At 35.7% G+C, this 1,153,433-nt stretch overlaps 2 protein-coding genes, 2 non-coding genes and 1 pseudogene across 5 annotated transcripts; 3 read left to right on the top strand and 2 right to left on the bottom strand.

The window, feature by feature from the left end:
* Nucleotides 1–26,331: 26,331 nt before the first annotated feature.
* Nucleotides 26,332–224,778, bottom strand: CHM (CHM Rab escort protein). 2 transcript variants are annotated; one of them, XM_067724234.1, is made up of 15 exons: nucleotides 224,696–224,778; nucleotides 197,842–197,908; nucleotides 170,037–170,109; nucleotides 167,594–167,718; nucleotides 146,357–146,744; nucleotides 135,063–135,179; nucleotides 134,423–134,543; nucleotides 132,418–132,643; nucleotides 98,612–98,689; nucleotides 83,293–83,397; nucleotides 82,823–82,886; nucleotides 77,459–77,555; nucleotides 41,279–41,377; nucleotides 35,742–35,902; nucleotides 26,332–29,662 (listed from the first exon to the last, which is right to left on the bottom strand). In XM_067724234.1, the coding sequence occupies exons 1-15, from the start codon at nucleotides 224,742–224,744 to the stop codon at nucleotides 29,471–29,473; spliced, it is 1,962 nt and encodes a 653-aa protein (XP_067580335.1). In that variant the 5' UTR covers nucleotides 224,745–224,778; the 3' UTR covers nucleotides 26,332–29,470. The 2 variants fall into 2 exon arrangements, with proteins under 2 accessions (XP_067580335.1, XP_067580336.1); XM_067724235.1 differs by lacking the exons at nucleotides 26,332–29,662; nucleotides 35,742–35,902; nucleotides 41,279–41,377 and adding an exon at nucleotides 55,415–55,563.
* An 81,252-nt stretch (nucleotides 224,779–306,030) lies between these two features.
* Nucleotides 306,031–923,327, top strand: DACH2 (dachshund family transcription factor 2). Its single transcript, XM_067722703.1, has 13 exons — nucleotides 306,031–306,542; nucleotides 449,253–449,291; nucleotides 542,889–543,001; nucleotides 708,165–708,296; nucleotides 770,636–770,794; nucleotides 784,336–784,508; nucleotides 801,436–801,571; nucleotides 804,076–804,159; nucleotides 906,724–906,872; nucleotides 906,998–907,145; nucleotides 920,381–920,527; nucleotides 922,390–922,455; nucleotides 923,293–923,327. The coding sequence occupies exons 1-13, from the start codon at nucleotides 306,031–306,033 to the stop codon at nucleotides 923,325–923,327; spliced, it is 1,893 nt and encodes a 630-aa protein (XP_067578804.1).
* Nucleotides 515,393–515,498, top strand: LOC137217660 (U6 spliceosomal RNA). The gene has a single exon (XR_010940169.1). It is a non-coding gene; the product is annotated as a U6 spliceosomal RNA (small nuclear RNA).
* On the top strand, nucleotides 642,606–645,047 carry LOC137216872 (ubiquitin carboxyl-terminal hydrolase 10-like; annotated as a pseudogene).
* On the bottom strand, nucleotides 689,963–690,065 carry LOC137217743 (U6 spliceosomal RNA). Its single transcript, XR_010940244.1, has one exon. It is a non-coding gene; the product is annotated as a U6 spliceosomal RNA (small nuclear RNA).
* Nucleotides 923,328–1,153,433: the final 230,106 nt, after the last annotated feature.

Raw genomic sequence — 1,153,433 nt, 5'->3', positions numbered from 1 at the left:
AATTCTATCTCTGCAATTAAGAGATATAAAGATGGTGGAAACCTATACTTGTTACTACCATGGGAGAAGATTTTCCAAAAGATAGCACACACACAGAGGAAATCAAAGAGGGAAAGTGAAAACCACCCTTTGAGTATCTGGAACCAGATATACCTGAAGCTCTGGACTTTCGGTTGGTACAAAACAGTAGATTTCTCTCTTGTTTAGTTTGAGGAATTTTCCTGGTGGTGCTCCCAATGCAGGGGGCCCTGGTCAGGGAACTAGATCCTGCATGCCACAACTAAAAGAGCCTGCATGGTGTAACAAAGACCTGGCACAGCCAAATAATTTTTTTTTTTAGAAAAAGAAAGCTACTTATAAAAAAATATAAAACTAGTTTGAGTTGAGTTATCCTTCACTTGAAACTGAAATTGTCAAAACAAACCTTGCCACTGAGTAGCATTTCTCCACTTATGCCATCAGTCCCCTGTGGTCACACACAGACACACATACATAGCCATTCCCCCTTTGTCAGCAGTTCTGGGAATAGCTTCCATATTAAAAAGACATACCGATATTTTGTTTCTCAGATCTTAATACAGATTTATCAAGATATAATTTTAATTAAAAATAAGCACTACCAAGTAATGTCCATAGATGATATATGAAAGATTCTAATTCCCCAGTTTAGCTCAAACACTACTCTTTTTTTTTAACATCTTTATTGGAGTATAATTGCTTTACAATGGTGTGTTGTTTCTGCTGTATAACAAAGTGAATCAGCTATATATATACATATATACCCATATCTCCTCCCTCTTGCATCTCCCTCCCACCCTCCCTATCACACCCCTCTAGGTGGTTACAAAGCACCAAACTGATCTCCCTGTGCTATGTGGCTGCTTCCCACTAGCTATCTATTTTACAATTGGTAGTGTATATACGTCCATGCCACTCTCTCATTTTGTCCCAGCTTACCTTTCTCACTCCCCGTGTCCTCAAGTCCATTCCCTACATCTGCATCTTTATTCCTGTCCTACCCCTAGGTTCTTCAGAACCTTTTTTTTTTGATTCCATATATATGTGTTAGCATACGGTATTTGCTTTTCTCTTTATGACTTACTTCACTCTGTACGACAGCCTCTAGGTCCATCCACCTCACTACAAATAACTCAATTTCGTTGTTTTTTATAGTTGAGTAATATTCCATTGTATATATATGCCACATCTTCCTTTAACCATTCATCTGTCGATGGACACTTAGGTTGCTTCCATGTCCTGGCTTTTGTAAATAGAGCTGCAATGAACACTGTGGTACACTACTCTTTTTGAATTATAGTTTTCTCTGGGTATATGCCCAATAGTGGGATTGCTGGGTCATATGGTAGTTCTATTTTCAGTTTTTCAAGGAACCTCCATACTGTTCTCCACAGTGCCTGTATCAATTTACATTCCCACCAACAGTGCAAGAGGGATCCCTTTCCTCCACACCCTCTCCAGCCCTTATAATTTCTAGATTTTTTGTTGATGGCCATTCTGACCAGTGTGAGATGATATCTCATTGCAGTTTTGGTTTGCATTTCTCTAATGATTAATGATGTTGAGCAATCTTTCATGTGTTTGTTGGTAATCTGTATATCTTCTTTGGAGAAATGTCTATTTAGGTCTTCTGCCCATTTTTGGATTGGGTTGTTTGTTTTTTTGATAGTGAGCTGCATGAGCTGCTTGTATATTTTGGAGATTAATCCTTTGTTAGTTGCTTCATTTGCAAATATTTTCTCCCATTCTGAAGGTTGTCTTTTTGTCTTGTTTATGGTCTCCTTTGCTGTGCAAAAGCTTTTGAGTTTCATTAGGTCCCATTTGCTTATTTTTGTTTTTATTTCCATTTGTCTAGGAGGTGAATCAAAAAGGATCTTGCTGTGATTTACGTCATAGAGTGTTCTGCCTATGTTTTCCTCTAAGAGTTTGATAGTTTCTGCCCTTACATTTAGGTCTTTAATCCATTTTGAGCTTATTTTTGTGTATGGTGTTAGGGAGTGTTCTAATTTCATTCCTTTACATGTGGCTGTGCAGTTTTCCCAGCACCACTTATTGAAGAGGCTATCTTTTCTCCATTGTATATTCTTGCCTCCTTTATCAAAGATAAGGTGACCATATGTGTGTGGGTTTATCTCTGGGCTTTCTATCCTGTTCCATTGATCTATATTTCTGTTTTTCTGCCAGTACCATACTGTCTTGATGACTGTAGCTTTGTAGTATAGTCTGAAGTCCAGGAGCCTGATTCTTCCAGCTCCGTTTTTCTTTCTCAAGATTGCTTTGGCTATTCTGGGTCTTTTGTGTTTCCATACAAATTGTGATATATTTTCTTCTACAGTGCTATTGGTAATTTCATAGGGATTACATTGAATGTGTAGATTGCTTTGGGTAGTATAGTCATTTTCAAAATATTGATTCTTCCAGTCCATGAACATGGTATATCTTTCCATCTGTTTGTGCCATCTTTGATTTCTTTCATCAGTATCTTACAATTTTCTGAGTAGAGTTATTTTGCCTCTGTAGGTAGGTTTATTCCTAGGTATTTTAGTCTTTTTTTTTTTTTTTTTTTTTTTGCGGTACACGGGCCTCTTACTGTTGTGGCCTCTCCCGTTGTGGTGCACAGGCTCTGGATGCGCAGGCTCAGCGGCCATGGCTCACAGGCCCAGCCGCTCCGCGACATGTGGGATCCTCCCGGACCAGGGCATGAACCTGTGTCCCCTGCATCGGCAGGCGGACTCTCAACCACTGTGCTACCAGGGAAGTCCTAGTCTTTTGATGTGCTGGTAAATGGGATTCTTTCCTTGATTTCTCTTTCTGATCTTTCATTGTTAGTGTATAGGAATGCAAGTGATATCTGTGCATTAATTTTGTATCCTGCAAGTTTACCAAATTCATTGATTAGCTCTAGTAGTTTGCTGGTGGCATCTTTAGGATTCTCCTTGTATAGTATCATGTCATCAGCAGTTATACATTTATATATCCACGTGCCTTCCTCCATTTCCCTTAGTTCTCCATCCCTTATTATAGAACCAGTGGTCTGTAAATAAGGACATTTTTGTCTGTGAGCTTAAATCTTTTGCAGGTTCCTAGTAATAGAATAATATATGAGACTCAATGGCATTCATTCTCATAATAATGTCAGTTCATTTCAAATATAAGTGAATACATTTTTTAAAACCTAAAATATGTATTTCATAGTCGTAACTATTGTAGTATAAGAATAACATAACTTTATTCATCACTTGGTCAGAAACAGGAAAGCTCAAACCTTTATCAATCAAGAATATAACGACATTAGCATTTGGACCTAATTAAAGAATAAAGCAGTTTTCCCTCTGCTAGCAAATCATGTATAGAAATAAAACATATTTCAATAAAATGCCATTTTGTATTACACTTTAATTACCTCTGTTTTTATTAAACCCCAAATGAAACAAAATTTCTGTGGGTCAATGAAAGTAGCTTAAAAAATAAGGAGAGCATTAGTGATGGAAGTGGTACTTGTTCTGGGAAACATCTGCTGTTCTATCACTTATCATTACAGCTATATTTGATTTTCCACACAGAAAATTGTTTGCACCTGGCCTCAGTATTTTTTTCCAACACATATTTACAGCATATCATTAACACTCACTGTTTCCTCTGCTAAACAACACTTCACACTCTTGAACCAGTGCTGCTATTCATGTCAGAAGAAGGTGATTTGTCCATTTATCACTGTTCTGTCAGCATTTAGGTACCTGGACTCAGGTATTCTCTTCAGAAGGCATTAGAAATGATTGTTTGCACTGAGTGTTGTCAACCATGCTGTATAATTAAATCAGGCAGAAGAAATAGTTTGAGTTGCATAGTGAGATTATACACTTTCAAGGATACACAGGTACCACTGGTTGCATTCTATTACCATATTATATCAGGTTAAAGTTTAGAGCCTTTGGAAAATATGATCTTCATATGCTTGACACCACCAATTAAGCTTAATTAGTGTCACTTAGCTCACTTTTAATTCTTTTGCTCACTTCCCAGTATCTTTTTAAGAATTGAACAGCGCCATATCTCTTGCATTAGGTAAAGAGGGATGTGATCTGTCTCTCAATTCCTAGATATAATCCAACCTCCTTAGCAAGTAACCTGGGCCTGATTGATCAAGTTTTATTGTTAGGGACGAGTTTTCATGGACAACATGGCCCACTTAAGATGGAACTCATTTAATTTTGTTGAAATATTAGACTGGGCATTCATTTATTTGATGGTGTAGTATACTCTGCACTACACCATGCTAGTGAAAACTGTACCCATAAACCTCTTTCTTAGCAGCCTACATTATTAGACTGGAAGATTCTAAATATGAAATATGTTACTTTCTTTTAATAGAGGTCAAATAAGAAAACTCTCCCACAGTGAGGTTATAGATAGCTATCATGGCTTTTCTAATCTAAAGTTGATGGGTAAAAAATTCTACAGAAACTGAGCTACTAAAATTGTCCAGTATGTTGCGTTTAAATAAGTGAAAGAGATTTGCATCAAAATCAAGCATTTGACTACGACTCTCTCTTTTTAGTTTAATCCCCTGAACTACCACCAAATGAAAGGAACAATACCAGGGTGGTAGAGGAAAGGGGGCAGGGAGTGTGGGTACTCTGCATTTAGATTTATCTGTTGCTTTTATAAAATTCAAATTATCCCCCCAATCCAAAGTACCAGATCCACACATGTTTTAATTGTCCTGGCTTTGGAACCAGATTGCCTGAGTTCAAACTGTGGCTTTGTCACTTAGTTGTATTGATACTGGGCAAGTTATTTAATCTGTATATTTCTCAGTTTCCTCATCTATCAAAATGGGGATAATAATAGTGTCTACTTCATTGATTTGAATTAATGTATATGAAGCATCTAAAAAATATCTGTTACTGTGTATGTGCTATGTAAGTGTTAAGTAATAGCTAATTATTAGTCTTATTTTTATAAAATCTAATTAATAAAAGTTAAACTTGGCTTTAAAAACACACATTTTTCATTATAAAGAGAAGATTGCTTTGCTTGTTGTGTTTTTCCTATTGACCTCGTTTATTTAATTGTTAGACATTTTCTCTGACCTTTCTCTTGCTATCACATTGAGATTGTCCAGAAATCGAAACCTTCATTTCAGCAGGCATATCATAGCTCTCTCTCAGCATGTTCAAATAGAGTGAGAACAGCATTTGTGACATACTGCCCTCAGCTCACTGACCCAATTCAACTTGGGTCCATGCTGAAAGTTTCAATTGGAATTTGGAAGTACTTTCGCTGATGATCAATTTTAAGAGCTATCTTCTCCTGAAAACCTACCAATCTAAATTATATGGCAGCTTCAGGAAGCAGAATAAGTAGACATTTCCTTGCTGGCAAAATGAGTGGGAGTTTGAATCCTGTATTTTTACAAATTACAAGTGTATACACAATATTTTTTTTTGCCACCATACCAATGCTGAGATGATTCTTTATCTAAAAAGGAGATCTTTTTAGCTCTACAATTCTGATTTCCTGATTAAAAATTGTTATGGTAGGTGTTTCTATAACCAACCCTTATATAGCCTGAACTTTATTTCTACTCCTATTATTTTAATTTAGCAAAAGTTTCTTTATTTTGTTATAAGCACTTACTCAATTTTGAACTTAATTCCCAATGTACAATTTTTTAAAATTAATAACAAGTGTGTTTTGTACTTTAGAGAAAACAATGGAGAATTTTGACCTGCTTTAGGCAAAGAAAGAAGACAAAACCAAGAAACTCTCAAGGCTTTTTCTAGTAGTAGCCATCTATTGCCCATAAAGTAGCATCTTTTACTCTGTCATTTACTGAGATACTAATTTGGGTTTGTTCTCTCAGTTTGTAGACATTTTCTCTTTCTCATTCCAAGAAAGGATATATAATCTGATTTTGAGTAGCTTGTTTCAGAGAGTGGTAATTCTTTTTTTAACATCTTTATTGGAGTATAATTGCTTTACAATGTTAGTTTCTGCTGTATAACAAAGTGAATCAGCTATACATATACATATATCCCCACATTCCCTCCCTCTTGTGCCTCCATCCCACCCTCCCTATCCCACCCCTCTAGGTGGCCACAAAGAACTGAGCTGATTTCCCTGTGCTATGCGGCTGCTTCCCACTAGCTATTTTACATTTGGTAGTGTATATATGGCAATGGAGAGTGGCAATTTTTAAATGATTTTGTGTTGCCACTGAAGAATTATTGTAGGGTGCAAGATTTGGAGAAAACCTAGAACTGAAGTTTTGCTGAGAAGGACAGACATATTATTTTAAAACACACAAAACTAAAGACTTAAGAAAATATCATTCAGAAACACTGAGATGACAAAGAGTCTCTGCTCTCAAAAAGTTCGTCTATTAGGCAGACAGTTCTGTCTGCAATGACAATGCTAAGCAATGTTATAGAAGTATAGAGAATATACTTTAACCTGGACTGAGGATGACAGGGAAGACTTTGAGGAGAGGTAATATCTAAGAAACATCTTAATGTAGGAGATATCCAGGCAAGGAATGACATTCAAGAAAGTAGGAGTGGGGCTTCCCTGGTGGTGCGGTGGTTGAGAGTCCGCCTGCCGATGCAGGGGACGCGGGTTCGTGTCCCGGTCCGGGAGGATCCCACATGCCGCAGAGCGGCTGGGCCTGTGAGCCATGGCCACTGAGCCTGCACGTCCGGAGCCTGTGCTCCGCAATGGGAGAGGCCACAACAGTGAGAGGCCCGTGTACCGCAAAAAAAAAAAAAAAAAAAGAAAGAAAGTAGGAGTGGCATGTGCAAATGCACAGGCAACAGAGAGCATGGCACCTTCAATTAACTGCAAATAATTTTGAATGATTAGAGCACAGATTGCAGAAGGGTAGGGGTAGAGATTAGAAAGACATTAGAATATTTCAAGCAGAGGAATGATGTGATTATATATGCATTTTGGAAAGGTTGTCCAGGTAGCACTGTGTTAAAAGGATTGTAGGGAACCAAAAGTGGAGGCAAGCAGACCAGTTCACTTAGAATAGTGCAGGGTGTCCAGGTGAGAGGTGATGATGTTTTGAACAAGAGTAGTGACAGTGGGATCTAAAAGAAGAGACATATTAAAGAGAAATTTAAGAAATAGAATCACAAGAATTTGGTGACAAGAATCGGTAGGGGTATTAAAAAGACAGTAAGTAATATTAGTAAAACATTATGGTTATCATCATTAATTTAATTAGCCAATACTTACTGAAAACCTATGTTGTGCCAGCAGCTATACTAGACATTGGCAACACGTGTGAACTTTCAATGAACCCAGAGGTGTGAGCATCTATGCTAATATGAAAAATATAAGGATGGTTTAACATTAAAAAAAAAACTATTAATGTTGTTTACAATATTAACAGATTATAGGAGTGGAAAACATGATCAGTGCCTATCCCAGAATAGACTGTCAATAAATAGATGCCAAAAAGGTTTTTGTCAAAATTCTATACCTATTCATATTAAAAACTCTTAGAAAACTAGGAATAGAAGTCAAATTTCTTAACCTAATTAAGAGTGTCTACAAGAATCCACAATAAACATTAAACTTAATGGTGAAACATTTTAAACATTTCTTTTTTCCAGCTAGGAAAAATAGAAATATGTATGCTGTTACCACTTCTGTTCAGCATTATATTGGAGGTGTCAGGCAGTGCAGTAAGACAAGAAAAAGAAATAAAAGTTATAAGGTTCAAAAGGAAGATAATACTGTCATTAGTTACAGATTATTTAATTATCTACATAGAAAACAAAAAAGAATCTATGGATAAAGTATTAATAAGAGAGTTTAGCAAGGTTGTTAGATACAATATTAAGTATAAAATTAATTTTGTTCCTATACATCAGCAGCAAGTTATTATAAAAAAATTTTTTTAAACACTATAAGATATCCTAACAAACAAAAGTCCAAGACCAGGTGGCTTCACAGGTGAATTCTACCAAACATTTAAAGAAGAATTAATACCCATCCTTCTCAAAATATTCCAAAAATTTGAATAGGAAGGAAATTTCTGAACTCATTTCATGAGGCTGACATCACTTTGATACCAAAACCAGACAAAGATAACATAAGAACAGAATATTACAGCCCAATATCACTGATGAACATAGATACAAAAATCCTCAACAAAATATTAGCAAACCAAATCCAACAGTACATTAAAAAGATCATATACCATGATCAAGTGGGATTTATCCCAGGGATGCAGATATGGTCAATATCTGCAAATCAATCAATGTGATACACCACATAAACAAATTGAAGAATAAAAATCATATGATCATCTCAATAGATGCAGAAAAAGCTTTGACAAAATTCAACATCCATTTATGATAAAAACACTCAACAAAGTGGGTATAGAGGGAACATACCTCAATGTAATAAAGACCATGTGTGACAAACCCATGGTTAACATCATACTCAATGGTGAAAAACTGAAAGCATTTTTTCTAAGATCAGGAACAAGACAAGGATGCCCACTCTTGCTACTCTTATTCAACATAATATTGGAAGTACTAATATTGGAAGAATTAGGTATTTTTCTTACCTAATTAGGAATTAGGTAAGAAAAATAAGTAATTAGGTAAGAAAAATAAGTTTTAAAAATCCAAACCAGAAAGGAAGAAATAAAACTGTCACATTGCAGATGACATGGTACTACACACAAAAAATTCTAAAGATGCCACCAAAAAGCTATTAGCACTAATAAATGAATTCAGTAAAGTTGCAGAACACAAAATTAATATACAGAAATTTGTTGCATTTCTATACAGTATCAATGAACTATCAGGAAGAGAAATTAAGAAAACAATCCTATTTACAATTGTTTCAAAAAGAATAAAATACTTAGGAATACATCTAACCAAGGAGGTAAAAGCCCTGTACTTGGAAAACTATAATTCAATAATGAAAGAAATTGAAGACTACACCAACAAATAAAAAGATACATTGTGCTCATGGATTGACATAATTAATATTGTTAAAATGACCATACTACCCAAGGAAATCTACAGATTCAATGCATCACCTATCAAAATAACAAGGGCAGTTTTCACAGGACAAGAGCAAATAATTTAAAAATTTGTACCAAACACAAAAGACCCCAAATAGCCAAAGCAATATTGAGAAAAAAGAACAAAACTGGAACTATCACCCTCACAGACTTCAGACTACACTACAAAGTTACAGCAACCAAAACAGTATGGTACTGGCATAGAAACAGACAAACAGACACCTAGATCAATGGAATCAAATAGAGATTCCATAAATAATCCCACTCTTATATGGTAAATTAATATGCAACAAAGGAGTTAAGAATATACAATGGGGAAAAGACAGCCTCTTCAATAAATGATGTTGGGAAAACTGGATAGCTACATGCAAAACAATCAAACTGGACTAATTTCTTACATCGTATAAGAAATAAACTCAAAATGGATTAAGACAAATATGAGACCTGAAACCATAAAATTTCTAGAAGAAAACATAGGCAGTACACTCTTTGACATCAGTCTTAGAAATATTTTTTTTGGGATATGCCTCGTCAGGCAATGGAAACAAAAGCAAAAATAAACAAATGGGATTACATCAAATGAAAAAGTTTTTGCACAGCGAAGGAAACTGTCAACAAAGTAAAAAGGCAGATTACTGAATGGGAGAAGGTATGTGAAAACGATATATCGAATAAAGGGTTAATATCCAAAATACACAAGGAACTCATACAACTCAACATCAAAAAAACAAAAAAACCCTGGGCTTCCCTGGTGGCTCAGTGGTTGAGAGTCCGCCTGCCGATGCAGGGGACGCGGGTTCGTGCCCCCATCCGGGAAGATCCTACATGCTGTGGGGCGGCTGGGCCCGTGAGCCATGGCCACTGAGCCTGCGCGTCTGGAGCCTATGCTCTGCAATGGGATAAGCCACAACAGTGAGAGGCCTGTGTACCGCAAAAAAAAAAAAAAAAAAGGACAGAGAATCTGAATAGACATTTTTTCAAAGAAGACATGCAGATGGCCTACAGACACATGAAAAGATGCTCATCACTATTCAACAGGGACATGCAAATTGAAACCACAATGAGATATCATCTCACACCTGTCAGAATGGCTATTATCAAAAAGACCATAAAAAACAATTGTTGGTGAGGATGTGGGGAAAATGAAAACAGAACCCTTGTGCACTGTTGGTGGGAATGTAAATTGGTGCAGCCACTATGGAAAACAGTATGGAGGTTCCTCAAAAACTAAAAATAGAACTACCATATCATCCAGCAACTGCATCCCTGGGAATATATCTGGAAAAAACTGAAACACTAATTTGAAAAGATACATGTACCCCAATATTCATAGCATCACTATTTACAATAGTCAAGACATGGAAGCAATCCAAGTGCCCATCAACAGATGTTTGGATTAAGAAGATGTGGTATATATACACATGGACTATTACTCAGCCATAAAAGAAGAATGAAATAGTGCCATTTGCAGCAACATGGATGGACCTAGAGAATATTATGCTTATTTAAATAAGTCGGATGGAGGGCTTCCCTGGTGGCGCAGTGGTTGAGAGTCTGCCTGCTGATGCAAGGGACACAGGTTCGTGCTCTGGTCCAGGAAGATCCCACATGCCACAGAGTGGCTGGGTCCGTGAGCCATGGCCACTGAGCCTGTGCGTCTGGAGCCTGTGCTCTGCAATGGGAGAGGACACAACAGTGAGAGGCCCGTGTACTGCAAAAAAAATAAAAATAAAAAAAAATAAGTCAGATGGAGAAAGACAAATACTGTATGATATCACTTATATGTGGAATCTAAAAAATAATCCAAATGAATGTATATGCAAATCAGAAACAGACTCATAGATATAGAAAACAAACTTGTGGTTAACAAAGAGGAAAGAGAAGAGGAGAGAGACAAATTGGGGTATTGGATCAACAGATACAAACTACTATATATAAAATAGATAGGCAACAAGGATATACTGTATAGCACAGAGAATTAGAGCCATTATCTTGAAATAAGCTATAATGGAGTATGTGCAAAAAATACTGAATTACTATGCTGTACACCTGAAACTAACATAATATTGTAAATCAAATATGCTTTAAGAAAAAAAGCAAAAAAAGACCATAAATAACAACTGTTGGTGAGGATGTGGAGAAAAGGGAACACTCATGCACTTTTGGTGGGAATATAAATTGGTGCAGCCACTATAGAAAAAAGTGTGGTTCCTCAAAAAATTAAATATAGAATTACCATATGATCCAGCAATTCCACTTCTGGGTATTTATCTGAAGAGAATGCAAACACTAATTTGAAAAGATATATGCAACCCTATGTTCACTGCAGCATTATTTACAATAGCCAAGATAGGGAATCAACTTAAGTGTCCATGGATATGTGAATAGATAAAGAAGGTGTGGTGTATAAATATATATAATGGAATATTATTGAGCTATAAAAAAATAAAATCTTGCCATTTACAACAACATGGGTAGACCTACAGGGTATTATACTAAGTGAAATAATTCAGACAAAGAAAGACAAATACCATATGATTTCACTTATATATGGAATCTAATAAACAAAACAAATAAACAAAACAAAAATAGTCATAGATACAGTGAACAAACAGATGGTTGCCAGAAGGAAGTGGGGGTGAGGGGAGGAGAGAAATATGTGAGGGGGATTAAGAGGAACAAACCTCCAGTTACAAAATAAATGAGCCATGGGTATGAAATGTACAGTATGGAGAATATGATCAATAATAATGTAATATCTTTGGTAACTAGCAGTATTGTGGTGATCATTTTGGAATATATAGAAATAATATATCACTATGTTGTGCACCAAGAACTAACATAGTGTTATAGGTCAATTATACTTCTAAAACAAACAAACAAACAAACAAACTCATAGAAAAAGAGATCAGATTTGTGGTTACCAGAGGAAGAGGGGTGGGGGAGGCGGAATTGGATGCAGGTAGTGAAAAGGTAAAATCTTCCAGTTATGAGATAAATAAGTACTAAGGATGTAATGTACAACATCATAAATATAATTAACAGTGCTGTATATTATATATGAAAGTTGTTAAGAGAGTAAATCCCAAGAGTTCTCATCACAAGGAAAAATATTTTTTTCTTTTATTTTGTATCTATATGAGATGATGGATGTTCACTAAATTTACTGTGGTTATCATTTCATTATGTATATAAGTCAAATCATTATGGTGTATACAAACTTATACAGAAAACAAACAAAAACACTGTAAGACATCTTGGAATAAATAAAAGATAGGCAAGACCTTTGAATTAGTCAGGGTAATGCTAGGCTATGCTGTGGTGACACATAATCCCTGAAATCTCCATGTTGTAACACAACACAGAGCTACTTCTTATAACTTATTCAGTTCTTATAACTTAATTACAGTTTTTCTGAGTCAGGTGGCCCTCTGGCACAGCTTTCTTTCAAGAGATGACTCAGCATTCCTGGAAGCTTCCAACTTGTGACAATGCTATCTGTAACATGTGGCCTATTAATGATGGAAAAGGGGGAAAAGGAATGGAGGAGGCCAACTAGCTCTTAATTGCCCAATCACCCTAACTTATCTTCAAGGGAGGTTGGGAAATGTAGAGCTGAACATGGATATTTGGTGATCATTATCAGTCTCTGCCAACAAGTGTAAGATTATTGAAAAGCATAGGGAAAAACTAAGTAAATGGAGTGATATACCATGTTCATGGATGGGAAGGTGGGATAGGATTGGATGAAATTCCAATCAAAATCACTACAAAGATTTATGTGTGTGTTTGTGTATGGCACTTCACGAGTTGATTCCAAAATGTTTATGAAAAACCAAAAGGCCTAGAATAGCTAAGACAATTTTGATGAAAAATATGAGGGGAATGGGCTGACTCTAATAGGTATCAAAACATGTTATGAAAATTATAGGAATTAAAACAGTGTAGTATTATCATAGGAATAAACAAAAATATCAATGAAACTGAATAGAATCCAGAATAGGAATCTAATATTTGATAATGATAGTAGTTCAAATTAGTATGAAAGGGATGAACTAGTCAATAAACAGTGTTAGGGCAATTGGATATTCATATATAAAAATTTATAATAGATTTTTATGTCACATAATTACCTTGACTAAATTTTAGGTGGATTAAAGAGCTAAAGGTTAAACAGTACCATAACAGTATTAGAACAACATATAGGGTTTATTTTCATAATATCAATTTGGGGAAGACTTTCCTAAACATGATGCAAAGACCAGAAGCCATAAAGGAAAATACTGAGTGATTTGACTACATCAAAATTTAAATTTTCTATGTAAAAAATCACCCCATAAACAATATTAAAACCCAGAATTGGGGGAAAATATTTACAACATATATAACAAAAATTAGTATGCAGAATATAAAAAGAACTGCTAACAAATCATAATAGTGGCAAGGGCATGGATTAGTAAATCTCAGAGGGGGTCATTCAAAATCACCAATAAACATGCTCAGATGCATAAGCAATCAGGGAAATGCAAAGTATAACAATATGATGCCATGTTTTGGCCCATCAGATTGGCAGACAGTAAAAGAATAATAACTTCCAGTACAAATGAGAGTGTAAATTGATAAATTCTTTTTGGAGTACCATTTGGCAGTTTCTATCAAGATTTTAAATGTACAGATTCTTTAACCCAGGAATTCAATCTTTAAGAATCTACTCATCAGAAATATACATGTGAACAGAGATATGTGTATGAAATATTCATTGAATCATTGCTTGCAATAGCAATAAAACTGGAAACACCTAAATGTTCATTAATAATGACTGGTTAAATGAATTTCATACCATGGAACATTATGCAGCAATTAAAAAGGGGGAAGAAAATTTTTATGTATTGGTATTTTATGATGTCTAAGATATATTGTTTTGTAAAAAGCCAGTTACAGAACTATGGCATGAGCCAATTTATGTTTTAACAATTATTTGAATGATCACGTACCCTATACTCAGTGTGTCTGTGTGTGTATGTGTCCATGCACAGAAAAATATCTGAAAGAACACAGCAAACAACAGTTTCACATCTGATGAGGAGCGATATTAGAAGTGCTGATGCATGAATATGTCAAAAATGTAGAAAATTCAAAGAAATATAAAGGGAAAAGATTATTCATATAATTGCACAATTCAAAAATAATGTCATCATTTTGTGTGCACTCTTCTAGAGTTCGCACAAACACACATATGCACGTAGACTTCCCTCTCTTTTTTACACAAAATGGGATCATGCTAGATATGTTGTTTCTGTAACTTGCTTTATTTTAAATTAAAAAAAATTTTAAAGTATAGTTGATTTACAATGTTATGTTAGTTTCAGGTGTACAGTTGTAACTTGCTTTTTTTCATTTAACCATATATTGTGGACTTTTCCCCATGGCATTAATTACCTATTTATTTACTTATAAAACATTTATAGGGCTTACTACATTTCAGACACTTTCCCAGATCCCTTGTTCATATATAGTCCATATTATTTTATGTTCTATTAAGACTTTAGTTTCATTGTTGTAGAAGCATTAACTTTTGTGTATGTAACATCAACATTGCTCATACAGAGCAATATCAAAACAGGTATTTTGATATTTGAAGAAGCAGAAGGGAAAGAGTGCCCATCACTGTGATTGAACTGAGATATTTTTCAAAGAACTTTCTATGCAGAGGTTGAGGTTTTTATAGAAAATACCTGCAAAATGTTCTTTTGGTCTGGACCGCATCATGAACAGAAAAACAAGTCAATGACTCTTGTTACAAAACTTTATTTAAATATATACCACGTTCTTGATATGCATCCAAGTAGATTTTCTTACCACAAATAGGATTGTTAGTCGAATATTTATTGTCTGTTCAAGTTATGGCACAAGTAGTGCTTTCCATGCCAGTTCCCTTTGATCAGACCTCCTATGCAGACAGCCTCTGCATCTGTTTGGATCTTCCTTGTCAAGTTCTAAGTCCCAATTGCTGCAGAGATTTACAATATTTCCATGAAGTTTCCATTTCAGCCTGTGATACACCAATCACTATTAGAATATGGGCAAAAAGCCAGTAAATAAAGCTAGTGGTGGAATCCATAACAAATCTTTTCCAACAACAAAAGCTTGAATTTCACATGCCTCCTGAATTTCCTGTGTCTCATGACTAAATTTTAGGTATTCTGAAACAGTTTACTTGATAAATTGTAACTTGGAGAGTATATTGTACTGTTTCTCTTGGGATTAAAACTGAATACTTACAATTAATTGTCTCTTTTAATGGAATTATAGATGTCACTTTTCATCTTGTAGGTTAAAATATCTAAAACCACTAATAGCCAGTAATGAGAGGGACTGTGGTCTGATTAATGGGGTACAACTAGAAAATATACGTTCCAGTTTACTAAAAATTCTCTAGCATATGTGCTGTTGCAGTCATGGTGAAGAGAACAGTGACCTGACAATTAGGAAACCTGGCTTGTAATACTGCCTCTGTCCTTAATCATGTAACAGCAATGTTGCCTCTTATTGAGGGCTTTTCTCTGTGTCAGGCACTTTGTTGAGGGCTTCACATGGATTTTCTCATATTCATTCTTTCAAAAGTCCAATGCAATAGGTACTATCATCATTCCCATTGAACAAACAAGAAAACGGATAACTAGAGAGGAAGGAATAGTTTTCCAAGTGTTACAGCTAATAAGTTGAGGAACCAGGATTCAAAATCCAGGTCTCTTTGTACTCTAATGGATTCATGGTAACTATAATGAAAATAAACATTAGAAACATGAAAAATCCAAGTCTCTCTGATCCCAAACTCAATTCTTTAATAGTAAATTGTCCTGTTTTTCTAGCTTTTAAGGATTTTGGACAAGTTTCTTCCCCTCTCTTGGCCTCAGTTACAGAATGAGGAGATTGGACTAGAAGTAAATGATCTCTTACGATTTCCTCCAGCTCATTCATTTTAGCCATAGTTTCTTCTTTCTACTATATGGTCAAGCCTCATTCCCAAGTCTTTGCCCTTGTATATTGGAGATGTTCAGAAATCTTTTTTTCTGAATAAATGTTTTGCAACTATTTCTTGTGGAGTTTTCTTTCCATATTCTTATTTAATAAAAGAGTATAATTTCCCTTAGGGGTATAATACTGAAATAGAGCTGAAATGGGGGTGTGAGTGGACTGGATGGCTCGCCATCTTGATCTGCTATATCCTGCTGTCACTGGAAAAAAATGCACAACTTAAAAGTTGAGAATTATGTTTTATTCAGCAGACAAAACTGAGGACTTAAGTCCAGGACACAGCATCTCAGATAGCTCTGAGAGACTGCTCTGAAGAGGTAAGGTAAGGGAGGAACCAGGATATATAGGAGTTTTTGCAATACAGACCAGGTAGTCGGAACATCAGAAGATTACTCTAATTAGATGGAAAGATGTACTATGTTCTTGGATTGGAAGAATCAATATTGTGAAAATGACTATACTACCCAAGGCAATCTACAGATTCAAGGCAATCCCTATCAAATTACCAATGGCATTTTTCACAGAACTAGAACAAAAAGTTCTAAAATTTGTATGGAAACACAAAAGACCCCAATAGCCAAAGCAATCCTGAGAAAGAAAAATGGAGCTGGAGGAATCAGACTTCCTGACTTTGGACTATTCTACAAAGCTACAGTAATCAAGACAGTATGGTACTGTCTTTGTATGGCACAAAACCAGAAATATTGATCAATGGAACAGGATAGAAAGCCTAGAGGTAAACCCACACACATTTGGTCACCTTAGTTTTGATAAAGGAGGCAAGAATATACAATGGAGAAAAGACAGCCTCTTCAGTAAGTAGTGCTGGGAAAACTGGACAGTTACATGTAAAAGAATGAAATTAGAACACTCCTTAACACCATACACAAAAATAAGCTCAAAATGGATTAAAGACCTAAATGTAAGGCCAGACACTATAAAATTCTTAGAGGAAAACATAGGCAGAACACTCTGATATAAATTGCAGCAGTATCTTTTTGGATCCACCTCCTAGAGTAATGAAAATATAAACAAAAATAAATAAATGGGACCTAACTAAATTAAAAGCTTTTGCACAGCAAAGGAAACCATAACCAAAACGAAAAGACAACCCATAGAATGGGAGAAAATATTTGCAAACAAAGCAACAGACAAGGGCTTAATCTCCAAAATATACAAACAGCTCACGCAGCTGAATAACAAAAAAACAAACAACCCAATCAAAAAATGGGCCGGAGGTCTGAATAGACATTTCTCCACAGAAGACATACAGACGGCCAAAAAGCACATGAAAAGATGGCAACATCACTAATTATCAGAGAAATGCAAATCAAAACTACAGTGAGGTATCACCTCACACTGGTCAGAATGGCCATCATAAAAAAGTCTAAAAACAATAAATAATGCTGGAGAGGGTGTGGAGAAAAGAGACCCCTCCTACACTGTTGGTGGGAATGGAAATTGGTACAATCACTGTGGAGGTTCCTTAAAAAACTAAAAATAGAATTACCATATGATCCAGCAATCCCACTCTTGGGCATATATCCAGAGAGAACCATAATCTGAAAGGATACATGCACCCCAGTGTTCACTGAAGCAGTATTTACAATAGCCAAGATATGGAAGTAATCTAAATGTCCAACAACAGAGGAATGGATAAGGAAGATATGGTATATATATACAATGGAATATTGTGCAGCCATAAAAAGAATGAAATATTGCCATTTTCAGCAACATGGATGGACCTAGAGATTATCATACTAAGTGAAGTAGGTTAGACAGAGAAAGATAAATATCATATGATATCACTCATATGTGGAATCTAATTTTAAAAAGTGATACAAATGTACTTATTTACAAAACAGAAACAGACTTACAGATATTGAAAACAAACTTATGGTTTCCAAAGGGGAAACCTGTGGGAGAGGGATAAATCAGGAGCTTGGGATGAACACACACACCACTACTGTATATAAGATAGATAACAACAAGGACATACTGTATAACACAGGGAACTCTACTCAATATTCTCTGATAACTATATGAGAAAAGAATCTAAAAAAGAATAAATATATGATATGTATAACTGAATCAATTTCCTGTACACCTGAAACTAACACAACATTGTAAATCAACTATACTCCAATAAAATTAAAAATTAAAAAAGATTACTGTTAATTAAAGAAAACCAGATATCTCAAGTTAAGGAATTTAGCACTTTTCTATACATGGGAAGAGATACAAAAATCACAGTTCACTGAACTCATTCCTTTGATATGAACCTCAGCTATCTGGGGCCAGTGTCCTGTGCTTTCTCATCCCAAGTCTCCTCAGGGTGCATTGTCAGGGGTGGATGCAGCAGTTGACTGCTTGATGCTGGGCATCTTGTTTCTATCCTGAGTTCCCTCAGGGCTCACTCTTGGGGCGGCTGTAATATGATGGCTTTATGGCTGCAACATCCTTTGTTTACTGATATGGCAGGCAACATTTTTTTTCACTGATACAGCTAAGGTGTTCCTGCTGTTATACCTACCTGCATACTACTGATGACCCAGAGAGTGAAGGAGACAAAGGAAGGGATGTGGCGGGGCCAGCAGAAGCCACCCCAATACCCTCTCAGGAGAGGCTACTTAGGATCCTATGGCCTGAGCCATAGCTTTAAGATCCCACTCCCAGCTCCACTTAGCTCCCTCAATTCTAAGTATATATTGAACACGTGATATTTCACATTGCCAAGGGATATTATTCCCTTTTCCATTTGTGAGGTAGGCTTATACAGGCAGACTTCCCAGGTTTTACTGAAGAAGATCAACATTTGCTTATTTATAATGCCTGAACCACATTGTAAATGTCATGGTTTTACAACTTACTCTTAGACATCTTGGGGAAAAAACTATCCGCCATAAAATCTTTTGTTCAAGAAGATTGTGGCCAAGTAGTATTAATGAAAAATATCAATCAAGTGTAAGGTTTTTTTTTTAACATTTTGATTGGAGTATAATTGCTTTAAAATGGTGTGTTAGTTTCTGCTTTATAACAAAGTGAATCAGTTATACATATACATATATTCCCATATCTCTTCCATCTTGCGTCTCCCTCCCTCTCACCCTCCCTATCCCACCCTTCTAGCTGGTCACAAAGCATCAAGCTGATCTCCCTGTCCTAAGGGGTATTTTTGAATGGCAATTTCACATGGACTTATTGCAGGCAATCTGATAGATGGGTTCTATTATTAGGAAGGAACTGTAGTCCCCAAATAATCTTCAATTTAAGTCAACACACTTTATGCCACACATGTATTCCTGAAAAGTTGTCCTAAACCAGACTTCTGTGAATCCATATCTTCTCCTTTACTTCCACAATAATTTTAGAATTGCTTTATTTTCAATTCAATCTTCATTTGGCAGTGGTTCTACCCTACCTCTCTCTGCCTAGAAGTTAATAGCTTATGCAGCGCTGATATATACCATCAGGGAACTCCTAGGAACTCCTACTTAAAAGCAGCCTGAATTCTTTGGTAAAGCAAAGAACTACTTTGTAATGGGCACAGTCACCCTCCAAAATGTTGTGCTTTATAAATCTAGATCTTATAGAGTGTTCTCTTAAAACAGGATGTGTCTGAATATGGATTAACATCTCAAATCTAGCAGTCAAAAATTATTTTCAGAAGATCTGAAAGACAAAATGATGTTCAAGATTCAGAGTATCTGTCCTTACAATGATCAAATCCAGATTTAGAAAAGGAATGGCATTTTCCTGTAGGCAATTTTTTCCAGTCATAATAAAGATCAATAGAGAGCAGTTTTAAGTTCTGCACAAATCTTTTTGTTGCTATTGCTCAACCAAAGGAAACCACTTTCTGGTACACTGCCCATTTCTGACTTAAAAATTGTAAGCTCCTTAGGGTATAGAACTTAGCTTATATCTAATGCTTTGTAAACTTACCTATCTGTAAAACTTAAATGTTTACATATTATGCAAATAGCTTCCATACCAAACAAAGGTGAATTTCTTCAAAACTTTAGACCATATTTGACCTTAAGAGTCTTATTCCAGGGTATTATTTTGAAAATATATTTCTAATACAAATCAGAAAGGACAATTTCACATCACGTGTGCCAAAGGCACTAACTTTAGGTATCCTACCTATAGTTGACTTCCATTGTAACAACAGTTGCTTTTTACAGCACATACTTGTTAGATGGGTATTGCCTCTCCTACGGTTTTTCTCAGAATAAATTGATAGTGGTTAGAAGTCACCAAGATAATTCTCTGCCAAAGTTCTTCTCAAGTGTAGATAATATTTGCTTTCTTCCTTGATTTACTCCCCCTTCTGTGTGGAACTTCGGACCTGAAAATTTTATGACATTTCCTAATCAGTAAAAGTCCAAATTTGCACAGTACACAAATGCATTCACAAACCTACATACATATTTACACAGATAGAGGTGGTTTGGAATGTTCTAATAATGAAATTTCCCAGACGTGTTTATTTAAAATAAAAATTTAAAATTTTGTGTTTGCAAGTATCAGAATTCAACATGCATTTCTTTTTTATTTAAATAAATTTATATATTTTATTTATTTATTTTTGGCTGTGTTGGTTCTTTGTTGTTGTGCGGGGGCTTTCTCTAGTTGCCGTGAGCGGGGGCTACTCTTCATTGCGGTGTGCGGGCTTTTCATTGCAGTGGCTTCTCTTATTGCGGAGCACGGGCTCTAGGTGCGCGGGTTTCAGTAGTTGTGGCACGCAGGCTCGTATTTGTGGCTCACGGGCTTAGTTGCTCCGCCGCATGTGGGATCTTCCCACACCACGGATCAAACCTGTGTCCCCTGCATTGGCAGGTGGATTCTTAGCCACTGCACCACCAGGGAAGCCCTAACATGCATTTCTTGAACATCTAAAGAAATCTGATTATGAGACAGGAATGTCTCAAACAAACCAAGGGCAGGAATGATACTGGGCCTCAGGAAGGACTTGATTATGGAATTAGAAAGCTCTCAGAAACCAACTTTAGGTTCATCTGGCAGTTCTGTGTCTCATCACTGCTTCTTTCTTTGCAAACTGTCTTTGCTTTCCTAGCCACATGGTAGAAAATATGGCTGTCCATAGCTAAAGAGATTTTGTGTTATGGGTCAGCCACTCAGAAAGTCAAACTCTTTATGAGTCCCAATTCCGAAGAGGGTCAGGAGCATGTCCCTATCCTAGATAGAAACCACCGTGGCCAGAGGAGCATGGTTATGCAGGAGACACATGGCCATGAGACAGGTGTTGTTAGGTGTTAGAGATGGAAGGATGAATAGCAGGGCACCTGCTCTCAAGTTTCTCACTATCTAGGAGACAGAAACAAAATCAGAAAACTTAGATTTCTATGAGATAAGGGCTTTATGAACAGTTTTTGGTGGGGGCGGTACAGAGGGAAAAGTAACTTTGCCCCGTGGAGTTGCCAAAGTGTTAGCAGTTGAAGTAATATTAGAGCTGGGTTTAAAAGGCAGAAAAGAAGGGTCAGGGGAAAAGGGGTGTAGTGATAGCAGAGAGAGGCCAGGAAATTCTGGAAAAAGAAATGGCATATGCAAAGGGCCAAAGAGTTTGAAGATACTGAGAAGTTCATCGTGTCTGAAGAATATAGTGTGAGGTGGGGAGGGAGGTAGAATGATAGATGAAGCCAAAGGGGAACATGTTGGTTTTTGGAGGGTCTCGTTTCATATGCTATGCTGAAGAGTTCAGACTGTATTTAATATGGAAAGGATTTTAAGGAGAGAAATGACAAGGTCAGGGCCTTTATTTGTATTTATTTTTTAGGTGAAACTCTACCACCAGTAGGGCAGGCAGATACAGCTCATTAAGATGAAAGAATATAATCTTACTAGTAGTAGATCACAAACATGTTTCAGTGCATACTGAATTAGGAGGAACAATCCAAACCTTTCTAACTGTGCGAACTTGGACAAGTTATTTTATCTCTGTGCTTTAGTTTCCTCATCAAGTTCTTCACCTGTAAAATGGAGAATGATAATAGTACCCACAGGTTGTCTTCAGGTTAAAAGTGTTAATAGAATACTGCCTAGTACATAGTAGGCACTCCACGTGTTACCTGTCATTTCCTTTTCTACTCTCTCTCTCTGCCTTGACCTCAGGGTCCCAAGCTACACCTTGCCACATTTGTTGTAGGCTGGGAATAAATGCCCACTCAAGGGCTTCACTGTTGCTAACTTTGGCGTGTTATTATGCTAAGTGGGTCCCTTCTCATGATATGTAAACATGAGAAGGAATCCATGCACTGGTTTCTGCCTCAATAGGTAATTGGAATAGAATGAGGAGCCTAGCGTCAGGAAAACTATTTATAGTAATTAATCTGAAAGAGAATGAGAACAGAGGATTGTGGGAATAGAGAGGAGGCTGTGATCAGTAAGATATTCTGAGATAAAATCAATAAGATATTGTGCTCAACTGAATGAGGGAGCTGAGGAAGTGAGGACTGTAATTTAACATGTATGTAAGCAAAGTGAATAGATCTTTTAATTCCACTGTGTCAACTTCTTTGGCTTAAAAAATCTGTCCACATTTCAATTGACTTATTTGTTCCATCAGTAGCTCTATTTAGATAAAAACAAGCGGTATGATCTCCACTCACTATTAGAATTTTTATTTAAAAAATTTTTAAGGACATGTGGCCTTTTGTTTTATTTTTTAATTTATTTTTATTTTTGGCTGCATTGGGTCCTTGTTGTTGCACGTGGGCTTTCTGTAGTTGCGGTGAGCAGGGGCTACTCTTCATTGCGGTGCGTGGGCTTCATTGCGGTGGCTTCTCTTGTTGTGGAGCACAGGCTCCAGGTGAGCAGGCTTCAGTAGTTGTGGCGCGTGGGCTTGGTATTTGTGGCTCACAGGCTCTAGAGTACAGGCTCAGTAGTTATGGTCCATGAGTAGCCTTTTTAAAAAATGGAAGTATAGTTGATTAACAATAGTATATCAGTTTCAGGTGTACTACATAGCAAGTCAATATTTTTATAGATTATACTCTTTTTAAAGTCATTACAAAATAATGGCTATATTTCCCTGTGCTGCACAATATATCCTTGTTGCTTATCTATTTTAGATTGATACATAGTTTGTATCTCCTATATCCCTATCCTGCCCCTCCCCCATCCCTTTCCCCACTGGTGACCACTAGTTTGTCTTCTATATCTGTGAGCCTGTTTGTCTTTCATTATATCGTTCATTTCTTTCTCTGGCTTATTTCACTACACATAATACCCTCTAGGTCCATCCACGTTGTTGCAAGTGACAGAATTTCATTTTTTTATGGCCGAGTAATATTTCATTGTGTATATATATGTACCACATCTTCTTTGTCCTTTCATCTGTTGATGGACATTTAGGTTGCTTCCATGTCTTGGCTATTGTAAATAATGCTGTTATGAATACTGGGATGCATGCATCTTTTTGAATTAGTGTTTTCATTTTCTTTGGATATATACCCAGCAGTGGAATTGCTGGATCATATGGTAGTTCTATTTTTAGTTTCTTAAGGAACCTCCATACTGTTTTCCATAGTGGCTGCACCAATTTACAATCCTAGTAACAATGTACTGGAGTTTGCTTTTCTCCACATCCTCACCAACATTTGTTATTTGTAGACCTTTTGATGATAGCTATGCTGACTGGTGTGAGGAGACATCTCGTTGTTTTGATGTGCATTTCTCTGATGATTAGCAATGGTGAGCATTTTTTTCATATGCCTGTTGGCCATTTGTATATCCTCTTTGGAAAAATATCTATTCTGGTCTTCTGCCCATATTTAAATTGGGTTTCTTTTTGATACTGAGTTGTATGACCTGTTTATGTATTTTGGATATTAACCTCTTGTTGGTCATATTACTTGCAAATATTTTCTCCCATTCCATTGGTTATCTTTTCATTTTGTCAATGGTTTCCTTTGATGTGCAGAAGCTTTCTCATTTGACGTCTCATTTGTTTGTTTGCTTTTGTTTTTCTTGCCTGAGGAGACAGATCCAAAGAAATATTGCTAAGACTGATGTCAAAGAGTGTATTACCTATGTTGTCTTCTAACAGTTTTATATTTTCAGGTCTTACATTTAAGTCCTTAATCCATTTTTAGTTTATTTTTGTATATGGTGTGAGAAAGCAGTCCAGTTTTTCCAACATCATTTGTCAGAGGCTCTCTTTTCCCCATTGTATATTCTTGCCTCTGTTGTTATAATTAACCATATAAATGTGGATTTACTTCTGGGCTCTCTATTCTGTCCCATCGATCTATGTGTCTGTTTTTGTGCCAGTACCATGCTGTTTTGATTACAGTAGCTTTGTAATATAGTTTGAAATCAGGGAGGGTGATACCTACGGCATTGTTCTTTCTCAAAATTGTTTTGACTATTTGGGGTCTTTTGTGTTTCCATACAATTTTTTGTATTATTTGTTCTGGTTCTGTGAAAAATGCTATTATTGGTGGTTTGAAAGGGACTGCACCTAGAGGGTATTATGCTAAGTGAAATAAGGCAGGCAGGAAATACAAATACTGTTTTAATTCACTTATATGTGGAATCTAAAAAACAAAGCAAATGAACAAACAGAAATAGACTTATAGATACAGAGGAAAAACAGGTGGTTGCCAGAGAGGAGGAGGAGTGTGGGGAGGATGAGTGAAATCAGTGAGGGAGATTAAGAGGTACAAATTTCCAGTTACAAAATAAATGAGTCGAGGGGATGAGATATACAGCATGGGGAATATAGTCAATATTTTAATAACTTTGTATGGTGACAGATGGTAACTAGACTTATCATGGTGATCATTTTGTAATCTATAGAAATATTGAATCACATATTGTGTACCTGGAGCTAACATAGTGTAGAATGTCAATTATACTTTAATTAGAAAATAATAAAAATAAGTGAAAATAAGAGAAAAATGCTATGTTGATAACATGAAGAGTAATAGTATTTAATATATATTAGAATGTGAATAGAAAACTAAGAGCTATTATTTCACCTTTTCAAGCTCTACAAATCCTTTGCTGAATTAGTATAGTCTTGAGATTTTTTCCCACACATGAAAAATTTGAATAGAACAATTCACTAATGCTTCTCGAGTAGAAAGTTGTCCATCTCTAAAGAATATTTCTTTTAGGGGTCAACTGTCTCATTGACAGGAAGAGGATTTACACATGCAAGTCCTATTAACATTAATAGGTGTTACCAGCATAAATCTCCCTGTAGTGATAGGTGAAAAGACCCTCCAGTCTACTAGGATTCAAGTTCTAATGATTACCTGTCAAATGGTCCTAAGAGTCATCATCACTAGAAAGAGCAGACGTGGCAACTTGTATGGGAAGGGCATCTCACTGCAGCCCCACAGCTGAACTATGTTAATAGAAAGAAAAGTGGCCTTCAAAGTGTGACCTGGGATGTTGTGTTAAACCTCTTGCATTTTTAAAAAGCCATCATTAAAGAAGAGAATTGAAACATATCAAAACACTTGTTTAAGAAAAAAAAAAGTGTGAATACTCTTATGAACTCCAAGGTGCTTGAAGGATAATACAGCTACTTGTTTAAAAATTCAATTAACCTTATCTTTCTTAAACTTGATTCATTAATAATCTCACAGATAAATTGCCAGTTTTGAAATAATGATGTTACCTTTTGAATACGTCCTGTCTGGGAAGGTTTAAAAATGACTTGGAATTGACAGAAAATGTCACTCTTCTTTAATTATTTGATTCAAGAACAAATCATAGTTCAGTGAATGATTTCTGCATGAAAAGAACATCAGCAGTCTCTTATCTGTTGCAAGTAAGCTGTTGGGGACTCAACGACCACAAAGACAAACACATCAGGTTCACACTCAGCAAGTAAATAAGAAAAACGTTTCAGATTCTCATACACTAAGTGAGATGCGAAAACAGTTTGCAGGTAATGTATTGTAAAGCCATATCCCATGCCTCAGAACACTGATTTCAAACAGAATGAGATCTGATGCTGGCAACTAGAACAGTTTGCTAAGTAAACATACCCATGTATCATTTGATTGCCTTTTTCACAAACCTGACACAGTTGGCAGATGCCTAGGAATAAAACCAAGTATACAGCTGGACAATTAACTACGAATTTAAGTAATAGATCAGTATCAACAAATAAATCAGTTCCAAGACAATTTTTAATTTCTTGGCATATATACAAAATTTTAATATTAAAAAATAGGATACCACGCCTGAAAGGCATTAAAAACAGACTTTATTTCCTCTGAAAACTTACGGTTACAGTGTGCAAATTATGAATAATCATATATTCATGCTTTTGGAAATGCATATAAGAAAAATCAATCAAGAGTTGAGAGAGAAATTATCCAATACCAATAGCAGTAAATAACTTATTTGTAAGAAAACTGCTTTGAAGGATCACTACTATTTAGCAATCAAATTTCAACAAATTTTTTTTCAAGGTTTTTAGCACTTTAGACAAAGGGCTGCCTTCTCCAGAACTACAGCTGTGACAGAAGTTAATCATTAGTGTGGCCATTATTTTACACAAAGGGCTGCCCATCTCAGAAACTACTATTCCAGAAGTTAACCATTAACATGACTATTTTCCTATGAGCAGCTAGATATCATAGAAGATGGGGAAATTATAACTCAGTTTTCCTATAGAAAAATATATGTTTATAATATACATATCATATATATCTATCTTTTTCTGGGCAGGCATACCAACTAGACAAAAATACAGTAGCAACATAGGTCTAGTAACCAGTTTTCATGTTGATCACTAAACTGAATGGTATTATCATTTTTGGTTAATAAGAAGCATGCATAACATAAACATTTTAAACACATGAATAAAAATTCTTTGATAATAGCTATTTTCAAAATTTAAAATTAGCTACTGAAATTTCTGCATCACATACAGCATTTATATTTTATTCATATGACTTCAGGCTTATGGTTTTACAACAAAACTAAAAGGTTTTCCTTTAAAGCTATGAAAACAAGTATTTGCAGTAATTAAGGTAGCTGAAAAGAATGCTCTTAGAATAATTTCTATTACATTCTGAGGCAACAGGAAATATCTAAAGTTCTCTAACACAAGGTTTTTAACAGTTGTGTATTATCTTAATCATCACTAATCATATTCAGGAGCTTTTAAACATTTCAACAGTATTTAATAAATAACCTGGAAGAGAAATTCCGATGCTGGCTAATGGATGAAATAGGGTACAGTATGGACTGGGCCATGAGACCACAGAATATCTCCTTCATTGTTTTAGAGAGCTGTAGTAAAGCTATCAGTATTTTTCTAGTCATTCTGGGTGTACCCTGATTGGCTGTTTACATAAGTGTGCATCCTGCATCAAGAGGCCTTAACTCTAAGACTATAACAAAGTACAATATCTTAATTGGTGCAGTTTACTGCAATTGTATTCAGACTCAATACTCTCATATAGTGGAAGCTTTTATATTGCTGGTACTGCGGGGCAGAGCCAATACCCGGCGCTTATAGGTATGTATTGTGCATTTAGCGCATGCCGTGGTTGGGTTTCAGGAAATATGATTTAAGATGGATCTGAATCCATATAACAAAGTAGGTTATAATGTGATTCCCTGATTTGTATAACATTATAAAAGGGGAAGAAAGGGATAAAGGGGATTAAAGAGATAGGAGAGAGGCTATACAATGGGGAGAAGGATTAGGAGTAGCCTGAGAGGCTGGGAAGATTTTCTTCTGGATTCAGCTATATCCGCAGGGGGTTTAAAAGGTGAGGCAAGAGCTACATTCCTTGATTTTTTCCATTTCTCGTGAGTCTGTGACCTGACAGAGCTGGTTTCCTTTAAGATCTTCTCTGAAATCTGGAGAGGTCAGAGCCCTGCTGCAGCTGAAGTATGTAAGAACTATGTGCTTTCTACTGTAGCCATGGCTCTCTGATCAGCAAGATAGGCCAGACTGCATGACAACGCACTTTTAATGTATTTATTTATTGAAATAAGTTGTTGAGTCCAAACTATTGCTCAAAAAAGGTAAACCATTAGAGCTTGGCATTTGGAAAGATTTTAATATAGGCACTGTCACTGTAACTAGATTTGCTGCCTAGGTACAGCCCTTGTATTTTTATGTTAAGTGCATATTAGGGTTTACCAATTGTCATATTCTATTTAGAGTCCTTGGTTGTTTCAGGTTTACCTACTAGAAGAGGAATATGAAGAGTTTATAGACTGTTTTCCTTATTAAGATTCAAAACCACAATTTCACGTTACTATGTTTACTTTTCTATTAGACTATAAAATACTAATTAAGGAAATAGATTTTTATTTTAAAAGCTTAATGCAATAAGAACACTGTGATCTATTGTGTTGGGGGAGGTGACAGCAAACAGTTATTTGCTGCATGAGATCTTTGATATTCACCCCCAAGACAATGAGAAAATTCTGAAACAACTTTTATTCCAGAAAAAACATTCTAAGGATGGCACTGCATTTATCTTCAATATCATTCTCATACAGTAGACATATGGAGAAACTGAGGCCCAGAAGTTAAACAATTTGCTTAATATCATCGGTGGCATAGCTAGGACTAAATTAGGTCCATAGACAATTAGGCTAGTGCTCCAGATACTCGACTAGACAGAATTTCCAAATACCAATGAGCCTATTCAAATCTTTCCACTTCTTCAGTATTGAGCCTTCCTAGTATGTTCAGGATTCACATACAAATATCACTACTAACATTTAAAAGAAAAAATCACTGAGTAATGAACTCATGACTTGTTTATAAAAGTGTCTACTTTAATATTAGCATTTTCAATACTCAAGATAGAAAACAAAACAAATCTCTATTTCAAGCATAGGCTCCTGCCTGGATCATGACACTTTAGTTTTTATCAGCTATATTTATGTATGCTTTTATCATTTGTGTCACGATGCTCATACCCATAAAGAAAATATAACTCAAATAATCAAAGGAAATATGTAAGCAGATTTTGAAGATGTGGTTTTCAAACAAAGATCCAAAGTGGCAAGCAAAAGCTGTCCTAATACCATAGAATTATTAACAATGCATAGGATCACTTTCATAAACATAGCTATATTTCTGGGAATCAATCCATTTATAATTTTTATCTGCTAATCCCACAGGTTTGGTATCTTAAAGCAGGCAAGTCAATGTGCTTTACGAGTGTTTTGTGGTCTTGGAATGTCCTTTTTAAGGAAAATTCCCTTTTGGATTTCTATCATCTGTTTCTCTTGGTAATACTGCATGTCAACTGGCTGCTGCTTTGTAACATTTTTCAAACCTTTCTTCCATCAAGAGGACTCTGAGGCTAGGAGGATTTTCCAAAATGTGCTATTCAGTTTGGTGTATACTCATTATTCAGAGGGCTCCTCTGGATTTCTCAGATTTGTGCTTTCCCTGGGAGTCTCTGAGTTGGCCTCTGGTATAGCACTGGATTCTGAAGCCTCTGGTTGTAAACTGTCTCCATCAAGGATAATGTCTTCAGGATTTGGTGGGGGTGGACAGAAGTCTTCGTTGGGGCAGATTTGTTGGAAAAGTGCTTCAGCCTGGCCAGGGAAGAAAGGGCACAAGAGTTTTTGAACATTAACGTAAAATGTATGTGCCTTTCTGGAACTATCAAAACAATGAAGTATCACCCTTAAAATTTTCTTTAAGTTATAGAACTTTACACAGCACACACGAGCTTCTAAAAACTGCTTTCAGAACTCCATGACTTTTCTCCCTCTAATTTATACATTCATTCAGGCCCACCCTTCAAGTATATCAGTACTTGCTAAGACTCTATGAAGTGCTCAGATAGTTGAGATTTTAAGGTCATTCATTCTACATGTCAACAGAAATACAATTTCCCTTAATATCCTTTATATAATTTCCTAATAGAGCCTGTTTGTGATATTTGTACAGTCTAATTTAGCATATACTAAGTTTAACAAGTCATTGTTCAAATCAAGAAAATTCTTCATTGTTTGCTCTACTATTTGCTTTTCTAATTTTCCTCTCCCTGTGCTTTGAGGAATATAACACAGTGTCCAAGACAATGGACACTGAATAGATAACCATGCCCAAATGCTGGCTCTGCCACTTAGCAGCAATGTGATCTGGGGAATGCTTACTCAGCTTCTGAGCCTTGCTCTCCTCGCCTATAGAATGGCAGAGTAAAGTAAGCCTCTCTATTTGGTAATCATTGCTATTAATAATAACATAAATTAAAATGTTGAGATTTAAGCTGAGCTTAGTCTGGCAGGGTAAGAGAATAATAAAGTAAATGTGATCTTAATTAACAACAACAAATACACACACATACAAGAAAGTAAATGTGGCAAGTAGCACTGTTATTCTATTCTAAACATATTCCTGCTATTATTTAGATGAATACAGTTCTTTGTTAGATAAGGGTCCCTGCCAGGCTAGGGAGCTTGCACTCTAGCCTACCGGTAAAAGAACGTCATTAACGGGTTTTAAACATACGCTTGTTTTGCTTTAAAGGTTACAATGTCTGTCTGTACCACTTCAACCCTTCTTCCCAAAGTACACGCAAAGTCATCCATTAGGTCAGGAGTTGACAACTATGGCCCACATGTCAGATCCAGTCTGCTGCCTGTTTTCATAAGTAAAGCTTTACTGGAACACAGTTACTCTCATTCATTTATCTATGGTCTACGGCTGCTTTTGCACTGCAATGGTGGAGTTGAGTAGTTGCAAAATACATTATATGGGCTGCAAAATCGAAACTATTTGCCATTTGGCCATCTATAGCTTGTAAACTCCTACATCAGGTGAATAAAACCAGTATCTTTGGGATAGGGTGAAGGGTTGGTTAAGCAGAAACTTTTGAGCTTTGATGTCGAGTTGAAAGAAGGGACAGGGAGAGAAAAATAGCTTCTTTCCTTCTTAAGTATAGTTCAAAGTTATATTTTTAGACATGCCATTTTATTATGGATATTTTGAAATTAAATATTTGAGATGCCTGCTTTGCTTCCATCCTGGGGTCTTACCATATACATCTTTGCTGGAGACATTTAGTCCCTAGAAGCAGGACTGAGGTCAGACAGAGCCTCTACCTCACACTTTAGTTCCTCTAATGGTCACTGTGTCTGTTATCTCTACCTTGACTGCCTATAGAAGTTCTCCTTCTCCTTTACTCTCTGCATGCAATCAGTCAGCAAATCCTATCAATTTTATCTCTTAGTTCTTGACTCCACCTGTTCCTCCACTAGAGACATAGCCCAGACATGCACCATCTTTCCCCTGGACAACTGCAACATCTCAGAACTGGACTGGTCACTTTGCCTCTAGGGTTCCCCTGTGTAATCCATCTTTATGCTGCCCTTAGAAGGGTCAGTGGAAAATGAAATTCTGTTTATGCCTTTTTTTGGCTTAAAACTCTTCTAACAGGATAAAAATCCAAGATACTTATAGCAAACAACATCCTTCAGGCCTATCTTCTCTGGTATCATCATCTTCTTCTTCATCCCATCTCTGCCTCTCAGGCCTTTTGCTCCACTGTTACCTGTTTATTGGTACTTTCTTAAACATACCATGATGTTTACACCCTGGGCTGGTGCAAATGCTATCAATTTGATTGTCTATCACTTGGATGAAGAATTGCTACTCATCTTTTATATTCTTCCCTGTAAGGTTCTCTGACTCCTAGATACAACTCATGGCTCCTCTATATTACTTTTATACTTTCGATATCATTCTCTTATTGCATATACCACACTGCAATGTCATTTGTTTACACGTTTTTCTCCTTTACCAGACAGTGATTCATCCAGGAATAATGACTGGGTTTTAGTTAACTCTGAATCTTTAGTGCCAGGCATGGAGTAGAATCTCTCTTTCTCTCTCTCTTTTTATATATATATTTTAATATATTTATATATATAATATATATATTATATATATATGGGAGAACTTTAGAAACCGTATATTATACAAATGTTGAATATAAATATTGTAACAATTATTATGATTACTATTATTATTACTGTTCCTCTTACTTCTACTCCAATTCCTCTGTATCTCACACCTTGTCTCCCTTTTGCCACCTCCCTGTAGGATAGATTTTCTCCTGAACTCCAGTCCCTGTGGCTAGATCCCACTCGACCTGTTTTTGTATATCCCTGTCATGAACAATGTGTGTCCTAAGACTGCCAAACAATTGCAGGTTGCCACCCTGCTTTTATTTGTGTTCTACCTGCTTGTGGAAATCCCACCTTCAGCTCACTGCCATTGGCCCTCTCTGATGCCAATTTCCTAAAGCCAGACTCCAGCCTTTCCCAAGTCTCTCCTCTTTCCAACTGCTGGAACCTTTTAGGGTCAACTGCCACTTTCTGGAAGGTCTATCTAGTGCTTCTTGGTGAACTTCATTTCATTTGCCAACTAAGCCCCAGTTCTGAGAGTTGTCACCAAGAGGTTGGTTCAGAGTACTTAATTGTCAACTTTTAACCTTCCTTGGTGTTTTAAAGCCAGAAGTTAGCTTAGGTAAAGATTTTCATGTGGTTAAAATAATTAAAAAGGGCTAATTATATTGTGAATTAGTTTCCTTATATTGGGAAGTACAGAGAGGACACGTTGAGTTATTTAGATATTCCTGTTTCTTTAACATACATCCACACAAAACAAACAAATATTTTGTCAATCTAGCAGTTTAATGTATTTAGGATGTATCTGCATTAACGAGTTGAAAGTAGCATAGTATACTAGATGAGTGTACAAGCACTGGAATCCAACAGACTTGAGGTTAAACCTTGGATAAAAAATTTAACAGCTATGTGATCTCTGGAAAAGTTATTTAGCCCCTTTGGCGCTTAGTTTCCTCATCTGTAAAATGGGGATGTCACAGATACTTACCTCATAGGGTTGTTGTGAGAACCAAATACAATAATATATATGAGATGATTAGGACAATGCCTGGCATGTAGAAAATGCTCAATGAATGGAAGCTTCAGAAGATATGACGCCTAAAATTGCCCTCTCCTTCAATGGCTTGAGAAAGTGAATGCTACTGCACTATGTGAGCAACTTGACAGTTCCTATGACCTATAAAGCTGGTCTTCAACTTACAAATTATGAACCAAAAGTCATAAGCAAGTTGCTGATCTGTCCATATAAACAACATTCTACATGCTGGTTAGACTGCCAGCCCAGTCCACATCAGCCAATATAACCCATTTCATACCTTAAGTATAATACAGAGTACAGTACTATTTAACTATTCTTATTCTCAAGGCAGTGGCAGCTCCTAGGCAATGGGGGTTCCTGAAGAAGGAGGGAGCTATCACTGGCTTGGGAGTATAGACAAGTAGGGACTATAGACCAGTCTGTTCATCAGTATCTGTGGGTAAATGAAACACTCCCTGTATTAAGAAAAGAAATATCTATGTCAGGTTCAGAAAAAAACTGGAGTAACACAAACTACAAAAACTAGCAAGTCACAGAAAGATTCACATAATAGGGAATGTCTTGGTATGCTCCTGCACACAACTTTAACTTGTGAGTAATAAACAGATCAGATTACTTTATATTTTTAATATGTCTTCAAATCATAAATAGCTTCATATGAACACAGAGAGACAGGTCTATGTTATTCAACATCTATACATTTACAAATAAGAAGAGCAGATGCAAACTTGCCAACTAGCAAAATGAAGCATTTTATTTCAAAAAAAAAAAAAGAGAAAGAAAGAAAAATGATATCTGCAGGTACTTATGTTTCCTACACAGGCAAAGCTTAGGTGATGTTCTGAGGGCTTTTAGAGACAATTTGGAAGACAGAGTCATCAGTTAGTGCTTGGGATGAACACAGCATGACATACTGGAATTAGAACAGAGTTTATCTGAACAAACTGGCTATTTTTATTTTTTATTATTATTATTTTTTGTGGTACGCGGGCCTCTCACTGCTGTGGTCTCTCCCGTTGCGGAGCACAGGCTCCGGACGCGCAGGCTCAGCGGCCATGGCTCACAGGCCCAGCCGCTCCGCGGCATGTGGGATCCTCCCGGACCGGGGCACGAACCCGTGTCCCCTGCATCGGCAGGCGGACTCTCAACCACTGTGCCACCAGGGAAGCCCTATCTGAATAAACTGGCTATTTTTAAATGTTATTATTGATGCCCTTTAAAGTAGGCATTATAATATTTCTCCCAAAACTGATGTGAGGTTAAAAGCTGTATAACAAATATAAACCTACTTATAATTAACAGTATATAATAATTAGCACCCAAACTAGTATTACTGTTTTCTTCTGTGAAAACACTGCACTCAAGTCTATCTTCTTGGGAATCAATATCTCATGATAAAATTATCCTTTAATTTTAATCTTTTAGCTTGCAGTTTAGATCACATTAGCACTTCTATATTAAGTCCTTATTTAAGGCCTTCCATTTTGGTTAAAAAAAACATTAAAGTTCACTCAGGAATAAAGTTACCTGGCTGATAACTTGCTGGTAATTTCTTCTTGGAAAAAAATGGACCATCAAAGCAAAAATGACTTGGCCATTTTAAGCCATAAATGTAGATATTGAACCATCCTGAGTTCCTATTAAACTAACAGAATAAATGATGGATAAGAGATGTGACTTCCTATTTTTGTTTGTTATCACTGACTAAATATGATTATCCTGGATCACCACTAGACTCTGAAGATGAGAAACAAAGAATCTGGTAAAAAACTGTAAATGTATAGGTCATAGCCTTGCTGCTATGCCTAAAAATTAAAGGCTCAAAAAGGCCATCTGCTCCTATAAGATCCCTACCACTAGTGGGAATGAAACTTCCATCTGTGGTCTTAGAACAACGTTAAATTATCCATTTATTGTTTCAATAAACAGATGCGCCAACTACATTGGTGAAAAGTTTAGACTTATACCTTAAAAAATGGTATTTTCTGCTCTACTCTTCCTGTCAAGTGCAGAAAAGTGTGTTTGTACATGCATATGAATTTTCAGCTTAGTAGACTCATAATTCACTTCTGGCATTTTGTGTCACCTGCCCTGTACCTATTGATAGCCCTGCCCAAGAACGCTGTCACAAAATTCCACCTTGATTTAACATACTCCTCAGCAGCTATTATAGTAGCTTTGGGACACCAGCTTGTGTCAAAACATTAAAGGAATCATGCTAATTGTGAAAAACTATATGTTCTTTTCCATGGTAAGGATGTGCCTTAAAAATGTGCCATTTTAAAAATACATTTTGTATGCCTTACTAGTTACACTCCTTTGGAAATGACTCAAGTTTACAGAGGAAAAAGTTTGTGTATTTCAAAATACAATGATAGGCCACCATTTAAATTAGAAGCAATGTTTCTTTAGAATACTGGCATTATAAATTAATTTTTCTGAATATGTATTTCTAACATCTTCTATCTTTATTCCCACAATGGAACTCATAAACAGTCTCTTGTAGTTCATCATTATATTCAATAACATGAAAATATTTGATATTAAAGTGGCTTTGTTGTTCACCGAGAAAAAGTTTAGGGGCAAATTGCAGAGATGGTATTAAATGAGAGAGATGCTTTTTAAGTTTCTTTTCCCACCTCCTAGAGGAAAAAACAATTCACTTTCCCTACCACACCAACTTCCTAACATAAAACCAAGAAACACCAACAGCCTTACCTGTTTGACTGCATTATCATTTCCTAAAGCACAGTCTGGGCCAGAGCAGACATAAACGTTGGATGGTAAATCATTATAAGAGTTCCTGCTGACGTCCGAAGAATCTCTCATATTGAAGTAAAGAGCCCACAGAAGTCTTGGCTTTTCAACTTCTTCATTTTCTAAATGTAGATATAAATTTTACTTACATCTAAAGCACAACATGCCTCTCAATTACTACAACATGTAGCCAATTGCTAACAAAGCTACCACTATATATTGTAGTAAATCAGAGCTTTGTATGTAAACTATAGTAAATCTGTATCCACACACTCTAATACATGTGTATGATATTTCAAGCAATGATGGCTTTTCAACCTAAGACAAGTTAGATTTTAAAAATTATTTTGATTATTAGTAAGTTACTTAGATTTAACTCCCATCATGTTCCCTTGGATTTCTCTTATTTCTCATCACCATTATGAAAGCACTTATGATCATATTCATCTTTAAATTATGCCAATGAAGTGAGAAGTTAACATAAATTTATTTTCTTATGTTTCACATGGATAAACCAACTTAAAAAATTATAAAGTAAGTCAATGCTATATACAGGATTATGAGATGACCAGAATAGAGAAATCTATAAAGACAGGAAGTAGGGGAATTCCCTGGCGGTCCAGTGGTTAGGACTCAGTGCTTTCACTGCCGAGGCCCAGGTTCAATCCTTGGTTGGGGAACTAAGATCCCACAAACTGCGTGGCATGCCCACCCCACCCCCCTCAAAAAAAGACAGGAAGTAGATTAGGGTTACCTAGGGCTGTGGGGGAATTGAGGTAAGTGCAGGTTAATGGCTAATGGGTATGGGGTATGGGTTTCTTTTTGGAGTGATGGAAATATTCTAAAATTGACTGTGGTGATGTTTGAACAATACATTAAAAAACATTGGATTTTATACTTTAAATGGGTGAATTGTATGGTATGTGACTCTCAATAAAGCTGTTATTAAAAAATAGTATATACAGGATAAAAAATTGGATATCATAACTCACTAACACTCTGTCCTACTAGATTACAAAAGTAATGCCAACCAACCAACAAATAACAAAAATATGATTATGAGACTGTAAGCTGTTTTCAGTGCACATTCTCTCATTTACAGCAAGCATCTATTATGTGTTAGGCATCAGGCTAGGAGCTGGGGATACAAAGATGAAGTAGACTTAGTCCTTATTATCTTGCTCTTTCATGTTCCCTAATACAGAGCCTAGCACATAACAGATGCTCAATGAATAATTTCTGAACCAATTTTAATTCTGCTTTCAGGTATAATCAAAGCATGATGTGCTTATTAAAAGATCCAGCCCTCTTAATCTCAATACCTAAAGCCTAATCCTTGCTATCTTAATAATTATTTCTATGCCTTTCTTCTTTAGAAATGTTATAATTACATTTTCTTTGGTTGAAAACAGAAAATATTGCTGTTAATATATTTATTGACTACAGTGTTTTCTTAGCCTGAATCTGAAGAAAAATTCAAATTCTGTACAATGATAATAAAGGACGTGCATGATGATTACCCAAGACCATAAGGCACCTTGTGAATCATAAAGAAAATTCTAAAGGTATAATTATCTAGTTAATTAACTCTTATTGGTAGATTTATAATCAGTGGAGAAAAGTTAGCTAATTGCATTCTTCAGTTAAAAAGAATGTCCCATTCCCCAATTCAGGACAAATAGGTTTTTTATTATACTTAATTTAAAACATCTCCGCTACAACAATACCAAATATGTTCTCTTTCTAGCTCATCCTGAATAATCCATAACTATTAATGTGATAGGATGAAGAAACTCTGGATGAAGTGATCCTTTAAGATGCCCCTTTCTAATGCTAAGATCTATGAGTCTAAGGTATCACTAACTTCATATAAAGCACAAAATAGGTGGCAAAACCTACTTACTTACAAAATAAAGGAACATAAGGGACTCATATTTCACAGCTAAAACCATATGGCTCTTAGTAAATTTATTGGTGAGCTTAGTTTCAGTAAATCTTACAGGAAGATGGTTAAACATACTGCCTATCACTTATGAAACCAGACTCTAGGAGCATTGCAGAAAAGTGAGCTAAGGTCTGGTAGTCCTTTAATATTGCTCATTCCATTTCTAAGCATATACTAAGAGAGCTTATCTTATATTTTATGAAAGTTCCAGCTCAGAGGAGGGCTTTCACTCAATAAAAGTTGGGGGAAATGAATAATTCAATTATAGGAAAGAAATTTCATAGAGGTTGAAGTTTTGAAAAGAAACCGAGAGGAAGATGAAAAGTTGACATAGGCTGAAGATAAATGCTCTAGACACAAGGGAGTTATTGGGCTTTGACCTTAAAAGCCTCAAAGAAACAAGTAATTGCTTCATCTTTCTTTGAGGCCAGCTGGAAGGCAGAGAGAGAGCTGGAAAAATAACATGCAATTGTGCAGTGCAAAATTGTCAAAAAATTATTAAAGCTGTCGAGGTTTGGTTAGGAATACATCACTTGGTCAGAAATAGAATTGGTTTTCTGTAATAGCTCATTTCATTCAATTAGATTGTGCAAAGGACTAAACAAGTAACAGGTAATTTAGAATAAAATCTTGGGCGAATTAAACTGGGGCAAGTACAGAATAAAGTAGGCTGAAGAAAATCAACAGTGGCACACCAAATAAAAGCAACAAATAGTCTATAGCTGCATGCCATGTTTAGGGAGAGAGTGAACTATTTTAGCAACATAGCACAGTAGCACAAGACCAAGAGAGTAGGAAGACTGCCACAGCTATGACCTAGACTGGACACAACAAATACAAAAAGGAATTAAGATAAGGTATTTTACTTCTCAGCTCAGTAAAAACACCCTCACCAGCCACCTATTTCAAAATGACACCTATAAGGGGAATGCCTGCATTTAGGCAGTGCTGATTTTTTGAGATAGGAACTGAATGAGATAGAATGAGATAATGCCACATGCTGTGCCCAGTGGAGGGAAGAAGAGAAAGAAGATGGTGCAGTGATGATATTACACTGCAGACATTTGAAGATATTGTACTAATGAAATTCTTGCTTCAATTTGTATGGAAAAATCTCAATTTCCTGCGTAAAATAAGAAATCACTTAGGAAAGTTCTACCTGTGCTTTGAAGGATATTATGGAATCTGGAAGAATTAATGCACATATGAATGGTGAGCAATCACCTCATTTTCTCACCTGCAGAATCAGGTTTATTAAGCATAAAGTATCTGAAATTTCCTTGGACTGTGAAGTAGGGAAGAGTTTAGAGATCTCTGATGCTCTTAAAGGAGGCTGGGAAGTAGGGCTCTTATAAGTATTAGTACAACTGCTTCTTAAGACAGAGCATATGTCACGAGCTCCAGCTGATACCTTAAACATGAACAAGTAAGAAAGAGAGGGAATAGAAGGAATACCTTCACAAGGCTATTGGATTCCTCAGATACAAAGGCAAAGAAGTACTGTGTTTGAGAAGAGAACATTATCTTTTAATACTATAAATGAACTTCATTGCAAAGTGACTAGGCTGACTTTCACAAAAGCTCAGGAAGCACAGCACTACACAGAACATATAAGTCGAATAAAAAGAAAATAAGCTTAAATAATGTTATTCCTCTGGCACACATTTTAAAACAAAATATTTATAAAGCTTTAAATCATAAGGTTTCATATCATAGTCAAATAATTAAAACATAATAGTAAAAGCCATCAATCTGTGAAAATAGGGGCTTTTGCTACAGAGAAGAATGTGCTTTAATGTATTAAAAGTTCATATTACTCATAAAGTTCCTTCTTCCTCATTTAGGCAGGAAAATGAATTGAGTTCTCTTCTCCAGGTGACTTTGCCTCTTTGACCTGCCATGGCCCAGTGCTCACTTTATCTGGTGATTCATTTTCAATAACTCCAACAGTATTTGTTCTGACATTTTAATTAAAATATGACCACTACCTCATCCTGATGATAAAAAGGCCTATGTGTCAGTGAAAACTGGCTTTTCAGTACCTCAGTGCACCTGAGGACCCCTCTGAGCACATAGTTCTTACTAAAGAATTTCACTCAGGTTCTAAACAATACATCATTTCAAAATAGGATCACATTAACCATTAAGATTAATGTTTAAAAATCTAAAATGGCTAGAGGATGCTAAGTAATGAATATGTAATTTACCCATCTTGATTTTTTAAAAAAGAAAATGCATTTAAAAAGTGAAGAGCAATGATACAATATTCAAATTTAGTATATTATTTGGGACCACCACACAATGAAATTACAACCAAAAATTATGAAAAAATTCAGAAATAAAGAAGGAATTCTGAGTTTTTATAAGCAAGGTAACTAAAGCCAAAGACAAAACTATTATTCCATTTTACATTTAGGAATATTATTGTGTATTGTAACTCTGCAATCAAATTTTTAACAATACATTTATATGAGACTTTCCAATGGAAAAAAAAAGTAAATATGAAACAAATTAAATTCCAAACTAAAGTGAAGTAAATTTTCAGACTGCAGAATTTGATTCAAGCAGCCCAAAAAGAAATTAATTATACCGATATTAGCTCCTGAGAATGGAGCAGTTTGTTTTCCTATGTAAAATTAAATGCTCCTTTATGCACTATCTTGCAAAGAAAACAAACAAGACACACAGAAGATGAGCTAAAAGGAAATACAATAGGTAGGGGTAAATAAATGGTTGCCTGAACAAACATAACATCCAAAGAAAATGAAGATATATGAATTAATGAACTGGCCAGGATTCAAGTGGACATCCAAATCCTATAATGAAAATCACCGTCACTTCATATAAATGAATAAGATCCATTAGGCCATGTTTTGATCACCTACACATAGAATTCACTACAATTTGCTCCATTCACAGCTACAAGGGCTACCCTATGATGCGGGGAGAAAAGTTAAAAAATTCGTGGTTGAAAAGCATCTTTCCACCATGAGTAGGCAGCAAAGTGGCATGTATGTTTTGAAAGCTAAATATTTATCACATCACTAGCATGCAATGCATGAAAAGACAATTATTGGTTAGGAAGTATTCCTACGTTTGCCAATTAATAGCTTAACTTTCTCTCAGTTGAACCAAGTTTTTTTTTTTTTCTTTATAAATGAAGATAACTTTTTCTGATAAAGGAATATATGCTCTTCATACAACATCTATAAAATAAAGAAAATTAAAAGGAAAAATAATTATACATAATCCCACCAAAATTGAGAGATTTCCTGAGTCTTTTTTCTATGCATATGAGTATGTACACATATAAATTTATATTTTTGCACTTAATTATATACATTGTGTGTGAGATGTAGCTTTTTCTCTTATTATAAATATTTCCCCAGTTTTAGGAAGAGAATGTGCTTAGTCATCCTAGTAAAACATGTAAGCATTGGTGCTGAATACATCACCTTTCAATTCAGGTTGCAGAAACCTTCCTGAGATCTCTAAAGAGGAGTAAAGTGGTCACGTTACCTTTCCATCATGAATCACTGATTATTGTTCTTACCTATCTCCTTTTCGGTATATGGAGTAAACAATTTCTGCACAACTGGTTCTAAATCTTCTCTTGCTGTTTTAGAAGACGTACAAGTCAAATGAACCAAATCTGTTTAAAAAAAAAATATTTTGAGTTCCTGCTTATCACAAATTTCACTGTGTACTCATATTCAAGGCACTAAGCTGGTGCCATTGGGAATAGAGCCAAGCACGTCATGGCTCCTGTCTTTAAGAACTTTATAATCTAGTGATGGAGGACATGTAAAAACCATAACAATATGCTATGTGTGTTAAAAAAAATAGCGAAAATATATGTTAACTAATAACAAAGAGGGAGCACACTAAGACTCAAGACTAAGTACCAGTTGATGGTTATGTAAAACCAGCAAGGTAAAAAAGCTTAGGAAACCATTTATTCATAGAAAGAGCTTAAGCTATCCTTACAACATTCCCAACGAGGGTGGATAAAGGATTGCTAAGCAAAATACTGTATAAAAAAGACTAAAAGTGGACTATTTTTTTACCTAGAGAACACACAGTATTCTTCAGACAGAAAAACCCATTTATACATTGACAAGTTAAATATAATATAAATTGACAAGTTAAAAACAATATAAATTGACAAGTTAAAAACAAATCATCTATTCATTATAGGGTTCTCTAAGAAAGTTTTTTGGGGAACACTGTTAGCTTAGTTGAATCATACTTAAAAGTCCATAATATGGCACAAGTCAAAACTTGTGTAATATTTTCAGGATTTCCAAATCACTTTGTTTTGCATTTACAGGTTCATGGGGCCCAGACCTCAGAGAATGTTTGGGTTAGAGAATACCATGTACAAAAAAGGTCCTTCACAGAAGTGAAATACTGTAGCCTAAGGCACTTAGAATTCCTAAAGGCCTACATACAAAGGGCAAAGGAAGGACAAAAGGTTCTACATACTGAAAGGAAGAACTAAGGGGATCCCTAAATGGGAGTAATTCTTCTGGTTTTGGAAAGGGTTTAGGGCAGAACAGAATTATGGCAGAAAGAATATATATTAGAGAAAAGTATAAGAACTGAGACATTCCTACTCCTAAAACACCAGTAGAGAAGTACATGCACTTCTTTTCTAAAGTTTACTTTAGGCTAGTAGACTTTTTAAAACCCCAGGAACATGGTTCAAAGTTTATCATGGAAGCACAACATCAGAATAGAATTCTCTTTATTAAAATTAATTCCACATTCTACTCTAAAATATGTCTAAGCATAAAGGGACTCTTAATAACCATGTGAGCTAAAATCAAATTTTGTAGTATTTTTTTCCAGGTGCACCAAAGAAAGTGATATTCTAAGAAAGTTCCTGTCTTATGTATGGCCTAATAAAATATCTACCTTTTTAAGCAATGTTTTTATATTAATATAACAATGATTCCCATTGGTTTTGGGATATTGAAGGATATACAGTATTTCAATACATAACCTTTACAACAAAATTATTCCTAATGAACTTAAAATTTTCAAATGCAATATAACTTTGGTAGGGAGGGAGTTTAAAGTCCCTAGATAAATGCTGAATTAAACAGAGTATATAACTATAAAGGCAGAAATATCTGATGTAACACTTGAGAGAAACTGTCCTCTCTTATCCCACAGTCTCACAAAATACCAACGTTCATGTCAAAGTTCTCAATTTTCCAGTTCTTTCCTATTCAATTAACGTACACTAGGGGGGAAAGCAGATGAACATGAATATAAATAAAAAAGCATATTTTGAAAAATATCTTAACTGTAAACTACTAGTTCTATAAGTCAGGATATATAAAAGAAATACACCAGAGTAAATATATCCTTATGTTTCCTAACAGTGTAACAGAGTTCAGTTCATGGAATGCTAGCAAAAATTTCTAGTAATAAATTCAGATTATCATCTTGTACTTAATAACTTTTATTACAATTCTTAGAAGGAAAAATTAAAGACATCTATACCTTGAATTCTAATACCTTGATTCTGCTTAGATGCTACTTTTTTTTTTTTTGCGGTACACGGGCCTCTCACTGTTGTGGCCTCTCTCGTTGCGGAGCACAGGCTCCGGACGTGCAGGCTCAGCGGCCATGGCTCACGGGCCCAGCCACTCTGCAGCATGTGGGATCTTCCCGAACCGGGGCACGAACCCGTGTCCCCTGCATAGGCAGGCGGACTCTCAACCACTGTGCCACCAGGGAATCCCGATGCTACATTATTAATTCATTTACAAATTTAAGGTATGAACAACTATTTTTTCTCCCTGCTTATTACCCGCTTTTCCTGTTATCTATGTCACTTCCTTGTATAGGTTACTCTCAATTTATTGCTTCTTTTCAAATCAGAGGTTGATTGTATTATTTTTTTTTAATTCAGATTATTTTCAAAGTTGGTTTATTAATCTTCATACATCTCATAAGTCTTTAGCAAGGGCAAGTTTTAGAGTCAGTTTTCCTCTTAGTCGAATATAACTTTCACTTTTCAATAGGTGTTTAATAAATATTTGTGGCTAAAGACAATTCGCTTCCCTGCCATGAGCAGACATTAAGTACTCACAGTCTTAGGAAGACATACATGTGCATACAAATATACGTATGCATACACATGCATAGGGAAAATTTTACTAATTACTTATATGAAGTGTGGAAAAATTATGACTGACCAGGGTAGAAGTAAGGAAAGCATAAGTGGATAATCCTCAAATTACTTAAATCTGCCTGAGAAATGCTCACAGGCGCTTTAAGATATATCTTTAAAATTCTCAAAATAATTTAAAAGATTATCTAGAATTTACTGTATGGTGAACTTGCATGTGTCAGACACTACTCTAAGCATGTCAGAAGTATTACTTCATTTTACCTGTGCAACAGCCAACTATTATCTTCATTTTACAGGAGAGAAAACAGAGGAACAGTGGAGTTAAGCAGATTTCCCAAAGTTATGCAACTACTAAAAGGAAGAGCTGGGGCTCAGAGTTGGAATTCAAGCCCACGTGGTCTGCCTCTAGAGTGCCTGCTCTTAGTCACTGAACAATGTTGTGTAACTGTAATAATCACCTGCAGAAGGTACAGCTAGTCACTTAAGGCAGCAACATTCAAACTGGGAGGTGTATAAAGATACAAGAGGACTTTCCACAAGGTAAATAACTCTAAGGGAGTCACTGTCCAGATGCTCAACCTCACCTCCTGCAATTTTATTAAGCAATACATTTCAAGAAATTTACTTTGTGTTTAATAATCCTTTATCAAAACTGTAATATAGTTGATAGTTTGATTCATTTTGCACAAATATAATTGGATTAATTACTGAATCCAGAAGACATATTTTAAGCTTACTGTCTTTGGAAATTTTAAAAAAATCTATTTCTATTTATTATTTGAAGTGGGTGATAGTGGGTATCAAATATCTCTGATACTTAAATTCCATTGAATACATTTAAAGGGGTGATGTTACCATTTTACCATTACATACCAACATTTATAATGTTAGAAACTACACTCTTGGTGATTATTTGAATTTTATGACGAAAAACTGTATATGTCAAATTATACAAATTATACGTGTTTGAGGGGTACATGAGCAAAAAGGTTTCAATACCTTAAGGTGTTAACATAATTGCAAAACCATACCTATAGAACATGTTGTCATATTTCTACCAAAATTTAACTCTGTGTAAAATGCTCCTTTCTATTCTGTGACCTTAACTCCTCTCCACGAAACTAACTTGCTCAGTAAATGCTAAAAATGACCACAAATTAGATTATATGGGGCAACTGCTTTCCTAAAAGTATTACATTCATTAGTGCCAATTAACAACTATAACTAAGATTGTGGAAGATGCAATAGAACTGGAAACATTAGCCACTGGCATCATGTGAGATAATAACTGACTCAAAAAATAGTTTAAACCTTGACTCTACCTTTTATAAAGTATGCTCCTTTTACTTCATTTAGCAACTGCTTAAAGGCTTAACAGGCTAAAAGATGACAAAATGTGTTCTCTGTCACAATTCTTCTCTTGGCAATATATTTAGCTTTGTATTGGCATTAAAGAAACTACAAAATATCCTATTCAATTTATAAGCTTCTGCACAGAAAAAGCTGTGCAAAACAAAATGAAAAGACAATCCACGGAATGGGAGAAAATATTTGCAAGTGATGTGACCAATAAGGGCTTAATTTCCAAAACATACAAAAAGTTACACAGCCCAATATCAAGAAACAAACAACCCAATCAAAAAATGGGCAGACCTAAATAGACATTTCTCCAAAGAAGACATACATATGGCCAAAAGGCACATGAAAAATGAATAACATCATTAATTATTAGAGAAATGTGGGAGCACCTCAACATATAAGCCAAATGCTAACAGCCATAAAAGGGAAAATCGACAGTAACACAATAATAGTGGGGGGACTTTAACAACCTACTTGCATCAATGGACAGATCATCCAGACAGAATATCAATAAGGAAACATAGGCCTTAAATGGCACATTAGACCAGATGGATTTAGTTGATATTTATAGAGCGTTCCATCTGAAAGCAGCAGAATACACTTTTTTCTCAAGTGCACATGGAACAGTCTCGAGGAAGATCACATACTGGGCCACAAATCAAGCCTCAGTAAATTTAAGAAAACTGAAATCATGCCAAGCATCTTTTCTGACCACAACACTATGGGATTAGAAATAAACTACAGGAAAAAAAAAACCTGTAAAAACACAAACACGTGGAGACTAAACAATATGTTACTAAACAACCAACGGTTCGCCGAAGAAATTAAAGAGGAAGTCAAAAAATACCTAGAAACAAATGACAACAAAAACACGATGATCCAAAACCTATGGGATGCAACAAAAGCAATTCTAAGAGGCAAGTTTACAGCAATACAATTGTACCTCAGGAAACAAGAAAAATCTCAAATAAGCACCTAACCTTACACCGTAAGCAACCAGAGAAAGAATAACAAACAAAACCCAAAGTTAGTAGAAGGAAAGCAATCATAAAGATCAGAGCAGAAATAAATGAAATAGAAATAAAGAAAACAACAGAAAGATCAATGAAACTAAAAGCTGGTTCTTTGAGAAAATAAAATTGATAAAATTGATAAACCTTTAGCCAGACTCATCAAAAAAAATAAATAAACAGGAGATGACTCAAATCAATAAAATTAGAAATGAAAAAGGAGAAGTTACAATTGACACCACAGAAATACGAAAGATCATAAGAGACTACCACAAGCAACTATGTGCCAATAAAATGGACAACCTAGAAGAAATGGACAAATTCTTAGAAAGGTACAATGTTCCAAGACTGAACCAGGAAGAAACAAAATATGAACAGACCAATCACAAGTACTGAATTTAAAAAGTTCCAAAAGAGTCCAGGAATAGATGGCTTCACAGGGGAATTCCATCAAACATTTAGAGAAGAGTTAACACCTATTCTTCTCAAACTCTTCCAAAAAACTGCAGAGGAAGGAACAGTCTCAAGCTCATTCTATGAGGCCACCATCACCCTGATACCAAAACCAGACAAAGACACCATAAAAAAGGAAAATCACAGGCCAAAATCACTGATGAACATAGAAGCAAAAATTCTCAACAAAATACTAGAAAACAGAATCCAACAGCACATTAAAAGGATCATACACCATGAACAAGTGGGGTTTATCCCAGGGATGCAAGGATTCTACAATATATGCAAACCAATCAATGTGATATACCACATTAACAAGCTGAAGAATAAAAACCATAAGATCATCTCAATAGATGCAGAAAAAACTTTTGACAAAATTCAACACCCATTTATGATAAAAACTCTCCAGAAAGTGGGCAAAGAGGGAAATTACCTCAACCTAACAGAGGCCATACATGAGAAACCCACAGCTAACATCATACTCAATGGTAAAAAGCTGAAAGCATTTCCTCTAAGATCAGGAACAAGACAAGGATGTCCTCTCTTGCCACTTTTATTCAACATAGTTTTGGAAGTCCTGGCCATGACAATCAGAGAAGAAAAAGAAATAAAAGAATCCAAATTGGAAAAGAGGTAAAACTGTCACTATTTGAAGATGACATGATCCTATACAGATCCTATACAGATCCTATACATGATCCTATACAGAGAAAATCCTAAAGATGCTACCAGAAAACTCCTAGAGCTCATCAATGAATTTGCTAGAGTTGAAAGATACAGAAATCTCTTGCTATACACTAATAATGAAGGATCAGAAAGAGAGATTAAGGAAACAATCCCATTTACCATCACATCAAAAAGAATAAAATATCTAGGAATAAATCTACCTAAGGAGGCAAAAAACTTGTACTCAGAAAACTATAAGATACTAATGAAAGAAATAAAAGATGACACAAACAGATGGAGAGATATACCATGTTCTTGGACTGGAAGAATCAATACTGTGAAAATGACTATACTATCCAAAGGAATCTAAAGATTCGATGCAATCCCTATCAAATTATCGATGGCATTTTTTACAGAACTAGAACAAAAAATTTCAAACTTTGTATGGAAACACAGAAGACCGCAAATAGCCAAAGCAATCTTGAGAAAGAAAAATGGAGCTGGAGGAATCAGGCTCCCTGACTTCAGACTATTCTACAAAGCTACAGTAATCAAGACAGTATGGTACTGGCACAAAAACAGAAATATAGGAACAGGATACAATGTCCAGAAATAAATCCATGCACCTATGTTCAATTAATCTATGACAAAGGAGGCAAGAATATACAATGGAGAAAAGACAGTCTCTTCAATAAGTGGTGCGGGGTAAACAGGAAAGCTACATGTAAAAGAATGAAATTAGAACATTCTCTGACACTATACACAAAAATAAACTCAGTATGGATTAAAGACCTAAATGTAAGGCCAGATACTATAAAATTCATAGAGGAAAACCTAGGGAGAACACTCTTTGATATAAATTGCAGCAATATCGTTTTGTATCCACCTCTTAGTGTAATGAAAATAAAAACAAAAATAAACAAATGGGACCTAATGAAACTTAAAAGCTTTTGCACAGCAAAGGAAACCATAAACAAAACGAATTGACAACCCATAGAATGGGAGAAAATATTTGCAAACAAAGCAACCAACAAGGGATTAAACTCCAAAATATACAAACAGCTCATGCAGCTCAATAACAAAAACAACAACAAAAACTGATCAAAAAATGGGTGGAAGATCTAAATAGACATTCCTCCAAAGAAGACATTCCTCCAAAGAAGACCAAGAAGCACATGAAAAGATGCTCAACATCGCTAATTATTAGATAAATGCAAATCAAAACTACAATGAGTTATCACCTCACACTAGTGAGAATGGCCATCATCAAAAAATCTACAAACAATAAATGCTGCAGCGGGTGTGGAGAAAAGGGAACCCTTCTACACTGTTGGTGGGAATGTAAATTGGTACAGCCACTATGGAGAACAATAAGGAGGTTACTTAAAAAACTAAAAATAGAGCTACCATATGATCCAGCAATCTCACTCCTGGGCATATACCCGAAGAAAACTGTAATTTGAAAGGATACATGCACCCCAATGTTCACTGCAGCACTATTTACAGTAGCCAGGTCATGGAAGCAACCTAAATGTCCATCAACAGAGGAATGGATAAAGAAGATGTGGTATATATATAAAATTGAATATTACTCAGCTATAAAAAAGAGCAAAATAATGCCAGTTACAACATGGATGGACCTAGAGATTGTCATACTGAGTGAAGTAAGTCAGACAGAGAAAGACAAATATCATATGCTATCACTTATATGTGGAATCTAAAAAAAATGGTACAAATGAACTTATTTATAGAACTGAAATAGAGTCACAGATGTAGAAAACAATCTTATGGTTACTGGGGGGAAAGGGAGGGTGGGATAAACTGGGAGATTAGGATTGACATATACACACTACTATATATAAAATAGATAATTAGTAAGGACCTACTGTATAGCACAGGGAACTTTACTCAATACTCTGTAATGGCCTACATGGGAAAATAATCTAAAAAAAGAGTGGATATATGTATATTTATAACTGATTCACTTTGCTGTACAGGAGAAAGTAACAACATTGTAAATCCACTATACTCCAAAAAAAAAATTAGAGAAATGGAAATCAAAACTACAATGAGGTACCACCTCACACCAGTCAGAATGACCATCATCGAAAAGTCTACAAATAAATGCTGGAGAGGGTGTGGAGAAAAGGGAACCCTGCTACACTGGGAATATAAATTGGTACAACCACTATGGAGAACAGTATGGAGGTTACTTAAAAAACTAAAAATAGAACTACCATATGATCCAGCAATCCCACTGCTGGGCATATATCTGGATAAAACTCTAATTTGAAAAGATACATGCACCACAGTGTTCACAGCAGCACTATTTATAATAGCCAAGACATGGAAGCAACTTAATTTTCCATCAACAGATGAATGGATAAAGGAGATGTGGTATACATATACAGTGGAATATTACTCAGCCATGAAAAGAAGAATGAAATAATGCCATTTGCAGCAACATGAATGGACTTGGAGATGATCATATTAAGTGAAGTAAGTCAGAAAGAGAAAGACAAATACTACATGATATCACTTATATGTGGAATCTAAAAAAATGACACAAATGAATTTATTTACAAAACAGAAACAGACTCACAGACATGGAAAACAAAGTTATAGTTATCAAAGGGGAAAGGTGGGGTGAGGGATAAATTAGGAGCTTGGAATCAACAGATAAACACTACTAAATATAAACAGATAAACAACAAGGCCCTACTTTATAGCACAGGGAACTATATTCAATATTTTGTAATAACCTATAATGGAAAAAAATCTGAGAAAGTTATATATATATATATGTGTGTGTATGTATATATATGTATATACATACACACACACATATACATATATATAACTGCATCACTTTGCTGCACACCAGGAACCAACATAACATTGTAAACCAACTATACTTCAATTTTAAAAAAAAGAAACTACAAAAGAAGTTTTAATTCATAGACCATAGCATAAGGGTAATAACTGAAAAACTTTGGTGGAGTGGCAGTCACAATCAGCACCACTGAAACAAGAGCATCTGAAACTCAGAAGTCAGACATCACTCAACACAAACCAGAAATAACACACTTTCAGTTCTCTAAAATTGGGTTTGGAACACCCATTTCTCACATAAATGACTGCCTTCTTACAAGTTGTTGTTTTGAAACACACGGGAAGTGGGATTTCTACTCAGAATGTGCACAATAGTAATGTACACATTTAAAAGTGACAAAAGTGAGAAGTCTAATGTGCAGTAGCAGGGTGACACAGTAGAGGATGGCTATGCAGGTCTGGTATTACTTTGGTCTTTGTATCAATTTGGCCAAGTCAGTTTATCTCTCTGGCCTCTGTTCTCATGATTAAATGGAAGGAGTGGAATTAGTTCCATCTACAAGACTTCTTCTAGTTCTAAAGTTTTATGAATCTAACTTCATACTCATCAGCCATGATTCTTTCAATGATGACAGATGTTAACCCAGAAACTGATGACATTACAAATGTGAATGTAAAACCTAAATGAATGCTTGCTGAAAAAAATAGGAACTCTATTTCTCAAGCTTCTGAGACTATCATACACAGCAGTCATACAAGTAAGCAAAATTGTTCCAAATGCATTTAAAGAAACTTTACATATGGGTTAGTCAACAAGTGCATTTTGTTGGGCAACCTAACTAGGACTAAATAATTTATGTACATAGGGATCGATGTGGCTCATAACTTGTCTTTCATATAGGCATAAAGGCCAAATGTCATTTATGTAATATAGTCCAAGTAAGAATATGACTGTGTCAGTAAGACAGAAAAGGTCAGAAACACATTTTCTTTATGATACCAAGTGAGGAACTGAGTTTCATGACATATGGTACACAGTTTGGTTTCTGAATCCAACCAAGAAAAACTCCAGAGTAACTCCAGAGTCAGTTTGCACTTTCTCAACAGAATTTAATGGAAAAAACAAAACAAAACAAAAAACAAACCCTTGAATGTCAACTTAAGATCACTAGGAAAAATCAGTTTATTTGCAAGATTAAATCCGTGCTTCATGACAATACTAATAAAAGAGAAAAGAAAAAAGGCACCACTGATTGTGTTAAATCATTATCTAAACTCATTTTTATGAAAGGTATATAACATTTTCTTTAAAGAATCATAAAAGCAGAAAAGATTATATAAACCAGTACCTACATAAAATTCTTGATTATCCATTTATATATACACTTATGTGTATATATATATATATACACATATGTGTATATATTCACGCTATGTATTCGTAAATATATATTCACACTATGTATTCATAAATATATAATCATATCACAGATAAATAACATCCTGTAACATCAAATCTCAGAATAAAGCAGCTGTTACTGATGGACCATGTACACAAAAATAGAGATTTCAAGCTGCTTAGAAAAAGTACTGTAAAAAAGTGAAACTGAATGTCAAATGGAAGGGTTACAGAGATGATGTTTTGCTCACTTACAAATTATTTTAAAAGAAAATAAATTCCATATTAGATTCATTTAGGATATAAAAAAGGATGAGTTGAAAATAAAGATGTAAGGTATGTTTTGAAAGATGCACTATGTGTGTAAAAAATATAACTTGTTCACCTTTGGAAAACATAATAAATAAATTTCAAATATTTAAAAATCTTAAAACTTGAATCAAATTACCTGAAGGGAGGGGAAGTTAAATTGATTTATAGATTAAAAAAATGTAACATTACTACTTTAAAAAGATAAAATAACTAGGCTAACCTAGGGTTGCTTAGAAAACCCCTACATTAATGGATAACAATGATTTGCTATCAGTGTATCAAATACACTTAACCAATACTGACCTCTGTTTATATTGCAATTACAGTAAGACCTCATTTATTCAGAAGTATTTCATCCACAATCAAGAACCAGGAAGTGTGCCCAACCCCCCTGAAGAAAGGCTTCAGCACCCAAGGTAGATGTTACAATACCCATAGACTAACACAACCACTTTCTCAGGACTTGGTTATGTTAATATTACATCAATTTCAACAAGCTTGGCTATCTTGTTTTCTGGCCCTCTGCAGATTCCAAGTAGCAAATAAGGGAGAAGAGCAGTGTGTGGAAAGAGCGGCCAGAAAGAACATCCTGACAGTTGCATGAAAACAGCTGGAGGAAGACATATAAAACGTAGATGTAAGAAATGATAAAAGCATCACAGTCTAGGGTCATTTAGCATAGGAACAAATAGACTTAAACACCTCAATAGGCCTCAAGGGCATCACTGGATTACAATGAAATATAATAAATAATGTTCACAATATCCCTAAATTATAAGAAAAAGGTTAACTATATATAAAATAGGTAACTAGTAAGGACCTACTGTACAGCACAGGGAACTCTACTCAATACTCTGTAATGGCCTATATAGGAACAGAATCTAAAAAAGAATGGATATATGTATATGTATAAGTGATTCACTTTGCTGTGCACCTGAAACTAACACAACATTGTAAATCAACTATACTCCAATAAAAATTAAATTAAAAAAGTTAGGGACCAGAAAACAAAACAAACAAACAAAAAAAGGTTAAATTATGTTTCATATATTCAGTATACTATGGCAAAGGAAATGTGTGAAACATGCTAGGAAGGTAATTATTAAAAAACTTCAATCCTAATAAATTTCAATCCTGAAAGGATACATTTCAGCTATCTGAAGAATGCATTTGAGGAGACTACAGCACCCTAGGGGGTGCTAAAAAAATGATGCATTACTGACCAGTATTTACAAGCTAATTGATATTCCTAACTGGCTCTCAAACTTCTCCTATCTAACCTCAATTCCATTGTAATGAAAACTCATTTAACAAGTCACCTAAAATATTTTCATTTTGAACAAATGGTATTTCCAGTTTCCTTAGAAGGAATCTCTGCCAGGCATTTCTGGTCTGTACACAGATCAGAAGTCTGCTTTTGGAGCAGGAAATTATTCTGAAATAAATACAGATAATCACTGGCTCAGTTCACCAACACATGTGTCCAAGAGTATTCATCCATGTTTTTGGAACACACCTCTATGGTTCCTACGATCTCTCTAACTCTGGTGATCAATTTTTAAGTAAAAACTAATAGGTACTGAGCACTTTTAAGTGCCACACACTGTTCACATGAATTTGATCCTGATAACAATCCTGAGGTAGGTACTATCATCATCCCTATTTTATAGATAAGGAAGCTGAGGCACAGAGAGATTAAGTAATTTTCCTAAGGTCAATCCAACTAGTATGTAAAAGAGCTGGGATTCGAACCCAGACTGTTCTCAACTACCATACAATACTGTATCGTTAGAATGCATCTTTCTTGTTAAATGAACTATACACTATCCCCATACTACCTGAAGGTAAACATCAATTGTACACTTACGGTTTTACAAATTCTAAATCAAGCCAAATATAAGCCATGAAAATTTCTTAAATTAAGAATACTAAAAGGTTAAAGTAAATTTAAGGCATTTTAATGTCTTAAGTACATTCTTGGCCACATACTTAAAGACTACGGTGCGGTGCAGTATTGACATAGCATTAGATGAAGAATTAAAAGGTCTAAAACGTGATTTGTAAAAAGAAAAATTAAAATTGTTTACAAATTGAAAATATTGAGAGAATTATATGTTCTAGCTTATTACACAATGCCTAAAACATTAATATAAGATTGTCTTAAACAAAAGACTACAAAATGAATTTTATGTCTGCTTCACTGAATGCAACACAGCAATTGAAAAATATTTAATATAAAGTACCAGAGTATTGGTCAACCCTGAATTATACTGTAAAAGGTCACAAATTTCTACCCTGTTCAAAATGGGAAGAAAGTAAAAGCTGGTGCTGATTCAAGAATGAGCAAGTTTGAGCAGTAGATACTCAACAGAGGTAAAGATAAACTGAGTACCAGAATTAGTCAACGAGTACTTAGTATGTGCTCAGAAAGAATAACATAAAACCTTCATTAACTAAGAGCAGAGTAACTGTGGCAAATGTAAATTCCCTTGTTTTTTCATATTTATTTAAGTGGAGAAAAACACCTTTGAAATCAATAACATCATTAAAAGGAAAAAAATCATTAGATATAGATTGCTGTGGCTAATGAAGAATGGACTATACTAGAGTTAGGCTTCAATAAAACCCAGTATTTAAAGTAAAAAAAAAAGACTTAAGGACCTACTGTATAGAACAGGGAGCTATATTCAATATCTTGTAATAACCTATAATAGAAAAGAATCTGAAAAATAATATATATATAAAACTGAATCACTTTGCTGAACATCTGAAACACTGTAAATCAACTATACTTCAATTAAAAAAGACAAATTTTTATTAAACAATTCCTATTTTTTGTCTAGAAGCCATAATTTTGTCATATGTCTTACAAACAAGCTAATTTGCTCATGAATAATGTATCTTTAAAATGCATTTCACTGTTGAACAACTGAACTATAAATCACCAAACTTCACATCATTTACTTTCTATACATTTCATTTTATTAACTTTGAGGAATGAATTCAAGTCACAAAGCCTCAATGGTATATACTTTGATTATGTTTGATTTACTCAGGTACAACTGCATTAGTTACAATGGCTGCCAACATTTGTCTTCAAGTGATTCTTCCAAGAGGAAGAACGATGAGTTTAGATTATGATTTCAACATTACAGCCTCAATTTTTAGAACAAGTGAAGGCTTTTGGTTCCACTCAGCTGGCAATACTGATTATTATGTGCCTATCATTTATAAAATGGGACCAAAGTCTAGATGTACTTGTCTACTTAAGTAACAGTTTTAAGGGAAAATAAGCCACAGTAAAACCCACTTAATGAATAAAAAATATCAAATTTACACAACATTTAGAATTTATTCTAATACTATAATATTTTAGTTTTTGATTTCTACAAAATGATGAGCACATGGATGATCATTAACAGCTCATCATAATTAGTATAAATATGAGAAAACCACAACATAGCTAACCTAGATATATAAAAACAAGAACATTCAGACAGAATAGTAAAAAGTCTTCTCTCAAGAATCCTAATTGTGATAAATTCTTCTGAAGATACTTTTTTTTCCAAGTATGAGTAATGTCAAATTCCATAGTACTCCTCCCTCAAAAGGTGGGTTCTTACACCATAAATATTCAGCACTTTCACTTCTTGGTGCTTGACCTGGGAAATAATGAAAATTTTCTCTGAAGAAACAATTATATAAATTTTAAAAACCTGTTCTATTGGGTTCAGGATATGTTTTATTCAAAAGGTTCAGGAAAAAAGACAAAACTCTTAAAAGAGATTTAGAAGTAAAAGTAGAGAGAAGAGAATGACTATGTAACACTATAAGCTAAGAAATTTGTCTATAACCAGGGAGCTTCAAAAGGAAAATAAAATGAGCTGGGAACAGGTTTGGATACATAAAATAAACACATCCATAGTCTTTTTTTTTCTTTTTCCTGACTTAAAAAAAATATCAAGAGAAAAGGAAAGCGTGGTTTAAAGTACTCTGTTATATTATCAGAGTAGTTCTCTTTCAGAAGAGAAACTAATTATCAAGAACAGAACAACTTGTGACTAGTTGTGACATGAATGACTCAATTAGGGCAGCATCAGAAAATACACTTTTAAAGACTTTAACGTCCAAGTTACAAAGTCTGTGAACAGGCCCAAAACATAAGAAAAGGAGGAGGAAAAAAAGAAGCCAAACTTTAAGCAATAAAAGAGAGTGAATGGTGATGTCAGTTTATATCTCAGTGTATTTCTTAAATCTCCTTAATATACCATATAAAGTATTAACTCTATTAAAACTATTAACTAGGACTTTTTAAATACATGCATATTATTAAAGGAAGAAAGCATACAAGATTTAAAAATGAACATGAACTTCTTTTTTTCTCTGGAACAAGGCAACCTATAAATAATAAATTCGAACTTATCTCTTTCAGTCAACCTTCCTGGTATAAGCTGCCTTACTATTGAGACTGAAAAACCAAAACCAGTCCATTTATCTATACTGCTGGTTTTATATTTATAAATTGATTAAGCTATAGCAAAGATCTGTAAGATAATTTAATCACAGAAAAAAAGAAGTGAGAAAGTTGGAGACAGCTTTAAAAGAAAAAGGATCTTAGCTATTTTGCTTAAAATACTGTCACATACATTATTAAAAACGTACACAGGACAGGTGGCTTTCTGCACACACATGCAAAATCTGACCATTAAGGGTGTTCGATTTGTATGGGATCTTTCTAAATTCTTTAGACTAACTCCCACCACCAACTTCTAATGAAGAAATCAAGACACAAGAAAATAAGAAATTTGTTCAAGGTTAAATAACTAATTGGAAGTAGTAATTCTGTAGACACTTCGGACAATATTCTCTCCACTATACCAGTATGCTCCTTACATTTCCTATAAAGTCAAGCTGGAAATTGATTCCCACAACATTAGGTACATAAAATAAAAAACAAATTATTAAAATAATTTTTCATTTCAATTTCATGACATATTAAGACAGAGTGCTTTAAAATCCTTTGTTTTCATTTGCTAGGGGGTAAAAAATTTCTAAGAAACTTTAGTATTTTAGCTTTAAAGTTAGAAAATGTCACTTTAGAAACAAGACTTTGATGGAGCCCGTGTTTCCGCAGAGATGGAACTCCCGGCTGGGGGTCTCTTCCCTCCGTCGTCATGGAACTGCCACAGAGCCCGAGGGGAGGGCGGCCTCAATGAGGCTGCCGGCTCTGGAGGGGCCCCGGCAGCCGAAGCTGCGACAGTCCTCGGGACTGCGGGCCGGACGTGGACCTGCCCACCAGAAAGACAAGATCCAGCCTCATCCACCAGAACACAGGCACTAGTCCCCTCCACCAGGAAGCCTACACAACCCACTGAACCAAACTTAGCCACTGCAGACAGACACCAAAAAAAACGGAAACAACGAACCTGCAGCCTGCAAAAAGGAGACCCCAAACACAGTAAGATAAGCAAAATGAGAAGACAGAAAAACACACAGCAGATGAAGGAGCAAGATAAAAACCCAACAGACCTAAAAAATGAAGAAGAAATAGGCAGTCTACCTGAAAAAGAATTTAGAATAATGATAGTAAAGATGATACAAAAACTTGGAAATAGAATAGATAAAATACAAGAAACATTTAACAAGGAACTAGAAGAACTAAAGATGAAACAAACAACGATGAACAACACAATAAATGAAATTAAAAATACTCTAAATGGGATCAATAGCAGAATAACTGAGGCAGAAGAACGGATAAGTGACCTGGAAGATAAAATTGTGGACATAACTACTGCAGAGCAGAATAAAGAAAAAAGAATGAAAAGAACTGAGGACAGTCTCAGAGACCTCTGGGAAAACATTAAATGCACCAACATTAGAATTATAGGGGTTCCAGAAGAAGAAGAGAAAAAGAAAGGGACTGAGAACATATTTGAAGAGATTATAGTTGAAAACTTCCCTAATATGGGAAAGGAAATAGTTAATCAAGTCCAGGAAGCACAGAGAGTCCCATACAGGATAAATCCAAGGTGAAATACGCCAAGACACATATTAATCAAACTGTCAAAAATTAAATACAAAGAAAACATACTAAAACAGCAAGGGAAAAACAACAAACACACAAGGGAATCCCCATACGGTTAACAGCTGAACTTTCAGCAGAAACTCTGCAAGCCAGAAGTGGGTGGCAGGACATATTTAAAGTGATGAAGGAGAAAAACCTGCAACCAAGATTACTCTACCCAGAAAGGATCTCATTCAGATTTGATGGAGAAATTAAAACTTTTACAGACAAGCAAAAGCTGAGAGAGTTCAGCACCACCAAACCAGCATTACAACAACTGCTAAAGGAACTTCTTTAGGCAAGAAACACAAGAGAAGGAAAAGACCTACAATAACGAACCCAAAACAGTTAAGAAAATGGGAATAGGAACACACATATCGATAATTACGTTAAATGTAAATAGACTAAATGCTCCCACCAAAAGACACAGATTGGCTGCATGGATACAAAAACAAGACCCACATATTTGCTGTCTCCAGAGAGCCACTTCAGACCTAGAGACACATACAGACTGAAAGGAAGGGGATGGAAAAAAGAAATTTCATGCAAATGGAAACCAAAAGAAAGCTGGAGTAGCAATTCTCATATCAGACAAAATAGACGTTAAAATAAAAACTATTAGAAGAGACAAAGAAGGACACTACATAATGACCAAGGGATTGATCCAAGAAGAAGATATAACAATTGTAAATATTTATGCACCCAACATAGGAGCACCTCAATACACAAGGCAAATACTAACAGCCATAAAAGGGGAAATCGACAGTAACACATTCATAATAGGGGACTTTAACACCCCACATTCACCAATGGACAGGTCATCCAAAATGAAAATACGGAAACACAACCTTTAAATGATACATTAAAAAAGATGGACTTAATTGATATTTATAGGACATTCCATCCAAAAACAACAGAATACACATTTTTCTCAAGTGCTCATGAAACATTCTCCAGGATAGATCGTATCTTGGGTCACAAGTCAAGCCTTGATAAATTTAAGAAAATTGAAATTGTTTCAAGTAACTTTTCCAACCACAACGCTATGAGACTAGATATCAATTACAGGAAAAGATCTGTAAAATATACAAACACATGGAGGCTAAACAATACACTACTTAATAACGAAGTGATCACTGAAGAAATCAAAGAGGAAATCAAAAAATACCTAGAAAAAAATGACAGTGGAGACACGATGAACCAAAATCTATGGGATGCAGCAAAAGCAGTTCTAAGAGGGAAGTTTATAGCAATACAATCCTACCTTAGGAATCAGTAAACACCTTGAATAAACAACCTAACCTTGCACCTAAAGCAATAAGAGAAAGAAGAACAAAAAAACCCCAAAGTCAGTAGAAGGAAAGAAATCATAAAAATCAGATCAGAAATAAATGAAAAAGAAATGAAGGAAATGATAGCAAAGATCAATAAAAGTAAAAGCTGGTTCTTTGAGAAGATAAACAAAATTGACAAACCATTAGCCAGACTCATCAAGAAAAAAAGGGAGAAGACTCAAATCAATAGAATTAGAAATGAAAAAGGAGAAGTAACAACTGACACTGCAGAAGTACAAAAGATCATGAGAGATTACTACAAGCAACTCTATGCCAATAAAATGGACAACCTGGAAGAAATGGACAAATTCTTAGACATGCACAACCTGCCAAGACTGAATCTGGAAGAAATAAAAATATGAACAGACCAATCACAAGCACTGAAATTGAAACTGTAATTAAAAATCTTCCAACAAACAAAAGCCCAGGACCAGATTACTTGACACGCGAATTCTATCAAACATTTAGAGAAGAACTAACACCTATCCTTCTCAAACTCTTCTAAAATATAGCAGAGGGAGGAGCACTCCCAAACTCCTTCTACGAGGCCACCATCACCTTGATACGAAAACCAGAGAAGGATGTCACAATGAAAGAAAACTACAGGCCAATATCACTGATGAACATAGACGCAAAAATCCTCAATACTAGCAAACAGAATCCAACAACACATTAAAAGGATCATACAGCATGATCCAGTAGGGTTTATTCCAGGAATGCAAGGATTCTTCAATATATGCAAAACAATCAATGTGATAAACCATATTAACAAACTGAAGGAGAAAAACCATATGATCATCTCAATAGATGCAGAGAAAGCTTTTGACAAAATTCAACACCCATTTATGATAAAAACCCTGCAGAAAGTAGGCATAGAGGGAACTTTCCTCAACATAATAAAGGCCATATATGACAAACCCACAGCCAACATCATCCTCAATGGTGACAAGCTGAAAGCATTTCCACTAAGATCAGGAACAAGACAAGGTTGCCCACTCTCACCACTCCTATTTAACATAGTTTTGGAAGTTTTAGCCACAGCAATCAGAGAAGAAAAGGAAATAAAAGGAATCCAAATCGGAAAAGAAGAAGTAAAGCTGTCACTGTTTGCGGATGACATGATAGTATACATAGAGAATCCTAAAGATGCTACCAGAAAACTACTAGAGCTAATCAATGAAGCTGATAAAGTAGCAGGATACAAAATTTATGCACAGAAATCTCTGGCATTCCTGTACACTAATGATGAAAAATCTGAAAGTGAAATCAAGAAAACACTCCCATTTACCATTGCAACAAAAAGATTAAAATATCTAGGAATAAACCTACCTAAGGAGACAAAAGACTTGTATGCAGAAAATTATAAGACACTGATGAAAGAAATTAAAGATGATACAAATAGATGGAGAGATATACCATGTTCTTGGATTGGAAGAATCAACATTGTCAAAATGACTCTACTACCCAAAGCAATCTACAGATTAAATGAAATCCCTATCAAACTACCACTGGTATTTTTCACAGAACTAGAACAAAAAAATTCACAATTGGTATGGAAACACAAAAGACCCAGAATATCCAAAGCAATCTGGAGAACGAAAAACGGAGCTGGAGGAATCAGGCTCCCTGACTTCAGACTATACTACAAAGCTACAGTAATCAAGACAGTATGGTATTGGCACAAAAACAGAAAGATAGATCAATGTAAAAGGATAGAAAGCCCAGAGATAAACCCACACACATATGGTCACCTTATCTCTGATAAAGGAGGCAGGAAGGTACAGTGGAGAAAGGACAGCCAGTTCAATAAATGGTGCTGGGAAAACTGGACAGGTACATGTAAAAGTATGAAATTAGATCACTCCCTAACACCATACACAAAAATAAGCCCAAAATGGATTAAAGACCTAAATGTAAGGGGAGAAACTATCAAACTCTTAGAGGAAAACATAGGCAGAACACTCTATGACATAAATCACAGCAAGATCCTTTTTGACCCACCTCCTAGAGAAATGCAAATAAAAACCAAAATAAACAAATGGGACCTAATGAAACTTCAAAGCTTTTGCACTGCAAAGGAAACCATAAACAAGACCAAAAGACAACCCTCAGAATGGGAGAAAATATTTGCAAATGAAGCAACTGACAAAGATTAATCTCCAAAATTTATAAGCAGCTCATGCAGCTCAGTAACAAGAAAACAAACAACGCAATCCAAAAATGGGCAGAAGACCTAAATAGACATTTCTCCAAAGAAGATATACAGAGTGCCAAGAAACACATGAAAGAATGCTCAACTTCATTAATCATTAGAGAAATGCAAATCAAAACTACAATGAGATATCATCTCACACCAGTCAGAATGGCCATCATCAAAAAATCTAGAAACAATAAATGCTAGAGAGGGTGTGGAGAAAAGGGAACCCTCTTGCACTGTTGGTGGGCATGTAAGTTGATATAGCCACTGTGGAGAACAGTATGGAGCTTCCTTAAAAAAAACTACAAATAGAACTACCATATGACCCAGCAATCCCACTACTGGGCATATACCCTGAGAAAAATATAATTCAAATAGTGTCAAGTACCAAAATGTTCATTGCAGCTCTATTTACAATAGCCCAGAGATGGAAACAACCTAAGTGTCCATCATCGGATGAATGGATAAAGAAGATGTGGCTCATATATACAATGGAATATTACTCAGCCATAAAAGGAAACAAAATTGAGTTATTTTAATGAGGTGCATAGACCTAGAGTCTGTCATACAGAGTGAAGTAAGTCAGAAAGAGAAAGACAAATACCGTATGCTAACACATATGTATGGAATTTAAGAAAAAAAATGTCATGAAGAACCTAGGTGTAAGAAAGGAACAGACACAGACCTACTAGAGAATGGACTTGAGGATATGGGGAGGGGGAAGGGTAAGCTGTGACAAAGCGAGAGAGAGGCATGGACATATCTACACTACCAAACGTAAGGTAGATAGCTAGTGGGAAGCAGCCGCATAGCACAGGGAGATCAGGTCGGTGCTTTGTGACCACCTGGAGGGGTGGGATAGGGAGGGTGTGAGGGAGGGAGACGCAAGACAGAAGAGATATGGTAACACATGTATATGTATAACTGATTCACTTTGTTACAAATCAGAAACTAACACACCATTGTAAAGCAATTATATTCCAATAAAGATGTAAAAAAATAAAAAAAGAAGAAACAAGACTATGCAGGTAGTTTTTTTTTTTTTTACTCAAAGTACTAAGCATAATGTACATATTGGGTTGACCAAAAGGTTCATTTGGCTTTTTCCATAAGATGGCTCTAGTAGCACTTAGTTTTCTTTAACTTTATTCAAAACAGTTTTCTTAGACTGTATGTGAGAGCTGTCATATCAGTGTGCATTTACGAAAGACTTATCAAAATTTGTGAATTTTTGTGTAGCAATTTTAATATTGAACATGGAATTAAAAAAGCAATTTTCTGCATATTCTTCTTTATTATTTCAGGAAAGGTAAAAATGCAACTGAAACGCACAAAAAGATATGTGCAGTGTATGGAGAAGGTGCTGTGACTGATCCGAACATGTCAAAAGTGGTTTGCGGTCTTCCCTGGTGGCGCAGTTGTTGAGAATCTGCCTGCTAATGCAGGGGACACGGGTTTGAGCCCAGGTCTGGGAAGATCCCACGTGCCACGGAGCAACTAGGCCCGTAAGCCACAACTAGTAAGCCTGCGTGTCTGGAGCCTGTGCTCCGCAACGAGAGGCCACGACAGTGAGAGGCCCGCACACCGCGATGATGAGTGGCCCCCACTTGCCACAACTAGAGAAAGCCCTCACACAGAAACGAAGACCCAACACAGCCAAAAATAGAAATAAATAAATTAAAAGAAGGCTCAACATTTAAAAAAAAAAGTGGTTTGAGAAGTTCTGTGCTGGAGATTTCTAGCTGGAAGATGCTCCATGGTCAGGTAGACCAGTTGAAGTTGATAGTGATCAAATCGAGACATTAATTGAGAACAATAAACATTATACCATGTGGGAGATAGCCGACATACTCAAAATATCCAAATCAAGTGTTGAAAATCATTTGCATCAGCTTGGTTATGTTAATCGCTTTGATGTTTGGGTTCCACTAGGGAAAAAAACCTTCTTGACCGTATTTCCGCATGCAATTCTCTACTGAAACGTTCCGTTTTTAAAACAAATTGTGACAGGCAATGAAAAGTGGATACTGTACTATAATGTGGAAGAAAAGAGATTGTGGGGCAAGCTAAATGAACCACCACCAACCACACCAAAGGCCGGTCTTCATCTAAACAACGTGATGTGTATATGGTGGGATTGGAAGGGAGTCCTCTATTATGAGCTCCTTCCAGAAAATCAAACGATTAATTCCAAAAAGTACTGTTCCCCATTAGACCAACTGAAAGCAGCACTCGACAAAAAGCATCTGGAAATAGTAAACAGAAAACGCGTAATCTTCCATCAGGATACCACAAGACCACATGTATTTTTGATGACCAGGCAAAAACTGTTACAGCTTGGCTCGGAAGTTCTGATTCATCCGCTGTATTCACCAGACGTTGCACCTTCGGATTCCATTTATTTCGGTCTTCACAAAATTCTCTTAATGGAAAAAGTGTCAGTTCCCCGGAAGACTCTAGAAGGCACCTGGAACAGTTCTTTGCTCAAAAAGATAAAAAGTTTTGGGAAGATGGAATTATGAAGTTGCCTGAAAAATGGCAGAAGGTAGTGGAACAAAAGGGTGAATACATTGTTCAATAAAGCTCTTGGTGAAAATGAAAAATGTGTCTTACTTTTACTTAAAAACTGAAGGCACTTTTTGGCCAACCCAATACTTAAGTTCTAGGAATAGAAATGGCAAGCCATGGTTCTGTTCCTCATATTGGATAAGAAATGTAAAGCTAATTATGCTACAACTACTCTGAGAAACAGTATAGCATGGTGGTTAAAAGTGTAAGCCCTAGAGTCAGACTGTCCGGGTTCAAATTCTGCTTCTCCTTCTTACTAAATCTGTGACCCTGGGTGAATCATTTACCTTTTCTGTGTCTCAGTTTCCTCATCTGAATAATAGAAAAGACAATGGCACCTATCTCAGATTTGTTGTGAGGGATAAGTTAATCCATGTGAAGAACTTAGAACAGAGCCTGCATATATTAAGTACTTGATAAATGTTAATTATCATTACTATTAAATTGTAATAAATGTTAACTTAGAAAGAAGTTCGAGTTCTACCTAAATATAGGAGCAAAAGCCTAAGTACATGAATGAGGCAGGGGAAGGTGATAATATTTGAACTAAGATTTGAAGGATGAACAGGCATTTAAACCAGTCTGCAAGGACAACCCTTACGAAGCTTATGACAGTCTCTGTGTGAAATGCAGGGGTGAGTAGACAAAAGTTTGCCTCAACACAAATTGCTTTAATAGATATTGTCAAAGAATACACTTCATCCAAAGGTGGGGATCTCCTATATTTGGAAAGTGCAGAGATGTCCTACCACCATTTCTTACCACATAACATTTAACCCTGGAGAATTTAATAATATGAGGGATTCCTCTATAGTGATTCCATGAATAAATATAACTCTATTATATGAGAAAGCTACTAAGACAAATACATACATGTGAAATGCATTTTAGTGTTTCCCCCAAAGAATATATTGGAAATTTAACAATGTCAAAATTCCAAGGAAATGTCCCGGTGATGTTTAAAATAACTAAGATATTGCTTTTTTAAAAAAAATGTGAAGATCACAGTACCACTTCATGCTACATATGACTACAGAACACAAAGATACATGCTTTGTTCTTCTCAATCATTAGAAAGACTTTCCTGAATGAGCTGACCTGAAGAAGAGGTTTGGGGATGAGAAAGTATACACACACATAAATAAATGAATTAAGCAGGAACAGAATCCAAATGACAAAGAAGGAAGGAGCCACATGGGAAAGGGCTAACTTAAGATGGGTCACTGATTAGTATGTTGTGAGGCAATTTGGAAAAGTGGTTTAAAATTTCAGGAAATTATGTATCAAAGTAGGAAGGTTTGATAGTAATGAAGCATAAAGAAAAATGCTCAAATTTAATGACCACTTGAAACATTTTTATACTGTAGCAGCCTGGAAATAAACACCCCGAACTGTGGATTAAATTGTACATAATCAAAATTATAACGAACATCTGGTATAGTATGTCAAATTTTGGCTACACTATTATACATGTCTGTAATATGATCCCTTATCTTTGTGGCATAACCAGTTAAATCTGTTTTTAATTCATACTGTAGAGAAATCAGAAAATCAAGGTAAACAAATAAAAAAAAAAGTTAGTTACCTGTCTTCCCACCATTTAGGGATAACCACTGTTACGACTATTTTGGCATATACTCTTTGGAATTTGTTTCCTATACAGTGATGTACCAATAAATACACGTATGTGTCTGCATATGTATATATAAACACACAAATAGGTTCATCCCTCACAATACAAAATTAGTTCAAAAATTTTACTCATGACAGAAAATTTATATAAGCAAACTTTATGTTATCATTATAGTTAATATGAAACTGCAAAGTTTCTTTTTTTTTTACATCTTTATTGGAACATAATTGCTTTACAATGGTGTGTTAGTTTCCGCTTTATAACAAAGTGAATCAGTTATACATATACATATGTTCCCATATCTCTTCCCTCTTGTGTCTCCCTCCTTCCCACCCTCCCTATCCCACCCCTCTAGGTGGTCACAAACCATCGAGCTGATCTCCCTGTGCTATGTGGCTGCTTCCCACTAGCTATCTATTTTACGTTTGGTAGTGTATATATGTCCATGCCACTCTCTCACTTTGTCACAGCTTACCCTTCCCCCTCCCCAAATCCTCAAGTTCATTCTCTAGTAGGTCTGCGTCTTTATTCCCGTCTTACTCCTAGGTTCTTCATTACATTTTTTTCTTAGATTCCATATATATGTGTTAGCATACGGTATTTGCCTTTCTCCTTCTGACTTACTTCACTCTGTATGACAAACTCTAGGTCCATCCACCTCACTACAAATAGCTCAATTTCATTTCTTTTTATGGCTGAGTAATATTCCATTGTATATATGTGCCACATCTCCTTTATCCATTCATCCGAAGATGGGCATTTAGGTTGCTTCTATGTCCTGGCTATTGTAAATAGTGCTGCAATAAACATTGAGGTGCATGTATCCTTTTGAATTATGGGTTTCTCCGGGTATACGCCCAGGAGTTGGATTGCTGGATCACATGTCAGCTCTATTTTTAGTTTTCTAAGGAACCTCCACACTCTTCTCCATAGTGGCTGTACCAATTTCTATTCCCACCAACAGTGTAGGAAGGTTCCTTTTTCTCCACACCCTCTCCAGCATTTATTGTTTTTAGATTTTGTTTTTTTTTTTTTTTTTTTTTTTGCGGTACACGGGCCTCTCACTGTTGTGGCCTCTCCCGTTGCGGAGCACAGGCTCCAGACGCGCAGGCTCAGCGGCCATGGCTCACGGGCCCAGCCACTCCGCGGCATGTGGGATCTTCCCAGACCGGGGCATGAACCCGTGTCCCCTGCATCGGCAGGTGGACTCCCAACAACTGTGCCACCAGGGAAGCCCTGTTTGTAGATTTTTTTGATGATGGCCATTCTAACCGCTGTGAGGTGATACCTCATTGTAGTGTTGATTTGCATTTCTCCAATAATTAGTGATGCTGAACAGCTTTTCATGAATGTTTATTTTTAATTATTTTTTTACCCTTAATGTTTATATTGTGCTTATAAGTTGATAAGAAAAGAATAATCAATAGACAAATGAAATGAATAAGGGATTCATAGAAAAAGTATAAATACCCAATAAACACTAAGAAAGGATGGTCAACTTCATGAATTATTAAATACACATTTAAACAAAATATTTTCTACTTTCAAACTGGCAATGGAGATTTGATAATACCCAGTGCTCTTGTTTGTTTAGAGAAACAGACATGTTTGCTTATAAACTACCAGTGGATATGCAAGTTGATACCACTTTGGGAGAGGGACAATTTGACATTATGTATCAAAAGCCCTAAAAACTCCAGAAACTTTCAGAAACTTTGGGACTTCCATTTCCAGAAAGATGGAGTAAAGGTACTCTTCTCTATCGTTCTTGCTAACTACAGCTAAAAATTTTGGACATAATATATAAAACAAACATAAGAAAACCCTGAAGTACAGAGAAGAAAAGCAGACCAGCTAGGGACCTTGGGACCAAAGGAACAAAATGGCAGAGTTCCCTGGGTTTTCTTTTGTTTTTAAAAATTAATTAATTAATTATTGGCTGCGTTGGGTCTTCATTGCTGTGTGTGGGCTTTCCCTAGCTGTGGTGAGCAGGGGCTACTCTTCGGTGTGGTGTGCAGGCTTCTCATTGCGATGGCTTCTCTTGTGGTGGACCACAGACTTTAGGCGCACGGGCTTCAGTAGTTGTGGCGCAAGGCTCAGTAGTTATGGCTCGCAAGCTATAGAGGCCAGGCTCAGTAGTTGTGGTGCATGGGCTTAGTTGCTCCACGGCATGTGGGATCTTTCTGAACTAGGGCTTGAACTTGTGTCCCCTGCATTAGCAGTCGGATTCTTAAACACTGTGCCACCGGGGAATTCCCTCCCTGGGTTCTCTTTTTGCCTCATGTATCTCAGACTGGTTACCAGAGAAAATGGCAACCAAGAAACATCAATGGACTCAGACAAACAAAGCCCCAACAAAAGTCTGCTCTCATTAGTCAAAAGACCAGGAAAGGGGCAACCTAGCAAGATAAAAAACTTTTAGACATAGTTGTTCTACCCCAGTTAAAGACCATAGAAAAAAACCAAGGCCCCACCTCTACACTCACCATTAAAGGTTGAATGGGGAGTGTAGACTTCCACTCTTCACCAGGCTGTAATGAGGTGCCCCAACCTCCCTGGTAGGGTGGTGTCAAAGAAGGCCAAGTATGGAGCCAGGACTTTCATCCCCACATGGAGAAACAGTCCCCATCCTCTACCATGTCAGCAGAGACCATGATGGGATCCTAGATTTTCACCCCTACCCAGCAGTAATGAGGACCGCTCCCCAGTCCCACTGTAGTGGTGTCATAGGAGGCCAAATGGAGAGTGAAGTCTCTCACCATTGCCTGAGTAATGAGGCCACACCCTCTCCCCACGGTGTCATTGAGGCCATGTGGGGAGCAGTGTCGAGACACTGCTGCTCCTCCTAGCCAGGCTGGAATGAGTGGAGGCCTAGTGGAGAGCCGGCACTACAATCACTCAGCAGTAATAGGGAAGTTCTCCAACCTCTGGGTGCCAGGAGAGGCCAAGTGGGGAACCAGGACTTCCACTACCACCTGGCAGTAACAAGGGAGCACTCCCTTTCCCCACCAGAGCAGTGTCAGAGGAAGCCTAAGAATAAGATCTAAGTCCCATTATATAACAAAAATGCCTGGGTATCAATCCAAAATTACTCATTATACCAAGAACCAGGAAAACCTCAACTTGAATAAGAAAAGACAATCAGCAGATGCCAACACGACACAGCTGCTGTACTTGTCTGAAGATTTAATGTAGCAATCATAAAAGTGCATCAGCGACTTCCCTGGTGGCACAGTGGTTAAGAATACGCCTGCCAATGCAGGGGACAAGGGTTTGATCCCTGGTCTGGGAAGAGCCCACAGGCCGCGGAGCAACTAAGTCCATGCACCACAACTACTGAGTCTGCACTCTAAAGCCCACGAGCCACAACTAACTGGTCCTGTGCGCTACAACTACTGAGCCCACACACCGCAACTACTGAAGCCCGTGTGCCTAGAGCCCGTGCTCTGCAACAAGAGAAGCCACTGCAATGAGAAGCCCACACACTACAACGAAGAGTAACCCCTGCTCACCGCAACCAGAGAAAGCCCATGTGCAGCATTGAAGACCCAACGCAGCCAAAAAAAAAAAAAGCATCAATGACCAATTACAAACATACATGCTGGAAACAAATGAAACAAACTGTCTCAGCAAAGAAAGAGAAAGCCTTAGCAAACAAGTAGAAGATTTTTTTTTTGAGAAAAGATAAATTGTTCATTTCTGTTTACAAAGCACAATATACATAATCATTATAATTTATAGATAGCTTAAGAAAAAAAAGGGCTCCTTAAATCCAGAAAAAAAGAACATTAAAACATTAACAGTAATCTAAAAAATAAAAAGTCACAACCATCCCTCATCAGTTCATTCCATCTTAGTAATGAATTCTTGTTCTAATCAATCATGGGTTAGTCGTCTCCTGATACCTGCTTCTTCACTAGAGTTCTGAAAATCCTGATGTATTCCACAAGTAACAAGTATAAGATTTAAAGAAGAACCAAATGGAAAATTTTAAACCCAAAATGTAATAATTAAAACTTTAAAACATAATGGTTGGGTCCAAGAGCAGAATGGAATGCACAGACGAAAGAATCAGTGAACTTAAAAGTAGAACTGTAGAAATATGACACAATATGAACAAAAGAGAGAAAACAGACTATATGAACATGAACAGAAATACATGCAGTTTGGGCTCTTCTTGCTCTTTGTACTATCTTTGTACTCTCTGTATCAATACTATCTTAGTATTGTTACCACTTTGGCTATACTCCTTCATATAATCCACTGTGTCTAGCAGGGTACACTGCTGTCAATAGGTGTAATAAATATCTTTGAATAAAAAAAATGAACAGAGCCTCAGAGACATGTGGAACTATAGTGAAAGATCTAATAGACATGTTTCCTCCCAGAAGAAGGAGGAGAAAGAGGGTTGGCTGAAAAGTACTCAAAGAAATAAAGGATGAAAATTTCCCAAATTTGACAAAATATATAAACCTGCAGATTCAAGAAGGTGCACAAATTCCAAATATTGATAGAATAAATCCAAAGAAATCCATTCCAAGACACATCATAATCAAACTTCTAAAAATTAAAGACTAAGAAAAAAATCTTGAAAGCAGCCTTGAGAGAAAAACAAACAAACAAACAAACACTAGCTATAGGGGAAAAACAACAGATTTCTCATGAGAAACCATGAAGGCCAGAAGAAAGTATACCTTACCATGGAATACTACTCTGCAATAAACAGGAATGAACTATTGATACATGCAACAGGTTGGGTGATCCTTAACAAAATTACACTGAGTGAAAAAAGTCAATCTCAAAAGACTACATACTGTATGATTCCTTTTATATGACATTCTCAAAATGGCAAAATTATTGAGACGGAAAACGGATTAGTGGTTGCCAGGGATTAGGTAACAGGTGTGGGGAAGGAGGGATTTGGCTGTGGCTATAAAAGGGCAACAATAGGGATCCTTGTGGTAATGTCATAAGAATCTACACATGTGATAAAACTGCATACACACATTGTACCAGTGTCACATTCCTGGTTTTGATATTGCACTATATTGGAAGAAACTGGATGAAGGATACATAGGACCTTTCTGTACTATCTTTGCAAATTCCTATGAATCTATAATTATTCCAAAATTTTAAAAAAATCCATACACTTTGACCCAATAATTCCACTAAAAAAAATCTTACAAAAAATAATGGATGCTCACAAATATTTACTTATAAAGATGGCTGCTTGTTACAGGAGTATCAAGTAAAATTTTTCAAAACAATCCAACATCATGGGATTAAATAAAAATGGCATATCCACAATCACTGAAAATTATATCATAGACATGCAAAATGATTTTTGTTGTATTATTAAGTCTTTTTAAAAAGCAGGTTATAAAGCAGTATATAAATTAGTATTGCATTTTTATGAAAATATACATGCATACACAAACAAAAAAAGACAAACATAACCAAGTATTTATCATTTCTAAGTAGAAAGATTATACTAATTTTACTTTTCTTTTTTTATATCTTCCAAATTGTCAACAGTGAATATGCATTATTAGACTGGGAATACAAAATATTTCACATAGAAAAATAATCAATAAAAATAAATTTACAGAAATATTCACAAACATAAAATAAATGCAATTTAGAAAATTAAAAATGTGCAGTTTTATTTTATACTTAAGATGCTAACACAGATAAAAAGACACACACAAAAACTGGCTAAAGTAATAGGGGAAAAATAATAAGGACAGATGTCAGGGTAAAGATTTACCTGTATCACTATAAAAGGAAAAAAACCTTCTCTGAGCTACTTTTTCAAATGGAAATTTAGGATTACAGCAATATTGGATAAGTTTTCTTCCCTCTCTCTGCTGGCATCAAGCTCTCACTTCTCTTTGACCACATTTTTGTCATTTTTTTTAAGTAATAGCACTACACTTGTAAACATAGTCAAGTGTTCCTTGACTAGGCCAAACCAGATTGGTCTTCTGCTTCTCATAATTCATGTAAGAGTTTCAGTAAAACTTAATATAAGTTTATAGAATTTAAAAACATCCTAATGATACTGTTATGTTTTCCTCCTATGACTCTCTAGTGTCTAGTTTGTTGGTACCTCTCTTGTGGTATTTTAATAGTCTGCCTCTTACAGCTACTTCTGTGTTTGTCTTATCTGTCCCACTAGATTGTGAGTCCCCCAAGTTCAGGGCCTATGTTGTATTCATCTTTATCTATCCTGATATGCCTACCAGAGCACACAGTTAATATTGTCTTGTTCCATTAGATGTGCAGTAAGATTATGAATACTTCAAATCAGGAATGTCAGCCTCTGTTCCTTTATAATCCCTACAAGTACAGTTTAGGTCTAGGCATAGTGATGGCTAATGTATACATGTTGATTTCAACTTAGTGAAACATCTTTAAGAAACATGTTGGAGGAGGCATGATACATGAGAGTGGTGAGACAGAAATTTTAATACACACAAATAAAAGAATAGATAGATTAATTAGTCCCTAACTTTAGTCTCATAAAAAAGAAATACATTGAGGATTTATACATGGTAGAAATTCAGTAACTAGATTAAGAATTCAAAGGAAAAGAGGAAAACTAGCAGTAAAGAAAATAAATTTTGTGAAAGTAAGTTTCCAATAAACTTAAAAAAATTAAAGAAAGAATCCTTGCAAAGGATCTTGGAACTAGACCTCTGTGAACTGGCTCTTTCAGTTTGTCCACTTAAAAGGAATAATAGGAGGACCTACAAGATGGTGGAGGAGTAAGATGTGGAGATCACCTTCCTCCTCACAAATACATCAAAAATACATCTACGTGTGGAACAACTCATACAGAACACCTACTGAACGCTGGCAGAAGACCTCAGATCTCCCCAAAGGCAAGAAACTCCACATGTACCTGGGTAGGCAAAAGAAAAAAGAAAAAACAGACACAAAAGAATAGGGATGTGACCTGCACCCCTGGGAGGGAGCTGTGAAGGAGGAAAGGTTTCCACACACTAGAAGCCCCTTTGCAGGCGGAGACTGTGGGTGGCAGAGGGGGGGAAGCTTCGAAGCCACGGAGGAGAGCGCAGCAACAAGGGTGCGGAGGGCAAAGCGGAGAGATTCCCGCACAGAGGATCGGTGCCGACCAGCACTCACCAGCCCAAGAGGCTTGTCTGCTCACCCACCGGGGGGCGGGCGGGGGCTGGGAGCTGAGGCTCGGGCTCAGGGAGAGGACTGGGGTTGGTGGCGTAAACACAGCCTGAAGGGGGCTAGTGCGCCACAGCTAGTCGGGAGGGAGTCTGGGAAAAACTGGACCTAAGAGGCAACAGACCATTGTTTCAGGATGCGCGAGGAGAGGGGATTCCTTCCCTGTCTGTCCACAGAAGGCAGAGTACGGCTTAAACGAGCTCCAGAGATGGGCGTGAGCTGCGGCTATCAGCTCAGACACCGGAGACAGGCATGAAACGCTAACGCTGCTGTTGCAGCCACCAAGAATCCTGTGTGCAAGCACAGATCACTATCTACACACCACCGCACCACCCTGCGAGCCTGTACAGCCCACCACAGCCAGGGTCCCGTGATCCAGGAACAACTTCCCCAGGAGAACACACAACTCAGGCTGGTGCAATGTTACTCTGGCCTCTGCTGCCACAGGCTCGCCCCGCATTCCAATTATAACTACCGTACCCCTCCCTCCTTCCAGCCTGAGTGAGCCAGAGGCCCCTAATCAGCCGATGCTTTAACCCCGTCCTGTCTGGGGGGAAACAGAAGCCTGAGGGCAACCTACACGCAGAGAAGGGGCTAACTCCAAAGCTGAACTCCAGGAGTTGTGCAAACAAAGAAGAGAAAGGGAAATTTCTCCTTGCAGCCTCAGGAGCAGCAGATTAAATCCTCACAATCAACTTGAGGTACCTACATCTGTGGAATACCTGAATAGACAAGGAATCAACCCAAAATTGAGGTGGTGGACTTTGGGAGCAACTGTAGACTTGGGGTTTGCTGCCTGCGACTGACTTGTTTCTGATTTTTATGTTTATCTTAGTATAGTTTTTAGCACTTGTTATCATTGGTGGATTTATTTATTGGTTTTGTTGCTCTCTCATTTTTATTAAGTATACTTTTATTTTTATTACTTTAATTATTTGTTTTTATTTTATTTTATTTTTTTTCACTTTTTTTTTTCTTTCTCTTTTTCTCCCTTTTCGTCTGAGCTGTGTGGCTGACAGGGTCTTGGTGCTCCAGCCTGGTGTCAGGCCTGAGCCTCTGATGTGGGAGAGCTGAATTTACGGCACTGGACCACCAGAGACCTCCCAACTCCATGTAATATTAATCGGCGAGAGCTATCCCAGAGATCTCTGCCTAAAAGCTAAGACCCGGCTCCACCCAACGGCCAGCAAGGTCCAGTGCTGGAAGCCTCATGCCAAACAACTGGCAAGACAGGAACACACCCCCACCCATGAACAGAGAGGCTGCCTAAAAGCATAATAAGCTCACAGACACCCCCCAAAAACACCACTGGAAGCAGTCCTGCCCCTCAAAAAGACAAGATCCAGCCTCATCCACCAGAACACAGACACCTGTCCCCTCCACCAGGAAGCCTACACAACCCACTGAACCAACCTTACCCACTGGGGGCAGACACCAAAAACAACGGGAACTACAAACCTGCAGACTACAAGAAAGAGACCCCAAACACAGTAAGTTAAGCAAAATGAGAAGACAGAGAACTATACAGCAGATGAAGGAGAAACGTAAAAAGCCACCAGACCAAACAAATGAAGAGGAAAAAGACAGTCTACCTGAAAAAGAATTCAGAGTAATGTTAGTAAACATGATCCAAAATCTTGGAAAAAGAATGGAGAAAATACAAGGAACGTTTAACAAGGACCTAGAAGAACTACAGAGCAAACAAACAAGGATGAACAACACCATAAATGAAATTAAAAATTCTCTAGAAGGAATCAATAGCAGAATAACTGAGGCAGAAGACCTGATAAGTGAACTGGAAGATAAACTAGTGGAAAAAATTACCACAGAGCAGAATAAAGAAAAAAGAATGAAAAGAATTGAGGACAGTCTCAGAGACCTATGGGACAACACTAAACGCACCAACATTCAAATTATAGGGGTCTCAAAAGAAGAAAAAGAGAAAAAGAAAGTGTCTGAGAAAATACTGGAAGAAATTATAGTTGAAAACTTTCCTAACATGGGAAAGGAAATAGTCAATCAAGTCCAGGAATTGCAGAGAGTCCCATACAGGATAAATCCAAGGAGAAACATGCCAAGACACATTATAATCAAAATATCAAAAATTAAATACACAAAAAAAATTAAAAGCAGCAAGGGAAAAGCAACAAATAACACACAAGGGAATCCCCATAAGCTTAACAGCTGATCTTTCATCAGAAACTTTGCAAGCCAGAAGGGAGTGGCAGGACATATTTAAAGTGATGAAAGGGAAAACCTACAACCAAGATTACTCTACCCAGCAACGATCTCATTCAGATTCAATGGAGAAATCAAAACCTTTACAAACAAGCAAAAGCTAAGAGAATTCAGCACCACCAAACCAGCTCTACAACAAATGCTAAAGGAACTTCTCTAGGCAGGAAACACAAGAGAAGGAAAAGACCTACAAAAACAAACCCAAAATAATTAAGAAAATGGCAATAGGAACATACATATTGATAATTACCTTAAATGTAAATGGATTAAATGATCCAACCAAAAGACACAGACTAGCTGAATGGATACAAACAAGACCCGTATGTAGGCTGTCTACAAGACACCCACTTCAGACCTAGGGACACATACAGACTGAAAGTGACGGGATGGGAAAAGATATTCCATGCAAATGGAAATTTAAAGAAAGCTGGAGTAGCAATTCTAATATCAGACAAAATAGACTTTAAAATAAAGACTATTACAAAAGACACAGAGGACACTACATAATGATCAAGGGATCAATCCAAGAAGAAGATATAACAATTGTAAATATTTCTGCACCCAACATAGGAGCACCTCAATATATAAGGCAAATGCTAACAGGCATAAAAGGGGAAATCAAAAGTAACACAATACTACTAGGGGACTTTAACACCCCACTTTCACCAATGGACAGATCATCCAAATGAAAATAAATAAGGAAACACAAGCTTTAAATGACACATTAAACATGATGGACACTATAAAACCCTTAGAGGAAAATATAGGCAGAACACTCTATGACATAATCACACCAAGATCCTTTTTGACCTACCTCCTAGAGAAATGGAAATAAAAGCAAAAATAAACAAATGGGATCTATGAAACTTAAAAGCTTTTCCACAGCAAAGGAAACCATAAACAAGATGAAAAGACAACCCTCAAAATGGGAGAAAATATTTTCAAATGAAGTAACTGACAAAGGATTAATTTCCAAAATTTACAAGCAGCTCATGTAGCTTAATATCAAAAAAACAAACAACTGAATCACAAAATGGGCAGAAGACCTAAATAAACATTTCTCCAGACAAGATACATGGATTGCCTAAAAACACATGAAAGGATGCTCAACATCACTAATCATTACAGAAATGCAAATCAAAACTATAGTGAGGTATCACCTCACACTGGTCAGAATGGTCATCATCAAAAAACCTACAAACAATAAATGCTGGAGAGGGTGTGGAGAAAAGGGAACACTCTTGCACTGTTGGTGGGAATGTAAATTGATACAGCCACTATGGAGAAGAGTATGGAAGTTCCTTAAAAAACTACAAATAGAACTACCATACGACCCAGCAATCCCACTACTGGGCATATACCCTGAAAAAAACCATAATTCAAAAAAAGAGTCATGTATCACAATGTTCATTGCAGCACTATTTACAATAGCCAGGACATGGAAGCAACCTAAGTGTCCATCGACAGATGAATGGATAACGAATATGTGGCACATATATACAATGGAATATTACTCGGCCATAAAAAGAAATGATATTGAGTCCTCTATAGTGAGGTGGATAGACCTAGAGTCTGTCATACAGAGTGAAGGAAGTCAGAAAGAGAAAAACAAATACCATATGCTAACACATATACATGGAATCTAAAAAGAAAAAAACGGTTCTGATGAACTTAGAGGCAGGATCGGAATAAAGATGCAGAAGCAGAGAATGGACTTCAGGGCATAGGGAGGGGGAAGGGTAAGCTGGGACAAAGTGAGAGAGTAGCATTGACATATATACACTACCAAATGTAAAACAGATAGCTACTGGGAAGCAGCCACATAGCACAGGGAGATCAGCTGGGTGCTTTGTGACCACCTAGAGGGGTGGTATAGGGAGGGTGGGAGGGGACACAAGAGGGAGGGGATATGGGGATATATGTATACATATAGCTGATTCACTGATATACAGCAGAAACGAACACAACATTGTAAACAATTATATTCCAATAAAGATGTTACAAAAAAAAAAAAGAAAGAAAGAATTGGAAAGTCACAGAAATCCTTTCACTGGAGAGATTAACAATGGTGCCTGTGAAGATTTAGCCATAGAAATGTTTAGAGGCAAGGGGAAGGTATGAAATGACTTACTGTATGAACATACACTGTTTGAACAAATACTGTAGATTAAAAAAAAAAAAAAAATATATATATATATATATATATATATATATATATATATACAGCAAAACTCTACTAACACAACCCTGAGAACGGTAACAACAGCTGTCCCCATTTACTTCCTAAACAAACACAAAAGAAAATACCAGACTCTGTTGTGCTTACATGTGCCTTTCATACATGTCATTGTTGAGGAACATAACTCAATGACCCGAACAGCAAAAGCTCCTGGTTCTTCTGCTGGCACTGTCAAAATGGAAATCTAAAAAGCAGAAACAAAATATCAGACATAGCTGTTAGATCTCATTTTCATTTTTCTATCATTAGAGTGTAATTAACTTCCAAACTGAGTGTCTTTTTTCAAACTCTCATTGATGTTTGAAAAACACTGATCTGGAAGGATTGAATTTTAGAACACAGTTTGAAACATAAAGCATGCACATGTGTCCTAATGTCCAGTTTCTGCATTATTGATATATTTACATATGATATATATATTGCAGTCCTTTAATTTGTAGACAATAAATATTTCAAATATCTTTAATATTTATTAAATCCTTCACTTACTACATATTTTCAAAGGATATGATTAATTACCTCTGAGTTGTATGTACTTCACTGTTTGAAATCAGAGCACATTAAATTAATGTTTATTATTCATATTGGGTAAAAATAGCAGTTATAGAGCACTAAAAATTTAAAATGTTACAAATTGCAAAGAAATTGAAATAAGCAAAGTATATGTCAAAATGTACCAAAGTACAGCTAAACATATACAAAAATGTTTCAAAATGAATGGCTTCCAAGTAATTTAAGGACTCCATTAATATGTAGTATGCTGCCCTAGGCAGCACTCATATGCTATATGGCTTTATATTTAAAAGACTTTAAATAACCATCAGGTCAGTGTTTCTCTACAGAACCAAAAGCTTCAATATTAATTCTCAATTTAATCTTCAATCTGAGGAAACTATATCATTTTATATAGGAAACATTGCCAAAAAGTAAAGCCCCATTTGTACTTTTACCTGTGAGCATTATGCTTAGATTTTTGACTGGCAATGTCACATTGATAGCCTACTGAGGAAATGCCTACAAGTTCTGAAAATAGAAATTATTTTGATAGTCATGACTATCTTACTGTCATTACCTGTATATACATTTTGGGTTTTACAATGTCTCAAAAATTGTGTTCTCCATATTCCTCTTAACTCCTTTTGCTGCTGTCTATGATAAAAAGTGTTGTACTTTAGCATTAAAGAGAGAGGAACCACTAAAACATGGATTTAATGTCATATAATTATCAAATGACTATGACTAAAAACATGTGTATAACTGGAAAGGTATCTTAAGGACTGTATCAACACGTAAGTACTTCTTTTGTTTCCTACAACTATCATCTATATTTTTTTAAAAAAACTGAGATATAATCAGTGACCCCCTACCACAGTGCCTTCTGTCTGAACCCTGAGAATGTAACTGTCTTAAATCTCAGAGAGATTATAACAGCCACCAAAAGATAATTCCTTCAACACTTTAATACCACTTCCATAAAATTTATCTAGACTGACACCTACTCTTTCCTCTAAGTCTCATCATTTTATTTGTGCTTCAAAAATTTAAAAAGGGGGAAAAAAACTCATATAGGAAACAAAAAAAGGCAGGCCAGGTGTACATTTTAGATTGATCTCTCTGATGGCTATATGGAGGATAGATTTATAGGAGACAAGATGAGAAGCAGGGTGACCAGTTAGAAGGAAGAGGTGATGAGTTCCAAAACTGGAGCAGTGAGAATAAGGATCAAGAGGAAAAGCAGACTGGAGCAACTTCTAGGATGTACAGTGACAAGGACCTGGAGGCTCATGAGATTTCAGAGATAGGAGGAAGAAATCGTTGTTGGAAGGATGTAAGTGCTTTCATGGAAGTAGGAAGCGATGGATGAGTAGTTTGGAGAGGGAAGACGGTGAGTTCAGCTCTGAGTATGTTCAGTTTGAGGAGTCCTTGGGACAGATGTCCAGTAGGAAATTTGGCCTGTGGGCCAAAAGTCCTGGGAGATATACAAGTGGAAAGCTGTCACCAACTTTTATGCAGAGTTGGAACCATGAGAGTACATGGAGTCAAACAGCAAGTGTGCAAAGAGTAACAGATATGGTGGGCTGAGCTGAGAACCCCGAGGAAGCCCAATATTTAAGAGGAGGATAGAGCCCACAGAGGAGGCAGAGAGGGAATAGCCAGAGAGTTATGAGGAAAACCAGGAGAACACAGTGTCATGGAAGCCAAAGGAGTAGAGAGTTTCAAGAGAAAGGGAATAATCAACACTGTCAAATATACCAGAAAAGACCTAGTAAACAAAACTCCAAAAACGCCCTGTGGTCTTGACTAGTACAAAGTTATTAATAAACTTACCAAGAGAAACTATGGTAGGAATGTGAGGGTAGAAGCCAGGTTGGTCTAGAAATGAATGAGACGTAAGGAGCTGGAGGCAGCAAGTAGAGATACCATCTCAAAAATATTGACAGGAGCAGGGGAGAGATTGGATACTAGCTACAGATGGGGGCAGACTCAAGGGAGCATTTTTCTGTTTGCCTTATTATTTTAATTTTTGGAACAGAAAATGCTAATACATGTGTATAGGTTGAGGGGAAGGTGCCAATAGTGGGGAGAGGCTAAAAATGTAGGAGAGAGAGCAGGCATACAGGGTGGTGTGGGTGCATGTGTGTGTCAAGCGTGCTGGTGAAAGGGCTTGGCCTTGGACAAGGACGGGAGACCCCTCATTAGTCTCTGTGCTGGTATACATAAGTTGTGGGTGGTCGGGCAGGAGGTCAAAGGGCACTGTGTTTAGTAGGTGTCCTTACTTTTCTCAGCAAAGTGATGGGGGAGAGTGAGAGGGCTAAAGGTGGGTAAAATAGTGAAAAGTTGGACTAGGCTCTGAGGGGAGAGGGCACTGTCTGAGCCAGTGAGGAGCTAACTGGTGGTGGGTACTGAGGGTCCTGCTGGATGAGGTTGGTGCCCCCAACACTGTGGTGGCGCCAGTCTGTCTGGCTGTACTGTTTTCCCAATCAGCCTTAGTGATCCAGGTGTAGATCCCAGCTTCATCCAGGTATGGGACTTTCCTCTGTGGGTGCAGAGGAAGAACATGGCTACACAGGAATTGAAGGTGTTGGAGAAAGAGCAGTTCAGAAGATCCACCGTGTGGTCTAGGACACGGAAAAGGAAGAGGGCAGAAGGGAGCTAGTAATCCCGGAGGAAACAGAGGGAACAAGGAATTGGAGGTCTCTTTTAATAGGTCAATGAGTAGGCTGGGTGGGGGTAAGAGAATGAAAAAGCTGGAAGGATCAGAGCAGATTAATGCCACTGTAAACCCATGACCTCCAGATTTAATTGGACCCCTCAACACTGCCCAGCCATCTGACCACGAGACAGGTCACTCTCCACGGTGATTATTTTACACCCTTCCATGAGCTTTGACCCATCCCCACACTCATACCTCCATTCTCAGGAGATAACCTCACCTTGTAATTTAAAAAGTAAATAGAACCCATCAGATGGGTACTCCCAAACCTACAGATTCTCCTGCATTCACCCTCTTATTTCAAAGTGTCTCACATCCCATCTAAGGGTAATGTTTTTTACCTGTTCTCTGAATCCCATCCTCCCCAGCCTTTATCTGGACCTTGCTGCATCAATTATCCTCCTTTTCTCCTGGGAATCTTCAACCTCTCCCTCTCTACTGGCCCCATCCCCATCAGTTGAAATATACTCTAATACAGGGGGCCCCAACCCCCGGGCCACGGATGGGTACCGGTGTCTGTGGCCTGTTAGGAACTGGGCCGCACAGCTGGAGGTGAGCGGCAGGCAAGCGAGTGAAGCTTCATCTGTATTTACAGCCGTTCCCCATTGCTCGCGTTACCGCCTGAGCTCCGCCTCCTATCAAATCAGTGGTGGCAATAGATTCTCATAGGAGCGCGAACCCTATTGTGAACTGCGCATGCGAGGGATCTAGGTTGCACACTCCTTATGAGAATCTAATGCCTGATGATCTGAGGTAGAGCTGAAGCGGTGATGCTAGCACTGGTGAGCGGCTGCAAATACAGATTATCATTAGCAGAGAGGTTTGACTGCACAGAGACCATAATAAATCAATTGCTTGCAAACTCATATCAAAACCCTATCAGTGAGTCGCAAGTGAAAACAAGTTCAGGGCCCCCACTGATTCTGCCATATGGTGAGTTGTATAATTATTTCATTATATATTACAATGTAATAATAATAGAAATAAAGCGCACAATAAATGTAATGCGATTGAATCATCCCAAAACCATCCCCCCCACCCTGGTCCATGGAAAAAAACTCTTCCACGAAACTGGTCCCTGGTGCCAAAAGTGTTGGGGACCGCTGCTCTAATACTTTAAAGAAATGCCCTCTTCGCTTCCACATCCCGCTGCAGGAATCACTTCTTCCCTCTTACTCTTCCCAGCTTAGCTTCTTCAGAAGCATCTGTTTGCTCTCTTCACTTTTCTGCCTTTGTCATTCTTCGACCCATTCACAAAGCTTATGGTTTACTGGGAGCTACAGACAAGTAAACTAGCAACTACAGGACAGTGTGATGAGTGCTATGATTTTACCACTTCTCGCTCACACCTGTCACACTGTACTGTTGTTGCTATTTATCTGTCTGTATCTGTATCCTCTGGACTGCAAGCTATGAGGGCACAGATGCTATCATGGTCAGCACTATCTCCTCAGAATCCAGCACACTGGCTGGCATGTCGAAGGCACTCATTGTCTGCTGAATGATTAAATGAAAGTATTTGCGCTCACTCGTAAAATTAACATATTTGCTTTATATAATACAAAGCTTCCAACTTAAGGAAATTTCGGAAACTATTTTTAGCAGTAGCATATACGATAGGTCTGACAGTCACACTTACTAAGTAAGCTGATTTTATCAGTCCTGTAAATTATGGTCAGAAGGAGAAGGGGGCATACTTCTGGAATTTAAGTGTTCAAACTGAGGAAAAACCACAGGTATAAAGACACTTCTAACGAATCAGGAGTTATGAGGAGGAAGGGGGTACCGAAATGAACCATGGTGATGAGGAAGTGTCAGAACTGAAAACGTGTGCTGATATTCATTCACACTGGGCCCCTAATGGTGAGCTTACCACCACTGCTGTAGGACTGGTTACCATAAAGCCTTTTCCTCCAAGATTTTTAAATGCTTCTAAATGCTTTTCTTCTCATAGTAATATACTTTCAATTTCATAGAAACAGCTGTAAAAAAAACTACGGTGATTTCAATATTCCTAGAATAAATCTGTTACATAAGATGCAATTATTTGTTCCACTGAAAGGAAATCTTTAAGAAACCAAGATTATTACATAATTGCCATTATGTGTTTTTAAAATGCATTAAATGTATTAGTACATATTGGTTAATATATTTTATTTCACCGATGTTAATTTACACATATTACCATGTAGATTAAGTTAGTAACATGCTATTAAAAAGTACAGAACTGGAATTACCTGTTGATCCGAATCTGTTTTTAGTACAGACCTATCCGTAATCAAGACTGCCCTGGAGATCTGCCTATAATGCAGAAAACAGTTAATAAGTGACTCAGATTCCATGGATAAATTTCATTTATATAGCTATACAACCACCAGAAGGCATGTTTCAAAGAACTGTTATGATAAAAGTGTCACCTCTCCAAACCAAGTCAAGTTCTGCTTTAATCTTTTCTTGGCTCATGAAAGGAGGATGTGTGACCTGGAGACAGACCCCAGCTGATGCAAAGGAGTCAACATTAGGCTAGGCTCCTCCACAAAACCAGACCTTATAAGAGAACAGTGGTAACACACTGAATATATCTTTGGTTTGGTATACATTTGCATCTTACTTGAAGAACAGAGTCATTCAGAAGTGTCAGTGTAATCACACAGATGAATTTCCCCGTTTCACCTTCCCTTGCAGAGTGGCTGGAGGGGTGCCTTACCTGTATTGCACATGCGAGCATGTGTTCTCAGAAAAGTAACTGTCTTCCACAAGGAAATGCTTAGAGATTATTCTCTGACCAAACTGATCTATGATTGCTTTACATCTACGAAGAAGATAAGCACAGAGAAATAGTTCTCATTAATGATTACATAATTGAGAAAATGAACATAATCAGCTACCAATCTTGAATCTAAAACTAATGTCTTAAAAGACAAGATTTTTAAATTGCCTACAATTTCACATTTTTGGCACAAAACTTCACTAAACTGCAGAATATACATTCTTATTGCTATTTTGAAGTCTTTTAAACTATAAGATAAGTATAGACTAGAACTTATTTATTTTGAATGCTTAATAATAAGAATAAAGCTAGGACAAGTATTATTCTATAAGCTTTTCTAATGTTTAGGAACATAGAAGCTTTTTCTTTGTTTAGGAAACAGGCTTTTTTTTTTCCTTAACAGATCTAAGAAGAGGGGGAGGAAAAGTTGATTAAATATCTTGTTATATCATTCACAGCCTGTAAAAGTCACTAAAGGCTTTTTATTTTTCTGTTAAGTGTCACTTTCTCTTTTGTTCAAGAATAGCTATCTTGTCCCACGTGTGATAATGTTTTAAACCAAAAAATGGGATGGAGCTTCTTTTAATATCTGTTTCCACTTTACTCCAAAGGATGATCATATAAAGATTTCTTTCAAGTGCTGTTTCCAAATAAGGAAAACACTTATGCATGGACATTATCAGGTCTCTGTCATCTGATGTGTGTTGGGAAAATGAATCATATAGAACCCTCCACTGACCTTCTTTCAGTGTGTCTAGATAAAAGGATGAAAATTAGAATCCATCTCCTTACAGTGCCACAAGTTATAAATGTACTTTATAGGGCTCATTATCCAAACTAATGGACTAAGGGAAACATCCTTGAAATGGACTTACCAGCACTGACCAAGCCAGTATGCAATATTTCAGGAACTATATGCAAATGCCTGCATGTTTTCTATATCTTTTTATTATGGAAATAGCACAATTTACTTTTGTCACAGCTTTCCTTTCGGGACTAGAATTATTTTATTAGAAATACACTTATGTGTTGCTCCTCATAAAACGCAAGCAAATAATTTCAAACTTATGTCATATTTTAAATATACTGGTATAAATTAAAATATGTTACATCACTCTAAAAATAAGCCAAGTAAGAGCTATTTACCAGGCATAAAGGCATTAACAGTAAAATGACAAATACCCAAGGCCAATTGTGAGAGGAATTTAATGTGTATTTCCTAAAGGCAGATTATGATATGCTGATATTCTTGAATAAATGGCATGCCACTGTCATCAGGATAGACTATGATATCTCGTGATGTTAGATATACATATTTTAAATCAATTAACTACATATTAATGCATGTTATATTACATTAATATTTAGGTGATTTTTTTCCCCATCTCACCTTCATCCCACTTCCTTTCTCTTCCCCACTTATGTTTCTATGCATATCTCTTCACAGTTCATTAAACTAGAGCTCTCGTTTTATAATACTTAACTACATAAAGTATTTATACCTATTTTCCAAAATAAGTATTTAAAAACTGAAAGGCAAGTTACTCATTCAGTCTCCTGTTTTATTTATTTACTTATTTTTTTAATTAAAAAAAAAATTGGGGGGCTGTGCCGCGAGGCTTGTGGGATCTTAGTTTCCTGACCAGGGATCGAACCTGGGCCCTGGCAGTGAAAGTACCGAGCCCTAACCACTGGACCACCAGGGAATTCTCTCATTCTCTTGTTTAAGACATTCATATATAATTTAAAACACAAGGTACTTTGGCGAGGGGAAAGAGAAATCTGCTGATCCATCATGAAGCATTGATCCTTATTTGTCCTGGAAACACTGACAAGCCTTTTTCTTACCTTTAACTCAGAGACTATACAAAGTCAAGAGGGAATAATCTGGGCAGAAAAAAGAGAGTGTAAAAATCTTCTATATCTTGATAGGGATTTGGGTTATACAGATTTATCATCTGTCAGCACTCAGGTAATGAACACTTAAGATTTCGGCACTTTAGGGACTTTCTTGGTGATCCAGTGGCTAAGACACTCCCAATGCAGGGGGCCCGGGTTCAATCTCTGGTCAGAGAACTGGACGCTACCTGCATGCCACAACTAAAGAGCCCACATGCAGCAGTGAAGATCCTGCGTGCCACAACCAAGACCCAGCACAGCCTAAATAAATATTTAAAAAAAAAGATTTTTGCACTTTATCATATGTAAATATTATATCAGAAGAAAAAGCTGTAAACAAATATTAAACTCTAGTTAATGATATGTGTACTGAAGTGTTTAGGGTGAATTGTACTGATATCCGGAATTTACTGTGAAATGCTTAAAAACGGTGAATAGATGAACAGAGGGATGAATATTTGTGTAGACATATGATTAAGCAAGCATATTAAAATGTTAACTGCAGAATCTAGGTGGTGGATATATAGGTGATCATCTTGAAATTCTTTCAACATTGGCGCAGAGTTGAAAATTTTCACCATAAAATGTTGGGATCAAATTGAGAGAGGGAGCGATATTAGTACAAATCTTGGACTCCAGTCTAAGTCTTTGCAAAGGGCTCCCATTTAAATAAACCACACAACTAAACCTTGCCCTCAAGCTTGTGGAGAGCTCCTTGCTTGTAGGCTTCCAAACACTAATGGGGCTGCTTTGGTGGTAGCTACACCTTTGGTGACAGGCAGACATTGGTTTCAGAAATTACGGTATTAGAACTACTGAGGACCACTCAAGAGGGAAGGATGGGTGCATGGAGATTGGGGAGCTCAACTATGCAAGCACAATATGCCAATAAATGTGCCTCTTTATGCTGAAGCTTCTGGATGAAACAGTGATTCTTAGAGTAGAAGAAGGAGAAGGAAGCAAATCAGAATCACACCTGGGGGACTTTTTCAAATTATAAGTACCCCTGGAGATTCTGATAAGCTCCCAAATCCCAAGGAAGAATCACCATGTAGTGTGCCACAGTACTGTTGTATCTTTACGCTGTGCTAGGTGGAGAAAAGTCAAGAGCTATTGCTACAGAAAAAAATATTGATTTCTGCAGAAATTGAGGTGATGGTCACATATGCCTAGTCAGTCTGGTAGATGATAATACAACTTACCTGACAGTCTCACACTAAAGTACTAAGGCTCTAGGCCTGAGCAAAGCTGTTCAAACCAAAATACATTTAAGTAAGTGATAAGATTTGTTTTCCGCTCAGATACTTACTTACTGTCATATATTAGGCCTAATTGGGAGAACAATGAGTAAAGGAATATTAATTTGGTACCTAGACTTAGACTTTGTATTACAAAGATTAATATAAAAATTATGACATTCAAGTAATGAAAAACAACAAAATGAAACAGTGCTGCCAGAGACATTAAAATACCCCCTTGTCCACCCCTCCCACATGAACCTGAGGAAGCCATTAAAGATTAACAACATTCTGGATTTAGTTGAGGGCCTTGCTGAGCCTCATAAATAGTAAATTGAGGAGGAACATGATAGGAATTTCCAGTTACACGGACACAATGACCAAGCTGATCATAAGAATCACTGAAGCCAGACAGAACATTTCTAGAGCTGAGCTTTCTAAATCAACAAATCACAACGGTTATTCAGTTCTTGGTTCAATGACATGAGGACATAAAGAGCAAAATGATGATAAGGAAGAAAACAATCAGCAAGATGAAAACTCTTTATCTGGAATTTGGCCCAGAAGATAAAAATAACATTAAAACAGGTATCCATTCTCTATAATCTTCAGAATTAATATCCCAACTGTTTTTATGATAAGGAATACATAAATCACATATGAAATCATGAAAAGGAAAATATATTAATTAAGGAAATTAGAAGATTCCCAGTAATTGAAGGAAACAAGATAATTCCCCCTACTCACTATGCCCTTCCATACTTTCTCAAACACTTTAGTTCAAATGCCACCTCTTCGATGAAACCATTCCAAAATGCCTATTACTCATTTTTCTTGGGTAAAAATCTACTCCAATAGTCTCAAACATGATTATAATTCCAAACCTACGGTTCTCTGTTGTAATCAATCCCAAGCTCTGTATCCATATTTTTAACTGTCTATTACCTATTTTTTCTGGATAGGTAATAGACAGTTAAATCATGGCTCCTCACATGTTCCCCCACTTGGAATCCCAGTCTCAGTTAATGGCATGACCAGCAGTTATAGAGTTTCCCTAGCTCAAAATCTCTCTTCCCACATCTAATCTGCTACTCAAAACTAGCCCCTTTTCTCCATCTCCACTGACACTGCCCTAGATTTTTGTTAAGTCTAATAAGACATTGGACTGCTAACACATTGGTAGCTTATTTGTTTGACATAGTGTGTGGCATAACAACCATGTGCCAAGCACTGTTCTAAGAGGTGAAAGCTTGGGGGGGAGGGGCAGAGTATCAGGGAATGCTCTTTGGAGGAAGTGATATATTAGCTGCTTTTGAAGCAGTTAAAACCAGTTAAAACAAGCAAATAAGAAGAACATTTCAGCAGAAGGGCAGCATCTGCAGGGGTACAGAGGCAAGTAAGAGAAGTACAGGGAGGGAACCACAAGCAGTTCAGTGTTACTGACAATAAAATGGAAGCAGAGAGAGAAGAGATGAGCTGAGAGAGGCAGGCAAAGGTCAGACCCCAGAGTCTCATGTGTCATGTAAAAGGGTCTCAGACTTCATTCTGAAGTGATATAAAGTCACTGAAACTTTTTACATAGGGAGGGACAAAGCCAGATCTGCATACTGAACAGATCTCAATGTGTAATTATCTTACTAATTTATTTGTTCCTTAATGTCCCCCAGTAGACTCTAAGCTCCACAAGAACAAAGACCATGATTGTCTTGTTCTGTGCTGTATCTCCAGTGCCTGGCACGCAGATAACAACTGTTCATGGATGACTGAATAGATGGACGGATGATGGAAGTATTCCATGTACATGAATAGTGCAGAGACAGAAACAAAGATATAGAATCTCTGATTTAGCAGGTAAAGAATCTCTTTCCATCACAGTGCTTCTTCCAAATCACTTCCAATCACAGAACTTGTTAAAGTTCACTCATCTAGTAAGTGGGGAAGCCAGGGTACAGATCCAGGCCTACCTGACCTTAGAGCTTGTAATCTTTGTACACAAGGGCAAGATTCATGTTTTATTTATCTCTTTATCCCCATAGAAACTAGCATGTGGGTTGGTGGAGGTTAAATATCTAGAATATTACCACTATCATTTTGCAAATAGGACATACTAAAATCAGAAATTCAGCAATTTTCCTACAATGACAAATGGTATTAAGAATCAGTCACCTCACACTTGGTCTAACATACTATTCATTACTAATTTCCAAGTACCTGGGAAAGGTAGAGTTATTCCTGACATCAGAGAAAAAGATATCTCAAGAAATAGTAATAGCAGGAAATCTAGTAAGTGAGACAGTTGAAGTTCACAAGAACACTAGCTGAAGTAATTAGATTCAGACTACTGGTTACAGACATGTCTGGTCCAAGGTCATCCATACCCTACCCTAATATCAAATACTACACTGCTAAATGGCCAAATCTAATGTACAGGAGTTTTACATGGTCAGCACTGCTGCAAAGAAAAAGAAAGCTGCTCAACAAGAGCATTCAGTGTCTCCAGAAACAGTCAACAGAGGGGTTCAGTATTAGAACTTAATGAGAGGGTAGAGAAAAGAACTACTGATATCCATGTCCTCTAAAAATTAGTAAAGCAGAGTCAATGGATAATATAGCCAAGAGAGCACAGTCAATGTAGATCTCAGGAGAGCAAATTAAACAAAAATGAAAAATAAGACAACACAAGTTTTTCTTATGAAAAAGAAATACTTTGAAGACCAGGTTCAAGATGGCAGAGGAGAAGGATGTGTTCTCACTCCTTCTTGAGAGACCACCAGAATCACGACTAACTGCTGAACAATCATCGACAGGAAGACACTGGAACTCACCATAAAGGATACCCCACATCCAAAGACAAAGGAGAAGCCACAGTGAGATGGTAGAGGGGCGCAATCACAATAAAACCAAATCCCATAACTGCTGGGTGGGTGACTCACAAACTGGAGAACACTTATATCACAGAAGTCCACCCACTGGAGTGAAGGTTCTGAGCCCCACATAAGGCTTCCCAACCTGGGGGTCCGGCAAAGGGAGGAGGAATTCCTAGAGAATCAGAATTTGAAGGCTAGCAGGATTTGATTGCAGGACTTTGACAGGACTGGGGGAAACAGAGACTCCATTCTTGGAAGGCACACACAAAGTAGTGTGTGCATCGGGACCCAGAGGAAGGAGCAGTGACCCCATAGGAGACTGAACCAGACCTATCTGCTAGTGTTGGAGGGTCTTCTGCAGAGGCAGGGGGTGGCTGTGTCTCACTGAGAGGACAAAGACACTGGCAGCAGAAGTTCTGGGAAGTACTTATTGGCGTGAGCCCTCCCAGAGTCCACCATTAGCCCCACCAAAGAGCCTGGGTAGGCTCCAGTGTTGGGTCCTCTCGGGCCAAACAGCCAACAGGGAGGGAACCCAGCCCCACCCAACAGCAGACAAGTGGATTAAAGTTTTACTGACCTCTGCCCACCAGAGCAACAGCCAGCTCTACCCACCACCAGTCCCTCCCATCAGGAAACTTGCACAAGCCTCTCAGACACTCTCATCCACCAGAGGGCAGACAGCAGAAGCAAGAAGAATTACAATCCTGAAGCCTGTGGACCAAAAACCACATTCACAGAAAGATAGACAAGATGAAAAGGCAGAGCGCTATGCACCAGATGAAGGAAAAAGATAAAACCCCAGAAAAACAACTAAACGAAGTGGAGATAGGCAACCTTCCAGAAAAATAATTCAGAAAAATGATAGTGAAGATGACCCAGGACCTCGGAAAAAGAATGGAAGCAAAGATCGAGAAGGTGCAAGAAATGTTTAACAAAGACCTAGAAGAATTAAAGAACAAACAAACAGAGATGAACAATACAATAACTGCAATGAAAAAAACACTAGAAGGAATCACTAGCAGAATAACTGAGGCAGAAGAATGGATAAGTGACATGGAAGACAGAATGGTGGAATTCACTGCTGTGGAACAGAAAAAAGAAAAAAGAATGAAAAGAAATGAAGACAGTCTAAGAGACCTCTGGGACAACATTAAACACAACAACATTCGCATTACAGGTGTCCCAGAAGGAGAAGAGAGAGAGAAAGGACCCGAGAAAATATGTGAAGAGATTATAGTTGAAAACTTCCCTGACATGGGAAAAGAAATAGCCACCAAAGTACAGGAAGTGCAGAAAGTCCCAAACAGGATAAACCCAAGGAGAAACACGCTGAGACACATAGTAATCAAATTGGCAAAAATTAAAGACAAATAAAAATTACTGAAAGCAGCAAGGGAAAAAGGACAAATAACATACAAGGGAACTCCCATAAGGTTAACAGCAGATTTCTCAGCAGAAACTCTACAAGCCAGAAGGGAGTGGCATGACATATTTAAAGTGATGAAAGAGAAGAACCTACAACCAAGATTACTCTACCCGGCAAGGATCTCATTCAGATTTGGAGAAATCAAAAGCTTTACAGACAAGCAAAAACAAAGAGAATTCAGCACCACCAAACCAGCTCTACAAAAAATGCTGAAGGAACTTCTCTAAGTGGGAAACACAACAGAAGAAAAGGACCTACAAAAACAAACCCAAAACAATTAAGAAAATGGTAATAGGAAAATACATATTGATAATTACCTTAAATATGAATGGATTAGATGCTCCAACCAAAAGACACAGGCTCGCTGAATGGATACAAAAACAAGACCCATATATATGCTATCTACAAGAGACCCACTTCAGACCTAGGGACACATACAGCTTGAAAGTGAGGGGATGGAAAAAGATTTTCCATGCAAATGGAAACCAAATGAAAGCTGGAGTAGCTATACTCATATCAGATAAAATAAACTTTAAAATAAAGAATGGTACAAGAGACAAGGAAGGACACTACATAATGATTAAGGGATCAATCCAGGAAGAAGATAAAACAATTATAAATATATATGCACCCAACACAGGAGCACCTCAATACACAATGCAAATGCTAACAGCTAAAAAAGAGGAAATCAACAGTAACACAATAATAGTGGGGAACTTTAACACCTCACTTACACCAATGGACATTATCCAAACAGAAATTTAATAAGGAAACACAAGCTTTAAATGACATGACAGACCACACAGATTTACTTGTTATTTATAGGACATTCCATCCAAAAACAGCAGATGACACTTTCTTCTCAAGTACGCATGGAACATTCTCCAGGATAGATCACATCTTGGGTCACAAATCAAGCATCAGTAAATTTAAGAAAATTGAAATCATATCAAGCATCTTTTCTGACCACAACGCTATGAGATTAGAAATCAATTACAGGGAAAAATACGTAAAAAACACAAACACACGGAGGCTAAACAATACGTTACTAAATAACCGGGAGATCACTGAATCAAAGTGGAAATCAAAAAATACCTAGAGACAAATGACAATGAAAACACGATGATCCAAAACCTATGGGATGCAGCAAAAGCAGTTCTAAGAGGGATGTCTACAGCAATAGAAGCCTAACTCAAGAAACAAGAAAAATCTCAAATAAACAATCTAACCTTACACCTAAAGGAACTAAAGAAAGAAGAACAAACAAAACCCAAAGTTAGCAGAAGGAAAGAATTCATAAAGATCAGAGCAGAAATAAATGAAATAGAAACAAAGAAAACAATAGCAAAGATCAATAAAACTAAAAGCTGGTTCTTTGAGAAGATAAACAAAATTGATAAACCATTAGCCAGACTCATCAAGAAAAAGAGGGAGAGGACTCAAATCAATAACATTAGAAATGATAAAGGAGAAGTTACAACAGACATTGCACAAATACAAAGCATCCTAAGAGACTACAACAAGCAACTCTATGCTAATAAAATGGACAACCTGGAAGAAATGGCCAAATTCTTAGAAAGGTATAACCTTCCAAGACTGAACCAGGAAGTAATAGAAAATATAAGCAGACCAATCACAAGTAATGAAATTGAAACTGTGATTAAAATCTTCCAAAAAACAAAAGTCCAGGACCAGATGGCTCCACAGGTGAATTCTACCAAACATTTAGAGAAGAGCACACACCCATCCTTCTCAAACTCTTCCAAAAAATTGCAGAAGAAGGAAGACTCCCAAATTCATCCTATGGGGCCACCACACCCTGATACCAAAACCAGACAAAGATACTACAGAAAAAAAAATTACAGACTAATATCACTGATGAATATAGATGCAAAAATCCTCAACAAAATACTAGCAAACAAATCCAACAACACATTAAAAGGACCATACATCATGATCAAGTGGGATTTATCCAAGGGATGCAAGGATTCTTCAATATACACAAATCAATCAATGTGATAAACCATATTAACAAATTGAAGAAGAAAAACCATATGATCATCTCAATAGATGCAGAAAAAGCTTTCAACAAAATTCAACACCCATTTATGATAAAAACTCTCCAGAAAGTGGGCCTAGAGGAAACCTACCTCAACATAATAAAGGCCATATACATCAAACCCACAGCAAACATCATTCTCAATGATGAAAAACTGAAAAGCATTTCCTCTAAGATCAGGAACAAGACAAGGATGTCCACTCTTGCCACTATTATTCAACATAGTTTTGGAAGTCCTAGCTATGGCAGTAAGAGAAGAAAATGAAATAAAAGGAATCCAAATTGGAAAAGAAGAAGTAAAACTGTCACTGTTTACCCATGACATGATACTATACATAGAGAATACTAACGATGCCACCAGAAAACTACTAGAGCTAATCAATGAATTTGGTAAAGTAGCAGGATACAAAATTAATGCACAGAAATCTCTTGCATTCCTATACACTAATGATGAAAAATCTGAAAGAGAAATCAAGGAAACACTCCCATTTACCATTACAACAAAAAGAATAAAATACCTAGGAACAAACCTACCTAGGGAGACAAAAGACCTGTATGCAGAAAACTATAAGACACTGATGAAAGAAATTAAAGATAATACAAACAGATGGAGAGATATCCCATGTTCTTGGATTGGAAGAATGAATATTGTGAAAATGACTATACTACCCAAAGCAATCTACAGATTCAATGCAATCCCTATCAAATTCCCAATGGCATTTTTTACAGAACTAGAACAAAAATCTTAAAATTTGTATGGAGACACAAAAGACCCCGAATAGCCAAAGCAGTCTTGAGGGAAAAAAACGGAGGTGGAAGAATCAGACTCCCTGACTTCAGACTATACTACAAAGCTACAGTAATCAAGACAATATGGTACTGGCACAAAAAAAGAAATATAGATCAATGGAACAGGATAGACAGCCCAGAGATAAACCCATGCACCTATGGTCAACTAATCTATGACAAAGGAGGCAAGGATATGCAATGGAGAAAAGCCAGTCTCTTCAATAATTGGTGCTGGGAAAACTGGACAGCTACATGTAAAAGAATGAAATTAGAACACTCCCTAACACCATAAACAAAAATAAACTCAAAATGGATTAGAGACCTAAATGTAAGACCAGACACTATAAAACTCTTAGAGGAAAACATAGGAAGAGCACTCTTTGACATAAATCATAGCAAGATCTCTTTTGATCCATCTCCTAGAGTAATGGAAATAAAAACAAAAATAAACAAATGGGACCTAATGAAACTTCAAAGCTTTTGCAAAGCAAAGGAAACTACAAACAAGACAAAAAGACAACCCTCAGAATGGGAGAAAATACCTGCAAATGAATCAACGGACAAAGGATTAATCTCCAAAATATATAAACAGCTCATGCAGCTCAATATTAAAAAAAACAAACAACCCAACCAAAAAATGGGCAGAAGACCTAAACAGACATTTCTCCAAAGAAGACATACAGATGGCCAAGAAGCATATGAAAAGCTCCTCAACATTACTAATTATTAGAGAAATGCAAATCAAAACTACAATGAGGTATCACCTCACACCAGTTAGAATGGGCATCATCAGAAAATCTACAAACGACAAATGCTGGAGAGGGTGTGGAGAAAAGGGAACCTCTTGCACTGTTGGTGGGAATGTAAATTGATACAGCCACTATGGAGAACAGTATGGTGGTTCCCTAAAAAACTAAAAATAGAACTACCATACAACCCAGCAATCCCACTACTGGGCATATACCCTGAGAAGACCATAATTCATAAAGACACATACACCACAATGTTCGCTGCAGCACTATTAACAATAGCCAGGTCATGGAAGCAACCTAAATGCCCATCAACAGACGAATGGATAAACAAGATGTGGTACATATATATACAATGGAATATTACTCAGCCATAAAAAGGAACGAAATTGGGTCATTTGTAGAGACGTGGATGAATCTAGAGACTGTCATACAGAGTGAAGTATGTCAGAAAGAGAAAAACAAATATTGTATATTAATGCATACATGTGGAACCTAGAAAAATGGTACAGATGAACTGGTTGGCAGGGCAGAAATTTAGACACAGATGTAGAGAACAAACTTATGTACACCAAGGGGGGAAAGCGGCAGGTGGTGGTGGTGGTGGTGGTGTGATGAACTGGGAGATTGGGATTGACATATAAACACTAATGTGTATAAAATGGATAACTAAAAAGAACCTGCTGTATAAAAAAATAAATAAAATAACATTCAAAAATTTAAAAGAATAAATAAACCTTGATCTTTGGGGAAAAAAATGAAAAATAAGATCTAGCTGAAAATAAGCATGCATTTAGTTACATATTCCATATTTCTCCTCTCAACATTGGTATGATACTTTGATGTGTAATCACCACGCTAAACTCAATGCTATGATCATTTATGCTTCTATCAGGTTTCCTCAGTGAAAGGTGAAAAGAAAAGCACAAAAGAGGCTATCATCAGTTTTTAATCTTCGTTCATTCATTTAACACAAAGCTACTGCGTATAATGGGTGATCGGAAACTGCCTTGGTTCTGGAGATAAAGAAGTGAGACCCTGACTTTTTTTAGGGGGAATTTACAATCATAAAAGGGGACCTGAGTTGGGGGGCTGGGTTCTGATCTAGTCTGTGGGATCAGGAAATAAACTTAGACCTTAGACCTGAAGCATGGTTAGCTCTTAACTACACCGAAGAGTAAAGGGGATGTCAAGTGTTCCTTATAGGAAAATTGGGGAAAAAAAGGCAATCTAAAACCATAAGGAGACAAATACAAACATCTGCAGATTCCTTGATTAATACGCCAATTACACTTAGAATAAACAATTAGTCAACCTGGATTGCTTAAAAAGAAATGTATGCTGGATATGCCCAAATATAAACTCAAGTTTTTCCCCTCAAAAAATTATCCCTCACTTTATATTCAAGTCCTAACAAAACATCTCCTATTACTGGTAGGTCTCTCAATTATTTGATTTTGAATGACAAAATAGTATTTGGGAAAGATACATTAGCCTGAGTCAACTTCAATCAATGCTAGCTTTAGATGTTTATAGAGACTCTTTGAGTTGACAGAATGGATATTTTAAAGAAGCAAAATTTCATAATTACTAGCAAAGATATGAATTTACAATTTTGAAGTACTGGTTGTATCTTAAAAGAAACCTTTTAAAGATCCCATACACAATTTAGTATAGTGAGAATACTGTAGATATCATGAAATTATAAATGCAGGTCAAAGTTTTAACTGTCCCACTATTAAGGAATTAAATAGTTATGGCTTGGAATAAGTTTTCCAGCATGAGAATCATATGCAGAATACAAAATGGCTGTATCTTAACCACCCCAAGATGGACAAGAAAAAGATATTCACTGGAAAACTGAGGTTCTAGTAAAATAATAATAAATAGCATAAGTAGACATCTTGCTATTTCATTTACATTCATTAAAGTAGACACATACAAGTTGTTTGAACATTTTTTTCAATTTCTCACTGGGATTGAAGATAACCCAGTATGTGAGAATGGACTACATTTGGGCATATAAAACATCTTAAAATAACTTACTTCTAAGTGTTAAGGAGAAACTAAGTACTTTCAGTAACTCAACTGAAGCATGTCATAGCTGGAGGAGACTCGAAAACTACTGCAGAGTCCATCTAACTCATCTTGCAGATAAGGGAACTGGCCCAGAGAAAACTGACTTGTGTCCACCGTCACTCATGGCAGTGACAGAGTTCCATGTCTTCTTTCACTCCAGGGTTACCTGACCATTGCATGCCTTCAGAGTCATTAGAGAATAACTGTTATGTTTGAGGTCCTTCTACAAAGATGTAAAAGAAATGAATTAAGACCTAGAGTCCCCAGTCCATCATGGAACATAGTACCACTGGCTAAATCCTGAACTTTACCTTACAGATCAGTATTTTTTAGTGTCATCTAAGGAGAACCTACATTATATTCATTTGGGGGTGCTCCTTAAAACTGCAAATTCCCTGGCTCCACTCTAAGCACATTATCCAATTTCACTCTCTCAGCGTGAGGCACAGAAATGTGTATTTTTTTTTAACAAGTTTACCTAGTGATTCATAGGCACATTAAAATTTGAAAACTACCAAACTTTGGTCGTTAGACCCTTAGCCCTCAGCTATCTGTTGCAACTGAAATCTGCAGCAGACCACAAAGAAGAGTTCTTCTGTTCAGAGTTTGTAATAAAAACTAAGTCAAAGTTAAGGTAAATGTAGCCTTTAGTTCAACAGATGTTTTTACTGTACTAACATATCCTTTTTTTTTTTTAAACAAACATGAGCCATGCAAATTCTTCATGTCACTAAAAGTAACGTGTAGGACTGGAATGAGGCCCCCAAAAGGTAAAAGAATCTAAGTAAATAAACACCAAACAAGCAATTCATTATCTGCCTTTCCATCATGGGTACATACTCATGCTTCAAAATGAATGCATAAGGAAAAATGACTCTAAGAGTCATAAAGACAACTATTCCTTCATGAACCTCCACAGAGCCCTTCACGCATCAATATATGAGTATCTTGGGCCTTCAGAGTGGATTTTTTCACTGTAGATTATCATACTTCATTTACGTAGTACCTTTCTGTTAAATTGCTAAAAGTAAATTATAAGCCTTTAAACCATGTGCCTATTTTATCTTATAGTAGAGAATTACTTTTCTAAAGCAAATTCACTGTTTAACTATTACATATTCTAGTTGAATTTGTTCTCCACCATATCTTGAAATACTAGTAGTGCACTATAACTGGCTTGTAAGAAGTTAACAGACATTTTATGCCACTTAGACTATAGAGAATTACTGTAAAATGAAAAAAACACCTTAAAATTTATATTTTTAAGCTTCCAGTTCAAGATATTAAGGTATTTTATGACCTGAAAAATACTATTTCTTTATATACCCCTAAAAAGTCACACAAGAGATATAGGTCAGTATATGCTTAAGAACATATAACAAAAAAGAAAAATACATAGTAAATTAAATAGCTCCTAAAACTCGATCCAGTTGACCCATTTAAGTTTCAATGTAAACCCCAGATATCGAAGAATACTACTTATTTAGTGTAATTTAGACAACAGCATATGCTAGTAACTAAATAATAAATCCTAGAAAAATATAGCTGAAATATAAAAATACACAGATAAATAGACTGTGCTCAGCTTTCTTTAAAAGCAGGTACATCCTTATTTCAATCCTAAACCAGACTGTAGACCTGATACGGTTGTAAAATAATTTATCCTCAGATAACAGGGCAGCATAGTTTATGACAACAATCTACCTAAAAACTCATTAAAGTCTTTTCTCTTGGAGTGACATGCATTATCAGCACAGATTAATCTGATGAGTCTTTAGGTGAGCTCCATTTTTAAAAATGCAATAACAGAGGGCTTTGTTGTCATCTGATAAAAATCAATTAGAGGAGGTAAGGCCATAAGGAAAACTAACATCACTCATCACCCACCCCCGGCAGCTGAAATGATTTGTCTTCCAAGCTTGGATGATCAGGAGCTATAGTCATATTGTAGGGAAATTAATTTAGTTTCTATATTCTGAACTCACTTTCCTTGTTCTGGAGGATGTAAACACAAATTACTTTTAATCAAGGTTGATATGTTATTAATACCAAGGAGGATCTTTGAAGAATCATTTTTTAAAAATCGAATTTAGCATTTTTCACTTGTGCTTGGGATGTAAATATAGGAAGGTAACTTATATCATCCTCACTTTCCAGATTCTTTGTCCACGACAAGGCACTGTACCAAATGGCGAAGACAATAGATTCCACCAAACACTGCACACATCCTAGGAAGAGAATAGGAAAATGAGGATTAGAATTCTTGAGTTCAAAATTAGGGTAACATAATATTCTCTTAAATATCTAACATTTAATAAATTTAATTGGTCTTAGAGAAAAAAGATTTTGACAATTTATTACCTTTTCTATCATGGTATTAAGAATCTCTCAGAGGTAAGATTAGTAATATTTTAATGCAGCACAGGTAATAGTGCTAATAATACAATGTGGAAGCCTAGAATTGAGACCAAGCCAAAAGTGTCCCTAAGCAAAGTTCAGCTACCCCCAACACCAAACCAGCTACTGACTGAGATACATAGGCTACAAATAGCCTCAAGAGGTGATGAATGAGACCCCCCCCTCAACAGAAGTGACCGCAAATAAATGTTAAGGAAGAAACAAGCAGGGAAAGCTCTGGAGGTTTACCATAAAAGTAAGCAAAAACTAAACCAGGAACTGAAAACCAGAGCAGTAAGCACAAGAGTTAATGCTACAGAAGCTCTAAGAAGTTTGCCTAACTCATGAATCTAAGGGCTGGGGTTTTAATGCCCACCCACATAGGGAAAAGAGAGGCCTTAGGATCCAAACAAGGCAGGGAGTAGAGAATAAGATATTCTCTAACAACACCTGGATCCTTAATAGGACTCAGTGAAAAGGTGATCGAGGTAGAAAATCCAATGACTACAAGAGAGAGAAAACATAAATTGTTTTACCTAAAGCCCTGTGTGGAAGAAGATATATATATATATACCTCTATATTTATAACCAGTGGTCTGCTCTCACACAGGTTGGGAATTTGAAATTACACTACTACATGATCCAAGAAACCCTTAACCAATAAAACATCACTAAAGTGGCTCTGGGTACCCCCTGGGTATCCCCTGGAAACTTGGTGGAAGCAACCGCTAAAACTTTCTGGAGCAATATGACCTCAACCCAGGCCACATGAGATTGTCACAGAGTTCCCTTATGATGAGTTTATAATCTAAAATTATACAACAGATGAAGAAACACATCTTATCCTGAGTGAGAATTACTGGACACAATAAACAGCAGGATTAGATTCCCAAAACACTTTACTTAGATAGTAGAGCTATCAGAGATTATAAAATGGGTATGCTTAAAAGGGATGAATTAAAAACATAAGAATGATGGAAAGTCCAGGAAGAAGACTGCGGTAGGCTGAATAATGCCCCCATTACAGATGTTCACATCCTAATCCCTGCAACCTGTGGATATGTTCTCTTACACAGCAAGAGGGTCTCTAAAGATGTGATTAAATTAAGGATCTTGAGCTGGAGAGGTTATCCTGGATTATCCCAGTGGGTGCGATGTCATCGGAAAAGTACTTTAAAAAAGGAAGCAGAAGGGTCAAAGTCAGTGAAGATTTTGAGGATGGAAACAGAGGTCAGAGTGATGCTACTGCTAGAAGGGGGTCACAAGCCAAGGAATGTAGGGGCCCTATATAAGCTGGAAAAGACAAGAAACAAATTCTCTCCTAGAGCCTCAAGAAGGAAGATAGCCCTGCCTACCCATTTTAGACTTAAGACCTCCAGGACCATAATATAATAACTTGTATGGTTTTAAGCTAATAAGTTTGTGGTGATTTGTTATGGCAGCAATAGCAAACTAATATAAAGACTTCTAAGTATATGAATATGATTATGACAGACGTGGCATTACAGACCAATGGGGAAAGAATGGACCATTGAATAAGTGGTTTTGAGACAACTGTTTCACACCATATTCAGAATCAATCCCAGGTAGATGAAAGGTATAACTATAAAATGCAAAGCTTCTAGAATATAGGAGGATATACATTTGAGCTCAGGGGAAAGAAATATTTCTTGAATAAGATACAAAAAGCAAAATCATAGAGAAAATCTTGAAAAAATGAAGTATTTTAAAATTATAAACATCTGGACAACAAAAGAAAATGAAAAGCCACAGGCTAGGAAAGATATGTGCAAATATCTTACAAATTATTTAAAAATATCAGTTTGGATAATAATTTGGCCATGTCTAATAAAGTTGACGATGCATACGCCTACAGTGCAGCAATTCTATTAGGCATAAATCTTACAAAGACTCTCAGACACATATACAAAAGAAGACGTGTATAAAAATATTTGTTGCTGCATTTTTTTTAGACAGCAAAACATAGTGGTTATGGGGAAGGATTCTGACTGCCTGAGTTTATACCTCAGCTATTCAACCTACTGACTGTGTGACCTTGAACAAGGCATTTAGCCTCTATGTATCCTATTTTCTTCATCTGTGGAATGAGAATAATAGTATTTATATCACAGAGGATTCTTCTGGGAATTAAATGAGTTAATATTTGTAAAGAAGCTACACAGTGCCTGTCATACAGTATTACATAAAGCATTCATTAAATAAATAAATATAGGTACTACTTGATATACATCACATGCAACTCAAATGTCCATCAAGAGGAGAATGAACAAAAGAAAATGTGGTATATTCATATGTGTAATAAAGAATTTAACCCGGCCCACAAAGACGTCCGGCCTTTGTTCTTGGCTTCTGGGAGGTTATCTCTAAGCCCTTGGAATGCCAAGCCTAAAAGAAGTGTCCTTGTTTGTGTGTAGCCCTTGGGTCACCAGACAGTCTAACAATATGACTTAGGGTGAGGGCTGGCCACACCAGAGAGTCTTAGGGTGGGAACTAGTCATGCCAGAAAGACCAAAGTGTGATTTAGGGTGGAGACTTTGGGAACTGTGGTATTTCAGTTAACCTCTGGTGGGGCTGGAGACTGAGATCAGCCCCATGGGCAAATCAGTCACACCTGAGTGATGGAGCTCCAATGAAAACTCTGGACACTGAAGCTCTGCTGAGCCTCCCTGGTTAGCCATCCTCTGTGCATACTGCTATACATCAATAAGAGGAGAATAACACGGGGAGAGGACAACTGAAAGCTCCACATTTGGAACCCCCCTGTACTCTATCCTACACACTTCTTCCCTTGATTGATCTCAAGCTATACCCATTCCCTGTAATAAAGCATAATGGTGGGGCTTCCCTGGTGGCACAGTCGTTGAGAGTCTGCCTGCTAATGCAGGGGACACGGGTTCGAGCCCTGGTCTGGGAGGATCCCACATGCCGCAGAGCAACTGGGCCCGTGAGCCACAACTACTGAGCCTGCACGTCTGAAGCCTGTGCTCCGCAAGGAGAGGCCGCAATAGTGAGAGGCCCGCGCACTGCGATGAAGAGTTGGCCCCGCTCGCCGCAACTGGAGAAAGCCCTCGCACAGAAATGAAGACCCAACACAGCCAAAAATAAATAAATAAATTTAAATATATATATATTAAAAAAATAATAATAAATAAAGCATAATGGTGAGTTAACAGCTTTTAGTGAGTCGTGGGAGTCCCTCTAGTGAACTATCAAAACTGAGGGTCGTTTTGGGAATCCCCCAAACATGCAGTTTGTGTCAGAAGTGTGGGAGGTCTTGTTGGGGACTACACCTTCTAACTGTACAGTTGGCTTAATCTCTCACATTGTACTACGGAATACTATAAGCAATTTAAATGAATGAACTACAGCTCCATCTATCACCAGGGATATATGGCAAAAACATAAAAATTGAGCGATAATAGCAAGTTGGGGAAGAATATATCCAGAGTGATATCATTTATAAAAAGTTTTAAAACTTTATATGTAAAATAATACTATATATATATACACACACACACACAATATCATTTATGGACACATATACATGTAGTAAAAGTAAACAAACATTTAAGGGAATTAGGAACATGAAATTCAGGATAGTAGTTATCTCTGAGAAGGGAAAGAGTGAAAGCTACACTGAAGGTTTCAATTGCTCAGTTTCTTTAAAAAATATATTGAGAGCAAATATGGCAAAATGTTAAGATCTGGCAAAACTGTGAGTGGTTACATGGGTGTTCTTTATATTATTCTCTGTACTTTCTGAAACATCCTTAAAATACTTCATAACCAGATTATAATAAAAAATATAAATGAGTGATACAGATAAGTGACTCTCTCTAAACATGGCATAATATTCTTATTGTATTTCTAAATTCAATCATTTTAGTAGCTATGACCAAGCTAATTAAGTTAGGTAATAATTCCTTCTGGTATAGAACAACGAGGAAATCAGGGATTTTTTTCCCATTGAAAAATTTAGACTAATACAAGAAATGGCACATTAGAGCAAGCAAGCAAAATTTCATGTGTTCAGAAACCCTTTAGACTGCAAATTGTACCCAGGACATTAGCTACAAGATATTCTCTTCTCCTTGCTAATCTTGTTCACCAGTCACATATCAAATTATGAAACAATATTTATTACCTGCGTTGGTACACCTGGTACTATTTGAGACATTGTACTCAGATTCTAAAGAGTGTTAGATGAGGTCATATTTCTGCTGGACTGTTTAGCTACATTTCTCAAGTGATATTCTGCCTCCTGTTATTGGTAAGGGAATACTGATACAGTGAAATTGATGTGATCAAGACAAACAGCCCAACTTTCACCATCAATTTCCTGATGATATTGAAGGAGATCATATGCACATGAAATGTTACTGGCCCACTAAAAATAAATAGGCTGAATTAGGTTAAGGCCCCAATATGGACAAGCAAGTTAAAAGTATGAACCACACAATTAACATTCTCTTTAGCTTGGGGATATCTTTTTCATGTGAATAGTTGCACCAGTGTTTCCAACTTCCTCGTAAGTAGCTACAGATGAGCTGTTACCAACTGACCTGTGGAGTTTTTCATTTCAGTCAGACTGGTGCATGTTTCTTTCTCTCTCTCCCTCTCTCCCTCTCTCCCTCTCCCTCTCTCCCTCTCTCCCTCTCTCCCTCTCTCCCTCTCTCCCTCTGTCCCTCTCTCTCTCTCCCCACCCCAACACAAACATCAATTCCCCCTCTGGGGAAAAACAATTTTAAGTATCTTCTCAGATTGCAAGAAAGGCAAGGAGATCAAGTTCAGAATTAGTCAGAGATTGTATAAGGTTAAAAAATCATAAAACATTATGTCATAGACTATTACAGGTTTATCAAAGGCATGAGAAATCCATTTAACTAAGATGAAATGCAATTTTCTAGAGACCTCCTTTCATTATATATTGTACTTGTTTATGAAACACATTGCTACTTTAGTATATAATATTATCAAGTAATTTTTTGTTTGAAAATTCATTTCTATGAAGTTTTTATGGTAAATGAGACCTCTGAAAAATACATTTAAATATAAAATGCAACAGAGGCATCTATATTTATTTTAGTAAGCCATGAAAAAATTACCAGGTTTTCAAAAACATGATTTATTAACAGTGGACATATACTATATGGAAGAAACATAAGAACGTAAAGATGTTAAGAACTGGTTTGTGAGGATGATGGTGAATATTACAGAGGAAGAAGTACAATAATGACACTGTCATGATAATCCAACAAATTTCCTTTTAATTTTAAATGAGAACATAGGAAGTATTTTGTGCTCTTGGAAAGATGACTTGATATCTTCTATAAGTGTCTGTAACTGCAAAAGCATACAGTTGTATGTATATGTGTTTTTCATACTGCTTCTCACTGGCTTTTTTTCCCCTACAGCAGGTTTACTTGTTACGGGAGCTATGTGTTGCTCACAATGGTGGCATTTGTTCTTTCTCACTTCAGTATTTTCATCAATGTACCTAGTGCCCAAGTGACAAAAAACAGTGTTTTGTAAAAAGTGCCGGGCAAAATGATGGGATTGATGAAAACTCCTCTGTGTGATATTCTTATGAAGTATTTTCACATTTAGTCTTTTTAAAAAATGTTTGTGGTTAGGGGAGAGCTACTTGGTGGCAATGAGCCACTGAGGAACTCTTTTATGAGTGGGTAAGAAGCACAACAGCAGGCAGTTCTTGAGAGCTGCATGCAGAACTCATTTACATGAGAAGTAGGGAATTACATGAGAAGTGAAGAAATAACTGTTGGCTACATAGTGGTCTTTGGTGCACACAGTCAATAATAATGACAACAATACAAATAATCATCATGGCTAGCACTGAGTGCTCACTAAATACCAGAAGCTTTACATGTATTAACACATTGTATCCTACAAATCCATGAGGCAGAGTTTTAGAGATTTGGAAACTGAGGGAAAGAGAGGTCAAGTGACTTGCTTAAGGTCATTTAGTAAATGGTACTGCTGAATAAAAACTCAGGCGATCTGGCCCCAGTGGCTTCTCAGTTAACCATCATACAAACTGCTTCACTGTCAGTACCATCCTTTTTGGTGTTATGAAGGAAAGCAACACGGAGTCAGATAGTCAAAGTTACTCTTAGAGTTGTTCTAATTCCTGAAGAGTTGTAAAGATTATTACAAAGAGTAAAATAACTCCTCAATTTCTACATTGTCTCCTAAAAAGTACATGTTTATTCTCTATCTGTAATGTTAAATGGATTATGTGTGACTGCATTTTAGTTAGAACATAAGCTCAGAGTAAGAGTAACCATGGGAGTACTCATCTTTAGAGTACCTAGCAAATTATGAATACTTTGCAATTCACATTTTAAAAAGTGATTTATAAAGTATATATTGGTAAGCTAGAGATTTTTAAACAGAAAAAGTGCTGTTAGTAGAAAGAAAACATTTTACCATTAATTCTTTGGGAGGTAATAAGTTTCTACAAGACACGTTTTCTTCCAGTGCATTAAATGGCAGCCTAGTGATCCAAGGGTTAACATGCCTTTTGATGGACAATTAAGCTGCCAAAGATGGTGAACATCAACGACTAAAATGCCAGTCAGGTCCCAGATTTCCCAGTTCATATCAGCCATCCTGGGGCCTAACATAATGCCTGGCAAGATAGCTCTGTACATCTACCTTCTAGAGTGTACTATGGGGCTAAGAGGCAAGAAAGTATACGTTTTATGGGACTTAAAAAAATCTACAAACATACTAAATACAGTAGGTAATACTACCAAAAAAAAGTCAGTACAGAAATACATTTGAAACACTTTATCAAATGCCATTAAAAACAAACCAAACAAAAAAGTCCATTATAAGAGAGTTCTGAGTGACCACTGATCATCATCACTGTGCTTTAGTGACACTTCAGCTTAACCTGTACTGATACAGCAGAAGTTCCATTAAACAGTAATTAGGCAAGTCTAAGTTTCATGAGAGACAGACAAGCTTCAGTGATTCCATCTATCTATACAAAGTTCAACTGTGGTTACTTATTTGTAACTATATTCAGACACATACATCTATCAGAGCATTACATTTATAGTAACACATTGAGCTTTCCATCATGTTTAACCAGTGCCTGCTGGTCTGAAAAACCTGTATGAGGAGGCTTACATGTAGGTATATGTGTTTATTTTTAAATATTTAAATACACACATACATACAGTGGGTCCCAAACGTCTTAGTGCTGTTGACACACACATACTTTTAATATATATTACATAGAATATAGTATGTTTATGGGTTATATACTTACATTGCATATTTATACTACTACATCATGTTAACTGGTTACATATTTATATTACTTAGCAGGGTGTTTACTTATACTACCATCCTTTTTTCCCTTTTTTTCTACTTTCTTCCAGCAGGAAGTAGGGAGAAGGAGGGTGACTGTATAGTGGGTGTCAGAAATGAATGATGCATTTTTGCTGTAGTTGGTCTGTCTCCTGGGAATAAAAAATTGGGCAGCATGTAAGTCACAGTATCATCTCCCCCCTCCACTCAATATCTCCCCAACTGAAGCTAGTGTCATCCAACTCAGCATAGATTTCCTATTGGCCCAGAACTGAATGCTTTCTTGAGAGCAAGAGCTACACAACAGGGAATGATTCCTGCAGCCTCAGGAAACAGTTATGTTCATAACAATCCCAAGCTAGGCCTCATCCCTTGCTATAAGTTCTTGGGATTCATTACTATGAAGTTTTAGACTATGCAGCAAGACCATGAAAAAAGAAAGAAAAAAAAAAAAAAAAACAAAAACACCTCAAATGAGTGCTCCATTACAACGTGGTCTCATTCACAGTGATCCAGTATGACCAAAAAGGCACATCTTACCTAATATTGGTCATGGTGATAGAACCCAAAGGAACTTGTTTGGGAAGCAGTGATCACCAAAACTAAAAGGTCACTAAAAGTCAAGTGTAAAATCTCAGTCATGATGTACAAATTGCACAGAGATCAAGAGATCACCTCTTAGAGGTGGTTGTGCAATCCACATGTATGGTCAACCTCTGGAGTCAGGCTGCCTAGGTACCTATCTGGATTCCCCCACTTACTAGCTGTGTGACTATGCTTCAGTTCTCAAGACTATAAAATGGGGATAATAATAAAACCTACCACATAGGGTTGTTGCGTGGATTAAACGAGATAATGCCTGTGAAGTGCTTATTCTGTGCCTGATACACCATAAACATTCAATAAATTGTAGCTTTTGTTGGCTATCACCTTCTATAGCAAAGAAGACAATGATTAAAGACTGTACCACCCATGTGGGGTTTATAAGGCTAAACTGCCATTACTATGAGAATCTGCCTCCAGGTGTTCAAGGCCTGTAGTTTCCTCTAATACAATTTAAGCAACTTAGGTACCACCTGGTCAAGTCAACTACCTTCCCCAGAGGAAACTGTGACAGTTGTAAGAGAACTGCTGATGCTGATGAACACTGAGATTTATTTCTTCATTCCCAAATATTTATGAAACTAGGCCTACTATGCATCAGCTACAGTTCTGGATATTAGGGATATAAAAGTCAACAACACAAACACTGTCCTTGCTGACGCATAACTTATCTAGTGCACAAGAGAGACAAGAAATAAAGTAATAGTAGACAGTGATATGTGTTCTGAAATAGTAAAACAGGATAACGTGAGGGTGATACATGGGTCTGAACATTAGATAGGATAATCAGGGAGAGCCTCTTTGAGGAACTGATATTTGAGCTGAGACCCAGGTGACCAGAAGACATCAACTATGTGAAGATCTGGAGAAAGAATATACTAAGCAGAAGAAACAGCAAACTTGAAACTTGGAAGTGCAGAGTAGCTTGGTGTATTTGAGGAAGAGAGACAGCACTAGAGGGGTTGGAATGTAGTGACTTACGGAGAAATATCGTATGAAATGGGGTCACAGAGATAGCCAAGGTCTTGACCATGCAGGGCTTCAAAGGCCACAGCAAAGACTTTGAATTTTATTCTAAGAACAATGAGAAGCCACCAGAAGGTTTTGAGCAGGACAGTGACATAATCAGACTAGTATTTTTTAAAAAAATGAGCCTGGATGCTGTCTGGAGAATTGTCAAGGGGGCAAGAGTGGAAAAGGGGAGGCCAATTATGTCTGCAGTAGACCAGCGAGAGATGATGGCAGCCTGAAGCAGGGTCATGGCAACAGAGACGAAGTGGAGAGATTGGGGACATATTTGAGACATAAAGCTGACAAGAATTGCTGATGGACTAGATGTAGCAGGAAGATATCTTCCTGAAGACAAGTTTAAGGTAATGCACATATCCATGAGAGCAGTCTCCCCTCTGAAGTGTGTAACAATCAAATCCAACTGCTCAAGTCTGGTACAGTCTTCCCGTACAAGCAGCGCTTTGAAGGGCTCCTGCAGAAACCCTCTTCCTCCACCTGGGGTGTGGTTATTAGAGTCAGCTATTTGTTACAAACTCAACAATCACTAACTCCTGACCATTCATCAAAATTACTACTTAATACTAATTTTACATAGGAGGGCACAATGAACGGATTAGTTTCTGTGCTTTCAAGGAGTTACCATGGGCCTGGAAGGGCACAGCATTATTAATGATTCAAGAAATTATATGGTATAAGTATCTGAGTCAGTGGGTCTTTTGATGCAAATTTCACACTCACTGAAAAGGTTGTGGGCAGATGGATTGCCCTTTAGGCACTGCCGTCACTCTGGGAAGGCATTATCATCATGCTTAACTTAGAAAAAGCTGTCAAAAAGCAATACATAGCCTTCAGAAAACTCACTCCCAGAAACTGCCCCTATTTTATAGATCTTAGCCATATATCTAGCTTCCTCTGTTCTTGGTGTCATTCTGTAGATGATATATTCTTTTTTTTTCCAGCTTTTCCAGCTGTCCTTAAATTTAACTTTCTATAGGAAAAGTCACAATAAAACTATGTATTGGATGACAGAAACAGATCTGTATTTAATAACTGCACCAGGGGCCCAGAATAAATTAGCATAAATTACAGAGTACAAGTCATCATTCAATCTTTAAAAAATAAAGTCTTCCAAAAATACTGGGGGTCAATTTATACGCTTGGGTCACAACCTAGGTTCTGTATCTACAGTTCTTGTGTAAAATGGCTCCCTGGTTTGTAAAAGGGCCAGAATCACCATGCCAACTCAATGATTCTTCAATACAGCCCATCACAATGACATCCACAGAGCTTTTAATGAAAAAGCACTGGTGTTTCCTGGCTACTCTTTAAACATATTATAAACTAAGCTCTTGATAAAACTGCATTTTTCAGTCTGAACACTCAGGCTAACAGCCTCATGTTTCTTATTTGCCACATGTCTGCTAAGGCAAATTCATTTAAAAATAGATCTTTCAAATTCAAAAGAAAGCCTTTTGTTCAAACTTTTGGGATGTAGCAAACAAGTCTACAGTAAACCAACTTATGTTCTCCATGAGATTTCTTTTGATTAATCTCCTTTCTCAGACTTTCTCTGTTTGACATTCTATAAATGACATACTCATCTCTTGTTTGAATAATCCTTATTCAAACCCTTGATCCATTTTCCTGCGTAGTCTTCAAAACTCAAATTGTACAAATAACACAGGTAAAAAGGCATCAATTTTGAATCAGGACAATAATATACTCTTTTATTTCTAATGACCTTTATGATTATGTCAAGTATTATGTAAGTCTTTCTGAATGTAGACACAAGAATACCCAAAGTAAATATCTTCAGAGATCCCTACATAATGACTCCTGGATCCCTTTCATGAGTTGAAAAATATGTGCACAGCCATCTTCTCAGACATAGTCTTTCATGCTATTTTCCTGCCTTCTCACATTGCCTTGTGAAACAGTCCTTCAGCTAATACTCTTCAGCTTAGTATTTTACTATCTACAAGCTCTCAGTGTCAACTATAAATTGGGAAGCATCTGGGAGAGTTACTATGCTGACCCCCCAATCATTTATAAAAATGTTAAAAAAAAAAAAAAAACCTAAACATTGATTCTTAGGAGAGCCTACTGTAAAAATCTCTCCATGCAAGTAAGAGCTCATTTAAACCACCCGTTTGTTTCTTCCTTCCTGTGTTTAAACTAGATCTCTCTGCATGACTAAACATTATCCCCAACCCCATGGGGAGAGGACATTTTTTAAAGCAGTCTTTGGTATAAAATCTTATCAAAGGCTTTTTGAAAATCTAAACTGTTCACTGGCTCCGCCTTGTTCACACCTTATTTACCCCTCTCAAAGAACCCTGTTAGATGCTGAGGTATAATTACCTCACAAAAACCATGTTCTTTCCTCCTGTGGGTTATTATATGTTCAATAACTTCACCCTTTAGCTATTTATTACAAAACTGACTCTCAAGTCGAATAGTTAGCCTTATTCCTCTGTGGTTCCTTGGGCTCCTTCTTTAAACTATGCACCCTCTACACCTTCTCTACAAACCACAGCAATTGATTTCCTTCAACTGCCCCTCCCAACCTGAACCCCTGCCCAAGCCTGTCACATTTTAAACTGAGATGGTTCACACACAAAAGTGATCCAGGCCTCTGCGATCCCAGATCCTTTCATTTTTCTCCTTTGTTGGCAATTCATATAGTAAAATAAAACAAAGTAGAGTCACTTCTGTTGGACAAATCCTAGAAAAGGCCTGCAAACCTTCTCAGTTCAAAGGTTAATGGTACTGGCCTGGGACCTGAAGGTAGAGCTGTCAGCCATGATTCACCTCGGGCTGTGTTATGAGACTGAAAGTGCTCAAATTACCCAACCAGTTACCTGCCCTGCACTAATCTGCAATAGATGCAAAAGTATTAAGTCATGGACTTAGCCCTCTGTTAAGCATATGAGACAAATGACATTACTAAGTGCAATAACTAGAGAAAAACTGAAGATTATATTATGTGGTAGAGACTAAAAGCATTCTAAAAGGGAGTTCAGAGAAGGAAGAGGTCAACATGTTGGAGGAGGCAGAATTACAGAATGTCAGAAACAGAGAAAACCTTTACAACAGCTGGACCAATTCCCTGTTACAGAACATCAGAGAAGTTAAACTACTTGCCGAAAAGCACACAGCTTCTTGCAGCCAGAGGTACTGGAAGATCTGATGGCTGGGCCTGAATCAAGCCTTGGAAGAGGAATAGGGTAGGCTGTTAGGGGTGGGGGCAGACTCTAAAAGGTGAGAAAATATAAGGAAATGTAGAAAGGTGAGAATGTATATAGATATCTGAATAACTGAATGGATGTACAAACTGGGGAATGACAAGAAGGAGTTGAAGGATCAAATGATTATGGAATGGGGTTAAAAGGTATGTAGAAGCGTTGGATCTGATGTGGCAGACAACAGAATGCCACTGGAAGTGACAAGTCATCTCAATGAAGGTGGCAGATACTGGAAGCAGGAGGACTGCTAAGGGTTACAGCAGGAACTCAGTTAAGTGATAAGTCCTGGATCATGGCAGAAGAGTAGAAACTGAGGAAAGCATAACTCTAAGAAATTGAGAAGAAATAACACAGTAATTAGGACAGAGTCAAAGGTTAACCCCAGAATTTCTAGGCTGTCGACTTGTGACAAGAAAAATATCGCTGGAATGCTTGTGGTTTCCTTAAGGGGTGCTCAATTTATATAGTAACTCAAAATCCAAGTTTAGACTTCGGAAATGGTATGCGCGTGGTATAAATACACCACCTACCACAGTTGCTAACAATGAGTTTGATGTAATGAAGAAGAATTTTAGAATGGCTATAATAATTTTCGAAAAATCTCAATTTGGTGAAAAATATCAGCCTCTTAAATGCACAAATAAAAATTGTCATTTATCTATAGCAAGGAGTTGCCAACTGGAAGTCCACAGGATAAATCTGCCTGTAGATAAGTTTTGTATGACATCACAGTTAAAAAAAATTCCCTTGGCAAAAACGATCTGGATCTCTAGCTTCTCTGAATAAGAGAAAATCTGACAACAATGGGTCTGCAATTGAGACTTAGGGTCGTATAGCAGCTGCTCCCTTTAGGTGCATCCTGTGCTCAACAGTTCAGTGTGGTCGCTACCACTCCCACCATGTCCTTCCCAACTTCACTTCCTTTCTGTGACCTGATTGGTCCCTGGAGACATTTGTAATTGCAATCCCTATGCCTCAGTTGTTCACTACGTTTTCTTTTGATATTTTTATTTACCTTGTCATGAATGTTCTATGTTAAACGACTATTATTCAGGATGTTGTTCATTACAATTTAAAATAAGGATCTTCTAAAAGAAAAAGAAATCCATTAAAGACACAGCAAAATGCAAATGTTAACAGAATTGGTAGAATTCTGACAGTGTTCATTCATTTTATTAGCTATAGAAGATACTGAAAAAGGGAAAGGTATTTGATGTTCTGAGGTGGCCACAATTTATTTTTCTGAAAACCAGTAGGGTGTTTCCATTTCAAATTGACTGTAACAAGTAATGGAGGAATCTTGGGAAAGCCTGTGAATTATCTCAGCTTCCTTTAGATTAAAAAAAATCTACCTATGAGAGGCAGTGTTAAATCAAAGGTTAAACCTTATTTTGAATTCCTCTTACTTAGAATGCTAACACATTTTATACTTTGGTTATTTACTATTTAATACAGAGATATTCTTCATACTTTTCAGACATTAAAATTAACACAATGAAAATACGAATTTGAAAAATAAGCAATGGTCATTCATGTGAAATTCATATCTGGGTCTGCCTAATGACAGAGAATAAAGACAATTTTCCTCACTTGTGAACATGTCTTCCTCTGTCAAACTAAAAGGAAACAAAGAAAAATGTCACTTTCAAAGATACAAAATAAAATAATTATACTGCACATTAATTAGAAAAAATGACAACTTGTTTTCTAAGTTCACAAAGTCTCAGATTTTTTTCAAATATAAATTTATTTTAATAGGCTCTGACAGATGTAATGCTTGACTGCACAAAGCTGTGGTTAGAGTTTAAGTATCATCAGCTATGGGTGATGGAGATCTACCATTCCCGTACATGCAACTGTAAAAAATACAAAGCTCAGCAGCAAGAAATTTCTCATTTGTCCCACTGTAATTAAGTTAAAAAGAACATGCGAATCCAAGTAAATAAGTTCCTGAAGAATTAAGAAGCACTGAGTCTAATGAGATATATTTTTTCTGTTTCATATATTAAACTGCCACTTCAATTACTTATTTATAACAAGCTCAAATAAAATTCATAAAAGCAACATAATATCTATCCAATATATTATTCAGATAATTGTATATATTTGGAGCATAACCTAACTCTTTGATGCCATTAACCCCAAATAGACATTTAAACTGACAGAAGTCTAAGTGAGTACTGCTTCCAAGAGTGATTTAGATTTTACTCAGAGCACATCAACACTGTACTCACTTTCAACTTTGCCCTGGTGACATCAAACTGTATTACAGATAAATTAACAGTTGTGAAAATTTTTGGCTGGTAGCCCTTATCCTACATAGCCTTTAAAAATCCAATTTTAGTGCCTATCAAGGTAGGAATCAGCAGTGGTAATTTTTTTTAATACAGCTGCAAAACAATAGGACCCATTAATAGCTGAACTTTTGACAGCACTATTCATGATGATTTATGAGTTTGTATATAATTTGATTATTCTATTAATTCTGCTGATTACTGCTTCAGCTAATAAACTGAAGGTCACTTCCAAAATAAATCTTCATTACATTTCACAGAAAGTAACTGCCTCCAACTAGTTTTTTTCTCTAATTAAAAACTAATGTAACAAGAAAATAAGACTTCAGGGTTACTGCATCTGTTGCTACAAGAAAAATGTACTGTGTGTATATAATGTTCCCAGGACAAATCCAACAAAACAAAAAGTATCTCTTCATCTAATTTCTTTACCTTCAAAATGGAAGAACTATTTTATACATATTTATTTGTACTAATTTTGAAATTACAAGAATAAAATCTGAACTGTATTAATGCTTGAGAATTTGAAAACAAAGAATCTTTGAAAATATTCTTCAAATTCATTAATGTAAAATGTAAGGCACTGTTTTCATTTCTAAAATTATAAATGTGGGATTCTATTCAATATATATGAAAAATGAACAGTAGGTCTTTGCCTTAACCAGAGTTTTTCCTAAAGGTGGCAAGAGACCTTCTCTGCCGCTTAAGATAAATACTGGGCACAAGGCCCTGACAGCTTTGGAGGGAGATCAGAGGAAAAATGGCAAGGGCTCACATTAATGTATTATTCTTATTTAATCTATTTTTACACACAGAACATTCTGTGTCCTGGATTTAATGCTTCATTTTATTACTTTTTTTAAAGTTCTCTAGACCTTCAGCGGAGGTCCTATCATCAAAGCTATTGAATCATACAACTACATCAAACCAATAAAGAAAATTAAACATGATGCATATTTTTCCACAGAAGTCAAAAAGTAATCCTCAAACAGGAAATCATATTTCAAAAGATAGAAAGTTTGCATATAAGAAATTATTGGGACACAGAGATGCTACAAAGAGCAGGTAGCAGTGATTTGTATGCTCACCCATGGCCTCAATTGGGGTACTGTCACAAAGTCCACTCTAACTTGCTCATTGTGTCCCGGTCATATTAACCTTTCTATAACTCAGAAGACCCCACCTTAGACCTTTGACACAGTTCCCGCTGCCTAGACTCTTTCCTCAAATCATCGAAAGCTGAAAGGGTACAATCTGTGGTGTCACTACACTCAAATGCCACCCCGAGTGGCCTTCCCTGACCATCACAGCATCTAATGGGGCACCTCCCTGCCCCAACCAACAGTCACTTCCTTCCATATCACCCTGTATTTTCTGCACAGCACATATAATTCTCTTAAATTTTGTCTACTGTCTTTCCATCCAACACTCTTCAACACTCTTCAACATCTCCACCCCACCAGAGACATTCTGTTTCCAACAATGTATGTCTAGCACCTACAGAAAAGCTAGTATAAAGCATTCAATACATGCATTTATTAAATTAATTTTTATTCTAAATTTGCATATGATAAAACAGAGAGCCCAAATTTATAGTCAACGCTCTCCTAACTTTTCATGTAAAAAAGTATTAGTTTTAGGTCTTTGGTAAAAAACTCAGTAACTGTGACCTAGTGAGTGAGTGACTGAGTGTATGCGTGTTTGAGTGTGTGTGACAGTGTATGGGTATTTAGACAAAACGCATATGGCTATCAAAGAATGCACAAAAACTGCCAATGTATTGGCGGTAACAAACATAATGAACACTCTTACTAGGTTCCTCGTGATCAAGAGTACACATCTGCAAGACACGTTACTGGCTCAATCTTTGGCCAGGGAAGATATCCGTTTCCAAGAGGACATATTCAGTGGAAAGGAAAAAAAATGAGATCAGAACCAGTTTAAGTCTCCAAGGTCTCAGAAACTTTTTGCCTTTTACAGGTTTATTTTAAACTTTCTAATGTAGAAAAAGCTGATTTCAGTGAAACTTCAAGTTTCTAGTTTAATAATCATAATAACTAGTATTCTTTACTCTTGTAAAAAAGTAGTACATAAACATATAAACACTGAACTGTTTTCTACACTATTCCTACATTCTGGGAAAAAATGCTTCGACTCTGATAATTTGACCTTGGAAATATACACTCTTCTTCCCAGTCCTCACTGGAACCTTGTGAAAACACATTAAAAAAAAAAGAGGGTGCGTGTAATCCTTTCCCATAACTTAATTTCCCCAGTATATGGACTCAAGCGTACATCTTTTAACTCTAATGGGAAATTCAAGTTTTTATCAAGTTATTTACAGGAGGATCAGTTTTTTCCTTTGTCAATAAACAATGTAAATATTTAAAAAGGCAAAACGTGCTTACAACACTAGAAGCCATGGTAGGGAAAAAAAAAGCTTTAACATTCTCAGACTTAGACAACAACAACAAATTTGTTTATCCAATGATACTTACCATATTGAGCAATCTGGAGGAACTGTTTTAGTTTTCAAGCATTAGAGTAGTTTTGACACTATGCATAAATTAAGGCTGTGATACTAAGTAAATAACAGGATGGTCAAAGTAAAGAGGATAAATGTTATGAAGGCTATTTTAAAAACCAAAATGATTCAAAGTAATTCTGATTAAAAAAAATTATCTCATCAACTTAATTTTTACATTCTTCATACCTTCTATACTGTCTAAATTTCTTATCATAAGCATGGATATTCTGATAAGCAGAAAGAGAAAAAATTATTTCCTTTTAGGAAAAAAATAAAGCTCAACTTGCTGCAAGGTATAACCAGGAAGTGTACAGTAGCACGTTAGGAAAGAAAACAGCAAAAGAGTAAACAGAATCTGAGGCTTACTGAATATATGCACTGCTGAAGATACATCTTTCAACTGGCTTTATGGAACTAAAAATACATAAAAATCTAGAACCACAGATATAGTTCATATATCTTATATACTATTTTTTTTCTTCTGAACAAGACATCTAAAATTATGTTTTCCTTTATTCCTAGAACACAAGGAAACATACATATTGGCTGTTAATAAGCTACCTTCCATTTGGTAAGGTAAAAGTGATAAAAGCCATCACTCATAGGTGAATTCCAGATTTTGTATGAATTTTATGCTCAGTTTAATAACATAGTGGTTCTCAACCTTGGTATTCTGCAAGACAGTGTGCCTTAAGTTTGTGAGAAAAAAAAAAGGTGGCGTTACAGTGAGACTCATGCAGAGACTATAGCCTCTCAACTAGGCCAAAGCCTGAGTGGGTCAAACATGCATAAGGATGGATGCACCATGTATGCTGACAAAGAAAGGGGTTGAGAACTACTGGTTGTCTAAATATCCTATTCTTAACAAAACAAGAAAGCATCCTACATCACAGAGAACCTCAAAGCTGCCCAAGTACCTTTCGCTATGCTTTTGTGCTTTGCTGTCTTCGGCGTCCTTTTTGCTACCGTGATTTTATTTCCCACAGACAAGTAGCGTGTTTTTCTCATACCATTTCAACATATTAACTACATGCTCCAAACTGACATTAAGGAATTAAACTCACTTACGTTTTCAAACTTAGCTTTGTATCCCTAGAGAAAACATTCCTACTTAGGGGAGATTTTACCTATGGTTTGACATCTTCCAGGAGGAACAAAATGCATAGACGCTCAAGCTTAATCTGCAAGGTTGACAGATTCATTTTCTTAATCTCACTAACTATATATCATATATGAGGGTATTTAAAAAACCTTTCTGAATGCAGTGATCAGGCCAATTTTATTAGTATTCTGTGACTAAGATCATTTCCATAAAGAATGGTTAACAGCAGAAACATTCAGTCTGCTCAACTGACTGAACATCAAGAGCATCAGTATGTTTATTGGGCCCTTAAAAATACCAGCTCCACAGTTTACATTCCAAGGAAAATTCTTTTCTACCCCAGCCAGTATTCAGGAATAAAGCAATATCTTTTCTCATGTAAGTTTTGATAATATTAGATCTCTAATTATTATTATTATTATTTTTTGTGGTACGTGGGCCTCTCACTGGTGTGGCCTCTCCCGCAGGCTCCGGACGTGCAAGGCTCAGCGGCCATGGCTCACAGACCCAGCCGCTCCACGGTATGTGGGATCTTCCCGGACGGGGTCATGAACCCGTGTCCCCTGCATCGGCAGGCGGACTCTCAACCACTGCGCCACCAGGAAAGCCCAGATCTCTAATTATTATATACCAAAAACTGTATTGGAGATAAGTAATAGTCTCATTATGGCCAGAATATTTAAGTTAAAATTTGAAAGAAGATGACCAAATGCTTCTGCTTTACACTTGATTTATCTGTACCATACAGACACTGCCTTAGTCTGCTGGTTTTAAAAGAGTCCATTTTAAGCACTAAAAGATTCATGTCCTAAACAGACATTCAATAGTGGGTTTTATTTCTACTTTAGAAATACAAAGAAAACTAATGTTTGTTTTCAACTGATTTGTTTGTGAAAGAAGTACATCATAACATGCACTACCACAATGCAGGGAAAAGTCAGGTCTAACCTCACAAAAAAGGGACAAGCAAGAAAGCCAGTTCTAGGCAGGGGAGGAGGTGTTGCACTAGATTTCAGACAGCAGTGGCTCTGATCCTGGTACATCCACCTCTGTACTAGGACCACTACAGGATGACAGTTAAGTGTTGATTTTGAAGACATCATGGAAGGTGGAAACACTTCAGTCAAAAATTTGGCTCTCAATTCATTAAGCATTTGGAACCACTCCACTATACCTAAGAACGCAAATTCTCATCTGCACAACTTAAGAAACTTGGAAATTTTAAAATTTTGTATAACAAAGGCTCATGTAGTGCTTATCATGTGCCAAGTACTCTTCTAAGAGCTTTGCAAATATTCATTTCCTTAATCCTCATAACAGCCCTATATTGTTATTCCATTGTTATACAGGAGGAAACTGAAAACACAGGGTGGTTAACCAGTAGGTAAGTGCCAGAGCCAGGATTCAAACTCAGCAAGTCTGGCTTCAGAGTCTCTACTCTTAACTACTAAACTATGCTACCTCTAGGAATATGATATGTTAAAACATAAAATTAGGATCAAAGTTAACTGTTCATTCAACAAATGTGTATAATTCAAAAGAGGTTATTTTAGAGTTAATTCCTTCTATTTTTAAATGCACCTGAAGAATATGGGTCTATGCATATGGGACCACAATTAAAGATTATAGATTCAAAAATGAGTATTTTCAAATTCAAATATAAAAGAGATTTACTTAAGAAAAAAAGCCACACTGTGATCCCATTTTTCTTTTCTTTTTCTTTTTAACATCTTCATTGGAGTATAATTGCTTTACAATGGTGTGTTAGTTTCTGCTCTATAACAAAATGAATCAGCTATACATATATTCATTTTTCTTTTAAAAACTCTAGTTGGGTAAGCAAAAAGTTTGAAAAATATGGCTGTTTACAAATACATGTGCACTTGTATGAATTAACGTAGGGATACCAGTCTAAATGTAAGTTAAAAATTACAGGTTTATTATATTCAATGTATGTGAATTAAAAACTGTAGGAGTAATTAAAATAATTAGTTGAAACTAGTTTGGCTTCTTGAGTAGGCTAAATATACCTTCCTGTTTATGCTACTCATTTGTTTAGCAAACTGTTTACATACAGAGTATAAAGTAAAAACATTCAAATTGTTATGAATGTTAAACTGGTGAGATTAAAATTGGTGAAGTTTTGCCATATGGAAGTGGGGTGTTTTTTTGGCAAAACTTTTATTCTATTTCAATATATCAGGCAAGTGAGAACCTACTGCCTAATTTAGGGAGAGGGGAGAAGATGAGGCATGAACAGATAGAAAAATAAGGAGGAATGGTTAAGTTACATTAATTATTTCAGCCCCAAGAGAGCTCTCCTTTACAAATTATTTCTCTAGTACCTGAAAGATAAAACAGTTTCTGTCCTGCAGTATTTAATTTCTTTCCATGGTAATTTCTAATTCCGTTTTCAAAATATTTAACTTATTAAGCACCTATTATGTGCCAGCCAAAGTTCTAAGCAGTTACCTATGTATGAGAAAAGTATACCAAATTCAATAGTAAAAAAAGAAAAATTATGGAGTACCTATTTACGCGCTAGGAACTACAGGAGACATAGAGATGACAATTTTATACCGCAAATATATCTATCAACAGACTCAAATTATTAGGTAATTTAATTACATAATTAAATTCTAAATCTAGTTTGTATAAACTGGTCTACAATATATAAATTAATGTTTCAGTAATTACAAAAACATTCATTCTAAATACCAAAACTGTGAAGTCATTCAATTTTTGTTGTAATACCCTACATCAGTGTTGGACAATTTTCAACATACTTTCCCTAACATCATCACATTTAAGGCTCACAATAGCCCAGGTCAGGAGGTAGGATTAGATTTAACTACCCATAATACAGGTAAAACAATTGAGGCTCTGAGAATTTAAATGACATGTTCAAGTTCATGCAAGTAACAACATGACAGAGCTAGAATCAGAACCCAATTCTAAGACTGATACTTTTATAATACACGGAAAACTTTCTTTCTTGGAAGTACGACAGGTATTTTATAAAAAGATTCAGTTTTTGAGCACTCCTTACCAAAGTAGAATATAAACTGATGAATAATTGGAAATGAACAGCTTTGTTACAACTACAGATGATCACATTAATTAGATCAATCTGGAACAAAACCAAATTAAATAAGGGAAGAGCAGAGAACGCCTGGAAACCCAGCTATCTAACATAGCTGGCAAATAAAGCCTTAGATCTTTGTAATCTGGCTGCCCTAAGGTTTTTTTTTGCTCTTTGAATTGACTTGAAAATAAACACACTTCACATATTATTTCTATTACAGTTGCACAATAATATATTGGCTCCAAAGAGATGGGTTAAGAATTGTTTTGAATGATACTTAAGTTAGTCTATGCAATCATACAGTGTTACCTTTCAATTTAATCAAACTAAAATTTCAGCTCTAAACATGGACTTAATTCAAATATCATTGGACTTAATTCGAATATCACTCTTGCCCTATATATAGTCAGCCACCTTTCACTCTAATACAAGTTATTAGAATTATTTTAAGACCTGGAATAGCACACATAGACCTGGCGTAGTTACCTGAGGAGAAAATGATTGGGTGAGTTTAATCTAGTATCTGAATTAGCACTGAAGGGGAAGTAAAGTAGAACCTGAAACTGTATAATTTGTGTAGCCAATACAATTCTAATATATTCATAAGAGTCACAATAAATGCTCCAGCACCACACACTTAAGTGTAATATAAGTTTTTTAAAAAATTAATTAATTTATTTATTTTTGGCTGCGTTGGGTCTTCGTTTCTGTGCGAGGGCTTTCTCTAGTTGTGGCAAGCGGGGGCCACTCCTCATCCCGGCGCGCGGGCCTCTCACTATCGCGGCCTCTCTTGTTGCAGAGCACAGGTTCCAGACGCGCAGGCTCAGTAGTTGTGGCTCACGGGCCTAGTTGCTCCGCGGCATGTGGGATCTTCCCAGACCAGGGCTCGAACCCGTGTACCCTGCATTGGCAGGCAGATTCTCAACCACTGCACCACCAGGGAAGCCCGTAATATAAGTTTTAATAAGAGGCTACTCCCAAATTAAAAGACTTGTCCTGTCAAAACCTGAGGAATAATGCAGGAAAGGACACAAAAGCATTCCATTGTTTTATTAACGACAACGTTCACTGATCTGTGAATAACCTGGCAAAAAATGAAGATTATTGAGTTACTTTACCTGTCTATCCATCCATCACCAGAGAACAGGTTTCAAAATGATGGATTATCTCACCACCCTGCAGTTTATCCCACACAATACTCTCTCCTCAAGGGAAAAACAAACAAGTGATCATACAAACATCATCATGCTTACCTCCTATACTTTATGTATCATCTCCATGCCAATATCAACTATTAACTAGAAGGAAAACTGTCTGGAAAATCATATACAAAAGACTCAAAAAATGAGGTATGTCACTGTTTATTTTACCCTCTAGGATTTTACAGTTTATAAAAAGCCTATTCAAAAAATAGTCCTCAAACTATTGGGAGACAAGCTTTTGGTTAACCTATTCTACAATGCTATTCTAATTTAATAAGGACGGTTCTCAATTGAAATAGTACATCCCAGTGGTTCCTAACCTTTTTGAGCTGTGATACATCCCTTGAGACACTGACAGAAACTAAGAACCTCCTAAAAAATGCAGCTATGCACATTACACCCACAAAATTTGGCATGAGATTTCAGGGTATTTACCCCCAAACTCCTGAAACCCAGGTGATTTATTCCAGGCATTGGAAGCCAGGTTAAGGACCCCTGAATTTGAAGAATGCCTATTATTATACCGGCCTTCCACTGCTATCTATTTTAAGCTGAGATATGTGTTTTTAAAGATGATGGCTATAAGTTGGCTTATGCTATAATTGAAGATGCCCAAATTAAAAAAAATTAAGAGGATTGTAATTACATGTATTCTTTAAATGTGTGGATTGAAAGAAAGGAAAAGAAAATATACCAAAATATTTAGTGTGGTTATTGTTAACAGGTGATGGGATTTAACTATAATAATCAATAGTAATACTTCTGTTCCTGTTTTCCAAAATTTCTGTACATGAAATTATATTTCTTTAAAAAATATTTATTTATTTATTTTGGCTGCACTGGGTCTTAGTTGTGGCATGTGGGATCTTTAGTTGCAGCACACGGGATCTTTAGTTGTGGCATGCAGGCGGGATCTAGTTCCCCAGCCAGGGATTGAACCCGGACCCCCTGCATTGGGAGCACAGAGTCTTAGCCACTGGACCACCAGGGAAGTCCCCGTATTTCTTATATAATAAAGACATAATTTTATTAAGCATGATGACACCAACAATAGGAAAATGATTAAATAAATTATGGCACATAGGTCCATATACCAGAGAACTGTTCAGCCCTTAACATTTTAAGTATGCATATACATACATGTTCATACATAGATATCTGTATAAGCATGGGAAATATGGGAAGATATGCAACTAACTTAACAATGGTTAACTCTGGGGGTGGAATTCTAGGGTGGGAAATAGGGCTTGCGCTTCCTTATAAAAGTGAGTGTCTGTGTGCTTTATTATTTTTTTTCAGTATTTTCATTTTTTTCTACCTACTAAGATTATATGTTACCCCAAAATTTGCTTTTTAATGGCTATTTAACATCTCCTGACAGGTATACTTTGCTAAATGACCTACATGAATTATTCCATTGATTCAAGTGCCAAGAGATTTTAAACTGTTCTGTTCCTTAAAGAATTTTTACATAGTTCCAGATTATAGAACCAAAAGTTGAGTAAGAAGAATGTAAGAAAGACCTGAAAGAACATTTTATTCTCCCTGCCTGTCAACATTTAACTAGAGTAGACTACACCAAATTAAATATATACTGAGTTGGACTAAACCAGTATTTCTCAAACAGGGACTATTTTGCCCCGGGGGACATTTGGCAATGTCTGGAGATATTTTTGTCTGTCACAAGTAGGTAGGTGAAGGTAGTGGCATCTAGTGGATAGAGGCCAGAGATGCTGCTAAATAAACATCCTAAAATGCATAGGACAGCTCTTTCAACATCACAACAAAGAATTATACTGCCAAAAATGTCAACAATACTTCAATTGAGAAGCTAGCCTAAATCAAGAGCCTCTAGAACAATTATGTATCTCACAGAAATGGACCATGTTCAATGACAAGGTGGGGTCAGACCACTGATGGTTCTTAGCATAGAGTGGAGCCCAATCTTCTTGCTCTTTTCTAGAAATGGATGGGTTAACAGAGCAGTCTGAGATTCCTATAACTTCCTAAGTGTCATCTGTGTGCTTTGATTAAATTAATTTCATGTCATATCTGTTTAGGCTCCTTCAAATCATTTCTGAGTACTGATGGCATTCATTCCTGCATTGCACACTCTGGAACCTGATGAAATATGTTTTCTTATTCTTTAATTGGTCTATGAGTGTGCATTTTATTTTCTTTCCTCAACTACAGTAAACACTATTGACACCGCCATCAAAGTCTGACTATATCATATTCTTTTTCATATATATCCACTACACCTAGGAGAGTATAAAGTAGAGAACAGACGCTTAAAAAATAGCTGTTGAATTAAAATGGGAAGAAATGAAAATAATCAAACTTATAACAAATGACAGAGATGCTTCTTCACAAGTTTTCTGTCACTTTAACTAAATCTTTTCCTTCTTGTTGATTAGAATTGGGCCCGGAGAGCAATTCCCCTGGCTGCTTCCTCTTCAGCAGTGTTCCCTAAACAAGCAGCATCAACAACATCTGGAAACTTATTAGAATGCAAATTTCCAGGCCCCACTTCAGATCTACAAGTCAGAAACTCTGGGAATGGGACACAGTAATCTGTTAAATTCTGACGTAAGTGAAAGCTTGAGAAATATTGCTCTATGGGCCCTTTAACACCTAATTTTTGCAGCAATTCATAAATACCAACTATTCACTCACTTATCCATCAAATACTTAATGAATGACTAATAAATACCAGGTATTGCACTCAGGCAATTTTCTATAATTTCCTAACATCAAGGTTTTAAAAAAATTATTATCATGTTTTGTAGGTACAAGTCTATCCCGTTGATTACACTAGGGTCGGAAAAACTACCACCTATTTTTGTAAATAAAGTTTTTTTGGAACACAGCCACGTCCATTCTTTTACATACTGTCTAAGACTGCAAATAGTTTCAACCAAAACCATATGGCTTGCAAAGCCTAAACTATTTACTATCTGACCCTTACAGAAAAAGTTTGTTGACCCACTGGATTAGAACACAAATCTAGCTCAGTCCCTAACTTGGTCTCATACTTGCCCTGGTAGCATTCTACAACAGCAGCAACAGCAGCAGTAATCATCATAATCATAGTAACAGTAAGAGTAGTAACACCTAACACTTATGTAGTACTTACTAAGGCAAGTACTGTTTAAGCACTTTCTAGATATTAATTCACTTTAAGCCTCACAACCTATGAAGTAGATACTACTATTATTATCCCCATGGAAAAACTGAAGAGACTGGAACACAGAGAGTTTAAATAACTTGCACAATGATACACAGCTAGCACATGGTGAAACCGGAATTTGACCCCATTGGTCTGGCTCTAAAATGTACACTCTGGTTCACTGCACTGAACTTACTTCTCCCCCACACCACTAGAGCACAGATATCTGCTTGCATCTACCCGAAGAGGCGCTTGTAAATTACAGTTCCAATAGCAATATTTTCAAGTTTTCCCATCTCTCCCTGGTCTTTAGAGCCCAGAAGCACCTTTGCTATTCACTCTTTAGAACCTCTTCTTTTTATAAGCTCTTAAGGATGATTATCTGAGTAAAAAAATAATGCTTTCTTTTATAGAAAATTCTCACAATGGTTCTCAACCCTTATTAGGTCACGGATGCCTGTGAAAATCTGATGAAACTACCAATATTTTTATAAAGATATACATATAACCTGTTATATATAAGTTCCAAGGACCTATGGACCCTAGATTAAGAACCTTTGGTATATTTCAATGCAGTTCTATTCAGCTGCACTGCTGCAAAACAATAGTGTGTAGCGATCCACTGTGAAAATATTTCTTAACCATATGATTTATATACTTGATGTCCAATTAATTAATCCGTTTCTTTTAAATTCACTCTGGCAATTTTTTAACATTTAATTTCAAATATTTAAGGCTTGATTCAATAATCAAGCTTTACATAAATACACACACACATACATTTGCATTGGTCAAATCTACCAACAATTAGACATAGGGCCAGATTCTGCACCTAGGTGTATCGTGGAGTTCTACTTATGACACTGTGGGAGGAAACCAATGGGATTTGGAGCATAAAACAGATCAATGCTAACTAGTCCCCAAAACGTATAAAACATAACTGCTACTGGGCTCATCTGCATTACTGTTTATCAAATGCATACATACAAGTTATAGGGGTGGGGGGGAGATCGATTTGCTCATGGTCTGTTTCTCCTTTTACCTTTATCAATTAGGTAAATTTAGGAATTTGACATAATTTCTTTATTCATCTAAACTGGTATTTCCTGTTGGGCACAGAATCAGAACATGTTTCTAGAACACGGTAAGAATGGCCCTTATTCTCTCCTGTCTTTTTTGCGGGGGTGGTGGGTGGTGGTGGGGGAATGACTATGCATCGACTGTGAGAAAAGAAATCATAGCAAATTACAAGTTGTTAAACCACAAATATTTAAAAATCCCTCCAAATAACAATATTTTAATTAACTATCTCCTCTTAATTTTTTCCAGAAAACATTGTTTAAAGAAACATTGTAGAAGAAGTTAGTTGTGTAGAATGCATACCAGGAAATCTGGTTTCTAGTCTCAGCCTCTCTTTACCTTAACTTTCCTCATTTGTAAAATTAGACAACCAGTCAAAACAATATAACAGCATTCTTCCAACTCTAAGTTTTTCTGTCATATCACTAGCAAAATAGTAGGGAGATTTTTACAAGAAGAGAGATTAACGAGAATGCTGTTGAGGGGGAAAAAATGTACAATTAAAGAATCTAGATCCATAATCTAGCCCACACTTGTTGGGGTGAAGGGGTAAGAACATTGGGGGCAGACAGTAAAAAACCATCTCAATTTTGCTTTTTCTGACTTCACATGCAGTTGAAGCCATAAATAAACTCATAAAATTTTCCATCAGTATAATCTTTCATCAATTTTAAGGCTTCTCTTGGTTTTCAAATATGTTGATCCAGGTTAACAAACATCTCTTAGATTTCTGAAAATTCTCTAAATAAAAAAGCTTGGGGGCGTCCCTGGTGGCGCAGTGGTTGAGAGTCTGCATGCCGATGCAGGGGACACAGGTTCGTGCCCCGGTCCGGGAAGATCCCACATGCCGCGGAGCCGCTGGGCCCGTGAGCCATGGCCCATGAGCCTACGTGTCCGGAGATTGTGCTCCGCAAGGGAGAGGCCCCAACAGTGAGAGGCCCGCGTACCACAAAAAAAAAAAAAAAAAGAAAAAAAAAAAGCTTGGTTATTACAGAAGAAAATAAGCAGGCAACTTTGGTCTGAGAGATGTTTTATACTATGAGTTCTCCAAATAGAACAATACAACATTCAGTAAAGTGTATGTTTTGATCTTGGACTTTGGACTAAAGAAGTTATTTTTTTAAAGCAGAGGAAAAAAGACAAAATATAAAATACCTTACACTTTATATTAAAAAACCAATTCCATGGTTATGACAAAATCATAGTAGCATCTATGTGGCCCATTTGGGGCATCATTCTTTCTTCCATTACTGATTGAATGTATCAAATGGGAGATTCCCTTTCCTGTTGTTCCATGCTATTCCTATAATCTTGAGCAAGTTACTTATATGTTTTGGACTTTTGGTGTTCTTTCATTCTCTTTTTTAAAAAGCTCTAATTTAATCAGTGTGTGTTCCACAATTTCCTGAGGTAGATCATGCATCTATTCAATTTTCCATATACAATACTCAGGAAAATGATATTTGAATGCGAATACTTGGTACAAAATATTTGGTGGTGATTTTACACACACACACACAATTTATATTACATGTTAAAAGTAAAACATATTCATTCTGTATGTTTTAACAATCCCATTACATTAAAGGAAAAAAAGGAAATAAAATGTAGGCTAAAATCTGAAGAATGGAAGGCAGAATTACCTAGTAAACTATTAGTTAAATTCTCTCTCTTTACAAAAAACAAGTAACAATCTCCAGGCAGTCTAAGTCTATTTATAAAAAAAAATGTAGAGTTTGTTTGCTCCCACAGGTACTGCTCCATTTCATAGGTTATGAAAACACGACACAGTATATGAAACCCATTCTGAACTAGAAAGTAGTTCTAAAGGCTACCATGTTACCAACCACACAGATAACAAAAACAAATTACTTGGTTAGGGCTTAAAAAGGACTTCTGTTTGGAAGATATAGTGTGAGAGTTTAAAAACCTATATACTGCATACATATCCTGCCCAGTGTGCCAGAAAAAATATTAACCAACGAATATACAGTAGGGGAAATTCTATGGCTTGCTAGACTAGAAAAATATATAGGTTTCAATGACTTTCTTCCAGTATGGTCCAATTTATGTATCTTGACATATCAATGGGTAATAGGTAGTACAATAAATAAGCTTCATTTTCTTTGCTGAAAAAAAACCCTACCTATTTAAATTGATAAAAACCTCAAAGGGTGGTCATTCATGAAAGTTATCTCCAGTAGTTAAAATGTTATAGTTTATGCAGAGTTCATCTAGAATGCAAGGATATGACTTACAAAAGTCTTTGAATCCTTCACATAAATATACATGCATGCCATTTATAACAGTAGCCTTGATGAGAACACACTGTAACTGGCTGTGAGAAATGCTTAAGAGGGTTATATTAAAACAGAATATAAAACGGTGGTTAGAAATCACAGAACAGGTGATACCTAATTCTGATAACCTGGTGATAAAAAGTGTAGACTATGATGTACAGATGGTGGTAGTGTTAGTACTTTAGGATATAAACAGAACAATATTTATATGAAATTGTAAAGCATTATGCAGGGAATCAAATATAAAATTAAAAGTTAATATCCCTAGGCCAAGTAAATGCATTTTATTATAACTTATAAACACACAGATTCATATATATAATATGTAGGAAGAACTCAGAGTTGCCAAAGAACCACCCAGAAGTTTAATACACTACTTCAAATATAACAGTCTTTTGTTGTTGTCTTTAATATCTATCTATCTACACAAATACATATACATTTAATTATATCAATTCACTTCAAATTGGAGAGAGCGAGATATAATTTTTATAACAAACATTAAATATGAACCACACACAAAATTCTGAGATAGGCTTGCAGAGGATAAAAAGATACAGAAGGCTGATAAAACCTCAGCCTTAAGAAGGTTACAATCATCTTTGGCGAAAAATATTTCCTTTGTCTAGAATTCAACACATAAGGGTGTCATTCAAATTTTTTATCAGTACAGGACAAATGAAACTTTTAAATGTTGTTTCCCTTAAAAATAACAAATAAACAAACATTAAATATATATTTACAAATATATGAATTAGGAAAGGAAATAAATGGATTTTGTGAAAAAATAAGAATGAGGTTAAACAATCCATTTTCATAAAGTGCTGGTAAGGAAGCCAGTGATCTTCTGCTCACTCCCCAGTGACCTGTTGATTTTGTCCCTATTCCTTACCCTAAAGTTCTGTAGGAGTAAGTGGCAAGTGGGAACATGAGAGAAAGTAGTGTAGCTCCCTCTGAATCGGGCAAAGCCACAGGAAGAGGAAAAGAATGATTAAGAAACCCATACAACTCCCCTATTAGTTTCAATTGATAGGAGGACCTCTGGTCCTGGGGGACATGACACTGCCCATTCATCCCTACTTTGACAATAGGTGGAGGAGAAAGAACTTGTCTGGAATTACACAGACCTATCTTTCAGAATTAAGTTACTTTCAAATTTATAACATTCTTACCACCATTCATAAAATCACATATTGGACTAGATACTGTGAAGGGACCTCCTATTACTAACAAAAGACTATTTCTTACATTAAACATAATTTTTATTGCACTGCTGAGAGTGAAGGAAATAAGAGAAATGTCCATAGGAAATCCACAACCCCAAACACACATATGCACAGTACAAACCCTGAGCTGAACTCAAAGCTTTGAGCAACAAACACTGCAATTAAAAAAAAAACAAACAAACAAGTCGTGTTGCCCGTATCAGTGTGGGAGCTGTATCTGGGGTTTCTTTATTAAGCAAAGACCCCCTGAAGGGAGTTAGAATGGTCCCAAGTCTTAGTGCCTTCCGGCTGAAGGAAAACACAAATAATTCTTGAAGGAAAGCATTCTTAATTTGGGCCCCCAGATTTCCACAGATTAAAATCAATCAAATACAAACTCTCAGTCAAAAATAAGCATGGCACAAGAAAATAAATCATTAACGTAAATCAACAGAAACAACACATGGCAGAATATAAAATATCTGTATATGAAAGAAGTGACCAAGCAAAAGAGTCTATCAAACAATGACAGGAAGATTTTTGGGGAAAAAGCAGAACTTCTAAAAATGAACGATAAAAATATTGGAGTAAAAGAAAAGGGTTAAACTGCAGATTAGTTACAGGTGAAGAGAATAAACTGGAAAACAGACCTTTATTAGGTACCCAGAATGTAGCAGGAAGGACAAGGAAATAGAAAATATGAAAGAGAGATTAAAAAACATGGAAGAGAGAATGCTAAGTTCTAAAACATACCTATTTGTGGTTCCAAAAAGGTGAAAATAAGAGACAATGGATGAAAACAACATTTGCAAGATACTGCCTGATAATTTTCTAAAATAATAAATGACAATTCAAAGATAGAGGAACTTGCAATGTAGTTGTTTGAATCATATGGAATTGTAGGTCAAAATGTTTTAATATTGTTAATTTCATATGGTTTGACCTATATCAAGCTAGATAAATACAAAGGAACCAATACCTAAATTCACTGTAGTGAAAATGCAGAACACTGTAGACAAAATATCTTAAAAACAGCCTGAGAAAAAAGAGATATCACTTATAAAGAAATGACAATCAGGCTGACATCAAACATCTCAACAACAAAAATGGAACCCAAATGACAGTGGAATAAAATTTTAACGTACTGAGAGAAAAGAACTGCCAACATAGAAATGTTTACCTAACAAATATTCACTCAAGAAAAAAGGCAAAAAAAAAAAGTTATTTTCATATGCACACAAACTAGAAAGCATTAACTGCCCAGAGCATAAACTAGAGGAACTTTTAAAATTATATACTTCTGAAGGAAGGAACAGACTCCTGTTAACTGCACTTACACTACTTGGTAAAAGATAGAAATTGTCAGATGGAATTAAAAATATGTAATAATATGCTATTTAGAGCTCTAAATATAGTTGAAAAATAAAGGGATGGAGAAAGATATAACAGGCAAATATTAAAAAGTTGGAGTAGGTCTTTGATATTAGATAAACTAGACTTTAAGAAAAAAATGTATTATTAGGGATGGAGAAAGTCAGCAGACTATACAAAACATTAAATTCATCAGGAAGATTAAACAATTATAAATTTATATAATCTTAATACATTGCCTCAAAATAAATATAAGGTAAAAATTGATAGAATTATAGGGAGAAACTGACAAATCAAAAATCATAATGGGAGATTTCAAAACACATCACTCTCATCATTGACAGATCAAAGAAAAAACACTTCAATAAAAATAAAGTTTGAAAATGACAACTCGAAGTTTGACTTATCAGACTTCAAGAGCAATAATTAGAGAGCCCTGTAACCAACAACTAGATAAACACATTCTTCTTGAGCACATGTGGAAAAATTATAAAAATTGATGACATACTAAGTCATAAAGTTCAAAGAATTAGTACCATAAAAACATATTTTCTATACACAGTAGAATTAAATGAGATGGTAAGAGCAGAAGAATCAACCAGATTAGCTATTTAAAAATACATAACTCATGGGTCAATGAAGAAATCACAATGGAAATTAAGATAATTAGGATTAAAATGAAAATAATATATAATAACTGTGTAAGATTCAAAACAATAGTTAGAACTTTACCATATTAATGCTTATATTAGAAAATTAAAAAGGTGACTATTTAACTCATTAGGTTTCAGCCTAAGAATTTGCAAGGGCAGGGGAGGGGAGGGATGAGTTGAACAAAGCCCAAAGAAAGCAAAATAAAGGATAATAAAGACCAGAAATTAATGAACTAGGATACAGAGAATCAAAAAACCCAAAAGTTGATTCTTTCAAAACATAATAAAGAGATTGAGAAACTTGTCCAAGGTTACATGGCTAATAAATAGAGGAGCCAGGATTTAAATCTATGCAGTCTGTTTCCATAGTCCAGGTTCTTAACTACCATGCTCTACTACCCCCAAAAGTTCTAAGTATAAAAGAAAAGATTGCTATATTTGACTACATTAATCTTAATGACCTCCACGCATCATAAATACCATAAGGCAAGATACATGCAACACATTTAACTGAGAAAAGATCAGTATTCAGAATATATAAAAACACCTACAAATCAATAAGAAAAAGACAACAACCCAAGAGACAAATGCGTAAAAGACATGAACAAGCATTTCCCAAAAGAGAAAACATGAATAGCCAATAATCATATGAGAAGACGCTCAACCTCATTAGTAATCCAGGAAATGTAAAATAAAAATACAATGTGATGATACTTTAGGTGAATTAGACTGACAAAAATTAAAAAGTCTGATAACACCAAATGTTGGCAAAGATGTAGAGCTATGAGAATTCTTATATACTATACTGCTGGGGGAGGTAAACTGGTACAACTCTCTGGAGAAACAACTGGACACTATCTTGTATGAACCTTCATATATCCCATGACTCAGTAATTCCACTCCTAGATATGTATACTAGAGAAAATCTTGAACTTGTATACTCTGAAACATACACAGGATGTTAATAACAACAAAAAACTGGAAAAACCCTGTGTCCATCAACAGAAAAATGGAATAATAACTTGTGGTATATTCAAAATGGAATACTATATAGCAATGAAAATAAGTTTAACTATAACCACACACAACAAGGATGATGCTTTGAAACATAATACTGAGTGGAAAATGGAATTTACAGTATGACTCTATTTTATAAAGTTCAAAAACAGGCCAGACTGATTATAGCATTTAGGTAAGTAGGTAGGCAGGCAAATAGATTATAAAAGAGTAGAACAACAAAGTATATGTTTGCATATACTAAATCTTGACTAAATCTCATTTTTGTCTTTCTATTTTTCATCTGTTATTCAAGTATCAGTTTAAAAGAGATAAGAAAACCAATGCCTGTCTTACCTGCAGAAACACTGAGGGAGTTCTCCTTGGCCATATAAAGGAAACAAAAATGGAGTGTTGCCATACCGCCCAAGACAGTGAAGAAAGTTTTTGGTAGCTCTGAGACCATCTATAGTACTGCTGGCTGTCTCTGATGTCATTGCAATTGAATGTAGGACAAAATATTGGAGGTTGGGGGTCAATTTCTGAGTTTTTAAATATTCAGAAAATGTAATTTCCTCATAGGCTATGAAAAGAAAGATGAAAATTTATCAATTAAAATCAAACCCAAATTTCCACTTAAAACCATTGCACAAAAATGAGATCAGATCTGTTTAAAACACTTGGCAAAGGACACAGGTGGTAATATTATTACATTTTAAACAGAGACTATTGATTGTGGGGGGACAAAAAAAAACTAGAAACAATCTCACTATCCTAATTGGACTGACGATACAATATTTAGCTTTAAATGATGATTCTTTGTTTAGTATTTTATGGATTTAAAAAATTAGAAAAGTATTAAATAATATTAAAAGTATTAAATAATTAAATCATCACAACAGGTTTCCACAGTTGGCAATAATCTTACTTTATTATTAAAACTGCAGAATAATGCCAATAATTATACTTTGAAATATTAAATATGACAAATGGCAATTTTTTTGGTGAAAACGATAGAGTAATACTTGTTTTTTTTGAATTGCTATTTCTTCCTAAAACTGCAAACAATGAACTATGACTAAAAGGTAATGAAAATAATTTCTGTATGGCTAGTGGAATCAGTCTTACTGCCTTATAATCACACCTCAAAACATAAGGATCCCCTAAATACTATTCCTTTAAGCCAAGAACAGAAAAAATGTAATTGGACTGTTATTGGTAGACAAAAACTTCATAGAAATAATATAAACAAAAATTATAAAAATTTCCTAAGAGAATATAAGTTTATACTACTGTGGAGAATAATCTGGCAGTATCTAATGGACTTGAAGCTTTAAGAACAAGCGCTAGACTTTTAATATTCCATCTAATATAAAAAAAACTGCTGTACTTCTCATTGTAACTTTATAAGTGAATTGTCAGTATATTCCTATTTTGGATAACTCTTCCAGCTCAATGCACTTTAAGTGTAAAGCTCTGATATTAAAGTGGTGTATTCAACTTTCAACGAACTCTGAAGTAACTGGTCCCAGATCACACAGTGAGATGGGTCAAAGCCAAGACTAGAAACCATCCATATCTTCGCCTAATCCAGGGGTTTCCCACCCCCATACTATCTAGCTTGTTTTTAATCAATCAAAATAAATAATTCAACATTCCAAGCAAAAGTGATCCTGGAAAAATGAAAAAACATACTGATTTTTTAATGACTGATAAAAAAATTAATGGATGGGGTGTGGGAGAGTAACATATATGCACTGCTATATGTAAAATAGATAAACAACAAGGACCTACTGTATAGCACAGGGAAATATATTCAATATCTTGCAATAAACTATAACAGAAAAGAATATGAAAAAGAATATATATATATATAATATAAATATAACTGAATCACTTTGCTGTACTCTTGAAACTAACATAACATTGTAAATTAACTATACTTCAATTTTAAAAAATGATTAAAAAATTAATGGATAATGAAAAGGGAGTATCATCTATGAAGAACCAGTTGACTGCAGTGTTTAATTAACAAGAATAAAAATGAACACCCAGCACAGAATTGCTGTCATGATGAAAATGTTCTACAGCTGCACTGTAGCCATAGTAGCCACTAGCCACGTGTGGCCACTGAGCACTTGAAGTGTGGCTAGTGAGACTGAGGAACAAATTTTAAATTTTATTTTATTTTAATTAATTTAAATTTAAATAGCTACATTTTGCTAGAGGCTAACCTATTGGACAGTGCAAAGTAAAAATATTTTAAAAGCATAGCGAGTGGCTCATTAAATCAGAGCAAGCATATTAAAATAATAAGAACTCTCAAATAATGTAAGAAAACAAATTTAATGAAAAACAATACCTTTATATTCATCAGGATGTTCCTCATACTCCATACAAAATGTGAGAAACTTCATTAGCATTCGCTTTTCTACCATAGTAAGTTGTTTGCTATTAAAGACATCTGCTCTGGAGCAAGGAACCTGAAAAACATGATTTTAAAAGTTAAGAAACTGCTTCCTAGTGATACAAGTATTCCAAATGACGTTTTCTTTCCCTTTAAGTATAACAAGATTATTATTTCCTTTCTAATCAGGCTGTTTCATGTTACTTTCCATCAGTTCTTATGGCATCGCTGTTGACTTCAGAGCTAATTAACTTGTGAGCTCTCTTACTTAATCCTGCCAAGTTGCTCTTTAGGCCATTAGAAGGCCACCAGCATGTCACCCCTAACTGGGAACAAATGACAGCTCAAATCTAGCAACGCTGTCTGAAATTAACACTTTCTCAACACCAACATCAAGCTGCAGAATAAATCATGAGAAAATTAACATTAGACATTTTAATTGGCAATCTCTTACTATTTACAGTTGTTAATCACCATGCAGGATTGGATTTTGCTGCTTTACCAGGAAAATAACAATCGTATTTGCTTATCCTTCCCAAATAAAACACAGTAACTCAAAATCATACCCAGTTACAATACTTGCTCAGCACAGTACCTGTTCCACTCTTCCTTCTCGAAATGCAAGAATCCTGGTAATATTTTTGAACTCTGCATATCGACTAACATTAGATTTGATTAGAAGATCAATTAGCAATCCTCGAGAATACAACAGCTGTACAAAGAAAATATTTTAGAGAATGAAATAAAAGGTGAAATAGTGGAAAAACTGATAAACACTAAATAAAGACATATAATTTTGTTATAGTTTAAATTATTTGTAAAAAGCATTATACCTATTAATATTATAATACATAACACACTTTATTATGGGTTCACCACTGATTATCTGAAATTCAAAATTCAAAAAATTCTGGAATCCAAAGTTTTTTCATAACTGACCCAAACTGATACAAGGCTCTTCCATCCGCTTGTCCCAGTTAATGTGAATATTCATACATCTCACTGCAGAAATATTAATATGTTTAATTATAGAGTGACTCTTCAGACCCTGTTAAGAATGTTACATCATATATAAAATATCAGCTAGCATATATACTGTATTACTTTCTAAAATATATTTTTTTAAATTCAAATAACAACACACCAGGCCCCAAGGGTTTTGGATAAAAGACTATAGCTTTACATAAGGCCAGGTGGTTATTAAGAAGAAACCAGCCTGCTGGACCTCCTCATAAACTAAAAAAGAAAAAGACTGGCTACGCATGTCCACCCAAAGAGTGAAATTATACGGTCTCTGTAATCCTAGCTATCTAGATTTATATGATACGTCTTTCTCAAGAAGTGAGGATGATGGTTATTGCTAGCATGCATGTGAGACTGATTTAATCTTTCAATATATCTCATAATCAACTTCAGAGAGACAAAAACAATTTCAACAGTATTATCTAGCATGTTTTGAATTTAACCAAATGGATAAATGCAACAGATTTCACTAATTCCTATACTGAGATACCTTTAAGTACCTATAACTCGATAAATATTAAAAAATGTAAATATTACATCTTAAATAAGGGGGAAAAAGAAAAAAACAGCTTAACTACAAAAAAAAGGAAATTTAAATAATCAATCAAAACCATCACTTTCGGGGTGGGACCTTCAAGATGGCAGTAAGATGCGGAGATCACCTTCCTCCCCAAAAATACATCAGAAATACATCTACATGTGGAACAGCTCCTACAGAACACCTCTGAACGCTGGCAGAAGACCTCAGATCTCCAAAAAGGCAAGAAAATCCCCACGTACCTGGGTAGGGCAAAAGAAAAAACAGACAAAAGAAGAGGGATGGGACCTGCACCTCTGGGAGGGAGCTGTGAAGGAGGAAAAGCTTCCACACACTAGGAAGCCCCTTCACTGGTGGAGATGGGGAGTGGGCGGGGGGGGAAGCTTCAGAGCCACAGAGGAGAGTGCAGCAACAGGGGTGCAGAGGGCAAAGCGGAGAGATTCCCGCACAGAGGATCCGTGCCGACCAGCACTCACCAGCCCAAGAGGCTTGTCTGCTCACCAGCCAGGGCAGGCGGGGGCTGGGACCTGAGGCTCAGGCTCAGGGAGAGGACTGGGGTTGGCTGCATGAACACAGCCTGAAGGGAGCTAGTGCGCCACAGCTAGCCGGGAGGGAGTCCAGGAAAAACTCTGGACCTGCCTAAGAGGCAAGAGACCATTGTTTTGGGGAGCACGAGGAGAGGGGATTCCTTCCCTGTCTGCCCACAGAAAGCAGAGCACCGCTTAAACTAGCTCCAGAGATGGGCATGAGCTCCGGCTACCAGCTCAGACACAAGAGATGAGCACGAAATGCTAACACTGCTGCTGCAGCCACCAAGAATCCTGTGTGCAAGCACAGGTCACTACCCACACGCTGCCGCACTGCCCTGCGAGCCTGTGCAGCCCACCACTGCCAGGGTCCTGTGATCCAGGGACAAACCCCACAGCAGAACACAAGGCACGCCTCAGGCTGTTGCAAACTCACTCTGGCCTCTGCTGCAGCAGGCTCATCTGGCATTCCAATTATAACTACCTTACCCCTCCCTCCCTCCGGCCTGAGTGAGCCAGAGGCCCCTAATCAGCCGATGCTTTAACCCCATCCTGTTTGGGTGGGAACAGAAGCCTGAGGGCAACCTACACGAAGACGTGAGGCCAAAACCAAAGCTGAACCACAGGAGCTGTACAAAGAAAGAAGAGAAAGAGAATTTTCTCCTTGCAGACTCAGGAGCAGCAGATTAAACTCCCATAACCAACTTGAGGTACCCTGCATCTGTGGAATACCTGAATAGACAAGGAATCAACCCAAATCTGAGGCGGTGGACTTTGGGAGAACTGCAGACTTGGGATTTGCTGTCTGCAATTGACTTGTTTCTGATTTTTATGTTTATCTTAGTATAGGTTTTAGTGCTTGTTATCATTCATAGATTTATTAGTTTGGTTGATCTCTTCTTTTTTCTTATTACTTTAAATATTTCTTAAATTTTAACAATTCTTTTATTTTAATAATTTTATTTTATTAATTTTTTTTCTTTCTTTTTTTCTCCCTTTTCTACTGAGCTGTGTGGCTGACAGGGTCTTGGTGCTCGGGCCTGGTGTCAGGTCTGAGCCTCTGAGGTGGGAGAGCCGAGTTCAGGACACTGGGCTACCAGAGACCTCTAGGCTCCATGTAATATTAATCGGTGAGAGCTCTCCCACAGATCTCCATCTCAATGCTAAGACCCAGCTCCACCAAACGGCCAGCAAGATCCAGTGCTGGACACTGCATGCCGAAACAACTAGGAAGAAATGAACACAACACCACGCATTAGCAGAGAGGCTGCCTAAAATCATACTAAGTTCAAAGACACCCCAAAACACACCACTGCATGCAGCCCTGCCCAGCAGAAAGACTACATCCAGCCCCACCCATCAGAACACAGGCACCAGTCTCCTCCACCAGGAAGCCTACACAAGCCACTGAAACAACCTTACCCACTGGGGGCAGACACCAAAAAAAACAGGAACTACAAACCTGCAGCCTACAAAAAGGAGACCCCAAACACAGTAAGTTAAGCAAAATGGAAAGACAGAGAAATATGCAGCAAATGAAGGAGCAAGGTAAAAACCCATCAGACCTAACAAATGAAGAGGAAATAGGCAGTCTACCTGAAAAAGAATTCAGAGTAATGATAGTAAAGATGATCTAAAAATCTTGGAAATAGAATGGAAAAAATACAAGAAACGTTTAACAAGGTACTAGAAGAACTAAAGAGCAAACGAACAATGATGAACAACACAATAAATGAAATTAAAAATTCTCTAGAAGGAATCAATAGCAGAACAACTGACAAACAGGTAAGTGACTTGGAAGATAAACTAGTGGAAACAACTACCACAGAGCAGAATAAAGAAAAAAGAATGAAAAGAATTGAGGACAGTCTCAGAGACCTCTGGGACAACATTAAATGCACCAATGTTCGATTACAGGGGTCTCAGAAGAAGAAGAGAAAAAGAAAGGGACTGAAAAATATTTGAAGAGATTATAGTTGAAAACTTACCTAATATGGGAAAAGAAATAGTCAATCAAGTCCAGGAAGCACAGAGAGTCCCATACAGGATAAATGCAAGCAGAAACGTGCCAAGACACATATTAATCAAACTATCAAAATTTAAATACAAAGACAACATATTAAAAGCAACAAGGCAAAAGCAACAAATAACATACAAGGGAATCCCCATAAGGTTAACAGCTGATCTGTCATCAGAAACTCTGCAAGCCAGAAGGGCGTGGCAGGACATATTTAAAGTGATGAAAGGGAGAAACCTACAACCAAGATTACTCTACCCAGCAAGGATCTCATTCAGATTCGACGGAGAAATTAAAAACTTTACAGACAAGCAAAAGCCAGGAGAATTCAGCACTACCAAACCAGCTTTACAACAAATGCTAAAAGAACTGCTCTAGGCAGGAAACACAAGAGAAGGCAAACACCTACAAAAACAAACCCAAAACAATTAAGAAAATGGGAATAGGAACATACATATCGATAATTACCTTAAATGTAAATGGATTAAATGCTCCAACCAAAAGACAGTCTGGCTGAATGGATACAAAAACAAGACCCATATATATGCTGGCTCCAAGAGACCCACTGCAGACCTAGGGACACATACAAGCTGAAAGTGAGAGGATGGAAGAAGATATTCCACACAAATGGAAATCAAAAGAAAGCTGGAGTAGCAATTCTCATATCACACAAAATAGACTTTAAAATAAAGACTATTACAGGAGCCAAAGAAGGACACTACAGAATGATCAAGGGACCAGTCCATGAAGATATAACAGTTGTAAATATTTATGCACCCAATATAGGAGCACCTCAATAAATAAGGCAAATGCTAATGGGCATAAAAGGGGAAATCAACAGTAACCCAAATAATACAGGACTTTGACATCCCACTTTCTACCAATGGACAGATCAACTAAAATGAAAAATAAGGAAACACAAGCTTTAAATGATACATTAGACAAGATGGACTTAAATTATATTTATAGAACATTGCATGAAAAAACAACAAAATAGGGCTTCCCGGGTGGTGCAGTGGTTGAGAGTCCGCCTGCCGATGCAGGGGACACGGGTTCGTGCCCCGGTCTGGGAAGATCCCACATGCCGCAGAGCGGCTAGGCCCGTGAGCCATGGCTGCTGAGCCTGCACGTCCGGAGCCTGTGCTCCACAGCGGGAGAGGCCACAACAGTGACAAGGCTGCGCACCGCAATACAAAACAAAACAAAACAAAACAAAAAACAGAATACACCTTCTTCTCAAATGCTCATGGAACATTCTGGAGGATAGATCATATCTTGGGTCACATATGAAGCCTTGGTAAATTTAAGATAATTGAAATCGTATCAAGTATCTTTTGTGATGACAACGCTATGAGACTAGATATCAATTACAGAAAAACACTTAAAAAAATACGAACACATGGAGGCTGAACAATACGCTACTAAATAACCCAGAAATCACTGAAGAAATAAAAAAATACCTAGAATCAAATGAAAATGAAAACACGAGGACCCAAATATGGGAGGCAGCAAAGGCAGTTCTAAGAGGGCAGTTTATAGCAATACAACCCTACTTCAAGAAACAAGAAACATCTCAAATAAACAACCTAACCTTATACCTAAAGCAATTAGAGAAATAGGAACAAAAAATCCCCAAAGGTAGCAGAAGGAAAGAAATCATAAAGATCAGATTAGAAATAAATGAAAAAGAAATGAAGGAAACAATAACAAAGATCAATAAACCTAAAAGCTGGTACTTTCAGAAGATAAACAAAATTGATAAACCAATAGCCAGAATCATCAAGAGAAAACAAAGAAGACTCAAATCAACAGAATTAGAAATGAAAAAGGAGAAGTAACAACTGACCCCGCTGAAATACAAAGAATCACTAGGGATTACTACAAGCAACTATATGCCAATAAAATGGACAACCTGGAAGAAGTGGACAAATTCTTAGAAAATCACAACCTTCCGAGACTGAACCAGGAAGAAATACAAAATATAAACAAACCAATCACAGGCACTGAAATTGAAACTGTGATTAAAAATCTTCCAACAAACCAAAGCCCAGGACGAGTTGGCTTCACAGGCGAATTCTATCAAAGATTTACAGAAGAGCTAACATCTATCCTTCTCAAACTCTTCCAAAATATAGCAGAGGGAGGAACACTCCCAAACTCATTCTACGGGGCGATCATCACCCAGACACCAAAACCATCATCACCCAGACACCAAAACCAGACAAATATTTCACAAAAAAAGAAAACTACAGACCAAAATCACTGATGAACATAGATGCAAAAATCCTCAACAAAATACTAGCACACAGGATCCAACAGCACATTAGAAGGATCATACACCATGATCAAGTGGGGTTTATCCCAGGAATGCAAGTATTTTTCAATATACGCAAATCAAGCAATGTGATACACCATATTAACAAACTGATAGAGAAAAACCATGATCATCTCAACAGATGCAGAGAAAGCTTTTGACAAAATTCAACACCGATTTATGATAAAAACTCTCCAAAAAGTAGGCATAGAGGGAACTTACCCCAACATATTAAAGGCCATATATGACAAACCCACAGCCAACATTGTTCTCAATGGTGAAAAACTGAAACCATTTCCAATAAGATCAGGAACAAGACAAGGTTGCCCACTCTCACCACTATTATTCAACATAGTTTTGGAAGTTTTAGCCACAGCAATCAGAGAAGAAAAAGAAATAAAAGGAATCCAAATTGGAAAAGAAGAAGTAAGCTAAGCTGTCACTGTTTGCAGAAGACATGATACTACACATAGAGAATCCTAAAGATGCTACCAGAAAACTACTAGAGCTAATCAATGTATTTGGTAAAGTAGCAGGATACAAAATTAATGCACAGAAATCTCTTGCATTCTGATACACTAATTATAAAAAATGTGAAAGAGAAATTAAGAAAACACTCTCATTTACCATTGCAACAAAAGAATAAAATACCTAGGGATAAACCTCCGCAAGGAGACAAAAGACCTTTATGCAGAAAACTATAAGACACTGATGAAAGAAATTAAAAATGATACAAACAGATGGAGAGATATACCATGTTCTTGCTTTGGGAGAATCAACATTGTGAAAATGACTATATTACCCAAAGCAATCTACAGATTCAGTGCAATCCCCGTCAAACTACCAATGGCATTTTTCACAGAACGAGAACAGAAAATTTCACAATTTGTATGGAAACACAAAAGACCCCGAATAGCCAAAGCAATCTTGAGAAAGAAAAATGGAGCTGGAGGAATCAGGCTCCTGGACTTCAGACTATACTACAAAGCTACACTCATCAAGACAGTATGGCACTTGCAAAAACAGAAATATACATCAATGGAACAGGATAGAAAGCCCAGAGATAAACTCACACACCTATGGTCAACTTACCTTTGATAAAGGAGGCAAGAATATATAATGGAGAAAAGATAGCCTCTGCAATAAGTGGTGCTGGGAAAACTGGACAGCTCCATGTAAGAGAATGAAATTAGAACACTTCCTAACACCATACACAAAAATAAACTCAAAATGGATTACAGACCTAAATGTTAAGGCCGGACACTATAAAACTCTTACAGGAAAACTTAGGCAGAACACTCTTTGACATTAATCACAGCAAGATCCTTTTTGACCCACCTCCTAGAGAAACAGAAATAAAACAAAAATAAACAAATGGGACCTAATGAAACTTAAAAGCTTTTGCACAGCAAAGGAAACCATAAACAAGACCAAAAGACAACCCTCAGAATGGGAGAAAATATTTGCAAACGAAGCAACTGACAAAGGATTAATCCCCAAAGTATATAAGTAGCTCATGCAGCTCAATATCAAAAAAAAACAAACAGCCCAATCCAAAAATGGGCAGAAGATCTAAACAGACAATTCTCCACAGAAGATATACAGATTGCTAACAAACACATGAAGTGATGCTCAACATCACTGACCATTAGAGAAATGTAAATCAAAACTACAATGAGCTATCATCTCACACTGGTCCGAATGGCCATCATCAAAAAATCTACAAATAATAAATGCTGGAGAGGGTGTGGAGAAAAGGGAACCCTCCTGCACTGTTGGTGGGAATGTAAATTGATACAGCCACTATGGAGAACACTATGGAGGTTCCTTAAAAACTTAAAATAGAACTACTATATGACCCAGCAATCCCACTACTGGGTATATACCCTGTGAAAATCATAATTCAAAAAGAGTCATGTACCACAATATTCATTGAAGCACTATTTACAATAGCTAGGACATGGAAGCAACCTAGGTGTCCATCGACAGATGAATGGATAAAGAAGATGTGGCACATATATACAATGGAATATTATTCAGCCATAAAAAGAAACAAATTGAGTTATTTGTAGTGAGGTGGATGGACCTAGAGTCTGTCATACAGAGTGAAGTTAAGTCAAGAGAGAGAAAAATAAATACCGTATGCTCACACATATATATGGAATGTAAAAAAAAAAAAGAAAAAAAAAAGAAAAACAATCGTTATGATGAACCTAGGGACAGGACAGGAATAAATATGCAGACATAGAAAATGGACTTGAGGACACAGGGAGGGGAAAGGGTAAGCTCGGACAAAGTGACAGAGTAGCAATGACATATACACTACCAAATGTAAAACATAGCTAGTGGGAAGCAGCTACATAGCACAGGGAGATCAGCTCTGTGCTCTGTGACCACCTAGAGGGGTGGGATAGGGAGGGTGGGAGGGAGACACAAAAGGGAAGGCATATGGGGATATATGTATACATATAGCTGATTCACTTTGTTATACAGCAGAAACTAACACAACATTGTAAAGCAATTATATTCCAGTAAAGATGTTAAAAAAAAAAAAACCTATACAGAGCATAACCAGCCAAAAAAACCCAAACCAAAATAAAACAAAAAACCATTAGTTTGAGTACGCAAGAGGTTCAGTACAGTCGTTCTGTAAATCAGTATCAGTTAGGTAAATTTTTTAAAACTATTATATCAGTCTAACATTGTGCATAAGAAACAAAATTGACACTGCTTTTTTAAAAATCAATTATCCTGACTAAATATGGCATGTTACTTCATTACCTTCAGCCTAATAAACTACACAACTGATATAGCTCATGCTTTTAAGAATATATTGCCAAGTCTTAATTCTATAATTATAATAAAAGTTACTTCAAATACCTTATTTGTTTAAAAACACAAATACTCAAGATTCAGTGATCCCTCAGTATCATAATAATTTCACAAATATTAATATATCAAACACAGAATGTATTTTAAGATCTAATAAACCTTAAGATTTAATTCCAGCTTTAAAAATAAAGCATTTAAGATACCACTGAAGAGTGAAAACACATTTCAATAAAAACTACATAACCTTTTGTCTGAAGCTTAGAAATGATTATGTACCATATTTAAACCTAAGCTTCTTTTCCATCATTATGTAAGTGACCTACCATAGCAATTTCACAGTGAGAGGCTAAAGAATACTTCAATTTGATTATAATAATGGCAACTAAATTAAATAATTAACAACTCTTGCTTCACTTGGCATGTTGGTTTCATAATTATTAAGGGTATGGACTTTCTTTGAAATGAGTTTTATTTGTAAGAACTTCATCTTTGATCATCTTCTCTATAAGCATAAGCAGTAAAGTACTATATTTTATTTAACTAACCTACCCTGAGCTATAAGATTTCTTTTTAAAAGGCTGTATATAGGGATGAGTTTTGTAAACTGTAAAGCACCACAATACTTGTCAGTTTTATCATGATGACTCTGAAATGGAATGCATGTAGAAATGTCAAATAGTTTGGCGATATCAAATTGGACTTTAGGAAAGAGGTAGGGCTTCAGACAGATATTTGTCAATCACCCTACACTCAGATGCAATAACTGCAATTATTACAACAGATGGAATTTCCTAGGAGTAACTGCTTGACCCAATGTCATGGAATATACTGCTTTCCACACAGTAAGTACTCAATAAATGTTCATTAAATGACTCACTTTTTAAAAATGATAATAAACCTCTTGTATTGCTATGGTTATACATTCTTTAGCTATCCCTGCTTTTGTAGGATGAGTACAGTAAATCATTATTAGTTATTTTTTAAACATGTGAACCCATGAAACCTATGCAGGACAAAATACAACTGCCTTAACGTGTTTGTTTTTAATTTACCCTAAGAGAACCACTATTATTAACTGTTCAAACTTGTGAAAATACCCAGAAATCTCCTCCAGAGTCTCCTCAAATATCTCAGCATCTAATTAAACTATCTCCCCCTGCACCACAACCAGCATGCATTTTCTTATACAACTGAATCATTTCCTACAATAATTCCAAAAATTCTAACAGCACTTCTTTTACCATTTCCCTTTGCAAGATTTATACTATATTTCAGCTAACATCAAAGTTAGAGACTTTTATGAAGTAGTCTTGATTCTTAACCACCATTCACCGTTTCTTTCAGTTAAGCATTTCAAATTCCAAGTAACTAATTCAAAATGAAAATTTCAGAACAAAACCTATTTGTTACTTGACTACTTCAGTGTTTTGTCTTATTTATTGTTTTTTTAAAATTCTTTCCTGCTCATGAGAATAGGAAGACTATTAGTAAGCTATGATTTAACTTCCACCCAGGAATTAATAGCCAAGGTAACATGGAAAGAATGCTAGATTTCAAAGGATGGCAGGATCAAAGTAGGTGGAATAGATGGTACAGAAATATTAGGTAGGACCAAGGCAGTAGCCAACTCAGACCAAGGCAGAATCAGGCACAGAGAGCTATGTCAGAAAGAAACTATGAGTAGTAAAAAGATATTCATATTTTCAGGCATCAGGTTCAAAGATATCAGCAGTATGAGGATGTGTGATTGGATCAGCAAAATGTGAGGAGCATTACTCCCTCTCTTTATAACCTGGAACTTCAGGAGAGCACATTAAATAGAAAAGCCTAGTTTTGAGGCAAGTCTGATGTTATTCACCACCCTCTCCTACTTCTTTTCAATTTCTCGTTTGCCCTCAACTTACGGTATTTGGTCTGTTTCCTTCTACTTTCACCCAGCCCTATACTGTAACCCTTTAAGGCCATTACCTTTTATGTTACTGGTTTTCTATGCTTTTGCACTAAATTAGCCTTGCTTCCCATAAACCCAGTACAACACTATATCCTCCTAAGACTCAGGAACCTCTTCTGAAGTCATACTGACCTAACATTAGAGGTAAGGATAGAAAAATAACTGAAGTAAATAGCATTCTTACCAATCTCCCTGCCCCCACTACTATTAAATTATCCTCCAAAGTCCTCACACCTGAACCGATAATTTTCAAAAATGCATTGTTTTTTTCAAAATGTTCATCATCATATAGATGTTAAAATAGTTACTATATAAATAAGGGCTAAACAAAAGTTCATTTAATAGACTGACTATAAATAACATGGATCTGTAATTAGGTTCATTAGACTTTTTTCTTGGTAGAATTCATAGTGCCCATGCAGTAGGAGGAGAATATTAGGGTGGAAAACGTGTTCCAATACAGAAGTATCCTTGATATAGTACTGAGCATTCTTCATGTGTTTTTAACTATGTTTAAAGAATATTTTAATGGAGCTATAAACTTCAGATACTATCTCTTTATAAAGTAAATGTTCTACATTTCAGAGAATAAAATTATTAAAAGTGGGTTTATGGACCCGGATGCTATTTTCAATCAATTAAAATTTAGTATTGTTCTATGAAAAGATGGGTAAAACTGGTACTTACCTTTGACACCAAATCAATATTAAATCTCCTGCCTTCTTTAATAATTTGCGAGTAAGTAATCCTATTTTTCTTTGGTTGCTCTGCAGTTTCTTCGGCCATAGGCACATTTTCACTTGTTTCCTTTTCTGAAGTTGAGGGCATAGAAGATTTATCATCACAATGGTTTTCTTTCTCCCCTGTCGCTTCAAAATCATTTACTTCTAGGGCACCCTCTGGATCACTGCTTGGAGTGTGTTCTGTGGGTATTTCACAGCTTGCAGTACTTAATGACTGATCTTCTGTAGGCAGGCAGGCAGAATCTGCAGCTTCTGTGGAGTTTGCAGATGTCACAGAAGCGTGATTTTTCTGCAGTGCACCAGCTTCTTCGACATCTTCATGCAAATCCTGACTAATGAGAAATTATAATAATAATCCACACCAGGCTTTTGATAATTATACTTGGCTACCTTTTTTTATTATTTTAACTTTCAATGGCAATTTTTATTTCTTTACCTCATTTATCTTGGATGCATTGCTTTATGTGAGACACACACATTAAACATTCATCTGTTAAGGTTTCAATACGATATGAAACATACTTAAGATCTGAAAAATATACATAAAGATTTCAGGGTTTAGCAGGCCATGCCATGTGTGTGTGTGTGTATTTTTTTTTTTTGGTGAAAAGCAGATTCTTATTTTTTTATTTAATTTTTATTTTATATTGGGGTATAGTTGATTTACAATATTGCATTAGTTTCAGGTATACAGCAAAGTGATTCAGTTATATATATACATATATCCATTCTTTTTCAGATTTTTTTCCCATATAGGTTATTACAGAATATTGAGTTCCCTGTGCTATACAGTAGGTCCTTGTTGATTACCTATTTTATATATAGTAGTGTGTATGTTAATCACATGTATATTTTTGAGAATTTAAGGCAGACAGGGGAACTGCATTTTAGAAACAAATCAACACAGTGCTTACAAGTACATCCCTCAGAATAAAAAGATCGAGGTTCAAAGCCTCACCCTAGGACTAGATAATTCTGTGAATGTAGACAAGTTGTTTATCCTCTCTGACCTAAATTATCCATCTATAACATAGGGATAATACCACCTACCTCACAAGGTTGTTTTGGAGATTAAATGAAGTATCACATGCAAAGAACCTGACACAGTGCCTGGCACACAGTAAATGCTCAACAGTGGTAATTACTGTTGAGCAAAGATTATTATTCAAAGATTATTACTGTAGTGTGACAGAGATAGAAAAAAACTGCTGTGAAAGTGTAAGTTGGCTTATCACAATGTGGTATCTTTCTGAATTCTTTCCTGCTGTACTTTGTTTTATTGTTAGTGTCTATTACTTTCCTGGAAGCGCCACTTCCAAAGTTACTACTAGAGTGAACATTCTCAGTCCATTATTGCCTTGATTGACACAACAGGCTCCCGTTCGCTGTGCCTGCATCATGTATCTCTCCATGATGTTTTATCCTCCACAGAACCTATGTTTTCACTGAGTTGCCCTACTGCTCAACACTAAAAATGCCTTGTACATGACAGGCTGTGGGAAGTAAACATCTGCTAACTGATTGCTCAAGAACTAACAGCAGTTCTTTCTCATATTGAATCTCAACCCTACTCCACAAAATCTTCCTCTTCCAGTCTCTAAACCAAATCACCTTCTTTATCAACTATCTTCTTTGTCTCATTTCTCCTACTTTCTGAAATGGCATCTCTAACTCCTAATTTATCAACTCAAATCTCCATGATTTGGCCCATGTTAATTGCTTCTTCTGGGCTATTCTTCCCACTTCCTGTAATATCACAATTCCCTCATCCCCAAACATAATCACATACTTCACCAATTGACACATTTTAAGAAAAAGTTTAAATTTCACTTCCAGGAAGTCTTCCTTAACCCAACCACACTCATCATTCTGTTACTCCATGCCCCATAGTACACACATGCAGTTTACCTTGCATTTATTTATCAGTTCCTTGTTAATAGCCTTTTGGCTGTCCCATATATACTTTATCTTCAGCTAGACTTTATTCTCCTTGAGGGAAGACCCTAACATCTTGTCTTGAGTGCACCTCACAACACTTACTGCACTGCTCTATAGATGTGGTATTTAATAAATACGTGATGAATAAATGGTTTATACAAGCAAAAGATGGAAGTATAAATATACATTTACATAAAAATTATAAACACATATTTATAAATATACATATTTAAATATGAAACAAACATTTGTATTATAGAAAACACATAAAACTAGGACAGTAAAAAACAATAAACTTTACATTCAAAAGTTTGTGGGGAGGAGCTTCAAGATGGCAGAAGAGTAAGACATGGAGATCACCTTCCTACCCACAAATACATCAGAACTACATCTATATGTGGAACAACTCCTACAGAACACCTACTGAACGCTGGCAGAAGACCTCAGACCTCCCAAAAGGCAAGAAACTCCCCATGTACCTAGGTAGGGCAAAAGAAAAAAGAAAAAACAGAGACAAAAGAATAGGGACGGGACCTGCACCAGTGGGAGGGAGCCGTGAAGGAGGAAAGGTTTCCACATACTAGGAAGCCCCTTCGCGGGCAGAGACTGCGGGTGGCAGAGGGCGGAAGCTTCGGAGCCACGGAAGAGAGTGCAGCAACAGGGCTGCAGAGGGCAAAGTCGAGAGATTCCCCCACAGAGGATCGGTGCCAAACAGCACTCACCAGCCCAAGAGGCTTGTCTGCTCACCTGCCGGGGCGGGCTCGGGCTGGGAGATGAGGCTCGGGCTTCGGAGGTTGGAGGTCGGATCCCAGGGAGAGGACTGGGGCTGGCTGCGTGAACACAGCCTGAAGGGATCTACCAGGCCACAGCTAGCCGGGAGGGAGTCCAGGAAAAAGTCTGGAGCTGCTGAAGAGGCAAGAGACTTTTTCTTGCCTCTTTGTTTCCTAGTGCACAAGGACAGGGTATTAAGAGCGCCTCTTAAAGGAGCTCCAGAGACGGGCACGAGCTGCTGCTATCAGCGCAGATCCCAGAGATGGGCATGAGACGAGAAGGCTGCTGCTGCAGCCACCAAGAAGCCTGTGTGCACGCACAGGTCACTATCCCCACCTCTCCTCCCGGGAGCCTGTGCAACCCGCCACTGCCAGGGTCCAGTGATCCAGGGACAACTTCCCTGGGAGAACACACGATGCACCTCAGGCTGGTGCAACGTCATGCCAGCTTCTGCCGCCACAGGCTCGCCCCGCACACCGTACCCCTCCGTCCCCCCGGCCTGAATGAGCCAGAGCCCCAGAATCAGCTGCTCCTTTAACCTGGTCCTGTCTGAGCGAAGAACAGACACCCTCAGGCAACCTACACGCAGAGGCGGGGCCAAATCCAAAGCTGAACCCCTGGGAGCTGTATGAACAAAGAAGAGAAACGGAAATTTCTCTCAGCAGCCTCAGGAACAGCGGATTAAATCTCCACAATCAACCTGATGTACCCTGCATGTGTAGAAAACCTGAATAGACAACGAAACATCCAAAATTGAGGAAGTGGACTTTGGGAGCAACGATATATATAAATTTTTCCCTTTTTCTCTTCTTGTGAGTGTGTATCTGTTTGCTTCTGTGTGTGATCTGTGTCTGTATAGCCTGTCTTCCCTTTTTTAATTACTTAAAAATGCTTTTTTTTTACTAATTATTTTTTTTATTTTAATGACTTTATTATATTTTATTGTACTTTATTTTATCTTCTTCTTTCTTTTTTTTTCCTCCCTTTTATTCTGAGCTGTGTGGATGACAGACTCTTGGTGCTCCAGTCAGGTGTCAGGGCTGTGCCTCTGAGGTGTGAGGGCCAAGTTCAGGACACTGGTCCACAAGAGACCTCCCAGCTCCACGTAATATCAAACGGAGAAAATCTCCCAGAGACCTCCATCTCAACACCAAGCCAGCTCCATTCAATGACCAGCAAGTTCCCGTGCTGAACACCCTATGCCAAACAACTAGCAAGACAGAAACACAACCTCATCCATTAGCAGAGAGGCTGCATAAAAACATAACAAGGCCACAGACACCCCAAAACACACCACCAGATGTGGACCTGCCCACCAGAAAGACAAGATCCAGCTTCCTCCAGTAGAACACAGGCACCAGTCCCTTCCACCAGGAAGCCTACACAACCCACTGAACCAACCTTAGCCACTGGGGACACACACCAAAAACAACGGGAACCATGAACCTGAAGCTGGTGAAAAGGAGACCCCAAACACAGGAAGAAAAGCAAAATAAGAAGACAGAAGAAAACACAGCAGATGAAGGAGCAAGAAAAAAACCCACCAGACCTAACAAATGAAGAGGAAATAGGCAGTCTACCTGTAAAAGAATTCAGAATAATGATAGTAAAGATGATCCAAAATCTTGGAAATAGAATAGAAAAAATACAAGAAACGTTTAACAAGGAACTAGAAGAACTAAATAGCAAAGAAACAGTGATGAACAACACAATAAATGAAATTAAAAATTCTCTAGAAGGGATCAATAGCAGAATAACTAAGGCATAAGAACAGAAAAGTGACTTGGAAGATAAAAGAGTGGAAATAACTACTGCAGAGCAGAATAAAGAAAAAAGAATGAAAACAATTGAGGACAGTCTCAGAGACCGCCGGGACAACATTAAACGCACCAACATTCGAATTATAGGGGTCCCAGAAGAAGAAGAGAAAAAGAAATGGACTGAGAAAATATTTGAAGAGATTATAGTTGAAAACTTCCCTGATATGGGAAAAGAAATAGTTAATCAAGTCCAGGAAGCACAGAGAATCCCATACAGGATAAATCCAAGGAGAAACACACCAAGACACAATTTAATCAAACTATCAAAAATTAAATATAAAGAAAAAATATTAAAAGCAGCAAGGGAAAAACAACAAATAACACACAAGGGAATCCCCATAAGGTTAACAGCTGATCTCTCAGCAGAAACCCTACAAGCCAGAAGGGAGTGGCAGGACATATTTAAAGTGATGAAGGAGAAAAACCTACAATCAAGATTACTCTACCCAGCAAGGATCTCATTCAGATTTGACAGAGAAATTAAAACCTTTACAGACAAGCAAAAGCCAGGAGAATTCAGCACTACCAAACCAGCTTTACAACAAATGCTAAAGGAACTTCTCTAGGCAGGAAACACAAGAAAAAGACCGACAATAACAAACCCAAAACAATTAAGAAAATGGAAATAGGAACATACATATCAATAATTACCTTAAATGTAAATGGATTAAATGCTCCAACCAAAAGACATAGACTGGCTGAATGGATACAAAAACAAGACCCGTATATATGCTGTCTACAAGAGACCCACTTCAGACCTAGGGACACCTACAGACTGAAAATGAGGGGCTGGAAAAAGATATTCCATGTAAATGGAAATCAAAAGAAAGCTGGAGTAGCAATTCTCATATCAGACAAAATAGACTTTAAAACAAAGATTATTACAAGAGACAAAGAAGGACACTACAGAATGATCAAGGGTTCAATCCAAGAAGAAGATATAACAATTGTAAATATTTCTGCACCCAACATAGGAGCACCTCAATACATAAGGCAAATACTAACAGCCATAAAAGGGGAAATCGACAGTAACACAATCAAAGTAGGGGATTTAACACCCCACTTTCACCACTGGACAGATCATCCAAAATGAAAATAAATAAGGAAACACAAGCTTTAAATGATACATTAAACAAGATGGACTTAATTGATATTTACAGAACATTCCATCCGGAAACAACAGAAAACACATTTTTCTCAAGTGCTCATGGAACATTCTCCAGGATAGATCATATCTTAGGTCAAAAATCAAGCCTTGATAAATTTAAGAAACTTGAAATTGTATGAAGTATCTTTTCCAACCACAATGCTATGAGGCAAGATATCAATTACAGGAAAAAAACTGTAAAAAATACAAACACATCGAGGATAAACAATACACTACTTAATAACCAAGTGATCACTGAAGAATTCAAAGAGGAAATCAAAAAATACCTATAAACAAATGACAAAGAAAACACAAGGACCAAAAACTTATGGGATGCAGCAAAAGCAGCTCTAAGAGGGAAGTTCATAGCAATACAATCCTACCTTATGAAACAGGAAACATCTCAAATAAACAACCTAAACTTACACTTAAGCAATTAGAGAACGAAGAACAAAAAATCCCAAAGTTAGCAGAAAGAAAGAAATCATAAAGATCAGATCAGAAATAAATGAGAATGAAATGAAGGAAACGGTAGCAAAGATTAATAAAACTAAAAGCTACTCCTTTGAGAACATAAACAAACTTGATAAACCATTAGCCAGACTCATCAAGGAAAAAAGGAACAAGACTCAAATCAACAGAATTAGAAATGAAAAAGGAGAAGTAACAACTGACACTAGAGAAATACAAACGATCATGAGAAATTACTACAAGCAACTATATGCCAATCAAATGGCCAACCTGGAAGAAATGGACAAATTCTTAGAAATGCACAACCTTCCGAGAGTGAACCAGGAAGAAACAGAAAATATGAACAGACCAATCACAAACACTGAAATTGAAACTGTGATTAAAAATCTTCCAACATACAAAAGCCCAGGACCAGATGGCTTCACAGGCGACTTGTATCAAACATTTACAGAACAACTAACACCTATCCTTCTCAAACTCTTCCAAAATATAGCACAGTGAGGAATGCTCCCAAACTCATTCTATGAGGCCACCATCACCCTGATACCAAAACCAGTAAGATGTCATAAAGAAAGAAAACTACAGGCCAATATCACTGATGAACATAAATGCAAAAATCCTCAACAAAATACTAGCAAACAGAATCCAACAGCACATTAAAAGGATCATACACCATGATGAAGTGGGGTTTATCCCAGGAATGCAATGATTCTTCAATATACGCAAATCAATCAATGTGATACACCATATTAACAAATTGAAAGAGAAAAACCATATGATCATCTCAATAGATACAGGGAAAGCTTTTGAAAAAATTCAACACCCATTTATGATAAAAACCCTGCAGAAAGTAGGCATAGAGGGAACTTTCCTCAACATAATAAAGGCCATATATGACAAGCCCACAGCAAACATCATCCTCAATGGTGAAAAACTGAAAGCATTTCCACTAAGATCAGGAACAAGACAAGGTTGCCCACTCTCACCACTATTACTCAACATAGTTTTGGAAGTTTTAGCAGCAGCAATCAGAGAAGCAAAGGAGATAAAAGGAATCCAAATTGAAAAAGAAAAAGTAAAGCTGTCACTGTTCGCAGATGACATGATACTATACAAAGAGAATCCTAAAGATGCTACCAGAAAACTACTAATCAATGAATTTGGTAAAATAGCAGGATACAAAATTAATGCACAGAAATCTCTGACATTCTTATACACTAATGATTAAAAATCTGAAAGTGAAATTAAGAAAATGCTCCCATTTACCATTGCAACAAAAAGAATAAAATATCTAGGAATAAACCTACCTAAGGAGACAAAAGACTTGTATGCAGAAAATTATAAGACACTGATGAAAGAAATTAAATATGATACAAATAGATGGAGAGATATACCATGTTCTTGAATTCGAAGAATCAACATGGTGTAAATGATTATACTACCCAAAGCAATCTACAGATTCAATGCAATCCCTATCAAACTACTACTGGCATTTTTCACAGAACTAGAACAAAAAATTTCACAATTTGTATGGAAACACAAAAGACCCCAAAGATCCAAAGCAATATTGAGAAAGAAAAATGGAGCTGGAGAAATCAGGTTCCCTGACTTCAGACTATACTACAAAGCTCCAGTAATCAAGACAGTAAGTATGGTACTGGCACAAGAACAGAAATATAGATCAATGGAACAGGATAGAAAGCCCAGAGATAACCTACGCACCTATGGTCACCTTATCTTTGATAAAGGAGGCAAGAATACACATTGGAGAAAAGACAGCCTCTTCAGTAAGTAGTGCTTGGAAAACTGGACAGCTACATGTAAAAGAATGAAATTAGAACACTTCCTGACGCTATACACAGAGATAAACTCAAAATGGATTATAGACCTAAATGTAAGGCCAGACACTATCAAACTCTTAAAGGAAAACATAGGCAGAACACTTTATGACATAAATCACAGCAAGATCCTTTTTACCCACCTCCTAGGGAAATGGAAATAAAAACAAAAATAAATAAATGGGACCGAATGAAACTTAAAAGCTTTTGCACAGCAAAGGAAACCATAAACAAGACGAAAAGACAACCCTCAGAATGGGAGAAAATATTTGCAACTGAAGCAAGTAACCAAGGATTAATCTCCAAAATTTACAAGCAGCTCATGCAGCTCAATATTAAAGAAACAAACAACCCAATCCAAAAATGGGCAGAAGACCTACATAGACATTTCTCCAAAGAAGACATACAGATGGCCAAGAAGCACATGAAAAGCTGTTCAACATCACTAATTACTAGAGAAATGCAAATCAAAACTACAATGAGGTATCACCTCACACCAGTTAGAATGGGCATCATCAGAAAATCTACAAACAACAAATGCTGGAGAGGGTGTGGAGAAAAGGGAACCCTCTTGCACTGTTGGTTGGAATGTAAATTGATACAACCACTACGGAGAACAGTATGGACATTTCTAGAAAACTAAAAATAGAATTACCATATGATCCAGCAATCCCACTACTGGGCATATACCCAGAGAAAACCATAATTCCAAAAGACACATGCACCCCAATGTTCATTACAGCACTATTTACAATAGCCAGGTCATGGAAGCAACCTAAATGCCCATCGACAGATGAATGGATAATGAAGTTGTGGTACATATACACAATGGAATATTACTCAGCCATAAAAAGGAACAAAATTGAGTCATTTGTTGAGACATGGATGGATCTACAGACTGTCATAAGAGTGAAGTAAGTCAGAAAGAGAAAAACAAATATCATATATTAACGCATACATGTGGAACCTAGAAAAATGGTACAGATGAACTGGTTTTCAGGGTAGAAGTTGAGACACAGATGTAGAGAACAAAGGTATGGACACCAAGGGGGGAAAACCGCGGTGGGGTGGGGATGGTGGTGTGCTGAATTGGGTGATTGGGATTGACATATATACACTGATGTGTATAAAAATGATAACTAATAACCTGCAGTATAAACAAACAAACAAACAAAAAACAACTAATACTAAACTTTCTTTGGGTTATTTGTATGGAAATATGTTAATTTAAATGTTTCAGACATTACATGAAATTTCTAGAAATCTTATATGTTTTGGTATGATAAGTCATAATTCTAGTTATTACTTTAAAATGTGTATCTCTGAAATAACTAAATTTCCTTGTCAATTGCATTATTATGAACTTTCATCAAATCTTTAACCGTGGTCATTTTTAAGTCTTTTGTCATTTACAGACAGTTCTGGGTGTACTGTGATGCTTTTGCAAAAATGTTCCTATAAAAGGGTTTCATCTTCAAGGAATTCATGGAAAAGACTCTGACAAGTACAGGTTTCTGGTAACTGACTATACTGCTGAACTGAATGAATAAGCATTTTCAGAACTCTAATGGAAAACTGATGAATTCATAAAAGTGCTAACAAAAGATCAAGATGAAAAAAAATATTAATTACATGGGACTGAGTGAACTGATGAGGATGATTATAATTTTTGTGACTTTCTGTTTGAATTAAAAAATAAAAGTCCCACAAGGACTCAGAGGCAAAAAATATACAAATCAATTTTCACTGCAAAGTAAAGGAGCTGTTCCAGTGGAGGATTACTGGACTGAATGTCAATATTATGACATAGTATGAGTGTGTTTTGTGTTTGGTAATTTCAATCATTGTTGCTTTTGTTGTGGTCATCCATTTACAATGCTTGGTGTCAGTTTATTTATCTCTTGTAAAAATAAAATGTAGTGTGTGTGTGTGTGAAAAAAAACAAACAACCCAATCCAAAAATGGACTCAAGACGTAAATAGACATTTCTCCAAAGAAGATATGCAGATTGCCAACAAACACATGAAAGAATGCTCAAGATCATTAATCATTAGAGAAATGCAAATCAAAACTACAATGAGATATCATCTCACACCAGTCAGAATGGCCATCATCAAAAAATCTACAAACAATAATTGCTGGAGAGGGTGTGGAGAAAAGGGAACCTTCTCACACTGTTGTTGGGAATGTAAAGTGATACAGCCACTATGGAGAACAGTACGGAGGTTCCTTAAAAAACTAAAAATAGATTTACCATATGATCCAGCAATCCCACTAGTAGGTAGATACCCTGAGAAAACCATAATTCAAAGAGTCATGTACCAAAATCTTCACTGCAGCCCTATTTACAATAGCCAGGACATGGAAGCAACCTAAGTGTCCATCAACAGATGAATGCATAAAGAAGATGTGGCACATATATAGAATGGAATATTACTCAGCCATAAAAAGAAACGAAATTGAGTTACTTGTAGTGAGGTGGATGGACCTAGAGTCTGTCATACAGACAGAAGTAAGTCAGAAAGAGAAAAATAAATACCGTATGCTAACACATATATATGGAATGTAAAAAAAAAAATGGTCATGAAGAACCTTAGGGGTAAGACGGGAATTAAGACACAGACCTACTAGAGAATGCACTTGAGGATACAGGGATGGGGAAGGGTAAGCTGGGACAAAGTGAGAGAGTGGCATGGACATATATACACTACCAAACGTAAAATAGATAGGTAGTGGGAAGCAGCCGCATAGCAAAGGGAGATCAGCTCGGTGCTTTGTGACCACCTAGAGGGGTGGGATACGGAGGGTGGGAGGGAGGGAGACACAAGAGGAAAGAGATATGGGGACATATGTATGTGTATAACTGATTCACTCAGAAACTAACATACCATTGTAAAGCAATTATACTCCAATAAAGAGTTTTAAAAAAATTAAAAATAAAAAAAATAATTAAAAAAAAGTTTGTGGGAAGTGAACAAAAAGTGCCTCTTTGAAATTAACACAAAAAAACACTACAATAAGAAAGGTTACAAGGAAAGAATAACTTATTTTAAATGTTAAGAAATAAAATACCATGGTTACTGTTATAATCTAGTAATTTCAATTAAATATAATGAAAAAAGGATGAAATCATTAATGTCAAAACCATTTTCAGATCTAGGAAATGGTAGTGGGAAAATTCTAGTCCTGAATGTATTTATTAACCTTTCAGATTCCCCATCTATGAAATGGGAGATCATTCATCTGCCTTAACTTTCATGAGGGTTTTGTAAGATTAATGAGCTAACATATATGAAGAGTATTTTTCATAAACTCCAAAAGGTTAATCAAACATGAGATATTAATCAAACCTAAGCTATTGTTAAATTTCCCACAGGTCAACAGGCAACTCAAAAGATGTGTTCTTAGGTTTGTAATCACATGTTGAAAGCTCTCTGGCCACATAACCACGTAAGAGCACCACTGCCATTAAGCAACATTAAAAATGAAGAGCAATAATATGAAATGTGATTTGTATATTTTCTACAGAATTGTTCATGCTTTGTATTCACTTTCATTAGTTTGAAAACCAGTAAACCAAAGTGTGTTCCATGAGGGATCTAAGGTGACAACTTTCAGCAAAAAGTTCCACATCTAAAGATTAAACTAAGAAATGGCAGGATAATTAATTATACTTTACAGGTAAGACAGAATATGGCAATTTCTCTTATTACAGAGCATGATGATGACACCACGAAAACTGAGCACAGCTACTATCTGGTCAGTGGCTCTCTATTATATTCTGAAAAAGAGAGCTTTCTAGAGTGAATGAAATGCATTAACCAGTACTGGACAATCTGGAAAATATAAGTCCAAATACTTAATTAAGGGTATAAGTTTAAGGAAAGGAGTTATTCTTTGTGAATTTGTTTTACATGCATAAGCTATTAAGTTTTACTATTCTCAACATCATAATCTGGTGAAATTCCTAGCACTATGGAAAACACATGCAATAGAAACACTATAGTTTCCTTACTTTCCATTAACGACAACTAAAATATTTTTTGGAGTTCTGCCAACATTGAATTTAATACCTAACTAGAAGTTATAACGACACCAGAAAACTCCCCAAATTCCACTTAATTCCTCAGCAAGCAAAATTCTGTTCATCAAAAAGGACTTATCGTCCCTCAAATTTAAAACTTTATACTGTGATTAAAAAAAATTTTTTTTTCTTAAAAAAATAATTCAAACTTTGGAGAACACCTCAGAATAATAACTCAATTTTATTAATTTTAAAGTTTGAAAAGTATAAAAACACATTTGCCATTTGTAAATGAATGTGGCTGAATTATAAGCTCTCAAGGGAAACTTTGAGTTCTAAAACACTACTATGATTTTAACATACAAAGGGGAAAAATCTGCATCATTAGTTCTTATAAAATTTTTCAATATGAAAATAAATTGACAGATGAAATCTAATGTCACATATTGCTTATCTGAATTTCAAAGGATATTTACAATACAGTGTAACAGTATTTTTGAGATAATTTTACCTAATTGCAACTGCTGAATAACTGCTTAGTTGAATGCACTTTTTACCGCTTGCCACAATCTACATATAACTCTGAGAATTTAGGGGTATAAATTCTGATATTATCTAGTATTGCTTATCAATTAATGGTAGTAACAAGGGAACACCTCAAAGTGAATGTCTTATTAATGCCTTGTAACAGTCACCCTTTTAGATAAGTCAAATGAAAAATTGCCAACCAGCTGGTTAATTTATTCAGCACAGGTGTTCACTATTTATTTTTCAGTCATTTGCACCTTTTTTCCCCACAGTATAGCTTGTTGCAGAAATTGTATTCTTTTACTTTGATGTATGCACTTTGTGCTAAGGCCATTCACTTTTGATTTGCACAGTACACGTTACACTGCTACCCAGCTGTTTATTCCTGCAAATAAATGTTTAATGGTTACTCATAAGAATCAGACTATCAAAAAGTTGTTGTTCCAGAAAACAGCAATATAAAAAAACCACTGTAGTCGATTTTGAATTGCTGCAATATAATATATTGGTAGATATATTTCCTTATTTGTTACCAACTTAAAATGTTAACACGTACAGTAGAATATAGCTGAAGTATCAACCTCTTGTCACATTTCTCCAAGAACAAAATAGCATAAGGTGGTGTACAGCAGGTACTATTGGTTGCCTACTCAACAACGATTACTGTCTTCCTCCCTGCCACAAGAGCTGCAATTTTGTTCCAATATCAGGCAGAAGATACCCAGGACTAGGGGATGGATCATGACTGATTAAAACCAATTATGGTAATTTTACTGCCCTTTGTTAGTGACTGATTTAAGAGTGAGCTGGTTATCTAGTTTTAGCCAATGAGACAAGGGAGAATCTGCTGGGGGCTTTGGTAAAGACTCCCTAGTATAATAGTAACAAACAAACAAAAAAAAGCATACACATGTTAGAAGAAAATCTCTCCCCCTTCATTTCACGTTGAGATTTCTGCTGTGTGAAAACCTGTTCAGAATCGTGGCAACTATCTTGTAACTCTGGACAGGAAGCTAAGAGAAGTGCTGGGGACCTACCCCAACTCTGATGTGATTAAGATTCTCAATTAGTGAATTCTGCAACAGGACCAACCAACCCACCCACCTGCCTACCCTCCCACCTACCCATCCACTTTTAGTTGGGCACTGTGTCACTTATAGCCTAAAACAAACTTACTTGTACACAGTGGTAAATTATAGCTTCCTCTAAATTATAAAACTTATAGGTGATTTTTCATTTTTTTTAAATTTTGTATTTCTTTCTTATTGGTATTATTACGTTTTTGCTTAAAAGGCTCATGTTACTTATAAAATTTTTTAATTAAAGTTTTAGAACCTAAAGTAAATGAACAGAATTTTAGATGAGTATTACAATGTCTTTATTTTAGTATCAATCCATGAAAGAGCTGGTTCGTCTATAAATCTAAGAAGCAAGTTTTCATCCTGTTTTAACATTATCACGCCAGAACAGGGGAAACAATGTTCAGTATTATGCAAAAAAAGAAAGGACAGAAAAGGTACAAGTTCTTGCCAATATTTTAGAAAGATAAAAATCTCTTCTCACTAAAGAAACTACATGACATCATGCAATTAATAGGCAATCATCTTTTACCTAAGAACTGTTTGGGTTTGCGTGGATTAATGTACTGTGCCTTTTCATCTTCTGTTGGATATTTAAAACCAGAAATAGCAGCTGCTTTTATCCCCTCACCTAAACTACTGTATCTTGTGGCGTACAAACTACAGTCACAACAACTAAAGGTTACTGGATTCATCCCTTATCTTCCGAACATTGGGAGTTAGGCACTTTCATTCCCCAATATAGGTATAATTACTTTACAATTCTAAACACTACTCTAGTAAATTAAAGAAGTAAATGTACTTCTTTAGGTGCTAGTCTTCACAAAGGAAATACTTTATTCACTTGGTGGAATGGCTTCCTTGATACACATACATGTATTTATCTGATTCCTGAAATACAATGTGACACAATGGAAACAGCACAAACTTTTGAGTTAGATAGATGTGGGCTCAAATCCTGGCTCTCCTATCTCTGGCTCTCCCTGGTCATAGCACAGATTAAATGAAACTGAATGAAATAAAATATGTAAGGAAGCAAGTTATAGCAGCTACCACAAAGATAATATCCAATAAATGCTATAGTTCTTTTATTCTTCCCTTCTATAAGTCAACTGTATAATCACAAAATTTGTTTCAAAGAAAGATAATCTATGTATAGCAAAAGTATTTCTGGCCCAAACTAGAGATTAACTCACCTATTACAAGCAGCATTCAGGGTAACAAAGCACTGATAAAACAAAACAATCTGGGTAGTTTTTTATAGAATTTGTGTTAACTGGACTTAAGTTATGAAAAGAGACTAATCCCTACAATTTCTATTTTAATATTTAGCCTAACTATGCAATAACCAAAAAATACTAACTTTAATGTTCAAAAGATCACTAAAACCTTTAGATTGAACACTTAAGAATTATTTTTGAAAATAAGTGAAGTCAACAATCATAAAAAAAAAATAATGTGCTATCCTATATGTTTACATTAGAATATGGTGTTACTGACTTGCCATGTAGTTTGAGGTATTTTCCAAGCAGTGGTGATGGGTTTGCACTGATCTACTTGAATCCTTGCCCTGTCCTCCTTGTAATCAAAGATTAAAAATCAAAAGGCTACTGGTTATGACTATAATATTGTTTGTGGCCAAGAGATAGACACTATTCTTCCTTGATGAAATATCAAGTGACATCTACAAGAATCAAGCCATAGATTTTGGCCTAATAAACGTCAACTCTATAAGCTAACTCATCTGGTCTAAGATGGGAAGACAAGTCATAATATTTCAGCATTCATATCATTATAAAGCTATCTTTACATGATATTTTGGAAATTTAGCAAAATATCAATATTTAAAACAATATTCTATATGCATAATTTACCAGGGATTGAGGTTTGACTTCTCTCTATATGCCTGATGCAACTAAATAAACTCTTGGCATGAATGACCATTAAAGTGTACGGTTTTTGGTAATTTGTCATTTGGTCAGATTGTGGATTTGACTTGCATATGCTGAGAGAGTAGTGTACAAGATCAAGATAATTAGCAAGTGAGAGAACCTAAATGATTGCCCAGCATTAGTGTATAATTACAAAGTCCTCAGGAAGTGATAATAACTTCCTTTATGAAAAAAATGCTCATTAAGTGAGCCTAAGGATAAGTAGAAAATACAATTAACTTGCAGTATGTGGCTATGGACAGAAAACACATGACTCTCAATAGAAAATAGACTAAAAAAAAAAGTCAATAGAAACGAAGACGTAAAACTGTTCCTCTTTGCAGAAAACATGACTTCCTATGCAAAAATCCCAAGGAATCTACCAAAAAATTCCTAGAATAAGCACGTTCAGCAAGATTTCAGGATAAAAGATGAATGCATAAAAACCAATTATATTTCTAGATATGAATAATGAACAAGTGAAAACCAAAATTAAAAAAGCAATAATACCACTTACAATTGCACTGGCTCCAAAGAAAATTAAATACTTAGGTATACAATTAACAAAACATGTACAGAACTGGTATGCTGAAAATTACACAATCCTGTAGAAAGAAATCAAAGATGACCTCCCTAAATGGAGAGGCCTACCTTGTCAATGGATTGGAAGACTCAAAATAATAAAGACGTCAATTCACCCCAGGTTGATCTGTAACTTTAGTGCAATTCCTATCAAAATTCCAGCAATGTTTTCTAGACATGGACAGGCTTATTAAAACATTTATATGGAAAGGCACAAACTGTAGAACAGCTAAAACAATCTTGGTAAAGAAGAATAAATTGGGGGAAATCATTCAAACTGATGTTAAGTCCAACTGTATAGCTGCAGTAATCAAAACAGTGTGATACTGGTGTGGGAAAAGACATAGACATCAATGGAACAGAAAACAGAATCCAGAAACAGACCATCCAAGTACAGTCAGTTGATTTTTGACAAAGATGCAAAAGTAACTCAATGGAGGAAAAACAGCCTTTTCAACAAATAGTACTGAAGCAACTGGATATCCATAGGTTAAAAAAAATGAACATTGACCTAAACCTCACACCTTATACAAAAATTAAAACTTGTAAACCACATATCTAACAAGGGATACATTTAGAATATATAAAGAACTCTTAAATCTCCACAGGAAAAAAAAAGTCCATCCAATTAAAAAATGAGCAAAAGACATGAACAGATATTTCACCAAAAAGGACATATGGGTGGCAAATAAGCACATGAAAAGATATTCAAAATCAGCCATCAGGGAAATGCAAATTAAAACCACAATGAGATATCACTACTACACACCTATAAGATTGGCTAAACTAAAAAAGTTACACCACCAAATGATGGTGAGGATACGGAGAAACTGAATCACTCACACATGCCTGGTGGGACTGTAAAATGGTACAGCTTCTCTGGAAAAGTCAGTTTCTTCTAAAACTAAACATACATATGACCCAGGAATTGTACACTTGGGCATTTATCCCAGAAAAATAAAAATTTATGTTCACACAAAATCCTGTAAACCAACATTTATAGCATTCTTATTTGTAACAGACAAAATGGAAACAGCCCAGATGTTCTTCAGTGGATGAATGACTAAATAAACTGTGGTACATTGCTACCATGGAATACTACTCAGCAATAAAAAGGGACAAAATACTGATGCAAGCAACAACCTAGATGAATCTCTGGGTAACTATGCTGAGCGAAAAAAGCCAGTGGCAAAAGGTTACATACTGTACAGTTCCATTTACATAATGTCCTCAAAAATGACAAAATTATAGAGTTGGAAAACAGATTAGTGGTTGCCAGGAGTTAGGACTTTGGGGAAGGAGATGAGGTGTGGCTATAAAATGGCAACAGGAGGGATCCCTGTGGTGATGGAACTGATCTGTTCTCTGTGGTGATGGTTACATGAACCCACATATGTGTTAAAACTGTACAGAATGAAACACAGACACACACACACACACACACTATATCCACAAAATGTAACAGTAACATCAATAACACATATGTAAACAGCAATAACAACAAAAAGCCAGGAACCTGCACCATATTCTTCATTACATATTTACAAAAGGGGATTCACAAGGAATTTTGTGATGTATCCCACAAGAACGTTGAGGATCTACTACATAGTGATATCCTTTCTTAGGGAGAAAATGAGGGAATTTTCTAAGAGCACCAAAAGTAATCTTTTAAAATGATAAAATTTTTATTTTAATCAGTTTTGTTTTTTTGGGTTTTTTTGGCTGTGTTGGGTCTTTGTTGCTGTGCACCGACTTTCTCTAGTTGCGGCCAGCGGGGGCTACACTTCGATGCTGTGCGCGAGCTTCTCATTGAGGTGGCTTCTCTTTGTTGCTGAGCACAGGCTCTAGGTGCATGGGCTTCAGTAGTTGTGGCACGTGGGCTCAGCAGTTGTGGCTCTAGAGCACTGGCTCAGTAGTTGTGGCGCATGGGCTTAGTTGCTCTGCAGCATGTGGGATCTTCCCAGACCAGGGCTCGAAACTGCATCCCCTGCATTGGCAGGTGGATTCTTAACCACTGTGCCACCAGGGAAGCCCTCTAATCAGTTTTAATATTCATCTTTCTAAAGTGTATTTCAAATACCCCCACCTTTTCAAGTGGAGTAGAGAGAACATAATTTAACTTTTTCCTGAAGACATCGGGATAGAATTATGATCATCAATTGTTATACTGTGCTATAATACAGTGATGTCTTTGAGGGATCCTGATTCAAAGCCATTTGCCCCTACACTAAATGGCCCAAAGCCTGCTCTCAGCTTGCTGATTCTGTCTACTTTTCCTCTGTTACTCTATCAACTAACACATAAAACAGCAGCATGTTGGAGCCCATAGGGACTTCTGAGATGACCTAGTCCAAGAGGACATCTTTTGCTCAGTATCATACAGTAAGTTGAATCATAAAGGCAGGAGTATAACCCTGGTCTCAGTGTGGTTCTCAGTGTGCCTGCCTCCAGCAGACACCCCTTTCCTATTTGCCGCTTTAAACTACTATAGTAGGAAAACCAGAAAATAGGGTTGTCAGAAATATGTATTCAACAAGGATTCTGATTTAAGCCAGTGGGTCCTGGGTGATGAATTCTCATATAAAGTAAATCTCTGTGACAGGTATTTTGGCCCTAGCCCTTTTCATATAATGCCAAGTTTGTGGTCATGATCCAAAAGGTTAAGGATGCCATAGTCTGGCTGGGGCTAAGAAAGGTACTGTTATTCCTGTTTACTCATGTTTGTAGCACTTATTATAGACAGGTAGATTTTCTGTACATTCCCCCACTGGATGCTCTCAGGGCTCATCCTGCTTACTATGGCATTAATAACTAGCTACCCTTTCCAAGTAAATGAAGACATATAGAACATTATCCCAGTTCACCTCTTGTTCCAACCTCTAATGGGCAATGAAAATATACAGCAGAGTCCTACTTCTCTGTTTTAAAACAAACCTTCCACCACCAATCTTTTATCACTTTGAGAAGTTCCAAAAATGAAACTGTAGAGATCAGAAATAAAAAACGAGATGATTTCCTCTGCACTCAAAATGTGTCATTTCAGTCACCAGAAACCATAAACACTAATTGTCATGAAGCATAGAGAAATCAAAGGCCTTGAAATAGCAAAAGTACCTCTCAAAGGGCCTGAGTGTGACTGTCACTATATTCTAGTCAAGTAGTATTCATGGACACACAAGAAAGTTACCAAATATTTATTCCTGGTTTCATTAAAGCGTATGAATTTTCACTTGAGATCACCTTCTGTTCTAGATCTGTCTACGCTGGGTCTAAACAATATCAGAGAGTTATACCTTTCCATACTGAATGTCATTTAGCATTATGCAAATTATAATCTGTATCTGATATTTCAAAGGCTGTCCTTTTGCAGAAAATCATAGAAAATTAACTACGTATTAATGGCAGAAAATGCTAGTCACCTGACAGATATGAATATAGGTTAAGAAATCAACCACAGGTTCCCCAACTTTTCACGGGCTCAGGTCACGCTTACCACTGTACCACAGCAAGGATATGTATGATGACAGTACACGTCCTGAAAAATTTCTAGTATCTTGGATTTTAAGTTTTAATTACTATTAAAGAGCTTGACAGTCTGATTTCTAAAACCCTCAACTCCATAACTCCATAACAGTTGAACTGAACTATGTGATTGTTACCTTTCAGCCCATCAACCATGTCATCTGAAAAAATAAACTATTCCAATTGTTTTAAAACAATGAATTCTTTCACTCAGAAGGAGACACTGAAAACATTACTTTCCCCCCACTTCTCTCTTGATTTACAAAAATATGCCCCCAGATGTCATGGCCACTCAATTTGATTTCTTTAATTCAAAATTATAATTTTCCATTTTGCTACACTGACTGTTATCTAAGAGTTAGAAGAACACTGAATTAGGATTAAAAAACCCTGGGCTTTAATCTTGGACTCCACCACTATCTAGCTTAGGTATGGCCTTGATATTTATCAAGCTATGTGACCTTCAGCAAATTAAACTCTTTGAGCTCCACTGAGGACTCTGTGAAAAATCTAATACTATGTGCTCTATCCTAGCACAGGACCATTGTAAGGATCAAATAAGATAATGTATTTAAAAGAGCTCACGGGACTTCCCTGGAGGTCCAGTGGTTAAGACTCCGTGCTTCCACTGCAAGGGGTGTGGGTTCGATCCCTGGTCTGGGAACTAAGATCCCACATACCACGCAGTGCGGCCAAAAAAATTTTTTTTAATAAAAAGTAAAAATAAAAGAGCTCAGTAAATTATAAGTCATTAATATATTATCTAAACAGAGAAAACTGAAAGTTTTATTTTTTTCTTCCACAACTGAAAGTTTTATGTTTTTCTTCCACAAAAGTTTTATTGTGATATAATTGACATAACGGCACTGTATAAGTTTAAGGCATACAGCATAATGATTTGATTTACATACATCATGAAGTGATTATCACAATAAGTTTAGTGAACATTCATCATCTCATACAGATACAAAATTAAAGAAATAGAAAAAATATTTTTCCTTGTGATGAGAACTCTTAGGATTGACTCTTAACAACTTGCGTATATAACACACAGCAGTGTTCATTATATTAATCATGTTGTACATGACAACCCTAGTACTTATTTATCTTATAACTGGAAGTTTGTAATTTTTGACTGCCTTCATCCAATCCTCCCCGCACCCTGCCACCACCACCACCACCCCCCACCCCCGTCTCTGGTAACCACAAATCTGATCTCTTTTTCTATGAGTTTGTTGGTTTTTGAAGTTTAATTGCGACAACACTGATGGACCTAGAGGGTATTATGCTAAATAAAATAAGTCAGATAAAGACAAGTACTACATGGTATCGCTTATATGTGGAATCTAAAAAATAATACAAATGAACAAACCTAACAAAACTAATGTTACATTTTAAAAAATGCAAACCAGTATATCAAGTAGACTTGTAGCAACCAGTGCCATATAAATTCTTACTGCTGGCTTCTTCTGAAGACATGTGAATAAGAAGTCATGAACATAGTTTATTGTAAATAAATAATTTTCATACCTGGCATAACAAAACACTTCCACATGTTGAATGGTTTTGTCCTTCCTGCTAAGAGCAATAGCTTCTTCATTTTCAAGGATCTTCTCTTGCCACAGTGGGCATTCATTTACAATATCACTGTTTTCCTAAACAATATACAGATAAGAAATTGTAATTAAATTGGGTACTCTGAACCTCTACTTTTCTGATAAAATTTATACCTTTCTAAATTCATGCTTTGCCTCTCATCACATCAAAAGGCACATATTACTTATTAATAATAAAGTTTTACATTTTGTTGTTAAAAAAGCAGGCCCAAAATTACTTCATTCTGCTTACTTTCAGATTTTTGAAGGTTGGTCATTAGCTGTGTCAAATTTTGATTATATGTAAAAGTATTTTTGAAAAGTACTCAGCCCAATATAACTAAGGACTTTATAATAATCGACCTGAATATTTTATATTTAGAAATACAATAAAAACAAGAATGTATAACAAAGTATATAAACTCTCACTAAGGACTGAAAGTGGTTCTTTAAGTTTTTCAATAATTCCTAATTATATTTTATGGAGAAAGTTAAATGATACAATATTTGAATACAGGGGATTTTTGAAGATGTCAAGATAAACCTTTTCCAAAGGTCAAGGATCAATTTTTAATCTGTTTAAAATTTTAATCCACTTGTTACCCATCTCTCAGAGAGAAAAATTTTTTAACGTATTATATATACTCAACAAACTAGTAGTGAAATATAACTACAGTAGCCTTTGTTTTAAGTAAATTCACCTCAGAAAATTTCTAAAGTTACAGATTTCATAAAGTAGGGCAATAATTATTTTTAAAAGGCTGCACTGTCCTGAATTTAATATTTTAAGCTGAAGAAAAGTAGTGGCAGATGGCTCTTATTATCAAGTGTAATTATTAGACAGCATTAAACATCCCAACATAAATAGAAGAGGAGGTGAAGTACAGGAACTTTGAACATATAGACAGGGGTTAACAGCCTGAAAAAAGAACTATGGACCAGGGACAGAGAGTGAAGGGAAAAAGGATATGGTGACAGAGTCAAGATGCTGGAGTAAAAGAAGCATTAAAATAAAAGGAACATCTACAAAAATATTTTGTTTTAATAAATCTAACCCATTACCAAAGTTTATTTTTTAAAAATCCCTTCACTCACCAAAAATTTTCCATTCAGACAATTAGGGTATTTTTGTTGCTGTTGTTCTGAGAATCTAGACTAAATTTTTGCATGGAAGTACTGAATATGACTCAACATGAGGTGATCCTCACACACACTTCCCAAGGATAAGGTTCAAAAAAGGGTTTCTGATCAACATAAAATATTTGAGGCATATTCATTTAAACAGTTAAATGAATCTATTTATAACATTTACTTTCTTGATTCATACATAGTTTGAGTCATTACATGAAATGTTACTTTACAAATATTGCTTGTTTCTCCACACTCTCATTTCATACAATAATAAGATTCAAACTGAATCTTCAGTGTATCTTCAATGTCAATGTCTTTGTCATCACTACACTTTTTGAGTCATATATACCATTAAATCAATCAAGAAAACTAAAATGCTTAGCTTGGTACATGGTAAGTGCTTAGTTAAGTCTTAGCTATATTATTCTTAGTTAACTGAATACAATTTTCTACAGTCTATCATCCTCCTTTCCCAAATGTCTGAACCCTTTTGAGATACAGCAGTTTCTGATTCTATGTATGATGCTCTCAGTAGGAATTCCATTTCAAGCCACATGCACCATTTACATAAAATTAGGACAGTTTTTTTAATGTCTCATAAAAACTGGTAAACTGCATGACAATCAACTCCCCGTGTTAAACGTACGCTGTAAATGATCTCTAAAAACTTCTTTACAATGATATCCAACAGTTGTAGTAGTGAGATCCTACCCTTAGGGAAAAAAATTACTAAATTTATATTGTTTCTTTCCTTGCATTTTGTTTTTACTGTCAGGTATGATTCTGTCAGGTGACTTCTATAAATATGTAAAACCACCAATGACTGAGATCATTTCAAATTAATGTATCTTCCCCAAACACTTAGGTTTTTTTCCAAAACATACTAACTGAAAGAACAACTAGTAATATGTGAGATTTTATAAGGATTGAAATATTTTTTCTGAAAGACTGGGAGAAAAAAAATCTTGCCTGATATTTGGGCGTACAGAGTAATTAGCAAACGGTATGAAACATATATGATTTATTCTTCAGCCAATGTTATCTGTTTATACTTAAAAAGTGAAATCTATATTTTAGAGGTATTGGAAAAATATTAGCTGAAAAGGTGACTGCACAGTTTTTGTTAAATAAGTAAATAAGTTATCAATCCTATATTACAGAGGAAACTTAGTGTCTTCTTCAATGCAGGGTTATTACGTGACACAAAATATAACCTAGTAGATTAAAAAATCAGATAAGAACTTTACCTGGTGTTCCTTTAGCCAGGACAACAGTCCTGAAAAGCTAAAACTGGCCCAGTTTCCTCCATAGTAGCTTCTTCTGTAACAATAAAAAATAAGAGTAAAGAAAAGGGTATAAAAAAATCAAGTCACTGATCTTCATCCCATGTCATTTTCAACATTGCTACCCCAGAGTTCAAAAGCACACATAATAGGGATGCTGAGATTAGAGGAGACAGTAGAACAAAATAAATAGAAGTGGGCCTTTCAGATCTCAAAGTCAACTTTTCATTGTATAAGGAGTTAAAAGATCGCTTTGGCCTCCTTAGAGCTTTCAGCACTGATCAAGTGCCACTGGATCATGTGATTGTGAACATCCTGATATGGTCACTGAGCAGTACATTTGTTTTAACATAAACAAATCTCACTCCTGGGTTAATAAAAATGGCTGGGAAGAAAATCTTGGTAGATCTCAAAGAAAGCCACTGGAAAAAACTGCTAAGTTTTCCACAAGCAGTAAATATCCACTGCTAGCACCGCCACCAAACCCATCTCCCATGCCTAAATAAATTTTGTATATACACATATATAATTGGCTACTCGAGATCTGCTGGAAGGCCCTGTGCCATTCTAAGCCTTCAGGGCCACAAATAAAAGTAGATCCTGGGACACAGTCATTCACATCAAGACTTCTGTGATAAGTATAACAACAACAATATTTCCACTGGTAACTGGGTAAACTATTCTTCACTCCACAGTCCTGTGAAGATCACTCCATTTTAGAGAACCCAGAGGTCTCCTAGCTAGGATCAGGTAAACCTTGTAGACACTGGACTTCTGATTAACTTCTGTAAGTAGCAGACTTTTGGCAACCAGAACTCTCAGCACTACACACAGGGCTTCCCAATCCTTGCAAAACTCATCACGTTATACTGATTCTTTGTATGATGAGCCCCAAAGTACACTCAAACCCACCTACAATATCTACTTTAATTCTGAGAGATTCTTGGTTGTGTTTACATTTTTGCTTCTCTGTATCCTTCTCTAATGAAATAAAAATCTATAAAAGGTCTTTTTTAAACAAAAACTAAAACCTTTAAGATGATATCTAAAATTACTCATCCATAATGCTACTGGATATCCTCTAAAAATTCTGATAGATTTCTCCTCAATCAACTCTTGGTTGGTCTCAAGAACAGTCAGTTTTTAGGCTCAAATATTTTACCAAAAATCACTGCTTGCTCTAACAGAGAAAATGGTTAAACTGAACACGTTTGAAAGTAGGTCTATTAATACAGATCACTACTTTACTTATAATCTGATAATTCTCTTGGGGATGATGCAAATTCCTACACTATCCAGATCTCTACAGAGCTTTAAAATTTAGGAAAAATTTCAGCTATACTAACAATTCTCGGTGTTGGAATCAAGGAAGCCTAGAAGCTATGATCCCTTGGATCAGAGACAACAGTGGAAGGAGAAGGTGGGTAATAGCCAGTATAGAGAAGGAGGGAAAAGAGAGGGATGTTAGAGTTTTCCCATAGCAAATTTATACTCTCCTCTCCCTTGCCTGAGAATAATACACTTCTGCCATCCCTTCCCATCCTCTAAATATATCACTCAACAAAACTATAAAATATCCTGAGTGTTGAAAAAAATAACCCTGAAGCAGTGATAAAAACCACTGTCTTTAAATTTTTTGTTGAGATATTTAGATTTCTTTTAAGCCACCATAAGGTCCTAAATGAGAAGCTCTGACTACTGGGTGAAAGCTTCAAGACCTAAATAAAATTTTTTAAGGGCTACATCAATTTATAACTAGTAAATATATATCAGAAATCTGACAATCAGGGTAGACAAAGACTTCTCAGACAGGACACAGAAAGCAATAAAAACTATCGATAGATGGGGGAATTGGGAAGATGGCAGAAGAGTAAGACACAGAGATCACCTTCCTCCCCACAGATACACCAGAAATACATCTACACGTGGAACAATTTCTACAGAACACCTACTGAGCGCTGGCAGAAGACCTCAGACCTCCCAAAACACAAGAAACTCCCCACGTACCTGGGTAGGGCAAAAGAAAAAAGAAAAAACTGAGACAAAAGAATAGGGACGGCACCTGCACCAGTGGGAGGGAGCTGTGAAGGAGGAAAGGTTTCCACACGCTAGGAAGCCCCTTCGGGGGCGGAGACTGCGGGTGGCGCAGGGGGAGAAGCTTCGGAGGCGCGGAGGAGAACACAGCAACAGGGGTGTGGAGGGCAAAGCGGCGAGATTCCCGCACAGAGGATCAGTGCGGACCGGCACTCACCAGTCCGAGAGGCTGGTCCGCTTGCCAACTGGGGCGGGCGGGGCTGGGGCCTGAGGCTCCAGCTTTGGTCAGAGCGCAGGGAAAGGACTGCGGTTGGCGGTGTGAACACAGCCTGCAGGGGGTTAGTGCACCTCGGCTAGCCAAGAGGAAGTCCGGGAAAAAGTCTGGACCTGCCTAAGAGGCAAGAGACCTTTTCTTCCCTCTTTGTTTCCTGATGCGCGAGGAGAGGGGATTAAGAGTGCTGCTTAAAGGAGCTAGAGTTGGGCGCGAGCTGCGACTAACAGCGCGGACCCCAGAGACGGGCATGAGAGGCTAAGGCTGCTGCTGCTGCCACCAAGAAGCCTGTGTGTGAGCACAGGTCACTCTCCACACCTCTGCTCCCGGGAACTTCTGCAGCCTGCCACTGCCAGGGGCCCGCGATCCTGGGACAACTTCCACGGGACACCACACGGCGCTCCTCCGGCTGCTGCAACATCACACCGGCCTCTGCCGCCATAGGCTCGCCCCGCACTCCGTGCCCCTCCCTCCCCTCCCCGGCCTGAGTGAGCCAGAGTCCCTGAAGCAGCAGATACTTTAACCCCATCCTATCTGAGCGAAGAACAGACGCCCTCTGGCGACGTACATGCAGAGGCAGGGCCAAATCCAAAGCTGAGCCCCCGGAGCTGTACTAACGAAGAAGAAAAAGGGAAATCTCTCCCAGCAGCCTCAGAAGCAGCAGATGAAAGGTCCACAATCAACTTCACGTACCCTGCATCTGTGGAATACATGAATAAACAACGAATCATCCCAAATTGAGGAGGTGGAATTTGAGAGCAAGAGTTACTATTTTTGCCCCTTTTCCTCTTTCTGTGAGTGTGTATGTGTATACTTCTGTGTGACATTTTGTCTGTATAGCTTTGCTGTCACCATTTGTCCTAGGGTTCTATCCGTCCGTTTTTTTTTTCTTTTTTAAACAAACTATCTTAATTATTTTAATAACTATTTTATTTTCTTACTTTATGCTATTTTATCCTCTTTCCTTTCTTTCTTTTCTTTCCTTCTTCCTTCCTTCCTTACTTCCTTGCTTTCTTTCTCTCTCTTTCTCCCTTTTCTTTCTTTTCCTTTTCTTTTTCTTTCTTTCTTTCTCTCTCTCTCTTTCTCCCCTTCCTTCCTTCCTTCCTTCCTTCCTCCCTCCCTCCCTCCCTCCTTTGTTTCCTTCTTGCCTTTTCTTTCTTTCTTTCTTTCTTTCTACATTTTCTCCCTTTTATTCTGAGACATGTGGATGAAAGGCTCTTGGTGCTGCAGACAGGAGTCAGTGCTGTGCCTCTCAGGTGGGAGAGCCAACTTCAGGACACTGGTCCACAAGAGACCTCCCAGCTCCACATAATAACAAATGGCAAAAATCTCCCACACATCTCCATCTCAACACCAGCACCCAGCTTCACTCAACGACCAGCAAGCTACAGAACTGGACACCCTATGCCAAACAACTAGCAAGACAGGAACACAGCCCCACCCATTAGCAGAGAGGCTGCATAAAATCATAATAAGTCCACAGACACCCCAACACACACCACCAGACGTGGACTGCGCACAAGAAAGACAATATCCAGCCGCATCCACCAGAACACAGGTACTAGTCCCCTCCACCAGAAAGCCTACACAACCCACTGAAACATTAGCCACTCGGGACAGACACCAAAAACAACGGGAACTACGAACCTGCAGCCTGCAAAAAGGAGACCCGAAACACAGTAAGATAAGCAAAATGAGAAGACAGAAAATCACACAGCCAATGGAGGAGCAAGATAAAAACCCACCAGACCTAACAAATGAAGAGGAAATAGGCAGTCTACCTAAAAAAGAACTCAGAATAATGATAGTAAAACGACCCAAAATCTTGGAAATAGAATAGACAAAACGCCAAAAACATGTAACAAGGACCTAGAAGTAAAGATGAAACTACCAACGATGAACAACACAATAAATGAAATTAAAAATACTGTAGAAGGATTCAATAGCAGAATAACTAAGCCAGAAAAACGGATAAGTGACCTGGAAGATAAACTAGTGGAAATAACTACTGCAGGGAAGAATAAAGAAAAAACAATGAAAATAACTGAGGACAGTCTCAGAGACCTCTGGGACAACATTAAACACACCAACATTCGAATTATAGGGGTTCTAGAAGAAGAAGAGAAAAAGAAAGGGACTGAGAAAATACTTGAAGAGATTATAGTTGAAAACTTCCATAATATGGGAAAGGAAATAGTTAATCAAGTCCAGGAAGCACAGAGAGTCCCATACAGGATAAATCCAAGGAGAAACACGGCAAGACACATATTAATCAAATTGTCAAAAATTAAATACAAAGAAAACATATTAAAAGCAGCAAGGGAAAAACAACAAATAACACACAAGGGAATCCCGATAAGGTTAAGAGCTGATCTTTCAGCAGAATCTCTGCAAGCCAGAAGGGACTGACAGGACATATTTAAAGTGATGAAGGAGAAAAACCTACAACCAAGATTACTCTACCCAGCAAGGATCTCATTCTGATTTGTGGGAGAAATTAAAACCTTTACAGACAAGCTAAAGCTGAGAGAGTTCAGCAGCACAAAACCAGCTTTATAAAAATGCTAAACGACCTTCTCAAGGCAAGAAACACAAGAGAAGGAAAAGACCTACAATAACAAACCGAAAACAATTAAAATGGGAATAGGAACATACATATCGATAATTACCTTAAAGTAAATGGATTAAATGCTCCCACCAAAAGACACAGACTGGCTGAATGGATATAAAAACAAGACGCATATATATGCTGTCTACAAGAGACCCACTTCAGACCTAGAATCACATACAGACTGAAAGTGAGAGGATGGAAAAAGATATTCCATGCAAATGGAAACCAAAAGAAAGATGGAGTAGTAATTCTCATATCAGACAAAATAGACTTTAAAATAAACACTATAAGAAGAGACAAAGATACATATATAACGATCAAGGGATCGATCCAAGAAGAAGATATAACAATTGTAAATATTTATGCACCCAACATAGGAGCACCTCAATACATAACGCAAATACAAACAGCCATAAAAGGGGAAATTGAAAGTAACATATTCATAGTAGGGGACATTAACACCCCACTTTCACCCATGGACAGATCATCCAAAATGAAAATAAATAAGGAAACACAAGCTTTAAATGATACATTAAACAAGATGAACTTAATTGATATTTATAGGACATTACATCCAAAAATAAGAGAATACACATTTTTCTCAAGTGCTCATGGAACATTCTCCAGGATAGATCATACCTTGGGTCACAAATCAAGCCTTGGTAAATTTAATAAAAATGAAATTGTATCAAGTATCTTTTCTGACCACAACGCTATGAGACTAGACATCAATTACAGGAGAAGACCTGTAAAAAACACAAACACATGGAGATTAAACAATACACTACTTAATAACGAAGTGATCACTGAAGAAGTCAAAGAGGAAATAAAAAAAAAAACCTAGAAACAAATCACAATGAAGACACAACGACCCAAAACCTATGGGACGTAGCAAAAGCAGTTCTAAGAGGGAAGTTTATAGCAATACAATCCCACTTTATGAAACAGGAAACATCTCGTATAAACAACCTAAACTTGCACATAAAGCAGTTAGAGAAAAAAGAACAAAAGAACCCCAAAGATAGCAGAAGTAAAGTAATCATAAAGATCAGATCAGAAATAAATGAAAAAGAAATGAAGGAAACGATAGCAAAGATCAATAAACCTAAAAGCTGGTTCTTTGAGAAGATAAACAAAATAGATAAACCATTAGCCAGATTCATCAAGAAAAAAAGGGAGAAGACTGAAATCAATACAATTAGAAATGAAAAAGGAGAGGTAACACTGACACTGCAGAAATACAAAAGATCATGAGAGATTACTACAAGCAATTCTATGCCAATAAAACGGACAACCTGGAAGAAATGGACAAATTCATAGAAATGCACAACCTCCAAGACTGAATCAGGAAGAAATAGAAAATATGAACAGACCAATCACAAGCACTGAAATTGAAACTGTGATTAAAAATCTTCCAACAAACAAAAGCCCAGGACCAGATCACTTCACAGGCGAATTCTATCAAACATTTAGAAAAGAGCTAACAGCTATCCTTCTCAAACTCTTCCAAAATATAGCAGAGGGAGGAACACTCCCAAACTCATTCTACAAGGCCACCATCACCCTGATACCAAAACCAGACAAGGATGTCACAAAGAAAGAAAACTACAGGCCAATATCACTGATGAACATAGATGCAAAAATCCTCAACAAAATACTAGCAAACAGAATCCAACAGCACATTAACAGGATCATACACCATGATCAAGTGGGGTTTATTCCAGGAATGCAAGGATTCTTCAATATACGCAAGTCAATCAACGTGATACACCATATTAACAAATTGAAGGAAAAAACCATGATCATCTCAATAGATGCAGAGAAAGCTTTCAACAAAATTCAACCTTCATTTATGATAAAAAAAACCTGCAGAAAGTAGGCACAGAGGGAACTTTCCTCAACAAAATAAAGGCCATATATGACAAACCCAGCCAACATCATCCTCAATGGTGAAAAAACTGAAAGCATTTCCACTAAGATCAGGAATAAGACATGGTTGCCCACTCTCACCACTCTTATTCAACATAGTTTTGGAAGTTTCAGTCACAGCAATCAGAGAACAAAATGAAATAAAAGGAATCCAAAGCGGAAAAGAAGAAGTAAAGCTGTCACTGTTTGCAGATGACATGATACTATACACAGAGAATCCTAAAGATGCTAGCAGAAATTAATGCACAGAAATCTCTGGCATTCCTATACACTAATGATGAAAAATCTGAAAGTGAAATAAAGAAAACACTCCCATTTACCATTGCAGCCAAAAGAATAAAATATCTAGGAATAAACCTACCTAAGAAGACAAAAGACCTGTATGCAGAAAATTATAAGACACTGATGAAAGAAATTAAAGATGATACAAATAGATGGAGAGATATACCATGTTCTTGGATTGGAAGATTCAACACTGTGAAAACGACTCTACTACCCAAAGCAATCCACAGATTCAGTGCAATCCCTATCAAACTACCACTGGCATTTTTCACAGAATTAGAACAAAAAATTTCACAATTTGTATGGAAACACGAAAGACTCCGAATAGTCAAAGCAATCTTGAGAACGAAAAATGGAGCCGGAGGAATCAGGCTCCCTGAGTTCAGACTATACTACAAAGCTACAGTAATCAAGACAGTATGGTACTGGCACAAAAACAGAAATATAGATCAATGGAACAGGATAGAAAGCCCAGAGATAAACCCACACACATATGGTCACCTCATCTTTGATAAAGGAGGCAAGAATATACAGCAGAGAAAAGACAGCCTCTTCAATAAGTGGTGCCGGGAAAACTGGACAGCTATGTGTGTAAGAATGAAATTAGAACACTCCGTAACACCATACACAAAAATAAGCTCAAAATGGATTAGAGACCTAAATGTAAGGCCAGAAACTATCAAACTCTTCGAGGAAAACATAGGCAGAACACTATGACATAAATCACAGCAAGATCCTTTTTGACCCACCTCCCAGAGAAACGGAAACAAAACCAAAAATAAACAAATGGGACCTAATGAAACTCAAAGCTTTTGCACAGCAAAGGAAACCATAAACAAGACCAAAAGAAAACCCTCAGAATGGGAGAAAATATTTGCAAATGAAGCAACTGAAAAAGGATTAATCTCCAAAATTTACAAGCAGTTCATGCAGCTCAATAACAAAAAAACAAACAACCCAATCCAAAAATGGGCAGAAGACCTAAATAGACATTTCTCCAAAGAAGATATACAGACTGCCAACAAACACATGAAAGAATGCTCAACATCATTAATCATTAGAGAAATGCAAATCAAAAATACAATGAGATGTCATCTCACACCAGTCAGAATGGCCATCATCAAAAAATCTAGAAACAATAAATGCTGGAGAGGGTGTGGAGAAAAGTGAACACTCTTGCACTGCTGGTGGGAATGTGAATTGGTACAGCCACTATGGAGAACAGTACGGAGGTTCCTTAAAAAACTACAAATAGAACTACCATACGACCCAGCAATCCCACTATTGGGCATATACCCTGACAAAAGCATAATTCAAAAAGAGTCATGTACCAAAATGTGCATTGCAGCTGTATTTACAATAGCCCAGAGATGGAAACAACCTAAGTGCCCATCATCGGATGAATGGATAAAGAAGATGTGGCACATATATACAATGGAATATTACTCAGCCATAAAACGAAACGAAATTGAGCTCTTTGTAATGAGGTGGATGGACCTAGTGTCTGTCATACAGAGTGAAGTAAGTCAGAAAGAGAAAGACAAATACCGTATGCTAACACATATATATAGAATTTAGCAAAAGGAAATGTCATTAAGAACCTAGGGGTAAGACAGGAATAAAGACACAGACTTACTAGAGAATGGACTTGAGGATATGGGGAGGGGGAAGAGTAAGCTGTGAAAAAGCGAGAGAGAGGCATGGACATATACACTACCAAATGTAAAATAGATAGCTAGTGGGAAGCAGCCGTATAGCACAAGGAGATCAGCTTGGTGCTTTGTGACCACCTAGAGGGGTGGGATAGGGAGGGTGGGAGGGAGGGAGATGCAAGAGGGATGAGAGATGGGAACATATATATATGTATAACTGATTCACCTTGTTATAAAGCAGAAACTAGCACACCGTTGTAAAGCAATTATACTCCAATAAAGATGTAAATTAATTAGTTAATTGACTGATTAAATTTAAAAAAGAACAATGTACATACCTTAACTGAACAGTATTTTATTGCTAAACACTGCTAATCATCATTTGAGCTTTCAGCATGTCACAATCTTTTGGCTGTCATAACATCAAAGATCACTGATCACAGATCACCGTAACAAATACAGTAATGATGAAAAAGTTTGAAATATTGTGAGAATTGCCAAAATGTGACACAGAGACACCAAGTGAGCCAATGCTGTTGGAAAAATGGCACCAATGGGCTTGCTTGACACAGGGTTGTCACACACCTTCAGTTTGTAAAAAACACAGTACCTGTGAAAGCGAAGTGCAATAAAACAAGGTCTGCCTGTAGTATTTTAGACAGCATGAGATTTACAGCAAGAAAAACCTTAAGCCTCCATGCACTCTTGCCAGCTTTTTGATCTTGGCCAGTTACTCTACAGAGCTTGGAATACTGCCTGGGGTGTAGGAAGTACTGTGCAGTGTTAGCTATTAATGTCATTATTTCCAAATAATAGTATTTATTGGATCAATTACTCCTGGGAAATGCCACACTCTAGAATGGCATTCAAGGACCTCTGGAAAAAAAAAAAAACTATCGATAAACTAGAATTCATCAAAATGAAAAACCTTTCCACAAAATACGTCATTTTAAAAAATGAATGGGCTAGGCAAAGTAGGAGAAATATTCACAAAACATATCTGACAAAGGACTGGTATCCAAGATATAAAGAACTCTTTCAACTTAAAAATAAGACAAATATGCAAATTTTAAAGTGGGCAAAGGGTTTGAACAGACATTTCACAAAGGAAGATAGATGTGGTTAATGAACATATGAAAAGGTGCTCAACATCATTAGTCATTGGGTAAATATACATTAAAATAAGCATTAAAAATGAACATGAGATACCGCTACACATACACCAGAATAGTTAAAATGAAAAAGACTTACAAGACCAGGTGTTGGTGTGGATGGCCAGAATGCTCACACATTTTGGTGGGAATAAAAAATGATACAAATACTTTGGAAAACTGTCAGGCAGTTTCTTACAAAACTAAACATATACCAACCCTGTGACCCAGTAATTCCATTCCTAGGTATTTACACACAAGGAAAGCATATGTTCACAAAAGAGCTGTACAAGTTTTTTCATAGCATCTTTATTCATCAATAGCTCCAAACTGGTAATGATTCAAATATCCATCAATAGGAGACTACATAAATAAGCTGTGGTATATCCATATGATGGATACTATTCACTAATGAAAAGGAATAAACTACTGATACAAATATAACAACGTCAATGAATTTCAAAAAACGTTATGCTAAGTGAAAGAAGCTTTGTTCCAAAAGAGTGCACTCTCCATGATTCCTTTTATATGAAGCTCCGGAACAAGCTAAATTAATTGATCTGTGGTGAAAAACATCCTAAGAATGATTGCCTTTGAGGGTGGGAATGAGGGCAGGAATTGACTTTGAAGGGGCGTGAGGAAACTTTCTGGAGCGATGGCAATGTTCTTTATCTTGATAAGGTTCTTAGTTACACAAGTGTATGCATTTGCTAAAACTTATTAAGTGGTACACTTAAGATCTGTGCATTTGCTTGCAATTTTATCTCAAAAAAAAGAACCATAAATAACTAGTTAATGATATGCATGAAGTGTTCCAGACTGAAGGTACTGGACATGTACAACTTACTCTGAAATGCATAAAACAGTAAGATGGAATGACAGATGGATAGAAAAATCAGTAAATGTATAATTATATAATAAAGCAAATACAGCAAAATGTTAGTGGTAGAATCTAGGTAGGGGAAACACAGCTGTTCACAGTGCAATTTTCTCAACTTTTCTGTGTATGTTTGAAAATTATCATAATAAAATTTTAGAAAAACAAAAGTAATCTAACGTGAGTTTTCAAACACTGACCACAATGTGCCAATTTCCAAGATATTTTCTGCTATTATTAAAAGTCTTAAAAAGCTCTAAGAAGGGCCATCTTTCTGTTTCTTTCCATTATTAAATGACCTGAGGTCAGTTCATGGTCAAATTCTATTTTTCTCCCCTATACTTGGTCATATGGTTTTTGACAGAGCTAACTGGTTCTAGTATTTTTCCATGCAGCTCCTATTTTCAACTTTTCCTGTTGATGTGCTCTTAACATCAGCATCTGGTGATCTCATCCAATTATGTATGTAAAAGGTGAAACATGGTTTTCATTACTGTGGTCTTTCTGACAAAAGAGGGTAACATAATTATTAATAAACTCACTATAAAACCAAAGCAGATTTTGACTAAATTCATTTTGGTATTTGCATGGTTCTAAATATTGTTTACAATACCCTAAAGAAAAAGCCAAAGAATTTAGGTGTCAAAATCATGAAAAAAGAAAAATAAAAAATCAATACAACATTGTAATATGCTCTCTAGAACATTATTGCAAATATTTTCTTAAATTTTATCTTTAAAGATATAGCTTCAGAATTCTGACATTCAAATTCAATTATAAAATACTATTTCTACAGTCCTTAAAACTGTTTCTGTAATGAATAACAAGGCTAAGTTACTGGTTTTGTTTTTAAAACCATAGATAGAATTTATTTTAAGGACAAAGTGAGAACTTCCTGACTGAGGAAAAAGGGGAATGGAACATTTTCTGCCAATTTTGTGTCACATCTGTCTCTGTACATCAAGTAAAGGAAAAAGTAGTTTATGATGAAGGACGACGTTTATCTCTATTGCCAGGAACACTATTTTATATGATGAAAAAGACTTCCTTAAAACTAGAGTTTATCTGTGAAACTAGAGAGTGAGTATTCACAGTATTTAAACAGCAAACATAAAACTATTATCTAAAGCCCTCTCAAGTTTCATGATGGAAAAGTGACCTATAATTTTCAGCTAGAACAGTAAAAATCACAAACAGACATTTTTATTTTCAAAGGCAGAAAAGCCCAGTTATCACAATACTGAGGTACAGCTTTGCATTGTGTGAAATATTGACTTTACAATTGTAGAAAACATGGTTTTAATCTTTCTAAAGTTTCATAAAGCTTACTCAAAGTACCACCTACGTTTTTCCAGACACACAAAGGAAATGAGTTACACAACTGTCTTCATTAACACCAACCAGTAAAACAGAAAAAATAGTATAAAAGAGTAACAAGAGATTTCTCGTCGTTTACAGTGTTTAACGTTAAAGCAACATCACTTTGCTTAATGTCTACTAACAGAAAAGAAATACATTACAGGTAGACATAAAGAAAGTTGAACTGTAAGAGAAGGCAGAGGATTAAACCTATTAATTAGAGCCTATTAATTAAATCCTAACAATTTTCTTTTCTATTGTGCATCATAATTACAAATCAGTATTGAATATTTAGCAACAGCCATAGTTACATGATGCTAAACTACATCCTGTAATGGGAAATGGCTTCTGTAAACAAGGACAAGAACATAGAGCTACTGACATTCAGGCACATTCATCTGGGAACCATTTTAATTATTAGGAAACTGAGGAGTTGGAAATGTTTTCAGGAAGGTAGCAGATGGAGGGCAAACCTGCGCAACAGAAAAGAGAAGCAGCTTAGCCTAAACTCTAGATGCCCCTATTCTATATTCACTGCTCCTAAATTCCTTTTCCTAGGATAGTAGTAATACCACCTTCCACTGACAGCATCTTTCATTTTCAAAATCGTTTTCACAACTATTTTCTCATGGATTCTCCCAACAATCTTGTGAGGCAGATAAGGCTGTTATTTTACAGATGAAGACACTGAAAACAGTCTATGTAGAGATTAAGTCAGTTCAGGGCCACACAGCTACAACTGGCAGGACTGCCACTGAAACTTAGCTTTCCAAACCCTAATCCTGTCCACTGCAACATAAACAATCCCAAACATCTAAGCTGGCTAGCAACATTTAGACCATAGGATATTGTAATGGTTGCTGTGGTTTAATGAAGCCAAACACTTAGATATCAAATAGCACCTGGACCCAATTACTAAATTCACCTTTTCCAAACTGTATCCCATCAATAACATGGGCTGTTAACAGGGATTCCAAGAAAAAAGTTACAATGACAAAATAAATTTGGAACATGCTATGTTTAAAAGAGTAAAACCACCAGAAAATGGTTTATTTATGGCAGACCTTCTCAGCACCATTAAATATGTTAATGTCTGTTCTCTCCAAGAAGGAATAAATTCAGTTAACCAATGAGCATTTTTTTTTTGAAATAGCATTTGGTTCAACAACGTATTTTGAGAAATGCTGGCTTAATTCATGTTAAGGGGAAGAAGAAAAATAGGTACTATATATGTTGAGCTTGTCATTTTCCATTCACTATCTCATTTAATCTTGACAAGAATCCTGAGAGATCGGTGCTATAATTATCCCCATTTTAAAATTAGAAGAAAAAAGAAAAAAACCAACCATGAAGTTGAGTATCTTGTTTTAACTCACTCAGCTAGGAAATGGCAGAGCCGGCCCTTAATTAAGCCCAGGACATATCAGGCCCCCAAGCCTATGCTCTTTCCACTATATGAAACACTGCCTGCTATAATCTACAAGACTGGAATACTTAAAATTATAAACATAAGCACATAATACAAATCTTGGAATCTGACTTACTATGAGTAAAGGCAATGGGATCTATTGATATTTACAGACATTAGATGGGATGAAGTCTAATTTTTGTTTTGTTTCTCCAACTCATCTGGATAATGAAAATGGAATAACTTCATGACTACATCTACTCTAATGCCAAACCTGGAGGGACTATTCATTTCTAGGACCTAAATTACAATCAATTTTATTACATATCTCATATTTAATGTGCACAAATATCTTTCTGTATATGATAGGAGTAGGAAAATAATAGTGTGGCATGTCTACTTGTATCAATTTGCCAGCTATACACCATGCACACTGAAAGAGGCTCTATTCTATTTAAATTTGGTTGTAGTATTACAAAGAACCATGACATGTTTCTGTCTTCCTTGTTGACAAATAACAGAACAACTTAGGGAATATAATAGAGTTACCCCCTACACAAATTCTCATTTACTAAAAGCTCCATATACTTGATACACAAGAAAGTCAAGCTCCTTTCACCATACCCTCATTCTAAGATCAAGGAAGGTCAGACTCCTTGGTAGAGTACGCAGATGCAGTTCTAATATTAGAGAGGAAGACCAAACCCTTACTTGGTTTTTAGAATCCTATAAAGCTATAGGAAGCTGCTTTGGCAATCAGTTCAGTCCGCCAGAACGAAATGGCAGGCTGTGTTCCCAGTCATTAGGGCTGGAGAAGAGACCTTCCTATCTTTAGAGTTATTAGTCATTCCACACTAGTCCACCCATTCAAATCCATTTTTAGACAGGTAGACGAGTGGGTAATGTACAAAGGCTGCCCTCAATTCTTGTCTTCCTCTATGATCTCATCTATTCCTACTGACTCAATCATCACTTCTCTACCAATGACTCACAAATTGCCATCTCCAATCTGGGCCCTCTGGGGAGAGCTCCAGACTCATAGCTATTGATATTTCTGTACTGAAAATACATATCATGAGTCATTAGCTTACTGGACATCTCCCTCCACTAAATATCCCAGATTAATTTTAAGCTCTACAGGTCCAAAAGGCAAATTTATTAACTGTCCCCCACCCAAAATTTGGTTTTCCTCTTGGTTTCCCCATTTCAATAAATGCCAACACGATTCTCACAGCTGCCAATGCTAGAAAATCTTGAACTCACTCATCATCCCTTCCTCATTTGTCAATTCTAGTTAATTCCTCAAACCCCTTCTATCTTTGGATCCTTACCACTGCTGCCTTATTTCAGGCCCTCTCTCTTATCCCATTTTTTTTTTCATTAGCCTCCTCAAAGGTTTCCCTGCCTCTAGTTTCTTCCCTTCCAACCCAACCTTCACATTACTGCCATTGTGATCAGGTCTTGGCAGAACACATTATGTCATTCCCTGGCATTAAGATGTTTAATGGTTTACTAATGCCTCTAGAGTAGAGTCCAAAATCCTTGGCATCGCTCTAAGAACCTTCAAAACTTACTTCCAACTTAACTGTCCAGCTTTATCTCTAGACATCACTCTTCTCTGCCATGCATCCAATGCATTAGCCACAACCACAGTTAACACTGCCTGAGTGAGTCAAGTGCCTGCATGTCTCTCTGCTTTTATTAATGCTATATCCTATACCCAAGGTTATTCCATCACAAAACTAATGGTGGAACTAGTCAAACCAGTCGGAACTACTCAAAACCAGTATCATTTTCCCTGTGAAGGCTTCAGCTCTCCAATATATAAATAAAACTGATCTTTGTGCTTCTAGAGCTCTGCACATACTTCTGTAAGAGCTGTCATACTGTCTTTTTTTTTTTTTTTGCGGTACACGGGCCTCTCACCGCTGTGGCCTCTCCCGTTGCGGAGCACAGGCTCCGGACGCGCAGGCTCAGCGGCCATGGCCCATAGGCCCAGCCGCTCCGCGGCACGCGGGATCTTCCCGGACCGGGGCACGAACCCGCGTTCCCTGCATCGGCAGGCGGACTCTCAACCACTGCGCCACCAGGGAAGCCCCATACTGTCTTTTTTAATGTGAAAAAAGAAATTCACATTTATTTACAGGTATAACAATTCATGCATTGATAGAGAGGTAGTAATATGATTGCTTTACTGTAGCCCAGTATAACCGATATGATTGCTTCATGGTAGCCTAGCCTATACACTAATGAATGAATCATTATACAATTTTTATATTGTCTTGTAATTAGACTGCATGAGTGTTTCCTCTGACTAGGCCAGGAGAAACTTAAGGGCAATAACAGCAGTTTGGTCATCTTGGAACCCTTAATGCATGGTCATAATTGTTAACTAAGAGGAGTAAATGCATGGCTATTAATCAAGGCTTCAGGATCATATGGACCTGGGTTCAAACCCCAGCTGTGCCTCTTACTAGCTGTGTGACCTCAGCCAATAACCTTACAGTTACTCTTTAAAAGCCTCGATTTATCTTAAATATAGGAATGAAAGCACTTAAAGCAGTGCCTAGCACATAGTAAGTTATCATTCTCCCCCTCCCATGCCAAGTGTAGACACAGAACACACCCACAGGAGTCTCCAGTGCCCTTTCCATTGACAATTACCAGAGTCCAGTGCCAGCCAGGCATAGCTAGGTTCACTGACAACCCTGAGAAGGAAGAAGAGAGAGAGACAAGAATGGGGACTGCTGAGAGAACAACAGAGCTGACAAGTCAAAGGATTGAAGATTGTTGACCCCCTCTCCCTTTTTCCCTATCCTCTACTTCATAGTCACAGCTCCTAAAATTTACCCTTGCTTTGCCATGGAAAGGCAAATCAAACTCTAGTTTCATTAATGGGGAAAAAAAGAGAAATCAGAGTGATAAGAAAAAGCTTTAAGCTTGATTGCTGTCGATCACTCTGCTTCCAGCTGTCAAGCTGATTAATAGTCTTCAAAGCTCCAAGGAGCTGGTAAGAACAGTTGCCGTTTCAAAGTAAAAACAAAACCCACAAAACCCTCCTTTTCGAAGGAGAAGGAGGGTGAATGATAAAGAAATTGCTCAAGAGGAAGAAGGTTGGGGGGGCAAGGAGAGGTAGTGAAAAATGCATATGTACATTCAATTATCTTTGCCTGTAGTTTTCTGGTCTGTGTGAAAGCTATCCTCATTCAAACCCACTGAATAAAACAAGTAAAAGTTAGTAATATCTAGAGAGATGCTGATATATCATGATTTCTGCAAAGAGCTATCTCAATCAATCTAGCCTCTGTTTGAGCTCTATAGGAAAAAAAGCCTCCTTATGCAAGAATTGTCATTTGCAAATGAAGCTCCTGTCATACAGATTTCAGTGAACTAAAGATAAAATGACATTTCTGTCTCAAAACCATAAAAATTCACAAGTTGCTTCCAAGGATTTTTTTTCCCCCACACTGCCCTCCAAAATAAAGACTGAACATATTCCCAGTGATTCCAAAGTAAAAGCCTTTTAGTGAACCTGGTACATATGACTGTCAGACCTTGCTGGCCACACCTCAATTTTTTACATGTATCCCACTGGTCCCTCACAGGGACTCTTCAAGGTAGGTGGTACGCTACGCCAATTTTACAGTTGAAGAAAACAACATAAGTCACATAACTAATCAGTGACAGAGTAACAGCCTGAATTGGGTCTCTTGATCATCAAACCCAGGATTTGTTTGTCTTCCAACCCTACAGCTTATCTTAGTGAAAGAGCATAGGCGTTGCAGTCTAATGGACCTGGCTTTAAATCCTGGTTCGTCCCCTTAATAGAAATGTGACATTGGACAAGTTATTTCAATTCTCTGAGTTTGTTTCCTCATCTGCAGAAGGAGAGAATTTATACTTCTTTTAGAGAAATATAATAAAAATTAAATAGCTTAATATTTGTAAAGTGCCTAACACAGTACTGAGCAAATATTCAGTAAATGGTAGCTATTATTATTACATCACGTTGTTTGTAACAGCATACACCATCCTGAATACTAGATTATGTTAAGCAACTGAAAACTACTTTCATTCATAAATTAGTGCCACAGACCTCAGGAAATGTCTTTAACATGGGGGAACAGAGAAAGGGAAAAGCTAGGGTAACACTTCCTTCTTTGATGTATTTTTCTCATCCTTACAGGAGACACAGTGAGGTTTTCTTCCTTTCATCTAGGTAACAGAAGGTAAAAAAAAAAATTTTCTTCTAAGTGAGGTTACATTTCTTTTACTTCCCTATCCTTTTATGGTAGTCTTAAATCTAAAACCTTTCAAATACTTATCTTTGAGCTACCTTATTGACATATGTGCAAGTATTCCAGTATAAGAGAAACAGCCATGTTGTTTTATTTTTGCATTAAAAAAAACATAAACAGACCTGAATTTTCACAAACTAAAACCACTAAAAAGAAACTTTACAATAGGATTAGCTGTTGAATCAATACTGGTTCCTTTTTTTAGGAGCCAATAATCATTGAACATCTGAACAGATTATTTTTGTTCTTTCACTGCAGAAGCAAGGCATCAGACTGAAATTTTTCACACAATTCCACGTATTAATTTCCAGGGCAGAAAAACATCATAAAATTCATTTGACACACAACTGCAGATGCAATTTCTGAGGTGACTCAATGAGGTAGAGTATTAAGCCACACAAAAATAATGCCTCTAATAAGAAATCACTTTAACTCTTTCTATAAAAGGAAAATGATGCTAGTTCTCAAAGATCCTTATAGTCCCATATCCATGGTGAGAAGTCAATAAGAAGTTATTGTAACCACTCCCATTCAAGCCACCCTCCTACCACCAAATCTAAATAATACTCCCATTACTCTCTTAGAGCACTACCCTTTTTTCCTTCATAAGCACAATTTATAATATAAAATTTAAGCATGTTTAATGTCTATTTCCCCCTACTAGGGTCCAAGGTCATTATGAGGGCAGGAGTCATGATCTGTTTTGTTGTTCACCTCTCAATACTCGGGGACTAGCAATACCCATAATCTCATCTGGTTTTACAACTGGTTTCTAATCATAATGTATACATTTCTTGAGAAGTGAGAATTCTTGGCAAATTTTAGTGTCTCCCACCTCAGTGCCAAAACATAAAGATGAAAAATGATATAGAGGAAAAGGGGATGTCAAAATAATGTCAAATCAATGGTGGAGAAACAGTGAACCCAGAAAGTGTCCTTTGAAATCCTGGTCAACCATAGCTCTACAACTCTCAAGAAACTTACTGGGATGAATTTTCCTAATACAATCCTATATGATCTCATCTAGTTTTGATCAACTATTTATCTGTGTAAAAAATTGTTTTTTCCACTATTAGTACCATAACATAATATTACTAAATAATATCCTTAAATGTGAAAAGAATGTGCAAACAGACATGATGATGAGACACCGTTATGGCATATTTTCACCTCATCAATTCAATTCATTTTATCCTTTCACTCATGCATTCATCCATTCTCATAAAACTATCTTTAATTCCACCAGATAGAATACACCACACCAACAGTGGTCTCTCGGGAGTGGTATGTGGGCAGAATGACATGTATATTTTTATGTATATGTGCATGTAATATACAGACATATACATTGCTTCAATTTTTATGATGAACATATGAATATTTTTGATTAAAGGCAAAAAGTTTTTTCAAACAAAAACAGAAAACAAACCAGAGACAAAATAATTGTTTACTTCTCTTTATCACAATTCCTAAATAATTCTTAACTAGACACAGTTGCTAAACAGAAAACAAAAATGTTGTTTGTCAGACCAAAGAGAAATCTAGCCCAGAAACTGATAGACATGTAATGGTGACATCAGTTCCTAACCCCACAAGATAATACTATTTAGATTAATATCCTTCTTTGGTCAAACTATTAAAGTATAACAATGTTTTCAACTTTTAGAAATAATAATATGGTTATTACATAAGACTAAAACATCAACAGCTGTATCTGTGACTTTCATTTGGGTTGACATCATAAATCCACTAAATACTTAACAGAATCGGATGTAAAGACTTCAAACACTGAATACTCGTTTTTAAAAAAGACTCTAAGAAATCATGAATTTGGATTAATTCAGTGAGGTAACATCATCATTTTCCATTTATTTAGTTTATTTTCTCTTTGAAGCAGTTACAGTAGAAAGTAAAGACTTATAGGAAACAAAATAAAACTAAACAATGACATATATGATTAGAAGAAAAGACTGATTGAGGATGTGCAGATGAACAATTATTGGTAGAAGTAGATTCTGTTCAAGTGTAAACTTTTGGTCCTATTGCACCTCCCTCCAGCAACTTCAAGATTAAAGTAAATGCCAATCTCTACATTCTGAATTGCTAATTGCTTTTCTAAATCACAGCACCTATTCTCGAACTTTCACATGTCAACAGCTCATTAATATCTACTGTAAATGTAGTTCTCTAAAAAGAACCACAGATTTTACATTTATTTAGAAAGATAACTGGCACACAAAAACAGAGCTCCTTCAATTACAATTTGGCAGAAGTTAACTTTAATTTAAAATCTGCCTGTGAATTTTATGACAACACAGCAATGAAATGACTATTTTAAATGAGATTAGCTGCTGTTGATAGTGATAATGCTTGGATAGTGCTTATAAATCAACAGAGGTTGTACTTAGGATTTTATAATGAGTCATTTCAGAACCATCAACTATCATCACTTAAATGGTATATAAATGTAAACAATGTCAGGAGGTTAAAGTACTAAGTTGATCTTCACAAAATCATGAATGTAATCCATACACATAAAAAAACTCAAAGTACACTTTTGTCTGCTGTTATTCCTATAGCTTTTGTCTCAGTTAATATTTAATGTTTTAATGTAAGAAAGACTTTAACCAAGATTAGAAAAACAATACCACTCAACAGTTCATCAGGATGAAATAATCAGTTCAGGTCACTATTCTGCTGGCTAACTATATAAATCTTCCTGCAAAAAAAAGAGAGAATTTTACCTAATTCCTTATCATAACACTTAAGCTTATTGAGGCACAGCAGTTACACAATCTCATTAAAGTCACTGACTTTGTGAATTTTTAAATTAAAGAAAAAGATCATAAGGTGATTTTACAAATATACAAATGTGGTAAAAATTTGGGAAAATACCCTTTTTCCCAAAATATTAGAAATTTATAAATAAAAGCCATATGTATATGGATGTCCACATTTTGCTTATAACAGGAAACTGGAAACAGCCTCAAATACAGCAGTAGAGAATTGGTTAAATAAATTGCAGTGTGTTTGTATGAATAAAATAATATATAGCCCATTACAATTAATTGGAAAATCACATTTTTGGCAAGTTAAAATGTTGTTTAAGTATAAAACAAAAAAAAGTACATCTTCCCAGGAATGCAAGAATTTTTCAATATCCATAAATCAATCAATGTGATACACCACATTAACAAATTGAAGAATAAAAACCATATGACCATCTCAATAGATGCAGAAAAAAACTTTTGACAAAATTCAACATCCATGTATGATAAAAACTCTCCAGAAAGTGGGCATGCAGGGAACATACCTCCATGTAATAAAGGCTATATATGACAAACCCACAGCTAAAATCCATACTCAATGGCGAAAAGCTGAAAGCACTTCCTGTAAGATCAGGAACAAGGCAAGGATGCCTACTCTCACCAAACTTATTCAACATAGTATTGGAAGTCCTAACCACAGTAATCAGACAAGAAAAAGAAATAAAAGGAGCCCAAATTGGAAACGAAATAAAACTGTCACTGTTTGCAGATGACACATACTATACATAGATAATCCTAAAGACGCCACAAGAAAACTACTAGAGCTCAATGAATTCAGTAAAGTTGAAGAATACAAAATTAATGAACAGAAATCTGTTGTATTTCTATACACTAACAGTGAACTATCAGAAAGAGAAAGTAAAAAAAAAAAACACCCCATTTACCATCGCATCAAAAAGAATAAAATACCTAGGAATAAACCTACCTAAGGAGGTAAAAGACCCATACTCAGAAAACTATAAGATACTGATGAAAGAAATTGAAGAGGATACAAACAGATGGAAAGATATACTGTCCTCTTGGATTGGAAGAAGTAAAATTGTTAAAATGACCATACTACCCAAGGAAATCTAAAGAGTCAATGCAATCTGTATCAGAATACCAATGGCATTTTCCACAGAACCTGAACAAATAATTCAAAAACTTTATGGAAACACAAAAGACCCTGAATAGCCAAAACAATCTTGAGTAAGAAGAACAGATCTAGAGGAATCATACCCCCTGACTTCAGACTATAATACAAAGCTACAGTAATCAAAACAGTCTGGTACTGGCACAAAAACAGACACATAGATCAGTGGAACAGAACAGAGAGCGCAGAAATAAACCATGTACTTATAGTCAATTAATCTACAACAAAGGAAGTAAGAATATATAATGGAGGAAAGACAGTCTCTTCAATAACTGGTGCTGGGAAAACCAGACAGCTACATGTAAAAGAATGAAATCAGAACATTCTCTAACACATGAAAAGATGCTCAACATCACTAATCATCAGGGAAATGCAAATCAAAACCACAATGAGATATCACCTCATACTTGTCAGTATGACTATTATCAAAAAGAACACAAATAACAAATGTTGGAGAGGATGTGGAGAAAAGGGAAGCCCAGTAGGAATGATACCTAGTATTCAGAACTTGGTTTCTAAATCCCATTCTTAAATACACAGAGAGAGGGCTCTTGGAAAAGTGGTTGATTCTAGGGCTAGAACAGGGAAAACACAAGATGAGGCTGGAGCATCCTGCAGTGTCAGAAAGAAAGGAAGTGCTCAAACAAGGATAGGCTATTTCACAAGGACACAAGAACCAACTGGAAAGAACTCACAATGACCAAAGCTGAAACAATTTGAACAACAAAATAAACAATGGTAGTATGAGATTATAACCCATAGTATAAAATAAATATCTATGAACCCACAGTGATACATATAATTTAATAAATAAATAAATGAGGAAAAAGAGACAGCTCTTATTTACAGAAGAATTGCAATAAATAAGTGAAAATGGGAAGAGGAAAATAGAAAATGACCATTAGGCAAACATTAGTGTACCTTGGGGGAGATAATTTGAGACTATTAACAACTAAATGCAAAGTGGGATCCTGGACCAGAACCTGAAACAGAAATATAACATTATTGAAAAAAATCAGTGAAATTCAAATTAGGTCTACAGTTTAGTAGTTAGTATTCCACCAATATTAATTTCTCAGTTTTGATCATGGTACTATGGCTACATGAGATGTTAGCATTAGGAGAAGCTGAATAAAGTATATACAGAACCTCTCTGTACTAATTTTTCAACTTTACCACAAATCTAAAATTTGTTCAGAAAATCTTAATATTTTAATGCATTTAATGTATTATAATGTTTATAAAATTTACACACCAGGCAGATGCTCCACTGTTTATCCTTTGGCTTCATATGCCACCACCACCCCAAGTGCCAGAACACCACTACAGTTTGAGAAGCATGATTCTAATCTATTCAACAGTAGAACTTAATTGAGAAATAAGCAAAAATACAAGGTAATGATTTTCTACTTTGTCTACAAATTAGAATTAGTTAGAATAATTCAACTAATTGGTTTTTAATAAATACATACAGGTACATCAACAACAAAGACAGTGTGGTATATTTCAAAGAATGTTGGAATAGGAATAAGAACTGAGTTTTTCCCCAGTCATCTGCTTGTTTGACTATGGGCAAACCTCAACTTTCTCATCAACAGATAACTCCCTTCCAAACTACCATGAATCTACCATCTGTAGATGAGCAAGGACCAATGTTGCACTGAGCGTATATGAGGCAATTCTAAATTCCCATCACTAGAACAGTGGCTTGGCATATATAATATTTATCAAATATTTATTTAGGGACTGCTGTATTCCAGACCTCTCAGGCACTGGGGATATTAAGATGACTAAGACATGATCCCTAATCTCTAAAAGTCTAATAGAGCCAAGAGATCTATAAACAATAATAATACTGTGTGAAAAATATTATAAGAATGTACAGAAGACTTGAAAGTACAGGCAAATAGAAAAAATTAATACTACTTGGATTATCAAGGAAGACATCACTAGAAAGTGGTATACTAGCTATGTCCTAAAGAAGGAGTACTCTATTCGCATAGAATAGGGACCAGCATGAAAAAAGGCATAAAGATGTGAGAGAATACTGTATACTTAGAGAGAGTACATGATGGGATACTGTTGAAGCAGGCTGTAGGTGGAAGGGGAAATTTCTATGAGAATTTACAACTGCAAACTTGAACCACAGGTGATTATGGTGTTCTAATACATGCTACTCACATAAACCAAGAAACCTCAAGCCTAGAAATTAACATACAAATTGTTTTGAGCCAGTGTAGTAGATGATGGTTCCCCAAAGTTGTCGATGTCCTAATCCCCAGAAGTTGTGAATAAGCTTTCTTATATGACAAAACGGACTTTGCTAACATGCATAAATAAAGTATCCTGAGATGGGAGGAATATCCTACAGTATCCAGGTAGGCCCCAATGTAAACACAAGGTTCCTTATGAAAGAGGCAAGAAGGTCAGGGGCAGAAAAACAAGGTAGCATGATAGAGGGTGAAGTGAGGCTCTTGAAGATGGAAGAAGGGGCCATAAGCCAAGGAATGAGGTGGCCTCTAGAAGCTGAAAAAGATAAGGAAACAGATGCTCCCCTGAATCCTCCAAAAGGAATGTAACACTGCCTGCCTACAACTTGATTTCAGACCCGTAAGATTCATTTCATACTTCTGACCTGCAGAACTGTAAAAGAATAACTTTGTGTTGTGTTAAGCTACTACATTTGTGGTAATTTGTTACAGCAGCAATAGGAACTAATATGGTCAGTAATAGCACTGGCTGACCAGGCAAAAGTAAATGCAAAACCACTTAGTACGAACATACCCCCTCAAACAGGTCACACAGCATTCCCACAGATAAAGCCCCGCTAAAGAAAAACTGGAAATTTTAGGGAAAGGAAATAAGAAAAAGTACTGACCCTGAAGATGGAGAGAAAATGACAAAGAGCAGTATTAAACCTCAAAGAACTTCACATAAAATATTTCACACGTTTTTAAAAAAATGAATTGAAACACAAAGAAACACGATGGCTTTAAAAAATAACCCAACAGGACTTCTAGAAATGAAAGTCATTGAAGAAAATGATAGCTAGGATAAATAGAAAATTAGACTCATCTAAAGACAGAGTTAATGAACTAGAGGTCTGCAAACATTTTCTATAAAGGGCCAGATAGTAAATTTTTAGGCTTTGCAGACCACACAGTTTTTGTTACAACTATTTAACTCTTTGACTTTGTAGTGTGAAAGCAGCCATAGTCAATATGTAAACATGTATATCTATAAGTATATAATAAGCATGGTTGTGTTCCAATATGACTTTATTTAAAAAAAAAAAGTGGCTGACCTGTGGGCCATAGTTGCTAACCCCAGAACAAGAAGATAAAGCTGAGAAAACTACTCAGAATGCTGTATCAAAAGGTAAAAAGATGAAAAATATGAAAGTGACATTAAAAGGCATAAAGGATAGAATGAAAAGGTGCAATTTATAAGAGAATTTCCAAAAGAAAGAAGAGAGATGTTTGAAGAAACAGTTGAGGGTTTTCCCACCAACAAAAGGCATAAGTCATCTGATTTCAAGAAACAAAACAATTTCTGAACAGTATAAATAGAAATAAAATCCACACCTTGACAGATAAGAGGAAGACTATATAACTATAAAGACAAACAGAAGAATATCAAAGCAATCAGAAAATAAAAAAGAGAATTCACCTACCAAAGAACAACATTTCTCAACAACAACAAACAACAGTATTGTTAGAGTAATATAAGTTAACATTTACTAAGGGCTTACTATGTTTCAGGCACAGTTATAAATCCATTACATTGATTATTTTATTTAATCCAATAAACAATCTTATAAATTACTATTACAATTGCACTTTATATCAAGAAACTGAGTTACAGAAAGATTAATTAATTTGTCAAAGGTTACACACCTAGTAAGTGAAGAAACCAGGACTTAAACCCAGGTATACTAGCTTAAAAGCCCATATACAACTTCCCAGTTGGAGCCAAAGCACGGGAAGTTGGTTGAAATGTAAAAGGTACCATTGCTATGGAAAGTAGTAAGGCAGTTCCTCAAAAAATTAAAAATAGAATTACTATATCAATTCTGGGTATATATCTAAAAGAACTGAAAGCAGGATCTTGACGATATATTTGCACATCCATGTTCATAGCAGCATTATTCACTATAGTCAAGAGGTGGAAGCGAGTCAAATGTTTATAAACAGATGAATAAATATAGTATATACATACAATGGAATATTATTCAGCCTTAAAAAGGAAGGAAATTCTGACACATGATACAAAATGGATGAGCCTTGAGGACATTATACTGACTGAAATAAGCCAATCACAAAAAGACAAATAACGTATAATTCCAATTATATGAGGAATCTAGAGAAGTAAAATTCATGGAGACAGAAAGTAGAATGGTAGTTGCCAGGGCTGGGGGGAAGAGGAATGGAGAGTTATTGTTTAATGGGCATAGAGTTCAGGTTTGTAATATCAAAAGTCCTGGAGATCTGCTACACAACAATATGAATATACTTAACACTACTCAACTGTATACACTTAGAAATAGTTAAGATGGCAAATTTTATGTTATGTGTTCTTTTTACCACAATTTAAAAGTTATTTGCATTTAAACTTAGACATGCACTAGCTGGGTAAAGTTAGAAAAATTACTTAACCTCTCTATGCCTCACATCCCACCCCCATTTGCTAAATTGGGATAACACCACCCTCCTCACTCAGCTGTGACGAGAGTTAAATTATATAACGTGCAAAGAAACTGATATGGGAAGTAGCTTACAGTGTGAGCACAACAAATAACTTTGGGAAATTTAAGATTTTATTTTCAATTTTAGGTTAATTAACATTATCAGAAATAAATTTGAATTTACATTCTTATTAAGCCTTTTTAAAGCACACTGGCCCAGTACCTCAGCTTTCAAGGCAGCAAGTTTTTCAGCATATGAATCCATATGTCAAAAAGACTGAATTAAGACATTAACACAGCAGTTACACATATGATAGTGAAAGAGAATTCCAAGAGCAGGACTTGAGAACAGAAACTAATTTAATTTAGAAATTTCATCCAATAACTGAGGAGTTATGCTTTGAAAATAAATTTAGAAAGGGTAAATGAACTAATACCACTTTTGGATTCCTACATATTTACAATGGGATAATATATGAGAAGGCACTGTGAACTATAGCAAATCTTGTTATTCTTAGTATTCTGACATTCTGAAAAACTTGCAGTTACTATCAAACAGAAAATATAAAGTCATTATTTCTTGTTTCCTTTCTACTCCTATTTAATGAACAATTAAAGGGCCAAAATACAACAGTCAAAAGCACTAAATAAATAGGCAAAAAGTTAAGGGTTTGTTTCAGGAGGAAGCAGGAAGGGAAAGATTTATGCTTTATCTTAAACTTGAATTTTCCATTAACTTCCTTTTTATCATCACATTTAAGGAAAAAGGGGAAAACAAAATTCTAGATATTCTAGATTTTTCTAATAGTTTAAATTTTGATGAATTTTAAGAAAACCACATACTCTTATCAGCTGATTTTTTCAACAATCAAATACAAAGCCTAAAATACAACAGCATATACAGGTTTTACACACCCACACATGTATATAATTAAATGGTCAGGTGTGAGGTTTCCAAGCCTCTTGGAGAATTATCATTTAAAAAAACAAAATCACTCATGTGAAAAATAAAATTATGGTACATTTGGTTTATCCTCAAAGGAAACAGTACACTATTTCACAGAGTATAATAGTAAAGCCTGTACATTATATATTTCACGTTTTTGGTGAAAATTAAACAATTCCAATTATTTTCCTAACTTAAAAAGTTTATATAGGATGTATATATATACACAAACACGTGTGTATATTTAAATTTTAATTTTGTATAGAGGTATTTAGGAAGTATCAAATGCTACCATTGATAAACTTACGAATCAACATGCAGAACCCTCTGGCCACTTCTTGAACATGCAGCCGCAATGATGGATTCAGGCAAACCTATAAAAACATACACCTATATCATTTAGAATGTAGAAATATATATATATATATATAAAAAACACAAAAAATATTCATGCCGTCGCTGTATAGAAGAGTTTAACAAAAGAGGCTCATTCTTGTATTCAAAATTATAGTTTGTATTATTATGCTGTTGAATGATGTTTCTTAAACATATACTACTAATACTGAAAATTTTATCATGTGGAAGAGAGGTTTTTAAAAATCAAGTACTTAAACTCTTTTTATCTACCAATTACCATAAATGAGCAACTGTCAGAATATTGTTCATATAGCACTTTGTTATTTAGAAACTATGTTCAGGAGGGTGGGAGGGAGGGAGGGAGACGCAAGAGGGAAGAGATATGGGAACATATGTATATGTATAACTGATTCACTTTGTTATAAAGCAGAAACTAACACACCATTGTAAAGCAATTATACCCCAATAAAGATGTTAAAAAAAAAAAAAGAAAAGAAACTATGTTCACACACTAGCTCATCTGATTCTCCCAAATGCACTGAGAGAGAAGGATCTGCATACACATTTTAGAGATGAAGAAGAAACTAGAGTGCAAATTGGTTAACTTGCTGCCCAATGCTTTACAAAAAAAAAAAGTTCTAGAGTTGAAATTTTAACCCAAATCTTAACTCCAAGCCACAGTGCCTCTTTGGGGGAATGGCATACATTTTTCAGTTTAAGCAATAGCTTAACTAATTTAAAAAGAGGCCATTTACATGATATATTATTTTACTTCTGGTTAATACAGCAGTTTGATAAGAATATTACTGTTTGGGAATTAAATTAAGCCACACCATAAAGTTTGTTATCATAAAAGGAAATATATATATTACTACTACCAGTACCAAAAAAATTTACTAAAGATAACAATTTTATAATAAAAAATTCAGATGTTCAGCTACATCAACTAGTTAATACTCTATGTTGTAAATTTAAGACTCTTCCATAACTTTTTATCATAAGAGCTACCATTTCAACAGAGGCTATTAAATCTTTTATATCAGTCCGATGAACAAAGCATGTTTTGAAAGTTTAGTGCTGCTACTGTTTCACTACAATGAGATACCACGGACCTCTTGGAATTTTACCTAGTAGAAAAGAAATAGCATTCTTTTGGCAAGGGTTTAAACTACACACTAAGCATCAAGGATTTCAAGAAAAGAGAATGATTATCTTCTTTATGTAAAAAGCAATATGCATATGGAAGCAACTTATGTAGTCAATCTGTAGTTAAAACCACATTAAACAAAAGATTCAGCTGCATTCATGGAAGAACTAGAGTTTTCTAGTGGTGAACGCTTTGTGGGTATAAAATGTTTGGTTCAAAAAAGAAGTTCTGACCAAATGTACTGAATATAGCCATTAAATATCAATTATTGGAAATAAGCCATCATAAAGTTGCAACCTTAACTTTGGATATAATACACAGGAAAAAATTTTGTGGTGTAGGAGGAAATAGAAGGAAGAAAGGAAAATTCTAAATAGTTAAGCATACTTAGTTCTTCAAACGGTTAAAACTGTATTGTTCTAATGTCTTTTGTCTTAAGACTAACTGAATTTTTATATCTAAAAAATAACTTTCCTTATTAATGAAATTCAGTCACTATGGTACTGTAAAAGCTGCTAAGTGGCTTAAAAAGGACAATAGCAAAGAAATATTCAGGAAGCAGGATTAGTAGTATGTTTATGTGTGTAATAATGACAGCATTAATAATACATCACCAAACATCAGTACAGGGCTTTATGATTCACAATGCATTTTCATACACATCATCTCATTTATTCCTCATTATAACTCTGGGAAGCAGGCAGTATTATCCATGCGAAAAAAATGGGATGAGAAATGTTAAATAACTTGCCAAAGATCAAGTAATTCAGTAATTCGGCATCACAAATTCAAATTACCATGGTAAATTCACTCTCTCCAACTTGGACAAGAGTCTGAGAATGAGGATGTAAGGGCAGGATAGCAACGTAATGAAATGGGCATGGTCCCAGTCAGACAGAGCTAAGTTTGAATCTTAGTTTTGCTGCTTAACTAGCTATGAGATCTCAGGCAAGTCACTTGACTTCTCTTAGCTTTTGTTTCTTCATCCATCAATGGGAATACCACCATCTACCTCATAGGGTTGTTCAGTTGTTAGCAGAGGGTACTTGCTCTATAAAGAATACCTACTTTTATTTTCTTCAGAAAGATATTTTAGAAGCACTACATTTTCACCTAAATACTACTCCAAACATACACCCATTTTTACCAGATGCCAACTCCAATGGCAAACAATAATAAAATTACCCTCCTCTATTTGGATCAAATTAGCTGTTACTTTGGATAGGCAAATAGGCATGTGGTTATTCCCACGGTTGCGATCAACACAGTCAGGAGTCATGTCTCTGCTGACAAGGCAAAACCAAGGATAGATTTCAATACTGAACATGATTTAAGTTCAAATTACATAAAACCAAAATGATTATCATTTGTGTTTTCCCTTAATATTTCCATCCAGACATCCCCTCAAGTTCGTGAAACTGATAGGCTATTTCTGTGTTAAATGGTAAGGGCCTATTATCTTCATGCTTTTTTTTTTAACTGTGAATAAATTTTAGTAAATGTAGAGTCATGCAACTACCACAACAATCACGTTTTAGAACACTTCCATCACCACCAAATTTTCCTCAAGCCCCTTTGTAATTAATCTTCATCCCTTCCTCATGCCCCAGGAAACCAGATTTGCCTTTTCTAGAATTTCATGTAAATGGAATCATACAGAACAGTATATATAATTTTTTCTTGATTTTTTTACTTAATATGATAATTTTGAGATTCATCCATGTTGTTGTACCAGCACTCCATTTTTTCTAGTTGTTACTAATCCATTGTATATCATCATTTTCTTTTTTTATCTGTACATCAGTTGATGGGCATTTCGATTGTTTCCAGTTTGGGACTATCATGAAATAATGATACTATGAACATTCATGTATAAGTCTTCCAGTGGACATATGTTTTCATTTCTCTCAGATAAATACCTAAGAGTGGAATTGCTGGGTCATATGGTAAGTGTATTTTAACATTTTAAGAAACTTCATTTTTTGAAATGGCTATATAGTTTTGCATTCCCACCAGCACTGTATGAGATTTCCAGTTGCTCCACACTGTCACCAATTCTTCTTATTTTTAGTCTTTTAAATCTTACCAACTCTAGTGTGGGTATAGTGGCACCTCATTGTGGTTTTAAGTTGCATTTCGCTGAGAATCTTTTCATGTGCTTTTTGACCATCCATATAGTTTCCTTTGTGTGGTATCTATTCAAGTATTTTTCTCATTTTATTATTGGATTGCTTTATAATTGAGTTGTAAGAGAATTTTATATTGTCTGGATACAAGTCCTTTTTCAAATATATGCCTTACAGGTATTTTCTCTTTATCAATGGCTTACCTTTTCATTTCCTGTGTTTTTGATAAGCTAATGTTTTAATCTTTATGAAGTCCAACTTACTATTTTTTCTTTTATGATTCATGCTTTTTGTATTCTATGTAAGGAACTTTTACTTGATTCAAAGTCACAAAGATTTTCTCCTAAATTCTTCTAGAAGATTTACGGTGCTAGCTCTTAGATTTAGGCCAATGATCTGGGTTTTTTTTTTGTTTGTTTTATGTTTTTATTGGGGTATAGTTGTTTTACAATGTTGTGTTAGTTTCTACTGTACAGCGAAGTGGAATTCCCTGTGCTATACAGCAGGTTCTCATTAGTTATCTATTTTATACATATTAGTGTATATAGGTCAATCCCAATCTCCCACTTCATCCCACCCCCACCCTTTCCCCCTTTGGTGTCCATATGGCAATGATCTGTTTTGACTTAAATTTTGTGTATGTCATGAGGAAAAGGTTTAGGTACCTCTCTTAATGTCGATATCCAATTATTCCAGCATGATTTATTGAAGACTATTTCCTACCTTGGTAACTTCATCAAAACTCAATTGACCATGTCAGTGTGGGTCTGTTTCTGGACTCTCTGTTGCATTAATCCATGTGTCTATCCTTATGCCACTACCACACTGTCTTGATTATTGTACATTTTACGGTTAAGTCCTAAAATCAGGTAGAATAAGTCCTCCAACTTCATCCTTTTTAAATATTGTCTTGGCCATTCTATATCCTTTGAAGTGCTGCATTTTCAATACGCTTTAATGTTATATAATGCTACACAGTTTTATAGACAAAGAAGCCACAGACACATAGAGGTCTGGACAATTTGTCTGACTTTACAAGGTTGGGCTCCCTGTCTCTTTGTGGCCACAACTCACTTTCCTACTGGAATGTCAGCTTCATAAGAGCAGGGACTGTGTATATTTTATTCACCACTGAATCCCCAGTAAAGCAGCGCTTGTGGTAGGTTTTCAACAAATATGTGTTGAACAGAAGATATCTTCATGCTTAGAATGATTAGAGCGACAGACTAATAATACAGTTAATAATGTCTTCCTGGCCAGGATTTCATATTTCTTCCCATCCATTCAATAAACACCGAGTTCCTTGAACAGAGGAGGCACATAGTAGATTCTCTATAAATACCTGTTTAGGGAAAGAAAAGAAGAAATACATACAACAATGGGGAAAGGGAAGAGAGAGAGAGGGATAGAACAGACTGTGATAGGTAGTGAGGGGAAAAAAAAGATAAAGGCAATGCCTAGCCTAAAAGAGCTCAGAGTCTAAAGAATAAGAATTTAAAGGGACTGAAATAATAAAGGTAATTAAAACTATTAGAGGAACACAAAGGAAAGAAGCATTCCCTCTGTAGAGGTGAGTCATGGAAAGCTCCAAGGAGCAGGGGACACTAACCAGCTGGGTCTTTCAGATCTGTAATAACACAACTGAAAAGTGTAGAAGAAAAAAGCTGAAGGAAAAGGGAAAGTGGAAGGGAATATTCTTGGCAAAGGGTGAAGGAAGAGAGTACCAAAAAGTGATGGCCCAAAGAGTGGTTGGAGCCAAACTGTGGAGTCTGAACTTGAACCTGTAAGCAACAGGGAGTCTAAGATTTTAGCCATAAGAACAAGATCTAATCAGTGTTTCAGAAAAATAACTCTAGGCACAGCACGAAGGATGACTTTGCATAAAACTGGAGCTTTAGGTTTCATTTTTTTTTTAATTCTTATTTAGGAAAAGTTAACATAATTAAACTTTTTGGTCTTACTTATAATTTAGCAAAATAAGTAAAACAACTAACTGCTTGTTTTGTTTAAATTAATATTTATAAGCTCAATTTTAATAGCTTTTAAACCCTTGACTAATTTCAAAATAAAGCCTTTTTTTTTAACACTTAGCACCATAAAAAGTGAACTACTTAGCTTCTGAATCATTACTCAAATTCACACAACATCCTTGTGAGGCATTTATATGGAACATATATAGGCTTATTACAATGAATTATACAGTCTCTCCCACAAGGGAAAGCCAGACATGAGTTAGAAACAAATAATCAGGGTTAAGTCACACAGCATTACACTGGAAACACACTGTAAAAAATCTGAGTACAAATATACAAGTACAATGTTTTCAACTGTAATATAGGGCTAATAATATATCTCATAGGGATATATGGAAGAATAGGTTAAAAAATGATATAAAACACCTTACACAGTGTCTCCTAGCATGTCGCTGACATTCAATAAATATTGGTTCTCTTCCCTTCTCTTCCTACCCCTTCAATAACAAATCTGAAGTTACCTGAAGTTATACTTAAGCTATTTGAAGGGAAAAAAACTACCATTTGTTTACTATTGACTTAAGTTATCCTCAAAGATCTAACAACTTAAAATAGTTTCTTGAAAAGAAAGTCCAATAGCCTTTTCTATACGTACACTATAGGGCTTTTCCAGATGTATGCTACAGAAGTTCATCAAATACTTAATATCATTTAAACATTTCACATCATTAAATATGATCATTAAATTCATTAGTGAGGCTGTTTCAAAGAACTCTGCCAAAGGATTGTAGGAAAAATGTATAAATCTGATGCAAGATCATCAATTTTACTGGCAAGTCATTTTTATCAAACACAGGTAAATACTAGGTATTATATTAGCATTTCATAACAGCTTGTAACAGGGGAAACTGAGGTTTGTTACATTACGTCCCTCTAAGTTGAGGTTCTGTTATAAAGTTGGCAACTAGAAAAAATATATTAGAAGCTTATAGAATGTTATATGATCATATAACAAACACACAGTCCCAGCTCTATGATTTTCCAAAACCTGTCTAGATAAAAAGATGTTTCACTATCAAACGAAGCTAAGCTAAAATCAAGCCCAAAAAGGTATGAAATTAGCATTTTCAAGAATCTTATCTAAAATATTTTATAGGAATGAAACCATTATTTATTCATTTTTCAAAATCCCCTTTTAATCCAAATCCTTAATGTTGAACCTCATCACTTACAACTACAATATTTAGGTTAGCACTCTATGATCTATTCTTAAAATTGTATTAGTATCTGGAATTGATTTTTCCTAACACTATACTTACATAAGATAAGCATTAAATACTTACACCACTCCCAGCATATCAAACAATATATAACAGATTCCCCTGACAGGACTTTGATGACCTGGCAAAGCCTGAGTGCTTTCAGCCCAAATCATATGAAACCATAAATCACTCTTTATTTTATAGAACATTTCAAAATGGATTCCTGCTTTCTACCTTGAAAGTCATTTCATGTGTTATTTATAACTAGTGAAGACCAGAATGGAAAGAAAATTACATACAACTAGAAAATTTACTGCGACTTTTTATAAAGAATAACTTCTTTTTTTTAGGAATAAAGTAGAATTACTGGCAAGGAAAAACTTGTGAGTATAAGAAGCTTTTAGAGAGCCACATCCTTTACTATTTAAACAACCCTATGTACAGACCTTCTGTACCATCGTAAACAAAGCATAAACAACATTAGGTACAGAACTGACTAGATTAAGCAATGCAAAGGTAAAACGACCCACTTAACTCATGTCACAGCTGCTCAAAGTGACATCACAAAATTAGACAGAAATTAAATTTCAACGCAGGTTTAAGTAGTTTTGTTCATTCCTATTAAATAATAAGTTAAAAGGTTTATATCTTATATTTACTTTTTAGTGGTTACCTTAAAAAGAAAAAAAACTGCCAGTGAAGTAGCTTAGGGAAACTCCAAGAAGTATAGATAAAAAGACTGTTTTTAAATTGACAATTATTGTAATTCAGTTTGACCCACACGAAATATCAAACATACTAATAAATTTAATATCTATGGACTTCTTCCTCATGGGAGAAAATACTGTTAATAATATCTATGTAGGGGAGCAGCTGCTGCAGCTTGCAGGTGTGGTGGGGGCCGGCCGAGCTGACCAAGCACAGACCCGGCGCGGCGGAGCTGTGGCCCTGGGGCAGCCCGCGCCGGGGACATGCGCTGATTCGATCCCTCAGGAGAAGTCTGACACCTACCGAGTAGTCTCTCAATTCCTACAAGAAATCAAGAAAAAGAAAGCATTTGTGGGGGGTGCTGGGAAGATGGCGAAAGAGTAAGAGGCGGAGATCACCTTCCTCCCCACAGATACACCAGAAATACATCTACACGTGGAACACCTCCTACAGAACACCTACTGAAGGCTGGCAGAAGACCTCAGACCTCCCAAAAGGCAAGAAACTCCCCACGTACCTGGGTAGGGCAAAAGAAAAAAAAGAAAAAACAGAGACAAAAGAATAGGGACGGGACCTGCACCAGTGGGAGGAAGCTGCGAAGGAGGAAAGGTTTCTACACACTAGGAAGCCCCTCGCGGGCGGAGACTGCGGGAGGCGGAGGGGGGAGCTTCGGAGCCGCGGAGTAGAGCCAGCAGCAAGGGTGCGGAGGGCAAAGCGGGGAGATTCCCGCACAGAGGATTGGTGCCGACCGGTACTCACCAGCCCGAGAGGCTTGTCTGCTCACCCGCCAGGGCGGGCGGGGCAGCGAGCTGAGGCCTGGGCTTTGGTCGGAGCGCAGGGAGAGGACTGGGGTTGGCGGCTTGAACACAGCCTGAAGGGCTTAGTGCACCACGGCTAGCGGGGAGGGAGTCCGGGGTAAAAGTCTGCACCTGCCGAAGAGGCAAGAGACTATTTCTTCTCTCTTTGTTTCCTGGTGCACGAGGACAGGGGTTTAAGAGCGCTGCTTAAAGGAACCCCAGAGACGGGCCCGAGCCGCGGCTAAAAGCGCAGACCCCAGAGACGGGCGGGAGACGCTAAGGCTGCTGCTGCTGCCACCAAGGGGCCTGTGTGGGAGCACAGGTCACTATCCACACCCCTCTTCCGGGGAGCCTGTGCAGCCCGCCACTGCCAGGTTCCCGGGATCCAGAGACAACTTCCCCGGGAGAATGCACGGGAGAATGCACGGCGGGCCTCAGGCTGGTGCAACGTCATGCCGGCCTCTGCCGCCGCAGGCCCGCCCCACATGCAGTGCCCCTCCCTCCCCTCCCCCAGCCTGAGTGCGCCAGAGCCCCCGAATCAGCTGCTCCTTTAACCCCGTCCTGTCTGAGCAAAAAACAGACGCCCTCCAGCGACCTACACGCAGAGGCAGGGCCAAATCCAAAGCTGAGCCCCTGTGAGCTGTGAGAACAAAGAAGAGAAAGGGAAATCTCTCCCAGCAGCCTCAGAAGCAGCGGATTAAAGCTCCACAATCAACTTGATGTACCCTGCATCTGTGGAATACATGAATAGACAACGAATCATCCCAAATTGAGCAAGATCTTCGAGAGCAAGATCTATGATTTTTTCCCCTTTTCCTCTTTTTGTGAATGTGTATGTGTATGCTTCTGTGTGAGATCTTGTCTGTATAGCTTTGCTTCCACCATCTGTCCTAGGGTTCTATCCGTCCATTTTTTAAAATATTTTTCCTAATAATTAATTTTAATTTTAATAACTTTATTATACTTTACGTTTGTTCTTTATTCCTTCCTTCCGTCCTTCCTTCCCTCCTTTAGACAACAAATCATACCAAATTGAGGAGGTGGACTTTGAGAGCAAGATTTATGGTTTTTTCCCCTTTACCTTTGTGAGGGTGTATGTGTATGCTTCTGTGTAAGATTTTGTCTGTATAGCTTTGCTTCCACCATTTGTCCTAAGGTTCTATCCGTCCTGTTTTTTCCCTAAATAATTACTTTTTAATTCAATAACTTTATTATACTTTATTTTATTTTACTGTATCTTCTTTCTGTCTTTTTTCCTTCCTTCCCTCCTTCCTTACTTCCTTCCTCCCTCCCTCCTTTGTTTCCTTCTTGCCTTTTCTTTCTCTCTTTATTTCTTTTTCTTTCTTCCTTCCTTTCTTCCTTCCTTCCTTCCCTCCTTTCTTTCTTTCTTTCTACCTTCCTACTTCTACTAATTCTCTCTACTTTTTCTACCTTTTATTCTGAGCCGTGTGGATGAAAGACTCTTGGTGCTCCAGCCAGGAGTCAGGGCTCTGCCTCTGAGGTGGAAGAGCCAACTTCAGGACACTGCTCAACAAGAGACCTCCCAGCTCCACAGAATACCAAACGGCGAAAATCTCCCAGAGATCTCCATCTCAACGCCAGCACCCAACTTCACACAATGACCAGCAAGCTAAAGTGCTGGACACCCTATGCCAAACAACTAGCAAAACAGGAACACAACCCCACCCATTAGCAGAGAGGCTGTCTAAAATCATAATAACTCCACAGACACCCCAAAACACACCACCAGACGTGGCCCTGCCCACCAGAGAGACGAGATCCAGCCTCATCCACCACAACACAGGCACTAGTCCCCTCCACCAGGAAGCCTACACAACCCACTGAACCAACCTTAGCCACTGCAGACAGACATCAAAAACAGTGGAAACTACGAACCTGCAGCCTCCAAAAAGGAGATTCCAAACACAGTAAGATAAGCAAAATGAGAAGACAGAAAAACACACAGCCGATGAATGAGCAAGATAAAAACCCACCAGACCTAACAAATGAAGAGGAAATAGGCAGTCTACCTGAAAAGGAATTCAGAATAATGATAGTAAAGATGATCCAAAATCTTGCAAATAGACAAAATGCAAGAAACATTTAACAAGGACCTAGAAGAAATAAAGATGAAACAAGCAACGACAAACAACACAATAAATGAAATTAAAAATACTCTAGATGGGATCAATAGCAGAATAACTGAGGCAGAAGAACAGATAAGTGACCTGGAAGATAAAATAGTGGAAATAACTACTGCAGAGCAGAATAAAGAAAAAAGAATGAAAAGAACTGAGGACAGTCACAGAGACCTCTGGGAAAACATTAAATGCACCAACATTAGAATTATAGGGGTTCCAGAAGAAGAAGAGAAAAAGAAAGGGACTGAGAAAATATTTGAAGAGATTATAGTTGAAAACTTTCCTAATATGGAGAAGGAAATAGTTAATCAAGTCCAGGAAGCACAGAGAGTCCCATACAGGATAAATCCAAGGAGAAATACACCAAGACACATATTAATCAAACTGTCAAAAATTAAATACAAAGAAAGCATATTAAAAGCAGCAAGGCAAAAACAACAAATAACACACAAGGGAATCCCCATAAGGTTAAAAGCTGATTTTTCAGCAGAAACTCTGCAAGCCAGAAGGGAGTGGCAGGGCATACTGAAAGTGATGAAGGAGAAAAACCTGCAACCAAGACTACTCTACCCAGCAAGGATCTCATTCAGATTTGATGGAGAAATTAAAACCTTTACAGACAAGCAAAAGCTGAGAGAGTTCAGCACCACCAAACCAGCTTTACTACAAATGCTAAAGGAACTTCTCTAGACAAGAAACACAAGAGAAGGAAAAGACCTATAATAACGAACCAAAAGCAATTTAGAAAATGGGAATAGGAACATACATATCGATAATTACCTTAAATGTAAATGGACTAAATGCTCCCACCAAAAGACACAGACTGGCTGAATGGATACAAAAACAAGACGCATATATATGCTGTCTACAAGAGACCCATTTAAGACCTAGAGACACAACCAGACTGAAAGTAAGGGGATAGAAAAAGATATTCCATGCAAATGGAAACCAAAAGAAAGCTAGAGTAGCAATTCTCATATCAGACAAAATAGACGTTAAAATAAAAACTATTAGAAGAGACAAAGAAGGACACTACATAATGATCAAGGGATCGATCCAAGAAGAAGATATAACAATTGTAAATATTTATGCACCCAACATAGGAGCACCTCAATACATAAGGCAAATACTAACAGCCATAAAAGGGGAAATCGACAGGAACACATTCATAGTAGGGGACTTTAACGCCCCACTTTCACCCATGGACAGATCATCCAAAATGAAAATAAATAAGGAAACACAAGCTTTAAATGATACATTAAACAAGATGGACTTAATTGATATTTATAGGACACTCCGTCCAAAAACAACACAATACACATTTTTCTCAAGTGCTCATGGAACATCCTCCAGGATAGATCATATCTTGGGTCACAAATCAAGCCTTGGTAAATTTAAGAAAATTGAAATTGTATCAAGTATCTTTTCCGACCACAACGCCATGAGACTAGATATCATTTACAGGAAAAGATCTGTAAAATATACAAACACATGGAGGCTAAACAATACACTACTTAATAATGAAGTGATCACTGAAGAAATCAAAGAGGAAATAAAAAAATACCTAGAAACAAATGACAGTGGAGACATAACGACCAAAAACCTATGGGATGCAGCAAAAGCAGTTCTAAGGGGGAAGTTTATAGCAATACAAGCCCACCTTAAGAAGCAGGAAACATCTCGAATAAACAACCTAACCTTGCACCTCAAGCAATTAGAGAAAGAAGATCAAAAAAACCCCAAAGCTAGCAGAAGGAAAGAAATCATAAAAATCAGATCAGAAATAAATGAAAAAGAAATGAAGGAAATGATAGCAAAGATCAATAAAACTAAAAGCTGGTTCTTTGAGAAGATAAACAAAATAGATAAACCACTAGCCAGACTCATCAAGAAAAAAAGGGAGAAGACTCAAATCAATAGAAATAGAAATGAAAAAGGAGAAGTAACAACTGACACTGCAGAAATAAAAAAGATCATGAGAGATTACTACAAGCAACTCTATGCCAATAAAATGGACAATCTGGAAGAAATGGACAAATTCTTAGAAATGCATAACCTGCCAAGACTGAATCAGGAAGAAAGAGAAAATATGAAGAGACCAATCACAAGCACTGAAATTGAAACTGTGATTAAAAATCTTCCAACAGGGCTTCCCTGGTGGCGCAGTGGTTGAGAGTCCGCCTGACGATGCAGGGGACGCGGGTTCGTGCCCCGGTCCGGGAAGATCCCACGTGCCGCAGAGCGGCTAGGCCCATGAGCCATGGCCACTGAGCCTGCGCATCCGGAGCCCGTGCTCCACAGCCGGAGGGGCCACAACAGTGAGAGGCCTGCGCACCAAAAAAAAAAAAAAAAAAAAAAAAATCTTCCAACAAACAAAAGCCCAGGACCAGATGGCTTCACACGCGAATTCTATCAAACATTTAGAAAAGAGCTAACAGCTATCCTTCTCAAACTCTTCCAAAATATAGCAGAGGGAGGAACACTCCCAAATTCCTTCTACAAGGCCACCATCACCTTGATACCAAAACCAGACAAGGATGTCACAAAGAAAGAAAATTACAGGCCAATATCACTGATGAACATAGTTGCAAAAATCCTCAACAAAATACTAGCAAACAGAATCCAACAGCACACTAAAAGGATCATACTCCATGAGCAAGTGGGGTTTATTCCAGGAATGCAAGGATTCTTCAATATATGCAAATCAATCAATTTGATAAACCATATTAACAAATTGAAGGAGAAAAACCATATGATCATCTCAATAGATACAGAGAAAGCTTTTGAAAAAATTCAACACCCATTTATGATAAAAACCCTGCAGAAAGTAGGCATAGAGGGAACTTTCCTCAACATAATAAAGGCCATATATGACAAGCCCACAGCCAACATCATCCTCAATGGTGAAAAACTGAAAGCATTTCCACTAAGATCAGGAACAAGACAAGGTTGCCCACTCCCACCACTCTTATTCAACATACTTTTGGAAGTTTTAGCCACAGCAATCAGAGAAGAAACGGAAATAAAAGGAATCCAAATCGGAAAAGAAGAAGTAAAGCTGTCACTGTTTGCAGATGACATGATACTATACATAGAGAATCCTAAAGATGCTACCAGAAAACTACTAGAGCTAATCAATGAATTTGGTGAAGTAGCAGGATACAAAATTAATGCACAGAAATCTCTGCCATTCCTATATACTAATGATGAAAAATCTGAAAGTGAAATCAAGAAAACACTCACATTTACCACTGCAACAAAAAGAATAAAATATCTAGGAATAAACCTACCTAAGGAGACAAAAGACCTGTATGCAGAAAATTATAAGACACTGATGAAAGAAATTAAAGATGATACAAATAGCTGGAGAGATATACCGTATACTTGGATTGAAGAATCAACATTGTGAAAATGATTCTACTACCCAAAGCAATCTACAGATTCAATGCAATCCCTATCAAACTACCCCTGGCATTTTTCACAGAACTAGAACAAAAATTTTCACAATTTGTATGGAAACACAAAAGACTCCGAATAGCCAAAGCAATCTTGAGAACAAAAAATGGAGCTGGAGGAATCAGGCTCCCTGACTTCAGACTATACTAAAAACCTACAGTAATCAGGACAGTATGGTGCTGGCACAAAAACAGAAATATAGATGAATAGAACAGGATAGAATGCTCAGAGATAAACCCATGCACATAGGGTCACCTTATCTTTGATAAAGGAAGCAGGAATGTACAGTGGAGAAAGGACAGCCTCTTCAATAAGTGGTGCTGGGAAAACTGGACAGGTACATGTAAAAGTATGAAATTAGAACACTCCCTAACACCATACACAAAAATAAGCCCAAAATGGATTAAAGACCTAAATGTAAGGCCAGAAACTATCAAACTCTTAGAGGAAAACATAGGCAGAACACTCTATGACATAAATCACAGCAAGATCCTTTTTGACCCACCTCCTAGAGAAATGGTAATAAAAACAAAAATAAACAAATGGGACCTAATGAAACTTCAAAGCTTTTCCACAGCAAAGGAAACCATAAACAAGACCAAAAGACAACCCTCAGAATGGGAGAAAATATTTGCAAATGAAGCAACTGACAATGGATTAATTTCCAAAATTTTCAAGCAGCTCATGCAGCTCAATAAGAAAAAAACAAAAAACCCAATCCAAAAATGGGCAGAAGACCTAAATAGACATTTCTCCAAAGAAGATATACAGATTGCCAACAAACACATGAAAGAATGCTCAACATCATTAATCATTAGAGAAATGCAAATCAAAACTACAATGAGATATCATCTCACACCAGTCAGAATGGCCATCATCAAAAAATTTAGAAGCAATAAATGCTGAAGAGGGTGTGGAGAAAAGGGAACACTCTTGCACTGCTGGTGGGAATGTGAATTGGTACAGCCACTATGGAGAAAAGTATGGAGGTTCCTTAAAGAACTACAAATAGAACTACCATACGACCCAGCAATCCCACTACTGGGCATATACCCTGAGAAAACCAAAATTCAAAAAGAGTCATGTACCAAAATGTTCATTGCAGCTCTATTTACAATAGCCCGGAGATGGAAACAACCTAAGTGTCCATCATCGGATGAATGGATAAAGAAGATGTGGCTCATATATACAATGGAATATTACTCAGCCATAAAAGGAAACAAAATTGAGTTATTTTAATGAGGTGCATAGACCTAGAGTCTGTCATACAGAGTGAAGTAAGTCAGAAAGAGAAAGACAAATACCGTATGCTAACACATATATATGGAATTTAAGAAAAAAAATGTCATGAAGAACCTAGGGATAAGACAGGAATAAAGCCATAGACCTACTAGAGAACGGACTTGTGGATATGGGGAGGGAGAAGTGTGAGCTGTGAGAAAGCGAGAGAGAGGCATGGGCATATATACACTACCTAATGTAAGGTAGATAGCTAGTGGGAAGCAGCTGCATAGCACAGCGAGATCAGCTCAGTGCTTTGTGCCCGCCTGGAGGGGTGGGACAGGGAGGGTGGGAGGGAGGGAGACACAAGTGGGAAGAGATATGGGAATATATGTATAACTGATTCACTTTGTTATAAGGCGGAAGCTAACACACCATTGTAAAGCAATTATACCCAAATAAAGATGTTAGAAAAAAAAAAGAGTTATGTACCAAAATATTCATTGCAGCTCTATTTACAGTAGCCAGGAGATGGAAACACCTTAAGTGTCCATCATCGGATGAATGGATAAAGAAGATGTGGCACATATATACAATGGAATATTACTCAGCCATAAAAAGAAACGAAATTGAGCTATTTGTAATAACGTGGATGGACCTAGAGTCTGTCATACAGAGTGAAGTAAGTCAGAAAGAGAAAGACAAATACCTTATGCTAACACATACATATGGAATTTAAGGAAAAAAATGTCATGAATAACCTAGGGTTAAGACAGGAATGAATCCACAGACCTACTAAAGAATGGACTTGAGGATATGGGGATGGGGAAGGGTAAGCCATGACAAAGTAAGGGAGTGGCAATGGACATCCATACACTACCAAATGTAAAATAGATAGCTAGTGGGAAGCAGGCGCAAAGCACAGTGAGATCAGCTCGGTGCTTTGTTACCACCTAGAGGAGTGGGATATGGAGGGTGGGAGGGAGGGAGACGCAAGAGGGAAGAGATATGGGAACATATGTATATGTATAACTGATTCACTTTGGTATGAAGCAGAAACTAACACACCACTGTAAAGCAATGGGATAAAACAGTACTGGGATACTACTAAACAGTACTGGGATGCTACATGGGATAAAACAGTCCTGGAATGGAGAGAAAGGTGAGAATTACTGACTGAAAAAGTTGCAGAATGACGTGTACCTAACGATCTTATTTTGTCGTGAATGTGTGTTTATGACATTATACATTTCCTGAGGGAGGCAGGGGCCTTGAAAAGCTGAAAACCAAAGGGCAAATAAATACAATTATTTTGGTGAATATGCATAACCTACTGAAGTTGAAGATTTGCAAGCCTAGAATACTATATAATAGCAGTGTGTGAGTGTGAGTGTGAGTGTGTGTGTGTGTGTGTGTGTGTGTGTGTATGTGGGAGTATGTGGGGGTATTACAGCTATATGTATCTGTACAGATGAATCTCACAAGCATAACACTGACCAAGGAAAGCAAGTCACAGAAAGAATACATAGAGTAGAATTCCAAAAGTTAGACAAGTGTCAAAAACAGGAAAAACTAACAACATATGGTTTGGTGATATACACGTGATAAAAAACACTTTAAAAAAACAAGAGGACAATTAAAGCAGTTTACCATAATGGTTACAGCTGTGGGAAAGGAAGGGGAGATGGATGGTGGTGCACCCAGGGAGCTCCTAAGGTACTGGTAATATTCTGGTAGTGTTCTTTTTCTTTAGGTGGGTCATACATACGTGCCACTCACTTTGTTATTGTTCACTGAAAGAAAGAAATTAAAAATATGTACACATACACACACATATATTTCATTTGTATGTATGATATTCTGTAATAAAAAATATCCTAGGCCACACTGTAAAACTGCCTACTCCATCAGTCCACCAGAATCCTTTGAGACATCGGGGCTCTTTGACATACAACATTATTTCCAAACTTTACTATGATAAGCAGCTTTAAAATAGATGTTGTCACCCTTGTAGCTTTTTACCTCTATTGAATGATTTTTCTCACAATAAATTCTCAGATCTGGAGTTACTGAGTCTAAGGGAATGAACATATTGACAATTCTTGGTACGAACTGTTACTATGCCAAAGTGTTGTCCCAATTTATAATACCATCAGCATTTCAACTGAATACAACTTCATCAACAATTAGTGACTACTCCCTTAATTTAGTGTTTTTAATTATCAGGTTATTTTGCATTTGACTATTAATCAGAAAAAAATATTTTCCCTGAAGTTTGTTGACTATTTGTAACCTCTCTTGTCTGTTTACACTCTCTGCCCATTTACCTGTAGAGATCTTGACATTTTTCATATAAATTTGAAGGTATTATTTTTATGTAATTAGTTCTTTGTTATGAGTTGCAAATACTCCTACTCTGTTTTCCTTTTTCTTTTAGTTTGCTATTTTTCAGAGTAGATGCTATAATTTTTTATATATTCAAATATTGCCTTGTGTTTCTTGAGATTTCAAAGAGGGAAAGTCATCATTTCTCTACAGATCAGATGACCCAGTCTATTCCCACTTTATAGTTCCGACTACACTCAAAGAGACACCCAGATTACTGGCAGAAAGTCCAAAAACTGATCATATAATAGAAAAAAAATAAAGGAAGTATTTCAATTCAGTGGAGAAAGAATAGATCGATGGTGTTAGAATAACCAGCTAATGATTTAGAAGGAAAATACCCTCATATTCTACAACAAAGTAAATTTAAGGTGAATTAAAATTTAAATGTAAAAAATAAAATGTTAAAAAAGAAACTAAGCATCAATATTTACTTAATCTTGGAGGGGAAGGCTTTCTATGCATATCTCCAAAGGCAGTAACCATAAAAGAAAAAAACATTTGATAGATTTCACTACGTGAAAATTATAAAGTTTCATACATGAGAAACCACCATAAAAATAGAAGGCAAATTTACAAAATACATGATAAAGATTTAAAGTCTTTAGTATATAAAGAATTATTACATGTTGAAAAGAAAAAAATGGCACAATAGAAACATGGGTAAGGGCAATTTCCAAAAGAAACATAATTGACCAATATACCTATTAAATAGTCAACCTCACTTATGATCTGAAAATGTAAATGCAAACAAGGAAATATTTTTTTTGGCTATGATGTTGATAGTAATTAAGAATAAGACATTCATAGAGAATGTTGAAAGACTATGGGAAAATAAGCATTCTCATACTCCGCTGATGAGATTAGACTGGCAAACTTTCCTTAAGGCAATTCATCAATACAAATCAAAAGCTTTACGTAACCACCTCTATAATTCAATTTAACAGTTACAGTTCTAGGTATTTATCCTAAGGAAATAATTAAATACGTACAAAAGATTTAGGCACACCATGTTCATCACAGCCTTAGTTTATGAAAGTGAAAAACTGAAAACCTTAAATGTCCAAAAAAAGTTGCTAATTTAAATAAATGACAGGACATTTATAGAAAATAATATTTACTAAGCATCTACTTAATATGACATTTAATAAACTTTTGGAAATGACATAATCGTAAAGATGAAGAACAGATTAGGGGTTGCCAGGGTTTAGGGATGTAGGTAGGAGGGAGGTGTCCATGGCTATAAAAAGGTATCATGAGAGAGTATGATGAAACTGTTTTGTATCTGGATGTGACACCAGTCTTCATGTGATAAAACTGTACAGAACTAAACACACACAAGTACATGTAAAACTGGTGACATCTGAATAAGGTCACTGGGTAAGGTCAATTACCTGGTTATGCTACATGTAGTTATGCAAGATCTTACTTACCACTGGGGGAAGCTGGGTGAACATATACAGGATCTTCCTATATTACTTCTTACAACTGCATGTGAGTCGAATTATCTCCAAATGAAAAGTTTTTTAAAAAGACACTGAGGAAGAAGATTTGATTAACATGGAATGATGTTCATAACATACTGTGAAGTGAAAAACAGAATAGCATACACACATCTATACACACAGGTCTGGAAGTATATTCCTAAAAGTGTTAGTTATTAATATTATTTGTTAATGACACGGCTCTTGGAGGGAAAAGATACCACATCTACTGTCAATTAAGATGCATCCATTGCAAGTGCTGACAATTGTTGACAATTATAGGAACCAAAAGAAGAGTCAATTAAAAAAAGAAAAGCTTCATAAACAGAACAATGAGTCTCATACTTGATCTTGAAAATTCAATTTATAAGTGCATAAAACTAAAAAACATTTTTTTAAAAAGACAAAATGGCAAACCCTCCCACATGCACAAATAGCCTATAGCTGACTTTTAACAATGGTTTTATTTCTGTGGGAAATTACGTATCTAGTAATCAGTGAATAATTCCTAGGGAAACAGATTATCACTTGAAATATGACTGTATTTTCTGATCCCATTTCTAGCCATTACTTTAGTGGCTGATTCTGTTTTTTCAGTTTTAAGGGATAAACACAACCAAGTCATTCAGTTCACCTTCATCAAAAGGTCTGCGAGTTGACAGATGTCATGATGCTGTCAATAATGAGTTAACACCACAAGGCTGTGCTGGAATCAGGATTTTAATGTCAACAATGGTAACTCCCTAAAATGAAGCAACTGTCAACTGCTAAGCTAGAACACAATAATCTAATCTTGAGAGTATAAGCTATTTTTTCACATGGAAGAATCCAACCAGCTAAATCTAATACCTAGCCAGAGTAACTCCAGTCTTAACAGTTTGACCTCGGTCAAACTTAACTAAGCCTTAGGTTCCACATTTGTAAAATGGAGATAACAATAAGCATCTAACACGACAAGGTTACTGTGAGAATCAGATGAGATAATGCATTTTAAGGGCTTAGCATTGGATTCAGCATAATAAATGCCAGAAATAATTTCATATATTTAACAGTGTGTTGTACATACTAAATTTAATTCTATGTCCTCTATTTGGCCTAGATAGCTCATGCCAAAGTAACATAGAAAACTAAGGATTAGAACACAACTCAGCATCTTCCTAATATGCCTGCTATCTGTATGTAAAACCTTCTTTGTCTGTACTTTAGCTTGTGCAAACTTTTCCATAATTATTTTAAATGCATATACAGAAAAGCAGTTTAACCAATGTGCAAATTCAGATCACAGATACATGATCCAAAACAGTTGAAAGCAATACAAAATGACTAAAACTGCCATTAACCAAAAGCCATTGTAACTCAACATCAACACTAGGCTGGACAAAAAAGATATGTATGAACACTACTCGGGAGAAAAAGCAGATGTTGGTACTTTTGTAAATGTGATATAAACCAAATCAGTCAAGCGGTATGACATTACCCACTTAAACTCTTGGTAAAATCTAATATGAGATCAAACACTCAAGTGAAGCACTACCCTGGCGAAAAGCTGCCCCTGGTCTCTTCACCTATTTTCAAACTATTTTTTAAATAGTCCCATTATGATAACATGATAGCTCTCATAATCACACTTGGAGAAATCAGTATCTGTGATAAATTATCATCTTTTTACACTGCCCTTTAATAAGATTATTAGAAAAGCAAAAAAGAATAAATCAATCTTTCAAAGTATCCCTATTTTGTTGGTCACAACTAAATATCCCCAAAATGTTTCCAATCTCTCTAGCATATATACATAATACATACATGCGCATATATTGACATATATGTGTATATATATGTAGTTTTGTAATATACATATTAATATAAACTGGGAACTGATGATTTTTAGACTATTTTACTTTTTAAACCATTTACATACATAGCAGGCACAGCCTAACTTTTCAGTGTAAAGACTGTAGTGAAACTGAATAGCAGATGATTTAGCATGAGTAACAGTTCAATTACATGGAATTATAATTGTTTCTGTGCACTGGGATTTTATGTGAAATATGAGAATGTGATGGTGAGCAGCCATGTTTGATTTTAATTGCTGTAGCTTGAGTTCTCCAAAACGTCATGAGGATACTGGAGAAAATGAGAAAATGACGTGAGGCATGGGAGATGAAAATGATGCTGCGGAGAGAACTCTGGTAACAGATGCGCATCTCTCTGAGGGACTGGCTCAAACTTATGATTTACAGGGAAGCATAAGCCTCTCCAGAGAGTCTTCTCCAGAGTTATATAATTCCCTTTACTTTTCGAGGTATTGAGCGCAGAAAAGGCATACTTTTCCATCAATAAATGCCTGAAGAATTGCAAAGCATTTTTCAGAACAGCAAAACCTGTAAGCTCTCTTTAGCTCCTTCAGCATTCTTACACTGACAAGGAAGAGTTTCACACTATGCCTCAAACAAGACAAATCTGTTCAAAACAAATGACAAATAATGCAAGCTGGTGAACAAAACAGAGTAAAAGAAGAAAAAAAAAAAAAGGAAAGAAAACCGTCAGTTAAGAAGTCTGATAGAAATAGTGGTAACAGACACACAAAGGTCTTTCCCACCAAACGGCCAATGGGAAGAGGAGGAAGATGACTCAGACACCTGAATCTTTCCACTGCTCTCCATGAAAACTATGAGCCTTTCCTTGGAAGCATTCACGTAACAGTAGTGATGATAAAAGCACCTCAGTATGGTATTATGGGCTATAAAAATCAACTATGTTTTCTGAGCACTTACTAAGCATTTTACAGAATTATTCCATTGAATCCTCAACACAGCTCTGTGAGATTTATTCTCTTTTAGAGATGAGAAAATTGAAACTTAGACATTAAGGAACATGTGTGAGGTGGCACAAGCAGCATAGCTGATTCAAACACTGTCCCATTTCAGAGCCACCTTGTCAATCACTACACTATGCTCTCAAATGAGATACATACATGTCAAGGTAAATAAAACATATGGATGGTATAGCATTTGTAAAACCAAATGACTTTTGAAATATTATTTCATTCCTACTCACTACGTTATTCAGTTAATCAATATTCTCTAAACTTTAAAACATTTTGCCCCTAGCCACCCCCAAAATATATATGAATATATGTATGTGTGTGTGCTTCACACAGTGATACACACATGAAATATATGTTTCATGAAACTATACTCATCCTGGGACTTCCCTGGTGGTCCAGTGGTAAAGAATCCATCTTCCAACGCAGGGGATGTGGGTTCAATCCCTGGTCGGGGAACTAAGTGGGCAACTAAGCCCGCACAGTGCAACTACTGAGCCCACGCACCTCAACTAGAAAGAGAAAACCTGCACGCCACAACTAGAGAGAAGCCCACGCACCACAACAAAGAGCACGCACACCACAACGAAGATCCTACGTGCCGCAACTAGGACCCAACACAGCCAAAAATAAAAATAAATAAATAAAATATTTTTTAAAATGTTGCATCCAAATAAAGAAAAAAAGTATACTCATCCTTACTACATGTAATATATTCTAATACATATTCTATTCTACTTGTTTTTTTTAATGCTGGAATTGATTTCATGACCCACAAATAGGTGGCATCTTGCAATTTAAAAAAAAAACAACTCTGCTCTAGACTACAGGTTCATGGATATTTGGAAATACAGGCAGAGAAAGTATGGACATCCTCCGATATTAGAACCACACACAGGCATCCTGGGAGAGGATTAAATAAGATACATATATAAGAAATCACTTGGCAGAGAGTCTGGCATAAACAGGTATTTAGTAAAAATCAGTTTCCACGATACCTCCTACAACATTACTATCCCCCAACGTTTAGAGAAGTGAAGTTACTCCACCACCATCATAAGCATTATAGTCAATAAGCTGCTGGCCAAAGTTAACCACCTTAAAGTTTCAATGCTCAACTAACATCAAGAAATGGAGCTGTGCTACCTACATGACCTTTCCTGATGAAAGAAGCTTATCATTTCCAAGAAAATTTTTTTTATGAACCATTTTGATAGAAAAATTTCTGAAGTATATCAAACACTGACTTGACTTCTTAAGAGGACTATACAGAATTGTCTTTTCTCAAGGACCCAGGGTCATAATTATGCACACACAATGGTAAATTTTAGAACTGGTAGATGCCTACCTTAGAGGTCACCTAATTCAAGTCTCTCACTTTACAGATGAACAAATTGATGTCCCAAGATGTTATGCAATTTTCCCAAAGTTACCCAGTAGGAAGGTTAAGTGATTCCCATTATGCCATGCTGCCACATCGATTTCGGACTATGCTGAGCATGATCTAGCAAGGTAGTCAGGATTTAGGAGCAATACCCCTTGTAATTTACCCCATATTTGTTATTTTTGTTATCTCACTTCTTTCCCCATAATCTTTAGCAATAAAACTCTTAAATCAAAATAGGGTCTATGTGTTTGTGCTCTGCAGGAAAAATGTTAAGCTAGTCTACTCCACAGACCATTTAGGGGAAGAATTCCAAAATATAATATGTGTGGTGTACCTTAGTAAGGAAAGGGATGCAGAATGAATATCTATGTGGCCTTCAGAAAGCAAGAAGGATGCACTGAAAAGGCCACATTGGCTTAGAACAGCTCTGAGCATGTGACAGTCAGGAACCCCAAACAGCTCCTCAGAATAGGCAACACAGTAAATGTCACAAGGGCAGGGACTAGGTTCTCAGTAAATGTGGGTTGAATATTCTAAAAAATGTGTAGTCTGTCACTACACTAAATGGTGCCAGGTCATTGTGCTGTCTGATGTAGGTTTGCATTTTAGGTGTTTGTCTCTCCCCTTTCCCATAAGGATATGAACTGTCACTTATGTCTAATGACACCTCCCAAACATGGCTTTTGCAGAAGTTGATAACGTTTCCTATATCTTCTAATAAGATGCTTCTAATACACTCTGAGCATGCTAGAATTTTCTAAAATAAGAAAGAATATGCTCTAAATAAGAGAATGAGGGATTCCTCTATGTAAGAAGCATGCCGATATTATCCCATAACTCTTGTAACTTCCATCTTGTCTGCCCTTTTGTTGAGTGGATGGCTCTGCTGCGGGTTACAGATTACACAGTTTGCCAGATAAGTCACCTGCAGTGAGGTATTATGCTACTGGGACTATTTTTAACCTGCAACCGATGATACTTCTCTGTAACCCACAAAATTATCACTCAAATGTCTTTAAATGGCAAAATGTCTTTAAAATGACAACCATGCACCCAAACTGAAGGCCATTTTCTAGACACTTATTACTCTATCTATTTTTACAAATAATTGTCAGGATTTTTTCATTAAATTTTTTTTATTTTATATTGAACTCACTATATCTATTTTTGTCCTCTCCCTTGAGACTCCATTTGGTGCTCCTTCCTTATTCCATTTTCTTCTATATTTTCCATGGTTCAAGTACTTTATCTTATTCTTCTGCCTTTGGGTGTTCTAGTGATATTTCCTGTATTTTGTAATCAGGAGGAAATGGGCTTAACTAAGAAAATACATACAAAACTTTATTTTCCCATAATCTCTTCAAAACATGATCTTAAGGAAAACGTTGTGTTATGAAGAATGAAAAGAAATACAAATTAATCAAGGTCAAAGGGGTTTAAAATATTATCCACAGATTATTTTACTTGATAAAGCAATTGTCTCTTGATGACATTTAACTAGAACTAAATCTGCTAAAAGAAAAACTGCATCTCATAGCCTATTTCTTCATGTTTCTGATACATGCATGATTAATTCTGCTTTTGTTATTAAAACTGAATCTTTGAAACACTGATTTTTCTATGATTTACTCAAGCTAGTACATATAGTAAGGCAAACACATTTTAAAGACCACTTTCAGCAAACTATTTCAGAAGAGAAATATTCCAAACACATTAAAAATCATTCTTATTCAGTAGTGATTGGAATTATTGGATTCATTTATTTGGGAAATGGCTTTTACCCAATTTTTCCAGTTTGACTTACCTAAAAACAAAGCTTCATATCATAAATTTAAAGAATGTGCTTGAAAAGTAAAAACGTGTTCACTAAGTGATATGAAAAACTTCTAACTCAAATAAGTTCTTCCCACACTTTGAGAAATAACATTACTCTCACGGAAATAAGTCTAAAATGAATCTTTTTCCAAATACACCAGATACCCCTGATGCAATTTTCTGGATCACTCACAGAATCTTCCTACCTCTATCATAACGGACTCTAACAGGATGGATGTAATCCATATTATGAACTGAACTAGAAGGCAAAATACGTCTCATATAAGAATTAACAGCACTTAATGATAAGAATTAGCACTCTTATCAATTAAAATTTGAATCAAGATAAGAAAAAGTATCTTAATGATTCAAAGTAATTTTTAAAACGCCCTAAGTGCCAAGGTAAAACAACAACAAAAGAAGGCAGTAACATAGGACCCAAGTATGGTATAACAACTATTCTAAAGTGGATATTGTTCTAAGTTTTAGGATAGACTGGAGAGAATAAATAAGAGTCTGTTGACTCCTTCCAGCTCTCATCCAACATCTGTTCATAGCAGCTACAGCAAGGTTATCTGTAGCCATGCAGTTTTCAGGTTGAGAATAAACATGTCCTTGCTGTTTTGAAAACAATTACCCAGGTACAACTAGAACAAGATAATTTTTGGTTAGACAACACTGGAAAGGTTATCTAGTTTACCCTCCCTATGTTCATAAACAAGGAAACTGAGGCTCAGAGAGATTAAGTTCCTAGCCCTAGCAACTCACACAGCTAGTTAATGGCCAAGCAAGGTCTAGAACCAAGTTTTCCAAATTATTTCTATTAATATGGGTTAACTCTGAGGGTCAGAGCCACTGATTCTCCTTCTGGTATGGAATTGACCTTTGGAAATTTACCGGCTGTGTGATCTTGAGCAAATTGCAACCTTTCTAAGCCCTTTTGCCTCCTCTGTATAGTGTAAAGAATACGTACTCTAACAAGATTGTTGCGAGGATTATATACAGCTTGTAAAGTGCTTAGCACGTCGATTAGCAAATAATAAGCATTCGAAAATACGTAGTTATTATTTTTACTCCCGACCTGGAAACATGGCTGCTCCTACTGTTTAAGAAGACAATGAACTGAATTCAACACAGTGGACAGGGTCTCAACCACCGGGGTTCCCCAGCCTCCCACGTTCCGTAGACAGGAGAAAACCCCACCCAACAAATTATTTCACCCCATCTAAAATCCACCCTTTACACTGTTAAGAAAAACAAAATACCAACTGCTGCCAAATGTTTTCTGCCACGTGTTGTACGTGTAATTTGTCAACTATAAATTGCAGGGGGAGTTCTGGCACCACCCAAAACATGAAGAATAAATGATGGGAAAACAAGGGGAAGATAAGATCACACACCTGAACTGGACTCACAGACGCTTGTTCTCAGCTCATTTAGCTGTTGGTAGATAGGTGGGTGGTATAAAGCAAAATGATTTCTTTCAGCACCATAAAGCAGGAATAATGGCCACCACAACAAATTACAACCCCCTAGGCTTCTCAGCAAAACATAAAAGAATCCATTTCATCGCCTTAGTAAATTAAAACGTACACGGGCAACAACTGAGTAACAAAATGTATCCGAGCTGCACTGCACCTTAGGATTACATAAATATATGAAAAATTCCTATAAAATGGCGAGACAAAATGATGGGGAATATCACCTTGAAACTAACAAGGAGGAAATTATGTCATGCCAAAGGTGTCTCCATTGACAAAATCCCCACCCTCCGTTCTCATGACACTGCAAACCCACCTCCCTCTAAGGAAATTACAGGAATCACCCGCAGCAACCAACCTCAGCAATCGACATCGAGCAGATCGACCCCTACTCAAATGGCGCTAAGCACCGCGGGTCCAAGCCCCTCCCTGCAGCTGCCAAGTCCCGCGCTGGCTCCAGACTACTTCGCTTCCTTTCCGTCCTCCCTCTCACGCTCGACCCCCAACATTTCTCGCCGACCCTCGCCACTGACAGAGAAGGTAGGAACGGGAGAGACTTCCTACACTGTGTCCAGGGAGTACCAGAGCCACACATACCCGTCCCTATTACGACCACATCAAACTCCGAAGGTAGATTATCCGCCATCTTGACAGGAAACGTGTCATGTGACTATTGCTTGTGGAAATGAGATCAAGTTAAGCATTGCTGTGGTAGAAGGCGGAAGGGAAAACACTGCATTCTGGGTATTGTAGTTCCTGGGTGGCGGGTCCAGATAGGCGGCTACAGCATTGTATTTGAAATGTTTTATGCGAATGTTAAAAGCTCGATTCATTTTCCAGGCTGAGTGCAGTAACACTTTTAGCCTGGAGTTTTGGGGTAGAAAAGAGTTGTAGATTTTTACTCTGATGGCTAGGATGAATGTGGGAAGACCTGGGAACCCCTTGACAATGATGAAGCAAGAATTGTTAGGAGACAAGGAGGGCGGAGTGAAATTGAAAGGGGATTGCTTTGTGAAGAAAGGAAATTTTCATTCCAGCCTGGAAACTGTTTGTTTCCCCCAGCATGTCTGTATTTTCGTTTTGGCCTGCGAGGCATAATTTTTCACACCAATACCTTCAAACTCTATCCCTTATCTTTTTTGTCTCTGTCTCCCCAATGAAAACCCACAAAAAATCTCGCCCTAGCTTCGCCAGAATGGAACCGTCATTGCATCTGCATTTGTTCTAGTTAGTCCGATCAGCCACCTTGGCCATATACATATGCAAAATTAGTCTTGCTTTACAGGAGGGAAAAAAGTTATGAAAACATAGTAGTTGCTTGATAGGCGTTTATTGATTCTGAATCTGGTTTTATATATGTATACAAGGAGTTCATACAAGATTTTCCCAATAAGGTACCACAGAAATGATCAAGGTAAAGTGGCCTTTATATTCAAGTGATTGTATTTGTTGAAGAGGATTTAGATTACCTGTGCCAAGCAGCTAATGTAGCTCTGGTAAGTATTTTCAAGGTCGGCATCCTCCCACCCGTACCGCCAGCCCCGTTATTTAAAATGCTTTGCTGTCTGACAATTCCAAAGCAAAAAAGAGGTAGAGAATGCATGGGAGTGAGGGAGGGTAATTTTCGGATCCCAGAAATTCATTGTGTAGTTATTTTACCAGAGTTTCAAGATAATTCAGAGAGTGCAGTGGTGGACCTTCCCTTACGCCACCTGACTGACCTCTGAGCTGTTTGTGGTTCCCCAGTCACACTGTTGTTCCTTCATCATGGAATGATCTTCCCGTTCTCTAGCTAACAATTATCCCCAAGGCTGAGAGTCATTTCCACCACCTCCTTCTTACATTTCTTCCCTATACTGGGTTATATTACCCTACATTGTGCTACCCCTCTGTCATAACCTCCCATATTACACTGAAAATTATTTGCATTTATGTTGGTTCCTATACTGGACACATATTCCCCAAAATACATACCCAGATATACAATACCCTAAATTATAAGCCCCTATATGACAGGGATTGTGCCTTACTTATCTTTTTACCCCCTGCATCTAACATAAGCCTGGCGTATAGTAGGAATTCAGTAAGTGTTTGCTGAACTAAGCTTGGCTCTGATTCCTCTAATAGATGGTAAGTACTATAGATTCAGAAATTTCCTAACAAATATAATCACACTGTGAAGCTACAACTCATTAACTCATTTAATTTTCCTTAAATACTCATTGAGTACCTACTATGTGCAAGGCACTGATTTAGATGCTGGGATTACAGCAATGAAAAAACAGAAAAAAAAACCCTGTCTTAATGAAGTTTACATCTAGTGAAGTAAAACAAAATAAACAAGTAATTACGCTGTAGTGCTAATTTTCCACTATGTTTTTCCCCAAATTTAAAATCCTTTTCTTCCCCCTGAGGATAGAGAGCACAACCCTCAAAAAGATAAAAGTGACAGCCTATACTTAGCTGCCCTTTCTTTAAAGTTATCACATCCTCTCTGGGCATAGAAAAGATTATTATATTTGAAAAATATAAAACATCTGCATAGAGAAAACGCTTAAAATACCTTTTCCTCCCAATGTATTTTTGTTAATTTTTTGCAAGGCAAAAATAAATGTGAGAGTTGACAACATCAATAAAATAGCATAAAGCAAAGCAGCTTAATTGCTGTCTATTTTATTATTCTAAGGACATCTATTTTTGAGAACTGAAATATTTTATTTGGATAAATCACAATACAATGAGATGATGGATACCTACAGATTGAGTACCCTGTTAAATCACTGTGACATTGATTTTTTACTTAATGTTTTCCTGAATTGAAAAATCACAATTCCCTGAACATTTACCTTGTATTCAGAAGCTTATTCAAGTGTGGGATCTGATGTATCATATTTTTACAGACCAGTAATTTAATGGTCTCCTCTATGCCTTTCCTTTGAGCTCCAAATCCATATATCCAACCCCTTACTCAATATCTTTTCTGAACATGTCCAATACTGAATTCCTGAATACTTCATCCCCACTCCCAAACCTCTTCGTCTAGTGTTTCCCAGCTTAAAAATGGTACCACCTTCCAATCAGTTACTCAAGTCAAAAACTTAAGGATCATCCCTGATATATTACTCTCTTTCATCCTTAAACCAATCCATCAGCAACTCTTGCCAGATTTATCTCAAAGATATGTTGTAAATATATCCACCTCTAAATCTGTTCTGCCCCCATAATCTCTTCCTAAACTGCAATAGATCCCAGCTGGACACCTCATTCATGCTTGCTTCTCCCCAGTCCACTCCCCACACTGCCGGTAAACTTTTAAAAATTCAAACCTGATCATGTTCTCCTTTACCTAAAAGGTTCATGATTACCTATTGCTCTTAAAATCTACTCCAAGATTTTTAACGTGTTGTAAAAGGCCCTGCTGAACTCAACAGTCTCATCTCATACCTCTCACTTTTCTCTAAGCTCCAGCCATATTGGCTCTCCCTCCTTTCCTCTGATATCCCATACTTCTTCCTACTTCAGGGCCTTCCCACATGCTCTTCCATGTTCCTGAGGTGAACTTTGATCCTTCTTCCCCCTTTCTTCTAGCTTAATCCTCATTTTGCAGTTCATTCGAAACAACACATAATCTGGCAGGTGCCTCGGTCTATCTTAGGATCTCACCCTATACTCCTCCTCTGTTGAACTTTTCATGATGGGAAATATCAAGTTCCTTATGCAATTACGTGTTTCATATCTGCCATCCTCTTAGAAGGTAAGTTCCACAAAGTCAAAGACTGTTCCTATATTGTTCATTATTATATTCCCAGTACATCATTCAGTGCGTGGCAAAAAATAGACACTCAAAAATATTCCACTTATGAGTATATATCCAAGGCAAATAAAAACACTATCTTGAAGAGATATCCATATTCATTGCAGCATTATTCACAGTAGCCAAGATATGGAAACAACTTAAGTGTTCATCAATGGATGAATGAAGAAAATGTGGCATATATATGTATACTAGATATAAATATTATTTAGCCTTAAAACAGAAGGAAATTACATGGATGAACCTGGAGAACATTATGCTAAGTGAAATAAGCCAGACACAGAAGACAAATGTCACATGATCTCACTTATAAGTGGAATTGTAAAAAAAAATTTTAAGTCAAACTCATAGTAGCAAAGAGTAGAATGGTGGTTACCAGAGGCTGGGGGTAGGAAAAAAGGGAAGCTATTGATCAAAGGGTACAAAATTTTAGTTATAAGATGAATAAGTTCTGGAAACCTAATGTACAGCATGATGGCTATAGTCAATAATAATGTATTGTATACATGAATTTAGCTATGACTGTAGATCTCAAGCGTTCTCACCACACACAGACACACAAAAGGTAACTATGGGAGGTAATGAATATGTTAATTAGTTTTATTATGGTAAGCATTTCACACTGTATACATATATTAAAACATCATGTTCTATACTTGTATACCTTAAATATATGGATTTTTTATTTGTCAAAAACAAATAAATTTTAACCTGCTTAGTGAATGGATGAATAATATGGTGTAGGAATTCTTCAGGAAACAACACAAGAGTACACTTTTAAATGGGAATAAAATGAGTTGCTTGTCCAGCAAAATGTTTCATCAGCAGGTTTTGTGTTTATAATTGAACAGGTAATACACACGTAGTTAATAAAAAATTAAATCAGCACAGAATGTCATACAAAGACATATTAGTAAGTCTCCATACCCTCATGGCCCCCCTGTTGTATTCCCCAGAAATAAACACTGTTATCAGTTTCTAGTGAATCCTGCTAAAGATTGTGTGTGTGTGTGTGTGTGTGTGTATGTGTGTATATGAGAGGAGCAGTAATCCCTTTATTTCTTTTTTGACACAGACAGTAACATGCTGTAAACATTATTCCTTACTTTACACCTTTATTTTTTCATTTAATACATATTTGGGAGATCCTGTATTCTCAGTACATATAGGGGTGCCTCATTTTTAATGGCTTCCTGTAATTCCATTATATGGTTACACCATGATTTATTTAATATTCCTTTACTGATGGATATTTAGTTTTTTCTAGTCGTTTGCTACTATAAGTGGTACTACAATGAACAGCCTTTTCTTAGAGAGGCAATATAGGATAATTGTTATGAGTTCAGGTTTGAGTCTCTATTCCATCCAACTGAACAGTCTCAGGTAAATTATTTACTCTCTCTGAATCTCAGTTTCCTCATCTGTAAAATGGTGACAATAATATTACTAACCCTCCAAGGTGGTTATGAGGGATAAATAAATAAAGTGCTTAAAACTACATTTGACTGGTAGTAAGCACTCAATAAATATTGTTCTTAGTAGTAGTAACCTCAGCAGTAGTAGTAGTCATTTTGAGCATGAGGGAGATAACAACTTTCACCAATCTGATTGGCAAAAATGAAAATATTTGATAATATGGTATTGGTAAATGCATGGGGAAGTGGGCACACTGATACATTGCTAATAGAAGTCAAAATTGATATAATTTTTTGGATGGTGATTTGGCAATATCTGTCAAAATGTTAAATGTATATACTGGTGATTTAGCATTTTCTCATTTGGACTTTATCCTACTTGTGAATTTTTAAATTCTTATTTGTGATACTATAACACCATATTGATCACTTAAATATTTTTCTGATCCTCGAGTTTCAAATTCATGTGATCAAAAAATAACTTTTTAAACAAATAACATTATAGTAACTACTCTAAGTGACCATATTTATTTAGTTTAGAAAGGGAGGTATTATTCATGATTCCTACCTTTTGCTCACATCTGTTTAGTTTCTTCTCTGTAATTTTCTTGTGGTCTTAAAAAAAAGCTTATTTTTATTCTTTTAGCTGTCATTTATATTTTTTGTGAAATGGTGATTATGAAACAAAATAGAAAACTAAATAACAGAAGTAGTTAATATATCTGAAAAAAATGACTTTTTATGTAAATAATTATTTTGACATGCAGTACCATAGCATAGATAATCTGTTCTCAAAAAATATATAAAATGTATTCCCTCCAAGATGGCTTGGGAACTGAACAAATATACATATTTAAGAAAGGCTTATATAAATTCAAGAATCATAAGTTCTTGGATAGGGAACTTTGTTCACTGAACTAACCCAAGCATCTAGAAGATTGCTTGTAATTGAATAGGAGCTCAATAAATATTTCTTAAATGATGAAGGGGTGGAGAGCTATAATACTGCCCTATGAAATCCCTTTTGCTACCATGGTTAATCTCTTTCCCAAAGTGTGTTCTGGGGGGAGAAAGTAATTCTTCAGGATATTAATAGGGGTTTCATGATCAAATACATTTAGGGAGCAATTAAATTTAAATGGTTTCTTTGCTGGAGGACTCTTCAAATCTTTTATAATAAATATACATGTGAATTATTAGGATTTCACAATAACTTTTAAGCCACAGAACACACTTTAGAAAACACTAGGCTGGAATTGGTCTGATCCAGAATGGCATTTCTTATGTTTTCATAGATGATGTTATTGCCCCATCATCAGTAGGACATGCAAAAGAATTTCTAGGAGTGGTAATGAGCCAGACGAACCAGAACTATTATATACTCTTCCCAGATTTCAGTGTTATTAGTACAGTTTATGATCCAGCAGTCACATAATTTTACACACACACACACACAAAAATTGAATCCACTACAGTAGAATCTCGTTACCATATTGTAGAAAACCAACTAACCAGACACTGATCTTCTACTATATAAACTAAAGCAAGAGTGTCATACAAACCATCAATACTCTGAGTTCTTTAAGAGAGCTTCTTAGAAAATAGCTATGTCTGTATGAATGTATAGCTCTTAACACTCCCCCAAAAAACAAGCAATAACAGTTCAGGAAGTAGATTATTAACATCTTACTACAAGTTCCAGACTTACAATGGAAAGTTTTTAAAAATGAAGACCTAGTGTTAGAGCTTGCTTTGAATTAAAAATTTTCTGTCTAAGCCTGTTGTTGTAGTGGTAACAAAAATTCACAAGCACAAGTGCTCTGGACAATAAAACATAGCTAAAAGTGGAGAAAGTCCAGTCTACTGGAGAAAACAACCTGAAATTATACAAAGTAGAACTTTTGTGAGCACACAAACTATCTCAGTTTTACAGTATACACAGATGAAGTCAACTTAGACTTTCCATTTCAAATAAGTACAAATATTATTACATCCATTTTCTGCTGTATAAAATTCAGGTTCTTTGAGTTCATGTTCATTTCCATCTTTAAAAAATATTCAGTGTAATCACAGGAATCATTTCCACTATATCAGAAATATGTTTTAAGTGCTAGCTTTAGTAACAAGATGATTATTTGTAGTAACTATTGTGTTTGTCAGTTTCTTCGAAACAGAAATTTTCAGAACACGTTGGCATTTTTTCATAGTCCTTACAAAACAAAGCAATAAACTCAATAATTTTGTGGGAATTTCATGAACATTTACAGAAAGTCTTGCTGTTCTTCTTTTAGCTGTTTAATTGTAATGTCATAGTAACAGAAAGCAGCATACCCAATTCTGCATGGATGAATAAGCACATTCACTAAGGAAGATTTAACAGAGTAAATCAAACACTGGATTAAACATTTTATGAATAACAGACCACAAAATGGGCATTCATTTTACCAGTGGATCCTTGGCATTAAAAGCAAATAGAAGTGCATACCAACATAATTAAACTGAATATTCAGTTGCCTGATTGCAAAGTTTCCCTATATTTTATCGAACTAATATCCAGTTAATTAGAATTGTCTAAACATACTCAAGCACACACAATGGAAAGATTAAGTATAAACACTATTCATTTGCATTTCATCCTTCAATAAAATAATTTGTTTTCTTCTGTTTTATTATCCCCAAAGTTTGAACGTAGCAAATTTTCTGTATGGTTGCACAAAGTAAAAAGTTTAGACAAACACATGGAAATCTGCAATATAGGATGGGATGGCTTCCCATTTAATTGTATTTGATTTTTCATTTTTGATAAGAAAAAAATTCTTATTTAAAGAGATAATTAATCTCAAAGGGTAAGCTATTTCTCCCCAAATTTGCTGACACAACATCACATCAGAATTTATAACATGAATATTCATAGTAAAATTTTTAAATATTCTATAATTTGTACCAGTAGTCTTTCCTATTATTTGTGTTTTATTAGTACAGTTTGTTTTTACTATAATACATTCATGTTTTTTCTCAATGCAAAAGCATTTTAAATTAGTCCTTTTCAGGAAATGGTTGAACAACCTAAGATTCTGATCCTCAAGGATAATGTTTTATTAAGTCTATGTATGACTCAAACCATTAAGAATAGAAAGAATCATTTCATGTTTGGACTAATTTTGTGACAAGTTTGAATATGATGAGGTCATTTGAACCATATTTTGCATTCTCTATAGGTATAGAATAGGAGTTTTGAGAGAAATATATGAAATACTTACTAAAAAGCAGGAATTGTCTCTGTATTTCTGTAGTACCAATGTCTACCATTGCCACTGTACCTCCTGGAATCTACCCCTCCTACATCCTTCCAAAAGGCAGCAATCATGTTTTAAATACCACACAATTTCAAGCCTCTAACCTTTGGAGGAAAAAGAATAAAGCTGACCCAAGAGAATCCATGGCTTGCCAAGATTTATGCCTAGACTTGAGGCCTGTTTAAAAAGATAACCCAGGCCAACCAGATTCCCTGTTCAGGAAATTCTAAATACATGACATAGATAGAAGATACAGTATAAGAGAAGCTGAAAGAAGTATTGAGATTTGTCTTGATGTAAAGTGAGCTGGAGCAGCCATTGTGTAAGGCATCCATGTTGTATATGGCCATAATCAAGATAAATAGGCTACCTGAAGAAAAGGGGGTGTTCTTCAAGAGGAAGTCAACTGGTAGAGAGAAAGGAGAGTGGAGGAGATCTGCAAAGAGAGGTACAGTTGCCATGAGAGCAGACTCCAGTGTATCCTTACAATAACACCCCCTTTTCTTCAGTTAGCTTGGGTGAGTATTGCTACCAAAAGAATTTTGATTAAAAGATTTTAAAACACCCATGTAGCCAAGGACAAATTAGCATATGTGCCCTATAAAATAAAAGACAATTACAGATGGTTCTCTGCAAACTATTTCTCCACCCAAAAATTACAGCTGAAAGAGGTTTTTATTATCACCATTCAAATATTATCACAATTCAAATTTAAATAGTGATCAAGAAATCATAGGATGAGAACAGATCTTAAGAGATAATCTGTCTATCTTTTGCCTTCAGCCCAGTTCATAGCCAAATTATTGCAGGTGGCTGGAAGAAGCTATTATATTTTGAATACCTCTGGAGATTTGTATTTCATTATTTTTTGCCCTTTATTAACAATTAGGAAACAACCACTGCAATGCTGATTTCTATAATTTTTAATATTAAGTTTGGGGTTCTATGTGATGTATTAATAACTTATTAACATATCATCATGAAATGATTGAATATAAAACAACTGATGCCAATTCAGCCTAGCATTCAAAACCCTCCATACAATGGTCCCAATATAAGCATGGTATCAAGGAGTCTGTGAGAAATGTTATAGAACTATCAAAACATATGAAATCAGCTGCATTAATGGTGAAACCTCAGAGTACTAATTGCCCTACTGCGGTATACAAATTACAGGTTTTCATCAAGACAGAAAATTGAAACTGTGGTAGCCAGCCTCCAAAATGGCCCCAATGGGTCCCACATCCTGGCAGTCATGCCCTTGTGTAGTTCTTTCCCATGTAAAATTGGCTGACCTGTGTACAAATAGGATTTTGTGGAAATGATGGAGTGTGACTTCAGAGGACAGGTCATTTAAGACATTGCAGTTTCCACCTTACTCTGTCTAGGATAACTTGCTCTGGGAAAATCTAGCTGTCAATTTATGAGGACATTCAAAACTCTGTGGAGAGGTCAGTGTGGCAATAACTTCTGTCCACAGGCAGCAAGGAACCAAGGCCTCCTGCTAGCAGCCATGTGAGTGAATGAGCATTCTTGGAAGTGGATCTTCCATTCCCAGTTAAGCCTTCAGATGCCTGCAACCTCAGCTGCCATCCTGACTACAACCTCACAAGAGACCTCAAAACAGAGCTACTCAGCTAAGCTGCTCCTGAATTCTTGATCCACAGAAACTGTGAAATAATAACTGTCTATTGTTTTAAGATACTAATTTCTAGGGTGATTTCTCATTTAGCAATAGGTAGCTAGTAAAAGAAATAAAGCACTATAATCCACCTCAGGAAGACATTTCAATCATGCTGTCTCATGGAGAAAACTGCCACTGCTACAGCCAAGAAATCTATGCCCCTACTTCATCCCAAATGTTTTAGTCAAGTCAAGCCCTAATCTAACCTTCCCAGCTTTATCTACCATTACTTTTCCACTACCTATACTGTATGGTCCAGCAAAACTGGTCAATTTCACTATTCCTTGAACATTTTTATGCCTCCATGTCTTCATTCAGATTGTTTTCTCTCACTGAAAAGCATTTGTTTTTCCCATCTTTGCTGTGAAAGTCACATTCCCTTCAGAATTCCTCTCATTTGCCATCTGCTCCATGAAAGCTTTACTGATCTCCCAAACTGGGTGATACAGCTTCTTCCTTTTAAGCCCTGTATTATTCAGGACTATTTTAGCTGCAAGTGACAGAATTGCAACTCAAACTAGTTCAAGCAAAAAGGGAATTTATTGGCTCACAAAAGTGGGATAGCCAAAGTGTAGAGATGATTTAAACCATGACTGGATCCTGAGGCTCAAACAATGTCATGAGCTCGTTCTCTCCCTCTCCCCCTCCCCTCTCTCTCTCCATATATGAAGGAAGACTCTGACTGTTCATGTCTATCAGGGTCCCAGCAGGAATTGAGGGCAGACTCAACCTGCATAATTTGTTCTCAGAGTTTGGGGAAACCTGCAAAGAATTTTGCAGCAATTACAACTGAGGATAGATGTTATCCTCACTGGACCAGAAGAGATAATGGGTGGGGATAGTTACATGAGCCCAGAGAGGGTAGCTGTATGGAGAAGGTCACCTGGCATGTGCTGTGACTTCAGTAGAGGGATGCAGCCAATTCACAGCAAACTTGCAAAGAAAGAACCACAGGAATAAATATCCTGGCTGGCCTCATTTTCCTCCCTCCCTTATTTTAATCTCTTGAGGCTCCTCATTGGCTGAACCCAAAAATAAAACAGAGGACAAAGAAGTCCATTAATTTATTTCTTGAAGGTCAGCCTTCCAGGGCTCAGAGCAGAATAAAAAAGTGTAGATAATATCAATAGCTCTGGAGAGAGGGAGGGAAATATTTAGGACACCCTACTTTGGTCATGTGCCCATACACAGACCAATCACTGTGGCACAGGACAGGCTAGTCAGGTTGACCAGCTCATGTCACATGATCACCCTGGGGGAAGGGGACTGAGGCAGAGGCAAAGTGGCACAATAATTAACAGAACCATCAGAACTGTAGATTGATACAAGGGTAGTACCCCAAATGATATTGGATAAAAATGTATGTCTAATGCAAACCCAGTTCTGCTTTAGACCTTTTTTGAGGGTATCTATTGATTTCAGTCTTAAGTTCTGACTTTTCTTATCCCACCAATCAGAGTAAAAGCACCTAGAGAACACAACTTATGTGGGTTTTTTTTAATCATCTTTGAGTCCCCTGCAGCCTCTATCACAATACCTGGAGCATAACAATTCTTAAATAAAGTTAATGAATATTCAGTTGAAATATCTTTTGTTTATACATTTTGAGAACAGTTAATGGAAATATAAAGTAAAGCATTTATCTTCGTTCTATTTTGAGAAGTTTCATATGTTCCAAGTTGGCTCAGAGATGTCTTTTTTAAATGCCTGGTAATGAATGATTTGTATGTTTTTGCTCTTACAAAAAGTTATACCAGAGCTTGCCTTGTTGGCACAGATGTCCTTATCTAAGAGTGACATGAGGTTAGGATTTACAATCTGTCAGATTTTCTCAGCTGGAAATCCTGCCCCCAAGGTACATTTCCTGCACATACATGGATGCTTTGTACCATATATTTATGGCCATCTGTTTCTAGGCATTTAAGCCTACTAAAACAGTTGGTTTGACCTTTGCCATAGATCTTAAATAATGATGAAGTTGAGAGAGATTAAGTGTACTACATGCCATGTGTTATTTCTCCTAATAGAACTCTGAAATGTTTAAATTATCAATGCATACACTTATGTGCAAAAACTATTTGTTAGTGAAATGAAATAGTAATTAATATCTTTATTATCCTGGAGGTATACTTTTATTTTAATAAAATCACAGATCTGTGCAAATTTCATAGAAGTGGCATGATTTGACTTGTCAAAATGTAACAATGACAAAATTTTGCACATAATCTAATAAATATTCGTTTAAGATCACCGAAAGAGGGCATTAATCTTTGAAACTAAAATTGTAAGTTTGTCTTTGCTTTTCCTTTGCAAACTGCCTGGCTCCATTAAGACCTAGTCTTAGAATAAGAAATAGTGTCATGGCAGTTGAGGTATGAGTAATGTGGGAAATGTTTGTGACCACAATCATACAATTGTGAGAAGATGTGCAAACACAGATATAAAATGGTCCTAACCTTGGATTTGCTGTAATTAAAAGGGGAAAAAATAAATACTTCAGTTTATAAATGCTATCAAAATTATTCTTTCTTGTTTATCCTCAATTTCACACATCCACTTACTCCTTTATTATATTTTCTGTTGTGAGCCTTTTTATTCTAAGAAAACATCAAACAGCTTCTACAAAAAGATATTTTTAATGTAAATCATCAGTCTCAATTATATATTTCCTATGATACAAGCTCATAGGTGTTCTGAATTCTTGTTTAAAGGATCCAACCTATAGTAGGCCTTCAGCTTCTTCTTCAATATCTTTTTATTTTATTGTGTTTTTATATAGCTTTCTTTGCATCTGCATCTCATTTTATCTTTCCCTAATCCCATGTGTCATATTTCTTTTTCCTTCCATTCAATGAACATTTTAAAAGCACCTATTATTTTCAAAGATGAATAAGAGAGATGAGGGGTCATGATGGAAAGGATGGACACACACACAGATGTTTTATATAATATCAGTCATAAGATGAGTATGATAAGAAAAGTATAAATAAAATAATATGAGCCTGCAGAATAAAGATCTATTCATTCTTTTTTTAATTAATTAATTAATTTGGCTGTGTTGGGTCTTTGTTGATGAACACGGGCTTTCCCTAGTTGTGGCAAGTGGGGGCTACTCTTTGTTGTGGTACACAGACTTCTCATTGCAGTGGCTTCTCTTGTTGCAGAGCACGGACCCTAGACACATGGGCTTCAGTAGTTGTGGTGTGCAGGCTCAGTAGTTGTGGCTCGTGGGCTCTAGAGCGCAGGCTCAGTAGTTGTGGCACATGGGCTTAGTTGTTCCACAGCATGTGGGATCTTCCCATACCGGGGCTCGAACCCATGTCCCCTGCATTGGCAGGCATCTTCTTAACCACTGCACCACCAGGGAAGACCCAAGATCTATTCATTCTGCCAAGAAGGATGGGAGAAGGCATACAGTAGATGGTAGCATTAGGGTAGACCTTAAGGAAAGAATAGAATTTAAACAGATGGAAATGAATGAAATAGGCATTATAAACAAGAGAGACAACATGATCTGAGATATGGAGGCAGCAAAGTGCATGAGCTTTGAGGAAGAGAATAGACTTATGTGGTTGTAGCATGGAACATGAGGAAGAATTGGTTAAAAATGAGATTTTAAAAGTAGTTACAGTGAGATCATGAGGGACTTTGAATGACAGGCTAAGAATTGTGGACTTTATAGGTAACTGGAAGCACTGAGAACTTTTGGTACAAGCAAAGGTATAATTATATCTTTAGAAGAAAATTCTGCTTGTGGTATGAAGGATATAGTAGAAAACAGGAGATAGAACAATCAGTTAGGAGGCTATTAGGAGTTAGGAGGAAAGGAAAATGAGTAATGAAACTAGGGCAGTGGCAGTGAGAATGGAATGAGAATGAATTTGGGAGACTGATTAGTAGAAATGACATACCAGTCAATATGTTGTGGTATGGATGTGAAGAGAAGAAGTCAAACTTGACCCTAGGTGATTGGAGGATGGCAATGAAACCAAAGAAGATTTTATCAAGGCTACCATGTTGCCCAGTTCTAGGAGGCACCACTGACATTGTGTTCTATATAAATGGCATCCTCTGAAGTAGTGCATAACACAGCCTGCACAGCTATAAGCAGGGGTCCTGGTTTCTGTTTCCCTCCTTTATTAAGAAAGTACCATTTACTGTTATTGACAAATAGAAATTTTAATGACATTGATTTCCATTGATTTCTGAGATGACAAGTAAGCCATATAGTAAAGCAGAAATAAAACAGTAAGAGAATAAAATTTAGGGAATAGCAAGTGAACAAGTTGAATAATAAACCATTGAAGTGACTAGGGATGTGTGTTTAAATGTTATTTATGCATCAGTTTACTATGCTGTTTCATTTGCATTGTTACAAAAAGCAGTTGTCTGGGACTAACAGTGGGTTTTCAAACTAGTGTTCTCAGGGTTTAGGACAAAGCAGAGTTTGTTTTAACTACTTTATTGAGAAATAGTTCATATACCATAGAATTCATTCATTTAAAGTGTACAATTCAATGGGTTTTTAGTTTTTTTCACATAGTTGTACATCAACACGGTTTTAGTACATTTTCATCACCCCAGAAAGAAACTCCATACTCTTTAACTATCAGACCCTTTTCCCTTTTGACACCCGCCCACTCCCTAACTCCTGGCAATCACTAATCTACTTTATATCTCTGTAATTTTCCTGTTCTGGACATTTCATATGAATGGAATCATAAAATATGTGGTCTTTTGTGTCTGGCTTCTTTCACTTAGCATAATGTTTTCAAGGTTCACTCTTGTCTCAGCATGTATCAGTACTTCATTCTTTTTTATGGCTGAATAACATTCCATTGTACAGATACACCACAGTTTGTTTATTCATTCATCAGTTGATGGACATTTGGGTTGTTTCTACCTTTTGGCTATTATGAGCAATGCTACTTTAGTAATGCTATAAATATCTGTGTACAAGTTTTTGAATGGACATTTGTTCTCATTTCTTTTAGGTATATACCTGGGAATGGAATTGTTGAATCACATGATAACTCCATGTTTAATGACTTGAGGAACTGTCAAGACTGTTTTCCAAAGTGACTGCACCATTTTACATTCTCACCTGCATTGTATCAGGGTTCTGATTTCTCCATATCTTCGCTAACACTTCTTATTATCTGACTTTTTAATGCTAGCCATCCTAGTAAATGTGAAATAGCATCTCATTATGGTTTTTATTTGCATTTCCCTAATTGTTTGGAGCTAATAGCAGACCTTCAAACTAATATCCTCACATTTAGGATAAAGCAAAGGTTATTTTAAAATCTTGACATATTTTATTTAAGAAGATATATTTACATCATTTATTTGAGTATGTAAATGAGAAAGAATCAAAACTTGTTAAAATTAAAAGATATATTGAGTAGACCTACTAGGTACAACACATCAGCAGAGTATAAAAGATGAATAGGCTTCCCTGGTGGCACAGTAGTTGAGAGTCCGCCTGCCGATGTAGGGGACACGGGTTTGTGCCCTGGTCCGGGAAGATCCCACATGCCACAGAGCGGCTGGGCCCGTGAGCCACGGCTGCTAAGCCTGTGCGTCCAGAGCCTGTGCTCCACAATGAGAGAGGCCACAACAGTAAGAGGCCCATGTACCGCCAAAAAAAAAAAAAAAAAGATGAATAAGAAATAGACATATCCTTCTTTGAGAAAAGAAACAAAAAGTGGCTTATAATACCAGACATTAGATGATAAGTGCCATTACACAGGAATAAACAAAATGCCATGGACATGCAAAGGAAGGAGTTCTTCCTTCTGATCTGTGGGCTGGTAGAAGTCTTCAATGAGATTAAAGCATTAAAGTCAAGATATGTCTGAAGAACTAGGAAGAGGTCTGTCCTGCTGTAGCTAAACAAACTGTCGAACTTATTTCTTCACATAAAGATTATTTTAAGTAATAAAACATGTATTCTGGATATCTTTATAATTGTTAGGTGATATAGCCAGTTTCTTCCCTTGATGTAATTAATATATGAATTCTTACATTGTCCATTAAACATTTATGCTGATTAGGACATTGACAAATATAGTTTGAAACAAGTTCCTTTATAACATGTGGGCTATAGGTAGAGTTTTAAATGGCAGAATAATGTGTAGCTTTGAACAATATATATTGAAGTTTAAAACTAAATGCAATGTGGGACTTCCCTGGCTATCCAGGGGTTAAGACTCCATGCCTCCACTGCAGGGTGTGCGGGTTCAGTGCCTGGTGGGGGAACTAAGATCCTGCATGCCGCATGGCAAAACAAAAACAAAAACACAAAAACTAAATGCAATGAGCTATAATAATAATATTGTAATTGCCATTATTTCTTATGGGGTTGCTGTTAGGTATTTTAAGTACATTATCTCTAACCCTTTGGGGAACTTTACAAGGTAGATATCTTCATCTTCATTTTATAGATTAAATAGCTGAGGTTCAGAGAGGTACAAAGGCATTTGAGACATAATTCCTATATTGAACTCTCTCATACATAACTAACTTTTCAAGCCAATTTATTGGCTTTACACCCCATCTGCACAATGTGACTATAATTTGGCCTCCCACAAACCTTGACACAAAACTTGATTCCTTCACTGGCTTTCACAAGAATTCCAATCATACTGAGCATATCATTCTTGTTTGTCTATGTTTGCTTTTTTGTTTTGAGTTTTACTGAACATTTGTGAGAACACAGGATCACTCTGCACATTGCATGGAATTTAATGACAAAAATCCTTCTAAGTTTCTCTAGTTGCATCAACAATGTGTGTGCATGTGTGGGGGTGTGTGTGTGTGTGCACTTAGCTGGGAGGGGGGCAGTGATTCTTCCATTCCCTCCTTCCTTTTTACTTGCAGTCTTCCTCCTTACTGTCCAGTCTTTTTGACTTGGATCTTCTTTGATCCAAGATCTTTCCCCTGGACCTTTAAATCTTGCTCCTTTCTTCAGCAGCACTGAATTTTGAATTTTTCCTCAGCTCTTCCAAACTCATACAGCAGATATAAATTGCACTGTCCCAAAATTCAGGTATGAAACTTCAGAACTTCTATTTTACTGTAATTCAGATTAGCTCATGAATCCCATTTTCACAAATGGCAGAAAACTTAAAACTACCAATTCAATGTAACTCAGTCACCATATTTTTAAATATGGTCAGTGCAGGACTTGAATTTATCACTTCCTCCTCCTTTTATCTTCAAAACTGGTTCCAGGGCTTCCCTGGTGGCGTAGTGGTTGAGAGTCCGCCTGCTGATGCAGAGGATGCGGGTTCGTGCCCCGGTCCGGGAAGATCCCACATGCCGCGCGCGGAGTGGCTGGGCCCGTGAGCCCTGGCCGCTGAGCCTGCGCGTCCGGAGCCTGTGCTCCACAACGGGAGAGGCCACAACAGTGAGAGGCCCGCGTACTGCAAAAAAACCCCAAAAAACTGGTTCCATCAGCACTGTCTTGATCTCTTCTTGGGGTTCTGGAGCACATAGTTGCTTTACAGGCACCATGTTGAGGTATGCATGATGTATGCAGGCTGCCCTGAGGTCTATCTTCCTAAACACCTCCCACCACAATTGCTGATCTACTGCCAAAGTACATCCCTAGGAGACTTTTAGCTTTCAGCACACTACACCTTGAGAAGCTAGACAGTGGTCTCTGGTGGTCTGCTTTCCACACTCCAAAAAACAAAAACATAGCAAAAGCCTCACTTAATGCCTGATGATATAAACTCCGTGTTCTCAGCTTTGGCTCCATATATAAATTTTAGAATGCCAGGAACATTTTTCTTTATCAACTATACTTGGGTCTTATAAATCAAAATACTTTGGATTTTAAATTATCATGTCTGTTATAAGTTTCAAAATCCAATCAGCAACTCAATTGACATCTTTAAGACAGGTTCACCCTGCAAGCATGGGCAGGGCATATTGTAAGCTATCTCTGTTGCCCAATTAGTGGGAAAGGATAATGGATACAAGGAATAGAGGCAGTGGAGATGAAGGATCTCAAAATATTAGCTCACAGTAGTTCACATAGACACCCACAGGAGCTCAACAAATAAAGGTCCCTAAATTTACCACTATTCACACTCCCTAAAACGCAGTGGGAAATTAGAAGAAATTTAATAATCATTTCTGTTACACAATAATATAACATTAATATTGAGACATAACTTTAATATTTACTTACTAGAGAAGAGGAAGAAAAAATGACATGTGGAAATGTATGTACACTTCATACGTGTTCCACTGAAACTCTGTTTTTGTCAACTTTTGTGAACAAGGACGTGAAAAGCATTAATGTAAATTAGGTTGCCTACCCTGTTATTCTAGGACAGTAAGCTCCATGAGGGCAGATATTCTGTCTGTTTTGTTTACTGTTTTTATCCTTGGTGATTAGAATAAGGCCTGGAATATAACAGTAGAAGCTCAATAAATATTTGTTACATGAATGAATGCTGGAATTTGTTTGGCATGACAGTGTTGACAATACAAGAATAGTTGCCAATATTTAAAAATTGGAGTATTTCATTTAAAACTACAGATTTTGAGGCTTTCTTGAAAATTCAAGGGATATGGCAATACTGGATCTGTATCCCCACAGAAAAACTGAATTGAGTAGCATATTTGCTTTCCAACTCACCACAGTCCCCACTGATCCTTTGTCTCAAATAGCCCACCTCCTTCTTTCATATTACCTGCCTTTATCTGTGTAGATATTTGAGTTTGTGATCCTTTCTTAAAGTTATTAATTCATTTCACACATATACACATGCACACACACACTAAATAACTTTATGTTAAGATATCCACTACTTGACTGAATGAAACAAATAGCCCATGAGGAAATGTACATTTTATCCATTTTCTGATTAATTATTTTTGAAAATTTGTGGTATAAAACTTATTTCAAAAAAGTAAATATAAGCTTCTCATGTAAGGTTTTAAAAATCCACAGAAATGTTCTCCTTTATTTACCAACAGGACTTCTTAATCATTTGATTCCTTCCCAAATAGCTTAGCTTCTAAAGTCTTCAAGAAAAAGAACAGGATGCCCACTTGTCCCCCCAACAATTTTCCTCAGAAATGTTGTTTTTCACCCACCCCCAGTTTCTTTCAACTCCTATATCTGTCAGCTTATTTGTTCAGCTTGTTCTGTGGAGGCAACTCACTTTGTTCTACATATTTTATTGAGTGTACTTGAAGTTTTCTGGACTCTTCTGTCAGAATATTATGGTGCATTGGGTAGATATAATTTCACAACTTACTACTCCTCACGGACTTCATGATGATACATTTGTATCAGACGGAAAATCAAACTCAGACTGTCTCAAGTTTAAATAATTTGTTGACTTGTATAACTGAATATCAAGGAGTGTGGCCCAAACAATGTCACTTCATTTTTCAGCTTTACCTTCTGCTGTATGTCACTCCTTTTTCAGACTGTGGTGGCCTTCCAGTGACTCTAGGCTCTCCTTTTCTCGTGACAAGATGGTTGCTGTAGCTTGATCCTCTTAGTTAAACACAGTCTTAATAGGGAAGATAACCTACTTTTCTTTCATTCAACCCAGTAAAAGTCTCACTAGCTCCAACTGGGCCATGTGCCCATCTCTGAACAAATCATTGTGGAAATATGAAGTTCTTAATGGCAAGGATCAAGTGACATAGGTGGCTTGCCTTAGAACTTGGGATGGACTCAGCTCCACCCTAAGCTCCACCCTATTCATAAACTGAATAGAAGATAGTTCCTCTAAGGAAAATTATGGTACATTTTGTCAGAAACCAAGTGCTGGATGATTCCTCAGGAACAAAAGTAATAGACGTCTACTATAGCATCTTAAGAATAGGAAAATATATTGGGCTACATTTTCTATTTTTATTGATATTTTAAACTTGCATATAATTCAATTTCTTTAAGACCCTGTTAATTTCTTTCACATCTCAGAATTCAAGGCCTTTACTAATTTACATTATTGTTTATAGTTTCTGACAATTTAAAATATAACCTTTATTTTCTCTTTTTCTTAGTGCTTTATATTCATGCGTACATCCTGTTAGCATATATTCTATATTTCTGTGGTAGACCTGGACAGGATAGAGGAAGAAGCCCATGGGAAGTGCTTTTCCTGGGAAGAAGTCCCAGGAGTTAATTCTTAAATAATATGACAACTAAGAAAGTTATCACCTGGGATACAGCTTCATTATATTGGATTGGCCAAAAAGTTCGTTCAGGTTTTCCATAACATCTTATGGGAAAACTGAACGAACTTTTTGGCCAACCTAATATTTTAATCTCTCTACAGCTGCCTTAGAACACAATTTTTAAACCTGTATTTTGTTTTAGAGGCTCTCAAAACTAAAATCATACCTAAAATCACCTTTTTATATGGTTTTTGAGAAACAGTAGACAACAGAAAAAAATACTGTCATGTTTGTCACTTAAGTTTTCTAGATATTTAAGCATAGAGCCAAGATCTGTGGAGTCTAAGCTGAAAGCCACTGGGAAGCTACTGGAGAAAGAGCTGCAGCTGGGTTAGGAAGACTAACATTACTGTCCTGGATATGGGTAACTGGTTCCATCTCACCTGGCATCTGTGTCTAATTCTCAAGGGTTCTATTTGTGGTTTAGGCCAAGACACTAGTAGTCCCTTCAGAAAAGTGGATTAAGATTCACTGAAAGGGGCAGAAACTAAGTCAAAGTGACTGAAATTACATGTGGATGTAGGAGGAAAAGATTGCAGCTGGTTGAAAATGCAGGTGCCTGTGGAGCTTCCCTCAGGCGTACTGAATATTGGATTAGGGCAGGAGTTCTCCAACAAGAGCATCAGAATCACCTGGAGCACTTAAAACAGATTCCTCCACTCATTTACCAAGTTCCTGATTGGATAGATAGGTTTGGGGTGGGGACTGAGAATTTGCCTGGGAATTTTTCAGCCAGTTCCTATGTAATAATGATGCTGCTGCTCTTGGGACTTCACTTAGAGAACTACTGGATTATGGCAACAAGACTAATTACAGACTCTCATTTTCTGGTGGAAATTGAGAGCTCCTGGTAAAATGCCAGGCTTGGTCAAGCATTGTTTTAGGAGGAGATATTAAATCTACAGTTTGAAGTTTTCAATATCTAAATTTTGATAGAGCAGAGTAAGTGGGGACTGACATCTCCTGGGCCATGGTGTGCTGGAGCCGTCCACATCTCTTCCTAGCTCCAAGTTCAGGAATGTCAGCTTGGTGGCTTGAAATCGACCTTGGTGGGAGATTTACACCACACATATTAACCAGCACATCACTACCTACAAGTGATATTGAGTGCTGATATATGATAAGGTTAGATACTCTACAGACCCTAAAACCCACAAACGCTGCTTTTAAGAACTTATATTCCAAATACAATTATAGCTATCCCATTAAAATTGTGAAGTATTATTCATTCAACAAGCATTTATTGAACATTTACCATGTGTCAAGAATGGTGACAGATGATGAGGATACAAGCAATGAACCAGAAAAACAAAGTCCTTACCTTCTTGGAGCTTACACAACTCTAAAGAAAAGAAATAATTGTAATGTGAGTGATTTAGCTTAAATAATTCTTTGTTCAATAACTGCTGAAAGTACATTAGCAACAAAGAGTATAAACTGTTTTTAAAACTCAAAATAATGAAGAAGGTTCCTAGTTGTTATCTTTACAAGCCCTGAAGCCCAGTGGAATATTGTAATTATGAAAATTATTTATATCTTTTGACATTTACTACATATCCAATATGCTTATTGAAAGTGTAGATGTAATTACAGTCTATCTGGCTCTCTCCAATACCAAATGTGTTCAGATTTAGAAACATTGTGAGTACTTACTGCTTCTTAGGTAAATGTTCCCTCATTGCTGGATACAGAGTTCATTGCCTTCACTCTCTGTGTATAATTTTTCAAAACAAAAACTTGTGCCATCTGGGAGAAAACAGTTGAAGGAAAGAGGCTTAAAGGTGCTTAAAATATTTACATTTTTACCAAAAGGGTAAATACATGTTAATTTCAAGAAGAAAGTGGTGTGTTTTTTTTTTATCATGGCTTGGTTTTGTCAATTATCCTGGTTTCTATTATACAGAGTGACAAATTTTAAAGAAGTAATTATTTAATGTGTGTGAGGTATAGTAGGGTAATTTCTGAAGTAGGTAATGGAGAAGAGGATAGGAGTGGGAATTTAAGAAAGACCTGACATGAACATAAATGTTGCCTCTGGGCTATACCCTAGGCACCCCTCTATCTCCATTCCCTTGCCTGCTAGAACTTGCCAGGTTCCAACAAGGGTGTCGGAATGGGCAAGAGCCTGCACTTTTTGGTTGCTGGGTGAGTGAGGATATGAAAAAATAACACCTTTTTACTCTCATCTCAGGGTCTCACTAATAATTTTTCAATTGCATAATTAACATGACTTCCTCTACAGTCTTATTATATTCTGAGGCTACTCAAAGTGAGGTCCTTTGACCAGTACCTGACCCCAAACTGTTACAGGCCTGGGATAAGTACAGATATTGAGAGTTAACATTAACAAATGTTTATAGGAATTAACAGTAATTTAATGTATATTGAATATAATAATTAAAAACTGGGGCTTGTATTTTATGTCTTTTCATTTTTCTAGTAATCATTGTGTTTTACAAGGTATGTCTGTAATTGCAAATTTCTTAAAAAGTTACTTCACAACAGATGGTTTGAGAAGCACTTGTCTAAGCAATTTTTAGGTCAATGTAGTTATTACCTTTAAAAGTGTTGATAGGGTGCTACTTTGGGAGACAGATCTCAAGGGTGAGAAACCACTTTACCCTACTCCTTCTCTATCCGTACTTCTCCTTTGAGGCATTAGTGGGATGGTAAGAGGCCAGAGAAGATGAGAACGGTAATAGCTTACAAATACTTGTCCTTCTCATGCCATTCATTCCCCCCACATACTGAATGATGCCCATGACCCACTGAATGCTCACAGCTAGAATGCTCTGCTATACCTACATACCTCTGCTCTGCTGGTTGTATACTTAGCAAGAGTCAGTTTATGAAAACTAAATCAAATATCTCAGACCGACTGAATAAAGTTTAGTTGCTTAAAAAAATGTTGAACTGTGGGGAAACTGCCACAGAGTGGGAAAAACCATAATCTGAAGAATTCTGCACTTAGACTTACTTACAAAGGTCTTTAAGGTTTTTCCTTATTTAAAAGAAATAAATTGAAATAGTAACTGACTGTATAGAACTTGAGTCAGCAGACGTGCTCTCAAAGACAAGCCTTGGCCTCTATGTCAACAGATCGTCAAATATACATACGTTTATATTATTTACATTTCAACAAAATGTTTTAGATATGTCACATTTTTCACTAATTTTTTAATGAGCATAGTTGTTTTACATTGTGTTAGTTTCTGCTGTACAGCAAAGTGAATCAGCAAGACATATACATATATCCCCTCTTTTGTAGATTTCCTTCCCATTTAGGTCACCACAGAGTATGGAGTAGAGTTCCCTGTGCAGTACAGTATGTTCTCATTAGTTATCTATTTCAGACATAGTATCAACAGTGTACATATGTCAATCCCAATCTCCCAATTCATCCCACCCCCCTTTCCCCCTTGGTAGCCATACCTTTGTTCTCTACGTCTGTGTCTCTATTCCTGCTTTGCAAATAAGATCATCTATACCATTTTCCTAGATTCCACATACACGTTAATATATGATATTTGTTTTTCTCTTTCTGACTTACTTCACTCTGTATGACAGTCACTAGGTCTGTCCACATCTCTCCAAATGACCCAGTTTCATTCCTTTTTATGGCTGAGTAATATTCCATTGTATATATGTACCACATCTTCTTTATCCATTCCTCTGTTGATGAACATTTAGGTTGCTTCCATATCCTGGATATTGTAAATAGTGCTGCAATGAACGTTGGGGTGTATGTGTCTTTTTGAATTATGGTTTTCTCTGGGTACATGCCCAGTAGTGGGTTTGCTGGGTCATATGATAATTCTATTTTTAGCTTTTTAAGGAACCTCCATTCTGTTCTCTACAGTGGCTGTATCAATTTACATTCCCACCAAAAGTGTAAGAGGGTTCCCTTTTCTCCACCCCCTCTCCAGCCTTTGTTGTTTGTAGATTTTTTCATAATGGACATTCTGACAGGTGTGAGGTGCTAAGATACCTCATTTAGTTTTGATTTGCATTTCTCTACTATTTAGTGATGTTGAGCATCTTTTCAAGTGTTTGTTGGCCATCTGTACGTCTTTGGAGAAATGTCTATTTAGGGCTTCTGCCCATTTTTTAATTCAGTTGTTTGTTTTTTTGATATTGAGCTGCATAAGCTGTTTGTATATTCTGGAGATTAATCCTTTGTCAATTGCTTCATTTGCAAATAATTTCTCCCATTCTGAGGGTTGTCTTTTCATCTTGTTTATAGTTTCCTTTGCTGTGCAAAAGCTTTTAAGTTCCAATAGGTCCCATTTTTTTGGTTTGTTTTTATTTTCATTACTCTAGGGTTGGATCAAAAATGATCTTCTGCAATTTCTGTCAAAGAGTGTTGTGCCTATGTTTTCCTCTAAGAGTTTTATAGTGTCTGATCTTACATTTAGGTCTTCCATACATTTTTTTTTTTTTTTTTTTTTTTGCGGTACACGGGCCTCTCACTGTTGTGGCCTCTCCTGTTGCGGAGCACAGGCTCCAGATGCGCAGGCTCCACAGCCATGGCTCACGGGCCTAGCTGCTCCGCGGCATGTGGGATCTTCCTGGACCGGGGCACGAACCCGTGTCCCCTGCATCAGCAGGCGGACTCTCAACCACTGTGCCACCAGGGAAGCCCCTTTAATACATTTTGAGCTTACTTTTGTGTATGGTGTTAGGAAGTGTTCTAATTTAATTCTTTTACATGCAGCTGTCCAGTTTTCCTAGCACCACTTATTGAAGAGACTGTCTTTTATCCATTGTATATTCTTGCCTACTTGTCATAGGTTAGGTGACTGTAGGTGCATGGGTTTATTTCAGGGCATCCTATCCTGTTCCATTGATCTATATTTTTGTTTTTGTGCAAGTACCATACTCTCTTGATTATTGTAGCTTTGTAATATAGTCTGAAGTCAGGGAGCCTGATTCCTCCAGCTCTGTTTTTCTTTCTCAAGATTTCTTTGGCTATTTGGAGTCTTTTGTGTCTCCATACAAATTTTAAGATTTTCTTGTTCTTATTCTGTGAAGAATGCCCTTAGTAATTTGATAGGCATTGCATTGAATCTGTAGATTGCTTTGGGTAGTATAGTCATTTTCATGATATTGATTCTTCCAATACAAGAACATGTATATCTCTCCATCTGTTTGTGTCATGTTTGATTTCTTTCATCAGTATCTTATAGTTTTCTGAGTACAGGTCTTTTGCCTCCTTAGGTAGGTTTATTCCTAGGTATTTTATTCTTTTTGTTGCAATGGTAAATGGGAGTGTTTCCTTAATTTCTCTTTCTGATTTTTTGTTGTTAGTGTATAGGAATGCAAGAGATTCCTGCGTATTAATTTTGTATCCTGCAACTTTACTAAATTCATTGATTAGCTCTAGTAGTTTTCTGGTGGCATCTTTAGGATTTTCTATGTATGGTATTATGTCATCTGCAAACAGTGACAGTTTTACTTCTTTTCCAGTTTGGATTCTTTTATTTCTTTTTCTTCTCTGATTGCCATGGCTAGAACTTCCAAAACTATGTTGAATAAAAAGTGGCAAGAGTGAACATACTTTTCTTGTTCCTGATCTTAGAGGAAATGCTTTCAGCTTTTCACCATTGAATATGATGTTAGCTGTAGGTTTGTCATATATGGCCTTTATTATGTTGAGGTAAGTTCCCTCTATCTCCACTTTCTGGAGAGTTTTTATCATAAATGAGTGTTGAATTTTGTCAAAAGCTTTTTCTGTATCTATTGAGTTGTTCATATGGTTTTTATTCTTCAGTTTGTTAATGCGGTGTATCACATTGATTGATTTGTGTATATTGAAGAATCCTTGCATCCCTAGGATAAATCCCACTTGATCAGGGTGTATGATCCTTTTAATGTGTTGTTGGATTCGATTTGCAGGTATATTGTTGAGGATTTTGGCATCTATATTCATCAGTGATATTGGCCTGTAATTTTCTTTTTTCGTAATATCTTTGTCTGATTTTGGTATCAGGGTGATGGTGGCCTCATAGAATGAGTTTGGGAGTGTTCTTCCCTCTGCAATTTTTTGGAAGAGTTTGAGAAATATAGGTGTTAGCTCTCATCTAAATGTTTGATAGAATTCGCATGTGAAGCCATCTGGTCCTGGACTTCTGTTTGTTGGAAGATTTTTAATCACAGTTTCAATTTTGTTACTTGTGGTTGGTCTGTTCATATTTTCTGTTTCTTCCTGGTTCAGTCTTGGAAGGTTGTGCATTTCTAAGATTTTGTCCATTTCTTCCAGGTTGTCCATTTTATTGGCATATAGTTTCTTGTAGTAGTCTCTCATGATCCTTTGTATTTCTGCAGTGTCTGTTGTAACTTCTCCTTTTTCATTTCTAATTTTATTGATTTGAGTCCTCTCCCTTTTTTTCTTGATGGGTCTGGCTAAAGGCTTATCAATTTTGTTTATCTTCTCAAAGAACCAGTTGTTAGTTTCAATGATCTTCACTATCATTTTCTTCATCTCTATGTCATTTGTTTCTGCTCTTATCTTTATGATTTCTTTCCTTCTACCAACTTTGGGGTTTCTTTGTTCTTCTTTCTCTAATTGCTTTAGGTGTAAGATTAGGTTGTTTATTTGAGATTTTTCCTGTTTCTTGAGGTAAGATTTTATTGCTGTATACTTCTCTCTTAGAACTGTTTTTGCTGTATCCCATAGGTTTGGGATTATTGTGTTTCTGTTGTCATTTGTTTCTAGGTATTTTTTTATTTCCTCTTTGATTTCTTCAGTGATCTATTGGCTATTTAGTATCATATTGTTTAGCCTCCATGTGTTTCTGTTTTTTACAGTTTCTTTTTCCTGTAATTGATTTCTAATCTCATAGTGTTGTTGTTGGAAAAGATGCTTTTAATGATTTCAATTTTTCTTAAATTTACCAAGGCTTGATTTCTGACCCAAGATGTGATCTATCCTAGGGAATGTTCCATGAGCACTTGAGAAGAAGGCATATTCTGCTGCTTTTTGATGGAATGTCCTATAAATATCAATTAAGTCTATGTGCTCTAATCTGTCATTTAAGGCTTGTGTTTCCTTATTAATTTTCTGTTTGGATGATCTGTCCATTGGTGTAAGTGGAGTGCTAACGTCCCTCACTGTTATTGTGTTACTGTCAATTTCCCCTTTTATGTCTTTAGCATTTGCCTTATGTATTGTGGTGCTCCTATGTTGGGTACAAAAATATTTACAATTGTTTTATCTTCTTGGATTGATTCCTTGATCATTATGTAGTGTCCTTCCTTATCTCTTGTAACAGTCTTTATTTTAAAGTCTATTTTGTCTGATGTGAGAATTGCTACTCCAGCTTTCTTTTGATTTCATTTGCATGGAATACCTTTTTCCATCCCCTCACTTTCAGTTTGTATGTGTCCCTAGGTCTGAAGTGGGTCTCTTGTAGACAGTGTATATAAGGGTTTTGTTTTTGTATCCATTCAGCCAGCCTGTGCCTTTTGGTTGGAGCATTTAATCTGTTTACATTTAAGGTAACTATATGTATGTTCCTATTGCCATTTTCTTAATTATTTTTCATTTGTTTTAGTTTTTTCTTCTCTCATGTTTCCCGCCTAGAGAAGTACCTTTAACATTTCCTGTAGAGCTGGTTTGGTGGTGCTGAATTCTCTTCTCTTAGCTTTTGCTGGTCTGTAAAACTTTTGATTTCTCCTTTGAATCTGAATGAGAGCCTTGCTGGGTAGAGTATTCTTGGCTTTAGGTTTTTCCCTTTCATCATTTTGAATATATCATGCCAGTGGTCCAGCATCCTGGACACAGCACTCCCACCCCAGAGGCCAAGGCCCAACTCCTGGCCAGGGAGTTAATAGCCCACAAACCATGAGAAAAAAGAAAGGAAAGAAAGGGGGAAAAAAAACAAAAGAAAGTAGACAAAAGCCAAGACAAATAGCAAAAACAAACAACAACACACATACAATAAAAGAAGGAACAAAACAAATGGATACAACAAACTGAAGACAAAGAAAACAACAAAACCAAACTAGCAGAAACAAATAAGCAGACAGAAAAGAAAAAAAAGAAAATACAAGAGAACAAACAAACAAAGGAACTCAAAAATGAGCACAATCAATAAGGACTAAACTACCAAAAACAAAAAATGCAAAATAAGGCAAAAGCAGAAAGCAAACTAAAAAAAATGCAAAGAAAACATAAAACAAACACATAAAAATGATCAAAAAATAAAGAAAAATGAAAGAACAAAACAAGAAAAAACACAAAACAACAAAAAAATAAAGTAAAAATAGAAAAAGATATATTAAAAAATAAAAATAATAAAAAATAATAATGAAAACAACACCAACACCTGAGCAAATTGAAACAAACAAAAAAAGAATAATAGTAATAAGAATATTTTCCTGGGGCCTCCTCTGTCAGTGTTCTTACTCCCTCAGTGAGCCATGGCCAACCCCTGCCTCCCTAGGAGGCCCTCCAATACATCCAGGTAGGTTTCTGGACCTGCTGTGGGCCCTGTGGGGTTGGCTCAGACTCTGACCTGGCCCAATTCTCACATGTACTTGCCCCCAAAGTCCACTGCTGCTAAAGCTAGACCAGTTTCAGTTGTGGGAACACTTGTTGTCTATTCAGATATTCCACAGACAAAGGATTTACCAAGTAGATCATGAGGATTTAATCTGTGGCTTGTGTAGCTGCAAGGAGGGATTTCCATTCCTCTTCCTTAGTTGCACCACTCCTGGGGCTCAGCTTTGGTTTTGGCCCCACCTCTGCATGTGCACCACCCTCAGACATCTGTTCCCCTCCCAGGCAAGAGGGAGCAAAAGCAGTGGCTGATTCAGGCACGCTTGCTCACTTAGGCCAGGGAGGGTACGGTGGCCACAACTGGGGTGTGTGCGAATTGACTGTGGCAGTGTAGACCAGCAGGCAGTTGCAACAGACTGGGGTGCACTGGTGGGAGTCCCTCCCAGTGCCTGCTGAGGCAGGGGCTGGCATGTGGGTGCCATGGCATCCCTGTCCTTTGTGTGACACTCAACAATGGCACCTTGTTTCCTAGGTATACCATGCTTTCTCTAGGGGCATTCCCGGCCTCGGAGCCCCTCACTCCTGTCCCCTCTGTTGTATCCACACAGCCAACATCGGTCCTGTACCCAGATCTGCTCTCTTAACCCCATGCTTTAGCACTCAACCCCCATCAGCTTTGCTGGATTCCTGTTTCAGGCAGGGGTGTCCAGGGCTGATTCCCAAGGAGGCTTTGGGATGGGTGGCACTCAGGACCCCAGAGCCTATGCGGGTGGAGGAGGCCTTGGCTTGAGGGGCAGGTAAGCCTGTTCAGATGGGTGCCCCTCCCAGTGCCGGTGGAGGCTGAAGAAGCCGGCACGTGGGGAAAGGGCTTGTAATGATGACTCCGACACTTGCGTGCCACTCACCAATGATGCCTTGCTTCTATGGTGTCCGGGGCTTTTTCTGCAAACTTTCCCAGCTGTGGCGCTCCTTACTCTTGTCCCTTCAGGCTATCTTTTCACAGCCAACAGCTGTCCCCTCCCTGGGTCCACGCTCCAAGCCCCACTTTCCAGCACCCAGCCCCGCTCCGCAACAGGAGACACATGACTCAAGCTGGGGTGCACAGGGGTGCAGTACAGACCATGCACGCAGTTCTTTGTCCTGCCTTCCACAGACCGTCTGCTGTATTCACCTTTGAGCCCCTGAACGTCCCTTTCTGTCCTAGCTATTTTCCCCACCATGAGGGGGTTTCCTAAGTGCAGGGACCTCTCTTCACCTTCAGCTTCCCACCAGGGTTGCTGGTCCCTTTTTGATTCCTCTTTTCTTTTTTTCTTTCTTTCGTCCTACCCGGTTGCAAGGGTTTTTTTCTTGTCCTTTTGGGTGTCCGAAGTCTTCCACTAATGTACAGCAGGTGCTCTGTGAGAACTGTTCCATTTGTAGATGTATTCTTGATGTACTTGTGAGGAGAGACGATTTCCCCATCCTCCTATTCTACCATCTTGACTTCTCTTTCATTAATTTTTTAATGGTAACCTCCAAAGTATGGTTCCCAGTTACACTGTTTAAGAGGGCATCTACAGTATAGACAAAGGTAAAACATGTGTTCATAGAATGGAGGGATTATTTTGTACTGGAATTTCAGGTGTGACATCATAGAATACATGAAGAGACATTGAAAGATGGGTAGTATCGATAAATATATTAGTTCAGGAAAAACTGCAGGAGAAAAGAGATAAAGACAGGAAGGCATGAGCATATTTCTGAGGGGTACAGTGGGGCTGGGTCACACTTGGATGAAGATTCATACCAGGATCATAGACTATTATTGTAGATTAGCTAAAATAAATTCTATGACCTCAGAGCAGCCATTCTGGTTGAGGACTCTCAGCTGTGCTCTGGGCACAGTTGCTTTCAAACGTTTTGGGGGCAGCAACCCACAGTAAGTTTCTATTGAAACTACATATATAGAAGAATTAAGGAGCATCATCAGGAAGAGAAGGGACCAGTAGGAGAGGAGCAAGAACAGCATAATGACAAGAGTCTGGAGGAATCCTTTAATTCTGATGTGAATAATGAGAGAAAACCAGACAAAATCAATCTGGGTTTTGATGCCTCATCTAATGTTTAACAGTGTCTACAATTCCTTTAGAGTTTTCAAACCAAGCATACTACTTTTTTTCTGAATATTAGAAAGAAACAACTCATGCCCATCATATTACTTAGGCATATATGCATATTTGTGTTTTTGCAGAGAGAAATTGAGGTTGAAGAAAAAAATAGATTTTACATAGCAACTCAGTACACACATGATGTATTATGTGTACTAGAGTCTAAGTGCTCTGATATTTTATATTCAATTCAATTTCATTAAAAAAATGCTGGCTGGTACCCACTAAACTGATTTCAGTACCCAGTAAGGGATGTGCCTCTCAGCTTGAAAAGTACCATCTAGGGAAGTTGTTCTCAATGGGAGGTGCTTTTCCCCCCCAGGGAACACTTGGCAATGTTTACAAATATTTTTTGTTCTTGCAATTGCAAGGGTTGGTGATGAGCTGGGGGTAGCTACTGGCATCTAGTGTGTAGAGGCCATGGATGATGTTAAACCTCCTAAAATGCACAGGACAGTCTCTGCCCCTCCTCTCTCAACAAAAAATTATCTGGCTCCAATTGTCAATAGTCACAGGTTGAGAAACTCTGTTATAGAGAACCCATTACTGGTATGTGAGAATTTGCTCTAGAGATTTTTATTTTCCCTGAGCAACTAAGACTCCAGTGGTTCTTGTATTGCCATCCTGCAACTTCTAATGAGTACAGCTGGATGAGAATTCACTCTCCTCTTTTCTATTGCTAGGTGCCCTTAGGTCCCTTCTGTAGCACAATTATGCAGAGACAAGAGGATTCACTCTTAAGATAGTTAAGATGTCGCTATCCAAATTCTAAACTTCATGAACTGACTGTAGAATGGTTAGATAGGTGCAGTTTATAGTCTTTCATTCCACATTGGTGTTCTATTTAGATTGTTTTGCACATGCCACTGTGCCTTTTCTGAGGCCATAACATTAAATATATTGACTCTGCTATAAATTTGTTGGATGCTGTAGGAACGTGAAGTTAACACTGGAGGGTAGAACATGGGAGAAGTATTATAAAGAAAGGGCATGGTTTCTTACAGGAATTTGGAAAGTCAAAAAAATACAGTCAAAGAAAGGAATTTGTTCACAGTGCAGCATATGATGAAGTGCCAAAAGCCAGTGAGGACATAATTCCTGCCTACAGCCACATGAGTGAAGTTTAAAGTGGATCTTCTGAGGCCTGTCAGCAGCCTGGTGAGTGAACCTAGACGTACATCATCCCCCAGAGAAGCTTTGAGATGGCTGCAGACTCAACCAAACCTTGACTGCAGCCTTGTGAGAGCCCCACAGAAAGTGTTAGCCCATAGAAACTGGGAAATAGATGTTTGTTCTTTAAAGCCAATATGTTTTGAGTGTAATGTTTGCAAATTATATCTTTATATATCCATTTCCTTTCTTTTTTTAAGTTTTGAAGCTTCTTTTTTATTTTATATATATATGTATTTTAAATTTATTTTATTTTTGGCTGCATTGGGTCTTCGTTGCTTTGCATGGGCTTGCTTTTTTTTTTTTTTTAGTTGCAGCAAACAGGGGCTACTCTTTGTTGCTGTGCGCAGGCTTCTCATTGTGGTGGCTTCTCTTGTTGTGGAGGACGAGCTCTAGGCATGTGGGATTCAGTAGTTGCGGCACGTGGGCTTCAGTAGTTGCAGCACGCAGCTCAGTAGCTGTCATGCATGGACTTAGTTGCTCTGCGGCATGTGGAATCTTCCCGGACCAGGGCTCGAACCCGTGTCCCCTGCATTGGCAGGCGGATTCTTAACCACTGTGCCACCTGGGAAGTTCCTACATTCATTTACTTTCAACCTATGTCTTTTAATTGAAAGTATATCTCTTTTAGACAACAAATAGTTGGGTCTTATTTTCTTTTTATCCATTTTGACAATTTCTACCTTTTACTAGGTGTATTTAGTTCAGTAATTTTTTAATGTAATTATTGACATGTGTTTGATTCTACCAACTGCTTTTGTTTTCAACTTGCATCCTCTGCCTTTCATTTCTTTTTACCTCCTTTCTTGCCTTCTATTTGAATTTTAGAGAATTACATTTAGAGAATTACATTAAATTTCTTGATGAATGTTTAGCTATAATTCTTTGCATTTTATTTCTTTGTGATTTTATTAATCCTTAAATTCTGTAGTCCATTTATAGTTAATAATATCATTTCTGCTATAGTTGTTATATGTACTATATCTAAATACATTCTAATGACTGCAAGACAATGTTATTTTTTCATTAAACAGTTATGTGATTTAAAAAGCAATTAAGAACAAAAGAGCAAAAACAAAGTCATTTTTGCATTTACCCTGATATTTGCCATTCCAGTGCTTTTTATTCTTTTCTAATGGTCTGAGATTCCATCTGGTATTATTTTCCTTCAACCTGAAGAACTTCCTTTAGCATGTCTTGTCATGCATATACAATAGTGATGAAATTAGCTTTCTTTTTCTGAAAATGTCTGTATTTCCACTTCATTTTTGAGGAATATCTTTGTTGGATATACAGTAATGGGTTAACAGTTTTCTTTATTTCAGCATTATTTTTTTCTCTTCATTCTTTTCTAGCCTCATTCCTTTCTGATGAAGCCAGATGTTAATCGAACTATTGTTCCCCACTACCACCATCACCACCAATATTGTTTTACTCTTGCTGCTTTCAAGATTGGCTCTTCATCTTTGGATTTCAATAGTTTACCTGTGATGTTCCTTGCTATGAGCATCTTTTTGATTATTTTGCATGATGTTTGTTGAATATCTTGAATCTTCAAATTTCTGACTTTCATCAAATTTGGGAAATTTCAAGCTATTATTTCTTCAAAAATTTTTTCTACCCCATTCTGTTTCTCCTCATCTTCTGGTATTGCCTTTTCAAACATGTCAAATCACTTGATATCACCTAATGGTTCCCTGACTCTTGGCCTATTATTTTTCAATCTTTTAGTTCTCTGTACTTCACATTAGATAATTTTAATCAATCTTCAAGTTCACTTGCTCATTCCTCTGTCATTTCCATTTGGCTGTTAAGTCTATTCTGAACTTTTAATTTCAGAAAGTATATTTTTTCAGTTCTAAGATTTCCATTTACTTCTCTTTTATTGTATCTCTTTCCTTGCAGAAACTTTTATTTATTCAAACCATATTTTTTTTTACTTCATTGAGGATGGTTATTATAGCCATTTTAAAATTGTTGTATATTAATTCCAACAACTGATTCATCTTGGGGTTAGATCCAATTGATTTTTTTTCTCTTTCCAATATGCTCCATTTTCTTGGTTCTTCATATGCATCATAATTTTCTAAAATATCCTGGATATTTTGGATGTGAAATTGTGGAGATTTTGGATTCCCTTATTTTTCCCCATTGAGGGTTTGTTGTCTCCTTTGTTTTAACAGGTGACTTTTTTTGTAGGTGGGGCTGGGCTGAACTTCAAATTTCAAACTCAATTCAGATTGGATTTAGATGTGTCTATGTTCAGGAATTACCCGTGAGTAGTCAGCTTGCAATCTCTGGTCTACAGTTATATGGTTTAGCTGACATGTTTTCAGTCTGTTCCATACACGCCCAATTCAGATTTCAGTCAGAAATGTGGATGGACAGAGCTTGGGGATCCACTCTTTGGTTCTTTCCCATGCAGGATTCCTGCATTCCCAGTTTCCTGCTTTTAATGTTCTTATTTCACAGGCCAGAGACAGGTTGTGTTTTGTTGTAGTTGTTGTTTTTCTACATGAATCCCAGCCAGGTGTGGACTGCAATTAGCCTAAGGCTAAAAACTGCAGAGATAGGAATTTTTCTCCCTCCCCCCAAGTGAACGTGCCCTGCCAACCCAGCGGACACTTCTTTTCACTCTCCAGTAAGTTCAGGTATTTGCTTTTTGTTTTATGCCCAGGTTTTACAGTTATTTTATGCAGTGGGGTGGGGGTGGAGAGTTGTCAGGGAGGGTCTTAATCTATCATACCTAGAAGTGGAACTCTATGTAGTTTTAATTTTTTTAATGAAAAATTTCAAACAAAAACAGAAAACAGTACAGTGGATCTCCATATACCTATCACCAGACTTGGTCACTATCAAGATTTCCCTCACTTGTTTCATCTATCACTTTTTTGCTTTTTCTCATCTTTCTTAGGTAATTTTTTTACATCTTTATTGGAGTATACATGCTTTACAATGGTGTGTTAGTTGCTGCTCTATAACAAAGTGAATCAGTTATACATATACATGTGTTCCCATATCACTTCCCTCTTGCATCTCCCTCCTTCCCACCCTCCCCATCCCACCCCTCTAGGTGGTCACAAAGCACCGAGATGATCTCCCTGTGCTATGCGGCTGCTTCCCACTAGCTATCCATTTTACGTTTGGTAGTGTATACATGTCCATGCAACTCTCACCCCATCACAGCTCACCCCTCCCCATCCCGATGTCCCCATGCCCATTCTCTAGTAGGTCTATGTCTTTATTCCTGTCTTACCCCTAGGTTCTTCATGACATTTTATTTTCTTAGATTCCATATATATGTGTTAGCATACGGTATTTGCCTTTCTCTTTATGACTTAACTTCACTCTGTATGACAGACTCTAAGTCCATCAACCTCACTACAAATAACTCAATTTCATTTCTTTTTATGGCTGAGTAATATTCCATTGTATATATGTGCCACATCTTTATCCATTCATCCGATGATGGACACTTAGGTTGTTTCCATCTCTGGGTTATTGTAAATAGAGCTGCAATGAACATTTTGGTACATGACTCTTTTTGAATTTTGGTTTTCTGAGGGTATATGCCCAGTAGTGGGATTGCTGGGTCACATGGTAGTTCTATTTGTAGTATTTAAGGAATCTCCATACTGTTCTCCATAGTGGCTGAACTAATTCACATTCCCACCAGCAGTGCAAGAGTGTTCCCTTTTCTTCACACCCTCTCCAGCATTTATTGTTTCTAGATATTTTAATGATGGCCATTCAGACTGGTGTGAGATGATATCTCATTGTAGTTTTGATTTGCATTTCTCTAATGATTAATGATGTTGAGCATTCTTTCATGTGTTTGTTGGTAATCTGTATATCTTCTTTGGAGAAATGTCTATTTAGGTCTTCTGCCCATTTTTGGATTGGGTTGTTTGTTTTTTTGTTATTGAGCTGCATGAGCTGCTTATAAATTTTGGAGATTAATCCTTTGTGAGTTGCTTCATTTGCAAATATTTTCTCCCATTCTGAGGGTTGTCTTTTGCTGTGCAAAAGCTTTGAAGTTTCAATAGGTCACATTTGTTTATTTTTGTTTTTATTTCCATTTCTCTAGCAGGTGGGTCAAAAAGAATCTGGCTGTGATTTATGTCATAGAGTGTCCTGCCTATGTTTTCCTCAAGGAGTTTGATAGTTTCTGCCCTTACATTTAGGTCTTTAAACCATTTTGAGCTTATTTTTGTGTATGGTGTTAGGGAGTGTTCTAATTTCATACTTCTACATGTACCTGTCCAGTGTTCCCAGCACCACTTATTGAAGAGGCTGTCCTTTCTCCACTGTACATTCCTGCTTCCTTTATCAAAGATAAGGTGACCCTATGTGCATGGGTTTATCTCTGAGCATTCTATCCTGTTCTATTCATCTATATTTCTGTTTTTGTGCCAGCACCGTACTGTCCTGATTACTGTAGCTTTGTAGTATAGTCTGAAGTCAGGGAGCCTGATTCCTCCAGCTCCCTTTTTCGTTCTCAAGATTGCTTTGGCTATTCAGGGTCTTTTGTGTTTCCATACAAATTGTGAAATTTTTTGTTCTAGTTCTGTGAAAAATGCCAGGGGTAGTTTGATAGGGATTGCATTGAATCTGTAGATTGCTTTGGGTAGTAGAGTCATTTTCACAATGTTGTTTCTTCCAATCCAAGAACATGGTATATCTCTCCATCTATTTGTATCATCTTTAATTTCTTTCATCAGTGTCTTATAATTTTCTGATTACAGGTCTTTTGTGTCCTTAGGTAGGTTTGTTCCTAGTTATTTTATTCTTTTTGTTGCAGTGGTAAATGGTAGTGTTTTCTTGATTTCACTTTCAGATTTTTCATCATTAGTGTATTGGAATGTCAGAGATTTCTGTGCATTAATTTTGTATCCTGCTACTTTACCAAATTCATTGATTAGCTCTAGTAGTTTTCTGGTATCATCTTTAGGATTCTCTATGTATACTATCATGTCATCTGCAAACAGTGACAGCTTTACTTCTTCTTTTCTGATTTCGATTCCTTTTATTTCCTGTTCTTCTCTGATTGCTGTGGCTAAAACTTCCAAAACTATGTTGAATAAGAGTGGTGAGAGTGGGCAACCTTGTCTTGTTCCTGATCTTAGCCGAAATGCTTTCAGTTTTTCACGATTGAGGATGATGTTGGCTGTGGGTTTGTCATATATGGCCTTTATTATGTTGAGGAAAGTTCCCTCTATGGCTACTTTCAGCAGGGTGTTTGTTATAAATGTGTGTTGAATGTTGTCGAAAGCATTCTCTGCATCTATTGAGATGATCATATGATTTTTTCATTCAATTTGTTAATATGGTGTATCACTTTGATTGATTTGTGTGTATTGAAGAATCCTTGCTTTCCTGGAATTAACCCCACTTGATCATGTTGTATGATCCTTTTAATGTGCTATTGGATTCTGTTTGCTAGTATTTTGTTGAGGATTTTTGCATCTATGTTCATCAGTGATATTGGCCTGTAGTTTTCTTTCATTGTGACATCCTTGTCTGGTTTTGGTATCAGGGTGATGGTGGCCTCGTAGAATGAGTTTGGGAGTGTTCCTCCCTCTGCTATAGTTTGGAAGAGTTTGAGAAGGATAGCTGTTAGCTCTTCTCTTAATGCTTGATAGAATTCTCCTGTGAAGCCATCTGGTCCTGGGCTTTTGTTTGTTGGAAGATTTTTAATCACAGTTTCAATTTCAGTGCTTGTGATTGGTCTGTTCATATTTTCTCTTTCTTCCTGATTCAGTCTTGGAAGGCTGTGCATTTCTGAGAATTTGTCCATTTCTTCCAGGTTGTCTATTTTATTGACATAGAAGTGCTTGTAGTAATCTCTCATGATCTTTTGTACTTTTGCAGTGTCAGTTGTTACTTCTCCTTTTTCATTTCTAATTGTATTGATTTGAGTCTTCTCCCTTTTTTTTTTTGGATGAGTCTGGCTTATGGTTTATCATTTTTGTTTATCTTCTCAAAGAACCAACTTTTAGTTTTATTGATCTTTCCTATCGTTTCCTTCATTTCTTTTTCATTTATTTCTGATCTGATCTTTAAGATTTCTTTCCTTCTGTTAACTTGGGGTTTTTTGTTCTTCTTTCTCTAATGGCTTTAGGTGCAAGTGTAGGTTGTTCATTCGAGATGTTTCCTGTTTCTTAAGGTAGGATTGTATTGCTATAAACTTCCCTCTTAGAACTGCTTTTCCTGCATCCCATAGGTTTTGGGTCATCGTATCTCCATTGTCATCTGTTTCTAGGTATTTTTTTCTTTCCTCATTGATTTCTTCAGTGATCACTTCATTATTAAATAGTGTATTGTTTAGCCTCCATGTGTTTCTATTTTTTACAGATATTTTCCTGTAATTGATACCTAGACTCATAGCATGGTGGTCGGAAAAGATACTTGATACAATTTCAATTGTCTTAAATTTACCAAGGCTTGATTTGTGACCCAAGACATAATCTATCCTGGAGAACGTTTCATGAGTACTTGAGAAAAATGTGTATTGTGTTGTTTTTGGATGGAATGTCCTATAAATATCAATTAAGTCCATGTTGTTTAATGTATCATTTAAAGCTTGTGTTTCCTTATTTATTTTCATTTTGGATCATCCGTCCATTTGTGAAAGTGGGCTGTTAAAATCCCCTACTATGAATGTGTTACTGTCGATTTCCCCTTTTATGGCTGTTAGTATTTGCCTTATGTATTGAGGTGCTCCTATTTTGGGTGCATAAATATTTACAATTGTTATATTTTCTTCTTGGATGGATCCCTTGATCATTATCTAGTGTCCTTCTTTCTCTCTTCTAATAGTCTTTATTTTAAAGTCTATTTTGTCTGATATGAGAATTGCTACTTCAGCTTTCTTTTGGTTTCCATTTGCATGGAATATATTTTTCCATCCCCTCATTTTCGGTCTGTATGTGTCTCTAGGTCTGAAGTGGGTCTCTTGTACACAGCATATATATGGGTCTTGTTTTTGTATCCATTCAGCCATTCTGTGTCTTTTGGTGGGAGCATTTAATCCATTTACATTTAAGGTAATTATCAATATGGATGTTCCTATTCCCATTTTTTAAATTATTTTGGGTTTGTTATTGTAGGTCTTTCCTTCTCTTGTGTTTCTTGCCTAGAGAAGCTCCTTTAGCATTTGTTGTAAAGCTGCTTTGGTGGTGCTGAACTCTCACAGCTTTTGCTTGTCTCTAAACGTTTTAATTTCTCCATCAAATCTGAATGAGATCCTTGCTGAGTAGAGTAATCTTGGTTGTAGGTTTTTCTCCTTCATCACTTTAAATATGTCCTGCCAGTCCCTTCTGGATTGCAGAGTTTCTGCTAAAAGATCAGCTGTTAACCTTATGGGGATTCCCTTGTGTGTTATTTGTTGTTTTTCCCTTGCTGCTTTTAATATATTTTCTTTGTATTTAATTTTTGACAGTTTGATTAATATGTGTCTTGGCATGATTCTCCTTGTATTTATCCTGTATGGGAGTCTCTGTGCTTCCTGGACTTGATTAACTATTTCCTTTCCCATATTAGGGAAGTTTTCAACTATAATCTCTTCAAAGATTTTCTCATCCCTTTCCTTTTCTCTTCTTCTGGAACCCCTATAATTCGAATATTGGTGCATTTAATGTTGTCCCAGAATTCTCTGAGACTGTCCTCAGTTCTTTTCTTTCTTTTTTCTTTATTCTGCTCTGCAGTAGTTATTTTCACTATTTTATCTTCCAGGTCACTTATCCGTTCCTCTGCCTCAGTTATTGTGCTACTGAACCCTTCTACAGTATTTTTAATTTCATTCCTTGTGTTGTTCATAGTTGTTTGTTTCATCTTTATTTCTTCTAGTTCCTTGTTAATGTTTCTTGCATTTTCTCTATTCTATTTCCAAGATTTTCGTTCATCTTTACTATCATTTTTCTGAATTCTTTTTCAGGTAGACTGCCTATTTCCTCTTTATTTGTTAGGTCTGGTGGGTTTTTATCTTGCTCCTTCATCTACTGTGTGTTTTTCTGTCTTCTCATTTTGCTTATCTTACTGTGTTTGGAGTCTCCTTTTTGGAGGCTGCAGGTTCGTAGTTCCCATTGTTTTTGGTGTCTGTCCCCAGTGGCTAATGTTGTTTCAGTGGGTTGTGTAGGCATCCTGGTGGAGGGGACTAGTGCCTGTGTTCTGGTGGATGAGGCTGGATCTTGTCTACTGGTGGGCAGGGCCACGTTTGGTGGTGTGTTTTGGGGTGTCTGTGGACTTATTATGATTTTAGGCAGCCTCTCTGCTAACGGGTTGGTTTGTGTTCCTGTCTTGCCTGTTGTTTGGCATAGGGTGTCCAGCACTGTAGCTTGCTGGTCGTTGAGTGAACCTGGGTGTTAGTGTTGAGATAGAGATCTCTGGGAGATTTTCGCCAGTTGATATTACGTGGAGCTGGGAGGTCTCTTGTGGACCAGTGTCCTGAAGTTGGCTCTCCCACCTCAGAGGCACAGCACTGACTCCTGGCTGGAGCACCAAGAGCCTTTCATCCACCTGGCTCAGAATAAAAGGGAGAAAAAGTAGAAAGAAAGGAAGAAAGAGGAGAAAATAAAATAAAATAAAGATTAAATAAAATAAAGGTATTAAAATAAAAAATAATTATTAAGAAAAATTTTTTTGATAAAGTCAAAAAAAAGAACAACAACAAAAAAACCGGACAGATAGAACCCTAGGACAAATGGTGAAAGTAAAGCTATACAGAGAAAATCTCACACAGAAGTATACACATACACACAAAAAGAGGAAAAGAGGAAAAAATAATAAATCTTGCTCTCAAAGTCCACCTCCTCAGTTTGGGATGATTCGTTGTCTATTCATGTATTCCACAGATGCAGGGTACATCAAGTTGATTGTGGAGATTTAATCTGCTGTTCCTGAGGCTGCTGGGAGAGATTTCCCTTTCTCTTCTTTGTTTGCCCAGCTCCCGGGGCTCAGCTTTGGATTTGGCCCCGCCTCTGTGTTTAGGTCGCCGGAGGGTGTCTGTTCTTCACTCAGACAGGACCGGATTAAAGGTGCAGCTGACTCGGGGACTCTGACTCACTCAGGCTGGGGGGATGGATGGGTGCGGATGCGGGGGTGAGCCTGCGGCAGCAGAGGCCAGCGGGGCGTTGCACCAGCCTGAGGCCCGCCGTGCGTTCTCCCGGTGAAGTTGTCCCTGGATCCCGGGACCCTGGCAGTGGCTGGCTGCACAGGCTCCCCTGAAGGGAGGTGTGGATAGTGACCTGTGCTCGCACACAGGCTTCTTGGTGGTGGCAGCAGCAGTCTTAGCATCTCATGCCCGTCTCTGGGGTCCGTGCTGTTAGCCGCGGCTCGCGCCCGTCTCTGGAGCTCCTTTAAGCAGCGCTCTTAATCCCCTCTCCTCGCGCACCAGCAAACAAAGATGGAAGAAAAAGTCTCTTGACTCTTTGGCAGGTCCAGACTTTTCCCTGGACTCCCTCCCAGCTAGCCGTGGTGCACTAACCCCCTGCAGGCTGTGTTCACGCCACCGACCCCAGTCCTCTCCCTGCGCTGCGACCGAAGCCCAAGCCTCAGCTCCCAGCCCCGCCCGCCCTGGTTGTTGGGCAGACTAGCCTCTCGGGCTGGTGAATGCCGGTCGGCACTGATCCTCTGTGCGGGATTCTCTCCGCTTTGCCCTCCGCTCCCCTGTTGTGCTCTTCTCCACAGCTCCGAAGCATCCCCCCTCCGCCACCTGCAGTCTCCGCCTGCGAAGAGGCTTCCTAGGGTGTGGAAACCTTTCCTCTTTCACAGCTCCCTTCCACTGGTGCAGGTCCCGTCCCTATTCCTTTGTCTCTGTTTTCTTTTGCCCTACCCAGGTACGTGGGGAGTTTCTTGCCTTTTGGGAGGTCTGAGGTCTTCTGCCAGCATTCAGTAGGTGTTCTGTAGGAGTTGTTCCACGTGTAGATGTATCTCTGATGTATCTGTGGGGAGGAAGGTGATCTTCGCGTCTTACTTTTCCGCCATCTTCCCCCTCTCCTCTTAGGTATTTAAGGCAAATCCTAGGTGGCATTATTTTGCCTCTGTGTACTTCTGTATGCATCTGTAAAAATTGTAGATAATCTCTTATATAACCACAATGCCATTATCATGCCTAATAAATTAACAATATTTTTTGGTATTATCTAATATTTAGTCCATAAACAAATGTTCCTGATTGTTTAAAAATGCATATTCAGTTTAGGATTCAAATAAGATCCACATACTGCATTTAATTGATATGCCTGTTTGGTCTCTTTGAATCTGAAGCAGTATCTTCTTTCCACCTTCATTTTCCCTACCATTGGGTTGTTGGAGAAACCACGTCGGTTGTTCATATGGAATATTCCACATTCTAGATTTGTCTGTCTCCTTCCTTGAGGTGTCATTTTACTTGTTCCTCTGTCCTTTATGTTTCTGTAAATAAGAGTTAATTCTAGAGAAATCAACTTCTTGGCAAGAGTAGTTCACAGATGGTGCTGTGTGCCTGACACCACAATGTCTGGACAGCTTAACAATTTTTATATTTTGCTCTAAACCAAAAGTCACAAATTAATGACAACACATGGCCAAATCTTGTACATTGACATATTTGAATTCAATTGTTAATTGCTATTTCTTGTTTTGCTTGCATTGTTGTTTTTCCTAAAGTAATTCAAAGGAAAACAAACTAAAAAAGCTGTAGCTGTATGTCATCAAAAGTGGGAAAATGGAAGACGATGATTGCTTCCTATTTCAAGATAATTCTTATACCAGAGAGCTTCATTCATTTATATTCCCTGCCAGGCCCCTGTAAACATATGAGTCTGTGACTGCTGTTATACATATTCTCCAACCCATCATAGCAGGTACACCAAAACTCTGATCGCGTGTTGAACCTACTCTCAGTAGTCAACTCACATTTACCCAAACCACATACAATTGTTTTTAGTGTACTGAAAGCTCTGTGTCACTGTATAGCTGAACTCCAGTTTGAAGCTTACATTGTCTGTACTTTTTAAGAAATGGGAAAATTAGGGAAATTAAAAGAAAATATAACCCTCCTACAACCCTGAAAAATAAAATTATACACGACCAAAAAAAAATCTTTCATAATCCCCAAAGTTTTGAAACTGATTAAACTCCTTTTAGAATTTTACCACATATTTTTCACAAAACTCAGAGGGTTTAATGTGGTTCACAAGCTAAAGCACTGATGTCTCTCATATGCAATATCTTAACTTCGACTCTTTAAAAAGAAACCATAAATAAAAGGCCATAATGACATTATATGAAATGAGTTCTTACAAACTCAGATTTTTTGAAGAAGACACTTATTTTAAGCTCACAGGGATATAAATAAATATGAAACTTTAGTACCAAGACATGCAAACCAGAATGTTGAAAAACATAAGATACAGGTTAAGCAGCATGTTTCCCATTCCTTCAGGGACAATATATTTATGTAGTGTCTAAATTGAGACAAAGGAAGTTAGAAAGAGTGGGGAATTACCAAAAGAGTGTGTTATAAGTATTCTCCTTGAGATGGTTTTTGAAAGTCTTTAAAAACTGGGTGTGTAAGTTAAAGCTGCTTTTAGCACTTCCTCGACAGCTCACCTTAGATTTTGCTAAACTTGGCAGCATGATAGGGGTCATATTTTCACACGGATGCACTCTTCCTGAACAGAATGTATTTGACAGAAACAAGTGTTTCTTTCATGCCAGGCATTTGTGTGTCTGCTTTCCATAACAAACAGCAAGACAAAGCTCACCATTCTGGACTCTCTCCCAATATTTCTATGGGAGAGAGATATGAAATTTAGCTATGAAAACAAGATTTTTATGGCATGGTTTGGAGGCGTGCCCTTTAAAAGTTAACTCTTTAAGAGAACACAAAATTTTCCCTCAGTAAACGTTTTATCTTTTATGATTTGAATTTTGTTTTCATTTCTTTAGATATCCCAAAGTCTATCCTCACATCACCTGAGTTGATAATGGAGATGTTCTCATAACTTAGCCTTTTTTTTCCCTCTCACAGAATTTAGCATTTTATTATAGTTCTTATTTGCATTATTTTCTGTTTCAGATACTAAGTCTGATCTCCATAATCAGATTGGGGCAAGCATTTATTTTGTTTCTAGGTTTTTTGACAGAGTCTGCAAGAGTACAAAGCTGCCAGAGTTTTGTCTGAAATGCACTGTTTTTCAAGATTTCAGCTGTTTTCATACTCTGTCCTTTCATAATGAATAGAGTCTGTCCCCATAAAGGACAAATTATTATGGTGGGTTAGGATCTTAAGTAAAAAAAAAATCTTGCCAGTCTATATCTAAAATATATGTTCAAATATACCACAAGCCTAACTCCAGCAGTTCCAAAGCCAGCATGCCATGCTGCCAGTATTCTGCCTTCCGCAGAAGTCAAAGCATCCAGTGAAAACTTTGACCCAAAGAATGACCATTCAGTTCTTCGTCCTAAAGCAAGTTATTAGAAGGAGACTGGCAAGAAGACCTATTTTTAAATGGTTACATTCCTCCTAGGAAGAGACAGAAATGTGATTTTTTATTTGTAAAAGAAAATGGATGAATTAAAATTGATATTTTGGCTGAATATAATTATGTCACCATAAACATCATCATTATCTTTGTGAGCCTAAGTGACTGAATTGGAATAGCATGTTAGTATATTTCACATACATAACACCTAAATTTTTACTGTCATGCTTTCCTTTTTAAAATTTGCTTTCTTTAGCTTCTGATGTGTTCAAAGGTGCTATTATCATCTTTTTCAGTTAATAGGCCCACATTATTCACTGTTCAAATACAATATAAAACTAGAACAACTCTTTTGTGCTGAAATCAATTTTGCCATTTTTCCGGGAGAAAAAAAATATCAACTTTCTTATAGACAGATAACTGATATACAGAGGTGTTAATTGATTCCATACTTCATAGGAGAGCTACTTGTACATGAAATGAGATATTAGAAAACATCAATATACGTATCATTCTGTGTGACTTCACATCACTAAACTTATGAAAGTCTATTTAGAATAGTGGTGAACTAGATACAAATCAGATGCAAAAGCATCATAAAAAACAATTTTATATCATTTCAATATGAGTTGAAATTTATTTTTAGTCTTTCTCTTAGTGTTCAATATAGTCGTTATAAAGCAAGGATTACACTTCATGAACTGGGCCTTGTTAGCATTCACAAATGTGTGTGATTGTGTGTGTAGCTTTCAAGTTTTAGTTTGAATACAAAACTGAAATTTGCTGCCCATGTGTAAAATCCCTGAACTTTCTAAGCTATTCCAGCCTGAGGAGAAAAGTTATATCATCAGAAGAGCAACAAAACTAAATTTTTCTGACACTTCTCCTATAACTATTGCAAGAGATCAGGAAGAAGAAGAAGGGGTGGTGTATCTTAAATAGCAATGCCTTTCCTCTCTATTTTTATCTAGCTAACTCCTGACCCCCATTTTGAGTTAGATGGCTTGCTTCTGTACATCCATAAAACCTTATGCCTAACTTTATCTGCTTTTCACAGTGTTGATTATAGAATTGTAATAATTGATTTACATATTTGACACCCTATGCCCTTTCCATCATCTCATTCATATTCTTTCTCTCCTCTTTTTCTCATTCCCAAATGACCACACGTACACAAGACTATGAGCTCCTCTCTGGTAGGGACTATGCGTTGTTGGGCTTTGCATTTCTAGCACTTAGAATAATGTCTGGCACATATAATGACCAAGGAATATTTATTGAATGAATGTGTATGAATAAATGAATGCTTAGGAACTAGTCATATCAACTATCACCATTTTCTTTGTTTCTTCCAGCTTGCTAACATAATGTATCCTGTTGCTGCTAATGCCCACTATATTAGTGATGCTCATAACAAAATACTACAGACCGGGTGGCTTAAACAACAGAAATTTATTTTTTCATAGTTCTGGAGGCTACAAGTCTGAGATCAATGTGTCATCAGGATTGGCTCCTTCTGAGGACCGTGGAACAAGGTTTTGTTCCAGGCTTCTCTCCTTGGCTTATAAATGGCCATCTTCTTCCTGTGTCTTCACATGTTTTCCCTTTGTGTATGTCTGTGTCCAAATTTCCTCTTATTATAAGGTATAAAGATAACACTCATATTGGATTAGGGTCCACCCTAATGACATCATTTTAACTTAGTTACTTCTTTAAAGACCCTTTCTCAAAATACAGTCACATTCTGAGTTTAATTTTGGGGAGTGCACATTTCAGCTCATAACACCAAGGGTGCTGCTATTAGTAATAACCATGTCATTAAGCATGTATTTTCTGAGCACATATTTTGCGTCAGAAAATGTGCTAAGTGCTTTGTATGCACATCTGTGATACGTAAGGTTACCCTCATGCCTACCACAGACACCCATACCCACTGAAGCCCACCAATATTTTGTCCATTCTGTGGTTTAGTAGTTAACCCCTCTAGAGAAAGTACCCTTTACGTCCATTGGTGTGATACCCTCCTAAGGAAGGTACAGAGAAGCACTGCTCAGTACTATTAAAGACTTAAAGAAGTAGCTCTTTTCCTTTTTTTTCTTCCATTGCACTCTCCATGTATGATATCTCAGCCATGAGTCCACAGAAGGTAAACCAGGGGACCATGCTGAATGAGAACCTTGGGGCTATACTCAGAATTGTAACTCCCCATCCATTCCCACGTACTGTCTTTATGTGTTTTGATTCCCTCTTCTTTTAGTTTGAATTTTCCCCAGTACTTACATGTAATAGATCCATGGCCAAACCACTTCCCTTATATCTCCAGATATGTCTGATTCCTAGAAAATACATAGCCTAAGTTCTCAATTGGAGATCCCAGCTAAATCTAGCTGCAAATTGAGTCTTCACTATGTTTTCTAAAAAATTTGACCTATGCAATTGTTTTTCCATTTTAAATATACTGTGAGAGGTGGTGAAGTGGTAACTTTCTTAAACCTGTAAGCATCAGTTTTTTGTCATGAGGATTGAGGAAGTTTGGGCAGAACTGGAAATTGAGGGAACTTGAGTGTTTTGGGGAAGAAAGAGACTGTAATGTAAAGAGAAGTAACCCTGTGGGTTCATGTAGTCCATCTTTTTGGAGCTAGATTATACAAATGCCTATATTATAGGCACTTAAGAGCATAATTAACTTCTGCATTTTTCCTTCTCATGAGAAAAAGTTTATACTCAGGTAGTAGAAAAAGAAAGGAGTTGATGCATGAGTGAAAAAAAAATCAATTCTCTTCTTTAAGTGGTGTTGAGAATAGCTACAACTGTAGTGGCTCCAAAGCTGAGCAAGTCCTGGTAGGTGAATACGCTCTACTTCAGCCTCTCTGTGGATTGATAACAACAGCCTGCATTCAGGGCCAAGGAATGGTTGACTTACTCAGTCCCTCACCATGTGAGTAGAGACAGAGCTGCCCAGAGACTTTATTCACCTAACTAAATCCTTCCCTCTAAAGATGATTTTTGAAATCCAATTACTCTTGTGTTTTTTAAAAAAATGAATCCTAAATATACCCTGTAAGCTTTATTTATTTTAAAAATTGAAATCAATAGAGAAAAAGGGAGTTCAAAGTTGTTTTCCATTCTACAAGGGCTCCACCACACGATTCAATTAGCACCTTTGTATTTATCACAATTTTAAATTTAATTGACAACATGTTTCATAGTCCTTTAGTATTGTGATTACATTGCAGTACATTAATAATATCAAAAATTTTCAAGCTAGATTACCAAAATTGTGGTTACCTTTGCCAGGATTTGACAGAGATTGTTTCCCCATACTTCAATCCTTTCATCCTCTGTTTAGTTTACCAGAGCCTCTTATAATTGCTGTTCTTGTACTGTCAGGTAAAATTTCACATCTCTTTGCAGAATTAAACTTATTGAGTTGGTGTTTCATATGCCAGATCTATAAATTTTTTTCTTATCCTTGGGGATTGCTTATTCACATTAGTGGGAGCTGAGTAAACATATCAAGCAAACAGGAGCCATCCCTTCACTTGAGAACCAGGTAACAAGGGTACAATTATCAGTGCTAGTAATATTGCATCTCCAGTAGAATTTAAAGGATCACTTTTAATTACAGGTAGAGAACTAAACATAGTTGAACTATTTATAAAATTACAAATCCCTTCAAAAACATTTTGGAAACTGACTTTTACAAGTTAGCATTATCATAAAAATGTATTTTTAAATGTATGCAGTTAAAATTTTTACCAACAATCACTGTGGAGAGGAAAAAGGCCCTTAGTATGAATTCCTTAGGAGAAGGCAACACAGCACTTTTTCACCTGGAATTTTAATTTGCAGATCTAATATCCCTGTCCAAAGAAATGCAATTTAGTATAACTTGCACCAATATGTAACATGCCACTTAGGTGTCCCAAACAAGGTCAATCTCCATCTCAGTGATCCTTAAGTAGGGCTTAAGGACTGACAGGATTTCTTTCCATTTCTAGGCTTTACACTGTTGGCACTTCTCATAGATTGAAAATGTTTCATTAGATCTTAAATTTTCCTAACAATATTATATGATATCTATAAGTAAGTCTTCATGTTTCCCAAGCAACAACAAAAAAGGGGCTATTATTAAAGAGAAAATATTATTAAATTTCTATTTGGGATTGATTCCTTTTTTAATATAATATCTACTTCACAGTATTATTTTTACTCCTAAATAATAAGCCAAACCAAATATATGGCAGGTATAGAGCATGATTTGGATATTTCACTGGTCAGTTCTTTTCCACACCATTATTGGGAACATCACCCTACTGACTATAGAAGCAAATGATTAAAACTCAAGAAGGCTTATATTATACTCTCATGTATACTCAAAGGGTTTGATGGGAGGAAAAGTGACATGTAAAACCCTATGTAGATAAAATAATCCTATACTATTCTATGTAGATAGTTCTTTGAGACAAACAACTTATGTTAAAAAGCTTTGTACAGAGGTCTGTTTTTCCAAGTGTTTTCTGCTTGAATGGCTTTTGATGCTCCCACAAGGAAAGACTAGATGGCCCTTCCTTGTAAGTGTTTTATTGCTTCTGCTGTACTGAGAGTCTGCATTGAGAAACAGTTACAACTGGTAAGAGTTAAATCTAAAAAGATCTGCCAACCAGTGAGGTCCTACTTTGACAGTTTGATGAGTACATGAGGCAATTCAAAGAATCATCAGTTTTGAAATAAGGATGCTGTGGCTGCTTTCCTTCACCCCAATCTGATTTTTCTTAGGTTCAAAACAGGGGCATAGGTGTATATTTTATGATTGGTTTAATATACCAAGCTATAGAGCTGCAAATCCTTGTTTTTGTGGTGAACTGAATCTCTTTACATCGTTGTCCTTGAGATATTTATTTTTAACATTTCTTATGTTATCTAATAATGTGTTGTTATAGATCCATTAAGCAGTCTAAACCTTGGTTTCACTTACCAATTTTTGTGATGAAAATACCTAAAATAAAAAAGAATCTTCAAATGCTTAAAGGCAAATATGAAAAGTAATAAGTTTTCTTCCTAAGGTTTAAAGAAAATAAACAATCCACATTTGACTTGGAATTCAGCAAATTCACTTTTCTTAACAAATATAGAGAAAATAATAATAGTCAAATTTCCAATTTGAAATGTGAAATTGATGACAAATATAGCAATTCCTCTTATTTGTTCTGTTTCTATCCAAATGCTTATTTAAGGAATGTAGATTACTTTGGTTGAAAACAGCCCTGAACACTGACCAACAAACAATCCAAGGTATTTGTTATTTTTATGAGTTTTCTGATAGAATGGAAATTGCTGAGTTTGTAAACTATGTTCTCATTCAAGTCATTCCTACCCAGGCTGAGAAGAGTGAAGGATAGGGCTCTGTGGCACAATACAGAGAATTTACTGGTGGTTGATATTGATCCAGTAATTGCTATTTACCCAATTATCCAGCTAATATTTCTTTATTTTACCTATAAAAATGTAACTAGAAATGTGAAAGTTTTCTAATTCATTTGGTTCATGAAAATTCAGATAACTTATTCTTTTAAGTTTCCTTTTTCCAACACTTGGTTGTTTTCTGTGTATCCATCCAGAGCTTTACTGTGTAAATAAGGCATATATACATTTGTGTAAATTTGTGTTCCTTTCTTTTACACAAATAATAGCATACTATGTAAATGGTAACAGACTATGAAACTGTTTTGCATGTTGCTTCTTTCACATAATACATCTTGGACATTATACCAGTAAATCTAGATCTGCCACATTTTAAAAGGCTGCACTGTATTGTAATCGTATGGATGTACCATTATTTAGTCAGTTCACAGTTGATAGACATTTAGGTTGTTTCCAATCTTTTATATTGCAAGCAGTGTTCAGTAACTATCCTTGCTCATACTTCTTGGTGCACATTTACACTAATACTTATAGAAAACAATCTTAAGAGTAGAATTGTTGAATGAAAGAATACTGATTTGAATAGATTTTGTCAAAATGCTTTCCAACCAAAATTTTATGAGAATACCTGATTTCTTACACTTCAGCACTTCTGTTTCTGTGTGGCTCAATTAATTGTTAAAAATTTTTTCTTGGGCTTCCCTGGTGGTGCAGTGGTTAAGAATCTGCCGGCCAATGCAAGGGACACAGGTTTGAGCCCTGGTCCAGGAAGATCCCTCATGCTGTGGAGCAACTAAGCCCATGCACCACAACTACTGAGCCTGCGCGCTAGAGCCTGCGAGCCAAAACTACTGAAGCCCATGTGCCTAGAGCCCATGCTCCACAACAAGAGAAGCCACCACAATGAGAAGCCCGCACACCACAAGGAAGAGTAGCTCCCGCTTGCTGCAGCTAGAGAAAAGCCTGCACACAGCAACGAAGACCCAATGCAGCTAAAAATAAAATAAATTAAAAATTTTTTTTCTTATACTGAGCTGCAATCTGTTTTTCTGTAATTTCCCCCATTAGTTCTAGTATGGACCTCTGATTTCACACATAACATATTCAGTCCCTCTCCCATGTAACAAGCCTTTAAGAAGTTAAAGAGCATTATCCTTCCTGCCCAAGTCTTTTTCCTCCAAATTTCACACTCTGTATTAGACATCTGCTTGTGGGCTATTGTATTCATCCTTTGCCCTTCCTTCATTCTGCCTGAATCACAAAGGGGTTACCTTGTGAGGTTGTTTTCCCCAGGATCATATGTTGGCTGACTTCTGACTGTGTTCACCAATGAGAGATAATGGCAGGAGTTTGGAAGAAGGAAAGATCTAGTTAGTATTCTAGGTATCCATCTCAAGAAATTAGGAAAAAAACAGCACATTAAACTCAATGAAAATAGATGGAAAATCATAAAAATAAAAGCAGAATTTAATTAAATAGAAAGGAGACATACAATAGAGTAAATCCAAAAGATCAAAATTACTTCTTTGCAGAGACTAATAAAATTGATAAACTCCTTGAAAAACTGCTCAAGACAGGAAAAAAAAAAAGAAGACAAATCACCAATATCAGGGATGAAAAGAAGAATACCACTAAGGAGCCTACAGATATTAAAAAGATAGTTTATTTTAAACTTATGACGATAAATTTCAATTTTAGATAAAATAGAAAACTTCCTTGAAAAAACACAATTTACCAAAACACACAAGAAATAGGACATTTGAATAGTATTATATGTATTAAAGAAATTGAATTTGCAGTTAAAAACTTCCTCCTCCACACACGAAAAACTCCAGTCCCAGATGACAGTAAATTTTTCAAACCATTTAAGGAAGAAACAGCACCAATGTCACACAAACTCTTTCAAAGAATAGAAAATGGGAGAATGTTTACCAATTCAGTCTATGTGATCAGAATAACACAAAAAAAATCTGACAAGGATATTATAAGAAAGAAAAATTACAGGCCAATATCTCTGATTCACATACATTTAAAAATTGTTTTGAGATATTTTAAAATTGATTGCAGTGATATATAAAATGGATAATCATCATGGCCAGGTTAGGTTTATTCCAAGAATTAAAAGGTAAAATGATATTCAAAAAAGTATTCAATTAATATATCAACATTTTGATAGCTCTAGTTTTAAGAGTACTGTCTCTTCCCATGATACATTTAACATTTTTTCCAAATACTTTAATATAAGCTTATTTAATATTGACTCCATGCTAATAATAAAAATTAACTTTTTGTAATAAATGAAAAAACCAAACAAAAACAAACATGTAGATGAAGAGAACAAAATAGTGGTTACCAGAGGGGGAGGGTTTGGAGAGAGGGCAAAATGGGTAAAGAGGATCAATGGTATGGTGATGGATGAAAACTAAATTTTAGGTGGTGAGCATGTGGGGTATACAGAATTAGAAAATAAAATAAACTTTTTGTAAAGAAAAAATTATTCAATTTAATATAATTTAATTATATTGATAAAAAGCAATTGAGGGGAAACGAGAAAAGAAGGAGAAATTAGAAGAAGCTTATGACAATCTCAGTGATGGATTACAGTTAAAATTCTACACCCATCTATGTTTTAAAAACCCACAAACATTTAGTAAACCAGGAATAGAAAAACACTTCCTTAACCTCATAATTAGTATATCAAACAAAATCTTACAGCAAAGATTATATTTAGTGGTGAAATATTGAAAGCCTTCTTCCTGAGGGTGGCAATAAGACAAGAATACCTGCTATTACCACTTATATTCAACATTGTACAGGAAGTCATAACCAATGCAATAAAGCAAGAAAAATAAATAAAAGGTAAAGGAGTTGGAAATGAAAAAATATGGGCATTATTATTTGCACATGACACTTCATGTATGGAGAAAATCCAAAAACATCTACACACATATGTTATAAATAGTAAGTGAATTTTAAAAGTTTTCTGGATACAAGGTCAATATACAAAAATAATTCAATATTAGAATTGAGAAAATATGCTATCTTTTATAACAGCATCAAATACTTAAGAACAGGGGCTTCCCTGGTGGTGCGGTGGTTGAGAGTCCGCCTGCCAATGCAGGGGACACGAGTTCATGCCCCGGTCTGGGAGGATCCCACATGCTGCGAAGCAGCTGGGCCTGTGAGCCATGGCCACTGAGCCTGCAAGTCCAGAGCCTGTGCTCCGCAATGGGAAAGGCCACAACAGTGAGAGGCCCCCATACCCCCCGCAAAAAAAAAAAAAAAAAAAACAACTTAAGAACAAATCTAACAAAATATGTGCATAAACCCTACACAGAAGGCTCTAAAACATTATTGAGAAAAATTAAGGAAAACCAAAATTAATGGAGGGATATACCATGTTCATGAATTGAAAGACTCAAAACTGTGAAGATGCCAATTAGTTGCAAACCTATAGTTTGATCCCCATGAAAACCCCAACAAGTTTTGTATAGAAACTAACAAGTTGCTTCTCAAAATTATATTGGAAATGCAACAGCCCAAGAATAGTCAAGGAAAGCAACCTCAAAGAGGATTAATAAATGAAATTGTGAGATATCAAGATCTATCAATATACTTTAACTCTTTGACTAGGATAGTATGATATTGGTGCATGCATAGGCAAAGAGAGGAATGGAATGAAATAGAGAATCATTTATGGTTCCATGATTTATGATAATGTTTAAGTGCACTGGGGAAAGAATGTTTTGCTTAAATAAATGTGTCACTTTGATATCCATGTAAAAAAAGACCCTTATATCACAACATAAAAAGAAATAAATTCTAAGAGGATTGAAAATATAAATATGTGTGAAAGGTAAAATGATAAAACTTGTAGAATATAACATGGGAAAATATCTTCATTACCAGTTGGAGTAAGCAAAGATTTCTGAAGCAGAACACAAAAAGCACTAACCATAAAGGAAAATATTAATAACTTAGACTTCATCAAATTTAAGATGTCTGTTCTTCAAGAACTCTAAATGCTGCCATTTGGGGATCTGTTTGCTTTACTGCTCAGTCAGCTAATATTGAAGCTTCTGGGTCTACAAGCTCTACCAATGGACACAAAGAACAGAGAAGAGAGGTTTACAAGATTTTGAGGAAGCTGAAATGACTGTGCAGGAATAATCTGGTGAGAAGGGATCTTATGAGCATGCTCTCTGCCATATGCTAAGTCAGTTACCACACCTCTATGCACTTTTTACATTTTCCCTTATCTCTTAGGACAGTAACTATACTTTTTTTAAACTTTTCTTCTGTTCCTAGCCTTGTCTATATTTTCTCCAATTTCCCTTTTTCTGTTTTGGTCTCTGTCACAATAAAAGCTTTAAAAAATCCCATTAATATTATTTTACTAGGGTTTCAGGAGTGAAGAGTGGATAAATGTCTTTATGTATTCTACCATTTTCAACCTACAGTCTCCAGGTGATTTTTCGGGTACACTAAACCTGGAGAACAATAGGCTATATCCAACAATGTAATATTAACCAACCAGAGAGATTATAGAGCTGATTCTCTTTTTATGTCAAACATCTAAAACTTCCAGGATCTAAGTCTTGAGCACTGATTACTATTTGTATAGTATTTTGTTCTTGTTTCATAGCTGTAACAACTTCTCTCACCTGTCTGAGCATATTATTTATATATTTTACTGTTTTATTCTGTTTCCAGCCTTGACACTCTTTTTTCTCTCTCCATGTTTTCTCTGTTTAGTTTGGTCTCTGTTTTTTATAGCAAGGGTCTTCCTTAAATATCTGATGATATTTGGCTTCCCATTCTTGTTGAGAATGAGACACCACAAAGCTATAAAGCTATTTTCAGATGCGCCAGGACATAAAAAGTACCTTCCATGCAGTACTCAGAAAGTGACTGAGGATATGGCCTACCAAAAAAAAGGAGTAAATTAGGAAATAAGAGGATTAAAGGAACAGGGGATTCAACACAGGATGATGGCAAAGGGAATTCCTAGAACAATAGACATGCAACCGACTTGGAATGAAACTAACCTAAAACAGAGCAGAAAGGTAAAGGGCTCCAGGAGGGAAGTCTTCTGGGATAATATGAACTGAGAAATTATTTGACATGTTTGCTTATATGGAAAAAAGTATTGAGACAGTGATGGGGTGTTTGGATAGAATTAGTAATAAGTACATAAAAATCTAAGCATATATGAGGTAATTATCAATATTTGGAGAAACAAGAAGTTGTTAGAGAAAAGAATGTGATCACAATATACTTACTATTGGCTCAACTCTGAATGAGATGCATATGATCATACCAATGTAAACAATGAATACTGATTTTCCCCAAATTGTGATATAACTATACTAGGAGTGTCAGGGAGGGGAAGTATAAGGGTGGAAGTGGAAGGATCCTAAACCTAATCAACTGTAAGAGGAAGTCAAAGGGAGATATTTAAAACTGATTAATCAAGAAATAGCAATATAAGCATATTATTTAGGAATGTGGAGGTAAATGCCAGTAGAGATAACTAAAATATATGAAAGTTGTTTCCTTTTAGGAGGAAGTTTAAGGGTTTGTGAATAGATTGGCTGGGGGACTATTATTTACTGAGGGTTTTTTAGCATTGTTTGACTTTTAAAACTATGTTCACTTTCTACTTTTAATAAATTAAACAGATTCACCTGAGCAGTTAATTAAAACGCAGATTCCTGGAGATATGGATTCATTTAGCACACAAGGGTGAATCTGCATTTTAAGTAAACATCCCAATTTTGAGAAACACATCAGTGTAGCCCGTTTTTGTTCCTGTTCCAAATATAACTTTTTTAAAAGGCACGTTTGGAGATTTTACATTGTTCTTCTAATTTTATAGTTGTTATCCCTTCCTTGGCTTGAACCTTCCTAACAGTATATAAATGTGTCATTTAAAGATATTTCTCCTTGAGTGTGTTTATTTTTCCATCTTTTGTATGCCTCCTTTTACAGTCTGAGCTTTTATAATCTGAGCTCATCTGAAAGCTCCTTATAACGTAACATAATCTTTAGATTCACTCTCCTTTTCTGGTACTTGGGGATTATTTTTAGTTATATAGTGAGATTTTCATTTCTGAGAGCTTCCCAACTTCTTAATGCAGTTTCTCATTCCGGGAAGTACTCCTTGGTGTGAGCCCTCACGGAGTCCGCCATTAATGCCATGAAGGATGGGCTGCTCATGGGTCACCTCAGGCCAAGCAACCAACAGGGAGGGAACTCAGCTCCACCCATCAGAAGACAAGCAGATTAAGTTTTACTGAGCTCTGCCCACCAGAGCAACACCCAGCTCTACCCACCACCAGTCCCTTCAAGCAGGAAGCTTGCACAAGCCTCTTAGATAGCCTCATCCACCAGAGGGAAGACAGCAGAAGCAAGAAGAACTACAATCCTGCAGCCTGTGGAACGAAAACCACATTCACAGAAAGACAGACAAAATGAAAAGGCAGAGGACTATGTACCAGATGAAGGAACAAGATAAAACCCCAGAAAACAGCTAAATGGAGATAGGCAACCTTCCAGAAAAAGAATTTAGAATAATGATAGTGAAGATGATCCAGGACCTCGGAAGAAGAATGGAGGCAAAGATCGAGAAGATGCAAGAAATGTTTAACAAAGACCTAGAGGAATTAAAGAACAAACACCTAGAAGAAATAAAGAACAAAAAACAGAGATGAACAATACAATAACTGAAATGAAAAATACACTAGAAGGAATAAATAGCAGAATAACTGAGGTAGAAGAATGGATAAGTGATCTGGAAGACAGAATGGTAGAATTCACTGCCACAAAACAGAATAAAGAAAAAAGAATGAAAAGAAATGAAGACAGCCTTAGAGACCTCTGGGACATTAAATGCACCAACATTCTCATTATAGGTGTCCCAGAAAGAGAAGGCAGAGAGAAAGGACCTCAGAAAATATTTGAAGAGATAATAGTCGAAAAGTTCCCTAACATGGGAAAGCAAATAGCTACCCAAGTCCAGGAAGTGCAGGGAGTCCCAGGCAGGATAAACCCAAGGAGAAACCCACTGAGACACATAGTAATAAAATTGACAAAAATTAAAGACAAAGAAAAATTATTAAAAGCAACAAATGAAAACGACAAATAACATACAAGAGAACTCCCATAAGGTTAACAGCTGATTTCAAGGCAGAAACTCCACAAGCCATAAGAGAGTGGCACGATATATTTAAAGTGATGAAAGGGGAAAACCTACAAACAAGATTACTCTACCCAGCAAGTATCTCATTCAGATTCAACGGAGAAATCAAAAGCTTTACAGAAAAGCAAAAGCTAAGAGAATTAAGCACCACCAAACCAGGTCTACAACAAATGCTTAAAGACCTTCTCTAAGTGGGAAACACAAGAGAAGAAAAGGACCTACAAAAACAAATCCAAAACAAATAAGAAAATGGTAATAGGAAAACACATATTGATAATTACCTTAAATGTGAATGGATTGAATGCTCCAACCAAAAGACACAGGCTTGTTGAATGGATACAAAACAAGACCCACACATATGCTGTCTACAAGAGACCCACTTGAGACCTAGGGACACATACAGACTGAAAGTGAGGGAATGGAAAAAGATTTTCCATGCAAAAGGAAATCAAAAGAAAGATGGAGTAGTAATACTCATATCAGATAAAATAGAACTTAAAATAAAGAATGTTATGAGAGACAAGGAAGGACAATACATAATGATCAAGGGATCAATCCAGGAAGAAGATAAAACAATTATAAATATATATACCCAACATAGGAGCACCTCAATACATAAGGCAACTGCTAACAGCTATAAAAGAGGAAATTGACAGTAACACAATAATAGTGGTGGACTTTAACATCTCACTTATACCAATGGACAGATCATCCAGACAGAAAGTTAATAAGGAAACACAAGTATTAAATGACACAATAGACCAGATAGATTTAACTGATATTTATAAGACATTCCATCCGAAAACAGCAGATTACACTTTCTTCTTAAGTGCACACAGAACATTCTCCAGGATAGATCACATCTTGTGTTACAAATCAAGCCTCAGTAAATTTAAGAAATTTAAAATCGTATCAAGCATCTTTTCCGACCACAACACTATGAGATTAGAAATCAATTACAGGGAAAGAAACGTAAAAAACACAAACACATGGAGGCTAAACAATACGTTACTAAATAACCAAGAGATCACTGAAGAAATCAAAGAGGAAATAAAAAAATACCAAGAGACAAATGACAATAAAAGCACAATGCTCTGAAATGTATGGGATGCAGCCAAAGAAGTTCTAAGAGGGAAGTTTATAGCAATACAATCCTACCTCAAGAGACAAGAAAAATCTCAAATAAACAATCTAAACTTACACCTAAAGAAACTAAAGAAAGAAGAACAAATATAACCCAAAGTTAGCAGAAGGAAGGAAATCATATAGATCAGAGCAGAAATAAATGAAATATGAACAAAGAAAACAATAGCAAAGATCAATAAAACTAAAAGCTGTTTCCTTGAGAAGATAAACAAAATCGATAAGCCTTTAGCCAGACCATCAAATAAAGGAGGGAGAGGACACAAATAAATAAAATTAGAAGTGAAAAAGAAGTTACAATGGACACCACAGAAATACAAAGCATCATAAGAGACAACTACAAGCAACTCTATGCTTATAAAATGGACAACCTGGAAGAAATGGACAAAATCTTAAACAGGTATAAACTTCCAAGACTGAACCAGGAAGAAATAGAAAATAGGAACAGACCAATCACAAGTAATGAAATTGAAACTGTGATTTAAAATCTTCCAACAAACAAAAGTCCAGGACCAGATGGTTTCACATATGAATTCTATCAAACATTTAGAGAAGAGTTAACACCCATGCTTCTCAAACTCTTACAATAAATTGCAGAGGAAGGAACACTTCCAAACTCATTCCACGAGGCCACCATCACCCTGATACCAAAACCAGACAAAGATACTACAAAAAAAGAAAATTACAGACCAATAACACTGATGAATATAGAAACAAAAATCCTCAACAAAATACTGGCAAACAGAATCCAACTACACATTAAAATGATCATATACCATGATCAAGTGGGATTTATCTAAGAGATGCAAGGATTCTTCAATATATGCAAATCAATCAATATGATACACCATATTAACAAATTGAAGAATAAAAACCATATGATCATCTCAATAGATGCAGAAAAAGCTTTTGACAAAATTCAACACCATTTATGATAAAAACTTTCCAGAAACTGGGCATAGAGTGAATCTACCTCAACATAATAAAGGCCATATATGACAAACCTACAGCAAACATCATTCTCAATGGTGAAAAATTGAAAGCATTTCCACTAAGATCAGGAACAAGACAAGGATGTCCACTCTCACCACTGATATTCAACATAGTTTTGGAAGTCCTAGTCATGGTAATCAGAGAAGAAAAAGAAATGAAAGGAATCCAAATTGGAAAAGAAGAAGCAAAGCTGTCACTGTTTGCAGATGACATGACACTATACCTAGAAAATCCTAAAGATGCCAGTAGAAAACTACTAGAGCTAATCAATGAATTTAGTAATGTTGCAGGATACAAAATTAATACAAAATTAATAATCTCTTGCATTCTTATACACTAACAACGAAAAATCAGAAAGAGAAATTAAGGAAACAATCCCATTTACCATTGCAACAAAAAAGAATAAAATACCTAATAACAAACCTACCTAAGGAGGCAAAAGACCTGTACTCAGAAAACTATAAGATACTGATGAAAGAAATCAAACACGATACAAACAGATCGAGAGATATAACATGTTCTTGATTGGAAGAATCAATATCATGAAAATCACTCTACTACCCAAAGCAATCTACAGATTCAATGCAATCCTTATCAAATTACCAAGGGGATTTTCCCCAGAATTAGAACAAAAAATCTTAAAATTTGTATGGAGACACAAAAGACCCTGAATAGCCAAAGCAATCTTGAGTAAGAAAAACGGAACTGGAAGAATCAGGCTCCCTGACTTCAGACTATACTACAATGCTACAGTAATCAAGACAATATGGTACTGGCATAAAAACAGAAATATAGATCAATGGAACAGGATAGATACCCCAGAGATAAACCCACGCACCTACAGTCACCTAATCTATGGCAAGTAGGCCAGTATATACAATGGAGAAAAGACAGCCTCTTCAATAAGTGGTGCTGGGAAAACTGGACAGCTACATGTAAAATAATGAAATTAGAACACTCCCTAACACCATACACAAAAATAAACTCAAAATGGATTAGAGACCTAAGTGTAAGGCCATACAGTATAAAACTCTTAGAGGAAAACAGGCAGAACACCCTATGACATAAATCACAGCAAGATCCTTTTTGATTCACCTCCTAGAGAAATGGAAATAAAAGCAAAAATAAGCAAATGGGACCTATTGAAACTTAAAAGCTTTTGCACAGCAAAGGAAACCATAAATAAAACAAAAAGACAACCCTCAGAATGGGAGAAAATATTTGCAAATGAATCAATGGGCAAATGATTAATCTCCAAAATATATAAACAGCTCATGCAACTCAATATGAAAAAACAAACAACCCAATTAAAAAATGGGCAGAAGACCTAAATAGACATTTCTCCAAAGAAGACATACAGATGGACAAGAGGCACATGAAAAGCTGCTCAACATCACTAATTATTAGAGAAATGCAAAATCAAAACTACAATGAGGTATCACCTCACACGAGTTAGAATGGGCATCATCAGAAAATCTACAAACAATAAATGCTGAAAACGGTGTGGAGAAAAGGGGACCCTCTTGCACTGTTGGTGGGAGTGTAAATTGATACAGCGACTATGGAGAACGATATGGAGTTTCCTTAAAAAAGCTAGAAATAGAATTACCATATGACCCAGCAATACCACTCCTGGGCATATACTCAGTGAAAACCATAATTTAAAAAGACACATGCACCCCAATATTCATTGCAGCAATAGTTACAATAGCCAGGTCACGGAAGCAACCCAAATGCTCCCTGACAGACGAATGGATAAAGATTTGGTACATATATACAATGGAATATTACTCAGCCATAAAAAGGAAAGAAATTTGGTCATTTGTAGAGACATGTATGGACCTAGAGACTGTCATACAGAGTGAAGTAAGTCAGAAAGAGAAAAACAAATGTTGTATATCAATGCATATATGTGGAATCTAGAAAAATGGTACAGATGAGCCCGTTTGCAAGGCAGAAATAGAGACAAAGTTATAGAGAACAAGCATATGGACAACAAGGGGAGAAAGCAGAGGCAGGGTGATGGTGGTGGGATGCATTGGGAGATTGGGATTGACATATATACACTAATATGTATAAAATAGTTAACTAATAAGAACCTGCTCTATAAAAAATAAATTAAAAAAAATGTATAGCTCAAAAAGAAAATACAGCTTCTCTCCTGGGATCTCAGTCAATGAGTTCAGGTCAAAATTTTTTCTGAACTTAATTGCCTCAGGTTATGTAGACAATCAGAGTTGTCTGAGTTTAAATTTGTTGTCTTTGTGTTAAATTTAAGGATTACCTCTCTGTCTAATTCTTGCCTTATGATGCCACAGGATACAATAATATAGGGCCTTACTGCTTTTCCTGACACTACAACAAAATCTCCTATTCCTGAGTTTACACATGGGAGGTTTTCCTCTGATGGATTACTGTAGCCTAACCCCTGACCTACTTGCTGACTTTAAATAAGAAATGCTGAATGAATTCAAAACATGTATTTTATATACTTTATTATTATTTTAAAATTTATTTTATTTTTATTTATTATTTTTGGCTGTGTTGGGTCTTCATTGCTGTATGCGGGCTTTCTCTAGTTGCAGTGAGCAGGGGCTACTCTTTGTTGCGGTGCGTGAGCTTCTTATTGCGGTGACTTCTCTTGTTTCAGAGCATGGGCTCTAAGCACATGGGCTTCAGTAGTTGTGGCTCGTGGGCTCCAGAGCACAGGCTCAGTAGTTGTGGCGCGTGTACTTAGTTGCTCTGTAACATGTGAGATCTTCCCGGACCAGGGCTGAAACCCGTGTCCTCTGTATTGGCAGGCGGATTCTTAACCACTCTGCCATGAGGGAAGCCCAAAACATGCATTTTAAATGGGAAGCAAAATATCTAGCTCAGAATTGAAGAAACTAACATGAATATTTGGAGAAATTAATCTTTTATTTAATGTCCTTTAAATTTCTACTATAACATTCTGACTGATGATTTCTGGATACCAGATAATGATTTTTTTAATCTCTCTAACTAAAGCAAAATGTTGCTTCTAATGATTCCTCTTGCTATATTAAATGTCTCACTTAGGAAATTTTACCCTTTTTTAAAATTTAAGATTCTCGTAATACAGATGAACTAATGACCACTTGAGGCATCAAACTGGGAAAACGTACTTCTGATGTTTGAGGTATCTGTGCTTACTCAAATTAATCATTTTAATGACCTATTAATTTTCACATTAATCATAAAAGATTTTGGATTTTCTTAATGTTGAAACCATTATATAATTCCTATCATGTTCTTTATTTGCATACATTAAAGCAGAGTTATGTAATATCCAGGATATAACACAGGCCCTCATTAACTGTTTCTCAACTTAGATTACACTTCTGGGGTAAAATCATGAATATGAAAACAGAGAAAGATAACCAGGAACAAAGCCTATTTTATATTGCTTTGAATATTTTACATGATGCAAATAGATTGTCTTTTAAATACGGAAAACAAATTTTTATAATTCTCAAATAACAACATAATTGAATCAGCATTGTATGTACTTAATTCAAAATCATTTAAAACATATTCCAACCATAGACCAAATATTCCAATTAATTAGTTGATGTCTATTTTTAAGGCATCAACTGATGCCTTAATCCTTACATTTCTAATATTAGGACTCAGTTATATCACTCTGACACTTCTTGAATACAATTCGATATTAAATTATGAAAGAGCTAAGCCTCAGAAATCTACTGTTACTTTTGTTTTCCTTTATAGCCCAGATGGAGAAATGGTTATATCACACACATTTTAATGTGACCTCTATAACTTTTTACAAGACAGATTAATGAGATTTTGTTCCAGTGACTCTGTGAAATTAAAAGTGGTTGCTAACCTAGAGACCCAGAACCTACCCATTCATATTTAAGGTTTTTCCTTACTGGCAGAGACAAAAGAACTGGCGCAATCACCCCAGCAGTTCTTCAACTGATTGAAGTGATTAAATTGCTCATTTGGAGTGATCAGTATCCATGGTAAATATTTTTATCCTGTTCCTTATGGAAAAGTGAACTAACTAAAAATATTATACATAGTTCTTTGTATTTTTAAAAAGTTAGGACAGATGGTTTTTAAATAAGCACTATTTGACACTAAATACTAGTTCTTTATAAAATATGGACATTATGCGGAAGTTGCCATTTGTAGTCAATAGGGCTGCATTTGATGGTTAAGAAGTCTGAACAGAAATCCTGCAGTACCTCTGTGTTTCCTAGTTTAAACAAGAGGTCACTTTCCAGATTGAAGTTACTGTGTGTGTGACCCTGAAAAACGACAATAGGGCACTGTTTTTTTAAAAAAAACTTTCTTACTCTTACACAGCTAGATTTTACAGATATATTTAGCACAACTTATTTAATACCCTATTTCTGAAAGAATTCTAAAATATTTTGACCAAATGTTAACACTTTTTTCCTTCAAGGCAATATTTATGTAGACATGAATGCAAGGAAATCATTTGTGACAACATCTCAGGAACCTGCACACACAGAAACTTCTCAAGATAAGAGCTGTGTATGTAAGCATATTCTATAAAAATAGCAAATTATTATTATTGAAAACAATTGGTAAGTCAATAAAAAAGAAATATTATTTCAGCATAGAATTTCAATAAGTTTAAGATGCACAGGAACACATAATATGTAGTTTACATTTTCATCACAAAGTAAAATGTTAACATGCTAGAAACCTGGAGGAAGTCCAATTTATTTGAAAACAAAAATAATTACCTTCATTTACAGTCAAACAATGCTGTGGCAGCTATATTATAGACTGAAGAGTTCTTTCAGAGTCTTTCTATTGATTTTCTTGTTTATTTCCATTTTCTTTTACTTTTAAAAATTTTAGGCAATTTAGTTTTGAAAAATAAAAGGATTAAATACCCCTACTTGTCACTAGATGGCGGTAACTCCCGGATGGGTCTCTTGCAGTAAAGCAGTAAAATGGAAATGTTTGTTTGCACTAAAGATAAAGGTACACCACTAGTTACCTATGATTGAGATTTCAGTGGTAGTGGTAGAATGAGTGTGTGTTTGTGGGAGAAGAGAAGATGGAGGCATGTATGTGTGTGTGTATGTGTGAATGTTTTTGTGTTGAAGACATTGTCCATGGCTTACAAGAGAATTGAAACTCTGTTTTAGATTACTTTTTTGCATATGTATGAAATTAAAACCAAATAAGGAATTAGAAAAAGATAAAAATTTCATATGATAAAATACAGAACATTTTCATTTTCATACATTACCCTTTGTGCAGACATTTAGTATTTATATTCCAAACAGAATGATTTACAAATCATTATTGATGATGATAGCAGGACATCATTTTTATATAAGAGCAGGTCACATCTTCTACTTGGCGTTTTCTTCCTTTTCAGACATTTTGGACTCAGAATGCATAGTTTAGATAAGTTATTTGAATATGCATGCCTTATTGAGTTTTAAATGAATTTTTGAGATTCCTAGTGAGAAGTGATAACAATGGGAATTTATACCTTGTATGAAGATCCCTCCCAGGACAATAGAGACAAGTGTGATTTACTACAGTAAAGGCCTCATGGTGAGAAATTTTAGTGACTAACATGATGAAAAACAGTTCATGCTTAGAACAAAACTTTTCAGAAGTCGGTATCCAAATAGGATACAAACATCAGTTTACGTGAAAGGGTATTTGGTTCTTGCATCAACCATCAGTTATTGGTGAAAATTTTCCTTTTGGAGCACTCAAATTTCCTACTCCAGCCATAAAATTACACTGCGACCTGACATCCTGACCGTTGGAAACAGTTGCATAGAATGTGGAATGTGACATGTTCAAAGAAGAGAAGTGATCAGATTCCTTACTGGAGAAAATCAAAGGCTGATCAGCTCTCACAGAGCAAGGTGAAACCTGTTGAAGGTTCTGAAAGAAGAGAAAGAATTTTGGACAGAGCAGAGCTTTGTATTCTTTTAAGCAACTGTTTTTGCACAACGGCTGCTGTGTTTGCACCTGTCAGACTTCACTGTGAACTTGGAGAAAAGGGTTGATAATTCAAGTAAAGTAACGTCCCTTTCATTTTTTTTTAATCATTGTGAAGTTTGAGTTTTGTAGATAATCTGAAGGGCTCACCCCTATATTTCATCACTCTCTCATACTCCTATCCTCCAGCCATATTTACTATTATTTTCATGCCTCTACCTCACACATCTTGCTCCATCCTTCCACCCACTTTCTTCACCTAGCTAACTTCAAGTGATCTTTCATGATGGCTCAAGGATCACCTCACCTGAGAAGCCTTCCCTGATTCCCCCTGTGTAAGGGTTGCCAGATTTAGCAAGTAAAGTTAAGAGAAACACAGCTAAATTTGAATTTCAAATCAACGATGAACAATTTTTTGTGTAAGTATGTCCCAAATATTGCATCCTGTATTTTTACTTGCTAAATCTGGCAACCTTACCTTAGTTAAGAGATTTTTTGTCATTTACAAAATGCAGTGTTTCATTGACCTTATCAAATAATTCCACATGAGAATTCCTTCATCATTATTTGCTTCATATACTAACAAAGTACATGAGTATGCCTTTTGTGAAAGGACTGATTTCAAAATGTTACAAAGTGAACTTCAATACAAAATTCTCCATTGTTCCTTTTTGGCCTGATTAAACTATGTTTATATCTTTACTCTGCAACATCTTAGTATGGCAGAGGAATAGCCTACCCTTGCTAATTGATAAGCTTTCAGTGTGATAGAGCAATGTAACAAAAGAAGAGTTCCTCAGTTTATTTCAACAGAAAGAAAGGGTTTATGCCTGAGTATTGTTACTCATAGTTGATAATGGATTAAAATATAGTTATTGTAAGAAGTATAAATGCCTCTATTAGATCTTTGTGAAGATACCACCATAAATGCCAATCACTGAAAACATCTCTAGTAACTCCTTCTTTTACTTAATAAGGGATATCCCATCTTTAAAACATTAAAAACAGATGTCACTGCATTAATTCACTGCTGATGTATGTAATAGAAATGACACACTAATTAATTTAATGCAGTATAAATGTACTGATTATTTATCATGGCTGACAATAAAATTATGAAAACATTCAATTACAATCAGTGGTAATTCATTATTTATTGATTTTACATTATGCACACGTTAATACAATGCACTTACACAGAAGGGATCATTTTTCTGTTGATATACAGACATTTGAATTCATCAGTTTTATTTAAAAACAAAAAAAATTAAGTTTGAGTAATAAGAGTTGATCCAAACTGAAATAAGAATGTGCTTGAGATATTAATATCAAACCGAATTTGTCTCCTTTAAAGGGATGCCTAAGAAATATAAGTTTCTGAGCAAGATTTCATCAATTTTAATATGCTGCTCAATTATATATCTCTGAGATGGCCAATGATTTGTCACTTCCTAGAACTGTACAGCTTTCAGCACTTAAACACATACCCTGCACAATGCCTAATAGAATATCTTGTGTACAGTAGGAATGCAACAAATATTTGCTGTCTAAATATTGATCTTGAAAAAAATGTAAGAAATTTTTATGATGGAAATGTGTTCTATAGGTTTTCGGAGAAGGTATGGTCACCTCTGCCTGTGGCAGTCAGGGAAGACTTTAAAACTGACCAAGTACTTTGGAAGACAGATTTTCATAAGTTAAGCGAGATAATTTTAGGCAGAGTAACAGCATACACAAAGGCTTGAAGGCATGCATGGAAGAGAAATGCAGGCTTTGAGGATATTGACTATAACAGTTTGACTTGTAGGAGAGTAGTGAGAATAAAATGTGATGATTCACTGGGGCCAGGCTGGGGAGCAGGACAAGATAAGCAGGGTGTCTAGAAAAGGTGAGTTCATAGTGGAAACAAGTTCCATCACTTAGCGGTGCTACTCTAATAATTGTTCTTCTACCATGCCATAGGCCCCAAGTAGTCCCTTGGCTTGGTATTTTGGCTCAACCTAATATTGTATATATAAATGAATTTTTAAAAGCAAATTATTCTATTTGGTGTAGGTCATTGGAGAGAGCAGGGAGCTTTTTTAACTTACAGTGCAAGACAGTATTTCTCCTACTTTAAGGTTTCCATTAAACTGAGTTTGATTCAGTAATATTAGTAAAGCCAAAACTATAGTGAAACTGCTCCCAATACTATCACCTGAATTCCACACCACAAGCCATAGTTTTCTTTTTAGTTCTGACAGGAAATTATTTTCATAATCATTTTTCGAAACAGAAAATCGGTGACTCTAATTGTAAGCAAAGGAGAAATCAGCTTTCTAGTTGGTGAAAGCGGGGAGGAGAATTACAGCCTCCCTTTCCTACATTTTTCTCTGCTTGTTTTTGGGGATGTAACTCACTTAATTGTAAAGGTATACTGTTCGGGTTTCCATTATTTGAACAACTTTCTTTCTGGAAGCCTATTTCCTGTTAGTTTTTCCATATCTCTTATAACCTACATAAATTACTGTTCACAGAAACTTAGAACATGTTTGCATTTATAGAAATTTCTAATGAAGAATATAGTGTATGTACTTCAGGGTCTCCTTGGCTTTCCTGTCCACTGTCAATATTATCAATTCTACTTTAGCACTGGCAAGTTAAGATATTAAACAATATTCCATGTACTACATTTAACTTGAAAATTAACTGAGAATTGAGTTCTTTTAGGGACCAGGCATATGTGTAACTTTTTTGTTTATACAAGTAGATTTATGCACTTGATGAAGATGATTGCAATAATGGAAATGGATTGAGGAGAAGCAGGATTATAAGTAAAAGTTCTCTGACAAGTATGTCTCCTCTCTCCTTTGCCTGCAACCTGGCAGTCTTAAGGTTGGGTTAAGTTGTCTGTGAGAAGAAATGGTGGAAATGGGAACTCAGGAACACTAATGTGTGAGTGTAGCTTCACAGACAAAACTGATCATTCTGTTATGACTATGAAATCAGTAGAATTCTGGAATCCAGACAGCATGGAGGAGTACAGCACCAGCTAAGGCTTCTTGTTTGTTTTTATGCATAGGACCCATTAAAACTAAGTAGTTGAAGGATAAATGGACAAGATGAGGCCCAATCAACAGCCAGATGAAGGATATAAGTAGGTCTCTTTTTTATATAATGTGTTCCTGGAGAATATATATTTTTAAAATTCCTTACCATAAATGAAAATCAAGCAACAAGTGTACTTTATCCTGAATGCATGTGTAGTGCTACCATCATCTCTTCTGACATCATTCGAAATCACTGATAAGTGGTTAAAGTAGGCAAGAAGTGGAGCAGATAGGTCCTTCTCCAACTGTGAGGGCAAGGTTCCTCAAAATGTCTTTAATAGAGGTCATATTTGATGAACTTACAACTTTAGGCATCCAGATTTAGAAGCACTGACCCCATGAGTGCGCCCAGAAGCCCTTATAAGTGGATTTTAAATGCATTAAACTGAGACGATGACTCTGGCACATTAAGAGATGGACTTACAAGGGCTTTTTTCACATTATGACCAATGACCAATACAGAGGACTGCCCAATTAGTGTCATTTGTCATACTTTGCTCATAAGAAACTGCTCAGGATTTCCTTCTTTCTCCTCTCCCCACTTCAGGTTTCAAGGAGAGGCTTATCACCTTGTTTCACTTTAATGCTGGTTGTGTGCACATTAGTAGATGGTAACAGTGCTCCTCGTTGTCTAGTCTACCATTCAAATGCTCACAGCCTTTCAGGTGTTATGACTCAGTTTCTTTTTTCTCAAGCTGCAGATCTCAGAGAAGCATAGACCCCTGGAAGTTCTAGATGAAGAAAATCTTTTGGGGAATCCTTTAAAAATGACCCCATTTAGAATTAATTTGTTTCAACTCTTCTTCCTACCAAACATGCTGTCAGATCTTCTTGCCTGTATCTCGATTCCCTCCTTCTCAGATGCCTGAATATAATTCTAAGGCCTGGGTTGCTTTCCCTCTGCTTCTTTTATGTCCCCCTGATTGCACTGCAAAAATGTATAGTTTGTCTCCTACTCATTTCCCTTTTCTATTATTACTTGTCCACATTCCCCTCTCCCTAACTTTTCTAATTCTTCCCAGTTTGGGGAGTCATAATTTGTATATACTGAAACTGAAATTTTGAAAAAAATGTTTAAAGATAAATTATAATAGTTAACAGGAGGAATAGCACTCTGTGACAATCACTATTCTAAGCACTTTAAATTTGCTGTATATAGTAACTCTTGCAATCTCACAAAATTCTATGGGAAAGTACTATTATTATTGTTCCAATTTTACAAATCAGGGAACTGAGGCAAAGCAAGGCTAATTTGCCCGAGATCACCCAGTTTACTAAATTGTGGAGCCAGAATTTGGACCCAGGAAGTCTGGCTGCAGATTCCACTCCCTTATCACTAGGCTAGACTGCTTTCTCAGAGAGGAATAACTAAGATCTGGTCTGAAGGGATCTTAAGGTTGTGGAGGGATTGCTGTATTGTAGAGTTCTAATTAAGCACCAAACAATGAATAAAACAGTGAACTGTAAAGTACCAACAAATACAATTACTCCTACTATAATGGGACATCTTGAGTTTATGTTCATTTTCATAAAGTATTCCTCTTCATTGGTTGAATTTAAGGCAAGTTTTGGACATGCTGAACATTTCTCAGTAGTTTGGAATGTGCAGATACATTTTTTTTTTTTTTTGCGTTACGCAGGCCTCTCACTGTTGGGGCCTCTCCTGTTGCGGAGCACAGGCTCCGGACGCGCAGGCTCAGCGGCCATGGCTCACGGGCCCAGCTGCTCCGCGGCATGTGGGACCCTCTCAGACCGGGGCATGAACCCGTGTCCCCTGCATCGGCAGGCGGGCTCTCAACCACTGCGCCACCATGGAAGCCCGGTCTCAAAGTTTTGCAGGCATTGGAATCACCAGGGTTTGTTACAACGCAGGTTGCTGGGCCTCACTCTCAGAGTTTCACATTCAGTTGTTCTTGGGTCAGGCCTAACAATTTACATTTCTCTCAAGTACTCAGGTAATGCCAGAGTGGTCCACAGACCACACTCTGAGAACCACTGGTTAGGGTTGAGGAAAGTTTTTGTCTGTCTGTCTAAAGGATTTCTAGCCTTGAACATTTTTAATAATAGTAAAAGGGGGAAAGAAAAGATCAAGTAGAGAGGAAGAGATTGGAGATGCCAAAGAGAACGATGGAGATAAATTTGGTAGACAGTGACTTGGAGGTAAGAGGGGTCATGAACATCAGTGAAGGGAGTAGAGAAGACTTTTTATTTTCTGAGAGATGAGGGAAGAAGTAGAAGATAAGAGGGAATATGGACAAAGCTTTTTAGGGGAAAAGGGAGGTGGAGGGAGCTCCTTTTGAATAACTTTGTGGTAAAATCATAGAGAAGTAGGAGGCAATAGCTGATGAGAGGGAGGGGGCGGGTGACTTGCAGAGTAGAAAAGGGTTGGAGTTGCTGCTGCAGGGAATTTAACAGGGAGTCAACAAAATGAATAAAAGGATGCTAAGTAGCAGTGGGCGTCCAGCTGAAGTTAGAATGGCTTGAATTTGAACAGTCAAAAGTCTAAGATTTAAAGGGGAACAATACATATGGAGACAGAGATGGACTTTAAAATTGACACATCTCCTTCTCCTGTAGAGCAGTGCAGTTAGGGGTATGATATGTTGAAAGTTGGCAAGTGCTTATACTTTCTGAGGTGTTTTGAGAGTTTCTTTTTATATTTCAGTTAGCAAATGTTCATTTTTTCTTTAAACATCTGATTTTTAACTGTTACTCCTTCAGTTTTGGCCAGTTGTTTTCTCGCTCCAGTGGACCCCCTTCTCCATCTTTGCCTCCCTTGGAACTCATCTTTAATTTAATGTTGAACTGAATGAGAAAAAAGAATTTATATTATAGAAGGTCATTTTATAGCCAGTTTCCTAGGAAACCATATATTCCATTGAGTGGGGTATACCTATAGGCTTTAGCCTGTTAAACTCTTGATTATATGAATGCTTTAATTTCACATTTATTGCCTTGCCCAATCAACTTCCTTTTATTGTTTGTCTGAAAATGAACCTTAGAGGGCTCTTGAGAGGTTCTGATTAGAGGCCATATTAGAGGCTGCAACCTCAGTCATCTGAGGGTTTCAAATAATACCATTCATTACCTTGGGTTTTGCTTGAATGCCCGTTCTAAAAACCATTCCCTTCAAATGGTTCTGGATATTTCGTAATCCTGCATAAGACTGACAATATATTTATTTATTTTTAATGAAAATGGTACCTGCTTTCACTGACAATGTGGAACAAAGTAGAATGTTTTGCCTAAACTCACAAATGAGCACCCTCCCCCTCCAAACTGAGCATGAATTAGGAGTAAATGTAAATTGCTAATTAAATCACAGAAGATTATAGCATTTCAGTATATGAGAGGCTACACTTAGGCCCCAAATCATTCCACTGGAATAGTGGCATCTAGAACTTCTTGTTCTGATGAGATATGATATCTGCATTAATTTTGTTCTTATTTTCTGGAGTTCCTGGAATGCACACACCCTGAGTATTTACGTAGTTTTAGTTTAGTGCCTCTCTCCATAAAGAGTCATCTCCCAAGGGTACTCTGTTTACTGCAGCCTTTATGATTTTATATTGCTTCATGCAGTTCCAACTTACAGGGTGTTGATGTGCAAGGCTTCCTTGGGCCTTGTAGAAACCCAGACTTATTTAGAAATCTGTTTGGTTTATGGGAGACGTTAAAGTCAGAAAGGGATAAAAGCAAATTCTCCATGTGGAATTTGTCTCAATCTCAAAGCCTAGATAATAATAAGAGAAGAAATAGCATAATAGAAATAAAGTAATCAAAATATCAAGAAAACCCAAGGAGAAAACACCTGGTCTATTAGATCTAAATGCCTAAATCTTTAAGTTACAAGTATCCCTTATGAAAATTACCAAGTTTATTTTCTAGAAGGCTGCAAATGGGAGGGAATTCAAATAATGAAGCCAATGGTCTTTTGTGTATTTCAAGCTTCCAAGGGACTTTAACCCTTCAATGATCAATTTTAGTCTCTAGTATTTCTACTAGAATTTGAACCTTAATCTCTGGTAATAATTAAAATATTACTACAGGCGGACCCCAGAGACGGGCGCGAGCCGCTGCTAAAAGCACGGACCCCAGAGACGGGCGGGAGACGCCAAGGGGCCTGTGTGCGAGCACAGGTCACTCTCCACACCCCTCTTCCGTGGAGCCTCTGCAGCCCGCCACTGCCAGGTTCCCGGGATCCAGGGACAACTTCCCCGGGAAAACGCACGGCGGGCGTCAGGCTGGAGCAACGTCACGCTGGCCTCTGCCGCCGCAGGCCCGCCCCGCACGCAGTGCCCCTCCCTCCCCCCACCCTCCCCGGCCTGAGTGCGCCAGAGCCCCCGAATCAGCGGCTCCTTTAACCCCGCCCTGTCTGAGCAAAAAACAGACGCCCTCCAGCGACCTACACGCAGAGGCAGGGCCAAATCCAAAGCTGAGCTCCTGTGAGCTGTGAGAACAAAGAAGAGAAAGGGAAATCTCTCCCAACAGCCTCAGAAGCAGCGGATTAAAGCTCCACAATCAACTTGATATACCCTGCATCTGTGGAATACCTCAATAGACAAGGAATGATCCCAAATTGAGGAGGTGTACTTCAGGAGCGAGATCTACGATTTTTTTCCCTTTTCCTCTTTTTGTGAATGTGTATGTGTATGCTTCTGTGTGAGATCTTGTCTGTATAGTCTTGCTTCCACCATTTGTCCTAGGGTTCTATCCGTCCATGGTTTTTAAAAATTTTTTTTCTTAATAATTAATTGTAATAACTTTATTATACTTTACCTTCTTTCTTTCTTTCTTTCTTTCTTTCTTTCTTTCTTTCTTTCTTTCTTTCTTTCTTTCTTTCGTTCTTTCTTTCTTTCTTTCGTTCTTTCCTTCCTTCCTTCCCTCCTTTAGACAACGAATCACCCCAAATTGAGGAGGTGGTCCCTGAGAGCAAGATTTATGATTTTTCCCCCTTTACCTCTTTTTGTGACGGTGTATGTGTATGCTTCTGTGTAAGATTTTCTCTGTATAGCTTTGCTTCCAACATTTGTCCTAAGGTTCTATCCGTCCCTTTTTTTTTTCTAAATATTTTTTAATTCAATAACTTTACTATTCTTAATTTTATTTTTACTGTATCTTCTTTCTTTCTGTCTTTTTTCCTTCTTTCCCTCCTTCCTTCCTTCCTTCCTCCCTCCCTCCTTCCCTCCTTTCTTTCCTTCTTTCCTTCTTTGATTCTTTCTTCCTTCCTTCCTTCCCTCCTTTCCTTCTTTCTTTCCTCATACTTCTATTAATTCTCTCTACTTTTTCTCCCTTTTATTCTGAGCCGTGTGGATGAAAGGCTCTTGGTGCTCCAGCCAGGAGTCAGGGCTCTGCCTCTGAGGTAGGAGAGCCAACTTCAGGACACTGATCAACAAGAGACCTCCCAGCTCCACATAATATTAAACGGCGAAAATCTCCCAGAGACCTCCATCTTAACACAAGCACCCAGCTTCACTCAACGACCAGCAAGCCACAGTGCTGGACAACCTATGCCAAACAACTAGCAAGACAGGAACACAACCCCACCCATTAGCAGAGAGGCTGCCTAAAATCATAATAAGGCCACAGACACCCCAAAACACACCACCAGACGTGAACCTGCCCACTAGAGAGACAAGATCCATCCTCACCCACCACAACACAGGCACTAGTCCCCTCCACCAGGAAGCCTACACAACTCGCTGAACCAACCTTAGCCACTGCAGACAGACATCAAAAACAGTGGAAACTACGAACCTGCAGCCTGCAAAAAGGAGACCCCAAACACAGTAAGATAAGCAAAATGAGAAGACAGAAAAACACACAGCAGATAAAGGAGCAAGATAAAAATGCACCAGACCTAACAAATGAAGAGGAAATAGGCAGTCTACCTGAAAAAGAATTCAGAATAATGATAGTAAGGATGATCTGAAATCTTGGAAATAGAATGGACAAAATGCAAGAAACAGTTAACAAGGACCTAGAAGAAATAAAGATGAAACAAGCAACGATGAACAACACAATAAATGAAATTAAAAGTACTCTAGATGGGATCAATAGCAGAATAACTGAGGCAGAAGAACGGATAAGTGACCTGGAAGATAAAATAGTGGCAATAACTACTGCAGAGCAGAATAAAGAAAAAAGAATGAAAAGAACTGAGGACAGTCTCAGAGACTTCTGGGACAACATTAAACGCACCAACATTCGAATTATAGGGGTTCCAGAAGAAGAAGAGAAAAAGAAAGGGACCGAGAAAATCTTTGAAGAGATTATAGATGAAAACTTCCCTAATATGGGAAAGGAAATAGTTAATCAAGTCCAGGAAGCACAGAGAGTCCCATACAGGATAAATACAAGGAGAAATACACCAAGACACATATTAATCAAACTGTCAAAAATTAAATACAAAGAAAGCATATTAAAAGCAGCAAGGCAAAAACAACAAATAACACACAAGGGAATCCCCATAAGGTTAACAGCTGATCTCTCAGCAGAAACCCTACAAGCCAGAAGGGACTGGCAGGGCATACTGAAAGTGATGAAGGAGAAAAACCTGCAACCAAGACTACTCTACCCAGCAAGGATCTCATTCAGATTTGATGGAGAAATTAAAACCTTTACAGACAAGCAAAAGCTGAGAGAGTTCAGCACCACCAAACCAGCTTTACAACAAATGCTAAAGGAACTTCTCTAGACAAGAAGCACAAGAGAAGGAAAAGACCTGTAATAACGAACCCAAAACAATTTAGAAAATGGGAATAGGAACATACATATCGATAATTACCTTAAATGTAAATGGACTAAATGCTCCCAACAAAAGACACAGATTGGCTGAATGGATACAAAAACAAGACCCTTATATATGCTGTGTACAAGAGACCCACTTCAGACCTAGAGACACAACCAGACTGAAAGTAAGGTGATGGAAAAAGATATTCCATGCAAATGGAAACCAAAAGAAAGCTGGAGTAGCAATTCTCATATCAGACAAAATAGACTTTAAAATAAGGACTATTAAAAGAGACAAAGAAGGACACTACATAATGATCAAGGGATCGATCCAAGAAGAAGATATAACAATTGTAAATATTTATGCACCCAACATAGGAGCACCTCAATACATAAGGCAAATACTAACAGCCATAAAAGGGGAAATCGACAGGAACACATTCATAGTAGGGGACTTTAACGCCCCACTTTCACCCATGGACAGATCATCCAAAATGAAAATAAATAAGGAAACACAAGCTTTAAATGATACATTAAACAAGATGGACTTAATTGATATTTATAGGACACTCCGTCCAAAAACAACAGAATACACATTTTTCTCAAGTGCTCATGGAACATCCTCCAGGATAGATCATATCTTGGGTCACAAATCAAGCCTTGGTAAATTTAAGACAATTGAAATTGTATCAAGTATCTTTTCCGACCACAACGCCATGAGACTAGATATCAATTACAGGAAAATATCTGTAAAAAATAAAAACACATGGAGGCTAAACAATACACTACTTAATAATGAAGTGATCACTGAAGAAATCAAAGAGGAAATAAAAAAATACCTAGAAACAAATGACAGTGGAGACATAACGACCAAAAACCTATGGGATGCAGCAAAAGCCGATCTAAGGGGGAAGTTTATAGCAATACAAGCCCACCTTAAGAAGCAGGAAACATCTCGAATAAACAACCTAACGTTGCACCTCAAGCAATTAGAGAAAGAAGAACAAAAAAAAACCCAAAGCTAGCAGAAGGAAAGAAATCATAAAAATCAGATCAGAAATAAATGAAAAAGAAATGAAGGAAACGATAGCAAAGATCAATAAAACTAAAAGCTGGTTCTTTGAGAAGATAAACAAAATAGATAAACCACTAGCCAGACTCATCAAGAAAAAAAGGGAGAAGACTCAAATCAATAGAATTAGAAATGAAAAAGGAGAAGTAACAACTGACACTGCAGAAATAAAAAAGATCATGAGAGATTACTACAAGCAACTCTATGCCAATAAAATGGACAATCTGGAAGAAATGGACAAATTCTTAGAAATGCATAACCTGCCAAGACTGAATCAGGAAGAAATAGAAAATATGAACAGACCAATCACAAGCACTGAAATTGAAACTGTGATAAAAAATCTTCCAACAAACAAAAGCCCAGGACTAGATGGCTTCACAGGCGAATTCTATCAAACATTTAGAGAAGAGGTAACACCTATCCTTCTCAAACTCTTCCAAAATATAGCAGAGGGCGGAACACTCCCAAATTCCTTCTACGAGGCCACCATCACCTTGATACCAAAACCAAACAAGGATGTCACAAAGAAAGAAAACTACAGGCCAATATCACTGATGAACATAGATGCAAAAATCCTCAACAAAATACTAGCAAACAGAATCCTACAGCACATTAAAAGTATCATACACCATGATCAAGTGGGGTTTATTCCAGGAATGCAAGGATTCTTCAATATACGCAAATCTATCAATGTGATAAACCTTATTAACAAATTGAAGGAGAAAAACCATATGATCATCTCAATAGATGTAGAGAAAGCTTTTGACAAAATTCAACAGCCATTTATGATAAAAACCCTGCAGAAAGTAGGCATAGAGGGAACTTTCCTCAACATAATAAAGGCCATATATGACAAGCCCACAGCCAACATCATCCTCAATGGTGAAAAACTGAAAGCATTTCCACTAAGATCAGGAACAAGACAAGGTTGCCCACTCTCACCACTCTTATTCAACATAGTTTTGGAAGTTTTAGCCACAGCAATCAGAGAAGAAAAGGAAATAAAAGGAATCCAAATCGGAAAAGAAGAAGTAAAGCTGTCACTGTTTGCAGATGACATGATACTATACATAGAGAATCCTAAAGATGCTACCTGAAAACTACTAGAACTAATCAATGCATTTGGTAAAGTAGCAGGATATAAAATTAATGCACAGAAATCTCTGGCATTCCTATATACTAATGATGAAAAATCTGAAAGTGAAATCAAGAAAACACTCCCATTTACCATTGCAACAAAAAGAATAAAATATCTAGGAATAAACCTTCCTAAGGAGACAAAAGACCTGTATGCAGAAAATTATAAGACACTGATGAAAGAAATTAAAGACAATACAAATAGATGGAGATATATACCATGTTCTTGGATTGGAAGAATCAACATTGTCAAAATGACTCTACTACCCAAAGCAATCTACAGATTCAATGCAATCCCTATCAAACTACCACTGGCATTTTTCACAGAACTAGAACAAAAAATTTCGCAATTTGTATGGAAACACAAAAGACCCTGAATAGCCAAAGCAATCTTGAGAACGAAAAAAGGAGCTGGAGGAATCAGGCACCCTGACTTCAGACTATACTACAAAGCTACAGTAATCAAGACAGTGTGGTAGTGGCACAAAAACAGAAAGATAGATCAATGGAACAGGATAGAAAGCCCAGAGATAAACCCACGCACATATGGTCACCTTATCTTTGATAAAGGTGGCAGGAATGTATAGTGGATAAAGGACAGCCAGTTCAATAAATGGTGCTGGGAAAACTGGACAGGTACATGTAAAAGTATGAGATTAGATCACTCCCTAACACCATACACAAAAATAAGCTCAAAATGGATTAAAGACCTAAATGTAAGGCCAGAAACTATCAAACTCTTAGAGGAAAACATAGGCAGAACACTCACAGGAAGATCCTTTCTGACCCACCTCCTAGAGTAATGGAAATAAAAACAAAAATAAACAAAAGGGACCTAATGAAACTTCAAATCTTTTGCACAGCAAAGGAAACCATAAACAAGAGCAAAAGACAACCCTCAAAATGGGAGAAAATATTTGCAAATGAAGCAACTGACAAAGGATTAATCTCCAAAATTTACAAGCAGCTCATGCAGCTCAATAACAAAAAAACAAACAACCCAATCCAAACATGGGCAGAAGACCTAAATAGACATTTCTCCAAAGAAGATATACAGACTGCCAACAAACACATGAAAGAATGCTCAACATCATTAATCATTTGAGAAATGCAGATCAAAACTACAATGAGATATCATCTCACACCAGTCAGAATGGCCATCATCAAAATATCTAGAAACAATAAATGCTGGAGAGGGTGTGGAGAAAAGGGACACTCTTGCACTGCTGGTGGGAATGTGAATTGGTTCAGCCACTATGGAGAACAGTATGGAGGTTCCTTAAAAAACTACAAATAGAATTACCATATGACCCAGCAATCCCACTACTGGGCATATACCCTGAGAAAACCAAAATTCAAAAAGAGTCATGTACCAAAATGTTCATTGCAGCTCTATTTACAATAGCCCAGAGATGGAAACGGCCTAAGTGCCCATCATCGGATGAATGGATAAAGAAGATGTGGCACATATATACAATGGAATATTACTCAGCCTTAAAAAGAAACGAAATTGAACTATTTGTAATGAGATGGATAGACCTAGAGTCTGTCATACAGAGTGAAGTAAGTCAGAAAGAAAAAGACAAATACCGTATGCTAACACATATATATGGAATTTAAGAAAAGAAATGTCATGAAAAACCTAGGGGTAAGACAGGAATAAAGACGCAGACCTACTGGAGAATGGACTTGAGGATATGGGGAAGGGGAAGGGTGAGCTGTGACAGGAGGAGAGAGAGTCATGGACATATACACACTAACAAACGTAGTAAGGTAGATAGCTAGTGGGAAGCAGCCGCATGGCACAGGGATATTGGCTTGGTGCTTTGTGAGAGCCTGGAGGGGTGGGACAGGGAGGGTGGGAGGGAGGGAGACGCAAGAGGGAAGACATATGGGAACATATGTATGTTTATAACTGATTCACTTTGTTATAAAGCAGAAACTAACACACCACTGTAAAGCAATTATACCCCAATAAAGATGTTAAAAAAATATTACTACATATCTGATAGATCACATTAAATATATGACATATCTAGTTTGAGCCTTTTCAAAAGTTGTTTTCAATAACAAAAAGTAACTTTTTGTTATTGAAAACAACTTTTGTTTTTCAACATTACAAATAGTGATTTCAGCCTGAATGTTCTACCTTTCCTTTTTACATATCAGAATTTCTTAAATTTGAAATATTGAAACATCTGTGCAACATCCCATTCCTGAAAACTCCAAACCACCCTGCGAATAAAAAGGATTTGATAATGTGAGGGTAGCAATACACAGGGAGCACAGCTTGGCCTTAGGATTTTTAATGCAGTTAGAGAAATTTCTAAAAATAAAAAACACCCAAAAACCTTCCCTTTTAAAGTCAAACTTATTCACCTCGAAATTTCAATCACACTCAGTTATCAAAGTTGAGTTATTTCAGCACACAGCTTAATAGACATTTCTGTCAAAACACTTGTTGAACACAATTTGGGATTTATCTTTAAAAATCCTGGTAAATACCAACATTTCTATTAGTGCTTTCCTATTCTTTTCTGAAAATCTCTACTTTTCAGAATAATCTGATAATCTTTCTGATAATCTTTCTCAATTGTCCTTTTTTGTTCCTTCTTATTTTCTTTCCACAACAGTAGCAAACTAGCAAGAACAATTCAATGCCTTTTGTGGCTGCACCCATTACAGTCCATTATGTTAGAGTCACTTTTCACCGTTATTCCAAAAGCAACTATCATCATAACTTCTTAGCATTTTGACTCCATACAATTAAAAATTGAAACTTTAAAGTGACTCAAAAGATAGTTCTTACTACTTGGTTGATGAAATGATAAAAGGAGAAAAGATGTTGAAGAGAGAGGCTGAAAAATCCAATTTAGGACATTTATGTCTTACTAAGGGAGGGAAAAGAAGCCCACTTATTCCTACTCTTTGATACTGCTAAGTACAAGATCTGAGTAAAATTCAGTAAGTTGCTAAAATTATTTACATTCTGTAAGAGTATTGGAGACGTCTTAGCTGTATCATTGATAACCTTTTGTAAGGAAGCAAAAGCATGGATTTCACTTTCTGAATAACAGCCTCTAGAGGAGAGGAGCACAGGAAAGGAAATACCTAAGAATTGAAAGGTCGACAAGCAGTCATCAAACAACTTTGCTAGTGATCTAACCACCACATGATGTGTGGAAAACACCATGCCTTTTCCCTGGAACATACCTTGCCTAGACATTTTGCTTATTATGAGCTCTTACAGTGCGTTTGAGGGCACTTGATAAGTGGGGAAGGAGGAATCTTGAGCTACACTTCAGGACGTGGAGCTCTAATCACTGAACCATCCAAGCCCACAGACAAGGGAAGAAAATGCAATATTAAAGAGCACAAACCCTGGGTCTTCTCTCATATTCTGTAATGACTGTCTTGAGACATAAAGGAACTTTTCTTATCAATTTTAGCCGAGGATGGGACAGGGCAATCCTGAAACTAAGGGATGGCGACATAGAAAGCCAAGTCTGTTCCAGGATAGCGGCGGAAGTTCCGTAAAAAGAGGCGTCCGTCCGCCACCCAAAACCAAGTCTGCCTGTTTCCAAAGTGTTCACAGGCTCGCTGTGCCTGCTGATTGTCAGTGCATAGGAGCGGGTTAGCAACCCGCGACTGTGATTTGAGTGCGATATTGGACGCTAGTTCCTCTGTGCACTGGATGTGGGAGAACTTACACCAAGCGCGCTAGATGGGCTGGAGAAAGGCTGACTGTTTACTTCTGAACTCACTGGACTCATCCTCTTGGAAGCTAGGTGAAGCCATTTCTTAGCTCCCGCAGAGTTTGGGAGCAATGTGCAAATGGAATTGGAGCTGCCACCTCTCTTTCCTCGACTGAACCCGGGTGCGGGGTGGCAGCAGATTGGGGCGAGGCACAGTCTGGAATCCCCCTTTGTGTTCCCACCTCGACACTCTTGGGGCGCGGAGGGGAGGAGTTCGTATCCTAGGCCACTTTGAGAGCTCTGCGTAATAACTGGACGTTCTCTCGTCAGACTGCTAGGCATGAAGCAGAAGCACCACACCGCCCCCTTCTCGGGCTCCATCCCCATTCACCCGCTGGCCCTGAACTGCCTCAGGTAGTCGGGAGGCAGGCCAGGAGTCTCCACCTCTTCGTGGGCGGCAGCCATTCGGCGCGCTCGGGAGCCGAGGGGTTGGGACCCATTGGCTGGGGGGCGCTGCCAGTCTCGGGAGGGGGTGTGGTGGGGGTGGGGTTTCGGGCCGCCACTGGTCTGGGCCGCTTACGGTTTGCTGGGTGGTGGGTGAGCGTGAGCCTAGCTACTGTAGAATTGCAAACAGTTGGGAGCAAGCGAAAGCGCGCCAGAGAGAGAGCGAGAGAGTGAGGGAGAGAGTAGGAGGAGACCTAGAAAAGACAGGGCAAGAGAGCGAAGGCCTGAAGACCAACGATTTGAGACTGAATGACCATGGCCGTCTCCGCACCTCCGGTGATCTCTGCAGCTTCCAGCGGCACAGGCGTCGCGGGGGGCTTATTTCGGGCCGAACCCCTGTACTCGACTCCTGGAGAGCCTCCTCGTCTCACCCCCAATATGATCAACAGTTTCATGGCTAATAACCACAGCGGCAGCGCGGGGGCTGGCGGGGTCGGTAGTGCCAGCGGAGGCAGCGGCAACAACACCAACGAGTGCAGGATGGTCGACATGCATGGGGTGAAGGTAGCTTCGTTCCTGTTGGACGGCCAGGAACTGATCTGCCTGCCGCAAGTCTTTGATCTCTTTCTCAAGCACCTGGTGGGAGGGTTGCATACAGTGTACACCAAGCTGAAGAGACTGGACATATCTCCGGTGGTGTGTACTGTCGAGCAGGTCCGGATCCTCCGCGGGCTGGGGGCCATCCAGCCCGGGGTCAACCGCTGCAAACTCATCACCAGGAAAGACTTTGAAACTTTGTTCACCGATTGCACCAATGCCAGGTGAGATACTCGTTTATTGGCTCGCTCTTCCCCCTTTGCCCTCTTCTGCATGTCTCATTCTCATCCAACTTTGTAGAGAGTGAGTCTTAACTAGCTTGCTGTACTCTTTACGGTGTAAGACGGTGGGGAAAGAGGACTGGAAGGACTCATTAATTGCCTGTCCTTTCTAGTCTGAGCTCAGTGGCAGGGCTTGGGTCTAAGAAAATCCCGCACAAACTTCCGTTTGCGGTCCTGTACTGAAAGTTTCCAGCCTTTCTCCCATATCTTGCATGGCTTTCTGGCTGCTTGTGGTTATTTGTTAATTTCTCTATTTGGTTTTCTTTCCTGCTCTTTTGTGGCCGTATGGGTCGGATAGGTTTTTCTCCTGAACACGGACACCAAGGGCTTTCTGGATGAGTGGGCTGGCTGAGCTGTAAACTGGGCTCCTAAGCTGGCAATCCAGAACACAGCATTTGGGGGATGCAGAGGGTCGGAAGTCTAGAATCCATCCCAGAGGGTGATTCGTTCCCCATCCTGTGTGTTTGTTGTGAGAGTGCGTTGGTGTGTGGTGGTGGTGATGGTGATGGTGTGTGTGTGTCTGGGTGTGTGTGTGAGAGAGAGACAGACAGAGAGAGAGAGAGAGCGTGAGGACAAGTGCTCACGCCTGCTGCGCAAAGCTTCCCCGTACACGATACAGGAAAGTCGATGGAGCCTTTTTTTTTTAAAGAATGATGACAGATGTCACTTTCCTGGGATCGTCCCTTTGGGTCATCTGCAGAGGGCAATGTGGGGCATGAACGCTGGGGCTGGGACCGGGTTGGGGGTCGGAGTAAAAGTTGGCAGGTTTTCCAGAGAGGATGCTTTCAGCTCTTCCCCCCAGGCAAACAGTTGGAAGGATCCCATTCCCCCAGAGAGAGGATTCCATAAATGATGATGGCCAGCTTCTCTGGTTGTAAGTGTACCTCCTTCATATCACAGCTTAGAAGTACATTATAGAAAAATAGCCATTTGCATATGTCCATAAGCAAATTTTATTCAATGTTCCTGAGTTTTTTAAAAATAGAAAAGTAAACTATATTCAAGATTATTTGATTTTTTTTAAACACCTGTAAATTAGTCTTCTTAGTATTTATTCCATCTGCAGTCTGTTAATATCTGTTAGGATCCTAAGTACACATTTGGCAGATGTGATTAACATACAAGCCAAACCACCATCACCAGGCTAAAGGGGGCAAAGGGTTTCGTTGTAAAATAGCACTGCTGTTGATCATTTTGCAGAAAACTTCTGCAGAGGTAGACTTTCTTACAATGCAACTTTAGATCATAAGATCTCTGGGTTTATGAACCAAAACTAACTCAGTTGTCACATCTGTTGTAAAATCCAAATTACTATGTATAGTTGAAGTATACTGGCAACTTGTAGACAAACTGTTGCTGACTGCTACAATCAGATAATGGTACAGAACTTACAAGGGAACCTTTTGTTTTTCTTTTTTTCCCTTTGAGCAGTGTTCTCCTGTGTTCTAGCAATTAAACAGAAACCTGTTCATATGAGAACTCTTACCTGATTCATATCTGGGGCTTAAAAACCTGGTTTATTAGATCACATTTTCTTAAGGAAGATGGATGGCCTTAAAACACAAATGATAACTGCTCCCTCAATAAAATAAGCAAATATAGGTTTTAAGAGTAGAAAGGAAATTTTATTTTGACCACAAAGCACTCTACTAATACACAAACTCAGAGGGTTACCAGGGACTTCAGATGAGGGCCATCTAGTTTATTTGCTGTCATTTGAAAAGATTTAAACAATCGCAGACCTGAAAACCTATCTTCTCTCCTCCTCCTCCTCCTCCCTCTTTATCTTCTTTTTCTCCTCCTTCTCCTCCTTTCCCCCTTCCCTCTTCTCTCTCTCTTACAAATGCCCACTCTTAAAGAAGAACAATGATTACACATAGGAAATTCTACCTTCTTTAATAATTAATTTACACACCCTTGAGCAAAATCTATGACTTTCATTTAAAAAAAAGATTAGTATTTTAATGTGATTTTGATGCTTTCCTCTGTAAATAGAAACTTTAATTTTTATTAGAGCTACTTACTGAAGGAAAAAATGATAAATTTCTCTGTATCCAGAGGCAAGTGTTCTTATACTATTTTTGGACCCTGTTATATGATGTGTTTTTAGGTTATTATTTTTATTCAGTTAAGTTTTATTTAATCCTTATCAGAGCATTTACAATGCCAACTTTTTTTGGAGTTTAGATTGCTTTCGTGTATGTGCACATATAAAGGTGATAGAGAAATCTTAAAAATGTAAGAAGAAATATATTTGAGATATGATGCATGTGCTTCCTATGGCGTTTTTTTCTTTGTATTTATTTACTGCATGCATTTTCTATAATTGTGTTACAAGTGTTGCAATATATAATTGTAAAAAATTATGAAATATATTCTATGAATTCAATCTATAAATAAAGATGAAGAAAACTACTAGAAACATCTATATTGAAGTTTCTAGATAGTAAACAAACCCTCACAATTTCTGGAAAAAAACTAATTAACATTACCAAATTTTGTTGCAAAATGCCCTCATCATCACATAGTTAAAAACTACAAAATATGATAATGCTTGTAATGAATGTCTTATGACTTGAGGTAACATTATTTACAGATACGTGTACTTTAAATCATTCCCAACATCTGAATGATTTTATAAAATTGTAAATTAGTATTTAAGTAAACATTATTTCTATGACTTTTCTGTTCAGTGAAAAGAAAGATGAGGGCTGTAAATAGGAATGAGACCCAAGAGAGACAAAATAAGGTAGATGAGACACAGAGCCAGTAAGAGAAAAGAGATGTAGGATATGAGCTGAATGATGCCATGAGAGGGAGTGAAAGATGGATCAGAAGAGGTTATAGAGATGCCCAAAGGAGATGAGCGATGTACCATTGGAGACTTGGCTAAAGAGGATTGTCTTTTAGGATTCGTGACTTCCTAGCACTTTAAGTTAAAAGGGGGAAAAGTGCAAGGAAAAAGTCTGAGTGGAAACTCCTACATACTATTCTTATTTGAGAAAAGAGATTCATCTTCATGTCCTGATGGATAAATTTCCATAGTGTATTGTAGAATGGAAGGCCTATTTGTAATGGTGTCATTGGCAATTTTCTTTTCCTACATAACAAACATTTCTCCCCCTCTCTGTCAGATAACTGGGGAAGAGTATAAGTCCTGATTTAGGGTATTTTAATTTGGAATGCTTCCTACACTATTCCAGAACACACAAAATAGACCATTTTCAAATTGGTCGTTTTCAAAGATCTTAAGGTATTGCCACTAAGTGGCACTTTGATTTAGCTCAGGGCATGTTTTTATTAATGCACACTGAAGAAAAATGAATGAGTAAAATACATATATAATCGTTTCTTTGACAGTACTGAAAGCCACAAAAAGAATTCAGTTTCTTACATTAAATACTTTTATTAGCTAATTATCAAAATATTCAAAGTTGTCTTCCCAGAAAAGAAGTTGGAAAATAATACCTGCCTCAGCTACTAGAGAATAGAAAGACTAAAACTCTTGACTATTCATTGTTCTATTAAATAAGTCAAGCTTTACATCACTGCAGTTGCAGAGGGCTATATAAGTACTTTTCCTTGATGCCCTTTAGCTTCAGAAATTAATTGTAAAGAAGATTATTTTGATGGTTATTAAGAAATGATAAAAAGACCCAAACCAAATAGGAAAAATTGTTACCTTGTTTTAGATCTTTGTTTTTGCAGATAAAGCACCATGATTATTTTTTCTAATTCTTGTCCAAGAGAACTTGGAGTTTTAATATCAGAGAGTGCAGGCAGGTCAGAAAGCAAATGTCTAAAAATCTCACTCTTATGCAATGGATTTTCTTTACTAAATTCTTCAAAGTTTAATGTGACAGTAAAATATTAAATTAAAAATTGGTATTCAGTAAATGTGAAAAATCAGCCAATACATTATAGTGTTATCTCTCTTTATCTACCTATCTATATAAGAGTTACATTGTCAGATTTCATGATCAGCATTTAATTTCATTTGAGGACCAGCTGATTAAATGTTATTCAGTCATTTACATATAGTTAAATGGATGCTTAAAGAAACAAGAATGTATGATTAAGAAAACATTTTAATGCATTTAGAGACATGATTCAACATATATTCAAATTAATAAAGTTCATTTTTTTAAGTAAAAATGTAAATGGTCCAGTTGTGGTTTATTGTTATTTTGACTGTGTGAACAGAACATAAATGGGCTTCCACATTAGAATAACTTTATGTGACTTATACTGACTTTTACAACAATTTAAAACTACTGCTTTCAAGTACTAGAAATATGATTATTTTAAGCATTCAATGAGTTTGGCTTTGTATTCACACTTGATGAATATAGTTCATAATCCATAAAGAATAACAATTTACTTTGAAAATTGATATTTTCATTCATAGTAAAGTTAAACAAAATCAAATTTTTGAAGAACTTGCATCACTTTCCTGGGCTAATATTTTGTATGACTTACATTTTCGGAAATGATAAAAGGTTTTAGAAATTAATCTGGGCAGTAAATGCAGACATTTTAATTCATGGGATAATGAGGGGATAGTCATGTCTGTTAAAAGTAGTCACATAGTCAACAATGCACTGTCTTTTATTAGAGAATGATGTCAAGATTATAATTAAAGCAATCTAGTCATGTGCCAGTGCACAGAACCTCCACGTGTACATTCATTTTAAATGCACACTTCTGTATAACCAACAATATTTGTATTTATCTAATACTTTAGCTGGATTTCATATTTGTCCCAAACACTCATTATTGGGTGAGGGATATTATATTAAATAAATGACGCATGGTATGATGGAGAATATCTTTGGATATTTATATATGATATTAACCTCAGTGTATAGTACATGAATGCCAATAAATAATTAAGAAGTGATGGTCTTCAGACATTGATGTTTTAGATGGTTTCATACAGGAAATCCCAAATAACTGTATAAAATATCAAGTCTGAATTGTTTGCTGCTTTCTTAAGTAAACTTATTTTGTCTTAATGAAATCTCTAGATGTTTTAAAAGTGCTTCCAGCTGGCAAATGTAATTGTGAGAAATCCTAATCATAATATATTATATTTCAGTTGGCAGTCTATATCTCCAGTGGCACTTTATCTGGTGCATTTCAAGAAACAAATGATTTAGATATATCCACTCTATACATCTCAAATATACATTAAAACTGCCCTAATTGACAAAAACTGAAAAGATCATGTTTTCAGAGAAAGGACATCAAACCTTTCCCCAAAAGGAAAACAATTAGGTATTAATGATATTCTTGTTGCATATTCAAAAGGTCTTTGGTAGCATTTTTTTCCTCCTTTTCTTCCCTTTCACCATCTCAACCTGCAAAACTCTTCACTGTCACTTCAGATCACACAATTTTAAAAAGATAAAACAACATTTAAACACATTTGCTTTGGAAGGGAAATCGAGCATTTGCACCCAATAAGCCTGATTGTGGAACTGCATGCAAATTGTGTTTTGATTTATCTCTTTTACACTTTTTTCCATTTGAATTGATCTTGCATTAATTTCACCAAGCGGCTCTGTGAGGCTGCAGATGTTGCCCTGTGTTTAATAAATCAATGAGACAGATCTGAATGAATCACTTCAGATGGATTCTCTGCTCGGTTTGATGTCTAGATGTTATTCTTAGCTTGTTATCATGACAGATGCATTAATGTTCCCATACACTGCCAACAATGTCAAAGAGATTGAAGCTTTTAAAGTGGCTGCATCCTTTTTTACATTTTCTGCTAGAACAACTAAATTTATTTTATTTTATTTAGGAATCAGAGAAAAATAACGAACCAATCATAAGTTTCTTCATGGGAAAGATTGTTAATTTTCATGCTACGTTAACTCTTCCAAAATGGTGGAAATCAGTATCTTAAAAGCTAAATATAGTGTAGCTGCTTAATAGTGCCTCCACATTAATATGTAATCATGGTAGGAAAAATGAGAATTAGTAATATATGATTGGGACACATTGAAAGTGTCACTATAAATAGAATAATGCTGTATCCAAATTGATTACAGAAGGGTGTTAGTTTTTAAATCCTTACTAATAAGCTTCTTGTTGGCTTAATGCAGCTGCAATATACTCTTACCAAGGGATTTAGAACTCCTTCAGGATTTAATATTTCTTTTTAGTAAGAAGGAGACAGCCTGTGCATTGTGTATTTATCATTTCCTCACTTTGCAGTGCTGAAAATCTTAGAAAAGTTTATTTCATTTTAGTATGTCTCAGCTATTTATATTTTGGGTAATTATTTGTAAATTACAAATCATTCAATAACAGTAAGTGCTACTTTTATAATTTAATTTCTTAGACTATAGAAAAACATATGCATTCCAAAAGGAACTTCTATAACTCTAGTGAAATTTATTACCTACCTGCATTAAATATCATCACTATCATACTTTGTTTCATTTCATCCATGGCATCATTGCCTTGGTTTTTGGAGAGAAACAATTCTGTTAACTGTTGTGAAGTATTTTGAGTTTAATGTTATCAGTGTTATAACTTTTTAGTTAATCTCTGATGTTTGAAAATACAGATTTTAAAAAAGATATTCAGTTTTTCTCTTGTTTAACTTTCTGGAGAATATATATTTTTAAAAATCAGCTTTCAGAGGTAGTTCCTCTCTGCAGGCCTTTACAGTATTCTTTCATCATAATTTTACTGTTAGCTTTATTAGAATAGGAAAAGAGGAAACATTGTTAACTGATACCGTTGAGGTCTCAAATTCTTCAGGACATTTTTATCTCCAGTGTTAGGCTAATCTTGGAAGCTTAAGATGCATGCTATGATCTACAGTATAGTTTAAAAATAAGTTTCTAATGAAGTTCAGTAAGTTATGGACAAGAGTTAACTTTTTTTTTTTCAAATTTTGCTTAAAGCATGGGAATGTCTTCATGGTGAGATCTTGCCACATACTTCTTTAAAGATAAATTTATATATTAGAATTGGTGAAATTATTCTACTGAGAATGTGATTATAAGATGTAATATACATTGTTTTGTGCAAAATTGGATATAATATAGCTAAAGAGCAAACTGATATATTTATCGCTACCTGTAATGATATCCCTAAAATAAAACTGAATTTTTCACATAAAACAAAACCTTGGATTTGTCATAATAACTTCTGAGGAGTTATCTTTAACTTCACTAATGTTCACTGTAAAACTTTAGTAAGCCTGATATTGTATACATATTAGGCACCTAATTCACATTTGTTAAATGAATACAATCATGGACACACACACACATTTATTCCTCTCATCAGAATTCTTTGCACAAATTGCTGTGCTTTAAAAAAAGCTAAGAAGTAGTTATGTAAAGTATACAATTATAAAAAGACACTCATCCTAAAATTTTAATTCCATTATAAAACCATTTGTAATCATGCCATAAAATTTTCACAAATATACATATAAAGCTATCAAAATCTATTATATGAAATTAGAATGTTTAAGTGAAATGTATCTTTAAAGAAAGTGACTTCTTGATATTTTTTTAGTGAAATTCCATAGGAGATGTTCTAATATTATTAATAGGCAAAAATTAATAAATAAAACAAACCTACTACCATAAAATGATTCTCAACTATTTAGATTTATACTACTTGATGTCAGCACTAAACCAGGCAGTTGACTTGATCTCTTTTCAAACAGTGAATGCACGTTTATGGAAAATGAGTTAGTGAGAAGAGGGTTCTCCTTCCTTCTATCTACAGTTTGTGAATAGAAAGAGAAATACTTAAGTATAATGATTTACTTTTTTCTTGGATAATCTCAAGACACATCCAATTGCAACACAAATTTGCATGAAGTATTCCCCTCCATTTAAAGGAATAGCTTAGTTCTTTCCGGTGTAATTAATTTTGAAGAGTAACATTTCCTTTCATCTAGGACCCCTAAGGTTGAAACTATTCTTACGCATGTACTATTTTGACCCATTACAATTATTTAGTTTATTAGAGCAAACAGTGGTGAAAACTTTGTGATTATACTACTGGAAAAATATATAGTACAGGAAAGTTTAAAAAATAATGAACCACAGTATTTTTATTGCTCTATAACCTTTTTATTTTTAAACAGGTTAATAGTGTATAATGTAGTGTGTATGTTAAGGTATAAAACATTCAGTTGCGACTGTGTCCAATGATCTTATCAGGTTGTTGACAACTGCTAGCTGCTAACAGCATTTAGGCTACATTTAGTCTATCTACTATTTATGTGATGGGTTAAAAAGAAAAAAGTAATATTGATCTGTCTCTGGATTAAAGTTTGAAATGGGCAACAGCCTGAACACAAAAGGCTTTTTTTTTTTAAGATTTCTCAGCTTGCCATTGATCTCCTAGTTTTATTGCATTCATTATTTATTAAAAGAATTTGCAAGCTAAACATAATGTTAAGCTAGTTTGCACACAGGGACCGCACTTAGGAAATTGAATGGAAATTGCATTAGAGATGAACATCTGTGCTATTTTTCCACTCATGTGTTTATGGGTTTGTATAAAAGGTGTATTGGATTAACAGTTATAACCATTATAGCTTACAGCAATATGTTAGATTCTGAGCTTTTAGTTATTTTGGAAGAAGTCTGTCTCTCAATTGTTTGCCTAAGAAGTATACTAATATCATCAGAAACAATATTTGGATAAATTTATTTTATTATTATATTTGTTAATGCATTATCTACATTATGTATCAGTTGTGAGACTCCCTGCTTTATTGAAGTAAAAACAGTTTTTAAAATGAATACTTAATTATCATGTAAGACTATACTATCTCTTAATGGATTTTGATAGTAGGATACATAGGTGCTATTTACACAGTACCTATTTTAAGAAAGTTGAGTTTAATGCCATATTAAAGCACACCAAATTCACAGAAATGATATAAAAATTTTAATGTGACCATCCATAAAATGTTATTATATATATATGTTAGGCCTTGATCCTTCTGAAAGGATAATAAACATTCAGGCACTGAAGACTTGCTCTATATAATACTACAGACAATAGGGTGAGATGCTTTATGATATGGTTCCCCTCTTGAATTCAATCCAAGCAAGTTTAATTAGAAAAACTCAAGAGGAGCTCACCTGAAATAGTTCTCTGGAGGACATAAGTTATACCCTAGTGAGTATCTTCATTGCAATATTGTCTTTAATCTGTAAACTTTTGGAAAATTCATTCTATCCACTTAATTATTAGAATTTAAATACAAAAACTTCTTCACAATAATTTTGATCTCTCATGATTAGATTTGTCATAATTGTGTGTGTGTGTGTGTGCATGCGTGTGTGTGTATAGAGTATATTCTGTGGTGCCAGGCAGTGTTTGTTCTGGGTGAAGAGAGTGAACAAAGCAGTCTCTTCTCTCATGGAGCTTACATTCTAGAATCATGCTGTCTTTAGCTTTTATATTTTATATATTTTATATTTTATATACCCCTTTTATATTTGTTAAATTGTGAAATCTTTGAGATTACAAATTTTTGCCTTATCCAGTGTTGAATAATTCTTAAATTTCCTTTCTCATATTTGCCTCATATGTTATATCAGTAAACACTAGATTTTTTTTAGTCTTTAGAATTATACCAGAAAGGTCCAACTAAAAATAGTCAGTTATTGATATATAAAATATTTTAGTTTTATGAATGTAGGGAATTACTAGGTTATAAATAAAGAGGAGCTTGGAATAAAACAGGTATTTCCACTTAAGAATGGCTGTAGTTAATTGACTTTAATATCTTTTCTCTGACATATATTTGTTGCAAGGGATATGAGTCCTTAAAAATTGATAAAATTAGTCATTCTATGAGACATATGCTTTTGTAGTAGAATGTGCAACTATGGATTAGAAAAACATTTGTTTTTTCCCCATGTAAAAAAGCTTGCTTTCATTTATTTTCGAGTTTTAAATAGATCCTCAAGCTTGATATGCTTTGGTTATAGTGCTGTACAATATTATGTGTCAAAAATTAAAACACAGATGAGAAAAAGTTATTTGTTTTTATTTGTTCAGAATACATTGACCCTTACATGTATTACATTTAAACATAAATAACTCTGGAAAATAAGATTACTTGTAAACATGTATAATTAAATGTTTAATGTTAATGTTAAATTTGCTGCCTTGAAAATAGAATATGATCTGCTAAACTTCTAAATGTATTTTGTAAAAAGGTTTATGAGTACTATTTAGGTTTTTATTTGAGGAAGACAAAAGGAATTCATTCATACAAAGAAATTTACTGCGTAGTACATTTTATGCATTGAACACAAATTTTTGGTCTCATTTTATAAGCCAGTTAGAATATTCAGTTTGAACACACACACACACACACACACACACACACACACACACACGTGTATCGTGTGTATATACGTATATATAATATGTATATATTGTATATTTCCAATTCACCCCATTTGTCACTTCATTTGAACAAATGTTAAATAAGTTCCTGCTATTAGTTTGTACAAGGCTACTTTTCAAGGGGAGAGTAGTGATCTTAAGAACTATCCAAATTCTTTTTTGTTTCATCTCCAGATTACCTAGGTAGAGTTTTACTGTTACATGGTTAACTCTCAGCTAACCTACATTAATGCAAGGAATAGTAAAATCGTGGAAAATTAAAATAACATTAATTGGGCTTTGCAGTACATTATAAAATGTTTATGGTACCTTTACCTGTCTAAATATATTTTGCTTACTTTATTCTACTATTAAATTGTATTTACGTTTTATAAATATGCACTGGTGGGAAGGAGAGATAGCCAAGAAACATGCTAAGGTTGAACTAAATCTGAAATTAAATGCTTCGTGTAGAAAACATCTGAAGTGAACAAAGCATAAGCAGACATAGAGCTTATTTGTCATAGCTAACAACTGTGTACTGGATCATGTTAGTTAGCGCTTAACTAAATTAGTATATTTTGCTTGAATTTATTCTTATGTTGTCTATGGAAAGACTTATCCACTTAATGGATACAGTACTCATTATAGCTATTAGCAGATCAAAACCTGGCAAACTGCATGAGTCCAGTTGTTGACTTTAACATGCTTTCCTGTGCTTAGGACCCCTAAATAGCCATCTTCCATAAGTTAAATAAACATTCGTTCACATCAGAGGAATCATGGCTTTTGGGTTAAAACACATTGATAAGTATAACACTAAATCAGATTTTTGTGAAGTGTTTATGATTGGGATACTTAATCGATATTCCACTTGCAGTTTAAAACGTGGTACATTATAGTCTTGATGCTGATCATGTCCTGCAAGAGTGGGCATTTTGACGATGGGCACATGTTGAACCTTGTGATCTCTGAAGAAGGTAGTAACTGCTCCAGAGCTTAATTGATGCAAGTACACTTGGCATAGCTGCTTTCTTGCACTTCCAGTTGTTTTGGATTGGTCCTCGTCATACTAGAAGACTGACAGGTTTTTGCTATTTTAGGGGCATGTTCTTTTTCATCAGGTTGTATGATGTTTACATAATCCCCATTCTGCCAGTCTAAAGCTTTTCTTATTCTTTGCAGTTTAGTCCCATTGAATTGAATGACTGCTCTTCTGTGTATTGTTTTGTTCCCCCCCAGGGACTCTCAGTTTTTAAATGTAAATACAACTCAAGAAATTCCGCTTTTTAGATCTTTTTCTGTATTAGTGGGAAAAATGTAAAAGTGCCCATCAAAGAAGGGGCAGTGGAGCTCAATAATTTAAAGTTTTCTGTCCAATTAGGAAGGCTCTTGATTTTAAAGATAGGCGGACTCTAATTTGGGTCATGTTAGCGTTGATGTAGCTCCATTTGTGCATGGACAACGGAATGAAGCTAAATAAGGATGAAGAAAACTTGATGAGAAAATATTTCTCATGGAAATATTGAATGGACTAGGAACTAGATGATAGATTAGAGGAAGGCAGCATAATGTGGACTGATGAAGTCCTTTCCATAGCGCTGTTGAATGATCTCTTTTAATGGCATTCATTTTATTTTAGTGGTTAGTTTAAGCAGATTCATGAGCAGGAACAGAAAGGATAAAAAATATTAGCTATAAGTAAAGATAAAAACACTAAAGGCAAAATGTTATTCCATTTGCGGTGAGATGGTAGCATTTGAAACCATAATAGAACATTTGCATATGTGTTGTCACTAAAATAATATTCCTTTACTACACTAGTAAATGTTACATTAATTTCTAAAATATTTTATGCAGTGTCCATTTATACTTCTTCTGTAAGTTGCCTTACTATTACTGGTCTGTTAGCCTGATTCTAGCTTGCTGTAGTAGCACATTTTTGAAACACATGTTGAGTATGAATGTTTTAAAAAGGGTTACATTTTGCCTTTGGGTATGTGTGTGAAGTTTTTATTGTATTCAATAGTAACTAAGTTTGCATTTTAGGGAGTAATTTGAACCACTGCCTTCAAGATTGTTTAATGAACATTAAAATTTGAATTAAAGAACATCAAAGTGGCATTTTTGTCATTTTTGTATTTAATAAGTACAGTAAAGTTTAAATATTTCCTTCATGCCTTCTGCCTGAAAATATATCTGGAAGTTTAAAATTATTAGCTAGGTGTAATAGTAAAAACCTTTACATGTAGGGCTTCCCTGGTGGTGCAGTGGTTGAGAGTCCGCCTGCCGATGCAGGGGACACGGGTTCGTGTCCCGGTCCGGGAAGATCCCACATGCTGCGGAGCGGCTGGGCCCGTGAGCCATGGCCGCTGAGCCTGCGCGTCCGGAGCCTGTGCTCCGCAACGGGGAGAGGCCACAACAGTGAGAGACCCGCGTACTGAAAAAAACAAACAAACAAACAAACAAAAAACTTTACATGTATATACTGGTTTATAGTTTATATAGTACTTTCATATACATTAGCTCATTTAATCTAATCCTTAGTCTATTTTTGTAATTTTGTTGTGAAATTTCTAAATTTTTCATAAACAGATGGCTGATCACTTTACAACATGATACTTCTGGGGGTCACTTAATCTCATATAGACTTTTTTCACTCAATGCTAAATCAGCATCATCCATAGTTATATGAAACTTATAATGGTTCTAGGGGAAGAGTAGTAGGAACAAGATCACAGTGGTAATGTTGGGGGGTCATATAGGGCCTTTTAGGACATTTTGAGGACTTATGAAATGGGGAGTCACTGCAGAGTTTTGAGCAAAGCTATCACATGATTTGACCTAGGTTTCTAAAGGATCACTCTGGCTGCTAAGTTGAGAATAGGCTTCAAGTGGGGCAAGGTTAGAAGCAGTTAGGATGTTACTGCAGTGAACAAGGAAAGAGATGGTGGTGGTTTAGACCATTGTGGTAGAGTAGAGATAGTAAGAATTGGTCAGATTCTGGGTGAGTTTTGAAAATAAAACCCATAGAACTTGCTGATGGACTAGATACTGAGTATGAGAGAAAGAAAAGAGTCACAGAAAACTCCAAAATTTTGGTCTGAGCAACTGGAAGGATGAATTTTCCATCATTTGTGAAGGGGAAGGCTGTAGGTGGAGCAGGTTTGGGGAGAAAGTTCAGGAGTTCAGTGTTATACGTGTTAGTTTTTAGATATATTTTAGCCTTTTCAGCAAAGATGTAGTCATTGGATGTAAGTCTGGTGTTTGGAAGAAATACCTGAACAGGAAATATAAATTTTGGACAGGAGTGACTGTAAATAGAAAAAAGGAGAGTTTCAAGGACTGAGTTCTGGGTCTCACCAACATAAAGAGAATAGAGAAAAGAGGAGGAATCAACAAAAGCCTTAGAAGGAACATGCAAGGAGGTAGGAGGAAAACCAAGAGAGAATGGTGTCCCAAAAGCTAAGCACAGAAAATGTATCAAAAAGGAGGCAGTGATCAACTATATCAAATGCTGCTAATAAGCCAAAAACCATGAGGACTGAACATTGGCCATTGGATATGGCAATTGCAGTCATTGGTGAGCTTTATGAGAGTAATTTTGGCAGGATAATAAGAATGAAAAGTCTGAGTGACATGTTTAAGAGAGATTATTAGGAGGAGATGAATTATAGACAACTCTTTCCAGGGATTTGCTGCAAAGAGAGCAAACAACTGGAGGTGGGAGGGAGTAAATTGAGAGTAGGGGGGAATGGATCAAGAGGTTATAGCATGTGCTATTAGGAATAATCCAGTAGAAATTTTAAAAAATGATGTTGTATGAAAGAGAGGAGTATTGCTGAAGTGATATTCTTGAATAGGAGATAGCAGATAGGATCTAGTGCACAAGCAGAGGCATTGGCTTTAGGTAGGAGCAAGGTTAGTGCATTTCCATTAACAGATGGTGGAGATTCTGGTTGCACCGGTATTGGGACTCCATGGGAGTCCTCTTCTGATTGTTTCAATTTGCTCAGTGAAGTGGGAAACAAGTCATTAGTTAAGAATGAGGATTGGAAAGGAGGTTTTGGAGATTTGAGGAGAAAGAGAAAATGTAAAATAGCCATCTTTATGAGTAGGAGAGTAAACTACTTAAAGTTTAGTATGATTGCCAGGCAACGTTAAATGACCATTGAGGTTTTTGGTCATAATTCAGAATGGTCACTATGGCTGTGTGTTTTAATTCCACCATGTAAAGCTGCATCAGCCTGATGCAAAGAATGCAAATAATTGGATTTAATAAGAACTGTGGTTTTGCTAAGTCATATGAGTATAGCAAAGCCAGAGGGAGCAAGAGAGTTGAGGGTTCATGCAAAAAGTGATTACAATGAATGACAACACACTTTAAACTGGTAAGGAAAAAAGAGGATTTCAAGGAAGTGAGAGACAGTGAAAGGATGGTGGTATCAATGAATTGGAGGTTCCAAGAAGAGGTCAAAGGATTTTTGGAGTTGGAGTACTAGAAGGAGTGAACCAGAAAGAAGTAGTGGTAGTTAGAGGGTAGGATGCCTGAAATTAAGAACATGGAGGAGTTGAAGTTATTGCTAATTACAAGGTTTAGGGTATGGCCATGGGCATGAGTGGCAGAAGTAAAGAGAACAAGATCTTTGGACGAGAGGAGGTAAAAAAACGGAAAGGCTAGAACTTTGGTCATTTCATCTATGTGTACATTGTTCATTGAAATTCCTAAGGATTAAGAGAGGAGTTTTGATGAGTTTCAAATTTTTTAGTATATATAGTAATGCTGTTAGAGTTTGCTTTGTTAAAAAAACTAACTTAATTTCTAAAATTTTAAAATTAAAGTTATCGGAATTAAGAACTCAGGGAGATCAACTTGACAAATGTATTCTTTAAAAATAATCCACATTAAATATATTATGAAGATTTGAATATTTACTTAATAATCCCTGTTTTGCCACGGGCATGCTGTGCTTCAGTTCAGCCGTCTTGAAGAATATGAAGAAAAATAACATTTTCTAAATAACTGAAATAATGTTTGGTTTATTTCATGTGTAACTAACATTATTTTACAATAGATGAGGTACTTCATTTTATTATGAACTGATTTTATACCAGAAGCATTATTGGTCCCAGGATGTGTGTTTGTTGATCTTATTAGTACGTCATATACTCATGAAGAGTACATTAGGCTCCTACTTTCATTTCAACACATTGGTAGTTTATAAACAGAGTACTACAAAGCTGCTAGGCATGGTCCAGAGCTAGGAAATAGTCATGGTTCTTTACTTATAGATGGTTCATAATGTATTCAAAGTGGCATAAACCCAATCAATATATATACTTAACACCTGCTGTTCTGATTCATGTATTATTAACCTCACATGGAATCTACTTAAACAGTTCCTGCTGTAGTCACTACTTCTCCTCACTGCTCTTTGACTCCTTTTGGGATTTCTGTGGCCTTGGAGATTTGATGATGAAGAAATAGTTAAGCTTTAAATCACGTTCTCATGTGAAATCATAGCAGAGAAAAGCCAAGAAGTTGGTGATCTCAGTCTTAATTCCTTGCTAATTACCTAGGAAACAAAGTTTTTCTGGTGGGGCATGCCCAGCCATTCACCTGGCACATTAATAAAGTGGTTGGGAAGAAAGGTTTGGTCAGCATTTGCAAACTAATAGATTGTGTCACAGATTCTGAGTGAGTTTTAATTTCTGCAGCTGGAGAAGAGCAAGGGAAGCCAGATGTAGTAACATCTGCTCTTAAGACTCTTGTTTAGGGAAAAAAAGGCAAATCCATTGTTAAAATTTGATTTTAGCTCTGTTGGGTTGATTAAAAAAAATCTCGTTTCCCTTCTTTATATAGCACTGAAAAGAGACATGTGCGTACACTAGACACTGGGTTATCTTAATCACGATAGGCTGTGCAAAGTGTTGTGGAAAAACTATTTTAGGCACTAGGACCCTAATATCAACTCCACAAAAGCCAAGTAAAGGAACAAGTGATTACTCATCCTGCCCAGTATTTCAAATTTGATGAGTTTAGAACTGCGAATGAATATTTTATGCAAGCATGGATCTTTGGCGGGTTTGTTCAAACTGAATGGAAGTGAACTAAAGTAATGTAAACTGCTTAAGAAAACTGAAATCAGAAAATGTTAAGGTTGAGATTCCTTTCCAGGAAGAATTGCAGTATAGAAATACTCAAGGTCTTGTTGAAAACAGCCATCTTTAAAGATCTAGCTGAAGTCTTAGCTCCCTCTATGAGGACTTCTTATATCACCTGCAGTGATCTCTTGCTTCTCTGAACTTTGATCTGCAGATAGCCTTTCTTCTCCTTCCCCTTTCCCCTCCCCTTCTCCACCTCCTCCTCCTTCTCATTTTATAAATTGTTTTAAGCTGTATATGTTTTCTCCCTCCCAAAACTACCTTCCAAATTCCTCAACTTCAAGCAGTCTGATGTGTTGTTTTATCATTCATAGCACCTAATATAGTACATGGATGTAAGTACTCAAAATGTTTTCAGTTTGTTGCTTTGACAGTGTAACTATGATTTATTATAATTAAATACATTTAACTTAGGGAAATGTTCATATTTTAAGGAAATTTTTTGTTATACCTAAGGGGTATATTTTTCTGATTCTGATTGACAGCTCCTCTTGAACAATGAAAGCCTAGGGAATTACTATTCTGTCTCAGACAGCCACATTTGTTCTAACACTTTCTAGATGTATGACCATCTAAGCCTCAGTTTTTTCATCTAAAAATGGGGATACTATTAGTCACATAACTTCTGGGCTGGTTAAGAAGATTAATTGAGATCATGTACATAAAGTGCTTAGCACATAATAAGAGCTCAGTAAATGTTAGCTCTTCTTAGTGAAAGTGGTATCACACTACTATGTGTGAGCACACACATACATTCGGAACACAAGAAAAAGAGCAAATCTCAGAATAAAATGAACCAGTTTTCAGAAATTTTTGCTGCTAGAACTAAATTAACTGGTTGACTGTGACACTGTATGCACTTCGTTTTCTAGGAAATTCCTGTCTGTTGACTTTCTAGGCTGATATGGCAGCTGGTAGGCCATTTATTACTAGTTCTATTTTCGTGGAAAATTCAGCCTTGTGTGTCATTTAGAGTTTGTGACACATGTACCCTCCCAAGGCTTAATGAGTTGTCTGCAGATGGGCTGTTATTTATTACAGTCATGTAGGATAAAATTGATTGTCTTCTAAAATTAATTTTTCATTTGCTTCCAGCCTTGCTTTAATAGAGGACACACAGTTGCCTGTTTGCAGAAATACTGTTTAATCACATTAATATCTCAGCCCCCCCAGGCTGAAGAAGATAATTGTACAAACGAACAGCAAAATCTGTATCTTTAACTTCTTTTATGATTAAATTATGCAAATGACTTATCTCCTGCCCTTCCAAGCACTAATCATCTAATTAGGAATGATGTGTTAAAGGGATGGTTTTGAATCAGGAGAGGGATGAATGCAGAAAGCAGAAAATGGGAGCTGACAATGAAACCACTGAAGGCACAGTAATGTGTACTAGATGAATCTACATATATGGTACAAAAAGAAATGGGAAGGCTCATACATACTATCCATAGACCTGACATGTGTCATCTTTTGGCAAGGAAATATAGTTCCCTACCTCTGATGACATTTTTTTTCGGATTAACTTCAAATTCTTAGTAAGGCAAGTGTTAAGTTTCCTGCGTTCTTGAAAACTCAAGAGATCTAGGGGTTTTATTATCTCACCCAATGAAGACGTTGGCTTGCTTTTTGAATCCATGGAGGATAATCAGCCAAGGAATGGGACTGCATATTGATTATGAATATACACAAGGTTTTCAGATTACTGGTTTAACAAAAGCAGTTCCCCTTTCCCTGAAAATTAAAGTCAGGACATGCAAACCCAGAAAAAATATAGTCCTCCTATTAGGGAACTTAGGTTTAAATTCCAAGCATCATTCCAGGTATGTATTTGCAAGATCTTACCTTCTCAGTTTTGTGCTGCTTCCAGACATTGATTGTGAAGAGATTTTAGCACAATTGTCCTATTAGCTGTGGCCATAATTATTCTGTACAATATAGAGATCGTTTCTTTATCAATGATAAATACTTATTATGTTAATTAATAACTATAATGATAATAAATAATATTATTAAAGTTCCTTAGCAACCATGTCAAATTTTATACATTGACATAGTACTTATAGTGTAAAACAAAACATAGTAAATCAGACCATAGCAATAAAATTACTGTGGGTATTTCAGAGCCTCTTAAAATTCTTTCTTATAGGTACATTTGTGAGAGTCAGAAATCATAATGTTTATGTCCTTTTAATATAGTCTTTAATTGATTTGAATTTTGTGCTGGTTATTACAGTGAACTCCAAGGTATTTTCTTCATATAATGCAAACCATTTTCCAACATATTTGAGAACAAAATATCAAGAAATATATACAAAGTAGAACATAATTTTTTTTGGTACCAGATTTGTACCAAATAAATATTCTCAAGTTCTTGAAAGTCATGAAAGTGCTATCATTCTGTTACTATTTCTCATTGAGCTTATTCTCCTGCATGTGCTGGTTCAGTTCACTGAGAAGACCCAGTGATCACCAGCAGCTGCTGTTTATTGGTGTGTGGCAGATCCTTACTATATTGATGCCAACTGGATATAGGCATTTATTTAACATCTTTTCATGTTAAGAGTAGGCATCAAACTATAGTTTATCTGCTTTTATTGAGGAAAAATGTTTAAGCTGTTTATTCGGACAGTTGAAGCCAATGAGTCTGACTTACTGGACTTTCCAAGGTTGACATTTTTGAACTTTGTTGTTGAGATTTGACATGCATTCCTATAGAGGACAGCCATTTATATTTAGATTTCTACAGTGAGGAGACCACTGCCTTCAGGATTGCACTGAATTCAGAAGGGTTAAGTTAGCCTATGGAAGTGAATAGTGAGTCCTTTATAACTTATTTCATTGTCATCCCATGAAGCTTTTTCTCTCTTTTCCCTTTGGAAACTAACATGATTATTACATTTCTCACCCCCGCAAAGTTGTACATTACCATATCATATGATAAAAAACAATGAACTGAATATGTCCCTATTAATACATTCTTTTTTGAGATTGAGTTAATCCTTAGTCACCACTGTGGTTTTCTAATGAGTGTAAATAAGTTTAACAGGACTTCCCTGGTGGCACAGTGGTTAAGAGTGCGCCTGCCAATGCAGGGGACACGGGTTCAATCCCTGATCCGGGAAGATCCCACGTGCCATGGAGCAACTAAGACCATGGGCCACAACTACTGAGCCTGTGCTCTAGAGCCTGCGAGCCACAACTACTGAGCCCGTGTGCCACAACTACTGAAGCGTGCATGCCTAGAGCCTGTACTCTGCAACAAGAGAAGCCACCGCAATGAGAAGGCCGTGCACCGCAACAAAGAGAAACCCCCACTCGCCACAAGTAGAGAAAGCCCGCACACAGCAACGAAAACCCAACGCAGCCAAAAATAAATAAATTTATTAAAAAAATAAGTTTAACAGACATTCCTTTGGTTTTAAAGGCGCCAAAGAAGAATGGCTTGAATATCTGGGAATAGTAGTAATCGATTTTATAATTCCTGGCTTCTAGTAAGTTTTCCACAGCATGTAATTTGTATACGATGATAGAATAGTGATATCCAAACTCATTTTTATTATTTTATTATAATAAAATAAGTACTTCTATGATTTATCATTTAATTCTTTACATAAAAGATTAACAGGAGATCTGCTTTAGTTGACTGAGAAACTCAGTCACAACATCAAGTGCTACCCGTATCTCCTGGGCTCTTAAAACACCTTTACAGAATCCTTGGGTTATGAGAAACAGATTTTAAAACATAGTTTGGAGCAATTAAGTGCTTTTTAAGTATTATCAAGAAAATTAGAAAACAGTTTGAATCTAAAACTCCACTATTTTTTCTTCATTTAAGGCCTAGATGCATAAAACAAGCTGACTATCCACCAAATGGGAGATTAGGTACCCTCTACAGGAAGCTTATCTTCTCTGAGAATTGAAAAAACACTCAGAGAAGCTTATCATCTACTGTTACATTATAGTCAGAATTAAGAGATCACTTTCTTAAAATTCCAAACTACAAGCAGTTGGGCTTGTAATATGCCTCAGGAGGACTTAGAGGAATAGGAAGTATGGGAGATTAATGTGCTACTATTTTATTTCTCCTCCTCTTCAATGATTGGGAAGGTGAGTAATCTTTGGAAAACCTGAGCTTGCCATCCATTTATGGTGACTTGGTATATGTCAAACCTTAGTAAATCATCTGGTGGTGAAGGATATATGCCTCTGGTGAACCCTACCTGTAAGAGGCAACCTTCTTTATTCCCTAAGAATATAGGGAAGCACCATCAATAGTTTTTCTCAGTGTTCCTCTCATTCATGTGACTATTTCTTTTCTCTAATCCTTTATACTGTGTAGTGGTAGGGAATCTTAATGAGATGGGACAGGGCCTAAGCCCAGGCTGTAATTTCTAGGTAATTAGTTTAAGTGACTGAAGCAGAGGAAGAACATGTCTTTTAGTTTGCTAAAGGGCCTGATTCCTCACCCAGAGCATACTTAACCTTCTGGCATGCCTGGTTCTATAGAATCTTGCCCTTGGTTGATACCAGTTTTGTGGTAGTGATTAATTTCTGTATTTTTTGTAGGAGCTCTTGAAGTTCACTCATTTTCACAGTTCTAATAAACCATTCAGAATTATATTTATTCAATTTAGAGCATTATATAGCCTTCTTTCATACATATTCTCTATATATAGGTTATTAAATAAATTTTGAATAACTTTCTAATGCCCCATAGCATTAGTTTCAAAACCTGATTTATTAAATGGCATTCATTACCATGTATCTGTACCCAAACAGACATGGCTGCTATACTGTAATTAAATGAAAATTTGTAGATTGAAGTTCCTAGAAAAAAATCAGTCTGCAATCTTTTTATAGGGTTTGAAGTTATAATAATAATTTCCATTTATTGAACATCATCTGTGAGGCAGACACAGTGCTTGGGACTTTCCATTTGTTACCCAATTTAATCCTCACAACCACCGTACAAGTTTGCTATTGCTAGTCTATTTTTACAGTTGAGAAAGCTGAAGCTAAGGGAAATTAGATAAAAGAGCTAGTCAATGGAGAGCCAGGAATTTTCTGACAGCAAACCTATGCTCTTTTTGACTATTCTATTCTGTACTAACTAAAATAATACATTAATTAAACATCTGTAAATTGGGGCACCAACTGGATCAGACTTGAGGAAAGGATATTTGAAATAAGGACAGAAAATTGAAATGATCTATATTTGGTTGCTTAGAATATAGAACACATCTTGATCAATGATATATACTAGTGCATTTTTGAGGAGTAGTAGATATATTCCCATCAAGCTCTGATTATGAATGGAATAGAGATTGTCATCTGTATAATGAATATCTGTTTATTTTTACAAGTCAGTTATTCATTGAACTTATCAGTAAACATTCCAAATAATGAAAAATATATTTCAGGGGGAAATAGAGTCATTGAACCTACAATTGTTCTGTTTCTCTTGTCTACTGCCTTTAAATGATAAAATGGTGTTTTGAATACAGGTAGTAACAATCATCTAAAAAATAATTCAGGCAGTTGAATGTTAAGTAGGATGTTTATAGGGAGCTATAAACTGGAAACAATCTTACATCTCTACTGCACAGGATTTAATTATGCAATTTGCTGTGACTTCAAGGAGAATGAAAGACCACATTCCATTCAACATTACAAAGGAAGCACATTGGGGAAAGGAATAGCGAGAATCCATACAAATTGGGGTCCAGACCCCAGGCAGGGGTATAGAATAAGTCAATTAACATTTTCCTAATAGTAGTGGTGATCTAAATTGTAGGACATATATGGATTTCCTTTTTCATACATACATTTTCATGACACTTTGTCAAGTTAGTACTATCTCATTTTGCGAATGGAGGCACCAAGTCTTATAAGGATTGTGTCCTATCAAAGCCAAACTGGCAATGGTGGAAAAAAAATGGACATGTACTTAATTTGAGTCCTCTAGTCATCAGACAATGTTTTCTATAATGTCATTTTCATTGCTATATAACTCAATTTACGTAGGGATCTTGGAATAGCTTATTAACAGTAGTTAATGAAATATTACGGTTACATAGGATGACAATAAAATTTAATGAGAGGTATTTCATTATAACAGAGTGAGATGTCTGACTGGATATTGTGAAAACATGGTCAGAGGTGTCAACTACCTCGAGATTATAACTGATGCTATCAGAGGAAAATTTCTCCTAAATTTCTGCCATGGCATAAACCACTATAAGAGTGTATAGAAAAAGGTTTACTAATGGTCTCTCTTTCAAATCTTACCATATAAGGGAGAAACTGCAAGATATTTTAGTTGATATATACTTCCTATTCAGTAGTAACTAATGAGGTAACTTGCCATTTGACTTAGATGTTTTTTGGGAAAACACTTAACAAAACTTTTCCAATTTGAGAACAGGAGGGTACCAGTATGTATCTAAGTCTGAGATTCCACTATGGGAAAGAAGGAAACTCTAGGACATAACGTCAGAAGGGTTAGAGTAGAGAGGAAATACATACCAAGGAGATGGGATAAAATAAATAATAATGGGTTTCCAAGATTGATTTATTGTCATATACTTCTAAAATGGTTTGCAAATAACTACTGACCTGTCTTCAGGCAACTATTAATAAGGAAATGTTATGTCAGTAGGGAAGGAGGTTGTTTTATTGGTTAGATAGTCTGTTTAACTCCAAAGAAAGGGAGCTTATAAAATTTTATGTGGTCTGGAACATTTTAGGTATTTTTATCTGTACAACTGATAAAACGAAAGGGATACTCAATAGTAATTCCAGACCAGCCAATGTCTGCTGATAGTGTAATTAGCATGAATTGTTAAGCCTATTTTCTCTGGTCTTTATTTTCTTTTTTCTCTTCCACTGTTTAAATGCTGTAAATCAAGAACTAAGGGAAGATAGGGAGGATAGTAATTAAAACTCAGGGCAAATCAATAGTTGGGAAGAGTTGTGTTGACCTTTACTCCAACCTTCAGTCTGGTTATAGGTAAGGAGATATTCTTTGATGGTGCCTACAATAGAGTATTTCTGTGGCTGCAACACTGATCTTACCAGATAAGGTACCTGAGATCAGTTTCTGTCTTTTTAATATAAACCTTGTGGTTGGCTGAATAATGGCTCCCCAAAGATTTCCACATTCTAATCCTCAGAACCTGTGAATATTACCTTACATGGCAAAAGAGTTTTGCTGATGTGATTAAGGTTAAGGACCCAAAAATAAGGAAAGTATCCTGGATTTTCTGAGTGAACCTGACATAATCAAAAGGGCCCTTATAAAACTTAGGTAGGAGTATCAGTCAGTAGCAGGAGATGTGATGATGGAAGCAAGAGGTTGGAGTGATGTGAGGAAGGAGCCATGAGCCAAAGAATGCAGGTAGTGTCTAGAGGTCGAAAAAGGCAGGAAAATGGATTCTCCCCTGAAGGAACCAGGCATGCTGATACCTTGAGTTTTGACTTCTGCCCTCCAGAACTATAAAAAAATGCATTTGTGCTGTTTTAAATCACTAAGTTTGTGATAATTTATTACAGCAGCAGTAGGAAACTAATATATACCTTAAACTCAGTTGTCTCTTCCCATAATATCTATTACGTGACTGAGTACATGGTAGACAGTAAACATTTTTTGCTTGGCTATATTACCAAAAAAGCAAGTAAAAGATTAACTAGAAGTGACTTTGAGAATCTTTATATAATCAATGGGCAGCTGTTGAAAAGATTTGGAAAATCTTCAACACTTTTGTAAAATGCTGGAATTTGTCCCAGAGAGATTAAGGATTAAGGTAGCTAAATTCTATGCAAAATACTATAGGTCTCCATATTCACACAAATATTTAGAAAGTACAGGAAGTTAGTTGTCATTAGATATTTTGACTGTGTTATCATTTAGCTCTGGCAGAAATGTCTGAATGCAATGGACCATCCACATTGCTACTTTTATCGCTGGAATTAAAACCGAATTATATTAAATAGGAAGAATGATAACTTGGGGGGTTTGGGGGGCTTTGGTTGCATTCACCTTCATAAACCATTGTCAGTGAGCAAATGTAATTTATTCAATTGCTTATTAAGACTTCATCATATTGATAGGTGCAAATAATGGACAAGAGCACATCACAGATAGGCACGTTTAAAATAACAATAGCCTGTATGGCTCTGTAACAGCCTCAGAATGAGTTATATAAAATACTGTGCTTTTCAGTTTAGTCTGAAGGCCCTTAAGTAGGGTGTATTAGTCATTAAGTAAAGTAACTAAACCAAAAGAATATAGGTAAGACTTTTCTTAGGTCATGGTACCAAAATTCTAAGTAAAAATGTTACTATGTAGGTTACAGCTGAATTAAAAATACACAAAATATTAAAATAAAAATATTTCATATTCATATTTTAATGTCTCTCTGGCAGTGAAACATCATAAAAATGAAATTTATAATTTTCCTATTGTCAGATGGTCACTCTTTCTACTTTTTCTATCTTGTTAATAGTGTCACCTAATCCCCTAGACTTTCAATCTCATAATAGTTAAAAAAATTCTTTTGTTTTTCACATCCAAACTACCAAATCCTGCTGCTTCTTTCTTCTCAATATTTCTGAGACCATCTCCTCTCTGGACTCCTATGCAGATCTCTACATTTCATTCTTTTCATCATACCATAAACCCTATACTAACTCCTCTTTTTTCATCCTCTGCATATTTGACCAATTTCATTACTCATTACTCTCCATCATGCAGGCTTTTCTGCAGACATTTTACTGTGCTTCAATTTCCGTTACTCAAGATGCATTCATTTCTGGAAAGCTCACTGTACTCCTTTACACTAATACATGTCTCTTACTCTTTTGAAAACTACTTCAAAACTTGTTTTAAAACAATCTCTTTTAATTAGTCTTACTCAACTTTGATTCCTCTTTATTCTTACTGTAGTTTCTAACACCTACTGATTCCATTACTTGTGTTTTGTAGGTGAAGCAGTGCTAGCCCATACTCACGATGGCACTCTTATTGCTAGTTGCTTGGCTCACCTTACCTCTATCAATGTCCCAGACGTGTGTAGTATCTGTTGAGCGTTCTTGAATGCAGTTTCAGATTTATACACAGTCAAGTTTCATAGAACAGTGGCAAAAAATATTACTCCATATTCTCACTATTATAAATAGTGTTGAAGTAAACAATTGTTTGAAAAAGAATCCAAAAAACCCTAAAGAAAAGAGCACTTTGTGTATGTGATTGCTGTTTTCTAGGTTGTTATCACCTTGAAATCAATAAGAAGCCTTGTGTGTTTTGATTTTTCCACAAAACAGTGGCTCACAAATAGGAGGTGCTCAATAAGTATTGAGTTTAATCAAAACATTATAATGAATATTTTATTAATGATTAAATGATGCAACTGCTTTTGGTTTTTACTATTCAGCCTGTTTGCAACCAGCTTGACTTTATCAGTGAGAAATACTGCCCAAATCACAGTATAGTGAAAATTCAGTATTTTGTATAAAGTAAGTGTGTGTGTTTTTGTGTGTTATATACCCTGGTAAAGGGCCTGTCACATAGTGAATGCTAGTTTAATGGTAATTGATAAGAGTAGTATTTGAAAAAGATCCAGTCTTCCTTTATGGGATGTGAAATAGAGATTTGGTGGATTGTTGCTATAAGTTGTTGTCTTGATTAACTCCATGTAAATGTCTAAAATAAATTTAACAAGTAGGGTTCATTAATATATTTAGCACTAGGACACAGATGGTGGATTCCAAAGATGTGAATGATCTGCTCCTTTTTCCTACCTTCAAGGAATCCCATTGGATAAACAACATCTGCACACATGAAACAACAAAAGAATATAATTATCAAAACATGCAATATAGACTCCTTAGGTTTTGTAGAAGTTTAGAAAAGGATCATGATGTTTTCAGTTCTTTAAAAAACATAAGTCTGCTTTTCATTTATTTTGGGATGGTGTGGAGAATCACAGCCTCCTTATCCTTATACATTTAAACTATACACTGCAAGAATTTGGCTTATCTTTTTTATGCAGTAGAGTGCCCTCTGGTGAATGTTCATTCCAGTGTAAGGATTCTATTTCAATGACTTTTTTTTTTTGTAAAATCAATTATTCTATGCAACATTATTGGAAAATAAATTCTATTTGCTCATCAGTTTCCACAAAGTAAGGACATGTTGAATAAGAGAAAGACAATATCTGATTTATAATTAAAAATTTAAAATGATTGTGACTTAAGCCCATGTAAATTTCTTTTACTCAGTACAACAAAAATTTGCCTGCCTTCTTTTTTCCATTACCCTCCTATGTGAGGAGTACAACTCCTTGCATTTATTGACAGTGTTGCCAGTTGTTACTTTTGCATTTCTAAAGATGAAGAGGTTGTACTAATACTGATCGCTCAATAAAATGCAACAACCTCAAGGAAGTTATTATTCTACAGGGGAAAGCATTTGATCTGCAGGCTCAAATATCACAGGTCAAAATTGGGTTGTGTTATTTTTCCCCTTATTTAAGCCATGAATTCTGTTAACCCTTTCTTTAGAACATGCTTGCTTAAGGAAGTAGAATCTATATTTTTATGGATGTAACTAGAGGCTATCTGGTGTTTAAAGTGGCTTGTAACAATATAACAAGTCAGGGAGAATAGATGTTTTAGACAGATATATTTTAAGAATTTCAATATAGATTTTTATGACTTCAGCCCAATTCTTGACTTTTTTCAAGGAGTAAACCAAACATCACCAAAACAAGCAAGGTGAATATCTTAAAAGAACAGTAATCATCCTTACCAATTATTTTGTCTAGGTACTAAGAACTCCTTTAGTCAGTTTATTTACTAAGAGGTATGTGCGGTTAGTCACAAGATAACTAACTGCAGGTTCCATCTACCATTTGTGAATAACTCTATTGTTTTCTTTAGAGACCTTTATATGACATTAGTATGTCAAAGATCTTCATATCATTTTGTTTTTTTAAGTGAACATAGGTTGAAGAGAATATACTGTAAATTCTGCTAATTATTCATAAGTCAACTTCGCTGTTCACATCATTGTGATGTGATCTTCTTGCCCCACTAGTAACCTTTATGTATATCACTTGAAACTGACAAATTGATGGAATTGTTTAGAATTCTGCCCCAATTCGGCTAATTTGACTGAGGGAGACTAATTAGCACTGAGTTGATTTTTTCAAAAATATCTAAGCCATGGAGAACTTGGTTAAAGTGCAACCCATCTTATGTTGGGGATAGTGCTTCTTGGGAAAAACCCTGCATATTCTTCATGAAGAAACTTATAAGCTCATTAAAATGTAGTCTCCCTCCAAGATATAACTAAGTAGAAATATTTGACAAATATTATTTTATGCACTTAAAGTTATTTATTTCAGTTGGTTGTTCATCGTAAAATACTTGTGGTTTCTTAAACTACTCTTCAAGGGAGCAACTATTAAATATTTAACATGAAAAACTTTATAGAATGAAGATGAAAAATTATGGGTTAATAAATAATATATATAAGTTATTTAGTAGTAATTAGTTTTCCTAGATTAAAGTATATTTTATTTGGGTATATTGAGAGAGTAATTCTACCATGATCTCTATTAAATTCAATCTAAATTCATACAACTTGGGCAAGTGCTTGCTATGATTTTGCCTTTTTCAGACTAGAAGCATACTTACTCTAAGTGACTGAGGTTCTAGTCTGTCCCTCTCCCATTTTTTTTCAGTTTTATTGAGGAATAACTGACAAATAAAATTGTATATATTTAAAGTGTACAATATGATGAGTTGATATATGTATACATTGTGAAATGATTACTATAATCAAGTTAATAACATCCATCATCTCTCATAGTTAACTTTTTTTTTTGATTCCACTTGTGATACCATATAGCACTTATCTTTTTCTCATTTATTTAACTTAGCATAATGCCCTCCATTTTCATCCCCATGTTGTCACAAATGACAGAATTACCTTCTTTTTAAAGGCTGAATAATATTCCAGTGTGTGTGTGTGTGTGTGTGTGTGTGTGTATGTGCATGTGTTTGTGTGTGTGTTTGTATCAATATAGTCACAGTTTCTTTATCCATTTATCTGTTGGTGGACACTTATGTAGGTTCCATATCTTGGTAATTGTGAATAATGCTGCAATGAAAATGGGATTGCAGGTATCTCTGGGAGCTACAGATTTCATTTCCTTCAAATACATACTGAGAAGTGGGGTTGCTGGATTGTGTGCTAGTTCTATTTTTAATTTTTTGAGGAGCCTCCACACTGTATTGCACAGTGGCTGCACCAGTTTACATTCCCACCAACAGTGTACAAGGACATGAATAGATATTTTTCCAAAGAAGACATACAAATGGCCAATATGTACATGAAAAAGTGCTCGACATAACTAATCATCAGGAAAATGCAAATCAAAGCTGCAGTGAGATATCACTTCACACCTCCTATTATCAAAAGGACAAGAAACAACAAATATTGGTGAGGATTCAGAGAAACAGGAGCCCTTGTCCTTCTCTAACTTACTGTGTGACGTAGGACAAGTCATGTATTCTTTCTCAGCCCTGTTTATTTGTAAAAGAGGGATAATAACCACCTTACTTACTTCTATGAGTGATCGGAAAAAAAATTGAATAAAAACTGTGAATGTAGGTTTGCAAAGCATCAATATACATTTTTATATTTGTTTTATCCTTCCCGTCACTAAATTGTAAGCTATTTGAATACAGAAACTGTATTATCCTAATTTTCATTTAGTAGGTACCTACTATGTCTAGGCTCTGTTCTAGCTACTTGGAACAAAAAGATTAATAAAATACAGTCCCTATGCTGGAAGAGCATATGCTTTATTTTATGGAGGGAAGGAGGATGGGTTAAGAGATTTTGAGGACTTGGCAGTGGCAGTGGGGATGGAAAATGGATTTGTTTGAGAGCCATCTCTGAAGTTAACATTTGACAGGATTTGTGGACTGAATGAAAAAGTGGAGAGAGCCTTTTCTGGTCTTGTGACTCAGAGCCATGCACCGTACCTTGTACATAGTAAGGGGTCATTAATTTGTTGTCTAACGGGATTGATTAAGGTTTGTTGAGTAATTGGAAAAATGCATGAATGAATAAATGCCAGCTTGTATGTATAATGTTCCATCTAAACAAAGCATTGTGGAAATTTCAAAGACAGCTAAGTTCTGGTTCTTTACCTTCAAAAATTTGTGATGGAGTTGTAAGCTCTTCTTACCTGCTGCCTACTCCAAATCAATAGCTTTTATGCTTTACAAAGTGCTTTTATATTTATTCTTTCACTGAATCTTCATAAAACTCTATGAAGAACAGACTTTTCCCTCGTTTTATAGGGAGGGAAAAAAGCTTACCTAGGTTCTGCTGCTAATAAATGATAGAAGGACGAGTGCAATCTGTCCTGTGTGTGTTGAAAGCCAAACTCTGACCAATCCCTTGCTAGGAATCTGTCACTGATGAACCACACCCATTTTATCATTTTGTTCAGTCAGCATAACATATGAATTTGCACTCCTTGGTATATACATTCAATTCTTTCTTAAGTTATTTTCACTGGGGCATGTTCCAAAAGGAAGAAACTAGGTTTACTTGTTTTTCAAATCCTCTCCTAGTTAGTGTTCTGTCGGCACATGCTGAAGAATGCATGTCACTGAGAATCTTTGGCACCAGATGATGGTTGGGTCTGAGTCTGTTTAGTACTTTCCCTTCTTACATTGCCTGTCCCAATGAACACTGTTGGTAAGGTACATACTGCCTTTGTAAAATGTAGACTGATTTGCACATGTCTTCTGAAAAATAAAAATACAAAAAATGCCTTCCACTTATCAAGAAGGCATCATGATATAATAGAAAGACACCAGAAGCTAGACGAGAGTCAGAAGGCTGAGTTCAAGTCATGGTTCCAGAACTTATAAACATGTAGCCATGGTAAAGTCATTTAGTTTTGCTAACTCCCTTTACTCATTTGTAAAATGGGAATAATAATAACCATCCTGTTTGCCTCATTGAATATGAAGTGTCTTGTTTTCCTCACAGTTTACTATCAGAGAGTCTGTCCTTGGACTTACCCCTATAGCAGTTTTCTAAATTAGAGCAATGCCACACACTAAATGGACTTCAGTGGCTTGAAAGGTTAATGCTCTTTCATAACATGGGATGTTTGTTCCCATATTTTAGGAGGGAAAACTAGGTGCAATATTGGATAAGCCCCTTATAATCTTTATTGTAATTCACTTTAAAACTGATAATGTCACTTGATAACATTATAAACCAGTGATTCTCAAAGTTTGGAGAGCATCACAGTCTGCAGTGGACCTTGTATATTTTCAGGTGACACCAAAAGATTCAGTGGTTTGGTGTGGGAGAATCACTGTTACAAACCCTGTTTTAACCATGAAGTGATCAAGGAAAAAGGAAGTAAGGTAAAATGATTTAGTCAAATGTAAAGATTAGTCAGATACATGTTCCCAGTTTGGGGTCTATTATTTTATGCTCCAGGCCACACTTCTGCCTTCTATTGTCAAGAAGGGGAGAAGTAGATTGGGTGGCATTCCCATATGTCCTAGAACACAGATCCATTGTTTTCTGGTTCCATAGATTCTACAATCCAATCAGTCTTTGTGTAATTTTGCATCATATTGCTCTACACTAGTGCCAGGATCTTTTTAGTGGATGTAGTCCATGCACAAGCTATCAAATTTTTACTAACAAATCTGATGTGGCTGCAGATTTCACTAGGCATATGCTAAAATATGCTGCCATTAAAAATAAATTTTTAGGATTTTGTTACCAATTATGATTCTGGTAGAAGACCATAATGAATCTGGAAACCTTAGGCCAACAGCAAACGTCTGTATTTTTAAATAAAACTATATTTTTGTGGACCCATAAAATGACTGAGAAAGAATATAATTTGGTTTTGCTAAGGTAAAGAGCCAGGTAATGGGTATCGGAGCTGAAGCTTTGAATTAAAACATTTGTAATACATCGGGCCCATAATGATCTCCTTACACACCCTAAAATGGAAGAAAAATACCTATTTATGTCATAAGATAAGTAGCTTTGAGGCAAAATTTGGACCTAAACATTTCCTATACCATAATACTTATATCAGCTCTATTTTATTCTATTCTATTTTAGTTTTGAATAATTTTCATTTTTATTACTTGATAGAAACCCCGTAACTTGCTATATTTGATTTGGGTTAATGAAAAAAATGCAAACAGAAAAACAGAATTCATTCTAGCAAGTTAAGCATTTCAGCCTGCCCTCCACAGTACTTTTCCAGCATGGTAATGATATTTTGCTATTCAAAATTCATATAGTTTATAATTAGAAAAGACTACAGTTCCTAATACAAGGTCTGAATATAACACCATTTCTTGATCACAAATAATAACTTTTTTTAAAGTTAGAACACCTCAGTGGGGTTTTGGGATTGGGGTTACTTTTCTTTGTCCATCTGTAGATTGATATTTACAAAACTATTGGACAGAAAGTATGTTTGTAGAGGACTTCGAACTACTAGCAGGAAAAGCATATAAAAAAAGTAGCTTTTTATTATCATCGCACAGCCATTATAACTGGTACAATTGGTTGTGTTGAGCACTGAAGATCAGGGTTCATGGATTACATTGTCAGTTTTGTCATAAACTTCCTATTTGACGTGAACATCCAACTTCACACCTTTTGTTCCTGAATTTGCCTTCTGTAAAATGTGGATAATAATATTTAACTACATCATACAGGATATTATGAACCTTAACTTTCCGTTTTCAAGATTCTCAAATATAAAGGACCATAACAATTGTTAGCACACTTTATTCTGAGTGGCATCTTTGTGGACAGTCTTAGCATAGCATGTATAAATAAATTATAGAGATAAAAATCTTCTCCTTCTCTCTAGTATGTAGTTATAGAATTTTTCATATATCTTTCTCCTATATTCCCTCCTCCCACTCATGGACTTGACGGCAGGATCTTGTATTCTTCTGACTTAAGTTGAAATATCATTCATTTCACTCATTATATAAATATTTATTGAACACCTACTGTGTGCCAGGAATTGGGTTTAGTGCTGGAAGTTCAAAGATGGTATGATCATTAATAAGTTTCTTCAGCTGAGTTCTGCTGTTCTTCAGGTACATGCAAGAAAGCAGTGTGCTGACAGGGCCCAAAAAAGCATGCCAGTTTAAGTTATTAATGATCATGCCTATTATTTCACAGGAGAGAAGCTTGAGGTGCTGGCTCTTAGTTTCCATCATTCATCTATTACCTAGCTGTGTGACCTTGGGCACAGTAGCGTAGCTCCTTTGCATCTCAGTTTTCTCATCTGTAATCTTTAAGACCTCATTTAGTTCTGAGTTTCTGTGAGTTTCTGTCATCCTGCTATAGGTAAGACAGCAGTTCTTAAAGGCAAGAGAGTTTGTTTCTTTTGATTAGCCTTATTAGGCAATCAAGATTGTAGAAGAATGTCTGAGATGAAAGGTCCCCTATCAACCCTTGAATAAATAACATCTTTCATTGTGTATGTAAAGGGAAATGATGAGCTTGGTGATCCTATCTAGCCCATCATAGACACAAACACAAACAAACTCTCGAACTGAGTTTGTTGCCTTCTTGGATTACATTTCCTTAATTTAGAGGACCAACCAAAATTGGACTTTACTTTGAGGCTGTTGCTGTGTGCAGTGTTAAGTGAAGACAGAAATGAAACATTTTATTTTTCAAACAGAGGGCTTTATGTGATTTACTCTATCTTTGTTGTAGGCAGATTTATCTTGCTCAGAATATCCTTTTGTTTGTACTCCTTGGAGTCCTAAGAAAACTCATGCATAATTTCCATTTCAGTGCAGATAACACAGGCTTTCTAAAAGTTTCAACTTAGAATCTGTATTTTTCCTTCCCTGCTTGAGGTGGTTGGCAGGAAGGTTATGGGGGAGGGGTAAGCCTTCTACCACTTGTGTATCGTGGCCCAGCAGCTAAACTCTTTGCTTTAGGCGATTATTTCAAAATCAAATAAATTCAAACTTTGGCCTCTGAAAGCAGTCGAATCAGTACACCAGAACAATAGGGTGATAAATATAGAATTGTCATTAAAGAAAAATACTATATTCTGTCATTTTAAATCAATGTTCAGAAGGTGATCTCAGCATTCACAACCTACTATGTGCTCTAGCTTTGTGCTGGTGAAGAAAAGAAAGGAATAGAAAAGAAATTGACAGTTTCTTTCAAATATTATTGTGGCATAAAGAAATAAGTTTAATATATGCCAAGAGTGAGCTCCACTAACATTGTGCATTAATTTAATGTGAGTCTCTTTGAGCACTGCATAATTGCTGCCAAGAAAGGTAGTGCAGCTCAGTGAAGAATGGTTTGTGCAGAGCCACCCCAGATTTGTCTGGCTGACTAGAGTAACACAACAGTTACAATTTCTAGTTTTATTTTTTCTTCACAGTATTGGTTCATTTGTGAAGATTAAAAAAGGGGCTCTCTAAAAATGTCCATTTTGTTCAAAAGCATGATTACTATCTATATTTTCCTTGAATTGCTATTATATCATGTTCATATGATATACATTTTAATACAAAAACTATTTTGTATTAAAATGCATGAACGTTTGCATTTAGGATGTGTATAATTTTTCTGTGTGATTATATCGTTTTAAGAATAAATAATTTAAAAACCACTTTTAATCTTGTGATAGTTTAATTTTTAAAAAATCCCCCAAAGCAAAGGAATGAATTAGTCATAGCTTTATTGTTGTTAGTCTATGGACTTTGGCTCTGCAAACTTCTGTTCAAGATTCCTTTGATTGAGAATTAAATAAGAAAAATTTAAAAAGATAGACAAGAAACACTGACATAAGCTCCAAAGTTTTTTGCTGACTTTTAGTTAACAAAGCTCTAAATGGCTACTAGTCTTCCACCTGCAATCAAGTGTAATAAACCTTCACAGCAGAAGTCAAATTCTAGGGGAAAAAAAGTTGGAAGCTCACACTTACACCATAAAACCTTGTTTATTGCAACCATCAGTCTTCTAAGATATGCCCCACAATGGGATTTGGTAAAGCCATTACAAGGTGCCGTATGAGTTCCATTTGCCTACAGTAAATAGAATGTCAGAAGTGTCAGGGGGAAATAAATATCGGGCTGGTTAAAAGGGAGCAGAGATGGCTCAAAGCATCATTGAGAGGATTGATTTATCTGGCGTGCTGTAATGACTGCAGATGTGGATCTGTTATTCTAGATGAGCAATGAATTTGATGAGCTGATAACACAGGGCCAGAGAGGCCTGGTTTTAATTACTGATGAGGAATTTATTTGTGAAACACTGTGATTTACTGAGGGTTTGTTCTGTTATTGACAGGTGACCTTGGGGCTTTTCTTTTCTGATGAATTCCAAAAAAGGAGATTTTAAAAGAAATAATCAAACAAAATGTATTTTATCTGTACTGAGAACACGACAAAGTCATTTGAGATACATTGTTGGGGTGGAAACTACATTTTTTCTACACATAAAAAGTTTGCAGTTCTGATTATTTGCTGCTTATAAATTACTGCTGATTTTTACTCAAGTATACTTTTGTATTTTTCCTTTTAAGTAAGCCTTAATTCTGTGAATAGATGTTGGCATTTATTAGTGTGCCTCTGTCATTAGTATAAACTGTTGAGGCAGATTTGGACGGAACCCTGGGATGCGTAGCATAGCTGCTTCATTAAATGATGGCTAATTTGTGTAATTTGAGTTGGGAGTCAGAGAGGAGTTTATGGCTCTGACATAGCTCTCTTGGTGGCCAGCAGTTTCTTGTTCTTATGAATGATGCAGAATATTAAAATTAAAGAAAGGAAGGTCAAAACCACAATGATCATTTGTATTCATTGTATTAACTCCCCTACTTAAAGTTATAGAATTTGCCTTAAGTTAACTAAATGACAAATTTTGGATATTTGTTGTGTTATTTTTATGCCTTTTATCTTGGTAAAGTGGAGTTCGGTAAAGTGGAAATTCTATATATTGAAAGATTAAAATGTAGCACCTTTAGGCTTTCATCTAAAGTATACATTCAAAACTATGAGCTCCAAGGCATCACATACCTATTTTACTTTATTTCAACCAGCAGTTTACAGAAGTGATTCTGTGGCAAACACAGTAATTTCTGTTGTTGCAGTTGTTTGTAAGAAACATTGACCCTGTCCAGTTTACAGATACAGTTAATTGTTTAGAAGCTATTTAAAAAATCACTAAAGCAGGAAAACATCTGGACCTCAAAGTTTCCTAGAAGAGACCTGACTTGCACTGAATGGTAATTATGTGTATAAATGTGCTACTAGTTTGTTTGGGAGAAAGTCAAGGATCAAGTCAGTTGAGAGGTAGTCACCTAATTTTCTGTGGCAAACTTTATATCCTATTGTATTTCTTTCTTATTTTGCTTTTATTTCTGAAGAGCTAACAGACAGTGGCACTGCAATTTCTTTCTGAAGATTGTAATACTTTCTGCAAAAATTATTATATAATCTAGAATGTTGAAAATCTTTACATATATAAATAAGCTGAGGCTTGTATGTCTGCATTTGCATGCATGTATAGATCAAAAACTAACTAAGCTATTTTATTTATAGTGGATTTCATTAACTAATATCCTGAATATTTTGGATAGGAGAATTTTACGGTTGAAAACAAATGTGAATATTTTAGAATGGACTTATAACTTAAATAGCACCCCCAAATTGTGTTATTTTAATGTATACCTAATGTATGTATTCCTGAGACTATGATTTTTTGATTTATCAAACCTTCTTGACTTGAATTTTTTTCAATTGGAGTAAATTATACTACAAAACTATGGTAAGCAAAGCAGCATGGCACAAAAAACAAACACACAGATCAATGGAACAGAATAGAGAATCCAGAAATAAATCCATACCCCTATGGTCAGTTAATCTATGACAAAGGAGGCAAGAATATACATGGAGAAAAGACAGTCTCTTCAATAAGTGGTGCTGAGGAAACTGGACAGCTACATGTAAAAGAATGAAATCAGAACACTCCCTAACACCATACACAAAACTAAACTCAAAATGGATTAAAGACCTAAATGTAAGGCCGGACACTATAAAACTCTTAGAGGAAAACATAGGCAGAACACTCTTTGACATACATTGTAGCAATATGTTTTTTGGAACTGTCTCCTAAGCAAAAGAAATAAAAGCAAACATAAACAAATGGGACCTAACTAAACTTACACAAAGTCTTCAGTGCAGTCTCCTGACAGCATTCTATTAGTCTCCATGGCCAAACTCCAAAAAAAAAGAAAGTAAATGCCATAAATTCCATTTACTGTGGTGAGACTGAGAAACCAAAATTAAATACTTTTGAAAAGTTGATCCAGTAAAGGAATGAAAATAATTCAGAGGCTACTGATAGACAAAGGAATAAAGGTGGAATAGGCACTTGCTTATGAATTGTGTCTACAATGTGATATTTAATAAACACATCAGAATTTCTGTATCTAAACTAATTATTTAGATATAAACATTTCCCACTAATACTGCTCCTGCTCATAACATTTTTGAGTCACCTTTTTTGGAATTATATTCTAATCATGTATTTCATTTTTCTTAGTCATTGGTGTCAGCCCTTTAGTGTGATTTATCTTTCATTATAACATCATAAATCTACATATTAGTGAAAAACTGGAAAACTCAAGTAATCTTTTTCTAAGTCTCATTTTACTTGTTTTTTCTGCAGCCTTTGAGAAGTTTGGAATTCTTTCTTCCTTGCCTTCTGTGACAATATAATTTTCTGGTTTTCTTTGGACTCTTTGATCCCTCTTCATCATTTGCTGGTCCCACTGCACCCCTATACCTAATGAATAACAAAATTCTGTCCCAAGCTCTCTGTTCTTCTATGTCTATATTCACTGCCTTGTAGAGTTCGTGACTTTAACTGTTGCCTCTTCAAAAATGATCCTCAAACTCCAGAAACAATAGCTTCTCTTTTATGTCTTAAAATTCTAGCTGCCTTCTGTCATGTCCTACTTCACATATCCCAAACTGAACTTAGAATTTTCATCTCTAAATCAGCCTTCATAATTTCCTATATTTATTGGTTGTATGTATAATAATTGTATATATTTTTCATAGTTGTGTATAGCATCTCTATGTTTTCATTTGACAAGCTTATGATTCCCACTCACACTTTCCTGACTTTTGACACCATCTCCCCCACCCACCCCCTTTCCTCTCCTTCCCTACTTTCCATTTCTAGCCAACCGTAACATACAATAACTATAATGTTGAAATAGCTTCCTGGCTTTTTCAGTCTCTTCATTTTTCTGGTTTATCCTTCATATTGCTTCTAGAATAATGATTTTAAAAATTGTACAGCATGCTGTTATTTTCCTTAATAATCTTTAGTGAATTTTTTAGTGACTTTTTAATTGCCTTTAGTATTAAATTTGAACTCCCTAGCTAAGTATTCAATCCTTTCCATTAGTTGATTACCACCTACCTATAAAAACTTATCTGGCCTTCAGAGTGTTCATTCTAACAGCTTCAACGATCAGTCATGGGCTTGTGGCTCACAAATTAATACCTTAAGTTTGATGTTGTAGAAGAATGATGAAACTGGTGAATCAGCTCTCTTGGCTTTGCCTCTAGCCAAGTAAGTATAAGTCAGAGATCTCTACAGTGCATGCAGAAGACACTCGAAAAATGTTGATAGAATTAAAATACTGTCTTAAAGTAAAGTTTTCAGGACTTCCCTGGCGATCCAGTGGTTAAGACTCCATGCTTCCACTGCAGGGGGCACAGGTTCGATCCCTGGATGGGGAGCTAAGATCCCGCATGCTGCGTGGTGTGGCCAGAAAAAATAATATAATAACATAACATAAAATAAAGTGTTTTCTCTCTGTATGATTATTTAAAAATAGTTATCTTTATTTCCATGGATGAACATCTATATCACAACTATAATGAAATCCAGAGAGCTTTCTGCATTAGTTCTAGACCTTCCTTTGTTTTATTCAGTTTATTGCTATTATTACTATTATTATTATTATTATTTAGCCTCGGCTGGCATTGGTCTAGGACTAGATTAAAGAACAGGTCTTGTTTTTGTTTTGTTTCTTTTTAAACATCTTTATTGGAGTATAATTGCTTTACAGTGGTGTGTTAGTTTCTGCTTTATAACAAAGTGAATCAGCTATACATATACATATGTTGGGTGGGCCAAAAAATGCCTTCATTTTTAAGTAAAAATAAAAGACATATTTTTCATTTTCACCAAGAACTTTATTGAACAACGTATTCACCCTTTTGCTCCACTACCTTCTGCCATTTTTCACAATTCCATCTTCCCAAAACTTTTTACCTTTTTGAGCAAAGAACTGTTCCAGGTGCCTTTTACAGACTTCCAGGGAATTGATACTTTTTCCATTAAGAGAATTTTGTGAAAACCGAAATAAGTGGAAATCCGAAAGTGCAATGTGTGGTGAATATGGTGGATGAATCAAAACTTCCCAGCCAAGCTGTAACAGTTTTTGCCTGGTCATCAAAGAAACATGCAGTCTTGCGGTATCCTGATGGAAGATTATGCATTTTCTGTTGACTGATTCTGGATGTTTTTGTCGAGTGCCACTTTCAGTTGGTCTAACTGGGAGCAGTACTTGTTGGAATTAATCGTTTGGTTTTCCGGAAGGAGCTCATAATAGAGGACTCTCTTCTAATCACACCATATACACAACATCACCTTCTCTGGATGAAGACCGGCCTTTGGTGTGGTTGGTGGTGGTTCATTTCGCTTGCCCCATGATCTCTTCTGTTCCACGTTGTTGTACAGTATCCACTTTTCATCACCTGTCACAATTTGTTTTAAAAATGGAACGTTTTCATTACGTTTCAGTAGAGAATTGAATGCGGAAATGTGGTCAAGAAGGTTTTCTCGCTTAAATTATGTGGAACCCAAATGTCAAAGTGATTCAGGTAACCGAGATGGTGCAAATGATTTCAACGCTTGATTTGTGTATTTTGAATATGTCAGCTATCTTCCGCGTGGTATAATGTTGATTGTTCTCAATTATTGTTTCGATTTGATCGCTATCAACTTTAACTGGTCTATCAGACAGCGGAGCATCATCCAGCGAGAAATCTCCAGCACGAAACCTCGCAAACTACTTTTGACACGTTCAGTCAGTCACAGTACCTTCTCCATACACTGCACAAATCATTTTTTGCATTACAGTTGCATTATTACCTTTCTTGAAATAATAAAGCATAATGTGCTGAAAATGTTGCTTTTTTCTTCTATCTTCAATATTAAAATGGCTACACAAAAATTCACCCATTTTGTAAGTCTATTTTTAAATGCACACTGATATGACAGCTGTCACATACAATCTAACAAAATTGTTTTGAACGAAGTTAAAGACAACTAAGTGCTACTAGAGCCATCTTACAGAGAGAACCAAATGAACCTTTTGGCCCACCCAATACATTTTTCTTCATGCAAGCTACACACAGTATACTACTCTTCCTCGTCCTTATACACAAACATTTTTATTTGTATTTATTTATTTTTTTACTAAATGGAAAAAAGTTAACTCTTAAAATATTCCTTATTTTCTTTAACGTCTCAGCAGAATTGGGCATTTGATGGCTTCTGGGCATTCTTATTTTGGCTTCTCTGGAATAATATTCTTGATTTCTTCCCTACTTGCTTGATCTCTTTTTAGAGACCCTTTTAAAAAACTTGATGTGTACATGGCATATGTTTGGAAATAGATCTTTATTTTATTCTAATTTTCTTTGAGGCACCATTTCTCTTACAATGGCATAGTAGGATTTATTGAATTAGAAATTTTTATGGGATTTTACTTCCTATCTGTATAATATTCAAAATAATGAAAATTAGCAGCTTTCATAGTTTTCAGAGTCATTGGGTTCACAGTGAAGGAACTTGTGGTTGAACTGAATATTCTTGCGTCTCTTTAGCTGTTTAGAATGGAGAGAATTACACAGTCATTAAGCATTTGTATCATGTAAATATAAAGCAAGAGAAACCTAAACTTCTTGTGTTGAAAACAAAATTTATTTATTCAAGTAATTAACATTCTAAAACACAAGGTTGACATTAAATTATGAGAAAAAACATTTGTGATGTCAGTATATGGCATAAGGTGTAGAAAGTGAGATAGTTTCCTTTCTCTTTCCTCTCTGTCTCATTCTTGGTTATAGTCCTTCCCAGTGTCCCCCAAATTATATTAACTATTTCCTTCTTATGCAAGATATGTCTTTTCCTGCCGTTTTTTTTTTTCTCTTTTACACTTTTTGGGAAATAAGCTACCCTTTGGAAGGCACATAGTTGACAAATTGGATCACATCTCTAGAATACCTGGATCTAAGGAAAACATAGAGTTCAGCCTCAGGAATTCTACCATTTAAGAATTCTTGATAATATATACCCAGAATGGACTGAAGTTTCTTAGATACTCTTTTTGGGAAGAGTTTGCTAAGCAAAACAGTAATGATAAGGTTGAATATGTATTATTTTAAAAACTATGCAAGACAACTTTCAAGTGTTTTAGTCATATCTAGGCATATACAAGCAATGGATGTACTATCCTATGATGCAGAATATAAATAGACTTCTATAAAATCTAGGTTCTGCTTGAATAGATAGTGGATGCGTGTGTTAAGAAAAATTACAAAAGGCTATGGTATAAAAAGGAAGTCTTCCTTCAATCACCCCCTGTCTGCCACTCACCTAGTTCCCTTTGACTGGGTTTACATTTATTGGAGGTTGTGGCACTTCAGTTCTGAGCACCCTTGCAAATTAGCTGAGTAGCCTGAGAAGAGGTTGGTGAGGATGCAGGCACAAGGTAGGTTCTTGTATTCTTGATAGCAGGTGAGGGAAGTTCTGCTGTTTGAAGTAATTGACAAGAGTAAGGATAGATCATTACCCAAACTTCTACAAAAAAGAAGTCAGGTTAACATATGTTAGACTCAAAAGTTTTTATTATGACAAATGTGAATGAGCCATATCTGAGTATTAAAACAGTACTTCTTGGCAACTTTGTTATCAGTTCTCAGATATGACTATATGGATCTACATTCTATAAATACAAAATTTTCACTATATTCAATGACTATTTCCTCCTTTCCTGAATGAGCAAATCTGTGTATATTTATAAAATGATAAACTAAATATATTAATAACTAATCCAACAATATGATTTTGTGTGCATTATAACATCCACCTTTAAATACATCATTGATCTCAAATTTGATACAACATTTGATTGAGCATGTATGAACAGGTTGTGACCACCAAATATTGTCAGGGACATATCATGGCTTTAGGAAATATAATTATAAACAAAAGATTCATACTTTTGGAGATAAATGTTTTTCTGGATACCTGTTTGGAGTTTTTATTTGTGACAGGGAGATTGGATTGAATGCTGAATTCAACAAATACTGCTCCAGTGACTTTTCAAGAGGGGTTTGGAAAATTAATATAGTTGAAAAGAGAGGGAGATAGCAAAAGTGAACAGCAATAGTTGTAAACATTGAAAAATAAAGGGACTATAATAACTATACAGGCACTTCTTTATTCAATATGGTATTAAAATACATTTTACCTTTGAATAATGCAATAATAAAAGAAGCATTAAAGGGAATATAAAAAATGGGAAAGGTAAGAATGAAATAAACATAGTAACTAAAATGTCATGTCATTTATTATACACATCCTATTTGAAAAAAAATAGGTTTATTTACAAACCACTCTGCCCCATTTTGTTCTTCTACTCTTAACTAATAACAAAACAATTATGCATCGGAACTCCTATTCATGAAATTTAAAAATGTCCTTTTAGATAATTAACGTGTAAGCTGTAAATTCATTATTAATAATAAAACTACAGAAAATGTCACTTATCACGTATAAATATTTACAATGGAAACTTCAGACAGTGAAAAGTATTGAAAGAATAAAAGAACAATTTATTTGAATAGTATACTAGTATTTCAGGGAACATACTAATGCACATTTAAAATGCATAAAATATTAGTTAAGTCAGTAATCAAATCTGGTGGTTAAACATGGGCCTGGATTTGAGAATGATAGATAATATCAAAACCACAAAAATAGAAATAATGAGAGTCTTACTAAATGTAAAACTGCTTTAAAAAATACTAGTGGTTTAGGACTTCCCTGGTGGCGTAGTGGTTGAGAGTCCGCCTGCCGATGCAGGGGACGTGGGTTCATGCCCCGGTCCGGGAAGATCCCACATGCCGCGGAGCAGCTAGGCCCGTGAGCCATGGCCGCTGAGCCTGCGTGTCCGGACTAGTGGTTTAGAAAAAGAAATAAATAATATTAATAACATTATAGAAGAAATCAGTAGATGAAGAAGGAAAGATCATGTAGAAAGCAAAAGAAACAAAATGGTTAGAAAGTGTAAACAGAGTGAATACAGGTAACACATATGTCATGAAAACTCTCAGGTTACACATATCCAAAGGTGAACAGATCCAATGTTTTTCCAACTGTGGTTCTTGGAAATCCAATATCATGCAGAGTCGCCTCAGGGGCTATGGAGCGAGATGGGGTCTGATAGTTGTAAAGGGGCATTAATTAGAGTAGTTCTGTTACATGTTGGGCTTCCAGGTAGGACTGCTTAGATAAAGGATATAGTGGTGTATCTCCTCAATCTCTTCGTCTTTCTGTCTCTGTCGTATCTTCTTGCTCTGGGTGACTGCCCAGCTAATATGAGAAAAAGGCATGAATATCATGCTGTATATTACAGCTAGGATAGTGTGTAAATCAAACGATCTAGGAAGAACATATGAATTTATTCTGCCTCAAAAACATTTCAATCTTCAAAATTAGATCTTAGTTTGTGATAATTTTATAGAAAAAAGTTTATTAATAAATATCTTGTTATACTAACGATTTACATTGTCTTTAAAGATTATTATATAAATGGTTTCCTCAAAATAACTTAAATGACTGTCAATTTTTCCTCAATTGTTGAAAAATATTTTCCATTTATTGATTTTTCTAAAATTGGTCATTAGCAGAAAACTTTGTTAGTGAGAGTTAGTGAAAGTCTGCTTTTTTGGTTAACTTTTAAGTAAATGTTATCAGCACTATCACATTTATTGCATGGTTAATACTTTCTGATTACCCTTAGTGCTAAAGTTTGATGGTTGATGGTAAAACTGGAGTATATAATTACATGAATTCTAAAAACGAATAAAAGACAATTCTTTGGATCACAGTTTACTTGTGAAACTTTAAAGTTCATGAGGGCTTACGCCATCTTTCCCCTTTGACTCTTTTTGTGATTTCCCATTAGGATCTGCACATTGTATAAATTGTGAGATTTGAGTTAGGACAATTATTTTTATATTATTTTATTCCATATAACTTAAAAAATTCAATTTTACTTAAAAATCTATTTAAAAGGAAATACTTCCCCAGTCCCACAAAACTTGAATTCTTATCTCTGGGTTGTAATTACTGGAAATGTGATAAAAGGATTTTAAAGAAATACATAGAGGGTTGATCTGCTCTCATTTCTTCTTTGATATCCTGAAAGAACTTGGGAAAATAGTTTGAATGTCCTTCAAATACACATTGATAGAAATAAGATGTATGATCCATTTTTATATTTTAGTAAATTTGTTTTAGTAAAAACTGGCACTATGATGAACTACTTAATGTCACTTTTCTAATGTAACATCTGTACAAACTCAGAATGTAAGTTGATGCATTTAAATTGTAATGTTTGGGTTTATGCAATATTTTCGAATGGGGACACTTCATATGAAATAGATTTCTCTCTTAATTTCTGAGAAGAGGGTTTATGATCCCTAGGGAACTTTCCATGGAATCATTTTTTATATCATGTTGTTTAGTACAAAAGAACTTGTAACCAAACTACTTTTAAATAAAAATATTTGGTAAGTTGAAACATGAATAGTGAAAATGGTTATCTGTTTTAACACAACATTAAAACTTATATAATGGAATTTGTGGACCAAGTTAGGACATAGAATGTCATTACATTAAAATAAAAAGTTAAATGAGAACACAACACTGTAATGAGTTCTAGTTCTTTTTCCTTGAAGGAAACTTAATTTATGATCCCTACCGTCTAATAGTTGGTGCATTTATAGTCATATTTTAAACAAGTATTTATTAACATAAATAACAAACTGGAGCAATACTTAGATCCATAAAGTCAGATGTATTTGTCTACCTAACCTGCCATAAAAAATATACCACAGACTGGACGGCATAAGCAACAGAAATTTATTTTCTCACAGTTCTGGAGGCTGGACCTTCAAGATCAAGGTGTCAGCAAGTTTGGTTTCCCTTGAGGCCTCTCTCCTTGGCTTGCAGATGTTTGCTTTCTTCCCTCTGTCCGCTCATGGCTTTTCCTCTGTGTATGTACAAATGCTAGAGAGAGAAATCTCTGATGTCTCTTCCTTTTTTTTATATAGACACCAGTCATATTGGATTGGAAGTCCACCCTTATGACTCATTTAACCTTAATTACCTCTGTAAAGGCCCTATATGCAAATACAGTCACATTGGGGGTTACAGCTTCAACATACAAATTTTAGGGGGCACAATTCAGTCCATAACATCAGGTAAACCTCCTAAGATACAGTTTGCTTTACGTGAAAATAATGTATTTAATTGGATTAACATATAAGAATAGGAATCTCTCAATCCTCTCAAATATTAGCAGGATGAGTTGGATCTCTAGAAATGATTGCTTCAGATTGTGACAGGTTGGAGTATTGGGTCAGTTCTAGATGATGAACTGTGATCCATAAAGGGATCTACTCATGGTCTATTCAGAATACCATTCTGGAAGTACAGGATGGGCTGTGTCCAACTTAGTAACAGCTCATGAACAAATGGCCTAAGAGCCAACAGTGCAAGAAGGGGATCAAGGTAGGTATCAGTTGGTAATGAGTAGATTCATTTGGGAATTGGATACAAAACAATCATATGGCAACTAGAGGACGAAAGTTCTGGGGCATGGGGTCAGTTATTGGATGGGAGGGTTTAGGCAGTCAGGGATAACAGAAAGATAATGGAACTGGTACTGAGAAGGAGAAGCTGACAGTAAAGTGGTAGTTGAAGAGTCCCAAAAGGCAAACATAATTTCATGATTTTACCCAAGGGTGCTAAAAGGAAGTCTAAGGAAGAGAATGCAGCATTAGGGAGTGGGACACAAAACAGACTACTTAACCAGGAGAGTTGGATCAAGGAAAATGGCCACCAACCAGGAGAGCATTGGAAGGGAGAGAAAAGTCTGAGGAAATGGCATGAAAGAAAGAAGGGAAATTACAACGGTCCTATGCGAAGGGAGTCCAATTTTTTATTAGGCCAAAGTTGAAGATGACCAAAAAAGAAGAAAATACTTTAAATTGTACAATAAAAAAGGGATATGTGTGGGGGCAGGGAGAAAAGTTTAATGTCTAGGAAAGAGGGTACAAACTTTGTGTTATGATGCAATGTGAACCTGCCTCAAAAATTACACTACCAACTAGCTACAACTCCTGCTTACAAAGTGGGGAGTATTCCACAAAAAAGCATATTATTGAATGGTTATATCATAACTCATGGATGAATTAATAACTCATTGCTTTGTAAACGATAAGAACTTAATAAATAATACCTAACTGATATTCAGTCACTGGCCTTTGTGCTATAGCTATTTATCCTATCCATAGGAAGGGACTGAAGTATAATCATGTTGTTGAACTTCATATTTTTTATGTATAATGTAATGTCCTTAATAGAGAACTTTGCTTCCTTTTACATCAAACCTCAAAAAGATGTTTTCTTTCTTACCTCTAGATTTTGGTTTCTGTTGGTGCCTTTTAAAATTTTAGCCTGATACGCTTTTTGTTAAATCTCCTACGTTACCATGATGTCCCAGCAATGAAGAATTCCCCTTCCTGAGCTCAAGTATACTCTGAATTTTGATGCCGATAATTAACCTTACATAGTTATGTATATTATGTAAGAAATGTGTATTATTTTTATGTGTGTGTACAATAAAGGGCATCTTCTTTCTCTCCTCATTTATTTGGTGCTAGATAAAACAAAACCCTTTTTCTTGTACTGGAAAATAGAATTGGAAATGTCTTTATAATGAGGAGCTTACCATCAGCTCATAGATCATCCTGACAACTTCTGTTTTCAAGGGAAGGTCCAAACAGAAAGGGACATCACAGTTTGTATCCCTGCCAAAGGGAAAGATAGACCTGAGCTTTAAGGAGAAATAGCCTTTTGCTGTTCATCTGGCTGTTGGGGTTGTAGTTATTTATCTTCTGTTGTGCACGCATTCTAACACATTGAATGCTGGACTGATGTTCCCATTTCCAGATGATGACCATCTTTTGAGAAGTAGGGCCTTGGTGTATCGTTGTGTAGCTTGTATGTCTTAGTAACATGGAAAGGTGTTTCATCATTTATCAAAGAGGGTTCTCTTTGAAATTCTAGTTTCATAGCTTTCTCCATCATTCTCTTCTCTATGTTTGGAATGTTGTTTCTGTTTTGTCTTGGGCTATTGATCTGGTATTTGCCCTTTCCTGTAAGAAGGAAAACTGTCATTTAGAAATAATGTGAGTTTCTAAGTTTATTGTTTTTTTTTCACTTACGAACTGAAAATGGGCTGAAGTATGCACATTTATCTAATTTATCTAGAGGTGAGTTCAACTTTAAGAAGTTATTTAAGAACTCGTACATTTTTGTGTGAAGTTTTGGTCATCTGTTTTAAAAAACAAAAATCTTGATAAGTACCATGGGAACGTATTTGATTCTTGTGTCTGTATTTGCTAGTGTGCTCACTATCTCTCACTTGAGAAACATATTCCACACATATCTGGTGGTGAACACTGACGCATGTGTATTCTGTAACTTATTAATCACAAACCAGCTCTTTCCACACTAACTGGTACAAATACTAGTAGATGACCCAAGTTACCCAGAACTTTCAGAATAAGTTTAATAACCATCCTTACTTTCTATTTGAAATGGATGTTAATAACTTAAAAAGTGAGGTGACATCACAAGGCTTTTTCTAAAATTAGGCTTTTTCTTAATATTTTATTGGGAGGCAAAATTTGCAAATATAATAATAAAACATTTATAAGAGGAAAGGGTTTTATCAAATGCTGAGAACAACTGGATTTTCTTTTCAACTAATTCAGCATTCTGTTAATCATACTCCTGAAATAATGATTTAATATGCAACCATTTTATACAATTTAATAATAAGAAAATGCATGGACTTCAAGAAAACCTAAAGAGTTCCCCTGTTATTGGAATCACAAATAATATGCTTTACTCAGCAAAGCTGCTTTGTTGTTTCTAATACAACCCCCAGCTCCACCACCACCCCCATACTTGGAGAGTTTAGTTCCTGCATGTGGCAGGAGCCTTCACTGAGGTTCTGAATGATTGGTTAGAGCTGACAGTACTGACAGGGAATGGAGATGTTCTTTGTTAACAAAGTCAGAGATGCTCTTCACTTCCTAGTGAGCTCTGGCCTTAATATTTCTCTAATAAAATTATGAATTTTGCATGCCCTCTCTTGAAAATCTACAAACACTCTAAAATGAGAGCTAATTTGTATTTCCAAATATGCTAATCACCTGCATCCAGAAGTGTAGGGAACATATATATATATTATTCTGTATATGTTTCAACAAATAATTTTATTGTGATTTTGTTTCAATTCAATACTGCAAAATATTCATCCTCCCCAATTACCATGTTAGGAGGCTAGTGTTCTTTTAAAAAATTCTTTAACTAGCTGATTTTCATGACTCTGGCAACTAGTGGCTTGGGATATTTTTATTTCAGATTCAGACTGGGAATTATCTAGTTTTAGAATTTACCAAAGAGATTTTCACCCTGTTATTTCTTTTTTTGCATAAAAATGTTCTTGGTTTACAAAATGTGACACAGATTTTTCTCAGTGGATATTATTTTGAAGTTTTTGAATATGGATCTGAAATTTGTCTACCCTTTGCTTCACAAGGCTTCTCCTTTGAAAAAAAAGTCTGGAGCTACAAAGTAGCCTATTTGTCCTAAAAGTTATGAAAAGGAGAGGGAGGGAATGTTGGGACTCATCTTGATAAAAACAATCATCCTTTGTAAGGTTTCATTCCAGGCTAATGGCTGGTGAAATTGTTCTGGGTAGTTAAAATGAAATGAAATGAATTAAAGAACATGAAGGAGAGTGAGCAGAATGGTTTATTGCTCTTTGAAGGCACAATAGCTATACTCTGTCTCTTTTTGTTACTCATATCTGTGTGGCAGATATTTAAAGCCAGGGTTTTGAATACCATTATGGATAAATAAGGGCTATAAATCCAGAGCTATGGTGCAAAATTCTATGGCTAGCAGGTACTAAAACAGAATGCCAAAGACTCCAGTCCCCAAGTTGTTTTAACTGATGAATATTCATAGCTGAAGAAAGGAGCAAGCACAGTTCTTTCCCCTCTTTGAGAAACATCATACTAGAAGTGGCAGAACTAATGCCTGATTTTAAAAAATACACAAATTGAATATGGACATAAGAAAGCAAAGCACTGTCCAAGTCAGAGTTGTTATTTCTTTTGGAACTGTTCAAAAGTTTTCCTGAGAACTCTATAAAGAGGAATGTAGTTTTGAATGTATGAAACAGTCAAGTGGTAGGTTATTTAGTATAATTCAATTAAAAAATTAATCAGCTAGGTGACTTGGATTTTGGAATGAACAAAAATTGGTCTGGAAGCTTGCAGCTATCAATGCAAAGGTTTCATGAATTGGTATAATGCAGCTTAAAAAGCACTTGGTTTTATGGTGGTGTTACACAGCTGAAAAAATAAAGTGTCATATCAGGTTGGGGGTCACATTTGTCTAAGAAAAACTAACAGGAGGATTTCTTTTGTCAACATAGGAGATGAGTTGTATGATAAGGGAAAATTATACTCTCTGATCTACCCTTCTGTTACAGAAGTGACTAGGATTAAAGCCTCAGTCTGGAGTTGCATTACTTTTATACATTTTTCATGTAAGGCAATTTAAAAAAAAATGCTGGCAAAAAGAGTTCCAAGTTTCTTTACAAATCACAAGTCTGTTTGGGATTCTCAATTTTCCTTCTTTTTTTAGTTTTCTGACAAATGGATTTAGAAGGAAAGAAAAGCCAAGTACTCCAAGTCAAGAAGTTGTGTGTATGCATACTATGTGTTTCTAATATGTCTGTATTCATCATAAGTTGTATGTGAAAAACAATTCTCTTATTTTTACTTCAAATAATGGAATATACATTATAGTGTCAATATAATTTGTCATTGTCAAATTACACTAATTTCTCATTAAAATATACTTCTAATGTTAACTGGATACAAATTTTGTCATGAAAATATAAAGAGATCTTTTTTTTGAGAATTTTTGCCCTTGTCATTTGGATATAGAGATAAATTTAGTCAGTCATTTAGTCTGACAGAAAAAAAATATTCTACCTACTCTTCCAAATGTGGAGATCACTATTGTTCTAAATATATGTCACTATTAAAATAATTTAATAGTTGAAATTATTTGACATTTACAATAATGGTTTATATTTATTGAGCATGTACTATGTGCCCAACAGCAATATAATAAGTTCAAGCTCAATCATATGAAGTGGAGCTCATTGATGAATGAAGTAGGATTATATTCAATATGTTTTTAACATTATGATACCTGTGCTTGCCTTTTTTTAAAATACCACAGATTATTTGGGTACAAGAAAAGTGCTATGTTGGTTTATAAGGACTTAGCTTCCTACTTCTATAAAGAGAGCTTTTCCCCTATATCCTTTGGTGTGTTTATTCAACATCTTTGCTTGGTTTTCTTTATCTCACCAGCCATCATATGTAATTACTTCATTTTTTATCATCCCTGTTTGTATTAAGCATTCTTTTAGCCATACTCTCTGGGATAGGCTTCAAAGAATACTCATTCTGCCAAAAATATTTACCCCTTATGAACTAACTTGGTTCCTGAAATTCTCAATACTAGTCATGTAGGTCCCCCCACTCCGCCAAGATCTTGGCATTAATGCCTCTGTTAAAATGCTGTTCGGTTCTTCAGGGTAGGCCTGGATGTGTTATGCAACCCTGGGCATGTTGGCCCTGGATGACCAGTAGAGGGCAGGCCAATTGGGAGAAATCATGTTGATGATCTTGAAAGATGCTAAAGACAAATCTGCCTCAATTCATTTGCTTACTCATTACCACCAGCCAAGAATGGTGTAATGAGTTGGAATTCTGAACTCTTTGGAGGTACCAAGAATGCAACTTCTCTGAACCATCCAGTTAGACCAGTTTCCAGGTTGGGACTTGAAAACCCAGGTTCTGGCAAGAGTAAATTCTATGTGCTCTAGGGTGGGAGATAGTAGTAAGGATAAACCTAGGGAAATAAAGGACAGTGGGTTGTGCTTCTGGGAGAACTTCTTAAGGTAAGCTAGAGGAGGACTCTGTAGAGGAAATTCTTTATAGGAAAATGGATAGTGAGCAGTTTTTCAGTGTAGGTGTTTGTAATTCAAGATAGATAAACATCTCTCTGCATTTGATTCACTTGGGAATATATTTTTCAGGGAGATGAACTTAGAGGACATAAACTTTGGATGAGGAAGATTTTTTAAAATGGTACAAATTATATCATTTGAAGCCTGTGGACACTGACATTTGCATATAGAATGAGTGGTGACCTGGTCAAGAAGACTGAGTATAATTTAATGTGTTTTGAGAAATTTCAAGCTGGTCTACCACAGTTGGACTGGCTTCTCTGATTCTAGCTATTATTATTTTGCAACATGAACTCTGCCTACAAATTAATCTTACGTACTCAACATTTCCTGAACACATACAGTGCTCTACCAAATTTTTACCTTGGCTACCCCCCTTTTTAAAATAGATTTTATTTTTTAGAACAGTTTTATATTTATAGAAAAATGAGAAAATAGTACAGAGAGTTATCATATACTCTATACCTCATATACCCTGTACCTCATTTCCCCTGTTGTACATTAGTATGGTACATCTGTTACAAATAATGAACCAATATTTACACCTTATTATTAACTGAAGTCTATACTTTATCCATAATTTCTTAGTTTTTAACCTAACGTCCTTTTTTTTTTCTGTTCTGTGATGCCATCCAGGATGCCATATTACATTTAGTTGTCATGTCTCTTGAGGCTCTTGTTTGTGACAGTTTCTCAGACTTGTCTTGTTTTTGGTGACCTTGACAGTTTGGGGGTATACCGGTTAGGTCATTTGTAGAATGTCCTTAATGAGATTGTCTGATGTGTTTCTCATGATAAGCCTGAATTATGCTTTTCTCATAATAAGCCTGAGTTATGAGTTATAAGACCACAAAGGTAAAGTGCCATTTTCATCACATCATATCAAGGATAGATACTATCAACATGATTATAACTGTTAACTTTTATCTTTTAGGATAAAGTTTTAGCTCTTTGGTTTAGCTTCCTGTCTTGTCTCATTTTCCACCATTTCCTGCTACCAACCTTCACTGAAGCCACATTGAACTACATGTACTTCACGCTGTTTCACCTCTTTAGACATGCAGTTCCTTCTGTTTACTTTTCCATCTTCATCTAGGTCATGCATTCATGTAGTTCATACCTTCTCTGGGGTGTCTCTGCTCAGTCATATTTAGATGAGCCTCTTCTCTGTTGATACAACAATGTCCATATTCCTATAAAGCTCTTATTAAGCTGTTTGATAGCTGTTTTTACTTGTTTGACTTTCCCACTGTACATAATCTCCAGGACAAGAACCATGTGTTATTTGAGTTTGTATCTTCAACCAGCAAACAATGTCTCATACTTTGTGGGCACATAGTAAATGCTTATTGAATGAATAAATGAATGAAGGAGTGAGTAAAAGAAATATGAAGTTGAAAACACAGTTGTTAACATAAGCTCATACATTTTATATCTCACATAACTATTTCCCCTATAATTCACTATTAAAAGGAAGCCTAGTTAAAAAGGGAAAAAGATATGCATCAGTTTCTTGTTGAAAATCTAGAACAGATGACTTTGATGGAGTATCCTTTGGCAGTACATATTTTGTCCTCTCTTTTTTCTACATTTGATGTGTTCATTGACATGCAGAATTATGATCGTGTGGTCTTGTGAGATCTTTAATCATTTTAGATTAATGTTGTTCCAGTTTTGAAACAAAAGCAGTTTTCACCTTAATCCTGAGGTAATCAGAATTTCCTAAATCAGAATAATCCATTTGTGGCTCTTTTTGGCTAACCAACGTTCTATTATAGTTTTACTTGACAGATTTTGCAGGGTCATATTCATGGTAATAAATATTTCTTAATTCTAATGATTTGTCCACAATCACTCTTTTTACCTCATTAGCCTCATTTTTGTATGATGATCTTTAGATGCCTTTTGGTAGATTCCCCTTCCTAAACATCATCAAGTTTTCCTAATGATATGGGAAACATTCATAGTATATTTCTGACAATCCAGGTTGGATTAAGAATAAAGGAGGAGGGGGCATTATTTTGCTGTGCTGACCAACTTTTAAATATAACTTTATTTCCTCCTTTGAAAACCTTCAAATATTTAATGGCTATCTGTTAGCACTAGAAAAACATGATACATTCTTGCAAGGAAATAATCAAGTCCTTCATGGCAAAAAAACAAATGCCAAACTAGCAGCTTTTTATGGTTATGAAACCTATTCTTAAACTTTGAAAATGATGTATATGTTGGTAAAAATATAATGTTCCAGCAAAAGTCATTGCCCATTTGTTAAGCTGTTACAACAGTACTGTATTTACATAATGAAAAGCTGACATTTGGGTAGTGTTTACTTTAATAAAATTGCCCATTGCTTCTCTCTGATTGTATCTGTATTTATATAAAAGAGCAATTCAGATAGAGTAATAGTTTGCATGGCATAATGAATGTGTGTCCCTGCCAGTACATAATGCAAGAACATGAAATTAATCAAAATATAAGGTTTTTAAAGTTTCCAATACTGGGTGTATGCTTTTGTCTTGAGTTCAGTTGATTTGTGGGATAACTGAATTTTATATTAAAATTCAATAAAAGAGGGTTTTCATTTAAAAATATTAACAGTGCTATTTAAACAAAACAAGCAAATATAAATCATTATAAAATAATTCAGCCACGACAGGATGTGACTGTGTGTCTATAGTTATGTGGATTAACAGGGTAACTGCTAGAAAGTGAAAACTACTAAAAATCAAAGGAAAACAGAGGAATCTTTAGGATTTGCATTTTTGTTGCCAGTGAGCCACTTCTCTGCTAATAGAGAAAAGAGTAAGGTCACAATACCAAATTTTATCCGTCACAGTATATATCATAGTTTATGTAGTATTATTACAGGTAAGAGTGATGAGATAAAGCAGTCATGGTTACTGTTGTGAACTGAGGTAACTAATTTACGTTGTTAATTTTAGGTTGTTAATTTTCTTTTTTTTCCAACTTAATGAAATATACCTACAGAGGAGTGCACAAATCATAAGTATACAGCTTGATTAATTTTTGCAAGTAGAATACACCTGTGCTTGTGAAGCCAGCACCCTGAATTAGAGCATCAGCAACACCCCAGAAGCCCCTTTTTTGCCCTTTTCAGATACTATCACCCTGCCAAAGTTTAAGCTTACATTTATCATCATATGTTTGTTTGCCTATTATTTTTATAGGTAATACTTCCTTTGTAGTTATTACAGAATATTAGCTATATTCCCCATGTTGTATAATGTACCCTTGTAGCTTATTTTATACCTAATAGTTTGTACCTCTTAATTCCGTACCCCTATATTGCCCTCCCTCTTTCCCTCTCTCCCCACTGATAACCACTAGTTCTCTATTTCTGTGAGTCTACTTCTTTTTTTATTATTATTCACTAGTTTGTTGTATTTTTTAGATTCCACATATAAGTGATGTCATGCAGTATTTGTTTTTCTCTGTCTGACTTATTTCATTTAGCATAATGCCCTCCAAGTTCATCCATGTTGCTGCAAATGGCAAAACTTCATTCTTTTTTTATGGTTGAGTAATATCCCATTGTATATATATACCACACATTCTTTATCCATTCATCTGTTGATGGACGCTTGGGTTGCTTCCATATCTTGGCTATTGTAAATAATGCTGGCATGAACATTAGGGTGCATGCATCTTTTTAAATTAGTGGTTTTGTTTTTAGATATATACCCAGGAGCAGGATTGGTGGGTCATACAGTAGTTCAATTTTTAATTTTTTGAGAAACCTCCATACTGTTTTCCAGAGTGGCTGCACCAATTTTCATTCCCACCAACAGTGGACAAGGGTTCCGTTTTCTCCACATCCTCTGAAGTATTTATTATTTGTAGACTTTTTCATCATGGCCGTTCTGACTGGTATGAGGTGTTATCTCATTGTGGTTTTGATTTGCATTTATCTGATGGTTACTGATGTTGAGCATCTTTTCATGTGCCTGTTGGCTATCTGCATTTCTGTTTGCCAATTATTGTGCTTCCTCTAAATAGAATCACGATGTATGTAGCCTTTGTTATCTGGCTTCTTTTATTCATTGTATCTGTATGTATACAATGTATGTATACATCGGAATGTATCTGTGAGATACATTCATGTTTTCATGTTTAGTGATAGTTTGTTCTTTTTTATTGCTGCATAATATTCCAGTATGTGAATATATCACAATTTCTTTTGTCATTCTAATGTTGAGGGGCTTTTGGGTTGTTTCCATTTTGGGGGCTATTATGAATAGTGTTTCTATGAGCATTCATGCTATATATATAGGTTGTATCATAAGATACTCTTATTTTAAGTTTTATAGATGCTGCCAAATAGTTTTATACTTCCATCACCAAGCAGGGTATGAGAGTTCTGGTTTCTCCACTTTATTTTTAACACTTGGTATAATCCATCTTTTTTGTTTTAAGCGTTCTTGTGTGTGTTTAATGAAGTCTGTTAAAATTATTAGAAGGGGAAATATGTATCTGCATAAGAATTTTTAAATATAGAAAAAAATTTATTCAGTCAGTGAAGATCTGTAAGTGATAACCTGATATTAACTGCAGAGTCACCTGGCTGGGAAGAACCAGTGTCCTACTCAGTGTCATCATTTCTCCACAGAGAAGCTCAATGTCATTCACTTTATTTCAGTCTTTTCATCTCACCAATTACAACTAAAGCAAGCAACTTCCAAACTGATGCTATTTAAACTGTCATTTGAAACCAGCCCTGTAAGCTAGTGGAATCCTGGAAATGAAATATTTAATAGTCTTGAAAGATTAACCTGATTAAACCCAATTCTGAATTTTAAATATATACTCACCAGACCAGAGTTCTGACGTTTTTTGGTGATCAACAAGCGGGCTATGCATTTTGAAAGTCTATGTAACTTTTAGGAAATGTCAAAATTGGATACTCTCAAACAAGTTCTTTAGGCTACATGTATTTTGCAATTGGATGTAATAAGAAAATACGTAATCACTGTGGCTGCTGTATCAGAATATTATTTTATTTCTTGCCCTTCATTTTTTCCCATACGGTTTTTAAAACTAGATGTCAGTGAAGAGATAGTTACTCTGTCAATCATCATTTTCTGATCATTACCTCTTTAAGAGAGATTATTTTTCATCTGCTTTAAACAGATTATCTTGATGTGGTAGGTTTCCCACTACTCAGAGAAAGTGGATTTACACAGAGGCAGAGAATATTTTCTTTAGTGTTGTTACCATTCAGGGTTTCTTCCAAGAAAGATGTGTTTTCCACAGTCTCTGGTTATCTTTTTTAAGTTAATCAGAATAAATATGTAATTATAACATAGAAAGAGGAGATGTTGAAAGATACCTGATCAATGTTTATGAAGGTTAATTTATAATATATGAATAATATTCAATCAGGTCATAAATTAACTCAGAGGTCGCATTGTTTTCAGAGTCATGGAATCCATAAGATTTTTCTGTCTGAAGCCACCAGATTATTCACAATTTCCACCCCATCACCCTAATATTAGGCAATTGGCAGTATTTTTGAGCATTATATTTAATATTTTAATATTTATTAAAATTTTTGTGTTGATAATTTAGAATAATTTCATTTTTACTTTACCATATGTCAATATCTAACTATCTGGGAAATTCAATGAGTGTTCTGTATTCACAGAGCAATATTTGTAGGTCAGGTCTACACTGTAATAAATTTTAAGAATTGGCTGTCTTGTATTAAGAAGTGGGGGGTTATTCCTAAAAGGGTTTAATCTGTGATTAGGTCCTAAGAGAGGTCACATTGCAAAGCTACTCAAGAGCACTGGTTACATCAATATGAGTTTATTGCATGTCTACACTGAATTTAAAAAGAGGATAGAAGTTTTTCTATTGTATAATCAACCTCTGAGTCAATTGATTATTGTAATACTACTAATACTACTTCTAATACTGAATAATATCTTGGAAAGATATAGTTATAGTTAATTTATGGATGGAGCAAGGAAAAGTTATTTGATTAGATTGAGGTTGAGGTAGTAGCAGAAGGAAGGCTGGGATAGCTGGCGGAAAATTTATAGTCCTTAGTTGCTATCTGTGTAACATTATGAAAGTCACTTAACTTCTCTTGATCTTAGCTTCTTCATCTGTAAAAGGAGGAAATATTTACCCTTACCATCTTATATATCCATCATAAGCATTAAAAAGATATGCAAACTTAAAGCACTCTGTAAACATAGTACACTGTTATTAGGATTTTACGAATCTAGGTTATAGAGATTGGCACTAACAAGTATTACAGGAAGAAAAGAAAACTTTATTTCTGTTGAGTACACATTATATATGATAACTGGTAAAATAATGGAACATAAAACAGAAAAATACATTTGCACCTTGTGTTATGTATATTATGCAATTTTAATTATTTAATAAAAGTTTGCACTACCAGTAAGAGATAGTCTGATAAAGGATTTAAGGCAAGACTATAATAACAAAATTAATATTATTATAGAAAATAATATAGGATATAATGTGATAAAACCAATAAAACAAAGATATTGTTATAACTATCTTACTTTGAGGAAACATTGAAAAAAAACTCACTCTGAATTCTTCACCACCAGTTCTTCCCATCCATAGCAAAGGAATTAAAGTAAATGTGAAAATTCAAGATTATCAAAGACAAGCTAATTAAAATGTCATCAGTGGGATCATGTATATGTAATGGCTGGGTATGTTTGAGAACTGATTCTCTATTATTTTGGTACTAGTTTAGGAGGAATATTAAATACTTGCCTATCACTTGGATATTTCTAGCTCAATCAGAGTATTGCTTTGTTCTAGGGAAATAGGTTCATATTGTTATATGGATATATACAATTAATTGGAGCTATAAAAATGATTATTAATAATATTACATATTTTATGACTGTACTATTTCATCTTTTTATATCTTTTCTCATTTTCTTCATTTTAGGTTTTTATAAATTCTGAAAACGTTATCTGAGTTCTATACATTCTTATTATAAACTCCCTTTATAGGTAACCACAAAGTTCCAGGAGTAGAGAAATTAGATATACCATTCTGAATAACATTTATTTGTTTTTTAAGTTAATATCACTGAAAAACCTCTGTAATATAATAATTCAGTGAATCCACAGTAATTTAACACCAAATAAAGAGCTTATAATATTGATATTTCTGGGTTATTACATCTGCTTTTAAAGGTAAATGAAGCATTAACACCTGAGGCTACAGCATTGATCACAACAGTGTAAAAGCCTCACTGCTGTCAGTTTACTTCTAAGATAAAATAAAGGGCAGCCTACCTTTAAATCAGGTGATTAACTTACTGGAGGTGCAATGTGAGATTTCCAGTTAGTTTCAACAAAGCACATTTCCCTGTAGGTGTTCTGACTCTTAACTTGTACAGATGCTGCAAGCATCAGATGCTTGCTTGCATTACCTTTCCAGTTATACAATGTATCCACATTGGCTCTGAGTTTTAAAAATATATCATTAAAAGAATTTATATAAAGCACAGTTGTCTATTCAAAATAGATATATACTTTAAATGGGTCTTGGAGATGGTCTGTCTTCACAGTCTCATAGAAATATCAAAGATGTAAAAGCAGCAAATTTTGTCTAAGTTTCACTAAATGAAAAAATATTTTAGCCTGTTCGAAATTTCTCATTCACCGACAATCTTATCGCCTCTTAAATGACTACTTCCTAAATTCCCTTCTATTAAATTGTTGCTCAAATGATCAATATGTGTTGCTTTTTTGCATGTTGATATGCAAATCCAAGAATTTCTAAAAAAAACCCTTCAAACAAGACTAGTGAGATTCAAATTTAACATCTAAATAGCCCTGGAAAATAGAGTTCTAAACCAGTTTTGACATGAGAGGTAAATAATAGATTTTTATGGCTTCAGTTTAAGAATTTTAAGGGAACTTAGTATAAACATGTGACTCAGAGGAAGGTGCTACTTGTCAACAAATTTTTCTTTTACTTTACTTTCTATTTGCCTTTGTCTTTAGTTTAAGAACCAGATGGATTTTGAAAACCGGGAAGCTCTGGGATGGATGGAAAGGTAAAAAAGGCTAAAGCCATAAATACCATACAAGTCATCCAGGAATCTGGTTGGATTCTTCATGTTTACTATATTAGGGAGGTGATTCCCCTAAGGAGGTGACAAATATTTGCAGATTATGTTATCTGTACTTGTGATGCTCTGGTCAGTATGCTTCCCATATTTACAGATAAATATATTAAATCCTAACACATATTTTGTATGATTGATGGGATTTTCAAATGCTCCCTATGAATATTATAAATCAGGGAATTCTAAATTGAAAAGAATCAGCTCCAAGAAAAATCCCTGGGTATAAAAGGGGCATTAAAATTATGTTAGGTGATCAACTTTAATCAAAACGTATTTTACTTTGAATATAGTATCTACACTTCAGAACATGGGGAAATTGGTGTTTCTGACAATTGGCTAATACTTTCTAACATGTTTAAATGAATTTGAGCATGTATTATAGATGATCACCAGACACACAGATATGTGTAACAGCATCACTTTAATATTCTTCTATTTCAGAGTAAGGCAAATATAATCTTCAGAATTGTTGCTGAAGATGAATGACCATTTATCCATCTTTTCTTTCTCTTATTCATTACCTTTTTAGAAACTTGAGATTCTCATATGATGCTCTCTCCCTTTCTTTGGTGTTTGCTCTCAAATATTTTTTGCAAAGCAATTAAAAGCCTTATTTCAGTAACTAATTTATATCATATGCCAAATTCAAAAATGGTAGCTAAGAATAAAATTCAGCTCTAGCAAGGAGGCTTTTAACAAAGAATCCTTGCATCTATTCCAGTGACTTCCCAGTGTTAATTAAATAATTTCTTGACCCACTATTTCTGCACTTCTCTGCAAATGAAACTTCTCTACTTACTTTTTGTTTTATTTCACAAGAACTAAAGCACTCATTAAAACAAGGAAGGAAGGAAAGCAAGTACAACTTAAAATACACTGCCAAGTATGTGGTCTGTCATTCAAATATATATGCGAGGGAGGAGGTTTGTAAAACAAAAATTGTGGAACATATATTTTCAGTTTGCTTAAAGAAGAACTCACAAAATAAGTTTTTCTGAGATAAAGATGAAAAATGCACATAGGGACAGGTGGTGCCATTAACCTTGCCGTTGGGACTGACGGATCAGTACCGAAGTGGCATCAGGACAGGGAGGCATCAGCTTCAGTAATAGAGAGATGTCTGGGGGAAAGATTGCTCTATCACAGTGATGGGTTCTTAGCATGTTATAAATCGAAGATTGTTCTTTCCTGCCACTGAGATGAGCAGCTCTTTCTCCTTTCCAGAATGAAATGTTGGACAGAGACAGGGAACAGATGAAAACAAAAAAGTAGGAGAAAGTTTTATCTCTTTAACATAAATCTCCAGGAGGGACAGAAAGACAGTGTAGTGCCAACCTCTAGCTTAAAAGTGAGGTGAAGAAAATACCCCCTTGCTGCAATTCCTTCTCATCCTATCATGCAGAATAGTTAGATGATGATAACAATTCTCTACTTGGCTTGATGTAGCTTAGTTCTTAATTCTAAAAAGTCAGAAACAGAAAAATTTTAAAGAACTCACAGTTTTGGTTTAGCATGAAAGCCATCTTGGGCTGGGATGATATTCAGTTAGAAGAAGGTACAGTATGTAGTAAAATATATAGAGCTCAGGTCTCGATTTCTGGCTAACCACAAATCTACATAAGCAACCCTGCGATTTTAAGCAAGCTACTTATTATTACCCTCTTTGAGTGTAGGTCTCCTCATCAGTAAACTGGGAATAATAATACTGATCTCATAAGTTACTGGGAAAATTCATGGGATGACATATAAAAAGAACCTAGCACAGTGTTTTGTGCATCATAAATAATTGAAAATGTTAGTCTCTTTCCCTTTCCAATAGCCTATTAACTTATGTAGTGAGCATTTGTCTTTTCCTAGAAATGGTTAAATGGCAACAAAAACTTTTTTTTCTTATTGTTTAAAAAATTTATATTACTGTCATCAGTATGATAATATCATCTAGGATATGTATGTATATATATATATATATATATATATATATATATATATATATATATATAATTACTAACTTACCAAAGCTGATAGCATTTTTGATAAACAAAATGAAACACACCTAATTTACAGAAGAAAAATTTCCAACAAAGTATCTAGAGTAAATCTGTAACATGAGGAGGGTGGTAACTTAATCATCGTCATTTTAGCCACAGGTTGGTTTTAAATGACTGGCCTAAAACCACAGAGAGGATTATTAGCAGAGCTAGAAATGAGCAGCAAGTCATTTTTCTTTCTATCCAGCACAATCTTGTTTGGTTTATATAATTTGTCACTGGGCAAGCTAGATTCACATAGGGATTGTCTTTAAGAAAAAAAAAAGTAAAAGAGAAGACAAACTAGTGGAAAGAAAGTACATAATGCAGACTCGGGTACCTTTTTTAGGGAAACAGGAAGAGCATCAGGAGATCCTAATTGATCTACATACAAATTAATCATCATACTTGTCAACAGTGGAATGCCAAATTACAACTCCTTGAAGAACAGCATATTGTTCCTTGACCTACTCTATTCTAAACAAAATAATAGATCATAATTTCCTCCTGAAGAGAGCAATACCACTGGTCTGATAGCATTTTTAATAAACAAAATGAAACACACTTAATTTACAGAAGAAAAATTTCCAACAAAGTATCTAAGTTTGTAATATGAGGAGGGTGGTAACTTTCTCATCATCATTTTAGCCACAGGTTGGTTTTAAGTGACTTGCCTAAAACCCCAGAGAGAATTATAGTCAAAGTATAGAAAAAAATTCTTACAAAATAACATGTTGAATTAAGGCTGCAGTTTTCAAAGTATGGTTTAAGGTTTGCCTAGGAGCCCCTAAGATACTTCCAGGAGGTCCAAAAGGTCCCCTCCTTTTCCAATTACACACGTGTATAAGGCTGGATTTTTCTCTGTGTATTTCAACCAAAACAACATAGTACATCAGACTGAATATAGAAGTAGATAGAGAATTCAGCTATCTTCTGGATAATCAAAAATGTAAAACAAAGCCATTCTTCTCACAGAATGTTAAAAAATGTTTTTTTGTTTTGTAAAATAGTTATTTTTTCATAAAACATGGTATTTTTGTTAATATATATTGATTTTATTATTGTTATTTTTTATTTTATTTTTATTATTATTTTTTAAAATCTTTATTGGAGTATAGCTGCTTTACAATGGTGTGTTAGTTTCTGCTTTATAACAAAGTGAATCAGTTATGCATATACATATGTTCCCATATCTCCTCCCTCTTGCATCTCCCTCCCACCCTCCCTATCCCACCCCTCTAGGTGGTCACAAAGCACCAAGCTGATCTCCCTGTGCTATGCGGTTGCTTCCCACTAACTATCTATTTTACATTTGGTAGTGTATATATGTCCATGTCACTCTGTCACTTTGTCACAGCTTACCCTTCCCCCTCCCCATATCCTCAAGTCCATTCTCTAGTAGGTCTGTGTCTTTATTCCTGTCTTACCCCTAGGTTCTTCATGACCTTTTTTTTTTTCTTAGATTCCATATATATGTGTTAGCATACAGTATTTGTTTTTCTCTTTCTGGCTTACTTCATTCACTCTGTATGACAGACTCTAGGTCCATTCACCTCACTACAAATATCTCAATTTCGTTTCTTTTTATGGCTGAGTAATATTCCATTGTATGTATGTGCCACATCTTCTTTATCCATTCATCTGCTGATGGACACTTAGGTTGCTTCCATGTCCTGGCTATTGTAAATAGAGCTGCAATGAACATTTTGGTACATGACTCTTTTTGAATTATGGTTTTCTCAGGGTATATGCCCAGTAGTGAGATTGCTGGGTTGTATGGTAGTTCTATTTTTAGTTTTTTAAGGAACCTCCATACTGTTCTACATAGTGGCTGTATCAATTTACATTCCCACCAACAGTGCAAGAGTGTTCCCTTTTCTCCACACCCTTTCCAGCATTTATTGTTTCTAGATTTTTTGATGGTGGCCATTATTATTGTTATTTTAAATGAATTAATAAGTTGGAAAGTGATCCTAAGACCAAAAAACTGCTACACTAAGATGTAAGGATTTTTATTTGTGTTTAGAGATTAGATCATCTCATAATTTACATATATATATAGTCTGATTATAAAAGTAAAATATGCTAGAGAACATTTGGGAATCTATATAGACGCAAATATAAACCTCCTATATTTCCACCATCCAGAGGTATTGCATATCTTCTCTCTTTTCTTCTATGCATACATCTACCTATTTATTTAAACAAAACTGTGATTACAAGACATACACATTTCTCCATTCTTTTTTTCCATTTAACTTTATGTCATTAATTCTTTTGCAATGTTTTTCATAATCTTCAGAAACATTCTATTTACTGATGGTGTAATGATTCCTTATATGTAATCTTTAACATTCTATTAATGGTGATCATATTATTATCATCTTCATCATCATCATCACTCTTGTCATTATATCAATTATTGAGTTTTACTTATGTTCTAGGCACTGTGCTAAACTCTTAACATGCCTTATTGCATTTAATTCACTTTTGAGGTGTCTAGCTATTTCCTTTAAGAAATAATCTTCTTTCTTTGGCCCCTTGAATTCTTTCTATCATGGGATTTACTGGACAGATCATACTTAAAAGAGAGTGAGGTATATTGGACCATCTCTTGCTTTTAGTAAATAAGAAGCAAAGGGAAAAACTGTCTAATTATTGCAATTTAACTCATTCTAATGAGCACTATCTATATAAAAATATTGTGGTTATTTTTTTTTCTGCTTCTGTTTGATGTGATTAGCTAAGGTTCTCTCTTCCTCTCCACCCCTTCTTCAGGATTCCTGGGATGGAGGAATTTGCTCTATTTAGTTTGGTTGGAAATGCCACAGATACGGGTCCAGATCTGGTAGGGGCCAGGAAGCCTTAAATGCAGAGAAATTCCACCTCACAGATATGCAGTGTACTGCTAATTCCAGTCTACTGTGTTAAGAATCCAAATAAAGTCTATAGTTTAATACTACTGTACCAATGTTAATTTGTCAGTTTTCATAAATATACTATGGTTATGGAAGATGTTAACAGTAGGGGAAGCTAGGGAAAGGTATATGGAAACTCTCTTTACTATCTTTACTCAGCTGTAAAGCTAAAATTATTTCAAAATAAAAAGGTTTTTGAAAAAAGAACAAAAAAGAATGCATGTCAGTGGTTATGAAGACAATCAGGCAGGAGAATGTGAATATCTCAGTACAAGCTATCCATGAGGGTTGTGGAGTACTAATGACATTTCTTGCATATTGAACAAAAAAATATGTTCCAAGATAAGGTGCCAACATAGAAATTATGAGTATTGACTGCCTCATTTTCATACAATTTTGTTTAAATTATTTTGTCAGAAAGTTGTTCATACTTTTTAAGCTTGGCTTTGCACATTAGAGTTTTCTGAGAGTATTTGGGCACATTCTAAATGGCCCAGACATGAGGAAACTTAAAGCACACGTTTATTGAAGTGAAAAACGCTGAGAAACAGTTTTTTTTCACTGAATTTAAAATTCGTTCTATTTTGCCTTTTGTAAATGTGAATTTGATTTACTTAGATAGGAAAATGAGAAGCTAATCAGATTTTGCCCCTCCTGTGCATGTGCAATACCAGTTCAAATAAGTGATTATTTTTCATTATAATCAAGATTATGTATTATAAATATTTTAAATATCATATCCCATAGTTTAGGCATGTATGTTTTTTAAATGTAACTTCTTAAGAGAAAATCAGGTTAGAAGTATAGCAGCTAGGAGTGAGAATGAGTTCTTAAAATCAATGATAAAAATGCATGAAGGGACAAGAATACTTAGTCTAATACATTTTCCTGGGTACATATTTATGTGCCATGCTTAACTTCAGAGTTGTATTCTTTGAATAATAACTTGTTATTTATAGAACAAAATAATTTTTCAGAAGATACCCATGTTGGTCGTGGCAAGACTCATTAAACATTTAGTGTTATTCAGTACATCATTAAAATACATGTACAAATTGTTTAAGTTGTCTATCTATATATCAAATATAAAATGTTATTAATGTGCTGAGTGGAGGAGATTTTGGCTAAGTTTTGAATGGGCTTATTGTCATCTAATATTTTGGGAATCTTTCTTTTCTTTAAGGAGACTAAAGGGAACTTTTATTTCTGTGGGTGATCGTGACATACGCATTTAAAAATGAAATGCTTATAGCCAGGATATGGAAGCAACCTAAGTGTCCATCAGCAGATGAATGGATAAAGAAGATGTGGCACATATATACAGTGGAATATTACTCACCATAAAAAGGAATGAAATTGAGTTATTTGTAGTGAGGTAGATGGACTTAGAGGCTGTCATACAGAATGAAGTAAGTCAGAAAGAGCAAAACAAATACTGTATGCTAACACATATATATGGAATCTAAGAAAGAAAAGAAAAAAGGTCATGAAGAACCTAGGGGTAAGACAGGAATAAAGACACAGACCTACTAGAGAATGGACTTGAGGATATGGGGAGGGGGAAGGGTAAGCTGTGACAAAGTGACAGAGTGGCATGGACATATATACACTACCAAATGTAAAATAGATAGTGGGAAGCAACCGCATAGCACAGGGAGATCAGCTTGGTGCTTTGTGACCACCTAGAGGGGTGGGATAGGGAGGGTGGGAGGGAGATGCAAGAGGGAGGAGATATGGGGATATATGTATAGCTGACTCACTTTGTTATAAAGCAGAAACTAACCCAACATTGTAAAGCAATTATACTCCAGTAAAGATGTTAAAAAAATAATTAAAAAATAAAAAATAAAATGTTTAATGGATTCATGAATAAATGGAAACAGATTTGTCTGTCAAAAATTAAATAGCAGTATTCTTTGACTAATATCAAAATCTAATCTAAAATAGTTTTAGCTATTTCATACAGGTGACATCTGTGCTTAAATATAATTTTTCTCTCCCTGTTCTGGCATGACTGTTAATTACTTACTCAATGTAGTTCAACATTTAGTTAATAAATATGTCAAGCTTTTACCATGGTGTTCTTTTTGCAGAGTTGTGAATTTGCAATTAGTTTTAGATTTACAGCATGGTGACAGACAGTGATGTATAAATAGAGGTTAAACACACAATTTACATATTAATTTCATGATTCATTTATTCAATGATTTATGTGGATATAGATTGTATTTAATCTCTGCGCTATAGTTGTTTCAGGCATGACGAACAGAATCACTATACTAGCAGAGAAGTAATGATGTCTGTATTGAACTATAGGAAGTTGAGAGGAAAATAAGAAACGTTTGGAAACACGATTCACTATCTTTAATACTCTCTGAGAGGCAAGTGAAAAGCAATAATGGATTTTTAAAAGGACCATGTCTGACAACACTGAGAGTGGGGGAGGAGGGAAGTTAACCAGCTAGCACAGTGTCTTGCACGTAGTAAGCACTGAAACATTTGTTAAATTGCAGTGACTTGAAGTTGAAGATCATGATATATTTCTTTATTTTGAAGATCATGATATATTTTTAAGTCTGGATAAAACTTAAGTTAAACTTTGAGAAGTTGTAAGCAATTCTTTTTAACTGGCTTCTGTTAATTAACCTTGTTTCCTCATGACAAGTACCCCCATAGTTTTAGAATTCTGTTATCCATTCATGTACCTTTATTTGATATTCTTGGTCATATTGATGTAATACTAAAATATAGATTACAGTAAGAGATTTTCTTTCTGCTTATTTGTATTTGAAATATTGATATATCTGAAGGATTGAAATAGATTGCATCATGTAATTTAAAAAAAGTTTGTAGTGAATGTGGGTCAGCTTTAAATTGACCTACTTAAAGTTTTCAACATATTTCAAAAAAAGAACTATTTAAGATAGGTAAATTCTGTATATACACCTCTTTTTGCAATATCAAACCTTATGACAAAGCAGTTTAAATCAGACAAAACTTAATAGTTGTGGTAATATTCCTGGATCAGCTTGGGGGTCTTCAAACTGACCTCATTTTGTTCCTTTTAAAAACCACACTATTGTGGAGAATCCTTAACTTAGTGCTGAGAGATTGAACTTGTTTTGTTCTCAAGAAGATCATGCCCTAAAAACCTGATATTCTCAAGGCCCTCTCCTATGTGAAGGTACAGATGTAAAACCCATTAATGCTCAGCAAGGACTGTGGAATGCTTTCACAGGTCACTGAGCTCGGTTCTCCCAATAGGTAAACTACTTTGGACATCTTTGTATTAACCATGTACTTTTTAAGTCACTAGGGTTAACATTTAGTCTAAGAATTGGAATTTTTGAAGTGAAATTCTAGTGGCATGAAATAATAACAAAAACCAGGCACCATTTATTTAATTTAATAAAATACATCTATTCATATGCTTTTATTTAATCTCTTTTTTAATGCCAGGTTCTTTTACATACTCAAAAGATCTCATTTAATCCTCAAATACCCCCTCAATAAGGTATTATTACTTCCATTTTGCAGATGAAAAATCTGAGCCTCTGAGAGTTTAAGTGGCTTGCCCCATGGCCAATTTATGAGGATTAGAATCCAAATGGGGGCTCCAAAGACTTACTTTTTCTTTCACATCATGTTGTTTCCTGTTAAGGGAAGGAGTTTATGTATTTGAAAAGTTATCTGAAATATCCCAAGAAGTAAAAATGGAGGATCTAACCCAGGTGCTCAATCTTCAGTCTTGGCAAAATTGATTCCACTCTTAATGTTGCTCAGTCTAATAGTGTCTATGATGATTCCAGTAATTTTAGCTGATTTACTTAGTAGACAAAGTTGATTATTTCTATTGCCTGTGGTGCCTTTTGTTGGTTCAATTCCAATTATTTCTCAAGTTTGGAGTTCCCATATACTTCAGAAAAGTTCTAAGGGCCAAAAGAGTTGGCCCTTAGACCAATGACAATACATGCTCACACTTTTCTGCTCAGTAGTGTCTCAGTGCTTTTCTTGAATGCAGTGGTTTCTTTGATTTCACTCAAAAGTGATGAAAACCTGTTTCCAATAGAGATAATATACAAATCTGTGACCTGTGTTCAGTCCCTGGGGTAATCTAATGACTTAATACAGGGGGATATAGTGGAAAGTAAAGCCCTGGTATCAAAACAACTGGGGTAAAGCAAACAGAAAATTTCACAAGCCAGTTCTTTGGTTCCTCTTCCCCTAATGGTTCTTATCTCATTTCTTCACTCCCGTATTCTATTGCCATGCTGCTTTCCAAAGAGTGAGGCAGGGATTAAGACTTGATTTCATCTGAAAACATCTTCTGACTACTTAAAATTCACAGCAAGAAGTGCCGGATTTAAAATTGTCAAAAGTGATTGACTAGGAATGGAGGGTGGAGAGGAATTCCTGGGAGGAAAATGCTTAATAGAGTATATGGCATTCTGGGGCCAATACTTGAAATGATAGCTATTTCCATTTGCTGAGCACTTAATAGGAACTTTTCAACTTTAGCAAATGGAGGAGAATAAAATAAACCTCTTCCCATTAAGAAAACTTAGTTTATTATAGCCTTCTGCACTGTGAGCTGTCTTCTCAGCCAATGAGCAATGCCACCTAGAGCATGCATGTGGAGGAAAATTGAAGAAGGGTGAGTGAAGTGGTCATTTTTAAGTAGATTGCCTAGAAAAAGGCAATTTGAACGAACAGGCAGGTATTCTTGGTAAGATTTCAAATATGATCTCAAAAATAAACACTTGAATGCTAAGGGCAGGAAAGGGTGCCAAGTCTTAAGTATTCTTCTCCCATATAACCCCACAAAGCTGAATCAATTGCATTTCCATTTATTTAAATAATTTGCATACTATCAGCCGTGTAGTCTCATCTTGGTTTATAAATGAGTTTCTTTTTTTCTTAATAGACATAGAGTTAAATCTCACTTTTAAATCCCTATTAAATCCCTAGAAATTGTAATGTGATGAGTAGCTGACTATAGGGAGCAGGTGTCAAACAATATTTAAATGACATTCTCAACAAAATAAATATTGAACCACCCTGTCACTTTGGTGAGGGAATAATCTGCTCAGAAAAATCCCATTCATTGTATACCGCCTCTGACATTTGTTCTCAGGAATTATTTGCAGTTTATCTTATGAGCTGGAGCCTTTTATCAGCACAGCAGTTGAACTACAGTGTGAAAAAATGGTAATTGAGTATTTTATCAAATGCTTCTAACAAAACGGACTTTGCAAATAGTAAATGAAGATTAAAACCATTGCTCGCAGGGATGAACAAATTGGAATGATTTATTATCTGAAGCATCAATATGTCATTGTTCAGAAATAAAATAAAAAGAAACAAACAACCCCAGCTCCCCTCCACATTAACACTCCCCTCCACCACCCCACTCCCAGAGATATGCACCCAAAACACCCTTAGTTGTAGCCAAAGCAGTGAAGGTAAGTACATTTGAATTATTTGAGCTGGTGAAACCGCTAAAGAAAAAGACAGGAGAAAAAGCATCATAATAATAGGCCACCTGCTGCGGGACATTATGTAAGGAAAAGAGACAGTAATAAAAGAACCGTGTTAAAGGAAAGCAACTATAAATTTGTACTTCAGTGCTCCTGATTACAGAAAGAGGATTAAATATAATAAATGGGGCAATTTAGAAAAGTGAATTTACTGCTTATGTTTAACACCTAAGTAGCCAATGCTTTTAAAGTGGGCTTTATCTCACTTATCTAAAATAGCTTTAAAGAGTGATGTTAGAAGAATATGCATTGCAGGAGTGCTCAGTCTTAATTATTTTCATTTTGGGATGATTGGATTAAATGCAGCATGTCTGTGTATTCAGACTGTAGCCACCAAGTAGATTAACAACATGAAAATCATTCATAGGGAATTGATATGTTTTTCTCACATTTTATTAAATAAATATTCAGGTTTTTCTTTTTTAAGACCAAAGGTCAGAATTAAATTGAGTAAAAGAGAAACCTTTTTTGTGATAGTTCAAGCTACAAAAAATGGTGTTGTGTGACTCTGGGAATGTCATTGAATGAGAATGTTTAGCTTCCTTCCAGGATGCCAGCAGGATGCCATTGTCTTTGCAGTTCATTCTCTGTGTGAATCTAAGAGCTTACCACTCATGACTACTCACTAAGTACAAATCAAATTCGCTTACATCAGGTAGAAATTCAGGCTGCGGCCATTTAAGGCATGTGAAAAACAATTAGGTACAGCTCTTTTGGTTAGGATAAAGGAAGCTTTATTCTCTTCCCTCATTGCCCCCAAACTTCTATCTCTTTCAGATTTTTGAATATAAAATTCAAGAGGCAATTGATTGTTAACATGCCAAGCATAGAATAATTTTATAAAGAATTCATAAGTTGTTGAATAATATTTTAAAAAGTTAAAGAATCTTCTCCCTTGCAATCACGCACATGGAAACAAAACAATTATCTGAATGTAGTTTTTGTATAATATATGCTTAAAATATTTATGTGATTTAGATATTGACAGCAACTTGAAAACTGAATTCATCCAGATAGATGCACATAGATTTGAGTAAAGCTAGCAAATTTGTAGAAAAAACAAGATAAAATCAGATGTACTAACTTGCACCTGGGAGAGGACATTCTGAATTAATGAAAAGTTTGAGTTATAGGATATTCCTAAAAATTGCAATTATTAAAAAATAACAAAGGGACACATTTTGCAGTCCCCATATTGGAGGTGATGAATATGTTTGTTACCTTGATTGTGGTGATGGTAACATGAGTATATACATATGTCCAAACCAAATTGTATATATTATACCTCAATAAAACTGTGAGAAAAAAGAAATTACGTGCTTCACACGGAAACAAGCATTCATGTGTAAACCTATCGCAACATGAGGTATAAACACTACTACACTAGGTACTCAATTCACCATATTCATTTGTGACATTGATGAAAAATTTGATCTTTCCAAACAAATTTTGGATATGATTCTCCTTACAGACACAAAACCAAGAAGTTAGTTATATTTCTGCTGAGGAAAAAAATAAGTTGAATATTTTAATGTTAGCTGGTTAAAATTAGTAAGTCTTGGGAATTCCCTGGTGATCCAGTGGTTAGGACTCGGCACTTTCACTGCCATGGCCTGGGTTCAATCCCTGGTCGGGGAACTAAGATCCCGCAAGCTGCTCGGCACAGCCAAAAAAAAAAAAAATTACTAAGTCTTATTACAAACTGCACTCTAAAAGTATTGGTAATCATGTCAAATATGTTTAAAAAATTAAATTTGAAATGACAATATTTTTCATGGACACTGAATATAAGCTCATTTATTACAATATTTTTTCAACGCTAAAAAGCCAAAAATAAAATCCATCGTAGAACAGTGAAAGAAAAAACTACAATTTTTCATGTACATTCAGTAACTGGAATTGCTCTTTTCTGACAGCTATTCTAATGACTATTCTAATGAATAGATATTTATATACATTTGTTGTGGGACTGTGCTTAAGTAGCTTGTTTTCTCAAGTGGGTTAAGTCAGCTCACCTACCACTTTATTTGCACCTATACTAAGTTTTTGCAAACTTCATTTTTGTTAGATAGGATAAAGATATTCAGCATTTTATTTGAGAAAAATCAAGATTAAATCCTTTATGTTAAAAGCTTGGTATCTCCAGCAGTTCTTTCCAATCCACGTTAAATTAGATAGGTTCAAACTCAACAGCTTTTAAAAACCTGAAGATGTTACAAAACTGTTCTCTTACAATTTAACCAACAGTGAGTTACTACAGGTAACAATGTAAAAATCTTTCACTAGATTTCTATTTTTATAAAAAATGGGAATATTAGAAATAGTATTATTGAAAGAGAGGTGTTATGGTGTTATAAAAAGATTGGTGGGCTGGACATTAGGAGATGTGAGTTCTGCTGCATGTTGGTCATGTGACTGGAGTAAGCTAACCTCTCTAAGCCTTTGTTGTCTTATTTGTGATACGAGAGAGACTTGATAGATTATTTCCTTTAACTCTTAACGATCTGTGACTTCCTGACCAGAAACTTAGCTCCTGTTTTATAGTTCATGGAACTGTGCTATATAGACTTGTCCCTCACTGTAAAGGTTTCTTTTGGGCTGGAGAAAAAGAATTCCCAAGTTCTCAGCTCTCTGTGGGAAATAGCCTTTATCATGATTTTTGCTGAAGTACAAACCTGGGGATAAGATAACAAGAGGGCTGTAACTAACATCTCTAGTCATAAAGGCGCATGAGGAGTTGAGAAGGGATGGATAATCTCCACGATCATTAGGTTCAAAGCCATCTTAAAAGTTTTACCTGATAAGCTCAGCATTGAAATGTACAGAGATCAGTGCATATTATGGGGAGTGAATGTTAACAGTTCCTTGTACTTCCCATGTTTCAATTGAAGTGGTTACTTTTATAAATGAACACACGTAGGAAACACTACTGTGGGAAGGATGAGTGGTAAAACAGATTCTCTCAGTCTTCCTAGAGTGTAGGGGTCTCCTTAAGGGAACATTTATATTTATCTCCAATAGTGCCTGTTGTATTAACTTTCTAAAAGACTAGTGTCACTCTGTATGTTAAAAGACTTGTTACCACTTCCCCCCCCCCTTTCAGTTGCTGACCAAGTTGCCTAAAACAAAGGCAAAATGTGAAGGTTATCAAAAACAGAAAACATTACCTAATTTTTGTCTTTGGTAATCAGAGTTTTTAAAAAATTCAACCTCGAAACAGAATTCCAATAACATTACTGCTTTATTTTTTGAATAAGTACTAGCTGACTAAAGGTAATTTGATGGACATGCCCTGTCTTTGAACCAATATTTTGAATGTTGAATCAGCACATTTGTGCACAGTACAAAATCGGAGAATAAACAAAGCATTAATTGTGCATTTCTATTTCTTTAGTTAGCACACTTCTAGAGTCATTGGTAGTCTAGTAACTTTGCATCTTATGAAAAAAGTGGTGCCTGCTACAGTGTGGTCCACAGATGCTGAGATCAGAGAGAAAAAAGATGCATTTTACTATCTTAAAGAGGAACTTTGGTAGAGGGGAGATTTTCTTTTAAAGGTAGGTGAGCGCGGAGATTGGAATGGAAATATGTCTGGAGTATGGCAGAACTATCTACACAGTACACATAAATAACATGATCATACCTATTTATGTATATTATGTAGATAATATTAGTTATCAATACAGTTATACATATGATCATGTTATCTATGTGTATAATGTAAATAGTATAATGTATATCTATATATGTAAAAATTAAATTTGTGTGTGTGTGAGTATATGAAAGGAATTGTTTCTTATTCTGTCTGTAAAACTAATGGGATTTCAACTAACAAAATGAAGCTATGTCCAAAGCTATGACTTGAGTTTAGAGGAAAAGCAGGTTCTAGGCAAATGGTGCCACTTATAGGGATGTGGATAGACCTAGGGTCTGTCATACAGAGTGAAGTAAGTCAGAAAGAGAAAGACAAATACCGTATGCTAACACATATATATGGAATTTTAAAAAAAAATGTCATGAAAAACCTAGGGGTGAAACAGGAATAAAGACACAGACTTACTAGAGAATGGACTTGAGGCTATGGGGAGGGGGAAGGGTAAACGGTGACAAAGCGATAAAGAGGCATGGACATATATACACTACCAAAAGTAAGGTAGTTAGCTAGTGGGAAGCAGCCGCATAGCACAGGGAGATCAGCTCGGTGCTTTGTGACCACCTGGAGGGGTGGGATAGGGAGGGTGGGAGGGAGGGATACGCCAGCGGGAAGAGATATGGGAATATATGTATATATATAACTGATTCATTTTGTTGTGAAGCTGAAACTAACATACCATTGTAAAGCAATTATACTCCAATAAAGATGTTAAAAAATAAAAAAATAAAAAAAAATAAAATAAAATATAGTTTTATTTGAGTATAATAAAGGTATTTTTACACTTTCCATTGTATTCCCCAGAACCAATGGCTATCAGTGTAAGAGCTAAGATATGCTACCTCAAATTTTATTATGCCCTTGTTAAAATAGTTTTATAAAAAGGCTTAGTGGGCTTCCCTGGTGGCGCAGTGGTTGAGAGTCCGTCTGCCAATGCAGAGGACACGGGTTCGTGACCCGGTCCGCGAAGATCCCACATGCCACGGAGTGCCTGCGCCCGTGAGCCATGGCCGCTGAGCCTGCGCGTCCAGAGCCTGTGCTCCGCAACGGGAGAGGCCACAACAGTGAGAGGCCCGCGTACCGCATAAAAAAAAAAAAAAAAAAAAGGCTTGGTGTGTTTTTAATTATCCTTCTTAAAATAATACCTATGATGTTAAATATATTATTTTAATGGAAGAGGGCATTTTGAGAAGAGTGGGGAATAAAGTAAAAGATGATAAAATTTAACTTGGATTAAGAGAGAACTTAAGAGTAAATGATAAGAAAGTTGTTTATTGTAGAGGTCACTCTCTGAAGGTAGCTAGAGTATAGAGGTAAAACAACTCAAAAAAAAAAAAAAAAAAGAACATGAGGAAAACTGCCTTGTGTGAGCATTACTAAGATAGTTTGGATTGAGAAAGATTGGACACCTAATTAAAGGGTTGGAAAGATCTCTAGTTATTTCTGATGCATAGTGAAAATGACATAAACCTGTACCATTGAAGAGCAACTAGGTTTAGATTGCTGTCAAGTTGAATTGTATGGATCAATTCAGAAGTCAACTCAAGTGAGGTGGTGTACATCAGAGGAAAGTCCCTGCAAAGATTTGCTTGATAATTCCATATCATAAGGTCAGTTGAAAATCTTTTTTGAATAAACAAAATCTTTCCCTAACATAGTAAATACTGCGAGACTCAATTGGATAATGTAGCTTTTATCAATATATCAGCAAGTCTGTGGCTCTCTTGGTTTTGTGTATCAGTTGTAATAATTTTTTGGGGAGGGAGAGGACTAAAGATTTTGACTGCTGACAGGACCACAAAAGAGCTTCCCCCCACTCCAAGTGGTTGTCTTCCTCTCTAACAAAGATGACATCCAAAGAGGGGATATACAAATGACCCCATGCCACTCAACAGACAAACCAATTATTTGATAATAGAAAGATTTTTTAAAACTATGCATTCATGTCTCTGTTACCATTCATAAACCTTTTTATACTGCCCCAGTTATCTGTATATGTATTTTAGGAAAACAAAATTATAGAAATAAAAAGTTATATGTTTTTACAAGTAATATATAGTTATATCTGTCTTTCAAAAGGTCTTATTACTTCACTTTTACTTTCAATTAGCCCTATACATTAATTTCCTATTTGTTTATGAAAGAATGAGCATTTCCTTTTTTTCTGAAATCTCCTACTATATTTGAATAGGTTGCCCAGCCAAATTTCCTAGGATTTCTATTACTTACTGGTTGTTAGTTACAACTCAGTTCTAATTTACTCAGTCAATTTTAATGTACTCTTTTTGGCCTCTATTTAACACACTTAAATTGTTATATATTAAGTGATGCCTTAGTCAGTGTCCTAAAAGAATACACATATTCCTATTGGTCCCTACTGAGAACGCACACTATAGCTAATAAGTGGGAAAGGTCTCCTTTAAAACAAATATTCCATCAAATAACATAGAAAATTACTAAAAAGAGTTTCAGCATATCACCATTTAGATCTTCTTCAGATTAAAAACAAAAGCATATTTTTGATATAAAGTTAGTCAATATGGGATATGATTTTTGAGAGATCTATATTATTATGGTACTGTGGGAAATAAAAAAAGATTAGTTCACCTGCAAACAAGCCATGCTCTTGATATCAGTAACCTTTGGGAAAATCAGAAATGTTTAGCATTTCCAAATTTTATGATTCTGGTTTAATAGGGTTACACCCAGATTCATATTTAAGAGAAACCCTGTAGGTCATAAAAATAATATGCTTATTATTTTTCACAGTTGATTCTAATGTTTAGAACACTTTCTTTTGATCTTTACAGAATGTGCATTTTAGATCTAGGTATCCTATTTTGGTATTTTTATATTTTTCCTTTAGAGAATATTATTCGAGTGCATCATGCACCAGAAGTTTCAAGGTCAGCATTACTTCACAGTTGTAATAGTCCCAACAGAAAGATAAATATATATTGACTGAGGCTGGAGTTCCAGTTCTTTCATTTGCTGAAGGTCAACAGCCCCTTGGAGGTACTTTCTAACCTTCAAATGTCTATAGGTTAAATTACTGATGAATCACTGCACTTTTCTAAATGGAGGAAACCTACATTGCACTGGGAAGCAGCCCGATATATTGTCTTTTGACTGATGTAATTCTGAACAAGATGGGAAGCAATTTCAATTCAGGCCCAGTTCCAAAACTTTATGGAAATGACTGTAAAACTGACCACTCAGGCTGAATATACTGGCCAAAAAAAGTCTTAGTGGCACCATTTCTTTTACAAACCTGAGTTGAAACGTTGTCTTAGGATAGATTTAGAATGAGCTGACAATTTAAATTCTCAATCATGTAAAGATTTTAAATTATGTAATTACTGAAGGCATATAGTATTTAAAAGACTGGGAGTGTTGGGGAAAGAATTAATTAATAAAAACAATAAAGGGCATCACAAAAGAGGGCAATATAAAAACCATCTTCAGTGAATACAAAATGATTTGAGGCTTGAGGTAATTATGTAGCACAGAGTATTGAAGGCAGCACAGCAGGACATAGTAAAACTAAATGAGACACGACTTTGCACATTTCTACTGGCATGTTTTAGAGAATTTGATCCCTGCAGGTCAGGGTTGAAAGAACTAAACAGGCAGAATAAAGAAGAATGCATTGCAGCTGGTGAATTCTTTTCCTCCTGGTTTACATATAATGAAGTAATACATCAAAAAGAGTTTAAACCACAAACCTTATTGTGTAATTTAAAACTTCTTTGTAGTTTAGTAAAAATTCTATTACAGAAAGTTGATATCACAACACCATTTTGATACTGTCCTTTCAAAAATGATTTCATGTTAAATTATTTAAATTTTAATTATAGATGATACTAATTTAGAATCACTTAATTAAAATCTTGGATGGAATAATAATTTAAAATAACTTTTTGTAAACTTTTTATTTTATACTGGAGTATAGTTGATTAACAATGTTGTGATAGTTTCAGGTGTACAGCAAAGTGATTTAGTTATACATATACATGTATCTATTCTTTTTCAAATTCTTTTCCATTTAGGTTATTACATAATACTGAGCAGAGTAGGTCTTTGTTGGTTATCCATTTTAAATATAGCAGTATGTACATGTCGGTCTCAAACTCCCTGACTATTCCTTCCCCCTATCTTTCCCCCCTGGTAACCATAAGTTTGTTCTCTAAGTCTGTGAGTCTGTTTCTGTTTTGTAAATAAGTTCATTTGTATCATTTCTTTTTAGACTCTGCATATAAGTGTTATCATATGGTATTTCTCTTTCTCTTTCTGGCTTACTTTCACTCAGTATGACAATCTCTAGGTCCATCCATGTTGCTGCAAATGGCACTCTTTCTTTCTTTTTAATGACTGAGTAATATTTCATTGTATATAGGTACCACATCTTCTTTATCAATTCATATGTCAATGGACATTTAGGTTGTTTCCATGTCTTGGCTATTGTAAACAGTGCCCCAATGAACATAGGGGTGCATGTATCCTTTCAGACCATGTTTTTCCCCAGATGTATGCCCAGGAGTGGGATTGCAGGATCATATAGTAGCTCTGTTTTTTTGGAGTACAGGCCTTTTGTCTCCTTAATTAGGTTTATTCCTAGGTATTTTATTCTTTTTGATGTGATGGTAAATGGGATTGCTTCTTGAATTTCTCTTTCTGATCTTTCCTTGTTAGTTTATAGAAATGCAACTGATTTCTGTGCATAAATTTTGTAACCTGCAACTTTACCAAATTCATCGATGAGCTCTAGTAGTTTTCTGGTAGCATCTGTAGGATTTTCTATGTATAGTATTATGTCATCCGAAAACAGTGACAGTTTAGCTTCTCCTTTTCCAATTTGAATTCCTTGTTTCTTTTTCTTCTCTGATTGCCATAGCTAGGACCTCCAAAACTATGTTGATAATAGTGGTGGGAGCTCTCAGCTTTTCATCATTGAGTATGATGTTAGCTGTAGGTTTGCCATATATGGCCTTTATTATGTTGACGTATGTTCCCTCTATGTCCACTTTCTGGAGAGTTTTTATCGTAAATTGGTGCTGAATTTTGTCAAGAACTTTTTCTGCATCTATCGAGATGATCATATGGATTTTATTCTTCAATTTGTTGATATGGTGTATCACATTGATTGACTTGAGGATACTGAAAAATCCTTGCATCCCTGGGATAAATCCCACTTGCTCATGGAGTATGATCCTTTTAATGTATTGTTGGATTCAGATTGCTAGTATTTTGTTGAGAATTTTTCCATCAATGTTCATCAGTGATATTGGCCTGTAGTTTTCTTTTTTTGTGGTATCTTTTTTTTTAAACATCTTTACTGGAGTATAATTGCTTTACAGTGTTGTGTTAGTTTCTGCTGTATAACAAAGTGAATCAGCTACATGTATACATATATACCCATATCCCCTCCCTCTTGCATCTCCCTCCCACCCTCCCTATCCCATGCCTCTAGGTGGTCACAAAGCACCGAGCTGATCTCCTTGTGCGATGAAGCTGCTTCCCACTAGCCATCTATTTTACATTTGGTAGTGTATATATGTCAATGCTACTCTCTCACTTCATCACAGCTTACCCGTCCCTCTCTCTGTGTCCTCAAGTCCATTTTCTACATCTGTGTCTTTATTCCAGTCCTGCTGCTAGCTTTGTCAGAACGATTTTTTTTTTTTAGATTCCATATATATGTGTTAGCATATTGTATTTGTTTTTCTCTTTCTGACTCACTTCATTCTGTATGACAGTCTCTAGGTCCATCCACCTCACTACAAATAACTCAATTTCATTTTTCAACGGCTGAGTAATATTCCATTGTATATATGCGCCACATCTTCTTTATCCTTTCATCTGTCGATGGACACATAGGTTGCTTCCACGTCCTGGCTATTGTAAATAGTGCTGCAATGAACATTGTGGTACATGTCTCTTTTTGAATTATGGCCATCTCAGGGTATATGCCCAGTAGTGGGATTGCTGGGTCGTATGGTAGTTCTATTTTTAGTTTTTTAAGGAACCTCCATACTGTTCTCCATAGTGGCTGTATCAGTTTACATTCCCTCCAACAGTGCAAGAGGGTTTCCTTTTCTCCACACCCTCTCCAGCATTTATTATTTGTAGATTTTTTGATAATGGCCATTCTGACTGGTGTGAGGTGATACCTCATTGTAGTTTTGTTTGCATTTCTCTAATGATTAGTGATGTTGAGCATCCTTTCATGTGTTTGTTGGCAATCTGTATATCTTCTTTGAAGAAATGTCTCTTCAGGTCTTCTGCCCATTTTTGGATTGGGTTGTTTGTTTTTTTGATATTGGGCTGCATGAGTGGCTTGTATATTTTGGAGATTAATCCTTTGTCAGTTGCTTCATTTGCAAATATTTTCTCCCATTCTGAGGGTTGTCTTTTGCTCTTGTTTATGGTTTCCTTTGCTGTGCAAAAGCTTTGAAGTTTCATTAGGTCCCATTTGTTTATTTTTGTTTTTATTTCCATTTCTCTAGGAGGTGAATCAAAAAGGATCTTGCTGTGATTTATGTCATAGAGTGTTCTGCCTATGTTTTCCTCTAAGAGTTTGATAGTGTCTGGCCTTACATTTAGGTCTTTAATTGATTTTGAGTTTATTTTTGTGTATGGTGTTAGGGAGTATTCTAATTTCATTCTTTTAAATATAGCTGTCCCATTTTCCCAGCACCACTTATTGAAGAGACTGTCTGTTCTCCATTGTATATTCCTGTCACCTTTATCAAAGATAAGGTGTCCATATGTGTGTGGGTTTATCTCTGGGCTTTCTATCCTGTTCCATTGATCTATCTTTCTGTTTTTGTGCCAGTACCATATTTTCTTGATTACTGTAGCTTTGTATTATAGTCTGAATTCTGGGAGCCTGATTCCTCCAGCTCCGTTTTTCTTTCTCAGGATTGATTTGGCCATTCAGGGTCTTTTGTGTTTCCATACAAATTGTAAATTTTTTTGTTCTAATTCTGTGAAAAATGCCATTGGTAGCTTGATAGGCATTACATTGAATCTGTAGATTGTTTTGGGTAGTATAGTCATTTTCACAATGTTGATTCTTCCAATCCAAGATCATGGTATATCTCTCCATCTCTTTGTATCATCTTTAATTTCTTTCATCAGTGTCTTATAGTTTTCTGCATACAGGTCTTTTGTCTCCTTAGGTAGGTTTATTCCTAGGTATTTTATTCTTTTTGTTGCAGTGGTAAGTGGGAGTGTTTCCTTAATTTCTCTTAGATTTTTTTTCGTTAGTGTATAGGAATGCAAGAGATTTCTGTGCATTAATTTTGTATCCTGCTACTTTATGAAATTCATGGATTGGCTCTAGTAGTTTTCTGGCAGCATCTTTATGATTCTCTATGTATAGTATCATGTCATCTCTTTGGTTTTGGTATCAGGGTGATGGTGGCCTCATAGAATGAGTTTCGTAGTTTTCCTTCCTCTGCAATTTTTTGGAACAGTTTTAGAAGGTTAGGTGTTAGCTCTTCTCTAAATGTTTGCTAGAAATTGCATGTGAAGCCATGTGGTCCAGTACTGTTGTTTGTTGGGAGCTTTTTAATCAGAGTTTCAATTTCAGTACTTGCAGTTGGTCTCTTTATATTTTCTATTTCTTCCTGGTTCAGTCTTGGGACATTGTACCTTTCTGAGAATTTGTTCATTTCTTCCAGGTTGTCCATTTTATTGGCATAGAGTTGCTTTTAGAAGTCTCTTATCATCTTTCGTATTTCTCTTCTGTCAGTTGTAACTTTTCCTTTCTAATTTTATTGATTTGAGTCATCTCCTTTTTTTTTTGTTGAGTCGGGCTAAGGGTTTATCAATTTTGTTTATCTTTTCAAAGAAGCAGCTTTGAGTTTCATTGATCTTTGCTATTGTTTTCTTTGTCTTATTTCACTTATTTCTGCTCTGGGTTTTATGAATTCTTTCCTTCTAGTAACTTTAGGATTTGTGTGTTCCTTTTTCTCTATTTGCTTTAGGTGTAAGGTTAGGTTGATAATTTGAGGTTTTTAATGTTTCCTGAGTTAAGATTGTATTGCTACAAAGTTCCCTGTTAGAACTGCTTTTACTACATGCCATAGGGTTTGGATCATTGTGCTTTCATTCTCATTTGTCTCTAGGTATTTTTTGATTTCCTATTTGATTTCTTCACTGATCCATTGATTGTTTAGTAGCATATTGTTTAGCCTCCATGTGTTTGTGCTTTTTTACAGTTTTTTTTTATTGTAGTTTATTTCTAATCTACTAACATCGTGGTCAGAAAAGATGCTTGACATACTTTCAATTTTCTTAAATTTACCAAGTCTCGCTTTTTGGCCCAGCATGTGGTCAATCCTGGAGAATGTTCCGTGTGCACTTGAGAAGAATGTGTATTCTGCTGCTTTTGAGTGGAATGTTCAATAAATATCAATTAAGTCCATCTGGTCTAATGTGTCATTTAAGGGCTGTGTTTCCTTATTAATTTTCTGCCTGTATGATCTGTCCATTGATGAATGTAGGGTGTTGATGTCCCCCACTATTATTGTGTTATTGTTGATTTCTCCCTTTATGTCTGTTAGTATTTGCTTTATATATTGAGGTGCTTCTCTCTTGGATGCATAAATATTTACAATTGTTATATCTTCTTCTTGGATTGATCCCTTGATCACTGTGCAGTGTCCTTTTTTGTCTCTTGTAATAGTCTTTACTTTAAAGTCTATTTTGTCTGATATGAGTATTGCTACTCCAGCTTTCTTTTGATTTCCATTTGCATGGAATATCTTCTTCCATCCCCTCACTTTCAGTCTGTATGTGTCCATAGGTCTGAAGTGGGTCTGTTGTAGACCACATATATATGGGTCTTGTTTTTTTATCCATTCAGCTAGTCTATGTCTTTTGGTTGGTGCATTTAATCCATTTACATTTAAGGTAATTATCTATATGTATGTTCCTATTACTATTTTCTTAATTGTTTTAGGTTTGTTTTTGCAGGTCTTTTTTCTTCCATTTGTCTCTTGTTCTCTTCTCTTGTGGTTTAATGACCATCTTTAGTGTTGTGTTTGGGTTGCTTTTTCTTTTTTGTTTGTGTATCTACTGTAGTTTTGGGGTTTGCTATTCTCATGAGGTTTTTTTTTTTTTTGGCGGTACGTGGGTCTCTCACTGTTGTGGCCTCTCCCGTTGCGGAGCACAGGCTCCAGATGCGCAGGCTCAGTGGCCATGGCTCATGGGCCCAGCCGCTCCGCGGCATGTGAGATCTTCCCAGACCGGGACACAAACCCGTGTCCCCTGCATCAGCAGGCAGACTCTCAACCACTGCGCCACCAGGGAAGCCCTCCCATGAGGTTTTGATATAGCAGTCTATATATGTACAGTGTTGTTTGAAGTTGTTGGTTTCTTTCCCACCTAGAGGAGTTCCTTTAGCATTTATTGCAAAGTTTGTCTGGTGGTGCTGAATTCTCTTAGCTTTTACTTGTCTATAAAGCTTTTGATATCTTTATCAAGTCTGAATGAGAGCTTGCTGGTTAGAGTATTTGTGGGTTTAGATTCTTCCTTTTCATCACTTTAAATATATCATGTCCCTCCCTTCTAGCCTGCAGAGTGTCTGCTGAGAAATCAGTTTATAACCTTATGGGAGTTCCCTTGTATGTTATTTGTCATTTTTCCCTCATTGCTTTTAATATTTTTCTTTGTCTTTAATTTTTGTCAGTTTGATTACTATGTGTTTCGGTGTGTTCCTCCTTGGATTTATCCTGCACGGGACTCTCAGCATATCCTGGACTTAGGTGACTATTTCCTTTCCCATGTTAGGGAAGTTTTCAGCTACTATCTCTTCAAATATTTTCTCAGGTCCTTTCTCTCTCTTCTTCTGGGACCCCTATAATGCAAATGTTGTTGCATTTAATGTTGTCCCAGAAGTCACTTAGACTGTCCTCATTTCTTTTCGTTCTTTTTTCTTTATTCTTTTCTGTGGCAGTGTTTTCCTCTATTCTGTCTTCCAGGTCACTAATCCATTCTCTGCCTCAGTTATTCTGCTACTGATTCCTTCTAGTGTATTTTTTATTTCAGTTATTTTATTGTTCATCTCTGTTTGTTTGTTCTTTAGTTCTGAAGGTTTTTCTTAAACACGTCTTGCAACTTCTCGATCTTTGCCTCCATTCTTTTTCCGTGATCCTGGATCATCTTCACTATCATTATTCTGAATTCTTTTTCCTGAAGGTTGCCTATCTCCACTTCACTTAGTTGTTTTTCTGGGGTTTTATCTTGTTCTTTCATCTGGAACATAATCTTCTGCCTTTTCATTTTGTCTAAATTTCTGTGATTGTCATTTTCGTTCCACAGGCTACAGGATTATAGTTCTTCTTGCTTCTGCTATCTGCCCTGTGGTAGATGAGGCTATCTGAGATGCTTCTGCAAGATTCCTGATGGGAGGGACTGGTTCTGGGAAAAGCTAGGTCTTGTCCCTCTGGTGGGCAGGGCTGTGCTCAGTAAAACTTTAATCTACTTGTCTATTGAAGGGTGGGGCTGTGTTCCCTCCCTGTTGGTTGTTTGGCCTGATGTGACCCAGCACTGCAGCCTACAGGCTGTTTGGTGGGGCCAATGGCGGCCTGTGGGAACACTCACACCAATGAGTACTTCTCAGAACTGCTGCTGCCAGTTTCATTGTTCCTGCAGTGAGCCACAGCTGCCTCCTGCCTCTGCAAGAGACCCACAATACTAGCAGGTTGGTCTGGCCCAGTCTCTTATGGGGTCACTTATTTTTTCCCCTGGGTCCTGGTGCACACAAGACTTTGTGTATGCCCTCCAAGAGTGGAGTTTCTATTTCCCCCAGTCCTGTGGAAGTCCTGAAATCAAATCCTGCTGGCCTCAAAGCCAGGTTCTCTGGGGACTCCTCCTCCCATTTCCAGACCCTCAAGCTGGGAAGCATGGTGTGGGACTCAGAAATTTCACTCCAGTGAGAGAACTTCTGTGGTACAATTGTTTTCCATTTTGTGGGTCACCCACCCAGCAGGTATGGGATTTGATTTTATTGTGATTGTATCCCTCCTACCTTCTTGTTGTGGCTTCTACTTTGTCTTTGGATGTAGGGTATCATTTTTGGTAGGTTCCAGCACTTTTTTGTCAGTGGTTGTTCAGCAGTTACTTGTGATTCCAGTGTTCTCATAAGAAGGGGTGAGCGCATGTCCTTCTACTCTACCATCTTGAGGTAATTCCAAGATAACTTTTTTAAACAAAAATTATTTGTGAAAATCATATATGAAATATCTTAATACAACCTATTGGTATAATTTGTGACAAATGTATCACCTCAATTATATTTAAAATTTAATCTTTACTATTAGTAGAGCATATGTTCAAATTTTCCTATAAAATATAAGAATCAATGGCTGTATCTTCCATAAATTTATATCAGAGGAATAATCTCTTTTCTATCATTAACCTTTTTATTATTAGACCCTCCTTGTTATTTTGCTTTCTTTTAATTTGTCTATAAGCTGAATAAAAACGGAATCCTTTTGATTTCAAATACATTTTGATTTCAAATAGAGATTTTGAGATTTACATGTTGATTATAAAGGGCTCTGGTGAATTTGATTATGTATGTACTTGTGTTATTATATTTTATAGGGTTTAGTAATTTTATTATACAGGATTATTCTTGAGAAATCAGGTTGTGGGGGATATGTAGAGACTGCACACAGAAGATAAAATCATAGATGTTACTGGCAGTATCTTGTTTGAAGACAGGGAGCCCAGAAACAGGGATGCAGCACATATATACACACATTCCATAATACACCCATTCACAAACATACTTTTTCTGGTTTCAAAGACATATACAGAAACATAAAATTATATACAGAAGCAAAATCTGAGTAGTTAAGGCAATGAAAACTCTCCAATTCTACCAATACAAGGTGTCAATCTGGTAACCTTATAAAGCGTGACAAGTAGCTCAATATTCACATATCATAGGGTTAAAGAAAAAAAAAGAGCTTTGACCTTCCTAGATACGTTCTTTCCAATGACCAAGGGACAAATGAGACCAAGTTAACAGTCCATGGTCACAGCTGGCTCTCATTATGGTTTGTTACAACCTGTATCACTACCCAGTGATAGAAAGTGCCTTTCTGCTTTTGGTGTAAAAAATTAATTTGTCAGTTGTATTGGTCTGTGAGCAGCTGTCTGGACACTAAAGCATACAGCAACCCCATCATAGGAGGTTAGTTGTACTAGGAATAGGTGGTCCTGTGATCATATGATTTCATTTTATGTAGAACATTTCAGAATTTCTGCCTTCTTAATGAAATCGCTTTCTGACAAGAGTAATGACAAAAGGAGAATTTATTGGAATTCAGTCAGAATGTATGAGACTGTTAAATTACTCTACTGCAAGTGAATCAGGAGCTAAGTGTGTGAAATTGGAGGTAGCTGAATTGTGAGTGGTGATAATACTCAGTGGTCACACCAAATTATGTTGGCTTAGAAAATGTTTCATGCTCTACTCATACTGCTGTCAGAAGAATAATAGCTGGATAAAAGAAAAAGTAAAGATATTTCCTCTAGTAGATAATTCTACCTATTTATATATGGTCAATGGGATATTAATAGGGAGGCCATATAATTTATCTTCCATACTGGAACATTATTGAGGGTGAAACTGGGAGTGCCATTAATAATTACTTCAATTCAATGGGCATAAACTAGGAAGGACTGTTTTAGACAAATTGGGATGTATAAATACCTTAAGAATGAGATGGAGGGCTTCCCTGGTGGTGCAGTGGTTGAGGGTCCGCCTGCCGATGCAGGGGATGCAGGTTCGTGCCTTGGTCCAGGAGGATCACACGTGCCGTGGAGTGGCTAGGCCCGTGAGCCATAGCCGCTGAGCCTGCGTGTCCGGAGCTTGTGCTCTGCAGCGGGAGAGGCCTGCATACCACAAAAAAAAAAAAAAAAAAAAAAAGAATGAGTTGGGAAACTTTACGAGGTAGTTCCACAGGTGACTCAGGACCGGCCAATAGTGAAACTCATTGTCATCTGCCTAGTACTGAAATGACATTTGTATAAATGAATCAATTTCCATATAATATGTATTCACTTTATAACATGAGGATATAATATAGTTCCTGAGCCTGTTGAGTCTATGGATTTTTCTTCTGAGACCTAAAGAAGTTTGAATGTGGTAGGGTGTTGCAATATCATTGGATGGAAATGACTCATACAATGGCTGCCATCAAAAGTGATATAATTCTGTAATTTCTACTAGTGTTTTGACCTTTTTGGCCTATTTCCAGTTTCTATTTCCTTCTTAGAATTTTTTGTTTGAGACTGATTTACAATCTAACAAAATGTAGTATGTTTTATTTGCTTCCCTTTTGAACCCTATTTTTTCTGCACATCTGACTAATATGGATATTCTAGTTAAAAGAGAGGCTTGAGAAAAACACTCTTAATTCTCGTTTGCTCTGATGCTTTCTCACTGTGGTCTCTTAGACAAATGACTAAGTGGTTTTGTTAACATCTTTATGAAGTTTTATAATAAACTGTGCATTTATTTTATGCAACTTCCTTAGGTTTTTCAGCTGAAAGACGATATAGCCACATGGAGTATTATTATCTCAATAGAACCACAAGCTAAGTGCTTTATAGGTGTAATAGTCATCCACAAGTCTTTAATTCACTGTTCAAAATGCTGTTGAAAAGAATATTTTTCTAATTTTGAAAAGGCTGAATTAGATCAATTGTTCCAATGCCTCTGAATTATTTTCATAGAAAAAGGTTTCAAAGTTCAGGTGCAACTTGTAAATGATGGCAAAAATTATTTTAGCTGTGAGCTGCTTGGTTAGTTCATATTTGTTTCTGTACTTCTGCACCTTTGATGTATAACTAGATCTATTTAATTTTCATAATATTTTGAGAAAAAAACAATTCAGTTTAAAATTTTTTTGTGACTGTGTAACTGTGCTGTTGAAAGATAAGGAGACTCACGCCACCCTCTTCATTGGCTAAGAGGAAATATAATCATCAATGTACTCTCTTAGTTCAGTCCATTGTCACGTTGCATTATTTCTTAATTTGTATCTTTAGATTCTGAGATATGTTGAGTTTGGAAAGTTCCTCTTTACTCTGTCAACATCTTTGTTTCTTTTAAAATAATTTTCCACTTTTTAACGCACATATTTTAGTAGCCTCAAACTTTACTTTTGTAAGCTACACAACCACTTTTCATGAATATATAGTATCTTTTTTTTTTGAAGGAGACTAGGTAATGCCAGTTGCATTTTGTAATTAAGTTACTCTGGGTCAACCTTTGCACAATAAGTAAGAAGCAGTTTTATCATGATTCCTATGTTACATGCAGTTGAGTTCACCTTTCTTTACCTCACTCCTGTACCCTAAATGAGGATTTTCATTCTACTTCTGCCTTTTTATATCCAGTGACATGTGAATATAATGATTATGTTTATGCAGTGACTGTGAAAGTGCTCAGCACAAAGTAGGTGCTTCTTTGCTGAATATGATTTGGCCATAAAATTTAGTTCTGTAACTCATAAAGATTTGTATGCTGAGATATGATTACCTAAGGAATATTCAGGACTACCGGGAGTTGTGATGGTTGCTTTAGTCTAGGTTTTACCTATAGTAACAGAAAAAGGTGAATACCTCCTCCAAATCTGTTTCATATTCTGAGAAGTCAGGTTATTCCATAACTTGAAAAAGATGTCATTGCTCATTCAAATGAAGAAGCAAAGGTTTCCAAATAATGTGCATCCACATAGAGCTCAGCTTAAAATCAGGGGCATTTGTAGCATTTCTCCCCATTTGGCCTCTTCCATCTGTCAGCATTTTGAGAAGGGTGTATGCATTTGCAAGCAAGTAGCCTTTCCATAAAATTTGCAGGTTGCTGACAGTAACAACATAAAACCTATTTTAGATATTCTCATTCTATATTTTTTTTAGTATACAGTCATCCCAGATAAAACACTTAATGAAGAAACTTTAAGGAACTACTACACTTTACTTCTTTGTGAAAGAAAATTGCACCATGGTGACTGAGAAAAAGGTGTCTCTAATTCAGTGCTGATAATGTTAGGTTTTAATGGGATTTCACGTTACTGGTAGAATTTCTCAGGTTATGTTACTTTTTCTTTTTTTCTTTCTTTTTTTTTTTTTTTTGCGGTACACGGGCCTCTCACTGTTGTGGCCTCTCCCGTTGCGGACCACAGGCTCCGGACTCACAGGCTCTGCGGCCATGGCTCACAAGCCCAGCCGCTCTGCGGCATGTGGGATCTTCCTGGACCAGGGCACAAACCCGTGTCCCCTGCATTGGCAGGCGGACTCTCAACCACTGCACCACCAGGGAAGCCCGGTTATGTTACTTTTATTTTAACCATGAGAGATCTTTATTTAAAAAAAATTTCCTTTATAAATATACCAGTTTTTAAAATAAAACATTTTTAAACTAGTATAATAAAAAAAAAAATAAAATCCAAGAGGCTCATTTTAATTTAACTTCCCAGTGGCTTTACCCTTGAATACCTGACTATACAATTTATAGTAATCTTAGGGTGTGGTACATGAAAATTCTATTTTGCTGGCTTTTCTGCTCATTCAGTTTCCTACAATTTAAAAATTATTAAAATGGAACAAATATTTACCCTCATCTAAGAAAAATTTTCTTTCAATCTGAAACAATGCAAATGTTAATGTCAGTATTGTGAGCAATGTAATATGAAATGGATTTCTTTAGTGGTCCGTATGTTAAGAAAGGTAACAGGAAAAAGGAGAAGGAATACAATGTCTGTGTTATATGTAATCTACCTTGCCCTTAGAATATTGAGCTAACACATTGGACTCAAGCAAGGTAAGAGGAATAACGATCATAAAACATATACAAGCATCCATTACCTGTGGCTTTCAATTATTTCAGTCATGGAAAAATTGGACATGAGAGAGAAGTGTAATGAGATTATTCTATATGTTCTGTAATGTTAACAAAGAACATTATAGAAATGTCTTAAAGTTTTCACTGTATTACAATGGATTGGGCAACAGATCAACATAACAGCATAATTTTCTTTGTATTTACCAGAACCAAATATAGATTAATAAATATTTTATTGAAAGCATTTAATTTTTAAAACCTTGTCTTACTGCTTCAGTGATAACAAATTATCCTTGAAATATATAGAAAATTATTCTTGAAATATAAAGAAACTGCCCTGTGGTCAATGATAGTCTTAACTACTTGTCAATCAAAAGCAGAAGTTTGTTGAGACATTTAATTACAAGATAATGTAGTCATCAAAATGTCATTGTGGTAGCTGACAGCTCATTTTGGACTGAAAGTGTACAACTACCTCCCCTGAGGTCAGAGATGTTTGGAGGTTAACTTAGTAATGACAAGTCCTTTATTATCACATAATGACATTGAAAAACATTGCAATTATACTAATAAATTAATAACAGTAATAAAATGACAGTCATAATTGCATAATATACAAGTTGTCAGCTGCATTTTTGTTACATGGTCGGAATTTTTATAAGTATATCTGCACTATGTTAATTGTTCTCAATATGGCATAGACAAAAATTTCTGAAAAATTTCCAAAGCCATGTCTATACTTATGGGAAGCCAGTGTATCCATATTTTTGATCCCACTTATTTTCTTTCCTCCTCTCTCTCCTCTTCTATTTTACAAAGCCTTAAAATAAATATGGAGAATTAGTAATTACCACCTGACCCAGTGTAAATATGTAATTAACATCCTTATTACTTCACCAAGTTTTATCTTCTGTCTTCTTAAGGTTTTTGGCTTAAATGTCTTCTACTTCATGCATTCAGATAAATGAAGGGAAAAGGACCTGGTTTGACATTTTTCTCTTTTCTTTTATTCTATAACTCTCCTCACTCTCGGGAAGAATACATTGTATTTACCAAATATTTTGCACAAATGTTTTATAAAGTAGATCCACTTTTTATGTTAAAATGAATGATAATGTCAGTAATTACTTCTAAATAGCCAGAGATACAATTTTAGTATTTAGATTAGTCTAAATAGCTGTAGACAAAATCTTTTATTTCCTAAATTTGCATAACTCTAGAAAATAGATCTCTTTAGTATCTGATTTCTTTCTGCTGTGAAATCTTCCAGTTAATCTAATTTAGGAAAGGATAAATTTCTCTATGAGTAGATTAATAATAGATTTATGCGTGAAGTGATCTAGCCATGAGTTTGCACTTGGTGGTTGACATTTATTCATACAGAAAGCCTTTGAAAAAAGGTTTAGATGGCTACTGCTTCCATTGGCCTGAATTACAGAGAATTAATTGTGTGTTTTTGCAAACTTTCTCCTGGGATTGGAAAGGACCTTTTATAACGGTGAGTTGTTCCTTTTTAAAATATTTTCTTGCAACTTTTTCTTTATATCTTCTCTTGTGTGTGCTTAAACACATAAGTGTGCTTAAACACTCCTGGGTGTGCCAAGGAGAAAAGTTTTCCTCTTTGGTACCCAAAGTCAGAAAGTTTACCCAAGTCACTGCCCAGGCCAGAAGATTAATAAACTGTTAAAGATCTAATTTCTTTAAGATAAATTTGAAAGTAGTGCACAATAGCTATATACAAACAAAGAAGCTCATATCATTTTTCTTTCCTCAGTGGAGAGAAGGAATGCTTATAGTCAAAATACTAATGATAATAATAATAACCAGTATTTACTGAATAAAGTTGACTATGTTCTGGCACTATTTTAAGAACATCACATATATAAACACACATAATCCACCCAAAATTGTATGGGGGAGGTACTACTATTATTGACATTTTTCAGGTGAAGAAACTGAGGCGCAGAGAGGATATGTACAACTAGTATGTTGTAAAGGTGGGTTCAAACCCAGGCAGTCTGTCTCCAGAGTACATGTTCTTAAGCCACTAAGGATATCTCATAGGACAATATACTGTAAAGAAGTCTGGAGTGGGAATCAAGAGACCTGGATCCTAATTTTATTTTTACGGTTAGTAAGTAGCCCTATGATCTGCACAAGATTATTCACTGGTCCCAAGTCTCCTCACATGCAAAATTGAAAAGTGCAGGGGTCTCTAATCTGGGGTTATGAGAGCTTCAAAAGCAGACTAATTATTTTGGCATCTGTGCCTTGCCCACTGAACTTCTGCTTCAATGCTTAACATTTGTTATATTGTCTAGAGAGGGTGAACTTAAAGGAAAAGAGGTTTGGGTTCAAATGTGAAATAGACCTTATTAGTCTAAGCTGTCCAAAGATGGAATAGGCTGACTTAAGCATACAGTGCATTCACCGTCAGTGGAAATTTTCAGGCAGAGGTTTGGAGGACAATATGATAGGGTGCTTAAGAGGGGACTCAAGTACCAATTATGTAGTAGGGTAGACTGGATGACATCCACTCAGCTTTATTAAAGTATGATTGACAAATAAAAATTGTATATATTTAGTTTGTACAATGTGATTTTTAAAGTGTATAATGTGATGATATATACATTGACTTTTAATGTTCTTTTCTACTCTGAAGTTTTATGATTCTGTAAATCCCATCAACATCTTATTCATTCATTTAAAAAGAGCAATCTATCTACAACTATAGGTACATATATATGATTATGTGAATATACTGTATACATTTTTCTTTAAGAATCTGGCTTATAGAATGGATCTTGCATGAATTTCATCTGTTTGAAAAGCTTGTAGATGTTCTAGTTCTAAATAAGCTAAAATGTAAGTGGCAATGTTGCTTATTTAAGAAAGATAGAATGTTTAAGAATATTGATTTATAGCTTAATATGGCATTATACAGAAGGCTTCAGCTATCTATTAAGCAGATATTTTGTAATCGAGCATACTCTAAGTAGGTGAAACTACATAAAGAATGGCATTGGAGATAAGTTGTGCTCCCTTGACACTTCCTTCCTTATACCTTAATTATAAACAACAGAATGGTTGTAAGTATGGGCCCTAGAGAAAGCATTGTCTAGATTTAAATGAATGCTGTACCATTAGTACCTGTGAAATTTGGGAAGTAATTTAACGCTTTCAAATCTCACTTTCCTCATTTGTAAACTGGGGGTAATAAGAGGCCTGGTCCCTAGGGTTATTGTTAGAATTAAATTATTTAATATGTGGGTCTTTTAGCCATTATTTTATATCTATGTTTTTTCTGTTTTATTTTTTCAACTTTATTGAGGTATAATTTAAAAATATGAATTGCATATATTTAAGGTGTGCAACTTGATGTTTGTGTTTTATTTTTTAATGTGATCCAATATTGACTTAAAGATTGTGGTAGAAGATTGATGGTATGTTTAAGGGTCATATAATGTCAGTATTGCTACGTGAATACCTGGTATCTAAAGCATATGGCTTTCATGTCAATATACGCTAGCTATCTGCACTCTAGGCACTTGTCATAGAGCTCCTACATAATTGAGTAGTTCACAGCTTCCACCAAAAGTTCAAGAGAAATGAGTGAAATGAGTGAAGTGAAGAGAGAGAGGGAGGGAAAGAGAGATAGAGAGAGAAAGAGAGAGAGAAGGATGAATTAACCAGGTTATTTCAGTGCCATGTTTTTAAATCATGTTGGATGACTCAAAAGTGTATCCGTAATGTAGTACCTGATTGTTCTTGCAAATGCTCTTACTGAATTGTGATTTAATATTTCGGGCTGTACTTTTATTGAGTATTGAATTAAATTTTAGTCAAATGAACAATAAGCTTGAATCTATTTTTAATGTAATTATCTTCTTGTAACTTGATTTTTTATTTTTATTATTTTAGTTTAATTTTCATTGTTGCCATTGGTATTGTAAGGATATTATACAATCAACTTGGTGCCATTTTAATGAAGCCATTACTACTTATCAGTAGTAATTTTGTTCTTTGCAAAGCTGGAAGCTGGGAGTAAAATCTTTCACAATAACATTTCCAACTTTAGAAGAAGTGTCATTATTTTGAACTGATGGGGGGGTAATCCTAGGTTTAAAGAAATAGAATATTGTTGAATTTAGCTAAATTCTTTAATTAAAACAAGGTGAACAGACTTTTTTGCCTTATAGAGAGACCATTACAGTATAATGGAAAAGTGGAAGCTTTGAGTAGATAGATGTGGTTCTAATCCTTGCTTGGACACTCACTAGATGTGATTTTGGGTAAATTACTTAGTTTACTGAGTCTCAGTTTTTTCATTTTTAATTTGTGTTAGTAATATCTGATGGACAGAGCTGGAGAACTTCATTAAATAATGCATGTAAAACTTCTGTTGAATACTTGTATGTGAATGACTATTTCTGAAGAATTTAAATTTCCCACCTTGTCAGGCTGCTCCCTTAAATTTCTCCAGTAGTCACCATTTGCACAAAATACAATGTGAATGGCACACCTTGGAGTTGTGCAATCTTCAGCCCTTATTTACATGTTTAAACTTTCTTTCTTAAGGGACCTTTACTTTCTAGATTTTAAAGAGGTAAATTTTAAGTTGGATGTGTTCAGAACAATTCTAATGACCCTACCTTCTGTGAGTAGTGAAGAAGCCAAGTGAAGGAAATAATGATTTGTTCATCCATCTACCCATCTACCCACCCATCCATCCATTATTCCATTACGTTGATATTTTTCAAGAGTTGGCTGTGTGCCAGGCACCATTATATTCACTCAAATCTGTGTAAGTGGATGAAAATAAAATATGTGTTTGAACTTGAGTAAGTAAACACCTTGAGGGATAAAATGACACAACTACTTTTTTAAAATAAGGGCTCTCTGCTGTTAGATAAAACTAGGTAAGAGACCTGGAAATCTTTGTATTTTCCCTTCACTTAGGACATCTGCCCAATATTCCTTTGGCTGTCACTGTGAAATACTGGGCATTTTTAAATGGATGGTGAAACTTGAAAGGAAAGGAAATGCTAATATAAATACTCTCTTTCTAATCACTTGCAGATTCTTGTGTTTTCCCCACCTCTGGCTTTCCTTTTCACCAAGAAACATATATCATTCTTAAACCAGTCTTACACCCTAGGCTTTGAGAGAAAAATTGATGTTAGATTGAGATTCCTATTAGCTTTCCAATGGTTGGTTATTCCTGGTGAATCAATATTCTTTACTAAATGCCAATATCAAATAGTAATGAAGTCAAGAAGAGATTATTTTTCCTCTGTTCCCATTACAAAATGAAGCTATTATGAGTGTAAGAGAAAAGATTGGAAAAAGTCAGTAATGTATACCTTAAAGCTTTTCAGTGACCTTAGAATTTTCACTGATTAAGAGACAGAAGGGACATTAGAGATCATTTAGTTTGATGTCTTATTTTATAGATGAGGAAACAAAATCTAAAAAAAAATGTGATATGGCTTGCCTCTCATAGCTCAGATGTTTAGTAATAGCCACTGGAGCTTAGTTTTTGAGACTCAGCCCAGTGTACTTTCTGGCACATCAAGCTTATTCTCCTCAATTTTCCCTTATTATTTCATTTATCTTCAGGACTATAAGGGATAACTAGAACAAATCTTTCTTTTCAATCCACATTAAATTTTTATTTCAGTATTTTTTACTTTCCTTTCTGCATCTGTGTATTTCCCAATCTTCCTTATAATTAGTAGCTTTTCCCCATTCCTACAATACATGTTTTTTTTCTTCTTCCTTGGTAACTTTCTTTCTCAGCTGGTTTTCTTCTTTTTTTCATTCTTCATTGGAAATGTTTACTATAGCTACATATAAAAACACAAAAACAATTTCATTCACACCCACCATGTTAACTTTGTGGTTTTGATCTCTCTATGGATCAAGAAGGGTACTCTTTTCCTTTTGGTAATGGACACTGTACAAGGACTGAAAGGGTAGAAATCCCGGTCTAATTATATCCTGTGTATTAAGCTTCTTAGGAAAGAAGCATGTATTGTATTTGTGAGATTATAATCTAATAAGGTATTAGGAGCATCTCATTGGGAAAGTCATTCACTTGAAGAATTTCACTTTCATAGGTGACCATTAACCAGAAAGTGAATATTGGAGGTAAAATAAGGATAAGTGTTCACTTAAAATTGAATTTCCAAGTAAGAATTATAAGAAATGTATTAATTTCCTTGCAGCTTTATTTTTTAATCAGAAAAATCTTTGAATTTTTTCTCTTTATCTGCCAATATGAACCAAATTGTGTGAAATGTTTACTTCAGCAGAAGTTGCAGAAAAAGAAGAAATTCAGAAAGAAAAATGGCCTCTGATTTTGAGGCTTGAGACTCCTACTTTTCAGCTTTCTCTTCAGTCTCTAAAAGTAGTGTGTTTTGTAGACTGTTTCCATTTGGGTTTGGGAAGATTCTGCTTATACTTAGCTTTCAAGTCATTTGCCTTTAATTCTTGAAATTCAATTAGAAATAAACATTTTTTTCTTGCCCCCACTTCCCTTCTTGCTTTTTAGGACAGCAATTTGGAAGGGTTGGGTGGGCAGGTTACCATTTTATCTGTCTCTATTACTCTGACTGATAGAGCTATTAAGTAATGGCAAACTGTAATTCTTTATTATCTGCCTGCCTCATTCTGCTCTTTGCCCTTGAGAAGAGCTGGTTAAAGATCAGAGTATTATTGAAAACTCCTGAAAAATAATAACTTGTTTGGCCACTCAAGCTATGACAATTCCTTGGGAAAACAGGTTTATTGTGTATGTGTGGATAGGAAGGGGTATTCATCTTGAAGTACTTAAGTGATGTGATGGGGGTGGAGAAATTATTACTCTAGAGTAGTTGAGAAACAGTGGTATTCATAAAGAGAAACTGAGAACATCTATATGATAAATACCCTTGTAATTAGTGAGATCATTAGCATGGACAAAGTATACTTTAGCATCCACAAAGAAGTCTTTAAGCTAAGCAGTTAGCTTCACTATGAAGAGGAAAAAAAAAAAAAACAAAATGAGCTATATACAGCTGAATAGGCTTTTCAGAGTCTCTAAGGAGGTGACTTGTCTGTTGATGGCCAGTGGGGGTGGACCAGTGAAATAATTACTTAACAGCATGTAAACAATGTGAGATGTGAAGTATGCTTTCCCCCCTTTTACCCCCCTTTTTCATTGAGAGAATTTCTTGTTGAAATGGCTCCACTGGGACAGGCAGCAGAGAAATTTGATTAAATGGATGCCTGGAGTCATGACCCTGTCTAAACATGGTGCAGCTCTCAGCATTAATCAAAGAAATTTTTTTCTTACTTAAAAAATTCTGACCTTGCTGTATATGAGTATTAGTGAGCTTTGGATTTGGTTGTGGTTGAATAGGGGGCTGTGTAAGTCTGTGTGAGCATTCTGTTTACAGATAAAAAAATGGAAGAGGAAACTGTCTTCAAGGACAACAGAAAAATATAACATTATTTTATATCATGTTAAGGGACTTTCATTTCATAATAGCCTATCAACAGCCAGTGGGATTTGGACCTCCATTAGAATTCACTAGGACTCATTTATTGCAAACCACTGTTGACATTGATCTGAGTGTTTAGAAGATATTTATAGCATTGTATTTGGTGTGGGATTCCAGTGTTCAGAAACTCTCTGGGAATGCTTTTATTTTGGGCTAGTGTTTGAAAACTCATTGGAAGTGATTTTTCTTGGAAAATAGAGAAATATACATGTTTGGTGACAGAACAACTAGAATTGTGGTCACTGGTGACTCAGATAAAAGCAAGAAAAATGGAACTTTCCTGAGCAGGCATGTGCCATTGTATTATGCCTGAGTAGGCATGTGCCATTGTATAATAAGCAGAATATTTGCTTCAGGTGAGAGATTTGTTATTCATCCTTGTTTTAGGAAAGAGAACAAATTTGGTATAACTAGATAGATACTTCCCTCACAGGAATTGGCTTAGCAGAGTGTAAAACTGATTTTAGATCATCAAAATCTTACTTGTTCCAAATAAGAATTATTTTGTGGAGTGTGGACTTACATCAAAAAGCTTTATTAACAAGATGGATCAGGTAAGGAGGTCCAGCTAATTGAAGTTAATCAAATATTTTGTTGCTAATCCTTGTTGAAAATCTTTTTAATAATATTGGCCCATTTTATCGCCTGCCTTATGTAGCATAGTACAGTGAACATAAATATAACTTTATTTGGGTGATTAAGCTCTTAGGACCTCAGAATCATTATTTTCTCACCATTTTGATTGTGCAGCAATGTGGATAGATAGAAGTTTGGTTTTTCTGTTTCTTGCAATATGCTTGTAAGTTAGTGATGCTTTATAAAACAATAATAATTTTAAAATATCACTTCTTAATATTTTCTCCTAATCATAGTATATAATTAAATAACTGGTGTTAATTACTCTAGCTAATTGAATTTTAGATAATCAAGGTATTTAATTTGGGTTTTCCTTGGATGGCAGTGATGGAAGTTATGTTTACATGTTTTTTTTGTGAAGTAAGTAGACTTGTTACAATACTTTTGACAATAAACATATGGGACCTTAAGAAATACAGACATGGAAAGCATCACTCCTTTGAGGTAAAAGTATTAATTTAGTGACTTGAGGTGAATCGTTTAGATTGCTTAGACCATGGCCATGTGGATTTAGTCCCTACTTCATGATTTGAACATCTATGGAGAACATGATTTCAAATGTACAGAGATCATTTGAACTTAGTATACATATACATGAATTTTTACTTACAAACCCACAATTTCACCATTACTCTGAGAATGGGGGGGTGTATTTTTCACTACAGAATTATAATTCAAACTGGTGTACTGTAAAAAATAAAACTAGCTTTGTATTTGAACATGGAAAGCTACTTCCAATGCTTGTCCGTTCACCATGGAGTTTGCACATGTCACAGCAAACAGTTTTTGCTTCATACATCATCGGATGAAAGGTTATCAAGTTGCTACTGTTGGGACAGTTACAAGAGGCGAGGCTGTTGATGTCAGTAAATGTAGATTTCATCAACAAAAGCTAACCAAATGTGGTCAATTACACTGCTTGATGACAACAGGGCTTTAAAATAACAGCAAGGTCACTTGCATAATATTCCAGACAAGAGCTCTTTACTAGAACCTTAATATTAACTCTAGCTATAGAATATTAAATACTCTAAATTACAATGTAAGTCCCTGAAGAAAAAAACGGAAGCAAGTCTGTCTGCAGTCTAATCGTCACTGACTGGTGCCTGTCCTCCAGGTTGACATTGCTATCATATAGGGGATTTTATCTGCCCTCTACTTTTACATAAAAGGTAAATTGACAGGAAAATGTGCATGTCAGAGAATTATTATGGAAACTATCAACGCTTGATTGTAGGTGATTTTTTACTATCAAATGTCTACTTTCACAGTTAAAAATCATAGTTTAACATTAAAAATAAGATTTGACTAATATAGGTGTCAAATCTTTCAACTTGCAGTGGATGTGATGGGTGTGGTTTGGAGGAAGGGGAGACATTACACAATTCCAGGATCTAACCCTTCTCAAACCTGCAGGTGCTTATGTTAGTGATGATACATGTACTGAGTAAGACCCTGGGAGGTCCTGAGCCATCAGGAAAAATAGGATTGAAATACATTCCGATTCTGAGCTTATAGGCTCTGTTTGAAAAGATTTTCACCAACTAGGAGTTTTTTGTGTAACGCTCAGTTAACCTGAAAATTAAGCTTAAGTGAAAACTCACATTTGCCTGAAAAGTACGGTAACTAAGGTTTCATTGTAAAATGTTGATAAAGTGTCATAAATGTATGACTCTATAGTCATTGAGCTAATATCTAGAAAACTATGCAAGTGGTGGGTAAATTTTTTATGACATATTGGTATATATGTCTTAGTACTCTGTGCTACTTATTTCTTACCATTGTTTTTGTGATAAATGAAATGATTTTATTTTGAAAACACTTTGATTCTTCAAGATCAGTACTGTTTAATTAATAAATACTATTTTCCATGGTACTAAATTGTATCTAAGGATCATATTGTTGGTATGGCCTCAGATTTCTATCTATTAGTTCTATTTGTATATGATCAGATCTAGTACTAAGCAGTGTATTTCAATAAGTACTTTAATCCCTGAAAAGTAAAATGAGGAAAACTTTGACTGCAGTTCCACCTTTAGTACTGAACTCAACTTCTTAATGAGAGTTAGTCAATCTGTAATTAATGATTATAGTATCTGTCTTCAGGTACTATTTTTATATATGTGTATTGAGATAATATATTAAGATCATTTTGAGTTCTTTAAAGAAATGTTATTATAGACCATAACACTAACATGTCTAAAATACAGAGACCTGACAAAATGCTGTTTGTTATTATCAGAGGATTAGCTATGATAGTAACAATTATGCTGAACTGAACAATTTTTAAAAGATAGATTTAAATTATGAATATTTATCTATCGTTTGTGTTTGTTTAGGATTAGAAGACTAAAATTCCATAATGGCAAGCTAAAGAATTTCATCAATGCAACGTACTATAACCTATTTATTTTATCCCATCAAATTTATAAGATTATATTACAGGAAAAAAATACATTGAGAGTAAGAAAAGCATGTGTATATTTGTGCATGTGTTGTATTTTGCTTAATGCTACCATTTTAAACAAGCGTTAAGTAATTTACACTTATTAGTTTCTCATTGATTTGTTGCTGTGACTAGTACCTTATAAATTGATATTATACTGTCTTTTGCAAAGAAAAGAAAACAACATACGGAAAGTACCTTGTGATTTAGAATATTCAAAATTCAGAGCTATACCACTCTATGATTTAATGCCTCCAGATGTAGACTTCTTATATTTTCAGAAGTTTTCTTCTTTTATTCTGTTGATTTCCAATTTTTGAAGTTTTTATATTTAGCAAGGACCATTTAATCTCATTTCCTCATTCTTCAAATGAAAGAAAACTTAAAAGGTGAAGTAATTACATATTTAAAAATCATGCACACTTAAAAAAAGGTGAGCTTGCTGGATAATTTCAAAAGGCTGTGTCACCAAAAGCCTGCATTTTGTTGAAGGGAAAATGCAATAGAGGCTTACTCCCCATCCTTGTGTGAATTCTCCAGTGAGTCTGTGGGAATGAATGACCTTTGCTGATCTTCTCGCACTCTTAGCAGTAGCAAGTGTGGTCATTTAGTCTGAACTTGAAGCAAGAGGATGGTGAAGAGAGCTTGAAAGCTAACAATGAGAATTAGTAACTAGTGGACAAGTCTAAACATAGGCAAAAAGTGCCCTTGTTGACTTAAATCAAAGGAGCCTGACACTCCTTTATGTACCAGGTTTTTCTTGATACTGGTCAAAGAGTGGTAGATATTTGGGAAAAAATAATGAGATGTACAATTCTGTAAGGTTAATCTTGATTGAAATGTTAGTCTTTGATAATTATTTCAACATTAAATTGAAATGACTATAAATATGAATTTCATTAGCTGACACAATATGAAACAGGAAATATCTTTAAATCTGGTACTATCTCTCAAAGAGCAATTGCAATACCTGGTGGAAGAAGAACTTATTCCTTATAACATTGTTTCACAAGAAATCAGAGCAAGGGAACTCACCAGTCCAGATTTCTACATTTTGAAGTCTCATTTAGTAAGTACAGTAGATTTTATAGACTTTCTATTCCCATATATCAAATAAAACAAACTCCCTTTACTCTTATGGTAATGATACTTGGTTTACCAGAATAATAATTATAGCAGACATTTATATCCCTTACTATTTTCCAGGCATTAACATGAACACCTTAATATATTTTGAACTCATTGAACATAGGCAAAACCCCTATGAAATAAATGCTGTCATTATTCCTATTTTACAGATGAGGAAACTGAGGCACGGAAAGTTGAATTACTTGGTCAAAGTCACACAGCTAATAAGTGGTGGAATTTTTTTGAATGAAGTTCCTAATCCTGGCTTCAAATTCCATGCTCTTTATTTCTGCACCACAGTGCCTCTTAGGTTTTGTGCAAATTTGCCAAGAAATCAGGAAAAGGGAAGGAAAGAGTCTGAAGGTCTGCAATAGTTTTAAAAACTTCTTTCTGAAAGATTCTATGAAAAATGAGAAGCAGATTCACTATGTGTACTGTGTTTCTTTCCTTCATGAGGTTAAATGAAGCTCTAGAAGATAGGAAATGAAATACCCTGATACTGCAACATTGAAATTTTTTCACAGAAAAATATGTCAAGAATTGTTGGCTACATAAAGTGCATTAATAAACTTTGTAAATTATCTTTAAATAATTGTCAACCTTTTTGAAAGCCTTTTAAAAAGGATTTGAAATATTTTCATCACCTTATCACCTGCACAGTTAATAAAAATAAGTAAAAACATTGTTTTTTACCTTTTACATGGCAAATGTTTTTGACTTGAGTGATTTTCCTAGGATGCCTTAGACTACTGTGGGATTTGGGTACTGGCTTATTCTTTATCCAGGAAGATAAATATCAATCAAGTATACATTACTGAATGGAAAAAGAGTCTACTTCTGTTGGAGAGCTATTTGTAAGTAATTGAAAGTGGTTGTGTGTGGGGGTACTATTTGACAGCTTTCTTGGTACTTCAGATAGTAAGTTTCTAACAATTCTTGACCAGGAAATTGGAGACTTAATCCTGTCAGCTGCTGATCTGAGTATGTTTATAGCCTCAATTCCATTTTGCATCATCTGTGCCCAAAACTGTAGGGTGACGTAGAGCCTAGAAAATTACAACCATAGAGGCTTCTAATCATATCCAATGGAAGAAGTATCCATTTTTTTAAAAGGCAGAATTCTGCTGCAGTCACCTATTGTCTAGAGGAAAAGAGAGAATGTAGCCGAAGTAGTAAAGGTCAAGAATACCAACTAAAGTGATAATAACACCCTTGGCATTTTAGGCATTAGAGTTTGGACTTAGAGAATTCAAGAATAAGGGTAAGGTCTTTAAGGATTTAGCTGGAGATTAAGAGTACATCACAAAGATTAGCAAGTGAAATTACTTGTGAAATAGTGTTCATTATATTGATGCCCTTGGAAGATATAATTTAAAATATTCTACAATCTATTATATATTGGATAGATAGTGGAAGCTTATATTACTATTTTCAAAATTCTAGAATTCTAGAAAGAAACAGCAAATACCAAGGGTTTAATGATATAGCCCCAATCAAAAAGTAACTGAAAGTGTGAATGTATATAGAAATATACATCCTGTTGAAAATTGAGATCCTCTTTGGACCCCTTGCCCATTTCTTTTACATCATTAATTTTCTAGTTCTCTAGGCTCGAAACCATATCTTTACGTTTTTGTCTTTGGTCTCAGGCAGTATATCAACAAGACCTACCAACTTTTTTTTTCTGCATTGTATTTTAGAAAAATCTTATCTTCTAGTTTTATTTTCTTATTTTTCATACTGACTTAGGCTGTTTTCACTTCACATCTGGAACTTCTTTTATCATCTTTTAGTCATATTTGCTTCAGTCCACAGTCATTTTTCCTTTCTAATCCTATTGAAAGATACTCTTGCCTACACTTAATTTCTTCCATATTGTTTCTATGCTCAAGTATCTGTGGTGACAAGTCCGTAGGCTCCTGCCTGACGTTCAGGACTTTCTGACAGATGTCTTTCCCCTTGTCTAATTGCTGCAAGAGAGCACACACACATCTGACCAACTTCTTTTCTGGTTAGCTTTTATAGGCTTTCATTTCTGGATCCATAAATCCTAATTAAACTCAACCACCTTCAATGAGTATTGCATTTAAAATACTTGTGGTTTTATTTGTCTTCTGGATTTTAAGTTACGGATGATGTCCTTTGGATACTCTAGTGTAGTTATAACCAGGAATTCCAGAGACATAATTGGGGGAGCAGTATTAACAATGATATTACTTTTCCTTTCATTTTAAATCATTAAACTTTTCAAGATATTTTCTGTATTCCTATGAAGTTTCTCTCCTCTTTCTGTGAAAAAGAGGTAATTCAGAGCTAAATTTAATTTTAACTAACCAGTCAGGGTTGCTGGGGATCAATGTTCTTATCCTGATGAAGTTGATAGTTCAGCTATGGCTTCTTTATCCTTATGGTCTCAGGAAATGGGAAGTGTTGAGGTTGTGTCACACCTTCTTTTTCAAAGCCAATAAGCCACATTTTAATAGCCTCATGAGTTTACTGTTTCACACATGAAATGATGAGTGGTAAGAATGCAAGCTCTTTTCATTTATAGATAGATTTCCTGACAAGGATTAGATTGTGTTTTTAAATTCATCGCAGAAAAAAAATAAAAGGAAGGAAGAGGAAAGAAAAAAAATGGAAAGAAAAGATAGAGGAAGGGAGGGAGCAAGGAGTGAAGTAAAGAAGGAAGGAAAAGAAAGAAAAAACAGTCATGTAAGTAACAGAAAGAAGAATAAAAATTATTTGAATCAATATTGTCACTTTCTAGAGGTAAAAGTATTATTCAAGTTTTATTCAATAAATTAATCAAGTTTCTTAGAAAATATAATGGACCATGCAACCTCAAGTTACACCAACTGTCTGACAAGGCAAAGCTGGATTTATGCAAGTCTCCTGTTTACCCAAGAATGCAGACATTTCCCTTACGAAATGAGGCAGCCTTATCTTTATTATTCTAGTTCATTTTAGTTTACAGTTTTGCTGTAAACAATATTTCAGAAGCTTACTTCAAGATTCCTAAATAAATGAACAGGAAAAAATAATGCTCAGTGGTGGTAATCTACATTTCATATATTGTATGATTGAAAAAAGGTATTTCTGGATAACAGAAAAATAATTAAAAAATGATAGTTGTGCTTTATTTAGTAGAATCTGTGTGAATAATGGAAGGTAAATTGAGCTGCTGAAAAATCTTTGTATTCTCTAAAAAAAAATGTTAGCCAGATTGTGATGACTTTGAAACTCAAGTACTAGGAGCATCAAAGAAGACATCCTATGTTTTTTAATCTATGTCAAAATTGCTGTTATGGGAAAATATTTTTACTTGAGTACTAGTACGCAGTGCACAATAATCTGCCTAACCTCTAGTCAGGACATAAATTCATCTTTTTCCCATCTCTCTTTCTGTGCAGGTTGAAGACCAGAGTTTTATTTGCTCTGGCAAACCTTCCTTGGTGAAAGCCAAGTAATCTAATGTTAATTGCATTGCCTTACCCTGATACCCACAGAAAGTGTCATTTCCATATTTCAGGAAAAATTTAGAGTCTCTGTGTTCATAGAAAACTATGCATTACATGTCATAAAAATTATGTAAGTTAGACCTGAGACTATTACTGGCTTCTGAAGATAAAATCCTATGAAATGAAACAGTTCAGCATGGGTTGAAGCAGTATGTATTGCTTTCATCTTAAGATAAAACCCAATAAAATAAAACAGCTGACTTGAGCTGGAACAGGGTGTGCTATCTCTATACTACAAATCTGTTTCTTATTTTCTGTCTATAAAACTGAAACATCAGTTGTAAAGTTTTTACAGTATTTCTCCCTTTCCTCCTTTCAAATAACACATTTCCTTGGTAAAGGTGAATTAAAATTTAGATTCCCTATTGAGTTTTCCTTTTTGGTGTTAGTTTTACACCCTGAGACATTATGGGAGAAATTTGACTGCATATAATCACTGGGAACATAGACTTACATTTTAGAATTCAGGATGTTTGGGGCCTCAACAAATAATTATTTAAGTAGCATTTCAGTATAATTTTCAGTTGTAAAAATTAATATACTTTTATTTGTTTCATTTCATATTTTAAATTCGTGTCCTAAGTGCTCTTTAGCATAACATTTTCAGGGAGAAGTTGTTCGTAATTTCAAGCACACAGATGCATTTGCAATCTCCCTTAAGTAATAAAGAATTATCAGTGTAAAAAGAATAATAGAAAATCTTGGATCGTGATTCTTCTGGTAGAAGTAGTTACTAGTCAGTCTCGGATTCTATGATGCTCAGTGGGAATTTTATTTTTATAAATACCAAGGAATTTAATTTTTATATAATAATATTATCTTTTCCCATCCCATATTCAAGTGTCATCAATTTTTGCAAAAATGTCCTATACATCTAATTTTTTCTACCAGTTTAATTGAGATATAATTGACATACAGCACTGCATAAGGTTAAGCTGTACAGAATGATTTGACTTACATCATGAAATGATTATCAGAATAAGTTTAGTGAACATCTATCATCTCATTAATTTATTTATTTTTATTTTTTAACATCTTTATTGGAGTATAATTGCTTTATAATGCTGTGTTAGTTTCTGCAGTATAACAAAGTGAATCAGTTATATGTATACATATATCCCCATGTCCCCTCCTTCTTGCGCCTCCCTCCCACACTCCTTATCCAACACGTCTAGGTGGTCACAAAGCACCAAACTGATCTCCCTGTGCTATGCAGCTGCTTCCCACTAGCTATCTATTCTACATTTGGTAGTGTATATATACCCATGCCACTCTTTCACTTTGTGCCAACTTACCCTTCCCCCTTGCTGTGTCCTCAAGTCCATTCTCTACGTCTGCGTCTTTATTCCTGTCCTGCCCTTAGGTTCATCAGAAACTTGTTTTTTTTTTTTAGATTTCATATATATGTGTTACCATATGGTATTTGTTTTTCTCTTTCTGACTTACTTCACTCTGTAAGACAGTCTCTAGGTCCATCCAACTCACTACAAATAACTCAATTTCATTTCCTTTTATGGCCGAGTAATATTCCATTGTATATATGTACCACATCATCCTTTATCCATTCATCTGTCGATGGACACTTAGGTTGCTTCCATGTCCTGGCTATTGTAAATAGTGCTGCAATGAACATTGTGGTACGTGTCTCTTTTTTCTTTTAACATCTTTATTGGGGTATAATTGCTTTACAATGGTGTGTTAGTTTCTGCTTTATAACAGAGTGAATCAGTTATACATATACATATGTTCCCATATCTCTTCCCTCTTGCATCTCCCTCCCACACTCCCTATCCCACCCCTCCAGGCGGTCACAAAGCACCGAGCTGATATCCCTGTGCTATGCGGCTGCTTCCCACTAGCTATCTACCTTACATTTGGTAGTGTTTATATGTCTATGCTTCTCTCTCGATTTGTCACAGCTCACCCTTCTTCCTCCCCATATCCTCAAGTCCGTTCCCTACTAGGTCTGTGTCTTTATTCCTGTCTTATCCCTAGGTTCTTCATGACATTTTTTCCCCTTAAATTCCATATATATGTGTTAGCATATGGTGTTTGTCTTTCTCTTTCTGACTTACTTCACTCTGTATGACAGACTCTATGTCTATCTACCTCATTACAAATAGCTCAATTTCGTTTCGTTTTATGGCTAATATTCCATTGTATATATGTGCACATCTTCTTTATCCATTCATCCGACGATGGGCACTTAGGTTGTTTCCATCTCTGGGCTATTGTAACTAGAGCTGCAATGAACATTTTGGTACATGACTCTTTTTGAATTATGGTTTTCTCAGGGTATATGCCCAGTAGTGGGATTGCTGGGTCATATGGTAGTTCTATTTGTAGTTTTTTAAGGAACCTCCATACTGTTCTCCATAGTGGCTGTACCAATTCACATTCCCACCAGAAGTGCAGGAGTGTTCCCTTTTCTCCACACCCTCTCCAGCATTTATTGCTGATAGCCATAAATTTATATGCTGATGATAGCCATTCTGACTCCTGTGAGATGATATCCCATTGTAGTTTTGATTTGCATTTCCCTAATGATTAAGGATGTTGAGCATTCTTTCATGTGTTTGTTGGCAATCTGTATATCTTCTTTGGAGAAACGTCTATTTAGGTCTTCTGACCAGTTTTGGATTGGGTTGTTTGTTTTTTTGTTATTGAGCTGCATGAGCTGCTTGTAAATTTTGGAAATTAATCCTTTGTCAGTTGCTTCATTTGAAAATATTTTCTCCCATTCTGAGGGTTGTCTTTTGGTCTTGTTTATGGTTTCCTTTGTTGTGCAAAAGCTTTGAAGTTTCATTAGGTCCCATTTGTTTATTTTTGTTTTTATTTCCATTTCTCTAGGAGGTGGGTCAAAAAGGATCTTGCTGTGATTTATGTCATAGAGTGTTCTGCCTATGTTTTCCTCGAAGAGTTTTATAGTGTCTGGCCTTACATTAAGGTCTTTAATACATTTTGGGCTTATTTTTGTGTATGGTGTTAGGGAGTGATCTAATCTCATGCTTTAACATGTACCTGTCCAGTTTTTCCAGCACTACTTATTGAAGAGGCTGTCTTTTCTCCACTGTATATTCTTCCCTCCTTTATCAAAGATGAGGTGACCATATGTGTGTGGGTTTATCTCTGGGCTTTCTATCCTGTTCCATTGATCTATATTTCTGTTTTTGTGCCAGTACCATACTGTCTTGATTACTGTAGCTTTGTAGTATAGTCTGAACTCAGGGAGCCTGATTCCTCCGGCTCCATTTTTCGTTCTCAAGATTGCTTTGACTATTCGGAGTCTTTCGTGTTTCCATACAAATTGTGAAATTTTTTGTTCTAATTCTGTGAAAAATGCCAGTGGTAGTTTGATAGGGATTGCATTGAATCTGTGGATTGCTTTGGGTAGTAGAGTCGTTTTCACAGTGTTGATTCTTCCAATCCAAGAACATGGTATATCTCTCCATCTATTTGTATCATCTTTAATTTCTTTCATCAGTGTCTTATAATTTTCTGCATACAGGTCTTTTGTCTTCTTAGGTAGGTTTATTCCTAGATATTTTATTCTTTTGGCTGCAATGGTAAATGGGAGTGTTTTCTTTATTTCACTTTCAGATTTTTCATCATTAGTGTATAGGAATGCCAGAGATTTCTGTGCATTAATTTCTGCTAGCATCTTTAGGATTCTCTGTGTATAGTATCATGTCATCTGCAAACAGTGACAGCTTTACTTCTTCTTTTCCGCTTTGGATTCCTTTTATTTCATTTTGTTCTCTGATTGCTGTGACTGAAACTTCCAAAACTATGTTGAATAAGAGTGGTGAGAGTGGGCAACCATGTCTTATTCCTGATCTTAGTGGAAATGCTTTCAGTTTTTTCACCATTGAGGATGATGTTGGCTGGGTTTGTCATATATGGCCTTTATTTTGTTGAGGAAAGTTCCCTCTGTGCCTACTTTCTGCAGGTTTTTTTTATCATAAATGAAGGTTGAATTTTGTTGAAAGCTTTCTCTGCATCTATTGAGATGATCATGGTTTTTTCCTTCAATTTGTTAATATGGTGTATCACGTTGATTGACTTGCGTATATTGAAGAATCCTTGCATTCCTGGAATAAACCCCACTTGATCATGGTGTATGATCCTGTTAATGTGCTATTGGATTCTGTTTGCTAGTATTTTGTTGAGGATTTTTGCATCTATGTTCATCAGTGATATTGGCCTGTAGTTTTCTTTCTTTGTGACATCCTTGTCTGGTTTTGGTATCAGGGTGATGGTGGCCTTGTAGAATGAGTTTGGGAGTGTTCCTCCCTCTGCTATATTTTGGAAGAGTTTGAGAAGGATAGCTGTTAGCTCTTTTCTAAATGTTTGATAGAATTCGCCTGTGAAGTGATCTGGTCCTGGGCTTTTGTTTGTTGGAAGATTTTTAATCACAGTTTCAATTTCAGTGCTTGTGATTGGTCTGTTCATATTTTCTATTTTTTCTTGATTCACTCTTGGCAGGCTGTGCATTTCCACGAATTTGTCCATTTCTTCCAGGTTGTCCATTTTATTGGCGTAGGGTTGCTTGTAGTAATCTCTCATGATCATTTGTATTTCTGCAGTTTCAGTTCCTACTTCTTTTTCGTTTCTAATTCTATGATTTGAGTCTTTGCCCTCTTTTCCTGGATGAGTCTGGCTAATGGTTTATCAATTTTGTTTACGTTCTCAAAGAACCAGCTTTTAGTTTTAATGATCTTTGCTATTGTTTCCTTCATTTCTTTTTCATTTATTTCTCATCGGATTTTTATAATTTCTTTCCTTCTGCTAACTTTGGGCTTTTTTGTTGTTCCTTCTCTAATTGCTTTAGGTGCAAGGTTAGGTTGTTTTTTCGAGATGTTTCCTGTTTCTTAATGTGGGCTTGTATTGCTATAAACTTCTCTCTTAGAACTGCTTTTGCTGCGTCCCATAGGTATTGGGTAGTCGTGTCTCCATTGTCATTTGTTTCTAGGTATTTTTTTTTATTTCCTCTTTGATTTCTTCAGTGATCACTTCGTAATTAAGTAGTGTATTGTTTCGCCTCCATGTGTTCGTATTTTTTACAGATCTTTTCCTGTAAGTGATATCTAGTCTTATGGCATTGTGGTCAGAAAAGTTACTTGATACAATTTTAATATTCTTAAATTTACCGAGGCTTGATTTGTGACCCATGATATGATCTATTCTGTAGAATGTTCCATGAGCACTTGAGAAAAATGTGTATTCTGTTGTTTTTGGATGGAGTGTCCTATAAATATCAATTAAGTCCATCTTGTTTAATGTATCATTTAAAGCTTGTGTTTCCTCATTTATTTTCATTTTGGATGATCTGTCCATTGGCGAAAGTGGGGTGTTAAAGTCCCCTATATGAATGTGTTCCTGTCGATTTCCCCTTTTATGGCTGTTAGTATTTGCCTTATGTATTGAGGTGCTCCTATGTTGGGTGCATAAATATTTACAATTGTTATATCCTCTTCTTGGATCGATCCCTTGATCATTATGTAGTGTCCTTCTTTGTCTCTTCTAATAGTCTTTATTTTAAATCTATTTTGTCTGATATGAAAATTGCTACTCCAGCTTTCTTTTGGTTTCCATTTGCATGGAGTATCATTTTCCATCCCCTTACTTTCAGTCTGTATGTGTTTCTAGGTCTGAAGTGGTCTCTTGTAGACAGCATATATATGGGTCTTCTTTTTGTATCCATTCAGCCAATCTGTGTCTTTTGGTGGGAGCATTTAGTCCATTTACATTTAAGGTAATTATCGATATGTATGTTCCTATTCCCATTTTCTAAATTGTTTTGGGTTCATTATTGTAGGTCTTTTCCTTCTCTTGTGTTTCTTGCCTAGAGAAATTCCTTTAGCGTTTGTTGTAAAGCTGGTTTGGTGGTGCTGAGCTCTCTCAGCTTTTGCTTGTCTGTAAAGGTTTTTATTTCTCCATCAAATCTGAATGAGATCCTCGCTGGGTAGAGTAATCTTGGTTGCAGGTTTTTCTCCTTCCTCACTTTAAATATGTCCTGCCAGTCCCTTCTGGCTTGCAGAGTTTCTGCTGAAAAATCAGTTTTTAACCTTATGGGGATTCCCTTGTGTGTTATTTGTTGTTTTTCCCTTGCTGCTTTTAATATGCTTTCTTTGTATTTAATTTTTGAAAGTTTGATTAATATGTGTCTTGGCGTATTTCTCCTTGGATTTATCCTGTATGGGACTCTCTGTGCTTCCTGGACTTGATTAATTATTTCCTTTCCCATATTAGGGAAGCTTTCAACTATAATCTCTTCAAATATTTTCTCAGTCCCTTTCTTTTTCTCTTCTTCTTCTATAACCCCTATAATTCAAATGTTGGTGCATTTGATGTTGTCCCAGACGTCTCTGAGACTGTCCTCAGTTCTTTTCATTCTTTTTTCTTTATTCTGCTCTGCAGTAGTTATTGCCACTATTTTATCTTCCAGGTCACTTATCCGTTCTTCTGCCTCAGTTATTCTGCTGTTGATCCCATCTAGAGTATTTTTCATTTCATTTATTGTGTTGTTCATCATTGTTTGTTTCATCTTTAGTTTTTCTAGGTCTTTGTTAAACTTTTCTTGCATTTTGTTGATTCTATTTCCAAGATTTTGGATCATCTTTACTATCATTATTCTGAATTCTTTTTCAGGTAGACTGCCTATTTCCTCTTCATTTGTTAGGTCTGGTGCATTTTTATCTTGCTCCTTCATTTGCTGTGTGTTTTTCTGTCTTCTCATTTTGCTTATCTTACTGTGTTTGAGGTCTCCATTTTGCAGGCTGCATGTTCGTCATTCCCGTTGTTTTTGATGTCTGTCCCCAGTGGCTAAGGTTGGTTCAGTGGGTTGTGTAGGATTCCTGATGGAGGGGACTAGTGTCTGTGTTCTGGTGGATGAGGCTGGATCTTGTCTCTCTGGTGGGAAGGTCCACATCTGGTGGTGTGTTTTAGGGTGTCTGTGGACTTATTATGATTTTAGGCAGCCTCTATTCTAATGGGTCGGGTTGTGTTCCTGTTTTGCTAGTTGTTTGTCATAGGGTGTCCAGCACTGTAGCTTGCTGGTCATTGAGTGAAGCTGGGTGCTGGTGTTGAGATGCAGATCTCTGGGAGATTTTTGCCATTTGATATTATGTGGAGCTGGGAGGTCTCTTGTCGACCAGTGTCCTGAAGTTGGCTCTCCCACCTCAGAGGCACAGCATTGACTCCTGGCTGCAGCAACAAGAGCCTTTCATACACATAGCTCAGAATAAAAGGGAGCAAAAGTAGAGAGAAAGAATTAGAAGTAAGAAGAAAGAAGGAAAGAAAGAAAGAAAGAAAGAAAGAAAGAAAGAAAGAAAGAAAGAAAGAAAGAAAGAAAGAAAGAAAGAAAGAAAAAAGAGGGAAGGAAGGAAGGAAGAGATAAAGAAAGAAGGAAAGAAGGAAAGAAAGGAGGGAGGGAGGGAGGGACAGTGGGAGGAAGGAAGGAAGGAAGGCAGGAGGGAAGGAAGGGAAAAAGAAAGAAAGAAAGAAGATAAAGTAAAGTAAAATGTAATAAAGTTATTAAATTAAAAAATAATTATTAAGAAAAAAATTTTTATTGAAAAACCGATGGCTAGAACCTTAGGACAAATGGTGGAAACAAAGCTATGCAGACAAAATCTCACACACAAACATACACATACAGACTCACAAAGAGAGGAAAAGGGGAAAAAATCATAAATCTTGGTCTCAAAGTCCACTTCCTCAATTTGGGATGATTTGTTGTCTAAAGGAGGGAAGGAAGGAAGGAAGGAAGGAAAGAAAGAAAGAAAGAAAGAAAGAAAGAAAGAAAGAAAGAAAGAAAGAAAGAAAGAAAGAAAGAAAGAAAGAAAGAAAGAAGATAAAGTAAAATAAAATAAAGTTTTTAAAATTAAAATTAATTATTAAGAAAAAAAAAACGGATTGATAGAACCCTAGGACAAATGGTGGAAGCAAAGCTATACAGACAAAATCTCACACAGAAGCATACACATACACACTCACAAAAAGAGGAAAAGGGGAAAAAATCATAAATCTTGCTCTCAAAGATCACCTCCTCAATGTGGGATGATTCGTTGTCTATTCATGTATTCCACAGATGCAGGGTACATCAAGTTGATTGTGGAGCTTTAATCCACTGCTTCTGAGGATGCTGGGAGAGATTTCCCTTTCTCTTCTTAGTTCTCACAACTCCCAGGGGCTCAGCTTTGGATTTGGTCCTGCCTCTGCGTGTAGGTCGCTGGAGGGCGTCTGTTTTTGCTCACACAGGACGGGGTTAAAGGAGCCGCTGATTCGGGGACTCTGGCTCACTCAGGCCGGGGGGGAGGGAGGGGCGCAGAGTGCATGGCGAGCCTGCGGCAGCAGAGGCCAGCGTGACGTTGCACCAGCCTGAGGCCCGCCGTGCATTCACCTGGGGAAGTTGTCCCTGGATCCCGGGAACACGGCAGTGGCAGGCTGCACAGGCTCCCCGGAAGAGGGGTGTGGGTAGTGACCTGTGCTCGCACACAGGCCCCTTGGTGGCGGCAGCAGCAGCCTTAGCATCTTCCGCCCGTCTCTGGGGTCTGCGCTTTTAGCCACGGCTCGCGCCCGTCTCTGGAGTTCCTTTAATCAGCGTTCTTAATCCCCTCTCCTCACGCACCAGGAAACAGAGGGAAGAAAAAGTCTCTTGCCTCTTCGGCAGCTCCAGACCTTTTCCCGGACTCCCTCCTGGCTAGCCGTGGTGCACTAACCCCTTCAGGCTGTGTTCAAGCCGCCAACCCCAGTCCTCTCCCTGTGCTCCGACCAAAGCCCGAGCCTCAACTCCCAGCCCCGTCCGCCCCGGTGGGTGAGCAGACAAGCCTTTCAGGCTGGAGAGTGCCGGTCAGCACTGATCCTCTGTGCGGGAATCTCCACACTTTGCCCTCCCCACCCCTGTTGCTGTGCTCTCCTCCGCGGCACCGAAGCTCCCCCCTCCACCACCCACAGTCTCCGCCCGCAAAGGGGCTTCCTAGTGTGTGGAAACCTTTCCTCCTTCACTGCTCCCTCCCACTGGTGCAGGTCCTGTCCCTATTCTTTTGTCTGTTTTTACTTTTTTTCTTTTGCCCTACCCAGGTACATGGGGGAGTTTCTTGCCTTTTGGGATGTCTGAGGTCTTCTGCCAGCATTCAGTAGGTGTTCTGTAGGGGTTGTTCCACGTGTAGATATATTTCTGGTGTATCTGTGGGGAGGAAGGTGATCTCCGCGTCTTACTCTTCCACCATCTTCCCCTCCCTCCACATGTCTCTTTTTGAATGATGCTTTTCTCAGGGTAAATGCCCAGTAGTGGAATTGATGGGTCATATGATTGTTCTATTTTTAGATTTTTAAGGAACCTCCATACTGTTCTCCACAGTGGAGGTATCAATTTACATTCCCACCAACAGTGCAAGAGAGTTCCCTTTCTCCATACCCTTTCCAGCATTTACTGTTTGTAGGTTTTTTGATGATGGCCATTCTGACCGGTGTGAGGTGATACCTGACTGTGGTTTTATTTGCATTTCTCTAATGATTAGTGATGTTGAGCATCCTTTCATGTGTTTGTTGGGAATCTGTATATCTTCTTTGGAGAAATGTCTCTTTAGGTCTTCTGCCCATTTTTGGTTTGGGTTGTTTGTGTTTTTGATATTGAGCTGCATGAGCTGCTTGTATATTTTGGAGATTAATCCTTTGTCAGTTGTATCGTTTGCAAATATTTTCTCCCATTCTGCAGGTTGTCTTTTCTTCTTGTTTATGGTTTCCTTTGCTGTGCAAAGATTTTAGGTCTCATTAGGTCCCATTTATTTATTTTTGTTCTTATTTCCATTTCTCTAGGCAATGGGTCAAAAAGGATCCTTCTGTGATTTATATCCTAGAGTGTTCTGCCTGTTTTCCTCTAAGTGTTTTATATTGTCTGTCCTTAGATTTAGGTCTTTAATCCGTTTTGAGTTTATTTTTGTGTATGGTGTTAGGGAGTGTTCTAATTTTATTCGTTTACATGTAGCTGTCCAGTTTTGCCAGAACCACTTATTGAAGAGACTGACTCTTCTCTATTATACATTCTTGCCTCCTTTGTCAGAGATTAGGTGACCATAGGTGCATAGGTTTATCTCTGGGCTTCTATCCTGTTCCATTGATCTATATTTCTGTTTTTGTGCCAGTACCATATTTTCTTGATTACTGTAGCTTTGTATTATAGTCTGAATTCTGGGAGCCTGATTCCTCTCGCTCCGTTTTTTCTTTCTTATGATTGCATTGACTATTCGGAGTCTTTTGTGTTTCCATACAAACTGTGAATTTTTTTGGTCTAGTTTGGTGAAAAATGCCATTGGTAGCTTGATAGTGATTGCATTGAATCCGTATATTGCTGTGGGTACTATAGTCATTTTCACAGTGTTGATTCTTCCAATCCAAGAACATGGTATGTCTCTCCATTTGTTGGTATTATCTTTAATTTCTTTCATCAGTGTCTTATAGTTTTCTGCACACAGGACTTTTGTCTCCTTAGGTATGTTTATTCCTAGGTATTTTATTCTTTTTGTTGCAATGGTAAAATGGGAGTGTTTCCTTAATTCCTCTTTCAGATTTCTTGTCATTAGTTGATAGGAATGCAAGAGATTTCTGTGCATTAATTTTGTATCCTGCTACTTTACGAAATTCATTGACTAGCTCTCGTAGTTTTCTCATAGCATCTTAGGATTCTCTATGTATAGTATAATGTCATCTGCAAAAAGTGACAGCCTTACTTCTTCTTTTCCAATTTCAATTCCTTTTATATCTTTTTCTTCTATGATTGCTGTGGCTAAAACTTCCAAAACTATTTTGAATAATAGTGTTGAGAGTGGGCAACCTTGTTTTGTTCCTGATCTTAGAGGAAATAGTTTCAGTTTTTCACCATTGAGAGCAATGTCGGCTGTGGGTTTCTCATATATAGCCTTTGTTATATTGAGGTAGGTTCCCTCTCTGCCCACTTTCTGGAGAGTTTTTATCATAAACATGTGTTGAATTTTGATGAAAGCTTATTCTGCATCTATTGACATTATCATATGTTTTTATCCTTCAGTTTGTTAGTGTGGTGTGTCATATTGATTTGCATATATTGAAGAATTTTTGCATTCCTGGGATAAACCCCACTTGATCATGGTGTATGATCCTTTTAATGTGCTCTTGGATTCTGTTTGCTAGAATTTTTTTGAGGATTTTTGCATCTATGTTCATCAGTGCTGTTGGCCTGTAGTTTTCTTTTTTGTGTGACATCTTTGTCTGCTTTTGGTATCAGGGTGATGGTGGCCTCGTAGAATGAGTTTGGGAGTGTTCCTCCCTCTGCTATATTTTGGAAGAGTTTGAGAAGAATAGATGTTAGCTCTTCTGTAAATGTTTGATAGAATTCGCCTGTGATGCTGTCTGGTTGGTCCTGGGCTTTTGTTTGTTGGAACATTTCTAATCACAGTTTCAATTTCAGTGCTTGACATTGGTCTTTTTATATTTTCTATTTCTTCGTGGTTCAGTCTCAGAAGGTTGTGCTTTTCTAAGAATTTGTCTATTTCTTTCAGGTTGTCCATTTTATTGGCATATAGTTGCTTATAGTAATCTCTCATGATCCTTTGTATTTCTGCAGTGTCAGTTGTTACTTCTCCTTTTTCGTTTCTAATTGTATTGATTTGAGTCTTCCCCCCTTTTTCCTTGATGAGTCTGCCTAACGGTTTATCAATCTTCTTTATCTTCTCCTCAAAGAACTAGATTTTTGTTTTATTGATGCTTGCTGTTGTTTCCCTCATTTCTTTTTCATTTATTTATTTCTGGTCTGATATTTATGATTTCTTTCCTTCTGCTAACTTTGGGGTTTCTTTTGTTCTTCTTTCTCTAATTGCTTTAGGTGTAAGGTTAGGTTGTTTATTTGAGTTGTTTCTTGAGGTAGGATTGTACTGCTATAAACTTCCCTCTTAGAACTGCTTTTGCTGCATCCCATAGGTTTTGGGTCATCATGTTTTCATTGTCATTTGTTTCTTGGTATTTTTTGATTTACTCTTTGATTTCTTCAGTGATCTCTTGGTTATTTAGTAGTGTATTGTTTAGCCTCCATGTGTTTTTATTTTCTACAGAATTTTTCCTGTAATTGATATGTATTCTCATAGTGTTGGGGTCAGAAAAGATACTTGATAAGATTTCAATTTTTCTGAAATTTACAAAGCCTTGATTTGTGACCGAAGATATGATCTATCCTGGAGAATGTTACATGAGCACTTTAGAAGAAAGTATATTCTGTTGTTTTTGGATGGAATGTCCTATAAATATCAATTAAGTCCATCTTGTTTAATGTGTCATTTAAAGCTTGTGTTTCCTTATTTATTTTCATATTGGATGATCTGTCCATTGGTGAAAGTGGGGTGTGAAAGTTCTTTTCTATGATTGTGTTACTGTTGATTTCCCCTTTTATGACTGTTAGCATTTGCCTTATGTATTGAGGTGCTCCTTTTTTGGGTGCATAAATATTTACAATTGTTATAACTTCTTGGATGATCCCTTGATCATTATGTAGTGTCCTTCTTTGTCTCTTGTAATAGTCTTTATTTTAAAGTTTATTTTTTCTGATATGAAAGTTGCTTCTCCAGCTTTATTTTGATTTCCATTTGCATGAAATATCTTTTTCCATCCCCTCACTTTCAGTCTGTATGTTTCCCTAGGTCTGAAGTGGGTCTCTTATAAACAGCATATATATGGGTTTTATTTTTGTATCCATTCAGCCAGTCTTTGTCTTTTTGTTGGACCATTTAATGCATTTACATTTAAGGTAATTATCAATATGTATGTCACTATTATCATGTTCTTAATTCATTTGGGTTTGTTATTGTAGGTCTTTTCCTTCTCTTGTGTTTCTTGCCTAGAGAAGTTCCTTTAGCATTTGTTGTAAAGCTGGTTTGGTGGTGCTGAATTCTCTTAGTTTTTGCTTGTCTGTAAACGTTTTAATTTCTCTGTCAAATCTGAATGAGATTCTTGCTGGGTAGAGTAATCTTGGTTGTTGGTTTTTCTCCTTCATCAGTTTAAATATGTCCTGCCACTCCTTTCTGGCTTGTGGTTTCTGCTGAAAGATCAGCTGTTAACTTTATGGGGATTCCCTCGGATTTTATTTGCTGCTTTTCCCTTGCTGCTTTTTCTTTTTTTTTTTAAACAAAGATACCACTGTGAACAATGCATAGATATGGTTCCTGTCTTTATGGAATTAATTAATTAATTAATTTTTGCTATGTTGCGTCCTTGTTTCTGTGTGAGGGCTTTCTCTATTTGTGGCAAGCAGGGGCCAGTCTTCATCACGGTGCACGGGCCTCTCACCACAGTGGTCTCTCCTGTTGCAGGGCACAGGCTCCAGACACGCAGGCTCAGCAATTGTGGCTCATGGGTCCAGTTGCTCTGCCGCATGTGGGATCCTCCCAGACCAGGGCTCGAACCCATGTCCCCTCCACTAGCAGGCAGTCTTTCAACCACTGTGCCACCTGGGAAGCCCTCCCTTGCTGCTTTTAATATTTTTTTTCTTTGTGTTTAATTTTTGGTAGTTTGTTTAATATGTGTCTTGTTATGTTTCTTCTTGGATTTATCCTGTACGGGACTCTCTGTGCTTCCTGGACTTGACTGATTATTTCCTTTCCCATGTTAGGGAAGTTTTCAACTATTATCTATTCAAATATTTTCTCAGGCCCTTTCTTTTTCTCTTCTTCTTCTGGGTCCCCTGTATTTCAAATGTTGGTGAGTTTAATGTTGTCCCAGAAGTCTCTGAGACTGTCCTCAATTCTTTTCATTCGTTTTTCTTTATTCTGCTCTGTGGCTGTTATTTGCACTATTTTATCCTCCAGGTCACTTACCCGTTCTTCTGCCTCAGTTATCCTGCTATTGATTTTTCTAGAGTATTTTTAATTTCATTTATTGTGTTGGTCATCGTTGTTTGTTTGTTCTTTAGTTCTTGTATGTCTTTGTTAAATGTTTCTTGTATTTTCTCCATTCTATTTCCAAGATTTTGGATATCTTTCCTATCATTACTCTGAATTCTTTTTCAGTTAGACTGCCTATTTCCTCTTCATTTGTTTGGGCTGGTGGGTTTTAACCTTGCTCCTTCATCTGCTGCATATGTATCTGTTTTCTCATTTTGTTTAACTTACTGGGTTTGGGGTCTCCTTTTCACAGGCTGCAGGTTCATAATTCCCATTATTTTTGGTGTCTGCCCCCAGTGAGTGAGGTTGGTTTAATGGGCTGTGTAGACTTCCTGTTGGAGTGGACTTGTGCCTGTGTTTTGGTGGGTGAGGCTGTATTTTGTCCTTCTGGTGGCAGGGCCGCATCCAGTGGTGTGTTTTGGAGTGTCTGTGAACTTAGTATGATTTTAGGCAGCCTTTCTGCTAATGCATGGGTTTGTGTTCCTGTCTTGCTAGTTATTTGGCATGGGGCATACAGCACTGGAGCTTGCTGGCCATTGGGTAGGGGTGGGTCTTAGTGTTGAGACAAAGATCTGTTGGAGAGCTCTCTCTGATTGATATTACATGGAGCCAGGATGTTCCTGGTGGTTCAGTGTCCCAGGCTTGTCCCTCCCACCCCAGAGGCTCAGGCCCAACAGCTGGCCAGAACACAAATAACCTATGAGCCACAGGGCTCAGAAGAAAAGGAAGAAAGAAAAAAAACAAAAATGAAAACAAAAACAAAAAAATGGACAGATAGAACCTTAGGACAAATAGTAAAAGCAAAGCTATACAGACAAAAATTACACAAAGAAGCATACACATGCACATTCACAAAAAGAGAAAAAGGAGGAAAAATATATATGTATATAAAAAAGGAAGAGAGCCACCATACCAATAAACAAATTCACCAATGATAATAAGCACTAAACACTAAACTAAGATAAACATAAAACCAGAAACAAATTAGACACAGAAAGCAAACCCCAGGTGTTAGTTTTTCCCAAAGTCCATGGCCTCAGTTTTGGGAACATTTGTTGTCTCTTCAGGTATTCTTCAGATGCAGCATTTATCAAGTTGATTGTGGGGATTTAATCTGCTGCTGCTGAGGCTGCACAGAGAAATTTCCCTTTCTCTTCTTTGTTCACTCAGCTTCTGGGGTTCAGCTTTGGTTTTCGCCCTGTCTCTGCGTGTAGGTCGCCCTCAGGCATCTGTTTCCTGTCCAGACAAGAGGCGGTTAAAGCAGCGGCTGATTAGGGCTATCTGGCTCACTCAGGCTAGGGGTAGGGAGGGGTATGGTAGTCATAATTGGAATGTGGGGCAAGCCTGTGATGTTAGAAATCAGCATGACGTTGTGACAGCCTGAGGTGTGCCTTGTGTTCTCCTGGGGAAGTTGTCCCTGGATCACAGGACCCTGGCAGTGGTGTGCTGCACAGGCTCCTGGGGGTGTGTGGATAGTGACCTGCACTTGCACACAGGATTCTTAGTGGCAGCGGCAACAACATTAGCGGTTCATGCCCGTCTCTGGTGTCTCAGCTGATAGCCACAGCTTGTGCCTGTCTCTGGAGCTCATTTAGGCAGTGCTCTGCCTTCTGTGGGCATAGGAAGCAGGAATCTCCTCTCCTCATGCACCATGAAACAAAGGTCTCTTGCCTTCCTGGCAGGTCCAGACTTTTTCCCTGACACCCTCCCAGCTAGCTGTGGCACAGTGCATTAGCCCCCTTCAGGCTGTGTTCACGCAGCCAACCCCAGTCCTCTCCCTGAGATCTGACCTCTGAAGCCCGAGCCTCAACACCCAGTTCCCACCCGCCCCAGCGGGTGAGCAGACTCAGGCTGGTGAGTGCTGGTCAGCACCGATCCTTGTACGGGAGTCTCTCTACTTTGTCCTCTGCACCCCTGTTGCTGCATTCTCCTCTGTGGCTCTGAAGCTTACCCTCCGCCTACCCCCTACGCCTCCACCAGTGAAGGGGCTTCCTAATATGTGGAAACCTTTCCTCCTTCACAGCTCCCTCCCACTGGTGGAGGTCCCATCCCTATTCTTTTGTCTCTGTTTATTCTTTTTTCTTTTGCCCTACCCAGGTACGTGGGGAGTTTCTTGCCTTTTGGGAGGTCTGAGGTCTTTTGTCAGCATTCAGTAGGTGTTCTGTAGGAGCTGTTCCACATGTAGATTTTTTTTTTTTTTTTTTTTTTTTTTGCGGTGCACGGGCCTCTCACTGTTGTGGCCTCTCCCGTTGCAGAGCACAGGCTCCAGGTGCGCAGGCTCAGCGGCCATGGCTCACGGGCCTAGCCGCTCCGCAGCCTGTGGGATATTCCCGGACCGGGGCACAAACCCATGTCCCCTGCATCGGCAGGCAGACTCTCAACCACTGTGCCACCAGGGAAGCCCTAGATGTATTTTTGATGTATTTGTGGGGAGGAAGGTGATCTCCACATCCTACTCTTCCACCGTTTTGAAGGTCTCCTCAATGGGAATTTTTAATTTAAGAAGTTCTAGGTTGAAATTGCTTAAAAGAATAAGTGAAGGAAAACCAGCAATATTCAAATTCATCATTATTCCATTAGTATTGCTTATTCTGTCTCTTGAAGTATTTTCCTCTGATTAAGTGCAATTTGGATTTTTCGAGGCCATAAAATAAGCAATGTATTACCCACAACAGTATAGCTGAAGTAGTCAGAAAGTACAATTTCCTCTCTGTATTCCTGTCCACTCAGCACGTGGGTACACTTGCATACACATACACACAAGGGCACACACGCACACACCATTTCTTTAGTTTTACAGCCTCACTCCAGGAGGTTTCTCTCTTTCTAATTAGATACACATAATCCATTCGGCCCCTTTGTGAAGTTCACAAGTTGATTCCCTCTCGCTCTTTCTCTTGTCTTCTCTGTCTTCAACTAGACAATGAAAACAAAGATACAGTAGAACTCATTTTCTCATTATTGATTTCATGCACCAGCTGCCAGCTGTTTTAGCTTGTTCGTTTATATAACCCTCTGGGTAACTTTTTAAAAGTACTTTTCTTGGGCCATCTGTTAAATACGATTGCTTTAATAATTAAAGACTCACCATCATCTTTCAAAGAAACATAATTGTTGCCATTGCAGCTGAGATATCAACATTTTGGATTCAGATACACAGATGGGTTTCATTCCATGAATCAGTATCAAATCAAATTCTTTGGGGCACTAGTACTGCATGATTCCCCTCCCATCGCCTCCCCCCCCCCCCCGCCACATGCCCTGCCAAACAGTTTATGTTAAGGGGAAAAGTTCCTTAATATTTACAACTTAAGCTTTCTGTTTAAGGTCTTATTTTCCCCTCAACTTTTGCTTTCAAGTATTAGGGATCGATACTTAAGCCTGTTAAAATCTCATTTTTATGAATACACAGGTAGTTTTTAAACATATATTCAGGAAGGCACTTCAGGTGGATGTACTCATAAGACCACCCATTGTAATGAATGCAGATATTTTTCTAGAGAGAATCAAGCTCATGGATTCTAATGTGGAAGTATTGTTTATAAGTCAGCATCTCACCATCTGTCTTTTACTTAGTTGAAGGCTATCTCATGTACAGACAGAATCTGGGAACAAACCTTCTACTCAGACCCTTATCATCTTGGAATGTTGCTAAAATTGACATGCTTTGCCATTAGGCTTATGAGTGATGCTGTTTCTTAGTTTTCTTTACTTACCATGGTAGATATCTACACTTTGTGTTATTGACTCAGGATGTGTAGGTTTTTTAATCTTTAGTATTGGAAGTGCATTTATTGAGTGATAAGCAAAAGACATCAAACCATTATTTGAATGGCATCACCAGAGTTTAATTCAAATGTGAAAATGGATACAACCTCAGTTTGAACTCTTCTTTAAGGCTCTGACTAGGCCTAAATGTTCCAATGATTTTTGCATTGCTTAAAATGTTTTATGAGGAAACCTTGTTTATAAAAGCTTTTGCCTTTTGTTTCCAGTATGTACCAGTCCTATAGGGTGAAAAAGGTATATCAATTTTTATGCCACCTCTATACTATTATCAGTATATTTAATTTTTTACAGAATTATTTGTTTAGCCCTGTAACTCATTGCTCTAAAATTCATGTTTGTTAAATTTGACATGAGGGAAATTGTAGTATATTTTAGATTTTTGAGGTGGAGGTAACATTTTCTTTTTGTGAAATCTAACAAAACAGTTTACTTCAAAATAGAATAAAGGAAATGTTTTCTTAATACGGTGAGCATAACTTATATTAGCTTCTGTGAACCTGAAAATTTGGACTTTGTTTAAAACAGCATTCCCATCTTTAATATTTTGTCATTATAAACACAGCTCTATTCTAGTCAGCTTTGGACTCTGGCCCCTGTTAATTTTTAAAATGGAAAAGAGCAGGTTGACTTTTCTGAGATAAATGCTTAAATATTCTTACAGATCCAATTGATCTCATTTAGATTAAGGTGTTGTTTGAATGGGAAGCTGCATTTTTACAGTAATCTTTGCTTTTCCATGAACCTTCTCATCATAGTTCTTTTATATCTCATGCAGCATAATCATTTATAGAAACATAACCAAGATCTAATGAACTATGGAAACTAAGCTGAACAGTGGTCCTCTGAGTTGACTTTCTCTGTGTATTCTTAGTTATATTAACATGTCTATATTATATTTGATGAATATTTCTTAAAGCATTGCATTTATTATTTTTATTCTGTACAAACAGGATTACGAATTGTTTAGCAGTTGATTCTGTGTCTTAGTTTTAGGAAATAGGCACAAAAAATACTTCCTACCTTTTAGAGTTTTAAAATGCCTGGGTACACAACGTTTTACACAGTGGAAGCAACCTGAGCTCTCTATGAGGAAACATATAGGTAAGTTCCCTTTATAGAAGCCAGTACAACTTATAGGGTCAGGTCAAAAAAAAAAATAATGCTCTTATCCTTAGAGTGAAATTCTATGATGTAACATTCTTCATATATTTAAATAAATTAGAACAGAGTAGTACCATTTTTCCTAAGCTTTTTCATGGCTTTTCCAAACATGTAGCCTTAATAAGGAGTGCTTGGGTATTACCTCCGTGTTTTTAAACTCATTCTTACATTCACCTGAAATCCAAAGGAAGAAACTGAATTGCTACACCAATGTACACTTGATTAAATGGAGTGAACTGATTAAAGGATAGCAGTAAAGCTCCTGTTTATGTATTTCTGTTTTTTTTTTTTTCTGAATATACATCAGAAGATAGAAATCTTCTCCCCTTTATTCCAAAACAAAGGGCTTAGGTCAATCCTGTAGCGACAGAGAAGGTGATAACTGAGTGGAGTTTTTAAGGATGATTAGGAGTTGGCTGGGCAGAGAAGATGTGTGTGTGTGTGTGTGTGTGTGTGTGCACGTGCACACGTGGGTGTGTCTGTGTGTGTTGGGGGGGCAGGAATTACAGGCAGTGAAGGCACTAGGTTTATGGATTGCTCTCCTCCTCACACCCTAGTTAATCTTTCCTCAACCTTCCTGTCACCTCCCCTCCCACCCCCCCCCCCGTTTTTCCCCTCCAGAATTTTGTTTCAGATTATAATTTGGATAAACTCAAGTGTAGTCTAATATTTGCTTAATACCAATATTTCTATATAGAAATAGTTCTACCAACAAATTGGACAACCTAGAATAAATAAATTTCTAGAAACATACAATCTTCCAAGACTGTTCATGATGAAATAGAAAATCTGAATAGACTGATTACTAATAAGGAGATTAAAACAGTAGTCAAAAAGCTCCCAGCAAACAAAAGCCAAGGACCTGATAGCTTCACTGGTGAATTCTACAAACCATTCAAAGAAGATTTAATACCTATCCTTCTCAAACTCAAAAAATTGAAGAGGAGAGAAACCTTCCAAACACATTTTATGAAGCATTACCCTGATACCAAAAGCTGACAAGGAGACCACAAAAAAAGAAAATTACAGGCAAATGTCCTTGATGAACATAGATGCAAAAATCCTCAGCAAAATACTAACAAACCAAATCCAAAAATACATTAAAATGATCATGCACCACGATGAAGTGGGATTTATTCCAGGAATGCAAGTATGGTTCAACATCTGCAAATTAATTAGTGTGATTAACAAAATGAAGGATAAAAATCATATGATAATCTCAATAGATGCAGAAAAAGCTTTTGACAAAATTCAACACGAATATTTGATAAGAACTCTCCACAAAGTGGTGATAGAGGCAACATGCCTCAACATAATAAGGGCTTTATCTTACTCAGTGGCAAAAAACTAAAATGTTTTTCTCTAAGATCAGGAAGAAGAGAAAGGTGCCCACTCTTGCCACTTTTATTTGACATAGTATTAGAAGTCCTAACCATGGCAGTTAGGCAAGAAAAAGAAATAAAGCCATTTAAATTAGAAAAGAAGAAGTAAAACTGTCACTACTTACAGGTGACATAATACTATATACAGAAAACCTAAAAACTCCACCAGAAGACTGGTAGAACTAATGAATGAATTCAGTAAGGTTTCAGAATAGAAAATCAATACACAGAAGCCTGTAGCATTTCTATACACTTATAACAAACTCTCAGAGGAATTAAGAAAACAATCCCATTTGCAATTGCATCAAAAAAGAATGAAATACCTAGGAAAAAGTTTAACCATGAGGTGAAAGGCTTGTATGCCAAAAATTGTATGACCTTAATGGAAAGAATTGAAGAAGAGACAAAAAATGGAAGGAAACTCTGTGCTCACGGATTGGAAGAAATCTACAGATATAAGGCAATCCCTATCAAAATATCAATGGCATATTTCACAGAACTAGAACAAATAATCCTCATACTTTTATGAAACCACAGAAGACCTTGAATAGCCAAAATAATCTTGAGAAATAAGAACAAAGCTGGATGTATCACACTCCCTGATTTCAAAGTATACTACAAAGCTACAGTAATGAAAACAGCATGGCACTTGCACAAAAAATGACAGATAGATTAATGGAACAAATGGGGAGTCCAGAAATAAACCCACACATATATGTACAATTAATCTAGGACACAGGAGCAAAGAACATATAATGGAGGAAGGACAGTCACTTAAACAAATAGTGTTCGGAAAACTGAACAAGCCACACTTTTACAAGATACACAAAAATGAACTCAAAATGGATTAAAGACTTGAATGTAAGACCTGAAACCATAAAGTTCTTAGAAGAAAATATACGTGGTAACCATATTCACTTCAATCTTAGAGATATTTTTGTGAATTTGACTTCAAAGCCAAGGGAAACAAAAGCAAAAGTAAACAAATAGGACTACAGCAAACTAAAAAGCTTCTGTACAGCCAAGGAAAGTCTCATCAAAATGAAAATGCAATCTACTGAATAGAAGGTATTTGCAAATCATATATCCAAGGGGTTAATATCCAAAATATATAAAGAACTCATACAACTCAGCAACAAAGAAACAAGACAATTAAAAAATGGACAAGGAATATCTCAATAGACACTTTTCCAAAGAAGACATACAAATGGCCAACAGACATATGAAGAGATATTCAACATCACTAATTATTAGTAAAATGCAAATCAGAAGCAGGAGATGTCACCTCATACCTGTTAGAATGGCTATTATCGAAAAGACAAGGAATGACAAATGATGGAGAAGATATGGAGAAAAGGGAACAATTGTGCACTGTTGGTGGAACTGTAAACTGGTGCAGCCATCATGGAAAACAGTATGTAAATACCTCAACAAATTAAGACCAGAACTACCAAATCACCCAGCTATTCCACTTCTGGGTATATATCTGAAGAATATGAAAACACTAATTTGAAAAGATACATGCACCCCAGTATTCATGGCAGCATTATTTACAATTGCCAAGATATGGATGCAACCTATGTGCTCATTCATGGATGAATGGATAAAGAAGATGGAATATATATATATATTCCATATATATATATGATGGAATACTACTCAACCATAAAAAAAGATGAAATCATGCCATTTGTGACAACATGGATGGACCTTTAGGGTATTTTGCTAAGTGAAATAAGTCAAATGAAGAAAGACAAATGACATATGATTTCAATCATTTGTGGAATGTTAAAAAAAACAAACAAAAAATGAAAACAAACACATCAATACAGAGAACAGATTGGTGGTTACCAGAGGGGAAGGCGGTTTGGGGGTGGGTGAAGGGGGTCAACTGTATGGTCATGGTTGATAACTAGACTTGTTGTGGTGATCACTCTGTGGTGTTTGCAGATGTTGAACTATAATGCTGTATACCCAAAATTAATATAATAATAATAATAATAATGATAGTAGTAATAATAATTAAGCAAAGAAATAATTATATCTTTCAGCCAAGTTGTAAGAGAGAGAAATAATTCACTTTAGAAAATCTGCATTACTAGCTAGGGCTCTTTGAGTTTGTATGTTTCTTCCAATCACTTTCTCCACTGGTTAAATAAACTTGTTTACAGTACTAGTCAGAGTAGATTTAGTTGAGACAAACGTGTGTTTTCCAAATTATCCCCTCTGAGCCTTCTCAAACACACACACACACACACATACACACACACACGCACACACATGCACACGCACCCCCCACACACACATACTCCAGATCTGGGTAGCAATTATGGAGTTGTTGTAAGCCCCTCTGACCCTGCTGCTAACTGATAACCCTCTTCTTTTTAACCTCTTATTGTTTGGCTTCCTGAAAACACTATGGAACAGACTCATCTTGAGAATCTCAGCCAGAAGGAATGCCCAGCAGCATGGTAGCAAAAATGAGTAGGGAAAAAGCCCTTATTAGGAGCTCTTTCTTCCTCTCAGCTCATCTTTGATTATTCTTGTTTGCAAAAAGAAAAAATATATAGTCTCCATTTTTCTTTTCTTTTCTTTCTTTTTTTTTTTTTTTTGCGGTACGCGGGCCCCCACTGCTGCAGCCTCTCCCGTTGCGGAGCACAGGCTCTGGATGTGCAGGCCCAGCGGCCATGGCTCACGGGCCCAGCCGCTCTGCGGCATGTGGGATCCTCCCGGACCGGGGCTCGAACCCGCGTCCCCTGCATCGGCAGGTGGACTCCCAACCACTGCACCACCAGGGAAGCCCCTCCATTTTTCAAATGACTGATGAAAGGGTGCTATGAACGTGCTGTTAAGACTGAAATTTTATGCACTTTCTACAGAAGTCCAGTTTTAACCAGTCTATAGCTGACATATCCTAGTAACAATCTGATTAATGGGGGTTGGAGGAACCTTCAGCTCCTTGGATAAGAAGCTAGGCCTGCAGAATATCATTGAAATTTCCATTTTTGAAACTTTCAGATCAGATTTGAAAATGATGATCTAGTGTTACAGAGCCAGGTTGCATAGCCAGTGGGAAGTGAGACATGTTAATGGATGTTACATATTTGTCAAGAATGTGCCACAAGAGAAAGGAATAAATAGGACCATTATGTTTTGCCTTGTGTGTGTTTAACTAAAAAGGATATCTTTAGGTTCTTACAGATAAGTTTATTACAGTTAAGATTAATTAATGTTGGTTCTGATGCTGAATATAAATGCTATTATCAACCTGAAAATAAAATTCAAGGCCAAATAAAGAATTAGGATGAAATATATTGCAATACAAGTTTCATATGGAAATGTCACCTGTGGGCTGAGCTATATTTTAATATTATACATTAAAAATATCCACCTTCCATAATTTGTGACATCTTGCATTATCCTAGAACACAAGATTTTCTAATATCGTTACGGCAGGGAAGGGAATCATAAACTTGTATGGTAACGTAGAAGACTAAGAGCAAGGTGAGAAAGTGTTAAATTCTGTTTTCAGCTGACTAGAATGATTCCTCCTGCACATTTGATTCATCTGTTCGTTTTAGATTTGTGGTTTCTCTAAGATTGTTTCCTCTAATTAAATATTCATTGTTTATATGGCATCCATATAATGGTATCCAATATGTTACATATCTATATGTCTTCTGTTCTTTTAGGCACTATAAGCATTTGTAGGATAATAACGTAGAATCAGATGTTTCTATATCACGATCACTACTACCCTGCAGAATGATCTCATTCCCAAGGATATTTCCCTTGCTACTTCAAGCTTCCGTTCTGTTGGCATCTTTATATAAAACACTGGAGGAGTGGTAGATGGAAGATAAGAGTGAAACACACGCACACACATCCAAGCTCATGTATTAGAATGGACATTTCTTACTTATACCTTTTTCTGTTTTTTCCCCAGGAAAATAAGATCAACAAATTTTTCATTCTTGATGACCCTATAAAGGTTTAAGGAAAAAGCACACCTTTACATTTTATAGTATCAACAAAATGCATATTTTCACCCTATTGTTTAATAGTTCAGTAGTGTTTTTTATGTGATTGTTATTCTTCCAAAGGCCTGCAGCTAATGTACATTACTTTTGATTTGAATGCATCTCCCTCCTATTCTTTCCTAAGAAGAGATGGAATCTCTTTTTAGCCTTTTGGTAATGAAAAATTTTAACAAGCCAATGCTAAATGATTTCCAAAACAAAAAATTTGAACACAGATACATGACCAATAAATAACTTATTCAAAAAACACTTTTACCCCAATGGCATTAAAAGAAGCAAAACTTACATGTTAGCTAATATTTTACTCATACCTTAATATTTATCTTTGAATGATGATCCAGAATGTGCATTATTATTGATGAGCATATTTTGAGTTATAGTATGCACTTTATTATTCTGAGGGACCCTTGAAAAACTCACTATTACAACGTTATTAAGTCAAAACACATATAAAACCTGAAATAATCTTTTGGAAATGAAAGAACAGCTTGTCTTTTTTTTCTGTCCCATCTGGCAATTTGCTAAAATTTGAAAAACTCTTTAAAATGTACCTGCATTTTAAGCATTTTTCAGCAACAATATATAATTTGTAATATTGTGCATAATTTTATTATTTTGTGTGTAGACCTACTGTCTATCTTTTTGTCTTTGTTTTTTTTATGATTTTATTGGAGTATAATTGCTTTACAATGGTGTGATAGTTTCTGCTTTATAACAAAGTGAATCGTTGTTGTTTTAATTGGAGTGTTTAAGGTTACCAGAGGCATATTGCGAATATTACTTAATATTATAGTTTTAAAAAATGTGGTTGAGAGCTTCCCTGGTGGCGCAGTGGTTGAGAGTCCGCCTGCCGATGCAGGGGACACGGGTTTGTGCCCTGGTCCGGGAAGATCCCACATGCCGCGGAGCGGCTGGGCCCGTGAGCCATGGCCGCTGAGCCTGCGCGTCCGGAGCCTGTGCTCCGCAATGGGAGAGGCCGCAACAGTGAGAGGCCCGCGTAACGCTAAAAAAATAAAAAAATAAAATAAAATAAAATTAAGAAAATGTGGTTGATATCTAAGGATGGTAGTTATTGAAATGATACATTTTTCAGTTTATGATTTTTTTCAGTTGAATAATTTTTATTCCATTATTTGATTCCAGTGTTTCAAAAAGAGAACTCCATTGGCTTTCTTGATATTTTATGACAGGATCTCCCTTTCAAGAGATATAATGGTGTTTCAGTGTGTGTAATCATAGCAAGATTATTATTCATTTTGTTAACACTTTTTCTCTCTGCAAAATAAAATTATTTCATAATTAAGTATAGTGTTTAAAGAAGGACTTTATTTGGAAGGTGTCAAGATACCTTGCAAATTGGTGTACTAAGACTTTATAGTTTTTTATTCAGTAGATGCAAACATATTTGCACTATCACAAAAGATATACATTTAATAAACTGCTCATTTTTATAAAATATTCTAAACATAGTGCTCAACTTGCATCATATGACAGAATGATGAATATTTTGACATGAAAATGAAGTTGAAAAGAATACAGAATAAATTATATCTATTTTTCTCCTTTAAGTATTGAGTTAAATATGACAGATTCAAAAGGATTTCTTTTGCAGCATTTAAAAAATAATAGAGACCACCACTCATTTAAAAATTCAGAAATAAGAAAATTAACTTACCAGATGTTACCTTGATGGTTACAATTGTAATAATTATGAAAGGGTAAACAAACATCTGATCCATATTAATAAATCTCTGTAATACTTCCAAATGATTATACCTATAGTAAAACATGCTGGGACTATTTCAGAAAAATCCTTGGATTATTCTTGCTTTTCACTAAGCAAATATTCATTGTGTGTTTAATGAGTGTTAATCTTTAGAGCAGTGCTAGATACTTTAGAACAATGCTAGAAACTTAAATATTCAAATAAGGTGTTGAGAGTTTACATAGTCATTATGGCCCAGGGCAAAGATGAATATAAAATTTAGAGCCCATGGTTGCAGTTATACTGTGAGGTATAAATTCAGAGAAAGAGAGCATCGTTATGGCATTAATTTTAATAACGGAAGTTATTAAATTATATATAGGTGTGTATATATGTATATGTATACACACACACAGAATTGACAGAAAAATGCTGATGGCCAAAAAATAAACTTTAAAAATTTGGCTAGGGGGCTTCCCTGGTGGCACAGTGGTTGAGAATCTGCCTGCTAATGCAGGGGACACGGGTTTGAGCCCTGGTCTGGGAGGATCCCACATTACGCAGGGCAACTAGGCCCGTGAGCCACAGCTACTGAGCCTGCGCGTCTGGAGCCTGTGCTCCGCAGCAAGAGAGGCCGCGATAGTAAGAGGCCCGCGCACCCTGATGAAGTGTGGCCCCCGCTTGCCACAACTAGAGAAAGCCCTCGCACAGAAACAAAGACCCAACACAGCAAAAATAAATAAATAAATTAATAAACTCCTACCCCCAACATCTTCTTTAAAAAAAAAAACAATTGGCTAAAGTCTAAAAGTGATGAATTTTAACCAACATCTTTAAAATAAATTAAAACAAATTTAAGATGGTATAGTAAATAAAATAAAGAAGTTTAAAAGGAGGGTTGTTTTGAAAAAATATTCGTTAAGAGATATACCAATACAACATACGGATAACTTGGGGGAATTCATTTGCAAAGGAAAGAAAAGTCTTAATTCCTTGACATTCCCCCACTTCATTCTAATAATTGTTTCACGTGAAAGGAAAACATACACTTTCATGTTTTCTAAGACACTTAACCTCTCCTTTTTCTAGAGCCTGTGCAAACAGAAGTGCTTATAACTCCAACATGTTACCAACTTACTAAACTTTGAAAAGACAGTGACTCTGAAATAGTGTAGATTTGCCAGTTGCTAAATAGATGATTTTTCAGTACTATATTGTAGTTAGTCTTACGTTTAATTGTGATAATACTTGTATTCTAGAAATCATAGTATTAGCTTAGGAGCAGTTCATCAGTATTCGGCAAAAATCCTTTGGTGAGATGGTATAGGCTTGAGACTTGGTGCTTAAATTCTAAGTTTTCTGGCACTTTTGGCTAGTTCAAATATAAGAAAATAAGGCCAGAATCTAGTATATGACACTGATCAATTTTCAACCCAAAGAAAAACTGGTTCTAGGAAAAAAACTATTTGTCAAGCAATTCAGATTGTTTGGAAGTTATTCCTATTTAATAACATAATATTTCCCTAATAAAGTTTTTCTAATAAGACATATATGTTTAGATTATACTTTAAGTATATCAAATAATCTAGGGTTTCAAAGTCAAATTTAACTGCTTTATTTGGAATCAGATTTTCTTGTTTTCTTTTTTTTTTTTTGTAAAGGTAGTAATTAAAGAAGAAGTAATTGATTTGGGGCCTCATTTTTCCTTTGTTAAGGTGTTCTTGGTGCTTCAAATAGATTCCACAGAAAATTTTCTGTCTAATAATCATCCTGTTTACAACTGCATAACCTTTAAAAGTTTGCACTAAAATATGATATGGTCAGCATTAAAATATTTTGATCATGTAAAGGATCCTGTTGATATTGTCGTGTGACAAGGTGGTGAGGTAAATTTCCCTATGTTGTGACAATGGGCCTTGCCTAACCACAACTTAATCCTAACATTTGAGAAGTTGTCAAAACTATATTATAACTGATTTTCAGAAGTCTTCTATGAAGACAGCTTGCTTCTACTTAATTGAAAATATACATGATTGCTTTCACTAGTCTTTTTTTTCCTTTTAGCAAGAGACCAAAATTGGAATTTTAATGATGACAGTTAATTATAAAATTATCTTTTCCCCTGAAAAATAGTTCAGAAAAATCATGTGGTCTAGTATTAAGATTTCATTTCTCTGGATGGACCACATACATGTTTATATGTAGGTTTACATTCTACACACATACTATGTTCAGCAGATGAAATGTTTGAACCACAATAGTATTTAAAGGATATAAAAGGCTATTTGATTAGCAGGCTATTGTTATTTACAAATGAATTTTGTCTCCTACAATTAAAAAAACATTTATCCTTGTGTTGCACATGGTTTTTATTTTACTTTTTGATGTTAGTACTCAAAGACTATTAAAATAGGACATTAGTTTCTTTCCTATTAAAAGCCTTTAACAAAAATGACGCTTTTAAAAGAAAGTCAAGACTTTGAACACCTTTGAGTTTTTCTCCCATTTCTAAATGCTCTGTAAATTGTGTGTGAAGAATTTAAGACCTGTATGCTTATATTGTGACATTGCTATTGATTTATAAAATTTTTTTGCTGCAGATTGTAATGGGTAAATGGCGAGTGTGAGGTAAGAAGGACATGCTATTTGTAAGCATGGCAAAAAATGTATTGTTTCCTACTAGGAATGCACCTTCAAAAATAACTGGGTGGTCTTTTATTGCCACTTGATGTGACTTTTAGGCGGAAGCAGTCACAGATGCAAAGACATTCTTAAGGATGTGATCACTATAAGACCAGGGGCCTTACAAGTAAGCAGAGTAAAAGACTAAAGATCTCATGTAGGATTGCTACATTGGTTAGAAGAAAAAAAGGGAAGACCTAGTTGCCCTGGAGAGATGAGGAGGCAGTCTGAAATCTCTTGGTTTTCAGTGTGAAGATTGCTACACTTTCTACATGTGGAAGAGAAAGAATGCAGTACTAAGGAGTCTTAAAAAGGGGTGACTATAGAGACACTAGGAGAAGCATGATGTGATGGGTGGAAAAGACCCACAACACATGCTGGGGAGTATTGAATCATTTCTATTAACAATGATTCATATTCATATAACTAACAGAAGGGTAGAGTCCTTTTCTTTCATTCATTCTTTTATTGTTCTTTTCTTTCATTCTTTTAAAATTTTGTTTGAATTGAGAGAGAGACAAAGTGTTAGGAAGAGTTACCTCCAACTACCTGTGACAGTATTGCTGATAAACTTTCAGAAAAAAGAAATGCATGGCTGGTGAAGTTTTATACTTAAGGGGGCATATTTTCTAACAGATGGAGTATACACATAGCTATGTATGAATAAAAAAGATGCTTATGCATTATTTGAGAAGACAGTTATGGGAGTAACCTCTAGTAATTTATAAAGTGAAAAGGGTAAATGTACAAAAGGACTAATACAGACAACTTCTGAAAAAGAGAGAAAAAACCCACTTAGTCACTTAAACAAAGAGAATAACCAAAAGAAAATATTAGGTAGTGAAATAGCTAACAGCCTTCATAGGTATTCATTTAGAGCTAATCATAACCCTTGGTGTGAATTTAGCTAAGAGATGTATATTTGAATAAGCTGCCTAGATATCCATATATTGGAAATTTTGTTTGAAGACTTATTGGTGGGCCTGTTTGATTGTGCTAAAATGTTAAAATTGACACCTAAAATACAAGACAGTATCAGAATATTGACTTTCACCAAGGAGAAATAATTATTTTAGTTTACTGGGATCAAGTGATAAAGGAAAAAACTTGTATTAAAAAAACCTGAGTGAGGGTCTTCCCTGGTGGCACAGTGGTTGAGAGTCCACCTGCCGATGCAGGGGACACGGGTTCGTGCCCCTGTCTGGGAAGATCCCACATGCTGCGGAGCGGCTGGGCCCGTGAGTCATGGCCGCTGAGCCTGCGCGTCCGGAGCCTGTGCTCCGCAACAGGAGAGGCCACAACAGTGAGAGGCCCGCGTACCACCCCACAAAAAAAAAAAAACCTGAGTGAGATGATACAGAACACTTTTGAGACAACAGAAAACTAACTCTAGAATGTGTGGAATAATACTTAGGGAAGGAAATTTCAGTTGGAGGAAATTTTCTGTAATTCATAATTCATGGCATTGCAACAAGATAAAAAGTATTAAAATCAGATAATATAAAAAATTCAAACTATGTTCATAAAGATTATAGTAGTATACATAAAAATCTGGGGAAAAATGAACATAATAAAGAAATAAAGATTAATTTTAATTTCCACTAAAAAGCAATATATCATTGCATCAAAGATTTGATATAAGACCTGGAAAAATGAGCTTGCTCTTGACATTTACATTTGAAATAAATACCATCACCTCAAATACTTTTTATCAAACATGTGTCTTCTAAAGACTTTAATCGTGTTTTATAATGTTAGAGCTGATTTTGTTATCAAGGAGGTGTTAAGTAGTTAGGTTTTGTTGTTCTCAAAGAATCACAGCGTAGTGAGAGACACACATATGACTGAGTGCTATGACACAGGCAAGCACAAAGTGTTATGTGAGCAGAGGGGAAGGAACCATTGTTAGTTTATGTGTTTAAAAAATGCGAAAAAAAAAAGAGGTAACCAGGGTTAATGTTAAGATCAGCATATTATTTGACCTCATTTTACTATTAGAAAGGAATAGGGGAACTTATTCAGAGCAGAGGGACAGAAAGTTTCACAGCCCTTTTATTCTTTTTTTTTCTTTTTTTTTTTTTTTTTGCGGTACGCGGACCTCTCACTGTTGCGGCCTCTCCCGTTGCGGAGCACAGGCTCCGGACGCGCAGGCTCAGCGGCCATGGCTCACGGGCCCAGCCGCTCCGCAGCATGTAGGATCTTCCCGGACGGGGCACGAACCCGTGTCCCCTGCATCGGCAGGTGGACTCTCAACCACTGTGCCACCAGGGAAGACCCTCACTCAGATTTTTTTAATACAAGTTTTTTCCTTTATCACTTGATCCCAATAAAATAAAATAATTATTTCTCCTTGGTGAAAGTCAATATTCTGATACTGTCTTGTATTTTAGGTGTCAATTTTAACATTTTAGCACAATCAAACAGGCCCACCAATAAGTCTTCAAACAAAATTTCCAATATATGGATATCTAGGCAGCTTATTCAAATATACATCTCTTAGCTAAATTCACACCAAGGGTTATGATTAGCTCTAAATGAATACCTATGAAGGCTGTTAGCTATTTCACTACCTAATATTTTCTTTTGGTTATTCTCTTTGTTTAAGTGACTAAGTGGGTTTTTTCTCTCCTTTTCAGAAGTTGTCTGTATTAGTCCTTTTGTTGCCTGCATCGGCAGGTGGACTCTCAACCACTGCGCCACCAGGGAAGCCCTTCACAGCCCTTTTAAATGTTCGTTTTCACCACTTTGTCTTAGAGGCTTTGTGTACATGGTCTTATTTTTAGACACTACAAGGAGATATCCATTAGTTATGGTTCTTGCTTTTAGTTGTTTGCATTTTAAATGATAAAACCAGCAGATACTGATGGGGTTAGGTAATGTTGAATATATCAATAAATAGATGAAAATGTACATACTGTTATGTCTTTTCACTTTTATTGTAGGTGGAGGAAGTGGGATGGTAGACAGCAGTTAGTGGGAGTGGTGTGTTTTTCTCTGTAGCAAACTATGTCTTTCATTTTCTATGTTTCTAGGAATTTTCCAATGAGGAAGTCCCAGATAAAACTAACTGCCTAAAGGAGAAATGAAAATAACAGTGACTTCCTTGATGAATGACAGCTTATTTTTACCTGCATGCAGGGTTATAGGAAAGACCTAAAATTCTACAGGATAGATGATGAGATTGCAACATTCCTATAACCCCACTTAGAATGTTATGTTTAGTTCTGGTTACCATATTTTTAAAAAAGATGTAGCATTTGAAAAGAGGAGTTAGACTGACCTTAGAACTACCAGGTATTAACTGTGAAGACAGGATAGAACCCTGAATTTCTGTAACCTTTAAAGAGCAAAGGTTGAAGAAGATTTAATTGAAAATAAACTCACTTCAATATACGTATAGATAGAGATGTATAAATTTCAATCGAAGTGAAACTTGCTTCTGTACTTCTCAGGTTTTCAAGTCAGTTTTTCTGTAGCATGCAAACAGAGCAATGCTCTACTGATTTCCTTTGTGAAGTAAAATGTCTGAAGAATTTTCATTCAATACTTTTCTGAAACATAGAAAGGATCTGACCCTTAGTTCAATACCACTGACAGATATTGCGATAACTATTTATGAATCAAGAAAAAGTATGTCTCAGGAGTGGCAACTAAGTTACAATAGCTACTAATTTCTCAGAGAAATTTTAATTTAATCTACCTGTATTTTAGTTAGGTTGTCGGCAACTCGGAAATCAGAGAACCATAGAGTATTTGAGCTATGATAGGCCGGAGAGGTCAATTTATCCAGCCCTGGTTTTACAAATAAGGATACTGGGATCTAGAAAAGGGAAGTCATTTGCTCGTGGTCACACATCCGGTTGCATCGTTGATACTAATACCCAAGTCTCCTTATGTCTTGTTCAGTGTTCTTTCTGTTGACACTATTGCTTACAGAATATGTTGTTTGAAAATTCATTCATAACTTGGTTTCATAGAACTTGGAAAATCAATTTTCATGGAATCAGTCATAAGCTCAGAGTTCTCCTTTGTTCCATTCTATACTTTGTTTCCATGTTAATTTAAGCTTTAAGTCATATTAATGCTAGCTTTAGACTCTCTGTTGCACATGTCCATTCCTTTTTATTCTCATCTCTACCTGGTTATCTCATGCGGAGGACATTGCAGTAATCTTCTGCCTGATCTCACCTCCAGACACTCTTGTAGCAATTCATTCTGCCTATCCTGTCAGTTTCAACTTCCTAAAGCATTGTTATCCTCTTTCTTTGTTTTCCAAAACCTATCTATTCCTCTAGGCCCCAATCAAACGTCATCTCTTTCATAATGACTTCACTTACCACTCTAGGTATAAGTGATGGCTTCAACTAAATTCTTATAGCTATTAGTTTATACCACCATGCATTCAACTTTCATTCATCTGATATTTTTAAATGCCTACTCTACACCAGGAAATCATGTGGCGTTTATCACTCACAGACTTTCAATGTAACAATTTGTGACTATGATATGTCTTTCGTTTCAGATCGTAATATTCTTGATATCAGGGATCATGCTTGAATATCTTTGTATTCTCCATAGCCTATAGCAAAGAGGCTTTTGTGCATAGTTGATGATCAGTAAGTATTTGTAGATAAATATTGAACTAAGAAAGTGCTATCATAGGGTAAGGAGATAAATGCAGCCTCTGTGGGATCAGTACGAAAAACCAATTATAAGTATGTTTGAAGAGCTTCCCTTAACCCTTAAAGAAGTTGGTTCTTTACATATCATGAAAGTGATCAAGCGAAAAAAGTATCAAGAAAAAGGGGTATTTCATTCATATTCAGATAGATAAATATTGTCAACAACAGGAAGTGGAAGAACACTGAATCAAATTAAAAACACTTCAGTCTCAGTTTCTACATATATAAAAGTGGGAAAGTGTTTCAAACCCACTTTTGCTCACAGAATAGTTTTACTCCTTTAGTTAATGATGAGAAAAATGCTCTGTTAACTGTAAAACTATGTAACAATAAGGTCTTATTATTTAACATGAGATTTTGGATACCAAAAGGAGCTACATCAAAAGGTAATCATTTGTAATGTTGAGTATCTGCCTCTGATGTCTTAATTGGTGAGGAACATGCTTTTTATTTTATTTTATCTTATCCTATTTTATCTTATCTTACTTAATGGTGGTAGAGTGGTCCTTGTCAGAGATTAAATCAAGGGATGAATGTAAAGAATTTAACAGACTTTGAAATAAGTAATCTTCTTCATTCCCACTCCCACCTCTTAGTATTACTTTGAGAGCATGTCCAGGCCGAGATTCCTTTGCTCTGACCCTGCTTGATTGTCTTTATCTGTAGCTAGACTAAACCAGATAGGATTACCAGAATGATCAACTGGCAAATGAACTCATTTTGTTAGAAACAGCTTAGCTGAGTTCTGCTTACAGAACTGTTAGTGTTTCACATCGAATTTAAGCTTCACTAAACAAATAAGCCAAATGTTAGAAAAAATTAAGGTATAATTAAAATAAATTTTAGAATATTCTTTCTCTCTTGAATAACTTTATAATGACTCTATACTTTTCACCCATCAATAATTCAGAATATTTGATGCCATGAACTAAATTTGGGCTCATGATATTTCTGATCAACTTTACCTAATCAGTGAAAGTTCACTCATTCTAAAACACCCCAGCTATCCTTATATAAATTAAGCCCCATCATCAATGATGTAAATCAGTGTAGCATAGAAGAAATAGGTTCTTAAAATATATTTTATTAGAATAAGCTTTAAGACTCTGTACAGTGATGGATTTAAATGAGTAAATTGTCCCTTCACATAGCCAATGTTCAGTTCATTGACAAATTTTTACTGAGTGCCTAGTCTATGAACAAGAAACCTAAACTCATTCTTCAATGGAGATTGCATTTCAAAAGGAAAATAGATCTAAGACATGTAAATAAATAAAATATTTACACATTACTATAAATGTTATGAAGGAAACAGCATCTTAATCAGCAATTAACAGTTGGAGGCTGCGACAAAGTTCTCTCCACAGGCAGCATACAATTTAGAAGTAGGACAATTTACTATCATCTCAGTGTGTTATCAAACCATCAAAACCAAAGTTAACTAAAAGCCGATAAAGCAGTGTTTGCATCCAATGTCTCAGGGGCTTTAATGTACATCTACCATAAATGTTTGGTTTGGTTTCTAGAACATTTACTTAGTGTTTTATCTGAGCCATTCTGAACATACTATAGAAATACGTAATCATCAACCAGAAGACATGAAATATAACTAGGTAACAGGGTTTAAAAAGTCCCTTACAAAAGGCTGGCTAGAACGCCCATATGGATCAACAGACAAGATTCAAGGGGTCACTCATGGTGTCTTTAGCCAAACCTACAAACAAGGAGAAAAATTTCCAACAGAAATATTGTGAACAAATATGCCACAACAATAAATAATTTAAAATTTATGAAGGCTTTGAAGGATTTTAATGCTAAAATTTTATACAGTAGAAATGATTTCAGATAGTTTATCTAATAATTAAAGTTCATTTATGTGACTGATATTTACAATATATATGTATTGAAACCCCCTTCTTACAAACAAAAATTTTAAAATGCTGTAAGCTCATTTATCTTTACTATCAACCCATCCCGTATGTAATTTTCCCTTTTTTCTTTACTTTAGACTGTGTCTTTAAATCACACTGACATTTAAAGAGTCAAGCTCATGCACCAAAGTATTTCAGAAGAAACATATTTAGTATGACCAAGGTTTTTGTTATTCTCAAATAGTTCTAGGAAAAATAAATTTCTGAAAGGAGGAAAATAGTTTTATTTTTCAGGTTCTTGAATCGGAAGATCATGCCTTTAGAGACTTAAGTGATCAAGAGGTTGTTTGGATACCCTCTGGAAACTTAAATAAGCCTAAAATATCCAGGCCTCTTTCAGTTCCTTTTGCTTTTGAAATACATTCTTGTCAAAGAATTTCCAGGATCTCTAAAGAGATTAAACAGGTTTATAAAAGCTGCTGTAGAGCAAGAGTTGACATATAAAATGAATAAAATTATTAGTTAAGAGGGAGGGAAGCTCCCCAAAACCTCCAACACTGAAAATGCAAAAGTTAACATGATTTAATCATGTCTCCAGAAAGAAACTAAAAAAATTTTACCAACACGTATTTACTGGTCATTTATCCCCTACAGATGAAGTTAGGGGTAGGGGCAGGGCATTGCTTGACTTGTGTCCTATTTATTTATCATATTTGTTCCCAAATCAACATTTTGTTTATTGTATTGGGCAAGGAAAATACATTACATGACTAAAAGATATTATCTGTATGAGGAACAGCTAAAGCCTAATTTAGTAGTCCCCAAAGTATGGTCATATATGCCAGGTTAACAGGTGACTCCCATTTAAAAACCTGAGACATTTTTCCAGCTTTATCGAGGTAACTGGCAAATCAAATTTGTGTATTTTTGAGGTGTACAATCATTTTACATATATCAAGGCATAGGAAATGTTTTATTGATCTTTTGGAATTTTAAATATATGGTTACTATTCTGATTGAACAATACTGCTTCTGAACAAATTCAGAAATATAGAAGTTACGTTTTATTTTGAATGTCAAAAATAAAGTATATGTATTTAACATGTGGTCCCTAAAGTCCTAGAATTATAGCTAGTGTTAGGCAGTATTGTAAAATGCATTCTCACATTTGACAAGACAAATGAGAAATTTTCAAAAGTCAAGGTAAACTCCTAACTTTCTAAGAAATTTTAAGATCCTTAATAAAAGGACAGTTAACTCATGGATGTTTATATATTTATTGTATAATTCTAACAAGAATGTTTCAGTATTTGGTAATTTCAAAATCTATGCTTAAATAATCTATGAAGCTCAAGCTATAGAAGGCTTAAATTATTTTTTAACTTAGTATGATTATGTACATATGGTGACAGTCAAAAAAGTTCTGTTGTCTTCAGGAAATTTTATAGTTAAAAAAAGAGGATCTCTGGTAAAAGGGAAAAAGTCCTCCAATATAAAGCCCATTGGATTAAGGAAGTATGCATTATCATTGACTTGGTATGTATGAGTATATTCTACTTTAAGAAAATGTAATTTCAAAACAGGTTGTGTGAGTGAACTATAAAGCAAAATCAAATAGTTCTGACAATCAAGTGACAAAAACACAAGAGTAGGTGAAAAAATGCTCACCTTCCTTCACTGCCACCTCCTTTCCCCCGCAACCCCAGATACATGTTTGCATCTGTGGGTTTTTTTAAAAATGTTTCCATAGGCCTTTAAGCAGGGAAGCAGTTGCCTTTCTAAAACAAATAAACAAACAAACACCTGAAAGGAGTCTTTTAACAAAATGGCTATTAGAAGAAGAGATTATGAAGGGGGTGATGAACTAACCATACATATTTGTAGTGGACATTAGAAGGAAGTTCCTGTTTCTATACTACTAAGAAGTACAATAAGGCTCAAAATAGCCAAATTACACTACTTATAGTTTTTTTGTATCTTTTCATTTTAAATTTCATTGTTCTTTATTAAAGGGTTTAGGAACACCGGGAAATATTATACTACTGGAAAGAATGGTTGTTTTGTTAACTAAGATAATTATGTGGGCTTTTTATTGATCTCTTATGTATGTGTTTAACTTATTTTGTGCAGTTGTGTGTATGACTATGTATGTGTGTTTGTGTCTGAGTGTGTGTGTGCATGTGTAACCCTTTTGGGGAAGATGTAAGATAGTTCAGTATTGCTTCAGAAATCAGTATATAGTGAGCTGTGTGATTAATGGCTCCATATTTAGGAAATTAAGGCATAACATTGATATTGGCTTACTTTCATCATCCTGTTGGCCGAATAAAATGAGAAAAAAAACTAGAAGGGATTTTCTTTCCCTAAAAAGTGTTGGAATACTCAATGGGATGGGAAGGAAGGCTCTTGAAAGAAAGGGGAAAGACAAAATACTGCTGAATCTGTTTTTGGAACTGTTACGACCCAAGGCCATTTTCTTCAACAGAAATTTACAACCATATTTCCTTGCCTTCATGTATAGAAAAGCCCTAAACTACATGACGTTTCACATTATTCTTTACTCAATGGGGATTAGACCAGAAATGTAATAACATTATTCGTATATTTAAAACACTACCTAATAGCAATTCAGGCTTTCCTACCTTCTTTGTGCTCTTCCCTGCTGGTGTTTCATTGTGTGTAACCTATCTAAAATTTCTGAAGAATTTAAGATTTTTTGTGAAATATAATAAAGACTTGATTAATTGGAAGCTACTAACCAGAACTCTCAATTAACCAGTTTTATTTATTTATTTTTTGCTACACTCTCCTTTTAGAAGGAAGAGGCAAATGACAAGAAAACAAGCTGTTAACAGGTATTTATGTATTTATTTTTTAAAAATCAACTTCCTGGGAATGTCCTGGAGTCTGTACAGATTCAGCCCAACTTCAGTAATTTTATTCCCTGTACTATACTTACTAAGGTAGGAAAGTAGAGCCATTTAAAATTTTCAGCAGCAAATATTGAATCTTGCTTAATCTTTAGTTAATAATAAGAAAAATGAAATCCAAATAGCTAATTAGAACCTGTCTATCCATTTGAGGGTTCTAGTTAATTGGGGTCTTCACGGTTTCACTATTGCCAGTTAGTGATCATTCATATGTATTAACTGGGAGTGAATCTCAGGAACGCGTAGTTGGGAGATGACTTCCAGCCACAGAGAGCAACTCCTTCCCTGTGAACTAAAGCAGAAGCTGGAGAAAGGCTGCAAAGTTGATGGGGGTTGAGTAAGGGTCACTGACATAAAAATCATGACAACTATGTAAAATAATGGGAAAGTAATTCACCTGCCCCATGGCTCTGAAATGCTTAGGAAGGTACATTCACTTTTGCAGGGCAGCACAGGCTATTAAGTGTGCTACAGCAATAATGGCAAAAAACCCCCAAAAACCCAGGCCTTCTAATCTTCTGGAATTTTTCTAAGCATTAAGCACAGATATATATTGTAGGCATGCTACTAGTTCTAAAATATTTGAAATTATTTTTTCTCTAAAAATACATTTTAAAAATATTTGGAAGTCTAAGATTTATGCTTGAAACTTCCTAAAATATCTATGACAATTTCAGTTAAATTGCAATCAGAGACACCATACTGCTCCAGACTTCATACCTTTTAGGTTGTAATGGGAACAAAGAATGGGCAGTTAACTCAGAGGCGCAAGGGAGAAGGAGGGCAACCCATGATTCTAAAGTACAGTTTGATATTGACTGCCACACACCCTTCTCAGGTTAAATCACCCTATGGTGACTTTACCCCCTTCCTTCAGGGCTGCTCATGATGCATGTTTTATCTGTATTTTTCTACAAGAAAAATGTCATAGGGTTGTTAGAGAGATGGGGACCACACCATGTGATTTATCCTGGGTTTACAACATAGAAAATGAAAATCATCATGGTGGTATTTATAATATCTGGGGCATTTTCTGTACTAAATATTACTGTCAAATATCATGCACACTAAATAATACCCAAGTGACCTGAAGCAGTGGATGTGCCTCCTTAAGTGCTAAACTTATTTTTAAACTGTGACTTCAATGCTGATGGAGACTAGAACCCACTAGATTTCATTAATGAATGATTTTAACTGAAAAAGTTTAAGTGGATTGAGTTTTGAGATTAGGTTTGGGATATTGAAAGTAAGTGCTTTGATTTTATACGGATGCAATTGAATTCAGGCATTGAAATTGACTTTTTTTTAGTAAAATGATATGTAAATGAATGTCAACTTCTTGTTTTTAATTAAGCATAACAGTAGTTTATAACTGTATATATTTATTTCTAGATTAGTCAGAACACACATTACATATGCATATATATATATATATATATATATATATATATATATATATATATATAATGAGTTTTTACACTAACTGTAATCTGAGAAAAACTGTGAAATGTTTTTGAAAGTATGTGTGCTGACACTCAAATAAACTACAGGGAAACAGGAGAGTTGCAAACTCTAATGCCTACTGAGACAAGGGTGGTAGCATAAATGAAAGGCCATAAGCAATAGGGAGTGGTGGGGACTATGGTGACCTAGAGAGCATATATTCTTTCCAAAGATGGCAGCTATTACTCAGCTCAGCTGATTGCTACCAGGTGGGAATGCAGGCCCACTGTTGTTAAGATTTGACTTTTTAAGAGAAACTGGGAATCCAGATTTTTATATGAAATTCTCCAATTCTTAAATGTTGGTAACTAACTCAATAAAAAGCAACACTATGCAGGCAAAGCAAAACCCATCTGTGGTCTGGATCTAGCACATGGGCTATCAGTTTGTGACCTCTGCTTTAAACTGTAAGTCCTCTAGGTACTGCGGTTTAGAAAATCACAGTATGTTATAAATGCGCACAAAGATCTTGATGATGGAAAATTCAAGTAAAGTAAATAAATAATAAGTGGACTGCTTGTAAATAATTCTCCTGATACTCAAAATGGTGGTTATGCACCTTGTGATTTTTTTCTTACTACATGGAAATAGCCAAGATATTTTTCCCTTAATGTGGTTTGAAAACTAAGATAAAATTATGAATTTTTCATTTTCATATTTATCAGTGCAATGCAGTACGAAAGATAATTTCTTCTATGTCCAAAAGAGAATATTTAAGTTAGGCTCTGTCATATAACATAATTAAGGCTACTACTTAAATCCCAATTTATGGTGCTTTAATAGGAAGAAAGCCATGTATATAACATGTGTTGTTTTATTTTAAATTGGCTTGCCTTTAAACAAATTCCCTATTTTATCTGGTGAAATTCCTTTGTTTTTACAAATGATTAAAGTAAGAAATAAAAGAAATGTAAGTAGTTAGCACAACAAAACTTCATTTGAACTTTTGATAGGCATTGGCAAAGATAAAACAAAAGCTGGTCATCTGAGATTTTATTGAGGTAACTGTTTGACTGATCTGAGACTGCTTGTTTGTCTGTCCTGCCCTGGACCTTAGCACATAATCCCACTGTGCTACAGTGCTTTTGACATCTGTATGCCCCTTTCATCACTGGCAATCCAAAAGAATATTTGTCTAAAAAGGAAACAATTAAATTCCAACCTCTCTAGCAAAAAAAAAGTAAACCAGAAAAAAAAAAAAAACACTGCTAAACCTGCTTTAATGACCCCCATGATCTGTACCACAAATCCTTAGTTAGGATGGTAAGTTAATATTGTCATTTTTGTTGAGAAACGTTTATCAGAGGACTTAAGAAAAAGAGAAAAGTAAAAATGAAAGAGAAAGAAAAGAATTCACAATCTCAAATCCTAAATTAACTAAAAAAAACCCACCCCTCATTTGTTGACATACTATTCTACTTGTAGATTTAACACAAAAAACATATGAAAGATGATAAATTGTTGGACAACTGGTCAACACATATGACAATGTGCAAAATAGCTGATGTTTTACTTAAATAAAATTTGGATGGACAGTGCTACCCTTTCTAGATCATCAGATAGTTTTGACCACAGGTAATCTTTTGTGTGATAGGGATGAACTACGTTTAAATGTATTAATTAATTAAAACCATTCCCTAAAAACTCTAACAAGTGGAGATTCTTAGTTAATTGGCTAGTCCTGAAAGATACAGAATCTAAGAAATAAGTGACTTTTTGACCAATGTAGACATATAAATAAGGTTATTCAGGATAAATTTTGATGAACTAGTACTTTTTATAATATCTAACATTTTTTGAACATGATATCCCTGGTGTTTTCCATGTGTTAGTTCATTTAATCATCATAACAGCCCTATAAGGCAGGTGCTATTATTGTGATTCTTGTTTTATGGATGATGACATTGAGGTACAGAGAAAGTTAAGTCATTTATCTAAGGCCACACAGCCTACAAATACCAGAGCCAGCATTTGAATCAAGGCCATTTGAGTTCAAAGCTCATATACTTTGGATTAACATGTTTTATAACCTGACAACTGGAATCAGACTAATTACCAAAACACGTAATTTCATTATATTTTTATATATACATATACATTATATGTATATGTATATATATACTTTTTCTGACTTTTCAAAAATGACATTTCTATTCTGAAATCAATTTTGGTAACATCACTTTGGTAGTGTGTAAAGTTAGCAACATTAATTATAAAATAGTTCAAATAGAAAGAGCAGGAAATAATGAGAGATACCTGTGGACCAATAATCAGGTCTACATTCTGCTACATTTGATTCAGAGCTCAATTGAAAAAATTACAGATACAGATGTTTCTGTAAAGCATTAGTGATATGAGTAACACTAATATTCTTTCTATTATACTTCACTCTTCATTGGAAGTAACCACTACTTTAAAATTGGTGTGTATCATTGCTATGTTTTTAAATTTTATGTGTATTTATACGTAAATAATATGCAGCATTGATTTTTGTGTTTTTAAAATGTACCTAAGTGGTTTGGTATTATAGTATCATTTTGTAATTGTTTTTGCATTATGTTTTTGAGATTTATCTGCGTTGATACATGTAGTTCTAGTTCATTTTTAAAAATTGTCCACTATACTCTTTCATTCTATGAGTATACCACAGTTTGATTATTTTTTACTGTACTGATGAACACTTAGGTTGTTTCTAATTTTTGTTGTAATGGGAATCATGTTTTCTTGTGCCCCTGTGGGAAAATTTCTCTGGTGTATAAGCCAGAAGTGAAATTGTTGAGCTGTGGGCTATGCACATCTTCAACTTAATAGTTACTGCCAAATTGCTCTCTAAAGCTGTTCTGATTTACCCTCCCACTAGCATTTTATGAGAGCTCCTATTTCCCAAGATTCTTGCAAATGTAGTAGGTATTTTTAACAAAAATTTCTTTGAAGAAAAAATAATTCTTTTTCATTGATTCTCTTTCATGATTATACACTACAGACGAAACGTTGATTCTGATCACAGTGTACATGACGATGTTTACTGATACTATATATTTGTGTCATTATTTTTCATTTAAGACAATATGCAGTTCAGATAAGCATAAGGATACTATGTAAAATTTGTAAAGTTTTTTCCAGGTTTCAAAGCACTTTCCCATAAAGCCTCATTTGATGAGGTATTGTGGTATAGCAGGAAGAGCTCTGGAGAACGAGTCAGAAGTTCATGGCCTGAAAACAACCCTGCAAATCACTCTGACTTGGGACCTCAGTTGCTGCATCTGTAAAATTAGGATGTTGGACTAAGCTATCTCTTAGAGACATACTATAACCTTTGATCTATGATACATATTGCCCCCTTTCCTTGAAGCTGTAATTTACTTATTGTGCACAAAACATAAAGACAAAATTGAATTTTATCAATTTGTGAAACTGTTGTAACACCCTCTCACTTAGTTAAGATCATGAGTTTATCCTGTTTATCTTTGTGTTTCTCTTAATTCAAGGACAATTGGGGGTGGGGGTGGGAAAGAAGATGGGAGCAGGAGCTCAGCATTATAAGGACTAGTCAGTGGCAACACACCATCTTGAATTAATCTTCAATGTTCCACACTCTGAAGCATTACATTGCAAATGCTGAAAATACAATGAAAGTTCAAGCACTATTTTTTTGTGGCTTTGTGTTTCTTTTCAAGCTCTTTTTATGCATTTCAGATTCAGAGAAAAGAATATTCAGTATTTTCATCTCACTTAAGATTTGATTCTAACAGTGCTTTTTTGGTGCTGCACATAGCTACTTAAAGTAGAGGGAGGACTCAGGTTGACTGTTCTGTATTTCTTTTTGGATGGGGGAGGATAAGTAATTGATTTTGTGTTTGGAGAGACTTTTCATTAGAAAGATCTGGATCTTTAACCTGAGGCTTAACAAAGAGCTTTCAGGCTTTCTTAGATTCTATGTGTACTGGAAAGAACACTCAGTTAGAAACCTATCTAATATTGTAAGAGATTAAAGTATAAAAGGGAGAGAGTCGAAACTGATTTTATTTAACCTCCCAGAATTGAAAATATACCACACTCACAAACACTCACACATTCACACACACAAGTATATCCTATCTCAAGCACAGAATACCTATTATTTTCAATGACTTTTAAAAAGGAAACTCTGTTTATCTATGAGAATATTGAACATAGTTATGTTTTTAGTGAAGCTTCTACTTATGGAAGGTAGCAACTCTGGCAAGCAGAGTCTAAATCAGTTAATCTCTGATGATGAAGACATTTTTGGGGGCCTCTCTTTTTTTCTGAATAGTCCTGGGAAAAAATGTTTGACTATGGCCTTCCTAGGAAGTGAGTTGACCTCCTACAGAGATTGAACATCAGATATTACAAGAAAACTGTGGTTCACACACTTTGTTCAGATGATCTCCAGATTAATACAATTCACGTGTATCCCTCATTGTCCAAATGTGACACTAAGCCTAGAGAATCCCACATAAGTTGCTTTTGAGTGTTTTTACCCACTTTGACGTATTTGTGAACTGACTGTGGGGCCCATATCTAAGAACTTCCATTCCTATTTTTGCTAATTGGCATCTTGCTTTACAGTTTAAGCATACTCTGAAAACCATTATTTTGCTCATTGTGTTACTTCCACTAGTTCAATGAAGAGGAACTTGTGCCAAGTTAATCTAGACTATTTTTGCCCTGATCTTACTTATCCTTTGTGGGGATTTAATCAGGTTATCTAACTTCTTCAATAAGCACTAAATAAATCACTCAAAACACAAGATATTCCAAAGTCTTTCAGCTAGTTTCTGTAGGTCAGAGCATTTTTAAGACAGCACATCTTGGATATAATCACAAAGTAGCTGATAAGACTGTTGGGAAATTACTACTCTACTTTTAAAAAGAATAAAAATCATGGTTCTGAGTATTTATTAAAAAACAGGAAAGGAGGAAATGTAAGCATTGCTGTTTTGCCTTTTCATCTGCATTTCTAAAAAGTATTATTTGCAGTTGAGATATTAACAATCTTTATTTACAAAACCGTTTGCTGTTTTTCTATGTACTACTCCTTATTGAGTGCAGACGCTTTTGTTAGCTTGAACGAATCCTTGGCAAACAACATTTATGTTTTATCCACAAAACATCAAAATCATGGACACTGTTGTCTTTACCACTGTCTCCAAGAATACCCAGGTGCTTTGCCACTGATGGCATTTAGATAATAATACTATAATATTAATATGGAAAGATTCCTTTTTGCTTTTATTGAAAACCCAGTTTGAACCTTGAGCAAGTCATTTACATGATGTTTCCTTGGGATTACCTACATTCTTGTCCACTCTGACCTTGTAATTTTGCTCACAGTTGGAAATGTAATGCAGAGTGACTAAGATAATGTTGTTTACACGCACTTTAAGTGGAGTGACATTATAGTCAAGCAAGTGTCACATCACCCAAAGTGAAGGAAGACTTAATTACCATAATCCCGTGAATACTAAAATTTCTTGGCTATGTGTAGCATAATAATGCAATGTTCTGCATGTTCCATTTAATAATGTGAAGGTGCAATACATTAGGTTTCAGGTTGTGTGTCTCTTTAATATAAAGGAAAATAAAGTGAATTATAGAAGGAAAACGGCCTTTTGTAAGTAGGATACTTGTCTGAATGTTCAGGTGAAGTTGATCCTTTCTTTGAAACTTAGAAGAGTTGCCTAGTGATGTGAAAATAAAGGGACTGCTAAAATATCCATAAATCTAGACACCAGTGAGTAGAGTGACAGACCATGAATTTCTCTGGAGGGTGCAGGGTAGATTTAACTAAATGACTGAGACAGGATAAAGAGGAAAGGTTGATAACCACCTATTATTGTGCAATGGGGAACATATCATTAATTTACAAAGAGAGTGGTGACATTTTTTAAAAATTGTATAGCCCTATTCTTAAAAGCTTGTCAGTGTAACTAATTAGTTGCTAAAATGGAGTTGATTCTAAGACCCAGTATGAATGCATTTGAAAAGACAGTGCATTGTCCCTAAATTGGGAGGGTTTGTAATACATCTTGATGAATGCTACAAAATAATGTTCAGAAATGGGACTATTATGCCAAAATGGCCGTTCTTTGGTTTGTAATCCTTGAAGGAGTTATGTTCCATGGCAACGTGCTCAACAGTCCTGCATACATGTGAAGTGCCTTAAAGACGTGTCCTGCTTTCTGTTTTTGATAACACCGAGTGTTCAATACAAAGAATAAACTTACTCAAAGCGTTCAACTCCTCCCAGCATATTAGGACTACAAAGATCTGCTGTTACTTGGGATTATTATTGGGAATTTTTGTTTTTTAACTAATTGTAATGTTCAAAAGGGGGCAAGTACAAAATGATTCAGCCACAAAATGTAAAACATTATTTTAATAAATCCATTAGAAAACTAAGATGTAAAAACTGTATGTAGCTCAATCAACAGATTCATGTAAGTTGGTGTCTCATAAATCATGATATAAACTGATATATCATCTGATATATAGCGTTCTAGACTTTTTAAAAAATATTTAAAAGATATTAAAACATATAAAATATTGAAGCCTATTAATAATAGCAGTTGTGCTTTGATTTATTGCAATTAGAAGAGTTTAAAGCATTTTAAACTGATTTATCGTTACCAAATATTCTCCCTGTGACAATATTTTAATTTAAATATATAAACAAAGTTATTCTTTGATTTTTATTTGATGAAAATCAAATAACTTGGATGTTTTCATTTAAAATGGCTAATTCTAACCAAATAGTATATTTCTACAATACAATTAGTCAGTAGAGCTGTATGCTTATACTGCTTTAAAATGAAATTAGCCTAAATAACAAATATAGCTATTTTATATTCTTTATGCTGCAAAAGTTTTACAAATACCCATTAAATCACATATTGATGTATCTAACATATTACGTATAAAGAAGTTAGTAGTTTTTATTTTTTAATCATGGATTACTTTAGGCAATAAAGCACCCACTGTATTCAGAACATTATATGAAGGGATTTGGGACATCTGTCTGAGGCAGCCCATTAAAAAATTGTATATACATATTTTACTTTTTGGTTGCATTAACTCAAATTGTGCTTTCCTTAATTCGTTTGTCCAGCTCTTCCTCTTCAAAAATCACTGCTTGTGATTTTTGGGACTAAGTTGGACTCCTATTCATGTAGAGATAAAGCAGTTTTTAATTAAGTTGGGCTTGGCACAAAAATGGTTAGAGGCAATGGTTTTTTTTTTATTTTTAATGAAGTTTTTGTTTTAGAACAGTTTTAGATTTACAGAAAAATTGAAAAGGTAGAGAGACTTCCCATGCACCCTGTGTCCAGTTTCCTAATTGTTGTTAATATTTTACAATTAATGAATCATTTGTCACAATTAATGAACCAATATTGACACACTATTGTTAAAGTTTATAGTTTATTCAGACTTCTTCAGTTTTTCCCTAATGTCCTTTTTCTATTCCAGGATATAGGATACCACCTCATATTTAGTCATCATGTCTCCCTAGACTCCTCTTGGCTTATGACAGTTTCCTAGACTTTCCTTGTTTTGGATGACCTTAACAGTTTTGAGGAGACAGGTCAGGTATTTGTAAAATGCCCCTCAATTGGAGTTTGCCTGGTGTTCTTCTCATTGTTAAACTAAGTTTTTGGAAGGAAGACCACAGAGGTAATATTCCATTTTCAACACATCATATCAAAGGTACATGCTATCATTATGACTTATCATTGTTGAGGTTGACTTGATCACCTGGTTCCTGTAGTGTTTGTTAGGTTTCTCCACTGTAAAGTTACTTTTTTCCTTTTCCTTGACTGTACTTTTTGGAAGTTTTTGGAAGGAAGTCACTATGTGCAGCCCATAGTTAAAGAGTGGGGAGCTAGTTATGCTTCACATTCTTAAAGGCAGAGTATTTGCAGAAATTATTTGGAATTCTTCTGCAAGGGAGATTTATCTCTTCTTAATATTTATTCATTCATTTTTTTCACTATGGTCGTATAAGTATTTAATTTATATTTTAGATTATAATCCAATGCTACGTTATTTATTTTATTGTTTAAATTTTTCTAGCTTTGGCCATTGGGCACTCTTTCAGTTGGCCGCTGGGTACCTTCTACATGCCCCTATCATTGTAAAGTTTTTTGAGCCCTTCTTTACTTTCTAGCACTACAAGATACTCCAGGCTCATTTTGTAGATTTACTGCTCTAGTCCTAGAATCAGCCATTAAGGGAAAGTTTGTTTAGAGGAAGATTTGATCTTCTCAATCTTGAGCAAGTATTGGAGGTGGCTAAAAAAAAGGGTCAGGGGGACTCTCTCAGTTCCATTTTCTTGTTGGTACCCTAAATTTTCCATCATCCTGATAATGCACATAGGCCTCATTGTCTCATCACATATATCTCCTCATTTCTTTCATAATATCTAATGTTATCATATCATATCTTCTAGATATCATAGTCTTCTACAGTCACACACATTCATGGTCATGCATAGATTTAGAAATGTACTGTGCAACTCTCCAACATACATGTCCTTTCTGCAAAACACCGCCCGCACCCTGCATCCAGTATACTAAGTTTATCATCAGTTCCTGAGTCACTGTGGATTCTTTTTTTTTTCTTCAGAGAGGGTTTGAGGTCAAATAAGTTTGGGAAATATGGGGTTCAGTAAAAATAAACAAGTTTGTTTATCACAGGTCTTCTTCAGGGTTTATACTTTGTTAATTTGCTCTATGAATGTATAAGATGTAATAATACACGATTTCTCAGTTTTTTGTTTTTTTTTTTTTTTGTGGTACGCGGGCCTCTCACTGTTGTGGCCTCTCCTGTTGCGGAGCACAGGCTCCGGACGCGCAGGCTCAGTGGCCATGGCTCACGGGCTCAGCCGCTCCGCGGCATGTGGGATCTTCCCGGACCGGGGCACGAACCCGTGTCCCCTGCATCGGCAGGCGGACTCTCAACCACTGCACCACCAGGGAAACCCTCTCAGTCTTTTTTGATTAAAAGAACCTTTTTGTTTAGAGAACTAGTGTTCCATGAAGTACAATTTTGGAAATACTGCTATAGTGGTAAGTGTCCTGAGTTTGTAGTCAGAGATTTTGTGTTTAATCCCTCACCAGTAACAGCTAGCTCTCTGATCACAAGAAAATCAGTTAACATCTCTAAGTCTTTGTTTTCTTATCGATCAGATGGACCTATGGATGTCTCTCACAAGATTGTTGTGAAGGGCAAAAATGAGCAAAATATGCAAGAATTTTTTGGAAAAGCTAAAATGTTTTGGAAATTTAATAACCATTGTGAAGGTGGGGACTGTGCCTTTGTTTTGCTGACCACTGTTATCTCCAGTATCCAACATATTTTCCTGACATTTAGTCTTCAGTATCCAATAAATATTTATTGAGCAATTGAATATTACTATCACTTACATTATTTTCTATTTTTCTCCTAGCGCTGTATAGCAGCCTATGACATTTTATAAATTGTTTCTGAAATTAGGAGTCTACGTTAAAAAAAATAACAGAATGCAGGCACAGTTGAAGTGGCTATATGCATGAAAAAAAAACTTTTGATTGCAGCCTTTGTTTTACTGAGCATGTGTTCCCAGCCAATGACTGGCTGCATTCAGATTAGTTTTCATTGCTTCAAGCTGACCAGATTTCCTTTTGAAATAAGGGCACTGGAGCTTTCACCTCGACACTGTGGTGATGTAAAATTCCTGCTGCAGATTCACTGAGCTGGTGCTAGAACAGGAGCACCTGTGAGCACAGGCTGTCAGAAGGCCCTCTGAACCCTAGAGTGTTGAGGTTACAGCTGCTGGGTTGAGAAGCAATTGGAAGCACTTTGTCACTCCTTCTTGTGCAACCGCAGGAAACCCACTAAAGGCTTTTTAATTTCTTTGGATGTATAATCTGTGTTGATTAACAGGAGTTATTGGGTGGAGCTGTGCTGCGGGTGGCAGGGCAGGCCCTGTTAAGCAACATATTTTGGTAAGGATAGTAGTGTCCAGATAGTAACAGAAACAGGGACCTCACATCATCTGTTTTGCCTAATCCCCCACAAAACAGCATATTCTATAAGTATTCTCAGAGGCAAACATTTTAGATTCCAGCTTCTCTTTTTAGGGAATCAACTGGAGCATGTTTATTATATTTGATTTTGAAAAATTGTCAGCCTCCCTAGAAATGCTAGGTGATTATTTGAAGTGTAGGAAGAACACATTTAGCTTTGGAAATTGTAAAAGTATTTTAATCAAGTTCTAGGTTTGTTGGTAAGTTAGTGAGACAATAGACAAGATCAATGCAGGGGTTTTTCCTTTCTTACTATTTAAATCAAAATGACACATACTAGCAAAGCTTTGTTCATCATGTAGTTCATGAATGCTGGAAAATAAAAAAGATTTAGTTAAAAAAATCCTCTGTATAGGATAATGGTATCCTATCCTTTTCACAAGTGTTGGTCAGACATGGAAATTCCACAAAGATAGTTTAACAATTTGTAGAATTGTTTACACTCTGAAATAGTTAGAAATATCCCCCATGCCTCCTTCACCATCAAAAGATGAAGTATATACTTTAATTTAAAGCTTCTATAAAATATGTGTGTGGGTGGAGAAGCGAGGGCTTAATATTAGATTATACAGTACTATGACTGTATTGCCTGATGGATGTATTATTTTTTCTCTGAATCTACCTTCACTAAATTATTCATTGCAGATTTTAACCAAATTTATTAGTTCTTTATTTAATTGAATAGATTGTGGGACAAGAGATTCTTTCACATGTGCTCTTGAAAAATTTGCAACTTTTATGTAAAATAGAACCATCTTCTTTAAAATAAGCATTTACAGGAAGGGGTTTTAAGCAAACATTTAAACCTTAATGCAGAAATTACATTCCGGAATCTTTCCTTGCACTTTGAAAATTCACCAAGTTTTTTGAATTTATGGCAGCATAGCTAAATTCCAGCAACTGCAAAAATAATTAGTAAAATTAAGTTGAAAATTTTGTAAAGAAGTAAAGTAATTATTCATTCTGTACCATACTACCAATGTGAGAGGACATGTTAAATGATAAATTAGGCATGAACTGTTTTAATCTGTAAACTGAACATGTTAGCAAACGGCTTGCGTTTGTAATTAGTATTTACGGCCACAGGAGAGTGCCTCTTTTAAAACAGTGACAGGAAATTGATCAGTTTAGGTTGTCATAGCAGCCAAAATAGTTCCATTGCTTCTGTTAGGTTTAGCCTATTATGCTATATGCCCATGTTTAGAAATACGTTTATGAACTATAAAGATAAACTACTCAATAATGCAAAAGAGGTTGGGATGCCAAAATGCCAAACTGACAAAAGTCTGAATGAATGCTTGAACACTTCATAACAAGCTTAAGTGTTCTATGGTTGTCATGACATTTCTTTTACAAAGCAAGTGATGTCTGGAAAAAAATCTTAAAACTAGATGAAAATGCAAATCCTTTTATGACAGTATGTGGCTGTCACATTTATAATAACAGACAATAATTGATGATTTATGAGATGACACCATGGCAACAAAGTCTTTCATCATTGGCACCCCTAGGTTACTTTTATATTAGGGGCTTGCGGGTGCCTGTGAAAAGTTTCCAACATGACATACAAGAAAGTCTACTCTTATCTTAATCCATTAGATCTCATTTAATGCAGGGTGGAAATATGGTAGAGATTTTCAAATCATCTGACAATGTGAAAGCTGGCAATGTCTTTGGTAAAAAAAAAACTGTTAAACTAGTAAGCACGTTCAGTAGCTGAAAATGAGCAGATTTGTTTCTGTCACTTAACGTTTCAAAGAAAATCTGTAATGCTGCTCTTAAGTGTGAGTGCAAGCTGTTAGGTTGTTTAAAGTTATGGTATCTGATAATATCCTTACATAGGGAGGTGGGAGAAGGAAAAAGGGGGTGCAGTGTGCATTGAACTTGCTTGAACTCAGAAGAAAGATGATTTTTTAATTTGATTTTAATGTTGAGGTCTTTCTAAAAGTGGAATAAATGTGTAATTGCATATTCTAGGTTGATTTTAATGTGTGTGGTAGGCTGAGGAATAACATATTGCCATTATTTAAAGAGGATCATCTATCAGTTTTTCTGTTGTAGGTGATTTAAAATATTGGAAATATAATGAACCTTCTGCCTTGGTTTTACTGTCAATTTATCAAAAATGAAATTATTTGATATTTGGACCTCTAGAAAGTTTCCTGGATTTTTCTGCCACCTATTTGATCAAAACAAAGGGCTAAATCAGATAATCATTTTGAGATCCTTTCAGTGGAGTTAGTCTATGATTTATAAGGAGCTGTAGAAACATCAAAAATCAGAGATATTGAATGTAAAATACTGAAACTATCTGACTTTAAATAACAGAAATATAACATAAGCATGCATATCAAAGTTAACCTAGCTTTTATACATGAGGCTTTAAAAAATATGGATGTAAGGAATTTTCCAAACACTTACTTCTTATCTAATTTAAACCTTTCTAAGGATAAAAATACTTATTTCATTCAGAGGATCAGATAAGCCAATTATATAAAGTAGGATCTCTGGTATCTTTTCATTAATACCTTTTATTTGTACATTTCCTACAAGGCTATGGTAGGAATATAAAATCCTTAATTAACTCTGACTATTCTCAGAGCTAGTAATTTTGCTCCCAATTAATAGTTAAGAAGATGGAGTTTACCATTCAATGTCATAATGATTTACCTCAGTTTATATAAGAAAATAAGGTAATTTTGATTGCAAATCTTCTAGATGATGGAGAAATCACACAAGAGGACATGATTTTTATTTTAAAATGACAGCTGGTCTTGGCTCAAGATTTTACTCAGTGATCTGGAATATATATAAGATGCAGAACGCATTGTCTCTATTTCCTAGGAGTTTATAATTTAGTTGACCAAGATATTAACTATAAGCATGAATCAACCAGAAAATAAACCTAAAGTACTAAATTAAGAAAGTGTAATGTATTATATATAGATCACAGGCATAAGAAGTAAAGCTATTTGTGATAAGGGAAAATGTCTGAAATGGCTTCATAGATGATAATAAGTTAGGAGGTAAGAATATTCTAACTCAGACCTTAAATGAATTTGGGAGATTTGAATTGTCAGAAAAGTGCTACTCTAGGTTTTGAGAGCCCAAATGAACAAAGACACAGAGATAAACGTAATCATGGAATATGATAGGAACATTGTAGAACTGTGTCTGACTTAACACTGAAGTGATAGCACTGGGGACTAGTAAGAACAACACTTTGATATTGAATAGTCACCTTATTTGTTTCTCTACCTCCATTTTTGACTGATCTTGAGAATTAGTCCATCCTCCACACTGCTGCACATCACTACTCCCCTTGATCTTACAATAAAGTCCAAATATCTTAACATGACTTTCAAGGCCTTTATATCAGTGGTTCTTAACTGGAGGTGATTTTGCTCCCACTAGATATTTGGCGATGTTTGGGGACAATTTTGGTTGTCAACAGGGTGTGGTGGTGGTGCTACTGGCATCTAGTGGGGAGAAGCCAGGAATGCTGCTAAAATTCTGTAATGCAGAGGGAAGCTCCAGAAATACCAAAGAATTACTCAGCTTAAGTCTTCAATCATGCTGAGCTGGAGAAATGAGAAATGCTACCTTATATGTAACCCCTGCCCCCTTTTAAATCTCATCTCAAGCTACTTTCTCCTTTACTATCAATTCAACTGCTTTGGTGCCCTTGAACATTCCAGTTTCTCTCTCACTTTCAGATTTTCATAAATACTCTTCTCTCTACCTAGAACACATGTCTGTTCCCCTTCTTCCCACACTTCTGCCCTTCAACCTGTTAAAACCTATTTACTCTTCTATATATGCCTATTTAATAGACTCTGAGTGCAGGAAGCATGTTGTATTCACCTTTGTATCCCCATTGCTCAGCATGTTGTTTGAGATACAATAAATGCTTGTTAAAGAAATAACATCAGTTGGTAGGGGTTTGGATACTGAGTTAAACAAAGACGGTAAGGACCTGGGTGATTATCTATAATGGCTGTGGGGATGAAGAGGAAGAAGTAAATTTGAGAGAGACTGCAAAGGGAGAATTTCCTCAGATTGGTAAATGATTTGATGTGGATTGTGACAGGAGAGTCAAAGATGATTTCTACAAACCAGGCAGACTGAGGGAATGGGGACAGAAATGAGGGAATTCATAAGGAAGCTTGATCTTGAAGAGTCAGGTAATGACTTACTGATGTCTATAAGAAGTGGGAAAAATATTTCAGTCTGAGTGAACTTACTAGCTCTGTGATCATTTAACCCCAGTTTCTTTATCTGTAAAATGGGTAAAGTATGAGTACCTACCTAATTGGGTGGTTGTAAGGATTACATGAGTTAATACAGATAGATCCTATGTTCAACTGTACTATTATTTAAGATGTAATAAAGCAGTTTGACATGAAAAAAAGCACTTATCCCAGTGCTAGACATATAGTTAACACTTAATAAATGTTAGCTATTATTATTATTATTTTGCTGTAAGGGTCCTTTCCTTCTTTGGTCTTTGCCTTTTGTTTTTTTTACTTTTTATTTTTATTTATTTATTTTACATCTTTATTGGAGTATAATTGCTTTACAATGGTATGTTAATTTCTGCTTTATAACAAAGTGAATCAGTTATACATATACATATGTTCCCATATCTCTTCCTTCTTGCGTCTCCCTCCCTCCCACTCTCCCTATCCCACCCCCCAAGGTGGTCACAAAGGACCAAGCTGATCTCCCTGTGCTATGCAGCTACTTCCCATTAGCTATCTACCTTACGTTTGGTAGTGTATATATGTCCATGCCACTCTCTCACTTTGTCACAGCTTTCCCTTCCCCCTCCCCATATCCTCAAGTCCATTCTCTAGTAGGTCTGTGTCTTTATTCCTGTCTTACCCCTAGGTTCTTCATGACATTTTTTTTTCTTAGATTCCATATATATGTGTTAGCATACGGTATTTGTCTTTCTCTTTTTGACTTACTTCACTCTGTATGACAGATTCTAGGTCCATCCACCTCACTACAAATAACTCAATTTCATTTCTTTTTATGGCTGAGTAATATTCCATTGTATATATGTGCCACATCTTCTTTATCCATTCATCTGATGATGGACATTTAGGCTGTTTCCATGCAGCTCTATTTACAATTGCCTTTTGAAATTAAACTTCTTCCGGTACATCTATTATCTTTTCCATGAAGCCTTTTATGGTGATTCAAGGGGAAGATGATCACCTTCCTCCTCTAAACTCCTATAGCATTTTAGTTTAGCAACTTTTTTTTGCACTTCTCACATACTGCCCAGTCCTACATTTGCACATGTATTTACATTGTGAGTTCCTCGAGGGTAGGACTGTGACTTACTCCTCTTTTCTTGACATATAGAAAGTGCTAAATAAATGTTAGGTTATGATAATTAGTTGTCATTCTTATTATTATATTTGGGGAATCATTAGGGTATGATAGTTTACTCTTAGAATTAATGTGTTCTCTCATTTATATTCAGTATCAATGTTCTTAATATTTTCAAAAAGCATCAATTATGTTTTATGAAATAGTACAGAACATCATTTTAACTTGAGTACTAAGCAATTTGAATAATTTAAATGTATTTAATTGATGCTAGTCAAGTTTCATTATTATTGGAAAGCATACCTGATTAAAGAGCATTTTTTAATTAGATATTTTTAAGCTATTATGTAATAGTGAAAGGTCTTTTGTTTATAAGTTATGAAAGACTATTTTTGCTTTTAATGCCAAACCTTTGAAGAAACAGATGTATTAAAAGATTGCATAAAAGATGATGGACTTTTTAAAAAATGAAATAACCAATGTCCATAAATTTCCAAGAATGCACATCCCTTGTGGTTTCCCTTGAGATTGAAAATATAAAATATCACTTATGTAAGTGTTCAGAACTAAGTTCAGAAAATACAGCCTAGGGATGTCTGGAAAGTTTTGTAGTTACATTATATAACTTAAGAACTTCAGTGTGAGATATTCTTTCATGTCTTTTGCGCAGATTTAATTTGATTCAGTGATTCAATAAACTTCTCTGTGCTTAGGGAACTGTTTTATATTTGTAATTTATTTATTATATGTGGGCATGATTCCTAGTTGGATCAACCTTCTTTTACTATAGATGTGAGTACACCTGCCATAGAATTCAATTGGGACTTCAAGTGCACATCTTAGGGACATACTTTGCCTTTGGTTTACATGTGTAAGCAGGACAGTATAATAAATGAGTCTCAACTGAAAGGTTACATGAGCATACTCTGATTTATAATGACCAGCTCTAACATATAACACCAAAGGACTAGGTGCAGATGTAATTTTTAATATGTTACAGTATTTCCTTCCAAGCAATTTCACTCTAATCTTATAAAAACAGAACTTTTCCAAGTGTTCAGTAGCCTTAGTTAAGTGGTACATAATTAATCAAGTTATTTTTGACATTTGGGATAGTTTCTTTGATGTGATTAGCTATTAGGCAAATGTACATTTTTCAGAAAATGTTGATAGTTGCTTCAAAGAAGAGAAGGGGTGGAGTTACCTGGATGTTGCATAAATAGCATGAAAAATATTAATATTTATTGCACTATTCATGAACTTGCATCAACAAGCAGTGACATTTAGCTGGTAAAAATAATAACTGAAAGAGGTAAACTAATGAGGCAGTATTCCATAAATATCTATGAATATTTGGTTGACTTCCTCAGAATAGGTAAGAGACAAGGGCTAGAAATAGATGTAATTTCATAAATGTATAAACACATTATAGACCAGAAAACATCCTATTATTCAACCTTTTATTTAATCAATTTGAGTGATATTTAAACATAGTTAAATTCAACTTCTTGAATTATGAAGGGAAAAGTGCCTATCATAATTACTTTTATTCTCTGCCTTTCCCATCTTTAAGGCCTAGATTATGTCACCTCCTCCATATACCTTTCTTGAAGTGAAGGGAACAAAAATATATATTCCCCCTTTTCTGAACTCTTCTTACACTCTTTGTTGTGTATCACTCATATATTTATTATTTCTTTCAGTTTATTAAAAAAATATTTATTGATGGGCTTCCCTGGTGGCGCAGTGGTTGGGAGTCCGCCTACCGATGCGGGGGACACGGGTTTGTGCCCCGGTCCGGGAGGATCCTGCGTGCCGTGGAGCGGCTGGGCCCGTGAGCCGTGGCTGCTGAGCCTGCGCGTCCGGAGCCTGTGCTCCGCAACGGGAGAGGCCGCAACAGTGAGAGGCCCACGTACCACAAAAAAATATATATATATATTGAGTACCTATATGTACTGTAGGTACTATTCTAGGTACTTGACACACAGTCATGAACAAGGTAGACAGAAAAAAATTCCTGCACACAAGGAACTTATGTTCTAGTGGGTGGAGACAGAGCAACAAACAGGATAAAGTAGTAAAATGTATATTAATTATATTACATTATGTTATATTATATAGTAATAAGTGCTAAAGAAAAAAATAAAGATGGAAAGGGGGATTTGAAATTTGAGGAAGAGGTGAATTGAAATTTTGGATAAGGAGACTGGGGAGTCTTTACTGAGGTGACTTTTGAGGAAAGACTTGAAGGATGTGAGTGAACCAGCCATGTGGGTATCTAGGGGAAGAACCCTCCAGGCACAAGGAACAGTAAGTGTGAAGGTCCTCAAGCAGGAGCTTTGACTGATTTCTTCAAAGAACAGCAAGAAGGACAGTGTGGCTTGAGTGGAGTGAATGAGGGAATGAGTGGTAAGAAAATAGACGAAAGAGGTGACAAGGGACCAGAACATGTAGAGACTCGCTTTTACTTTTAAGGAAATGAGAAGCCATTGGAGGGTTTTGAAAAGAGGAGTGACATATTGTTACTTAAGTTTTAATAGAATTATTCTGTGGAAGGATCTTGTCTACTACAATATTTTAACCAAGGATTATAACAGGAATATATACAGTCAGAGAATGATCCAGGTATCTAAAATCTTCAAAAGATTAGAAAGAATGACCTGTAAATCAGTAGATGAGTCTAAAAGAGGACTATTTGATGAATATTTTGATAACATGGGGTTCAAAGCTCAATGTTTTACAGAAAGAGTGAAAATGATCTGGAAGCAATAATGAGGAGCAAGGTAGACACCTACTTCACCTCAGGCCCAGTAGTATGAGGGATGTGAGAGAGTAAGCAGCCAACACTTGAGTAGGCTCATATATTTTAACCATGTAATAATGTCTTTAACTGTGGTCGATGTAGGTCTTATATACTCAACTACACTGCAAGTCTTATAAGTAAGATTGAATAAGAGTGTGGAAATTCACAGGTCTCCAGGTTATATATATATACGTACCTCACTGTATTTGTAAGTTCCTGGGGACAAGGGCAAGGTCAATGTTCAGGAAGTTCTTTGTATAGGAAACAAAACTTCACAAATAGTCACCTTTTAAAATAATGAATCAGGGAATTCCCTGGCAGTCCAATGGTTAGGACTCCATGCTTCCACTGCTGGGGACCCGGTTCCTGGTCAGGGAACTAAGATCCCGCAAGTCACATGGGGTGTCCAAAAAATAAATAAATAAATAAAAAGCAAAAATAAAATAAAATAATAAATCATAATATCCTTCAGAGAACAAAGTTGTTTTTAAAAAAAGTATTAGTAGTGTAGATTGCAAAAAAAAGAGAAAACATAATTCTATTATGACAGAATGAAGTCATATAAGCATACAGAGAACCAAGAAAACAATTCTTTCACCCAATGTATTAAATGACATAATGAAAATACTCAAAAATATTATATTTAACACTATTTTAACAACTTATGAGGATAGAACAAGTCAAGGTTGGTAAAAAAAAAAAGAGAGAGTACTTTTGCCATGAGTTATTCAAGCAATTAAAAATAAATGTAAAAATGTTTTCTGTTACTCATGGCAATATGAGTCTGAAACAAGTTCAAGTAATAAGATATGTTATATATAAGGTTTATTACTTCTTCTCGAATAGGAAAATGCTTTATCCAAAGAACACTGAGTTGTTTTTTGTTTTTTGTTTTTTTTTGCGGTACGCGGTCCTCTCACTGTTGTGGCCTCTCCCGTTGCAGAGCACAGGCTCCGGACCCACAGGCCCAGCGGCCATGGCTCGTGGGCCCAGCTGCTCCGCGGCATGTGGGATCTTCCCGGACCGGGGCATGAACCCATGTCGCCTGCATCGACAGGCGAACTCTCAACCACTGCGCCACCAGGGAAGCCCCACTGAGTTTTTATAGCAAGGGAATATAATAGGAAGAAAAGATGTTCATAGGATTCATTACTAAAAATAACACTAAAATATAGTATTGACAGTATTTTAAATTTAATTAGGAAGTCTGTTAGAGGTGTTGATAATGAAACTGGCATGGTTTTAGTTTATGTTGACCTCATTTAAGGCATAGACATAATTTATGTTAGTTCAGAAATGCTAAGATGTGTCCAGAATATAAGAGAGAATGACTAATCCCTATAATAAACTTTGAGTCGAAGGCTAGGAAAAATGTATTCCAGATTTCACTTATGTTCTTACATCAGAAACAGATCTACATCCCTATTTTCAAAGTTTCTGCAGAGAACAGCATGTATATCTGGTTAATGGTCTAAAAAATAGTTTTAGATCCAAGTTTTTTTAAAAAAAACTTATTACAATTACTTACTTTAGATTTTTTAAAAATGAAAACTTCCTATCTGAAGAATTTTAAAGACCTAAAAGGAAAATGTGGAGGAGGGAAAATGCATGTGAATCAACTCATGAAACACAAACATTAGAATTAGTGTCAGACTGGATTAATTATTTTTCTTCTTTGGTCGTGTAGAGTAAAGCTACTTGAACACGGAAACATGAACTAACATGATTTAGCCTGAAAAGTTTTAGTTAACATGATAATGTGATAATCAACTAAAACAGTGCATTCATCGATTCATTTATCAACAGTATTGAGAACTGATAGTACTGTGCTAGGTGCAGGAAACAAAGCTTGGAAGTTTGGAAATCTAGTTGGGAATACAACATAGCAAACTTTAATGAGCATTGTAGACCTGGATTTATATCCCCAGCTCTGCCACTTGACCTTCTGCCAGTTATGTAATCTTGTTGAGACTCAATTTTCTTATTTATAAAAAGGATAATAATATTCTCTATGATATTGCTTTGTTGTGGGAATATATGATGCATGTGAAGTACCTATCCTTCAGTACTCCATCTGCAAGGGATGGATTTTCTCTTTAAATTTCAATCCATTTTCTGTGATTACAAACCTGACATGATTAGTACAGACAAAAGTTTTGAAGAGGGAGAGATCACTGTGGCCTAAAATACTTTGTGACTCCATGGATGAGAGAATGGCATTGAACTTTGTTTGAACGTTAAGTTGTATTCAATGGCTAATGGATGGGGAAGAGCTTCTAAGTGGAGGTACACCATACTCAAAGATGTAGAGAACGGAAGGGAGAAGTTTTTTAAAAAAAATTTTTGTGGAAGTATAGATGATTTACAATGTTGTGTTAGTTTCTGGTGTACAGCAAAGTGATTCAGTTATATATGTATATTCTCTCTCTCTCTCTCTCTCTCTCTATATATATATATATATATATATACATATATATATATACATTCTTTTTCATATTCTTTTCCATTATGGTTTATTGCAGGACATTGAATACAATTCTCTGTGCTTCCCAGTAGGACCTTGTTGTTTATTTTATATATAGTAGTTTGTATCTGCTAACCCCAAACTCCTAATTTATCCCTCTCCTATCCCCTTTCCCATTTGGTAACCATAAATTTGTTTTCTCTGGGAGTCTGTTTTGTAAATAAGTTCATTTGTTTCATATTTTAGATTCAACATATAAGTGATATCATATGGTATTCTTTTGGTATATATTTTTATGGTATATATCTTTTTCTGACTTACTTCACTTAGTGTGATAATATCTTGGTTCATCCTTGTTGCTGCAAATGACATTGTTTTATTTTGTTTTATGGCTGAGTAACATTCTACTGTATATATGTACCACATCTTCTTTATTCATTCCTCTATTGATGGACATTTAGGTTGCTTCCATGTTTTGACTATTGTAAATACTGCTGCTATGAACACTGGGGTGCATATATCTTTTCAAATTAGAGTTTTCTCCAGATATATGCCTAGGAGTGGGATTGCTGAATCATATGGCAACTCTATTTTTAACTAAGGAACTTCCATACTGTTTGCCATAGTGGCTACACCAAGTTACATTCCCACCAACTGTGTAGGAGGGTTCCCTTTTCTCCACATCCTCTCCAGCATTTGTTATTTGTAGACTTTTTGATGATGGCCATTTGACCGGTGTGAGGTGATACTTCATTGTTGTTTTGATTTGCATTTCTCTAATAATTAACGATGTTGAGCATCTTTTCTTGTGTCTCTTGGCCATCTGTATGTCTCCTTTGGAGAAAGTTCTATTTAGGTATTCTGACCATTTTTTGACTGGGTTGTTTGTCTTATTTGTTACTGAGCTGTATGAGCTGTTTGTATATTTTGGAAATTAAGCCCATTTTGGTCACACCGTTTGCAAATATTTTCTCCCAGTCTGTAGGTTGTCTTTTTGTTTTGTTGTGTTGTGTTTATGTTTTCCTTAGCTGTGTAAAAACTTGTAAGTTTGATTAGGTTCCATTTGTTTATTTTTGCTTCTGTTTCTATTGCCTTGGGAGACCGACCTAAGAAGACATTGCTATAATTTATGGAGACGAGTTTTGATAAGTCAGTTGAGGCAATTTTTTTCTAGGGCCTTGAGGCCCGAAGGTTTAAAAGCATGAGTATTACATATGAAAAAGATAGGCAGAATATTCAATCTCAAGGATGGATGAAGATTTTGCAGCACATTTAAACAGCTCTTCAGAAGAATTATTTCAGAAATTGAAAATGATACTTCTTTGACTTTTGTGTTTTATATTTTACAAAGCTTTCTCCTACTCCCAACTCATTTGTTTCTCAGGCCATTCATTTGAAGAAAGCAATAATAATTGTTTTCCTTCTTTTTTTCAGGTAAGGAAATAAACACTGTGGGTTCTGTAATTAGTAACTGGCAGATTTAGGACTTAAACAGATGTCATTTGACTGAAAGCGCAATACCCCCTTTGCTACACTGTACAACTGGAGTGCTTATTCAATGTCACTATACTATGGGTTCAAAACAAAATGATATTATTTGGACGATATACAATTGAATAGTGATGGATTCTCAATTGCAGCCTTTAGAAACTATAAAGTCTAGCCTATAACAACACTTGAATACACTATGACCATTTTTGATAATCTCTGATAAATATTTAATAAGCATCTACTATATGCCAGAGACTGTGTTGGATAGAAGGGATACAAAGATGAAAGTAACCTGTCAAGTAGCCCTGTGTATTGTGAATGTTGGGTTCAGATAGTTGGAAGAGAATGGGAATTTGTGGGAAACATTTTTTTATAAGCGTGTTAAATTGTATGCTAGTGGTATGATTCAAGTGCTGTGAGAACACATGAGAGGATTCCTCTCCCTACCTTAAAGTTAGGAAAACAACCTCAAACACAGATAAAGTAGATAACACTACTGGGTCTCTGAAAGTACTGTTCTTATATAAATGTCTTTTACACAAAAAAAATAGCATATTAGATCATTTTACTAGGATTGCTTCAATTAGAAATTTTAATGCTAACCCCATAGGTAAACCAGCTGTATTTGTGTGAGAATCTTGAGATTTGAGAAGAAGGAGTTGAATTAAAGTGGAGTAGAAAGATAATATCTGGGAAGAGCTCTCCTGGAATATGCACTTCCTATCTATTCCTTTTAGGACCTGGACACAAGACAGCTCTTGAATTGCTTTTAGTCACATGCACCATGTATGTTTTGTTCCCCTAACGTCACTGTAAACTTCTGGAAGACAGGTGTCAAGAAACTTGTTTTGATAACCTAGATGCAATAATGTGCACATTAATAGTTGCTCAATAAATAAATGAATCATCAAATAAATATGAATCAATTAAAAAATGGTTGAACTAGGGTAGAAGGTGACATTAAATTAAATAGACATATATTAAGTCTTTACCCCAGGTCCTTCAAGAGCCTACCTTCTTTTTCCATCCAGGATAATCCAGGGGAGTAGTTTAATTTTTAAGATTAGTAAAGGGAGAGGAATATTTGGCTAGCTATCTATTGAAGAGCAAGAACTAACCATCACTCTTCTTTGCTGATGGTTTGTCAAGTTACTCATACAAAACCGAATAATTTTTAGTTATTTTTACAGACCATTACTTATCCTATCATCCTTCTTAGGTTACATAGATATGGTGTGTGAGGCAAGTGTTAAAAAAAAACTATTCATAATTAAGTGACAATTGATTACTGAAGCACTTGGAGCAGTAACTGGGCAGAGTAGTACTTCATTTCAATATACAAAGAGTAATACAGCAAATATAGAAAAGGGAGTAAAATATACTTTTTATATAGTTGACCTAAAGCTTGTTTCAAATTGATAAATGCCTTCTGTCCAAACAAAAAACTAAACAAAAGCAACTGAAAACTTGCTCTGAAGTAAACAGGTGAACAGTACGTAAGACAAAGCAGTTCCCTAAAGGCATTCTTAGTACATGGTCATTATTTAACCCCTGACTGAAAATAAACAATGCTGACAGAGTGTGTTGGGGAGCTATGATATATGAACAGTGTCAATGCTGTAGGCTGATAACCTATAGCTTGACATCCTTATCTATAAACTTTGACAGATACATCACTTTGTTATTGTCACTATATTAACTCGCTTCGTTGATAGCAAAAGATAATCTTTCCACTGTCTAAAACAGCAATACTTTACTGAGTGAAATGTTTGGGAAGCTGTCAATGATGTTCAGTTTTTACTAAGGAACAATCCTTTAAACTTGGATTCATATTAAATTGCTATTTCTCAATATGGGATTAAGTTGTTTACATTTCAACAGTAAACAATAAATTGTTTTGTCATATTGAATTATTTGTGCCAAATAATCATGACAGCTTCCTTTTAAAAATAATGCTTTGCTAGAAAATGTTGCTCTGGTTGCCTAAATTAAACATTGTTGCCTAATAAATTAATATTTTGGTCTTGTGAATTTTAATTGGAAAATAACAGCTGTTTCTAGTTGGAACTGACTACTTGCTTTCCTAATAGTCTTCTACTCTGTGGATACAGTGGGAATTATACAAGCCTCCACATTAACATGGGAAATTAAATTTGTTTCATCCTATTGTGTCTGGGAATTTGAAGAATAGTCTTCTAGTGACCCTTTTTCAACAGTTCAGTTTTTTAATTTTTTGCTTGATGTATTTTCTGCCATTAACCTGATATCATTCACTTGATATTAGATTAATGACTAATGTCAATTTGAAATTTGTTGCCTCAAATCCCAAACCAAACATGTTTGGAGATGGGATGCCGATCCTGATTGTGCTTATTCTTCTCACCTTTTCCTTTCCCAAGGAATATCCTAATTTACCCTATTTTCATTAAAGAACATCTTCCCTATCCTACCTCCACAATATCCTTGTTGTGTCCTGTCTCTAGGAATCTTTAATTGACAGTCCGGTCATCTTTCTGCCCCACTTGCTGGATCTGGCCATCAACATTAGTCATACAGTTTATTGTCAAAGTTGTACTTAGGACATGAGAATGGTTTCATGAGCTCTATGGCTTTGGCAAGTGTATGTATCAAGTGTTAGTCTACAAGAAGATGATCTTCTTCTTGTTGAGATTTATTGCCAATATGTGCTGAGCACATGTGTCTTATTAAATAGACCAGCGTTGATAGAAAAAAAATGAGACTTAAAAGCAGATTTAGATTATCATAGCTAGGAAAGAAAATCAATCTTTCTTTCTTTCTTTCTTCCTTCCTTCCTTTCTTCCTTCCTTCCTCCCTCCCCCTCTCCTCCCCTTCCTTCCTTTCCTTTTCTTTATTTCTTTCCCTTTCTTTCTTTCTTTCTTTCTTTCTTTCTTTCTTTCTTTCTTTCTTTCTTTCTTTCTTTCTTTTCTTTTCTTTCTTCTCAAGGAGCATTTATGGAGAACATGGTTAGAATTGCTTACTCAAGATCATGCAGTTTCCTCGTTGCTCTCTGTGGTGTGTATCAGTCCCTGGAGAACAGAGCCCTGTTGGAAGAAAACTAGTAACATTTGTTCTTATTTTGCTTAATTCTAAATTATCTTTTTCTTTGATTTTTTTGTGGTAAGAAAAAGGAAATTATGATTTTCCTCTATATTTTTATTCTATTTCTATAACAGCTTAATTTTAGACAACAGGCTCTCATGAATTTTTTATTTTACTCCAGGATGTTATCTTGCTTTTGAGTTTGGCTTGGTGCAGTTTTATCTTAAAGTTCTTCCTCATTCACTCTTTCCCTTCCCCTCCATTCTTGGTACTGACATTCAATTTTCTGCATCATATTAAAATACTTTTAAGAAGATTTCCCTCAAATTTATAAAAAATAAAATATTACTAGAGTGATTTGTACTCAACACAAAATTTCATCTGAAGAAAATGTGTGCTCCCACTGTACCTTGGCTCAAGTCCAGAATTTCCAGCAAGAGGGAAATTACAATATTTTCTCTAACAAGGAGGAAATTGTTAGTCAGAGGATGTCTGAGAGAGTTATCCACCTGATACACTGAGAAACTCTACCAAAATATTTTGTATATATAAGAAGATATCACTGCCTCTATAAACCACCAGGTTTCTTAGGGGAAGAAAGAAAATGGGCTCACTAGTTTTATTCCTCTTTTAAATATTCTCAATCCCTTTCTGTTTGTATTTCTGATTTGCAGTCAAACAATAAGTTTGCTGGCCCTTATTGAGAAGCTGGTGGACCAAAATGACAGTCGTGACTGGAAAATAGAGAAAAGTCAAGCAAAATGTGGGAGATTGAAGGACGTAGATTTAGGAATTTAACAAGATTGTATATACAGAAACCTCCTTCTTTTTGTCCCTGAAATGAGATTCCACAGAGGTATGAAGATAAATGTGACTTTGTACTTATTTGATGAAATGAGTGGTCGTTTTTTTTTTGGCGGGTGGGGATTGTGTTGGGTCTTTGTTGCTGCATGTGGGCTTTCTCTCTAGTTGTGGCGAGCAGGGGCTACTCATCGTTGCGGTGCACAGGCTTCTCATTGTGATGGCTTCTCTTGTTGCAGAGCACAGGGTCTAGGGTGCACAGGCTTCAGTAGTTGTGGCACACGGTCTCAGTAGATGTGGCTCGTGGGCTCTAGAGCACAGGCTCAGTGGTTGTGGTGCACAGGTTTAGTTGCTTCGCGGCATGTGGGATCTTCCCGGGCCAGGGCTCGAACCCATGTCCCCTGCATTAGCAGGCAGATTCACAACGACTGTGCCACCAGGGAAGTCCTGAATGGTTGGTTTAAGCTCTGAAGAGACTGACTGGGTAGGGTGGGAGGAGTACAGCTCAAAAAATTGACTCATAGTGAATGGATTCAAGTGACTTATCCTCTGGTTTTACTATTTTCATTGCCTTAATTGGAATATATATATAGTGTTTCTTGTTGCAGTTTATATGCGATATTTTTAAATATAAAAGAAAGGCTGTCTGAGGTCTGTGTGTGTAAACTCATTTATTATAAATGAGATTTCTATTACTTAACAGAGACGGGTTCCGTTAAATAGCATTTCTTGGTATAATAGTAGCAAAAAGATACAGAAATATCTGTTCATAAGGAAGGTGGGAATGCAGAACTCTAGATATACTTAATTGTTTAGAAGGCAACTTTCTGTTTAGCTTGTGCAATATTGAATGGGAATTTCATGAAAGTGTAGCTCTTGTGGGGTGGGTCTCAGAAAATTTTGTGGAACGGTAACACCAGTAAGTAGTTGCTTTTGTAAGTGAGCTCCTGATTCTTGGATTGAGGCAGGGCAGCCATAAGATCATACAGGTGATACCCAGCTTCAGGGAGGTAGCATGGTCTAATAGAAAAGGCATATATTTTGACATCAGAGAAATCTTGGTTCAAATCCATGTACTATTTCTTCTAGCTATTGGGAATTGGTAAAAATTTCTCACATTCTGTGAGCTCAGTGTCCTCAGCTGCGAAATGAAAATAATATTATCCTAAAGGGTCATTGTGTGGAGATTGAGACCTGACACATATCAGTGCTCAGTAAATGACAGTCTCACCTGCAATGAGCATTCCTAGTTGTACAGTTTTCCTATTGGCTTCAGTTCCTGATAGAGAACAAAAATAGTTAAGGAATAAAGCAGGGCATCTAGTCAATCATATTTACCTCAATGATAGGAAGCTGTGCCAGTAAGTGCATGGTGCCAGTACTATATGCCAGTTAAATAAACAACCGCACTTTCTGTGTCTATAATTTATTATGCTCTAGGTCTCTGAATAAGATACTTTTCTTTTGACCAGAAATAAACATCACTGATGACTTTATTGTCTTGTGATGCATAAATGAGGAGGCAGACTGTTAATAAATTTTTGTGACAGATGCAGACATGTACATTTTCTTTTCCTTGAAGAATTATAAATTAGCATCTTTAGAGAGGGCTTCCTTAAAATATTCCATGGAGTATATGCCTTGTCTAATAAAATCCCAAGTACTGTACATGTATTTGTGCCCAAGCATTTTTCTTTTTGTAATAGAACACATTTACATGAACAAAAAAACAGAACCTGTCACATTTTCCCAGCAGCTTATTTTTATTCTATAATTGCGTTACAGAAAATTTACCCTCTGTCTAACCCTTAATCATATTCACATGCACCTAAACTGTATTGCTTACTGTCATAAGTTAATAATAATAATATCTCTCATTTACATTAATGTAAAATTGAAAGAACACAAGAAATTATAAACATTTAAAGTTATTTGCTTCATTAAGGCGTAAATTAATAAAGGTTTTAAATTTATGAATTCAGTCTCCTAGATATCAGTAATTTTGATTACATTTTATTTTTTAACCATAGAACACTTTGAACAGTTTTAAAGAAGTTAGTATATTGTATGCTGCCCTTAAATTTTTAATGACATTTTACATAATCAATCACATACAAAGAAAAAATATAAATAATTATATATTATGTAGGAGTTTTTAGGAACTGATGGTCGAAGCTAATTTTCAGCCACTTATACAACTATAAAATGTATGTTTCTTCTCTAGACTTTCCCTTTTCACTCCATTTACCATGCACCAAAGCACACAATACTTTATAATGTACACTTGCACTCTGATTTTTAGTATAAGTAAATTGTAAATTATGAATGTAAGTTTTATGGCATATCCTTACAGAGATTGAAGATAAAATATTTCATGGATATGAGCAGATGCTTTCATACATGTACCCAGCAAGTACTTTTAGAGTGCTTACAACAATAGTTAACAATTGTATAGTGCTTCATAATTTAGTAAGTGGTTTAGCACGTGTTATTTCATTGATCTTTAAAGCAGCCCCAAGAGTTAGGTGGTGCTAAGTAAAGAGTCCCTTTAGAGCGACAGATTAAGGATGCCAGGATTATTAATGGCTGAGGGAAGATTTAAAACATAGTATTTGAGCAGTGCCTTGAAGGGTAATTGATTTGAATGGGTGTAGATTAGGATTAAGGATATTCCAGGTGGAGGGAATTGCACAAACAAGAGTGAAGTGATGAGAAAGCATAGGGTGTGTCTGAGAAATGCAGAACAATTCTGTTTGGCTATAAAGAGAAACAGGTTAAAGTTTTTTGAGTGAAGACCTGGTAAATAATTTTCTTTGCCTTGTTAATTTCTTTAAAGATAAATCCAAATTCCCAACACAGAAACTTTTGTTGTATGAATGTATTGGTATCATCTTCCTTTGTCAAATCAACTTCTATTATAAAATAATTCAATTTTTGGAATGCTACTTAGCTTTTAGCTAGAGGGGAAAAATTCTCAGTCATATGGAAGAAATACTTTGTTTATCCCAGCTGGTTGTACTGGAAAAAAAGTCCTGCTTAGTCATATAGGATAACATTTATAATACTTAAATTCTTATACCATTGACATTACAGCTATGTAAATAGCTTCATAGTTTAATGGAAAATGAGGGAAGCCCCCTGGGGAGGGTTGAGGCAACAGGCCAGAATAAAGTTGAAAAACTTAAACTTATGCCAATAATGTGCATGTAGGAACTACAATGAAAATCGGAGGAAAAAACTCTCACTGTGTAAATATAGTTCATTGTTTGTTAGAATTTAAGGATATGACATCCTTACAATTAAGAGGCTTTTTCTTAAGTTAGTGCAGAACAGAAAAGAACTGACATTTATAGTATGAATGGTGAAATGAGTCAAGTAAATACTCTACCGGGAAAAAAGTTACAGATCCAAGTTTCTATTTGATCTTTTTCTTTGTCTTTTCCCTGAATCAACTGACAGAATAGTTTTAAAAGACTAATTTGTCCTTGTTTTGTTTTATATTATGATTCCATTATTTATCTTCTTTGGCTATAGTTTTCCTTCCTCTTCTGGAGGAAGTTGACAGTGAGAATAGCATTGCCGTATTTGGAATCTTTTGTGATATTTAGGGGGAAGGTTACCTTGTAATTGATTGTCATTCATACATGAAAATCACCCTTTTGAGTCTTGCTTTTGATGTTTTCTAAAAAATTCTTTTGTTTTATTTTAGCTCAGTCTATGTTATCTCTTCTAGGCCACACCCTGTTTTCAATGGTATGCCTTTTCAGAAAGCTGACTTAGGAGACAATCTGTAATTGTTGGTCCACATAGGGATCAAAACCTTTGCTTTGGCCTAACCCAGTGTTCTAACTAACCAGTCTGTATTCATGACGAGTCAGATACTAAATTTCTAATCATCAGCCAACCATTATTACACTTGAGCTCTTATTTATTATACTGCCCTATTGTCCTCAAAGATTTCATGCAGCCTTCAGAAATAACTTCATACTCTTACGAATGGTGTATAATGGAAGAAAATCATAATGATTAGATTCATCATTTTTATCATATTAAATACCATCCAGTAAACACGTATTTACCATCATTTCATGCTAAGTAGAAGCTGTACAGATAATCTAAATATAGTGATGTCTTCCTGAAGGATTTTAAAATTGAAGGCAAATTTGATGCACATCAACACCTAAAGGATACACGGCAGGATGAAAACACTGAAGAAATGCAAATAGGTAAATTGTATACATTATATACATGGGAGGGCTAAATGTATTTTAGGTGAGAAGACAGTAGATAAATTCTTTTTTTAAGTAGAAAGAGGTACAGTTAATTTTGAGAGTTCCATATGTTGATTGTAGCTAGATACAGGAAGATGATCTCTCCTTCTTTGATCATTCCAGAAAGTTTCAAAAAGTGGAAGGATATTAAGGGGTTACAAGTAGGAATAGCAATGAAAATGTTTGGCAATCTTTGTAATCATAGGAGGAGCTTTTCTTGTGCCATTTGGGTGGAGCCCTTGAAGGAGAGGAAAGGAATTTGCCATACTCAACCTAAGTTACAATTAGGGGAATAGGGTTAAAAGATCAGCTTTACTTAGTGTAAAGAGTCCTGGTGAAGAACTATGAAGCACAGATTAAGTAAAGTGATAAGCTAGGGTTAGGTAAGGTTTAAGGTATGGTATGACCCAGATAATGAGCTAGGATGACAGCTTTCCTGAAGCAGCAAATAACTATGTTTAGTGGTAGTAAAGGGTTAAAGAACAAGTTAGAAATTATACTAGTTGGGATGAGCAGGTGTAAGATCAAAAAAAAAATAGTACAAAGGAATGCTTGTAATACTGAAACTGAATGCTTAGGAGACTGATATATTAGAAAAATTATGTAATAATGTTGTGATTTTAAAATAGCAAATATTTTAGCCATGGAATTGAATGATGAACATGGAGCTCTTCTTCCGTATTTGGACTTGGTGTGTGCATAGTTAGATAGGCAAAAGCATACTTATCAGAGTATTAAAGTTGATGGTACTAAAGTTTCCATCTGTTGATGGGTGTGATATTACTTATGTGGGGTGTGTGTGTGTGTGCACATGTGCATACGCACCTAGCAGGTTTCTCCCCCACTCCATGTGCACCCTCTTTTTCCTTTTGTAGCTATAGTTATTTCCTTAAAGTCTGACTTGCTTTCTCTCTCTACTTAAGAACGAGTTTTATCAGTTCTGAGGGTTGATTTGGCTGTGTTGTCTAGGGTGTTTCTCTACAAACTTTCTTTAAATTATCAGGAGTTCTTTTTTTAAGCTATAATTACTAAAGAAAAGCTTTTTGTTACAGATTCATTAGATAACTTTGTAATGTAATGTATTCTTAACTCTGAAAAACTTTGCTAAATTTATAGTTAAATAAACTTCCCCCCAGTTCTAGATGCTTATTGGCAGAATTAAAATAAATTGTGCCTTTATTTCCCTGTCTGCCTCCAGCTTTCTCTTTCAAACAGAGAGAGGATAATTTCTTGTCATTGTGATTAAAATATTTCAATTCATTATGCTAACTAGAGTGCTGGCTTGTAGAACTAGCATTCTGTCTAAGTCTCATTCTTCAGTCTAACCCCAAAAAGACAAGGTACAGATTTCCTCTAGGTATTTATGCATTTTGAATAATTCTGTTTGCCTTTACTTACAAAATAGGATAAAAATAATGAAAAATAAGCATAAATATGCAAATAAGTAACTAGAAAAATCATTTAATGAGAATAAATTATATCCAATTTAGACCCTTTAGAAGAGCTGATATATTTGCTTTTTTTTTTTTGCGGTACGCGGGCCTCTCACTGCTGTGGCCTCTCCCGCTGTGGAGAACAGGCTCCGGAGGCGCAGGCCCAGCGGCCACGGCTCACGGGCCCAGCCGCTTCGCGGCATGTGGGATCTTCCCGGACCGGGGCATGAACCCGCGTCTCCTGCATCGGCAGGCAGACTCTCAACCACTGCACCACCAGGGAAGCCCTATTTGCTTTTTTTAAAATAAATTTCACTTAGAGAGTGTCTATCAGCCAAAATGCAGGAGCAGCATTAAAATATTTAGAGTACATCCCTTTTTGTCAGTTTTCTTGTTATTTCTTTTGCCTGATGATTCCACTTATATCATTCAAAAGAATTCAATCCAGATGATAGGAGATCTTCGTTACATTTAATAACTTACAAGAACAATTTACTATTTTTTTCTCCACATCATAGGGTAGTCCTTTTTTTTATTTTAACATCTTATTGGAGTATAATTTCTTTACAATGGTGTGTTAGTTTCTGCTTTATAACAAAGTCAATTAGCTATACATATACATATATCCCCATATCTTCTCCCTCTTGTGTCTCCCTACCACCCTCCCTATCCCTCCCCTCTAGGTGGACACAAAACACCAAGCTGATCTCCCTGTGCTATGTGGCTGCTTCCCACTAGCTATCTATTTTCCATTTGGTGGAGTATATGTATGTCCATGCCACTCTCTCACTTCATCCCAGCTTACCCTTCCCCCTCCCCGCGTCCTCAAGTCCATTCTCTACATCTGCGTCTTTATTCTTGTCCTGCCCCTAAGTTCATCAGAACCATTTTTTTTTTTTAGATTCCAGACATATGTGTTAGCATATGGTATTTGTTTTTCTCTTTCTGACTTACTTCACTCTGTACGACAGTCTCTAGGTCCATCCACCTCACTACAAATAACTCAATTTCGTTTCTTTTTATGGCTGAGTAATATTCCATTGTATATATGTGCCACATCTTCTTTATTCATTCATCTGTCAATGGACACTTAGGTTGTTTCCATGTCTTGGTTAAACAATTTACTCTTACCTTAACGAGTCTGCCCTTTTTCTTTAAAGACAGGCTGTGCTGTAGATTGAAGTCTAGGGTTGGTTGTATATTGAACATGGATCATTCCTTTTAATTGGTTCACAAAGTATTGTCTCATGTTTGAGGGAGAGATGCAGGTTTTATATTTTTTAAAAAAAAATAACACTGCAAATTGGGCAAAATCTTTTATAAATTCAGGATTTGAGATTCTGGTCAATAGAAAATTTTGGCAGATTAGTTCTACCACTCCAGGGAAAGATTTTTGCTTCTTTTTCTTATCAGTGATTTATTTCTATGAAATAAATTTGGTCTCAGTATATGATGGATTGTCTGCAGAAAAAAGAATTCCATTCTGGGACTACAAATGTTAGGAATGTCAGTTGTTCTGCAGTCTCTTGGAAGTATTTCCACAGGTTTAGACTATGGGTGGCTTGATACTTGGAAATTCTCTAAACTTTAGGTTTTTCTTTGCTGAAACTGAAGCTGATTCTAGATCCCTGAGAAAAATTTGTTTATAAAAAGAAGTGTTCTTCTAGCCACAGTTGTCAAAAATAATGGTAAATCTTTCCAATATAAATGAAAAGTCTTAAATATATAATATATAAGAAGCAAATACCATTAAATATTTACTAACTTGATTCAGGAAATGGAAATAAAAACAACCAAGGCTAGAGAAATCTGAATCAAATGACCTACTTGATAATATAAGGGAAATTTTTACATATATGTTTGGATTTAAGTTTCTTTGCTCTACTTCCAGAAAAGATAATGGTTGGAGGTTTATTTTAGAAAGCAAAAGGTTGATGTAGTATAAGTATTTCTTGAATTTCAAAAACTGACCTTGACAATTTTTTAGGTTGAGTGATAAAAAGATTTGGAGGATTCTTCAAATCCCAATGCATCTAAACACAAGTTTGTACATTATTTAAAAGTTAGAACACTATTTGTTTATTTCAAAACTGTGATGAAATTTATACTAACTACAGTGAGATTGTTAAATTCAGAATATGCAAAAAATTTAGCAAGAGAGATGAAATAGAACTGTTAGATCCCATATTATACAATTTACAAATTAATAAGACAGTAGCTTAAATATAATGTAGATATATTGTATAAAATCCCAAATAAAAGCAGAAAATTTAAGATTAAAAAATAGCCACTGAAACTGATAGCATACATATACTCTTCAAGAAATGTCAGTACAAAAATTCACACAAAATAATGAATATAAATACAGATTATTAAATTTATAATTTATAGATGCATATTTTCATAATGTTACTGAATTCAGTTGTTAAAATGCTGTTTTGCTTGGTTTTTATTTTTACAAAAGCCACCACTGCCAATGCCTATTTGATTGTTGGCCTGCTTGAGGTGAATGGCTAATTACTATTGATGATATTATGAGATTATGGGCTATTTTAATTCTACAAATACAATTCCTGCAGCCAACTGAAAGTGCCTATTTATTAGAACTGGAAAACAGTCAAATGAGTGGCCTAGAGTGAAAGGCTATATTAAAACTGTCCTCTAGCTATTTTAAAAACTTTTTTTGATATCTAATTTAGTTGATATAGAATTTTCATTCCAGACAAAAATAGTATATTCTTTAATTTGTATTCTTAAATTCCTTATTCACTTTTTTTTGAAAAAATTATCAAAATCTTTAATAACCTGAACTTGTCTAGAAATTCATGTATCAATGCTATGAGAGCTGGTCCCTAAACTTGTTATTTTTAAAGTGTTTTATAATGTTAAGACAATATTGAGTGATAATTGTCCCCTTTTATACAAATGAAAGATAGGTTGGAGACTTAAGAGCCAAGTATCTAGCTACAGACTCCATTAATTCAGGGCCAGATCTAGCTTGCTTTTTATTGTACCCTTAGCACCTGGTATGGTGCATTGCATAAACAGGTTGTTGAATATATAAAGGCCAGATTAGAGTCTCTGAATTTGTCCTTTACAAAATTCAAAATTTTGTGGACTTTTGAAAATGCAGAGGAGACATTTATACATTTTTCTGATGATCACAAAAATTGAGAAGCTAACAAACCTGTATAAATAGAGTGGAGAATCTTTCTCTGTGAATTCACTTTCATTTGGTCCTATTATATTTTTCTTTTTCCCATTGCATGTTCCCCCATACTTTCTATAAATTGTGTCCACTAAGATTCAAGTAAGCAAAATTTTATTTTGACTTGGGGAAAGAAAAACACTTGGGGTATTGAAATAAATACTGATTTCAAATGTAACCTACAGGTGTTTCAGAGGATTAAGTTCTATTTTTTAATACTATAATAATGTAACTCAAAAGCTATCCATAAATTCCAACCAATAGTGATAAGAAACATGCTAAGAGTCACTTATGTGATGTTGAAGCCTGAGTTTTGCTACCTAGGAACCTTAGCTTGTGGTCCTATTCAATGTAGCAGCCTCTGTGCATATTCCCTTCTGTGTAAGCATTAACTCTGTTATGAGTGACTAAACTCTATTGTCTGCTGCCTTGAAGTTGTCTAAATTTTATCTATCCATTGAGTAAATTTCCTCTGCTATTTTGGGCTTGCAAGTGAATAAACTAGGTATACCAATCATATATAGTGACTTTTTATAGGTTCATAGTTCCTTTAAGTAGAGAACAGAAGCTGAAGAAAGGAAAATTATATTACTCTCATGATGGTTTTTATGAGTTAAAAGCGTGTAGCCACCGTTACGTAAATTTTGTGTCCCTGGGAAAATTGAGGTCATTATTTAGCCAAATTGGTTTTATTGAATTATTTAAGGATGAAGTAATGGGTTATGTAATGCTCAGAATCATTTTTAAAGCAAATTGAAGAAAATAGGTGAAAAAGAAAAATGAAACAAATGGTGTCTCCTTTAGAAAGTAATATTCAAATGGATTTAATTACCACAAAATTTTTCACAATACATAGTCAGCGATTATAGGGAAGAATAATATGAGCTTTTGAAAACTTGTATCCACCTGAGAACATGAAAGATCAGACAGTGAATGTGAATGTGATGATTGGTGCAAGTAGTGTAGTGGTAGAAATGATACAATTATTTAAATGCATGAGTCTGAGTATTGTACACAGAGTGACTCAGCTCCCCTGTTATAATACCATTACTGCCACCACAGAATCATAACAATAATAATAAAAACAGCATAATAACAGTGTAATGAGAGTAATACCAGTGGTCATTTGTACAGTCTCTTAAAATTTCAGGTTCTGAATCATTAGATTATTTACTCAAGACTAGTTGTATAATTTGTACCACCAGTAGACAATGGCTGTTTTGAATTTTGTACTAGTCATCCATTTGACTTCACATTCTTTTTTTTTCTTAATTTTTCTTTGAACAGCTCATAAAAGCTGAACCTGTATAGGTACCATTGATCATTCTATTTGTGATAAAAAGATGATATTTGGGCAAAAGGCTTGGATTAATAAAGACTTTTCTATATTTAGTTTGAGTTTTTCTGGTCTTAGTGAAAAAAATTATTTTTTCTTTCTGGATTGTCAAGTCTATAATAAAAAGGAAGTTTTAGGGTCCAGAGAAAACCCACTTAAAAAAAAACTATCTGCTAGTTTTATTTGGATTGACAAGTGTGCCCAGGATACACTGTTGGCTGCCACTGAAACATGCTTCATCAGAGAAGTCCGCAAAATCCCAAGTCAGCTGAAATGCTAAATAACTTAGACTATTGGAATCTTGGAAAAGTTTGAGTGACAGGAAACAAACTGGGTGTTTGTTTTCCGTTCGTTTGTAGGTACAAAAAATAATTCGGTGAGTATTTACATCTTCCCATGACATTTTGTACTGCTACAGTTTTAAACAGATTAGAGTATAATATTAAATAAATACAACCAAATGAGCTCAGGGTTCTGTTTTCCCTGGTACTGAGTGACAGTAATCCTCTCTGACAAAAGAGAGTTTCTGCCATTAGTAAAAGCTGTTATGTAGTTTCCTCTATAGCCTGTAATGCACATTGAGAAAGGAGGAATCAGAAATACCAGACTGAGAAGAAATACCATTCATCTGAAGCTTGGAAGAGTAGTCAAGTGTTCCAAATGTCCCAGGCAAATATACATTTTTCAAGCTTTATTGAGAAATAATTGCCATATAACGCTGTGTAAGTTTAAGGTGTACAATGTAATGAAATGATACTCATATAATTTGGGAAATGTTTACCATAATAAGATTAGTTAATACATCCTTCACCTCACATAATTACCATATTATTGTTGTTATGCTGAGAACATTAAAGCTTTTACTCCCATAACATTTTTCAAATATATAATATAGTATTGCTAATTATAATCACCATGCTGTACATTATACCCCTGGAAATTATTTATCTATAACTAAATGTTTGCACCCCTTTGACCAACATTTCTCCATTTCTCCAATACCTCTGCTGCTGTCAACCACCATTCTACTCTTTGTTTCTATGAGTTCAATGTTTTTAGATTCCACATATAAGTGAGATCATACAGTATTTTTCTTTCTCTGGTTTATTTCACTTAGAACAATCCAGGCAAATATCTTGTTTAACAGACATTATAGTTGTTGTGTACAACTTACACATAACAGTGTACACTGGAGACTCAAAATGATACATCTCATTTATAGAATGGAATTTGGTATAAGACAGGTCTGTTTTTCTCCATCCTGTGGGTTTATTACTATAAATATCTCTAAAGAACCTAATCTATGAAATTACTTCCATCTGGAGTATTAGTTTTAGGTTTACAGAATTTTGCTCTTGCGTGGCCAGATGAAAGTTGTACCCTAATTAAAAGTTGTGCTTGTGGATTTTGAATCACATTATGAAAGCAAAATTGTTGACTACAAGATACAATTCTGTTATATGAGAATTGGAGACAATCAGTAAAATCATACTTAGAAGAAGCATAGTGTTGTGGTTGAACACATGGACTCTGAAGCCAGATTGTGGAGACTCTCACCCTAGATTCAGCATTTGCTTGTTATGTGATCCTGTCCAAGTTGCTTAAATTGTCTCTTTCAGTTTCTGAATCTGTAAAACAGACATGGTGATGATAATAATAAGGCTGTTTTAAGAATTAAATGAGTCATTATTTGTAAAGTCCTTAGGACAATGCCTGGTACACTGGAAGAGTATATGTGTTTGTTAAATACATACGTAAAATTGGGGGAAGAAATTACTTCAGGCCTCATCCATGAAATTATAGGTTGATATTTCCTGTGGTGGTATCTAGAAAAACTTTTCTGATTAGGTCCACATGGTTAAACATATAAAGCTCAAATACAGTATTATTATGATTTCTTTGATAAATATACTGGGTGTTTCAGATTTCCCAGGATAAGTCTTATAGTACATGCAACTAAAATAATGTCCACTGGTAAGAAAAAGAATAGGTAATTCTCAATAATTTAGGGGCTGTTTATAATATTCCTTTTCTTATTTCTTTTTTTTTTGTTCACCTTTTGTATACCAGGCTGTGTGCCAGGCATTTAAAACTTTCACTAGAGCATGGGTAGATAATATAAAAGGAGATGAAACTTCATTTTTAAAGTTATCAGTAGCTATGATAGATGGTTTGGCTGAAGGAACCATTTAGGCTGCAATTGTGGTAACAAATGCATGGTTTCATTTCAATTATTATGTCTTTATTTTGGAATTATGTAGCTAGATAATTTAACTGTTCTGTAAAATTAGGCTAGGAAGTTAACCCATTTAATTTCTCATTGGCGGCAGATTATCAGGTATTTACTGTACTAAGAACAAAGAATGAAGAAAAATGATCAGGAGTTTATTGTATTTAACAATGAAGGTCCAAGCAATGCAGAAAAATATCACATATATTCTTGGGTCAAAGTGAGAACCGGCTTGTGAATGATGCAGTGCTCATGGAAGGTAATCTGCAGCATCAAGTGACATGACACAGAGAAAAGCATTAATTAATTGGGACTGTGCTATGCAGGGTGTAATTCTTTACTCATTTGGTGTTTTGGTCAAGAGCTTACCTGTATGAGAGAAAAAAAAATCTACCTTTTAACATGCAGAATTTGATTTGTTAGCTTTTAGTGCTTTCATGTATATGATAGCAACTTCACCATTTTTTTCCTCCTCATGTACATGCAATTTTATGCCTACTTTAAAAACTGTGCCTTTTCAAAACTTAAGCTAATTTCTTCACTTATGATTTCCTGATTGGCTACTGTATAATATTTTCTCAATCTTTTCCAGAATAAAAAAATTCATTTATCTTGATGGTTCATTTATCCATCATGATATACTAATATAACTGTGATTCAAGTAAAAGTATAGAAGCATATTGTATTATACAAACTCATTTTGCAATCTGACAAGATTAAACGATAGTTGCAGAAATTCCTAAGCTATCTACATCATGTGTGACCAGGTTCCAGTTTGTTTTTGTCATGTGTATCCATGGAAATCCCTTCCTCTCACTACGTTTTTATTTTCTTGAATTCTCTTCAAATGGAATTTAGTGAAAAAATATCATTTCTTAGTGAGGGCTAAATTAAAGGAGTGTCATTTGGATAAATCAGTTGTGACTTATAAGCTGATGACTGATATACATCTTTGAAAAACATTTAACTTCTTGATTCTAGCCTCTGTTGTGGCAATTACTTTCCACATCTGTCAAGGTCTTTTAGCATCAAGGTTTTCACATTTTGATTAAATATAGGGTTGTTACAGAAATGGTTAGCAGCTTATATTGAAAACCTGTGTATTTCCAAGCTTATATCAATTTGAAACTTTTAATTCTGTTTGTACATTAGCAGAAACTTAAGTTAAATAATAAAATATTAAAATTTAAATTTGATTTGAGCCAGAGCAAATGTGACTAACAAATATTATGATGTATTCAATATTAAGTTCTCAAAAACATATGAAGTGTGACTTCAAAAAATTTTCCCAACTGCTTTTTTGGTTTGGCATCCCCAGATAGGGACTATTTTGGATAAATTCTAAAAAGAAAATACAATAGCAGATTTGGATGGAAGGTTGAATGTATTATTTTTAAAGGTCTAGGACCCTGTATCAGTGTACACAAATGAGTTTACATTAGTAGAATGTCAGTTTGTATACTCTACTTCCAGAAAACTGGCTAGAAATGGCAGCACAAGATTGTGCATTCATTCTTAAAGCAATTCTACTCTTTTTACAAATAAATGACACACTCTGAATGTACAAAACAGCATTAAGTGGAAAATGACTGTTTTAACATGGGATTAGTGATCCAAAGAAGTGAAATCTGTTTCCACTCACTTTGTGGCATTTTGCATTTATGAATATCTTTATTCCATGGCAATTTTAAAGAGGATTGACTGATTTCAACTGAATTTGATACACTAGGAAATAGATTGTAGAATATCTCAATATGCATATCTTCTGTAATTGTCCTGAGGGAGAACTATAGTTCATTAATTAATCAAATTTTATTATCTTACAATGTATTCTGAAATATGAACAGTCCTTTGAATTATAGACTTCCCACTGAGCTATACCATAATCTTGAAATCTCTATTGATGTACCATTAAAAATTCAGAAGTTATGCTCATAAGAAAAATTTTATCAACTATTATTTTAATTCAAGGATGTAACTGGAACTGTTCAGTAGCATCAAAAATCAGTCAACTCTTTTGTTTTCGCCTTTTTCAAGACTAAATTTCTGTGGCAAAGTGGAACTGAGACCAGGTGCATTTTCCTCTCCCTGAGGTTGTTTGTAAATAGAGAAAACATAGTTAAGAATAGAATACATATAGTTTTTTCTTAGCCTGTTATGTGATGGAGTATATAAATTCATTTTCTTTTATTTATGTTTTTAACTGAAGTATAGTTGATATACAATGTTATATTAGTTTCAGGAGTACAGCATAGTGATTCAGTATATTTGGAGATTATGCTCCATTAAAAGTTTATACAAGATAATGGCTGTAATTCCATGTGCTATACAATATACTCCTGTTGCTTATTGATTTCATACCTAGAAGTTTGTGTATCTTAATCCCATACCCCTATCTTGTCCCTCCCCATTCCCTTGCCCCTTTGGTAACCACAAGTTTGTTTTCTGTATCTGTGAGTCTGTTCTGTTTTGCATATACATTCATTTGTATTATTTTTTAGATTCCACATATGATATTTGTACTTCTCTGACTTACTTCACTTAGTATGATAAACTCTGGGTCCATCCATGTTGCTGCAGATGGCACTATTTTATTCTTTTTTATGGCTGAGTAATATTCCATTTCATATATATATACCACATCTTCTTAGTCCAGCTGTCTATTGGTGGGCACTTGGTCTGATTCCATGCCTTGGTGATTGTAGATAGTGCTGCTGTGAACACTGGGGTGCATGTATCTTTTCAAATTAGTGTTTTCATTTTCTTTGGATACATATACAGGAGTGGAATTGCTGGATCATATGGTAGTTCTATTTTCAGTTTTTCGAGGAACTTCCATACTGTTTTGCATACTGGCTGCACCAGTTTACATTCCCACCAACAGTGTACAGGGATTCCCTTTTCTCCACATTCTTGACACATTTGTTATTTGCAGACTTTTTTTTTTTACATGTTTATTGGAGTATAATTGCTTTACAATGGTGTGTTAGTTTCTGCTTCATAACAAAGTGAATCAGTTATACATATACATATGTTCCCATATCTCTTCCCTCTTGCGTCTCCCTCCCTCCCACCCTCCCTATCCCACCCCTCCAGGCGGTCACAAAGCACCGAGCTGAACTCCCTGTGCTATGCGGCTGCTTCCCACTAGCTATCTACCTTACGTTTGGTAGTGTATATATGTCCATGCCTCTCTCTCGCTTTGTCACAGCTTACCCTTCCTGCTCCCCATATCCTCAAGTCCATTCTCTAGTAGGTCTGTGTCTTTATTCCTGTCTTACCCCTAGGTTCTTCATGACATTTTTTTTCTTAAATTCCATATATATGTGTTAGCATACGGTATTTGTCTTTCTCTTTCTGACTTACTTCACTCTGTATGACAGACCCTAGGTCTATCCACCTCATTACAAATAGCTCAATTTCGTTTCTTTTTATGGCTGAGTAATATTCCATTGTATATATGTGCCACATCTTCTTTATCCATTCATCTGATGATGGGCACTTAGGTTGTTACCATGTCTGGGCTATTGTAACTAGAGCTGCAATGAACATTTTGGTACATGACTCTTTTTGAATTATGGTTTTCTCAGGGTATATGCCCAGTAGTGGGATTGCTGGGTCATATGGTAGTTCTATTTGTAGTTTTTAAGGAAACTCCATACTGTTCTCCATAGTGGCTGTACCAATTCACAGTTCCACCAGCAGTGCAACAGTGTTCTCTTTTCTCCACATCATCTCCAGCATTTATTGTTTCTAGATTTTTTGATGATGGCCATTCTGACTGGTGTGAGATGATATTTCCTTGTAGTTTTGATTTGCATTCTCTAATGATTAATGATGTTGAGCATTCTTTCATGTGTTTGTTGGCAATCTGTATATCTTCTTTGGAGAAATGTCTATTTAGGTCTTCTGCAATCCCTATCAAACTACCACTGGCATTTTTCACAGAACTAGAACAAAAATTTCACAATTTGTATGGAAACACAAAAAGACCCTGAATAGCCAAAGCAATCTTGAGAACGAAAAACAGAGCTGGAGGAATCAGGCTCCCTGACTTCAGATTATACTACAAAGCTACAGTAATCAAGACAGTATGGTACTGGCACAAACACAGAAAGATAGATCAATGGAACAGGATAGAAAGCCCAGAGATAAGCCCACGCACATATGGTCACCTTATCTTTGATAAAGGAGGCAGGAATGTACAGTGGAGAAAGGACAGCCTGTTTACTAAGTGGTGCTGGGAAAACTGGACAGGTACATGTAAAAGTATAAGATTAGATCACTCCCTAACACCATACACAAAAATAAGCTCAAAATGGATTAAAGACCTAAATGTAAGGCCAGAAACTATCAAACTCTTAGAGGAAAACATAGGCAGAACACTCTATGACATAAATCACAGCAAGATCCATTTTGACCCACCTCCTAGAGAAATGGAAATAAAAACAAAAATAGACAAATGGGAACTAATGAAACTTCAAAGCTTTTGCACAGCAAAGGAAACTATAAACAAGACCAAAAGACAACCCTCAGAATGGGAGAAAATATTTGCAAATGAAGCAACTGACAAAGGATTAATCCCCAAAATTTGTAAGCAGCTCATGCAGCTCAATAACAGAAAGACAAAGAACCCAATCCAAAAATGGGCAGAAGATTTGCAGACTTTTTGATAATAACCATCTGACTGGTGTGAGGTGATATCTCATTGCTGTCTTGATTTGCTTTTCTCTAATAATTAGTGGTGTTGAGCTATGCCTGTTAACCAGCTGTATATCTTCTTTGGAAAAATGTCAATTCAGGTCTTCTTCCCATTTTCTGATTGGGTTGTTTGTTTTTTGCTATTGAGTTGTATGAGACGTTTTTGTATTTTGGATATTAACCCCTTGTCAATCACATCATTTGTTATATTTTCTCCCATTCAGTAGGTTGTGTTTTCATTTTTTTTTTAAAGATGATGGGGGTAGGAGTTTATTAATTAATTAATTTATTTTTGCTCTGTTGGGTCTTCGTTTCTGTGTGAGGGCTTTCTCTAGTTGTGGCAAACGGGGGCCACTGTTCATCGCGGTGCGCGGGCCTGTCACTATCGTGGCCTCTCTTGTTGTGGAGCACGGGCTCCAGACACGCAGGCTCAGTAGTTGTGGCTCATGAGCCTAGTTGCTCCACGACATGTGGGATCTTCCCGGACCGGGGCTCATACCCGTGTCCCCTGCATTGGCAGGCAGATTCTCAACCACTCTGCCACCAGGGAAGCCCTGTGTTTTCATTTTGTCAGTGGTTTCCTTTGCTGTATAAAAGCTTTTAAATTCAATTAGGTCCCATTTATTTATTTCTGCTTTTATTTCTTTTGCCTTAGGAGACTGATTCAAAAAATATTGCTACAATTTATGTCAAAGAGTGTTCTGCCTATGTTCTCTTCTAGGAGTTTTATGACTTTAATTTAGGTCTTTAAACAATTTTGAGTTTATTTTTGTACATGATGTTAGGGAATGTTCCAATCTCATTGCTTTACATATTACTGTGTAGTTTTTCCCAGCAACACTTGTTGAAGAGACTGTTTTTTTCTCCATTGTATATTCTTGCCTCCTTTGTTGTAGATTAATTAACCATAAGTGAGTGGGTATATTTCTGGGCTCTCTACTCCATTCCATTGATCTATGTGTCTGTTTTTGTGCTAGTACAATGCTGTTTTGATTACTGTAGGTTTGTAGTATATTCCGATGTCTGGAAGGGTTAAACCTCCACCTTTGCTCTTTTTTCTCATATTCCTTTGGAAATTCAGGGTCTTTGTTGTTCCATATGAATTTGAACATCATTTGTTCTAGTTCTGCAAAAAATGTCATGGGTATTTTATAAGGGTTGCATTAACTCTGTAGATTGCTTTGGGTAATATGATCATTTTAACAATATTAATTCTTCCAATCCAAGAGCACCAGATATCTTCCCATTTCTTTGTATCATCTTTAATTTCCTTCAACAATATTTTCTAGTTTTCAGTGTATAGGTCTTTCTCCTCCTTGGTTAAGTTTATTCCTAGGTATCTTACCCTTTTTGATGTGATTTTTAAAAAGCTTTTTTTTTTTTTTTTTACTTTCTCTTTCAGATATTTCAGTATTGGTGCATAGAAGTACAATGGATTTCTATATATTAATCTTGAATCCTGCAACCTTACTGAATTCATTTATTAATTCACATAGTTTTTGGGTGGAGGCTTTAAGGTTCTCGTTATAAATTGTCATGTCCTCTGCAAATGGTGAGAGTTTTACCTCTTTCCTTCCAAATAGGATACTTTTTATTCCTTTTTCTTATCTGATAGCTGTGGCTAGGATTTCCAATGCTATGTTAAATAGAAATGGAAAGAGTAGTCATCCTCTTCTTGCTTCTGAATTTGGTGGGGAAACTATCAGCTTTTGTGTTGAGGATTTTTGCCTCTATATTCATCAAAGATGTTGGCCTGTAATTTTCTTTTTTTGTAGTGTCTTTGTCTGGTTTTGGTACCTAGATAATGTTGGCCTCACAGAATTAATTTCAAAGTGTTCCCTCCTCTTCAATTTTTTTGGAATGGTCTGAGAAGGATAGGTATTAGTTCTTCTTTATGTGTTTGGTAGAATTCCCCTGTGAAGCTGTCCAGCCCTGGACTTTTGTTTGCTGGGATTTTTTTTATTATTATTATTACAAATTCAATTTCAATTCTAGTGTTTGGTCAGTTCAAATTGTCTGTTTCATCTTGATTCAGTTTTGGCAGGCTATATGTTTCTAGGAATTTGTCCATTTCTTCTACGTTGTCCAATTTGCTGGCATATAACTGTTTATTACTTTCTCTTATGATTCATTCAAGAAGACATAATTCAGTATGAGACTTGTTTTGTGGCCTCGTATGTGACCTATCCTGGAGAATGTTGCATGTGCGCTTGAAAAGAATGTGTATGCTGCTGTTTTTGGATGTAGTATCCTGTAAATATCTATTAAGTCCAACTGGTCTATAGTGTCATTTAAGACTGTTGTTGCCTTATTGATTTTCTGTCTCAGTGATCTGTCCGATGATGTCAGTGAGGTATTAAAGTCCTCTACTATTATTTTATGATTATCAATTTCTCCCTTTATGTATACTAGTTTTTGCTTTATATGTTTAGGTGCTCCCATATTGGGTGTGTATATGTTAATGAGTGTAATATTTTTCTTGTATTGATCCTTTTATAGTTACATATGCCCTTCTTTGTCTTTTGTTATAGCCTTTATTTTGAAGTCTATTTTGTCTGGTATGAGTATTGCTACACCCGCTTTCTTGTCATTGCTGTTTGCATGAAATATTTGTTTCTATCCCCTCACTTTCAGTCTGTTTCTTTAGCCTTGAAGTGAGTCTCTTGTAGGCAGCATATTGAAAAGTCTTGTTTTTTTAATCCAATCAGCTACCTTTATCTTTTGATTGGAACATTTAATCCATTGATAGTTAAAGTAATTATTGATAGGTATGTACTTATTGCCATTTTATCACTTGTATTCCACTTGTTTTTGTAGTCTTTCTCTGTTCATTTCTTTTTCTTTTTGTTTTGCCCATTTTGGTTTAATGATTTTCCTTAGTAGTATGCTTGGATTTCTTTCATTTTGATTTTTGTGTATCTATTATAGGTTTTTGATGTGTGGTTACCTTGGGATTCATATACTGACTTATAATTATATCTACTTGATTTAAACTGATAGTCACTTAAGTTCAAATACATTCTAAAAGATCTACAGTTTTTCTCCTTTCCCTCACATTTTGTGTTTTTGATGTCATAGTTTACATTTTCATGCTTATCTCTTCACTGATATTATAGTTATCATTGCTTTTACAATTTTATGTCTTTTAATCCACATAATGGCTTATTTAAGTAATCTTCAATCCTTACTACATATATGGCTTTTCTAGTGGGATTTACTCTTTCATATAGATTCTTACTTTTTTTCCATTTAGAGAAGACACTTAAACATTTCTTTTAGGGTACGTTAGTATTGCTGAATTCTTTTAGAGTTTGCTTGTCTGAGAATTTCTTTTTCTCTCCTTCCATTCTAAATGATAATCCTGCTGAGTGGAATATCTTAGGTTTCAGGTTTTTCCTTTTCAGCACTTGGACTATATCATGACACTCCCATTTGACCTGCAAAGTTTCTGCAGAAAAATCAGCTGATACCCTTATGGGTATTCCCTTGACATGACTCTTTGCTTTTCTCTTGCTGCCTTTAGAATTCTCTTTTTATTCTTAACTTTTGGCATTTCAATTTATATATATCTTCCTGTGGGTCTGTTTTGGTTCATCTTGTTTGGGAACCTCTGTTCTTCCCATACCTGGATATCTTTTTCCTTCTTTAGGTTTGGGACGTTTTGAGCCACAATTTCTTCAAATACATTTCTATACCTTCTCCCTCTCTTCTCCTTCTGGAACCCTTATAATGCGAATTTTGGCATGTTGAATGATATGCCAAAGATCTCATAGATTTCTTTCATTTTTTTTCATTTTGTTTGTGGCACGGAGTGAGCAGGGCCTGGGTATTCACTCAGCTCAGACTGGGGAGTGTTATGAGGCAGCAGCTGCTATGGCAGATCTCTCTCTGCCTTGCCTGGGGTCAAGTCCAGTACCTGTGCCCTCCTCACAAGTGGAGTCTGTGCTTCTCCAGCCTTTCTATCTGTCACAGTGGTTCTCCAATCAGCCAAACGGGCTTGTCTCCCACATGTAGGACCCCAGGACTGGGATGCCTAGTCTGTGGCTCGACCCGCTCACTCTCCAGAGTGTCCAGTCATGTAGTTTCCCTTTTCCTTTGAGTCCCCTTCCGGGGTACAGGTCCTGACCTGATCTCTTTTCTTCCAGTCCTACCTGATCACATGTGTATCTTTCTTACAGTCTCAGTTTTACATGAGTCCTTCTGGTGGTTTCCAGTTAGTTTTCCAGGAAAATTGTTCCACATGTAGATGTATTTTTGTAGTGTTTGTTAGGGAGGTGAGCTCCATATCCTCTTAGTCTGCCAGCTTGATCACCCTCTCCACTTCACATTAATTTATTTTTGAAAGTTGAACCAGACTTGCATACCTGGAATAAATCCCATTTGGTCTTGGTGTAAAATTATTTTTATACATTGTTGGATTTGATATGCTAATATTTTGTTGAGTATATTTGCATCTATGATTATGAGATTTAGTCTTTTTTTTTTTTTTGTAATGTTTTTGTCTGGTTGTGATGTTAGGGTAATGCTGGCCTCTTAGAATGAGTTATTGAGTTATTTCCTCTGCTTCTATCTTCTGAAAGAAATACTGGAATATTTATATAATTTCTTCCTTAAATATTTGGTAGAATTCACCGGTGAACCCACCTCAGCCTGGTGCTTTCTATTTTGCAAGTTTATTAATTCTTGATCAACTCCTTAATAGATGTAGGTCTATTCAGATTATCTATTTCTTTTTGTAAGAGATTTGCAGATTGTGTTTTTTAATGAATTGGTCTATTTCATACAAGTTATCAAAGTTATAGGCATAGAGTTGTTTATAATATTCCTTTTTTTATCCTTTTATTAAACTTTTTTATGTCCATGACATCTGTAGTGATGTCTCCTCTTTCATTTCTCATATCAGTTAAGTTGTGTCTTCTTTTTCCTTAGTTCACCTGGTTAGAGGCTTATTGATATTATTGAACTTTTCAAAAAGCCAACTTTTGATTTCATTGATTTTCTCTATTGATTTAATCTCTTTCAATTTCTTTTATTTCAACTTTACTTATAATTATTTTTTATGTTTTGCTTACATTAGTTTTAATTTGCTGTTTTTCTAGCTTCATAAAGTGGAAACTTAGATGATTGATTTTAAATCTTTACTTTTTAAAAATATATGCTTTCAGTGCTCTAAATTTCCCTCTGAACAATGCAGTCACTGCATCTCACGTAATTTGTTAAGTTGTATTTTCATTTTCATTCAGTTTAAAATATTTTTACATTTCTCTGGAGACTTCTTCATTGACACGTGTTATTTGGAAGCATGTTGTTTAATCTCTAAGTAGTTTGGAATTTTCCAGCTGTCTTTCTGTTATTGACTTCTACTTTAAATCCATTATGGTCTGAGAGCTGATATTGCATGATTTCTCTACTTTTAAATTTGTTAAGGTGTATTTTATGGCCCCAAATGTGGTCTATCTTGGTGAATCTTCTATGTGAGCTTGAGAAGAATGTGTATTCTGCTGTTGTTGGATGAAATAGTCTATAGATGTTCATTATATCCAGTTGATTGTTGGTGCTGTTGAGTTCAACTATGTACTTATTGATTTTCTGCCTGCAGGATCTGTCCATTTCTCATAAAGGGGTGTTGAGGTCTATGACTATAATAATGTATTCATTTATTTCTTCTTGCAGTTCTATCAGTTTTTGCCTCACATATTTTGATACTCTGTTGTTAGGGTTAGGTACATATACATTAAGTATTATTATGTTTTCTTGGACAATTGACACTTTTATCATCTTGTAATGGCCCTCTTTATCACTAATAATTTTCCTTGCTCTGGAGTCTCTTCTGCCTGAAATTTATATAGTGACTCCACCTCTTTTTTGGTTAGTGTTTGCATGGTATAACTTTCTCCATCCTTTTACTTTTAATCTACATATGTCTTTATATTTAAAGTACATTTCTTGTAGACAACATATAGTTCGGTCTTATTCTTTGATTCACTGTGACAATCTCTTTTACTTGACATATTTTAGATCATTGACCTTTAAAGTGATTAGTGATATAGTTGGATTAATATCTGCCATATTTGTAACTGTTTTCTGTTTGTTGTCCTTGTTACTTGTTCCTATTTTTGTCTTTCACCCTTCTTCTGCATTCTCTGGTTTACATCGAGCACTTTATTTTTTTTTATTTTTTATAAATTTATTTATTTATTTTTGGCTGTGTTGTGTCTTTGTTGCTGCATGCAGGATTTCTCTAGTTGTGACGAGCAGGGGTTACTCTTTGTTGCAGTGTGCGGGCTTCTCCTTGCAGTGGCTTCTCTTGTTGTTGAGCACTGGCTCTGGGTGTGCAGGCTTCGGTAGTTGTGACACATGGGCTCAGTAGTTGTGGCCCTTGGGTTCTAGAGTGCAGGCTCAGTAGTTGTGGCACACAGGCTTAGTTGCTCTGTGGCATGTGGGATCTTCCCAGAGCAGGGATTGAACCCATGTCCCCTGCATTGGCTGGTGGATTCTTAACCACTGCACCACCAGGGAAGTCCCTTTATTGAGCACTTTATATCATTTAATTTTCTCTCCTCTTTTGCAAATCAATTATACTTTTTTTAAACATCATTTAGCAGTTGTTCTAGTGTAATGGAACATACATTTTAAACAAACCCAACTCTACTTTCAAATAACATTGTACTACTTCCTAGGTAGGGCAACTACCTTATAATAACAAAATATTTCTAATTCCTTCCTCCTGTCCCTTGTATTATTACTGTCATTCATTTCAGTTATATATAAGCTATAGTCATTGAATGCATTGTTATTATTTTGAACAAACTGTTATCTATTAGCTAAATTAAGAATAAGAAGTGTTAAGGTTTTATATTACCTTCATTTATTCCTTCTCTAATACTTATCTTTTCTATATGTAGACTGAATTTCTGACCTACATAATTTTCTTTCTTTCTGATTAACCTATTTTAACTTTTTTGCAAGCCAGGTCTACTGGCAGCAAATTTCCTCAATTTTTGTTTGTCTGAGAAAGTCTATTTCTCCTTTACTTTTGAAGGATAATTTTACAGAATACAGAATTCTAGTTTGGTGGGCTTTTTCTTTCAACACTTCAAATATTTCACTTCACTCTCTGCTTGCTTGCATGACTTCTGAGCAGAAGTCAGATGTAACTCTTTGCTGTTCTACAGGCAAGTTTTTTTGCAACCTGACATATCCAGGTATCTTTCTTAATCTCTGGTTTTCTGCAGTTTGAATATTATATGATATGTAGTCAAATGTAGTTATAACACCACTGTCTTCTGCCTCCCTATACCTATGGAATTGAATATGAGGATGAGAGCTTGAGAGTTTCAATAATTTATTCAGAATGCAGACTTATGCTTATGGAAAAAGGAGGAGGGAGTAAGATGTCATCTCAGCAGCCTGTGGCACTCAAGGAATTCTGCATCAGGAGGACAGATAGCAATTCTGTAAGTAACAGAAGTGGTTGGGATCAGAGTACTACATGGCCTGTTATCTCAGCCAGACTGTGAGAAAGCTTCGTGAGGCATGGCCTGTTACAGGATTAACTGTGCTTAGTTATGACTGATTGAGAGCAGCTAGACATTCAGGGACAAGGTCACCTACATGCAAGAATCTCACAATCAGTTTAACTTATACTATTGTGTAAATTTAAGTGTAGGATGTACCTAAAGAAAACCTACTAAATTCAAGTTTACTTATTTACTAGTTAAAATTATCTATTGATTGCATGTGCTAGGTTTAGTTCTAGGCACAGAAATGTAATAATGAACAAAACAAAATTATATTTACATTATAGTTGAGGGAGACAAATGATAAATGAGTAAACAAATAACTTATAAGTCATGTGAGATAAGTACTATGAGGAAAAATAAGGCAGAGAAAAATGAAAATGTCTTTGGAATAGTTTTTCAATTAGGTGGTTAGAGAAGGCTTTTCTGATGAGGTAGCATTTGAGCCTGAATAAAATGAGTGGCAAGCAGCCTAAATATTGGGTAAGAATATTTTAGGCAGAGACAGCAGAAAGTACAAAGATTCTGAAGCTAACACTTTAAGGCTTAGTCTGGTGAGAGAAGGGTGAACATTTTATACCCATTGGTGTTTTTTGGGGGGATGGCAGATCCCCAAAGTGGATTGTCCCCAGCAATACTTACCAATATGAAACTACACAGTGATCAGTTTTAAATAAAACACCTCATTTCATTTAGTAATTATATTTTAGTCCATTCCAAATCATTCCAGTAAATTTGATTGACAAATTACATGAAAGAGAAATTTTGGTTTTAGACTCTCTTTCTTATACGTTTGCTCTTTTTACTGTATCAGAGTCTAAACTTATAATTGAACTATCCAAACTCTTCTTACTTTTCAGGATATTTTATACTTTATGCTCTTTTTGTGTCATATTTTACATAATAAAGTTTTCATTAAAAAGCTAAATATTGGAAAAAGCTCCAAGTCAAAAAAGATTTTTCAATTTGACATTCATGATAGGATTTGTAAGTCTTTAAACAGGACTAGATTAAGACCCTGTGAGTAATGTGAAAGGGTAACATGCAATCTGGAAATCAAGCTGCTCACCCAGTCAGGGGCTGATAGAATGTGATTGATGAAGGAGATAATGGACTGAAGAAATATAGCAAAAAAGTACATTTGTCTTGGTTGTGGCCTGTTTTTTGATGCAAGCTAAAGAATACAGTTTTATTCCTGAGGGGAAACTAATAGTAGGTCGTCTTAGGACTTCTGACAGGGATGATATGGTCATGAAATAATACAGCGTTTTGGTTCTCAATTAATATTCAGCTTCTGTAAATGAGATATTTATTATAATGGGTTGTAGAAGTTGGTTTCATGTTCAAGTCTGTACCAAAGAATTTGTAATAGAAAGAGCCAGATATAGTATAATTGGAAACAATTATAAAGATTTCTTTGAAGATAAAGGGTTAAGCATGTGAGGCAAAATTTACTATATAGATGCATTACTTATTATATAAGGGCTTAAACAATTTTAAAGTAAAAGAAATAAGAGGGATGGTTTTCATCACAAATAATTGGTTTCAAGTCGTGTAAATATTCCAAAAATAAACATTTTTTTCACCACAGACATGAAAGTAACATGCTATTTTGTTCTTCAGTTGTTTTACAACACAAGTTTTACCCTGTAAAACTTGCTTCCCTAAGAAGCTTAAGTTGTAGATTGGAAGAGATATTTATAGAAGCTGTATAAACTTTTTATTTTATTTTCCATTTTTTTACTGGAGTATAGTTGTTTTACAATGTTATGTTAGTTTCTATTGTACAGCGAAGTGAATCAGCCATATGTATACATATATACCCTCTTTTTTGGATTTCCTTCCCCTTTAGGTCACCACAGAGCACTAAGTAGAGTATCCTGTGCTAATATAGCAGGTTCTCATTAGTTATCCATTTTATACATATTAGTGTATATATGTCAATCCCAATCTCCCAAATCATCCCACCCCACCTTTTCCCCCTTGGTGTCCATATGTTTGTTCTCTACTTCTGTGTCTCTAATTCTGCCTTGCAAACAGGTTCATCTGTACCATTTTTCTAGATTCCACATATATGCATTAATATATGATATTTGTTTTAATCCTTCTGACTTACTTCATTCTGTATGACAGTCTCTAGGTCCATCCACATTTCTGCAAATGATCAAGTTTCATTCCTTTTTATGGCTTTATCCACTCCTCTGTGGATGGGCATTTAGGTTGCTTCCATGAGTTGGCTATTGTAAATAATATTGCAATGAACATTGGGGTGCATGTGTCTTTTTGAATTATGGATTTCTCTGGGTATATGCCCAGTACTGGGATTGCTGGGTCATATGGTAATTCTATTTTTAGTTTTTTAAAGAACCTCCATATTGTTCTCCATAGTGGCTATATCAATTTACATTCCCACCCTCAATGCAAGAGGGTTCCCTTTTCTCCACACCCTCTCCAGCATTTACTGTTTGTAGATTTTTTGATGATGGCCATTCTGACTGGTGTGAAGTGATACCTCATTATAGTTTTAGTTTGCATTTCTCTAATAATTAGTGATGTTTAGCATCTTTTCAAGTGTTTGTTGCCCATCTGTGTGTCTTCTTTGGAGAAATGTCTTTTTGATCTTCCACCCATTTTTTGATTCGGTAATTTGTTTTTTGATATTGACTTGCATGAGCTGTTCGTATGTTTTAGAGATTAATCCCTTGTCCATTGATTCGTTTGCAAATATTTTCTACCATTCTAAGGGTTGTGTTTTCGTCTTGTTTATGGTTTCCACTCCTTAACACCATACACAAAAATAAACTCAAACTGGATTAGAGACCTAAATGTAAGACTGGACACTATAAAAGTCTTAGAGGAAAACATAGGAAGAACACTCTTTGACATAAATCACAGCAAGATCCTTTTTGACCCACCACCGAGAGTAATGAAAATAAAAACTAAAATAAACAAATGAGACCTAATGAAACTTAGAAGCTGTATAAACTCTTAAGGACCATTATAAGGCATCTGGATGCTTCTCAAAAATATTTATGAAAAGATTAATTATACTTTTCCAAGAATTTTAACTGTTTCTTTAAAATGCTTTCTGAGAGAATCCTTCAGTTATTTAAAAACAACCTTTGAGCACTCACTGTGTACCTGACACCATGCTGTAGGCTTTATATGTTTGCTCATTTGGATTCATGAGGATTCAAACATATTTTACTAACCTCTAAGTTTGTGTGACAAATTAATGTCGGATACAGATATATTTCACTGACTTTTAACTTAGCAAACTTAACTTGTAAATATTAAAGATAATGAAAATGCCCTGGTTCATTCTTTGTAGTTTCTGCTTTCTTAGATAATGTTCAGTTTTACTTGAAATAAGAGTCTCCTAAATTTCATTTTAGCACGTTTAATGATTAGAATTGCAACACTTTTGTAATGAAACCATCACTGATATGATAGTAAGTGTGCAGATCTGGTGCTATTAAGTAGCATACTTAGCTATTTCTAGTCCCAAAGTTAAGGTCCTTTACTCAAAAATTTTTTTGATAAAATAAAAATGCCATGCACAAGATAATGAATGTCTTTTTATATATAGAAATATAATAAGAAGCTGCCTTTGTATGATATTAATAATGTCCTCATTACTTACTCTTTACTGTAAAATTGTCCAGTGATTCTCAAAATGTGTTTGTGCAATTGAATTGCTAGTCAAGACTTAATTTGAAAATCAAGTTTGCTCCCCCTTCAATTTTAACAACTCAGAAACTTCTCTGTTTTTTTTCTTTTCAATCCACACATATGATTTTACTTGAGCATATTCATTACTTTGAAGACATTTATAGAATTATAATAGATCCTTCTTTTGATATGTAACTTTTAGTGTACCATTACTTTGATATAATTACTTTTTTTTAAACAACTTTATTGGAGTATAATTGCTCTACAATGGTGTGTTAGTTTCTGCTTTATAAAAAAGTGAATCAACCATACATATACATATACCCCTATATCTCTTCCCTCTTGTGTCTCCCTCTCACCATCCCTATCCCATCCCTCTAGGTGGTCACAAAGCACCGAGCTGATCTCCCTGTGCTATGTGGCTGCTTCCCACTACCTATCGATTTTACATTTGGTAGTGTATATATGTCCATGTCACACTCTCACTTCGTCCCAGCTTACCCTTCCCCTGTTCCTGTCCTCAAGTCCATTCTCTACATCTGCATGTTTATTCCTGTCCTGCCTCTAGGTACATCAGAACCATTTTTGTTTTTTTAGATTCCATATATATGTATTAGCATATGGCATTTGTTTTTCTCTTTCTGACTTACTTCACACTGTATGACAGCCTCTAGGTCCATCCACCTCACTACAAATAACTCAATTTCGTTTCTTTTTATGGCTGAGTAGTATTCCATTGTATATATGTGCCACATCTTCTTTATCCATTCTTCTGTCGATGGACACTTAGGTTGCTTCCATGTCTTGGCTATTGTAAATAGAGCTGCAATGAACATTTTGATACATGGCTCTTTTTCAATTATGGTTTTCTCAGGGTATATGCCCAGTACTGGGATTGCTGTGTCGTATAGTAGTTCCATTTTTTGTTTTTTAAGGAACCTCCATACTGTTCTCCATAGTGGCTGTATCAATTTACATTCCCACCAACAGTGCAAGAGGGTTCCCTTTTCTCCACACCCTCTCCAGCATTTACTGTTTGTAGATTTTTTGATGATGGCCATTCTGACAGGTGTGAGGTGATACCTCACTGTAGTTTTGTTTTGCATTTCTCTAATGATTAGTGATGTTGAGCATCCTTTCATGTGTTTGTTGGGAATCTGTATATCTTCTTTGGAGAAATGTCTATTTAGGTCTTCTGCTCATTTTTGGATTGGGTTGTTTGTTTTTTTGATATTGGGCTGCATGAGCGGCTTGTATATTTTGGAGATTAATCCTTTGTCAGTTGCTTCATTTGCAAATATTTTCTCCCATTCTGAGGGTTGTCTTTTGGTCTTGTTTACAGTTTCCTTTGCTGTGCAAAAGCTTTTAAGTTTCATTAGGTCCAATTTGTTTATTTTTGTTTTTATTTCCATTTCTGTAGGAGTTGGGTCAAAAAGGATGTTGCTGTGATTTATATCATAGAGCATTCTGACTATATTTTCTTCTAAGAGATAAACTTCTCCCTTGATTTCATAACAAATGAAGATCTGGTTACTTAAAAATAAAAGAGAATCAAAAGCCCAAAACCTCAGCCTACTGTCACATGAGTAAAACATGTTAGAGATCATAGTGGTTTCTTAAAGAAAGAAACTTACAAAAAAGATATTTGCACAAAATGTGTAACAATAATTTAGTAAATGTTATCAGAGGAGAAATTTAACCTTTGAAATAGAAAAAGATTTTTTACATATCTCTGTATACAATATTATTTAATTACTATAAGTTTACTAAATTTTAAACTGCTATGTGTAAACAAATTATGAATGCTCTGTTTAAAATATAAGCTTTCTCTGGGCTTTCTTTTCATAAAGAATGCTTAGTGTACTCTAGCCAATTATAGAATTGAATTCTAGTATAATAGAGCTTATTTTTAAAACACATATGTGATTATACAACAGGTCAAATGTCATCTTTAGAAACATAACCAGTACATGCCTTAATACTGAATAAATAGTATGCATTTAACTATGCAAAATATTGTACTAAGCATCTATATTCTTGGGTTCTAGCATGTATTGTTTACTATCTTAAATATAAGCATCTGAAATTTTAGATTATAAATTATTCATTATCAGAGTGTATCCGTGTTTTACAGGCAACAAAACTCAGTGATCTGAAAGATTTTAAATTTTTCCTGAGAATTGATAGCAAAGGAAATATCTCAGCAAATATCAATAGATCATTAGGCAAGGAAACTTACAAGGGAGTCTAGAACAGTACCACAATTTGGAATTATATTCTAAATTAGTAATTTTCAACAAATTCACATGTAAAATGAAAAAAAAATGAGATCCATGATGTTAACAAAATCTTTATTGCCTACTCTCCCACCACAATGAGATATATAATTGTGAACATAACATGGCTTCATTATTGTTTGCCTACTAGAGCCTCAGCCTCTAGACTTAGACTTACTTTACAAGTCTAAGTCAAAGTAATACCCATTTTTAATTTCATAAAAAAAACAAACAACAAAACTAGCCAGGTGCTTAAGGCAGCTGCTAGCTTAAAATTAAATTAAGTGGTCTCATATTGTAATTATTCATGCTAAAAAAAATCTGTGAATTCCAGTGTAGCTTTTACACTGAATTCCAGTGTAACCCTCTTGCACTTGAATGCCTCAATAATGTGTGAGGAATACTTTGTGTCATTTTTGTCATCATATACCATCCAATTCAAAATACAATATTCAAGTGTTTGAGAGAAGCACTTGTTTGCATGAATGGATTAAGGAGTCATATTTATTTAATTATTCTTTAGTGATAAATTTTGAATGCTGTTAACTTACATGTAATATTTCTTAAAATGGGATCAATGCATAACCATTAAATCTAAGGAGCATTGAATTGAGATGGTTCTCTTTCCCACTCCCACCTTCTATGTTTGGAAGAAGAATGTTATGCAAATAAAAGTATGGGAGAAAGGGATTTTTTTTTGCTTTCTTTACTTATTGCTAGAAAAGCTTAGTGGTATTTTCAAAGTGATATTACCCCTCAGAAAAGGAGTAATGCATCTTTAAAAGCTAAACTACATCTTCTTTACTTTTATCAAATTCTCTATAAATCTTTCATGACAGTTTATTTAACAAAGTGTCATTGAAACTGTATAGATGATTGATGTGACCCATGTAAGATCAACATGAAATGTTTGTAAATGTCAGCAAAATGTGGCCATCTAAAAGCATATAGTGATGGAGTTTCTGTGAAAGTGAAAAACAAACAGAAAAATGTTTATCTTATTCTATACTTTCTGGTATGCAATTACACATTCATAGAAGAAGTATTGTATTTGATTTTCCTTGGAGTTCATGTCATCAGAGGTCTAATTTGCTTTTGACATTTACCCTTTCAAATCTTTGGTCTCTTATTCAGTGGATAAGTTTTCTCTATCATGTATGAAAAAATAATATAGACTCAGAACTTCTTAGCAAAAAGATAATTATTTTGGAAAGTATTAGCATGACCTTGACCAAAAACCTTTATGTACAGATTATGGGAGATTATCCACATAGAGATGTTATTGAAGAGATCCCATCTATATGTGTAGACAAAAAAGTGTTGTTCATTTTCCATTTAATTGAAAAACATTTATGATATAAAAACAAATGTTATAAGATAGAGAATGAAAGAGAAGGAAAATAACAGATTAAACTATAAATATATGAGTAACTCAGTAGCTCACTCTGACTTGAATAGTTTCTTTATATTTCTCATAAATGTATTTTTGTATAAAACAAACATTATCCTTAGAATAAATTCCTTCCTTGGGAGTGATGTTTTGGTTGTTATATTTTTGCATTATATTGACACAAAAGCAGAATGAATAGAGTGAAATTAATGCAGATGATGAATGGGAAATGAATAGTAGAGAATACAAAACAGAAATTTGAAAATCAGTTGTCATTGTGAGATTTTCCCATTGAAATGAGAGCATTTTTGCAGGATGGGGATTGTACATGTATTGTTCACCTAATTAATACATTCTTCACTCATTTTGGCAAATAAATTCACAAGTCCACAATACAATGAAGAATTGCAGAATGCTTATTCATCATTATAAGCTGTTTCCTATCATAATGGTTTTGAATGATTTTGTATATATATATATGTATTTATATTATATGTTTTTGTATATATATGTATTTATACATTTTTAAATTTTGTATATATGTATTTATGCATTTATAAGTTTATATACATATATACTTGCATAGTATTTATTTTTAAATGGTATATGGATGCCTTGCTCATTCTGTAGAGCTGGTTGGAAATGCTTGGTAATGTTACAGCAGAACCATGATTAACTGAAAAACAACTACTTTAAATCCTCAATTAAACAAATTTCTCTGGGGAGTTGTACTTAACTTTGAGGAGAATATGGCAAGATAAGGCAATTCAAGAAGTATCTTGGCATCAGTACACATTTCATTTCAATTTTATTTGCTCTCTGCATCTTTATGGCACAATGTTTAGTTATGTTCAGAGTGATGACACTAAGCTATAGCAAGATCTCTGGTCATCTGAGAAAGATTCCATTTTATTTATAAGCTTGTATTTGCAAAAGTAGGAAATTGTTCTAACATATTTCTAAAGATATTAAACTATAGGACTTTAAGTATAATTTAAATAGTCATTTTGAGCAGATTCAGCAAAGCTCTATGACATACTATCTATAATATTCCATTCCCTGAACAATTCTGTTAATTATTATACCTTGAAAAACACATTAACTATCTTTAAGCCTATTATATGTGTATGATTTTATTTTCATGTATATGATAATATTGAAAGAACTGTACTGGACATTATAGAAGTATATGGAGGCACATGTTTTTCCTGCTTGCCCCTTGAATCTAATATGAGAAATAATTCATGTATTTCTGTATTGATTAAATAAAAGGTAAGAAATGTAAATGCCTTAAGACAGGTATAGAAAAAGATAGAGAATAGCGTGGCCTCAGAAGGGTGAAAGGCTTTTAGCTACTAAGAATAGGAAGGCTTACAATGAATAAGAATGACTGAAAGTCAAAGTGTCAATAAGAAAAGAAATATATATTATTAAGAAAAGAACAGAGCTGAGCTCAGTATTATGCTTTTTCTTGACTCCTAAATTTCTACAAATCATAATTCAAAACCAAACAATTTTTATGAATTTACATTACTGTTTTTCTCTGAAAGAAAAAGTATGGATAGTTTTTCTTCCATGACAATATTTGATTTGTTACTCTAGTGAAAATATAAAACTTGAAATATACTACAGCTTTAAATTCAGAGAAAGAGAGACAAACAACAAAATATTTGATAATGTCATAAAGTTCAACTTAATCAAAATGCACAAATGGAAATTTTTAGTATATTTGGAACTCTTCTATCCTTTCAGAAAAGAGGTATGGACAGAGATTTCCATGTCCAAAAAAGAGGTGAGCTATATTTGCTTCCTTTGCAAACCCTCTGTCTTGATACTGTCAGGGATACTTGCATGATCCCAGCAGCTCCGTTTTGAAAGGAACCTGTGGTGTCCATCAGATCATGCTTAAATGCATGGAGCACCCAAGACTATGGCTTTGAATTTGTGACATTCTTGACTAGCAGCATACACTTCCAGATACCATAGTTTCTGACAGATATCTGTAGGTTCTTTGAAGTAAAAGGCACCAGATCCAATGAAACTGGCCATAATTTTGACAACCTGGAAGAGATGTGTACATAATGTTGTGGGATATCACATTGATGCCTTAAGTGTTCTGTGCCCTGGCTTGATTCCTACAAGCTTTAAAAAGGTGGTTTAGAGTATCTGTTACTTCAAAAAGAATTACCTACTTTTAATCTCAATACATAGAAAGATTGCTTTAATGTATTCATTTTCAATGTTTTTTTCAGAATGAATGACCTGAAGAGCTTTGCAGTTGGGGCTCTCTGTATAGTAAACACAAAAATGGGATAATGCATTTGTTTTGCCTGTATGTTACTGATTTCCTATACTATGACCTTTGAAGACCTTGATAAATTCATTTTATTTTGCCAATTTGGGTCAAGGAAGCTGGAGGTGTTAAAGACTGTGCTATATGGTTCCCCATGGCTGCACAATCTAAATGCAAATCTAACATTGCTGATGAAAGTAGTAGGCTACATGGATAAGTTGTTGAATGGTAGAAGCGGGGTTGGTACTTTATAGTGATAGACAGAATATGGTTGGTGAGGCTTCTTCAAGCTCATAAGGCTATTTTACACGTTGGGGTAACTGGCTTCAAATACCTAACCTTGTAATTTAGAAAATGTTCTAAGGGTGAAATCATGGTGTCAGCAGAAATGATGCTGAACTCTCTTTTCTTTTTTCCTAAGTAATACCTTATTGTTTCTTGTTATCAGCAACCAGAAGTGGTTAGAAAGTTCCAATTCTGCTTAAGAATGAAAGATGTGAAAGAATTACCAGAGCAAGCCTTGGTTACTGCATTCTTATTTGGACAGTATTTTCAATCTAGAAGTATATAGTAACTGTCAATGGTTATGAGTCAAGTTCATTTGTGCTTGAATAATAAAATAGAATATAAGCAGAACACCATGAAATATATAGAGCTGTATGTTTACATTTTGGTGTTAGAGTATTGCTGACTACAGTAATGTTCTAAGTACTTGGATGTCATTTAGGGAGGTCTCCTCTTCATTTGCCTACATTTGTAACTTTGTAAGCTATTGCCCATTTTATTCATCTTATTATTTTCTTGTTATTATTTATTGGTATGCCATTTATCATTTGTCCTTATTCCATTTTTAACTGAGCATGTCTTCACTTATTTAATTCTAACTCCTTCTTTTAAGATGTCAGGGACTCTCTTCATTATGTCAGTTGAAAGCTAGTGGGCATATTACCAATTCTTTTTTGAGTTTTTGCTAAAGATATGAACTCATTTCTAGTTAAGCCATCTGTAAAATACCACTCTATATGCTGATTCCAAGCTTGTTACTCCTAGAAATTAATGCACCCACCAAACAAGGTTAGGGAGTGTGTCTTGTCATCATGTTAAAGACTTGTATTCAAAATCCAACAAAACCCAAAAGACAGTTATAATGTGATATTGTCTAATATGTTGGAAGTTAAAGACTTAGCTGTTTATTTAGCCTGTGTGGCTTAGGAAGGGAAGGGTAAGGACAAAGCGATAAGGACCAGCAGTTGGAAGAAGACATATTTAATGTCCTCCATTTTAACCCCCAGTCCGCAGTAAGCCTCACAGAGATAACATTGTTGGTAGAAGAGATGTGACAATACATTTTTAGGGAGTTACCTGTGGAAAATTAAAGTGGATTAAATCATTACATCATTCAATAAACATTTATTAAGTGTTTACCATGTGCCATGAATTCTACTAGGTTCTAGTGATGTGGAAATGTATATACACACATATATACATATTTTATGCATGCACCTATGTTTTTGTGTAAAGTTTCCAAATTCTACTAGATTGATAATGAGTGCTAACCAATGGTAAATATTAATAATTCAATAAGCATTTGCTATATCAAATTGAATGAATTGAGATTGTTATTGCCTTATTCTCCAACTTTGAAAATGGGAACTTAACAGTGTTTCCTACCGAAACTCTGTCTCTTTCTATCCTGACAGATGCTCTCAGTAAGTTAGATATTTCATTGATATTCTACTGTGGCACTGTTAATCTTATTTTGATTGAAACAACATTCTGGACAGCAAAATTGATGAGTGCTTATGGTGAGGCTGTTGCAAAAAAGTAGTAAGAAGGTTTCATATTTAGGTGTGCCTGGGGCAAGAATTATGACCTTCTTTAAAGTTATAATTTAGAAAATATTCTGCTTATTGTGCTTCTTTTAGCACAGTATGGATTATCAATATATGTATTTAAGGATTTTTAATATCTATATTTTGATTGACATATCTTCTGTCATTTTCAATGACTTTCTTGCCTAAACAACATATAATAGAGTTTCACAGAGGACAGGACATTTATCTTTCTTGTTAGGTGATACCTTTTCCAACACAGAAGTCACACTGCCAGCCATATGTCATATAATAACATCATCAGATTCTTGAAGACCACTATCATGTAGCATATTTGTTGCACAAGTTAATTTTAGGACAGTTTTGTTAGATAGAAAATATAAAGAGGAAGTAAAATAAAAATTAATACAATGTGGAAGATATTATACTTAACTTAAAATACACATTATATGTCAAAAGGTAAGAGATATTTTTGCACAGTGCTATAATTTAGTCATTAGTCTAGCTCTTTGCTATTATCTAAAATAAGGATTTGAGCTAAACTAAATTATGATCTAAAAATGCAGTAAGCCTTACTAGTTGGTGGAATCCAAACCTCCAAATTATTATCATTATTATTTTTACTAAATCACAAGCTGAGCTAAAATTTTTTAATCCAATGACTCAGAACTGGAAATGAATTTATAGATTTTCTATAACTATTGAACTAGAACAAAACCAGTATATCAAAATAGCCTCTAAACTGAGCAGATATCTCATTCAGTTCACTCATTCCTAGAATAAAATATTTTTATACTATACCTATCCTTAAGATATGTTTAAAAATAAACTTAGAACACTGACAACCTTGTGAGTTTTGCCACTTTAATATTTTATTTATAGTGATTGTTTGTGAGACTTTTTTCCCTCTTTATTTCTGGCTTAAAATACCTTTTAATTCACTAGTTAGTTTTAATTAATGTTTAGAATAATGAGTAACTTAGGATGGAGTGTTATATATCTGGTAAAATGTCAGCCTTGTTTTTTGGATTTATGGCAGTTTTATTTATTAACAAAACTTGAATTCTCTTTGGTTTGAATTCTGCTATGATTTTTCACCTAGGAAACATTTTCCTCCCTCTATGAAATAAGGATTTTACCACAGTAAGCATAGGAAATGTAACAAAGAAGAACTATTTTCTAATCATTCAATAAGACATTATTCAGTATTAGGGCTGTGTTCGTCTGAAGAAATAAAGTTGTTGAGGTATAGTCTTTTTTTTTCCTGAAAGAAGGGAGAAATATTTCTTGAAAAGAGACATATGGCAGCATGATACATTATTCTTCACTTAGGGAGAGATAGTGTAATAAGACAACTTTCAGTTGTAAATAGCAGTTAAGATTTAAGTAAAGACCTGTTTTTGTCCTGTAAGGCAAAAACATTATAACAGTAAATGATCACTAACTGTTCAGATATAATCACCTTATGTTGTACATGTCCCCACTACACTGCATTATTTAAAATAACATATTTCAGACATTATTTAATTAGTTGAATTGTTACAATGAATAATTAGTTATTCTAAAAATCTGTCCATATAGATTTTTTCTGACAGCTTCTTGATCATAATTAAAACCCATGTAGGTTTTACAGGGTTCAGAGATGGAGGATTTGAAGAAAGCTTGTAAAACTGAATGCTAGAGCATTGGACACATTGAATATCAGTTGTTTTGCTAACATTGTTAACTGAACCTGGTAACTCATGACAGATATTTTTCATTCAGAACCAAACTCAAATACTTTTCCTCAGGGTTAAATTGCAGCCAGAGAGAGTGACATTACACACACACACACACACACACACACACACACACACACACACACACTTAATCTTCTATTCTACAGTACTATTTACTCCCATTCCAGATACTAAACATACTGCCTCTTATAGGAATGTTTTACATTAAATTTATATGACAAAAGTAATACACACTTAATACTATTACCTGTTGGGGGAAATCAGGATTTTGAAAATTGAAGAGGATGATAGGAATAAAAGGCAGATATTGTTTTCTGGTAGAATAAATCCACTATTATTGCTGTCTTTATATTCCAACTAATGTTCAGCAACAAGTTAATACCCAATGGCAATTGACATTAAGACTGGCTAATGGTCAATGTTTGATATATGTAAAAGCACAGTTTATACTAAACCAACTGTATGTACCATGGAAAATAGTATATAATTAGAAGATACAATGTTTATCTCATATATTCGTGTTGGTTTTTTTCCTGCTTTGAACACTAGCTGGATTCTCAAGCTAGTTTTGATTATGTGTTTTTTTTCTATCAATACATATACTAAAATTGGAATGATACACAGAAAGATTAGCATGGCCTCTCTACAAGGCATGCACATTTATGAAACAATCTTCACATTTTTCATACTCATCTTTAAGGATCAGATCAAATGCCACCCCCTTTGGTCTCCTCAGGATGAATATTTCTCTCTTTTTGTCCTCAAAATGCATTGTTTATGTCAGTATTTTAGTCCTTAGTGTACATGTATATTTTTCTTATATTATTTTGAGTTCTGACCATGTATAATGCATCTTTATACTCCCCACAACATCTAACACAGTGCCTTGTGCATAGTGGGCACTCAAAACATCCTTACAGAGTTGAATTTTTATGAGTCATTTGCTGAACATTAGCTGCAGTATGCACATGTGCAAGTACACAGGCTTATAACTTATATAAAATAAATGAGAGAAGATCATTTAAATTTACCAGTTGCTCTAAGTTTTGGAAGTTTTCTGGATGTCTAAACGATAAAGGAATTGGTGACAGATTTTAGAAAGAGGGGAGAAGGCATTGCGTATGAAAGGAGAAATGTCCCTGGTTCAGGCCTCACTTTTTAAAGCAAGCAGTTGTTTGGAATTCTAAAACAATTATACTGACTATTAAGGAATAGGTTCATGTAAAATATTGTGGCAGTAGCTGAGCTTACCCCATTATGTCATTTGGCTTCTGTGTTTCTTTTTCTTATATATCGTGCCTTATAAAGTGTACCATTTTCCCTTTGGGACTACTAGAGTGACCTCTTTTCTCAGTATGTATAAAAAGTTAAAGGTATCTTGTAACAGCTTATAGCTCATGGGGAAAATGTGTCTTTGCATCTGTTTGCTTGTAGACATTGTGCTATTAAAGAGTTGCCATTTTTTCCCAAAAATAGTATTTAGGAAAAAACACAGTCTGGAAACGTTATGGGCATTTTATTTTCGCCACATCTAAAGCTTTCCAAGTGTTCTGAATGAGCCACTGCACACTTTGATATTTTCACCTTCAAGTCTCTCTGTCTCTCTGTGTGTATGTGTATCTATGTATTATGTATGTATGCACACACACAGGTATATATTTGTTACATTTTTTTTACCTTTCTCAAATATGCCATGCTAAACAAATGGTTGCCTTCTATCAACTTGCAGAGAATATTAGTTTAACTGTTTTGACTGGTGATGCTGAAGCTCAGCAACGATTCTGTATCTTTACTGCAATCTTAAAACTTGCCATGAGCGGAAGAAGGGTTGTTGAATTGCCACCGCTATACAATTGCACCAAGATTAAGTAAAATGTTCATCTCTGTCGAATTTAGCTGAATAGAATCCATCAAACCATGGTCATATTTTTCTAAGTGTGCTTGGAGCTCTGTGGATGTGCAAATGAAAGACCATATGGAGGTGGCTTTCTCCAAGGTACCAGTAGGTATGGTTTTGTGGGTTGCACGTGCCTGTTGGCACTGTTGGCAGTTCAGCACCCTGGGAAAAGCATTGCTTTCAAACATGAGTAATTGATGAATTGTACGTAATATGCAAATGTGAATGCATAAATCTCCTGAATGACAGCTTAATTTATGTGAGCTTTTAAGAATGTGGGATTAGATTTTAATTAAATATCTTCAAAGGCACCCTGACTTATTCAGTTTTTTGGCTGCTGTCTTTAGAAAGAAGTGGGGGAAGGTTTAAATCAAAATTTTACACACACTATTCACATTTTCCAACTAAGTGGTCATTGTTTAATAGAAAAATCAAGGTATTTAAAGCAGAAAAGCATTTGTCTTTAATTATAAGAACACTGCCATTATATTACAATGGTTGCAGTTTGTCATATATGATAGATAGATATAGAAAAATATATGTGGTTTGAAAATTAATGTCTTAAACTTTAAATTTAATTCTTAAACATATTTCAGATACTACCATATATCTTAGTATGCCAAATTGAACAATGGTAATTGTGGATAACACTTCTTAGTATAGATTGTTGGGATAGTAATACTGTATATCACCTCCTACATGTTATTATCTTAAAATTACCTAAAATAAAGAGTCAATGGAGACAGAGCTGACTACCCACCTTTGCTCTTAAATATGTAGTGTGTATAGATGTAGCTGTGTGTGTGCATAGTTTTAACCTCTGTTTAATAATAGTATATCAAACTTTATGTAATATGAAGATTAGGATAAAAAGGGTAATTAAAAATCTTTGAAATTTTCCACTTAATCTTTCTAAGTGATCAGATTATGAACTAAAAGGATATAAATTTAATAGGTCCACTTAAAGTGTGTTGTAAGTGCTGTTAATTCTTTTAAAGTATAGCACAGGGAACTCTACTTAATGCACTGTGGTGACCTAAATGGGAAGGAAATCCAAAAAAGAGGGAATATATATATATGTATAGCTGATTCATTTTGCTGTACAGCAGAAACTAACACAACATTGTAAAGAAATATACTCCAATAAAAATTAATTAAAATATATTTCAATTTATTTATAGTTTATAGTAAATCACATTGCCCATAAGTAATAAATTTTATAAATCTCGACCAGTTATAGGCTATGCCTAGTTTTTACCTATTTTTCCTACATATTCGTTTTCTCTTAATTTGCATTGAAAAGCTTAATTATTGACTACAGAGAAGTGGTACCTATATGTCTTTGCTTGAATATACTTTTCCTTTAATGTATCATTGTAGTGGTTAATTGAACAAACTCTGGAATCATACTTCATAGGTTCCAAATCCCAGCTCTAACACTACCTGTTGTGTGACTTTGGGCAGATCATTTAACTGTGCTTAAGTTTCAGAATTTCTGCCAGAATGTGGTGACAATATAAATCACTTAGAAATGTGCCTGGTACTTGGTAAGCCCCATGCAACTTATTGTTATTATTTATTTTCACTGTTCCCATCATACTCTCATTTTTACCTTGCAGGCCTGTCTCCTCTCTGGTCCCAAGACAGCTTCATTCTTATCTCTGTGATTTAGTCTGGAATGGGTGTACCATGCATCTTCTTGTCCAGGTCCCATCCAAATTGAGACCTGGCTAAGGGCTCCTTTTCTCCATAAAATCTTCACTGACTCCTTCCTCTGAAACAGCTCCACTTTTTCTTAGTTTTCCTCTGTCACAGTCTTTGTTGTTTAATCGTTTCCTAATCTCTTTTGTTTGCACCAGATTTACAGTTGTGAAACCTATAGTCCACTTATTTGGTTTCTGTCATGCAACCTAAAAATTACTCCTAGTGTGAAGTACTAGCCCCCTTTATCTTTTTTGCCTTTATCCAAGTTTGGTAAATCGTGGAGATGCAAGATGTATGAAGCCTCAAGTGAGATGAGATGACCAGGCACAACTCCGCCCTTCAGGCCCTGCTTATTCTATTCTGTTATGGTTGAGTTTGTTTCTTCCACTGTGAGGAGGTGCTCTTCTGTTTATCAGAAATTAAGGAAGGGTCATTTGTCCTACACTAGGTCAAGAAATACATGCATATGATATAGTGTATTTAGAGTCAGACAGATGAGACCTACAATTTGGATCTCTTGGCTGGACTTCAGCAAGTTAGCCTTTCTGAGGGTTAGCTTCTGGTCTTAAAATAGGGATAATAGTACCCATCTTATGGAATTATTCAGAGAATTAAATTAAGTTGATGTGAACTTTAGCATAATGCTCAGCACATAGTAGGTGTTCATTTGTCAGTACTTTTCCTTCCTTTTAATCATCCAACAACAGTAACAGAACTCATAATAATGGGCTATGCAATGGAATTAAAGCTCTTCCTTAACTGAGATCTGGGAAAGGAACAGTGGAGAGTTTGTCCAGGAGCAGTATGTGACTAAATTTTCAAATTTCTTCTCTGCAGGGACCAGAATGTATAGATGCCTAATTTTAACACATACTATTATTTTTTAAAGGAAATAAAAAGGACCAAAATCACGATGCAGCTGTTTAGGATTTTTCAGTCAGAATATGGACTTAGGTTTTTCCAGGTCTCAGAGAAGACAAACTTTACTCCACTGTGGGCTCATAATTGGATTCACTTTAAATATAATTTCTCTGGCTGTAGTCATTTCAACTCTTTGAAACAGCCTATTATATACTCTTTCTTGTTTGATTTTGTGAACTGGGTATACTTTTTCTGTAGTCTAACTCAAACTACATTTGTGTGTAAGGTACTATGCCAGGAACTGTGGTGGGCTCAATGATGAAATCGGTAAGCCTCACACAAAACTGGCCATGTGGGCCTAGTATGGTGAGGAGATCTTGCAGAGCACTTTGCACTAGCTAGGGTCTCACTAAATATCTATTTAATTTGCTATTTCAATTCCTAGAGAATAGAACTCTTTCATAGAACATGCATGTAAAACTGTTTACCTGTATTCCTCTTTCAAGCTCACTTTTTTTTTATAAATGACAGTTCTATATTGAAAATACTCAATGACAGTTTAGGTTAAAATTTTCTCTTCCACACCATAACATACATTTTAGTAAAAATAACTTTTTTTTTTATTTTTGCGGTATGCGGGCCTCTCACTGTTGTGGCCTCTCCCGTTGCAGAGCACAGGCTCCGGACGCGCAGGCTCAGCAGCCATGGCTCACGGGCGCAGCCACTCCGTGGCATGTGGGATCTTCCCGGACCGGGGCATGAACCCGTGTCCCCTGCATCGGCAGGCGGACTCTCAACCACTGCGCCACCAGGGAATCCCAACTTTTTAAAAATAATAAAATGTCTAATTATAAATTAAAACCATTCTTATCAACTACCCGTAAATTAGAAAAATAAATTATGATCTTTGTTATAAAAGAAAAGCACACAAAGTTTTTTTCTCCATGGGGTAAAAGTTGTAAAGTATTTTCATATTGCAACCACTACTCAGATAGTACAAATAACATAGGAGTTTAAAGTCAAGCAGACCTGATTTTGAATTTACTTACTAGCTGTGTGACATTAGGCTGGTTAGCTGATCTCTATGAGCCTCAGATTCCTAATCTGTAAATTGAGGACAATAATATCTACTAGCAGAGTTTTGGTAGTTATTACATATGTTATATCCATATATCTATATTATCTATATCTCATTCTATCCATCTATCTCTCATCTATCTTACTTTATATATCACACTTTATATCTCAGTGTTTCCATTTACTTTTGCTTGTATACAGTCAAATTCAACTCAGATAATTATAGACATGCATCATTTTTAATAGTCCAGATTGGAAAAATGAAGCAAAGGAGAAATGCTTAAAGGGATTATAATGATTATTATGGAAAGATCCATGGGCTGGAAATCAGTAAGTGTGGGTTGCAATCATGGTTTCTTTCTAACTAGCTGTGTGATCATAGATAGGCAAGCCATTTCATCTCTTTGAGCTTTAGTTTCCCTATGTGTATGAGGAAGAATTTGCACTGTCTCCTAAGGTTCCTTATAGCTTTAACTTTTTAGGATTCTTTAGGTTCTTTGACTCTTGAGTTAGCATAGCATGGCAAGTCAGTGTGTGGGAACAAGATTCAGATTGCCTGGGCTCTAATCTCAATTACCCAATATAACAGCTGTATGACTTGGGAAAGTCACTTAATCCCTTGAGCCACAGTTTCCTGATATTTAAAATGAGCAGGACAATAATCATATACACTTTGTAATGTTGTTAAGATTATTAAATGATTTGACATACATAAAGAACTTAGAAGAATTCCTGATACATAGTAAGTACCCACTAAAAATTACATGTTATTATTACACAAAACTGCAGAGGAGGTATACTAATGAAATATGTCCTGCTAATCTCAAATCCTGATGATGCAAGAATATATTCATAAGGCCAGTGAGTATAGCCAGTAATCCAGCAGGATAGTTCACCCATCTATTTCAATATTGAGATCTTACTTTGAATCTGTACAGAACTGAATAACCTGTATTTAGGTCTAATATTATATTTCCCTATATTGTTAGATATCCCTTCATGAATTCATATCTTACATTTGTAAAGTACTTGAGAGCAAAATTCACATCTTATACTTTCTATTGTCCTTCATTCAGATCATCTGACATTGGACCTTACCGCTAGTAGATGCTCATCAATAGTTGACTGATGATACAGGTTTTAATCCTTCCCAGAGTAGCTGCATTAAGAAAACTCCACAGTTCTCATTTTAAGTTTAATATGACTCTAGATACATATTTATGGAAGAATGCACCCTGAATCATGATGAGCAAATAACAATATTGGGCAGTATGGATCATAAAGATTACAGATGACCTCACTTCATAAATTACATTTTAGGCTAGACTACTTTCACCATCACATTTCTGACTGATTTTTTCCGAAATAATGTATCCTTGTATATTATATTTCTAGATGTTAAATGCTCACTGTTGTGCTATAAGATTGGAAAAATATTGTCTTATTGTTAGAAGAAGAAAATTCTGCTGATTAAAAGAGTTAGAAAGTCTCTTTAAATCTATTCTTTATAATTATTTAGAATGTTTACTTAGTATGGTTTTCATGAGGCTTTAAAACAAATAGACTAGAAAATTACTAGAAAATAGCCTCTTTGGGCAACAATATTTGCTCTGTCATTAATGTTTACTTAAGGAAAAGCTATGTAATTAAAGTCAGGAAGTCACAGTATACTTTAGAAGGAATCTTAGACTCTTTTTGCCTGCTACCATTTGGACATAGTTGCAGAGTGCATCCATGTATTCTGTTATTCATTTTGCAATTTATTTATTTCCTTTCTGTTTGTTTTAATTTTCAGAACACTCACATTACGTGCACTGTAAAATGGAGACAAGTTGTTTTGTATTCTTTATTCCTAAGTAGAAAAAATAACAAGTACAGACATCTCCTTAAAATATTGTATGTCTCATTCTAAAAACAAACCAAGCCCAGGCTAATTTTGTAGAATGCAATAGTGAACGAAAAAGGGTAAACTTCCATTACTGATCCCTGTGCTGGGGCAGTTGTGGATCTTAGAGCAATGCACCATCACTGGTCTCATAATCTGGAAGCAATACAGGAGATGGCTCTCAGAAACAAAAATAGAATGTCAGATAGTCTGATTATATCTGAATAATAATGCCAAGAAATGTAATGCTGGTTACCAGCAATCGACCTAGGTCAAGTTTGTTCATTTCTAGTAGAATCAGACCAAACCCAGATACTTCAGTCCCTTTTAGTTATCCGAGTTTGAGGTAGCTATGTGCTGGATAGGTCCTATAATGATTTTCTGTGGCTTAAAACTCACCTTTAAAAGAAATTCAGCAGGTCTAGAGTAAGGCCTAGGCAGTTGTAATTTTTAAAAGCCTCACAGGTGATTCTGATATGTTTCCCGGATTGAGAATCACCAGGTTACTCTTTTCTATGATAAAAATTGTCTCCCAGGCTTCCCTGGTGGCGCAGTGGTTGAGAGTCTGCCTGCCGATGCAGGGGACGCAGGTTCGTATCCCGGTCCGGGAGGATCCCGCGTGCTGCGGAGCGGCTGGGCCTGTGAGCCATGACCGCTGGGCCTGCGTGTCCGGAGCCTGTGCTCTGCAACGGGAGAGGCCATAGCAGTGAGAGGCCCGCGTACGGCAAAAAAAAAAAATAATAATAATTGTCTCCCTTTTCCATTTTCTTCAGGATGAACTGCTTTCCCAGTGAGACTATAAATTAAGTGAGCAAAGGTTTGCTGTAATCATTAGTCTTAACACTGGTAGATTTTTATAGGTATTGAATTGTAACCCATCTCTTATAGACGTAGGCAGGTCCTTTCAATTGATGTGTGTATAGATTCATGAATACAGTTGTATGTGACTTGATTTGGAGGATTGGAGTTGAAGACCATTAGCTAAAATGGTAACATAAAATACGTTAAAATCAGCCTAGATACAGAAATAAACTCCAAGTAGAAGCAAATTGAGTTTCTTAATATGTATTATGCACTCAGTAGACAGAAATCCTTAGAATACAGAATAATTCCACAAAAAAATACAACTATAGCCTAAAATGTAAAAAGTTTAGTCAACCAGTCTGTCTTCTGGCTATTTGATGTACACAATACCTTGTACTCCAGATGTTTTACTTACATGAACATAACCATTGTACAAGACAAACTTCTTAACAGGATAACTGAATTTCTCATTACTCATGTAGGTATTTTGTTGCAATACAGTTGCCACTTCAGAATGTTAAATCTGTTTTTAAATACAAGTGTCCCTAATTTCTTTACAAAACAAACTCTATGCACAATGATGTCACTAAGAGTGGCCATAATCAATATTCAAATAATGTATACAATAATACAAAATATTTCATTTAACAATGTTTGCTTCTATACGAAAAAAGAAACAAAGCTTTATTTTGGCAGCAAGCATTTCCAAAGGAAGCAAATGTTTTAGTCACTGTGGCCAAAATAAATGTTTTCTTTAAGGCTGTTAAGGCAGCCAAATGTTTTCATAGCATTTTCAAAATGTTTCCACCCTTTATTTTCACAAAGAGAGTCTCTCTGCTTCCCACCCATCACCCTATGGAAATATTTTGAGAATGTAATTTGACCATGAAAACAGCAAAAACATTTTGAAAATGTTGTCTTTGCAAGTGTTAGAAGGATGCTCTCAAAGTTTAAACAAAAATGACAGTATAGTGCAGTTGAAAGAATACTAGAAGCGATGGAAATAGATACTGGGTTTGACTCTGTAGCTTACTTGTTAGGTCATCTTTAACTGATCACCTGACCTCTCTCAGCTTTCAGTTTATTAATCAGCAAGAGAAGGGAGTTTTACTAAATGCCATATAATCTGCATTTTGCATTTCAGTAAAATATCTATTGAATACATTGCGACAGGCAGGGACCTGGGACCTGGGACCCATTGCTGCAGTGCTGCAATGCTTGCACCTGGACAAATCTCTCCTTGAGCAACAAAATACAAAGAAACTATAGGGTCTAAAAATAACTGCGCACATGCCCAGTTGGGGCAATTTCTAGACAGAAAGATACAAAAGACTAAAAAACCCAACTGCCACTTCTGAAGAGCCCAAGGCAAAAACTGGGCGTTGGGAGCAAAAGCAGGGTACTGTGCATGACCCCTGCACACACCACCACCTAAGGGGTGGGCACACCACCTAAGCCACCCCTCCAGCCTGACCCCTGCACACACCCCTACCCTCACCCCATATAAGGAACAAGCTCGCCCCCCCCACTCAGGGAGCCAGTGAGTGAGCAAGGGAACCTGTTACTTGTTCTTGCTCCCCACTGCTGCAGCAGGGGCCCCAATAAAGCCTTTCCTGAATTTCTTGTCTGGCCTCTGATCAACTTCTATTGATTGGGGAAGACCAAGAACCCTGGTCAGTATCAACATGAGTCTTCAGAGATCTAAGTATCTTCTATATTTTTAAATAAAACGCGACCCATATCATAATTTTATTTTTATAATGGTAAATTCTCTTGCCTTTGTGTTTTATTTAAATAAAAACAAAGAAACAAATAAAACAAGCATAGTATTCTGAGACCTGAATTAAGTATTTCCAGTTTTGTATAGGTACTATAAACCTGAGCAGCTATGGATGGTTTCAAGTGTTTTCCAGCACAATACAACCATCTCTAAAACCAGTTTAAATGATTTTCCTCTTTGCCTCAGTTTCCCGGACTGGGCAAGTAAAAATACCTGTATCTGTCTTAAGTTTGACAAAGAGGAAAAAAAGTGAATATAAACACTAAATGAACCATGAGTTGTATTTTTTTCATTGTTCTGTCACTGTGGTTTAAAACTTTAGGCTGCTTATGGAGTTCTAAGGAGGTTTAACTCAGACAATATGGATAAGAAATTTGAGAAAAGCAAAATATGATGCTCATTATGTACTATACTACAGTGAAAGAAAAATGTTATACCAATTAAATAAACTGTATCAATTTAACAGTTCTAAGGTTCTTAATTACAACACTACTACCAATAATAGCTGTCAAGTTGTTAAGCACAATTATTAAAGACTGTGTACCAGGCACCACTCTGCAGACATACTTTGTCTCTCATGTGTGCTCATGTGTGTGTGTGTGTGTGTGTGTGTGTGTGTGTGTGTGTGTTTTCTATAACTCTGAGAGGTAGGTGTTAGTAATTCTAATTTGCAGATTAAGAATCGGAGACACATAGAGGTTAAATGACTTGCTTAGTATCAAATCACTTGCCTAGGTACAGCTGGCAATAGGCTCAAAACCTGATCTACATGATATTAAAGGAATTAAAACATCTGTGTTTCTTTGTCATACAACTGCTGCAACTAACAGCCTTTATAATAGTAATGCAATAGATAGGTGAAGGGTATGAGCTGGACAGTTTCATCAGTTCCTAGAGACCTTTTCTCTTGGACTTTAGAATGAGACTAAGACAGAGGCAATTTTGATTGTCCTGACAAATGATCTGTCCAAAGCAAGGCCCCAAAGTCAAACTCTGGTCATAATTCTTGGAGGTCTATTTCATGCCTTTTGACTTAGAAGGCCACAAGGTGCTTTCAGCCCGTTAGTGTGGCCTAAATGGAGAGGGTGCTAGCCCTGCTCTAGTACGGCCATGAATGTTATCTCTGCCTAATTCTGAATGGCAGTGAAATCCATATGGCTGCAGGTGAGCAAATAGTATAACAAACTTACAGGAAGATGTAGCCGTGACATTTTGCATACATGGAGCAAGGCTTTAGCAACTGAAGAAAGGTATCTGGAGGTGCATTTTAAAAATTTATTTATTTGTAAGGACTGCTCTTGATTTGTAGTTGTTCCTAAATTAGAAATTTTCCTTTCTGGGTCAACTTTTAAGACTCACAAATAGTGAGTGACTGCTAATACCCCAACAATTTTTTAGCATCAATAATGTATGTAAATAAATATAAAGATGCAGGGATCCTCAAGGAACTTGAAATACAGCTAGGGAAATAAAACATTAGTTAAATTTTTAAATTGGAGAGACATGAGCACATCTGACTAAGATATAAGAAATGTCACAATGAAGATGAGTGGAATGAACGAATAAAGCAACTTCAGAGCTGTGATTGGGCACCTAACTCCCAACCTCAACATCTTCCAATCAATATGTTTAATCTTGTATTTTTTTCCGGAATAAGCCACTATGTGTATTTCTTTTCTACTGCCGAATCACCAAGTGACACCTTTATCTCTCTTGGTTTCATCTTGTCCTTTTCAGACTCTTTTTTTAATATCAATGAAATTAGGTTTAAAAGACAAAGATCATTTGATGCACCAATATTTACAGATGACTATATATATTCTAGACCAGTGTTGTCCAATAGAAGTATGATGAGCCACAAATGTGATCCCCATGTGTAATTTTGTTTTCTAGTTTCCACATTTAAAAACTAAAAATAAATAGGCAAAATTAATTTTAATACATTTTATCAATCCCAATATATCCAAAGTAATATCACTATAACATGTAATAATATAAAAATATTAATGATATATTTTACATTATTAATTTTTTGTACCAAGATTTCAAAATCCAGTGTGTATTTTAGTTACACAACAACTCAATTTGCACTCACCATGTTTCAGGTGCTCAATAACCACATGGGGCTACATAATATTATAAGGCATATTTTGATGTATAAATTTCTATATTTCAGCTGTAATTATTGTTATAATTAAAGAACAGTTTAAATGAAAGAAGTGCAATGCTTATAAAAGCTAGAACTATGATAAATTATTTCTTCAATACCAAAATCCATTCTTATTAAACAGGCAAATAAAAGTGAGTGACCATAGTTTTAGCATATGGCTGAACAGTGACACTGCAAATATAGTTTGCATTACAGGTAGATGATCTACCGAAACATCGATAGCTAGGTTGCTAGCATAGATATGGTATTAGCATGTTATTAGCATTAAATGTTTTGGAAATGCTTTTAATTGCTGCACATCACATTATCTGTACTTTCCACCATGGGAACATACATATTGTGAATCATTCCTTAGAACTGTCCCTGCTTAGGAGACTGGCAGTTACTTAGCAGTCAACTTAGACTTTTTTTTTATGTTGGATTTTTACTTTAGGTAAGAATCATACCTGTTTTATAGTTATGACTTGCCATAAATTATCATGAATTATCACTAAATATGGAGATGGCCTAAACCAATTTATTCATATGCCAATATTTTCTCTTTAGCACTTGAATGTATACTTTTTGGCCTGCCTGTTGAATAGCATTTTTCTCAAAAGTTTATAAACTCAAAGTCTGAAATATTAAATCAATTTGTTCTTGTCTTTGTCACTCCAAATCTAGTCAATTTTGATTTATATATTACTTATAAATATTTGTTTCTGGTTAAAGGCTGATAACTTACTTGCTTTGTGTTTCTTTGCAGATATATATTATACTTAGAGAGCTTTAAAAAATCATCACCATTTTAAACATTTGCTTCATATCAAAAAATTAATGTTAAAAAAATTAATGTATTAACATTGTACATTAACTACCAATGTGTACATAGGCAGCTTATTTCTTTTGAAATATCCTACTCAGATTACAAAAAACAATTTTGGATTTGAAATAGTTAATTTTAACTGGAAGTAAGGACATTGTTGCTCAGAATGCAGTTGGTTTAGTTTGCTACCCATTTACCCTTGTGTATAGTTAATGTACAGAAAAGAAGAATTCTTGATAATGTAGGAAGATCCAATAAAAAACCTCAAGACTCTGAAGGGTGAGAGTTGCTATTGAATTCTTCATAAGCCATGCTGACTGTTATTGCCCCCCCACAAAAAGACAGGAAAATTTGACCCATATGGAGGCAAGTGAAGGCTCCTTGGTATTATCCCAAAGATCTATAATATTAAATAGAAGGAACAGAAGTCATTTAAGCTGACATCTTCAGCTTACGAATATAGAGGAATGGTGTCCAAGGGGTGGGGTAACTCACTCAAGATTGTGGAGATTATAATGGCAGTTCCAAATCTGTTGTAATACTCTTATGCTTCTAAATATGCTCATTTCCAGGACTACTAAATGTTTAAGAAAATAGCTTTCCATATCTTTTGGTATATAGATTTGTTTCTCATAGTTAAATTTTGCTAAAATCAGATACTTTACACTGTGTTTCTTCATGATTTTTCATTGCAGATATAATAGTTTTATCTTCAATTATATAAAATATGAAAATGGCAAGGTCAAATGAAGAATTATTTGATTTAGAAAACATGACCACCATGGTTTCCTTTCAGAGAGTTATGTTCTGGTAAATGTTTAACAACTGGCTGCAGGTTAGGGTAGGAGTGGAGCCCTGATTTGTAGTATTGGCTGATTTCTGTGGTGTAAATAATCCCAGCACGGCCTATGTCAAGCTACTGACATGAGATCCTCAATGTGAAGTTAGAAGTTGATGCACATAATTGGTGCTCGAAAGCTGGTAAAAATTGGTTCCGGCACATCACTGCTTTCAGAGCCCAAATGACAGACTGGTGATCTGATTCAGGGTCTTTTTTTTCACTTGGGTTCTGAGTTTTAGTTTATATACTTATACACTCACTGATACATACATTCGACTTCTGAATTTCATGATTCTGTCTGTATTCTCTTTCAACCTGATACCGACCAGGGTTCTTGGCCTTCCCCAATCAATAGAAATTGAGGCTAGATAAGAAATTCAGGCAAGGCTTTATTGGGGCCCCTGCTGCAGCAGGGGGGGAGCAAGAACAAGTAACAGGTTCCCTTGCTCACTCACTGGCTCCCTGAGTGGGGGGTGAACTTGTTCCTTATATGGGGTGAGGGTAGGGGTGTGTGCAGGGGTCAGGCTGGAGGGGTGGCTTAGGTGGTGTGCCCACCCCTTAGGTGGTGGTGTGTGCAGGGGTCATGCACAGTACCCTGCTTTTGCTCCCAACACCCAGTTTTTGCCTTGGGCTCTTCAGAAGTGGCAGTTGGGTTTTTTAGTCTTTTGTATCTTTCTGTCTAGAATTTGCCCCAACTGGGCATGTGTGCAGTTATTTTTAGTCCCTTATAGTTTCTTTGTATTTTGTTGTTGGAGATGTGTGTCTCAGTGTAAGTATTTCAGTACTGCAGCAAAGGGCCCCAGGTCCCAGGCTGTCTCAAACCCAATATCTATCGCTTTGGTAATGGATTACTATTTCTCCATATATTAAAAATATTACCTTGAGTAGTAATAGATGCTTGCTCATAGGAGGATGTAAACCTTAACATTAATCAGGACATTTCTTGATTAAAAACAAAACAAAACAAAAGGAATTCCCCAACACTACAAGTAGCAGTATTTGAGCAAAACCCTCATGTCTTTGACTTTGACGTGAGGTCCTAAATAATATGACATACTTCCTCTAAGAACATCCTTTATTCATATGCCACATTACCATTCACTCCTTCAAGGAATGAAGTTGTAAAAAAACAATGCCATTTAAAGTAGAAATCTTGAAAAATAAACTATGAACTTCCAGTGTAATGTTTCAGAGGACGGAAACATCTTGTATTCATTGCAATTTATCTGGAACACAACTTACTTAGACTTTCTGTAGTACTCTTAGTCAGAGGTGATTAACCACCAATTTTAGAGCACTGACAGTTGCACAATGTTAATGTTTAATTAGCTAAAGGGAAACACCTGTAGTGTGGAGGAAGAGAGTAAGATTAAACTATATGCATTCAGGTTGTAACAAAAGGCAAATTAAATGAGCGTACTATTTATCTTCAGGGAAAACATAGTTGCTAAATTGTTGGACAGCCCCAACTCATGGGAAGTACAAGCAGTGAGTAACCTTTTGCATGTATATTTTGTTGCTGGCTTTTTATCAGTAAATTCCAATGAGGAATGTTTGTGAGTTTTCCTGTCCTTCCAGCACAAAGGCAGGCTGATTTTGTTTGGGACGTTTAGACAGATCTATCACACCTTCGGTTTAATGTTTCATGCCTTGCATTTGACATGTTACGTCTCACCCAAAGAATTGGTTTGCCTCCCTTCCCTTCTCTTCTTCATCAGCCTTCCTGTATTCAAATGGAGGAGATTATTCTAAGTGCTTTCTTAACACCTTTCCTTTGCTGCTACTTTCACATTTATAATTATCCTTTTACGAAAGGATAAAAAGATTTAAAATGATTATTCTTGGCAACAGGCCTAAGGTGAAACCCTGTTGTAGTTAACGTGTAAATTATGATGTGTGCAGTTGTGTAGATGGGTTTGTGAAATGCTCCTGTAAACGCAAGAATTTAAAGGAAGCTGTCAGAGAGTTTGTACTCTTCAACGGCTTATAGTCATTGAAAAGCATCTCAAGATATGTTATATCTGAAGGGTAAATGAATAGTTTAAGTTAAATACAACCACTAACTTTCTGGAAGACAGGAAGATAAAGGATACAATAGCCTCTCAGCAAGGGTTTAGGAAAATGCAAAACCCCTTCCTTCCTCACTGTTACTTTGAAGTTTATTTGGAATGATTAATTTTCCTGTGGCTTAATGTAAATTGAGAATTAAATAGAAACTGTGTTACCTCACTGACCTTGCTTCCCCAGTTTTTAAACTAAGCTTGTGGATGGCTTTTCTAACCAAGTACATTAGAAGCAGAACCAATCCTTTCATTTAAATAGGAAACTAAAGGAAAATACTTTTCGATTTTTATATCCTGCCAATTTTCAAAAAAGTTCTCTTTCAAAAGTTTAGATTGCAAAAAATATTCGGTGTGATTCTCTCCTGTTGCACTAATTGTAAACCTGCCACCTGTTAATTTTGGTATTTTAAGCCAGTTCTGGGAGAGTTCAGGAGCCAAATATATTTGACTCTTACTTCTGCCTCCAAAGCTCCAAAAGAATCTCACAAAAGCGCTTCCATAGCACAGTACAAAGTATCCTGATAAAACATGAAAAATAATTATCTTTCCCTCCCTCCATCTTTTCCTTCCTTCCTTCCTTCTCTCCTAGATGATGTTTACTTTGTACCAAGAATTTTGTTAGGCACAATCAAGCACTACATATTCAATAAGCTATATAGTCCCTATCAATAAGAAATTTAGAGTTAAGACAAGTAGCTATATTCTAGTTACATCTAATTTTTTTTTTTACAACAGGCAGAGTGGGACAAGTTGATAACTTTACCATGGTGCTGAGATGAATTTAATTTACATTTATACAATGCCTGAAAATATGAAAGTGTTGTACACATGAAATGCAAGGAAATGCCTTGCTGTTCCGAACATAGAAGGAGCGTTAGAGTGAGGGTTATCATCAGCTCTTTTGTGAGGTGGATATTACATTGCTCTCAGTACACCCCACTGATGGGGTTAACTTGCCAAGAGTGTGTTTAAGAATTTTAAATCTTCCGTGGTTTTGACCTTGATAAATGTTATTTTTTTCCCAAAAAGGAGAAGCAATCAACAGGTTTCGCTGCTTAGAGCAGGCTTTAAATTATATTTAATAATTATGTAATAGAAGCATGTTAGTTGAATTTATCTTGGAAAAAAATTATCAGTGATAAAACACTTCTTTTAGAAATACTTCTAATTTTAGGATATAAAAGTTTATTTCTATCTAATCCTCCTGCCTTGAGGCGAATGTTATTTTAACAGCATATTTGTTATTGTCTAGCCTGCTGTGCCAGAAAATAGCATTCTCTCAAAGAAGAAAACAACCCCCAGAAAGAGAAATTCCAAAGACAATGAATACATACACTATGAGATTATGTCACAAAAAGTATTTTCTAGTACAATAATTATAATAATACTAATATAAGAGTAATGGTCTAGATAATGGCATGAATCAAAAAACAAAAGCAAAATCACACAGAATAAATACATACTCTCATTTCTTATTTATAAATACAGTTCCCTCATGTAAACTTTGAAAAAGTTTCTAATGTTTTTTTACTCCATTTCCCTCCCTATATTTTGGGATAAATTTTGTCATTTCAAGTGTTAAACAGTGAACATAAGTGTGTATATATTCATTTTCTCACAGTAAAACTATGGTTTTCCATTTTGAGCTGTGTCAGGCATTTTTCTAACCTTGAACTGTGCTGTGGGTTTAGCCATCAGGAATGTGCCCACAACAACATATCCTACTCTTAGAGGCCTGTATAGGCTTTGAATCTAAATCTAACTTATGGATAAGCTGGTGAAGTTTGGTTTCAAGTTTATCTCACATTAGTTAGAAGTCAGTCTTAAGGACTTGTATCACATTGCCCTTTTTGCAACCTTGTCTTGTTGGTAGTAGGAGCTATAGGATCAAATTGTCATCAGTATTATCAAGAAATCTCATCTGAAATGGAGACCCACATTAGCCATGGGTGCTATTAAATTTCATTTTGCTTCGGAAAGTGGTAAAACATTCTAGTGAGAGTCAAATGTACTTATGAGGGAACATTAAAATATGCAAATTACATTTATTTTATTTTCCTATAGTTAAAGAAGAGATGTAAGTTTAGGTATGGGGGGAAATAACCATGTGTTTTGAAAAAGGTTCTCTTTTACAGGAAGAGTTTATTCACACTGGGTGAGGGGAACCTAGAAGGAAATAGGAAAATAATCTTTGCCAGCAGTTGGATTTGTTAAGTTTGTTTGCTTGAAGACAGTGAAATAAAAGGTTATTTTGAGAATTCCATACTGAAAGTGATAGTGTTTTTGACTTAGAACAGCTAATGAAGAAAAAATAGACAGCTTCAAGGATACCCCTATAAAAACATTATCAAAGTAATTGTATGCTGCACCACACCACTACTGTATAAAGTGAGAATCTGTTTAAATTGGAAAATTCTGCTCAAAGATGCTCACACATTAGCTGTTTATTTTCCCTTCTTGCATATTATTTTATTGTGGAGGATTTTACAGAGGGGAGTTTCCAATTCTTCATAATTCCTTGAATCAAATCATTTTGGTACCCATTTAGCAGATGATAAAACTGAAGCATAGAGAAGTTGAGTTTCTCAGGGTCACAAACTGGATCAATGGCACAGATAAATTCAGTTTCTGGGTTCATAGTCCCTTGTTGGGCTATTGAATTTTGCTGCCTCACGGGAACGATGATTTAGGAAGAAAAATGACTTTTAGAAAAGTGTGTTAATGTGTATCCAGGCCACATTGTGTCAGGATTTACTTGTGATATCTGAATCTACCCAAATTTACCTGACTTCAGAATGAAAGTGAGGGCGGGCAGGGAACCTTATAAATGCATGTCCACTGCCATGGCCACCTTGAAGATCTTCATGCCTATTTACTAAAGTTTAGCAACTTATCCATGACTATGCCACAGTCAGCAACAAAGAAAAATTAGAATTTAGTTCTCTATTTTCTAGTCAACTGCTATGAGCTACTCTGTCTTTGATGAAAATTTTCTTTATTATTTTGAAGCGGGAAAGAGATGGGGGCAAAGGTTTTTGGGGGGAGGAATACCTAAAAAAAACCCTGTTTTCCTATCAAAGTAAGGAATGGGGAAGGAAAATGAGAAAGAAATCTGTGTATAAACATGTATTACATGTATTACAGTTACCTTAAGGAAAAATTAGAGTTGTGAAATTAAAGTGTAAAGGTTGAGCTCTTGAATTTTGCCTTACAAGTAAGGACGTATCAGAACGTAAATTAAGTATGTAGTAGGAGATGGTTGGGAGAGTTGGAAATTCTTTCAGTACTATCATTCAGATGAGAAAACTACTTTTCTAACATGTAAACTGCAGAATATATCTCTCTGGCTAGACTTATTTTGGCCTTCAAAATTATTTCAGTGGAAATTTTAACTCAATAACTGCAAGCATAGTAATATTACCGTTGAATTTATATAGCACTTTAAAAATTGTGGTAAAATACATATAACATAAAATGTATCATCTTAAACATTTTATTTATTTTTAAAAAATTTGGTAAAATACATGTAATATACAACTTACCCTCTATACCATTTTAAGTGTATAGTTCAGTAATGTTAACTGTAATCACATTGTTATGCAACAGATCTCCAAAACTTTTTGATCTTGCAAAACTGAAACTCTATGCCCATTGAAGAACAACTCGCATTTCCCTCCCTCCTCACAGCCCCTGGCAAACACATTTCTACTTTCTGTTTCCATGAGTTTAATTACTCTAGATACCTCATATAATTGGAATCTTATAACATTTGTCTTTTTGTGACTGCCTTATTTCACTTAGTATAATGTCCTCAACGTTCATCCATGTTACAGTATGTGTCAGAATTTTCTTCCTTTTAAGTTGTGTAGCACTTTTAGCTTTTCAAACTGGTGTTCACATATATTGATTAATTATCTACACACAACTATAAGGTGAGGATAATGCTATAGTATTATGCACACATTTTGCCCTTTTTTGGAGTAATTTTCCATAGGACCAATCCAGCAGCTTTACTTAAAATATGAGCTAAAATAGACATATGAGAAAGTGGAAAACTATGTATACTTAGAAGTTAATGAATTATCTGCTTTTGACCAGAAATGTAGCATGATTCTAATGATCAGATTAATAGATTATTTAGTTTACATCTCTAATCATAAAATGAGGTAACATATTTAGAATAGTCATGTAATTTGCCTGAGGTCACACAGCTCAATAATGGCAAAACTGGTATATTAGTTTTCTGTTGCTGTGCAACTAATTGCCTCAAATTTAGCAACTTAAAATAACAACCATTTACTGTCTCAGAGTTCTGTCAGAAATCTAGAGGAGCTTGACTGTATTCACAGTCTTACAAGGCTGAAATCTAGGTGTTGGTCAGGATGGGCTCTTATCTGGAAGCTCTGCAGTAGAATCTGCTCACAAGCTCATTGACGTTGACAGAAGCTAGTTCATTTCAACTGTAAAACTTGTGTACCTGTTTTCTTGCTGGCTGTCAGCCCAGGGTTACTCTTGGCTTCTAGAAGCTACCTGCATTCCTTGACATATAACGCTGTCCATTTTCATACCAGCAATGTTGTGTTCTCTAATTTTCTGTTTTTAAAGGGTTCATATAATTAGATTGGATCCACCTAGATAATCTCCTTTTCAATTAGCTCATTCATGTGATTAGTTACCTTAATCACATGTAGAAAATCACCTTTGCCATGTAATATAACTTAATATCTCATTACATTCACAGTTTTAGCAGTTACGGCTGGAAATCTTGGGATGGAGGAGAATTCTGGAATTCTGCCTCCCACAACTGAGATTAGAACTCAAGTTTAAGTCCTAGTGCTTTCCACTGCATTACATTGAATATCTAAGATTGTTTAAAGTAGTTTTATTTTAATATGGGTTGCTAATATTTATCCATGTAGAGCAAAATTTTAAAAAGATTTTAAATCAGCAAGGAAACTGGCTTCTGTATTTATCCATTAAATATGTGCTTCCAGGCTGTATTCCTAACCATAGAGACTAATGCAGTCAGGTTAATAGTGATCAGCTTCCTAAAAATCTTACTCAACTTCCTAAGCTCTCCAGAGTTGTGATATTAACACAATACTCCTGCAGTTTCTGATTGACATTCAAACATGAAATGTTAACTCTTGAGATCATCATGGGATTATGCACAGACTGACAATTACCAATGGGACTTCATTTGCCAGACATGAAAAATAATATTTTGGCTAGTTGTAACATGCTCCCTTAATGCTGGTACTGAAGTTCCCTTTGTAATAATCATTAAAGAGAGCCTGTATGATGACACAAAGTAAAAGGCAGTGCCCTTTCAGAAAAACAGCACCGTTTACAGCAGGTTATACTGAAACCTTCCCAAGACAGTGGAGCTTAACAAAATTTTTCCCCAGGAACCCTAATACCTTGAAGATATTTCACAATGGAAGGGTTCTAGGGTCAAATACTACGCTTAGCAGATAGGGAATCTACTCATCCAGCTGGAGAAGGACATTCATTTAAGAAGTAATTAGAGAAAAGGGAAGAAAGATATATTGGGGCAGATTGCTAGACCAAGGCATTTAGAATTTATTTTGTATGCACTCAGGAAGTATTGAGGGTTCTAGAGCAAAAGATGACATAATGAAAGGATGTTTCACCAAAATTCAGATCACAGTTTATGTAGAATGTATTGGAACAATGAAACAACTTGTTGAACATAACCTGGGCATGAAGTGATGAGGGCCTGAAGTAGGGTGTTAGAGATAGGAATGGATAGAGATGGAAATTTGCAACATATATTACAATGGAACAAAAATATTGGAGACTGAAAATGAAGGGAGAGGTGGAGGGAGAATCAAAATTACCCTCAAGTTTATAGTTTTGGCAACGAAAAGCATGCCTATATTGCTGACAAAACAAGAGAAAGAAGGTGTGGGGAGTGGGATTTGGGGGAGGCATATTTTGAATTTGAGATGCCAGTGGAATGTATCCAAATGTGAATGTTAACTTCTTATCATTCTCTTAATATCAAATTTTTGAGCAGTGACACATTCTTTGAATTCAAGAATGCCTGTATTTTAAAAACATTGTGTCTGACAGTGGTAAGATACACTTTAGAAGGGGAAATGGTTATTTCTTTTTTAAACCTTTTATTTTATTATTTTTTAACATCTTTATTGGAGTATAATTGCTTTACATTGTTGTGTTACTTGCTGCTTTACAACAAAGTGAATCAGCCATATGTATACATATATCCCCATATCCCCTCCTGCTTGCGTCTCCCTCCCACCCTCCCTATCCCACCCTTCTAGGTGGTCACAAAGCACCTAACTGATCTCCCTGTGCTATGCGGCTGCTTCCCACTAGCTATCTATTTTACATTTGGTAGCGTATATATGTCAATGCAACTCTCTCACTTCATCCCAGTTTACCCTTCCCCCTCCTCGTGTCCTTAAGTCCACTCTCTACGTCTGCATCTTTAGGGAAATGGTTATTTAATTTGATTCACTCTAAGATTTACTAAGGTGCAATGATTCCATCGATGTTAATTGGAATTACATAAGCAGAACGAAAAGAGGCTACTAAGAATTTGTCATATACCAGCATTTCTGTTATACAATCTTTGTTAATTATACTAAGACATTTATTAGAATTCAGTCAATTTATGACAAAAACTAAACTTGTTTAAAGGTGCTAACACCAGGCTTAGAGCAAATTTAATTTAAATAGGGAGCAGAGTCAAGTAAATGAAGTATAAAATAGCTTCACATTTATACTTTCTAAGAAGTGAGTAGTCAACCCTTAAATTGTCTATTACATCAGATTTCTTTTTTTATTGAAGGAAAAATAGAAATTCAGCATTAGAAAAGGAAATTAAATATCACCATTTAAAATAATAACTATAAATTATCCAATTTATTACAGTCATAAGATTAATGCTAAACATGAATTATTCTACATGATCCTTGGTATTGTAAGACATGACCCTAACAAGGAAGATTTTTCCTCATCCTCTGAACCCCCTTATGTTAAAGATAATTTCCTTAACTTCCCTAACTCTAATGGAATGCTGGTATTGATGCTTTTAATGTATTCAAATTTAAGTTTTGGATATGCCTATGAGAGCTGAAAAAGGAAGTAAATGGTAATGGAATATAAATGACCTTGCCTCTGGTGTGTTTTTTTGTTCCTTGTGTTGATAACTCCTAGAGACATGATGAGCCACACTTTAAGTTCCCATAAACCAAGAGCTGATTGATGCCCAGTTTAACATAAGCACCATTTTATGAGAGTTACCATAGTGACCAGGTTCCAGTTATCAGCTTGAACAATTTCATATATGATTAATGTTAATTGCCCATTTTGCATGGATGACTTTTTCCCGGGTGCTGAATTGGTTGCTGCTGCCTTTGATCTGGTTGAGAATACAATCCAGTGCAATAGTTAGACAAGTGATCAGTTTGCTAACACTGAGAGAAGATGGATTTAAGTTGCTGTGAGGTCAGAGTTTGTTTCTCTTCATAAACACTGAAAGGTCAGGTAGAGTTTAACTACTATTGGCATCCTTGAAATGTTGTAATAAATGTCAGGCCTAAGAGATTATTATTAATCCGCAATGCAATTAAAAGTCTTATTGTTCTGATAGAAAGATTCTTATTTAATTTAACAAGCATATTGAAAAGTCAGAGCAGCATTCTCACAGTCAGGTAAACAACACCTTCAAAGCGAATGCCATTCTTGGTTTTCTTGGCTTCTAATGTAATTGAAAAAAATGACACATTCAGGGACTGTCCCAAGGGATTTTAAATATCAGTGATGGCTCTGAAAAGTGAATCCCAGGTCATGGCTTGCAGCTCCCACTTCAGGAATCCAATTGCAGCGATCTTTATAAGTTGCTGCTAATACCACAGTTAACTGCCACTATATCCTCAGTTTGTCCAAGAATGTTATGAGTGTTTCTTTAAAGAGTAGTAAACCAAACTTTCATTGAAGAGGATAACATGACTTGTGGTTCCTCGCTAAATCATGTGCTGATGATATACGGTTTACATTAAATATCTTGAAGTCTCATGACATCACTAATTAATTTATTAATAAGATTTTTTCTTTGAAATAAAATTACTCAATTGTTTACTCCTTGATTCATATACAAATGGCTGATGATACAAGATAAAAATAACTCCAACAGTGAAATTTCATATCTTAATGAGCAAAATATCAGCTACTTTATTACAACTTGGAATAGATATTTCACAGACTGTGTCATATCTTGTTGACACCAGAAGACCTACTGACTTTCTTTCTTAGGGACCTGTCAACTCTACAAAGTTTATAAACTTTGAGGTAATGCTCTGATGGTAATCCACTTTAACTGCAGAAAAATGAAATACTGTTGATACATATTTCAATTTGTTTTTTTCTTTAATCGCAGGAAGCTGAGTTACTATTTCATTTCTTCTGAAGAAGTTTACAGAGTGAAGGGTAAAATACATATCAGGATAAATTATGTTATGGGATGACCTGGACCCAGAGAAAATCATGATTCTTTGGTATAATTTCCTTCCAAACCACTTATAAATGTTACACCTAATGTTGATTTTATAAAGCTGATGATCTCAAAGATTTAGCTGAGCTTTTTAATAAGAGTTTTGCTATTTTGGCGGGTTGTTTGCCTTGTACCATAAAGTTTTGTTTATGATGCTCATGGGTGATATAACCACTGAGCCATTTGAGTGGGAACTTTAAAAAGGGCCTGTTTTATTTTACAGAGTACAAATAACCTTGTAATTAAACTGAAAACAAATAATTGCCAACAAGCAATTATCATTCATTTAAAGAGTAATTACATGGTTATTTGTGCCCTGTAAAATAAAGCATTACTGAAATCAGTAACACAATCAATATTTTAGCAGAAACAGGATGCTGCAATGATGAACCTTTCAACCTATGCTGATTAAATTGTCATCCAAATAACAGTTTTCTAGTTAAATCACCACATGTTTATTTGTCTTGATTAATATGTAAATATCTGCCTAATGCTAATAAAGCTCTTAAAAATAAGAAGTGTGGCAAGATCATCTATCAAGAATATTTCCCAACTTTCTACAGAGTCCTCCATAGTCTTTCATCATGTTGTCAGGCTTGTGTTCTTTGAAAAGAAATGCAAGAACTTTATTGCTAAGAATATCTTACTACTGAGGGTTATTTGGTCTAAAAGTAAGAATAAATCTACCTTGTATTAGTATGGAGCTCTATTGATTATAAAGCACCTTCACAAATTTTATTCTAATTAGTTTACCCTAGGGGCCCAAGTCTTCTTTCCAAGAGTATAAGCAAAAGCATCTGAATATGATTTTTCTCACTGATAAGTTTAAACAAGTTTGGAAGGATACATCACACAACCATACTCACTAAAGAGTTAATCATAAATTTTAAATAGCAGGTCAAACACACATCTCTATCACTAGACCTTAAGCTCTTCAAAGGCAGAAGCTGTTCTAGGTTCTCACAATACATCAATGAACAAACAGACCAAAACCCTTGCCCTTGTCAAGCTAACTTTTTAACCTTGTAACCCTGATACCTAGTTTCAATGCCAGATACACACTGAATGGGCACTTAGTGCATGTTTGTTTATTGGATGATTGAATAAGTGAAACTGTCATTACACATGAATAACTGCTGGAACCTTCAGCCCTTGAATGGGTCTTGAAGTTTGTAGGAACTTTCAGACATAAGACAGTATCTATCATCTACCCTTCTTTAACCTTGTAAATAGTCAGATTGGACTGGATCATATTTTGAAGCTCTTATAATTGCTGTAAAGTCCAAAGTTTAAAAGTGCTTACCTGATGATTAAATGATGGCTTTCTATTTATTTGGTCAATAATAGAGCAATCAAAGGAATATTTGGAAACTGTAGCCATGGCAAAATAATGTGTCCTATCATTACTCATTAACTGATTTTAATTAACCATTTACCAGCCCCTACTGTGTGCTAGACACCATGAGAATTGCTCAGGGTACAGTGACAAACAAAAACAGACATATGTGCTGCCTTCATGACCTTACATTTTAGTTGGGGAGGCTCACAATTAATCATACCAACATCATAAAATTATAAACTGAAAATAATGTTAGGATGGAGAATATGATCCTCTTGGCTTATAGCATTTGTAGTAAATACTACCAAGCCATTTGTGACATTAGCCATGAATTCCCCCATATAGATCTGATGGTGGGAAATTCGACCAAATTTTTCAAATCTTGGAATTTAAGGTAGAACCATCAGACTAAGAGGCCTGTAATCTAATGCCCCCCAAGCCTGAGTCAGCTTATTGGAAAAGAGCTACATCAAATTGTGAGATTGACCAATAAATTTGGAACAGAACTGTTTAAACCTTATAGCTTCCAAAGTATACTGTCAACAACTGTCTCAGGGAAGTAGAGTGAGCATCAGGCTGTTTTCTTCTGGAGACAGCCTGTCTGAAATTGATTATGAGCATAAAGACAGCACTGAAATTTTTATGCTGGAAAAGTACAAAGAGTTATCAGGTGGTCTTTAATAAAGTTAGTAGGCTTGAATTCTGACAAATAGAAAGATACAAAGAATCACTTGGAAAGTACAGACTTGGTGACGATTATTCAACAAAAAGTGCCTTTTTCTAATGACTGGATATAACCTGATGAATATTGTTCAGTGACCTTGGGATCCTTTAGGGCATTTGAAGTAAATTGGATATTTTTCTTATCAATATTCCTTCAAAGAGTTAGGAAGCCATAAAACAGGGCAAGGACAAACAGGATAACAACGCTGAATTAAAGAAAATAAATTATAGCCCAAACTTGAGTAGAAAGAGGGAGAGGAGATTCAGTTTATAAAATTGAAACATTAAATGAGAAAAAAAGAATCTTTCATGCTAGATTGATATACAATATTGATGTACAATGAAAGAAAATAACATCAGCACAGTGTATGAAAAATGAACTGGGTAATAGTACCTCTGTACAAGGTTGCTAGAAGTCGTCTTCATTTGAAAGCAGAGTTTGTCTTACATTGATGGAGCACTTTGCTACTGCAATGTTGATAGAGTGAGGTTTAACTTAAATTTCTTTGTGAACAAAAAGTCATTTTTGGAAATGTTCTCTACCTGAACCTTATACATTTTTGCAGCTTGGGTTATTTAATATAGTATTTTGCAGTATTTTGTCAAAATCCCTCTGATTCAGCTTTGTAAACTGCATTTCTACTAAGAAGCAACAGCAGTATTTTAAGTAACATTAAGAAAGTAATATTTGAAATATACTGCATGACTTGAGAATGACTTGATCCTAATGTTCAGTGACTTATAAGTCTGTTCATGTAGTGACAGCTTCTAAATGATATATTTAGTACACTGACTGTATTAGAGTACAAGATGGAAGCCTGATACTGACTTTCTATTTCATTATTTTATGGATTAATATTTGCAACTGCAAACTGTTCACACCTGGGTGAAGAATGTGCAAATAGAATAGGTTAGGTTAATGTTTTAAGTTTAGCATCAACTCATCAGTTAAAAATACCAATCAATCTGTGAGACAAAACAGCCTAGATTGCAAAGGTGGCAGGTTTCCTTAGTACAGCCACTCCAAGAGAGTGTACTGCTGGTTATACAGCCTGGTTTAAATAATAGGTATGAAAAAAACCTGAGGGCAGGGGTTCTTTGTTCCTTGTGGGCTCCCAGCAGCTGTGGAAATGCTAGTAAACATCAGGTCTTATTCTACATATCAGCTTTTTACCCCTCACCTCTGGCATGCTGAACAGAGACTTAATCACTTCATATTCTATACGATCCTAATTCTGTGAGCCCCTATCTCAGATCTCAGTTGCATGTATTAATACCAGGGATCAAGTGTACCTTTAAGAGCGGGGGTAACTTTGGGTTTCTCACAACAGGTAAGCTGTATTGCAAAGTGCTGGCTTGTAAATAGAATCTAAACTAGAAATTGATCTCTTATGGTTTTAATGCTTGCCATAGTTATTTTGGAAGTTTAGTATAAAGTATTGGTCCTTTAGTAATCAATGAAAATAGTCTTTAATATAAAAGTATATCATTCTTGGTAATTAAACAAGATTTAGGCGAATGTAGCAAGTGATGGTATTTCCAAAGAGCATGTTTTAACCTGATCTTTGTCTGTTTTTCAACAGTTCAAGGCCTGGCAGGCCTCCTAAGCGTTCTTTGGGAGTGTTGCAGGACAATGCTCGCCTTCTGCCCCATTCAGTTCCAGGCCTCTTATCACCAGGACTTATCACTCCGACAGGTAATAAAATCCATCCGATGATCAGCCTTGTCTCTTCATACTGCCCAGCATTTGAAATGAACTCATATTGATCTAACTGCCTTGTCCTTCAGAGCTTTTCAAGCTCTACTAGAGGTTACATTATTGAATTTTTTTGATTATTCATGAAAACAGTTTTGTTATTCCAGTGACTCAAATCAAATGGACATGACTTAAAAATTAATTGTCATTTCCTTGTAAGAAATCTCTTTCAAGGCCTTATTGTGTGTATGTATGTATGTTTTTGTGTGCTGTGGGCAGAGATGGCAGGGGGTGGGGGGGACTGGCCAAACTAGCATTTTCTCAAAGCCTCCTATGGGATGTAGTATACCTGCTTGTTGATATGTCTCAATAATATTCCTTTTGTTTCCAAAAGTTCTGGGCATCTGTGTATCTTTTCCATGTTATTACTCTAGGATAAAATGTAGAAATAATATGCATCATCCCTGGTAGTACCTTATGATTAGAAAAGAAGAAAGTACAAGTAGTCATTGTCTTGAATAATGATTCAGTGTTTTTCATCGAACACTGTGATAAACAGTACTCCCCTAAAAATACCAGTCTCATAAATTTGCATTTTTGATTCTCTAAAACAAAGAACATAAAAGCACATAAAACACTCAAAAATAAGCTTGCAACTATACCTCAATTTAAAAAAAGGAATTGAAAAAAAATAAGCTTGCTATTTCTCTAACTGAACCTTTAAAAATCATTAAAGCTACTATGTGGTAGAAAATGTATTTAATGACAATATGATCTTTGTATCTTCAATGATACATAAAACTAAAAAAACCTAATGTGTTTTGGGTATTAGATCCTAGGTAATGCAAAATTATATGAGTAGTAGTCCTTGTCACAGTAGAATTAGGGAGAAGGTAATGTAAACTAATAATTTCAATTTAATTAAAGTATGATAGAGACTATAATACAAGTACATACAAGGTGCTATAATATCACAGAATGAGAGCAACTAAATCAATTTGTTAAGTTGGGTAATGCTCATAGAGATTTGAGTTATGTCTTATAGGCTGAGTGTTGGACAGATGGAGAATCAGAGGAAAAACATCCTCTGTAGACAGATATACACTGATGAGAAAGGGCCTGGTATGCTAGGGGGAATAGCAATTAAGTGGAAGAGACGGGAGCAGAGATTTAAGATGGGAGACTTATAGGTGATACAGTTAGAGTTAGAGTTAGAGTTAGAAAGAGTGGGAAAAACCAGCTTGGGAAGCTATCTTGTTTAACAGTTTTTTCCCTATAGACCAATGGTTTTCCAAAGGGTCTTTCAAGGACTTTCCTTACTGGCTGACATGGGATTGGGGAAGTACTTCTAGGTTCCCCACTTCTGCCTCAGAATTTTACATGTTCTATTTCATATAGGATTTTGTTCAAATAAAAAAAAAAGCTGCTGTAGGTAAAAGGAACCACTGATAAGTAACTGAGTAAATGCTTTAAAAACAATTGCAGTTGAAGGTAAGTAGCAATGAAGGGAGAAATACTGAGGACCTGAATTGAGGAGAATTCAAGAGTAGAAAAGAGATTCATAGTTGCTTCATAATTAGAATTAATGACACTTGGTAACTGATCAAAATAGAGAGCGAGAGGATGAAATCTAGGATGATTCATGTCTAGCCTAGGTTATAAGTTGGATGATTATCTCATTAGCTAAGATAGAGAATTTAGGAAGAGACTCAGGCTTTGGGGATTAGATAATGATTTTTTAGACTTTAAATATTCATAAACAAATTCTGATATAAGAAGAAAGCAGCCCTGTGCATATAAATGAATATAGAGGTCATAATAGTACCTGAAATATATTACCTTGGTGCTCAATAAATGATAATCTATTTATTGACTTCTAAAATACATTGACAGAACCTAGAATCAGTACCATGTAAATGATCAGGTCTGTGTCCTGATGAAAGATGTATCCTGTGTAGATGGAAGAAAAAAAGGATTTTATAATTGCTTTGAGGCTAATGTACTCTTGAGTAAACTTCGGTACCTTATCTGTTGAGAAAAACCTATAATATATATTAAGTTTCTATTAGTACCAGACATGGGTGCTAAGTGTTTTATATACACTTCATTTAATCTTATAGTAACCTTATGAATATTGTCTTCATTTTTCAAGTAAACAATGTATGGCTCAGTGAGTTTAAATTAATTGCTTGAGGTTACAGAGCAACTGAGTGGCAGAACTGGGTTTCAGACCAGGTCTTTTAAAGTCCAGGGCCTATACTTTTTCCTCATCATCATGATGTCTTATAGTAAACGTTAAAATCCAGTTTGAGGTTTTCATCTCCTCCTAATTTACTTGGCATGTATGCTTCAATTCCTACAAGATAACGGAGCCTCCTTCCTTGGATTAGAGCCTTGGCCTTCCGTCTTACAACTTGGATTTACCACAATGAGAATTATTGGAACAAAAAAAGACTCCTCAATTCATAACCCTTTGCTTGTGCCTAGAATGAGATGATAGAGATAGATAAAGGATTGAGTAGGGAAAGGCGTGAATACTTCAGTCTAAATAGCAAACAGTAGAAAAATCATTAAACGGGAAGGAAGAGGAATCTGCACAGCTCTATAGTAATTTCTCTTCTTAGAATACATTAATTTATTTTACATGCTCAAGGATATCCTACTCACTTACAGTCATCTAAGAAGAAAAATGCTCTGTAAGCCAAGTAGAAATAATTCTGGGATTATGCATTATTTTGCATTAGACACACTTCTTCACTCCTCCATTAGTAAAGATAATTGAGATAGAATCAATTCTCAATTTAGCTATCAGTAAGTTTCATATTTGGCATTACACTTATTATCCATTAAAAACTTAACTTTCATTAATTTTACTTAAATATACTTTTGAAAAATTCAGTTGATGTTTTTAATATGATCTGTTATGGGTTGAGAATTATCCTATTTTTCCCAAATGATTGTTAAAATGCTTTACAGTATTTTCCTGTTTCAGGTCCCTATGTCTCAACATTTTCTTGTAAAGAAAGAGATAATATTTTACAGCTCTGTATAATTTTACATACAACTGTCAAATTAATTATTGATAAGAGTCTGCTGTTATCTTCTGTTTCAATGTCATATGTCTGGAGAAGCCTCTTTGAACCCTACTGAGTTTGCCTAAGTAAATGAAACTTGTTCTCCATTTGTTTATATTATTTCTTTGCATTTGCAATTTGAAAATGGGGTCTAAGGGTAACAAAATGCAATGATCATGACATCACTTTTTAAATATAGTGATGTTTTTGTATATTATTTTTGCCTTTAAATTGTTATTTTTCCCCCAACAGTTGCAAGCAAAAAAATGAAAGTAAAAAGGTTTAGAAATGGTTAAGTCATTTGAGAAGAGCGCTCTATTTATTCATATAGCTTGACATGTAAATTCTTAAAAATGCAGAATAATATCAGGTATGCCATATTGTTTTATCTGCTTAGCATAAAGGTATTTCAAATTTTCTACTTTATGTGATTTTATTTCCTTTTTTGATGTGTATCATTTTTCCATTTCAAAGATGTTTATTTTCCTCTTTGTTATATTTCCTCTGTATAATGGAAACTGATTCATTCAAACTCCACTAATTCAGATCTTGAGATAATTCAGAGAGTGGCTATGCTAAAGTGTCTGGTATTAATAAACGTATCTCATTTAGCAAATGAAAAGTATAAATAAAAATGTGTGTGTGTGTGTGTGTGTGTGTGTGTGTGTGTGCATTGGTGTAGGGTCATTAAAATACTTGGGAAATTTAAATGTACTTAGGTATCTAAAAATTACTCTAAAAATTAATTTCTATACATATAATCAACATACTAATTACTGATGATAATTCTTTTTTCACTAAGATAGGACCCACAGGTGCTATTCTTGACAATATTGTCTGATATCGATTTAGAGATTATATCTATGTAACTACAGACCAAGAGATATAGTATGTATATATATATGTATGTATCTATCATCAATTAATATCTGTCTATAGATAAAAATGTATATGAATTCATGATTTTCATTTAACATGTTTCTTTTTTAAATTGGAGTATAATTGCTTTACAATGTTTTGTTAGTTTCTGCTGTACAATGAAGTGAATCAGCTATATGTATACCTATATCCCCTCCTTCTTGGACCTCCCTCCCACACCCCCGCATCCCACCCATCTAGGTAGTGACAGAGCACTGAGCTGAGCTTCCTGTGCTTTATAGCATGTTCCCACTAGCTATCTATTTTACGCATAGTAGTGTATATATGTCAATCCTAATCTCCCAATTCATCCCACCCTCCCTTTCCCCTCCTGTGTCCACATATCCGTTCTCTATGTCTACGTCTCTATGCCCATCCTGCAATAGGTTCCTCTGTACCATTTTTCTAGATTCCACATATATGCATTAATATATGATATTTGTTTTGCTCTTTCTGACTTACTTCACTCTGTACGACAGACTCTAGCTCCATCAACGTCTCTACAAATAACCCAATTTCGTTCCTTTTTATGGCTGAGTAATATTCCGTTGTATATATGTACCACATCTTCTTTATCTATTCATCTGTTGTTGAACATTTAGATTGTTTCCATGCCCTGGCTATGTAAATAGTGCTGCAATGAACCTTGGGGTACATGTGCCCTTTTGAATTATGGTTTTCTCAGGGAATATGCCTAGTAGTGGGATTGCTGGGTCATATAGTAGTTCTATTTTTAGTTTTTTAAGGGACCTGCATACTGTTCTCCACAGTGGCTGTATCAATTTACATTCCCACCAACAGTGCAAGAGGATTCCCTTTTCTCTACACCATCTCCAGCATTTATTGTTTGTAGATTTTTTGATGCTGGCCATTCTGACCGGTGTGAGGTAATACCACATTGTAGTTTTGATTTGTATTTCTCTAATAATTAATGATGTTGAACATCTTTTCATGTGCTTCTTGTCCATATGTATGTCTTCTCTGGTGAAATGTCTATTTAGGTCTTCTGCCCATTTTTTAATTGGGTTGTTTGGGTTTTTCTAATATTGAGCTCCATGATCTGTTGTATATTTTGGAGATTAATCCTTTGTTGCTTCTTTTGCAAATATTTTCTCCCATTCTGAGGGTTGTCTTTTCATTAACATATGTTTCTTGAACATCTGTTCTGCACCAAACAATATGAGAAAACATTACAACACATTGAAATAAAATTCATTTTTTTTTTTTTTTTTTTTTTGTGGTACGCGGGCCTCTCACTGTTGTGGCCTCTCCCATTGCGGAGCACGGGCTCCGGACGCGCAGGCTCAGCGGCCACGGCTCACAGGCCTAGCCGCTCCATGGCATGTGGGATCTTCCTGGACCGGGGCACGAACCCGTGTCCCCTGCATTGGCAGGCGGACTCTCAACCACTGCACCACCAGGGAAGCCCTAAAATTCATTTTGTGAGTCATATTTTTCTCAAATTCCATCAGCCTTTTATTGAGTTACTAAAAAATGATGAAATTTAATTTTTTTTGCCTTCATATATTGCACTGCTGATATTCTCATCTCATGTTTCTGTCTCTGTTTCTATTGTACAATCTGTGTGTCTTAATTCCCTGATAGGTCATTAATACAAAATAATCCTATTACCTAGTATTTTCTGTAAAATATTTTGGGTTATAGAGGGAAAAAGAGGAAGGACTTTTATCCCCATCTTTCTCTGCAGATCTGGAGAAGTGCTGATATCCCTGGATAACATTCAAAGCATGGATTAGTCATGTGTGCCTTTGAATTTCCCAAAATATGACTACCCCCCTTTCCTCAGTTTATGAACTATTTCAAACAGACAGACATGGAATTTGGCCTCAGAGAGATTTAAACTGACAACTTACAAGGAAGTAATAAAGTGCTTCAAATGAAATTCCTGTAGTGTTCACTCTTTAAAAGCTAGCAGATTCTTCATCTGTTTGTTTTTTTTTTCTTCAAGTTCTATTGTGACAAAATATTTTTAGGAATTTCAGCTGCCATCCAACTCCTTGGGAAACTGAGCCTGTGAATATCCAATTCTGTAATAGTAGCTACAACAATCAACTCAGGATTGGCAGAGCCATAAGTAGAATCCTGCCAGGTCTTTGCAGTGAGATGTTAGCTTCATGATATGGTATAATGCCAGTTAGCCTGATAGCATGATTGGAATCAGCACCCTTCCCTTTTCAAGATGCATTTCATATTCTTACTCAGTTGGCTTGGATGCTAAGAAGTGGTCATAAGGAGGACAGAGTGGTCCTAGGCCTTTCTTCTGTGAGTGTAAGACAGGAGAGATCTATCTAGAAAGAACCAAACCAACCTTTTTAACGGTCAACTTAAGACATTTCTGTTTCTGTGACTATCTTTGACTTTTTCAATGAGTAATATTGTAAAGCATGCTTCATGTCACACAAATGGTAACTGCTTTCATGTCATTGCATTTTCTTTATTTTTTGTGTGTCCAGGAAGAACCATTGGCCTAATAGGAGCCAGAGTTGAATGACTAAATTTTCTAATATAGAGTTTAGACTAACATACAATTTCGGTATCTCCACTAAACAAAAAGATTAACTACATCAGTTTAATAACAGGAACTTCATTCATTATATTAGCTAAATCTGGGTTTCCAAAACACTGATTTATATTTAAATATTTGTCAGTGCTTTTTTTCTATATATATTATAATTATCCTAACCTAAAAATGTCTCCACCCAATGTTTTTAGATACCTGCGAATCATTTTTGTATTATATTGATGGCTCATAGAGCAAAAGCCATTGCTTATTTCCAATGTAGATGGAGGAGAAAACTTGGAATTTAAGCAAACCTTACAGGATGATGATGGTGATGATGATGATGATAAGCTTTATAGTGCTTTATTAAGCACTCCCAAATCTTTAATGTGTGTCTATGTGTATGTAGGTAGCTAAACTTTAAGTTTTAAAAAAGAACACTTTTCAAGGTCCATCCATGTTGTCATGAATGATGGGATTTTATTCTTTTTTATGGCTGAGTAGTATTCCATTTTATATGTATACCACTTCTTCATTATGCATTCATCTATTGATGGGAACATAGGTTTATTCCATATCTTGGCTATTGTAAATAATGCTGCAATGAATATAGGGGAATAAATATCTTTTCAAAATAGTGGTTTTGTTTTCTTTGGATAAATCTCCAGTAGTGGAATTGCTGGATCATATGGTAGTTCTATTTTTAATTTTTTGAGGAACCTTCATACTATTTTCCATAATGGCTACACCAATTACATTCACACCAACAACGCAAAGGGGTTTGCTATTCTCCACATCCTTGCCAATACTCGTTTTCTGTTGTCTTTTTCATAATATCCATCCTGATAGGTGTGAGGTGATACCTCATTGTGATTTTGATTTGAGTTTCCCTGATGAATAGTGGTGTTGAGCATTTTCTCATGTGCTTGTTGGCAGCTGTATGTCTTCCTTGGAAAAATGTCTACTCAGATTTAATCAGGTTTTTTGTTCTTTTGATGTTGAATTGTATGAATTTTTTGTATATTTTTGGATATGAACTCCTTATCAGATACATCCTTTGAAAATATGTTCTCCCGTTCAGTAGGTGACATTTACGTTCTGTTGATAGTTCCCATCACTGTACAAAAGTTTTTTACTTCGATGTAGTCCCATGTATTTATTTTGCTTTTGTTTCCCTTGCCCGAGGAGATGTATCAAAAAAATATTATCAAAACCGATGTCAAAGAGTTTATTGCCTGTGTTTTCTTCTAGGAGTTTTATAGTTTCAGGTCCTACATTTAAGTCTTCAATCCATTTTGAATTTATATTTGTGGTGTGAGATAGTAATCCAGTTTAATTCCTTTGCAAGTAACTGTTACGTTTCCCACACTATTTACTGAAGAGCTTGTCTTTTCACCATTGTATGTTCTTACATTCTCTGTTGTAGATTAATTGATCATAAGTGTGTGGGTTTATTTCTGGGCTCTCTATTCTGTACCACTGATCTACGTTTCTGTATTTGTGCCAGTACCATACAGATAGGATTACTATAGTTTCGTAGTATAGTTTGAAATCAGGAGTGTGACATCTCCAGTTTTGTACTTTTTTTCCTTAATATTGGTTTAGCTATTTGGGGTCATTTGTGTTTCCATACAAAGTTTAGAATTTGTAATCCAAACGAGGAATTATTTATTACACTTCTATGAAAAATGCCATTCGTATTTTGAAAGGGATTGCATTGAATCTGTAGATTGCCTTGGGTAGTATGGTTGTTTTAACAATATTAATTCTTCCAGTCCATGAACATGGTATATTTTCCATCTGTTTGTGTCATCTTCAGTCTTGTTCATCAGTGTCTTATAGCTTCTTTGAACAGGTCTTTTCCTACTTAGATTTATTCCTTGGCATTTTATACTTTTTAATGCGATTGTAAATGGGACTGTTTTCTTAATTTCTCTTTCTGATAGTTCATTGTTAGTGTCTAGAAATGCAACAGATTTCTATATATTAATTTTATATCCTGCAACTTTACTGAATTCACTGATGAGTTCTAGTATTTTGGTGGTATCTTTAGGATTTTCTATATGTATTATAATGCCATCTGCATAGTAACAGTGACAGTTTTATTTCTTCCATTCCAATTTGGATTCCTTATATTTCTTTTTCTTGTCTGGTTGCAGTGGCTAGGACTTCCAAAACTATGTTGCATAAAATTGGTGAGAGTGGGCATCCTTGTCTTGTTCCTGATTTTAGAGGATATACTTTCAGTTTTTCACTGTTGAGTATGATGTTAGCTGTGGGCTTGTCATATAAGGCCTTTATTAGGTCAAGGTTTGTTGCCTCTATGCCCATTTTGTGGAGAGTTCTTATAGTAAATGGATGTTGACTTTTTAAAAAAATATTTCATTGAAGTTTAGGTGATTTATGTTTTCTGTATTTTTACTGTAGAGCTAAGTGATTCAGTTATATATATACATATGTATATATATATATGTATATATATATATATATATATATAATTTATTTTTCATATTCGTTTCCAGGATGGTTTATCACAGTATATTGAATATAGTTCCCTGTGCTATAAAGTAGGACCTTGCTGTTTGTTTGTTTTTCTTTTTTTAACATCTTTATTGGAGTATAATTCCTTTACAATGGTGTGTTAGTTTCTGCTTTATAACAAAGTGAATCAGCTATAAATATACATATATCCCCATATTGCCCCCCTCTTGCATCTCCCTCCCACCCTCCATAACTCACCCCTCTAGATGGTCACGAAGCACTGAGCTGATCTCCCTGTGCTATGCGGCTGCTTCCCACTACCTATCTATTTTATATTTGGAGGTATATATAAATACATGTCACACTCTCACTTCTTCCCAGCTTACCATTCCACCTCCCCATGTCCTCAAGTCCATTCTCTACATCTGCATCTTTATTCCTGTCCTGCCCCTAGATTCTTCAGAACCATTTTTGTTTCAGATTCCATATATAATGTTAACATATGATATTTGTTTTTCTCTTTCTGACTTACTTCACCCTATATGACAGACTCTAGGTCCATCCACCTCACTACAAATAAATCAATATCATTTCTTTTTATGGCTGAATAATATTACATTGTATATATGTGCCACATCTTCTTTATCCATTCATCTGTTAATGGACACTTAGGTTGCTTCCATGTGCTGGCTATTGTAAATAGAGCTGCAATGAACATTGTGGTACATGACACGTTTTGAATTATGGTTTTCTCAGGGTATATGCCCAGTAGTGGGATTGCTGGGTTGTATGGTAGTTCTAGTTTTAGTTTTTTAAGGACCTTTCATACTGTTCTCCATAGTGACTGTATCAATGTACATTCCCACCAAAAGTGTATGAGGGTTCCCTTCTCTCCACACCCTCTCCACCATTTATTGTTTGTAGATATTTTGATGATGGCCATTCTGACAACTGTGAGATGATATCGCATTGTAGTTTTGATTTGCATTTCCCTAATGATTAATGATGTTGAACATTCTTTCATGAGTTTGTTGGCAATCTGTATATCTTCTTTGGAGAAATGTCTATTTATGTCTTCTGTCCATTTTTGGACTGCATTGTTTGTTTATTTTATATTGAGCTGCATGAGCTGCTTGTAAATTTTGGAGATTAATCCTTTGTCAGTTGCTTCATTTGCAAATATTTTCACCCATTCAGAGGGTTGTCTTTTCACCTTGTTTATGGTTTCCTTTGCTGTGCAAAACCTTTTAAGTTTCATTAGATCCCATTTGTTTATTTCTGTTTTTATTTCCATTTCTCTAGGAGGTGGGCCAAAAAAGGATCTTGCTGTGTTTTATGTCAGAGTGTTCTGCCTATGTTTTCTTCTAAGAGTTTGATAGTGTCTGGCCTTACATTTAGGTCTTTAATCCATTTTTATTTTTTTTTTTATTTTTATTTTTTTTGCGGTATGCGGGCCTCTCACTGTTGTGGCCTCTCCCATTGCGGAGCACAGGCTCCGGACGCGCAGGCTCAGTGGCCATGGCTCACTGGCCCAGCCGCTCCGCGGCATGTGGGATCCTCCCAGACCGGGGCACGAACCCGTGTCCCCTGCATCGGCAGGCGGACCCCCAACCACTGCACCACCAGGGAAGCCCTGAGTTTATTTTTATGTATGGTGTTAGGGAGTGTTCTAATTTTATTCTTTTACATGTAGCTCTCCAGGTTTCCCAGCAGCAATTATTGAAGATGCTGTCTTTTCTCCATTGTATATTCTTGTCTCCTTTATCAAAGATAGGGTGACCATATGTGTGTGGGTTTATCTCTGGGTTTTCTATTCTGTTCCATTGATCTATATTTCTGTTTTTGTGCCAGTACCATACTGTCTTGATTACTGTAGCTTTGTAGTATAGTCTGAGGTCCAGGAGCCTGATTCCTCCAGCTCCGTTTTTCTTTCTCAAGATTGCTTTGGCTCTTTGGGGTCTTTTGTGTTTTCATACAAATTGTGAATTTTTTTGTTCTAGTTCTGTGAAAAATGCCAGTGGTAGTTTGATAGGGATTGTGTTGAATCTGTAGATTGCTTTGAGTCGTATAGTTATTTTCACAATGTTGATTCTTCCAATCCAAGTACATGTTATATCGCTCCATCTATTTGTATCATCTTTAATTTCTTTCTTCAGTGTCTTATAATTTTCTGTATACAGGTCTTTTTTCTCCCGTGGTAGGTTTATTCCTAGGTATTTTATTCTTTTTGTTGCAATGGTAAATGGGAGTGTTTTCTTGATTTCACTTTCAGATTTTTCATCATTAGTGTACAAGAATGCAAGAGATTTCTGTGCATTAATTTTGTATCCTGCTGCTTTACCAAAGGCATTGATTAGCTCTAGGAGTTTTCTGGTAGCATCTTTAGGATTCTCTATGTATACTATCATGTCATCGGCAAACAGTGACAGTTTAATTCTTTTCCGTTTTGGATTCCTTTTATTTCTTTTTCTTCTCTGAATGCTGTGGTAAAACTTCCAAAACTATGTTGAATAATAATGGTGAGAGTGGATACCCTTGTCTTCTTCCTGATCTTAGAGGAAGTGGTTTCAGTTTTTCACCATTGAGAACATTGTTGGCTGTGGGTTTTTCATATATGGCCTTTATTATGTTGAGGTAAGTTCCCTCTATGCCTACTTTCTGGAGCGTTTTTATCACACATGGGTGTTGAATTTTGTCAAAAGCTTTCTCTGCATCTCTTGAGATGATCATATGGTTTTTCTCCTTCAATTTGTTAATATGGTGTATCACAGTGATTGATTTGCATATATTGAAGAATCCTTGCATTCCTGGGATAAACCCCAGTTGACCATGTTGTACGATCCTTTTAATGTGCTGTTGGATTCTGTTTGCTAATATTTTGTTGAGGATTTTTGCATCTATGTTCATCAGTGCTATTGGCCTGTAGTTTTCTTTTTTGTGTGACATGTTTGTCTGGTTTTGGTATCAGGGTGATGGTGGCCTCGCAGAATGTGTTTGGGAGTGTTCCTCCCTCTGCTATATTTTGGAAGAGTTTGAGAAGGATAGGTGTTAGCTCTTCTGAAAATGTTTGATAGAATTCAACTCTGAAGCCTTCTGGTCCTGGGCTTTTGTTTGTTGGAAGATTTTTAATCACAGTTTCGATTTCAGTGCCTGCATTGGTCTTTTTATATTTTCTGTTTCTTCCTGGTTCAGTCTTGGAAGGTTGTGCATTTCTAAGATTTTGTCCATTTCTTTCAGGTTGTCCAGTTTATTGGCATATAGTTGCTTATAGTAATCTCTCATGATCCTTTGGCTTTCTGCAGTGTCAGTTGTTACTTCTCCTTTTTCATTTCTAATTCTATTGATTTGAGACTTCTCCCCGTTTTTCTTGATGAGTCTGGCTAATGGTTTATCAATCTTGTTTATCTTCTCAAAGAGCGAACTTTTAGTTTTATTGATGTTTGCTATAGTTTTCCACATTTCCTTTTCATTTATTTCTGGTCTGATATTTATGATTTCTTTCCTTCTGCTAACTTTGGGGTTTCTTTTGTTCTTCTTTCTCTAAGTGCTTTGGGTGTAAGTTTAGGTTGTTTATTTGAGATGTTTCTTGTTTCTTGAGTTAGGATTGTACTGCTATAAACTTCCCTCTTAGAACTGCTTTTGCTGCATCCCATCGGTTTTGGGTCATCGTGTTTTCATTGTAATTTGTTTCTAGGTATTTTCTGAGTTACTCTTTGATTTATTCAGTGATCTCTTGGTTATTTAGTAGTGTATTGTTTAGCCTCTATGTGTTTGTATTTCCTCCAGAATTTTTCCTGTAATTGATATGTAGTCTCATAGCATTGTGGTCAGAAAAGACACTTGATACAATTTCAATTTTCTGAAATTTACAAAGGCTTGATTTGTGACCAAGGTATGATCTATCCTGGAGAATGTTCCATGAGCACTTGAGAAGAAACCATATTCTGTTGTTTTTGGATGGAATGTCCTATAAATATCAATTAAGTCCATCTTGTTTAATGTGTCATTTAAAGCTTGTGTTTCCTTATTTATTTTCATATTGGATGATCTGTCCATTGGTGAAAGTGGGGTGTTAAAGTCCCCTACTATGATTGTGTTACTGTCAATTTCCCCTTTTTATGGCTGTTAGCATTTGCTTTATGTATTGAGGTCCTTCTTTGTTGGGTGCATAAATATTTACATTTGCTAAATCTTCTTGGATTGATCCCTTGATCATTATGTAGTTTCCTTCTTTGTCTCTTGTAATAGTCTTTATTTTAAAGTCTATTTTTTCTGATATGAGTTTTGCTACTCCAGCTTTCTTTTGATTTCCATTTGCATGAAATACCTTTTTCCATCCCCTCGCTTTCAGTCTGTATGTGTCCCTAGGTCTGAAGTGGGTCTCTTGTAGACAGTATATATATGGGTCTTGTTTTTGTATCCATTCAGCCAGTCTTTGTCTTTTTGTTGGAGCATTTAATGCATTTACATTTAAGGTAATTATCAATATGTGTGTCCCTATTACCATTTTCTTAATTCATTTAGGTTTGTTATTGTAGGTCTTTTCCTTCTCTTGTGTTTCCTGCCTAGAATAGTTCCTTTAGCATGCGTTGTAAAGCCCGTTTGGTGGTGCTGAATTCTCCTATCTTTTGCTTGCCTGTAACAGTTTTAATTTCTCTGTCATATCTGAATGAGATCCTTGCTGGGCAGAGTAATCTTGGTTTTAGGTTTTTCCCTTTATTCACTTTATATGTGTCCTGCCACTCCTCTCTGTCGTGCAGAGTTTCTGCTGAAAAATCAGCTGTTAACCTTATGGGAATTCCCTTGGATGTTATTTGTTGCTTTTCCCTTGCTGTTTTTAAATTTTTTTCTTTTTATTTAATTTTTGATAGCCTGATTAATATGTGTGTTGGAGAGTTTCTCCTTGCATTTGTCCTTTATGGGACTCTGTGCACTTCCTGTACTTGATTAACTATTTCTTTCCCTTATTAGGGACGTTTTCAACTACAATCTCTTCAAATATTTTCTCAGTCCCTTTCTTTTTCTCTTCTTCTTCTGGGACACCTATCATTCAAATGTTGGTGCTTTTAATGTTGTCCCAGAGGTCTCTGAGACTCTCCACGATTCTTTTCATTCTTTTTTTTTTTTTTTATTCTGCTCTGTGGTAGTTATTTCCACTATTGTATCTTCCAGGTTACTTACCCATTCTTCTGCCTCAGTTATTCTGCTGTAGATTTCTTCTAGAGAATTTTTAATTTCATTTATTGTGCTGTTCATCCCTGTTTGTTCACTCTTTATTTCTTCTAGGTCCTTGTTAAACCTTTCTTGAATTTTCTCCATTCTATTTCCAAGATTTTTGATCGTCTTTACTGTCATTACTCTGATTTCTTTTTCAGGTAGGCTGCTTATTTCCTCTTTATTTTTTTGTTTTGATGGGGTTTTACCTGCTCCTTCATCTGCTGTGTGTTTCTCTGTCTTCTCATTTTGCTTAACTTACTGTGTTTTGGGGTCTCCTTTTTGCAGGCTGCAGGTTCATAGTTCCCATTGTTTTTAGTGTTTGCCCCAAGTGGTTAAGGTTTCTTCAGTGGGTTGTGTAGGCTTCCTGGTGGAGGGGACTAGTGCCTATGTTCTGGTGGATGAGGCTGGATCTTGTCTTTTGGTGTGCGGGACCGCATCTGTTGGTGCGTTTTGGGTTGCCTGTGACAGTATTATGGTTTTAGGCAGCCTCTCTGCTAATAGGTGGTGTTGTTTACGGTCTTGCTAGTTGTTTGGCATAGGTTGTCCAGCACTGTAGCTTGCTGGTCATTGAGTAGAGCTAGGTCTTAGCATTCACATGGAGATCTCTGGGAGGGCTTTCGCCGTTTGTTATTTCATGGAGCCAGGAGGTCTCTGGTGGACCAATGTCCTGAACGTGGTTCTCCCATTTCAGAGGCTCAGGCTTTACTCCCGGCTGTATCACCAAGACCCTGTCAGCCACATGGCTCAGAATAAAAGGGAGTAAAAAAGAAAAAAAGAAAGAAAATAATAAAATAAAGTTATGAAAATAAAAAATTATTAATAATTAAACAAATTAAAAAGTAATAAAGAAATAGAGAGAAGAAAAGAAAGAAGAGAGCAACCAAACTAAAAAACAAATTCACCAATGTTAACAAGCGCTAAAAACTATCCTAGAAAACAAACAAATGAAACAAAACAAAAAAATGAACAGACAGAACCCCAGGACAAATGGTAAATGCAAAGTTATACAGACAAAATCATGCAAAGAAGCACACACATACAGACCCACAAAAAGAGAAAAAGGAAAAAAAATATATATATATATATAATAAAAGGAAGAGAGCAACCAGATCAATAAACAAATCTACCAATCATAATACACTCTAAATACTAAACTAAGATAAACATAAAAACAGAAACAAATTAGATGCAGAAAGCTAAACCCAAGTCTACAGTTGCTCCCAAAATACACCACCTCAATTTTGGGATTATTCGTTGTCTACTCAGGTATTCCAGAGATGCAGGGTACATCAAGTTGATTTTGGAGATTTAATCCACTGCTCCTGAGGCTGCTGGGAGAAATTTCCCTTTCTCTTCTTTGTTCACACAGCTCCTGGGGTTAATCTTTGGATTTGGCCCCGCTTCTGCGTGTACGTCACCTGAGGGTGTCTATTCTTCGTTCAGAGAGGATGGGGTTAATGTAGCAGCTGATTAGGGGGCTCTGGCTCACTCTGGCTGGGGGCAAGGAGGGGTACGGAATGTGGGGTGAGCCTGTGGCAGCAGAAACCGGCGTGACATTGCAACAGCCTGAGGCGCCCTCTATGTTCTCCCGGGGAAGTTGTCCCTGGATCACAGGACCCTGGCAGTGGCGGGCAGCATAGACTCCCAGGAGGGGAGGTGTGGAGAGTGACCTGTGCTTGTACACAGGTTTCTTGGTGGCTGCAGCAACAGCCTTAGTGTTTCATGCCTGTCTCTAGTGTCTGGGCTGATAGCCGTGGCTCACGCCCATCTCTGGGGCTCGTTTAGGCGGTGCTCTGAATCCCCTCTCCTCTCACACCCTGAAACAATGGTCTCTTGCCTCTTAGGCAGGCCCAGACTCTTTCCCGGGCTCTTTCCCAGCTAGCCATGGTGCACTAGCCCCCTTCAGGCTGTGTTCACACAGCCAACCCCAGTCCTCTCCCTGGGATCTGACCTCCAAAGCCCGAGCCTAAGCTCCCAGCCCACCCCCACCACCCCCCTGGAGGGTGAGCAGACAAGCTTCTCAGGCTGGTGAGTGCTGGTCACCACTGATCCTCTGTGCAGGAACCTCTCCGCTTTGCCCTCTGCACCCTTGTTGCTGCACTCTCCTCCATGGTTCTGAAGTTTCCCTCCCCCTCCACCCACCCCCTGTCTCCACCAGTGAAGGGGCTTCCTAGTGTGTGGAAATGTTTCCTTCTTCACAGCTCCCTTCCAGAAGTGCATATCCCATCCCTATTTTTTTGTCTGTTTTTTCTTTTTTCTTTTGCCCTACCCTGGTACATGAGGAGTTTCTTGCCTTTTGGGAGGTCTGGGGTGTTCTGCCAGCATTCAGTAGGTGTTCTATAGAAGTTGTTCCATATGCATATGTATTTCTGATGTATTTGTCGGGAGGAAGGTGATCTCCATGTCTTACTCCTCCGCCATCTTGAAGGTCTCTCCCGGACCTTGCTGTTTGGGTGTTGAATTTGTCAAAGGCTTTTCTGCAACTATTGAGATGATTATACGATTTTTATTTTTTAATTTGTTAATATGGGGTATCTCATTGATTGATTTGCAGATTTTGATCCATTTTTGTATCCCTGGGATAAATCCCACTTGATCATATTGTATTACCCTTTTAATATATTGTTTAATGTATTGTTGTGGATTTTTGCATCTATAATTATTAGTGATATTGGCCTGTGATTTTCTTTTTTTAGATATCTTTGTCTGGTTTTGGCCTCATAAAATGAAATTTGAAGCATTCGTTCTTCAGCAGTTTTTTGGAATAGTTTGAGAAAGATGGGTGTTAACTCTTCTTTAAATGTTTATTAGAATTCACCTGTGAAGATATCTGGTCCTTGAATTTTGTTCATTTTTGTTTATTACAGAGTCTATTTTATTACTTGTAATTGGTCTGTTGGTATTTTCTATTTCTTTCTGGTTCAGTCTTGAGGGATGGTACATTTCTTGGAATTTGTCTATTTGTTATAGGTTGTCCATTTTATTTGTGTATAAATGTTTGTAGAAATCTCTTATTATCATTTGTATTTCTGTGGTGTCAGTTGTGTCTTATCCTTTTTCATTTCTAATTTTATTGATTTCAGCTCTCTCTGTTTCTTGATGAGTATCTCTAAAAGTTTATCAATTCTGTGTATCTTTTCAAAGAACAAGCTCTTAGTTTCATTGATCTTTTCTATTTGTTTTAGTCTCTATTTAGTTTATTTCTATTCTGATCTTTATGATATCTTTCTTTCATTTAACTTTGAGTTTTGTTTGTTCTTTTTCTTGTTACTTTAGGTGTGAGGTTATGTTGTTTGATATTTTTCTTTTTTCCTGAGTTAGGCTTGTATCACTATACAATTCCTTTTAGAAGTGCTTTTGCTGTGTTCCATAGTTTTTAGATTGTTCTGTTATAATTTTCATTTGTCTCCTGGTGTTTTATGATTTCTTCAGTGATCTATTGGTTGTTTAGTAGCATATTGTGTAGCCTCCATGTGTTTGTGTTTTTGCAGTCTTTTTTTCTCAAAGGTGATTTCTAGTCTCATAGTGTTGTGGTCGGACAAGTTACTTGATATAATTTCAGTTTTATCTAATTTAATGAGACATTTTGTGGCCTGGCATGTGATATATCCTGGAGAATTGTTCCATGTTTACTTGAAAAAATATGTATTCTGCTGCTTTTGGGTAGAATAGTGTATATATATTTCTTAAGTCCTTCTGGCCTAATGTGTCTTTTTTTTTTTTTTTTTTTTTTTTTTTTTGTGGTACGTGGGCCTCTCACCATTGTGGCCTCTCCCGTTGTGGAGCACAGGCTCCGGACGCGCAGTCTCAGCAGCCATGGCTCACGGGCCCAGCTGCTCCGCGGCATGTGGGATCTTCCCAGACCGGGGCACGAACATATGTCCCCTGCATCGGCAGGCGGACTCTCAACCACTGCGCCACCAGGGAAGCCCTGGCCTAATGTGGCTTTTAAGGCCAGTGTTTCCTTATTGATTTTCTTTGTGGATGTTGTGTCCATTGATGTACTAGGGGTGTTAAAATCCCCTACTATTATTGTACTATTATTGTCTTATTGTGAACTTCTCTCATTATATCTGTTAATATTTGTTTTATGTGTTTAGGTGCACCTTTGTTGGATGTATATATACTTACAATTGTTATATCTTCTTGGATCAATGCCTTGATCATTGTGTAATGTCCACCTTTGTCTCTCGTTATTCTTTGTTTTAAAGTCTACTTTTATGGATATAAGTATTGCTACCCTGTCTTTCTTTTCATTCCCATTAGCTGTAATAACTTTTTCCATTCCCTTACTTTCAGCATGTGTGTGTCTTTAGATCTGAAGTGAGTCTCTTGTACACAGCATATATATGGGTCTTGTTTTTGTATCCATTTAGCCACTCTGTGTCTTTTGATTGGAGCATTTAGTTCATTGACATTTAAAGTGATTATTGATAAGTATGTATTTAGAGTTATTGGTTTGTTTTTGTAGTTCTTTTTTGTTCCTTTCTTCTTCTTTTGCTCTCTTCCCTTGTGATTTGATGACTATCTTGAGTGTTATGCTTGGATTTCTTTCTTTCTGTGTGTGTGTGTGCGTGTGTGTGTGTGTGTCTATTATAGATTTTTGGTTTCTGGTTACTATGAGGTTTGTATATTGCAGTCTGTCTCTCTCTGTCTCTCTCTCTCTGTCTCTCTCTCTCTCTCTCTCTCTCTCTCTGATTATTTAAGTTTCTGATTTCATAAGTTTAAACACATTTTAACAACCTTGCATTTTTACTCCACCCCTCCATGTTTACCATTTTTGATATCATATTTTACATCTTTTTTTGTGTATCCCTTAACTATGTATTGTATATATAGATGATTTCATTCCTTTTCTCTTTTAACCTTTCTACTAGCTTTATACATGCTTGATTTTTTACCTTTACTGTATATTTGCCTTTACCCATGATATTTTTCCTTTTATAATTTTCATATTTCTACTGTATCCTTTTGTTTTTCATTTAAAGAGGTCTGTTTATTTCTTGCAAAGCTGCTTTTATGGTGCTGAACTCTTTTAGCTTTTGCTTGTCTGTAAAACTTCTGTAAAACTGTTCTTTCCATCAAATCTGAATGAAAGCTTTGTTGGGTAGAGTATTCTTGGCTGTAGGTTTTTCCTTTTCATCAGTTCAAATATTTCATGCCATTCCCTTCTAGTCTTTAGATTTTCTGCTGAAAAGTCAGTTGATAGCCTTATGGCCATTTCCTTGTACCTAACTGACTGCTTTTTCCCTCACTGCTTTTTAATATTCTCTCTTTATCTTTACTTTTTGCTATCTTAATTACAAAGTGTCTTGGTGTTGTCCTCTTTGGATTGACCCTGTTTTGGACTCTCTCTGCTTCCTGGACATGGATGTCTGTTTCCTTTCCCAGTTTAAGGAGCTTTTCAGCTAGTATGTCTTCAGATATATTCTCTGCCACTTTCTCTTCTCTTCCTGGGACCCCTATAATGCAAATGTTAATATGCTTGATGTTGTAAATGTTTCTTAAACAGTCCTTATTTCTTTTTATTCCTTTTCCTTTTTTTTGTTCAGCTTCAGTGATTTATGCTAATCTGTCTTCCCACTCACTGATCAGTTCCTCTATATCATCTGAACTATTGATTATTCCTTCTAGTGTATTTAAATATTTCAGTTATTGTATTCTTCATCTCAGTTTGGTTCTTCTTTATATTTTCTAACACTTTATTAAAAACTTCTGTCTTCTCACTCTGCTCATCCATTCTTCTCTTGAGTTCTTTGAGCACCTCTATGATCATTACGTTGAACTCTTTATTGGGTAGATTGCTTATCTCCACTTCACTTAGTTCTTCTTCTGGGATTTTATCTTTTTTCTTCAGTAGGAACATATTTCTCTGTTGCCTCAGTTTGCCTAAATTGTTGTTTTTATTTCTATGTATTGGTAGGTTGATTACTCTTCTAGACCTTGGAGAAGTTGCCTTTTATAAGAGACCTCCTATGCTTCCCAGTAGCACACTCCTCTCTGCTCATTAGAGTTATATGCTCTAGGGTGTCCCCTATGTGGACTGTGTGGATCCTTCTGTTATGACAGGCTGCCTACTGTGGTTGGTCTGGTAGGTGTGACTGACCCCCATTCCAGTTGGTTGCCAGGCCTTACCTTGTGCAGAGGCTGTCAGTGCTGGTGGGCAGGGCTGGGTTTGGAGCCGCTGCTGGGCAGAGACATGTTCCAGAGTAAATGGTTGTGGCTCTTGGAGTTCTGGATCTACCGTTGGCCTGCTGGTGGATGGGACTGGTTTCTGACATGGTTGGCTGCAGGTTCCATAGTGTTGAAAGCTGGTGGTGGCTTCCTGGTGAGTGGGACTGGATCCTGGGCCAGATGGCTGTGGGATCCAAGGTGTCTCAGAGCTGGCATTGGCCTGCTGGTGGGTGGGGCATTGCGAAGACATGTCCTGAGACTGGTGTCAGCCTGTTGGTAGGGGCAGGGGCTGAGGCCCATGGCATCCCAGAGCTAGAGCTTGCCTGCTGGTGGGGTTTTTGGCTGCAAGACCCTGCGGTCCTGGAGCTGGTGTTGGTCTGCTGGTGGGTACAGCCAGATCCCAGGGTGGCTGCCTGAGGGGCCCAAGGTTGCCAAATCTCCTGTTGGCATGCTGTTGAGCAGAGCTGGGTCCCAGAAAGTCCCAGAGTTGGTGCTACCCTGCTGGTGTCTGGGCTATTTCCTGACATAGTAAGCTATGTGGCTATGGTGGTCCTAGGGCTGGTGCCTGCCCACTGGTGGGTGAGGCTGTTCCCAGGACTAGTTCTGGTCCATTGGTGGGTGGAGCTGCGTCCTGAGGTCTCTGGCTATAGGGTCCTCAGAGTCCCGGTGCTAGTGCCATTGTACTAGTGTGTGAGCCCAGGTCTTATGACCTCTGATGGGCAAGGCTGGGTCCTGGCGCTAGTAAGCTAGAGTGAGGATTCCAAAAAGGCACTTGCCAGCACTGGAGTCCTTGTTGTAGAACAAGCTTCCAAAAATAGCTGTCTCTGGTGTCTGTATCCTCAGGGTGAGCTCCATTTGCCTCCTGCTTCTCCTGGAGGCTCTCCACGATAAGCAGGTAGGTCTGACCCAAGCTCCTGTCAAATTACTGCTTTTGCCCTGTGTCCTGGAGCACATGAGGTTTTATGTGAGTCCTTTAAGTGTGGAGTTCATTTCCCACAACCCGCTGGCTCTCCCAAAAGTAAGCTCTCCTGGCCTTCAAAGTCAAATGTTCTGGGGGTTCTTCTTCCAAGTGCAAGACCCTTGAGCTGGAGAGTCTAATGTGGGGCTCAGAACCCTCACTCCTTGGGGAGAACCTCTGCAATTGTAATTATCCTCCTGCTCATGGGTCACACACCTGGGGGTATGGGTCTTGATTATACTGTGTCTCTACCCCTCCTACCCCTTTCATTGTGGTTCCTTTTTTATATGTTTAGTGGTAGAATATCTCTTTTGCTAGTCTTTTGATCCTTCTCATCAATAGTCATTCTGTAAATAGTTGTAATTTTTGTGTGCCTGTGGGAGGAGGTGAGCTCAGGGTTTTCCTGTTCTGCCATGTTGGCCACTCCCCCATACTACATTTTCTTTAACCATTTCTCCATCGATGGACACTTAGGTTGTTTCCATATCTTGGCTGTTGTAAATAATGCTGTGTGATTTCACTCACATGTGGAATCTAAAAAAAGACACAAACAAACAAAATAAAAACAAACTTATAGATACAGAGAACAGATTAATGGTTACTAGAGGGGAGAGGGAGTGGGGGCGTGTGCAAAATGGGTGGAGGAGGTCAACTGTATGGTGATGAATGGCAACTAGACTTGTGGTGGTGATCACATTTTAGTATATACATATCTTCAATTATAATTCTGTACACTTGAAATTTATATAATAATAAACATTAAAAGAATGATTTTCAAATGTTTTCTCATGATACTCATAGCGATCCTGTAAGCTTAGCATTAATATTTCTTATTAACAGATGAAGAAAATGACTGTTCAAGAATTTAAATGATTTGGCTCAAATCTTAGAGACAGTAAGGGGTGGAGTCAGAATTTCAAAGCCCAGGTCTCTTGACCATTAATACCATAACTTTACAAATATACTGAGCTATATCTTTCATACAAAAACTTGACATTGAAAATTGAGGCTATAAATCTTCAGGGTCATATCAGAACTGCTTAAGTTAAATATGAGAGATAGGATGTGTCATGTTTTGGAAGAAGGAAAGTCTTGGAATAATACATATAATTAACTGTTGGTGATTGTATAACTTCAATAAAATAAAACCTTGATCTTCTCCTTTCCTTTTTTGATCATTCTTATAGACGTTTACAGTGTGGGACAGCTATTATAATTAGATATAGCTATGATTTTCTCTCCAAGAAGTATAAAAAAATCCTTTGAATGATTGCAACTTACTTTTCCTATAGAAAAAGGTAACAGTTATAAACTGTTTCTTGTGACAACTCTTGAGTGAATTACTTTGATATATCTGGCTAATGAATTAATATGATTAAGTTAATGAGAAATAGAAATGTTGCCAAAACCCATTAGTCTGGCTGTAATGCTTCTCCACATTTACAGTTCTAGCTTCCCCCTGTGTTGAGAGGATAAACACACACTGTCACTGTGATAAATGATATATTGCATATTGCCCTGCTTTCCATCTGGTCAATACTCAAACCATCCCCAAATGAGAAATCTCATAAAAATCACATTGTCACAGGACAAGTCTAGTGGGTTGTAGAAAGATATATTTGCCTTTCCAGGACCCATACCCCAACCCTGTCTTCTCAATTGTAGGCAACGTACATGAAATGAAATATACAACTCTTCACCTACTACATGTGTCACTCTTTCAGTATCTGCTCTTTACGCTGGCTTGTTTTTTCCCAGGGAAGAAAGAGTCCATTTAAGTAGCACAATAAAACTTTCCATTGTACAATATGCCTGACAGATGATAAGCTACTTTGTCACCACTTTATTTTATTGGTGGCAGTGGAGGGCTGTATTGAAATAACCCATTATAATACTAAAGCATGTAGTTAAGTTAATCAAAAAATATTCTGTATAGTTATTAAAAATACACTGAGTATCAATCATTCAAGGAACCCTACAGAACAAAATATTGAATAAATTTCATACTATTTTCAATTAAAGAGGTTAAGGGTAATAAGATTTAGCACCTATAGGCATCATGTTCATATTGTGACCAGAAATGAGTAACAAAAATTAGCCTCAATACCTGGTTCCCACCTCTAAAAAAATCTATAGACCACCAGATATCTTTCTTTTATTATCAGCCAAAAGTTGGGGGTAGAGATTGATTACTGTGTGTTGGAGGTGGTGAAAAAATTTTGTGTGACTTCTTTGTTTCCCTTTTTGAAATGTATAAACTCTGGATCATATTTTGAACTCATTTTTTTATAATCAATAGAGGCAAAATCCTGCGAGTTCTCAAAATGGAAAGAAAATTGTTGTGTTTTTGTACACATGCCTGAGTCAATGTAGAGAGTGCACAAATATAGAACTTAAAAATGTTACTAATTTGTGCTTTAAGTCTCTGAGTGCTTTCACTTAATCCTTTTAATGTATACCTGAAAGTACCAGGTGAGAAGTTTTTTAAATCTTTCTGTAAAATAAATCTAGGTTAGCAAATCATTTAATATTCTACTTACATTAACATTGGAAATAAAAGTTATAATTCTGACTTTAAATGACAACATAAAAAGGACCAGTTAAACTCTGAGTTTTCTCTTTTGTCTGATTCCTCAAAAGTAATGTTTTCTTTTTCAGTATTGTTACTTCTGTAACCCAAGGACCAACAGAGAAGAACTATTTTTTTAACCATATAAAATACCCTTTCCCCCTTGTATCCCATGTGAAGGTACATAAAGTTACTTAAATCACTGTAATAAAAATAAATAAAAATATCTATACAGGATAGCAATGAATATTAAATTGAAGTCAGGGTGAGAAAAGATGGGGAGTTTTTCACATAGACTGGCATTGGTGAAAAAGGGCAATTGGCAATAATCAATTGGTGGATAGAGGGTCATCATATGCAACTGAGGATTGTTGCCTATGTATCTTTATTTGAAAAAGATTGAGAATATTCCTTGCTAAAAATACATTCTTTTTAAAAAGCTTTTTTTTTTTGGTGACATAACTTTCATAGAATAAACTGTACATATCTAAATGTACAATTTGGTGCTTTGACATATGTGCATACCCACGAAACCATCATCACAATCAAGATTGTGAACACATTCAATACCCTAAACTTTCCTATTTCCCCAACCATACTTCCCTGTCTGTCTCCCAGGCAACCACCAATCTGCTTTCTGTCACTATAGCTTGTATTTTCTAAACTTTTATATGAAGGGAATCATAGAACATGCATTATTTTTGTCTAATTTCTTTTACTTAGCATAATTATTTTCAGATTCCAAGTTGTTGTGTGTATTAATAGTTCTTTCATTTTTATTACTGAGTAATATTTCATGGTATGGATATACCACAATTTATTCCTACATTTCCCTCTTGTAGATATTTGAGTATCTAAGTTTTTGGCTATTGTGAATGACGTTGCTTTAATCCTTTGTTTACCCATTTTTCTGTGGATATGTATTTTCATTTCTCTTGAATAAATATGATACTGGGATTACTTGGTTGTATGGTAAGTGTATGCTTGAGTTTATAGGTAACTTTAAAACTGTTTTTCAAAGTTGTACAATTACATTCCCATCAGCAATGTGTAAAAGTTTCAGGTGTTCATATAATTTCTCACAGTTGGGGTGGTTGGTTTTAGAAATACATTCTTTGACAATCTATCCCTAAATCCTGAATTCAAGCCTTTGCACAAAATACTGTCCTGTTTAAAGGTTAATCCTTGAATTAAAATAAGTCATACTTTGTTTAATCATGAGACCTTAGTATAAATGGCTATCTATTTCTGCCTAAATGCAGGATTATAGTCAATAAGGAATGAAGATTGAGGATCAAAGTGAAGGGCCTATCCTTCCGGGGTGATAAGTGGTTTCTTTCTGTGCAACATCATGGACCTTGACATTGTGAAGTAGAACAAAAGAAGGGGCAGGGGAGAGAAGCCAATACTAGAGAGATAGGAAAGGTAACCCAAACAAATTCTTCCTACCTCATGGTTTGCCTAGAGTCATCGCAGGGTAGAATTAGACAAATATTTTCAAGCTGAAAGTTGGAATCATACATTTTATGACTTTCTTATTTCACAGTTTACTCTTTGATTGGGATCACACTTGAAAGCTGAAATAGATATTTCTGGGGAAAAAAAGCAACTTCCCATAAGGGTAAAGAAGAAAAATAATTTTTTGAATTCATTTATGTCAAGGGCTTTATGTACAGACCACATACTTTGGGCTTAGATGCTTTGGTCACAAGGGGTAAAAAGCCCAAGTCTAGTTTTTCAGGAAAAGCTCTCAAGATATTACACCTCACTGTGAAAGTGTGAGTTGAATTAAAAGCTTAATTAAACTAATTAGATAAATGGATTAGTAGCAAAGAACATTGTCCTTAAACTGTGAGAAATATGTGGTATTCCATCACACTATCAAAGGAAAACTGAAGTTTGAAGTCAAACATTTTCTGGTGTGTATTTTAGTGAAGAATATATGGTCTATGGAAGTGGACCTTTATATTTTCTGAGCATAACTTCTATGCCTACTACTTAAAATAAAAAAAAAAAACTTTTGTGTGTCCCAGGCTGATATTGATATCTGTACATTTGATTTTATTTTAGGACTACAATATCTGTTGAGTGTTTTGTGAAAGATAACTAAAATGACCGAGGGTGTGGAGAGGCTTGCATAGGAAGCAAGTTAAAATAAATTGCACACTTTATGCAAGATAGTTAAAATTTAGAAGAGAATATGGTCTAAGTATACTAGCCTCTTAAAGACATGTACTGAGTGATTGAAGACCTGTTTACTAATTTTCATAATATGAAATAAGTATCTTGAAGATTGGAGGAGGATATAGGAGTAATACTTGAAAACTTTATAGGCTGAAAAGGAGAGAAAGATATTGATTTTCTGGTTTAGAAGTGTGTTTGTCTCAGTTATAGTCCAGTGAATTGTCTGTTAGACTTATTCAGATAACAAAGTCATAGAGAATGATTAAGAAATCTTAGGAATGTTCATGATAAACCCATTTTTCCCCCAAAGGTGACATTTGTTGAAGTAAATGATCATGATTTCCCACAAATCATCCTTGGGTGTCCTGTTAGAGGTAGAACAAAAGAAAGGCCTATTTTCTCTTGACATTGTTTACATTGTTCATTTCTAAAGAAATAACATTGTTTAAAAGAGGTATGCAAAATAAAGTTCTTTTTGTCCTTTTGTATGTTTTTGAGGAATTCCAGCTAAAAATATATGTTTGTTTAAATATTGCTTTTGTTCATTTGAACAGCAATGAACACTCCTTTAATAAGTTACATATTCAAATTTATTTTATATTAGTAATTTACAACTAACAGTAATTGATATATTGTGGTTTTCCAAAAATTTAACATAAAAATTAACTGAAGATAAAATGCAAAGCTTCCAAAGTTGTGTCCATGTTTAAAATCCCAAAAGGAGAGTACTTTAACATTAGTCCTAGTTGTAGTCGACAGATCAACCCTTCTGTAGTCAACCCTCCTGTAACACTTCTGATCTTTCAAAAATACAAATCTCTTATTACCCCTTGCTTGAAACTCTTCTATGGCTTTTTATTGACAGCAAAATAAAGTTCGTTAACATGGAAAAAGAGTCTTTCTGATCCAGGATCAGCATAACTTTTTACCATCATCTCCTACAACTCCTTCCTCAGTCACCATGTACAGTATAACCTCATTAAATTTCTCTCTACTCTTCAGATACCCCACGCTCTTCCACACATCCATGACTTTGTGTATGCTCTTCCCTCTGGTCTGCTCTACTTATGAAGGTGAGCAAAAGCTATTACGTCAAAACAGAATCTCTTTTGACATAGGAATGTCTGAATTAGCATAGCAAGATATTAATTGTATACAATTATTTTATTATCTTTAAAATAAAATACTTGAATATTGTGACCATTTCTGTCAATTTACTATGAGTATCAAGCTCTTTCAACAAAAGTATTTAATGAATACTTACTGAGCGTGATTTACATTTTTGACTCTTACAACCTCTTTGGTGTCACTAATTTATGCCATTTTAAGGTTTTGATTCCAGAAGGGCAGGAATAATGATGCCACATAAAGCCAAATAATATCTCTGGTGTGTCAAATGTGTGCAAAAGTAAGAACTTCTATGATGCAATCTCCATTGATTTGATTACTTGAAAAAAGGCACTGCAACCTTTGTGAAGTCCTAGGAATTACTTACTACACATGCTCTGTTACCCAGAAAAGTGGACTGACAACTTGAGACTGTTAAAAGTACTCTGGAACATTGATTTATCTGCTAGCAGCTCCCCTGTAGCCTGATTACTTTTTAATTTTTAGTTTATTAATTTGAAGCCCCAGCCATTTGTCTGCAGTATTGCATGATGGAGTTGGGGAGAGCAGCTGGAAGGAAAGTAGAAATCAAAGATGGTGGAGGGAAAGTACCCCAAGATGAAGGTTCACCACAGTATGGCTACCATTGTATGAAGTTACAGAAAGGGAGGGAAGAAGTTAATTGTCCATTTGTATTTGTCTAGCTAGTAAAAAATGTGGGTTGTATGCAGTGTTTCCATTCACAGCATAGGAAACTGAAGTTCTGAATTTTATCACCTGGGTTGGGTATAGTAGGATGACAAAGAAATAGATAAGGAATTAACAAATTGTTTGAAAGGGACAACATCTCTTCTCTTTCATTAACATTCTTCCATATTAATCAAACAAAAATAAAAACCTATGTGCATTGAAGACTGTATGCCCAACATTTTGTAATCGAGTCCTACTGGCCAGACCATATTCACCTTGGGCTAAACCATGCATTAGATTACACTTATATTTCTTGGCAGACTCAGGAGTACTCCTCTTTCTTTCTATGGTTGATCCATCTAAGAATGACCTAAAACTCTATTTCATGTAGCCCCATGACTTTCCTAAAATGCCATTTCTTTTTTAATTGTTTATTTTCTTTTATGGATCTTCAGTATTTGACTGTGTCTTTCTTCTTGAAAACCTTATATGCTTTTGGCTTTATGATTGTACACTATTCCTAATTTTTCTCTTAATCTATCCCATTTTCTGCTTACTCCATTTTTGTACCGTTTAAATATTATTTCTGGCAACTTATTAACTACTTTTTATTTTAAATTGTTTATCTTTTTTCAAAATAATTAATCTTGAATTTTCAATTTGTCTCATCAAATTTACCCTGATCCTCAACTAAATATAAAGGAAATCCAGTTATCTGACTACACTGAACTTGTTTATAATTTTCCTGTCACACACAAATTTCCTTAGTAAAAGCAAAGAGATGAAAGGGACAGCCAATATGTAGAAATTTCTCAATTAATTGTGATATGCCAAACAATACATAATTTAAAAATTATTCATAACTCGTTTTACAAAGCATTGTTTTTTTAAAAAAATTATGTTTTTTGAGGTGGAAGTAGTAACTTCATCTATGGAATGTCTCATTCATTCAACTCATTTACTTAGTATTTAGTTAGTGGGGATTTGAAGTTTAGTATAACATGACACCTGCCTTCAAATAACTCACCTTCCAAGTTGGGAGAGTGTCTCAATAAACTTGCAGTTATGAGATAATTGTATTTAGGTCTCTTTGCATATGAAAGAGAGGGCACCATAAAAGAGAGACTGAGAATGTTTTAGACCAAAGAAATAATTTTGTGATTGAAATTTTTGAATGTGTAGGGAGACAAAGGAGTTTACCATAAGAGTAATGGTGGGGGGCACATTTCTCTAAGTATAACGAGTGAAAAATGGAGAGAGTCATGACATACTTTCCAAAATACAGATATCAGTGTTCACCATAGGTATGTGTCCTTTTGAGGACAGCTCCATAAAAAAGACCTCGAGTGTATCACCTTCCTACTTTCATTTTATAATAGCTTGAATCAGTTTGTTTTGTTGCTGATGATGATTACTCTCTTAAGCATGCGTAGTACCTTAGAAATTTAAAAGAACTTTGGTGACTACTACCACATTAAATCCTTCAAGGTAAAGTGGAGTATTTATCTTAACATTTTTGCTGATAATGAAACTGAGGCCTAGACAAATTAAATGGTTTGCTCAAGAATACAGAGTTGGGACTTCTCTGGTGGCACAGTGGTTAAGAATCCGCCTGCCAATGCAGGGGACATGAGTTCGATCACTGGTCTGGGAAGATCCCACATGCTGTGGAGCAACTAAGCCCGTGCACCGCAACTACTGAGCCCACACGCCACAACTACGGAAGCCCACGTACCTAGAGCCTGTGATCCGCAACAAGAGAAGCCACTGAAATGAGAAGCCCGTGCACCGCAATGAAGAGTAGCCCCAGCTCTCTGCAACTAGAGAAAGCCTGCACGCGGCCAAGAAAAAAGAATACAGAGGTAATAGCAGTAGAATCAGAATAGAAATATAACTTTTCTGGGTCCATATTTAGTGCTCTTACAATGGCAAAAAAGTGAAAACTGCTATGTTGAGAACTGAGTGCATTTAAATGTGAGGCACACAAAGGTGTTATATAACTAGCTCTATGACTGTGAGCCTATTTTTCTTTCTTTTCTGTACCTGACTTTCCTCACCTGTAGAAAGAAGATAACAATAGGGCTGGCCTAATAAATGTGATGTAAGAGTTAAATGACATTATGCATGTAAATAACTTAGCATGGTGTCTGGAATAATAAGCATTCAATAATGGTCGGCTATTACTATCATTATTATTATTTGGGAAATATGACTTAAAATCATGTAGCCATGGCATAAAGATACTATATTACAGCTGATCCATCTGAAAGGGGGTCTTTCCATTTACAACTTCACTTGGGAGGTTTAAGAATCAGCAAAAATAATTTTAAAAAATGAATGATTGTAAAATTATGGTCATAAAGCAGTCCCATTTTTCTCAACTTAGAAAAGTTATAAAATAATGTTATGTTTAGCTCTGATAAACTCAATACATCTCAAAAAAAATCTCTGTCTAAACATAACATTATTTGATTTTTTTGTCTGGGCATTTTAGAAAATGTATTGGGTTGGCCAAAAAGTTCATTCAGGTTTTCTGTAACATGAAAAACCCGAATGAACATTTTGGCCAACCCAACATTTGATTCATCATTTTTCCACTACTGGGTAGTTGCTGCCTGCCAATTTCCAGATAGTCCTAAGTACCTCTCAATTGACCTTTTTCTACATATGAGGAAAATCAGGAGTAGCCAGCACATACAAATATTCAGCAGTTTATACTGGGCCTACTACTCTCTGAAATAAAATGCCAGGAAGTTCACAAACTAAGAAACAGGATGTAGAATGTGAAAGACCCTGAGGACAGAGGCTACAACCATCATGGAAAGAAAATATGCATCACCTAACCTGTGTGAGAAACATTAGCAGCTTCACATCCATTTTTGTAACCACATTTGTATGCATAAGAAGTAGCCCAATCAGGAGAGTCATTGTCAAGTATGAAGAGTGATACCATGTGTCTTGATCTCTTCTGCTGGCATAGTCAGTACAGTCACATCTTTTGGCGAATACCCAAACTATGGCTGCTGATCTGGAAGTTAAATTGCTGGACCAGTAGCTGTTCCTCAGTTGGAAAATGGTACGAGTTATTTATTTATTTATTTATTTATTTATTCATTCATTCATTCATTCATTAATGTAGCATAGAGCTGATTCACTTAGTTTCAAAATTACAAACTCCAAATTAGATAAATATTTGCTTTATGTTGTAATTTTTAGTGTTATGATCACTATAATTTGTTGCTATTCTGACAGGCTGTGAAAAAGATGTGAGTCTTTACTACATAAAAATACAATAAATTAACGGAAACTACTGTGCTAGAGAAGTAATAGTCCATATGTTTATGAATGCTGATGGGATGCCTGGTTGGCATCCAGGAATGTTAGGTCTAAACAAAGTTTTCATCCAATAATGAATATCATCTCTCACTCTTTGGTCCTGATGAGCCAAGGGACTGAAATATTCATGACCAAATGCTTACCTGTGAAAAAGCCATGTATTGCAAAAATGTGGGTGCTAATATAATGATTACAGTGTTTAGTTAATCCTATAAGTCAGAAACACATTGATATGCAAAGCAGATTTCCTTTCTTGCTGTAAAATCAATTTTTTGACTGAAAACATATCAGGTTCTCATTCCTACAGTATTGAATTTACAAAACGCAAGAGAATATGTAACTGTTGCTTGATGATATTAGAATGTGTGCTCCATATCACACAGTTTTGGCCTCCGTGATAGTGCTTCTTTACTTCTATAATGAATAATAGTTGCTTTCTTCCCACCCCAGTTTATGGGTTCACTGTGGTCCAAGTCTGTTTTATTCCCTCCCATTCCCCCTCCCCACCAATGTCTAACATTGTATATTACCTTTAACAGTTGCTGAATATGTGTTTGTTGAATTGAAGTATGCATATAAAGATATGCATATCACATATCTAGGCTAAACTTGAACAAAGAGTTTAAATTTGGTTACCTATTAACTCTTTGTCCTTGATAAAAGACAACCCAGGCTTCCTTGGGTTAACATTTATACACCTTAGTTTGTAAAATGGAAAAAGGAAAAAGTCTGATTTTAGTCCAAGAATTATTATCAAAAAGCCAGGCAAAGAGATCAATAATACTAAATTTATTTAAGATTATATTTGTGAGAAAAAATAATAGATAACATTTATTGAATACTTTGAATATCCAGTACTGTACTATACACACAACATCTCATTTAATCTTCACAACAACTATATGAGATAGGTACTGTTATTATTTTGATGTTATAGATAAAGAAATTATACCACACTAGTATGGGGGGTGGTGATGTGATTTTTCCCAGGAAACAATCTGCCATAAATGTTGGCCATAAGATTTCAACCCAGGAGTCCTGACTCCAGAGCTTGTACCCTTAACCCTTGCATTTTTTGGAAAAAAGGAGGTTTTTTTTTTTGAGTGTTAGGGGATGATTAATCATTATCTTAAGAATTTGCTACTTTTTACATTTTAGAATAAATACTCCATCTCCAGCCAATACTTGCCCTATGATTTCACTATGAACAGTTTGTTTGATTGCAGAGATAGTGATGGAAAGATGGAGGACACTTGTCTGCCTTTTGTCTATGTCTCTGCTTGTTTGCTTCTCCACTGGACAGGTGAGGGTAGAAAAAGAAAGCAAAATTCCCTGGAGCAAGAGTAAGGTATCAGATTTATTCTGCATTTCAATCACCCTTCCACTCAATAACACAGATAATCTAAAATTTAATATAATCCCTCCAGTCTGAAAAACATAACTAAGGGCAAAAATGTTAAAGTGATTTAGAGCCCATGGTCTTTTTTGTAAACAATAAAATTTTCATCCAACTCTTAGTCTATTTTGGCAAGTTAAATGCATAATGTTACTCTTATTTTCATACCTGTAATTTAAATTAGGAGTGAGACATTTTTTAGGAAAAAGTTGTTAAGAACAGATCATATATATATATTTTTTTTCTTTAGTCTCCAACATTTCATTTTTTATTTTTATTTTTTTAACATCTTTATTGGAGTATAATTGCTTTACAATGGTGTGTTAGTTTCTGCTTTATAACAAAGTGAATCAGTTATACATACACATATGTTCCCATATCTCTTCCCTCTTGCATCTCCCTCCCTCCCACCCTCCTTATCCCACCCCTCTAGGTGGTCACAAAGCACCGAGTTGATCTCCCTGTGCTATGCGGCTGCTTCCCACTAGCTATCTATTTTACGTTTGGTAGTGTATATACGTCCATGCCACTCTCTCACTTTGTTCCAGCTTACCCTTCCCCCTCTCCATATCCTCAAGTCCATTCTCTAGTAGGTCTGCATCTTTATTCTCGTCTTGCCCCTAGGTTCTTCTGACCATTTTTTTTAAGAACAGATCATATTTCATAATATTTTTTGTATCTGAGAAATATGGGCAGATTAAAAAGTGAACGCTGAAGGGAAAGAATAAACTCAAGAAATGAAAGATATAATCTTTCATAAGTCTTAGCATATTGAAAGAATATTTCTACACTGTCTTATTAAATTAGGCAAGATTACCTTTTCATTTTACTAAGGTAGATGGTTTGTGTGGTTGTGTACTTTATTCCTAAGGAAAAAGTGGATGAATCATATCACAGAATAAGAAATAAAACATGGGCTAAAATAGTAGTAATTTAGATGGCATTTAATAGTATTCGTTATTTTTCAATTATTTTTGTAGCAGGTTTTTCCCTTGAATGACTCAATTAATATGGGAATAAATCATGTGCAAATTGATTGGCTAACCCTTTCAAATGCACTATTTCCAAAATTCCACCAGCAGGTGGATTCAGCCTAAGGTGGTCAGTGTTCAGTGTTTGGCTTGGTGAGCTGAACCTCTTGCATCTGAAACCTTGGGGAGGGGCAGATGCCGCTAGGCTGTTGTTTGCCCATATCTACCTTTTTTTCTTTTTTTTTTTTTGCAGATTGTAAATCAATTGAACTGTGTCCTCTTTTACTTTCCTTAATATTAGCACGGTGGGACTTGACCTCCTCCGCCCTTGTCATGGTATTGTCAACCTCAACCTCGCTCTTGAAGCCCCTTTATTTAGACATTGGACCTATAGAATATAGAAAAATTTGGGTCACATGCCTGTGGATCAGAGGAACCTGTTTTTAGTGGAGGAGTGAAATCAATGTAACATTCTCCAATGTCCCAGTCTAGTTGTTTTGCCTGATGTCCTTTTGCCATGCCAGAGAGAATCTCTATTACATAAAAGAAAGAGGTTAACTTGTAGAAACAAATGTATATGCATTCAATGAAGTGCTATTGAACACCTACTAGTGCATGGCAATTAAAGTAAACCCTGGGAGTTTCCTTAGATACTATTTATAATTACATTGGTCAGTGGGAATGTCTATTATGCATTGGTAATAGATGGAGATACATTTTGCAAAGGTCACCATTTATGAATCAAAGTTTGTATTTATAAGTCATTGATGTTGTTCTCTTAATTGTTCCTATGATCATTTCGACCTTGTCATTTGATGTATTGTTTTGCTTTATGTTGGGATGGTGCTGCCTCAGTCAGCTTTTAGAAGAAATGAAGCCTAAAGTGCTGCAGTACACACATACATACCACCACCACCACCATCATTGCCACCACACATACCCCACACACCAAGCAGCTGCTTACAGTAAAACACATTATTGACATGAGTCAATTTTGAGGGAAAGATGGTGTCACAGTGTTTTCCTTTGTACCTTTTCTGGTTGATTTTAAATATGTATTTTAAAATCTATTAGTAAAGGAAGTGAACCTACCATTGTATGGCTGATTGGTATGGGTGGTAATTTGAGGATGTAAGGTGGCTAACTCCTTTTCACAGTACATATTACATGGTAAGGAAAGCACAACAATGCATTAGGAAGAGTTAATTCCTACTATCATTAACGCTCAATGGTTCTGCACATATATGCAGAAAGCTGTTTTTGTTACTCCCTGCACACACTCAGTGCTCAGTGGAGTTCAGTTGACTTGGGCCTAGCAATCACTGAGCAGGTGACTTGATTACACTGAAATCAGGCAGAAAATGTCCTCTTCTGGCCACTCAAGTGAATCAGTCAAATTATCGAGTAGCAAAACTAATTCTATGCCTTGGGCCACCAGAGCTGCCACTTTCTATAAGTCAAGCCTTCACTTAGAGTGAAATTGTTTTTAATTTTATTCTCTTTCATTTATTATGCTTATTTCAGTTAATCCATTTAGTGAATGTGAATCAGTCAGTGTGCTTGGGTAGGTTTAGATATGCAACCTCCTCATCTACTGGTGCCAATACTTTAGAGTTGCAATGCATTTAGGAAACATCCAAAATTTATTATGATTCATACCGTTATTAAATACAAACAATGCTATGATTTTAAAATGAGGCACAATGAATGGGGAAGAAAAGATTAAATAAGATGAGCTTTAATGAAATTTTACTCCTACTAAATTTTTCTTAATAGAAGTACAGACACAAGCTTTAGAAAATGGGACATACTTTCAGTTAAATACAGATTCTTAAGTGAGAGATAATTTACTCTTGGTTAAACAAACAGTGCCTCCTGCCCATCTCTGAAGCAAACCTCCATGCAGTTTCTTACCCACTTTTGAATTTCTGGATCAGATTTAACTCTTTTTAACAGAATCATTGTTATATTTGTGCATATGTGTAGAAATTAAAGTGCACAATAGAATCCTTATATACATATCAACTTCTATTTATCATTTGAATGGGACAAAGAAAATGTAACATCTTAAAATATGTAACAAAAATTTTATGTAACATGCAGTTTTCTGTCCACTTCTGCTTATTGCTTGTATGTAATAGGAAAATGTACTATTTTGTAGCAGTCAAAAACCTGAACTTGAGACCAACATTTTAAAGAATAGCCAGTAGTTGCATATATTTCTGTGATTGGGAGCATTTTCTTAGTGACGTGGTAGACTATTTGAAGATTTGTTCTCCTACTACGGAATGTCCCTTAAAATTTTCTTGGGAAATGACAGTTGAATTGCTGAGAATTTTCTGCCTACATATGTTCATTTAACAAGATTCAGTTGTACTTGCAAAAGTGGATGAGCTATAGTATAGGATGTTAGATGTCACATGTCAGATGTCACACAAACACATTTCTTCAGGTTGGCAGCTGGGAACAAAAATCCCACGTTCTACATATTTTGTTTGACATCTCAAGAGGCATTTGTGTATTTTGAGATGTACAGGTATGAGTCCTTTTCTCTGGGAACAATGTATCCAAATTATACATGATATTTTTGTATTGATAATAATAATGATGTTAATTTCCCACTTTAGATAACACAGTTTAAAGCCATAATGTATGCTTTGTTCCTGGTAGAAATGTTTTCAATTTCTGTAAGGCAGTTATTAAGAAACAGTCTTTGGCATGTTTAATAGCATTTTCCACAATTTTGAAGTATAGTATTATATAATTCTAGTAACATGTAAGAGGAATATTTAAAATCTTATTTAAAATGCATGATGCATGAATACTGCTTAAACTATGCCCTGATTTAACAATTGTTAAAATTTTCAATGAATTCTGTTAGGTATACAGTGAAATAATTTAAAAAATATTTATATGTAAAAAAGATCAGGAATCAGGAGAAAAAGATTTTTTCTCCTTTGTATTCTTTCAGGTGTAAGTTAAAAACACTATTTTTCTTCATAACAATATTGGGATTATGAAGGCTTTTTTAACCTAGAAAATCACTAAAAGTGTAGTCAGACCTACCACTTATATTTTATTAAATCTACATCTGACATTACTGGTATATTCCTAAGAATAATTGGAATAAAATGCATTTACATATTAAAATGTTTAATTTGAATTTTCACTTTTCAACTTAATTTCCATAAATAACTTTTGGAGTCAAGGAATACATTAATTTAAAATAGTTATTAATCAACCTACACTTACCTTTAATAAGTGACCAGATTTATACTAAGAATGTAAATAGGCCTCAATCATCACTTTCTGTGAAAACTATTATTTATCAACAAAAGATGAGGTTTATTTTCCTGGCTTATAAATATGCAGATTTATAGAAATAATTACAGTGATCTTTGTGTTGAAAATTGGAGTCTTTGGAGTCTAATGGAGGTCACCTTTGATTGCAAAATTATATACCTTCGTGAGATTAGAACTTGAGTGTTGCAAATTTCTTAGTGATACCGAGAAAATTATATTGAAATAGGTGGATCTTTTAAAACTTAAATGAAGCACATGAAGACTCTGGAAAAGTATACAAGGCAATACAGAGATGATAATTTTGAATGATTTGATTTTAAATATTTGGAATTTTGCAATATCTTATAAAAGAAAATTGAATTTAATCTATGGAAAAGTTTCATTTCAAATGAGTATGTTTGGTTTTTCTCCTCCATGACAAGGTGGGAGAAATATGTTTGTGTAATCTAACTGCAGAATAAAAGCTTCTAGGATTAAACTATTAAATAGATGAAATGAAGTGTTCTATAGCATAAGTGCTAATTTTTTCACTGTGTAACTTAGCAATGAAAACCCTCATTGAGTGTAAAGGCTAAAAAAAGAAAAAGAAGTTCTTTATTTTTCTTCAAATTGGGGCCATATTGTTATGTCCTTGTGCCATTCTCAGGTTGTGATAGCCCGATGATGTTGGCCCTCCTGTAGGGAAAAAGAAATCCTGGACTCAGAGATTTTTATGGGTAAAAAACAGGTTGTAGGTAATGCTATCTGCTTTCACTTTGTCAGTTACAAGAAAATGTCCCATAAGGAGGTCAGTGGTGAATACCCTCTTCAAGTGTTTTGGTTCTGCTACTAAAAGACTGACTAAAACTGAGACTACTGTCATGAAAACTGTTGAGTATTATGCGGAAAAATGGTCTAGTTATTGTGTATCTGCTAAAATTAATTCCCAGGGGTTTGTTTTACATGGGAAATATGATTCTTACAGCAAGCTTTTAAAAAGTGAAGGAGTGAAGTGGGAGGTGGAAGTATGGTTTCAGCATCCTCTCAGTGGCAACAAATAAAAGATTTGTTCCTCATTAAGACATTTCTTGATGTTTCCCAATAGATTTTGAGCTGAACACTTGTTAATCCCAAAGCTCTGACGAACGATGCCTGCAGAATTAGGCCAGCCGCTGCTACAAATAGTGTACATGAAACGGTAATCATTGCTTTCCAGTCTATTATTAGATTAACTTCATAGGGATTGCTTTTTTCTCCTGTGAGTTGATGCATAAATGACATGCTTTACCCTCCAATAAATCTAATAGCAGAGTGGCTATGGCATGATGTTCATAGCCCTTGGTCCCATGACAGATTATTTTTGATTGCTACAGGAGTTTGGAGCAGCTTAAAGCTATTAGAATTTAAAGACATCATTGAAATGTTACAGCATACCTGCCTCATACTGCTGATTCTGAGTTATGTTCACAGCTTTTTGCCCCATGATCTCGAATATCACTCAGTAACTAACTTAGGAAACTGATTACAAATCATCAAGTTGAAAAACAATTTTACACCAAGTCATAATAAGAGTGATGCCTCTGTCCCTTGAGGATTTTTAGCATTGCTAAATGTCACCGTGGAGAGTTTCTGTCAATACTTTGTATCTAACTACATTAAAACTTCCTTTTCCTCTTATTAGTTACACTAGGAAGGCATGATATTGGATGTCAAGCCTCCTATACAGGTAATTCTAAATACATTATTTCTGTAGCAGAAAAGTTTTATTTTTTCAGAGAATCGGTAACTTGTTTCGTGTTGGTATTTCCTTCTTACCTCAATATATGAATTTTGTTTTTCTCCTGATGACTCAAATCCAATCTGTTTATCACTTCTTATCTTGTGGAAATGGCTTAGATAAGTGCTTAGTAGAAAACGTGATCTGAGTGTGCTTTTTCTAGGTTGCGGAAACTTGAAAATTTGCAGGCCTGGTTCCAAGTGCTTCCTGATTCCCTTACAATTTAATTTTAGGAGGAAATCTATGTATTAAAACTAGGGTGATTCATTTTTCTGGGATTTTCTTGGTCTATGCTTGGTCTGATACCCTACCTGCTTTTGATCACTCTCAAAAGTGCCTTTATTTGAAAAATAAATTATATAGTTATCTTAGTTATTAAGCCATCTAATTTTTATATGAGTAAATTTATCTTAGTGCCTTTTGAAGCTTAACATGTATAGAAGTGAATTCCAACATTATTTATTGTTCCTCTCACTTACATAGCCAATACCTCTCAATTAACACTTGTCTGACTGGAAGAAAGTAAAGAGGCATATTATGCATAGCAGGCTACCTCATTTCAGATATTCATATGGAGACAATTGGAATGTTAAAATGGGTATTAAAAAGTTAAAAATTGTACCCACCATTGACCCTCACCCTGCCCATGGCTAAACTAGCTGTAAAGTAGCACTTTAAGTATTCCAAATTTTCTCTATACCATCATAATGTGAAGTGCTAAGACATATTTAATGATATGTTTCTATTCATTGTATTAGGCACTGGCATTATTGCAAAACACCCCAGGCAGCACAACTAATGAGGGAGCTAAGGATGGGCCTCTTCTTAGGAAAGATTAAAATGCAAAGCAAGTTTGAATTGCTTTAATCAGAAATTTTAAACACTTAAAAATGTTAAAGGTAACAATACAATTCATGCTATGCAAATGCATGGTATGCTTGACTATAGCTACATATGAAGTAAAATGTGCTATAATTTGGTTGAAAAATGCCTTCATTAAATTTGTAGCAGGATTTGTTACACACAGAATGTAAAGCTAATGTGAATCTAATCTAATCCAATGGCTGTTAATTACCCCTCCCCGCTTTTAAAATAAATAATAAACTTTCCTGGCTTCCATATTCAGTGTATAGTAGCAGCTTGACAGCATTGAAAGTCCCATAGGAAAACAAAATGTTCCTAATATAATGTTTATTGTTACTTATGTAATACATTTTAATAACTAAATATGCATCAGCTGATACACTATGTAGTATATAATCAAGATCCAAGAAACAGACACATCTAGGGAGGAAGTTTACTTCAAAGAAAGAAAAAATGTACATAGCAATGGTAGATAAATATGTGAGTTTAGATGCTTCATAGATAGGTAGAAAAGTTTAGTAAGTAGGTAGGTAAGTTCAGAAGTCAAATGTATTGGATATGATTTATTTCACACAGTCAGTTGTAAAGTCCAAACGTGATGAACTGTTGATTCCTGTTTCCAGGTTGCTTAGATCTTTCCGGTGGCTAATAGCCTTTCTTGACCATCAGTTAAAAAAGATCTTTAATCTTATTTGCCAAGTTTAAATGGTTCATGGATAAAAATAGGACAAAAACAACACATGTCTGAGTACTGAGGTCAGAGCACCACATTCAGTGACTACTCAACACAATTTTTTTTGTTTGCTAATGTGCTTTAGTACAGGTTTCTTGTGTGTGTGTGGCAATATTTGATTTCCCTAATACAACTAATTTAGAAACTTTTTAAAACATCTTTATTGGAGTATAATTGCTTTACAATGGTGTGTGAGTTCCTGCATTATAACAAAGTGAATCAGCTATACATATACATGTATCCCCATATCTCCTCCCTTTTGCGTCTCCCTCCTACCCTCGCTATCCCACCCCTCTAGGTGGTCACAAAGCACTGAGCTGATCTCCCTGTGCTATGTGGCTGTTTCCCACTAGCTATCTATTGTACATTTGGTAGTATATATATGTCCATGCCACTCTCTCTCTTCGTCCCAGCTTACCCATCCCCCTCCCTGTGTCCTCAAGTCCATTCTCTAAGTCTGCGTCTTTCTTCCTGTGCTGCCCCTAGGTTCTTTAGAACCATTTTTTTTTTAGATTCCATATATATGTGTTAGCATACGGTATTTATTTTTCTCTTTCTGACTTACTTCACTCAGTATGACAGACTCTAGGTCCATCCACCTCACTACAAATAAATCAATATCATTTCTTTTTATGGCTGAGTAATATTCCATTGTATATATGGGCTATATCTTCTTTATCCATTCATCTGTTGATGGACACTTAGGTTGCTTCTATGTCCCAGCTACTGTATATAGAGCTGCAATGAACATTTTGGTACATGACTCTTCTTGAATTATGATTTTCTCAGGGTATATGCCAAGTAGTGGGATTGCTGGGTCGTAAGGTAGTTCTATTATTAGTTTTTTAGGGAACCACCATACTGTTCTCCATAGTGGCTGTATCAATTTACATTCCCACTAACAGTGCAAGGGGGTTCCATTTTCTCCACACCCTCTGCAGCATTTATTGTTTCTAGATTTTTTGATGATGGCCATTCTGACAAGTGTGAGGTGATACCACATTGTAGTTTTTATTTGCATTTCTCTAATGATTAAGGATGTTGAGCATTCTTTCATGTGTTTGTTGGCAATCTGTATATCTTCTTTGGAGAAATGTCTATTTAGGTCTTCTGCCCATCTTTGGATTGTTTTGTTTGTTTTCTTGATATTGAGCTGCATGAGCTGCTTGTAAATTTTGGAGATTAATCCTTTTTCAGTTGCTTCATTTGCAAATATTTTCTCCCATTCTGAGGGTTGTCTTTTCATCTTGTTTATGGTTTCCTTTGCTGTGCAAAAGCTTTGAAGTTTCATTAGGTCACATTTGTTTATTTTTGATTTTATTTCCATTTCTCTAGGAGGTGGGTCAAAAAGGATCTTGCTGTGATTTATGTCATAGAATGTTCTGTCTATGTTTTCCTCTAAGAGTTTGATAGAATCTGGCCTTACATTTAGGTCTTTAATAAATTTTGAGTTCCTTTTTGTGTATGGTGTTAGAAAGTGTTCTAATTTCATTATTTTACATGTAGCTGTCCAGTTTTCTTAGCACCACTTATTGAAGAGGCTGTCTTTTCTCCATTGTATATTCTGGCCTTCTTTATCAAAGGTAAGGAGACCATATGTGCATGGGCTTATCTCTGGGCTTTCTATCCTGTTCCATTGATCTATATTTCTGTTTTTGTGCCACTGCCATACTGTCTTGATTACCGTAGCTTTGTAGTATAGTCTGAAGTCCAGGAGCCTGATTCCTCCAGCTCCGTTTTTCTTTCTCTAGTTTGCTTTGGCTCTTTGGGGTCTTTTGTGTTTCCATACAAATTGTGATTTTTTTTGTTTTAGTTCTGTGAAAAATGCCATTGGTAGTTTGATAGGGATTGCATTGAATCTGTAGATTGCTTTGGGTAGTAGAGCCATTTTCACAATGTTGATTCTTCCAATCCAAGAACATGGTATATCTCTCCATCTGTTTGTATCATCTTTAATTTCTTTCATCAGTGTCTTATAGTTTTCTACATACAGGTCTTTTGTCTCCTTGGGTAGGTTTATTCCTAGGTATTTTATTCTTTTTGTTGCAATGGTAAATGGGAGTGTTTCCTTAATTTCTCTTTCAGATTTTTCATCATTAGTGTATAGGACTGCAAGAGATTTCTGTGCATTAATTTTGTATCCTGCTACTTTACCAAATTCATTGATTAGCTCTAGTAGTTTTCTGGTAGCATTTTTAGGATTCTCTATGTATAGTATCCTGTCATCTGCAAACAGTGACAGCTTAATTTCTTCTTTTCCAATTTGGATTCCTTTTGTTTCTTTTTCTTCTCTGATTGCTGTGGCTAAAACTTCCAAATCTATGTTGAATAATACTGGTGAGAGTGTATATCCTTGTCTTCTTCCTGATCTTAGAGGAAGTGGTTTCAGTTTTTCACCATTGAGAACATTGTTTGCTGTGGGTTTTTCATATATGGCCTTTATTATGTTGAGGTAAGTTCCCTCTGTGCCTACTTTCTGGAGGGTTTTTATCATACATGGGTGTTGAATTTTGTCAAAAGCTTTTTCTGCATCAATTGAGAGGATTGTATGGGTTTTCTCCTTCAATTTGTTAATGTGATTTATCACATTGATTGATTTGCATATATTGAAGAATCCTTGCATTCCTGAGATAAACCCCACTTGATCATGGTGTATGATCCTTTTATTACATACAGGTTTTATAAACCTTAATGGGAAGTTAATACAATTGTTTTGATGCTTTAGTTGTGTTTGTTATTGCTTTCATAAGTATCAAGAGGAAAGGTGTAATCATATCACCCAGTGGCAGTCTGAATAAATAATAATAATAGTGATAATAATGTTGATAATGATTACGATATACAATTTATAGCCACCTTCTTTTTGGAAATGTATTTTCTGCTTTATTCTCACGATTTTAATTGGTCAATACATTTTATTTTTAATATTTTTACCATGCACATGTACAAGATGAAACACTATATCAAATGGAATGTTCTACTTCCAATTAAATTTTTTTACAGGGGCTTTATTGGCCTATATTATGTCTTTTATGATTGAAATGAGGACACATATTATTTTACTCAGAAATTATAAATTGGGATGAAGCTGGGCCAGAGGAAGTAGCTATGTTAGCTTCTACTATTACTTAGAGAATATCATGGTATATCTTTTCTTCTGACTCTATTGTGGCAGCATGATGCTGTAGAATGAGACTGGATTGGGTCCTAGCTAACAACCAAATAAGTGTCATTTCTAGTAAGTCATATTTATCTTCTCCAAGGAATAATTTTCTCATCTGAAAGATGTATGTGGTCATGCTTGCCTTGTTCATTTCTTCAGTCATTACGAATTGCAAATGAATTTATGAATTATATTTGAAAATGCTTTGAATGATGCAAAATACTGTATTCAGTACTATTCTTACTTTTGTCAATGTTTTAATATGAATGTATGCTACATTATGGAATTAAGACATAGATTCATTGTAATGTGAAGGAAAATATTTTGATTTTGTGGCTATCATAGACTAACCCATGAGCTGAATGATTTTTTCCTGATCTATGAAATATATTTCATTACCACCAAAAATGTATCGTTCATCCACTGTTTGTAAACCAGATGGCTAATAACATATGGAATAAATCTTCTACACATCTGCCATTTAACAGTTTCCTCATGCTATAGTATAATACCTTAAGTAATACCAAAGTATATTTCTAATGACTTCAAAGCTATCCAAAATCACATTCATACTGAAAACATTTTATTATTTGTAATTTTGGGGGTTTTCTATATTAAATGTAAAAGAAATGAGTTTTGTAGAAAGACATGCCTTTCCATATGTGAGAAATATATTTTGAAGCTTACATATGCTCCCAGGAGTTAATGTTTTCAATATTTACAAGAGCAAATCATTCTGGAAACCATACATGCTATGTATGCTATCAGTTGGGCAGTCAGCCACCATTTAGAAAAAAGTCTTCTTATTTCTATCATCCTATAATTTACTCTAGTAAAAGTTAAAGCATAATTTGTACCTTTGAGAAGAAAAAATGCTAATTGAAACCATGTAATAAAGTACAATTTAGTAAAAATATTAGTTTTGTTTTTTTTACTATTTTAAGCCTATTATTTTAAAAAATTACTTTAGTATTAAAAAGATTATAAACTTGTGCTTGGTGTCAGCAAATTATGTCTTCAAACACATTTTAATTCTCATTTTCCTTTGCTTAAATAGAAAAACTTTATAAATTAGAAACTAATATTAATTGAATAAACTCCAATTGAATGTTTTTATATTTTTGTATGCATTTTAAAAAGTACATTGTAAATTTTTCAGAGCTGTTGACAGTGGCCAACGTGTTCAACCCTCCCAAATTTAATGCAGTGCAAGGGAAAATGATGTTGTGTGAAGCACAGTTTATTTTCAGTTTTTAAACCTAATGTGTTTACAAAGTTAATATACACATTAATTCCAGCATCTACAATATCTAAATTAGATTTGACCAGCATGATTCCCCAACCAATACAGAAAGTATGATTTGTGCAGTAGTTATTTTAACCCACAGCCTCCCAAAATACCTTAAGTATTACCCTATGAGTAAATAACTTAATACCTTAATGAGTAAAAGTAAGGCATCCAATTTAAAGGCATTGTTTCTCTATGCTAAGTATGCTTCTATTCATTTTGATAATAGAACTCTTATGGAATCCTAGAAAGCTAGAATTTGCCATCACTCATGTGGTACACAATGCCAAACTCCAGTACTGGAGAATGGTGGTGATGGAAGTTTACAATAGGGAAAACACTCCTGTTTTTCACACAAGTAAGCACTCAATAGAAGCAGGTAGTTGTAAGGGAGAGGATGCTAATTAATGGCCTAAAAGAAAACTGCTGCCTACTCTATAGTCAGAACAGGCAATTCTTTTTAATTTAAAGAGTATATTAACATAGTCATTCTCTTAGTCAGTTTGGGCTATAAAAAATACCATAGACTAGGTGGCTTAAACAACAAGTATTTATTTCTCATAGTTCTAGAGACTGGGTGGTCCAAGATCAAGGTGACAGCAGATTTGGTTCTTGGTGAGGGCTGTCTTCCTGCCTTGTAGACAGCTGCCTTCTCGTTGTATTCTCACATGGCTGAAAGAGGTGGAGAGAGGGAGAGAGAGAGAAAGGGAGAGAGGGAGAGAGGGAGACTGAGAGAGAGAAGAGAAAGAGAGTACTTTTTCTCTTGTTATAAGGACATTAATCCCATCATGGGGCTCCTCCATCATAACCTAATTAATTTCTGAAGGCTCCACCTTCAACATATGAATTTTGGGGGATACAAGCATTCAGTCCATAGCAGTCATGTAACAACAATAGAAACAGCTTCACAAGTGCTTACTATATGCCAGGAATGGTGCTGTGTGCTTTATATCCATTATCTCACTTAACGTCCACAAGAACTTATGAGAGTCATCGTTATCCTTGTTTTATAGATGAGGAAACAGAGATTCAGAGAAGTCACAGTGCTGGTGAATCAATGTTAAGTCTATCTGGATTTTCCAAGGTCCTTCTCTTAACTACTGGGCCACATTACCTTTTTCAGGTTCTAAGTTCCAGGTGTGGTATATGCTAGTAGCTGTGGGATATTGGAATAGCAAAAGGAGCAGGTACTCTTTCTTTGCTGTGCCTATAGCCAGATTTCGAACTGGGACAAATTGCTTAACTTCACTGTGCCTCATTTCCTCATCTATCAAATGGGGATGATAATCTGTCTATAGGGAGAACAAAATTAGGTGGGAGACATGGGTGGGCTCTGAAAAAATATTTTGAAGATACTATATAAATGAATTTATATTCCAAGGCAAAACTTCCCAATAACATGTTTCTCTTATTTTCCTCATTTTTAAATATTTAAGAGTGAGGTGGCATTTTATTATTTTTCTGTTCATGCGGATGGGTACTATTATATTGCTGCTTGTCTGGAAGTTTGAGTTTTCAAGGATAAGGTTCATTTCTTTGCCTGTAAGATTTGTTTTGGTTATTCATTTTTTCCTCTCAATTTGTCTGTGACAATGAGATTGTCTGTTTCACTGTGAAGAGACAACACAATCTCATTTTTTCTGAAACAACTTAGGGTGCTTTCCCAGCTATGTGATTCTAATGAATGGTACATGGCTTCAAAGGAAAGATTAGGAAGGTTGGAGCAATGAAAAGCTCTTCCTTTTCTCATTATAACCAGATTGTATACCTAATCATATCAATGTTTCTGAAACCTCTTAACATAAATGGCCTATATTTCATATTTGAGCCACCTACTTAATGTTACTTAAAAGTATATATGCATATAATACATACACATTCACACCAAAATAATGGAAAATATAGAAGCCTATTTTATTAATTTGGTGTGGAGATACATACATATATATCTATATATTATCAATCTTTGGTTTCCTAACTAAATTTTTTATTGAAGTAACATTGTTTTATGACATTATGTAAGTTTCAAACAAACAAAAATCAAAATAAATGTTTTTATAATTTTAATCCAAAGAGTAAAATGGTTTTCTAAAATTAATCCTAAATTTGAATGGTAACCCAGGAGGTTTGTGTGTGAACAAAGTGCATTGATAAGCAGTTAAAAAAGGGCACATGGTCTTCCAGACACTTCTTTTGTAAGTTATTATTCCTAATGACTACAAGATTTGTTGGTGATGTCATAAATGTATTGTATCATTAATGCATTTTTATTATTTTTATTTCCTTATTCAAAATCCAACATTTATTGGAAAGTAAATAGATGAAAAGAATTCAATAACAAAAATATGATTGTATTCCCATTTCTTTTAATATTCAAAGATAGAAATTATAGATAGCCAAATATTAACTTGACAGGCATATGAAGAGGATTTGGACTTTATGAATATATTTCATTGCACAAGGTTTTAGATTGATCTGGGTTTCTGAAAGAAAAGGGTCAGGGAAATCTATATTTGATTGTTAGCATTTTGTAGGGGAATTATGTTTTTTCTGAAACAGAATTTTATAATACATAATATGGGTATCCAGGAGAGACTGAATTAAATTTCTGCAAAATAGTAGGTCGTTTGTATGAAGTCAAAGCTGCTGACCTAATTTTAAGGAAATTCTATTATTTCATGTATACTTACTGCACCAATATAGAAATATCACAATTATTTTTGATTAGAAATTAATGTTAAAGAAATAATATTAATTTTATAGTCTTGACCATTTAAATGTGTATTGCCATCTTGGAAGTCCTACTGATTATTATAAAGAGTTTGGCTAAAAAATAACAATTGTGTATGAATCAGGCAATTGTATCATTGAAAACAAGTGTAATATTAATTTGAAGGTACAATATTAAAAGTGTCACAGGGAAATATTTTAGATTTCTTTGGGACATAAAATTCTACATATAATGTTTGTTATTTACAATGAATGCCAACTCTATTTAATTTGGGAACAAAATGGAACATAAATGTTGGACCAAGAGACCATATGTAGTTATGCAAACAGCCCCATGTTTTGTCTTATTTCAGTCACTAGCTCTATATCCTGGGGCAAATCTTTTTATTCTCTTTAGCCCTCAGTTTTCAATATGCACTATTATCTCTCAAGTCCCCACTTCTGTAAAACAGCACACTAACATAATGCATGATTATTGTTGGTGTTAAAAGACAAATTGTATTGCCAGCATTATAAACAATAACAAAGCACAAAAATTATATTGATCATCTAAATAAATTTCCTGATTTCCACGTTTGTTTTACCTTTAAGGAAACTGCACCTCTTAGTTTTAAAATTTTCTCAGTTAACCCTTCACATGTATTACATCTTATATACCTGTCACAGCAGACAGTGATATTCAGGAGCAGCCAATAAACCTTAAGATAATTGAAGGAAGAACACTTTGATAATTTCCCATTTTCTTTCCTGAACTATGGTACAAAATCCAAGTCAATGCCATATTGACATAGCTTTTCTATTTGCTATCAGTTATAAATGCTGGGATTACCTGAGTGATTGTTTTCTCAGAAAGCCATAATGTAATCTCAAACCTAATACTCCAAAAACCATACACTAATTAAAACTGCAATTATATTTTTGCTCAAACAAAACGACTTAATAAACATTATCACAAACTGTTTACCCTTCCCCAAAACAATTTATGCTCTCTAATACAATTCCCCATTAAAACTGCTGCCAGGTAAATTAAAAACTCTTGAAATAGTAAGTAAGTGGGAAATTAATTCAACAGTTTAATCTAGACCTAATAACAGTTGCAAGCTCAGAAAAAGATTGCTACAGCGGGGAGTTAATTAACAGCTTATCCCCCATTTGATAAAAGTAATCCACTCTAATTCCAGTGTAATTTACCTCAATGTAATATAAAACCACAAGCTGCTTCGGGTGCTGGTAATTATTAGCTTTGTCCTGTGGCCACATTGACAATAAAAGTCAGCTGTATCTTAATAGTAAGAGGCTGTCTGCTAAATGCCCACAATTAAAGACGTAATATGAAATCTTCCACAGCAGCAACCATGTATATTGCCACACAAGCAGAGGTCCCAGTTTAGAGTTAAACTGCATTTAATTGTTCCATCTAGTTCTACAAAACAGGTGTGCCATACGAAAAGTAAGCATTTTATTGGCTTCATATAGGGAAGCACAGGGAAATTAGGTGACAAATCCATCCCATTCTTTCAAGCCCTAATGCCACTTAGTACAACTGTCATCTCTTTTTACTTGGACAATTGCACAAATTTATGTAGTTTTTCTGTGCAACCCGAACACCAACCCATCCTCTGTGTAGCGACCTGCAAGAATCTCATCTTTTAACCACCTTGGATATAAACTTCCACTGCTACCTATTGTCTGCAAGATGAAGTTGAAATTCCCTAGCATGACATAAAAATTCTTTCATGTTCTGGCCCTTAATCTACAATTTAAACCTTACTTATCAACTTAGAAAATAAATGAAGAAGATAAATTCTGCTGCCGGCAGTTCCCTTTCCTGATTTATCAACACTTTCCTTGCTTATCTACCACCTCCTCTGTCAAGTTTTCTTTGACACTCCCCAAAATTTCATCACCGCTTTTTCTTATTCTATTACAACACTTTAGATTCTTCTAACATTTCACTTATTTTATTGCCTTTTATTTCTGTTAGCATGTTTGCCTCCAACCACTAAACAGTTTACAAAGTGTGGTCCCTGAACCAGCAGTATCTGCATCATCTGGGAACTTGTTAAAAATGCAAATTTTCAGGCTTCATCCCAGAACTACTCCTTCAGAAACTCCAGGGGTGGGGCCTTTCAATCTGTTTTAACAAGGCCTGCAGGTGATTCTGATGGACAGTAAACTTTGAGAACCATTTAGATGGTGGGCATCTTGGGACCATAGACAAAAGCTTATTCATTTCTAAAACCTTCATCACATGGCCAATTATAGCACATAGTAAGTACTAAGAATATTTTTTCAATGAATGCATTATGGAAAGATGTAATAAATGGTATGCAAAAATGGCAAATCTTAGAGAAGCTATGGAAGATACAAGTAATTTTCAAATTGCCCCTTTCTCCAACAAAAATGCAAAATCTATGTTTCCCTAAGCGTGTGGATTCTTTATTTTAAATAGTGAAACCAAGATCATAAATTATCAATACGTCAACTCCTTCTGTGCAACAAAAGATAAATCCCACAGAAGTATGTTTGTATGATTACTGATATTCTCAAAAGGTTAATATAGCTATTTTATCTTTGGAAGTAATGTTTTGGGTGAAAAAATATTGACTATCTTATGCAGCTAAGATTGTCTAATTTGTTTAAATGTTAATATTAATACTCTTTAGTTAAACTCATAACTTTCAGCTAACACTTGAGCATTTTATGCTATAACATATGTTGTATGTTCCAGGTATTTTGGCTGTGGGTACCAAGGTTCTATAAAATTGATTTGTTATTAAGTGAATACATTAACATAGATAAGTAATATATAGATAAACAGGACCAGTAAAAATGTAGACGTTATCAAACTACAATGAAGTCATTGAAAAGTACATTTTTATTTCTTAAAGTACATTAATCTCAACTATAAAAATAAGTAATGTATGTTATTATCCAATTACATTAGATGTTAACAAGGGTTAAGTGATTTTCTTTCCCCTGTATTAGGTATAACATTTGTTTATAACATGAATCTACTTGAGTAGCCTCCTTCTAGACTTTTAACACATTTCTTATGAATATAACGTATTTTGGGAGGATCTCTATCAGATAGAAAAGTCAAACAAACTCAAATGATATTATAATGTAAACTTTCTTTTTTAACGTTTATTTTGGAGTATAATTGCTTTATAATGGTGTGTTAGTTTCTGCTTTATAACGAAGTGAATCAGTTATACATATACATATATCCCCATATCTCTTCCCTCTTGTGTCTCCCTCCCTCCATATCCCACCATTCTAGCTGGTCACAAAGCACAGAGCTGATCTCCCTGTTCTATGTGACTACTTCCCACTAGCTATCTATTTTGCATTTGGTAGTGTATATATGTCCATACATACACGACCACTCTCCCACTTTGTCCCAGTTTACCCTTCCCCCTCCCCATGTCTTCAAGTCCATTCTCTAGTAGGTCTCCATTTTTATTCTCGTCTTGCCTCTAGGTTCTTCATGACTATTTTCTTTTTAGATTCCATATATATGTGTTAGCATATGGTATATGTTTATCTCTTTCTGACTTACTTCACTCTGTAAGACAGACTTTAGGTCCATCCACCTCAAAAAAATAACTCAATTTCATTTCTTTTAATGGCTGAGTAACATTACATTGTATATATGTGCCACATCTTCTTAACCATTCATCAGTCGATGGACATTTAGGTTGCTTCTACGTCTTGGCTATTGGAAATAGAGCTGCAAAAAACATTGTGGCACATAACACTTTTTGAATTATGGTTTTCTCATGGTATATGCCAAGTAGTGGGTTTTCTGGGTCGTATGGTAGTTCTATTTCTAATTATTTAAGGAGGCTCCATACTGTTCTCCATAGTGGCTGTATCAATTTACATTCCCACCAACATTGCAAGAGGGTTCCCTTTTCTCCACACCCTCTCCAGCATTTATTGTTTCTAGATATTTTGATGATGGCCATTCTGACAAGTGTGAGGTGATATCGCATTGTAGTTTTTATTTGCATTTCTCTAATGATTAAGGATGTTGAGCATTCTTTCATGTGTTTGTTGGCAATCTGTATATCTTCTTTGGAGAAATGTCTATTTAGGTCTTCTGCCCATCTTTGGATTGTGTTGTTTGTTTTTTTGATATTGAGCTGCATGAGCTGCTTATAAATTTTGGAGATTAATCCTTTGTCAGTTGCTTCATTTGCAAATATTTTCTCCCATTCTGAGGGTTGTCTTTTCATCTTGTTTATGGTTTCCTTTGCTGTGCAAAAGCTTTGAAGTTTCATTAGGTCCCATTTGTTTATTTTTATTTCCATTTCTGTAGGAGGTGGGTCAAAAAGTATCTTGCTGTGATTTATGTCATAGAGTGTTCTGCCTATGTTTTCCTCTAAGAGTTTGATAGAGTCTGGCCTTACATTTAGGTCTTTAATCCATTTTGAGTTTATTTTTGTGTATGGTGTTAGGGAGTGTTCTAACTTCATTCTTTTACATGTAGCTCTCCAGTTTTCCCAGCACAACTTACTGAAGAGGCTGTCTTTTCTCCATTGTATATTCTTGCCTCCTTTATCAAAGGTAAGGTGACCATATGTGCGTTGGTTTACCTCTGGGTTTTCTATCCTGTTCCATTGATCTATCTTTCTGTTTTTGTGCCACTACCATGCTGTCTTGATTACTGTAGCTTTGTAGTATAGTCTGAAGTCCAGGAGCCTGATTCTTCCAGCTCCATTTTTCTTTCTCAAGATGGCTTTGGCTATTCGGGTTCTTTTGTGTTTCCATACAAATTGCGTAATTTTTTGTTCTAGTTCTGTGAAAAATATCAGTGTTAGCTTGATAGGGATTGCATTGAATCTGTAGATTGCTTTGGGTAGCATAGTCAATTTCACAATGTTGATTATTCCAATCCAAGAACATGGTATATCTCTCCACCGATTTGTATCATATTTAATTTCTTTCATCAGTGTCTTATAGTTTTCTGCATACAAGTCTTTTATCTCCTTAGGTAGGTTTATTCCAAGATATTTTATTCTTTTTGTTGCAACGGTAAATGGGATTGTTTTCTTAATTTCACTTTCAGATTTTTCATTGTTAGTGTATAGGTATGCAAGAGATTTCTGTGCATTAATTTTGTATCCTGCTACTTTACCAAATGCACTGATTAGCTCTAGTAGTTTTCTGGTAGCATATTTAGGATTCTCTATGTATACTATCATGTCATCTGCAAACAGTGAAAGCTTTACTTCTTCTTTTCCAATTTGGATACTTTTATTTCCTTTTCTTCTCTGATTGCTGTGGCTAAAACTTCCAAAAGTATGTTGAATAACAGTGGTGAGAGTGGACAATCTTGTTTTGTTCCTGATCTTAGTGGAAAACGTTTCATTTTTTTCACCATTGAGGACGATGTTGTCTGTGGGTTTGTCATATATGGCCTTTAATATGTTGAGGTAAGTTCCCTCTATGCCTACTTTCTGGAGCGTTTTTATCATGCATGGGTGTTGAATTTTTTCGAAAGATTTCTCTGCATCTCTTGAGACGATCATATGGTTTTTCTCCTTCAATTTGTTAATATGGTGTATCACATTGATTGATTTGTGTATATTGAAGAATTCTTGCATTCCTGGGATAAACCCCACTTAACCATGGTGTATGATCCTTTTAATGTGCTGTTGGATTCTGTTTACTAGTATTTTGATGAGGATTTTTGCATCAATGTTCATCAGTGATATTGGTCTGTAATTTTGTTTTTCTATGACACCTTTGTCTGGTTTTGGTATCAGGGTGATGGTGGCCTTGTAGAATGAGTTTGGGAGTGTGCCTCCTTCTGCTCTATTTTGGAAGAGTTTGAGACGGATAGGTGTTAGCTCTTCTCTAAATGTTTGATAGAATTTGCCTGTGAAGCCATCTGGTCCTGGGTTTTTGCTTGTTAGAAGATTTTTAATCACAGTTTCAATTTCAGTGCTTGTGACTGGTCTGTTCATATTTTCTCTTTCTTCCTGGTTCAGTCTCGGAAGTTTGTGCATTTCTAAGAATTTGTCCATTTCTTCCATGTTGTCCATCTTATTGGCATAGAGTTGCTTGTAGTAATCTCTCACGATCCTTTGTATTTCTGCAGTGTCAGTTGTTACTTCCCCTTTTTCATTTCTAATTCTACTGATTTGAGTCTTCTCCCTTTTCTTCTTGATGAGTCTGGCTAATGGTTTATCTATTTTGTTTATCTTCTCAAAGAACCAGCCTTTAGATTTATTGATCTTTGCTATCATTTCCTTCATTTCTTTTTCATTTATTTCTGATCTGATCTTTATGATTTATTTCCTTCTGCTAACGTTGAGGTTTTTTTGTTCTTCTTTCTCTAATTGCTTTAGGTGTAAGGTTAGGTTGTTTATTTGAGATGTTTCTTGTTTCTTAAGGTAGGATTGTATTGCTATAAACATCCCTCTTAGAACTGCTTTTGCTGCATCCCATAGGTTTTGGGTCATTGTGTTTTCATTGTCATTTGTTTTTAGGTATTTCTTTTTTGATTTCCTCTTTGATTTCTTCAGTGATCTCTTGGTTATTAAGCAGTGTATTGTTTAGCCTCCATATGTTTGTATTGTTTACAGATTTTTTCCTGTAATTACTATCTTGTCTCGTAATGTTGTGGTCAGAAAAGAAACTTGATACAATTTCAATTTTCTTAAATATATCAAGTTTTTAACTTCTCCAACAAATCTGAATGAGATCCTTGCTGGATAGAGTAATCTTGGTTGCAGGTTTTTCCCTTTCATCACTTTAAATATGTCCTGCCAGTCCCTTCTGGCTTGCAGAGTTTCTGCTGAAAGATCAGCTGTTAACCTTATGGAGATTCCCTTGTATGTTATTTGTTGTTTTTCCCTTGCTGCTTTTAATATGTTTTCTTTGTATTTAATTTTTGATAGTTTGATTAATATGTGTCTTGGTGTGTTTCTCCTTGAATTAATCCTGTATGATACTCTCTGTGCTTCCTGGACTTGATTAACTATTTCCTTCCCCATATTAGGGAAGTTTCCAACTATAATCTCTTCAAATATTTTCTCAGTCCCTTTTTTTTTCTATTCTTCTTCTGGGACCCCTATAATTCGAATGTTGGTGTGTTTAATATTGTCCCAGAAATCTCTGAGACTGTCCTCAATTCTTTGCATTCTGTTTTCTTTATTCTGCTCTGCGGTAGTTATTTCCACTATTTTATCTTTCAGGTCATTTATCCATTCTTCTGCCTCAGTTATTTTGCTATTGATCCCTTCTAGAGTGTTTTTAATTTCATTTATTGTGTTGTTCATGATTGTTTGTTTGCTCTTTGGTTCTTCTAGGTCCTTGTTTAACATTGCTTGTATTTTCTTCATTCTATTTCCAAGATTTTGGATCATCTTTACTATCATTATTCTGAATTCTTTTTCAGGTAGACTGCCTATTTCCTCTTCTTTTATTAGGTCTGATGGGTTTTTCCCTTGCTACTTCATCTGCTGTGTGTTTCTTTGTCTTCTCATTTTGCTTAACTTACTGTGTTTGGGGTCTCCTTTTTGCAGGCTGCAGGTTCGTAGTTCCCGTTGTTTTTGGTGTCTGCCCCCAGTGGCTAAGGTTGGTTCAGTGGGTTGTGTAGGCTTCCTGGTGGTGGGGACTAGTGCCTGTGTTCTGGTGGATGAGGCTGGATCTTGTCTTTCTAGTGGGAAAGTCCACATCTGGTCATGTGTTTTGGGGTGTCTGTGACGTTATTATGATTTTAGTCAGCCTCTCTGCTAATGGGTGAGTTTGTGTTCCTGTCTTTCTAGTTGTTTTGCATAGGTTGTCGAGCACTGTAGCTTGCTGGTTGTTGAGTGGAGCTGGGTCTTGGCATTGAGATGGAGGTCTCTGGGATATTTTCGCCATTTGATATTATGTGGAGCTGGGAGGTATCTAGTGGACCAGTGTCCTGAACTTGGCTCTCCCACCTCAGAAGCACAGCCCTGATGCCTGGCTGGAGCACCAAGAGTGTGTCATCCACACGGAGAAATGGAAAAACATATATATATATATCTTTTCTCCAAAAGGCCACGTCCTCAATTTGGGATGATTCATTGTCTATTCAGGTATTCCACAGATGCAAGGTATATCAAGTTGATTGTGGAGATTTAATCCTCTTCTCCTGAGGCTGCTGGGAGAGATTTCCTTTTCTCTTCTTTGTTCTCATAGCTCCTGGTATTCAGCTTTGGATTTGGCCCTGCCTCTGGGTGTGGGTATTTGGAGGGCTTCTGTTCTTTGCTCAGACTGGACAGGGTTAAAGGAGCAGCTGACTAGGGAACTCTGGCTCACTCAGGCCGGCGGGAAGGAGGGGTACAGTGTGCGGGTGAGCCTGTGGCGTCAGAGGCCGGCGTGACATTGCACCAGCCTGAGGCATGCCGTGCATTCTCCCGGGGACGTTGTCCCTGGATCACGGGACCCTGGCAGTGGGGGGCTGCACAGGCTCCCAGGAGGGGAGGTGTGGATAGTGACCTGTGCTTGCACTCAGGCTTCTTGGTGGCTGCAGCGGCAGCGTTAGCGTCTCATACCCGTCTCTGGGGTCCGCGTTGATAGCTGCAGCTCGCGCCCATCTCGAGCTCCTTTAAGCAGCGCCCTTAATCCTCCTCCTCGCACACCAGGAAACAAAGAGGCAAGAAAATGTCTCTTGCCTCTTCGGCAGCTCCAGACATTTTCCCGGAGTCCCTCCCGGCTAGGTTTGGCACACTAGCCCCTTCAGGCTGTGTTCATGAAGCCAGCCCCAGTCCTCTCCCTGGGATTTGACCTCTGAAGCCCGAGCCTCAGCTCCCAGCCCCAACCCGTCCTGGCGGGTGAGCAGACAAGCTTCTTGGGCTGGTGAGTGCTGGTTGGCACCGATCCTCTGTGTGGGAAACTCTCTGCTTTGCCCTCTGCACCCCTGTTGCTGTACTCTCCTCCGCAGCTCCAAAGCTTCCCCCCCTCTGCCACCTGCAGTCTCCGCCCGCGAAGGGGCTTCTAGTGTGGAAACATTTCCTCCTTCACAGCTCCCTCCCACCGGTGCAGGTCCTGTCCCTATTCTTTTGTCTCTGTTTATTCTTTTTTTCTTTTGTCCTACCCAGGTACGTGGGGAGTTTCTTGTCTTTTGGGAGGTCTGGGGTCTTCTGCCAGCCTTCAGTAGGTGTTCTGTAGGAGTTGTTCCACATGTAGATGTATTTTTGATGTATTTGTGGGGAGGAATGTGATCTCCACGTCTTACTCTTCCGCCGTCTTGAAGCTCTTCCTCCTATAATGTAACCTTTTTGTCTTTCTATTTAGATGTATGTGCTTTTCAGAAGCAGAAAATAAGTCGTGGAAGATTAAAAATGTTAGCAATTGTGTAGGAGCAGCATAAATCATATTCATCATGTAGATGTAGGTGGAAAGAGTTATTTGTGGGTTATGAATTTATGTGTATGCCCATACCATGTGGTTATATTTACTGTGGCTTTTAATGGGGATTATTTTAAAAATAGACAACTCTCTCTATATATACATGAACATCTTCATCATCATAATGTCATAGTAAAACCTTTAGTTGTTTCAAAATAGTTTCATATTCAATTTCTTATTTCATTCTCACAATATCCTGTAAGGTGGTCAAAGCAGATATTCTTATTTTACAGATGAAGGAACCAAGACCCAGATAACTGAAATGACAAAACTGGAATTAGAACCCAGGTTGCCTGAATTCTAGTCGAGTGCTCCTTCCACTTTGTTATACTTCTCCCATACTTCTACAGATTCAGTTCCATTCACCAAAAATGTATAGACTAACTGCTGTCTGCCTGACATCATGCTTGGATATATTTGGGTATGATGCATTCCAATGTCTTTAAGGATATTAAGTGAAAAGCAAACAAGTCTAGCTTGGAATTATGACTTAATAAAAAGAGATGTGGTTTAAGCCAAGGCATACTGAAGAATGAGTAATGAATGAATAATGCACTTTGGAGAGAAGTGGGATATTGGAAAGACAGATTAAGGTTGGTTTTAATAACTATACTGTTCCAAAGTGAAGTTTGAACCTTATAGGAAGCCAATGAATCTCTTCTGAATAGAGGATGCTGGAATAGAAAATTTTCTGCAGATTTATCTGGCAGTTATAGGTAATTATATTGGAACAGAGAATTAGGTGGGAGGAGTGTCTAGAGTTTTTGTCTCTAATTACTGGTTGTCATAATCCCAATTTGAGGAGGTGAGGCCTGAGCTAGAACCTCAGCAGTGACAATAGAAAAGAGTGATATGTGCGTTCCTCATCTGTACATGTGTGGAGTGTGCTCTCTCTCTTCATTGTTTACAAGATCCTTGATGATTCCAGTGTGCAGTTTATAAAATTTCTACACGTTTCCCCTACAGCTTGGCAAATAAAGTGCTTTGCTTATTGTAGGTGCCTGATAAATATTGTTAACTGGCTAGCTGTTTGAAACGTTCATTGTGTTATAGTAGATGAGGTTATAATGACATTTATTTTTATAACTTTAGGGTTGGACTTTGAGTTTTTAAAAATTCCACTTGTTATTGAAACTCTAGTTTCAGTTTACACATGAATCAAGGGACAGTAAGGTTAGAGTGGAAGGTTACACTGAATGTTTGAATTACCTGTTTTTAGAAAAGTAATATCAAAACTTCCTATCTTTTCCATAGTTTATATGGATGAAAATGTAATGTGTGAAATGTCACATTTTGTGTGTGACTCATGTTTCCTGCATATTTGGCGCCTTTATGCTAGATTCCTGATAACTGAATGCTGCTGTATAGATCTATACTCTAGACACTGTTTGATTACTACTTGACAAATATGATGGTTTTGCCATTAACAAAAGTCGATATGCAGGAAGGAAAATAAGTAGATAAATGAAATATCAAAAATCCAAAGTTATTGAGAAATGGATTTGGGAAGAAGTTAGTTATGTCAGTCATGATCACTCCCAGTTTCACCTTTTGGATCTTTTCTCCTGTTGTGGTATTACCTTTCCCCTATCTTCAGTACAGAATCTCCTATATATCTGAACAGATTTATAGCTCATAAAATTTTAAATACATGTATACGTTTTTAAGTCCAATGTGACAGAGGATTTAGCCCAGTCTTTGGATACATTACTACCAGATTGTACTATGAGTTGATTCTTCAGAGCTTTGATCAGGCTGACTCTTTTGTTCCTGGTTGATATTCATTTATTACACCAAGCATATTTTTTTCCACAGTAGATTAGGTTTGGTTTATGATGACAATATGCTAAGGCAGGTATCTCTCATCCTTGATGAGCTCCACAATTATCCTAGGGAACTCGTAGCAGCTCACTTTAATGTTGTACAGATCTAATAGGCTCTGAAATTAGGGAATCATCCATAGTTTGTGACAAAAGTATAATTGGAGGTACTGTCTTCATGCTTATTACTCTTTAAGTTCTCAGTCAATTGCACTACCAAAAACAAACTAACCACAATAAAATGAAAATTCATCCTTCCTAAAAAAATAAGAGGAAGTGACTGAATACCATTCTAGACCTCTCTCACCTAAGCTCCAGACTATATGCTCACCCTCTTTCTGGGTACCTAGGTTTCCAAAATACCGCTTAAAACCAACATATACAAAACCAAGTTCATTGTCTTTACCTTCATTATTTTATCCTCCTCCCTGAGTTTTCTTTCTCAGAGAAAGTGGTACAACCCTGGCCAAACCAGAAATCCAGAAGTCATCATTAACTTCTCACTGAAGTGAACAGTCAACATATCCTATAGATTTTACCTTTTAACCCTCTCATATCTATTTCTTCCCCTCTGTTTTCACTACCGATACCCTAAAAATGCCCTTCACTGTTTTCATAAGCAACAACTTATGCCCCTTTAACAGATTTCAACTGATCTCTATATAAGCCCTCCTCCCTTTACTGGGGTATAATTTACAAACAATAAATATTGCCATTTTATATGTACCGAGTGATGAGTTTGGCAATTGTATGTAGTAATAATCACCACAATCAAGATTTAGAACATTTCCTACCCGCTTTGCAGTCCAGTCCTCTCCCCTGATCTCAGCCCCAGTCAACCACTGATTTGCTCTCCATTACAAGCATACATGATGTAGTCTTTTGCATCCAGCTTCATTCACTCAGCATAGTCCTTTTGAGATTTATGTATGACATTGACTGCATCAGTAATTCATTAAACTTTCTTTTATGGACATACTGAAATTTGTTTATCCATTCATTAGTTGATGATGATTGGCTTGCTACCATTTTCGCTACTATGATCTTATGGTGTTATACTTACAAGTCTTTGGATATATGTTTTCATTTCTCTTGAGTAAAAACTAGGAGTAAGACTTCTGGGTCAGAAGGTAAGCATATGTAACTTTAGAAGAAAACTGCCAAATTGTTCAAGTGGCTCAACTAATTTGCATTCCTACCAGCAGCATGGGAGATCCAGTTGCTCTATTGGATTGTTATTATTCTTTCTAAATATTTAATCAGATTCACCAGTGAAGCTATTTTGTGCAGGCATTTTGATTTTGGAAAGGTTTGAATTCAGATTTTATTTATTTAATATAGAGCTATTCCTGTTTTCTCTTTCTTCTTAGGTCAGTTTCAGTCATTGTAAGGCCCTTTTTGTAACATCTTTATTGGAGTATAATTGCTTTACAATGGTGTGTTAGTTTCTGCTTTATAACAAAGTGAATCAGCTATACATATACATATATCCCCATATCTCTTCCTTCTTGCATCTCCCTCCCTCCCACCCTCCCTATCCCATCCCTCTAGGGTGGTCACAAAACACTGAGCTGATCTCCCTGTGCTATGAGTCTGTTTCCCACTAGCTATCGGTTTTACATTTGGTAGTGTATATATATACATGCTACTCTTTCACTTTGTCCCAGCTTACCCTTCCCCCTCCCCTTGTCCTCAAGTCTATTCTCTAGTAGGTCTGTGTCTTTATTTCTTTCCTGCCCCTAGGTTCTTCATAACCTTCTTTTTTTGCTTTTTAACTTTTCATTTTATATTGGAGTACAGCCGATTATCAATGATGCGATAGTTTCAGGTGCACAGCAAAGGGACTCAGCCATACATATACATGTATCTGTTCTCGCCCAAACTCCCCTCCCATCCAGGCTGCCACATAACATTGAGCAGAGTTCCCTGTGCTATACAGTAGGTCCTTGTTGGTTATCCATTTAAAATATACCAGTGTGTACATGTAGGTCCCAAACTCCCTGAATATTCCTTCCCCCTACCTTTCCCCCCGGGAACCATAAGTTTGTTCTCTAAGTCTGTGAGTCTGTTTCTGTTTTGTAAATAAATTCATTTGTATCATTTCTTTTTAGATTCCGCATATAAGGCATATCATATGATATTTCTCTTTCTCTGTCTGACTTACTTCACTCACTATGACAATCTCTATCCATATTGCTGCAAATGGCATTATTTCATTCTTTTTAATGGCTGAGTAATATTCCATTGTATATATATACCACATGTTCTTTATCCATTCCTCTTTCGATGGACATTTAGGTTGCTTGCATGTCTTGGCTATTGTAAACAGTGCTGCAATGAACATTGGAGTGCATGTATCCTTTTGGACCATGTTCTTCTGTGGATATATACCCAGGAGTAGGACTGCAGGGTCGCATGGTAGTTCTTTTTTTAGTTTTTTAAGGAACTTCCATAGTGTTCTCCATAGTGGCTGTACCAATTTACATTCCCATTTTACATTATTTCTTTTTAAATATTTAATCAGATTCACCAGTGAAGCTATTTCGGGCAGGCATTTTGAGTTTGGAAAGGTTTTAATTCAGATTTAATTTATTTAATAAAGCTATTTCTGTTTTCTCTTTCTTCTTAGGTCAGTTTCAGTCATTGTAAGGCCCTTCTTGATCTGACTTCTGCATGACTCTTCGTTCTCATCCTTCACACCATTCCTTCATCACAGCTCTTTGCTTTACTTGTTATATGTGTATCAGGTTGCAATTTGCCTGAACATGACATACTGCTTCAAACTTCCTTTGCACAAATTTATTGATCTGTTGTTTGGAATGCTGTGCCCTTAGCATCACATAGGTAATTATAAATTCTTTAATGCTCATTTCAGGATGCTCCCCTTTTCAGGGAAAACTTTAGTGATTTCACTTGATGTTTCCTTTGTCCACACACTTCTTCATTTCCCACTGCCAGCTGTCTCAACTGTTCTTCCTTGGTCCTCCCCAGAGTACCATGTGTATACTGCAAGTGTAGCCCTTCATATGTGTAGTAATTGTGTTTTCCTTCTTCTCTTATTAGACTTAGGTTACTGCAGTTAGGGGCCTTGAGTTTTATCTCTGTATTTTTTGTGTCAAGCACATGGAAAATATTCAATTAGAATGAAAGAGAAAAGGAGGGAATGAGGAAGGAAAGAAAAAAGGGAGTGAGGGAGGGAGGGAGGGAGGAAGGAAGGAAGGAGGGAAGGAAGGAAAGAAGGAAGGAAGATCACAAAGGGAGGGGGAGAAAAACAGAAGATGGTTAAAGATGGTTTCTGTATCTGGGGCCCGGGCTGCATAGCACGGGAAACAAAAGCAGCTTTCAGGCAGCTGTACCAAAACAGTTCTTCTTTAGTAGCTATACAAACAATCTCTGTCAGTTGCCATAATTTTTACAGTCAATTAAAAAATATGGACCAATATTACTTGATGTGATGACATTTAATTGATGAGGCCTGCCTGAGTCATTACTATTATTACCTGACCTATTGATCTTTATAATTACAAATTTAAAGATACACCTACATATATCCCTTATATTAACAAATGCATGTGTCCAAGCGTACAGATACACATACGGTCATTTTGGAGATTTTCATTGTGTATCTTCTGTCTTTTATCATACCCATCTCTATATATGCATGGGCAGGCATTGAGAACTATACACATAAATACTGCACATTTTAAACTTAAGATAAGTATTTTAAATATTAAAATAAAAGAAGGTAGTGTTACATATAGAAGTTTTGCATTACAGTTGACCTTTGAACAACACTGGTTTGAATGCAGGGTCCACTTATATGTGGGTTTTTTTTCCAATAAACACTACAGTACTACACAATCTGTGGTTGGTTGAATCCCTGATGTGGAACCACAGATAGGGAGGAACAACTATAAAGTTATACATGGATTTTCAACTGCTGGAGGGTGACCCAACCCCTACTTTGTTCAAGGGTCAACTGTATTTATTAAATATGTATATCCAATCAGGTTGGGGTATCTACTTTAGTATGCTCTTATCCTGAAGCAATGCTGTCCAATAGAGAAAGTCAGAAGATTTTAGGTTCAATTCCCGACACCTAAACTCTTTCTTATGAGGAGTACATCAAGTATTGATGAGATGTGCACATCAAAGCCTCACAGGGCAGAACACATAATACAGATCCATGGTAGTGTGATCTAGTGAAAACTGTTGGTCGTCTGCAAAAGTGGGGGAAAATCATAGCTTACTTTCTATGCCATAGTTACTTTATGAAAGTAAATGATTTGTGGGAGATACAGGCCAGGAAAGTTATTTAATTTAAAAATTTTGCTCATTTTATTGTGGAAGGCCCTGAATGTATACAAGTTTGAAAGGTAAGTTTATGATCAGATATTCAAATGCACTGCTTTTCCCTGGTCATTTTGCTTACACTCTTTCAGGACCTGAGAAGTATTTCCTCTTTTCTTAATAAAACTATCAAACATAATTTTAGACTTGTTTTCCTTTCAAAATAAATGTCTCAGTTTCCAAGGAGGTCCTGTATGTTGCAGTATCAGGGGATGTAAGGTAGTGATTAAGATAGATAATCAAGGAGGCAGGGGGTGCTGACCAGAGCTTTCTGATATACTCAGTTAATTATTCTTTCTTTATTTAAAATATCTTTGTTTGTAGCTAATGGAAGAACAATAAAATCTCAAGTTAAAAAATAACTCTCATGGTAAAACAAAAATAGCACATAAACATTTGTTACTAACAATTACTTGGTGATTAATGTTTTATAGTTGATATAGCAATATGAGAAATAGATGAGAAATATATTTGTTTAATAGAGGGAAGGAATTTCTTTTTTATCTGAATGTGGGTCATTGGCTTGCTGATGTGCCATGTTGGGCTCTTGCTAGTAAGGAACTGTGTTTCCATTATAAAGATCATTTTAGTGAGTTAAAAAAAATAAACTATGAAGACTAATGCCAACTTTAAACTCTTTCTATAATAGATTTGGCACTTGAGAGTAATTTTTTCTTTATAAATTTTAATGACTAAAAAATTGATCTGGCTTGCTTTTGAGTTATAGCAAATTAGAACAAATTGTTAATTATGTTCAGCTGCAGTTTGGGGCGGTTGCTTAAAAACACAAACAATGAATATGATTTCAATCAAAGTTGGTAAGTGATTAGTTCAGAGTTTTAGTTGGGTTGTATGTTCCATTTAACAGAAGGGGTCTAAGCAGGAGATTTAACTTTGAAGAGTACTCTACTTAATTTGCAAATGAATTTTATGTGGTGCTCTTAGCCTTTTCTTGAATTCCCTGGAACTCCAGTATAACATAATTTTTCATCAGAGCAGAATTCACTAAATCCTGAATCTCTCTTATGCTTAGAAGGGGGTGGGTAGTTATTGAAATAATAAAAGAAAAACACATTAGAACACAATAGAAATACAAGGCTGCTCACTTAAGCAAGTTCATAATAAGTAATTATTGATTGAACTGCAATACTAAACAGAAGCTCTGGTGTACTTTGACAATAGGGTATAGCTGTTCAGTTCAGCTAGGTTTCACACTATAAATATAAGGCATAGGTTGTAAGACTTTTGGGGCAGTTAGTTCCACGTTCATAAATTGTGGCTGCTCCCCTCAACTAGCTGTTTTGCAAATATGTGGTACTGGTCACAGAAAAATGAGGTATATAAACTATAGATAGTACAATTAAAATCTCTTTCCATTAGTGTTGTAAACCACCTACTGGTTGCACATATGCATGTACAGACGTACAATGAAGCTGCACAGTGTTACTCTTTGAAGTCAAGTGTTCAAAAGAAATACAATGGGAATAATTATTCATTTATTCATCCACTAGTTCATTTATTCAACGTATATTTTATGCCTTTAAGGTCCAAGCACTGTGGTAAACACAGAGCCTTAATAAAGAAGATAACATTTGCCCTTAAAGAGCTTAAAATTTTGGGGGGTCTAAGGTAATTCACAAATAGTCAATATTGAATATAAATACTATAAGAGAGAAGCAAAGAAAAGAATGATATAGTTTGTGAGGGGATCAGGACATGTATTATAAAGGAGATATGATAAGGCTATATATAAGAAAATTGTATCTGATTTTGCCTAATATGCATTAACATATTTTACCCTAACTTTACAAAGGGAAGCTATTTTTAACATACATTTTTATCGGCATATATTAAAATAAATGGTTTGTCCTTAAATTCACATACAATATAGAACACAACATACAATATGTAGAATAGTTTTGGGTTAGGAAATATTTACAATAATTGATAATTTCTAACCTAGCCATTCTGTTCCCTCATCTACATGATAGGTCTTAACTCAAAACAACATTTTAAAATTCTTTTTCAAAAGTAAGTTTAACCTAAGTGTTCATCGACAGATGAATGGATAAGGAAGATGTGGCACATATATAAAATGGAATATTACTAAGCCATACAAAGAAATGAAATTGAGTTATTTGTAGTGAGGTGGATGGACATAGAATCCATCATACAGAGTGAAGTAAGTGAGAAAGAGAAAAACAAATACCGTATGCTAACACATATATATGGAATAAAACAAAATGGTTATGAAGAACCTAGGGACAGGACAGGAATAAAGACGCAGATGTAGAGAATGGACTTGAGGACACGGGGAGGGGGAAGGGTAAGCTGGGGCGAAGTGAGAGAGTGGCATGGACATATATACACTACCAAATGTAAAATAGATAGCTAGTGGGAAGCAGCCACATAGCACAGGGAGATCAGCTCGGTGCTTTGTGACCACCTAGAGGGGTGGGATACGGAGGGTGGGAGGGAGGGAGACACAAGAGGAAAGAGATATGGGGACATATGTATGTGTATAGCTGATTCACTTTGTTATAGAGCAGAAACTAACACACCATTGTAAAGCAATTATGTGCCAAAAAAGATGTTTAAAAAAATAGTAAGTTTGAGCCTCATACCAAATGCTAGACATCATTTACTTTCATTATTATACTACTAGTTATATTCAAGAAATATTTACTTTTTACTGTATGTCAGGTATTGTGATGAATACAACATCTAATTTAGATGAAATAATGCACCATTAGTGGCAGTTGCAATTATCTTTATTTTCTAAAGATTTGTGAGGTTTGCTTTTGTTTGTTTCTGAGGGTTTGTTTGTGCATCTTGGAGCAGGAAAGGAGTTAGGCAAGGTAGAAGGAAGTAGGAATGAAGTAGATGTCTGTCAAATTTTTGAAAATAGGCTATTATAATTAATTCTAGAGCTGTTTTACAGTAAAATATTGTTCAGAATTTAGATCTGCTGTATTCCTCAATTTTTAAAATTTTAAAACACTACTTTAAATTAATATGTTAGGGATTCCCTGGTGGTGCAGTGGTTGAGAGTCCGCCTGCCGATGCAGGGGACACGGGTTCATGCCCCAGTCTGGGAAGATCCAGCATGCCGCGGAGCGGCTAGGCCCGTGAGCCATGGCCACTGAGCCTGCGCGTCCAGAGCCTGTGCTCCACAACGGGAGAGGCCACAACAGTGAGAGGCCTGCGTACCACAAAATAAATAAATAAATAAAATAATATGGTAGTGCTTTTTGTTATAATGCTGTATAGATATTTTAAATAAAGGATTTAAAAAATATTTTTAGACTTACAGAAAAGTTGCAGAGATGGAAATGAGTTTCCTTAGCTTGCACCCAGTTTTTCCTATTATTAGCACCTTAGATTACTACTGTATATTTGTCACACATTTTGAACAAATATTGATACATTATTACAACTAAAATCCATCCTTTATTCATATTTTTAAAATTTTAAATTCAGATTTATTTTGTTTTTACCATTTTAAGAATGTCATATCATTGGAATCATAGAGTATCTAGCCTTTCCAGACAAGCTTCTTTCAGTTAGCAATATGCATTTAAGACTCATCTATATTTTTGTGTGGATTGGCAACTCATTCCTTTTTATCTCCGAATACTATTCCATTGGATGGGTGTACCACAGTTTATCTAGTCACCTATTAAAGGACATCTTGGTTGTTTTCAATTTTTGGTGATTATGAATAAAGCTGCTATGAATATTCATGTGCAGAATTTTTTCATACATAATTTCTCTATTCACTTGGGTAAATATGAAGAGCATGATTACTGGGTTGTATGGTAATGTTTATCTTTAAAAGAAGTTGCCATATTATCTTTCAAAGTGTGTGTACCTTTTTGCTTTCCCATCAACAATGCTAGAGAGTTCTAGCCACTCTTCAGCCTTGCCAGAATTTGGTATTGTCAATATAGTTTAAAAAATTAGCCATTCTAATAGGTATAGTGGAATCAATCTCTGGATTTAATTTGCATTTCCCTAATTGCTGATGATGCTAATTATCTTTTCATGTGTTGTTAAGAGTTTTTATCATGAACATATGTTAAATCCTGTCAAATGCTTTTTCTGTTTATTGATATATTTTTCTTTTCATTTCCTTAATGTGCTGTATCACATTTATTGATTTGCATATGTTGAACCATCCTTGCATCCCAGGTATAAACACCACTTGATCATGGTGAATGACTCTTTCAATGTGCTGCTGAATTCGGTTTGCTGGTATTTCACTGAGAATATTTGCGTGTGTATTCATTATGTATATTGGCCTGTGGTTTTCTTTTCTTGTAGTGTCCTTTTCTGGCTTTGGTATCAGGGTAATTCTAGTCTTTATCTTTCTTGACCTATGTAATGGGCTAGGATCTCCAGTACTATGTTGTATAGGAGTGGTGAGAGTAGACATCTTTGCCTTGCTGCTGTTAGGGGAAAGTATTTACTTCTTTTGCTGTCAGATGTGATGTTAATTGTAGGATTTTTGTAGTGCCCCTTATTAGGCAGAGGAAGTTACTTTGTATTCCTATTTTGCTGAGAATTTTTACCATATTTGAATATTGGTTTTGTTGAATTCTTTCTTGCATCAGCTAATAAGATCATGTGTTTTTTCTTCTTTAGACCATTTCTATGATGGAGTATATTGATTGATTTTCAAATATTGAACCAGCCTTGTATCCCCAAAATAAACTCCAATGGGTCTTGTTGTATAAATTTTTTATATAGCTGAATTTTATTTACCAATATTTTGTTAAGGATTTGTGTGCCTATATGACAAGGGATATCCATCTGAATTTTGTAAAATATTTGTAAAATATTTTCTGGTTTTAGTATGAGGGTAGTGTTTGCCTTCTAAAATGAAACAGGAAGTGTTTCTTCTAGAAAAATTATGTAGAATTGGTGCTACTTCTTTAAATGTGTGCTAGAATTCTTCAATGAAACCATAGAGTCTTGAAAATTTCTTTTTTATTTTTTGGAAAGTTGTCAACTATCAATTCAATTTTTTTTGTGTGTGTGTGGTATGCTGGCCTCTCACTGTTGTGGCCTCTCCTGTTGTGGAGCACAGGCTCTGGACGCACAGGCTCAGTGGCCATGGCTCATGGGCCCACCCGCTACGTGGCATGTGGGATCTTCCTGGACTGGGGCACGGACATGTGTCCCCTGCATCGGCAGGTGGACTCTCAACCACTGCACCACCAGGGAAGCCCTCAATTCAATTTTTTAACGTTTAGAGGAATATACTATCTATAAACTATTTTTATCAGTGTGAGTGAATTTTGGTGGTTTGTGGTTTTCAAGATATTGGTCAATTTCTTATGAATTGTTGAATTTATGTACATAAAGTTACTAATATTTCAATATTTAAAAGATTTTCAAGTGTGTGAGCTAGTCCCTTTTTCATTTCTAATATTTCTCTCACTTTTTCTTTTTCATGCTTGATGTTTTTCTATTTTATTCATCCTTTAAAAGATAGTTTTTGTTTTCATTGATTTTCTCTATTTTTCTGATTTCTGTTTCTACTTTTATGTTTATATGATCCTTCCTTCTGCCTTATTTTTCTCTTTGTAAATTCTTAAGGTGAAAACTTAGATTATTAATTTGAGATATTTTTCTTTCTAATATAAGCATTTAATGCAATAGTTTTCTCCTCAATATTGCTTTAGCAGAATCTCACAAATTTTGGTATGTTTTATTTTTATTCAGTTCAAAATATTTTCTAATTTATCTTGATATTTCTTCTTTGATCCATGGATCATTTAGGAGTGTGTTGTTTAATTTCCAAGTGATTGGATATTTTCTTATCAATTCCATTATTTATTTCTATTTTGATTCCATTATGATGAGACCTTACTTGTATGATTTCAATTCTTTTAAATTTGTTGATGTTTGTTTAATGATGCATAATATGTTGTATATTGATGTATGTTGCATTTGTGTTTTCTGCTGTTGCAGAATAAGAGTTCTATGAATGTCAGTCAGATACAGTAAGTTGATGGTATTGCTTAGTTTTTCTATATTCTTGCTGATTTCTTTCTTCTTGTTCTACGAATTATTAAAAGAGAACTATTGGAGTTTCCAAATATAGAAACTTTCTCACCATATAGTTTTCTTTATCCTCCCCCTTTATGTTTCTTTATATTTACATAGGTATAAATGTATAGGTATAAATTTATATATTTACATATAAATATTTATATAGGTATAAATATATAGATTATATTTGTATTTTAAGAGCTTTATTGAGATATAATATTCTTAATATGTGTGTATTATGGCATATGCATACACAGAAAAGCTCATGAAACAATGCTACAACTTTTGCTTTTATTTGTCAAACCTACTTTAAAAAACTCAAGACAGGAAAAACTATTTGTTATACTTACCCAAATATTTAAGCATTTCTGTCATTCTCCCTTCATTCTTGATATTAAAGGTTTCTTTCTTTGAAAATTTCTCAGGCTTCCCTGGTGGTGCAGTGGTTGAGAGTCCGCCTGCTGATGCAGGGGACACGGGTTTGTGCCCCGGTCCGGGAAGATCCCACATGCCATGGAGCAGCTAGGCCTGTGAGCCATGGCCACTGAGCCTGCACGTCCGGAGCCTGTGCTCCGCAATGGGAGAGGCCACAACAGTGAGAGGCCCGTGTACTGCAAAAAAAAAAATTTCTCTAAAGAATTTCCTTTTGCAATTCTTTTGGAGCAGGTCTACTGACAATATTTTCTCCTTAATTTTTCTTCATTTGAAAATATCTTTATTTTACCTTAAGTGAAGCGTATTTTTCAGTGGATATAGAATTATATAGATTTTTTTTCTTTCAGTGCTTATAAATGTTGTACCATTTCATTAAGTTCTCCACAGTTTCTGATAAGAAATTCATGGTCATTCAAATGGTTGTGCTTATTTAGATAATGCATAATTTTTGTTTAGCTGCTTTTAAAATTTTTCTTGGTCTTTTCCTTTCAGTAGTCTGATTATGATGTGTCTAGCACAGATTTCTTTGGGTTTTTTTTTTTGCTGTTCAAGGTTCACTAAACTTCTTTAATTAGTAGGTTTATGTATTTTGACAAACATGGGAGGTTTTCAGCCATTATTTCTTCACATATTTTTCAGCACTGCTCACATTCTCTTCTCTGGGACTCAGATGACATGAATATTACACCTTTTGTTATTATTCCACAGATCTCTCAGGTTCTGTTCAATTTTTTTCAACTTCTTTCTCCATTGTTCAGATTGGATAATTTATATTGATCTAGCTTAACGTTCACTATTTCCTTTGTAATCTCCATTCCCCTATTGAGGCTCTCCACTGAGTTTAAAATTTTGATTATTATATTTTTAAGTTCTAGAATTTCCATTTGGGTTTTCTACATATCTTTTATTTCTTTTGTAATATATATATAAACATTTTTGCATTTGTTTCAAGGGCATGTATGATAATTTTGTTGAAGCAATTTTATAATAGTTGCTTTTATGTCTTAGAGACTCCTAAACAACTATAGGATCTTGGCATTGGTATCTGTTAATTATTGTATTTTTAAGAGCTTTATTGAGATATAATACACCTACCATACAATTCAGCCATTCAAACTGTACAATTCCATGATTTTTGTATATTCACAGTTAGGGTGAATACAATCCCCCAAGGAAATCCTGTACATATTTGGAGCCATTCTCCATTCCCTCTTTTCCCCTATGTGCTAAGCAAATACTAGTATAATTTATGTCCCAGTAGATAAGCCAATTCTGTTCATTCCATATAAATGGAATCATACAATATGTGGTCTTTTGAGTTGTGTCCTTCACTTAACATAATATTTTCAAGACTTATTTATGTTATAGCATATATACTTTATTAATTTTTATTTCCAAGTAATGTTTTATTGTATGAATATACCATATTTTGTTTATTCATTCATTAGTTGATCGACATTAGAGTTTTTTCCCACACTTTTTGGCCATTATGAATAAAGATACTATGAATATTTGTGTACAAATGTAATTGTTGCTTTGATTATACCCATCCTAATGGTGTTATCTCATGGTGTTTTATTTTATTTTGAATCAATAGACTATTTTTTCAGGCCAGTTATAGGTTTACAGAAAATCTGAATAAAAAAGATAGAGTTCCCATATACCCCTCTCCCCTCACACACAGTTTCTCCTATTAATAACATTTTGCATTAGTGTGGTACATGTGTTATAATTTGATGAGGCAGTATCAATATTCATACATTATTAAGTAAAGTACGTTAAGGTTCACTCTTTGTGTTGTACAGTTCTGCAATTTTTCACAAATATAAGTCATGTATCCATCATTATAGTATCATGCAGAGTAGTTTCACTGACCTAACAATCTTCTGTGCTCCACCTATTCATCCCTCCTTCACTTCCTCTGAACCTCTGGCAAACACTGATCTGTGCACTGTCTCTATAGTTTTGCCTTTTTCAGAATGTTATATAGTTGGAATAATACAGGATGTAGCATTTTAAACCTGGATTCTTCTACCTAGCAATATGCATTTAAGGTGACTTTATGTCTTTTCATAGGTTGATAGTTCATTTTTCTAACTTGGTGAATAACATTCCGTTGTATGGATGTATCACAGTTTGTTTATCCATACCTATCGAATGACATCTTGGTAGCTTTAAAGTTTTAGCAGTTAAGAAATTTAAAAAAAAAAAAAGAATGAAGCTACTATAAATATTCTCATGCAAGTGTATGTGTAGACATGAATTTTTAACTCATCTGGGTAAATACCAAGGAGCACAATTGTTGAATCACATGATAAGAGTGTGTTTACTTTCATAAGAAACTACCAATCTATCTTCCAAAGTGGCTGTAGCATTTTGCATTCCCACCAACAGTGAAAGTGAGTTCCTGTTGCTTTACAGCCATGCCACCATTTGAAGTAGTCAGTGTTTTGGATGCTTACCATTTTAATAAGTGTGAAGGGTATATCATGTTTGTTTTAATTTGCAGTTTCCTAATGATATGTGATATTGAACATGTTTTCGTATGCTTACTTGCCATCTGTGTATCTTTGGTTATGTCTGTTGGAGTCTTTGGCCACATTTTCAATTTGGTTGCTTGTTTTCTTACTGTTGAGTTTTAAGAATTCTTTGTATATTCTGAAACAAGCCCTTTGCAAGATTTTCTCCCCAAATATGAGAGAAATCCCAAAATGTGCCTTTTTATTATGTTAAAAATCTTTTTGGCAGAGAATAAGTTTTTAATTTTAATTAAGTACAAATTATCAATTTTTTTTCATAAATTATGCTTTTAATGCTGTGTCTAAAAAGACATCACCAAACCCAAGGTAACCTAGATTTTCCATCATGTTATCTTCTAGGAGTTTTATAATTTTGTTTTACATTTAGATTTATGATCCATATTTAGTGAAATTTTTGTGAATGATGTAAGATCTATGTCTAGATTCATTTTTTTGCATGTGGATGTCCAAATGTTCTAGTAGCATTTGTTGAAAACACTATGATTTCTCCATTTAATTGTCTTTGTTCCTTCATGAAAGATCAATTGACTATATATGTATGAGGCTATTTCTGGGTTCTCTACTATGTTCCACTGATCCATTTGTCTATGGTAAGTCTAAAAGTAATGTAGTGTTCTTCCTTTTGTTTTTTCCCTACATTTAGGTAGCATGTTGCCTATACTGGAGCTTTTGCATTTCTGTATACTTTTTAAAATTAGTTTGTTGATTCCACAAAATAATATCCTGAGAGTGTGATTAAGATTGTGATAATTGTATAAATCAAGTTGAGAAGAAATGACAATTTAATATTATTGAGTTTTAGATGCATCATCACAAAATCTCTATTACTTAGATCTACTTAAGTTTCTCTCATCAAACTTTTGTGATATCTTCCTATATTTCATATACATATTTCATTAGATTTGTACCTAAGTATGTCATTTTTGATGCTAATATAAATGAAGTTGTGTTTTTAATTTCAAATTGCAATTGTTCATTGCTAGTATGTAGGAAATCAATTGACTTTTGTATATTAACCTTGTGTTCTGCATCCTTGCTATAATCACTTATTAGTTCAAGGAGTTATTTATTAATTATTTGGGATTTTCTACATAGTCAAACATGTCATCTAAGACCAAAGAGAGTATTACTTCTTCCTTCCCAATTTCTGTACCTTGGCTTTCCTTTCCTCATCTTATTGTATTAGCTAGGACTTCCAGTATGATGTTGAAGAGGAATGGTGATAGGGGATATCATTGCCTTATTATTTTTTTTTTGTGAAGATAAAATAAACATTTATGTTTTCTGATTCTTTTTTTTTTTTTTTTTTTTTTTTTGCGGTACACGGGCCTCTAACTGCTGTGGCCTCTCCCATTGCGGAGCACAGGCTCCGGACGCGCAGGCTCAGCGGCCACGGCTCACGGGCCCAGCCCCTCCACGGCATGTGGGATCTTCCCAGACCGGGGCACGAACCCATGTCCCCTGCATCGGCAGGCGGACTCTCAATCACTGCGCCACCAGGGAAGCCCTCTGATTCTTTTTTATTGAGATGTAGTTGATATACAATATTATATTAGTTTCAGGTTTACAATATAGTGATTAAAATTTTTTATAGACTATACTTCATTTAAAGTTGCTATAAAATATTAGCTATATTCCCTGTGCTCTACCATATATCCTTGTAACTTGCTTATTTCATACATAATAGTTTGTATCAGTTAATGTCCTACTATTACACTGCCCTGCCTCCTTCCCCCTCTCCACTGGTAACCACTAGTTCTCTATATCTGTGAGTTTGTTTCTGTTGTGTTATATTCATTAGTTTGTTTTATTTTTTATATTACACATATGAGAGATGACATAGAGTCTTCCTCTGTCTGACTTATTTCACTAAGCATAATACCCTCCAGGTCCATCCATGTTATGGCAAATGGCAAAATGTCAATTTTTTTATGGTTGAGTAATATTCCATTGTATATACATACCACATCATTATCCATTAATCTGTTGATGATACGTAGGTTGCTTCCAAATCTTGGCTATTGCAGATAGCGCTGCTATGAACACTGGGGAAATGTATCCTTCATTTACTTTTCTTTTTAAATTGTATTTTATATTGGAGCATAGTTGATTAACAATGTTGTGTTAGTTTCGGGTGTACAGCAAAGTGGTTCAGTTATATATATATATATATGTATCTATTATTTTTCAAATTCTTTTCCCATCTAAGTTATTAAAGAATATTGAACAGCATTCCCTGTGCTATACAGTACATCCTTGTTGGTTATCTATTTTATTTTTTATTTCAGAAAATTTTTTAAATTATGGTTTGCTCAGGGTATATGCCCAGTAGTGGGATTGCTGGGTCATATGGTAGTTCTATTTGTAGTTTTTTAAGGAATATCCATACTATTCTCCATAGTGGCTGTACCAATTCACATTCCCACCGGCAGTGCAAGAATGTTCCCTTTTCTCCACACCCTCTCCAGAATTTATTGTTTCCAGAATTTTTGATGATGGCCATTCTGACCAGTGTGAGATGATATCTCATTGCAGTTTTGATTTTCATTTCTCTAATTATTAATGATGTTGAGCATTCTTTCATGTGTTTGTTGGCAATCTGTATATCTTCTTTGGAGAAATGTCTATTTAGGTCTATCTGCCCATTTTTGGATTAGGTTGTTTGTTTTTTTGATATTGAGCTGCATGTGTTGCTTGTATGTTTTGGAGATTAATCCTTTGTCAGTTGCTTCATTTGCAAATATTTTCTCCAATTCTGAGGATTATCTTTTGGTCTTGTTTATGGTTTCCTTTGCTGTGCAAAAGCATTGAAGTTTCATTAGGTCCCATTTGTTTATTTTTCTTTTTATTTCCATTTCTCTATGAGGTGGGTCAAAAAGGATCTTGCTGTGATTTATGTCATAGAGTGTTCTGCCTATGTTTTCCTCTAAGAGTTTGATAGTGTCTGGCCTTACATTTAGGTCTTTAATCCATTTTGAGTTTATTTTTGTGTATGGTGTTAGGAGGGAGTGTTCTAATTTCATACTTTTACAGGTACCTGTCCAGTTTTCCCAACACCACTTATTGAAGAGGCTGTCTTTTCTCCACTGTATATTCTAAGTGTCCATCAACCGATGAATGGATAAAGAAGATGTGGCACATATATACAATGGAATACTACTCAGCCATAAAAATAAACGAAATTGAGTTATTTGTAGTGAGGTGGATGAACATAGAGTCTGTCATACAGAGTGAAGTAAATCAGAAAGAGAAAGACAAATACCATATGCTAACACATATATATGGAATCTAAGAAAAAAAAAGGTCATTAAGAACCTAGGGGTAATATGGGAATAAAGACAGACCTACTAGAGAATGGACTTGAAGATATGGAGAGGGGGAAGGGTAAGCTGTGACAAAGTGAGAGAGTGGCTTGGACGTATATACACTACCAAACATAAAATAGATAGCTAGTGGGAAGCAGCCACATAGCACAGGGAGATCAACTCTGTGCTTTGTGACCACCTAGAGAGGTGGGATAGGGAGGGTGGGAGGGAGGGAGATGCAAGAGGGAAGAGATATGGGAACATATGTATATGTATAAATGATTCACTTTGTTATAAAGCAGAAACTAACACACCATTGTAAAGCAATTATACTCCAATAAAGATGTTAAAAAATTTTTATTGGGGTATAGTTGATCCACAATGCTGTGTTAGTTTCAGGTGTAGAGCAAAGTGAATCAGTTATAAATATACATATACCCACTCTTTTTACATTCTTTTCCCATATAGACCATTACAGAGTATTGAGTAGAGTTCCCTGTGCTCTATGGTAGGTTCTTATATAGTTATCTATTTTATATATGGTAGTATGTATATGTCAATCCCAATCTCCCAGTTTATTCCTCATCCCTTATCCCCCAGTAACCATGTTTGTTTTCTACATCTGTGACTCTACTTCTGTTTCATAACTAAGCTCCTTTGTGGCTATTTTTAGCTTCCACATATAAGTGATATTGTGTGATATTTGTCTTTCTGTGTCTGACTTACTTCACTCAGTTTGATAATCTCTAGGTCCATCCATATTGCTGCAAATGGCATTATTTTGTTCTTTCTTATGGCTGAGTAATGTTCCATTGTATATATGTACCACATCTTTACCCATTCCTCTGTTGATGGACATTTAGGTTGCTTCCATGTCCTGGCTATTGAAATTGTGCTTCAGTGAATATTGGGGTGCATGTATCTTTTCGAATTACGGTTTTCTCCTGGTATATGCCTAGGAGTGGGATTCCTGGGTCATATGGTAGTTCTACTTTTAGTTTTCTAAGGAACGTCCATACTATTCTCCATAGTGGCTGTATCAATTTACATTCCCACCAACAGTGCAAGAGGGTACACTTTTCTCCACACCCTCTCCAGCATTTATTGTTTGTAGAGTTTTTAATAATGGCCATTCTGACCAGTGTGAGGTGATACCTCATTGTAGTTTTGATTTGCATTTCTCTAATAATTAGCGATGTTAAGCATCTTTTCATGTGCCTTTTGGTCATCTGTATGTCTTCTTTGGAGAAATGTCTATTTAGATCTTCCCACCATTTTTTGATTGGGTCGTTTGTTTTTTTTTGAAATTGAGCTGCACTGAGCTGTTTGTATAGTTTGAAGATTAATTCCTTGTCGATTGCTTTGTTTACAAATATTTTCTCCCATTCTGAGGGTTTTCTTTTCGTGTTGTTTATGGTTTCCTTTGCAGTGCAAAAACTTTTAAGTTTGCTTAGATCCCATTTGTTTATTTTTGTTTTTATTTTCATTACTCTAGGAGGTGGATCAAAAAGATCTTCCTGCTATTTCTGTCAAAGAGTATTCTGCCTATGTTTTCCTCTAAGAACTTTACAGTGTCTAGCCTTATACTTTAATCCATTTTGAGTTTATTTTTGTATATGGTGTTACGGAGTCTTGTAATTTCACTATTTTACATATAGCTGTTCAGTTTTCCCAACACAACTTATTGAAGAGGCTCTCTTTTCTCCACTGTATATTCTTGCCTCCTTTGACAGAGATTAGATGATGATAGATACATGGGTTTATCTCTAGACTTTCTATCCTGTTCCACTGATCTACATTTCTGTTTTTGTGCCAGTACCATACTCATACTGTCTTGATTACTGTAGCTTTGTAGCATAGTCTGAAATCAGGGAGTCTGTTTCCTCGAGCTCTGTTTTTCTTTCTCAGGATTGCTTTGGCTATTCGGGGTCTTTTGTGTTTCCATACAAATGTGAAATTTTTTGTTCTACTTCTGTGAAAAATGCCATTGGTAGTTTGATAGGGATTGCATTGTATCAGTAGATTGCTTTGGGTAATATAGACATTTTCACAATATTTATTCTTCCAATCCAAGAACATGGTATATCTCTGCATCTGTTTGTGTCATCTTTTATTTTTTTATCGGTATTTATAGTTTTCTGATCCAGGTCTTTTGCCTCCTTAAGTAGGTTTATTCTTAGGTATTTTTTTCTTTTTGTTGTGATGGTAAATGGGATTGTTTCCTTGATTTCTCTTCCTGATCTTTCACTGTTAGTGTACAAGTATGCAAGAGACTTTTCTGTATTAATATTGTATCCTGCAACTTTAGCAAATTCATTGATGAGCTCTAGGAGTTTTCTGGCTGCATCTTTAGCATTTTCTATGTATAGTATGTCATCTGCAAACAGTGACAGTTTTATTTCTTCTTTTCCAATTTGAATTCCTTTTACTTCTTGTTGTTCTCTGAATGCTGTGGCTAGGACTTCCAAAGTTATATTGAATAATAGTAACAAGAGTGGACATCCTTCTTTTGTTCCTGATCTTAGAGGAAATGCTTTCAGTTTTACACCATTGAGAATGATATTTGCTGAGGATTTGTTGAATATGGCCTTTATTATGTTGAGGTAGGTTCCTTCTATGCCCACTTTCTGAAGAGTTTTTATCATAAATGGGTGTTAAATTTTGGCAAAATCTTTTTCTGAATATACTGAGTTGATCAAATGGTTTTTATTCTTCAATTTGTTAATATGGTGTATCACACGATTGATTTGCGTATATTGAAGAATCCTTGCATCCCTGGGATTAATCCCACTTCATCATTTTGTATGATCCTTTTAATGAGTTGGATTCTGTTTGCTAGTATTTTGTTGAGGGTTTTTGCATCTATGTTCCTCAGTGATATTGGCCTATAATTTTGTGTGTGTGTGTGTGGTATCTTTGTCTGTCTTTGGTGTCAGTGAGATTGTGACCTCATAGAATGAGCTTGAGAGTGTTCCTTCCTCTGTAATTTTTTGGAAGAGTTTGAGAAGGATAGCTGTTAGCTCTTCTGTAAATATTTGATAGACTTTCCTATGAAGACATCTGTTCCTGGACTTTCATTTGTTGAAAGATTTTGAATCACAGTTTCAATTTCATTTCTTGTGTTTGGTCTGTTCGTATTTTCTATTCCTTCCTGGTTCAGTCATGGAAGGTTGTATCATTCTAAGAATTTGTCCATTTGCTTCAGGTTTTCCAATTTATGGGCGTATAGTTGCTTGTAGTAGTCTCTTATGATCCTTTGTATTTCTGCAGTGTCATTTGTAACTTCTCCTTTTTCATTTCTAATTTTATTGATTTGAGTCCTCTCCCTTTTTTTCTTGATGAGTCTGGCTAATGGTTTATCAATTTTGTTTATGTTCTCAAAGAACCAGCTTTTAGTTTCATTGATCTTTGCTATTGTTTTTTTTTTGTCTTTATTTCATTTATTTCTACTCTGATCTTTATGATTTCTTTCCTTCTACTAACTTTGCATTTTGTTTGTTCTTCTTTCTCTAATTGCTCTTGGTGTAAGGTTAGGTTGTTTGTTTGAGATTTCTCTTGTTTCTTGAGGTAAGATTGTATTGCTATAAAAATCCCTCTTAGAACTGCTTTTCCTGCATCCCACAAGTTTTGGATTGTCGTGTTTTCATTGTCATTTGTCTCTAGGTATTTTTTGTTTTTCTCTTTGATTTTTTCAGTGATCCATTGGTTATTTAGTAACATATATTTTAGCCTCCATGTGCTTGCATTTTTTACAGACTTTTTCCTGTAATTGATTTCTAATCAAATACCATTGTGGTCAGAAAACATACTTGATATGATTTCAATTTTCTTAAGTTTTCTGAGGCTTGATTTGTGTTCCAGGATGTGATCCATCCTGGAGAGTGTTCCATGTACACTTGATAAGGAAGTGTATTCTGCTGCTTTAGGATGGAAAGTTGTATAAATGTTAATTAAGTCTATGTGGTCTGATATGTTATTTAAGGCTTGTGTTTCCTTATTAATTTTTTCTCTGGATGACCTGTCCATTGGTATAAGAAAGGTGTTAAAGTCCCCCAATATTTTTTTGTTACCATTGATTTTGCCTTTTATGGCTGTTATCCTTTGCCTTATATATTGATGTGCTCCTTTATTTACAATTGTTTTGTCTTTTTCTTGGATAGATCCCTTGATCATTATGCAATCTCCTTCCTTGTCTCTTGTAACAGTCTTTATTTTAAAGTCTATTTTGTGTGATATGAGTATTGCTACTCCAGCTTTCTTTTGATTTTCATTAGCATGGAGTATCTTTTTCCATCCTCTCATGTTCAGTCTGTATGTTTCCCTAGGTCTGAAGTGGTTCTCCTGAAGACAGCATATATATGGGTATTGTTTCTGTATCCATTCAGCCAGTCTATGTCTTTTGGTTGGAGCATTTATTCCATTTATATTGAAGGTAATTATTGATATGTATGTTCCTATTTCCATCTTCTTAATTGTTTTGGGTTTGTTCTTATAGGTCTTTTTTCTGTCCTTCCTCTTTTGTTCTCTTCTCTTTTGTTTCCTGCCTAGAAAAGGTCCTTTAGCAATTGTTGTAAAGCTGGTTTGGTGGTGCTGAATTCTCTTAGTTTTGCTTGCCTGTAAAGCTTTTGATTTCTCCTTTGAGTCTGAATGAAATCTTTGCTTGGTAGAGTAATCTTGGTTTTAATTTTTTCCCTTTCATCAATTAAAATATACCCTGCCACTCCCTTTTAGCCTGTAGAGTTTCTGCTGAAAAATCAGCTTTATGCAGATTCCCTTGTGTGTTATTTGTTGCTTTTCCCTTGCTGCTTTTAATATTTTTTCTTTGTATCTCACTTTTGTTAGTTTGATTGATATGTGTCTCGGTGTGTTCCTCCTTGGTTTCATCCTGTAAGGGACTCTCTGTGCTTCCTGGAGTTGGGTGACTATTTCCTTTCCCATGTTATGGAAGTTTTCCAGTACAATCTCTTCCAATATTTTCTCAGGCCGTTTCTTCTTCTTGGACCCTGATAATTCGAATTTTGGTGTGTTTAATGTTGCCCCAGATATCTCTGAGACTGTCCTCATTTCTTTTCATTCTTTTTTCTTTATTCTGTTCTGCAGCAGAGATTTCCACCATTTTTCTTTCGGGTCACTTATCCGTTCTTCTGCTTCAGTTATTCTCATATTGCTTCCTTCTAGTGTATTTTTTTCATTTCAGTTATTGTATTGTTCATCTCTTTGTTCTTTAGTTATTCTAGGTCTTTGTTACACTTTTCTTGTATCTTCCTGATCCCTATCTCCATTCTTTTTCTGAGGTCTTGGATCATGTTTACTATCATTACTCTGAATTCTTTTTCAAGTAGATTGCCTATCTCCTTTTCATTTAGTTGTTCTTGTAGGTTTTTATCTTGCACCTTCGTCTTCAAAATATTTATTTGTCATCTCATTTTGTCAGATTTACTGTGTTTGAGGTCTCCTTTCTACAGGATCGTATTTCCTCTTTCTTCTGGTGTCTGACCCCTGGTGGGTGAGGTTGGTCCAGAGGCTTGTGCCGTTACCCCTTGAAAGCAGGTTTAATTGGTGTTGTAGAGAAAAGAGCCTGCCTTAGGTATTGAGTTGAGCCTCCCCTTTGCTCTGCAGTTGTCACTGCCCTGTCAGGGGTGGGGTCTGCTCCCTGTTTGTTGGAGTAGAGGCCCCCAGATCTGTTTCTTAGCTGAGATTCTTATATGCAGTGTGAGGTAGGCAGGATTGGAGCACTCCCAGTGGGAGAGAAGTCACTGAGTATCCCTCCTCTGGAGCTGTTCACCTGTGAATGTGCTCTGTTGTGTTCCCTTTCGCCTGTTGTGTGGGCTCACAAAGTACACTGCTGTTTGCATTGCTCTCAGTCCTGCCTTAACTGTGGGTATGCTAGCAATTAGACCTGGTGACTTTCAGGCATTGTTTCACAAGGTCACTATCACAGATTCACTGAGGTCAGGTCCCAGGACTACAGTAGTTGTGCACCTGGACCCAGTGTCAGAGCTATGGAGGAAGCCCAGGTACTGGTCTGGTGCAACTCCTGTGGGTCTGTGCCCACAAAGCCCACAGCTGCTAAGCCAGACCCGTCTGAGCTGCCGAAGCACTTCCTGTCCTTTGGGATGTTTTGCAGGCATCGAATTTAGGAAGCTGTCAACAGAGGTGTGACTCCACAGTTTGTGCAGCTGTGAGCAAAGATTTCAGCTCTTCTTTCTTAGTCACACAGCTCATGGGGCTCAACTGTGGTTTCAGCACCTCTTCTGGGCATATTTCCTAGTGGGCGTAGCTATCTGTGCCCTCCCAAGGCAGTGCATGCAGGTCCCATCACCCACTGGTGGATTTCCTAGTGGGGATGGTATCCATGCACTTCTGGGACAGCAGTTCAGGTTCTGGGACCCACTGATGTATTTCTGAGTCATGGAAGCTCTCTGCACCCTCCCTGGGCAGTGTGGGCAAGTCCTGGGGCCTGCTGGTGGGATTCCTAGAGGCAGGAGTTTTCCACACCCTTCCTGGTCAGTGGAGGAGGATCCTGTGGCCTGCTGGCAGAATTACTAGTGGCTGGAGCTGTCTGCACCCTTCTATGGCAGCAAGGATGGGTCCTGTGGCCCGCTGGTGGAATTCCTAGTGGGTGAAGCTCTCTGTGCCCTCCTGGGACATCAGGGCAGGTCCTGGCACCCACTGGCAGATTTCCTAGTAGCAAGAACTATTTGCATGTTCCCAGTACAGCAGGGCAGGTCCTGGAACCCACTGATGGATTTCCCAGTCACTGAATCTCTCTGCGACCTCCTGGGATAGCATGGGCAAGTCCTGGGGACTGCTAGTGGAATTCCTAATGGTCAAAGCTGTCTGTACCCTTCTGGGTCACCGGAGGCAGGTCCTGGGGCCCACTGGCTGATTATCTATTTAACTATAGCAGTTTGTACATGTCAATCCCAAACTTCCAGTCTATCCCTCCCCCCCACCCTTCCCCCTGATCCCCCACCCTTCCCTCCAGTAACCATAAGTTTATTCTCTAAGTCTGTGAGTCTGTTTCTGTTTTGTAAATAAGTTCATTTGTATTATTTTTTTCTAGATTCTGCATATAAACGATATCATATGATATTTGTCTTTCTCTTTCTGACTTACTTAGTATGATAATCCCCAGGTCCATCCATGTTGCTGCAAATGGCATTATTTCATTCTTTCGAATGGCTGAGTAATATTCCATTGTATATATGTACCGCATCTTCTTTATCCATTCATCTGTTAATGGACATTTAGATAGCTTTCATGTATTGACTATTGTAAACAGTGCTGCAATGAACATTGGGGAGCATGTGCATGTATCTTTTCAAGTTAGTGTTTCCATTTTCTTTGGATAAACCACCCAAGAGTTGAATTGCTGAATCATGTGGTAGTTCTATTTTTGGCTTTTTGAGCAACCTCCATAACGTTTTTCACAGTGGCTGCACCAATTTACATTCCCACTAACAGCATTCTAGAGCGCTCTATTCTCCACATCCTCTCCAACACTTGTTATTTGTGGTCTTTTTCATAATAACCATTCTGACAGGTGTGAGATGATATCTCATTGTGGTTTAGATTTGCATTTCTCTGATGATTAGTAATGTTGAGCATCTTTTAATGTACCTGTTGACCATCTATATTCTCTGGAAAAATATGTATTCAGGCCTTCTGGCCATTTATTAGTTGGATTGTTTGGTTTTTTGATATTGAGTTGCATGAGATGTTTATTTATTTTGGAAATAAACCCATTATCAGTCATGTCATTTGCAAATATTTTTTCCCATTCATAGTTTGGCTTTTTGTTTTGTCAGTGGTTTCCTGTGCTATGGAAAAAGCTTTTAAATTTAACTAGGTCCCATTTATTTAGTTTTTCTTTTCTTTCCTTTGCCTTGGGAGACAGGTCCAAAAAAATTATTGGTATGATTTATGTCAAAGAGTGTTCTGCCTATGTTTTCTTCTAGGAACTTTATGGTTTCCAGTCTTACATTTAGGTCTGTAACCCATCTTGAGGGTTTTTTTTTTTGTGCATGGTGTAAGAAAATGTTCCAATTTCATTCTTTTAAATATAGCTGTCTAGTTTCCCCAGCACCACTTGTTGAAGAGACTGTCTTTCCACATTGTATATTCTTACCTCCTTTGTTATCGACTAATTGACCATAAGTGCATGGGTTTATTTTTGGCTCTTTATTTTGTTCCATTGATCTATGTGTCTGCTTTTGTGCCAGTACCATGCTGTTTTGATAATTGTAGCTTTGTAATATAGTCTGAACTCAGGGAGAATGATACCCCTAGTTCTGTTCTTCTTTCTCAAGATTGCTTTTGCTATTTGGTGTCTTTTTTTTCACACAAATTTTAGAATTATTATTTCTGGTTCTGTGATAAATGCCATTGGTATTTTGATAGGGATTGTACTGAATCTGTAGATTGCCTTTGGTAGTATGGTCATTTTAACAATATTAATTCTTCCAATCCATGAACACCGTGTATCTTTCCATCTGTTTGTGTCATTTTTAATTTTGTTCATTCGTGTCTTATAGTTTTCTCATGTCAGGTTTTGCACATCTTCAGTTTGATTTATTCCTAGATATTTTATTCTTTTTGATGCAATTATAAATGGGATCATTTTCATAATTTCTCTTTCTCATAGTTCATTGTTAGTGTATAGAAATGCAACAAATTTCTGTATATTAATTTTTTATCTTACAACTTTATTGAATTCATTGATGATCTCTAATAGTATTTTGGTGGTGCCTTTTGGATTTTCTATGTATTATATCATGTCATCTGCAAACAATGATGATTTTACTTCTTCCTTTCCAATTTGGATTCCTTTTATTTATTTTTCTTGTTTGATTGTTAAGGCTTCCAATACTATGTTGAATAAAAGTTGCGAGAGTGGACATTCTTGTCTTGTTCCTGATCTTGGAGGAAACGCTTTCAGCTTCTCATTGTTAAGATGATGTTTCCTGTGAGCTTATCATATATGGCCTTTATTATGACAAAGTATGTTGTTTCTATACCTACATTTTTATTATAAATGAATATTGAATTTTGTCAGAAGCTTTTTCTGCATCTTTTGATGTGACCATATCATTTTTATCCTTCCTTTTGTTAATGTAGTGTATCACATTGATTGATTTGTGGATATTGAACCATTCTTGCATTCCTCCAATAAATCCCACTTGTTCATGTTGTATAATCCTTTTCGTGTATTGTTGAATTTGATTTGCTAATATTTTTTGTGGAATTTTGCATCTATATTTGTCAGTGATATTGGCCTGTAATTTTCTCCTTTTGTGATAAGTTTGGTTTTGGTATCAGGATGTTTCTGGCCCTGTAGAATGAGTTTGGAAACATTCTTTCCTTTGCAACTTTTTGGAATAGTTTGAGAAGGATAGATGTTAACTCTTCTCAAAGTGTTTGGCAGAATTCACCTGTGAGGCCATCTGGTCCTGGACATTTTTTCATGGAGAGATATTTTATTATTCAATTTCATTCCTGTTAATTGTTCTGTTCATGTCCTATATTTCTTCTTGGTTCAGTGTTGGGAGATTGTACGTTTCTAGGAATTTGTCCATATCTTCTAGGTTGTCCATTTTATTGGTATATAGTTGTTTATAGTAATCTCTTTTGATCCTTTGTATTTCTGTGGTGTTGGTTGTAACTTCATTTTCATTTCTGATTTTATTGATTTGAGCTCTCTTTTTTCTTAATGAGTCTGGCTAAAGGTTTATCAGTTCTGTTCATCTTTTCAAATAACCAACTCTTAGTTCCATTAATCTATTCTGGGTTTTTTTTGGTGTCTATTTCATTTATTTCTGCTCTGGTCTTTATGATTTCTTTCTTTCTACAAACTTTAGGCTTTGTTTTTTCTTCATTTTCTAGTCATTTAGGTGTAAAGTTAGGTTGTTTGGGTCTTTTCTTCTTTCTTGAGAAGGCCTGTATAATTATACACTTCCCTCTTAAAACTGCTTTTGCTGCATCTCACAGATTTTGGATTGTTGTGTTTTCATTTTCTTTTGTCACCTGGTCCAGGTGGTGCTGGGGCTACTGCCAGCTTACTGGTAGGCATAACTTGGCCTGGGGTCACTGGCTTCAGGGCACTGGGGGTCCTGAAGCTGGTGTTTGCTCATTGGTGGTTGGGGCTGAATTCCATGGGTCACTGGCTGAGGGGCCCAACGTGTCCCAGAGCTGGTGCTTGACTGCTGATTGTTAGGAATGAGGTCAGGGTGGGGGTTCCATGGCTGGTGCTTTTCTGCTGGTGGGTGTGCTGGGTCCTGCCAGGGCATGCTGTATGGCTGTGGTGTTCCTGGGGCTGGTGTCTGTCCATGGGCAGGTTTTCATTGGCTTATTTTTTATTTCAGCAGAAAAGCACTTAGTTTACAACCATTAATTATGATGTTAACTGTAGAATTTTTGTGATGTTCTATATCAAGTTGAGGAAGTTCCCATCTATTTCTACCTTATTGAGAGTTTCTATCAAGAATATGTGTTAGGGCTTCCCTGGTGGCACAGTGGTTGAGAGTCCACCTGCCAATGCAGGGGACACGGGTTCATGCCCCGGTCCGGGAAGATCCCACATGCCGCGGAGCAGCTAGGTCCGTGAGCCATGGCCACTGAGCCTGTGCGTCTGGAGACTGTGCTCCACAATGGGAGAGGCCACGACAGTGAAAGGCCCGCGTACCACAAAAAAAAAAGTATATGCGTTAGATTTTGTCAAATGCTTTTTCTGAATATATTTATATAATCACATGACTTTTCTACTTTATCCTCTTGATGTGACAGATTACATTCACTAATTCTCATATGCTGAGGCAAACTTGCATACCTGCAAGAAATCTCATTTGATCATGGTGTATAACTTTTTATAAATTGTTGGACTCAATTTACTAATATTTTGTTAAGGACATTTGTGTCTAAGTTTATGAGAGATATTCATCTGTAGTTTTTGTTTCTTTTAATAAAAGAAAATATTTGGTATCAGTGTAATGCTGGCCTCAAAGAATGAGTTAGTAAGTATTCCCTCTGCATCTATTTTCTGTAAGATATTGTAAAGAATTGGTGTAATTTCTTCTTTAAATGTTTGGTTTTATTCACTAGTGTAACAATTGGGCCTTGTGCTTTCTGATTTTGAAGTTTATTAAGTATTGATTAAAATTTTTAAAAAGATATTGGCCTATTATCTATCTATTTGTTTATTGAAGTATAGTTGATGTACAAAATTATGTTAGGTTCAGGTGTAAAACATAATGTTTTGACATTTAACTACGTTACAAAATGATGACCATGATAAGTCGAGTAACCATACAAAATTATTCCAGTATTACTGACTATATTCCTTATGTTGTATATAACATCCCTGTGACTTATTTTATAACTCCAGTATGTACCTCTTAATCGCCTTCCCCTATTTCATCCAACCCTCCACTTCCCTCCCCTCTGGCAACCACCAGTCTGTTTTCTGTATTTATGAGTCTGTTCCATTTTGTTATATTTGTTCATTTGTTTTGTGTTTTTTAGATTCCACATATTAGTGAAATACAGATTTTTGTCTTTTTCTTTCTGACTTATTTCACTTAGCATAATACCCACTAGATCCACCTGTGTTGTCACTAATAGCAAGATTTCATTCCATTTTATGGCTGAGTAATATTCCATTGAGTAATATACTATATCTTCTTTATCCATTAATCTATTGATTATGTTGCTAATCATAGGTTACCTTCCATATCTAGGCTTAGGTTGCTTCCATATCTTGGCTCTTGTAAATAATGCTGCAATTAACATAATGGTACATGTATTTTTTCAAATAAGTGTTTCTGTTTTCTTTGGGTAAATACCCAGAAGTGGTATTGCTGCCTTGTAGGAAGACCTATTTTTAATTTTTTGAAGAATGTCCATACTGTTTTCCATAGTGGCTGCACGAATTTACATTCCCACTGATGGTTCACGAAGGTTCCCTTTTCTATACATCCTTGCCAACTTATTATTTGTTGTATTTTTGACAATAGCTATTCTGACAGGTGTGAAGTGATAGCTCATGGTTTTGATTAGTGTTTCTTTAATGATTAGTGATGTTGAGCATATTTTCATGTGTCTGTTGGCCATTTGTATGTCTTCTTCAGAGAAATGTCTATTTGGGTCCTTTGCCCATTTTAAAATCCTGTTTTTTAATGTTTTTATTTTTGATATTTAGTTGTGTGTTTTCTATTTATTTTTGTTATTAACCCCATATCAAATATATCATTGGCAAATAGCTTCTCCCATTCAGTAGATTGCCTTTTCATTTAGTTGATGGTTATCTTTGCTGTGGAAAACCTTTTAAGCTTGATGTAGTCCCATTTGTTTATTTTCACTTTTTTTGCTTTCAGTAATTTGTGTCTTTCTAGGAAGTTTTCCATTTCACTTATGTTATCAAATTTGCAAACATAGTAATTTTCAATATTTCTTTATTAGTTTTTAATGTTTATAGGATCAGTAATAATGGCCCCTCTTTCATTTATGATATTAGTAATTTAATTATCTCATTTTTTTCTTAGTTAGGCAGGTTAGAAGTTTCATAAATTTAATAGACCTTTTCCAATAATCGGGTTTTGGTTTCATTGATTTTCTGTTTTCAATTTCACTGATTTTTGCTGTAATTTTATTATTACTTTTATTCTGCTTTCTTTGGATTTAATTTGATTTTCCTTTTTTTAGTTTCCTAAGATGAAAGCTTGAATAATTCATTTTATGTCTTTCTCTTTTGTAATTACTAATACAATTTCATAGATTTCCCTCTAAGTCCTGCAGTCATCACACTTCACAGATTTTGATAAATTGTATTTTCATTTTCATTCAGTTCAAAATACTTTAAATTTATCTTGAAATTCTTTTTGATCCACGTGTTATGTAAAAGTATGCTATTTAATGTCTATATGCGGCTGCTTTCCAAGTATCTTTCTATTATAATTTCTAGTGTATTTTCATTGGGATCTGAGAGCATACTTTGTATGATTTTTAGTCCTTTAAATTTGTAACAGCATGTTTTATGGACCAGAATGTGGTCAGTCTTGGAGAATGTTCAAAGTAATTTGAGAAGAATGTGTATTCTTCTGTTGTTGAATGAAGAATTTGTAAATGTAAACTAGATCTAGTTGATTGATGGTGCTATTCAGTTCAACTCTGTCCTTACTGATTTTCTGCCTGCTGGATCTGTCAATTACTGATAGATGGGTGTTGAAATCTCCAACTATAAGAGTGGATTAGTTTTTTTCTACTTGAAGTTCTATTAGCTTTTGTGTCATGTATGTTGATGCTTTGTTTTTAGGCACATTCACCTTAAGAATTAAGACTTCCATGGAGAATTGACCCCTTTATCATCATGCAGTGCCTTCTTTATTCCTAAGAATTTTCCTTGCTCTGAAGTCTGTTTTGTCTGAAGTTAAGAAAACTTTGGCTTTCTTTTGATTGGTATTAGCGTGATATGTCTTTTTCCATCCCTTTATATTAAAGCTATATGTGTCTTTAAATTTAAAGTTGGTTTCTTATGAATAACATATAATTAGGTGTTTTTAATACACTCTGATAGTCTCTGCCTTTTAATTGGTATATTTAGACCATTGACATTTAAAGTGATTATTGATATAGTGGGATTAATACCTATTGTATTTGTAGCTTTTTTCTTTTTTTGTAGCTTTTTTCTCTTCACTGTCCTTGTTTTTTGTGTCTGCTTTTGATTCCTACTCTTTTTCTGCCTCTGATTTTAACTGAGCATTGTACATGAATCCATTTTATCTTCTCTTTTAGCATTCCAATTATATTCTTATTTTGCTATTTTTTGTGGTTGCCCTAGAGTTTGCAATATACATTTATGACTAATCCAAGTCCATTCTCAAATAATACTACATCCAAAATTTTACAGTTAGTGCAATTACCTTATAACAGAATATTCCCAATTCCTCTCTTCTCTCCCTTACAATATTGCCATCATTCATTTTTGCCTATCCGTATGTTATAAGTTGCCAAGTGCATCATTGGTATTACTATTTTGAACATACTGCTAACTGCTAAATCAATTAAAAATGAAGAAAATAAAAGATTTCATTTTACCTTCATTTATTCCTTGTCTAATGCTCTTCCTTTCTTTATATAGTTCCAGATTTTAGATATATACCATTCTCCTTCTTTCTGAAGAACTTCTTTTAACATTTTCTGCATGGCTAGTCTACTAGTAAAAAATCCCCTCAATTTTTGTTTGTCTAACAAATCTTTATTTCTCCTTTACTTTTGAAGGATAATGCCATGGAGTAAAGAATTATTGGTTGGTGTTTTTCTTTTCTTTCAACACTTTAAAAATTACACTTCACTGTCTTCTTGCTTGCTGGTTTTTGGAGAAAAAGCCTATATAACTCTTGTCCTTGCTCCTCTATAAGTATGGCTTTATCCACCTACTTCTTTAATTTATGATTTTCTATTTGTTTTTGATTTTCTCTAGTTTGAATAAGATAGGCCTAGTTATAGTTATACATACAGTTGACCCTTGAACAGCGTGGGGGTTATGGGTATGACTCCCCACACATAGTTGAAAATATGGATAAAACTTTATAGTCAGCTTTCTGTATCCCTGTTTCTGCATCAATGGATTCAACCAACAACAGATCATGTAGTACTGCAGTATTTATTGAAAAAAGTCCACATATAAGTGTACATGTGCAGTTCAAACCCATGTTCTTCAAAGGTCAACTCTGTGTGTGTATACACACACACACACACACACACACACACACACACACACACACACACACACACACACACATATATATATATATATATATATATATATATATATATATATATATATATATATATATATATATATATATATATATATATAGTGCTTCTTGTTTTCTGAGCTCCCTGAATCTATAATTTGGTGTCTACAATAATAATTTCATTATTACTTTAAATATGTCTTCTCTCTCTGTCTTTCTTTCTTCTCTTTCTGATATTTCCATGAAACATATATTACAACACTTGTAGTTTTCCCACAGTTCTTTGATATTTTGTTCCATCTTCTTCATTCTTTTTTCTCTTTGATTTTAAGTTTTCAAAGTCCATATTGACCTTTCTTCATGTTCACTTATTCTTTCTTGTTTGTTTCCAGTCTATAGATGATCATATCAAAGGCATACATCATTTTGTTGCAGTTTTTAAAAACTTTCTAGCATTTCATTTTGCATGTTTCTTGAGTTCCCATCTCTTTGCCAACATCAGTTCACCTTTTGTTGCATGTTGTCTACTTTGTCTATTAGTATCCTTAGCATATGAATCATGGTTATTTTTAATTCTCAGTCTGATAATTGTTAAATCTCTGCCATATCTGAGTCTGGTTCTGATGTTTGCTCTGTCTGTTTAAACTGTTTTTTGTTTGTTTGTTTTTGGTTTTGTTTTGTCTTTTATTGTGTCTTGTGATTTTATTTTTTTCTTGTATTACGCAGGCCTCTCACTGCTGTGGCCTCTCCCATTGCAGAGCACAGGCTCCGGACATGCAGGCTCAGCAGCTATGGCTCACGGGCCCAGCCGCTCCGCATCATGTGGGATCCTCCCATACCGGGGCATGAACCCATGTCCCCTGCATCAGCAGGCAGACTCTCAACCACTGCACCACCAGAGAAGCCCTCTTGTGATGTTTTGTTGCAAGCTGGACAAGATGTACTGGATAAAGGAATTTAGATAAATAGGCCTTTTAGTGTGAGGTTTTATTTTTATCTGGGTGGTTGCTAGCCTGTGTTTAATGTTTGCTATCTCTGTAGGTGTAAGAAGCTAAAATTGTCTCTATTTTCCTTGTTTTTTTCTCCTGTGGACCATGGGTTTCCCTAGAGCCTACTTCTTAAATATTGTCTAGACATGGAGATCTGTCAGAGGTATCTAGAGTTAGATTTTTCCCTTCTCCAGGTCAGTTAGTTTCCAGTAAAACTCCAGTCAGTTGGGCTCTGGTAATATAGTCTCCCTGAGGTCATTTTTCATTAGAAGAACAGAATGCTCTGGGTGTATTTAAAAATGGCTACATTCCCCCTCTTCTAGCCAAAAGTACTAGGGGATTTTTCTCTGATCTTCACTATGAGGACCTGGTAGATCTCCTGGAGGTAAAACACCTAAAATTATGGGGGACCCTCTAAGACTGGCCCTCCCTGGCATTTTTAACTCTCAAGCTTGTCTACTTTGAGCCTTTGGCAATTACAGTTTAAGTTTTCTGCCTTGGTATTGGCTCTAATAGTAAAATTCTTTTTCTAGGCCTCTGTTCTAGTAAGCTGTAAGTCTGTATATTCAACATCTTTCATTATGGTTTTAACTTACATTCCCCTGATGGATACTGATACTAAACATATTTTCATGTGTTTATTGGCTATTTGTATATAATTCATTAGAGAAGGGTTGATTCAGATCCTTTTGCCTATTTTTTAATTGGGCTATTTGCCTTTTAAGTAATGAGTTGTGTTTTAATTTTCAGAGTATTCATTTTTCACTTCTTTTGTTAAATTTATTCCTAAATATTGTATTTCTTTTGATATTATGTAAATTAATAGTCATTTCAATTTCATTGTGTTATTTTTAGGTGTTTATAGAAATACAATTATTTTATATAATGATTTTGTATTCTACAACCTTGTTGATCTACTTTATTAATTCAATAGCTTTTAAAATTGAATTCCTTAAGATTTTCTATATACAATATCATGTGATACATGAGTAGAGATAGTTTTATGTCTTCCTTTCCAATCTCATAGCTTTTTATTTTATTTACTTCACTAATTCCTATAACTTGAACCTCCAGTACACTTTTCAACAGAGGTGGCAATAGCAGGCATCCTTTTCTTTTTCATGATCTTAGGGGCAAAGCATTAATTATGATGTTCTGTGAGATTTTGTATATGCCCTTTATCAGGTGAAGTTCCCTTTATTCCCAGTTGTGGAGTAGTTTTTTACTAAGAAAGAGTGTTGTATTTTGTCAAATTTTTTTGCTTCTATTGATATGATAATATGGTTTGGACCCTTTATTCTATTAATATGGTATATTACATTAATTGATTTTCTATGTTAAGCCATTCTTGAATTATTCAGATAAATCTCAATTGGCCATGGTGTATATTGCTTTTTATATGTAGCTGAATTTTGTTTGCTAGTATTTTGTTGAGGATTTTTGCATGTAGATTCATAGGATAAATTGTTTTATAGTTTTCTTGTGATATCTTTGATTTTGGCATTCAATTTACTCACATTTTCTATTTCTTCTTGAGTCAATTTTGATAGTTTGTTTCTGTTTCTAGGATTTTGTCCGTTGCACCTAGGCTTATAATCTTTTTTATTTCTGTAAGGTCTTTAGTAATGTCTTCTTTTTTATTTCTGATTTAAGTCAATTGAATCTTCTCTCTCTTTTTGTCTGTCTATCTAACAGTTTGTCAATTTTGTTGATCTTTCAAAGAAACAACTTCTGGTTTCCTTGAGTTTATTTATTGATTTCTATTCTCTATTTCACTTATTTCCGCTATAAACTTTACCATTTTCTTTCTTTTACTTGCTTTGGGTTGAGTGTTCTCTCCTTTTATTTCTGGTTTCATAAGGTAGAAGGTTGTTGTTTTGAGACTTTTTGTGTGGAAAAATACACATAACATAAAGTTTAGAAGGAGGAACTGTCCATGTTCCCTTTTATTCTCTACCTCAAAGATTCAACTTTTCTATTTTTATTTGAATTTATAATTTATATATATCTACTGCTAAGTACAAGTTAAGATTATAAAAACCAGCACACTTATCATAATACCATAAACCCAGAAGTAGAAAATTAGTGTATGAAGGCGAGAAAAAGCCTACTAAAAACTTGGGTTAATACCATTGCAGTGTTTATGCTCAATCATGGGACCTAGCCATTCTTTTCTAATTTGGTGAATTTGTGGATGTAGGGATGGGTCTACATTGGGTTAACAAAATTAATATTTTAGTTAAAGCTTTTGAGGGATCCAAGTAAATGAAAATAATTTTTTAAAGGCAAAAAAATTTTACCATTTTAACCATTATAAAGTGTACAATTCAGGAACATTATGTACAGCCACAACATTGTACAAACACTATGTTGCTCAAGAATTTTTTCATCATCCCAAAGTGATACCTTACTCATTAAGCAGTCACTTTTCATACTCCCTCTCCCAGCCCCTGGCAGCCACTATTCTGCTTTCTTTCTCTGTGGATTTGCCTGTACTGGATATTTTATGTGAAAAGAATCATACAATATGTGGCCGTTTGCATCTGGCTTCTTTCACTAGCATAATGTTTTCAAGGTTCATCTATGGTGTAGCATGTATCAATAGTTATTATTTTCTATGTCTATTATTTTCTATTTTTTATTATTTTTATAGATATACCACATTTTGTTTATCCATTTATCAGTTGATGGACATTTGGGTTATTTCCATCTTTTCACTACTGTGAATAGTGCTGTTCTGAACATTAGTGTACAGGTTTTTGCTTTAAGACCTGTTTTCAATTATGGTATAGACCTAGGAGTGGAATTCCTTGCTCAGATGGTAATTCTATGTTTAACTTTTCCAAGAACCACCAAACTTTTTTCCACAGTGATTGCACCATCTTACAATCCTACCAGCAATGTATATGTGTTCTAATTTCTCCACATCCTCCCCAATACTTACTTTTTTTTTTTTCCATATGGTCATCCTCATGGGTGTGTAGTGGTACCTCTTTGTGGTTTTGAGTTGCATTTCACTAATGACTAATGACATTGAGTATCTTCATGTCCTATTTGGCTGTTAGTATATCTTTTTTGGAGAAATGTCTACTCAGCTCCTTTGCCCATTATTTGTTTGTCTGCTTTTTGGTTGTAAGAATATTTACATATTCTGGATACTAGAATCATATCAGATATATGATTTGTAAATATTTTCTCCTTTTCAGTGGGTTGTCTTTCCACTCTTTTGATACACAAAAATGTTTAACTTAGTAAATTCCAATTTATGTAGATTTTCCTTTTGTTCCTTGTGCTTTCAGTGTCATATCTATGAAACTGTTGGCAAATCCAAGATCATCAAGGTTTACCTTTATAATTTCTTCTAAAAGTTTTAGAGTTAGCTCCTGTTGTACTAGCATTATTTGTTGAACATACTATTCTTTCCCCACTGAATGGTCTCTTCACCCTTGTGATCATAGATGTGGGGGTTATTTCTGGATTCTCAATTCTATTCCGTTGATCTAGGTATTTATTCTTAAGGAAGTACCACACTGTCTTGATTACTACAATGCTGTAGTAAGTTTTGAAATTGGTAAGTTTGAGTTCTTCAACTTTGTTATTGTTTTCAAGATTGTTTTTTTTCTATTTGGAGCCCTTTGCAATTCCATATGAATTTTAGGATTGTATTTTCCATTTCTGCAGAAAAAAAAAAAGAGCTGTTGTCATATTGATAGGGGTTGCATTGAATCTATAGATTGCTTTGGGGTGTATTGCCATCTTAACAATATTAAGTCTTCTAATCCATGAACATGGAGTGTATTTCCATCTTCATATTTAATATAGTCATTTACATCTACAAATTTCCCTTTAAGTACTTTTTTAGCTACATTCAATAAGTTTTGGTATGTTGTGTCTTCATTTCATTCATCTCAAACGACTTTCTAATTTCCCTTGTGATCTTGTGTTTCAACCATTGGTAACTTAGGAACATGTTTTTTAGTTACCTCATATTTGTGAATTCCCCAAACATCTTCATTTTATTTATTTATTTAATTTATTTATTTAAAAATTTCCTTCTTTCTTTCTTCCTTCCTTCCTTCCTTCCTTCCTTCCTTCCTTCCTTCCTTCCTTTCTTTCTTTCTTTCTTTCTTTCTTTCTTTCTTTCTTTCTTTCTTTCTTTCTTTCTTTCTTTCTTTCTTTCTTTCTTTCTTTCTTTCTTTCCTTTCTTTCTTTCTTTCTTTCTTTCTGGCTGTGTTGGGTTTTCGTTGCTGGGCACGGGCTTTCTCTAGCTGCAGCAAGTGGGGGCTACTCTACGTTGCAGTGCAGGGGCTTCTTACTGTGGTGGCTTCTCTTGTTGTGGAGCATGGGCTCTAGGTGCGTGGGCTTCAGTAGTTGTAGCACACAGGCCCAGTAGTTGTGACACATGGGCTTTGTTGCTCCGTGGCATGTGGGATCTTCCCAGACCAGGGCTCGAACCCATGTCCCCTGCATTGGCAGGCAGGTTCTTAACCACTGCACCACCAGGGAAGTCCCCTTCATTTTATTTATTTCTAATTTAATTCTACTGTGTTCAGAAAATAAAACTTGCATGTTTTCAATTCTTTTAAATTTACTGATGTTTGTTTTACTGCCTAGCATATGGTCTATCCTGTAGAATGTTCTATGTACTTCAGGAGAATGTTTTCTGCTGGTTTTGGGTGTAGTATTCTATAGATGTCATTTAGGTCTACTTGCTTTGTAGTATTGTTCAAATCTTGTATTTCCTTGTTGACCTACTACCTAGTTGTTCTATCTGTTATTGTAAGTGGATTACTGAAGTCTCCAACTATGATCTGAATTATCTATTTTTACATTTATTATTTCAGGCTTTGCACTATGCATTTTGGAGCTCTGTTTGTAGGTGCACATATATCTATAATCATTACATCTTTGTGATTTATTGACCATTATTATTATAAAATGTCCCTCTCTATTACTAGTAACATTTTTTAAATGTCTATTTTATTCCTCTTCAGAGGGCACAGCCTTTAGCATAAATACAGTCACTATGGGATGACAAGGTTTTATCATGGTTCTCTTTGACTGTCACTTTCTCTGATATCTCTGTCAAGCTGTTTGCCTCTGTTGATATCTCATTCAGCCCTTAGCCCTGAGTCATAACCAGCTCATTTTTCTCTTATTTTTGACAATGCATTGGGGGTATAAATACTACATATAGTCTGACCCAATTATATTCTGGCTACTTTGCAGGGGTTGATTTTATAAGCTATTCTTTGAGGCTTGTTCTGACCCCAAGAGGGATCTTCTTACTTGTTTCTTTCCCTGGTTTTCTCTTGTCAGCTAGCTGGCCTGTGGTTTAACTGGTTGTTCTCATGGAGTTATTAGCCTCCTCTTTATTGCTTACATCTAAAATATCCATTATATTCAACAACACCATGAAGTTTGAACTTTCCAAAACTCTACCAAATAAAGTCAGTTCCCTCGGGAAGAGCTTCTTAGTTTTCTGTTATTATGGCCCACCTCTGTCTCTCCAGTTAACAATTGTGCACCATTTCTCTGGATTTGGGTACAGGGAGGAGCTTACTTCTCTCAGAATGACACCCCTGCTTCACATGACAGTAACTTCTGCTCTTCTTCGCTTGCCTTTCCCAAGATAGAACCTTCGTCCTTTGAATGAGCTAGGACAAAAGTGATCTGGGCTGCACTGTTTCTGTTCTGCTGCACCTTGTTAGAGCTTCTGCCTTGTAAATTGTGGCTAGGTGGAGGAAGAGAGACCTAGAACACTCAGAATGTAATAGAGCTTTTGTAACATGGAACTGAGGAGGTTGAAAAATGTCTTTCCATCCTCAGAGATATCATAGCCCTTAACTGGGATCTGGGGGAAGAGACGACCCTGGGTTTTTGGTCACACCTGCTCATAGTGCAGCTCCTGTCCTGCTGAATTGAAGCAGAGGGGAGGGAGAGAGGGTTTCCTGACTCAAGTGTCACTGACTTTTGCTGTTCTTATTGGGATTTTATATATTTTGGGGGGGATAAATGTTTCTCCTTTTGCTGTATTTAATTGGGGCTATTTCTAACAGACTTAAAATTTTTGGTTTCAAATAATTCTTATCAATTATGTTTTTCCCCTGGGAGCAGTTCTGCAGAGCTCCTAACATCACTGTTCTAGAATTCATCTCTTATTGATTATTTCTTCCATGCAAGCTCAGTCTTTCCTTGTTCTTGTGTATCTAATAACTTTAGAATTTATTCTATATATTTTGAATATTATGTTAGATTTTAGGACTTATTTAAAGCCTATGCAGAATGTTGCCTGTGCAGAATGTTGATATTTTGTTTTATCAAGGAAACAACCTTTTTATGTTCAGGCCACAACTTCTCATCCACACTGTGTGTGTTGTGCTTTCAATGTAATTGTTGTTAAAAGTCTGTGCAGTGATTTTCAAATCTATCATTTATGTGCATTACCTAGGGCATTCTGGTGCTTGGCAGTAGTTTCATTTAGTTTATTTCTCAAAGTCTTTGGTATGCAGAATAAGATCAGATCCCCATGCACACACAGTTCAGACTTGATACCAGGATTTCATAAACTATTTTATAGGCTCAGTGTCTTGAGTACCTCCCTCTTCTTGACTTCTCCTGTGATTTCAAGTTCTTTGGGTCTCCTCTCTTCAGACCTTTGGACAGATATTTGAGACTTGGTTACTTCACCTTATTGGGCACTTCCATTCCTGTGCCTGTGTTCATTTTCTTGTGGTGGGGAGTCAGAAATAAAAAAAAAATCAATGGGCTTGGTCCCAAGTTCTTGGTACCAGATCTCCTCTGATCAGAAGGGGAACTTCCTGTACTCTTGGTTCCACACTACAGTATGAGAGCTAGGACATGAGGGATTGGAGAAAGGAAAACAAAGAAACAAAAAACAAAAGAAAAAATCAAGGATTTCCAGTATCTCTGAATGGTAGGACTTCCCTTTCCTGCTCCTTAAGCCAGAGGCAGAGGGCTTCTCCTATTTCCCTCTCTGTCTGCACCAGTGCCCATTTATATGTTTCAGGCTATGTTGAGTTCAAGCTAGAAGATACTGGAGGGGAAATTGTGCAATCCTACTACCAGATCAGTAGTACTTTGAATTCTGATGTTCTTACTCTATCCTCCTGCTAATATACTATTCAGAATTCTCAAAAAGCTACATCATGCATTCTGTCTAGGTATCACTGTGTTGTGTGAGAGAGAAAGGGTGGTATGTGTTTACCTGTTTTACCTAGAAGCACCACCAACTTTGTTACAGCATGTATTTTGACCTTTCCCTGTATGGCCAGGTACACAATTTCTGTACCACTAATCACACAGGTAAATTATGGTATATGATTTTAGTAGTCCTTGCTGTACATGTAACAAAGGCCCTGAGTTTTGATGAACTTTGATTTGGATTACCCATCAATTTACTGATTTCCCCTTACAGTCCTAAGGGAAAGAGGAAATTCATACTACTATGGAGTACAATTAAACTCACAGCCTTTCCTTCACAATTTAAGACCTTGAAATTTATTTCATTTGCTTCTAGTAATATTTGCAAACTCTTAAGTTTGTAACTCAAATGTTTATTTTAGTGAATATTTTTATTTAACTTGACACCATTATTACTGCATTAGAGTAAAGCAAAAATGTGTTATTACTGTATATCTTCTATTACAGGTCTTTAATGTAATAAAGATCTGTAATGTGACTTTAATATTGTTTCAATTTTAATGTCATAGAAAAATACTCTGAAGATGAAATAGTTCTTATTTACTTTTCACTGTAATGAATAGTATGTCAAGGGACAGCAGACATCTTTCCTTCTATTCATATAGAGGACAATATGTAGTCATCTGTGAATAGATACAATTGGAAATTATGATTGAGGCCAATAGAAACCCAGGCATACAGACTTCCTTTCTCAATTAAAATAAAAATCCTGACTAAAAAAATTAAGAGCAGACAGTAAACTGTCCAGTTTCCGTGATTTCTGGTTGAAGATCTTCATTACAGGTTTGTTATTTTTACTGCAATATACAATGCAGATTCCTTTCATTATTGAGGATCATAATATTAAGTTCTTTCAAATGGAAAAGAGCTTATTTCCATGGGAGAGTGTGCTGCTGCTGCTGCTGTTGTTTTTGTTGTTGTTGTTTTTCAGTCTCAAGGACAGAATTATACTTTTGTCTTTTGAACAAGTATTTAATATAGAGGATGCATTGAAAAAAGGGAAATGTTAACATCTAGAGACTCGGTGCTTATTTCAAAATGAATGGGTGGAATAAAATGTACCTTAGTTCTTTTGTGTCTATAAAATTATAGAACTCTACTCCCTTGTGAACATCCTTGATTTCCACTTGTCTTCCTTTAATGATTTTCCATCCTCTTCCCCCTCTTTATTTATTCCATAAACACTTATTGCATGCAAATGTTTCTTTTGTTCTATAACAATTTAGTGAGAATATATACAAATAAAAATTTGATTTAGAAGGGAAGCAGCGTGAGGAGTCAGTCGAGCACCGAGGCTCATTGAAACAGGCCTCCATGGCCCTCCGCAACCCACAGTATATTTTTGGAGATTTTAGCTCTGATGAATTCCATTAGTTCTTTGTGACTCCTTGCTCTTCCGTTGAGCATCGTCTATGTAGTGGAGCAGTTCTGCCTGGTGCACAAGCTGCTGATGAACTACCTAATGGAGAAGACTATTAGAGAATTGAATTTGGTGTTAATGAAGTAACTGAACCCACTGACACTTTGCCAAGAACTCCCAACTATATACAGTATTTCAAGCACATTGAATCCTTAGGCCCCTGAATTTATCCTTATTTGCACAGCTTTCCAAAAGATCCCTGATGACATAGATACAGAAGTGAACTGTAGCTCCACCAACTACCAGTACCCAGGCTCTGCCCTTGCTCTGGATGGCAGCACTAACGTGGAGGTGGAAGTTTTAGAAAATGATGGCATCTTGGGTGGTCTTGGACAAAGGGAGCGTAAAAAGAAAACAAAAACAAAAAAAGTCCACCTGGGTAGAGTTACTTGAAAGATGGCAGCGAGTGTATACTTCCACAGAAGCCCTGGTCAATGGCCATGTCAATCCCAGAGTCCAGAACAGTGTAAGCGCAGAGGATGCAAAGTTGATGGGTGATGTGTCCCTGTCAGGGACACCCAGAACTTGTGGCAGCCCCCAGGATGCCACGGACTTCAGCAGTGATGCTGTGCCTAGTGGTTCTTTCCTAGAGCCTTCATCAGCAGGGCCAGGACTGCAGGGGCAGCATGAGGGCTGCCTGCCATGGGGCTGACATTGAATAATCTTGCTACCACACAGAGGCTGCCATGGACAACCTTTTGAGGACAGCTGTGGCTCAGCCTTAGGTTGGGACTGATACTACTGAGAACCTTGGAGGTGCCAATGCACAAATACTTGAATCCTTGGTTGAGGGCACAGCTGTCAACAGGGTGGAGTTGCACACTGTGCAAGCTCGGACATGGACCCTGAGAAAGCTAAGAACACCTCCCCTCCTGCAGATGCCCGGGCCTCTGTGGTAGGCCCTGCTCCCACCAGTTGGCCTGCAAAATCGTGGGCCAGTCTTTTTCAGGATTCTAAGCCCTCTTCCTCCTACCCCCTCCCCTCCCCTCTCCCTCCTTGTCTGTGGTTTCCATGGAAACTAAGTATTCCCCTCCCGCCACTTCTACCCTGGTCTCTGAAAAGCAGGCTGAAGTCAAGGAAGGGCTGGTTCCAGTTTCAGAGGATCCTGTAGCCATAAAGATTGCAGAGTTACTGGAGAATGTAACCTTGATTCATAAACCAGTGTCATTGCAACCCCGCGGGCTGATCAATAAAGGAAACTGGGGCTACATTAATGCTACACTCCAGGCATTGGTTGCTTGCCCTCTGATGTATCACCTGATGAAGTTCATTCCTCTGCATTCAAAAGTGCAGAGGCCTTGTATATCCACACCCATGATAGATAGCTTTGTTCGGCTAATGAATAAGTTTACTAATATGCCAGTGCCTCCAAAACCCAGACAAGCTCTTGGGGATCATGAGGGATATCTGCCCTGGAGCTGCCTTTGAACCAACGTATACTTATAGACTCCTGACAGTTATCAAGTCGAGCCTTTCTGAAAAGGGTCACCAAAAAGATGCTGAGGAGTACTTAGGCTTCATTCTAAATGGATTTTATGAGGAAATGCTGAACCTAAAGAAACTTCTCTCAGCAAATAATGAAAAACTTACTATTTCCAATGGACCCAAAAGCCACTCAGTGAAAAAAGACAAGCAGGAAGAACCAGGCAAATGAAATGAGGACTAATGGGAGCAAGTTGACCCCTGAAATAAGACCTTGTTCATTCACCAGGCGGATTTTGTCCAGACCCCAATCACTGGCATTTTTGGTGAACACATCAGGTCTGTGGTTTACCAGCAGAGTTCAGAAGTGTCTGTCACCCTGCAGCCGTTCTTCACGTTGCAGCTGGATATCCAGTTGGACAAGATATGCACCATCCAGGATGCATTGGAAAGCTTGGTGACAAGAGAATCTGTCCAGGGTTATACCACCAAAAACAAACAAGAGGTTGAGATCAGTTGAAGAGTTACTCTGGAAAAACTCCCTCTTTTTCACGTGTTGTACCTGAAATGGTTTCTTTACGAGAAGACTGGTGGAAGTCAGAAGCTTATAAAAAATATTGGATATCCTGTAGACTTGGAAATTAATAAAGAACTGCTTTCTCCAGGGGTTAAAAAATAAGAATTTTAAATGTCACAGAGCCTATAGGCTATTTGCAGTGGTCTACCACCACAGCAGCAGCAACACTGGTGGCCACTACAACATGGATGTCTTCCAGATTGGTCTGAACGGCTGGCTGCACATCAACGACCAGATGGTCAAGGTGATTAACCAATACCAAGTGTTGAAGCCCACTACTGAGTGCACAGCCTACTTCTTGTATTACTGCCATGTGGACCTGCTGTAGCTGTCACTGTCTGTGCCCAACACTGCTTATTGAGCACCAAGTCTCACCGACTTCCCTCCTATCTTCAATGACTCTTTAGAGAGAAACTCTTTCTCCCTGTTGCAAAAATGGGCTAGAATGAAAGGAGACACCTTGGAGTTTGTGCACAACATAGTTTATGTTAACTTCTAATTTCCAAATCAAAATCATTTGATTGAAATAGATTGTCACTTGACTTAACAAAATACACGATCTGTATATCTTCTTTGGAGAAATGTCTATTTAGGTCTTCCACCCAGTTTTGGACTGGGTTGTTTTTTTAATATAGAGCTACATGAGCTGCTTGTATATATTGGAGATTAATCCTTTGTCAGTTGCTTCATTTGCAAATATTTTTTCCCATTCTGAAGGTTGTCTTTTCGTCTTGTTTATGCTTTCCTTTGCTGTGCAAAAGCTTTGAAGTTTCATTAGGTCTCATTTGTTTATTTTTGTTTTTATTTCCATTTCTCTAGGAGGTGGGTCCAAAAGGATCTTGCTGTGATTTATGTCATAGAGTGTTCTGCCTATGTTTTCCTCTAAGAGTTTCACAGTGTCTGGCCTTACATTTAGGTCTTTAATCCATTTTGAGTTCACATATGAAAGGATGTTCAACATCACTAATCATTAGAGAAATGCAAATCAAAACCACAAAGAGGTATCAGCTCACAGTGGTCAAAATCACCATCATTAAACATCTACAAACAATAAATGCTGGAGAGGGTGTGGAGAAAAGGGAACCCTCTTGTACTCTTGGTGGGAATGTAAATTGATACAGCCACTATGGAGAACAGTATGGAGGTTCCTTAAAAAACTAAAAATAGAACTACCATATGACCCAGCAGTCCAACTACTGGGCATATACCCTGAGAAAACCATAATTCAAAAAGAGACATGTACCACAGTGTTCATTGCAGCACTATTTACAATAGCCAGAACATGAAAGCAATCTAAGTGTCCACTGACAGATGAGTGAATAAAGAAGATGTGGCACATATATACAATGGGATATTACTCAGCCATAAAAAGAAATGAAATTGAGTTATTTGTAATGAGGTGGATGGACCTAGCGTCTGTCATACAGAGAGAAGTAAGTCAGAAAGAGAAAGACAAATACCGTATGCTAACACATATATATGGAATCTAAGAAAAAAAAATGTCATGAAGAACCTAGGGGTATGACCGGGATAAAGACACAGACCTACTAGAGAATGGACTTGATATGGGGGGGGGAGGGTAAGCTATGACAAAGTGAGAGAGTGACATGGACATATATACACTACCAAATGTAAAATAGATAGTGGGAAGCAGCTGCATAGCACAGGGAGATCAACTTGGTGCTTTGTGACCACCTGGAGGGGTGGGATAGGGAGGGTGGGAGGGAGGGAGTCGCAAGAGGGAAGAGATATGGGAACATATGTATATGTATAACTGATTCACTTTGTTATAAAGCAGAAACTAACACACCATTGTAAAGCAATTGTACTCCAGTAAAGATGAAAAAAAAAAAAAAGAAATTGTACGGGAAAAAAAAACATATTTCTGAAATAATGCCGATTCTCCATCTAACTACAGTAGAATAGATCCTGCACCAGTAACAACACTTTTAAATTTGTTGAAATGAATTTTATCTTTCCTTAAAAAGTAAATTTTTTAATACATCACACTTTCCTCCCCCACCATTTAATTTTTTGATAAATGATAAAAATGAGCTATTATCTGAGAAGAAATAGTTTTTACTTCAAAAGATAAATAAACACAAAAATTAAGTTGCTGTTTCCTAATAGGAAAAAATTGACTAACAATTGTGTGATGAGAAGCTGCTTATGTGCACATTGCAAGTGAAATATTGGAGCTAAGATGTTAGCAATATAGATGAGTGATTGTAACTTTATTGCCATTAAGAGATTTCAAATTGCATTCATGCTTCTGTGTACACATAATGAAAAATGGGCAAAATAATGAAGATTGACATTGCCCTATGTCTGCTGTTTAATTCTGCTGCCTGCTCCTCTATGATGCTACATCTCTAATTCTACACAGCTAGTGATACCTAGAGTCTAAAGTTGTCGTCCATCAATAAAAAAATCACAAAGTTGGTTAAAAAAAAAGTTTATCCTCATTTTAAAAGTTTATTTTTTGCAGTTTAAAAATTGTCATTTTCCTAATTTGGAATTGTAGTTTTCTTTATCTAGAAAAAGAAGAAAGTAATTTATGACTTGAATCATATTTATAAAATGGTAATTATAGATTGATAGATGAAAGTATACCTTAATGAGGGACTTCCCAGGCGGTGCAGTGGTTAAGAATCTGCCTGGCAATGCAGGGAGCAGGGGTTTGATCCCTGGTCCAGGAAGATCCCACATGCCATGGAGCACCTAAGCCCGTGTGCCACAACTACTGAACCTGTGCTCTGAGAAGCCCACACACCGCAACAGAGTAGCCCCTGCTATCCACAACTAGAGAAAGCCTGCATGCAGCAATGAGGACCCAATGCAGCCAATATATAAAACAAATAATTTTTTAAAAAGTATACCTTAATGAGAAAATGAAAAGATAGCATTCTCAGCGTAGTTTTGAAAACCATATCAATGGATATAAATACACCACATACTTTTCATCCCTGAAATCTGAGGAAAGTATTAGATATTACAGAAAAGTTTCCTGGCTTTCTGTTGAGACAAATATTGGTTTAAGAAATATGAAAAAAACTAATAAATATATAATAAAATGTATTAAGTTGTATGAACTGTTTATGTATTTTGGATATTAAAACTTGTTGGACATATTATTTATAAATATTTTCTCCTGTCCCATAGGTTTTTTCATTTTGTTGATGGTTCCCTTTGCTGTGTAAAAGCTTTTAATTTTAACTAGGTCTCCTTTGTTTATTTTTGCTTTTATTTCTTTTGCCTTAGGGGACAGATCCAAAAAAATATTTCTCCAATTTATTTCAAAGACTGTTCCTCCTATGTTTTCTTCTAGGAATTTTATAGTTTCAGGTCTTACATTTAGGTCTTTAATCAATTTTGAGTTTATTTTTGTGTTTGATGTGAGTAAATGTTCTAATATCATTGTTTTACATGTAGCTGTCCAGTTTTCTCAGCACCACTTGTTGAAGTGACTGTGTTTTCTCCATTTTATTTCCTTAGCTCCTTTGTCATATATGAATTGACCATAAGTGCATGGTTTATTTCTGGGCTTCCTATCCTGTTCCATTGATCTTTGTGTGTATTTTTGTGCTAGTACCATGCTTTTTTGATTACTGTAGCTTTGTAGTATAGTCCGAAGTCAGGGAGGGTGATACCTCCAGCTTTGTTCTTTTTCTCAAGATTATTTTGGTAAATTCATGGTCTTTTGTGGTTCCATATGAAATTTAGGATTATTTGTTCTAGTTCTGTGAAAAATATCATGGGTATTTTGACAGGGACTTCGTTAAATCTGTAGGTTGCTTTGGGTAGTAGGGCCATTTTAAAAATATTAATTCTTCCAAAGTAATAGCATAGGATACCTTTCCATTTCTTTGTATCATCCTCGAATTCTTTCATCAGTATTTTATAGTTTTCAGAGTATAGGCCTTTCACCTATTTGGTTAAGTTTATTCATAGATATTTTATTCTTTTAGATGTGATTTTAAATGGGATTTTTTTTTTACATTCTCTCTTCCTGATAGTTCATTATTAGTGTATAGAAAAGCCACAGATTTCTGTATATTAATCTTGTATCCTGCAAGTCCACTGAATTTATTTATTAATTCTAGTGTTTTATGGTGGAGACTTCATTGTTTTCTACGTATAGTATACTGCCATCTTCAAATAATAACAGTTTTACTTCTTCACGTCCAATTTGGATGCCTTTTATTTCTTTTTCTTGTCTGATTGCTGTAGCTAGGACTTCCAATACTATGTTGAAAAGAAGTGGTGAGAATACTACTTCTCACCTTGTCTTGTTTCTGAATATGGAGGAAAGGATTTCAGCTTTTCACCATTGACAATGATGTTAGCTGTGAGTTTTCATAAATGGCCTTTATTGTGTTGAGATACGTTCCCTGTATAACCACTTTGATGAGAGTTTGTATCATGAATGGATGTTGAATTTTGTCAAATGCATTTTCTGCATCTGCTAATGTGATTTTTATCCTTCCTTTTGTTACTGTGTCACATTGATTGATTTGTGAACGTTGAAACATCCTTGAGTCCCATGAATAAATCCAACATGGATCATGTTTTGTGACCATTTTTATATGTTGTTGAATTCAGTTTGCAAATATTTTGTTGATAATTTTTGCCTCTATATTAATCAAAGATATTGGCTTGTAGTTCTCTTTTATTGTAGTTTTTTTGTTTGTTTTAGTATCAGGATAATGGTAGCTTCATATAATGAATTTAGGAGTGTTTCATCCTCTTAAATTTTTTGGAATAATTTGAGAAAGATATTATCTCTCCTTTCTATATTTGGTAGAATTCCCCTGTGAAGCTGTCCGGTCATGACTTTTGTTTGTTAGGAGTATTTTTTATTAAAAATTCAATTTCACTACTAGTAATTTGACTGTTCAAATTGTCTGTTTTCTCGTGATTCAGTCTTGGCATGTTGTATGTTTCTAGAATTTTTCCATTTTTTCTAAGTTGTCCAATTTGCTGGCATATAACTGTTCATAGTATTCACTTGTGATTTTTTTGTATCTCTGTGGTATTGTTAATTATTTTTCCTCTTTTATTTCTTATTTTGTTAATTTGGGTTCTCTCATTTCTTCCTGGTGAACCTGGGTAAAGGTTTAATCTATTTTGATTATCTTTTCAAAAAACTGTCTTTTGGTTTCATTGCTCTTTTCTATTATTTACTCTCTATTTTATTTAACTCCTCTATGATCTTGATTATTTCTTTCCTTCTGATGACTTTGATCTTTCTTTGTCATAATTTTTCTAATTCTTTCAGGTGGTAGGTTAGGTTCTTTATCTGAGATTTTTCCTCTTTCTTGATTAAAGCCTGTATTGCTATAAATTTCCCTCTTAGAAGAGCTTTTGCTGCATCCCAGAGATTTAGGAATGTTGTGTTTCCATTTTCATTTGTCTCCTGGTATTTTCTGATTTCTTCTTTGATTTCTTCATTGACCCATTGGTTTTTAACTAGCATGTTGTTCAGTATCCATGTGTTCGTTTGTTTTTTCATTTTTCTTTATGCAGGTGTTTTCCAGTTTCATCCTTTTGTGCTCAGAAAATATGCTTGCTATAATTTCTGTCCTATTAAATTCGTTGAAGCTTGTTTTATGGTCTAGCATGTGATCTATACTGGAGAATGGTCCATGTGTACTGGAAAAGAATATGTATTCTGCTGTGTTTGGATAGAATGTACTGTAGCTCTCTATTAAGTCCAACTAGTCTATAGTGTCATTTAAGGTCACTGTGGCCATATTGATCTTCTGTGTGGATGATCTGTCCACTGATGGAAGTGAGGTGTTAAAGTCCCCTAATATTATTGTACTATTGTCAGTTTATCCTTTAATGTCTCTTAGTATTTACTTTGTATATTTAGGTGCTCCTGTATTGGGTACATATGTGTTAACAATTGTGATATTCTCTTCTTGTACTAATCTCCTTATCATGGTATAATGCCCTTCTTTGTCTTTCACTATATTTCTTCGGGTTAAAGTCTATTTTGTCTGAAATGAGTATTGCTAACTCCACTTCCTAGTCATTTCCATTTGCATGAAATATCATTTTCCATCGCATCACTTTCAGTCTGTGTGTGTCTTTACTTCTGAACTGCTTCTCTTGTAGGCAGCATAGAGATTGTCCTGGTGTTTTCTTTTATCCAATCAGCCACCCTATGTCTTTTGATTGATGCATTTAGGCCACTGAAATTTAAAGTAATTATTGATAGGTATGCCTTATTGCCATTTTATTACTTGCATTAGGGTTCATTTTGTAGTTCTTCCTTGTTTAATTCTTATTTTTGTTTCTTTCCTTGTGGCTTGATGATTTTCCTTAATGGTATGCTTGAGTTCATTTATTTTTGTTTTTGTGTATCCATTGTGTGTTCCTGATTTGTGGTTGCCATGGAGTCCATATATGTTGACACATAATTATATCCACTTGTTTTAAATTGGTACTCTTTTAAGTTCAAACACATTATAAAAGATCTACATTTTTTACTCTCCCAACTCATATTTTGTGTTCTTTTTACATCTTTATTGGGGTATAATTGCTTTATAATGTTGTGTTACTTGCTGCTGTATAAGAGAGTGAATCAGCTATATGTATATATATATATATATATATATATATATATATAGAGAGAGAGAGAGAGAGAGAGAGAGAGAGAGAGAGAGAGAGATATCCCCATATACCCTCCCTCTTGAGTCTCCCTCCCACACTCCCTATCCCACCCCTCTAGGTGGTCACAAAGCACAAAGATGATCTCCCTGAGCTATGTAGCTGCTTCCCACTAGCTATCTATTTTACATTTGGTAGTGTATATATGTCAATGCTACTCTCTCACTTCATCCCAGCATACACTTGATCTTCCCTGTGTACTCAAGTGCATTCTCTATATCTGTGTCTTTATTTCTGTCCGGTGCCTAGATTTGTCAGAAACTTTTTTTTTTTTTTTGGATTCCATATATACATGTGTTAACATACGGAATTTATTTCTCTCTTTCTGACCAACTTCACTCTATATGACAGACTATAGGTACATCCACCTAACAACAAATAATTCAATTTCGTTTCTTTTTATGGCTGAGTAATATTCCATTGTATATATGTGTCACATCTTCTTTATCCATTCACTTGTCTATGGACATTTAGGTTGTTTTCATGTCCTCGTTATTGTAAACAGTGCTGCAATGAACACTGTGGTACCTGTCTCTTTTTGAATTATTGTTATCTCAGGGTATATACCCAGTAGTGGAATTGCTAGGTCAAATGGTAGTTCTATTTTTAGTTTTTTAAGGAACCTCCATACTGTTCTCCATGGTGGCTGTATCAATTTACATTCCGACTAAGAGTGCAAGAGGGTTCCTTTTTCTCCACACCCTCTCCAACATTTATTGTTTGTAGATTTTTTGATGATAGCAATTCTGAATTGTGTGAGGTGATACCGCATTGTAGTTTTGATTTGCATTTCTCTAATGATTAGTGTTGTTGAGCATCCTCTCATCTGTTTGATGGCAATATGTATATCTTCTTTGGAGAAATGTCTATTTAGGTCTTCTGCCTATGTTTGGTTTGGGTTGGGTTTTTATTGATATTGAGCTGCATGAGCTGCTTGTATATTTTGGAGATTAATCCTTTGTCAGTTGCTTTATTTGCAAATGTTTTTTTCCAATTCCGAGAGCTGTATTTTCGTCTTGTTTATGGTTTCCTTTACTGTGCAAAGATTTTAGGTCTCATTACGTACCATTTATTTATTTTTGTTTTTATTTCCATTTCTCTAGGAGGGGTCAAAAAGGATCTTGCTGTGATTTATGTCACAAAGTGTTCTGGGTATGTTTTCCTCTAAGAGTTTTACAGTGTCTGGCCTTACATTTAGGCCTTTAATCCATTTTGAGTACATTTTTGTGTATGGTGCCAGGAAGTGTTCTAATTTCATTCTTTCACATGTAGCTGTCCAGTTTTCCCAGCACCACTTGTTGAAGAGGCTGTCTTTTCTCCATTGTATATTCTTACCTCCTTTGTCAAATTTAAGGTGATCATCCATGTGTGGGTTTGTCTCTGAGCTTTCTATACTTTTCCAGTGATCTATATTTCTGTTTCTGTGCCAGGATCATACTGTCTTCGTTAATGTAGCTTTGTAGTATAGTCTGAAGCCAGGGAGCCTATTCCTCCAGTTCCATTTTTCTTTCTCAAGATTACTTTGGCTATTTGGGGTCTTTTGTGTTTCCATACACATTGTGAAATTTTTTGTTCTAGTTCTGTGGAAAATGTCATTTGTAGTTTGATAGGGATTGCATTGAATCTGTAGATTGCCCTGGGTAGTATAGTCATTTTCACAGTGTTGATTCTTCCGATGGAAGAACATGGTATATCTCTCCATCTGTTTGTATCACCTTTAATTTCATTGATCACTGTCTTATAGTTTTCTGCTTACAGGTCTTTTGACTCCTTAGGTAGGTTTATTCCTAGATATTTTATTCTTTTTGTTGTAATGGTAAATAGGAGTGTTTCTTTAATTTCTCTTTCAGATTTCTTGTCGTTAGTGTATAGGAATGCAAGAGATTTCTGTTCATTAATTTTGTATCCTGCTAATTTACCAAATGCATTAATTTGCTCTAGTAGTTTTCTGGTAGCACCTTTATGATTTTCTATGTATAGTGTCATGTCATCTGCAAACAGTGAGAGTTTTACTTCTTTTCCGATTTGGATTCCTTTGGTTTCTTTTTCTTCTCTGATTGCTGTCACTAAAACTTCCAAAACTATGTTGGATAATAGTGGTGAGAGTGAGTCACCTTGTCTTTTTCCTAATCTTAGAGGAAATGGTTTCAATTTTTCACCATTGAGAGCGACATTGGCTGTGGGTTTGTCATATATGATCTTTATTATGTTGAGGTAGGTTCCCTCTATGCCCACTTTCTGGATAGTTTTTAATCATAAATGTTGCTGAATTTTGTCAAAAACTTTTCTTGCCTCTATTGAGATTATCATATGGTTTTTATCCTTCAGTTTGTTAATATGGTGTATCACATAGATTTACTTGCATATATTGAAGAATCCTTGCACTCCTGGGATAAACCCAACTTGATCATGGTGTATGATCCTTTTAATGTGCTGTTGGATTCTTTTTGCTAGTAGTTTATTGAGGATTTTTGCATCTATTTCATCAGTGATATTGATCTGTAGTTTTCTTTTTCTGTGACATCTTTGTCTGGTTTTGGTATTAGGGTGATGGTGACCTTGTAGATGAGTTTGGGAGTGTTCCTCACTCTGCTATATTTTGGAAGAGTTTGAGAAGGATAGGTGTTAGCACTTCTCTAAATGTTTGATAGAATTCACCTTTGAATCCATCTGGTCCTGGGATTCTGTTAGTTGGAAGATTTTTAATCACAGTTTCAATTTCAGTGCTTTTGTTGGCCTGTTCATATTTTCTATTTCTTCCTGGTTCAGTCTTGGAGGCTTGTACTTTTCTAAGAATTTGTCTATTTCTTCCAGGTTTTCCATTTTATTGGCATATAGTTGCTTGTAGTAGTCTCTCATGATCCTTTGTATTTCTGCAGTGTCAGTTGTTACTTCTCCTTTTTCATTTCTAATTCTATTGATTTGAGTCTTCTCCCATTTTTTCTTGATGAATGTAGCTAATGTTTTATCAGTTTTGTCTACCTTCTCAAAGAATCAGCTTTTGGTTTTATTGATCTTTGCTATTGTTTTCTTCATTTCCTTTTTATTTTTTTCTGATCTGATCTTTATGATTTCTTTACTAACTCTGTTTTTTTTTTGTTGTTGGTGGTGGTGTTATTGTTCTTCTTCTTTCTCTACGTGCTTTAGGTGGAAGGTTAGGTTGTTCATTTGAAATATTTCTTGCTTCTTGAGGTAGGATTGTAATTGCTATAAACTTCCCTCTTAGAACTGCTTCTGGGGCATCCCATTGATTTTGGGTCATCCTATTTTCTTTGTTATTTGTTTCTAGGTACTTCTTGATTTCCTCTTTGATTTATTCACTGATATCTTAATTATTTAGTAGTGTACTTTTTTGGCTCCATGTGTTTGTATTTTTTACAGATCTTTTCCTGTAATTGATATCTAGTCTCATAGCATTGTGGCCAGAAAAGGTACTTGATATGATTTCAATTTTCTTAAATTTACCAAGGCTTGATTTGTGACCCAAGATATGATCTATCCTGGAGAATGTTCCATGAGCACTTGAGAAAAATGTGTATTCTGTTGTTTTTGTTTGGAATGTCCTTTAAATATCAATTAAGTGCATCTGGACTAATGTGTCCTTTAATGCTTGTGTTTCCTTATTTATTTTCATTTTGGATAATCTGCCCATTGGTGAAAGTGGGGAGTTAAAGCCCCCTACTATGTTTGTGTTATTGTCAATTTCCCCTTTTCTGGCTGTTAGCATTTGGCTTATGTACTCAGGTGCTCCTATATTGGGTGTATAAGTATTTACAATTGGTATATCTTATTCTTGGATTGAACCCTTGATTGTTATGTAGTGTCCTTCTTTGTATCTTGTAATAGTGTTTATTTTAAAGTCTGTTTTGTCTGATATGAGTATTGCTACTCCAGGTTTCTTTTAATTTCCATTTGCATGGAATACCTTTTTCCATCCCCTCACTTTCAGCCTGTATGTGTCCCTAGGTCTGAAGTTGGTCTCTTGTAGGCAGTGTATGTACAGGTCTTATTTTTGTATCCATTCAACCAGTCTTTGTCTTCTGCTTGGAGCATTTAATCCATTTACATTTAAGGTAATTATTGATATGCATGTTCCTATTACCATTTTCTTAATTGTTTTGGGTTTGTTATTGTAAGTCTTTTCCTTCCCTTGTGTTTCCTGCCTAGTGAAGTTCCTTTAGAATTTGTTGTAAGGCTGGTTTGGTGGTGCTGAATTCTCTTAAATTTTGCTTGTCTGTAAATGTTTTAATTTCTCCGTTGAATCTGAATGATATCCTTGCTGGATAGAGAAATCTTGGTTGTAGGTTTTTTGCTTTCATCACTTTAAATATGTCCTGCCAGTCCCTTCTGGCTTGCAGAATTTCTGATGAAACATCATCTGTTAACCTTATGGGGATTGCCTTGTATGTTATTTGTTGTTTTTCCCTTGCTGCTTTTAATATTTTGTCTTTGTATTTAATTTTTGTTAGTTTGATTACTGTGTGTCTTGGCATGTTTCTCCTTGGATTTATCCTATGTGGGATTCTCTGTGCTTCCTGGAATTCACTGACTATTTCCTTTCCCATGTTAGGGAAGTTTTCAGCTATAATCTCTTCAAATATTTTCTTAGACCCTTTGTTTTTTTCTTCTTCTTCTGCAACTCCTATAATTCGAATGTTGGCGCATTTAACATTGTCCCAGAGGTCTCTGAAACTGTCCTCAATTCTTTTCTTTATTTTTTCTTTATTCTGCTCTGTGGCAGTTATTTCCAATACTTTATCTTCCAGGTAACTTATGTGTTCTTCTGCCTCAGTTATTCTTCTTTTGATTCCTTCTAGAGTATTTTTAATTTCATGTATTGTGTTGTTCGTCATTGTCTGTTTGCTCTTTAAGTCTTCTAAGTCCCTGTTAAACGTTTCTTGTATTTTCTCTATTCTATTTTCAAGATTTTGGATTATCTTTACTATCATTACTCTGCATTCTTTTTCAGGTAGACTTCTTATTTCCTCTTCATTTGTTTGGTCTGGTGGGTTTTTACTTTGCTCTTTCATCTGCTGTATATTTCTCTGTCCTCCCATTTTGCTTGACTTACTGTGTTTGTGTCTCCTTTTCACAGGCTGCAGCTTCATAGTTCCAGTTGTTTTTGATGTCTGCCCCCAGTGGGTAAGGTTGTTTCAGTGGCTTGTGTAGGCTTCCTGGTGGGGGGGGGGGTACTGGTGTCTGTGTTCTTGTTGTGGGGCTGGATCTTGTTATCCTTCTGGGAAGGACCATGTGCAGTGGTATATTTTGTGGTGTCTGTGAACTTAGTATGACTTTTGGCATCCTCTCTGCTAATGGGTGGGTTTATGTTCCTGTGTTGCTAGTTGTTTGGCATGGGCCATCCAGCACTGGAACTTGCTGTCCATTGGGTGGAGCTGGATCTTAGTGTTGAGTCAGAGATCTCTAGGAGATCTCTCACCGATTGATATTATGTGGGGCCAGGATGTCTCTGGTGGGCCTGTGTTCTGGACTCAGCTCTCCCACCTTAGAGGCTCAGGTCTGACACCTGGCCGGGGCACCAAAACCCTGCCAGACACATGGCTCAGAAGAAAAGGAAGAAAAAAAAAAAAACACGAAGAGACAGACCCCTAGGATAAATAGTAAAACCAAACATAAGGAGACAAAATCACACAAAGAAACATACACATACATACTCATAAAAAGAGAAAAAATGAAAAAAAAAAGTAAAAAAGAAAAAGAAAAGGAAGAGAGTAACCAAACGAATAAACAAATACACCAATGATAACAAGCACTAAAAACTAAAGTAAGTAAACATACAACCAGAAACAAATCAGATGCAGAAAGAAAACCCCAATTCTACAGTTGCTCCCAAAGTCCACCACCTCAATTTTGGGAACATTCATTGTCTATTCAGGTATTCCACAGATGCAGGTTTATCAACTTGACTGTGTGGATTTATTCTGCTGCTCCTGAGGTGCACAGAGAAATTTCTCTTTCTGTTCTTTGTTCACACATCTCCTGGGGTTCAGCTTGGGTTTTGGCCCTGCTTCTGCATGTAGGCTGCCCTAAGGCATCTGTTCCCCGTGCAGACCAGAGGGGGTTAAAGTAACAGCTGATTAGCGCTCTCTTGCCAACTCAGGCCGTGGAGAGGGAGGGGTACAGTAGTCATAATTGTAATGCGATGTGAGCCTGTGGTGACAGAGGCTTTTATGACATTGCAACAGCCTGAGGTGTGCCATGTGTTCTCCTGGGGAAGTTGTCCTTGGATCACAGGACCTTGGCAGTGGCATGCTACACAGGCTCCCAGGGGTGTGTGTGAGTAGTAACCTGCCCTTGCACACAGGATTGTTGGAGGCTGTGTAACAGCCTTAACATCTCATGCCCATCTCTGGGGTCCAAGCTGATAGCTGTGGCTCAAGCTCATTTCTGGAGCTCACTTAGACAATGCTCTGCCTTCTGTGCACACATGGAGCAGGAACCCCCTGTCCTCGCACACCTCAAAACAATGGTCTGTTGCCTCTTTGGCAGGTCCAGAGTTTTTCCTGACTCCCTCCTGGCTAGCTGTGGTGCACTAGCCCCCTTCAGGCTGTCTTCACACAGCCAACCCTAGTCCTCTCCCTGGGATCTGACCTCTGAAGCCAGAGCCTCAGCTCCCAGTCCCCACCTGCCCTGGTGGGTGAGCAGACAAGCATCTCAGGTTGGTGAGTGCTGGTCAGCACTGATTTTTTTGCTGGAATCTCTTCACTTTGCCTTCTGTATCCCTGTTGCTATGCTCTCCCCTGTGACTCTGAAGCTTAACCCTGCCCATCCCCATCACCACCTGTGAAGGGACTCCCTAGTGTGTGGAAAATTTTCCTCCTTCACAGCTCCCTCCCAGAGGTGCAGGTTCCATTCCTTTTCTTTTGTCTCTGCTTTTTCTTTTTTCTTTTGCCCTACCCAGGTACGTGGGGAGTTTCTTGCCTTTTGGGAGGTCTGAGGTCTTCTGCCAGCGTTCAGTAGGTGTTCTGTAGGAGTTGTTCCACGTGTAGATGTATTTCTGGTATATCTGTGGGGAGGAAGCTGATCTCCACGTCTTACTCTTCTGCCATCTTCCCCCTCAGCTCCCAGCCCCACCTGCCCTGGCGGGTGAGCAGACAAGCCTCTCGGGCTGGTGAGTGCTGGTCGGCTCTGATCCTCTGTGTGGGAATCCCTCTGCTTTGCCCTCCAAACCCCTCTTGCTGTGCTCTCCTCCACGGCTCCGAAGCTTCCCCGCTCTGCCACCCACAGTCTCCGCCTGCAAAGGGGCTTCCTAGTGTGTGGAATCCTTTCCTCCTTCACAGCTCCCTCCCACTTGTGCAGGTCCCATCCCTATTATTTTGTCTCTGCTTTTTCTTTTTTCTTTTGCCCTACCCAAGTATGTGGGGATTTTCTTGCCTTTTGGGAAGTCTGAGGTCTTCTGCCAGCATTTGGTAGGTGTTCTGTAGGAATTGTTCTACATGTAGATGTATTTTTGATGTATTTGTTGGGAGAAAGGTGATCTCTACATCTTACTCCTCCACCATCTTGAAGGTCATTTCTGACCCAGTACCCAGGGAAAAGCAGTAGCAGATCAGCTATGAGGCACTGGAATCTGCAGGAGAAAGCTTTCCTTCCCGGCATCCTCTCAGTCACAGTGCCTTCTGGGAGAGCACATTTTGTATTTTTGATGTCATATTCTACATCTTCATGTTTATCCCTTCACTGTTTATTGTCATTCTAGTTGAGTTTACAATTTTTTGTCTTTTAGTCTCCATATTGGTTTATTTAAGTGGTTGATACGCAGTCCTTGCTATATAGCCTTTTCTAGTGGGATTTTCCCTTTCCTATAGTTTCCTACTTCTTCAGTTAGAGAAGACCCTTCAACATTTCTTTTAGGGTAGATTTAGTATTGATGAACTCTTTTAGTTTTTGCTTTTCTGAGAAGTTCTTTATCTCTTCTTCAATTTGAATTGATAATCTTGCTGGATAATGTATTCTAGGTTATAGGTTTTTCCCTTTCTGCACTTTGAATATATTGTGCCTCTCCCAGAATTCTGGCCTGGAAAGTGTCTGCAGAGAAATCAACTGATAGCCTTATGGGGGTATTGTATATGACTCTTTGTTTTTCTCTTGCTGTCTTTAGAATTCTCTATCATTTTGCTATTTTAATTATGATATGTTTTGGTGTGGGTCTGTTTTGATTCATCTTGTTTGGGAACCTCTTTGCTTCCTGTACTTGGATATATGTTTCTTTCTTCAGGCTCAGGATGTTTTCAGCCATAATTTCCTCTAATACATTCTTGACCCCCTTTTCTCTCTCTTCTCTTTCTGGGACCCCTATAATGTGAATTTTGGCATGTTTAATGTTATCCCAAAGATATCATAGATTGTTTTCATTTTGTTTGTGGCATGGAGTGAGCAAGGCCTGGGTGTTCACTCAGCTCAGACTGGGGACTGTGGTGAGGCAGTAGCCCCTTTGGCAAACCTATAATGCAAATATTGGTATGCTTAATGTTTTTACACAGATCTCTTAAATCGTTTTCATTATTTAACATTTGTTTTTTTTTTTTCCTATACTGGTTTGGTGGTTTCCATTATTCTATCTTCCAGATCATTTATCCGTTCTGCTTTATCACTTAGTCTGCTATTCATTCCTTCTAGTATGCTTTTTTTAATTTCAGCTGTCAAATTCTTCATTTCTGATTGGGCCATTTTTATATTTTCTAGTTCCTTATTGAAGTGTTCCCTATGTACATGAAATCTTTTCCCTAATTCAGTTAACTTTTTTAATACCAGTGGTTTGAATGTTTTATCTGATAGATTATTTATTTGTTTCATTATTTTTATGAGGTTTTTCTCTTGCTCTTTCATTTGAGAGTAGTTCCTGTGCCTTTTCATTTTGGTTAACTTTCTCTGCCTCTATGATTTCACTTGAAACAGTTACCTATTGCTGTCTTGAAGGAGCAACCTTATGTGGGATCATCCCTATACAGACTGTGTGTGCCCAATGGCCTTGGTGGAAGAGTTAGATTTGATGTGGCCTCAAGTCACATCTTTCCTCAGTGTGTGTGGGAAGCTCTCACCTTGGTAGGGGGTGGAGCTGGAGATGGAGTAGCTAGAGCTGGTGCCAGTGTTTAGGTGGCACTTCCCGTCTGGTCACTGGCTGTCACTGCCTTATCAGGAGTGAGGTCTGATCCCACATTGCTGGAGCAGAAGCCCCGAGTGTCAGGCCTGAGATGGTTCTGTACCTTTAAGTGTGTGTTTTCCCTCTTCTTGTACTGAGACCCTTGCCCTAGAGAAGGGGAGTGCTGAGGCAAGTGGGGCTTGTGTGTCTTTTGGCTCATGTTGGCCATTGACTGACATCCAGTGCACTGCCTGTGGAGGCACCCACAATTGTTTCCCTTGCTCCACTCAGACGCAACATAGGGTAAAAGTCTCCTTTGTCCCTTGCAGCCAATCACTGCTTCCAGCCTTTGCTGCCAGCACCCTGTTTTAGAATTGCTCTGCAGTTCATGAGGGGCCCACATGGCCTCTTGGCTTGTATCCAGGGGATAGCTGTGATGGAGAAGCTGCTGTCAGAGATCTGGGCTGCTTCTGAGTCACTGCTTGAGTAAGTACCAATAATGGCCACTGCTGCCCCACCCAGGCTCCACCTTGTGTCTGGGTCTCCTCTGTGTCCATGGTCAAATCTTTTCCCTGGTCATGTTTGCCCCAGATCCAGTGCTGTGCTGTGTTATGGAGTGGGGCCAGAGTGTTCGCTCAGCTCAGGCTGAGATGCTCAGCTCAGGCTGGGATGCACTTGCCCCTGGGGGCAAGCCTGCATGCTTGTGCTCCTCAGGAGTACAGTCCAGGCTTCCCAAACCCCTTCTATTAGTTCCAGCGGTCCTCCAACCAGCCAAGGGGGCTTTTCTCCCTTATGTAGAACAGAACTGGGGCATCGAATCTGTGGCTTGAACTACTAACTCCCCAGGGCAGATGTCCGCCCATGTAATCTCCCTTTTCCTCTGAGTCCCCTCCCAGGGGCACTGGCCCCAACCCGATCGTTTCCTCCCATTATGCCCAGTTAAATATGTCCTTTCTTACAGTGTTCATTGCACAAGAGTCTTTCTGTCAGTTTCCAGTGAGAATTATTCCACATGTAGATGTATTTTTGATGTATTTGTGAGGGGAGGTGAGCTCCATATCCTCTTACTTTGCCACCTTGATCCCAGTCTATGATTTTTTTTAAGAATTATGTTTATTAATTTTGTCTAAGAAATCTTTGCATAATCCAAGGTCACAAGTTTTTCTCCTATGTGTTCTGCTAAAATATTTTATAATTTTGGGTTTTACTACAGGTTTATTATATTAGTTTGCTAGGGCTGTTATAACAAAGTACCACAAGCTGGTTGGATTAAATAATATAAATGAATTTTTTCACAGTTCTAGAAGCTGGTAGTCTAAAATCCAAGTGTCAGCACGGTTTGTTCTATTTGAAGGCTGTGAGAGAGTGAGAGAATGATCTATTCTATACCTGCCTTCTTGGTTTATAGATGGCCTTCTCTATATGTCCCTTCACATTATCCTATCTGTATACATGTCCCTGTGTCCAAATTTCCTCCTTCTATATGGATATTAGTCATATTGGGTTAGAGCCCACCCTAACTGACCTCATTTACTTTTTTTTTTCCTTTGGCCGCACTGCATGGCTTGTGGGATCTTAGTTCCCCGACCAGGTATTGAACCTATGCCCTCAGCAGTGAAAGTGTGGATTCCTAACCACTGGACTGCCAGGGAATTCCAATAACTGACCTCATTTAAACTTTATTACCTTTATAAAGACTCCACCTTCAAACAAGACCGTATTTTAAAGTACTGAGTGTTAGGGCTTCAACATACGAATTTTGGTAGAGGGGACAGAGTTCAACACATAACACTCTGCCTTCTGACCCTCCCACTAAATTCTAGTTTCTCACATTCACCCCCATCTCAACATCCCCAAAAGTCTTATTCCATTTCAGCATCAACTCTAACTCCAGTATCTCATCTAAACCTCATCTAAATTGGCTGTGGGTGAGACTCTGGGAATTATTTATCCTGAGGCAAAATGCCTCTCCAACTGTGACCCTATGAAACCAGACAATAAATTATCTGTTTCCAAAAATGCATTGGTGGGACAGACATAGGATAGATATTCACCTTCCAAAAGGGAGATATCAGAAGGAAGAAAGGGCTCAGAAGGTACCAGACAAGTCAGAAACCTAACAGGGACAATTCAATTAGATTTTAAGGCTTGAGAATAATTCTTTTTGGCTCTATGCTCTGTCATCTGGGCCCACCAGGTGGCGACCCCACCCCTTGTCTCTGAACAGCAGTCCCACCCACTCAGCCTGCACCTTGTTGCATGGAGTGGCAGTGGCAGCCCCACCAGGCTCTGCATCTGTAGCTGTGTCCTCAAAGTCATTCTTCCTTTATTTTTTTCCATCTCTGTTTACTTAATTTAGGCTGACAATGTTTATATTGGTATAACATTCTCAAAAACTTTGTTAGCCCCTTGTGCAGTTCATGGGAGTCCAAGCCATTGAACAAGAAGGTCTTCCATGTATATTTTCTGAATAACCAAATATCTATTCCTTGCTTCTGCTAAGATGGTTGATTGGATCCATGAGTCACAGGCTTATAACTCTTTAGTTTTCCAGCCTCAGCCTTGGCCCTGTTTCCAGAGCACTTTATCTGGATAGGCTGAGAATTTTCATTTTTGCTTAATAATCCCCCCATTCATCTTACTGTAGATTGCAAGCAGAAATCAGGTTTCTCCTTCAACACTCTGTTTAGAAATCTCAGCTAAATACCCAAGTTAATTGCTTTCAAGTTCCACCTTCCATCCAACAGAACACAATTCATACAATTTCTCTGCTACTTTATAACAAAGATCACCTTTCTTCCCGTTTCCATTAACATCTTCCTCATTTTCATCTGAGATCTCACCAGAAGCACACTTAACATTTATATTTCTAGCAACATTCTGTTAATGACAATATATGTATTCCCTAAGATGATAGAAGCTTTCTCTACAGTTCTCTTTTCTTTCTGAGCTCTCACCAGAATTGCCATTAACATCCATATTTCTACCAACAGTTCCTTCAAGGAAATCGAGGCTTTTTATAGCATGCACCTAAAAATTCTCCCAGCCTCTGCTCATTACCCAATTCTACATTTTTATGTTTGTTACAACAGAGCCCCACTTCCTGGTACCAAAATCTGTGTTAATTTGCTATGGCTGCCATAACAAAATACTACAGACTAGGTGGCTTAAAAAACAGAAATTTATTGTCACAGAGTCCTGGAGGCTGGAAGTAAGAATCAAGTTGTAGGCAGAGATTGTTCTTTCTGGGGGCTGTGAAGGAAAAATATCTATTCTGTGCCTTTCTCCTTGGCTTGTAGATGGCCATCTTCTCTGTCACTTGGCGTCTTCCCTCTATGCACGTTTCTATGTCCAAATTTCTCCTTTTTATAAGGACAATACTACTTTATTTCTTTTATTACTCATTTTTTTCTAGCTTTGGCCACTGGAAACTTTTATGTGCTCCTATGTCCCCAAGATTGTGTTTTTTAGTTTGCCTTTTGTTTTTCTAAGTACTTTCTTATTTTCTGGAGCTACAAGATGCTCCAGGATCATTGTGTATATTTCCTACTACAGTCCTAGATGCAACTGTATCTCCAAGAGCCCTGGTTTTTCTTATTAGAGAATGTAGAACCCAAGATATGACTTTTAGGTGCTAGTATATTGTTAAATTTCTGATTTACTAAAGATTTTTTCTTTTAAATCAAATAGCTGCTGAATTTTGACAAATGCTTTTTCTGTCTTTTGAGATGATCATATGTTTTTGTTGTGTTTTTAATCTGTTGATATGGTGAGATACATTTATTGACTTTGGAAAATTGATCTGACCTTACATTTCCTGGATACACTCTGGTTGGTCATGATATATTACCCTTTTTTTGTATTGCTGGAATTGCAATGCTAATTTCTTGAAATTTTGAACATAAGATTTTCCCCCAAGATTACTGTCTCCTGGTTCTTCAAACAATATAGGTTTTGCTGTGAAGGTATTTGAACATATAATTAAGGTTACTAATCAGCTGATCTTAAAATAAGGAGATTATCCTGGATTATCTTGTTGAGCTCAATGCAATCACACGAGTCCTTAAAAGAATATGGTGAAAGCAGAATTGTCAGAGGATGTAGAGAAAGAAGAAGGTGAAAGAGATGACTCAGAAAAAGTCAGAGATATTCCAAGGATAAGGATTTGAAGCTCTGTTGCTGGTTTTGAGATATAGGAGACCATGTGTGGGGACTGAACAGAGGCCACTGAGAGCTAAGGGCAACCACTAACTGGAAGCCTGGCAAAAGTATGGAGAACTCAGTCCTATAGCTGCAAAAACTTGATTCAAATATAAACCTGAATGATCTTGAAAGTGGATTTCTTCCCAGATCCTTGAGTAAGGAATACAGCCCTTCTGACATCCTTATTCTATTCCTTATTCAAAGTCTTGTGTCAGACTTCTGACCTACAGAAACCAAGATAATAAATTTGTGTTGTTTTAAAGCTCTGTCTGTTCAATTTTTTTGCATGAGCAATAGAAAACAAATGCACTTTCGTTATAGTCATTTCTACTTTCCTCAAGTAGTTATTGTATATTTGGTGGCATATTAAAGGTCAGAAAATAATTAAAAGAATTCTAATACACACACACACACACACACACACACACACACACACATATATATATATGTATACACACACACATATATATATAATTATGGAAAAGTTGAAGCAGTGACACACGTTATTTAATAAAGTAAGACTTATATATTGCTAACCCTGGAGCCGGGTCTAAAATCCTCTTCTAACAGATGAGGTAACTGAGGCGTAAAGAAATTCAGAGACCCAATCAAAGACAAATAATGAGACAGTGGAAAAGCAAGGTTTAGAATGCAAGGTCTTTCTCCCTGAATCTTTGTTAAGGACAAAAAAGGGGCTATTTTAGTCAATATGTTCTTCAGGTGTTCATAAAAGTATGTAGGATAAAGTTGCTGGGAATAACTTCACAGATGAGACTGAAGTAGGTACTAAATTATGGGTAAGATTTATGTAGTTCAACAAACAAAAATTAGAAGTTTAGATACAAGAATGAGCCTGGTACATTAGAGAAGCTTGGGCAGTAGGTTAAGAATTGTAGAGGTCTGATGGGAAGAAATGATGAAGAGCATTGAACATCAGAAAAGTTTGTACTTTATACTGAAAGCTGTAAGCGTTTCTGATAATAAATCATTTCTGATAATAAAACCATTGATTATAAGTATTTTGTTACCTTGACAATTAGGTAGTAATATGAGCACTGATAAAAATAACATTTATGGGGCTTCCCTGGTGGCGCAGTGGTTGAGAGTCCGCCTGCCGTTGCAGGGGACAGTGGTTCGTGCCCTGGTCCGGGAAGATCCCACATGCCGTGGAGCGGCTGGGGCCGTGGGGCATGGCCGCTGAGCCTGCGCGTCCGGAGCCTGTGCTCTGCAATGGGAGAGGCCACAACAGTGAGAAGCCTGTGTACCGCAAAAAAAAATAAAAAAATAAAATTTATGGAGACGTTATTTTATGCAAAATGTGTTCAAAATTGACTTAAATTTAAACCCTGCATATATAATTTTCATAGATACTGGAATTTTGATCTATGTTACACATGGTCTCAATGATTCTGCTGCTCTGTAGATGGCCATTAAGTCATTTCCCCGATTCTCAGTAAAGAACTGAAAACTTTTGTAGGAACTCTTTCCTTCAGGAGCTGGTGAAAAGTGTTTGTTGTCCTCTCAAACTGGTTCTGTTCATCAGTTATTTGGTGGTCTTCTGGGGTTCATCAATCATGGAAACCAAATTACTAATGCCTTTTAAAACCACAAATTTGTGTTAAGAGCTTGTTTTTGCCAGTCTTTTAATTTTATTTTTAACATCTTATTCTTTCTGAGAAATGTCAGCTTGAGTCCTTGAATGAATTAAGGAAAAGTAGGCCATCAAGGAAAGAAAGGGTAGGTAGTTTTGAGCTGTTTTCCAAAATGGCTAGTAGGAAATGTGGGGTATGGGTATTTATGTTTAATGAAATGTGACAGTGATACTATCTAATAATATTGTTAGTTGCTTACCCCATATACCTACCTGATTCTCAGGAAGTTAGACTGAACAGAATAAATATGTATTTGAGAGATTATTTCTCTTCTGCAACTTTGTGGCTGAGACAAATAAGAATGTTAGATTACACTGTGATTTTTTTTCTATGGCAGTAAGGAAACTAAACTGACATAAAAACCCATACTAATTTTTAACTTGTGTTTAAAAAACACACGATAACTCCCATTTCCCACCAAGGTACTTTTAAAGGTTTTAATGGCCAAGTCCATCCTTAAAAGCTCTAGAGATACAGCTATAATCCTTTGTGGTTCATTCTTATTTCTGATTTTTCCCTTCAAGCTAGAATTAGAAGCACTGTCTTTTTGTATGGAAAAATAGGAAGTTGAGAGAATTTGCTTGTCAGCTATTTGTGATAACAGAGCTTGGTTTCTATGGTAAGAGTAAGATATTATTACCTGCAATGTTTTGGAGCTGGAAGATAAACTTGGAAGTCTTTTAATTCAACCCTCTCATGTTTCAGATCAGGACACCAAGGCACATACATGGAATTGTGACGTGCCCAAATTTACAGAGGGAATCAGTGGCAAAGCCAGGACTAATGTTCCTGTGTACTGACTGTCAGACAAATGCTTTTCCTCTATAGTATTCTATCTATTATTGCTGGGAAAATGTTAGTGGCTTACATTACCAAGTCCTAATTCTTGGATTAGTGATCACATGATAGATTTCTTCCTCATAGGAAAAGGCCAGTCAAATTCTCCCAGTGCATATTATCTCCTGGATACTTCTCAGAAGTTCTTTGACTTTTTCTAGAAATAATTTACAATTAAATGATCCATAGGCATCTAGAAGAATTAACATATTATTTAAATAGTCCAACTTATTCTTAAGAAATATCTTTCCTCTCTTAAGGAAGAATAGAGGGCAGCAAAGAAAGTATTTACTGACAGCCTGCTGTATTACCAGACTCTGTACTACCCATGTCAGAGCTTATGTTACTTCAGCTAGTTTTAAAAGATAGATATTATTTTACTCATTTTTCTAGGACTTAAAATTGCTTTTTAAAATTTCATAATATTTACCATCAAGAAATTTATCTTTATAACTGATCTTAATTTGTTTTTCAATGTTGTTTTCCTAGCTAAACATCTAGTTTTATGTATCAGGAGTTGAATGCATATTATTGAATGCATATTAACATGAGTAAGTAGTAGAATATATTTTATTATATAAATCCTTCCAATTTGCAAGCTCTTTAATTCTTAATACAGATATTTTGTGTTCATTTATCAGCTAAATTATAAGCTTTGTCTTTTCAGTAGTTTTTTTTTTGGTTTTTTTTTTTGGTTTTTTTTGCGGTATGCGGGCCTCTCACTGTTGTGGCCTCTCCCGTTGCGGAGCACAGGCTCCGGACGCGCAGGCTCAGTGGCCATGGCTCACGGGCCTAGCCACTCTGTGGCATGTGGGATCTTCACGGACTAGGGCATGAACCCGTGCCCCCTGCATCGGCAGGTGGACTCTCAACCACTGCGCCACCAGGGAAGCCCAGTTTTCGGTTTTAAATAATCTATCATTTATTTGTGGTTAAAAAAAGGCTCTGTCCCTTAGATCAGGGGTCCCCATCCCGCAGGCCACAGACTGGTATTGGTCCGTGGCCTGTTAGGAACCAGGCCGCACAGCAGGAGGTGAGTGGCGGGCGAGCGAGGCAAGCTTCATCTGTATTTACAGCCACTCCCTATCGCTTGCATTACCATCTGAGCGCCACCTCTTGTCAGATCAGGAGCGGCATTAGATTCTCATAGGAGCACGATCCCTACTGTGAACTACGAGTGCAAGGGATGTAGGTTGCCCACTCCTTATGAGAATCTAATGCCTGATGATCTGAAGTGGAGCTGAGGCCGTGATGCTAAGCACTGACGAGCGGCTGCAAATACATATTATCATTAGCAGAGGGGTTTGACTGCACAGAGACCATAATAAATCAATTGCTTTCAGACTCATATCAAAACCCTATTGTGAGTGGCAAGTGACAATTAAGCTGCATCTTACGGAGCAGACTGGACATAAGCAACACACTTCAGGTGTCACTGTCTCCCGTCACCCCTAGGTGGGACCATCTAGTTGCAGGAAAACAAGCTCAGGGCCCCCACTTATTCTGCATTATGGTGAGTCGTATAATTATTTCATTATATATTACAATGTAATAATAATAGAAACAAAGCGCACAATAAATGTAATGCGCTTCAATCGTCCTGAAACCATCCCCCCCATCCTGGTCCATGGAAAAATTGTCTTCCATTAAACTGGTCCCTGGTACCAAAAATGCTGGGGACTGCTGTCTTAGATGAAAGGGTCTTTCCCACTTCCCACCTCTTGTCAGTGTAGGTGTTCCTCTCTCACCTTTCTCTTTCCTCTCAATCTGTGAATCTCTTATCTATTCCATGCTGGCTACTGCTCTACTGCTTCTGCCGCCTTTCTATTTCAGTATATATGTGTATATGTGTGTGTATATATATATATATGTGTGTGTATATATATATATATATGTATATATATATATATATATGTATATATATATATGGCCAAAAAGTTCATTCAGGTTTTCCTGTAATATCCTACGAAAACCCAAATGAACTTTTTGGCCAACCCAATATATTATATATAACATATATAATTCCTCTTTAAATTATTATCCTATTACTATTGATAAAACCTATGAGTAATGTCTTCACTTAAGAATAAAATATTGTCTTATTTGGTATAATCCATGGGCAATAACTTCCTAGTAGAGTATGCTGTCTTGGATTTGGGAAGATGAAACAAATTATTTCCAGTTTTTAGTTTTGCCTACCTTGGCAGAACCTCATAATTAAAAGAAAAATGATTTAATTATTAAGTTATCTGGATTCTAGTATTTACTGAGAATAAGATACTGTCATTGATGCCTTCTTTCCAGATGGTGTGATCCCTTGATACCTCTTATAAAATATAATACATAAGCATATGTATCAATAATTCAGGACCCATGGCATAAATCAGTCATGGTCTGTTCCAGCAGGTGGGGCAGGTCCTTCTATTTTCATACTTAAGATCTAATTCATAGCACATTATTCAGCCTATTTCTACATAATCCTCATACACTCGTAAAGGAGAAATGCAGAATATACTTTTTGGTATAAACTAATGTTGACTCTTCTGAGAAACATTACTGTAGACCCATACAAATATTAAAAATGAGCTACTGTATTACACAGTTCAGCATTTTACTCAAAGACAAACTACAGTATAGCAATATAATTTTCTTAAAGAAATTTAGTTTTTCAAGTGAGAAACTTGATCTGTTGGAAAAAAATATTGATTATTGTTTTTTTTCCAGGCTCCTTGACCAAATGACTATATGATTTAGATGGGTAGGTGTATATTTATCAGTACTGAACAATAATCATGTTAAGATTCATTAACTTAGCTGGAACTTGATAGTGTTTGGGGAATCTTGAACTCTACCTCTAACAAGCAATCTTATTAATGGGAAACATAATTTATTTGTAATACTCTACTCAGACTTTTGAAAAATGATTCTTAAAATGATATTCAAGAAATAGAAAAAAAAAGAAAAATATGATATTGGGACTATTCAGAAAATTCTTGAGAAAAACACCTATCTTGGCTATAATACTTTAATGTTTACAAGAAGTATTTGTCATATCTCATATCTCATTGACACCTCACAATAAATCTGCAGAGAAGATGTTATCTCCATTCTATAGGTAAGGAAATTGAAGCTTAAAGTTTAACATTATTCCCTTGATTCTGTGTTCAGTGTCCTTTCTACTACTTTCACATCATATTTTTTAGTTTTAGCAGGCCACTGCTATTTATGTCATAGCAAAGGGCTCAGAAAGGGTTGGGGGAACATACTGTGGTTAAAGGAAAATTCTAAAAATCCAGCCCCCCAAAAAAATTGAAGGAACACAGCTCAATTATTAACAAAAGTGGGTTAATTCATATCTTCATTTAAGGCAAACTGCACCTAGGAGGTTAAGCAGTTTAAGATGCCCAAATCTAAAAACCGAAAAAGAACATTTACAAGATTACTTTTTTTTTATATATATTTCTATTGGTGCTTTATTAATTTGAGTTGATATTCCTTTTTTTTAAACATCTTTATTGGGGTATAATTGCTTTACAATGGTGTGTTAGTTTCTGCTTTATAACAAAGTGAATCAGTTATACATATACATATGTTCCCATATCTCTTCCCTCTTGCATCTCCCTCCCTCCCACCCTCCCTATCCCACCCCTCCAGGCTGTCACAAAGCACCAAGCCAATATCCCTGTGCCATGCGGCTGCTTCCAACTAGCTATCTACCTTACTACGTTTGTTAGTGTGTATATGTCCATGACTCTCTCTCGCCCTGTCACAGCTCACCCTTCCCCCTCCCCATAACCTTAAGTCCGTTCTCTAGGAGGTCTGCGTCTTTATTCCTGCCTTACCCCTAGGTTCTTCATGACATTTTTTTTTCTTAAATTCCATATATATGTGTTAGCATACGGTATTTGTCTTTCTCTTTCTGACTTACTTCACTCTGTATGACAGACTCTAGGTCTATCCACCTCATTACAAATAGCTCAATTTCGTTTCTTTTTATGGCTGAGTAATATTCCATTGTATATATGTGCCACATCTTCTTTATCCATTCATCCGACGATGGGCACTTAGGTTGTTTCCATCTCCGGGCTATGGTAAATAGAGCTGTAATGAACATTTTGGTACATGACTCTTTTTGAATTTCGGTTTTCTCAGGGTATATGCCCAGTAGTGGGATTGCTGGGTCATATGGTAGTTCTATTTGTAGTTTTTTAAGGAACCTCCATACTGTTCTCCATAGTGGCTGAACCAATTCACATTCCCACCAGCAGTGCAAGAGTGTTCCCTTTTCTCCACACCCTCTCCAGCATTTATTGTTTCTAGATTTTTTGATGATGGCCATTCTGACTGGTGTGAGATGATATCTCATTGTAGTTTTGATTTGCATTTCTCTAATGATTAATGATGTTGAGCATTCTTTCATGTGTTTGTTGGCAGTCTGTATATCTTCTTTGGAGAAATGTCTATTCAGGTCTTCTGCCCATTTTTGGATTGGGTTGTTTGTTTTTTTGTTATTGAGCTGCATGAGCTGCTTGTAAATTTTGGAGATTAATCCTTGTCACTGATACAAGTTCTCGCCCAACATTTGGAAAAGAATACCAAAATTTATTGAATATGTCTATTAAAGTTCTATACTTTTTCCATGCAAAGCCTTCTTTGGGAGAGGAACACAATGAATAAGTCCATACAGTGTTAGATCACTTTGAAAGCTTCTAAAGCACTGTATCAGGGCCTAATGTCACCCTTTCCTTTTAGTCCTTTCTGAAAAAGACCTTAACACAAACCAGAAAAGGAGAGTTTCTTTACCTGGAGGTCTTGCTGTCAGAGTGTAGATTTGAGTTTCTTGAAGCAATTCAACTGCATTTTTTATCTTTTATTGCTGTCAGAGTGTAGATTTGAGTTTCTTGAAGCAATTCGACTGCATTTTTTAATTTCTTTTCTTCTTTAAAGTGATATTTCATGTCTTTCTGGGACAAAATTAGCAAGTGGAAATCTTTTATAAGGCAAACTATCCTGTCTTCAGCTTATTACTCACAACACTGAATGGATATTGTTGCTCCTGCTTACATACGAAGAAACTGCAGTTCTGACAGGTAAAGCGACTTGGACAAAGTAAAGTGTTAGAGCTGAAATTTGAAACCGGATTTACATATCTCCAGATCACCATGGTCTGGTGGTGGAAACTAGACTACATATTTCAAAGACTACTACTAATAATAATCTGTGTATATATTTATTATATTTATTGATTGCCCAGTGTATGCAGATGTTTTATTTTCATAATCCATCTTAATCCTCACAGCAACCACACAATTTGTAAAGTATCATTTTCTTTATTTTATAAGTGAGAACACTGAGAATTTGCACAAGATCATACATCCACAAAGTAACTAAAACAGTGTTTGAATGTAAATCTCTCTGCCTCCAGAGCCTATAATCTTTCTTCTATGCTACATTGACCTTATAGAGGGACAGCAGCCATTTAATTGCCTAAAGTTTTAGCATACGAATTTTCTACCAAAATTGGTAATAGTTTATTTTCTACAAATATTGGTAACATTTGTGTCAACTTACATGTGGTACATGTTAAGCACACATAAAGTAGCCAAATGTTACTAGAAAAAGTTCCTTTTTTTACCATAAAAACTCTCAAATATAAGTATGATAAAAAACATTATTTCTCAACACAGAATAAGGATTTTTCAACTTAAAAAGCCCTGTTTTGAACAATGCATCTGAAATAGCCTTGTGTATTAAAACATTAGACCATAGTGAAAACTTTTGCACTGAATTCTGGTTCCACCATCATTTTGTTATATGAATGGGCCAAGATTTTAACTTGTCTGCATTTCACTTTCCCTGTCTGCAAAATGAGACAACTTTCAATTCCTTTGGAATTATTGGGAGAATGAATTGAGACAGTGACAGTGTATGTTTAAAAATGTATCATATTGCCAGACACAGTTTATGAGCTCAATGAATATTAGGTGTTTGGTGGTTCAGTGCAAAATGTACTACTATATTTTGTTAATCATGAATAAAAAAGAAAATGCAAGAAAGCATCATTATTTTATAAAAACTTTTCTGTGTTTTGATTGTTTTTCTCTATGATATTTGATATCATAGAGATATAAAATGGATACATATATCTTATACAGTGCATAATATATATACTTGTTGAAATGTGCTAAGCTTAAATTGGACTACTTTGTAGAAATTTTCTGATGATTAAATGATGTTATATATGTGAATGTTTTATGTAAACTGTGAATCTATATATAGATGTCAACTATTATTAATATTGATCTTTTAAATGGACAAATACATAGGTAAATGATAATATACAAAGTTAAAAGGCAATATTTTCTTTCAGATTTTTTATAAGTAGTTTTATCTTTTTATAGTTTACATTAGATTTCTTATTACTAACTGCCTTGTATTTCGTCTAACCCTCAATTATATTTCAGTTATTTGGAAATAAATACACCTTTTAAAATTGAATGTTTTGGCAGATTTGGGAAGAAAGAATATATACTTGCTCATTTATATAAGCTACATGGAATTTCACAGCTGATTTGGCTTACCTACCATGTTTTATACTTTACTTACAACATCTATTTGCTCATTTTTTAATGTACACAGAATCGTCTCTCATGATGACTTAGGTTCAGCTCTAGCTTTTTAAATCTCATATTTTCTGTCATGTGTTTTCTCCCGTACAGTCCAGCTATTCATACCAATTTATAATTTTCTATGAAAATACACCTGAGAGTCTAAAATGAATTTCCTTCAACTGGAAAATTATTTGTCAATGCTGGGAAAGAAACTTGATCAAGTATAACCAGGATCTCTAAAATATTTTTTTTAAAAAAAGGAAGATAAGTTGAAATAGTCAAATACCTGTTTGAATAGGTCTTCTAGGAACCCTACCACATAAAAGCATAAAATAATTCTATGTAAAAATTTCCTTTGAAAAAACAATGTCTGTTGTAATTGAATATCTATGGTTTAGACTCGGGCAATCGAGCTATGTCATATTTTATTTTCTATACATTAATCAAATATTCCTGAAAACCAGAAAAGCATCCCCAGGCAAGTGTTCTGTGTGAATTTCTTTTTACTGAAGTCAACAGGGACAAGCGAGGATATGGGAGAAATGGTTTTTAACCTAGTATCCTAAATACCTGTGAGATATATCAACCTATTTACCTCAAGAATATCTACCTATAAGGAATAAACTGTTTTGAAAATCATCCTATGCTCTCTGTGGCATTAACAATAAACTCTTGAGACTTCTTCAAGCCATAGATCCTGACTGACATTGCTATTAAATAAACCATGGTCCTCAGGACTTGAGATGCTGCATAATACCCACCTATCATTTTTCCTCACAGGAACTGTGCAAGTGAATTGCTGAATGAACAGAAAGACACAGTATCAGTTGTGCCTGGACTGATAATACAGTGTTTTGCCTTAGTCACTGTACCATGAAATGTTGTATTACAATCACTCTGATGGTTTGATCACATTTAAAACTGGAAAATGCTTAGAGTTCTGCTAATGGAGGCATGCATTAAATACAATACCAATTCATTATAAACAGAGAAATTGCAATACAGTTGGAAGGTAGATGTGAGGCGAAATAGTGTTCTATTTGTTAAGGCTCTAGCAGCTGAAATATAAAATATTCCAATTAAATGTCAGTCAAAAAGATAAAAATGTTTTTACTAGTCACAAGTTTTTATCATAATTTTAACATTAAGAAATATTTTAAACTCAAATGAACTTATTTCAATCTTTGATATGTGTAGCTAGCTTTCTAATGACTAGTTTTTTTATTGAGAAAAATTGCAACAAAAGTAAAATGTTTTTTTTTTTTAATTCACTGACTGCTTTACGTAGGTTGCAAATTTTAACTCTCATAAGGGAAACATAACCATGATTGTTTGAAGGATGACTTTTCAAACTTATTCAATCAAATATCCATAGAATTAAAGTGGTTTAATTTTCCTTTATTTAGATCTTCAGTGATTGAAATGTTTCATTTCCCCTTCCGCCACCTCTACCCTTCGGCACTAAAGGTAAAATCATTCCAGTCAACAGTTAACTGTTCCTTTATGGTCATAACTTTTTTTTTTTTTTTTTTTTTGGTACGCGGGCTTATCACTGCTGCAGCCTCTCCCGTTGCGGAGCACAGGCTCCGACGCGCAGGCCCAGCGGCCATGGCTCATGGGCCCAGCCGCTCCGCGGCATGTGGAATCCTCCCGGACCGGGGCACGAACCCACGTTCCCTGCATCAGCAGGCGGACTCTCAACCACTGTGCCACGAGGGAAGCCCGGTCATAACTTTTAAAATGGAAAATCTAGTTACCTTTAAAGTTGTACATAGACAAAGGACATGAAATTGAATGGCCTCTTCTCATCAATCAAGTAACTGCTGAGACTGTCACTTGTGCTTTGTTCCCTGTCGCTTTCAGGATTAGAGTTGGCTAATTGTTTTGAAATATGGAGAATAATTCTTCCTTCTCCATGAGCAACGTGGATAGCACCCTTCCCTAGCTTCCTCACCATCATTCACATAAAAAAGGCATCAGAGAAAATAACCGCTAAATGTTAATTGTATGCTTTCTGTCTTTTACGTGCTTCCTCCTACTAGAGTTTTTACCTTGAAGGATTGAAAAAAACCCTCAATGATCCCCTGACATATTGGTCTGTTTTTCTTTTGAAACTAGAATGCCAAACATATTGTAAAATCTGAGTCTCAAAAGTATTTTAATCTGAGCCTTCTATCCTCAGGATGTTTATATTTTGATTTGTTCCAGAGAACAGTTAGAAAGTTCTTTTGCTATTTTCTCTACTGTGCTTTATGTTTGTGATCGAGACAGACTGTGAAAGTGCTAGGGTAGAGGATTGAGGAGTGGGGCAGTGCAGGAGAGGAAGAAATGGCACTGAATAATCTTTTGACAAGCAAAGAAAGAAAATAAAAGAAAGGAGAGAAAGAGGGTATCCTAATCTACCCCATGTTTTTCAAAGACAAGTAGATTTGCAGGGACCTCCAATCCTGGGTAGCTTTCAGTTTTCAGTACAGAGAGTCCTTAATCTTTTTGATTGACATCCACCTTTTTAGAGGCTAGTGTGACATAGGAACTATGGGTCTGTCTTTTAATAAAGTTGAAAAGTTTAAGATCCATTGAAAAGAGGCTGTTGTATATGATGTTTCTATTGACTTTTGTTTTCCCTTCTAAAATCATTTGCTAATCTATTCAATATTAATTTGGAAACTCAGGCTTCTCTTTAGAGTCACTGATCTTTGTGGTGATCCTTGTCTTAAAAAAAAAATCCACTGGGTAAAGTCTTTTGATAGATGATGGGAAGCTGTCATTTAGAAATCTCTTATTCTGTTTTTTTTAAAGCATTACAAGATGTAGATACTTATAGACAGCTTGCACCTGCTAAGAGAAGTGGCACATTAAGACAATTATTAAGATTATTCAAGAAATAAAACACAATATCCTAAACGTTCAGGCTGATAATCTGTAAGCTTTTGACAAAAGTTAATTTGGGGAGGCATGAATTATCTAGACAAGTGCCTGATAAATTAAATAGTGTAACTCTTACCCACATCTCAAATAATGCCCTGTATGGTATATATAAGTCTATCAAATTATTGTAGTTTTAAGAATCATTAATTCATGGAACTAAGAAAAATAACTCTTTTTTTCTAGCATTTTAATAATTAAAGAGCAGCATGGAAATGATAGAACTTTGGAGTTAGATAAAGCTTGGTTCAAAGCTCTGCCTTATTACTTATTCACTATATGATCTGACAAAGCTAATTAGTTTCTTCTACTCTCACTTTCCTCATTTGTATTATTGGCATAATAGTCCTTGCATTTTCATAGGGAGGTTTTGAAGATTAAATAAGATAATGTATATAATGTTCCTACATGGTGCCTGACATATAGTAGTGAGCTTAGCTTTTTGTTCTTCTTTTATATTGGCATTGTCCAATGATGAGCTACAAAGTAACAATAAAACTCTTCCAGCTCATGGAAAATGTACATTCAAGTGTACTTAAAATTAAGAAGGCCCTTTGCTATTTACAAATTTGTTGTGGCTTCAATGATGCTTTTCTTTGAAGAGCATTCCATAGGAAACTTTTGGGTTTTGAGCTCCCTTTTATGTTTTTTGAAAATATATCATGAATATCATATGATATTAGCACTTATAGATGAAGAAAACGTGTTTGCCACTGTTATTTTAATACCAGCTAACAAAGTAGGAATCTGTTTTCCTAAACTTTGCTAAATGCTAAAGTAATACAGAGCTATTAAATCCTCAAGAATAAAGCCAATTCATTTCAGTCATGATATCACCTAAAACTGAAATATTATATAAAAGCTAAACAATGCCAAATGGATTTGGCTGAGATCAAAAGCCAAACCTATTTCTTTTCTTTCGTCTTCAGTGTTCCATTTCCTGGGAGTATGACCTTAGTCAAACATCTATTAAAGTTACCTTTTGATCTCAACCCCCTTTTGGGGTAAAAAAAATGTCAATCTTTAAATTTTTCTTCTAGAGACAATCACTCTATTGTATTTTAATGTTCCAGTAGTGTGTGAGTAAATAGGATTCTCTGATATATGTGATAGAAGACTGGTTAAATGGGACAATCATTTTTGTGTCAGAGACAAGAATCAAAAGGAAGCATTCTTCAGAAGCTATTAACTGGAAAAAAGTCCCCTCAGGTTAGTAGAAACATGTTAACTGGTCAGTCTGCTGCCTTTTTAGGTCCTTTGATGAAAATGCCTTGTAATTTGATAACAGGTAGCTGCTCATTTGTAATGTAATTTTCTCCTCACCAGTCATAGCTACTACATGACTAATCAGAGGAAAATACTTTTTCTCCACAGATTTTGTTAAATAAAAACTTTGTTTTAAAAATATCTTAAAACCACTAGGAAGGATTATGTACTTTTCATTCTTTCTTTCATACATTAAGTAAACTATAAGGAAATTTCCACAACATATAAAAGACAAAAGAGACATGACAACACATGGTGATTAGTTGAATTAAACAGAAAAAAGTGGTGTTTGATATCAGTATATGTATGTGTGTGTATTATTTACCCGTATGTATGACTACATTCTGAGTATTGAATATCTTTATAACACCTTTTCTAAACCATTTTCTATAGAATGGTAAATTCATTAGACATACATTTATTAAGTACTGCCTACAGCAAGACAACATTCTATATCCTGCCATGAGTACAAAACTGAGTAAGACATAATGCCCTGCAGTAGCCTTCACAACCTTCTTTTTAGGTGGGAAAGTGAGGCCTATGTATAGACATAATCATAATAAGGCAGAAAGTAACAAATATGCTTATATAAATGTGTCTATATAAAGTACTGTGGGAATGTTCAAAGAAGAGGATTATTTCCAATTATAGGAATTAAAGCTTTTTGGAGTTGATGGCATTTAAGTTGTGCCTTAAGGATTGTTTAGGCTGCAGCTGTCAAGACAGGAATAAAAGCATTCCAGACAAAAGAGACAATCTACAGAGGTGTGAAGATGAGCTAGCACTGGGTTTGTATGGGCAACAGAGTGTTCAGTCTGGTTAGAGTGTGCAGTATATGATGGAAAAAAAGTGGAGCTTCAATTTTAGAGTTGGGTGGGAGCAGATTGCAGGAGGTTATAAATACCAGATTAAGAGTTCTGGACTTTATTTTTTTACATCTTTATTGCAGTATAATTGCTTTACAAAGGTGTGTTAGTTTCTGCTTTATAACAAAGTGAATCAGTTATACATATACATATGTTCCCATAACTCCTCCCTCTTGCATCTCCCTCCCTCGCACCCTCCCTATCCCACCTCTCTAGGTGGTCACAAAGCACCGAGCTGATCTCCCTGTGCTATGCGGCTGCTTCCAACTACCTATCTATTTTACATTTGGTAGTGTATATATGTCCATGCCACTCTCTCGCTTTGTCACAGCTTACCCTTCCTCCTCCCCATATACTCAAGTCCATTCTCTAGTAGGTCTGTGTCTTTATTCCTGTCTTACCCCTAAGTTCTTAATGACATTTTTTTCTTAAATTCCATATATATGTGTTAGCATACGATGTTTGTCTTTCTCTATCTGACTTACTTCACTCTGTATGACAGACTCTAGGTCCATCCACCTCATTACAAATAGCCCAATTTCGTTTCTTTTTATGGATGAGTGATATTCCATTGTATATATGTGCCACATCTTCTTTATCCATTCATCCGATGATGGACACTTAGGTTGTTTCCATCTCCGGGCTATTGTAAATAGAGCTGTAATGAACATTTTGGTACATGACCCTTTTTGAATTATGGTTTTCTCAGGGTACATGCCCAGTAGTGGGATTGCTGAGTCATATAGTAGTTCTATTTGTAGTTTTCTAAGGAACCTCCATACTGTTCTCCATAGTGGCTGTACCAAATCACATTCCCACCAGCAGTGCAAGAGTGTTCCCTTTTCTCCACACCCTCTCCAGCATTTATTGTTTCTAGATTTTTTGATGATGGCCATTCTGACTGGTGTGAGATGATATCTCATTGTAGTTTTGATTTGCATTTCTCTAATGATTAATGATGTTGAGCATTCTTCCATGTGTTTGTTGGCAGTCTGTATATCTTCTTTGGAGAAATGTCTATTCAGATCTTCTGCCCATTTTTGGATTGGGTTGTTTGTTTTTTTGTTATTGAGCTGCATGAGCTGCTTGTAAATTTTGGAAATTAATCCTTTGCCAGTTGCTTCATTTGCAAATATTTTCTCCCATTCTGAGGGTTGTCTTTTGGTCTTGTTTATGGTTTCCTTTGTTGTGCAAAAGCTTTGAAGTTTCATTAGGTCCCATTTGCTTACTTTTGTTTTTATTTCCATTTCTCTAGGAGGTGGGTCCAAAAGGATCTTGCTGTGATTTATGTCATAGAGTGATCTGCTTATGTTTTCCTCTAAGAGTTTGATAGTTTCTGGCCTTACATTTAGGTCTTTAATCCATTTTGAGCTTATTTTTGTGTATGGTGCTAGGGAGTGATCTAATCTCATACTTTTACATGTACCTGTCCAGATTTCCCGTCACCACTTATTGAAGAGGCTGTCCTTTCTCCACTGTACATTCCTGCCTCCTTTATCAAAGTTAAGGTGACCATATGTGTGTGGGTTTATCACTGGGTTTTCTATCTTTTTCCATTGATCTATATTTCTGTTTTTGTGCTAGTACCATACTGTCTTGATTACTGTAGCTTTGTAGTATAGTCTGAAGTCAGGGAACCTGATTCCTCCAGCTCAATTTTTCGTTCTCAAGATTGCTTTGGCTATTTGGGGACTTTTGTGTTTCCATACAAATTGTGAAATTTTTTGTTCTAGTTCTGTGAAAAATGCCAGTGGTAGTTTGATAGTGATTGCGTAGAATCTGTAGATTGCTTTGAGTAGTACAGTCATTTTCACAGTGTTGATTCTCCAATCCAAGAATATGGTATATCTCTCCATCTATTTGTATCATCTTTAATTTCTTTCATCAGTGTCTTACAATTTTATGAATACAGGTCTTTGTTTCCTTAGGTAGGTTTATTCCTAGATAATTTATTCTTTGTGTTGCAGTGGTAAATGGGAGTGTTTTCTTGATTTCACTTTCAGATTTTTCATCATTAGTGTATAGGAATGCCAGAGATTTCTGTGCATTAATTTTGTATCCTGCTACTTTACCAAATTCATTGATTAGCTCTAGTAGTTTTCCAGTAGCATCTTTAGGATTCTCTATGTATAGGATCATGTCATCTCCAAACAGTGACAGATTTACTTCTTCTTTTCCAATTTGGATTAATTTTATTTCCTTTTCTTCTCTGATTGCTGTGGCTAAAACTTCCAAAACTATGTTGAATAAGAGTGGTGAAAGTGGGCAACCTTGTCTTGTTCCTCATCTTAGTGGAAATGCTTTTAGTTTTTCACTATTGAAGATTATGTTGCCTGTGGGTTTGTCATATATGGCCTTTAATATGTTGAGGTAATTTCCCTCTATGCCTACTTTCTGGAGGGTTTTTATCATAAATGGGTGTTGAATTTTGTCAAAAGCTTTCTCTGCATCTATTGAGATGATCATATGGTTTTTCTCCTTCAAATTGTTAAAATGGTGTATCACTTTGATTGATTTGCGTGTATTGAAGAATCCTTGCATTCCTGGAATAAACCCCACATGATCAAGGCATATGATCCTTTTAATGTGCTGTTGGATTCTATTTGTTAGTATTTTGTTGAGGATTTTTGCATCTATGTTCATCAGTGATATTGCCCTGTAGTTTTCTTTGTTTGTGACATCCTTGTCTGGTTTTGGTATCAGGGTGATGGTGGCCTCGTAGAATGAGTTTGGGAGTGTTCCTCCCTCTGCTCTATTTTGGAAGAGTTTGAGAAGGATAGGTGTTAGCTCTACTCTAAATGTTTGATAGAATTCGCCTGTGAAGCCATCTGTTCCTGGGCTTTTGTTTGTTGGAAGATTTTTAAGCACAGTTTCAATTTCAGTGCTTGTGATTGGTCTGCTCATATTTTCTATTTCCTCCTGATTCAGTCTTGGCAGATTGTGCATTTCTAAGAATATTTCCATTTCTTCCAGGTTGTCCATTTTATTGGCATAGAGTTGATTTTAGTAATCTCTCACGATCTTTTGTATTTCTGCAATGTCAGTTGTTACTTCTCCTTGTTCATTTCTAATTCTATTGATTTTAGGCTTCTCCCTTTTTTTCTTCATGAGTCTCACTAATGGTTTATCAATATTTTTTAATTTCTCAAAGAATCAGCTTTTAGTTTTATTGATCTCTGCTATCGTTTCCTTCATTTCTTTATCATGTACTTCTGGTCTGATCTTTATGATTTTCTTCCTTCTGCTAACTTTGGGTTTTTTTTTTCTTCTTTCTCTAATTGCTTTAGCTGCAAGGTTAGGTTGTTTATTCTAGATGTTTCCTGTTTCTTAAGGTAGGATTGTATTGCTATAAATTTCCCTCTTAGAACTGCCTTTGCTGCATCCCATAGGTTTTGGATCATCGTGTCTCCATTGGCATTTGTTTCTACGTATTGTTTTATTTCCTCTTTGATTTCTTCAGTGATCGCTTCTTTATTAAGTAGTGTATTGTTTAGCCTCCATGTGTTTGTATTTTTTACAGATCTTTTCCTGGAATTTATATCTAGTCTCATAGCATTGTGGCCAGAAAAGGTACTTGATACAAGTTCAATTTTCTTAAATTTACCAAGGCTTGATTTGTGACCCAAGATATGATCTATCCTGGAGAATGTTCCATGAGCACTTGAGAAAAATGTGTATTCTGTTGTTTTTGGATGGAATGTCCTATAAATATCAATTAAGTCCATCTTGTTTAATGTATCATTTATAGCTTGTGTTTCCTTGTTTATTTTCATTTTGGATGATCTGTCCATTGGTGAAAGTAGGGTGTTAAAGTCCCCTACTATGAATGTATTACTGGTGATTTCCCCTTTTATGGCTGTTAGTATTTGCCTTATGTATTGAGATGCTCCTACGTTAGGTGCATAAATATTTACAATTGTTATACATTCTTCTTGGATATATATCTTGATCGTTATGTAGTGTCCTTCTTTGTCAATTCTAATAGTTTTTGTTTTAAAGTCTATTTTGTCTGATATGAGAATTTCTATGCCAGCTTTCTTTTGGTTTCCATTTGCATGGAATATCTTTTTCCATCCCCTCACTTTCAGTCTGTATGTGTCTCTAGGTCTGAAGTGGGTCTCTTGTAGACAGCATATATATGGTTCTTGTTTCAGCCAGTCTGTGTTTTGTTGGGAGCATTTAATCCATTTACATTTAAGGTAATTATCGATATGTATGTTCCTATTCTCATTTTCTTAATTGTTTCGGGTTTGTTATTGTCGATCTTTTCCTTCTCTTGTGTTTCTTGCCTTGAGAAAGTTCTTTTGCATTTGTTGTGAAGCTGGTTTTGTGGTGCTGAACTCTCTCAGCTTTTGCTTGTCTGTAAAGATTTTACTTTCTCCATCAAGTCTGAATGAGATCGTTGCTGGGTAGAGTAATCTTGGTTGTAGATTTTTCTCCTTCATCACTTTAAATATGTCCTGCCAGTCTCTTCTGGCTTGCAGAGTTTCTGATGCAACATCAGCTCTTAACCTTATGGAGATTCCCTAATGTGTGCTATTTCTTGTTTTTCCCTTGCTGCTTTTAATATGTTTTCTTTGTATTTAATTTTTGAAAGTTTGATTAATATGTGTCTTGGCATGTTTCTTCATGGATTTTTCCTGTATGGGACTCTCTGTGCCTCCTGGACTTGATTAACTATTTCCTTTCCCATATTAGGGAAGTTTTCAACTATAATCTCTTCAAATATTTTCTCAGTCCCTTTCTTTTTCTCTTCTTCTTCTGGAACCCCTGTAATTCGAATGTTGGTGTGTTTAATGTTGTCCCAGAGGTCTCTGAGACTGTCCTCAGTTATTTTCATTTGTTTTTTTTTTTATTCTGCTCTGCAGTAGTTATTTCCACTATTTTCTCTTCCAGGTCACTTATCCCTTCTTCTGCCTCAGTTATCCTGCTATTGATCTCTTCTAGAGTATTTTCATATCATTTATTTTGTTGTTCATTGTTGCTTGTTTCATCTTTAGTTCTTCTAGGTCCTTGTTAAATGTTTCTTGCATTTTGTCTGTTCTATTTCCAAGATTTTGGATCATCTTTACTGTCATTATTCTGAATTCTTTTTCAGGTAGACTGCTTATTTCCTCTTCATTTGTTAGGTCTGGTGGGTTTTTATCTTGCTCCTTCATCTGCTGTGTATTTTTCTGTCTTCTCATTTTGCTTATCTTACTGTGTTTGGGGTCTCCTTTTTGCAGGCTGCAGTTTCGTAGTTCCCATTGTTTTTGGTGTCCGTCCCCAGTGGCTAAAGTTGTTTCAGTGGGTTGTGTAGGCTTTCTGGTGGAGGGGACTAGTGCCTGTGTTCTGATGGATGAGGCTGGATCTTGTCTTTCTGGTGTGCACGTCCATGTCTGGTGGTGTGTGTTGGGGTATCTGTGGACTTATTATTTTTTTAGGTAGCCTCTCTGCTAATGGGTGTGGTTGTGTTCCTGTCTTGCTAGTTGTTTGGCATAGGGTGTACATCACTGTAGCTTGCTGGTCATTACCTGAAGCTGGGTGTTGCTTTTGAGATGGAGATCTCTTAGAGATTTTCGCCATTTGATATTACGTGGAGGTGGAAGGTCTCTTGTGGACCTGTGTCTTGAAGTTGGCTCTCCCACCTCAGAGGCACAGCACTGACTCCTGGCTACAGCACCAAGAGTGGTGTGATCACAATTTTGAAAGGACGTTGTAGTGGATAAGGCAGTCTTTGTCCAAATCCCTACTCTGGAGCACGTAACCCTCCCCAGCTGCAGCAAATATCACTCTGGACTTTATTCTATAGGCAGTGGTGGACCACTAAAATTTTTTAATGTGGGTGAGTGATGTGAAAATAATGCTATTCAAGAAAACATTACTGAGGAGTAAGAGATTATGGGATGTACTGGAGGTGGGGTAGAATTAGAGCCAGGGAGATTACTTAGGAAGTTATTTAAGTAATCTAGCTAAGCAGGAATGTAGACCTATAAAAAAGTGATTGTGAAATTCTTAGTTCATTTTTATGGAATCAAGATACCCCTTTTAGTTTCATAATGTATGAGTTTGTAGTAATGCTGTTTAAAATGTGCTGTGTTTGAAATTACTGGTAGCAGGGATTTTAACTAAAAAGTTAAATGCACTTTGTCTATAAAATCTGATTATTTCATGTGGAAATTTTTGAAGTTCCTATGCTCTCAATTCAATTGCAACCAGCCAAAGGAAACCTTTTTTTAAATGTATCGGTCTTCCTGAGATACATGGCAGCTGTTAAAAAAAAACCCCAGCACATATAACTAAATTAAGGCTCTGTTCCTTACAAACATAGAGAGTAATAACTTGTTAAAAAGTTGTGTAATTTGACAGAGTTGAAGGGGCTTCATTACTACGATCACCAACAGGAAGAATGGTGGTATAGATCATGTTGAAATGATACCTTTAACTAGAGAAAGCCATTATTTATGGCAATCTGTTTGCACAAATTACTACACTCTTAATGGAAACATGGTTTTCCAAAAAATATCAAAGACCTAGGAGAGTAACAAAGAAAAAGGCACAAATAAATTGAAATGAAAGGGAATAAATAGAACATAGTTTGGAGAGCTGGAATCTGGCATGATGATTCTGTTCTTATTTATTGGTTCCAGACATAATATCTTATTCACAGGAACAAAAGCCATGGAATTTAACAAGCCGCAAAAGATGGAGTTCCTTGTCTCATCATCAACATGGTGTAGTATTCCTAACATTTTGCTGGACCGATCTGTTCACATCTATATCCCATCTGTGTGTGTTTGTTTATCTCTAGCTATAGCAGTTTTGAGGTCAGACATTATTACCAAAATATTTGGAATTCTGACTTAAAAAAGGTTATAAAAGAGATAAATTTCTTTAGGGCTTCTATTTCATTTGATCCATTTGAGTTAGTTTCCCCCTTTAGCAATCTCAAGCTATTGGTTGAAGCAGAAAAAGAATGGTTTGTATTTCTCTCTGAATTTATTCTTAATAGGACTGTGACAGAATTCGGGAAATCAGAAAGTATGTGCCACCTTATAAGTCATTCATTAACCCCCAGCTCTGTGAAGAATAATTTTTATTGTGTGTGCATGCTTGTGTGTGTGTGTGTGTGTGTGTGTGTCCTCTATTAATGATCTGGCCTAGTTATTGAATTTCAAATTATTTTTCTGTCACCCAAGCACTAATTAACTAGTGTCATAACTCGTGTATGATCAGATAAAGATGCTTTTGAGCAGGATGGATAGGAGTCAGAATTCTCCTTTGTAACTATCTGTTTTACTGGGCTATAATGAAATATTGGATGCTTGTAGTTCAACTATGTCATCTTAGTATCTTAACTGAGGATAATATTCTCCACGGCAATTTTAGGGGAAAATCATGCCCACTGGATTTTTTTTAGTGTTGTATGGCAATACCTCATAATTCCCTAAACCCTGCCCATCTTGGCAATGATACTGCTCTCAGAAGAAAGGCAGCTCAATTTAAAGTAAAACTTCATATGTTGTGGAAGAATGCTTAACCATGTCAACACTCTGACAGCCAGATTTTTCTGGTCCTAGAAATTTAGAGAGTGTAGTTTTAATATGGAAATAACAATACCAAAATCTTTTATTATACTTGGTTATTAAAAATGTAATAGACTGGTATGTTTCAAAAATGACAAAGGTCTTGAGTTATCACACTGCATTTTATGAGGCAAAGTAATGTAAACTTTGAAAAATAATCTTGCAAGATACCTTGTGTCATTTGAAGATTCAAGAATAAGAGCCAGGTTCTCATGGTACCTATTTACTGTGGCTTGTAACTCATATAGCAAATGTTCATGTTGTTGTTGGTTGTTTCAGGTAGCTCCAAGTAATTATACATTCTGATAGCTAATAGAGACATAGTTATCTATCTATCTATCTATCTATCTATATATTTCAAAACATGTAGGAAAATATACATACAATTGAATATTATTATCATAGTGGGCATAATTTAGACTTTCTTCTTTTGTATATATTTATCCAGAGTTTTAGAATTAATCTCTTTAAAGTTTTAGATTTAAAAGAATTAGCATTCACATTTATTAAAATATTATACAAATGGAAGCCTCTGAGATGTGACCATACATTTATTCATACGTTTGCATCAATACACCTATGGTTAACTTCATGTGCTCCTTAAATTGCAAATAGGACTAATTCTGTTGCAAAATTTTTCACATAATTATGTTTAATATAGCACATTTCTTTTCCTTCTAAAACAGATTCTTGACATATACCTCTTCAGTAAGCATAAGCATAAGCTGATGATAAAGAATGGCACCATCAGACAGTGAAAGAGTAAAACAAAACAAGCACAGAACTATTGGCAGCTCCAGTGTTTGAGTGAACCATCTCTTTCCCCACTTCTTATGTTTGTTGTCATGTCTTGGCAGGAAGGTCAGGCAGAATGTGATTGTGGAGAGAATGCAAAATAGTCCTACTACTAGAAAACCATACACAATTACTAGTGTTGGGCAAGTAAAGTAGAGCTTTTTCTTCCTCCTGGCAGTGTCCCTCACAATACCCATTGGTTATTCTGCAATCATTCACTGGGCACCACCAACTACCCACTACTATGTCAGGCACCAAGGAATGCAAAAAAGTTAAGAATAATACAAAAAAAAGAATAATACATAGTTTCTTCAAGTAAGGAGCTTGCAGCCTAGATAGGGGAGACATGATTAACATATAAAATTAATATATGACAAGTCAATAAATGGTTATCTTGGAAGTAATTATTCCATGTAGACTCATTGAAAGTTAATGGTGGATTGAACCTCATATTTTTAAGGACAATATTTTTAGAACAGTTTTAGTTATATAATATAGTTAAGAGGAAGGTATAGAGATTTCCCATATACCCCCTACATCCACAAATGCATAGTCTCCCCTATTATCAATATCACTCAGCAGAATGGTACAATTGTTACTAAGGATGAACCTACGTTGACCCAACATTATAATCCGAAGTCTATAGTATACCTTAGAGTTCATTCTTTGTGTCGTGCATTCTGTGGGTTTGGACAAATGTATAATGACATATGCATCATTATGATGTTACACAGTATTTTCAGTGCCTTAAAAATTCCGTGCTCTCCCTATTTGTCCCTGGCCCCCGCCTCCCACCCTGGCTCCATCCCTGACAATCACTGATATTTTTATTGTTTCAGTAATTTTGCCTTTTTCAGAATGTAATATAGTTGGAATCATACAGTATGTAGCCTTTAGGACTGGCTTCTTTCACTTAGTGATATGCATTTAAGGTTCCTCCATGTCTTTTCATGACTTGCTAACTCATTTGTTTTTAGTGCTAAATAATATTCCATTGCCTGGATGTACCACATTATATTTATCCATTTACCTATTGAAGGACATCATGGCTGCTTCCATGAACCTCATTTTTAAGACAAGAATATTGATTCTGGGAGAGTGTAAAGTGACTCAGATAGGCATATAACTAGCTATAGATAAGTCCAGATTTAATATCCAGACCTTCTGATTCCTCATACAGTATTTTTTACATCATAATTTGGGCCAGACAAGCACTCTTCTTGCAATTTTCTCAGGTATTTCCTGATGTTATATATTACACCTTGATTATCATAAATATGCAGATTATCTTAAAATGCAGGGTTTTCTGACCAATCAACGTTTCAAGATATTTTGCTGGATTTTTTGGGTTTTATTTAAGTAGTATATAAATATTTATGATGCAAATGTCATAATGTTGAATACAAATAACAAAGAATCATTTTAGTAGCTCTATGGGCAACAGACCATGGCAGTGTTTGAGAACTACTATCTAGGAGAGTGGAGAATCCATTTCATAGCTGATTCTCTGGCACTTATGGCAGATACAAGGGAAAACCAACTACTTACAAGCCATGAGTGGCAGTGATCTTCAAGAAGCCAATTACCTTTCTGGAAGGTGGTTTGTTATCAATGTTTAATATTCTCGTAGTGGCAGTTTAATACCTTTTAATGAACACAAAATACATTTGAATTGTCGCTAGTTGCTACACAGAAGTTAGCACTGCAACTTAATTTTAGACCAAAATAGATTTTTAATTTGAGGCTAAGTTCCTATTTATTTTATTTCTAAAGGAAAATGGGTAGGAAGTTTTCCTCCTGAATTTGCTATCTAAACAAAATATATTTTATTCAATCTAATTTTGAAATGTATTGCTGGTTTTCCACACAGGCAAAACTGGCTTTCCAAAAAGCAGCAGGAATACAAGTCTTATAGCTGCAGTGAGCAGAACAAATCATGTAGAGAAAATGAAATTCCACAAAAATCACTGATCACTTTTTTATATTAATATCCTTAGTGAGAAATCTTAAACTGTATCTTCCTAAACATCTTCCAATTTCCTGAAATGTGTATTTCAAATATACATTTAGTAAACTGAATTTCCTTTTCAATCTGGAATGTATCTGAAGGCAAATTATTTTTGTTATAAATTTGAACTTGGCTAGGTTTGTTTCTCTTTCTCTCCTATTAATTCTGTAAATGCTAATCTTTCTCATTTCTATTAATTGGTGATATCTGCTGCAGAGCAATACAAAATTATCTAAATGTAGGCCTCACTTCAGTTGATTACTGTTATTATTGATTTGCTAGTCAAAATTAAATTGAGCTAATGGATCACTATTTTTTTTTTCAGCTTTCTTCTAAGAATGTGACTTTTTTCTGTGGCTGTCTGTTTCTATAAATTAAAGTTATAGTTCAGATGTTATATATTTTATTGTATAATATATATTTTTATTGGCACCATAGAGTCAAGCACATTTCAAAATAGAAATTAATTTTGGTTAACATGCTTGAAATGAAACTTAAATACTTTCTTTGAGCAACTATGGGAGAAAAATAGCCACAAATTTGATAGTATGCCAGAATTAATAATCTTTTTCTTCTTTTATATCCTTGTTATCAGTTTTGATTTATAAGAGATCACTGACTTGACCAAATATGTTTTCTTTTGCTCTGATAAAATACACATAGCATAAACTTTACAATTGTAACAATACTGTTCAGTTGCATTTAGTACAATACATTCACATTGTTGTGTAACTATCATCAAAAATATGGAACATTCCACAAACTTGCATTTTATCCTTGTGCAGGGGCCATGGTAATTTTCTCTGTTTTGTTCTAATTTTAACATATGAGCTACTGAAGCTAACAAATAAATATGTTTTATAAAGTGTCAAAAATCTCTTTGAGACTAAGTAGAAAAAGTAAAATAAGTTGACTAGTGAAACAGTATTCAAACTCATTTTGGTATATGAACTGTTAGCTTTTAAGTATTTCTCTGGCTTATTGAATTTGATAGGTATCTGAGAGACCATATTTCATAGACTAGCAGGTAGGTTTCTTATCTGGTGGGCTGGTCTATTTGAAGAAATCCTGCACTTGAGGATAGAAGGGCTCTGGAAGGAGGCTACTGCAACTGTTCTTAGCTTCCTGCCTTCTTGAACTAACTAGTTATGGGGACAGCTACTCTTGTCCTAATGTCAGAAATTTGAGGTGTTTTGTCACCCTTAATCTATATCTAATGCATACCCTCTCCTAGACTTATGATGGGATTTGCTGGGTGTGCCATTGCTGGTTTGAAAATCAGACCAATGGGAGGTCAGGGCTGCAAGGCCTTAGAAATTATCTTGAAAGGTCTACTCTATAATACTCTATAAAAATGCTCAAATAAGGTACCCAGGGACGTGTATAACTTACAAGAAGTTGTACATACCATTAGAAGAATTTTCATATCTCAAATTTTCATAAATAACAAATGGCCTATCGGATGGTACCAACAACATAATTAATGATTATCAGTGATGTTTAAAAACCAGGAACATTTCTAATTTAAAAGGATATCACCAAAGACAAGTATAACTGATGATTACTCAACAAGATAGTAGTTAGCTTTGTGTAAACTGTGAAAAATCCTGATATATATCAATATATATTGAATAGGTATTCCATGAAAATGAGTTTCATTATTCAAAAAGTTTAGAAAATGTAGTCTGCTCTCTGCCTCTTTTGGAAAATCACAGTAAATATTAGCATATTGTAAGCTTTGAAACTACCTGCATTAAAGAAGCCTGGAGCCAATGTACCTGAGTTTAAACCCCAACTTCAAGGTTTATTAGCTATGTGACATTAGATTTGTTTTTCAGTTTCTGTGATTGTTTCCTTATCTGAAAAATGGAAATAGTGTTGGTACTTCCCTCTGAAGGTTTTTGTGAATATTAAATAAATAAATATGTAAAGAACGTACAACAGTGTGCGGCATATACTACGGGCTAAATGAAGTTTGTTATTTTCAACCCAGTGTTGTCTCAATTGGTCATGGAAATCCCTCATCTCTCACCTCCCCTTTTTTAAAATTTATTTTGTATTTTTTTACAGCTTTATTGGAGTATAATTGCTTTACAATAGTGTGTTAGTTTCTGCTTTATAACACAGTGAATCAGTTATACATATACATATGTTCCAATATCTCTTCCCTCTTGCATATCCCTCCCTCCCACCCTCCCTATCCCACCCCTCTAGGTGGTCACAAAGCACCGAGCTGATCTCCCTGTGCTTTGCAGCTGCTTCCACTAGCTATCTATTTTAAGTTTGGTAGTGTATATATGTCCATGCCACTCTCTCACTTTGTCTCAGATTATCCTTCCCCCGCCACATATCCTTAAGTCCATTCTCTAGTAGGTCTGTGTCTTTATTCCTGTCTTATGCCTAGGTTCTTCATGACATTATTTTTTCTTAAATTCCATATATATGTGTTAGCATACGGTATTTGTCTTTCTCTTTCTGACTTACTTCACTCTGTATGACAGATTCTAGGTCCATCCACCTCATTACAAATAGCTCAATTTCGTTTCTTTTTATGGATGAGTAACACTCCGTTGTATATATGTGCCACATCTTCTTTATCCATTCATCCGACGATGGGCACTTAGGTTGTTTCCATCTCTTGGCTATGGTAAATAGAGCTGCAATGAACATTTTGGTACATGACTCTTTTTGAATTATGGTTTTCTCAGGGTATATGCCCAGTAGTAGGATTGCTGGGTCAAATGGTAGTTCTATTTGTAGATTTTTAAGGAACCTCCATACTGTTCTCCATAGTGGCTGAACCAATTCACATTCCCACCAGTAGTGCAAGAGTGTTCCAGTTTCTCCACACCCTCTCCAGCATTTATTGTTTCTAGATGTTTTGATGATGGCCATTCTGACTGGTGTGAGATGATATCTCATTGTAGTATTGATTTGCATTTCTCAAATGATTAATGATGTTGAGCATTCTTTCATGTGTTTCTTGGCACTCTGTATATCTTCTTTGGAGAAATGTCTATTTAGGTCTTCCACCCAGTTTTGGATTGGGTTGTTTGTTTTTTTGTTATGAGCTGCAAGAGTTGCTTGTAAATCTTGGAGATTAATCCTTTGTCAGTTGCTTCATCTGCAAATAATTTCTCCCATTCTGAGGGTTGTCTTTTGGTCTTGTTTATGGTTTCCTTTGCTGTGCAAAAGCTTTGAAGTTTCATTAGGTCCCATTTGTTTATTTTTGTTTTTATTTCCATTTCTCTAGGAGGTGGGTCAGAAAGGATCTTGCTGTGATTTATGTCATAGAGTGATCTGCTTATGTTTTCCTCTAGAGTTTGATAGTTTCTGGCCTTACATTTAGGTCTTTAATCCATTTAGAGCTTATTTTTGTGTATGGTGTTAGGATGTGATCTAATCTCATAATTTTACATGTACCTGTCCAGTTTTCCCAGCACCAGTTATTGAAGAGGCTGTCCTTTCTCCACTGTACATTGCTGCCTCCTTTATCAAAGATAAGGTGACCATATGTGCGTGGGTTTATCTCTGGGCTTTCTATGCTGTTCCATTGATCTATATTTCTGTTTTTGTGCCAGTACCATACTGTCTTGATTACTGTAGCTTTGTAGTATAGTCTGATCAGGGAGCCTGATTCTTTTTTTTTTTTTTAACATCTTTATTGGGGTATAATTGCTTTACAATGGTGTGTTAGTTTCTGCTTTATAACAAAGTGAATCAGTTATACATATACATATGTTCCCATATCTCTTCCCTCTTGCGTCTCCCTCCCTCCCACCCTCCCTATCCCACCCCTCCAGGCTGTCACAAAGCACCGAGCCAATATCCCTGTGCCATGCGGCTGCTTCCAACTAGCTATCTACCTTACTTCGTTTGTTAGTGTGTATATGTCCATGACTCTCTCTCGCCCCGTCACAGCTCACCCTTCCTCCTCCCCATAACCTCAAGTCCGTTCTCTAGGAGGTCTGCGTCTTTATTCCTGCCTTACCCCTAGGTTCTTCATGACATTTTTTTTTCTTAAATTCCATATATATGTGTTAGCATACGGTATTTTTCTTTTTTTTTCTGACTTACTTCACTGTGTATGACAGACTCTAGGTCTATCCACCTCATTACAAATAGCTCAATTTCATTTCTTTTTATGGCTGAGTAATATTCCATTGTATATATGTGCCACATCTTCTTTATCCATTCATCCGATGATGGACACTTAGGTTGTTTCCATCTCCGGGCTATTGTAAATAGAGCTGCAATGAACATTTTGGTACATGACTCTTTTTGAATTTCGGTTTTCTCAGGGTATATGCCCAGTAGTGGGATTGCTGGGTCATATGGTAGTTCTATTTGTAGTTTTTTAAGGAACCTCCATACTGTTCTCCATAGTGGCTGAACCAATTCACATTCCCACCAGCAGTGCAAGAGGGTTCCCTTTTCTCCACATCCTCTCCAGCATTTATAGTTTCTAGATTTTTTGATGATGGCCATTCTGACTGGTGTGAGATGATATCTCATTGTAGTTTTGATTTGCATTTCTCTAATGATTAATGATGTTGAGCATTCTTTCATGTGTTTGTTGGCAGTCTGTATATCTTCTTTGGAGAAATGTCTATTTAGATCTTCTGCCCATTTTTGGATTGGGTTGTTTGTTTTTTTGTTATTGAGCTGCATGAGCTGCTTGTAAATTTTGGAGATTAATCCTTTGTCGGTTGCTTCATTGGCAAATATTTTCTCCCATTCTGAGGGTTGTCTTTTGGTCTTGTTTATGGTTTCCTTCGCTGTGCAAAAGCTTTGAAGTTTCATTAGGTCACATTTGTTTATTTTTGTTTTTATTTCCATTACTCTAGGAGGTGGGTCAGAAAGAATCTTGCTGTGATTTATGTCATAGAGTGTTCTGCCTATGTTTTCCTCTAAGAGTTTGATAGTTTCTGGCCTTATATTTAGGTCTTTAATCCATTTTGAGCTTATTTTTGTGTATGGTGTTAGGGAGTGATCTAATCTCATTCTTTTACAGGTACCTGTCCAGTTTTCCCAGCACCACTTATTGAAGAGGCTGTCCTTTCTCCACTGTACATTCCTGCCACCTTTATCAAAGATAAGGTGTCCATATGTGCATGGATTTATCTCTGGGCTTTCTATCCTGTTCCATTGATCTATCTTTCTGTTTTTGTGCCAGTACCATACCGTCTTGATAACTGTAGCTTTGTAGTATAGTCTGAAGTCAGGGAGCCTGATTCCTCCAGTTCCTTTTTTTGTTCTCATGATTGCTTTGGCTATTCGGGGTCTTTTGTGTTTCCATACTAATTGCGAAATTTTTTGTTCTAGTTCTGTGAAAAATGCCGGTGGTAGTTTGATAGGGATTGCATTGAATCTATAGATTGCTTTGGGTAGTAGAGTCATTTTCACAATGTTGATTCTTCCAATCCAAGAACATGGTATATGTCTCCATCTATTTGTATCATCTTTAATTTCTTTCATCAGTGTCTTATAATTTTCTGCATACAGGTCTTTTTTCTCCTTAGGTAGGTTTATTCCTAGATATTTTATTCTTTTTGTTGCAGTGGTAAATGTGAGTGTTTTCTTGATTTCACTTTCAGATTTTTCATCATTAGTATATAGGAATGCCAGAGATTTCTGTGCATTAATTTTGTATCCTGCCACTTTACCAAATTCATTGATTAGCTCTAGTAGTTTTCTGGTAGCATCTTTAGGATTCTCTATGTATAGGATCATGTCATCTGCAAACAGTGACAGCTTTACTTCTTCTTTTCCGATTTGGATTCCTTTTATTTCCTTCTCTTCTCTGATTGCTGTGGCTAAAACTTCCAAAACTATGTTGAATAAGAGTGGTGAGAGTGGGCACCCTTGTCTTGTTCCTGATCTTAGTGGAAATGCTTTCAGTTTTTCACCATTGAGGATGATGTTTGCTGTGGGCTTGTCATATATGGCCTTTATTATGTTGAGGAAAGTTCCCTCTATGCCTACTTTCTGCAGGGTTTTTATCATAAATGGGTGTTGAATTTTGTCAAAAGCTTTCTCTGCATCTATTGAGATGATCATATGGTTTTTCTCCTTCAATTTGTTAATATGGTTTATCACATTGATAGATTTGCGTATATTGAAGAATCCTTGCATTCCTGGAATAAACCCCACTTGATCATGGTGTATGATCCTTTTAATGTGCTGTTGGATTCTGTTTGCTAGTATTTTGTTGAGGATTTTTGCATCTATGTTCATCAGTGATATTGGTCTGTAGTTTTCTTTCTTTGTGATATCCTTGCCTGGTTTTGGTATCAAGGTGATGGTGGCCTCGTAGAAGGAGTTTGGGAGTGTTCCTCCCTCTGCTATATTTTGGAAGAGTTTGAGAAGGATAGGTGTTAGCTCTTCTCTAAATGTTTGATAGAATTCGCCTGTGAAGCCATCTGGTCCTGGGCTTTTCTTTGTTGGAAGATTTTTAAGCACAGTTTCAATTTCAGTGCTTGTGATTGGTCTGTTCATATTTTCTATTTCTTCCTGATTCAGTCTTGGCATGTTGTGCATTTCTAAGAATTTGTCCGTTTCTTCCAGATTGTCCATTTTATTGGCATAGAGTTGCTTGTAGTAATCTCTCATGATCTCTTTTATTTCTGCAATGTCAGTTGTTACCTCTCCTTTTTCATTTCTAATTCTATTGATTTGAGCCTTCTCCCTTTTTTTCTTGATGAGTCTGGCTAGTGGTTTATCTATTTTGTTTATCTTCTCAAAGAACCAACTTTTAGTTTTATTGATCTTTGCTATTGTTTCCTTCATTTCTTTTTCATTTATTTCTGATCTGATTTTTATGATTTCTTTCCTTCTGCTAGCTTTGGGGTTTTTTTGTTCTTCTTTCTCTAATTGCTTGAGGTGCAAGGTTAGGTTGTTTATTCTAGATGTTTCCTGCTTCTTAAGGTGGGCTTGTATTGCTATAAACTTCCCCCTTAGAACTGCTTTTGCTGCATCCCACAGGTTTTGGGTCGTTGTGTCTCCATTGTCATTTGTTTCTAGGTATTTTTTGATTTCCTCTTTGATTTCTTCAGTGATCACTTCATTATTAAGTAGTGTATTGTTTAGCCTCCATGTGTTTGTATTTTTTACAGATCTTTTCCTGTAATTGATATCTAGTCTCATGGCGTTGTGGTCGGAAAAGATACTTGATACAATTTCAATTTTCTTAAATTTACCAAGGCTTGATTTGTGACCCAAGATATGATCTATCCTGGAGAATGTTCCATGAGCACTTGAGAAAAATGTGTATTCTGTTGTTTTTGGATGGAGTGTCCTATAAATATCAATTAAGTCCATCTTGTTTAATGTATCATTTAAAGCTTGTGTTTCCTTATTTATTTTCATTTTGGATGATCTGTCCATGGGTGAAAGTGGTGTGTTTAAGTCCCCTACTATGAATGTGTTCCTGTCGATTTCCCCTTTTATGGCTGTTAGTATTTGCCTTATGTATTGAGGTGCTCCTATGTTGGGTGCATAAATATTTACAATTGTTATATCTTCTTCTTGGATCAATCCCTTGATCATTATGTAGTGTCCTTCTTTGTCTCTTTTAATAGTCCTTATTTTAAAGTCTATTTTGTCTGAGATGAGAATTGCTACTCCAGCTTTCTTTTGGTTTCCATTTGCATGGAATATCTTTTTCCATCCCCTTACTTTCAGTCTGTATGTGTCTCTAGGTCTGAAGTGGGTCTCTTGTAGACAGCATATATAAGGGTCTTGTTTTTGTATCCATTCAGCTAATCTGTGTCTTTTGGTGGGAGCATTTAGTCCATTTACATTTAAGGTAATTATTGATATGTATGTTCCTATTCCCATTTTCTAAATTGTTTTGGGTTCATTATTATAGGTCTTTTCCTTCTCTTGTGTTTCTTGCCTAGAGAAGATCCTTTAGCATTTGTTGTAAAGCTGGTTTGGTGGTGCTGAACTCTCTCAGCTTTTGCTTGTTTGTAAAGGTTTTAATTTCTCCATCAAATCTGAATGAGAACCTTGCTGGGTAGAGTAGTCTTGGTTGCAGGTTTTTCTCCTTCATCACTTTCAGTATGTCCTGCCACTCCCTTCTGGTTGTAGGGTTTCTGCTGAGAGATCAGCTGTTAACCTTATGGGGATTCCCTTATGTGTTATTTGTTGTTTTTCCCTTGATGCTTTTAATATGCTTTCTTTGTATTTAATTTTTGACAGTTTGATTAATATGTGTCTTGGCGTATTTCTCCTTGTATTTATCCTGTATGGGACTCTCTGTGCTTCCTGGACCTGATTAACTATTTCCTTTCCCATATTAGGGAAGTTTTCAACTATAATCTCTTCAAATATTTTCTCAGTCCCTTTCTTTTTCTCTTCTTCTTCTGGAACCCCTATAATTCGAATGTTGGTGCATTTAATGTTGTCCCAGAGGTCTCTGAGACTGTCCTCAGTTCTTTTCATTCTTTTTTCTTTATTCTGCTCTGCAGTAGTTATTTCCACTATTTTATCTTCCAGGTCACTTATCCGTTCTTCTGCCTCAGTTATTCTGCTATTGATCCCATCTAGAGTATTTTTAATTTCATTTATTGTGTTGTTCATCGTTGCTTGTTTCATCTTTAGTTCTTCTAGGTCCTTGTTAACTGATTCTTGCATTTTGTCCATTCTATTGTCCATTCTATCTCCAAGATTTCGGATCAACCTTACTATCATTATTCTGAATTCTTTCTCAGGTAGACTGCCTATTTCCTCTTCATTTGTTAGGTCTGGTGCATTTTTATCTTGCTCCTTTATCTGCTGTGTGTTTTTCTGTTTTCTCATTTTGCTTATCTTACTGTGTTTGGGGTCTCCTTTTTGCAGGCTGCAGGTTCGTAGTTCCTCCTGTTTTTGATGTCTGTCTCCAGTGGCTAAGGTTGGTTCAGTGGGTTGTGTAGGCTTCCTGGTGGAGGGGACTAGTGCCTGTGTTGTGGTGGATGAGGCTGGATCTTGTTTCTCTAGTGGGCAGGTTCACGTCTGGTGGTGTGTTTTGGGGTGTCTGTGGCCTTATTATGATTTTAGGCAGCCTCTCTGCTAATGGGTGGGGTTGTGTTCCTGTTTTGCTAGTTGTTTGGCACAGGTTGTCCAGCACTGTGGCTTGCTGGTCGTTGAGTGAAGCTGGGTGCTGGTGTTACGATGGAGGTCTCTGGGAGATTTTCGCCGTTTGATATTATGTGGAGCTGGGAGGTCTCTTGTGGACCAGTGTCCTGAAGTTGGCTCTCCTACCTCAGAGGCAGAGCCCTGACTCCTGGCTGGAGCACCAAGAGCCTTTCATCCACACGGCTCAGAATGAAAGGGAGAAAAAGTAGAGGGAATTAGTAGAAGTATGAGGAAAGAAAGAAGGAAAGGAGGGAAGGAAGGAAGGAAGGAAGAAAGAAAGAAAGAAGCAAAGAAGGAAGGAAGGCAAGAAGGAACGAAAGGAGGGAGGGAGGGAGGGAGGAAGGAAGGAAGGAGGGAAAGAAGGAAAAACAGAAAGAAAGAAGATACAGTAAAAATAAAATAAAGTATAATAAAGTTATTGAATTAAAAAATTCTTATTTAGGAAAAAAAAAAGGGACGGATAGAACCTTAGGACAAATGTTGGAAGCAAAGCTATACAGACAAAATCTTACACAGAAGCGTACACATACACCCTCACTAAAAGAGGTAAAGGGGGAAAAATCATAAATCTTGCTGTCAGAGACCACCTCCTCAATTTGGGATGATTCGTTGTCTAAAGGAGGGAAGGAAGGAAGGAAAGAAAGAAAGAAAGAAAGAAAGGACGAAGGTAAAGTATAATAACGTTCTTAAAATTAAAATTGATTATTAAGAAAAAAGTTTTAAGAAAAAACCATGGACGGATAGAACCCTAGGACAAATGGTGGAAGCAAGACTATACAGACAAGATCTCATACAGAAGCATACACATACACATTCACAAAAAGAGGAATAGGGAAAAAAATCATAGATCTTGCTCCCAAAGTCCACCTCCTTAATTTGGGATGATTGGCTGTCTATTCATGTATTCCACAGATGCAGGGTACATCAGGTTGATTGTGGAGCTTTAATCCGCTGATTCTGAGGCTGCTGGGAGAGATTTCCCTTTCTCTTCTTTGTTCTCACAGCTCACAGGGGCTCAGCTTTGGATTTGGCCCTGCCTCTGCGTGTAGGTCGCTGGAGGGCGTCTGTTTTTTGCTCAGACAGGACGGGGTTAAAGGAGCCGCTGATTCGGGGGTTCTGGCGTACTGAGGCCGGCGGGGAGGGAGGGGCACGGAATGCGGGGCGGGCCTGCGGCGGCAAAGTCCGGCGTGACCCTGCACCAGCCCGAGGCCCGCCGTGCGCTCTCCCGAGGAAGTCGTCCCCAGATCCCGGGAACCTGGCAGTGGCGGGCTGCACAGGCTCCGCGGAAGAGGGACGTGGAGAGCGACCTGCGCTCGCACACAGGCCCCTTGATGGCGGCAGCAGCAGCCCCAACGTCTCCCGCCCGCCTCTGGGATCCGCGCCTCCAGCCGCGGCTCGCGCCCGTCTCTGGAGTCCGCGCCCTCAGCCGCGGCTCGCGCCCGTCTCTGGGGTCCGCGCCCTCAGCCGCGGCTCGCGCCCGTCTCTGGGGTCCGCGCTTTCAGCCGCGGCTCGCGCCCGTCTCTGGGGTCCGTGCTTTCAACCGCGGCTCGCGCCCGTCTCTGGGGTCCGCGCTTTCAGCCGCGGCTCTCGCCCGTCTCTGGATTCCGCGCTTTCAGCCGCGGCTCGCGCCCGTCTCTGGGGTTCGCGCTTTCAGCCGCGGCTCGCGCCCGTCTCTGGGGTTCGCGCTTTTAGCCGCGGCTCGCGCCCGTCTCTGGAGTTTCTTTAAGCAGCGTTTTTAAACCCCTCTCCTCACGCACCAGGAAACAAAGAGGGAAGAAAAAGTCTCTTGCCTCTTCGGCAGGTGCAGACTTTTCCCCGGTATCCCTCCCGGCTAGCTGTGGTGCACTAACCCCTTCAGGCTATGTTCAAGCCACCAACCCCAGTCCTCTCCCTGCGCTCCGTCCGAAACCGAAACCCGAGCCTCAGAGCCTCAGCTCGCAGCCCCGCCCGCCCCGGCGGGTGAGCAGACAAGCCTCTCGGGCTGGTGAGTGCCGGTCGGCACTGATCCTCTAGCGGGAATCTCTCCGCTTTGCCCTCCGCACCCGTTGCTGTGCACTCCTCCGCGGCTTCGAAGCTCCCTCCTCCGCCTCCCGCAGTCTCCGCCCGCGAAGGGGCTTCCTAGTGTGTGGAAACTTTTCCTCCTTCACAGCTCCCTCCCACTGGTGCAGGTGCCGTCCCTATCCTTTTGTCTCTGTTTATTCTTTTTTTTCTTTTGCCCTACCCAGGTACGTGGGGAGTTTCTTGCCTTTTGGGAGGTCTGAGGTCTTCTGCCAGCCTTCAGTAGGTGTTCTGTAGGAGTTGTTCCACGTGTAGATGTATTTCTGGTGTATCTGTGGGGAGGAAGGTGATCTCCGCGTCTTACTCTTCCGCCATCTTCCTGCTCTCCCGCCTGATTCTTCCAGCTACGTTTTTCGTTCTCAAGATTGCTTTGGCTATTCTGGGTCTTTCGTATTTCCATAAAAATTATGAAATTTTTTGTTCTAGTTCTGTGAAAAATGCCGGTGGTAGTTTGATAGGGATTGCATTGAACCTGTAGATTGCTTTGGGTAGTATAGTCATTTTCACAGTGTTGATTCTTCCAATCCAAGAACATGGTATATCTCTCCATCTATTTGTACCATCTTTAATTTCTTTCATCAGTGTCTTACAATTTTCTGCATAGAGGTCTTTTGTCTCCTTAGGTAAGTTTATTCTGAGATATTTGTTTCTTTTTGTTGCAATGGTAAATGGGAGTGTTTTCCTAATTTCATTTTCAGATTTTTCATCATTAGTGTATAGGAATGCCAGAGACTTCTGAGCATTAATTTTGTATCCTGCTATTTTACCAAATTCATTGATTAGCTCTAGTAGTTTTCTGGTAGCATCTTTAGGATTCTCTATGTATAGTATCATGTCATCTGCAAACAGTGACAGCTTTACTTCTTCTTTTCTGATTTGGATTCCTTTTATCTCCTTTTCTTCTCTGATTGCTGTGGCTAAAACTTCCAAGTCTATGTAGAATAAGAGTGGTGAGAGTGGGCAACCTTGTCTTGTTCCTGACCTTAGTGGAAATGCTTTCAGTTTTTCACTGTTGAGTACTATGTTGGCTCTGGCTTTGTCATATATGGCCTTTATTGTATTGACGTAAGTTCCCTCTATGCCTACTTTCTGCAGGGTTTTTATCATAAATGGGTGTTGAATTTTGTCGAAAGTTTTCTCTGCATCTATTGAGATGACCATATGGTTTTTTCCCCTTCAAGTTGTTAATATGGTGTATCAAATTGATTGATTTGCGTATATTGAACAGTCCTTGAACTACTGGAACAAACCCCACTTGATCATGTTGTATGATCCTTTTAATGTGCTGTTGGATTCTGTTTGCTAGTATTTTGTTGAGGATTTTTCATCTATGTTCATCCGTCATATTGGCCTGTAGTTTGTTTGTGACATCCTTGTCTGGTTTCGGTATCAGGGTGATGGTGACCTCGTAGAATGAGTTTGGGAGTGTCCCTCCTTCTGCTATATTTTGGAAGAGTTTGAGAAGGATAGGTGTTAGCTCTACTCTAAATGTTTGATATAATTCGCCTGTGAAGCCATCTGGTCCTGGGCTTTTGCTTGTTGGAAGATTTTTAATCACAGTTTCAATTTCAGTGCTTGTGATTTGTCTACTCATATTTTCTATTTCTTCCTGATTCAGTCTTGGCAGGTTGTGCATTTCCAAGAATATTTCCATTTCTTCCAGGTTGTCCATTTTATTGGCATAGAGTTGATTTTAGTAATCGCTCATGATCTTTTGTATTTCTGCAGTGTCAGTTGTTACTTCTCCTTTTTCATTTCTATTGATTTGTCTTCTCCCTTTTTTTCTTGATGAGTGTGGCTAACGGTTTATCAATTTTGTTTATCTTCTCAAAGAACCAGCTTTTAGTTTTATTGGTCTTTGCTATCGTTTCCTTCATTTCTTTTTCATTTATTTCTGATCTGACCTTTATGCTTTCTTTCCTTCTTCTAACTTTGGGGGTTCTTGTTCTTCTTTCTCTAATTGCTTTAGGTGCAAGGTTAGGTTTTTTATTCGAGATGTTTCCTGTTTCATGAGGTAGGATTGTATTGCTATAAACGTCCCTCTTAGAACTGCTTTTGCTGCATCCCATAGGTTTTGGGTCGTTGTGTCTCCATTGTCCTTTGTTTCTAGGTATTTTTTGATTTCCTCTTTGATTTCTTCAGTGATCACTTCGTTATTAAGTAGTGTATGGTTTAGCCTCCATGTGTTTGTATTTTTTACAGATCTTTTCCTGGAATTGATATCTAGTCTCATAGCATTGTGGTCAGAAAAGATACTTGATACAAGTTCAATTTTCTTAAATTTACCAAGGCTTGATTTGTGACCCAAGATATGATCTATCCTGGAGAATGTTCCATAAGCACTTGAGAAAAATGTGTATTCTGTTGTTTTTGGATGGAATGTCCTATAAATATCAATTAAGTCCATCTTGTTTAATGTATCATTTATAGCTTGTGTTTCCTTGTTTATTTTCATTTTGGATGATCTGTCCATTGGTGAAAGTGGGGTGTAAAAGTCCCCTATTATGAATGTATTACTGTTGATTTCCCCGTTTATGGCTGTTAGTATTTGCCTTATGTATTCAGGTGGTCCTATGTTAGGTGCATAAATATTTACAATTGTTATATCGTTTTCTTGGATCGATCCCTTGATCATTACGTAGTGTCCTTCTTTGTCAATTCTAATAGTTTTTATTTTAAAGTCTATTTTGTCTGATATGAGAAGTACTATGCCAGCTTTCTTTTGGTTTCCATTTGCATGGAATATCTTTTTCCATCCCCTCACTTTCAGTCTGTATGTGTCTTAGGTCTGAAGTGGATCTCTTGTAGACAGCATATATATGGTTCTTGTTTTTATATCCATTCAGCCAGTCTGTATGGGACTCTCTGTGCTTCCTGGACTTGATTAACTATTTCCTTTCCCATAATAAGGAAGTTTTCAACTATAATCTCATCATATATTTTCTCAGTCCCTTTCTTTTTCTCTTCTTCTTCTGGAACCCCTATAATTCTAATGTTGGTGCATTTAATGTTGTCCCAGAAGTCTCTGAGACTGTCCTCAGTTCTTTTCATTCTTTTTCCTTTATTCTGCTCTGCAGTAGTTATTTCCACTATTTTATCTTCCAGGTCACTTATCCGTTCTTCTGCCTCAGTTATTCTGGTATTGATCCCTTCTAGAGTGTTTTTATTTTCATTTATTTTGTTGTTCATCGTTGCTTGTTTCATCTTTAGTTCTTCTAGGTCCTTGTTAAATGTTTCTTGCATTTTCTCTATTCTATTTCCATGAATTTGGATCATCTTTATTATCATTATTCTGAATTCTTTTTCAGGTAGACTGCCTATTTCCTCTTCATTTGTTAGGTCTGGTGGGTTTTTATTTTGCTCCTTCATCTGCTGTGTGTTTTACTTTCTTCTCATTTTGCTTATCTTACTTGTTTGGGGGTCTCCTTTTTGCAGCCTGCAGTTTCATAGTTCCCGTTTTTTTTTGGTGTCCATACCCAGGGGCTAAAGTTGTTTCAGTGGATTGTGTAGGCTTCCTGGTGGAGGGGACTAGTGCCTGTGTTCTGGTGGATGAGGCTGGATCTTGTCTTTCTGGTGGGTACGTCCATGTCTGGTAGTGTGTGTTGGGGTATCTGTGGACTTATCATGATTTTAGGCAGCCTCTCTGCTAATGGGTGTGGTTGTGTTCCTGTCTTGCTAGTTGTTTGACATAGGGTGTCCAGCACTGTAGCTTGCTGGTCGTTGAGTGAAGCTGGGTGTTGGTTTTGAGATGGAGATCTCTGGGAGATTTTTGCCATTTGATATTACGTGCAGCTGGGAGGTCTCTTGTGGACCAGTGTCCTGAAGATAGCTCTCCCACCTCAGAGGCACAGCACTGACTCCTGTCTGCAGCACCAAGTGCCTTCCATTCTCATGGCTCAGAATAAATGGGAGAAAAAGGAGAAAGAAAGAAAAAGGATAAAATAAAATAAAATAAGGTAAAATAAAATAAAGTTATTAAAAGAAAAAAGTAATTTTTAAGAATTTTTTTTTAACAAAACTTAACAAACAAACAAAACAACACCAAAAAACGGACGGATAGAATCCTAGGACAAATGCTGAAAGCAAAGGTATACAGAGAAAATGTCACACAGAAGCTTACACATGCACACTCACAAAAAGAGGAAAAGAGGAAAAAATAATAAACAGTGCTCTCAAAGTCCACCTCCTCAATTTGGGATGATTCGTTGTCTATTTAGGTATTCAACAGATGCAGGGTACATCAAGTTAATTGTGGAGATTTAATCCGCTGCTCCTGAGGCTGCTGGGAGAGATTTCCCTTTCTCTTCTTAGTTCTCACAGGTCCCAGGGGCTCAGCTTTGGATTTGGCCCCGCCTCTGCGTGTAGGTCACCGGAGGGCGTCTATTCTTTGCTCAGACAGGACGGGGTTAAAGGAGCCGCTGATTCGTGGTCTCTGGCTCACTCAGGCTGGGTGGAGGGAAGGGTACGGAGTGTGGGGTGAGCCTGTGGCAGCAGAGGCCGGCGTGACGTTGCACCCGCCTGAGGCGCACCATGCCTTCTCCCAGGGAAGTTGTCCCTGGATCCCGGGTCCCTGGCAGTGGCGGGCTGCACAGTCTCCCCAGAAGGGAGGTGTGGAGGGTGACCTTTGCTCGCACACAGGTTTCTTGTTGGTGGCAGCAGCAGCCTTAGCATCTCATACCCATCTCTGTTGTCCTCACTGTTAGCCACGGCTCGCGCCCGTCTCTGGAGCTCCTTTAAGCTGTGCTCTAAATCCTCTCTCCACGCTCACCAGGAAACAAAGAGGGAAGAAAATGTCTCTTGCCTCTTTGGCAGTTCCAGACTTTTTCCCGGACTCCATCCCGGCTAGCCGTGGTGCAATAACCCATTCAGGCTGTGTTCAGGCCGCCAGTTCTCTCCCTGCACTCCAACTGAAGCCCGAGCCTCAGCTCCCAGCCCCCGCCCCCCGTCCCGGCGGGTGAGCAGACAAGCCTTTCAGGCTGGTGAGTGCAGGTTGGCACCGATCCTCTGTGCGGGAATCTCTCCACTTTTCCCTCTGCACCTGTGGCTGTGCTCTCTTCCGCAGCTCCAAAGGTCCCCCCCTCCGCCACCCACAGTCTCTGCCCATGAAGGGGCTTCTAGTGTGTGGAAACCTTTCCTCCTTCACGGCTCTCTCCCACTGGTGCTGTTCCTGTCCCTATTCTTTTGTCTCTGTTTATTTTGCCCTACCCAGGTACGTGGGGAGTTTCTTGCCTTTTGGGAGGTCTGAGGTCTTCTGCCAGCTTTTAGTAGGTGTTCTGTAGGAGTTGTTCCATGTGTAGATGTATTTCTGATGTATCTTTGGGGAGGAAGGTGATCTCCGTGTCTTACTCTTCTGCCGTCTTCCCCCCTCCCCTTTTTTTAAAAACAATTCTCTTTTAACATTTTATGAAACAAGCAGGCAAATGGAAAATAATTTGGAAGATGTTGGTATAGGTTCAATAGGATGTTTCTTTCTTGCTTTTAATCTTTTAACATTAGATATAATTGGAACATTTGAAGAGATTATTAGACTTTCAAAGGCATTTAAAATGCCTTTTATGCATTTTCAGAAGCGTCTACAGGAAAATAAACAGTTGCTTGGCAACCTGGAATTTTGTTGTAAACTGCTTTTCTTTTTTGGAGGGATATTATTAATGCAACACTTCGTTAATTTAATTAAATGCTATTTTTAAAATATAAAACCATGTTGCAGTGAACTGACCCACCATTTCATTTAATTGTAAACCTCAAGATTTGATTACTCATAGTTCTCCTTTAGTTAATTTACTTATTCACAGTTTTGACAGAAAAGCTTTCAAACTAATATGAAGAGATAGGCACAGTATAACCAATTAGGAAACTATAAAATTGCCTTAATTTTTGTTCAATCACTGCTGCAAATCCAAATTCACATTTTTCCCCTTGTAAATTTTTCTACGCAGCATGGATTTTTTTCCCCACTGCACTTCTAGGTTAAGGACTATAGATCACATAAATTTATAAGTCTAATGCTTGTTTACTAGTGAGAAAGGAGTCCAAGAAAAATTTTGCTTTAGAGCATGCATGGATAACATCTATACAAAACCAGAAGTATGACAAAACTATACAGTACAAAGTAAATCTAGTCAGAATTATTGCTTCATAAAGGACTGTAAAGACCACTTAGTCCAACACTTTCATTTTTCATATTGAGTAATCTGAATCCTTGAGAAGTTATATGACATGATTTTTCCCTTGTTCTGGTCAGTGACTTATAATGCCTCTCTTCAAACCCATTTAGAGAGTTTTAAAGAAATTAAAATCAAGATTAAGAAGGTGGGATTTAGTGGACAAAGCACTAAGGGTACATGTCAGGAGACACGAGTTCTCATCCTAGCTCTACTGTCTGTGTTGTATTAAGTCCCTCACTTTTCCTCTCTAGGATTCAGTTTTTCATTTGTAAAATGGAAGAGTTGGTTTAGATATTCATTAAAGTTCTTGTGACTCTTAAGAACTATTTTCACCACTCTAAGTCTGAGTAATATTCCATTGTATATATGTACCACATCTTCTTTATCCATTCATCTGTTGGTGGACATTTAGGTTGCTTCCATGTTCTGGGTATTGTAAATAGTGCTGCAGTGAACATTGGGGTGTGTGTGTCTTTTTGAATTATGGTTTTCTCAGGGTATATCCCAGTAATGGGATTGCTGGGTCATATGGTAGTTCTATTTTTACTTTTTTAAGGAACCTCCACTCTTTTGCAGCAACCAATACATGCCTTCTTTTCTTTGATTTGCATTTGCAGGGGAGAATGATTTCACTGAATTCTAAAATACTGTTTTAAATCTGCCAGAGTTTTTTTTCTTTTTCTTTTTGGCCCGTGGTACCAGTGCACCAGTAGATGGTTAGGGATTTCGATACTATTTAAAAATAATTTAGTTGAATTCACTATACATTTTGAAGGGCATTGGTGGAGTACAGATTGATCTATTTTTAGTACCAATTTCCGGTTATATTTCTATGGTTTTGCTGGATATAGACTTCCTAGGAGGAAGAATTTCAAACTTATGCACTCACATTTTATCTTTGGGTTTTTTATTCCTACCTCTTTGTACCATTATATAGAGTTTTAAAAATTGCCTTATATTAATACAAAAGAATGTAATTATACTACAAGGGCTGGCACACTTTCAGAGGTGGCCTGCCATGTTTTCATTTATTTGGTCCCTCAGTATATAAGAAGGAGGTCAGTAAAAAGGTATAAAGACAACTTTGTGTTTCCTCCCCTTAATTCTTCTTTCTAAGGTAACTCTCATAAGGAAGGTAGCCCATTCTTTAGTAGAAGTGCTAGCAAGGATATTCACTAGAAAGTTGTTCCTTCTAACATTTCAGAGTGCTTCCTCTGACAATGTTGTTTTAGATGGATTTTAGTGCATGGTGAGCTCTGTCTAAAACAACTGTCCAGAGCTCTTAATAGACACCAGAACACATTAGCAAGAGTTTTGAAATTTCTCAGACAATTTTCACATTATGCTGTTTGTTTTCTCTGTGCTGTTTTCAATTGGGAATCAGACCCATATTTAATGCTTTTTCAGATGTTCAAACTGTCCATTGTAAGAAGTTATTAGAGGAGTTGAAAATTACTTTGTTAAAGAATATTATTCATAAATTAGACTTGGGCTTACTTTTGGCTTGTGCTGTGCAGCATAGGCCTGTTAAAGAAATGTATACAGTCTTCAATTACATTAAGAAATGGCCCCTGTTTTAAAAGAATGGTTATGGTTTTAGGTATAACAGCTGCAACAATGGCTGAGGCGATGAAGCTGCAGAAGATGAAGCTTATGGCTATGAACACTCTTCAGGGAAATGGAAGCCAAAATGGGACCGAATCAGAGCCTGATGATCTTAATTCTAATACAGGTGAGTGTCTTCAGGAATCCAAAGCAGGTGACTCTCATTGCTTTATTCTGGGAAGGGAGAGAGGAGGGCTGAGAGGAGAGGAGAGAATAATATGTATACTTTGATTATCAGCAGTTAGTACAAAAGGAGGCTTAACCCTACCTCTAATTTGTACATTGAAATTAGAAAACTATTATGGGTCAGAATCCCATTTCAGGAAACATTGATTTATCTCTATTATTTTGTTGTGGTGGGGTTAAATTCTAATTTTTATAGTGCTAACTATTGCACCTTTTGATTGCTAAAAGCTGCCTCCTTCAATTTCACCTCAGCCTTCTTAATTTTTCTCTAAATAATTTGCCACTGAAATGCAGTTCTGAGAATCCACCTTTGCTTCAAGCTGGAGTACCACCTCCTTAGATAAGTGAGGGTGCTGGGAGACTTGAGGAATTATTGGCAGGGGCTAAAGATGTAGAACAAGAAGAAAAAAAGAAAAAGAGATGGAAAAAGGGGAGAAAAGAGAAAGATGCCTGTGGAATAGAATGTCCCCTCCTTTCTTAGTAACTGTTTTTTTTTTCCTTGACCCTGTGATAACTGTACCTTGACTTGATCATAAGATCACCCCTGAGATCTCTTTTGGAAGTAGGTGGGATTATAACTATCAACATACATGAATGGATAAATAAATAAATAAAATATAATTTTAGTGGGGAATAATAAGGGGCAACCTAGGATGGTCTTAGGAGCCACAGGCTTCCAATCTGCGTTTGCAGTTAAATTCAATATAATGTGATAGGTAAATAAGTAGCAGCCTTTTCTCTCTTCTTTTCAGCTTCTAGAATTTCAAGCATGGTAAGTCTTTATTTTGGAGGGAAAAGGAGAGAGGAATTAAAAAGGGACATTATTGAGTTAAATCAGTATGATAGACTCATTTAAAGCTGAAGTTTTCATGGTGAATTATAGAGTGAGAATGGTCTTCAACCAGTGCTCACAATGGGGAATAAATGGAAACATGCTCAGTTTTACATTGTATAAGTTTGAGGTGTACAAAGTGTTGATTTGATACACTTATACATTACAATATGATTATCACAACCATGTTAACTAACACCTCTATCATGTCATAATTATCATTTCTTTTGTGTAGTGAGAAATTTTAAGATTGTATCTCTTAACAACTGTCAAGTATTTAATGGAGTATCATTAACGCTAATAACAATGTTGTACATTACATCCCCCAAATTTATTCATCTTCTATCTCTCATGTTAACTCATTTATTTCTTACCAAATTTTTGGAAAAAAGGGAAATTTTAATATTCCAATTTTTGCAGATTGGGAAACAGAGGAACAGAGTGTTTTGGCTTTGCCCATAATCGCAAAGCTAGTAAGTGGCAGAGCTAAGTTTCAATCCCATATATGGTTAAGTCCAAAATGTTTAACCTTTTCACATTCTTCCTCCACTTCAATGTTGTTTTGCAACAGGAATTTTTTTTAATTTATGTTCATTTTTGGCTGTGTTGTGTCTTCATTGCTATGCATGGGCTTTCTCTAGTTGTGGTGAGCGGGGGCTACTCTTCAGTGTGGTGTGCAGGTTTCTCATTGCGGTGTCTTCTCTTGTTGTGTAGCACCGGCTCTAGGCACGTGGGCTTCAGTATTTGTGGCACACTGGCTCAGTAGTTGTGGCTCATGGGCTCTAGAGCATAGACTCAGTAGTTGTGGCACATGGCCTTAGTTGCTCCACAGCAGATGGGATCTTCCTGGACCAGGGCTTGAACCCATGTCCCCTGCATTGGCATAAGGATTCTTAACCACTGGGCCACCAGGGAAACCCAGGAATTTTATTTTATTTAACCTCTGGAATAAAGTTGTTTTTACGATGAGGATACAGTAATAAACTTATGATCAATTTCCTAGTCTTAACGCCTCTCTTAACTGATACTGGCTTTAAAATTTTTTGGTGTCTCGGAAGTGACCAACATTTTACAGGAAGCCACTTGCAAATAAAAAGAATTTTTTGTACCAATAAAAATTAGTAGGATCTCAAGGAATAACTTCTGTCATGTTTTTCTCAGGTATACCAGTTTCTGAAAAAGACTTTCAATAAAACTTCTGTTGTTCCTTTATAACAAGACAACAAAAAATATTTTGAGAGCTATACTGGTTACCTAATTTCTAACTTAGTAAATGGTTAATTTTCCTGGTTAACTATAAGCTGACTTAACTCCAGGTATCCATCTTTGTGAAAAAAGAAAGTAGTAGGTTTCGATCTATGTATGTTATACTTGATGTTTTAGAAATGGAATTAGAGTAGTCACTGTGCTTGACTTTAAATGTAAATGGATTAAACTCACCAATTAAAATGTACTGAATGGATGAATGGATAAAAAAATAAGATCCAGCAATATGATTTGGTCGAAAGTGAAGTGATGGAAAAAGATACACCATGCAAATGGTAACCAAAATAAAGTGAAAGTGGCTATAGTTATATCAGAAAAAATGGACTTTAAGTCTTAAACTATTTTTAGAAATGAAGGTCATTATATAATTATAAAAGGGTCAATTCAATAGGAAGATATAACATTTATAAATATATGTGTACCCAGTAGGAGAACACTTAAATGTATAAAGAAAACATTGACAGATCTGAAGGCAGAAATTGACAGCAATACAATAATAGTAGGGGGATTCAATATCCCACTTACAATAATGGACACAACATCCAGACAGAAAAGCAATAAAGAAAAATCTTACTTGGACAACACTATAAACCAAATGGACATAACAGAAACTTACAGAAATTTCTACCTAACAGCAGAAGAATACACATTCTTTTCAAGCACACATAGAACATTTTTCTGGATATATCCCATGTTAGGTCACAAACCAAGTCTTGACAAATTTATGAAGATTAAAATTATACCAAGTATCTTTTCCAACCACAGTGAAATAAAACTAGAAATCAATGACAGCAAGAAAATGGGAAAATTTATAAATATGTGGAAAATAAGCAATACTCTCTTGAGCAACCATTGAGGAAAATCAAGAGAGGAAATCAAAAGAACATTTAAAAAGTATCTGGAGAGAAATAAAAATGAAAATAAAATATACCAAAACTATGGAATGCAGCAAAAGTAGTACTAAGAGGGAAGTTTATATTTAAAAAATACAAAGTATCAAATAAACAATCTAATTTTACACCTCAAGGAACTAGAAAAAGAACAAACCAAGTCAAAAGTTAGCAGAAGGAAATAATAAATAAGTTTAAATAAATAAATAATAAATCAAGTGGAGGATAAGAAAGCAATAGAAAAAAAATCAACACAACTAAGGTTGGTTTTTTTTGAAAAGATAAAATCAACAAAACCTTAATTAGACAAAGATAAAAGAGAGAAGACTTAGATAAATAAAATCAGGAATAAAAGAGCAGGCGTTTAAATGGTACCTCAGTAATATAAAGGATCACACAGGACTAATAAGCACAATTATACATGAACAGACTGGATAACCTAGAGGAAGCTGATAAATTCCTAGAAATATACAACCTACCAAAACTCAATCAAGAAGAAATAGAAACATGGATAAATCAATTACTATTAACAAAGTTGAATCAGTAATCAAAAACCTCCCAACCAAAAAAACAAAAACAAGAAACAAAAAAGCCACCACCACCACCAACAACAACCCAGCTCCAGATGGTTTCTCTGTTGAATTTTACCAATGTCTAAAAAATTAACTCCAATCTTTTTCAAACTCTTCCAAAAATTGAATGGGAGGGTGTACTCCCAAACTCATTTTACAAGCCCAACATTACACTGATAATAATTCCAGATAAAGACGCTACAAGAAAAAAAATTAAAGGTCAATATTACTGATGAGTATAGAGGCATAAATTCTCAATAAAATACTAGCAAACCAATTTTAACAGCACATTAAAAGGATCATACACCATGACCAAGAGGGATTTATCCCTGGGATGCAATGTTGGTTTAACATATGCAAATAATCAGTGTGATACAAAAAATTTAAATGAAAGAATAAAACCACACGATTATCTTAATGGGCAAAGAAAAAGCACTTGACAAAGTTCAACATACATTTATGATTAAAACTCAACGAAAAGGTGTAAAAGAAAATTAACTCACAGCTTATAGACCATATATGAAAAGCCCACAGCTAACATCATAATCAATGGAGAAAAACATAAAGCTTTCCCTTTGTACCTTTCTGGTACAAAACAAGGATGCCCACTCTCAACACCTGCTCAACATATTACTGGAAATCCTAGCCAGAGAAATTAGGTAAGTAAAAAGAATAAAAAGCACCCAAATCTGAAAGGAAGAAGTAAAGTTATTTCTATTTGCAGATGGCATGATCATATATGTAGAAAACTCAACAACGACCATAAAACAATTAGAACTAAAAAATGAATTCAGTAAAGATGCAGTATACAAAATCAATACAATATGTTAAGATGGCAGAGTAGGAGGACACTGAGCTCACTTGCCCTCACGAGCACATCAAAAATACAACTACATGGGGAGCAGCTCTTTCTGAATATGAGATGGAGATTGGCAGAATGGCTTTTCTGCAACCAGGGCTGTAAAGAGAGATCCATGCAGAGTCTGGCAGGAAGGGAGGAGAAGTGATCTGGTTGGGTCCCACATCCCTAGCTGGGGACCCAGAAAAGGAGGAGGATATCATGGGCTCTGGGATCCTCTCTGGGGAGTGAAGGGTATGAGCCACATATTAGGCACCCCAGCCATGGAGTCTGACAAAGGAAGATGAGCTCCCTTAGCTTGTTTGAAAACCAGTGAGGCTTACTGGAGATCTATAAGAAACCAAGACTGCTCTTGAAGAGCCCATGCACAAGCTTGCTTACTCCTGGTCACAGTGTGATGGCAACAGATTGAAAAGTGTCTGGGGCTCTGGCTGGCTTGCCAGGACAACCCCAGTATGCCCGAGCCTGCACCAGGCTCTTACTCCAGTCTCTCTTGCCATTGCTAATGAGAGAGTGCACACTTGGAAGGAATGACGCTGGCTTGGACCCTGGCCCTGTCTCTGACAAGGGTGGAAGCAGCCATTGCTAGCAAGTGTGTTCTTGCCCCTTTTGTGGGGAACAAAATTGGTTCCAGGGTGGAGACCACCATTCCCAGTGGACTGAAACCATCTCAGTAGTGTGGCACCAAAACCTCTGATTCCAACCCAGTCTCTATCTAAGGTGCACATGGTGAGGAAAAAGTTAAGCCAGCACAGAAGTGCAGCACCAAGCCTTCGGGACCCAGTCATCACCCCAATCTAGAAAGAGACTAACAACAAAACCTGGAGACAAAAAATTCTACCTCAGGGCTCATGCTACAGGCCCCTTGGTCCCTGCCCCAGCCCCAGCCCTTAAAGTGGTAATGGCCACTGAGCCTAGGAGAAGCCCTAGCTCACACCTGGCTCTGGCTCTAGCCTTTCCAAATCCAGTCTTACCAACCAAGGTGGTGGCTGGACATCCAAGGGGAAGACAAAGCCTGTGCTCACTTCAGATCCAGCTCTCTGACCAAAGCCACAGGACACACACAGACTGCATAGGGGTGCTCCCACACAAGGACATGCCTTCAAGATCAGGATAGGTACTGTTTCACATAATTTCATAGAGACACAGAAAGTTAAACAAAATAAGACATAGGAATATGTTTCAAATGAAAGAAAAAGAAAAAAAAACCTGAAAAACTCTAATGAAACAGAGATAATTTACCTGATAAATAGTTCAAAGCAACAGTAATAAGAATACTAACTGAACTTGAGAAAAGAATAGATGAACACAGTGAGAATTTTAACAAAGAACTAGAAAATATTAAAAAATAACCAGTCAGAGCTGAAGAATACAATAACTGAAATAAAAAATACACTAGAAGGAAATAATAACAGATTAGGTGATACAGAAGAAGACATAAGTGATCTGGAAGATAGAATAACAGAAATCACCCAATCAGAAGGGCAAAAAGAAAAACAAATTTTAAAGTATAAGGATTGTTTAAGGGACCTTTGGGGCAACATCAAGAGTACTAATATTCACATGATAGGGGTTCCAGAAGGAAAAGAGAGAGTGAAAGGAGTTGGAAATATATTTCATTAAATTATGGCTGAAAATTTCCCACATCTGAAGAAGGAAACAGATATTCAGGTACGGGAACCTCAGAGTTCTCAAACAAGATGACCCCAAAGAGACCCACAGCAAGACATATCATAATTAAAATGGCAGAAGTTAGATAAAGAGAGAATAGTAAAGGCAGCAAGAGAAAAACAGAGTCACATACAAGGGAACTCCTATAAGTCTATCAACTGATTTTTCAGCAGAAACTTTGCAGGCCAAAAGGGAGTGACATGATATAGTTAAAGTGCTGAAAAGGAAAAAAATTCAACCTAGGACACTCTATCCAGGAAAGTTATCATTCAGAATTGAAGGAAACCTAAAGAACTTCTCCAACAACCAAAAACTAAAAGAGCTAATCAATACTAAACCAACCTTATAAGAAGTATTAAAGGGTCTTCTTTAGGAGAAAACATAAGGGCTACAGTATGAAACAAGAAATTATAGGAAAGGAAAAATCCCACAGGTTAAGGCAAATATATAGTGAAGGCTGTGAATCAACAACTTAAATAAGCTAGTGCAAAGGTTAAAAGACAAAAATTGTAAAATTGATTAACAGTTAAGGGATAGGCATGAATATGTAAAATATGACATCAAAAACACAAAAGTGGATGGGGGAGCAAAAAATATAGCTCTTCTAGAATGTGTTTGAACAGAAATATCAGATTAAACAAGTAAATATAGTTAGAGGTCAATGTATATGACCTCCATGGTAACCACAAATCAAAAGCCTACAATAGATACACAAAAACTACAGAGAAAGGAACACAAGCATCACACTAAAGGAAATCATCAAACTACAAAGGAAGAGACTAAAAGAAGAAGAAAAGAACAGAGAAGAACTACAAAAATGACCAGAAAACAAGTTAAAAAAATGCCAATAACTACATGCCTATCAGTAGTCACTTTATATGTCAATGGACTAATTGCTCCAATCAAAAGACACAGGGTGGCTGATTGGATAAACAAAACAAGATCCATCTATATGCTGCCTAAAACAGACTCGTTTCAGAGGTAAAGACATGCACAAACTGAAAGTGAGGGGGTGGAAAAAGATATTCCATGCCAATGGAAATGAAAAGAAAGCTGGGGTAGCAATATGCATATCAGACAAAGTAGACTTTAAAACGTAGTCTATAGCAAAAGACAAAGAATTGCATTAGTAATGATACATATATCAATACAAGAAGAGGATATAACATTCATAAACATATATGTACCTAATATAGGAGCACCTAAATATACAAAGGAAATATTAACAGAAATAAAGGGAGAAATTGACAATAACACAATAATAGTCAGGGACTTTAACACCCCACTGGTATCAGTGGACAAATCATCCTGACAGAAAATCAGTAAGTCAACAGTGACCTTAAATGAAACATTTGATCAGTTGGACTTAATAGATTTCTTTGGGACATTCCATCCAAAACCAGCAATATACATATTATTTTAAAGAGCACATTAAACATTCTCCAGAATAGATCACATGATAGGTCACAAAACAAGTCTCAACAAATATAAGAGCATAGAAATTATATCAAGCATCTTTTCTGACAACAACAGTATGAAATATAAATCAATTAGAGGGAGAAAAATGGGAAAAACACAAACAAGTGGAGTCTAAACAATATGCTACTAAAAAAAACAATGTGCCAATGAAGAAATCAAAGAGGAAATCAGAATATACCTTGAGACAAATGAAAATGAAAGCATAACTTTTTGAAATCTATGCGGTGTACAAAAGCAGTTGTAAGAGGGAAGCTTATAGCAATATAGGCTTACTTAAGGAAACAAAAAGCTCAAAAAAAAAAAAAAACAAGCTAACCTACCACCTAAAGGCATTAGAAAAAGAAAAACAAAGCCCAAATTCAACAGAAGAAAGGAAATAATAAAGATCACAGAGGAAATAAATAAAATAGAGTCCAAGAAAACAACAGAAAAGGGGAAGCTTTTTGAAATGATAAAATTGGTAAGTGTTTAGACTCATTAAGAAAAAAAATTGAGAGAACACTAATAAACAAAATAGGACATGAAGGAGGAGAAATAGCACAGAGATACAGACAATCAGAAGATGATACTATGAGAAATTACATGCCAACAAACTGGACAATTTAGAAGAAACAATAAATTCCTAGAAACATACAAACTTCTAAGCTTGAATGAGGAAGAAATTGAAAATCTAAACAATTACTAGTACTGAAATTGAATCCATAATTTAAAAACTGCTAGCGTACAAAAGTCCAAGACTGGACAGATTCACAGGGGAATTCTACAGATCATATAAAGAAGGGTTAATACCTATCCTCAAACTATTCCAAAAAATGAAGAGAAGGGAACACTCCTAAATTCATTCTATGAGACCACCATTACCCTGATACCAAATCAGAAATAGACACTATTAAAAAAAAGAGAGAAAGAATTACAGACCAATATTTCAGACTACTGTAGATGCAAAAACTCTTAACAATGTACTAGAAAACTGAATTCCACCATATATTAAAAGCATCATACACTGTGATAAAATGGAATTTATTCCAGAGATGCAAGCATGGTACAATATCCACAGATCAATCAATGTGATACACCACATTAACAAAACGAAGGCTAAAAGTCATATGATCATCTCACCAGATGCAGAAAAGCATTTGGCAATATTCAACATCCATTCATGATTAAAACTCTCAATAAAGTTGGTATAGAGGGGACATATCTCAACATATTAAAGGCCATTAATGAAAAACTCATAGCTAACATCATATTTAATTGTGAAAAGCTGAAAGCTTTTCATCTAAAATCAGGAAAAATAGGAGGATGACCACTATCACCACTTCTATTTAACATAGTAGTATAAGTCCTAGCCACAGCAATCAGGCAAAAAAAAGAGAAATAAAATTCATCCAAATTAGAAGGATGGAAGTAAAACTGTCACTATTTACAGATGACATGATACTTTACACAGAATACCCTAAAGCCTATACCAAAAAGCTAGTAGAACTAATAATTGAATTCATTTTAGTTGCAGGATACATAATATACAGAAAATTGTTACTTTTCTATGCACTAATAATGAACTATCAGAAAGAGAAAGCAAGAAAACAATCCAGTTTAAAATTGCATCAAAAACGAATAGGGCTTCCCTGGTGGCACAGTGGTTGAGAGTCCGCCTGCCGATTCAGGGAACATGGGTTCGTGACCCGGTCCAGGAAGATCCCACATGCCGCGGAGTGGCTGGGCCCGTGAGCCATGGCCGCTGAGCCTGCGTGTCTGGAGCCTGCATGTCCAGAGCCTGTGCTCCACAACGGGAGAGGCCACAACAGTGAGAGGCCCGCATACTGCAAAACAAAACAAAACAAAACAAAATGAATAAAATACCCAGGAATAAACTTGACCAAAGAGGTGAAAGACCTATACTCTGAAAACTATAGTACATTGATGAAGAAATTTGAAAATGCTACAAAGAAATAGAAGGATAGCTTATTCTCTTGTATTAGAAGAATGAATATTGTTAAAATGCTCATACTACCCAAAGCAATCTACAGATTTGATGCAACCCCTATCAAAATACCCATGACATTTTTCACAGAACTAGAACAACTAATCTTAAAATTTATATGGAACAACAAAAGACTCCTAATTGCCAAAGCAATCTTGAGAAAAATAACAAAGCTGGAGATATCACATTCTCTGACTTCAGACAATACTACACAGCTACAGTAATACAAACAGCATGGTTCTGGCACCAAAAACAGACACATAGATCAATGGGATAGAATAGAGAGCTCAGAAATAAATCCACACACCTATAGTCAATTAATCTATGACAGAGGAGGCAAAAATGTACAATGGAGAAAGGAATATCTCTTCAGTAAATGGTGCTGAGAAAACTGGAGAGCTACTTGTAAAGGTATGAGATTAGAACATTTCCTCACACTATATAAAAAAAAACAATTTATTAAAGATCAAAATGTAAGACCTGAAACCATAAAACTAGAAAATAATATAGTCAAAACACACTTTGAAATAAATTATAGGAATATTATTTTGAATCTGTTTCCTAAGGCAAAAGAAATGAAAGCAAAAATAAACAAATGTGACTTAAACTTAAAAACCTCTGCACTGAAAAGGAAACAACTGACAAAATGAAAAGACGACCTACTGAATGGGTGAAAATATCTGCAAATGTTATGATTAATATGGGGTTAATATCCAATATATATAAACAGCTCATATAAGTCAATAACAACAACAACAACAACAGAATCCAACCCAATCAAAAAATGAGCAGAAGACCTGAATAGATATTTTTCCAAAGAAGACATGCAGATGGCCATCAGGCACATTAAAAGATGCTCAACATCACTAATTGTCAGAGAAATGCAAATCAAAACTACAGTGAGGGCTTCCCTGGTGGCGCAGTGGTTGAGAGTTCGCCTGCCGATGCAGGGGACATGGGTTCGTGCCCCGGTCCGGGAACATCCCACATGCTGCAGAGTGGCTAGGCCCGTGAGCCATGGCCACTGAGACTGCACGTCCGGAGCCTGTGCTCCACAATGGGAGAGGCCACAACAGTGAGAGGCCTGCGTACCGAAAAAAAAAAAAAAACCTACAGTGAGATATTACCTCACATCTGTTAGAATGGCTATCATGAAAAAGAACACAAGTAACAAATATTGGTGGGGATGCAGAGAAAATGGAACCCTTGAACACTGTTGGTGGGAATGTAAATTGTGAGTAAACTAAAAATAAATCTACCATATGATCCAGCAATTCCACTCCTGGGTATATATCTGAAGATAACAAAAACACTCATTCAAAAAGATACGTGCACCCTAATGTTCATAGTAGCATCATTTACAATAACCAGTATATGGAAGCAACCCAGGTGTCCATCAACAGATAAATGGATAAAGAAGATGTGGGATACATATACAAGGAATATTATTCAGACTTTTTTAAAAAAAATGAAATTCTGTCATATGCAACAACATGCTTGGGCCTAGAAAATATTATGCTTAGTGAAATAAGTCAGACAGAGAAAGACAAATACTATATGATATCACTTACATGTGGAATCTAAAAAATACAGAAAACTAGTGAATACAACAAAAAAGAAAGAGACTCACAGATATAGAGAACAAGCTAGTGGTTACCAGTGGGGAATGGGAAAAGGAGAGGGGCGAGATAGGGTTATAGGATTAAGAGATACAAATTACTATGTATAAAATAGATAAGATACAATGTGTGTAATGTACAGCATGGAATATAGTCAGTATTTTATAATTACTTTAAATGAAGTATAATCTATGAAAATATTGAATCACTAAGCTGTATGTCTGAAACCAATATAATATTGTAAATCAACTATAATTCAGTATAAAAAGGAAAAAAATTGATATACAAAAATTAGCTGTGTTTCTATACACACACAATAAAGTATCCAAAAATAAATTAAAGAAACAATCATTTACAATAGCAAAAAAAAGAATAAGGACTTCCCTGGCGGTCAAGTGGTTAAGACTCTGAGCTTCCACTGCAGGGGGCACAGGTTCAATCCCTGGTCAGGGAACTAAGATCCCTCATGCCATGCGGTGCAGCCAAAAAAAAAATTAAATACTTAGGAATAAACTTATTGATTAGGGTAAAAGACTTGTACACTTAAAATTACAATACAGTGAAAGAAATTAAAGACACAGATAAGTGGGAAAATACCCCATGTTCATGGATTAGAAGAATTAGTATTGTTTAAATGTTCATACTAACCAGTGTGATCAGCAAATTCAATTGCAATCCTTATGAAAATTCCAATGTCATTTTTCATGGACATAGAACAAACAATCCTAAAATTTTTATGGGACCACAAAATACCCTGAATAGCCAAAGTGGTCTTGGGAAAGAAGAAGAAATCTGGAGACACCACACTGCCTGATTTCAGAATATACTGCCAAGCTATAATTATCAAAACAGCACAGTAATGGCATAAAACACACACATATACCAAGGAAAAGAATGGAAAGACCAGAAATAAATCTATGCATTTATAGTCAACTGATCTGTGACACAGATGCCAAGAACACACAAATGGGGAATGAATAGTGTCTTTAATAGTTGGTGTTGGGAGAAGTTATCCATATGAAATTAATAAAATTGAATCCTTATCTTGCACCATATACAAAAATTAACTTCAGATGGATAAACTCTGAAATGTAAGACCTTTAAAAGTAAAACTACTAGAAGAAAACATAGGAAAAAGTGCTTCGTGATGCTGATTTGGGAGATGATTTTTTGAGTATGACACCAAGAACAAAAGCAACAAAAGCAAAAATAGACAAATGGGATTTCATAAACCTAAAAAGCTTCTGCACAGCAAAAGAAGCAGTCAACAGAGTGAAAAGCCAGTCTATGAAGTGGGAGAAAATATTTTCAAACTATATATCAGATGAGGGGGCTGAAATCCAAAATATATAAGGACCTCAAACAATTCAATAGCCATAACACCCCTCCCCCATAATGGGCAATGGATGTGAATAAGCACTTCTCTAATAAAGAAATACAAATGACCAACAGGTATTTAAAATTATGCTCTACTTCAGTAATCATTATGGAAATGCAAAACAAAACCATGAAATATTACCTCACACCTGTTAGAATTGCTACTATCAGAAAGACAAAAAGATAATATGTATTGGCAAGAATGTGGAAAGAAGAGAACCCTTGTACACTGCTGGTTGGAATGTAAATTTGTACAACCATTATAGAAAATGGCATGGAGGTTTTTCAAAAAATTAAAAATAGAACTTGTTTATAATCTAGCAATCCCATTTCTGGGTATATTTTTAAAGGCAATGAAATCAGGATCTCAAAATGATGTCTGCACTCCCATATTCATTGCAGCATTATTCACAATAGCCAAGATATGGAAACAACTAAAATGTCTCTCCAAAGATGAATGGATAAAGAATTTTGTATATATATACAAAATGAAATATTATTCAGCCTTTAAAAAAAAACACAAATCCCTCCATTTGCAAAAGCATGGATGAACCTGTAAGACATGCTGAGTGAAAGAAGCCAGATGCAGAAAGACAAATACTACATGATCTCATTCATACGTTGGATTATAAAGTAGTCTAACTCATGGAAGAAGAGAGTAGAGTGATGGTTATCAGGGGCTGGGGGTGGGGGAAATGGGGAGATCTTGGTCAAGGTGTACAAAGTTTCAGTTTTACAAGATGAAAAATTTGGAGATCTAATGTATAGCTATGTGACTACAATTTCAAATTGTATATTTGAAATTTGCTAGGTATTCTCACCACAAAAAGTGAAAAAAATAAATAAAATCCTAACTATACACGGTGATGGATATGTTAATTTACTTGATTATAGTGATTATTTCACAATGTATATGTATATCAAATCAAGTGTATATCTTAAATATATACAATTTTTATTTGTCAATTATACTTCATTAAATGGAAGAAAGTTTGGATAAATGAAATCTGTGTTCACTGGAAAATAATAAGCTCAGTTTCAAAGTGATCATTTACAAATGGAAATTCATATCAAGAATGTTAGATATGAAAATTTTTGATAATCCATGTACTAGTATATCTTTGATGCCCCTTGGGTATCCTATTACAAGATTTAAACTGGTTGTATTCTTTAACTTGTTTGAGGTAAAAGACTGGGCTTGATTTCTCTTTTTGAAAAATTTCCATGGTTATAACCTTTGGTTTATTTTAATGTATTCCAAGAAAGGAAAGAAGCAGGTAGACAGTGAAAAGGAAGACATCAGTTAACAGCATTTAAGTCTGATTACTGTTAATGGACATGGTCTTTCTGAATGTTTTGGTTCAAGCATTAATGGGAAATCAGATATTCAAACCAAAAAAAAAAAAAACTGGAGCAACACAAAGGCTCTATTTACAAGATAGGTACTAGATCCAATCAGGCAAAGAAAAATCAGTTAATGCAGTTATAATATTCAATTAAATTGTGAGGTATCATATGAGGAAAAAAACATATTGAATGTTTTATATAATTTGTATATTCACCTAGAATCTGAGCATTAAATTATGATCTAATGCGATTATGAATTCCAGTGGTATGGTTGAAGTGACTAGCAAATGATAGACATTCCTAAATGTCCAGTATGTGAATAAAATAAGCCATGTAGCTAGTGACCATTAATTGCCACTCCATAAGGGATTATAGTAATTCTTGAATAGTTTTTTAACTAAATTCAATTTTCATCCACAATGTACAATATTCCAACAATGAAAAAAAGCAATACATTGACACTGTGAGGAGAAAAGACAAAAATTACTGACTTTCATATGTTTATGATCTAGGAGAAGAAACATTAAAGTGAATCAATGAATAAATGACCATACTCTGAGAAGATATGTGATAAAAGCAATGAGAGGAACAAAGAACTGTGAGAATATAGAGAAAGAAGAAAATTCTTCTGAATAAGAGAATCAGGAAGGAATTCAAGCTTAGGATGTGACATTTGAACTCTTCTTTGAAGGATGTCAAATTGAAAATGAGAAAAATGGATAGATTTAAATTATGTGTTAAGGAGACTGTATAAGTGATTCCCCAGGGCAGTCATTTTCAAATAGTGGTTCTCAGAGCCTTGGCTTATCTCTAAGAGTTGGGTAAGAGTTGACTTTTTGCTTGAGGAAATATTATGTTTGATAACCAGAAAGTTTTAATTAATTGCATTCTTAGGTTAACTATAAAGCACCTGTTGTTTACATTTTTATTGGCAAGTATTTCTCAAATTAAATTTTAGAGATCTAAGTGACTTGAAATAAAGTACAGTCCCCTCATACTACAGATGATGCTTGGAGGATGAGAAATTGGCTTATTTGTGGTCACACAGATAGGTAATGAAAGAGCTGGCAGTGATCTTTTTGCTATAACATTATGCTTCTGATATTTGAACTGATTTACCAGAATAGTCTAAGGTATATAATAAAACTTATTTCCTTTATATTGAGTCTTAATCAATCAATAAGCCTGGAGATGGAGATGCAGCTGATAAAGGAGACTGTCCCTAATTTAGACTGACCGAAGTTCTATTTACATGGTCAGCCATAAGGTCAGACTTGACCTGACCTCAGGATCTACTGTGGGCATTACTATTTTGACTCTATTTCTGACAGGTTTTCTTTCTTTGTATTATCTTCTTTCTCATAAATTAAGTGTGGTATAGAACAGAAGTGTTTATAGTTCTGAAACTGGGTCCAATTAATTAAGGTTTAAAATATGCTAAACCCACAAATATTCCAAATGATGAAAAATGATTTAGAATTTTCTATCATTTTAAAAATTATAGCTCAATGATTTATATCTCAGCTCTTAAATCAATCTGAGTGAATGTTTTAATTTTTCCCTCATGGGCAACATTTGTTTTTATAAGGCAAAATTGTAAATAGAAATGAATAATCTCTCTTAATCCCATCTATCTGTGGCCGTGTGAGCATTTTACCTTAGGGGAAGATGTTTAGCTCCCATAAGCCATTTTCACAACCATCTATATAATCAGAAAACTCAAGAAAGGAGGAGAATTCTTTTCATTTCAGAAGGAACATGCTCTATTTTAAACATCATATTGTGGCACAATTGCCATTCAATTTCATCCTTGTTACTAGTTGCTAAATCCCTGAAAGTATGACAGCTGTAAAAATATATCAAATAGTCAATGAAAATTTTGTATTGGTGTTAATATGTTTACAATTTTGTCATTTAAAAAATAATTATATTTTAGTTTGCACATTTCTCATAACTTTACTTTTTCTTTTCTTTTTTTTTTTTTTTTTTTTGTGGTACACGGGCCTCTCACTGCTGTGGCCTCTCCCATTGCGGAGCACAGGCTCCGGATGCACAGGCTCAGCGGCCATGGCTCACGGGCCTAGCTGCTCCGCAGCATGTGGGATCTTCCCGGACCGGGACACGAACCCGTGTCCCCTGCATCGGCAGGCGGACATCTCAACCACTGAGCCACCAGGGAAGCCCTCTCATAACTTCTTATTCCAACCCCCATTACATGCTTGACTCTTGTCATTTAACTTTTGTTTATGATAAATTTTATCAAAATAAGGAGTGAAACATCACCTTTTCCATACTTAACAGGAAAATGTGCAGAATGTAACATTTTCCTCCAGGGTATGGGATCAACCATTGCCTATTTTGTTCTTCAGATAACCAACAAGGGTAGTCACAGAGCACGTGCTCCATGACCCAAGGTAATTTTCAAATCTATTGACATATCCTGAAATAAGCAGGACAGGAAGCCTGTATTTAGTTGAGATATTTGAATGTGAGTAAACAGGAATTTTCCTTCTATGAATTCTTATATCACCTTCTGTTTGGTTAAAATTGATATTCTTGGATGATTCTGTAATAATAGAGCCAAAATAATATGAAGTTACAGTTCATAACACTAGACTTTAAAAGGAAAAGTAAACATAGATGTTAGAGGATCCTTAGGCAAGAACAACATTTTCTCTTTTGAAGACCTATAGTTTCTTTGATTCAAGGTTTTGTTTAATAGCTTCTATAATGTCTGCACCACGACTCTGCATCAAGAGTTCAGCATGAATAACAACATGTTCGTGTTTCATTTAGCTCCAAATGAGAAATTCTGTCTTTTATTGTTTTAGGAAATTAGTCTGTGTACTATTGCTCCTGGAGCTTTATAATTAATCACACTAAAGGTTATGGCTGTGGAGAGTTTGTGGGAAATAGATGCTTGAATGATTATAATTGTAGCTGTCAAATCAGAAATATAGTTATACAGCAGCAGGTCCTTCTTTTTTTTTTTTTTTTTTACTGTAACAAAGATTTCAAGAGTTTCCCATTTACCTGTAGAAAAAAATGGAGTATTTTAAAACTGCATTGCTTATTTCAGGAATTTTGCACAGTGACTTCCTCTGGAGAATTCAAGATGATTTTCATGTAAATCTTTATCTTCTGAGTCCCTGCTTGCTCTGACTTTTGTGTTGGTTTAGCTTCTGAGCAGATGTTAAGTATTTTACCTTTAGAAAATATAGTTTATAGTGGAAAGAATCAACGTACATGTGGTTGATTAACTTGCAAAGTAGAATTAGAAAATCCTAAGGTTACCTTTTTTGCTTTATTTTATCCAAACACCTCATTGGATATGGAGCAAGATGTTTCTAGATAATCAAGTGAGGCATGCTTGTTTTCATTAGATCCTGACACTAAGAACTGTTTTTAGATGGCTTTTCTCATAGAACTCTAAACTTTTAGCACACTATCCATCTTTCTTCCATGCCTATGGCCCCTTAAAAAGGATGTAAACAAGGAGAGCTCATATTTTTAAAGACCCTTCTACAAATTTATTCCAGGAATAAGCAACTCTCACTATTGGAGAATTATGATATCTACTCTTAATAATTCATGTAGTGGATTAAGAACTTGTTTTGTCAGTGTTACTAAGGCAGTTTGTATAAAAATACCTCCAAGTTAATCGTAACCATTTCGTCTTCTTTACAGTGAATAATTTGAAATGATGTGATATTTCCTTATAGATCTTATTTGCCAACCTATAATCATTCTGTTTTTTTCCCTTAATCTTCCACCTTCCTCCTGCCCCCATATAGAATATCATTAAGACAAAGGGCAGAAATCTACTTCTGAGGAAGAATCTAACCAGTGTTGGGTCTACTGTCTTGGTTCCTACATGTTATATACTCCTTAAGCATTTCTTTTTTGTGTGTGCATTAATACTAAATACCTAGCTCTGGTACAGTTTTGTCCTGTAATTTTGAATGAGTCCTTTCCTCTCTTTGGGCCTTAGATACAATGAAGGAGTTTGAAATATTATTTATTGCCTTTGAATTCTAATCTTCATTTCTATGATTCTCAAACATCATCTGTTTGTACCCATAGTCTGCTTGTATTGTTTTTACTTAACAGGTGCTCTCCAGAATCCAGTGCTCTGACATTCCATATCATTCATTTCTTATTGAGTCTTCATTTAGTGATGTCACTTCAGATTCTGAATTCATCTTCAGAAGTTTTGGACTAGTGTCGCCTGATCAAAATTATGCCTATGTCCATATTCAGGGCACTGATACAGACATTTGCCTGGGAATCTGGGAGATATTTTGTATTGTAGCCCCGGACTGACATTGATCCAGAGGTGACCACACTTAGAATGCCCTTCTCCTGCCTCCTGAGAACTCTATGTAGATGTATGACCTGCTTGGATTTTCACAGTTTATTGATGAGCCAATTGTTTAGTCTGGTCTCAAAAACCTTGATAAAGTCAAAATAAATTGCATCTATTGCTTCCCCTCTATCTCTCAGGCTGTCATTCTGTCACAGAAGGAGATTAGATTTGTCTGACAAGACTTGATCTCTAGGAAGCTATGCTGGGTTTACCCAGCATACTTTTCTCTTCAAGGTATTTGCAAATTGATTTGCAGTATCATCTAGAAAACACATGTTTTCCTTACAGATTAAATGCAAACAGGTGAAAAGTAACAGAAAAGGAAAATGTAAGCAATAGTTCTTAAACTGGACCAAAAAATAGAATTTTAATCGTTTTCTCTAAAACCTTTGGAGAAATTATTGTAAATAATTTGTTATATATATTGCTTGAGAGATTGTGTTCATAAATGGAGTTTATAATAGCTGACTGTTGTACATTTTATCATTTTAAAGGTCATTTGTGAATTAATTGGAACTTGACAAAAAATTCGATAGTAATTTGCTTATTACAGTGCCAGATTTCAAAAGCTGACTTACAGCATATATCTACCTCTTAAAAGTATATGTGTAACTACAAAATTAAAATAATAGTTATTATAAATTGTCATTATTGTTCCTATTTCTTTTATAAATGACAGCTTAATATACATAAAGTTTTACATAGAACTGGGCACATTAAATATTTTCTCACATTTAATGAATATTCACATTTAGTGAACACATTAGTGTAAGGGACACGGAAATAATCACTTTTTTTTCTAAATTCTATCCTTTATAATTATGTGGTACTTGGATATCATCAGTTCTTCAGTATGAATATGACCAGTGTATGCAATGAACCTAAATGCATGCATTGAACTGAGGTTCAATAAATACTTGTGTCTCCTTTGGAAAGTTTAAAAATTGTCTAGCACCAAAAGTGAATTTTTTGTCTTTTAAAAGCAGCTTTTACTATACAGAAACAATTTTGAAAGCAATTGTTCAGAAAGTTTCTATCATTTTGTGGCTCAAATTAATGTTAGTCTATCAACCACAAATACTCTTTTCTGCACTTTGGAACTAGAAAACATAATTATTTAACCTTTGTTAATTGAGATATAATTGACATATAACATTATATTAGTTTCAGGTGTAACATAATGATTTGATATTTGTATATATTGCAAAATGATCACCATTATAAATCTAGTAAACATCTGTCACCATACATAGTTACAAAACTTTTTTGTGTGTTGAGAACTTTTAATACTCTTTAGCAACTTTCAAATATGCAATATAGTATTAACTATAGTCACTATGCTGTATATCACATCCCCATGACTTTAGTTATTTTATAACTGGAAGTTTGTACCTTTTGATTCCCTTCACCCATTTTGCACATTACCCCTCCCTGCCTCTGGCAACTACAAACCTGTTCTGTTCCCTGTATCTATGAGCTCTTTTTTTCTTTTTTTTTTTGGTTCCATATATAAGTGAGATCATAGTATAATTGTTTTTCTCTGTCTAACTTATTTCACTTAGCATAATGCCATCAAGGTCCATCCATGTTGTCACAAAGTGATTTTTTATAAGTTTTATTGAACTATAATTCATATACCACAAAATTCACCCTTTTAAAGTATACAATTCGGTTGTTTTAGTAAGTTTAGATTTGTGCAACTATCACCATTATCTAATTCCAGAAATTTGTATCACCCCTGAAAGAAACCCTATAGCTATTAAGAGTCACTCCTGTTTCTCCTACTCGCAGCCCCTGGCAACCACTAATCTACTAATGCATTATATTGTCTCTATGGATTTTAGATATTTCATATAAATAGAATCATACAACATGTGATCTCTTAAGTCTGACATCTTTACCTTGATATGTTTTTAAGGTTCATCATACTTTAGCATTCCTTTTAATGCCTGAATAATATTCCATCATATGAATGAATATTCTACATTTTGTTTCACAGTTCATATGTTGATGGACATTTAGGTGGTTTCCACTTTTTGACTATTATAAATAATTCTGGTATCAATGTTTTCTTTGCTTTTCTTTAACATCTTTATTGGAGTATAATTGCTTTGCAATGGTGTGTTAGTTTCTGCTTTATAACAAAGTGAATCTGTTATACATATACATATATCCCCATATCTCCTCCCTCTTGCGTCTCCCTCCCACCCTCCCTATCCCACCCCTCTAGGTGGTCACAAAGCACCGATCTGATCTGATCTCCCTGTGCTATGTGGCTGCTTCCCTCTAGCTAGCTATTTTACATTTGGTAATGTATATATGTCCATGCCACTCTCTCACTTCGACCCAGCTTACCCTTCCCCCTCCCCGTGTCCTCAAGTCCATTCTCTATCTGCTATCAATGTTGATGTGCAAGTTTTTAGGTGGACACATGTTTTCATTTTTCTTCCATATGTACCTAGAAGTGGAATTGCTGGGTCAAATGGTAACTTTATGTTTAACATTTTGAAGAAATCCCAAACTTTTCCAAAATGGCTGCAACATTTTACATTCCTAAAGTAAATTTGTGGTTTATATATCCACAGATTGGTTTCAAAAATTACTTTAATATATCATACATTTGTTTGGATACTCTTCATTCTGTGGTCTTTGTTGTGTAAATTCCATAGCATTCCAAAGTTAAAATTCCCCTTTTAAAGGGAAGCTGATCCTGCTGAGTAGCAGTAACTCCAGTGCCCCCAAGAATGTTAAGAAGAGCAAAGGTTGTGACTTTAAAGAGAATTTAAGAAGTGAAATATGATAGTTCGGTTGATGTAGGGAGAGAGGAATTGACCTTTGACTTTTCTAAAGTTTCTAGTACATAAATTTACAACAGAGAAATAAATCATACCACAAAGGGATAGTTATAGCTGTATTGTCATCAAAACCAGTGCTTTCATAGACAAAATCGTCCTAGAATTAGACTGGCATTCTAAAACTTGGCTACTGGTCACAGGTGGAGGTAAGATTGTTCAGAGGGGAAAAGGTTAGTCAAAAGAGTGAGAAGAGTACTACTAGCAGGGATAAAGCCATGCCTATTTGACTCTGGGTTGGGGGGAGCAAGGAGGGTTGTGCAAGACTTTCCTACTGAAATAGCATGAACAAGGCAAGAAAAATTCATATACTGGAGAGTTTGTCACTGGCTGAAAAGTCTTAAGATACATTGTTTATGGATTCAGGTATGTCCTCAAAGGAGTTATATCCTCTTAGGACTTTTCCTTTCTCTCCCAGTTTACCATGTAGAATTAGGCCTGAATCTTAAACCTTAAAACAGTTAAATAAGAGCACTTTCAAGGGAATTGTCACACCAAAAATCACACATACATTTATTTTTATCTGTATATAAGCACATGTATCATCCTAATGATAAAAGGGTAAGGCTTATACATAAGTAATTATTAAAATACTCTCAGTATATTTCTGCTTAAATTTTATTAACAAATAATTAAGTGGTAACATAGAAAACTAAGGAAAAACAAAGCAAAACACAAATCTTAGTGCACACAGTGAAAATGAGTAGATCTTCAGGAGTAAAAGAAGAATATATTTGGAGAACATTTCCAGAAATCTCAATTAAGACCACTGGCTCTTAGGGTAGAAAATCAGTGTAGAAACTTAATGTAGGCACTCACTGTAGGAAATATTTATTTCACTTATGTGTGAGAGTTTTGGTTTCTGACTTACTGAGAGAAGTTGATTGGGCATGGATTCTCATAGAGCATGTTTCCTTTAGCAAAATTAGATTCAATTAATTAAGTAATATAAAACACTTCATCAGAGCTGGTCTGATCTGTAAGTAAGATGATTTCATGGACTCTGGGAAATCACATCAGTGTTTGTGCCATTGTCAACTCTCTTAGTACCTGTCTAATACAAACTATAAATTCATTTTAAAGCTCCCCAGGGCATTATAATTTTCACACTTACCAGTTGTTTATATCTTAGTGTGAATGAAAGTTTGAGAGCTGTTACTGATGACAGGAGGGAGTTCCCTGGGCAAAGCCTAACAGCTAGAGGTTGTGTGCAACCAGAAGAGAGAACTGAAGGTTAGGACCCCAAACACTTAGTCTGACACTTTCACATTTCACCTCATTCTTTTCTGAACCCACAATATTTCCTAAGGAAAGGTATATCTAAATTTAAAAATTTCTCAATTTGAAAATGCCTAACTTGTCTTTCTTGCCAAAAAAATGAAAGTTACTTCACAAGGACTATTCTCCACATGCAAACTGAGTCCATGTCTACTTTACCTAATGTATTCCCAGTCCACGTTTCTTTTTCTATATGAATCAAATTGTCAAGCCTCTTTAGCTGGGTCATGAATAGTTACAAATACCTTCTCTAGGTGATCATTATAAGATCCTAATATTTATCTTAAATGGCTTGCAGAAATTTGTGAAGCAACCTCTAGAAACCACCAGGACTTATTTGCATCTAAATCATTTTTAACCAAGAGGCAAAAGTTTTTTCTCCAGATGTTCAAGGTTTGCATTTTATGGGACAGTAGCTTCTGTGCAAAATATATACCTCATTATAAAAATAGAGCACAAATGCTCTTCCCTTCAAATTTTCTGGCATTTAGACTGCTTTATCCTTCTGGGAAATAATCAATGGAGCATCGATGCATTGTACTGGAGACCAAACCTGCTCCCATAAAGGACTGAGCAAGGAACAAAGCATTTGTTTTCCTTGTGTAGACTCTGAAGTTAACGTGCATGGTTTAATAAATGTGTTTTTGTATTCCCAGTAGAGATATTAAGCAGTACTAAATATTTCAGTGGTATTTCCTTATGAAATTCAAATGTTTTGAATGTGAACCTTTTTTGGAGAGGATAAGATGGGTGACATTTGAGGAATCCAGAGAATGGGGAGAAGTGTCCTGTTATAAAGTTTTATTGTTGTTGTACCTTTTTTCCAAATCTACCTGCCATGGAGTTTTCTCATAAATGCAAACATCCTTCACAATCTGTTTTAAAAAAAACAAATACATCACTCAGAGGAATATTTAAGGAATCATCAGGAGGGGAAAAACTCATTGGTTTAATGGAATGCTGTCAAGTCAAATCAACATCACAAACGGCACCGGGGCAGAATTGATACTTTTGCACTGACATGTTAAAATAAAAGCCCATGCATTATTTAGAAAACCCAGAAATCTGTCAGCTGTATGATTGCCGAGTTAGCAGAAGCAGGAGGATGCTGCTCAAGTTGAAAGAAACGCGTAGGCACAGATCCATATTGTAACCTTTCATGTCTACACCCACCATGAATAGTCAGCTATTATGCGGTCAGCATTTTTGAGTTTTTCTCTTCTAAATTTTCAAGTGCTTCAAAAGACAAAAGAGGTAGGTCTTTTATTCTGAAAAAGCAAACTATCTAGGCTGTTATTTTAGTGTTAAAGATGACAAGACCAAAGAAAGACTGGTTTTCATCTTTATGAATGCTGTGCATGTTTCCCAGGAGTGTTTTAGGGTTGTTAAGGTAGGTATTATTTTTACACATTTATCCCATGGACAGAGTATTATTTTAACCATTTTCCTTTCAACAAACAGGAGACACTTTGTTTTAATGCTTTAACCACACTAGCATACCATTTATAAACATGGAAAGTTTTATCCTCTACTAATATAAAATGAATATATAGATACTATATATATGAACACTTAAAATAATTCTATTAAATACATAATGGTGTCATCTTTCTAGTATTATATTGCAAAATATAGTTCTTGACCTCCTCATGCCCTTGCATTACTCCTGTGAGGCAAGTAAGAAGCCAGTACTCTTCCTGTTATTGTATAAAAGACAGGCACAAACAAATCCAGTGTCTTCTTTAAGGTTACAGAGTTTTACAATAGGAGAAAATTAATGGTAATAGAGACAAGATTTTATGTTTTCAACATAGTGAGCCTAGTGGGCTTTCTATGCTACTGTTACATCCAGACTTTTCTTTGTAAGTTGCTGTGCATTTATGGGTTTAATTTGTCTCTGTGCCAGAAAACACTTAATAAAATCTCCTATTCCATATTAGCTGATAATTTATAATCAATGAAGAAAGAATCACATAACTAGCTGACCAAGAGTAATGGCATAAAGTTGGAAAATAAGATTTTCAGTGTCATCTATATTTTGGAAAAGTCTGTCCAGATAGGTTGTAGAAGTTAAATTGCTAATGAGGTCCAGTTTAAAACTACACCTTACTTTGGTAGAAAATTATAAACCTTTGATGTTATTACCACTGGAAATAATGAATACGAGCAATTTATAGAATGCATGTTATTCCTTGTTTTCTGCATCTCAAGCCTCTCTATGGAGAGAGATGTGCATATTTTGCCATATAGATGTTTAAACTTTCTTTTCATAAGTTCTTATGGGTTTTGTGTTACAAAGACTCCTTTGGGACGATCATCAATTTATACTTCTTATTTTCAGAAAACTCGTCATCATTACCATTACCTGCTATTTCAACTGACTAAATCACAATAAGTGAAATTCTCAGGGAGCTAAATTAATATTTTCAGTCTACCTGTGTAATGATCTGAGGTCTAAATTACCACTTTATCTAGCTTCTTTGTCTCTTGTTGATGTTTTCTAACTCTCCTTTTCCTCTTCACCAACCTCTTTTTACCCTCCTTCTGAGCTGTGTCTACCTTTTGAATTAATGGCCATCTACATTAATAAGAGCATTTCATATCCTGCAGTAATGTTTCTGGAGGTGTGTGTGAAAGAAAGAAAGAGAAAAGAGAAGAGGGAGAGAGAGATGTTCCTCCTATGCAAAGTCTTCCTGACTATTTCTGATTATTTCCCACTTTGGTATCATTATCTGTTACAGTTATTTTTCAAAATATATTTGGTACATACTGCATTTTATGAAATAGTTGTGTTGATTGAAGATAACTGGATTATATCTGATCAAACTGAAGCCCTGCCCTCAAGCAAGAAACAAGAACTGCCAGGATGGTTTGGAAATGAGGAAAAATAAGAGAGTGCACTTGAGGTTAAGTTGTAAAGTTGCAGACAAAGCCAGCAGATCATTAAATGTTAGGAGATCTGGGTTCTAGAACCAATTCTGCCAAGAAGTAGCTGTGAGACCTTAAACAATTCTCTTCCTGTATCTGACCCTGTGCTTTTCGATGTGTAAAAATAGGAAGTGGAACTAGATGACATTTAAGGATAATTCCAGCTGTGGTAATTCTACCTTTGTGCACAGGGTAGAATTATTTCCGGCACTCTAATTTCAGAAAGGGGCAAGAGAAGTGTTCTATATATAGGTAAGTGTGGCTGTTTAGTTCAGAGACTCCCTGTAAATAGATTTTAGAAAACTAATAATGCAGATATGGTTTTATTGTGAACCCTCTGTTACTTTCCTAGAATTTTAGTGTAACTAGAGTACATCTTCTTCATACAGATTAGATGACACTGAATTGCTGTGTATTGCTTCTCAACAGTACATGATAAAGAAAGTGGCCCTGGCCCAAATCCCCTTGCCCTCACAATAAAAGGGTAAAAGTATTAATATAATATATGCCAGAAGAAGAATTGGGTTTGTCACTGTCTTGAAAGAGTTAAAACTCAGATGAGAAGCCTTCTAACTCCTTTGCTTGTAGGACCAGGTCAATTATATTTATCTCCTTCAGTTTAGAAGAATTCTGATTTCCATGAGCTATACGGCTTAACATACTATGAACAGCAACACTTTAAAGCTCTCTTTGAACTACCTGAACAGACTATCTGTGGGAAAAGTTGTAACTAAATAAAGCACAATAGATTGTACACTTCAGCTGTTCAGCAGTGCTTCAGGGTATAGTCTTCCCTGGATGCATTAACGTTAATGGGAACTGCATGCACTCATTGAAGGAAAATATATACCTTTGTATTTCAGCCATTTAGGCATATTGCATGATCTACTTTACTTGATTTATCTAGTCTGTAACCTTCCTTGCATTCTAGGAACTGGCACTGTGTTTTAATAGCAGAAAATATAACTTTGTCTCATTGAATCAAAATTACCTGCTTGCAAATAATCTATTTTCATATGTAAGCTTTGTTGTACCAAATTTACTTTGAAGTATAAGGAATATGTCTTTGTAGAACACAAGGAAATACCTCCAGGCACCTGCCAAGTAACAGGGAAGGAACCTTTCAGTTTCTTGCTATATTTACTACAAGAACTAAAGGCAGTGCAACAAAAACTAATGATAAAAATGTAAGCAGCACAGTTAAACTGTTTAGAATGAAGCACTTTACATGTCTATCACCTTGCTGATCTTCTACAAATTTATGGGCTCTGAGTACAGAGGTCGAAATCTTCAAAGCTTAAAAAACAGAGTTGTAGCATGAACTAATCTTCATTTTTCTCCCTATCTTCTTACAGCAGCACTAATGGAAATGTATTTTGTTTAATGACTCTGAAATCCTGTTTGTAATTAGATGTGGGAATTGGTCTTACTTTGTAACAGATGATACTGGAATAATAATATGAGAGATGCTACACTGAGACCACTATCCTCCTAAATCTATATAATTGTTCATTTTATTGACAGGAGATATGTGCAAGGAACAAAGAAATTGATTTTAAAAAAGAGGAAAATAAGGTCTAATAAAACCTTCCAATCCAAATATTTTCATGTTACTTTCAATATATTGTAGTGAGGGAGGGAAAGGGTACATACCTTGTTTTTAATTTTAGGAAACAAGGATTTTAGATTTGTTGTTTTGTTCCTGATAATGATCTTTGAACGTTATTGCAAAGACTAGGTAGAGAAGTTTAATTAAGTGACAGAGATCATATCATTGAAGCATGTATTATATGTTAGGAAGATTGAAGCATGTATTATATGTTAGGATGATTATACAAAATAATTAATATCATCTTTTAAAGAACAAATTTTATATTTAAACAAAGAATTTAAAGAGTGGGCAGACTGAAAGCAACAGCTGTTCTGTACATCATGTTCTTCATTGTCAGTAAATGCTACCATCACAAATCATTCAGGTCACTGAAGATTTAGTAATGTTTGTAGATATTAGATGTTTTTACATTTAATGCTAATGGACTGCAGGAGCCACAAAAATACTTACAAAGAAATTAGTTGTGTTATGGATAGGTTTCATCTTCTCTTCAAACACATGTGCTATTGCCATTTATAATAGTAAGAACGTTTGAACATTTTCTTGGAGATTTTGATTAGTATGTACTTAATAGTATATGTTCATCAATTGAGATGTTACTGCATTCCTTTGCTTTCTAATTCACGTGTTGGAGTCTTCTTAGTAGATCTAAGACTTGTCAAAAGAGAAAAAATATTGTGAATCATTTCCTCAGAAGCTCAAACTTTTTAACGATTTACTTTACAAAGTGATTTTCATATCTATTTATTTCCTTTGGTTATTGCAAAACTCCTGTAAAGTAAGCAGAACAGGTATTATCATTATCCTTTTTGGTAGTTGAAGAAACCAAAGTCCCCAAAGTCTCAAAGATTTGGCTAAGTTCAAACAGATAGTATGTGTTCAATTACATTACTTTTAACTCCAAAGCCAACATTCTTCCATGACAAAATTACTCACTGTGAAGAAAGTAAATCGAGAACACATATGGTTCCATCAATATACAGGTTAATAGATTTTGGTGACTCCATGATGGATAAGAACACAATGTAATTAGAAAATTTTCCCAAACCTTGGGTTCGTAACTCTGCTCACATTTTAGAGCAATGGAGTGGATTTCAATTTGCTGATGGTAAACAGAATATTTTATGTGCTGTGTTAACTAGCATATTTTTTTCATGAAACGTAGGACCACCACTGGGTTCCCTACCCTCTCCTTGCAAAAGGAATCAAAGATCATTTCAATGACAAAGCAACAGTTATAAAATCCTTGTTCTTTAAGATTAAAAAAAAGACGTGCACTTTACTTCTCCTGTTGCAGTTTATTGCAAACACCAACATATTTGTATTGAAGGTTTTCATTAGATTTTCTTTTCCTAATTTAAAAATATCAGTTTCTTTGTTATTTGTACATGTAATCAGTTAACTATAAGGGCTAATAAAATGACCTGTTTGAGTTCAAAAGTACAAATTAACTGTAGGAATTCTAGTGCTTTATTATGAAATACTAGAAAACTCTTTACACTTATGCAGCAATACAGTAAATGTCTCATTTTCCTGTTTATATTCATTAGCTTAGAATAATATCTTAATATAAAGTTGGTATGATAAATACATAAAGGATGGATCAATTATCAACTTTAACAGATGTTCCTAGCATGTAGTAGGTACTCAATAAATATTTACTGAATGCGGATTATGTAGTGTGCATCTTATTCTATACATTACACTGGAGTCCTATGGATTACTACACTATATTGTCATTCTAGCTCTGTCTTCATCATTGACAAAGATACTTTTGTCAAAAAACACAAAAAATTGCATTTCCCTGCAAAGTCCAAAATAAATATATAAATGAAAATGTTATGACTAACATTATTTCACCTTCTAAGCAGCCTACAGAAAAGTATACCTAAAAGTAAAATAGTTATAATGAACAATTATAAGTTTCAACTTAGAAACTTCAAAGGAAAATGTTGAATTTGTTGCCGTGATTTACTACCACAAACAAAGTCAGTCACAAAGTACTTATCAATGGATTATTTTGAATCACTTCCAATTTGAAAGATAAGTTGTCTTAGTGATGGGAGCATTAGTACAGGAAAATTTAGGTATTAAGCATGGAAGGTAACATAAAAAGGTGATCATAAAGAATTTGGAAAAAATTCAAACCACTGAGAGCACTAAATTTTAATATATTTTGACCTGTTCCTGATAGTTTTGATAGCATGTGTCAGAGTAAATGGAAGAGGGCAGTGGTGGGTGTTGGCCAGTAGACATAAAGCTAGACAGAGTTGGAACAACATAAACCAAACCAGTGGAACCTAGCTATCCCAACAGCAAAAGTCAAGTGATGGTGGAAATGGAGTCATTGGAAATCTGTGAAAAGTCATGATATTGAATATAAAAGAGGCTCAAATAAAATAAATCCAGGAATACTGGATTAGAATGGTCAGTAAAATAAGCAAAGAGAAAAAACAAAAGCAAGTGTAGGCATATCTACATTTTTCACCCGTTTATGGAAGCATTTAGAGAATCTCATGTCTGAGTTGAATTCAGTTACACAAAGTATACTGAATTAGGATATTCTTAAAGATAGGAATGCAATATAAGTCAGAAAGGAAATAGTTCTCAAACTATAATGTTAAAGAAGAATACAGGCAAGATTGTATACTTAACCATCTGAAACATCATTACATATGTAGAATTGGAGAGACAGATTATAGATACATTGCCAAGAAATACCATAAAAATAAATAACAAACTGCTTCTTTTTTTATTCATTTACACATCCACACAATTGTTGACCTTAAAAAACAAAAGGGCCAGTTCTTTACCAGCAAAATGTGTTTATTCAAGAATAGCAGAGAATTGTAATTTGGGACAAGCAAACTATGGCCAACCATAGGGAATTCCGAAGAACAGAGGAAGGGGCTTGCTTTTATAGAGGAAAAGAGTAAGTTGGGAGTGGCTATTTCTAAGAGGGTGGCAATAGATTCTAATTGTCTGGGCTGTTGCCGGGCAAGGAGAAATTCTTTCCTCCTGGTGGGGTCTGAGTGGTGGTGCCTGAAAGCTCCGCCTTCAGGGCTTTCTGACTCCATTTTAAATGAGGTTTCCTTTATTTATTTTCACACAATCTGTCTATTCTTCTTTCCTTTAATTCATGTATTCATTCAATAAGTATTTATTGATTGCCTACTCTGTGACATTGATGGTAAGGAAAGGAAGAGTCTGTTCCCTAGAGATACTCATAGAACAGTTGTGAAGATAAAATGAAATAATGGCTTTGAAAGTGCTTTCAAAAACTACAAGTACTTTATAAATGCTAAGTGTTGTTATTACAACTCCCAGGATGTGTGATGACTATCTCATAAACTTAGATAGTGTATACAGACAGTTCATTTGAATGAATTAGGCCTCGTGACTATCTTTTTCTTAATTTTTAAGGTAATTCTGGGAAATAAATGTGGGAGGAAAAGTGGATAGAATGCTTTTCTGTATAACTGCAGTAATATTTTGTAGTTATATAGGTTATATAGAACTTTTATTTCAAAGCTGTTTCATATCCATTTTCTCACGAGTTCATGTGAAAATCAAATGAAATTATGCATGTGAAATATACTTTTATAGATTCTAATTGTCAAACATATGTGAGGGGTAATTATTTACTTACTTTAAGAATGGAGATTGTTTTTCTCCCAGAGGAGAGATATCACCTTCATATCCCCTGTGAAATCTACCCTAGTTCCCCACTTAAGCTCGATACCTATTCTGACCCTGTATCCTTGTGCAGAGTACACTTCTGCACTTATATTTTTTGACTGATGAACAGAAACAGGTTTTAGCAGTAAATTAATGGTCCAGCCACTAAGTGACAGTGAGATCTTGATCTACCTCTGTGTGAATCTCTGTTTCTCCCATCTAAAAATGATCATTTTAAAAGTTCCTTCCAGGGGCTTCCCTAGTGGCGCAGTGGTTGAGAAGCTGCCTGTCAATGCAGGGGACGCGGGTTCATGCCCCGGTCCGGGAGGATCCCACATGCCACAGAGCGGCTGGGCCCGTGAGCCATGGCCGCTGAGCCTGCACGTCCGGAGCCTGTGCTCCGCAACGGGAGAGGCCACAACAGTAAGCATTTCCAAGAGGCCCGCGTACCGCAAAAAAAAAAAAAAAAAAAAGTTCCTTCCAGTTGAAATATACTGTTACTATAAGTACAAATGAGAATTTTTTGTTGCTCATTTTACTTTTAACATGAAGGAATAGGGTATGGGCACTGCTGTAGTTACCAAACTAGCCAGTATATTTTAATTCACCCCTTATTGTGTCTCAGTTGTCTTTTCTGAGGAGTTACTGCTACCTAGCTATTTGGTGCAGATAGACTTTCTGGTGACAGAAATCAATGCGGGAGGGGTGTTTTCAATAAGATACACTAAAGATGACAATAGTAATGGCCTCACAATCCAAATTTTTAATGTGTATTCATTTGATTGAATTGTTTCCTTTGTTTTAGCAGCATAACAATTGAATTTCATTTGGTACAGTGACAAAAAACTCTGTATGTCATATCTACTATATGAGTAGAAAATAGATGAAATTTAAAAAAATAATAAATATAATTATTCTCTAGCACTACAATTCTCAGTCATCTTAACTGTATATATGTAATACCTTCTAATTCAAGTAGGATTAGCTATATTCCACATTAGCTTGTTAAAATCCATGCATTTTACTATCATTAATTTATTAAATTTTAAAGGCATTAATTTATTAATAATAATTTGACTAGTTTTAGCTCATTAACCTTGACACCAAAAGTGTTATAGAGGATAATTTTTGGATAATTTTGTTCCCTACATAATTCCTCAGAACTCTGAAGACATTTTGCAAACCTCTGCTCTTTTCTTTGCTCTCTCAGATAGAGCCAAAATTCATCATTGGTTCATTTTTACATGTGTATTCAGAGGGCATCCTTTATTACTCTTATTTAGAAGTCACCTTCACAGACTCTCAAAAGAGAAACCATTTGCCTCTACCTAGCCACAATCTCACAGTTGACAACTTTGGAATTCACAATTTATTGGACTTTATTAGCCACAGGGTTCAGGAAATATGTGACTGGAAATTTAGAAACCATAAGTGTCCAAGTGTTCTACCAGCAAAGAAGGCTGTGGCCCCAGTGTCAAGTTTGTTCTATCTTGAATTGATTTTTATTGGTGTACACATACAGTTGGTTTTGATCTTTTACAGCTGAATGGTCCAAAGTGCAGAATAGCGTCACATTTGATATAAATCAGGACCCACTCATTACGATGTTGTACTTATTAAGGTTAAGTAACGTCATTGTGGATAGAAATCTTTTGGGTTTTCAGTGTTTATCTTCTCTGGCTTAGTAATGACATTGCACAAATTAAAAATCAGTCACTCTTCTGCATTTTGGCTTGTCTTATTTGATAATTGATAAAAATACAAGATTTCTACCTCATAAGAAAATGACAGGTATTTTAAGCTAGTTTTGTTCACTTTGTGAAACCTGGATACATCTACTCCTCTCCCATTAGTATTTGGTTAAAAGAAGTCTTGCCCTAAAGTTCATGTAGCACATCCTAACATTAAATAATTTGAGTCTTAGAACCAAATAGAGTAACCAGAGGTCATTGTGTGTATTTTTCCCTTTATTATTATTATTATTTTATTATTTTTTTATGTTTTGCGGTACGCGGCCTTCTCACTGCTGCGGCCTCTCCCGCTGCGGAGCACAAGCTCTGGACACGCAGGCCCAGCGGCCATGGTCCACAGGCCCAGCCGCTCCACGGCATGCGGGATCCTCCTGGACCGGGGCACGAACCCGCGTCCCCCGCAACGGCAGGCGGACTCCCAACAACTGCGCCACCAGGGAAGCCCCTCCCTTTATTACTTTTAAAGAAGAGTTGAAATACAGAAAACAAATATGTAGCATATATGTAAATTATAAAGTATAATAATATAAATATCAGTGAACCCACCAGGCAACTCAAGAATTAAAACATACAAAACTTGCATTTATTTATGTGCCCATCTCTTTTCCCATCCTTCTGCCTCTCCACCAACAGTAAGCATTTCCAATATTTTGTGTTTAACTCCTCATTTTTTTTAAACTGCTTACTTTAAAGGAAATATTTATTTATAGGAACAACTTACAGAATCATAGAATGCCAGAGCTGAAATGCTCCTTTGAGATCATCCAGATCAACTCCATTACTTTATATAAAGAAAAAACAAAATCCATAGAAGGTAGAATGAGGATGTTAGCTTATAAGTGAGAATATTATCATCATTTGGAGGTTGGAAAAAGGGAATATTCTATGAATCTACTATCCAATCAGTGATAACCACAATCATAATAATTGATATTGAAAAACTTAACAATAAAACTAGGTGTTATAGTTCGCAAATTAGGAGTCTTGGTAAGTTAAAAATATAAAAATTATATAAGGACATATTTTCAGAAAAACTGCTTATAAATTAAAGTGGTATACATTGTATATTAGTCTCTTATTTATATTATAAACACAGCATCAGTCCCATTGGAAAGGAGCAAACTTTACAATGTGCAGTAATTTCTTCTAAAAGAAATATCTCAATGAAAAATAACTCCTGATGAAAATATTAATCTGCTCTCATTTTCTTTAGAATTATATTGCTGCATACACTAAAATAGCATGATGAACTACTGAACTAATGTGATAAGTTCAAGTATGTGTGTGGTCTGAGAATTCAGACCAGCGAAGCAGAGTATTAATTTCCAAAACTGTTCCTAGAAATTGTAGCACATTATTTCTTTGTTATCACAGTCATCTTCTTATAGAATTGATAACTAAAGACTTCTTTCTGATGCTTTGTCATTTTCACACTCCATATGTTGGCTACTGGATTCGTTTAGGGGGCATTGTGAGTAAGATGGCACTGATTTAGCTAAATAGTCTTGCTAAAGTTTTTCAGAGTCTTAAAAAGACTATCAAACTCTTAGAGGAAAACATAGGCAGAACACTCTATGACATACATCACAGCAAGGTCCTTTTTGATCCACATCCTCAAGAAATGGAAATAAAAACAAAAATAAACAAATAGGACCTAATGAAACTTAAAAACTTTTGCACAGCAAAGGAAACCATAAACAAGAGGAAAACACAACCCTCAGAATGGTAGAAAATATTTGCAAATGAAACAACTGATAAAGGATTAATCTCCAAAATTTACAAGCAGCTCATGTAGCTCAGTATCAAACAAACAACCCAATCCAAACATGGGCAGAAGACCTAAATAGACATTTCTCCAATGAAGATATGCACATTGCCAACAAACACATGAAAGGATGCTCAACATCGCTAATCATTAGAGAAATGTAAATCAAAACAACAATGAGGTATCACCTCACACTAATCAGAATGGCCATCATCAAAAAATCTACAAACAATAAATTCTGGAGAGAGTGTGGAGAAAAGAGAACACTCTTACACTGTTGGTGGGAATGTAAATTGATACCGCCACTATGGAGAACAGTATGGAGGTTCCTTAGAAAACTAAAAGTAGAACTACCGTACAACCCAGCAATCCCACTACTGGGCATATACCCTGAGAAAACCATAATTCAAAAAGAGGCATGCACCACAATGTTCATTGCAGCTCTATTTACTATAGCCAGGAGGTGGAAGCAACCTAAGTGTCCATTGACAAATGAATGGATAAAGAAGATGTGACACAGGTATACAATGGAATATTACTCAGCCATAAAAAGAAATTAAATTTTATTTGTAGAGAGGCAGATGGACCTAGAGTTTGTCATACAGAGTGAAGTAAGTCAGAAAGAGAAAAGGAAGTGCCGTATGCTAACACATATATATGGAATCTAAAAACAAAAAAGGTTCTGAAGAACCTAGGGGCAGGACAAGAATAAAGACGCAGACGTAGCGAATGGACTGGAGGACACGGGGAGGGGGAAGGGTAAGCTGGGACAAAGTGAGAGAGTGGCATGGACATATATACACTACCAAATGTAAAATAGATAGCTAGTGGGAAGCAGCCACATAGCACAGGGAGATCAACTTGGTGCTTTGTGACCACCTAGAGGGGTGTGATAGGGAGGGTGGGAGGGAGATGCAAGAGGGAGGAGATATTGGGAGATATATATATATATATATATATATATATATATATATATATATGGCTTATTCACTTTGTTATAAAGCAGAAACTAACACACCATTGTAAAGCAATTATACTCCAATAAAGAGGTTAAAAAAAAAGAAAAGAAAGACACTGGTGCTTTGTAAACTTATCATAATGTGTTTCTAATTGTTTATCATCTGAGTCTATTTAAATTGGAGTTTCTTGCCCTCCTACTGAGGAAATTAAATTAAAGGAATTCTGAATCCTTTTGTAAATTGAAGACCCTGTATTTGATTTATCTGTTCTTAAATTCATAGTTTTGCCTAAAGTTGAATCTCACCAGTTTGTATTAATAAGGAGGTAGTAAGTCTGAAATATAGGCCAGCACTGACCAGTAGAACTTTCTATGATGATGGAAATGTGTTTACATGTTGTCCACACTAGACACACATGACTCTATAGCTCTTGAAATGTGGTGAGATTGAGGCATTGAATTATTAATTTAATTTATTTTAATAACTTAGATAGCAACATGTAGCTTTTGGATACCATAGTGGAAAGATCAGATAAAAATTAATAAAAGGTTAACTTGGCTATATTCAAGAAATAAGGATATAATCATAAAGAGACATCCTAATGGACATGTTCGTCTGAGTAGATAAACATTTGTAATGACTATAATGTTTGTTTTAAAATAAATAATTTTAGGTTAGTTTCTTATGTAAGTAAAATAAATAAAAAATTGAAAAAGTGTTTACCTTTATACATTTCTTTTCATAGAATTGGGAAAGACATCCATCACCCCACACTTTATTAGTACAGTTACATATTCTAAATTTATTAGTGTAGAGTTGTCATTTTCTCACAAGGAGTAACAACAGAGAGGAACACAGTGATATGATTCTCATTTAATACAAGGAATAATAAGAATAATTTCAAAGACAAAATAGAGGAAAGCCTACCAATAGAAATACTGGACCTCAAAATATTTAGTTCCTATGATAGCATCCTTAACTAAATACCCTGCATAACCATTTTTGTGATTAGAAAAAAGGATCTTAGAATTAGGTTAATTAGTTCCTAAACATTTTAACAGATAACTTTTTCCTGAGTTGCCATTTTCATTTAGGAAGCATAATAATAATGACAATAAAAATTTTAATAAGAATATGTAAATTTTATCCTTGAAACTATTGGTTTTGCCAATCTCTAAAGATCCCTTAAAGCTTCTTTGAAAAGCTAGCTCTGCCATTTCATTGAAAACTATCAAAAAGAATGCTATTTTCTGACTATTTTCCTAAAATTAAAAGAGAAGCTTCTTTCCATTGACTAAAGAGTCCTCTTGCCTTTTAATCATGTAAAAATGAAAACATTGCCAATCTGTCCTAAATATTGGCCAACAATTAAGTTAAAATAGGCTTTGGGTCTTCAACATACTCAGGTTGTAAATAGTAGTTTGACATCAACTGAAAGCAAAATATGGGGTGTGTGTGTATGGGGGGGCATTATTCCTAAAGTATAGCAGGTACAGTAGTCCTGTGTGATAAGGACATTAAGAGACCATGTTAAAACAACTTTACCAAACAACCAACTCAGTTATTAGAAGCAAAAAGTGAATTCTCAAGTTTTACAAAGTACGAGAGCTTTGGGAAGTGTGTATTTGTCATTATAGTTAATTTGCACATACCTCACTGAAGAAAAGGCCAGGGGAGCTAGGCCAAGAACACAGCTGTACAGGCAGCTCAACTAATTGCCTCTCCATCCTAAACCTCATTTATCTTCATTTCTTCCCAATTATATCAAATTATCAATAGTCTCTTTTGCATCAGAGTCTTAATCCCCTTTATTCAGGCAGAATTAGATAGTGGAAGATGAATTCTTGGAGGGAGTCAGGGTAAACAGCCATGAAATGCCACCTCTGGCAGATGGTATTGCTCACAAGAAATGTGACAAAACATTTGGAATTTGTAACTGGGCATTGGTATGAAGAGGCAAGCTGTTAATATTTTTTTAAAAGATAAGGTGGTACATGGAAAAATGTAACCCGTATTTTAAGGAGAAAATACAAAGGTGCAACTGTTCACATTTCAGAAGATTAATACATTTTTAGATGTTATATTCCCACTGAGCACTGTAGCCATGAAATCCTTTCAGGCCATGCTGTTTTATGATAATAAGTGGCTTATTTTCATTTGAAACAAGGTACACACATTCTGTATTCAAAGACAAAATATTATTTATTTTTCTTTCCAATCAAATAACAGAATGTGAAATATTTATTGTGTCTATTGCCAAACTGAAAATATGCTTCAAAATTGGAAAACAAATGTAACATCAAAAAGAAAACATATTAGTGAGACAGCAATGTTTGAAAACATTTAAATTTTTTATTTGGTAAAAATAAGACAATAAGAATTCATTTTCATATCATTTACAAAATATCAGTAGCAGAAATCTAACTAACTTCATTTGATCAAAAAATGTGTTGATTTGCAGCAGTAATTACATATCAAGTACGTTTTATAAATTTGACTTTCAGATACATATGATCTATAGACATTATTACATAGGTGTAATAGGAGAAATAAATGAATAAGGGCAACCTTTAAAATAAAATGTAAAATAGTAAAATAGACCACCTTAATGTATTTTATTATCAAGTCAAAGACATATGTACAAGAGCTAGTGAATTTATCTTTGAACTTTTCTGCCCTGCTTAAGGAGAAGTTATCTCTTTCATCTTTGTCACCTGCATACTAGATGCTGAATTCAACTGAATGACTTCAAATTAGATCCCTTTGGTCAGTGACAGAGAAGGGGAATTAAGGGCAAATATATGGAGTTACCTGCTCCCTTGGCATCCCACCTTCCATATCTCCATGTCCTTTTCTCTTCTTAGTCTACTCCTGGGCAACAATCTTACATCATCCTCCATCAAGTTACACCCCAGAAATGTTCCTTCTCATCTGAGTTTCTACAGTAATTTAAATTTTGCAAGCTTACTTTATAAAATGTGTCTGAACAATCTAGACTGCATGAAGTAAACAGATATGAATTGAGTTGTTAATCAAGCTTTGGAAATAATAATTTCTAACCTTTTTAAAAAACTTGCTCTTGTGACTCCTTAATTTGAAACCCATTTTCCAAGGCTACTTCGTATTCTGCTGTGTTAGGTTGGGAAGTTTAAGGAAATTTGTGTAAATGTGCAAGGCTGAATTGTCCCTTCCCCCACCAACAGATCTATCAAGAGCTCATCCCACTCTTTATTTAGAGATCCTATCTGCTGTTTTCTGTTCTACAACCTGGGAAAAACATATATTACTACTCTTGAAAACAACACAAAAAACAATTGTAGACAAATTCAAAGTTTTAAGATGCCTATAGTTTTATAATGTCAATAAGTTTGAAGCTACTATTATTTTATAAAACTTCAAAAAGTTAGTTTTAAACTTTAACATACAGACTTTGTTTTCAGTGCCAGGCATAGGTGATGTATTGTTTTTTTCCAAATGTATTCATCACACCAGATTCTCAGCCTTGGAAACGAAAGTCTGTAAACTGGCCAAAAGCACCAGACATTCTTTGGCTATAAGTCTTTGTTACCTTTGCTGCATTGCCAGCCCTAATGAGCTGAACCTGTGTGGTGTGCCCTGCATATTTAACCTTTAATCCTTACAGGAATGAGTCTGAGCTTAATGGTGGTTAGGTATTGAGATTTAGTAGCCTGTGAACAATAAATAGAGAATCTCTTACTAAATTACATTATGCAACTGAATCAGGGCTTGTATGTGAAAAAATCTGTGGTCTATTAGTAATTCACAAGAGATAAAATACATATTTAGGCAAAATAGACCCATTTGTTTAAATTCTACTCTGTCTTTTCTGAGCATATCATATATATATATATATGAAGAGATAAAGTCAAAGAATATAATGATTGTAAAATACTCAATTTTTAATTGAAGAGTTCCAAGCATACTAAATTGTATTATTTTTATTTTGAGACTAATTTCACTCTTCCAAATCTTGCTGAATTTTGAAAATGAACACTGAAGCATAAGTAAAATATTCTAAAACTTTTCTAATTATTGCACTGCTCCTGAATAACTAAAACTTGTTCGAGTTAACTAATGATCATCCAGCCATTAGTGCAAAATATATAATCATATTTTTGAAGCATCTGCCTGTTACACATGTGTGTATGTGTATGTGTAGTAAAAAATTACAGCTGAACTATTAACATATTAAGGATTTTTATGCAATGGTTTATTTCTTTCTTTGAAAAATGTATTCAAAGGAACAACCTGGAATCAGAACAAACTATCAGATATTTTTCTTGCTATCCTGCCTATGGTACAGTGAATGGCCATTTGTAGAGCAAATCAGTAGTGCTTCTCCTTGATCACTTGAAAATGTAATGTATATCTTAACTACACTCATTATTTTCTTTAAAAAATGTAGTGGCTTTATAGCCAGTAAATTTATTTTACTGATTTAATCTATAATGACTCATTTCCCTTGGTTTTAAAACAGGATATTTCTTTATCTAGGACTCAGTTCACAGGGTGTTGAGACCATGTGTTTCAAACTCATAAATCTGTATGTGTGTCTGATTCATTCTGTCATGCTTGATATGAATTTCTTGAACTTGTTTCTTTATGACATGGTTAGCATATAATATCAAAAGAATGCAGCTACTAAAAGCATGTGCTCTCTTTTTCCATCAAGAAAACATAGAGTCTTATTTCTAACGTCTGTCTAATGCACTACTTGAAAAATAATTCCTGTTGGTTAAATAGAGTTTGGGATTTGAGGTTAAAAAAAAAAACAAAAAAAACTGGAGTTTGATTCAATATGGCGGAGTAGAAGACATGAGCTCACTCTTTCTTGCAAGAACACCAGAATAACAAATAACTGCTGAACAAGCATTGACAGGAAGACAAGGTAACTCACTGAAAAAGATACCCCACATCCAAAGACAAAGGAGAAGCCACAATGAGATGGTAGGAGGGGTGCAATCACAATAAAATCAAATCCCATAACTGCTGGGTGGGTGACTTACAAACTGGAGAAAAATTATACCACAGAACTCCACCCACTGGAGTGAAGGTTCTGAGCCCCAAGTCAGGCTTCCCAACTTGGGGTCCAGCAAACGGAGGAGGAATTCCCAGAGAATCAGATGTGAAAGCTAGTGGGATTTGATTGCAGGACTTCGACAGGACAGGGGGAAACAGAGACTCCACTCTTGGAGGGCACACACAAAGTAGTGTATGCATTGGGACCCAGGGAAAGGAGCAGTGACCCCATAGGAGACTGAACCAGACCTACCTGCTAGTGTTGGAGGGTCTTCTGCAGAGGCAGGGGGAAGTTGAGGCTCACCACAGGGACAATGACACTGGCAGCAGAAGTTCGGGGAAGAACTCCTTCACATGAGCCTTCCCAGAGTCTGCCATTAGCCACACCAAAGAGCCAGTAGCCTCCAGTGCTGGGTCACCTCAGTCCAAACAACCAACAAGGGGTGAACTCAGCCTCACCCATCAGCAGACAAGCAGATTAACGTTTTACTGAGCTCTTCCCACCAAAGCAACAACCAGTTCTACCCACCACCAGTCCCTCCCATCAGGAAGCTTGCACAAGTCTCTTAGATAGCCTCATCCACCACAGGGCAGACAGAAGAATCAAGAAAAAATACAACCCTGAGGCTTGTGGAATGAAAATCACATTCACAGAAAGATAGGCAAAAATGAAAAGGCAGAGGACTATGCACCAGATGAAGAAACAAGATAAAACCCAAGAAAAACAACTAAATTAGGTAGAGATAGGCAACCTTCCAGAAAAAAAAACTCAGAATAATGATAGCGAAGTTGATCCAGGACCCCAGAAAAAGAATGTAGGCAAAGATCGAGAAGATGCAAGAAATTTTTAACAAAGACCTAGAAGAGTTAAAGGACAAACACCTAGAAGAATTGAAGAACAAACAAACAGAGATGAACAATACAATAACTGAAATGAAAAATGCACTAGGAGGAAACAAAAGCAGAATAATTAAGGCAGAAGAAAGGATAAGTAACCTGGAAGACAAAAGGGTGGAATTCACTGCTGTAGAACATAATAAAGAAAAAAGAATGAAAAGAAATGAAGACATCCTAAGAGACCTCTGGGACAACATTAAATGCACCAAAGTTCACATTATAGGGGTCCCAGAAGGAGAAGAGAGAGAGAAAGGATCTGAGAAAATATTTGAAGATATTATAGTCAAAAATTTCCCAAACATGGGAAAGGAAATAGCCACCCAAGTCCAGGAAGTGCAGAGAGTCCCAGGAAGGATAAACCCAAGGAGAAACACACCAAGACAGTAATCAAATTGACAAAAATTAAAGACAAAGAAAAATTTTTAAAAGCAACAAGTGAAAATGACAAATAACATACAGGGGAACTCCCATAGTTAACAGCTGATTTCTCTGCAGAAACTTTACAAGCCACAAGGGAGTGGCATGATATATTTAAAGTGATGAAAGGGAGGAAGCTACAACCAAGATTACTCTACCCGGCAAGGACCTCATTCAAATTCGACAGAGAAATCAAAAGCTTTACAGACAAGCAAAAGTGAAGAGAATTCAGCACCACAAACCAGCTGTACAACAAATGCTAAAGGAATTTCTCTAAGTGGGAAACACAAGAGAAGAAAAGGACCTACAAAAACAAACCCAAAACAATTAAGAAAATGGTCATAGGAACATACATATTGATAATTACCTTAAATGTAGATGGATTAAATGCTCCAACCAAAAGACAGACGGGCTGAATGGATACAGAAACAACACCTGTATATATGCTGTCTACAAGAGACCCACTTCAGACCTAAGGACACATACAGACTGAAAGTGAGGGGATGGAAAAAGATATTCCATGCAAATGGAAATCAAAAGAAAGCTGGAGTAGCAAACTCATATCAGACAAAATAGACTTTGAAGTAAAGACTATTACAAGAGACAAAAAAGGACACTGCACAGTGATCAAGGGATCAATCCAAGAAGAAGATATAACAATTATAAATATATATGCACCCAACATAGAAGCACCTCAATACATAAGGCAAATGCTAACAGCTATAAAAGAGGAAAACGACAGTAACACAATAATAGTGGGGGACTTTAACACTTCACTTACAACAATGGACAGATCATCCAAAATTAAAATAAATAAGGAAACACAAGCTTTAATTGACACAATAGACCAGATAGATTTAATTGATTTTTATAGGACATTCCATCTGAAAACAGCAGATTACACTTTCTTCTCAAGCACACATAGAACATTCTCCAGGAAAGAACAGATCTTGTGTCACAAACCAAGCCTCGGTAAATTTAGGAAAATTGAAATCATATCAAGCATCTTTTCTGAACACAACACTATGAGATTAGAAATAACTTACAGGGAAAAAATGTAAAATACACAAACACATGGAGGCTAAACAGTACATTACTAAATAACCAAGAGATCACTGAAGAAATCAAAGAGGAAAGCAAAAAATACCTAGAGAAAAATGAAAATGAAAGTACGATGATTCAAAACTTATGGGATACAACAAAAGCAGTTCTAAGAGAGAAGTTTATAGCAATACAATCTTACCTCAAGAAACAAGAAAAATCTCAAATAAACAATCTAACCTTACACCTAAAGGAACTAGAGAAAAATGAACAAACAAAATCCAAAGTTAGTAGAGGGAAAGAAATCATAAAGATCAGAGCAGAAATAAATGAAATAGAAACAAAGAAAACAATAACAAAGATCAATAAAACTAAAAGCTGGTTCTTTGAGATGATAAACAAAATTGTTAAACATTTAGCCAGACTCATCAAGAAAAAGAGGGAGAGGACTCAAATCAATAAAATTAGAAATGAAAAAGAAGTTACACCTGACACTACAGAAATACAAATGATCATAAGAGACTATTACAAGCAAATATATGCCAATTAAATAGACAACCTGGAAGAAATGGACAAATTCTTAGAAAGGTATAACCTTCCAAGACTGAACCATGAAGAAATAGACAATATGAACAGACCAATCACAAGTAATGAAATTGAAACTCTGATTAAATGTCTTCTAACAAACAAACGTCCAGGACCAGGTGGCTTCACAGGTGACTTCTATAAAACATTTGGAGAAGAGCTAACACCTGTTCTTCTCAAACTCTTCCAAAAAATTGCAGAGGAAGGAACACTCCCAAACTCATTCTACGAGGCCACCATCACCCTGATTCCAAAACCAGACAAAGATACTACAAATAAAGAAAATTACAGACCAATATCACTAATGAATACAGATGCAAAAGTCTTCAACAAAATAATAGAAAACAGAATCCAACAGCACATTAAATCATACACCATGATCAAGTGGGATTTGTCCCAGGGATGCAAGGATTCTTCAATATTCACAAAACAATCAATGTAATACACCATATTAACAAAGAGAATAATAAAAACCATATGATCATCTCAATAGATGCAGAAAAAGCTTTTGACAAAATTCAACACCCATTTATGATAAAAACATTCCTGAAAGTGGTCATAGAGGGAACCTACCTCAGCATAATGAAGGCCATATATGACAAACCCACAGCAAACATCATTCTCAATGGTGAAAAACTGAAAGCATTTCCTCTAAGATCAGGAAGAAGACAAGGATGTCCACTCTCACCACTATTATTCAACATAATTTTGGAAGTCCTAGCCATGGCAATCAGAGAAGAAAAAGAAATAAAAGGAATACCAATTGGAAAAGAAGAAGTAGAACTGTCACTCTTTGCAGATGACATGATACCATACATAGATAATCCTAAAGATGCCACTAGAAAACTGCTAGAGCTAATCAATGAATTTGGTAAAGTTGCAAGACACAAAATTAATGCACAGAAATCTCTTGCATTCCTATACACTAACAACGAATGATCAGAAAGAGAAATTAAGGAAACAATCCCATTTACCATCCCAACAAAAGAATAAAATACCTAGGAATAAACCTTCCTAAGAAGGTAAAACACCTGTACTCAGAAAACTATAAGACACTGATGAAAGAAATGAAAGATGACACAAATAGATGGAGAGATATCCCATGTTCCTGGATTGGAAGAATCAATATTGTGAAAATGACAGACAACCCAAAGAAATCTACTGATTCAATGCAATCCCTTTCAATTACCAATAGTATTTTTTACAGAACTAGAACGAAAAATCTTAAAATTTGTATGGAGACACAAAAGACCCTGAATAGCCAAAGCAATCTTGTCGGTAAAAAATGGAACTGCAGGAATCAGACTCCCTGACTTCAGAGTATACTACAAAGCTACAGTAATCAAGACAATATGGTGCTGGCACAAAAACAGAAATATAGATCAATGGAACAGGATATAAACCCAGAGATAAACCCACAGACCTATGGTCGACTAATCTATGACAAAGGAGGTGCATATATACAATGGATAAAAGACAGTCTCTTCAATAAGAGGTGCTGGGAAAACTGGACAGCTATATGTAAAAGAATGAAATAAGAACACTCCTTAACACCATACACAAAGATAAAGTCAAAATGGATTAAAGACCTAAATGAAAGAGTGGACACTCTAAAACTCTTAGAGGAAAACATAGGAAGAACACTCTTTGCCATAAATCACAGCAAGATCTTTTTTGATCCACCTCCTAGAGTAATGGAAATAAAAACGAAAATAAACAAATGGGACCTAATGAAACTTAAAAGCTTTTTCACAGCAAAGGAAAATATAAACAAGATGAAAAGCAACTCTCAGAATAGGAGAAAATATTTAGAAATGAGTCAACAGACAAAGGATTAATCTCCAAAATATATAAACAGCTCATGCAGCTCAATATGATAAAAAAAACCCAATTAAAAAATGGGTAAAAGACCTAAATAGACATCTCTCCAAAGAAGACATACAGGTGGCCAAGAGGCACTTAGAAAGCTGCTCAACCTCACTAATTATTAGGGAAAGGCAAATCAAAATTACAATGAGGTATCACCTCACACTGGTTAGAATGTGATTATTTTGGGCATAATCAGAAAATCTACAAAACAACAAATGCTGGAGAGGTTGTGGAGAAAAGGGAACCCTCTTGCACTATTGGTGGGAATGTAAACTGGTACAGCTACTATGCAGAACAGTATGGAGGTTCCTTAAAAATCTTAAAATAGAACTACCATATGACCCAGCAATCCCGCTATTGGTCATATACCCTGAGAAAACCATAATTCAAAAAGAAACATGTACTCCAATGTTCATGGCAGCTCTGTTTACAATAGCCAAGTCATGGAAGCAACCTAAATGCCCATTGCCAGATGAATGGATAATGAAGATGTGGTACATATATATATAATGGAATATTACTCAGCCATAAAATGTAGCAAAATTGGATCATTTGTAGAGACGTGGATGGATCTAGATACTGTCGTACAGAATGAAGTAAGTCAGAAAGAAGAACAAATATCGTATATTAAAGCATATATATGGAATCTAGAAAAATGTTACAGATGAACCGTTTTACAAGGCAGAAATAGAGACACAGATGTAGAGAACAAACCTATGGACCCCAAGTGGGGAAGTTGGGGGGGGTGGTGTTGGTGGTGGTGGGATGAATTGGGAGATTGGGATTGACATATATACACTAATTTGTATAAAATAGTAAATAATAATAACCTGCTATATAAATATATAAAATAAAATTAAGAAAAACAACTAGAAAGTTTTCTATAGTTACAGCATTTTTATTGTATTTCGAATAAGGTATATTTTCATTATTTTAAACCCATGGCTTTTTCTAAAAATTAAACGAGTGTTAACAATCATATTGGATGCAGTAATGCTGCCTTTTCCACTTCAGTTATTCTTTTTAGTTGTGACACTAAGCCTTATATGTTCTATCCTCTTTTCAGGGATTGTCTTCAAAGAAATGCCATTATTTTTCCACTCTTCTTTTCTCTTCATGCATCCAGCTGGCCTTTTTCCTCTTGATGCTTTGCAGCCTCACCCACATTTTCAAAAGACAGAGAAAACACTACCCAGAGTTAGACCATATGATTTATGATTTTCAAGACTTGTTTTTAAAAGAGGGACCTGAATACAAAAGCTTTCCTGCCTGCTTGTGATTGAGAGGTTTTCTTTTTTTTAAAATAAATTTATAAATTTATTTATTTATGGCTGCATTGGGTCTTCATTTCTGCATGTGGGCTTTCTCTAGTTGTGGCGAGTGGGGCTCCTCTTCTTTGTGGTGCACGGGCTTCTCATTGTGGTGTCTTCTCTTGTTGTGGAGCATGGGCTCTAGGCATGCAGGCTTCTGTAGTTATGGCACGTGGGCTCAGTAGTTGTGGCTCACAGGCTCTAGGGCACAGGCTCAGTAGTTGTGGCACATGGGCTTTGTTGCTCCACGACATGTGGGATCTTCCCGGACTGGGGATCAAACCTCTGTCCCCTGCATTGGCAGGTGGATTCTTAACCACTGTGCCACCAGGGAAGTCCCAAGAAGTTTTCTTTAAAGGCCTTCCCACTTCACCACTCATGGGTCTGCTCACTACAGATCTTGGCCTAGTCTAGTAAGCCTTTTTATTTTTAAAAAATTTTATTGGAGTACAGTTGATTTACATTTTTGTGTTAGTTTCAGGTGTACAGCGTAGTGATTCAGTTATACATATACATATATTCATTCTTTTTCAGATTATTTTCCCATATAGGTTATTACAGAATACTGAGTAGAGTTCCCAGTGCAATATCATAGGTCGTTGTTGGTTATCGGTTTTATACATAGTAGTGTGTATATGTTAATCCCAAGCTCCCAATTTATTCCTCCCCCTCCCAAGTTTCAGGAGGTGCATATGAAACAGGGTGCATATGCACAAACAATACTTCAATTAAAAGTATTTATAGGGCTTCCCTGGTGGCACAGTGGTTGAGAGTCCACCTGCCGATGCAGGGGACACAGGTTCGTGTCCCGGTCCGGGAAGATCCCACATGCCGCGGAGCGGCTGTGCCCGTGAGCCATGTCTGCTGAGCCTGTGTGTCCGGAGTCTGTGCTCCACAACGGGAGAGGCCACAACAGTGAGAGACCCGCGCACCGCAAAAAAAAAAAAAAAAAAAAAAAAAAAAAAAAAAAAAGTATTTATATCAATATGACTTGTATAAACAACGGTTGATGATAGTAGTTTAGTGTGTGCATTCTGGAGCCCGTTTTGGTTCAATTCCTTACTGACTATGTAAGCTTGGGAAAATACTAAATCTTTTTGAGCCCAAGTTTTCTCTATAAAATATGACTGATTATAGTACTACTCTATAGGGTTGTTCTGAGGACTAGATGAATATTTTCTGGCACACAGTAAGTGTTCAATAAATGTGATTCCCACAGATATGAGATATGTATTGCTATGTTTTTCTAAGTAGTGCCTCATAACTATTAATTGTAGTTTTAATTTCTAACATAGTTATAAAGTTCGTTTATGAACTTTTTTTGATACCATCAGCAGTAATTCACAAGTCCCCTCATAATAAGTGTGAAAGATTCATTACATATATCCATAGGCATTAAAAACCTAGACCTAATAAACATTTCTTATAAAACCCATAATTGTTATGTATTGTTATTGTTACTTTGATTCTGTAATTATTCATTTCCTTTCTCCTACTCCATTTTCTTCTCCTTTCTTTTCCTTTTCCCTTTTAAAAAGCCATGTTCTTCTATCATCTCTTTTTTTCCATCTAAAATAGATTTTTTAATATTCACTCTAATGTCTCTACTTAACAAAATATATGTTTTTCCCTTTGTATTGTTATCCTAGGCTCTGCCTTGTATTTCAATTTATTCCATTTTGCCAAGTTTTATAGCTTTCCGTGAATTTTGTTTTTTAGCTAAAAGCCCTATATCTGTTATCTTGTTTCTCTAGTGTAGATTTTGTCTTTAAGTAAAATGATTTTTTTTTTCCTGGTGAAATTCTCCTTTCCCCTGGATCTTGTACTTTTACATTGTTTGCCTGCTTACTTTCTCTGTTATCTTTTATTATATTTTGCATTCATTTTAGAGTGACAATAAAACAATTTTAAAAGGTTATAATCTATTTTTTTTTCTACCAACAGTCTCATTTTAGTGCTTATTTCCTCTTTTTAAATATGTTGCTCTTTCTTATGGTTCTTCTTTCAGGAAATCCTAGTATTAATACCCACTGTCTGCCATCCAAACTCAGTCTCCTCTGTACAGAAAGAAAAAACAATCTCCTTCTGCTTTCCCAAGACCAGAATATATGTACTTGTTTAGATCTCACTCAACCTCAACACGCTAAGCTGTTTTGTGAATAACTTTCTGAAATGCCCACTATTTTCAGTATCTCTTTTTGAATCTGCTTCTGAGAAAAAGTCTGATTTTGCTAATAGGACGTTTTTTAAGAAAAAGTTTGGAGTATACATTTAAATATTCAAAGGTATTTTATTGTATAATTATCAATAGATTCCTTTACCTACCTTGTGAAAGGCATATATTTTAAGTATGGCTGACTGATGGACAGATTGGGAATTGCTGAATTAATGGGCACATTTCAAATCCTTTGCAAGGCTTGGTGGTAATTACATCTGCTGAACCACTTGATATGTTGTTGGAAGTAGCTAAGTAAGTCATATCTGGAGTTTTTGATTTTCAGTGCTATAACATACCTGATTTTACAGATCATTTTAAGGACAATATGTTAAAATGCATATGGCCATGCATATAAATGCACTACCCACAAAAATAATGAAATTTTACCTTTGTGGATTATTCTCTTAATCTTTGGGGTCCCTGGTGCTCTTCCTCATATTGGTAGTATTGTTAAAAAGATATTTACCCTATAGACAACTTAATGATATTAATAACTAAAAACATTTTACTTTCTCTTTTATATTCTAAAATAATTTAAATTATAATTGCTCACACTTATTTCATGCTTATTATGTCCAGATAGTGTGCTGTTATACATGTTCTATCTCATTTAATCCTTACAACAACCATAAAGTGGGTAGATAATATTGTCTCTATATTAGATATCAAAAACCATAGCTATTAATTGGAGGAGGCTAGATTCAACCCTTGGTCTGTCTGATGCTCTTTCTACTATGCTATTCTAGTTTTGGGAGGATATAGTCCTTCCTTCTCTTTTTTGCAACTGTTTCTATCTGCCACTATTTTTCTTAGACCTTTACCAGTTGACAACTGCCAGTCAAGTAAGATCATTCTAACCTCACCACTCCAAGGCATAAAAATCCCCACAAGCAAAATTACTGTATGAGTAATAATTAACTCTCCTCGTCTGCTCCAAAAGATCATAACAACTTCACTTCAGTTTCCTGGGCAAAATTAATTCTATTATGTAGAGACTACTTTATGGTTCCCCCAAATAATTTTTGTTACTGGTAAGGATTACTCTGCAGGAAAGTAGAATTACTTGTAGGGATAATATTAATATACATGTATTATACATGCCACTCATATGTATACATATGATAATTATGTATATCATATTTGAAGGGGGGTTAAAAACTAGAAAAGGTGAATTCATCTGCCTCATTCCATGTAGCCAGTCTTGTCTTTTGCTTTTTTAGGTCTAACTCATTAGCTTTAAAAGTATGGTTTATTTGGTTAAGTTAACAGTGTAATAGAAACAGTAAACGGCAGTGTAAATGGCAGGTTTGTAGGTCATAGCTCTAGTGTGTAATAAAATGAAAAATGAGGGTTGTAAAAATTGAACATTGTGAATACATATTTTGAGAGGATTTCTGATAGATTTTGAAAAGAAATTTAAGTTTGTGCTCCCTTTTTTAAGTTTTTTCAAATTAAGACAGCTTTCTGAAAACTTTTGTTCATGTACCCCATCAGATAAATAATGAGCATGTTCTTTTAGTATGCATAAGTTGTATTATAAGCTTTATACATGTACTAACATATGTACACAAGGTAGAAATTAAATGTTTAGACTAAGATTAAGAAACAAGATTTCAACTAAAGCATTTTATTTTTCAGTGATATAAAAACTTTAAAATATATTATTAATAGCAATAAGAACAATACAACTAATATGTCCTATCTGATGACCCTGACAATATTTTACCTCATAATGAAGGTGACAAAAATTTCCTACCAAAAGGAAATTTATCAGCTCTGCTATTCTATTGTTCTTCTCCTGTGCTTCCATTATCTTCAATCTGTGCTTGTGTTGTCCATTAAGTAAGACATAGTTTAGTTAAAAATAACTAAGGTAGCCCATTAATTCACTCAATTGGGCATACGTAGATCACATCACAATGAGGTAAGAGTAAGTGTAACACCGGAGATGCCAATCGTCAACCACTTACTCTGCTTCAAACTCCCACTTTTCCTTTGAGATACCTCTAGCACTTGACTGGTGAGGGCATCAGTGATGATCCATATCTTAAATATTAGCAAAACATAATGTTGTACTTCCTTTTCAGTTAAAGTAGAAGAAAAAAATTGAACATCTTGCTTTATCTTCATCTTTTGTATTCCCTAGGGTATGCATACCTCACTTTAGGGACCTCCAGTTTAAAATATATTTCACAAAAGAATATGTCACAATTTATGAATTCCAGGACTTATATCTTTATAATAAATTCTTAGCATTTTTCTCAGCAGTAGATATTCAGTATTTCAGAAATATGACAGAAAAAGGGAAAAGATAGATACTGGTATTATATGATTATTTATTGCAAAGTGATGATAATATGGCTGTCATTTAGACAGACCTCATGCTGTTAAGGGTGACAGAGAAAACTCAAATTCAGATAAGAATGTACTGTCAATGGTTTGAAATTGTATGTTTTGGAGAATCTTTCAACTTTTACTACTTACAGTAGCAAGAAATGAATCCAAATTTCAAAAATATTGTCACGTCACATACAAAAATGTTCTGTACTAGCCACAACACACAGTTTATATGAAATTGAAGGATTTTTAAATTTGTTCCAAGAAACACAAAGTTATACCAGATAAATACAAGGACAACTTAAAAATCTGTGGGGTTCACAGGAGAGTATCAATAATTAAGATAAGTTTATCATTTAGAATTAAAAAATAATAGCAGACAAAACCCCATTTTCTTCCTGTCTTCAGCAAAATTCCTTTTAACCAGAGTCTTTTTCAAGTTATACAGACTAACAGTTTGCAAGAGTTTCTGCGACCCTGTCATCACACTCAGCGGGTCGTACAGGTGAGCACTGTGACTTCATTACATGTGACCTAATTCCCTATATATCTGAATTAATCTTTGAAACTCAATAATGTGATGTTCAGGTTTTAGCTACCGTGCTCTAAAGTGGCACACAGGGAATATATACATCTTGTAGCATTTTAATTTAGAAACAAATGTACTGGGACTTTGCTTGAGTTTTACATTTACTTACTGAAACATGTCAGCCTAATTCTTAGAATGATGTATGAATCAGGGGCAATTTATTTGGGTAAGCCTGAAATGACTACTTAATTTTTAATTATTAAATATACTTTTAAGCAATAATTTTCCATTAATTCCAGATATAAACTTTTGGGCTTGACTTCATATCCTTTAGGGTGGTGATGATGATAATGATAAAAATGTAAAGTTGTTTTATTTTCCTAATTAGAGTGATGCTGATACATTGATACAACAGCTATAGAGCATGCCTGTCCATACTCACTCTTCTGTACTAGTGTTCATTGTATGTAAACTTGGTGGTCATGGAACCAAGGTATTCCTTTCTTGCTTTCCGGATACTGCTCTGCTGTTTTCCCTCTACTTTTCTAATTATCCTTCCTGAAACTCCACCTTCTTTATTTTGGTTTTTGATAGCTTATTTTGGCAGCAGTGACAAGGGTCACTTGGAGAAGAAGATCCAAAAGGATCTTCAAGTAGGAAAGTCAGTTAAGAGACTCGAGATAAGTGATAGAGTAGCGAGGGTCCAAATGAAGGTGGTGGCAGTGGGAATGGAAATGAAACAAATGCAAGGTCAATTCCAGAGACTCAGTCACTTTAGCAGGGATTGAAGCGATAGAGAGATGTCAACGATACTTATTAAATAGAGATCTTTGAGGACAAGGGCTCTGTTATCTCTGTTTTCTCAGTGCCTGCGAATGGCACCTGACACATATTGGGAACTCAAAACGTTCCAGTTAAAACAATTAAATTATGCAACTACCAGATATAGAGAGTAAAGAGACTAGATTTTTTTCATTGAATAAGGGTCAATTTAGTATTGGATATGAATATTGGATAAATTGGATACTGAAGATGCTGTAGATACCTCTGTGTATTAAGTTGTTTTACACAAACAAACTGCTGATTCCTTATACTCTAGAACAACACTATCTAATATAACTTTCTACAGTGAAGGAAATGATCAATATCTGTACCTCCCAATATGGTAGTCTCTAGCCATATGTAGCTTTTGAACACTTGAAACGTGTTTAGTGCAACTGAGGAGCTGAATTTTTAATCTTATTCCATTTTACCATATTAAAATTAAAATTTAAACAACCACATGTGAAGACTGGCTACTATATTGGAGAGTGTAGCCCTAGAGATCCATCAACAAACTGCCATTTTTACCTCTGAGGAAACTTGAAACTCCTAGCCTATAGCCTTAGGATGTGGTTGTTCCTATAGGCAACATTTCAAATCAAATAGAAGACAAGCTTGTTTAGAGACCTCTTCAACATTTTTGAATGGATACTTGTTATCTATTTTCTATAAATATCAGTTGAAACTCCAGAGACAGTGCATATTTTACATTACCTATCTGGACCAATCTAGAAAGTTGCAAAATGTTCACTTTTGTGAATGCATATAAGAAAACCAAATAAAAGCATAATAACAAAGTATGTAGATTGTAGCAGATCTGCACACATACTCCTAGCTTTCCATTCATATATTGCCACTTTTTTAAAATTGAGGAATAATTGATGTGTAACATTATATTAGTTTCAGGTGTACAGCATAATGATTTGTATACACTGCTAAATGATCACCACAATAAGTCTAGTTACCATCCATCACTATTCAAAGTTAAAAAATTTATTTCTTTGTGATGAGAACTTTTACTCTCTTAACAACTTTCAAATATGCCATAAAATATTATTAACTGTAGTCACCATGCTGTACATCACATCCTCATGACTAATTTATTTTATAACTGGAAATTTGTACATCTTGAACCCCTTTGTCCATTTTGCCTGCCCCGCCCACCCCCCATCCTGTCTGGCAACCACCAATATGTTCTCTGTATATATGACTTTTGCTTTGTTTTATTTTGTTGTTCGTTTTTTTTTTTTGCTGTTGTTGTTGCCTTTTAGATTCCATATATAAGTGAAATTATATGGTATTTATCTCCTTCTGCATGACATAATACCATCTAGATCCATCCATGTTGTCACAGATGGCAAGACTTCATTCTTTTTTCTGTCTAATCTTCCATTGTATTTGTATACCAATCTTCTTTGTCCATTAATCTATCAATGGACACTAAGATTGTTTCCATATCTTGGCTATTGTAAATAATGCTGCAATGAACAAAGAGGCACATATATCTTTTCAAATTATCTTTTCAAATTATCTTTTCAAAATTTCAAAAGAAATTTTGTTCTCTTCAGATAAATACCCAGAAGAGGAATTGCTGAATCATATGGTAGTTCTATTTTTAATTTTTTGAGGAACATCCATACTGTTATCCATACTGGCTGGACCAATTTACATTCCTACCAACAGGACATGACAGTTGCCTTTTCTCTACATCCTTGCCAACATTTGTTATTTGATGTCTTTTTAAGAACAGCTTTTCTGACAGGTTTGAGGTGATATCTCATTGTGGTTGTGATTTGCATTTCCCTGATAAACAGTGAAGTTGAGCATCTTTTCATGTGCCTATTGGTCATCTGTATATCTTCTTTGGAAAAATGTCTATTCATGTCCTCTGGCCATTTCTTAATCCAGTTTTTTGTTTCTTTGAGGTTGAGTTTTATGAGTTCTTTGTATTTTTGGATATTAAATACTTATATATGATTTGCAATTTTTTTCCATTCAGTAGGTTGCTTTTTCATTTTTTGATGTTTTGTTTGCTGTGCAGAAGCTTTTTAGTTTGATAAAGTTCCACTTGTTTATTTTTGCTTTTGTTGCCTTTGCTTTTGGGGTCAGATCCAAATAATCATTTCCAAGACAAATGTCAAAGTGTTACTGCCTATGTTTCCTCCTAGAAGTTTTATGGTTTCAGGTCTCATATTCATGTCTTTAATCCATCTTGAGTTAATTTGTGTGTAAACTGTAAGATGGTAGTCTAGTTTTATTCTTTTGAATATGGCTGTCCAGTTTTCTCAGCACTATTTATTGAAGAGACTGTCCTTTCCCCATTGTGTATTCATACCTCTTTTGTCATACATTAATTGACCATGTGCATGGGATTATTTCTACACTCTTGATTCTGTTCCATTCATCTATGTGTCTGCTTTTATGCCAATACCATATTTTTTGATTATTGTAGCTTTGTAATATAGTTTGAAATCAGGGAGCATGATGCCCCCAACTTTGTTCTTCTTTCTCAAGATTGCTTCAGCTATTCAGGGTCTTTTTTGTATCCATAGAAATTTTAGGATCTTTTTGTTCTATTTCTGTGAAAAAAGTCATTGATTTTGAGAGGGAATGCATTGCATCTGTAAATTGCTTTGAGTAATATTGATATTTTAACAGTATGAATTCTTCCAATCCATAAGCACAGAATATCTTTCCATTTATTTGTGTCTTCTTCAATTTCTTTCATCAGTGTATTATAGTTTTCAGTGTATAGGTCTTCCATTTCCTTGGTCAAATTTACTTCTAGCCATATTATTCTTTTTCATGCACTAGTAAATAGAATTGTTTTCTCTGCAACCCAAGAAGAGAGGCCTTGGAAGAAACCAAATCTGTTGACACCTTGATCTTGGACTTCTAGCCTCCAGAACTGTGAGAAAATTAATTTTTGTTGTTTAATCTACACACTCCATGGTGTCTTAGTCCATTTGGTCTGCTATAACAGAAATTCCATAGATGGGTGGCTTATAAACAATAGGGAATTTATTTCTCACAGTTCTGGAAGCTGGAAGACCAAGATCAAGATGATGGTTGATTTAGTATCTGGTGAGGACCCACTTCTTGGTTCACAGACAACCATATATTTGCTGTGTCCTCACATGGTATAAGGGAGCTCAGGATGTGCCCTTCACATAGTGGTAGAAAAAGGTTGACTCTAGATTACATTGGTAAAAACAATTTTTTAGCTTTAAGTGCAGCTTTAAGTGCAGTAGATGTTATTACAGATTGGCACAAGGGCATAGGGAAATGTAAAGTTTGGGTCTTCCAAAGCCTCCATACTGAGTCATAAGTCAATTTGTATAGACTTTAAAATGGTAAGTAGTTTAGGTCAAAAGACAAAAATGTGTCCAGAGCTTCCTATGCAAATATCAAGGATGTCCCATACTCCTTTGTCACTCACTTCATATATAGTTGCCTTAAGAATGCAGGATAATTTCATGTATTTATACTTAGTGAAGATGGGCACAGCTGGTAACCAGCTTCCTTGTATCATTTTTAACCCAGTAGTTAAAAAGATGAGAATTGTTGGAAAAAGTTCGTCTAAAGTTCTCATAAAAGCAGACAAAAAAACACCTGGAATCCTTTAATGCAGTTTAAAAATCATTTATATTCAAGTTATTTGGAATATGTAATATATAAAATATTAGACAATATCTAATGTACCATTTGTTATTGAAAATTGACTAAAGGATTTTCAATTTATAAAATAAATATTGACATAATCTCTGCTCTAGTATTGTTTCATGCTGTTGCTGCTGTGATGGTGCAATACCATGTTAATATCAATGGTATAATTTAGTGTCTTCTAAATGTATCTTTGTCAATGTGTTGCTCATCATTTTACAAATTACAGTTCTGTAATGGTGAGATAATTCATATCTTAGACATAGTGCTAAAATGATGAAGTGTTTCTGTTGTTGCTCAGCAATTGATCTTCCAAAATTTTGCATTTTCTGGTATTAATCATGTTTATGGGCCCAATGTTACTATAAAGAATTCTCAGTGTTGCAATGTGGTTACTTTCATCATTTATTAAGATACTCTCCTCATCCCCCTCCGCCATTCTTTTTCATTACAGCATAACAACATCATATTGATTTTAATTGGAATTTCAAATTTGTGAATGCTAAATTATGTCAATGCACCAACCATAAAATACCTCCCTGCTCTTAGGCAGTGACTAAACAACAGCAAACATCTGGATGAAAAGAGAGAACAACTGGTGTAATCATAAGAGTGTTGCATGATATAGGAGCACCTCAATACATAAGGCAAATACTAACAGCCATAAAAGGGGAAATCGACAGTAACACATTCATAGTAGGGGACTTAAACACACCACTTTCACCCATGGACAGATCATCCAAAATGAAAATAAATAAGGAAAAACAAGCTTTAAATGATACATTAAACAAGATGGACTTAATTGATATTTATAGGACACTCCATCCAAAAACAACAGAATACACATTTTTCTCAAGTGCTCATGGAACATTCTGCAGGATAGATCATATCTTGGGTCACAAATCAAGCCTTGGTAAATTTAAGAAAATTGAAATTGTATCAAGTATCTTTTCCGACCACAACGCCATGAGACTAGATATCAATTACAGGAAAAGATCTGTAAAAAATACAAACACATGGAGGCTAAACAATACACTACTTAATAATGAAGTGATCACTGAAGAAATCAAAGAGGAAATCAAAAAATACCTAGAAACAAATGACAATGGAGACACAACGACCCAAAACCTGTGGGATGCAGCAAAAGCAGTTCTAAGGGGGAAGTTTATAGCAATACAAGCCCACCTTAAGAAGCAGGAAACATCTAGAATAAACAACCTAACCTTGCACCTCAAGCAATTAGAGAAAGAAGAACAAAAAAACCCCAAAGCTAGCAGAAGGAAAGAAATCATAAAAATCAGATCAGAAATAAATGAAAAAGAAATGAAGGAAACAATAGCAAAGATCAATAAAACTAAAAGCTGGTTCTTTGAGAAGATAAACAAAATAGATAAACCACTAGCCAGACTCATCAAGAAAAAAAGGGAGAAGACTCAAATCAATAGAATTAGAAATGAAAAAGGAGAGGTAACAACTGACACTGCAGAAATAAAAAAGATCATGAGAGATTACTACAAGCAACTCTATGCCAATAAAATGGACAATCTGGAAGAAATGGACAAATTCTTAGAAATGCACAACCTGCCAAGACTGAATCAGGAAGAAATAGAAAATATGAGTAGACAAATCACAAGCAGTGAAATTGAAACTGTGATTAAAAATCTTCCAACAAAGAAAAGCCCAGGACCAGATGGCTTCACAGGCGAATTCTATCAAACATTTAGAGAAGAGCTAACACCTATCCTTCTCAAACTCTTCCAAAATATAGCAGAGGGAGGAACACTCCCAAACTCCTTCTATGAGGTCACCATCACCTTGATACCAAAACCAGACAAGGATGTCACAAAGAAAGAAAACTACAGGCCAATATCACTGATGAACATAGATGCAAAAATCCTCAACAAAATACTAGCAAACAGAACCCAACAGCACATTAAAAGGATCATACACCATGATCAAGTGGGGTTTATTCCAGGAATGCAAGGATTCTTCAATATATACAAATCTATCAATGTGATAAACCATATTAAAAAATTGAAGGAGAAAAACCATATGATCATCTCAATAGATGCAGAGAAAGCTTTTGACAAAATTCAACACCCATTTATGATAAAAACCCTGCAGAAATTAGGTATAGAGGGAACTTTCCTCAACATAATAAAGGCCATATATGACAAGCCCACAGCAAACATCATCCTCAATGGTGAAAAACTGAAAGCATTTCCACTAAGATCAGGAACAAGACAAGGTTGCCCACTCTCACCACTCTTATTCAACATAGTTTTGGAAGTTTTAGCCACAGCAATCAGAGAAGAAAATAAAATAAAAGGAATCCAAATCGGAAAAGAAGAAGTAAAGCTGTCACTGTTTGCAGATGACATGATCCTATACATAGAGAATCCTAAAGATGCTACCAGAAAACTACTAGAGCTAATCAATGAATTTGGTAAAGTGGCAGGATACAAAATTAATGCACAGAAATCTCTGGCATTCCTACATAGTAATGATGAAAAATCTGAAAGTGAAATCAAGAAAACACTCTCATTTAACATTGCAACAAAAAGAATAAATAGATAGGAATAAAGCTACCTAAGGAGACAAAAGACCTGTAATCAGAAAATTATAAGACACTGATGAAAGAAATTAAAGATGATACAAATAGATGGAGACATATACTATGTTCTTGGATTGGAAGAATCAACATTGTGAAAATGACTCTACTACCCAAAGCAATCTATAGATTCAATGCAATCCCTATAAAACTACCACTGGCATTTTTCACAGAACTAGAACAAAAACTTTTGCAAATTGTATAGAAACACAAAAGACCCTGAAGAGCCAAAGCAATCTTGAGAACGCAAAAAGGAACTGGAGGAATCAGGCTCCCTGACTTCAGACTATACTACAAAGCTACAGTTATCAAGACAGTATGGTACTGGCACAAAAACAGAAATATAGATCAATGGAACAGCATAGAAAGCCCAGAGATAAACCCACGCACATATGGACACCTTATCTTTGATAAAGGTGGCAGGAATGTACAGTGGAGAAAGGACAGCCTCTTCAATAAGTGGTGCTGGGAAAACTGGACAAGTACATGTAAAAGTATGAGATTAGATCACTCCCTAACACCATACACAAAAATAAGCTCAAAATGGATTAAAGACCTAAATGTAAGGCCAGAAACTATCAAACTCTTAGAGGAAAACATAGGCAGAACACTCCATGACATAAATCACAGCAAGATCCTTTCTGACCCACCTCCTAGAATAATGGAAATAAAAACAAAAATAAACAAATGGGACCTAATGAAACTTCAAAGCTTTTGCACAACAAAGGAAACCGTAAACAAGACCAAAAGACAACCCTCAGAATGGGAGAAAATATTTTCAAATTAAGCAACTGACAAAGGATTAATCTCCAAAATTTACAAGCAGCTCATGCATCTCAATAACAAAAAAGCAAACAACCCAATCCAAAAATGGGCAGAAAACCTAAATAGACATTTCTCCAAAGAAGATATACAGACTGCCAACAAACACATGAAAGAATGCTCAACATCATTAATCATTAGAGAAATGCAAATCAAAACTACAATGAGATATCATCTCACACTAGTCAGAATGGCCATCATCAAAAAATCTAGAAACAATAAATGCTGGAGAGGATGTGGAGAAAAGGGAACACTCTTGCACTGCTGGTGGGAATGTGAATTGGTTCAGCCACTATGGAGAACAGTATGGAGGTTCCTGAAAAAAACTACAAATAGAACTACCATATGACCCAGCAATCCCACTACTGGGCATATACCCTGAGAAAACCGAAATTCAAAAAGAGTCATGTACCAAAATGTTCATTGCAGCTCTATTTACATTAGCCCAGAGATGGAAACAACCTAAGTGCCCATCATCGGGTGAATGGATAAAGAAGATGTGGCACATATATACAATGGAATATTACTCAGCCATAAAAAGAAACGAAATTGAGCTATTTGTAATGAGGTGGATAGACCTAGAGTCTGTCATACAGAGTGAAGTAAGTCAGAAAGAAAAAGACAAATACCGTATGCTAACACATATATATGGAATTTAAGGGAAAAAAATGTCATGAAGAACCTAGGGGTAAGGCAGGAATAAAGATGCAGACCTCCTAGAGAACAGTCTTGAGGTTATGGGGAGGGGGAAGCGTGAGCTGTGACAGGGCGAGAGAGAGTCATAGACATATACACACTAACAAACGTAGTAAGGTAGATAGCTAGTGGGAAGCAGCCGCATGGCACAGGGATATTGGCTTGGTGCTTTGTGACAGCCTGGAGGGGTGGGATAGGGAGTGTGGGAGGGAGGGAGACACAAGAGGGAAGACATATGGGAACATATGTTTATGTATGACTGATTCACTTTGTTATAAAGCAGAAACTAACACACCATTGTAAGGCAATTATACCCCAATAAAGATGTTAAAAAAAAAAAAGAGTGTTGCATGTTTTCAATAAACACACCAAACCTCAACATGATCAAGGGAATGATTTCTGGTCCATTAAGCCAATCTATCAATTCAACTAATTTGCCTATCTTTGAGCTTCCATGCATGTTAACTGAATGGCTTAAAGCAGAAACTGAACAATTAGCTACTTATTTCTTCCCTGTTTGATTGGAAAAACTTTGTTTTTATAAGTATGACCAAGTACTCCTCGGCCTTTATATATGTTGATGGAGAATCTAGTGTTTCCTTGTCTGAAACTTGTCTAATTGGAAATTGGCCAAGTCTCCCGCTTTTGGATTAGAAATTGACTTTGGCCACAAGACAACTTGAAAGTGTCCAGCAGAGGGGATTGATTCCCAGAAGTGGGATAAGAGCAGATGAATGGGTAAAAAGGTTAAAAAACCAAAGCAAACAAACAAATAAAAACCTCCCAGAGATTCTAGCAGTTTGCTTAAATAAATTTTAAATCCTCAGGGAGAACACCACTTTGCCTTGAAAATATTTCCCTAAAAAGTCTACAACTCTAAAAACTGATTTTGCAAATGTGATACTTGAAAGCAATAGTATAAACTAAGTAAATACTCTATTTTATAAATAAAAACATTCAACCTCTTTGACCCAGAAATCACACTCTAGGGAATTGATTGAGTCTAAGGAAATATTCAAATGAATGTTTTTATTACAGTAAATTTATAATAGTGACAAATTTGAAACAAACGTATAATCCAATGTTTAATAAATTATAGTACATTAACTCAGTAGACTGCTATGTAGCCATTACACTTTGTAAATCTGATACCTGAAGCAACATGGCAGAGATGTTTATAATGTATAAATGAGTATTTATATGAACAAAGCCTAGGAGGGAACTCAAAGAAGTGAAAAAATTTACAATGTTGAATGTTAGGAATATGAGCACCTTGATTTCTTTCTACTTTTTTCTTAAGCCAGTAAGTGCACATATTTTACAGAATGCCCAAGATCCCCAGGCCTAAATCTCTCTACAAAACAGGGTCAATGTTTTGGCAATCAGATGGGATAGAGTCAGCCATGTGGAGATGCTAATGTCACAATTCCAGCATGGGAATAAGAACAGAATCACTGATCTCTGAATTAATGAAATACATCAAGTGAATAGATGGGGCTGCCCACACAACCATTTTGTTTTCTAAAGCAAGACTGTGTGCTACTGCAGTGATTGGAATTCAACCCCTACCCCTCTGTTTAAAGTATTCTTCTTAAAAAGATGCCCTGGAAATAATTTTGTGGCTGTTTCCTATATGCTTTTAAGCAATGGTTCTGCCCCACAGTATGCTAAGTGCCAGATGAAATAGCTATGCCACTGTAGATTATTATGATGATATAGTATAGTAGTCTGCATTTATGCATACTTTACTTCACTCTCTAGCATGGATGATCAAAGTAAAGCACAATTTCAAATTAAGAGCTGTGGTTTTATGTTTTATCCCTCTTATTTTGTATAAAAGCCTGCTGTGTATGAAGAGATAACTTTTTGAGGGCTGGATCTGAAAACAAAATAACTGATCATTTTGTATCTTACCACATATTTTTGCATGTCATCATGCTCTTATGAATGTGTTCTTTTTGAGTGAATAGCAACTGCTTTTCATTAAGATATAGCACACATATGTTAGAGGGTTGGAAGGAGAGGCAGTAGTGTTCAGTTAAAGGCCTTCAAAATATAAATGCTTTCAAAAGTTATTCATTATGCTTCCAGATTTTTTAGACTACCTGTAAGGCAAGTGAGCCTATATTATTAGTGAAAGCTGTTTAGTTTTCCCAGAGTCAGCTTAAATCCAAGGCTATTGAAAGTTTTTGAAACCATCATAAAAAATGAGTCACTTATGTTTAATAATAATTTTCTATATAGTAATATTAATAATTACAACTCTAAAAAGGGAGTTTAAAAATCCTTCTCATGGAAAGTTGTTAACTTGCAATCTGTTTATATGAATGTTTTTCAGGTGGAAGTGACTCTTCCTGGGATAAGGATAAGATGCAGTCTCCTCTTGCTGCTCCTGGACCCCAACATGGAATTGCTCATGCAGCCCTGGCTGGCCAGTCAGGCCTTGGAGGAGCTCCTACCCTCAATCCACTGCAGCAGAACCAGCTGCTGGCCAATAGTATGTATACTGTACTTACCAAATTTGGTGTGTAAGAAAAATACCACCCAAGACCCACTGAACAACTTGCAATACGAGGGATGGTTTATTTCTCTTCGATAAGATTTAACAATTTGAAGTTAGGAAGGTAGATAAAGAGGAATTCATTTGAAAGGGTGAGGTTTTTAGAACAGAGATATATTGAGTGGCCGTATAGCAGAGTAGAGGTACACAGGAGGCTATGTAAGAGAGTAGTTAAGAATTCTGGCTATAGTCACATAAACTTGGGTTTGAATTCCACATCTTTTGAATTCTGTATCACTGTCTGGCTCTGGAGAAGTCAGATAACTTTTCCAAGTCTCAGTTTCCACAACTGAAAAATAGGAATAAAAGTACACCTAGGCATTAAGGTTATTGAGAAGGCTAAAAATAATTAAGGAAAAACTGTTAGCAGTGACTTGCATATAGTAAGTACTTATTACTCAGTAGTCAAACTACAGCTGAATTATACAAATTCAGGTTTAGCTAATGTCTTTAGGAGCTTCAAAGACTCAGAAATCTTTCTGTAGGAAAACAGGCCTTATATATCTTGCTTAGCTAAAATCTTACTTTCCTTACAGACAGAAAATCTGGGAGAAGAATTCCATTATTCCTTTCTCTGAGACTTTCATCCCCCCACTAGAATTAAGGCAACAGAGGAATTCTGAGATATTTTAACATGATGTCCTAAATCTTAATGAAATTCATCAGTCATTAAGCATATAAAATAAGTTATGGTTTCATCCTTTAAGGAGATTATAATCTAAAGGGTGAAATGTCTCATAAAAAATGTAATGTTAAGCAAAGACAAATAAAATGAATGTCAGAAAAGTTGTAAATATTATAAATCAAAACCAACTGATTAAGATAGACTTATGTCATAAAGAGGGGAAACCTAGAGGACTTCTTGTTTCTGGTCTGACATGTAAAGAGCTTATAAGTTGTCATTCTTGTCCTCACAACAAGAAAAAAGTGGACAGTCTGAAAATCAATAGCTCTTTTAAATCCATCAGAGATTGAGTACATGGGGTACAGTTAACCCCCAAACTGGATAGATTGGCAGATACAGAGAATCACAGATTATAGGGAGCAGAAGCCAGAGCTAGAGCCTGGTAGAAGTATTTAAAGAGTAATTGAGTTATTTCTGAAGATTCAGAGTGAATCTTGCTTGAGAGATAAAGACTCCTGGGGGCCCACACTTAGGGGGTCCCTACAGTTTCATGAGTTTTACCTCCAGAACCCTATGAAGTTCTCAGGATGAAGACTTGAGAAAGTTGTCCTCATGCTTCTAGAAGAGGAGAGAAAAAATAACCATTTCAAAATATGTCCAGAATGTTCTGTCCTCCTTAACAGAGGCCCATTCTCAAAGGAAACTACTTTACCAGAGCTTAAACTATTTACTTTCACCACAGCCTGACTTGGGGGAATGGATACAGTAAACTCCAGTACCCTGTAGACATTGATGCGAGGAAATAGAGATACAAAACTCCAGCCCCTTTAGTTTTTCATGTGGGGAAAGAGAAATACTCAACTCTAGTCCCCTCTAGTCTTCCTGTCTCACCTAAGAGGGCAAAAAGGCAGAAAAGAACTTGCGAAAGTCACAGCCCAAGGCCACAGTCTCACTAGGAGACTGAGACTTGATCACAGGATTATAGACCATTTCTTCTCTCTACACATTAGGGCTCTGCCTAATAACAGGATGTTACAACTGAAAGAACAGAATGCCTCAGAAAGCCTCTAGGTAAAAACAAAGACAACAGGGAAGATAGGAAAATATAGCTGCTAATATGACAACTACAGCAAACAGTAAACAGTCTAACTCCTTGCCAATAAACATAAAATTTCCCAATAAAGGTCTGTTTATGTCACTTCCCTTTACCCAATACACAATTTCTGGCTTTAAACAAGAAAATTGCAAGGCATGTAAAAGGCAAAAAACACAGTATGAAGAGAGAAAGCAAGTGACAGTACCAGAATTACATATAGCAGATATTTTAGAATTATCAGACTAGGAATTTTAAATAACTATGATTAATATACTAAGAGAATGGGAAAAGTGGAAAACAAAAGTATTCATGGAAATTTTAAGCAGAAAAAGGGAAAATCTAAGCATCAAAAGGAAATACTGAAAATCAAAAATACTCCAATAAAATGAAAAATGCCCAAGATGGGCTCATCAGGGTCAAGGCAAGGATTAGGAAACTTGGAGATATGTCAAAAGAAACTTCCCAAACTGAAAAAACAAAGCAAAAATGAATGAAAAAAAAAAAAAACAGAACAGCATATCCAAGAACTGTGTGGCAATTACAAAAGGTGTAGCACACATGTAATGGAAATACTAGAAGGACAAGATTGAGGGAAAGGAAGAGAAGAAATATTTGAAGTAACAATGGCCGAAAATTTTCCCAGATTAATGAGAGATTCCAAACTACAGACCCAGAAAGCTTACAAAACACTAAGAAAGATACATATTAACAAATCTACTGCTATGCATATTATAGTCAAAATGGAAAATCAAAAAGAAAAAATCTTGAAGGAAGACAGAGAGAAAAAAAAAACTCCTTACACGTACAGGAACAAAGAGAAGAATTACTTTAGACTTACTTTCAGAAACCAGGCATTGAAGAATAGAGTGGTGTGAAATTGTTGGTGATGAAAGAACACATTCCACCAACCTAGAATTTTGTATCCAGTGAAATTTTCCTTTAAAAGTGAGGAAATAAAGACTTCCTCAGATGAACAAAAGTTAAAGGAATTTGTTACCATACCACCAGATCTACCCTGTAAAAAATGTTAAAAGAAAGTCTTCAGAGAGAAGGAAAATGGTATAGGTCAGAAAGTTGGATCTACAGAAAGAAAGGATGAGAGTTAGAGAAGGAATAAATTAAGGTAAATTATATGTGTATGTGTGTGTGTGTGTGTGTGTGTGTGTGTATGTATGTATATATATATATATATATATATATATATATATTCTTAATCGAACAAATAAACTGTTCCAAATAACAATAACAATGATATATTGGGTGATTATACTTTATGGATAAGTGAATAAGTGATATAAATGACAGTGATATTATAAAGGACAGGAGGGAGGAATTGGAAATACTCTGCTATAAGGTAACTTCACCACCCATGAAATGGCTTAGTGTCATTTGAAAGCAGATTTAAATAAGTTGTAAAATGTATATTACAAACTCCAGGGAAATCACTTATTTTTTTTTAAAATAAGTATAATTAACATGATAAAAGAGGAGAGAAAAATGAGTCATATAAAATGGTCAGTTAACACCAGAGAAAACAACAAAAGAGTGGAAGACAAGACTTAAAAAAAAGAAAAAACAAGGACATGAATAGAAAACAGTAACAAATATGATAGCTACCTATCCAACTATCATAATCACTTTAAATATGATTGGTCTAAATACACCAATTAAAGACATAGACTGGCCTATGAATATTAGTGACCTGGGTTATTGATGATTTTGCTTGTACTCAAAATACTTCTTGTGTAATCAGGTATCAAGTAAAAGAAAAGCAAAAAAAAGCAAAAGCAGCAACAGCAAAAAGTAAAAATAATGGAGACACAGTAGATAAGAAAACTCAGGAGCCAGCCATGCTGAGAACCACCCTCCCACCAGTGGGCTGGCACAATCCCTGGGACTGCCTGAGCAGTGCAGCCAGCCCAGCCCTACACACCAGTGAGCTTGAAGCCATTGCACAAGGAAAGGCCTGGCAGCCAAATGGGCTGGTGACTAACCTCACCTACCAGTGTGCCCATAGTAGTTGAACCCATCACAACAGAAGGGCTCATGCAGCCCACACAGAAGTCACTCCTAGAGCACATAGCTCTGCGAACCAGAAGGTTTATGCTGCTGTGCCCCATAGGACGTCTCCTATAAAAGACCAATTTTCCAAAATCAGGAAATGTAACCAACCTACTTAATACATAGAAATATACATAGAAAATTAGGCAAAGTGAGGAGACAGAGGAATGTGTTCCAAACAGAGAAACAAGACAAAACCACAGAAGAAGAACATAGCAAAGTAGAAACAAGCAATCTACCCAATAAAGAGTTCAACTTAATAATCATAAAGATGCTCAATGAAGTCAGGAGAAGAATAGATGATCACAGTGAGAAGCTTTACAAATAGTTAGAAAATATAAAGAAGAACTAAACAGAAATGAAGAATACAATAACCTAAATAAAAAAATGCACTAGAAGGGATCAATAATAGATTAGATGATACAGAGGAATGCATTGGCAAAATGGAAGACAGAGTAGTGGAAATCACTCAAGCTGAACAGAAAAAAGGAAAATAATTTTAAAAAATGAGAACAGTTTAGAAGACATCTGGGACAACATCAAGCATTCTAACATCAGCATGCTGGGGGGGGCAGGAGGAAAAGAGAGGGCAGAGAATTTATTTGAATAAATAATAGCTGAAAACTTCCCTACCCTGGGAAAGGAAATGGACATCCAGGTCGAGGAAGCACAGATAGTTCCAGACAAGGTGAAACCAAACAGATCCACACCAAGACAAATTATAATTAAAATGACAAAAAATAAAGAGAAAATCTTAAAAACAGTAATATGCAAGCAGCTGGTTAACTTGAAGGGAACTTCCATAAAACAATCAGACCCTTATCAGCAGAAACTTTGCAGGCCAGAAATGACTGGCATGATGAAAGTGATTAATGGCAAAACCCTACAACCAAGAATAAACAATCTGGTAAGGCTGTCGTTCATATTTGAAGGATAGTTTTACAGACAAGCAAAAACTAAAGAGTTCAGCACCACTAAAACTGCTTTGCAAGAAATGTTAAAAGAACTCCTTTAAGTGGAAAAGACCACAACTAGAAATATAAAAATTATGAAAGGAAATGTCTCATTGGTAAAGGCAAACATACAGGAAAGGTAGTAGATCAACCACTTAAAAGCTGGTAGTAAGGTTAAAAGATAAAAGTAGTAAAATCATCTATATCCACAATAAGTAGTTAAGTGATATACAAAACAAACAAAAAAGTAAAATATGACATCAAAAACATTACCTGTGAAGGATGGAGAATAAAATGCAGGGTTGTTAGAATCTGTTTGAACTTAAGAGATCATCCACTTAATATATGAACCACATGGTAAAGACAAACCAAAAACCTATAATAGATACACACACAAAAGGAGAAAGTGTTCAAATATAACATTAAAGATAGTCATCAAATCACAAGGGAAGAGAGCAAAAGGTAAGAAAGGAACAAAAGAGAACTTCAAAAACAATCAGAAAACAAAATGACAGTAAGTACATATCTATCAATAATTACTTTAAATGTAAATGGACTAAATATTCCAACCAAGAGAAACAGGTTTGGTTATATTGATTAAAAAACAAGACTCATACATATGCTGCTTATAAGAGACTCACTTCAGATCTAAAGACACATACAGACTGAAACTGAGAGAATGGGGAAAGGTACTTCATGCAGATGGAAATGAAGAAAGCTGGGATAGCAATACTTATATCAGACAACACAGACTTTAAAACAAAGACTGTAGCAAGAGAAAGAAGGGCATTACATAATTATAAAAGGATCAATCCAACAAGTAGATATAACAATTATAAATATATGTGAACTCAATATAAGAGCACCCAAATACATAGCAAATACTATCAAACATAAAGGGAGAAATTGACAGTAACAAAATAATAGTAAGTGACATTTACACCCCATTTACATCAGTGGATCTATCACTCAGACAAAAATCAATAAGGAAACATTGGCCTTAAATGACACATTAGATCAGATGGAATTAAAAGATACATACATAGAACATGCCATCCAAAACCTGCAGAATAACGTTCTTTTCAAGTGCACATGGAACAGTTTCCAGGATAGATCACATGCTGGGCCACAAACAAGTCCCAATAAATTTAGCAAGGTTGAAATCATATCAAGCATCTTTTCCCACCACAACGCTATGAGACTAGAAATCAGCCATAATGAAATGAACTGCAAGAACACAAAAATGTGGAGGCTACACAATATGCTACTGAACAATCAATGTGTCACTAAGAAATTCAAAGAGGAAATTAAAAATACCTGGAGACAAATGGAAATGGAAAAAAAATCAAAATCTATGGAAAACAAAAGCAATTCTAAGAGGGTTGTTTATAGTGATATAAGTCCATTCCTGGAAAGAAGAAAAATCTTAAACAACTTAACCTTACACATAAAGGAACTAGAAAAAAAACCCAAAGTTAGTAGAAAGAAAGAAATAATAAAGATCAGAGCAGAAGTAAATGATATAGAGACAAAAATAGTAAAGATCAAGGAAACTAAGAGTTGGTTCTGTTAAAAGGTAAACAACATTGTTAAATCTTTAGGCAGACCCATGAAGAAAAAAAGAGAGAAGACCCAACTAAATAAAATCAACAATGAAAAAGGAGAATTTAAACCAATATCACAGAAATACAAAGGATCCTAAGAGCTTACCTCAAACAATTACATGTCAATAAAATGGACAGCCTAGAAGAAATGGAAAAATTTCTAGAAATGTACAATCCCCCAGGATTGACTCTGAAAGAAATAGAAAATATGACCAGTAAGGAAATCAAATTAATAATAGAAAAACTCCCAACAAATAGAAGTCCAGTACCAGATGGCTTCACAGGTGAATTCTACCATACATTTAAAGAAGAGTGAATGCCTATCATTCTCAAACTATTCCAAAATATTGAAAAGGAAGGAATGCTTCCGAACAAATTCCATGAAGCCAATGTCACACTTATACCAAAATCAGACAAAGACACCACAAAAAATAAAATTAGAGGCCAATATCACTGTTGAACATAGATGCAAAAATTCTTAACAAAATATTAGCAAACTGAATCAGCAATTGATTAAAAAGATCATATACCACGATCAAGTGGAATTTATTACAGGGATACAAGGATGGCTCAATATCTGAAACTCAGTCAACATAATACACCACATTAGCAAGACAAAAGATAAAAATCATCTCAATAGATGCAGAAAAAGCTTTTGATAAAATCCAACATCCATTTATGATTAAAAACTCTTAATAATATTGGTATAGAGGGAAGATATCTCAACATAATGAAGGCCATATATTACAAACCTACATCCAACAGAGTACACAATGGTGAAAAGCTCATAACACTTCATCTAAGGTCAGGAACAAGACAAAGATACCCACTCTTGCCACTTTTATTCAAGATCGTTCTAGTTACAGCAATCAGATAAGAAAAAATAAATAAAAGGAACCCAGATTGGAAGGGAAGTAAAAACTCACTGTTTGTAAATGATGTGATACTATATAGAGAACACTCTAAAGATACCACCCAAAACTATTAGAGCTAAAAAACAAATTCAGTAAATTTGTAGGAAACAAAATTAATATACAGAAATCTATTGCATTTATATACACTAACAATGAACTATCTGAAAGAGAAGTTAAGAAAACAATTTCATTTGCAATTGCATTAAAAAGAATGAAATACCTAGGAATAAGCCAAACCAAGAAGTTAAAAGTTTTGTACTCAGGAAACTGTAAGATATTGATGAAAGAAATTGAAGATGATACAAACAAATAGAAGGAAACGCTATGCTCATGGATTGGAAAAATTAATATTGTTAAAATGACCATACTACCCAAGGCAATCTACAGATTCAATGCAGACTCTATCAAAATACCCATGGCATTTTTCACAGAACTAGAACAAATAATTCTAAAATTTATATGGAAACACAAAAGACCCCAAAACAATCTTGAGAAAGAAAAACAAAGCTGGAGGTGTCATGCTCCCTGATTCCAAGATGTACTTCAAAGCTACAGTAATCCAAACAGTATGGTACTGGCACAAGAACAGACACATAGGTTAATGAAACAGAATAGGGAGCCCAGATATGATCCGAGACTCACATGGTCAATAAATCTCTGGCAAAGGAGGCAAAGTTTACAATGGGAAAAAGACAGCCTCTTCAGTAAATGGTGTTGGGAAACTGGACAGTTACATGGAAAAGAATCAAACTGGACTACTTTCTCACACAATATACAAAAATAAACTCAAAACAGATTAAAGACTTAAAAGTAAAACCTGAAACATAAAACTCTTATAAAAAATCATAGGCAGTAAGTTCTTTGACATCAATCTTAGCAATATATTTTTGGATATGTGTCCTCAGGCAAGAGAAACAAAAGCAAAAATAATCAATTGTGACTACCTAAAACTAAAAAACTTCTGCACAGTGAAGGAAACTATTAATAAAAGAAAAGTCTGCCTACTGAATGGGAGAAGATATTTATATAAGATATATCTGATAAGGCATTAATATCCAAAACATACAAAAGACTCATTCAGCTCAACATCAAAAAATCACCTGATTAAAAAATGGGCAGTGGACTTGAATAGACATTTTTCCAAAGAAGACATGCAGGTGGCCAACAGATGCATGAAAGTATGCTCAACATCACTAATCATCAGGGAAATGCAAATCAAAACCAAAATGAGATCTCACCTCATGCCTGTCAAAAAGATAAGAAGTAACAAATATTGGCAAGGATTTGGAGAAAAGGAACCCTCATGCACTGTTGATGGAATGTTAATTGGTGTAGCCACTATGTAAAATGATATGGACATTCCTCAAAAAATTGAAAATAGAACTACCATACCATCCAGCAGTTCCACTCCTGGGTATTTATCTGAGGAAACCAAAAATACTAATTTGAAAGAAAAAATATGTACCTAACTGTTCATAGCAGCATTATTTATAGTAGCCAAGATAATGGAAGCCACCTAAATGTCTACAACTGATGAATGGTTAAAGAAGAGGTGAAATATTACTCAGCACTTGAGATCTTGCCATTTCAAGTGCTGAATATTACTCAGCACTTGAAATCTTGCCATATGCAACAATGTGGATGGACCTGGAGGGTATTATGCTTAGAGAAATGTCAGACAGAGAAAGACAAATACTGTATGTTTTCACTTATATGCAGAATTTAAAAAACAAATCAAATTAACAAATACTACAAAACATATACAGACTCACAGATTCAGAGAACAAACTAGTTGTTACCACAAGGGGCAGGTGTTGGGGGAAGGGCAAAATAGGTAATGGGGATTAAGAGGTACAAACTACAGGTTATAAAACAGATAGATCTTAGGGATGTAATGAACAACACAGGGAATAGAGCCAATATTTTATAATAACTTTTTATGGTGCATAATCTATAAAAGTATCGAATCATCAAGTGTACACCTGAAGCTAATATAACATTGTAAGTCAATTATATTTCAATTTTAAAAAAAGAAATAGCCTAATTAAAAATGGGGCAAAGACCTGAACAGACACCTCATCAAATAAGATATACAGATGACAAATAATCATATGAAAATATACTCAACATCATATGCTATTAGGGAGTTTCAGATTAAAACAAATGAGATACCCCTGCACACCTATTGGAATGGCTAAAATTCAAAACTTCATCAACATTAATTGGTGGTATGGATTTGGAGCAAGAGGAGCTCTCATTCATTGCTGGTGGGAATGCAATATGGGACAGCCATATTGGAAAGCATTTGACAGTTTCTCACAAAGCTAAACTGAGTCTCCCTTGTTTATCAAATGAATTGAAAATTTATGTCCACACAAATATCTACATACCGATGTTTATAGCAACCCTATTCATAATTGCTAAAAGTTGGAAGCAAACCACAGTGTCCTTCAATAGCTGAATGAGTAAACAAACTGTGGTATATCCATGCCATGGAAGAATAGTTAGCAATAAAAACAAATGAGTTGTGATGCCTGGAAAAGACTAGTGCATATTTCTAAGAGAAACAAAGCCAGTCTGAAAAAAACAAATACTGTATGAGTCCACTTATATGGCATTCAGGAAAAGGCAAATCTATAGAGACATTAAAAGCCAAGTGTAAGAGGAGGGGTGAATAGATGGAGCAGAGGGGATTTTTAAGGCCAGTTAAACTAACTATTCTGTATTATATTGTAATGGTAGATACATGATACTGTGCATTTGTGAAAATCCTTAGAATTTGCAACGCAAAGAATGAACCCTATTGCACATTATGGACAGTAGTTAATAATAATGTATCAATATTGATTCATCCATTGTAGCAAGTGTACCTCACTAATCCATGATGTTACTTAGAGGGGAAACTGCTGGTGGAGGGGAAGTATATGGAAATTCTCTGTAAATTCTGCTCATTTTTTTTTCTGTAAACCTAAAACTGCTCTAAAATTAAAGTCCATTGATGAAAAAGAGGAGGAGGACTTTTACCATACCCAAATAAATGTGTTAGAGTGGTAGATTCCAGAGAGAGGCATCAACAAAAGTGAAGGCTAAGGTAAGTTAAAATTGCAGAGAGCTACAACTAGTCCAGAGGGGCTAGAGTAGAGCATACACAGAGGGATATAGTGAGATATCAAAGCTAGAAAGGTATGTTCACATGAAACCAAAGAGCTTACATTTTATTCTAGAGACAGTGAGTAGCCACTGAAAGTCTAAAAATTGGAGTGGAAAGGCAAATTAAATGGCATAGGAAAACCAGGAAGACAGGTTACCTTCTAAGCATGGTGGGATTAGTGCCTGACTGTAGAATGCAATATATCACAGAGGAAAACATGACTTGGAAACCAAATGAATGTGATATTTTAGAGGGAAGATTAGAGTATTATTGAAGTTTGTAACCTTAATGGCTGGGAGGAGGTGGTGCCATGCACTTACATAAAAGTTATAGGAGTTGCCAGAATACCAAGATGCATTAGAAAGAGTGCTTATAGTCGTCTGCCTGATGTCCTTGTGGTTGACAGGAAAGAAAAATTCATTTTGGTGATATTTAAAAAGGGTTTGTCTTCATTACCATTCTATTAAAAGTTGCTGTACATTTCTGACATGTGACTAAATGAGCCAGATTGCTGGAGTGTTGTATACTATTGATGGCTCTTAATGTTTCCAGCTTTGGGAAAAGGTTGACTTACATAATTCAGTATTTGCATATGCTTTGCATGTGCAGCTCAACTGGGGTCACTGTTAAACTTGCCTGTAATATGAATATTAGCTTAAATTCCAGGGTACTATAGTCAATTCATGGTTAGTTATTGTAGGTCATGATATGAAATTGTGACTTTTAAGCACTTCATGGTTATTTGAAATGTTTGATGAATTGTATTTTAAAACTGTCAATGAGCTGTTAAATTCTGTTTGTGGTTTGCATTTAGTTTGCATGTCAATTGGACTTTAAGTAGGCATATGACTTGATACTGCCAGATGGTATCTGAATGATGCTGGAAAATTTTGGAGAATGAGGAAAGATTATTATACTGCTAAGGGAAATGTAAACTGAACAAAAGTTTATTTGAGAGGTAAATGGAGGCACTGATGGCTACTTTTCATCTACGGTTTGATCAATTTTCTATTAAAATACTGAGTACATAAAGAAGAATTGGAAGTCTATAATTATCTTGGGTTTGTGGTAAATGAGAAGCTTATATAGAAATCTATGTATGTTATTGATGGTTGCTATTATATGGAGCATAAAGTGAAGGTTCTTAGGGGAAGATAAATAGTGATTAATTTATGTTATGGAATATCCTATCATTATAGCAAAGCTGTATGATGGTTAATGTATAAAATGCATATATATCTAAGTAATTTTGAAAGCTTAACTGAAAATAAACCAATTTAAAACGGGGTGCAGAAATCCATTTTGAATTCAGTGTTTACGTTGTGTTCAGGCTTTAAAGTAATAATCACAGGAAAAAGGTTTCACATCTGAAAAGTATGTTTTGATAGATTGCTCCTAAAAAGGATTCAGAGACTGAGTCATAAGTGAAGTGATGGGGAAAAGTTTAAAATACTTTATCAATATTCTTTGGGGATTTGGAGTCATAGGAAGTATAGAATATGTTTCCCTTCTGGGGTTCCATGCAAAATTTGTTTCTAGCTTTTTTATTATCCTTGTGTAATTCTGATAACAGTGCATTTTGTAGCTATCTTTATCAGAAATATTGGTGATGGTTGTATTCTTTATTTACAAGTTTCTTTAATAGAGATAACCACTTTAATGTATGAGACCTGTTATATCCGGAAGTTTGTTTTATTGTGCTGCTTTTGAAATTGTTTTGTTAATGACTTTAATTCAACCATTATTGTTGAACCCAGGAGATGGACTTCAAATCAATTCACAATGTTTCTTCCTTCTAGCCTCCTTTTTGTCCTAAAAATATGTGTGTAAAGTGTTTGTATTACTGTTACTGTTGTTTTGAGGAAAGATATTTAAGGGGCCTGTGAATATATTTCCTATAGATTCATCGTTGTACACTTGCTGTTGTGATATGGGAAGCAAGAAAAAATGAGGGGATGGCAAAGAGGAAAAAGAGATGTTATTAACAGTTGATAATTGTGTGCAAGACAAACACAAACATTGCCCATAGTAGAATGTTAATAGTCTGTAACAATTTAGGAAAATTTTAGGCAAGCATGTTTTAGAACATCTGTTAAAGATTGATAGTTTCTGGGCTCATGTCCAAAAGAAGGCAAGATCAAGATAATAGTTTAAAATACATTATAAAGTGCTATGGTTTACTTATTGTAGTCATGTTAACATCCGTAATGTTAGGCTAACTTTCCTTATCCTCTGCTCAAAGGTATTTCTTCACAAATCCCAACCTTATAAGGGGAAAGTAGACAACTATTTTAATTTGTTACCATTTTCGTGATGACATATCTGTGGCTACCACAAGTGTAATGTGGATAGTACTTGAAAGATATTAAGAAATTCAAAATATGTGAGAAATATTTCACATTGCATAAGAAAACAAATGGAATTCTTGACGCTACTCAAAGATATTGGTATTTGTTATTAAACTGGAAAACAGGCTGATATTTTGGTAGGGGAGTTATTCCTTACAGACAAAGGTTCCAAATTAGAGCTATACACATTCATTTTAGAGATTTATAACTAAAAGAGTAGGACATATTCCAAATCTTATTTTCTTCAATAATTCTGAAGCCTAGAGAATCTATATCTTATCATACCAGCGCCACTATTATGTCTCCTAAAGAAAGAGTTAAGCTAGAAACTATCTACACATCAGTACATTATAATGTTTAAAAAGAAAGTTACTTCTTTTTGTTAAACAAAGTGATGTTCAGCTGAAAGATTTTTGTTTGTTTTTATAAGTAAAAAAGTTTGAACCTTGAAACTATTTTGGGAGTGAGAGCATGAACAAGGAATATTGTTAAATAAAAGTCTGTGGATATAGGAATATTTTTAAATTATAAAACAATGTTAAATGCCATAAGTACTAGTAATTTCTCAAAGAGATACTAGGATATATTAAAAATTCATTTAAAAAATTCAACAAGAGTGAAATATAGATTTTTTTTTACTATTTTATAGGATCAATTTTGATGTGATTTCCCTTTGTCCAAACAATGTAACTAATGTAATAATTTAACATGTGCTGTCTCTTTTAGGACTGGATCTGCCATTTATGATGATGCCTCATCCCCTACTTCCAGTCAGCTTACCTCCTGCATCAGTTGCCATGGCAATGAATCAGATGAACCATCTCAATACTATTGCCAACATGGCTGCTGCAGCCCAGATTCACAGTCCACTCTCCAGAGCTGGGGCCTCAGTTATAAAGGTAAGAATCATGATTTAGAAGAGGACAAAGGTGTTAATTACATGTAAATGTTGATAAAATAATAGCAATACCACTAGATCTTCAGTAAAAACACACAGCTCATTGACTCAGTTGCCTAGCATAAAGTATTGATGAGTTTGATTTCTGACTAAGCCTGCTAAGGTGTTTTTTGTTTTTTATTTTTGTTATTGTTGTTGTTTGTTTTCATTAAATGACCACAGATATGACCTTTACTTCTAGCTTCCTGTCTTGCATTCATAAGAACAGTGTGTGGCAGGTGTGCCCAGCTAAGGACAGAGTAGAAGAATGTGCAAAATCTATTCCCATTGCTGGTGTGAGACAAAGTAACCACTGCATCTTTTTGGTGTTTGTGATGCGGTTGTGGAGTAGTATATACCATACAAGGCTTATAGTCAGAAAGACCTGAATTTCAATTCTTATTCTGCCAATTAATAGCTGAATGACCTTGGATATGACAATTAACCCTCCTGAACTTGTTTCCACAACTGTAAAATATAGGTGATAGTAATAATCTATACCACTTATTTCATTGGCTGTCTGGAGATAATATGAGTAAAATATAGTTTAAAACTGTGAAACATTAAATAAATACTTATGATAATTTATATCATTATCATCATATTCTAGAATAATTTTTTGCAAAATTTCAGGATAAATGGGTAATGAAACACAAATAATATTTTATAATCCTCCTTATGTCTCCTATTAGTTTGGCACATGGTCTCTCTGCCCTCCAAGTAACACGTGAACTAAGCTCTTTAATATATTTTTCCTTTTGTTGAGGAGATAATATAAGGGTATATAGGATCAAAAGAGTAGCTAATCCGGGCAACCCTTGATTTGTTCCTTTGTTCCTCCATTTATTCAACAAATATTATTCTCTTGATATTTACACATCACAGAGAGAGAAATATAGGATATGAATAGGACATAATTCCTGACTTCCAGGACTCACAAACTAAATTTAAGACAAACAACAAGTACCATTTAACTTACATAAGACTGTGATGGATAGCATAGAGAATAACCAAGTATTACCAGAATTTAGAGGAGGGAGAGATCAAACCTAGATTGAAGAAAGAGGGAGCAGGAATCACAAATGGCATTACAGTTGATGGATTTGAGCTGGGCCTTGAAATATTGATATGATTGTAATAGATGTACATGGGAGTAAAAGAAGTGAAGGCAGAAGAAATGTGAGATTCTAGACATTTTTGTTCCATTTTAAATTAGCTTCCAGTTTGTGGGACTTCTAAAACAATGAAGAATGGATAAAGAAGATGTGGCACATATATACAATGGAATATTACTCAGCCATAAAAAGAAATGAAATTGAGTTATTTGTAGTGAGGTGGATGGACCTAGAGTCTGTCATACAGAGTGAAGTAAGTCAGAAAGAGAAAGACAAATACCATATGCTAACACATATATATGGAACCTAAGAAAAAAAATGTCATGAAGAATCTAGGGGTAAGACAGGAATAAAGACACAGACCTACTAGAGAATGGACTTGAGGATATGGGGAGGGGGAAGGGTAAGCTGTGACAAAGTGAGAGAGTCACATGGACATATATACACTACCAAACATAGAATAGATAGCTGGTGGGAAGCAGCTGCATAGCACAGGGAGATCAACAAGGTGCTTTGTGACCACCTAAAGGGGTGGGATAAGGAGGGTGGGAGGGAGGGAGACACAAGAGGGAAGAGATATGGGAACATATGTATATGTATAACTGATTCACTTTGTTGTAAAGCGGAAACTAGCACACCATTGTAAAGCAATTATACTCCAATAAAGATGTAAAAAAAAAAAGAGAAAATTTAAAACATAACTTTGTAGGAAAGGAAAACTGATAAATTTTTATTAAGCTCCATATGTATTTCCATGGCCAAGAGGCATTGTACTTCCTGTAAAGATTGTGGTCCTCAGTGAACTAGTCTACCCCAGCTAATCAGAGCTCTGTTTGAATACTTGATCAGAACGTAAACCAGGAATCTGAGTTGTCTTTGAGACAAAAAATCACCCATGAACATTATTTAAATGATGGAGTAGGGGCTTCCCTGGTGGCGCAGTGGTTGAGAGTCCACCCGCTGATGCAGGGGACACGGGTTCGTGCCCCAGTCCAGGAAGATCCCACATGACGTGGAGTGGCTGGCCCCTTGAGCCATGGCTGCTAAGCCTGCGCGTCCGGAGCCTGTGCTCCGCAACGGGAGAGGCAACAACAGCGAGAGGCCCGCGTACCGCAAAAAAAAAAAAAAAAAAGATGGAATAAGTTTCCTATGATTTTGAAACTGGATGGCTACTATATAAATGTGACCCCACACAAAACAGGGAAACTCTATTATGAAAAAAACCATGATTTACAGTAATGGAATTGTCATGCTTACTTTGAAATGATGAAAAAATACTCTCAATAGAGGCATGATTATGGCTCTTCAGAAGTACCTTTGTTTACTTTCTTAATGACCATTACTCAGAATGAATCAGCTACATTTTGATTGAATGTTTGGGACTTTTGATAGCTTTGTGATGAATTTGGATCAAAGAGGCACTTGGGGACGGAGTTCATGACTAGTATTTGGCTATTGGTGGAGATAACGATTGAAATGGAAAGGATAATTATCTTTTCCTTTAATAATCCAAATATTGTTAATGTATAAAAGCAATATAGCTATATTTTTGTTTATTGCTGATTTGTCTATTTCATATGCAACCTATTTTAAGAGGAAGTCAGAACCTTCACAAACACAATTGGATGCTGTTTTGTAAAAGTTGCCATGGATCACATGGTTATTTAAGTCCTGCAATTATGCAGAAACCATTTTACGCTGAAGAAAATTACATCTACTTTCATATAGTTATTTTGACTAAAGTCAGTTGAAAACAAAAATATTTATTTTGCATTCCTTTTGATAAATTTCTCTGCAAATCTATTGAAATAGATTTCCATTAGAGGATGAGAAGGAAATAAAAAAATTTTTTACAGAGTTGATTTCAGTGAATATGTAGTGAGAAGTTTTTAATATAATTGCCAAGTTTTTCTTGTTTATTTTTGAAAAGATGCTATTGTATGATAGTAACATTATTAGTTTTAAAATAATAATTCACAGGAACTAGCATAACAAAAATAATTGAATTAATTGACAAATTAGGTGTTCATATGTTAAAACCTCACCCCTTCTTTTAAGAACTGTTATCAATATGATACTATGTGGTACCCAATTCTATGGACAGAAATTTCACACCTCTGTTGATCTATATTTCAACAGAAATTTGTTTTCAGTGTGCTTCTTGGTGAAGCACGTTTTCAAAGTTCAATCTATTAAAATATCACATGCAGTGGGCAAACCTATGAATTGAGAGTTTATCATGTACTACTACTTGTCACATACAGGAACTATTAAAAAAACACATTTTCTCTATTACATTTACAGATTATTTTTATCCTGGTAGTTTGTCATAAAAAAACAGGTATTTAAATTTGTATTACTCATTGTAATTACTCACAAAATATTTGCATTGAAGTCATCAGATCTTTTATATTATATTTACCATTTAGAGGTAAACTGTCCTTCCAAAATTTGAATGATCAGAAAACTTAACATTTAACATTTAGAAATAAATGACATAATTATGGAATTTGATTTTTTCTGACAAATCCACTATGAATTAAGAAAAGCCACAACAGCTTGCTTCACAAAACCCTCTTTGCTGTGTATTACATTGTCTGAGCTTAGGCGGTCAGCTATAACAAAATACCATAAACTAGATGGCTTAAACAAGAGAAATTTCTCACAGTTCTAGAGGCTGGGAAATCCAAGACCAAAGTGCCTATGATTATGTTCCTGGTGAGAGCTCTCTTTCTGGTTTGCAGACAGTCATCTTCTTGCTGTGTCCTCACAAGGTGAAGAGAGAGAGAGGAAGCTAGCTCTACAATGCCTCTTCTTATAAGGGCACTAATCCCAACATGAAGTTTCCCCCCTTATGACCTATTACCTCCCAGAAGCCCCATCTCTAAATACCACCACATACATTTAGGATTAGAGTTTCAACCCATGAATTTTGGGGAGACAAGCTTTCAGTCCATAACATAGACAATCTAATGTGATTATAGAGTCATCTAGGAAAGCAAGTGATTTAACACACAGCTGCAGAAAAAATATATATATATATATATCAGAAACTTGATATACACAGTAAGAGATTATAACACATTACAAAAAAGTCCAAAATATGTGTTTAGTTGTATTAAAATTTACAAATATTCACAAAAAGATCTACCAAACTTATTGATGTGTTTAAATGTTTTCATATAATATCCTGTTTTCATATCATTTTTTTAAATCTCTGGAATTTAAAAAGTGCTGTGATATTGTTTTCAGAATCCTTCTAAACACCTGCTAGTCTCCTTTAGTGTAGTTTGTGTTAAGCTGATGCCTGTGTGTTGTCACTGATGCTCATGAGACTGTAATCACAATTTCCTTCGGAAGCTGGACTTGCAGTATGTGCTTTGAATATATGAGAAATAGAGAATATCAAGTTAGTGAATGACTTGCTCCATAAACCATATTTAATTTCCAACACTTAGCATTTCTTTTTTTATATTTCACATATTTTGACATTTTTATTTTTAAAGGGTTTTATTTTATTCTTTTTCAAAATATGTTCCCATTTGGTTATTAGAGAATATTGAGCAAAGTTCCCTGTGCTATATAGTAGGTAGCTGGTTAACTATTTTAAATATAGCAGTATGTACATGTGTGTCCCAAACTCCCAGTCTATCCCTCACCCCCACCCCATGCTTCCCTGTGACAACCATAAGTTCTTTCTCTAAGACTGTGAGTCTGTTTCTGTTTTGTGTATAAGTTCAGTTGTATCATTTTTTTTAGATTCCGCATATAAGTGATATCATATGATATTTGTCTTCCTCTGTCTGACATACTTCACTTAGTATGATAATCTCCAAGTCCATCCATGTTGCTGCAAATGGCATTATTTCATTCATTTTATGGCTGAGTAATATTCCATTGTATATATGTACCTCATCTTCTTTATCCATTCATCTGTTGATGAACATTTAGGTTGCTTCCATGTCTCGGCTATTGTAAACAGTGCTGCAATGAACATTGTGATGCATGTATACTTTCGAACCAAGGTTTTCTCCAGATATATAAGAGTGGAATTGCTGGATCATATGGTAGTTCTATTTTTAGTTTTTTAAGGAAACTCCACACTGTTCTCCATAGTGGCTGTACCAATTTTCATTCCCATCAACAGTGGAAGAGAATTCCCTTTTCTCTACACCCTGTCCAACATTTATTGTTTGTAAATTTTTGCTGATGGCCATTCTGACTGGTGTCAGTTGATATCTTATTGTAGTTTTGATTTGCATTTCTCTAATAATTGGTGATGTTAAACATATTTTCATGTGCCTCTTGGCCATCTGTATGTCTTCTTTGGAGAAATGTCTATTTAGGTCTTCTGCCCATTTGTTGATTGGGTTGTTTGTTTTTATAGTATTGAGCCACATGAGCTCTTTGTAAATTTTGGAAACTAATCCTTTGTTGGTTGCATCATTTGCAAATATTTTCTCTCATTCTGTGGTTGTCTTTTTGTTTTGTTTATGTTTTCCTTTGCTGTGCAAAAGCTATTGAGTTTAATTAGGTTTGTTTATTTTTTGTTTTTATTTTCATTACTGTGGGGGATGGATTGAAAAAGATATTGCTGTGATTTATGTCAGAGAGTGTTCTGCCTATGTTTCCCTCTAAGAGTTTTACAGTGTCACATTTAGGTCTTTAATCCATTTTGAGTTTATTTTTGTGTGTGGTGTTAAAGAGTGTTCTAATTTCATTTTTTTACATGTAGCTGTCCAGTTCTCCCAGCACTATTTATTGAAGAGACTGTTTTTCCTCCATTGTATAGTCTTGCCTCCTTTGTCATAGATTAATTGACGATAGGTGCATGGGTTCATTTCTGGGCTTTCTATGCTGTTCCATTGATCTATATTTCTGTTTTTGTGCCAGTACCATACTCTTTTGATGACTATAGCTTTGTAGTATAGTCTGAGGTCAGGGAGCCTGATTCCTCCACCTCCGTTTTTCTTTCTCAAGATTGCTTTGGTTATTCGGAGTCTTTTGTGTCTCTATATGAATTTCAAGATTTTTTGTTCCAGTTCTGTGAAAAATGCCATTGGTAATTTGATAGGGATTGCATTGAATCTGTAGATTGCCTTGGGTAGTATAGTCATTTTCCCAATATTCATTCTTCCAATCCAAGAACCTGGTATATTTTTCCATCTGTTTATGTTGTCTTCGATTTCTTTCATCAGCATCTTATAGTTTTCCAATACAGGTCTTTCTTCTCCTTAGGTAGGTTTATTCCTATGTATTTTATTCTTTTTGATGTGATGGTATATGGGGCTGTTTCTTTAATTTCTCTTTCTGATCTTTTGTTGTTAGTGTATAGAAATGGAACAGATTTCTGTGTATTCATTTTGTATCCTTCCAGTTTACTGAATCAATTGATGAGGTCTAGTAGTTTTCTGGTAGCATTTATAAGATTTTCTATGTATAGTATCAAATGTATAGTATCATGTCATCTGCAAACAGTGACAGTTTTGCTTCTTCTTTTCCAATTTGGATTCCTTTTATTTCGTTTTCTTCTCTGTTTGCCATGGCTAGGACTTCCAGAACTATGTTGAATAAAAGTGACAAGAGCAGACATCCTTGTCTTGTTGCTGATCTTAGAAGAAATGCTTTCAGCTTTTCACTGTTGAGTATGATGTTAGCTGAAGGTTTGTCACATATAGCCTTTATTATATTGAAGTTTGTTCTTTCTTTGCTCACTTTCTGGAGAGTTTTTATCATAAATGGGTGTTGAAAGCACTTAGCATTTCTGATTAAAGTGCCTGGGAGGACATATTTTAATATTCCTGTGCTTCACTTTTTCTTTCTGCAAACTAGATCTCTCACATTCTTTACACTTCATTTCTATGTTTCAATTTCTTCTGATTGAATCTGCATCAGAAAACTGGTTAGGCTAATCTATAAGTCATGTTAACTCCTAATCATAATTCAGGTTAGCCAATTTGGTATTTGTTAGCAAGTATATTGTTAGCTATTTGAATCAGAAGAAGCCACTGATATCTGGTTTAAAGCCATCCATAATTTTTATTCTCCATTGATTGAGTCCCTATTATGCATCAGGTGGTTTTTAAGGTTTATAACCTAATGGGAAGAGACAAATAATAAACAGAATTCTTTATTAAAAATTTAAACAGATAAAATGAACTAATATGTACTATTTTGAAAACATGTTTTTGCTGATTTTGTTTTATACTCCATGAGACCAGGATTCTTGTCATAAGAAAAATGGAAACTACGTATAATGATTTAAGTTTTCTTACTTTCTCTGTGCTTAAAAGTTTATTTGTGGATGATTGTCAGTGTGTCATGTTTGTCCTTAATTTTTCAGGTTCTTTAAAAGGACCAATGTAGAATGCATACAACTGTGATTGCATATTTGCATAATATGTGTTTTAATAATGTGACAGTGTACTTGAGTTCATTTGAATGCTCATAAACTCAAATGAATGCAACACTTAGTGTACTTATTCATAATCTTGTTATTTGTCTAGTGTGATAATGTTGAACATTAGAATGAAATAAAAAACCTTCAAATGCCTATAATAGACTTAAAAGTTCAGTGTTTTAGAGTTTATATTTGGTCCAGCATCCAGTGGTGTGTCTGTAAAGCAGCTCTTCATAAACAAAACAAAATAAAAAAGAAAACCTCTGATTTATAACATTTGCCAATTTCTATGGTGTAAATATTCCCACAATGGCTGATTTCAAGTTAACAACAGCTTAACACTTGGCTCACAGAATTACTGTATATTTAACAATTATCTCTAGTTTGAGCAAGACAACACTCTCCTTTGAAAGCATTACATGAAATATGAAATGTTTATCAAATCAAACTTTCTATGCCAATATTCTCCCATATCCATTAAGCAAATCAAACAAAATCTTTTCAAAGAAGTTTACCTATTATCTTTTATTTCTTCAGAAAGGCATAACATGTGAGTCAAAGTTTGAGAAGTCTCTATAAAATGAATGAATAATTAGTTTCTTTGACAATTGATATTATACCAGCTTAACATAGAATAAAGTCAAATTGGAAAGAGCATAATTTCATTTGTGCCTTTTTCTTCTACCACTGTGTAAATATTTCTACCCTAGTGTGAAAAAAGTTAGGTGATTAGAGGTGTTGACTCCTGCAAATATCCTTAGATAGTGAAAGTTAACGCAAGGTAGGCTAGACCTGGCTTTGTCTTTTTCATTTCCTTTTCACAGGTAGGAGAGAAAATCATAGCTTTTTAGAGCTCTGAGAAGTGATGTGACTTTTAGAAACTTAGAATCTACAGAAAATATATATTTGCTTATGGTTTAATAAATTTCCCCACCTCCATGGTGGTAAACAGTTAACAAAGTATCTTAGGCAGATGCATAGCACATACCTACTATAGCAACACTATTCAATATAGTAGCCACTAGCCACATGTGGCTATTTCAATTTAAATTAATTAAATAAAATGAAAACTTCAGTTCCTCGGTTTCAACTAGCCACATTTCAACTTCTCAATAGTCACATGGTTCTTGACTACTATATTAGATAGCACAGGTAAGGAACATTTGCGTCACTGAAGAAAATTTTATTGGACAGCACTGTTCTAGAGCATTAGAGAGGATGGTTGGAAAGTTCAGAATCCCTAGTAATCTTTGGCAAAAAAGGATAATACAGATTGAAAAAATCAGCAAGTGGATTGCAATTAGCCTTGAATTTGCCAGAAATGATAGCTATTGCTGAATATTGTCTTACTCCATTATTACTGTCATCTTTTTCTATTAGGAAACAGAGAGCAAGAACACAGCATTCACTGATTTAGCAAAGGTCTAATATGTGTAAAGGATCATGTTACATTGCTTTATCAAAAACACAAAATGAAACAGGCAGATACCCCATCCCCCAAATAATTTATAGAATTATATACTGTTTCTGGCTAGAGCCATCATAGTTTGTCAGCTAAGTAAGATGCATTGAGAAGATTTCACTGGAGGCAGTATGGCATGATGCGTAAGAGCACAAGCTCTGAAGTCAGATTGTCTGCCTGTATTTGAATCCTGGTTTCAAAATTTCTTTTTATATGACTTTAGGAAAATGAATTAACCTGCCTGCATCTCAGTTTGCCTTATTTCCCAATGAAATGGGGATAATAATTGTACCTACTTCACAGTGTTAACAAAAGACTTCAATGAGACAAACTTGTTAACACACTTAGAGCACTGTCTGACATCTAGTAAATACTCAGTATATATATTACCTAATATTATTTTCTTTTATTATGTTTTATACTTGTTTTCTTTTATTATGTTTTCTATACTCACATAGAAATAGTAATAAGTAGAAACCAAAATCATGGCAAAGAGCTACCCTGAGAAAGAAGTAGCTTTCCCTATATACATTTGTCTGTGCAACTTCTTATCAGTACCAGGACCAAGGGTTCCCCACCATTAGATGCATATACAGGTATTGGACCCGCCCTCTAGAGAGCATCTGTTCATGTGCAATGGCTGTTTAGATCTCAGTGCCACAAAGGAAAAGTTAGGAATCTGGTGGGAACTGGAGAGAGGTGCCCATTCTGATATCAAAATTGATCTAATTTGTATTTTATTTTAACTTATCTTTAAATTTTTATATGTGGATTATTTAGTCTTTAGTCTGAACTATGAGAATCTACACACCATATGAAGACACCCATAGGCCTTTCTTTCATCCTCAATGGGTATATTAGTCACTCAATAAATGTTTGTTGCATGAATGAATGAAAACTAATGATTCATCGGATATTAAACTTTGAGGAGTGTTTTCAACATAAATGATCATTAGTGATACAGACGTTAATTCCCAAGCTGGAAAAGACATTATAAGTTGCAAACAAATCTTTTTTTGGTTTTGGTTTTGTGGTTGTTGTTTGCTTCTGTTTTTTGGCCAGAAACTAGTTTGGGAATATTGTTATGCCAGGCACATAGTCTTTAGGTCTGGCTCAGATCCCTTTACTGTTGGCTCAGATATTATCATTTGTAGCTAATAACTAATATAACTATAACATGAATTGAAAATTGCATTATGATCATTAGGCTTTCAAAGTTTTCATCCTTCAGTTATATTACTCAATGTGACAAAATCCTGAGAGCAGAATAGGTAAAATACCTGACTGATATGAAAATATATTTTCCTACATTTAAATATTTTATAATACAGTTTTTCTGTATTTGTGGGAAACTTTGTCATATCAGTGTGCCATAGTTTTCTCTGATAACAAATTTAAGAAATTTAAGTAGGAAGCTGTTATTTAGCTGTTTACCAGTATCATCTGATTAGCTGTGTTTTTTGTTTAGCTGAGCAGCTGGCAATTAATGAATTGATTGGAAATTGTCACAAGGCAATGGCATTAGCACGTGAACATCTGGTATTAAAATTAGTCAACACAGAGAGGGTTTTTTGTGATAATTCAAATTCACTGAAAAAATCACTAGTTGAGTCTTATTCTAAGTGCTCTGTGGAAAGACAAAGCTATTACTGTTTTTAGAACGTGAGATGAAGATGCATTGAGTGAGAATTAAGGTGAGTGTGTGTGTGTGTGTGTGTGTGTGTGTGTGTGTGTGTGTTTGGATGGGTGGCAGAGGCCCAAGCCTACAACATAATTTGCAAGCCATACATATTCCCACTGAACTATCCATTCTCCCACTCGAGGTCATTTACATGCTATGAACAGATATTATGGCTGATTCTCTTCAGCTGTCAGCCTCTTCCAGAACAAGTTTCAAATTGAAGAGGTGGAAGGGTCCTTTGTCCAAATATTACATAGGTCACAGTTAGGGCATGCTTATGATTTTGGACTTTCTCATGGTTACATGTTCCAGTTGTACCCCCCTCATCTGTCTGTTTTTTTCTAAATTCATAAAAACCCTGCCATATCCATCTGTGTTAACTTAAATACATTTGTATATTGTTGATTGTGGAACACATACTAATTCTTAAACTGATTCATAAAAATTCATAAAGTATCATGCATCCAATAGTATTCAAAGATAATAAATCTGAGCATCAAATTCTTCCTCAGGACTAATGGTAACCCAAGTTAGCAACAACAATGAACAAACTTCTTATTTTCTTGTTCCTGATTTTATTATTTAAGTCTGTCAAATTAAAATCTGTTCTGTTTCTGCATAACTCTGGTGACAGTACAGAAGGAACACATCAATTAAATATGAAATATCAAGACAAATGCATGAATAAAATATCTAGCATTCAGATAAACTTCCAAAAGCCACTCCTAAGCAGCGAAATGCCATTAAATCCTTTAGAACTCATTAATAGATTAACATTTGGAAGAGTAATTGCAGTGAGAGTTGAATTCCAATTAAATAAAAATACAAATTGTATGTTACATAACCCCACTGAATGCTTGAGAAGAATCAGTATCATAAAACATCAGAGGTACAATTTAACATTGAGATAGGTGTTTTTAAAAGGCAACTACGCACATGAACACATACATATAAACACGTTTAATATGCATGTATTAGTACTTCACAAGTTCTACGTATATTATACTTCCAAAGATGTAAAGAAATACATTGAGATGAAATAAAGGATCTCCATGAAAATGGGCAGAATTGATACCTTAGTGCCAACAAACTAAAGCCTTTACCAAACTGACTGTGTTAAACCTTGTATAAAACTGATTATTCTCAGCTTTGACCCTGTTTTTTATTAAGGTTCAAATGTACTTTCAAATGATTTAATATGATGAACATCTCCTTTGAACATATGTACCCCCAAAAAAGGGAAACAGTGTGATAGAAAAGGGAATAATAGGTACTAATTAAAAATGTTTTCTATAATGACTCTTTCTTCTTAGGCACAAGCCTTGAACTATGTATGTATATGCTAGAATTTGAGTTATTATTGCAGATAATTTTACTAATTTCAGGGGAAAGTGGGGATTGATTGGGTAAGTATGTATCAGTTTTGGAAATCTCCCTCCTTTGCTACTTTGACTGAATATGGAGAAAACTTCTGCAGTGTTTCAGAAGAGCTACAGCTGTTTTTGATGGGGCACAAATGAAATACATGAAGAGTAACAGTGTTGTAAAACTCATAAATGCCAAACAAAATTATGTCATCAATGAGTAAAATGGAGTTATAGATTTGCAATTTTCCTTTTTAAATGCCCTTATTGATTTGTTGCAAATACTGTTAACCCTGTATTTGGCAAATGGTGAAGACATTATCACTTGTGTTCTCATTTGTAATAAAACAGATTAACTTGCTGTGAAAATTTAACGAGACTGAGACACAACAGTAGCCACCTAATGAACCAAAACACATTGCAGTTAAGTAGCTAAATAGATGCATACTGATTACAGGGCTGAAAAATGGATCTGCTTACTTGCAAAGTAGAAATTGTTTATAGAACTATTCATTATTTTAGGCAAAATTAAACATTCCCAGTTTCCTACAGATTTTTCTTCTTTTTTGAGGTACACAGGCCTCTCACTGTTGTGGCCTCTCCCATTGCGGAGCACAGGCTCCGGACGCACAGGCTCAGCAGCCATGCTCACGGGCCCAGCCGCTCCGCGGCATGTGGGACCTTCCCGTACGGGGGCACGAACCCGTGTCCCCTGCATCGGCAGGTGGTCCCCTGCATCGGCAGGTGGACTCTCAACCACTGTGCCACCAGGGAAGCCACAGATTACTTTTTTAAACCCACCTAATTCTTAATCAGTATGAGGCACTGGATTCATCTAATGTTGTTTACATGGTGAAAAAAGTCTGTGAAAAAAGTCTGTGAAAAAAGTCTGACCTCTTAGGAAACAATAACAATGAATTGAACCTTGATCGAATTTGGAAAGTGCAGCCTACAAAATATTAAAGCAGAAATATGACTTTATGCAAAATGCTACTGTAGCTCTAAGTCATGTTTTCAAAGTTAATTTATTTTTCCACCTAATGTAATGTTCAAAATGTCAAAGAAAGTGTTTAAGAGTAATTATTTGAGTTCATATTATTTGTTCATATGAAAATTTTAAACATTTTGGAGGATTCCTCTTTATAGCATTGTATTTTTTCTCATTATTTATAGTACTTTCTATTTGTGTAGATGTTCTTCCAATTTTTAAAAAATTCAGTATGAGCTTTCATTTTATAAGCAGGGTGAGCAAGATCAAGTATCACTGTCACTTGAATTCTCTTGCTTTTCCAAACCATCAACTTTATGAATCACTCCCAAATTTTCCATTTTTATTATGGCAGCATATATTGCTGTGTATTATTCCTGTTTGCCACTACACAGTGATTTTGTTTGTTCAGTTCTATTTTTGCTCAGTAACTGCTGTACTTTGTCTCTATCCATTCACTTACAGGTCCATTAGAGATAAACATAGCTATTAAATTACATATTTTTCAGCAAATATCCAATGTTAGAATTCAAAGACTGAATGGGCATAGTTTAGCATAGAATCATTGAAACTACACAACAGTGAAAAGCAAAAAATAATTTTGACCTCATATATGAAATTCCTTTCGTAAGGGTGTGTGTGTGTATGTACACGTGCTATTTAGGGATTATATTTTTAATCACTACACTTCAGGTTGAATTTCACAGCTGATGAACTACTAGTCTTTTCAAAAAGTAAAACAATGTGGTATAAATTCTATATATAATTTGCTGCCCATCTCCATACCTTCCCTCCAAAATACAAATATAATTATTTGGAAAAAAATGATTCTCTTCTGCTTTGCTTATATTGTCTTTTGATCTTGCCCTGTGTACATAGTATTGCAACTGTATACTTAACTGTATACTAAATATATATTTCTCTGTCTTAAAACATTGTTTTTGAAGCATGACAAAAGTCATAGAGCCTTTAAGGTGTAGTATATATTTACAATTATTGGTATTTAATAACTATATCATATTGTAGCTAATATACACAAAGTCTGCTGTTCATTTCATTAAAATTATCAAATGTTAGCTAAATGCTAAATAATAATATATAAAACAACATTAAAAATGAACATACTACATTGATGACTGTATTAGTTCTTTATTGTTTCTGTAACAAATTATGACAAATTAAGTAGCTTAAAACAATGCAAATTTATTATATTATAGTTCTGTAGGTCAGATGTCTGACATGGCTATCATTGAGCTAAAATCAAGCTGCTGGAAAGAGTGCATTTCTTTCTGTAAGCTCCCAATAAAGAATCGATTTCCTTGCCTTTTCCAGCTTATCTCTCTGACCATTCTTCCATAATCATATCTTCCTCTGACTTTCCTTTCTGCCCCAAGATAATCCAGTATAATAGCTCTATCTCAAGGTTCTCAGTCACATCTGAAAAGTCCATTTTGCCATGTAAGATAACATATTCACAGGCTCTAGCTCTTAGGATATGGACTAAACATCTTTGGCAGGGCAGAGAGGCACTATTCTCTCTGCCACAATGATAGACATTGCAAAATGCTAATTTCCACTAATGAAATAATAACCTTTAACTCTCATAATATTAATTTTGCATTAAGCAGTTTTCCTTTAAGGAGTTTATCTGTTTTGGGCCTCTTGTGCAAAATCATTGTGAAAATGTATAAGCACATATTTGACAAACTAATTTTTAATGTTATGATTAGAATACTGAGGTTGTAATTACACATAATTAGACAGAACATTTAATTTAAGAAATTTATTATGGATTAATTAAATATTTTATAGAATAAACATTCTCTGTCCCAGCATATATATCACTGAGTCACATTTATTGCATATATGGATAAACACTACAATGTGTTTTTTTTTTTACATCTTTATTGGAGTATAATTGCTCCACAATGGTGTGATAGTTTCTGCTTTACAACAAAGTGAATCAGCTATACATATACATATGCCCCCACATCTCTTCCCTCTTGCGTCTCCCTCCCTCCCACCCTCCCCATCCCACCCCCCAGGTGGTCACAAAGCACCAAGCCCATCTCCCTGTGCTATGCGGCTGCTTCCAACTACCTATCTATTTTACGTTTGGTAGTGTATATATGTCCATGTCACTCTCTCACTTTGTCACAGCTTACCCTTCCCCCTCCCCATATCCTCAAGTCCATTCTCTAGTAGGTCTGTTGTTTATCCCTGTCTTACCCCTAGGTTCTTCATGACATTTTTTTCTTAGATTCCATATATATGTGTTAGCATACGGTATTTGTTTTTCTCTTTCTGACTTACTTCACACTGTATGACAGACTCTAGGTCCATCCACCTTACTACAAATAACTCAATTTCATTTCTTTTTATGGCTGAGTAATATTCCATTGTATATATGTGCCACATCTTCTTTATCCATTCATCTGATGATGGACACTTAGGTTGTTTCCATCTCCAAGTTATTGTAAATAGAGCTGCAATGAACATTTTGGTACATGATTCTTTTTGAATTATGGTTTTCTCAGGGTATACACCCAGTAGTGGGATTGATGGGTCATATGGTAGTTCTATTTGTAGTGTTTTAAGGAACCTCCATACTGTTCTCCATAGTGGCTGTACCAATTCACATTCCCACCAGCAGTGCAAGAGTGTTCCCTTTTCTCCACACCCTCTCCAGCATTTATTGTTTCTAGATTTTTGCACAGCAAAGGAAACCATAAACAAGACTAAAAGACAACCCTCAGAATGGGAGAAAATATTTGCAAATGAAGCAACTCACAAAGGATTAGTCTCCAAAATTTATAAGCAGCTCATGCAGCTCAATAACAAAAAACCAAACAACCCAATCCAAAAATGGGTAGAAGACCTAAATAGACATTTCTCCGAAGAAGATATACAGACTGCCAACAAACACATGAAAGAGTGCTCAACATCATTAATCATTAGAGAAATGCAAATCAAAACTACCATGAGATATCATCTCACACCAGTCAGAATGGCCATCATCAAAAAATCTACAATGTGTTTTTTTAATTGATCAAATTAACTAAATGATTTTCAGATTTATTCATCAGTTTGTGATGCATAAGCACAGTGAATAACTTCAGAGTTTTTAGCAATATTAATTATCACAAAAGTCCTGAGAACCATAACCATTACTGTTGAGATATATAAAAGAAATGTTATTTTTATTCAAATTCATAGTTTAAAACTATAAAAATCTAAACAATACTAATGAACTGATATTGATAGGTCTTAGTGTTAGTTTCAAAAACCCATCGTTGTGTCCTGTGACTATCAAACTATTTTGTTTGCAAAATTCAACATGAATTCCTAAGGTCTGATAGATCACAAGTATATTATTGCCATAAGTTTTGTCAGTGCAGAAAGACACAACATGTACCAGGCACCACTATTTGTAAGTTTTATTCCAGGGTTCCAGGTGTTTACCTTTGGGGGATTTTTTACTCAGACAGTAAGCTCACCCTCCAGGTTATGGCCTGAACATTATATCAATGTAGAAGCTTACAATAACAAATTTTCACTAACAATAGTCACTTTACTTCGTAATCCTTGACGTATTTCCTAGGAAAGGAAATGGAAACTAACCTTTCTTATACTCTACCATGTATCTGGCATAGCACTGAGACTTTTCATCTTTTTCTCTTATTTAACCCTCACAATATCCCATTAATTTCCCAAGAACAAAAAAATATGGTTTTGTCTGAAGATATGTGTTTAAGACCAAGTATTATGGATGTATGCACTTTCAGGATGAAAGGTCAACATTTCAAATGTTATGGACTCCACCAACGTGAAAAACTTTGTGCAAGATCACATTTCCTTTTGTGTTTCCTTTTGTGTAAGGAACGGATCCCAGAGAGTCCTTCTCCTGCTCCTTCTCTGGAAGAGAGTCATCGCCCTGGGAGCCAGACCTCCTCCCACCCCAGCAGCAGCGTGTCCAGCTCTCCCTCTCAGATGGATCACCATTCAGAGAGAATGGGTGAGTATCTCACCTGAAGCAAGGAACTGAAAGATAATCTTTCAGGAAATTCTTCATTAGGCAATAGAGAGGGGAGAAAAACCTAGGGGAATTGATGCTTTTTGAAAAGTGGTGATTCTTTATTACAGAAGCAATACGAACAACAAAAAAGGTGTTAGAAGTTTGTTCTCTGGAAGGGGCTTCATTTACTGTATCACTGGATCTCATGGGAACAATTTGATGGGATTTTTGTAGAGTATATGTTAATTCAATATGCTGGTACTTGGCAGCTAGTGTGATACAAATCACTTGCTATATTCACAGCACCCTTTGAATAATGGAAGATAAGATATCCTTTGGACAGTTGATCATGTAAGAGTGATTAAAAAGTGAATCAATATATGATTTGCAATAATCTCAACAATTCAGATCACAAATTTTAACATGATTTTTCCTACGTTTCTTTTTTATTGTTTCAGAAGTCTTACACCACAGACACTATTCCAGAAATATTATAATGTTATTGTCAGTGATCTGGCATATTGGAGACTTGACTCTAGACACAGTCTGGCACTAACTAGCTATGAGATCTTGGGTATGTCACTTAACCACAATGAGTATCTTTACCTAACATATGGATATAATTACTGCTCTGCCTATTGCACTGGAGTTTTATGAGGTCAAATGAAATAATATGTGGAAAAAAACACTTCAGAAATTTAAAGCGCTAAGGAAATGTGAAGGATAAGCACTATTTTTCTCTGTGTGGCTTTACCTTGATTACTTATCATCTCCTGCTGTTTGATCCTACTCAGGTATACAGACATTACCCAGTGCATTCAGCTATAACAAATTCTCATTTGGTATATAATAAGTATGAACAAAGTGAGCTAGGTAAAATCTTCATTAATCTTCTGTACCTACACAATCCAATTTCCTAAGTACCCATTTCCTTTAGGGAAAATAATATCTTCTCTTCTTTTAGTCTTACTATTGGGACATTTTTAATGTAAACTCTAAATTTTTACACTTCATAAGAGTGATTGCTTCAAGACTCTCCAAAATAATGTTTTTATGGGGGAGGAAAGGAATTTGAGGAATTAGGGAAGGTGTTAGGTTCTGGATTTGTGGTGGGGAAGGACAAAGATGATTTCTCTCTTGTGGAAATTCATCCAAGTCTCACTTAGCTTGTCAATATTATATATTCTTTGTAACTATTTAGCTTCATAGTGATCCCAGTGGGTCTCAAATCTGGCTCCCCATTATAATCGCCTATGGAGTATTTACAAATCTGGATGCCCAGGCCACACGCTCAGGGTCTCATTTACCTCGTCTGGAATAGAGCCTAGAAGGAGTGTTCTGTTTTGCTTTTCAATATCTTCTCAGGACATTCTAATGTGCAGCCAGAATTAACCACTGAATTAGAACTTGTAGCTATTGGCCATAAGGGAGTAAATTTAATTCCTGGAAGAGGTGACAGAGGTTTTCTAGCTTTACTCTGTTCTGTGGATGCAGACTAAACTACTAGTTACAATATTGTGTGCAACAGATTCAAGAGAGTCTGAGCAAGACCTGTGGGGGTAGCCAGATGACCATAAAGGAATCAAGAAACATACATTCTTCTATTAGGAAAATCTTTGTACTGATGAGGGAGGGCGGTAGAGAGGAAAAAGAGAGAGAGAATTATTTATTGAGTGCTGGCTAAAAGCAGAGCACACAGGGAAATATGTGTACTCTGTAATAGACATATCGTAAGAGATGTCATACTTAGAAATAAACTATATCCAAAGCAATATAATATTATAAAAAATCTTGACAACATAAAACATTTCTTATTCCACCGGCAGTAATTATACTCTCTATGCACATTCCACAATTGTCCAAGCGTGATAGTGCGATTGTCTATAAGTGAATTAAAAGGTTTGATGATTTTTGGTTTAAAGTGACCATACTTTATTGATAGTGCTATATAACATTTTAATAAAATATAACTAAAGAGAATTAAATGATAAACTGAAATTGACATGTTTTTCCTCTTTCAATATAAATGTCTTGTGAAGAAGCACCTACAATTACCAGAAAATTATATTTTATCTATTAATTTTGCTATATATTTGCAAAAACTCTACAAAGTAAACTAAATTCATAATTATTTTAAACTCATGAGATTAAGTGCAAAATTCTCTCTGAAGCATTTTGGGAAATATATTATTAATTATGGAGGTAAATAACTAATTTGTACATGAATTTCAAAAGAGGAAATATTTTAAATGATTTAAAGAAAATATGTTGGAAATTATATATGTACTATGTATTAATTATACTTTAAAATTCATATGATTAAGCAGCTTATTGATTTTTAAATTGTATGATCAGAACAACAAAAATCTTTTCACTTGTTCAGAAGTAGAAGTGTATAAAATTCATGTTGTTATTGGAGTAAAATAGGTATTTATGTAATGGTTTTCTGCTTTTCTTTTGGGTGTTTTGCAATAAAATTACTCAGTTATATCTCTTATTTATAGTTATGATGCCCAACAATAGAGAGGAACTTATCGTTGATCAGGATAATGGACCAACCATCAAAAAATTCCAAAGGGAAAATAAAGGTAAAATGACTTTTGCTTATTTGATGTACATATAAAGATCAGATACTAACTCAATTAACATTCCATTGCTGTATATTGCATCCACATTTCCCTAAGTCAGAACAGATCCATACTGGCTTTGGATAAATTCTTTTAGTAGTAAAAAAATAATATTTACCTGAAGCTTGTTTATTTGATGTTATAAATAATATATTAGTCCAAAGTTTCTCTGTGCCTATGGTTGGAAACTTTACCCTAAGCCCTTTTATTATGCCTATTCCGAGACATCTGATTCTCTTTTTATTATGTATGCACTTTGTTGACTATATTTAAATGAATCACTATTTGATGGTTATGTTTGAAAAACTTGAGTTACTGTCATAGAGGAGAGATGTTCCCTTCAACACTCAAAAGTGATTTTAAAAGTATATGCTAATTTGGACATTTCAGAGGAAAGTTTAGCAAGCAGCTCCAATCAGGTATTTACCTATAATATTAATAGATATGACATCAATCTGGCTTGTAATCAACTGACAAACGTGTCATTTCTGCACAGTATCCAATTTTTTCTTAGGATATCTGTTTAAAGAAGGTAGGGAAAGTCAGAATTTCAAAGACTTGCTTCCTTGATATGAAAACTGAGTACAACTTTGTTTAAAAGGCTGTAAAGGTAAGAGTAAAGGAAAATATATCAGTATATGTTATAGGCTATGCATTATTACTATCACCATGAGTTAGTAACTCTAAGCTAAAGAACATAAGCTAACATGTAATTTATCAGATCATCAGATGGTCTGATTGTACTTCACTATAGGGTGTATTTTTCCATCTTTAATAAAGATGCTCATAATATACAGAAAAAAACATTCCATGAGCTGAAGAGTTAATGGAGACATTTTTTTTATTTCTTCTCTAGACTGAACTTGCTTTCTAATGACCTAGATGAGCATTTTAGTTAGAATTTGGAATAATGTATAATTTTAATTTCATTGGTCCATTGTTGGTTTCCTTGCCACATATTTTGTCTTTTTTATCCAAACACTGAAAGACTGTACCCTCTGGGGCACCAAGATATAAATGCTTTATTTCAGAAAAGTGGTCAGAATGGAAGTCAGGTTCAGTATATTAAACTACCCAAACTCTTACACAGGTAATGGAATTATAGTTAAAGATGAAATTTCATTCATAACTCAAAAACAATTTGTTCCTGAAACTTCTTTGCTAGCAAGTCATCACTATTTGAAGGACAGCTTGGAAGTAAAGCATATTTTCTAGGAAAATCTCAAGCTGTACATGATACATATGATTCTGTCAGAACTGCAAACCCCATAAGTCAAAATGGCATTTAGGACTGGCCTGTTTGCTGTAGTGTTCAAGTACACACTGCTGTGTCTTATTAAAAATCAGCTAGAGTGCTAGTACAGATGTACAGTAGCCGATTTTCATAAAATACACAGTGGTATGCACTGGCATTTCTGAATCTCTTACTGTGGAATGGCACAGTTATATTCATTTCAAATATGTTGGTCACACATCCTGGTGAGGACATTAATAGACTGGAGTGGCATATTAAACTGTACTTCTCTGGTTATAATGGAAAACTTTCTTTTAAATGAGATTTTCTATGTTAAGTTCTACCAGTTACATTTGTACTTAAAATAAAATATATTTTCCTCAAATAGATTTTAGTTCTTAAAAGGGAATGCAGTTAAAGTAGAAGTCTCAACATTTATTAAGTTTGACAAGTAGGCAGTTTATACAACTGTAGCAAACATATGTTTTCACATCTGTTTTGAGTAATATCGTGATTTTAAAAATGATTTATAGCTCTGGAAATTATAAAATGCCAGCTTTGCTGTTATGTGGACATTTTCAGAAAATGATTAAAGTATGCTTCATGTAGCCCGCCTCTTACTCTACCTTGTAAAATTGGGTGACAGCTAGTGTGACACATATCTCAAATGATAATTTGTATTTTGCCTTACATTTTCATATGCAGACATTTCAAAGTCTATATGATCTGGGCTTTCATGCAGTGAGTTCCATTTAGACTACGTCCAACATGACTTACCAGAATTGCTATTTTAGTTTTGACTCAAGTATTTTGACTAAACTGAATCGTCAATCAAATAAAGCCTTTGATTTTATTTTTCCACAGACTTAGTCAAACAAATTGACCAAATCAATCACATGTTATGACATTGTGTTACATAATTTTTAGCAATCAGTTCTGGGATTCTTTAGAGTAGAGACTTTGGGACTATATACCTTACTTCACCCATGTGGAAGCAAAGGTCCAAAACAAGACCCTCTTCCCTTGGCAGCCACTGGTCTCTCAAACTGCTGTCAGGAATAGGAGCTTTTTGATATTTTGCATTTTGTATTGAATGTATCTATTGAAAACTTTATATGTACAAGAAGTATGATGGTCAAATTTGGAATGCTGTATAAACATTGGAACAATAAATGTATCATCTAGCTACTGAAACATTACATGACTTGAGTCCACTGAAACATTACATTTTAAATCAGTCCACAGTTTACAGATGAAAAGCTAATAGTTTTAACATCCTTTGATCATAAGACTCTAAAGTATATCTCATCTAAAATAAAGGTACTATTGTATTTACTTTTATACAAATAGGCTAATTCAGTTTAGAGGAGGGCTTGGGCTATATATTGACACTATAATAATGTAAATACTTTCTATTCAATCAGATGCTTCTCCCTCTTAATCTATTCCTGAGACAATCCCAGATACCACACTAAATCATTTATGGAAGGTGTTTGGAAATGATTATAACCCTGGATAAAATGGAAAATATATCTGATGCATATTATATTTTATGAATAAGAGATACTAAAGTATTGCACCAACTAAAATATAAACATCATTACAAATAAACTTATGATGACATTAAAATACATAAAGGAAAGTGAAAGATAAAATTTTGTGCATTTTATGCCATTCTGTGATTCCAAATAGAAATGAGAGAAAGAAGAAACATATCTTACTGGAAATTTTCTTCGAATTGCCTTCATTTTTAAAACTTTTTATTTAGAAACAGTTGTGGACTCAAATTAAGTTCCAAAAAGAATACATAAAGATCTTGTGTAAACCCTTCAACCAGTTTCCCTCAATGGCAAAATCTTATATAATCTTACCCCGATATGAAAATCAGAAGTTTTACATTGCTATGTCCACAGGTGTTACTCAAATTTCACCAGTTTTACATGAATTCATTGGTGTGTATGTCTGCATGTATCCTTCTATGGAATTTTATCACATGTTTAGATTTGTATAACCACCAGCACAATCAAGATATAGGACTGCTCTATCACCACAGGGATGTCTCTCCTGCTATTCCTTTATTGTCTCCTCTGCACTCCATGATCCCTAACCCCTGAAAACCACCGTTTTCCATCTTTATAATTCCATCATCCTAAGAATGTTCTAAAATTGGAATCATGCAGTATATGACTTTTTAAGATTGACATTTTTTCACTTAGCAAAATTCCCTTGATATTCGTTCAGATTGTTGCATGTGTCAATAGTTTTTCCTTTTATATTACTGAGTAGTATTCTATGGTATGCATGTACCAGAGTTTGTGTAACCATTTATCCATTGTACGACATCTCATTGTGTCCAGTTTTTGTCTATTATTAATAAAACTTCTAGAAACACTTATGTACATGTTTTTATATAGATATAACTTTTAATTTCTCTGGGACAAATGCTCAAGTGATGGGTCATGTGATAAGTGTATGTGTAGTTTTATAACAATCTGCCAAACTCTCTCCCAGAGTGGCTGGATCATTTTTATATCCCCACAAGCAATACATGAGTGGTCCACATTCTCCACATCTTTACTAGCATTTCGTGTGGTCCTTTTTTTAAAAAAAGAAAAAAAAATAGCTCTTCACATAGGTGCATGTAGTGATATCTCATTGCAGTTTTAATTTTCATTTCTCTAAGGGCTAGTGATATTGAACCTCTTGTTTGTATATCACATTTGATGAAATGTCTCTCTTCATGTATTTTCCCCATTTTCCAATTGGTTTGTTTTTATTTTGTTGAATTATGAGAATTCTTTACATATTCTACATACAAGTCCTTTGTCAAATATGTAGTTTGCAAATATTTTCCCCACTCTGTAGCTTATTTTTATAACCTGTTAAAAGGGTCATATGCAGAGCAAAAGTTTTTAATTTTGATGAAGTCCAGTTTGTAATTTTTTTCTGTTATGGTGCTTTTCCTGTCAAGTCTAAAATCTCTTTACCTAGCCTTAGGTTCTGAAGATTTTCTCCTGTGTTTTCTTCTCTGTACTTTATGGTTTTACCTTTTACGTTTATGATCATTATCTCAACTCAAGGTTCTTTTTGTTTTTCTGCTCCAGCACCATTTGTGAAAAAGGCTATTCTTCCTTCATTGAATTGCTGTGGTGATTTATCAAAAATCAGTAATCTGTACTTATTCAGGACTACTTCTTCAGTTTTACCTATGTATCTATCCTTCTACCAGTACCACAGTCTTGATTATTGAAGCCCTATAGTAAGTTTTAATATCTGATAGAGTTACTCCTTCTATTTTATTCTTTTTTTCCAAGATTTTCATGGCTATTCTAGAGACTGTGACTTTTCCATATATTTTATAAAAGATAGTATATGTCTATAAAAAAAACTTGATGCGGTTTTGATAGGAATTACATTAAAACTACAGATTAATTTGGGAAAAATGACATCTTTACTATTTTGAGTCTTTCAATACATGAGTACAGTATGTCTTTCCATTTATTTAGGTTTTCTGTCTTTCATCAGCAAAGTTAGCTTTTGGCATACAAGTTCTGTACAAGATTTGTTAAATTCATACCTAAGTATTTCATTGTTTGTATAATTATAAATGGTTTGAATAACTATAAATGTTTTTGTATTCTCAAATTCAGTTTTCACACTACAGCTTTCTTAGTATATAGAAATACTGTTGATTTTTATATGTTGGTCTTGCATCCTGCCATCTTACTTAACCTCACTTATTAGCTCTACAAGTTTTTTGGTTGGTTTTAATCCTTGGGGTTTCCTACATATGCATTCAGGCCATGCCATCTGTAAATAAAAACAATTTATTTCTGCCTTTTTAATTTATGGGAATTTAATTTCTTTTTCTTGCCTTATTGTCATGGCTGGGACTTTTAGTACTACATTGAAAAACAGTGATGAATGTGGACTTCCTTCACTTCTTTCTGATTTTAGCAGGAAAATGTTCAATTTTTCAACATTATGTATGATATTATCTGTAGATTTCTTTGTAGATACTCTTTATCTAGTTGAGGTAATTTAGCTCTGCTCTTAATTGGCTGAAAGTTTGTATTATGAATGAGTGTTGCATTTTGTCAAATGAATTTTCAGCCTATGTTTATAGGATAGTATTATTATTTTTTTAATTTTTAGCTTGTTGATATGGTGAAATACATTGATTGATTTTTCAATGTTAAACCAGCCTCACACACCTGGAATAAATCATACTTGGTTACGGTGTGTAATTCTTTTTATATATTGTGGGATTTTGTTAGCTAATATTTTGTTTGCAATTTTGCATCTATATTCAGGAGGGATTGACCTACAGTCTGTTTTTGACAATGGCTTTGTATTTAGTGTCAGAGTAACACTTGTCTCATAAAATGAATTGGGAAGGATTTCTTCTCTTTCTTGGAAGAAATTATGTAGAATTGGTGTCAATTCTTTTTAAAATGCTTGGTTAGGATTATTCAGTGAAACCATTTGGGTGCAAAAGTTACATTTTGGGGATAATTAAAAATTCTGGATTAAATTTCCTTAACAGTCATAGGAATACTCAGACTATTTTTCCTATTAAGCAAGTTTTGGTAGTCTGTGTTTTTAAAGAGTTAATCTGTTTAATCTAACTTATTGAATTTATGTGCATAGTACTGTTTGTAGTATTCCTTGTTATCCTTTTGATATCTGTGGAATACTGATAATGGTAATTTGTGCCTTCTCTTTTGTATTTGTCATTCCAGCTAGAGGTTTTCAAATTTTATTCATCTTTTCAAAATATCAGCTTTTGTTTCTTTGATTTTCTTTATTGTTCCTTTGCTTACAATTTCATTTATTTCTGCTCTTACCTTTATTAGTGCCCTTTTCTGCTTGGTTTGTTTAATTTGCTCTTCTTTTTTGTAGTTTCTTAAAGTGGGAGCTTAGATAACTTATTTTACCCCTTTCTCTTCTCTAATATGAGTATTTAATATTATAAAATTTCTTCTCAGTACTGGTTTAGCTAAGTTTTACTAATTTTGATATGTTGTATTTTTATTTTCATTCAGTTCAAAGTGTTTCATAAGTATTTACTCATAATTTTCTCTTTCTGTTGTTCTTTATTTCTTCTTGATGTTCAAATTTTCCTTCTCTTATTTCCTTTTTGTTTAGACAATTTTCTTTAGCCATTCTTTTAAAGTAAGTTGGCTGGCAACAAATTCTCTTAGTTTTCCTTCATCTGAGAATTTCTCCATTTCCCTTTCATTCCTGAAGGATATTTTCACCAGATGCATAATTCTGGGTTGATGATTATTTTTTCAGCACTTGAAAAATGGTGTCCCATTTCCTTCTGGCTGCCATGGTTTCTGATGAGAAATCCACTGCTGTTTGAACTGCTTTTCCTCTGATAGGTAATGGCTGACTACTTTCAAGATTTTTTCTTTGTCTTTGGTTTTAGAAGTTTGACTTTGATGTGTCTTGGTGAAGATTTCTTTGGATATATCCTGTTTGGAATTTGTTCAGCTTCTTGAGTCTGTAAGTGCATGTCTTTTGACAAATTTGGGAGGTTTTGGGACCTTATTCCTTTGAGTAGATTTTTTAGCCTTGACCTCTTTCTCCTCTCCTTCTAGGACTCCAATGACACAAACGTTGGATCTTGTGTCATAGTTCCACATACCGCTGTAGCTCTTTTTCTCTCTCTCTTTTTTTTTCCAAAGTGTGTTTTCTCCCTCTTGTTCAGATTAAGAAATTTCTATATTTCTATTTTTAAGTTCACTGATTCTATCATCTGCCCTCTTCACTCTATGTATTGAGCCTGTCCATTGAATTTTAAAATTTTGGTTATTTTAGTTTTCAGTTCTAAAATGTCCATTTGCTTCTTTTTGAACATTTTTATTATTATTTTTTTGCTGTAACTTTCCATTTCTTTGCTGATATTTTCTATTCTTTCATTTGTTTCACACATCTTTGTAATTGTTCATCGAAGTATTTTTATAATGACAGCTTTAAAATCATCTGTGAAATCTTAGGTTTGGTGGCTGTTCATCGTCTTTAGTCATTCAAGTTGATATATTCCAGGTTCTTGGTTTCACAAGTAACTGTTTTATTGAAACATGGATATTTTAGGTATTATGAAACTCTGGATCTTATTTAAATCTTGCATTTTCTCAGGCGCCTCCTGACACAGCTCTGGTGGGGCAAGGGAGGCAACACTGCCTCATTTCTACCAGGTGTGTATGGGAGTCCAGATTCTCCACTCTGCCTCCATTGAAATCCTGGGGTGAGCTGGTGCTACAGTAGTGCTGGGTGGGGGTAGTAATTCAGGCTCCTTATTCTGTTGATACCACCCTGTCTGGAAGGAGTTACTACTCTCCATTGTGGCCTTGCCTTACATTGCACATGGCCTCATTCCCACTGAGCAGTGGCAAAAGTCTTGACTTTCCAGTATATCTTCTCTGATACCACCCAAGATGGTAAAGGGTACTGGATAGAAGGTGGAAGTCTAGGCTCTCCATGTAGTCTCTACTGATACTCTGTGTGAGGGGGTGGCCTCATTGCTGCTAAACACTGTTAAATTACTGAAACTCCATTAAGCCTTCTTTTCTGACACCACCCTCACCAGTGGTGGTGGAGTTTGAAGGACATTGGCACAGCTCATTATAGGCTGGGAAGAGCGAAGTTTAGGTTTCCCATTTGGCCTTTGCTGGTGGGGTGGAGGTAGGGCTGCATATTTTTCTGGGGTGTTTGTCTGAAGTAGAGCAGTTATTGTTTAAAAGTTTTTAGTGTTGCTCAACTACCCATTCCTGGTCCTTTGGCTAGAGAAAACACACTTTTCTGGGGGATTTATTTGTCTGTGCCTATTGGTGTTTATGGATTGCTGGCTTTTCGAATAGTCTTCAGGGATATGAGAGGCAAAGAGAGATCCCAGGCTATTCACTACTGTGTTATTCCTCAGGTTCCAATGTCCCTAATTGGTCTACCTTTTCTCTACACATTCAGAGTCTTCTTATATTTGTTTTGCATATAATGTCCAGGGTTCTTAGCTGTACTTAGAGGGAGGAATAAGGAAAAGTATATCTTCTCCATCTTTTGGAGACAGAAGTCCCTTTATCTCTCTTTCATTTAAAAAAAACTGAGATGTACCACATATATAATAAAACTCAACCATGTAACATGTACAATTCGGTGTTTTTCATTATATTCTCATGGTTGTACAAAAATCACTACTATTGAACCCCAGAACATTTTCATAAACCAGAAAAAATCCTGTACCCATTAGTAGTCACTGCGCATTCCCCTTTACACAGGCCCTGAAAATCACTAACCTGATTTCTATCTCTATGGGTTTGCCGAATCTGGATTTTTCATATAAATGAAATCATACAATATGTGGCCTTTTGCAGCTGTCTTCTTTCACTAAGCATAATGATTTCAAGGTTCATCCTTCTTATGTCTGAATATTATTCTATTGTATGGATATGCTACATTTTGTTTAACCGTTCATTAGTTGATGGACATTCAGGGTGTTTCCCTCTTTTGACTATTATAAATAATGCTGCTATGAACATTCGTGTACAGTTATTGTGTCCACTTATGTTTCCATTTGTTTTCTGTGTATACCTAGGAGTTGAATTGCTGGGTCATATATATGGTACCTCTATATTTGACCTCTCGAGAAACTGCAACACTGTTTTCCACAGTGGCTATGGAATTTTATGTTCCCAATAGCAATGTGTGAGTGTTTCAATTCTCCTCCATCCTCTTCAACACTTATTATTATCTGCTTTTTTGATTATAGCCATTCTAGTGGGTATGAAGTGTTATCATGTGGTCTTGACATGCCTTCCCTGATAATGATTTTGTGTATCTTTTCATGTGCTTATTGTCCATTTGCTTATCTTCTTTGAAGAAATATCTAGTTAAGTCCTTTCTTTGTTTTGTATTTTCAAATTGAAATGTTTGTCTTTGATGTTTTCAAGTTTTTTAAGAGTTCTTTATATATTCTGGATACAAGAACCTTGTCAGATATATGATTTTTAAACATTTTATCTCATTCTGTGGTGTGTTTTCACTTTTTTCATAGTATTGTTCATAACAAAGTTTTTAATTTTAATAAAGTTCAACTTATCTATTTTTTTCTTTTGCCATGTATGCTTTTGTTGTCATATCTAAGAATCCTTTACTAAAACCAACTTTCTAAAGGTATACTCCTGTCCTTAGATCTTTGAAGATTAAACCATACTCCTTAAAGATATACTACTAATTCTTTGATCTAAGAGTGTTATTTTAGCTCTCACACTTAAACCTATGATCTCTGTTGAGTTAAGTTTTGTGTTTGGTATTAGGCAGGGAACTATTTTTATTCTTTTGCAGTTGGGTATCCAATGGTCCCAGCACAATTTATTGAAAACACTATTATTTCCCCCATTGAGTTAGCACCCTTGTCAAAAATCACTTGACCATAAAAGTTAAGGGTTTATTTCTGGACTCTCAATTCTATTCCATGATCAATATGTCTATCATTATGCCAGTATTACAATGTCTTGATTACTGTAACCTTATAATAAGTTTTGAAATTTGGGAATATGAGTACTCCAATTTTATTTTTTTTATTTTTTCAAGATTATTTTGGAAATCATGGGTCCCTTATATTTTCATAAGAACTTCATAATCAATTTCTAATAAAATGCCAACAGAAATTTCTATAGGGAGTATACTGGATCTGTAGATCAATTTGGGGTGCATTGCCATCATAACAATATTAATATTTTGATCCATGAACATAGGATGTGTTTCCATTTATTATAGGTTCTCTTTAATTTCTTCAGTAATGTTTTGTAGCTTTCAGAGCATAGTTTTGCACCTGTGTTGCTAAGTTTATTCATATTTTATTTTGAATGTTTTACATTCAATTGTAAATGAAATTGTTTTCTTAATTTCAACAATTTTGAATTGTTCACTGCTAGTGTATAGAAATACATTTTATTTTTCTATATTTAATTTGTATTCATCAGCCTTGTTGAACTTGGCTATTAGCTCTATGGGTTTTCTGTAGATTCTTTAAGGTTTTCTACATATAAAATCATGACATCTGAAAATGAGATTGTTTTATTTCTTCTTTTCCAATCTGTATGCCTTTTCTTTTTCTGACCTAATTCCCCTGGCTACAATGTCCAGTACAATGTTGAATAGAAGTGGTGAGAGTGTAAATCCTTGTCTTTTTTTCCAATCTTAGGGGGAAGGTGTTCAGTCTTTCATCATTAAGTATAATGTTATCAATGGGTTTTTCATATGCCTTTTATCAGACTGAGGAAGTTTCTTTCTAGGTCTAGTTCATTGAATGCTTTACCATGAAAATATGTTAGATATTGTCATATTATTTATCTGCTTCAATTGAGATGATCATGTGGTTTTTGTCCTTTATTCTACTAATAAAATACTTTAGATTGATTTTTGAAAGGAAATTGTTTATAATAATAATAATTATTATTGTTTTATTGTGGTAAGAACATTTAACTTGAAATCTATCCACTTAACAAAATTTTAAGTGCACAATACATTATTTTTATTGTAGGCACAAAGTTGTACAGCATATCTTTGGAATTTATTCATCTTACATAACTGAAACTTTGTGCCCATTGAACAGCAACTTCCCACTCCCCTCCCTCCAGCTCCTGACAAACCACCATTCTCCTCTCTGTTTCTATAAGCTTAACTGTTTTAGATACCTCATATTGTGAAATCATATACTACATGTCTTTCTGTGACTGACTTATTTCACTTAGCATGATGTCCTCCAGTTTCGTCCATGTTGTTGCATACGGTAAGATTTTCTTATTTGTGACTGAATAATTGTCCATTATGTATATATGCCATATTTTCTTTATACATAATATTGTCCATTATGTATATATGCCATATTTTCTTTATACATTCATCCATTGATGGGAATTTATGTTGTTTCAATATCTTGGCTGTTGTAAATAATGCTGTAATGAATTTGGGACTGCAGATATCTCTTCAAGTTCCTGATTTCAATTCTTTTGGATATATACCCAGAATCCATCACATAGTTGTTATTTTTTAATTTTGGGGACCCTCCATACTATTTTCCATATTGACTGCAGCATTTTACTTTCCCACTCAACAGTATACAAGTGTTTCAGTTTCTCCGTATCCTCATAAACATTTGTTATCTTTTTAAAATGACTGTCTTAACAGGTGTAAGTTATATCTCATTTTGGTTTTGATTTGAATTTCCCTGATGATTAGTGAGGTTGACAATATTTTCATATATTTCTTGGCCATTTGTATGTCTCCGTTGGGTAAATGTCTAAGTACTTTTTAAAATCAGGTTATTTGTTTCTCTCTCTCTTTTAAATGGAGTTGTAGGAGTTCCTTCTATATTCTGTATATTAACACCTTAACACATATATAGTTTGCAAATCTTTTCTTCAGTTCTGTAGGTTGTCTTTTTACTATTTTGATTTTTCCTTTGCTGTACAGAAGCTTTTTAATTTGATGCATAACTACTTATCTTTTTGCTTTTGTTGCTTGTGCTTTTGGTGGCATATCCAAGTAATTAGTGCCTAGACCAATGTCATGAAGATTTCCCCCTATGTTTTCATTTAGGAGTTTTACAGTATTGGGTCTTTAATCCATTTTGAGTTGATTTTTGTGTACGGTGTAAGATAAGGGTTTAATTTTATTATTTTTCATGTGGATACCCAGTTTTCCCAGCACCATTTTTGTTGAAGAGACTATTCATTGCCCATTGTGTATTCCTGGCACCTTTGTCAAAGTCAGTTTACCATATATGCATGGGTTTATTTCTGTGTTCCATTGGTCTATATGTCTGTTTTTATGCTAGTTCCATACTATTGATTTCTACAGCTTTGTGATGGGGTTAGTGTTAGGGTTGGGGTTAGGGTTAATTTTAAAGCAGGACTATGATGCCTCAATCTTTGTTCTTCTTTCTTAATATTGCTTTTGCTATTTGGGGTCATTTGTGTTTCTATATGAAGTTTAGAATTGTTTTTTTTTCCTATTTCTATAAGAATACTATTAGGGTTTTGATAGGAATTGCACTGAATTTCTAGATCACTTTGGGTAGTATGAACATTTTAACAATAAAAGTCTTCCAATTACTGAACATGAGATGTTTTTCCTTTTATTTGTGTATTTAATTTCTTTCTTCAATATTTTGTAGTTTTCAGTGTTCAAGTCTTTCACCTCCTTGGGTAAATTTATTCCTAAGTATTTTATTCTTTTTGATGCAGTTGTACTTGGGAATGTTTTCTTAATTTCTCTTTCTTATTGTTCTTTATTAGTGTATTGAAACACAACAGATTTTTGTATGTTGATTTTGAATCCTGGAACTTTAATGAATTTGTTTATTAGTTCTGATAGGCTTTTGGTGGAGTTTTTGGGGTTTTCTACATGTCACATCATGTCATTGCAAAAAGAGATATTTTCACTGTTTTTTTTTTGTGTTGAACTAAACTTTTGTTCCTTGGATAAAGTCTTCTTGGTCATGATGTATAATTATTTTTATGTGTTGCTGAATTTCAATTGCTTGTATTTTGATGAACATTTTTTGCACTTATATTCATAATTGATATTGTTCTATAGTTATTTCCTTTCTTGTGATGTCTTTGTCTAGTTTTAGTATCAGGGAATTACCACTTCATAGGATGAATTGGGAAACTGGCTTTACAGAATTAGCTGGGAAGTGTTCTCTAACTTCATTTTAATCTAACATATTCCATGAGTGGAAAAGTATATTGTACAATTGAGATATTCCTTTGACAAAAAAGAATTAATTTATTTTTACAGTGATGAAACAACTATAGATAAAACAAGTGCACAACACCTGAAACAGCAATAAGCAAATGTGGTATCAGGATTAATTCTCAGTAGTTTTCTAGCAATTAACTGAAAGCATCCAGTTGAGGTGAACAAAGCACAAGCAATGAGCTGAGAAACCAAGGCATACATTAAATTCAAAGATTTTAAAAGGCAATGTTATTTTATAATATCTACACATTGTTTGGCTTATTACTAGTTTGGGTCAGTTGTGATCTGTGAACTAGACATTTTCATGCCATTTTTAAGGTAAATAGTTCAAGGCATGATTTTATATGTGTCCTCAATGATGTTTTTGCTGGTAAATATATGTATACACACACACACACATATATATATATATATATAATATGCATATATATTTCTATTATATCTCCAGATTAAAGATCAGCCATTCTTTTTTCCCATTGTGAAAGATCATGACAAAATAAAGCCTTTAATAACAATAATTTAACATTCTAGATTAAAATGACAAGGAGTTTTGAAATAACTAACTAGATATATCTCAATTTCTATTGCCCATACCTGAAAATCATGTTAGAACAGAGTCTGATGCTGCTTATAAGGATGTGATTGCTATAAGAACACTTCTGGGAATATTTTGACAAACCTCAAACCAGACAGATCAAGCTAGTAGTTTATAACTTTTAGAAACCCCTTTCTCATTCTTTTTTCCTTCTTATCAAAATTTGTCAAGATAAGCTACAACACTTTTGACACTGTCTGACCTGTTTTGATCATTATGACAGGATTTCACTTTTCAAAAATTATTTGCACCTGATGTAGAGGTTTGTTATAGTTCTCAAACATCCTTATTTGGATCATGAGCTTAAAAGCCAGTAATAACACATAAAACAAACTGGATGTAACCAGAATGTATTTCTGTTATTTTTAACTAAGAGCCTTTCTTAAATAATGAATGAGCCATGGTGTGTATGTGTATGTGTATGTGTGTGTGTGTGTGTGTGTGTGTGTGTGTGTGTCCATGTGCATACTCTCATTTTTAAGGGAGCTAAATTCTGAGACCAGTATTTGAGATTGTATTTAATTACAATGTGAGAGCTCAATTAAGATAAAATTACTTGTTATTACAAACTTACTTGTTATTACTAGCTCTACATTAATAGTCTCATAGTCATATTCATAAAGCTCTTGCCTAAGAAACGTTCTATGATGTTACTAGAGTAGTATTATTAGATTACACAGTCTATATTCAGGTTTAAGCTAATTGAAAATATAAACATTTGAATACAAATATAAAAAATAAGTTGGTTCATTTGGCTCTTCTGTATTATAAAAAAAGCACTTTTATTATTTTTTAAATCAATGTGTTGTCTTTTTTAAAAAACATTTTATTTATTTTATTTTTTGGCTGTGCTGTGTGTTTGTTGTGGCATGTGGGATCTTTCGTTGCAGTGCGTGGGCTTCTCTCTAGTTGTGGTGTGTGGGTTTTCTCTCTCTAGTTGTGGCACGTGGACTCCAGGGCACGTGGGCTCTGTAGTTTGCAGCACACGGCCTCTCCAGTTGATGTGCATGAGCTCTCTAGTTGTGGCATGTGGGCTTAGTTGCCCTGTGACATGTGGGATCTTAGTTCCCAGACCAGGGATCGAGCTCACATCCCCTGCATTGGAAGGCAGATTCTTTACAATTAGACCACGAGGGAAGTCCCAATAAAACAGCACTTTTAAAATACATTTAATCTCTTTTTATTTTCCAAGATTCTATAGTTATCCATCAATCTAGGAATATTTGTTATGCAAGGAAAAAGTCTGCTGTTGGTATTTAGAAAAGTGATATACTCTGATCCAAAACAATTTATTTACAATTCCAGTAACAAATCAAAAAGTCATAGTAATGTATTTCTATTTATTCTAATTTAGTTATCCTGGTCCTTTAGAATTTATTTGTTGAGATAATAGCATCACATATTAGTTACTATAACCAGAGAATGATCATGTGTATTTTTAAAACTCAAACCTTCAATTTTTAGGTTTAATTTTCTAATAATAAATAGTTTTGTCAAGGTTTTAAATTATTTGTTCTGGATGTACTTGTTTGGATAACTGTATTATACAAAAGTCCCCAGGTAAAACTAACAAAAAATATTTAAAATTCTTTATTATGAATGAAAGTATAGTTAAACATATTAATTTACTGTGTATATTTCCACAAACAGAGTAATCTTGATGATTTCCACGGTTACAATAGATCAGAACAGATCTTGCTAAAGTACTGTAGTAGAGAATGCTATAAAAATCTATAGCATTTGATGCCACAGTGATAGAATAACAAAAAGAGTTCACACATGCACAATTTTCTCAAGGTCATAATTTGGGCCCTTAATATGATTTCAATTAATTATTTTTGTAAATAATGCTTTCTGTGCCCCACATTATTTCAGATGCTTGGAATGTAATGATGACAGAACCTTGTTCTTGTACTCAAGTAGCTTGAAAATCTTTAAATAGAGATTGCACCTTCTCTCAGTCCTTCCTTCCTGTGGTGCCTTCATGCTTCGAGGAATGGGGCAGCACCTCCGGCCCACCAGCACCACCTGAGGATCCTGGAAGCTGCCCACTCCATAGAAGAGGACCAGGAGCTGGAGAGCTTTGCTTTTATCATTTGTCCTAGGGTTCTGTCTGTCCATCTATTTTTTGTTTTTTGTTAATTTTTAGTATAGATTTACAGCTTGTTATCATTGGTGGATTTGTGTTTTGGTTTTGATGCACTCTTCCTTCTTTCTTTTCAATTACTTTTTAATTTTTTATTATTAATAATATATTTTTTATTTTAATAACTTTATTTTATTTTATTTTTCTTTCTTTCCTTCCCTTTTTTTCTTACTTTCCTTCTGAGCTGTGTGGCTCAGAGGTCTTGATGCTCTGGCCGCGTGTCAGGCCTGTGCCTATGAGGTGGGAGAGCCGAGATCAGGACATTGGTCCACCAGAGACCTCCCAGTCCCATGTAATATAAAATGGCAAAAGATCTCCCAGAGATCTCCATCTCAACATGAAGACCCAGCCCCACTCAACAACCAGCAAACTAGAGTTCTGGACATGCTATGCCAAACAACTAGCAAGAAAGGTACACAACCACATCCATTAGCAAAGAGGCTGCCTAAAATCATAATAAGTTCACAGACACCCCAAAACACAGCACCAGACGTGGTCCTGCTCACCAGAAAGACAAGAACCAGCCTCATCCACAGGAACACAGGCACCAGTCCCCTCCACCAGGAAGCCTACACAACTGACTGAACCAACCTTACCCACTGGGGGAAGACACCAAGAAAACCAGGAACTACGAACCTGCAGCCTGTGAAACGGAGACCCCAAACAGAGTAAGTTAAGCAAAATGAGAAGACAGAGAAACACACAGCAGATGAAGGAGCAAGGTAAAAACCCACAACACCAAACAAATAAAGGAAATAGACAGTCTACCTGAAAAAGAATTCAGAGTAATGATAGTAAAGATGATCCAAAATCTTGAAAATAGAATGGAGAAAATAGAAGAAACGTTTAACAAGGACCTAGAAGAACTAAAGAGCAAACAAACAATGATGAAGAACACAATAAATGAAACTAAAAATTCTCTAGAAGGAATGAATAGCAGAATAACTGAGGCAGAAGAATGGGTAAGTGACCTGAATGATGAAAGAGTGGAAATAACTGCTGCAGGCAGAATAAAGAAAAAAGATTGGAAAGAATTTAGGACAGTCTCAGAGACTTCTGGGACAACATTAAACACACCAAAATTCTAATTATAAGGGTCCCAGAAGCAAAAGAAAAAGAAAAAGGGACTGAGAAAATATTTGAAGAGATTATAGTAGAAAATTTCCCTAATATGGGAAAGGAAATAATCAACTGTAGGAAGCACAGAGAGTCCTATACTGGATAAATGCAAGAAGACGCACTACAAGGCACATATTAAACAAACTATCAAAAATTAAATACAAAGAAAAAATATTAAAAGCAGCAAGGGAAAAGCTACAAATAACATACAAGGGAATCCCCATAAGGTTAACAGCTGATCTTTCAGCAGAAACTCTGCAAACCAGAAGGAAGTGGCAGGACATATTTAAAGTGATGAAAGGGAAAAACCTACAACCAAGATTACACAGCAAGGATCTTATTCAGATTCAACCGAGAAATTAAAACCTTTACAAACAAGCAAAAGTTAAGAGAATTCAGCAACATCAAACAAGGTTTACAACAAATGCTAAAGGAACTTCTCTAAGCAGGAAACAGAAGAGAAGAAAAAGACCTACAATAACAAACCTAAAGCAGTTAAGAAAATGGTAATAAAAACATTCATATCGATAACTACCTTAAATGTAAATGGATTAAATGCTCCAACCAAAAGACATAGACTGGCTGAATGGGTACAAAAACAAGACCTGTATATATGCTGTCTCCAAGACATCCACTTCAGACCTAGGGACACAAACAAACTGAAAGTTAGGGGATGGAAAAAGATATTCTATGCAAATGACAATCAAAGGAAAGCTAGAGTAGCAATTCTCATATCAGACAAAATAGACTTTAAAATAAAGACTATCACAAGAGACAAAGAAGGAAACTATGTAATGATCAAGGGATCAATCCAATAAAAAGACATAACAATTGTAAATGTTTATGAACCCAACATAGGAGCACCTCAATACATAAGGCAAATGCTAACAACCATAATAGGGAAAATCGACAGTAACACAATCATAGTAGGGGACTTTGACACCCCAGTTGACCCATGGACAAATCATCTAAATGAAAATAAATAAGGAAACACAAGCTTTAAATGATACATTAAGAAAGATGGACTTAATTGATATTTATAGGACATTCCATCCAAAATCAACAGAATGCACTTTCTACTCAAGTGCTCATGAAACATTCTCCAGGAGAGATCATTTCCTGGGTCACAAATCAACCCTTGGAAAATTTAAGAAAATTGAACTTGTATCATCAAATATCTGTTTCAACCACAATGCTATGAGATTAGATATCAATTACAAGAAAAAATCTGTAAAAAATACAAACACATGGAAGCTAAATAATACACTACTAAATAACCACGAGATCACTGAAGAAATTAAAGATTAAATAAAAATATATCTAAAAAAAGAAACGACAATGAAAACACAATGCCCCAAAACCTATTGGATGCAGCAAAAGCAGTTCTAAAGTGGGAAGATTATAGCAATACAATCCTACCTCAGGAAAGAAGAAACATCTCAAATAAACAAATCTTACACCTAAAGCAATTAGAGTATGAAGAAAAAAATAACCCAAAGTTAGAAGAAGGAAAGAAATCATAAAGATAAGATCAGAAATAAAGGAAAAAGAAATGAAGTAAATGATAGCAAAGATCAATAACATTAAAAGTTGGTTCTTTGAGAAGACAAATAAAATCGATAAACCATTAGCCAGACTCCAGAAAAAAAAGAAGACTCAAATGAATAAAATAAGAAATGAAAAAGGAGAAGTAACAACTGACACTGCAGAAATACAAAGGATCATGAGAGATCACTAAAAGCAACAATATGCCAATAAAATGGACAAACTGAAGACATGAACACATTCTTAGAAAAACACAACCTCCCGAGGCTGAAATAGGAAGAAAGGGAAAAAATAAACAGACCAATCCCAAGCAATGAAATTGAAACTGTGATTAAAAATCTTCCAACAAACAAAAGCCCAGGACCAGATGGCTTCACAGGCGAATTCTATCAAACATTACAGAAGAGCTAACACCTATCGTTCTCAAAGTCTTCCAAAATATAGCACAGGGAGGAACACTCCCAAACTTATTCTACGAGGCCACCATCACTGTGATACCAAAACCAGACAAAGATGGCACAAAACAGAAAACTACAGACCAATATCACTGATGAATATAGATGCAAAAATCCTCAAAAAACACTAGCAAACAGAATCCAACAGCACATTAAAAAGAACATACACCATGATCAACTGGGGTTTATCCCAGGAATGCAAGGTTTTTTCAATATACAAAAATCAATCTATATGATAAACCATATTAACAAATTGAAGGAGAAATCCATATGATCATCTCAATAGATGCAGAAAAAGCTTTTGACAAAATTCAACACACATTTATGATACAAACTCTCCAGAAAGTAGGCACAGAAGGAACTTGCCGCAACAAAATGAATACCATAGATGACAAATCCACAGCCAACATCCTTGTCAATGGTGAAAAACTGAAATCATTTCCACTAAGATCAGGAACAATACGAGGTTGCCCACTATCACCCCTATTATTCAACATACTTTTTGAAGTCTTAGCCACAGCAATCAGAGAAGAAAAAGAGATAAAAAGAATCCAAATTGGAAAAGAAGTAAGACTGTCATTCTTTGAGATGACATGACACGATACATAGAGAATCCCAAAGATGCTACCAGAAAACTACTAGAGCTAATCAATGAATTTAGTAAAGTAGCAAGATATAAAATTAATGCACAGAAATCTCTTGCATTCCTATACACTAATGATGAAGAATCTGAAAGAGCTATTAAGATATCACTCACATTTACCATTGCAACAAAAAGAATAAAATATCTAGGAATAAACCTACCTAAGGAGACAAAAGACCTGTATGCACAAAACTCTAAGACATTGACAAAGGAAATTAAAGAAGATACAAAGAGATATACCATGGTCTTGTATTGGAAGAATCAGCATTGTGAAAATGACTCTACTACCCAAAGCAATCTACAGATTCAATGTAATCCCTATCAAACTACAACTGTCATTTTTCACAGAACTAGAACAAAATCTTTCACAATTTGTATGGAAACACAAAAGACCCCGAAGAGCCAAAGCAATCTTGAGGAAGAAAAACAGAGCTGGAGGAATCAGGTTCCCTGACTTCAGACTATACTACAAAGCTACAGTAATCAAGACAGTATGGTACTGGCACAAAAACAGAAATATAATTCAATGGAACAGGATAGAAAATCCAGACGTAAACTCACACACATATGGTCACCTTATTTTTGATAAAGGAGGCAAGAATATACAATGGAGAAATGACAGCCTCCTCAATATGTGGTTCTGGGAAAACTGGACAGCTACATATAAAAGAATGAAATTAGAACACCCCCTAACACCATACACAAAAATAAACTGAAAATGGATTAAAGACCTAAATGTAAGGCCAGACACTATAAAACTCTTTGAGGAAACCTAGGCAGAACACTCTTTGACGTACATCACAGCAAGATCCTTCTTGACTCACTTCCTAGAGTAATGGAAATAAAAATAAACAAATGGGACCTAATGAAACTTAAAATCTTTTGCACAGCAAAGGAAACCATAAACAAGATGAAAAGGCAACCTTCAGAATGGGAGAAAATATTTACAAATGAAACAACTGACAAAGGATTAATCTCCAGAATATACAGGCAGCTCATACAGCTCAACATCAAAAAACAAACAACACAATCCAAATATGGGCAGAAGACCTAAATAGACATTTCTCCAAAGAAGATATACAGATTGCAAGCAAACACATGAAAGGATGCTCAACATTACTAATCATTAGAGAATTGCAAATCAAAACTAAAATGAGGTATCACCTCACACCAGTCAGAATGGCCATCATCAAAAAATCCACAAACAATAAATGTTGGAGAGGCTGTGGATAAAATGACCCTTATTGTACTGTTCATGGGAATGTAAATTGATAACACCACTATGGAGAACAGTATGGAGGTTCTTTAAAAAACTACAAATAGAACTACCATATGACCCAGCAATCCTTCTACTGAGTATATACCCTTAGAAAACCATAATTTAAAAACAGCCATGTACTACAATGTTCATTGCAGCTCTATTTTCAATAGCCAGGAGATGGGAGCAACCTAAGTGTCCATCGACAGATGAATGGATAAAGAAAATGTTGCACATATATACAGTGGAATGTTACTCAGCCATGAAAAGAAACGAAACTGAGTTATCTATAGTGAGGTGGATGGATCTAGAGACTGTCATACAGAGTGAAGTAAGTCAGAAAGGGAAAAAAAATACCGTATGCTAACACATATATATATGGAATCTAAAAAAAAAAGAAAAGTTCTGAAGAACCTAGAGGCAGGACAGGAATAAAGATGCAGATGTAGAGAATGGACTTGGGGACACAGAGAGGGGATGGGTAAGTTGGGACGAAGTGAGAGAGTGGCATGGACATATATACACTACCAAATGTAAAATAGATTTCTAGTGGGAAGCAACCAGATAGCACAGGGTGATCAGCTCTGTGCTTTTTGTACATCTAGAGGGGTGGGAGAGGGAGGGTCAGAGGGAGACCCCAGAGGGAGGAGATATGGGGGTATATGTTTATTTATAGCTGATTCACTTTGTTATACAGCAGAAACTAACACACCATTGTAAAACAATTATACTCCAATAAAGATATTAAAACAAAAGCCAGCAGAAATGAAGCCACATTCTAGTGCCTTATGTACTATACCAGGAGAACTGACCTCTAGGATATTTTCTTCATGCTCTTGCAAAACCCAGAATTAAACGTTTGTGATTGCAACATGATCTGTCCTGCCAAAAGGCCTGCTTCTAGCTGTTAACCCATTTCCGTTGTTGGAGTCCCTGCAAAAAACTGTATTTTTCTAATTAATTCCCTGTTTTATTTACACTGAAAAAAGAAAGAAATTTAAAAAATAGAGATTTTTTTCTGTGAGTTTAGTATTTTCCATAAGAGTCTATACATTTACATGGATGTTTCTAATATATATATATATATATATATATATTTATATATATATATATTTAATAGTGTTTATTTTAGAGTATTTAAAACTGTTTCCACGGCATTTTGGTAATTGTCTTCTAAAGTAATGTTTTGCATAAAGTGTTATAAGGTACAGTGAGCTCAAACACACAGTGACATGTTCATTCATTGTAAACATGCATTGACAATTCTGCTTCTAACAATATGTCAGATTAGATACACTAAATGGCTCTCCTGCTACAATGAAATCCTCATTAAAGGAACATATATTTAAATGCATTGTTTGATTCACAAGAGGCAAATCTCAGTGAACCAAAAAAAAAAGAGAGAGAGAGAAAGACAGACAGAAAGAGAAAGGGAAGGATGGAAGAAGGGGAGGAAAGAATGAAGAAATGGAAAAAGAAAAGAAAGTATGAACAGAATCGAAAACCAAGTGTCAAGAAAGCAGCTATATGCAGTAAATAATAAATTAATAAGTAAGCTTGGTTGTCATAGAGATGAATATCTATATGGTAGTGAGATCAAGAGACAAAGCTTTGAGCTAAAAGCAAGGTGAGGATGCTGAACTTGAGACTCCTGCATTAAGCTAGGATCCGTATGTCAGTAGGACTTCTTGGCTCCTAGCATAAACCAATACATTTTTTCCACTAAAGTAAAGCATCTCCATTTTAGGTTCTTGGGATTCTCACAATTAAATTTAACCAAATATTATCTCTCTCTCTCTCTCTCTCTCTCTCTCTCTCTCTCTCTCTCTCTCACACACACACACACACACACAAACTGTTTAAACATCCAAGGAATCAAACCACCATAAGTGAGAATCACAGTAACAAAAACCCCCATAGATTTAGACCCCTAAGGAACTCAGATATATAGTCATTTGATACCTTATGTGAACTGCATAAAGAAATAAAAAATGAGATCAAATTAATGAGCAAGAAACTTCTCAACATATTTTTTAAATTACAAAATAGAATTGTTAGAAATAAATATAATATTTAAAATTAAAAGCTTGATGCATAGCTTAAACAAAAGATTAGATGAAACTGAAGAGAGCAATGGACTGGGAGAGTGGACTGGGAGATATCTCTGAAGAAATTATCTAGGATGCAGTACAGATAGACAAGGAGATGGAAAATATGAGAGTTTAAGAGAAATGAGAGTAGGGCAAGAAATTCCAACACCTATTTAGGTGGATTCTCAGAAGAAGGGAATAGAGAACACAGAAGAAAAGAAATATTCAAAGAGAAATGGCTAAGAAATTTTCCAGAACTTGTCTCTGGAACCAGAATTAATATAATTAGATAACTATGTTGTCTGCAATTGGAAGCAGCATGTGTAGGCTTCCTTTAACAGAGTTCAGCAGTCATGGGAAGGAGAGAGTGGATAGTGGCATGAGGGTAACAGACTTCAAGATTGATTATTTTTAAAAAATGGAGAAATTCTTTTTCTTGATAGAAGGTTAGAAGCCATTGTGAAAAATCTGTAACTCAAATCACCTAGCTAATGAAATTGTGTCCAGTAAATGTTTGTGTAACCCAAATCCTGGGAAGAAAAGAAATCCCACACTTTAATAGCTTAGCTGGATTAGGCTATATTAAGTGATAATACGATGTTTTTACATCAGTGTATTAATAATCCTCTACATTTAGGACAATCATCTTGCTGAATTCAATAACCTTGACATGGCTAATGGTTTATTTCTGTGAATACAGAATACATATTAGGCATCTATTTGCTTGGATTTATGTGTTGAAATCTTTACAAAATAGACAATACAGAGAGAGAGGCAAAATGAAAAAGTATATGAAAAGCTAATCTTTACTGTTCTGAAAAAGATGTAGAAATTGAGAGCCACTGAAGATAGTAGCTAAAGTGTCAATTAGTATTTCAACTACTTTAATCTCTAACATACTCCTTTGATCAAATTTGTACCCAGCATGCTACTTTGAAACACTATCTGATTTGCTTACTTCTGCTGTTTTAGTCCATACAGGATTTTAGCACCAATTTCCTGTTTGACAGAGTGCATTTCTTCTCATAGAAAACAACTGATAGCTTAATAAAAGTTAATAGAGAGATGAACAGCTTAAACATGGGCTCCATTAAGCTACTCTATTTGAAGATACAGGGTGTTATGAGAGAAGAATGTTTACATAGATGCATTCTGATAGATACATATTATAAATCTGTGTTAAGCTTGATATCATTCTATGTATATCTATAGCCATATATCTAATATTCTGCCTTCCAAGCAAAAGAAAGAGAATATGTAAAGATAAATGCAAGTAGCTATTTATATTTTGACATAATTATCATAATGCCCCAGGTATTACAAATTAAAAGGAATTCAGATGGAAGGGAAATTTAATAAATTATTTTTATCCATTCATCTGTTGATGGACACTTAGGTTGCTTCCATGTCCTGGCTATTGTAAATAGAGCTGCAAAGAACACTGTGGTACATGACTCTTTGAATTATGGTTTTCTCAGGGTATATGCTCAGTAATGGGATTGCTAGGTCATATGGTAGCTCTTTTTTAGTTTTCAAAGGAGCCTCCCTGCTGTTCTCCATAGTGGCTGTAACAATTTACATTCCCACCAACAGCGCAATAAGTTTCCTTTTCTCCACACCCTCTCCAGCATTTATTGTTTGTAGATGTTTTGATAATGGCCATTATGACTGGTGTGAGGTGATACCTCATTGTAGTTTTGATTTGCATTTCTCTAATGATTAGTGATGTTGAGCATCCTTTCTTGTGTTTGTTGGCAATCTGTATATCTTTGGAGAAATGTCTATTTAGGTCTCCTGCCCATTTTTGGATTGGGTTGTTTGTTTTTCTTATATTGAGCTGCATGAGCTGCTTGTAAATTTTGGAGATTAATCATATGTCAGTTGCTTCATTTGCAAATATTTTCTACCATTCTGAGGGTTGTCCTTACATCTTGTTTATGGTTTCCTTTGCTGTGTGAAAGCTTCTAAGTTTCATTAGGTCCCATTTGTTTATTTATTTATTTAATTTCCATTTCTCTAGGAGGTGGGTCAAAAAGGATGTTGCTGTGATTTATGTCATAGAGTGTTCTGCCTATGTTTTCCCCTAAGAGTTTTATAGTGTCTGGCCTTACATTTAGGTCTTTAAGCCATTCTGAGTTTCTTTTTATGTATGGTGTTAGGGAGTGTTCTAATTTCATTCTTTTACATGTACCTGTCCAGTTTTCCCAGCACCACTTATTGAAGAGGCTGTCTTTTCTCCATTGGATATTTTTGCTTCCTTTATCTAAAATAAGGTGACCATATGTGTGTGGGTTTATATATACAATGGAATATTACTCAGCCATAAAAAGAAACAAAATTGAGTTATTCGTAGTGAGGTGGATAGGCCTAGAGGCTGTCATACAGAGTGAAGTAAGTCAGAAAGGGGAAAATAAATACTGTATGCTAACACATATATATGGAATCTAAATTAAAAAAAAAAACGTTCTCAAGAACCTAGGGGCAGGACAGGATTAAAGATGCAGACATAGAGAATGGATTAGAGGACACGGGCAGGGGGAAGGGTAAGCTGGGACGAAGTGAGAGAGTGATATGGACGAACATATACTATCAAATGTAAAATAGATCTCTAGTGGGAAGCAGCTGCATAGCACAGGGAGATCAGCTCGGTGCTTAGTGACTACCTAGGGGGGTGGGGTAGGGAGGGTGAGAGGGAGACCAAAGAGGGAGGAGATATGGGGATATATGTATATATGGCTGATTCACTTTGTTATAAAACAGACACTAACACACCATTGTAAAGCAATTATAGTCCAATAAAGATATCAAAAATAATAACAAGAAATAATGGGGGCAGGTCATCAATTTATTACTTAGACTCATCTGGAGTAGCTGGGTAATTTGATATATTACTTAAAAGTGTGTATAAATCATGATTTATGACTATGAGAAAAGCTGGAAATGTGGCAAGTACAAGTCACATATTACACTATATTATGACATTGTCTACACAGCATTAAATAAATATGCTTTTAAAACTAAACACAAAATATTATTTTTAAAAGTTTTTAAAAGATTCTTGTTAAAGGTAAAAGTAGATGAACAAACAAAAGATTAAAACTATCAAGGATTCAAACCATCATTTCACTACAAATGGATCAAAAGGGAGAGGTGATTTTGTCACCTCTTGAACACACTGCAAAAACTCCCTCAAAGAAGTGTAACCTGAAAGCCATTACTTAGATCAGTGGAAAAATAAGAACTAAACTAACTTATATCTCTAAATTAGAATCTACAAGCAGTTATTTTCAAATAAATAGTGTTTTTAAAAATAAATCCTCAGAGACCTCTAAGATGGCAGAGGAGTGAGATGTGGAGATTGCCTTCCTCCCCACAAATACATCAGAAATACATCTACATGTGGCACAACTCCTACAGAACATCTAATGAATGCTGGCAGAAGACCTCAGACTTACTAAAAGGCAGGAAACTCACCACGTACCTGGGTAGGGCTAAAGAAAAAAGAAAAATTAGAGACAAAAGAATAGAGATGGGACCTGCCTCTCTGGGAGGGAGCTGTGAAGGAGGAAAAGTTTCCACGCACTTTGAAACCCCTTCAGTGGTGGAGACGGGGCTGGCTGAGGCGGGAATATTCGGAGCCACGGAGGGCAGAGCAGCAGCAGTGGCGCAGAGGGCAAAGCAGATAGATTCCTGCACAGAAGATTGGTGCTGACCAGCACTCACCAACATGAGAAGCTTGTCTGCTCACCTGCAGGGGCAGGTGTGTCCTGGGAGCTGAGGCTCTGACTTCAGAGGTCAGATCCCAGGGAGAGGACTGGGGTTGACTGCATGAACACAGCCTAAGGGGGCTATTGCACCACAGCTAGCAGGGAGCAAGTCCGGGAAAAAGTCTGGAACTGCCAGAGAGCCATGAGACCATTGTCTCGGGGTGCACCAGGAGAGGGGATTCAGAGCACCACATAAATGAGCTCCAAAGACTGCCCTGAGCCATGGCTATCAACACGGACACCAGAGACAGGCATTAAATGCTAAGGCTGCTGCTACGCCACCAAGAAGCCTGTGTGCAAGCATAGGCCACTTTCCACACCTCCCCTCCTTGAAGCCTGTGCAGCCCACCACTGCGAGAGTCAGGTGATCCAGGAACAACTTCCCAGGGAGAATACATAGCACACCTCAAGCTGTTGCAACGTCATGCCAGCCTCTGCCACTGCAGGCTTGCCTTGCATTCTGTACCCCTCCCTTCCCCCAGCCAGAGTGAGGCAGAGCTCCCTACTCACCTTTTACTTTAACCCCGTCCTCTCTGACGGAAGAACAGATGCCCTCAGGTAACCTACACACAGGGGTGGGGCCAAATTCAAAGCTCAACCTGAGGAGCTGTGCAAACAAAGAAGAGAAAGGGAAATCTCTCCCAGCAGCCTCAGGAGCAGTGGATTAAATCTCCACAATCAGCGTGATGTACGATGCATCTGTGGAATACCTGAATAAACAACGAATCATCCCAAAATTGAGGAGGTGGACTTTGGGAGCAACAATATATACTTTTTATTCCTTTTTCTCTTTTGGTGAGTGTGTATGTGTATTCTTCTTTATGTGATTTTGTCTGTATAGCTTTGCTTTTACCATTTGTCCTAGGGTTCTGTCCATCTGTTTCTGTTTTTTGATTTTTTTTTTTTAGTGTAGCTTTTAGTGCTTGGTATCATCGGTGGTTTGGTTGCTCTCTTCTTTCTTTCTTCCTTTTTATTGTTTCTTTTATTACTTTTTAATTTTTTAAAATTTCTAATAATTACCTTTTATTTTTATAACTTTATTTTCTTTCTTTCTTTCTTTCTTTCTTTCTTTCTTTCTTTCTTTCTTTCTTTCTTTCTTTCTTTCTTTCTTTCTTTCTTTCTTTTTTCTTTCTCTTTTTTTCTCCCTGTTCATCTGAGCCGTGTGGCTGAAGGTTCTTGGTAATTTGGTCAGGGGTCAGGCTGGTGCCCCTGATAAGGGAGAGCTGAGATCAGGACACTGGTCCACCAGAGACCTCACAGTTTCACATAATATTAAATGGTGAAAGATCTTCCAAATATCTCCATCTCAATACTATGACCCAGGTCCATCCAACGATGAGCAGGGTACAGTGCTGGACACCCTACGACAAAAAACTACCAAGACATGAACACAACCCCACCTATTAGCAGAGAGGTTGCCTAAAATCATAAGGTCGCAGACACCCAAAACACACCACTGGACGTGGTGTTGCCCACAAAAGACAAGATCCAGCCTCATCCTCCAGAACAGAGGCACCAGTCCTCTCCAGCAAAAAACCTACACAAACTACTGAACCAACTTTAGCCACTGGGGGAAGACACCAAAAACAATAGGAACTACAAACCAGCAGCCTGTGAAAAGTAGACCCCAAGCACAGTAAGTTAAGCAAAATGAGAAGACAGAGAAACACATAGCAGATGAAAGAGCAAGGTAAAAACCCACCAGACCAAACAAATAAAGAGGAAATAAGCAGTCTACCTGAAAAAGAATTCAGAGTAATGATTGTAAAGATCATACAAAATCTAGGAAATAGAATGGAGAAAATACAAGAAACATTTAACAAGGACTTGGAAGAATTAAAGAGCAAACAAACAATGATGACCAACATAAAAATGAAATTAAACATTCAATAGAAGGAATCAATAGCAGAATAACTGAGGAAGAAGAAAGGAGAAGTGACCTGGAATATAAAAGGGTGGAAATAACTACTGCAGAGCAGAATAAAGAAAAAAGAAGGAAAACAATTGAGAACAGTCTCAGACACCTCTGGGACAACTTAAAAGGCAACAACATTCGAATTATAGGGGTCCCAGAAGAAGGTGAAAAAAAGAAAGGGACTGAGAAAATATTTGAAGAGACTGTAGTTGAAAACTTTCCTAATATGGAAAAGAAAATAGTTAATCAAGTCCAGGAAGCACAGAGAGTACCATACAGGAGAAACACGCCAAGACACGTATTACTCAAACTATCAAAAATTAAATACACAGAAAAAATATTAAAAGCAGCAAGGGAAAAACAACAAATAACACATAAGGGAGGCCCCATAAGGTTAACAGCTGATCTATCAGCAGAAACTCTGCAAGCCAGAAGGGAGTGGCAGGGCATATTTAAAGTGATGAAAGGGAAAAGTCTACAACCAAGATTACACTACCAAGCAAGGATCTCATTCAGATTTGATGGAGAAATTAAAAACTTAGGAACAACCAAAAGCTAAGAGAATTCAGCGCCACCAAACCATCTTTACAACAAATGCTAAAGGAAATTCTCTAGGCAGGAAACACAAGAGAAGGAAAAGCCCTACAATAAAAAAACAATTAAGAAAATGGTAATAGGAACATATATATCAATAATTACATTAAATGTAAGTGGATTAAATGCTCCCACAAAAAGACATAGACTGGCTGAATGGACACAAAAACAAGACCTGTATATATGCTGTCTACAAGAGACCAATTCAGACCTAGGGACACATACAGACTGAAAGTGAGGGGATGGAAAAACCTATTCCATGCAAATGGAAATCTAAAGAACCTGGAGTAGCAATTCACATATCAGACAAAATAGACTTTAAAACAAGGACTATTACATGAGACAAAGAAGGACACTACATAATGATCAATGGATCAATCCAAGAAGAAGATATAACAATTGTAAATATTTACGTACCCAACATATGAACACCTCAATACATAAGGCAAATGCTAACAGCCATAAAAGGGGAAATTGACAGTAACACAATCATACAAGGGGACTTTCATACCCCACTTTCACCAATGAACAGATCATCCAAAATGAAAATAAACAAGGAAACACAAGCTTCAAATGACACATTAAAAAAGATGGATTTATTGATATTTATAGAAAATTCCATCCAAAAACAACAGAATAAACTTTCTTCTCAAGTGCTCATGGAACATTCTCTAGGAGATATCATTTCTTGGGTCACAAATCAAGCCTTGGTAAATTTAAGAAAATTGAAATCATTTCAAGTATCTTTTCCGACTTCAACGCTATGAGACTAGATATCAATTGCAGGAAAAAAACTATAAAAAATACAAATACATGAAAACTAAACAATACGCTACTTAATAACCAAGAGACCACTGCAGAAATCAAAGCAGAAATAAAAAAATACCTAGACACAAATTACAATGAAAACATGACCACCCAAAACCTATGGGATGCAGCAAAAGCAGTTATAAGAGGGAAGTTTATAGCAATACAATCCTACCTCAAGAAACAAGTAGCATCTCAAATAAACAACCTAACCTTACACCTGAAGCAATTCGAGAAAGAAGAACAACAACAACAAAAAAATTAGCAGAAGTAAAGAAATCATAAATATCAGATCAGAAAGAAATGAAAAAGAAATGAAGGAAACAATAGCAAATTTCAATAAAACTAAAAGCTGGTTCTTTGAGAAGACAAAAAAAAATGATAAACCATTAGCCAGACTCATCAAGAAAAAAGGGAAAAGACTCAAATCAATAGAATTAGAAAAGAAAAGTAACAACTGACACTGCAGAAATACAAGGGATCATGAGAGATTACTGCAAGCAACTATATGCCAATGAAATGGACAACCTGGAAGAAATGGACACATTCTTAGAAAAGCACAACCTTCTGTGACTGAACCAGGAAGAAACAGAAAATATAAACAGACCAATCACAAGCACTGAAATTGAGACTGTGATGAAAAATCTTCCAACAAACAAAAGCTCAGGACCAGATGGCTTCACAGGCGAATTCTATCAAACATTAAGAGAAGAGCTAACACCTATCGTTCTCAGAATCTTCCAAAATATGGCAGAGGGAGGAACACTCCCAAACTCATTCTATGAGGCCACCATCACCCTGATGCGAAAACCAGAAAAAGATGTCACAAAGAAAGAAAACTACAGGCCAATATCAGTGATGAACAAACATGCAAAACTCCTGAACAAAATACTAGGAAACAGAATACAACAGCACATTAAAAAGAACATATTCCATGATCAAGTGGGGTTTATCCCAGGAATTCAAGGATGCGTCAATATATGTAAATCAATCAATGTGATACAACATATTAGCATATTGAAGGAGAAAAAACATATGATCGTCTCAAAAGGTGCAGAAAAAGCTTTTGACAAAATTCAATATCCGTTTATGATAAAAGCACTCCAGAAAGGAGGCATAGGGGAAACTTAGCTCAACATAATAAAGGCCATAGATAACAAAAACACAGCCAACATATTTATCAATGGTGAAAAACTGAAAACATTTCCTCTAATATCAGGAAGAAGACAAGGTTGCCCACTCTCACCACTATTATTCAACATATTTTTGGATGTTTTAGCCACAAGATTCAGAGAAGAAAAAGAAATAAAATGAATCCAGAAAGGAAAAGAAAAATCCAAACTGTCACTCTTTGCAGATAACATGATACTATACATAGAGAATTCTAAAGATGCTACCAGAAAACTACTAGAGCTAATCAATGAATTTGGTAAAGTAGCATGATACAAAATGAATGCACAGAAATCTCTTGCATTCCTCTACACTAATGATGAAAAATCTGAAAGAGAAATTAAGAAAACACTCCCATTTACCATTGCAACAAAAAGAATAAAATACCTAGGAATAAACCTACCGGAGGACACAAAAAACTGTATGCAGAAAACTATAAGACACTGATGAATGAAAGTAATGATGATACAAACAGATGGAGAGATATACCATGTTCTTGTAGTGGAAGAATCAACATTTTGAAAATGACTCTACTACCCAAAGCAATCTACAAATTCAATGTAATCCCTATCAAGCTACCAATGGCATTTTTCACAGAACTATAAAAAACAATTCCACAATTTATAAGGTAACACAAAAGACCCCGAATAGCCAAAGGTATCTTGAGAAAGAAAAACGGAGCTGGAGGAACCAGGCTTCCAGACTTCCGACTATACTACAAATCTACAGTAGTCCAGAAAGTATGGTACTGGCACAAAAACAGAAATATAGATCAATGGAGTAGGATAGAAAGCCCAGACATAAACCCATGCACCTATGGTCATCTTATTTTTGATAAAAGCGGCAAGAATATACAATGGAGAAAAGACAGCCTCTTCATTAAGTGGTGCAGGGAAAACTGGACAGCTACATGTAAAAGAATAAAATTAGAACACTCCCTAACAGCATACACAAAAATAAACTCAAAGTGGATTAAAGACCTAAATGCAAGGCCAGACATTATAAAACTCTTAGAGGAAAACATAGGCTGAACACCCTATGACATAAATCACAGCAAGATCCTTTTCGACTCACGTCCTAGAGAAATGGAAATAAAAACAAAAATAAACAAATGGGACCTAATGAAACTTCAAAGCTTTTGCACAGCAAAGGAAACTATAAACAAGACCAAAAGACAACACTCAGAATGGGAGAAAATATTTGCAAATGAAGCAACTGACAAAGGATTAATCCACAAAATTTACAAGCAGCTCATGCAACTCACTATCAGAATAACTAAATACCCAATCCAAAAATGGGCAAGAGACCTAAATAGATATTTCTCCAAAGATATACAGATTGCCAACAAACACATGAAATGATGCTCAACATCACTAATCATTAGAGAAATGCAAATCAAAACTACAGTGAGGTATTACCTCACACCAGGCAGAATGGCCATCATCAAAAAATCTACAAACAGTAAATGCTGGAGAGAGTGTGGAAAAAGGGAACCCTCATGCATTGTTGGTGGGAATGTAAATTGTTACAGCCACTAAGGAGAATAGTATGGAGTTTCCTTAAAAAACTAAAATAGAACTACCATGCGATGCAGCAATCCCACTACTGGTCATATACCCTGAGAAAACCATACTTCTAAAAGAGTCCTGCACCACAATGTTCATCACAGCTCTATTTACAATATCAAGGAAATGGAAGCAACCTAAGTGTCCGACTGGTGAATGGATAAAGAAGATGTTGCACATATGTACCATGGAATATTACTCAGCCATAAAAAGAAACAAAATTGAGTTATTTGTAGTGAGGTGGATGAACCTAGAGTCTGTCATACAGAGTGGAGTAAGGCAGAAGGAGAAAAACAAATACCATATGCTAACACATATATATGGAATCTAAAAAATTGGTTATGGAAAACCTAGTGGCAGGACAGGAATAAAGATGCAGTTGTAGAGAATAGACTTCAGGACATGGGGAGGGAGAAGGGTAAGCTGCCACGAAGTGAGAGAGTGGCATGGACTAATATATACTACCAAGTGTAAAATAAATAGCTAGTTTGAAGCAGCTGCATAGCACAGGGAGATCAGCTAGGTGCTTTGTGACCACCTAGATGGTTGTAATTGGGAGGGTAGTAGGGAGACACAAGAGGCAGGATATATGGGAATATATGTATATATATAGCTGATTCACTTTGTTATAAAGCAGAAACTAACACACCATTGTAAAGCAATTATACTCCAATAAAGATGTTTAAAAAATATAAAAAATAAAAACTAAATCCTCATAAACCTTGTACTACTCTGTGGGTGTGGAAATGAGAGAAAGGTGAGTTTATTTCCCACCCTTTCATATTTTTTCTTTGAGTGTCTTCTATTGGTAAGGTGCTTTACTAGTCCCTGGAATCTGGAAGCCAGCTCCTAGATAGTTGGGAAATTAGAGTATTTTTTATTCTCTATAATGAATAGAAATAGTAGAGATCTGTCTGCATTTTGCTAATTCAGTCAGGAAGACACAGTCTTTTTTAAGATGTCAACCTCCCACTTAAAAAAATATTATTACAAGCAAACTATCAAAGTGGGAAACATATTTGAATTAAAAGCTCTAAGTCCTTTGTCATAGTTTTCCAACGTACTAGCTAAAGTATCTAGAAAATATTTGACCTTTGATAATATAAATGAATTAGTTAAGTAATTAATCAATGAAAAATTAGACAAATTAATCTCTCTAAGCCTTAGTTTCCTTATCTGTAAGAAGGAAATAATATGTGGCATCTCAGTGTTGGTCTGAAAATCAATTGTATTGACGAATATGAAACTATTTTTTTACATTGTCAATTTAAAATTATTTATATGTAGGGTGGGTTTGTTTTCTGTTTGTTTTAAAAATGAAAATGTCAAAGATAGAATTTATCCTTAATTATTATTAGGATCATTTCATAATTATTAGTAAAATAAACAATTAAAAGCAAATTTCTGAGCCCTAAAGAAAGCAATAGAAGCAGATTCATATCTATTAAGGTCTCCTTTCCATCTCTCATGTGCCTTACATCAGCACAATTAAATATCTTCAATATCTTGCCAGTGTAGCTGTTTCTCTTTCAAAATACTTAGCTAAATTCTCTTTCCAAATATGTAATCTGAATTTGAATTTCAGAAAAGAAGGAAAATCTTTACATTTAGGCCTCCATTAGATTCCTACTTGATTTGAAATATCTGTTGTTTCATATATTTTAATTGATCTAACAAATAATTATGTTTTATTTTCCTCAGTGAAGCACATAACAAATGAGAATAGCTGCATTTTTTTTGGTGGCTGCATTTTTTATAGTCACATATAACAGAGAGATGATCCTTATGCAGACCAAGTTTTATCTTTATTCATCTTTTCAAGAAAAATTATAACAAAATCTGTAGAAACTTCTGTATATAATAGTTTATTATAAACAGTGTTAGTTTTCTATTGCTACCATAGCCTAATATCTCAAACTTACTGGCTTAAAACAGTACAAATTTATTATCTTATATTTCGGTAGGTTGGGGAAGTCTGGTACGGCCCTTATTAGACTAAAATCAAGGTGTTGGCAGTGGGTTTTCCTTTCTGGAGGCTCTAGGGGAGAATCTATATCCTGGTCTTTTGGATTGTTGGCAGAATTCAGTTCCTTGTGGTTGTAAGACTAAGGTCCCTGTGTTCACACTGGCTATCATGTGAAGGCTGTTCCCAGTCTCTAGAGGTCATCTGCATTCCTTAGTTCACATCCCCCTTCCTCCATCTTCAGAGCCAGGAATGGTGGGTTTAGATATTTTCATGTTGTATCTCTCTGACCCACTCTTCTCCCTTTGTGTTTAATGACTCATGCAGTTACACTAGGCCCATCCTAATAACCCAGAATAGTCTCCTGATCTCATGTCCTTAAGCTTTATCACATCTACAAATTCTCTTTTGCCTTGTAAGGTAACGTATTCACAGGTTTTAAGAATTAGGATCTGGGCATCTTTGGAGTAGGGTCATTATTCTGCCTATCATAAAGTGAAACATAAAGATTCTTCGTTCCAAAGATATGGTAAAAATGGACAACCATGAAATAACATGAGATTGCACCTCTGAAAAACAAAGACAAATGATATCACAATGTGAGGGTAACTACAAAATAAAGGAATAGAAAATGGAAAAAAAATGAAGTATCTATTGTTTTTTTTTTCAATCTCTTGAGTCCATTTTTTTGTTATATGAACAAGTAAGAAGTAACAGGTAACATTCTCTAGTAAGTCTGTGTCTTTATTCCTGTTTCACCCGTAGGTTTTTCATGACATTTTTTTTTCTTAAATTCCATATATATGTGTTAGCATACGGTATTTGTCTCTCTCTTTCTGACTTACTTCACTCTGTATGACAGACTCTAGGTCTATCCACCTCATTACAAATAGCTCAATTTCGTCTCTTTTTATGGCTGAGTAATATTCCATTGTATATATGTGCCACATCTTCTTTATCCATTTATCCGATGATGGACACTTAGGTTGTTTCCATCTCTGGGCTATTGTAAACAGTATCTGGCAGCAATTAATGTTTCCTGTTTTTGTTCTTTTTTAGAAAATCAACTATGAGGAAATTATTAGAAATAGAGTATAATGAGTTCTGAAAAATATGTTAACAGTGCTTGAGCTTTGAGATAAGAACTTGACAAATGTGTAAATTTGATGCAAAACTGCTTTTGAAAATGGGAGAGATTGCCATTCTTTATATTGTGTGCCAAGATTTGTGCATTTCCACTGTTAGCATTTGGTCTGATTTCAAAAGTGATAAATAATGATATTTGCTATGGAAACAGCTTTGCAAATATATATATATATATATATATATATATATATATATATATATATATATTTGCGGTACGCGGGACTCTCACTGCTATGGCCTCTCCCATTGCGGAGCACAGGCTCCAGACGCGCAGGCTCAGCAGCCATGGCTCACGGGCCCAGCCACTCCGCAGCATGTGAGATCTTCCCGGACTGGGGCACGAACCCGTGTCCCCTGCATCGGCAGGCGGACTCTCAACCACTGCGCCACCAGGGAAGCCCTGCAAAAAATAATTTTAAAAGACTATCCTTTTTGTTTCTTGTAATGGTTATATTCAATTTATTGAAAATGTATTACGTGCATATAAAAAAATCTGTTTGCATCTGTAAAACAGATTTTAAATCATTCTAAAGTATTGATGTTCACAAAAAAACTTCTTATTTTATTTGAAATTTTATTCCTTGTTATTGTTGTTTCTGAATGTAATTTGGACTATCGTGACATCTGTTATAGCTGTTTCAAAAACTTGTAAATACTACTTTTTAGATGGTGGTACTCTATAAGGAGGGTCTATTTACATTTAGTTAAAGGCAAAATATAATATGATAAGCACACATCAGTGATTTATCTATGAAACTTACTGTTCCACGTTACATGGAACAGTTAGTAAGTTCCAGCACTTATTTATCAGAGGGCCATCAATCCAGAAAGATCTCAGCCCACATAAAAACACAATTAACTGTTGAATATCAGCAAGTGGGTTTTGCTTTCCACAATGAAGTAATCTAAGTACAGTACTTCCCCTTTATCTGCAGTTTTATTTTCCATGGTTTCAGTTACCCAAAGTAAACCATAGTCTGAAAATATTAAATGGAAAATCCCAGAAATAAACAATTCATAAGTTTTAAATTGCACGCCATTCTGAGTATCATGATGAAATCTTATGCCACCCTATTCCATCCCATCTGGGATCCCCAACCATCAACATCTTCTGCTCCTGACATCCAACCATCCACATAGTTATGGCTGGATGATCCAAGTTCAACTGAAGCAGATGATCCCCCTGATCTATCACAAGAAGATCAATAGTAGCCTAATACTACATCACAATGCCGATGTCATTCACCTCATTTCATCTAATCACATAGGCATTTTATCATCTCACATCATCACAAGAATAAGTGTGAGTACAGTAAAATAAGATATTTTAAGGGAGAGAGAGACCATATTCACATAACTTTTATTACAGTATATATTATAATTGCTCTATTTTATTATTAGTTATTGTTGTTAGTCTATTACTATGCCTAATTTATAAATTAAACTTTATCATAGGTATGTAAAAAAACAGTATATATGGAGTTCAGTACTATCTGCGGTTTCAGGCATCCACTGGGGTTCTTGAAATGTATCGCCCTCAGAAAAAGGGAGTGCTAATGTATCTAGCATTTATTAAGAACTTATTATGTGTTATGTATTGTTATAAGTGCTTTGCATGGATTGTCTCATTAAATCTTCACATTATATTTCTCATTTACATATGAGGAAACTAAGGCCCAGGGAAGTAAAATTTCTTGCCCAAAGTCACACGCAAGAAGAACTAGGTCTCATACACAAGTCATTGGACACATTCTTATTCACTATGTCTTAGTCATTCCTAATATATCAAGACACTGTACCAAATCATTAAGTTTAGGTGTTAATTCAATTAAGGAGCATGGCTCTGCAAGTTAATAAGTACTAAGACGAGGGGAAGATGTGAAACAGCATATTGTAGGAAAAATAATTCTTGACTTGGAATCAGAAGGCCTGGGTTCTAGCCCCACACTCTTCATTTGTCTGATGTGTGACATTGGATAAATCGTTTAACATTTCTCAACCTTATTTACCTCATTGGTGAAACGGGAATAATCACTGTGTTGTTAGAAAATTTAAATGAAATGATGTTTTTGAAAGTACTTTGCACTGTACACATTTTAGATGTCAATTATAGGTCTTTAAAAAGGTTGGGTGAGGGCTTTTTGTCAGTAGTAGAGCATGTGTTAGTAAGAATTATGTCACTGTAAAACCAAAGCAACACCGTTTTTAATGCATGGTGTTTAAAATGGTGGCACTGAATCATTAAGTTTTTACTCTCTTCTTCCTTTTCTTTTACATATGAATTGGTATTTAAAATAAGATTATTATAGACCTTAATGACATTCTAGGAAAACCCATTCTACACTTGATCTTTTGTTTCTAAATATAATTGTAGAACTATGTGTTATGTAGTAAACGTACAGAAACCTAGTAGTGTACATAACCCAAAGCATGTCATTTTGCCTATTTTCCCCATCAGGGCCTTTTATAAATCTGAAATTTGGAAGCTAACATCTTTCTTTCACCAGTAGCACTTCATTCTTGAAACTGCCTTCTTTCTTCTATGACTTGGCTCTATCCTGACATTCTTTCCATTTTGGCTACTTTTTTTCTGTATTTCATGGGTCAGCTTCTTTCCCTCCTCCAAATTTAGATGTCCCCTAACATTCTTTCCTCAGAACTTTTTTCTGTAAATATTTTCTCACTTAAAAATCCTGTCCGTGTCTGTGGGTTTAACTTCCAGCTCTAGGGAAATTATATCATTTGTGATATATCACATATTATATCATTTGTCTGCTAAAATTCTCCAATGCCTCACACTTGTTTCCTAAGATATATATTTTCCTGACCCTGGCATTGTAATTCTTAAACACAGTAGTGTCCTGAAAAGGGTTCGTCAACTGGCTCTCAATAAATAAATAACAAACAGTGCTGATTTGGAGCATTTGCCAAATTCTGTGGTGTAAATTCTTCTACTATGGCCAGTTTCAAGCTAACAATATGATGTCACTGAATGCAGACATGAAAAGAGATGTTAATAGTCACCTCTGGCAAACTAGTGTGAACCAGTTCCAATACACCACTGCATTTACCACGTATTCAAATTTTGTCTCTAGCTTTATTGCCTCTTTCTGCACCAAATTAGATTAAACAATTGTTTGCTGAATGTGCACCAGGCATTTCTACCTGTATACTTTATAAATTGCTATTTTGTTCATGTTATTGACTAAATTTGGAAAAGCCTCACACTCCACCTTTACCTAACTGAAATCCTAATCAGCTTTTAAAGGATAGTTCCTTGAAGATTTTTCTGGTATCAACACTAACTTACTTTATAATGTTTTCTTTTGTGAGTTGCTTTTACAAAATTCCAAACCTCTCTATCTTTTTTCCACCATCAAGGTTCTTAATATCTTGAGTCCAGGGATTTGTTCTTCCCCCCAAATAGTACTCAGCCTAGCCTTGCTTAGATCCTTAATGCCTACAGTTGAAACAAATTTATAGCTGATGGAGAGACCGATATCTCACTTGCAGCTAATGGATGTGGTTTGATTTATTCTAGTGATACATTTAAACTCTCTCCTTCCCCATTTTGTAAAGTAGCAGAAACAAGTTTTCCTGAAACAGATCACCAATACCCAAAGAAACACTTGTTTAACCTTGTGTAGACTTGACCTATATCCAGTGAATCATTTCAGTGCACAATTGTCTTTAATAAGTAGTTTAACATTAGATTTAATTGATCATAAAATTTCACTATTGTAAGAAAATTAATACCACCAAAATCTCTGTGATTTATCTGTTTTTGGGCTGCATAAGATTTGAATGGGGTTAATTCATTGGCTAGAACCTCTGAAGCAATATTTATCTTCTATAATGCTCCTAATTTGTATTTTACTTGTAACATTATTTAAAATATATTTCTCTCCTTCATCCCTAGTTTAAGCAAAATATCACAAAGAAAGAAATGTCCCTTAAGTATTCAAATGATAGTTGCATTTTCTCTAGAAAGCATCAAGAAAGGAGGGCACTTGCCAGAAATGTGAGTGAGTGGTACTCTGAGAATCCATGTGTGTAAATAATTAGAGTACAGGCTCTTAGAAACTTCTCCAGTTACTATTACTGAATTATAACTGATGTCAACTCTTAATTTGACCTTTTCTGTTATTTGCCACTCTAAATTCTCTTTGGCAAACTTATATCTCAAGCTAACTCAGGTGGCCTAGGATATATTTAACTACATTTAATGAATTAAGCAATCAACAAATACACACAAAATGCTTATAATATAGTTTCTGCTCAAAGAACATGGTGAGACAAATGAGGAACAGAAAGACTAGGCAATTTGACCACTTTGACACAGCTAGTAAGCATTACACCAAAATATGAACATAGGTGTGCATGTTCTTTGCCCTATAACTCATTGCCTGACCACCTTCATAAAATATCTTCTGGACACTGAGCGTGCTGTTTTTTCCTCTTAAGAAAAGGGTTCATCCATTAGAGACTTCTAGATGACGTGGCAGGAAAGGTCAGTGGGATCCAGCTGTAGAACATCAGGAGTTTCAGGGTAAAGTGTTAATATTTTATTTTACAGGTCTAAGAGTCTTGTGATCAAAACACTGTTTATGAAAGGTAAATCTATTGGTCATTTGCAGGATGGATTAGAATAGGGGGAAATTAAGTCTGCTTTTGCTCAGAAAATTGAAATTTGGGAGCATGCTATAGTTTAAGCAAAGCAGTTAGAAAGGAAAATTATCTTAAAATTATATAACATCTTTCACAATCAAATGAATTTGCTGCTTTGAATTATCCTCTGTATTAGATTTTCCTTTCTTTGGCATCTTCCTTTTATGGATAATTAAGAATTGGCTCTATTATTGCTATAATATGTCATGACAAATATTTTCCCTGTAGGGCAGTATATGGAATAGTATTTTTAAGTAACAAATCATTCACAGCTTTAAGCCAAACTTAAACATGGATTGTCTCATCACATTTGATATTTCTAAAATGATTAATGGATTTTTTGGAACACGAATAAATTATCGATGTAAAAAAATAAAGAGAAATATTGTGTGTTTGGCAGAGCTTCGTGATTAGTAGTGTCTGCTTCTGAAAGTAACTATATTTACATTTCCTTTTTAAGGCTGCACATTTTTCAAATTTATTCTAGGTAAAACACTGAAAACTGTCAGCTCTGTTTTTCTAATTGTCTCTTTCTATTTGGAAGAAAATCAGTAGAATCTAGAAAGAGTTTGCTAGCAATTATTGGAAAATAATTGATCTTGGAGAGGGTTCAGTAACCTTATGATAAAAAGAACTTAAATGATAAATCTATATATCTTAAAAAAGATTATTTTGCATATATTCCAACTAGTTTTTGTAAAAATGCCAAGATATGTATATTACTAACTCATTTTATATAATTTGGAGTGTTACAATATGACTTTATGATTTTTTAAAATTCTATAATCACGTAAGCATATAGTCGTATAGTCATATAAGAATCAAAGACATAGACATTTTCATATTCTAGGCAGTATCACAGTAGCTTGAGGTAAAGTTATTTCACCTTATGGGTCACATTTATTATTTTAAGGACAGGAGACTGTTATTGATTTTGACACCCAAAATGATACCAGAAGCTCTGTGAGATTCCGCAGCTATACCAGTAGTAGAACACTGTAATTACAATGACCATTTACCCTGCTCTTATTTTATATGGGGAATGCTCAGTGACATCACCATTAATTTTAAAGCACAGATACACACGTAAACACATACCCATCAGTGACTGTATATGAGGCACTTGCTTATTTTTTTATTCAAGCACCAATATACAATATTGATGTGGATGCATGAATTTCCACAGCAAAATTATAGCGGTCAGTAATTCTTGGCTTTAAGAAAACTGTGGAGTCCAAAGAAGAATAATCTCTATCCATTCCTCTGTCGATGGACATTTAACTTGCTTCCGTGTCCTGGTTATTGTAAATAGTGCTGCTATGAACATTGGGGTGCATGCGTCTTTTTGAATTATGGTTTTCTCTGGGTATATGCCCAGTAGTAGGATTGCTGGGTCATATGGTAGTTCTATTTTTAGTATTTTAAGGAACGTCCATACTGTTTTCCACAGTGGCTGTATCAATTTACATTCCCACAAGCGGTGTATAAGGGATCATTTTCTCCACACCCTCTCTAGCATTTATTGTTTGTAGATATTTTGTTGATGGCCATTCTGACCAGTGTGAGAACCTCATTGTAGTCTTGATTTGCATTTCGTTAATAATTAGAGATGTTGAGCATCTTTTCATGTGTTTGTTGGCCATCTGTAAGTCTTCTTGAAGAAATGTCTATTTAGGTCTTCCGCCCATTTTTAAATGTTGATTATTGATTTAACAACATTCTCCTTTTGTAATATATGAATTTAAAGCAAGAATTTTTCTCTAAAAATACTTAACATGCAGCCCCCCCTGAGTTGGCATGCTATAGTTTTATGCAATTCACATTTTTCTAATTTCCTTTATAATTTTTTATCACGTTTTCCAGTATGACTATGTTTTGCCAAGGGGACATAGTCTATAGGAATTCGATTTTTTGGCATTCTTTAACATTAATACTTAATTTATGGACTCTTATATAGTCTATCTGTGTCACCATTTTATCTACACCTGAAAACAATGTGTCCATTAATCCCCAAATGTGCAGCATCACCATATTAATGCTTCACTGCATGCCTACTAATTTTTATTTTTTTACATCTTTATTGGAGTATAATTGCTTTACAATGGTGTGTCAGTTTCTGCTTCATAACAAATTGAATCAGTTATACATATACATATGTTCCCATATCTCTTCCCTCTTGTGTCTCCCTCCCTCCCAAACTCCCTATCCCACCCCTCTAGGTGGTCACAAAGCAGCGAGCTGATCTCCCTGTGCTATGAGAATGCTTCCCACTAGCTATCTATTTTATGTTTGGTAGTGTATATATGTCCATGCCACTTGCTCACTTTGTCACAGCTTACTCTTCCCCCTCCCCATATCCTCAACTCCATTCTCTAGTAGGTCTGTGTTTTTATTCCCATCTTTACCCTAGGTTCTTCATGACATTTTTCTCTTCTTAGATTCCATATATATGTGTTAGCATACGGTATTTGTCTTTCTCTTTCTGACTTACTTCACTCTGTATGACAGACTCCAGGTCCATCCACCTCACTACAAATAACCCAATTTCGTTTCTTTACATGGCTGAGTAATATTCCATTGTATATATCTGCCACATCTTCTTTATCCATTCATCCGATGATGAACACTTAGGTTGCTTCAATCTCCTGGTTATTGTAAACAGAGCTGCAATGAACATTTTGGTACATGACTCTTTTTGAATTATGGTTTTCTCAGGGAATATGCACAGTAGTGGGATTGCTGGGTCATATGGTAGTTCTATTTGTAACATTTTAAGGAACTTCCATACTGGTCGCCATAGTGGCTTTACCAATTCAAATTCCCACCGGCAGTGCAAGAGTGTTCCCTTTTCTCCACATCCTCTCCAACATTTATTGTTTCTATATTTTTTGATGATGGCCATTCTGACTGGTGTGAGATGATATCTCATTGTAGTTTTGATTTGCATTTCTCTAATGATTAATGATGTTGAGCATTCTTTCATGTGTTTGATGGCAATCTGTATATCTTCTTTTGAGAAATGTCTATTTAGGTCTTCTGCCCGTTTTTGGATTGGGTTGTTTGGTTTGTTTTTATTGAGCTGCATGAGCTGCTTACAAATTTTGGAGATTAATCCTTTGTCAGTTGCTTCATTGGCAAATATTTTCTCCCTTTCTGAGCATTATCTTTTGGTCTTGATTATGGTTTCCTTTGCTGTGCAAAAGCTTTGAAGTTTCCTTAGGTCCCATTTGTATATTTTTGTTTTTATTTCCATTTCTCTAGGGATTGGGTCTCAAAGGATCTTCCTGTGATTTATGTCATAGAGTGTTCTGGCTATGTTTTCCTCTAAGAGTTTGATAGTTTCTGGCCTTACATTTAGATCTTTAATCCATTTTGAGCTTATTTTTGTGTATGGTGTTAGGGAGTGTTCTAATCTCATACTTTTACATGTACCTCTCCAGTTTTCCCAGCACCACTTATTGAAGAGGCTGTCTTTCTCCACTGTACATTCCTGCCTCCTTTATCAAAGGTAAGGTGACCATATGTGTATGTGTTTATCTCAGGGCTGTCCATCTTGTTCCATTGATCTATATTTCTGCTTTTGTGCCAGTACCATACTGTCTTGATTACTGTAGCCTTGCAGTATAGTCTGAAGTCAGGGAGCCTGATTCCTCCAGCTCTGTTTTCCTTTCTCAAGAATGCTTTGGCTCTTCGGGGTCTTTTGTGTTTCCATACAAATTGTGAAATTGTTTGTTCTAGTTCTGTGAAAAATGCCAGTGGTAATTTGATAGGGATTGCATTCAATCTGTAGATTGTTTTGGTTAGTAGAGTCATTTTCACAATGTTGATTCTTCCAATCCAAGAACATGGTATATTTCTCCATCTATTTGTATCATGTTTAATTTCTTTCATCAGTGTCTTATAATTTTCTGCATAGAGGTCTTTTGTCTCCTTAGGTAATTTTATTCCGAGATATTTGATTCTTTTGTTGCAATGGTAAATGGGAGTGTTTTCTTAATTTCTCTTTCAGATTTTTCATCATTAGTGTATAGGAATGCCAGATATTTCTGTGCATTAATTTTGTATCCTACTACTTTACCAAATTCATTGATTAGCTCTAGTAGTTTTCTGGTAGCATCTTTAGGATTCTCTATGTATAGTATCATGTCATCTGCAAACAGTTACAACTTTACTTCTTCTTTTAGATTTGGATTCTTTTATTTCCTTTGCTTCTCTGATTGCTGTGGCTAAATCTTCCAAAACTATGTTGAATAAGAGTGGTGAGAGTGGGCAACCTTGTCGTGTTCCTTATCTTAGTGGAAATGGTTTCAGTTGTTCACCATTGAGGATGATGTTGGCTTCTCATATATGGCCTTTATTATGTTGAGGAAAGTTCCCTGTATGCCTACTTTTTGCAGGGTTTTTATCATAAATGGGTGCTGAATTTTGTCAAAAGCTTTCTCTGCATCTGTTGAGATAATCATATGTTTTTTCTTCTTCAATTTGTTTAAATGGTGTATCACATTGATTGATTTGTGAATATTGAAGAATCCTTGCATTCCTGGAATAAACCACAACTTGATCATGGTGTATGATCCTTTTAATGTGCTGTTGGATTCTGTTTGCTAGTATTTTGTTGAGGATTTTTGCATCTATGTTCATCAGTGATATTGGCCTGTAGTTTTATTTCTTTGTGACAGCCTTGTCTGGTTTTGGTATCAGGGTGATGGTGGCATCGTATCCAGAGTTTGGGAGTGTTCCTCCCTCTGCTATATTTTGGAAGAGTTTGAGAAGGATAGGTGTTAACTCTTCTCTAAATGTTTGATAGAATTTGCCTGTGAAGCCATGAGGTCCAGGGTTTTTTTTGTTGGAAGATTATTGTTATTTTTTTTTTTTGCAGTGCGCGGGCCTCTCACTGCTGTGGCCTCTCCCGTTGTGGAGCAAAGGCTCTGGATGCATAGGATCAGCAGCCATGGCTCATGGGCCCAGCTGCTCCACGGCATGTGGGATCTTCCTGGACTGGAGCACGAACCCATGTCCCTTGCATCGGCAGGCAGACTCTAAACCACTGTGCCAACAGGGAAGACCTGTTGGAAGATTTTTAATCACAGTTTCAATTTCAGGGCTTGTGATTGGCCTGTTCATATTTTATATTTCTTCCTGATTCAGTCTTGGCAAGTTGTGCATTTCTAAGACTTTGTCCATTTCTTCCAGGCTGTCCATTTTATTGGCATAGAGTTGCTTGTAATAATCTCTCCATGATCTTTTGTATTTCTGCAGTGTCAGTTATTACTTCTCCTTTTTCATTTCTAATTCTATTGATTTGAGTGTTCTTGCTTTTTTCCTTGATGAGTCTGCCTAATGGTTTATTAATTTTGTTTATCTTCTCAAACAACCAGCTTTAAGTTTTATTGATCTTTGCTATTGTTTCCTTCATTTGTATTTCATTTATTTCTGATGATCTTTATGATTTCTTTCTGATAACTTTGGATTTTCTTTGTTCTTCTTTCTCTAACTGCTTTCGGTTCAAGTTTAGGTTTTTTATTCGAGATGTTCCCTGTTTCTTAAGGTAGGATTGTATTGCTATAAACTTCCCTCTTAGAACTGCTTTTGCTGCATCCCATAAGTTTTGGATCGTCGTGTCTCCATTGTCATTTGTTTGTAGGTATTTTTTTATTTCCTCTTTGATTTCTTCAGTGATCACTTTGTTATTAAGTAGTGTATTGTTTAGCCTCCATGTGTTTGTAATTTTTACAGATCTTTTCCTGTAATTGATGTCTAGTCTCATAGCATTGTGGTTGGAAAAGATAGTTGATACAGTTTCACTTTTCTTAAATTTACCAACGCCTGATTTATGACCCAAGATATGATCTATCCTGGAGAATGTTCCATGAGCACTTGAGAAAACTGTGTATTCTGTTGTTTTTGGATGGAATATCCAATAAATATCAATTAAGTCCATCTTTTTTAATGTATCGTTTAAAGCTTGTGTTTCCTTATTTATTTTCATTTTGGATGATCTGTCCATGGGTGAAAGTGGGGTGTAAAAGTCCCCTGCTATGAATATGTTACTGTCAATTTCCCCATTTATGGCTGTTAGTATTTGTCTTATGTATTGAGGTGTTCCTATGTTGGGTGCATAAATATTTACAATTGTTATATCTTCTTCGTGGATCGATCCATGATCATTTTGTATTGTCCTTCTTTGTCTCTTGTAATACTTTTTATTTTAAAGTCTATTTTGTCTGATATGAGAATTGCTACTCCAGCTTTCTTTTGGTTTCCATTTGCATGGAATATCTTATTCCATTCCCTCACTTTCAGTCTGTATGTGTCCCTAGGTCTGAAGTGGGTTTCTTGTAGACAGTATATATATGGGTCTTGTTTTTGTATCCATTCAGCCTGTCTGTGTCTTCTGGTGGGAGCATTTAATCCATTTACATTTAAGGCAATTATCAATATGTATGTTCCTATTCCCATTTTCTTAATTGTTTTGGGTTTGTTATTGTAGGTCTTTTCCTTCACTTGTGTTTTTTGCCTAGAGAAGTTCCTTTAGCATTTGTTGTAAAGCTGGTTTTGTGGTGCTGAACTCTGTCAGTTCGCTTGTCTGTAAACGTTTTAATTTCTCCATTAAATCTGAATGAGGTCCTTGTTGGGTAGAGTAAGCTCGGTTGTAAGTTTTTCTCCTTAATCCCTTTAAATATGTCCTGCCAGTCCCTTCTGGCTTGCAGAGTTTCTGCTGAAATTTCAGCTGTTAACCTTATGGGAATTCCCTGTGTGTTATTTTGCCCTTGCTGCTTTTAATATGTTTTCTTTGTATTTACTTTTTGATAGTTTGATTAATATGTGTCTTGGCGTGTTTCTCCTTGGAATTATCCTGTATGGAACTCTCTGTGCTTCCTGGACTTAATTAACTATTTCCTTTCCTATATTAGGGAAGTTTTCATCTATAATCTCTTCAAATATTTTCTCAGTCTCTTTCTTTTCCTCTTCTTCTTCCAGGACCCCTATAATTCGAATGTTGGTGCATTTAATGTTGTCCCAGAGGTGTCTGAGACTGTCCTCAGTTCTTTTCATTCTTTTTTCTTTATTCTGCTCTGCAATAGTTATTTCCACTATTTTATCTTCCAGGTCACTTATCCGTTCTTCTGCCTCAGTTATTCTGCTATTGATCCCATCTAGAGTATTTTTAATTTCATTTATTGTGTTGTTCAACATTGCTTGTTTCCTCTTTAGTTCTTCTAGGTCCTTGTTAAATGTTTCTTGCATTTTCTCTATTCTATTTCCAAGATTTTGGATCATCATTACTATCATTATTCTGAATTCTTTTTCAGGTAGACTGCCTATTTCCTCTTCATTTGTTAGGTCTGGTGGGTTTTTATCTTGCTCCTTCATCTGTTTTGTGTTGTTCTGTCTTCTCATGTTGCTTATCTGACTGTGTTTGGGGTCTCCTTTTTTTCAGGCTGCAGGTTCGTAGTTCCCGTTGTTTTTGGTGTCTGTCCCCAGTGGCTAAAGTTGGTTCAGTGGGTTTTGTAGGCTTCCTGGTGGAGGGGACTAGTGCCAGTGTTCTGGTGATTGAGGCTAGATCTTGCCTTTCTGGTGGGCAGGTCCACGTCTGGTTTTGCTTTTTTGGGTGTCTGTGGCCTTATTATGATTTTAAGCAGTCTCTCTGTAATGGGTGGGGTGTGTTCCTGTCTTGGTAGTTGTTTGGCACAGGGTGTCCAGCACTGTAGCTTGTTGGTCGTTGAGTGAAGCTGGGTGTTGGTGTTGAGATGGAGATCTCTGGGAGATTTTTGCCATTTGATATTACGTGGAGTTGGGAGGTCTCTTTTGGACCAGTGTCCTGAGGTTGGCTCTCCCACATCAGAGGCATAGCACTGACTCCGCTGCAGCACCAAGAGTCTTTCTTCCACACGGCTCAGAATAAAATGGAGAAAAAGTAGAAAGAAAGAGGATAAAATAAAATAAAATAAAAGTTATCAGAATGAAAAATAATTATTAAGAAAAAGAATTTTTTTAATTAAAAAAAAAAAGGATGGAGAGAACCCTAGGACAAATGGTGAAAGCAAAGCTATACAGACAAAATCTTACACAGAAGCATACACATAGACACTCACAAAAAGAGGAAAAGGGGAAAAAATCATAAATCTTGCTCTCAAAGTTCACCTCCTCAATTTGGGATGATTCATTTTCTATTCAGGTGTTCCACCGATGTAGGATACATCAAATTGGTTGTGGAGTTTTAAACCACTGCTCCTGAGGCTGCTGGGAGAAATTTCCCTTTATCTTCTTTGTTTGCACAGCTCCCCGGGGTTCAGCTTTGGATTTGCCCCCGCCTCTGCATGTAGGTCACTGGAGGGCGTCTGTTCTTTGCTCAGATAGGATGGGGTTAAAGGAGCCACTGATTCAGGGGCTCCAGCTGTCTCAGGCTGGGGGGAGGGCGGGGCACGGAGTGTGGGGTGAGCCTGCTGTGGCAGAGGCATGCGGGATGTTGCACCAGCCTGAGGCACACCGTGCGTTGTCCCGGAGAAGTTGTCCCTGGATCCCGGGACCCTGGCAGTGGCAGGCTGCAAAGGCTCCCCAGAAGAGAGGTGTGGAGAGTGACCTGTGTTCACACACAGGCTTCTTGGTGGTGGCAGCAGCAGCGTTAGAGTCTCAGGCCCGTCTCTGGGGTCCGTGCTGTTAGCCGCAGCTTGTGCCCGTCTCTGGAGCTCCTTTAAGCATCGCTCTTAATCTCCTCTCCTCGTGCACCAGGAAACAAAGAGGGAAGAAAAAGTCTCTTGGCTCTTTGGCAGGTCCAGACTTTTCCCCGGACACCCTCCAGCTAGCCATAGTGCACTACCCCTTTCAGGCTGTGTTTACACCACCAGTCCTCTCCCTGCAATCTGACTGAAGCCATAGCCTCAGCTACCAGCCCCCGCCCGCCCCGGTGGGTGAGCAGAAAAGCCTCTCGGGCTGGTGAGTGCCAGTCGGCACGGATCCTCTGTGCGGGAATCTCTCCACTTTGCCCTCCGCCCTACTGTTTTTGTGCTCTACTCTGCGACTCCAAAACTTGCCCCCTCCACCACCCACATTCACGGACTGCGAAGGGGTTTCCTAGTGTGTGGAAACCTTTCCTCCTTCACAGCTCTCTCCCACTGGTGCAGGTTCCGTCCCTATTCTTTTGCCTCTGTTTTATCTTTTTTCTTTTGCCCTACCCAGGTATGTTGGGAGTTTCTTGCCTTTTTGGAAGTCTGAGGTATTCTGCCAGCGTTCAGTGGGTGTTCTGTAGGAGTTGTTCCACGTATAGATGTATTTCTGGCGTATCTGTGGGGAGGAAGTTGATCTCCGTGTCTTACTCTCCCGCCATCTTCCCCTCTCTCCATGCCTACGAATTTTTAATGTATACTAAGCATAATGGTTTACACAGTATAGACAATTTGAATTCCATTGTCTTTTTTTTAACATCTTTATTGAGATATAATGGATTTACATTTTTGTGTTTGTTTCTGCTGTATAACAAAGTGAATCAGCTATATGTATACATATATCCCCATATCCCCTCCCTCTTGCATCTCCCTAATGCCCTCCCTATCCCAGCCCTCTAGGTGGTCACAAAGCCCTGAGCTGATCCCTTTGTGCTATGTGGCTGCTTCCCACTAGCTATCTATTTTACATTTGGTAGTGTATATATATACATGTCACTCTCTCACTTCCTCCCAGCCTACTCTTCCCCCTACCAGTGTCCTCAAGTACATTCTATAAGTATGAGTCTTCATTCCTGTGCTGCCCCAGGGTTCTTCAGAACCGTTTATTTATTTATTTATTTATTTAAGAATCCATATATATGTATTAGGGTATGGTATTTCTTTTTCACTTTCTGACTTACTTCACTCAGTATGAAAGTCTCTAAGTCCATTCAATTCACTACAGATAACTCAATTTCATTTCTTTTCAAACGAAAAATATTCATCTTATTTGCTGAGTAATATCCCATTGTATATATGTGCCATATCTTCTTTATCCATTCATCTGTCAGTGGACACTTAGGTTGCTTCCATGTCCTGGCTATTGTAAATAGTGCTGCAATGAACATTTTGGTACATGACTCTCTTTGTGTTAGGGTTTTCTCAGAGTATATGCCCAGTCGTGTGATTGCTGTGTTGTATGGTAGTTCTAATTTTAGATTTTTAAGGAACCTCCATACTGTTCTCCATAGTGGCTGTAACAATTTACATTCTCACTAATAGTGCAGGAGGGTTCCCTTATCTCCACACCCTCTCCAGCATTTATTGTTTCTAGATTTTTTAATAATGGCCATTCTGACCGGTGTGAGGTGATACCTCATTGTAGTTTTGATGTGCATTTCTCTAATTATTAGTGATGTTGAGCATCCTTTCATGTGTGTGTTGGCCATCTGTATATGTTGATTGGAGAAATGTCTATTTAGGTCTTCTGCCCATTCTTGAATTGGGTTGTTTGTTTTTTGATATTGAGCTGCATGAACTGCTTGTAAATTTTGGAGATTAATCCTTTGTCAGTTAATTCATTTGCAAGTATTTTCTCCCATTCTGATGGTTATCTTTTTGTACTGTTGATGGTTTCCTTTGCTGTGCAAAGGCTTTGAAGTTTCATTAGGTCCCATTTGTTTATTTTTGCTTTTATTTCCATTTCTCTAGGAGGTGGATCAAAAAGGATCTTGATGTGATTTATGTCATAGAGTCTTCTGTCTATGTTTTCCTCTAAGAGTTTTATAGTATTTGGTCTTACATTTAGGTCTTTAATCCATTTTGAGTTTATTTTTGTCTATGGTGTTAGGGAGTGTTCTGAGTTTATTCTTTTACATATAGCTGTCCAGTTTTCCCAGCACCACTTATTAAAGTGGCTGTCTTTTCTCCATTGTATATTCTTGCCTCCTTTATCAAAAATAAGGTGACCATATGTGCATGGGTTTACCTCTGGGCTTTCTATCCTGTTCCATTGATCTGTATTTCTATTTTTATGCCAGTACCATACTGTCTTGATTACTGTAGCTTTATAATTTAGTCTGAAGTCAAGGAGCCTGATTCTTACAGCTTCATGTTTCTTTTCAACATTCCTTTGGCTAGTCGGGGTCTTTTGTGTTTCCATACAAATTGCAAAATTTTTTGTTCTAGTTCTGTGAAAAATGCCATTGGTGGCTTGATAGAGATTACATTGAATCTGTAGATTGCTTTGGGTAGTAGAGTCATTTTCATGATGATTCTTCCATTCCAAGATCATGGTATTTCTCTCCATCTCTTTGTATCAACTTTAATTTCTTTCATCAGTGTCTTATAGTTTTCTGCATGCAAGTCTTTTGTCTCTTAGTTAGGTTTATTTCTAGGTACTTTATTCTTATAATTGCAATAGTACATGGGAGTGTTTCCTTAATTTCACTTTCAGATTTTTCATCATTAGTGTATAGGAATGCCAGAGATTTCTGTGCATTAATTTTGTATCCTGCTACTTTACAAAATTCATTGATTAGCCCTAATAGTTTTCTGGCAGCATCTTTAGGATTCTCTATGTATAGTATCATGTCATCTGCAGTGACAGTTTAATTCTTCTTTTCCCACTTGATTTCCTTTTATTTCTTTTTCTTCTTGGATTGCTTTGGCTCACACTTCCAATGCTATGTTGAATAATAGTGGTGAGAGTGGGCCACCTTGTCTTGTTCCTGATCTTAGTGGAAATGGTTTCAGTTTTCCACCATTGATAACGATATTGGCTGTGGGTTTGTCATCTATGGCCTTTTTTATTTTGAGGTAAGTTCCCTCTATGACTACTTTCTGGAGTGTTTTTATCATAAATGGGTGTTGAATTTTGTTGAAATCTTTTTCTTCATCTATTAAAATGATCATATGATTTTTGTCCTTCAATTTTTTAATATGGTGTATCATCTTGATTGATTTGTGTATATTGAAGAATTCTTGCACTCCTGGAATAAACCCCAATTGATCATGTTGTATGATCCTTTTAATGTGCTGTTGGATTCTGTGTGCTAGTATTTTGTTGAGGATTTTTGCGTCTATGTTTATCAGTGATATTGGCCTGTAGTTTTCTTTTTTTGTGACATCTTTGTCTGGTTCTGGTATCAGGGTAATGCTGGCCTTATAGAATGAGTTTGGGAGTGTTCTTCACTCTGATATATTTAGGAAGAGTTTGAGAAGTATAGTTGTTAGCTCTTCTCTAAATGTTTGTTAGAATTCACCTGTGAATCCATCTGGTCCTTGGCTTTCGTTTGTTGGAAAATTTTTCATCACAATTTCAATTTCAGTGCTTGAGATTTGTCTGTTTATATTTTCTATTTCTTCGTGGTTCATTCTCAGAAGGCTGTGCTTTTCTAAGAATTTGTGCATTTCTTCCAGGTTGTCCATTTTATTGGCATATAGTTGCTTGTAGTAATCTCTCATGATCCTTTGTATTTGTGCAGTGTCAGTTGTTACTTCTCCTTTTTTATTTCTAATTCTATTGATTTTGTGTCTCCCCCCTTTTTTCATTGATGAGTCTCACTAATGTTTTATCAATTTTGTTTATCCTCTCAAAGAACCATCTTTTATTTGTTTTGATCTTTGCTACCATTTCCTTCATTTCTTTTTCATTTATTTTTGATCTTATCTTTATGATTCCTTTCCTTCTGCTAACTTTGGGTTTAGTTTGTTCTTCATTCTCTAGTTACCTTAAGTGTAATGGTAGGGGGAAAACATAGGCAGAACAATTTTTGAAATAAATTGCAGCAAGTTCTTTTTTGAAACACCTCCTAGTATAATGAAAATAAAAACATAAATAAACAAATGGGACCTACTTAAACTTAAAACCTTTTGCACAGAAAAGGAAAGCATAGACAAGACAAAAATACAATGCTCAGAATGGGAGAAAATATTTGCAAGTGAAGCAACTGACAAAGGATTAATTTCTAAATATACAAGCAGCTCATGTAGCTCAATATGAAAAACACAAACAGCCCAATAAAAAATTGGTGGAATATCTAATAAGACATTTCTACAAAGAAGACATACAGAGGGCAAACAAACATATGGAAAGATGCTTACCATCACTAATTATTAGAGAAATGCAAATCAAAACTAAAATGAGATATCACCTCACCTCAGTCAGAATGGCCATCATTAAAACATCTAGGAAAAAAAAAAAGCTGGATTAGGGTGTGGAGGAAATGTAACCTTCATGCACTTTTGATGGGAATGTAAATTGATACAGGCACTATGGAAAACAGTATGGAGGTTCCTTAAAAAAAATAAAAATAGAACTACCTTATGACCCAGCAATCCCAGTACTTAGCATATACCATGAGAAAACCATAATTCAAAAAGTCATGTTCACCACAATGTTTATTTCAGCACTATTTACAATAGCCAGGACATGGAAGCAACCTAAGTGTCCACTGACAGATGAATGGATAAAGAAGATATGGCACATATATACAATGGGATATTACTCAGCCATAAAAAGGAATGAAATTGGGTCATTTGTAGAGATGTGGATGAATCTAGAGACTGTCATACAGAGTGAAGTAAGTCAGAAAGTGAAAAACAAATATCGTATATCTTCGCAGATATGTGGAACCTAAAAAGATGGTATAGACAATGTTATTTACAAAGCAGGAATAGAGACACTTATGTAGGGAACAAATGTATGAATACCAAGGGGAAAGGGAGGTGGGTGCGAGGAATTGGGAGATTGGGATTGACACATATACACTATTTATACTATGTGTTAAATAGATAACTAACAAGAACATAATGTATAGCACAGGGAACTCTACTTAATGCACTGTGGTGACCTAAATGGGAAGGAAGTCCAAAAAAGAGGGGATATCTGTATATGTATAACTGATTCACTTTGCTGTACAGCAGAATGTAACAGAACATTGTAAAGCACCTATACTCCAATAAAATTAATTAAAAAAAGAAAATTTTGGAGATAAAATTTTGATTTGGGACGGGGCAAAGATTCCTAGAAAAATCCCAAACCACAATCCATGAAACAAAAAAATGATTTCGTGGACTAAATAAAAATTTAAAAAAAGAATTGCTATGAATGGAAGGCAGTGGCGACTGCTGCAGCTGGCTCAGCTGTGCAGGCTGTATGCCCTCTCAGCCTGTGAGAGGAGGAAGCTAGTGGAGGACCTGCACCAACAAAACCAAGGAGGATATCAAGGGTCATCCCTCTTATGAATGAGTTTAACCTGCTCCACCAAGAAGTGGCTCTCCCAGGAGTCACAGTGGTGGGGGTCTGCGGGGGGCAGAATCCAGGGCATGCAGATTCACATGGGCCTTGTTCAGGTTCTTTTCCATGAGCATGGTGGCTCACAATTAGTCTTCGGTTTCACCCCACTCATCTTGGGGAGGTTTCTGGTTGTCCTGGATGACAGGGCAGCCGCCGCACCGGTTTTGCATTTGCAAGACACTTGGCGCCCTCATGCTTCTCTTTGGACAATTTCTGGAAAATTAGCCCATGCTCTCCAGAGCCACATCATAGATATAGAAGCCCAGAGTGAGCCGTGTGTCTGACAGGGTCTCGGTGCTCTGGCTGGCTGTCAGGCATGAGACTCTGAGGTGGGAGATCTGAGTTCAGGACATTGGACCACCAGAGACCTTCCAGCCTGATGTAATATCAATCAGCAAGAGTTCTCCCAGAGATCTCCATCTCAACAGTAAGACTCAGCTTTACTCAATGACCAGAAAGCTACAGTGCTGGACACCCCATGCCATAAACTAGCAACAGAGGAACACAACCCCACCCATTAGCAGAGAGGCTGCCTAAAATCTTAAGTTCACAGACATCCAAAACACACCATTGGACGCAGTCTTGCTGACCAGAAAGAAAAGATCTAGCCTCATTGACCAGAAGAAAGGCACCAGTCCCCTCCATCAGGAACTCTACAAAACCCACTGAACTATCCATACATACTGGAGGCAGACACCAAAAATAATGGGAACTATGAACTTGCAGCCTGCAAAAAGGTGACCCCAAACACAGTAAGATAAGCAAAATGAGAAGACAGAGAAATACACAGCAGTTGCAGGAGCAAAGTAAAAACCCACCAGACCAAACAAATGAAGAGGAAATAGGCAGTCAACTTGAAAAAGAATTCAGAGTAACGATAGTAAAGATGATCAAAAATCTTGGAAATAGAATGGAAAAAATACAAGAAACATTTAACAAGGACCTAAAAGAACTAAAGAGCAAACAAACGATGAACAACAAAATAAATAAAATTAAAAATTCTCTAGAATGAATCAATAGCAGAATAACTGAGACAGAAGACCGGATAAGTGACCTGGAAGATAAACTAGTGGAAATAACTACCACAGAGCAGAATAAAGAAAAAAGAATGAAAAAAATTGAGGATATTCTCAGAGACCACTGGGACAACATTAAGCACAACACCATTCGAATTATATGGCTCCCAGAAGAAGAAGAGATAAAGAAAGGGACTGAGAAAATATTTGAAGAGATAATAGTTGAATACTTCCCTAATATGGGAAAGGAAATAGTCATTCAAGTCCAGGAAGTGCAGAAAGTCCCATACAGGATAAATCCAAGGAGAAACTCACCAACACACATATTAATCAAGCTATCAAAACTTAAATAAAAAGAAAACATAGTAAAAGCAGCAAGGGAGGGCTTCCCTGGTGGCACGGTGGTTGGGAGTCCATCGGCCAATACAGGGGACATGGATTCAATCCCTGGTCCGGGAAGAACCTACATGCTGCAGAGCACCTAAGACTGTGTGCCACAACTACTGAGCCTGCGCTCTAGAGCCTGCGAACCACAACTGAGCCCACATGCTAAAGCTGCTGAAGCCCATGTGCCTAGATCTTGTGCTCTGCAACAAGAGAAGCCACCACAATCAGAAGCCTGCACACCGCAATGAAGACTAAATAAATAAATTTATTTAAAAAAAAGCAAATGTGTACATTTAAAAAAAGATAAAAAGCAGCAAGGGAAAAGCAACAAATATTATACAAGGGAAACCCAATAAGGTTAACAGCTGATATTTTAGCACAAACTCTGCAGGCCGGAAGAGAGTGGAAGGACATATTTAAAGGGATGAAAGGGAACAACCTAAAACCAACATTACTCTACCCAGCAAGGCTCTCATTCGGATTCAATGGAGAAACTAAAACATTTACAGACAAGCAAAAGCTAAGAGAATTCAGCACCAAAAAACCAGCTTTACAACAAATGCTAAAGGGAATTCTCATGGCTGGAAACACAGGAGCAGGAAAAGACATATAATAACAAACCAAAAACAATTAAGAAAATGGTAATGGGAACAAACATATCGATAATTACCATAAATATAAATGGATTAAATGCTCCAACCAAAAGACATAGCCTGGCTGAATGGATACAAAAACAAGACTCATATATATGCTGTCTACAAGTGACCCACTTCAGACCTAAGGACACATACAGACTGAAAGTGAGGGGATGGAAAAAGATATTCCATGTAAACGGAAAACAAAAGAAAGCTGGAGTAGCAATTCTCCTATCAGAAAAAATAGCCTTTAAAATAGAGACTATCACAAGATACAAAGAGGGACACTATGTAATGATCAAGGGATCAATCCAAGAAAAAGATATAGGTATTGTAAATATTTATGCACCCAACATAGGAGCACCTCCATACCTAAGGCAAATGCTAACAGCCATAAAAGGGGAAATCGACAGTAATACAATAATAGTAGTGGACTTTAACACTCCACTTTCACCAATGGACAGATCAACCAAAATGAAAATAAGTAAGGAAACACAAGCTTTAAATGTCACATTTCACAAGATGTTCTTAATTGATATTGACATTCCATCCCAAAACAACAGAATACACTTTCTTCTCAAGTGCTTAATGAACATTGTCCAGGATAGATCATATCTTGGGTGACAAATCAAGCCTTGTTACATTGAAGAAAATTGAAATTGTATCAAGTATCTTTTCCAACCACAACACTATGAGACTAGATATCAATTACAGGAAATATTCTATAGAAAATACAAAAACATGGAGGCTAACCAATACACTACTAAATCACCAGGAGCTCACAGAAGAAATCAAAGAGGAAATCAAAAAATATCTAGAAACAAATGTAATGAAAACACGACAACCCAATGGGATGTGTTGTCCCATCCCAATGGGATGCAGCAAAAGCAGTTCTAAGAGGGAAGCTTATAGCAATACAACCCTACCTTAAGAAACAAGAAACATCTAAAATAAAAAACCTAACCTTACACCTAAAGCAATTAGAGAAAGAAGAACAAAAAACCCAAAAACTTAGCAAAAGCTAAGAAATCATAAAAAATCAGAACAGAAATAAATGAAAAAGAAATGAAGGAGATGATAGCAAAGATCAATAAAACTAAAATGTGGTTCTTTGAGAAGATAAACAGAATTGATAAAACATTAACCAGAATATCAAGAAAAAAAAAGAAGAAGAGTCAAATCAACAGAATTAGAAATGAAAAAGGAGAAGTAACAACTGACACTGCAGAAATACAAAGGATAATGACACATTACTACAAGCAACTCTATGCCAATAAAATGGATAATCTGGAAGAAATGGACAAATTCTTAGAAAAGCACAACCTTCTGAGACTGAACCAGGAAGAAATAGAAAATATAAACAGACTAATACAAGCACTGAAATTGAAACTGTGATGAAAAATTTTCCAACAAACAAAAGCCCAGGACCAGATGGCTTCACAGGTGAATTATATCAAACATTTAGAGAAGAGCTAACACCAGTCCTGCTCAAACTCTTCCAAAACATTACAGAGTGAGGAACACTCCTGAACTCATTCTACGAGGCCACCATCACCCTGATGCCAAAACCAGAAAAAGATACCATAAAAATGGAAAATAACAGGCCAATATCACTGATGAACAAAGATGCAAAAATCTTCAACAAAATACTAGCAAACAGAATGCAACAGCACATTAAAAGGATCATACACCAGGATAGAGTAGGGTTTATCCCAGGAATACAATGTTTCTTCAATATATGCAAATCATTCAATGTGATAAGCCATATTAACAAATTGAAGGAGATAAACCATATGATCATCTCAATAGATGCAGAAAAACTTTTGACAAAATTCGACACCCATTTATGATAAAAAAAAAAAAAAAACCTCCAGAAAGTGGGCCTAGAGGGAACTTACTTCAACATACTAAAGGCCATATAAGAGAGACCCACAACCAACATCTTTCTGAATGGTTAAAAACTGAAACCATTCCCACCAAGATCAGGAAAAAGACAAGGTTGCACACTCTCACCAATATTATTCTACATAGTTCAGGAACTTTTAGCCACAGCAATCAGAGAAGAAAAGGAAATAAAAGGAATCCAAATCGGAAAAGAAGAAATAAAACTGTCACTGTTTGCAGATGACATGATACTATTCGTAGAGAATCCTAAAGATGCTACCAGAAAACCAGTAGAGCTAAACAATGACTTTGTTAAAGTAGAAGGATACAAAAATAATGCAGAGAAATCTCTTGCATTCCTATACACTAATGATGAAAAGTCTGAAAGAGAAATTAAGGAAACACTCCCATTTCCCACTGCAACAAAAAGAATAAAATACCTAGAAATAAACCTACCTTATTAGACAAAAGGCCTGTATGCAGAAAACTATAAGACACTGATGAAAGTAATTAAACATGATACAAACAGATGGAGAGATATACCATGTTCTTGGACTGGAAGAATCAACATTGTGAAAATGACTCTACTACGCAAAACAATCTGCAGATTCAATGCAATCCCTATCAAACTACCAATGTTATTTTTCACAGAACTAGAACAAAAATTTCACAATTTGTATGGAACACACCAGACCCTGTATAATCAAAGGAAACTTGAGAAAGAAAAACGGAGCTGGAGGAATCAGGCTCCCTGACTTCAGACTATACTACAAAACTACTGTCATCAAGACAGTATGGTACTGGCACAAAAACAGACATATATATCAATGGAACCGGATAGAAAGCCCAGAGGTAAACCCACACACATATGGTCACCTTATCTTTGATAAAGGAGGCAAGAATATACAATGGAGAAAAGACAGCCTCTTCAATAAGTGGAACTGGGGAAAGTGGACAGCTACATGTAAAAGAATGAAATTAGAACATTCCCTAACACCACACAAAAAATAAACTCAAAATGGATTAAAGACCTAAATGTAAGGCCAGACATTATAAAACTCTTAGAGGAAAACATAGGCAGAAAACTCTATGACATAAATCACAGCAAGATCCTTTTGACCCACCTTCTAGAGAAATGGAAATAAAAACAAAAATAAACAAATAGGACCTAATGAAACTTCAAAGCTTTTTCACAGCAACGGAAACCATAAACAAGATGAAAAGACAACCCTGAGAATGGGAGAGAATATTTGCAAACAAAGCAACTGACAAATGATTAATCTCCAGAATATACAAGCAGCTCATGCAGCTCAATATCAAAAAAACAAACAACCCAATTCAAGAATGGGAAGAAGACCTAAGTAGACATTTCTCCAAAGAAGATGTACAGATTGCCAACAAACACATGAAAGTGTGTTCAACATCACTAATCATTAGAGAAGAGCAAATGAAAACTACAATGAGGTATCATCTCACACCGGTCAGATGGCCATCATCAAAAAATCTACAAACAATAAATGCTGGAGAGGGTGTGGAGAAAAGGGAATCCTCATACACTGTTTGTGGGAATGTAAATTGATATAGCCACTGTGGAGAACAGTATGGAGGTTCCTTAAAAAGCTAAAAATAGATCTACCTTATGACCCAGCATTCCCACTACTGGGCATATACACTGAGAAAACCATAATTCAAAAGAGACATGTACCACCATATACATTTCAGCACCATTTACAGTAGCCAGGACATGGAATCAACCTAAGTGTCCATTGACAGATGAATTGTTAAAGAAGATGTGGCACATATGTACAATGGAATATTACTCAGCCATAAAAAGAAACGTAATTGATTTATCTGTAGTGAGCTGGATGGACCTAGAGTCTGTCATACAGAGTGAAGTAAGTCAGAAAGAGAAGACAAATACTGTGTGCTATCACATGTATATGGAATCTGAAAAAAAAACATGGTTTTCAAGAACCTAGTGACAGCACAGGAAGCAAGACGCAGATGTAGAGAATGGACTTGTGGATTCTGCATGTGGAGGGGGAGGCTGGGACGAAGTGAGAGAGTGGCATTGACATATATACACTATGAAATGTAAAATAGATAGCTAGTGGGGAGCAGCTGTATAGCACAGGGAGATTAGTTCAGTGCTTTGTGTCCAACTAGAGGGGTGGGATAAGGAGGTTGGGAGGGAGACACAAGGGAGAGGGGATATGTGGATAAATGTTTACGTATAGCTGATTCACTTTGTTATACAGCAGAAACTAACACACCATTGTAAAGCAATTATATGCAAATAAAGTTGTTTAAAAAAGGATTAATTTCACAAAGAAAAAATATAACAATTGTAAATATTTATGCATGTGCCAGTTTTTGATTGGGCTGTGTTTTCTTTTTTATATTGAGTTGCATGATATCAAAAAAACAGCCCAGTCAAAAAATGGGTCCATCAACAGAGGAATGTGTAAAGAAGTTGTGGTACATATATATAATGGAATGTTACTCAGCCAGAAAAAGGAAGGAAATTTGTTCATTTGTAGAGACGTATATGGACCTAGAGAGTGTCATGCAGATTGAAGTAAGTCAGAAAGAGGAAAACAAATATCGTATATTAACTCATATATGCGGAATTTAGAAAAATTGTATAGATGACCTTGTTTGCAAAGCAGAAATAGAGATACAGACGTAGAGAACAAATGTATGGATACCAAAGGGGGAAGGGGTGGGGTGGGAACATTGGGAGATTGTGATCAACATATATACACTATTGATGTTATGTATAAGATAGACAACTGATGGGAACATAGTATGTAAAACAGGGAACTCTACTTAATTCACTCTGGTGACTTAAAAACCTAAATCCAAAAGGGAGGGGATATATGTATATGTATGGCTGATTCATTTTGCTGTGCAGTAGAAGGTAACACAATATTGTAAGGTAACTACACTCCAATAAGAATAATTAATAAAAAACAAAGAAGAATCATAAGTTCACAGTGTCAAAGACTTCTCAAATTCTAGCCTGTTGGCTTAAGAAACATCTTTTGAAGAATCATGAAGAATTCTTGGCTGCTTTAGTCTTGAGGTAGTTGTAAATATTTCATTTGAATTGCCTCTGGTTTCCCCACATCAGATTAGCTCACTTTCCCCAGTCAACTGTAAACATAAAGCAAAATTCTGCCTTTTCACCCTGACCAGCTCTCATCACCAAATGGTGCTCAAGGATAAATGATACATTTATAAATCCACCAATTCCATTACTCGGAGATGGTTACAGAGTTATCTTTCTTGACCATTTCTATCAATAGCTGGTCAGGTGACAAGATCAAACTCTCAAATGTGGCCAAATACCATATTTTTCAGAGGAAAATAACATGTTTTGGATATTAAACATAGCCAAAGAATCAAATCAATGTTATTTTAATTCTGGAATGTTCTGGGGCCCTAATAATAAGAGCAACTAAGATATAAAGCATTCCTTGAGGAATACTATGTTATTTTCAGTTGACATGTTGGTGCCTAATACAGCATCTTACTTCTGATGGTATGCACTATATGCTAGTTAAGTATATAGAAGTTTGTAAAGTGCTCAGTGCATAACTCACTGGAAATGGCTAATGTCCTCAAATGTTAATCCCTTAATATGTAGAATCAGTACATGTTTACATACTATATGTTAACTATTTTATTCTTGTGGTAGATTTTGGGTTTATGGTGACACTTAACCAGATAACACTTTTGGAAAACAGAGCAAAAATAGTATGGTCTTCATTTGAGCATCATAGAAATGTTGTATGGCTTGCTTGAAACTGAGGCTTATAGTGACACAGTATCCAGGAGTTGGGCTCTGAGTTACCTACAAGTCAGCTGGATGATGAGTCTGCTAAGGTTGCATTTGAACTGCTTTGGTTTGCTTGTTTGCTTATTAAATTGATTTTTTATGCCTTTCATTTGTGATTGATCTAAAGTGAGAATGAAAATTATGATATTCCATGTTTAACTACATTGTCTCTTACTGCTAAACAAAATATACAAAATATTTAAAGATAAACACTGTAAAGGCTTTTTAAATTACAATTCCTTAAAAATATAAATTCAAGCCATGGTTTCATAAATATATGAAGTAGATCTAGAAATTATGGTTTTCATGAGCCATAGAGATACTAAAGTTTGTACCATTTTGTTTGCTTTGAAAGAATAGCTTGAAGTTAATATTGATGCTAGAGTATGAAAGTGTTTAAGTGGGAAGATAATGTTAACTCAGCAGTATCATTGCTTTGATCTTTGTTTAGTCTTATAAAACTAGATTGCTATTTCATTGACAACATTGTCAAAAGTGAATGAAGACTGACACCATAATATTGAAAATGCAACGTTTAGAAAACTTGAAACCCAAGTTTTCTCATGACACTGCTTCTTTTGTGGAAGACTGCATTTTACATTGTTTTTAAATAAATGTGTACGTTGCTAGATACAGCTAAACCTGGTGGGTTTTATATCTTGGCTTCTTGAATCCTATTCACCTACTTAAACACATAGTTTAGGTTTGTCCCTATTAGCAAACATGACTGAGAGTCTTTGCTGTAAGGAAAACTCAAAAACCAAAGCCTCATCATCCTAACGTGTTCTTTTTCGGAATATGACTTTTTGGGTTTGTGAAATGTTGATATATTAGTACAGTGTATCACAAGCCAGGCATTATGCTGTGTAGTTAAGAGACAGTTGTTAAGATTTCAGAATCTGAAATCAGACAGAAATGAGTTCACTTCTGAGCTTTGCTTTGTGATTTGGGCAAGCATCTTTAACCTCTCGAAGTCTGTTTCCTGAGCTAGAAAATGGGAGAATAATAGTACCAATCTTATGCTGTTGTTATGAGGATTAAGTGAGATAATGAGTGTAAAGTGCTTAGCATAGTACTTGGCATTTGTATAACTATTACTGTTACTATAGGGCTTTTTTTGTTCCTAATTTTAATCTTATAGAAGTATTCATGCTTTTCAAGTAGAGTGAAAAGTACCCATTCATCTTCTTTATATATAGCTGCAAAAATTGTGAAAACATAGAGATTATGAAATCATTATAAAATAAGGCATGGTTTTTTGCTTCTTCCTTCATCTGAAAATAGTGGTGATAGAAGACTATATTTAAATAGGGTGAGAGATGAAGGAAAAAGACAGTCAGGGTTGTTATTCCCATTTTAATTGCCAGAAATATACCCTATATTTCTACTCCTATTGCATGGAATTAGTGTTCTGAAATGGCTTCCCTAAACATACAATGTGAAATGAAATCTTGGGTTGAGTTGCCTTAATGGAGTCACACCATCATCAGTAAAAGACATTTATAGAATTCCTAAGGACTTATTTCCCCCTACTATATGAGACAGGCATATTTGTGTTATTATTGTTTTAAGGAAATTATAAGCCCACACACATTGAGAATTTGATCAGGTGCTTTGTGGAAGTACATGAACTACACACGTCTATCATCTCCTACTTTCCAGGAACTTAAAATCTAACTGAGAAAACTAAAATTTCCTCTACAAATCCAACCTCAAAATATTTCTAACTGTGGTAATGATTCTTTCTAATCCAGAGAACCAATTTATGTAGGTAACCAGCTCATCATATTTTTATCTTTCTAAACCGCTACAAGCCATTTAATGTTCTGAAAAGGACTCCAGTTTTTATTCTAACTTAAGTGGAACCTGAAAGAGTTTCTCATAGTGTTTAATAAGGAATCATAAATCTTGGTTAGGAATATGAATGCCTGGGTTACAAGAATACCTAGGTAATTAGCTTAGTTTTCATTGCTTGCATTTTCTGTATGGAATTTTCAGAGTAAAATTTAGGTATTAGTTTTAGTGCAACAAAATTACTTGTTGTTCCTGAAGGAAACAATTCTGATAGAATGAAGCACTGAAATTATTTTGTTTATATATAATACCTATGCGTTAGGCTTGGTTTACCACAAATCTGATTTTAGACCAGTATATTTTATTAGCAAATAATTGTTCATTTTCTTTCAAAGTATTTTTCAATGTCATGATTTGATTATTTTGACGTTTTTATAACTTGAATTTACACCTTGAATTATCCACTTGTAAATATCAACATAGCAATAATGAGAACAATTCCAAGTCTGTGATATTTTTAAACATTTATGCTCTTTGTTTAATATTTCAACACATTCTCGGAGTCACCCATCAGTGGCATTGGAAAGAGGCAATGAAACTCGTTAGACTTACACCTCACTGTCAGCATCTTTACCACCACAATACTAACACATATCAGAGCCTTTCAGCATCAGCTTTTGTAATTTTCTTTTCTTTTTCTGATTATGCCCATTTTATCTCTTTGTAATTTATTCCTATTTCTCATCATTGTAGAAAATTATAGAAATATTCTAAATTAGGCATTTAGAAACTAATTTAGTTCTGCTTTGTAAACAAATATTCCTATGGTGCTTCACTGAAGTATACAAAAGCTGTTAATTTTTTCCCCTGAGAATTGTATTTGCAAATGAAAAAAATTCCTATGTAAACATCAGTTTAAATATCTCCATGGTGTTTTGAGCTTAGGACATTTCCTTAAGAAGAGATAAGTTTCTGCCACCCGTTTGAAACATGAGTCTTCATTTACTGTTTTCTTTCATCTGTTGAAATAATTACTTTTCTTTTCTGCCTTCAAGAGTTTGTTCTGGTCATTAACATTTCTGTAAAATTAAGTTTGAAAGGTGCTTTCAGTGTTCAGATAGACTGCAGTGCACATTTGGCTGTTAAAATCAACCTACTTAAAGCTGAACTAATGTTTTAACATTCACAGCTATATGAAGTAGTTCACTGCCCAGTTTAATGGTGCTGCCAAGGGCAATGAGCATATTACTTGCTATTATATTTTGGGAGGGTTGTTATTCCGGTAATAAAGACAATCAATGGCATTTCTGAACACAGTGGCTCGAGTCCTTTACCTAGTGCTTTCCCACTAACAAGCTGCAAAATGTGATTTCAGTGGAAACTGGAAGTGGGAGGCATTAGTTGAGTTATTTTTCATGGCAGTTCACTGAGAAAAGAAACTATTCATGACACTGTTGATAACTATGTGTGTGCATGCTTATATTCACACAAGTGACAATGCATTTATGTGTGTGATGAGTATAAACTCATGAGACAGGTTTCTTTTTGTATATGAAATTTAGAGAAATCAATCTTATTATATTATTACCTTGTACAAAATAGAGTAAAACGTAATCAACAAATAATCATTGTGATATATAATGTCTGCAAAGCAGTTTTCTAGGTGCTGTAGGAATGTAAAGAGGTTTAATAAAGAGATCTCCCTATAAAGACCTTAAAAGTATACTCAGGAACAATAAGGACATCAAGAAAGGGAGTGACACAAAGCAGGAAAGGATCACTTTGCTAATGACTAGTATAGCCAATCGATGTGCTGTGAGTGCAGGTAGTCATGAAAGCCTTTATGGAGGAGGTGGGACTCGATTTAACTATGTAAGGAAGAGTATGTTTTGATTAAGTAGAGTGAAGATATGAAATGTTCCAGATGACATGAATAAATGTACAGTGGATGATAATATCCTCAGTCCATCTTGTTATTAAGCAGAGCAGAACAGTAGAAATCTAGTGGCAGAAGAAAATGTCTAAAGTACAGTGCTGCTTGCTACCAAGGAAATGTTGAACTCACGTTTAGACTTTGTTCTTCTTACACATTATCCCATCCAAAATATTTTTGAAATAATATTAATAGCAATAAAAACCTAATAAGACCTTACTTCAGGCCAGTCATGGCTCTAAGGACTTTACAAGTATTAACTCATTTAAACTTCCAAATGACCTTATACAGTAGGTACTATTTCAATCCCCATTCCACAGATGATAAAACTGAGGCCTAGGGGGAAGAAATTTTCTCAAGGTCACTCAATAAGTTGTGGAAACTTAATTTGAATCCAGACCATCTGATTCTAGAACCTGTATGCATAATGGCTAAAACATGTTTCTTTCCAGACTGTCTGGCCTAGGCATGAGACGAGGTAAAGGAGATCATGCACTACTTTCATGAAAATATCAGAATGGCACATACTTTAAGATATCTGAGAATGGTGGATAAATGGGAAAGATCTGGTTTACCTTGAACAAGTATATTTTCTTAGAGTTTATCCTTTTGTGAAAGAGAACATTTTGGACTAGAATTCTTGTGTACACATTCATACCTGTCCCTGGAGATTAATAGAGTCCTAGAAGAGGGGGTTCTCACTGGTGGCTGGGAGGAAGCATTATTAAATTTTGAAAATGTACTGAAAGACACTCTTCCTGACATTAAGGGACTCTCTAGTTTCTGTTTTCTATTTCAGATTATGTTTTATTTCCTTAAATATCAGTGTTTTGATGAAACACAAGAAAAATATGTTATATATTTGCCTAAAAAGTGCATACTCATTCATAATATTTATGTTTATGTCTTTTAGATAGTTTTAAAAATCCCCAGTGATGTTTTTTGTCTCTCTCTGAATAAAAATGACATATTTAAATGGTTTACTTAGAAAAAAAATCAGCTTTCATTTCTGGAACAAATAGCTTGTCAAACTCACTTTCTGATATCAGCATTTTCCACATTCCTTTGAATGGCCAAACTCTGTTCTGCAACCCTAATGACAATGCAACGTATGTTTAATATGAATATAAATAGATAATATCAAAAAGGATGCCTCAGGCAACATATAGAAATTTCATCTCAAATTAAAGCTTTTTCAAAGAGAAGTAAAAATCAGACAAATGTCAATTTGAGTCACCTTTAAGTTATATACATCATCAAATAGTCATTAAGCATGCTATACAAAGACACTAAATGTATAATGCAAAAAAGCAGAAGCAATAGTGTTTACTGCCAACAAATTTTATAGCTTGGTTAAGGAAACAAGTCAAATGCATGCAATGCTCAGTAATAATGAAAGACCTAACTACTGGTTTAGGATTTTAGAAAAGAAAATGAATCCTAATATGTATATTATTAAATGAATAATATTGTGTAAAAATGAATAACATTCATGATGCCCAGATTGAATAGAGACATAACAGTGCTTTAATTTTTGTTTCATTAACTTAACTAACATTTATTGAATGTCTACTATGTGCCAGCCAGTATTCTACGTGCTACATATACAGCATTAAATAAAGGAGCCACAAATATGTACTCCTAAGGAGGTTATATTTAGTTGGAAGAGATAGGTCATAAGGTAAATTATATATATATGCATATCCATGTTTATATATAACTATCATCTATCTATTGAATGTTACATGGTGATAAGTGCTATGGAAAGAATCAACTAGAAAAGAAGGATGGGCTGTGTTGGCAGAGGTGAAAGTCATTCCATTTTAAATAAGGTGGCTATAAAATATCTCGCAAAGGTAACATTTGAATAAAGAGCTGAAGCAGGTGAGGGAGCTAGCCATACTGATACTGATGTCTGAGGGAAGGTCATTCTAACCAGGGAGAATAGCAAATGTGAGGGTCCTGAGGACTGAGTATGGCTGAAGCAGAGTGAGTAAGTGGGAGTGTAGTAGGAGATACAAGCAGAAAGGTAAAGGGAGCCAGATCACCTAAGAGCTATTAGCATCTTTTAAGGATCTTAACCTTTCCTCTGCGATTGGAAGGCATTGGAGTGTTCTGAACAGAGAAAAGATATAGCTTTACTTATGTTTTTAAGGATCACTTTGAGTACTGGTTTAAGAAGGGCTGAAACAGAAAGAGTAGTCAGAATGAATCTGCAGTGATGTGATGTGAGACTATAGTGTCTTGGCAGGGAGGTAGCAATGGAGGTGGTCAGAAGTGGTCTGATTCTGGATATGCTTTGAAGTAGAGACCAAAGTGTTTGTTGAAAGAGTTGTTACAATGTGTGAGAGAAAGAAGAGAATCAATGTTGATGCCAAAATTTTTTATTCTAAGCATTTAGAAGGATGCATTATTTTTTGGTTTTTTTTACATCTTTATTGCAGTATAATTGCTTTACAATGGTGTGTTAGTTTCTGCTTTATAACAAAGTGAATCAGTTATACATATACATATGTTCCCATATCTCTTCCCTCTTGCATCTCCGTCCCTCCCACCCTCCCTATCGCACCCATCCAAGTGGTCACAAAGCACCAAGCCGATCTCCCTGTGCTATGCGGCTGCTTCCCACTAGCTATCTATTTTACATTTGGTAGTGTATATATGTCCATGCCACTCTCTCACTTTGTCACAGCTTACCCTTCCTCCTCCCCATATCCTCAACTCCATTCTCTAGTAGGTCTGTGTCTTTATTCCTGTCTTACCCCTAGGTTCTTCATGACATATTTTTGTCTTAGATTCCATATATATGTGTTAGCATACAGTATTTGTCTTTCTCTTTCTGACTTACTTCACTCTGTATGACAGACTCTAGGTCTATCCACCTCATTACAAATAGCTCAATTTCATTTCTTTTTATGGCTGAGTAATATTCCATTGTATATATCTGCCACATCTTCTTTATCCACTCATCCGATGATGGGCACTTAGGTCGTTTCCATCTCCTGGCTATTGTAAATAGAGCTGCAATGAGCATTTTGGTACATGACTCTTTTTGAATTATGGTTTTCTCAGGGTATATGCCCAGTAGTGGGATTGCTGGGTCATATGGTAGTTCTATTTGTAGTTTTTTTAAGGAATCTCCATACTATTCTCCATAGTGGCTGTACCAATTCAAATTCCCAGCAGCAGTGCAAGAGTGTTCCCTTTTCTCCACACCCTCTCCAGCATTTATTGTTTCTAGATTTTTTTGATGATGGCATTGTTATTAGCTGCCATGGAATGTCTCTAGAAGGAACATTTAAACAGAGGCGATAAGGATCTTGGTTTTGGTCATGCAAACTTTTAGTTACTTATTAGACACCCAATGAAAATGTTTAGTGAGCAGTGGGATATACAGTCTAAAATTTAAGAGAAAGATGCAGGTTGGAGATGTAAAATTGGAAATAATCAGCCCATGGATGGTGTTTAATGCCATAATATTGAATGAGATCAACAAAAGGAATGATTAAAGAGAAAAGAGAACAGGTCTAAAGACTGAGCCCTCAGGCATCCAAAATAGGTCTTGAAGATGAAGAGGAACTTAAGAAGGAAACTCAAAAGACACAGTAAATGAAGTAGGAAGAAAACTAACAGAGAAGTGTGTCCCAGAATTCAAATGAAGAATATACTTTAAGAAAGATGGCATGACCAACTGTGTCAAAAACTGATAAGTAAGACTGGGGCTAAAAATTGATCTTTGCATATGACCATGTAAATAATTAGCCACCTTTGTAAGAGTAGTGTCTGTGGACAGGTGGGCACAAAAACTTAATTGCAGTAAGTTCACAGAAAAATCAGAAATGGCAAACAAACAACTCTTACAATGATTTTTGCTACCAAAGGTCAGAAGACAAGTGGTATGATAGTTGGGGTTATGGTCAAGAAAAGGTTCTTTTCAAGATGAGAAAATTTTAGAAGCACAATTCATAATTCAAAGACAAGGAGACAAGAGGTAAAATTGCAGAGAGGCAGAGTTTGAAAACTTGAGAATTCCAAAAACATTTCTCTATATATGTCACATATATGCCATATATGTTTCCCCAAATTACAATTTAGAGAATCTTCTCATAAGTTTCAAGAAAAAGATAAACCAAGATGACTAGGTCCCAAAGATGGCTATGTACAACATTCAGTTATTTCTATCTCAGAATTTGGCAGTTACATCATGAGAAGCAAATCTTTTTAGGAATATACAGGAGGAACCAGGGAGAGAAGAAATTGGAATTCCCCTCCTTCTTTCCTTAATCCCAAATACAGACCATTAACTACTCCCTAACACCAACCCATCATATATATCCTGGTCATGGACTTTGGAGAAGGGTAGGAGAGAGGAGGCAGAAATGAAGCAAGGCAGGTAAAAACCACTTGGAACTGGGGTGACAAAATTGAAATAAGCAGAATATGAATCTTGGCTCCCTTTCCTCTCTTTTCAAACTGGAACACAAAGAGCAGAACCAGAAGTTCCAGGAATAGTAAGTAGGAGAGTGGGAATGCACATGCACGAATGGACCTAAAGAGCAAGCTGCTGCTCATTAGGTTGTGAGTACTTGGTAATGATTATATCACAACTGATACATCTGCAACCTGCAGGGACCAAACCACAAACAGTCAGTGCTGATGTCATGGTTATCATCATGATAAGGAGGCAGCCAAACTAATTACCCTAAGTGATGGATGAGAATGTATATGTAAACAGCATGCCCAAATTAGTCTGATGAAAATTCTTACTGATTTTGTGATAAAAGAAAAAGAAAAAAGCATCTCAAATGTTCACAGTAGTCTTGGTTAATTGTTTACAAACCACGTATAAATACTTGTAAGTAATATTTTTTTGTTAGTATTTCCTGTGCCAGTTGCAACACAGCATTGTGATTACTGGATTGGGAAAAGTTTTTCATTTAATGAACAGGAGCTGTGAACAAATTTAAGACTAATGTAGTAAACAATATTTTCCTCGAGAAATAATTTTCTTTCATCATCATTGCCTTTAATGAGGGGCTCAAAATAAATCTTCAAATGATGCCACCAAAACCTAGTACCAACAAAGAAACTCTCTAGAGGCTTAAACGGAAAACAATTTTGTGTTTTGACACCTTTGAGTGAAAATTAAGATTCATTTTACTCTGTCAAGGCTAGACAAGGAGTTAATTTTACAAAAACATAGATACACTGGCTAGAATGTGACACATAACAAATCCTATTTCTGTTCTCAAGCACATAGCTATGATGGAACATATTATTTGAGACCTCAGTCAATGAAATTCAATTTCCTTTTACAAGTTATATGCCTTGTCACAATTGTTGAACTACAGTGATACACAAAATTTGTAATTATGCCGCTTTCCAATTTTCATTTTTTCTATGATTTCTTTATTCTAATTGATAATGCCCACAGTTCAAGCAAATGAGGATTTCCCTTTTCCGTTACTGTAACTTAATGAAGATTCTTCTCTTCCCAAAGCCTGAATTACAGAGGTGAGGAGAATAATAGCTGAGACACAGTCAGACAGTAAAAGAAAACTTATCTGTATTTACATTACACAGAAGGCACCTTTAAATTACTGGAGACTCACTTTTAAATTTCTCCTTTGTTTTTTTCCCATCTTGATAAAATACCTACTTAATTAAAGTTGAATCAGGTTCTAAGAATATGTAGGAGGTATTCACTTTTCAACATAGGCTGTTTCTACTCCAAAGGTTAATCTAATTATACTTTTCCCATACTGATTAGTCCTTAGATGTGGGGCTAGCTTTCCAACTTGTGAGAATTTCAATATGTCTTTTTGAAAAAAATTCCATGTATCTACATTTGAGGATACATATTTGTTTTATTCCCCTAGGACAAATCTTTATTTTCAACCTATATAACTCTAGATAATTTTTACCATGCATGTAAAACTGTGTGTAACCATGATTAATGATTCATGAAAGAAAAGCAAAGTTTTTATTGTTATTGAAAATGGTTAAATTTTAGAGACTTCTCTGTGGTTTCAGTAATGGAAAAGGACAGTGACTCCCACAAGGTAATTTTATCTTCCTCACGAAAGGAGAAAATCACACTTGTCTCTGATGGATATTTTTGCATGGCTTTCCAGTTTCAGGTATTTAATAGTAGGTTAGGTTTTAAAGGGGTAATCAACAATTTGGACTGTGTTTTGTTGGCATGGCTAACAGAGGTACATTTCCCCTAACTTTTAGGTTGTAACAACCTCTTGAAAATTGTTAAAACCCAAAAGGTTACATCTGGTGTCAGTAATTCTTTTATTTAATTTATTTGTTTATTTATTTATTTTTTTTTTTGCGGTACACAGGCCTCTCACTGTTGTGGCCTCTCCCGTTGCGGAGCACAGGCTCCAGACACGCAGACCTGGCAGCCATGGCTCACGGGCCCAGCCGCTCCGCGGCATGTGGGATCCTCGTGGACCGGGGCACGAACCCATGCCCCTGCATCGGCAGGTGGACTCTCAACCACTGCACCACCAGGGAAGCCCAGTAACTCTTTTCATTGCAAAACCAATAGATGAAGCCTATTTCAAATGTTATGCACAATTTGGAAAACACATCTCTGCCTTTTAAGTATCTTCAATTACAATGTTAAAATACTGTGTTTATTCAAAAGGCATAAAAATGTCTGATATGTATTAAGCCCTAAATAATAGCATACAACACTATCTATCCTGGTCCTTCTAAATTAATTTGAATAAGGTTTAAGATACTGCTTTATGTGCAACACTGAAGGGAGATCAGAGACAAAAGGCAGTTAAATACTATACATTTATGTGTAAATGTCTTGTTTGTACCTGGAGATACTGCAGCATAGAATTAACTTTCATTTCTGCTTTTGAAATACAATGCCAAAAGGATTTATAAAGCTACCTTTTCCTAAAGGTACTAGAAATAGATGTCACCTATATCCCAAATGATGTACAATTTGACAAAAGTGGAGTGGAGGGTTGGAATCAACCAAAGAAAACAACAATAATTGAATTTCCCAGTTGTAATTCAATCTGAAGTAATGCATCAGTGGTAAAGAAATTCTTTCATTTTTGCATAGAAAAAAATATTTCAGATGTGTACTATATTTCTTGGTAGAAATGAAGATGACTTCATTTTATATGTGCTTGACTCAATCCACATGCATATGCACACAGAGAATTTAGTCATTAAAATTGAATTGAACAATCAATTCAATCTGAAAACATGTCAACTCTGTAAGATAACTAATATGGTTTCTTTTTATCTCAATTTATGAAATGTTTTATACCAACTTGTTTCAGTAAAAAAGATTAAAATAGTTGCATGTGTACAAAGAGCTCAAGGTGTATACCACTACAGTTAGTCTCTTTAGAAAATGTAGTATTCAGGAATAAATTATATTTTGTTCTACATAATAAAGAACAAGTACATAAGAACTTAAAATCTACAAACTTAAAATTCACTTTTTCAAAATATTAAAAGTTGAATTGAGGAATAACTCCAGTTTAGATTATAAATCATGTGTTGTTATTAAGGATAAAAAAACACTTATGTAATCACTGTCAAAGAATGAGAATCTAGCTCCCACCAAGCATAGAATGTTGGTTAAAGAAATGTTCTCAAATAATGCTGTGAAAATCATACATTTTCTTTTCAAGCTCTAAAAACTTATTCATTGTGGATTTAGGAAATGGGGATTTGTTCACTAGTGAATCAGTACCTCAAAATCTTATTCTAATTAGTGATTTTCTTACCACTAGACATGTCTACAATTTCTAACAATCCCACTCCAACCACAAAATAGGTGCTATCCCATTGAGTGTTCTTACCTTAAATTGGGATCATGGGAAGTTTCTAAGGATTCAGAGTCTAGAGATCTATTTACCTTTATTGCTTCTGTGTTCTAAGTTTTGATATGTGCTCTCTAGATAGCCCTAACCTCTTTAAAATATTCTTATTGTTTCAAGTTCTAAGTAATTTAGAAATCAAACTGCAAATATACATTGATGTCAATTGTGTGTATGGCAAAATGGTAGCCTCTGAAGAGGAGAAAGAGAACACTAATTAGGCAATAGTCCCCATACTCAAATAATTTAATGTCTGACTAGGGATTTAAGGTAATAACATGAATATTTAATTACAGATAAAAGCTGTAAATAGCATTATGGGAGACATATTTTAGTAGATAGCACAAGTTTCTATATGTGTGCTTCAGAAAATTATCTCTGAGAACTGGAAGGCTATTGTGGGCTAAGATAGTCAGGAAAAGATTTAATGAAGAATATTAATTTAAGATCTTAAAGATGGATGACATTTCGAAATGTTTAGTGGATGTGGTAATATTTTAGTTATGTGTGTTGAAGAAAAATTATAGAAATTAGAAAGCTTTATGAGTAGTAGGTAACAGGGAGACAAACAGGTTGAGTACAGCTGAAAATTTTGTAGGGGAATATTTGTGGATGAAGCACAAAAGGTAAGGTAAAATGAGATCCTTGAGGGCCTATTGGTTTGTTCACAGGGGATTAAATTGTTTGGGGGCAATTTAGTCTGGTGGGTAGTGTCCAAAATGGTATAGGGTAGGGAAAGACCAAAGCTATGGACTCTAGTTAAGGAAATTGTTTTAACTATCCAAGTGCGAAGTGTTTGGAACAGGAGATATTTTAATAGTACTAAGAGGACCTGTTTAGAAAGATTAGATATCAGAGAGGTAAAAGAGAGAAAAGAGTCAAAGCAATTAGGAGGATTCAAGCCTTGGTAAGAGATGGTGAAAATGACAGAATGAAAATGAAAAAATAAGAATCATGATATGAAGTCATATTTGGTTGAGTCCTGTGCTTGGATGATAATTGACCTTAATAAAGTGATCAGTTTGCTTTCTCAATATTTTCATGTAATAACTGAATATTCCAGTGAAAGTGTCTAGTAGAAATGGGAAATTATAAGATTGGACCTAAGAGTAAAAGTCATTGCTAAAAACAGATTAGATACTTATTAATTCTTTCTCTTTCAAAGAAAAATAAAAAATGGAACTATACCTTTTCTTTCTTCAATGGTATGGACAACTTTAAGAGGCAGGAAAGAACAATTAATTCTTATGACATATTTAAGAGATTTCAACAATTTGGCAGACATATAATTGATAAAAAAGACAGCTGGATAAGTAGTATTTAAAAGAAAAAGTTTTACATGCATTTGTTTTATTTTATTTATTTTAATTAGAGAATAGTTGATTAACGATGTTGTATCAGTTTCAGGTGTAGAGCAAAGTGATTCAGTTTTACATATACAAGTATCTATTCTTTTTCAAATTCTTTTCCCATTTAAGTTATTACAGACTATTGAGCAGAGCTCCCTGTGGTATACAGTGGATCCTTGTGGTTAACTATTTTAAATGTAGCAATGTGAACATGTCCATCCCAAACTCCCAATCTATCCCTCCAACTCCAACATTTCCCCCTGGTAACCATAAGCTCATTCACTAAGTCTGTGAGTCTGTTTCTGTTCTGTAAATAAGTACATTTCTATCATTTTAAAATATTACTCATATAAGTGATATCATATGATATTTGTCTTTCTCTGTCTGACTTACTTCACTTAGTATGATAATCTCCAGTTCCATCCATGTTGCTGCAGATGGTATTATTTCATTCTTTTAAATGGCTGAGTAATATTCAATTGTATACGTGTACCACATATTTATCCATTGATCTGTCAATGGAAATTTAGGTTGCTTCCGTGTCTTGGCTATTGTAAACAGCACTGCAATGAACATTGGGCTGCATGTATCCTCTTAAAATATGTTTTCTCCAGATATATGCCCAGGAGTGGGATTGCTGGATCATGTGGTAGCTCTATTTTCAGTTTCTTAAGGAACCTCCATACTGTTTTCCATTGTGACTGTACCAATTTTCATCCCTACCAACAGTGTAGGAGGGTTCCCTTTTCTTCACAACCTCTCCAACATTTATTATTTGTAGACTTTTTGATGATGGCCATTCTGACTGGTGTGAGGTGATATCTCATTGCAGTTTTGATTTGCAGTTTTCTAATGATTAGTGATGTTGAGCACCTTTTCATGTGCCTATTGGTCATCTGTATGTCTTCTTTGAAGAAATGTCTATTTAGGTCTTCTGCCCATTTTTTGATTGGGTTGTTTGTTTTTCTTGATATTGAGCCGATTGAACTGTTTGTAAATTTTGGAGATTAATCCATTTTCAGATGCATCGTTTGCAAATATTTTCTCCCATTCTTTGGGTTGTCTTTTCATTGTGTTTATGGTTTCCTTTGATGTGCAAAAGTTTTTGAGTTTATATAGGTCCCATTTGTTTACTTTGTTAAAATTTCCATTACTGTAGAAGATGGATCATAAAAGGTATTGCTGCGATTTATGTAAAGAGTGTTCTGCCTATGTTATCCTCTAAGAGTTTTATAACATCCACTCTTTAATTTAGGTCTTTAAGCCATTTTGAGTTTATTTTTATGTGTGGTATTGAACAATGTTCTAATTTCATTTTTTTTCCTGTAGCTATCCAGTTTTACCAGCATCATTTGAATCTGTAGATTGTCTTGAGTTGTATGGTCATTTTGATGATAATCATTCGTTCAGTCCAAAAACATGGTGTATCTTTCCATCTGTTTGTGTCATCTTAGATTTCTTTCATCAGTGTCTTACAATTTTAAGAGTACAGGTATTTTGCCTATTTAGGTAGGGTTTTTTTTAACATCTTTATTGGAGTATAATTGCTTTACAATGGTGTGTCAGTTTCTGCTTTATAACAAAGTGAATCAGTTATACATATACATATGTTCCCATATCTCTTCCCTCTTGCATCTCCGTCCCTCCCACCCTCCCTATCCCACCCCTCTAGGTGGTCACAAAGCACCGAGCTGATCTCCCTGTGCTCTGCGGCTGCTTCCCACTAGCTATCTATTTTACGTTTAGTAGCGTATATATGTCCATGACACTCTCTCACTTTGTCACAGTTTACCCTTCCCCCTCCCCATATCCTCAAGTCCATGCTCTAGCAGGTCTGTGTCTTTATTCCTGTCTTACCCCTAGGTTCTTCATGACATTTTTTTTCTTAGATTCCATATATATGTGTTAACATATGGTATTTGTTTTTCTCTTTCTGACTTACTTCACTCTGTTTGACAGACTCTAGGTCCATCCACCTCACCACAAATAACTCAATTTCCTTTCTTTTTATGGCTGAGTAATATTCCATTGTATATATGTGCCACATCTTCTTTATCCATTCATCTGTTGATGAACACTTAGGTTGTTTCCATGTCCTGGCTATTGTAAATAGAGCTGCAATGAACATTTTGGTACATGACTCTTTTTGAATTATGGTGTTCTCAGGGTATATGCCCAGTTTATTCCTAGTTATTTTGTTCTTTTTGATGCAATGTTAAATGGGATTGTTTCTTTAATTTCACTTTCTGGTTTTCATTTTTAGTGTATAGAAATGCAACAGATTTCTGTCTATTTATTTTGTACCCTGCAACTTTACTGAATTCATTGATGAGCTCTAGTAATTTTCTAGTAGCATCTTTAGGATATTCTATGTATAGTATTGTGCCATCTGCAAAAAGTGCCAGTTTTACTCCTTCTTTTCCAATTGGATTCCTTTTCCTTCTTTTTATTCTCTGATTGCCGTGGCTAGGACTTCCAAAACTATGTTAAATAAAAGTGGTGAGAGTGGACATCATTGTCTTATTCCTGATCTTAGAGGAAATGCTTTCTGCTTTTCCCTATAGAGTATGATGCTAGCTGTATGTTTGTCATAAATGGCCTTTATTGTGTTGAGGTATGTTCCCTCAATGCCTAATTTCTGGAGGGTATTTTATCATAAGTGGGTGTTGAATTTGGTCACAAGTTTTTTCTGCATCTATTGAGATGGCAATATGGTTTTTATTCTTCAATTTTTTGATGTGGTGAATCACACTGATTGATTTGCCGATATTGAAAAATTTCTTGCATCCCTGGGATAAATCCCACTTGTTCATAGTGTATGATCCTTTTAATGCATTGTTGGATTCAGTTTGCTAGTATTGTGTTGGGGATTGTTGTGTCTATGTTCATCAGTGATATTGGCCTGTACTTTTCATTTTTGATGGTATCTTTGTCTGGCTTTGGCATCAGGGTGATTGTGGCCTCATAGAATGAGTTTGGGAGCCTTCCTTCCTCTGCAATTTTTTGGAGTAGTTTCAGAAAGACAGGTGTTAACTCTTCTCTAAATGTTTGATAGAATTTGCCTGTGAAGCCTTCTGGTCCTGGACTTTTGTTTGTTGGGAGTGTTTTAATTATGCTTTCAATTTCAGTACTTGTGATTCGTCTGTTCATATTTTCTATTTCTTCCTGGTTCTGACTTGGAGATTGTCCTTTTCTAAGAATTTGTCCATTTCTTCTAGGTTTTCCATTTTTTTGGCCTATAGTTGCTTGTAATAGTAGCTCACGATCCTTTGTATTTCTGTGGTGTCCATTGTAACTTCTCCTCTTTCTTTTCTAATTTTATTGATTTGAACCTTCTCTCTTTTTTCTTGATGAGTCTGGCTAAAGGTTGATCGATTTCATTTATCTTTTCAAAGGACCAGCTTTTCGTTTCATTGATCTTTTGTATTGTTTTCTTTGTATCTGTTTCATTTATTTCTGGTCTAATATTTATGATTTCTTCACTTCTACTATGTTTGGGTTTTCTTTGTTCTTTCTGTAGTTGCTTTAGGTATAAGGTTAGGTTGTTTATTTGAGATTTTTCTTGATTCCTGAGTTACAATTATATTGCTATAAACTTCCTTTTAAGATCTGCTTTTGCTGCATCCTATAGGTTTGGGACCGTCCTGCTATCCTTTTCATTTGTATCTAGGTATTTTTTTATTTCCTCTTTGATTTCTTCAGTGATCCATTGGTAATTTAGTAGCATATTGTTTAGCCTCCACGTGTTTGTGTTTTTTACAGTTTTTATCTTGTAATTGATTTCTAATCTCATAGCATTGAGGTTGAAAAAGATGCTGGATACGATTTCAGTTTTCTTAAATTTACCAAGACTTGCTTTGTGGACCAGCATATGATCTATCCTGGAGAATGTTCCACGTGCAGTTGAGAAGAATGTGTTTTCTGCTGCTTTTGGTTGGAATGCTCTATAAATGTCAGTTAAGTTTATCTGGTCTAATGTGTCATTTAAGGCCTGTGTTTCCTTATCGATTTTCTTTCTGGATGATCTGTCCATTGATGAAATTGGGGTGTGAAAGTCCCCCACTATCATTTTGTTACTGTTGATTTCTCCTTTTATGGCTGTTAGTAGTTACCATATATATTGAGGTGCTCCTATGTTGGGTGCATATGTATTTACAACTGTTGTATCTTCTTCATGGATTGATCCGTTGATCATTATGTAGTGTCCTTTTTTTGTCTCTTATAACAGTCTTTATTTTAAAGTCTATTTTGTCTGATTTGAGTATTACTACTCCAGCTTTTTTATTCTTCCCATTTGCATGGAATACATTTTTCTACCCCCTCAGTTTCAGTCTGTATGTGTCCCTAGTTCTGAAGTGGGTCTCTTGTAGGCAGCATATATACAGGTCTTGTTTCTGTATGCATTCAGCCAATCTTTGTCTTTTGGTTAGATCATTTAATTCATTTGTGTTTAAGGTAATTATTGATATGTATGTTTTTACTGCCATTTTGTTAATTGTTTTGGATTTGTTTTTATACATGTTTTTTTCTTCCCTTCCTCTTCTCTTGTGATTTGATGACTAACATTAGTGTGTGTTTGGATTCCTTTTTCTGTTTTTTGTGTGTGTCTATTGTAGATTTTTGGTTTGCAGTTACCACGAGGTTTTGATATAGCAGTTCATATATAAACAAGTTGTTTTTAAGTTGCAGATATTTTAGTTTCAAATGCATTTCCAGCATTCTGCATTTGTGTTCTCCTCTTCTCACAAATGCTGGTTTTGTTATCATATTTGTGTGCAGATGACTTCCTACCTTTACTGTATGTTTGCCTTTACAGGTAAACTTTTCTCTTTGTAATTTTCTTGTTTCTAGTTGTGGCCTTTTCTTTTCTGCCTAGAGAAGTTCCTTAGCATTTGTTGCAAAGCTGGTCTGGTGGTGTTGAATTCTCTTAGGTTTTGCTTGTCTTTGAAACTTTTAATTTCTCCATCGATTTTGAACGAGAGCCTCGATAGAGTATTCTTAGTTTTAGGTGTTTCCCTTTCATCATTTTAAATATATCGTGCCACTCCCTTCTGGTCTGCAGAGTTTCTGCTGAGAAATCAGCTGATCACCTTATTAGAGTTCTTTTGTACATTGTTTGTTGCTATTCCCTTGTTGCTTGAAATATTTTTTCTTTATCTTTAATTTTTGTCAATTTGATTGCTACGTCTTGGCATGTTCTTCCTTGGGTTTATCCTTCCTGAGACTCTCTGCTCTTCCTGGACTTGGGTGACTGTTTCTGTTCCCATGTTAGGGAAGTTTTCAGCTATTATCCCTTCAAATACTTTCTGATGTTCTTTCTATTTCTTTTCTCCTTCTGGTACCCCTTTGATGCAAATGTTGGTTTGTTTAATGTTGTCCCAGAGGTCTCTTAGACTGTCCTCATTTCTTTTCATTTTTTTTCTTTATTCTGTTCCATGGCAGTGATTTCCACCATTCTGTCTTCCAGCTCACTTATTTATTCTTCTGCTTCAGTTATTCTGCCATTGATTCCTTCTAATGTATTTTTCATTTAAGTTATTATATTGTTCATCTCTGTTTGTTCTGTAGTTCTTCTAGGTCTTTGTTAAACATTGCTTGTATCTTCTCCATCTGTGCCTCCATTCTTTTTCTGACATCTTGGATCATCTTTACTATCATTACTCTGAATTCTTTTTCATGTAGATTGCCTACCTCCACTTCACTTAGTTGTTCTTCTGGGGTTTCATCTTGTTTCTTCATCTGGGACATATTCCTCTGCTGTCTCATTTTATCTAACTTTCTGTGATTCCAGTTAGGCTGCAGCATTGTAGTTCTTGCTTCTTCTCTCTGCCTCCTGGTGGATGAGGCTGTCTAAGAAGCTTGTGCAGGTTTCCTGGTGAGAGGGATTGGACCCTGCTCACTTGTGGGTGGAGCTGGTCTTGTCCTTCTGGTGGGCAAGGCCATGTCAGGGGGTGTGTTTATCAGGCACCTGTTTATTCAGGAAGACTTGAAGCAGCCTGTCTCTTGATGTTTGGGGCTGTGTTGCCACCCAGTTGGTTGTTTGAACTGAGGAATCCCAGCCATGGAGCCTACAGGCTGTTGGTTGGGGCCAGGTCTTGGTGAGAAAATGGTGGCCTCCAAGAGGGCTCACACCAGTGAGTACTCAGCACAGTACCAGTGCTGTCACTGACAGTATCCTTGTCCCCACTGTGAGCCACAGCCACCCCCCACCTCTACAGGATACCCTCCAATACTAACAGGTAAGTATGGCCCAGTCTTTTATGAGGTCACTGCTTTTTTCCCTGGGTCCTCGTATGCACGAGACCCTGTGTGCTTCCTCCAAGAGTGGAGTTTATGTTTGCCCCACTCCTGTGGAAATCCTGTGATCAATCCCCACTGGGCTTCATAGCTAGATTCTCTGGGGACCCCTCCTCCTGTTGCCAGACCCCCTGGCTTGGGAGCCTGATGTGGGGCTCAGAACTTTCACTCCTGTTGGAGAATTTCTGTGGTATAATTGTTCTTCAGTTTGTGGTTCACCCACCTGGCATGTATGGGATTTCATTTTATCACTATTGCACCCCTCCTACCATCTCGTCATGGCTTCGTCTTTGGATGTAGGATATTTTTTTTTGGTAGATTCCAGCATTTTTTTTTCTCAGTGGTTTTTCAGCAGTTAGTTGTGATTTTAATGTTTCCATAAGAAGGGCTGAGCTCACATTCTTCTATTCTGCCATGTTGTCTCCAGCTTCTGCTTACCTATTTTATATAGTAGTTTGTATCTCTTAATCCCATACCCCTAATGTGCCCTTCCCCCTTTCTTCTCTTTGCTGACAACCACTAGTTTCTTTTTTATATCTGTGCATCTCTGTTTTGCTATATACATTCACTTGTATTATTTTTTAGATTCTACATATAAGTGTTATAATACAGTATTTGATATTCTCTTCCTGACATATTTCACTAAGCACAATACCCTCTAGGTGCATCCAAATTGTTGCAAATGGCAAAATTTTATTCTTTTTTTAGGGCTGAGTAATATTACATTGTATATATATACCACATCTTCTTTATCCATTCGTCTGCTGATGAACATTTAGGTTGCTTCCATATCTTGGCTTTGTAGAAAATTCTGCTATGAAGATTGTGGTGCATGTTTCTTTTCAAATTAGTGTTTTCATTTTCTCTAGATGTATGCCCAAGAGTGGAATTGCTGGATCTCTGGATCTAGCCCATCTATCTCCAGCCCCACACCTTACCAGGATGATAACTGCCATCACATCCTGAGGAAATATGTGACTGTAGTCCACATCAAATCTAGCCCTCTCACCATAGTCACTGGGTACACAGAGTCTGCATAGGGACACTAGCACATAAGAACACCCATTCAAGACCGCAATAGATAACTGTTTCACCCAAATTCACAGAGGCAGAGAAAGTTAAACAAAATGAAAAGGCAATGGAACTATTCTCAATTGTAAGAGCAATAGAAAACCCCTGAAAAAATAAATAATGAGAAAGAAATAAACAATTTACCAGATAAAGAATTAAAACTATTGGTAATAAAACTGTTAACTGCATTAGAGAAAATAATGGATCTAAATACACATAATTTTAACAAGGAACAAGGAAATATTAAAAAATTCTAATTATGAATGAAGAATTCAATAGTAAAATAAAAAACACACTAGAAAGATTGAATAGCCGACTAAATTATTCAGAAGAACACATAAGTGATCTAGAAGAGAATAATGGAAATCACCCAATAACAGCAGCAAAAAGTAAAACTAATTGAAAAAGTGAAAACAGTTTAAGAGATCTCTAAGATAACATTAAGCATACCAACACTCAAATGATAAGGGTGCCAGAATGAGAAAAGAAAGACAGGGTTTGAAACTGTATTTGATAAAATTATGGCTGACAATTTCCCAAGCTTGAAGAATGAAACAGTATCCAGGTACAAAAGCTGAGGGTCCCAAACAAGATGAACTCAAACAGACTCACAACAAGACATATCATAATTAAATGGCAAAAGTTAAATATAAAGAATTCTAAAGGCAGCAAGAGAAAAATAGAGTCATTTACAAAGAAATCCATATAAGGCTATCAGCTGATTCCTCTACAGAAACTTTGCAGGCCAGAAGGGAGTGTCATGAAATATTCAGAGTGCTGAATGGGAAATCCCTGCAACCTAGGATTCTCTATCCAGAAAGATTATCATTTAGAATAGGAGGAACATAAACAACAAGGATTTACTGTATAGCACAGGGAACTATAGTCAACATCTTGTAATAACCTGTAATGTAAAAGAATTTTAAAAAAGAATATAGATATAGATATATACACATATTTATGTATAACTGAATCACTTTGCTGTACACCTGAAACTAACACAATATTGTAAATCAACTGTACTTCAATTAAAAACAATAGAAGGAGAGATAAAAACTTCTCAGCCAAGCAAAAGCTAAAAGAGTTCAACAATACTAAACCTACCCTAAAAGAAATGTTGAAGGGTCATCTGTAAAGGGAAATGAAGTAAGAATCTATAGTAAAGGGAACATCCCACTAGAAAAGACAAGTATAAAGTAAGGATTGAAGATCACCCACTTAAATAGGCCAGTATGTAGATTAATAGACACAAAATTATAAAAGCAACTATAACAACAATAAACAGTGATGGGATAAATATGAAGATGTAAAATATGACATCAAAAACACAAAATGTGTGTTGGGGGGGTAAAAAATATTGACCTCTTAGAATGTGTTTGAACTTAAATGCATTTATTTCTTTTGTCTTAGGAGACAAATCCAAAAAAAAAATTCTACAGTTTATGTCAAAAAGTGTTTTGCCTGTATTTTCTTCTAGGAACTTTAGTGTTTTGGGTCTTATGTTTAGGTCTCTAATCAATTTTGTGTTTATTTTTGTATACGGTGTGAGGAAATTTTCTAATCTCATTCTTTTACATGTAGCTATCCAGTTTTCCCAGCACCACTTACTGAAGAGACAGTCTTTTCTGTATTGTATACTCTTGTCTCTTTTGTTGTAGATTAATTGACAATAAGTGTGTGGGTTTATGTCTGGGCTCTCAGTTACCTTCCATTGGTCTGTGTGTCTGTTTTTGTGCCAGTACCATGGTGTTTCAATTACTTTAGCTTTGTAGTATTGTCTGAGTTCAGGGACCATCATACCTCCAGCTTTGCTCTTTTTTCCTTAAGATTACTTTGTATGTTCAGCGTCTTTTGTGGTGCCATATAAATTTTAGGATTATTTGTTCAGTTCTGTGAAAAATGTCATGGGTATTTTGATAGAAATTGTATTAAATCTGTAGATTGCTTTGAGTAGTATGTACATCTTAACAATATTTATACTTCTAATCCAAGATAATGGGATATATTTCCTTTTTTTTGTATCATTATCAAGTTCCTTTATCATTGTCTTATAGTTTTCAGAGTATAAGTCTTTCACCACCTTGGTTAAGTTTATTCCTAGGTATTTTATTCTTTTTGGTGTGATCTTGTATTTTATTCTTGCTTTCTGTTTGTGATAGCATTTTATTAGAAAGCAACAGATATTAGTCTTGTGTCCTGAAACTTTACTAAATTATTAGTTCTAACACTTTCTTTGTAGATACTTTAGAGTTTTCTTTATATAGTATCATATCATCTGCAAATAGTGACTGTTTCACTCCTTCCCTCCAGTTTTACGTATTCCCAGTTTTCATCCTTCTCCTTACCAATCTGGATGACTTTTATTTCTTTTTCTTGTCTGACTACAGTGTCTAGGATATCCAATTTTGTGTTAAATAGAAGTAGAGAGAGTGGCATCTTTGACTTGTTCTTGATTTTAGAGGAAAGGATTTCAGGTTTTCACAGCTGAGTATGATGATAACTGAATTTGTCATTATTGGGCTTTATTATGCTGAGCTATATTCCCTCTATACCAACCTTGATGAGAATTTTTATCATGAATGGATGCTGAATTTTGTCAAATGCTTTTTCTGTATCTTTTGTAGTGATCATGTAATTTTTTTTTTCTTTTTGTGGTACGCGGGCCTCTCACTGTTGTGGCCTCTCCTGCTGTGGAGCACAGGTCCTGGATGCACAGGCTCAGCAGCCATGGCTCATAGGCACAGCTGCTTCACGGCAAGTGGGATCCTCCCAGGCCGGAGCATGAACCCGTGTCCCCTGCATCAACAGGCGGACTCCCAACCACTGCACCAACAGGGAAGCCCCGATCATATAATTTTTATACTCCATTTTGTTAATGTGGTATATTACATTGATAGATTTACAAGTATTGAAGCATTCTTGCATCCCTGGAATAAATCCCCCTTGATCATGGTGTATGACCCTTTTTATATATTGTTGGATTATTTTGCTAATATTTTGTTAAGGATTTTTGCATCTATAGTCATCAGACATATTAGAATGTAATTTTATTTTTTTGTAGTGTCTTTGTCTGGTTTTGATATTAGGGTAATGGTAGCCTCATAGATTGAATTTGGGTGTGTTCCATCCTGTTCAATTTTTTAGAGTAGTTTGAAAAGTATAGGTACTAGCTTTTCTTTATATGCTTGGTAGAATTCCCCAGTGAAGCCATCTGTTCCTGGATTTTTGTGTGCTGGGATTTTTTTTTGTTTTTTTTTTAAATAATTCAATTTCTCTACTAGTGATAGGTCTGTTCAAATTGTCATTTTCTTCTTATTTCAGTCTTTGTAGGTTTTATGTTCTAGAAATTTTCCCATTTCTTGTATGTTGTCCAATTTCTTGGCATATAATTGTTCACAGTATTGTGTTATGATTTTTTGTATCTCTGTGTTATCAGTTTTTATTTCTCCCCTTTCATTTCTTATTTTGTTTGCTTAGGCCTTTTTTTTTTTTCTTGATAAGCCTGGCTAAAGGTTTATCAATTTCGTTTATCTTTCCAAAAAAAAAAAAAACAAGCTCTTGGCATCATTGATCTTTTCTATCATTTTTATCTCTATTTTATTTAATTTATTTATTTCCTCTCCTGTCTTTAGTATTTTATTTATTTCCTCTCCAATCTTTATTATTTCCTTCCTTCTGCTGACTTTGGGCTTTGTTCTTCTTTTCCTAATTCCTTTAGGTGATAGGTTAGGTTGCTCATTTGAGATTTTTCTTGTTTCTTAAGTAAGCCTGTATTGCTATAAACTTCCCTGTTAGAACTGCTTTTGATGTGTCCCATAGATTTTTAAAATTCGTGTATTCATTTGCATTTCATTCTTGAAGTACTTTCTGATTTCCTCTTTTATTTCTTCATAGAACCATTGTATTTTTATGTAACATGTTCTTTAGCCTCCACATGTTTGTGATTTTCCCATTTTTCTTTCTGTAATTGATTCTTAGTTTTATACTGTTGTGGTCGGAAAAATGCTTCATATAACTTCTAATTCTTAAATTTGTTGAGACTTGTTTTGTGGCCTAGCATGCAGTCTATCCTGGAGAATGTTCCTTGTGCACTTGAAAAGAATGTGTATTCTGCTGTTTTTGTATGTAACGTCCTGTAGATATACATTAAGTTCAACTGGTCTATTGTTGCATTTAAGACTGTTGCCTTATTGATTTTCTGTCTGGATGATCTGTCCATTGATGTAAGTTGGGTGTTAAAATCCCCTATTATTATTGTTTTATTGTAAAATTTCCCTTTATATCTGTTAGTATTTGCTTTATATATTTAAGTGCTCCTGTATTGGGTGCATATATATTAATGGGTATAATATCCTCTTCTTGTGTTCATCCCTTTATCATTATATAATATTCTTCTTTGTCTTTTATTATAGATTTTGTTTTAAAGTCTATTTTTTTCTGATATCAGTATCATTATCGCTGCTTTCTTGTCTTTCTGTTTGCATGAGATATCTTTTTTCATCATGTCACTTTCAATGTGTGTGTCTTTAGCTCTGAAGAGAGTCTCTTTTAAGCAGCATAGAGATGGGTCTTTTATTTATCCAATAAGCCATGCTATGTCTTTTGATTTATTCTGTTGACATTTAAAGTAATTATTGATAGGTATGTACTTATTGCCATTTTATTACTTGTTTTCCCATTGTTTTTCTAGTTCTTCTCTGTTCTTTTATTTTTCTTTTTGTTTCTTCTCTTGTGTTTTGATGATTTTCTTTAGTGGTATCCTAGTGTTCCTTTCTCTCTAGTTTTTGTGTATATGTTGAGTACCATGGGGTTCATATATGTTGATCTATAACTGTATCTACCTGTTTTAAGAAGATAATCCTTTAAGTTCAAACACATTTTTAAAGATCAATGTTTTTTACTCCTCTCCCCCACAGTTTGTGTTTTGATGTCATATTTTACATCTTCGTGTTTATCCCTTTACTGATTATTGTACTCATAGTTAATTTTACAATATTTTGACTTTTAATTTTCACACTAGCTTCTTTAAATTGTAGATCCTCAGCCTTTACCATATATTTGCCTTTTTATAGTGGGGTTTTTACTTTCCTATGTATTTTTACTTTTTGTTATAGCCTTTTCTTTCTTTCTTTCTTTCTTTTTTTTTCTTTAGGGAACATCTTTAACATTTCTTTTATGGTAGGTTTAACATTGATGAGCTCTTTTAGTTTTTGCTTGTCTGAGAAGTTCCTTGTCTCTCCTATCCTAAATGAACATATTTCTGGGTAAAATATTCTAGCTTGCAGGGTTTTCCCTTTCAGCACTTTAAATATATCATGCCACTTCCTACTGGCTTGCAAAGTTTCTGCAGAAAATCAGCTGATAGCCTTATGGGAATTCCTTTGTGTATGACTCTTTGCCTTTCTTTTGCTGCCTTTAGAATTCTCTCTGTCACATTTGCCATTTTAATTGTGACATGGGTCTCTTTGGATTTATCTTGTTTGGAAATTCCTATGCTTCCTGTAGCTGGATATCTCTTTCCTTCTTTGGGTATGGGAAATTTTCAGCCATAATTTTATCGAATATATTTTCAATGCCCTTCTTTCTCTCTTCTCCTTCTGGGGAAACAGAATGTTAGTATGCTTGGTGTTATTCCAAGATTTCTTTTACTGTTCTCACCTTAACTTTTTTTCCTTTTTGCTGTTCCCTTTGGATGATTTCCATTATTCTATCTTCCAGATCACTTATATGTTCTTGTGTATCACCTAGTCTGCTATTAATTCCTTCTAGTGTGTTTTCCATTTTAGTTATTGCATTTTTCAGCTCTGACTGGTTATTTTTTTGTATTTTCTAGTTCCTTATTTAAATTCCTACTGTGTTTATCTATTCTTTTCTCTAATTCAGTTAGCATTCTTATTACTAGTGCCTTGGATTATTTACCTGGTAAATTGTTTATTTCTGTTTCATTATTTGTTTTTTCAGGGTTGTTTTCTTGCTCTTTCAGTTGAAACCAATTCCTCTATTATCTTATTTTGCTTAACTTTCTCTGTCTTTATGAAATTAAGTAAAACAGATACCTGGATGAGGTCTTGAAGGGGTGTCCTTATACTGTCTGCTTGTGCCCAGTAGCTTTAGACATGAACTTCAGTCATGTCTTTCCCCCAGGGTGTCCTGGAAGCTATTACCTTGGTAAGAGGTGAAGCTGGAGATGGAGGGACTAGGGCCAGAGCCAGGCATGAGCTGGGGCTGCCCCTCTACTAAGTGGCTTCACTGCCCTATCAGGTGCAGGGTCAGGTCTCAAGTTGCTGGATCTGAAGCCCTGAGATTCGGGTCTGAGCTGACTCTTTTGCACTCAAGTGTGTTCCCTCTCCCTTCCCAGCCCTGGCACCCTTGCCCCTGAGGGGAGCAGTGCAAGAGCAAGAGATGTTCATGTGTGTTCTGGGCATCTCATTGTGCATGGCCTATGGCAGTCAAGCCACAGATAGAGGTCAGGGCTATTTCTGACGCACTGCCTGTGTAAGCACCAGCAATGGCTGCCCTGCCACACTAGATGCCTTTTTGGGTCTGAGCTCCCTTTGTCCCTCACAGCAAGTCTCTCCCGTTGGCCTCTGCTGCCTCTGCTCTGGTGTGGAACTGCACTGCAGGGTAAGCAGGGTCTGTGTGGGCTCTCAGCATGTGTCAGGTCTCAGGCTGTGGAAGTTCAGCCACAAACAGATGTCAGGGCTGCTACCAATGTACTCCCTATATAAGTACCAATAATGGCTGCTCTCACCCTGCTCAGACACAACTTTGGATCTTAGCCAGTTCTGTTTCACAGCTGAGCTCTTTCCTTGGTCAGGCATCCCTTGCTCCAGTGTGGCTCTGTTTCACAGCTGAACTCTTTCCTTGGTCAGGCAGCCCTTGTTCCAGTGTGGAGCTACAATGTGAAGTAAGCATGGCTAGAGCTCTCTCATGGCTCAGGCTAGGGTGTATGCTGCTATGGTCACAGGAAACCAGTCAGCCACCTGTGTAGTTTTAGTCTGCCCTCTCTGCCCTGTTTCGTGAGCAAGCATATGTGTGTGTGCTCCTCACAAGCAGAGTTTAAGCTTCCCACAGCCCTCCTGTTGCTCTCACCAGGACTCTTCCTCTGACCAGCCAAGGGAGCCATCTTTCCTGTGTCGACCCCAGGACTGGGGTGCCCAGTATGTGACTTGAACTGCTCACTCCCCAGGGAGGATATCCACTTGCATAATCTCCCTTTCCCTCTGAATCCCCTCCCTAGGACACAGGTTCCAACCTGATCACTTCTCTTTGCTTCCTACCTTATCATGTGTGTATCTTTCTTTCAGCCTTGCTTGTACAGGAGTCCTTCTCCCAGTTTCCAGTTAGTTTTCATTGAGAAGTGTTCCACTTGTAGATATATGTGTGATGTGTTTGTGGAGGAAAGTGAGTTCCACATCCTGTTACTGAACCATGTTTGTGGGGGAAAGTGAGTTCCACATCCTGTTACTGAACCATTTTGATCTCCTTCCCCTCCTTTTACGTGTCTTGAATGTTAGGGAAGAATACACACACACATATGCATACACACATACACTTAACATTTCCTGTTCACAAATATGGAAATGAAATCTATGAGGCCTGAACAGAGGCAACATGTAACAGTGAAGAACTTAATTTTTAAATAATTCATAAGATTTTCTTAAAAAAATGAAAAAGCATAAAAACAAAAACATATATTCCAAAATTCAATTTCCCAAATCCAGAATTTAGGACTTTACTGTCTTTGCTTCTAAGTTAAACTCTAAGTAAACTACCATGAAGAGTGCATAGGTCATTTTTCCCTACTTTGACTCATTTCAACTTTACAGAAATACACAGCACATTGAGTATGTAAAATGTCATTTTTCTTTGCTAAATTATAGTCATCAAACAATACCTCATGCAGATATAGTAAAAGCTATGCTGAAGGAAAATGCATTTTTTGCCTTCGTTTTGGTAAATGTATTGTAATATTGCAAATTGGCAGCCAGATTATTCATTATCATATTAGCATACATATTGCAATGCACTTAAAATCTTTTAAAATTAAAGAACAAGGCTTGTGAAAAATCAAGGAAATTATAAAGAGTTTGAGCTATAGTGTATAAGAAGACTATTCTATTCTAGCTCTTAAAATTATTTAAACAAGTGCTTTGGGAAGCCATTGCCTTTATAAGGTTTTTAAGATATTTACAGCAAAACATTTTTCCCTGTGATAGAATTTTTCAAAGTACTAAGATATCATGGAGAAATATATTTTCTAACAGTTTTATGGCTCCCTAGATACATTCCCTACAAGCGTTGTACCTGCTTGGACACAAACAGTATTACAAAAAGGCCATGTCATTTGAAAAGGGTATACAGCTTTGAAAGGGTATATGCAACATACTAATGGGAATGCCAGTATCATTAGTGTAATACAGTTTTAAGACATGTCTTTTATTATAGTGGACCTGAGTAATTTGTTCCTGTCTTATATTTCTATTTTATTAGAGGTATTTTACATCTGTGGAAACACTACTACTGTGTGTCTTTACTTCTTGGCTTCAGAGGATGGCATAGGATATGCTATTTAAGAAGTCTAAGCAGGGAAAGACATAATAGCAGAATTATCCTTTATAAAATGTTTTATTTCATTGAAAAGTAAATAATAAATATTATCTGGGACCTGAAAATTCAGCCTCTATATACTTTAAATGTTTGGAAGGGCTTACAAAGTTTAAAAAGCTATGAGGTGTTGTTAATAGAATTTTGCTAACCGTAGAGCCCACTTTCTAGGCAAATGGGAAAGGTAACACATATTATAAGTATCCAGATAAGAAAGTATCTCATGGGATGTTGTAAGCAATAAATATACATTAATGTCTAAACTTGAATAGCATATTGTGTTGCCTTTACCCTCTGAAAGTTTTTCTCAAAGCATCAGATATTCTCACAGACAGTGTTAAATTAGATTCGATGGTTACTTGGGTTATTAGTACATTCTCCCAAGAAACTGTAATACAGATTTTTCTTGACAATCACAGGCTAACTATAGCACATTTCACTATCTGTTAATACAGGTGTTTTAACTGAAGGTAGGATGGAATCCATTGTCAGTAACCAAAAGTAGGAAGTGATTTCAATATTGTATAAAAATATGGTATTTTCATACTGGAAAATTGCCAAGTGGGAACTGAATAATGGCTGGGAGGTGACAATGGACCCAGAGGCAGTGAGCAAAATGATTTTCCCTAGTGATCAATTCAGATTAGGAAAATGACAATCTCTGAAGGAACTGGATGAATACAGCTGCTCAGGGGATGGAGCCATGTTCCTTAAAACCATCCAAAGAAAATGTGAAGACATGTGCAGGTCAAATGCAGAAATGGCTAATATATGGTACTAAAATGAATATAATTTCATTGGAATCGAATGTTATAATGTTGCTCCTTAAAGCACTTTATCCAAATAAGTGAATCATAAAAGAAAACAATTTCATAGAATTGGAATCTAGAACAGAAAGTTTGGGCAATATATTCAAGTCTGATTACAACACATTCATAATGCAAGATATTAGGTATTATTTCTTCATTTCTTTTTTTTTCTGTTTATTCTCACTACATGATTCCTCTGTCTGAGTTCATAATATTTTAAACATTCATAGAAATAGAAAATGTTAGAGAACTGCATTTAATATTAACTGTTTGTTTTTGTTGGGCTTTGTGCAAAGTGAATCTTAAAAATATAATTTTTCCTCAAAAGAAATATCATTGATATATCATTGATTATGAGTGTTATGAGTATGTATTAGGTTGGGATCAGATAAGGAAAGAAAAAGGAGAAAATCAGAGGGACCTAAACTGTCACTGGAAGTTGAGATCTGAGAAATTACCTGAAAAGTTCTGATCAGTTTGTGCAGTATTATAGTAATCTTGATCACCCAAACAATTATTCGCTTTGTTTCATGCTTTGAATATATATAGTATATATATATATATATATATATATATTTGCAGGCTATTAAAAACATCAAACTCTATTTTGTCTGCATAGGCCCAGTTTCAGCATAGACATAGTCTTATAATTCTAAATAGTATATTCAGTGAACTTTTTAGATTTTTTATTCAGACTAGAGCTCTTATGATAGAAGGTGAAAAAAATCCTCAAGTACCAGGGTTATTAGTGAAAGTGAAAAATACCTGCAGTGTTTCGGCTTCAACATCTGCCATTCCATATGGATCCATAAATATTTGTAACAGATAGTAGGTGAAGGAATTTCAATGTTAATAAAATAAGGCTGAATTTGGCAGGAATATTTAAGATAGATTTTTCCTGTTTTTTTTTTTTTTTTTTTTTTTTTAGTAGAAAGCACACTTATTTTAAACTTGCAATTCTCCACAGGAATAAAAATGTAGCCTCAATTAAACTTAAGAGAAAAAAATATGACTCAAATTATGTGAATCTAAAGTCTTCCAACTACCTTGGAACTAATCTGAGAGATTTTAGTTACAAAACTGCAAGTTTGTTTTTGTCTGGTTATTAGGAAAACAAAATACAATGCTACAAAATCTTAATTAATGGTAGCTACATTAACTAAATCTTTCAATCAATTTACCATAAGAAATTTAAAGAAAAAGAAATTTCATGGGCGAGTCAGTGTACATTTAGTTCAATCATTTTTCTTAAGCATTCCATATTTAGAAGGCTAGCATAGTTTCAGATTTAGCCAATTTTTACTAAGGGCCTACTATATGCTAAGTACAGTGTTAGGTGCTTCCACGTTCGTTTTCTCATTTAAAACTCCCACAAACACTCTGAAGTAGTTCTTCTATTCTACAAATAGGGACACTGAAGTTTAGAGGTGTAACATTCGAAGACACAGAGAGATTCAGTCATGTTCATTGTGTTTTAAGTAGAACAACAGAATCATACATTTTAGTCAAAAAAAAAGTTAAAATAAGAAACTGGGTGTATCTGGTGATTAACCTTTCAGTAACTATTGAAGTTACTGTGAATGATACATTTGTGAAAACTTTCCAATTGATTGAGATTTCTAATACAAATATTAGAGGAAATCACTACAACACTCTTCAATTTACAAATCTGTGAACTCATAATTTACACCACAATACCAGGCACAACTTACTCAAGTAAGTGTTTCTGATAAAAGTCACTAAGTTAGATGTGAATATTGAAATAGAAGAGAGTAAAATTGAAACAAGCTCCACAGCCTAACTAGAAATGTAGATGAGGAAGAGGCAATGTTAAAACACAAAAGAAGTGCTTCCCTGATGGCGCAGTGGTTGAGAGTCCGTCTGCCGATGCAGGGGACAGGGTTTCGTTCCCCGGTCCGCGAAGATCCCACACGCCGCGGAGCGGCTGGGCCCGTGAGCCATGGCCGCTGAGCCTGCGCATCCAGAGCCTGTGCTCCACAATGGGAGAGGCCACAGCAGTGAGAGGCCTGCGTACCGTAAAAAAAAAAAAAAAAATGGCACACTAATTTGTTCTAGTGATGAAGTTTACCCCTCCCTGTTCCCTTGGTTATACCTTATGAATTATTTTATTATTATTATCATTTTACCAAAAATCTTGTTCACCAGATGGTATAGGCGCTCATAGCAATAGACAATATCTAAAAATAGCATTGCGCATTTGGTGAAGGTTGTTGAATTGAGCATTATTAATAGATACCTGCTTCTTTGATAAAACTTCAGAGGTTTCCAAAGGAGAAGCAACAGTTTTGATGGTCTTAATGCCAACATTACACAGAAAATGAAAACTGAAAATTGCAATGCTTTGCTCTAATAATTAACATTTATTTTAAAGAAAATTCAGTTTTGTAAAATAATTAAATTAAATGATCAGTGTCATTTTGAACTGGCTAGGTTTACAATAGTGTAGTCATTATGATTCCAAAACTCAACTATTAGAAAAACTCTTAATTTTTTTCTATTATAAAAATATGGTGCCTCAATTTTTTATTTCCTAGCTGAAACAGAAAAATCAGTATATATTCTCACCAATGTGTGTGCATGCATGTTTGTGTGTCTGACAGAGACAGAGACAGAGACAGAAGAGGAGAGATAATTAATGAATAAAAGAATGTTCTCAATTTTATATCATTGGTACTGTGGAAACATCAAAAATATAAATATTCACAGACTATAAGCAGGTATAATTACAGAGTTATTAGTGAGCATATAAATATAAATGTCAAACCTGTATAATTATCTACATATTCCTCATTACAGAGTTTATAGGAGGTGACAAATTATAAACTGTTATATAGACTGTTCTTGCCAAGTTCTCCATGACAGTATCATTCTGATTTTAAATCATCTTTAATTTTTAATCTTAACCCTACCAAAATACCCACTTTCCATCTTTCATGGATACAAGGAAATAGTACTCAAGTTGCTTATGTTAAATTCATTCTTGGAAAAGTATTTTGCTTTTACCTGTATAGACTCACTAATTTTTTTTTTACTGTTTTGTTTCCTGATTCTATGTTGCAAATAGGTTCCATTATACATTTTTTTTTTCAGTGCAATGTAAATTGGTTTTCAGAATCTCTAGGTCTGTAGAACAGGCTAGTTGATGTATCTCTAATTTTATGCAATTTTTTGAAGCTGTGAAAATACGTACTTAAAATTAAGTAACATTTTGAAATTTCTTAAAATGGCAAAGACAACTATTTTAAAAAGGTATTATAATAGGAAGCAATATTAATCATCTTTAAATGCAGCAAAATTTGCTTTTATATAGCTCAGTGGTTTCTCAAACTGTGGTCCCCACACCAGGAACATGAAACATCAACTGGGCACTTAGGAATTCCAGTTGCTAGGCCCTATCCTAGACCTACTGAATCAGAAACTTTGGAAGTTGGGAATGATTTTTTAAAGACCTTCAGGACACTCTGATGTATGATAAAGTTTAAGAACCACTGATGTTAAGGTACTTGATAAATAACTTGTTCCCTTGTACCTTCTACTGATCCACTCTACTCAGATATGTTAACTAAGTCAAAAAAAAAACTTAGTGATTTTAAAGTTAGCAACTGAACTGCCAGGTCAAAGCAGTAAATTTCTCTTCCTGATTTGTGCCAGATTAAGGAGAGAGCTTTCTTCCCTGGTTGATGGAAAGGATTGCACATTTCCCAGCAGGGAAGCAAAATGAAAAATCTGCTTTACAGCCTCTGCAGTTAGCTAGATAACTGAACCCCTAGTAAGGGTAAAAGTGGGGTTATATTAGAACCATGAGACCATTTTACAGATAAACCAGGGCAATGAAACATTGTCCCCTGGAAGGGTAAGCTGATTGATGGAAATATGTGCACTCTCCCCCATTTTTACTAAACACATCTCTTTAAAACATCAACTTCCTTCCCACTTTACCTCTATGCCCATTCCTGCCTCCTGTTTGCCAATTTCTAATGTAAACTCTTACATACTAACTTTTCACTCATTTAATGTTCTTCTCTCTGCAGCCTTTTTCACAGAGGTAGCCAGGCTTGTTTTCTGGAGAAGGGACTTGTACATGCCTCTGGTGCTGTTTGGTTGTTTATATTAGAAATTCTTGTCTGTCTTGCAGTTTTTAGATGAAATTCTAGTCTCTGTATGAAACTTCTTTCTATTCCAAGTCCCCAGCCGTTTTCTATTTCTAAGCTCTAGAAAATACAGATGTACTTCAAAAAAATCAGTCAAGTTTGCTTTATCTTTGACACAATAATACATCATCTCAAAGATGATAAGAAAGTATGTGTATGGGCCAGAAAGATTTATACTTTTACTATCTTTAGTCCTCAAAGGACTATGATATGCAGACAGGTTAAATAAATATACAGTAGTCATCCTTTAATAACTATATCAACTATTTTTCAAAATTGTAATATTTCAGTTTATCACAATATCTGTAAACTATAGTAATCATTTATTTTATTGGAAAGGCTAAGAGTTGATAAGAAACTCTTTACCTTGATCCCCTCTTTCTTCCTTGCTTTCACCACATACTTGTAAAAAACTTAAAATTACATATTCATGTATTTATATAATTTTACCTTTTTGGAATAAAAAGAAAAAAATGGAATCAGTCTGATAATCAGGAATCTTACCTCACGCTTTAAGATTATTGGTACATATCTAAAATCATTACAATTGTTGAAGACCCTAGACAGTTACTATTCTAAATGTCAAGAAGATAGCAATGGGAAATAAAAAACAGGAAAAGTCCCCACTTTCATGGAGAGTATATTGTAGTAAAATGAAATGTAACAAAAATAGTGAATAAATAAGTTATATTGTATATTAAGTGGTGATAAATTTTATAGAAAAATTCATGTTAAGGGGATGGAAATAAGGGTGCAGGCTGCAGTGTTAAATAATGTTTGGTGTAAGTTTCACTAATAAGGTGATATTTGAGCAAAGAACTGAAGTCAGGAACCTGAAATTAAATGCACAAGAACTCTAAAACATACCTTGTAAAGTACTGTGTTAGTTCTACATCACTGATTTGATCTTATTGTCTTATTAAGCATATTAACTCTCTAGAAGTTTAGTACAGAAAGGGAGATCTAGTGAACTGTTCATTCATTGAGATTTTCCTATGTAATTTTGAAACAGCAGTTCTCAACCAGTATTGACGTTTGGGCCAGATAATTCTTTGGTGGGGATGGAGACAGAGGGCAGGGCATCCCTGGCCTCTACCATTAGATGCCAGTAGCACACACCCCTACCTCCTCAGTTTTGACAGTCAAAAATGTCTCCAGCCACTGCCAGATGTCCTCTGGGCAGCAAAATTGCCCCCAGTTGAGAACTACTGACCTTGACTTAGGAAGACTCCTCAGGACTTTTATAACTGAGAAAGTAACATTAGCTTAATTTAGGGTGAAGCCAGGCTCATCTAGTTATTACCTAGAAGAGGATCTTTCCAACATGTCTTTCATGAGGTGTTAGTGGATGCTTAGGTGGTCAAATATGTTACTATGTTCTCTTCCACTCCTGGGAATTTTCAATTAACAATTTATTTGACAAACATTTATATTGCATTTACTTTGAGTAACTTTACAAATTTTAGCTTATTAATCTTTATAACAACCCTATAAGAGAGGTATTATTATTATCCTAACTTTACAGATGAGTAACTTGAGGCACAGAAAGATTAAGGAATTTTTCCAGGGGCTAGCAAATCATAGAGCAGGGTTGCAAACATAGGCAATCAGGCTCCAACATCTTATATTCTTTGTCACTATGCTCTCAGCTATCTAATTTAACATGTGACATATGTTAATATTTAGAATTAGCATTTTAAAGGCTCTGAGATATTCTGATTTAATGCATTTAGCCAATTTGGGGATCTAGTTTTTCTTTTCCAAATTTGATGATGGCAACACTTGAGTCATTGTTCAACTCAGACCATGAACACTTCCTCATATTCATGCAGGTCACATAATTTCACAGCAGTTGGTCATTTTGTTGTTGTTATTGTTCCTCATTTTGGAAGAGGGAAGCAGGTGTCTTGCTTGTGCTGAATGTAATACTAATGACACCAACAAAGGAGAGTCCCCTGGGCCAGATTTATTTAGGGGAAAGCTCTTAAATCAAATATTGAAATATAATTTATTTGTTAAAGAATGAAAATTGATGACCTGGTAGGTGGCTGTATCTTTCCACTGCTGAGTGAGTCTGCTGTGTTCAGTTTCCATTCCTGTATCAAAATCCCCAAAGCCCATGGGAAAGAGGAAAGACTTAACCCAATGTAAAGGTGGGAAAACAAGCCCTAGAGTCATACAGAAAAGTTCCAGCATCCTTGACTTTAATTTTTAGGGGGACTTTTCCATCCTGAGCATTTACCATATGGTTTATCTTTTTTTTTCTACAAATACACTTGTCAACTTTTGTATCTATTCATCTGGGCCCTAGGTAAGAACTTAAAATTAAAAGCTTGTTCTCTAAATGGATTTCCAAGTGCTATTACAAAGTATGGCAGGTTTAACAAACAAGTTCAATAAAAGCAGTCTCAAATTTGCTTCAATAAATTAAGAGGTTGCTTATACCCTCAGCTAGATAGCAGTTGTCCTATCTTTATCTTTTAGGTTATGACATTGCTTCATATGTGTTGATAAAGATTTTAATATATACATTTTGAACACTAGCCTTTTAAATCAAAATGCTCCGTCAAAACCCTTTCTCCCTGGATTACAAAGAGATGCTCTTATTTCACTGACAATCTATATTTCTAGTACTTGCTTATATTTTATTTCATTGTCAATTAGGATTTCTCAATCCTACCTAATAAATCCCTACATAACGGTGCATCTATTCGAACTCTGAGGAAAATGTAGATGTCATTCAGATGTGAAAACTTATTACAAGATTGAAATAGATTTCTAATGCATTTATCATTCATTTTTGTAGCATGTGATTTAAATCAGAAAAAAAATGATGAATGGTTTGACAGTTTCCACTCATATACACCAAACATAATACACTTCGACTAGTTTTCGGCTATTATGGACCTTAACATGCAATGTGACCTTGGTCTGGAAAAGCATGTTTGGTTTGCACAGAAGCTTAATCGTAAGAAGTCATAAGTAGAATTCTTCTTCTTTATTGCCCTTTTCTAGGACTAGGAAATTTACTGCTTGTGGGACAGGTAAGATATGAACAATGGGCCAAACAGAGTCCAGGGTTATCTCATCCGTGTGAAAACTGCTGCTGAAAATCGATGTGACCTCTGCTACACTGTCATCCCAATTCCCACCCTCTGTGTCCTATTTGTCTTTTGGTAGAAGCTTAGATCTGTGTGCTGTCTCTATGTGTCTCTCTTGGGCCAGATTATCAAAATGAATCATTGCCTGCATACCTCTTATATTTCTATTTATTTTCCTGGTGTTGACTAGGTCTGATGAAATATGATTCTTCTTGCATTTGATCCTCACTGCAGCAAGCAGCACCTAATTCAGCTGTGTCTATCTCTTTAAAGAAGAGTAATACTATTTTGAAACTTCAGTCTTCTATATAGCGACATTACAAACCATAGACCATACAACCTGTCTTCATAGTCAATAGTAATCTTACTTTCAGCCAATTTAATGACATTTCATTCATCTCCAAATACAAGACTTCGGATGATTTTAATGTAGTTCCAATTTTGTTTTATGCATACCTAACATATTGCTTTCGTTTTTAGGTATTTTGTTTGTAGAATACCCTGATCACTGAGGTTACATGTGTGTGTAGAGTAATACATGACAAAGAATCCATAATTTTAAGAAGTCTCCCATGATGCAAAATATTTATTCAAGAGAATCATTATATTATCTCGGAATCAGCAAGAAGTCAATGTTCTCACTTTGTGGTGGTTTATTTTGTAAAAATAGATCTTCCAGGCTACATAAATTCATCTTTAAGATTTATAAACATAAATATAAAGATGTTGAACCTCCTCAATTATTATTAATATTGATAGATCATAATGAAGTCATTCTACCTATTCACTTAATGCACTCATGTGCAGAAGACAAAATACTAGCTAAATACAGACTTCAAGTATCACAAATAAAGCAAAATATTGCTTCGTTAGCTGTTGAGAAATATCCCTTAGAGACATTAGAGCTGCTGCCTAAGACATATTTTAGAACTTATATTTTTAATGAGATATTTCCAATGTTCAAACCTTGTACTTGAAATAGATCACAGAACATGTGCTCACTCCCTCTGGAATACTTTGCCTCTTCCAAAACTACTACTGACAAAGAAGGAAGGGAAGGAAGGAGGGAGGGAGGGAGGGAGGAAGGAAGGAAGGAAGGAAGGAAGGAAGGAAGGAAGGAAGGAAGGAAGGAAGGAAGGAAGACATGTTCTATAAGAGGTTAGGGTTAATTTTACAAGCAAGTTGCGTTTATGATCAAAATATTATTTGTAAGTTTTACTACAAAACAATTCCTGGGAATATGTTCATTATAGTTTCCTGTGCTAAAAGAAAATTAGCAGGCTATTTTTTGCATACTATTGAATTCTTTAAAACTGATAAACATTTTGTATTCAAATAAGGTGAAACTGTTGATTCTCTAAAATAATCATTAGCATTTTTATCCCTATAGGTTTTAGAAAATTAGAAATTGTAAAGGTGATCTCTATCAAGAGTATTTTATTCAGAGATAATGCTATCCCATTAAGTAATCTCACAGAAGTTCCAGCAATTGTATGCCACAGCTTCCCACAAAAGAAATCCCACAGCAAACCATGATGACTGTGAAATCAATAGGGCTCAAGACTCTGCTCACTAAATATATAGGCTGCTTGCAATTGAAAAATGAGTTCTGTATGAAAAATCCATATTCCTATCCCTACAAAGACTAGACCAATAGCTAGATTTTTGTTTTCAAACCACATGAAAATTGGTTAGGTCTAGATTCAAGCCTAATTTTTTCCTGAATGAGTCTCAAAATATATGGGGTCACTGAAAATTTTTATGACCAGAGAGATACATATTTTCAAACATTGCTTGTGCTCAGTTACTGGTGAGTAGAGTAATTTTGTTTGAGGTGCTGTGATCAACTCATTGTGCACTGCTATTGAAGCCATTTAAGAATGCCAGGGTTTGTTTGGCTACATTCCAAGATTACCTCTGTAGCAGTTTATCTTTACATATATCAAAAAGGCCCCAATTCCTAATTACAGAGGAAACTTTGCTATCTGGTTCATACACCTCACAAAGATTTTCAACCAGAATTCAATTATATAGCCAAGTAGTTAGCTTCTCAAAATAAGAGGAGATTCCTTTTGTAATTAGATGTATCTGTGCAAAACAAATCTGAAATATCTTATTAGACAAAAATTCTATTGGTGTCTCTTCATATGAAGCTAAGAGGGAATCTCATGAAAGTAATTAGTGTGTGGGAGAAGTTAATATAAAAATATAAGGGGAGATAATATACACTTTGTGGTTTCACACATAGATGGTTATTTTTTTTCATAAGAAATATTCTTCAAAATAAAAGGTAACACTGGAAACAACCCAGATGCCAAACTAGTGAATGATTAGACAGACAGTCATGTATCCATGTAATAGAAAACTTATCAGCAATAAAAAGGAAAAAAACACTGATACATGCCACAACATGGATGAACCTCAAAAACATTATGCTAAGTGAAAGAAGACAAACACAAAAGATCACTTACGATATGAATCTATTTATGTAAATATCCAGAAAAGGCAATCCCATAGAGACAAAAAGTAGATTAGTGGTTGCCAGGAGCTGGGAATGGGAAAGGAGATTAATTGTAAATGGGCATGAGGGGTATTTTGGGGGTGATTGAGGTGTTCTAAAATAGATTTTTGGTAATGGTTGTACGATTCTGTAAATTTACTAAAACTCATCGATGCATACAATTAAAATAGATGAATTTTATTATATGTAAATTATACTTCAATAAAGGTGTTAAAATATGGAGATGATAGATATAGATAGATTTAAAGAGGAAAAAATAAAAAGCAATTAGTGTTTTACCAGGAAGTTATCTGATTATTTAATTTATAGATATTAATAAGCATGTCAAATTTGTTTCTCCAAATTTTATGCCAATTAGCAGTAAATGTTGGTTCATTTTTCACTGATTCTTTACTGAAACATTTATTTTGAGAAATGGGAGGCAGCTGGGAAATAGGTATGAATTCCAGTTATGAGTTTTCCATCATTTAGCTTTAGCAACAAAATCTTTATAGAGATAAAGGAAACATAGTGAAAATTTTGAGCTGTTAGTTTATGAACCTTCTGATATTAATTTTGTTTCTTGCAGAAGAGGTACCCGTTCAAATTCCAATGATGAAGTCACCCCTGGACAAGATCCAATTGACTCCTGGGCAGGCATTGCCTCCTGGATTCCCTGGACCATTCATTTTTGCTGATAGTCTGTCCTCTGTGGAGACTCTGTTGACCAACATTCAGGTCAACAATATTTCTATAAACAAAATAAATGTAATACAAGACATTAGCACCTACATAAATTATTTCATATTTGAGAAATTAAAACAGATAAGATGAACTGCATGTCATTTGCTGTATTTTGACAGGGTCTACTGAAAGTGGCTTTGGATAATGCTCACATCCAAGAGAAGCAGACTCAACAAGAGAAAAAGGAACTGCGAATGGAGCTCTATAGAGAGAGAGAAATTAGAGAAAACCTTGAAAGACAACTCGCAGTTGAGCTTCAAAGCAGAAGTAAGTTTAACAAGTTCAATATAAGTGAATAAGGTAAGACTGTGTTGGAGATATTTTCAGTAGTAATAGAAATATTCTCAGGGATAGCCAGGAACTGCTGAAAACAAATGACAAGCTAAGAATCAAATACTGTGTGCAATCCACAAGGTAAGATGTTTACACTATTTCTCTTTGTAATTAAACATAATGAGCAAGATCTACACTTCATTTTTGGAAACATGAATATTCTTAGTTCTCTCAAAATTTCACAAAATACTCCTGGAGACATATATATATATATATATATATATATATATATATATATATACACACATAGATAGATAGATAGATAGATAGATAGATAGATAGATTCAAACAATTCCTTATGTATTAAATGCTTACTCTTTTTCAAGAACAATATTAGATTCTGGTGTTAGAAGATAAAACTCAGTCCCTGTCCTTGAAAGATTTACATTTCAGAGGACTAGCACAACCAACCAGCTAATTATAAGACAAAGTGGAAAGAACAATGATGTACATCATATATGTTTATATAGAGAAGGGGGTAGTTAGCTCAGCCTGGTGGGGAATTGATGGTCAAAGAAGGTTTTCTGATGCTGACACTTGAACCTGAGTCTTGAAGAATCAGTAAGGCAAGAAAAGCATGAGAGTAAATGAGTGATCTGATCATTCTAGAACAATGAACATAGGCATGGAGGCAAGAAGCCTCAAACATGGTCAAATATATACAGTGTATTAATACCATGACTTTGAATTTTATGAAGTGAATGTTGGGGAATAATGCATAACAAAAGTAGAGGGTAAATTATAAAGGCCATTTTCTTTTTTTAACATCTTTATTGGAGAATAATTGCTTAACAATGGTGTTTAGTTTATGTTTATAACAAAGTGAATAAGCTATACATATGCATATATCCCCATATCTCCTCCCTCTTGCATCTTCCTCCCACCCTCCTTATCCCACCCCTCTAGGTGGTCACAAAACATCAAGCTGATTTCCTTGTGCTATGCAGCTGCTTCCCACTAGCTACCTATTTTACTTTTGGTAGTATATATGTCAGTGCCACTCTCTCACTTTGTCCCAGCTTACCCTTCCCCCTCTCTTCTACGTGTCCTCAAGTCCATTCTCTACGTCTGCATCTGTATTCCAGTCCTGCACCTAGGTTCTTCAGAACCTTTTTTTTTTTCAGACTCCATATATATGTGTTAGCATATGGTATTTGTTTTTCTCTTTCTGACTTACTTCACTCTGTATGACAGACTCTAGGTCCATCCGCCTCACTACAAATAACTCAATTTTGTTTCTTTTTATGGCAGAGTAATATTCCATTGTATATATATATGCCACATCTTCTTTATCCACTCATCTGTCAATGGACACTTAAGTTGCTTCCATGTCTTGGCTATTGTAAATAGAGCTGCAATGAACATAGTGGTACATGATTCTTTTTAAATTATGGTTTTCTCAGGGTATATGCCCAGGACTGGGATTGCTGGGTGGTATGGTAGTTCTATTTTTAGTATTTTAAGAAACTTCCATACTGTTCTCCATAGTGGCTGTATCAATTTACATTCCCACCAACAGTGCAAGAGGGTTCCCTTTTCTTCACACCCTCTCCAGAATTTATTTTTTGTAGATATTTTGATGATGGCCATTCTTATTGGTGTGAGGTGATACCTCATTGTAGTTTTGAGTTGCATTTCTGTAATGATTAGTGATACTGAACATCCTTTCATGTGTTTGTTGGAAATCTATATATCTTTGGAGAAATGTCTATTTAGGTCTTCTGCCCATTTTTGGATTGGGTTGTTTGTTTTTCTGATATTGAGCTGCATGAGCTGCTTGTAAATTTTGGAGATTAATCCTTTGTCAGTTGCATCTTTTTCAAAAATTTTCTCCATTCTGAGCATTGTCTTTTCATCTTGTTTATGGTTTCCTTTGCTGTGAAAAAGCTTGGAAGTTTTGTTAGGTCTCATTTGTTTATTTTTGTTTTTATTTCCGTTTCTCTAGGGGGTGGGTTAAAAAGGATCTTTCTGTGATTTATGTCATAGAGTGTTCTGCCTATGTTTTCCCCTAAGAGTTTTAGTGTCTGGCCTTACATTTAAGTCTTTAATCATTTTGAGTTTCTTTTTGTGTACGGTGTTAGGGAGTGTTCTAATTTCATTCTTTTACATGTAGCTGTCCAGTTTTCCCAGGACAACTTATTTAAGAGGCTCTTTTTTCTGCATTGTATATTCTGCCTCCTTTATCAAAAATAAGGTGACCATATGTGCGTGGATTTATGCCTGGGCTTTCTATCCCGTTCCATTTGTCTATATTTCTGTTTTTGAGCCAGTACCATAATGTCTTGATTACTGTAGCTTTGTAGTATAGTCTGAAGTCAAGGAGTCTGATTACTCAAGCGCCATTTTTTTTCTCAAGATTGCTTTCGCTATTCAGTGTCTCTTGTGTTTCCATACAAATTGTGAAATTTTTTGTTCTAGTTTCTTAAAAATGCCATTAGTAGCTTGACAGGGATTGCATTGAATCTGTAGATTGCTTTGCGTAGTAGAGTCATTTTCACAATGTTGATTCTTCCAATACAAGAAAATGGTATATCTCTCTATCAGTTTGTATCATCTTTAATTTCTTGCGTCAGTCTCTTATAGTTTTCTGCATACAGGTTTTTGTCTCCTTAGGTAGCTTTATTCCTAGTTATTTTATTCTTTTTGTTGCAGTATTAAATGGGAGTGTTTCCTTAATTTCTCTTTCAGATTTTTCATCATTAGTGTATAGGAATGCAAGAGATATATGTGCATTAATTTTGTATCCTGCTACTTTACTAAATTCACTGATTACCTCTAGTAGATTTCAGGTAGCATCTTTAGGATTCTTTATGTATAATATCATATCATCTGCAAACAGTGACAGTTTTACTTATTTTCCAATTTGGATTCCTTTTATCTCTGTTTCTTCTATGATTGCTGTAGCTAAAACTTCAAAAAGTATGTTGAATAACAGTGGTGAGAGTGGGCAACCTTTTCTTGTTCCTGATCTTAGTGGGAATGGTTTCAGTTTTTCACCATTTAGAACGATGTTGGCTGTGGATTTGTCAACTATGGCCTTTATTATGTTGAGGTAAATTCCCTCCATGTCTACTTTCTGGAGGGTTTTTATAATAAAAGGGTGTTAAATTTTGTTGAAAGCTTTTTCTGCATGTATTGAGATGATCATGTGGCTTTTATCCTTCAATTTGTTACTGTGGTATATCACATTGATTAATGTGCGTATATTGATGAATCCTTGCATTCCTGGGATAAAACCCCCTTGATCATGGTGTATGATCCTTTTAATGTGCTGTTGGATTTTATTTGCTAGTATTTTGTTGAGGATTTTTGCATCTATATTCATCAGTGATATTGGCCTGTAGTTTTCTTTCTTTGCGACATCTTTGTTTGGTTTTGGTATCAGGGTGATGGTGGCCTCATAGAATGAGTTTGGGAGTTTTCTTCCCTCTGATATTTTTGGAAGAGTTTGAGAAGGATAGGTATTAGCTCTTCTCTAAATGTTTGATAGAATTCGCCTGTGAAGCCATCTGGTCCTGGGCTTTTGTTTGTTGGAAGATTTTTAGCACAGTCTCAATTTCAGTGCTTGTGATTAGTCTGTTTATATTTTCAATTTCTTCCATGTTCAGTCTCAGAAGGTTGTGCTTTTGTAAGAGTGTGTCCACTTCTTCCAGGTTGTCCATTTTATTGGCATATAGTTGCTTATAGTAATCACTCATGATCCTTTGTATTTCTGCAATGTCAGTTTTTACTTCTCCTTTTTCATTTCTAATTCTATTGATTTGAGTCTTCTCCCTTTTTTTCCTGATGAGTCTGGCTAATGGTTTATCAATAGTTTTAGTCTTCTCAAAGAACCAGCTTTTAGTTTTATTGATCTTTGCTATTGTTTCCTTCATTTCTTTTTCATTTATTTCTGATCTGATCTTTATGATTTCTTTCCTTCTTCTAACTTTGTTTTTTTTTGTTTTGTTTTGTTCATTCTCTAATTGCTTTAGGTATAAGGTTAGCTTTTGCTTGTCTATAAATGTTTTAATTTCTCCATCAAATCTGAATATGATACTTGCTGGGTAGAGTAATCTCGGTTGTAGGTTTTTCCCATTCATCACTTTAAATATGTCCTTCCACTCCCTTTTGGCTTGCAGACTTTCTGATGAAAGATCAGCTCTTAACCTTATTGGGATTCCCTTGTATGTTATTTGTTGTTTTTCCCTTGCTGCTTTTAATCTTTTTTCCTTGTATTTAATTTTTGATAGGTTGATTAATATGCTTCTTGGCATGTTTCTCCTAGGATTTATGCTGTATGAGACTCTCTGTGCTTCCTGGACTTTATTGACTATTTCCTTCCCATATTAGGGGAGTTTTCATCTTTAATCTCTTCAAATATTTTCTCAGCCATTTCTTTTTCTCTTCTTCTTCTGGGACCCGTGTAATTCAAATGTTGGTGCATGTAACATTGTCCTAGATGTCTTTGAGACTGTCTTCAATTCTTTCCATTCTTTTTTTTTATTCTGCTCTGCAGTAGTTATTTCCAATAGTTTATCTTACAGGTCACTTATCTGTTCTTCTGCCTCAAATCTTCTGCTATTGATTTCTTCTAGAGAATTTTTAATTTCATTTATTCTGTTGTTCATCATTGTTTGCTCTTTAGTTCTTCTAGGTCCTTGTTAAACATTTCTTTTATTTTCTCCATTCTATTTCCAAGACTTTTGATCATCTTTACTATCATTACCCTGAATTCTTTTCCAAGTAGACTGCCTATTTCCTCTTCATTTGTTTGGTCTGGTGGGTTTTTACTTTACCCCTTCATCAGCTGTGTGTTTCTGTCTTCTCATTTTGCTTAACTTACTGTGTTTGGGGTCTCCTTTTCACTGACTGCAGGTTTGTAGTTCCCATTGTTTTTGGTATCTGCCCCAGTGGCTAAGGTTGGTTCAGTGGGTTGTGCAGGCTTCCTGGTGGAGGGACCTAGTGCCTGTTTTCTGGTGGATGAGCCTGGATCTTGTCTTTCTGGTGGGCAGGACTGTGTCCGGTGGTGTGTTTTGGGGTGTCTCTGTCCTTATTATGATTTTAGGCAGCCTCTCTGCTAATAGGTGGGGTTGTGTTCCTGTCTTGCTAGTTGTTTGGCATAGGGTGTCCAGCACTGTAGCTTGCTGGTCATTGAGTGGATCTGGGTCTTAGCATTGAGATGTAGATCTCTGGGAGCGCTTTTGCCGTTTGATATTATGTGGAGGTAGGAGGTCTCTGGTGGACCAATGTCCTGATCTTGGCTGTCCCTTTGTGCCCAGTGCACCAAGACCCTGTCAGCCACATGGCTCAGAAGAAAAGTTAAGAAAAAAGAAAGAAAGAAAAAAGTAACATAAAAAAATTAAAAAAAGTAAAAAAAAGAGAAAAAAATAAGAAAGAAAGTAGCAGCCAAACCAAAAAACAAATCCACCAATGATAAAAAGCACTAAAAACTATACTATAAACAAAAGAAAAACAAAACAAGGGACATACAGATCTCTAGGACAAATGGTAAAAGCAAAGTTATACAGACAAAATCACACAAAGAAGCATGCACATACACACTCACAAAAAGTGAAAAAGGAAAACAATATATATATCATTGCTCCCAAAGTCCACTGCATAAATTTTGGGATGATTTATTCTCTTCAGGTATTCCACTGATGCAGGGTACATCAAGTTGATTGTGGAGATTTAATCCGGTTCTCCTGAGGCTGCTGGGAGAGATTTCCCTTTTCTTCTTTGTTCACACATCTCCTGGGGTTCAGGTTTGGATTTGGCCCCGCCTCTGTGTGTCGGTCACTTGAGGGCATCTGTTTTTTGCTCCATAAGGATGATTTTAAAGGAGCAGCTGATTAGGGAGCTCTGGTTCACTCAGGCCAGGGCGAGGGAGGGGTACGGAATGTGGGGCGAGCCTACAGTGGCAGAGAACAGTGTGATATTGCAACAGCCTGAGGCACACCGTGTGTTCTCCTGGGGAAGTTGTCCCTGGATCACAGGACCCTGGCAGTGGCAGGATGTACAGGCTCCCGGGAGGTGTGGTATGGAGGGTGACCTGTGCTTGCACACAGGTTTCTTGGTGGCTGCAGCAGCAGCCTTAGTGTTTCATGCCCATCTCTGTTGTCCATGCTGATAGCTGCGACTCGGGGCCATCTCTGGAGCTTGTTTAGGCAGTGCTCTGAATCCCCTCTCCTCACCCACCCGGAAACAAAGGTCTCTTCCCTCTTAGGCAGTTCCAGACTTCTCCCTAGACTCCCTCCCGGCTAGCTGTGGTGCACTAAACCCCTCCAGGCTGTGTTCACGCCACCAACCCCAGTCATCTCCCTGTGCTCCGACAGAAGCCCGAGCCTCAGCTCCCAGCCCCCGCCCGCCCTGGCGTGTAAGCAGACAAACCTCTCGGGCTGGTGAGTGCCAGTCAGCACCGATCCTCTGTGCAGGAATCTCTCTGCTTTGCCCCCCCACACCCCTGTTGCTGCGCTCTCCTCTGTGGCTCCGAAGCTTCCCCCCCCGCCACCCTTATTCTCCGCCAGTGAAGGGGCTTCCTAGTGTGTGGAACCTTTTCCTCCTTCACAGGTCCCTCCCGGTGGTGCAGGTCCCATCTTTATTCTTTTGTCTCTGTTTTTTCTTTTTTCTTTTGCCCTACCCAGGTACGTGGGGTGTTTCTTGCCTTTTGGGAAGTCTGAGGTCTTCTGCTAGCATTCAGTAGGTGTTCTGTAGGAGTTGTTCCACATGTACATGTATTTCTTATGTATTTTTTGGGAGAAAGGTGATCTCCACATCTTACCCTTCCGCCATCTTGAAGGTCCACCCATAAAGGCCATTTTTAATCATGTAAAAGATTAGCTTAGACTTTGTCCTGTAGGTTATGGGAATTATTAAAAGATAAGCAGTGGAGTGATCTGGTCTGCTTTCAATCAGATAGACCACTCCGGTGTTGGGAATAGATTAGATGGGACTTGGAGTAAGACTACAAACAAGGAAGCTCTGTAAAAGTGGATTGCCCTCATCTAGGCTGTGGTGATGAGGGCTGAATAGGGTAGCATAAGTATGGATGGAGACAAAAGTGAGAGAATGGAAAATATTGTTCAGAAATAGAAATAACTTTCTAACAATGGGTAGGCATTTGATAATCTATAGATGTGGATAATGAGACTAGCTTGTATCAAAACCAGAGAAAATTCAAAACTTTAACCAATAATTTTCACCTCTTCCTTATACTTACCATAAAATACAAAACAGCAGCAAAAGTGACTATTGTGCTTTTCAGCTTCTTTCTCTTCTTCGCTTATTCTTCTGTAGAATAGTCACAAAACAAAAGTCAATTAAAAGAGTTAAAGAGTGGGAATGAGAGGCAAAAAGGGAGAGAAAATTCACAACCCAGATAATGCCTCCCTAAACTAGGAAGAATTACTCTAGTCGAGTGAAATCCACTAACTATATACTATTCTAATATAGCATATTATATTCTGAAATTTGCATCAAGAAATTGAAATTTTACTGTATATTTTCCTTAAGACCTAAGAATTACTAGTTCAGTTCAAAATGGAAATTCAGTCATTACATTTAAAAAGAATTAAACCTCTTCTTATCTTGCCAAAGTCATTAAATACTACTAAACAGAAGCTAAATTGTCTTTTTAAAGTTTTGAGAAATTAGTTTATTTCTGATATTTGGGATGCAATATATATTATTATGATTAGGAATCATAAAAGCACATTTCTTTAGTAGGGAAATTATTTATACAAAAGTACCAAATATGTTAAATATAATAACATTCACAAATTGACTTAGGAAAATCTACTACATATAGTAAAATTGGCTTCTAACTTTTAGGGATCTACTCATACCGATTTCTATTTACTAACTTCTTATAGAGTCTTCAGGTCTGTATTTATAATTGATATCATAACTATTGTCTTTTAAAAAGTCTTAGACATTGTAGATGTAATACTGTATCTATTATCAGATTTACTATGAAGCATTTATATTTAATAAATTTAGCAATTTTTATGATATAATAATAATACCACTAGTAATATTCTATCATCATTACTACTACTGTCATTACTGTCACTACTACTACTACCATCACTACTACTACTACTACTACTACTATTACCATCACTAGCTAATGCTTATCAATTGTCTGCCGTGTGCTAAGAACTGTTTTTGACATTTTACATCTTATGACTAGCATGATGAAAAGAAACTACTCTGTTATCCTCATTGATTTAGAGAAACTATCTGCTTCATCTCTATGAATCTCAGCAGCATCATCTATTACAATAGTTGACTGCATGATCACTTAAATTCCTTTCTAGTTGCCTAAATATCTCATACCCAGTAAACCTACTTTTTAGGACAAAGGGTGAACTCTTTATCTAAAGTCATATGATTGAAAAGAAAAATGGAGAAAATTGATATTGTAGTTGAAAAGTAATGTCTCCCCAGGTTTATAGAAAAAAATAGTAGCAACATATATACATATATAAAGAACATATGTAAAACTATATATATGTATATAGTAAACTCTCTCTCTCTCTCTCTCTCTCTCTATATATATATATATATATATATATATATAACTATGTATATTCTTACTATGTATATAGTAAGAATCCCTATGAGTATCTTTTTTTAACGAAAACATTGTTTCACACTTATATATTCCTTCTAACTACCTTTTTGTTCCTAGCCAGAATGTGTTACTTGAATTAAACATATGTTATAATATTCTTTGCAGTTTAAACACTTAGAAACAAAGAATGATAGAGCTACAGGAGAGCTTGGAGCTCATCTGTCTTGGTTCTTGACCAACTATATGGTCCCCAGGCTTTGAAACAACTACCTATAAAATCTTTGGCCCTCAATCTTTGAGAACTACTAGTTCTGGGATCTTGAAAAAATTTCTTGACCTCTCAAGGACTCAATTCCCTCATCTATAAATTGGAGATAACAATATCTTCCTTGCTGAGTTGTTGTAAGTTTTAAATGAGATATAGTCCTAGAAAAAATGTTCAGTACATGGTACGTCCTAAATAAATTATAGTTTATTTTTATATAATTTTAATGTAATATTCTGTGGCATTGTTTATAATATATGGAATCATAAATTTCAAGGGAATCAATATATGTAATGTTTTTGAATAAATAATTTTACTAGAAGCAAAATTTTGTCTTATCAAGGACATTGCTATACATTAATTTGAATAAATCTATGTTTTTGATTTAAATAATTTACTAAATGCTTTATTTGAATGATGATAATTAAGTATAATTATTATAGTAAAAGTTTTTTATGCTTAACCTTATTTAATAGTCTTTTATCAAAAATAATAGAAACCATATATTCTCGGTGTCTTTATTCCAAGATTTCCATCTTGTGATTACCTTAGTCCTCTGAATTTTTGTCGTAAATGAACATAAATTTAGATGAGTAAATAACTCTCTTCAAGTTGCTGAAGGTCATTTATATGAAAAGACATTGAACTGTGAGATAAATACAACTGAAACTCAAATTAGCATCATATTCACTTTAGTGCAATCAAAATATTTTAATTGTATTTGAATAATTTAAGATTTTTTAAATGTCATATAATTTATAATTTTGTTTAATGTTCCTTGAATATTTTTCTATTGTCCTAATATCAATATCTTAAATTTTTACAACTAATTTAGGAAGAATGTGAAGGTCGGTCTGCTTAGAACCCTGCAATGAACCACTATATTGCTGGAGCCCAGCAATTCTGTTTGAGAAATTATCACAGATTTCAAGGTTTCAGAGAATAGTAACAATCATACATTAGGGCAGTTAAAGTTTCTAGTTAAGACATAAGGCCTTGAGAGTTGAGTTATAATTGTTTTTACCTCTTCATTACCTTTTCTGTTTATGAAAGAAATGTTGTTGTGCCTTTACAGATTGCTTAACATAATCATTGCTGAAAGTTATTCTCTTTAAAATGTAGAGATAGATTCAAATTTAAATATATGGAGAGAGACAGAGTTTGATGATATGTGCATATATTTAAAGAGATAGATATTTGCCCTAAAAACTGGTAACATCTCAAATAAAGAGACCCTTGACACTGTAAGTTTTAAAAGACATACCATGTTTTTTCTTTTTCTTCCATACATCTTTTTTATTTTCATCTTTATTGGTGGATAAATGCTTTACAATGTTGTGTTAGTTTCTGCTGTACAACAAAGTGAATCAGCTATATGTATACATATATCCCCATATCCCCTATCTCTTGAGACTCCCTCCCACCCTCCCTACCCCACCCCTATAAGTCATCACAAACCAGTGAGCTGATCTCCTTGTTCTATGTAGCAGCTTCCCACTACCCATCCATTTTACATTTGGTAGTGTATATATGTCAGTGCTACTCTCTTACTTCATCTCAGCTTCCACTTCTCCCCCTGTGTCCTCAAGTATGTTGCCTACATCTGTGGCTTATTCCTGCCCTGCCACTAGGTTCATCAGTACTGTTTTTTTAGATTCCATATATATGTGTTAGCATACTGTATTTGTTTTTCTCTTTCTGACTTACCTCACTCTGTATGACAGACTCTACATCAATCCACCTCATTACAAATAACTCAATTTCGTTCCTTTTTATGGCAGAGTAATATTCCACTGTATACATGTGTCACATTTTCTTTATCCATTCATCTGTCGGACATTTAGGTTGCTGCCATTTCCTGGCTATTGTAAATAGTGCTGCGATGAACATTGTGGTACATGTGTCCTTTTGAATTATGGTTTTCTCAGGGTATATGCCCAGGAGTGGGATTGCTGGGTCACATGGTAGTTCTATTTTTAGTTTTTTAAGAAACCTCCATACTGTTCTCCATAGTGACTGTATCAATTTACATTCCCACCAACATCGCAGAAGTGCTCCCTTTTCTCCACACCCTCTCCAGCATTTATTGTTTGTAGATTTTTTGATCATGGCCATTCTGACTCATGTGAGAGGATAACTCATTGTGGTTTTGATTTGTATTTCTCTAATGATTAGTGATGTTGAGCATCTCGTCATGTGTTTGTTGGCAATCTATATGCCTTCTTTGGAGAAATGTCTGTTTAGGTCTTCCACCCATTTTTGATTGGGTTGTTTGTTTTCTCAATATTGAGCTGCATGAGCTGCTTGTTTATTTTGGAGATTAATCCATTGTCAGTTGCTTCATTTGCAAATATTTTCTCCCATTCTGAGTTGTCTTTTCATCTTATTTATGTTTTCCTTTGCTGTGCAAAAGCTTTTAAGTTTCATGAGGTCCCATTTGTTTATTTTTGTCTCTTACTCTAGGAGGTGGGTCAGAAAGGATCTTGCTGTGATTTATGTCATAGAGTGTTCTGCCTGCGTTTTCCTCAAAGAGTTTGATAGTGTTTGGCCTTACATTTAGGTCTTTAATCCATTTTGAGTTTATTTTTGTGTATGGTGTTAAGAAGTGTTTTAATTTCATTCTTTTACATGTAGCTGTCCAGTTTTCTCAGCACCACTTATTGAAGAGGCTGTCATTCTTCCATTGTATATTCTTGCCTCTTTTATCAAAGATAAGGTGATCATATGTCTGTGGGTTTACCTCTGGGCTTTCTATCCTTTTCCATTGATCTATATTTCTGTTTTTGTGCCAGTACCATACTGTTTTGATTATTGTAGCCTTGTCATATAGTCTGAAGTCAGGGAGCCTGATTCCTCCAGTTCCATTGGCTCTTCAGGGTCTTTTGTGTTTCCATACAAATTGTGAGATTGTTTTGTTCTAGTTCTGTGAAAATGTCATTGGTAATTTGATATGGATTACATTGAATCTGTAGATTGGTTTCAGTACCACAGTCATTTTCACAGTGTTGATTCTTCCAATCCAAGAGCATGGTCTATCTCTTCATCTTTTTGTATTGTCTTTGATTTCTTTCACCAGTGTTGTACAGTTTTCTGCATACAGGTCTTTTGACTCCTTAGGTAGGTTTATTCCTATGTATTCTATTATTTGTATTGCAATGGTAAATGGGAATGTTTCCTTAATTTCTATTTTTGATTTTTCATTGTTAGTGTATAGGAATGCAAGAGATTTCTGTGCATTAATTTTGTATCCTGCTACTTTACTAAATTCATTGATTTGCTCTAGTAGTTTTCTGGTAGCATCTTCAGGATTTTCTATGCATAGTATCATGCCATCTGCAAGTAGTGACAGTTTTACTTCTTCTTTCCAAGTTTGGATTCCTTTTATTTCTTTTCCTTCTCTGATTGCGGTGGCTAAAACTTTGAAAACTATGTTGAATAATAGTGGTGGAGTGAGCACCCTTGTGTTGTTCCTGATCTTAGAGGAAGTGCTTTCAGTTTTTCACCAATGAGAAGGAAGTTGGCTGTGGGTTTGTCATATATTGCTTTTATTATGTTGAGGTAGCTTCCCTCTATGCCCACTTTCTGGAGAGTTTTTATCATAAATGGGTGCTGAATTTTGTCAAAAATTTTTTCTGCATCTATTGAGATTATCATATGTTTTTTATTCTTCAATTTGTTAGTATCACATTGATTGATTTCCATATATTGAAGAATCCTTGCATTCCTGGAATAAACCCCCCTTGATCATGGTGTATGATCCTTTTAATGTGCTGTTGGATCCTGTTTGCTAGTATTTTGTTGAGGACTTTTACATCTATGTTCATCAGTGATATTGGCCTGTTTCTTTTTTGTGACATCTTTGTCTTGTTTTGGTATCAGAGTGATGGTGACCTCATAGAATGTTCGGGAGTGTTTAAAGACATACCATATTTTGAAACTCAATAAATATCTTTAGATATTCTGTGTTTTGAAATATGTATAGGAATAACCTGATGAATGATAAGAATATTTTTCTTAATCAATTTATAAAATATTTCATGCTATCACTAAATTCCTGTAGTCAAAGTAGAAAACAATCTTCCACCACTACTACCACCACCATAAAAATACATGTGTATTATAGAGCATACTTACTGGAGATGTGAAAGCAAAAATAAGTTGGTTGCGTGATTGAATACTCTTTGGTTGAGTCTAATGTTAATCGGAATCAAAAGAACCTAATCTTATGTTGACTCATACATTTATATATCTCTCTGAAACTGTATCTATGGTTTATAATTCATCAAAACCGGCAAACTGATTTCAATGACTAAGCCTTTGCAAACTATTTTCCTTTCCATATTTTAGCTACCATGCAAAAGCGCCTGAAGAAGGAGAAAAAAGCAAAGAGGAAACTACAAGAAGCCTTAGAATTTGAATCAAAGCGAAGGGAGCAAGTGGAGCAAGCACTTAAGCAAGCTACTACTAGTGACAGTGGATTGAGGATGTTGAAAGGTAATGTCTGTATTGCACCTTCACACTCAAGGTACACAAAGCAGAGAGAGGGAGAGAGCCAGGGAGGGAGAGGGGGAGAGGGAAAGGAAGGAGGGAAGGAGTGAGGGAGGGAGAAGCTTTGTCCAGGAATACAGTAATTAAAAAATCGATTTGAGGCCAAGTGCTTTAGTTCATTAATTAAATCTGTCAAAATAAGCCCTATTCTGGGAGATATAAATAGTCTAGGAACAGGAAATCCTGCTGCTTTTTGCAGAAGAAGTAATATTGATAACTTCCCTGCACTTAAAATGTAAGTGTTTTAGGTCCATTCGTGTTAAAATATGCTGATGTTTGGTGTACTTTATTTTAATGAGCTTTAGAATGCTGGTTCCTTTAATGCAGATTGCATCAGTGATGAGGGCTTAAAGAATGCCTGGTTGAAAATGAATGTTCTAAGTAAATTCCTGGAGCTCCTGTGAGAAGAGGTGCTTCTGTCATGAAATCTCTTAATTCCAAACTTTTCTGATTCCATTTTAAATGATGAAACCTCACAACGTAATTTCATTTCATAGGCTATTCAAATTTTTCTTTCAGAGCACGTTAACAGCTGGTATATCTAACTGATATGTGTACATAACAGGGATGAGCCTAAGAATATTATACACGTGAATACACATACTCCATAGCTAATATGACACACACATGAACTAAAAGGGGGTTGCTTCAAGTGTCCCATACTAAGAATGAATAGAGAATACTGTACAATGTTCAATCGTATTTTTACCTTTCCAAAAGTTCAGTTCCCTTTTTACTGTGACTGTCTTGGATCATTGTCCTCACAATCGATAGAAATGAAGAGGTAGATTGTTAGCTCATGACAGCCATGCCTCATTGAGACACAGAAGAGAGAAGATAAATAATAATACATCAATATCTCATACTGAGGAACATCTTAGACAGTGGGAGCCAGCAATGGGGCCAACATGCTATGCACTCTAATTATTTGAGGCTCTGAACGTGTAGTTCTGAGGAGGTTTGTCATTTTTCTTTTTACGTTTTTGAAATCCACCCATATGTGAATTCCACTCTAGCTCCAGTGTTCTCTGTTATAAAGGAAAAGCAGCTGTTTCTACAGTATGATGGGTAACTTGTAGTCAAATCATTTCTTTCTCACATCAGTCCTTGATGGATGATATATGGGTGTCTGTTATCACATTACCCAAGGGTGTCTGAGCAAATGTATATATATAGAAATGGCCATATTAAGCTATGCTTCATGTATATGAATAACTTTTAGATAACACATTTCATATTTAAAATTGAAAATAAAAAACCCAACTCTGTGTTTCTTTTTCTCAACTTTTTTTGAAACAATTCATGTATCTCTTGGCCCCTAGGACCAGTACTAAATAAAGACCACAAATAATAGCCTGTGTTTTGGTGTTCATGTGCATTTACCATAGAGATAATCTCATCATCTATCACATTTTACAAGTGGAAAATATACCATAAGGATGGGGCACTTCTACTTATGTAATTATATTATTATTTTTTTAATTCCACAGTCAGGGCATGTTACCTGATAGTCTGAGGGGGTTTTATGGACAGATTATTTTCCTGAGTTTTATCTTTAGAGTGTAAAATGAATAAAGAAGTATTTACTATATACCTGGAAATATATGCCCAATTGTAAAATTCAGCTATGGTTTATAATTCTCCCTCCTACCATTAAAAACATATAGACATACAAAAAACAAAAACAAAATGCCACGCCAAGTCTCATGTTATCTATAGGACCAAAGCAGTGGTGAACAGAGTTTTCACTTTAAATGGAATCAGGAAAAATAGAAATGTATCTTAATATTGAATGTCACTTCTTTCAGATACTGGGATTCCAGATATTGAAATAGAAAACAGTGGAAATCCTCATGATAGTACTTCTATGCAAGGTACAGTAAACAGTGTACTTCTTTCTGTAACTGCTTAATATGTGACCCCTGGGGGTGGGAAGGGGATAAGCTCCTATGTTGATACTTTTCATATAAGGAAAATAAATAAATAAGTTTAACTTTCTTACTTCATGATAGAGGAAAAAGTTTGCAGTGTTTATTGAGACTATGTATTTAGAGACTAATAATTTTACATACACAATGTGAGCAAATTTCTTGTATGTTTATCCATTAAAAGGATGTACATTTATATGTTAGGTATATTCTAAAAATGCAAAATGTGAATATAATTTACCTTTCAGAAGTATAAAATAATATGCTTTTTAAATCTTACTACTTTACTGTTTGTAAATGACACAGGTAGAATAATCGTAACCTATCAATATTTGCAAAGTATTCTAGGCAAGATTTTTATCAATATTTAAGTCCTGATGCTAATTTTAGATACTTTTTGAAACCAACTAAATATGAAAATAAGAGCAGGACTTGTAATACATAATTTACAGGATTCCCACAACTGTTTAGATCCTTTATAATATTTTTAAAAGTATTTAGTAGTAAGAAAATAGGGGAAAAAATCAATATAGTCTCATTGGAGCGCAAAGACAGCTAAAAATAAAAATTGACCACTGGAGATATTCAGTGTCTTTCTAATGCAGTTTTCTAGCCCTCTGTATGCAGATTACATTTATTTTCACATTCATGTCTCACTCTAATAAAAAAGAAAAGGATCTCCATGAGAAAACGATTTCCTAACTTTCAAAAAAGAAGACAACCATAGAAAGGTTGCCTGCTGGATGTTTAACTAATCAGTGCCTTTTCACGGTGTAATGACAGATATCTATGAAGGCAACAGAACTGGATGTGACTAAAAGATCCATGTGGGTTCATCTGTGGGTCACCATTTTGTACGGCAACTTCAGAAAATTTAGAAATCTTGACTCAGGTAGTTTTGCACATCATCTTTGCAAAACCAGGAGTGTTAGAGATCATGGATCTTCTGGTAATGCCTGATTCTGCTGCAGCTGGATAGAACTAACTAATGCATTAACTTTTGTGAAAGCATGCATGTTTAGCTCACTCAATAAAGCTTTTGCTGTTTCTTATCCCTCTTTTGCTTACCTGCTTTCTTCCCTCAACTTAAAGGCTCTGTTTGTGTGAGCAAAGCCAATTTGGATGGGACTCAGTGTTTATCCAATCAGTACACCACAGTGAAACATATAAATAAAGCCCCACTAGTTGTGGTTGCCACCATAGATCTAAGGTAGGGTTGAACAAGTCTGAAGCATTTGATCCCTTCTGAATCTGTGACACACACATATAGACCCAGTCTTTAAGGAGCATTGAGCTTGATTGAACCTTTCTTTGTGGGATGTAAGGGCAGCTTTGTAACTGTAAGAGGTAAACCATCACTGGGTTGTATCTTTTTTTTCCTTTAATTATCCTTCATTATCCTTTAATCCTATACTCCCAATTTATTGCTGTTTGTTTAATATATATATATGTGTATATATATATATATATATATATATATATATATATATATATATATATAATTCTTTTAGTTCACAGTAGTAACATCTTTCTACTAACTTTCTAACTCTGAGATAAATATAAATTTTTGAACTGTCCTAAAGTTGTTGCTTCATTTCCATGCAACAAACAACAGATAACTTATCCATGGAAAGTCAGTTAGGTGATATAAGGAAAAGCTAGATTCACTATTTGGCTCAGTTTTTTATTTTAATGGAGTCTCCAAAGAATGGCTTTTGCATATTAATTTGTGATTAGGAGAGGACACATTTAATATTTGTTTTCAGTGAGCATACTTTTAATAAGCTTTCCTAGTTTTTACTGGGTAAACAGGAGAGAATTAGCTCTACCTTTAAAAGGATTGAGATGGAACATATTTTAAAGCAAGGGGATTAACTTTTATATATATTTTTTCAAATTATAAATCAAATTGTCTAGAATTTGTGGTTAATATTTTCAATATATGGTAAAGTATGGTGGGTTAATAATTCTTACTAACTGTCTGTCTTTTAGGTTATTTTAAATAGTATTCTTTATAAAAGTGGTAAAAATGAAAAAGTACACATTCCCACATCTCTTAGAACAGCATTTAAGCATGGTAAATGATAAAGTTCCTATCATCAATTTATGAAAAACTAGAGTAAATTCCTTTTATTAATATGAGAGTAGAGTCACAATTTAATATCTAAAAGAAATTATTTTATGAGCAAAACCAATTTATTCTATTCCAGGGGAATAGGTGCCAGAAAATATTATCAGAGTTAAATATAATTCATCAAATCAATCAATTCAAATAATTACCAAAAAAAAATCTCAATAATATTACTTTTTTGTTTAAGATGTTCAGAATTGAAAGATTACTTTTATATGTACCTATGAACTAAAGAAAATGTATTATGCTTGGAAAACAAAATGTAAGCTTAACCATTATTTTTCCATTCTGCCTAATAATTTTGCTCTTGTGTGTTATCGTTCCTTTCTTTTGTGACATATTTTGATACTGTTTTCATCTTTTTCACTTCCCTCAATTACCCATTTTTTAACTTGGAAGATTATTTCCCAGCATTGTTTGTGAGGTTCAATTCATGCATGCCAATCCAATGTCATTTCCACAACTCATCTTCATCACAACAAACAATTCCAGCATCAGTGAAGTCTTTTCCTATTGTCAATAGCTCTGCTGGATAGAAATCTATTATTCCCTTAGTGCTTTTTCTCTGAAATTCAGTTAGTCGTTTTGTGACATTTCCTTAAGAGGACTTGGAAGAATGTTGCTTGGCCATCATTAGAAGTAATAAAGTCATATATAGGAGCCTTTGCTGGAGGTCCAGTGGTTAAGACTCCGTGTTTCCAATGCAACGGGTGCAGGTTTGATCCCTGGTCAGGGAACAAAGATCCCACATGCCACGTGGTGCAGCCAAATAAGTAAATAAATAGTAAAATAACTAAAAAAAAAAAACTCATATATAGTTTTATGATAATTTCCACAAACTGCCCATGTACTAGGATTCTTATATGTATTCTAAATCTCTTCAGCTTAGTTATTTTATGTCTTTTATGCTTTGAATGTTTGACAGACAAGGTATCATGCATAGATCACTTTCTGATAAAAGGGTTTCTGTATCCCTTATATTTTAGCAGTCTATGATAGCAACTCCTCCTGTATATTTTAAGGTGATTAAAAAATGAATACACACCCACTCTGATAGCGGTGTCCACTATTGCTGGCAGTGAAGGATATACACTAATATCCTCCCACACAGATTCCCATAACTCAGTTAGGGGCCCACAAGACAGAACATCAACCATCTTATCAACCAATCTCCGTTTCACATAAAATAAACATACCAGGTGTCATTAAGTGTACCTTCAGATCAATGATTTTTGCAAATGACATTCAAGTACCATTTGCGTAGTGCATTTTTGCTGATAAAAACAAATTAAATTAGCACAACAACAAGTGAGCTGATAAAAACTAAAACCGAACAGCAGTACCATTAGCTAACAAAGTAATATTTTCTCTTTACTGCATTCTGCCATTTAGTTATTATCCTATTGGAAATCTAATTATAATCCTTTTACTCCCTAGTCAAACTTCACAGTTTTTGCAAGCTTAGCACTGACAAGTGATTTCATTACCTTTGATTGCCCGTGCCCGGATTGACTTAACTTCACTTGGAGACCTAAAAGTGCTCTCAGTTTCTCAGATTCCCTGTTTGCACATTACAGCAACAGCTCCTTTAATTAATTAGCATGAACAGCAGCAGCATGAACTGCTGAACAGAAAATAACATCATTTTATGATCACAGGGAGACTTCTCCTTTTGCATGTTTATACCTTAGTTAACTTTTGTATGACTATATTTCATTGTTAGGGGCTACTGGTACAGTGCATGTTTCTTTAGTTTTCGAAAATTGATATCATCATCTTAATAATAATAATAGACAAAACAAATCCAGAATATGAAACTTCTATATTTTAGAAAACAGATAACAGCCTTTATGAACTGACTTTCTAGTAACAAAATAAAATAATTTTTTAAAAAGTTCAGAGGAAATAACATCATAAAGTACAAGGGCACACAATGACGCATTATTCCCATTTCTGCCACTGCATTTGTTTGGGAAGAAAACAAAACAATACAAAAACACTAGGAGCTGCTTTTGCAAGAGGAATGTCAATATCTTTGAATCATTTTTACATTTGTTTTTTTGCCTACATGCTTGACAATGACACAAAATGGTTTAACACTGGAATATATTTTTCATCTGATATTTTTTCAGATATATGGTGGAATCTTGAATAATTTTCCCTTCTTTTTGATACTAACACACCAGAAGTAGATAAGAAATCCAACCTACGTGTCAAAGTTAAGCAAAATTTGATGTAAAAAATAAACGTATTAAACCATTTGTTCCCTCTGAATCATTTTTGTTCAGAAAAAAATGTGGGAGCTTATTCAAAGAGTATAAACTTACCATTCTGATATGTAAAATCCATGATCTCATCTATGCAGCATTTGGTGAAGATGCCACTGAAGAATTAAAGCAAAGTGACTAAAGTGTTATTTGACTCTAAAAGCAACAGACACAATTTTAACATCTCTATGTTAATAAGAACACATATTTTACAATGTAATTTAATATACATGTATTTATAGTATAGAATTTTAAATATATACTATGAAATATATATGAATATGTATATTCTTATCCATTTTTCTCAAAATCAATTTGAACAGTGTTTATCCTTCCTTGACCTTTGATACCTCATTATCTTCTCTCTTTGTTGCTCACTTGATAACTAAAACTACATTTTTCCAAAGAGCTTAAGATGCCATACCAATATTTATTGAAAACAATTACCCTTGGGCTAAGATTGTCATTGCAGGATTTGATAAAATAGCAAGGAAAGTGATGGTAGGGGCAAGTAAGGGGACTGGAAAAGAGAAATCAACATATGATTTCTTGCCATGTATGTGATATGACAAGAAAAACTAAAAGGAGAACAGATAGAATTTCTCTACAGGCTTTTCTCCTAACTTCCACCAGAGTGTGGTTTACATCTTTCTCTAGGGGTTCTATAGACTATTTCTTGCCCTACCCTCATAACCATTCATTTCCCTCCCCTTTAATGTCTTGTCTTGTGTTGAAAGATATACATAGGCACTATAATATTCCCAGTGTTAAGTAGAAATGTTCTCTTATAAAGCAGAAATACATAGCATGCCAGCAATTATAAGGATTGTGGGAAGTGGGTCCTCTTTCCTCATAAATATGTCCTTTGAGAGAGGGAGACTTTTACTACCCAAAGAAACTTTACTGCAACTGCCATCATAGACTGTGAAAAGGCTGTAGCGCACACCCCACAGAAAAAATCCTAGCATCTTTCTCTAAAGCAGCAACATTTTTTTTTCCTGTAAGATTCATTATATGGCCTCATTCTTTTTCCTTTCTATTCCAGGAAGTATTTGTCTCTCGTTTTCTTCATCCTCCACAGGATCTTTATTTTAACTGATTGTACCTCCCAGCCCATGTCATACCTCTTTGCTGTGAAATACCTGTCAGATTATAGCACACATTATGCTTCTATTTCTTTCTTAGGAGGATGTGACAAACATTACTTGATACTTTAGGGCCTGGTTTTCATGGAGTGGCTTGCACCACTTACCACCGCATTGTTAAAAGAATATTTGCAGTGACTAAAAGGCTGTCATGCTAATTATGATGATAACATAAAATCTCATCTACAGATCTAAGACTTACAAGTCTAGCTATATCTCACTCACATAATAGATGAAATTGTAGTTGTAGGGACAGCAAGATAGTGAGACTTGCAAGACAAAATAATAGGGTGTTCTGCTACTAAGCATTTTAGAGTCTACAGGGGTAATTCATTAACAGGTCTTTCTGACTATAGTATAGGATGAGTTGTTTAACTCAACTTGTATAACTGTTTAGTCACTTTATGCCCCATCCTCTTTACGTATGCAATACAATTTTTTAAGCGGAAGAGTCATCCTATCCCACTTACCAACCCAGATACACCTAAGGAACATGCAAAAGGAAAGCCTTTCTTGAATTAAAAGTTTAGTTTTATTTTTCACTTTCACATCTCTGTTTTAATTAAGAAAACAGACAGCATTTTCATAGAAGGCTGTAATCATAGGCCACTGTTGTCACATCACTTAAAAATAAAATTATTATATTACTGACATGTTGATGTGAGATGGTTCTATGCCAAGATGCTTATCACTCTTGGAATGAGGAATTGATATTCTAAAATTGGAACAGTGAAAAAAGAAAGACAATACCTAATATTTGTATAACCTGGTGAGATTTTGCCATTATTTTTCTTTTTTATTTATTGGGGGGCTTAATTTTAAAAGGTAATTTATTGGGTGACTTAACTGACACTTCAGAGGATAGATTCAGGCCTGGCTGGATCCAGAAACCAAAATAATAAATCCATTCAAAATGTCTTCCTTCCCAGTTCCTCCCAGTCTCCCTTCACTTTGAAGACTTTGATTTTTTCTTTTTAGATTTGGCTAGGTTTTCTTGTTCCATTACATAAAATGTTGCAAGTCCAGGCTTACTGCTAGCTCTCTCATTGGTAACATATTCCATCATAAAGAGGAACTTGTCTTTGTGCCATTCTTTTTTTTTTTTTCTTTCTTTTTTTTTTTTTTTTTTGCGGTACACGGGCCTCTCACTGTTGTGGCCTCTCCCATTGCGGAGCACAGGCTCCGGATGCGCAGGCTCAGCTGCCATGGCTCACGGGCCTAGCCGCTCCGCAGCATGTGGGATCTTCCCGGACCGGGGCACGAACCCGTGTCCCCTGCATCGGCAGGCGGACTCTCAACCACTGCACCACCAGGGAAGCCCTGTCCCATTCTTAATCCACTCATCCTCTAGCAGGATTATTCCTGTGTGATATTTAAGAAAGGTATAATTAACCCCTATTTTATAAGTAGGAAAATAACCCAAGAGAAGTTAATTGGCTTGCTATTGGTAGTGGGTTCTAAAACACAAGAATCTTAACTCCCTTACCCATTGTTTTCACTATCAATCCATATTGATAATATTACTATCAATCCAAATCTGTAAAAATCTCTCATAGTTAGTAAGCTAGCTAGGATATTTAGCTAGACTTTAATATTCTCCCATGCAAAACAATGCAGCAGGGCTGGGGTGGGGAAAGGCTTCTCCAGTTTGTAGTTAATTAACCAAAATAGACTAAAGCCACTATAATTTAATAATCACTTCTGCCTTAAAACTTTGCATAGATTGGGGTAATACTTATAAAAATTACACAAATGCAATCTCTCTTTTCTATTTAAAACTATGTAGAGAAGCTGTAGTAGGAGTAGAAAGAAACTTTTCTATTTGTGGCTAAACTCACATCACCCTATAGGAATGAGGCCTTAACAGATTTTCAGTTATCTAATTTTAGGCTAGGATTCTTTTCTGTAGGCCATTAGCATAAAGTTTTATTTGTTGCTCTCAGGAACTTTTTTCTCATTTTTGATGGCCATGTAACATTCAATTTTGGAAATTAAAGTGAATTTAAAGAAAAACGTTGTTTAGAATTTTTTACAGACCTCCTTGACATTCCTTAATCTGTTAATCACAAAGTTTATGATTTACTTGTTTAATGTTTGAAGATTAACACCAGTAGTAATCCACATACTTAAGTTGGAATCTACTTTACCTCAGTTATACAAATGGTTATTTGGATAACGCTTTCACCAATTCCTCTATTAGCTTTTAAGAAAGCATCATTTTTTTTGTAAACATTTCTTCTCTATTTCCCTATTCTCCCATAATTTAAGTGCTCTTATTTTCTTTAAAACAATACAAATGAATGTCATGTTGATCTTAGCATTGGTGAGTAACTATTTAAAATGAGTGAGGCCAGGGAGATCAGCTCCGTCCTTTGTGACCACCTAGAGGGGTGGGATATGGAGGCTGGGAGGGAGGGAGATGCAAGAGGGAAGAGAACTGGGGATATATGCATATGTATAACTGATTCACTTTGTTATAAAGCAGAAACTAACACACCATTGTAAAGCAATTATACTCCAATACAGATATTAAAAAAATTTAAAAATTAAATGAGTGAGGCAAAACCTGCAACTCAAATCTTACAATCTCTTGGTAACTGCATTTCAACCTTCTATGGGAAATGTTGGATGTGTTCATTTTTAACATTGTTCAAATTAACATTTAATGTTTTTCCATTACTCTCATTTTCATTTTTCTCCATATTTTGATTCCATTTTATGATTACTTTGAATTGAGAAATTACAGTGTTTTTCTAACATTTCAGCATACAAAAGGAGTAGCTAAAAGTTATAAAAAGGAGAACATAGTTCTACTTTTAAATATTACATTAAGAATTTTACTCGCGGTCCAGTGGTTAAGACTCTGTGCTTCCACTGTAGGGGGCTCGGGTTCGATCCCTGGTCAGGTAACTAAGATCCCGCAAGCCAAATGGTGCAGCCAAAAAATAAATAAATAAAAAGCTAAAACCAGCCTAAAAAGCAAGAAAACAAACAAAAGCTAAAACTATAAAGCTTCTAGAAGAAAACTTAGAAGAGTATCTTTGCAAACTTTGGTTAGGCAAAGTCTTTTTAGAAAGGACATAAAAAGCACTAACCATGAAAAATTGTTAATTGGGTTTCATAAAAGATTTTAAAATCTGTTCATCCAAAGATGTCAAGAAAATCAAAAGACAAGTCAAAGACTGGGAAGAAATATTTGCATTACATACAGCCAATGAAAGACTTGTGTTACAGCTCAATAATAAAAATAAAAAATAATTATTACATTAAAATATTTCCAATATGCATCCTGTACAAATCTCAAGTAAATTTGACCTTACAAATCCATTTTGTAACTGTACTTATGGAAGGTAGGTGATAACGACCCTAGATTTTTTTACAGCAATGACATAGCACGTAAGTAGCTTACTTCTTTTTTACCATGACATCATCTACAACAAGAAGTAGTGAAAGAATATGGCATTCTACATATGACATAAGTGCTTAGAATGACTTAGTATGGCTCCTAACATAGCATTCCATGAATACTAGTTTTTATTTATTCTCCTTTCCCTTTCTTTCTCCTCCCAGCTGGAAAGTAGAGTTCACATATTTCTAGAGCTCTTAGTGTAGCTCAAAATTTGCACGTCTGTGTATTGAACACATGCACTTTCGTTGCTGTTTTATAACTGGTCTATAGGAAGCACAATGAAGTGGTGGGAAGAAGTCTAGTAGTCAAGGTTTCTCAGTTACTAACTGGCTAACTCAGTTAACTAACACTGAGAAGTCATTCAATTTCTCTCTCCCTTAATTTTAGTAAAATAGTAATATTTGCCTAATCCTCCTCGTCAATAAGTTAGATCCATACTCTTTGACAAGTATAAATACAGTATATTATTATTACTATGCCCTATAAAATACATATGAAGTTAACATTTGTGTTTGTATATGTAGATTTTAATAAGGGTGAAATAATTGACATATAATTGATATATAAAACCATCTCTAAAACATATGTTCTTCTGTGTACAGTTGTGGTAAATATATTTTTATATTTTATCCTCATATGAGAATAGGAAGATAGCCATATCCCTTTCTAGGGTGTTTCTTGCAAGAACTAGAGAGTAAACAAAAGAGAAAAGCGTATATTAAAGAATTAATTCACAAAAACAAAGTGAGTTAAATGCAAGTGAGAGAGGTTGATACTCCATTATTATACCATTTGCAAAGAAAATCGACTTGTACTGGTCTTTGTTTTTTTATTATTATTCTTTTTTATTTTAATTTTTTTTACATCTTTATTGGAGTATAATTGCTTACAGTGGTGTGTTAGTTTCTGCTTTATGACAAAGTGAATTAGTTATACATATACATATGTTCCCATATCTCTTCCCTCTTACATCTCCCTCCCTCCCACCCTCCCTATCCCATCCCTCTAGGTGGTCACAAAGCACCGAGCTGACCTCCCTGTGCTATCGGGCTGCTTCCCACTAGCTATTTATTTTACGTTTGGTAGTGTATATATGTCCTTGCCACTCCCTCGCTTTGTCACAGCTTAACTTTCCCCCTCCGCATATCCTCAAGTCCATTCTCTAGTGGTCTTTGTTTTGATTAAAGTATAAGTCCGAAATTTTTTAGGGCTAATAAGGCTAAGTGGTTATTATTTTCACTAAACCTCCATTTTTTTTGAATAAGTGCTACATTATAAAAATAAGCACTAGACCTTTCTGAAAAATGACTCTAAAACAATGCTTTTCTCTAGAGAAAGACGAATCAAATGCTATACTTTTATTTATCTGCCCCTATCTTGCAAAGTTCTACTTTTCCTACTCACAGATTAGAAGCACTGTATTTATATTACTGTCCTAATATCTAACTGGACCCCCAACTAACCTCAGTACTGTTGCTTATTTGATTTGAGAATGTCCCATTCTGAACATGTTTGACAATTGAAGTAAACTTCATATAAATAATTGCGTATTTAATTTGGATTGAACCTAAGACTAAAGTGGAGCATTAACCAGTATGTTTTTTTTTTCTTTCTCTTACTCAGGTCAGGAAAGCATGATCTTTTAAATGTGATCTTATTTAGTGCCATATAACATAATGCCCATTTGAAAATTAGAAACATATCACTAATTAGGCAACTTCAAGAAAACAGAAAGCATAAAACTTAATACTTAGCAGGAGAAATCATTTATAAAATATTGGCATCTGTTCAAGAAGAAGTTAGCTACCTACCAAAATAAAGGTTTGATAGCTCAAAGTATGCCTGTGATGAAGCCTAGTAGTTTTTAAGGAAATTCCTTTGTTTATATAAGTGAATTAGTGGTGACCCAACACTTGGAAGGAAATATGAGCTCTGGGTAGAAAATGTAATTTTTTCTAAACTTAAATTTAAGCCTTCAAAAATGTTATAGACATGTTTCTTGGTAGTTTTCAAAAAATAGTGAGAAGTTACTTTTAAATAACATCCTGTCAGGGAAGGAAATCTCACCCTGAAAGGAAATTGCAATCATTAACAAAGATTTTGATTCAGAGAAAACGGTGTGGATCTTTACTCATGTTTTAGACTGTGAAGGGGAAAAAAAAAACTTTTTAAATGGCTTGCTTATTAAGCTAGTCATGCATTTCACTGCAGGTTGTAAAGCAGTAGAACATGCACAAGAGGCTCATAAGCATATTTTAGAGTTAGGAAATATCATTTACACCATTTTTATATTGTTAATATTGCACCCAGAGAATTTGCTTAAGCTTCAAATTACTGTAAATCTACAGTTTTGCTCACCTTTGTATAATTTTGTTTTTAATAGAACGAGGCCCACATCAATAAATATATGATTAAGGGATATGTGTAATAAAATAATACATTTATTACACACAGATTTATTCAAATATTGAACATATATAGCACAGCAAAATACTATAAAGCCAATTTGTGGTTTTTAGTGAAGTTCATTAAGTAGATTTTGGATTTTCTTTGTTGGAATGAAATTTTGACTGGTTTTATTGTTTTTTCTGTGCAGCCTGAACACTGATGCCGGAACTCCAACTGATCATAGGCACGAATAGGGTGCTGTAGCAGTTACCTGCTTATCTAGTGCTGTAATTCTTTAAAATTCATACTCAAATTCTTAAAATATGGAACCATCTATTACTATTTGTTCATTCCTGTTAATTAGAACCTGGCACGTACAGGAAAAATGTGTTAGAGAATGGGCTTCACAAGTGTTTAGGGGATAATCATAATGATGATTGAACTTGATACTTTACACTTCTATAACCCCTTTCTTCCATGGAGTTCATAGTGCTTCATAAACATTATCACATTAAACCAGAGAGCATCCTAGGGGGTAAGTAGGTGGAAGAATTTTTAAGACATAGAAAATTCTATTTCTAAATGCTGTGACAGAAATTAAAATGCAGACACACCCACTTTAAGCTATGATTACTATGAAATAGCTTTATATTTGGCTGACCCGAGATTTAACAGGCATTAACGTGAGGAGGTAATTCATTTGTGCAAATGATCCATATTTGTTAGCATTGCTTTGGAGATCACCTTTCTGAAAGAAACACGTTGCCTGTACAGTTCTCTAAGGAAATATGGAGAGCTCTAGTTTGTAGGTTTTACCACACTTAGTTCTTCCTTTGATTTGTTGATGGTGGAGCAAGTCATTTAACACCTTTCTACTAGCATATTCCTTACTGTAAAGAAGGCAATGATAAAAACACATACCTAAGCAACTAAAAATACCTCTTTTATTTTTTTCTGCTCTCTTTCCATCTCCAATACTGTTTCCTCTTCATTAAGCTATCAACCAGCAAACAGACTGAAAAATCTATACACCTAAGAATGGAGAAAGGCAGATATGGTGGGTCAGTCACATCATGGATATTTTCCACTGCTCACCCTCTGGTCTAGACATGGCCACATGCCTAAGATGTTCCAGTCGTTAGAACCCAATGGGTCATTTGGCTTGAATTGCCCAGGAAATGGCCTCAAATATTTTTAACTGTTTACTTAATGGAGACCTGGCCAAAGGCTGGTGGCAAATACTTGTCATCATTATTTTCATGCCTCCTAGGAATCTAATAGAGCAGTATTCCAATGTGCTAAATGGTAGTCTAGTGATCAAAAAAATTAACTCTCCTCCTAAAGTGCCCTCTTTACACCAAGCAAAACCTAATCCATTGTGTTATTTTTACATCTGCCCTCGAACTAAATTCTGATGTGACAGAAGTATCACTCATCCTATGCAAAAGTCCAACTGAGTTTTTATCCATTCTCTAATAATCAGTTCCCTGTGGCAGTACATGCAATTTCTACTGGAATGCCCAGCTTTCCTACACATTTTAAAATATCACATTAATTCATATCAGTGTGACATTCCAGTCATTCCATGCTCTGAAGGAATTTTTTCTAAGGCTTCTGGTTCTCTCTACATACTGTAGAAGATCTATCTGTGTAGAGTAGGTATGTTGCTTTAACCTAATTCAGTGAAATAGTGCCAAATTAGAAATCAGTTATAGAGAAGGACCGAAGCAAATAAAATTTTTTTAGAACTTTATTAATATCAAATACCTGAATTGAATAACAAAGAGGTGTGACTTAAAAAATAACATCCAGAAACGTCTCATTATTTGATAGTCAAACAGGATATATTGAGCTATAGGGGAAATTGAACAGCATTTTCAAATTAATTAAGTTACTGAAAAATAAATATCTTTTTAAAAATAGATATATGTTAATTGACTTTGGTTGAACTATAAGGAATCCTCGTGCATTTTCTTCTGGCCTTTTTCTACATACCTGCCTTCTTTGTGATGCCTGATTTTAGTTTTTTTTTTTTTTCTTAAGCTTCAGATATATACCACAAAAGGCAAGTCTCACACTTACTTGAGTTTGTAACAACCAGGTGTGGCCCTTTAAAGATAACTTATCAGCAGAGGCTTATCTCCTGTATGCAGGAGGACACACCAGACTCCTGTGCCATGGGGTATGCCCATGTCAGGCAGTGCTGTGCTAAGCGAGGGACTGTATGGGCCTTCTATTTTATTTTTAAAATGGTCACATTTGTGTGTATTGAATCCCCCTTTTACTTATCTGATATATCTTAAAGCAATAAACTCTGCCAGCTCTCCTGAAATGTCAGTGTGTGTCACTCCTTGTAAGTTCCCAAGCTCCCTAACATTCCTCTGGAGAGGCTTTGTTCATTGCTCTTCCTGACCTTTAATCTTGTTTACATCCACAATGCATATTAGATCATCTCTGTTTGGAACTCAAGTACAAAACCTTTTAAAAACATGAAACATTCAATTACTAATTAGCTGTTTCCTGTTCCTAATGAAGTGAGCATGCCAGGTTTGGATTAAAATTCAGCTACTGCTCTGCTCTGTTTATGGTTCCAGATGTTTTTGTTTTATCTAGGAGTTTACTTTGACAGCTACTACTAAATGATAAATCACTCATATTATAGGCAAAATGCATTTTGAAATTGAAATGTGGCAAACTTTGAGATTGCTCCAAGGATCAGTGTCAGTTAGCAGGTCAATATTGGCTCCTTCCGTATGATCACAGTATTGGCATATGTAAAAGAGTAACAGAATCTGTGTCAACATTGTACAGCATGCTACACAAGAATCTATTTTGCTACTATCCTCTAAATTTGGAGAAAAAAGTTTAACTACTTTGAAATCTCAACTTATTGTATTCTAAGTAGAAAAATTGATTCATATTAATACTGTCTTCTGCTGGCCTAGTTTTTCTTTGGATTTTTGAACTGCTGTGGAAACACTTCCTGATAGGCCTTATAAACTGGCACATTTAATGAAGGGTGTGGGCAAATGTTTGTCTTTTTTAACAAAGACAAAAGTTAAACATAACAAAAGAGGGCGATTTTTCAGAAACTGCATTTTTCTAAAGGAAGATGGTGATTGCTTTTTGCCATTTGTTACTGTGTTTATGTACCTTTTTTTTTTTTACAGGATGTTACTTTTACCATTGTTTTCAAATTTGTAATGTTCTCAATTTGTATTGCATGATTTAAGTTTTAACTATATTGTATAAATTTCAATTCTGGTAAAATGAGTGTCTGCTATTTGATGTTGAAAAGCTTTCTTTTGACATTTAGGCTGTGTATACAGAGGACGAGGTAGACTGGAAAACAAGCAACTATCTGGTGAATTTTATCAGAATAAAAATCTCAGACACCGCAAAGGAGTCTGAGCAATTCTCTGGGGTGACAGACTACTACACAGTTTCCCCAAATTCAAGCTTTGTTTTCTTCTTCCCTGGAAAAGTTCAGGTGAATTCCATGGGCTCTTAGGCAAAATGCCTGGTTGCCCTCTAATGAAGTCTGAACGTCCAGGTGGTCTAACATAGAACCACATTCTTTTATTCTTCTATTACCTTACCACATCTTTATTTTTGGTTCTGAGGTATTATCCAGAAAATTCCACTGACTCGCAATACCTCTGACACAGAAAAAAAAATATTTTAAAGATTTTATACATTAAAGGGGTATGTCTTCCTCCTGACAGTGCTAAGCTTTGACTAGACTGAATTAATATTTTAGATGAGGTATATCAGTCCAACAATGATAATGTATTTTCCTTTATATGTGAAGATGATACAAACATAGACTTTAAGTGTTTTTTAAGCCTGGGTGATGGATTTGTACTGATCATCCACACTTTCTTTCCTTGTTCCGCTTTTGTCACCAAAAGCCAATTTTTATGAGGTAGCTGGATAGAGACTGGGGCTATAAGCCATGGCTATGGAAAAGAGGAAAGTTGGACAAAAAGAGGTAGAATTGTTTTTGGAAATTGTTTCCAACTATAACTTTTACCCACACCATCAAATATTTTCTAACTCTAGAATGGTATGGATTCTTTTGATTACCCATATTTAAATAGATACCAGTTTCACTAAACACTGTGTTTAAAATGATATTCAGAACTTGTCTCCCTTCATGCAGTATACATGGACAGTTAACCTGGGGAGAGGAAATGAAATGTTTCATCAAAGCTGTCATCACCTTAGATCATAACCAGACATTCCTTTTTCCTTGTTTTGGTAAACCATATGGATCTCAAACATAACATTCTGTACAAAAGGAAAAGTAATGTAGATAACAATAGTCATCATAGCTTATGAAGAGTCTTCTCAGTCTTTGATGTCTTCAGTGCAGTGGAAAGAAAAAAAGAAGCTGTAGCATGCAACTTAAAGGATCTTTGAAAACTGACACATTAACATATAGAAGTGTTAAGAAATTTTAAATTTTACCAATATTAAATCAAGCCTGTAACATCAGATCATTTAAGTTCATGAAGATAGATGTTTAGTATTTTAAAGTACGTATTAGAATTATTCCTCAGAAAAACTAACTTGTTTTCTTTTTTTTAAAGGAGGTAACTATTACTATTTAGCAATGGCACAACAGTTTTATTCGTCCTGAAAGGTCTTCGCTGGCTTTACATAAATGAAGATGCTTGTGATTCCAGTTTATCTCTGAAACTATTCAACATGGAGTTAATTCAATTGTGTTTATCAGCAAAGCTTTGTTTACCGAAGCAGTTATTCAATCTATATTACATTTTTTTAAAGAAAGAACGTGTGTACATTTTAAAAGCAATGACGTAAACTCTGTTTTTGCAATTGATTGACCAATTTAAGAATATGAGCTAAATCCTAATGACTAAAGTAACTTGACCATATTTGATGCTTTTCTATGCTCACTTCAGCTTGGCTTTTTGTCTTTTAAGGGAAAAAATGTGGTAGTGTGTTAGAGACTAGAAACATATGTATGGTTTCTCTGTTCTACCATATATTAAGTTAAAGTACACCTTCTTTGTTAAAACTGTACTTGCTAAACTTCAGCAAAATAAAAACATTTTGACTTTGTCAATTGAACTGAGTGTTTATTTCCAAATTGCCAACTGTAATTATTGAAGTAGAGTCAGAGCACAAATCAAAATATAGGAACTAAGAACATGTTTGCAAAGCTTCCTCTGGTTTGATTATTTCTAAACAAATATGAACATGCATCTTATTCCATTTCACCTGTTGAAACAATTGTCTCCAATTGTTCTTATTGAATCGCACACGACATTGCCTTTTTCTGGCTGTGTGTGCTTAGTAACCTGCTTCCAGGGGGAAGGGTTGTATTGGGAAGCAGGAAAAATGTGGTGAATACAGCTGGAAAATATTTTCGGAATATCTATTATTTCAAAAGAGTTTCTCCCGTTTTCAGTGGTGAATGAAAATATGAAGGGCATGTATCTACTTGGGCCCAAAGAAAATCCAGGTCTCCCTCTACCTCCAAATAGTCATTATAGGCTAATGAAAAATGAAAGCAAGTGGAAAAAAATAGCCTAATGATAAGCCAAAACCATAGCCCTGCCCTACAGTTTATCTAATCTGTCTCCACCTTCTCCTTGGTTCATTTCTACTAATATCCTGGAGGTCACCCAAATTCTGGTTCACCAAGTAACCCACAGTTTTTCCTGTGCAGTGCCACTTCCACTCCTCACCCTTTCTTATAAAAGGTGTGTTGTATTCCAAAATGCTTCTAGCTGGCCAAAGACTGTAGGCCTTCTGTTTGGAAACTGCTTTCTTCCACAAATATTTCCTCTCACCATCAGCTCATCATCATCCTTGTTTATGGAATTTTTAAGAGTTCTGAAAAGGCTAAAGCTCTTCCTCTGCTCTAGAGGAGAAAGATTCCTAAGGATTTTTGTTGGTTAAACAGGTGTGCTCTGGTAGTGTACCCTGTCCCCACCATAGCACAATAAGCAGGGTACCAAATAGTTAATCATATGATATTCAGGGTTGCATTATCTAAAGCTTAATGCAATGACCAGAGGAGGTCTGTGCCATTAGCTGCCCAACTCTCAGGGGTCCAGGGGCCCAATACTATCTGTGGTTTAGCCACATCTGCTATAACTTATCCACACTGGCTTAACATTGATGGGAGTGATTTGATTCTGGGTTGCATAGATAACTGGGACTTGCTGAGAAGTGGTGCAACTATAGGAATCTCCTGGTTATTTGGAGCCCAGTTAATTAGCCCATCTGGAAAGAAAGAGCCAGATAATTACCTGGAGTGAAACCTATCCTGCACCACCATGTTTCCTGGGATAGGATTGCTTGCCATTTCAAAGCAAACCCTTGACCACCCTTCCACAGTCTCCTCCTCACTTCTTCCTTCCTCCTCCAACAACATAAGAACCTTAAGAAAAGAAGCTGGGTATAGGATAGGAATTCCTTCATTGCAGGGCAGTGGTTTCACTCTATGTCAATTCTTTCTCAGGTATAGACTGTCTTCTAGGGTTGGGAGGATCACTTTTACATCATTGCCCTTGCACTTTCTTTGGAAAACATACAGATTACATTCATCCTGAGACTATGGCTAGAGGAGCTGGATCAGTCTCATACAAACTTAAGGGACTCTGATCTCAAGTTCATTGTTTGTGGAGTAATGGTGGGAGAACACAACTGCTCTCACCTCCACACTTACTCACAGTACCTTCATATATAAATACAATCCTAGGATAAGAGAAGCACCTAACCTTTTGGGGGATCCAACTTTTGTCACTCTTCCCAGATAACTAATACATGTATAAATTAACCCCAAGGGATTTGGTCGTGAAGGCCCCCTCCACCAACAAACACCAACATTGTGCCTTCTTACTCAGGAAAAAGTGTCTCTGTGAATAGCATTGCAAAAATAACTTACAGGGACTTCCCTGGCAGTCCAGTGGTTAAGACTCCACGCTTCCAACACAGGGGATGAGGGTTTGATCCGTGGTTGGGGAACTAAGATCCCACATGCTGTGGGGCATGGCCAAAAAAAAAGAAAGAAAAAAAAGAAAGAATAACTTATAATAGAATGTTAGATTAGGAAATTAGTGGAAGCGTCTTCAAAAGCCATCAATTGCCTGACATCTCAAGGGTAGGCACACAATTACAATTATTTGAACAATTATAATGCCACAGAGCTCCTATTTGTTAGCCAGCTGTCAGTATTAGAAAGGTCAAAACTGATATTGAACCAAAATTTTGCCACTTCAACTTGAACTTGATGAAGGAAAGCCACCCTCAATTACACACATAGCTAGTCACTCCTTATTTAAAATGATAGAAGTCCATCAGATATTATAGGTATTAGAAAATGAATAAGCACAGTTTCATTCCTCTTTGCATTCATGTGTGTGCATGTGTGCACACACACGGTACATACACACAAAACATGTCTTCTTTTCTTTGTCAGTGAATTATTGAAATCGAATTTGGGCATTTAAAAAATTTCACCTGATTCAATTCTCCCTTGAAGTATATGAGCAGCTAAATTATTAGATACAAAAAGAAAGTCAAGTATAAAGATAGTTGATTATCATTGGGTAGGGTGGTAGTCATTTCAAATATAAAATGCCTAAATGTTGATGATAATTCTGAATCTCAGCTCTTTAAAGGTTTAAATAAAAAGTCCCCTTTCTCGGCCTCCACTAGCCATGTAAGATTTCCCCTTTTTATACTTTATCTAAGTATATTGCAATACTTCTCTAAAGTTTCTAGTTTTAAACTAAATAATAATAGAATTGGGAATACAGACCTGGGACCCTGTTTTAAGCCCTGATACATTAGAAGTACAGGAGGCAGAAATTCCAGAAAGGCAAATGTACTGATTTAGCAATGGTAAGACTGTCTGGTATATCAGGCATATTTATTAAAATCTTTAAAATAAATCTATCGACAACTTCTCTCACTTACTTTAATCAGAGAGCCATGGTGACCAGTATGCACTACAATAAGCACAGATGAAGTTGAACTCAACTAATGAACTTTTCAGGCTGTGTCATGATAATTCTTTATATTATGATGGAGAAAATATTTCTTTACCTTTGGATGATTTTTTTTTAATAAAACGAGTTAAAACACTTTGGGTAAAATGTATGCTTAAAAATAGTGGGGGCTCCCCTGGTTGTGCAGTAGTTGAGAGTCCGCCTGCCGATGCAGGGCACACGGGTTCGTGCCCCGGTCTGGGAAGATCCCACATGCCGGAGCGGCTAGGCCCGTGAGCCACGGCCGCTGAGCCTGCGCGTCTGGAGCCTGCGCGTCCGGAGCCTGTGCTCCGCAATGGGAGGGGCCACAACAGTGAGAGGCCCACGTACTGCAAAAAATAAATAAATAAATAAATAAAAATAAAAAATAAAAAAATACATTAGAGCTTGACTCTTGGATTGTCATGGCATCTGAGATTAGCAGAATGTGAATGAAGATCTTTGAAATTCCAAAGCAACATGAACACACCAAAAAAAATCTATCTTAATAAGTCAAAGGGGAGAATGAAAATTAAAAGAAAGTATTTAGGTGCCATTCAATGCCAAACATTGAAAATATAATTTTTATGTAACAAAAAACTCCAATAGAGTTAAAGCAACTTCCAATTGAGTTAAAGGGTTTACATTATAAATAATTAGAAATCACTATAAATGCTAAATAATTAAATGTCAATATGCATGGTACAAAGGCTAAAGGAGAAAGAACATGTTATATGCAAGGATAATGGGCAGTCATTATGAAACTTGAATAGAGCATTAAAGAACAAGTAGGACTGGGGGTGGGTGAAGATAAGAGATCAGCACCTGCTAAGCCAGAGAGTAAGAAATTGTAGTGGATTGACATATGTACACTAATATGTATAAAATGGATAACTAATAAGAACCTGCTGTATAAAAAAATAAATAAAATAAAAAAATTTAAAACCAGTCATGTACAATGCAAGGGGCATTTATGATTCTTAAGCTGAATCTTATGCAATGGTTTAAAATAAATATATCCTTATCAAAAAGAAAAAAGAAAAAAATTGGAGCAGTATGTACTATTCATGAAACAGTGAGGAATCCACTAAAAGGAAGCACAGAATCTTGTCCAAACATAGTGGGAGATAAGGTTTGGTAGTTAAGATGGGACTAAATTACAGAGCACCTTGAATAGGTAGCAATAAGCACATAGTAGGAACCCATTTGAGAGATTAATCTGAGAGTAGTGTAAAATGGATTGAATGGATGGATTGAATTAATGGTACAGGAAGAGAAACAGTTACAAGCCATAAAATAATACTTTCATATTTTCCTCTACATATTTTTAATTTGTAAGCAGTATTTGTTGTAATTAAGGATGACACACTATTAATTTCCATAGATGTTTAAAATCTTAGTTAACTGTGAAAATATCAGGTATCCTGTGGGTCAGTCAATATGAAGAATATGTTCTTGGTAAGATTTAATATTTGGATTTAAGGTTCTACAAACATCAAAAAATCATAAGCTATAAACTGAGTTTTATTTGAAATAAGATATTTCAGCTGAAGACTCAATTAACCTAATTCTTTCACCTTTACTAATACAAGCAACCCTTGAATTCTAAGTAGCATAACAGTGCATGAAAACAGCTCCAGCTTTCCTTCATCTCCTTTCCTACCATCGAAGGTTTCACTCTTTTTGCTACTTGTAGATGTAGACTGTTGTACCACCTGAGAAGACAAGCTCCCAATGAACCCTTGCCCATCCCCTACCACCTGTACTTCTGTGTCCAGGCTAACCCCAAAGTCAGGGCCTCTAAAACATTCACAGACCATGAAACTCCTTGCTTCCATCACTCAGTAACCTGAAATGGGAAATAAATAATTCCATACCCTGCTGCTAAAGATACACTGGTTTCTATATACTTCAGGTCTAATACAGAACTCAACATAAGGCTGATTTTTTCCCATGGACAAGACTGCTAGATTTGATAGGTAACTGGGAGTTTTAAATGACTTATTGTTCTATCTACAGATCAGCTATCCAATTGGTTTAATTGTATTTTTTGTTGGTTTTAGAAGGTAAACATTGTAAATGACAAGATTGATAGGGAAAATGTATTTTTCATTAGGAACAACCCAGTCACCAATGAAACTATTGAACACATTCTAGGTGGAAATCTAGGGTTGCCTAACAGTAATACCACACAATTAGACTTTGACAGGGAACAAGCTGTGGTCCATAAATAAATTTTCCCAACAGCTAAAATTATTACTTTTTATAGTCACTATGTTGTACATTGCATCCCCAGGAATTATTCATCTTATATCTGGAAGTTTTGATATTTTGATATCCTACCCACATTTCATCTACCTGCCATCCCCCACCTCTGTCAACCACCAATATATTCTCTGTATCTACCAGTTCAAGTTTTCCAGATTCCACATATAAGTGAGATAATATAGTATTTGTATTTCTCTGTTTGACTTTTATCACTTAACATAATGCTGTCAAGGTCCATCCAAGTTGTCCATCCAGAAGGCAAGATTTCCTTCTTTTCTATGGCTGAATTATATACATATATCACATTTTCTTTTTCCATTAATTCGTTGATGAAGACTTAGGTTGTTTCCATGTCTTGTCTATTGTAAATAATACTGCAATGAACATGGAGGTACAGGTATGTTTTGAAGATGGTGCTTTTGTTTCCCTCAGATAAATACCCAGAAGTGGAATTGCTGAATCATATGGTAGTTCTAATTTTAATTTTTTGAGGAAACTTCATACTGGTTTCCATAGTGGCTGCACCATTATACATTCCCACCAAAAATGCACAGGTGTTCCCTTTTTATCATATTGTCTCCAACACTTATTTCTTATCTTTTTTTTTAACATCTTTATTGGGGTATAATTGCTTTACAATGGTGTGTTAGTTTCTGCTTTATAACAAAGTGAATCAGTTATACATATACTTATGTTCCCATATCTCTTCCCTCTTGCATCTCCCTCCCTCCCACACTCCCTATCCCACCCCTCCAGGCAGTCACAAAGCACTGAGCCGATAACCCTGTGCCATGCGGCTGCTTCCCACTAGCTATCTACCTTACATTTGTAGTGTATATATGTCCATGCCTCTCTCTCGCCCTGTCACAGCTCACCCTTCCCCCTCCCCATATCCTCAAGTCCGTTCTCCAGTAGGTCTGTGTCTTTATCCCGGTCGTACCCCTAGGTTCTTCATGACATTTTTTTTTCTTAGATTCCATATATATGTGTTAGCATACGGTATTTGTCTTTCTCTTTCTGACTTACTTCACTCTGTATGACAGACTCTAGGTCTATCCACCTCATTACAAATAACTCAATTTCATTTCTTTTTATGGCTGAGTAATATTCCATTGTATATATGTGCCACATCTTCTTTATCCATTCATCCGATGATGGGCACTTAGGTTGTTTCCATCTCCAGGCTATTGTAAATAGAGCTGCAATGAACATTTTGGTACATGACTCTTTTTGAATTTTGGTTTTCTTAGGGTATATGCCCAGTAGTGGGATTGCTGGGTCATATGGTAGTTCTATTTGTAGTTTTTTAAGGAACCTCCATACTGTTCTCCATAGTGGCTGAACCAATTCACATTCCCACCAACAGTGCAAGAGGGTCCCTTTTCTCCACACCCTCTCCAGCATTTATTGTTTCTAGATTTTTTGATGATGGCCATTCTGACCGGTGTGAGATGATATCTCATTGTAGTTTTGATTTGCATTTCTCTAATGATTAATGATGTTGAGCATTCTTTCATGTGTTTGTTGGCAGTCTGTATATCTTCTTTGGAGAAATGTCTATTTAGATCTTCTGCCCATTTTTGGATTGGGTTGTTTGTTTTTTTGTTATTGAGTTGCATGAGCTGCTTATAAATTTTGGAAATTAATCCTTTGCCAGTTGCTTCATTTGCAAATATTTTCTCCCATTCTGAGGGTTGCCTTTTGGTCTTGTTTATGGTTTCCTTTGCTGTGCAAAAGCTTTGAAGTTTCATTAGGTCCCATTTGTTTATTTTTCTTTTTATTTCCATTTCTCTACGAGGTGGGTCAGAAAGGATCTTGCTGTGATTTATGTCATAGAGTGTTCTGCCTATGTTTTCCTCTAAGAGTTTGATAGTTTTGGCCTTACATTTAGGTCTTTAATCCATTTTGAGCTCATTTTTGTGTATGGTGCTAGGGAGTGATCTAATCTAATACTTTTACATGTACCTGTCCAGTTTTCCCAGCACCACTTCTTGAAGAGGCTGTCCTTTCTCCACTGTACTATTTCTTATCTTTTTGATAATAGATGTCCTAACAGGTATGAGGTAGATATCTCATTGTGGTTTTGTTTTGCATTTCCCTGATGATTAGTGATGCTGAGCATCTTTTCATGTACCTGTTAGCCATGAGGATATCTTCTTTGGAAAACTGTCTATTCAGTTCCTCTGACCATTTTTTAATCAAATAGTTTGTTTTTTTGTTGTTTTTTTGCTGAGTTATATGAGTTCTTTATGTATTTTGGATATTAATCCCTTATCAGATATGTGATTTGCAAATATTTTCTCCCTTTCCATAGGTTGCTTTTCATTTTTTGATGGTTTCCTTTGCTATAAAGAAGCTTTTTAGCTTGATGTAGTCTCACCTTTTTTATTTTTGCTGTTGGTGTCAAATCCAAAAAATCATTACCAAGACAAATGTCAAGGAGCTTTCATCATATGTTTTCTTCTAGGAATCTTATGGTTTAAAGTCTTACAGTCAAGTCTTTAATCCATTTTGAGTTGAGTCTTGTGTATGGTGTAAGACAGTGGTCCAGTTTCATTCTTTGTATGTGGCTGTCTAATTTTCCCAACACCCTTTATTAAAAAACCTATCCTTTCCTCATTGTATATTCCTATCAACTTTGTTATATATTAATTGACCATATAAATGTGTATTTATTTATGTGCTCTCTATTCTGTTCCATTGATATATGTGGCTCTTTTTATGCCAAACTCTACTGTTTTGATTTACTAAAATCATTATTTTAAACATTAAAATATTGGCGGGAGGACTAATAGAGGAAAAAGCAATCACATATATACCATATATGTCTCACTTCCACATGTTCTAAGGCCTAATTTATATTTTCTTTATGATTCAGGATCGTAATTATTTTTTCTTATGGGTTAACATACATGGAAGCCAGCATTTCAGTTTGCTTGACTCTTCCTTCTATGTCCAGCAGGCAACTATAACTTTTACTGTCTCTGTGACTGGTTCTAACAATGTCCATTCTCCCCTACCTACCTTTTGGCTGGTTGAAATCTCCTGTCACATTCAGAATCTCCTGGTGTGGGTCTCTAAATGTTTAATATGCCCATTTATGCAAAGACTCAGATTCCTCCAAAATAGACCATATATTCACTCATTTCTTCCATGCATCTATTCAGTCTTTCATACAAATACTTATGGAGCTCTATGCTGTATGTTGGGATGTGGTGATGGATAAGGTAGCAATGGACCCTGTCTGCAGGAACCTCACAGTCCTTACAAATAATTGAACTGTTTTGTGTGATATTGGGTGGGAATAAATGTTTCTGGGGGAGCACACAGGGGGAACATTTAACTAAGACCTGGAGGTCAAGGAAGACTTCGCAGAGAAAATGACATCTGACTTGCAACCTGAAGGACAAGCACCATTAACTAGGTGATCAGAGAAAAGATACAATTTATTTCCAGAAAAACTCTACCTCTGTTCCCTAAAATCCTTCCTTTTTTAGTATCTTCATACGCTAAGAAAAAATAAGCCTAAAGTGTCCTCACCTCTATTTATCCCTTGATTTTCCCTTCTCTGTGATCCACTATTTCCCCAAAATTAGAGATAGCCCCAAATACAAGATACTCACTCCATAGTCCATAGGGCTTGAGGGTTTCTGAAGCTCCTAAAAGCTTCCAGTGCTTCAAGGCTCAAACATCTTCCCAGATTAAATCACCCTTCCTTATTTCTTATGATATTTGCAACTGTGAGAAGAGAAAATATGTTTTACTCTCTATCCTCAATGGTGAGGGTGACAAGTTTTATCTTACATGACTAAAACCATAACAGATATTTGTGTAGGCATTTGACAAGTTGTCTTTTCATAAATCATTTCATTTAATGTTAACTATTCAATATGTTTCTAAGGAAATATTAGTTCCTTTATTTCCATATATCCCGTCATTATACATCCCTGATGCTTTTCAGAACTTTTCTCTAAGTATGGCATGAATGACATGGGTCTCAGGGATGTATACTCAAGCTGATTTAATGTTAGTAAGAATAAAACTTTAGATCATATCCTAAAGGAATACATGCTATGGTTTTAGCTTCTCAGGCTGATTCTCTTATTTTGGAATTAGAAACTACTTGTGAAGAAGATGAATGGCCAGAAGTCAGAGACAGATAATTCAAAATTTTTGCCGAAGTCACAACATATAGTCTTACTGGAACACAAACATTTCTGGACTCATATTTCCAAGTGTCTGCTGTACTTCTCCATTTGCACATTACACACACATGCTCCTTTTGGTATAATCCTTTTCTTAGTTAAGGCGTAACCATCCCTGCATCTCTCAAGTTAGAAACCTCAGAGACATTCTTGAATCCTTCCTTTTCTTTATTACCAACATTGAATCAACCAGCAAATCCGGTCAGTTCTGTCTTAGAAATATCTTTCAAAATAATTTTCTTCCAAATTGCCACTGTATTAGTTCAAACCCCTATTTTCTCCTACCCAGAGAATTTCAGAGCCTATCTGGTCTTTCAGATTCTAGTCTTTCTCACTCATTTCATCATAAACCCACCTACTAGAGAGATCTTTCCAGGATTTTATTTGGGTCATGTTATTATTAGTCATAAGCTTTCAATGCCTTCTCCTTAATTGGGGATGACATACAAGGCAGTCTTACTTTTTCCACCCTAATTCCTACTACATTCCCTCACATACCAAACATGCACCCACAACCTAAGCAAGATGAAAGATTTAATGCTTCCATTTCCTTGTATCTCATGTTCTTTCTGCCTAAAATGATTAGCACCTAAGGCCAGCTACATAATTTGTGAGGTCCAATGAAAAATGAAAATGTATGACCTTGTTCAAAAAGCAGGGAAGAAGTGCCATTAAATGTACATATAAAGGGTTTTCCTTTCTACTACAGCCTCTCTCTAATCCTGACATGGTGTTTTTTAGTTGCTATTTAATATCACTCTATGAAAAATACAATTATTAGCATGCATTTTTACATTCAACTTTATTATGTGTGTTGTCAATTTTCAATACAAAATTTAGCCTTGCCAGTATCTCTTCTCCATCTGGTGAGCTCCTACCTCAACCTTTGAAACTCAGCACAATTATTTTCCTCTCTGTAAATTCTTCACAAAACCCATTTTTTATTGACTTCATAACCCTTTACACTTTTCCCTGTTAATGTACACAGGCTTTGGAACCAGACAAATAAGTTTGAGACCTGAAGCTATCTCTGTGACATTAGACAAAATATTTAATTATTCTGAGTTTTAATTTGTCTGAAATGTAGGTAACAGTACGCACTTCACAGGATTGGTATGAGGCTTAAAATTATTTAAATAATTTGAACAGTGCCTAACACTTAACATAATGGTAGCTTTTAATGCCGTTACTAGCGGGTGACAGTATACTGATTATTTGTATTGTATTCATCTCCTCACTAGACTAGAGATCATCTGTACTCTATAATTATCCCAATATCTACAACAGCTCTCAGAACACTCAATAAAAGTATGCTGAATGAATGAGATAATGCTTTTATTGAGCAATTAGCACAGCACCTGGCACACAGTACTCATTCTTTTAATGTGTGTTGTATTACCTGTGAAGAAATGATTGAATGTTTTATTTATTTATTTTATTTTTGGGCTGCGTTGGATCTTCATTTCTGTGCGAGGGCTTTCTCCAGTTGTAGCAAGTGGGGGCCACTCTTCATCACAGTGCATGGGCCTCTCACTATCGCGGCCTCTCCTGTTGCGGAGCACAGGCTCCAGACACGCAGGCTCAGTAGTTGTGGCTCACAGACCTAGTTGCTCTGCAGCATGTGGGATTCTCCCAGACCAGGGCTCGAACCCATGTCCCCTGAGTTAGCAAGCAGACTCTCAACCACTGCTCCACCAGGGAAGCCCATGATTGAATGTTTTAACCACCATGATGTGCTTTCCAGTTGAAGCTGTTATTGAGTGCTAAAAATCCACAATAAACTCCAATTGTGGATCCTTCTGCTCAAAACAGATTTTTCTAGAACTCAGAAAAATAGTTATTCATTTACCTCCTAAAGTCACAGTTCTCAGTTGCAGCCAAAATTAAGAAACAAAGGATGTAAGTGGAGGGATTGAAAGGAAGAAATTTTCCTTCATACTCCAAGGAAATGGAGTTATATTTAAAGGAAAATATTGAGGAGAGGAGATTATCAAATGTTACCAGTCATTCCTGTCTTAGGGGATGCTGGAGTTTTTAAAAGATTTCTGACTTAGGCCAAGATTTTTTTTTCATTTTTAACATTTCTTTTAATACCATAGCACAAGATGCCCAATGGAAGGCTTTGTTTATCTTTTCTTGTTAAGACTAGCTCTTAGAATTCCACAGTAAAATAAATAGAGATTATAAACCATCTTTTCTGAATTCCAAGTTGTCAATGTTCCTGTTATGCTCAAATAGTAAAAGAAAATGTTGATGGAATGACATCTGATATTCTGTCACAGTGCAGCAAACTTTTCAACACACCTAGAATGTCAGTTCAGGCCCATCTGTATCATTAACCTTCCGTGAACTGTTAGCATGAAGCCTCTGGGTATAAGTTTATCAATTCTCACAGTGCTGATTGAAGGAGAAGTACTGTTTTCTCTTATGACTAAACTCCCAGTGAATTTTCACTGGTATAACCTAAGGATTAAAAATAAAGTTTAATGGTAGGCATTTCATAAAGAACTTCAAGAGCCAACTGCCTGCATTTTCTTTAACTTCCCACAACTTTAATTTTAGTATTTTCCCTCAAACCTTGCTTTACATTTCTCTAAACTACACTGATATTAGCTTGGTGGTATGTCATTGACTTCTAATTTACCCTTCCAAGAAGAATTTTAAACATCAAACTACTGGCAAATGACATTTAGAGAATTATTAGGATTTATAGGAGAAGTCTATAAAGGTCTTATTAGCTTGCTACTGATAAAGATTGACAGGCCAGGATATAAAGCACAAATTTCTCAGCCTTACCTAATTAAATGGTTTGTAACTAATATTTTGTTTTGCTGAGTTTTTCACACATTCAATATGAGCAAATTAGGATTATCAGTGAGCAACCACTGGTTCCTAAATATGACATTCAAATTAATTAATAAGAACACAAATGTTACCTTTGTGTAACTCCCATGTGAATCAGACTGCCAGAAAACATCCCTACATGATGAATAATATTTCCATTTCAAGGATGTCAAAGAGCTCCATAATAGTATTTGTTTTTCAGTGGGATTTTCTTTCATGGTGAATGTACCCTATATCTGAGGGAGGCCCCAGGGACTAATACAGAAAAGAGTAAACTGTATATCTGTGACTGTAGTCCAGAGAGATCATCTGTAGAGACCCTAAGGCACTGCAGCAACTTTCATGCCATAAAAGCATAACTCCAATAGCCATCTTCACAGAATTACTTATTATGCAATTTAATGTTTAAAATATTCATTTGTAACATGGCGTGTCTCACAATACCTAATGACAAGTTGCAGCAATGGATTGCTGTTGAATGAATTTAGATTTATTTTTCTAAAAAAGAGCAGTTTCTTTGCAGGATAACAATCTCCAGTGAAAAGCTGAAGACAAAGCATATTACTTTTATCCAGTACTAAGTGATTCCAGTTTGAAAATTAAAATGCTCCAGTTATGTACAGATTAAAAGCCACAAGCATCTATTTAATATTAGTTTTCTCTAACTAAATTGCTAAAAGTCATCAGCAGCAGCAGCATCAGGACAGGCTTATTGGATCTACAATTTATCTAAAATAGTTACTACAGGAAATTTTAGTTGATAATTGGTATAGAAGATGTACGGCAGCTAACAAGAGTACACTTTCCAATTACATGGTCTATTTTGACTGTATGGAATATAACAATACATATAAAAGTGTTACTATGATTTTAAATTAACAGTCCTCAAATGTATGTAAGTGGATTGATGCCATGCCGAATGTGTAAATCCAGCAATGTTTTGAAAAACAGTCACGGTAGAATGTTTTAGGATATAACCATGATGACAAGTGAAAAATTACAGCTAAAGCATCAACATGTCATTAACATGTATGTGCACATATCCTTATACTGACAATATAGATGCTTATAAAGGAGAGGAAAAAAAAAGTTGATTTGCCTACATATATACAGATATACATGTATATCTGTATCTATGCAGAATATTATGCTTGTAGTTGTAGAATATTTTTATACTAGTCAACATTCTCTTTAAGAATCATAGTCATTTGCTTCATTATGAGATGTATTTAAATGTGCCTACATAAAATTTGCAAGTGTAATCACTGCTAACTTTAAAAGTCTCATTTTTTAAAGAAACCATAAAAGTAATTAAACTAATACAGATTAATATCTATATTGTGTTGTGAAGCAGGGCTCTCTAAGCATAACTCCTGAGGCAGAAACCATAAAGGAGAAGACTTATGGATTTGACTCTTGGCAATAAACTATACTTGTATATTAAACATAATATAAAACAAAAGTTAAAGAAAAATAACAGGTAATATATTTGCAAAACATACTGAGAAGGGGTTTATAACTTTAATATATAAAGTTATTGATGATAAATAAGAAAAGTTAAATAAAAAATAGACAGATTCATCAAATTATTAGAATATTCAAATGTGAAACATGCCCAACATCACTTATAATAAAATGCAAATTGAAATGAGAAATCCTCTTTTACATATAATATTAACAAAATGAAATAATAATTATCTCTAGGGTTAATGAAGATGTGTGAAAAAAATCATTCAAACATTGCAGTAGATCATGTTTATTGTTAACATTTTGGAGGATAATTTATCAATATGTTTTTAAAGCTTTATAAATGTGCATACACTCTGACTTAGTAATTCTCTTTCATAATTTTTCTATTAAATCCTTGCCATAACTATATGAAAATAAATATGCAATATTGCTCACAGTAGATTTTTTGTATCAAGAGAAAATAGAATCTATGGGTGTCATAGTCACACAGAAACACACACACATGCACATACACACAGACAGACATCTGTAAATCTGTAAGTGCTACACTCTAAGGTTGGAAAGGGTATTATATATAATTTTTTCTTTTTCTCATTTCCTAACGGTGCTACAATGATTATGGAATGTTATTATAGGTATTTATTTATTTAAACATCTTTATTGGAGTATAATTGCTTTACAATGGTGTGTTAGTTTCTGCTGTAAAACGAAGTGAATCAGCTATACATATACATACATCCCCATATCTCCTCCCTCTTGCATCTTCCTACCACCTTCCCTATCCCACCTCTCTAGGTGGACACAAAGCTACATGTTTATTTTTAAAACTTAAACTAGGTATTAATAAGCTTTCTGCTAAGAAAATCTAGAACTAGGGCCAGCCATGTTTTATTATTCGACTTGAGTCCTGACATTCATAGGTAACTTTGTCCATAAAAGTTAGACACAAATTTATAAAATGCACAAACATTCCCAATTGCATTGTTACTTTCATAAAATTTATTTTTTCTCATTAGGGAAATAATATCTCATTATAAGTAATTTCCAAAACATGTAAAAGGAAAATTAAAAATTTTAGCCTAGAATTTTACCACTGATATACAATCACCAATAACTTTTGATCTTTTCATCTTGCTTCTATTTATTATCAAGATAAAGTAGGGAAAGGTATGTAAAGCTTTTAAAAAATTGGAATCAGGGCTTCCCTGGTGGCGCAGTGGTTGAGAGTCCATCTGCCGATGCAGGGGACACAGGTTCGTGCCCCGGTCCAGGAGGATCCCACATGCCACGGAGCGGCTGGGCCCGTGAGCCATGGCCACTGAGCCTGCGCATCCGGAGCCTGTGCTCTGCAACACGAAAGGCCACAACAGTGAGAGGCCCGCATACAGCAAAAAAATAATGATAATAATTGGAATCATATTGTACATACTTTTTAATACAAAATATAGTTGTGTCATGATATTCACTTTAACAATTTGTCTTTTATTGGCATATTTAGACCATTCACATTTAAAGTAATTATTAATATAGTTGGTTTAATCTACTACATTTTTAAATGTGTTCAATCCATTTCCCTTGTTATTTGACACTCATTTTGTGTTCCGGTTTCTTTTGCTTTAATTGAACTTTTTTTTTTTTGCGGTACGCGGGCCTCTCACTGTTGTGGCCTCTCCCGTTGTGGAGCACAGGATCCGGATGCACAGGCTCAGCAGCCATGGCCCACTGGCCTAGCCACTCCACGGCATGTGGGATCTTCCCAGACCGGGGCACAAACCCGTGTCCCCTGCATCGGCAGGCGGACTCTCAACAACTGCGCTACCAGGTAAGCCCTAATTGAGCATTTTCGATGATTTCATTTTTATCTTCTTACTTAGCACTTCAAATAAGCTTATTTTAATAACTTCTAAGTGGATGCCCTAGAGTTTGCTTTATACACTTACAACTAATCTAGGTCAACTTTCAAATAACACTATACCTCTTCATAGGTAGTGTAAGTACCTTGTAACAGATTATTCCCAATTCCTCCCTCCCATCTATTATAATATTTTTGTTATTCATTTTTTTATCCATAAATTATAATCACCAAATACATGGTTGCTATTATTATTTTGAAATAAATGGCTATTTTATATCTGTTAGATCATTTCTTTTCATTTCAGTTTTGGAAGTTTCTATGGGCACATCTTCAAGCTCACTGATTCTTTCCTTGGCCATGTCTACTCCACTGATGAGCCCATTGAAAACATTCTTCACTTCTTTTTACAGTGTTTTTGATTTATAACATATCATTTTTTTTCTTATTATTTGCATCTGTCTTCTTACATTACCCATGTGCTCTCCCACATTGTCCATTTTCTATTAGAGTTCTTAGCATATTTATCATAATTATTTTATTTTTATTTTTATTTTTTGTGGTAGGCAGGCCTCTCATTGTTGTGGCCTCTCCCGTTGTGGAGCACAGGCTCCAGACACGTAGGCTCAGCAGCCATGGCTCACGAGCCCAGCCGCTCCACAGCATGTGGGATCTTCCCGGACCCGGGCACGAACCTGTGTCCCCTGCATCAGCAGGCAGACTCTCAACCACTGCACCACCAGGGAAGCCCTATAATTATTTTAAATCCACTTGACAATTCCAAAATCTCTACCATATCTTAGTCCAGTCCTGATACTTGTTTTGTATTTTCAAACTGTGTTTTTGCTTTTTAGCCTGCCTTGTAATTTTTTGTTAAAACTCAGTTGCAATGTATTGGGTAAAAGGAACAGAGGTAAATAAACTTTAATGCAAGGATTTATGTTCATCTGGCTGGAGATAGTCTGTGTTTACTGTTTGCTGAAGCTGCAGTTGGAAGAGGCTACATTTTTCTCTAGTGTCCTTGTTTTTGCTTCTTCTGTTGTCTTTGGGTTTCCCTAGAGACTTCTTTTAAAGAAGGTTTTATCCTTGCAGTATAAGTTGTAATCCACTATTATTATAGAAGATCCAGATCAATATGGTGGTAAGGTGTGAGTGAGAGGAAGCATGCTATACTACTATAATTAGGTCTCAGTCATATAGGAGCATGTGTCCAGGGGTTGTGACATTCACAGTTGCCTCTTAGATTTTCTCACATTAGGTGAGCCAGGACAAATTAAGGGGGTTGGTGTTGGGTATTTACCTTCTCTGAGGTCTGATAGGCTCTGGTAAAAAAATAAGTGGATTGGTCTCTGATGATTAGTTTGTGTTTTTGTTGTTGTTTTGTTTTGTTTTAGGAAGGGCCATAGTTAAGGAGAACAGAATGCTCTGGATATTTTTCCAAATGGTTATTTTTCTCCTCCCTGTGCCAGAAGCATGAGAGGATTTTTCTCCAACCTTCACCCTGAGAACTTGTTGGGGCTCCTAGAGATAAAACTTCCAAAGTTTTGGGGGCTGCACTAAGACTAGTCACACCAAGTGTTTAAATCTGAAGCTTGTACTCCCTGAGCCTCTAGCAATTCATCCGTTAGAGTTTAATGTTCCAACTTCTACTGGCTCTAGGGGAAGACTTCTGCTACTGGTAAGCTGTGATTCTCAGCATCCATCTCTCCAGTTTTCCTAGCAGTTGTTCACCCTACAACCTCAATTCTCTGATGGATATAAGAAAAGGTGTTGATTTTCAGTTCACGTTTTTGCTTATTGTGATGATGATAGTGACAAATTCTAAGCTCTTTACATGCCAGACCAGAAATCAGAAGTCTCCCTGTACATTTAATTTTGGAACCTATTTAATTCACATAACATCACATCATTTTCTACAATACAGAATATTTTTAAATGACTACATTGCATTCCATACTTCAGAGGTATAATAGTTTAAGCTCATATTATTAGATCCTCAGGTTGTGCAAAATAATATAATTTTGAGCAAGATGGCAATATAGTAAGTTCCCTACTCATATCCTCTGACAATAACAAAAATTTTGCAGCCATCCATGGACAAAAGTGCCTTTGTGGGAGCTTTGGGACCCATGAAGGAGGTTGTGAAACATTGATTCAGCCCAAGACCAAACAGGAATCATTAAGACTACTATCATCAGTTATATGCCCCAAAAATGGATAACTTAGAAGAAAAGAATAACTTCCTAGAAACATACAACCTATCAAGATTGAATTATGAAGAAATAGAAATCTGAAATGTTCAATAATGAGTAAGGAGTTTGAAGCAGTAATAATAAACCTCCCACCAAAGAGAAGTCCAGGATTAGTTGGCTTCATGTGTGTATTATACCAAAAATTAAGGAAAATTTACACCAATCCTTCACAAACTCTTCCAAAATATTAAAAAGGATGAAACATATCCAACCTAACTTTATGAGGCCAGCATTATTCTCAAACCAAGGCCATAAGAGCATGACATAAAAGAACATTACAGGCCAATATCCCTGATGAATATAGATGCAAAAATCCCCCTCCCCCAAATACTAGTAAACTGAATTCAATAACACATTATAATATCATAAAGCATGATCAGTTGTAATATCTCTTCTTTCATTTCTAAATGTTACAATATGTTTACCTTTACCAGTGTCTTATATATTTGCTTATGTTTTCATGTTACTAATTAGAAACCTTTTGTTTCAGCCTAAAGAACTTCTTTCAGCATTTCTTGTGAAGCAGAAGTAGTGGTGATGAACTCCCTCAGGTTTTGTCTGGGAAAATTTTAACTCACTGTCATTTCTACAGGACAACTTTGCTGAGAAAAGTATACTTGGTTGGTTTCTTTTTTTCAAGACTTATATCCCATTCACTCCTGGCCTGTAAAATCTCAGCTGAGAAATCTGTTGATAGTCTTGTGGGGGTCCCATTGTATGAGAGTATTTTTTTTCTACTGCTGCTTTTAAAATTATCTTTTTATTATGATTTTAAGCAGATTTCTTATAATGTGTCTTGGAAAAGATTATTTTGGATTGAAAATTTGGAGTGAACTATTAGCTTCATGAACTTGGATGTACAAATCTTTCCTGACTTTTGGGAAATTCTCAGCCATTATTTCTTTAAATATGCATTCTATCTCTTTCTCCCTCTCTTCTCCTTCTGGTACTCCAATGCTGCCTACATATATATATATATATATATATATATATATATATATATATATATATATATATATATATATATATATATATATATATATATAATGATTTCCCATAAGTGCTGTAGGCTTTCTTTATTCCTTTCCATTATTTTCTTTTTTTGTTCCTCTGATTGAAAAACTACAATGGATCTGCCTTACAGATCACTAAATCTTTCTTCTGCTTGGTCAAGTCTGCTGTTGAGCTCTCTATTAAAATTTTCAGTTCAATCATGTTATTCTTAAGCTCCAAAATTTCTGTATGATTCTCTTGCTTTGTTTTCTATTTCTTTGTTAAGTTCTCATTTTGTTCTTGTATTGTTTTTTTTAAATTTATTGGAGTATAGCTGCTTTACAATGTTGTGTTAGTTTCTACTGTACAGCAAAGTGACTCAGCTATAAGCATATATTTATCCCCTCTTTTTTGTATTTCCTTCCTGTTTAGGTCACCACAGAGCATTAAGTAGAGTTCTCTGTGCTATACAGTAGGTTCTCATTAGTTATCGATTTTATACATAGTATCAATAGTGTTTATATGTCAATACCAATCTCCCAATTCATTCCACCCCCCTTCCTTCTTGTTATACATATGTTTGTTCTCTGTGTCTCTACTTCTGCTTTGTAAATAAGACATCTATACCAATTTTTTCAGATTCCATATATATGAGTTAATATACAATATTTTGTTTTCTCTTTCTGACTTACTTCACTCTGTATGACAGTCTCTAGTTCTATGTCTCTACAAATGACACAATTTCATTCTTTTTTATGACTGTGTAATATTCCATTGTATATATGTACTACATCTTCTTTGTCCATTCCTCTGTTGATGGACATTTAGGTTGTTTCCATATCCTGGATATTGTAAATAGTGCTGCAATGATCATTGGAGTGCCTGTGTCTTTTTGAATTATGGTTTTCTTTAACTATATACCCAGTAGTGGGATTGCTGGGTCGCATGGTAGTTCTATTCTTAGTTTTTTAAGGAACCTCCATACTGTTCTCCATAGTGGCTATATTAAAAGGTTCCCTTTTCTCCACACCCTCTCCAGCATTTATTGTTTGTAGATTTTGTAATGACGGCCATTCTGACCAGTGCGAGGTGATATCTTATTGTTTTGATTTGCATTTCTCTAATAATCAATGATGTTTAATGTTTTTTCATGTGTTTCTTGGCCATCTGTATGTCTTCTTTGGAGAAATGTTTATTTAGGTATTCTGCCCATTTTTTCATTGGGTTGCTTTTTTTTTGATATTGAGCTGCATGAGCTGTTTGTATATTTTGGAGATTAATTCTTTGTCTTTTGTTTCTTTTGAAAATATTTTCTCCCATTCTGAGGGTTGTCTTTTTGTCTTGTTTATGGTTTCCTTTGCTGTGCAAAAGCTTTTGAGTTTGATTAAGTCCCATTTGTTTATTTTTATTTTAATTACTCTAGGAGGTGGGTCAAAAAAGATCTTGCTGTGATTTATTTCAAAGGGTGTTCTACCTATGTTTTCCTTTAAGAGTTTTATATTGTCTGGCAACACTTAGGTCTATAATCCATTTTGAGTTTATTTTTGTGTATGGTGTTATGGAGTGTTCTAACTTCATTCTTTTATACACAGTTCTCCAGTTTTTCCAGCACCACTTATTGAAGAGGCTGTCTTATCCATTGTATATTCTGGTTTCCTTTGTCTTGTATTAGGTGACCATAGGTGTGTGGGTTTATCTCTGGGCTTTCTATCTTTTTCCATTGATCTATATTTCTGTTTTTGTGCCAGTACCATACTGTCTGGAGCCTGATTCCTCAAGCTCTTTTCTTTTTTTCTAAAGATTGCTTTTGTTCTTCAAGGTCTTTTGTGTTTCCATACAAATTGTAAAATTTTTTGTTCATGTTCTTTGAAAAATGGCATTGGTAATTTGATAAGGATTGCATTGAATCTGTTGATTGCTTTGGGTAGTATAGTCATTTTCCCAATATTGATTCTTCCAATCCAAGAACATGGTATATGTCTCCATCTGTTTGTGTCCTCTTTGCTTTCTTTCATCAGTATCTTATAGTTTTCTGGATACAGGTTTTTGCCTCCTTAGGTAGGTTTATTCCTAGGTATTTTATTATTTTTGTTGTAATGGTAAATGGGAGTGTTTCCTTAATTTCTCTTTCTGATTCTTAGTGTTAGTGTATAGGAATGCAAGAGATTTCTGTGTATTAAATTTGCATCCTGTGACTTTACTAAATTCGTTGATTAGCTCTAGTAACTTTCTGGTAACATATTCAAGATTTTCTACATAGAATATCATGCCTGCTGTAAACAGTGACTATTTTACTTCTTCTTTTCCAATTTGGATTTCTTTTATTTCTTTTTCTTCTGTGATTGTGGTCAGTTTCTTGATATATTTATATTGTTTATCTGTGTTCTCTTATAACTCTCTGAGTTTCTTCAGAACATTATTTTGAATTCTTTGCTGGGCATTTCCTGGATCTCCATTTCTTTGGGGCCAGTTACAGGAGGATTACTCTATTACTTTGTTGAAATCATGTTTCCCTGATTCTTCATGATTCGTAAGCTTTGCACAGGTTTCTGTGCATCTGAAGAAACAGTAATCTCTTCCAGAGTTTAGGGACAGACTTTAGTAAAGGAAGATTTTACCACAGGTAAAGACATATTGGAGTGTGCTGTGATCCTCTGTCTAATAGTGCAGAGTGTCAAGTGTAAGACAGTGTGGCAGCAGCAGGTCTGGGAGTGTGTGATGTCCCTTTGACTTAGGCCACTGAGGTTCACAGCATCAAGAACTGTGGTCCTTTATGAGCACTATGATGAGTCCGCAGTAACTGTATGATCTGTTGGGATTCTCAACAGCGCCTCCATAACCAATAGCTAGGAACCAGGGTGGCAGTGGTGGTGGCTGGAGCTGGTGGTGTGCACACACTCCCCTGTGGGGGCCAGTTTCAGGTGTGTGTATGGTGGAAGGAGTAAGTTGCAGACACACACACATAGTGTGGGTGGCAAGGCAGACAGCATGGTTGTGGTTCAACTATGGGCTCGCTGTCAGCTGTGGGTGTGAAGTACCATGGCTGCTGGGTTTTTCCCTGCGTTCATGGCAGTCGAGGCCAGTGATGGGGGTCATGGCAGATGTGTGTATTTGCACAGCTGGAGGCACTAGATGCTGGTACGCACAATGGTGTAGGCCAGTGACATAAGACAGAGCCTGCTGATCTGGACCCATAAGCAACTGTGGAGCCCTGGCTGTTGGCATACTCTGATTGTGGCTGCACAGTCTCCCCTCAGTGGAGGAAAGTTATGGGCATCAGACCAGCAGCATGCAGATGTATTCTTGGAGGGGCTACCCCCAAGCATGTGCATGGCAATAGGTGTCAGCCAGAGAGCTCTAGATTGGTGTCTTGCATTTGCATAGCTGCAGAGGCCTGGGCTGGCTGTTAGTGTGGTTTCCAGGCTCCAGCAGAGATGGGGATGGGTAAGAGAAGCTAGGGACCCAGGCAACTGGCATCAACAAACAGGTGGGGTGAAAGTTGTTGAAATCTGCTGGCTCTTGGTTTCTTAAGTACTAAAAGCTGCTGGGTTTGTCTGCAGAGCAGGTCACTGTGAACCATAATTGTTCCAGCTTTGTGGCTGCTACTGGAAACCCCTGCTTTTCTTCCTTGTTCCTAGCTGTCTCTATACATCTCAGCTTTGCTGATCACAGTGGGGTGAAACTGAGACAGAACCTTCTTGTGGTTCCCTGACCAGCTGGAGAAGGTGGCCCCTCACTCTGATGTTCCTTTCCTGGTGAAAGAAACTCTTTATACCTGGGAAGTTTTCTCTTGGCACTGAGTAATGACAGCTTGGGTGATGAGATTATGCAGGCCAAATGAGGTTGTATTCCTTCTCTTCTTGTGAATTTATTCTCAGGTTGTTTTTATTCCCACTGTGTTTCTGAAGTTTCATGAGTAGACTCTAGTGCTCCCCCAGAGATGTTTTTGTTCATGGATTCCTGTCTAATTATTGATCTTTGCAGGGAGATTGCTGGGGTCTCCTATATCGCCATTTTGGTGACATCTGCAACCTCATCACTATTATTCAACATAGTTTTGGAAGTTTTAGCCACAGCAATCAGAGAAGAAAAAGAAATAAAAGGAATCCAAATCAGAAAAGAAGAAGTAAAACTGTCACTGTTTGCAGATGACATGATACTATACATAGAGAATCCTTATACTTTTTTATTACTTAACTATATTTTATTGTATGTATATACATTTTATTTATTCATTTGCCTGTTAATGGACATTTGTAATGTTTCCTCTTTGTGGCCATTTATAAATAATGCAGCAAAAACATTTGTGTACAACTTTTTATTTTGAACACGTTATAAGTTTTTGGTTATGTGTATAGGAGTGAAGTTGCTGCATCATATGGTAACTCTGTGTTAAACTATTTGAGGAACCTCCAAACTGCTTTCTACAATGGCTGCCTCATTTTATAGTCTCATCAGCAATGTATGAAGGTTCCAATTTCTTCACATCTTTGCTAACAATTGTTATCTCCTTTTTAAAATTATAACCATACTAGTGGGTGTGAAGTTATATCTCACAGTTTTGGTTATCAATAGTAGTGTTGGTTTACTTCTATGCTCTCTAGTCTGTTATATTTGTCTATATGTCAGTTTTTATGCCAGAAGCCTACTTTTTTGAATACTGTAGGTTTTCAGTAAATTTTGAAACCAGGAAATGTGAATCATCACACTTGATTTTTCTTTTCAAGATTGTTTTGGCTATTCAGGGAAACTTGCATTTCTGTATGATTATTAAAATAAATTTTTCCATTTCTGCACAAAAAAAAACAGCTTTTGGAATTTTGATAGGAACTACTTTGAATTTGTAAATTAATTGGTAAGTATTGTCATCTTAACAACCTCAAGTCTTTTGATCCAGAAACATGGGATGTCTTTCCATATATTTACATCTTTAATTTCTTGCCACACTGTTTTATAGTTTAGGTATACAAGACTTGAACTTCTTAAGTTAAATTTATTCTTAAATATTTTATTCCTTTTGATGTTATTTAAATGTAATTGATTTCCAATTTAATTTTCAGATTGTTTATTGCTAGTGTGTGGAAATACAACAATTTTTTTATATTGATCTTATATATAGAAAAATGTATGAAATCCGCAGGGGAAAAACTATTAGAGCTACTAAATGAGTTCATTATAATTGCAGATACAAGATTCACCCAATGACAGAATAATACACCTTCTTCTCAAATGCACATGGAACATTCTCCAGAATAGACCATGTGATTGGAAAAAAAATGTGTTCCAATAAATTTTACAACAATGATATCATACAAAGTGCCTTCTCAAACCACAATGGAATTAAGCTAGATATCAATAACAGAAGGAAAACTGGAAAATTCACAAATATGTGGAAATTAAACAATACACACTTTAACACATTATTGACTGGGAGATTTTTGCAGAAACGAATTCCTGTGGCCATAATATGTCTCTGGTCAAAACTCTGTTAAAATCAATGGATCAAAGAAGAAATCACAACAAAAACTTGAAAATACATAGAGATGACTGAAAATAAAAACATAATGTATTGAAGCATATGGAATGAAGTGAAGATAGTACTTAGAGTAAAATTTATAGCTGTAAATGGCTAATTATAAAGAAAAAATGAACTCATATTCATGAATAAGACTGCTTTACAACTAAAGGAACTAGAAAAAGATGAACTAAACCTGAAGTTAGCAGAAAGAAGGAAATAATAAAGCTTGAAGTAGAGATAAATAAAGTAGAGAATTGAAAAAAAATAAAGGGAATAAAAGAAACCAAGTTTCTTTTATTTCAAAGTTGTTACTTTGGAATCATCAACAAAATCAAACCTTTAGCTAGACTGACAATAAAGAGAGAGAAGATGCAAACAACTAAATTCATAAATGTAAGTATGTACATTTCTGCCACCATTAAAGAAATAAAAAATGGTCAAAAGGCTATACTATAAACAATTATGTCAACATATTAGACAAATCATATAAAATAGAAACATTCCTAAATGACTGAAGAAAAAACAGAAAATTCTCAAAAGTACCATAACAAGTAAAGACATTGAATCAGTAATCAAAAATTTTCCAATTAAAAAAGTTCAGCACTGACCCAGAGGGCTCAGACAGCTTACCCCAATAGGAATTCTACCAACAGGCCACAGAACCTGTCCCTGCTGACCTAGATGGGCATGGATAGCTCTAGCCACTAAGATTCCACCAGCCAGTGCCAGGACCTGCCCACACTGTCCCAGGAGGGCACTGAGAGCTTCCATAACTAGGAAATCGATCAGTGCATGCTGGAACCTGCCTGGCTGTCCGAGCAGAATGTGGATAGTGCCCTTCCACTAAGAAATCCATCAGCAGGTGCCAGGACCAGCCCATGCTGTCCCAAGAGGGCATGGATAGTTCCCCCACTAGGAAATCCTCCCAGTAGAGGATCTGAAAGCACAGCTGAGCCACAGGGGGTGTGTGGCTAAGGAAGAAGACCAGAAATCTCTCCTCACGGCAGCATGAAATGCAGAGTCACACCTCCATTGACAGCATCCTAAATTCAACACCCAGGAAACATCTGAAGTGACAACAAGTGCTCCTGCAGCTGGGATGGTTCTGGCTTTGGCACCTCTGGGCTTTGAAGGCATGCAAATGCAGGGCATGGGTCAGGCCAGAATCTGAGCTGCTTCCAGAGACCCCACAGTGGGTACAGGTGCACAACTACTGCAGTCCTGGGACCTGATCTTAGTGTATCTGCGCCAGTGGCCTGCTGAAAGCAATGCCTGAGAGTCACCAGAGACAATTACAGGCATACCCACAGTTAAGGCAGGAACAAGAGCAGTGCCAACTATAGTGTACTTTGTGAGCCAGCACAACGGATAAAAGTGGACACAACAGAACACATTCACAGGTGAACAGCTCCAGAGGAGGAATACTAGGTGACTTCTTTCCCATTGGGAGTGCTCCAATCCCACCTACCTTGCACCACAGATCAGAATATCAGCTAAGAAATAGATCTGGGGGCCTCTACTCCAACAACTAGGAAGCAGACACTGCCCCTCACAGGGCAGTGACAACCACAGAGCCAAGGGGAGGCCGTGATCAATATCTAGGGCAGACCATGGTCAACACAACACCAATCAAACCCCTATTGAAGGGATAATGACACAAGCCACTGGACCAACTGTACCCACCAAGGGGCGGACACAGAAGCAAGAGGAACTAGGATCCTGTAGCCTGAGAAAAGGAGACAAAAACATGGTAAGACTGACAAAATGAGGGAACAAAGACATATGCTGAAGATGAAGGAACAAGATAAAAACCAACAACAATTAATGAAGAAGAGATATGCAATCTACCTGAAAAAGAATTCAGAGTAAAGATAGTAAAGATGATCCAAGATCTCAGAAAAGAAATGGAGGCTCAGATTGAGAAGATATGAGAAATGATTTAAAAAGACCTAGAAGAACCAAAGAGCAAATAGAGATGGACAACACAATAACTGAAATGAAAAATACACCAGAAGGAATCAATAGCAGAATAACTGAGGCAGAAGAATGGATAAGTGATCTGGAAGACAGAATGGTGGAAATCACTTCCACAGAACAGAATAAAGAAAAAAGAATAAAAAGAAATGAGGAAAGTCTCAGAGACATCTGGGGCAACATTCAATGCACCAACATTCAAACTATAGGCATCCCAGAAGAGGAAGAAAGAGAAAAGGCCTGAGAAAATACTTAAAGAGATTATAGTTGAAAAGCTCCCTAACATGGCAAAGGAAATAGTCACCAAAGTTCCAGGAATCACAGAATCCCATACAGGATAAAGCCAGAGAGGAACACACTGAGACATATTAACAAAACTAACAAAAATTAAAGACAAAGGAAAAATATTACAAGCAGCAAGGGAAAAGCAACATATAACATACAAGGGAATCCCCATAAGGTTATCAACTGATTTTTCAGCAGAAAGTCTGCAGGTCAGAAGGGTGTAGCAGGATATATTACAAGTGATGAAAGGGAAAAATCTACAACCAAGAATACTCTACCCAGCAAGGCTGTCATTCAGATTAGACTGAAAATTCAAAAACTTTACAGACAGGCAAAATTCAGCACCAACAAACCATCTTTATGACAATTGCTAAAATAATTTTCTAGGCATGAAACACAAGAGAATAGAAAAAAAAGGAAGAGAAGGAAAAAGACCTACAAAAACAAAAAAAAAAAAACAATTAAGAAAATGGAATTAGGAACACACATATCAATAATTGCCTTAAATGTAAAAGGATTAAATGATTCAACCAAAAGACATAGACTGGCTGAATGGATACAAAAACAATCCCAATCTGTAGACAGATATACTGTCTACAAAAGACCCACTTCAGACCTAGGGACACATACAGACTGAAAGTGAGGGGATGGAAAATGATATTCCATGCAAATGGAAATCAAAAGAAAGCTGGAGTAGCAATTCTCATATCAGACAAAATAGACTTTAAAAAAAGAATGTTATAAGAGACAATGAAGGACACTACATAATGATTAAGGGATCAATCCAAGAAGAAGATATAACAATTATAAATATAGATGTATCCAAAGTAGGAGCAACTCAATATATAAGGCAAATGTTATGAGTCACAAAAGGGGAAATTGAAAGTAACACAATAATAGTCAGGGAACTTAACATCCCACTGACACGAATGGATAGATCATTCAGATAGAAAATTAATAAGGAAACACAAGCATTAAATGACACATTAGACCAGATAGACTTAATTGATACTTATAGGACATTCCATCCAAAAGCAGCAGAAAACACTTTCTTCTGAAGGGCACACAGAACATTCTCCAGGACAGATCACATCTTGGGTCACAAATCAAGCCTCAGTAAACTTAAGAAAATTGAAATCATATCAGGCTTCTCCTCCAACCACAGCACTATGAGATTAGAAATCAATTAAAGGAAAAAAGTATAAAAAACACAAACACCTGGAGCCTAACAATATATTACTAAAAAAAACAGTGGATCACTGAAGAAATCAAAGAGGAAATAAAAAAAAATACCTAGAGACAAATGACAACAAAAACACAATAATCCAAAAGCTATGGGACACAGCAAAAGCAGTTCTAAGAGGGAAGTTCATAGCAATACAATTCTATGTCAAGAAACAAGAAAAACCTGAAATAAACAACCTAACCTCACACCTAAAGCAACTAGACAAAGAAGAACAAACAAAGGACAAAGTAAGTAGAAGGAAAGAAATCATAAAGATCAGAGCAGAAATAAATAAAATAGAGACAAAGGAAACAACAGCAAAGATCAATGAAATTAAAACCTGATTCTTTGAGAAAATAAGCAAAAATGATAAACTTTTAGCCAGACTCATAAGAAAAAAAGGGAGAGGGCTCAAATCACTAAGTTTAGAAATGAAACAGGAGAAGTTACAATTGATATCACAGAAATACAAAGGGACATAAGAGACTACTGCAAGCAACTATAAATATATGCCAATAAAATGGACAACCTGAAAGAAATGGACAAATACTTAGAAAGGTACAACCTTCTAAGAATGAACCAGGAAGAAAGAGAAAATATGAACAGACCAATCACAATCACTGAAATTGAGACTGTGATTAAAAATCTTCCAACAAGGGACGAGGGGAAGATGGCGGAAGAGTAAGATGCGGAGATCACCTTCCTCCCAACAGATACATCAGAAATACATCTACACATGAAACAACTCCTACAGAACACATACTGAATGCTGGCAGAAGACCTCAGACCTCCCAAAAGGCAAGAAACTCTCCACGTACCTGGGTAGGGCAAAAGAAAAAAAGAAAAAAACAGAGACAAAAGAATAGGGATGGGACCTGCACCTGTGGGAGGGAGCTGTGAAGGAGGAAAGGTTTCCACACACTAGGAAGCCCCTTTGCGGGCAGAGACTGCACGTGGAGGAGGGGGGGAGCCGCGAGGAGAGCACAGCAACAGGGGTGCAGAGGGCAAAGTGGGGAGATTCCCACACAGAGGATTGGTGCTGACCGGCATTCACCAGCCCGAGAGGCTTGTCTGCTCACCCGCCGGGGTGGGCGGGGCTGCGAGCTGAGGCTCGGGCTTTGGTCTGAGCGCAGGGAGAGGACTGGGGTTGGCAGTGTGAACACAGCCTGAAGGGGTTAGTGCACTATGGCTAGCCGGGAGGGAGTCCGGGAAAAGGTCTGGAGCTGCCAAAGAGGCAAGGAACTTTTTCTTCCCTCTTTGTTGCCTGGTGCGCGAGGAGAGAGTTTTGAGAGCGCTGCTTAAAGGAACTCCAGAGACGGGCGTGAGCTGCGGCTAAAAGCGCAGACACCAGAGATGGGTGGGAGATGCTGAGGCTGCTGATGCCACCACCATGGGGTCTGTGTGCAAGCACAGGACACTATCCACTCCCCTCTTCCGGGGAGCCTGTGCAGCCCGCCACTGCCCGGTTCCCGGGATCCAGGGACAACTTCCCCGGGAGAACACATGGCGGGCCTCAGGCTGGTGCAACGTCACGCCGGCCTCTGCCACCGCAGGCTCGCACTGCACGCAGTGCCCCTCCCTCCCACCAGCCTGAGTGAAGTAGAGACCCCGAATCAGCGGCTCCTTTAAACCCGTCCTGTCTGAGCGAAAAACAGACACCCTCCAGCGACCTACACGCAGAAGCAGGGCCAAATCCAAAGCTGAGCCCCTGTGAGCTGTGAGAACAAAGAAGAGAAATGGAAATCTCTCCCAGCAGCCTCAGAAGCATCGGATTAAAACTCCACAATCAACTTGATGTACCCTGCATCTGTGGAATACCTGAATAGACAACAAATCATCCCAAATTGAGGAGGTGGACTTTGAGAGCAAGATTTATGATTCTTTTCCCCTTTTCCTCTTTTTGTGAGTGTGTATGTGTATGCTTCTGTGGAAGACTTTGTCTGTATAGCTTTGCTTCCACCATTTGTCCTAGGGTTCTATCCGTCCATTTTTTTCTTTTTTATAATTTTTTTCTTAATAATTAATTTGAATAACTTTATTTCATTTTACTATATCTTCTTTCTTTCTTTCTTTTTTCTTTCTTTCTTTCTCTCTTTCTTTCCTTCCTTCCCTCCTTTAGACAGTGAATTATCCCAAATTGAGGAGGTGGACTTCGAGAGCAAGATTTATGATTTTTTCCCCTTTTCCGCATTTGTGAGTGTGTATGTGTATGCTTCTGTGTGAGATATTGTCTGTATACATTTGCTTCCACCACTTGTTCTAGGGTTCTATCCGTCCATTATTTTTTTTTAATGTTTTTTCTTAATAAGTATTTTTAATTTAATAACTTTATTATATTTTACTTTATTTCATTTTACTTTATCTTCTTTCTTTCTTTCTTTTTTCCTTCCCTCCCTCCTTCTTTCCTTCCTTCCTTCCTCCCACCATCTCTCCCTCCCTCCCTCCCTCCTTTCTTTCTTTCCTTCCTTCTTTCTTTCTTCTTTCCTTCCTTCCTTCCTTCCTTTCTCTCTTTCTTAATTTCTTTCTTTCTATCTTTCTTTCTTCCTACTTCTACTAATTCTTTCACTCTACTTTTTCTCCCTTTTATTCTGAGACATGTGGATGAAAGGCTCTTGGTGCTGCAGCCAGGAGTCAGTGCTGTGCCTCTGAGGTGGCAGAGCCAAATTCAGGACACTGGTCAACAAGAGACCTCCCAGCTCTACATAATATCAAATGGTGAAAATCTCCCAGAGATCTCCATCTCAACACCAGCACCCAGCTTCACTCAACGACCAGCAAGCTACAGTGCTGGACAACGTATGCAAAACAACTAGCAAAACAGGAACACAACACCATCCATTAGCAGAGAGGCTGCCTAAAATCATAATAAGTCCACAGACAGCCCAAAACACACCACCAGACGTGGACCTGCCCAGCAGACAGACGAGATCCAGCCTCATCCACCAGAACACAGGCACTAGTCCCCCCAACCAGGAAGCCTACACAACCCACTGAACCAACCTTAGCCACTGGGGACAGACACCAAAAACAATGGGAACTACGAACCTACAGCCTGCAAACAGGAGAACCCAAACACAGTAAGATAAGCAAAATGAGAAGACAGAAAAACACATGGCAGATGAAGGAGCAAGATAAAAACCCACCAGACCTAACAAATGAAGAGGAAATAAGCAGTCTACCAGAAAAAGAATTCAGAATAATGATAGTAAACATGATACAAAATCTTGGAAATACAATAGACAAAATTCAAGAAACGTTTAACAAGGACCTAGAAGAACTAAAGATGAAACAAACAATGATGAACAACACAATAAATGAAATGAAAAATACTCAAGATGAGATCAATAGCAGAATAACTGAGGCAGAAGAACGGATAAGTGACCTGGAAGATAAAATAGTGGAAAAACTACTGCAGAGCAGAATAAAGAAAAAAGAATGAAAAGAACTGAGGACAGTCTCAGAGACATCTGGGACAACATTAAATGCACCAACATTCGAATTATAGGTGTTCCAGAAGAAGAAGAGAAAAAGAAAGGGACTGAGAAAATATTTGAAGAGATGATAGTTGAAAACTTCCCTAATATGGGAATGGAAATAGTTAATCAAGTCCAGGAAGCACAGAGAGCCCCATACAGGATAATTCCAAGAAATACGCCAAGACACATATTAATCAAACTGTCAAAAGTTAAATACAAAGAAAGCATATTAAAAGCAGCAAGGGAAAAACAACAAATAACACACAAGTGAATCCCCATAAGGTTAACAGCTGATCTCTCAGCAGAAACTCTGCAAGCCGGAAGGGAGTGGCAGGACATATTGAAAATGATGGAGGAATACCTGCAACCAAGATTACTCTACCCAGCAAGAATCTTATTCAGATTTGATGGAGAAATTAAAACCTTTACAGAAAAGCAAAAGCTGATAGAGATCAGCACCACCAAACCAGCTTTACAACAAATGCTAAAGAAACTTCTCTAGGCAAGAAACAGAAGAGAAGGAAAAGACCTACAATAACGAACCAAAAATAATTAAGAAAATTGGAATAGGAGCATACATATTGATAATTACCTTAAATGTAAATGGACTAAATGCTCCCACAAATAGACACAGATTGGCTGAATGGATACAAAACCAAGACCCATATATATGCTGTATACAAGAGACCTACTTCAGACCTAGAGACACATACAGACTGAAAGTAAGGGGATGGAAAAAATTACTCCATGCAAATGGAAACCAAAAGAAAGCTGGAATAGCAATTCTCACATCAGACAAAATAGACTTTAAAATAAAGATTATTAGAAGACACAAAGAAGGAAACTACATAATGATCGAGGAATCGAACCAAGAAGAAGATATGACAATTGTAAATATTTATGCACCTAAAATAGGAGAACCTCAATACATAAGGCAAATGCTAACAGCCATAAAAGGGGAAATTGACAGAAACATATTAATAGTGGGAGTTTAACACCCCACTTTCACCAATGGACAGATCATCCAAAATGAAAATAAATAAGGAAACACAAGCTTTAAATAATACATTAAACAAGATGGACTTAATTGATATTTATAGGACACTCCATCCAAAAACAACAGAATACATATTCTTCTCAAGTTCTCATGGAACATTCTTCAGGATAGGTCATATCTTGGGTACAAATCAAGCCTTGGTAAATTTAAGAAAATTGAAATTGTATCAAGTATCTTTTCTGACCACAATGCCATGAGACTAGATATCAATTACAGGAAAACATCTGTAAAAAATACAAACACATGGAGGCTAAACAATACACTACTTAAAACGAAGTGATCACTGAAGAAATCAAACAGGAAATCAAAAGAAACCTAGAAACAAATGACAATGGAGACACGACAACACAAAACCTATGGGATGCAGCTAAAGGGGTTCTAAGGGGGAAGTTTATAGCAATACAAGCCCAACTTAAGAAACAGGAAACATCTCGAATAAACAACCTAACCTTGCACCTCAAGCAATTAGAGAAAGAAGAACAAAAAAACCCCAAAGCTAGCAGAAGGAAAGAAATCATAAAAAGCAGATCAGAGATAAATGAAAAATAAATGAAGGAAACAATAGCAAAGATCAATAAAATTAAAAGCTAGTTTGTTGAGAAGATAAAGAAAATAGATAAACCATTAGCCAGACTTATCATGAAAAAAAGGGAGAAGACTCAAATCAATAGAATTAGAAATGAAAAAGGAGAAGTAACAAGTGACACTGCAGAAATACAAAAGATCATGAGAGATTACTACAAGCAACTCTATGCCAATAAAATGGACAACCTGGAAGAAATGGACAAATTCTTAGAAATGCACAACCTGCCAAGACTGAATCACGAAGAAATAGAAAACATGAACAGACCAATCACAAGCACTGAAATTGAAACTGTGATTAAAAATCTTCCAACAAACACAAGCCCAGGACCAGATGGCTTCACAGGCGAATTCTATCAAACATTTAGAGAAGAGCTAGCACCTATCCTTCTCAAACTCTTACAAAATATAGCAGAGGGAGGAACACTGCCAAATTCATTCTACAAGGTCACCATCACCTTGATACCAAAACCAGACAAAGATGTCACAAAGAAAGAAAACTACAGGCCAATATCACTGATGAACATAGATGCAAAAATCCTCAACAAAATACTAGAAAACAGAATCCAACAGCACATTAAAAGGATCATACTCCATGATCAAGTGGGGTTTCTTCCCGGAATGCAAGTATTCTTCAATATACGTAAATCAATCAATGTGATAAACTATATTAACAAACTGAAGGAACAAAAACCATATGATCATCTCAATAGATGCAGAGGAAGCTTTTGACAAAATTCAACACCCATTTATGATAAAAACCCTGCAGAAAGTAGGCATAGAAGGAACTTTCCATATACGACAAACCAACAGCCAACATCATCCTCAATGGTGAAAAACTGAAAGCATTTCTACTAAAATCAGGAACAAGACAAGGTTGCCCACTCTCAACACTCTTATTCAACATAGATTTGGAAGTTTTACCCACAGCAATCAGAGAAGAAAAAGAAATAAAGGGAATCCAAATTGGAAAAGAAGTAAAGATGTCACTGTTTGCAGATGACATGTTACTATACATAGAGAATCCTAAAGATGCTACCAGAAAACTACAGAGCTAATCAATGAATTTGGTAAAGTTGCAGGATACAAAATTAATGCACAGAAATCTCTGGCCTTCCTATACACCAGTGATGAAAAATCTGAAAGTGAAATCAAGAAAACACTCCCAATTACCATTGCAAAAAAAGAATAAAATATCTAGGAATAAACCTACTTAAGGAGACAAAAGACCTGTATGCAGAAAATTATAAGACACTGATGAAAGAAATTAAATATGATACAAATAGATGGAGAGATATACCATGTTCTTGGATTGGAAGAATCAACATTGTGAAAATGACTCTACTACCCAAAGCAATCTACAGATTCAATGCAATCCCTATCAAACTACCATTGGCATTTTTCACAGAACTAGAACAAAAAATTCACAATTTGTATGGAAACACAAAAGACCCTGAATAGCCAAAGCAATCTTGAGAACGAAAAACTGAGCTGGAGGAATCAGGCTCCCTGACTTCAGACTATACTACAAAGCTACAGTAATCAAGGCAGTATGGTACTGGCACAGAAACAGAAAGATAGATCAGTGGAAGAGGAGAGAAAGCCTGGAGATAAACCCACACACATATGGTGACCTTATCTTTGATAAAGGAGGAAGGAATGTACAGTGGAGAAAGGACAGCCTCTTCAGTAATTGGTGCTGGTAAAGCTGGACAGGTCCATGTAAAAGTATGAGATTAGATCATCCCTAACACCATACACAAAAATAAGCTCAAATTTTTTTAAAGACCTAAATGTAAGGCCAGAAATTATCAAACTCTTATAGGAAAACATAGGCAGAACACTCTATGACATAAATCACAGCAAGATCCTTTTTGACCCACCTCCAAGAGAAATGCAAATAAAAACAAAATTAAACAAATGAGACCTAATGAAACTTCAAAGCATTTGCACAGCAAAGGGAACCTTAAACAAGACCAAAAGACAACCCTCAGGATGGGAGAAAATAGTAGCAAATGAAGCAACTGACAAAGGATTAACCTCCAAAATTTACAAGCAGCTCATGCAGCTCAATAACAACAAAAAAAAAATAAACAACCCAATCCAAAAATGGGCAGAAGACCTAAATAGACATTTCTACAAGGAAGATATACAGACTGCCAACAAACACATGAAAGAATGCTCAACGTCATGAATCATTAGAAAAATGCAAATCAAAACAACAATGAGATATCATGTCACACCGGTCAGAATGGCCATCATCAAAAAATCTAGAAACAATAAATGCTGAAGAGGGTGTGGAGAAAAGAGAACACTCCTGCAGTGCTGGTGGGAATGTGAATTGGTACAGCCACTATGGAGAACAGTATGGAGGTTCCTTAAAAAACTACAAATAGAACTACCATATGACCCAGCAATCTCACTACTGGGCATATACCCTAAGAAACCAAAAATTCAAAAAGAGTCATGTACCAAAATGTTCATTGCAGCTCTATTTACAATAGCCCAGAGATGGAAACAACCTAAGTGCCCATCATCGGATGAATGGATAAAGAAGATGTGGCACATATATTCAATGGAATATTACTCAGCCATAAAAAGAAACGAAATTGAGCTATTTGTAATGAGGTGGATAGACCTAGAGTCTGTCATACAGAGTGAAGTAAGTCAGAAAGAGAAAGACAAATACCGTATGCTAACACATATATATGGAATTTAAGAAATAGAAATGCCATGAAGAACCTAGGGGTAAGACAGGAATAAAGACACAGACCTACTGGAGAACGGACTTGAGGATATGGGGAGGAGGAAGGGTGAGCTGTGACAAAGTGAGAGAGAGGCATTTACATATATCCACTACCAAACCTAAGGTAGAAAGCTAGTGGGAAGCAGCTGCATATCACAGGGAGATCAGCTCGGTGCTTTGTGACCACCTGGAGGGGTGGGATAGGGAGGGTGGGAGGGAGGGAGATGCAAGAGGGAAGAGATATGGGAACATATGTATATGTATAACTGATTCACTTTGTTATAAAGCGGAAACTAACACACCATTGTAAAGCAATTATACCCCCATAAAGATGTTAAAAAGAAATCTTCCAACAAACAAAAGCCCAGGACCATTTGGCTTCACAGAGAATTCTATCAAATATTTAGAGAAGAGCTAACACCTATCCTTCTCAAACTCTTCCAAAATATAACAGAGGGAGGATCACTCCCAAACTCATTCTATGTGGTCACTATCACCTCGATACCAAAACCAGACAAGGATATCACAAAAAAAGAAAATTACAGGTTGACATCACTGATTAATATAGATGCAAAAATACTCAACAAAATACTAGCAAACAAATCCAAAACCACATTAAAAGGAACATACACCATGATCAACTAGGATCTATTGTAGAAATGCAAGGATTCCTGAATACATGCAAATCAAACAATGTGACACACCATATTAACAAATTGAAGAATAAAAACTGTATAATAATCTCAATAGGTACAGAAAAAGCTTTTGAGAAAATTCAATACCTTTTTATGATAAAATCTCTACAGAAATTGGGCCTAGAGGGAAGCTACCTCAACATAATAAAGTCAGTATATGATAAAACAACAGCAAACATAATTCTCAATGGTGAAAACCTGAAAGCATTTTCTCTAAGATCAGAAATGAGACAAGGATGTCAACTCTCACCACCCTTATTCAACATAGTTTTGGAAGTCCTAGCCATAGCAATCAGAGAAGAAAAAGAAATAAAAGAAATCCAAATTGGAAAAGAAGAAGTAAACCTGTCACTGTTTGCAGATGGCATGATACTCTACAGAGAACATCCTAAAGATGCTGGCAGAAAACTAATAGAGCTCATCAATGAATTTGGCAGAGTTGTAGGATACAAAATTAATACACAGAAATCTGTTGCATTCGTATACACTAACAACAAAAGATCAGAAAGAGAAATTATGGAAACAATCCCATTTACCATCACAACAAGAAGAATAAAATACCTAGGAATAAGCCTACCTAAGGAGGTAATAGACCTGTACTCAGAAAACTCTAATATACTGATGAAAGAAATCAAAGATGAAAGAAACAGATTGAGAGATATACTATGTTCTTGGATTGGAAGAATGAGTGTTGTGAAAATGAATATACTACTGAAAGCAAGTTACAGAGGCAGTGCAATTTCTATCAAATGAGCAAATGGCATTTCTCACAGAATTAAAAAAAAAATTTGCAAGTTGTATGGAAACACAAAAGACCCCAGAATCACCAAAGCAATCTTGAGAAACAAAACTAAGCTGAAGGAATCAGGCTCCCTGACTTCAGACTCTGCTACAAAGCTACAATAATCAAAACAGTATGGTACTCGTACAAAAACAGAAATATAGATCAATGAAACAAGATAGAAAGTCCAGAGATAAATCCAGGCACCTTTGGTCACCTAATCTCTGACAAAGGAGGCAAGAATATACAATGGAGAAAAAACAGTCTCTTCAATAATTGGTGTTGGGAAAACTAGACAGCTACATATACAAGAATGTAATTAGAACACTCACTATCACTATATACAAAAATAAACTCAGAATGGATTAAAGACCTTAATGTAAGATAGGACAATATAAAACTTGAGGAAAACATAGGAAGAACACTCTTTGACATAAATTGCAACAAGATGTTTTTTGACCCACCTTCTAAAGAAAATAAAAACAAAAATAAACAAATGGTACCTAGTTAAACTTAAAAGCTTTTGCACAGCAGAGAAAACCATAAACGAGGCAAAAAGGCAACCCTCAGAATGGAAGAAGATACTTGTGAAAGAAGCAATTGTCAAAGGACTAATCTTCAACATCTACAAACAGCTCATATAGCTCAATATCAAAAAAACAAACAACCTAATCAAAAAATGGGCAGAAGAGCTAAATAGTCAATTCTCTAAAGAAGACATACAGATGACCAAAAAGCACCTGAAAAGATTCTCAACATAACTAATTATTAGAGAAATGTAAATCAAAAGTACAATGAGGTATCTCCTCCCACTGGTCAGAATGGCCATTATCAAAAAATCTACAAGCAATAAATGCTGGAAAGGGTGTAGTGAGAAGGGAACCCTCCTACACTATTGGTGGGAATGTAAATTGATACAGCCACTATGGAGAACAGTATGTAGGTTTCTTTAAAAACTAAAAATAGAACTACCATATGACCCAGCAATCCCACTACTGAGCATATACCCAGAGAAAGTCATAATTCAAAAAATACACATGCACTCCAATGTCCATGGCAGCAAAATTTACAATAAACAGGACCTGGAAGTAACTTAAATATCTATCAACAGATGAATAGATAAAGAAGATGTTGTTCGTATATACAATGGAATATTACTCAACCATAAAAAGGAACGAATTTGGGTCATTTGTAGAGATATGGATGGACCTAGATTCTGTCATATAGAGTGAAGTACGTCAGAAAGAGAAAAACAAATATCATATATTAACGCATATATGTGGAATCTGAAAAAATTGGTCTAGTTGTCTTATTTCCAAAGCAGAAATAGAGACACAGATGTAGAGAATGGATGTGTGGTCCCGGGGCAGGGATGAGGGTGGGATGTATTGGGAGATTGGGGTTGATATATGTACACTACCATGCGTAAAATAGATAGCTAGTTGGAACATGCTGTAAAGCACAGAGATCTCAGCTCAGTGCTCTGTGGTGACCTAGAAGGGTGGAATGGGGGGGTAGGAGGGTGATCTAACTGGGAGGGGATATATGTATTCATATAGCTGATTCATTTTTTTGTACAGCAGAAATGAACACAACATTGTGAAGCAACTATACCCCAATTAAAAAAAGGAAAAATAACAATATTTTTGGTACAGATATAGAGTAATTTTATCCTTGTACACTGCACGTGAGAAAGTCAAATGGCACAAGTGCTGTAGATAACAGTTTACAGGTTTGTCCGAAATTTAAATACAAAATTACAGTATAAACCAGGAATTCCACATATATATATATATATATATATATACACATACTTACATGTATGTGTTTGTGTGTGTGTATATATATGTGTGTGTATATATATACATATATATATATATACGTATATATATATACATGCACACAAAAGAAATGAAAACAGGGACTCAACTGATCTATGTGTCTGTTTTTATGCCAAGTACCACACTGTTTAGATTACTTTAGCTTTGTAGTATAGTCTGAAGTCAGGAAGCATGATTCCTCCAGCTCTCTTCTTTTCTCAAGATTGTTTTGGCTATTTGGGGTCTTTTCTGTTTTCATATAAATTTAATTTTTTTTTTGTTCTTGTTGTGTAGAAAATGCCATTGGTATTTTGATAGGAAGTGCATTGAATCTGTAGATTGCATTGGGTTGTGTGGCCATTCTAGTAATATCAATTCTTCCAATTCAAGAAGATGGTATCTCTTTTTATCTGTTTGTGTTGTCTTCAATTTCTTTCATTAGTGTCTTATAGTTTTCTGAGTACGTGTTTTACTCATTAAGTAGATTTTTTCCTATATATTTTATTTTTTGAAACTAGTTATTAGAGAGCTACAAATCAAAACTACAATGAGGTATCACATCAAACCAGTCAGAATGGCCATCAACAAAAAATGTACAAACAATAAATGCTGGAGAGGGTGTGGAGAAAAGGGAGTGCTCCTAAACTGTTGGTGGGAATGTAAAGTGGTACAGCCACTATGGAGAGCAGTATGGAAGTTCCTTTAAAAACTAAAAATAGAGATACCATATGACCCAGCAATCCCACTACTGAGCATATGCCCAGAGAAAACCATAATTTGAAAAGATACATGCACCCCATGTTCATGGCAGCACTATTTACAGTAGTCAGGACATGGAAGCAACCTAAATTTCCATCAACACATGAATGGATAGAGATGTGGTACATATGTCCAATGGAATATTACTCAGCCATAAAAATAGTGAAATAATGCCATTTGCAGCAACATGGATGGATCTAGAAAACTCTCTTATTTGACTTTTGACAAATTATTATATGTCTCAGTGCAGTCTTCTTTGGGTTCACCCTATTTGAATTGTTTGTGTTTCATGAATCTGGACGTACATTTACCTCATATTTGGGAAGATTTCAGCCATTATTTCTTTTAATAAGCTTTTCACCCTTTCTTCTCCTTCTGGGTCTCCCATAATTCACACACTGATTCCCTTGCTGGTTTCTCATAAGCTCCTTGGGCTTTATTCACTCTTTTTCATTCCTTTTATTGTTGTTTTTCCTCTGCCTAAATCATTTCAAATGACCTCTCTTCAAGTTCACTAATTCTTTCTTCTGCTTGATCAAGGTTTCTCTTGAAATTCTCTGTTCATTTATTTCATTCAGTTCTATTCTTCAGTTCCAGAATTCTGTTTTGTTTCTTTTAATGTTTTTTATCTCTTTGTAGTTATTCTCATTTGTTCATGAGAATAAATTTTCATTTGTTTTTTCATGAGAATAAACTTTTCTGATTTTGTTTAGTGGTCTTTCTGTGTCCTCTTGTAACTCATTGAGCTTCCTTAAGATGATTTTAAAAAATTCTTTCTCTGGTAATTCAGAAATATCCATTTCTTTAAAGTTGGTTACTGGAGGTTTATATTCTTCCTTTTTGTTTTGTTATATTTCCCTGATTCTTTGTGTTGGTGTCAATACATGATACAGAAGCAAGCACTTCTCCCAATTTTTATGGACTGGCTTGACATAGAATCAGCCCAGGTAGAGATGCTGGGAGCCTCTCAAACCGTTTTTGTCTTTTGGTTTTTTTCGGCTGTGCTGTGTCTTCCTATCTGCACATGGGCTTTCTCTAGATGTGGTGAATGAGGGCTACTCTTCGTTGTGGTGCACGGGCTACTCATTGCAGTGGCTTCTCTTGTGGAGCACGGGCCCTAGGCATGTGGGCTCAGTAGTTGTGGTGCACAGGCTTAGTTGCTTCATGGCATGTGGGATCTTCATGGAACAGGGCTCGAAACCATGTCCCCTGCATTGGCAGGTGGATTCTTAACCACTGCATCACCAGGAAAGTCTTCTCAAACCATTTTGATGGATGTGCATAATTAATTTATTTTCAGTACTAATGTAAATGTGATTTTTCCAAATAAGTAAATTTATTTATTTGAAAATTATACGTCTCACTATAGCAATATTATATACAGTATTAATACATATACAAGTAAAGTTTTTAAGAATGAAATAAAAATAAACAAAATTAGAAGTTCTAATATTTTTCTTACCTCCCCCAGTAAATCATCTTGCACACCATGGGATCCTCAATCAGCATGAGGTTTTTCAAATGGCCCCTACCCAGGCCCTACTAGGACATTCTGAATCAGAACTTCTGAGGGTGGAAACCTGGCAAGGATACTTTGAAAAAGTTTCCCTGCTGATTCCCATGTGCACCTCTGGTTAAGAAATACAGATCTACAGATTTAAAAATTAGAGGTCTTAAAAACCTGTAACTAGTAGGCAAATGGCTACTCTGAGTTACAAAGAACAGACAATACAGGGAAATGTATAGCTTGATTAAATATCTGGATTATCACAGACCTCAAAAAACTTTGTTTTCTTCCCTCAACTCTGTATATTTCTTCCTCCATATCTGCCCTCTCCCTTCACTTTTTATTATAATTTTAACTTTTCTATTATAGACAGTAGGCATTCATTTTGAAAATAAATATAAGCAAAAAGAAGAAAATGAAATCTCATCTAGAATCCAACCATTACAAGATAACACTTAAAGTTTTATTTAGAGCCTTCCAGTTATTTATGCTAACATACATTTAAGAGAGGAATGATACTGTACACACTGTTTTTAACCTGACTATTTTTCACTTGGTAATTATATTTTTATATAACAATAATAAGAGTAACAGTGATGAGATAACTGGTGCATGTAAATATGTTTTTAATTGCATATTTCACTTGTTCATTGACCATTATAGAAAAGTAATTGTCTTTTGTATATCAACCTTATATCCTGCATGCTTGATATACAGATATTCTCTGACTTTTATGATGTTTTGACATACAATTTTTTGACTTTACAATGGTGCAAAAGTGACATGTACTCTGTAGAAACAATACTTTGAGTTTTGAATTTTGATCTTTTCCTGATCTAGTGATATGCAGTATGATACTCTCTTGTGATGCTGGGCACTGGCAATGAACCATAGCTCACAGTCAGCAATGTGATCACGAGAGTAAGCAACTGATACAATTACAATCTTTTCTGTATCTGTATAGCCATTCTTTTTTTTTTTAAACTTTCAATACACTATTTGGTAAATCACATGAGATACTAAACATTTTATTATAAAATAAGCTTTGTGTTAAATGATTTTGCCCAAAGGTAGGATATTGTAAATGTTCTGAGTATGTTTAAGGTAGGCTAGGCTAAGCTATGATTTTTGGCAGGTTAAGTGTATTAAATGCACATTTGACTTACAATATTTTCAACTTAGGATGGGTTTATCAAGATATAACCCCATTGTAAGTCAAGGGAGATCTATAATTGCTTATTCATTCCAGGAATGTTATTGGTTGATTCCTTCAGATTTCTGACACAGATGATTATGTTATCTACAAAATAAAACAGTATTATTTCTTCCTTCCCAATTTGTATACACTTTCTTCCTTTTTCTTGTCTTACTGAATTAGCTAGGGCTTCCAGTACAATGTTGAAAAGCAGTAGTGAGAAGTAGCACTCTTTTATTTATTTATTTATTTATATCTTTATTTGAGTATAATTGCTTTACAATGGTGTGTTAGTTTCTGCTTTATAACAAAGTGAATCAGCTATACATATACATATATCCCCAAACTTCCTCCCTCTGTTGTCTCCCTCTTACCCTCCCTATCCCACCCTTCTAGATGTACGAAAAGCATGGAGCTGATCTTCCTGTGCTATACGGCTGCTTTCCACTAGCTACCTATTGTACATTTGGTAGTGTATATATGTCCATGTCACTCTCTCACTTTGTCTCAGCTTACCCTTCCCACTCCCCGTGTCCTCAAGTCCATTCTCTAGAAACAATATTCTTGCCTCATTCCTGATCTTAGTGGGAAAGTTTGGAGTTCCATACTTTTACGTATGATGTTAGATATAATTTTTCTTGTAGATAGTATTTATCAAGTTGAGGAAGTTCCTCTATTCTTAGGTTGCTGAAAGTCTTTGTTATGGATGAATGTTGGATTTTTTCAAATGCTTTATTTGCACTTATTGACGTGATTGTGTCATTTTTCTTCTTTAACATATTGATGTTTGGTCATATTGATTTTTGAATGTTGAAACATTCTTTCATACCTGCAATAAATCCCACTAGATAGTGGTGTATAATTATTTTTATACATTGTTGGATTTGATTTGCTAATACCTGGTTGAGAATTTTTACGTCTATGTTCCTTAGAAATAGTTGTCTCTAGTTTTCTTATAACCTCTTTGTTCAATTTTGATATAAAGATAATGCTGACCTTTTAGAATAAGTTGAGTATGCCTCTGCATCTCTATTAAAAAAAAGATTGTAGATAATTTGTATAATTTATTCCTTAAGTGTTTGGTTGAATTCACCAATGAATCCAACTGGGCCTGGTGTTTCCTGTTTTGAAAAGTTGTTAATTATTGATTTCATGTCTTTAATAGACGTAGTCCTATTCAAATTTTCTATTTGATTCTATGTGAGTTTAGGAAGGTTGTGTCTTTCAAGAAATTGGTCCATTTCATCTATGTTATCAAATTTGTAAGTGTAGAGTTGTTCCTAATATTCCAATATTATCTTTTTCATGTTCTTTGGCTCTGTAGTGATTTTCCTTCTTTCATTTCTAATTTAATAACATTTATTTTTTCTCAGTTAACCTTGTCTAGAGGCTTTTCAATTTTATTCACCTTCTAAGAAGCTTTTAAATTTATTGAATTTGTTTACTGATTTACTGTTTTAAATTTTATTGATTTCTGCTCAAATTTATTATTTCTTTTCTTCTTCTTACTTTGGATTTAATTTGCTCTTCTTTTTTAATTTCCTAAATAAAATGTTAGATTATTGATTTTAGACTCTCTTCTTTCCTGATATATGCATTCAGTACTGTAATTTTTCACTAGATATTGTATTTGCTACATCTTACAAATTTTAATAGGTTGTATTTTTATTTTCATTTAGTTCAAAATATTTTAAAATTTCTCTTGAGAGTTTTTCTTTGACCTATGTTTAATTTAGAGGTGTGTTTTTAAATCTCCAAGTATTGGGGAATTTTCCATCTATCTTTCTGTTATTGATTTCTAGTTTAATTCCATTGTGGTCTGAGAGAAGACATTGTATTATTTCTATTATTTGAAATTGTTAAGTTTTGTTATATGGCCCCAAATTAGTTCTATCTTGGTTAATGTTCCATGTGAGCTTGAGAAGAATGTGTAATCTGCTGTTGTTGGGTAGTTTATAGATGTCAATTTTATCCAGTTGATTGATGATACTGTTAAATTCAATTATATCTTTACTGAATTTCTGCCTGCTGGATCAGCCCATTTCTGATAGAGGGGTGTTAAAGTTCTCAACTACAATAGTGGATTCATCTATTTCTCCTTGTAGTCCTAATATTTTTTGCCTCACATATTTTGACACTTTTTTGTTAGGTTCATACACATTAAGAATTATTATGTCTGGGGGTTTCTCTGGTGGTGCAGTGTTTAAGAATCTTCCTGCCAATACAGGGGACATGGGTTCGAGCCCTGGTCTGGGAAGATCCCACATGCTGTGGAGCAACTAAGCCAGTGTGCCACAACTACTGAGCCTGTGCTCTAGAGCCCGGGAACCACAACTACTAAGCATGTGTGTTACAAGTACTGAAGCTTGCGTGCCTAGAGCCTGTGCTCTGCAACAAGAGAAGCCTCTGCAATGAGAAGCCCGTGCACCACAAGAAAGAGTAACCCCCACTCGCTGCAACTAGAGAAAACCTGCACACAACAACGAAGACCCAATGCAACCAAAAATAAATAAATTAAATTAATTAATTAAAAAAAAGAATTATTATGTCTTCTTGGAGTACTGAACCTTTTTTTCAGTATTTAATGCCCTTCTTTATCCCTGATAACGTTCTTTGTTCTGAAGTCTTCTCTGTTTTATATTAATATCGTTATTCTAACTTTCTTTTGATTAGTGTCAGAATGAAGTATCTTTCACCATCCCTTTACTTTAATCAAGCTGTGACTTTATATTTAAAGTGGGTTTCTAGTAGACTACGTATAGTTGGCTTTTGTTTTTTTATCCACTCTTAAAATTCCTATCTTTTAACTGATATATTTAGTCCATTGTCATTTAAAGTGATTTTTGATATAGTTGTATCAATATCTATGATATTTGTTTGTTTTCTTGTTTTTAATTTAATTTTATTTCTTTATACAGCAGGTTCTTATTAGTTATCCATTTTATACATATTAGTGTATATGTGTCAATCGTAATCTCCCAATTACTAGAAGAAATTTGAAAAGAACTATAACAGATATGCTTACAAAGAATAAAAAATGAAATCCATAAAATGCTCTATTAAAACCACAGAAGGCAGTAAAAGTGTGGATGACAAAATAGGCACAAAGAACAAGGGCAACATATTCTTTGTAAGCATATCTGTTATACTTCTTTTCAAATTTCTTCTAGTAGTTCTCTCTCTCTCTCTCTCTCTGTCTCCGTCTTTGTGTGTATATATGTGTGTATATATATATGTGTGTGTGTGTGTGTGTGTGTGTGTGCGTGTGTGTGTGTGTGTGTATATATATATATATATATATACCAAATATTGCCTCTCCAGTGTCCGTTGATTGATGAATTGATAAAGCAATTACATTCCCAAGTAATATTCCATTTTGTGTATGTGCACACACACACAGGAATATTATTCAGCCTTATAAAAGGAGGAAATCCTGCCACTTGCAAAAACATGGATGGACTTTAAGGGCATTATGCTAAGTAAAATAATTCAGAAAGAGAAAGCGAGTACCATATGATCTCATTTACCTGTGGAATCTAAAAAAGGAGACAAAAGAATTGATAGGTACAGAGAACAAATTGGTGGCTGCCAGAGGTGGAGGATGGTGTGGGGGATGGGGGGTGAAATGGGTGGAGGTAGTCAAAAAGTACAAACTTCCAGTTCTAAAATAAATAAGTCCTGGGTATGTAATATACAACAGCATGGTGCCTATAGTTAATAATGCTGTATTGTATATTTGCAAGTTGCTAAGACAGTAGATCTTAAAATTTTTCATCAAAAGAAAAAAATTTGTAACTAAGTGTGATGATGGCTGTTAACTAGACTTATTGTGATAGTCATTTTGCAGTATATATCAAATCATTATGTTGTACACCTAAAACTAATATAATGTTATATGTCAAGCATATCTCTATAAAAATATATTGCTTCCCTTAAATTAGTTCTATTATCTACTTTTGGAATCTGCATAATTTCTTTGGTTCTATCTTCTAGTTGCCTCTTCTACTGTATCTGATATTTTGTTTAACTCATCCAGTGGGTTTCTTTTTATCAATTCCTTGTTTTTTATGTCTAGACATTATTTCCCCCTAATATGCTTTTTTTGTGTGTAGACTATTTTTGTTTACTCATTTTGGGAATTTCATTTATTATTTATATATTTACTATATAGTTATTTCATGTTCTGCATCTAATAAGTGTAGTCCTGAGGGTATAAATGTGTGGATTTATTGCCTGAATGTTTTTGGTGATTTTTGTTGTTAAATGCGTATTCAATTATTCTTAGTCTGTTAGAATTCCACATTGAGGAGATGCTTTTATTCTCACTGGGCTACTGGGAGGTTGTGGGTGGTAAAAACCTGGGACCACTTTAACTCCCTTTAAATCTCAGCTTTTGTGGGTGTCTTTTGATCAGTTTCCCAACACTGTCAGTTTCTTTTTTATTTATTGAGATATGATTTATATATAGTGTTGTTTGTGTTTAGGTTGTATAATGTGTTGATTTGATACATTTATATATTGCAATATAATCACCACAGCATTAGGTAACATATCTGTCATGTTACATAATTATCATTTTCTTTTCAGGTAAAGACATTTAAGATCTAGATTTATAGCAACTTTGAAATATATAATACAGTATGCATTAGATCTCCAGACTTATTCATCTTCTAACTGCAAATTTTTGTCCTTTGACCAATATCTCCTTAATTGACATACTCCCAACCCGTGATAATCACCATTCTATTCTTTATCTATGAGTTCTAAAATTTTAAATTTCACATATACGTGATATCAGACAGTATTAGTCTATCTTGGTCTGATTTCTCTCATTTAGCAATGCCCTCAGCATCCATCCATGTTGTTGTAAATGGAAGAATTTCCTTCTTTCTAATGGTGACAAGATTAAAACTATAAGCCTTTGATGAAAAAAAAAATTGAAGAAGACTAAAACAAATGGAAAGATATCCTGTGTTTATGGATTGAAAGAATTAATGTTTTTAAAATGTCCATCCTACCCAAAGCCATCTATAGATTCAATGAAATCCCTATCAAAATTCTCATGTCATTTTTCACAGAAATAGAAAAAAAATCCTAAAATTTGTATGGAATCACAAAATACCCCAAATAGCTAAAACAAACCTGAGAAAGAAGAGCAAAGACAGAGACCTCACACTTGTTGACTTCAAACTATACTACAAAGCTGTACTAATCAAGCATATGGTACTGGCATAAAAATAAACACATAGACAAATGGAACAGAATAGAGAGCCCAGAAATAAACTTCAACATATATGGTCAACTAATAGTCAACAAGGAAATCAAGAACACTCTGTGGGGAAAGAATATTCTCTTGAATAAATGGTGCTGAGTGACTAGATAACCATATGCAGACAAATGAATAGGATCCCTATCATACATTGATCACAAAAATTAATTTGAAATGGATTAAAGACATAAACACATGGTCTGAAAGTTAAATTCCTAGGAGAAAACACAGAGAAAAAGCACCTTGACTTTAGTATCAGCTATAACTTTTTGGATTTGACACCAAAAGAACAAAAACCAAAATCAATAACTGGGACTAGATCACTCTAAAAACTTCTGCACCATGAAAGAAATAATTGACAATGTGAAAAGACAACTGATGGAATGGAGAAAATGCTTGCAAATCACTCAGTTTCTTTATCACGCTATCACCTGTAGCACTGAGTTGAATATCCTCTCTCTGGGAAACACGAACTCTTGTGTTTTCTTGCTGCTCCTGCTCTGATTTGAGCTCAGTATGGCAGAGAGGGGTTATCTTGAAAGTTTTAGAAATCATCAGATATCAATTTATTAAATTAAAAAAAATTTGAAATGAGAGAACCTTTAAGAATATATTTTTCCATGTTTCATAAAACACAAAACTTTTCTTGACTCAGTGTTTCTTGATTTTTTCTGGAAATGCTTCCATTTCTTCTCATTTATTCAAAAATAACAATTTTTCTTAATATTTGTATCATTTCTCTTTTTGTCTTCACTGGTCTTGACATATGTTTCCTTATTTTATAATTCATCCAAAGAACCAGGCTTTATTGTCTTAATTATCTTTATTGTTTTTTGGTTTTCTAATTCATTAGGTTCTGCTCTTATTTATTTCCTTCTATTTTACATGCATTCTACCATTCTCATGCCTATATTATTGTGATGATTCTATTATTTATTGTCATGTATGTCACATGTAATGCACAGTCCTTACATTGCCTGTATCTTATAATCATAGGGGAAGCCCACTTTCTAAATGTGTACTAGCCAATGATGTACCTGTTTTCTTTTTTAACTGTTGTTGTTGTTGTTTTTCAATATCTTAGGTTAAAAGCATAGCTCAGTAATTTTCAATAATTTTTCTTATTGTACGTATTCACTTAAAACCACAAATTTCCAGGGACTTCCCTGGCAGTCCAGTGGTTAAGACTCCACATGTCCAATGCAGCGGGCTTGGGTTCGATCCCTGGTCAGGGAACTAAGATCCCCCATGCTGAGGGGTGCTGCCCCCCAAAAAAAATAGTGCATAGGTTTTCTTTCTTGGCTATTTTTTCCAGGAATATATTTTTTTAGAAAATATTTTAAAAATTTGTTGCCTAGTACATGGCCAATTTTATAAATATTCCATATGAAAAGGAAACCTATTCTTTAATTGTTATTTCCAAGTGTCACTACTTTGCCATTAAATAAAATTCTTAATTGATTTGTTCAAATCATTTATATCTTCAGCAATGTTTTATTGACTCTGAATTATAAACAAATTTTGTTAAATATTTCCAACTTTGTAGATTTTTAAACAGTTTTTTTGTAACTCTGTCAAAGTTTTCTGGATGTATTTTGAGGTATTTTTGTGATTGTTTCATATTCCTCTTGAATGGATCAATTTATCATGAATTAATTATCCTCTTTACCACTTATCATATTTTTATTTTCTTTAACATTTATTTGTTTGTGTGTTAGTTGGGTTTCCTAGAACTGGAGTCTGTGATGTGCAAGGGGTTTACTGAAGGAGTTCTCTGTGAGAAGAGATGGAAGCAGGATTGGACAGCAGAAGAAGTAAGGCCAAATGCAATTTCAGGAAATGTATAGTTTTAGTCTATTCCCATGATGATTTCTATAGCATGGATTGCACCACAGAGTTTACAATTTCTTGAAGCAAGGGGTCTGGGCTTTTATAACCACACATTAACCAGTCACTGGCCAGGGATCACCCACGAGGCTAAGGACAAACTTCTGGAGAAGGGTAGAGGTGCGAGCTATTAGCAGCCAATGCTACAACAACTGGAATGTTCAACTTAGTAGAGTGGATCAAGCAAAGACAGGAACTACTTATGCTACAGTTTGATAACAATGCTGCCATAGCAGATGTCTTTTAGTTAGTAATTATCTCCTTGGTATATCTTTTCCTATCCATTTAATTCACCTTCTTTGCCACTTTATTATTGGTATATCTCTTGTTTAGCATTGGAAAACTCAGTACAAAATAGTGACTAGGAGCATTATTTCTGAAGTTATTCCACCTGAGTTTGAAACCACTTAGACAATTTAACAATTATAATAACCTGGGTAAAGTAATTAATATTTTAACCTCAGTTTCCTTCCTATAAAATGTGGGTTATAGTAATACCTACTTAATAGTGTTGTTGTGGGAATTAAAAGATTAATGTGAAGTATTTAGAAAATTATTGCTCACTATATGATAGTTATTATTTCTGTTTTTCTAGTTAAAAAACTTAAAATTTTGCATACTCAACAAATTTTATAAAGTTAGTAAAAATCTTAATCCTCCTTAAATCTCACTAACTCTGTTTTTCCTCCATCAGTTTCTATGTTTTTATTGTCTAGGATTTAGTTTCATCAAGCATTTTTCATTCCCAATATTATTCTTTATTACGTTGAATTATTTTTGCAGTCAGTGGCTATATAAATTATTCTCATGTACAACTTTGTTTTAGCTCACCATTGTTTCTTGAATCCTAACATATCTTTTAGACCCAATTCCCACCTTACTGATGTATGCCTTTTTACTTTCTCACTCCCATGTTCTTCTGCATCTCCCCCACTCCCCCTCTCTCTAATTATCTTTCTTAACATAATTATGGGTAGATTTCAGGCTTTGGTGGGAGAACCACACCTTTGTCTTCTTTCTCTGAGAAGTATTTCTCCCATTGAAATAATTCACTCAGTGCCACCCTAATCCCTTCAAATAATTTTTACAATGGGAGTGAAGGCCATATCATTGATTTGATTCTCATTGTAAAGATACCTTTTAATCAGCTTAGAACATTTCCTTTTTCAGGTTTTACCATTTGGGTTTGAGAAGTAGCTGTCTCTTCCAATACTATAAATACTTTGACTATTCTTTCAAGTCTCTTTCATTTCTGTCTTAAATTGGACTAGTTCATTTTTGAGTTTATCTCTTTTTTGTAATACCTTTGCAAATACAGCCAAAAACAAGCAACACATGCTTTTGAAATTCTGTTTTCCAACCATTTCCTCTAGAATAACAATTTGACAAGGTACATGATTCATTTTTCACGTTATTACAGGGAAGACATTTGCATGATTTGCTACTGCATAACAGAGGTAACAACCTTTCTAGTCTCTGATTATAACTTATTTGCTGCCTATTGACCAACCAATAAGCCAGTGCCAAATATTTTGAGCTTTTCTCAAGAAGATTCCCATAACTTCAATTTCAGTCTATTATGTTGCAATAATGAACAATCCTACAGTCTCGTTGGCTTAAAACAACAAAGATTTATTTTTCTTGCTCACTTTACATTTTCATTGCAGTTGAATTGTGGCTCCTCTCTGGCCCCCACAGTGACAGAGTATCTATTAACTGGAGACTTATGGGTAACCATAAAAAAAAACAGAAATAACAGTAAAGCATGGCAAATTGAATACCAGTTCTTAATCTTCCACCAAAAGGTAATCACATTTAATTGTTTAAAGCAAGTCGTAAGGGCATACTTCAATCCAAAGGGATTAATCCAATTTGATTCACTAACTCCCTCATATTAAAAATGAGATTTGATGTCATTTCATGAATTTGAGTTATGTGGTTCTGAAATTTTTATAGTCCTTGATTTCAAAGAACAGATTCTATATTTATCCTTAGGTAGTAATTTTCTTGATATACTTATACATCTGTGCTTTTCACTTGTCTGTATTTTCCTGTCTTTTCATACTACTCTTCTAATATTTCTATACACCACAACAAAGGCAATCTGTTAGCAAGCTAAGTATTATAAACCTTGATGCCTAGTAGGGAAAAGGAGCTACCTGAGGTGAGAAAATTCCTGCTCAACCATCTGATATCATTCCAAAGCAATGAAGAGTGGTGTAAAAGAAAGGAAGCAGGATTTTGCAATAAGGAAATTTTATATTTGCTTAATATCTTAGTTTTCTTATGCCAACTAAATAGGACTCAAAGAAAAGACAGAGAGGAAACTTGCTCAAGCCTCTTAGATAGCCTCATCCAACAGAGGACAGACAGCAGAAACTAGAAGAAATACAATCCTGCAGCCTGTGGAACAAAAACCAAATTCACAGAAAGATAGAAAAGATGAAAAAGCAGAGGGCTATGTACCACATGAAGGAACAAGATAAAACCCCAGAAAAACAAACAAACAAAGTGGAGATAGGCAACCTTCCAGAAAAAGAATTCAGAATAATGATAATGAAGATGATCCAGCACCAAGGAAAAAGAATGGAGGCAAATATCGAGAAGATGCAAGAAATGCTTATCAAAGAACTAGAAGAATTAAAGAACAAACAAACAGAGATGAACAATACAATAACTGAAATGAGAAATACACTAGAAGGAATCAGTAACAGAATAACTGAGGCAGAAGTACGGATAAGTGACCTGGAAGACAGAATGGTTGAATTCACTGCTGCAGAACAGAATAAAGAAAAAAGGACGAAGAGAAATAAAGACAGTCTAAGAGACTTCTGGGACAACATTAAACATAAAAACATTCACATTAGAGGGGTCCCAGAAGGAGAAGAGAGAAAGAAATTACCTGAGAAAATATTTGAAGAGATTATAGTTGAAAACCTCCTTAACAAGGGCAAGGAAAAAGCCACCCAAGTCCAGGAAGCACAGAGAGTTCCATACAGAAAAAACCCAAGGAGAAACACACCGAAACGCATAGTAATCAAATTGGCAAAAAATAAAGACAAAGAAAAATTATTTCAAGCAGCAAAGGAAAAATGACAAATAACATACAAGGGAACTTCTATAAGGTTAACAGCTGATTTCTCAGCAGATACTCTACAAGCCAGAAGGAAGTGGCATGACATATTTAAAGTGATGAAAGGGAAGAAACCACAAACAAGATTACTCTACCCAGCAAGGATCCCATTCAGATTCAATGGAGAAATCAAAAGTTTAAAGACAAGCAAAAGCTAAAAGAATTCACCACCAGCAAACCAGCTCTACAAAAAATGCTAACTTCTTTAAGTGGGAAACACAAGAGAAGAAAAGGACCTACAGTATGGAAACACAAAAGACCCCAAATACCCAAAGCAGTCTTGAGAAAGAAAAACGGAGCTGAAGGAATCAGACTCCCTGACTTCAGACTATACTGCAAAGCTACAGTAATAAAACAGTATGGTACTGGCACAAAAACAGAAATATAGATCAATGGAACAAGATAGAAAGTCCAGAGATAAACCCATGCACATATGGTCACCTTATCTTTGATAAAGGAGGCAAGAATATACAGTGGAGAAAAGACAGCCTCTTCAATAACTTGTGCTGGGAAAATTGGACAGGTACATTTAAAAGAATGAAATTAGAACACTCCCTAATACCATACACAAAAATAAACTCAAAATGGATCAAAGACCTAAATTTAAGGCCAGACACCGTCAAACTCTTAGAGGAAAACATAGGCAGAACACTCTATGACATAAATCACAGAAAGATCTTTTTGATCCACCTCCCAGAGAAATGGCAATAAAAACAAACAAAAAATGGGACCTAATGAAACTTAAAAGCTTTTTCACAGCAAAGGAAACCATAAACAAGATGAAAAGACAACCCTCAGAATGGGAGAAAATATTTGCAAATGAAGCAATGGACAAAGGATTAACCTCCAAAACATACAAACAACTCATGCAGCTCAGTGTCAAAAAAACAAACAACCCAATCCAAAAACGGGCAGAAGATCTAAATAGACATTTCTCCAAATAAGACATACAGATGGCCAAAAGCACATGAAAAGCTGCTCAGCATCACTAATTATTAGAGAAATGCAAATCAAAACTACAATGAGGTATCACCTCACACCATTTAGAAAATCTACAAACAACAAATGCTGGAGAGGGATTGGAGAAAATTTAACCCTCTTGTACTGTTGTTGGGAATGTAAATTGATACAGCCACATTGGAGAACAGTATGGAGGTTCCTTAAAGAAATAAAATTAGAATTACCATATGACCCAGCAATCCCACTACTGGGCATATACCCAGAGTAAACCATAATTCAAAAAGACACATTCATCCCAATGTTCATTGCAGCACTATTTACAATAGCCAGGTCGTGGTACAACCTAAATGTCCGTTGACATAGGAATGTATAAAGTAGTTGTGGTACATATATACAATGGAATATTACTCAGCTATAAAAAGGATCAAAATTGTGTCATTTGTTGATACATGGATGAATCTAGAGACTGTCGTACAGAGTGAAGTAAGTCAGAAAGAGAAAAACAAATATCATATATTAATGCATATATGTTGAAACTAGAAAAGTGGTACAAATGAACCAGTTTGCAGGGCAGAAATTGAGACACAGATGTAGAGAAGAAACGTATGGACACCAAGAGGGGAAAGCAGCGGGGGGGTTGTGGTGGTGCTGTGATGAATTGGGAGATTGAGATTGACTTATATTCACTAATATGTATAAAATGGATAACTCATAAGAACCTAGTGTATAAAAAAATAAATAAAATATAATTCAAAGAAAAGAAAAGACAGAATTAAGTTCTAGGAAAGTGAAGCTCAAACAATTAAATGTACAGTCTTAGTGGAAGACACACCTTTTACCTTCCTATCACATTTGTTTACATCAGTTTAGCCAGATCTTACTCACTAGTTAAATTCATATGTCACCATCAAGATCAACATTCCTTCAGAGAACAGGTCACTTACATCTTTTGTGTACTTCTCAGTATATATCCTAATCATTTTTGGTTTTCAAAAGATAATTGTGGGTTAATTTACCTTCTAATATAAAGTAGATGTTCAATAGGTATTTCTCAATGACTTAATTTCAACTTATAAGATAATGTCATTTACAGACGTGTCATTTCTAAATTGTTCATTGAATTTGTAACTCCACTTTTGTATGCCACTATTGTTACATTTGACTTTAAGGTGAAACCACTTTACTCCATGGCTGATTCATTTGTTCTGAGGAGACTGAGGTACGCTTATTCATTTGGGAGTAAAACTATCAAGAATTAAAATGAAGTAATCTTGAGTTTGATTTTGAGTTGAGTTATAAAGGACTTGAAGTTTTTATATTTTAATAGGCAGCCCAATTTTTTTTTATTACTCTTATAACCATTTTATTACATTTGTGTGTTTTTAACTGAGATGTAATTGACATATAATGTTTAAGGCATACAACCAGTTGATTTGATACATTTATATAATGTGATGTGATTACCTCTGTAGCACTACCCATCATCTCTATCACATCACATAATTATCATTTCTTTTGGTGGTGAGAATATTTATATCTAGTCTCTTAGCAATTTTGAAATATATCATACAGTATTATTGAGTATAATCACAAGGCTGTGTGTTAGATCTTCAGAATTTATTCATTTTCTAGTTGCAAATTTTTACCTTTTGACCAACATCTCCCCAATTCCCACCCCACTCCTGCCCCTGGTAACTACCGTTCTTCTTTCTGTTTCTGTGAGTTCAGCTTTTACAAATTCCAGATGTATGTGATATTACACTATATCTGTCTTTCTCTGTATTAAGCAGCCCCATTCTTGATTTAGCTTTCTCCAAGTTGTCTCAGAAATGATGAAGCAGGATTTTGTCTCTCCAATGTTACTTTCAGTCTTTTTACTATGGTAATTTAGTACTTGGAATCTGATGTATCTGTCAGTAGAGAACCCTTTCTCTGTACCTGTTTAATCTCTAAAGTAAATTATCTTCATACTCAATTAGTGGGCCTGGAATTTTTTCCCTGCAGGCACCCAATTAAGAAGAATAAAACTAAAGTCATGATTTATATGGCTTGATATTATAAAATGCCTTTGATATATCATAATTTTCTTAATTTAAAGTGATGATATTTCTTCTTCTGAGATTTCTTTTCAGCCTCTCTCTGTTCAATAATAAACACTCATATTTTTACAAGTAAAGAGGGACATGCTTTTGTACAAAGTGAAAATTTCAAGAAAGACTGTTTTTCAAGTAGTGTATATAATTTTAAGTAAATAGTTCAATTTTGCTCACACATCCATGAGTGTGTTTAACTACACACATCCATCTAAATAATATTAAACTTATCCTACTGAGTTAAGTCTTATTGACACAGTGTCTTAATTTTTTCAGAAAGCTTTACTTCTCCATTCCTTCTGTTTTAAAATAAAAGGAATGATTTCACATGCTTTTCACATTATAAGAACATTATATTAACATTTTGAGGAAAGCTTCTACTTCAAGTTAACTCTCTAGAGCTGTGTCTTCCTTTGTAGTTCACACATAATTACCTGATTGACAAAATATTTGTAGTGGACCATATCAAATAACATACTTCTATAGTTTTATTTTGATATACCTATATGAAGTCTAATATAGGTAGACTTTTCTCTTAATGATGTTGTATTAGTTCATTTTGTGATGTTTCTCATGGTTTTAATGGGATTGCCCAAATGTTTGTTTTTCTAAAAAAAAAATATTTTAAGGTATTTAAATACCTTACACAGTAAGATATACCTTATGAGTAAGATAGCCTTAGGAGAAGGTTCATTCCTCATGATTCCTGGGGACTGAAATCATACATAATTATTCTTCAAAGTACTTCATATAACACAAATGACATATAATAAATAATAATTCATATTCTGACAGGTAAAGAACCTTAGCTTCCTTTGGCTGCAGCCACTTTGAGATGGAGCTAAAGAATTTTTAGCTTTCAAATATTTGAAAAGAATATAATCTAAGTTTGCCAGGGTCACAAAAATATTATAGACATGTGAAGGTACTTACTTGATAAAATTCCAGGAAGCAATTTTTTTTAAGTCATGATATCTGATAATCAGTCAGAACCTTTTGATTATAAATAATTCTCTGAATCTTGAAAACACTCCTGTGAGGAATTGTATCTATTGATCAAGATAGAATATATATATATGTACAGCAAAATTATTTGCTTTTTAACTAATTTTTTGAGATATCTATAGATATATATAATTATAATTTACATATTAACTAAGACCACACAATGAAATTGACTTTATTCAGGAAAGGAAATGTACTTTTCACAATTAAGTTTTTCTAAACCTCTTATAAGATGTTTTCCTTTTAAAGCATCAACACTAAAAATGTGACTCAGAATTACAAGATCTGGCATCCGTTACTAATCACGGCTGACTTAGCCTGAGGTTAAAATGTGATATAGGCGAAGTTTGTTTCCAGTGTTCCATATGTTGAGAAAGTAAGCAGTTGTCTAAATAGTATGACAGGAGCACTGCTAGATAAAGCTATTTCTCAGTTCCAAAACATCTCAAGTTACGTTGTTAGAAATTGCCCTTTATGGTTGTTGTTATTTTAAATTATTTGCATTTTTAATTGGAAAATAAATGTATCTACATGGTGAAAATACAGACATTACACGAAAATACACCAGGGAAACTAAATATCACTTACTATTCAGAAGATTAATTGTTAGATCCAAGTTAAGCCGTGGGAGAAGGCTATTTACATAAAAATGGAAAACGAATCTAGACCATCAAAACACTGACTTGGGATTGAGGGAATAAAAATGAGGAAGGGTAAAAAAAACAAAGAATAGCTAAGGAATTATACTAAAGAAAACCTCACTACACTGTAGTACTCCACTCACACCTACACTCCTGAGATTGTGTTTCTTGCTCTGAAATATTCTCTTTACAAACCAGATTTTCCCACCAAAACTTGTCAATCTTGTCTGTATACCAATCATGCTAATGTCAGGAGCTAGGCTAGGTGATATAATAAAATACTGATTCCTACAAATGCATAATATATATACATATGTACAATATGACACATTGAACATTTCTTTGTGTTTTCAGTAAGTTCTGTTAACTCAGCATGTCCAAAACTTAATTATATTCAACTAGCTTTTATCTCATTACTATTACATATATTTATATATTTTCACATCCATGTAATCTCTCACTATGCTGTAAACTCTTTGAAGGCAGGCATTTGATTTTTATTTCCTTTGGCATAGCTAGCAATTATATATATAACAATACATTTATAACAATACAATTGTATAATAATACAATTATAAAAATTACATCAGTGTAGATTCCCAGAATGTCGATTCTTTTACTCAGAACTCTTTGAGTATCTACCATGTGACGAGCACTTTGCTTTATACCAAGATAATAAATCCCACTCCTCAAGGAATTCACAGTTTAGCAGGCAGAATTGGAGGGTGGATGCTAAATCAATAGCTAAATATAAAGGAATATTGTCTTCTAGGAATACAGAGTACAGACACTTAACCTAGCATAGAATAATGTCAGGGAAGGCTTCCTAAAGGGGGTGACATATGTATAAAATCCTGAACTTTAAACCATAACTAGAAGTTAATGATTTAAAGGGAGCTTGATGTTAGAGATTTCTGGCAGAGAGGTTAGGTTTAGCGAAGACATGTAGTAAGAAGCAGATTACTTTCTTCTTTGCAGGGGGGAGGGAGGCCATTAAATATGGAAAATTCAAACATATACCAATGTAAAGAGAATAGCAATGAAAAAGCATATGTACCTATAATTCAAACTCAAAAATTACCAACACATCACTAATCAATTTTTATCTACATTCCACTCCTCCCCACACCTGTCTCATATTGAAGTAAATCTCAGACTTCATATAATTTCATAAATGAACAGTTTTGTACATTTCTGTAGAAAATAATAACTCTTACACTCTTGCCAAAAAAACCCTATTAAGGTGGTGTTTTAATGTCTTGGGTCATCTTGTGGCTAATATGTGGGAGGTAACACATTGTAATTGCTGTAGTTATTCAAGGAGTACCTACATCTCACTAAGAAACTACCTCTTAGTTTGGACCTGGATCACTGAAGCCTGAAGACCTTTAAATCTTGAGGCTTAAAGGCATTGGTAGGCTTTGGTGACTTTAACTTATTAAAACTCATTCTTCTGAGTCATACCTTTCTTCTTTTCTAAAGCTATGTGATGGTTAACTTTATGTGTCAATTTAGTTAAACGCTAGTACCCATCTGTTTGGTCAAACACCAGTCTAGATGTTGCTATGAAGGTATTTTTTAGATATGACTAATATTAAATCAGTGAACTTTAAGTAAAGCAGATTACCCCCAATAATGTGATTGGACCTCATCTAATCTATTGAAGGCTTTAAGAGAAAAGACTAAGTTCTCCTGAGAAAGAAGGAATTTTTCCTGGAGGCTGACTTTGGACTCAAGGCTGCAACATCAATGCTTGCCAGAATTGGCAACCTGCCAGCCTGCCCTGCAGATTTGGAACTTGCCACCTCCACTAATTGTGTGAGCCAATTCCTTTAGTTAAATCTCTCTCTCTCTCTCTCTCTCTCTCTCTCTCTCTCTCTCTCTCTCGACAGGTCTTTCTATCTATCTATCTAAATATATATAGATATAGATAGATAGACATAAGTATATAGATATAGATAGATAGAGATAGAGATACAAATGAGTTTTCTGATTTTATTCTTTTATTTCTGATATTAATTCTCTAATTTGATTAGATTTTAAGGCACTAATGACTATTTTTAGTAGTAAAGAGAGCACTGGTAGTCTGTGGCATGATGTGGCAATAGAGTTACAGAAAATATTACAACTGGATACTCCTAATAAAAAACAATTTTCAGAGTGACCATGCATTTGACACTTTGTAACATCTTTTACAAATTTATGAATATATTGAGATTGGATGGCTGCTCCTAATTTTGCTGGATAAAGTGAGGAAAGAAAAGTTTGAACTCATGAATTCTAATTTCTAGCTCAAATGCCCCATACCTGACATAAAAGTTTCTATGTCTGCTTGGAAGAAATTCTAACTATATATTCTCTAACTATAGCTCTGAGATTGCTGAAAACCAAACCCAGAGTCTCATCTTATGAGCAGCTAAATTATAACATGAATTTAATTTCCATTCTCAAGTTTTATGCTACTAAAGTGAGGGCATTGACTAGGAAGGAATAAGATCCCTAAAGTTGGGATGTATGGAAAGATACTGATGAAGCTGAAGACACCAAACCCCTAAATTCTGATTAATCTTCACTGTAAGTAGAAGCAGCTATGCCACCCCATGCCTGAGGATGTTAGCCCTGCTTTTCCTGAGGAAACTGTAACTGATTCCACTGAGTTAGTTGCCTTGCAACACAATGAGGATTTTTCTCATAACCCATCCACAAAACCCTTCTTTGTTTCTGGAACTATAACTATATTCAAGTCCAAGAAGGCTATGAAAAGTGAGGTACAAAATGTTACCCATAAGGAGGTACACTGCACTCCAAAAGAACTACATGATTTTCCAATTGATATGGATGGAAATCTGGGGACTATGTGTGGAAGTGGGTATTAAGGATGTGAACAATAATGTAAAAAACATAAAACTGCATCAGGACCAATTTATTAACATGGGCCCAATGAACTGAGATCCTGGGTTTAATGTTGCAGGACAAGGGATTAGGAGGGGGTATAATAGTTTATTTGATTGGATATCAGAGTCAAAACAGCAATCAGAATAGTCTGACAAGTAGCCAATATGACATTGGCTACTTGATCTTGATGTTCCTAAAAGTGAAACAGATGAAAAGTCAACTAAATCGTTACTTAATCTGCATAGTGGAAGTGTCAAGTGAGAAAAAGTCTAACTTGAATCATAAAAACAGAGGAGAATGACGTCTCAATTGATTCCCACACGTGAAACTTATAAAATATTATATATCAACTATACCTCAATAAAAAATAACAAAAAGAAATAGACATATTTAACAACTGGTAGAATCCCCATATTGGTTTCCTGACATATGGAGTGATTGTTATACAGTGGGAAAGGCCAAGTGGAAACCATTATAAGTTTCTATATCTAGGAAAATTTAAAACAAAAGCAATACTGCATTCCTGAAGAGACTGCAGACATTAGTGCCACCATCAAGGACTTGAAAACTGCAGAGGTGATGATTCCCTCAACACTTCCATTTGATTGGACTATGTGGCCTGTGCAGAAGATAGATGAATCTTGGTGAATCACAGTGAATTATCATAAGCTTAACCAAGTGGTGACTCCAATTGCAGCTACCTTACCAGATGTGGTCTTATTGCTTGAGCAAATTAATATATTGCCCGATACCTGTTATGCAGCTATTCATTTGCCAAATACATTTTTTCCATTCCTATAAAGAAAGACCACCAAAAACACTTTGCTTTCAGCTGACAAGTTCAGAAATACACATTTATGGCCCTATTTCAGAAACATTTCAACTGTCCAAATAATAGAAAAGATCAAGGAAACCAAAAGCTGTTTTTTTGAAAAGACAAACAAAATTGATAAACCTATAGCCAGACTCACTAAGAAGAAAAGAGAAAAGGCCCACATAAACAAAATAAGAAATGAAAGAGGAGAAATAACAACAGATACAGAGAGATTCAAAAAATCATGAGTACTATGAAGTTATATACCAACAAATTATAAAACCTGGAACAAATTTCTAGGAACATAAAATATTCCAAGGCTAAATCAAGAAGAAACAGACAATTTGAACAAACCTATCACTAGAAGTGAAATTGAGTTTGTAATAAAAAATTTGCCATCAAACAAAAGTCCAGGACTGTATGGCTTCACAGGGAATTCTACCAAACATATAAAGAAAAACTAATAGAAATATAAATATCTCAAATTATTTTTTAAAATTGAAGAGAATGGAATACTCTCAAATTCATTCTACAAGACACCCATTGTCCTGATTCCAAAACCAGAAAAGGACACTACAAAAAAAAGAAAATTACAGGCCAATATCACTGATGACTATACATGCAAAAATCCTCAGCAAAATATTAGCAAACTGAATCCAACAGTACACAAAAAGGATCATACATCATGATCAAGTTAGATTTATTCAAGGGTCACAAGTATGGTTCAACATTTGGAAATCAACCAATGTGATACAGCACATTAACAAAAAGAAGGATAAAAATCACATGATCATCTCAACAGACACAGAAAAAGCATTTGATAAAATTCAACATCCATTTATGATAAAAACTCTCATCAAAGTGAGTATAGAAGGAACATATCTCAACATAATAAAGACCATTTATGACAAATCCACAGCTAGCATCATAGTCTTCCATGAAAAGCTAAAATCCTATCCTCTAAGTTCAGGAAAAAGGCAAGGATGGCCACTCCTGTCAATCTTTTTTAACATAGTATTGGAAGTCTTAGGCATAGCAATCAGACAAGAAAAATAAACGTTATCCAAATTGAAAGGGAACAGGTAAAGAAGTCACTATTTGCAGAGGACATGATACTTTACATAGAGAACCCTAAAGACTCCACTCAAAAACTATTAGAACAAATAAATGAATTCAGCAAGATAACAGGATGCAAGATTAATATACAGATATCTCTTACATTTTAATACACTAATATTGATATAACAGAAATAGAATTTTTTTAAATCTTATTTGAAATCACATCAAAAAGAATAAAATACCTAGGAATAAATTTAACCAAGGTGGTGAAAGATCTATATTCTGAAAACTGTAAAGCATTGATGAAGGAAATTGAAGATGACAAAAATAAATGGAAAGATATCCTGTGCTCTTGGATTAGAGGAACTAATATTGTTAAAATGGCCATGCTACTCAAAATAATCTAGAAATTTAATGTAATTTCTATCAAAACACCCATCACATTTTTCACAGAACTAGAAAAAAAATTCTAAAATTCATATGGAACCACAAAATACTGAGAATTGCCAAAGCAATATTGAGAAAAAAGAACAAAACTGAAGGTATCATGCACCCTGACTTCAGACTATACTACAAAGCTACAGTAATCAAATTAGTGTGCTATGGGCATGAAAACAGATACATAGATCAATAGAACAGAATAGAGAGCCCAGAAATAAACCTACACGCCTATGATCAATTAATCTATGACAAAGGAAGCAAGAATATACAATGGAGAAAAGACGGTCTCTTCCATAAGTGGTGCTGGGAAAACTGGACACCTACATGTAAAACAATGAGACTAGAACATCTCCTCACACCATATACAAAATAAACTCAAAATGGTTTAAACACCTATATGTAAGAACTGAAATCATAAAACTCCTATAAGAGAACATAGGCAGAAAATATTTTGACATAAATAATAACAATATTTTCTTGGGTCATCTCCTAAGACAAAAGAAATTAGAGCAGAAATAAACAAATGGAACCTAATTAGATTTAAAAGCTTTTGCACAGCAAAGAAAACCATACACAAAATGAAAAGATAACCTACTGAATGGGAGAAAATATTTGCAAATGATGCGAGCATTGAGGGGTTTATATTCAAAATATACAAACAGCTCATATAACTCAATATAAAAAAAAATACAAAGTGGGCAGAAGACCAGAATAGACATTTTTTTTCAAAGAAGACATGCAGATGGCTAACAGGCACATGAAAAGATTCTCAACATCACTAATTATTAGAGAAATGCAAATCAGAACAGCAATGAGATATCAATTCACACCTGTCAGAATTGCTATCATCAAAATGTCTGCAAATAACAAATGTTGGTGAGGATGTGGAGAAAATGGAACCATTGCACACTGTTGGTAGGGAAAGTAAATTGGTGAAGCCGGTATGCAAAACAGTATGGAGGATCCTCAAAAAAATAAAACTAGAACTACCATATGATCCAGCAATTCTTATTCTGGGTATATATCTGGAAATAAAACACTAATTTGAAAAGGTATATGCTCCCCAATGTTCATAGCAGCACTGTTTACTATAGCCAATACATGGAAGCAACCCAAGTACCCATCAACAGTTGATTGGATTCAGAAGATATGGTATATGTACACAGTGTAATATTACTCAGTCACAAAAAAGAATGAGGTACTGCCATTTGCAGCAACATGGATAGACCTAGAGAATATTATGCTTAGTGAAATATAAGACCAGGAGTGACAAATAGCGTATGATATTAGTTATATGTGAAATCTAAAAAATAATGCAAATGAATGTATATGCAAAGCAGAAACAGACTCAGAAATATAGAAAACAAACTTGTGGTTACCAAAGAGGAGAAGAGGGAAGGGAGGATGAACAAATTAGGGATATGGGATTAACAGATACAAACTACTATTTATAAAAAATATAAGCAACAAGGATATACTGCATAGCACAGGGTATTATAGGCATTATCTTGTAATAACCTATAATAGAGTATAAACTGACTGCAGAAACACTGAATCACTGTGCTGTACACTTGAAATTAACATAATATTATGAATCAACTATACTTCAATAAAAATAATAAATAAATAAATAAGAAATATTTTAACTCTCCACATCTACATCTTAGTGTATTTTGCAGGGATCTTGATCTCCTTTCCCTTCCACAAGATCACTGGTCCATTATACTGATAACATTATGCTCATAGGACAAGTGATCAAGAAGTAGCAACTACTCTAGACTTACAGTGAAGACATTTGTGCATCGGATGGTGGGAATTAAATCTGAGAAAACTTCAGTGTCTTTCTATGTAAGTGAAATTTCTAGAAGTCCAGAGGTGTAGTGTATGTCAAGATGTCCCTTCTAAGTTGAGGGATAAGTTACTTTATCTGGCTCCTCCTACCACCAAAAGAGAGACACAGCACCTAATGGGCCCCTTTGAATTTTGGAGGCAACATATTCCTATTTGGGTATATTACTCCAGCACATTGACTGAGTGACCTGAAGAGATACAAATATTGAGTGGGGCCTAGAACAAAAGAAAGCTGTCCGAAAGGTCCAGGCTGCCTATAAATCTGTTCTTCCACCTGGGCCATATGGTCCAACAGATTCAGTAGTGTCTGAAGTGTCAGTGGCAGATAGGGGTGTTCTTTGCAACCTTTTGAAAGCCTCAAGAATAAATCACCACACAGACCCTTAGGGTTTTCTAAGAAAACCCTACTGTCCTCTGAGAAACAGCTCGTGGTCTGCTACTGGGCCTTAGGAGAGACTGAATATTTAATTATAAGTTAGCAATTTACCAAGCCATGTGAGCTACTCATCATGTACTGGTTATTATTTGACCTACAAAGTCATGAATTTGGCCATGAACAGCAGCACTCCATCATCAAGTGGAAATTATATGTAGAGTCAGGCCCCAGCAGGCCCTTAGGGCACAAGTAAGTTACATGAAGAATTGGCCCAAATGTTCATGGTCCCCACTCTTGTACACTACTTTATCTCTCCCAGCTATATCTATGGTCTCATGGGGGAATTCCCTATGATTAGTTCAAAGAGGAAGAGAAGACCCAGGTCTAGTTTACAGATCGTTCTCTGTGATATTCAAGCACCCAGCCCCCATAAATGGACAGTTGTAGCACTCCGGTTCCTTTCTGGATCATCCCTGAAGGATAATGGTAAAGGGAAATCCTCTGGGGAAATTTCCATACAATGCACCTGGTTGCTGACTTTTCTTGGAAGGAGAAATGTCCTGATGTGCAATTTTATACTGGCTCATGAGCTGTGACCAATGGTTTGGCTGGATGGTCAGGGACTGGCAGGGAACATTATTGGAAAAGTTAAGATAAGGGAATTGGAGAAAGAGTTATGTAGATAGATACCTCTGAAAGGGCAAAAAAAAAAAAAGATATTTGTGTATCATGTGAATGATCATCAGAGGATCACATTAACAGAGGAAGATTTTAATAATCAAATGGGTAGTATGACCCATTCTGTAGATACTGGTCAACCTCTTTCTCTAGCCATCCATGACATCACCCAATGAGTTCATGAACAAAGTCTCCAGAGGATACTTTAGCAGGGATAGGATTTATGCATTGGCTCAGCAACATGGACTTTCATTCATTAAGGCTGGCCTGTCTATGACCACTGCTTAATGTCCAATCTGCCAGCAGCAGAGACCAACACTGAATCATGATATGGCACCATTGCATCATTTCTCATTGTGATCAGCGCTCTACCTGGTGTATTTGTAAATACGAGCTATGAACAGGTGACCAGTTACAGAAATGAAGGCTGTAACTATCATGAGTATTTCCTCCTTATTTCCTTATGAATATAATTGTGTATGTGTGTGTATACAAATATCTTTGTTTTCTTCCCTCTCTTGTCACTCTATCATGTAACATACAATGTGTAGACTTTATGTCATGATATTTAAATATTGTTAACTTTACATTATTGTATTTAAGTTGTGGAATATTAACTAGAGTAAATGTCACTCAAGGACTTTACCTCCTCTTCTGGGGAAGGAGTTAGTAAGTTTTCAGTGGTACACAGGATAGCTGTATCCTATTAGGCAGAATCATCACCTTTTTATTGTACTTTTCTGGAAATCGAAGGAGATGCATATGGGTGCCAAATTGACAAGAGGTGTAATAGTTAATTATATGCATCAACTTGACTGGGCCATGGAGTGTCTATATTTGGTAAAACATTATTTTGGATGTTTCTGTGAGGGTGTTTTTGCATGAGATTAATATTTAAATCAGTAGACTGAATAAGACAGATCACCCTCCTTAATGTGAGTGGGCCTCATTGAATCAGTTGAAGGTCTGAATAGAAGAAAATGAATGACACTCCTCTAAATAAAGAAGGATTTTTCCTGCTTGATTTCCTTCGAATGGGTACATCTGCATCTTGAGCCTGCCAGCCTTCAAACAGCAACTGCATCTTTAGGTCTTCTGGTCCTCCGTCCTTTAGACTTCAGACAAATACATCTTATTGGTTCTATTTCTCTGGAGTAAACTGACAAGTACATTGTATACTTGGAATCATACAATATGTAGCTTTTGGTGAATGGCTTCCTTAACTCAGCATAATGCCTTTGAGATTCAACCAAGCCATTTCATTATACCAGTAGTTCATTCCTTTTTTTTCTAAGTGGTATTCCATTGTGTGGAAGGACACTTGGGTTGTTTCAAGTTTTGGGCAAATACGAATAAAGCTGCTATAATCATTCAGCTTTTTTGTGTGTGAACTTATGCTTCTTCAGGCATAAGTCCAAGGTAGAAACTAATTACCATGAATGTTTAACTTATAAGAAACTGCCAAACTATTTTACAGAGAGGCTTTACTATTTTGCATTCCCATCAATAATGAATGAGTGTTCTGGTTACTCTGTGTCCTTAGTGGCAAATGATATTAATGATTTCCTTTTAACCATTTAGATAAATGTGTAGAGGTATCTGATCATGCTGATCATGGTTTTAATCAATGGCTAATAATATTGAACATCTTTTCCTGTGCTTATTTGCCATCCTTATAACTTCTTTGGTGAAATGTTCAAGTTTTTTGTCCATTTTTAATTGGATTCTTGTTTTTTTCTTGTTGAATTTTGACACTTCTTTATATATTCTGTATAGATTTCCTCTGTTGGATATATATTTTGTAAAATTTTCTCCTATGCCAGCAATTTGTCTTTTCCTTTTTATTGTGTATTTTGCAGAGCAAAATTCTTAAGGTTTTTGAAATCCACATTATCAGCTTTTTCTTCCAGAGACGGTGATTTTTGTGTCACAAAATTTTTCTTCTATGTTTTATTCTAAAAATTTTTAAATTTTATGCATTACATCTAGATATACAGTCTATCTTGAATTAATTTTTATATAAAGTATGGAGTTTAGATCGAAGTTCTCTGTTTTCAGCATTTGTTGAAAAGATCATACTTTCCCCATTGAATTTCTTTTGCAGCATTGTAAAAAAAAATCATGTAATTTGAAGCTTTATTTTTAGGTGAGTATACATGTAGGTTTGTTATATCTTCTTGTAGAATTGACTCATCATTTTGTAATGTCCCTCATTAACCCTGATAATTTTCTATGCCTTAAAATTTAATTTTTCTGATATTAATATAACCACCTCATCTTTTTTTGATGAATGTGTGTATAGTATACCTTTTCCCACCCTTTTAATTTTAATCTTTCTATATTATATTTCAAGTGCATTTATTGTGGAGAGCATATAATTGGGTCATATTTATTCATCTGGTAATCTCGGTAATTTAATTGATTTGTTTAGATGATTTTAACTTAACGAAACTTTATATGTTTAGATTTATGTTTACCATTTTAATATTTGTTTTCTCTTTGCTCCCTTTCCCTCTTTTCTTCCTCCTATTGGTTTATTTGAATACTTTCTTTAATATTGAATTTTTACTTATCTGTGATGTTTTTGTCTATATCTCTTTGCATAGTTTTTTAGTGGCTGTTTAGTATTAAATGTATAAATATTATACATATGCTTAATTTTTGTAGTCTAATTTGAATCAATATTTTACCACTTCAATTGCACTATAGAAAACTTACATCATATAGTGTCCTTTATACTCTCCCCTTATGTTGTAGTTATTTTATGTATTATCTACATACCTTGAAAACCCCATTAGATAGTGTTATATTTTTTGCTTGTAACTAAAAATCTATTTTAAAGAAGTCAAGATAAGAAGAACGTCTATTATATTTACCTAGATACTTAACATTCTGTTTGTTCTTCTTTAATTCCTGATGTTCCAAGTTTCCTTCTGGAATCATTATTTTTTCTGTCTGAAGAAATTTCTTTAGTAATTTCTTTAGAGCTGGTCTGCTGGCAACAAATTCTGCTAGTTTTCTTTCTTTTGAAATTCTTTTTGTCTCACTTTTATTCCTGAAGATTGTTTTCCTTGGATGTAGAATTTTGAGTTGACAGTTATTTTCTTTCATCATCATCCTCAGTTTAAAAATGTTTTGCCTCTTTCTTATGGTCTCTGGTTTTGGGTGAAAACTTTTCTGTCATTCATATCATCATTACCATATAGATTATTCTCTGACTTTTGTTTTCAGTAATTTGGTTATGATCCATCTGGGCAAGGACTTTATTTGTGGGGGAGATTATCCTCTTTGTAATTTGCTTAGCTTTTTTAATCTGTAGATTTATGTATTTTATCAAGCAATATATTTTTTAGCCATTTTTTTCTTCAAATGTCTTTTCAGCAGTGTACTCTTTCTCCTCCCTTTCTAGGAATCCCATAACACAATCATTAGACCTTTTGTTGGTGCTCCACAGATTCTCTAAACCTCTGTTTCTATTTTCACAATTTTTACTGTATTGTTCAGATAGGATATGTTCTATTGACTTATGTATCTTCAAGTACCCTTACTCTTTCCTCTTATATATATTCTGTCATTAAGTCCATCTAGTGTCATTTTTAGTTATTGTATTTTTCAATTCTAAAATTTCCATTAAGTTCTTCATTATATCTTCTATTTTTTTCTTGAAATTTTCTATTTTACCATTTGTTTGTAGAGTGTTCATGATTACTTATTCAAGCATTTATATAATAATTGCATTAAAGTCTTGATCAGACAATTTCAACATCTGTTTTATCTTGTTGGTGTTTCATTATTTTCCCATGGAAACTGATATTTTTGTAGTTCTTCATATGCCAAGTAATTTTGAACTGTATCATGGACATTTTGAACAATACTTTTGTTGCTCTGGGTCTTGTTTAAATTCTGTGGAGCAAGTTGATATTATTGTTTTAAAAGGAAATTGATCTGTTTCATTCAGGCTGCAAGTTACAAACTGCCTTTCATGGACTGTGGTTTCAGTGTCGGTTCTTTATCCAAAGGCTTTACAGTGTGATTTGGATTTGTCCTGCATGTCTGTCACCCAGTGGTCAGTCCAGGGCATAAGTGGAGATCTATGTTAGCTCAGTTTTCAAAAGTTTTGTTATGCTAATTTAGATTTGACATGCTCAGGTCATGGGTGAACTCAGGAGTTCACAAACAGATTTGTAAGTTTGCTTTTCTGAACTTTTCCCTTTACACTGTCTCCCAAGAATTTTCAGTTCCCTGGGGTTCTCCTTTATAGTCATGTGGCCAGAAACCACTCACTTCTGAAATTATAGTTCAAGAATGGGAGAAGTGAGAGAGAGAGGGAAAGAAACAGTGCTTGGCTTTGCCCTCTTGCTGCAGCTCCACCTAATGTAGAAGAATATTTCTTATCTTAAGAATTTTGGCTCTGTTAAGCTCCCATTGCTGGCTACTATCGCTGCTGCTTGGTATTGCCTGGGGCTGGGGCCCAAGAGAAAAGAGAAAAAGGAGAGAAAAACAAAGGCGATCTTGTTTCCTCTCTTTGAGCCTCAGAAGTTCACTTTCTCATTCTTAGAGCCAAGTTTACCCTGGATTTTTTTACCTCTGTGTTCAGAGGTAATTATGTATGTATTGCATGATTATGCATAATTATGTATGTATGTATTGTATGTATTATGCATACAATACAATATGTATGTATTGTATGTATTATGCATATGTATTATGCATACATGATTGTGCATAATTATGTATGTATTGCATGATTATGCATAATTATGTATTGCATGAATTTGGACCAGGGGATACTGTAAGGAAGAAATGGTAAACTCACTGCCAGTTAGTGATTCTTCATATGCTGGTGTATTTCCCTTAACTGCCTGTTGCTATTCACTTTTAAGCATTCTCTAATAGCTGGGCCATGCATTTTGTTATAGCTGCATTCAATGGGAGAGTAAGGTAGTGTGTGTTTATTCCATCTTACCCCAAACTGAAACTATCTTAAAGTTATATTTTAATGCTAAATATCCTAATCCAGTTGCATGAATTAAGTTTCTGGACTGGTGAAGAGTTAGGAAAAATTTTATTCCTTCAATCATTCATTTATTTGTTTATCCGATGTTCATTGAGTCCCTGCTATGTGCCAAATACTATTCTAATTATTAGGGTTATAGCAATGAATAAAACAATGACTCTATTACAGATGTTTTTTATTTTAGTAAGAGAAGATAGACAACAAAAAAAGCAAATAAAAATATATTATGCAGCAATAGAGTTTGAAGAAAAATAAAGTAGTATATGCTTTTGTTAGGGTTAGGCTGTTGTCTGTAGGTGGTTAGGAAAGACATCCTCAATGAGGTGAAAATTTAACATATATTTGAAGGAAATGAGGTGGTGAGTCATACAGATATATGGGACTATATAACTCCAGAAAGGGGAGGAAAAAAAACAATGCAAATGCTTTAGAAGTAGCAAGACAAAGTGTCCTACTCTTGTCAGCTTATCTGTTACCTTAGTATATTCATTAATAGTACTCACTTTTACTTTCCTTCAATTTCATTAGCAACCTGGCTTGGACAATACCTTATGTGATCACCCTATCTAAGGCGGGAAACAGTGTGGCTTGTTTAAGGAACATTGAGGAGGGCAGTATGGCTATATAATAGTTAGTGAGCAAAATAATTTATTTTATGCACTGCAAGTGTATTGAAAAGTTGGAAAACTGGACAGCTACATGTAAAATAATGAAATTAGAACACTACCTAACTCCATACACAAAAATAAACCCCAAATGGATTAAAGACCTAAGTGTAAGACCAGACACTATAAAACTCCTAGAGGAAATCATAGCAAAGATACTCTTTGACATAAATTGCAGCAAGATCTTTATTGACCCATCTCCTAGAGTAATGAAAATTAAAAAACAAAAAAAACAAATGGGACCTAATCACACTCAAACACTTTTGCGCAGCAAAGGAAACCATAAACAAGATGAAAAGACAATGCCCAGAATGGGGGAAAATATTTGCTAATGAAACAACAGACAAAGGATTAATCTCCAAAATATACAAACAGCTCATGGAGCTCAATATGAAAAAAAACAAACAATCCAATTAAAAAATGGGTAGAAGACCTAAATAGACATTTCACCAAAGAAGACATACAGATGGCCAAGAGGCACATGAAAAGATGCTCAAAATCACTAATTATTAGAGAAATGCAAATCAAAACTACAATGAGGTATCACCTCACACCAGTCAGAATGGTCATCATCAAAAAGTCTAGAAACAATAAATGCTGGAAAGGGTGTGGAGAAAAGGGAACCTTCCCGTACTGTTGGTGGGAATGTAAATTGATACAACCACTATGGAAAACAGTATGGAGGTTCCTTAAAAAGCTAAAAACAGAACTACCATATGACCCAGCAATCCCACTACTGGGCATATACCCTGTGAAAACCATAATTCATAAATAGAAATGTACCACAATGTTCATCGCAGCACTATTTGCAATAGCCAGGACATGGAAGAAACCTAAATGTCCATTGACAGCTGAATGGATAAAGAAGATGTGGTACATATATACAATGGAATATTACTCAGCCATCAAAAGAAACAAAATTGAGTTATTTGTAGTGAGGTGGATGGACCTAGAGTCTGTCACACAGAGTGAAGTAAGTCAGAAAGAGAAAAACAAATACTGTATGCCAACACATATATATATGGAATCTAAAAAAAAAAAAGGTACTGATGAACCTAGTTGCAGGGCAGGAATAAAAGACATAGACATAGAGAATGGACTTGAGGATATGGTGGGGGAGGGGGATGCTGGGGCGAAATGAGAGTAGCATTGACATATATACACTACACTACCAAAAGTAAAATAGCTAGTGGGGAGCAGCAGCACAGCACAGGGAGATCATCTAAGTGCTTTGAGATGACTTAGAGGGGTAGGATAGGGAGGATGGGAGGGAGGCTCAAGAGGGAGGGGATATGGGGATATATGTATGCATATGGCTGATTCACTTTGATTTACACAAAAACTAACAGTATTGTGAAGCAATTATACTCCAATAAAGATCTATTAGAAAAAAAAGTTGGAAACCACCCAAATGTCCAGGAGTAAATCATAGTTTAAATAAATTATGGTGTATCTGTATAAAGAAGTAATATGAACCTATTAAAATGTTGCAAGAACGTCCATTGATTTCAAAAGATGTTCACATTATGTGGTTAATTAGAAAGACTAAAAGCTAGCACTCACATTGTGCTGTTCCAAGTACTTTATTTATATTAACTCCTTATAATAAGCTATCATGTAAGTGCTATTATATCTTCATTTCACAGATGAAAAAACTTAAGGCCCATAAAGTTTGACTTTCCCAATGTCACATGACTAATAAGTGGTAGAAGTGGGATTTGAGCTCAGTCCACATGCTTAACCAACAGAAAATATTTTATTTAAATACATTTAAATATTCAACCAGAGTAATTTTTTAAAAACATAACTCAGAGCATGTCACTTCTCTGTTCCAACACATCCAAAATCTTCCCATCTCATGTGGAACAAAACTCATGTCCTTTCTATGGCCTATAACATTCTGATACACACTGGATCCTTATTTCTTTAATGTCATTAGTTGTTACCACTATTCACTTCACTCTAGCACACCAGTCTTCTTGCAGTTCTTTCTTGCAATACCTTCACAGTTTTTCCTCCTTCTGTCTAAAAATCTCTGACCCCAGATATGTATGTGTCTCACTCTTCACTTTTTCAGGACTCTGCTCAAATATTACTTTATCAGAAAGGCCTTGCCTGACTACGTTTTATAAAATAAGACATTGTCCCTCTCAATTTCTTTACATTGTTTTATTTAGTTCATATAACTACCTGACATTATATGTCTTTGTTTATTTTATATTTACGTTACAGACATTTAAGCTTCATGAGGGCGGGAATTTTGTGTGTTATTGTGAACTGCTAAATCCTCACTATTTGGAACAGTACTTGGCACCTATTTTTGTGGAATGAATGAATCACTGTACAGATAGATGGCAAACTCCAAATCCAAAAGGTTGATATTTATCCATTACTTTCACAAGTATTTATGGGACACCTATTATGTGTTAGGAGCTTTTGGATATACAATGTCCTCAAGTAGCATAATTTAGTTTTCATCCAGATTAAGAAAGATTTGATTATTTTTACTTTTAATTCCACATAAGAAATAAAACTAAAATAATTTGGTATTTTAAATATATCTTAATATTAGTAGAATTTTTTCCTTAACTTGTGCCCTTTATGAAATAGAGCCTGAGTCAAAAACATATGGGCTACTATTTTATTAAGGAATGCAGTCAAGGAGCAGGAATGAGTTAAGGATGAATGAGGTTAAGGAAAGAAGGTTTAGTACATCAGTCTCTGTTAAAATAATATTACCATGAAAAAGTGTAGTAATTTTAGCTGTTACTCTTAGTAAAAGAAAAATTATGGGGAAAAGTTTACAGGGAAACAAGTATGCAGATAATGAGGGCAGAGTCACTACTGAGTCCAAGTGAAGGGTACAAAATGAGAAATTTGAGGGAAATAATGACAAAGATCATTTATTTCACATTTATTTTTTTAGAGTAGCCCCGATTAAAGTGATGTTTTTTATATTTTTCCAGTCAAGGAAAATTACTATTGTTTCAAATGTTTATTCTTCTGTTAACTGAATTGCAAGTTATACCAAAGAAAAGAAACCGACAAAGTCACTACCCGGATATTCATGATGGTGGTTGAATGCCTTTGTTCATGAAGGAAAGTAGTTCATCTCTCCACCTTAGGAAATCCTTTGCATCTGTGATGGCCTCCAGTTAACCTCTAAAAGTTTGGATGCTACACTTGAATTTACAGGATGAGGCAGCCCAACTAATCTGATTCCCTAAGAGAATTCCCTGAGCTGCTGAGGACAATAAAGTGGGAATCACCATATTGTTGCCCAAATGACAGACTAGTTCACTTTAAGTGTGTGGAAATTTGGGAACCAGATTTCATTCATAGTGATAGTCATTAAGAAGAAACTTTAAAAGGAAAATCATTTTTTTCAAAACTTATATTAAAACCACAATGAGAGTTTTGCCTATTTGGATAACTTCCTTGAGTATTTTTCTGTCAGTGATAATTAGGTCTCCTCACTCTTCTTTTATTCTCCATGATGTTTCTGTCATTGCTGGGTGTAAAGTAAGGGAAGAATAATCCTTTTGGCATCGATAGAGTATTGCATATTAGTGTTTGGGGGATGATGATCTGTAGAGAAATGAAAATATGAAAGTGTGGCATATGAATATTACCATTACAGTATGACAGGTAGAGTAATGTAAAATGAGTTGATAAACATCAAAGCATTTTTATGCTATACTTGAAAGGTAATTCTTTTATAGACATCTTTTTTTATCACATAAGTAGTATGTTTCATTTATACTTACCTTAGATACATTCAAAACTTTTATTTGGTTTTCACTTTTAACACTGAATCCTTTTAATGAATTAAGAAACAATGAAAAAGATAGTCTTCCAAAGCATAATCAATAAATATACTCCCCCAAATTTCTATCACTGGGCTCATTCTCCTTATCCCATTTTTGGGCAAAAGTGTTTTCTTTCCATTTCTGGACTCCCCAAAATATCCCTGCCCTTTTAGGTGGGAGGGAGGCAAATATAGAGGGTAGGAATGGAAAGTGAGATGAGGTTTAATCTAGTAAAAAATATCTCCTCAGGCCCCATAGTGGTCACTGAAGAGTCTCTGTTACATAGGAAAAAAAAAAAAAAACTTTTGATGAACAGACAACTTCTAATTTCTGTATGAAAAAAGGGATCCTAAATTACTTGCAATCATTATTCCAAAAGGAAAAATTAATTGTAAATAACTAGAAGTAAATTAAAGCAGGGCTCTGCCAGGTAATGCAAATCTTTTATAGTTTTGTTTCAGTTAACTGCCTCATTAATGATTTATAGATGTGTATACAGCTGTGGGAACCATAGCATTATCTAATGCACTCAGAGAATAATTACATGTGAAAAGAACTATGTAGCTCAAGGGAAAATCTCTGAAATTACTTACTGCCTTAACTTTAACCATATTAAAATGCAAAACATTTAGAAATAGATTATGATGTTTTATCATGTTTTTGACTCATAATGTTGCCAATTTTTTAAAGAAAAACTGGGATTTTGCCATCATATTAAAATGTTTACATACTTCTCCAGTGCACAGCATGCAGAAACATCAAGGATTATCTAACAATGAAAGTAAGCAATTTATTTACTATTTAGGAGACCAATTCATAAAAAATTTCTTCTCTTTGTGCATCTTTTATATATGAAGAGTAAAATTTTTCACTGTAAGACAATTTATAAGCCAAAAACATAATCTTTAATCTTTTAAAGTTATTATTATACTAGAACACAGGTAATTTTAAGATAAAATTCATAGCACATCAGTTTCCCACCAGATTGCATCCAGTATTCAGGGCAATGCTTTTTATTACATCCACTATTTCTTTACCTCCAGATTTTCCCAGATTTATTTTATTTTTTTTTAACATCTTTATTGGGGTATAATTGCTTTACAATGGTGTGTTAGTTTCTGCTTTATAACAAAGTGAATCAGTCATACATAAACATATGTTCCCATATATCTTCCCTCTTGTGTCTCCCTCCCTCCCACTCCCAGATTTATTTTAACATCATTTGTTTCAGTCCTTGTCCGTTTCTTCTTTGGTGACTATATTTCCTGCATTTTAACTGCCTAAATGATATATATCACCAAATATTTCTTGCCTGCTTTTGCTTCTGTGTTTGATGGACATGTATATTACTTTGAACATCTAGGTTCTTAATTCTGACTTTATATTTACAAATAATATGTATTCACAATTTCAGAGACTTTTATTACCTCAGTGAAGCTTCAATATAAACAACTTTCTGGTTTTCTGGGTATGTTGAAACAAAATAGAAATTGATAAACAATGTGAGAGAGAAGTTAAAAAGCTACATATTTTTGGTTGTTAACACACTGCTTAGGAATATGTATCCTACAGATTAATTACAAGAAGTACAATTTGTAATTGGGCATAACTGACAAACACACTTAGACCTTACTCTCTTTCTGTCAGAAGTTCTACTGAGTCAGGCTTTAGGTGACATTGAAATAACTTGTAACTCATACACAGCACTTTCTCACTGAAAAAAATGATAGCATGTACACATGATTGCTAGGAAGATAAAATGTAATACTGCATAGAATTAGCTGAAGATCATAAACTTAAAATAGGACTTTGTATTTTCCCATTAGGGTTGAATTTTTATTTAAACTTTCAGCATTAAACCAAATCAATGTGTTTTTTGTTTCATAGCAAAACCATGACTTTTAGTTAAAAACAAAACATATATTTAGAAAAAATGGAGGAGGCTGGACAGATGATCAGTATGTCTTTTTCATTTCTAATTTATATGATTAAGTGGCAAATCTTTTCCATTTGTTCACATTAATGATATATTAGGGTATATAAAAAGATAAAAATTATACCACATAAATAAATTTTAAAACTTTGATATTGGTAATATAGTGGAGAAGACCAAAATGAAATAGTAATGAAAAATAAATATAAATAATTCCAAGGGAACATTATACATTTTTTGGTTTTTGACCTTAAATAAGACTTCCAATATTATTTGCACACATGAAACATGTACACTTGGAAAAATCTTATTCTTTTAATATAATTTTTTGTGATCTAGATATCCACTATTTCTATGGGAACCAAATTTCATGCTTTCACAGATTATGCACCTTTATACTTTACAACAGTTCAGAAGGTTTTATTTACAGTGAAACTTTCTTAAAATCACTCAGCCATAAGGCACAAAGTCATTTTCTCATTTCCTAATAATTCTAGACTTGGACCATATCAAAGCAAATCTTCAGATCTTCAGTTTTTGTTTTTGTTTTTTTCAGATTTTCAGTTTTAAATGGAAGGGAAAAAACTGCCTAAGAGAATATTCCTGCTCTAATTTTCCTCAGATTCTTATTTAAAAGAACATTTAATAAAAACCAGCAAATATTAATATGAGAAAAACAGCAAAAACAATAAGAAATAAAATTTTAAAATTAATAAGAAAAAGCTAGCAAAACCTAAACAAGAGGCACAGCCCAATGTAATTAGTTTCAAAAAGTGGCAACCAAAGAAAGAAGTGATAATGTGGTAGAACAGATGTTAGAGAGGAATATGGCAAGGCCCACCCCACTCCTACACTTTAGAAACTATAATGGTGATTCCACAAAACCCTGAGAATTTTCACTAATTTTACCTAATGTGGGAAAGTAGACTAATTGGGTATCCTTATTTTGACTCTCTTAGAGAAAACAAATGCTGGAACATAAGCGTAAAACAGAGGAGGTTATGTAACTGAATTTCTCTGACAGAAGTGAAGATTCTAAGGCTAATTGAATTAGTGAAGTAAATTTGAAATTGGAGGATACAAACCAAGGGAATGGAATACATTTGACATTTAGGAGAGTTCATTTTGGTACAGCAGACAAAACAAAATCTGGGAAAGGGAATCCAGGCACAAGATTGTCCTTTTTTCTCTCCATGGAAGCAGACTACAGAAAAAGTGGATAGGGCATTAAGAGACCAGCCTGAAACAACTGTTCCTTGGAGGAAACATTTAACTCTCAGAAGCATTGTCAAGGGAGTTAAAGTTACCCATCTTAAAGGAGAACAAAGAAAAGGTCTAGACAAAGCTACAGGGATTCCACAGTGTGAAAAAGCTAAAAAGATTTAGCATGAATATTAATGGCAATGCATTACAACAAAAGAAGAAAAATGTGAGACATTTTCAATACAAAAGACAGAGAAAGAAACTATACCTAAAGAAAACATAAGCCAAGGAACACAAGGCAAGTCACCACAAATGTTTTTTTACTGTAGATCAACTTGAATTAAACAAAATGAGCTAAAATATGATAGAAAAAATGAGATTATTGACTTAATAAGTCAAGGGTCAAAACTTCTTTAGGTAATTAATAAACTAGAAATAGCAATGAACAGATATGGATAAAAAGCAAGATATTAACATGGAGGAAAAGCTTAAGATAATTACAGTGAACACAACTGTGAAAGACTAACTAAGCAGAAAAAAATAGATATGAAAGACAAAGAAAATTTCCTATGTGGATAACTGGTATCTCTAAAGTAAAGAACTCAACATATTGATTAGGAAAATTATTAAAATATATAATAAAAGTGAATTTCCAGAGAATGAAGAAAGAGTTATAAAAGCTTCCAGGAAAAAATGACACTGAATGGTCACACTAAGTAAGACATATCCCATGGTTAAGTGATTGAACTTTAAGACAAAGAAACATCTTATTCCTAAAGGGAATAAAATGTGACCCAAGAATTCTTCACCTAGAAAAAAATGGTGAAACATAAAGGCGATAAGCATTCTAAAATATGAAAGAATTAAAGAAGTAATATTTCTGAAAGCTTTTTGAAAAAAGAAACTCCTTGATGATGAAACCAAGTGAATTAAGAGATACATCAAATAAAGAACAAAACACACAATTATAAACTTGTGCAAATTTTAGTAACAGAAGATACTTAAATAATATAAATCTTGATGGTGTAAAAATAATAACATAAATCTCAAGTCAGGAAAAGAAGAGAGGGAGGTATGACAACATGTAAGAATACTATGCCTATCTTTTAGGCACAGAGCCAATTGATACTCTGTAAACTTTAAAAGAGGAATTAAAGACACAAAAAGCAAACAATTGTTTTCAGAATCTATTTTCTTATATTTAGAGATAAATATCAAGGAACAATTTCTTTTTTGAAAAAAAACACTTTATTGAAGTATAATTGATATTAAAAAGCTATACATAATTAATGAATACAAATTGATGAGTTTGGAGATAAATATACATCCATTAAAACCACCACCAATATCAATGCCATAAACATATTCATCACCTCTAAAAGTTTTCTCCTACTCTCTTTATTATTGTTACTATTTTTGTGTGATAAGAACACAACATATTATCTACCTTGTTGGCTAATTTTTAAGTATATAATACAGTATTATAAACTATAGGTACTATACCATATGGTAGTTCTCTAGGACTTAGGCTAAGTGAAATAAGCAAGATAGAGAAGGACAAATACTACATGTTACTACTTAGATAAGAAATCTAAAATAGTCTAACTCATAGAAGCAGAGAGTACAATGGTGGTTACCAGGGGCTGGGGGTAGGAGGAAACTGGGAGGTATTAGTCAAGGAAATAATTTCTTATGATGAAGTAGTACTTTTTAAAATCTTCAGCATTTCCCTAAATTTCACTTCAGTTTCTTGTTAAACTTATATAAATTTTCACTGAATACTTATTTTTTAAAATAATGCATGCATTAGGGTCCAATGCTTATCAAACATTTTCTAATATTAATTTATTTATCTATCATCAATCTATCATCATCTATCTAAATACCTACCTATCCATCTGTCCATCCATCCATCTATCCATTTACCTTTATATCTTTCTAATTCATTGCCTGGAATGATGTTCAGATGATGTGCATAATTAGGTATGGTACAACAAACCTGTGTGTTTTTTGCATTTTCCTATATACATTTTCTTAATTTCTTAAATTATATATATTTTTTCCAAAAACAAAAAATAATGATTTTTGTTAAAAAACAAACACAATTTGATAAAGCAAGATGGAATGGTTCTATGATTTAAATAAATCACAATCTTCCAGACCTTCATAAAAGGTACTTTTACTTTTGGGACTAGTGTTGATACAAATTTGGTACTAATAGATACTCACCTAGTTCTTTAGGGAGAATCATACCTGATGCATGAAGGCTTGAAAAAACAACCTTGAAAACTGTCATCCAGCATCTGCTTAAACACTCTCAGTGATGAAGAGCTTACTATATCACAAGGTTGTCTTTTGCATTTTAGGATTTCTTTACATTTTTAGAACATTTTTTCTTTAAATTGGTCTAAAATAGCTATCAGTCTTAAAACTAATCCCTCTTCCACATTAGAGCATTCTTATGTTTGGAAAGAGCTATTGCTTGTCTTTCCATTTTAATTTATTTTTTCAAGTTCTGTAGTTCCTTTAATTTTTCTTCATGTATCAGTGCTGTGAATACCCTTACTATTTGGTCATTCTCCTCTGGTTTCATACTTTTTACTGTGTCATCTATAACTGTGGTACTATCAATTCCATTTTTTAGACAGGAATATCTATTAGTGCATTCTAGGAAGGGAATGACCATTTGAATTCAGTTCAGTCTTTGACTGACATGAGCTCACCATTGTCTTTTTCACAAATGCTGAGAAAAATACCCCTTGTTTTGTATGGCGTAGGTTGTTTTTTTTTTTAATTGGGCCACAGGTACATATTGTAAATGTCTTATTTTTGTATGTGATTATCTATTATTTATATTTATTTGTTTTTTAGGCCACTTTATTCAGCCCATCAAGATGATTTGAAATTTTCTTCTTGTTAACTATGTATTTAATGTAGTCTCTGGTCACAAAATATACCAGCATGCTGTCAAGTCAATAAAATTTAGAATAAAATTCAAAGCCAAAGGATCACAAAAGCTACCATATTTTGAGTTGCAGTACAACCTCTCGTTTCACCTTGAGGATGATTAATTACCTCCTTTTAATCAAATCATAGAGACACAGAAGATAATCTTAAAGCTTTAATACAACTTTCCATCCAGTACAGGAATTCCTGCTATGGCATCTCTAAAAGTTTCTCCTTAAAGAGTAGGAGGAGCACAAGGATTAGAAAAAAGGAGCACACATCTCTACTCCTCAATATATTTAAAAATTCTTCTTTGCATCTTCATATTTCTCTGTGTAATTTTAGGCTTTCATTTTTCTGTTCTACAATTGAGATCAACACAGAATGAGACTCGTCAGTATTCTATATGACAATTTTCTAAGATTTGAAGGAGCTATAATATTTATTTTCAGTTGTCTCTTATCCAGGTTAACACATGAAATTTTTCAAAATTTCTAACATGGTTTTTGTTATAAAGCATTTCAAATACAGAACATGTAGAAAACAATATTATAAACAACCATGAGCCAATTACAAAATTTTAATAGTCTCATATTTTTTCAAATTATTATTAAAAGAAATAAAATGCTGCAATGATCATAGTGATGCATACATGTTTTCAAATTACTGTTTTTTTTTTTTGTTCTTTGGATAAATACCCCAAAGTGGAATAGCTGGTTCATATGGTAGTTTTATTCTTAATTTTTTGAGGAATCTCCATACTGTTTTCCATAGTGGCTGCACCAATGTACAGTCTCATCAACAGTGTACAAAGGTTCCATTTTCTCCACATCCTCTCCAACATTTGTTATCTCTTGTCTTTTTGATAATAGCCATGCTAATAGGTGTGAGGTAATCTCTCATTGTGGTTTTGATTTGCACTTTCCTAATAATTAGTGATGTTGAACATCTTTTCATGTGCCTGCTGGCCATCTGTATTCCTTCTTTGGAAAAATGTCTATTCATATCCTCTGCCCGTTTTTTAATCAGGTGTTTGTCTTTCAGTTGTTGAGTTGTATGAATTCTTCATATTTTTTTGCGTATTAACCCTTTATTGAATATATGATTTGCAAATATTTTCTCCTACTCAGTAGGTTACCTTTTTATTTTGTTGATGGTTTCCTTTGCTGTATATATCTATATCAAAAACATCTATATCTATATCTAAAATGGAATAGTACTCAGCCATAAAAAGAATGAAATCCTGCCGTTTGTGAACAACATGGATGAACCTTGCAGGTATTATGCCAAGTGAAAGAAGTCAGAGAAAGATAAATACCATATGATTTCACTCATATGAGGAATCTAAACAAAAAAACAAATGAAGAAACAAAATAAAACAAAAACAAACTTATACAGAAATCAGATTAGTTGTTACCAGAGGGGAAAATGTTTTGAGGTGGGCAAAATGAGTGAAGGAGGTCAACTGTATGGTGATGGATGATAAGTAGACTTATGGCAGTGATGATTTTGTAGTGTGTACAGATGTAGAATTATAATGCTATATACCTGAAAATTATAGAATACAATAAAGGATAATAATACCAAACAAAACAAAAAGAAAGAAAATGTTATACACATAGTTATAGTGCCATGTGTGCCTCTCATCAATTCCATTTGTCTTTCTCCTCATTGGTGATGGCTCTACTGAATATTATTGAATTTTATACTTATTTATACATATGTGAGTTTGTGTAATCACTCATTATATATCTGTGCATTCACTAGTGATATAAAAATTGCTGTGATGATGTAACATTTTATATCATGATATAATACTGTACTTAAATATGTAAGTTGTATATTTTATCTAATGTGGTAAAGATTTATCCATATTGATGCATTTGATCTAGTTCATTCATTCTCACTGCTGAATAGATTTTATTGGATGTATATACCAAAAGATATTCATCCACTTTTCAATTGATGTATATTTAGACTCATTCATTCTTTTTTAAAACATATTTATTGGAGTATAGTTGTTTTACAATGTTGTGTTAGTTTCTACTGTAAAGTAAAGTGAATCAGCTATATGTATAAATATGTCCCCTCTTTTTTGGATTTCCTTCCCATTTAGATCACCACAGAGTAGGTTCTCATTAGTTATCTATTTTATACACAGTATCAATATTGTATATATGTCAATCCCAATCTCCCAGTTCATCCCACCACCACCCTTTCCCCCTTGGTATCCATATGTTTGTTCTCTATGTCTGTGTCTCTATTTCTGCTTTGCAAATAAGATTGTCTATACCAATTTTTTCAGATTCCACATACATGTATTAATATAAGATATTTGTTTTTCTCTTTCTGACTTACTTCACTCTGTATGACAGTCTCTAGGCCCATCCACGTCTCTACAAATGACCCAATTTTGTTCCTTTTATTGTTGAGTAATATTCCATTGTATATATGTACAATATCTTCTTTACCTGTTCCTCTGTTGATGGTCATTTAGGTTGTTTTCATGTCCTGGCTATTGTAAATAGTGCTGCAATGAACTTTGGGTGTATATGTCTTTTTGAATTATGGTTTTCTCAGGGTATATGCCAAATAGTGAGATTGCTGGGTCACATGGTAGTTCTATTCTTAGTTTTTTAAGGAACCTCCATATTGTTCTCCATAGTGGTTGTATCAATTTAAATTCCCACCAACAGCACAAGAGGGTTCCCTTTTCTGCATACCCTCTCCAGCATTTAGTTTGTAGATTTTTTAATAATGGCCATTCTGACTGGTGTGAGGTGATATCTCATTGTAGTTTCTATTTGCATTTCTCTAATAATTAGTGATGTTGAGCATCTTTTCATGTGTCTGTTGGCCATCTGTAGTCTTCTTTGCAGAAATGTATACTTAGGTATTCCACCCACTTTTTGATTGGCTTGGTTTTTTTTTGATATTGAGCTGCATGAGCTGCTTGTATATTTTGGAGATTAATCCTTTGTCAGTTACTTCATTTGCAAATATTTTCTCCCATTCTGAGGGTTGTCTTTGTGTCTTGTTTATGGTTTCCTTTGCTGTGCAAAAGCCTTTACATCTAATTATGTTTCATTTTTTTATTTTTGTTTTTATTCTCATTACTCTAGGAGGTGGGTCAAAAAAATCTTGCTTCAGTTTATGTCAGAGTGTTCTGCCTATATTTTCTACATGTAAAAAAGTGAAATTAGAACACTCCCTAACACCTTACACAAAAATAGATTCAAAATGGGTTAAAGACCTAAATGTAAGGCCATTCACTATTAACCTCTTAGAGGAAAACATAGGCACATCATTCATTCTTTTATTGATTTTTCTTTTCATTTCTGTCACCAAGAGGCTTACTATGAACACTTTTATACATCTCATTGCATAGATGTTCAGTTTTATATAGGCTAAATTGGAATTGATTGATCAGGTTATTAGATTTTTGTATCCTGAACCTTACTAGATATTGTCAAATTGCTCTTGAAATTAATTGTACCAACTTATAAACCCACATTCATTATGTTACACTTTCTGTTTCTCCACATCATTGCCAACTTTTATTGCCTGATTGATTTTTTTGTCAGTCATATGGATGTGAAATAGTATCTTCATTTTAAAATTTGCATTTATTTGATTACTAATGAAGTTGAGCATTTTTTATATGTTCATTGGTCATTCTTTTTTTAAATTACCTATTCATTGACATTGCCCATTTTTATTGATTTTTCTTTATGTTATTAATTTGGAAGTATTCTTTCTGCATTCTGCAAGTAATGTACATTGCTAACGTCTTCTAATACATGACTTACTTGCAATTTTGTTTCGATGTCTTATTGTGAGGAATATTTTCAGCTTAGGGTAGCCAATTTATCATTTTCTTATTATTTTTGTGGGTAGTTTCTTTGTGTATAATTGAATAAATCTTATCCGACCCAATGAGCATTGCAATAGTATCCTGGATCCCCCTCGAAATGTTATAAACATTTTTTTCCACATTAAGTTTTTTAATTTCTCTGAGCTAGCTTAGTTTTTTGTACATTAGACATAATAATATTTACATATAGAATTTCTGTAAGAATTAAATGAAATAACATATATAAAAACACAGTATTGCAAGAAACAGCACAATGGCTTTTTTTTCATTTTCTGTGGCCCTGGACAGGCTCCTGGGAAGAGCACTGCCTGGTTACAGGAACAAATGCAGCCTTAGTCTTTGCAAATACATCAGAAAAAATAAGCCAAGGGCAGAAGACACATGCCCAGTCAAGGTTAAAACTAAATGAATTTCGTAATGTGTTCTCTCTTCTCACTTCAATTAACTATTATATTTCCACTGTTTCATAGAGACAAAAATTAATTTATCCTATTTTTCATAGATGGGAAGGCTTCAACTATGTGCATTAAATTTTGTTATTCATAGAAACATCCATAAGTGGTGGAAAAGAAATTTGCAAAGAGACTTTCTAAGGAGCATTCATCGCAAAATGAGTGGGAAAGAGGGCAAGTGTTATGTCTGTGTGGTACAGGGTGGCATTAAAGTCTTTGAAGATTGTCCTAAGGGCATATGGAAAATGAAGAAACATTTACTCAAGAAAATATTGGGAAGAACAGCAAGAATCTGTGGCACTTGAACCATGACTTACTCCTTGTCTTCTTACACCACAGCTCAGTGTAACAGAGACTACTCAAAGTAGATGTGGCCAAAAAAATGGGAATCCCTATCTCCCAAACTCTGATTCTTAAGAATTCCACACATACACACTATGAGTTCAACAAATTTGCAGGATACAAGATCAATATACAATAACAATTGTATTTCTGCACACTATCAATAAACAGTGCAAAAATGAAATTAAGGAAAACATTTCACTTAAAACATCAAAAATATTGAAAATATTTTGAAATACATTTAACAAAATAAGTGCAAAACTTAGACTCTGAAAATTACAAAACTTTGTTGAAAGAAATTAAAGAGCTAAATAACATAAGCAAATATACATCCCACTTTCATGTATTAAAGACGATATTGTTTTCAGGACAATACTTCTCAAACAGATCTACAGATTTGGTGAAATCCCTATAAAATATTAGAGCTGGTTTCTTTGAAGACCTTAAAAGCTGACCAGAAAATTCATATAGAAATTGAAGGGACCCAGAACAACCAAAACAATTTCGAGACAAACACAAATGAAGAAGGCTTAATATTTTCTTTTTTAATTTTTATTTTATATTGGAGTATAGTTGATTAACAGTGTTGCATTAGTTTCAGGTGTACAGCAAAGTGACTCACTTATAGAAGTATCTATTCTTTTTCAAGTTCTTTTCCCATTTAGGTTAACACAAAATATTAAACAGAGTTCCCTGTGTTATACAGTAGGTCCTTGTTGGCTATCTATTTTAAATATAGCAGTGTGTATATGTCAATGCCAGACTCCCAATCTATCACACCCCCCACCCTTCTCCCCTGGTAACCAAAAGTTTGTTCTCTAAGTCTGTGAGTCTGTTCCTGCTTTGTAAATAAGTTCACTGTATAATTTTTATAGATTCTGCATATAAGTGATATCATATGATATTTGTCTTTCTCTGTCTGAATTACTTCATTTACTATGATAATCTCCAGGTCCATCCATGTTGCTGCAAATGTCATTATTTCATTCCCTTTTATGGCTGAATAATATTCCATTGTATATGTGTACAACATCTTTATCCATTCATCTGTCGATGGAAATTTAGGTTGCTTCCATGTCGTGGATATTGTAAACAGCACTGCAATGAATATTAGGGTGCATGTATCCTTTTGAACCATGGCTTTCTCTAGATAAATGACCAGGAATGAGATTGCTGGATCATATGGTAGCTCTATTCTTAGTTTCTTAATGAACCTCTATACTGTTTTCCATAGTGGCAGTACCAATTTATATTCCCACCAACAGTGTAGGAGGGTTCCCTTTTCTCCACACCCTCTCCAGCACTTATTGTTTGTGGACTTCTTTATGATGGCAATTCTGACTGGTGTGAGGTGATATCTCATTGGAGTTTTGACATACGTTTCTCTAATAATTACCGAAAATGAGCATTTTTTCATGTGCATCTTGGCCATCTGTATGTCTTCTTTGGAGAAATGTTTATTTAGGTCTTCCACACATTCCTTGGTTGGTATGTTTATTTGATATTGAGCTTCATGAGCTGTTTGTAAATTTTGGACATGAATCCCTTGTCTGTTGCATTGTTTGCAAATATTTCCTCCCATTCTGTGGAGTGTCTTTTCATTCTGTTTAAGGTTTCCTTTCATGTTCAAAAGCTTCTGAGTTTAAATGGGTCCCATTTGTTTATTTTTGGTTTTATTTCCATGATTCTAGGAGATGGATCAAAAAAGATCTTGCTGTGACTTATGTCAAGGTGTGTTCTGCCTATGTTTTCCTCTAAGAGTTTTATAGCCTCTGGTCTTACATTTAGGTCTTTAATCCATTTTGAGCTTATTTTTGTGTATGGTGTTAAAGAATATTCTAAGTTCATTTTTTACATGTAGTTGTCCAGTTTTCCCAGCACCAATTATTGAAGAGACTGTTTTTTTCTCCATTGTATATTCTTGCCTCCTTTGTCATAGATAAATTGACCAGAGGTGCATAAGTTTTTTCTGGGATTTCTATCCTGTTCCATTGATCTATGTTTCTGTTTTTGTGCAAGTACCGTATTGTTTTGAAGACTGTAGCCTTGTAGTATAGTCTGAAGTCAGGGAGCCTGATTCCTCCAGCTCCGTTTTTCTTTCTTAAGATTGCTTTCACTACTCAGGGTCTTTTTTGTCTCCACACAAATTTAAGATTTTTTGTTGTATTTCTGTGAAAACTGCAACTGGTCATTTGATAGGCCTTGCATTGAATCTGTAGACTCCCTTAGGTAGTATAGTCATTTTGAAAATATTCATTCTTCCAATCCAAGAAGATGGTATATCTTTCCATCTGTTTGTATCATTTTAAATTTCTTTCATCAGCATCTCATAGTTTTCAGAGTACAGGTCTTTTGCCTATTTAAGTAGGTTTATTTTATTCTTTTTGATGTGATGGTAAATGGGATGCTTTCTTTAATTTCTCTTTCTTATTTTTCATTGTTCGTGTATAGAAGTGCAACAGATTTCTGTGTATTTATTTTGTACCCTGCAACTTTACTGAATTAATTGAAGAGCTCTAGTAGTTTTCTGGTAGCATCTTTAGGATTTTATATGTATACTATCATGTAATCTGCAAACAGTGACAGTTTTACTTCTTCTGTTCCAATTTTGATTCCTTTTACTTATTTTTCTTCTCTGATTGCTGTGGCTAGGGCTTCCAAAACTATGTTGAATAAAAGTGGTGAGAGTGGACATCCTTGTCTTATTCTTGATCTTAGAAGAAATGCTTTCAGGTTTTCCCCATTGAGAATTATGTTGGCCATACGTTTGTCATAAATGACCTTTATTATGTGGAGGTATGTTCCCTCAATGTCCACTTTCTGTAGAGTTTTTATCATAAATTGGTGTTGCCAGACACCCCAGGCTTGGGAGCCTGACGTGGGGCTCAGAACATTCACTATTGTGGAAGAAGAAGTTCACAGAACTTCTGTGACATAATTATTTTCCAGTTTGTGGGTCACCCACACGGCAGGTATGGGATTTGATTTTATCATGATTGCACCACTCCTAAACACTTGTTGTGGCTTCTTTGTCTTTGGATGTATGATATCTTTTTAGGTAGCATCCAGCTTTTTCTTTTTGTTTTCTTTTGTCCATAGTTGTACAGAAGTTAGCTCTTATTTTGGTGTTTTCATAAGATGTGAGCTCATGTCCTTCTACTTTGCCATATTTTCTCTGTCTGAGAAGGGTAAATATTTTCTAATTTTAAAATTAATATAAAGCAAAAGTAATCAAAATAATTTTGTATTGGAATAAGAATAGCTGTATGGAACAGTGGAATAGAATTAAAAGTCCAGAAATAAAACCTCACATTTTATGGTTAATTCATTTTTGTCAAAGGAACTAAGATGTTTGAATGGCATAAACAAGTAGGACTGGTACAACTGGATACTCCCATGAGAAAAACACAAAAACATAAATAACCCAATTAAAACATGGGCAAAATGCTTAAATAGACACTTCTCCAAAAAAGATATGCAAATGGACTATAAGTGCATAAAAAATGCTTAACAATATTAGTTATTTGGAAAATGCAAAGAAAAAATCTCAATAATTACCACTTTACATTCACTAAGGAGATGATAATTAAAATCAAGAAAAGAAAATAGCAAGTTGTGTTGGTGAAGATATGGAGAAATTAGAAAAAGTGTACTTTGCTTATGGAAATGTAAAATGGTGAATCTGCTGTGGAAAACAGTTTGGCAGTAACTCAAAAAGTTAAACATAGCATTGACATATGACCCAATAATTCCACTTTTATTAAAATTATTATTAAATTATTAAAAACAGGTATTAAAACAGGTATTAAAATTATTAAAAACAGGTATTAAAACAGGTATTAAAACAAATATTTGTACTTGAATGTTTATAGCAACACTACTAACAATATCAAATATGGCAAAATAACACAAATGTACATCAACTGATGAATGGATAGAGAAATTTGGTACAACCATACAGTGGACTATTATTTAGCCATAAACCAAGTGAAGTTCAGATGTATCTTTTCAAATTGGAGTTTTCTCTGGAGATATGTCCAGGAGTGGGATTTCTGGGCAATTCTAATTTTAGTTTTTTTATTTGTTTTTTACTTTTTATTTTATATTGGAGTACAAGTGATTAACAATGTTGTGTTAGTGTCAGGTGTACAACAAAGTGATTCAGTTATACATGTACATGTATCATCTATTCTTTTTCAAATTATTTTCCCATTCAAGTTGTTACATAATATTGAGCAGAGTTCTCTGTGCTATGGAGTAGGTCCTTGCTGGTTATCTATTGTAAATATAGCAATGTGTACATGTCAACCCCAAACTCACTAACTATCCCTCCCCCCAGTCTTCTCCCCTGGAAACCAAAAGTTTGTTCTCCAAGTCTCTGAGTCTCTTTCTGTTTTACAAATAATTCATTTGTATCATTTTTTAGATTCTGCATATAAGCAATGTCACACTATATTTGTCTTTGTCTGACTTAATTCACTCAGTATGACAATCTCTAGGTCCATCCACGTTGTTGCAAATGGCATTATTTCATCCTTTCATATGGCTGAGCAATAATCTATTGTATCTATATTTACCACATCTTTATCCATTCCTCTGTCAATGGACATTTAAGTTGCTTCCATATCTTGCAATGAACAGTGCAATGTATTGTAAACAGTGCTGCAATGAACATTGGGGTGCATGTGTCCTTTCAGACAATGTTTTTCTCCAGATATATGCCCAGGAGTGGGATTGCAGGATCATATGGTAACTCCATTTTTAAGTTTTTGAATGAACCTCCATACTAATTTCCATCGTGGCTGAACCTATTTATATTCCTACCAATAATGTAGGAGGGTTTCCTTTACTTCACACCCTCTCCAGCATTTATTTGTAGACATTTTAATGTTGTCCATTCTGACTGGTGTGAAGCAATAGCTCATTATAGTTTTGATTTACATTTCTCTAATAATTAATGATGTTGAGCACATTTTCTTGTCCTTATTGGCCATCTGTATGTCTTTTTTGGAGACATATCTATTTAGGGCTTTGGCCCATTTTTTGATTCGATTGTTTGTTTTTTTTTGTTATTGAGTTGTATGAGCTGTTTGTATATTTTGGAAATTAAGCCATTGTCAGTTGCATCATTTGAAGACCCTGCAGTCCACAGGTTTCCTTACTTTGTTTATAGTTTCTTTTGCTGTGCAAAAGCTTATAAGTTTGATTATGTCCCATTTGTTTATTGTTCCTTTTATTTCTATTGCCTTAGGAGACTGACAAGAAAACATTGCTATGATTTATGTCAGAGAATGTTTTGCCTATGCTCTCTTCTAGGAGCTTTACAGTGCCATGTCTTATAGTTTTACAGTGTCATGTCTTATATTTAAATCTTTAAGCCATTTTGAGTTTATTTTTGTGTACAGTGTGATCAACTTCATTTATATACATACAGCTGTCCATCTTTCCCAACACCACTTGCTGAAGAGACTTCTTCTCCATTGTACATTCTTGCCTCCTTTGTCAAAGATTAATTGACTGTAGGTGTGTGGGTTTATTTCTGGGCTCTCTATTCTTTTCCATTGATCCATATGTCTGTTTTTGTGGCAATATCATGCTGTTTTGATTACTGCAGCTTTGTAGTACGGGAGAGTTATGCCTCCAGGTTTGTTTTTGTTTTTTTTTTCCCCCTCAAGATTGCTTTGGTAATTCTGCATCTTTTATGCTTCCACATAAATTTTAGGATTATTTGTTCTAGTTCTGTGAAAAATGTTCATCCCAGCATCATAAGGATGGTTCAACATATGCAAATTAATCAATGTGATATACTATATCAACAAAAGAAAAGACAAAATCTACATGATCATCTCAATAGATGCAGAAAAAGCACTGGCTAAAATACAACATCCATTCATGGTAAAAACTCTTTCCACAATGTGTAAAGGGGAAACATATCTCAACATAATAAAACCTATTTATGACAAATCCATAGCCCACATAATACTCAATGGTGAAAAGCTGAAAGCCTTCCTGCTAAAATCTGGAACAAGACAAGGATACACACTCTCATCACTTCTATTAAACATAATATTGGAAGTCCTAGCCACAGCAATCAGACAAGAAAAAGAAATAAAAAGGCATCCAAACTGGAAGGGAAGAGGTAAAATTTTCCTTATATGCAAATGACATGATACTATATATATAAAACCCTAAAGACTCCACATAAAAACTACTAGAACTGATAAAGGAATTCAGCAAGGTAGCAGGATACAAGATTAATACACAGAAATCTGTTGCATTTCTTTACACTAACAATGAAATATCAGAAAAGGGATGTAAACAAACAATCCCTTTAAGAACCCCATCCAAAAAAATGAAATTCTTGGGAATAAACCTCACCAAGGAGGTGAAAAACTTATATGTTGAGAACTATAAAATGTTGATAAAGCAAACTGAAAATGATTCAAAGAAATTGAAAGGTATCCCATGATCTTGGATTAGAAGAATTAATATTGTATTTTTTTCTTATTACTGCTCTGCTTGGGTAATTTACATTATTGCATCTTCCAGGTCAGTTATGCTTTCTTCTGTATCATCTAGTCTGCTGTTAATTCCTTCTATGATATTTTTCATTTCACTTATTGTAGTTTTCAGTTTGGACTGGTTCTTTTTTATATTTTCTAGTTCATTGATAAAATGCTGACTGTGTTATCTATTATTTTCTCTAATTCTGCTATTCTTATTATTTATGTTTGGAAAATCTTTTTCTGACAAATTAGTTATTTCTATTTTATTAGTTGATATTTCAGATGTTTTTCTTGTTCTTTCAATTGAAACATATTCCTCTGTCTTCTCATTTTCCTTAACTTTCTTTGTCTCTCTGAAATTAGGTGAAAAAGTAACCTATTATGGTCTTGAAGGGGTGTTTTTCTGTGGGAGCATCCTAACACAATCTGAGTGTACCCAATAGCTTTGGTGAGAGAGCTGGATTTGACATGAGCATGAATCATGTCATTCCCCAGGGTATGCTGGCAGCTATCACCTTGGTAGGAGGTAAGGCTGGATATGGAAGTGCTAGGACCAGAACCAGGTGTGAACTGGAGTTTCTTCTCTGCTCAACAGTTAGTACCACCCTATTAGGGGTGGATGGGAGTCCTGAGGTGCTGGAGTTGAAGCTCTGAAGTTCAGGTCTAAGTTGGCTCCATTTCCTTTTAAGTGTGTGCACTCCCCACTCCCAGCACTGGCTCCCACCACAGAGGTGAGTGTTGTTGTGCCAAAAGGACCTAGTGTTGGCACTTGGCATGGGTCTGAGCGTGGGCTGTTGTGACCCAGCCAGTGTCAGGGTCTCAGACTGCTTCTGGTGTGCTCCCTCTATAAGCACCATTAAAGGCTGCCACCACCCCACTCAGATGTTGCTCTGAGTATGAGCCACGTTTTTCCCTCATAACTGAGCTCTCCACTTTGGCTGCAGCAACCTTCATCCCAGTGTGGAACTGCATCAAGAAACAAGCAGGACTGGAGGGAGCATTGGCCAAGGCTGGGGCACATTCTTGGGCGGTCATGGGAAATAGTTTAGAAACTGTTTAACTGTTAGAAACTGTTAGAAACTTTTTAACTAACTGGAAACTGGAGAATTACTCTAGTACAACTATGGCTGTAAGAAACACACAGACCTAATTGGGTAGGAAGTGAATAAAAGCAGTTGGGTTGGGACCTGTGCCCTTAGGACAGGACTCAGAGGAAAAGGGAGGTTACACAGAAAGCACCCACCTAGGGAAATGAGCAGTGAAAACCACATATTGAATTCCCTAGTCCTGGGGTCCTACACTGGGGAGATGAGCACACTTGGCTGGTTGGAGGACTGCTAGGACTAAGAAAAAGGCAATGGGAAGCTTGGATTCTTCCTATGAGAAACACATGTGCTGGTTTGCCCCCAAGACAAGACAGTGAGAGTCCTGCTCTAGCTGCTGCTGGGCTCCCTGTGACTGTCTCAGTGTGCTCACCAGCCTAAGCCAAGCAAGCACTCCTCCGCTCCTTTGCTCCATGTCACAGCACAGCACTGGACCAGGGGCCGCCATGACTGAAGAGAAGTCTCGACCATGAGACACAGTGGTGACCAGCTCCTGGGGCAGAGCCTGGGTGGAGTAGTGGCAGCTGTTGTTGGCACTTACTTTAGCAGTACATCAGGAGCACCCCAGATCTCTGAAAGTGGCTACTGCTCCACAGCTCACATCCCAATAAATGCTGAGAGTCCATGAAGGCTCTAAACACCATGTGATGTGGCTCCACAACAGGGTGGGGCAACGGAGGCTGGCAGAAGTGATTGGTTGTAAGGGACAAAGGGGACTTAAATCCAAGGCTGCATCTGAGTGAAGCAAGGGAAACAAATACTGGTACCTGCACAGACAGCACATTGGATACAGCCCAGACCTCCCTCTGTGGCTGACACAAGATAAGAGCTTTCACTGGCCCCACATGCTTCAGCATTCCTCCTCTCTGAGGCAAGTGTCCAGATGTTGGGAGAGAGGAAAACAAACGCTTAAAGGGAACAGAGTCAGCTTGGGCTGAACCTCAGGGCTTCTACTCCAGCAACCTGGGATCAGACCCCACCTCTGATAGGGTGGAGACATTCACTAAGCAGCGGGGAAATCCCACCTTACATCTGACTCCAGCTTGAACCCCACATATTGAGGAACCATGTGTCTGAAGTCCACATCAAATCCAGCTCTCCCACCAAAGGTGTTGGGCACATGCAGTCTGTATAAAGACACTCCTATGTAAGAACACCCCTTCAAGACCACAAAAGGTAACTGTTTTACTTCATAAAAGCAGAGAAAGTTAAGCAAAATGAAAAGGCAAAGGATCTGCTCTCTATTAAAAGAGCAAGAGATTACCTTGGGTAGTATAGTCATTTTCAAATTACCAGTGGCATTTTGCACAGGACTGGAATAAAAACTTTTAAATTTGTACAGAAATACAAAAGACCCTGAATAGCCAAAACGATCTTGAGAAAGAAAGACAGAGCTGGAGGAATCAGGGTCTCTGACTTCAGACTACAATACAAAGCTAAAAAATCAAAACAATATGCTATTGGCATAAAATCATTCATATAGATTGATGAAACAAGATAGAAAGCTGAGACATAAACCCACACAGCTATGATCAATTAATCTATGACAAAGGAGGCAAGAAAATACAATGGAGAAAAGACAGTCTCTTCCATAAGTTGTGCTAGGGAAACAGGACAGCTACATGTAAAAGAATGAAAATAGAACATTCTCTAATATCACACACAAAAATAAATTCAAAATGGATTAAAAACCTAAATATAAGACTGGATACTATAAAACTCCTAAAGTAAAACATAGGTAGAAAGCTCTTTAACATAAATCAAAGCAGTATCTTTTTGGATCCATCTCCTAGAGTATGGAAATAAAACCTAAAATAAATAAATGAGACCTAAAAAACTTAAAAGCTTTCTTTTCTTACATCTTTATTGGAGTATAATTTCTTTACAATGGTGTGTTAGTTTCTGCTTTATAACAAAGTGAATCAGTTATACATACACATATGTTCCCATATCTCCTCCCTCTTGCATCTCTCTCCCTCCCATCCTCCCTATGTACCCATCCAAGTGATCACAAAGCACAAGGCTGATATCCCTGTGCTATGCGGCTGCTTCCCACTAGCTATCTATTTTATGTTTGGTAGTGTATATATGTCCATGCCACTCTCTCACTTTGTCACAGCTTAACTTTCCCCCTCCCCATATGCTCAAGTCCATTCTCAAGTAAGTCTGTGTCTTTATTCCCGTCTTACCCCTAGGTAATTCATGACATTTATTTTTCTTAGATTCCATATATGTGTGTTAGCATATGCTATTTGTCTTTCTCTTTCTGACTTACTTCACTCTGTCTGACAGACTCTAGGTCGATCCACCTCACTACAAATAACTCAATTTCGTTTCTTTTTAAGGCTGAGTAATATTCCATTGCATATATGTGCCACATCTTCTTTACCCATTCATCCGATGATGGACACTTAGGTTGTGTCCATCTCCTGGCTATTGTATATAGAGCTGCAATGAACATTTTGGTAAATGACTCTTTTTGAATTATGGTTTTCTCAGGGTATATGCCCAGTAGTGGGATTTCTGGGTCATATGGTAGTTTTATTTGTAGATTTTAAGGAACATCCATACTGTTCTCCATAGTGGCTATACCAATTCACATTCCCACCAGCAGTGAAAGAGTGTTCACTTTTCTCCACACCATCTCCAGCATTTATTGTTTCTAGACTTTTTGATGATTGCCAATCTGACCAGTGTGAGATGATATATCATTGTAGTTTTGATTTGCATATTTCTAATGATTAATGATGTTGAGCATTCTGTCATGTGCTTGTTGGCAATCTGTATATCTTCTTTGGAGAAATGTTTATTTAGGTCATCTGCCCATTTTTGGATTGGGTTCTTTGTTTTTTTTTATTATTGAGCTGCATGAGCTGCTCGTAAATTTTGGAGATTAACCCTTTGTCATTTGCTTCATTTGAAAATATTTTCTCCCATTCTGAGGGTTGTCTTTTGGTCTTGTTTATGGTTTCCTTTGCTGTGCAAAAGGTTTTAAGTTTCATTTAGGTCCCATTTGTTTATTTTTGTTTTTATTTCTATTTCTCTAGGAGGTGGGTCAAAAAGGATCTTGATGTGATTTATGTCATAGAGTGTTCTGACTATGTTTTCCTCTAAGAGTTTGATAGTTTCTGGCCTTACATTTAGATGTTTAATCCATTTTGAGCTTATTTTGCTGTATGGTGTTAGGGATTGTTCTAATCTCATACTATTACATGTACCTGTCCAGTTTTCCCAGCACCACTTATTGAAGAGGCTGTCTTTTCTCCACTGTATATTCTTGCCTCCTTTATCAAAGATAAGGTGACCATATGTGTGTGGGTTTATCTCTGGGCTTTCTATCCTGTTCCATTGATCTATATTTCTGTTTTTGTGCAAGTACCATACTGTCTTGATTACTGTAGCTTTGTAGTATAGCCTGAAGTCAGGGAGCCTGATTCCTCCAGCTCCGTTTTTCGTTCTCATGATTGCTTTGGCTATTCGGGGTTTTTTGTGTTTCCATAGAAGTTGTGAAATCTTTTGCTCTAGTTCTGTGAAAAATGCCGGTGGTAGTTTGATAGGGATTGCATTGAATCTGTAGATTGCTTTGGGTAGTAGAGTCATTTTCACAATGTTGATTCTTCCAATCCAAGAACATGGTATATCTCTCCATCTAATTGTATCATTTTTAATTTATTTCATCGGTGTCTTATAATTTTCTGCATACACATCTTTTGTCTCCTTAGGTAGGTTTATTCCTAGATATTTTATTCTTTTTGTTGCAATGGTAAATGGGAGTGTTTTCTTGATTTCCATTTCCGATTTTTCATCATTAGTGTATAGGAATGCCAGAGATTTCTGTGAATTAATTTTGTAACCTGCCACTTTATCAAATTCATTGATTAGCTCTAGTAATTTTCTGGTAGCATATTTAGGATTCTCTATATATAATATCATGTCATCTTCAAAGAGTAACAGCTTTAATTCTTCTTTTCTGATTTGGATTCCTTTTATTTCCTTTTCTTCTCTGATTGCTGGGGGTAAAACTTCCAAAACTATGTTGAATAAGAGTGGTGAGAGTGGGCAGCCTTGTCTTATTCCTGATCTTAATGGAAATGCTTTCAGTTTTTCACCATTGATGATGATGTTGGCTGTGGCTTTGTCATATATGGCCTTTATTATGTTCAGGAATTTTCCCTCTATGCCTACTTTCTGGGGGATTTTTATCATAAATGGGTGTTGAATTTTGTTGAAAGCTGTTGGATTCTGTTTGCTAGTATTTTGTTGAGGAATTTTCCATCTATGTTCATCAGTGATATTGGCCTGCAGTTTTCTTTTTTTTTCTTTTTCTTTTTTTTTTTTTTTTTTGCTGTATGCGGGCCTCTCACTGTAGTAGCCTCTCCTGTTGTGGAGCACAGGCTCCGGACGTGCAGGCTAAGCATCATGGCTCATGGGCCTAGTCAATTCATGGCATGTGGGATCTTCCCGGACCGGGGCACGAACCCGTGTCCCCCTGCAACAGCAGGCGGACTCTCAACCAATGCACCACCAGGGAAGCCCTGTAGTTTTCTTTCTTTGTGACATCCTTGCCTGGTTTTTGTGTCAGGGTGATGGTGGCCTTGTAGAATGAGGTTGAGAATGTTCCTCCCTCTGCTGTATTTTGTAAGAGTTTGAGAAGGATAGGTGTTAGCTCTTCTCTAAATATCTGATAGAATTTGCCTGTGAAGCCATCTGGTCCTCGGCTTCTGTTTGCTGGAAGATTTTTAATCACAGTTTTAATTTGAGTGCTTGTGATTGGTCTGTTCATCTTTTCTATTTCTTCCTGATTCAGTCTTGGCAGGTTGTGCATTTCTAAGAATTTGTCCTTTTCTTCCAGGTTGCCCATTTTATTGGCATAGAGTTGCTTGTAGTAATCTCTCATAATCTTTTGTATTTCTGCAGTGTCACTTGTTACTTCTCCTTTTTCAGTTCTAATTCTATTGATTTGAGTCTTCTCCGTTTTTTTCTTGATTAGTCTGGCAAATGGTTTATCAGTTTTGTTTATCTTCTCAACGACCCAGCTTTTAGTTTTACTGATATTTGCTATCATTTCCTTCATTTCTTTTTCATTTATTTCATATCTGATCTTTATAATTTCTTTTCTTCTGCTAACTTTGGGTTTTTTTTGTTCTTATTTCTCTAATTGCTTTAGGTGCAAGGTTAGAATTTTTATTCAAGATGTTTCTTATTTCTTAAGGTAGGATTGTATTGCTATAAACTTCCCTCTTAGAACTGCTTTTGCTGCATCCCATAGGTTTTGGGTCGTTGTGTCTCCATTGTCATTTGTTTCTAGGTATTTTTTGATTTCCTCTTTGATTTCTTCAGTGATCACTTCATTATTAAGTAGTGTATTGTTTAGCCTCCATGTGTTTGTATTTTTTACAGATCTTTTCCTGTAATTGATATCTAGTCTCATAGCGTTGTGGTCAGAAAAGAGACTTGATAAAATTTCAGTTGTCTTAAATTTATCAAGGCTTGATTTGTGACCCAGGATATGACATATTCTGGAGAATGTTCCATGAGCACTTGAGAACAACGTGTATTCTGTTGTTTTTGGATGGAATGTCCTATAAATATCAATTAAGTCCATCTTGTTTAATGTATCATTTAAAACTTCTATTTCCTTTTTTATTGTCATTTGGGATGGTCGGTCCATTGGTGAAAGTGGGGTGTTAGTGTCCCCTACCATGAATGTGTTACTGTCGATTTCCCCTTTTATGGCTGTTAGTATTTGCCTTGTGTATTGAGGTGCTCCTATGTTGCGTGCATAGATATTTACAATTGTTATATCTTCTACTTGGATCGATACCTTGATCATTATGTAGTGTCCTTCTTTGTCTCTTCTAATAGTCTTTATTTTAAAGTCTATTTTGTCTGATATGAGAATTGCTACTCCAGCTTTCTTTTGGTTTCCATTTGCATGGAATATCTTTTTCCATCCCATCACTTTCAGTCTGTATGAGTCTCTAGGTCTGAAGTGTGTGTCTTGTAGACAGCATATATATGGGTCTTGTTTTTGTATCCATTCAGCCAGTCTGTGTCTTTTGGTGGGAGCAATTAATCCATTTACATTTAAGGTAATTATCAATATGTATGTTCCTATTCCTGTTTTCTTAATTGTTTTGTGTTACTTATTGTAAGCTTTTTCCTTGTCTTGTGTTTTTTGCCTAGAGAAGTTCCTTTAGCATTTGTTGTAAAGCTGGCTTTGTAGTGCTGAACTCTCTCAGCTCTTGCTTCTCTGTAAAGGTTTTAATTTCTGCATCAAATCTGAATGAGATCCTTGCTGGGTACAGTAATCTTGGTTGTAGGTTTTACTCCTTCATCACTTTAAATACGTCCTACCAGTCCCTTCTGGCTTGCAGAGTTTCTGATGAAACATCAGCTGTTAACCTTATGGGCATTCCCTTGTGTGTTATTTGTTGTTTTTCCCTTGCTGCTTTTAATATGCTTTCTTTGTATTTAATTTTTGACAGTTTGATTAATATGTGTCTTGGCATATTTCTCCTTGGATTTATCCTGCATGGGACTCTCTGTGCTTCCTAGACTTGATTAACTATTTCCTTTCCCATATTATGGAAGTTTTCAACTATAACCTCTTCAAATATTTTCTCAGTCCCTTTCTTTTTCTCTTCTTCTTGTACCCTATAATTCAAATGTTGGTGAGTTTAATATTGTCCCAGAGGTCTCTGAGACTGTCCTCAGTTCTTTTCATTCTTTTCTCTTTATTCTGCTCTGCAGTAGTTATTTCCACTATTTTATCTTCCAGGTCACTTATCCATTCTTCTGCATCAGTTATTGAGCTATTGATCTCTTCTAGAGTAATTTATTGTGTTGTTCATCATTGCTTGTTTCATCTTTAGTTCTTCCAGGTCCTTGTTAAATGTTTCTTGCATTTTCTCTATTCTATTTCCAAGATTTTGGATCATCTTTACTATCATTATTCTGAATTCTTTTTCAGGTAGACTGCCTATTTCCTCTTCATTTGTTATGTCTTGTGCATTTTTATATTTCTCTTTCATCTGCTGTGTTTTTTCCTGTCTTTTCATTTTGCTTATCTTACTGTGTTTGTGGTCTCCTTTTTGCAGACTGCAGGTTCGTAGTTCCCATTGTTTTTGGTGTCTGTCCCCAGTGGCTAAAGTTGGTTCAGTGGGTTGTGTAGGATTCCTGGTGGAGGGGACTATTGCACATGTTTCAGTGGATGAGGCTGGATCTTCTCTTTCTGTCGGGCAGGTCCACGTCTGGTGGTGTTGTTTGTGGTGTCTGTGGCCTTATTATGATTTTAGGCAGCCTCTCTGCTAATGTGTGGGATTGTGTTCCTGTCTTGCTAATTGTTTGGGATCGTGTGTTCAGCACTGTAGCTTGCTGGTCATTGAGTGAAGCTGGGTGCTGCTGTTGAGATGGAGATCTCTCGGAAATTTTCGCCATTTGATATTATGTGGAGCTGGGAGGTCTCTTATGGACCAATGTCCTGAATTTGGCTCTCCCACCTCAGAGGAACAGAATGAATTCTGGCTGTAGCACCAAGAGCCTTCCATCCACATGGCTCAGAATAAAAGGGAGAAAAAGTAGAAAGAAAGAAAGAAGGATGGGAAGAAAGAAAGAAGATAGAAAGAGGGTAAACTAAAATAAAATAAAGTAAGATCAAATAAAATAAAGTTATTAAAATAAAAAACAATTATTAAGAATAAAGTTTTTTTAAAAAGTTAAAAAAAAAAAAGGACTGATAGAACCCTAGGAAAAATGGTGAACGCAAAGCTATACAGACAAAATCTCACACAGAAACATACACATACACACTAGCAAAAAGAGGAAAATGGGAAAAAAAAAATAAATCTTGCTCTCAAAGTCCTCCTCCTCAATTTGGGATGATTCATTTCCTATTCATGTATTCCACAGATGCAGGGTACATCAAGTTGATTGTGGAGATTTAATCCGCTGCTCCTGAAGCTGCTGGGAGAGATTTCCCTTTCTCTTCTTTGTTCGCACAGCTCCCTGGGCTCAGCTGTGGATTTTGCCCTGCCTCTGAGTGTAGGTCGCTGGAGCATGTATGTTCTTCGCTCAGGCTGGACGGGGTTACAGGAGCACCTGACTCGGGGGCTCTGGCTCACTCAGGCCGGGGGGAGGGAGGGGTGCGGATGTGGGGTGAGCTTGCCACGGCACTGGCCAGCAGGACATTGCAGCATCCTGAGGTGCACCGTGCTTTCTCCCGGGGAAGTTGTCCCTGGATCCTGGGACCCCGGCAGTGGCGGGCTGCACAGTATCCCCAGAAGGGAGGTGTGGATAATCACCTGTGCACGCATACAGCCTTCTTGGTGGCGGCAGCAGCAGCCTTAGTGTCTCATGCCCATCTCTGTGGTTCACACCTATCTTTGGAGCTCATTTAATCATCACTCTTAATCCCCTCTCCTTGCACACCAGGCAGCAAAGAGGGAAGAAAAAGTCTCTTGCCTCTTCGGCAGGTCCAGACTTTTCCCGGACTCCCTTCCAGTTAGCTGTGGTGCACTAAACCCCCGCAGGCTGTATTCACGCTGCCAACCCCAGTCCTCTCCCTTCGCTCCGACCAAACCCTGAGCCTCAGCTCCCAGCCCCAACCGCCCGGGCGGGTGAGCACAGAAACCTCTTGGGCTGGTGAGTGCCGGTCGGCACTGATTCTCTGTGCGGGAATCTCTCCACTTTGCCCTCCTCACCCCTGTTGCCGTGCTCTCCTCCGTGACTCTGAAGCTTCCCCCCTCTGCCACCCGCAGTCTCTGCCCGCGAAAAGGCTTCCTGGTATTTGGAAACCTTTCCTCCTTCACAGATCTCTGCTACTAGTGCAGGTCCCAGCCCTATTCTTTTTTCTCTGTTTTTTCTTTTTTCTTTTGTCCTACCCAGGTACGTGGGGAGTTTCTTGCCTTTTGGGAGGTCTGAGGTCTTCCGACAGCATTCAGTAGGTGTTCTGTAGGAGTTGTTACACGTGTAGATGTATTTCTGGTGTATCTGTGGGGAGAAAGTTGATCTCCATGTCTAACTCTTCCACCATCTTCCTCCTACCCTAAACTTAAAAGCTTTTGCACAGCAAACCTTAAAATAAGTGAAAAGACAACCTACAGAATGGAAGAATATATTTGCTAATGATGCAACTGAAAAGGGATTAATCTCCAAAATATACAAACAGCTCATACAGCTCAAAAAAAAATCAAATAAGTGAGCAGAAGGCCTAAATAGACATTTCTCAAAAGAAACCATACATATGGCCAAAAGCACATGAAAAGATGCTCAACTTCACTAATTAGAGAAATGAAAATAAAAATTACAATGAGGTATCACCTCACACTGGTCAGAATGCCCATCATCAAAAAGTCTACAGGTAATAAATGCTGGAGAGGGTGTGGAGAAAATGGAACCCTCCTACACTCTTGGTGGGAATGCAACTTGGTACAGAATATTGTGGAGTTTCTTTAAGAAACTTAAATTAAAACTAGCATATGATCCTGCAATCCCACTCCTTGACATATATTCAGAGAAAACCATAATTGTACCCAATGTTCATTGCAACACTTTTTACAGTAGCCAAGACATGGAAGCAACCTAAACATCCATTGACAGAGGAATGGATAAAGAAGATGTGGTATATATATATACATGCACACACACACACATACATACACACAAACACACAGAGGGATATTACTCAGCCATAAAAAGAATGAAACAATGCCATTTGCAGTAACATGGATGAACCCAGCATTTATCACGTTAAGGGAAGTAACCCAGACAGAAAAAGACAAATATATGATATTGCTTATATAGGGAAACTTAAAAAAAAAAATGATACAAATGGACTTACACACAAAACAGAAATAGATCCACAGACATAGAAAACAAACTTATGGTTACTAAAGGGAAAAGGGGGGAGGGTTAAATTAAGAGTTTGGGATTAACATATACATATTACTATATAGTAAATATATAACCGACAAGGACCTACTGTATAGCACAGGAAACTATACTCAACCTCTTTTAATAACCTATAAGGGTAATTATAATATTGCAATAACTTTGTATGGGAACAGATGGCTATTAGACTTATTGTGGTGATCAATTCATAATGTATGCAAATGTCAAATCACTGCGTAGTACACCTGAAGCTAACATAATATTGTACGTCAACCCTATTTCAAGGACAAAAAAGAAAAAAAATGACAAAATCCAACAAGCTTTCAAGATGAAAAACACTAGGCACACTAGGAATAGAAGGGAACTTCTCCAGCATGATAACAGTCATATGCACACTAGGAATAGAAGGGAACTTCTCCAACATGATAACAGTCATATATGAAAAATCCAAAGCTAACATCATAGTTAATGTTGATAATCTGAAAATGTTTCCTATAAGAATAAGAATAAGATAAAGATGATAAGTTTTGCCACTTCTATTTAACATAATGCTCACAGTTTTAGCAGGAACAAGTAGGCAAAAAATGAAATAAAAGCCATTCAAATTTGAAAGGAAGGAGCAAAATTATTCCTATCCTAAGATGGCATGATCTTTATTTAGAAAAATGTAAAGAATCCAAAAAAAAATTGGTAAAGCAATGAACAGTACACAAAGGAAATTAAGAAAATAATTCATTTACAGTAGCATGAAATAACATTCTTAGAAATAAAGTTAATAAGTGACGCAAAAGACTTCGGTAATAAAAGCTATAAAACTATGTTGAAAGACATTGAAAATATTGTACATAAATAGAAATACATCCCGTATTCATGGAATTGAATACTTAATATTATTAAGAAGCTAATGGCTTTGTTCCTGTGGTGAGCCACAGCCAAACACCCCCACACAGGAGACCCTCCAACACTAGCAGGTTCCTGATTGGTGGCTTAGAGACTGACTGCCCTCATGAACCGTCTGAGCTACAATACTCCACTTACATGGGCGCCTGAACAAGGTGAAATTCAAAGGGGAAGACAGTGGAAGAGTAAGAGGTGGAGATCACCTTCTTCCAAACAGGTACATCAGAAATACATCTACACGGGGAACAACTCTCACAGAACATGCACTGAATGCTGGCAGAAGACCTCAGACCTCCCAAAAGGCAAGCAACTCCCCACATACCTGGGTAAGGCATAAGAAAAAAGAATAGACAGAGACAAAAGAATAGGGATGGGACCTGCACTAGTAGCAGAGAGCTGTGAAGGAGGAAAGTTTTCCACACAATAGAAGCCCCTTCATGGGTGGAGACTGCAGGTGGTGGAAGGGGGAGCTTCGGAGCCACTGAGGAGAGCGCAGCCACAGGGGTGCGAAGGGCAAAGCAGAGAGATTCCCTCACGCAGGATCGGTGCTGACCAGCACTCACAAGCCTGAGAGGATTGTCTTCTCACACACCGGGGCAGGCAGGGGCTGGGAGCTGAAGCTCTGGCTTCGGTTGGATCGCACGGAGAGGACTGGAGGTGTGAAAACAGCGTGAAGGGGTTAGTGCACCACGGCTAGCTGGGAGGGAGTCGGGAAAAGTCTGGACCTGTCGAAGAGGCAAGAGACTTTTTCTTCCCTCTGTTTCCTGGTGCACCAGAAGGGGTGATGAAGAGCGCTGCTTAAAGGAGCTCCAGAGATGGGCGCGAGCCGCGGCTAAAAGCGTGGACCCCCAGACAAGGGCATGAGATGCTAAGGATGCTGCTGTCACCACCAAGAAGACTGTGTGCGAGCACAGGTCACAATCCACACCTCCCCTCCCAGGAGCCTGTGCAGCCTGCCACTGCCAGGGTCCCATGATCCAGGGACAACTTCCACAGGGGAATGCATGGTGCACCTCAGGCTGGTGCAACGTCCTGCCGGACTCTGCCACTGCAGGCTCGCCTTGCACTCAGGCCGCTCCATCCCCAGAGCCTGAATGAGCCAGAGCCCCTGAATCAGCAGCTCCTTTAACACCGACCTGTCTGAGTGAAGAAGAGGAGCCCTCTGGAGACCTACATGCAGAGGTGGGGCCAAATCCAAAACTGAACCCCAGGAGCAGTGTGAAGAAAGAAGAGAAAGGGAAATCGCTCCCAGCAGCCTCAGGACCAGAGGATTACATCTCCACTACAAACTTGATGTACCCTTCATCTGTGGAATACATGAATAGACAATGAATCATCCTAAATTGAGGAGGGGGACTTTGACGGCAAGATGTATTATTTTTTCCCCTTTTCCCCTTTTTGTGAGTGTGTATGTGTATGCTTCTGTGTGAGATTTTGTCTGTATAGCTTTGCTTTCACCATTTGTCATAGGGTCCTGTCTGTCCAATTTTTTTAACTTTAAAATATATTTTCTTAAAAATTATTTTTTTATTTTAATAACTTTATTTTATTTTACCTTATCTTATTTTATCCTCTTCCTTTCTTCATCTCTAATTTTTCTCCCTTTTATTCTGAGCCATGTGGTTGAAAGGCCCTTGGTGCTGAAGCCAGGGGTCAGTGCTGTGCCTCTGAGGTAGGAGAGCCAACTTCAGCACACTGGTCCACAAGAGACCTCCCAGTTCCACGTAACATCAAATAGCAAAATCTCCTGGAGATCTCCATCTCAACAGCAGCACCCAGCTTCATTCAACGACCAGCAAGTTACAGTGCTGGACACCCAATCCCAAACAACTAGCAAAACAGGAACACAATCCCACCCATTAGCAGAGAGGCTGCCTAAAATCATAATAAGGTCACAGACACCCCAAAACACACCACCAGACGTGGACCTGCCCACGAGAAAATCAAGATCTTGCCTTATCCACCAGAACCCAGGTACTAGTCCTCTCTACCAGGAATCCTACACAACCCACTGAACCAAATTTAGCCACTGGAGACAAACACCAAAAACAATGGGAACTATGAACCCACAACCTGCAAAAATGAGACCCCAAACACAGTAGGATAAGCAAAATGAGAAGACAGAAAAAACACACAGCAGATGAAAGAGCAAGATAAAACCCACAAGGCCTAACAAATGAAGAGGAAATAGGCAGTCTACCTGAAAAAGAATTCAGAATAACGATAGTAAAGATTGTCCAAAATCTTGGAAATAGAATAGAGAACATGAAAGGAACATTTAACGAGGACCTGGAAGAACTAAAGATGAAACAAGCAATGATGAACAACACAGTAAATGAAATTAAAAATATTCTAGAATGGATAAATAGCAGAATATCTGAGGCAGAAGAACGGTTAAGTGACCTGGAAGATAAAATAGTGGAAATAACTACTGCAGACCAGAATAAAGAAAAAAGAATGAAAAGAACTGAGGACAGTCTCAGAGACCTCTGGGAGAACATTAAACACACCAACATTCAAATTATAGGGGTCCCAAAATGAAGAAGAGAAAAAGAAAGGGACTGAGAAAATATTTGAAGAGATTAAAGTTGTAAACTTCCCTAATATGGGAAAGGAAATAGGTAACCAGTCAAGAAAGCACAGAGAGTCCCATAAAGGATAAGTCCAAGGAGAAACATGCCAAGACACATATTAATCAAACTGTCAAAAGTTAAATACAAAGAAAACATTTTAAAAGGAGAAAGGGAAAAACAACAAATAACACACAAGGGAATCCCCATAAGCTGGACTTTCAGCAGAAACTCAGCATGCCAGAAGGGACTGGCAGGACATTTTTAAAATGATGGAGAAAAACCTACAACCAAGATTACTCTACCCAGCAAGGATCTCATTCAGATTTGATGCAGAAATTAAAACCTTTACAGAGAAGCAAGAGCTGAGAGAGTTCAGCACCACCAAACCAGCTTTACAACAAATGCTAAAGGAACTTCTGTAGGCAAGAAACACAAGGGAATGAAAAGACCTACAATAACAATGCCAGAATAATTAGGAAAATGGGAATAGGAACATATATATCGATAATTAACTTAAATATAAATGGATTAAATGCTCCCACCAAAAGACACAGAGTGGCTGAATGGATACAAAAACAAAACCCATATTTATGCTGTCTACAAGAGACCCACTTCAGACCTAGACACACATATAGACTGAAAGTAAGGGGATGGAAAAAGATATTCCATGCAAATGGAAACCAAAAGAAAGCTGGAGTAGCAATTCTCATATCAGACAAAATAGACTTAAAAAAAGACTGTTAGAAGAGACAAAGAAGGACACTACATAATGATCAAGTTATCAATCCAAGAAGAAGATATAACAATTGCAACTATTGATGCACGCAACTTAGGAGCACCACAGTACATATGGGAAATACTAACAGCCATGAAAGGGGAAATTGACAGCAACACACACACAGTAGGGGACTTTAACAAACCACTTTCTCCAATGGACAGACCATCCCAAATGAAAATAAATAAGGAAACAGAAGCTTTAAATGGTGCATTAAACAAGATGGACTTAATTGATATTTATAGGACATTCCATCCAAAAACAACAGAATACACATTGTTCTCAAGTGCTCATAGAACATTCTCCAGGATAGATCATATCTTGTGTCACAAATCAAGCCTTGGTAAATTTAAGAAAATTGAAATTGTATCAAGTATCTTTTCTGACCACAACACCATGAGACTAGATATCAATGACAGAAAAAGACCTGTAAAAAATACAAACACATGGAGGCTAAACAATACACTACTTAATAACGGAGTGATCACTGAAGAAAACAAAGAGGAAATCAAGAAATACCTAGAAACAAATGACAATGGAGACACGACAACCCAAAATCTATTGGATCCAGAAAATAAGTTCTAAGAGGGAAGTTTATAGCAATAGAATCCTACCTTAAGAAACAAGAAACATCTCAAATAAACAACCTAAACTTACAGGTAAAGCATTTAGGGAAAGAAGAACAAAAAACACCAAAGCGAGCAGAAGGCAAGAAATCATAAAGATCATTCAAAAATAAATGAAAAACAAATGAAAGAAATAATAGCAAAGAGCAATAAAACTAAAAGCTAGTTCTTTGAGAAGATAAACATAATTGATAAACCATTAGCCAGACTCGTCATGAAAAAAAGGGAGAAGACTCAAATCAATAGAATTAGAAATGACAAAGAAGAAGTAACAACTGACACTGCAATAATACAAAAGATCATGAGAGATTACTACAAGCAACTCTATGCCAACAAAATGGACAACCTGCAAGAAACGGACAAATTCTTAGAAATGCACAACCTGCCAAGACTGAATCACGAAGAAATAGAAAACATGAACAGACTAATCACAAGCACTGAAATTGAAACTGTGGTTAAAAATCTTCCAACAAACAGAAGTCCAGGACCAGATGGCTTCACAGGCGAATTCTATCAAACATTTAGAGAAGAGCTAACACCCATCCTTCTCAAACTCTTCCAAAATATAGCAGAGGGAGGAACACTCTCAAACTCATTCTACAAGGCCACCATTACCCTGACACCAAAACCAGACAAGGGTGTCACAAAGAAAGAAAACTACAGGCCAATATCACTGATGAACATAGATACAAATATCCTCAACAGAAAAATAGCAAACAGAATCCGACAGCACATTAAAAGGATCATACACTGTGATCAAGTGGGGTTTCTTCCAGGAAAGCAAGGATTCTTCAATATAAGCAAATCAATCAACGTGATACACCATATTAACAAACTGAAGGAGAAAAAACATATGATCATCTCAACAGATGCAGAGAAATATTTCGACAGAATTCAAAACCCAGTTATGATTAAAACCCTGCAGAAAGTAGGCATAGCGAGAACTTTCCTCAACACAATAAAGTCCGTATATGATAAACCCACAGCCAAAATCATCCTCAATGGTGAAAAACTGAAATCATTTCCACTAAGATCAAGAAGAAGACAAGGTTGCCCACTCTCACTACTCTTATTTAACATAGTTTTGGAAATTTTAGAGACAACAATCAAGAAGAAAAGGAAATAAAAGGAATCCAAATCAGAAAAGAAGTAAAGCTGTCACTGTTTGCAGATGACATGATACTATACATAGAGAATCCTAAAGATTCTACCAGAAAACTACTAGAGCTAATCAATGAATTTGGTAATGTAGCAGGATACAAAATTAATGCACAGAAATCTCTGGCATTCCTATACACTAATGATGAAAAATCTGAAAGTGAAATTAAGGAAACACTCCCACTTACCTTTGCAATAAAAAGAATAAAATATCTAAGAATAAACCTACTTAAGGAGACAAAAGATGTGTATGCAGAAAATTATAAGACACTGATGAAAGAAATTAAAGATGATACAAATAGATGGAGAGTTATACCATGTTCTTGGATTAGAAGAGACAACATTGTGAAAATGACACTACTACCCAAAGCAATCTATAGATTCAATGCAATCCCTATCAAACTACCACTGGCATTTTTCACAGAACTAGAACAAAAAATTTCACAATTTGTATGGAAACACAAAAGACCCTGAGTAGCCAAAGCAATCTTGAGAACGAAAAACTGAGCTGGAGGAATCAGGCTCCCTGACTTCAAACTATACTGCAAAGCTACACTAATTAAGACAGTATCGTACTGGCACAAAAACAGAAATAGATCAATAGAACAGGATAGAAAACCCAGAGATAAACCCACGCACATTTGGTCCCCTTATCTATGATAAAGGAGGCAGGAATGTACAGTGGAGAAAGGACAGCCTCTTCAATAAGTGGTGCTGGGAGAACTAGACAGGTACATGTAAAAGTATGAGATTAGAACACTCCCTAACACCATACACAAAAAGAAGTTCAAATGGATTAAAGACCTAAATGTAAGGCCAGAAACTATAAAACTCTTAGAGAAAAATATAGTCATAACACTCTTTAACATAAATCACAGCAGGATCCTTTTTTACCCACCTCCTAGAAAAATGGAAATAAAACGAAAACAAACAAATGGGACCTAATGAAACTTCAAAGCTTTTGCACAGCAAAGGAAACCATAAACAAGACAAAAAGACAACTGTCACAATGGGAGAAAATATTTGCAAATGAAGCAACTGACAAAGGATTAATCTCCAATATTTACAAGCAGCTCATGGAGCTCAATAACAAAACAAACAAACAAACAAATCCAAAAATGGGCAGAAGACCTAACTAGACATTTCTCCAAAGAAGATATGCTGATTGCCAACAAACACATGAAAGACTGCTCAACATCATTAATCATTAGAGAAATGCAAATGAAACCTACAATGAGATATCATCTCACACCAGTCAGAATGGCCATCTTCAAAAAATGTAGAAACAAATGCTGCAGAGGGTGTGGAGAAAAGGGAACACTCTTGCACTGCTGGTGGGAATGTGAATTGGTACAGCCACTATGGAGAACAGTATGGAGGTTCCTTAAAAAAAATTACAAATAGAACTACCATATGACCCAGCAATCCCACTACTGGGCATATACCCTGAGAAACCCAAAATTCAAAAAGAGTCATGTACCAAAATGTTCATTGCAGCTCTATTTACAATAACCAGGATATGGAAGCAACCTAAGTGTCCATCATTGGATGAATGAATAAAGAAGATGTGGCACATATATGCAATGGAATATTACTCAGCCTTAAAAAGAAACGAAATTGAGTTATTTGTGGTGAAGTGGATGGTCCTATGGTCTGTCATACAGAGTGAAGTAAGTCAGAAAAAGAAAGACAAATAGCATATGCTAACACATATATATGGAATCTTAGGAAAAATAATGTTATGAAGAACCTAGGGGTAAGACGGTTATAAAGACACAGAACTACTAGAGAATGGACTTGAGGATATGGGGTGGGGGAAGGGTAAGCTGTGACAAAATGAGAGAGTGGCATGGACATATACACACTACCAAGCGTAAAATAGATAGCTAGTGGGAAACAGCAGCATAGCACAGGGAAATCAACTCGGTGCTTTGTGACCACGTAGAGGGGTGGTATAGGGAGGATGGGAGGGAGGGAGACGCATGAGGGAAGAGATGTGGGAACATATGTATATGTATAACTGATTCACTTTCTTATAAAACAGAAACGAACACACTTTTTTAAAGCCATTGTACTCTAATGAAGATGTAAATTAAAAAAAAAAAGAAGTTTATGATCAAAGTAATCTACAGATTCCTGAAATTCAAAACAGTGTCCTTGCAGAAAAATAAAAATCCATACTAAAATTCATATGAAATATCATGAGACTCTGAAAACCAAATCAACTCTTGGAAAGGAAGACCAAATTTGGAGAATTCTTATTTTGAATTTCTAAAATTATGATAAAGCTTTGGTAATCAAATCAGTGCACTACTGTCTTAAAGAGACACATAAAAAATGTAATATAATAGAGACCTAAGAATTAATCCCTCACATCTACACATCTATTTTCAGTTGATATCTGAACATTGAGTACCAAGGCTATTCATGGTAAAAAGACATTCTTTTCAACACATGGTTCTGGGTCAACTAGCTATTCACATGCAAAATAATTAAGTTGGATGTTTACCATATAACAGATACAAATATTGACTTAAAATGGATCAAAATCCTTAACATGGAGATAAAACTATAAAACTTTTAGAAGAAAACATAAGAAGATACATGACATTGGATTTGGCAATGATTTCTTGGATATGGAACCAAAATCACAGGCAATGGAAAAAATATATATAAATTAGACTTCATCAAAATTAAAACTTTGTGCATCAAAGACATTATCATAAGACTCAGAGATACCCCACAGTATGGGATAAAATATTTGCAAATCCTATAACTGATAAGGGATTATTATCCATAATTTACAAAGAATTCCTAAAACTCAACAACAAAATGTCTAACAATCCAATTTAAATATGAGCAAAGGGTTGATAGACATTCTCCAGAGAAGATATACAAATGAGATGAAAAGATACTCAATATCATTAGTCATTATGAAAGTGCACATCAAAACTACAATGAGATACCACTTCACACCCACTAGTATGATCATCATTATAAAAGGGGAAAATAAACAAGTGTTTCTGAAGATGTGTAGAAATTGCAACTCTCATGCATTGCCAATGCCAATGTAAATGGCACAGCTGTTGTTGAAAATAAGTTGACGATTTTTTAAATTAATTTTTATTGGAGTATAGTTGCTTTACAATGTTGTGTTAGTTTCTACTGTGCAGTAAACATTGAGTAGAGTTCCCTGAGCTATACTGTAGGTTCTCATTAGTTATGTATTTTATACATAGTATTAATAGTATATATATGTCAATCCTAATCTCCCAATTCATCCCACTCTCCCACCTTTCCCCCCTTGGTGTCCATATGTTTGTTCTCTACCTCTGTGTCTCTATTTCTGCTTTGTAAATAAGATCAACTATACCACTTTTCATGTTGATGGTTTAATACTTTGGGTGTGTCATCTTCTTTTAGACCATACACTTACCAGTGGTGTGTTGAAGCCAGTTTATATCAGCTCTCAAGAGATGATTGTTAAATATTCAGGAATTTTGGCTGTTTTTGTTAAACCATTGTTAACTTCATCTTGACCATGGTGTGACTATTTACATCATGGAAGTCAACATACACTCCATACAGGACGTGTATGCTTATTAAATCTTTCTATGAGGTTTTTGTTTTGTTTTTTGTTTTGTTTTGTTTTGTTTTTTGTCCAACTAAGATATCTACTAGTTTCCCCTGAAGTTTTTTTCAGTGATCTTAACAAAGGAGCTTATAGTACAGTTATTCTTTACCCTGTATTTGTTCTTGGTCCATATCTTTGGGTGATTTTGATTGAGTGATAAAAAATTATTTTTAATTCTTTCTAGACTTTCTATCTTTATGCTAATTTTGCCTGCAAATTATCCAGTTATTTTCTGATCTCATCTCTGTCTTGATTATTGTAGGTAGTAATTTTTTCAAATATCTCACTACTGGTATAAAACTATTTGCCATTTCTCCAGCTTCGTATAAAAATTTCCTTGTTATTTTCCCACTGTCCTATAACAAATATTTTATGTCTCACTACTGGGTCTTAAAACCAATACCACACATGTTAAGCTGTTTTCACAATAACACCTCACCCAAATTAACATTTATATTCATTGATTTTTACTATGATAATGCTTCATAACAAGACACCCCCAGCAAAAAACTCTTCATTGGCTAAAAAAAATTATTTATTCTTACTCATGTATTTATAGGTTAGCTAATATAGGATGGGCTTGGCTGATCTTGACTCCAAGCTGCATTTTGGATCCAGGTCAGCTACCTGAGTCTCTTGTTCAGCTTGGTGTCAGGATATAACAGGCATGCTCTTTTCATGGCTTTAGCAGAAATGCAAGAGAGCAAGTCCAACTGTGTAAATATGTTTTAAGCCTGTGATTGTGTCACTTCTGAACACAACTCATTAGCTAAAGTAATTCACATAGCAACGTCCAAAATCAAGGGACATGGATGTATACTCTGTCCACTAAGAGGCCACAGCAAGGCATATGATAGCTCCAAATAAGTGAAACAGTGAAATACATTGTATCCATGGAGGTGAGAAGGTTCCCAAATGTATGTCAAACAATAGTCTAATGTACAACATGGGCATTCAATGAATTTGTTAAAGATTGAATGAATAAAGAAGTGACACTGTGTTTCATGAATCTTTTAATATGAGTGTAAAGGGGAGCAAAGAGATGGAGCAAGATGTGGGGCGAATGTGGTATCAAGGAAATATTTTTTTCAATAAAATAGATACAAGAATATGTTTCATATTTATAAGCTAAAGGAAAGACACTGTAGAGAGAGAGAGAGACTTATGATTAAGAACAACAGAGGAGTTGGTTTAAGAGGCGAGATTTCCTCAAACGTAAAAGAGGCAATGATAATGATGATGATGATGATTATGATGGTAGCTAACATACACAAACATATAGTGCTTACTCTTTGTGAAGACATTGTTCAAAGCATCGTATACACAGTACTTATTTAAACCTTATAGTAACTCTATGCACAAGCTACTATTATTTTCTGTACTATAGAGATGAGGAAAGTGAGACAGAGGAAGTTTAAGAAATTTGTCTGAGGTTGTAGAACTAATAAGTGATAGAATTAACATGAAGGAAAATTGATTTGTATGTAAAGTTTTACATTTGATGCTGTAAAATGATGGTATCTGATGCCTTCTATTTTCTCAATAAGGTTTTGATAAGACTGTCAGCTGAGAATGAGTGAGCAGGTGGAAATATCAGACATTTGAAAATAACAAGTTTTTAAATAGCTATCTTAGAGAGTGAGAAAACATTTTAACAGGGACATGAGATGATTTTTTTTGGCCTCATTAAGTAGACATTTGAAGGCTGTAATCATGAGTTTAAAATGAATTCAATCTCTATGATATCCAATCTTGAGTAAGTTATAGAGGAAGCTGGGTCATCAGATGACCTTCAGGTTTTATAAAATTCAACTAGATAAAATGGATATTCCAATAAATATTTGAGAATATGAGACAGATGAAAAATACACCCTCCTGAGCCCCTGTAGATAATCAGCATTAGCAACAATTAAAAGCAGCTGTACTGGGAACCTCCAGTACCAATCAGAAAATTGAAGGCATTGTAGAGGAACTTCAAATCCCTCTTCCCCTCAAAATGTCAAGGTTTTTCTCTGTTGTATTCAGTAACTTATCTGGAGAAGATCCTGATCCAAAAAAGGCTTATCCTTTCAGGCCATGGTTTCATCACTCAGTGGTTAAACTATGAGGAGAGAGTTTCTTTTGTCCTATTGAAGATCATTGAAGTAGTAAACAGCTCTTCAACTTATGGCATGAAAAGAACATTTATACTGCAAAGGTGAGAACTACATAAGATCTGATCAATCCATTCACACTATATTGTAAGCAAAAATCTGGCCTTGATAAAATATTCATTATTCAAGTATATATACATAAATGGGCTGAAAATTAACAACATAGTTTCAGAGAAAATGTAAACTTTTCAGCGGGAAACAAGGGTGAATTTTAGGCATATGTTATTTTGTATTGTCAGTTAAATTGAAGAAAACATGGTATCTGTGAAACAATGAATGGAAAAGATAAAATTAAAATACAGGACAGTAAGTTGAAAACAAAACTGATTGAGACAGAAAAGAATAGAAAGAAGGTAAAACAGCCTAGAAAAGAGTGCATTAAAATGAAATTTGTGATAGTAGACTTTGGAATTACCTAGAAAGCAATATAGAACAGCATACATTATGCAAAAGATTGAATCAGTTGAATGAAGAGAAAATCTGAGAAGCTATACCAGAATTTGGAAGAAAAGATAAGAAGGAAATGAAAATGAGAGAAAAGGTGATTGAGATGAAAGATAGAGACTAGGAAGCCAACACACAGATAATTGGTACTGCTAATAAAGACAGAAATAAAGATAGACATTTAAAGATATAATCAAAGAAAACATATTGAAATGGTTTGCAAGATACTAGGTAAAGTTATGAAAAAGAGACGAACATTCAAACACACACACACGTGAAAAATTTTGAACTTCAATTATAAAAAGAATCTAATAAGCACAGAGAAAATAAGGGACTTATAAAAAGGACAAGATTCTAGTTGCTTTCAGAATTATTTTACACAATATTATTTTTCAGAGGATAATGGAGAAATATCTAAGATTTTATTTAGAAAGGTTGTCATTCACAAATCATACTCTGCCAAATTTTAAATCATGTCATCTAATTTCAACAAAAAGTCATTCTAACTTATACAAAGGCTTATACAAAAGCATCCTGTTATTGTGCCATTTCTGGAAACTGACAACATAAATAATACTTGGAAAAGTATTCTGTCATATACAAGAGATGAGTCCAAATAATAGACCAAAAATTGAGTAAACCATTGTATAAAAAAGTGATTATAAACATTAAATGGAGAAAATTAAAAATGGAATAAATTTGTTAATTTTTAAATACAGATACAAATTTCATTGAAAATAACTTAAAATGAAATATTTAGTAACATAAATATGTGTAACTTGAAAATGATAAATGAAGTATAAATATAAGATGACTCCAAAATAACAAATACTTGTAATTTGATAATTTTTTTCTTCACATAGATAATTGAAAATATATATTTCAATTAAATATAACCAAAAATAAAATTAAAACAGAAGGTATGCTTTCAAAATAATAAAAGCAAAGAAAATATAAAACATATAGGAAAATATAACAAAAAATGAAATACCAATTGAATATGATGGATTGTAAATACATAATTATCATCTATCCTTTTTGATATCATATTACAAGAAAACTGATGGAATAAAAAGCACTAGGCTCCAAAAAATGAATATAAGGTGAAAATGAATATCAGCAAATGAGATATTTTAACAAATTCATGGAAAAGAGGAAACAAATAAAGGAGTAGTAATTAATACGGTGAAGCAGAAGATATCTCCATGTAGAGTCTGGAAGGGAATAAATGAGAATAAAAAATTAGATTACTTGGTAAAACCCAGAATACCAAATTTTTACCAAGAGATTTTACACATATTCACTCACACACATGTACCACAAATAGAGCAGTTTTACTTAATAGTATAGATGACACTTCCTTAATAAAGTATTAAAAATTCATTATAGCTATATAGTACATAAATACAGCACATCAAAGCTAAGATAATTCAAGATAAAAGGAACTATAGAAGGACGTATAACATAATTTATCATATCACTACCACATAAGAAAAATATATAACAATAAGATTAAATAAGGAAAACATATTTAATAAATTTTATTTTCAGTTGGTTTTAATTTTTAAGGAAATTTTTAAAGTAGGAATAAGAAGATATTCTTTTAAGATAAAGAATTCCGGGGGGGACCTTGAAGATGGCGGAAGAGTAAGACGCGGAGATCACCTTCCTCCCCACAGATACACCAGAAATACATCTACACGTGGAACAACTCCTACAGAACACCTACTGAAGGCTGGTAGAAGACCTCAGACCTCCCAAAAGGCAAGAAACTCCCCACGTACCTGGGTAGGGCAAAAGAAAAAACAGAGACAAAAGAATAGGGACGGCACCTGAACCAGTGGGAGGGAGCTGTGAAGGAGGAAAACTTTCCACACACTAGGAAGCCCCTTCGTGGGCGGAGACTGCGGGAGGTGGAGGGGGGAGCTTCGGAGCCGCGGAGGAGTGCACAGCACAGCAACAGGGATGCGGAGGGCAAAGCGGGGAGATTCCTGCACAGAGTACCGGTGCCGACCAGCACTCACCAGCCTGAGAGGCTTGTCTGCTCACCCGCCAGGGCGGGCGGGGCTGCGAGCTGAGGCTCCGGTTTCGGTTTCAGTCAGAGCGCAGGGAGAGGACTGGGGTTGGTGGCTTGAACATAGCCTGAAAGGGTTAGTGCACCACGGCTAGCCTGGAGGGAGTCCGGGGAAAAGTCTGCACCTGCCGAAGAGGCAAGAGACATTTTCTTCCCTCTTTGTTTCCTGGTGCGCGAGGAGAGGGGTTTAAGAGCGCTGCTTAAAGGAACTCCAGAGACGGGCGCAAGCCGCGGCTAAAAGCATGGACCCCAGGGATGGGCGGGAGACACTAAGGCTGCTGCTGCCACCACCAAGGGGCCTGTGTGTGAGCACAGGTCACTATCTACACCCCTCTTCTGCGGAGCCTGTGCAGCCCACCACTGCCAGGTTCCCGGGATCCAGGGACAACTTCTCCGGGAGAACGCATGGCGGGCCTCAGGCTGGTGCAACGTCATGCCGGCCTCTGCCACCGCAGGCCCACCATGCACGCAGTGCCCCTCCCTGCCCTCCGGCCTGAGTGTGCCAGAGCCCCCGAATCAGCGGCTCTTTTAACCCCGTCCTGTCTGAGCAAAAAACAGACGCCCTCCAGCGACCTACATGCAGAGGCAGGGCCAAATCCAAAGCTGAGCCCCTGTGAGCTGTGAGAACAAAGAAGAGAAACGGAAATCTCTCCCAGCAGCTTCAGAAACAGCGGATTAAAGCTCCACACTCAACTTGATGTACCCTGCATCTGTGGAATACATGAATAGACAATGAGTCATCCCAAATTGAGGAGGTGGGCTTCCAGACCAAGATCTATGATTTTTTTCCCGTTTTCCTCTTTTTGTGAATGTGTATGTGTATGCTTCTGTGTGAGATCTTGTCTGTATAGTTTTGCTTCCACCATTTGTCCTAGGGTTCTATCCATCCATGGTTTTTTATTTAATTTTTTTTCTAAATAACTAATTTTAATAACTTTATTATACTTTACCTCCTTTCTTTCTTTCTTTCTTTCTTTCTTTCTTTCTTTCTTTCTTTCTTTCTTTCTTTCCTTCCTTCCTTCCTTCCTGCCTTCCCTCCTTTAGACAACGAATCATCCCAAATTGAGGAGGTGGTCTCTGAGAGCAAGATTTATGATTTTTTCACCTTGACCTCTTTTTGTGAGGGTGTATGTGTATGCTTCTGTGTAAGATTTTGTCTGTATAGCTTTGCTTCCAACATTTGTCTAAGGTTCTATCCGTCCCTTTTTTTCGTTTTATTCTAAATAATTATTTTTTAATTCAATAACCTTATTATACTTTATTTTATTAGACTGTATCTTCTTTCTGTCTTTCTTCCTTCCTTCCCTCCTTCCTTCCTTCCTCTCTCCCTCCCTCCTTTCTTTCCTTCTTTCCTTCTTTGCTTCTTTCTTTCTTTCCTTCTTCCTTCCTTCCTTCCTTCCCACCTTTCTTTTTTCTTTCTTTCTTTCTTCATACTTCTACTAATTCTCTCTACTTTTTCTCCCTTTTATTCTGAGCCGTGTGGATGAAAGGCTCTTGGTGCTGCAGCCAGGAGTCAGGGCTCTGCCTCTGAGGTAGGAGAGCCAACTTCAGGACACTGGTCAACAAGAAACCTCCCAGCTCCACATAATATCAAATGGCGAAAATCTCCCAGAGACCTCCATCTTAACACCAGCACCCAGCTTCACTCAACGACCAGCAAGCTACAGTGCTGGACACCCTATGCCAAACAACTAGCAAAACAGGAACACAACCCCACCCATTAGCAGAGAGGCTGCCTAAAATCATAATAAGGCCACAGACACCCCAAAACACACGACCAGACGTGAACCTGCCCACTAGAGAGACAAGATCCAGCCTCATCCACCACAACACAGGCACGAGTCCCCTCCACCAGGAAGCCTACACAACCCACTGAACCAACCTTAGCCACTGGAGACAGACATCGAAAACAGCGCGAACTACGAACCTGCAGTCTGCAAAAAGGAGACCCCAAACACAGTAAGATAAGCAAAATGAGAAGACAGAAAAACACACAGCAGATAAAGGAGCAAGATGAAAATGCACCAGACCTAACAAATGAAGAGGAAATAGGCAGTCTACCTGAAAAGGAATTCAGAATAATGATAGTAAGGATGATCCAAAATCTTGGGAATAGAATGGACAAAATGCAAGAAACAATTAACAAGGATCTAGAAGAAATAAAGATGAAACAAGCAACGATGAACAACGCAATAAATGAAATTAAAAGTACTCTAGATGGGATCAATAGCAGAATAACTGAGGCAGAAGAACGGATAAGTGACCTGGAAGATAAAATAGTGGAAATAACTACTGCAGAGCAGAATAAAGAAAAAAGAATGAAAAGAACTGAGGACAGTCTCAGAGACCTCTGGGACAACATTAAACGCACCAACATTCGAATTATAGGGGTTCCAGAAGAAGAAGAGAAAAAGAAAGGGACTGAGAAAATATTTGAAGAGATGATAGTTGAAAACTTCCCTAATATGGGAAAGGAAATAGTTAATCAAGGCCAGGAAGTACAGAGAGTCCCATACAGGGTAAATCCAAGGAGAAATATGCCAAGACACATATTAATCAAACTGTCAGAAATGAAATACAAAGAAAGCATATTAAAAGCAGCAAGGGAAAAACAACAAATAACACACAAGGGAATCCCCATAAGGTTAACAGCTGAACTTTCAGCAGAAACCCTACAAGCCAGAAGGGAGTGGCAGGACATACTGAAAGTGATGAAGGAGAAACACCCGCAGCCAAGACGACTCTACCCAGCAAGGATCTCATTCAGATTTGATGGAGAAATTAAAACCTTTACAGACAAGCAAAAGCTGAGAGAGTTCAGCACCACCAAACCAGCTTTACAACAAATGCTAAAGGAACTTCTCTAGACAAGAAACACAAGAGAAGGAAAAGACCTATAATAACGAACCAAAAACAATTTAAATAATGGGAATAGGAACATACATATTGATAATTACCTTAAATGTAAATGGACTAAATGCTCCCACAAAAAGACACAGATTGGCTGAATGGATACAAAAACAAGACCCTTATATATGCTGTCTACAAGAGACCCACTTCAGACCTAGAGACACATACAGACTGAAAGTAAGGGGATGGAAAAGATATTCCATGCAAATGGAAACCAAAAAAAGCTGGAGTGGCAATTCTCATATCAGACAAAATAGACTTTAAAATAAGGACTATTAGAAGAGACAAAGAAGGACACTACATAATGATCAATGGATTGATCCAAGAGGAAGATCTAACAATTGTAAATATTTATGCACGCAACATAGGAGCACCTCAAAACATAAGGCAAACACTAACAGCCATAAAAGAGGAAATCAACAGTAACACATTCATAGTAGGGGAATTTAACACCCCAATTTCACCCATGGACAGATCATCCAAAATGAAAATAAATAAGGAAACACAAGCTTTAAATGATACATTAAACGAGATGGACTTAATTGATATTTATAGGACACTCCATCCAAAAACAACAGAATACACATTTTTCTCAAGTGCTCATGGAATATTCTCCAGGACAGATCATATCTTGGGTCACAAATCAAGCCTTGGTAAATTTAAGAAAATTGAAATTGTATCAACTATCTTTTCCAACCACAATGCCATGAGACTAGATATCAATTACAGGAAAAGATCTGTAAAAAATACAAACACATGGAGGCTAAACAATACACTACTTAATAATGAAGTGATCACTGAAGAAATCAAAGAGGAAATCAAAAAATACATAGAAACAAATGACAATGGAAACACAATGACCCAAAACCTATGTGATGCAGCCAAAGCAGTTCTAAGGGGGAAGTTTAAAGCAATACAAGCCCACCTTAAGAAGCAGGAAACATCTCGAATAAACAACCTAACCTTGCACCTCAAGCAATTAGAGAAAGAAGAACAAAAAACACCCAAAGCTAGCAGAAGGAAAGAAATCATAAAAATCAGAAATAAATGAAGAAATGAAGGAAACAATAGCAAAGATCAATAAAACTGAAAGCTTGTTCTTTGAGAACGTAAACAAAATAGATAAACCACTAGCCACACTCATCAAGAAAAAAAGGGGGAAGACTCAAATCAACAGAATTAGAAATGAAAAAGGAGAAGTAACAACTGACACTGCAGAAATACAACAGATCATGAGAGATTACTACAAGCAACTCTATGCCAATAAAATGGACAATCTGGAAGAAATGGACAAATTCTTAGAAATGCACAACCTGCCAAGACTGAATCAGGAAGAAATAGAAAATATGAATAGACCAATCACAAGCACTGAAATTGAAACTGTGATTAAAAATCTTCCAACAAACAAAAGCCCAGGACCAGATGGCTTCACAGGTGAATTCTATCAAACATTTAGAGACGAGCTAACACCTATCCTTCTCAAAGTCTTCCAAAATATAGCAGAGGGAGGAACATTCCCAAATTCCTTCTACGAGGCCACCATCACCTTGATACCAAAACCAGACAAGGATGTCACAAAGAAAGTAAACAACAGGCCAATATCACTGATGAACATAGATGCAAAAATCCTCAACAAAATACTAGCAAACAGAATCCAACAACACATTAAAAGGATCATACTCCATGATCAAGTGGGGTTTCTTCCAGGAAAGCAAGGTTTCTTCAATATAAGCAAATCAATCAACGTGATACACCATATTAACAAACTGAAGGAGAAAAACCATATGGTCATCTCAATAGATGCAGAGAAAGCTTTTGACAAAATTCAACACCCATTTATGATAAAAACCCTGCAGAAAGTAGGCATAGAGGGAACTTTCCTCAACATAATAAAGGCTATATATGACAAGCCCACAGTCAACATCATCCTCAATGGTGAAAAACTGAAAGCATTTCCACTAAGATCAGGAACAAGACAAGGTTGCCCACTCTCACCACTCTTATTCAACATAGTTTTGGAAGTTATAGCCATAGCAATCAGAGAAGCAAAGGAAATAAAAGAATCCAAATTGGAAAAGAAGAAGTAAAGCTGTCACTGTTTGCAGATGACAAGATACTACACATAGAGAGTCCTAAAGATGCTACCAGAAAACTACTAGAGCTAATCAATGAATTTGGTAAAGTAGCAGGATACAAAATTAATGCACAGAAATCTCTGGCATTCCTATACACTAATGCTGAAAAATCTGAAAGTGAAATCAAGAAAATACTCCCACTAACCATTGCAACAAAAAGAATAAAATATCTAGGAATAAACCTACCTAAGGAGACAAAAGACCTGTATGCAGAAAATTATAAGACACTGATGAAAGAAATTAAAGATGATACAAATAGCTGGAGAGATATACCATGTTCTTGGATTGGAAGAATCAACATTGTGAAAATGAGTCTACTACTCAAAGCAATCTATAGATTCAATGCAATCCCTAACAAACTTCCACTGGCATTTTTCACAGAACTAGAACAAAAAATTTCACAATTTGTATGGAAACACAAAAGACCCCGAATAGCCAAAGCAATCTTGAGAACGAAAAAAGGAGCTGGAGGAATCAGGCTCCCTGACTTCAGACTATACTACAAAGCTACAGTAATCAAGGGAGTATGGTACTGGCACAAAAACAGAAAGACAGATCAATGGAATGGGTTAGAAAGCCCAGAGATAAACCCACGCACATATGGACACCTTTTCTTTGATAAAGGTGGCAGGAATGTACAGTGGAGAAAGGGCAGCCTCTTCAATAAGTGGTGCTGGGAAAACTGGACAGGTACATGTAAAAGTATGAGATTAGATCACTCCCTAACACCATACACAAAAATAAGCTCAAGGTGGATTAAAGACCTAAATGTAAGGCCAGAAACTATCAAACTCTTAGAGGAAAACATAGGCAGAACACTCTATGACATAAATCACAGCAAGATCCTTTCTGACCCACCTCCTAGAGTAATGGAAATAAAAACAAAAATAAACAAATGGGACCTAATGAAACTTCAAAGCTTTTGCACAGCAAAGGAAACCATAAACAAGACCAAAAGACAACCCTCAGAATGGGAGAAAATATTTGCAAATGAAGCAACTGACAAAGGATTAACCTCCAAAATTTACGAGCAGCTCATGCAGCTCAATAACAAAAAAACAAACAACCCAATTCAAAAATGGGCAGAAGACCTAAATAGATATTTCTCCAAAGAAGATATACAGACTGCCAACAAACACATGACAAAATGCTAAACATCATTAACCATTAGAGAAATGCAAATCAAAACTGCAATGAGATATCATCTCACACCAGTCAGAATGGCCATCATCAAAAAATCTAGAAACAATAAATGCTGGAGAGGGTGTGGAGAAAAGGGAACACTCTTGCACTGCTGGTGGGAATGTGAATTGTTTCAGCCACTGTGGAGTACAGTATGGAGGGTCCTTAAAAAACTGCAAATAGAACTACCAGATGACCCAGCCGTCCCACTACTGGGCATATACCCTGAGAAAACCAAAATTCAAAAAGAGTCATGTACCAAAATGTTCATTGCAGCTCTATTTACAATAGCCTGGAGATGGAAACAACCTAAGTGTCCATCATCAGATGAACGGATAAAGAAGATGTGGCACGTATATACAATGGAATATTACTCAGCCATAAAAAGAAACAAAATTGAGCTATTTGTAATGAGGTGGATAGACCTAGAGTCTGTCATACAGAGTGAAGTAAGTCAGAAAGAAAAAGACAAATACCGTATGCTAACACATATATATGGAATTTAAGAAGAAAAATATTGTCGTGAAGAACCTAGGGGTAAGACAGGAATAAAACACAGACCTACTGGAGAACGGACTTGAGAATATGGGGAGGGGGAAGGGTGAGCTGAGACAGGGCGAGAGAGAGTCATGGACATATACACACTAACAAACATAAGGTAGATAGCTAGTGGGAAGCAGCCGCATGGCACGGGGATATCAGCTCGGTGCTTTGTGACCGCCTGGAGGGGTGGGATAGGGAGGGTGGGAGGGAGGGAACCGCAAGAGGGAAGAGGTATGAGAACATATGTATATGTATAACTGATTCACTTTGTTATAAAGCAGAAACTAACACACCATTGTAAAGCAAGTTTACCCCAATAAAGATGTTTAAAAAAAAAAAAAGAATTCCAAGCTCATTACAGGAACAACTATCATATTTAAAGATAAAATGCAATCATTATCATTATATTCATGAATAAAATAAGGCTCTCCCTTTTATCAGTAATAATTAGCCTTATTCTGGAAGTTCTTACTAATGATAAAAATGATAAAATAAGTAATTCCCTGGTGATCTAGTGGTTATGACTTGGCAGTTTCACTAATGTGGCCCAGGTTCAATCCCTGGTCAGGGAACGAAGATCCCAAAAGCTGTGCAGTGCAGCCAAAAGAAAAAAAGATAAAAGATATAACAGGTGAATTGTTTGCAACATGTCAGCCTTCTCCCCAGTGAAATTGGTTAAAGTTATACAAAAACAACCATTTGAAGCCTCAGGCAATTCTCCTAAGATAAAAGAATAAATGAAGAAACAGCTACTGAAGAAAATCTATAGAAACTTGGTAATAAAGGTAAGAATTTCCAATACTTGAACAAGAACCACTTCCTCCCAACTCAGTGAGATGGAGACCCTACTCTAGACTGTAACAGCCAATAACACAGGGCTCCCTCACCTCCAGCTTCTAGTCAGAGGCTTTCTTTTTGTAAGGAGCTGGATTTCAGCATTTCACATCCTGCCTTAAGCTACCTGTTGCTGAGGCTAAATCCTGGGCACGTTATTTTCAAGAGGTGGAGAATCCATTCTTCCACCCAGTTCCTACTCAAAGAATGGTAACTCCACCTTGAATATGTCATAATAGGAATAATAGGGCCCTGATTGACCTTACTATCATTCATGAGGCAATGGTTCCAAACCGAGTGGCAAGCCAAGAGGACTTCAAAGTGCGCCCTCTAGTAAGTTCTTTTCCCAAAATAATTGACTTCATTTGTGACAGAGAACTTTTTAAAGCTTCTTTCAAATCTAAAGAAGCTCTTAAAAAAGGTAGAGGCTATAGTAAAATGCACTGGAAGATTTATGGATTGAATGAGGATCAGCTAGTTTGTAAGAGAGAATTGGGATATAAAAAATCTGGGGGAAGTCGTCTTGTGGTCAGGACAAATATCAACCTCAGACCTCAGAAACTATTCCTTCACAGGAACCACAATTTGATTTGGCTACCGTGTAGAGGAAATTCTGTCCCACAGTATTGGTCAAAACAATAGAGCAATAAGAGAACAATTAGAGAAATTTAACATCTGTGTCAGGGAAAGGGAGAAAGACAATTCTACTCATATCAATATCATCACAGGGTGACTGTGAGCCTATCAGAAGCTGAGGATCCCTGAGGAGCAATATTAGACTCTTAACACTATAAGATGGGTAGACTTTACTAAAATAATCCAGCCAGTCACTAAAAACTAAACAAACAAATGACAATGACAAGTCTCAGAGTGAGTGAATCAGGACCCAGAGATTACAATATGTTATATAAAACAGCTAATTTCCAATAAAACATTATAAGTCATGTAAAAAACTAGAAATTATTAATAATACACTGGAAAAATATCAGGCAACACAAACTGCCTATGAGAGTAAACAGATATCAGACCTAACAGAAAAAAGACTTCAAAATAGATACTATGACATACTCACAGAACTAAAAGAAAGTGTGATTACAGAAGTTAAGGAATGCATGATAAAAATATGGCATCTAATAGAGACTATCTAAAAGGAGATTAAAAATTGAAAAAAAGAATCAATTAGAAATTCTGGAGTTGAAAAGTACAATACCTGAAATTTAAAATTCACTAGAGGAGAGAAGGGTGAGCTGTGACAGGGCGAGGGAGAGTCATGGGCATATACACACTAACAAACGTAGTAGGGTAGATAGCTAGTGGGAAGCAGCCGCATGGCACAGGGATATTGGCTCGGTGCTTTGTGACAGCCTGGAGGGGTGGGATAGGGAGGGTGGGAGGGAGGGAGATGCAAGAGGGAAGACATATGGGAACATATGTTTATGTATGACTGATTCACTTTGTTATAAAGCAGAAACTAACACACCATTGTAAAGCAATTATACCCCAATAAAGATGTTAAAAAAAATAAAATAAAATAAAATTCACTAGAGGAGCTCAACAGTAGACTTAAACTGGAAAAAGAAATAATGTACTCAAGAGCATATCAATAGAGATTTTACAAGCTGAAGAACAGAGAGTAAAAAGAATGAAGAAAAATGAACAGAGCCTCAGAAAATTGATCAAAGCCTCAGTATTAAGTGCAATAATACATGTGTAATGGGATTACCAGAGAAGAAAAGCAAGATAAATGAGCAGAAAAAAATATTCAAAGAAATAATGACAGAAAAATATCCAAATTTATTTTAAAAAGCAATAATTTATGCATACAGGAAGCAAATAATCCCAGTTGGATAAATACAAAGAGATCCACAAAAAGACATATTATAGAAAATATGCTGAGACTCAAAGACAAGGAGAAAATTTTGAAAGTAGCAAGAGACAAAGAACATATACTTACAAATTAATTCCAATAAGATTAAAAACTGAATTTTCAGTATAAAAAGTGAAAGCCAGAAAGCAATGGGTTAAAATAGTCAAAGTGCTCAAAGAACAAGAACTGTCACCCAAGAATCATACATACAGAAATCTTTCTTCAAGGGGGAAAATGGGGAGGTTGGTGGTGGGAGCTGGGATGAATTGGGAGATTGGGATTGACACATATACACTAATATGTATAAAATAGATAACTAATAAGAACCTGCTGTATAGCACAGGTAACTCCACTTCTCTCTGCAGTAGAAACTAAAACAACATTGTAAAACAACTATACCCTAATAAATAAATAGCCATGCAAAAAAAAAAAAAGCTTTCTTTACAAATGAAGGTGAAAAACATACTCCCAGATTAAAAAATAAAAAAGCTGAGGGAATTTGTTGTTAACTTAACCACTTTACAACAACTGCTAATGGAAGTTCTTCAGGTTGAAAGCAAGTGGTTCTACCTGTTTATTTGAATCAACATGAAGAAATAAAGAGCAACTGTAAAATTAATAATGTAACTATAAAAAGCTCAGTATTAATACATATTTTCTCCTTCATTCTCATAACTTATTTTTAAATTGTATAAAATAATATGTATATAATATAATGTTGAGTCTACAACATAGAAATATCACATATGTGCAATATATTTGCCAATATCACCAAAAAGAAGGTGGGTGGAGCAAAACTATCAGCTGATGAAATGGGTATCAGTGGTAAATTCATAAATAAACTATGTATAACAATAATACTATGATAGGAGGAAAAGAGAATAGAATTATGCAGTAGTAACATTTCTATACATCACTAGAATTATGAGAGTATAAATAAGCTAATTCTGATATGTTAAAATGCACATGGTAAACTCTAGGGCAACCATTAAAAAATTAATTTAAAATGCTGTAATCAAAAAGAGATTACAGAAATTAGAATGGTACACTAGAAACTATTCACTTAATTTAAATGGGAGCAGTAAAGTAGAAATAAAAATAGAAAAAGACAAGATTCATATTAAAAAAGTAAAATGCAGATATTAATCCAATTATATTACATGTGAATTAAACAGTCCTACTCAAAGACAGAGACTGCACACTGTATAAAAACATGATCTAATTGTGTGGGGTCTACAGGAGACACACTTTAGATTGAAAGATGTAAATTGAAAATAAATGAACAAAAAGATACTTCATGCAAACAGCAACCACAGGAAAGCTAAAGTTGTTACACTAATAACAGACAAAATAAACTTTAAAGCAAAAAATTTTACTAGAGATAGAGAGGGACATTTTATGATCTTAAAATGTCAATTAATCAGGAACTATATAACAATTATAAACATATATGCCCCTCACAACAGAGCATCAACCTACCTGAAACAAAACTGACAGAAATAAAGAATGAACTATTCAATTAAACATAATAATTGGAGACTTTAATATCCAATTTCAATTATGAATGGAAGAGCTAGACACAGTATTAACAAGGAAATAGAACATTTGGTCAACTTAATAAACCAACTAGACCTAACATTCATCCATAGTACACTCCCCAGTACTGAAACAGAATATACATTCTTCTCAAGTGCACATGAGGAAGTTTCCTGATACCCAATATGCCAGGGTATAAAACAAACTTCAACAGACCTAAAAGTATAGAAATAATACAAAGTTCTTCAACAACAATTGAGTAAAATTAGAAATCAGTAGCAGGAAAATTTTGGGAAACTCATGAAGACATGGAAATTAGACAGCACATGTCTAAATAAACAATGTATCAAAGAATAGATCAAAAGGAAAAGCAGAAAATACTTTGAGATAAATGAAATGGAGACAGAACATACCAAAATTTGTGTGACACAACTAACATAGTCCTTGGAGGGAAATTTATAACAATAAATGTCTATGTCAAGAAAGAAGAAAGATCTCAAATCAATAGGTTAATCTTCCACCCTAAGACACTGGAAAAAGACAAGAGTGATGTCAAAAAGATGGCACAGTAGGAAGCCCTGGACTCTTCTTCTGCCCACAAATACAATAATGCAACAATAATCCACGGACAAATTCCCATTGTGAGAAATACAAAAACTAATTGAAAAGCTTCTGCACCCCAGGTGAATATGAAAAGCAGAGTCAATGAAGCAAGTATGGAGATTCTGGGCACTCTTCCTGGAGTCCCTGCCTTGTGATCAGGAAGAGACCCCCTAGTTCTCAACTTCTCTCAAGGGAGGGAGGAATTAGGTTCATGTGTCCAGCATCTCAACCCTTCAGAGGGGACTCCATAGGAGACAGGCTTCTGTCTTGTCTCTCTTGAAGTTCTGATGGGTCCAGCAGAATCTAGCTGCCTATGGGAGAATAGAAATGGAGGTTTAGAATGATAGATGCCATAGACCTTCCCCCTGCTCAGCACAGAGCCAGTGGACAAAAAAATCCCAGCTCTCAGATTCCACCAGGGGTGGAAGAGTTGATCCATGAGTACAATGCCCCTATTTCTCTAGGTCTGTCCAAAGAACTGGCATCTGTATAGCTAGTCTATGAATGAAGGAAGATTGGACAGAGACTCAGGGGGCACAGAGCATATAATTGAAAGTATGATGAGCAGTCTGTGGGAATGAGGAAAGGGCAGGGAAAATCAGCTTATTATCTAAAATAATATCCTACCACCTCTAAAGTTTATAGATTTTAGGCATATGAAATTAAATAAAAACTGGACATAAAATTTAGAAGATACCAACATGGGAAGTAGGAGAGAGAGGCATAGAACAGTAAAAGCTTCCCAAAATTATTGAATTGTTTTGGAAAAAATTTTTACTGAAAAAAGCATTTTAAAACAAATATAAATTTAAATATTTCAGTGAAAATATTAAAGGTAATTATTAAAATAAGAGACAAATAATGTATGATATTAGTCCATTAAAGAAATACAGAAAACCCATTTATACCATCACAAGGCAATAAAATGGAAAAATGAAATAAAGAGAAAGCACTAACTGGCAGGCCTGGAATTATAATAAGAGTAAATCAACAAAATTCAACTATTAAAGAGAGAGACTCAGATTTAGTTTTTAATCATTTATTTTTATTGAGATATAATTGACATGTAATGTTGTAGTACTTTTTTTTGCAGTATGTGGGCCTCTCACTGCTGCGGCCTCCCCCGTTGCAGAGCACAGGCTCCAGACGCACAGGCTCAGCGGCCACGGCTCAAGGGCCCAGCTGCTCTGCGGCATGTGGGATCCTCCCGGACCAGGGCACAAACCCGTGTCCCCTGCATCAGCAGGTGGACTCTCAACCACTGCGCCACCAGGGAAGCCCCCAGAATTTGATATATGTATATATTAGGAAAAGGTTACTACAATAAGTTTAATTAACACCCATCACCACACATTTACAATTTTTTGGGTGTGATGAGAATGTTTAGATCTACTCTCTCAGTGACTTTCAAATACAAAATGCAGTGTTAACAACAGTCACTAGGCTGCATATTGCATCTCTAAGACTTATTTATCTTATAACTGGAAGTTTGTACCCTTTGACCACTCACCCATTTTACCCACTCCTCACTCATTGCCACTGACAACCACCAATCTGTTCTGGGTACCTATGAACCTGGTGCTTTTATTTATTTATTTATTTTTTTTTTTTGCGGTACACGGGCTTCTCACTGTTGTGGTCTCTCCCATTGCAGAGCACAGGCTCTGGACGTGCAGGCTCAGCGGCCATGGCTCACGGGCCCAGCTGCTCTGCAGCATGTGGAATCTTCCTGGACCAGGACACAAACCCGTGTCCCCTGCATCAGCAGGCAGATTCTCATCCACTGCGCCACCAGGGAAGCCCTGCTTTTACTTTTTAATTTTTTTTAGATTCCAAATATAAATGAGATTATATATTATTTGTTTGACTCTAATTTATCTTAGCATAATATAATGCCCTCAACGTTGATCCATGCTATCACAAATGGCAAGATTTCCTTCTTTTTAATGCCTGAATAATATTTCATTATATGTATATACAAATCTTCCTTATCCATTCATCAATCAATGGATACTTTGGCTTTTTCCATGTATTAGCTACTGTAAATAATGCTTCAGTGAACATGGGGTACTCATATCTCTTTTGTTTCCTTTGGATAAATACCCAGAAGTGGAATTGCTGGATCATATAGAAGTTCTGTTTTTATCTTTTTGAGGAATCGCCATACTGTTTTCCATAGTGGCTGCAGCAATTTATATTCCCACCAACAATGCACAAATGTTCCCTTTCTTCCATATCATTTCCAACACTTGCTCACTCTTGTCTTTTTGATGATAATCATTCTATTAGGTATGAGGTGATATCTCGTGGTTTTTGATTCACATTTCCCTGATGATTAGTGATGCTGAGCATCTTTTCATGTACCTGTTGGTAATTTGTATGTCTTCATTGGAAACATGTCTGTTCCTCTGCCCATTTTAAAATCAGACCTTTGTTGTTATTAAATTGTATGAATTCTCCATATATTTTGATATTAATCTCTCTATCATATATATTATTTGCAAATATTTTCCTCCATTCTCTGCATTGCTTTTTCATTTTGTTAATGTTTTACTTTGCTGTACAAAAGCTTTTTAGTTTGATGTAGTCCCACTTGTGTATTTTTGCTTCTGGTGTCAAATCCAAAATAATTTTTGCCAAGACCAATGTTTAGGAGCTTACCCCCAATGTTTATTTTAGGAGTCTCATGTTTTCAGGTCTTACATTCAAGTTTTTAACCAATTTTGAGTTAATTTTTGCATGGAATTTTATAGTGGTCCAGTTTCATTCTTTTTTTATGTTGCTGTCCAGTATTCCCAACACCATCTATTGAAGAGACTGTCCTTTACCTATTGTATATTCTTGGTTCCTTTGTCATAAATTAATTGACCAAGTATATGAAGGTTTATTTCTTGGCTTTCTATTTAGATTGAGTTTTTAACAGTCTAGTTCCATTCTGTTTAAAACACACCTAAAACAAAACAGCACTGATAGTGTATATATGTCCATGCCACTCTTTCACTTTGTCCCAGCTTACCCTTCCCCCTGCTCATATCCTCAAGTCCATGCTCTAGTAGGTCTGTGTCTTTATTCCTCTCTTACCCCTAGGTTCTTCATGACTTTTTTTTTTCTTTGATTCCATATATATGTGTTAGCATACGGTATTTGTTTTTCTCTTTCTGACTTATTTCACTCTGTATGACAGACTCTAGGTCCATCCAACTTACTACAAATAACTCAATTTCATTTCCTTTTATGGCTGAGTAATATTCCATTGTATATATGTGCCACATCTTCTTTATCCATTCATCTGTTGATGGACACTTAGGTTGCTTCCATGTCCTGGCTATTGTAAATAGAGCTGCAATGAACATTTTGGTACATGACTTTTTTTTTGAATTATGGTTTTCTCAGGGTATATGTCCAGTAGTGGGATTTCTAGGTCATATGGTAGTTCTATTTGTAGTTTTTTAAGTAACCTCCATACTGTTTTCCATAGTGGGTGTATGAGAAGTAGCCACAAAGCACAGGGAGATCAGCTAGGTGGTTTGTGACCACCTAGAGGGGTGGGATAGGGAGGGTGGGAGGGAGGGAGACTCAAGAGGGAAGATATATGGGAACATATGTATATGTATAACTGATTCACTTTGTTATAAAGCAGAAACTAACACACCATTGTAAAGCAATTAGACCTACTAGAGAATGGACTTGAGGTTATGCGGAGGGGGAAGGGTAAGCTGTGACAAAGTTAGAGAGTGGCATGGACATATATACACTACCAAACATAAAATAGATAGCTAGTGGGAAGCAGTCGCATAGCCCAGGGAAATCAGCTCGGTGCTTTGTGACCACCTAGAGGGGTGGGATAGGGAGGGTGGGAGGGAGGGAGATGCAAGAGGGAAGAGATATGGGAACATATGTATATGTATAACTGATCAGCTTTGTTATAAAGCAGAAACTAACACACCATTGTAAAGCAATTATGCTCCAATAAAGATGTAAAAAAAAAAAAAACCCTTGGTTTGTAGATAGACAGATATGTAAGCTGATAAATTATAATGCGGCATTCTATGGGCTGGAACAAAGAGATGAGAAAAATATTGTAGGAAGCCAGAACATGAAACCACTCATTGTGGGGACAATTTGGCTTATATTTTCTGATATAGACCCTTCCTGATTAATAGGCAAAAAGCAAGCCAAATAAAGGAAGTTTGTGGTTAAAAAAACAAACAAACAAACAAAAAGATGTTAAAAAAAAACAAAACAGCACTGATAGATTGAACATAAAGGTATTCCACTCTTGGCTAAATCACCCCTACTTCTTTCATCTGATCCTTGTTTACAAATTGCAATTGTATGAGAATTTACATTCTGTTTCCCACCTTAAGAATATTTTTATTTTTCTGACAGTGTTAATTATATTTCAAAACAAACATGCAAACGAAAAGCCAAACTCATAGTAAAAGAGATTAGACTTGTGGTTACCAGAGGCCTGGCATTGGAAGAGGGGGAATTGGATGAAGGCATTCAAGAGGTACATACTTTGAGTTATAAGATAAATAAGTACTAGAGATGTAATGTACAAACATGATCAATATACTAAACACTGCTGGATGTATTATATGGAAGTTAAGAGATAAGTCAAATCATTATGCAGTATACCTTAAACTTATAAAGTGCTATATGTCAATTTTATCTCTAAAACTGGAAGGAAAAAAACTCACAACAAAAACACTGATAGTACTATCATTCTGAGGCAAAGAGTGGTGAATTTGCCTATGGCTAATATAGTACCAAGATTTCTACCCAGGTTGTGAGGCTCTAGAGTTTGTGGTCTTATCACTGTATTTCCTCTCAATGTGTTTCACATCCTTTGCACAAAAATGTAAGAATAATTTTTATTTTTGTGAGAAACTTTAGATTAAGGATTGGAAATCCCAGGAAATAGGGCTTCCCTGGTGGCGCAGTGGTTGAGAGTCCGCCTGCCGATGCAGGGGACACGGGTTCGTGCCCCGGTCTGGGAAGATCCCACATGCCGCGGAGCGGCTAGGCCCGTGAGCCGTGGCCACTGAGCCTGCGCGTCCGGAGCCTGTACTCTGCAACGGGAGAGGCCACAACAGTGAGAGGCCCGCACACCGCAAAAAAAAAAAAAAAAAAAAAAAAAAAAAAAAAAATCCCAGGAAATAACAAAATATTAAGCATAAAGAATATCTTAGAAAGCTGGAATCTATAAAAAGATTTGTCTAGGGAAAAGTTTTAGCTACTATGTAAAAGTAAATGACTTTAAAAACTGAACTTTTTGACATTAGATTTTAAGTTTTGCTGTGTTACACTACAATGTAATCTTCCAAATGTTATCTCCTCATAACATACATCAGAATAGTAATAAATATTTTTTGATGTAGGAAGAGGACTGTTTCTTTATTTAAGCTGTAAGCTCCAGGAGAGCAGGAACATCATATATTTTTCACTGGTGTATTGGTATTATCTACCACAGCACTGAGAACAGAGTGGCATTCAATAACTCTTTTCTATGAGTAAATGAAAACATCATGAATAAAAGAATGAAATGACCCAAAGCCAATCAATAGGATGGTTGTCACATAAGCCAACCATATCATTTACTTACTTAACCAATGCTAAATCTATAATTTCTTTCATAGATGAATATTCAGTTTCTGCTTTAAAACAATCCATTGTACCTTGAATGAGTTTAAAATTATAACAAAGGTATATGTTTTTAGGTGACTATAACCTCTTGAATTCTTACTAGGGCTAATGCTGACAGGTTACAAATTATTCTGTAAATTACAATAGATATTCAAGTTTGAAAAAGTCTTGTGTCTATTGATACATTTAATAAAAATATTCTTTAAACTCTACAGATTTAAGTGTATTTTGATCTGTCTTTGTACAAAATGTACTATTGCTTTGCTAACATAAACACATATACATGCATAGATCCAACTTACCAACTCTAAATTCCATCATAGCTCATTAATTATAAGACTAAAAATGTTTCTTTATTGATAAACACAATTTAAATTATATTGAGAAACGTACTAAATTAATGTTATGTGCATAGAAGACACTTAATAAATAAACTTTTAATTAAATTGATTTTTAGACTATCAGCAGAAAATATTTTGCTGAAAATTCTTCTCTCATTTTCAAAGGCATTAACAGACTTTTAGACAGTCTGCATGTTTTCTGAAGTAATGAAAAACATATCAGTTTGATTAAACAGCTTTTGGAAACTTGCTTTCAGTAAAACATTAAAATTTTGATGCAGTGTTCAATGGCTGAGTGAAGAGTAACAGTGTTAAGCCAAAAGAAGACAGAAAAAAAGTCTGTTAACTCGATATTAATTATAAAATTAATATTTTGGGGAAGGAAAAATATTTTTGGGAGGCGGGAGAAATCTTTATTAGAAATTAATGAGAGAAAACATTTACGTGTTTTACCTTGGTTAAAAAATCACGATTATGCTGAGGCCCAACTATGGACATTTCTCAATTTCCATTAATCATTTACTTTTACATTTTAAGTTTTATAAGCACAGATGAACATAGCATACTGATAGGTTAATTATATAATTAATTAATTATAATTATATAAATAATTAATTATATAATTATATAATTCAAGAGGTTATAGTCACCTAAAAACATTAATCTTATAGAGATTCAAAGATTTTTCAGGTTATTATATTTTAACAGACTAGTATTGCATGTTTAAATGCAAAATTGTTTTTCCACTAAAGAAACAAAACATTTTTTAGAGCTTGCCTTTATTGTACATTTGGCAAGTTTTCAGGAATGCTTACTCTTTTTCTCAGTCTTCTAGGACCTATAGACTAGACAGAAATAAAATTATCATGAAGATATTTTAAAAGGTTTGAATCATCTGGAGATCCCCCCTTCCTTCAGTATTTAATAAGGAAAATCACCTTCTGTGAATTCAATAAAAATTGAGGCCCTCACAAAGATTTATAACATATTACACACTGAAATCCTGTTTACAATAGTTCCCACGTGTACTCAGTTATCAGAATAATATTCTTATACTGTCTGATCGCCTTACATTTTATGCCAACAACAGAGAATTTAATATTACATGGTGCAGAGCCATGTAATAAATATTACATGAAATATTTATTTGCATATCCACGTGCCCATGCTTTATATAGGCTAGGTAGAAAAATAATTTTGGATATTTACATTTATTTCTAATGCATACTGTGAGTTTCTAACCCAATGATAAGACTTTATCATGTTTCCATTTTAATGTGGATTTTCAAATAAAAGTCTCTGTATTGTTACAAACATAACTTCAAGTCAACTAACTGATATGTTAGCTGACTATCAACTTACTTTTATGTCAGCAGCCTTCATAAACACATTGCTTTCTATTACTTATAAAAAGAAACTTCCTTTTAAAAAATTGAGGTAGAGAGTCACTGCTATCATGGACACTCCCATACATTTATTTAAACACTCTTATTTTTACTTAACTTAGAAAGACACACCTCCATATGTGCAGAAATGCAGTGTGCTTGCAAGGAAAATGCACCATTTAATTTCATACATAAATAAGTCTTTCATATATACCCAAAGTGCTTTAACTAAGATACTATAATGCCAGACATCTGTAGAATTTTGTTTGCACAACACATATTTGTGGTTTATTAGCCAATCTGCTCTCTGTTTACAGTTGCTGCATTTGTTTCATAAACAGCAATAAATCACGTTATTGAACAAATGTGCTCCAATGGATTCCAGAGATCATTCTCTGACAGTGCACACATATACACACACATGTGGACATGCAAGAACAAAAATTGTAGCCACATAATTGTATAGAATTCAATTCTGGTTAGTAGAATGTTTCTGTATATAAAAAAATGGCCCTCTGAAATAACTGGGTATGACAAAAAGAAAAATAAATTAATATAAACTGTACTAATATTAGTGTTACTATAATTATTAGCATGGTTCAGATGTAAATTGTTAACATCATTGGAGTTATATTTTTAGTTGTTTTGCATTGAGAATATTGACAGCTTGGGAAAAATAATGTAGCAATCCTCAAATTGTAAGTGGAAGGTTTGGAAATGTACCTATTTGCTACCACAAAATGACTTTTTCTTCCTTAATGCCATGTAAAGACTCAATCGATGTATTTATTTAAGAAAAAAATAATGAATTGTCATGCTAATAATATCAACTGTTTTAAGAAACCCACCTGACAGGCAGATATAGTAGAAATCAATCCAAATAAAGTTTTTCTTAGACATGCAATGAGTGCATTTAAAATCATGTGTCCAGAGCAGTATCCTCCCAATATTGGGGGAGGAAAAGTAAAGATGAAATCATCTTCAACTGAAAATGAAATAAGAGATTACATATACTTAGTCTGAGGCCAATTTAAGACATTACATTGCTAAAGGATATTTGAAAGTATTTGTGTAAACTGGTGACCAGTTTATAGAATACATCTACATCCATTTGAGTGGCAAGCAAACAGTAGAATAGGAAATACTTTTACAGGAGAATCATATCTAAATAGTCACCATTATAACATCTTGTTTGTTATAATGAGGCTATTTCCATGTTGTAGCAGGCGGCCCATAATCATAATGCTTTGTTGATTTGGTGACAGTGACATCTATTAAACCTCAAATCCTGTATAACAGATGGTTTCATCCAGCACTTGCCCATGGAGATGTCAAGGTCTATATAACAAGACATTGCTGCTTTTGCATTTATCTTTTATGTTAAAACCATATTTCCCAGAATTGTAAAGTGTTTTTAAGATTTATAGAATTTATAAAAAAAAGTTGTTGGTAATTGAGACGTGGAATCCAAGAGGCACTGGATGAATAGAACAAACCCAGAATGGGAGGAGATGTGAAAAAGTGTTAAGTGTTGAATAATGATTTCATTAACACTCACAAGTTTGGTTTTTTTTTTCTGAAATTGTAAACAACATTTCCCTTTGGACACTAATGGTAATTCACCATTAAAAAAAGTTAATGTGACAATAATTTTTATGGCCTATTGAATTTGTTAAAATGAAATTTTTCTAGTTTAGTTATTAAACTGTCAATATTACTTCTGTATCTATATATGTCATCTTATTGTGTGTAGAGAAAAATATATTTAATTGTTGGTTCTCATTATTTTACATGGTCAAATAATGGTTAAAAGAACAGATAATTGGTTTTTCTGTGAAATGATCCCCCAGAACCATCTTTCCAATATTCAATGACTACTGCTTAATAGTAAAATGCTAAACTAAATTTTACTGTTGCTTCAATTACTAGGACATTTATGGATAAATAAACTGGCTTTGTGAAAGTTAACCATGCAAATACATCAGAGCTCTTCCTTGTTACCAGTCTTGACACCAGTGCATTAGGCAGAGTTGGTAAAAGTTTTTAAATTAGTTAATATACAAGTGGTATTTTTATATTTATGGTGTTGATTGTCTCCCTGTATCATTCTTCTTCCAACTAGATCTTGAGTGCTATAAGGATAGGAATCTGTTGTTGTTGTTTTTGTTGTTGTTCACTGGTAAATCACCAGCATCTAGACTAGTGCCAGGAACAATGTAAGTACTCAATAAGTATTTGTCAAATGAATGAATGTTTAAAACCACATTCTGAGTTCTCAATAGAATTGATGGGGGAGGAGTCAAGAAGGTGGAATAGGAGGATGCAGAATTCTTCTCTCCTCACAAGTACATCAAGAATACATCTACAAATGGAACAATTCTCACAGAGCACATGATGAACATTAGTAGAAGACTTCAGACACCTAAAAGGACAAGAAAAATCCCCTCACAAAAGAAAGAGAAAAAGAAAAAGGAATTAAAAAAGGGACCAGAAACCCTGGTGGGAAGCTGAAATTGAGCAGAGACCCCTGCATTCAGAAACCCCCCCTTACAGTGGGAAAATCAGCTGGGACAGAAAGGGACCTTCAGGGGACTAAAGGGGAAAGCAGCGGACAGTCTATGGAAGGCAGAACAAAGTAAGAACTGAGTGGAGTGTATGGTCTGTGCTGCAGCTGTGCAGACCTCAGCCTGAGTCATGTACCTCCTGTTGCAGAGGGGGGCTGGGTGCTAGAAAGTGGTGTTTGGAGCATGGATCCAGGGAGGGGACAGCTGTTGGCTGTGAAAAGACAGTCTGATGAGAGAGGATTAAGGAGCTCCACAACTGGGAATATTTGAGGAAAAAGCCAGGGACACCATACAGCAAGGCATCATTGTTGAGGGGCGTGCAAGGCACAGAGCCGCCATTGCAAACCCTTTCCCCACCAGCTGGCTTCTTTGGCCTCTGCAGGTACTGGGGAGAGTACTCATCTAAGCAGGCTCACCCACCCCTGAAGCCAAAGTCTCCACTCACGTAGGCTCCAGGGTAATGAGCACCACCCATCCCAAAGCCTCCTTGGGAATCAGCCCTGGGTTCCCCTGCCTGAGATGGGAATCTGCCAGTGCTGATGGGGGCTGAGTTCTAAAGCATAGGGTAAAGAGACCAGATCCAGGGAGAGGACAGCTGTTGGCTGCACAGATACAACAGAAGGGACAGGAGTGAGGGGCTCTGTGGCCCCTAGAGGAAATGAGGTCTACCTAGGAAATGAGGTGCCATTGTTGAGTGGTAGGCAAGGGGTGGGGCCACCCCCACATGACAGCCCCTGCCTTCAAGGGCACTGGGTAGGACTCCCACCAGAGTGAGTGCACCCCAATCTCTTGCAACTGCCTTCTGGTCTATGATGCTGCAGGCAATTCATGCACACCTCAGTTGTGGCTGCCATATCCCTCTCTGACCTGAGTGAGTAAGTGTATCTCAGTCAGCTGCTGCTTTTGCTCCCTCTCACCTGGGTGGGGAACAGATGGCTGAGGGTGGTGCACATGCAGAGGTGGGGCCAAAATAAAAGCTGAGCCCCAGGGGTGGTACAACTAAGGAAGAGAAAAGGAAATCTCTCCACGCAGTTGCACAAGCCATAGATTAAATCCTGTGATTGGTTTGGTAAATCCTGTTTCCATGGAACATATGAATACACAAGTGTTCCCACAACTGATACCAGTCTAAATTTGGCAGCAGTAGACTTTGGGTGTAAGTACTGGCATGAGATGGGACAGATCAGAGTGAGCTGCCCCCACAGTGCCCACAGAAGATCCACAGATCTACCTAGAGTTATGTGAGGGCCTGCTGGGGAGGCAGGGGTTGGCTGTTGCTCACTGTGAGAACAAGGAAACAGACAGAGGAGGCCCCAGGAAAATATTTTCGTTACTATTATTTTTGTTTTGTCTTGTTCAGTTGTTGGCAGTGTTGTTTTATTATTTTTCATTTTTTACTTTACTTTAACTTTTTAGAATACACCTTTTTTATTTTTCTATTTTTATTTACTTTCTTACTACTCTGTGTTTTTTCTTGTTTTTATTCTTTATTTTTTTGATCATTTTTATGTTTTTGTTTTGTTTATTTATTTTGCCTGTGTGTTGTGTTGTTGCTGCTGTTTGTTTTGGTTTTTACCATTTGTCTTGGATTTTGTATGTTTGTATGTTTGTTTATTTATCTTTCATTTCTTTCTTTTTTCTCTGGCAGTGCTGTTCAACTTGTGGGCTCTTGGTTCCCCAAACAGGGGTTGGTCCTGGGCCTCTGGGGTGGGAATGCCAAGTCTAGGATTCTGAACCAACAGAGAATTCCTGGGCCCAGGGAATATTAATCAGCATGCACTCTTCCAGAGGTATCTATCTCGATACCAAGACCCAGCTCCACCCAACCGCCTACAGGCTACAGTGCTGGAGACCTCACACCAAACAACCTGCAAGAAAGGAACACACACCTACACATCAGCAGACAGTCTGCCTAAAGTTGTACTAAGCTTACAAACACCCTAAAACACACCCCCTTATGTGGTCTGGCACATCAGAGGGAAAAGACTCAGCTCCACACATCAGAGCACAGGCACGAGTCCCTCCAACCAGGAAGCTGACAAAAGCACCTGGACCAATTTCACTCAAAAGGGAGCAGACAACAGAAGCAAGAGGAACTACAACCCTGCAGTCTGTGGAAAGGGGACCATAAATACAGTAAGTTAAATAAAATGAGATGACAGAGAAATAAGTTGCAGTTGAAGGAGCAAGTAAAACCCCACAAGACCAAATAAATGAAGAGGAAATAGGCAATCTACTTGAAAATGAGTTCAGAAAAACGATAGTAAAGATGATCCAAGATCTCAGAAAAAGAATGAAGGCATGTTTCAAGAAGACACAAAAAATGTTTAACAAGGACCAAGAAGAATTAAAGAACAAAAAATCAGTGATAAACAGCACAATAACTGAAATGAAAAATACACTAGAAAAAATCAATAGCAGACAATTGAGACAGAAGAAAGGATAAGTGAGCTGGAAGATAGAATGTTGGAAATAACTGTCACAGAGAAGAAGAAAGAATGAAAAGAAATTAAGACAGTCTCAGAGATATCTGGGACAAGATTAAATGCACCAACATTTGAATTATAGGGGTCACAGTAGAAGAAGAGAAAGAGTCTGAGAATATATTTGAAGAGATTATAGTTGAGAACTTGTCTGATATGGGAAAGGGAATAGTCAATCAAGTCCAGGAAGTTCAAAGAGTCCCATACAGGATAAACCCAAGGAGAACCACACCAAGACAAATATTATTCAAACTAACAAATATTAAGTACAAAGAAAAAATATTAAAAGCAGCAATGGAAAAGCAACAAAAAACATACAAGGGAATTCTCATAAGATTATCAGCTGATTTTTAGCAGATAATCTGCAGGCCAGAAGGGAGTGACAGGACATATTTAAAGTGATGAAAGGGAAAAACCTACAATCAAAATTACTCTGCCCAGCAAGGATCTCATTCAATGGAGAAATCAAAAGATTTACAGACAAGCAAAAAGAAAGAGAATTAGGCACTTCCAAACCAGTTTTACAACAATTGCTAAAGGAACCTCTTTAAGCAGGAAACACAAGAGAAGAGAACAAAAGAGGAAGGGAAGAAGACCTACAAAAACAAACCCCAAACAATTAAGAAAATGGCAATAGGAAGATACATATCAATAATTCCCTTAAATGTAAGTGCATTAAATGCTCCAACCAAAATACATGGACTGGACAAATGGATACAAAAGAAGACCCATATATATGCTGTTTACAAGAGAACCACTGCAGACCTAAGGACACATAAAGACTGAAAGTGAAGGGATGGAAAAAGATATTCTATGAAAATGGTAATCAAAAGAAAGCTGGAGGGCTTCCCTGGTGTTGCAGTGGTTGAGAGTCTGCCTGCCGATGCAGGGGAAACGGGTTCGTGTCCCGGTCTGGGAAGATCCCACATGCCATGGCACAGCTGGGCCCATGAGCCATGGGCGCTGAGCCTGCACGTCCAGAGCCTGTGCTCTGCAACAGGAGAGGCCACAAGAGTGAGAGGCCCGTGTACCACAAAAAAAAAAAAAAAAGAAAGAGTAGCTATTCTCATATCAGGCAAAATAGACTTTAAAGTAAAGGCTATTACAAGAGACAAAGAGGACACTAAATAATGATCAAGGGATCAGTCCAAGAAGAAGATATATCAATGGTAAATATTTATGAACCCAACATAGGAGCACCTCAATATATAAGGCAAATGTTAACAGCCATAAAAAGGGAAATCAACAGTAACACAGTAATAGTGGGGAATTTTAACACTCCACTTACACCAATGGATAGAACATCCAGACAGAAAATTAATAAGAAAAAAAAAGCATTAAATGACACGTTAGAACACATATACCTTATTGATAGGACATTCCATCCGAAAGCATCAAAATTCACTTTCTTCTCACGGACACATGGAACATTCTCCAGGATAGATCACTTATTGGGTCAGAAATCAGGCCTCGGGAAATTTAAGAAAATGGACATCATATCAAGCATATTTTCCGACCACAGTTCTATGAGATTAGAAATCAATTACAGGAAAAAACCCCACAAATATATAAAAACAAACACATGGAGGCTAAACCATATGTTACTAAACAACCAAGGGATCACTGAAGAAATCAAAGAGGAAATCAAAACATACCTAGAGACAAATGACAACAAAAACACGATAATCCAAAACCTATAGGATGCAGCAAAAGCAGTTCTAAGAGGGAAGTTTATAGCAATACATTCTTACCTCATGAAACAAGAAAAATCTCAAACAAACAACATAACTTTACACCTAAAACAACTAGAGAAAAAAAAAAAAACCAAAGTTAATATATGGAAAGAATTCTTAAGATTACAGCAGAAATAAATGAAATAGAAATAAAGAAAACAATAGCAAAGATCAATGAAACTAAAAGGTTGTCCCTTGGGAGACAAACAAAATCAATAAAACTTTAGCCAGACTCATCAAGAAAAAATGGGAGATTACTCAAATCAATAAAATTAGAATTAAAAGAAGTTACAACTGACACCACAAAAAATACAAAGTATCATAAAAGACTACTGCAAGCAACTATATGCCAATAAAATGGACAACGTGGAAGAAATGGGCAAATTCTTAGAAAAGTACAACTTTCCAAGAATGAACCAGGAAGAAATTGAAAATATGAACAGACCAAACACAAGTAATGAATTTGAAACTGTGATTAAAAATCTTCCAACGGGGGCTTACCTGGTGGCGCAGTGGTTGAGAGTCCGCCTGCCGATGCAGGGGACACGGGTTCATGCCCGGGTCCTGGAAGATCCCACATGCCATGTAGCAGCTGCACCCGTGAGCCATGGCCACTGGGCCTGCACATCTGGAGCCTGTGCTCCACAATGCGAGAGACCACAACAGTGAGAGGCCCGCGTACAGAAAAAAAAAAAAATCTTCCAACAAACAAAATTCCAGGAGGAGATGACTTCACAGGCGAACTCTACCAAACATTTAGAGAAGAGCTAACACCTATCTTTCTCAAACTCTTCCAAAAAGTTGCAGAGTGTGGAACACACCTGAGTTAATTCTACAAGGCCACCATAACCCTAATATCAAAACCAGACAAAGAAACCACCAAAAAACAAAATTAGAGGCCAATATCACTAATGAACATAGACACAAAAATCCTCAACAAAATATTAGCAAACCTAATCCAATAACATCTTAAAATGATCATACAGCATGATCTGGTGGGATTTATACAAAGGATGCAAGGATTCTTCAATATACGCAAACCAATCAGTGTGATACACCATATTAACAAACTGAAGAATAAAAACCATGTGATCATCTCAATAGATGCAGAAAAATCTTTTGACAAAGTTCAACACACTTTTATGATAAAAACTCTTCAGAAAGTGGGCATAGAGTGAACTTCCTTCAACATAATAAAGGCCATGTATTACAAATCCACAGCAAACATCATTCTCAATGGTGAAGCCTAAAAGCATTTGCTCTAAAATCAGGAAAAAGACAAGGATGTCCACTCTTGCCACTATTATTAACACAGTTTTGGAAGACTTACCCTTGACAATCAGAGAAAGAAAAAAGAAATAAATGGAATACAATTTGGAAAAAGAGAAGGAAAACTGTCACTTTTGGTAGATGGCATGATACTATATATAGAAAATCCTAAAGATGTCACGAGAAAATTACTAGAGGTAATAAATGAATTTAGTAAAGTCGCAGGAAACAAAAGTAATAAACAGAAATCTCTTGCATTCCTGTACACTAACTACTGAAGCCCTCCTGCCTAGAGACCATGCTCTGCAACAAGAGGAGCCACCACAATAAGAAGTCCATGCACTGCAATGAAGAGTAACCCCTGCTCGCTGCAAATAGAGAAAGCCTGCACACAGCAACAAAGACCCAATGCAGCCAAAAATAAATAAATAAATTTATTTTAAAAAGGAATAAAATACCTAGGGCTAAACCTACCTAAGGAGGCCAAAGACCTGTATTCAGAAAACTACAAGATACTGAAGAAAAAAAATCAAAGAATACACAAATACATGGAGAGATATAACATTTTCATGGATTGGAAGATCAATATTGTGAAACTGACCATAATTTTCAAAGCAATCTACAGATTCAATGTAATCCCAGTGAAAGCACCTGTGGCATTTTTCATAGAATTAGAACAAAAAAACTTTACAATTTCTATGGAAACAAAAGAGACCCCGAATAGCCAAGCAATCATGAGAAAGAAAAATGAAGCTGGAGGAATCAGGCTCCCTGACTTCAGACTATACTACAAAGCTACAGTAGTCAAGACAGCATGGTACTAGCACAAAAACAGAAATATAGATCAATGGAAAAGGATAGAAAGCCCACAGATAAACCCACACACCTATGGTCACCTAATATGACAAAGGATGCAAGAATATACAATGGAGAAAAGACAGCCTCTTCAATAAGTGCTGCTGGGGAAACTGGACAGCTATATGAAAAAGAATGAAATTAGAACACTCCCTAACACCATACACAAAAATGGACTCATAATGGATTAAAGACCTAAATGTAAGGCCAGACACTATCAAACTCTTAGAGGAAAACATAGGCAGAACACCCTTTGACATAAATTGCAGCAAGATCTTTTTCAACCCACCTCCTAGAGTAATGAAAATAAAAACAAAAATAAATAAATGGGACCTAAGTAAACTCAAAAGTTTTGCACAGAAAAGGAAACCATAAACAAGACGAAAAGACAACTCTCAGAATGGGAGAAAATATTTGGAAATGTAGAAACTGGCAAAGAATTAATCTCCAAAATATACAAACAGCTCATGCAGCTCAATATCGAAAACAAACAAAACAGCAAACAAACCCATCCAAAAATGGGTGGAAGATCTAAATAGACATTTCTCCAAAGAAGTCATACAGATGGCTAACAAACACATGAAAAGATGATCAACATCACTAGTTATTCAAGAAATATAAATCAAAGCCACACTGAGGTATCACCTCACACCAGTCAGAAAGGCCACCATCAAAAAATATACAAACAACAAATGCTGGAGAGGGCGTGGAGTAAAGGGAACCCTCTTACACTGTTGGTGGGAATTTATATTAATACAGCCATTATGGAAAACAGTATGGAGCTCCCTTAAAAAACTAAAAATAGAACTACCATATGACCCAGCAATCCCACTACTTGGCATATACCCTGGGAAAACCATAATTCAAAAAGGCACATGCACCCCAATGTTCAAAGCAGCACTATTTACAATAACCAGGACATGGAAGCAACCTAAATGTCCATCAACAGAGAAATGGGTAAAGAAGATATGGTACATATATAGAATGGAATATTATTCACCCATAAAAAAGAACAAAATGAAGTCTTTTGCAGAGACGTGGATGGAACTAGAGTCTGTTATACAGAATGAAGTAAGAAAGAGAAAAACAAACATACGTATATTAACGTATGTATGTGGAATCTAGAAAAATCGTATAGATTATCTTATTTACAAAGCAGAAGTAGAGACACAGACGTATAGAACAAACATATAGTTACCAAGGAGGAAGGAGGGGGATGGGATGAATTGGATGAGTGCGATTTACATATATACACTATTGATACTACGTGTAAGATAGATAAGTAATGAGAAGGTACTGTATAGCACAGGGAAGGTACTCCATGCTCTATGGTGACCTAAATGGAAAGGAAATCCAAAAAATAGGAGTTTATGTGTATGTATTGCTCATTCATTTTCCTGTACATGAGAAACTAATACAACATTGTAAAGAAACTATACTCCAATAAAAATTAATTTAAAATAACTATAGCTGGATGAGTTTGCAAAAAAATGAATGCATAAAGCAAAACAATAGAATTGATGAATCATATCTAGTAATAAAGTAGATTGTTCAAATATATCAAAGATATATTATTGGTTTAGTATGAAAATAAATCAATGCAATATTCTATCTGCTTTCACTAATGTAGAAAAGAGAAACACAAAATAAAATTGTATGGGGGTTCGACTAGAACATTCCACTTTGCAAGGGGAGATATTTATTTGAAAACTAAAATTCACTGAAAAACCAGTTTGCTCACTTATAATTTAGAAGACTTGACCAAATTTGACAATAAACATATTTCAAGTAACTGGATTGCAATTAATTACTAGTAAAACTCATAATGAAATGTCATATATCCAAGTGATTAGCATTTATTTTGAATAACACATGGACAAATCATAATATTTAGGCAATAAGCATTTTAAACAATGAAAAACACTTGTTCTTTTTGAGAATATAATCCTTTAAAATTATCTGCAATTGAATTTTCTGCATAATAAAAATGAGGATGTATGCTGGAGGATTTTAGTACTATTTGATTTGTAAGTTCCTTTTAAATATTATACATATTAAGATGAACAAACTTAATTCATTAGAAATGTTATTAAGCAGTAGGTAAATTGTTTCATGACAGGCTGACAAAATGCTTCACTATCTTATTTTTACTCACTATCTTATTAATGAGACTAATAATAAGATATTAGAAATATTACAACAAAGGCTGAGCAGGTTAACATTTTCTAGGAAAATTATGTCAATAAAAGTGTGAAATTCCTTACGTATGATGTTAATTCTGCATGATAGAGCACATAATGAAAGCATTTGGTTATTTAAATCAGTAGTCAGGAATTGGTTTCAGAAACTCCACAACATCCCCTTCATTTTATTTTTCTCATATATTGGTCATTATAAGGAGTACAGGACTTCCCTGGTGGTGCAGTGGTTGAGAGTCCGCCTGCCAGTGCAGGGGACACGGGTTCGTGCCCCGCTCTAGGAAGATCCCACATGTCGCAGAGCAGCTTGTCCCGTGAGCCATGGCCACTGAGCCTGCACGTCCAGAGCCTGTGTTCTGCAATGGGAGAGGCCACAACAGTGAGAGGTCCGCGTACTGAAAAAAAAAAAAAGGAGTACAAATATATCCCCCAAAGCCTTAACTTCTGGTCCTTTGTGTAAATTATTTCTAATATTTCCACTAGTTTTCCTGAAAATTTTGAGCCCCACATCATTTCCTACTTTGATTTATACTTTTGTGGACTACATAATAGATTTTGATATTTTCCAGCTGAGGTGTGATACACTGATCACTCTTTGAAAGGATAAAGAGAATTAAAAATACCAAGGTATTTAAAATCTATAACGGCAGAAATGAATTCTCATCAGATATTTTTTATAATTTCCAATTTCATAAAAGTATGATGAATATATCCTCAAAACCATAAAACACATGAAAAAAGTTATTGTTCCGTTTCTTTGTCTAGACGCTTTTAGTGTCATCTTTGACACCCTTGTTTCAGCATCACTATATAAGTAAAGGAAAGAGGCACAGGTATTTACCAATCTTGTGATTCAAGTAAGTGAATAATTATATGTTAGGAATATTACAAAGTAAGCTAAATAAATATTAGACTTTTTATGACTTTAGATGTTATTGGCTTGAAATTTTGTGTTACTTAGATTCCCCCAAATAGTATCAAGTGACTCAGGGTGTGTTCACTTTAGTTTGTTCTACATTAGGTTGCTCTTTTGCTCCTAACACCCAAATGTTTCTAGTTAGCTTTTGAGGTCTGTACTGATATACTACCATTTACAAGGTTATATATGGGTAGTAGTGGTAACTCCAAGGTCAAGAGATAGATTCCCCAAAAGGACTTAAAAGCGTATCTAACATTTAGTCTTACAAAGTGAATTTTATGCTGAATTCAACATGAACTTTAATGATGTGGAGTTGTTTCTATTCATCTAGAACAAGAAAGAAGTAACTTTTAGGAAAACAGTTTTAAAATCTGAGTTGTGACTTAATGACCATGTGGGACCAACTGTGAGCCATTCCTCATTTTTTAGTATACTGATAATAACTACTCTTTATTAATTAATAATTGATATGTCATACTTTACTTATATTAACTCATTTAGTCATTACAATAGCTCTGTGATTTCTTTATAATTATTATTTTTATTTGACAGATGAGGAAATTAATGGTCAGTAAGTTTAAATAATCTGTTTAATATGACAGGGATAGTAAGTAAAAAGTTAAAAATAAAACAAAAACAAGTGTTGTTGGACTTCAGCTCACACATTCTTAACCTCTGTTAACCTCTGTTCTTAACCTCTGTTAAGAGGTCGTACTGCCCTCCAACAGTATGACTAACCATTCCAAACTTGCCTATTACAGATAATGTTTTCTGAAATCTTACTAGGGAAGTTGTTTGATACTGTGTAGTTAATAATACTTAGCTTTAAGTAGAGGGTGGTTATATAACTAAGCAGGTTTCTTCATATACATTCTTAAATATTTTGAAATATAGGTTACTTCTGAGTTCGAAAGCATTCAAATTTGAAAGTAAAATATCAGTGTAAGTAAACCAAGGGATTTTTCTGGACTTAGACAAACCCTTGAAAAAAAAGAAGTAGAGTTTAGCAATCTTGAAATGAATTAAAAAAATATAAGCTTGTGGCATAGAAATATAAACTTTATATTACAACTATAAAAAAGAAAATGGAAACTTCAGACCTAAAATTAAAATATTTGAAAGAGAATTATTGGATTGGTTCAACAGTAAAATGGAGAAAATAGAGGAAATAGTAAAAATGAAGACAGATTAATAGAAATTATCCAAGTTTAAGAGCACAGAGAAAAATAATTACAGAAAAGTGAACAAGAGAATCAAGAAAATGTGAGGCAATAGCAAAATGTCTAACAATTATGTCATTGGATTCTCAAAAGCAGAGGTAAAAAAGATTGGAAAAGAAAAATATTTAAAGAAATATATGGTTAAGCCTGTCTCAAATTTACTGAAAATTTATAGATTCAGGATGTTAGAGAAACCAAACATGAAACTAAACTGCTGAAGACCAAATATAAAGAAAAAATCTTGAAAGCAGCTAAGAGAAATATAAAACATTACATATGGGAAAAAAAGATTCAAATGATGACTTCTTTCCAGAAAACATGAAAGTGAGAAGATAATGGTGCTTAAAGAAAAAACTGTCAATCTACAATTCTATATCAAGCAAAACTATCCTTTAGAATGAAGGAAAGATAAAGGCATTCTCAAGTGCATGAAAACTAGGATTCAGTGTAAGAATAATTGCTCTAAAAGAAAAGATAAAGTAAGAGTTTCAGGCTGAAAGAACTTGAAACATCAGAAAATAAGAAAGAGAAACATAAATGACAAACTCCTGGGGAAATATAAGACACTAAATTTTTCTCTCAAATTATTTAAAATATGCATACTGTTGAATGAAAAATTATAACTTTATTGGAATGCAACTCAACATTTACAGATATAATACAAATGAATGTTGTAACATAAAGGAGGGAGGAAAAGAGTAGAAGGGTGTGATTTGAAGTGATAAGTATTAATCCTAAGTAGACATGAAATTGTAGGTATATTGTAATCCCAACAGTAACCAATGAAATAATAATACAAAAAGATGCAGTCAAAAGCAATAGATAAATTAGAGTTGAAAACTAAAACAATTTAATAATCCAAAAGAAGAACAGAAAAAGGGGAAAGATAGGAAAAGAGAGAGACATACAAAAACAAATTATAAAACCATAAAATTAAATCCAAACATGTCAATAATTATAGCAAATACAAATTTTCTAAATACACAAACTAAAAGTCAAAGAATTTAAATGAATGAAAAACAAGACCCAGCTTACTGCCTACAATAATTCTACATTAAATAAGAACATATAGGTAAGTGAAAAGAATTAGAAACACTATACTATGCAAACAATAATCAAAAGAAAGCTCAAATAGATGTATTAATACTGGATAAAGTAAACTTCATAACAAGTTAAATTACCAGGAATAAATAGAGGTATTACACTGTGATAAAAGGGTCATTTTACCAAGAAAGCATAAAAATCCTGTATGTGTATATTGTCTTAAGAGCAGAGCTCCAAAATACATGAAGCAAAAACTTACAGGACTAAAAGGAGACATAGATAAATCCATAATTATAATTGGAAACATCAATATTTGTCTCTTACCAACTGATAGAAAAAGTAAACAGAAAATCAGCAAGAATATAGAATACTTGAACAAACTATCAACTGACTTGACAAAATTGACACTTGTCAAGCACTCCAGCTAAAGGCAGCAGAATACACGTTGTTTTTGAACATCTGTGGAACATCCACTAAGATAGAAAACAATTCACCATGGTTAGAGGAAAATATCAAATAATAATTTAAATAGATGCAGAAAAACCATTCGGGAAAATACAATATACATTCATGATAAAAATTATCAACAAAAATGTCTTTATAACCAATTTGACCTATAGATTCAACTCAAATTTGATCAAAATCCCAGCAGATATTTTCATAGATACAGATAAGCTGATCCTAAAATTTATATAGAAAGATAAAGAAATTAGAATATCCAAATGATTTAGAAAGAGAAGAACAATGTTGGTGGACTTGATTTCCAGACTTACTGTAAATGTACAATAATCAAGTATTGGTGAAAATACAGACATATAGATCAACGGACATGATACAGAGCACAGATATCAAACTATGATCAATTGAAGTTTGAAAAAGATGCAATTCAATGGGGAAAGGATAGTCTTTTCAACAGACAACACTGGGACAATTGGACATGAATGTGCAGAAAAATGGATCACAACCTAAAGCTTATACTTCATACAAAAATTTTCTCAGAATGTATCATGGATCTAAATGTATATTATAAAACTGTTTAAAAGAAAATTTTGGAGAGTTTTTATTATAAATGGGTGTTGACTTTTGTCAAAAGAATTTTCTGCATCTATTGAGATAATCATATGATTTTATTATTCATTTAGTTAATATGGTGTATCACATTGATTGATTTGCATATATTGAAGAATCCTTGCATCGCAGGGATAAATCCCACTTGATCATGGTGTATGATTCTTTTAATGTGCTGTTGTATCAGGTTTGCTAGCATTGGGTTCAGGATTTTTGCATCTACATTCATCAGTGACATTGCCCTCTAATTCTCTTTTTTTGATATCTCTGCCTGGTTTTGGTATCAGGATTATGGGGGCCTTGTAGAATGAGCTTGGGAGTGTTCCACTCTCTGAAATTTTTTGCAAGAGTTTGAGAAGGATAGGTGTTAGCTCTTCTCTAAAAGTTTGATAGAATTCTCCTGTGAAGCCATCTGGTCCTGGACTTTTGTTTGTTAGAAGAATTTTAATCAGTTTCAATTTCATTACTTGTGATTTGTCTGTTCATATTTTCTATTTCTTCCTGGTTCAGTCTTGGAAGGTTATACTTTTCTAAGAATTTGTCCATTTTTTCCAGGTTGTCCATTTTATTGGCATAGAGTTGCTTGTAGTAGTCTCTTATGATCCTTTGTATTTCTGTGATGTCAGTTGTAACTTCTCCTTTTTCATTTCTAACTTGATTGATTTGAGTCCCCTCCCTGTTTTTCTTGATGAGTCTGGATAAAGGTATATCAATTTTATTTATCTCCTCAAAGAACCTGCTTTTAGTTTTATTCATCTTTGCTATTGTTCTCTTTGTTTCTGTTTCACTTATTTCTGTTCTGATTTTTATGGTTTCTTTCCTTCTACTAAATTTGGGTTTTGCTTGTTCTTCTTTCTCTACTTGCCTTAGGTGTAATGTTAGGAGGAAAACATAGGCACAACACTTTATGACATAAATTGCAGCAAGATCTTTTTTGACCCACCTCCTAGAGTAATGAAAATAAAAACAAAAATATACAAATGGGACCTAATCAAACTCAAAATCTTTTGCACAGCAAAGGAAACCATAAACAAGATGAAAAGACGAACCTCAGAATGGGAGAAAATATTTGCAAAAGAAGCACCTGACAAAGGATTAATCTCCACATATATAAGCAGCTCATGCAGCTCAATATCAAAAAAAAAAAACCCAAATAGTCTAATTAAAAAAGGGACAGAAGATCTAAATATACATTTCTACAAAGAAGACATACAGATGGCCAACAAACTCATGGAAAGATGCTCAATCTCACTAATTATTAGAGAAATTCAAATCAAAATTAAATGAGATATCACCTCACACCAGTCAGAATGACCGTCATCAAAAATCTAGAAACAATAAATGCTGGAGAGGGTGTGGAGGAAGGCAACCCTCATGCACTGTTGGAGGGAATGTAAATTGATACAGGCACTATGGAAAACAGTATGGAGGTTCCTTAAAAAACTAAGAATAGAACTGCCATATGACCCAGCAATCCCACTACTTGGCATTTACCCTGAGAAAACCATAATTCAGAAAGACACATGCACCTCCATGTTTACTGCAGCACTATTTACAATAGCCAGGACATGGAAGCAGCCTAAATGTCAATAAACAGAGAAATGGATAAAGAAGATGTGGTACATATATACAATGTAATATTACTCAGCCACAAAAAGGAATGAAATTAGGTCCTTTATAGGGACGTGGATGGACCTAGAGAGTGTTATACAGAGTGAAGTAAGACAGAAAGAGAAACAAATATCATATATTAATGCATATATGTGGAACCTAGAAAAAATGGTATAGACAATCTTATTTACAAAGCAGAAATAGAGACAGTTGTAGAGAACAAATGGATGAATACTAAGGGGTAAGAGGTGTGTGTGGGAGGAACTGGTAGATTGGGATTGACACATATACACTATTGATACTATGAGTAAAATAGATAACTAATAAGAAATTAATGTTTAGCACAGGAATCTCTACTTAATGCACTGTTGCAACCTAAATAGGAAGGAAATCCAAAAAACAGGGGATATATGTATATGTAGAGCTGATGAATTTTGCTGTATGAGAGTAATGAATACAACATTGTAAAGCAATTATACCCCAATAAAAATAATTTAAAAAAAGAATATTTTGGAGATAAAATTTTTGATTTTGGACTGGGCAAATATTCCTAAAACAATTCCAAACCATAATGCAGGAAATAAAAATGAATAGGCGGACTAAATAAAAATTTAAGAAAGAATTGCTATGAGGGAGGGAGGTGGCTACTGCTGCAGCTGGCTCAGCTGCACAGTCTTTACCCCCTCCCAATCTTCAAGAGGAGGAAGCTAGTGGAAAATTGCCACAACAAAACCAAGGAGTAAATAAAGTGTCACCCATCTTCTTGATGAGTTTCAAATGCTCTTCCAGGAAGCACCTCTCCTGGAAGTAACAGAGGTGGGGGTCTGTAGGGCCAGAACCCAGGGAATTCAAGTCCACAGAAGCCTGGTACAGGTTCTTCTCCATGAACACAAAGGTTCCCACAGTATCTTGGGTTTTACCCCACTCATCTTGGGGAGGCTTCTGCTCTCCTGGAAGAGAGGGCAGTGACTGCACAGGTTTTGCATTTTCAAGAAACTCAGCATGCTTGTGCTTCTCGACAATTCCCAGAAAAGTGGCCCATGCTCTCCAGAGCCTCATCATCAAAATAGAAGCCCAGAATGAGCTGTGTGGCCGACAGGGTCTCAGTGCTCTGGCCAGGTGTCATACCTGAGACTCAGACTTGGGAGAGCTGAGTTCAGGACACTGGTCCACCAGAGACCTCCCAGCCCCATGTAATATGAATTGGCACAAGCTCTCCCAGAGATCTCCATTTCAGTGCTAAGACCCAGCTCCTATCAATGACCAGCAAGCTCCAGTGCTGGACTACCCATGCCAAACAACAAGCAAGACAGGAACACAACTACAACCATTAGCAGAGAGGCTGCCTAAAATCATACTAAGCTCACAGACACCCCAGAACACACCACAGGAGGTGGTCCTGGCCACCAGAAATACAAGATACACCCTCATCCACCAGAACACAAGCAACAGTCCCCTCCACCAGAAAGCATACACAATCCACTGATCCAAACTTACCCACTGGGGGCAGACACCAAAAACAATGAAAACTACGAACATGCAGCCTGTGAAAAGGAGACCCCAAATACAGTAAGTTAAGCAAAATGCGAAGACAGAAAAATATGCAGGAGATGAAGGAGAAAAGTAAAAACCCACCAGACGAAATAAATGAAGAGGAGATAGGCAGTCTACCTAAAAAGGAATTGAGTAATGATAGTAAAGATGATTCAAAATTTTGGAAATAGAATAGAGAAAATAAAAGAAACATTCAATAAGGACCTAGAAGAACTAAAGGACAATCAAACAATGATGAACAAAACAATAAATTAAATTAAAAATTCTCTAGAAGGGGCTTCCCTGGTGGTGCAGTGATTGAGAGTCCACCTGCCGATGCAGGGACCATGGGTTCGTGCCCCGGTCCAGGAAGATCCCACATGCCATGGAGTGGCTAGGCCCGTGAGCCATGACTGCTGAGTCTGCACATCCGGAGCCTATGCTCCACAAGAGGAGAGACCACAACAGTGAGAGGCCCGTGTACCACAAAAAAAAAAAAAAAATTCTCTAGAGGGATTCAGTAGAAGAATAACTGAGGGGGAAGAATGGATAAGTAACCTGGACTAGTGGAAATAACTACCACAGAGCAGAATAAAGAAAAAATAATGAAAAAAATTGAGTACAGTCTCAAAAACATCTGGGAAAACATTAAACACACCAACATTCAAATTATAGGGTTCCCAGAAGAAGAAGAGAAAAAGAAAGGGAATGAGAAAATATTTGAAAGGATTATAGTTGAAAACTTTCCTAACATGGGAAAAGAAATAGTCAATCAAATCCAGGAAGTGCAGAGAGTCCAATACAGGATAAATAAAAGGAGAAACATGTCAAAACACACATTAATCAAATATCAAAAATTAAATACAAAGAAAAAAATAAAAAGCAGCAAGAGAAAAATGACAAATAACATAAAAGGGAATCCCCATAAGGTTAACAGCTGATCTTTCAGCAGAAACACTGCAAGCCAGAAGGGAGAGGCAGGACATATTAAAGTGGTGAAAGGGAAAATCCTACAACCAAGATTACTCTACCCAGCAAGGACCTCATTCAGATTTGATGGAGAAATTAAAACCTTTACAGACAAGCCAAAGTTAGGAGAATTCAGCACCACGAAACCAGCTTTACAACAAATGCTAAAGGAACTTCCCTAGGCAGGAAACACAAGAGAAGGAAAAGACCTACAATAATAAACCCAAAACAATTAAGAAAATGGGAACAGGAACATACATATCGATAATTACCTTAAATGTAAATGGATTAAATGCTCCAACCAAAAGACATAGACTAGCTGAATGGAGGCAAAAACAAGACACCTATATATGCTGTCTACAAGAGACCCACTTCAGACCTAGGGACACATACTGACTGAAAGTGAGCAGATGGAAAAAGATATTCCATGCAATGGAAATCAAAAGAGAGCTGGCATAGCATTCTCAAATCAGACAAAATAGACTTTAGAGAATGTTAGAAGAGACCAAGAAGGACACTACATAATGATCAAGGGATCAATCCAAGAAGAAGATATAACAACTGTAAATATTTATGCACCCAACAAAGGAGCAGCTCAATACATAAGGCAAAAGCTAACAGCCATAAAAGGGGAAATCAACAGTAACACAATAATAATAAGGGATTTTAACACTCTACTTTCACCAATGGACAGATCTTTCAAAATGAAAATAAATAAGGAAACACAGTCCTTAAATGGCACTTTAAACGGGATGGACTTAATTGATATTTAATGACATTACACCCACAAAAAATAGAATACACTTTCTTCTCAAGTACTCATGGAACATTCTCCAGGATAGAGCATATCCAAGGGCACAAATCAAGCCTTCATAAATTTAAAAATTGAAACCATATCAAGTGTCTTTTCCTAACACAATGATATGAGACTAGATATGAATTACAGGAAAAATATGTAAAAAAATAAAAACACATGGAGGCTAAATAACACACTACTAAATAACCAAAAGGTCACTGAAGAAATCAGAGGAAATCAAAAAAATACCTAGAAACAAATGAGAATGAAAACAGGACAACCCAAAACCTATGGGATGCGATAAAAGCAGTTCTAAGAGGGAAGGTTATAATAATACAATCCTACCTCAAGAAACAAGAATAATCTCAAACAAACCACCTAACTTACAGCTAAAGCAATTAGAGAAAGAAAAATAAAATATGCAAAGTTAGCAGAAGGAAAGAAATCATAAATATCAGATCAGAAATAAATGAAAAAGAAATGAAGGACACAATAAGGAAGATCAATAAAACTGAAATCTGGTTCCTTAAGAAAAACAACATTCATAAACCATTGGCCAGACTCATCAAGAAAAAAAGCGAAAAGACTCATATCAACAGAATTAGAAATGAAAAAGAAGTAACAACTGACACTGCAGAAATACAAAGGATCATGAGAGATTACTACTAGCAACTATATGACAATAAAATGGGCAACCTGGAAGAACAAGACAAATTCTTAAAAATGCACAAACATCTGAGACTCAACCAGGAAGAAATAGAAAATATAAAGAGACAAATCACAAGCACTGAAATTGATAGTGTGATTAAAAATCTTCCAACAAACAAAATCCCAGGACCAGAAGGCTTCACAGGGGAATTCTATCAAATATTTAGAGAAGTGCTAACACCTATGCTACTCAAACGCTTCCAAAATATAGCAGAGGGAGGAATACTCCAAAACTCATTCTATGAGACCACCATCGCCCTAATACCATAAACAGAAAAAGGTGTCACAAAAAAGGAAAACTACAGGCCAATATCACTGATAAACATAGATGCAAAAATCCTCAACAAAATACCAGCAAACAGAATCTAACAGCATATTAAAAGTATCATACACCAAGATCAAGTGGTGTTTATCCCAGGAATACAGGGATTCTTCAATATACGCAAATCAACCTATGTGATACACCATATTGACAAACTGAAGGATAAAAATCATATGATAATCTCAAGAGATGCAGGAAAAGCTTTTGACAAAATTCAAGACCCATTTATGATAAAAACTCTCCAGAAAGTAGGCACAGAGGGAACTTACCTGAAAATAATAAAAGCCATATATGACAAACCCACAGCCAACATTGTTCTCAAAGGTGAAAAACTGAAACCATTTCCACTAAGATCAGGAACAAGATAAGGTTGCCCACTCTCACCAGTGTTATTTATCATAGATTTGGAAGTTTTAGTCACAGCAATCAGAGAAGAAAAATATAAAAGAAATCCAAATCAGAAAAAAATAAGTAAAACTGTCACTGTTTGCAGATGACATGATACTATTTATAAAGAATCCTAAAGATGCTACCAGAAAACTACTAGGGCTAACCAATGAATCTGGCAAAGTTGCAAGTTACAAAATTAATGCAAAGAACTCTCTTGCATTCCTATACACAAATGATGAAAAATCTGAAAGAGAAATTAAGGTAACACTTCCATTTACCATTGCAACACAAAGAATAAAATACCTAAGAATAAACCTACCTAAGGAGACAAAAGACCTGTATGTGGATAACTATAAGACACTGATGAAAGAAATTAAAGATGATACAAACAGATGGAGAAAGATACCATGTTCTTGGATTGGAAGAATCAACATTGTGAAAATAACTATACTACCCAATGCAATGTCCATGAAACTACCAATGACATTTTAAGAAACTAGAAAAAAAAATTCACAATTTGTATGGAAACACAAAAGTCCCCAAATAGCCAAAGCAATCTTGAGAAAGAAAAACGGAGCTGGAGGAATCATGTCCCTGACTTCAGAGTAAACTACAAAGCTACAGTAAACATGACAGTATGGTACTGGCACAAAAATAGAAATATAGATCAATGGAACAGGAAAGAAAACCCAGAAATTAACCCATGCACATATGGTCAACTTTTCTTTGACAAGGGAGACAAGATTATACAATGGAGAAAAGACAGCCTCTTCAATAAGTGGTCCTGGGAAAACTGGACAGCTACATGTAAAAGAAGGATATTAGAACACTCCCTAACATCATACACAAAAATAAAATCAAAATGGAGTAAAAACTTAAGTGTAAGGCTAAACTCTTTAAAACTCTTAGAGGAAAACATACACAAAATACTCTATGACATAAATCACAGCAAGATCCTTTTTGACCCACTTCCTAGAGAAATGGAAATAAAAACAAAACAAAAAAATGGAACCTAATGAAACTTAAAAGTTTTTGCACAGCAAAGGAAACCATAAACAAGATGAAAAGACACCCTCAGAATGGGAGAAAATATTTGCAAATGAATCAACAGACAAAGGATTAATCTCCAAAATATACAAGCTGCACATGCAGCTCAATATCAAAAAAACAAACAACCCAATCCAAAAATGGGAAGAAGACCGAAATAGATATTTCTCCAAGAATATGTACAGATTGCCAACAAACAAAGGAAAGGAAGCTCAACATCATTACTCATTAGCGACAACTCAAAACTACATTGGGATATCACCTCTCACCAGTCAGAATGGCCATCAGCAAAAATCTACAAATGATACATGCTGGAGAGGGTGTGGAGAAAAGGGAAACCTCTTGCACTGTTGGTGGGAATGTAAATTGATACAGCCACTATGGAGAACAGTATGGTGGTTCCTTAAAAACTAAAAATTGAACTACCATACAACCCAGAAACCCTAATCCTGGGCATATAATCTGAGAAAAACATAATTCTAGAAGAGTCATGTACCACAATGTTTATTGCAGCTCTATCTACAATAGCCAGGAGATGGAAGCAACCTAATTGTCTATTGACAGATGAATGGATAAAGAAGATGTGGCACATATATACAGTGGAATATTACTCAGCTATAAATAGAAATGATGTTGAGCTATTTGTAGTGGAGTGGATGGGCCTAGAATTTGTCATAGAGAGTGAAGTATGTCAGAAAGAGAATAACAAATACTGTATGATAACACTTATATATGGAATCTAAGAAAAATAAAATTTCTGAACAACCTAGGGGCAGGACGTGAATAAAGATGCAGATGTAGAAAATGGACTTGAGGACATGGAGAGGGGGAGTGTTGAGCTGGGACGAGGTGAGAGATTGGCATTGACTTATATACACTACCAAACGTAGAATGGATGACTGGTGGGAAGTAGCTGCATAGCACAGGGAGATCATCTTGGTGCTTTGTGACCACCCAGAGGTGTGGGATAGGGAGGGTGGGAGGGAGATGCAAGAGGCAAGGCATATGGGGATATATGTATATGTATAGCTGATTCACTTTGTTATACAACAGAAACTAACACAATATTGTAAAGCAATTATACGCCAATAAAGATGTTAATTTTTTTTAAAAAACAAAAAAGTATAAAAAAAGAATTGCTTTATGAAATGTGTTAAGAGAATGAAAATATTTGCAAATCATATTTCTTACAGAGATATTTAATTCGGAATATATACAGAATTCCCCATACTAAATGATAAGCAAACCTAATTTACAAGATTTGGAAAGATACTACACGAAAAATATATACTGAAATATTATTCATCATCGTTAGTTATTGGGAAAAATCAAATTAAAACCAGAAATAGACAGCACTACACATCCATTATGATAACTAAAATAAGCAAATAAAGACAAAAACCACCCTTACATGTACCAATTACTGGCAAGAATGAAGTACGTGTGAAACTCTCAGTCATTAATTTTTAGAATTCAAAATGACACAGCCACTTTGGAAAACAGTTTGGCCATTTCTTATTAAGTTAATCACACTTACAAAATGACCCAACAGTTCTATTTCTAGATAATTACCCAAATGAATTTAAAACTTACATTCACATAAAAACCCATATGTAAATATAAATAGCACCTCTACTCATAATCATCAATAACTATGAACAAGTGAAACTTCCTTCTTTTTGTGAATGGACAAATGTTAGTATATCTATACTATGAATACTACTCAGCAATAAAAAGGATACATGTTACAACATAGATGAAGTTTAAATGCGTTATGTTAAGCAAAAGAAGCCAGATTCAAAATGCCACATAATTGATGATTCCTTTTATGTGACATACTTGAAAAAGTGAAACTGTAAGTATATAAAACAAAGCAGTGGTTTCCAGGAGTAAGTGTTGGGAGGACTATTTGACTACAAAGGACTAATGTGCGTATTTTTTGGAAAGATGGACTTGTCCTTTACCTTGGTTATAGTGGCAGTTGTGTGATGCTATGCATTGGTCAAAACTTATAAAAGTGTTCACCAAAAATGTTGGTTTTATGTTATGTAAATTAAGAAGAATAAAAGTAAAATTGATGGTTCAGGCTTCTGAAGGAAGAACACTGTTCTTCAACTGTGATATCATGATGATAAAGGAATACAGTTGGAAAAATATTAAAGTCAAGGTATAGTGGAAAGTACACTAGACAGGTTCAGAAAACTTATGAATTATGACTTTGTTAATGAGTGACATTGAGCAAACCAATTAAACTCTCAGAGCCTTGGTTTTCTAATTTGTAGAGTGGGGTAATACTGCTTATTTCATCTAGGAGGTTCTAATATTTAACTGGGTTTATATAGCTGAAATCTTGCAAGCTATAAGGTGCTATTCCAAAGTCAATGCATTCAGTGAATGTTTAAGGAATGCCTACCATTCTAAGCACTACAAGAAATATAAAAATAAATTAGAAATAGTTTATACAGTCAAGGAGTTTAATGCCAAGAACAGTAGCATATGTAGAAAGTTCATATAATACAAGAAAGAATGTCGTAAGTGCAAATGAGAGGAAGAGAGAAATGGCTACATATGTCTTGAATTAAAAATATTATCCTGGGTGGAGGGATAAATTAGGAGTTTGGGATTAAAATATACACATTTCTATATATAAAATAGATAACCAACAAAAACTTACTGTATAGCACAGGGAACTATACTCAATATCTTGTAATAACCTATAATGGAAGAGAATGTAAAAAAAGAATACATATAATAATTATATATATATATATATATACATCTGAATCACTTTGCTGTACACCTGAAACTAACACAACATTGTAAATCAAATATATTTCAATAAAACATTAATTATATTAAAAAATATCCTGGAGAGAGTTCCAGTTCACAATGGCATAGAAATATCCTGAACTCACTTCCTCCCATGAAGACACCAAATCTACAGTTTCATATAGAAAAAAATCCTCTAGGAAAATCCCCCAGAACTAGTGGAACAACCCCTCTACATTAACCAAATAAAAAAAAACACATTGAAATGGGTAGGAAAGACTAAGACCAAATCTAGCCACAAACCCCACCCTTGGCATGATGACCCACAATCAGAAGGGAACTCAAAACCGAGAGTTTCTCCCTGAGAAGCAAAGGGTTCATACCCCAAATTGGTCACCCAACTTTTAAGACCTCCACCTGAGAGATGAGACCTCAAAACATCTAGCTTTGAAAAACAATGGAGTCACGTCCGTGAGACCTGCAGGGTTGTGGTGAACTCAGAAATGGCTATTAAAATGCTCTTGCCACAGTGTCCAGCACAAAAGTCACCTATGAAAAGTGCCCAGACTTTACATGAAAGAGACTCATTTGCTAATTTTAAAGCATCAGAGAGAAGGGCAGGGACCTGCTAGGATACTTTGAGGGATGGAGACGGAGGGATGCCATCTTCCCACTCTCCCTCTATTTTACTAAAGCCATCATCTTTTCTTTTTCCAGACAGGTGTCATCTTTTCACTACAGTCAGCAGGTACCATCTACATGCACTATTTTTCTGCCTTGTTAAAGCCAGTAGGTGCCATATTTTTCTTTTGTGTATTCTTTCCTTTTTTCCCTGTTTTCTTTTTATTTCTTTTTTTTCCCAGCAGGTGTCATCTTTGCACACCCTCTCTACCTCCATCCAACTAGTGGGTGACATATTCATTCTCTTCTCTACCTTGCTAAAGCTGATGGATGCTATACTTTTTCTTTTCTTTCTTTTTTTTTTTTTTTTTTGCTTTTTTCAGTAGTTGCCATCTTTGCACTCTCACTCAGCCTCATTACAATATCTCCAGAAGAGGAGCTTCTACATGAGTTTGGTGTCCTGATTTTTATGTCGGGGGATCCAAGTTTTGTGGATGCAGCCCAGGTGATGCCCGTTAATTGCCTGGCTTTGGAGGCCAGGAATGCTTGTGTGCCTGGATCCCATGGGATTGTAACAATCAGAGAGACAGCTCTTAGCAGATTACCATTCCAATGGCACTGCACAGAGAACAGATTGAAACACACTCTTAGTCTTTTTGAGAAACAAGCCTATTTCCTCATTTAGGAGTTTTGGCCTGAGGGAAAAACTTTTGGTTTGGCACAGGTAAGGGGGCCTATGGAGGTGCTCTCAAGAATGGAGGCCAGTGGACACAATCTTTGTACTCTCCCTCTGCCTTGCTCCATCTTTTTGGTATCTTCCAAAAAAGTGTTTATAACCTTGTCTCCTCCATGATTTTTGTGCTGCTGCCTCTACATTACCAGGCTCTGGTTCCTAGTGGGACTTATGCTCACAGGTCAAAGGGACTATAGCCAAAGGAGAAAAAGTTCTTAAAGAGCTACCACCATCAGGGCACAGCAAGAGACAACAGACCAAGAAGCTCAATCTTTTTGTGAAAGAGACCTATAGCTTATCACAGCTGCAGCCTGAAGGGCAGGCTTCTAATTAACTTTACATCTAATGGCTGGCTATAAATGTTTCCAGAGAACTTAGAGGATGGACACCATCTTTGTGCTCTCTCTCTGCTATGCTCCAGAGCACCATTGTCTCTCAGAGCAAAGCTCTTATACATGTCTCAATCGCCTGTCCTTAATGGCCAGAGGGTCTTGCATTCCTGAGTCCCACAGGACTGTAACAATCAGAGAAAAAGTTCTTGGCAGGCTACCCCAGGGCGCTGCAAAGACTGCAGACTGAAATACACTTCCAGTCTCTCTGCAAAATAGGCCTATTTGTTTGTCCTGGATCTTCATTCTGAGGAGTAGGCTTCAGGTTTGGCATACAGTTAGGAAATTATGGAGGTACTCTCAGGGAATGTAGGTCAGGGGACACCATCTTCATACCTTCTACTTCTCTAGAGCTCACTGGTATTTCCCAGAAATGAGCTTATACACTGGTCTGGACCCCTGATTTTTGTGACTGCTGTCTAAGGGACACTTCCATATTGCTTGGCTCTCGTGGTCAGCTGGGCTTATGCTTGCAGTCCCACAGGACTATATATATTTGTATACTTTAAAAGCTGCTGGTTTAGTCTGGCATCCAACCAGCCCCAACCTAGATTCTGACTAAGATCCTTCCCTTTGGAACACTGATAGATCCTGGAGCACCCTCAACAACTGATAGATACTAAAAATAAAACTGGCTGCTTAGACAATCAGAAGATTTAAGAAACAATCAAGTGCTAGGGCAGGATTGAAGAATAAGATTCATCTCCTACACAAGGCCACTTCTTCAAAACTGAGAGAGATGACTTTCACCTAATGCATAGAAACCAACACAGAGAGTTAAGCAAAATGAAGAAACAGAGGAAAATATTCCAAATAAAAGAACAAGATAAAACCCTGGAAACAAACTGTAATGGAATGGAGATAAGTAAGTTACCTGATAAGAAGTTCAAAGTAATAGTCATAGAAATGCTCACCAAACTCAGGAGAAGAATGAATGAGCACAGTGAGGTCTTCAACAAAAAGAGAGAAAATATAAGAAGATACTATATACAAGTTACAGAGTTGAAGAATACAATAACTGAAATGAAAAATACACTAGAGGGATTCAAGAGCAGACTAGATGAAGCAGAAGAAAGAATTCATCAACTAGAAGACAGTGCAGAAGTACTCACCCAGTTAGAGTAGAAATAAGAAAAAAAAATGAAAAAAATTGAAGATAGCTTGAGGGACTTAAGGAACATCAAGCAGACTAACATTTATATTATAGAATCCCATAAGGAGAATAAGGAGAGAATGGGGAAGAAAATTTATTTGAAGAAATAATGGCTGAAAATTTTATAACCTGGGAAATAGATATATAGAACCAGGAAGCCCAAAGAGTTGCAAATGAAATGAGCCCAAAGAGACCCACACCAAGACACATTAAAATTAAATCATCAAACGGTAAAGACAAGGGGAGAACCTTAAAATCAGCAAGAGAAAAACAACGTGTTAAGTACAAAGAAACTACCATAAGACTCTCAAGTATCTTTTCAGCAGAACTTTGCAGGTTAGAAGGGAGTGGCATGCAGCCCTGCCTCCGTGGGCTCAAAGAGAATGCACCCCAGCTGCCATCTCGGGGTTCTTACCTCAGCAGGCTCCTGCACCCCAGCCGTAACCTCAATGGGCTCTAGGAGCAGATGCTAGTGGGTTGCCCACTCGCAGAGGTGGGGCTGAAACCACAACTGAGCCCCAGGGGTTGTGCAAATTAGGAAACAGAGCTGAGACTTTTCCCTGTGGCTGTGTGAGCTGTAGATTAATACCTCTGCCACCAGCTTTGTAAATTCAGTGCCTTTGGGACATCTGAGTGGACAACAGGTGCTCCCACAGCTGGGATGGGTCTGGCATTAACAGCTGTGGGCTTTCTGGGCCCATGCACATGGGGGCTGGGCTGGGCCAGGGTCTGAGCTGCTTCCATAACTCCCACAGTGGGTCCAAGTGTGTGACTACTGCAGTCCTGAGACCTGACTTCAATGGATCTGCGATGGTGGCCTCATGAAAAAAACACCTGAGGGACATCAGGACTGATTGCTGGCATTCCCAAGGTTGAGATAAGTCTTAGGACAGAGCCAACAACAGTGTACATTGTGAGCCAGCACAACAGGTGACAGGTGACACAACAGGACACACTCACCAGTGAACAGCTCTGTCAGAGGAATACTCAGTGGCTCCTCTCCCAATTGGAGCACTCCAATCCTATCTAACTCACACTGCAGATCAGAAACGCAGCTCAGAAATAGATCCGGGGGCTTCTACCCCAACAACTAGGGAACAGAACTGGCCCCTGACAGGGTAAAGACAACAGAGCAAAGAGGAGACCCCACTCAACATCCAGTGCAGGCTCTGGTCACCACAACACATATCACACCTCCAATCAAGGGGATAATGGCCAGCATACACTGAGGAAGGCAGAAACAGGCAACCACACTAAAAAGAGACTTTTCACCATAAAATATTAAACCTGTGCAGGCTACACAGGGATGCTTCCACATGAAAACAGCTCTCCAAGACCAGAGTAGATAATTGTTTCTCCTAAACTCATAGAGCAAGAGAAATATAAGTAAAATGAAGATGCAGAGGAACCACTCCATAATAAAAAAAAAAAAAAAAGAGAGAATTCCCCTGAGAGAACAAAAAATGAAACAGATCTCTTCAGTTTAATAGACACTGAGTTCAAAAAGGAGACAATAAAAATACTGAAGAAATTCAGGACTATTGATAGAAATACAGATTACTGTAATAAAGGTACTAGAAAATATAAGGAGGAGCCAAGAAAAAGAAAATTCATGTGCCAAGATGAAAGCTGAGTGAAAGGCAATGAATAGCAGAATGAATAAAGCAGAAGAATGAGTAAGTGATCTGAAAAATACAATAATGGAAATCACCCAATCAGAACAACAGACAGCAAGCCAAATGAAAATAAAAATGAAAGCAATGTAAGAGACCTATGGGATAAAATAAAGCATGTCAATCTACGCATAATAAGGATCCCAGAAGGAGAAGAAAGAGAAACAGGGATTAAAAATGTATTTTAAGAAATTATGGCTGAAAACTTCCCAAACATAAAGAAAGAAAGAGATATCCAGGTACAGAAAGCACAGAGGGTCCCAAACAAGATAAAACCAAACAGACTTACACCAAGACATATTATAACAAAAATAGCAATAGTTAAAGAGAGGATTCTAAAGGTAGCAAGAGAAAAACAAAGAGTTAATTACAAGGGAGCCCTGATAATGCTATCAACTGATTTCTCTACAGAAACTTTGCAGGCCAGAAGGGCTGGACAAGATATATTCAAAATCTTGAAAGGGAAAAATCTGCAACCTAAGATACTCTACCCAGCAAGATTATAATTTAGAATAGAAGAAGAGTTAAAGAATTTATCAAACAAGCAAAACCTAAAAGAATACAGCAATACTAAACCTATCCTAAAGGAAATATTGTAAAGTCTTCTCTAAATAAGAAAGACGTAAGAATCTATAGGAAAAAGAAAATCACGATTAGAAAGTGAATTACTTAAATAAGTCAGTACCCAGATTTAAAAAAAAAAAAATTCTGTTAAAGCGATGATAACCACAATGAACAGCAAAAGGATAAAAATGAAGATGTAAAAGAGGACATCAAAATTATAAAATGTGGGGGAGGAGAGAAAGAAAATGCAGGGTTTTTTTTCTAGAATGTGTTTGAGCCTATATGACTACCAGTCTAAGGCAAGTAGATATAGGAAGGGGTTAACATACTTGAAAAACAGGGAAACTGCAAATCAAAAACATACAGTAGATTCAAAAAAAAACAAATAGAACATAAGCATAATACAAAAGAAAAGCATCAAACCACAAAAGGAATAACAAAAAGAAAAAGAAAGGGACAAAAAAGAAATATAAAATCAATGGGAAAACAAGGTTTAAAATGGAAATAAATACATATCTATCAATAATTACCTTAAATGTCAATGGAATAAATGTTCCAATCAAAAAACACAGTGTGGCAGATTGGATAAAAAAAATCAAGAGCCTACAATATGCTGCCTACAAGAGACCCACTTTAGGACAAAGGACACACATAGGTTGAAAGTGAGGGGATGGATAAAGATATTTCATGCAAACAGAAATGACAAGAAAGCAAGGGTTGCAATACTCATATCAGACAAAATAGACTGTAAAACAAAGGCTATAAAGAAAGATAAAGAAGGACACTATATAATGATAAAAGGATCAATACAAGAAGATAATATTACACACCTCAACATATATGTACTCAATATAGGAGCACCCAAATAAATAAAACAAATATTAACAGACATAAAGGGAGAAATTGATGGGAATTCAATAATAGTAGGGGACTTTAACAGCCCACTCACATCCTTGGAAAGATCTTTGAGACAGAAAATCAATAAGCCAAGAGAGAATCTAAATGATACAATAGAACAGTTAGATTTAATTGATATTTTCAGGACATTACATCCCAAAAAGCAGAATACACATTATTTTCAAGCACACACAGAACATTCTCTAGAATTGACCACATACTATGGCATAAAACAAGCCTCAACAAATTTAAGGGTATAGGAATTATGTCAAGCATCTTTTCTGTCCACAATGGCATGAAACTAGAAATCAACCTCAGAGAAAGAAACAAGAAAAAAAACAATTACATGGAGACTAAACAACACACTAATAAAAAACAATGGGTGAACAATAAAAGAAGAAATTTAAAAAATACCTTGAGGCAAATGACAATGAAAACACAACCCTACAAAATCTATGGGATGCAGGGAAAACTGTTCCTAGGGGGCAGTTCATAGTGATACAGCTCTTCTTTAAGAAACAAGAAAAATCTCAAATAAACAACATAACTCACCACCAAAAATATTAGAAAAAGAAAAACAAACAAAACCTAAAGTCAGCAGAAGGAAGGATATAATAAATATCAGACAAGAAATAAATAAAATATAGATTTAAAAAACAATAGAAAAATCAATAAAACAAAGAGCTGGTTCTTTGAAAGGGTAAACAAACTTGACAATCCCCTGGCCAGGCTCACCAAGAGGAAAAGAGTGAAGACCCAAATAAACAAATTAAGAAATAAAAGAGGAAAAATCACAACCAATACCACAGAAATAAAAAAAAAATCATAAGAGACTATTACGAACAATTATATGCCAACTAATCGACAATTTAGAAGAAATGGATAAGTTTCTAGAAACATACAGCCAACCAAAACTGAATCAAGAAAAAATAGGTAACTTGAACAGACTGATTAGCAGAAGTGAAATAGAGTCTGTAATAAACTTCTTACAAACAAAAGTCCATGGCCAGATGGCTTCACAGACAATTCTACCAAATATACAAGGAAGAATTATACCGATCCTTCTCAAACTCTTCCAAAAGATTGAAGAGGAAGAAACACTCCCAAAGATATGCTATGAAGCCACCATCACCCTGATATCAAAACCAGACAAAGACATCACCAAAAAGGAAAATTACAGACCAATATCTTTGATGAATATAGATGTAAAAATTCTCAACAAAATATTAGCAAACTGAATCCAACAAAAATTAAAAAATCATACAACACGACCAAGTTGGATTCATCCCAGGCTCACAAAGATGGTTCACCGAACACAAATTAATCAATGTGATACACTACATCAACCAAATAAAAGTAAAAAAAAAAAAACATGATAATCTCAATAGATGCAGAAAAAACATTAGAAAAAAATCAACATTTATTCAAGATAAAAACTCTTATGAAAGTGGGTATATAGGAAACATATCTCAACATAATAAAGGTTATTTATGACAAACCCACCATCAATATAATACTCAACAGTGAAAAGCTGAAAGCCTTCTTGCTAAAATCTGAAAGACTTCTCACTAAAATCAAGACAACGATGCCCATTTTCATCACTTCTCTTCATGACATTTGTCACAGAACTAGAACAAATAATCCTAAAATTTATATGGAACAATAAAAGACACAGAATTGCCAAAGCTATCCTTAGGAAAAAGAACAAAACAGTAGTTATAATCCTCCCAGACTTCAGACAATACTACAAAGCTACAGTAGGCAAAACAGTGTGGTACTGATGCAAAAACAGACATATGGATCAATGGAACAGAATAGAGAGCCCAGAGATAAACCCACACACCTACAGTCAATTAATCTTTGACAATGGAGGCAAGGATGCACAATGGAGAAAAGAGAGTCTCTTCAGCCAGTGGTGTTGGGAAAATTGGACAGCTGCATGCAAAAAGGTGTAAACATTCTGGAAAAAAGTATGGAGGATCCTCAAAAAAACTAAAAATAGAGTTGCCATATGATCCAGCAATCCCACTCCTGGACATATACCCAGAAAAAACTATAATTTGAAAAGTTACATCCACCCTTGTGTTCATAACAGCACTATTTACAATAGCCAAGACATGGAACAACCTGAATATCCATCAACAGATGAATGGATAAAGAAGAAGTGATATATATATATATAGATAGATATATATAGATATATATAGATATATATAGATATATATAGACAATGGAATATTACTCAGCCATAAAAGTGAATGAAATAATGCCATTTGCAGCAACACTGGTGAACCTAGAGATTATCATACTAAGTGAAGTAAGTCAGAAAGAGAAAGACAAATACCATATGATATTACTTACATGTGGAATTTACAACATGACACAAATGAATATATCTATGAAACAGAAACAGACTCACAGACATAGAGAACAGACTTGTGGTTGCCAAGCGGGAGGGGGGGTCAGGGAGGGAATGACTGGGTGTTTTCGGTTGGCAAATGCAAACTAGTATATATAGGATGGATAAAAAACAAGGTCCTACTGTATAGTACAGGGAACTACATTCACTATCCTGTGATAAATCATAATTTAAAAGAGTGTGTAAAAGAATATATATATATATATGCATAACTGAATCACTTTGCTGAAAAGCAGAAATTAACACAACATTGTAAATCAACTATACTTCAATTTTTTTTAAAAAAAAGAAGGGAGTGGCATGATATATTCCAAAGGGATGAAATAAAAAACCTTCAACCAAGAATACCCTTCCTGGCAAGGTTAACTTTCAAATTTGAAGGAGAGAGAGTTTTCCAGACAAGTAAAAGTTAAAGGAGTTCATCACCACTAAACTGACCTTACAAGAAATGTTAAAGGGACTTCTTTAACCTGAAAAGAAAGGATAGAAATTAATAAGAAAATATATGAAAGTATAAATCACACTTGTACATATAATATATTGTGATGGTAGTTGTTTAATCACATATAATGCTAGTATGAAAATTAAAAGAAGGGAGTAATAAAATAACTGTAAATACAATAATTATTTAAGGATACACAAGATAAAGAGATGTAAAATGTGACATCATAAACATAAAACATGGGGACAGGGGAAAGTAAAAATGTAGAGCTTTCAAACTTAAGTTGCATTCAAACTTAAGTTGTTGTCAACTTAAAATAGACTATTATAAAAATTTGATCCTGTATTTCCAGTTTCAGCTCTGACATGTAAAATCTTGGAAATTTTCACTCTTATCAATACTATAGGAAAGAGGTGGACTATTTGGAAATCAATGACTTTTCATGGACCTATCAGAAAACTGGGATTTCAGGGCAACCCATCACCCTGAAATCTGAAGACTCATGCTCATTAAAGCAATATCATGGATATATCATAAAAGTGATTATCTGGAGAAGAAGCTGCTTGAAGTATAAACTCGTAGGAAGCCTAAATGTTAATTTTTGATAATTGCTGAAGGCTGAGTGTGGACAAGGTTCCAAGTAAGAAAATCTTGACTGTCACAGTCTTAGGGGCCTCCACAGTTTTATTGGCTTTTCTTCTTGGATTTTTCATAAATGGCCTTTATCATATTAAGAAAAATCTCTTCTGTTTCTAGTATTTTGAGCGTTTATATCATGAAAGGGTGTTGGATTTTGTCAAATGCCTTTTCTGTGTGCACTGTGATGGCCATGTGTGGTTATTTACTTTTTACCTTCATTCTATTATTTTGGTCAATTACATTGATCAATTTTCATATGTTGAACCCCTATTACATTCCTGGGAAAAATATCAATCTGTTATTGTGTTTAATTCTTTTAATATGCTGTTGCATTCTGCTTGATACTATTGAGAGTGTTTGCATTTACATTCATAAAGGATACTGTTGTGTAATTTTTTTGTGATGTCTTTATCTGGCTTTGGTATCAGTATAACACTAGCCTCATAGAACGAGTCAAAGGGTGTTTCCCATTATTGGATTTTTGGGAAAAATTTGAGAAAGATTTGTGTTAATTCATCTTTAAAGGTTTAATAGAATTTACCAGTGAAGACTTCTGGTTCTGGACTTTTCTTTTTTGATTTTTAATTACTAAATAGATCTCTTTACTTCTGATAGGTTTGTTCAGATTTTCTATTTCTTCTTGAATCAGTTTAGGTAATTTATATACTTCTATGAATTTCTACATTTAATCAATATCATCTAATTTGTGTATGATTATTCATAGTATTATCTTATGGTCCTTTTTTAATAACTGTAACATTGGTATTAATGTCTTTGCTTTCCTTTCTGATTTTAGGTGTTTGTATCTTCTCTCTTTCTATTTTTTTGTTAGTCTAGATATAGCTTTGTTGATTCTGTTGATCTTTTGAAAGAACTAATCTTTTGTTTTATTGTTTCTATTGTTTTTCTATTCTCTGTTTTATTTGTCTCTGCTACAGCATTTATTATCCTCTTCCTTGTGCTAGCATTGGGTTTAATTTTTTCTTCATTTAAGTTCCTCAAAGTGTAAAGTTACATTTGATTTTATATACAGTAAGTCCCCTACATATGAATGAGTTCAGTTCTGAGAATGTGTTCATAAGTCGAATTTGTTCGTAAGTCCAACAATGTTAGCCTCAGTACCTAACTAACACAATCGGCTATGTTTTACTGTACTGTAATAGGTTTATAATAGTTTTCACACAAATAATACATAAAAACAAACAAAAATAAACATTTTTAATCTTACAGTACAGTACCTTGAAAAGTACAGTAGTACCAGCTACATCAGCACTGTTTTTATGCTTGCTTCCATAATCCTGAACGTGAAATAAATATACTGTTCTATATACCACTGTACAGTAAAGTACACACAAACACGTAGAGGATGCACACATGTGACAATGTACACCAGACACGTGAACTAACTTGTGTGATTGGACATGCGAACGCATATTCGCTTCTTTGAAAGTTCAAAACTTGAAGGTTTGTAGGTAGGGGACTGACTGCATATATATATATATATATATATATATATATATATATATATATATATATATATATATATATATATATATATATATATATTTAATGTAGGCATCTACAGTTATAAAATTCCCTCAACATTGCTTTCCCAAGGCTGGGCAACCTGGTGTCTATTGGTGGGGGAAAGGAGTCTCAGTTCCATGACTACAAAGAAGCATCCCATGTTGGTTGTTTGTTGTCATTGAGTCCCTCTTGCCACTGCAAATCTGACAGCCTAGTATCTCTCAATGAAAAAGTAGACTCTAAGGCCTAGCAGAAAATGACAATAACACCCCTGGATACTTATTTTTAGTGGGGCTCCCTACTGATTCCCTTTCTCTTTGTGTCATACTTGCCTAGTGTTGTGACAAATTCCTGACAATCTAAGAGAGGAATTAGCCTACCACAGCCAGCTCCTGCTGTCATTTTGGGGGTCAGTAAGTGCAAGGTCTTGCTCACCATTTTCTGTTGGGAGTGCAAAATAAAATACCCTGCCACTGTCTTATTTTTCCAGTCCTGGGGTCTGAAATGAGTTCACCTGTTTCTCACCACCTGTTAGTGCTCTCCTTTGGTCACCTCTTTTGATAATTTCAGGGTTTATATTTTTACTTAGCAGAGAAGTGTAAGGAGAAATGAGTCTACTTCATTATGCCTGAACTGGAAATATATCCTATGCATTTTTATCAGCTGAAATTTGAATAACTGATCCCTTTATATAATCTTTTAACCCACTGAGAGAAAAATATAGAGAAAAGCCCTATGACATTATCTAATGTTTAACTTCTTTGTTGTTTTTTTTCAACACAGAAAAAAACAATTATTTTGAAGAAAAGTTTAGAGGACATAGAATTAGTGGAGGACATAGAATTAGTGAGAACAAAAAAGTATCAGCACTTTTTAAAGTGTACTTCACTAAGGGGATAAAGAGCCCTAGCCTTGTTTTTTGTTGTTGTTTTGTTTGTTTTACTTTTGTTTACCTCTTCAAGATGCTTTTTGCTAGGTAGACTCAGTTAACATTCCTAAGGAATTTGGGAATGCTCTAATGGAAATTAAAAGTCTTTTAAATGACTTATTTTACTCTATTGAAACATAGAGATAGCACATAAACTTCAAACTTTTTAATCAATGAATTAAAAATGTCATACAAGGTTTTTGCACATTAATGTGTCCCTGACCAATATTTCTCAAATAAAAGATCTCAATATAGCAGTCATTCAATTGTGAGTGTGAGTAAAAATACTTGTAAACACATACTTATTTAGAGAGTTATACTCATTGGGAGAATTTTCTTTGGGGAAGAATAAAGCTTGTCAAAACTGGAATTATATTAATATTTAGCTCAAACTTTGTTTCCTTTGTAAAAATAAAAATATAAATGCTTCCCTTATCCCACAGTTGTTTAAATTTTAAAACATAAAAATTATAATGCATAATTCTAAAAATAATTTAATGACTCCTACCTAATAATGTGGAGGAAACAAGCTTAAGTATGTAAACTTTTTATTGATTAAGTTTTCTATTTTTAGCTAACTTTAAAAATGAATGGCTTAGGTTATCACTTCTCTGTTAATATTTTTATAGAGATAGGTGTTGATTTTTTTATTGCCATTTCAAATATTGGATCTCTCTAATTTTCTAGGAGATTTTTAAAGCATATGCTATAAATATTAATGACAATTCAAACAATCATCATTAAAATAATTTTAAAAAATTTCCCCCAAATATAGGAAAATCTTGCTGAGGGGGGTAGATTTATTTCTATTCATATAAACAAGGTAGAATTTATATAGACCATGATTTTTTATTCCTTAGAAGGACAAATTGGCATCTGGTGAATTATCCCATCATTACTTAGAGATAGGCCAGTTTGACCAAATAAAGAGTAAATGGAAGTCAGAGGCAGATAACTCATCATTCTCTAATTAGTACTTGGCATGACAGACTAATGGCTCAAATCATTCTTTTGTCAGAATCTATGTATCAAAGATTATTTGGGTAAATCTTGATAACAGTGATGTAATCCACTTACACACTGACGGCAGGCTACAATCTAGTTCACTTAATTTAAACAGAACTTTAAAATGGCCCTGTACCCTTTGACCTACTCATGTACTTTCTGACCTCAACCTTTTACCTATATTTATTCTTACTTTGAGAGTCTTCTTGTAAATGCACAGAGCACTGAATTGGGGGTCAAAAGGTCTGAGGATCTATTCCTCACTCTTCTATTAATATTCATTATTCATGTAAAGTTAGACAATTCAAAAGATCTCTTTGAAGTGTGGTTTCTTCATTCATATCACGGGCATAATACCACCTAACCTAATCAAAAAGCATTTCCCTGAGAATCAAATTAAGTAATGTATGCCAAATGCTTGATAAACTGTAAAAGACAATGAAATTGTAACATGATGCTATGAAAGACATAACAATTGTTGGAAAGTCAAACGTATACACCTCCAAGAATGTTCATAATAATTTGTCAAATGTGTAAATACTCAAATATATATGCAAATGTTCATAATTACATGATTAACTGGTTAACAATGATGCATAATTAATAAAGGTGTGCATAATTGATATTTCTGTTCTTACATGATTACATATTTAACAAATGAAGACTTTTCATTAGGGATTATTAGCATATTAAAATAATATTTACTCAGTCACACAGACTAGGTTTTTGAGTTTGAGATTGTTGCCCTAATTATAAAGAATGAAGAGGAAGATATTTGCTTAAAAATTAATTCTGGTACTTAGCACAGTCCTGGAGCACAGTGGTAGTCAGAAAATTATTATTATTAATATTATTATTACTTACATAATCTCAAATAACTTTAAAACAGCCCAATAAGTTGTTATTATCCCTATTTTACAGATAATATTAAAGCTTAAAATAATTTGCCAGGGATTATATAGCTCAACATCCTTGTGATATGTGGAAAACCCATAAATAAGATGAATAATTTGAATAAAAGAACTCATTGAGAAAAAATGTTGTTACAATCATGTATATATATTAGCTCAAGAATGTAGGGTATTTATTGGTTGGTGGACATGAGCCAAGCCTTAGTTTGTGGGTGAGTGGGAAGTAAATGCATTTATATCTACGGCTGTGACTATAAGGCATCGTAATAACTGATAATTTAGTATGGGTCAAGACACGTAATCTATTTGTTACTTAGTTGATAAGTCAAATCTAGTGAAAAGTTGAATCTATTTTCCATTTAGACACAGCTTCAGCTAGAAAAGAAACCCCAGGAAAACAGACCACTGTGTGCTATTCTATATAAGCAGTATTTGTCTTTCTCTGTCTCACTTATTTCATTTAGCATAGTGCTCTCCAAGTCCACCCATGTTGCTGCAATTGCAAAATTTCATTTTTTTATGGCTGAGGAGTATTCCATTGTATATATATGCAACATCTTCTTTATCCATTCATATGTTGATGGACAGAGGTAGCTTGTTTATCTTTGTAACTGTAATAATGCTGCTATGAACATTGGGATGTATGCATCTTTTCAAATTTGTGGTTTTGTTTTTTCGGATATATTCCCAGGAGTGGAATTTCTGGGTTATATGGTAGTTCTATTTTTAGTTTTTTGAGAAACCTTGATGTTACCCACAGTGGCTGCACAAATTTACATTCCCACCAACAGTGTACTCAGGTTCCCTTTTCTCTACATCCTCACCAACATTTGTTATCTGTGTTCTTTTTGATGATAGCCATTCTGACAGGTGTGAGGTGATTTCTCATTGTGATTTTGATTTGATGATTAGCAATGTTGAGCATCTTTTTATGAGCCTGCTGACCATTGGCATTTCTGCTCTGGAGAAATGTCTATTCAGTTCTTCTGCCTATTTTTTAATCAGATAGTTTTTTTTTATGTTGAGTTGTATGAGCTATTTATAAATGTTGGATATTAACCTCTTATAACTCATATCATTTGCAAATGTTTTCTCCTGTTCAGTGGGTTATCTTTTCATTTTGTGAATGGTTTCCTTTGCTGTGCAAAATCTTTCAACTTTAATTAGATCCATTTTGTTTACTTTTGCTTTTATTTCTTTTACTTTAGGAGATGGATCTAAAAATTATTGCTATGACTTATGTCAAAGAGTGTTTTGCCTATGTTTTCCTCTAAAAGTTTTATAGTATCTGGTCTTACTTTCAGTTCTCTAATCCATTTTGAGCTTATTTTTGTATGTGGTGTTAGATAATGTTCTAATTTCATTCTTTTACATGTAGCTGTCCAGTTTTCCCAGCACTACTTTTGAAGGGACAGTTTTTCTCCATTGTTTAGTCTTGCCTCCTTTGTCATAGATTAATTGACTATAAGCACATGGGTTTATTTCTGATCTCTCTATCCTGTTCCACAGATCTATGTGTCTGTTATTGTGCCAGTACCATACTGTTTTGACTACTGTAGCTTTGTAATATAATCTGAAACCAGAGTGCATGATTCCTCCAGCTCCATTCTTCTTTCTCAAGACTATTTTGGCTATTCAAGGTCTTTTGAGTTTCCATAAAATTTTAAAATAATTCGTTCTATTTCTGTGGAAAATGCCATTAGTGTTTTGAAAGGGATTACATTGATTCTGTAGATTGCCTTGGTTGATATGGTCATTTTAACAATATTAATTCCTGCAATCTAAGAACACAGTGTATCTTAACATCTTCTGTGTCATCTTCAATTATTTTTGCCTGTGTCTTATAGTTTTCAGAGAAGAGACTTTTGCCTCCTCCTCCTCCTCATTATGATTATTATCATTATTATTATTATCCATTTAAAGTTATTATAAAATATTGGTTACATTCCCTGTGCTGTACAATATATCCCAGTATCTTATTTCTGTTTTTATATAGTAGTATGTACCTCCTAATTCCCTAACCCCTATCTTGTGTCTCCACCCAACACTTTCCCAACTAGTAGCCACTAGTTTGTTCTCTGTATCTGTGAAATTCTATTTCGTAATATTCATTCTTTTGTTTTACTTTTAGATTTGACATACAGTTTATAGTATACAGGTTTTGTCCTTTTATATCTGATTTATTTCAATAAACATAACATGCTCCAGATCCATTCATGCTGTTGCATATGGCAAAATGTTATTCTTTTTTATAGCTGAGTAATATTCGTGTGTGTGTGTGTGTGTGTGTGTGTGTGTGCATTGTTGTGGATATACATAGACACCACAGGTGTTTTTTTTTTAATCTTTATTGGAGTATAGTTACTTTACAATGTTGTATTTGTTTCTGCTGTATAACAAAGTGAACCAGCTATATGTATACATATATCCACACATCCCCTCCCTCTTTGCCTCCCTCACACCCTCCCTATCCGACCCCTCTAGGTGGTCACAGAACACTGATCTGATCTCCCTGTGCTATGCAGCTGCTTCTCACTATCTATTTTACACTTGGTAGTGTATATATGTCAATGCTACTCTCTCACATGGTCCCAGCTTACCTTTTGCCCCACCATGTCCCCAAGTCCATTCACTACGTCTGCATCTTTATTCCTGCCCTGCCACTAGGTTCATCAGAACCATATTTTAGATTCTGTATATATTTCTTAGCAGACGGTATTTGTTTTTCTCTTTCTGATTTACTTCACTCTGTATGACAGACTCTAGGAATATCCACCTCACTGCAAATAACTCAATTTCATTCCTTTTTATGTCTGAGTAATATTCCATTGTAAATATGTGCCATATCTTCTTCATCCATTCAGCTGTCAATCAATATTTAGGTTTCTTCCATGTCCTGACTGTTGTAAATAGTGCTGCAATGAACATTGTGGTACATGTATTTTTTTGAATTTTGGTTTTCTCAGGGTATATGCCTAGAAGTGGGACTGCTAGGGCATATAATAGATTTATTTTTAGTTTTTTAAGGAACCACCATACTGTTCTCCATAGTGGCTGTATCAATTTACATTCCCACCAACAGTGCAAGAGGGTTCCCGTTTCCTCTACACCCTCTCCAGCATGTACTCTTTCTAGATTTTTTAATAACAGCCATTCTGACCTGCATGAGGTGATACATCACTGTGGTTTTGGTTTGCATTTCTCTAATAATTAGTAACATTGAGCAACCATTTATGTGTTTGTTGGCAGTCTTTATATCTTCTTTAGAGAAATGGCTATTTAGGTCTTCAACCTAGTTTTATATTGGGTTGTTTGCTTTTTTGATACTGAGCTGAATGAGATGCTTGTATATTTTGGAGATAATCCTTTGTCAGTTGCTTCGTTTGCAAATATTTTGTACTATTCTATGTGATGTCTTTTCATCTTTTTTTATGGTTTCTTTTGTTGTTTTCTTTAAGGTTCATTAGGTCCCATTTGTTTATTTTTGTTTTTTTTTTTTCCATTTCTCTAGGAGGTGGGTCAAAAATGATCTTGCTGTGATTTATGTCATAGAATGTTCTGCCTATGTTTTCCTCTAAGAGTTTTATACTGTCTGGCCTTACACCTAGGTCTTTAATATCCATTTTGAGTTTATTTTTGTGTATGGTGTTAGGGAGTGTTCTAATTTCATTGTTTTACACATAGCAGTCTAGTTTTCCCCAACATCACTTATTGTAGAGGCTGTCTTTTCTCCATTGTATATTCTTGACTCTTCATCAAAGATAATGAGACCATATGTTCATGGGTTTATCTCTGGGCTTTCTATCCATTCCATTGATCTATATTTCTGTTTTTGTGCCAGGACATACTGTCTGATTACTGTGCATTTGTAGTATAGTCTGAAGTCAGGGAGCCTGAGTCCTCGAGCTCTGTTTTTCTTTCTCAAGACTGCTTTGGCTATTTGGGGTCTTTGTGTTTCCATACAAATTGTAAAATTTTTTGCTTTAGTTCTGTGAAAAATGCCATTGGTAGTTTGATAGGGATTGCACTGAATCTGTAGTATAGTCATTTTCACGTGTTGATTCTTCCAATCCAAGAACATGGTATATCTCTCCATCTGCTTATATCCTCTTTGATTTCTTTCATCAGTGTCTTATAGTTTCTGCATACAGGCCTTTTATTTCCTTAGGTAGGTTTATTCCTTGGTATTTTATTTAATTTTTGTTGTGGTGGTGAATGTATTTCATTAATTTCTCTTTCTGATCTTTTGTTGTTAGTGCATAGGAATGCAAGAGAGTTCTGTGCATTAATTTTGAATCTTGCAACTTTACCAAACTCATTGATTAGCTCTAGTAGTTTGCTGGTAGCATCTTTAGGATTCTCTATGTATAGTTTCATGTCATTGGCAAACAGTGACAGTTTATTTCTTCCTTTCCAATTTGTACTCCTTTTATTTCATTTTCTTCTCTGATTGCCCTGGCTAAAACTTCAAAAAATATCTTGAATAATAGTGGTGAGAGTGGGCACCCTTGTCATGTTCCTGATCTTAGAGGAAATGGTTTCAGTTTTTCACCATTGAGGACGATGTTGGCTGTGGGTTTGTCATATATGGCCTTTATTATGTTGAGGTAGGTTCCCTCTATGCCCACTTTCTGGAGAGTTTTTATCATAAATGTGTGTTGAATTTTGTTGAAAGCTTTTTCTGCATCTATTGAGATTATCATATGGCTTTTATCCTTCAGTTTTTAATATGGTGTATCACATTGATTGATTTGCTTATATTGAAGAATCCTTGCAATACTGGGATACACCACATTTGATCATGGTGTGTGGTCCTTTTCATGTGCTGTTGGATTCTGTTTGCTAATATTTTGTTGCGGATTTTTGCATTTAGGTTCATCAGAGATATTGGCCTGTAGTTTTCTTTTTTTATGACATCTTTGTCTGATTTTGGTATCAGGGTGATGGTGGCCTCCTAGAATGAGCTTGGGTGTGTTCCTCCTTCTGCTATATTTTGGAAGAGTTTGATAAGGATTGGTGTTAGCTCTTCTCTAAATATTTGATAGAATTCACATGTGAAGCCATCTGGTCATGGTCTCTTGTTTGTTGGAAAAGTTTTAATCACAGTCTCAATCAGTGCTTATGATTGGTCTGTTCATATTTTCTATTTCTTCCTGGTTCAGTCTTGGAAGGTTGTGCTTTTCTAAGAAGTTTCCATTTCCTACATGTTGTCCATTTTATTGGCCTATATTTTCTTGCAGTAATCTCTCATGTTCCTTTGTATTTCTGCAATGTCAGCTGTTTCTTCTTTTTCATTTCTAATTCTGTTGATTTGAGTCTTCTCCATTTTTTTCTTGATGATTCTGGCTAAAGGTTATTAATTTTGTTTATCTTCTCAAAGAACTAGCTTTTAGTTTTATTAATCATTGCTATTGTACTCTTCAATTTTTTTTTTTTCATTTATTTCTGATCAGATCTTTATGATTTCTTTCCTTCTGCTAACTTTGGGCTTTTATATTTTTTCTTCATTTTTCTCTAATTGCTTTAGGTGTAAGGTTTGCTTGTGGATTTGAGATTTGAGATTTTTCCTGTTTCTTGAGGTAGGTTTGTACTGCTATATATTTCCCTCTTAGAAATGTTTTAGCTGTATCACACAGGTTTTGGGTGGTTCTGTTTGCATTGTCATTTGTTTCTAGGTATTTTTTGATTTCCTCTTTCATTTCTTCAGTGACCTCTTGGTTATTGCATAGCATAATGTTTAGCCTCCATGTGTTTGTATTTTCTCCAGCTTTTTCATGTAGTTGACATCTAGTCCCATAGCACTGTGGCCTGGAAATATATTTGATACAATTTTAATTTTCTTAAATTTACTGAGTCTTGATTTGTTACCCAAGATATGATCTATCCTGGAGAATGTTCCATGTGCACTTGAGAAGAAAGTGTATTCTGTTGTTTTTGGATGGAATGTCCTATATATATCAACTAAGTCCATCTGGTCTAATGTGTCATTTAAAGCTTGTGTTTCCTTATTTATTTTCCTTTTAGATGATCTGTCCATTTTTGAAAGTGAGGTGTTAAAGTATCCTAATTTTATTGTGTCACTGTCAATTTCCCATTTTATGGCTGTTAGCATGTGCCTTGTATATTGAGGTGCTCCTATGTTGTGTATGTACATATTTATAAGTGTGATATCATCTTCTTGGATTGATCCCTTTATCATTATGTAGTTTCCTTCTTTGTCTCTTGTAATAGTCTTTATTTTAGTCTATTTTGTCTGTTATGAGAATTGCTACTCCAGGTCTCTTGATTTCCATTTGCATGGAATATCTTTTTTTCATCCCCACATTTTCAGTCTGTATGTGTCCCTAGGTCTGAAGTGGGCCTCCTGTAGGCAACATATATACAAGTCTTGTTTTTGTATCCATTCAGCCAGTCTTTGTTTTTTGGTTGGAACATTTCATCCATTTACATTTAAGGTAATTATCGATATGTAAGCCCCGATTACTATTTTCTTAATTGTTTTCTGTTCACTTTTGTAGGTCTTTTCCTTCTCTTGTTTCCCACCTAGAGAAGTTCCTTTAGCATTTGTTGTAAAGCTGGTTTGATTGTGCTTAATTCTCTTAACTTTTGCTTATCTGTAAAGGTTTTGATTTCTCCATCAAGTCTGAATGAGATCCTTGCTGGGTAGGGTAATCTTGGTTGTAGGTTTTTCCCTTTCATCACTTTAAATATGTTGTGCCTCTCCCTTATGGCTTGCAGAGTTTCTGCTGAAAGGTCAGCTGTTAACCTCTTGGGGTTTCCCTTGTATGTTATTTGTTGCTTTTCCCTTGCTGTTTTTAATATGTTTTCTTTGTATTTAATTTGTAATAGTTTGATTAATATGTGTCTTGGCATGTTTCTCCTTGGATTTATCCTGTATGGGACTCACTGTGCTTCCTCGACTTGATTGATTCTTTCCTTTCCCATATTAGGGAAGTTTTCAACTATAATCCCTTCAAATATTTTCTCAGTCCCTTCTCATTCTCTTTTTCTGGGACCCCTATAATTCGAATGTTGGTGCATTTGACATTGTCCCAGATGTCTCTGAGACTGTCCTCAATTCTTTTATTTTTTTTTCTTATTCTGCTCTGTGGCAGTTATTTCCACTATTTTATCTTCCATGTCACTTATCTCTTCTTCTACATCAGTTATTCTGGCATTGAGTATATTTAATTTCATTTATTGTGTTGTTCATCATTGTTTGTTTGCTCTTTAGTTCTAAGTCCTTGTTAAACATTTCTTGTATTTTCTCCATTCTATTTCTGAGATTTTGGATCACCCTTTCTATCATTACTGTGAATTCTTTTTCAGGTAGACTGCCTATTTTCTCTTCATTTGTTTGGTCTGGTGGGTTTTTACTTTGCTCCTTCTTCTACTTCATATTCCTCTGTCTTCTCATTTTTATTTTTAACTTACTGTGTTTTGCATCTCCTTTTTGTAGGGTGCTGGTTCATAATTCCTCTAACCTTTGGTGTCTGTCCCCAGTGGGTTACGTTGGATCAGTGCCTTGTGTTGACTTCTTGGTGAGTTGTCTGGTGTCTGTGTTCTGGTGGTAGGGGCTGGATCTTGGCCCTCTAATGGGCAGGGTCACATCTGTTGTCATGTTTTGGGATGTCTGTGAACCTAGTATGATTTTAGGCTGCCTCTCTGCTAATTGGTGGGGTTTTGTTCCTGTCTTGCTGGTTGTTTGGCATGGGGAATGCAGAAGTGGAGCTTGCTGGCTGTTGGGTGTATCTGGGTTTTTGTGTTGAGACAGAGGTCTCTGGGGGAACTCTCACCAATTAATATTACATGGGTCCAGGAGGTCATTGGTGGTCCAACGTCCTGACTTGGCTCTCAACCTCGGAGGCTTAGGCCCAACACCCAGCTGGAAAACCAAGTCTCTGCCAGCTGCACTGCACAGAAGAAAAGGATGAAAAAAAAACTGAACAGACAGAACACCAAACAAATGGTAAAAGCAAAACTAAACAGACAAAATCACACAAAGAAACATACCCATACACTCAGAAAAAGAAAACAAACAAACAATGAAAAAATGAACATACAGAATCCCAAGACAAAAGGTGAAAGCAAAACTAAAGAGACAAAATCACAGAAAGAAACATATACACACATAATCACAGAAAGAAGAGGGAAAAAAAGAATGAGAGCAACAAACCAATGTACAAACCTACCAATGAAAATAAGCACTAAAAAGTAAACTAAGATGAACATAAAACCAAAAACAAACCAAACACAGAAAGCAAATCCCAAGTCTACAGTTGCTCCCAACTTCCATCACCTCAGTTTTGGGAACATTTGTTGTCTATTCAGGTATTCCACAGATGCAGGGTTTATCAAGTTGATTGCAGAGATTTAATCCACTGCTCCTGTGGCTGCACAAAGAAATTTCCCTTTCTCTTCCTTGTTTTCCCTGTTTATGGCTTTCAGCTTTGGTTTTGGCCCTACCTCTGCATGAAGGCCACCCTCAGGCATCTGTTCTCTGCCCAGAGAGGAGGTTAAGGCAGTGACTGATTAGGGCTCTGTTGTTCACTGAAGCTGGGGAGAGGGAGGGGTAGAGTAGTCATAATTGGAATGCAGGGTATGCCTGTGGTGGCAGAGGCAAGCATGATGTTGTAACAGCCTGAGGTGTGCTGTGTGTTCTAACAGGGAAGTTGGCCCTGGATCATGGGACCCTGGCAGTGGTGTGCTGCACAGACTCCTGGGGTGCTGTGGTTATTGACCTGTGCTTTCAGGATTCTTGATGGCAGCAGCAGCATTGGTAGATGTCCATACCCACCTCTGGGGTCTGAGATGATAGACATGGCTTATGCCTGTCTCTGGAGCTTGCTTAGGTGGTGCTCTGCAATCTGTGGGCATATGGAGCAGGAAGTCCCTCTCCTTGTTCACCCAAAAACAAAGGTCTCTTGCCTCTCTGGCAGGTCCAGCCTTTTCCCCAGACTCCCTCCCAGCTAGCTGTGGTGCACTAGCCCCCTTCAGGCTGTCTTCACACAGCCAACCCCAGTCCTCTCCCTGGGGTCTGACTTCTAAAACCTGAGCCTCAGCTCCATCCCCCACCTGCCCCATGGGTGAGCACACAGGCTTCTCAGGCTGGTGAGTGCTGGTCAGCACCGATTCTTGTTCAGGAATCTTTCCACTTTGCCCTCTATACCCCTGTTTCTGTGCTCTCCTCTGTGGCTATGAAGCCTCCCTCCTCCATCCCCACCAGTGAAGGGGCTTTCTAGTGTGTGGAAACTTTTCCTCCTTCACAGATTCCTCCCAGAGGCACAGATCCCTTCCCTATTCTTTTGTCTCTGTTTTTCTTTTTCCTTTTGCTCTACCCAGGTACGTGGGGAGTTTCTTGCCTTTTGGGAGGTCTGAGGTCTTCTGTTAGTGTTCAGTAGGTGTTTTGTAGGAGTTGTTCCACATGTAGGTGTATTATGATGTATTTGTGGGGAGGAAGGTGATCTCCACGTCTTATTCCTCTGCCATGGTGAAGGTCTCCTCAAAACCACATATTCCTTATTCTTCCTCTGCTGATGGGCACTTAGGTTTCTTCAATATCTTGGCTATTGATGCTGCTATGAACCTAAGGGTGCATATATGTTTTCCAACTAGTGTTTTTGTTTTCCTCGGATATATACTGAAATATTGAATTGCTGGATTATATGGTAGATATATTTTTAATTTTTTTGAGGAATTTCCATAGTGGCTGCACTTAGTTATTGTGGGAAGTTTTCCCAACAGTGTACAAGTGTTCCCAACAGTGTACTAGGGTTCCCTTTTCTCCACATCCTGCCAACATTTGTTACATACGGTCTTTTTGGTGATAGCCATTTTGAAAGATATGAGGTAATATCTCATTGCAGTTTTTATTTGCATTTCTCTGATGATTAGCAATTTTGAGCATCCTTTCCTGTGTCTGTTGGCAATCTTCATGTCTTCTTTGGAAAAATGTATATTCAAATCAACTGCCAATTTATGACTTAAGTTGTTTATTTTTGATATTGAGCTGTATGAGGAATTTAAATATTTTGGGTATCAATCCCTTATTGGTCATATCATTTGCAAATATTTTCTCCCATTCATTAAGTTGTCTTTTTGTTTGATCAGTGGTTTCCTTTGCTGTGCAATAGTTTTCAAGTTTAATTAGGTCTCATTTGTTTGTTTTGCTTTTGCTTCCTTTGCCTGAGGTCACAAATGCAAAAAAAAATATTGTTATGACTTATGTCAAAGAGTGTTCTGCCTATGTTTTCTTCTAGGAGTTTTATGGTTCCTAGGCTTACATTGAAGTCTTGAATCCCTTTTGTGAGAAAAATATTCTATTTGTTTCTTTTACTTTTAGCTGTGTTTTCCCAACACCACTTATTTGTAGAGACAGGCTCTTCCCTTTTTATTTTTTTTGCCTTCTTTATCATTGGTTAATTGACTATAAGTATGAAGATTTATTTCTGGACTCTCTAATCTGTTCCATTTATCTCTGTGTCTGTTTTTGTTCCACTACCACACTATTTTGATTACTGTATCTTTGTAGTGTAGTATGAATTCAGGGAGCACAAGGCTTCCAGCTTTGTTCTTTTTTCTCAAGAGAGCTTTGGCAATTCAGGGTCTTTTTGTTTTCATATAAATTTTAGAATTATTTGTCTTAGTTCTCTAAAAAAAATGTCATGGGTATTTTGATAGGGATTGCATTAAATCTGTAGATTTCTTTGTGTAGTATGGACATTTAAAAAATATTAACTCTTCCAATCTATGAACAAAAGATACCTTTCCACTTTTAATATCATCTTTAACTTTTATCATTAGTATTTTATTGTTTTCAGAGTATAGGACTTTTTCTTGTTTGGTTAAGTTTATTCCTACTTATTTTATTATTTTGATATGCTTTTAAATGAGTTCATTTTCTTACTTTCTCCTTTTGATAGTTCATTGTTAGTGTACAGAGAAGCAACAGATTTATGTATATTAATCTCGTATCTGCAACTTTGCTGAATTCACTTAGTAGTTCTTACAGTTTTTTGGTTGAGACTTTAGGGTTTTCTATATAAAGTATCAAGTCACCAGCAAACAGTGATAGTTTGACATTTTCCCTTTCAATTTATTTATTTTTCTTGTCTAATTGCTGTGTCTAGGACTTCTAATACTATGTTAAATAGAAGCTGTAAGAGTGGGCATCCTTGTCTTGATCCTGATTTAAGAGGAAAATCTTTCAGCTTTTCACCATTGAGTATGATATTTAGCTGAGGGTTTGTCATAAGTTGACTACTATTTTGAGATATTTTCCCTCTATATGAATTTTGATGAGAGATTTTATTATGAATGCACATTGAATTTTGTCAAATGACTTTTCTGCATCTATTGAGATAATGATGTGATTTTAATCCTTCATTTTGTTAATGTGGCTTATCACATTGTATTTTTGAATACTGAACCATCCTTGCCTCCCTGTAATAAATACCATTTGATCATGGTTTATGATCTGTTTTATATATTGTTGGGTTCAGTTTGCTAATATTTTGTTGAGGATTTTTGCATCTGTCTTCATTTAAGATATTGGCCTGTAATTTTTTTGTTGTAGTGTCTTTGTCTGATTTTGTGTCCAGGTAATTGTGGCCTCATAAAATGAATTTGGAAGCTTTCCACCCTCTTCAATTTTTTAGAATAATTTGAGAAGGATAAATATTAGCTCTTCTTTCTATGTTTGGTGAAATTCCCCTGTGAAGCTGTGCAGTCCTGAACTTCTGTTTGCTGGGAGTTTTTTGATTACTGATTCAATCACACTACTAGTGATCAGTCTTCTTAGATTATTTATTTCTTCCCGGTTCAGTTTTCAGAGATTATTTCTAGAAATGTTTTTTTTTTCTAAGTTTTCCAATTTGTTGGCATATAACTGTTTATAGTATTGTTTTATGAGTTTTTGTATCTCTGTGATAGCATATGCAATTTTTCCTCTTTCATTTCTTACTTTGTTTATTTGGGTCCTTTCTCTTCTTTTCCTCAATGGCCTGGCTAAATGCTTATTAATTTTGTTTATTAAAAAAACCCCACAGTTTTTTAGTTTCATGGATATTTTCCTTTTTTCAGGGGTCTCATTTTATTTATTTCCACTCTCATCTCTATTATTTCCTTCCTTCTGCTGACTTTGGGTTTTGTTAGTTCTTTTACTAATTCCTTTATATAGTAGGGTAGGTTGTTTATTTGAGATTTTTCTTGGTTCTTGAGGCAGGCCTTTATTGCTACAAACTTCCCTCTTAGAACTGCTTTTGCTGCATCCTATAGATTTTGTATATTCATTTTCATTTTCTGATTTCCTCTTTAATTTCTTCATTGACCCATTGTTTTTTTACTAGCATGTTGTTTAGTCTCCACATGTTTGTGTTTTCCCCATTTTTCTTCCTGTAATAGATTTCTACTTTCATACCATTGTCACAGAAAATATGCATAATATAATTTCTCTCCTCTTAAATTTGTTCAGACTTGTTTTGTGACCTAGCATGTGGTCTATCCTGAAGAATGTTCTATGGCCAATTAAAAAGAATGTGTACTCTACTTGTTTTGAGTGGAATGTCCTATAGATATCCATTAGGCCAACTGGTCTAATGTGTCTTTTAAGGTCGCTGTTTCCTTATTGATTTTCTGTATGGATGATCTGTCCATTGATGTAATTGAGGTATTAAAGCCGGCTATAATTATTGTACTAATAGCAATTTCTCCTTTTATGTCTTTTAATATTTGCTCTGTATATTTAGGTGCTCCCATATTATGTGCATATATGTTTACAAATGTTATATCCTCTTCTTGGTTGTCCCCATAATTTCCTTCTTTGGTGTTTATTATATAATTTCAATTAAAGTCTACTAGTCTGATATGAGGATCACTATCCCAGCTTTCTTTTCCTTTCATTTTCATTTGCATGGAATATCTTTTTGCATCCATTAAGTTTCCATCTGTGAGTATTTAGCTGTGAAGTGAGTCTCTTGTAGGAAGCATATAAAAGGTCTTGTTTTTATCCAATCAACCATGCTATATCTTTTGATTGAAGCATTTAGCCTACAGACATTAAAGTAATTATTGATAGGTATGCACTTATTGTCTTTTTATTACTTGTTTTCTGGTTGTTTTTGTAATTCATTTTTGTTCATTTCTTCTTCTCTTTGTTTCTTCCTTTGTGGTTTGATGATTTTTTACTACTATGTTTGTGTTACTTTTTTAAGATTTTGTGTGTCTATTGTAAGTTTTTAATTTGTTGTTACCATGAGGTTCTTATATGTTGGTCTAGAGTTATATCTACTTGTTTTAAGCTGATAGTCATTTAAGTTTGAACAGATTTTTAAAAGATCTACATTTTTTACTCCAGTTTTACTCAGCTTTGTATTTTTGATTTCATATTTTACATCTTCATATCCAGCCCTTAATTGTTTATCATAGTTATAGTTGTATATACAATTTTTGTCTTTTAATCTTTGTGCTGGCTTATATAAGCAGTTAATCTTCAGTCCTTAACACAGATTTGCCTTTCTTTATGGGAATTTTTCTTTCTTATAATTTCTTAGTTCTTTTCCACTTAAAGATGAACCTTTAACATTTCTTTTAGGTTAAGTTTAGTATTAATACATTCTTTTAGTTTTTCTTTTCTGAGAAGTTTTTTTAATCTCTTCTTCTATTCTAAATGATAATCTTGTTGGATAGAGTATCCTAGGTTGCAGGTTTTTCCGTTTCAGCACTTTGAATAAATTATGCCACTTCCTTCTGGCTTGCAAAGTTTCTGCAGAAAAAGCAGCTTATAGCTTTATGGGAATTCTTTTTTATATGACTCTTTGTTTTCCTCTTGTTGCCTTTAGAATATACCTAATTTATCTTTGACTACTGCCATTTTAATTATGCTATGTCTTGATATGGGTCTGTTTGGGCTTATCTTGTTTGGGGCCCTCTGTACTTCCTATACCTGGATAGTTGTTTCCTTCCTCAGGTTTGGGAAGTTTTCAGCCATAATTACTTCAAATACATTTTTGATCTCCTCCTGTCTCTCTCCTTCTGGGACCCCTATTTTGCAAATGTTGATATGCTTAATGTTATCTCAGTTTTCTCTTAGATTGTTTTCATTTATTTTAAATTGGTTTCTCTTTTTGCTACTCTGAGTGGTTGATTGACATTATTATATCTTCCAGATTACTTACACATTTCTTCTCTATCACCTAGTCTCCTGTTAATTACTTCTAGTGTGTTTTTTATTTCAACTATTGAATAGTTCTTTTCTGATTGGGTCTTTTTTATATTTTCTAGTTCCTTGGTAAAATTCTCACTGAGTTTATATATTTCTTTCTAAAGTTTAGTTAACATTCTTGTATTTATTACTATTGTTTTGAACTCTTTATCTGGTAAAATTTTCTGTTTCATTAGGTGTTTTTCTTTTCAGTTTTTACTTGTTCTCTCATTTGAAACATATTCCTCTGTCTTCTCATTTTTTTTAACTCTCTTTGTCTCTAAGAAATTAGGTAAAACAGTTACCTATCCCAGTCTTGACTTGGTTTCATTGTGTGAGAGTATTCCTATGCAGTCTGCATGTGTCCACTGGCTTTGGTGGGAGAGCTGCATCTGAAATGAGCATGGGTCATTTCTTCCTCTGAGATGCACTGGCAGCTTCCATCTTGGTGTGAGGTTGAGCTGGAGTTGGTGGGGGGAGCTAAAGCCAGAGCTATGTGTGAGCCATGGCTTTTTCTGTGATTAGTAGGAGTCACCACTCTATTGAGGGCAAATTTGTGGCCCAAGGTGCTTGATCAGAAGCTCTTAGGTTGAGTCTGTGCTAGTTCTATTCTCTCTAAGAGTGTACACTCTGTTTGGCAACAACAACCTCTACTTGACTGGAAAGGAGTGCTGGACCAGGTGCATGGTTCAGGCTAGGGTGCACATTGGGATGGTGCTGGCAAGCTGGTCAGAGTCCCAGACAGTTTGTCTCCTGCCTTTGCATGTGTGCTGTTAATAGCTGCCATTTTCCTGTTCAGAGGCAGGGTCAGGTCCAACCTGGCTCTGTTCCCTTTCAGTATACACACTCTCTTTGGCAATGGAAACTTTGCCTTAGTGGAGAGCTGTGCCAGAGAAAGAAAAGCTGCAGCAGGTGTCCCCTGCCGGCTGGGTTTCAGGCTGTGGTGGCCACAGGAAAAATCTTCTTCTTCTGCACTATTCTCAGGAGTAAGCAAGTGTGCATGCATGCTCTTCATGTGCAGAGTCTTGTTTTCTTATTGCACTCTAGTAAGTCTCACTGGTCTTCAAACTATGTAAATGGACTCATCGTCCTTGTGTTGGACCCCAGGGCTGGTGTGCCTAATATGTGGTTCAAACTCCTCACTCTGCAGAATTGAATCCTGGGCCTGTGACATATCCCTCCTCTTATGTGTCCCCTGCTAGGGGTGCAAACTGATAACTTCTCCTCCCTTCCTACCTGATTCCCTGTGGATCTTTCTTCACAAACTTGGTTGCAGAGGAGCATTTCTGCCAGTCTCCAGGTTGTTTTCAGTGTGAGTTGCTCCCCATATACATATATTTTTGATGTGTTAATAGGGGGAGTTGTGCTCAGTATCCTGCTACTCTGCCAGCTGGATCTCCCTTCTCTAGAAAAAAGAATCTTCAAACTTTTAACAGGGTTCTACAAAGATATATTTCTGAGTATTAATCTCTAACATTTTAATGATAAAACAAAATATTTTAATCAATTAGTATTTGGAAAACAATGCTGATACATCTACATGAATATTTCCTTTGGTAATGCACTGTTTAACCAAAATAGTTATCATTAATAAAAAGTGTGACCCCAAAATATATCCCTTCTATTGTATTTTGTTATAAATGAAAATGCATAATTTAGAAAAGAAGAAAGAATAAGGAAAGAAAGATGAAGAAAGAAATTAAAGAAGGAAGGAAAGAAAGAAAGAAATCATTGTTTAGAAATGGGATGATGGAGGTTTCCGTAAAGATATTATAATGTGGCATTTGATGTCCTAGTGGGATTTCAACAAGTTTTGCATGGTCACATCCCATAAATAAGGTGGCTTTCTTCCAAGGATATGTGTGTCCCTCTCGTCTGCCACGGTGTCCTCAGTGTGAGAAAATCTCATCTCACCTGCTGAATTGTAGCACAACATGTCTAATTGCTTCTTTTTGCTCATCAGCACTAAACTGCTTTAGATAAAATGAGAACTTTATATCCAGTGTTACTGATCAAGAATAAAAGAAAAATCTAAGGACAAAAAGCATAACTCTACATTCTTTTAAGAAAATAATATTTGAAGTTGCTACTATTTACCTCATCTTTTCAAATAGAACATGAATTTTAAATAAAGGATCCATGGACTCTATTGATTTGCATAACCCTCTGTACCTTGTCCACAGTAGTATTTGTGATTTAAATAAATAAATTTTAATAATGCTGTAAACTCTGAATTCATCCTGAAATATTTAGAAGTAATTGGCCAATGGTTCTCAATTTATTTTCTATAATATAATCTATATAATCAAGGTATACAATGTACTTCCATCAAAAACAGCTGCTCACTAGACAGTAATTTGCATGCATGAAGAATGAAGAGTGAGGTGACAGAAGGGTGGTACAAGGCCTCTGTGGGTGCATCAGAATCTGGAGAAGTAGGGATTATTTAGTTGGAAAAACTATTCTTTCCAAATTGTTCTGATATGTTTTCCACATCCCACCTCTGTGTACCAATTTTAGAATCATCATTATGCCTATTTGTCCCTTTTAACAAAGGTAAAATTAAAATCAAGTCATAGGCAACAAAATTATTTTAAATTTCCATTACATTAAGTTGAAGACTTAAAATAAATCAGAGTACATCAAATGAGGATTTAATTAATACCCAGGTCAAGGAAGGAAGGAGTCAGTAGTAAGTGAGAAAGAACTGCAGACTTGGGCATGGGTTTGGGACTATGGCTCTCAAAGTATGGCTCGCAATAGTACTCAAGATTAGTCACAGGCAGTTTAAGTTCAGTTTAGGCTGTTAACCAACAGTAGTAGTTTGATGCAAAGCTAAGGAGATAAGAGAAAAGGAAACAGACAAAAAATTGAATTGGTAGACGTCAAGAAGGAAACATGCATCCAGTATATAGTTAGACTTCCCAGGCATGAGAACCTGAGGGGAGAAAGAAAGCCCAAATATCAAAGAAAACTAACATTAAAATTGTAAATAAGGTAAGTTTACCTCTTCATGATCAGAGAAGAAAGAGAAAGCTATTTCCTGATAATATCATGCCCCAAATGCACTGATTAGTCATGGCAGAGTGAATATCCTGCCTGAATGGGGTTTATTGACTCAGAGAGGAGGATTAGAGTACCTGCAATAGGCTGCAATTGTATAGTGGGTGATGTCAGGCTGAGGGAAGACACTACTTAATACCACAGGATGAAGAAGCTCATTTCCCAAGAATCAAATTATAATAAAATTTCCACTTATAACTTGTTTTTAGACACAATATTCAATGACTTAATAGCAGTATTATATACAATATTTAACTTTTTTCCTTTATTCAATTAATTAACTAAATATTCACTTCCTTTGCCATATAACATTTCCATACTTAGATCAACTCTGTGGAACTTGTGAGATATAAGTTCACTAGTACGAACTTATATTTTCACTAGTATGAACACTTTTATTTTCCCATGTCTCATCCACTTTTATTTTAAAAAGGGCAAATCATAATAAAATTTTTAAATAACTCCCCAAGCACCCTCTACAAAGACAACAAGACATCACAAACTTGACTAAATCTTTGGCTGGCAGCTAATATATAAAAGTCTGAGTCTGATACATGGAGCTTAAAGATATCATTTATTACACATGAACATGAAGGATATTTGAAAGTTAGATTTATGGAAGTTGAAGTATGTTTATACAAAAATAGATAAAATGTGTGCAATATATGCTTAAAGCAACATTTACAAAACTGTATTACTCAGAACACTACTACTTTGTTTCGTTTTGTACTGTTTGTTTCTTTGTTGTTAATGAAATATTAATAATAGGTCCAGGAGAAAAAATTCTCCATAGTTAATAAGTTTGACATACTACACAAGTTATCTCTGTCTTGGAGAGTCATGACACACATTAGCATAATAACTTTTAGAAATCTTGCAGTAAGGCAACATTTTTATCCTTGAATCATCACTTCCTCAAATTCTTGACCAAATAACACTTTTTAACAGAAACTATTTTGTGTTTGACAATGATGGAAGCCTACCTAACAATCATACTCTTGTCCCTTTTCCTCTATGCTAATAAAAGCAACCTTCCATTAGCAAGATGGAAAATGTCAATTACTACATTTTTCCAGCTTTTCTTCCAACTAAGGAACAGGCCAATGAAATTTCAAGGCAAATGTTCTAATTCGGGGAAAAGTTTTTTTGTTTTGTTTTGTTTTTTTTCCACTCTAGCAAGTACAGACACTTAATAGGAAATCAATCTCTCTCTCTCTCTCTCTCTCTCTCTCTCTCTCTGTCTTCTGTCTCTTTTCTGTTATGTTTATCTCTACATGAGACATTGGATTTTCTGCAGTCATTTCATTATTATTAAGGGGAATATAATTGATGTATGGAAGGTGGCAAAATAGAGTTGAAAGGAACTTGGGTCTTTCACGTCTTTGCACTCCTTAATTAACCATTTTGGAGTTACCTACCTCAATACTTCTTGTCACAGGTAATATAAATTATTTTGTTTAAGTCATAGCTATTTGTACTAGTTAATACTTATAGCCCAAAGCACTCTAACTGATACACTTATTAAAGTGTCAAAGGACACTTGTGTTTCCCAAACAAGCTTTGGGATACAGTGGCTAGAGAGAACTTTAAGGCAGTCATGACTTCCCATTATTATGTGCATTTTGGCTATCCACTACCAACTAGGGAAAATTTAATTGAAAACTTTCAATCCATAAAAAAACAGGTAAAAATGACATATCATTAAGGTAACTTTAGAAAAAAAAAGGAGGCATATGAAACCTATCCCTTTAGGCAAGATGAACAAAATGAAATGAAGGAAATAAATATATTTTTAAAACTTTCCTTGTGAGAATCGTTGTGTAAACCCATTAACTTTAAGAGTACAGGCAGATATGAAGGACAAAGAATCATATGAAATACTCAGGATGCAAGAGAAACCGTGTTTATTGAAAATAAAATAATAAATGAGTGGATTCATATTCCAGAAATTAAATAAAAGTGTTCCTCAAATAAGGGAAATATTTATTAAGATATATAATATTTTTTTTGGCTGTGTTGGGTATTTTTTGCTGTGTGTGGGCTTTCTCTAGTTGCAGCGAGCAGGTGTTACTCTTCATTGTGGTGCACAGGCTTCTCATTGCAGTGGTTTCTCTTGTTGTGGAGCATGGTGTCTAGGTGTGTGGGCTCCAGTAGTTGTGGCTCATGGGCTCTAGAGTGCAGGCACAATAGTTGTGGCACATGGGCTCAGTTGCTCCACGGCTTGTGGGTCTTCCTGGGCCAGGGCTCAAAGCTATGTCCCCTTCATTGACAGGTAGATTCTTAACCACTGCACCAGCAGGGAAGCCCAAGATATATAAGCTTATTTTTCATACTAGAAACAAGAAAAAGTAATCTCTAAATGGATCAGAGATCCAAATGTAAAAATATGAAATCAAATAGTACTGGAAGAAAACATAGGTGAATTATTTTATAAGTTAGGTATAGGCAAAACATTTCTATTTATAATTATGACTCAAAGTGGATAATTTATGGGAGCAGGTCAGGGAAATTAGGAGTCATTTACCAAAAACTATTATGTTGGGGGTTTTCAGGGTGCTATATTTGCTGGCAGAAAAGGTTTTATAAAAATTGATTTTGAAATATATATTTTGAGACAAAGAAAGAGAAAGAATAATAAAAAACTGAGGTGGTGAAAATCAGAAAAATAATAAGAGAAAAGGAACAAAAGATGAAAGTAAAGAAACTAAAATTGATGTTTGAGGATGTACTATTTGGAAAACACTTGTTAGGTGTATGGATAATTAAAAGATACAAAAGCCACAGTCCCTGCCTTACAAGAGCTTTCATTCTATTGGGGAAGACCAAAACACAACATAGTTTTAAAGACAAACTTGATAATTCTTATAATTGAGGTGCCAATAATTAAATGAGGATGGAGAAAGGAGGGGTTAGGCCATCAGAGAAAGAATGCTTGGAAGGTTTAGAGGTTTAGATGGACCTTAAGGTCCTCATAAATAGCTATGGATCCAGGAGAAAGATAGGATATCTGAAAAGAAAGACTTTCTCATGAAAAGACACAGAAACAGGAAAGTAGAGAACATTTTGGAAAATGTCAAGATGATAAATATGGCAGAAATATGTTTTCTGAAACGATAAACAAGGTTGGAATTGGGGCATGTAAAACTGGAAATGCACATGGGATACATATATATACTGCAATAGTAGTAAAAAAAGGAAAAAATTGATTAAAATATTGGAATGGAGAAAGTCTTTCAAATTATGCCTCAAAATATGCCATGAAAGAAAAGATTGATAATAAAATTACATTTTCAAAAATGTAATCATGGCTAAAAACACCATATCAAAATTCAAATACAGGTGTCCAGTTGGAAAAAATATATATATTTGTAACACATAGGATTAAAAAGCTAATTTCTCTAATGTATAAATACCTCCAAAAATCAAAGTTAGAAAAGAGTAATAACTTACTAGGAAAAAAGGCAAAAAATATGAATAGAGAGTTCCCAGAAACGAAACATAAATAATTCTAAAACTTAAAAATAGTTGCTCAAGTGACATTAACAAGATAGCATAATAAGAGGTGCCAGATCTTATCCCCCCACAGAAATACAGATTTGGGCAGCCATCCATGAACAGAAAATACATTCATAGGAGCACTGAAGTCTAGTTGAGGTTCTAACATTATGGCAGAGCAAAATCTGAGAGTGATGCCTTGAAGGGCATAAGAAGAGTAATTTCAATTTAACTGCATTACCCATCCTCCAAGGCACTGATTCCTCCCATGGGAGAAAGTGAGAGTGTAATGAGTATCCAGTTTCCCTGGGCTTGTGGGATGCTACCCAGGGGCCCCACTTCTGTCTCAACCCACCCAGATCACTGAGGGGATCATCATGGTTGAATTATCTGGCGGCAGCTAAAAGCAGGGAGAAGGGACAAGAGTTCACAGAAACTGGAGTGTGGTTCTCAACAGCCAGTTGCAGAACTTGCTGACTGGTTGATGCACTCCACCAAGAGGTCCACCAATGCCCTCCCCCAAGATGACTTCCCTGAGGACCTCCATAACCAACTCATGCGTTCTTCCAGCACTCTGCATGCTCCCCTCATCCCATAGATAATATTCCACACATCCCAGTGCATGGCCTGCATGAGGTCCCACTGACAGCACATGGATCTCAACAGTAGTAATGGATCTTAGCAGCCAACTGACTCTGCTGGTTTGGGAGAAGTCACAGAACACTGAACATTTCAGAGAACTTCCCCAAGGAAAATAAACTGGAGGCTCTCTGCACCACACCTGGCTTTTTGGGATTGAGAGAAGTCACAAAATCTTAACACAAGGGAACAGGAAAAGTAGAGCAGATGTATTCACAGAAAAGGTCTAAAAGACCCCCAGAATGTAGGGTTCACTGGTGCAGATCTTTCTCTCCCAAAGCTAATGAGGAAAAATGGGAGGAGGTAAGCACTTTTCCAAATGTGAACAGAGCAATGCAAGGCTTCAAGAAACATGAAAAATCAAAGTAAAAAGATACCATCAAAGGAACAAATGGAGATTTACAAATTCCTTGAAAAACAATTCAAAATAATTGTCTTAGAGAAGCTCAGTAAGACACAAACAAACAAAGATAGGCAAATAAACAAATTTAGAAAAATAATACATGAACAAATTGAGAAGTTCAAATCAAAAACTAAAAACCATAAGCAAGAACTAAAGAGAAATTCTGGAGCTGAAAAATAGTATATCTGAACTGAAAAATTCAATAGAGAGCTTCAACAGTAGACTTGAAGTAGCATAAGAAAGAATCAGTGAACTCAAAGACAAGTCATTTGAAATTATCCTGTCAGAGGAATAAAAAGAAAAAAAAAAAGTAAAGAATGAAGAAAGCCTATGGGATATTTTGGGAGCCCCAGAGGGAGTAGAGAAACAGAAAGGGGCAGAAAGTTTATTTAAAGAAATGAGAAAACTTACCAAATCTGGAGAGGGAAATGGACATCCAGATCCATGAAACCCAAATATCTCCAAATATGATGAGCAAAAAGAGGTCTTCACCAAGACACATTATATACAAATTGTTAAAAGTCAAAGATAGAGAATTTTGAAAGTAGCAAGATAAAAGTAACTTATGAACAAGTGAAGACCCATATGACTTCTAATTGAAGCAGAAACCTTGTAGCCCAGAAAAGAATGGGAAGAGATATTTAAAGTACTGTAAGGAAAAAACTGACAATCCAGAATGCTATACTTGGCAAATATGTCTTTTGGAAATCAAGGGGCGATAAAGAATTTTTCAGAAAAACAAAATCTAAGGGAATTCACCATGGGACTTCTTTACAAGAAATGCTTGAGTTCTTCAAGTTAAAACAAAGGACATTAATTAGCAAATCAAAACAAGAAGGAGATATTGTCTTACACCTGTTAGAATGGTATTTAGAATACAAAAGACCTGTTAGAATACAAAAGACAACAAGTGTTGGTGAGGATGTGGAAAAAGGGAAGTCTTGTGTGCTGTTAATGGGAGTGTAAATTGGTACAGCCATTTTCTAATACTGTATGGAGGTTCTTTGAAAATTAAAAAATGAACTACCATATGATCTAGCAATTTCTCTTTTGGGTATGTATCCAAAGGAAATGAAATCAGCATCTTGAATCCCATGTTCATTGCAACATTGTATACAATAACCAAAATATGAAAACAACTTTAACATCAATTGACAGATGAATGGAAAAAGCAATTATGGTATATACATACAACACAATATTATTCAGCTTTTTTAAAAAAGGAAACCCTGTCATTTGTAACAAAATGGATGACCCTGGACTACATTATGTTAAGTGAAGTAATCCAGACATAGAAAGACAAATATAAGTATGATCCCACTTATGTGTGGAATATAAAATAATCAGACTCATAGAAGCAGAGAGCACAATGGTGGTTGCCAGGCTCTGGGGGAAAGGGAAATGGTTAGGTGATGGTTAAAGGGTACAGAGTTTCAGTTACGTAAGATAAAAGTTCTGGAAATCTACTATATAGCATAGTGCCTATAGCTAACAGTACTATATTGTATACATAAAATGTGTTAAGAGGATAGATCTTATGTTAAGTACTCTTACCAAAAATGAAATAAAACAAAACTAAAATTGATAATGGTAAATGAGGTGTGAGGAAACTTTAGGAGGCACAGTATGTGTATATATCCTTCATGGTGGAAATGGTTTCACAGGTGTATACCTATCCTGAAACATACTGAGAGTACACATTAAATACGTACAGTTTTTATATTTCAATCATACCTCAATAAAGTAGTTTAAAAATAATGAATAAGTAAAATACTCTTGGTGATAGTTGTACAGCATTGTGAATGTGATTAATGCCATGGATTGTACACAGTATTCAAAATGGCAAATTTTGTGTTAAATATATTTTACTACAATTTTAAAAAATCAATAACAATATATCAGAAACTATCAAATTGTACACTTTAAATGTGTGAATTTAAATTGTGTGATATGTGAATTATATCTCAATACATCTGTTAAAAATATTTTAAAAGATAATAGTTGTTCCATCAAACTTATATTAAACAAAAGCAAATAAGACTACACTGAACTAGCATTTATTCATTATTAGAAAAGAAAAAATTCTGAAGTTTTGATAACACACTCTATTGTCTAGATTGTGGGTAAACTGACATTCATGAATTGCTAGTAGGAATGTAAATTAGTACAAAATCTATGAAAGACAATTTAGTAGTAATTTTCAAGTTACAAATTCTTTTAATTTGATGGAGCTTTTATACCTGAAAGAATTAATTGCACATTTTTCTAGCACATATGCAAAATAGCTTTTGTACAGAATTTTTCATTGAAACCTTGTTTCTAATAGCAAAATATTGGAAATAATCCAAATTTCCATCAAAGGAGGACTTCTTAAATTACATTACATGCATGCAATGGAATATCATTCAGCTGTAATAAAAGAATGAAGATGCTGTCAATGCACTGCCTAGAAAATAAAAGCATGGCATTAAGAGAAGAAAAAAAAAGGTACAAATCAATGTTTGGATAGACTACATTTTGTGTAAAGAGTAAGGGAAATGAGAATGTCTTTTCATCTTTGCTTGTATGTGCAAAGAAATTCTGGGAGGATACAAAATAAATTAATACAAATGGTTGCTTGTGCAGGATTGGGGGTAAGGTGGAACTAGGCAGATGTGAAACAGAGATGGTAGGGATATTTTTCACTGTATATCTTAAATGTTTTATTTGAATGAAGTGTAATTACTAGTTATTCAAAATTTTCAAAAGAATAAAACTTTGGATAAACTATACAGTTATGGCAATAATATTTTGAACATCTGTAGCTACATGGATGATAATGATGTTGACCAAGACAGAAAATAAAATTGGACAGAATAATTTGGGTATATGGAGAAAAGCTGACTGAATTCTGCTTGGGATATGTTGATTTGTGGTATCTAGGTTTATATGCACATGGAAATGCCCAGAAGAGAGTTAAAAATAGGTACCTCAGGAGATTTGAATTTGAGGGAGGAAAATATGAACGTAAAATCAAACAGCACAGAGTAACCCATGCTTGTTATTTCTGTCAGTGTTACCTGAGTAAGAAAAGTTGATGAAGTCATTTTAGAGGATGACACTATTTTAATAAAGCCCTTTTGAGAGGTATTAGTAGGTGAATCCCATGAGACTTTACTATAAAATCAAGGGTTGTCTCAAGGGCAGTTCTGCAGTTTCTCACATTTGTGATCAACAAGATAGTTTGAGGATTCCAGGTCAAATTCAAAATAGTATTTTGGAAAAAAAAAAAATGAGAGCAATAGGGTATATTAGCGATTTCTATAAATGAGGTACCCCACACAAAAAAAAAAAAAAAAAAAGAAAAAAGTTAGCTTATTGGATTTCATATTTGATCCCACCTTTCTTTGATTCAAAGTAAATTGTATTGGTCAGAGGAAGCATTCTAGAGACGTATAAGTTTAAGCAACATTTACAATGTGCCAATTTCCATCAGACTTGATTATTTAAAGATTAAGACACCTATAAAACATACATAACAAGTAGTATGTCAGGTATTAAGCATGGAAGCCTCATCATAAAAGTACATATGTGTGTGTATTGGTTTTCTGTTTTCTACTGCTACATAGTAAATAACTACAATCTCAGCAGCTTAATACAGCACAAATTTATTATCTTCTGTGGGTCAGGTATCTGGACATTGGTTAGCTGGGCCCTCTGTCAGGATCTCATTAGGCTGCATTCAAGACGTTGGCTGAGGCTGTGATCTTATCTGAGTCTTGGATTCATCTTGCAAGTTCACTTGTTCTCAGAAGAATTTACTTCTTTGTGGTTGTAGGACTGAAGTCCTTAGCTCCGAGGGCTGCAAGTTACTCGCTGCCAGATGGCCCTCTCAAGAAACTGGCAGTCTTCTTCTTCAAGACCAAGTGTAGAGCATCTGCTGCTTCTTCTCTCTTTTATGAGCTCATCTTTTTAGGTCAAGCCCACCAGGGTTATTTCCCTTCTAATTAAATCAAAGTCAACTGAAAAGAAATATTAATAAAGTACTCAAAATCTCTTCTCAATATAATGTAATGCAATCATTGGAGTAATACCCATCACATTCAGTTCTCACTTACAATCAAAGAGAGGAGATTGCACAGGTTGCATACAGTAGGAGGGCAGGAATCTTGGTGATCATCTTAAAATTCTGCCTATCACTGTGTGTGTGTGTCTGTGTGTGTGTGCGTGTGTGTGTGTGTGAAAGCACACACAAGCATGCTCATTTGGGATTGGGAAATGGCCAAATTATAGGGTATATTTACATTACTTTCTCAAGTGTTACAGTTTTTGTCAGATATTTTGAGCATTATTAAGATCAATGTATTTCTCATTCCACTTGTCATTTTTCCTCATAGAATAGTAATTTTGAGTCAGTACATATACAAGACAATGTATCACATAGAAAAACTGTTATATCATGCCTAGTATTACTCTAGTGGCCATCAAGTGCTAATGAATAAGGCCTAAATGATACTTAGAATATTTTGTAAATAAGATTTTATGTTACCCTTCTCATATCTGGACTTGGTTGATAACCTTAACAGTTGATTAAGGGGAGAACATTCAATTAATCCTGGCCACAGTCTGGTTTAATAAGACATTGAGGGTATAAAAGGAAATGAAGACAGCTGTGAGGCAGCTGTGAAACAGTTGTAAAATCACTAAGTATATCTCATAGATGCAGTGTCTGTGACAAACTGAAGGAAGAGTCACAGGATCCCTGTTCTCATGCCTAGTGGCCTCCAACAGCCAAGGTGATTCACAACTAGTAGACAAGTGTTCTTATGGTTTGAATTTGAACTGCAGTCTATAGATTGTTGAACTTCATATGAAAAAGATGCTAAGTGCCACTTGTCAATATATAAATATGTTGTCATAACTTTACTTTTGGTACACTTGAATTGGTTTCCATCTTGAGCTTATGAATAAGTGTCTTCTATGAATGTACACGAAAAGTTAAAGACCAAAAGAGAGTATTGTAATTTCATAATTTTATTTCATTGTATATGCTGTATGTACAATTTAATGTGATGATGTGCTATTTAAAACTTATATGTTACTTCTTATATTTTTGCATGGATTTTTTAATAATCACATTTGTGGGTTGTGACAAAATAACATAAAATTGAAAGGCTAGAGTGCTATATTACTCATTATGTAGAGAATGGAAACTAGTTAGAGTACAATTTAAGCAATTTTTGCCCACAATTTTATAGCAGATGACCTTTAATTAGTGTAAAGATATTCTATCCATATTATATTTGTTCACTTGTCTTACTGGGCAGTTGATGTCTGCTGTGAGGCATAGAGTTTTTTTTTTTTTTTTTTTTGGTCCTAATCCCTGTGATATGACATGATTAATGAGATAAAATTCCCATTTGGAGTTTCCTACCAATCAATAGGCAGATGGGCTATAGTGGATGTTGAACAACAAGACAGCAGGAGATGCTTAAGCTCTTGTTACTTTCTTGTAACAAACAAAAAAAAACTTTAGAGAAATATTATTTAAAGCTACAGCCAACATTTTCTCTACCTTATTTCTATATCAGATATCCTTCCTCTTGTTGAGCGCTTTGTGTCTCAAGCATATTCTTGTTCCAAGTGAAGATTTTAGCACATATATTCTCATAGTTACTAAAAAGAATAAGAACGCAAACAAGAGAATTTCTAATGCTTCACACTTTTGCTAAAGATCATATAGCTGTTAATATGTGGGTGAATAGTACAATATATACAATTTCTTATTACATTCTTACATATCAAAATGAATATTTGTAGGCTGTAACAGTTGCTCTTCCATCTAAAATATAGTTGCATATTAAGCAAAGCATTTGACATATAGATCGTGATTTGCTTGAATGTATGCCAGAGATATTTATCTTTTTCATACCTTTATCAAAGCATAAAAAGAAATCCAAACTTTTTTCAACTTCTTTAGTATTAAATCATTGCATATTGTGCACACCTTGCAGAGTGTAGACTTATTTGCAAAGGTCTTTATCCATTTTAATTTTACCTCTGAGGCTATGTACCACAAAATCTTTTTTATTCTCACCATTATTTAATAAATGACACATAAAAAAAAGGAAAAAGGAATATTCTCTGAATTCTGTCAGTAAAAATCACCGGTAGTAAAAGCATGAAATATGATCTTAGGGCTTAGACGAATCATAGGCAATTTCAAAATGTCTTTATAATAGCTTTGGAGAGAGTAGCATATTTTGTTATACTGTTTTATTTTAAAGAATTTTCCCTGTATATTATGAACTCTTTAAAAGGTTTAAATTCAATGAATTCTAGTGTGCCACAGATAAGAAATAAAGGGGGAGTAGATGAAATTTAAGTCATTAAAAATTTCTAAAAATGAGTATAATTTACATAGATTTCATGCTCAGGACTATAGATATCACTGTAATTACTCTAAAAGCAGACTAGCAGGTGGGGGAAGCCACGGAGCTCATTTGACAAAAAGATTTAAAGTCTAATGTGTCATCTTTGCTCTTATCTGTCATTAATATTTCACACGTGCCCTATAAGAGAACCATTCTAGTTCTTTCTATATAAAGACATCCAAGAAATACTTGTTTCCATGTCATGTAGAGGCCGTCATTGGCCTTGTATATATTATCACTAGTCAGGAATGTGCAAATTATTATTTTTCCCATTATATACTTGTTCCCATGTTTCCTTTTATAACTAAATAGAAATAAACTGGCTCTATAATGTCTTTAAATTTAAAAAATACAGAGATAAAGATAAATGCATTACGGGATGAAAAGTTCTATTGAATTAATCTGCTTCATTTCCCTGCTTTTGCATCATTGATCACAGCTATGTATTTTCTGTACCTTTTTAAGGTTTATCTGCAGTGTTCCTAGAGAGAATGCTCTTCTATAATACTGCTATCCAATAGTTGATGCTTCAACAACACAGTAAAGATCTTTGAACTGCAAAGTTGTCTGCCACTGATAGCTACCTTCTAACATTCTCACATGGCCCATTCCACACACATATATACAGTATTCTTTACAAATTCTTTACAATAACAATAAAGACAAGTTTTGTTTTAATTCTTAAGGTGTCTCTTTATAATTTTTTTTATTGGAGTATAGTTGCTTTACAATGTTGCATTAGTTTCTACTGTCCAGCAAAATGAATCAGCTATACATATTATATATACCCTATATTTTGGACTTCCTTCCCATTTAGGTCACTACAGTGCCTTAAGTAGAGTTCCCTGTGCTATACAGTATGTTCTAATTAGTTGTCTATTTTGTATATAGTAAAAATAGTGTATATGTATCAATCCCAATGTCCCAATTCCTCCCAGACCCCCTTTCCCCCTTGGTATCCATACATTTGTTCTCTATGCCTGTTTCTCTATTTCTGCTTTGCAAATAAGACATCTATACCAACTTTGTCAGATTCCACATATATGCATTAATAAAGGGTATTTGTTTTTCTCTTTCTGACTTACTTCACTCTGTAAGACACTCTCTAGGTCCATCCACATCTGTACCAATGACCTACTTTCATTCCTTTTAATGGCTGAGTAATATTCCACTGTATATATGTAACATATTTTTTTTATCCATTCATCTGTCAATGGACATTTAGGTTGTTTCCATGTCCTGGCTATTATAAATAGTACTGCAATGAACATTGTGGTGCATGTGTATTTTTGAATTATGGTTTATTCAAGGTATATGACCCATAGTGGGATTGCTGGTCATATAGAAATTATATCTTTTAGTTTTTTAAGGAAACTCCATACTGTTTTCCATAGTGGATGTATCAGTTTGCATTATCACCAACAGTACATGAGGATGCCCTTTTCTCCACACCCTCTCCAGCATTTATTGTTTGTAGAGTTTTTGATGATGACCATTTTGACAGGTGTGAAGAGATACCTATTGTGGTTTTGATTTGCATTTCTCTAATAATTATGGCTGTTGAGCATCTTTTCATGTGTGTTGACCATCTGTATGTCTTATTTGTAGAAATTTTTATTTAAGTCTTCTGTTCATTTTTGGATTGGATTGTTTGTTTTTTTAAGCTGCATGAGCTGCTTGTATAATTTGGAGATTAATATTTGTCAGATGCTTCATATGCAAATATTTTCTTCCATTCTGGGTGTTGTCTTTTCATTTTGTTTATGATTTCCTTTGTTATGTAAAGCTTTGAAGTTTAATTAGGTCCCATTTGTTTATTTTTGTTTTTATTTTCATTAATCTAGGAAGTGGGTCAAAAACGATCTTGCTGTGATTTGTGTCAAAGTGTGTTCTGCCTATGTTTTCCTCTAAGAGTTTTATAGTATCTGGCCTTCCATTTCGGTCTTTAATCCATTTTGAGTTCATTTTTGTGTATGGTGTCAGACAGTGTTCTAATTTCATTATTTTACATGTAGCTGTCCAGTTTTCCCAGCACCACTTATTGAAGAGATGGTCTTTTCTCCATTGTATATTCTTGCTTCTTTTATCAAAGTTAAGGTGATCATATGTGCTTGGCTATATCTCTGGGCTTTCTATCCTGTTCCATTGATCTATATTTTTGTTTTTGTGCCAGTACCATACTGTCTTGATTACTGTAGCTTTGTAATATAGTCTGAAGTCAGGGAGCCTGGTTCCTCCATCTCCGTTTTTCTTTCTCAAGGTTGCTTTGGCTATTTGGGGTCTTTTGTGTTTCCATACAAATTGTAAAATTTTTTGCTTTATTTCTGTGAAAAATGCCATTGGTAATTTGATAGGGATTGCATTGAATCTGCAGATTCCTGTGGATAGCCGAGTCATTTTCACAATATTGATCCTCTAATCCAAGAAGGTGGTATACCTTTCCATCTGTTTCTGTTGTCTTTGATTTCTTTCATCAGTATCTTGTAGTTTTCTGATTGCAGGTCTTTTGCCTCCTTAGGTAGGTTTATTCCTAGGTATTTTATTATTTTTCATGCAATGGTAAATGGGATTGTTTCCTTAATTTCTTTTTCTGATATTTCATTTTTAGTGTACAGGAATGCAAGAGATTTCTGTGTATTAATTTTGCATCCTACAACTTTACTAAATTCATTGATTAGATCTAGTAGTTTTCTGATGGCATCTTTAGGATTTTCTATGTATATTATTATGTCATCTGCAAACACTGACAGTTTTACTTCTTCTTTTCCAATTTGAATTCCTTTTATTTCTTTTTCTTTGATTGCCATAGCTAAAACTTCCAAAACTATGTTGAATAAAAGTGGTGAGAGTGGACATCCTTGTCTTTTTCCTGATAGAGGAAATGGTTTCAGTTTTTCACCATTGAGAATGAGGTTTCCTGTGGGTTTGTCATATATGGCCTTTATTATGTTGAGGTAGGTTCCCTCTATTCCAACTTTCTGGACAGTTTTTCATCATAAATGGGTGTTGAATTTTGTCAAAAGCTCTCTCTGCTTCTATTGAGATGATCCTATAGATTTTATTCTTCAATATATTAATATGGTGTATAACATTGTTTGATTTGCCTATACTGAAGATTCCTGGCATCCCTGGGATAAATCTCACTTGATCATGGTTTGTGATTTTTTTAGTGTGTTGTTGGATTCAATTTCCTAGCATTTTGTTGAGGATTTTTACATCTATGTTCATCAGTAATATTGGCCTCTAATTCTCTTTTTTTTGATATCTTTGTCTGTTTTTGGTATCACGGTGATGGTGGCCTTGTAGAATGAGCTAGATGTGTTCCATGCTCTGCATTTTTTGGAAGAATTTGAGAAGGATAGGTATTAACTCTTCTCTAAATTTTTGATAGAATTTGCCTGTGAAGTCATCTGGTCCTGGACTTTTGTTTAATGGAAGATTTTAAATCACAGTTTCAATTCCATTACCTGTGACTGATCTGTTCATATTTTCTGTTTCTTCTTGTTTCCATATTGGAAGGTTGAACCATTGTGAGAATTTGTCCATTTTTTCCAGGTTGTCCGTTTTATTGACATATAGTTGCTTGTAGTAGTCTCTTATGATCTTTTGTATTTCTGTGGTGTCCCTTGTAACGTCTCCTTTTTCCATTCTAATTTTATTGATTTGAGTCCTCTCCCATTTTTTTTATTTTTGATGGTCTGGTTAAAGGTTTATCAATTATGTTTATCCTCTCAAAGTACAGCTTTTAGTTCTATAATTTTTTGCTATTGTTTTCTTCATTTCTATTTCATTTATTTCTGCTCTGTTCATTATGATTTCTCTCATTCTAGTAACATTGATCTTTATTTGTCCTTCTTTTGCTAAGTGCTTTAGGTGTAAAGTTAAATTATTTATTTGAGATTTTTCTTGTTTCTTGAGGTAGGATTTTATTCGTATAAAATTCCCTCTTAGAACTGCTTTCACTACATCCCATTTGTTTTGTGTCATCGTGTTTGTGTTGTCATTTGTTTCTAGGTATTTTTTGATTTTCTCTTTGATTTCTCCAGTAATCTCTTGGTTATTTAGTAGTGTACTGTTTAGCCTACATGGGTTTGTATTTTTTACAGTATTTTTCCTCTTATTAATTTAAAATCTTATAGCTTTGTTATCAGAAAACATGCTTGATCCAATTTCAATTTTCTTAAATTTACTGAGGTTTGATTTGTGACCTAAGATGTGATTTATCCTAGAGAATATCACTTGAGCATTAGAGTAGAAAATGTATTCTGTAGTTTTTGGATGGAATGTCATATAAATATTCATTAAGTCCATCTGATCTAATGTGTCATTTAAAGCTTGTGTTTCTTTATTGATTTTCTGTCTGGATGAGCTGTCCATTGGTGTAAGTGCATTGTTAAAGCCCCCCACTATTATTTTGTTACTGTCGATTTCCCCTTTATGGCTGTTAGCATTTACCTTATGTGTTGAGGTGCTCTTATGTTGGGTGCATAATTATTTATAATTGTTATGTCTTCTTTATGAATGGAACCTTGATGATTATGTAGTGTCCTTCCTTGTCTCTTCTAATAGTCTGTATTTAAAAATCTATCTCGTCCAATATGAGTATTGCTACTCTAGCTTTCTTTTGATTCCCATTTTCATGGAATATCTTTTTCTTTGCCCTCACTTCTCACTTTCAGTCTGTATGTGTCCCTAGGTCTGAAGTGGGTCTCTTGTAGACAACATATATTTAGATCTTTTTTTGTATCCATTAAGTTAGTCTGTGTCTTTTGGTTGGAGCAATTAATCCATTTACATTTAAGGTAATTATCAATATGCATGTTCCTATTGCAATATTCTTAATTGTTTTGGGTGTGTTTTTGTAGGTCTTTTTCTTCTTTTGTTTTTCCTGCTTAGATAAGTTCTTTTAGCATTTGTTGTAAAGCTGGTTTGGTAGTGTAGAATTCTCTTAGCTTTTGCTTGTCTGTAAAGCTTTTGATTTCTCCATCAAATCTGAATGAGATCCTCACCTCATAAGGTAATCTTGGTTGTAAGTCTTTCCCTTCTGTCATTCTAAATATGTCATGCCAGTCCCTTCTGGCCTGCTGAGTTTCTGTTGAAAAGTCATCTGATAACCTTATGGGGATTCCTTTGAAGGTTATTTTTTGCTTTTCCCTTGCTGATTTTAATATTTTTCTTTGTGTTTAATTTTTTTAGTTTGATTAATATGTGCCTAAATGTGTTCCTCCTTGGGTTTATCCTGTATGGGAATTGCTGTGCTTCCTGAACTTGACCGACTATTTCCTTTTGCATGTTAGGGAAGTTTTTGAGTACAAGCTCGTCAAATATTTTCTCAAGCACTTTCCTTTTCTCTTCTTCTTCTGGGACCCATATAATTTGAATGTTGGTGTATTTAATGTTGTCCCCGAGGACTCTGAGACTGTCCTCATTTCTTTTCATTCTTTTTTCTGTTCCTTAGCAGTTATTTCCACCATTCTATATTTCAGGCCACTTATCCATTCTTCTGCCTCAGTTATTCTGCTATTGATTCCTTCTAGTGTATTTTTCAATTCAGTTATTGTGTTGTTCATCACTGATTTTTTGTTCTTTGCTTCTTCTAGATCTTTGTTAATCATTTCTTGTATCTTCTCAATCCGTGCCTCCACTGTATTTTCTGAGATTTTGAATCATCTTTACTGTCATTCCTCTGCATTCTTTTTCGGGTAGACTGCCTATTTCCTCTTCTTTTAATTGTGGTTTTGTGAGATTTTACCTTGCTCCTCCCTCTGAAACCTATTTCTCTGTTGTCTCATTTTGTCTAACCTACTGTGTTTATGGTCTCTTTTCCACAGGTGGCAGGGCCATATTTACTCTTGTTTCTGTTCTCTGCCCCCTGGTGAGTGAAGTTGGTCCAGGTGCTTGTGTATGTTTCTCTGTTGGAGGGACTGATACCTGTGCTCTTTTGGGTGGAGCTGAGGCATTTCCTTCTTAAGGGCAAGGCTGCATCATGTGGTGTGTTTTAGGGTGTCTGTGAGCTTAGAACAACTTTAGGCAACCTGTCTGCTGATGTGTGGGGATGTTTTCCTCTCTTGCTGGTTGTTTGGTGTGAGATGTCCAGCACTGGAGCCTGCAGGCAGTTGTGTGGGGTGCCATCTTCTTGTTGATATGGATACCTCTGGGAGCGTGCATGCCAATTAATATTCCCTGGGCTGGGGAATTCTCCGGTAGTTCAGTGTCCTGGACATGGCACTCCCATCCCAGAGGTTCAGGTCTGACACTTGGCCGGAGAACCAAGAGCCCACAAGCCACACAGTAGGGAAGAGAAAAATGAAAGAAAAGAAAAGAAAGAAAAAAAAAGAAAATAAACAAAACCAAAGACAAATAGCAAAACAACAAAAAACAGCAGCAACAATAACACAACACACACACACTCAGAGTAAAACCAAAAATAACAGGAAAAAATCGAATACAAAAAAACAAACAAAAAGAATCAAGAAATGAGAACAATACCTAAGGGTTAAAGTAACTAAAATAAAATGAAAAATTAAACAAAGACAGCAAGCAAACAAACAACAAAAAAGCTTAGAAACATAAAATGTACACATAAAAACAATCAAAAAATAAATAAAAAATAAATGAATAAAAAACAAAACAAGAAAAAGCACAAAACAAAAAAATAGAAAAATAAAAAATATATATATATAGAATAGAAAAAAGAATAAAAATAAGAATGAAATTAGAACACTCCCTAATACCATACACAAATATAAACTCAAAATGGATAAAGACCTAAATGTGAGGCCAGACTCCATCAAACTGTTAGAGGAAAACATAGGCAGAACACTGTACGACATAAATCACAGCAAGATCCTTTTTGACCCACCTCCTAGAGAAATGGAAATAAAAACAAAAATAAACAAATGGGACCTAATGAAACTTAAAAGCTTTTGCACAGCAAAGGAAACCATAAAGAAGATGAAAAGACAACCCTCAGAATGGGATTAAATATTTGCAAATGAAGCAACTGACAAAGGATTAATCTCCAAAATTTACAAGCAGCTCATGCAGCTCAATATCAAACAAACAAACAAACAAACAACCGAGTTCAAAAATGGGCAGAAGACCTAAATAGACAGTTTCTCCAAAGAAGATATACAGACTGCCAACAAACACATGAAAGAATGCTCAACATCATTAATCATTAGAGAAATGCAAATCAAAACTACAATGAGGTATCCTCTCACAGCAGTCAGAATGGCCATCAACAAAAAATCTACAAGCAATGCTGGAGAAGGTGTGGAGAAAAGGGAACCCTCTTGCACTGCTGGTGGGAATGTGAATTGATACAGCCAGTATGGAGAACAGTATGGAGGTTCCTTATAAAACTACAATTAGAACTACCATATGACCCAGCAATCCCACTACTGGGCATATACCCTAAGAAAACCATAATTCAAAAAGAGTCATGTACCTAAATGTTCATTGCAGCTCTATTTTTAATAGCCAGGACATGGAAGCAACCAAAATGTCCATCAACAGATGAATGGATAAAGAAGATGTGGCACATATATACAATGGAATATTACTCGGCCATTAAAAGGAATGAAACTGAGTTATTTGTAGTGAGGTGGATGGACCTATAAAATGTCATTCTGATTGAAGTAAGTCAGAAAGAAAAAAAACAAATACCATATGCTAACACATATGGAATCTAAAAAAAAAATGGTCATGAAGAACCTAGACACAAAGCAGGAATAAAGATCAGACCTACTAGAGAATGGACTTGTGGATACAGGGAGGGGGAATGGTAAGCTCGGACAAAGTGAGAGAGTGACATGGACATATATACACTACCAAATGTAAAATTGATATCTAGTGGGAAGAAGCCACATAGCACAGGGAGATCAGCTCGGTGCTTTGTGACCAGGTAGAGGGGTGGGATTGGGAGGGTGGGAGGGAGGGAGATGAAAGAGGGAAGAGATATGGGGACATATGTATATGTGTAACTGATTCACTTTGTTATAAAGCAGAAACTAACACACCATTGTAAAGCAATTACACTCCAATAAAGATGTTAAAAAATAAATGATAAAAAATAAAGCAACAACACCAACAGCTGAACAAAATGAAACAAACAAAAAAGAATAATAATAATCAGAGTATTTTACTGGGGCCTCCTCTGTCAGTGTCCTTGCTCCCGCAGTGAGCCAGAGCAAATCCCTGCCTCCCCAGTAGGCCTTCCAATACCTCTAGATAGGCCTCTGCACCTGCTGTGGTCACTGTGTGACAATCTGAAACACTAAACTTGCCCAACTGCTGCTTGTACTTGCCCCCAAAGTTCACTGCTGCAAAGGCTAGAGTTGTCTCCCTTTTGGGAATATTCATTGTCTATTCAGGTATTCCACAAATGCAGGATTTACCAAGCTTATGTCAGAGAATTAATCCATGGCTTGTGCAGCTGCATGGAAAGATTTTCATTCCTTTTCCTTAGTCACACTTCCTCTGGGGCTCAGCTTTGATTTTGACCCTGCCTCTGCATATGCGCCACCCTCAGGCATCCGTTCCTTGCCCAGGTGAGAGGTAGTGAAAGCAGAAACTGCATGGGGCACACTTATTCACTCAAGCTGCGGAGTGGTACAGTGGACACAATTGGGGTTATATGAGGTGCCTTTGGCAGTGGTACCAGCAGGCATTTGCAACAGACTGTGGCAAGCTAGCTCTGTTGGGAGTCCCTTCCACTGCCTGCAGAGGAAGAATCTGGCGTCTGAGAGCAGTGGCAGCCCTGCTAACCACGCAACTCTCAACAATGATGCCTCAATTTCCAGGTTTCCTCTAGTTGCATTCCCGGCCATACATCCCCTCACTCCCATCCCCCCTGATGTATCTGGGCAGCCAACAGCACTCCTCTCCCTGGATCCATTCTCCCAACCCCATGCTTTAGCACTCAGCCCTCACAAACATTGGCAAGCTCTTGTACCAGGCAGAGACACTAATGGCTCTTTCCCAAGGAGGCTTTGGGATGGGCAGCACTCAGGCGCCTAGACCCCCTAGGCAGAGGAGACCCTGGCCGGAGGAGTGGACATGTCCACTCAGATGGGAGCCCCTCCAAGGGCCCACAGAGGCCAAAGAAACCACAGCTGGGGAAAGGGGTTGTAATGGTGGCTCCACCCATTGAATGCCACTCAACAATGATGCCTTGCTTCTATGGTGTCCCGGGCTTTTTCCACAGACTTTCCCAGTTGTAGAGCTCTTTACTCCTGTCCCTTCAGGCTGTCTTTTCACAGCCAAGAGATGTCCCCTCCCTGGGTCTGCAGTTCAAATTCCACTTTCTGGCACCCAGCACCCCTTCACAACAAGCAACTCATGACTCAGGCTGGAATGCAAAGAGCTGTAGTGCGGACCATGCAAGCAGTTTTTACTTTGTCCTGCCTTCCACAGACCATCCACTGCATTCTCCTTAAATTTCCCCAAAGTTCCTTCTGTGTCCCAGCTGTTTTCCCCACCGTGAGGAAGTTTTTCTGAGTTTGGGGACTTCCATTCACCTTCAGCTTCCCACCAGGGTTCCTTGTCCCTGTTTTGATTCCTCTTTTCTTATTTTCTTCTTACATCCTGCCTAGTTGTGACAGGATTTTTCTTGTCCTTTTAGGTGTCTGAAGTCTTTTGCTAATGTTCAGCAGGTGCTCTATGAGAAATGTTCCACTTGTAGATGTATTCTTGATGTACTTGTGAGGAGTGATGAATTCAACATCCTCTTATTCCACCATCTTGACTCCCCCCTCTAAGACAAGTTTTATTTTGCTTTCCTTACTCCCAGAGTCATCACCCCTCATGGAATTAGAAAGAGCAGAAATGTGAATATCGTCTTATTTTGAACTTTTATTATCTTTCTAAGATGTTTTATAAAAGGATATATGTACTTTTGCTTGATAATTTATCTTCAAGTGAGACATCCCATAGGTAAATCAGTGTTTTAGTTCAACATTAAAGTTTATAGAGTTTAATCCATCCCTTTGGACTTAACTGATGCAACCTACTTGATTTTTGATGTATATAATTGTCTTCCCTAAAATTATGCTGTATACTTTTATACATAAGATTGGTTTTAATCAACATTGAAAAGGTTATTTAACACTGATACAAGTAATGGTATATCTATTATGAAATTTCTTAACATAGAATTTCAAACAGACAATGTTGAAAACAAGCAATGCACTTATTTTGCTCATAATCTTAATCTATGGCAGTATCTTCTAAAGTTAGAAGTATATTTACAACATATTTAACAATCCATTGTTTGGCCCTTGGGCCAAATCCAACC

This window comes from Pseudorca crassidens, chromosome X (genome assembly GCF_039906515.1).
Source record: "Pseudorca crassidens isolate mPseCra1 chromosome X, mPseCra1.hap1, whole genome shotgun sequence".
In the NCBI taxonomy this organism is placed as follows: Eukaryota; Metazoa; Chordata; class Mammalia; order Artiodactyla; family Delphinidae; genus Pseudorca; species Pseudorca crassidens.
The sequence above is the reverse complement of the archived record's forward strand: the minus strand, read 5'-3'. Positions and strand labels throughout refer to the sequence as shown.

What these genes read in the sequence shown, in the direction of transcription:
- DACH2 (XM_067722703.1), top strand. Translation starts at nt 306,031, where the DNA reads ATGACCATGGCCGTCTCCGCACCTCCGGTGATCTCTGCAGCTTCCAGC. An exon ending in GAACCAGCTGCTGGCCAATA is followed by an intron (nt 770,795 to 784,335) that starts GTATGTATACTG and finishes TGTCTCTTTTAG; the next exon opens with GACTGGATCTGCCATTTATG. An exon ending in CTGGGGCCTCAGTTATAAAG is followed by an intron (nt 784,509 to 801,435) that starts GTAAGAATCATG and finishes CTTTTGTGTAAG; the next exon opens with GAACGGATCCCAGAGAGTCC.
- CHM (XM_067724234.1), bottom strand. Translation starts at nt 224,744, where the DNA reads ATGGCGGATAATCTACCTTCGGAGTTTGATGTGGTCGTAATAGGGACG. An exon ending in TGCTCGCATGTGCAATACAG is followed by an intron (nt 82,887 to 83,292) that starts GTAAGGCACCCC and finishes TCTGCATTATAG; the next exon opens with GCAGATCTCCAGGGCAGTCT. An exon ending in GACATGTATGAAAGGCACAT is followed by an intron (nt 41,378 to 77,458) that starts GTAAGCACAACA and finishes TTTTTTAAACAG; the next exon opens with ATTTGGTTCATTTGACTTGT.